The sequence below is a fragment of the Gorilla gorilla genome, chromosome 4, assembly GCF_029281585.2.
Source record: "Gorilla gorilla gorilla isolate KB3781 chromosome 4, NHGRI_mGorGor1-v2.1_pri, whole genome shotgun sequence".
Taxonomy (NCBI): Eukaryota; Metazoa; Chordata; class Mammalia; order Primates; family Hominidae; genus Gorilla; species Gorilla gorilla.
The window spans coordinates 39,516,148-40,669,580 of NC_073228.2; the positions used below are offsets into that span (position 1 = coordinate 39,516,148).

The window sequence follows — 1,153,433 nt, forward strand, 5'->3', positions numbered from 1 at the left end:
TTTACCATGTCCATCCAATAATGGTAGGGCTGGGAAAAAAGGAGAACTAGCTGGTCTTATATTGCCATTGCATAGTAAAAGACCCCGTATATAACATTTTCTCATTAATATTTATAATAATCTATAAGGTAGGTTTTATTTCCACTTTATCTGTGAAGAAATTAAGGCTAAAAAGTTTAAATAACACGTTCAACCCCACAGAATTAATAATATGAAAGGGTACCCTAGAACTTAAAATATAATAAAAATATATATATATATAAAAAGGGAGTAGATTCAAATCAGGTCTACCATATTACAAATTTTGGACTCTTTCCCACATCACTTTCACTGGAGATGAACTTCCTCTGTAATCATAGAAACTCACTGGTTTCATTCTCACATTTTTCCATTCATTTGAAATTATATTCCATATATCATCTTGTATTAGGTTAAATTAGATTATGTGGCAGTAAGACATTAACTCAGAATTGTCAATTATTTAATTAAACCAAGCCTTATTTTTTTTTTCATGAGGAATATGGTTATATATGGGAGTTGGGGTAGAAAACTGCTTCACATGACTCCTCAACAGCATCAGCTGATGGAAATTTCCACCACTGAAAATGTCACTAGTCACTATAGCATAGGAAGAGAGACTTGAGACACTTGGATCTGACATGTTCTTTATTGCATAATTAGTCACGTTACCCCTTCTTTTTTCATAGAGGCTCGGAATATAGAGCAGCATTTGGAATATTTTGATTATCATAATCTCAGCTATACTTCATTCTTGTGGAAATAAAAAAAAATCTCTCTACTCTTTTCTTCTCCATCTATAACACACTCACAATCTCCCATTGGGAGGACACAAAAGTCTTAGCCAGTCACTGTGTCACCTCAAAACCTAGGGTCACTGGTATGTACAATAGCCTCTACACCAAAGGTGGTTGAAATTTTTGGTATGAAAGTCTATTAATAAAATATAGCATAAAATTTCACTCTTCCAGTTTTGCACCCAATACAGGGTGCACAATAATCAGTGTCTGATGAAAGCTGGAGCCATGCATCAGTTATAGGTCCAAATCTGCAATACGACTGGGCACCCATCATATAGAACAGCAAGCCTAAGAGTAGAGGTGAATTTTATATTTGGTCTAGATTCTGCTTTGTAGGAGGAGTCCTCTTATTCATTGTTCTCCCTGGCACTGGGTTCACTGGTCTGGAAGGTTCATTGTTCATTGCCACATATCCTACAAAAGTGATCATTGGGGTAATCCACACCTTATCCATAGAAGATTGTGACCCAAGATGTTCTAGTCCAAGTTTATTATTTCTTTGTCACTGTCTCAAAAGTTTAGTAGACTTTATATTTATTTGCCTGTCATTTTTAAATGAAAGTAATTAGTACTGCCAGCCTCCCCCCATAACATACAGTTCTTTTGAAAAATTGGTCCAAGTTTGCTATTTGCCTTCTTGACACCAAAACTTTTGTCTGCAATTAATGGTGGGCACACAGAATAGAGACATAGAAAGAAATTTTTAATGTTACTTTTGCCCTGACATATTTAAGTAATCGATATGCTTTTCTGTGCATTATATCCTTAATTTGCTGTTTGTCATGTGGTACATTAATCCACTGAAGGATTTTTATCAACTGTTCTGAAGGTCATGCCATTAATCTAATTTTTTCTAAAGGCCAATATATTGTCATTCAAATTTATTTTTCAACATTACAAGTTCATACATTTTTGGAATTTTTCTATTCTCTTCCATTTTTACTTGCAAATGGTCAATTCTTTCATGAGTTTATCTCCTTCTTTGTAAAATCTCAAACTAAATGCAAAAAAAAAAGACCACAAATAAACACTACTATCATCTTGTTTTCCATTCCTTTCCCCCAGAGCTGTGGTTTATCAGGTATGTTATTTCCCATCTAACTTACTGTGGAGGACATTTTGCCAAATGTTTTGCCATTGCATGATGAGAATTGTTATTGCCTGTCTTTTTTATTAGTGTCATTGACCTCCATCATTTTAAATTTTTCTGTGGCCACATCATAGCATTGGTACTAATCTTATTATTAATTAGGACACGCTAGATATACTGCATTACAAATTAACCTCTAAATGTCAGTGCCTTAATGCAACAAGTGTTCATTTTCCAATCAACATGGGCTGGCCCAATGAATATGCTGCAGGCCCAACACAGTTTGGCATGGGACTTACTCCACATAGGGTCTCAGGAATCTACACTGAGCAGAGCTGCACCATCTGCAATTCAACGTGTCACTCATAGAGGGGAAGAGAAGCCCGGGAACTCATACTTCTATGCTTTAGCCTAAATGTAATGCATGTCACAAGCTTAGAATAAATTGTGAGACTCTGCCTAACTGCATGAGTACTAGAAAACATACAGAACATGTGGAATATTTGGTGAATATTTCTATTCCTGCCACATATGTCTTCTAAATATCCAGAGTCAGGCCTATTATTTGAAACCCCTACTTCTGAAATTTTAGCGTCCACAAGGAAAACTGTATCTGCAGAGACTCTTTTACACTACCACCCCTCAAATAGAACATTGTATCATGCAACCTGAAGAAAGTTTGTTTGAGATCCTATGTGTAGAATGGACTTGATTCCTCTTTCACTGAAAAATGCCTCAATAAAAATGAATGGTTTTGCCCATATTGTAACTGTAGTTTAGGTCCATTTGACTAAAGCTTGAGTCCATCTTCGGACATTTTGAAGAATTTCTTCCTTTTAAAGCTGCTATATTTACTGATATTTCCACCCCCTGGGAATCTGGTTCTCTTGTTTATTAGAGCTGCTAAAATGAAAGCTTGCCACCTGATTAATTTTAATAGTTTAGCCAGAAACCTGTGGATAATGTATATTGGCTGCCAAGCTTGAGATAAATTCTGTTGGCTCTGTTGCAAAGATTTTGGCAGAAATAAAGTCTGCCCTTTGCAAAAGAAGCACAGAGGAACTGGAGGGAATGCGATTTCAAAAGCAAGTATGAAGCAAAAGACTGTTTTGTCTTTCTTTGTGACTTCCCACTGCTGTGGGGATCTGATAAACCCATTCAGCAATTCTTTTTTAGACCTCGTATGTTTTATTTTAGTGTTATAGTTAAGGAAGAAATGTAAGCCTTTTGTGTATAGCTGGACCCAATTCAAAGTCAGAAAGACTTCAGAGGCAGCTTGGTGAGGCCAGCTGCAGGTTGTTGTGATTTTTAAAGTGATCTGGACAACTAAACAGCATCTTAAGGCATCAGGAGTTTACCACAGGAGATTCTTATTGAAAGATATCTCACTTTTGGGTGATTTATTCACATTCTACAGGGTTTTCATTTTGTTTTTTTTTTTTTTTTTCGTTTTTTTTTTCAATGGTGGTTCTTCCTCAAGATGTGCTAAATAATTTTCAGGACCCATTGCAAAATAAAAATGCTAAGCCCCTCATTCAAAAATCAATAAAAACTTGTCATTTGGTGTGTTGAAATATAAAGCCTTTTCCTTTCCTTTATTGTCTCTCTCTTGTGTTTCTTCATGATGTTCTATATTTGCTATTTAATTCTAAGTAAAGAAAAAATAAAATTTTAAATTATTAGATAGATCTTATCATCCATGTTTATATTATGCAAGTCCACTTTTAAATGCAGATATCAGAATATTAAGTTGTATGCTGAAGCACTGTAATTACACAATTCTTATTACATGGCTTATCCCCAGAGAGTCCCTGGAGCTAGTAGAAGAGAAAAACACAAGCCAGATTAAGGAAAGTTGGAAGGAGGAATAGAAGTTACTTCCAGGAATGAAGCAGGCCAGGAAAGCGTCCTTTAACACGGGGACACCCATGGAGTGAGCCAGACCCTCACATGTGCCTAGGGCTTTGCCAAATGACACAGGCCATGTGTGCACAAGCTCTGCTTAACAGCTGCCTGGACTACATACCATGCATTAGCCAGGACAGCATCTGAGGAGTCCAGACGGTGACTCCTCTTCCCACAGACCCACTTCCCCAGCCTGCTGTGCAATGGGCAATTACCAAGGATATTGCAACCTGAGCGTTGGATGCCCTTGGTCTCCACCTATTCACTGCTGAGTTGTCAGCCCAGGACAGGGATTGTCATCACTATGCTCTACTCTTGCCTCTGGATACCACAGGGCACTTGTGCCTATCCCTAATCTCCCATCTGCTATCAGGTTCCCACCTGTGGCAGAAAGTGGCAAGACCAGATTGGGAAAAGGGGGGCCAGGCAGGCTAGAGCACAGGATAAGAGGAGCAGGCAGCTGAGAATTCATCCTGGAGAGAGAGATGGAGGCAATACCATGTGAGCCAAGGCAAGCTCCAGGCTCAAGTGCCATTGTCCCATCAGATTTTGCTTACAAAACAAAATTCAAAGATAAATCTATTAAGATTATTAAGACAGTAACTGCAGTGCATTAAACTCTAATCACAGGAGCTTCTGAGTGTGAAACCCACTAGCCACGTAACCATGAAGCTGTCCCTGTCCCTCCTCCTTTGGAAGTGGTCTTCTTGCCATCATTTAGTAGTGCTGGAGTGGTGACCAGCCACTGAGCTTGTGCTATTGGGCATGTCAGGATTTAAAGACAAAAGTATTTGTTGACTAAATTGTCTTTTAAAAAATCTGCTACAGAAAGCAACACGTTTTATACATCTTAAGATAGTGGAAAAAATGTAATTTTCTTGCTCCTTTAAAATAGTAATATTTAAAAGATTACTTTTAAAAGATACTTTACTTCATGCTGCAATAAAAATTACGTCTGAAATCTTAGTGGCTTAACATCAAAAGGTTGATTTATTACTCATGATATATACTTACCAGGTGTGAGCAGGAGGCTCTGATCCCATTGCATTCAGGGATCCATGCTGGTGGAGGCCACGTTTTTTGTGGCTGTGCCTTCTGGGATGGGGCCTTTGAGGTCACTGTGGCAGGGAAAGAGAGGAATGAGGGTTGCGCGCCAGCATAGAGGGATTCGGTCCACAGAACTTCTGTTTATAGCAAATTAGCTAGAACTATTATCTATCAGTAAACTAGCTCCATCTAACTAAAAGAGTCCTAGAAAATATAGGGAAGCTTATAAATATTTGGTAAACAGAAATTGTCTGTGCTACGTATGGTTTGCAGAGCATTAAATGTCCTATAATTTCATTTTGGGGGTGATGGACTAATTCTGTTTATGGTGGGAGTTTGTTCTAGCTCTCTCTTTTTCTCTTTCAATCTCTCTCAATCTCTCTCAATTTCTTTCCTTCACAATGTGTGACTATGGAAAGGTCTCTTAACTATTCTGAACCAAAATTTCTTCACTGTGAAATAGAAGTAAAAATGTCTGGCTCACACAGGATTATTATTAAATAATAGAATGCCCATGAAAGCACTTTGTAAATCATAAAATGACATTCAAAAATAAAACATTACTGTGTATCAGACTGAAAGGAAACCAAAGAGATATATTTCTCTTTTTCTACGCTTCAAAACCCTCCAAATGACATTCGGTATACTATTTCTTCGATCTCAGAGGCAAATCCCATAATTTTCTATGTGAACACATACTCTGAACTGAGTATGAAAGAAGTTACTTCCTGCACAATCATTCTCGTCTCTACCATTAGATGGCCATGGAACCTAGAAAAGGTATTCAATATACCAGACCTCCATTCTTTCATTCATAATTTAAAGGTGGTAAATCAGGCTAGGGACAATCTAGTCTAATATTTTTGAGACTAGTCACTTACGTCCAAGATGTAACATGAGATGAGCCAAAGAAGTCTCTTCCCATAAGCTCTTCCTCCCACTGGTCCAGTGGCCACTAATGTGAGTCTCTCCTCTGCACACGAACACAGAGGCGATTGATATAGAGTAACTTATCTGAGAGTGAAAGAAACTATACCATTTTTAACAATTGATATCATTAATTTATTTATTCTAGCACACTTATTCAGAACTCTACATTTAGCTTTCTAATGAGAAAGTATTTTAGAAAGGGAAATCATTTGGTTATATCCATGTAACAAACAAAAAATAAGAAATGAAGTGGGTTAAGAATACTGAAACCTTAAGCAAAATCTGATGAAGAGTTAATATTTCCAGAATCTCTACAGATAACATACTTTCTTTTTTTTTCTTTTTTTTTTATTATACTTTAAGTTTTAGGGTACATGTGCACATTGTGCAGGTTAGTTACATATGTATACATGAGCCATGCTGGTGCGCTGCACCCACTAACTCGTCATCTAGCATTAGGTATATCTCCCAATGCTATCCCTCCCCCCTCCCCCCACCCCACAACAGTCCCCAGAGTGTGATGTTCCCCTTCCTGTGTCCATGTGATCTCATTGTTCAATTCCCACCTATGAGTGAGAATATGCGGTGTTTGGTTTTTTGTTCTTGTGATAGTTTACTGAGAATGATGATTTCCAGTTTCATCCATGTCCCTACAAAGGACATGAACTCATCATTTTTTATGGCTGCATAGTATTCCATGGTGTATATGTGCCACATTTTCTTAATCCGTTCTATCATTGTTGGGTTGGTTCCAAGTCTTTGCTATTGTGAATAATGCTGCAATAAACATACGTGTGCATGTGTCTTTATAGCAGCATGATTCATAGTCCTTTGGGTATATACCCAGTAATGGGATTGCTGGGTCAAATGGTATTTCCAGTTCTAGATCCCTGAGGAATCGCCACACTGACTTCCACAATGGTTGAACTAGTTTACAGTCCCACCAACAATGTAAAAGTGTTCCTATTTCTCCACATCCTCTCCAGCACCTGTTGTTTCCTGACTTTTTAATGATTGCCATTCTAACTGGTGTGAGATGGTATCTCATTGTGGTTTTGATTTGCATTTCTCTGATGGCCAGTGATGGTGAGCATTTTTTCATGTGTTTTTTGGCTGCATAAATGTCTTCTTTTGAGAAGTGTCTGTTCATGTCCTTTGCCCACTTTTTGATGGGGTTGTTTGCTTTTTTCTTGTAAATTTGTTTGAGTTCATTGTATATTCTGGATATTAGCCCTTTGTCAGATGAGTAGGTTGCGAAAATTTTCTCCCATTTTGTGGGTTGCCTGTTCACTCTGATGGTAGTTTCTTTTGCTGTGCAGAAGCTCTTTAGTTTAATTAGATCCCATTTGTCAATTTTGGCTTTTGTTGCCATTGCTTTTGGTGTTTTAGACATGAAGTCCTTGCCCGTGCCTATGTCCTGAATGGTAATGCCTAGGTTTTCTTCTAGGGTTTTTATGATTTTAGGTCTAACGTTTAAGTCTTTAATCCATCTTGAATTGATTTTTGTATAAGGTGTAAGGAAGGGATCCAGTTTCAGCTTTCTACATATGGCTAGCCAGTTTTCCCAGCACCATTTATTAAATAGGGAATCCTTTCCCCGTTGCTTGTTTTTCTCAGGTTTGTCAAAGATCAGATAGTTGTAGATAAGCGGCGTTATTTCTGAGTGCTCTGTTCTGTTCCATTGATCTATATCTCTGTTTTGGTACCAGTACCATGCTGTTTTGCTTACTGTAGCCTTGTAGTATAGTTTGAAGTCAGGTAGCGTGATGCCTCCAGCTTTGTTCTTTTGGCTTAGGATTGACTTGGCGATGATGGCTCTTTTTTGGTTCCATATGAACTTTAAAGTAGTTTTTTCCAATTCTGTGAAGAAAGTCATTGGTAGCTTGATGGGGATGGCATTGAATCTGTAAATTACCTTGGGCAGTATGGCCATTTTCACAATATTGATTCTTCCTACCCATGAGCATGGAATGTTCTTCCATTTGTTTGTATCCTCTTTTATTTCCTTGAGCAGTGGTTTGTAGTTCTCCTTGAAGAGGTCCTTCACATCCCTTGTAAGTTGGATTCCTAGGTATTTTATTCTCTTTGAAGCAATTGTGAATGGGAGTTCACTCATGATTTGGCTCTCCGTTTGTCTGTTGTTGGTGTATAAGAATGCTTGTGATTTTTGTACATTGATTTTGTATCCTGAGACTTTGCTGAAGTTGCTTATCAGCTTAAGGAGATTTTGGGCTGAGACAATGGGGTTTTCTAGATATACAATCATGTCGTCTGCAAACAGGGACAATTTAACTTCCTCTTTTCCTAATTGAATACCCTTTATTTCCTTCTCCTGCCTAATTGCCCTGGCCAGAACTTCCAACCCTATGTTGAATAGGAGTGGTGAGAGAGGGCATCCCTGTCTTGTGCCAGTTTTCAAAGGGAATGCTTCCAGTTTTTGCCCATTCAGTGTGATATTGGCTGTGTGTTTGTCATAGATAGCTCTTATTATTTTGAAATACGTCCCATCAATACCTAATTTATTGAGAGTTTTTAGCATGAAGGGTTGTTGAATTTTGTCAAAGGCTTTTTCTGCATCTATTGAGATAATCACGTGTAAAGTGTTTCATGTAACCAAAGATGGTGTATAAGAATTTTTAGAAATGCTATGTTAAAATTATGCCATCTACTTATAGACCTGCTGAATTACCAGACCGGTATTACCCAGGAAAATGCTCATGCATTTTTGTCATGTTCAATTTCACATTTGAAAAAATGGGCAAACATGTGGCTTTAATAACAAGGAAAACAGCTTGTTCTTGCTATATCAGTCTAATACATTGATCACCCAGAGAGTTTTTAAGTATATAAATTGTTTAAGTGAATATCAAATGATATGGTCACAGGCAGACTTATAGAAAGTAACAGAAGAGTATCACACAAAAGCAATAGACTTTCTGGGTGGGGAGAGTGGAGTAAAACAAAAATAACCTTTCCACATATATATATATATATTTTAATAAAGAAAGCTCAGCACACCAAGGAAATTCTGAAAAATTCTTTTCCCTAGAAAAACCAACTTCAAATAAAAAAACTTATCATTTGTACTTAAAGTCAAGTGATAGAATTTTGCTCTAACCAATATGACTATATTTTACAAAACTTGGAGGAAATATGAACTTAAAACTCTACACTACAAAGATTTGCAGGAAGTAGAGTACTTTAAAAGATATTCTGCTAGTGACATCCCAAAATAGTTACACAATGGTCGCAAACAAAATAGTACAACACAACAGAGCATGGAGTATAATCAGTTTTTATGGTGGCAACAAAATGTTCAAATCACTGCTTTCAAGCAGTACCAGGTATAAAGCAAGAAATTTAATATATAATTTTAGATGTCTGTATACATTAACAACAGTAGAAATAAAAGGCAACAAACATCAACATTGTGCCATTTTGCCAACATTGTATAAGGTACTTTATACACACTCCTCATTTCATTCTAACAATAATCTGTAATATAATTATATCTTTAGCATATTTGTCAAGACAAGGCATTAAATGCTTGCTCACAATCACACAGCTAATTAATTCTTGATGCAATATTCAAAGACAAGTCTTTCAAAATTTTGTCATGGTTTCCCTATTATCTCTCTAGGATACTTCTCTACTAAAAATTAATCATTTTAACATTTCTGATATGATCTTTGTACTTTGAGCAGACATAATTTAATGCAGATGTATCATTTTCTGTTCTGCACCTTTCACTTCAAGACTACATAAATTATTTAATTTATTTCTATTTAGCCTTCAAAGTCAATTTTGGGTCATGTTCCCTTGAGTAGCTGCATCATATAACATACTTAACTATTCTTACACAGATGAATAACCAATAGTTTCCCATTTTCTAAAATTATAGGTGACTATAGTATGAGCAAATTTGTGCATATAGTTTTAATTTTCTCTTGCATTAGTCTTCTGTGATTCCTTCCCAGAAGTGGAAATAATGGCCCAGATAATTTTTAATAATCAAATGGCATAAATACATACTAGATTACAGGAAAGTAACAAAATAATAAAGTAATAGTTGTGATATTTACTGTTTATTATTGTTGCTTTGTTTTGACTTCTCCCAGTCAAGTAGCCTGATTAGATCGCCTTTGGGTATTAGAGACACGGAGAGAGAAGTGAATTAGACTGTATTAGTTATCAATTATTAGGTAACCAATTACCCCAAAACTTAATAACTTAAAACAGCAGCTATATTATCTCACAATTCCTGTTGGTCAGGAATACAATTATAGCTTAGCTGTATTCTTGGCTCAGGGTTCCTCACAGGCTGAATGATGGTGCCAGCTAGGACTGAAGTCTTCCCAAGGCTCAACTGGGGATGGATCTGTTTCCACACTCATGCATGTAGTTGTTGGCAGAACCCACCTACTCCCTGGCTGTTGGTCTGGAGGCCTCAGTTTTTACAGCAGCTCGTATCACAGCAGCTTGCTTCATCAGAGTGAGTAAATGAGACAAGACAGAGAGATCAAAGCAAAAGTCAGTCTTTTATAACCTAACCTCAGTATGACATCCCATCCCATTTGCTATCTTTAGAGCAATTCTATCCTATTTTATTCTTTTGAAACTAGTCACTAGGTTCAGCCCAAACTCGACAGGAGGGGAATATACAGGATTGTGAATACTATATGGCTGAAATCCTGGGGAGCGTTTTAGAAGCTACTCAATCACACAAACTCTAGTCTACCTTTTTATTCTTCATAAAAGAGCTTGAAGATATGCTTCGCCCCCCACCCCCACCGTTCTGTCATCATGTTTCTATAGTCCTTGACACAAGCCCAGCCATTATAATTCTCTCTTAACTGGTATCTGTTGCTGTTTTCTGTCATCTCTTATCACTTTTTCCATATTTACCATGATCAGAGGAATCTTCTCCAAACTATGGATTTATTACTTTATTCTATTCAAAATTATAATATGTAAAGAGATATTCTAAGTATATTTCAAAACAGTTATTACATACTGAAGAATTTTCCATATCAATTTTCTTAGCAATTATTTTTTTCTGTGTTAATGTGTAATTCAGCTAAGATCTTTATAAAATTATCTTAATTTCATTTTGAGTATAACAAGAATTAATAAGGTTTTACTAAATCTACAAAAGAGGCTCATGCTTATACTAAGATGTCTAGCCTAATTGTCTATTCTTTCTTTTATTTCTATCTTTTTTTAAAACCTGGAAAGAGGAAAGAAAAAACTACATATTCGGCACAAATTATTTTCATCTTGTCTACAGGTTAGAAAATGCTGAGCTCACTCCTTTTTGCTAAATGATATGATTGAAAGTATAAACCTTGAAACCAATTAGAAGTTTATGTCTCACTTCAAGCAAAATCTTCTCATTTCTACCATGCTGATCCTTATTCTCGGTATTCATTATCAGTCCTCTGTGGATCTCTTTATTATGTTTGTCCAAATATGTATGTTTCTCTACATTCATCTGGGAATTAATTTTAGGCAGGGATTTTCAGCAAGAAGAATTATCAGCATGATATTGGAATTAAAAAATATTTGTTGAGCAAATATTCAGTGAATGAGCAAATGAACAAATTTGACATTCATTCTAAATACCTTCTGCTTTGGAAACCAGGACTGTGATGCTTACAAAAAATTATTTGGCATCTCACAAAGCCCCATTGGTCTAATATCAAAAGAAATAATGACTGAAAACACCTATTGCAAAAGAACCAGGTATTAGCATTAAGAGTCAGAAGCCAGCTCACTAGAAGCCAACTCACAAGTCAAACAGATAAACTTCTGTCGAAAGAAAGTGCATCCTACAGAAATAGATCAAGTAATGCATTTTTCAAGAATTGGTTCTGAGCAGTACTTTAATTTTCCAGAGGAATAGATGCTACAAATTTTATTTATTCAGGTACCTACTGCGATCTATACCTCTGGCCCTAGAATAAAAATAGAGTGTGTCCATCTGCGTCAAAGACACAGAGCTTGCTATCTGGAGGGCTAGGAAGGGACTAGAACATTCCAACCCAGGCCTCCAGGATACAGGAAATAACTTCACAATTTCTTTTTTTTTAATTTAATTTTATTATTATTATACTTTAAGTTTTAGGGTACATGTACACAATGTGCAGGTTTGTTACATATGTATACATGTGCCATGTTGGTGGGCTGCACCCATTAACTCATCATTTAGCATTAGGTATATCTCCTAATGCTATCCCTCACAATTTCTAAAGAGGACAGACTTAAGGGAAGCTTTGAAAGTAGGATGTTTCTGATGTTTTTGGAAGTTCCCTAAATCTTTTGACATTAGCATTTCCTAAGAGTGCTGCGATAGTCATATTTCCATTTCGGGTTGTACTCTACCCTTCATTTTGAGTGAATTGGGGTATGGAACACATATCTTGGATAAAAACCCATGAAGCCTAATATATTCACATTTGAAACAACATCCAAAAAGAAAAATCAAGATTTTCACTGCATCTTAGTAATTCAGAAAAAGGAAGTCAGGGAGGTAAGATAATTTATCTCCCTTATGTAACCTTGCCATTCACAACATCATAATGTGTAGAGCACACTTTGGAGAAACTGAAAACAAAATACTGGGCTCAAAAAATGTTGGCATAATGTCACTGTGTCAAAACCAAACCAAACAAACAAAAAGACACAATTCAATTCACATTTTGTTACATTCTATAAAAGGAGGGGTTTTCCAGTGTTAATCAATTTTAGTATATTGGAAAGTCAACATTAGCATGTCTGTAACAATTGTGTATTTTTTTCATTCAAATAAGTCTTTGATCATGCTTCTGTGGTATTATGTTAATTTTAACTCCGTTAGCATCTCTGAAAGACCATGTTGGTGCTGCAATATGCATCCTCTCAATTCAGATCCACGGAGCTCTAACTTCTTCTCATTGCAACCCCTTCACTCAACATACATTTCGTAGAACAGCAGATACATAAATGTTGATTAAGTTAATTAAACGTGAGCTAATTAAGAGTCAAAAGATAAATTTAAGCAGAATCCTCTTTAGTAACATATTCCAAATTATCAAAAGGTGGAATTTTTGTTTGTTACATCCACAGAAAAAATGTTTAAAAAGGATATTACCTAGCAATCTTCCTTATAATTATTCTCAGTCTGCTGTTATACCAACATTATTACAACTAACTTACATTATTTGCATAATTATCACTCTATAGAGTGTGTTAATAGCTTAGGTATAACTTCGACATATACATCTCATTTCATCATGTTAATACTATTCACATAGAGATTAACAGAAAATAGGCTGGGAATGGTGAATCACACCTGTAATCCCAGCGCTTTAGGAGGCTGAGGCAGGTGGATTATTTGAGGTCAGAAGTCTGACACCAGCCTGGCCAACTTGGCACAACCCTGTCTCTACTGAAAATACAAAAATTAGCCAGGCGAGGTGGCAGGCACCTGTAATCCCAGCTACTTGAAAGGCTAAGGCAGGAGAATTGCTTTAACCCAGGAGGCAGATGTTGCAGTGAGCTGAGATTGTGCCACTGCAGTCCAGCCTGGGCAACAGAGGAAGACTGTCTCAGAAAAAAAAAAAAAAAGATTAACAGAAAATATACTTAAATATCTCCCCAAATGCTCTTTGTTTGGGATATATAAATACAGACATATTTAAAACTACCACCAACCTTTCTAACTACCTCTTAGAGATGCTATTTGTGTTAAATCTGAAACAGTCAAAGGAATGTGAGAAATAAGCCTTTCTAAAGACATGTAATATTTTTGTTATCTCCTAGAAATGAATTTAAAATTAAAGTAGAAAACCAACCATAATTCTAGAATTCTGAAAAACAGAAGAGTAGAGCACCTTCTCATGATAACATAAAAATTATAAATTAACAACAAATGAATAGCTAGCAGCCTGATGGGAAAATTAATAAATATATATTTAAAAATATAAAAACTACCATTGGAATGTATGACGATAGTAACACAAAGAAATCAAAGAGTGCAGAATGAAGACATACTGGTTTAATTCTTGCACTTTAAATGGAGTGGTATAATGTTTATTGTAAACTGTAGAACCACAATAAAACAAAACACTCAAAGAGTTATTAGTAGTAAGCCAATGGTGGATAAAAAGTGAAATCAAAAGCAGGGAAAAAGCAAAAAAGAAAAAAAAGTGTTGAAAGAAAATATATAAAGTAAACTGTATGGTGCTAGATTCAAATTCAGCCATAACAATAATTACTTTAAATGTAAACAGTCTAAGCACTCGAATTTAAAGTCAAGAGTTGTCACATTGGATTAAAAAAAATAAAGACCTGAAAGGATATAAACTCATGTTAGAAAAAATATATACAATATACATATTATATATATTATATATATTTATGCATACACACTTTATACACACAATCTGTGTATTTGTGTGTAGAAAGTAAAAGGATCGAAAAACAGCTACTATTTTAAACACTAATTAAAAGAAAGCTTGAGGGCATACGTTAACTCTAGACAATCAGATATTAGAACAAGGAACTATAATCTAGGATAAAGAAGAATACTTCCTAATAATAAAGGGATCAGTTCATCAAGGTGATATAAAAACTCCAAATGTGGCTGGGCGCAGTGGCTCACACCTGTAATCCCAGCACTTTGGGATGCCGAGGTGGCCAGATCACTTGAGGTCAGGAGTTCAAGGCTAGCCTGGCCATATGGGGAAACTCCATCTCTACTAAAAATACAAAAAGTAGCTGGTCATGATGGCACACACCTGTATTCTCAGCTACTCGGGAGGCTGGGGCAGGAGAATAGCTTGAACCTGGGAGGCGGAGGTTGCAGTGAGCCAAGATCGCGCCATTGCACTCTAGCCTGGGAGTTGCAGTTAGACTCCGTCTCCAAAAAGAAATAAAAACAAAAATAAAAATAAAAAAACTCCGAATGTGTATGCAGTCAATGGTAGAAGTACAAACTACACAAAATACATTTGTTAAGAAAATAGAAAGTAGATTTAGAAAAAGTTGCAATTTTAGTTGGATATTTCAACACTCTTCTCTGAAAAATTAAAGGGGTTTTGTAGAAAAAAATAGCATTTTTAAAGAAAGTTCAGAGAAAATCAGTAAAGATACAGAATAACTGAACAATTCTGTCAAACAATTTGACCTATTTGATATTTTAGAACGCTCCATTTAACTATAGCAGAATGTACCTTCTTTTAAAGCATATACAGAACACTTGCAAAGATAACCATTTTTGTCATAAAAAGTTTAAATAAATATAAAAGAATTCAAATCATATAAATATGTTCTTTGACTACATCAAACTAAACTGAAACTCAATAACAGTATAGTAAATAATATCAGAATAATCCTCCAAATATTTGCAAATTAAACAAAATATTTTTAAACAACTTAAGGATAACGTAAGAAAATTCAGTGGAAACTAGAAGATATTTTGAATCCAATGAAAATGAAAATGAAACATATCAAAATCTGTGGAATTTACCTGAAGCAGTGTTTAAAGAAAAATATATAGCATTAAATGTATATTAGAAAAAATAAGTAAGATTTCAAACAAAAGACCTCAAATTCTGTCCTAAGAATCCAAGGAAAGATGATCAAATTATCCTAAAGACATGAAGAAAGAAAGGAATCATAAAGATTTAAAAATTAATGAAATGGGGAATCAAACAGCAATGGAAAAAATCAATGAAGCTAAAAGCTGCTTCTCTGAATAAAAGTCAATATATTCATTATCTTCTAGCAAGAATGACAAAGAAAAAAATGGGACACAACATTATCAGTAATAAAAAAGATATTACTACAATGGACATTAAAATGTGATAAGGAAACATCAAATAAACATCTTAATGCCAAGAAATTTGAATACAGAAAAAAAGAACATATTCCTTCAAAGACACAAACTAACTCTAGGAAAAAAAAATGCACTAGTTAAATAACCGTACATCTATTAAAGAATTTAAATCTACAGTTAAAAATCTTTCACTGGTTAATTCTACTAAATATTTAAGTAGGAAATAATGCTGATTCTTCACAATCTTTTCCAGAAAAGTGAAAAATTAACACTTCCCAACTTATTTTATGAAGCCAGGATTATTCTGCTTTCAAAATGAGCAAAGCTTTTACAGCAACTCATGTATCACTGTAAACCACATGCTGCATCCCACTTCACTGTGACTTAACACTGTGTTCATCCACTATCAGGCTGCTAATAAAGACATACCCTAGACTGGGTAATTTATAAAGGAAAGAGGTTTGACTCACAGTTCAGCATAACTGGGGAGGCCTCAGGAAACTTACAATCATGGCAGAAGGGGAAGAAAACATGTCCTTCTTCACATGTTGGCAACAAGGAGAAGTGAAGAACAAAGTGGGGGGCAAAACCCCTCTTAAAACCTTTAGTTCTCCTGACAACTCACTATCACGAGAACAGCATGGAAGTAGTAACTGACCCCATGATTCAATTACCTACCACTGGGCCCTCCCATGACACGTGGGGATCATGGGAACTACAGTTTATGATGAGATTTGGGTGGGGACACAGCCAAACATATCACACAGTATCCTGGTATAACTCTACCACTGCATTTATCAAATATAATTGTATGTTTACTTGCACGTCTCACTAAACTAAAATCAACTTTAAAATAGGCACTATTTATCAGATTCCTCAGCATCTAACACATAATGCATGTTTAAATTAACAAATAAGTGTTGGCCTGGCGCAGTGGCTCACACCTGTAATCCCAGGACTTTGGGAGGCCGAGGTGGGCGGACCATGAGGTCAGGAGTTCGAGACCAGCCTGTCCAATATGGTGAAACCCTGTCTGTACTAAAAATTCAAAAACTAGCCAGGTGTGGTGGCACGCGCCTGTAGTCCAAGCTACTCGGGAGGCTGAGACAGGAGAATCGCTTGAACCTGGGAGGTGGAGGTTGCAGTGAGCTGAGATCATGCCACTGCACTCCAGCCTGGGCAACAGAGCAAGACTCGTCCCAAACAAACAAACAAACAACAACAACAAAAAATCACAAATAAGTGGATCAAGGGTATGTTAGTTTTCTGAGGAAGGAAATTTACTTTCACTTACTCTTTATACCATGTTATCTTCACCATTGATCTGCTACCTTTTTCAAAACTCCACTGAATTTCTCTCTAGTTTCCTAATTAGTTGAGTGTTCAGATGAATTAATATTTACATTTTTCAATCAGAGCTCACTGCCTGTCAATAAATGCTTTGTTTTCTATTGTTTTTCAAATCCAGCAAAATATCTCTCTTCCCTGAGAAGGAAAGATATTTGTACTTACAGTACCATGGGCAACAACTTTGTTATTTTGTTGCACAGCTTCCTTTACCTACATAAAGATCCTTTTAGAGCAAATAAAGGTCAAATTCATTTTCTCCTTGCTCTCACTATGGCCCTCTAAGTATAGATTCAAGTCTATTAAAATAGATCTTCTGTTTTGTTGCTCTTGTGCTGTGATTCAAAATGTGCCAGCTATTAATTTCAAAAGCACTGGGAAAACACAAGAGACTTCCTAACTCTCCTTTTTGTCCCGGCAAGATTCTTATAAGTGAGCTTGCTTTGCACAGTGCAGGCCAACTGTCTTACTTGGAGTTGAATACTTCATTACAGAAAGATTCGAGTTCCCCAAAATGACACTAGGATGGAAAATAATTTAAATGGAAAATCCCCATAGCTATTTTAATGTAAGGGAGTGCCAAGTGTATGTCAAAAAAAAAGTGGGCTGCTGGCTAACAGATAACAAGTACAATATGTAAATAGGCAGAGAATAAAGGAATAGTTACTAAGACTTGAAATATCAGATTCAAGTTGTTTTTATCTCTTCTCTCTCAAAGACAAAATATCTACTTCCTATTATTGCCCTAGAAAATTAAGTAGTGTTTTGTATCTGTCCTTAGTTTTCATATGTGACCTATTTTCTAATGCTTCAGCATTAATTCTATAATCATTCAGCCCCTGTTCTATGCTAGATACCCTGCCATACATAGGCACACATATACAAAAATCACATTTTCTGCCAAGACCTTGATACAAGTCTTGGTTTTGATCTATAACAAGAGCATCGCTACCTCATTACGAGTAAGAAAAATATCATGGTAATGCCACAACCATTTCTAAAATGGTGGAAAGAAATATAAAAAGCACAAAAATAGGAAATAAGAAATAGGGCCTTAACAGTAATTTGCAATAAAAATAACCATGGGATTATAGGAATGCCTTGTTTTAGAGTGGTCATTGTAATAGTAAAAATGATAGTATCATGAAGGTAAAAGTAATGGTGGCAACAGCAGAGATAGTAAGTTCATACACATCCTAAGCAATTACAAGGTAACAAGTCTTGTGACTATGGTTTTATGTAAATCAGCACATTTAATTTTTATAACAACACCATCAGACGTATGCTACTATTATCTCCATTTTACAGATGCGGGTGCAAAGTGGAAGAGAGGTTTGAGAAGTTTCCCATGGTTTCACAGCTAGCACCTAGTCAAATTGAGACTGAGAATCCGAGTCTGAGGTTTCCAAAGCCTATCTAAATGGTGTGTAGAGACAGGCAGAACTGGTTACACTTAGTCTTTTTTACTTGCTACTGAATAAACGGAAGCAACTTCAGGGCTTAGAAATGTTTTTCTAGAAAGAGCCAGATAATGCATATTTTAGGCTTTGTGGACCATATGGGCTTTGTCACAAGCACTCATTTCTGCCATTATAGAGTGAAACCAGCCATAGACAACAGAACAATTTTATTTCCCAAAACAGCCTGACCCTTGACTTACAAGGGTTATTTATTCTGAACTTCAGATATTTTTGTCATTAAAATAACATGATTCTACATTTCTGGATTGTTGTAATTATTTTAAATATACATGTAAAGAATGTAGTGTGACAAATATTACATGCTCAATACATGATAACTTAAGCTTTCATTGATATTTTATTAATTTCTCTTCTTTTTAAGCTGAAAAATAATCTCTGTATTTTTGCCTTTCAATAAAAAGTTTATCGAAAAACAATGGAAATACCCTCTTTACGTATAAAGCCGAATGTGTGTATGTGAGTATGCATGTGTGCAAAATATGCTGCTATGGGGGGATAAATCAATTCAAATTTTTAGAAAACTTCTCATTCATATAATCTGCAGTTGCTAAAAATGCCAAAATCAGAAAAACACAGACTCTAATCTTACCAAGCTAAACCCTAGTAGGGAAAATGACTTGTGTATAAATACCTATCCAAAATTGTAGAATTTATTTTCTTTTAATACCACTGTAATAGTTATAAGTTGTATTATAAGAAGGGATTTTTTTTTTTTTGTCTGAGTCTCTTATTATTAGCTTGTGATCTCCTTGATGACTGGGATGGCCTGCCTCAGAGTTCAGTATGGAAACTTACTCATAGCATTAAGTGTTTATGTGGAAATGAATAAACAATGTTAGAGAAAGCAGTAAGTCATGTAAGATGGTAAGATAAAAAGTCTCTGATTAGAATGATGCAAGAGAATGTAAATCATCCACCAAATTTTGTTAAATATATGTTCCATGTAGGAGGTGGTTTATAACACAGGTTAAGAACAAGGGAATTTGAGTGAATTTGGCTTGCAGAGCAGCGTTCTAAATATAACCTGGGCTAAACCATTTAAACTCTTTCTTCTTACTTTCTTCTATCATAGAGAAAACTATATGCATTTCACAGAATTGCTGGAAGGGTTGATAAAAAATTATATATTTTTTAACTTTCTAATTTTTTTAAATATTTATTTATTTATTTATTTATTTATTTATTTATTTATTTGTTTTGAGATAGAATCTTGCTTTGTCACCCAGGCTGGAGTAAAGTGGCACTGTCTCAGCTCACTGCAAACTCCGCCTTTCGGGTTCAAGCGATTCTCCTCCCTCCGCCTCCCGAGTAGCTGGAACTACAGGTGCCCACCACCACACCCAGCTAATTTTTGTATTTTTAGCATTTTTGTCCTTTTAGTACAGATAGTGTTTCGCCATGTTCACCAGGCTGGTCTCAAAACTCCTGACCTCATGCAATCCACTTTGCCTCAGCCTCCCAAAGTGCTGGCATTACAGGCATGAGTCACCACACCTGGACAGAAAATTATATAATTTTTTAATTATTTTTTATTTGAATAGTTATAGTGGTCCAAGAGGTTTTTGGTTACATGAATTGCATAGTGAAGTCTGGGCTTTCGCCCAAATAGTGTGTATTATACCCAATAGGTGATTTTTTTCACCCCTCACCTCCTCCCTACATCCCCTCTTTTGGTTTTCCATCTCTGAGTTACTTCATTTAGGATAACCGCCTCTAGTTCCATCCAAGTTGCTGCAAAAGACATGATTTCATTCTTTTTTATGGCTTAGTATTCCATGATGTATGTGTGTGTGTCTGTGTTTGTGTACATATGCATATGTATACATATATACACACCACATTTTCTTTATCTACTCATCAGTAGATGGGCATTTAGGTTGATTTCATGTCTTGGCAATTTTGAATTGTGCTGTGATAAACATAGGTGTGCAGGCGTCTTTTTGATATAATGACTTCTTTATAGATATCCTTTGGGTAGATATCCACTAGTGGTATTGCTGGATCGAATTGTAGATATACTTTTGGTTGGGAAATCTCCATGCTATTTTCCACAGTGGTAGTACCAGTTTATATTCCCACCAGCAGTTTATAAGCATTCCCAGTGTCTCTGGGAAAACAGGATAGCCACATGTAGAAGAATGAAACTGAATCCCTATCTCTAACCATATACAAAAATTACCTCGAGATGGATTAAAAACTTAAATCTAAGACCTTAAACCATAAAAATTCTAGAAGAAAACCTAGGAAAAACTCTTTTGGGTACTGACCTAGGCATAAATATCTAAAGAATGCATATACTGCCCAGCACACTGTGTAATAATGACTAGCATGATAATAATGCTGAAGATTTTGATAATAATGATGATTGTTAACAGTCAGAATAAGACTGGCTGAAAGAAACAATAAGTGTGGGTTAAACAATATTGGTTTATTTTTCTCACATAAGAAAAATTCCAGAATACAGCTATTGCTGCCATTAATTCAACTGCTCTGCAATGTTGTCAGCAATGAACTAAATGTTTATGTTCCCCCAAAACTTACATGTTGAAATCCCAATTCCTAATCCCAGTGATAGTATTTGGAAATGGAGCCTTTGGGAGGTAACTCGGTTTAGATGACATCATGTGGATGGAGCCCCTATGATGGGACTGATGTTCTCAAAAAAGGAAGAGGCCAGGTGCAGTGGCTCACACCTGCCATCCCAGCACCTCGGGAGGTCAAGGTGAGCAGATCTCTTGAGCCCTGGAGTTCAAGACCAGCCTGGGCAACATGGTGAAAACCCATTTCCACAAAAAATACAAAAATTAGCCAGGCGTGGTAGCACACGCCTCTTGGTCCCAGCTACTTGGGAGCCTGAGGCTGGAGAATCACCTGAGCCCAGGAAGTCAGGACTTCAGTGAGCCGTGATTATGCCACTGCACTCCAGCCTGTGCGATGGGAGCGAGAGACCCTGTCTCAAAAAGGAAGGAGGAGGAGGAGGAGGAGGATCACTTCAGTCCAGGAGTATGAGGTGTTTGAGGAAGAAACACATGAGATCTGTAGGTGTGTGTGTACACACACCAAGGAAAGGCCCTGTGAGGAAATAATTAGGAAGAGGGCCCTCACCGAGAAACTAATTATGCTGGCATCCGGATCTCTGAAGTCTGTCTTTAGAATCATGAGAAATAAATGTTTCTGGTTTAAGCAACCCAATCTATGGTAATTTGTTATAGCAGCCCAATCTTTCTGGGACAGAGTCATAGGCTCTTTCTATCTGCCGTATTTTAGCCTAGTACTACTCGATATGTGGTCCATGGGCAAGCAGCATCAGTATCATCAGAAGTGTGTCGGAAGTGTAAATTTATGGGTAAATTCACCCTAACCTACTGAATCAGAGCCCAGATTCCTAGTTGTTTTTCTTATGCATGTTAGAAGTTGAGAGCCATAGCTTTAGCCAAGTTTTCATCTTCATACTTGCTTCCTCATAGCAGCAAAATGGTGTCTGAAGTTTCAAATACCCTCCTTATGTAGAGAGCAAGTAGAACAAAGGAAGAATAACTATATTCAGTAGGTTTTGTTTTGCTTTGTTTTTCTGGTAATGTATGTAGGAAGATGCCTCTGAAAAACAGAAGATAATTTGATGAGAAATCACCATTCAACCCAGCAATCTCAATACTGGATATATCCTCAGAGTTAAATAATTCTCTACCACAAAGACACTTGTACTGATATGTTTATTGCAGCACTATTTATTAATACAATAGCAAAGACATGGAATCTACCTAGATGCCCATCACTGGTAGAATGGATAAAGAAAATATAGTACATACATTCCATTGAATATTACACAGCTACATAAAAGAATGAAATCATGTCCTTTGCATCAACATGGGTGCGGCTGGAGACCATTATCCTAAGCATATTAATGCAGAGACAGAAAACAAAACACTGCGTGTTCTCACTTATAAGGGTGAGCTAAACGTTGAGTACACAGGGACATAAAGATGGAACAACAGATAGTGGAGACTCCAAAAGTGGGGAAAGTGGAGGAAGGCAAGGGCTGAAAAACTTTGTAGTAGGGTACTAAGTTCACTATCTGGATGACGGGGTCAGTAGAAACCTATATGTCATTACCGTGCAATGTATTATTGTAACAGAGTTTCACATGTACCCCCATGAATCTAAAAGAAAAAGAAAAGTAATGAGATGAAAATGGAAACTACTTCAAAGATAGTTGTTGGAGTGTGGATAGGGAAAAAAGGTGAGAGACTCTGATGAAATTCAAGTATCAATAAAAAAAAATTTTGCTCAGAGTAATAATGCCAGTGGCACAAATTATACCCCACTGCTAATAGTGGCCATGTATTCATTGTTATATGGATATTAATAGTGCCACCCTTGTAATCAATTAATGTAATAATAGTTTGGATGCTGATCATTAGAGGGTGGGGACAGCACCAGAATTGTATCTCTGGAAAATAAGCTTAACAGCATTTAAGAAACACTACTGTAAAACTATGTTCTCTTAGCTTGACCGTAGAATGAGACTCTCCATGTGGGGTCAAACAGCTGATAGTTGCAGCTTTTTCCTGTGTCCCCAGTTTCATTTTCGCTTAAAAATATATTATTAATGACCACTGTCACCAAGAATATGCAAACAACTTTTTAATGTCACTTAGCATAGTTGAGACAAGATTTTTATTTTATTTTATCTTATTTTGAGACAGATTCTTACTCTGTAGCCCAGGCTGGAGTGCAGTGGTGTAATCACAGATCACTGAAGTCTTGACCTCCCCGACTCAAGCAATCCTCCAGCCTCAGCTTCCCCAATAGTTGGGACTACATGCATGAACTACCATGCCCAGCTAATTAAAAAAAAAAAAAAAAAATGGAGAGACAGGGCCTATGTGGCCTAGGCTGGTCTTGAACTTCTGGGCTCAAGCAGTCCTCCTTCCTTAGCCTTCCAAAGTGGTGAGATTACAGGCATGAGCCACTGTGCCCAGCCAAGAGACAAGACTTTTAAATAAGACTTAAAAACCTACTAAAGATTTAGAAGGACAGGGCCAGGCACGGTGGCTCACACCTGTAATCCCAGGACTTTGGGAGGATGAAGTGGGTGGATCATGAGGTCAGGAGTTCAAGACCAGCCTGACCAACATTGTGAAACCCTGTCTCTACTAAAAACACACACACACACAGAAAAAATTAGCCAAGCCTCGTGGCAGGTGCCTCTAACCCCAGCTACTTGGTAGGCTGAGGCAGGAGAATCACTTGAATCCGGGAGGCGGAGGTGCCACTGCACTCTACCCTGGGTGACAGAGCGAGACTCCATCTCAAAAAAAAAAAAAAAGAAAAAGTACAAAAATAAATAAAGAATATAAGTGTAACCATATAATATGGATCAAAATATGTTGCTTTCTGGCTTATGTATTGCTAGCTTAGAAAAAGGTATGCTTTAGAGTTTCCTGCCCTGAATTTCCCTGAAGAAACTTAAGGACTCCTTGAAAGCCTGTTCTGTGTGGGAGAACAGAACAGAGTTTACCCTTAAAGGTGTCATGTGTGTGTGTCTTTTCTTCTTCCCTTGCATGTCTCCTGCACATAACAAGGCCAAGAGATCCTTTTTAGACATGTTTTACCTCCAATTTTTGCTGTCACTCTGGCTGAAGTGCAGTGGCTTGATCATAGCTCACTGCAACCTCAAACTCCTGGCCTCAAGGGATCCTCCCTGCTTCCGCCTCCCAAATAACTGGGACTACAGGTGTGTGCGATTGTGCCTGGCTAAAGCTCACTTTCAGAATTCAAGTTTCCTCTCCTAGGGGCCACTTCATTACTGTATGATGGGTAATGAGAAAGTAAAAACTAACATCAAAAATTTTACTCAGAGTAATAATGCCAGTGGCACAAATTATACCCCACTGCTAATAGCCGTCATGTGTTCATTGTTATATGGATATTAATAGTGCCACCCTTGTCATAAATTAAATTCCCATACATGAGTGCATGTGTGATAAGAGATAAATTATCATGTAGTTTATAATCACGCTTTATTATAAACTATTTCAAATATATGAAAAAGTTCCATGCTTTAATGAATTTTAACATTTTGCCATTTTTACTCCAGGTATTACTAACAATTAAAACCACACCATAGCCCCTTTTGTATACTTTATCCATCTTATATCACCCTTCCTTTCAAACTAACTTGTTACATAACTCTCATTCCCATTAGATTATATCTAAATACCCTCCCCTAGATTTGGCCCCAGGATGCCATCCACGGAAGTGGTGTCTCTCTCTAAGACCTGTTCAAAAGAGGTGAAGGTATCTCTTTCTGGCCCATGCTTATATGAGTATTCAAATGTGTATTAGTTCGTTCAAAATGGATACTACTGTTTTGCTCATATGTAAATGTTAAATAAATGGCATAATTCGTTTCTATCATTCAGTGTATTCATTAGGGTAAAGTAGGCTGGTAAAAAAAATAGACTCAGTATTTCAGTAGTTTAACAATTTGTTTATTTCAGACTTGCATAGTAGTCAAGAAAGGGTGTTCATCTCAGTTAGGATGGCTCTCCTCCATAGGGATTGTTCACACACAGAGTGACAGTGGCCCTGCCATCTTCTGTATTTGTTTTCTATTGCTGCATAACAAACTAGCACACACTTACTGGCTTAAAATAACACCCATTTTTTTTACTCAGAGATCTGGAGGTCCGAAGTGGAGATACAACGTGACTAAATTCTCTGCTCTTTGTTTTCCAATGAGAGAATCAAGGTGTTGGCCTGGCTGTGTTTCTTTCTGGAGGCTGTAGGTATTTTACTTCCAAGCTCATTCAGGAGGATGGCAGAATTCTCTTCCATGCTGAGGAACTGAGATTCCAGTATTTTGCTGGCTGTCAGCCAGGTCTTTGTCAGCTCACAGAGGCCACCTTCATTTCTTGCCCCCTCCCTCTTCAAAGCCAGCAACTGATAATATCTCTCAGGTCAAATTCCTCTCAAACTTCAAATCTCCATTAAGAACCCAATTCTTTTTAAGGTTTCATCTGATTAGGTCAGACTGACCAAAGATAATCTTTCTGTCTTAGGGTCAACTGATGTAGGGCCCGAATTACATTGGTAAAAGCTCTTCACAGCAGCACCTATACTGATATTTGATTGAATCACTGGGTCAACACAAGGGGGCAGAAAATCATGTGGGGAATCATTGAATTATGCCTGTCATATTTTCAGTATATGGCTTTCAGAGTTGTCCTGGGTATTAGCCATCCTAGTCAAGGAAAAAAGTATAGAGGTATAGAGGATAATTCATAAGATTTATTTAGTAGGTCAAAATGGGAAGCAGCATATTGCATTGCTGTTTACATTCTACACAAAAATATATAGTCATGTGTCTTATCTAACGTCCAAAGAAGCTTGGATGTGCTTTCTGACATTGTATGCAAGAAGAAAAGTGATTTTGGTGGCTTGAGAGCAATCTCCGTATTCTTCATGAATTTTGAGGTTCTCTCATTCATTCTCTCTCTCAGCTTACTTTCCAGGTCTAGTGATTTTGTGGTAATGTCCACAAAATCACAAGACCCTCTGTCACTACTATTTACATGTAAACTTTGTATGTGACTCTGTGGGGAAAAATAAGTAGAAAGCAGCTTGTTTCAGGATCTATTCAGAGGCTCTTTGTCCTCTGCCTTTATTGGCAGAGATCTTTATATAAACTGCAGCCACAGGCAGTGGTTGACAGGGACTGCCACTCCATCCCCTGCTTTAAGCAGCTGGCCTGACTCAGGACCCCCACTTTGTGCCAGGTATTTTTGTTGTTCTTTTCTGGTAATTCCTCTAGGAGTCATACTCACAGCCTCAGCCCCCTTTCGCTATTTTTGGACTTTGATGTGACCAATACTATAGTTTATCTTCTGGTCACCACTTTCTTTCCATGTACTTTTTGGTCCATGAAGATATTTATCTTAATTTTAAATGTTCTCTTTTCATGTTTTAACTATCATCGGTTTATGCTGAAGAAGAGCTGAAGACTCAAAAGTAAATTCACAAATGCCATCTTTACCAGACATATAGGAATAATGATTTTAACATGAGTCCTGTGGGTCTGATTCCATTGTGTATTATTTCTCCTGTATTTGTTTTATGTCCCTGTTTCCTTGGCATTCGTTGAACTACAGATGCATAATTTCAATCTCTACCTCTGTTGTCATGTGGCATTCCCCCAGTTTAAGTCTGTGTCTTTTATCTTTTTATGAAGACACCATTCTTATTGGATTACAGTCTACTCAAACTAGCAATGATCTAATCTTAACTTCATTACATCTGCAAAGGCTTTGTTTCCAAATAAGATCACGTTCACAGTTACCAGGAGCAAGAACTTCAACATGTCTTTTGGGAAACACAATTCTACTCACAGAACTCTTCATGTGTCTTGTTCTTTTGATTGTGAATACCAGAAAATTTATTTGAAAGACTATTAAAATAATTTGAGACCTAGAATGATAGTAATTTCCTCCAGATCAGATTTAATTTGCTTATGAAAAATGACTAAGGAAATAATCAATCAAGGATCAACATAATCCAATTTCAGTGTTTAAGACAAGTCAAAACTTGCCTTCAGTTGCTGTGAGGGCTTACTTCACACTTGTGATTCACCCTTGCTCTAAAATTTAACCATTTATAATACAAATCTAAGATGTAGGAGGTTCACTAGGCCTCCAACCCAAGCTTGGTGGATCCAGGGCTCCAATTTTTGTTTGTACATCTTGAGAAACCATCAAAAGTACTGTTCAGCTTCTTACGTTCTTCTCATTTCTTCTAGAGCCAAAAGTTAACCCTAGGGAAAAAGTAGCCATAAAATTCAGGAATTACGTCTTTAAGTTTCTCTCTTCGATATTAATTTGTCACCACTTTTCTAATTTTCTCATGTCTTCAAGCTACGTTTTAAAAATATATTTTGTCTAATTTATTGCCAATTTTTTAGATGAAAGGAAGATTTATTTAAATTGGTCAATCAATATTCATATATATTTTAATATTTAAATATTCATGATCATATATAGATAAATATTCATGATGTTACCTTGACATACTGTTCTTGTACATTTTACATGTTGAAAGTCCATCAGTTAGTTCAAGGAAAAATATATGTATTATCATAGTAGCAAAATATTGTCATAATTAATTAGGTTGATATATGGGTTTAATTTTATGAATAAAAATAATTACAAAAAACTCTCATATAGCTCAAAAATGGAGACATAATTTGACAGTTAATACAAAGACATAATTTATTACATAATATTAGAAAAACTTTATTATTTTGAACTAGAAGATGTGCATAAAGTATAATTAATAAGAAAAAGTAATGAAAATTTGTGTATATCTTAATCTCAGTCAGTAAATAATTTCTATATATTAGCCTTCATAAAATTAAATTATACATGTATATATATTTAATGACTTAATTAAGTTAAAGACATGAGTATTTTAAGAAAAGCCTTATTAGGGATTCGTAACATCTGGTGAGTATAAAATAAAAGCAAAATGTCAATGTTTATGTCCTTTGCTCACTTTTTAATAGGGTTGTTTGTTTTTGTCTTGTAAATTTGTTTAAGTTCCTTACAGATGCTGGATATTGGACCTTTGTCAGGTGCATAGTTTGCAAAAATTTTCTCCCATTCTATGGGTTGTCTGTTTACTCTGTTGATAATTTCTTTTGCTGTGCAGAAGCTCTTTAGTTTAATTAGACCCCGTATGTCAGTTTTTGCTTTTGTTGCAATTGCTTTTGGCATCTTCGTCATGAAATCTTTGCCCATGCCTATGTTCTGAATGGTATTGCCTAGATTTTCTTCTAGGGTTTTTATAGTTTGGGATTTGGTAGAAGAGTTGCTACCATGCCTATAAAAACTATTCCAAAAAACTAAGGAGGAAGGACAACCCAACTCATTCTATGAGGCTAGCATCATCCTGATACAAAAGAAAGAAAGAAAGAAAGAAAACTTCAGGCCAATATCCTTGATCAACACTGATGCAAAAATCCTCGACAAAATACTGGCAAACCAAATCCAGCAGCCCATGAAAAAGCTTATTCACAGTGATCAAGTAGGCTTCATCCCCAGGGTGCAAGGCTATTTCAACATATGGAAATGAATAAGTGTGATTCATCACCTAAATAGAACTAAAGACAAAAATCACATGATTATCTCAATAGATGCAGAAAAGGCCTTCGATAAAATTCAACATATCTTCATGTTAAAAACTCTCAATAAACTGGGTATTGAAGGAAGATACCTCAAAATAATAAGAGCCATCTATGACAAACCCACAGCCAATATCAAACTGGAAGCATTCCTCTTGAATACCACTGTGAGACAAGGATGCCCTCTCTCACCACTCCTGTTCAACATAGTATTGGCGGTTCTATCAAGGGCAATCAGGCAAGAGAAATAAATAAAGGGCATTCAAATAAGAAAAGAGGAAGTCAACTATATCTTATATAAATACCTAATCTTATATTTTTGATTCAAATATATTAAAGAATAAAAATAGTATGAAATAAAACTATTGAAGAAAGTGATGTAACCTTAAAGAAAAGCATGAAAGCCAACATCTATTTAGAATCACAAATAGGCAGTACAATGATTTTAGAAGTAATCTAGTAGTTGACAGCAGAGCAATTATTGTTTTTGCACCATAATTTCAAACTTACAAAATTTCACCACTAAAATTTCGATATGAAAAGTTTAATAATATTTATATTTGCAGTAATATTTAAGATTTGTTTCTGTATTCTAAAAGTTAATTTTAAGATGGAAATATCAAGGTTCAGCTGACTATTAATTTTAACATTAAGCCATCCGGCATTTAGCTAAAATGCATATTCAGTTGCGTGTCAAAATATGTAGTTGTATTTTTAAAACCAGTTTCTCTTTTCTTTCTTTTCCCTTTCACCTTCTGTTGTGCAATGTATGCATTGGTAGTCTTAACTTTAAATTTTAGTCTGTAGATTTTACAATATTGATTCAAGATTACAAAGGCCCAGAAAAGTGCAAGTCCAAAAATCTTGGACTTGATTTTTTTACACTAATTAATAAGAATCAGAATAATCTATTTTTGAATATAAGAAAATGCATGCATGTGTGTACACATGTGTGCCTGAGTATATTTGGTACAGAATGAACACTTAGGGCCATATATTTCATCTCACTGCCCATTGATAGAAGCATAGTCCACAGGCCATGTAATCAGATGCACAAACATAGGATTATCAACCCTAAAAAAGTAAAATAAATATTCAGGCACATTTGAGAAATTATTAATGGCAGCAGCATTCACATTAAGATTGAAATCACTAAAGAGATTTTAGAAATGGTAGATGGTGGCAGCATAGCTTTGGATACCTTTAACTATCAATATAAAAACAAAGAGGACAACTAAATAGAAATACTAAAAACCTACTGACAACTTATTAAAAAAAAAATTTAAGTGACAAGTCAACCTCCTGAGCTCCAAAGCACAAGTGGTAAAGACAACCAACAGCCATTTTATGTGCATAGTAACCATCTCTGTTTTTAAGAGAGCACGGGGCTGCAATAGGACATCTAATGCACCAGAGAAGAGTGGAATCTCAAAACAGACAATAAATACTCACTATATAAAATAAGTAATAGAAACTCACAATATAAAAATAAGTAATAGAAAAATATCAATGTCAAATGTTATAACAATTGTCATAAAAGAAAATAGAATACTGAACAAAAAACATTTTTATACATAACAGAACACACCAGAAATACTTGCTCAAAGGACAGATCAAAACAGTAACTTTTTATATTGACAAATGTTAACAGACATTAAGAAATAGATAGGTATAAACAACATAATTCAGAGTTAGAAGAAAACTCGTAAAGCAGATGACAGAACTCACAACATATGTACATACATATTATTTTAAAAATTATTCCAGATATTAATTTGTGATAGGCACCCTCCAAGATGGACTTCAATGACTTTTGTCTTCTAATATTTGTATTTTTCTATAGTACTCCTTTACATTGACACAGAACTGATCAATAGAGTACTGTGGAAGAGACGACATGTGACTTATGAGGCTAGGCCATAAAAGGTATTGCATTTTCCATTTACCCTCTTTGATCTCTTGTTTTGGGAGAAGCTATCTTCTACCTGTTGAGCTCATTCTGTTAGTACTGTGGAAAGGCCAACACAGAGAGGAGCTGAGACCTCCTGCTAATCGTCTTCATCAGCTTGCCAGCCATATGCATTAGCTACCTTGAAAGTAAATCTTTCATCCTTCAATCAGTTCTTCAAATAACTGCAACCCCATAAGAGTCTCTGAGTCAAACTGCTCAGCCAAGCCATGCCAGAATTCTTGACTCAGAAAAAAATCGTGAGAAATAATTTTTATTGTTAGTTTAAGTCATTAAATTTTGTGACAACTTGTTATGCAGCAGTAGAGAACTAATACAAAGGCTAAATTGCAAGAAACCTAAAAGGGATAAACAAAACGATGTTGCCATAGAAAACATAGAAGGTGCAAAGGATGAAAAATTGAAAAATCAACAAAAAATTAAAAGATAAAAAGCTTCCAAAAATACAAAGTATAAGCATAAAAGATTCAACTTATAGATGATAAGAGTCTCTGAAAATCAGAGAACAGAATATTAAATTATATTTCAAAAATATTTATTACATTAAAAAAGACTTGAGACTACATATCAAACTGGATACTATGTAACCCAGAATGACCAACGTCAAAATATAATATAGCAAAATAATGTAACTTTGAAGAAAAAGAATGATATATAAAATCTCCAAGGTAACTAAGCAAAAAAGTGACTTGTAAGGGAAACAAAATTATATCAAAACATTGTATGCCAGAAGAGAATGAAATAGCATGTTTCAGATGTTACGAGTATTAAGAGATAGTAAGGAGAGAAAATATGAACCACAGATTTTATATCCAGCTCAACTGACTTTCAAGTGGGAAGGAATAAACTGCTAGTAACATGCAAGGACGCAGGGAAATTTATTCCCATGATCTTTTCTTGAGAAACTTACTAGAAAACCTACTTTACTCTCTGGTTCTTAATCCACTCCCTTCTCTCAAGTGGTAATCACTACCTCAATTTTTTATTCCTTGTATTTATTACAATTTTTCATCCAGATGTGCATCTTCAAACCCTACAGTTTTTCTTCCATTATCAAAATACATATGTATATGTCTACTAAGTATCTTTTAATTTACAGGTTTCCTCTTCCTCCTTTTCTTGTCCTTAAAATGTATTATTTGAGGATGCGGATCCATTTGAACTATGTGCATGCATGCATGTGTGTGTGTGTGTGCACGCACACGTGTGTGTGTAATAGGCATTCATTTATGTTAAATTTTGGTTGATACAGCAGGAAAACTGTGATCAAATTACTTTATCAGTTTTGCTTTCCTCATCTGTATAATCAGCTAATAATACTTACCTCAGAAGGGTTTTGACAGAATAAAATTAGGTAATTAAGTACATTATATAGTGTGATGCACAACACTCAGTTCTCAATAAGTAATTGTTAAATTTTTTAAATTACTGACTTGTGAAAGAAGGAACATAAAAAATGACATGCAGTTCTTCAAGTGTAGGTGATTGGGAAATTGATGAGGCTGTTGATTTCAAAGAGAAGTCAATTTGTGGAGGGAAAAAAGAGAATTCAATTTTACTCATATGAATCCACATTTTGAAAAATATTTAATTGTCAATTATCCTAAGAAAATTCTCAGGTAGAATGCAGACTGTAGTTCTTTTTCTCAGATGTCATCTATGTACTAGTGCTAGGATTTTGCACACCTCCAGTGCAAGTGCTCAGGTTCAGTCCTGTCTCCTGGTACTTGCCACAAGGGGAATTAATTAAAGTGCTTTCTGTGGGTTCATTAACCCACTCATTAACCATGAAACTTTTTTGAGTATTTGCTGTCCCATAAATAGTCACACATAACAGGAGAGGAGTGGACCAGATAACAGAAATTCAGCTAATGGGTATTTTTTTTTGCCAGTGTCGATGACTATAGAAAGCCAATCAGGGCTTTCTCCCCCATCACACATTCCTACTTCACCATGCACGACTTAATCACCACATGGATATTCTCTCTGTCCATCTTTTAGGTGTGGCCATCTCTCTATATTCTTTTTAATACCTTTAGTATTGTCATTGTTATCTCCAACTGTTGCCTTCTGGAAGGCAGGAATTGTACATGGATTATCCATTACTAATTAACTGAATCTACTACTTACCACTTTGTATTTTGAAAACTTTGTATTACCAAGTGCTACCCAGCTTCTTCCATGGCATGCATTATCAATGTAACAAATTACTGCTGAAAATCGTGTAATACTTTGCATTCCAACATAGATCATGAGTAAAATATGACTTTTAATAACTAGTAATTTGCCTACCTGTTCTTTGTCATTAATCACATACCTAGGCCCATTTCCATGTTTGGATCACTCTGAAATTCACCACATTTTGTTTTTGTTCACCATCTTGGAGTTTAAAATATATAATCATCCTTTCTATTATCTTAATATCTCCTAAGCATTCACTGTATATCTTATTTATCTCCACACCACCTGATCCTTCCCTATCCCTTTCACTCATCTAGTCAGCATACATAATATTCAAAAGATGTTTACCTAATTGTGTTGTTCTCTCTGTGCTAATACATTTTCCCATTTTAACCTATTATTTGCTCCGCATTTGACATAATGAAAAACAGAAGTCTACGATCAATGACTTTATTATTGGTCATAGTAAGAGTAAGGGACAAAGTCTGATCTACATTATAAGGCTCCAAGTCAGATTTCAGTGCTATTCCCATGACACCAGTCCATATGAATTGCTCAAGGTACACAGCTAGTTTGTAATGCATCTTTCGTTGTTGAAAAAAGATCTGGAAAAATACAGTTTTGTGATTCTACTCTCTCCTTGGGATACAGAGTCTTTCTCTTCTCCTTGAGATAAAATGGGGACTAGGATCAAGCCGAGAAAAGAGTTATTGAACCTAAGAGAGGACCATATTGATGTTCACTTTACTATTCTTTAATTTTTTGAGGTTTTAAAATTGAAAGAAGAGCGAATTATATATTAATATAATTTTTGGTTTTCACCTTATGTCAGCCTGATTTCCTATAGGGCATATGATTAAAAAGAAAAATCACAAATAAACTTAGAAAGGGTGGTATATTTAACAAATAATTGGGGAAATTAGTGGGTTTCAAAAATTAAATTAGAGCATTATTTTCCACTTTTCAGAAAAACAAATCCTAGAAAACTTTAATGTGAAACTATTCATAAATTACAATACTTCTTGTAAAGATAAATGTCATGGAGATTTTTCTAAGTATAAATATATAAATATATACTTAGAAAATATATATACAAGTAAATATATATATGTTACTTAGAAAATATACATCTAAATAAATATATAAATATATGCTTAGAAAAATAAATTGATACATTTGACTTCATAAGAATTAGAAATCACATGTGTCAAGAGAGCATTTTATGTCTGTATCACATACCTTCAAGGTTTTTTTTATCTTTGCAGACTTGGAATAGAAATCTTGATTCCCAGGTTAAAATATAGGATGTTGGATAGCACAGCTAACAAGGTTTCTACCACTTTTTATGTTGTACATTAGTATTTTACCAAATTGAGTCTTCACACCAATTGCCCAGAGTCATTCACGGGCTTGTGCTAAATATGGATATCTGGGACCCATGCCAGATCTACCAGCTCTTATTTGGATGTAAGTCTGAAATTTGTATTTTTGTCCAATAATCTGAGTGATTTTTATGAATATCAAACTATCTAGGATAATAATGAGGACAGATTGGCTATTTAATAAATTATAATTGGGTTAATTGAACTAAAACTGTGAATCAAGTAAAGCACTCTCTTCAACATTTTTAATGGCTTCTCTTGGAATAAAGAAAAGCTTATACATTTATTGGCTTGACATGCAAGATACTGCATCAGACCAGGCGTGGTGGCTAACACCTGTAATACCATCACTTTGCGAGGCTGAGGTGAGTGGATCACTTGAAGTCAGGAGTTCAAGACCAGCTGGCCAACATGTTGAAACCCCATCTCTGCTAAAAATACAAAAATTAGCTGAAGGTGGAGGTGCATATCTGTAGTCCCAGCTACTCAGGAGGCTGAGGCAGGAGAATCACTTGAACCCGGGAGGCAGAGGTTGCAGTGAGCCGAGATCGCGCCACTGCACTCCAGCCTGGGTGATAGAGCAAGACTCCATCTCAAAAAAAAAAAAAAAAAAACATACTGCATCCACAGTCATCAGCTCTTTCAAATCTTTTGCCACTTGTCTCTGCCTGTGTGCTACATACAACTTCCCTATCCTTCACTTCCAACTAAGCATTTTAACCCTCAATGTCCTGACTATTTACATAGTATGTTTGGAATATTTTCCCCTTTTATTTCCTCCTATGTTTTCCTTCTCTATGCAATGTCTTTCTTCAGCATTAACACCCATCCTTCACCACAAGGTCTTTCCAAATCTCATCCAAAGAACAAAACTCTAAATATCAATTCATTCTCAGATCCTACTCTATGATCTCTTAGACTTTGTACCTTTACTAAAGCATGATCACAATTTGACTTGTAAGAATCACTCATATGTCATGAGTCTGTATGAATATGTATCTATAGCTGACCCTTGAACAACACAGGTTTGAACTGTGCATGTCTACTTATATGCAGATCTTCTTTGCCTCTACCACCCCTGAATTGGCAAGACCAACTTCTCCTCTTTCTCTTCCTCCTCAGCCTTGTCAATCTGATGATGAAAAGGTTGAAGATCTTCATGATGATCCACTTCTATTTAATGAATAGTAAATATATTTTCTCTACCTCATTTTTAAATAGTATTTTATTTTCCCTGGCTTACTTTATTATAATGTGGTATATAATATATATACAAAATATATGTTAATTGACTACTTATGTTATTCATAAGGCCAACAGTAAACTATTAGTATTTAAGTTGTGGGGGAGTCAAAAGTTATATGCAGATTTTTTACCATGAGGGGGGCCAATGCCCCAATACCGTGTTGTTGAAGGTTCAACTGCATATGAGTCCCTAAAATTCTAGTCTATGTATTTTCATCTCTAGCTTATCTAATGTGCTGTTTTAATTATCTCAGATGCTCAATATTTGCTTCTTGAGTTGACTATATTAAAAATGTCTGATTCTTTTTTTACCTTTCACATATCATTCTACCAAACTTTCTTTTTCACTACAAAAATTTAGAGAATTTCTTAAGGGACACAATTTCTTTTAGTTTTTATAATAAGTAAATGATTAATTTGTGTCATGAATAGCAGTTACTGTGACATAACCATTACATCTACTATAAAATGCCAAGACCTTGGGTTTTACCCAGAATTAAATGGGCTGTCATTGAAGGCTTTGGGATAAAAGAATGACATGATTTGACGTGTGTTTTAGGAGGATACACTGGCTGTTCTGTTGAGGACAGGCTGAGGGGCAGCAAGGGCTGATGGGAGGAGACCAGTTAGGTAGCTAATGGAATAGTACAGCCTTAAGATGATGGTGACTTGCAACAGGGGTGTTGTAGTGAATGGTGTAAGAAGTGTACAGCTTTTGAATATATTCTGAAGCTAGAACCAACAGGATTTCCCAATGGATTGGATATCACCTATGTGATAAACAGAGGAGTCAACTTACCGTTTTTTGAACTGAGCAATTGAAAGATGCCTTTGCCACCAACTGAGAAGGGAAAGACTGCAGGTGGCGCAGGTGGCGCAGGTTTGCATATGAGAGACCATGTTTTCCAGAGTTTAGTTTTGACATGTTAAATACTATATTTAAGAAGGCAGTTGACTATATGGGCCTCGAGTTTTAAGAGAGAGGTCTCCCCTGGATATAAATTTGGAAGTCATGGGATAAAGAGGGAAAACTAGCAAGTGAGACTAAGAAAAAGCAATTATGATTGATGTAGGATGAGATCTGGGAGAGTATGGCACCTGGAAGCTGATGTAAAAGAAGTGGTCCACCATGATAACTTCTGCTCTTGGGATATGCAAGATAAGTACAAGAGCTAATCAGTAGTTAGAAAATAATGTCTTAGGAAAGTCGCTGCGAACTGGTACTATAAATAAAAGCCCACTAGGAGACTTTAAAATAAAATAGGAGCTGAAGAATTAGAGATAGTGAATAGGAACAACAATTTAAACATTTTTTTCTATACTTAGGAGCAAAGAAATGAGGTGGTGGTAGCTGGCAGGGAAATGAAATCAAGAGAAATTTTGTTTTAGTTTTAATTGGAGATTTGTTTTAAGGTGGGAGAGTCAGCAGCATGTTTATAAGAGAAATGTCTTTTTGTAGCAGAGAGAGATAATGTGAGATAAATGAAGAGTTCCTAAAGTCAAGTTTTTGAGATGTGGTGGGCTAGGTGCTGGTGCACAGGTGGTGAGACTGAATTTATGTAAGGACAAGTATTACTCATCTTGGATAACAGTCAGGAAGGTAGAGTTATGTCACCTCTGGAGAAAAGGTGAAATAGAATGGCAGAGAGTGACAGAGTCATGTGGAGACCTGGAAATAGTAAGGAACTTGGCTGAAGAGCCTGAGGCAGTTTTAAGAAAAATTTCCTAACTGTTACATGAACTGACATTAGGAGTTTAAATGTCAGAGTTCTCTAGAGTCTTCAATCTAAAAAACTCTAAAGCTCTTCACTCTAACAGCTTCCAGAATGTTTCTGCTACCTTCAAATCTGAATGATCAGCTCCATGCTGTACCTCCACTTGGGGTTTTAAAGGACATCTACGCTGTATCTTTCAAGAATCCAGACACAGAATCTGGAAACTCTGGAGGATGAGATGCTAGGCTCTCAGGTCTTTCCCTCAACATTAATTTGCAAGGTGGAAATAGGGGTAGAACCTTCATCCCTGAAGAACCAGTTGTGATATATGTAACAAGATGCACCATGAATTGGAGCAAACCTAGAAGACACAGCCCAGCTATAAATGGAGGGCAGCAGAACTCAGTTGCACTATTTAAGATCATGAATAATCCCAGAGTTCATAGCTCTCTCTGATAAAGTATTGGACAAAGATTCAGTTACAAATCAGATTTCATAACAAATGGATAAATGATAGAATGGATTCAGAAAGAGCAAAGAGTAAGCAATTTCTGTGAAGGCATGAGTTGGGATTCTGCCAGAAGGCAGGTTTTGACAAATAAGAAAGATGTTTCAGAGCTTCTGGGGGTATCATTTGAAGTTCTTTAAGTTTACCAAGCTCAGCAGCATTAATTAAACTTAATTAAAATTAGCACATTAAAATTTAAATGCTTGCAGTTTGAAGGCCAATTTGGTTTTTTATAAAATTAAATTTCCCTGTACATAATGATCTTCAACTATAACTTACTCTGAAGAACTCATTTTCTGCAGTTACTGCCATGGTAAGTGCTACTGTGAAATAATGCCCATTCAGAATACCTGAATTTATATACATGGCATATTAAGAAATGCTTGACCTATTCAACTTTTTAAACAAAAAGAAATGGGAAATAAATAATAAATTTAGATCTAAAGACCAGAGTTGGAGTCATAGCTCTGAGATTTATTCAGGGTAAATTTGGGATGAGTAATTAAATTATTCTGTCCCTTAGCTTCTTTATCTGCTGTAAAGATAAAAAGGGATAATAATTCCTGCCTTTACATTGTTATTTTCCAGGATTTAATGAGATAAAGTATGTAAATCATCCAACCTTCTCTGGGAGGTTATAGATATTTAATAGATATTAGTTGAACCTGAATCTGAGAATGGCAGCATAGAAATACTTCAATGAAAAAGCTTAAAGTGTACTATTGTATAAGACATTGAGAAAAAACGAAGGAAAAAATTTCCCCTAATTTTATGCATTTAAGTGTTTGAGCTTCTGGATAGTTGTATCCATTCCAGAACCTGACATTTTCTCAAGATTGGGTTAAACCCAAACTTCTGAATCCTCTGCCAAAACTCCCCTTATCCAAAACCTCCAGTTATTAAAAAGTCACCATTAAGAGTTGTGGGTGCTTAAGCAGACATGAGATTTGGAGTGCAGCTTGTTTAGGAATGCAAGTGAAGAAGGCATGTGGAGGGAAGGAACAGCCGGTGTTTTATGGTTCCATGCTTAAATTTATCAGCAGGAAAACACTTTTCCTGGGTAGCTGAAATGCCTACTAAAAAATGGGATTGGCGATTGCAGTAGAAAAAGTTCAGTTTATCTTTCATGCCACAATATACAAAATCGTACCATATCTGATCAACTAACAACTCTGACTATATTATCTAAAATAAAACTTAAAGAGAGAGGGGAACATATTGAGAATATTGTTACTCCCAAATGATTACAGATCCACCCAACTGTTAAATCCAAGCGAGTAGTCCATTCTCTTGCTATTCTCATTCCTAGAAATATTGGCATGGGTTTTATAGACACAGCATTTTGCAGTGGACTTTGATGGATAAGAAAGAAAGCATTCGGAAAAGTGATCCCAGGGCTCTTTCTGGCTTTTCTCAACTATGTGTTCAAACCCTTAATGGTCAGATTTATTGTAGGGATTGAGAACTTCAAGCTGACATGGTAAAGTGTGAATACATTTCAGTTCGTGCATAATGACCTTGCATATAGTTTATGAGAAGGGTGAAGGATCTACTCCCTCTTGGCCAGAGCAAAGAATAGAAAGATTTGAGGGAGACAGATTTTTATTTGGACTTTGTATTCGTTCCCTAAGGCTTCTATACAAATTACCACCAACTGGGTGACTTAAAACAACACAAATGTATTTTCTCACAGTTGTGGAGGTTAGAAGTCTGAAGTCAAGATGCTGGTGGGACTCCTCTGTGTGCACCAGGGGAGAATTCTCACTTGCCCCTTCCAGCTTCTGGTCACTGTAGCTGTTCCATGGCCTCTGGCAGTACAATTCATTTCTACCTCTGTCTTTACAAGCTTCTTCCCTTGTCTTTCTTCTCCTCTGTCTTTTCTGCTTCTGTCTTTTATAAGGACACATTTCATTGGATTTAGGGCCCATCCACTAATTCTAGGATGATCTCATCTCTAGATTTTTAACATAATTACATCTGCAAAGACACCATGTACTAGTCTGTTCTTACACTGCTATAACGAACTGCCCGAGACTGGGTAATTTAGAAAGGAAAGAAGTTTAATTGATTCACAGTTCTGCATGGGTGAAGAGGCCTCAGGAAACTTACAACCATGGTGGAAGGTGAAGGGGAAGCAAGACACCTTCTTCACAAGGCAGCAGGGGGTGATGAATGCAGGAGGAAGTACCACTTATGAAACCATCAGATCTCATGAGAACTCACTATCACAAGAACAACGTGGGGGAAACAGCCCCCATGATTCAATTACCTCTACTTGGTCTCTCCCTTTACACGTGGGGATCATGGAGATTATGGGGATTACAAATCAAGATGAAATTTGGGGTGGGAACACAGCCAAACCATATCACCCCATTTATAAATAAGCTCACATTCACAGTACTGAGGATAAGGACTTGGACAGAACTCTATTGAGCCACTACTCAATCCACTATAGATATTAAAATTTTCTTTGGCTGAAATACAACAGAAGTGAATTCAGTCACTGGTAAGAAGAACGAGACAGATTTATGTGTAGGTGCCTTAGAACTAAGATGCTTCAAAACTAACCACTCCTGACTCTACCCACATGGACAGTTGTTCAGCCAAAAAGCTCTTCCTGCACTCCCTTCAAATACAGCAAAAATCTCATAGCAGCTTATAAGCAGTCTTTGCCACCTATTTGTCCCTTTTCTTCTTTTCTCTAGCATCCAATACAAAATAACACATCTTTCAAATTGATACACCCTTCCTGGCTTCCTTGTTTTCAAATTTGCATTGGTTGTGTATTCTCATCATTACATTAGTGACAGTGATATGCTTGTGGCCTAATTCAGGTGAAATAATGTTTCCCCAGATCACCACATAAATAGCCATCTATGTTGAAACAAAATGTTTTGTATAATATATCATATTATGCCTGGATGATAAAAGTTATCACCTAAGTTGAAATCAGAAGCAACTTATAAAAAGCATGGCTTTCTGAATGAAATGAAGAAAAGCAAAGTGCTTTGAAAAGACCATAGAACTGGTGTCAGGCATTTCTGGGTCCAAATCCATTTTTTTTTCTACTTATTAGCTGAATAATTTTAGACAAAGTTCACCTTACTGGCCTATCTGATTTTTCATTTATAAAATGGATCCGTTAATACCTACTTCATAGTGTTCTGTGAGGGTTATAAAAATACAGTGTCTGGCATACAGCAGGTATGTATAGCAATAATTATCCTAAATAATTCTTTTGGCAAACTCTATATAATAACTGCTATGGAAATTAGCTTTCTTACCTGAAAATCTGAATTTAAGTTGCTCTCAAAAGTCAACAGAATTACTCTGTAAAACTTCCTTTCCTTCTTGTCATTCTTGTAGTTTTGACAATTTTGAGACACATGTATCAGAGAGAATGGCCACCTGTCATTTGTCGTTGCTGGCTTTGCATTCTCAGGCCACCATCAAGGATGCTCTAGATGTGAGGATGTCTCATTATAATATGCTCAAGGTTTATTCCAGCTCTCTGATTCTAAATTATTCTGATTGCCCAAGGCAAGTGATCTGACCTCAATGTCTCATACGTATTGCCAGTGAAACAATCTTTCCACTAATAATATCTTCTTTTGGTTTTAGTATTGATAAGCATAAACCTCATAATTGTAATTTGTTTTATCCAGATAGATGTCACTTGATCTAATTAGTTTGGAAGGCTTTGATTAGTATCATTATTGATGCCTTAAAACAAATGAAAAAATATTTTGAATGATCAAGCACTTAGTGTCAATGAAGGAATTGGGCCAAAATTTAATAATATGGTTTACTTTGAAAATCATAAATTGTCAATTAGCTTATCTCTGTAGTTATAGGTTTTCCATAATATCCTAAGCAGTCACAGGAGCTAGGCCACAGTTTGCCCTGGGAAGAGCCAGGATTGGAGACAGAATCAGTAGCAAGGCAGGCAGACCCTTGATTGAACATGAAGAGTCAAAACCAATGAATCAGGATAAAAGAGATTTGCTTGCCTAGGCAATCCACAAGTGGCTTAGCTCATGATATGACTTGCCATGGAAGGCCTTCTACACTGGAAAGAACATGAGATTATTAATTTGACATGTCCATAGAATAGACCAGGTATCAAAAACGAAAAAGAGAAAAGTTTACTATTGGTAAGGGGAGGATATCTCGTCTAAGAAAAATAACTTTCTATTTGGAGACCCTAGAGATGGGCAACAAGAGGCAGCTTAGCCCATGGATGGCTCTGGATAGGTTATTGGGGGATACTGAGGTCACAGCAGGCAGGAACATAGATATGGGTATTTTGCACCAACCAATTACACCAAGAAAAATGGAGGATAGAGATTCATGGCAGTATTTTATACAGGTACGAATCTAGTTTTCAGGAAGTAATTCATTAAGTTGGGAATTCAGTGTAATGTTCAAAATAATTCTGCCATTTATTGAGTTCTTACTGTACATCTTAGATGGAGGATGCAGAAGCCAGGATAATCCCTTCAGGCCAGAGAGAGGCTGAAAGCTGCTTCCATGTGCTCAAATATGAGCGAAATGTGAAATAAGCCTCTATCTATCTTGGTTACTGTTTTAGAGGGAGAAGGGAAGGGAGATATCAGGCATCTATAAAAGTACCTCATGTATTACATGCCTTTAAGAATACTTGTTGAAAAATAGCATCCCCTGAAATGTACTCAGAAAATTTCCTTAGTGATTTTTAATGTTAAAGAAAAAATAGATCTCAGGATGAAGGTGAGAAAAATAGCATCTAATCTCATAGAGTTAGAAGCTGCACTTCAATCATTACAGACCAACAGCCTGTCTTCTAGATTTTGGTCATTTCCTACCTATAACAACAAATAACCAATGTCAGGTAGCCACAGACATGTCTTCTTTACTCTCCTATAGCCACTTAAAACATCTTTTTCCCACCTTTTTAATTATAGCTAGTTCTATACTGCCTTGCTCCACTTCTTAGAACTAAATGCCCAATGTCAGGTGAAAACTGGTTCAAGGATTAGTAGAAATATTCACCCAGTAGAAATACATACGATGATCCTTTTTTTGTGTGGGGACCAAGGATAGGACCAAAAATAACTTCTAAGATCTTCTAGGAAACATGTAAAGGAAAGTTACCATTTAGATTTGTTTGCCTTTCAGACTTTTAAAAATAACTTTAGTTCAAAGATGAGAGACAGTGAAGTTTTCAATGGGATAGACAAGACACTATCCAGAGAGGCTGGCAATGTCATAGACACCTATAGGCATGCAGTGACTTGTCTCTGAATAAGCCTGGAAAACAGAAGATTCTTGCTCCTGAAATAGCTATTTTTGCTACAGGGGCAAATTTTCCAAACTCTTTTGGCCTCCGTTTCCTAATCTATAAAAGAAGAAGGCTGAACTAGGTAATCTTTATGTTATTTGCCACAATGACACTCTGACACTCAATGAGTGGTTCTTACATGTGTGGTCCTCTCTCTGTTGCACTCTTCATTTTTATTTATTCAACTCTAATTTGAACATGTTCTCCTCTCTTACTATGGGAACTCTGTCTTTGGAAGGATGATTGTCTTATGTGAATCGATCTGAAGCTGATTTCTGCAGTGAGCATCTGTTGCCACAGGTAAGAATCTGTGATGAATCTCTGCCTCTCAGACATGTGTGAGTCTGTGTGTGCCAGGCAGGGGAGAGAAGAGGAGAATCACCTGGAAAGACTGAAATGCCCTTAGGAAAAATGGCTAATGCATGCTGGGCTTAAAACCTAGGTGATGGGTTGGTAGGTGCAGCAAACCACCATGGCACACTTTTACCTATGTTAACAAACCTGCACATCCTGCACATGTACCCCGGAACTTAAAATAAAAATAAAAAATTAAAAAACAAGAAAAAAAGACTGAAATGGTTGAAAAATTATTAAATATCTCCCAGAATCACTCATAAATAGAAAAGCGAAGACACAGACTCAAATACTTGTCAACTGACCAAAGTGTGAAAAAGGAGAAAAAAGTCCTTGTCTCCATGTTCTTCGTCTCCCCCAGAACCAGCTTGTCAGCTGGAGAAGAGAATCGAGGGGAAGTTTGCGCAGGGTTTAGGCTGAGAGGGTGAAGTAAGGGTGCTAGATTCTGTAGTGGGGAAGACAAAGTGATTTTCAAGGGTCAATATTAACATTTAGTTGACTAATACAGCTTTGTGTAACTTAGAATAAAAAAGTACTTGAGAAAATCAAGAGTTAAGTTTCAAATAAGCATTGTATGGGGCTTCAGAAAAACTATCAAGGCTGGAATAACTCTTGACTTCTACAAAATGGAAAAAAAAAATAGCAGAAAACTTTCCTAAGTGCAGAAACCTTCCTAAGTACAGCAAGCCTTAAATAATCTTAACAATAGTCAGTATGAATGACACTTTTTCAACCACTAAAAATGTCTTTTTCGTGACTCCTCGTACCAGCCATTGCTTGGTGTTGGGAATAAAAATAAGCATACATAGATATGGTCTCTCTCCTCATGACCCTTCTAGTTTAATGAGGAAGACAGATATTGACAAAAATTTAATTTTACATTAAACTTGGATCAGTGCTAAAAATGGAAAAGACAGAGTACTGTGAGATCAAATTGTGGAGAAATGTAACCTAGTAAGCAATATTAGGGATTAATTTCTTAAAAAAATAATGATGAATCGAGACCTGAAGAGCAAATAGTAACTTGCGAGGAGAAGAGGAGCAATCAGTGCTCCATTCAGAAAAACAGCATAGGTTAAAGCTCTGTGGAGGAGGAATAAGGGGGATTGTTGAAGTTGAAGACTAATAAACCTGAAATATAATGCAGCTGAAGTGGAGGCATATGGTAGGGGATGAGCAGGAGAGAAATATTACACAATTAGATTACAGAAGTAGGTGAGGGCAAAACATCACAGACTCCTGGGCCATGGTGAGGAACTTGGTCCTTGTCCTAAGACTTATAAGAGGTGTTTTTAACTGAAAGTGGAAGGAATAGGGAAGTTTTGTTTGTTTTGGTTTCTGTTTTGGTGACATGATCAGGTTTACTTTTAAGATAAAATATTTTATTCATAACATGAAATAAAATATATATATTTTTTAAAAATCTCCAGTGTGGAGAACAAAAAGGATATGTGAGAATTATTGTAGACATAGCAATTAGGAAGTAGAAGTGGTAGAAATAAAAAGAAATGCTGGAAAAATGAGAAAGACAACTTCTGGGAGTGAGAATTGCATAACTAGATGTAATAAGGTACCACCCACTGTGATTTTTTTTTTTTTTAAAGAGGCGGATACATGGAGAAAACAGTTGGTTCAGCATGGGGCACGCTAATCTTGATGGACTCCTGAAACATTAAAAAGTTTGTCCAAATAGGCTATTGGGAGCTCAGAAGAAATATCTACCCCAAATATTGCGGTAAAAAAATCTTAGGGTGGTAATACGGTTTGGATGTTGGTTCCCTCCAAATCTCATGTTGAAAATATAATCCCCACTTTTGGAAGTGGGACCTGGTGGGAGGTGTTTGGATCATGGGAACAGATCTTTCATGAATGGCTTGGTGCTATTTTCATGGTAATGAGTGAGTTTTCCTTCCATGAGTTCACAGGAAAAAGCTGGTTTTTTAAACAGCCTAGCACCTCCTCCCTCTCTCTGTTACTCATGCTTTTTCCATGTGAGTCACCTGATCCCGCTTCAGCTTCTGCCATGATTGGAAGCTTCCTGAGGCTTCAGCAGAAGCAGATGTCAGCACCTTTCTTCCTGTACAGCCTGCAGAACTGTGGGTCAGCTAAATCTCTTTTCTTTATAAATTACCCAGCCTCGGGTGTTTCTTTATAGCATTGCAAGAATAGACTAATGCAGGTGGAGAATATCATCTACAAAGAGATCATTGAGTAAGGGGAAAGAGGGCATAGGAGTAAAGCTTGAGGAATTCCATTAATTACTACATAGATGAGGATGAGTCTGCGAAGAAGAATGATAATCAGCCAGAGAAGCAGAATAAAAATCATAATCATGAAGCATCATGGAAATCAAAGGAAAGAGTGTTTTAATAACACTGTCAGAGCTTCTGAAAGATCAAATAATGCAAGTCCTGAAAATTAATGGGGTTAAAGGAGATTAATAGTATGGAAATCACAAGTGGTAGAATGAGAATGGTTTTTAACGGAATGATGAGGGTAGGTATCAGGCTACACTGAATTAAGGATAAAATCACAGTTGAAGAATGGGTATAAAATATAATTATAATAATATACTGTAATAAGAATAAGGGAAATAATATACTGTAATAAGAATAAAGGGAAAATGAGAGAGATGGGGTGGCAATTGAAGATAAATATGAATTTCAGAGGGATTTTTATTTTTTATTTGCTTGATTTTTTAATTCTAGAGCTTTAAGGTTATTTATAAGCTGATGTAAAAATTAAGATTATAGAGAGTAATTAAATATACAAGAACATAATTGAAGGGATTTTGTGGCATTAAAAAATTAAGATGAAAGTTGATTATGAGCATAACATGAGATATAACCAGTAAATATCAAAAACAAACAAAACAAAACAGGAGCATGTGTTTTAATATAAGGGTGATAGTGGTAGGGACAGGAGGCAGGAAAATTCTGGGCAGAAGAGGGCGGATCCCTGGCAAGGGCTCCATCCTTAAGCTGACAAGCCTGAGACCATGGCCCAAAGTGAGAACTTATATCCTTGTTTTCCCACTTGAATGTTGCTTTTTCCAAAACCACCCATGGCCCCACCCGACCCCATCCTGTGCCTATAAGAACCCCAGACACATCTGGCAGAGAGGAGAAGCAGCTGAATATTGAAGACTACGGTTGGATACTGGAGAGTAGCAGCTTTACTTCAGCGGGACAGCTTCATGGCATAACTTTGGATAAGAATCCAGCCAGAGATAGTTGGACTTTAGGGGAAGATTACCTTCCCGCCCCATCCCCTTTTCAGCTCCCTTTCCCACTGAGAGCCACCTCCATCAGCAGTAAAATCCCCCACATTTACCATCCTTCAATTTGTTCACGTGACCTCATTCCTTCTGGATGCCCAACAAGAACTCAAGAGCCATGAGTGTGGATGTAAATGATGCTTTGCCCTCACTGACAGAAGGCAGTCACCTCACATGAAAAGGAAGAGGGTCCACTGAGCTGTTAATGCTTAAGCCATCTGCAGATGGCAGAATGACAAGAGCACTGTAACACTGCTTCTGGGGCTTCAGGGAGTTGGAGACACCCCCTGCAAGATGCTGTCACAGGCCCAGCACAGAATTGGCTCCTGCTGGTGCCGAAAAGCACTTGCCCAAGCTCCTGCACCTGCTCACCTGCACGCCCCCACTTCTCATGAGGGATGGAACGTAATGAGTCCAAGTGAGAGGAGTTCACTCCTGCCAGTGCCAGCATGGCCAGCTCACTCCAGCACTTGTATGCTCCAGTACTCACGTCATTTGCTCACTTGCTACCTCCTGCAAGGAGTCGAGAGCTGTGGCCTCAGTAAACAGGGCATCCCCTTTATGAGTCCCATGAAGGGATCAGGGAAATGCCAGCTTCAATAGCCTCACTTGCTTTAGAACTGGACAGGTCATCAGTGGCCTGTGGGGTATGCAGAAAGTGTAGTGTAGTGTAGTGGTTAGGATACAGTCTCTGGACACAAACTGCTTAAATCCCAGTTCTGCCACTTACTATGGGATTCAAACCAAATGTAACCTCTTCATGCCAGAATTATCTTTCCAGAAAAAGGGGAGTTATAATAGCATGTACTGTATATGGTCATTTTGAGGCTTAAATATTACACACATATATGCACATATATATGTATATATGCACATATATATGCACATATATACATACATATATATGCACATATATATGCACATATATACATACATATATATGCACATATATACATATATACATACATATATATGCACATATATACATACATATATATATACTTTTTTAAAGTATCCAGTAATATGATAGTAAGCTCAATAAATAAGTGTTAGAAATTATGATATGAGTAACATTATTCTGAAATTTTCAGTAGGACAATTCTGTGTGACATAAACTAATGTTTATTTTGGTCTGTTTTTTTTTTTTAACTAGGTTTTTCTTGCCTATGTTTGGGAAATGGAGGCAGCTATGCATATCATCCACATTCCATATATTAATGCCTCACTTAAGAATTTTAAGTTCTGAAAGCCCACCAAGCACACTAAAACAATCCACTTCATTTACTCTGTGCATCTGTACAGATTGCTAGTTTATGCCAGGCATTATACTGATAAAATAAAAATGGATATGACACAGCCCCTTCCTTGAGTTGCAAAATAAGGGAGACATAGATATATTGGAAAAAAAATGGCAAAATTTAAGGAAGAAAAAAGATTCTGTGGGAACATGATGAGTTAAGGTCCCCCAGTGGAGAGATAGTGGCCATCTGCTGTAATTTCTTTGCTGGACAAGTCAGGTCTGCAGCATAGTACTGCAGCAAAGTTCTGGCTTAGTTGGATGGGTAACAACTTGTTCGCATGCTGTGAAGCATGGATCCAACAGAGACCTGAAAGTGGCATCAAATGGTGAAGCCAGATAAACTAAAACCAGACCTCTCAGTCCTGACTGTGCATTAGAATTATTTGGAGAGCTTTTTAAAAGTATTCATGTTTCAGTCTTCCACCAGAATAATTAAACCAGAATTCCGGGGATGTGAGGTCAGACATCAGCATTTTTCTTTTTCTTTTCTTTTCTTTTTTTGAGACAGATTCTCGCTCTGTAGCCCAGGCTGGAGTGCAGTGGTGCGATCTCAGCTCACTGCAACCTCTACCTCCCGGGTTCAAGTGATTCTCCTGCCCCAGCCTCCTGAGTAGCTGAGACTACAGGCATGTGCCACCATGCTTGGCTAATTTTTTGTATTTTCAGTAGAGACGAGGTTTCACCATGTTAACCAGGATGGCCTCTATCTCCTGACCTCATGATCCGCCCACCTCGGCCTCCCAAAGTGCTGGGATTACAGGCATGAGCCACCGTGCCCAGCCTAGTATTTTTTAATACAGTGCGATTTAATGGGCAGCTTGAGTAGAAAACGACTGCTCTAAAGTGTCAAGTCAAAGGAGAAAGGCACAGAAGCAGAAAAAAAGCATACGCACACCATAGATCCTTGCTACCCAAAGTGTGTTCCATGAACCAACAGTGTCAGCATCATCTTGGAGCTCATAGAAATGCATAATCTCAAGGCTCACCCCACTATGTTCTATAGTTTCACAAGTTTCTCTATAATTCCTTTGCACATTAAAATTTGAGAAGCTCTGCCATAGATTTTTGATAATTTCAATCACCTCCTATCTGTTCTCCCTGCTTCTGCCCTTACTGTCTGGAGTTTATATTGCTGAGCTTATACTGCTGAGGACTAAGTATCTGTAATATCTGAGCTTACTTGAATTGCTATAAAAAGAATTGTCTAGATTCCCATTAAAGGAACAAAACCACATACTGCTGAGAACAAATATCACGAAGCAGTCAATGTTGAACCAGAAATCATGGGTGGAGAAACTGCCCTATAAATGCTGAACCTAAAAAGATTGGCACATTTCAGCAGCCTAAGACCAGGACTTTTTTTTAAATCACAGCAGCCATCTTAGCAATAGGGACATTTGTAACTAAAGTTCTATTCTCCTCTTCTGTCTCCAGCCCTTCTTATCAAGATGACAAATTGTAACCCATACTAGGACAATCAGAAATACATCTAATATTCTTTTGACTCATTAATTGATTGGTGCTAAAATCCAGTAATGTACTTGGGTGTGAAGGAAGATCTGCTGCAAAAGCATCACTTTAATTATTAGAGGACCTGATGCTGAAATGAAAGACCTCTTCAAGAATTGGGTTCCTATTAACCAAATGGGAAAAGAGCTTGAAAATAACTGTCTTTGGAATTGGTGTTTTACACTGATTAAATTTTTCTAACTTTAAGACCATAGCAAATCCATAATTTATTGAGTAATAAACCTGAAGCCAAAAATAGCAGGAATTTCTATTTGTTCTAAACCATAGAATTCAGATACCCACCTATTTCTATCAAAAATTGGAGTAGAGAGTTCAGAAGATTCTAGAATGTATCAACTAAAAGCAATATTTTAAGATACAATGTTTTCTTGTTATTTAGCTCTTAATCATCTACAAAACTTTAAAACATATTTTCCCACTTAATCCCTAAAATGACCCTATAGAAAATAAATTACTTATATCAAGTTTTTGCTGTAAAAATAATTTAAGATTTGGAACACACCTGGGGTTAAACAAAATCACATAACAGTTTTGGTTAGATCCATATCCGTGCTAAATCTATATCAGAACCAAACCATTTGATACCAAATTTTCAAACCCACTCCATGCCATTAAATGATCTCTCTAATGCTTTGATTAATCACATTCTTGAGAATTGGGAATCTTTCTCTCATTTCTATTGCCCAAGCAGTTTGAAAAAAAGCACCAGAGGTTCTGATCAACTGGCTCCTGTGTTTTGCCACTGGCAAAGAGTTCCCAACTTCATTCTCCCAATTCCCTTAAGAAGGGAAAAAGCAATGTCCTCAAAGCATAATCCCAATTCCATTCAAAGGAAATTGTATTTTGTTTGTTGCTTATTGACAGAGCCTCAGTGCCTTCTCAAATCAAATTGATTCCCAAACAAATCAGAGTAGCTTTTGTTTAAGCAATGAGCACTGTGCAAAGAGAGAGAGAGTCTCTGTTGGTCCTGTGTTAGATTTCAAGCAATTAGTCAGTCACAGTCAAGATTTATGGTACTATTTTAGTCACCAGCTATAAATATAGAAGAGGTCTGTTTTTCTTGTTGTTGTGATTGTTTGTTTGTTCTGATTTGAATTGAGCACTGATTAGCATAGAAAAATCAGCTCATAAAATGAATGCCAACATTTAAACAACAATTATGGAGATGCAATTAAAACTTAATGTTGGGAGATTTTTGTACCCTACAGGAGAACATCTGCCCAACAGCCAGGTGGGCACACGTGAATGGTGTAAAAGCAAGACAGCCTGCTAACCTGATTTTCAGGAAAGAAATCTATACTGCGTGAAGGTCACACTAGAGGGTTGTTTTGTCCTGAAAGGAGAGATTGAGGCAAGGGCCAAATAATGTGGACATATTTTAATTCTGAATCCTTGAAAAGAATTAAAAGCCATCTCTGAGTATAAAAAGGGACAACTTAATGTAATTATTCCATTTCCATCCAGTTAGAGAGCATCTGCCTGTAGTTATATGTGGATTCTTTCCCCACCTCTGGCTAAATCTTGTCAACTCATGGGAGGTATTCAGTCCCTACCCTTGACCTGATGTTATCTTATTTTTCTTTTCTTTAATTTGTGTCCTTAATGATGTTAACTCATATTCTGTATCTTTACAAACTTCCTCACATTCTTTTTGGGATGGATAGAAAATCAAACAATCATCTTTCTTTTTGAAAAAAAAGTTTTCTGACAGATTGGCTGTCTATCTTCTTTCTCTCTGTTCCCTAAATCTAAGACTTTGCTTATATTTGTGCTGGTAATACATCATGTGGGGACCTAAAAGATCCCAACTCAATTCTGTTGAGAGAATTACCCTAGAGAAGACACTATCCACCCAGAATATGCCTCCTGCTTGAAACATCTGGGGTCAGAAACTTCATCTTCTATATTTACATATGCCCACCAACTAGCTCAGTGTTTAGTTCAATATAGCTCATTAGAATTTTTTAATTAAATTGAGGAAGTGCAGGCAAAATGGTAAAATGTCTACTGCATGGTGCATGCTCAAATAACCTGTCCTCAGGAAAATTTATATGAAATAGTAACTTTTAGCTTGAGTTTCTAGGCATCTTGAAACTCTGATGTTAGTGTTAACCGAAACTGTGAGATATGAGACTATTACTAAGGCATTGATCTTTTTAATAAAAATTTTAGGCAGCAGCAAGGAGTAGGAAATATAATTTCTGATTGCATAGAAGTATTCCACACTGAGCTGGACAGAAATTCTGGCTCCTACACAGGAGAGTAATTAAATGCACAAGCTGACAGACTCAGGTTTGAAATTAAGTTCTACCATTTATTATTGTTGTTACTTTGGGCAAGTCATTGGAACCCTCCAAGATACACTTCCTTCACCTATAAATTGGAAGAAATAATAATACCTATACTATGGAGTTGTGCTGTAAGTGTTACAAAGGGAAGAGCTTAATGGAATGCTTGCACATGATAGTGCAATGCTTGCAATAAATAGTGGAATGCTTGCAATAAATATTAGTGGTGCTGGTTTTCTCCTCACTGAGTTTGCTCACAGGCTTAAGTCACTTCTTGGGTCAGCATGAGTTTATCCTGCAGGACATTCCTTTCCCACACTCTCTGGCACATCATTTTGTCTCTCTACTGCATCGTTCTCATTATCACACAAGTAGTCTGTAATAACTCTCATTTCTAAATCTCTCCTCTAGTACCCTATGACCCCCTCTAGCTACAGTTCTACTTCACAGATGCCCTGTATAGTAAACTCCTGGACAGGATATGCGCTATCATGCTGTTCACTTCTGTACTTCCCTTTTTCTAGTAACTCACTTCCATTTGGCCTTCATCTCCATCACTCTGCAAAAGCCACGTGTCAAGGTAACTAATATAACCCTCATTTTCTCAAATCCATTGGTCAATGTTCAGTCCTCATCTTATTTGACCTCTTGGAAACATTTGACACAGTTGGTTATTTCTTCTTTCTTAAACCCTTTAGTCACTTGGTTTCTGGGAAATTCCTTTCTTTTCGTGTCTCTCCTTCCTCATTAGCTGCTTCTCAGTTTTACTTGCTAGGAACTCCTCCTCTTCCCTAAATGTATACTTTATCAGACCCCAGCCCTTTCCCTCTTGTTTCTACATATACTCATTCAAAAAATAATTTTACCTGATTTCATAGCTTTAAATACATTTCGTTTGCTGATTCCTTCTGCATTTGTATTGCTGTCATTGCCCTCTTCCCTGAGTTGCCACTAATATATTCAAGTGGTTCAGTATCTCTACTTAGGTTTCCAATAGGTATCTCAACCTTACATGTTGATTTAGCCCTGAAGCTTCACCCAAGTTTTTTCAGTAGATAGCATCACTCTTCATCCATTTGCTCAGGGAAAGGGAAAAAATAACTTAAAGTACAAACTCTTTATTGTGTTCTCCTTCTTTCTCAGATATCATCTTATTGATTCAGCACCACCCACATTGGCCATCTTGCTGATCCTTAACTTATATAAAATAGTTCATCCCAGGGTCATTATCTTTGATAATCCTTCATCTTTGATGGTCCTTTTGCCTTCCTGAGATGACCTTTTTCTATATCTTCACAAGTTGTGCTCCTTCGATCATTCTAAATGTCACTTCTTCATACAGGTCTTTCCTGAACACCTTATCAAATAGGATTTTCATCATTTATTTCCCCTAACCATCTTACAATTTGTTGCATAGCTTTATCTTTTTAAAAATTTTTGGTAATTATATGATTAGTGTATTCATTTGCTTCTTGAGCATCTCACTCACTGAACTGGAAATGCCAAAGCAAAAGGTGCTGCCTAGACACTCAAAGGAGGACACTACACCCAAAAGGCTCAAGCCACTGAACAAAGACGTAAGAACTTGGAGGCGTCTCTCCTGCCTAAGACACTGAGCTCCCTCTTTTTTTTTTTTTTTTTTTTTTTTTTGGCTGCTTCCTTTGAACAAACAACTCAGGCATTGACTGTGAACGTAAAGCAACCCACACACTAACACACTATTCCCCTATATATATATACTGCTAGTTGCTTTGTTCCCTTTCTCTCTGCCCTCTCCCACCTGCCCGCCTCCCTTCTCTCTCTTTCTCTCTCTCTATCTGTGTCTTTCTGTCTGTCTTTATTTCTCTATGCCTCTTTATTTCTGCTTCACATGACTCAGGGATGGAGGAATGCTCTTTCCACTTGACTCGTTGCACCCTCCCTGCCCAAGATCTGTAAGTAATAAACCCTTGAATGTATTTTATATAGTGTTGGTATTAATTTTGCACCTTCCATCAGAAGAACCAGGGGCTGCCTTAAGCCAGGTGTCCCCTTAAATGCTGGAGAGAACACAAGGTCAGGCTCCCAGTGCCAGACTGATAGGCAAGTACAAACTGGGCATGGGTCAGACAAGAGCCACAAGGATGTTTGCCAGTATAAAGAAGTTTCTATGTGAGGGGCCCCTGATCACAGGTGAGACAAGCAGGCATTAATGCCAGGTAGAAGGTGTATTCCATGAAAGGCACACTGTAAACGGCCACCTCTGTCTTCCTATCATTTCCCATTAGAGCAGGTTTTCTAGCTGCTCTGGTACTGGAACCCCAATTTAGTTGGGGGCTCTAAAAACACTCACCTACCAGAATTTAAGCTCAAATAGACTAAGATCTTTGTCCATTTCTTCACTGTGTCCCCAGCTCCCTGATTATAATAACTTTCCAAAAGTATTTGTTAAATGAGTGAACAGACAGGACTTAAGAATCTCATTCATACTCAGGCTTTTGAAAGTCATTTACAAAATCATCATTCCCAGTAAACTATCACAAGAACAAAAAACCAAACACCGCATATTCTCACTCATAGGTGGGAATTGAACAATGAGAACACATGGACACAGGAAGGGGAACATCACACTCTGGGGACTGTTGTGGGGTGGGGGGAGGGGGGAGGGATAGCATTAGGAGATATACCTAATGCTAAATGATGAGTTAATGGGTGCAGCACACCAGCATGGCACATGTATACATATGTAACTAACCGGCACATTGTGCACATGTACCCTAAAACTTAAAGTATAATAATAATAAAATAAAATTTAAAAAAGAAAGTCATTTACAGAAAATGTATATTCTATATACTTAAAACCTTGGTATTTTCATTTGTATCCTCAAAGTTCTCAGACACTGAAACACCCCCTGAAAACAGAAGCACAAAATTAGTAGCTCTGGCCCTGCCATTTACTATTTGAGTCCCGAAGAAAAAGTCACTTAAACTAGCAACTAAATTACTCAAGTTGTAAAATGGCAACAATGACACCTGCCATCACTAACCTAAAGAATTGTCAAATGAGGAAAGAAGCCATCATTGATCATGCACCTACTATATATCAGGCATTGTATGTCTCTCACACTTGTCTTTTCTGAATTATTACAATGACTTTGTAACTTATTTCATTGACTTCACCCAAGCAATCCATTAAAATGGCCTTGGAATAATTATAAAAATATAAACCTTATCTTATCACTCCTAATGACCAGGACGCTTTCCTGTAGCTCTCCATTGAGTAGGTAATGAAGCCAAAATTCCTTTCAGTTGCAAAGACAACCTTTATGTTCTGGCTTCTGCCTCATTCTCCTTAATTTCCTCCAGCTCAGCTTCTATCACCTGAAGTTCTCAAAATATCACCCACTTGCTGGTCCCTAAATAAAACAAGCTGTTTCTCTCTATTTAATTCTGTATTTTCTGTGTCTTCTGCTTGGATTTCCTCTCCATCCTTTGTCTACATGTCAGACTCCCAGATACAGGTAATCACTTGCATGAAGTCTACACTAGAACATCCCCAAACCTCCATGAGAGTTAATCACCTTATATTATTTCTGTATCTTTTATATGCAATCATAATCCTTAATACATTGTACTGTTTTTTGATTGCCATATATTCTACAAGTTCCTTGAGGGCTATAACCAATTCTAGTCATCTTTATATCTTCAGATAGTAAGCACACAGTAAATGCTCTATAAAAGTTTGTTAGAAGAATTAATTTCCTCATATAATCTTATAACTTTATTCTATTAGGTTGGTGTTACTATTCCCATGTTCATCAAAGAATGTTATACAAATATGTCATTAATATTGTCTAATTTTATAAATATGTAAGATTAATTTAGACTTTATGTATATCTAAGTGTGAGCCTTTGTAATTTTTTTATATACAGTAGTATTCAGTGATTTGCCATTGGGTCAAAATAGTACTCAGTGGGTTTTCCAAACCATGCATATCAGCTTTATGCAATTATAAAAGTGCTAGAAGTGCTTCCCAAATACTAATGATACTAAAATATTAAAATATTCTAGAATAATATTAAAATATTCTCACTTTGCCTCCCCATTTCTTCCATAGTCTTTTCTAAAGACTGTCTGGAGCCTTTTGAAATCACTAGGTCCCACGTCCATTTATTGACACTAATTAAGACAAAGAATGAAGCTAATTGATTGGGAGAAGCCAGGGCTGCATTTATTTACACAAGAAAGGCAGTGTAGAAAGAGTGGACAGAGTTTGATGAGTGACAGCAGACATGAGGAGCAATGAGAGAGATGGGAACAGGATTTGGAATAAGTGACTCTCGAGAAGACAAGTGGGAACGGAAATACTTGAAGAGTATTTGGGGGAAATTTTCCTGTGTTTTATGTCACAAAGTCTTTTATGCTGCTTCTCCAAAGGACACAAAATTGCATTTTATTTCAAGGCTCTAGGAATCAACATAGTAACTTTTGAAACACTAGACCACAGAGAAACAGACCTGAAAAAGTAGGAACAGAAGGCCCAGAATTACTTGCTTTATATTGGAAACAGTGAGCCACATGATTTCTCCACTATCAGGCTGTGTGTGTGTGTGTGTGTGTGTGTGTGTACACATTTATATATAATGTAATGTGTACTTATTTAATTATAATAAATATAATATGTATATTATATATATTATATATAATATACATATTATATTTATTTATTTTATTTTAACAAGAAAAGTCCAGTATAGATACATTAAACTCACAGAACTATATATACTGAAAATGACTATAAAATGCTCTGGTCCAAATATATCACAGCCTATCATTTCTTGCTAATAGCTCTTATTTATTCATTTGACCTATATTTATTAAAAATTTAAATCTGCAAGAACCCATGTAGGATAGTGAAAAATCTCCTCCTTCAACCCTCACCCCAAAAACTAACACCAGTATGCATGCACACACACACACACACACGCACACACACACTCCCACACATTCCCACTCACACACATATCCAAACACAGGCTTAAGAAGAAGGACAGTGATGAACAAGTTTTAGAATGAAAATTAGATTCTGGAGAAGTGAGTGTTGAAAATTCATATGAAAGAACTGAGAACCTAATATAGGGGAGAGAAAATTTTGGGGCAAACCCAAGTATGCAGAATGGGAATCAAGGTCTGATATGTGATCTGATGGAAGGCCTGACACAGGAATAACATGGGGAAGAAGAAGAAGAAGGAAGAAAGAAAGAGGAAGACGAAAGAGGAAGATGGAAGATGAAAGAGGAAGAGGAAGAAGAAGAAGAGGATGGGCAGGAGGAGGAGGAGGAGATGGGGAAGGAGGAAAAAGAAAGAGAAAGAAGAGCTGAGGTGGGCGAATCATGAGGTCAGGAGATCGAGACCATCCTGGCCAACATAATGAAACCCCGTCTCACTAAAATACAGAAAATTAGCCGGTGTGGTTGTGCACACCTGTAGTCCCAGCTACTCAGGAGGCTGAGGCAGAGGAATCACTTGAACCCGAGAGGTGGAGGTTGCAGTGAACTGAGATTGCACCACTGCACTCCAACCTGGGTGACAGAGCGAGACTCCATCTCAAAAAAAAAAAAAAAAAAAAAGAAAGATTAAGAAGAGGAAGAAGAAAAGAAGAGGAGGAGGAGGAGAAAGGGAAAACGTACTGGGAACAAGTACTTGGTGGAGGAATAGGGGGATACTGAACGACTGACTGCCTCAATGCTCAATGATGCAGCAGGAATACAACTATTGGGTGAGTTTGGCTGGTTATGAGCAGAGAGTCAACCCAAATACATGGCTGTTTAATATGGAAAAAGAGTCCTCAGAATATTATATTCTAAATTGGAAGATAAAGCAGATTATAATGATAATCATTATGCTTTGTAGCTATTACATGTTTATTTATTGTTGCTCCTCAGGAATTTTATCAGATACTTCAGTATGAATTGTCCCACTCAAACTTTACAACAACACTGTGAGTAGTTAATATTATTTTGCCCATTTTCACGTGGGGGAACTTCAGAGATGATAAATAAGTTATTCAAGTCATTCATGTAGTAGATGAGAATCTAGGGAAAAAAAACTATAATACATGAGCTCCCATTCAAAAACAGCATGAGGTAACCACTACCAAGTACTGTAAAGAAAAAAACAAAATGTGGGCAGAGATACTATTATAATCAGAGGTATCCTGAGATCATTTAGCAGGCTGACATTGATTTGGGCTATGAAAAATGAACAGTAACAATCATTCTCACTTCAGTTAATATAAACATTATTATTCTCATTAGTAGCTCTGGACAATTAATTAGAAATTATTTTTGATAATACACTGTCTTCCATACCCCACATCTATTCTGTCAACCCATATTACCAGCTTTATTTTTGAAATATACTCAGATATATCAATTTGCTGCTATAATGGAGGATTGTGTAGCAGACTGAGGCTCTCATCAAAACAAACTAGAAAGTTGAGATAAAAATTACAAACAAATCAACACACACACACACACACACACACACACACACAGAGCTGAATGTGATAAGGACCTGCCAAGGTAATAAGGACTTGAGAAGTTAAGATTTTTGAAGGAGGAAAGTCACACAGAGGTGGGCTAACAGTCTGCGTACTAATTTTCTTCTTGGGATATTTGCCTATTTGTGGCCATATCAATGTCCTTCTTAAATAGAGAAGTCAGCAGAATTTTTAGCTATAAGATAGGGATATGAAGATGGGAATTGGAGTCTGGATTTTCAAAGACAGCCAGGACCTGATGGGCTAGTACCCTAGACAGAAAAAAAAAAAAAAAAAAAAAAAAAAAAGACTAAGGAAAAAAGGCTAACAGTTCTTTTCCACTTAACCTATTTACCTATTTCTTAAGCTATTTAGGGATAAAAGTTAAGAAGTTAAGCAGAAAGCTGCTTAAAAGTAAAGCAAAATTTTAAGCAACCTCAAAGAGCTTAGCAGAGACAAATGAGGTATTAGACCTTCCAAGAAATAAGAGCCCTTAAAAATACCAGAGGCCATCATTTTAGGGTCCTAGAGAGACACATCCTAGGCAGGAGCAAACTATAGATAGATAGGGTTTTATTTTTTTTTTCAGTCAAAAATGAATAACATACCAAAGAAGAGGAAAAAAAGAAAAAAACACACATTAGAAACAGACCTATGGATGGAATTATCAGAGATTTTAAAATTGTGATTAATATCAACAATAAAATAGATGACAAGAAGTAGTATTACACAGAGAACTGGACTCTATAAATATAATCAAATTGAAACTCTCAAAATAAAAAATAAATTAACTAGAATTAATTAAGAATTGAATGGATGGATTTTACTACAGATTGAATATAGTGAAAGAGACATTTAGTGAAGTAAGAGATAGATCAGAAGGAAATATTCATGCTGAAGAACAGGGACCAAACAGAATAGAAAATACAAAAAAGAGAGTATAATAAGTTTATGAAACAGAGCAGTTCCAGAATGGGATGAGATAGCAAATGCATTATATTTAAATGCATTATATTTAAATATAATGACCAAAAGTCTTCAAAAACTGATGAGAAGACATTAATATATTGAATACAAGGGTAGCTATAAGTAACAAGCAAGATAAATACAAATAAGTAATTCCTAGTTATAACAGAGTAAAAATACTAAGATATAAAGACCAAATTAATAAAAGCAAACTACATAAAATAAAAGATATAATACTTTAAAGGATCAATAGTAAGATTTACCACTGATTTCTCACAGAAACATGTAAGCCAGGACAGAACAAAATGACAGACTTTAAATATTTAAAATATGACTGTCAGTTTATCCTATAATCAGTAAAAATGTCCTTCAAAAGTAATAGTGAAATAAAGACATTTCCAGAAAAACAGAAACTGAGATAATTTGTAGCCACTATACTCACTCTAAGAGAAATACTAAGGGGAGTATATTCAAGCATAAGAAGAAATACTAAAGCGGTAAGAAAATTAAGCCCAGATGGAAATATGAACATGAAGGGTGGATTACAGAATGATAGAAAGGGTTAATATCTAAGTAAATCCAGACAGATATTACCATCTTAAAGAATAACACTACAAATATTTGTAGAATTAAAATGCATGACGACAATAACAAAAAGGCAAAAGGAAGGTAGAAAGAGTTAAAGTGCTCTAAGGTCCTAGAAAATTTATTCACTTGTATTAAATTATAATAAGTCAAAAGTGATTGCTGTAACATCTCAGAGAAGCACAAATTAATAGTAAATTATTTAGTATAAATAGCAGTGAGATGTATAAATAACAAGAAGAAGTAAAGCAATAAAATATTTAATCCAAGAAAAGCCAGGAGATGAGATAAAATGAAACATTATACATGTAAGAAAAACTTTAAAAAATAGTAAGAGAGTAAATATAAAGTCAAATATATTAGCACTTATGTTGAAAGTAAATGTCTCACCAAGTGGCAATGACCAAAAAAAAGTGGAAAATAATAGTGGGGGGTGAGAATGTGAAAGAACTGGAATACTCATACACTACTGGTGAGAATGTAAAACCGTGCAGCTGTTGTAGAAAAACTGTTTGGCAGTTCCCCAAAAAGTTAAACAGAATTACCATCATCCAGCAAGTTCACTCCTAGGTATACACACCAAATAATTGAAAACAGGTATTCAAACAAATACTTGTACATCAATGTTCATAGCAGCACTACTCAGAATGGCCAAAAGTCAACCCAATTCACAACAGCCAAAACAATACAAATGTCTATCAGCTAATGAGTGGATACTGTGGTATATCTATACAGTGGAATATTACTAAGACATAAAAAGGAATGGAGTACTGACACATGCCACATTATAGATGAATCTTGATAATGTGATGTGAAGCAAAAATGTCCGAGACAAAAGGTCATATATTATTTCATTTATATAAAATATCCAGAATTGATAAATTCATAAATATATAAAGAAGATTTCATGGTTGCCAGTGTTTCTGGGGATAGAAAAATGGGGAACAAGTGCTTAATGCTTATGGGGTTTTCTTTGAGGTTGATGAAAATGGAGACTAAATTGTGGTGACAGCTGTACAACTTTGTGAATGTAGTAAATGCATTTAATTGTACACTTTAAAATGGTAAATTTTATGTTGTGAATCTCAATAAAATATTTAAGTACACACTTATTTCAATTAAGAGAAAAAGATTTTCAGACTAGATAGTAAAACCCAAGTATATGCAGCCTATAATAAACATAATTTAAAAGTCACAATATAGAATGGCTGGAAGTAAAACAATGGAAAAGTGATTCCATCAAGTCACTAACAGAAATAAATCCTCAATGGCTTTACTAATATATCAGACAATATATATTTTTAAAAAAGCATAGCAAAGGCATTTCTTAATGATAAAAATAATTATTTGGAAAATAGAACAATTCTAGATTTGTATGTACTAATAACATGCATTCAAAAAATATAATATAAACATTGAGTTCACTAAAAGGAGATACAGGCAAATCCATAACCAGAGAGGGCCCCTAGATTTATTGGGGTTTATTGATGAACCACCCAGACTCTCTTTACCAGGTTGTTAAATGCATTCTCTAGCTACTATGCATGCTGGCTGTTCTATGTGCCCCTTCTATAGAGTGTCGTTAGCCCAAAGGATGGTTAGTTACCTGGGAAACTAGACTCCCAACCCCTGCAGCAGCCCACAACCAGTGGGCTGGTGTTTTGCCTCAAGGTAGTACCTACTTTGTGTTGCAATTCATGCTCTTGATCTCCTCATGGGATCAGGCAGAAGGCAGTCTCCTGCTTATATCACACCCTTGCTTGGCTTCTTGCACTTACCATACACCACTTCCCTCATTCTCAACACATCACCTTCCCAAGAATCCCCATCTCAGACTTGGGATCTAGGGAATCTAACTGAAGACAGAGTTTACAGGCTTTTGGCAGTAACTGATAGGAGACCTGCATAAAAGAATAACAATATTTGAAAGACATAGAAAATACAAATAACAAAATTGACTTAATTGACATTTGTAGAAGAGTGTACCCCACAATAAGAGGATACGTTATCTTCAAGCATACATGGAGTATTTATCAAAATTAACATATAATAAGTCAAAAAGTAAACGTAAAAGAAATTTAAAGTATTGAAATTATTAAAACTATATGTTCTGATCACATCAAAATTAAGCTAAAATGAAAAATAACTAGAAAGTATTCAAGTTTTAGTAACTTGAATAATGCATGTCTAAATAACTCCAAGGTCAAAGAAAATATCACAATGCAATTTTGAAAGTGCTTTAAACTAAATGATAGTGAAAATACACCATACAACATTTGCAGGATGAAATTTAGAGTGCATATAGAAGAAAATATCAAAACTTAAATGCATATCTTAGAAAAAATGAAAATTGGTGACTTAACTATCCAGAAGTTAAGAAAAAACTCTGAGAAAATATAACCCATACAAAGTAGAGGAAAGTAAGAATAACAGAAATAATGTAAGAAAAAAATGTTGAATAAAGAAAATCAACAAAGTTAAAAGCTGTTGCTATGAATGGATGAATAAATGTGAAAATCTCCTGCCAAAACTAATGAAAAAAATAAAAGAAAACAGAAATTATTAAATCAAGAATGAAAAAGAAGGTATCGTGTAGTTTTTATGGACACCACTTTACACCAATGAAGTTAACAATTTAGATAAACTAGAGAAACAAAATTTTGTATTACTGAAAAATTGAGAAATAGAAAATATAAACAATCATATTTATTAAAGCAATTGAGATTGTAATTAAAAACCCTCTCATCCTGTAATCATTAGACCTAGAGAAACTGTCTGGTGAATTCTCTGGTGGCCTCTAATAGGCCAAATAATTTATTACACAAACCAGGATACGTTGGGGCATGAAAAGGAGACTATTATTATTGTTATTATTATCTTATAAGGCAGGGTCTTATTCTGTCAACCAAGCTGGAATGCAGAGGTTTGATCATTGCTCACTGCAGTAATGACCTCCCGGGCTCAAGGGATCTTTTGGCCTCAGCCTCCAGAGTAGCTGGGATTACAGGCATGTATCACTACACCAGGATAAAAAGGTGCTATTAATTTGTTTGGAAAATAGACATAAACCAGGACTGTTGCAAATAACGGGCTTTTGGCTACCACACACGAAAGGCCCTACGTAACCTTGTCCTGCTTTTCCTTATGCACTGCACTTCAGCCTGTTTGGCCTCCCCAGTGACCCTGGAGCACCCCAAGCATGCTTCTGCCTGGGAGCATTTGCATTGGTATTGCCTCTGCCGTTAATAGCATTTCTGTTAGATATCTTGGTGACTTGCTCTTTGCTTCTTTCAAGTTTCCTGTTAAATGATACCTTATCAGAGTTGCCTTCCCTGAATACACACTCCAACCCATCTCATTCTCTATCATCTAAACTTTCTTTATTTTTCTTATTGCATCTATTTGCTGAAGTAGGTTTGAGATCATAACCCAAGTTTCGATTTACAAAGCATGAACAGCTAGCCAGAAAGGGGATGTTGGTACTGGCATAATGAGAACTTTGAAAGCTTCAAAATGGTTTGCATACAATTTAGTCAAAACTGTGGTGCCTCTGATAATTTTTGACCAGGCAAATGAAATGATGGAAGTGTGCTTTAGGAGGATTAACAAGGTAAACCTGTGTCAGTGGAGCCCTGGGCTCTGAGTAGCTACACCAGTCCCTCAAAAATGGAGTTCTGGAATTGTACTCCTACTGCCACACACTTGATTTCAAATATGGTTTATGCCTTTTCAGTTCTCCTGCCTTCTGGTTAGAGAATCTGGATATTAACATTGGTCTCAATATGCCTGAGTCCACCACATCCAATAGTGGTAACTAATAAAGGGCCATAGTATCCATAGGACCCCTTCCAATGAAGCCAGCCCTCTACAGCTGGGCAGATACTCCAATACAGTTTCTACTGTTACACCTTCCTCTCCTCTTCCATATTCAACAATATGGTGGTCCCAGAGTGCCTTGCCACTGAACCAGCTTGAATTAAACCAGAAGTAACAGAGCTTGACAACATTTTGAAATGAAAGAACAGGGAAAAGGGGGAATCATGATGAATACCAAATTTTCAATCCTGAGTAATGGGAAGCATAATCATTCACTTGCATGAGTGGGAGAACAAGAGAAAAACTGATTATTTCAGTTTAAAGCATATTGATTTTGAGGACATGGCAGAATCTTCAGGACAAATATCTAGAAGATACCTGGGAATGTGGGGTTCAAAACTAGGAAGTAAGTCTGTATGTGGGACTCAGATTTGGAGATCATTGTATCAATGTGATATTTGAAGCTGAGAAAGCAATGGAGATAAGCAGAAAGGAAAAGTAGGAAGGAGCAAGCCATTTTTTTGTGAGATATAAGGGTGAATTTAATCAGGATGATGAGGAAAACAAGTAAGAAATGAAGTGTACTAACTTAAAAAAATCTATATATTTTTAAAGGAGAAGAAGACTTCACTTCTTATAAGGCATTACTGCCTGCAAGGTGACTATCCTGCAGACTTGGAGGTATGTCTCTGGCCAAGACCAGAGACAGTTACTTTGAAGGAGGAGGGGATGGGGTAGGAACTTTACGTTAAGTGGGTTGGCTAAACATACATATTCAACAGGTTATAGGAGGAGCTATAAATGTTCATTAAGGTGGTCCTAACACATGCATATAAAACAAGCATGCATGTAACATATGGCCTATGTTTACTTTGGGTGGAGACTTAACATTTAAAGGTATTACAATTAGGCCTTATATGTCCAAAGGTCTTTTCAGGACACGGAAGCACACAAGTGCATGACCTCTATAAACCACTACAATCAGACCTTGGTCTTTGGCTTTTTTTTTTTTTTTTTTTTGAGACCGAGTTTTGCTCTTGTTGCCCAGGCTAGAGTGCAATGATGTGATCTCAGCTCACCGCAACCTCCGCCTCCCGGGTTCAAGCAATTCTCCTGCCTCAGCCTCCAGAGTAGCTGGGATTATAGGCATGTGCCAGCATGCAGAGCTAATTTCATATTTTTAGTAGAGATAGGGTTTCTCCATGTTGGTCAGGCTGGTCTCGAACTCCTGACCTCAGGTGATCTGCTCACCTCGACCTCCCAAAGTGCTGGGATTATAGGTGTGAGCCACCGCGCCCAGCCTCTAGTCTTCTTATCTGGAAGGAAGTCACTGAAATCAGTCTCTTGTCCAATAACAGCTACAGTTATGGCTGGTAAAACAGGTTCAGTTAGCTAGCATCTGTGAGCTAGAGTTGTAATTGTTTTAAGACTGCTTATTTCAAGGCCAGTGCTTGTTTAGCTGCCAGAGAAAAAGAAAAACCTTATGGAAATCAGAACACATTATTTAACTATAGGGGTGCAAGACTTAACCCTTGTCTGGCATGGCCTCAGAGCCTGTTCATAATTTTTTTTTTTTTTCAGACGGAGTCTTGCTCAGTCACCCAGGCTGGAGTACAATGGGGCGATCTCTGTTCACTGCAATCTCCACCTCCCGGGTTCAAGCAATTCTCCTGCCTCAGCTTGCCAAGTAGCTGGGATTACAGGTGCCTGCCACCACACCCGGCTAATTTTTGTATTTTTAGTAGAGACGGGGTTTCTCCATGTTGGCCAGGCTGGTCTCAAACTCCTGACCTCAGGTGATCCACCCACCTTGGCCTCCCAAAGTGTTGGGATTACAGGTTTCAGCCACCTTGCCCAGCCCGTGTTCATAATTTTATATTTTATTGCTGCAAAGATTCTGTTATTTCAGTCTTATGATCTCTACTTTAACATTAATACTGGTCGGTTGTTGTGTCTAAACCACAAAAGGAAGGGGGTATAATGAGGCATATCTGATCTCCCTTCCCATCATGGCCAGTAACTCAGTTTCAAGATTTTTCTGGGGTCCCTTTGGCCAAGTCAGTGGGGGACTTAGGATTTTATTTTAGTGTACGAGAGAAAAGGGCAGGTCATTTTAATAGCATGTGAGTGGTGGATAGGCATAGACATTGGAGTAGAATATCTGGAAGAGCTGCTGTAAGGAAGATGAGTAGAATCACAAGAGAATAGCATGACAATCAGCTAAGAGGACCTAGGTGAGATCAATCTATAAGAGACAGAGATGACGTGGTTTTATGATTATACTTTGTGTAACTACCTCAGATAGGAGTAGAAAAAGCAAGCAGTGGGAGCTTACTCAAATTGTCATTTACCCCACAGGCTTAGAATTGATCTGGTATCTGCAGATTGACAGTCTACATGAGCTGTCAAGATGTAAGGCATTCTAGGGGATGAAGTAGCATTGAGCTGACAGCTCCATCGAGAAGTCCTGCCTTTTGTTCAAGTCCTGAAGTAATCACCATGGTCAATAAAAATCTAACTATAAACTCAGAGTGAGGAAGTAACAGAATCACAGAGTATCAAAGCTGGCAGAAAGATAACTCTAAGCCTTCTATAGATTTATTAAGCTGCTGATTGGGTGATTGAATGATTCAACAGGTCTTGAGCAGAGACAATGTAGCAGGCACTGTCCTCAGCCCTGGCAATGCAGATGAGAAATGTAAGGTTCAGAGAGGTGAAGCGACTTAAAGGAAGTCTCACAGGAAATTTGTGACAAAATCATGAGTCTTGCATCTGTTCTTCCACCCTTTGTCCAGTTTCTCACATTTCTCTCTAAGTGCTAGTTTATTTTGTTCCCAAATACAGACTAATTTCTTTGGAAGTAATTGGATATTGTGGCATTTTCTAATTTGTGCTGATTTTATAGCTTGCTTCATTTACTCAAAACCCCTTTTCTCCAAAATAATGGCATAAATGCAACTTTCTCTTGCTTATACATGATAAGCATGACAGAAATAAAGTCACCTGAGATTTAAAAAAAAAAATACTATGAAGACAAAGGCAGATATTTAACATTACAAATAAAGTCATCTCTTGCTATCAAATGTTCATTTAAATAGCATAAAATAGAAAACTGATTTTATTGAAGTTCTATTTTAGAAAGACATTCATTTCTCTCTAGCTGTATCATAAAAGTGAGAGTGGAAAACATCATTCTTTATACCTGAAACAAATAGAGAATGGCTTGTTTCATTTCACTAAGAGCTAGTTCATGTGGGTTGGCTCTATGAACAGTACAGGAAGGAAACCTCCTCATATAAAAACAATAATAATATTTTATTACATACAGCAGATTCTTTGGGAAGTAAGTGTTCCTGCTCAGCACAATTTAATAAATTTTCTCCACTCTGACAATGCTTCGTTGTTCTGTTGACAACTTGGTTACACTGCGAACTGCATTTCCCAGAACCCTTCCCTGTAAGGTTCTGGCTTAGGGACAGACAGAGTTGAATGATTTCTGGGAGGAGTGATTTCTGGGAGGAAAAAGTAAAGCGACAGTCATTATTACACTCATTATTATGCTCCGAAGTGTATCGTTGTTTAAAAGTAATGAGAGAAAGACACAGCATGTTGGCAGATTTCATTTTGGCTAGGTTCTTCTCTACTACACATCCAGCTCTTGTCTCAACTGCTATTCCTACAGTGGTAAGCAAAATTCTAAGACAGATTCAAGGTTTTTGCTGCAAGGTATACTCTTCTTGAAAAATGCACTCCTCTTGAGTGTGGGTGGAAGCTGTGAATTTGATAGAATATCACTCCCACCTTTAGGCTCCTAATCAGTTGACTTTGAATTAATCAAAAGGAAGCTTATCTGAAGTGAGTCTGACATAATCATAGGAGCATTTAAAAGGCAGTGTCAAGAGGTTCACTTCTTACTGGCCCTGAAGACACAGTCTCCATTAGTTCTACAGGGACAATGAAATCAATTCTGCCAAGAATTACATGAGCTTAAAAAAGACCACAAGCCTCAGAAGACACCCCTGGGCCTGGCTGACACCTTGATCATAGCCTTTTATTACCCTAAAGAGAGGAGTGGGCTAACATGTGTGCAGATCCCTGACCCATGGAAACTATGAGATAATATGTGCTGTTTTAAACTGCTAAATTTAAGGTAAATTGTAATGTCAAAATGGAAAATGAATATATCTGCTCGCTAAAAGAAATCTCAGGCCTACTATCAGATGCCTTGTTGCAAATTCACAGAGGCAGTAGCCGGGAAGAACAAATAACATTTACAAACTTCTTTACCAGTCTGTCTTAAAGATCTTACTCTAACAATCAGATGTGCCAGCTTCAACATTTCCCGGAAAGTTCCAGCTTTCCAGCTCCTTCCACAATTGTTTAATGTCTAATTACTTGAATAACCTTCTCATTTTATAATAGTCATCATGCTCCGGCTTCCATGAATGAACCTTGACTGATACAGTTATTGGTACCAGAAGTGGTACTAGGACAACAGAATCTTTTATTATATTTTCATTTTTTAAAACTTTTATTTTAACTTCAAGAGTACATGTTCAGGTATGTTACATAGGTAAACTTGTGTCCTGGGGGTTTGTTGTACAGATTATTTCATCACCCAGGTATTGAGCCTAGTACTCATGAGTTATTTTTCCTGCTCTTCTCCTCCCTCCTCCCACCCTTCACCAGCAATCCCATTACTGGGTATATACCCAAAGAAATATGGCACATGTATACATATGTAACTAACCTGCACATTGTGCACATGTACCCTAAAACTTAAAGTATAATAATAATAAAATAAAAAGAAATATAAATCACTCTATTATAAAGACCCATGTATTCATATGTTAACTGCAACACTACTCACAACAGCAAAGACACGGAATCAACTTAAATACCCATTAATAAGAGATTGGATAAAGAAAACATGGTACATATTCATCATGGAATACTATCTAGCCATAAAAAAGAATGAAATCGTGTCCTTTTCAGGGACATGAATGGAGCTGGAGGCCATCATCCTTAGCCAACAAAACAGGAATAAAAAACCATATACCACATGTTCCCACTTACAAGTGAGAGCTAAATGATGAGAACATATGGACATAGAGAGGGAACAGAATCTTTAGAATGGGAATCTAGAATTGTTTTTATGACCTAATTAGACTTAAGAACGTTAGTGACCTTGTCACTACTGTTAAAGAGCATATTGCTGGTCCAAGGCATTCAGTGGCAAAACTATTTATACATCCATGGGCATCTGTATGCAGGCATCCATATAAGGCAATTTTTTGGGTGACCAAGTGGTTGCTGCTATAAAAATTTTTAGTTAAAAAAGGCATTTTGACATTACTTGGTCAATTATAAGTTTATAAGAGAACTTAGAGAAAGAAACTGAAGATCTTTTGGCTTTAAATTCTCATTGAAAGGTCCAGTACAAAAAAAATCATAAAGCTTGTATGCTTATCCTAAAAAGAAATCTCCTGTAACCACTGGGACAAGATTTTTGAAAATCAGACCAGAAGTCTAATCCTGTGTGTGGCTAAAGTACAATTCAGATTGAATCTATAACCTCATAGGGCTTCTTATGATAGGGGGTTGAGCCGTTGACTGGGAAGGAAAAGATCTTGAAACTTTTGATGAAGACCTTTAATGGGTACGTTCTAATGAAGCTGAAAACATCACACCGTGAACACTCTGCAGAGCCTTCTTTTCCAGTAGAAGCAGACTTTGCCCCCTTGTCTGAGTAGATTAGTCTCCTGATAGCTAAAGAATACGCATTAGATTCCCCTGAGATAGTTACCTACAAGGGACTGCCGATCCCGTGTATGACCCACTCCCACCATTCACTGCTTCCAAATTTATAACTGGATTAAAGTCCTGGCAGGAAGCATGGGGTAAAATGCAAAACATGACCCATGAGAATGTTTCAGACACACCTAAATAAATGCAAGTTTCTCCCAGTTTATATTGAATTAAAAACTATCAAATACTATGGAAATGAATCCTAAGGATGTTGGATCAGGGTAGAATGAATAATAGTTTGAATCAAGCTAAATGCATTGACATAAGTGCATGTAGCAAAATCTCCAGATTTAGTGTGCTTGCTTGAATGGCCTAGAGTAGCAGTAATAGTATGCCTGAAAGATGAACTAAAACTTAGATCCAGACATAGCCTACAATGAATATTGTTGAAATGCTGGGACTGACTTTTTTATATGTAAAGAAAGGTATCCAAGTCTTAGAAATATCAGAATTATGCACATAAATTTATTATGTAACTCTCACTGAACTATACCCTAACTGTCCTAACTCTGCTGTCCAGGAGAGTCTTGGGACTCTCCCTTCACCAGGGCTTTGAGAAACACATTAGAAAGAGAGCCCCAACACACACTTGAACAGCTCTTTGGTGACTATTCTCTGCAGGGCGGGAATGATACTAGGGGCTGCTGACATTGATCTGGACTCTCCAAATTCAGAAGGAATGATGTGATTTTACAATGGCAGAAGTAAAGTATAAGCACTTCTGTACTAGAAATAATGTGAATATATCGGTTAACGTTCAATCACAAAAATAGAACCACTAGGTACAATATAGAATCTGAGATGTCTTATAGGAACTTGACCTTATGTGCTTAGAGAAGCTACTCAATTAGTTTAGGTTTAGTTGTTGCTTCTGCATCTCTTGTAGGGCCTAGACCACAAGACAGGGAAGCTAAAGGAAAAGATCAAGAAGAAGCGGAAGGAACATCACTTTTAGCTGCTGCCCCAGAAGATGTACATGCAAAGCCACATATCAGAGATGAAAAGGAGGAGCTCAAGCCTGAACTGGAGGAACTATCATGAACATGAATTGAAAGGTCAGCAAGAGTGTGCATGAGCTGCTACAGCACATGGTGCCCCAAGACTGGCCTTCTAAACATACACTACTATGGCTGCTCCCTCTAGTCTGCCTTCCAAATTTCATGCAAAATATTTCTAGAGAACACAAATACAAAACTATTTAAGAAGCGGAATTCTGCAGAATAGTTCCTTCTATAATGATCAGAGACAAAGCAGTGTTTTTCACAATAATTGAAACCACTGAGATCTTTGGTCTTGGCTAATTGATTATGTTATCCTTGGGACTAAAGTAAAACAGCAGCAAATCAGAATCTAGCTTTTATCAGTGAGAAAAGCTCTAGGTCAAAGAGAAATGTGTCTTTCCTTGTCAAAATAGATTTGCAGCCCCAACTGGTTCCCAAACTTGAGCCAGTTTGCTGATCCAGACTTAGTTGAATGAACAGGAAACCAGGGCCCCTTAAGAAAGAATCCTACTACACTGCCAAAATTTATACTTCAAATCTTTCTCCTAGTCTTCCTTAGTATGATGATTAACCATTTGTCAGGATGATTTGAATAGAAGAGGGAATATCCAGATGTTTCAGGAATTATTAGACGTTAGCTCTCAAATGACAGTTATTTCTGAAGACCAAAAATATCACTGTGTGTGCTCTACCAGTCAGAGTAGGGGCATATGGGGGTCATATGGTTATGAAGTTTTGACCTATGTCTATTTCACAATCAGTGCTATGGATCTCCACCCCCAACCTATGTTTATCTTCTCTATTCCATAGTGCAAAGTTGGTAGCTCAGAAACTGGCAGTCTCCACACTGGTTTCCAGACATATAAGGTGAAGTCTATTATTATAGGAAAAGTCACACAGAAGCCATTAGAATGGACTCTGTTTACCAAAATAGTAAACCAATGCAATCATATTCTTGGAGAAATTAGAAATATCATTGCCACTGTAAAGGTGATATAAAATGGAATGGTAATCCAGACAACATGTCAATTCCACTTGCCTATCTGACCTGTGCAGAAGACAGATGGATTTTTAAAAATTAACAGAGAATTACTGTAAACTTAACTTGGTGATAGACACAAATGCAGCTGTTCGAGTAGGTAAACATATTCCCAGTACCTGGTACCCAGCTATTGTTCTGGTGAATGATACTTATATTTAATAGCATTGACCACTAAAATTAATTTCCTTTCAGTTGGCAAGGTCAGCCTTGTTCACTGCACTAGCTCAGGGTTATATAAACTCGTAATCCCTACAGCATAATCTTGTCTACAGCATCGAACATTGTCTCTCCTTTCCTTACACTGGTCCATTTTATGGATGATATCACATAACATTGCTTGTGAACCAAGAAACTCATTTTTAGGAAACAAAGTGCCTTGTATTTATGAAATTTACTGGTGTAAATTTCCCTAGCCCTGAAACAGTTAAATTTTAGAATGGGTTTTTGAAGACTTAGTGTGCTAGTTAACACCTTGCAGGGCTGGGTTGATCACCTTCAAGATGTTGTAAATACTCTTTATCTGTGACCATGATGCTATTTTCCTTTGCAACCATATGGTCCTATTTTTCCTTAGCCGGTATTTACAGATGAGGGATTCGGTAGGTGGAAATGAGAGTAGCTAAACCCTAGTGCTCCTAATGATCACCTAGCAAAATGTTTCCCCAAATTCATAACTTCATGGGTTCTGCAGGTTTTCAAGTCTTAATTCCTAATGGAAGTAGGAGACTTCCAGCAGGCGGCATAGTAATTATGTCATTAAGGCTGCCTGGTAATTTTGGTCTCCCTGAGCCAGCAAAACAATGAGCAAAGATAGGGCTGCTGTAGTGTTGAGGTGACTGATCCCAGCTATCAAAAAGAAATTACATTGCTTCTACACAATGGAAGTGGGGGAAAATCATGTCTAGAATGCAGGAGCTCCTCTGGTGCATCTGTTAATTGTCCCATGTCCTGTGGTCAAATTTAATGGAAAACTACAAGAACTCCATGTAAAAAATAAAGGTTTTGGTCATCCTCATGGACAAGAAAACATGACTAGCTGACGTGCTTGCTGAAGGTAAAGGGAATATGGTACAGGTGTTGGAAGAAAGAAGTTATAACTGCCACCTATGATCATGTGAACAGCTTCAGAAAAATGAACTGTGCTATGAAGAGTACTTCTCTCATTGTGATGTGAGTATATTTGTATATGGATATTAACTGATTCTTTTGTTTTCCCTCATTTTTCATTTTTCCTTTCTTTTTACATTCCATAAGTCAACTTTATAACTCACTATTTAAATAACAGGATACCAAGGGAGAATGTAACTCAGCTAAAAAAGGAATAAATATCACTCAAAATATGGTTAAATTGAGACTCTATGTATCTTCTTTGGGGGAGAATATAAGTGTGCTTGAAGTCTTACAAAAAATAGCTATATCGTGTTAGAACAGAATCCTCATTTTGTTATTGTCTTTACATGAAAGTTAAATATAGGTTAAAAAGTGTGTATGTATGCCTATTTGATGAGGTGTGTATGTATGCCTATCCACTGTACTAGATTGTTCTCTTATCAACATGGTTATGCTGAGAACTACATTTCCCAAAATTTTCTTTTCTATATAATTCTGGATAGGAGTTTGCTAAAAATTAAGTTTTATGAGACAGAAGCAGCAGCCACCATTCTGTGAAGTCAGAGATGGTGAGAGATACAAAGGTCCCAGAAGATTCTAGTTAGCCCAGGCTCTTTCTCACTCTGTATCCAGTTTTTCTTCCCAACTGCTGGTCCTGTTGACTAATAGCACCCCAGGCCCATTACCAGATGCCTTGCTCCAAACTCACAGAATTAATAGCCTTGAAGAACCACCAGTCTTCCATTGGCATTCCCTTTCCAGACATGCCTACCATCCAGATTTTCCTGCAAGCTCCAACTCATTCATCCACCCCTGGGCTGGTTATTGATGTGTCATTCTGATCTTAACTTTTTTTTCAGACTTTTAATTATCCAGGTCTTCTCTCAAGTATATAAGGTCTATCTCCAATAATAAATGTCTTATACCATAATTCTCATAATTATTCTGCTTCCACTCAAACTCTGACTAACACACTGGCCTATAAATAAAGAGCAACGTTCCTTTCTTTTGGAAATAAGTGTTATTCTTATAATTAATGGAACACACAATATCCCTAATATCAGAGTCAATGCTAAAAATAGAGCAAACATCCATACCTCACTTCTATAAATTTGCTTACCTGACTGCACAGAGAATTCTCTAAAATCCTCTGCAAAAGTTTCCATTTCTTATGAGAGTTTTCAGCAGCAGACTGATGAGATCCTTTTCTTGGGGTAGCAGCTGTCTGGCCAACTCAGCCACTCTGATCAATAGTATTGATTCTATCCAGGAGGCCCGAATGAATAGTATTAAAATCTATCCCAGCTTATCTGAGTGAGACTCATTATATGTGCACCTCCTCACTTACTAAACTGGGCCAAAGAGGTCCAGAAGACAGAGGCAAAAAATGAGGAATCCAAGCATTGATATCTAGGGAAAAGCTCAAGTGGAATCTACATGTCTGTAAAATATAATAGAACTGATTTAACACATAAATTATTAAAATAGTTTACCCTGGCATAGAGTCTTGAAGTAGCTGCCACTGCACTGCAAGTATTCACCAGGCTCTGAGTGAAATGTAGTCAGCTCACTGAACAATCATGATTCATGGAACAAAATCAGAAAGCCATTTTATTTTATCTGGCACCATCCCTACCCATTTGTTTAGTGAGGCTCTGCCTTTTTCTGTTCCTATAGAAAATTCAGGCTCACTCTTTTATATGCATGATAATTCTTAATTTACTTTCTTTTTTTGTTAATCCTACTAGATTATAATTATTTATTGTATTTGTCTGCTCCCTCACTCCTGCTTAATAACAGCAAACATTTACTTTGTCAGGAACTGTGTGGCTTTACACTTACATCTCACAAGAGTGCTTCGAAATCAGCTCTGTTTTTTTTTTTATTATACTTTAAATTTTAGGGAACATGTGCACAACATGCAGGTTAGTTACATATGTATACATGAGGTATACCTAATGTTAAATGACGAGTTCATGGGTGCAGCACACCAACATGGCACATGTATACTTAATTTACTTTCAATTTAAGAATTGATATGTCCCATTCTACATATGTTCAATACTCCAAACAGCCTCAAAAGTAAGGCATCTGCTGCCTCTCCACTCCCCCACACCTCCCTGCCAGCTCTGAACTATTGTTAAAAGAAGCCTGTAGCGAAGAAAGAAGGTATAGGTGGCTTCTTTTCTCCTTACTCACCATTGTTCCACCTTTTAGCTGCATTTTGTTAGTTTCTGGCCACTCTGGGTTGAAACATGAGAAATAAAGAGGAAAAAAAGGTTAAGGAAAGTCCTTACATCAATAATGGCTTTTTCTGGACCTGGCGAATGTTTAGAGTGATGCTTCCTTTGATGCTCCCACGGAACCTGGAGCCATGCTCAGGAGTGTTCACCTGCAGTTCCTCTGATCTCTGTTCTAGTGAGTTTGGTCACTCGCTCCATTCTCAGGTGCTGAAAATCAGGCTCTTTGGTTTATCTCTGCAGATATTGCTTTGCCTCTTCAGGCAACCCTCTGGCTCATACACAGCTCTATCTTATACCTGGTCCATCACTGGTCCATGAGAAATGGTCATGCTTCCTTTCCCCCTAGTGAATGTTGGGTGCACAGTCCTCCTAGTGTAGCCATGCCTAGGCCTCTTTTGTCTGCAGCTACTCAGACTATGTCTTACTCTATTCTCAGGCAGAAATTAGACACTAGTGTGTACATCAACTCTGAGTGGCCCCAGTGAAATCCTTCTCATAGGCTCAAGGTAAAAAGCAGCCATAAATTCCCTTTTCCCTTGAGATGAGTAGGAGAACTCAATGTACTTCAGCGGCCTTCCTCAAAATCCCCTTTACAACTTCTGCTTTCATTCTCATCTTTAGCCCATTTATATCTGCTTAATGTGGATAAGAAGTGTAATTGCCTTAAACTGCCTAACCAGTTTTCAGCTACTTTTTTTTTTTGAATCCTCCACTAAAAATCATCATGTTCCCTTTGGTTTTTGATACCTATTTGCTTACATACTAGGAGAAAATTCCACTGTAAAGCACCATCTCATTAACCAATTCCTTTCTTGAATCACTAATCCTTGCATAACCTATGCCTCAATTTTTAATCTGTTCCCTCAGATTGCCCAACTACTAATTTTACTTTTTAAGGCATAATTACATTATTTCCTCAACTACTTCAAATAAATGTGTATTTTCCTTCAGATAGTTAATGACTTGCTGAATATGATTTCTATGTCTTAGCTTCATTCATTCATTTGAATATTTTCTATTAGATTATACAGTGTGCAAGGCACTATGCTAAATATCAGAAAATCAAGAATTATTAATTATTAAACTATAAGTCCTGCCTACAAAGAGATCATGCAATTGTCAGATACAAATTATTAAATGCTTATGTGGAAGATATTCTGCTCACACAGAGAAGAGTCCCTAGAGAAGATGGTGCATGAGTATAGTCTTCAAAAAGAATAGAAGTCAAAGGGGTAAAAGGCCATTTCAGAGACAACAGGTGAAATATGTGTCAATGTAGGGAGGCATGAGAAGGGATAGAATATTGATTAGCCAGTTTTCACACTGCTGATAAAGACATACCCGAGACTGGGAAGGAAAAGAGGTTTAATTGGACTTGCAGTTCCACATGGCTGGGGAAGGCCTCAGAATCATGGCAGGAGGTGAAAGGCACTTCTTACATGGTGGTGGCAAGAGAAAATGAGGAAGAAGCAAAAGCAGAAACCCCTGGTAAACCCATCAGATCTCATGAGATTTATTCACTATGATGAGAATAGCATGGGAAAAACTGGCCCCCGTGATTCAATTACCCCCACCCCAGGTCCGTCCCACAACTCATGGGAATTCTGGGAGAAACAAGTCAAGTTGAGATTTTGGTGGGGACACAGCCAAGCCATATGATTCCAACCCTGACCCCTCCAAATCTCATGTCCTCACATTTCAAAACCAATCGTGCCTTGCCAACAGTCCTCCAAAGTCTTAACTCATTTCAGCATTAACTCAAATTCCATAGTCCAAAGGCTCATCTGAGACAAGGCAAGTCCCTTCCACCTATGAGCCTGTAAAATCAAAAGCAAACTAGTTACTTCCTAGATACAATGGGGTTACGGGTATTGGATAAATATAACAGTTCCAAATGGGAGAAATTGGCCAAAACAAAGGGGATACAGGGACCATGCAAGTCTGAAATCCAGTGGGGCAATTAATTTTAAAGCTCCAAAATGATCTCCTTTGACTCCAGGTCTCACATCCAGGTCACACTGATGCAACAGGTAGGTTCCCATGGTCTTGGGCGTCTCCACCCCTGTAGCTTTGCAGGGCACAGTCTCCCTCCCAGCTGCTTTCATGGGCTGGCATTGAGTGTCCACAGCTTTTCAAGGTGCACAGTGCAAGCTGTCAGTGTATCCACCATTCGGGGTTCTGGAGGACTGTGGCCCTCTTCTCACAGCTCCAGTAGGCAGTGCCCCAGTAGGGACTCTGTGAGGGGGCTCTGACCCCACATTTCCTTTCCTCACTGCCCTAGCAGAGGTTCTCCATGAGGGCACCGCCTCTGCAGCAAACTTTTGCCTCGACATCCATCCAGGCATTTCCGTACATCTTCTGAAATCTTGGCAGAGGTTCCCAAACCTCAATTCTTGACATCTGTGCACCCATAGGCTCAATACCACGTGGAAGCTGCCAAGGCTTAGGGCTTCCACCCTCTGCAGCCACAGCCCAAGCTGTACATTGGCCTTTTTCAGCCACAGCTGGAGGCGTTGGGACACAGGGCACCAAGTCACTAGGCTGCACACAGCAGGGGGACCCTGGGCCTGGCCCACAAAACCACTTTTTCCTCCTAGGCCTCCAGACCTGTGATGGGAGGGGCTGCCATGAAGGTCTCTGACATGGTCTAGAGACATTTTCCATATGGTCTTGGGGATTAACATTAGGCTCCTTGCTACTTATGCAAATTCCTGCAGCCAGCTGGAGATTCTCCACAGAAAATATGTTTTTGTTTTTTTGTTTTCTATCACATTGTCAGTCTGCAAATTTTCCAAACTCTTATCCTCTGTTTCCCTTTTAAAACTGAATGCTTTTAACAGCACCCAAGTTGCCTCTTGAATGCTTTGCTGTTCAGAAGTCTTTTCTGCCAAATACCCTAAATCATCTCTCTGAAGTTCAAAGTTGCACATATCTCCAGGGCAGGGGCAAAATGCCACCAGTCTCTTTGCTAAAACATAACAAGAGTCACCTTTGTTCAAGTTCCCAACAAGTTCTTCATCTCCATCTGAGACCACCTCAGCCTGGACTTTGTTCATATCTCTATCAGTATTTTCATCAAAGCCATTCAACAAGTCTCTAGGAAGTTACAAACTTTTCCACATGTTCATGTCTTCTGAGCCCTCCAAACTGTTCCAATCGCTGCCTGTTACCCAGTTCCAAAGTCACTTCCACATTTTTGGGTATCTTTTCAGCAACATCCCACTCCCAGCACCAATTTACTGTATTAGTCCATTTTCATGCTGCTGATAAAGACATACCTGGGACTGGGAAGGAAGAGAGGTTTAATTGGACTTGCAGTTCCACATGGCTGGGGAAGGCCTCAGAATCATGGCAGGAGGTGACAGGCATTTCTTACATGGTGGCGGCAAGAGAAAATGAGGAAGAAGCAAAAGCAGAAACCCCTGATAAACCCATCAGATCTCATGAGACTTATTCACTGTCACAAGAATAACATGGGAAAGACTGGCCCTCATGATTCAATTATCTCCCCCTGGGTTCCTCCCACAACACGTGGGAATTCTGGGAGATAAAATACAAGTTGAGATTTCATTGGGGACACAGCCGAACCATATCACCATAGATAGTTCAGTATGCGTGGAACACATACAGTATAAGGCAGGCAATGATAATTGATGAGCTGAACAAGTGTATAGAAGATATATCCTAAAGGAGTTTGTTAAAGAGTTTAAATTTTATCTTCAGGAAAATTGGAAACATCAAATTGTAAGCAGAGGTGTGTTGTATTAGATTTAAGTTTTAGAAAGGTCATTCTGACTAAAGAACTACTAATAATTGGTGGGGAAAATGGTAGTGAAGTATACTATGACAAAGCATTGACATTCTCTAAAAAGATCTCATACACATATGTAAAAAGATAAACATTGCAAGAGGAGAAAAAAAGAAGGAGCCAATGAAAAAGTACTCATTGTTACATAAAAATCGGGAAAAAGCAAATTAAAAATGAGATACTATTTTTCACACATAAGATAAAAAGCCTTTAATGTCAAAAATGATAAGGTTTAGGGGAAGTAATTTCTTGCAGTGTTATGAGAGTGTGAATTGGTAGAGTCACTTTGGAAGGCAATTTGGCAGTATCTATTAAAACAGAAAATGTGCACACCTTATGACTCAGCAGATCCTCTTCTAGATATCTTCATCATAAATACTCATGTGTGTACAAGAAGGTTGGCATAGTATATTCAGAACAGCATTGTGTGGAACAATAAAAACTTAGAAACAATTGTAAAAAGATGATACAAGGTACAAAATGAGATTTTTTCCTTTTTTCTAGAACTAACTATAATATACAGCTAGGAACAAAGGCATTAAGGGCCTCACATTCTTTAAGTACAGAAAACTGTCCCATATAGGGGTACAACCCTTTCCCCTGGAGCCTGCCCACAGGCAACATTTCAGTAGAACTAACACATGACCACCACCCTCCTCCACTCCTACCCCAGGGAGCAGAACTGGGAGGAAGATAAAAGTTTCTGGGAGAGGTTCTTCCAATTCCCACAGCCAGGAAAGTAAGGGCCAGGAGAACTCCTGTGATATGGTTTGGCTGTGTCCCCACCCAAATCTCAACTTGAACTGTAGTTCCCATAATCCCCATGTGTCATGGAAGGGACCCAGTGGGAGGTAACTGGATCATAGGCGCTGTTACCTCCATGTTCTTCTTGTGATAGTGAGTGAGTGCTCATGAGATCTGATGGTTTTATAAGGGGAGTTTCACCCTCTTTCATTCTGCACTTCTCTCTTGCCTGCCGTCATGTAAGACATCACTTTGCTCCTCATTCACCTTCCACTATGATTGTGAGGCCTCCCCAGCCATGTGGAACTGTGTGAGTCAATTAAAAAAACCTCCCTTTATAAATTACCCAGTCTTGGGTATGTCTTTATTAGCAGCATGAGAACAGACTAATATACCCTAGGAATAGTTCAGAGATATCTAAACAAGAAAAAGAGACTGACATTTTATCTCTGCTTAGATTTTTGGTCAGTCACCAGAGATACCATGCTACAGGTACCAGGGAACAAACATAAAGGAGAGGTGGCTTAGAGGGGCAGCCACAGAGGTTCGGGACACTGACAGTGCCCTCCAGTTCCAAGTTCCCATAGGTGTAAAAAGTAGATCCTGTGATGATGAGCATTTTTTCGTGTGTCTCTTCTTTTGAGAAGTGTCTGTTCATATCCTTCACCCACTTTTTGATGGGGTTGTTTGTTTTTTTCTTGTAAATTTGTTTGACTTCTTTGTAGATTCTGGGTGTTAGCCCTTTGTACTAGAACTGAAACTCCTTTTAAAATAATTATGCAAACTCAATATACTCGGTGTCCAACAATAAAAGAAAGGATAAAGAAATCTGTATGTACAGACACTATGAATCCAGATAGGAATGAAGGGGCTCAATATTATCAATATGGAATTTCAAAAACATGTTGACTGAAGAAGTAAAGATTTGAAGAACAATGCAGACACAAGACTACATATATACTTTTTGTAGATGCATTTGTATCCATATGTGGGTAGGTATGTATAATTTTTAGAAGTTTCCTTCTCAAACTCATGTTAGTTTTTAATTTGCAGAAGAGGTATAAATAAAAATGGAAGGATCAAAGTTGGGACACTCTAGCTTGATGTACAATGTTCTTTTTTATTAAAAGGGATAGGATAGAATGTCTTCCTATATTACTTATATAAATGAACCAACTTACAAACATTTAAAATACTGAGAGCAATTTTGCCAAAATAAAAGCAGTGGTTAATTCTGTGTGATGAGTATTTGAGTGACTGTCATTTTCTTCTTTGAATTTTTTTATATTTTTAAACAACTGTACCCTCCAAGGAAGGAATAAAGGAAGATAAATAAATAGTAAATTAATTCACACACAAAAAAAAGTCAATGTAAAAAATGTTAATCAACCTTATTAGATTATATAAATTCTAATTAAATAACTGAGATATTATTTCCCAACATATTGATTTTTTAAATTATAATAATCAAGGTAATCATATATGGCAAGTAGGAGTATATATTTGCATGTTCCTCTGGGCAGCAATTTGGCAAGAAGTATAATGGGCCTTTCAAAGACTTTATGACAATGTATGCATAAAACATTTCTAAAAGATTATATGGCAAAATATTAACTGCATGAATCTTTAAGTCTAAGAATTATGGATATTTGCTTGTCCATATTAATATGTTTTTCTATAATAAGCATTGTTATTTATGTCATATATATACATATGTACATTCACATATTTAAATATTATACTCTTTTACTTAGTAATTCTACACTTAGGAATCTATTGTAAGGAAATAATAGGAGATTTGTTAAAGATTTAGTACAAAAATATCCATGGAAACACTATTCATAACAGCTCAAAACTGGAAACAACCTTCCTACATAACAATAATAGAATGTTTAAATACATGTAAACACAACCACATGATAGAATAGAAAAATAAAAATGTCCTTTATAAAATGGTGTTTTCAAAACACATTGAATTTCATAGGGGAAATTATTCTGATAGAGTGTTGTGAGAAACAGAAATGAAAGACAATTAGAGATGAATTAACAAATTGTCAAGGGGTCTAACCAGCTTTAAAATCCATGCATTTGTAAAGGCATCAATCAGGCTAGCAGAAGGATTTTTCTCTGGTAGTATTTAATACCCCAGACACAGAAGAACAGAAGACGGGCATCCACTGGAAAGCTAAACCAGTGCCAAATGTAATAAACTCTTTCTTGTCCAGGGCTTTGAGTTGTTGTTTTTAACTACTCTGCCAAAAGCACCCTAATTCTCAAAAGACCAGTCACCAGTAGGTTCTGAAATCCCACTGCCTTGAAAGCACCTCCACCCACCAAACTTGCCGTCCTGCTGTCACATGTAGAAATGACAAGGCTTTGGTGTCTGCAGCAGGCCAATACCTTTGTTTGTGGGTATCTGGAAGAACTTTGAGAACTCTCTGACTGAACTCCCAAGCGTCTGCAAGGCAGAGTATTTACAGGGTTATTATCCTTACTGTATTTTCTCAAGCAAGATCCAAAACCAAATATTTCACCTTCTCTGCCATGTCATTGTTCAAGCAGAAATGTTGAAGTCCCTCCCATTTCATTGTCTTTGTTGTTCTAGTTGTTGTTTTGATTTGTCTCGATTTACCTCCATACTAAATAGCTATGTGAGACAAATATTTTAGATTAAACTCAGGACTTTCTGGCAACATGACTGAATTCCATTCATCCAAGGGGGTATGCAAACTATAAACTTCGGACTCAAACTTCCTTCTTTCCTTTGAAGATACTGCAGGGTGCTCACAATCGCCAAACAGAATTCAAGCCAGACACAAATGAAGATCTTCAGATGAATCTTTCTTTTTTTTTTTTTAATTATACTTTAAGTTCTAGGGTACATGTGCACAATGTGCAGGTTTGTTACATAGGTATACATGTGCCATGTTGGTTTGCTGCACCCATTAACTCGTCATTTACATTAGGCATTTCTCCTAATGCTATCCCTCCCCCATCGCCCCACCCCACGCCAGGCCCCGGTGTGTGATGTTCCCACCCTGTGTCCAAGTTTTCTCATTGTTCAGTTCCCACATATGAGTGAGAACATGCGGTGTTTGGTTTTCTGTCCTTGTGATAGTTTGCTCAGAATGATGGTTTCCAGGTGCATTCATGCCCCTACAAAGGACATGAACTCATCGTTTCTTATGGCTGCATAGTATTCCATGGTGTATATGTGCCACATTTTCTTAATCCAGTCTATCATTGATGGACATTTGGGTTGGTTCCAAGTCTTTGCTATTGTGAGTAGTGCCACAATAAACATACGTGTGCATGTGTCTTTATAGTAGCATGATATATAATCCTTTGGGTATATACCTAGTAATGGGATGGCTGGGTCAAATGGTATTTCTAGTTCTAGAACCTTGAGGAATAGCCATGCTGTCTTCCACAATGATTGAACCATTTACACCAACAGTGTAAAAGCATTCCTGTTTCTCCACATCCTCTCCAGTATCTGTTGTTTCCTGGCTTTTTAATGATCGCCATTCTAACTGGTGTGAGATGGTATCTCATTGTGGTTTTGATTTGCATTTCTCTGATGGCCAGTGATGATGAGCATATTTTCATGTGTCTGTTGGCTGCATAAATGTCTTCTTTTGAGAAGTGTCTGTTCATATCCTTTGCTCACATTTTGATGGGGTTGTTAGATTTTTTTCTTGTAAATTTAAGTTCTTTGTCCATTCTGGATATTAGCCCTTTATCAGATGGGTAGATTGCAAAAATTTTCTCCCATTCTGTAGGTTGCCTGTTCACTCTGATGGTAGTTTCTTTTGCTGTGCAGAAGCTCTTTAATTTAATTAGATCCCATTTGTCAGTTTTGGCTTTTGTGGCCGTTGCTTTTTGTGTTTTAGTCATGAAGTCCTTGCCCATGCCTATGTCCTGAATGGTATTGCCTAGGTTTTCTTCTAGGGTTTTTATGGTTTTAGGTCTAACATTTAAGTCTTTAATCCATCTTGAATTGATTTTTGTATAAGGTGTAAGGAAGGGATTCAGTTTCAGCTTTCTACACATGGCTAGCCAGTTTTCCCAGCACCATTTATTAAATAGGGATTCCTTTCCCCATTTCTTGTTTTTGTCAGGTTTGTCAAATATCAGATAGTTGTAAATGTGTTGTGTTATTTCTGAGGCCTCTGTTCTGTTCCATTGGTCTATATATCTGCTTTGGTAACACTACCATGATGTTTTGGTTACTATAGCCTTGTAGTATAGTTTGAAGTCAGGTAGTGTGATGCCTCCAGCTTTGTTCTTTTTGCTTAGGGTTGTCTTGGCAATGCAGGCTCTTTTTTGGTCCCATATGAACTTTAAAGTTGTTTTTTCCAATTCTGTGAAGAAAGTCATTGGTAGCTTGATGGGGATGGCATTGAATCTATAAATTACCTTGGGCAGTATGGCCATTTTCACGATATTGATTCTTCCTATCCATGAGCATGGAATGTTTTTCCATTTGTTTGTGTCCTCTTTTATTTCGTTGAGCAGTGGTTTGTAGTTCTCCTTGAAGAGGTCCTTCACATCCCTTGTAAGTTGGATTCCTAGGTATTCTATTCTCTTTGAAGCAATTGTGAATGGGAGTTCACTCATGATTTGGCTCACTGTTTGTCTGTTATTGGTGTATAGGAATGCTTGTGATTTTTGCACATTGATTTTGTATCCTGAGACTTTGCTGAAGTTGCTTATCAGCTTAAGGAGATTTCAGGCTGAGACGATGGGGTTTTCTATAGGATACAATCATGTCATTTGCAAACAGGGACAATTTGACTTCCTCTTTTCCTAATTGAATACCCTTTGTTTCTTTCTCTTGCCTGATTGCCCTAGCCAGAACTTCCAACACTATGTTGAATAGGAGTGGTGAGACAGGGCATCCCTGTCTTGTGCCAGTTTTCAAAGGGAATGCTTCCAGTTTTTGCCCATTCAGTATGATATTGGCTGTGAGTTTGTCATAAATAGCTCTTATTATTTTGAGATACGTTCCATCAATACCTAACTTATTGAGAGTTTTTGGCACGAAGGGCTGTTGAATTTTGTCAAAGGCGTTTTCTGCATCTATGAGATAATCATGTGGTTTTTGTCGTTGGTTCTGTTTATGTGATGGATTACATTTATTGATTTGCATATGTTGAACCAGCCTTGCATCCCACGGATGAAGCCAACTTGATCTTGGTGGATAAGCTTTTTGATGTGCTGCTGGATTTGGTTTGCCAGTATTTTAATGAGGATTTTCGCATCAGTGTTCATCAGGGATATTGGTCTGAAATTCTCTTTTTTTTGTTGTGTCTCTGCCAGGCTTTGCTATCAGGATGATGCTGGCCTCATAAAATGAGTTAGGGAGAATTCCCTCTTTTTCTATTGATTGGAATAGTTTCAGAAGGAATGGTACCAGCTCCTCTTTGTACCTCTGGTAGAATTTGGCTGTGAATTTGTCTGGTCCTGGACTTTTTTTTGGTTCGTAGGCTATTAATTGAGAATCTTTTTTTTAAATTTAAACTGTTACTTTAGGTTCAGGGGTACATGTGCAGGTTTGTTATATAGGCAAACTCATGTTGTGGGGTTTTGTTGTACAGATTATTACATCACCCAGGTACTAATCTTAGTACCCCATAGTTAAGGCAAATTCATGTTGTGGGGATTTGTTGTACAGACGATTTCATCACCCAGGTACTAAGCCTAGTACCCATTAGTTATTTTTCCTAATCCTTTCTCTCTTTCCACCCTCTATATTCAGGTAGGCCTCCATATGTGTTGTTCCCCTCTTGGTGCCCATGAGTTCTCATCATTTAGCTCCCAGTTACAAGTGAGAGCATGAAGTATTTGATTTTCTATTTCTGGGTTAGTTTGCTAAGGATAATGGCCTCCTGCACCATCCATGTCCCTGCAAAAGACATGATCTCATTCTTTTTTATGGCTGCATAGTATTCCGTGATGTATATGTACCACATTTTCTTTATCTAGTCTATCATTGATAGGCATATAGTTTGATTTCATGTCTTTGCTATTGTGAATAGTGCTGCAATGAACATTCACACGCATGTGTCTTTATTGTAGAACAATTTATATTTCTTTGGGTGTATACCCAGTAATGGGATTGCTTTTGTTTGTTTGTTTGTTTTAGGTCTTTGAGGAATTGCCACACTGCTTTCCACAATGATTGAACTAATTTATACTCCCATAAACAGTGTGCAAGTGTTCCCATTTTCCCACAACCTCAGCAGCATCGGTTATTTCTTGACTTTTCAATAGTAGCTACCCTGATTGATGTAAGATGGTATCTCATAGTGGTTTTGATTTCCATTTCTCTAATGATCAGTGATATTGATATTGAGCTCTTTTTCATGTTTCTTGGCCACATGAATGCCTTCTCTGGAAAAGTGTCTGTTCACGTCCTATGCCCAACTTTTAATGGAGTTTTTTTTTTTTTGTAAATTTGTTTAAGTTATTTATAGATGTTGGATATTAGGCTTTCGTCAGATGCATAGTTTGCAAATACTTTCTCCTATTCTGTAGGTTGTCTGTATACTCTGTTGATAGTTTTTTTGCTGTACAGAAGCTCTTTAGTTTAATTCGATCCCACTTGTCAGTTTTTGCTTTTGTTGCGATTGCTTTCAGCCTCTTCATCATGAAGTTTTTTCCTGTTCTTATATCCAGAATGGTATTGCCTGGGTCATCTTCCAGGGTTTTTAAAGTTTGGGGTTTTACATTAAAGTCTTTAATCCATATTGACTTGATTTTTGTATTGGTGTAAGGAAGGGGTTCAGTTTGAATTTTTTTCATATGGCTAACCAGTTATCCCTGCACCATTTATTGAATAGGGAGTCCTTTTTCCATTGCTGGTTTTTGTCATCTTTGTCAAAGATCAGATGGTTGTAGGTATATGACCTTATTTCTGGGCTGTCTATTCTATTCCATTGGTCTATGTATCTGTTTTTGTACCAGGACCATGCTGCTTTGGTTACTGTAGCCCCATAGTACAGTTTGAAGTCAGGTAATGTGATGCCCTCAGCTTTGTTCTTTTTGCTTAGGATTGCCTTGCTTATTTGGGTTCTTTTTTGGTTCTATATGAATTTTAAAGTAGTTCTAGTTCTGTGAAGAATGTCATTGGTAGTTTGATAGGCATAGCATTGAATCTGCAAGTTGCTTTGGGCAATATGGTTATTTTAATGATATTGAATCTACCTATCCATAAGCATGGAATGTTTTTCATGTTTCTGTAATCTATTTCTGTAATTTGTTTCTGTAATCTCTTATTTCCTTGATCAGTGTTTTGCAATTCTCATTATAGTGATTTTTCACCTCCTTGATTAGCTCTATTTCTAGGTATTTTATTCTTTTTATGGCAATTGTGAATGGGATTGTGTTCCTGATTTGGCTCTCAGGTTGGCTGTTGTTGGTGTATAAAAATGCTAATAATTTTGGTACATCAATTTTTTGTCCTGAATCTTTACTGAAGTTGTTTATCAGCTGAAAGAGTGTTTGGTCCAAGACTATGAGGTTTTCTAGATATTGAAGCATGTTGTCTACAAACAGGGATAGTTTGACTTCCTCTCTTCTTATGGGGATGCCTTTTATTTCTTTCTCTTGCTTGATTGCTCTGGCCAGGACTTCCAATATTATGTTGAATAGAAGTAGTGAGAGAGGGCATACTTGTCTTGTGCCAGTTTTTAAGGGGAATGCTTCCAGCTTTTGTCCATTCAGTATGGTGTTGGCTGTAAGTTTGTCATTGATGGCTCTCACTATTTTGAGGTATGTTCTTTCAATACGTAGTTTATTGAGAGTTTTTAACATGTAGGGATGTTGAATTTTATCAAAAGCCTTTTCTGAATCTATTGAGGTAATCATTTTTTTATCTTTAGTTCTGTTTATGTGATGAATCACATTTCAAAGCACATATTCTAGTATTTTTTAATAGTTTCCAGTCTTATATTTAAGTCTTTAATCCATCATGAGTTAGTACTTATATATGGTGAGTGATATGGACCCAGTTTTATTCTTCTGCATATGACTATCCAATTTCCCTAGCACTATTTATAGGGTGTCCGTTCCCCCAGTATATGTTTTTGTCTTTGTCAACTTTGTTGAAGGTCAGTTGACTTTAGGTATGTGGCTTTATTTCCAGGTTCTCTATACTATTCCATTCATTTGTGTGTGTATTTTTATGCCAGTACTATGCTGTTTAGGTTACTATAGCCTTGTAAAATTTGAAGTCAAGTAATATAATTTTTTAAAAAAATTAAAACAATGCACATATTATGTTCAAGTCTCACCCTTTAGTATACTGATTCAAAATTCTGTGAGGTAAATAGTTGTTTTAGTACAGTTGTGTTAAATAAGGCTAATCTAGTTACCTTGCCATATTTCTCCTTCAGAAAAAGATTTATAGCCATATTCTAGGAGATATTCTACTTTCAGAGTCGGCCCTAACACTTTGATCTTGGACTGGGGCTCCTAGCTGGGTCCTACTTTTAGATGAGCCTATTTAAAGTCCCCTAAGCTTTGGTTTACCTCTCCTACTTCAGAGTTTACACAGAGAATTCGCAGAATACTTCAAGTGCTGCCACCTCCTAAATGATCACTTCATATTCCATAAGCTCCTCAACATCTTCCCACTGCAGAATAACTGTGGTTTCTGCTCCTACCAAGCCCCCACATAACTAAACCTCATCATCAAGAGCACCCATAGCTCTCTGGAGTTTGGGCCCATCCTGACTCTGTACTTTTGGATACCAAAATTCCAAAACCACTATGAACAGCATGCACTTGGCTCTGCTTACAGAGAAGATTCGAATGCATGCCATTAATTCACACATTCAGTTTTCTGAATATCCATGACTTATTCCTCACTTCTTTCTGTTGATTTCCCAAGTTGCCCTGCAGCCTGAACTGTCATCTCCATATGAGTTGCTTTAGCCGAATACATGTTCCAGTATTACTGAACTCACATCTTTATCCTTGTCATTGCGATTTTAAGATAATGAGTAATTTGAACATGTTTATAGGATGAAGGGAAGAAGTTAGTGGAGGACAAGAGAATGAAGAATCAGAAAATATGGGAAATATTGATGAAACTGAGTTCCTCTTTGTGGGATGGAATTAAACCTGGAGCAAAAGTAGAATTGATATCACGCAGCGTTGGGAATAAAATGTGCTTAGGGAAAGACTGTTGAGCACTGAATTCTGAATCTCCCAATTATGTTCTTGACTGTTCACTTAACACTAACTCTCTTCATTACACCTCAAGGAAAATTAATGGACAAGAAAAATAAAGGGACCTGGCTTCATTATCATTCCCTCTGTTTTCTGATTTTGTATCCTCTCTTCCTCTACTAGTTCGTTCACTATAGTCTAAAATCATGTTCAAGTTATTTATTATCTAACTTGACAACTAGAATCACAGCAAGGGCAAAAATATGACTTGGGTAAAACACAGGTAAATGCTGTCATTTGATTACTATGAGGCTTTGATTCAAAAGCTCAGCACAGTAGCCTGTTTGGCTGGACTTGTCCTTATGTAATCTTTTTTGCTTGGCTAAAGATGAGCCTGAAACCTTGAAGCCAAACAGATTGAACCCCCTTTGTTTCTGTCTCTATAAACTCATGCCTGAATTCTAAGCTGCTCTGTCATAAAATTCTGATGAAAGGAAAAAGTGGTCCAAGCAGAACCTGTAGCCAGGGAGAAGAGACAAGCAAAATAATATAAGAGAGTTTACAAATGCCTAGAGCAGAGATGATATAGGCTTTATGCCACACAACTTTGTAATAGAAGGGGCAGCTTCCAAAGCTTCCGGGCTCCAGGCTTTGTGGGGAAAATCCAGAGGGAACAAAGAAGAGCACAAGAGAACGAGAAAAGGATGTCAGAATCTTTATCCAAGGATTTCTGCCAAAGAAGGAAAGAGACACAAGAGAAACAAAACCCTAAAGCTGAGTTTTCTTTAGAAAGCTCTTGGGCAAAAGAAGATACAGACTTATTTACATTCTTCCTAAGACTCTATCCTTTGAAAAAGTATAGTCCAATGAGGTTCTTGGAACTGACAATTTAAGGCATTTTTTTTCCTCCTCCAGAGTTGTTGTAAACTGCTACTTGTCTGACAAGTAGATGTTAACCTTTTCCTCAGACATAATAGGAAAAGAAATAAGTTTAGGTGAGACTGTTGGTAAAAGTTGAAGCCAACAGTATAGTTCTTAGAATGAGTTCGGAAACATGTCTTACTCTAGAGACCATATTACAAGCAAAGTACAAGTGTATCCAAATTACTTTTTTTGAGGTTTAAGGGATTTATTTTTTAAAATTACAAATAATTGCACTTGATGAAAACCAAAGCCATCAACTATAGAGACTATGCTTTGACTCTGACTTAGGTTCCTGCTATACAGAGAAGAACCTACCAGGAAATGGGGTGGCAGGTGCAAGTGAAAAAGCAGCCATCATTAAAGTCCAAGGTCTGGGGCAGGATGGGAATTGGGCTCAGAGCAGCCTCAGCCAGAGCCACCCCTGCAGCCACACTGAAGACCCTTGATGATCACTCCCATATGCAGCTTCAAGCCCAGCAAATGAAGTGAGTTCCAGAGTTGGCATCTTGAATATATCATAGGCAGCACAGGTCGGCATAACCTTCTCTGTTCCATTTGGCAATCAGACTTTCATCTGCATAGCCTTCTTTTAATGTGAAATTTATATAGCTATTGGCCTGTGACTTTCTGTTTTCAAAAGAGGTTGTATATGTTGCAAGTTTTCTGAAGATGGGCCAGAGGTTTTCACATTACTCTTTCCTTTCTAAGGTTCAGTTTTAGCTTCTTTCATCTTCTAACTCATCCAGTGTCAGCTCAACAAACCCTTAGCCATCTAGAAGAACTTCCCAGCTTCCTTTGACTTTGAGGATTTTTTTTTTTCACAAGATGATTTGCAAAGATGCTATGTCATTTGGAAGGTCACATTCTCTCTGTGGTCATTATTCTCCTCATTGGATGTCTGTCACCTTCATCTACCATTTCATAATCAAAACATATATTTTTTAAATTAATTAAAGCACTTTCAAGGTTAGCCTTATAATAATCTCCATGTCACCAATTAATAGCTTTCTGGAGTGGAAAAGCAAATAGTAAAGTTAGTGTTCTGTTCATAAAAGAGGTTTCCTTCTTATAAAATCAGGAAAGCTGGGGCTTTTCCGAGTCTCAAACCCAGCCCAAGGGAGTGGTTTCTGTAACACCATGATCATTATTTGTGTAGCTTGTTATAAAAAAGAATTGATCTAACACAACCATCAGAAATTTGTAAATGAGAAGCAGAGAAATAAGGTGATTTTCCACATGTCAAGGAGTAAATTAAAGGTAGAAAGGGGATTAGATTCTCAGGAACTCCAGTTTAAGCCATTTCCACTATAAAGCTGTACTATGTAAAAAGTTAACCAAAACATGGGAAGGCTATAAAGTCGCAAAGTGAAGGGTAAGAGTCAAGCTTGTCAAAGTTTGGTTAGAATGGAGAGTTAGAACTTCAAATTTCTCCAGGTCTCCTACCCAAACCCCATAATGATAACTTGTCCCTGTTAACTAACTTGTCCCTGTAAACTAAATTGTCTAATATATTTTGGACTCTTAGAATTAGAGAACACTTAATATGTATTCTGAGTAATAAGAAAGAGCTTGTGATTTTTGCTTTGCCCTGCCATTCATTTTAATTTGACTAAGCTACTCTTAACACATAATTCAGATAATGCTGAAATGTCAGTACATTTCCCTATTCAGACAGCTCCTTAATGTGCTGTTCATTCATTCTCCACATTACCATAAGAAAAGCCTTTCAATTTACCAAAGGAACAACAACCAGTGGAAGCACCAGTCTTCCTATAAGTGAGAAAATCATTAGCTTTTCCCACCAAGTAATTATTGCCAATATCTCTAGTGAGTAGCAAATTCCCCTTCACAAAGCTATTATTAGTGTCCTTCTGAGGTCAGGGGCATGAAGATTGAGGAGTAGGAATGACATATTTCAATGTAACCTTTAAAAGTCCCCTTTGAAAGATTTTGTGTAAAAGAAAAATCTCCAAAGACGTGAAATATTGCAAGTCAGTAAACAGTCACTAGTCATTCCCTTTGAAGTCTCCCCTTAGGGGCAATTTAATGAGTGAGAAGAAGAGCATTTGTCAGGATTTCCTACTTGATCTTTTGATCTCCTCATAAGCAGGTTCATAACAGATTTGTCTCCAAAACACAGGGTGAAGGAAAAGCCCTGTTACTGGTTATTGCTGTCATAAAATTAAGCAACATTAATAACTGCAGCTTATACTATATGTTTATGAAAAAAATTAGACAAAGTGTCTCATTTGTTATTGACAACAACCCTGAGAACAAAGGTGGTGCTATTACTACCATTTATAAATGAAGACTCAGGCAGATAGACTGGGACTGAAAATAGGTTACATACTGATTATGCATCAAATTCTGTTTGCAGCAATTTCTGGTACTGATGGGCACTCTCGAAACTTGGAACAATATTTCACTATGATAATTACAGCCTACAGCTGGAGGTTACTAATTTTTGCTCATTTATCTTACAAAATAATTTTCAAAGCTATGTATCCTATCATACAGTTTTATATTATGACCAAACATTTCTATCATAAGATCAAATAACTATAAATTACATAATTCCTAGCATATTGTAAATATTTACTTTTTTAAATAATAGCTTCTTTGTGTTTTTAATATAGCCAAAGAAATTTAAATCCTGATTCTCTGACACATGTCTTTATCCGTTTATATATTACATGAAATAGGTCTTCTGTAACATTTAGAAAATTGCATCATTTCATTTCCTTTTGAATACATATACTTCTTTCACTTTCTAAATGAATTTTGCCCTTCTGTAGTATGTTTTTCTATACAAAATACTGTTATATTGTCATTTGATCATACATTTTGTAATGAAAACATATAGCTGCACAATATATTTTTTGAATTTTCTATAATCATAGAAATCATGTTAAATCCATGCCCTTGGATTAAAACATCAACATTTATTAGTAAAAAATTGATTTCATAAAAATATTAACATTACTAAAGAATGTTTAATGTAAATATTAAAATTTTATTTAAAATTCATTCCAATGAGGTGGAAGGGGGTTATGGTAGACAGCATAATAACCCATTCACAAATGTTCATGATCTAATCCCCATAATCTGTAATTATGTTACTTTACATGGTAAAAGGACTTTTCAGATGCAATTAAATTAAAGATCTTGAGATGGAGTGATGATCCTGGATTATCTGGGAGGATCCAACATAATCACAAGAGTCCTTATAAGAGGAGACAAAAGAGTCAGAGGCAGAAAAAGAAGCTACAGAGAAGTGCTTAAAGGAGCTGATGGAGCTGAAAACCAAGGCTCGAGAACTACGTGAAGAATGCAGAAGCCTCAGGAGCCGATGCGATCAACTGGAAGAAAGGGTATCAGCGATGGAAGATGAAATGTATGAAATGAAGCAAGAAGGGAAGTTTAGAGAAAAAAGAATAAAAAGAAATGAGCAAAGCCTCCAAGAAATATGGGACTATGTGAAAAGACCAAATCTACGTCTGATTGGTGTACCTGAAAGTGATGGGGAGAATGGAACCAAGTTGGAAAACACTCTGCAGGATATTATCCAGGAGAACTTCCCCAATCTAGCAAGGCAGGCCAACGTTCAGATTCAGGAAATACAGAGAACGCCACAAAGATACTCCTCGAGAAGAGCAACTCCAAGACACATAATTGTCAGATTCACCAAAGTTGAAATGAAGGAAAAAATGTTAAGGGCAGCCAGAGAGAAAGGTCAGGTTACCCTCAAAGGGAAGCCCATCAGACTAACAGCGGATCTCTCGGCAGAAACCCTACAAGCCAGAAGAGAGTGGGGGCCGATATTCAACATTCTTAAAGAAAAGAATTTTCAACCCAGAATTTCATATCCAGCCAAACTAAGCTTCATAAGCGAAGGAGAAATAAAACACTTTACAGACAAGCAAATGCTGAGAGATTTTGTCACCACTAGGCCTGCCCTAAAAGAGCTCCTGAAGGAAGCGCTAAACATGGAAAGGAACAACCAGTACCAGCCGCTGCAAAATCATGCCAAAATGTAAAGACCATCAAGACTAGGAAGAAACTGCATCAACTAACGAGCAAAATAACCAGCTAACATCATAATGACAGGATCAAATTCACACATAACAATATTAACTTTAAATGTAAATGGACTAAATGCTTCAATTAAAAGACACAGACTGGCAAATTGGATAAAGAGTCAAGACCCATCAGTGTGCTGTATTCAGGAAACCCATCTCATGTGCAGAGACACACATAGGCTCAAAATAAAAGGATGGAGGAAGATCTACCAAGCAAATGGAAAACAAAAAAAGGCAGGGGTTGCAATCCTAGTCTCTGATAAAACAGACTTTAAACCAACAAAGATCAAAAGAGACAAAGAAGGCCATTACATAATGGTAAAGGGATCAATTCAACAAGAAGAGCTAACTATCCTAAATATATATGCACCCAATACAGGAGCACCAAGATTCATAAAGCAAGTCCTGAGTGACCTACAAAGAGACTTAGACTCCCACACATTAATAATGGGAGACTTTAACACCCCACTGTCAACATTAGACAGATCAACGAGACAGAAAGCCAACAAGGATACCCAGGAATTGAACTCAGCTCTGCACCAAGTGGACCTAATAGACATCTACAGAACTCTCCACCCCAAATCAACAGAATGCACATTTTTTTCAGCACCACACCACACCTATTCCAAAATTGACCACATAGTTGGAAGTAAAGCTCTCCTCAGCAAATGTAAAAGAACAGAAATTATAACAAACTATCTCTCAGACCACAGTACAATCAAACTAGAACTCAGGATTAAGAATCTCACTCAAAACCGCTCAACTACATGGAAACTGAACAACCTGCTCCTGAATGACTACTGGGTACATAACGAAATGAAGGCAGAAATAAAGATGTTCTTTGAAACCAATGAGAACAAAGACACAACATACCAGAATCTCTGGGACACATTCAAAGCAGTGTGTAGAGGGAAATTTATAGCACTAAATGCCCACAAGAGAAAGCAGGAAAGATCCAAAATTGACACCCTAACATCACAATTAAAAGAACTAGAAAAGCAAGAGCAAACACATTCAAAAGCTAGCAGAAGGCAAGAAATAACTAAAATCAGAGCAGAACTGAAGGAAATAGCGACACAAAAAACCCTTCAAAAAATTAATGAATCCAGGAGCTCGTTTTTTGAAAGGATCAACAAAATTGATAGACCACTAGCAAGACTAATAAAGAAAAAAAGAGAGAAGAATCAAATAGATGCAATAAAAAATGATAAAGGGGATATCACCACCGATCCCACACAAATACAAACTACCATCAGAGAATACTACAAACACCTCTACGCAAATAAACTAGAAAATCTAGAAGCAATGGATAAATTCCTCGACACATACACTCTCCCAAGACTAAACCAGGAAGAAGTTGAATCTCTGAATAGACCAATAACAGGATCTGAAATTGTGGCAATAATCAATAGCTTACCAACCAAAAAGAGTCCAGGACCAGATGGATTCACAGCCGAATTCTACCAGAGGTACAAGGAGGAACTGGTACCATTCCTTCTGAAACTATTCCAATCAATAGAAAAAGAGGGAATCCTCCCTAACTCATTTTATGAGGCCAGCATCATTCTGATACCAAAGCCTGGCAGAGACACAACAAAAAAAGAGAATTTTAGACCAATATCCTTGATGAACATTGATGCAAAAATCCTCAATAAAATACTCGCAAAACGAATCCAGCAGCACATCAAAAAGCTTATTCACCATGATCAAGTGGGCTTCATCCCTGAGATGCAAGGCTGGTTCAATATACGCAAATCAATAAATGTAATCCAGCATATAAATAGAGCCAAAGACAAAAACCACATGATTATCTCAATAGATGCAGAAAAAGCCTTTGACAAAATTCAAGAACTCTTCATGCTAAAAAATCTCAATAAATTAGGTATTGATGGGATGTATTTCAAAATAATAAGAGCTATCTATGACAAACCCACAGCCAATATCATACTGAATGGGCAAAAACTGGAAGCATTCCCTTTGAAAACTGGCACAAGACAGGGATGCCCTGTCTCACCACTCCTATTCAACATAGTGTTGGAAGTTCTGGCCAGGGCAATTAGGCAGGAGAAGGAAATAAAGGGTATTCAATTAGGAAAAGAGGAAGTCAAATTGTCCCTGTTTGCAGATGACATGATTGTATATCTAGAAAACCCCATTGTCTCAGCCCAAAATCTCCTTAAGCTGATAAGCAACTTCAGCAAAGTCTCAGGATACAAAATCAATGTACAAAAATCACAAACATTCTTATACACCAACAACAGACAAACAGAGAGCCAAATCATGAGTGAACTCCCATTCACAATTGCTTCAAAGAGAATAAAATACCTAGGAATCCAACTTACAAGGGATGTGAAGGACCTCTTCAAGGAGAACTACAAACCACTGCTCAAGGAAATAAAAGAGGATACAAACAAATGGAAGAACATTCCATTCTCATGGGTAGGAAGAATCAATATCGTGAAAATGGCCATACTGCCCAAGGTAATTTACAGATTCAATGCCATCCCCATCAAGCTACCAATGCCTTTCTTCACAGAATTGGAAAAAACTACTTTAAAGTTCATATGGAACCAAAAAAGAGCCCACATTGCCAAGTCAATCCTAAGCCAAAAGAACAAAGCTGGAGGTATCACACTACCTGACTTCAAACTATACTACAAGGCTACAGTAACCAAAACAGCAGGGTACTGGTACCAAAACAGAGATGTAGATCAATGGAACAGAACAGAGCCCTCAGAAATAACGCCGCTTATCTACAACTATCTGATCTTTGACAAACCTGAGAAAAATAAACAATGGGGAAAGGATTCCCTATTTAATAAATGGTGCTGGGAAAACTGGCTAGCCATATGTAGAAAGCTGAAACTGGATCCCTTCCTTACACCTTATACAAAAATCAATTCAAGATGGATTAAAGACTTAAACATTAGACCTAAAACCATAAAAACCCTAGAAGAAAACCTAGGCATTACCATTCAGGACATAGGCACGGGCAAGGACTTCATGTCTAAAACACCAAAAGCAATGGCAACAAAAGCCAAAATTGACAAATGGGATCTAATTAAACTAAAGAGCTTCTGCACAGCAAAAGAAACTACCATCAGAGTGAACAGGCAGCCTACAAAATGGGAGAAAATTTTCACAACCTACTCATCTGACAAAGGGCTAATATCCAGAATCTACAATGAACTCAAATTTACAAGAAAAAAACAACCCCATCAAAAAGTGGGTGAAGGACATGAACAGACACTTCTCAAAAGAAGACATTTATGCAGCCAAAAAACACATGAAAAAATGCTCATCATCACTGGCCATCAGAGAAATGCAAATCAAAACCACAATGAGATACCATCTCACACCAGTTAGAATGGCAATCATTAAAAAGTCAGGAAACAACAGGTGCTGGAGAGGATGTGGAGAAATAGGAACACTTTTACATTGTTGGTGGGACTGTAAACTAGTTCAACCACTGTGGAAGTCAGTGTGGCGATTCCTCAGGGATCTAGAACTGGAAATACCGTTTGACCCAGCCATCCCATTACTGGGTATATACCCAAAGGACTATAAATCATGCTGCTATAAAGACACATGCACACGTATGTTTATTGCGGCATTATTCACAATAGCAAAGACTTGGAACCAACCCAAATGTCCAACAATGATAGACTGGATTAAGAAAATGTGGCACATATACACCATGGAATACTATGCAGCCATAAAAATGATGAGTTCATGTCCTTTGTAGGGACATGGATGAAATTGGAAATCTTCATTCTCAGTAAACTATCGCAAGAACAAAAAACCAAACACCGCATATTCTCACTCATAGGTGGGAATTGAACAATGAGAACACATGGACGCAGGAAGGGGAACATCACACTCTGGGGACTGTTGTGGGGTGGGGGGAGGGGGGAGGGATAGCATTAGGAGATATACCTAATGCTAGATGACGAGTTAGTGGGTGCAGTGCACCAGCATGGCACATGTATACATATGTAACTAACCTGCACAATGTGCACATGTACCCTAAAACTTAAAGTATAATTAAAAAAAAAGAAAAAAAAATGAAGCTGTGATGACACAGCAGGTATTGGAATGATGCACTTTGAAGATTGAGATGAGCCAAGGAATGCAGGTGACCTCTGGGAGCTGGAAAAGGCAAGGAAAGGGATTCACCTCTGGGGCATTCAGAAGGAACACAGCCTTGCAGACACCTGGATTTTAGCCTTGTAAGACTCATATAGACCCCTAACCTGCAGAACTGTAAGATGTTGAGTTTCTGCTGTTTTAAGCAAAGAAGCTTGCAGTAATTTGTTACAGCAGCTATAAGAAACTAATACAAACAATTACATAAAAGTATGTCTTTTTCTTTGGATGATTATGATTTATTACCAGAATAAGAAAGGATTGAGCGTTCATTTTATGCCTACTTTTCAATTTATATACATAAATTATATATATATAATATATATACTCAATTTATATGAAGTACACACACACACACACACACACACACACATATGGAAAGTCGGCATAAAATGGATATACATATATGCCAGAAGAAGTCTATTCCTAAAGATAGAAATTGAGCAATGCTAGTCATTCCTTTGAACCTCTTCTGAGTTACACAACAAAAATTACAAACTGATATAAGATCAAAAGGTGTCTTTAATGATCTATCAGTTAACATTTTAATTGTGTCATACTGTGGTCAGGGCTAGGGGGAGACAAGCAAGGAGGCACTCTTTTGGGGTCATGCAAGAGCAGGGTGGGCACTTGCATGGCTCTGAAACTGAATGCCTTCTTAAGATTTTCTCTCAAAGTGTCTCGTTTACCTCACCCTGGTCATGAAGTTGGGTCCCACTTGAATTTTATAAGAAACAAAGAACCACAACACAACAACAATACACATCTGAGATGTGTATCAAAAAAATATACCGAGACTAATACATGTCTATTATGTTTTTTCTGGAAACTTTTAATTTAAAGACATCTGGCTTAATTTGATAGACTTAGATTATTGGGAAAAAAATAATGTTAATTTTAATGCATTTTAAAAATATTACATTTTGGGTTAAGAGCTTTTATGTTTTCTTGTGCTTGAAATATATTTTTGAAAATGTTGGAGCTGAACATTTGGTTCATGGGAAATGCCTGCATATAAATTAATTAGCAAAAGCAATTAGGCAAATAAGACATATTTTATGTGAGAATGTCATTATGTATCTACTTTTAACTTTTTTAATTACTCAATTTTTAATTCAGATAAACTTGTCAATATATATCCCCATGATGACTATTTTACTTCTTGATCCTAAATTAGTCTGGGACAGCAGGCATTGGGGGATCAAGTAGCTAAGATATTTAGTCAGTATAAGGGCAATGACAATTATAAGAATTTAGGAGGAAGATGTCTTATTTTTACAGCAGTATAGAACAGGAGAACGGAACTGGAGAACATAGATTCTAGCAGTCAATTGCAATTTAAGGCATGCTTTCAAAGCTAGAGTCTCTATGTCAGATTTAAAGAAGACTCATATCCTGAAACTGCAGAAAGTACCTAATTCATGGTGCTTATAGAACCGAGATCTAGGGGCAGCCAAGGAGGGTACTAATCACTATGTATAGGGAGAGGCAGAGGGAGAGGAAGAGGAAGCGGAAGCAAAAGACTTAGATCAGCTGTGACAATAAAAAAAAATGTAGGGTTTCTTGATTTTATATTGAAGTCAGTTCATGAAGCCAGAACCCATTGATCAAAGTGGAGGATGGTTGCTTTTGAAAAAGACCATAAGTATATGCAATAAGTATTCCTTTTCTCAAATTCTTCAGTTTCCCAGGTGATTGTGCATTAGAGATGTTTTAACCTATGAGATACTGTGAGATATAACCTCTTAGGTTTACAGTGGGACTTAGAAAGGTCAGGTGATTAGGACTGAGACCAGGGTAAGGTGAATGAGATGCATAGGAAACAAATGTTAAGAAAGCACTCAATCTCAGTGTTATGCAAGTGCAGGGTTTGTACTTGCACAGCCCTGAGAATAATTTTCTCCTCAGATTTTGTTCCCTAAGTGTTTTGCTTGCCTCACCTAATTCTTGGCCCTGCATGTAGCATGGAATTTTGAACCCAATCTCTCATATTATGTCCAATTCGTGTGAACCCACCTTGTGGTTATCTTCAGGTTTCTTACATGTAAAATTAGGATTGATATACGTAACACCTGGCAGGAACTTATATCGCTTTTCTGATTTGTGGAGTAAGGGCCATCATAAAAGAGTCAAGTGGAAAGCCCTCAACATGCCCTATTTCTCCTGTGCCAAGAAAATAAAGGAAACAGAGCAATTCAGGAAAAACTGAAGATTAGGATCACTAAAATTTAACAAATACAAGAGACTTACTATACCCATATTCAATTCATCTCTCTAGTCTCTGCAAAAAAGCAGATGAATTGTAGCAAATGATAGTGAAATATTATAAATATAACCAAATGTTGGTTCCAATTTCAGATGCTGTTCAAAATGTGGCCTAGTCTTTACTGTAGTAGATTAACACAATTTATGTTGCATAATTTATAGTGACTTTGTAAATGATGGTTTTTCTTGTTCTCCATCATCAGGAAGACTCAAAAATTGTTCACCATTACACAATAAAGACAACAATACACTTCTACTGCCTTTTACTCTCTTGGCCCAAGGCAGTGTAATTTTCTTCTCTTTGTCATAAAGTAGTTCTATGGGAACCTTAATCATCTTGAAGTTCTGCACAGAATGAGAATTTGACCCAATCAGTAGAGAATGAATGTGGTAAAGTTTTCAAGGGTCATATATGGTCCAGAAGATACAGAGATATTCCCTCTGAGGTCAATGCAACTGTTACACTTCACATCTCTCACAGCATGTTGAGCTTTTTGAAGGAGGACAGGGGATTTTGGAGACCGCATTCATCATACTTAGAAAACTGCTCCAATCCATGTATTGAATGAAGAATCCTTCAAGTTTCAAGTGTGGTCAAGAACAAAGGAAATATTTGCAGCATGTCTAGGATACAGTATAATCTGTCCAACCTCAAATCATAGAATGCATTAGATTCAATAGTGCTAGACCAGTTTCTCAACCTCAGTACTATTCACATTTTGAGCTTGATTATTTTTTGTTGTTGTGGAGAAAGAAGTATCCAGTGTATGGTAGGATGTTTAGCAGCTTCTCTGGTTTCTACCCACTGGATGCCAGTAGCAATCCCCATTCAAATTATGACAACCAAAAACATCTCCAGATAGCGACAACTTCCTCCTGGGAGATAAAATAGCCCCCAGTTGAGAAATACTGTGCTAGAGTGACACATAAGGATCCTTATCTTGTCAAACCCCAATAGAAGATAATAGAGTACAGATCTCTTGGTTTCTGGAGTAAAATTATGCCCTCCACACCACGAGATTACTTTTGGTTTGAAAAAATAACTTTGGCATGCTACTTGAATCTGAGACTGAGTATTTGAATATGGAATGCCAAATGAATACATGGCCTGAGAAGCCATTATCTGATCCATTTTATCAGATAATATTTGTGGGCACAGCAAAAATACATTATGTAAGAGAAGTCATACATTCAGGATCAGGCTTGAGTACATACTGACGATATAATTAAATTACAGAAATAGGCAGTCTATGGCATCTACCTCTGATGCACTGGTACTTCTTGCTTAAAGCACACCAATTGCACCATAGAATGAGGATTCCCTATGGGCAACTGATGGATGCTGACTTGGGCATCATTCAAAAATGTATTGAAGTAATGCTTATCAATTGCTGGGAATTGACATCTTCTACATTACAGCCCCATTTAGTGAGGATTGTAGCATTGGGAAATCCTTCTTGTAGTCAGGGGTATGAGCAACACAGTTGACTACCCACTTCATTTGGAGGGAGCTTGGTCTGAGGTTAGAATGTGCAATGACTTTTGGGAAAAGGCAATTAGCCTACTAGTGTTCCAGGAGTAATAATACTGAAAAATGAAGGATGAGAAAGCCTTTAGAAGAAGTATGTGAGTGAGAATTTTGGAGTAGGCACACAGCATGCAAAATTTTGTGTTTCATATTAATCACCTAAACGAACTCAGGAATTTCTCAACAGCCAGTTTGACATGATGACATGTCCCATGGGTATCAGCCAGTCTTTCATCTTAACCACCTCAGGGCTCACATAATGGCCTCATGAGCCAACTTAACATGAGGATGAATGGTATGCACAGGACCAAGAGCGTCACCTCTTTTCCAACAATGTCACAGCTGCTGTTCAAGCCCCAACTGCCTACAGTACAGAATGACACTGTGCACTCAATATGGCAACACCCCTTGAAAACAATAGCCGGTTGCTTTTTTTAGTCTGTTCTCACATTGCTATAAAGAACTACCTGAGACTGGGTAATTTATAAAGAAAAGTTTAATTGACTCACAGTTCTGCAGGCTGTAAAGGAAGCACAGCTGCTTCTGTTTCTGAGGAGAACCTCGGGAAGCTTCCAGTCATGGCAGAAGGCAAAGGGGGAGCAAGCATCTCCCATGGCAGGAGCAAGAGAGTGAGAGAGGGGATGCTATACACTTTTAAACAACCAGATCTCACAAGAACTTACTCACTATTGAAGCGGTGTCACTGTCTGGGGTAATACCCGAGGTTCGTCGTCTCACAGCCATGGAAAACTAGGACACAGACACACCAGAGTGAGGTTAAGAGCAGAAGTTTAATAGGAGAAAGAAAGAAAGAGCTCTCTGAGCAGAGAAGAGTCCTGGAGAAAACGGATCACTGCTTCCACAGTGAAATGCAGAAGGTTTTATAGATGAGCTTGAGGGGGTGATGTCAGATTTACCTAGGGCACAAAAGATTGGTCTAACCAGGTGTGCCATTTGCATAGCATCCAAAGAATTTGGCCACTGCACCCTAACATTTGATTATGCAGATGAGTTCTCTACCTGGCCAGTGCCATGTTGCCTGTTTCTTTACTGTACACGTGGTGACAAAGAAAGGGGAAGATGGAGCCTCCATGCTGAACATACCTGGATTCCAGGTAGCCCTTCTCAGATTACAGACTAACTTCATTGTATACTCCCTGAGCAAATGCCATGACCCTTTAAAAAGTATGCCTCTAATGTTCTTTAAAATACCTCTGCTTTTATTAATATATTGTAATATTTTTACACATTGAATATGCCTTATGATTCAATGTATCTTAAAAAATACATTGATATTTTCACACACCAACTTTTCTTATGAAGTCTGCCTAATCCTGATAACAAAAGGTAAGGACGTTAAATGAAAAGTATAGACTTCTTCTCTAATGAAATTATGTGCCAAACTTCTGAAAGAAGGAAGAGAAAAGGAAAGAAGACAGAAGGGAGGAAGAAGAGAAAAATCAAATACAGTGATATCATAACATGGGAGAAGTAATATACTATGACTAAGTTAACTTTATTGCTTTTTAAGATTCAAAATCAAGCAACTCACCATATGAACAACTAAAGAAGAAAAACATATAATAATCTCAATAGACACAGAAAAAATCATTTAATAAAACCAACAGTCATTCATGATGCACTCTCTAAAACTGAGAATAGAAGCATGTTATTAACAAAATATAAAAAAAAAAAAACTTCATTCTGAATGGTGAAATAAAGATCACTTTCCTTCTGAAATTGTGAGGAGATAAAATGCTTGTTTACATTCACTTCTAGTAAATATTATTTAAAAGGACCTGATGAAATAAAACTGTCCTATTCACAGATGATATTATTATATACATAGAAAATTCAAAAGAATGTACAGAGTAAAACTATTACAAATAAAAGTACATTTGATGAGGTGTTTGGACAAAAGGGCAATATTTTTAAAAATCAACTGTATTTTTAAATACTAACAACAAATATAGAACATGAGTATTTTAAAGATACATATTATTATATGTATAATAGTATCAAAAATCTAGGAATAAATCTGTGAATTATGTGCAAGACTTATGTAGAACACTAAAAACATGCATGATTAAGAGAAATTAAAGAAGACCTAACTTAATTGTGATTTGCCATGCTCTTCAATTATAACTCTTGTAAAGATTTTAATTTTTACTTCATAGATTTATATATTTAATGCAATCCCAAACTCAGTTTTTATGGTGGAAATAAATAAGTGGATAATAAGATATATGCAAACATACAAAGGACTAAAACTGGAGGACTTACTCTATTGGATATTGAATTTTCATAATGCTACAGTATTTCAGATTGTACAAAGACAAACAGACAAATGTAGCGTATTAGTCCATTTTCACACTTCCGATAAAGACATACCTGAGACTGGGCAGTTTACCAAAAAAAGAGGTTTAATTAGACTTACAGTTCCATGTGGCTGTGGAAGCCTCACAATCATAGCAGAAGGCAAGAAGGGGCAAGTCATGTGTTAGATGGATGGCAGCAGGCAAAAAAAGAGAGCTTGTGCAGGGAGACTTCCATTTTTGAAACCATCAGATCTCATGAGACTTATCCACTAGCATGAGAACAGGATGGGAAAGACCTGACCTCATGATTCAATTACTTCCCACCAGGTTCCTCCCATGACACACAGGAATTGTGGGAGTTACAATACAAGTTGAGTTTTGGGTGGGGACATGCCAAAACATATCATGTAGCAAAAGAGAGAGTCCAGAAATAGGCCTATAAAAGTGTACCAATATATGACAAAAGTAACAGTGCAGCACTGTGGCAATATGATAGTCTCTTCAATACAAAGATGGGTCAATTGTATGTGCATCAAATAAATATTTACCCTTACTCCTCCAGATCGACTGGAGAGAAAAATGAGACAGTTAAAATAATACAGCTTCTAAATAAAATATGCTAGAGCATCTTCATTTCTTAGAATATGAAAATAAAGCTTATTTGTAGTGTTTTAAAATTAAGAATTAAATAGTCTAACAATACTACATGTCAGCAAGGATGTGGTTTAACTGAAACGGGAGTAGTTATGTCAATATTTAGAATGACTAAAAAATTGGATATGTCAGAATGCACTAAAAGGTCAACAAAAATCTAGGACTATATTCAACAGAAATGTATGAATAAACCAAAATACATGCATAAAAATGTATATCTCAGCACCATTATTAAAAGCCAAATAATTGAAAGAAAGACAAATATATGTCATCCACAAAGCAATTAATTATATTTATACAATAGGATTTATACAAAATGAGAATGAAATTTGCAACAAAAAACAACATAGTTGAAACTCATAAATGTAACATTAAGTTAAATAAACTATATTCTATTTATATAAATGTTAAAAACGGGCAAAAGTAGTATATTGTGTTTGAAGTCACCACTGAACTTGGCCCTCTTCCAGGTTGCCCTAAAGCTTTTCAGGGATTTTTAAATGAACTTTCAATCAATTCTCCTACTACATTATTCTCCAGATTTTCTAAGATTGATAAATTTACTCCCCTTTCTTTTCTAAGCTGAAAACTAAAATTTAACTAGAATCCATGTGGTCTGGTAAAACATTTTGTGGTATTCTGGTCAGAAGTTCTCGGTTTAATCCTGACCTCACCACTTATTAGCTGAATAATTCTTGTCAATATCTTTGAAATCAAAAAGCCCCAGATCACTCACTTATATGACAGAAACAGTAATCTCTGCCTTCTTGTCATTCCACAAATGTTTCACAATCAGTTTTGGGGCCAGAATGGACTTTAGAATCCTCTGGCTCAATGGCTTCATTCTACAAACTGGGAACAAGGGGTACAAAGATCTGAGTTCGCTTACCCAAATTCACATTACTACAATAGCATATTAAAAATTAGAAGGTAATGGGTGTAACTGGGCTCACCTCCAAGCCACAGTTTGAGTATAGTTCTGCTTTACTTGTCTTGCATGCTTTTGAGTCAGCCATCTACACAGGGCCTCTTTGCATTATGGTGATGCTGAACTGTAAGATCAAGCCCAACCATTTTCATAGCCCAAAGATATCTAGGTATAGGCCTGAGATAGTCACCCAACCATAGTGCCTTAATCTGAACAGGACAATGATACCTGTGAATATCAGTGAAATGAGAATACATATAAGTGGATTTCATTTCCTACTCAAGCCTATTTCTATAAGCTTCAAATGTGGCATTGGAGTATAGGATGCCCTCATGAAATGCAATCAACACTCATTTCCTTTTCCTTGTTGAAAGCTGAACCAAGGCTTGAAATGGGGAACCAGGTAGTTGTGTTTCATTTATATAAATGTAGTGTGAAAGCTGGGTAATATTGGAAGTTCTATAGCAGAGGAAATTGACCAGCCAAAAGAGCCAAACACAAATTTATGTCATCAATTCAAGGATTCAGGTCAGGGATCACAAATAGATTTTGATTCATATACCTACTCTAACTTACTTGAAATGGCTTCTTGGATTTCTAGGTTGAGAAGAATTCTGAGGCTATGTTCAGGCTAAGTGAAAAATGGAGCCATCATCAATTACAGATAGCAGTTGTGTAGAAGGGTGATGTGGCCTAGACAGAGGGCAGACCAAAATGGAAATACTACATTTTAGAAAACCTGAATAAGAGATTGAAGCGAATCATATCAGCATAGGTGAAACAGAAAATATCATCCAACATTGAATGATGTGGAGCACTGACACGTATTATAGCTCTACATGAAGATCCAGTAGTACTGAGGAGTCTTGGTTTAAAAGAGTGTGATTTTTGTACCAGAGCCATGCTGTTCTGGTTACTATACTCTTGTAGTATAGTTTAAAGTCAGGTAACATATGTCTCCAGTATTGTTCTTTTTGCTTGGGATTGCCTTGGCTATCTGGGCTTTTTTTTAGTTCCATATGAATTTTATTTTTTTCTAATTCTGTGAAGACTGTCATTGTTTGATAGTCGTAGAATTGAATTTGTAGGTTGCTTTGGGCAGTATGGCCATTTTAACAATATTGATTCTTCCTATCCATGAGCATAGAATTCCTTTCATTTGTGTTATCTCAGATTTCTTTGAGCAGTGTTTTTTAATTCTAGTTGTAGAGACCTTTCCCATCCCAGATTAGCTATATTCTTAGGTATCTTTTTTCTTTTTGTGACTATTGTAAATGCAATTACATTCTTGATTTGGCCCTCAGCTTGGATGCCATTGGTGTATAGAAATGCTACTGATTTTCATACATTGATTTTGTATCCTGAAATTTTGCTGAAGATGTTTATCAGATCTAAGAGCCTTGGGGCAGAGACTACGGGGTTTTCTAGGTATAGAATCATGTTTTCTATAAACAAAGATAGTTTGACTTCCTTTCTTCCTGTTTAGACACCTTTTATTTCTTTCTCTTGCCTGATTGCTCTGACTAGGACTTCCAGTACTATGTTGAATAGGAGTGGTGACAGGGGGCATCCTTGTCCTGTTCCAGTTTTCAAAAATAATACTTCCAGCTTTTGCCCATTCAGTATGATGTTGTCTATGGGTTTGTCATAGATGTCTCTTATTTTGAAGAATGTTCTTTCAGTGCCTAGTTTGTTGAGGGTTTTTAGCATGAAGGAATGTTGAATTTTATCGAAAGCTTTTTCTGCATCTATCAAGATGATCGTGTAGGTTTTCTTTTTAGTTCTGTTTATGTGATGAATCACATTTATTGATTTGCATATGTTGAACCAAACTTGCATCCTAGGGATAAAGCCTACTTGATTGTGGTGAATTGTCTTTTTTATGTGCTGCTGGATTTTGTTTGCTAGTATTTGTTGAGGATTTTTGCACTGATGCTCATCAACAATTGGCCTGAAGATTTTTGTTGTTGTTGTTGTTTTGTTTCTATCAGGTTTTGGTGTCAGGATGATGCTGGCCTCATTGAATGAGTTAGGAATGAATCTCTCCTTCTTAGCTTTTTTGGAATAGTTTCAGAAGGTATAATACCAGTTCTTATTTATATATCTGGTAGAATTCAGCTGTGAATCTATCTGGTCCTGGGATTTTTCTGTTTGGTAGGCATTGTATTGCATTGTATTGTATATTTTAGTTCTGGAGTACATGTACAGGATGTGCAGGTAGGCTTTTTATTACTGATTCAATTTTACAACTCTTAATGGTCTGCTCAGGGATTCAATTTATTCCTGGTTCAATAATGTCACACACTTACAACCATCTGATCTTCAATGAAGTTGGAAAAAACAAGCAATGGTGAATGGAATTGTTATTCAATAAATGGTGCTGGAATGACTGACTAACCATGTGCAGAAGATGGAGACTGGACCCCTTCCTTATACCATATACAAAAATCAACTTCAGATGGATTAAAGACTTAAATGTAAAGGCTAAAAATATAAAGACTCTGGAAGATAACCTAGGAAATACCATTCTGAAGGTAGGACCTGGAAAAGATTTTATGACAAAGACACCAAAAGCAATTACAACACAAAAATTGACAAATAAGACCAGTTAAACTAAATAGCTTCTGCACAGCAAAACAAACTGACAACAGAATAAACAGACAACCTACAGAATGGGAGAAAATATTTGCAAACTATGCATCTGAAAAAGGTCTAATATGCAGAATTTATAAGGAGTGTAATCAAATTAACACCAAAAAAAACCCCAAACCATTAAAAAGTGGGCAAAGGACATTAACAGACACTTTTTAAAAGAAGACATACATGTGGCAACAAGCATATGAAAGAATGTTCAACATCAGTAATCATTAGAGACATGAAATTCAAAACCACATTGAAATACCATTTCACCAGTCAGAATGGGCATTATTAAAAAGTCAAAAAATAACAGATGCTGCCATGATTACAGACAAAAGAGAATGCTTATATGCTTCTGGTGGGAATGTAAATTGGTTCATCTGTTGTGGAAAGCACTGGGGTGATTTCTCAAAGAATCCAAAGCAGAATTACCATTCAACCAAGCAATCCCATTATCAGGTATGCACTCAAAATAATATAAATCCTTCTACCATAAGGATGCACGCACGTGTGTGTCCATGGCCATACTATTCCCAGTAGCAAAGACATGGAATCAATCTACATGCCCATCAACAGTAGACTGGATAAAGAAAATGTGGTATGTATATACTATGGAATATTACACAGCCATAAAAAAGAATGAAAGCATGTCCTTTGTAACAACATGCATGGAGCTAGAGGCCATTATTCTAAGCAAACTAACGCAGGAACAGAAAACCAAATACTGCATGTTCTCACTTATGAGAGGCAGCAAATCATTGAGTGCACATGAACACAAAGAAGGAACAACAGATACCAGGACCTACCTGAGCATGGAAGGTAGGAGGAGGGAGAAGACAGGAAAACTAACTATTATGTACTATGCTTATTACCTGGGCACACCAAACCCCTGTGACACACAGTTTACTTATATACCAATCTGCACATGTACCCCTGAACCTATAATAAAAGCTACAAAAAATAGAAAAGAGAATAAATTTGAGGACTGAGCCTGAGAACATTTCAACATTTAAGGGTCAGTAAGATAAAGAAGGTTCAGCCCACAAAGATGTGTAGTAGTTACCAGTGAGATAGGTGGAAAACAAGGAGGGTGGTTTCCCTGAAGCCAAGTGAAGAAAGACTTTCAAGGAGGATGGAGTAATCAACTATGCAAACTGCTTCCAAGAAGCTGAATAATATGAGGACAAAGAAGGAAACATTTGATGTGGCAACATGGAAATCACTGAGGACACTGGCAAAAGCAGCATCAGTGGATCTGTGGGAACAACAACTTGACATAAGGGGTTCAAGAAAGAATGGCAGGTGAGGAAGTGAAGAAAGTTGGTATAGATAACTCTGAAATTTTGCTGAAAGAGATATGGGTCAGTGGGTTAAAAGGAATGTATTTTGTTTAGATGTAAAGCAATGCAGCATGTTTTCAAAGGAATGATATCAAAGAAGGGTAAATAGATGATGCAAGAGAGGGGACAATTACAGATTCAAGTCATTAAATAGATAACCTCATAGAGCGGTGATCTTTAGGCAGGAACCAGGACAACACACCTGCTGTGACCCAAGAGAAGGCACAATGTATGGGCACCAATGCAGGTATGATGGCACATTTGGTGATAGAAGGGAAAATGATTCCCCTCTGATCACTTTGGCCAACATCCAGCTGATCCACTGATATGCAAGCAAGCCCAGCTAAAATGAGAACTGCACAGCCTAAATCATCAACCTACAGATGATTAAGATAAATACGTATTTATTGTGTTAAGACACTAAATTTTGGATAATGTGTAACATGGCATTCTGGTGGACATAGATAACAGAGGCAAGGAATGTTTCATGTCTATGGGTACATATAAAGCTGCCTTATTTTTTAATAAATGACTACAAATAGCATTGAAAAAAAAAGAGAAGAATGTGAAACTCCAGCATCCTTTGGCATGTCCAAATAGCCCTGTTTCTGAGACAAAGAAAGACTAATAAATGAGTCTGACTCCGTGCTAGGTTCTGGGAATACAAAATTGAATAACATACTCCATCCCCTTGAAGAGTTGAAGGATCAATGGGATAGAGATGTGAATAATGATACTCAACCCTCACAGGCACCAGAGTCAAATAGGAACGTTTTTATAAATATAGATGTCAGATACAACTGGCCTAGGATGGAATCTAGGGACAGTGTTTCTTAAAACCATCTCCAGGGTACTATAATAATTGAGGATGAAGAAGAAGAATGGAAGCCTTGGAAACTTTGGATAAAGCAGAGGAGAGGCAGCCAAGGCAAACGGGACAGCCTGTGTGAGATTATGGAAGTATAAGATAGCTTAATACTTTCAAGAACATACCATAAGTTTTGTTTTGTGTAGCTAGGACAGAGTATGTCTGGAGGAGCAAGGGGGTTGATACCAGGGAGGTGGGGAAGAACCAGATAATGAATAGTGTCCTGTGACAGCAAAGATCTTTGAACTTTTGCCATTCACCTAAGAGAAAAGCTCTGAGATTTACAAAGCACTCTACAAAAAGGAAATGCTCTGTTTTTACTATTAACAGCTAGCAGTAGTCTTCTGAGAGGTGCATGTTTGTATCTCTCTTTCTCTCTCTCTCTTTGAAATCTCAAACAACACAAAAAAAGAGATCTGCCTTAAGGAATTGAAGGATAAACCACTTGAAGCATACAAAGGAAACTAAACCACAGAGCGACATCTCAAATGCTATCTTTTTAAATTTAATTTTACCCATTCTTCATCTCCACAAGGCACTGTTTGCTATGTCTGACTATGTGAAAGGTGACATGGTATAAGAAAGAACAGTCATCACCAGATGTCAAATGACTTTGGCTTTAGTTTGGGCCAGTCACAAAGAAGCTGTATGTCTCAGCTTCCTCATTCAAAGAAGGAATTAGTGATATCTACCTAGCCTTTCTAACATAGCTTTGAGTGATTTAAATTACACTAACATTTACTGAGCTCATTAGACCTTCTCACGTGAGATAATAAGATAATCTATGGTAAAGTACATTATAAACTTTAAAGTGCTATACAAATGTTAAGAGATAGTCATCACTAAGAAATAAAGTGATTTACACAAACTGTTCACAATTTAGGTCAAATTACAGCGCAGACAAATAATGACGAAGCATACCATTAGCTATGTGTCAGATGATTTGTTGTTGCAAGTTTTGTTTCATTACAAAACTAAACTGCTTATGTCTGTAAAGCATTTGTTTGTGTGTTTTGCCCAGATAGCATGGTTGTCTTCTCACAGCTTTAAAAATTAGGAATGTTATTTCTCTTAATCCATCTCAGTGAGTGAACAACTTGGTTTTAGCAAATAATGCAGTGAGTCAGTAGTGAAGATGGGCTGTGAGAGGGAGTCTCTGAATTTTGAGACTGTTACTTAGCACAGTAGGTTCATGTGCCTCCAGGGATCATTGAAACTCCCTAAACTGGGGAGGTAAAGAGACCAACTATACATTTGATGTCTTACTATTGCTATTAATACACTTGGGTAATGGGTAATTTTGAGATATGTCTCTCAACCTCTCTTTCTCCTTAAGCTGTCAGTCACTTTTTTTTTTTTGATTGGGAGATTGTTTCTGGAAAATGTAGGATACTGAATTGTTCTTTCTTTCAGGGAATAATGCCTCATTTTGCTTCTGAGAAGTATCTGTCTGTGAGCAGGAGGGAGAATAAACTACTTTTGTTATTGTTTTATTTATCATTTAGGGGAAAATAAGCATGTCCTTTAGATAGTAGAGGTCAAATGACATATTGATACATGATTAATATGAAAATACCAGAAAGATCTAAATAAAACACCATTTCTGCTACATAAGGGCAAATGGTTTCTAACAAGCACATAGTCTATAGTTTCCTAGTTATAATCTTTGACTCTGTACTCAGTCAAGCTAGATTTGAACCTTGGATTTACCACTTCTCAGGTGTGACATCTAATTCTCCTCCAAACCTTTTTGTTTTTCATCTAGAAAATGAAAATATTAATAGCGCCCACTACCCAGAGTTGTTTAGAGAATTAAATGATATCATACATTGGAAGTGCGTGGCACATAATAAGTTCTCAAGATGGTGTGCTCCTATTATTATCATTGCAGAAGTTTCACACTCTAAGCCCCCAAAAGTATTTTAGAGACATAAAGGAGAGTTACGATTTTTGTCCAGACAATGGCAACCCCTCTTCAAAGTAAAAGTGGAATAGAGCAGAAGAAGTATGAAACTTGGAAGTCTAGAGACTTTCGTCTTAGTCTCACTTCTATCATTAGCTGGTTGTATGATTTTACGCCTACTGACTCAATTCCTAATCTTCCCACCTTTTCCCCCACATTTTCTTACACTAAAGAGAGCAACAAAGCCACAATGAGTGAATAGCTATAGATAGTATCTAGACCCTCCTTCCAGTTAAAGTGATTAATGAAATACACCTGTGGGTGAAACCTATCCAGGTCCACAGTCAATCCTAATCCCAGGAGTGCTGTTTCAGTAATCTCTGTCTCACCAGCATGGAGTTAGTTGTGTCTGATGAAATTCTCATGATCTTCTACTGTCACTTGTTATTTTCTATTGGAAGAGTCGCAACTCTGACATAGGTCATGATATTCTCTGTACATCTTAACAATTTCCACATAGACCTCAGGACCAACTAGAATCTAGTTAGCAGTGGATTTATTAATGGCCTTAAATCACAGTGATAATATGTTATTTATGCTTATGACTGTTTTGAGTAGGAATTCTTGCTTTGCCCTGTTGGCTAGTATTATGGCCTAAATGTTTGTGTCCATATAAAATACATATGTTGTATCCCTACCCTCCAGTGTGGCTGTATTTGGACATGAAACTGCTAAATAAGTAATGAAGGTAAATTGAGGTCATAGGATGGGACCCTGGTTCCACAGGATTAATATCCTCATAAGAAAAGAAACCAGAGGCCTAGCCCTATCTCTCACTTGCTTTCTCGCTTTCTTGCTTTCTCGCTTTCTCACTTTCTCTCTCTCTCTCTCTCTCTCTCTCTCTCTCCCTTCCTCCCTCTCTCTCTTTTCATGCACGCAACTTGATCTTGGGCTTTCAGTCCCTAGAACTAAGAGGAAATAAATTTATGTTGTTTAAACCACTTAGTCCATGGTATTTTGTTATGGCAGCCTATCTTAATCTGTTGGGGCTTCTATAACAAAATATCTTAGGCTGGGCAACTTATAACAACAGAAATTTCTTGCTTATAGCTCTGGAGGCTGGAGGTACAAATCAAGGTGCCAGCAGCTTCAGTATCTGGTGAAAGCCTGCTCTCTGCTTTAAAGATGGCACTATGTCATTACATCTTCATATGGTGGAAAGGGCAGAAGGCTCCCTCAAGCCTCTTCTATGAGGGCACAAATCACATCCGTGAGAGCTCCACCCTCATGGACTAACCACTTCCTAAAGACTTCACCTTGTAACACTACCACAATGGTGATTAGGTTTCAACATGAATTTGGAGGGACACAAATATTTGAACTATGGTACAGCCTGTGCAGACTAAGACAGCTGTCTTGGACTCTGTTGGCACTGGTAATTATCTGAACTATGTCTGAGACTATGGTTCTGTTAGGATGGGGTAAATGTCTGAATTCCACATCCTCCTAAGGGCCAAGCTAAGGATAATCAAAATAAGTCCTCATAGTCCCAATTTTACCCCCTTGCAAGTTTCTTCCTGATCCCAGTTGCCCGGGTGATAAGGTGCATTGTTCTTGACATTACTTGGAGCTGGTCAAGATCATGAAGACAATGACTTGTAAATGTGCTACCTGCAAAGATGTAGTCTCTAATTTATTATTAAGAGAATATTTAGAAAAATCAGCTAAATTATGGAATTTGAGTAACAAAGGCCTGAATTTCTTCCTCCTAAGTTAAGATGTAATATTTATCTGCAAATAAGCATTTTGAAGAAGAAAGAAAACAAAGAAATGGCCAAGATTTTGTCTATTTGCCTACTGGGCATATAAAATTTAATTCTTTATTAAATTGTGATAAACAAATTTGGGGATTAGCTGAACTATGTCTGAGACTATGGTTCTGTTAGGATGGGGTAAATGTCTGAATTTCACATCCTCCTAAGGGCCAAGCTAAGGGCAATCAAAATTAGTCCTCTTAGTCCCAGTTTTACCCCCTTGCTAGTTCCTTCCTGATCCCAGCTATGTAGGTGTTAAGGTGCGTTGTGGTAAACAAATTTTATTTCCAAAAGGATTCCATGAAGAGTGGTAGACTGAAGGAAATGATAAAAAATAAATAAATGAATAAAATAAAAACAGTTTTGAGGAGGGTGGAAGCTGAAGGGTATAGTCTTACCCACAGGATTTGTTTTCAAGATACATAACATCATATAACTTCTGTCCTGGTTGGATCTTTAATTATGTCTGGAAACTCTTTTACAGAACCTTGGTTTCCTCCTTTGGCTTTTCACTATGATTCTTCTAAATATTTTTCATTTTATTCAGTTATCAATTCTCCTCTCACCCCTCCTCCATCCCCTCATCAGAAGACCTTGCCTACAATTTCTTTGGGAGAATAACTATAGAACATAGTTTCTGAATCACATTCCCTCTGGTCTGAAATGTGTGCATTCTTTTAACTTCTGTTTTCTTTTTCTTTTTTGCCTCTCCGAAAGAAGATATTGACATTTTCTTTCTAAAATCTCAATGGTACCCCCACCTATGTTTGCAACATTTTCTCCTCTAAAGCATTGCTCCATCAATTATTCTGTCTGTTGGATATTTCAAGCCTCCTTCATTGGCTTCTTCCCTTGATCCTACAAACATGTTGAAATATCTACTACCTTAAAAAATTCAAAATAAAACATTTCCTCAACCCTGTTCTCTCCAAAGTCACTGTCTCTCACTCTCCCTTCCTTCTTTTCTGGGTTTCTTGAAAAACTCAGTACTTAATTCCTCCAAAGCTGAGATGTTTGGTCGAACTACAGGGGGATATGTTAATTGCTGTTGGAAGAGATAAAACTTGTTAAAATAGTAATACAATGATGGAGGGGATGAAAATGAAAACAATATTTTCTTTTGAAAATGGCAAGAAAGGTTGAGTCATGTTACAAACTGATAAGAATTCTCTCAGGGAAAGAGCAATGCCTGAGGCTTGAATAAGGCTAAATGTGATCATTAGAGAAAAAATATGTATTTTTTTTATAGGCTGTATTAGGGAGGTGGCATAGAGCAACAATCTGTAAAAGACTTGCTAAATCTAAAGGCTGGCTCTACTAGAACTCCCAGTAGAGCATAAGCTCCATGGTAATAGCATCTTGGACTTCACTGGTATTTACTCACTGCTGTATCCCTGGATTCTAGAATAGTGCCTACCACATAGCAAGTACTCAATACATACACTTGGGATTGAACAATATAACTTAGCTATTTAACTTAAATGTAAAGGTGGGTAGGTGACACACTAAGTGAATGAGTTTCTCTGCAGTTCACAATCTGATCTTGGACAACCGTGTGATAATTTCTAAACTATCTCATACAAGCCACTTCAGCACTAATTTAAGCACCCATTGCACACCAGGTACTTGAGAGTAGTAATACAGTGAACAGGAAAAAAGTCTCGTTTTCCAGAACCTCACAGTATACACAGACAGGGGAAATAGAGAAGTCAACAATGTTAGTGATGTATTAGAAGAATCTACATAGCTAAATGGAAACCAACAATAAAATGGCCTAGACTTTCTTGCTTGCAAGTAGAAATTTTAAAAACTCACAGAGGAATTGAGAACTCAGATGACAAAAATTACTGCTTTACTTCTGGGTAGCATTTAGTGGTCATGGGATTGACAGAAAGAGAAACACATACAACATATAATGACATGAGGTCATGCTGCAACTTTAAGAAGATTAACTTCCATTAACCCAATTTATTTTAGCTGCAAAATAGAAAAATATATATTACCTACCTCAAAGAGTTTGGGGAAGGATTAAGTAAAAAAATTGTGCATACACCCACACACATGCATATAGCATGGCTTATCAATATGGAACAAATATTATTTCCTCTCATACTTGCTAAGCACCCGCTATATGCAAGAAATTCTGCTTAAAACAGGAACCAATATTGAGGAAAACAGATATGTTCTCTTCCCTGCTTGAGCTTATGGAATAGTGTGAAAATGATCATGTTCCTAGATATCAAACATGATACAGGCTATGCCAGAAGAATATAGTGAACAGAAGGGATGCAAGCTAGAGACTGACTTCTTCTGTAGGATCAGAGAGGTCTTTCCTGAGAAAGTACAATTGAAACCCAGATCTGATGGAGAAGGAGGCATCACCTGGATGAAGAGCGATGCATGAAAGAACATTCCAGGCAGTACATAAAGGTCCAGAGGGAGAGGGAAACTTGAGATTTGGGAGGAATAATTGAAGGCCAGAAGGCCTGTAACACAGAGAACAAAGAGGAAGTAATGAAAGGAGGCTGAAGAGGCAGAGGCCAGACCTGGCTGGTAAGTTTCTCTGCCATTCCTGATCTGACCTTGGCCAATCTGTTTAATAATTTCTGAACTGTCTTGTACAAGCAATCTCATGTTAACTCCATTGAAACATTCTTATTCTTTGGAATGCTTTATTCCGTTTTGGACCTAGATGCTATTCTTCACTTGCAATGGCTTTCACCACCCTTCTCATACTAAAACTACTTTCCCTTCAAAACTCAGTTAAGTGCCTCCCCTGATGTTTCAGCCTCATTTAAATGCTTGTCTTTCCCCAGCAAGACCCATGCCTATTTTACCTAAAGACTACATCACATAGCACTGAGATTAATAACTCCATTCCCTGTTAGACTCTTAAGTTCCTTGAGGAAAGATAGTGCTTCCTGTAACTTGTGTTCTCACAATACCTGGAACAAGGTAGACATTCAGTAAAAGGAGGTTGGATAAATTTAAGACTAGATGAATGTTTTGCCATCTACTTAACTTTATCTTGTGTTGAATACAGAACATTGTAAATAGGTTCATAAGTGCTTTACAATGAGGAACACAGCTTCCAATATCCAATAGGACATCAGAATGGCACCTGTGCTGATTTTGTTCCCTGGTTCCAATGCAGAGGAAATAAAAATCATTTGGGAAAATTTCCATCATTTGAATATGGTATAAATAACTATAGAAAGTCAAAGAAGTTATTAAAAGGTTGCCTTTTAATTTTCATACTGAAGCCAAGGAACCATAACATAAGCAGATTTTAAAAGTCCTGTTCACCTCCAGGACTGCTTTGGAATCCTTTGTCTGAAGAATTCATGGGTGGGGCCAGGCAACTCCTTGTTTACTGTAGAACCCTTTTGGACATTGGTCATTTAGAACCAGGTGCTTCACGGTTATGATAATGGCATATTGACAGCTCCAGGCCAGTTCTGTTGCATTACCTCCCACCTTCACACCTGCACGGAAAACTTCACACAATATTATCTCACAATTAAAGTATGCTGATTTTTTTTCTCCACTCCCTTAAGAAAAGAGCCTTTGGAAATCATAATTCCTACTTCATTTAAGCTGAAAATAACATGCTGAGTTTTATAACCTGGGACCATAAGGAAAATAAAAAAAAAATAAGATCGTGTACCTATCCTTTGTTAATTATGATGTGAAGAAATTCCTGTGAAAAATCAAGGCCTGTTTGGAAACAGTATCAAATATAATGGGATTAACTGGGAACAATTTAAGTATATAACAATAAAGGAAGATACATAAACAAGATACACAGATTGATGAACCTGTTCATTGACAGCGATAGCTATAAGGAATTCCTATGTTATATTACATGAAAAGGATACACACACAAACATGCACACACACACACATAAACATTGGTTCATTCATTCAATAAATCTATATTATATCCTGAGTGCCTTCTCTGTGTTTACGACAGCTGATAGGACTCAGTAGTAAGACCAACAGACATGACCCTTGCAGCATGGTGCTCATGGACCAGAAGCATCAGCATCATCTGAGACCTTGTCAGAGGTGCAAAATTTTGGACCCCATCCAAGATCTGCTATATCAGAAATTTTGAAGGTGGGGTTGAGTAATCTATGTTTTAGCCAGCTTTCCCATGATTTTAAAGCAAGCTCAATTTTGAGAATCACACTGCTCTACCAGAGAAGACACATATTAAACAAAGTTGTTTATGATAATTACATCAAGTGGTGTAACAGAAGGTTGAGAAATTGTAAGAGAGAGTATGAGGATAGGATGTGAAGTCTTTGCCTCTCTGGGGATTCAGAGCAAGTGCCCCTGAAGAACTGTTAGAATAAAAGTGGGCCATTAAATAGAAGAATGGATAATAATATATATGTAATAAAGCAAGCATAATAAAGTGTTAATGGTAGGATCTAGGTGGTAGGTATACATGTAAGAAGATTTTACTGATACAATATTTCATCCTTTGGAAATGGTCATAATAATATATCAAGGAAAATAAGAGTAGGCTTTGAGGAAGATTAGAAGTGGTAGAAGGGTGAGTGAATGAGAAAGAGTGAAGGCATTCTTTGTGTGTGTGTTTTTGTTTTGTTTTGTTTGTTTCGAGACAAGCTTCACTCTGTCGTGAAGGCTAGAGTGCAGTGGCACGATCACAGCTCACTGTAGCCTTGACCTGCCGGGCTCAAGCAATCCTCCCACTTTAGCCTCCTAAGTAGCTGGGATTACAGGTGTGTGCCACCACACCTGGCTGAATATTTATTTATTTATTTATTTATTTTTGTGGAGACAGGGTCGGGTCTTGCTTTGTTGCACAGGCTGGTCTTGAACTCCTGAGCTTGAGTATACTCCCACCTCGGCCTCCCAAAGTGCTGGGATTACAGACTTGAGCCACTGTACCCAGCCAGCATTCTTGATATAGGGAAGAACATGTTCCATGCTACAGAAATTCTCATTCATCTTTCGATCAAGTTTTTTTTTTCTTTAAATACAGACTTAGGGGATACTAGTGTACTTTTGTTCCACAAATATATTGAGCAGTGGTGAAGTCTGGGCATTTAGTGTAGCCATCACCTGAATAGTGTACATTGTGCCCACTGAGTAATTTCTCATCATTCAACCCCCTCCCACCCTCCCACCCTTCCGAGGCTCCAATGTCTATTATCCTCTCTATGATCACCCTGTGTACACATTATTTAGCTCCCACTTATAAGGGAAAACATGCAGTATTTGACTTTATTTTTCTAAATTATTTCACTTAAAATAATGTTCTCCAGTTCCATCCATGTTGCTACAAAACACATGATTTCATTTTTTATGGCTGAGTAGTATTTTATTGTGTGTTTATTTTATTGTATGTGTGTATGTATGTGTATATATACATTACATATTCTTTATCCAGTAAGTGGTTGGTGAACACTTAGATTGGTTCCATGACTTTTCTACTGTGAATAGTGCTGCAATAAACATAGGAGTGCAGGTGTTTTTTGTTTGTTTTTTGGTTTTGGTTTTGGTTTTGGTTTGTGTGTGTGTGTGTGTGTGTGTGTTTTGTTTTTTGTTTTTTTGAGATGGAGTCTCATTCTGTTGCCCAGGCTGGAATGCAATGGCACAATCTCGGCTCACTGCAACCTCTGCCTCCTGGGTCCAAGCGATTCTCCTGCCTCAGCCTCCCAAGTAGCTGGGATTACAGGCATGTGCCACCACGCCCAGCCAATTTTGTATTTTTAGTAGAGACGGGGTTTCACCATGTTAGCCAGGCTGGCATCAAACTCGGACCTCAGGTGATCCACCCACGTTGGCCTCCCAAAGTGCTGGGATTATAGGTGTGAGCCACCGTGCCCAGCTGCAGGTGTCTTTTTTTTAATAGTGATTTATTTTCCTTCAGCTAGGTATCCAGTAGCAGAATTATTGGATCAAATGGTAATTCTTTGAGAAATCTGTTTCTTTGAGAAATTTCAATACTGTATTCCATAGAGATTGTACTAATTTACATTCCTACTAATAGTATATAAGCTTCCCCTTCTCTCTGCATCCTCGCCAATATCTATTATTTTTTGATGTTTTAATAATAACCATTTTGACTGGTGTAAGATGATATTTCCTTGTGATTTTAATTCACATTTCTCTGAATATCATGAGTCTTATGAGTAACCAAAAGGAAGATGTTGGTGCTGGGGCTTAGTGACTAAAGAGGAGGCAGGCATAAGAAGGCTAAAATCAGAGGTAAAGATAAGCAATGTAGAACTGGGTTTTAAAAGGCCATATGAAAAGGTTTGTTTGTATAATGTATTAGTAGTTACTTTATTTTTATTGCTAAGTAATATGGAAATACATAAACATACCAGCTTGCTTTTTTGTTTATCCTGAGTGGTGGCCACTCTGTGCCTTGTATAGCTGATGGGAATCAGCAGTAGGTAAGACAGATGGGATCCCTGCAGCCTGGTGCTTACAATCTACATCAGTGGTTCTCTGCTGTGGTCTATGTACTAATAGCATCAGTATCACCTGGAAACTTATCAGAAATGCCCAACTTTGGAAACCCATTTTGGAATTCTGAGTGAAGGTATTGTTGATGCAGGAAATGACATATTCCTGTTGATGTCTCTTACTGTTGGACGTTTGCGTTGTTTGCAGTCTTTGACGACTGTGAATAAAGATGCTGTGAATATGCGTGCACAAGTCTTTAGCGGACATATGATTTTATCTTCCTTGGAATGGAATTGCTGAGTCATAGAATAAATGTTTTAAAAACAGCTAAGCAGTATAGCAGTTTTCTGAGGCAGTTGTGCCATTTTACAGCTGCACCAACAATGTGGATATATAGTGAGTATACAGTGGGATATTATTGGTTTCAGTTTACATTTTCCTGATTACTGGTGTTGAGCACTTTTTCAGGTGCCCATTGAACACTGGAACATCTTTCTTTGTGAAGTGTTCCTTCAAATCTTGCTATTTTTAATCAAGGTTTTTTTTATGAATGAGCTATAGTACTTCTTTATATATCATGGCTTGAAGTCCTTAGTCAAATATATAAGTTGTGAATATTTTCATCCAGTTGTTTCCTTACTTGTTTTCCTGATGTGCAGAGGTTTTTAATTTTGAAGTTCAGTTCATCAATATTTTCATGTTCTGTCTTTTCTGTATCTTTTCCAAAAAAAAGAAAAATGGGCCTTTCAAGGTTGTGAAGATATTCTTTCATGTGTTATTTGAAAAGTTTGATAGATTATGCTTTCATGAGTATGTATGCATTACACCTAAAATAAATTTTATTATACAGCATAAAGTAGGTTTTGAGTTTCATTTTATCTTTGGAGATATCCATTTGTTCCTTTGTATCTGATTACTCTGTGTCCATCTCAACCGTTTGTTAAGAACACTTTGCATTACTCATTGAATTGCTATGGCACATTTCTATTTTTACATATATGTGTGAGTTCATTTTTAGACCTTCCACTCTGTTCTTTTGATTTAAATGTGTATGGTTTTGACAATCCAAATGGCCTTGATTACTGTTATAGAGAATCTTGAGATCAGATAGTATAAAAAATACAATTTTTTTTAAGTTTTTTGTTGGTGGTGGAAAAGAGGTCTATTTTAGGGTCTTGCATTAACATATAAACTTTGAAAACAAATCGTTAACATTTTCTTTTTTATTACACTTTAAGTTATGGGTTATATGGCATAATGTGCAGGTTTTTTTACATAGGTATACACTTGCCATGGTGGTTTGCTTCACCCATCAACCCATCATCTACATTAGGTATTTCTCCTAATGCTATCCCTCCCCTTGCTCCCCACCCCCTAACAGGCCCCATTGTGTGATGTTCCCCTCCCTATGTTCTCATTGTTCAACTCCCACTTGTGAGTGAGAACATGTGGTGTTTGGTATTCTGTCCCTGTGTTAGTTTGCTGAGGATGATGGTTTCCAGCTTCATCCATGTCCCTATAAAGGACAGGAACTCATCCTTTTTTATGGCTGCATAGTATTCAATGGTGTATATTTGCTACATTTTCTTTATTCAGTCTAACATTGATGGGCATTTGGATTGATTCCAAGTCTTTGCTACTGTGAATAGTGCTGCAATAAACATGTGTGCATGTGTCTTTATTATAGAATGATTTATAATCCTTTGGGTATATATCCAATAATGGGATTGCTGGGTCAAATGACATTTCTGGTTCTAGATCCTTGAGGAATCTCCACACTGTCTTCCACAATGGTTGGACTAATTTACACTCTTACCAACAGTCTTAAAGCATTCCTATTTCTCCAAATCCTCTCCTGCATCTGTTGTTTCCTGACTTTTTAGTATCGCCATTCTAACTGGCATGAGATTGTATCTCATTGTGGTTTTCACTGGCATTTCTCTAATGACCAGTAATGACCTTCTTTTCATATGTTTTTTGGCCACATAAATGTCTTCTTTTGAAAAGTGTCTGTTCTTATTCTTTGCCTACTTTTTGATGGGGTTGTTTTGTTTTTTTCTTGTAAATTTGTTTAAGTTTCTTGTAGATTCTGGATATTAGCCCTTTGTCAGATGGCTAGACTGTGAAAAATTTTCTCCTATTCTGTAGGTTGCCTGTTCAGGCTGATGATAGTTTCTTTTGCTGTGCAGAACTCCTTAGTTTAATTAGATCCCATTTGTCAATTTTGGCTTTTGTTGCTATTGCTTTTGGTTTTTAGACATGAAGTCTTTGCCCACGCCTATGTCCTGAATGGTATTGCCAAGGTTTTCTTCTAGGGTTTTTATAATTTTAGGTCTTACATTTAAATCTTTAATCCATCTTGAGTTAATTTTTGTATAAGGTGTAAGGAAGAGGCCCAGTTTCAGTTTTCTGCATATGGCTACACAGTTTTCTCAACACCATTTATTAAATAGGGAATCCATTCCTCATTGCTTGTTTTTGTCAGGTTTGTCAAAGATCAGATGGTTGTAGATGTGTGTTGTTATTTCTGAGGCCTCTGTTCTGTTCCATTGGTCTACATATGTGTTTTGGTACCGTTACCATGCTGTTTTGGTTACTGTTGTCTTGTAGTATAGTTTGAAGTCAGGTAGCATAAGATCAGAGCAGAACTGAAGGAGATAGAGACACGAAAAACCCTTCAAAAATCAATGAATCCAGGAGCTGTTTTTTTTTTAAAAGAGTTAACAACTAGATAGACTGCTAGCCAAACTAATAAAAAAGAAAAGAGAGAAGAATCAAATAGACACAATAAAAAATGATAAGTGATAAAAAATGATGAAAAATGAAAAATAAAAACTGATCCCATAGAAATACTCACTACCATCAGAGAATACTATAAACATCTCTATGCAGATAAACTAGAAAATCTAGAAGAAATAGATAAATTCCTGGACACATATACCCTCCCAAAACTACACCAGGAAGAAGTCAAATCCCTGAATAGACCAATAACAAGTTCTGAAATTGAGGCAGTAATTAATAGCCTACCAACCAAAAAAAGCTCAGGACTCGATGGATTCACAGCCGAATTCTATCAGAAGTACAAAGAGAAGCTTTTACCGTTCCTTCTGAAACAATTCCAAACAATAGAAAAAGAGAGACTCCTCCCTAACCCATTTTATGTGGTTAGCATCATCCTGATACCAAACCTGGCAGAGACACAACAAAAAAGAAAATTTCAGGCCAATATCCCTGATGAACATCGATGCAAAAATCCTCAATAAAATACTGGCAAACCGAATCCAGCAGCACATCAAAAAGCTTATCCAGCATGATCAAATCTGCTTCATCCCTGGGATGCAAGGCTGGTTCAACATACGCAAACTGATAAATGTAATCCATCACATAAATAGAACCAATGACAAAAACCCCATGATTATCTCAATAGATGCAGAAAAGGCCTTTAATAAAATTCAACACCCCTTCATGCTGAAAAACACTCAATAAGCTACGTATTGATAGAACATATCTCAAAATAATAAGACCTATTTATGACAAACCCACAGCCAATATCATACTGAATAAACAAAAACTGGAAGCATTCCACTGAAAACCAGAACAAGACAAGGATGCCCTCTCTCATCACTCCTATTCAACATAGTATTGGAAGTTCTGGCCAGAGCAATCGGGCAAGAGAAAGAAATAAAGGTATTCAAATAGGAAGAGAGGAAGTCAAATTATCTCTGTTTGCAGATGACATGATTGTATATTTAGAAAACTCCATCATCTCGGCCCAAAAACTCCTTAAACTGATAAGCAACTTCAGCAAAGTCTCAGGATACAAAATCAATATGCAAAAATCACAAGCATTCCTATACACCATTAATAGACAAACAGCCAAATCATGAGCAAAGTCCCATTCACAATTGCTACAGAGAGAATAAAATACCTAGGAATCCAACTTACAAGGGATGTGCAGGACCTTTTCATGGAGAACTACAAACCACTGCTCAAGGAAATAAGAGAGGACACAAACAAATGGAAAAACCTTCCATGCTCATGGATAGGAAGTATCAATATAATGAAAATCACCATATGGCTCAAAGTAATTTGTAGATTCCATGCTATTCCCATCAAGCTACCACTGAGTTTCTTCACAGAATTAGAAAAAAATACTTTAAATTTTATATGGAAGCAAAAAGAGCCTGTATAGCCAAGACAATCCTAAGCAAAAAGAACAAATCTTTGACATTTTCTTTGTGAAAAATGTTAAAGTTTTAATTCAGTTTCTTAAATAGATATGTCATTCAGATTTTTAAATTTTTCTTCTAATGTTAGTTTTGGCAAAGTTGTATTACCCAGGGAATTTTTATTCATTTCATCTAAGTTGCTAAAAGTTTTTCATCACACAAAATTTTTCATATAGTAACCCTTCCCCTTATTATTCTTGTAATGTTTGTGGAATCTGTGATGATGTCCTGTCTTTCATTCCTGATATTGGTAGTTTGTTTTTTCTTAATCAATCTTACTAGGTTTTATCAATCTATGAAACATTTCAAAGAAAAATTTTGATTTTTTCAATTTTCTATATTTTTGCCCATTTTCTATTTTTTATTTCCACACATATTTTACTAAATACTTTTTTTCTACTTCTTTTGGGTTTAATTTAGTTTTTCTTTTATATATATATATTTTTTATTACACTTTAAGTTCTAGGGTACATGTGCACAACGTGCAGGTTTGTTACATATGTATACATGTGCCATGTTGGTGTGCTGCACCCATTAACTCGTCATTTACATAGGTATATCTCCTAATGCTATCCCTTCCCCCTCCCCCCACCCCACAACAGGCCCCAGTGTGTGATGTTCCCCTTCCTGTGTCCAAGTGTTCTCATTGTCCAATTCCCACCTATGAGTGAGGACATATGGTGTTTGTTTTTTTGTCCTTGTGATAGTTTGCTCAGAATGATGGTTTCCAGCTTCATCCATGTCCCTACAAAGGACATGAACTCATCATTTTTTATGGCTGCATAGTATTCCATGGTGTATATGTGCCACATTTTCTTAATCTGGTCTATCATTGTTGAACACTTGGGTTGGTTCCAAGTCTTTGCTATTGTGAATAGTGCCACAATAAACATACGTGTGCATGTGTCTTTATAGCAGCATGATTTATATTCCTTTGGGTATATACCCAGTAATGGAATGGCTGGGTCAAATGGTATTTCTAGCTCTAGATCCCTGAGGAATCACCACACTGTCTTCCACAATGGTTGAACTAGTTTACAGTCCCACCAGCAGTGTAAAAGTGTTCCTATTTCTCCACATCCACTCCAGCACCTGTTGTTTCCTGACTTTTAAATGATTGCCATTACCTTTTTAAGGTGAAATCACACATCATTGATTTTTTTCTTCACTCCAATATAGTCATTTAAATTTTATATTTTTCTCAGCTGCTTCCTACAGATTTTCCCCTATTGTTTTCACTTTTATTTACTCAAAATATTTCACAATTTTCCTTGTTTCCTACTTAATCCATGGGTTATCCCCTGGTAAGTCATTTAATTTTGAATTATTTGAGGATTTTTCAGACATTGTCCAGTTATTGATTCAAATTTTAATGCCACTTTGGTAAAAGAACAATCTCTATTTGATTTTACTCTTTTAAAACATATTAAGATTTGTTTTATAGCCCAGCATATAATATAATCTTACCAAACATTTGATGTGCACTTGAGCAAGAAAGTTAAGTTCTCACTCATTTTTTTCACTGGTCAGTTAAGGCTCTGTCACACATCACAATCATTCTGAGACCCACTTTGGTAAGGCAGCCCCTTTCTGATGCATTGTTTGTGTCATGTCAAAGGAAAAGCAAAGTAGAGCAAAACACCCACTGGCTATTACAGATTCTACCTAGACATGACATATAATACATTCATCCACACTTCATCAGCAAAAAAAGTAACATGACTATTTCTGATGTCAATCAGAAAGGGATGTATAATCCTCCAGTAAAAATGAGGAGCAAATAATTTGAACACATATATAGTCTATAACAAAGACATATTAGACTTATATGACATGTTGATATTACCTCCAAGTGTCTCTCTAATCAATCATTTATCTACATTCCCATTGCCCACACTGTTAACCAAATCACTCATAGTCCATCTGGATTGCTCCAAAAAAGCTCTTAATAGATCTGTCTGCATCCACTTTGGCTCCCTGAGCACAGTTTTTCAACAAAAATCTGACCCCGCCACATACATTCTCTTCCCACCGTCTTCATTATTATGCACCAGCCCTTGCATTTAAAACCCCTAATGGCTTTTCCTTGCACTTAGGTTAAAATGCAACTTCTTTATGTGGTCTACAAGATCTTGCATAACTTGGCCTCTCAGACCACTTCAGGCTCACCTCTAACCATTCTGGTCTTCACTCACCAGCCTCATGGTTCTCTTGGTTTCTTGAATGCATCAATCTATTTGCAACATCATAAACTTTGCAAAGGCTATTCATGCTCTCTGGAATGTCCTTTCCTATACTCTTCCTCTGACTCACTTTAACATCTATGTTAGAGCTTTCCCTACCCCTGCCTATTCCTAATCATAGCATCTTTTTTATTTGATTCATACCAGCTATTATAGTTTCTAATTATAGATTTATTTGCATAATTATTTTTCCCCTTTGTGGACCACAGAATCGAGTTAATCATATGAGTCAATTCAGGAGTACAATTATCTAAGGTCCATGTCAGACAATTTTTATGTTTTACTTTTATCTTCCATTAATTTTAGCACTCATTTCTCCCTCTTCACATTAGTTTCTAATTCTAATCCATTTATAGGGTCTCTGTCCATTTTTCATTACATATGTCAACTTTACACACACATACAATATTTTCTGTGTATTCTGATTCTTGCTTCCCTTATGCAGTATAAAATTTCTAACATCTGTCTATGTTGCTGTTGAATATCAAGTTCATTATTTCCAGGTAATCTTCTGGGGTTATTATTACCACTTTACATAGGAGAAAAACAAAGCTCCATGAGGCTGAGTAGTGTCTTGAGTTTTGTATTAGTTCATTTTCATACTGCTATAAAGAAATGCCTGAGACTAGGTAATTTACAAAGGAAAGAGTTTTAACTCACAGTGGCTGGGGAGACCACGGGAAACTTACAATCATGGCAGAAGAAGCAGGCACCTTCTTCACAAGGCAGCAGAGACAGTGAGTGTGACTGAGTGTGGAGGAACTGTCAAACACTAGATCTCCTGAGAACTCACTCTGTATCACAAGAACAGCATGGGGGAAACTACCCCCATGATCCATTCCCCTCCCTCCCTCGACACATGGGGATTACAATTTGAGATGAGGTTTGAGTGGGAATGCAAAGCTAAACCATATCAAGTTTTATATATCCATAAACAGAATCCAGGTTACTGAATTCTCATGGCAGTACTCATCCCCACCCTTTCTATCAAGTCATCTTTGCTGTCACTATATTTTTCTTAGAAATATAGAAATTTGATACCAGAAGGGATAGATGATTTCCCTGAATGGTAGCCTTAGACTTAAAATCCATTTTTCCCTCACTATTGTACAGCACTACCTCATTTCTTGAATGGGTTAGTTATCTCTAAACACACTAATTAAATTCAAGGTCCAATCTGCTGCCCTAATTTTATAATCCAGAGTTCTTTTTCTCTTCCTAAAACCAACTGCAGAAACTTACTGAAAACCCCAAGCCCTGTGCCAGCTTTTAGCTTTGTGCAAAGCTTTCCTGTTTGCCCAGCCTCAAACCAGCTATTTGGAATCGGCAAAGCTGTTTACTTTCAAGCCTCCATTGTCAATAGATCGAGTGGAAACATTGATAACTCAATGAAGCTCTGGGCATCCTGCCCATCAGAAGCATCAACATGATACATTTCTATGTACAGGAAGATTTATCTCTGGAAACTAAGCAAACAGGAATTCCTGATTCTGATCCAGAATGAATATTAGCATTGTCCACTTCTACTCTTGCCAGAAAAGTGACGAAGCTGTGCAAACATCTATCTTGGCTAAAATAGCCTTTTGGACCTTGTAGAATGCCAGTAGGCTTGGGGCTTAATAGGCATGAACAAACAGCTTCCAGGGACTGGAGCTGAGATTCTCAAATGATAGGTGAAAGAGGCTACAACTTTCTCTCTCACGACAATTATTTATTGAGTGTCTGCTGTGTGGCCCAGGATGGAATAGAGTCCCTGTACTCAATGTCATCACAGTCCAGTGAGAAATAAGTAAAGCAAGTGAAGGAAGTAGAGCCATCCTACCAATGCTGTGCAGTCCCCTCCAATGCCTGAGAGATCTAAGTCCTCTCTGACAAGGTAAACCTCACAGTGGTGTAGAAAAGACAGCTTCTGTTCCTGATGGCTATTTATGTTTTGAGCACCTTGACAAGCCTAGTGGAGACAGATCATAAAGCTGCAGCAGGCATAAGACTGAGATTTATTGGTGATGCTATCTGTGTTAGGCATTCTGGAAATTAACTTCCAAGAGGTGTAAGAAAACACGTTAAAACTTTCATTTCCTAAATTTTCTTATTTAAGAAGAGAAACTTGGCTTACTCTATTTGTAACTTGCAAGCCACGTGAGATGACTCACCAAGGAGAATTATATAAAACTGAGATTATATTTATATATTTCATTGTTATTTTGACATCTGGTTTTCCATTAGATGTTCACTGAGTAGTTTTTTTTTTTTTTGCTTCTATACTCTTCCTGAACACTCAGTGTCACTCTCTGCTGCTCCACTCTTCCTGCCCACCTTCGTTATTACTTTTTTAATCACTTACTAAATATAGGAGGTAAAAATTTGAAACTACTAATATTATACAAGTTTTTTACTGAATAACTGCCACATGTTCACCCAATTTATTTATTTTATAATAGAACATTGTGTTTTGGAAGCATAATATACCTTTCAGATGTTGGGATTTATGCTTCTTTGATTATTGCACTTTAATCACTATTCTTAGGCATTTTAAAACACATAGCTATCTCTTCTAGGAGAAAACAAAACTGTATGTCTAAGCTAAGGTCAGTACCTATGGTTACACAGATTACTTCAAGAGGTGAAATTCACATTATGGTCTAGTGAAAGGCACCTTGCAGTTGTGCAGTGTACAACTCAGGCAGCTATACGTGCCAGTCATGTCTAGACCTACGTATTTAGGAAACTCTTGTATAAAATTAAGGAATTGAACACGATGATATCTTTTTATTATTATTATTATACTTTAAGTTTTAGGGTACATGTGCACAATGTGCAGGTTAGTTACATATGCATACATGTGCCATGCTGGTGTGCTGCACCCATCAACTCATCATTTAGCATTAGGTATATCTCCTAATGCCATCCCTCCCCCCTCCCCCCACCCCACAACAGCCCCCAGAATGTGATGTTCCCCCTCCTGTGTCCATGTGTTCTCATTGTTCAATTCCCATCTATGAGTGAGAACATGTGGTGTTTGGTTTTTTGTCCTTGCGATAGTTTACTGAGAATGAAGATTTCCAATTTCATCCATGTCCCTACAAAGGACATGAACTCATCATTTTTTATGGCTGCATTGTATTCCATGGTATATATATGCCACATTTTCTTAATCCAGTCTATCATTGTTGGACATTTGGGTTGGTTCCAAGTCTTTGCTATTGTGAATAGTGCCACAATAAACATACGTGTGCATATGTCTTTATAGCAGCATGATTTATAGTCCTTTGGGTATATACCCAGTAATGGGATGGCTGGGTCAAATGGTATTTCTAGTTCTAGATCCCTGAAGAATCTCCACACTGACTTCCACAATGGTTGAACTAGTTTACAGTCCCACCAACAGTGAACACGATGATATCTAATGAAGGGATTCAATATGATGGTAACTAACATTTCCTCCTATTCTAATGTCTCTGATTCTAGGAATTCTACACATTTGAAAGAAATCATGAGAAATCTCATGATTTTGTCTTGTATACAGCGTTGAATCTAGAAGACAGAATTTAGACTAGGATCCCTGAGAAAGAACTGATTGTAAAACAAGGGCCAGATGTAAGACTGAGCTGTCCCCAGCGTGCCTAACAGTCTTTAATTATTTAACTGAATTCTGATGTCACTGTGCAGACAAGAGGCAAATGCCAGTAAGACAATTGGTTTGGTTTTGGCATTCAAAACCATTAGTGAAGGGGTAAGTGGTAAGCAAGATATTCCACTCAGCAGAAGTACTCTCAAACTATTGCTATAGTTGGATTACTTTTCTGTCTCTCTCATTAGATTGGCCATATTGAGAGCAAAACTTTATACTCCATGCCTTGCTGTCTTTCCTATTGCCTAGATCTTCCCTTCAGAAAACTAATCATAAACATTGGCATAGTAAGCATCTGAGAAGACCTACAAATAAATAAACTAGCTTAATTCTGTTTGAGCCACTATTTCCAAACTAATATGACTACAAAATCACTTTTTTTTACACCCCAGGTGTTAAATCTCACAAAACCCCCAAGGAATAATCTAGACACCACTACTCCAAGTACTGTCTTCCTCTTTGTCTCCCAAATTACATGATATACCAGAGCTGTCAATCCCTACAATCAGGTTACATTAATGCCTAAGGCATTGTTAGGTATGGAAGTATAGGTGCTAGAAATTATGCTTTTTCTTAGTGTCATTCACTAATATGTAGCTGTTAAAACTCCAGCCATAGTTAAAGGACTCAGGTCAAAGTTACAGAAAGTTGTTGGGAACCTCCATGGTCACTCACTCTTTCTTGTTACTGCATTTTGCATCAGGCTTCATGCAAAAGTCATACCACCCAGAGCTGCACTTATCCCAAATGATAGAATTTGGAGCTGTCCTTCAAGGGTAAAAGGTAGAATTAGGAGCACTGAGATAGTTACATATTTCGATGCATTTTCCTCTTTTGGTAACTATTGTTGGACATTTAGCCAGGTTTCCATTTTCTCTAATTCCCTTTGCCTGTTCTTCTATGCCTGGTTAAACTTGAAATTTAATACTAGCCTTTCTTACTCTCATTCCTAAGAGTCCTATTTCAGTCCTATTTCCAGGCTACTGTTTTCTTTCTCCAGGGCTAAGAGTTTTTGCAACCAGTGATATATATCATTATCTAGTCCCAGGATTTGACTGGTTCTTTTTCATACTCTGGACTCTTTTTGCTACTGGACTCTTTTTGAAATCAGCAATGTTTTTCATGGGGTTGTAAGAAATTTTTTATCCCAAATCAAGAGAGTCTGAAAAAAAATTTTCAAGGTGGCATTCTGTGTACCTGGGCATGCCAACAGCCCTGCAGCATCTTAAAGTAATAAAATCTACTCTTGTCATTCTTTCCTTTAACATTCTTCAAATGCTCTCTAGGGCATAAAGTATTAATAACAATAGTAATTAGCCTTTATCAGGGATTCACATTGAATGAATCTCTGTTCTAAACTCTTTAATCCTCACAGCAACCTACAAAATGTATGTAATTATTTTCGCCATTTTATGGGTGAATAAACTGAGATTTAGGCTTTCGTACAGATACAAAAATGGTAAGTGATGGAACCAGCATTCAGCCTGGGCAGTCCAAATAGTGCTCAGGCTTAACCACCAAGAAATAATGCCTTATTTTAAGCCTGGATGAATTACTAAGGTCTTACCTTGACAAATTAAGATCCTTCCAATGTAGGTCCCAAATTACTTTCCACATATTTGTCCTATCATTCTTATTCATGCAGCCTACATTCATTCATTCATTCACTGAACATTTACTGAACACCTACTGTATTCTAGGAACTGAGCTAAACACAGTGGCCACACTAATCTGACTGTCTTAGTCTGTTCAGGCTGCTATAAAAAAATGCCATAAACTGAGTATCTTATAAACAATAGAAACTGATTTCTCACAGTTCTGGAGTCTGGGATATTCAAGATCAAGGATGAATCAGTATCTGGTGAGAGCCTGTCATCTCCTATGGAAAAAGGGCAAGGTAGCTTCCTGGGACCTCTTTTTAAAAGATACTAATCCCATTCATGATGACTTGCCCCTCATGATGTAATCACCTCTTAAAGATCCTACTTCCTTAATACCATCACTCTAAGGGTTAGGAGTTCAATATATGGATTTTGGAGGGACACAAACATTCTGACCATAGCACTGGGTATAGCATACACCCTGATCATCCTGCATATACCTGTGATTTTACAAGTACCATCTCTTCTTTCTGCAATAAGATTTCCCTCCTTCCTTTTCTTTTTGGAAAAGTTTCTGTATACCCTTCAAGACCCCATTCAAAAGTCACTTTCTTTTTTTTTTTTCTTTTTTTAAAATTATTATTATACTTTAAGTTTTAGGGTACATGTGCACAATGTGCAGGTTAGTTACATATGTATACATGTGCCATGCTGGTGTGCTGCACCTATAAACTCGTCATTTAGCATTAGGTATATCTCCAAATGCTATTCCCCACTCCCCCCACCCCACAACAGTCCCCAGAGTGTGATATTCCCCTTCCTGTGTCCATGTGTTCTCATTGTTCAGTTCCCACCTATGAGTGAGAATATGCGGTGTTTGGTTTTTTGTTCTTGCGATAGTTTACTGAGAATGATGATTTCCAGTTTCATCCATGTCCCTACAAAGGACATGAACTCATCATTTTTTATGGCTGCGTAGTATTCCATGGTGTATATGTGCCACATTTTCTTAATCCAGTCTATCATTGTTGGACATTTGGGTTGGTTCCAAGTCTTTGCTATTGTGAATAGTGCTGCAGTAAACATACGTGTGCATGTGTCTTTATAGCAGCATGATTTATAATCCTTTGGGTATATACCCAGTAATGGGATTGCTGGGTCAAATGGTATTTCTAGTTCTAGATCCCTGAGGAATCGCCGCACTGACTTCCACAATGGTTGAACTAGTTTACAGTCCCACCAACAGTGTAAAAGTGTTCCCATTTCTCCACATCCTCTCCCGCACCTGTTGTTTCCTGACTTTTTAATGATTGCCATTCTAACTGGTGTGAGATGGTATCTCATTATGGTTTTGATTTGCATTTCTCTGATGGCCAGTGATGGTGAGCATTTTTTCATGTGTTTTTTGGCTGCATAAATGTCTTCTTTTGAGAAGTGTCTGTTCATGTCCTTCGCCCACTTTTTGCTGGGTTTTTTTTTTCTTATAAGTTTGTTTGAGTTCATTTTAGATTCTGGATATTAGCCCTTTGTCAGATGAGTAGGTTGCGAAAATTTTCTCCCATTTTGTAGGTTGCCTGTTCACTCTGATGGTAGTTTCTTTTGCTGTGCAGAAGCTCTTTAGTTTAGTCACTTTCTCTATGAAACCTCATGCAGCTCATCTAGCCACAGTGCCTCTTGGGCTATCACTGAAGTTTGTATGTACCTCCTTTATACCGTGAATGTCTATCTGTCTAGCTATTCCATCCATCTACTTCTTTCCTGGTCTTTTGCTCTTGCATGTAATAGCCTCAAGGACTCTTGAGCCATGTCTTCATAATTTTTCTACTTCCTTGCAGAACATCTGACATTTATAAATATTATGAAACCAAATTTGCCTGCTACTCTAAAGCCAGAAAGAAACACCAATTCGATGATCTAAAGGGGTTGTATTTGTAAATAACCTTTAGGCTACATTTTTAAGTGATTTACTCAATAATTACCCATCATCAAGAGTCTCCCAGTCTAGTAAGAAACAATCATAAAAATAAATAAACAAAGAAGAAAACAAACTTATTGTTATGAACTGAATGTTAATGCCCCTTCTCCCTGCCAAACTGATATGTTGAAATTTTAACCTCCAACGCAGTAGTATTAGTAGCGGACCTTTGGGAGGCAATTAAGTCATGAGGGTGGAGGTATCATGGATGCGGTTGCAGCCCTTATAAAAGAGGCCCCAGAGAGCTTTCTAGCTCTTTTTCTGCCTCATGAGGACACACAGAGAAAATGGCTCTCTATGAACCAGGATGTGGGACTCCAACAGCCACTGAATTTTCCAGTGTCTTAAACTTGGAGTTTCCAGCTTCCAGAACCGTAAAAAAAAAAAAAAAAAAAAAAAAACAGTTTGTTGTTAAAACCACCCAGTCTACGGTATTTTGTTATAGCAGCCAGAACTAAGTAAAACAGTTATACTTGTGACAATAATGAGGCAGGTACAGTGGTAACAGAGAATGGAGGAGAAAGTTATACGCACCTGAAGGAGTCTGGAAATGCTTCTTTTAGGAAACAATAATTGTGCTAGGACATAGACAGTGAGTAGGTCTTAACTAGGTCGACAGCAGGGTAAGTATCTTTTAGGTACACAAATGTGCAGTCCATGTGCATGTGGTCTATTCAGGGGTCCAGGAAGTGCAAAAGGATAAGTGTGTAGGTGTTTAGAGGAAAGCAAAAGGAAATAGAAATAAAGTACTATAAAAAGCCAAATTACAAAGGGTCTGACATGCCATGAAATAGAGTTTTGATTTTTTTTCTACCAAAATGAAGGGAAGTAATGAAAGCAGTTTACATCTAATGTGGAATGATCAGATGTTCAGTTATAAAGATAACTCTGGCGATAATGTAAAGGGTAGAATTTTTGGAGAAGATTGCATTTATCATCCAGGAGACTGTTATCACCTCTTTCATATGTAATTGAAATCAATTACATATGAAATCATATAAGCTTTTCATATGTAATTGATTTTAAAAGCCATAGAGCAGCCCTCTGGCTCAAGAAGCTCAAAGTCCCTGGCCTAGTCCCCTGGCTGATACTGTTCCTGGAGGCTCTAGGCCTGAGACAGTCTCCCCCTTGCTTTGTGGTCTCCTGACTTGTTTTGCTTCCCAAGGAAATTTCAATTTTTTCTTATACATCCCCTCTATTTAGAGAAAGCCTAATCATCTATAGCTGGGTCCCCAAAGATTTCTAAACTTTCTATTTTCAGAATGCAAAAATATAAATCCCCTATTCTAAGACATTCTTTATTCGTTAGGATGAAGATTATTTTGCTTGCAAGTGACAGAAACCCAACTTAAATTAGCTTATGTAAAAAAGTGAATTCATTTGCTTATGTAATCAGAAAGTCTCAGAGGGCTGATTCTGGTCAGGTAAAACTAGACACAGGGTTTCAAATTGTCAACAGGACTCTCTTCACTTCATGGCTGTACTATCCTCTCTGCCTTATTTTTACATACACTCTATTCCTAGGGTAGCAGATGTGGTGATTAGCTGTTGTTCATTTACATTGTCTGCACAGCCTTAATTCCAGAAGAAAGTGAATGGCCCTTTGCCCACAAACATCCATACAGATTCCTCAGAAAGTTGTTAATCAGTCTTGTCTGGACTTATGTACCTGATTCTGAACCAATCACTATGTCCAGAAGGATAGAAGGTATCGTGATTGGTGTGTTGGTGGTGGCTTAATGAAGCAGGCTTGTATAAACTTGGCACAGCCAATTTCATGCCCCTCTCCCATGTCCACATTTAGTGATGTCATGTTATTAGCTTGAAGTCAGTCATGGTGGGAGAGTGGGGGTGTTTATACCACAGAGACACTACTAATGCTAGTGCTACAAATCAGGAGCTCCTTGTTTGGAGAGGCAGGTTATTAGCACGTCTTTGACTGTTAGTGTCATATGTTCCTCATCCTCATCTTACAAACTAACACATTTCATGAATGACACCTCCACTAGGATCATCTGGAGTAAGGAAAGTCCAGAAAAGGAAAGCATAAAGAACAGATCAAAAAGCAGCTAGCATCTATCACATTTAAAAAGTATTTGGCTTTTGGTCACAAAAAGTAAAACCTGCCCCTTTGGGAGGATGAAAATATAGTTTCCCATGTCATTTCAAATGCCCATGTCCCAGGGACCTGCTTGTAGTTACTATCTTTAGAAAACAGGGGAAGGATGGAGAGAAGAACGAGACTTCTCTTCTTGCCTTTAGGGCTCTCTCCACCGAGGAGTGATCTACTGGAGAATGTGAAGATCTGTAACAATAATCTTACCCAATAGAAGCACCACCCAACACATTGTGGAAGTTCAATAAATATTTCTTAAAATAGCATGACCAGTGGCCATCTCAGTTTTATCAGATGCCTTATATTAATATTTGTATACTTCATTAGCTGAACTGGAGCTAAATTAGCCAATATATAGACTATGGTGACACCTCCTCCTAAGACATCTTAGAATATCTTAACTTTCAAGAAGTGAGGGAGATAGTGAAATAGGTACCCAGAAATATCCATTGCTTTGACTGTAACCTAGGAACCAGATGAACAAAAAAGGCAAAACTTATTTGTAATTATAACTACCTCTGCTAAACTGTGTTTCCTTTTCCCTGCACAACTGGAGACACAGATGACTCAGAAAACAAACACTCACCATTATGAACTGAAGAGACTATCAGTGTAGGGCAGATTCCCTTCCCTGACCTATGTGTTACTATATAAACACATGCTTATTCTCTTACCCGTCCTATTAGGGCAGATTCCCTTCCCTGACCTATGTGTTACTATATAAACACATGCTTATTCTCTCACCCATCCTATTAGGGCAGATTCCCTTCCCTGACCTATGTGTTACTATATAAACACATGCTTATTCTCTCACCAGCCCTATTGTCCTAAGTGATTGTTTTCTCTCAGAAGAAAACAACTTTTGCATAAAAACATAATTGCTTCTAGGACCCCAAGCAGCTTTTCTGTTGAACCCCTCAATTAAAAATTAAACAGAAATGGCAGATTTTGGTGATATAGAAGAGACCTGCAGTAACATAGGCTTCCTAGGGACTGCTTGGGGAATCAGAAGTCCAGGGCAAGAGCAGTAATGAGGAAAGTGGCCTGAGACAGCAGACCAACGCTGGGCACATAAGCAGAGGAATCACAGAACACTGGGTAGTAAGATACCCTATGCCCCACCAAACACCAGAAGACTCAATAGAAGAAAGCAGCCTTAACTAGTCACCAAACAGGGAAAGAATATCTAAAAAGCCTTTGGGGTTCTCTACAATATTAATACAGGAAACTTCCTAGAAAGCAAGGACCTTCCTGATAGTCAGTGTGTAAGGACTCAGAACACCTAAATGCTGTTCCTTACTGTAAAATGTGACCACAGTTTTAATTACCAGCTAGTGGAGCCTGTGATATTTAAGTTAAAATCAACTATTATTAACAAGGTATAAAGATGGTGAAAGTAATAGAGTGATTTCCTATATGATTCTGTTTTCCAGTCATGAAATCTGATGATACGAATTCTCCTGATTAGGCAATTCATTATTAAAAACCCTTCATTAGTTGCTTGTTTCCTGTTAGACAAGAGCTCCGTCTAACCTGTCTTGGCATGACTCTGTCTTGGTGTGATACCCTTGTGGTATGACTCCTGCAACTTTCTCTAGTCTTATCTCCTTCTTCTGTCTCCTATGTATCCTGAAATATGGTCATGTCGGCCTGAATCTGTGTCAAGGAACACATGGTATATATGTTCTCATGCTTCTGAATATGCTGTTCCTTCTCCCTGGGATGCTTCACATGGCTGTATCCTCTCCATTTGGCAACAACTTTCTCATTCTTTAAGAAGTAACAGTTTTCAGCTTGTTCCTGACCCCACACTTTCTCCTTGTTCACTCCCTTCTACCTCAACCCACCCTCAAGTGATGTTAGGTCCAACCCCTCTGCTCTCCTCCTAAGTAACCTTATAAGAGTATTTACCATGGTATTTTGAGTTTATGCACATCGTATTGACTGTATCATGAGTTCCATCAAAGCAGGGATTTCTCTCTGGATCCTTTTCCTCATTTCTTAAGGCTATCACTCTGTTGGGTACCTAGTAGGCACTTACTACACACTAGGTACATTTAAACAGTCAAAAATGTAATGTTTGAACTTGAAGAATATTAAAAACTCAACCAAAAATACTTTTAAACTTGTATTTTTTTAAATAATGATGTATATTCAGATTTTTAACATTCATATTAAAATTGCTTACAGCTCCATATGTAAGTAGAAATTATAGAAAAAGCTACAAGTTGTTTTATAATGTTTACAACACTATTCATCAAGCAGAAAGAATGCCTCGTAGTGGAGTAAAGCACATTACTATATACAATAATTAATTGATTCTAGATGAAGAAGACATATAGAATTGTTAATTATTATGTTCATGTCAACAGAGCAAGGGCCATTCGGTAGATAAATGAATGGGAAAATATCTATTTAGTTACATGAGAAAATATGATCAGAGAAATTCCAGCTATACCAGCAATATCACAATAATTTGCAAATCATTTTAAATACCAAAGGTGCAGTGATTTTTTTTTCCAAGAGTAACAACATTTTTATGTGGAAACTTTCCTGTAATAAAGGTAAACATTAAAGCAGAATTAGCTTATTTTCAAAAATGAATATATATATACTCATAAACACGTGTATATATGTGTTTACTCAAAAATTAAATTTATTTTATGAAAGGTAATTGTGAGTCTTGAGTCTGTATTGATTTGACTGACATTTAAAAGCCAGAGTGTTAATTTTCAAAAGTAAGCCAAACTGAAATTAGAGGCTTTAAATATTTGTTTGCTATTCTTATTGTCCAATAAATGTTGTGGCTAAATATTGAATGTGGGAGGAGCAGGAAATACAGTAAATAAATCGTTCACTGAGATGTTGCTTCTGGACATTTCATTGGCACTAATTCATCAGAATCAAAAGCAGATGGAGGCTCACTGGTCACATCTCATCCCCAGGTGCTAACCCTCTTCAATGTGAACATAGACTTACTTGCTAAATTGAAATTAAATGTTTACCAAGTGCCTAATATGAACAAGACATTGTGAGGAACTTAAACATAAGATATAGTCCCTTCCCTCAAGTGGCAAGTAATCCCCCCAAAATAAAGAGATGAATACGTTTACAAATATATTCTAACGATCATGCATTAAGCACCTATTATTTCTAAGGCATTGGTCTAGTATCCACATCAGAGAGGTAAAAATGATCCAGTTACTGACTATAATGCTCTGATTGGAAGAATACCTAAGTTCTAAAATGTACTATATGTTCCCTGGGGTAGCATTGACTCCTTAATCTATAATGGTCTTATTTAAGGTACCCAGGAGAAGAATTTTACTTAGAATTGGAAGGTAGAGTCATAGAAGCCAGAACTCATTAAAGACATGGAGGGACTCAGGTAAACAAAAAGAAGTAAATGTTGTAATCAATGCTCTACATGAGACTTAGTAAGGTCTATTATAAGTATCAATCACTACAAGCCTAAGTTACTGGAAACGCCTTGCAGATTGGATATGTCTTATATTAATCTGTTCAAAGCTAAACAGTCAACAAAGATAGGAAAAGACTCATTTGCATAACAAACTCACTAGAACTGCAAAGCCTAATATGGCAAACCAAGAGGTTAATATGTTACATTAACTATGTTAGTGGGTATAGACTAAGCTGAGCTGTGGTAACATTGGCCCTGTAATCTCTGTGGTGTAACACAATAAAGATATATTGCATGTTCATGCAAATTCTGATGTGAGTTGGAAGAAGAGATCTCTAGAGAAGCTGTGCTGCTCTAAGTGACTGTAATTCAGGCTGTTGTGAACCTGTTAGGCGGTTCTTTATGGGGAAAGGAGATATGATGGGTTGAACACCAACTTTTAAATATTTTATTCTGAAAATGATACATTTTCCCCTTTATATTCCCCTGGCCAAAGCAGTTTTATGGCATGCCTCACTGCAAGGTTGCTGAGAAATATGCAGGAGTGCATGGCTGTTCGATAAGCAATAAATGTTTATGCCACATTGATAATTAATGCAAGTCCAGTAAAGAGGATGGTAGCCAGGATGAAATGACAGAGACCTGTTGAATGCATGCACTGTGTGGAACAAGTAAATACAAGAAGAAGTTTGCCCTCAGATGTAGGGAATTTTGCTATTGCAGGAAAAGAGGATAAAGTTACCAGGAATTAGTCAACGAGATCAGCACATAAAATAATAGTTGGAATTTCAGATGAACCTCTAAGTCAAGTTAGGAAACACATTTAAAAAAAAAAATGGCCAGACGCAGTGGCTCATACCTGTAATCCCAGTAATTTGGAAGGCTGCGGCACAAGGATTGTGGCCAGGAGTTCGAGACCAATGTGGGATTGTGGCCAGGAGTTCGAGACCAATGTGGGCTGTTGCCCACATTGCTCCATCTTTACGTCCATGTGTTCCTATTGTTTAGCTCCCACTTATGAGTGACAACATGCAATATTATTCTGCTTCTGAGTTAGTTCACTGAGGACAATGTTTTCAGCTCTATTCATATTGCTGCAAAACACATGATTTCGTTCTTTTTATGGCTGCATAGTATTCTGTGGTATATATGCATCACATTTTCTTTAGCCAGTCAACCATTGGTGGACACCTAAGTTGGTTCCTATGGCTTTGCTTTTGTCAGTAGTGCTGCAATAAACATATGAGTGCAAGTGTATTTTTTATGTAATGATATCATTTCCTTTGGATAGATATCTAGTAGTGGGAATACTGAGTTGAATGGTAATTCTACTTTTAGTTATTTAAGATAGATCCATACTGTTTTCCACAGAGGTTAAACTAATTTGTATTCCTACCAATTGCATATAAGTGTTCCCTTTTCTGCATCCATGCCAACATTTGTTGTTCTTGACTTTTTAATAATAGCCATTCTGATTGGTTTAACATGATATCTCAGTGTAGTTTTAATTCACATTTCTCTGATAAGTGATGTTGAGCATTTTTTCATGTGTTTTTTGGCCACTTGTATTTCTTCTTTTGAGAAATGCCTGTTCATGTCCTTTGCCCAGTTTTTAATGAGATTGGTTGCTTTTTTTCTTATTGAGTTGTTTAAGTTCTTTGTAGATTCTGGATATTAATCCTTTGTTGGAGGCATAATTTGCACATATTTTCTCCCATGCTGTAGGTTACCTGTTTATTCTATTGATTATTTCTTTTGACGTGCAGAACCTTTTCATTTAATTAAGTCCCATTTGTCTATTTTTGGCTTGTTAAATTTGCTTTTGGGGTCTTTGTCATAAATTCTTGTCTTAGGCTGATGTCTGGAAGAGTTTTTTCTAGATTTTCTTCTGGGATTTTTATAGGATAAATGCTAGTTTCTTTTCCTTTTTCTTTTTTTTCCCCAAAATGCTTGGTTTTTCTAATTATTTCTAACTATATTAATATTAGATCTCTATCTTCTTTTGAGTAGTTATGTTCTATCTTATTTTAAGGACTCCATGATTTCATCTTTGAGAAATTGAAGATGTGAGAAAGTCAAAAGGAGTTATCCCAGTTGAGTGGTACATAGTAACTGTAAGGAAGTAGGGAAAGGTGGGAGGTTTCAGGATGTCAATCAAATAAGTCACCTACAAATATAAATCCATACAAGAAGGAATCAGTAAAAAGTAAAACTGGGTAGAAATACAATATTAAGGCTCAAAAAAGGAAAATAATAGGGTTAAGACGATGCTATAAGGTTAGAGGTACACTGTTCTACAGCTTATCTAAATTCAGGGGGCTAGAGGAAACTAGAGGAAGAGTTCACTCCATGGCTGTCCAAATAGATACAGCAGTTTTTATCCCAAATCCACCTAATATTAGAATTGTTTATCAAAAATGTCAAATATGCATGCACAATATGAGATTGATATTAATTATTAGATTGATATTAGATATTAGATTATTAGTTCTGTTGCTAACTAAAAATATGTATATATGCCTTGATATTGGGAAAATTGAATATACATATGCAAAGAAAAAAAGAAGTTAGACCCTTACCTTACATCATATACAAAAATTAACTCAAAATTGATGAAAGAACTAAATGTATGACCTTAAACTTTAAAACTTCTAAAAGAAAACATAGGGGAAAAGCTTTATGACATTAGATATGGTAATGATTTCTTAGCTATAACATGAAGAACACAGAAAAGAAGCAAGCAAACAAATGGAACAACATAAAACTTGCAAACTTTTGTGCATAAAAGGGCACAATCAACAGAGTAAAAAAGCAACCTATGGAATGGGAAAAATATTTGCAAATCATATATCTATAAGAAATTAACATCTGGGATAAATAAAGAACAACAACTCAACAACAAAAAAAGCAAACTGAGAAATTTAACCCAATTTAAAAATGGCCAAGTGGGATTTATCCCTGGGATGCAAGGATGGTTCAACATTCTAAAATCAACCAATGTAGTACACCATATTAACAAAACAAAGAATGAAAACCACATGGTTATCTGAATAGATGCAGAAAATGCATTTGACAAAATTCGATACCCTTTGATGATAAAAACTTTCAACAAACTTCTTATCAAAAAATTTACTTCAACAAAATAAAGGTCATATATGAAAAGCTCACAACTACCATCATAGTCAGTGTTCAAAAACTGAAAGCTTTTCCTCTGTGATAAGGAACAAAGCAAGGATGCCTATTCTCACCACTTCTATTCAACATAGTACTGTAATTCCTAGCAAGAGCAAGCAGGCAATAATAAGAAATAAAAGGTATTCAAATCAAAATGGAAGAAGTAAAATTAACTCTGTTAGCAGATTACGTGATCTTATATGTAGAAAATAGTAAAAACTACACACACACCCACACACACACACACACACACACAAACTTAGAACTAATAAATTAAAGTTTCAGAATACAAAATTAATATGCAAAAATCAGTTTGATTTTATACACTAAAAACTAAACTTTAAAAATTAAATTAAAAAACCAATCCTATAATAACACCAAAAATAATAAAATACTTATGAATAAACAGCCCAGGAGACCAAAGAGACTTGTACACTGAAAACCATATGACATTGTTGAAACAAATTTTTTAAAAATACACAAATATATGAAAAGACATCCCAGGTTTATAAATTGGAAGACAATAATGTTAAGATGTTCATACTATCCAAAGTGATCTCTAGATTCAATGCAGATTCAAAAAAATCTAAAAGTAGAACTGTCATATGCCCCAGAAATTCCACTTCTGGGTATTTAGCCAAAATAATTAAAATTAGAATCTCAAAGAGATATTGGCACTCCCAGGATCATTGGACTATTATTCAAAGTAGCCAAGATGTGAAAACAACCTAAATGTTCATCCGTGGATAAATGGACAAATAAAATGTACCATATACCTATAATGGGTTATTAGTAAGCATTGTAAACAGAAGGAGATCTTGTCATATACAGCAACGTGAGGGGAACCTTGAGGACATTTATTCTAAGTTAAATAAGCCAGTCACAAAAAGCCAAATACTATATGATTTCACTTATATGAGGTATCTAATGTAGTCAAAATTCATAGAAACACAAAATAAAATGGTTATTACTCATGGGTGGAGAGAGGAAAAGAAGGGGGAGTTGTTTAATAGATACGGATCTTCACTTCTGCAAGAAAAAAAGCTCTGGAGATTGGCTTCACAACAATGTAAATATACTCAACATAACTGTCTGTACACTTACAAATAATTAAGATGGTAAGTTTTATAATATGTGTTTCTTACCACAGTTTTTTAAAAAGTACCATAAGCCAAGCTTTGTGATCTTATTCTTATATCAAATAATAAAAATAATAGTAATTAGAAATAAATTCTATGCCTCAGTTCCACATCTCCATAGAGAAAAGTTCTTGCCTTGACCAGCTCACTGAGTGAGGTCAATCAGGTTATATTGTGAGTGTCAAATAAACTGATTTGTTTCAGTGTAATTTGAAAATAAATAATATATAATATTCATTTTTTTTACAAAGCACAGGAGCTAGTAGTTAGTAATTACAGAGATTTTGTAATTGTTTTAAGGAATCTCTACGAAATACTTGTTGGAAGTTTTGAATAGGTACAATTTAAACTATGTAGGAGGTGGGTCTCAACAGGAAATAGGTGGTACTGTAAAAAAAAAAAGTCACACCCTAAATAATTTGTAATAAAGAAACTGGGCATTGAGTTATACACAGAGTCAAGAGAATTCACCAAGGGATTATGAGATCCCTAGAAATAAGCAACAAGGAAAATTGGCACCCACAAACACACACATACGCACACCTCATACCCTGTCTTCACCCCAGCCTGCAGGTAAGAGGAGGGAACACACTTATTGGAGCCCAGCGTAAGCTTAGACCATGGACATGGACAGGGTGCTGTTCAACAGGAGCTGTAACTATAAAGGAATACAACCACTCTTAGAACTGCAGCAAGGCAGGAAGAAAATGAAGAAGTTAAAGACTGATCTCTCCTCCTACCTTCTAATATCCACCATTGGCCAAACGCAAACATAAGCCAGAGTACAAGAGAATACAAGAAATACAGTTTAGAGATGTCAGTCCCCTAGAAATAAAAGCAGAGGAGACAAGACCAGGGAAGGCTGGTGAGAGTGGGGGAGGCAACTAGATTATAAGCAACAAAAAAACACATGGAGAAGCTCAACAGAAAAGCAACTCAAGTGTCAATGCTACTTTAAAAATGTGACAAATGTGTCTGTCTTTCACAGGTCAGGTAGGTCATAGGTTATAGGTAACATCTATTTGTGACAACAATGGTGTGAAACAAATGACCACAAAAGCTCAGTAGTGTATAACAGCAACACGATAATAAGAATCTCTTTGGCTCGCATGCCTGTGCACTGCCCGGGAGTCAGTGCCTGAGGCTGGGCTTAATCAGAACAGTTCTGTTTCTTGTGTCTTTCATCCTTCTCCAGGATGTCAGACAAGCCCACCGATGCCCTTCTCACAACAATAACTGGCAAAAAGAAAAGACCAACACCAACTGTACAAGTGCTTTTCAATGTGTTGGTCACATCACTCACATTAACATCCAACTGGCCACAGCAAGTCACAAAGCTGTAGCCAAAGTCACCTACAGTCCATACTCTATCTCTTTGATGGGCAGAACTGAAAAGTCACATAGCAAAAGAAGCAGTTATGTGGAGAAGTGAAGAATTGGGGCTATGAATGTGTTCTTCTACGTGTATATATTAAAGCCTTTTGTTAAATACTACTATTATCATATCCAGGTGTAGGCAGAAAGAATAGATACCTTTTATACATTCTGCATTATCCCCTGAAAAAGACCATTTAGACTTTTAAAGCTGGTTATCACAAAAAACAATGTTCAGAAAGAACTGGAAGCCATCATAAATCATGACCTGGGCCCATATGGCCTGACCATTTTTAAGTGTCCATGGGTAACAAAATTACATCTATTAAAGCAATGCTAATTCCTCAGGCCAGCACATTATGGGATGTTAAAAATAATAAAGAAAAAGAAAACAGCAAGCAAGAATGTATGTAGCAAGGCTTTATGGTACTAAACTCTACAATCCAAAGGTCTTGGTTGTTTGTTAAGTTATTGTATCCCAGAATTCCTTCAGCACCAGAGACCATTTTTATTACCATGTGCCCCTTCAGTGTCTTTTTTGAGCTTCCCTTCTCATCCTTTGATTTTCCTCCTTAATAGCCAATGCTCTCTGCCTGGTAACCATCTTTGCTTCACACTATTGGCGTCAAAGGGCTTCTTGCATTTGTCATCTTAATCATCTGATAATTTTGTCATTGCATTTCTGAAGAGTCTGCCCTCAAAAGGAATATAGAGACAGGTATTATGATGCAGGATTCATGAACTTGACTGTCAGAGCAGCCTGTCTAATAAAAAAGGGGGTGAAGCAGGAGAAAAATCTGACCCCATAGGATGTGATTCTCCTAAGGGAGTTCACCACAATAGAATCTGGCCATTCCACTGACAGATTCTGAACCTTAAATATTATTTTAAAGTTGGTCTTATTTTCATGATTGCATTATACCTACTCACAAAAGAGGGAAATACATAAAAAAGAATTCTAAAATGGAAATTATAATTGCATTGTTGTTGTTGGATGGAGATTGGGGTTTCTAAGCAAAACTATGATTTATGCTGATTGTCTTCCTTGAATGTTCAACAGATAATCAGGAAATCTGGAGCTTCCTTTTCTTTTGCCACATGGGAGATGAACAGAAGGAATAATTCCATAGAGAGGGCAGGTTTGGGCTCTGGAGTGGTGGTTTGGTTTTGGAGGATGGGAGATGGCCTAGGACTGAATGTACATTTTTTCTTGGCTGTGGGACCACAGTTGAATTGTCTCTTCTCATAATCTGTCTCAATGGGACATGTTCAGAGCATTTCCTTCCCACTCTCTAGAGACCTACCTAGTTGAAAAGTGAATAGGAAAAACAGGGAAACAGGTATTTTTAGGTAGTCTCTCCTGTGTCATAAGCTCAATTATCTCTTCACTGTATCTAATCTCTCTCTACACACACACACACACACACACACACATGCACATATATATGCATGTGTATATACAGATACTGTATAGCTATATATAGAAATGTGTATATATGATGTATGTATATATATACATGCATATTTGTGTAACTATATATAACAAAGTACAATGCCTTTCCTAAGATCATGCAGCTGGTAGGCAGTCAAATTGAAATTTGAACCAAGGTGAGCTGGAGGTTCCTGGTTCATCGTCTTTCCAGTGTAACAGATTGATTAAAAACATTTACGCTTTTTTTCCCCAATGTCTTTGGCTAGATTAAGGAACTATAGCTTTTAAAACCACTAAGTCCTTTGAGAAACTCTGAAAGATAGCTCGTAAAGCCCTAAGTTTCATGGAGGACAGTGGGTAATCACTGGTCAAGAGGCTCTGCATATTGACTTTATAATCCATCTGAGTGATTCTGAGAAAGAGCTGGGAATATCTAGAGAAGTAGACTCACAACTTGTCCTTTTAAAGAATTTTTCCTGAAGTAAGACTTATTTTACCCCATGTACACACATGAGATGTAAAGCAGATGATTTATGGAAGAAAAAAAACGAAGTCAATACTTTAGAGTGTTTTCTCTGTGCCAAGCACTGTACAGGTTCCTTCACACCCACTTCTTCGTTTAAGTTTGGGTCATCCTTCCTGGTGGGAACTCGAAGCTCTGCTCTTTAGTGCAATTTACACCACCTTTAAGAATTTTATTAAGTTTTGCTTTCTATTGTAAATTGTGAGCAGGCTGAGGTGGAAGGATACCCAAGCATCAGATAAAGAAAGACAGAAAGAATGCTTGGAGATATGAACAGCTGCCTTGGATCAGACTGCGGGCCACACTATGCACCTGCGCATGCTGGTGTGCTGAATTAATGAATTAACTTCCAACAAACATATCTAGAAATATCTTTCAAGCTAAAAATAAAAAAACGAAGAGCATCAGAGAAAAAAACTCATGGGTTACAGTTTCGGAAGAAAATATTTTTTCCAAATAAACATATGTAATGTGTGATAGGAAATGAGAAAACCTCCCCTTTAAAGTAGTTATATATTACGTGTGTACATACACTTACTTCAATAGAGCCAGCTCAAATTTTGTCTTTTTTGTTTGTTTGTTTGTTTTTGTTTTTGAGATGGAGTCTCGCTCTGTTGCCTAGGCTGGAGGGCAGTGGCGCGATCTCAGCTCACTGCAAGCTCTGCCTCCCGGGTTCACGCCATTCTCCTGCCTCAGCCTCCTGAGTAGCTGGGACTACAGGCGCCGGCCACCACGCCTGGCTAATTTTTTGTTTTTTTAGTAGAGACGGGGTTTCACCATGTTAGCCAAGATGGTCTCGATCTCCTGACCTCGTGATCCGCCCGCCTTGGCCTCCCAAAGTGCTGGGATTACAGGCATGAGCCACCGTGCCTGGCCAGAGCCAGCTCAAGTTTTAAATATAAAACTTGATTCTGCTTATATAAAATCACTTTTAGAATTCCTCATAGCACATTATCTGGCCATTTTTGGTCATTTAAAGATGGATTGAAACTTGGAAAACAATCACTTTACCATAATGGAAATTGTATTGACTTTGGAATTAAACAATTCTGAGTGTGAATTTACACTGAGAAGCTCACTGGAATGACAACTAAAATGTAGGGATTATCCCCAGGATGACTGTTCCCACCTTGAATGTCGTTCAAAAATGCAGAGCTCAGGGACTTAACATACTTAACAAATTCTATTATTACTGTTTTCATGAAAAAATAACCTACATCGTTGATAAAGTTGGGCAATATAATTTGGCAACCAAACGTTAGATGCCTTTTTTATTTGTAATTTGTAACTGCCTCTGAAACCATGTGAAGAGAAAAATTCCCAATATTTTGCCTAGTGGGAATTAACACAGTAAGTGCATTTGCAAGGAAATAGCCTCCAGTAGCATCTGTTTTAAAGGGCACCATTATTTTGGATGCCAAGCTGCAGGAATACTTGTTTAAAGAGCCATCTCTGTGCTTCATAGTCACTCCAAGCTCCCAGATGCAGGCTCAATGACAGATAAATTCCATGCAGACCTGCCTCTGAGGATCTCTGTAGATAGCTACAACTTGGCTGGCAGAATGTTGCCTGAGCACAAGACTCTCTATTTGCAAGCTTGGTTCTTCCTCCAGGCTAAAAGGATCTCTTTGTTTTTATTCTCCTTCCCGGGACTCAGACATATTTCTGTCTTTTTGAGGAGATTGCAGAAACCAGCCAAAGAGAACTGAGGCCACCCCTCTGCAGTTGCAGCAGAACTTCCCTTGACCCTCGTTTTCTGATTGACTGAGACCCCTCCCATGTGACACGAGTCTGTTTCATAGGCAGTGAGGCCATGTTTTCATGCCATTCAGATGCTGCAGGTAGAAGGATTTAAAAGGGTAGGGGTGTTAGGAAGGGGAGTGACCCACAGCTGCTCTGGGGAAAGTGTGATGTGACAATAAACTTGACAAAAAGTCTCCACGCAGATCACCATAGCATAGATCACCAAGTTATAGTCAACTTTCCCCTTTGGGCTTGCCCTAGCAGTGTTCAGAGATTGGCATCAGAGATTAAAAAGGCAGGAGCTGGAGGTACAAAGGAAGGGGCTGTCCAGATTTGCTACAAATAACAAAAAATAGTTCACATGTATAACATAACAGTTCAGTGTATAAAGTTTTCTCTCTGATCCATCATCTCCCTGGGGCTTTTATTATACTTTTTTAACACTTCTGACACAAAGAAACCAAAATCTAGAGAGGTTTGGAGATTTTTCTGAGTTAAACTGGAAACTATTAGGGCAAAGACAGAAACCCAAAGCTCTGGAGGCCAAGCTCTTGGTTTATTCTCCTTTGTCACCTACTTCTGCTGCCCAGGCTGTAGCCACACAACCATGTTGTTTCCCAGTGGGCACTACAGGAAGCTCCCTAGTAATAATAATAATAATTTCTATTAATAATGATAATCTGCATTATTTACTATGTGCTTCCTGTGTACTGGGCCGAGTGCTCAGCACTTTACTTAAATTATCCCATTTAATCCTTAAAAACAGTGAATGAAGTAGATATGATTATTATCTTCATTTTAGAAATGAAAACTGAATTAGGAGGTTAAGAACTTGACCAAGTCACAGAGCTAAGAGTCCACCCTCATCTGTTTAATTCCATGGCCCCAAAATGTAAATCTTACATTCCCATAGCTGAGAGACACCACACCCATCCTGCTGACCCACAAGCCCAGGGATTTTTCAACACACCAGAAAGGATCCCATCTTCAGAGCTTCCACTTTGAGCTTCTGATTGCCCACAATCCATATATGTGGGAACTGAAAGGAAAATTGAGGAGCAGGCATTGATCTAGAGACCCAAGGATTTCAGAGCCTCCTCACAAAAGATAATCTTTTTCTTTACTCGCTCCATTCTGTAGCAAATATTTCTTCTCTTTTATTTCACCCTATTGCTGTATACCTGTCTGAGGGATCCATGGGCTTAATAAAATAGCCCCCAAACAATATAAAAAACAAAGCCAAGCTAAAATGAAGTTGTAGGAAAGAAAGTACTGCTAGCTTAGAGGGTTTCCTTGAGCTGTTTTTCTTACTACCTTTACCACTGATTCCTCTCTGTGAACCTTTAGGCCCCTATGGCCAGCCCAACCAATTATTCTTTTTCAATGTATCACCAGTGGGGCCAGATTTCTTTTTAGGGCTCTGATAACTTAATGAATCTAATTTTATGGCTTCTCCAGATACTTTTCTCCTATCCCCTCCCCTTAACTAAAAGGCAGTGATCACCGTAAGTCTCAGTATGAACTCTAGTTTCCCTGTGTGGTCTAAATATGTGGAGCCTGGACTTTTACTCAGGCAGCATGGATTTAAGAAGAGGGTCAGGCAGCAGAGTCAAGTGATCTGGAAGTCAGAGGTTCTTGGTTTTAATCTTTTCCCTGTATCTCATTTGTTTCATTCAGGGAGCATCTATGGGTTTGTTTGCCCCTTGCCGGTTACTGTGCTGCTGGCTGTGTAAACTGTTCACTTTCACTTTCCTTCTTTTTATCATGTTCCTTCCAGCTCTAACATTCATGGCTTGGAAGCTCTTGAAAATGGTAAAAGTTGATGTGAAGTTGCAGGTTTAGATGGGCGTCTTTATTTGGTGGTATAAGAAGCAAGGGAGGAATTGAAAGAATTCCATAGAGATAAAGAGGCAGACAAATTCAGTTTTGCACTCATACCCTATCCCTCCCTTCTCCTACTTAATTTTCTCAGGGTCCTCCATCACTGATGCATTTGTTCTATCCTAGGGATAGGAGTCATGACCATCATCACATGACATCTGACAATGCAGGCAAGGAGTCATAAGTGTCCCCTTCCTTTACTTAACGGAGGAACTCCACGGTATGCACAGCGGGAGAGCTTAGGCCATTGAATCATCCTTTGCAATGAATCCCTCCTTTTCTCTTCATCTTTCTACTATTAACTTAGCACAAGCTCTTGTCAATGCATTCCTTGATTACTACAACAGAGAAGAAAATTAACTAGTCTTCCAATCTAAGTTCCTTCTATGGTTCTACTCTTTCTAACCCACAGTGTGTTTCTGCTTTTGTCTTCTAATTCTAAACACACAAATAAAGTGCTTCACTGGCTCCCAGTTTCCTCTCATACCTGGCCCAGACGTTCTCCTTTAGCTCCTCACTAGACACTCCCTTCACTGTACACCTTCTGTTTAAAGCTCAAGGGTCATTCCCACCTCCTCCCCGTTTTCTGTCCACTATCATCCTATCCAGTCCTCAAAGTCCAGCCTGTGTCTCTGCTTCATCATTGGGGATTATTCAGACTATTTTATTCATCTTTTTCCCAAAAATAATTGAAATAAGCAAATATTAATTTACTCATCATGTGTATTAAAGAAACTCACAATATGTGTGTGAAAAAGCAAGGTTCTTAGCCCTCCTTCAGTGTGATACAGTAAACATTAAATTCCTCTACCTTGACCTCAATAATACTTAGCTCCGTATGGTATTTTCTGTTACATTCTTCCTATTGTGTTCTATGTATGGAAAACTGATGATTGTCAACTCTTTTAGGCCGTTCTTGCATTACCATAAAGGAATATCTGAGACTGGTAATTTATAAAGAAAAGAGGTTTAATTGGCTCCCAGTGCTGCAGGCTGTACAAGTATGGTACCAACATCTCCTCAGCTTCTGGTGAAGGCCTCAAGAAGCTTATAATCACAGCAGAAAGTGAAGTGGGAGCAAGGGGGAGGAAGATGCCATGGTCTTTTAAAGAACCAGATGTCACACGAACTCAGAGCGAGAACTCACTCATCACCGATGGAATGGTGCTAACCCATTAATGAGGGATCCACCCTCATGTTCCAATCACCTCCCACCAGGCCCCACTTCCAACACTGGGAATCACATTTCAACATGAGATTTGCAGGGGACAAACATCCAAACTATATCATTCCACCCCTGCCCCCCCCCTTCCCAAATCGCATGTCCTTCTCATATTGCAAAATACAATCATCCCTACTCAATAGTTCTCCAAAGTCTTAATTCATTCCAGCATCAACTCAATCAAAAGCCCTAAGTCCCAAGTGCAAAGACTCATCTGCAGATGAGTTCTTTCCACCTATGAGCCCGTGAAATCAAATACATGTTATTTGCACCCAAGATACAATGGTTACACATATATTGGGTAAACATTACTATTCCAAAAGGGAAAATTGGCCAAAAACGGGCTACAGGCACCATGCAAGTCTGAAATCCAGCAAGGAAGTCATTAAATCTTAATGCTTAAACATAATCTTGTGTGACTCCATGTCTCAGGCTGATGCTAAGGGTAGGCTCCCAAAGCCTTGGGCAGCTCCTCCCCTGTGGCTTCCCTGGATGCAGCTTACACAGCTGCTCTCACTGTTTGCAGTTTTTAGTGCCTGCAGTTTTTCCAGGTTCAGGGTGCAAGCTGCTAGTGGAGTTATCATTCTGGGGTCTGGAGGGCTGTTGCTCCTTCCCAGAGCTCCATGAGGCAGTGTCCTGGTGGAGACTCTGTGTGGGGGCTCCAGCCCCACATTTCTTGTCAGCACTGCCCTAGTAGAGTATCTCTGTGGGGGCTCTGTCCCTGTGGCAGGCTTCTGCCTGGGCACCCAGGGTTTTCCATACATCCTCTGAAATTTAGGTAGAAGCCGCCAAGCCTCCTTCATGTTTGCATTCTGAGTATCTGCCGACTTCACACATGGAAGTTACCAACGCTTACGGCTTCTGCCCCCCCAAGGCTGTGGCCTGAGCTGTACCTTGTCCTCTTTGAGCCAAGGCTGGAGCCAGAGCAGCCAGGCTGCAGGGAACAGTGTCCTGAGGGTGCACAGGAAAGTAGGGTCCTGGACCTGGCCCCCTAAACCATTCTTTCCCCCAAGGTTTCTGGGTCTAATTCTGCTCATAGGTTGTTAGAAGCAGCCACACCATTTCTTGAATGCTTTGCTGCTTAGGAATTCATTCTGCTACTCAGTATGTGCTCTGCGAATCAGAAGCACTAACTAATTTGGGAGTTTGTTAGAAATGCAGAATCTCAGGTTCCACTCCAGACTTACTCAATCAGAGTTTGCAATTTAACAAGTTATTTTCATGTGCTCATTAAAGTGTGAAAAACACTGGTGAAAAGAACCACATGCAAAACACGATAAGTATTAAATGGACATATGTTTGCAGAAATGAAAGAAAAAGAGGCAAAGCCAAAAGGCTAACTTTGACTGAGCCAGGCAGTATACTAGAACCTTTCACATAACTCACACATCTATCTCTTAACCCCACAAGTGAATATGTTATTAAAGAGATATCATTTTTCTCATTTTTGAGAGGAGAAGACTGAGGCTGAAAAAGATTCAGAGTTTTGGCCTAGGTTACACAGTTAATAAAAAGGAGAGCCACAGACTAGGGAAACATATTTGTAAAACACATATCCAGTAAAGAATGTGTATCTAAAATATACAAAGAAACTTAAAACTCAACAACAAGAAAACAAAACAAACCACCTAATCAAAAAATGGGGCCAGGCGCGGTGGCTCACGCCTGTAATCCCAGCACTTTGGGAGACCAAGGTGGGTGAATCACCTGAGGTCAGAAGTTCAAGACCAGTCTGACCAACCATGGCCAACATGGTGAAACCCCGTCTTTACTAAAACTACAAAAATTAGCAGGACATGGTAGTACATGCCTGTAATCCCAGCTACTTGGGAAGCTGAGGCAGGAAAATCGCTCGAACCCGAGAGGTGGACATTGCAGTGAGCCCTGAGATATGCCACCACTGCACTAGAGCCTGGGTGACAGAGCCAGAGTCTTTCTAAAAAAAAAAAAAAAAGAAAAAAGAAAACAGAAAACTGGGCCAAAGATCAACAAACAGGGTAAACCCAACAAATAACACATAAAAAGATGCTCAGCATGATATCTCATTAAGGAATTGCAAATTAAAACAAAAATGAGCCAGCATTACACACCTAATCGAATGCCAAAACCCAGAATACAATAACACCAAGTACTGAAGAGGATGTGTAGCAACAGAAACTCTCATTTATTGCTGATGAGAATGAATAATGAATAATGGTATGCCGTGTTAGAAAACACAGTCTCTACAAAAGTAAACATAGTCCTATCATACAATCTAGCAATCATGCTCCTAGGTATTTACCCCAGTGAGTTGAATACTTATGTGCACACACAAAAAAACTTACGTTCATACAGATGTTTATAAAAGGTTTATTTATAATTCCCAAAACTTAGAAGCAACCAAAATATTCTATAGTAGCTAAAGGAATGAACTTTGGTACACCCAGGCAAGGGAATATTATTCAGCAACAAAAATAAACGAGCTATCAAGCCATGGGAAGACATGAAAGAAACTTAAACATCCATTACCATATGAAAGAAGCCAGTCTGAAAGAGCCACATACTGATTCCAACTATACGACATTCTGCAAAAGGCAAAACTATAGAGACAGTAAAAAGATCAACGGTCGCCAGAGTTCGGGGGGAGAAAGGGCTGGATGAATAGATAGATCCCAGGATAAGCTTAGGGAAGTAAAACTCCTAATGGTTTTAGGAGTAAAACTCCTAAGTAAAACTGTAATGGTCCAATACATGGCATTATACATGTGTTGAAACTCAACTGTACAGCATGAAGAGGGAACCCTAATATCAACTATGGACAAGTGAACCATATTAATGCAAAATGTTAATAATAGTAGAAACTGTAGGGTTGAAAAAGGAATGTATGGGAATTCTCTACTTTCTGCACAATTTGCACAATTTTATCTGTAAATCTAATTTTTTAAAATAAAGCCTATTACAGAAAAATCAGAGGCAAAGTTAGAATTTGAACCCATGTCTATCTGATATGAAATAATACTCCAGGAAGGTGCCAAAAGGGCACTCAAACTTCAGCAAGATGGGAGTAAGCTTCCTTTAGGTGGGAGATGGTGAAAAAAGTGAGTGGTTCCATCTTAATCTTAAAGTTGCTCCCTTTCATAAAACAAATTCTCTCTGCAGTAACAGTGATGTAAATAGTGAGTGAGCACCCATGAATTAAATCCCAAAGAGCAATAAAGAAACTAATTTCATGCAGATCCTTCCAGAAAATAGAAAGTACTTCTCAAGTCATGTTATGAGGACAGCATTCCTCTGATTCCCAAATCAAAAACATTGTGAGACAAAAAAAGAAAAAATCTTATGATTCAAGTGTGTGTGGCCTTTCCTATTTTTCTCTACAAATTCTCAGATACAGCTCAGAAAGACTATCTGACTTGGATTCATGTGTGAATTTCCGACAAAATGAATTCAATTACCAACAAAGAAGCGAGGAGAAACAGCAGTGATGACAAAACTGATAACACCTGTTAGACCTCAATTTATAAGCGCAATAGAATATGTGAATAATATAAACCTTCTGTACCTTCTCACCAAAAGTCAACATCGTTAAAATGCACACCTCCCTGCTAGCTTGCTGTAAGGACATTATGAAGACATCTCTGTGGCTGAGCTCTGTAAGTCTGATCAGTGACGCCAACACCTGTTTAATTTTGGAGCTGGTGCTGTTGTTTCTTAATATTTTATTCTAATTCCAATTGTTTATGAAAAAATTAAGGTAGAAGTTAATGGCAAGTATTTACTTTTCCATAAATTTGGAATCTTCAAAAAACTCTAACCCATAAGATATAAATCTTTATGATACCGTATTAGTTACTCAATCATAGTAATAATTTCTTTTAATTTCTCTTCCTGGGTTATCTAAAATGAATCTTTTTTTTTTTTTCACTCTACTGCATTCAAAGGGAATTTGACTCCCAGTTTAAGACTTGATGGTAGCCTATACAGACTCCGAGCTGAAAGCTGTCCCAAGCCTTTGGCTTAAACTCATATCCTTAGCAAACTCCTCCCCGCTGATTTTTCTGACTTAACTAGGATGATTTCTACTGCTGCTCCCCAAATGAATCTTCCGGTCTTTCTGAAAGTCTGCTGCTGATCCTTGTGACAATATTTGCATTTTTCTTCATTTAGCACATTAATTGTCAACCAAACACCAGGCAATGTGCTCAGCCCTGCCCATCTGCCATCATGATGTAATTTCTTTCCCATCTACCTTCACCCAGGTCAGTGACACCAGTTCCCCTTTGTCCCAAGCTCTATAGCTGCAGAACTTGAACCTCTCCACTCTGCAAAGTAGGTTAGAGCCCCCTTTGCTCAGTGTCTGACACTGAGGACCACTCTCACAGTTACCCGCATCCCTGAGGCCCACCAAGACCCATTCTAGGCCAATAGTTAGTATTCAATGAATACTAACCTGAAGCCTGGAGATTCGTTGAGCTCCTACTTATTTCAGTTCCAGAGCTCACTGGAATATTGCAGCCCTGGGTGAATATGCTGCTTGGTCGTAATCTAGAATGTACTTAGCCCTATGAGTGGAGATAAATGTCTGAGGCTTTCAGTGATCATTCTGCCTTCTAGCACCCTCTAGCACAATCTAAAGGACCAATAGCCAGTACAGGGAGGCCCAAGTCCAGGGTAAGTCATTTACATGGAAGACCATAGGAGTGTTCTCCAAGTTCCTGAACACAGCAGCAGCAGTGAGTGGTGCCAAAGACTTGTTCTAGTGTTGCTGTCAAAGGCAATGGCATAATAGTGCCCTCTAGTGGCAACCGAACTGTGTCCCATAGGCTGTGACGTGAACTCAGCCTGGAGAATCCCTTTTTCTCCTCTGAAAGTGAGATGGTGTAAATAATCTGATGCCTGAGTCATAGGTACCTTGTCAAGAACAAGTGCTCCCCTTAATGAGACTCATGCTGGAGTCTTTCAGAGTGCATGAGGTCTCTTCTTTCTCTGCAAAGGCCCCTACTGCCCTTTTATTTATTTTTAAACAGCTCTCTTGAGATACAATTTATATACCATAAAAATTCACCCAATTTACATGAACAACTCGGTATATTTTTTCAGTATATTTACAGGGTTCTGCAACCATTATCACAATCTCATTTTAGAACAGTTCCATCACCCCAAAAAAGAAACCCTGTGCCCACGTGCAGTCCCTCTCCGTTCCTATCCCCAGCCCTCAGCAACTGCTAATCTACTTTCTGTCTCTGAATATTTGCCTGTTCTAGACATTTCATATAAATGGAATCACACAAGCTGTGGTCTTTCGTGTCTGGCTGCTTTCACTTAGCAGAATGTTTTTGAAGTTCAGACATATTGTGGCCTGCATCAGTATTTCATTCCTTTTTGTGGCTGAACAGTGTTCCATTGTATGGATATACTATATTTTATTTTTGAGATCAAGTCTCACTTTGTTACCCAGGCTGGAGTGCAGTGGTGCAATCTTGGCTTACTGAAGCCTCCGCCTCCTGGGTTCAAGCAATTCTCCTGCCTCATCCCCCCAAGTAGCTGGGATTACAGGTGTGCGCCACGATGCTTGGCTAATTTTTGTATTTTTAGTAGATATAAGGTTTCACCATGCTGGCCAGGCTGGTCCCGAACTCCTGGCCTCAGGTGATCCACCTGCCTTGGCCTCCCAAAGTGTTGGGATTACAGGCATGAGCTGCCGTACCCTGCCGGATATACTACATTTCATTTATTCATTTGTCCTCTCATGCTCTTTGGGAATAAAAGTATTTATGAGCTGAGGCTTCAATGCAGTCACCACCTGTGACTTTCAGGTTGATTCTGAAAAGTTCCAAAACTTGACTTTCAGAAAATTGAAAATCTTCATTTTGTCCTTTTGTAGTAAGATAATAAGGGTATAAGAGCTTTCCAGACTCACTGTTGTGAAAAGTGGTGATGCCATTTAGCCTCTGCAGTATCCCTGTTCCACTACAGTACTTGATAGACAGTACATCCCATGTCCTGTTGCAGCTCAGGGTTGTGTGTTACCTTGAAAAATCCTGATGCAGTAATTCTAGAATTTCCCACATATTTTAATACATAACAGAATTTATATTATTCATTTTCATATTTTAACCCCCCTAATAGTCCTAAAACCTAACATAATTGACCATAAGTAATGGAGAATTTTGTATAATCCCTAAAAGCTTCCATAGAACTAAGATGGTTAAGAACTTAGTTCTGTCTTCAGCCCTATACCACCACATTCTCATAAAGCCCTATCTTGCATCTTCAAGACAGGCCTCTTACCCAGCATTATAATTTTTTTGTATCCAAGCAAGATCCCAGTTCCCTTGAGAGAGAATACCTACCTTAATTCTTAATACTGTAGTCCCCTAACAATATTGACTACCTGGCCAGTGATGCTAAAATTTTCTGACTATGGTAGGAATAGAAAATGCGGTGTATTCAAAAGACACAATAGAACCAACTCTCAGTCATAATTCCACCAAGAACATTTATTCTAAAACCTTCGAAGCTTATGTGAAACAAATGACTATACTTTGCAAGAAAATATTTATTGAAAGTTCAAAAACTGGATAATTTTTTTTTTTTTTTTTTTTTTTTTGAGATGAAGTCTTGCTCTGTTGCCCAGGCTGGAGTGCAGTGGCGTGATCTCGGCTCACTGCAAGCTCTGCCTCCTGGGTTCACGCCATTCTTCTGCCTCAGCCTCCCGAGTAGCTGGGACTACAGGCGCCCACGACCACGCCCGGCTAATTTTGTTTTTGTATTTTTAGTAGAGATGGAGTTTCACTGTGTTAGCCAGGATGGTCTCGATCTCCTGACCTTGTGATCCGCCCGCCTCGGTCCCCCAAAGTGCTAGGATTAAAGGCGTGAGCCACCATGCCCAGCCAAATAGTTCTTTTCTACTATTGCTATAGCAGCAGTTTGGATCTGAAGCCAAAATATCAAACACCCATACTTGGCTTTTTTCAGAATTCTGAGATTCTCTAGTGTCAAACGAGTAAAGTGGGCTCTAAGAAACAATATTTGAGTGGTTGATGTTTCAGGGTTTTTTTTTTTTTCATTTTCTAAGGACTGTGTTAAAACAGGAAACTGCCCTTCCAAAACAAGGTTAAGAGTGGCACTGCCATTCATCATGGAGCTAGCTAACACTCTGTTGTAGCTGTGTAATGCAGTGTAGGTGACACGCTTAAAAGTAAGTTCAGTTGCCTTAACTGGAAAGCGAGGGGGAAAATGTATGTTTCTGTCATTTTTCCTAGAACTGATGAGAAGAAAGATTGATGAGTACAGTTTTAGGATAGCAAGAGACAGAGATTTCAGACACTGGGTTTTACTCTCAAGTCAAATAAGGCTGGGATGGATGACATTGCTTAAACTCTCACTGTATCTCAGTGAACAGCTTGGGCGCTATAATGGAAAACTGCAGGGCAGCCCAGGTGGTACGGATGTTTCTTATGAGGGCAATAGCTATGACTAAAAATCTAATAGCAATCAAAAGTGAATCCCGAGGGGCAAATTCCCTTCCTTCAATGTTGCTGAACAATAGCAGCAGCACTTTTGATGCTTGAGAGCTGATGAATGACCAAGGTTGCTGCAGTGTTGTATAACTTTTCAAAGCCATTTCTGACATCAGAAAAATTGAGACATGTGGTAAGCAAGCCTAAAAATGGCAAAGGCTCTAAAATAGACTCTAAAAAAATAATGAGAAACTGAGCAGCTGAAGCATAATCTAATACTTAAAGAATAGTGAGTCTGCTATCATCATCCAGCTTTGCAAGGCTCTGCAAAAATCTTAACCTTACTTCCCTACCTCTTAAATGCATACCTTTTTCTCCTCTTCCCATCACCTCTACCTCCAAAACCAAAAAATAGGGTTATAGGGGTCAACCTGCATTCATAAACGGCCAACTCGTTGCATACTGAGTTTCCTAATGTGATTTAATTAAAAATCTGATTTAATTAAATCGTGAATAAACATAAATCTACAATAAAAACCATTATATTAACAGGTTTTGAAGGTGACATCTCATTTAATTCTTACTTTTAAAAACTATAAATGTATGTACTATTAGTAGTGATGCAGAATATTTTCTTGATCCCGTCACAGGACTCATAGCAGTGGTGCTCTGTTTACTCAGCCCACCAAGCTCAAACCCTCTTGGGAGGGAGCACATGAGCAAACAAGTGTGGGAATTGGCTGGCTGCTTTGGCACTGGCAGGAGCAAAGTCCATTTACTTGGGCACACTGCATTCCACCCCTTGCGAGTGGGAGCACACAGGCAAGTGAGTGTGGGAAGTGGCTGGCCTCTTTGGCACCAGTAGGAGCAAACTCTGTGCAGGCCATGCATGTTACAGGGCTCTTTTAGCTCCACCATCCACAGACAATAATGTTATCAGCTCAGTGGGCCTTTTGCCTCATGGCATGGGGCAGCTGCCCTCCGCCAGTGAGGGCAAAGGGCCAGTGTGACAGCCTTTTTGGGTACCCCCATTTGGTGGGTCCTGAATTCTTGTCTGGTGCTCAAGAAGAATGAGGTCACGCAGATGAATTAAAGGATGGTGAATGTGGAGAATCGTATTGAGTGATGAAAGCAACTCTCAGTGGAGAAGGGAGCTGGAAAGGGGACAGGAAGGGCAGGTTGCGCTTCCCTAAAGTCAAGTCACCTCTCTGCCTCTCTCCACCAAAGTCAAGTTGCCTCTCTCCGACACCCAGCCATTGTCTCTGAAGTCGCCTCTCCCCGATGTCCCCCCAACTCCAGTTACTTCTCCAAAGTCAAGTTGCCTCTCCCTGACATCCAGCCACTTCTCCTCTCTGCCAGCTGAGTCTGGGGTCTTTATAGGCACAGGATGGGAGGTGGGCCAGGCCATAGGTAGTTTTGGAAAAGGCAACATTCAATTGGTAAAAAGACATTATTCAAAAAGAACCAATCTGGAGAGAGCGGACAAACAGGAATAGAAGTTCTCACTTTGGGCCGTCGGTTTCAGGCTACTTTTGGCTTGAAGGTAAGGTTTCCACTAGGGTCCCACCTCTATCTCCCTAAATTTCTCTGCCTCCTGCCTCTCTCATTAGTACTGTTTTACAAAAGAAGAAATTGGGATTCAGATTGATTACATAACTTGCCCAGAGTTATTCAGTTAGTAAAGGACAGAATTATAATTTGAGCCCAAATTTTTGAATCCTTATTTGCTATAGTTGCTGGCACCTCATAGTTTTAAGTGAATTTTGTTAACAAAGCATATCTGATAACACCAACCTCATAGCAGGTGTTCAATAAATGTGTTTCCCATTTTGCCTCTCTTTGGGGAATTAAATCTTCCCCTCTCCAGTAAATTCCTATTTGAGTTCATAGTGCCTTGAAAGTCCCTCTGAAGGAGCTTAACCCAATGTTTGCAAAACAAACTATGGGCCAAGGTCACTGGGAACAATTGTTTGCAAAACGAACTATGGTCCACACCCATAGGGAGCAACTGCTTACTAATTGTGCCAAAGGGTTTGCATTGTTTTATCTTACAGAAACTCTGAGACTGAAGAATGGCACCCTTTCTCTCAAAGCCTGTGGCACACGAGTGTTAGGTAGGATGTTGAAAAATTTTTTGAGGAACGTCTTTGTACATAAAATGTCTGAACCCTAGAATCCAGCTAAGGAAGGTGGGGAAAAGCCTTTGGAATTGAAAAGATTTCCATGTCCACTGGTCACCATACAGTCTATTGTTTCTCCAATCTTTAATGATGTTTATTCTTAAAATTGATATAAATTAAATGCTTTTAAAAATCAAATTATATTTCTTTGTTGCCTTATATTTGAATTTCAGAGATGAGACTCAAAAGCAAAAGTGACCATAAGACACAATCCAAACTGTATCTGAGGATTTAGCAAATGCCACATTTAAAGGCAAATGGTATGCATGTCCTGATGAAATATTGATATGCTCAGTGTGCACCTTCAGCAGGACAGGCCTGGGCTTAAAGGAGTGGAGCTGCAATGGAAGACTGACAGCTATCACAGGGCAGGTCTCCTGTGGGCCTGAGTCCATACACTGATCTCCCAGGTACACAGCCTGAACAGCTTACTTGTAGTAATTTAGCCCCAGGAAACCGGGCTCACACCAGTCAAACTCACACAGGATTTATTGGTATTAGAAAGCTACTTTAATAAGTTACAAGAAGAAATCTTGACTGCCAGGATTCCAGCTATCCACAGTAGCCAATCAGTGTACTTTCTTCCCAGTGGGGAAACCTGCTTGAGAGACCAACTGCACCACAGGCATTTGCTAGAGAATTTAATCATAAATTGATGGGAAGCCAGTGTCTACTAAAGGATTATTTGAGACAGCTGATATTGGAAGAGAATGAATCCAATGGACTATGTAAATAATCTATTCTTCTAGATTTTCCAAGTTGCCAAATTATCAGAAAGCAAAGTGCTTGAACTATATTAGCTTACCATTCTCCATCATGGAAGATGTGGTCTGCTGTCTCTTAGATTCCAGTATTCACATACAATGAATGAGTGTTGTGATCAAATAGCCCTCACGTATAGGGTGTGCCAAGGAGAAGATAAAATTTTGACTCTGCGTTTGAAAACTGCAAGTGACTGATGTTTCCTTTAGTTAAACTGTAAAATAGATATCATTAATCTCCTACTAGGTGTTAGGTGCTCTGCAAGATTCTGAAATTATAAAGTTGAGTAAGATACAGTCCCTATCCTGGGGGAGTTAATAGTCTGTGAGGAAATCACATACTTAAGACAGCTAACATAGTTGGGATTGGGCAGGGAGGGGCATGAACAAAGGGTGGAGTCACTAAGTTAGCCAGGATGCAATAAAGGAAATGGTTCAGGAAAGTTCTACTGAGGAATTCAAAAATAAAACAGCACTTCCTAGATGCACAGAAACATACAGGCATTCCAGGCAAAAGAAAACATGATATGTTTACTGGACAGAATGCTTCTGAATGAAAGTAGAGTAGATATCCAGTACAAACCAGCTTGGAAAAAAAAGCATATTGGCTTATAAAACTAGAATATCTATGAGGGTATACAATGTTCACGGTTCACTTCAGGCATGACTGAAAGCAGGCACTCACACTTCAGGCACCACTGGTTTCTTTCTTGTTGCCTGTACTTCCATTTATATTGCCTTCATTTTCATGGAGGCTGTCTCCACGTGACAGGAAAGACAATTAACAATTTCAGCTTGCATTGTCCCTTTGCAGCCTGTGATTCTAGAGGATATTAAGGAACATCTTTCTCAACAAAATCCTGCGAAAGTACAGGAAAAATGCTAGGTCTGGCTTGTACAGCATACCTATACCTGAAATAATTGTGATATTCCTTGTGTTGAAATGCTCATAACTGGTCAGTAAGGTGATGGAGACTGAAGAGGATTATTATGACATTAAAGTGGGATATTTCCTACAGAAGGGAAAGCTGGAAAGATATATCCTATGTATCCACAATGCTACAAAAGCCTAAATACACATTGTATTTTGGAACTCATAGGTGTGACAAGTGAATACAGTTCAGAAAATAATATAATGTTGGTCAATAAAGTCAAGTGGTTCTAATGAAGATTTCAGAATATTAATGTACCTGACAACATGATCTGTAAATAGTTCACATACAGAGATTGGTGTTTATTCTAAATGTCACCAGGAAGCAGCTGCAATTTGTAATTTAAAATGTGCCTAGTACCTTGTAAATAACTTCCTAGTACAATCATTACAGTGAATTCTTAAAATTTCCTATAAATTAAGTATCATTCTCTTCATTTAAAAGATGGAAAAAAGAAGCTCAGAGATTAAATAATATACTCAAGTCATAGGACCGGTAAGTAGCAGAATCAGTATTCAAGTTCTGATGCAAGTTTAAGGCCCATACTTTTAGTCCCTACGCACACACATATGTTGCAGATTTTTTGCTCCTTAGTTCAGCTAAATCCAGGTTCTTGTGTCATGACCAGGAAAAGTTAGGCATGCAGACACATTGAAGGGTGAGGGGAAAGGAAGTCATTGGGCAAAAAGGGGGGCAGTGGGGGGAAAGCTCTCAGCAAAGCGAGAGGAGGTCCTGCCAGCCAGCTTCCGACTCACAGATTGAATACCAGGCTACCACACAGGAACTGAAGAGGCCAGGCTCCTCCCCTCTGCAAATGTTGGGAACGCTCAGGGGCTCCACCCCGTCCATCCAGCATACAGGCCAGTCAGAGATTCTCCTGGGACTCTTCCCCCTTATCTGCCTCTTGCATCTATCACATGTATGTCATAGTTTAGGTGAGCCTGCCACCATGAAGAAGGGTGGTTTTAAAATGTCAGGTTTAAAAAAGGGGAACAGTCTTTACTGAGAAAAAGATGAGCTGAAAACTCTTTAGCAATGGTCCAGGGGCCTGCTCTATGACTGTCTGGATGGCTTGGCTGGATTATATTTAGTAAGGAAGTATGATTTAACAATTACCACAACTTAATTAAAAAAAAAATTCCGTAAGAGCAGCCTCTTGCTTCGGATCTACATTTAATGGGCCAGTAGTTCCCAGTACAGGTTGTGCATCTGGCATTTGGGTTTTAACAAGCTCCACAGGTAACATTGATGCTCAGGCACATGTGGGGCCCATAGTACCAACAATATTCCCATTTCAATGTGCTCCCTTCCCCCGGCTGAGGTACCGGCTGAGGTACAGTGATTTTTATCCCCAGGACAAAATGTTGAAATGCCTAATAAAAATGTCTGGTATTTTATACAACCTTATGCCTAGGACAAAGGGTAGCTGCCCTCTCATTCACTAGAATTTATAGTATCTTGGTTCAAAATGAGCAAAGCTGATTTCCCTCCTCAGGTATTTGCTATTTCAAAGTTTATTTGAGAAGGTTTATTTACCCTAGCCATTCTGAAAATTTGGGAATTGGAGTGGATTCATCTGTTGCCACTGTAAATTTCCTTTGACTTTTGAAAAGCTGTGATTAGCTCAATATTTTCTCAAGTTTTTATTTTTCCTACTTTCTACTTATCTTCGAAGATGTCTCTTCGCTGTTTATCTTTCCTTTAATACATCAAAACTATTTCATTTTAAAAGCTTTATGGTTATATTTGGAACCAACATTTATTTCCTTGTTCTTAGCACTTTCTCATTCTTAGTTTATTTTGTTGTGTGTTTTAAGCTTCACAGATCCAGCAAAAATGTCAGTGAAAAACAAACCATCAGGAATGAATTGGTTAGAAATTGATACCTGAGGCACAGGAGTCTATCAGAAGCTTCCCTAAAATTGGATTAAAAAGAACAGGAAAGGCCGGGCGCGGTGGCTCACGCCTGTAATCCCAGCATTTTGGGAGGCCGAGGCGGGCGGATCACGAGGTCAGGAGATCGAGACCATCCTGGCTAACGTGGTGAAACTCCGTCTCTACTAAAACTACAAAAAAAAAAAAAAAATTAGTCGGGCATGGTGGCACATGCCTGTAGTCCCAGCAACTCAGGAGGCTGAGGCAGGAGAATTGCTTGAATCCGGGAGGCAGAGCTTTCAGTGAGCCGAGATCATGCCACTGCACTCCAGCCTGGGCGACAGAGCAAGACTCCGTCTCAAAAAAAAAAAAAAAAAAAAAAAGAAGAACAGGAAAGACTATAAATACCACGTGTATCTTAACAGAATGAACACGAAAGGAAGAGGGAACATGCACAGAAAGGGAAGATTTGAGAAAGGAAAGATAAACATTATCTGTTTCATAGTTTCTTAGAATGTTTCCCTAATTTAGTTCCTTAATAATTCTCAGAAATCTGAATATTTCCTGGAGAGAAAACATGGAGCTAATGTATTAATTTTTTTATATGGAACTCTGTTCTAACAGAGGGCAAGTTCAAGAACATATATTCAGTATTTCCAAAGACCTTCATATAAAAACAAAAGTAACTTAATAGTTTAGAGATCAAAGCACTTAGAAAATGTTGTTTATCATCCCTCTATGAGTAAGTGGAGAATCATCACATATAAGAATATTTAGTAGTATGCATTTCATTAATATCAAATATTAGTGGGAGTTATCTGAGTGTGGAGAAAAAATAACTGACTTCAATCTGTAGGAAAAGCAAGCAAATTTTTGGGATGGGAAGGAAAATTAAAGTTTAATTATCAGACATTTTCTTAATTTTCCTTGCCTTTGTGTGATGCAGAAGCTCTCTATCAGAGACATGATTTATGGGCATCTTATATTAATTAGCAGTCTGGAGGTAAATGTTCTGTGAAGAGTTGAGTGTGTGTCCTCACTTTGCAAGGTTGCAAGGGGAACACATTGTGAAATATGTCACACAAGCTTACTAATGCCATATGTTATATATTCAGTATCATTTTGCTTTGTTTTTAATTTCATAAATGTGACCAGGCATGTGTGAACCCTAAAGCTAATAAAATGCAAGTTTCATGGCCCCTACCTTGCACAGATTCTTCCCAAGGCCCCAAGAGGGGCCTTAGCAATGGCATCTGGTCATACGTTTCTGTAAAATTGGTTAAGTAAGATATATTTGCTGCAATCTTTAAGATCAGGTTTCCTCAACCCAAAGTGGTATTCCCTAGTGCCATTTGATAGTGATATAGTCATGGCCATTTCTGAAATCCACTTAAGGGGAAGAGGAGTTGGGAGATACATTTATTTTGCATTTAGTGAAATATAGTTATGAGCTTCAGAGTCCCTTCTGTGTATAGTTACATTATTGCCAAACACCTCAGTGTTGAAATGACTTCCAGAAATATCTTCCTGCTAACTGTGAAGATTTACTATGTGATATGGTTTGGCTCTGTGTCCTTGCCCAATTCTCATGTCAAATTGTAATCCCCTATGTTGGGGGTGGGACCTGTGGGAGGTGATTGGATCATGAGGATGGATTTCCCTGTTGGTGTTCTCGTGATAGTGAGTTTCTGTGAGAGGTGGTTGTTTAAGTGTATAGCATCTCCCCCACTCTCTCTCACTCCTACTCCAGCTATGCGATGTGTGTGCTCCCTCTTCACCTTCCTCCATGATTGCACATTCCCTGAGGCCTCCCCAGAAGCCAAGCAGATGCCAGCATCATGTTTCCTGTATAACCTGTGGAACAGTGAGCCAGTTAAACCTTTTTCATTTATAAACTACCCAGTCTCAGGTATTTCTTTATAGCAGTGTGAGAACAGACTAATACACTATGCCATGTTGAAAAACTACAAGGCTCAAAGTGATATCACAGTCTGCAGGTATGCCTCAAATCTCTATAATGGCGGTATGTGAAAAATCGAAGAGAAATAAGCTTTGAATTTTATGGAGCCATAAGCTAGTCTCTGGAAATTTCTTCCAAATATCACATGTATAAAATTATAAGAAGAGGATTTGTTTCTTAATGATGCCTCTTCAAAACAGAAGTTTTCTTGTCATGAATATATGAGATAATGCAGATTATTATGATAAATGTACCAAGCACCTCTATGGAAATCATGCAAAATAAAATTTATCAGAATTCTGGTGTTTAGAGAGAGCAGACCTGTAGCAGATATATGAAACAGAGACAATACATGTTTGAGAATTTTCAAGTGTTATGAATACCCAATATGAGTAATTTTTTAAAAACTACTTTTGTTTATTTATACTAAAGGACTGAATAATTTGTCCAGACTCTACATAGAAAATCTTTTTAAATTCTTGCGCCATAAAGTGGTGATTTATTAAAGAGTATGTGATCAAAAGTTGTCAAAACTAAAAGTATTATGGTGACATATGATCAAGTTGTTCATGAATAAAAAAGTTGAGTTATTTTTCTAGATTTTGTGGTATTTATTATATTTGTCAGCCTTATAAAATTTTGTAATTTATTTTGGTTTCTTTTCAATTTTAAATATATCCTCAATTTCATATTTTGTATTCATAATTCTATGAATTTATTTTTATAGACAGACTCCAAATTGAATAAACCTGAATTTTCCTGCATAGGCAACTTCTTCTAGGAACGAGGTCTGCAGAAATGGAGCAGATAGCTCCTTACTTGCAGAAGGGAGTCATTCTCCTTCTTAAGGAGTATGAACAAGTAGTGTTTGTTCCAGTAATATCAGAAAGTTTAACTTTAGAAAAATCTGTTAATGTAATTTACCCCCATTTATTGATTAAAGGAGAAAAATTCTGAGATCATTTCAATAAATCCAAAAATATATTAAATAAAATACCCAGGAGAGATAAAATTCATAGCAGACTAAATATGGAAGGAATCATCCTTAACCTGATAACAGTTGCCTACCAAAAGGCTATAGCAAGTGTTGGACTTAAGGTGAAATAATAGAACCAATCACTTTAAGATCAGGAACAGAATGAAAAATCTCTACTATTACTGCCAACTAAAGCAACAAGACAATAAAAAGCAATTAGAAGTGAAAGCATTGGGAAGAAAACATAATTTATAACCTACCAATTACATATTTGTCTTCCTCGACTATTAAATACAATCTATAGGAAAAATGCTAGAAATAATAAGCAAGGCAGTTGTTGCATTGAAGATACAAAAATTAGTTACATCCCTATGCACTACAGCCATTAAGAAAATATAATTGTTTTCAAAAACATCATTCACATTAGCAATAGAACCTATCATGTAGCCAGAAATAAATCTATCAAAAAAGGTCCAAGACCTATATGGAGAAAATGAATAATATCTTTATTGAAGGCATAAAAATCCCCTAAGTAAATGAAAAGAGATACTTTTGGTCACGGATGGGAAGAATCAATTTCATAAAGGTGTCAATTCCCTCTAAATTAATCTATAAATTTAATGAATTTCTATCATAATCCCATCACAGTTTTTTATAGACTGTGACAAGCTAGTCTGAAAACGCATATGGAAAAGTGCACAGCCAAGAATGCTTAATTTCAAAGAATGGGCAGGAGGAATTTTCCCTATCAGGCTTATAAATTTATAGTAATTAGGAGAATATTTATTCAGAGGTAGTTAAATTGACCTTTGAAATGTAATAGAACAATTCTGACACAAATATGAGGAATTTATGTTTGACAAAGGTAGCAATTTACAATTCAGCAGGAAGTTGGACTGCATAATAGGTAGTGCTGAGACAGGATGCAAACGGAAAAAAATACAAAATTATTGATGTAGTTTATACCAGTGGTTCTCAATTGGGATGATTTTGGCCCACTGTGGCAATGTTTGGAGTCATTTTTGGGAGTAACAACTGGAAGGGAAAGATATTATTGGTGTCAAGTGGATACAGGTCAGGAATGTTGCTGAATGTTCTACGAAGCATAGTGCAGCTCCCCACCCTACCCCTCCCAACAGAGAATTATTCAGCCCCAAATGTCACAGTGTCATCACTGAGAAACCCAGCTCTAGCAAGAACAGATTTCTCCCAGATAACCAGAAGGCTGGGTTGTGATTATCTGGGAGAAATCTGACATCCCTTTTCAGATCTTTTCAAATGTCGCCTTCTAAATACAACTTATCTGAATCTCATTTATTTACTTATTCTTTCATTCACTTAAATTTCTTCTTCATGGCATTTTTAAAATTTTTTAATTTCAGTTTTTATTTTAGATACAGGGAGTACATGTGCAGATTTTTTTTACATGGGATTATTGCATGATGCTGAGTTTGGAGTACAGATCCCATTACCCAGGTAGTGAGCATCGTACCTGATACCACTACCCAGGTAGTGAGCATCGTACCACTCCTCCCCCTGCCATTATCTCGTAGCCCACAGTGTCTATTGTTCCCCTCTACCTAAAATTAGAACCTCCATTCCTCCTTCTATAACATTTCTGATCCCTCGATTCTACTCTCCTTTTTCAGTATTCTACAGCACTTATCATAGTCTAACATTCAACAAAATGTACTTATTATGTCCATTGTTTATTGTCAGTCTGCTAGAATGTCTTCTTTTGTTTACTGAAATATCACAAACACCCAGAATAGTGCTTAGCCTGCAGCATTTAATCAATAAATATTTAATAAATAAATAAATACTCCCAAGTGCTAATTACTACATACAGTGGCAGGATCGTTCATAACCTTCTGGTGGATAGTGTCATTTTGAAGAGGACTGTGGCATTGTCAATTATATTTGAAGATGCACATACCAAGGAAGTCAATGTGAAGATGGAGGTCAAAGTCCATCACAGAACTTTTTCCCCCAGCACCTAACCAGATGAGCCAATAAAGTTGGCTCCAAGAAAAAGAGTCACCAAGTTATTCTGAGTAATAACTCAAATCCATAAAATTAATGACATGTAACTAATAAAAGAAGCAGAAGATTAAGAACAGAAGAGAATTGTAGCGTATCAGGGTTCCTATCCCTGACTACCTCCCAATCTGTATGCCATGATCTTTAGAAACATTTTTATTTTTAGGCAATAAATAGGAACTCATATTTGCCTTTTTCTCATAATTTAAAACAAATCGGCATTTAAAAGCTATTATTCAACAGGACAGATCTAGAATCATATGAGACACACACACATACAAACAAATATGTGTGTGCCTGTGCATTTGTATATGTGCGTATAAATATGTATGGATATTTATATCCTGATGCTCAAACTCAGACCTTTTGAAGTAGAGTCTCCTGGTATGGACCCTAACAATGTGTGTGTATGTGTTCTTGTTTGTTGTTGCTATTGCTCTTCAGTTGATACTGATGATCAGCGAATTTCTACAACTTTCCATCTAGCAGGTTTTCAAATGTGTTCCAAGAAGCCCTAAGTATGTGAGTATCTGTGGAGATATCTGTGGAGTCATATATTTGGTACTCTGGTAAATAAGATGGTTTTATCTCTTTTATATTTTATGTATATTTACAGATTTTGTGTAAGATATTGATTGGGAAAAAAGTATTTTTTAAAGTTAATATTCTATTGATTCAGAGAAACCTGGTAAACTGAATGATGTTTAAAGTGTGTAGTAGGTGCTGTAATGGACCACGCAGATCCACAGCAATGAGGAAATTTTTCTTCCAGCTGTTGAGAGTGCTACCAGAAGATGAACCTCAGCTGCTGCCACCATCTTTGAAGATCGCTTCAGTTGAAGAAAACAGTCTGGTCCAAGGTCAGCTTCCTTCTAGGAAAAGCACATACCCAAAGACTGATCTATGTGGGTGTAAAAAGTCCTGGCTCTCTTACTTCGACTCAGCACAACTTTGAACAGTGATCCCAGTCTCCAGAACACCCTCTGATGGGGAGCTGAGTCTCATTAGGACAGCATCACAGCTGCCTCTGCCCAATCCTGCTCCCTTTCCATCCTCACTGTTAAATTCCCAGAGCTCTCCCTACTAAGCATCCTGCTAATTAACGTGCATCTCAGAGTCTGCTCCTGAGAAACCAACTTACAACACCAAGTGAAGCCAGATCATGTGAATATATGATGCGCTGCAGTGCGTCATTGCCCAAATGAGTGAGCTGACTAAAAGACTGACAGATAAAAAAAGGACAAAATGTACCACATGCCAAAATCAGACTGTTCTGCATTCATAACACATGGAAACTAATAGTCTTCCAGTTGCAAGTTCGCAAAACAGGAGGTTTGAAAGGCACACTGGCATGATATTACATGGATACACATATATAGCATTAGCTTCAGCCTTCGCCTGCTTAATTAGAGACGCTATTTGGAATATCTACTTGTGACAAAAGTTGGAGAAAGATAAGAGCAGGCAATTATCAAAGTCTGGGAAATGAAACTATTGAAGAGAAGTCAAAGAATTTGTTTTAAACATAGCAGTCCTACCTCTGAGACCAGTGGGAAGAATTAAATGAACTATACCCACCTTCCAATTTGTAAAACAAAAAAGTACATGTAATAATTGTTTTTTGAAAGATGACATCTTAAATAAGTTAAAATACATATACAGTGATGTCAGATGAAAATGCACACCAAAGTCATGGACCAGTTGCAGGGTTCCACTGGCGGTGAAGGAGACCCAGACAACACCATTCTGGGTAAGGATATGAGGCCACTGTGGGAAACATTGCCTCCCAGTTCCTCTGTATCGCTCACATCTTCTGAGGCTATGTGCTCTCTGAGTTCCTGTTTTATTTTGCAGATTTATAGTTGCTGCTGTTTTACTCAAATAAATTCCCATCTAGAGAAACTTCAGTTAATGTCATAAGAAAGTGTTCAGATGAAGAACCATTGAAAGAGGTGAAAAGATCACTGTTAACAGTGAAAAAAGCACAGTCAGGGAGATATTTGACAGTGCTGCCAAGACGAAAGGATGTACTAAGGCTGGAACCACCGCATGTGAAGAGGACTCCCTATGCAAGAATATCTATGACAGAGATGATAGAGGATAAAAGAACTAATACTGTGGTTTTATTCTGTGGCTCGCGTCACTGTTTCTAACTTTTGTTCTCATAATACAGATTTGTACACATTCATTGTTTCCAAATCTGTGTGTTTATTGTTCCAATGAGTAAATGTGGCAAAAACAAAATACAACTTCAATATGACATTTTTCAACCTTTTGTACCATTGATTCAGCTTGTTTACTTCTCATGAGAATATGTAGTTTAAATTTTTTTAACTTATTTCCACTTTCTATGAGTCCAACTAACATGTAAATAAAAATACAAACATGATATTGTAAAAAACCTAGTCAGTATTCTGGAATTCAACATGTTATCTACCTAAACTTTCTCCGGTGCCTGAAATGTGTCTCAATACTCCTAGATGAACAATATTGCTTTGAATTCTTAAATATAATCAAAAAGCTTAGATTTATTTCAAACTTGAATAACTGCTAGAGATAAAATAAAAATGCTCTTCTCTCTTCAATAACTCTTTATTATAATAGGCTATTTAATAAAATAGAGTATGAATTATTTAATTGCCCATCATAAGAAATGAAAAAGACCTGTGCATTGGTGGTGAGATTGAGAAATACAATTAAACTGTAAAATAAAATCACTTTACCTAGATGGGTAATGGAGAAATAATACACATTGTTTAAGAATTTAATTAGACCAGAGTAATTAGATTCACAAAAGGAGCCCCTCACTAAGCCTATATGGGAAAGGAATAGAAAAAGCTAACGCTGTGTATAAAAATACAGAAATATTTGTTTTTATGTCTGCAAAGAAAGGGGCCTAGGAGGAAAGATGAGGAGAGACAGAGCGAAAAAGAGAAATGGGCTAAGCGGATGGCAAGAACTAGGATCAAGATTTGTACAAATGGCTACAACACTGGAAGTCTGTTTGTGTGGTTGTAAACCTTTCCTTATTCCCAAACTTTCAGTAAAGTATCCTAAACCCACAAATGCCTTCTATGAGTGGTGTGTGAGTTGTATGTAAGTGCATTCATATGTATAATAAACAAAAGAACAGAATTCTACATGTGGACCTCTGTGAGAAAAGGCATATGCATAGGACGGTGAACAGTGGCAGAAACTCAGATCAAGGTGAACTTGAGAAAAGAATCCTCCTGGGAATTTACAGACGTCATAGGGAGAGCCTTAGACTTTGCACAAATCGTAGAATGGGTTTAGCTGGTCTTACTTAGGATATTATAAATTCACCCAGGCTGACATTTGCGGTTCAGATCTGAGCATGTCCTGGTACATTCTATAATTTAAAATTCAACAATGCCTGTTCCTGCTAAATATAACTGGTATTCTCTAAAGGCTTGGCTTAACTTCATCATGACTCTCAAGGGTAGAAATCTTCTGAGTTATGCTGATGCAAACATCTATTGAAAGCAGTAAAGACAATTTCTCTCTCCACCCTAACCCTCTCCACTGCATCAAGAGGCTGATGTTCACTCTCCAGTTAGATCTTAATTAATGTAAGCTTTCTACACCACTTTGGAGCCTCAAGACCTGCCGTTCCCATCATTCCATTAAGCAATTTTTGTTCCAATTTTCTACAAATCTTTCATGACAAACTCATGCATTTAAAGAAAGGCACATGTTATTACCAATACAGGCAGATTCTCTCAAGAGGCTCTCTAACCAAGAATCCCTGTTGAAGACTACTTCTGTCTCTTGTACCCCTCCAGTCTCTTCCTTCTGCTTGGAACATTCATTACTTAATGAAATATTTAACTGCTCTTTGCAAATCCTCTTCAACTTTCAGAGATTTTTAGCATTTTACTTTCTGTTGATAGGAACTGGTTCTTTTCCTCCTCCCATTGAAAATATTTCCTGTTTAGAAACCTTTTTTAAAAATGAGTTTACAGTTGTTTCATCACAGGGTCAGATAGGTAAAACTGAGAAAAAAATGGTAATTCATCCTCCTCCTCCCTGCAACTCTTCTCAACAAGGAAATGACTATAAAATAGTGGAGAGAAAATACCAAAATTTGGATTATTTTCATTAGCATTGTAATTCACTGTATATCTTCTGCCTGCTGTAAAGCACATACTGTCTGGAACATACTTTTTTGTTCTTCCACGTTGAAATAGCTGTATGATTGTTTCTTCTTTGCCCAAGTTATATAATACATGTGCATTTTAAGATATAATTGAATATTGATATAAATAATTAAGAAAGTTAAAACAATCACACATAACTATCATGTCGGTACAATTTGTTGTCCAAACTGGGACCTTTTCAGAGTGAAAGCGGTGTAATAATTACTTTGGGAAAATAGACTGTTCCAGGAGAATCCTGATGTGGTCACTCTAACGTCAATTGATGTGAAACCTTCCAGAATTTATTTTGTGAATATACACACTATACATTACCTATTTAGAAAAAATGAAATATGATGCATAGTTATGTAAGCTTTTTTACATAAAATAGACTTACTTATTTCTACATCAATAAGTACAGAGCTACACAATTATTTCAATGGCTAGAGTGATTTGCAATTGTTAAGTGCTACATAAGTGTTATTCTTATTAGTTTTAGAATTTCTGTGTTGTTATAGTATGCTTTTGCTTAGTAAATCAAATTAGTTTTACATCCTATTAAAGATACCGTTATATTTTTGCTATATAATCAATACTGTGATAAATATTTTTGCCCTTCCTTAAGGTAAATTTTTGCCCTTCCTTAAGATAAATGTATAGAAGATGAATTTTGGAATTTAAAGTACGTAATTTTACATTTGGTGACATGCTCGTATACTGTTTTCTTAAAACCAATTGTTTTGTATGTTTTTAAGAATAAGATAAATTTAAATGTATCAACATGCATACCCATTGGAAATGTATGATTGCCAATTTCCCTATAACCCTGAGAGCAATAAATGTTATCAACAGTTTTGACCTTTTTTCAATTTAACAAATAGAAATGGTTTCGTATTTTAATTGTACTCTTTGGATCCAGCTAATTAATAGTCACCCTGGAGCTGGGGATCGAGTAAATAACTCAATAGAATAGAGCTTATTGTAGAAAATAGGAATAGGGACAGAAAATAGAAGCTACAATGTATCCTACAAAAGCAACCAAATTTTAGAAAATTTTAAGTGGCTAAATATAAAAAAGTATGTTGTCAGAAATTTATTTTTGTGAGATGTAACATAGAAATCTAATTTAATGTTATTCAAATAATTAGTGGTTTGTTCCATACTAGTTACCCCTACTGATCTGATGCTTTATTATTTATTATGTCCAAATTTCTAAAATGTGTCTCAAGCCATTTCTGAACTTTTTATTCTTTTCCCTTGATCTGCTACTAATCTATTCTGGTATCAGTCTCATAATATATTAATTACTACAGTTTGACAATGTACTTTTAACACTTTGAAGAATATGTCTTCCTCTCTTATACTTTATTTTTTGTGTTATACACTCTTTTTCTGGCTAAATATTTTGGAATGTTTTTCATATTTTATGGAGAGTAATATAAAAATAAATCTTATTGTGATAACTAGTACTACGTTTACTGAGAAATTGGGAAAGAATTTACATAGTTAGAATATTGAATTTTTTCCTTGAATTACGTATATGTCTAGGCATATATTTAAATTTTTTTGTTCTTTCAGTGTCTTTACAGCTTTATAATCTCCATGCAATTCTTACATTTATTCTTTTATAATTTCTAATCTTACTGCTTTGAAGGGTATTTTTTTTTTTTTTTTTTGAGACAGAGTCTCACTCTGTCACCCAGGCTGGAGTGCAGTGGTGCGATCTTGGCTCACTGCAACCTCTGCCTCCCAGATTCAAGCGATTCTCCTGCCTCAGCCTCCTGAGTAGCTGGGACTACAGGCGCATGCCACCATGCCTGGCTAGTTTTTGTATTTTTAGTAGAGATGGGTTTCACCATGTTGGCCAGGATGGTCTCGATCTCCTGACCTCATGATCCACTGGCCTTGGCCTCCCTAAGTGCTGGGATTACAGGTGTGAGCCACCACGCCCGGCCTGAATGGTATCTTTTAACAATAATTTTATTTTTTTGGAAATATAATATCAATATACTTACACTATGCCTTACTACATTACTGACATCCACTTTTAAAATTCTGTAATATGCACTGAGGCATAATTACACAGAATAAAATATGCCAGTTATAAGTATACAATTTGGTGAGTTTTGATAAATGTAAAAAGTCATGTAACAATCACCATCTGGAACATTTGCTCTTGTCACTTAGTGTTCAGTGCCCTTCCTCCACTCTCTGGATGCTGGAAATCACTTATTTGTTTTCTATAACTGTAGTTTGCCTTTAGTAGAATTTCATATAAACTGAATCATGCAGTATATGAGGTTTTGTGTCTGGCTTTTTTTCCATTCAACATATTATTTTACTTTTTATTTTGATCTAATTTTAGGTTCACATGCAGCTGTTAGGAAATCATAGAGATTCCATATACCCATTACCCACCTCCCCCTATCTTGCATAACTCTAGTACAATAGCATGACCTTGAAATAAACATCCATTAAAATCCATCGTTTTCAATTTTCACTAGGTTTATGTGCATTTGTGTGTGTGTGTGTGTGTGTGTGTGTGTGTGTCTAGTTCTATGCATTTTATCACATGTATAGGTTCAAATGACCTTTGCCACATCAAGGTACAGAATAGTTCCATACCACAGATCCTTCATGCTACCCTTTTACAGCCAGAGCTACCACCTTCCTGCCACTCCCCTCTGACTTCTGGCACCCACTGCTCCTTTCTACATCTCTATAATGTCATTTCAAGAATGTCACACAGTAAATCATACAGTATGAAATGTTTTGAGGGTTTTTTTAAAAAATTCAGTAAGACTTCTTTGAAATCCATTTAAGTTGACCTACAGATCAATAGTTCATTCATTGCTGAGTAATATTCCATATATCAATCTACCACAGTTTGTTTAACCATTTACCCATTGAAGGGCATTTGGTTGTTTCTAGTTTGGGGCTACTACAAATAAAGCTGTTGTAAACATTTGTGCATAAATTTTTATGTGAACATAAGTTTTTATCAACATATTATTTTTAAAATTTTCTGTTGTACATGTATCATTAGTTTATTCCATTATATTGCTATATCGTTGGTTTATTCCATTATTTTTCATTGTGAATATACCACCAGTTTTTATCTATTCATTAGTTAATAGATATTTGCATTCATCCTAGTTTTTAGCTATAATTCATAAAATGTCTGTGAACATTCCTGTACAATCATCTGTGTAGCCATGTTTTTAAATCTCTGTAGTAAGTATCCAGGAGCAGGATTGCTGGGTCATATGGTAAGTGTATAATTACCTGTAAAAGAAATTGCCAAATGGTTTCCTAAAAGCATCTCACCATTTTTATCATCAACAATAAATGAAAGTCACAGTTGCTTTCGATCTTTACTAAGACACAGGATTGTCAGTGTTGGTAATTTTAGTCATTCTAGGGAGTGTGTAGTGGTTTCAATTTCTATCTTCCTAATGACTAATGTTGCTCAGCATATTTTTATGGTCTTATTTGCTATGTATGTATCTTCTTTTTGAAGTACCTATTCAAACCCTTTCCCTCATTTGGGATTTTGTCTCATTATTTAATTGTGAGAGTTCTTCATATGTCCTGCATACAAGCTCTTAATCAAATATAGCTTTCAAAAATATTTTCTCCCAGGCTATAGCTTGTATTTTCATTTCCTTAACGATATTTTAAAGAGCAAAGATTTTAATTTTGATGATAAAAAATTGAGTATTTATGTTTACACTTTTTGTTTCCTACTTAAGATACCTTTGTCTAAACCTGACGTTTTAAAAATTTAGCTCACATAATTTATTGAACTGTCATCCTTTCCACATTCAATTGCCTTAATGTTTTTTTCTGAAAATCAACTCACCATATTAGTTTGGGTCCATTAATGGATTTTCTATCCATGTCCATTCATCTATATATTTTGGTGCCAATACTTCATATTCTTACCCTGAGTTTTTAAATTGCCTTATTGTACTGTATAGGACCTAGATGCCCTTTATTAGGTTGAATAACTTTTCCCTATTTCTAGTTTACTGAGAATTTTTGTCATGAATGTATATCAACTTTTATCAAATGTTTTTCTGTAACTATTGAGATGCCCATGTATTGTTTCTTCTTTAGTCTGTTAATATTGTGAATTATATTGAATGATTTTAAAACATTAAATTAGTCTTGCATTCCCAAGATAAACTTCACATGGTCATGATGATTCTTTTTCAATATAATATGTCTTGCTAAGTTTGAAGTGCTAACATTCTGTGGAGGATTTTTGCACCTCTCATCAAGAGGGCTCTGTAGAGGTGATTTTTGTTGTAAATTCTTTGCCTGGTCTGGACTCACAAAATGAGTTAGTTACAGTTTGTTCCTCTGCTATACTCTGGAAGATTTTCATGCAAAACTAGGACTCCTTCTTCCTAAAATACTGGCTAATATTCACCAGTAAAGCCATCTGTGTCTGGGATTATCTTGGTAGAAAATTTTAACTACAAAATCAATTTCTCAAATACATGTGCCCCTTCAGGTTATCTAACTCTTCTTTAATGCATTTTGATAATTTTTGTCTTTTACAGAATTTCTACAGTTGCTCAAAGTTGTTGATTTATTGGCATAAAGTTGTTTATAATAAATCTTTATTATTTTAATGTCTGTAGAGTCTGCAGTTATGTCCTTTATCTTTTATCTAGTTAAATAATACCTGTCTTCTGTTCCTCATCAATCTAGCTGAAGTTCTGTCAATTATGTTGATATTTTTCGAAGGAGCAACATTTGTTTCTATTGATTTTCTTTTTCTGGTTTCTATTTTGTTGAATTATGTTATTTATTATTATTACCATTTGTTTCATTTTGCTTAATTTGATTTTTTTTCTGGTTTCTTAAATTGGAAGCCTAGTTCAGTCACTTATTCAAGACCATTTTTCTTGTCTAATATAAGCATTTGATGCTTTACAACAGTTCTCTAAACACTATTTTAGCTGGATCCCACAGATTTTTATATATTGTTATTTTTTATCAATTCAAAATATGTCTAAATTAACATGATGTAGACATGAGATTGAAAACATTTCTATTAACTTTATAAACTTAACCAGGTAAGAAGAGAGGTAAGAAATGAAAATAAATTGCTGATTCAGCACATTCAGCAATAATCATTAGGTCAGCTTGCTCTGATTCACTTTTTCATAGCTATTTGCTGCCAATTATGTAGACCTTGTCACAAGATTATAGTTCCCCTTAACCCCTCTGTAGACAACAGCATTATGAAATGTTATGCCTTTCATCTGAGATATTCGTTCAGGTCCTGTATACTAGCAAAACTACTGATGTCAGCTGGTCTGAAGTATCCAACAAGGAGCTGACTCACTAAAGAATGAAGTTTCTATATCCTGATGATTTAATCCCTTTTACCCTGACCAATAAATGACCCCAGTTGTCCAGCCCCTCATCCACATTCCCCTTAAAAACGTCAGCTCTGGACTCCTCAGGTCTAAGGATATGAGGGCCTTTTCCTGTCTCTCTGCTTGGTTACCCTGAGATCATTAAACTTATTCTCTGCTGCAAACCCTGCTGTCTCAGTGTATTGGTATGTCACTGTGCAGCAGGCATATGAACCTGTTGGTTCTATAACAAGCTGCTGATTGAAGTAGTGATTATGTTGGTTTAAGCACTTGGTTTACCAACTCCAGCAATGGAGAAAATGGCTATCATGTACTAACCTATGTTTTGTAGATGAAGGGCCAAGAGGCATTAGTTTTTGTGGGTTCCTATAGAATAAGAAATTTAGATTTTATTCTAAAGTCAAAGGAATTTCAGAGCCTTGGAAATTGATCAATCAATGAATTTAAGTTTATTAAGTGTTAAAATATAGAATAAATAATATTTGAGTTACATTTAAAAGAATAAAGAAGGCTCAATTTGGCTATAGTGTAGAGAAGATATAGCTAGGGTGGGGCAAGAATAGAAGCAGAGTGATGAGTTATGTGGTTATTGCCATAGACCAAATTTCAGGTGGTAATGGGGTACATTATGGTAGAAGGAGTAAAACTGGAGAGAAATATGTATTTTTGGTATACATTGTGGACATGTAGAATGAAAAAATGAATTAATTATAGGGGTGATGGAATGATAGCAAAAGGAAAGAGTTAGAGATTAACTTTTATATTTTTGTTTTGCAGTTCACTGAGATGGAAAACTTGGGATTGGAACAAATTTGGGGATATAAACTGGGACTTTAATTTTGGATGCAATGAATACACTATTGATTCCCAAGTGACATATAAAAAATAACTTGAGCTAGTTAAACAAATGTAAAGGACAATAAAATTTCATTGTCTCATACATGTACAAACATGTCCAAGCCAGTGCCAGAAAATTCATGAATTAAAGTTTCCACTGAAATGTCTATGAGCAGTTCTTATGTTTTAAGTTAAATATGATGCTCTGATTAACTTTGCAAGCATCAGAAAGTGGTTACTCCTTGGAAAACTTCATGTTTCACCTTACAGTTAAGAAGAAAGCATTTTTATTAAAGTAGCTTTTTTAAATTTTTCATTCATTTATTATTACTTCACCCCATGGGGTCTATAAAGTGGATTTTTTTAAACATAAATAATTTTATTTGCTCCTAAAAGAAAAAATAATTCAGGAATTTCTCAATGCATGGGATATAAACTGCATCTACAATGGAACTAATTTTTCTCCACCTGTATAAAACATTATTGCAGTGGCTTAAATGTATTTGTTGAATGAATGGCCATTTGCATATCATGTCTTTTCAGTTAGGCTGTAAGCTTTTGATAATAGAAACAATTCATGTCTTATGCTTCTTGAAATCCACCCAGTTACTAGGAACATGGCATAATAAAAAGAATTGAGATTTGGGATTACAGAAGATATGGATGTGAATTATAGTACCACTGCTTATCTTTTGTTTGAATTTGAGCAAGGTAACCTTGATACATTTATATTTTTTTCACCTGTAAACCATAATAATACCTATTTTCATACTGTTGCCATGAGGATTAAATCACGTTTAGAAAAAGCCTAACAGTTCTTGGCATATATTGGAGTCTCCAGTAAATGTTAGTTTCCCTTCCCTAAGCATGGTTTTATGGAAAGACTCAGTAAATATTTCTCAAGTAAATGAATGACATTTTCTTTGGAATATCATTTACCATTAATTCCTAATGAATTCTGCATTTTGGGTCAAAAGGACACTCTATCAACCCATTCCTATTTGGTGTTAACAGCCATAGAGTGTCACAGATCACAAAACCATACTTAATGTTTGTTGCTATTCTCAATCAGTACAGCTGAACCCACACCTACAGAACATAATTGAGTCAGATTAATTTTAATAACTGAAATGTGAACATTAGCATTCTTGGAAATGGGAATAAAATTCTTTCCATCACAAGTTAAATTACTACTGCGTTCATAAATTTTAAAACAGCTGACCCTGAATTTCCACCAGCATCTTTTAAAATGATGTTTCTATCTTCGCATTATTCATTTAATAAATGCTTAGGCAGACTTTCATGTAAGTGTGTACTTAGAAGAATGAAGTACAATTAGAAGTCAGCTGAGAGAAAATAGTAAATAGTTCTTATAGTACTATTTACACTAATAATACTTGAATTGGAAGTGAGAAATCAGAAGAGCTCAACATCTTGTTTGCCTTAAATACTGTCTTTGACATTATTTTGTATAATTATTCTCCCCTTGAAGTACTAATTTATAGGAACCTTTGTTACTAAGTACTATAATATAATGTTCATATCATTTAAACTCTAGACAATGAGCAAGAATTTGAGAATTTTCTGTTAATAAATACATAGATTTTAAAAATTTACAACTATTGTTGAGCATTTCAAGGTCTTTCTCAGTAATTGATAAAATAAGTAAAGTATTTTAAAAATAGAAGTTTTCAATAATCAACAATTCGATCTCATTGATATCTATAGAATGCTCCAATTAACGGAGAATGTAATATTATACATTATTTTCAAGTACTAGCCAAACCCTGACCAAGACAGGCCACATTCAAGGCCATAAAACACATCTCAATAATTACAAAAAAACAGAAATAATGCATACTATGTTCTTTGATCATAATATAACTAAAATAAAAATGAATAGAAAATTATCTGTAAAAAAATCCCAAATATTTGAAAATTTAAACAACTTCCTTTTAAATAGGTCATAGGACAACACACACACATGCACACACACATTTTATAGTATTTTATTTTTATAATTGCTAGTCTGGGCAAGCCAATTATATAAGATTTATATATAATCTTTTTAGGGCTAAACTAGTCCTACTCATATGCTTAATATAGATGGAAGATGTTTGGCTTCAGAATGACACTTCAGATAGAATCTTGGTTCTACCACTCCCTTTCTGAACATACTTAGTTATTTCACTTCTCTTTGTTGGTCTCTTAAACTATAAAATGGGAATAGTCAACATATATTTTACAAAAGTGTGTTTAAGTTAAAAGGAAATAAATTGCAAAAGAGAAACTTGGAGTAGAAATTTAGCCAAAGTCAGTTCCTTTTATTCCCCTCTCCTTATAACACACAAGCCAAAACTAAACTTTTCTATAGCTTAGTCATGGCCATTTAATTTTATAGCCTAAATTATGCTCAATTGGTTAATTTTACCAACCAGCATTGCTTTCTTAAAGTAACTAATTGCTTTAACAATAATCTCAGCTTAAACTTTTTTTCTTTTATATTTTCAGTTCTGAGGTTTTCTCCTTTTAATATGCTAGAGACAGCAGCATGATATTACTAGCTATGGTACAAACACCCTATGACATCGGGCATAGTTGCTCACATCTCATATTTCAACTCCACTGGGAACTGGTACTGCAGCAAGAACAGGAGACTTCTCTTTTGATTGTTTGAGATAAATTGTGGCTGCACTATATGTTCAGCAGCTTTTGGTTTTCTTGGCTTGAATATAATCATTTTCATAGCCTTTGTCCAGAGACTAAAATATTCATCAATCCTCAGGGACAGGGGGAAGAGACCATACTTTAAGGCGAAATATACTCCTTAAGAAGAATTTGTAAAACCTTTTTTAATAAAATGATTTCTTTTTTTAATTTTTGAGACAGGGTTTTACTGTGTCACCTGGGGTGTAGTACAGTGGCATGATCGTGGCTCACTGCAGCCTCGACCTCTAGGGCTTAAGTGATCCTCCCACCTCAGCCTTCCAAGTAGCTGGCCTACAGGCATATACCACCACTCCTGGATAACTTTTGTATTTTTTTGTAAAGCTCTGCAAGGCCTGCTGCCTCTGTAGACCCCACGCCCTGGGGGCAGGGCATAGCTGAAGAAAAGGCAGCAGAAACTTCTGCAGACTTAAACGTCCCTGTCTGACAGCTCTGAAGAGAGCAATGGTTCTCCCAGCACGGTGTTTGAGCTCTGAGGACAGACAGACTGCCTCCTCAAGTGGGTCCCTGACCCCTGTGTAGCCTAACTAGGAGACACCTCCCAGGAGGAGCTGACTGACACCTCATACAGGTGGGTGCCCCTCCGGGACGAAGCTTCCAGAGGAAGGATCAGGCAGCAATATTTGCAGTTCTGCAATATTTGCTGTTCTGCAGCCTCCGCTGGTGACACCCAGGCAAACAGGGTCCGGAGTGGAACTCCAGCAAACTCCAACAGACCTGCAGCTGAGGGACCTGACTCTTAGAAGGAAAACTAACAAACAGAAAGAAAGGAATAGCATCAACTTCAACAAAAAGGACATCCACACCAAAACCCCATGGGTAGGTCACCAGCATCAAAGACCAAATGTAGAAAAAACCACAAAGATGGGGAGAAACCAGAGCAGAAAAGCTGAAAACTCTGAAAACCAGAGCGCTTCTTCTCCTCCAAAGGATCACAGCTCCTCGCTAGCAATGAAACAAAGCTGGATGGAGAATGACTTTGACAAACTGACAGAAGTAGGCTTCAGAAGGTCGGTAATAACAAACTTCTCTGAGCTAAAGGAGGATGTTTGAACCCATGGCAAGGAAGCTAAAAACCTTGAAAAAAGATTAGAAGAATGGCTAACTAGAATAAACAGCATAGAGAAGATCTTAAATGACCTGATGGAGCTGAAAACCATGGCACGAGAACTACGTGACGCATGTACAAGCTTCAATAGCCAACTCAGTCAAGTGGAAGAAAGGGTATCAGTGATTAAAGATCAAATTAATGAAATAAAGTGAAAAGAGAAGTTTAGAGAAAAAAGAGTAAAAAGAAATGAGCAAAGCTGCCAAGAAATATGGGACTGTATGAAAAGACCAAATCTATGTTTGTTTGGTGTACCTGAAAGTGACAGGGAGAATGGAACCAAGCTGGAAAACACTTCAGGATATTATCCAGGAGAACTTCCCCAACCTAGCAAGGCAGGCCAACATTCAAATTCAGAAAATACAGAGAACACCACAAAGATACTCCTCGAGAAGAACAACCCCAAGACCCATAATTGTCAGATTCACCAAGGTTGAAATGAAGGAAAAAATGTTAAAGGCAGCCAGAGAGAAAGGTCTGGTTACCCATGAAGGGAAGCCCATCAGACTAACAGCAGATCTCTCAGCAGAAACACTACAAGCCAGAAGAGAGTGGGGACCAATATTCAGCATTCTTAAAGAAAATAATTTTCAATCCAGAATTTCATATCCAGCCAAACTAGGCTTCATAAGTGAAGGAGAAATAAAATACTTTACAGACAAGCAAATGCTGAGAGATTTTGTCACCACCAGGCCTGCCTTACAAGAGCTCCTGAAGGAAGCACTAAACATGGAAAGGAACAACCGGTACCAGCCACTGCAAAAACATGCCAAATTGTAAAGACCATCGATGCTAGGAAGAAACTCCATCAACTAATGGGCAAAATAACCAGCTAACATCATAATGACAGGATCAAATTCACACATAACAATATTAACCTTAAATGTAAATGGGATAAATGCCCCAATTAAAAGACACAGACTGGCAAATTGGATAAAGAGTCAAGACCCATCAGTGTGCTGTATTCAGGAAACCCATCTCACATGCAGAGACACAATAGGCTCAAAATAAAGGGGTGGAGGAAGATCTACAAAGAAAATGGAAAGTAAAAAAGGCAGTGGTTGCAATCCTAGTCTCTGATAAAACAGATTTTAAACCAACAAAGATCAAAAGGGACAAAGAAGGCCATTACATAATGGTGAAGGGATCAATTCAACAAGAAGAGCTAACTATCCTAAATATATAGGCACCCAATACAGGAGCACCCAGATTCATAAAGCAGGTCCTTAGAGACCTACAAAGAGACTTAGACTCCCACACAGTAATAATGGTAGACTTTAACAGCCCACTGTCAATATTAGACAGATCAATGAGACAGAAGGTTAACAACGATATCCAGGACTTGAACTCAGCTCTGCACCAAGCGGACCTAATAGACATCTACAGAACTCTCCACCCCAAATCAACAGAATAGACAGTCTTCTCAGCACCACATCGCACTTATTCCAAAATTGACCACATAGTTGGAAGTAAAGCACTCCTCAGCAAATATAAAAGAACAGAAATCACAACAAACTGTCTGTCAGACCACAGTGCCATCAAATTAGAACTCAGGATTAAGTAACTCACTCAAAACCACACAACTACATGGAAAGTAAACAACCTGCTCCTGAATGACTACTAGGTAAACAACGAAATGAAGGCAGAAATAAAGATGTTATTTGAAACCAATGAGAGCAAAGACACACTGTACCACAATCTCTGGGACACATTTAAAGCAGTGTGTAGAGGGAAATTTATAGCACTAAATGCCCACAAGAGAAAGCAGGAAAGATCTAAAATTGACACCCTAACATCACAATTAAAAGAACTAGAGAAGCAAGAGCAAACACATTCAAAAGCTAGCAGAAGGCAAGAACTAACTAAACCAGAGCAGAACTGAAGGAAATAGAGACACAAAAAAATGCTTCAAAAAATCAATGAATCCAGGAGCCGATTTTTTGAAATGATCAACAAAATTGATAGACTGCTAGCAAGATTAATAAAGAAGAAAAGAGAGAAGAATCAAATAGATGCAATAAAAAATGATAAAGGGAATATCACCACCTGTCTCACAGAAGTACAAACTACCATCAGAGAATACTATAAACACCTCTACACAAATAAACTAGAAAATCTAGAAGAAATGGATAAATTCCTGGACACATACACCCTCCCAAGACTAAACCAGGAAGAAGTTGAATCTCTGAATAGACCAATAACAGGCTCTGAAATTGATGCAATAATTAATAGCCTAACAACAAAAAAAAAGTCCAGGACCAGACAGATTCACAGCCAAATTCTACTAGAGGTACAAAGAGGAGCTGGTACCATTCCTTCTGAAAGTATTCCAATCAATAGAAAAAGAGGGAATCCTCCCTAACTCATTTCATGAGGCCAGCATAATCCTGATACCAAAGCCTGGCAGAGACACAACAAAAAAAGAGAATTTTAGACCAATATCACTGATGAATATCGATGAGAAAATCCTCAGTAAAATACTGGCAAACCAAATCCAGCAGCACATCAAAAAGCTTATCCACCATGATCAAGTCGGCTTCATCCCTGGGATGCAAGTCTGGTTCAACATACACAAACCACTAAACATAATCTGTGACCTAAACAGAACCAAAGACAAAAACCACATGATATCTCAATAGATGCAGAAAAGGCCTTGGACAAAATTCAACAGCCCTTCATGCTAAAAACTCAATAAACTAGGTATTGATGGAACGTATCTCAAAATAATAAGAGTTATTTATGCAGCATTCCCTTTGAAAAGTGGCACAAGACAGGGATGCCCTCTCTCACCACTCCTATTCAACATAGTGTTGGAAGTTCTGGCCAGGGCAATCAGGCGGGAGAAAGAAATAAAGGGAATTCAATTAGGAAAAGAGGAAGTCAAATGGTCCCTGTTTGCAGATGACATGATTGTATATTTAGAAAACCCCATCGTCTCAGCCCAAAATCTCCTTAAGCTGATAAGCAACTTCAGCAAAGTCTCAGGATACAAAATCAATGTGCAAAAATCACAAGCATTCCTATATACCAATAACAGACAAACAGAGAGCCAAATCATGAGTGAACTCCCATTCACAATTGCCTCAAAGAGAATAAAATGCCTAGGAATCCAACTTACAAGGGATGTGAAGGACCTCTTCAAGAAGAACTACAAACTGCTGCTCAACAAAATAAAAGAGGACACAAACAAATGGAAGAACATTCCATGCTCGTGGATAGGAAGAATCAATATCATGAAAATGGCCATACTGCGCAAGGCAATTTATAGATTCAATGCCATCCCCATCAAGCTACCTATGACTTTCTTCACAGAATTGGAAAAAACTACTTTAAAGTTCATATGGAACCAAAAAAGAGACCACATTGCCAGGACAATCCTAAGCCAAAAGAACAAAGCTGGAGGCATCACGCTACCTGACTTCAAACTATACTACAAGGCTACAGTAACCAAAACAGCATGGTACTGGTATCAAAACAGACAGATAGACCAATTGAACAGAACAGAGGCCTCAGAAATAACATGACACATCTACAACCATCTGAACTTTGACAAACCTGACAAAAACAAGAAATGGGGAAAGGATTCCCTATTTGATAAATGGTGCTGGGAAAACTGGCTAGCCATATGCAGAAAGCCGAAACTGGATCCCTTCCTTACACCTTATACCAAAATTAATTCAAGATGGATTAAGGACTTAAATGTTAGACCTAAAACCATAAAAACCCTAGAAGAAAACCTAGGCAATACCATTCAGGACATACGCATAGGCAAGGACTTCATGACTAAAACACCAAAAGCAATGGCAACAAAAGCCAAAATTGACACATGGGATCTAATTAAACTAAAGAGCTTCTGCACAGCAAAAGAAACTACTATCAGAGTGAACAGGCAACCTACAGAATGGGAGAAAATTTTTGCAATCTACTCATTTAACAAAGGGCTAATATCCAGAATCTACAAAGAACTCAAACAAATTTACAAGTAAAAAGCAAACAACCCCATCAAAAAGTGGGCAAAGGATATGAACAGACACTTTTCAAAAGAAGACATTTATGCAGCCAACAGAAACATGAAAAAATGCTCATCATCACTGGTCATCAGAGAAATGCAAATCAAAACCACAATGAGATACCATCTCACACCAGGTAGAATGGCGATCATTAAAAAGTCAGGAAACAACAGGTGCTGGAGAGGATGTGGAAAAATAAGAATGCTTTTACACTGTTGGTGGGAGTGTAAACTAGTTCAACAATTGTGGAAGACAGTGTGGTGATTCCTCAAGGATCTAGAACTAGAAATACCATTTGACCTAGCAATCCCATTACTGGGTATATTCCCAAAGGATTATAAATCATGCTACAATAAAGACACATGCACACGTATGTTTATTGCAGCACTATTCACAATAGCAAAAACTTGGAACCAACCCAAATGTCCATCAATGCTAGACTGGATTAAGAAAATGTGGCACATATACACCATGGAATACTATGAAGCCATAAAAATGGATGAGTTCATATTCTTTGCAGGACATGGATGAAGCTGGAAACCATCATTCTGAGCAAACTATCACAAGGACAGAAAACCAAACATGTTCTCGCTCATAGGTGGGAATTGAACAATGAGAACACTTGGACACAGGGAAGGGAACATCACACACAGGGGCCTGTCATGGGGTGACAGGCAGGGGGATGGATAGCATTAGGAGAAATACCTAATGTAAATGACGAGTTAATGGGTGCAGCAAACCAACATGGCACATGTATACCTATGTAACAAACCTGCACGTTGTGCACATGTACCCTAGAACTTAAAGTATAATAAAAAAAAGATTTTCACTTTGCATCCTCAACACCACATGAATTTTTATTAGTGAATGGCTTTATAGCTATTTGGAATATTAGGGAGCATTCTTACAGAAGTCATAACAATGCCAGAAATTATGATAGGTACAGAGTTTAAAATAAAATCATCAGAGTAGAAGCAAACAAGTGAGCAAAGGAATAATGTATTGTCACATTTGTCTGTTTACTTGTTTATTTACCTTGAATATTTTGAATACATGAACAGAGGTAAAGCTAAAACTAAGATCAGAAACGAAAACAAGAGAAAAATAATTACAGGCCAGGTGTGGTGGCTATCGCCTGTAATCCCAGCACTTTGGGAGGCTGAGGCGGGCGGATCACGAGGTCAGGAGTTCAAGACCAGCTTGGCCAACATAGTGAAACCCTGTCTCTACTAAAAATACAAAAACTAGCCAGGCATGGTGGTTCGCGCCTGTAGTCCCAGCTACTCAGGAGGCTGAGGCAGGAGAATCACTTGAACCTGGAAGGTGGAGATTGCAGTGAACTGAGATCGCACCACTGCACTCCAGCCTGGGTGACAGAGCGAGAGTCCATCTCAGGGGGAAAAAAAAATTATAATATTTGAGCAATATATTGAAGCCTAGGTTCCCAAAGCAAAACAGGAAAGGGGGCTTTACATAATAATGTACACAAGTTTTCCTGTCTGATAAAAGAAAGCTTATAAAACCTTTAGAAGAAAGTTTTGCTGGCACTAAAGACTAAAATTAAATTATCTTATGGAAACATTTTTCCTTTAGCAAGGAATTATCAAGATGTGACAGTGAAGAGCATGAGCTTCAGAATACACTTCTTGAGTTAAAAGACTCCAATCTTGCTCTGAGACTCAGTTTTCACGTCTGTTATATGGTGGTAAAAACATCTATCACATAGAGCCTCCATAAAGATTAAATGGAAAATAGGCCGGGTGTGGCGGCTCACACCTGTAATCCCAGCACTTTGGGAGGCCAAGGCTGGTGGATCATCAGGTCAGGAGCAGAAGACCAGCCTGACCAACATGGTGAAACCTAGTTACTAATAAAAGTAAAAAATAAAAATAAAAAAATTAGCCAGGCGTGGTGGCACGCACCTGTAGTCCCAGCTACTCAGGAGGCTGAGGCAGGAGAATTGCTTGAATCTGGCAGGCAGAGGTTGCAGTGAGCCAAGATTGCACCACTGTATTCCAGCCTGGGCGACAAAGCAAGACTCCATCTCCAAAAAAATTAAAAAAAAAAAAAAGATTAAATGGAAATTAAATGAATGTAACGCAAAATTTGAGAAAAAAATGTAATACAAATATAAAGAGCTTAGAATAGTGCTTGGCATGTAATAAGCAGTATGAGTGCCATGATGATGATGAAAATGATGATTACTACTATTATTAAAGGAAGACTTGTAGTAAAAATCAAGTTTCCTGCCACAAACCTCTCCTGTCCTGTCTAGCTCCCAGGAAATTCCTATATGTTTTAACTATTTTTATATTGATTGCTTCTGGTTGTTCATTTCAAAGTGCTAAATAACATTCTAATATGTATTTATCAACTTACATACTTTACCCCCACCTTCTTTTCCTCCACTTCTGTGTCACTATTCTCACTCCTCCACTGAGCAACTCTCCAACTCTAAAAATTATCTCTCCAAGCATCAGTTACTTATTCATTCAAGCCAGACAGCATCTCTTGACTCTTAGGTTAAGGGTAATAAGTCACGTTAAAGAAACTGTCTTTAATTGTTATACAAAAACTGAAAAACACAGGTTACCCAGAAAGTTTTTTCTATTGGCCTCATATAAATAGTAATGGCATAGTATCAAATCACTTTTCTTGTATAATTTCTATGATACCTAAGCTAGCAATATTAAAAATGCTTTGCTTTCTGATGATGTGACCTGATAGGAGAATTTTGTGAGAAACCAGAGAAATAGGTGAGCTCACTCAAATGTTATTCAGCTTAACCATGCTTTTGACAGGAAACAAACCATGTGCACTTTAAGATTATAGTTTAGATATTACATGCTTGAATACTGAAAAGAAATGTATGTGCTTAAATGGCCAAGCTTTCAGATTGAAGGCTTAACATTCTGTATTAAGAAAGGAAAGTCTTTTGTTGCCTACCATGTGATTTATTGCATAGAACTCCAAAAGCACAGGCAACAAAAGCAAAAATATACGTATAGGATTGTATCAAACCAAAAAGTGTCTGCATAGTAAAGGAAATAAATAACAGGGTAAAGAGACAGAACACCGGTTGGAAGAAAATATTTTCAAACCATGTATCTGATAAGGGATTAATATCACAAATATATAAGAAACTCACACAACTCAAAAGCAAGAAAACAAATAACCAAGATTAATACTGGGCAAATGGTCTGAAAAGACATTTCTCAACAGAAGAGATATGAATGACCAAGAGATATTCAACATCTCCAATCATCAGAAAAACGCAAATTTAAGACCATAATATGGTTTGGCTGTGTCCCCACCCAAATCTCATCTTGAATTGTAGCTCCCACAATTCCTACATGTTGTGGGCGGGACGCAATGGGAGGTAATTGAATCATGGGGGCAGGTGGTTCCCCTGCTGTTCTTTTGATAGTGAATAAGTCTCATGAGATTTGATGGCTTTATAAAGCATAGTACCCCTGCACAAGCTCTTTCTGGCCTGCTGCCGTGTAAGACATCTCTTGTACTTCTACCATGATCATTAGGTCTCCTCAACCATGTGGAACTGTGAGTCAATTAAATTCTTTCCTTTACAAATTACCCGGTGTAAGGTATGTCTTTATTAGCAGCATGAGGACAGACTAATACAGACCACAACAGAATATTATTTTACACCTGTTAGAACAGTTATCCTCAAAAAAAAACAAACGATAACAAGTGCTGGTGAGGACGTGGAGAAGTTGAGGTGATGGATATATTAATTAGCTTGACTGAATATTTCTACAATGTATACATAGATCAAAACATCACATTGTGCTGCATAAATATATGTAATTATTATTTGTTAATTAAAAATACATTATTTTTAAAAGAAGGAAAAGGAACTAAAGCATACTGATATTTGTAACTTGCTTTGAGATGCTTGAAAAGTACGATGGATCAGTAGATGGGCAGATGGGAAGATAGAAGGATGAATATGAGACAAAGCAAATGTAACAAAATGTTAACATTTGTAACATTTACATGGTAAGTGTATGGGTGTCCACTATATAATTATTTCAACTTTTCAATATGTTCCACAATTTTTATAATGATATATTGAGGAAAAATAATAGAAATTCCTGATTATCAATGCTATGAAAATGCATTGAAGTGGTTTGTGTGAATGAAGAGCTACACTGTTTCCAGAAAAAAAAAATTCAAGATTTACCTGTTTAAAATTTAAATGCACAATCTGAGGCTCTTAAAGTCTATATTATAAAGCAAAAATGAAAAAGCTCTGTCTTACATTTACTTAAAATAGATATTAACCATGAGCAAATTTGATGGCTAAGGAATCCCAGTGCAACTCTCCTAGGCCATATAGTTTCCAATGACATTGTCTTCTAGTAATCTCCTAGCATAATGAGTGAGCATCAAAATTTATCCCCCAAAACTGCATGTAGACCTGTGAGTAAATTTTTTTAAGTTTATCTCTTAAAATGTTAGGTAGTGTCAGTAAATAACAAAATTTAACTTAGTACTGAAGTATAAATATTTCTTAATCTAGAGTGAAAGAAGAGCATTCCAGGAAGAAAGCTCAAAGCAAAGCACAGAAATTTAGAAATATGAGGGTTGGTTAGCAAATGGCAAGCAGACAAGTATGGCCAGAGTAGAAGATGAAGGGAGAAATTAATAAATGGGTCTGGAAACACAGAGCAAGATGGTGGAATAGAAGGCTTCACAGATAGTTCCCCCTCCTCCTGCCCAAGGACACCAATTTAAAAACTATCTACACAAGACAAGGACATCCATAAGAAATAAAAATCAGGTGAGCACTCACAGTTCTGGTATTAACTTCATATCACTGAAACAGGCACTGAAGAGGCAGAAAAATACAATCTTGAATCACTTATGCCACCCCTCATGACCCCCCGGAGTGGTGGCATGGTGCAGGGAGAATTTCTGTGGCTGGCAGAGGGCGCACACAGCAATAGTGAAGCATTAAACTCAGTGCTGTCCTGTCATAGCAGAAAGGAAAACCGGACCAAACTCAGCTGTCACCCCCCACCCACCTTGCATACAGAGGGAGCATTTCAGCCAGGCCTAGCCAGACAGGAAACTGAGATCCCAGTGGTTGGAGCTTGAGTTCGTGCAAACCTCACCACTGTAGGCTAAAGTGCCCTAGGGCCCTAATAAATTGTCCAAATATAGTAATGTTCAGGAATCCAAAATAGTAATGTTCAGGAAACTCAAAGGAATTCAAGATAGCACAGAGAAATAAGTCACAATTCTATCACATAAATTTACCAAAGAGATTGAAATAAGTTTAAAAAATCAGCAGAAATTCTGGAGCTGAAAAGTCCAATTGGCATACTGAATAGAGCATCAAAATATTTAATAGAAGAATGGATCAAACAAGAAAGAATTAGTGAGCCTGAAGACAGACTATTTGAAAATACACAGTCAGAGGAGACAAATGAAAAAAGAGTAAAAAAAAAAAAAAATGAAGCATGCCTACGTCTAGAAAATAGCCTCAGATGGGCAAATCTAAGAGTTATTGGCCTTAAAGAGGAGATAGAAAAAGAGATGGGGGTAGAAAGCTTATTGAAAGAGATAATAACAAAAAATTTTTCAAACCTAAAGAAAAATATTGATATCCAAATACAAGAAGGTTATAGAATGGCCAGCAGATTTAACCCAAAGAAGACTACCTCAACTCATTTAATAATCAAATTACCAAAGGTCAAGAATAAAGAAAGGATCCCAAAAGCAGCAAGAGAAAAGAAACAAATAACATACAATGGAACTCCAATACTTCTGGCAGCAGACTTTTCAGTGGAAACCTTACAGGCCGAGAGAGAGGCATGACGTATTTAAGGTGCTGAAGGAAAAATATTTTACCCTACAACTGTATATCCTTCAAACATGAAGGAGAAATAAAGACATTCCCAGATAAAAGCTGAGGAATTTCATCAACACTTGACTTGTGCTACAAGAAATGCTAAAGAAAAGACACTAAAGAGCAATAAGTAATCACCTGAAGGTAAAACACTCACTGGTAATAGGGAGTGGTTATATCAGGCCTTGGATGAGACCCAGTACTGTGCTGGATACACAGAAAAACCCAAAATACTATAGCCCTGTAACTGTGGTATGTAAACTACTCTTCTTATAAATAGAAAAGCTAAATGATGAACGGACCAAAAATAATATCTACAACTTTTTAAGACACAGACAGTACCATAAGATATAAATAGAAACAACAAAAAGTTAAAAAGCAGGGGAACAAAGTTAAGACAGAGTTTTTATTGGTTTTGTTTTTGTGTGTTTGTTTATACAGTGTTCATTTATTATCAACTTAAAATAATGGATTATAAGATGATACCTGCAAGGTTCATAGTAACCTCAAATCAAAAACCATACAACACAAAAACTAAAAAGCAAACTAAATTGTATCACCAGAGAAAATTACATTCACTAAAGGAAGACAGAAAAGAAAGAAAGAAGGAAGAGGGGACCACAAAACAACCAGAAAACAAATATTGAAATGGCAAGAGTAAGTCCTTACTTATCAACAATAACATTGAATATAAATGGACTAATCTCTCCAATCAAAAGAAACAGACTGAGTGAATGGATTTAAAAAAGAAGGCCCATTGATCTGTTGTCTACAAGAAACACACTTCACATGTAAGTACACACATAGACTGAAAACAAAGAAATGGAAAAATATATTCCATGGCAACAGAAATCAAAAAAAGGAGCAGGAGTAGCTATATTTATATCAGACAAAATAGATTATAAGACAAAAACTATAGGAAGAGACAAAGAAGGTCACTATGTAATGAAAAATGAGTCAATTAATGAAGATGATATAATAATTTAAAATATATATGCACCCAAAACAGTTGTGCCCAAATATATAAAGCAAATATTATTAGAGCTAAAGGGAGAGATAGGCCCCAATACAATAATAGTTGGAGACTTCAACACCTCACTTTCAGCACTGGACAGATCTTCCCAACAAAAAATCAACAACAACAAAAAAATCAGATTTAATCTGCACTGTATACCAAATGGATCTACTAGATATTTACAGAGCATTTCATCTAACAACTGCAGAATACACATTCTTTTCCTCAGCACATATGGATAGGCCATATGTTAGGTCACAAAACAAGTCTTCAAACAATGAAAAAAACTGAAGTAATATCAAGCACCTTCTCTGACCACAGTGGAATAAAACTCAAAATCAGTAATAAGAGGAATTTTGGAAACTATGTAAATACACGGAAATTAAACAATACGTTCCTGAATGACCAGTGAGTCAATGAAGAAATTAAGAAAGAAATTGAACAATTTCTTAAAACAAATGATAATGGAAACACAACATACCAAAACCTGTGAGATAGAGCAAAATAGGTAAAGAGCTTCTGTACAGCAAAAGAAACTATCATCAGAGTGAAAAGGCAACCTACAGAATGGGAGAAAATTTTTGCAATCTATTCATCGGACAAAGGGGCTATTATCCAGAACCTACAAAGAACTTAAACAAATGTACAAGAAAAAAAACAAACAAGCCCATCAAAAAGTGGGTGAAGGATATGAACACACATCTCTCAAAAGAAGACATTTATGTGGCCAACAAACATGACAAAAAAGGCTCATCATCACTGGTCGTTAGAGAAATGCAAATCAAAACCACAATGAGATACCATCTCACACCAGTTAGAATGGCGATCATTAAAAAGTCAGGAAACGGTCAGGTGCAGTGGCTCAAGCCTGTAATCCCAGCACTTTGGGAGGCCAAGGCAGGCAGATCATGAGGTCAGGAGATTGAGAGCATCCTGGTTACCATGGTGAAACCCCATCTGTACTAAAAATACAAAAAAAAAAAAAAATTACCCAGGCATCGTGGCAGGCGCCTGTAGTCCCAGCTACTTGGGAGGCTGAGACAGGAGAATGGCGTGAACCCCGGGAGGCAGAGGTTGCAGTGAACCGAGATTGCACCACTGCACTCCAGCCTGGGCGACAGAGCGAGACTCTGTCTCAAAAAAAAAAAAACCAAAAACCAAAAACAAACAAACAAAAGTCAGGAAACAGATGCTGGAGAAGGTGTGGAGAAATAGGAATGTTTTTACACTGTTGGTGGGAGCGTAAATTAGTTCAACCATTGTGGAAGACAGTGTGGCGATTCCTTAAGGATCTACAACCAAAAATGTCATTTGACCCAGCAATCCCATTACTAGGTATATACCCAAAGGATTCTAAATCATAATACTATAAAGACACATGCACACATATGTTTATTGTAGCACTATTCACAATAGCAAAGACTTGGAATCAACCCAAATGCCCATCAATGATAGACTGGATAAAGAAAATGTGGCACATATACACCATGGAATACTATGCAGCCATAAAAAGGATGAGTTCATCCTTTTGCATGTCCTTGCAGGGACATGGATGAAACCGGAAACCATCATTCTCAGCAAACTAACACAAGAACAGACAACCAAACACTGCATGTTCTCACTCATAAGTGGGAGTTGAACAATGAGAACACATGGACACAGGGAGGGAAACATCACACACCTGGGCCTGTCATGGGGTTGGGGCTAGGGCAGCGATAGCATTAGGAGAACTACCTAATGTAGATGACGGGTTAATGGGTGCAGCAAACCACCATGGCACATGTATACGTATGTAACAAACCTACATGTTCTTCACATGTATCCCAGAACTTAAAGTGTAATAAAATAAAATAAAATAATTCAGAAAAAAATGAATACCTATAAGTGCCCATCAAGTAAACCATCTTATGATGCATCTTGAACTGACCATTAACAAGTAATGAGATTGAAGCCATAATAAAAAGTTTTCCTGTAAAAAAAAGCCTGGGATCCAGAGGCTTCATTCCTGAATTCTACCAAACATTTAAATAAGAACTAATGCATATCCTACTCAAACTATTCCAAAAAATAGAGAAGGAGGGAATACTTCCAAACTAATTATATGAGGCCAGTATTACCCTGATACCAAAATCAAAGACACATCAAAACAAAAAAGAAAAAAAGAAAACTACAGGCCAATATCTCTGAAGACTATTGATGCAAAAATCCTCAATAGTGAATCCAACGATACATTTGCTCATTTATCGTGACAAAGTGGGATTTATCCCTGAGATGCAAGGATACTTCAACATATGCAAATCAATCATTGTGTTACATTACATCAACAGAATGAAGGACAGAAACCATGTGATCATTTCAATCAATGAAGAAAAAACATTTGGTAAAATTCAATATCCCTTCCTAATAAAAATACTAAAAAAGTGGTTATAGAGGGAACATACCTCAATATAATAAAAGCCATATATGACAGATCTACAGCTAGTATCATACTGTATAGGGAGGAAATGAAAGCCTTTCCTCTAAGATCTGGAACATGCCCACTGTTACCACTGTTATTCAAAATAGTACTTAAAGTCTTGGCTAGAGCAATCAGACAAGAGAAAGATATCAAGGGCATCCATATTAGAATAAAAGAAGTCAAATTATCCTTGTGTGCAGATGATATGATCTTATATTTGAAAAATCCTAAAGATTATACAGACAAACTATTAGAACTCAAACAAATTCAGTAAAGTTGCAGGATACAAAATCAACATACACCATGGAATACTATGCAGCTATAAAAAATGATGAGTTCATGTCCTTTGTAGGGACATGGATGACATTGGAAATCATCATTCTCAGTAAACTACCGCAAGGATTAAAAACCAAACACCGCATGTTCTCACTCATAGGTGGGAATTGAACGGTGAGAACACATGGACACAGGAAGGGGAATATCACACTCTGGGGACTGTTGTGGGGTGGGGGGAGGGGGGATAGCATTAGGAGATATACCTAATGCTAAATGACGAGTTAATGGGTGCAGCATACCAGCATGGCACATGTATACATATGTAACTAACCTGCACATTGTGCACATGTACCCTAAAACTTAAAGTATAATAATAATAAAATAAAAAAAACAACATACAAAAATCAGTAGCATTTCTGTATTAAAAACATAAACAATCTGGAAAAGTAATAAAAAAGTAATCTAATTTGTAATAGCCACAAATTAAATTAAATATCAAATAATTTTATTCAAATAAGTGAAAGATCTCTGTAATGAGAACTATAAAACACTCATGAAAGAAATTGAAGAGGACACCAAAAAATATGAAAATATTCCATATTGATTAGAAGAATCAATGTTGTTAAAATGTTCATATTACACAAAGCAATCTATAGATTCTATGCAGTTTCTATCAAAATACCAATGAAATTATTCACAGAAATAGAAAAAGCAATCCTAAAATTTCTATGGAACCACAAAAGACCCAGAATAGCCAAAGCTGTGCTAAGAAAAAAGAACAAACCTGGAGGAATCATATTACCTGACTTCAAATTATACTACAGGGCTATGGTAACAAAAACAGTATGGTACTGGCATAAAAACAGACACATACACCAAAGGAACAGAATAGAGAACCCAGAAACAAATCCACACACCTACAGTGAACTCACTTTTGACAAAGGTAGCATGAATATACACTGGGGATAGGATGGTCTCTTCAATAAGTGGCGCTGGGACAACTGGATATCCATATGCAGATAGACTCCTTTATCTCACCACATACAAAAATCAAACAAAAATGGATTAAATAACTAAGTCTAAGACCACAGACTCTGAAACTACTACAAGAAAACATTAGACAAAATCTGCAGGACATTTTTCTGGGCAAAAATGTCCTGAGTAATACCCCACAAGCACAGGTGACCAAAGTAAAAATGGACAAATTGGATCACATCCAAAAGCTTCTGCACAGCAAAGGAAACAATCAACAAAGTGAAGTGACAATCCATAGAATGAGAGAACATATTTGAAACTACCCATCTGACAAGGGATTAATAGCCAGAATATATAAGGAGCTCAAATAACTCTATAGGAAAAAATGCAATAATCCGATCGAAAATTGGCAAAAGATCTGAATAAACACTCCTCAAAAGAAGACATACAAATGGTAAACAGACATATTAAGAAGTGCTCAACATCATTGATCATCAGAGTGAATCAAAACTACAGTGACATATCATCTCACCTCAGTTAAAATGGCTTACATGCAAAAGATAGGCAATAACAAAAGTTAGCAAGGATGTGGAGAAAAGGGAAGCCTTGTACATTGTTGGTGGGAATGTAAGCTGCTAGTACAACCACTATGGAGAACAGTTTAAAGGTTCCTCAAAAAAATAAAAATAGAGCTACCATATAATCCAGCAATCCCATTTGTGGGTATGTACCCCAAAAAAGGAAATTAGTATGTCAGAGACATATGTGCTCTCCTATGTTTGTCCTGCCTTTGAAGCACTGTTTACAACAGCTAAGATTTAGAAGCAACCTAAGTATCCATCACCAGATGAATGGATAAAGAAAATGTGGTACATACACAATGAAGTACTATTCGGCCATAAAAAAGAATGAGATCCTGTCATTTGCAACAACATGGATGAAACTGGAGATCATTACATTAAGTTAAATACACCATGACAAATATCACATGCTCTCATTTATTTGTGGAATCTAAAAATCAAAACAATTGAACATAGAGAGCAGAAGGATGGTTACCAGAGGCTGGAAAGGGTAGTCGGGGGCTGGGGAGGTGGGGATGGGGATGGCTAATGGGTACGAAAAACGTAGAAAGAATAAGACCTACTATTATATAGCACAATAGGGTGACTGTAGTCAATGGTAACTTAATTGTACATTTAACTAAAATAGTATAATTGGATTGTTTGTAATATAAAGGATAAGTGCTTGAGGAGATGGCTACCCCATTTTCTATTATGTGATTATTGTTCATTGCATGCCTGTATCAAAACATTTCATGGACCCCATATATATATATGTACCCACAAAAATTAAAATAATTTTTATTTTAATACTATGTACCCACATAAATTAAAATATGTATGTACTATGTACCTACTATGTACCCACAAAAATTAAAAAATTTTAAAAATGGGTCTCAGAAGGTGGGAAGTGTCCCAATAAATAAACATGATCGGTTATTTAGACTTCCTTCCACATGTAATAAGAAACTGTCACTATTGAAGATTCTGTGCAGAAGTGTGTGACTAGATTTGTAGTTTAAAAAAGTATCCTGGCATAAAGGAAAATGGAATAGAGAGAGGATAAAATTAAAGTCAGAAGATCAGGTTAGTTAGATATTATTCTTTTCTCCATCAGCCTTTCACTATCCCACTTCACCTTCCCTTGGCCTTTTTCTATGTTTTTGGAAAACACTGGCATCTATTTATTTGTGCAACTATATATGTATTAGGTTGGTGCCTGACTGAAAATGATGCCATTGAAAGTGATGGCAAAACAGCAATTACTTTTGCACCAATTTAATATATATGTGGATGAGTGTGCATGTTCAATATACTGTCTCAAACATTCGTGTGCAACAGAATCCTCTAAGGAGCTTGTTAAGAATGCAGATTTCATGGTTCCACTCAAGATCTAGAAACAACTGAAACAGCTCATTAGTGAGACATTCCGAGCATTACTAACAAGCATGTTACACAAAATAATGTACCTATAAATGAACTTTTAGCAAGTGTTCCACTGATCATTTCATAAGGGCAACATCTGTCCTGCCTTTGGCTCAGTGTTCCATTGAATTTTTATGAAAAGTACAATTTGTTGTCTGTTTTGAGCTATCTCAGAAATTAGTGCTTTAAACAGATTTGCCTGAGGGATTACCATCTAAGAATTAACAATGACTTCATTATCACAGTGAGTTGGCATTTAAAGTCTTATTATAGGAGAGAAAACAAAGCCAGCTGCCATTTCTTGGAAGTCTGCATTGAGAACCTCACACCTGATTTTACGTGTTTTACATTAGTAAACTATGAAAATATAAGCAGCTTGAGGACAGGGTGAGGTCCATGTTGACATAGACAAGAGACTTAGTACCTAACACTGTAAATTAATGCTATTCTTGTTAGAAAAGACAGATGTGCATCCCTTCAGCACTGCTTACTCTCATTCATTCATTTACCCATTCATTCAGTCAGTACTCATAATACTTACATCTAACAAGAGGATTTAAAACAAAAATTATCACAATATAAAAACTCAGATGATTAAGTCTTGCTGGGCTGAGGCATGGGAGCCTAATTTAGAAGAATCATTTTACTTATCACAACACATAAAAACATCTCCTGCTGACAGCCCCAACACAGAGAAGTGAGAGGACCTTTTGCAGTTTTAGGAAATGACACCTAGCTATGTGATTATCAGCTACTTCCTAATAAGAGGTTAAATTTCATTCACCATGAGACAAAGGATGAGGTGTTAAAATGAAGGCATTATTCTTCAAAGATAAATGTGCTTCAAAGATACCTCATTTATGGTGAGTAGACATCTAAGCAAAGTGGAATGTAATTTCCTATAGGTCAGAGAATCTCAGAAACATGGTATAGCAAATTAAAGACTGATGCAAATTTTTGGACACTCCTCCCACCTAGTGGTATGATCTATGCCTTCTTCTCTTGAATCTGGGCAAGTTGTGGGGCTGCTTTGACCAATAGAAAGTGATGTCTCAAATTTTAGGTTCACACTTTAGGAACATGTTCTACCACCTGTTCTTGGAACATATTTGGAACCCAGAGCCCTGATTACCTGGAAGCTGCTTCTGCTATGTGAAAGCCCAATACAGCTATGTAAGGAAGAAGTCAGATAGAGACAGGAAAAAAGAGACGGACAGAGAGAGAGGCCCAGCCAGGCCCCCCATTGTTCCAGCTCCAGCCATTTGAGTCATCTCAGCAGAAGCAAGTTTTGGGGTAGTTTGTTTGACAGCAATAGATAACCTATGTGGAAGTCTGTGATAGTGGCCACTGAGGAAAGGCCTCGAGAGATCAGGCAAACAGTTCCCATGTCTGAACTAATGCAGGAGGGAATGGTGTACCAAGGGAGCTTCCTGCCTTCAAGATCACGAGGCCTGGGCAACTGGCAATGGCATTAGTGACCACTATGGCAAAATGTCATGACCCTGTCTCAGGAGTCTTTGCTTTATCCAAAGAAAGGGAAAGCAACCTTGAAAGATGACTGTTGCTGTACTGCCTGCCAACCTTGGTGGAAGGAGAACTGAACTAGGTTTAATCTAAACTAAATAAAAAATATCACACCTCACATCCAAGTGTGAGTAAGTGTCACTGGTTAGAAATACATTGAGTTCTTTCTATCCCTTCCTTGAAGAATGAACTTGGGAAAGCCATTGAGACCCTCTGTTCTCCTTCTATAAAACAGAAACACCTCCTACATTACCTAATTTGGAGAGTTATTGTAAAATCAATGAAATACTAGCCATGAAATCATTTTGAAAACTATAAACAACACACAGTACAATAAATAAAACTAACCACCTAACCACCATTATTCTATTGTGTTCAAATATGTTTTGAAACAAAGGAAAAGGTAATCCCTCTGCTTCCCGTATATATGTTTATGTACATACACACACACACATACATGTGTACTCCTCCTCCTTAGATATCTCTATGCCTGAGCATAAACTTTCATAGATGAATGATGGGCCTAATTGATAAAATAATCTCAGAACTAAAGAGGACAAGGACAATGGAGAGGAACAGGAGTCAGTTATTTATTAGCAACCTGCCATGTGCTTTTTATGCATTTATCTTATTAAACCCTCGTTAAGTCTAATAATCTAGATGTTATTATTATCACCTTTGTAAAATGCAAAAACTGAGGCATAGGTAGGTTAGTTTGCCAGAGTTACAGATTAGTGAGTAGCAGAAATGGATTTAAACTCCAGTCTGTATAACTGCCTAATGTGTTTTCTTATGCCTCATTGAATAAAGTAACAATAATAACAGTAATACAGAATGATAAAAAGTTTAGCTTTAAGCTTTGAAAATAGTTTTTCCCTATAGTATGGTCAAGTGCAGGTATCTCAATGGCCCACAGTATCACCATGACAACCAATCCAACCCAAGGCTAGCTTTCCTTTATGTGTTCCAAATTACCTCTGTGTCTGGGGCACTCCAGGGCTTACTGGCCTTGTGAATTAAACAGAGTCAGTCAAAGCGACGAGTAAACTAATTTCCACTAAACGTCTGGACTCATCAACTTATGATGTGCATATCTGGATTTCCGGGTTCAGCCAAATGCAAGGAAAACCTGACAAGAATTCAATTGAGGAGTGTGCAAGAAATGAGAGTTGAAAATAGAACAGAAGGCTCAGCATCCTGTTAGACAAGACATGGATTTGCTATGTTCCTGTCTTTTCCCCCCTCATTCTTCCTACCAACAAAGAACCCAAGCTTGGACTTTTGGCTAGGCTGCTCCATATGTGAATCTTGCAAGGTTTAACTCTTTACCTGCTGAACCACCCCTTCTGTGTACTCTAGGGCATCATGGAGAATTAAGCCACGTGATTCAAAGAAAGTTCTCTCTATCAATCCTGCAGGGTGTGTAGAAGTGTGAAAGAAAGAATTAAGTCTGTACCAAAAAATGAACTTTCAATTACCTTAGGATGGGGGATCAATGAAACAGCCTATGTTGTTTACTGAGCAACTAGAGTTGACATTGGTTGGGTGAGTTTAACTGGGTATGTTTCAAGGTGAGTACTGAAGAGAGATTAAAAGCTATGCTTAATAAGGATAAAAGCTATGCTTAATAAGGATAAAATCTTGTCAGGACAGAAGAAATTAAAAGATTTCCATGGTGTGACTCCTTTCCCATAACATCCATAATCTTCAGCAAATCTACTAAACACAAAATGCTACATGTAAATGTATTTCTCATAGAAACTGATAGAATAATTGATTTTTTGTGTCTTGGATGATGTGGAGCGAAACAGAATGTACTCGTACCCACAAAAGAGTGGGAAGCATCAGGGACTATGTCTCTAAAGAGACAGAGCCAATAGGATATGGATAGATATAGATATAGATGCAGCTATAGATACAGATACAAATATAGAGCTATACATTACATCGATGTAGATATATCAGCAGGGATTCATTAGAGGAATTGGCTCACATAATTATGGAGGCCGAGAAGTCCTGTGATAGTCTGCAAGCTGGAGAACCAGCCTAGCCAATAGCATGGCTCAGTCTCAGTCTGCAGGCCTCAGAACCAGGGAAGGCAACTGTGTAGCTTTCAGTCTGAGGCTGAAGGCCTGAGAATCTGGAGTTCTGATGCCCAAGAGCAGGAGAATATCAGTGACCCAAATCCAGGAGAGAGAGGGGAGAGGGGAGAGAGAGAGGGGAGAGGGAGAAAGAGAAAGAGAGAGAGACAGAAAGAGAAAGAAAGAAAGAAAGAAAGAAAGAAAGAAAGAAAGAAAGAAAGAAAGAAAGAAAGAAAGAAAGAAAGGAAGGAAGGAAAAGAAAAGAAAAAGAAAGAGAAAAGAAAAGAAAGAAAAAGAAAGAAAGAAAGAAAAGAAAGAAAGAAAAAGAAAGAGAGAGAGAAAGAGAGAAAGAAAGCAAACAAACAAGAACTGGCCTTTCATTCTGTTGTTTTGTTCTATGTGGGCCCTCAGCTGATTTTACTGTACCTGTCCACATTGGGAGAGGACAGATCTTCTTTACTCAGTCTACTGACTCTAGTGCCAATCTTTTCTGGAAACATGCTCACAGCCACATCCAGAAATAATGCTTTACCATCTAAAAGAGTCCCTTAACCTAGTCAAGTTGACACATAAAATTAATCATTACAGACTGTAAGAGCAGAGTCCCTCAAGAATTGTTACTACAGGCAAGGTCTTTAGACTTCTACAGAGCAGGAAATCTGCAGTTAGATCTGATTTTAACTAGGGAATTTTACAAAGGGACAGGGAGTCCTCCACATCACATAGGAATTACATATGAATATACTTGAGATGTCTTATCCATTCATCTTCTCTTTCATTTAACATTCATTCAAACAAGTATTGCAAGCACTATGCTAGACAAACTGAGTAGAGAAATAAACAATATAGTTCAGTGTTGCTCTAACTCGTTTGCATTAAAATTATCTGGTAATTGTTAAAATGCAGATTCTGAGATTTTCTTCAACCTCTCCACATAACTTGATTTATAATAAGTTTGGGGCAGAACTGAAGAAATTTGATTCATGTTCTCTGTGGACTCTACTATTAAAGGATATAGATTTAATCTTTCACTCAAGAAAGGTACAGCATAGTAGGGAAGACAAACATATAAACAAAGATGATATGGTTAACAATTGTAGGGGCTGCGATGGTTCTGTGTTTTGGGACCATAAGAGAACCAAAAGAGGAACTACTCATTTCCTTCTGCGGGAAGGACTTCCTGGGGAAGATCACACTAACACTGAGAGTAAGAAATGACTAGAAGTTGATGAACATGGGTGGGAAAGAATTTCTAAAGAGAAACAGCACAAACAGTGGTTTGTAGTTCTCCTTGAAGAGGTCCTTCACATCCCTTGTAAGTTCGATTCCTAGGTATTTTATTCTCTTTGAAGCAATTGTGAATGGGAGTTCACTCATGATTTGGCTATCTGTTTGTCTGTTATTGGTGTATAAGAATGCTTGTGATTTTTGCACATTGATTTTGTATCCTGAGACTTTGCTGAAGTTGCTTATCAGCTTAAGAAGATTTTGGGCTGAGACAGTGGGGTTTTCCAAATACGCAATCATGTCATCTGCAAACAGGGACAATTTGACTTCCTCTTTTCCTAATTGAATACCCTTTATTTCTTTCTCCTGCCTCATTGCCCTGGCCAGAACTTCCTCAACGAAATAAAAGAGGACACAAACAAATGGAAGAACATTCCATGCTCATGGATAGGAAGAATAAATATCGTGAAAATGGCTGTACTGCCCAAGGGAATTTATAGATTCAATGCCATCCCCATCAAGCTACCAATGACTTTCTTCACAGAATTGGAAAAAACTACTTTAAAGTTCATATGGAACCAAAAAAAAGCCCGCATCGCCAAGTCAATCCTAAGCCAAAAGAACAAAGCTGGAGGCATCATGCTACCTGATTTCAAACTATACTACAAGGCTACAGTAACCAAAACAGCATGGTACTGGTATCAAAACAGACAGATAGACCAATGGAACAGAACAGAGCCCTCAGAAATAATACCACACATCTGCAACCATCTGATCTTTGACAAACTTGACAAAACCAAGAAATGGGGAAAGGATTCCCTATTTGATAAATGGTGCTGGGAAAACTGGCTAGCCATATGTAGAAAGCTGAAACTGGATCCCTTCCTTACACCTTATACCAAAATTAATTCAAGATGGATTAACGACTTAAATGTTAGACCTAAAACCATAAAAACCCTAGAAGAAAACCTAGGCAATACCATTCAGGACATAGGCATGGGCAAGGACTTCATGTCTAAAACACCAAAAGCAATGGCAACAAAAGCCAAAATTGACAAATGGGATCTAATTAAACTAAAGAGCTTCTGCACAGCAAAAGAAACTATCATCAGAGTCAACAGGCAATCTGCAGAATCGGAGAAAATTTTTGCAATCTACTCATTTAACAAATGGCTAAAATCCAGAATCTACAAAGAACTCAAACAAATTTACAAGAAAACAACAAACAACCCCATCAACAAGTGGGTGAAGGATATGAACAGACACTTCTCAAAAGAAGACACTTATGCAGCCAACAGACATATTTAAAAATGCTCATCATCACTGGCCATCAGAGAAATGCAAATCAAAACCACAATGAGATATCATTTCACACCATTTAGAATGGCAATCATTAAAAAGTCAGGAAACAACAGGTGCTGGAGAGGATGTGGAGAAATAGGAACACTTTTACACTGTTGGTGGCACTGTAAACTGGCTCAACCACTGTGGAAGACAGTGTGGCGATTCCTCAAGGATCTAGAACTAGAAATACCATTTGACCCAGCAATCCCATTACTGGGTATATACCCAAAGGATTATAAATCATGCTGCTATAAAGACACATGCACACGTATGTTTATTGTGGCACTATTCACAATAGCAAAGACTTGGAACCAACCCAAATGTCCATCAATGCTAGATCGGATTAAGAAAATGTGGCACATATACACCATGGAATACTATGAAGCCACAAAAAAGGATGAGTTCATGTCCTTTGTAGGGACATGGATGAAGCTGGAAAACATCATTCTCAGCAAACTATCACAAGGACAAAAAACCAAACACCGCATGTTCTCACTCATAGGTGGGAATTGAACAATGAGAACACTTGGACACAAGGTGGGGAACATCACATACCGGGGTCTGTTGTGGGGTGGGGGGAGAGGGGAGGGTTAGCATTAGGAGATATACCTAATGTAAATGATGAGTTAATGGGTGCAGCACACCAACATGGCACATGTATACATATGTAACAAACCTGCACGTTGTACACATGTACCATAGAACTCAAAGTAAAATTAAAAAAAAAAAAAAGAAACAGCACAAAACAGGTATGAAATCATGAGTTGACAGAACTGCAAGAGGCTGAGGGTGGTTGAGTGCAGGGTCAATACAACATGGCACATGTATACATATGTAACACACCTGCACGTTGTGCACATGTACCCTAGAACTTAAATTTAAAAAAGAGAGAGAAACAGCACAAAACAGGTATGAAATCATGAGTTGACAGAACTGCAAGAGGCTGAGAGTGGTTGAGTGCAGGGTCAATAAAGAATGCCACCAAATATAAGATGAGCAAAAGAAAGATGTGAAAGGCTTTGACAGCCATACAAGGAGTTGGACAATAGGGGAGCCACTGGAAGAATTTGCAAAGACTGGACAGGAGGGTAAAATAGCCCAACTTTCATTTTTTGAGGCTTAATATAATTGCAAAGCAAAAGGCTGGCACTGAATTATGGTTGACCTCTGGAAACAGCCTTGGAAAGCTGCTTCTGTTAGAATCTCAAAGGTGTCAGATTCTCAGGAAGACTACAAGAACCTCTAAGTAGGCAGAAAAGAGCAATAAGAAGGCATCCTCTCCCTCTATGGCTCCAAGAATAGGAATATATTTCTGCTGTGTTGTTGATATCATCTGGAGTAAGGAATAGTGAGTTTCATGAATGTCTTATGTGGACCACCAAGTAAAGTTATATTTATTAGTTATCCGTCTTATCAATAGAAGACTCAGCCCTTTCAGGCTTCTCTAGCATTCCCTGTTCATCGTTCAAAGCTTGAATTTCTATATCTGAAGGCTGAAATCCCTGAAGGAGATAGATGGTCTTTTTCATTTCGTTTTGTTTTGTTTTGCCTTCTTCCATCCTTTGTATCTTCGCCATTCTGTAAATTTGTAACCAGAACTTTATCACATCCTGGCTTTCAATCTGTAGATGTACAAATCTAGTTCAGTATTTGTACAATGCCTAGAAAGTCTCAGGTCCTGTAGTCCAAATCCGTTGTCAAATCATGGCTAGACTTGTCTGTATGAGAGACATATAGCACTGGATAAAGTTGGGTATTGTAGTCATTTAGGTGAAAAGGGAGAATCAAAGATAAAGATGATCATTTTTCATGCATTCTTTAATGTGTACTAAATACCAATTGTTGAGTCTTTGTTCCGGGTTGAATGGCAGTCCTAATAGCCTGACCAAGTCAACTAGATTTCCAAAATGCTCCACTTGTGCTTTCATACCTGGAAATACCTACCCAGGTATGTGCATGTATTTATATCTCAGGGTGGATAATCTGACATCCTGTAGGTATAGATGTTGTAAAACTTTTGAGATTCTGTCGTTCTGAACAAAGGTATAAAATTATCAGTCCTTGTAAACAAATATTAATTCAGGAAATGATTGAACAAAATAATATTAAAGGCACTAATATAAATATTAGCACCATTCTAAACAATGTAAACAAGGAGCATGCTGTCATTCATTACAAAGCAAAGCTTTGGTTAAAACACACCCACATATATATGCACACACGCACACACCTGGAAACCATCTACTTAACTACAATGACATCAAACAGTAAAGATTTAGGATTTAAACCGAAGTCAGAAAACCTCTCAATCTGTCTTTCTTGAGTACAAATTATTTAATAATTATTATTATAGTAATAAGTGCTAACATTTATTTCTTACCTCGGGAGCTTAAGATCCTTGCCCAAGGTCCTACAGCAGCCCAAGGACAAAGCCAGGCTTCAAAACTAAACCTGTAATATTCTCATGTGCATACACACAGTCATTTGTCTGGTCCTTCTTTAACTTTCCGTCTACAATTGATGCCCCTTCGATGTTCCTGCATATTAATTTAATGGAGTCTAAACATTGAGACTAAACAGTGAGGTGCACAAGATTTTATCTTATAATTTGTCTTCAGACTCTCTATGACTGCACCCTCTTCTTTCCTGTACTTGGTCGGACTCTTATTGCCTTAGTATTATTATAAGGAGGTGTTGCATGTTGCTATTCAGAACAGGCAAAAACCTTTAGGAGACTTTTGGGATTAAATATCTCAAGTAGTCAACCAATTATCAAAGTGAAGACTTATTTTACTTTAGGATATAAAGTATGATGCAGTTAATACAAGTACAGGAAAAACATGAGGATCATATTTTCTGAAACCTGAGTTACAGGTGAACAGAGCAATATTGGATGAGAAGATGATGCTCTCATGCCCTAGTGCCAAAATAAGTCTTCCCAACACTTCAAAAAGAGAAGTGAGCAGGGAAAGATACTAGCAACTTGCTGATATACCAGCATATTTCTCAGAAAGACTCCTCTGAACTGTACAAAATTGTTTTTGAACTAGAAAAACTGGACTCTTGCCCTGTCTTAGTCACCAGTCATATCTGGCACATGGTAAAACAAGTTATTTCCTTTGGCTGGAACTTCATTTGCTAATCTCTAAAATGGATTCATCGAGCTAAATGATATCATGCTTTTTTCTAACTCTTAACTTTCTAGGATCCTAAATAGAAGAAATCTTTAGTGTAACCATTTGCACAAGAATTATTTTGTCCAAGAACCAAAGAATGTTCCCAAGGCCCTACAGATTTTCTTCCTTCATTTATTTCTGTACAATCACTAGTAGGGTGCTGATTCAAGACAGTGCCATGTTAGATTCTTTTATCAAGAAATAAAGTGAAAAAAAGTTTTCTTTTTTAAAATGTGTAACTGTGACTCAAGTGACTGGGGCAGCAAGAAGGAGAGTTGCAATTTCTCTTTCTTTTCTTTTTTTTTTTTTTTTTTTTTTTTTGAGACGGAGTCTCTCTCTGTCTCCCAGGCTGAGTGCAGTGGCGCGATCTCCACTCACTGCAAGCTCCGCCTCCCGGGTTCACGCCATTCTCCTGTCTCAGCCTCCTGAGTAGCTGGGACTACAGGTGGCCGCCACCACACCCGGCTAATTTTTTTGTATTTTTAGTGGAGACGAGGTTTCACCGTGTTAGCCAGAATGGTCTCGATCTCCTGACCTTGTGATCCACCCGCCTTGGCCTCCCAAAGTACTGGGATTACAGGCGTGAGCCACCGCGCCCGGCCATTGAGAGCTGCAATTACTTAGAAACGCTATGAAACTTTTTCAAACTGCACCGGCCACCTATTCTTTGACCTCAAGGGTAAGGTGGAGGAGAGCTAACTCTTTATGTTGGGAAAATTGAAAAAGGATTATTTTAATCAACCAGCTGAGGAAACCAATGGCATAGAGTGGTAACCTCTAGGGAAGAAATGAGCTTCTTTAAGGGAAAAAAAAAATCCCCTGGAGAAGTTGAGGAAGGCAAAAAGAAAAGGAGCAAGGGGAGAAGGCAACTTTTACCGACTGTCCTATTAGAAATACCCCTGCTTTGTATAAGTAGCTGATTTGGGGTGTCTCCTGTTTTCAGTAATTCCACGTTTAAATCAGTGGCTCTAATTCATCCTCAGAACTGTTTCTTTCATGATTCTGCTTGTGTGTGTGTGTGTGTGTGTGTGTGTGTGTGTGTGTGTGTATTAAATGTGCATATTTCTACTGTTTATGCTGGGGAATAGGAGGTATCAGAGTGATGGAGGTAGTTATGAACATAATCTAGAGCTCAGGAAGAACAAATGCCTCTACTCCAGGTAGCTCTGCATAGTCTAGAATCATAGCTTGTGGCTAAATACACTTAATACAGGCAGATAATTCTGACAAGAATGGGAAAGTGAGGAAGAAGGAGGGAGAGTATAAGGAGAATGAGACGCAGTCAGAGAGATGGAGAGAAAGAGGAAGAACAAGGATGAGAAGGAGAAAAGGAGGAGGAAGAACAAGGACAAGAAGGAGAAAAGGAGGAGGAAGAAGAGGGGGAAGAGGGGAAAAATACAAATTATTTATGCAGAGGATTTGGAGGAATTCTGGCCAAAAATTACTGAAAACTTGGAGGTAGGGAACATTCTTAGAACAATATTTTTATCCTGTTTCAGAATTCTTAAAAGAGAACTTATTGCTGCAAAAATATACTCAAAACTGGGAGGTAGAGAACATGTCTAGAACAATATTTTTATCCTGTTTCAGAATTATTAAAAGAGAATTTGTGATCTAAAGCCTAGGTTTTCTTGCATAAAATTATCTAATAATAAGAGTAATAGCTAGATAAAATATAGAAAAGGTAACAGGTTAAAACCACATGCTGAAGGATCAGACTTTCTGAGTTCAAATCCTCAATTCACTAATTATATCATCAGGTATCAGTTATACAGTCTAGGGCAAAATATTAAATATCTATGAGTCTTAGTTGCTTTATTTTTAAAATGAGGATAATAAGTTCATTTGCCTTGCTAAGTTGTTCTAATGATTAGGTAAAATGACACTTGTAAGCTGCACATTGCTTAACACAAATTGGCCATTAAATGCTAGCTCTGAATACTCATCTTGAATAGAACATCTATCATGTGCTTTGAGCTACATTACAGCTAAGCCTTACAAAATTCATTCTCCCATTAGATTGAACACAGTCCTTTTCTCAGAATCATGCAGTAAAAATAGAGCTGACTCCAAAGCCTTCACACCTTCTCTATCACTGTCCTCAAGATATGACACTACTATGTGATGAAACTGATCAAATAGAATAAAAAGACACTACTAACAATTAGTTAAAAAAATAACAAAAGCACAGTGAGGTAACAAAACTATATGCCTTAGACAAAATAAATTAGCACTAATTTAGAGTATTCAGATTTTCATGGGATGATTATTTTTCTCTACAATTAAACTTCAAAGGTAATGAAATAATAGTTGCTCTCCACTCAGTTTATTAAACACAGGTTATGAATGTAATATTTCTTTTTAAAAAGTTTTTATGAATCAGGAAATAAGAGAAACAGAGAGAATGTGCAAAAATCAAATGTAGAGATTTCATGTTGGCTGTGAATTTGTCATAGATGGCTTTTATTATATTGAGGTATGTCCCCTTATACTGATTTTGCTGAGTTTTAATCAAAAAGGAATGCTGGATTTCACTGAATGCTTTTTCTGCATCTATTGAGATGATCATGTGATTTATGTATTTAATCCTGTTTATGTGGTGTATCACATTTATTGACTTTCCTATGTTAAACCATTCCTGCATCCCTGGTATGAAACCGACTTGATCATGGTGGATTATCTTTTTGAATGTTGCTGGATTTGGTTAGCTAGTATTTTGTTAAAGATTTTAGCATCTGTGTTCATCAGGCATATTGGTCTGTAGTTTTTTTTGGTTATGTCCTTTCCTGGTTTTGGTATTAGGGTAATACTGGCCTCATACAATGATTTACAGGGAGGGTTGCCTCTTTGTCTATCTTGTGGAATAGTGTCATTAGGAATGGTACCAATTCTTTGAATGTCTGGTAGAATTCTGCCATGAATCCATCTGGTACTTGACTTTTTTTTTGTTAGTAATTTTTAAATTACCAGTTCAATCTTGCTGCTTGTTATTGGTCTGTTCATGATATCTAACTTTTCCTGATTTAAGCTGGGAGGGTTATATCTTTCTAGGAATTTATCCATCTCTTCTAGGTTTTCTAGTTTATGCACGTAAAGGTGTTCATACTAGCCTTGAATGATTTTTGTATTTCTGTGATGTCAGTTGTAATATCTCCTGTTTTGTTTTTATTAAACTTATTTGGATTTTCTCTCTTTTCTTGGTTAATCTTATTAATGGTCTATCAATTTTATTTATCTTTTCAAAGAACCAGCTTTTTGTTTCATTTATCTTTTTTTTTTTTTTTTTTGCTCCAATTTCATTTAGTATTGCTCTTCATATGGTTTGGCTGTGTCTCCACACAAATCTCATTTTGAATTCCCATGTGTTGTGGGAGGGACCCAGTGGGAGGTACTTGAATCATGGGGGCAGGTCTTTCCTGTGCTGTTCTCATGTTAGTGAATAAGTCTCACAAGATCTGATGGTTTTAAAAATGGGAATCTCCCTGCAAAAGCTCTCTTATTTTCTCCGCTGTCATGTGAGATGTGCCTTTCACTTTCCACTATGATTGTGAGGCCTCCCCAGCCACATGAAACAGTGACTCTATGAAATCTCTTTCTTTTGCAAATTGCCCAGTCTTGGAGATGTCTTTATCAGCAGCATGAAAATGGACTAATACAGTAAATTGGTAGCAGTAGAATGGGGCACTGCTGAAAAGATACCAGAAAATGTGGAAGTGACTTTGGAACTGGGTAACAGGCAGAGGTTGGAACAGTTTGTAGGGCTTGGAAGAAGACAGGAAAATGTGAGAATGTTTGGAACCTGCTAGAGACTTGTTGAATGGCTTTGGCCAAAATTCTGATAATGATATGAACAATGAAATCCAGGTTGATGTGGTCTCAGATGGAGATGAAGAACTTGTTGGGAACTGGAACAAAGGTGACTCTTGTTGTGTTTTAGCAAAGAGACGGCATTTTAGCAAATGGCAGCATTTTGCCCCTGCTGTAGAGATTTGTGAAACTTTGAACTTGAGAGAGATGACTTAGGGTATCTGGTATCTGGTGAAATAAATTTATAAGCAGCAAAGAACACAAGAGGTGACATGGGTGCTGTTAAAGGCATTCTGTTTTAAAAGGAAAAAGAGCATAAAAGTTTGGGAAATTTGCAGCCTGACAGTGTGATAGAAAAGAAAGTCCCCTTTTCTGAGGAGAAATTCAGCTGGCTGAGGAAATTTACATAAGTAAGGAGGAGCCAAATGGTAACCACCAAGACAATGGGGAAAATGTCTCCAGAGCATGTCAGAGACCTTTGCAGCAGCCCCTCCCATCACAGGCCTGGAGGTTTAGCAAGAAAAAATGGTTTGGTGGGCTGGGCCCAGGGTCCCTGAGCTTTGTGCAGCCTAGAGATTTGGTGCCCTGTGTCCCAGCCACTCTAGCCGGGTCTGAAAGGGGCCAAGATACAGCTTAGGCTGTTGCTTCAGAGGGTGCGAGCCCCAAGCCTTGGCAGCTTCCATGTGGTGTTGAGCCTGCAAGTGCACAGAAGTCAAGAATTGGAGTTTAAGTACTTCCACCTAGATTTCAGAGGATGGAAACACGTGGATGCCCAGGCAGATATTTGCTGCAGGGGTGGGGCCCTCATGGAGAACCTCTGACAGGGCAGTGCAGAAGGGAAATGTGTGGTTGGAGCCCCCACACAGGGCCCTTACTGGGGCACTGCCTAGTGGAGCTATGAGAAGAGGGCCATCATCCTCCAGAACCTAGAATGGTAGATCCACTGACAGCTTGCACTGTGTGCCTGGAAAAGCTGCAGACACTCATTGCCAGCCCATAAAAGCAGCCAGGATGGGGGCTATACCCTGCAAAGCCACAGGGGTGGAGCTGCCCAAGGCTGTGAAAGCCCACCTCTTGCATCAGTGTGACCTGGGTGTGAGACCTGGAGTCAAAGGAGATCATTTTGGAGCTTTAAGATTTGACTGCCCCGCTGGATTTCAGACTTGCATGGCCAATTGTTTTGGGCAATTTTTCCCATTTGGAATGGCTGTATTTACCCAATGCCTGTATTCCCATTGTATCTAGGAAGCAACTAACTAGCTTTTGATTTTACAGGCTGATAAGGTGGAAGAGACTTGCCTTATCTCTGATGAGACTTCAGACTGTGGACTTTTGAGTTAATGATTAAATGAGTTAAGACTTTTGGGGACTGTTGGGAAGGCATGATTGGTTTTGAAATGTGAGGACATGAGATTTGGGAAGGGTCAGGGGCAGAATGATGCTGTTTGGCTGTGTCCCCACCCAAATCTCAACTTTAATTCCCACGTGTCATGAAAGGGACCCAGTGGGAGGTAACTGAATCATGGGGGCAGGTCTTTCCCACGCTGTTATCATCGTAATGAATAAGTCCACAAGATCTGATGATTTTAAAAACAGGAGTCTCTCTGCACAATCTCTCTTCTCTCGTCTGCCACCATGTGATATGTGACTTTCACCTTCCGCCTGGATTGTGAGCCCTCCCCAGCCACATGGAACTGTGAGTCCATTGAATCTCTTTTTGTCATCAATTGCCCAGTCTCAAGTATGTCTTTATCAGCAGCATGAAAACAGAATAATACAGCTCTGATCTTGGTTATTTCCTTTCTTCTGCTGGGTTTGGGTTTGGTTTGCTCTTGTTTCTCTAGTTCCTTGAGGTGTGATCTTAGATTGTCTGTTTGTGCTCTTTCATACTTTTTGATGTAGGTATTTAGGGCTATGAACTTTCCTCTTAGCACTGCCTTTGCTGTGTAACAGAGGTTTTGATAAGTTGTGTCACTATTGTCATTCAGTTCAAATAATTTTTTAATTTCTGTCTTGATTTTATTCTTGACCCAATGATCATTCAGGAACAGGTAATTTAATTTCCATGTATTTGCATGGTTTTGAAGGTTCCTTTTGGAGTTGATTTCCAGTTTTATTCCACTGTGGTCTGAGAGAGTGCTTGATATAATTTGTATTTTCATAAATTTATTAAGGCTCATTTTGTGGCCTCTCATATGGTCTATCTTGGAAAAAGTTCCATGAGCTGTTGAATAGAATGTATATTTTGCAGCTGTTGGATGAAATGTTCTGTATATATCTAAGTCCATTTGTTGTAGGATATAGTTTAAATCCATTGCTTCTTTGTTGACTTTCTGTCTCGATGACCTGTCTAGTGCTGTCAGTGGAGTACTGAAATCCCCCACTATTATCATGTTGCTGTCTATCTCATTCCTTAGGTGTATTATTAATTGTTTTATAAATTTGAAAGCTACAGTGTTAGGTGCAAGCTACAGTGTTAGGTGCTATTTGTTTAGGATTGTGATATTTTCCTTTTGGACAAGGCCTTTTATCATTATATAATGTCTCTGTCTTTTTTAATTGCTGTTGCTTTAAAGTTTGTTTGGTCTGATATAAGAATAGCTACTCCTGCTCGCATTTGGTGTCCATTTGCATGAGGATGCAAAGACATAATAATGACACAATGGACTTTGCAAACTCAAGGGGAAAGGGTGGCAAGGGGGTGAGGGAGAAAATACTATGAATAAGGTGAAGTGTATACTACCCAGGTGATGGGTACACCAAAATCTCACAAATAGCCGCTAAAGAACTTACTCGTATAACCAAACACCACCTGTTCCCCAATAACATATGGATATAAAAACAATAACAAAAATCAAATGTAGAGATTTAAGGGAAGAAAATCTAGCTATGGAAAATAGATAATTTCTTAAGGTCAAACAAAATTTTAAACTCTTAAAATCTAACTCATGAAACATCTCAAACACGGGATTTCAGGAATTTTTAAATCTACAGAAAAGTCAGGTATTTATTTTGATTAATAAGTGCTGAAAACTAGATAATACAGCGACACTTCACAGTAACTGTACAACAATGAATTCCAAATGGCAACACATTTGCCATAGAGCTCTGGTATGCATTTAATGTTTACTGAAAGAGTTTATTATAATTAATGTCACTGCACTGAATGTCAAAGAAATTAATAATGATTAGCCTCTGATTATAAAAAGCTGCCTATCATGGTTATTATGTTAACATTCAAAAACAACTTGCTTTATTAAAGCATTTGTTTTTGAATTGTCAACAGCAATCTGTAAATTAATGAGTTGCATTTTTCAGGATCAAGGATCTCATATAGGTCATTGGTTTTCTCATTGGAGCTGTGTTCCGTAACTATGCTTTTAGGCAGATGATCAATCTGAAAAGGGAAGAAAACTGAAACTCCTGAAATTAGATCTTGATATTGCCCATTACCCTGTATGGGGTTGTGTCTATAGTTATCTAAATAAGTTGGAAACTATTTTTACTATTTGAAATGTATAGTGTCATAAGTTACAGTCTAATCTGGAACTAAGAACATAAAATATCTTTAAAAAGCTATCAAATTGGCCTGCATTAAATGCTGTAAGATTTGTCCAAATCTATAAAACAGATATTTATGAAAATTAAAGTTGCTGAAGTGCTGAGTGTCATCTTTCTCTTTATCAACTTACAACTTTTAAAACAGTTGAAATTCATAAGCAAAATGCCTTACAAAATAGTTGAATTCTTGAAGGATTAAAATTATTATTTATATTATAAATCTGGACACCTGAATGAAAAAATAAAAGCTGGTTTCCAGAGGGCAATGGCATATTTAAGTCAAAAGTACCACTGATAACAGTGAATGATGATCAAACCCCAGAGAACAAAAATGTGGGGGTTTTTAGAAAGATAACTGCACTTACACAATGTGTGAAAAGGAGAAAAACATTGTTTTTCAAATATTTATGCAGTCAGCTGCCCACCAAAGATAGTTTACTTCTTTCTTTCAACGCAAGATGATATATGTAAAATGCACATCAGATTGTGCCTGTGCAATAGACTGAACCCTTCAGTCTTCAAGAAGTTCTTAAGAGAGAAATAATGGAGAGGAGCTTTGAGGCGTCAGTGTCATATAATTTGAGATCAGGAAAGCAGGCAAAAGTTCTCATGGCTAATTTAACTGGCCATGAGAACTTTTAGTATAATAAATAATAATAATATGTACTTACCGTGAAAACCAAGACCCCTTATTATTTCTTCCTTTCTCCTCTTGCCTAAAAAAAAAATCCTTCTTTCTATCCAAAAGACTCTTGCTGTTTTGACTTCTACTCACATATCACCCAGGAAACTGCTGTTTTAACATCCGTAGGAACCCTTTAAAAATGATAGAAAACCTAGCAATCGAGACCTATATTTGGTAGGAAAATAAATCATAACAAATTTCCAGCTGTTATTAAGCATGCCTTGCTCTTCCAGGCTGCCATTCCTTTGCTATCATAATTTCTGATTCCTAGAATGTGTGAAATTCTGGAAAAAAAAACTAATTTCTGGTTTCCCTATTCTTCTCTTCCTTGAGACTCAATTTCAAATGTTTCCTGCCCTGATAAATATTTCTAATCTCTACCTCAGGGCTTCCTCTGCATACAAATGTATTCAAGATTTACTATATTGTATTAGAACTGTTCATTTATGCTTCTGTAAGCCTTCACTTGACACAGGGTTGGAGGTTCTGATCACATTTTCATCTCAATATCCCAGACACATATGGCTTCATCACCTTTTCACTGAATGAAGTAATTTCTCAAATTTAGAATAGTTTAGTAATAATTCAGCTAACTAAGGAAAAGCCTGCCCTCAAATGCCTGATTACAGATTTTTAAATTTGCTTTAATTATCATTGTAGAGTATATAATAAACAATTAAAGTAGTGGCTCTTAAACTTATTTGTGTCAAAAGCACTTTATATTCTTAAAACTATTTGAAGTCCCCAGAAGTTTTTGTTTATGTGGTTTGTGTCTGTTGCCATGTACCATATTAGAAATTAAAACTGAGAAGTTGTTAAAACTCAAGAAAAACAATATGTGTTTCATCGTACATTAGAATGATGGTGCCATCACACACCATGTAGCCTCTGGAAAACTCTACTATATACTGCTGAGACAATTAGAGTGAAGAGAACAAATATCATGTTAGAATTATTATGGAAATAATTTGGCTTCATATACCTTTGTAAAGAATTTGGGGTCTCACAGGGTCTCCAGACCATGCCTTTGAAAACCACTGCAGTAGGCTAATAAAGATGGTAAATAATAACTAAATTTTCTATCACTTTATAGTTTCAAAGTGCTTTTACATGTATTATCTTGTGTGATGCTTTTAACGACTCAGAAAAGGAGGATAGCAAACTGGGAAATTAAGGCTTGGGTTAAGCCACTTGCTAAAGACATACAATAAGTATCAGAACCAAATTTTAAATAAAAGTTTCTAACTTCAAATCCTCTATCTTTTATATAACATTAAAAGTTGCCTTTCACTGGAGTCTTGGAGAGGTGCTTAGGGGATTAATAACTAGTTTTTTTTATTTTTTAATTTATTTTCAGTTTCACTTATTTTTTTATTTGGGTTGAAACTCAATATTGTCATTATTCTGTTACACACTGTTTCAGCTTTGGACATTAGGAGGTCGTTCAGGATAGTTTTATTATTTTTATATGCATCTATATATCTATTTTACATATATATATATACAAACACACACACATATATATGTAACCTAGTGAATTATATTTCACATCTATGTATATATATTTAGTATATCATTTTTAACTTTTGAGCAGTACAAGATGCTCTAGGCTCATTCTGTGTTTTCCATGCCTCAGCACTAGTATCAGCCATTTCTTCAAGAAGCTCTAACTTCTTTGATGGAAAAATGGTGTTTAGAAACTAAGATCTGGATACTAGATATGCATGTTTCTATTTAAGTGTCACTACTTCTAGGCTCTTGCAGGAGACAGATCTACAAAATATATGTATATATGCTAATCTATGTTTACACATATATCTATATCTATCTATCTATATTTATCTACAAACACAAGTTCATATGAACATCTCTGACTATAATCCAGTAACAAAGGGATTATTCTAGCTTTCTCCTCATTCTTATTTGTAAATCCTTTCTTTGACAGTGAAAGCCAAGGTGTTTTTAATCATTATATCCCTCCAATTTATAAATAAGTGTCTTCTAAAAATTAAGTTTAGAATTTGGGATGCATTTTCTCATAGAAAGAAAAAATTGTAGCATACTGCCCAATTTATACATGGGAGTTAGGTTCCCAGTCTAGCCTACAGAAACCTGCTAAGCCCTGGTGCAGGATTTAGAATTCACTTCCAAATTCAACAGTCGAATTTACAGTACTCTCAAATCTCAGTGGGTTCTATTGCCATTAGTGCTAAAATTACTACCACATCTCACATTTTAATAAAACTGCTAAATTTACAAAGTGCTTGCACATAAATTATCTCACTCCATTCTCATAAAAACCACAAGAGATGGTGGTTATTATTTATAATTTCCATCATTTTAGAAATTAGAAACTTGAGAATCAGCTTCAAAAATTAATCAATGATTATAGAAAACATTTTATTTATGTTTAATGCATATCTAATTAAGTTAGCGAATATTTGCTGGATATCATTTGTGTGCAAAATTAAGACAAATAATGCAGTAATACTTTGGAGTAATACTGCTCAAAATATAGTCATCAGATCAGCAGCAGCATCACCTGAACATTTATGCAAATATCATGTGGCACTCCTAGCATATTGAATCAGAATGGCTGAGATTGGCAGCCAAAAGTTTGTGTTTAACAAATCTCTCAGGAGATTTTTAAGTTCACTGAAGCTTGAGAGATAGAGAAATCCACTTAGAAACAGAAATGAGGCTTCATAATGATAGAACTTGAGTGGGACTTAATCAGGGTCAGGAACAGGATTTTCCTATATTCTAGTAGATACTCAGGTCATTCTTGCCATATTTTTTATTTTCAAGACAAGTCACAAGTAAGCTAATTGTTCTCTTTCTAGGCAGGGTCTGGTAGAAAGATTGTTGGAAACGTTCTTGGTGGGCTGGTAAATATGTGGCTTGTATTTGCAAGACTGGTCAATAGTGTGTTTAACATTTCTCAGAAAAAAAGTATTTCATTATTATTGTCATGCATATTCACCCGGAGGAATTAACAGTAGGTATGAAAAAGAATATTCTTGGATGTGGAGCTCAGGAGAAGGAAGGTTTTGGTGGCCATTGAAGTTCATCCTATGAAACATCTAAATCCCCTCATTAGTATTCACTGTATCTGGTAAGCAGTACTTCTGAGCACAGACTTTAAATCAAAAGCTTTGCTCAAAATTCTCATCTCTTTGCAAATCACAATGAATATCAATGATGAAAAAAAATTACCGCATAGAAGATTGCAAATGGGCCTCAGAAATCATCTGGTCCAACTCTGTCACTTTGCAAATGAGAAACCTGAGTTGTAGAGAGATTCATTGGCTTGCCCATGGTCACACAGGCAGTCAGTGGCAGAGCTGGGACTGGATTCTTCGTTTCCTGCCTCTTTAGATACTTGCGGATATTTAAATCAGACTGTAAAAACAGGGTTTTCCTCAAGTGCATTTTCCACTGAAACACTGACAGGATAGCAATATTCTTACAGAAAAGGGGCTCTCTTACATGTCCCCACATCATTCTGGGGCTTCATGGGATACATGCAGGATAATGCCAACAAAAGAGAAGCCAGAGACCCCACTGAATTAACCAACAGGTGTGGAACAAACTGAAACAGCAAAGAAAGGTGGTGTTTGTAAATATCTTGAATAATTTTGCTGTGAGTCAACTAATTTTAGGTGAGCATACATATAGGCAGGGGCGATTTAAGCTTTTATAGTCAAGTATCTATTTGAGAGTGAAATGACAATTACAGAATTTTTTATAGGAATGTACTAAAGAGGAAGCTGGCACCAAAGGGAAGAGGACCTCATGGAGAAACTGATGGACACCGAAAGTAATTCCCCAGAGAGGATTTAAAGGAAGAGAGAAATATGGTAACTCTCTGCAAAGTAGGCTTGATCCTTGACACTCCTTTTAGGAAATCAAGAACTCATTGATAGGGGGCTGCAAGTTGAAGAAAAGACATGTAAGCAGCCTGTACTCATGATACGAGTCACCAAATCCTGAAAGCCCATAATCAAACATGATCAAAGCACAAACACCCAAAAGAACAGCTGAGTATGTCCAGAGGAGACCTAAATCTTCAGGAAAACATTAATGCACAAACTTCAAATTCTGCACATAGGTTTCGAGACGGAAGTTGCCCAGATATCTTTTTCTTTTTCTTTGTCTATTTATATGTGTACATATGTATACACATACACATATATACTGTTTCTCTATATATATACATATACACACACATATCTACACATATATATTCCATATACTTCATATTCAATAAATGTTGTATGTAGTATTTTGTATTACTTAAAGGTATCAATATAGGTTTATGTCGAGTACTTACACGATATTGAAGCTTTTTTGGAGTTCTATAAAAATTTTATATGCTACTCACAATAGACCAAGAAAATAACAACCTGGTAGAATTTATGAAAATATCTATGGAAAGATGTGCTACAAAAATAAACAATTATTCTTGGTGTATTATCATTGCATTTTTCTTGACCTTGCAGCATTTTCATTTTCTTTAGAATTGACTATATGCCTATTACTCTCTTAGGTGCTGTATTAAGAGAAAAATAGGCCACAAAGGAGCACACAGAGTTAAGTTCTGCAGTCATGAGAAAGTTTTGAGTCCTTAATTGTTACATGCTAGCTTAGGAGAAAAATCCAACATGGAATAAGGGGGAAAAAAAGCAATAAAGTGCTGAACTAAGAACAGTGAACAAAGGGATTAGCATTATTTGAAATAGACAAAGCTTCACAGAAGAAGTGGAATTGAAGTTGGGTCTTAAAGAATAAATAGAATTTGGATCAATGAATAAAAGAGTTTGTGTATTTTAGGCTAGGAAAAGATCCCTGATCACTAAGACAAGAAATAGTTTGACCTATATGTATGGAAGGTAGCGGGGGATGGTGAGGAGATTATGAGAGGAATGTCCCGGGGAACACTGGAAGCAATGGGGAACATGTTAGAGAGCAATGGAGGATCAAACCTTCTGGGTGGTTTTGGTACCAGAATATGCAAGGCCATGAGATTTTTGAGTGTTTGCACTTGATGCTGAGAAAAATAGGAAGTCACTTAAGCAGGGAAGAGCCATAAAGGAAACATCGTTTTAAAAAAATAATTTCAGAATAATGATAGAGAAAAACTGAGAAGGAAGATAATATAATGAGAGATGTTTGAAGTAACGCAGGCCGTAGTTTATAAATGTCTAGTCTAAGGTATTAATGTAGTCATGCATCACTTATCAATGGGGTGCATTCTGAGAACTATATTATTAGGTGATTTTGGCATTGTGTGAACATAGTAGAGTGTACTTACACAAACCTAGATGGTAGAGCCGCACCAAACACCTAAGCTATGTGACATAGCCCATTGCTCCTTAGCTACAAACACTGTACAGCATATTTTTTTTGTATTTAACTCAATAGGCAATTGTAACACTATGGTAAGAAGTTGTGTATCTAAAGATATCTAAACATAGAAAAGGCACAGTTAAAATACTTTATGGGACCACCGTCGTATATATGGTCTGACATTGACTGAAATGTTACATGGCATATGGCTATACTGAAAATGTGTAAGTGATATTTTAAAAGAATAGGTTGTAACTGTCAAATTTATATAATCATGTGTAAATACTTGTTTAAAATATTTCTTTTAAGCTTGAGATATTCAAGAAAAAACAATGAATGACTATTGGAAATTGTTAAAGTTAGCTAATTACAGTTTGGAGAGGAAGACTGATGTAGATTTGAGACTTAATAAGCAGCTTGAGTGGGAATATGTAGGGAAAATAGTGTTTATCAAATTCTATTTTATTTGTTCCCTCTAGTGTTCATGTGAAGGCTATGAAGGCTACATTTATGAGTCTCCCTCAAAGTTAAGTTGGGATCATGCAGCTAGGTTCCAGCCAACAGAATGTGGTTGGAAAGAATATATGCCATTTCCACGTTTACATCACATCTGGATCCCTGAGCCAGTTTGGAAGAGAACAAGTTGCTGTACATTGGGTGTAGCATGAGTAGAAATACTTTTATTATCACTAATTTTTCAGGCTTATTTTTTGTGAAGTAGAACTTGTCCTGTCCTGACTGAAATAGATGCACCATCTTGGCAGACATAGACAGTGTTGAAATGTAGATAATTAGATTTATACTTTGAAAACGAGAATTGGAATTTGCCTACCTGGTTGGAATAGTTTAAAAAGCAGCAGTGGGTAAGCTTTCAGAGAGAGTGAATGAACAGAAATAAAAGCATAAAACATGGGGCATGGATGGAAATTCAGTAAAGTAATAGGAAAAAGAAACAGTCAAAGAAGATAACAAAACAAAAAATTTCAGAGAGGAAGTGGTTTAAAGAAACAATGGCTAATCAACAGCATCTAGTGCTTTAAAACTATTGAGGATAGTGAAGATTAGGAAAGGACACTGGGTTTTTCAAATAATGTGTTCTCAGTGATAGTAAAGACCATAGTTTCAGTTGAGAGGTGGGGTCTGAAGTCACACTGATGAGAATTGGTAAGGGAAAGAGAAAGAAGTTTGTTTAAACAGGATAGGGAAACCTGAAAGTTTTGTGTATAGCAAAGAGAAGGGGAAGGACATTTGTGTGATGGGCACAGCATGCACTGTGTTTATATCTGCATCTCACCCTCTAAGCAAGCCTGACCTATTCATGTAGGATGCTCCTTTTACCTCATATGTATGAGATGGTTTCTGAGGTAATCCCCCTACCATTGCTTCATTTTCTTTCTCTTGATTCCATCTCCCCTGGCATTTCAGATCTGGCTTATTGACCTTGATTTTGATTTCATCTGATTTTCAAAGCTTTATTCAACCCAGTATTTGAACTTCAGCTTACTTAAATCAAACAATGTATGTGAAACACTCAGGAAAGAGCCTGAATCATAGTACACACAGATCAAATATTAGCAGTAATAATAATTACTGTTATTATTCTTTTAAACTTGGCCTTAACTTGTCTTTTTATTTCTCATAAACCATCATTATCTTGGGAGGAATTTCTTTTCTTTTCTGCCCTAGGAATAAGCATGATTATGCAAGAGAAGTGTAAGACACTGAGAAGCTATTATTCCAACATAAAGTAAAGGGTGTATCCTGAGAGCTAAGTGTGAACATATATTGGGTCTCTATTGTTGTATCCACAATAACTAGCTTGTGAAATGCTGTTATTAAAAATGGCTTGAAAAATGAATGCATGCATAAGTGAAAAAAAATGAATGAATTAAGTCAAGTTGGCATTATGGTGTCATTGCAGAGAAGTTTGGTTCAAGAGTCAGGCATACCTGAGGTTAATCTCAGCTCTCATTTATTTTAAGTAAATGTTAATATTACCTTAACGCATATCTCCTACAAAAAGTTTATATTATGAGGTTGATTACCTTAGTGTATATAAAATGTTTGATTTGATATGCAGTACAACATAAGCACTCAATAAATGTTATCTATCATCATTACCATTAAATAGTAGAATGACATCCGATTCTGGAAGTTTATTAAATTCTAGCTCAGTGTTCACTGAACTACAGAAAATTAATATGTCCACCCTAATCCCTCAAAAAATATCTAACTGCCCAGTTGGAATGATATATTTGTTATAATGGCTATATAGAAAGCAGCCTACATTTTAAAGAATTCTGTGAGACAAACATAAGCCAAGATGCTCTTTTAAAAATTTATTACATGCATTTAAGGTATAAGGTATGATATTTTGATATACATATACATAGTGAAATGATTACTTCAGGCAAGCAGATTAACATATTCATCAACTCACAAAGTTAACTATTATGAGTGTGTATGTGTGTGTTGAGGGGGTAAGGGCACCTAAAATCTACCCTCTTGGCAAATTTTCAATTTACAATAAAATATTATTAACTATAGTCTTCATGCTATACCTTAGATCACTAGACATATTCATTCTACATAACTGCTAGTTTGTACCACTTGACCTGGCTATATCCATTTCCTCATCTTCTTTTATAACTACCTTTCTACTCTCTGTTCTATATATTTTAGGATATATAGACTCCATACATAAATGAGATCATGCAGTATTTTTCTATGTCTGGCTCATTTCACTTGGCATAATGTCCTCTAGGTTCATCCATGTTGTCACAAATGACACAATTCACCTCCTTTTTAAGGCTGAGTAATATTCTATCATGAACACACCCACACACATACCCCACAATTTCCTTATCCTTTCATTTATTGATGATCACTTAAGTTGTTTTTGTATCTTAGTTATTGTGAATATGCAGCAATGAACATCGGAGAACAGATACCTCTACAAGATTTTGATTTTATTTCCGTTGAGTATATACTCAGCAGACAGATCTCTGGGTCATATGGTACTTCTATTTTTTTTTTTTTTTTTTTTGAGAAACCTCCACACTGTTTTCCATAGTGGCTCTACCAATTTATATTCTCACCAACAGGGTACAGAGGTTCCCTTTATTCCACCCCATTACCAATACTTGTGATTGCTTGTGTTTTGATAATAGCCATCCTAACAGGTGGGAGGTGATATCTGATTGCAGCTTTAATTTGCATTTTCCTGATAATTACTGATGTTGAACACCTCTTCATATAACTGTTGGCCATTTACCTGCCTTCTTTGGGAAAATGTGTATTCAGGTCCTTTGCCCATTTTTAGTCAGATTATTTTTTTTTTTTTTACTGAGTTGTACAAGTTCCTTATGCATTATGGGTATTAACCCCCTATCAGATATATGGTTTGCAAATATTTCCTCCAAATCTGCTGGCTGCCTTTTCATTTTGTTGCTGTTTTACTCACCTTGATTCTTCCCAATTTAGATTGACCCACATGGTACCTTCTAACTTCTGCTGTCTTCCTGTTAAATTTATTTAGCACACGCTACATGAAAATGACTTTGTTGCCTTTTAGTCATTATATTCTCTCATCTATCCAGGAACAGGTTGGCAACTTTGTTTTTCATCTTCCAATTTTATCTGTGTGGGAAGATATCTTATGCTTGATGCAGCTAAACAAATCCATTCATTTTAATCCCAGATTTTGCCGCATCTAAGATGTCTTTGAGGGACTTGCTATAATCGTGTCTTTGTTCTTATCATTCTTGTGAAAATCACATTTCCAGGACTCTGGCCAGCTCTTCAACCTTGTCATAGTCCCTACACTGAATTCTGTCTCTTCTCTCTGCTTTGTTTTAGTCAAGGTTCCTATTCCACGTATCTGAGGAGAGACTGAAAGCCTAGTGTGTAGGTGGGAGTTTCCAACAGAACAGAAACCTGATTTCACCTGGATACTTATTTGGTATTTTACTTGAATTTTATTGTCCAAGTTCAAGTGAATGTTAATGACTCCCTTGCACATGTGTTAAGGACTGCCTCTTATAAATCATTGACATTAAATTTGTTTGCATAATTTTCATGCCTTATAAAATTATATTTATCTTGGAGTTAATACAATTCTTTCTCTATGCGTTTATTTCTAAATAGTCCTTATATGATTGAAAAAACACTGAGAAATACATATATATACATATTAAAATAATAGTATTTCTGTATTTAAGGTAATTTAATTTTTATATTAATCTTTAAATGTTAATTTTATTTAAATTTTATTTAAGAATAAATCCCCCCCTTAAAATTTTTATACAATGCTTTTGTTTTTGTTTTGAGATGGAGTTTCACTGTTGTCACATATGCTGGAGTGCAGTGGTGCGATCTTGGCTCACTGCAAACTCCACCTCCCACCTCAGCCTCCAAAGTAGCTGGGAATACAGGCATCTGCAACCAAACCTGGCTAATTGTTGTATTTTTAGTAGAGATGGGGTTTTCACTATGTTGGCCAGGCTGGTCTCGAACTCTTGGCCTCAGATGATCCACCCACCTCGGCCTCCCAAACTGTTGGGATTATAGGCGTGAGCCACCGTGCTCCGCCTACAATGCTTTTGATAGAACAATAGAAGCAAAATAGTTAAATTGTCAAATCTCAAACTGTTACAGTCAAAAGAAGATGTTTACTGATGTTATGGGTAAATAATATGACTATCATACTTATACTCAATGGAAAATGTTCGATTTCAGTTTAGATTCAAACTGGAAAGCAATTTTTCCTATCAAAATTACTCTGTACCACAGCAGTACAAATAACACCAGTTTGGGACACCATATGCATTCCATTTGGAAAACAGAGATGGCAAATTGTACATAGAGAGAGAGAAGTCTTTCCAGATTAACACATAACTGGCAGTAGCATTAAGTGCCTTGGAAATCACTTCATAAGGGCCATTCTTAAAATTAACTTTGTGTAAATTCAGAGGTAAAAACTGAGGACAAAATCTCAATTACTCTATGAATAATAATAAACATCGATTGAACATTTATTAAGCACCAGGAACTATGTTCAGAGCTTTGTATTCATTATTCCATTTAATAGTCACAACAGCCCTAAGGGATAGTAATCTGAAGATGCAGGTAAAATATGAAGAAATGGATGCATAGTTGTTTTAAAATTTGAAAAAGTCACACAACCAGTCATGTCAGAGCTGGGATTTCAGCCCAGGTCTGCCCGACTTAGAGCATTGACTGACTCTTTACCAATATGGACTTTCTGTGTTACATAGAACAGTCTTGGAAAGCATAAAAATAGAATGGGACACAGAAAAGAGATTGTAGAACAGGAGAGAAGACTTCACATAAGAGCAAAAAAGAAGCTATATGTGATGGATTAAGGTCAGCACCAAATTCTTTGCTTCTCCTCCCTTAGGAGGTAGAGTCATTTTTTCCTTCTCTTCAGTCTGGGATGACATATGACTTGCTTTGACTGCAAGAATGTGGCAAAAGTAACAACCTGGGATTTCTGTGCCCCAGTCTTGAGATGATTAGGAGCTTCCTCTTTCCCTCTCTGGAAAGCCAAGTGCCATGCTTTAAAAGTTTAGGGTTATACCAGTGGTTCCCATTTGGTGGTAAATTTCCCTCAGGAAACATCTGGCAGTATCTGAAGATATTTTTGATTGTCACAACTTGGGGATGAGGCGACCACATATCTAGTGGGTACAGGCCAAAGATGCTGCTAAACATCCTACAATGCACAAGATAGCCCTCTGTTGTCCTATCCTGTAAAGAATTAATCTAGCCTAAAATGTCAATAGTTCAGAAGCTGAGAAACCCTGAATGATGAGAGAATTAAAATATGGAGAGAAAAAGGTCATATAAAAGACCATTGAGAAACCAGACAGGTACATTGAAGACTTATTAGACCTTCTGGCCTATATCAGATGTCAGCTTAATAAAACTGAATGAGTGAATGACCTCAACTGGCACAACTTGGAGCAGGAAAATCACCCAACAGAACCCTATCCAAATTCCTATGCTACAACATTGTGAAAAGTAACAAATTTAAGCAACTAGGTTTGGGGCTAGTTTGTTGCACTGCAGTATATACTTGAAACACCATACTTTTAGCCATATTTGGAAGTACTAATTTATTCATCAAAAAGGATTTACATTGAATTTCAATTGTACAATATCTCCAAATTGTGGCTTATTAATATGCCTAAATTACTAGCATCATTAGAGTACATAGTACTCCCCTGGATTTGGGCTCATTTCTTCCCATCAAAATGTTTGTTTTCTTATAAGGTCCCAAACAAACCATGATATGCTTTGGCTGTGTTCCCACCCAAATCTCAACTGGAATTGTATCTCCCAGAATTCCCACACCTTGTGGGATGGACTTAGGGGGAGGCAATTGAATCACAGGGACTGGTCTTTCCTGTGCTATTCTCGTGATAGTGAATAAGTCTCATGAGATCCGATAGGTTTATCAGGGGTTTCTATTGTTGCTTCTTCATTTTCTTTTGCTGCCACCACGTAAGAAGTGCCTTTTGCCTCTCGCCATGATTCTGAGGCCTCTTCAGCCACATGAACTGTAAGTCCAATTAAACCTTCTTTTCTTCCCAGTCTCAGGTATGTCTTTATCAGCAGCGTGAAAATGGACTAATACAGTAAATTGGTACCAGTAGAGTGGTGCATTGGTGAAAAGATACTCAAAAATGTGGAAATGACTTTGGAACTGGGTAACAGGTCTGAGGTTGGAACAGTTTGGAGGGCTCAGAAGAAGACAGCAAAATGTGGGAAAGCTTGGAACCTCCTAGAGTTTTGTTGAATGGCTTTGACAAAAATGCTGATAGTGATATGAAAAATAAGGTCTGGGGTGAGGTGGTCTCAGATGGAGGTGAGGAACTTGTTGGGAACTGGAACAAAGGTGACTCTTGTTATGTTTAAGCAAAAGAACTGGTGGCATTTTGCCCCTGCCCTAGAGATTTGTGGAACTCTGAACTTGAGAGAGAAGATTTAGGGTAACTAGCAGAAGAAATTTCTAAGCAGCAAAGCATTCAAAAGGTGACTTAGGTAGTGTTAAAGGAATTTTAAGAGGGAAACAGAGCAGAAAAATTCAGAAAATGTGCAGCGTAATGATTCAGGAGAAAAGAAACACCCATTTTTTGAGAAGAAATTCAAGCCAGCTTCAGAAATTTCCATAAATAGCAAGGAGCCTAATGTTAATACCCAAGACTATGAAGAAAGTGTCTCCAGACCATGTCAGAGACCTTCATGGCAGCCCCTCCCATCACAGGTCTGGAGGCCCAGGAGGAAAAAGTGGTTTTGTGGGCCGGGCCCAGGGTCCTCGTGCTGTTTGCAACCTCAGGACTTGCTGCCCTGTGTCCCAGCCACTCCAGCCGTGGATGAAAGGGGCCAATGTAGAACTTGGACTGTGGCTTCTGAGGGTGGGAGCCCCAAGCCTTGGCAGCTTCCACATGGCATTGAGCCTGTGGGTGCACAGAAGTCAAGAATTGAGGTTTGGGAACCTCCACCTGGATTTCAGAATATGTATGAAAAAGCCTGGATGCCAAGACAAAAGTTTGCTGCAGGGGTGGAGCCCTCATGGAGAACCTCTGCTAGGGCAGTGCATGTCTGGTTTCTCAATGGTCCTTTGTGACCTTTTTATCTCCACATTTTAATTCTCTCATTCAAGCCAGGGTTTCTCAACTTCTGAACTATTGACATTTTAAGCTAGATTAATTCTTTACAGGTTAGGACAACAAAGGGCTATCTTGTGCACTGTAGGTTGTTTAGCAGCATCCTTGGCCTGTACCTACTAGATACGTGGTCGTCTCATCCCCAAGTTGTGACAATCAAAAATATCTTCAGATATTGCCAGATGTTCCCTGAGGGAAATTTACCAGCAACTGGGAACCACTCTTGAAGAGATCAGGGCTATAGACAACAGCCAATATCATGGTCTTAGAAATGCTTGTTCCTGTGTTGACATTTTGGGATATGTCACATGGCCAGCACACACGTAGTGGAAAATTAAGATGAACTGTGAATTTTTCAGGCACGGATACAGCAATTTGTAGAAATGAAGCATAGTGGGGAAGCTTTTGGAAGTTGTCCTCTTGTGAATTGATCCAAAATAAACACATTAGCCAAAAACATTAATGTGAGCATGTTAGGATGATGTTGCATTGGTAAAACAGCAGGTTTCCGGCATGCTTTAACTGATTATTATTATTTTGGTAATAATGAAACAATTCTATTTAAGGTTGAATCACATCATATTCTCAATTAACTTATGTAAATTCAATTGCACCAGCTTGGTCTATAATAACAAAGGAGGAATAAACAATGACTTAGCACATGATCTGACCTGATAATCCATTCACTAGTGTGCAGCCAAAAGCAACCTTGACATGGGAGAGGCAGAGCCATTCTCTTAAGCCCAGGTTCCTTATGTTTCTGACAGCAGAGCCTTCTCTTCTCCCTGCGTGTGCTTGTGATACTATATTTTTAGCACAACTTCACCCATAAATGCAAGACAACTATTTTTTATACTTTTATACTACTTTTTAACTGAAAAAAATTATCCCAAGGCAGGTGGGAAGTGCTATATTAAACCTCTTTGAAACTAACTTCCCACAACATGAAGTTTTGCAACAGGATATTCAAGAGCAATTTTAGCTACCTTTCATTTTCACTTTAAAATCACTTTATATTTTGACTCTTAAGTTTGCAACCCTACCATGTAGTATATTTGCTACTACTATTGTGGTTATCTTTTTTAACTTTTAAGTTCAGGGGCACATGTGCAGGTTTGTTAAATAGGTAAACTTGTATCATGAGGGTTTGTTGTGTACAGATTATTTCATAACCCAGGTATTAACCCTAGTACCCATTAGTTATTTTTCCTGATATTCTCCCTCCTCCCACCCTCCACCCTGTGGTAGGCTCCAGTGTGTGTTGTTCCCCTCTATATATATCCATGTGTTCTCATCATTTGGCTCCCACTTATAAGTGAGAACATGCAGTATTTGGTTTTTTGTTCCTGCTTTAGTTTGCTAAGGATAATGGCCTTGATAGTAATTCCTTGATTTAAGCAGTGAACCAGCATTAATTAATATCTCCTATATGCTCGTTCAGGGGAATACAGACTTGCAAAACTCATTTTTGTTATGTGAAATACCACATTGAATGTCAGTGTAACTGATCTGGAGTTTAAGAAGGGGGATTCACACCCATGCCCTGGAAAGACTAGTAAGTAGAGGCTGAAAAGCATTGTTGCTGCACATTTTTATGCTATATTAGGCTAAAACTTCCCAAGACATGGACCATACTGCTGTTCTTGTTTGAACATCAGTCATCTCCATTTCATTCTTCTGTTTGTCTTCCTTTCCTTAAATATCCATAAAGTTATCAATTATAAATATAAATAGGAAATATTTCAAATATATATGTAAGAATGGGAGTAATGTAAAAGACACACATATATTCACCACATAATCTAACATTTAATCATTGTATTACACATACTTCAATAATATATTTTAAAAGTAACCCTCAATGGAAATAATTGGAAGCTTTCTCCTTTAATCTCACCCCCACCCTATTTCCTGCAGAGTTAAACATCATCTCAAAATTGGTGAAGACTATTGATGCATATAACTTTAAAATTTGCACTACATATGTATAAATCCCTAAACTGTATTTTGTGAACTACTTTTTATTGAAAAAAATACAAACATGGTATGACACTGTTCAATACTCAATATGATTTTTTGGCCATTCAACATTGTTTTGATGTTTATCCCTGGTACATGTTTATTTTATCAATTCATTTTAATATTTACGTGGAATTTCACTGAATACAAACAGTGTAATTTATTTATGTATGTCCTCCTATTACAATTTCTGGGTTTTGTTAAATATTCCATATTACAATAAACTCTGGTGAACATCTTTGTACATGCCTTGAGTATATGGGAAAAGATTTATCCGGAGTTCATACTTGTGTCCTAGGTATGCACAGCTTTCACTTTATGTAATGTGTATCTTCCCATATGGTTGCAACCAATTTACCATTCCTCTAACAGTAAGCGACAGTTTATCTTTTAGCACATCCTCCCCTTCAGTTGATCTTAATATATTTTTAATGTGGGCCTATCTGATGAGTGTGAAGCATTGCCTCATTGTTGTTTAATTTGCATTCTCCTGATTACTAGTGCTATTGAGCATCTTTTCACATACTAGTTAGCAATTCAGTTCAGGTTTTCTCCTCTGAATTGCCTGTTCATTTTTTAAGTTCTTTTATCTTATTGATTTGATTAGGGTTCTTTATATAGCCTGAGTAAAAATTGTATTAGTCATTGTTCTTGCAAGCAGAGGAATATACTGTAGCCAGTTTAAGCAGAAATGTTGTATGTTAAAAGGATACTGGACAGCTAATATAATAGAATCTCCAGAAGGGGTAAAGAGTCAGACTCAAGGCCCTGTGGTTCTCCCAAATCACACTGCAGGATTGTCCCAGCAAAGACCTCACTGCTTCACAGCTGGGCCCAAATACTTCATGTACCACTAACAAAACTGGAACCTGAAGGTGGACACACCTTTTGCAGTCCCCCAAAACCAAGAGCTTTGTTCCTGTTCAAAGTCTTTTCTGCATGCATCAATCACTGAAACCTAGGCCCCTGCCCATGCCTTACCTGATTTCTTCCTTGAAGAAGCAGAAATCACACAATGGGGAATTCCCTAAATATCAGGAAGTGTGCAAAACATGACGGGCATGGTTAATGTCTACCTCACTGTATTAGTCAGGGTGCTCTAGAGGGACAGAACTAATAGGACATATGTATATATACAAAAGGAAGTTTATTAAGGAGAATTGACTCACACAATCACAAGGCGAAATCCCACAATAGACCATCTGCAAGCTGAGGAAGGAGGAAGCCAGACTGAGTCCCAAAACCTCAAGTAGGGAAGCCAACAGCGCAGCCTTCAGTCTGTGACTGAAGGCCCCAGAGGCCCTGGCAAACCACTGGTGTAAGTCTCAGAGTCCAAAAGCTGAAGAACTTGGAGTCTGATGTTCAAGGGCAGGAAGAATCCAGCACAGGAGAAAGATGAATCCTGGAAGACTCAGCAAGTCTGCTCCTTCCAACTTCTTCTGCCTGCTTTATCCTATCCACACTGGCAGCTAATTAGATGGTGCCCACTCAGATTGAGTGTGGGTCTGCCTCTCCCAGTCCACTGACTCAAATACTAATCTCCTTTGGCAACACCCTCCCAGATACACCTGGGAACAATACTGTGCATCCTTCAATTCGATCAAGCTGACATTCAATATTAACCATCATATTCACTAATCACGTGTTGCCTATAAGTGATGTAAATATCTATTTATTGGCAGTGACTCATCTTTTAACTGTTTCATGTCTTTTGGTGTATAAAAGTTCTACATTCTGATTCTGTTGGATTTTTACATCTTTTCCTTTATGTCTTATTCTTTGTGTGATTTATGAAATCTTTCTCCATGCTCAAGACATAATAAAATTTTCCTATAATTTTTTCAAAAAGTTTTAAGTTTTGCTGTTTATATTTGTGTTTTTACTCTATTTGAAATTGACTTGTCTTATGAGAGAAAGCCATTGAACATGTTTTCCCACATATTTACCCAATTATCCAGCACCTTTAATCACTCAGTCCCTGATATTCTCATTGATTTATGCAGCTATACGTCTTATATACCAACATCTCCTATCTATGTAGGCCTCTGTTTAGACTTTCTATTCTGTCCCATTAGTCTACTCATCTATTTTTGTACAAGTATCAAATGGTTTTAATTACTAGAGCTTTATAATATCTCATAGAGTGACTACCACTGTCTCATTATTTTTCTTGTTTTGGCTCTTCTCATTTCATCCACATGAATGTTTTTAGTTTCACAATCCATAATGTAATTTCAATTGCAGTTGTACTGTATGCATTAATTTATAACATTTTATCTCATAAATACTTTATTATTATTAAATTTTCTAATTGGTTTTTCCTTGTGCATCAGAACATCTTTGATTTTGACATGTTAATTTTGTGTCAGGTAAATTTGCTGTATCCTTTTTATTAATTCTGTTTGTCATTAGATCCTTTTGAATATTTCCATATATACAATTATAGCTCTTCAAATAAAGTCTGTTTTATGTTTTATTTTCACTCCTATACTATTTGTTTATATTGTTTTACTGGGTTGACTATTATTATCTTACTGGATTGACTGTGACCCTAAGGGTGGCACAGAATAGAAGCTGCAAGAGTGGGTATCCTTTTCTTGTCCTTTCAAACCAATACTTCTAACATTTCATAATGAAGCACAATGATTAGTGGAGGTTATTCATAGTAACTCTTTAACAGATTATGTAAACTTCTTTCCATTGTCAAGAATGGGTAATGAAATTTATCTAAAGCTGTTTTTTCCTCCATTTTTAATATGACCATATATTTCTATATCTTTTTTCTATTATTGTGGCAAATTATATTAATAGATTATTGCATTCCTTGTGTAAATACTAATTGGTCATGGTATGTTTATATTTGTGTGTATACTTTTGTGCATATGCAAATGTAAGGAGATAACCCACATTCTATAGAATCTGAAAGGTAAAATTTGGGATCTTTCTTTAAGAAAGGATTCCAAAATCCCAAATCCAAATATGGTAATATGACTTAGAAGGAATGCTGAGACTCTGTCCTTCTAACTGAAGGATGCTGAGGCTTAAATGTCACATTTTCATAGTAAATTCACCTCTGCAGGTGTATGAACAACAAAATTCTGCTTGCTAAATACTAAGACATTATTATTTATTTTAGAACATGAAATTGCAAATTTGTTTTACTCACATTTTCCTCTGGTTTTAGTATCAAGATTATACTACCATCGTAAAATAAGTCGGACAGCTTTTCATTATTTTTGTTTGTTTCTAGAGCTACTTGAGTAAGATAGAAGTTACCTATTCCTTGAAGTTTTCAGTTTGGAGCTAGTGCTTTCATTAATCCAATTTTCACAATAGGCCTAGACTTCAACAAGGTGCAGAGGAGGAGCAGGAGAAGGAGGTGAGAGTATTAGGAAGCCCATCTTGTTCTCCACTCTGCTTTAAGAAGTAATAAAACCAAAGTATTTTCTTTTTCTTTGGTAATCTTTTGTCTATTTAAATTGATTCAGGCCTCAGAGAGAACAAGCATAGCATTTATCAGCATCTTCACTCTTTAAAACCCTCATACTTAGGTTTCTATTAGCATGACCCACACTCCACATTCTGAACTATGCGAACCACTCAAACAACCCGCACTGAATACAGGAGCTTCCAAACTTCTCTGAGTGGCCAGCCACCCAAAAATTTACTGAGCACCTACAGAGTGTACAGAAACACTCATGGCAGCTATTGATTCATAGACACTGCCCCTGCCCTTAGGAAACAAAGTCAAACCTGAGACTTGCCTCTGCCCCTGGTTTTAGAATATCATCATGATACTTATGACTCAACACCACCCTATAGTCATTGAGTAATAAATTATTCCCCATAGAAGAACAACCAGATAAACATATAATTCCAAAATCAACATCTAATTCCAAAATCAACACCAAAATTATTCCATAAAATACTTTGATAGGATTATGTCTAGATTGTTTTCTTTACTGCTCTGTTTTCTTATTCAAAGCAGTATCTGGAGCATGAATCTTTGTTTCTGGACTCTGTTTGCACATTGCAGTTCTTTACAAAGACTTTCTTTACCTAGGTTCTAATTAGCCAACCTTCTGAATAGACAGCAACCGATGGCAGTATCTGCCTCTTAAGAGTTTGAAGTCAGCCAGGAAAACGGCGATTGAGTGAACAATGCAAGGCACTGGAGTTGCAAGGTCACACAGACTTAGGGACAGAGTCAGGCTCATGACAAGCCATTGCCTATGCAAGTCACAATTATGAGAGGAAGTAATTAAAATCTCACTGAAGGGCGGAGGTTGCAGTGAGCTGACATGGTACCACTGCACTCCAGCCTGCGCGACAGAGTGAGACTCCGTCTCAAAAAAAAAAGGCTCACTGAGGAAACAGTCATGAAACAAAGTCATGACATGTTCAGGAAGGGCAAATATATACTTTTTAATTCCAAAAAAGAACAAGAAAGTAAGATTGCCTGAGGACTTTTCAGTCCTATGAAGTAAAAGTCTTTATTCTGCATTTGGTTCTAAAGAATTTTCCGGTATTCCTAAAATATAACGTTTATATTTGGCATTATTGAGTGAATTTCTTATTTTTACTACCAAATCATCCCTAAATAAGGAATAGTAATACTCATCTGAAATGTAAGTAGTGAGCATTATGTTGATGTAAATTAATTTGATCAGTTTATTATAAAATTAAAATTTTCATCTGTTGCCTTTCTTATAATAACTTTGGTACCCACCAGGCCCAAAGATGTACAGTAGTTTTATCAGGCTGAGTCCAGAATTGAACAAACAAGGAATAGAATGAAAAACATTCACTCATACCATGACATTTGTTGAGTGTTCATTAACTAGGCATGGGAAATATAGATAAAATATGCATGACCCCTGACATCATGATTTGTATCATATTGAAAGAGGTAAGATATATTTTAAACAACTGTATGAAAATTATAGGGTAAGCGATATGAAGGTAAGCTATATGGTGATATGAGAGAGGAAAAGAGGTATAGTGGATCCATATTTGGGGAGGATAAGGATTCTTTGAGAAAGTAGCACATAAGCTGAGACTGAGGTTAGAAGTTGGCCAGATAAGATATCACAGGTGAGCGAAGAGACACACTCCAGGGACAGGAAATATCCTGTGCAAAAACCTTCATTTGGAAGAGAGGAAGCCAGTCTGTGTGAGAGGAGAGAGACTACAGGCACAATGGAGAAAGAAGAAAGAGTCAGATAATTTAGAATCTTTTAGATCTCATTAAAGGAATCAAAGCGTACTTTGTTAAAGGAAATGGTAAGTCACAAATCCAGTGGCCCACATCTTTAGACTGGATTTTTTTAATGAGATTTGATCTCTCGCAGGTTTTTAATGAATAATTTTAAATATACATAAAGCAGGAAAGTGTTGGTCCTTTGTCTATGTTCTTCTCACTTCCCACAAACAGGAAGTAAAATAAATGTCATCTGTAAATAAAAATTATCTAAGATACATTATCAGCCTCTAAAGCAGTATCTATTCCATGCAAGCCTGCCCCTGTGTGTAAAACATCTAATTCTTCCAAGCAATTATTTCTCCACTGTATGCCGGATTACCTTACCACTATCCCAGCTAGAGTAGATACAAACAACATTGTTTAAAGTGTATGGCACTGAACAAAATGTCAAATTAAAAATCATTAGATAATAAATTAACGTAACAAACATTAATCTTAAAATCATCCAAATAAATATATAATGGAAACAGTAATGGTATTGAGCATTTCTAACTGGTATGGGTGACTTAGTGTGGACTGCTTTGCTTGTAATGTTCCAAAGTGCTCAAGAATAAACTTTGCTGAGTTGCAGGCTACAGAGGCTGGTGGTAGGAATAAGAACATTTAATTCAGCCTGGGAAAGAAAGTTTGATGGATTTCAAAACAAAAGCTAAGGCTGCAGAAGGAAGAAATGAAGCTGACATTCAGTGACCAAGTGCATACCAAAGCAAATTTGGTGAAATATCTTTCTTGTCTGATTGACACACTTCAGTGCTGCCATTGCCACATGGGACAGGACCAGGGACAAACAACAGTGTCCTCTAATGAACCAGTGTCCCAACAACAGAGTCAAGTACTTGAATAGAAGTGACTTGAGAAAAGTGTAGGGCTGAGTAAACCCAAGAGACATCCTTTATAACAAAACTTCTCTGCTTTTGGCATATGAGAAATGTAAGGCGGGAGAAGATTGATAACATTTTCAACTATAAAAAGTAGTAGAACTGGAAGAGATGACCAAAATATCTGCTCAAGTATCTCATTTTATAGGTAGGGAAGTTTGCTCTCTAGTTTATTATCTCCACCTTCATCCCAAATCCCAGTGCCTATTCCCACCTTTCTAATATATCATTCATGACACATATCACTTTCCTTTATAAATTTATTTACAGAATAGTAATAGTTATATATCTCTTATGCAAATTTCTTTGTAAACAGAGCTAGTTTGGGGCAAAATTATGAGGTTATTTTGGATGGAGGGGAGAGGGGCCTTTAGGAAAACACTCACAAAAAGTAGGAGATGATATTCTCTTGTGAGAGTTTCTACTAATTTATCTTACATGACATCATAGATATTGGAACAACATGTCCCAACTCTATGTTACGTATTGAATGTGCCTTTACCTATTTCCCAGGCAGAATGATTTCTGGCAAGTCCTTACTCTTAACTGGCTCAAGTTTACTCAAATATGAAATAGGGGTTTGAGAATAGATCACTGGTTCGCAGGCATTTGTCATGCCGATATTGGATCTGTTAGTACAGTCATCCGTTTCTTTTAAACAAAGAAGAGGTTAGAGAACTCTGCCCTAGTTTACCCCCTTAATTCCTCATGTGGCATGGGGTACAACTCAGAAATCCTAGGGATCCATGTAATATAACCTTAAATCCTGGAGATGATTCCCATGGGCCTGTTCAGCTGTCACACTTTATGGTTTGTGATTAATAGTCAGTCTGTAAGGGAAAACCAATACTAAGATCCAATTTGGAAAGAAAGCTAACACTGTGAGGCACCCACTGTGTGTTCAGGTACTATGTTAGTGCTTATATGGATTATCAGATTTAATATTCAGAACCACCCTGTGGAGGAGGTACTTTACTCCCATCTTACCTACAAAATAACTGCAACTCAGAGGGGTCAGTCATCAGGAATTACATGACTCTTAGTGCCTTGGGATTTAGAAGCAGTTGAACTAGGATTTGAACTTAGTTCTTGTTGGCTCCAAAAGCTTCTGCTCTTTCTACTATTATGAGTTTCAGTTATGAGTTAAGAGTCTAGGCTTGGTATTAGACATGTCTTATTTGTTTTAGCTACCCGGAGGTTTTAGCTGCTGTTCCAGTGGGGCAGTAAGATTGAGTAGGCCCTCTGATTTCTCTCAATTTGAAATAAGTCTGAAGTGCTGTACTAAGCTCCTGAGTGATCTTAGCTCCTTATGCATATTTGATTCCTCTAAATCCCCATTTCCGAATCAGCTGTTTTTTCTATGTTCACAAAGGGCACGGAGATATAACACATGCTCTGTCACGATGTTCTTTTTTTGAAGAAGAAATTAAGGCATATTTCTTGAGCACCAACTTCGTGTCAGATCTTGGGCTTACATATATGTTATTGCATTCTACCTTTAGTAATGCTGCAATTTAGAAATTAATATGCAGTTTATGGACAAAATAAACAGGAATTTAGCTAAGAGGACACAGTGAAGAACAGGTGAAGCTAGGATTTTAAATCCAGGCCTCCTGGCTCTAAGCCTAATCCTTTTTTCATTTTTCCATACTGCCTCCCTAATGGTTCCCTGTCTGAACTAAATCACAATTCAGCTGTTCTTTTATCCTGCCCTTTTAAAGGTTTGTATGCTTAACCGGATTTCAAAATAGTTGCAATAGTTGTCTGGGTTTTCAAAGAAATGTGTATTTCATTCTGACATCTTTACTCTTTCATTACTTTTAAATGCTGTTAAATTAACTGCCAGTTTACTTTGAAATTCTCATATCATGAGATAATGATCACTGGCACAGGGTTCAAACCCAATGACAAAGCAGAAAGATTAATGCATGAATGTTAATTATCCAGCATGGAGGGTTCCAAGTGCTCTGTCATGTCACTGAAAAAGATGGATTTTAATAGACAAACCTCTTTCAGGTGAGCTCCATATTACTCACTGGAAAATCATTACTAGGTGATATACAGATGACACAAACCTTGGCAACTGGGATGATTGCCCAGGCAGATTCTCCAAATTCCTGATAATTGGGACTGACTGTGGCTAAAATTGAGTCTATGGCTGAGAAAGTCTTTCTAAATAAGAAGTAACAAAGAGCATGAAGCTTTCTGGTCTCACATGTGTTCCTCATTCACTCACCACTCATTTATAGTTCCCATCTTTAACCAAATATTTAATTGTGTGCTATCTCCTAAGCATTGTGCTAGACACTGGAGATGCAAAGATGCACAAGCTCTCTGCTCTCAGGAAGCACACCCTCTAGATGAGAGGACAAACATATATCTGACCATAATTCCATGTAACGTGAATATCCTTAGTAAATTCAAAGGCGTTAGAGGTCTCCTGATGATGCAATAGTTCAGGCAACTTGACAAATAGAAGGGGTGGAAAAGACTCCAGTGGTGAAACTGAGCTGAACTATGAAGGAAAAGAATTATTTAGCCTTGCAGAAGAGAAGGGAAAGGATTGTAAAGCAGAGGAAACAGCCTATGCAGGAAGGAGCTCAGAAAAACAGAAAATGATCTGGAAATCATAATGATAATAACCTCAGATAACTAGCATATTGGTTTTGAGACAAAAAAATAATGGAAAACAAATCTGAGGTAAGTTGATACTAGATCATGAGGGTGCTTGAGTGCCCTGCTAAGGCTGTATATTTATTATATGGATGTTAGGAAACTAGCTTTCTTACTGATCAGCTGTCCTTGTTATCACCAGTGGGAGGTAGGCAAAGGTCGTAAGGACTCTGGACAGCTGTTTTCAGCTCACACCAATCACACTGTACGTGAGCCAGCATCATATATTCGAAAAAAAGACATGATGTTCTCTCCATTTCAATTTTCATTTGCACTAAAATGGATGTCCTTTTTGCACACTATCAGTAATGCCTGTGCTGGAAGAGCTTTTAATAGGACAAGCTTTCATCATTTTAAGGTTACTCTTTCCCCAAAAGCATGAGAGCAATCTGTTGGTAAAATAGAAAAACCTTGTACACGAGGCTGCCCTGCTGCCTTATTTTTCCAGGTGGTGCCCACTGATAGGAAAACTGGCAGCAACTGGGAACAAAAGTAATTAGAATTTTGCTGAGGATCTGCCCCTTTGAGGAGACTGTGCCACAAAACAGAAAGAGCTGGGACAAGAGCAGATGACCCAGGCTCTAACTCTAGATTTCTTACTAAATAATTGTGTCATTTCAGGTAAGTGATTTTCACTCCCCAGGCTTAAATCTCCTGATCTTTAAAGGAGGATTAGACTATGGATTATCAATTTTCTCCCATAATGGCAAAATCATATGCTATCTTGATATTAGATAATATAAGAACAAAAATAGGTTTTTTAAAAAGCATGAGTTGTTCAAAATTTTTAGTATGTTATCCATAACATCACACAGTTCTCATAATCGATTCCAACATACCAGCTGTATTAGTCTGTTTTCATACTGCTATAAAGAACTGCCTGAGACTGGGTAATTTATAAAGATAAGAGATTTAATTGACTCACAGTTCAGCATGGCTAGGGAGGCCTCAGGAAACAGAATCAGGGTGGAAGGGGAAGCAAGGCATCGTCTTTCACGGTGGCGGGAAGAAGAGCCTCTTATAAAACCATCAGATCTCGTGAGAACTCACTCACTTATCACGAGAACAGCCTGGGGGAAACCGCCCTCGTGATTCAATTACCTCCACCTGGTCTCTCCCTTGACATATGGGCATTACAATTCAAGATGAAATTTGTGTGAGGACACAATGCCTAACTATATCACCAGCTGTGTTCTGATAGTCTTATCACTCATACAGAAAATATCCTTTCGACTCTAACATACCCACCACTGGTACCATAATGAATTAGAAATCATTCATTTTAATTTAATAGAAGAATTGCAGATGAGCTGTCAGTCCAAACCAAAAGACCATATATATCTGGTGCTGACATATTCTTTATTAATAAGGTTTTAAACTCCTATTCCCAGTTAGTCCACTGGGTGGTGACTATGGCGTAGAAAGGTTGCTCTCAGCAGGATCACGTAATAGTACAATTGTGTAATAATGGCATTTGGATTCAAATGCAATCAATTTTCACTGCATCTGCATTTAGAGACTTCCTGGTCTATGCTAGACCCTGTGGGAAGTCTTGACAGCCACCGGAAATTAACAGAAGACAATATCTCTCACTCTAGAGGGGCTAGAGTCTAGTTCCAGAGGACAAACACACAAGAGAAAGAGAATAAATCCAAAGCATTCTATAAGGGTACCCAATAGTTCAAGATAGTAAAAATCATCAAGGCACTAAGTTCTCCAGGAGCACTTCAGCTGAAAGTTCTCTCCTGTTTTGAAACATTCCATAGCAAAAATTGCTCCTTTTCAATAGTACATCTCATTTCTACCATTGCATCACAGTGATTGGTATCTTCTCCTTACTTATTTTAAGCACTCTGAAAATAGGAATTGGACATCTACAACCAAGGTGAATTGACTTGAGTATTGAAGGATATGGAAGTAAGAATCACAGAATGCTGGTAGTGAATGGTGAGGGGCACAGAAATACTGAAACAAGGAACCCATTTGGGGGCATGTTGAGAGACAAGTGTATGTAGGAAAGGAAAGGCTGGCTAGGAAAGGGTTTGCAAGTAACCAGTCAAGCTTGAGGAATTTCCTTTTGATCCAGCAAAGCTAGTAAAAGTTATTGAGGAGAGGAGAGATATGTGATAAAATTCTGTGCTTTAGGAAGATTTATCTGGCAGTCTTGTACACGATGACTGAACAGAGAGAGTAGAGGCAGGAAAATCAACCAGGAGGCTATTACCACAGCCCAGGCTTAGAAATACTGGCTTTGATATGTACCTTTTAATCTTTAATTTATTGAGACTGAGTATGGGCAGAGCCTTATTTTGTTCTGTCCTGGCTACTTCTCCAGCCTCATCTTCTACTATTCTTTTTGCTTTCTCCACTCCAGGCTTGCTATATCTTTAACAGATCAAGTACAACTCTCAAAACAAGACCTTTGCTCATCACTTCTGCCTAGAAGTGGAAAGCTATAGAGGAAAGTTATTCTCCTCTAAGGAATTCTCTTCTCCCAGATCACTAACTGGCTACCCCCAATTCACACAGGCATCCTATCAAATATAACTTTTTGAGAGAGTCTCCCCGACCACTTTACCTCTCCACCCTGGCATTCTCTATCTCTCTAATTTGTTTTGTTGTGGCGGGTTTTTTATAAATATAGTCTTTGTTGTCTACCCAGGTAGAATGAAAGCTGTATGATGAAAGACATCAGAGACCTTTTTTCTTCTTAGCTGCGCTCCTGGGAATAGTGTCTGGCATACAGCTGGTGCTAAAAAATACTTGCTGAATGGATGAACAAATGAATGGGCAACTCTAGGAAGTGACATGAGCTAAAAAGCACAGTTTCTCTCTTTCCAGGTTAAAATAGACACTTCCACCTACTTACTTCTATTGAAATGAAACCACCTTTTAAAAATTTTATTCTTATGATCACATTAATGCTAAACTGTCATCTTGCCATGCGGTGTAGAGGTCAAACACTGGACTTCAATTCACATGTCTTGGTTGTAGATGTGGCTCTCTGCATGTTACATGTTTTGACTTTCAGCTATTATTTTCCTCATCATCTCCTTCCTTAACTACTGAGCAATCTTCATAATTATTGTCTCTGCATTCCCCTTGCCTCCACCAAACCAGTCTCCAAAACAGCTGCCAAACTAGTGTTTTAAAAGTCAGTTCCTGGGCCGGGTGTGATAGCTCATGCCTACAATCCCAGCACTTTGGGAGGCTGAGGTGGGAGGATCTCTTGAGGCCAGGAGTTTGAGACCAGCCTGAGCAACATAGTGAGACCCTGTCTCTAAAAAAATAAAATTAAAAATTAGCCAGGTGGGGTGGCACAGACCTGAGGTCCCAGCTACTTGGGAGACTGGGGCTGACAAATATCTTGAGCTCAGAGATCAAAGTTCATTGTAAGCTATAATGGCGCCACTGTACTTCAGCATGAGTGACAGAATGAGACCCTATCTCTAAAATACTAAATAATTAATAAGATTGAAAATAAATAAAAGTCAGTTTCCTCTCTGCCTAAAACCTGTTGACTTAAGGGTTGAGTTCACAATGCTTCATATGTCCACAAGACTGTATATGCTTTGGCTACTGATTGTTTCTTCAACTTAATTGCATGTCACTCATGTCTTATCTGCTAAGCCGCAAAGGTTTTCTTCAGTATCTTGATGCTACCAGGCTTTTTTCCTATGAAGTTTCTTATATTTGTTGGTCCTACCGCCTGGAATGCTTCCCCCATTTCTGTCCCCTTTCCCTGCTTTCTCAATTTGGATTTATAAATTTCTGCTCGCTGGCTTAGTCTCATCTTGAATATTTCCTTAGGAAAACTGCCCCAGGTCCTTTAGCTCAACTACACACCACATACTTTTCTTAAGAACATCATACTTTTTTTCTTAACATCAATTATTTTAAATTAATTTTATCCTATCAAAATAATAAGAGCAGACGGTTATTTCTAAATAATAGTCTTATGTTTCTCTATTATCTATTAGCTTTCTAGTATGAGAAATGAAGAATTCACTCTTTTCCATTGCCATTTCCTCTGCAACACTTTCATCATCTTGATACAGTTATATGATACTTTTCTGTTACAGCATATGCAGTGTTTATATTCCTATGGCTAGAGTAAAGCATTTCACAGCTGAGCATTGTTGGGTACCATGACTAGATTTTCCTTTTTTTTTATTTTTAAAATAATGGTCCCTTGTGGTTTTTTCGCTTTAAGTTTCTTTGTACTTCTTGTAAATGTTTCCATCCCTTTCAATAACTTTTCACTATAATTTTCCATGAACTCCATCCAGACAGAGGCTCTAACAGCTGAGTTTTATTTTTCTTGGAGACATCCCTCAGGTAGACATTCATTCTTCCATCTGCGCTGGTCGCTCTCCAGGGCTGTTGCACAGCTGTTATCCTAGGTTTTCCTACTGCTGTTATTCTTGAGTTTCTTTTGTCTACCTCCTGGGTTTCATTTCCTGTCTCCTGGATTAATTTTTTTGTTGTTATTCTTTTAGGATTCATTTTATTTTTTTCATGGAGTACTTTTTCCAGTACATTTCTCAAGTTTAAAAGATAGTACAATGACAGAGAAGACTGTGACGAGAGCCCTCCGCTCTTGAGTCAAGTTCTCTAGACTGGAGTGATCACCCTCTATGCCTGGTTCACAGTTTTCCTCTTGAACTCTCTCTGCACTGTCATCCTGAGATGCCTGTTGGAACTCTCCCATATCCAATATCTTTTTCGTTATTGTTTATACCCTGTGTGGAAGTTATTCCCCAGTAGTTTCCAGAGAAAAGAGCATTGGAAGATTATTTACTAAAATGTTGGAATATGTCATTATTCTACCAATAAATTTAACTGCTATTTTTATTATTATTTTGGCTAAGTAAAATTTTAAGTGTGAAATCATCATTTTGTTTTGTTATGTAACAATTCTTGTACCTCCACGTTCTGAAAGCTTGTAGAACTTTCTCTCTGAGCTCACTATTCTAAAATTTTACAGTGCTTTCCCTTCGTGTAGGTATGTTTTCCTACGTTGTTCTGGGCACTCACTGATCCCTTTCATTCTGGAAATTCCATACTGGAGACTTATTAGAATTATTATAGTGATCAACTCTATTCCATTTTCTCAGTTGTTTCTTCTGAAATGCCTATTATTCAGATACCCTGGAATTTGTTTATATATATATATATATATATATATACCTTTTTTCTTTAAATTTCCTCCCATTTTGTTTTTTTGTGCTACTTTCTGAGAGACATCTCCAACTTTGTCTTCCAACTCTTTCAATTAGACTTTTAATGTTTTAAAGCTTTTTTTATTGCTCTTGAATCTTTCTACCCATCTATCTATACATGTATATATGTCATGTTTTTTATACAGTTTTTTATTTCTCTGAAGATATTATTAATATATATTATTTAAGTTTAATATATATATTTTAAGTTTCCTACTCTCTGAATAGTTTCTAGTTTCTCTAATTTATGCCCCTACCCCCCACCCCGCCATCTCTCTTTTCTTATTTTGGTCTCTTCTGTGTTAGAGGATTTCCTCAGTTGTTTCAGATATCAGTAGATTGTGATTTGTCTAAACATAACTCAGAGTAGGCAAATAAAAACTTGATTGGCATCTCTAAGGATGTGGATGGGGCTTTTCCAGTTTGAGTTTCCTTAAGGATAATGTGATGGGCTCTTTGCGGTGAGCCCTCGATGTCAGTGAACAGGGTGGACTGCTGCATTGGTGACCTCCAAAGCCTTATGCCTCTCAGAATTCATGAATATTTACACTGACTGTGGGCTGGGCTTCTGCCTCATTTAATCAATGAAATATGGTGGCAGTAATACTGTGCCAGTCCTGGTCTTCCCTTTTGAACTCCTGCCTGTTGAAACATTACTTGGAAGTTAGTCTCCATGATGTAAGGCAGGCGAGGCAGTCATGCAGACAGAGCTACATGGAGAAGAACTGAGACCTTTAACTCACAGCCTCAGCTGAGGCTTCACATGATTCCATCCATCCAGTACCCGAGTCAATGCCAAGAGGGGCTAAAGAACTCTTCTGTATACAGAATTATGATGAATAATAAGTTGTTATATTAAGCCCCTGAGTTTTTCAGTGGTTTATTAGAGAGCACTAGATTATTGAGTCAGTATCATTAGACTTGTCAGGTTTCTCAGAGAGAAGTATTTCAAACCCCTGCCTGGAACTCAAAGTATGGCAGTCTGCATTCTGAGAACTAACTGGAAAAAAGTGTTAGAGGACCTCAGCTTTCAGTATGTGTACAGTCAGGTAACTTCCCTGCTTTTCAGATGAGACCCATGGTCTCAAGTGTGCCAGCCAATCCTGGTGAGAATAAGTCTTGACAGAAAATAAATATCCATTTTTCTGCCAGGGAGGAAGATGTATAGTTACTCGGCATCATGAAATGGGGGAGAAGATCTAGATTTCTAACTAGTGCTCAAAAATATTTCACCCAATAAAGCATATTTTGGCTTTCTTCCTTACCCTTTCCCCCTACTTCTAGAAATTCCTGGTATTTCCAGAATCCAAGTCTTTTAGTGGCTTTGCAGTATTAATTGGGTTGTTTCCCAGCTGTACTGCTGGCTCAGAATTTGGCTTTCTTTGGTATATTTAGCCCATTTTAACTGGTTTGTTTGCTTTCCAGGTTCAAAAATACCATCAATGTGTTGTGTCTTCTCTCTTGTTTTTGCTGTACTTTTTTAAAGTCTCAAGGGGGGACAAAAGTCTTTCCAGTAGTGGCTGGGTGCGGTGGCTCATGCCTGTAATCCTAGCACTTTGGGAGGCCGAGGTGGGTGGATCACCTGAGATCAGCAGTTCAAGACCAGCCTGGCCAATGTGGTGAAACCCCATCTCTACTAAAAATGCAAAAATTAGTGGCGTGTGGTGGCAGGCACCTGTAATCCCAGCTACTCAGGAGGCTGAGGTAGGAGAATTGCTTGAACCCAGGAGACAGAGGTTGCAGTGAGCCAAGATCGCGCCACTGCACTTCAGCCTGAGTGACAAGAGCAAGACTCTGTCTCAAAAAAAAAAAAATAATAATAATCTTTCCAGTAGTTTTAGTGGTGGCTTTTGGAAGATTAGAAATTAGAAATTAGATGTATTTTTTCAATTTGCTATTCTAACAATAAATTCTTGATTATTATTAACTTTCTAAATTTCATTTTTGAAATAATTCTGGATTCATAGGAAGTTGTAAAAAATGTGCAGGAAGGTCTCATGTACCTTTGGCCCCTTATCTTTAATGGTAGCACCTTGCATAGCTAGTACAATATCCTGTGCTAAAGAATATTAGGAGTTTGACATGGTACAATCCACAGAGCTTATATAGCCCCAGAATTGCATGTTATCATTTGTATGTATGTATGTGTACATGCATGTGTGCATGTGTGTAATTCTGTGTAATTTTATTATGTATGTAGATTCATGTAACTCTTACCACAATCAACATAAAAAATTGTTCCATCATCACAAGAATTCCTCCGTGTTATTCTTTTATAGCTATGCCTACCAAACCCTTACCTGTAATCCTTGGCAATAACTAATCTGTTCACCAATTCTATATTTCCTTACTTTAAAAATGATATATACTTTGGAATTCAGGGTGGGAGGATTGCTTGAGCCCAGGAGTTCAAGATTAACCTGGGCAACACAGTGAGACCCCGTCTCTACAAAAAAAAAATAAATTAAATTAGCCAGGAATGGTGGTGCATGCCTGTAGTTCCAGCTACTTGGGGGTCTGAGGTGGGAGGATCACTTGAGCCTAGGAGGTTGAGACTGCAGTGAGCCATGGTTGTACTACTGCACTCCAGCCTGGGCAACAGAGTGAGATTCTGTCTCCAAGAAGAGAAAGAGAGAGAGATACAGAGAGAGACATTGGCTTTTCCTTTTATTTCTTATACTTACTCTTTAACTTATTTTTTTTACCTTTTTTAAATTATACTTTAAGTTCTGGAATACATGTGCAGAACGTGCAGGTTTGTTACACAGGTATACACATGCCATAGTGGTTTGCTGCACCCATCAACCTGTCATCTACATTAGATATTTCTCCTAATGCTATCCCTCCCCTAGCCCCCCACCCCCTAACAGGCCCTGGTGTGTGATGTTCCCCTCCCTGTGTCCATGTGTTCTCATTATTCAGCCTCCACTTATGAGTGAGAACATGTGGTGGTTGGTTTTCTGTTGCTCTGTTAGTTTGTGGAGAATGATGGTTTCGATCTTCATCCATGTTCCTGCAAAGGATATGAACTCATCCTTTTTTATGGCTGCATAGTATTCCATGGTGTATATGGGCCACATTTTCTTTATCCATTCTATCATTGATGGGCATTTGGGTTGGTTCCAAGTCTTTGCTATTGTGAATAGTGCTGCAATAAACATATATGTGCATGTGTTTTTTATAGAAGAATGATTTATAATCCTTTGGGTATATAACCAGTAATGGGATTGCTGGGTCAAATGGTATTTGTGGTTCTAGATCCTTGAGGAATCACCACACTGTCTTCCACAATGGTTGAACTAATTTACACTCCCAACAACAGTGTAAAAGCATTCCTATTTCTCCACATCTTCTCCAGCATCTGTTGTTTCCTGACTTTTTAATGATTGCCATTCCAGCTGGTGTGAGATGTATCTCATTGCGGTTTTGATTTTCATTTCTCTAATGGCCACTTATATATATTCATGGGACACAAGTGCAATTTTCCTACGTTGATATATTGCATTGTGGTGAAGTCAGGGCCTTCAGTGCATCTATCAACTGATTATTTTTTTGAAGTCTTGAATCCTCACTAAGCCATAGGCTTTGTGAGGGAGAGACCATATCCGTCTTGTGTCCCTGGCGCTATTATATTCGTAGCTCCCAACATAGCAGCTGACACATAAAAGGAAATAAAAATGGTTGGCTAAGTGACTGAATAAAGCTCTGGTCCATGATTCGGTTTATTGATTAGGATTATTTTGGCTCCAAGTATCAGGAAAAAAAAATAAAACTTAAAAACATTTAAACAACACGGGGATGTTTTATCTTTCATATCAGGGAGTCTGGAGGACAGCAGTTCTAGCAGCATGCCAACATTATTATCAAGTACAGGGACTCTGGACTACTCCTCTTCATGGTCCCTGGACAGGCACCAGAATTCTAAGCACTATGTGCAGAGGCTGCAATATCCAACAATAGATACTTCTTCCTATTTATTTCTAAGGAGTACGACGACCTTTTCCGTAAGCTCTTCAGCACACTTCATCTTGCAGGTTGTTGACCAGAATTAAGTTTCCTGCTCATATCTAAACCAATCACTGGCTGGGGGGAACAGGACCATTGTTATCAGCTTACACAAATATAGTTTAGTTGTTTCTGAGACACTGGCTCACCTACTCCGGAAAACAAGAGAGATAGTTACCTAAACAAATTGGGTTCCTACTAGTAAAGAAAAAGAAATAAATTGCTATCAGAAGAATATCAACTATAAAATGGAGGCAATCTTGCAATAGGATAGGAAAAAATCATTTCCACTTCTGACTACTGTGATTATTAACTAGAAGTTTTTGTAGAGGCTTTGAGCCGTGGCTCACGCCTGTAATCCTAGCACTTTGGGAGGCCGAGGTGGGTGGATCATGAGGTCAAAAGATGGAGACAAGCCTGGCCAACATGGTGAAACTCCATCTCTACTAAAAAAAAAAAAAATACAAAATTAGCTGGGCGTGGTGGCTGTATCCCCAGCTACTCGGGAGGCTGAGGCAGGAGAATCACTTGAACCCAGGAGGCGGAGGTTGCAGTGAGCCGAGATGGCGCCACTGCACTACAGCCTGGGTGACAGAGCGAGACTGTGTCTCAAAACAAAAAAAATTTTTGGTAGAGTTTTTAACTCCTACAAATCTGGGATCTGCATTTGTTCTGAAAATTAAATCAGTCATTATAAAAACTGCTTATATTTGTAATACAGAAAAGGAGAGTACTTTCTTTCTTTTTTTCTTTTTGAGATAGACTCTCCCTCTGTTACCCAGGCTGGAGAGCAGTGGCGCGATCTTGGCTCACAGCAACCTCCGCCTCCTGGGTTCAAGCATTTCTCCTGCCTCAGCCTCCCCGAGTAGCTGGGACTATAGGCACCCCCCACGACACCAGGCTAATTTTTTTTTTTTTTTTGTATTTTTAGTAGAGACAAGGTTTCACCACGTTGGCCAGGCTAGTCTCAAACTCTTGACCTCAGGTCATCCACCTGCCTCGGCCTCCCAAAGTGCTGGGACTATAGGCGTGAGCCACTGCGCCCGGCCAAAAGTGAATACGTTCAATTTCATTAAGGATATATTTTCCTTCCACTTTCCCCTTAACCTTTCAATACAAGTTCTCACTGCCCTTTCATTAATAGTTTACTCTTCTCCTAAAATGGTGTTGCTACAGCCAAAAGAACTGATGAGATATTCATGAAATGAGAGGAGAGTGAATGGATGAAATACTGCTAATAGAAGCTCAACAGAGACATACAAACCAGCGCCAGTAATCCCAGAGGCTTCTGAGACTGCAGATAGTTTTGCCTTTCTGCTTCTTAGAACCGATTTTCCCCATTTTGAAAAGAACAATCATTAAAGGAGTCTGTTCTTCCCATAATGTTCTTTCAGGACCCTTCATTTCAGTCCAGTTGCATTAATTTGGTGCTTAAATTTATGCTCTGGAGTCTAATGTGCATTACTCCTGTCAGCATTAAATTTAATTTACTACAATGGGGCAAAGGGGTTGCTGAAACCAGATTTTAATTCCCAAGCCATTAAAATGTGTTGTCCTTGACAAGCAAGATCTTTATTTTATACCGGTACAATGTGTGTGCCTATAGAGCTATAGCTCGGCAGAATGTGCATCTTTGGATGGGCTTTTTCTTTTTCTTTTTTAAAATAAGGCTTAGTCTCTTTATTCTGCATATATGAATGTTCCAGAAAGCCTGGGCTATTGAAGCATTTTGTTCTATGATTTTTTTCAGATGATGAAATAGGAAATCTAACCCCAGCAAGACTACAGAAATCTGCTGTATTCCTGCTGAGGTCTTCTCACCAGTGGATTATAGCCAAAGACACAATGTTGACATTTTTTGTAAGGGCACATACTGAAGACAGCAGGAATTTCTTTGTTGCCAAAATGAAAATAGATTTTTTAATCTTTAAAAATTTTTAAGATCATTTTGTTGTTAAAGTAATACATGCTTGTAAAGAATTCAGTCGGTATGAAATGTTACACATTGTCAGCGTTTTGATATCTCTCCTTTGAAATCTTTCCTATCTTTCTTCTTGTCTCTTACCTCGCCTCTGTATTTCTATGTATGTGTGTGTACTTATGTCATTTAAATGTTTGTATATGTGTACGTGTATACATTTGGTGCATATTTACTAACCTAACCTATTTCCATGCATAGCACATAGTGAGTATTCAGTAAATGTTTGGAGAACGATTGAATTGCCTAATGTATATATGTTATTCTTTCTCGTTTACTAATTCTATCAATCAGATGCACAGAGCTATATGTAAAAACGAACAAATGAAAACCACCACTAATTGAGAAGAAGCTGTATTAGCTCACCTAAGAGGAAGTTTATAGGTAGGATGGACGTCAAGGTTGATTTATTGGGAGCTCCGTAATGTTTTCAAGGCCCTAGGTTTGTCACGTATCTCCAGGCTGTGATCTCTAGCAGAGGCTATATTCTTTTTTTTTCTTTTTCTTTTTTTTTTTTTTTTGAGACGGAGTCTCGCTCTGTCACCCAGGCAGGAGTGCAGTGGTGCGATCTCCGCACACTGCAACCTCCGCCTCCCGGGTTCCCGCCATTCTCCTGCCTCAGCCTCCGCAGTAGCTGGGACTACAGGTGCCCGCCACCACGCCTGGCTAATTTTTTTGTATTTTTTTAGTAGAGACGGGGTTTCACCGTGTTAGCCAGGACGGTCTCCATCTCCTGACCTCGTGATCCGTCCGTCTCGGCCTCCCAAAGTGCTGGGATTATAGGCGTGAGCCACCGCGCCCGGCCTAGCAAAGACTATATTCTAAGGAGATTCCCCTGTGTCAGTAGCAATTAGAGCTCCACGTTTCCTCATTCACAACTGGTATTCTTTGGCTCACTCAAGAAGGCAGAAGAACTTTCTCAGAAGTCTGTTATGCCTCCGCCTGCCATACTGTTAGCCCAAATTAGTTTACGTAGCTATTCCTCAATCAGTCACTGGCAAGAAGGTGAGAGTTTCATTGGATCCATCAGGCCAATCTTTAGCTTGTTCTGAGAAACAGAACTGTGGGTCTGAGGGGTAAATACCTGAGAAAAAGTTAGTTTCTAATAAGAAGGGAGAATCCTGGGTCTATCACTGACAAAATCCATTACGGTAATGTAAGTATTTAAGGTCCTGAATGTTTAAAAAAATTTTGATTCACTCGACCTCAAGACATATTGAGAAAAATACTTTTCCATTTAAATTTCAGTTACTTACTTTTTCTTTTTATGTGTCTTTGGCTTTAAATGTTTGCTTTATGATCTGTGTTTCTTTTTTGCTGTATTCTGCTTTTTCCCCCTTTTGGTAATTCCAACATTGTGAATTGAAATTAAAGCCCTTCCAGTGGCCACCTTTTAACACCTTATAACTTCAAAATAACAAACCTGAATTCGATTTATGAATTTAACAACTTCAACATCTACTGATATTTTGCCCTAAAAATAAAAACGTTATTATACTTCAAATGTCTTCTCCTTATATATTTCTCTTTGATATTGATTAGTTGTAGTAATATTACATTGTCAAATTTTATATCATTTGCATTATATTCTATAAAGCATTTAATATAGATTTGAATTCTAATTTCTGTATTTACTTGCTTTCAGTGACCTCTACTACTTCTTTTATAGTTCAGCTTCAAAATTTCTGAGTTTTCATTTTGTTTCTTCTTTTACTCTTTCTCCTGCTCCTCCTCTTCCATCTCCTCCACATCTTTCTCTTTCTCCCACTTCTAACTGGCTAGATATCAATAAAATATTTATCCAATCAATCCATTTGAGTGCAATTTTTCTCTAAGTTCTTTTTTTTTTTTTTTTTTTTTTTTTGACGGAGTCTGGCTCTGTCCCCCAGGCTGGAGTGCAGCGGCGCGATCTCGGCTCACTGCAAGCTCCGCCTTCCAGGTTCATGCCATTCTCCTGCCTCAGCCTCCCAAGTAGCTGGGACTACAGGCGCCCGCCACCACGCACAGCTAATTTTTTGTATTTTTAGTAGAGACGGGGTTTCACCGTGGTCTCGATCTCCTGACTTCGTGATCTGCTTGCCTCAGCCTCCCAAAGTGCTGGGATTACAGGCATGAGCCACCGCGCCCGGCCAATTTTTCTCTAAGTTCTGAAGTTACAGACATTACTTTTCTATACATCTTATAAGAACAATAACTTAGCTGGGTACGAACCTTATGTATTCACTTTCTTCTCATAATTATGAAATACAGTTCTAATGTACTCTGCTGTTGCAGTATTGTTGAGGATAATTGGGAAATCAATGCTTTTTTTTTCATATATTTCTGTTCTGCCTAGATAACAATATTGTTAATTTATGTTTGATGTGATGAAATTATAGTAATTTCATCAGGGTGATGTTACAATGATACTTCTTTCTTAAAAAATTTTACTTTAAATTCTGCATATGCAGAACGCGCAGGTTTGTTACATAAGTATACACGTGCCATGGTTGTTTGCTGCACCCATCAACCCGTCATCTACATTAGGTATTTCTCCTAATGCTATCCCTCCCTTAGCCCCCTCACCCCCTGACAGGCCCCAGTGTGTGATGTTCCCCACCCTGTGTCCATGTGTTCTCATTGTTCAACTCCCACTTATGAGTGAGAACATGTGGTGTTTGGTTTTCTGTTCCTGTGTTAGTTTGCTGAGAATGATGGTTTCCAGCTTCATCCATGTCCCTGCAAAGGACATACTTCTTTAGCAGTGGTAGATACATTCTTTAGCAGTTTTTCCCTTGTATTCAGGTAGTGTTCTTTCAATCTATGTATTTATGGCTTTCTTCATTTTAGGAAAATTTCCTTGTGTTATATTTCTGACTATTTTTTTCTGTTCCATATGAAATGTATGTGTTGTGTTATTTCCTCTATTTAATAAGAGGATGCCAATTATGCATATACTGGATGTATTCTTTGTAGCCTCCAAATATTTCTGCTTCTCTCTAATTGCTGTTATCCTTACCCTCTGATCTGAATAACTTTAACAATCCAATTCACCACGCCCCTGTGTTTTATTAATATCTATTCAAGTTCCTTCTGCATTATTGTGTGGTTGTCATATATGTACATTTCTGTCTTTTCTGACATTTGTCATCTCACTTTTATTCTCTTTCTGTAGCTATATTAACTTTTCTGTGATTGTTTATAATTTTTGAAAAGTTTATATTCCTTTAATTGCTTGAGAGCATAAGAGAGTGGTTATCTAAAATATTCTTTTGTAGCCAGGCATAGTGGCTCACCCCTACAATCCTGGCGCTTTGGGAGGCCAAGGCAGGAGACTGGTTGAGGCCAAGAGTTCAAGCCCAGCCTGGTCAACATAGTAAGAGATCTTCTCTACAAAAAAATAAATAAATAAATAAGTAAAATTAGCTGGATGTGGTAGCATGCACCTCTAGTCTTAGCTACTTGGGAGACAGGCAGGAGGACTGCTTGAGCCTATAAATTTGAAGTTGCAGTGAGCTATGATAATGCCACTACACTTAAGCCTGGGCTGAGTGAGGCCCCAACTCTTAAAAAATAAAATAAAATATCATTTTATTAATTAAATAATTATTTTTAAATGTATTTTTTAATTTCTCTTTTAAGTTTTAGTTCTCATCTTTATGACGTTATTTAGCTTTTGATGGTGTGTTTGTTTTCTCTCATCCAAGTACAATCCCAAGCTGGGATTTTTTGTTTTCTAAATGAGAGTAGTTTATTCATGACCTGCCAATTTTTCTCAAGAGTAGGGGACACTAAGGTTTATCAGGACAGGTAGCCCCTCATTTCTGATTTCTTGTCTTAAAATACTACCCTACCCAAACAAATGCTATCTCTGGTGTGAGCACACTCCCTCTCAGTGTTGAGTTCCTTCTTTGGGGGTTATCGTGTCAATCAGGAAAAGGATATTTTAATCATCATATCAGTCACGGAGGTGATGAATTAGTGAATTTCTGTAGCTCATGAGAATTTTTTTTTTTTTTTTTTTTTTGAGACGGAGTCTTGCTCTGTCGCCCAGGCTGGAGTGCAGAGGCGCAATCTCTGCTCACTGCAAGCTCCGCCTCCTGGGTTCACGCCATTCTCCTGCCTCAGCCTCCCGAGTAGCTGGGACTAGAGGCTCCCGCCACCACACCCGGCTAATTTTTTTTTTTTTGTATTTTTAGTAGAGACGGGGTTTCACCGTGTAAGCCATGATGGTCTCGATCTCCTGACCCCGTGATCCGCCCGCCTCGGCCTCCCAAATTGCTGGGATTACAGCCATGAGCCACCGCGCCCGGCCGCTCATGAGAATTTTTAATGGTACAATGCCTATTTACTTCTGCTCAGTTACCACCGTTCAGGAGCTACCAATAGTATGGCCATCTCTCATCTTTTGTACAACAAATCCACTTCTGATAAAACAAAGGTGCCATCCTACAAAACCCCTCGTAAAACCCTGCCTCTCCAGCAGTCTGAAATGTGGTTTTAGCCTCCCAAAAGGTATTCCCTACTTATTATGATGATCTGAGGGTTCATATTATGATTATGAGGAACCAGACTGCCTCAGCTGATTGTGGTTTCACAAATGTCCCATGAGCAAGTTATCTCACTCTACTGTGCCTCACAGATGTTATTTCACCTGTAAAATGGGTGCACTAGTAGTATAAGCCTTATTGGGCTGGACAAGGATTAAATACACTGATATGCAAAAAACACTAGAACAGTGTCTGGCATACTCTTGAAAATTCACGGGCTGCTTGCACCCTACATTATTTCAAGAAGATACTTACCCATTTGACCTCCCAGGAAAGTTTTACTTTCAGAGCTGTATGCATCTTGTTTGAAATCTGAAGAGGTCTGAATACACTTTTGCCATCCACCTTATTGAAGAGAAAAGTCACTGTATTGCAGCTATTTTTCACAGCTTAGGACCTCTGGTTTTAGCTGCTTCTTGTTATCATTGCCAATAAACTTTTATTCCTTAATATATTTTCTACCATGTATTTAGTATGCTTTCATGAAGACCAGTACATAAATGTCTTTTGTACCCTCGAAGAAAATTCTATTTTACTTTTATTCTAGAAATATGTGTATTTCCTTTTAAAAAGGAAGTCAAAATATACTACAGTAAATCAAAATAGATTACTAGAAATACCACCAATCAGAATTAGCTCCCATCGATAGTTTAGTGAACATCTGTTCAAGCATTTATGTGTACATACATGTGCATACACACACATGCCTATTGATCTGAAGACTATTCTGTGTCCCCTTTCTTCCTTCCATAATATGTTACAAAGTTCTTTCTATGTAACGAAATGCACAATTTTAAGCTGATTCATATTTCCATTAGATAAAGATAATCTCTTAATAGACATTCATTTGCTTCCAGATTTTATGAGACTTTTTTTCTATAACGAATAATGTTTTAATGAGCATACTTGTCCAGTGATCTTTTTCATGGTACAGTTCAAATTGTGGAATGAGACAGCAGGTCTGTGCCTCTCTCCATTTAGCCTGTTCTTTGAAATTACACCTTTTGTCCAAGATGCTGATAACTCTCGCTGTCTCTCTCCCTAAGAGAGAAGTCACATGCTTTAAAAAAAAAAAAATGCTATCCAGTCAATGCAAAGATGGGCTGTGACTTAAAGCTGGAAGGAAATATGTTTTCTTCTTTTTTTCCCCTTTTTTGTTTTCAGAGGAATTCTGAAGTATTAGAGGGATGGATGTAGGGTGCTAAAAGAACAATTATACTCTCTGTTCCTTAAAGTTCTATCACTACCAGAGGTAGTTCTAAATATGAAATCCACTTGTTTGGCTAAAACCTTACTTTGTTCAGTAAAATCCAAGCTTGAGGACTGTCAAGAATAGTGGGTCTCATCACTTGTCAAAAGCCCAGAGAAAAGACAGGACTATTGAAATCAGCTAGAAGAGAGAGAAAGGAATCTCTCAGAGGTCTGGTACAGAAATCAAAACTTAAAAAAGGTTAAATGTCTACTGCTTTCCTTTGTATTTAATAAAATTCTATTTCTAGACAGTTTTGAAAATTAATGTGCTAGCCTGCAGTGTCTGTATTAATGACTCTTAACTACATAACAGTGAATCGTCTTACACGCTCTATCACATAAATTCTTCACAAAACTCCATTTATACATTGCATATTCTTTTAGGTACAAATTCAGTAATATTTTTCCTCTTATCTTTCATTTTTCTCAGGCAGAAATATTCACTTTTCCTGGTAGATATTTATCAAACAGACTGTACCATGTTGCAGAGAAAGATTTCTCTGCTACCATTTCTCTGCATGTTCAGTTGATAGCCCTGAAAGAGTAACTGTGGGCATAAAATGCCTAGGCAAAATGAAGAAATCCTGCATCAACAAAAATAAATTTAATTACCCAAATGTGATGGCCTGCACCCATAATCCCAGCCACTCAGGGCAGGGAGGCTGAAGTGACAGGATTGCATGAGCCTAGGAGTTCAAGGCTGCAGTGAGCTGTGATTGCACCACTGCACTCCAACCTGAGCAACAGAGCAAGACCCTGTGTCTAAAATATAATAATGATAAGAATAATGTTCAGCAAAAGTGCTAAGACAAATATGGTAGTGGACATATCAACTAATATCATGATTCTTCCCTGTTGATGGACATTATTGTACTCTTTGAAGTGTTTTGGCTGATTCCAGTGACACTCTAAGATTCTCTTTTTTCCAAATCTTTATCAAGAAAAATAGATGTTAAATTATCAAAATAAAGTAAGGCAGATTCATTCAGATTCAACTTGTAATCAGATTTGCTATAACACTTGTTGTGAAAACATGAATTTGTTCCAATGCAATTGATGTATTAGGAAATAATTTAAGCAAACTTCAAATGTTATATTTGCTTATGCATGATTTTCTATGGGACAAATATTAAGTGAAGGCAGAAACCTCCACCCGGTTGAACCTAACCAAGGAAAAATACACAAAACACATACACACAGATCTCAAATATCTACACCTGCTTCAGTTCATCTTGTGTTATGAGCCATATCCATCCACATCTGGTCTTACAACTTTCTGTCTTATTTCAGTTAACACTTGTTCCACCACTTCAAAATAATTCAGGAGCTGCAGCTCTTCTAACGTCCATTTCTATGGGCAAACTTCAGATCTTCTTTAAGGAAAGTGCCCTAATTATTGTAGCATTTATGCATTTCTTAACCATTTAACATGTGAACAATGATGCTACGATTTTTATTAGTTTCCTAGCTTTTGTTTTCATGTGTCACCTATGAAATTTTCGGGTGTCGTGCCTCGATTCCATTTTTTTCCGCAAGCCCTGTGGTTTTTACTATGTGATTTTGTGTAGCATGGTCATTTTAAGAAATGCCTGTGTCTTATTACAGCAGAACTAACTATATGTAGTCTCACTATGACTATCATTGGTGATATTGCTTACGGTGGTGTCTGCAAGATTTTTTCACTATAAAATCACTAATTTTCCCTTTCCATACTCTAGTCATAAGAAGAGAGTTGCCATCCTGGCTAACACGGTGAAACCCCGTCTCTCCTAAAAATACCAAAAATTAGACGGGTGTGGTCGTGGGCACCTGTAGTCCCAGCTACTCAGGAGGCTGAGGCAGGAGAATGGCATGAACCTGGGAGGCGGAGCTTGCAGTGAGCCAAGATCATGCCACTGCACTTCAGCCTGGGTGACAGAGCGAGACTCCATCTCAAAAAAAAAAAAAAAAAAGAAGAAGAAGAGAGTCGCCAGTCTAGCCCACATTTAAAGGTAGGAAAATTACCATTCCCTAGAAAAAAAAAAAAGACTATAAATGATCTGTCAGAATATATTAAAACCATCACAGGAATTAATATTTTGGGGCATGTATTAGGCTGTTCCTTGCAATGATATAAGGAAATGCCTTAGACTGGTTAATTTACAAGAGGTTTAATTGGCTCATAGTTCCGCAGTTTGTACAGGAGGCATAGCACCGGCATCTGCTTCTGGGGAGGCCTTAGGAAGTTTTTGCTTAGGAAGGCAAAGCAGGAGCTTCCATGTCACATGGCATAAGCAGGAGCAAGAGAGAGAGTGGGAAGGAGTGCCACACTTTACAACAACCAGATCTTGGGAGAACTCACTATCTGAGTGAAAAGTCACTATCTAAACTCACTAAGGACAGCACCAATCCATTAGGGATCCTCCCCCATGACCCAAACTCCTCCCCTCAGGCCTCACCTCCAACATTGGGGATTACAGTGCAACCTCAGATTTTGTGGGGACATAAACTCAAACTATATCTGGGAGATACTTTGAGGCTATGCAAATATCTCTGTTTTTCCTTAAAGCTTTGCACACTAATTTTAGCATGCATCAATAGATCTAACATGCAGCAATTATTACTGTAGTGTTCTAATGGTGACTTCTATTTCTCTCATTCCTTATACATTTATTAATTGGAATTATTCCATACAGAAGATTTGTCACTTCTTTCCCAGTAGCTTATTCATTTAATCATTTATTTATAAAAGTAAGGATTCATGGATATATATTTACAATGTAACAGGAAAGGCACATCGCCTCTGTGATTTTCTTCCTTCCAATCCAAAATCATGAGATAACATGAGAGAAACTCAAATTGAGGGACATTCAATAAAATATCTGACCATTACTCCGAAAGTGCCAAGATCATGAAGGGCAAGGAGAGACCAAGAGACATCACAAATATAAGACTAAAGAGACATGAAAACAAAATGCAATGTGGTATCCTCAACTGAATCCTGAGACAGAAAATAACATAAGCATAACAACTAGGAAGATCCAAATAAAGTTTGCATTTTAATTAATAGCATTGTATCAACATTAATTTCTTAGTTGTCATAAATGCATCATTGTTATGTAAGATGGTAACATGAGGGAAGCTGGGTAAATGGTATGTGAGAATTCTATGTACTATCCTTTCCACTTTTCTGTAAATGTAAAATTATTTTGAAGTAAAAGGCTTTAAAGAAACATAAGAATGGGCCGGGCGCGGTGGCTCACGCCTGTAATTCCAACACTTTGAGAGGCCGACGCAGGCAGATCATGAGGTCAGGAGATGGAGACCATCCTGGCCAACATGGTGAAACCCCCTTTCTACTAAAAATACAAAAATTAGCTGGGCGTGGTGGATCATGCCTGTAATACCAGCTACTGGCGAGGCTGAGGCAGGAGAATCGCTTGAACCAGGGAGTCGGAGGTCACAGTGAGCCGAGATCGCTCCACTGCACTCCAGCCTGGCGACAGAGAGAGTACTCTGCCTCAAAAAAAAAAAAAAGAAAAAAGAAAAAGAAATATAAGAATTTAAAATGGGAATGACAATTTTCCCTTCACAACGTTTTTTGAAAGGCAAATAAGTTAACATGTAAAGTGCTTAGAAAATTGTCTTTGCCATGGTAAGCAGTATGTAATAATTTATTATTATTATTTTGTTAAATACCTAATACAGATAAAGAGCTTTACATACATAATTTTCTTTATTCTTTGAAGTAATCCTTGAGGTTTTTTTTTCCTCCTATTCTAGACCTAGAAGCTTAGAGAACTTAAGACCCTGAAGGTTCCAAAGGTTGATGGCTAGTAAGAGGAGAAGCTATATTTTAAACGTGATCCTCTCTGAATCTAAAGAAAGCCTTCTTTCTCCACACACATGCTGTCTTCCTGGAGAATGTGTGAGGCTGTTACGTATTATGGATCAGTTTGTAAAACTTTTCACACTGCTCTAAATAGTTTTGGGAGTCTGATGGAGAAGGAATTTTTAAGCAGTGAGTAAAATTCATGTAGTATTGCTTTATGTGTAGGAGATAATGGCGGATTCAGTGATTGCAAATATTTGTACTTCCATGACATTCTTAGATGTGATCTCCTTAGTTGTCTTTGTATTCAATGGTAAAATAAATGCAAAAGCATTTTTCATAAGATCCTCAACCAAACAGAACTTGGGAACCAGTTTTTTTGTTTGTTTTTGTTTTTGAGACAGGGTCTTGCTTTGACACCCAGGCCGGAGTGCAGTGGCGTGATCTTGGCTCACTGCAAACTCCGCTTCCTGGGTTCAAGCAATTCTCGTGCCTCAGCCTCCCAAGTAGCTGGAATTACAGTCGTGCACCAACACACCTGGCTAATTTTTGTGTTTTTAGTACAGACAGGGTTTTTCCATGTTGGTCAGGCTGGTCTCGAACTCCTGACTTGAAGTGTTCCATCTGCCTCAGCCCCTTAAAGTGCTGGGGTTACAGGGATGAGCCACTATGCCTGGCTGGGAACCGGTTCTTAACAAAAGCATAGCTAAATGACCTCTAGTAATGTCACAGATCTACAGTCAGTGAATTCATTTGATCATCATTATCCTTATCCCCAATGACCTTGTAAAGTATTAAGGAAAAACTGGGAGATTTTTATTAATCACTGCATTCTAGAATTCACACTTTAATGTTTCTGAAATCATGATGCTTGTTACAGTCAATATGCATATTTCAGTGTTTCCTTTTTCCCTAAAATTATCTGTTATTTTTCAAAATAATGGCAAGAATGAATATCAGTGACACCACCAAGTTTGAGGAAAAGATAGTTTGTGTTATCATAATTCTTCTCTCCATCATCATCCTTCCTGTGTTTCTATCAAAGCTGAAAATAAATAACTTCACCATCCTATCCTTCTCACATTTTTAAACTCCTAAAGTCCCCATAGCAATCTTCTTTTTCTCCTTCATCCACCAAGTGGTCAGGGTAAAAGCTTTGTCTGTAACTAAAATAGGTGATAGACTTTGATGTCACAATTTCAGTGTCAGGAGAATGGCTCTCCATCCCAAGAATGAACTCTCCCACCTACAGGCTGCTACCTGGAGTTGCATATTTAGAGATTTGAGCTAGTGTGCTGTGGTTCAAGAGCGCAAGCCTGAGTAAAGGGGACTGAGCTTTAAATGCCCATTGCTCCTCTTACCAGCCATATGGCATCAAGCAAGTTACTTAACTACTTGGAATCTCAATATCCTCATCCACGAAATGAAGATATTTATAAACATCTCTTACAGTTGTTACTAGGACTAAATAAGATAACAAATATGGAATGATTGGTGCAGTGCCTGATATATTGTGAGCACTATGCAACTGTTAGTGCCATTTAATTCAGTTGGATACAATTGAAATGAGCATGTGTATGCATACCAAAAACATATTTTAAATATGTTGGAAGCTAGCTTTGGAAACAAATTTTGTAACAAAGCTCAAAATTATTTGAACTCTACAACTAAAATGGAACAAACCAAAAAAGTTCAAATTATAAATATTGATCCTTGATTTTTAGTATACATGAATCAATGTATGTCTTTATTATTCGATTACATGAATTATTCAGAATATATTGATAGAACAGATTTGAAATAAATACAGATGTCCAATGAACAATTTCTTGAGGATTTCAAAAAATGGTTTTAATTGGAGCAAAATCCTTCCTCTTAGAATTAAAATCCCAACACAGAGAGGACTTCTAACAAGGAGGGAACTTTATTATTTGAAATAAACAGTAATGATATTTACTGTTGCTGTTGGATTTAATAGTAAAAATAATATAGTTACATTTATTCAGAGCCTGGGAGTGTTCTAAGTTATTTGGAATAGTAATTCATTTAATTAATCATATTAACTCTAAGTGACAGATATTTCCCCCATTTTAAAGTTGAAAAAAATGAGGAATAGACAGGTTAATAACTTGCCCAAGCTAGAAAGTAGGGTAGAAAAAGTCAAAACCTGGCAATCCAATTCCAGGGTCCACATCTCAACTACTAGGCTATAAGGAGGAATTGTTAGGTCCTAAATATGTGTAGGAAATGTCCCTTGATGGTTCTGTCCATGATATAGTATATCATATTGTAATATTGAAACAGTAGAAATAAAAGATCACGTCTCAGCAACATGTGTTTTTGAGTGCAAAATTGAAAAAGATTAAGAGACTGAAAATTTCTCCTTGAGACCACAAGACAGAAGAGAGATCAAGAAGGATTTAATGTCACTAACAGAGAATTAAACTTTATGATGGGATGGGTGATGTGTAAAAGAGATCTACTGACTCAGTGGTCACTATAGTCATAAATGAATGTCTGAATCCCCATTGATTCACTTTTCCTGGTGGCTGATAGAAATGCACAAACACATACACACACACATCCTGGTTAGAGAAGGCCAGTCTCCTCTTGGTCAATTTTACAGATTCCTGAATTGCCATTAATTGTGGCATAATCAGTTGCTTCCTTGTCTACTTATAGCTGATGAGTGGTAAAACCAAATTTTGAACCCATTTGTATCTGTCTTCAAAGGCATTTTTAGGAACCATTATGTTTTATGAGTTAATTGATCCCCAGTCCTAGATCCTCTGAGTAACCGACTCTTTCTAGAAGCTTTAAGTAGACACAGAAGCAGCTTATGCATTTTATTAAATAAGATAATAAATGCAATAGATATGTTTAATAAGATTAATAAGGATGTTTTTAATAAGATAAATAAAATGCAATAGAAGTCATATATTTTATCTCTTTCCTCTGACTTTTAGTTCCTTTTCTGTAAATTGGAATAATAATATCTATCTCTCAAGTTTATTATCAGGATCAAATATGAAAATCTTTATAAAGCACTTAGTATCTGACACATTGTAGATAGTGTATTAAAATATGTAGTATTATTATTGTTTTTGTTCCCAGTACCATTAGACAGTATTGACATGTATTTGTTTGAAACATGAGCTCTTTTCAACTAGCTGGTCACTGCTTTATTTCATACAATAATAGTAACCTGGAACTACCAAATTAAACATTTCTTAAACTTAATGCCCGGGAATTACTCTTGACTTCCCTAAAGAAGCCTTATTTTGACTATTGTATTTACACTGATCAAAAAAAAAAGAGCTCTAGACATCCACTGAGACTGTGGCAGAATGCATGCTGTCTTGAACATCAGTGGAGTTTGTTTGATAGTATTTCAAAGTCATGGTGTAGTTGTGGTACAAATATGAAAGATGGGCAAACTATAATGCATCCTATGGGGGTGAATTAGAAATACTGACATTAGGCCAGGCGCGGTGGTGGCTCATGCCTGTAATCTCAGCACTTTGGGAGGCCGAAGTGGGCAGATCACCTGAGGTCAGGAGTTCAAGACCAGCCTGGCCAACATAGTGAAACCCTGTCTCTACTAAAAATACAAAAACAATTAGCCAGATATGATGGCGCACACCTGTAATCTCAGCTACTCAAAAACTGAGGCACAAGAATTGCTTGAACCCAGGAGGCGGAGGTTGCAGTGAGACGAGATTGCACTACTGCACTACAGCCTGGGCAACAGAGTGAGACTCTGTCTCAAAAAAAAAAAAAGAAAAAAAGAAATGGCAACGTTGGTGTTTGCCCATGGTTTTAAATATATAGAGATAGAGAAATACGTGTGTGTAAGTTGCTTATTTATTCATTCTCTATCTCTATCCACTGACAGGGCCTGGGAAAAATGATAATTCAATAGCAATGAGTACACCTAATTCAAGATTGTGGTTTCTTCTCTAAATGGAACAAGAACACCTTAAACAATAGATGATTCCAGCACTGGAGTAGAGTAAGTACATGATAAACACAGAGTATTGTTTTGTACCAGAAATTCAGGGAAGTGTTTAAGAAGTAATGGGAACATGTCAAAAGGACATGAAGGCCAGCTGGCCTAAGAGAGGATGATGTAAGAATGAATAACGATAGTATTGGATTATATCCAATTTAATAAAATATGAAACAAGTCTATAAATAGTTAATAAGTTGAAAGTTTGATGAAGAACAAGATATTTACATAATTTCAAAGTGTCTCCCTATAAACTGCTTAGTAATTATAAATCGGAAAAGAGTGAATTTACACTGGAGCAGCCCAGAAGATACTACCTTAACTAACTGATCTAATTTAACATTCACAGTAATAGGACAAACAAAAATTGAGCACTACTTTAAAGGGTGCAATGAAAGGAACAAGCCTGCCAAAAATGTGTGAACTAAATCTAACCATTTGAAACACTGGACAAACCCAAATTAAGGGATATTCTACAAAATAATCTACCTGTAATCTTCAAAGTGTCAAGGTTACAATAATTAAGGAAAGAGTAAGAAAAACTGTTCCAGACCGTGGACTAAAGAGACACAACAATTGAATGCAGTGCCTCATTCTGAACAGGACTCCTCTACCATATATAACATAATGGAGATTATTTGCCAAATGTGAATGAGGTCTGAGGGTTGGATATAATATGATAATATAATTTTCTGATTCTGATAGTTGGGTTGAGACCCTGTAGGAGAATGGGCTTTTTTGCACAAAATGCCTCCCAAAGTATTTAAGAGAAATGGGACATCAAGTTGGCAGCCTATTCTATATTCATTCAGAGAGAATAAAATTCTTTGTACTGTACTTTCAGGTTTTCTGTATATTTATAATTATCACAATACTTAAAAAACCAAAGAGAGATTTTTTAAGTCAATAACATGCTTTTTAAAATAACTAAATTAAAGGGGTGGCTGTCTGTGATTGTAAATTTCATGTATCAACTTGATTAGGTCACGGTACTCAGATATTTAGTCAAACATTATCCTAGATATGTCTGTGAAGGCATGTTTTAGATAAAATTAGCCTTAAGTCAGTAAACTTTAAGTTAAGCAGATTACCCTATAATGCGGTCGGGCTTTGTCCAATCTGTTTAATAGAGAAAAGGGCTTTAGTAGAGAAAAGACTGACCAACCCAGATGAGGCGGGGAGAATTCTTCCAGTAGACTGCCATCAAACTCAAACTGCAACTCTCTCTCTTTCTCTCTCCCTCCTCCCTTCTCTCTTTCTCTCTCTCTCTCTCTATATATATTCTCTCTCTCTCTGTACATATATATAATATATATATACATATATGTAATATATAGAGAGAATATATATGAAAATATATTATTCATGTATGTGTAAAAATTAAATATATTATATATAAATTATGTGTATATCTATATACACACTATCTTAACAAAGTGATCTAAGAACAAACAATATATTCTGTTGATTCTGTTTCCCTAATGAACCTCACTAACACATCTGACTTATATACTGCAATTCTTTTCTGAAATAATATTATTACATGAGAATTCACACTTCATATTGAATGAACTTTAAAATATGCAACACAAGATAGAAAATTGAAATTTTAATATGAATTAGGTCATTGATTAAATATTGACTCCAGTTTTTGTAAAATGTTCTAAGATCCAAACCACACACATTTATGTTTTTAAGATCCAGTTTTTAGGATGCCAGTTTGTCTCCTCTGCTCTGTGGCTATCATACTGAGAGCTTTGCAAGCCTTGGGTGCACCATAGCTGGAGAGTTGGGAATAAAAGCCTTTGGCCAGGGTTCAGGCATGACACAACTGCTTCACTCTGCACAGTTCTGTTTTGTATGTTTTCTGTATTAGTTTTCTACATAAGATTTCCTTTGACAGAAGAGGTTCAATGCAGAATTTTTAAGAGGTTAGAACATTACTGCTCTAAAGAACCAGCATTAAACTATTTTAAAATGGCAAAACATCATCACAGAGATGCTCTAAATCATTCTCTTGCTCAGCATCCACCCTCGCAAGTGCCACTTTTCATCCTGTCACCATGAAATGTGAGAGTCCCACAGCAGAGCCATCTCCTACCACATAAAGAGAACTTTGTCAAAGCTTTCAGAACCTCATCTCCTGGGAAGGCTAGAGTCTTGTTGTGTGTATGTACTGAGATCAAATGAAAATCAAAAATCAGTGAATAGTGACTGGGAATCTCAACTGTGCAGTGATGTCTAGGTGATCTCTTCTCTCCATCTTTTTCTTTTGATTCCTTCTCCATAATCCCAGTCATGTACCTCACCAGTTACTACTTAGATCCTTTCCATATTCTTAAGTTGTTGGAGGGGCAATAAACAAGATTTGAAACTATCAGGGTCTAAGAAGTCTTCTCAGTTATAGAGGAGGCTTTGGGACATGGATCTAGGGAAAGTGAGTATGGCAGTATGGTGGTCTCAGGATGCCAGAGGAGGTCAGTACTGAGACATTATATCAAGAGGACAGTCCAAAGATCAAGGCAGCCTCGCAGATTTAGGAGTCAAGTATCCTGATTAGTGTGTCTTATGAGTGATTTGCCACTTGTGTCAGGATACTGGAAAACATGCTAAGAACACAGAATGCAGAATCTAGCAGTCAGGTGGGGGTTAAGGTGGGCATTAGAATGCCAACCAAGTATTTGGAGGTTATGTCGTGAACCCCAACTTTAGAAAACTGGAAAACTACTCTAGAAAATATAACAGTCTATGGACATGGAGAGGTAAAGATCCAGTCTATAGGACTGACCTGACCCAGGAGGCGGGAAATGTGACTGGGTGGGAGCCAAGTGTCTATTCATGACTTATTCAACTGTGCGGTCTGGTCAGGTTGTCAGTAATAGATTCTGGCAAATCATGAGGGAATGGAAAAGCATATGGAATTCAACAGGTAATGGTTTTGCCATCAAATGTCTAGAAAGATCAAGAAGTGGAAAATGTGACTCTATTCAAGTCCTTACCAAACAGCTCAGTCTGAGCTGTCAAGACTGACGATCTTAATTGATCTTCCAACTCAGTGGAACAAAAGGGTAGAAAACAAAACAGGAGCTAAGTGAGTAGCCTCTGACAACCACTTTTTCCTATAGCATTAGTTGTGCAACTAGCTATTAATACTTTTTTAGAGCAAGTCTCATTTCTCCAGAGGAATGGGAAACCCTTGAGCAAGGATAGACCGCTGCCTTCTTCATTATTAGTGCCTATCACTGCAACCCACAGGTAGGGGGCTTCCACTCAATCTTTACTCCCTCCCAAGCAGCAGCATGATCCTGTTATTGTTCTAGTTAAAGATATTTAATGGCTCTCAATCAGTGCACATCTCAGCTTCTCATCCTGGCCTCGGCTCTCCTCTCCCCTTGCATCCTACACTTGAGCAAGGAAACTACTCATAGTTTCCCACGTTCAACAGACCAGCAATAATTATTTTACTTCGCAAGCTCAGATACAGAAGAAATATCCTTCTTCTTTGTACTCTTTAAATTAAAATAAATCTAAATTTGCACCCATGTTGCCAGGTTGAAGGCAAATTCACTCAGTCATTGTGGGCTCTCACTCCACCCAACTCCTCCTCCTGCAGTTCTTTAAAATTGTATGTTAAGCAGAGCATTCAGAGAGACTCCTCTAATGTCCTCCATACTGGTCACTGCTAGTCTCTGTTGATGTGCTCATTATCCAAGCCAAGGAGGTTTGCAGACCTCCAACTTCCCTGTAGGTTGATTGATTGCTTGATTTATTAGAAATAGAAACAATTGTTGTGGGGAGTGAGGTACAAAACATAAATAAGATATAAATGAATTCCTCAATAAATTATGCTTCTTCACTCTCAGTATTCTATCAGGGCAATACTCTCCTTTATTGGTGGTAATTTTTTCTCTCCTTCAGAAACCAGCTCAAATATCTCCTTTTCAGCAAAACTGTCCTAGTTTTTTCTCCCTACCCAAATGCATAGCTCCCTTTTCTGGTCCCTCAGCACCTGATACCAGCCTTTACTGTAGCACTTACCCAGCTGTCCTGTGTTTTTATTGATCACGTCCCTATTTTGCCCCACACATTGTTAGTTTCCCAAAGGTAGAAATTATGTGTTACTTTTATATCCTAGGACTTTAATAGAATCCGTGGAAAGTGATGAATGTCCAGTAATGAATAAATGGAGTTCAAATAAATTTCTCTATACTTATTGATTTTATTTATTTATTTCTTTTTTTTTTTTTTTTTTTTTTTTTTGAGATGGATTCTCACTCTCTTGCCCTGGCTGGAGTGCAGTGGCATGATCTTGGCTCACTGCAACCTCCACCTCCTGGGTTCAAGCGATTCTCCTGCCTCAGCTTCCTGAATAGCTGAGACTACAGGCATGCACCACCACACCCGGCTAATTTTTGTATTTTTAGTAGAGACAGGATTTCACCATGTTAGTCAGGATGGTCTTGATCTCCTGACCTTGTGATCCGCCTGCCTCAGCCTCCCACAGTGCTGGGATTACAGGCGTGAGCCACCACGCCCCGCCTGATTTCATTTCATTTGATCATGAGTGTGTGTGTGTGTGTCTGTGTGCCTGTGTGTTTGGGGCAACCACATACAATATACAATCTAAAGAAACAGTTTCCATTTGTTTAATTTCCAATCTAGGTTAGAATAGAACCACTATCTGTCTAAGAGATAGCCGTGAAATACCCTGAAGGACCAGCTCTAACCCAGAGGCAAGCAGCTTCCTCCAAAAGGGCAGAGTAGCTTTCATATAGAAGGCACAATTCCTTTCCCATGAAGAACATTTTAATTAACACTTCCTACTAGGCAACGATCTTCAGTTGGATTCCTCAAAAGGAGACCCTGAGATAAGGATTTGTATGCAAGTGATTTATTAAATAAGTTTGAGGAAAAACTAGTAAGTAAGGAAAGCAAAAAGCAAAAGGAAGCAACAGTGCAATTTCACACAAAGCTTTCAGAGCTGAAACTCAATCTGATCTAACAGAGAGACCCTGGAAGTATGGAAGTATAAATTATGTCTCAGCACTATTGCAACCTAAGGCAAAGAGCTGGGCTTTTAAACCTCCTCACCCACAGGTATTCATTGGCTAAGGATCACCCTTAGAAATGAGTAGGGTGAGGTATAAATTCCCAGGCACTGCCCACTTTTTATACTTGAGGGACAAAGTGGTTCCAGTAGCCTGAGAGTGGCCTCCAAGGTGGAGCCACTGGTATAGGTCATCGATGTCAAAAGCCACAGAAGCCAAGACAGGTGCCGAAAACAGTAGGAAAGATCTGTTTTGGGACAAACATTGAGTGTTCAATCAAGGAGCCCCACTGCCTTTGAGCCACAGTGCTGGACCTCTTTACACAGGCTCTGAGAGAGGGTTTACAGAGACATTTATCCCATTATCAGCAATCATCCTCTGCCCACAACAGATTTGTGTCAGTGTCATGCAAACATAATCATCAAATATCCTAAAGCGGTTATTATTCTTAGACATCAGGTTTTGTACAAAGCCAGAATACATGGCACATTGCTTAAGACATATTTGATAGTGGAGAGATAGAGATAAAAATCCAAGAGGAAAAAAAAAAAAACCCTCAACATCTTTGTGTTTCTATTTTGCCCATCCTTTAAATGGGGAATAATAACATCATTTTGAACTATCATAAGGATTAAATATATGTAACAATGCCCTATGAAAAATACTTGGTAAAACATATGTACTTATTACATGATGGCCTACTGATGGTCTTGTTTTGTTTTGTTTGGTTTGGTTTCTGCTTCATTCTCTACAGAAGCGGCATTTAGCGCAGTGATTGCCAGTCTTTTATTAAGCAAATGAGCAAATGAACAAATGAATTAAATTATTAACACTACAGACATTCACCTATCTTCCAAATACTTAATAAGCACAGATCAATGTACTAGAGAGGATTCAGAATTACATTAAACAGCCCACACTTTGAGGGGCTTATAGTATAATAAGATGAAATGTCAATAGCTTTGATATTTATTACAATCACATGATCAAGGAAGAAGTGTGAAATGTCTTAAGAAATTATTATAGAACCAATGAAAGACATGAGAAGACCAGGATAGAGGTTGGAGATGAGAGATGGCTTAAGGGAAAATAAAGACATTTAAACTGGGCATGAGGAACAAGTTGCATAGCCTTCAATATTCAACAATATTTCAGTTGTTGTTCTGTGACAGCAGTGCAAAAATAGACATAACCCCTGTTCTCATGGAGCTTTCATCTCAAACAGAGGGCTAGTGACAAAGAGGGGATGAACAGATAAGTTAATAATACATACATACTAATCAAGTGGCGATAACTGCTATGGAGAAAAATAAAACAGAGAAAGGAATGGAAGAGGAGGCAGCATTTCTGATACATTAACAGGCCAAGGAGAGAGCAAGTCTTGCAAATATCTAGGAGAAAAGCATTTAAACAAGAGGGAGCAATAACATTGAAGACCCGGGAAGAGGAGCAGGTTGGTAGATTTGAGGATTAACAAAGAGGCTAGGGTGGCTGGAATTGAACGGTAGAAGATGCGGTCAGAGGGATGTTGGGGAGATCATGAGGTTGAAGAAATGGAGAAAATGCATTTTAGGTTAAAAATAAAGTCACAAAGCACCCCCGCCTGCATTAAATGTAGGACATGAGTAGGAATATCAAGCCAATCTGTCATGTTATACTGCCACCAGCAAGGGCAGTAGGCCCACATCACGCCATTTAAAATCTCTTGTAGGAGTAAGGGGTTGTATGGGAGAGTCTGGCTTCTCTTCACTAACTTCACTCACTGACAGGCTGTTCTTTCCTAAATCTTTCCTGTCACCTGCCTCTTCAGGAAGACTAGCATCCCTGGGCTTGTGACCCAAGTAGGTGGGTATCTTGGATAAGAGAACACATCTAATGGTGACATTTCACTGGCAGTACTGCCTTTATCTTCACCACTTAATGCTGTGTAAGATCTGCATTTTCAGAGAAAAAGAGTTGGTAGGGAACATATTGGCCCGTGTTATTTTTGGTGGTCCTGTTATTCATCATCCCTTAGCTTGCCTCTGCTGACATGTGTGACAGCTAAATGGTAGTTTTGAGGGGGTCCTTGTGATGCTTAGGAATGACTTAAAAGCAATGAGGGGACCATGAACTTGGCTATTAGGCTAGACTTATTGCCAGCATATGGTATCCAAAGGTACCCAAGTCCCTTTATGACAGCTGGAAGAATTCTGTGTCAGGACACACTGGATTTTATTGGCACAAATGGATTATGCTAACTGTGCCAGGGGTTTCTGAGTTACGGAGATGGACTGGCTGGCCCCACCATTACTTCCTATATATCTCATTTTGGGAAATATGAATACTTTTACCCAATATTCAGCTTCAAGGGAATATGTTCTCTTGTTCATTAAAAGGACCATCTGATAGGATGATAAAGACCTTATAATCTGCCGTGTCATGCCCAACTTGATTTCTCAGGTCTAACTTTGGTTCCAAATCAGAGAGCAAGACATCAAACAAGAAAGTTAGGGGAAGAAAAAGGCTCTAGATACCTAGCCCTAGAAATCAGTAAAAGGAAAACAGCCATTAGCACTAACATGTTACTTTGGTATAGGGCTTTGTCATTTACAATGTGTGTGTGTGCGTGTGTGTGTGTGTGTGTGTGTGTTTAAAATTAGCTTTATTCCCCTGATTATCATAGTCACTCATCAGGATACATATTGGCCAGAAAGCACTACCATTTTAAAGATAAAAAGCAAACAAATATACAAACCATCAAACAAAAAGAAAATCTGAGGTCTAGTGGTACCATGAGTATTTCACCAAAGGTGAAAATTGGCAAAACCAAGTTCTGTCACTTTAATACTGACCATGAAATGTGCTAGAGAGATTGTCTAGTAATGGCCTGCTCTGCTTGTATGTGAACATATTGAGACACAGAGATGCGCCATCTAGTTCCCTTCAGGGAAAAATTTGTTTGCCAGCTGTGGGGAGTACAGTCAACAGCTTCCACCTGTAAGCACCTCAATGATCTGCCTTACCTGCAGAAAGCCATCCTGCCAAGATCATATTCTTGCTGGGTCAACCCAGCATATGATGACTGAGTGAAGCAAAAGTATAAATGTCAACACTAGAGCTTCCCGTTGGGTTTGTTTTTGTCAAGCCCGCATCACAATTTGACTTTTCCCTCTACCAAACCCCACTTTTTCTTTCACAGGTGTTAATCCATAATAAGCATTTGCACCCAAAATTCTAGTGGCTGTTTCCTTTGAACCCAACCTATAGCAGTCATTACTACGAGTAACCCCCTAAAATGGTGGTAAGATGGGATTTTGGAGGCAAATTTCTCACACCTGGCTGATAATGAGGACCCCCCCCCCTCCCCCCCATTGCTGGTAGCAGGTAAAGCACAGGCAGCCTTTAGCACAAAGTGATGGTCCAATTTTTAAAATTTTCACCAGCACTAAATGGAAATGGTGCATTTGTGGAAGAATATAATTAGCTGTCAATTAAAAGACATTAAGAAATTAGGAGCTCTAAAAATAACAATATTAGATATTATTGCGAAGCATGATTGATGTGCTCCAGAAATATAATGAACTGATGATGGCCAATAACAAGCAATTGAAAGTCACCGGCAAATGCCAGTGGGTCTCTTTGTTTTCATGCAATTGAGCTCTCATCTGCAATGGGAGTATGGATAAATCTAAGTTAAGACTTAATAAGGCCAGTGTCTGAATTTCAAAGAAAGTTAAACACAATTAAGTCACGTCTGTTATGCCAAGGTCAGGACCTAGATCAGAAAAACCTAAATGAAAATATCCTGGTGGAGGCCTCTAAAAATTTTATCTGCCCAGACTCTTCTGAGTCTTCTGTGTTTGCAGAAGTGCTTCAGCTTTCCCCAATAAGAGTGGGCACTACATCCCTCCAAGTGGGAAGACAATGCCAGGCATCTCTCTCACAAGGGAACAGATGCATTCCTCCAGACTTTTCCTCTACCTGTAGGCCTGTACCTAAAGGTTAAATCATAGCATAACCAAACTGGAAACATGCTGGGTCTAATATGGCAGGAAAGAGTCTATATGCCTAAGGAGCTGCACAACCTGGCTTGCAAGTGCTTATGGAACAGGATCCTCAGGATACTCAAACAAAGGTGCTAAGAACATGCAATTTGATAAGAGAGAGTTCATTGATTTTGAAGCATTCTCCTGATATAAAGAATCTGACAGCTGGCAAGGATCCCAAGAGATGGTGCAACATGCATAAACATTTTAAAAATTCTTGGACACAGGATATGTGTTGACATTGAGACTCTGAGACCTGAAACATCATCATGGCCACAAAATTAAAGTGAAGACACATAGGACTCGTGTAATAAATGGAGTCCTAGACAATATCCAGTTTACAGTGGTCATTTCACCAGTTCATGTATGTAAAATTGGGATTAGTATCATTGAAAATTAGCATACCCCCCACAGTGGAATCATGGTCTGTGGGGAAAAAACTATCATGTGGAGGTCTAGTGGAAACCTTGAAACATGACCATCCCAAGGCAAAATAGTGAACTCAAAGCAATATAGCATCCTGGCAAGCAGAGAATGGCAAAGATTGGTGCCACCATTAAAGATCTAAAGGAGGCAGAGGCAGAGGTCCCCATCATGTCTCCATTTGATTCTCTAGTGTGGATGCTGCAGAAACCAGATGCAATCTCAAGGATGATTACAGACTACTGCAAGCGCAATCAAATAGTATCTCCAATCACAGTGACAATGCTAGCTGTGGTATCTTTATTACAGAAAAGAGAGTTTTCTTGTTTGTTTCTTGCTGGACACAGGAGCTCAAAATGCCCAGGTAGTAGCTATAGGTTATAATTAAATGGGACTCTTTTTAACAAGCATGTTCACATACCCTGTGAAAGAGGCACAGAAGATTTTATTATTTCACCCATTTGTAAACTAAGACAAGATGCTAAAATGTAAGTCTTCTAATTACACATTCATACTTTTCCCCTCAGTTCCTGAAGCACACAAATTAAACACAATAGGTATTATACCTGCCTACAAAGGCACATAAATGCAAAACAGACCAATAAATATTTTTAATATCATGCTAAATACTCACAATTTTATGCAAATCATGGCAGTATTTTAGATGAAACTTTATTTTTTGACAATATTTAATAATTTTGCTTAAAATAATGTTGTTAGACTAATATTTGGTAATGAGATGCATTTTGAAGTTTTTCATTTTGAAGATTTTGAAGTTTTTCATTTAATTAGTCCTTCAGGCTATAGTAATAAGATATTTGCAAACTTGCAAGTAAATCATGTCTGCCAACAATTAATGGAGAATAAATAAATACAATCCATTTTTCTGTATTTACACATTATATTTTTTCATTAAACATGAAAGTATTAGTTGCTTAGATTTTTTAGTGCTAAAAAATGTTAACATTAGACTCTACAGTTTATACTACTTTGAATTTAAAATTTCTCCTATTAAAGACCAATAGAGAGAATATAGTCTAAAAATAGACCCAAGACAAAAGGGGCATTTAGTATACCCCATCTTTTATTGACAATGACATTTCAAATTACTGGAGGAAAAGATAGATTATTTGGCATATGGTGTCAAGGCAAATAGCCACTTAGAAAAAGGTAAAGCTGGATAATGCTCCTTAGAGAATAACAAGATAAACCAAAAATGTAAAGGTGAAACGTGTCTATTTTTATAATTGAAGGCTTAATTACTTTATGTATTTAGAAAATATTAACTTCATTCTGTGACAAACATTGTCCTAAGTGCTAATACTGACATAATGAGCAAAAGAAATTTGAGTTTACCAATTTAACATCTAGTAGGAAAGGGAGCAATTAAAAATAACTACACAGGTATTTGTGCAATGATAGATAAACCAATGAATGAGAATACCAACTACAGAAAAAAGACACAAGAAAATAAATAACAAACTTTGTATCAGAACTAAGTGAAATAAAAACCAAAATAAAAATAAAAATAATCAACAAAACAAGAAGTTGGTTGTTTGAAAAGATAAACAAAATTGATAATCACTAGCTAAAATAACAAGACCCAAGTAAACAAAATAAAAAATAAAAATGGAGACATTATAATGTATACCACAGAAATACAAAATATCATCAGAGACTCTTATGAATAACTATACACTAACACATGAGAAACCTAGAGGAAATAGATAAGTTCCTGGAAACATGCAACCTCTCATGATTGAACCAGGAAGAAATGGAAAACCTGAACAGACCAACAATGAGTAGCAAGACTGAATCAGTAATAAAAAATCTCCAAACACACACACACACAAAAGCCCAGGACCAGATGGATTCACAGCTAAATTCTACAAAACATACAAAAAAGAATTGGCACCAATCCTCCTTAAATGCTTTCAAAAAATGGAGGAAAGTATCCTTCCTAACTTTTCCTTAAAGCCAGTATCAGCCTAACACCAAATGATTACCCTAATACCAGGCAAGGACAGAACAAGAAAAGAAAACTACAGACAAATATCCTTGATGAACATACATGCAAAAATCCTCAAAAAAAAATAGCAAAACAAATCCAACAGTACATAAAAAGATAATATAACAAAATCAAGTGGGTTTTATCCCAAGGATGCAAGGATGGTTCAACCTACATAAATCAATAAATGTGATTCACCATTTAAACAGAATTAAAAACAAAAACCATACGATCATCTCAATAGAGGCAGAAACCACATGATCATCTCAATAGATATGGAAAAAGCATTTGATAGAATTCAGCATCCCTTCATGAAACCCTCAACAAAGTATGTATAGAAGCAACATACTTCAAAACAATTAAAGTCATATACAACAAACCCCCAGCCAACATCATACTTTACAGGGGAAAGCTGAAAGCATTCCCTCTAAGATCTGGAACAACAGAAGGATGCCTACTTTCCACACTCATTCAACATAGTCCTGGAAGTCCTAGCAAGAGCAATCAGGCAAGAGAAAAAAAAATAAATGGTATCCAAATTGGAAGGGAAGTCAAATTGTCCCTTATTGCTGATTATATGATCTAATACCTAGAATACCCTAAAGATTTATCCAAAAATCTCCTAGAGTTGATAAATAAATTCAGTACAGTTTCAGGATACAATATTAATGTACAAAAGTCAGTAGCATTTTTATACACCAACAACGATCAAGCTGAGAACTAAATCAAGAAGTCAATCTCATTTACGATAGCTATAAAAAATACCTAGGAATAAACTTAACTAAAGAAGTGAACAATCTCTACAAGAAAAAACAAACAAACAAAAACCACTGATGAAAGAAATTATAGGGAACACATACAAATGGAAAAACAACCTATGCTCATGGACTGGAATAATTAATGTTATTAAAATGACCATACCTCCCAAAGGAATCTACAGATTCAATGCAATTTCTGTCAAAATGCCAATGACATTTTTTTCACAGAATTAGAAATTACAATTCAACTATTCACATGGAACCAAAAAAAGAGGGTAAATAGCTAAAGCAATTCTATGAAAAAGAACAAATCTGAAGGCATCACATTACCTGATATCGAATTATACTTCAAAGCTATAGTAACCAAAATATCATGGTACTGGTATAAAAATAGACACATAGATGCATGGAACAGAATAGAGAACCCAGAAATAAAGGCACATACTTATTGACTACATGGATCTGATATTTGATAAAGTCAACAAAAACATACACTGGGGAAAGACCTATTCAATAAATGGTGCTGGGAAAATTGGATTGCCATATGCAGAAAAATGAATCTGAATTCCTATCTCTCACCTTATACAAAATTAACTCAAGATAGATTAAATATTTAAATGTAAAACCTGAAATTATAAAAATATTAGAAGAAAACCTATACAAACTGATACGGTTAGGCTTTGTAACCGCACCCAAATCTCATCTTGGATTGTAATCCCCATAATCCCATAATCCCTACACGTGTCAAGGGAGAGACCAGGTAGAGGTAATTGAATCATAGGGATGGTTTCCCCCATGATGTTCTCATGATAGTGAGTGAGTTCTCAGGATATCTGATGGTTTTATAAGGGATTTTTCCTCCTTTGCTCAGCACTTCTTTCCTACCGCCCTGTGAAGAAGGTGCCTTGCTTCCCTTTCACCTTCTGTCATAATTATAAGTTTCCTGAAGCCTCGTCACTCATGCTGAACTGTGAATCAATTAAACCTCCTCCTTATAAATTACCCAATGTCAGGCAGTTCTTTGTAGCAGTATGAAGACAGAGTAATACACAAACTATTCTAGATATTGACCTAGGAAAATGATTCATGACTAAGACTTCAAAAGCAAATGCAATAAAAAATAGACAAATGGGACTTAATTAAACTAAAAAGATTCTGCACAGCAAAGTAAATAATCAACAGAGTGAATAGACAACTTACAGAATGAGAGAAAATATTTGCAAACTATGCATCCTTCAAAGGACTAATACCCAGAACCTGCAAGAAACTCAAGCAACTCAACAACAACAACAAAAACAAAAGAAACAACCCTATTTAAAAGTAGGCAAAGGGCAGAAACAGATATTTCTTAAAATAATACCTACAAATGGCCAAAAAACATATAAAAAATGCTCAACGTCACAAATTCAGAGAAATGAAAATTAAAACGGCAATGTGCTATCACCATTTTAATTACACCACTTAAAGTGTTTATTTTAAAAAGTCAAAAAATAAGAGTTGTTGGTGAAGATATGGAGAAAAGGGAATGCTCTTATGCTGTGGATGGGAATTTAAATTTGTACATCTGTGAAAAACAGAATGGAGATTTCTCAAAGAACTAAACATAGAATTAACATTCAACCCAGCAATCTCACTACTGGGTATCTACGCAAAGGAAAAGAAATAATTAAGAAATCGTTACATCAAAAAGATGGCTGCATTTGTGTGTTTATAGCAGCACTATTCACAATAGCAAAACTATGGAACCTGACTCCATTAAGGGATGACTGGATACATATCACAAAACGTGAATGAATAGATATACCAGGGTATGTATACCTAACACATACCTAAAAAACACTTCTAGATTTTGACTTTTTTTTTTTTTTACACAGCGTGTATATACCTACAAAACAGTCAGTATCTAGAAGAGTTATGTTAGGTATATATGTATACACATATATCATATTATTTACATTTATATATTATAAAATATATATTTATGGCATATATTTGATATATGCATATATTATATTTGATATATTATATGCATATATTATATTTGATATATTATATGCATGTATTATATATTATATGCATACATAGTATATATGTATTATTATATATAATTATATATAAATATGTATTATATACACATATATATCTTAGATGTGTATATAATATATAATATACACATATATATCTTAGATGTGTATATAATATATAATATACACATATAAATATATACATATTTACATATTACATATACAAATTATATAGTATATATTGTATATATAATAGTATATATTATATATTAAATATATATGAGATATAATATAAAATATATTATATATACACATGTAAATACATACACATGTAATATTTATTTATGTGTATATATAATGTGTATTTAACATATACACATAAATATATATCTTTATGTCCACATATTATATATAAATTATATACTATGCTTAATATATAAAATACATATTATAGGTGTATATATATTTTATGTTATGTAGTATTCCATGGTGTATATATATTTTAGACATATATATCATATGATATGATATGGAGCACTTCTTCCTACCACCCTGTGAAGAAGGTGCCCTGCTTCCCTTTCACCTTCTGCCATAATTGTAATTTTCCTGAGGCCTCTCCACCCATGCTGAAGTGTGAATCAATTGAACCTCATATATCATATGATGTGATATATCATATGATATGATATATATGTCTAAAATACATATGCATCATGGAATACTATTCGTTTGTAGAAAATAATAAAATCATGTATTTTGCAGCAACATGGATGGAACTGGAGGCGGTTATCTTATGTGAAACTATTCAGAAACAGAACGTCAAATACCACAGGTTTTCACTTGTAAGTGGGAGTTAAATAATGTGTACACATGGAGATAGAGAGTGGAATATTAGACACTGGAGACTTGGAAGGGTAAGAGAGTGTGGGGTGGTGAGGAATGAGAAATTACTTAATGGGTACAATGTACACTCTTCAGGTGTTGTTTACATTAAAAGCTCAGACTTCACCACCACACAACATAGCCATGTAACAAAACTGTGCTTATAGCCACTAAATTTTTACAAATAAAATACATTAATTAATAAAACAATCATTAAAATTAGTAACTTTGGCTGGGCAAAAGGCACAGTTCAGAGAATGAGAAGACAAGCCACAGACTAAAAGAAAATATTTGTAAATCCTGTTTCTTACAAATAACTTGTATTCTGAATAAAGGACTCTCAAAACATGAAAAATAATAAGAAGAAAGCCCAAGTTTAAAAATAGGCAAATTTTGTCAATAGAAACTTTACCCAAATAGATAGCAAACAATATATGAAAAGATTCTCAAAAAATATAGGACAAGATGCTCAATAGTATTAGTCATTAGAGAAAATTAAGTTAAAACATCATTGAGATACCACTGAAACCACTTACAATGACTAAAAAACAAAATGACAATACCTAGGCAAAGGTACTGGAACTCTCATGCATTACTGGTAGAAATGTAAATTGGTACAACCTTCTGAAAAAACATTTGGCAGTTTCTTATAAAGCTAAATACACTCACCAGGTGATCCAGCTAACACACACCTAGGTATTTGCCCAAAAGAAATGAAAACTTACATTCACACAAAATGTGCACACAAAGGTTTATATTATAGCAGCTCTATTACCAATAGCAAAGCTTGGAAACAATACCCATGTCCTTCCACTGGTAAATGTATGACCAAATTATGATACAAAGGAGTAGTTCTTATCCACTGAAAAATCAAACAAACAAAAAAAAGTTGATTTACAAAACAACATGAATGAACCTCAAATGCATTTTGATAAGTAAAAGAAGCTAAACCAAAAATGCTACATATTGTATGATTCCATTTATATGTCAAATCAGTAAGAAAAAGATAAATATAACATTTATTTTATTTTTTTTCCTTAGACAGAAACATTTACTGGGGACTTAGGAATAGAAGCCATGTCTGTGTCTTGATCAGCAGCAAGACAAGATGGTGGACCTTCACACCATTACCCCCTCAGACCACAGATATAGACTGTACAGGAGGGGTACAGGGGCTTCAGAGGGAATGGGTATGAATTTGCACTAAGGGCAGGATTTATGGTAAGTATGTGCTCTTACACAAGGAATAATAGATAATCTGGAAATCTTAGAGGTATTCCCAGAGCTAGGGTTAATCCAAAGCCAATCTGTTGGATTAGCATCCAAGTTGGAGTCCCTTTGGCTTCTACACTCCACCTCCACCCACACTCCAATTTGGTTCTTTCAATCTCACATGCCCTCCTCTTCTGTGATGGTCCCTGAGCCTTTAGGAAGGGTGCTTTATATGGTAGAGGTTAAGCAGCAGTGCACTGGCAATGGAAAACCAATCAGGCCAGTGAAATTCCAAATGCAGTAGATTTACAGGCTGTTGAATCATCTCTAGTCTTCACAATATCATGACTTTGGTTTTCACAGAAGTAAAACAATGAGAGTCATATAACATGAACAATTTGAATAGCAGAAAAATAATGTACACAACGATTACAATCAAAAGAAAATTTGTATGCCAGAACAACAACAACAAAGAACCTATTCCATGAAGGAACCACCTGAAATTATCATGAAGAAAATTAAAACCTGTTTCTTTTTTAGAGACTACCTGTAGCCAAGCAATAATTCAGGGTTAGCCCAAATTGTGGGCAAATAATCAAAACTCAAAACAATGGGCAGAGCTAGATTCTAAATTTTTCTCCCTTCAGGTTCCCCATTTCTACCAAGAATAAATCATAGTAGGACCAATTTATTTGCAAAATAAATTTTAGTCTCATTATAATTTGCATCAGGTATAGCAAGAATAGTAGTCAGCCATATAGGCTCCTTTTAAGGTGGCTTTATTAGAACTTTTAGAAGGAAATTGAGATTTGACTTTTAAAAGTCTTGAGGCCAGAAGCCAACCCAAGTATCCACCATCAGACTGTGCTTATAACACCCGTACAAATTCCCTTCTCAACGTCCCCAAATATCTTGAAGCTCCAGGGCCTGTTAGAAAGTGATAATCTTTACTTAACATACACATCAGAAATCTTGAAGGGAACCATTGAGACAATGTAACAGGCCAGTCTTTCCAAGGGGCTTTTTATCAGCTTTATAAAGTCAACCTCAATTTCTCCACAAAATCTGGTCATATCTGAAAATATGTCATTTCAGTCAAAGCCTTGGTAAAATAACCAATGTCTCCAACTGTGTCCCGTAACAAAGGAAAACATATTCTGGCTGAGCTTATGCAAATAAATGTATTGATATAAAATAAGAAGACTCACAAATAGTTTCCAAATTTTGGAACTTAGGTAAAGAGAATAGTAAATTTTGCTCACAAAAATATACTTTACTTAATTTTTGTAAGATATAAATAGCTCAAAATAAAAAGTTTTTCTTGACTCATCTTCAATCAGAATTGCAGTCTTCCAAACAGAATGTAGTTTGTTCACCTTGGAACTGCCGTTTACCAGCCACTCAATTCTTTGTCAGTCAGGTGAGAGCTATTTATTGGGCACTATAGAATCCGGCAGCTCTTCACACAGTTCCAGAAACAGTCCTAGGGAAAAAAGATGCTTGCTGCCATAAGTATCTCCTCCTTGCATTCCCCAGGAGGCCAAATCCATTATAAACTATTTCCATTTTAACATGGGACTCTTTTGGGCACCCCATTTCCATTAGGGTAGCTTCAGTTAACATCACATAGCAAGGCAGTAAATACCTCTGAAGTAGAAATTCTCTTGTCCAAAGTCTCAGTATTTGTCATTGTGAGGTGCTCACAGGCTTTTGCCCTAAGCCCCTGTAAATGGTCCATAAAGGTCTACCAAGTGGAGAATTCGTCCTTACCAGCACTCCGTCTTCCATTCTACACTATGTGGGCCAGGCAATCTTACTAGTTCCCATTTAGCATGTCCACTTAACATTGTAATATTGCTCAAAGGGTGGATTTACATGTCTTCTGTTTTATAGTACTGTTATACGAGTTATTAATAAATTATTTTAGGCAGATAGGAAAAGGGGTTTTTGTAATTTTTTTTTCTTTTAAAGCAGCTCTAGAAACGTTTCTTGTCTAGCAGAAAAGCCCTGACTCCTAAAGCCCCGCTGGCAAGCTTTAATATGCAAATGCTGGCCATTAGAGACTGGGTCCACCCAAACATGGCGATTCCCCTCATCTTCTTCTTGTCCCCACATGTGCCTGGCAACATGGCCGCCACCACATATCCCCACCTGTGTAGAACATCATGGCGTCCTGCACTTGCATATTCAAAGCCTAGAGTTGTAGCAGAACAAGCCGCAGACAAAACCCCTCAGACACCGAGTTAAAGAAGGAAGGACTTTATTCGGCTGGGAGCTTTGGCAAGACTCACGTTTCCAACAACAGAGCTCCCTGAGTGAGCAATTCCTGTCCCTTTTAAGGGGCTTACAACTCTTAAGGAGGTCCACGTGAGCGGGTCGTGATCGATTGAGCAAGCAGAGGGTATAGGACTGGGGGCTGCATGCACCGGTAATCAGAACGGAACAGAACAGGACAGGGATTTTCACAATGCTTTCCATACAATGTCTGGAATCTATGAATAACATAACCAGTTAGGTCAGGGGTCGATCTTTAACCAGGCCCAGGGTGCCGCACCAGGCTGTCTGCCTGTGGATTTCATTTCTGCCTTTTAGTTTTTACTTCTTTCTTTGGAGGCAGAAATTGGGCATAAGACAATATGAGGGGTGGTCTCCTCCCTTAAGGTGGAGAGGCCAGTTTTTCTGCGGGCTACTTGAATGACATACCTGGTCAAATCAATCCCCTGGGCCCTGTGCAAATCAGACACCACCTCCTCCAGTCTCGTCAGATAACTGGCTGTTTTCTGCCACGCTGGGGATTCCCTCTTTCAGCTTGGAGCCCCCCTTCCTCTGTCTCTGTACAGGGTGAGCCTCTTCCTTCTTTCTTGCCTATTAAATTCTCCACTCCTTAAAATCACTCCACGTGTGTCTTGTGTCGTTTTATTCAAACCAGCACGAGACCAAGGACCCTGGTGTTCCTCCAGTCATCAGAGCCAAATGAGTACTAGGTAGGAGAAATACCATCAAGTCAGATACAATATTCATTTTCATAAAACATTTAGGTAAAGGCGTACAAACTATGTTACATAAAGCGTCATAACAATTGTTAAAAAGAAAACTAGGTAAAGGACATTCATGTATGAAGAAATGTCAGTGCCCATAAATATATGAAAAATTGGTCAACCCTATTAACTATCAGAAAATACAAACCGAAAAAAGTGGTAATTTGTGTTTATCAGTTTGGAAAGGTATTTTCAAAGACTTAAAATATCCAATGTTCATTACAAAACAGTGTGGAGAAATGGACAGTCTGTGCTGCTAATGAGAGTGTACCACTTTTCTGGAGGACAGCATAGCAATATGCAGCAACATCTTAAACTGCAAACCTACAGACCTAAAAATGACACTGCCCCAGGGGAAAAAAAAAAGTATCTTAAGGAGATGATCACATAGGTTTGCAAAAATATGAACACATATGTAATCAGTGCAGTATTATCCATAATGGTGAAAATTTAACAGAAAACATAAATATGCACCAGTCGGAAACTGTTTAAAGATTTTATTGTATTAAATGCATAGCAACAATGGACTACCAGTCATTTCCAGCACTAATACTTCCTAGTTCTGAATTCCAGTAACCTGATTTACATTTGACATTCAATTTTGAAAGCATTTCAGGGCCTAGGAGGTACACATCCCTGCACTAAGTGCTCAGGTTACAAAGATGAATAAGGCACAAACCAAAACCTCAAGGATCTCATGATTTAATGGAGCTAGACTTGTAAATTAACAACTTAAAAAGCCATAAGTGCATATGATAAAGCAATTTATAAGTTTCTAAGGGAATACAAAGGAGGAACACTTAATTCAGACTCTAATTAAAAGTCATACTTGCCAGAGAGTTGATACATTTCCTATTTTCCACTAATAATACATAACACAGTAGCAAGTTTATGTGCCAGCATTTGAGCATGGGTCTGCCTGAAGGTAGATCCTTCAGATTTTTCTGTTGCTCCTCCTATAGTTGAGATCAGGGCTATCCACAGAGAAGCTTAAATTCTTGGGGCTATAATAAAGAGTGAAGTCTTTGACCAGCATGACATACTGGCACAGAGCCTTTGAAGAGTACATTGAATATAGATTCTCAATAGATGCTTGTTGGTTCGGTTAATTTCTAAAATCTTTCAAAAGAGGTTTGCCGTAAGATATGCCAAAGCGAAGTGCCAAGCCTTTCTCCAGTATTGGCAAAAATAAACTTCCCTTGATGGGTATATATCAGCTACAGCTATAGAACAATAAAAATTGAGATGAAAAATTTTAAGCCTAATTACCTCTTTGTTATTATAAATATTGGGCCACACAGGTAACTAGTTTGCTCTCTGGAAAATCTGAACCCCCAAAGACTGTCCAGAGAAAGTTTTGGTATGAGTCATACTAATTTATCACTGGCTGCCATAACTAATAAGAACTTTACATTTGTATCTCACTCTCTCTAGAAAAAAATAAAAAATAAAAAAATGAAAATAAAAAGTAATAATGAAACTACTTATAGCAGTAAGTTTAAGGATAAATCACTAATTAGGCTTTTAGGAAGGAGGGAAGGGAAGAAGCAATTAATGTATTTTTTCTTCTGTAGAACAATGCCTAGGTAATCGCCCATTGTGTGCATGAATTACAGCTGAGCTGCAAAAATGCTGTATAATTTTAACATTCAACTGGCTTTTCTTAATCAATCTCATTGATGTTCTTTCCAAGGATAAAGAATGGAAGCTTGACTTCTTTAACTTAAAGAAAATATAAGATCTCATTCCGAGTTTCTCTGTTTCTTTGTTATGATGCTTTAATGCCACCAGTATAATTGATTCTCTCTTTCTCCTCAAGTCGAAGGCTCATTTTTGATTCTAGAATGATAGCATCTGCTTCTCTGAAGCTGTGATAAATGAGGTATATGTACTTCTCTAACTCTTCACTTTTATGTCCAAAAGATGTGTTGCAAGAAGAGAATTGCTGGTTGTCAGAATTAGAGGCGCATCTTTCTACACTGGTGAAATATTTCCTGACCATTTCTGGCACAAACAGAGAACAAGCAAAACAGTCATCATAAAACCCTGAGGGAGTAGACAAAAATCCCTTGCAGGCTTGCCTAGAAAAATCTATATCAGAATCTAAGAAACGCATCAATTGCAATGGTATAGGGATAAGCATTTTTAAGCAATTTCTGTTCAAGTGCCTGTTAGCCACTCCAACTTTCAAAGAATTTTTGAAATTTTGAATTCTCACTAACGCCAAAAAATGTATTAGGCACATTGCATATATTATTATTAACTGTTACAATACCCTAGAAAATCACTCCATTAATTTCCTTTCCAAATGAGAACAACGGAGTCCCACAGTTTAATTAACAGTTAGTTCCAAGATCACCGAGCTTGTAGGTATTAAAACTGAGATTTGAACCCAGGTCCATCTATCTTCAAAGTCCAGGCTCAACCAAATTATCTAATGGACAAAAATGTGGGTGAACCCAAAATATATTCTTTAACACCTGGCTGGGTCTTGAAAACAAAACTATTGTGAACCTCTCTATTCCACCGCCTCTCACACCAATGAAAAAATGCTGTTTCCCTACGCTCATCAATAAAAAAGGCTGGGTACTCAGTTGGTCAGGCCTGTAATCCCAGCAATTTGGGAGGCCAAGGCAGGTGGATTGCTTGAGCTCAGGAGTTCAAGACAAGCCAGGGCAACAAGGTGAAACCCTGTCTCTACAAAAAGTAAAAAATTAGTGGCACTTGCCTATAGCCCCAGCTACTTGGGAGGCTGAGGTGGGAGGATGGCTTGAGCCCAGGAGGCAGAGGTTGCAGTAAGCCAAGATTGTGCCAATGTACTCCAGCCTGGGCAACGGAAGTGGAACCCTGTCTCAAAAAAAAAAAAAAAAAAAAAGACCATAAATAATTATTTTTAGTATTTTTGCTGAACTCTAATGGGATATAAGTCATGTAAATACTGTGACACTCAATTTGACCTGGTATTAAAATATTTTTTAATAGACTTGGCACATTGTTAAGGTTATTTTTACCTATTTGCTAATATAATTTAGATTCACTGCTAGCAAGAAAATTATAAGATGACCAGTGGTAAAAATGCATGCTTCCTTATTATTCAAGATAGTGGCTTTCACATCTGACTCTCCCCTAAGACAGTACTTTATACTTCCAATACTTTGCATTGATGTTGCATGTTATCAAAAACTAGTTTTCTTTATCTTTCTGTCTCTCCTTGAGTTTGTCCATTTTTTTTTTACTTTGTCTCATTATTGGCCTACCAAGTACCAAGAAACTTTCATATTATCTCATTTCATCTCCACTGAGAAAGAACTGTTATGTCTATTTCTACTGCATGTTTAAGATCACATAGACAATACAAGAAGAGTCTAAGATTTAACTCCAAATGTTTCTGATGTAAAAGCCAGTGAATTTTCAATATTACTATGATGAATCTTTATTATCCTTCCTTGGTCTCATTCCCTTTATTTCTTTGTATAACCCTGTTTAATTGAATATTACTGCATTGCTCCTCTGGCCAAAGAAATAACTTTACCTGTATTTCTTCCATTTCTATTTCTTTTCACCTCTGTATTCTACCTGCAGTAAACAACCCACCAGGACCAACTCCCCATGTCTAGAGGTATAGTATTCATTCACTCTTTTATTCATTGATTCAATCAATCAATCATTTTTCCCTTCATTTAACAATTCAACAAATATTTGTGGAACATCTATTATGTGCCAGGCCCCTTGATGAAAATCACAAATATAAAGAATAATGTAATGTATCCCTTCTATCAAATACCTCATGGTCAACCAAGCTAAACATGCTATGATGAAAAATGTAACCAGCTCTAAATATACGAAGCTAAGGAAACATAAAGGCAGGGAATTCCATCTTATTGATACAGGGAAGTTTATCTACATTTTTTTTCCAAAAGTGAAAACCATAATTGTATATATTACTTGAATTCTGAAGTAAGTTTTAAAAATCTAACGTATGCACATTTTCTTGTGAGAGTACATATTCTTTAAACTAGTATTTTAATAGCTATGTAATAATTAATATGTAAGCTTATGGTTTATTTTTAAAATTCTGTTGTTGATTGTACTGTTTCCATTTTTTATTAAACTAGTAATGTTGCAATAATTTATCCACCCTTTTTATTATATTTGTAAGATAGATACCTAGAAGTGGTATTGAAGAAGAAATTTAGGTACCTTTGATACATTTTGCTAAAGTGCTTCTCAAAGCATTTCAAGCACACATGCCCAGTAGAAGTCTACAGAGTGGCCACCTCACAGTACTCACCGTAGTATTAATATAAAAATTTTAAAAAGTCTATTTAATACATAAAAAAGAATACTTTATTGTTACATGTACTTGCATTAATTTAATTACTAGCAAAGTTAAAAATATTCCCATATAGCTATTGGTTATTTGAATTTCTTTAGCTTACTTTTTGTTCAGTGAATCATTAGTGTTTCTTATACTGATTTATCAAAAATATCTTAATGAAATGTTAATTTTGTTAGGATTATTTTATTATTTGGCATTTTATATTACATATTATAGAGTAGTTTTTCATTAAATCAAATATTCGCACAATACTGGTTAAAAGACTACTGGCTCCAGGTGATAGACTGAGCACACAATGTTTTTCTCCCTCTCTTCTGAGTTCCCATTAAAATGATGATACAGAAGTAAAAGGGGGAATAAAATCAGAACAAAAAGAACACAAGGGGAGCATTAGCAGAGTAGAGACTTCAGCAGATTTTTGGATATCAAAAATAGATGGAGGCATATTGATAATTGAAACAAACTAGAGGAAACCACAGCCTAGAAAAGCAAGAGAGAAGTTAAGCAGAAGACAAATCTCATCTGCCCAGGAGACCTTCAGGAAGGATCCTGAGGAAGAGGTGAATGATGGAAGTGAAGGAGAAGGCTAAGTCTGTTCATGGAAGACCCCTGATAGCCACCCCTAGTCCCTGCTCCATGCCTGTCTACAGTAAAAGACAGTCTGGTGCTGATGTACAGGCAAACAAACAAACAAAAACAGAAATAAACCTATTTAAAGAAATTCAGTGTGTTAATTGAGGGAGCTAGAGAAGCCTAGCTCTGGGTGGAGGAGTGAGCCTAGAGAGGGGCTCTTATAAGCCAGAGTGAAGTGCACATCACTGGTTGGGGATGTGGGGTCAACACCAAAGTAGCCAGCCCCCAACTGCATGCCCTAAAGTCAGCCCCAGTAGACTGAGCAAGCACAGGGTGAGTTGTTTTTTGTTTGTTTTTTTTTTTGACATTCAAAAATTTCTATTTTTATATAGTGCAACCTACTAATAATCTTTGTGTTGGAGTTCATTCCATTGGCTTTTATTGTTAAAAAAATCAATCCTATCCATGTAATCAATTTAAATATTGCTTATCTTTTCAAAGATATTTTCAGTTTTAAACATTTTAAACCCTTTAATTCCTTGAGAACATATTTTCTAAAATGTCCTACAATCTACCCTAATATTTCAAACATCAACCTTCTGAACATTATTTTTGGTGCTTTAAATACTTACATAAGTTTTTATATAAACAATTGATTTTTTTCAGTTATTTATTATTTTCCATTGAGTTGTCTCTTGGTTAATGTGTCAATTTCACTCTGGTTGAACTTTAGAATAACTCAATATTTGAAAAGGCAGATTGCCCCATTATTTTACTTTTTCAAAATTATCCTATATATTCCATAAATTAATATCACTTCACTAAAGTCTCCAAACTTCTAATATTTCAATTGATACTGTCTTAAAACTATAAGTAAAGTTAAAAATAGATATTTAGTCTTTCTATCCAGGAAGATGATATATTTCTTCATTAATTTGTATATTTTTATTCTTTTCATAAAATGTTGCCATTTTCTTCACATGACAACAACATATTCTTCTTCATGGTTATCTCTAGGTATTTTTGTTTCTGTTGTTACTATGAAGTGGTATTTCTCTTCAATAATTATTTGTCTCTGTTATTAAATTTGTATTTTTATCAAAATTTAATACACGTACAGATAATAAATCATCAAATAGCTCTACAAAGCTTTTACAACCAAGAGAAGTCCATTACCATCAACACCCCATCTACCTTTCCTGATTTCCAGGAGCAAAACCACCTTCAACACTTTGAGCTGATCCTTTCGGTATTTACTCCCACATTTCTAAATAATCTGCTTATGTAACTATTTATTGACTTTCATTTTTAAGGATTATCTATTGATTTTTCTCCCGTAGAAAGTACAAACCAAGATTTACTTTGCAGTCTCCCCACTCATCCTTCCAATATCTTATTTTTTATTTAATCAATATTTACATTATTTTTATGTAAATATTATTGACAGCAGAGGAGTAGTTTAACTTTCCTTATCAACTTTTTATTTTCCCTGACATTGTAATTATCTTGTTTTTATGTACTTGTTTGGGTGGAATTTTGGGAGGGGAAAGAGGCAGGGCGTAGCTTTCTATGTACTACTCTCTAATTCATCTTCATATTCTTTCCCAGTGGTGCAAAATCCTCTCAAGACATTAAAAAATACTAAGTGTTCTATCACATTCATCTTGTAGGAGGAGTTTTCCATGGAGATGTGTACACTTTAGGCCTACTTTAAGTGGGGTCTCCCTCGATTCAGTTATTCCCTTGAGCTTTCTCTAATGTTGGCAATCTTTCTCTTGTGTTGGATCCATGGTTTACAAGATTCCATTTCTTCCCTTTCATGCTTCACTACTGTATTTTGGCAGAGCATATCTTTCAGTAGCTCCCTTAAAAATAGTGCATGGGAGGCAATTTTTTTGTGTGTATACCTTGCATGTCTACAAATGCCTTTATTCTGCCCTCACATTTCATTGATAATGTCACTGAGTATAGAATTTTAAGATGAAAATTATTTTCACTCAAAAGTGTAAAGGCAGCTCCACAACAGCTTCCAGTTTCCAGTGTCTTTGTTGAGAAACACTTTGCCATTCAGACTCTTGGTCCTTTACGTGTACCTGCTTTATTCCCTCTGGAAGGTTTTAGGATGTTCTTTTTCTCTAATGTGTTCTGAAATTTCTCAGCATGGGTGGTGTGGGTTGACTTCCATCCATTTGGCTGGGCACTCAGTGGGCCCTCCAAATCAGGAAACCTGAGTCCCTCATGAACCTTTTCATTCTGGAATTACTTCATATTTTGTCCCTTTATACATTTTCTCTTTCGTCTTTTTCCGGAACTCTTCTCTGCCATTGTACTTCTTAGACAATTCCTTTAACATTCTCTTTTTTCTCTTCTATTTTTCATCTCTCTGACATTTGTCAATACTTCTTTTAAATTCTGCTTTACTGAAATTGTAGTTTTCATTTCCTAAACCTCTATTTTGTCCTTTACATATCTTATTTTCTCCTGTTTTTAATTTTTTTTAATATCGCTTAGAGTTGTCTGTTTTTTCCAGGTTTCATTAATGTCTATTGCGTTGACCTTGATCTTTCATGTTTTCTCATAATTCAGAAAGAAGAACTAAAAAGTTGATTAGAAACACTGTGTAAAGTAGCAGAACCTGTTGTACAGTAGAATGATCTCACTGAACCATATACTTTGGTTGCCTCCTGCCCACACACACACAAATACAGTGTTATAGTATTTAGTCATTTATCCTGGACTGGTCACATTAACCAGAAAAGTTGTTTAAGATCTCCTGACTAAAGGGCACAAATGGATTCTTAGCCTTCCAAGAACCACTAAAAAAGAAGGCTGAGGATCTCAATAGTCAGTGAATAAACATATATTTATTTCCTTCTTTTAGTACTAGCACTCTTAACTGAGCCTGGAGGTTCCTGCTGTTATCTTCCCCCAGTATCCTCCGATTTTCTGCTACCACCATAGGAAAGGGCAGTCACTCACATGGGTGAAGTTGGGGACAGAATCTAGGAGTCTACGTAGGCTTTTTTTTTTTTGAGATGGAGTTCCACTCTGTCGCCCAGGCTGGAGTGCAGTGGTGCAACCTCCTGTACTTACCGCAACCTCCACCTCCTGGGTTCAAGTGATTCTCCTGCCTCAGCCTCCTGAGTAGCTGGGATTACAGGCATGCGTCACCACGCCCAGCTAATTTTTGTACTTTTTAGTAGAGATGGGCTTCACCATGTTGGCCAGGCTGGTCTCGAACTCCTGACCTCAAGTGAGGGTGGCTGCCTCGGCCTCCCAAAGTTCTGGGATTACAGGCGTGAGCCACCATTGACAGCCCTGCCAGGCTGTCAATCACTCGCTCTCTTTTAAGCTCCGTAATCACCCACTACTTGACCATCCTCATGTACCTACTGCCACTCGTTCCTGAGCCTTTGATAAGCCCACAGTATACATTAGCTTGCTTATGTTTTCCCCACTGGCAGCTTAGAATCACATTTCTCAGGTTCGGTAATAAGTGAGGTGCCAGTCTCTCATCTGCTTATCTATTTCCAAAATATCTCCCATGGTCTTTTACCTTGTGAGCGTGTATTAGGCCATTCTTTCACTCCTATAAAGAAATACCTGAGAGTGTGTAACTGATAAAGAAAAATGGTTTAATTGGCTCACAGTTCTGCAGACTGTACAGGAAACATGATGCTGTCATTGGCTCAGCTTCTGGGGAAGGCCTTGGGAAACTGACGATCATGGAGAAGGCAAAGGGGGAGCAGACACCTCACATAGCTGGAAAGAAAGAGAGTGCTGGGGGTGGTAACAGGCACTTTTAAAAGAAAAATCTGATGAGAACTCCCTCACTATCATGAGACCAGCACTAAGAGGATTGTACTAAACCATTCGTGAGTAACACCTCCATGACCCAATCACCTCCCACCAGGTCCTACTTTTGACATTGGGGATTACAAGTCAACATGAGATTTGGGTGGGGACACAGATCTAAACCATATCAGGGCATATGCCATTAGCTGGTATTCTCATTACATTTTTTAAACTCCAGTTTCATGAGGGACCATTACTAAAATGTATAGTTATTTGTCCTCTGTAATAAAAAATGTCTCTTGATTCTACACATTAATTTGTTAAATTAATGTGTAGAATCTACAGATTTATTCTCATTTTCTATATATGTATTACCTGAACTCTTTCACTAATGACGAGTTTATCAACTAGTTTTTTTATATTTCTAGACTTAGAATTTGCAAAAAAAATTTTGACATATATTTACTTCATATATATTTATATTTTACATATACAATATATATGTGTAAATATACAAGTAAATATATGTTCATTTATAAAATACATATTTATGTATTACATATATAAAATACTTCATGTATTATTGCATTTACAAGAAATTCCAGAAAAATTTTGCATAACAATGATTTTAGTGGTCATCATTTTTTCATTGTAGTTTCTAATGTTTTACCATTAAGCATTTGCTTTTCCATTAGTTGTGGTAACACTGTATTTTTTTATTACCTTAAGATAATACAATTCATTGCATCTTAGGAAAGTATCAATGCTATATATTTATCGAAGAGAATAAGCAAGTTTCATATGTTACATTGAATACATATGCATTTTTAAATGATTTACAACTAATATATATATTTGTGCAGGACATTATGTTCAGAGCTAACCTGCTAAAATAAAAAATCTTCCATCTAAGATTTATAAGAAATATTTATTGAATTTCATTTTGCCAAATGCATGGTTATTTATTAACCATTCATTTCCCAACACTATTGCAATCCTACTATATGGCCGGCAGTTTGTTAAGCACTGGGCAAGATAAACAAAGTTCTTCTACCCATGACATCAATATCCTAGTCACCTTGAAATAAAGGTGTCTAGATATCTAAATTTGGTAGTCAGGAAAGATCTCTTGAAGTATGTACACGTAAGCAGAGGTTTAGGGCCTAAGTAATACAGTGAATGGTGGTGTCATTTAATACAATGGGGAATACTGGAAAGGTAGCATTTTGGGGGCTGTGAGGGAAGAATTCCAGTGTTTTATTTGGGTATATTAAGTATGAGATGTCCATTAGGCAACCTGGTGGAAATGGCAAGTAGTCAGTCTGATATAGGAACCTGGAGCTCAGAGGAGATGCCAGAACTATAGATATAATTTTATAATTTTTCAGAATAAATTATATTTAAAAATACGAGCCTGGATGATGTCACCAAGAGAGTGAGTATCATGGGACTGGAGGAGAGGAATTAGGACAGCACCCTGAGAAGCTTCAAGAAGCTAAAGGATAGGAAAGCAACCTGCCAAAGAGTTGGAGAAGAAGCATCCCGTGAAACAGGAGGAAAAACAAGAGTGAAAAATAATGAACGCAATACCAGCAGCATTTTCAGAGGAAGGAGCCATAAGCTCGGTCAGAGGCTTCTGAGATAACTGGTAAGAAGGGCCAGAAAATTGAGCATCAATTTGGCAAGAATATTATTGACCTTGAAAAGTATGTTTTCAAAAGAGTGGTGGGCACACAATCAACCCCTGGTATGTATGTGTATGTGTTTGTCTAGCAAACATTAAGTTGCTGCTTAGGTTCTCACACAGACTAAGTGGAAAGTTGGATTTCACCAGGTTTGGAATTTTCCCAGGCAAGTGCAACAAAAGAGAAAAAGATATAGAGAGAAAGAAAGGTGGCTGTAGGAGTATGTAATGATGCACCGTAAAATATATCATGAGTAAGGAAAGAAGAAAATGGTTGATACTGAGAAAATAACAGGGCCCATGGAAGAAACAACTCCATGATATTTAAGAATTGATCCCATTAGTAGTAATGAAATAAATAGCTGAAAGGATACAATTTGTGATGAGAGAATTAGATGCCTGAGGTCAAGAGCTCAGGGGTGGTTCAGAAACAGTGATGAAAATTCAAGTAAGTAGTCATTGATGAAGACAGATGAGATAGGGTGAAGGAAAATATTGAAAGACAGGCTGTTAAAGACCTGAGAGGACAAGGTTGATGCATCATCCTTATGGTTGATGAAATACTAATATTTTACTGTTAATCATTTCTTTCCTCACTAGTTGTTGGTAACATACTTTTAAAAATTATCTTGTTCTATACTATGACCAAGGATGGTCACAGTAGCGGGAATTTTAAAAAGCAAAAAGTAAAAATAGTGAGTCAGATGCCCATTAACAACACATGAGGGCAAGTAATTGGCAATCCCTTTATAGCAACCAGAAAAGATAGCAGACTGTAGAAACTGACATTAATACACACTTGGGTGAGTTACAAAGTCGACAAAATGTACATTTTAGAAGCAGCAATGGGCATCAAAGAAGACCTCTACTCCCAAGTTACAGGGCACTCCTCGAGTGTGTGAAGTAAAGGTTAGAAGGAAGAGAGAAAGAAAATCAGTTTGATGTTGCTCACATGCTGAGTTTGTGGTGAAAAGTGATGAGAGGAAATGGGAAAGGTACCCAAGATAATAGACAACATTTTTATACTAGGGTAATTAACTTAAAATATTTCCTATGGGTAATGAAGAGTCACGGAAGGTATCCAAATTTGTATAATTATTTTCCTTACAGCTATAAAGCAGTTTTAATGGAAGGGTCAAACACAAAAAGACCACTTCAAAGCAGCATCCTGAGTTGTCAAATGAGACAATTCAGACACCGAGTTATGAGATGAATGCTTAACATTCTTTCATTCTTCACAAACCTCTTGAATGCCTGTTTCATGGAAAAAAATGGTGTTGGGTACTGACACATATGAACAAATCACGAATGGGCTTGTCACAGGATTTTAGCATCAAGCTAGAATAAAAGTGAGGTGAAACATGTTTTAATTGGTTGGCATCTAACAAGAATAATTGAAAATGTGAAGATATTTAATTGTATGTGAACTCAATATGATATATATGCTAGATATATATGACACCTATACTATATATCCAGTATGATTTAACAGTCATCTACTCACTCCATCTATCAGGACAAGGAACTGGGACCCAGAGAAGTTAACATGAATTCTCAGAAATCACCCAGGTGTTCTTACACCCATAACTGTTAGGCCCATCACGTTTCCATTCAGGTTTGCACAGTTGTAAAGGAAATCACTTCACACAAACTTTCCTCAAACTTAGGTGAATACCCTGGGCAACAGAAGCCTAGGGAATCAGGCACATGGAGAACATATGAAGAATGTATTGACTTGACAGAGCACAGAAATTCACAGGTGAATTGTCAAGTAGTAATTGTCTGGAATCTGGAGCACTGTACGTAGGTCCATGGTCCCTTGGAGAGAACTGAGCAGCCTTTCCACTCGTTAGACAATGACTCTGCATTCTGTGGGTTTTTTTCTTAGCTATTTGCCATGTGGAAAAATTATTCAACACAGAGATGCCTTCAAAGACAGACTGTTGGGAAGCACTTGCAGATGTGGAAAAGCTGAAAACCATTCTTAATTTCTTGTTTGCTGAATGTGTCCTGCATGCCAAGTTAATCAGCAAAAGCACTCATTTGCCTCCTTCCATCTAAATCACTATTTCTTCTACATTTATTAGAATTTTGAAGGCATGCTTAAAGACAGAAAAATACAAAATTTCAAAATTTAAAAAGAATTTCTTGTCAACAGTGCCTTTTTTTTATATTACAAAACTAAAGAGGGTACATGGTATAACAGAAAGAGGGAACTTTGGCATCAGCCATACCAGTATTTAAATTTAGGTCTCTTACAAAGTTCGAAACAAGTAGCTGAACTTTTAAAGTAAATAGAAAGTTTTACTTTTCTCTTAGGTAAAATAGGGAGGAATATCTCTGTCTTGGGCTTATTCCATCAACTAAAAATATTAATATATTCAATGAGATGGTAGAAGCAACAATAATTAGAGAACATTGAACCTCCATATTATACCTGAGTGAAAAAAAAACCACAGTGTATATTGGTCATAAGTAGAAATATCACAGGAAGTGTGCAGTGACCTTTACATGGAAAATAATCAACATTAACCTAAGCGGTAACAGTCATATTGACAACTTGTGCCTCCTAAAATGGCACGCTGAGAAGGACACAATGCCACTTTTGTGATATTCTTACCAAAAATCTACAACCTGAATATAATCATAATGAAATATTAGACAAACTTCAAACAAGGGCAGTCTACCAAATAACTGGCCAAATCCTCTTTACAAGTGTGGAGGACAAGAAAGATAAAGAAAGGCTAGAGACCCATCTCAGACTAAAGGAGACGTAAGGAGACATGACAACTAAATGCAGCATATGATCCTGTATTGATCCTGGCCAGAAAAAGGACCTTAGTGGGACAATTGCCAAAAGAGTAGTAAGATTTGTAGATGAGAATAGTAGTACTGCATCAATGTTAATTTCCTGATTTTCATAATTGTACTGTGGTTATGTAAAATGTTAGCCTTTGGGAAGTCTTGGTGTGGTTATGTAAAATGTTAGCCTTTGGGAAGTCTTGGTGAGGAGTACAAGGGAATTTCTTGCTTGGACTATTTTTGGGATGTATAATGGAAATCAAAAATTGTTTCAAAATAAAAAGTTAAAATTTAAAAACACTTTAAAAACTTGAGTGTTAAAGAAAGTAAAACACTGGGAAAAAATAAAATCACATTTCTTAAGAGCATTCTAACATTCAGACAAGCCTTTCAAATCAGTGCTGTTTTGCCCCTGGGCTCCAATTAAAAATCATTGTGGAGAATTTTAACAAGTTTTAAATTAAATAATTAGATGGTTAGAAAATAAGTAGTCCAGGGCTTTCCAACTCAAATAAAATAATATTTACTGAGTATCTACTGCATGCAAATAATAGAGCTACATAATATGGGTGATACAAAATGAAGAAGATACAGTTTCTTTTCTCAGTCAGCTTTCAGTACAGTGAACCAGCAAAGACTTAAAATGATGTGATAAAATAAGCAACTATAAATTAAACTGTGAGCAAATAACCACGGATAAACAAGAATAAAGAAATGTCATTATTCGGTGACACTGACAAATGCATCATTCTGATTTACTGGATAGGTTCTAAAGAAGGGGAAACTCCCTGTGGCAGATTGTAGCTCCATCTACCTGGCAACTCCAGCCCACAGCCTTGGGTCACGGGAGTGTTGTGAGAAGCAGCACAGTATAGCACCACAAGAGTTGGAAGAGCATAAAAAATAAAAGTGTAGATCCAGATGCCTAAGTTCAGATCATGACTCTGTCGTTTATCAGCTGTGTGCCTTTGGACATGTTACTTGACCTCTCCTTGTCCCAGTTCTTCATTTCAAAAATGAAGATCGTTAACATACAGAATGGTTAAATCAACCCAATGAATTCCTATATGCAAAAGACTGGCATATAATAAATGCTGTGTAAATATTATTAGTCTGCATTCCTTTCTTTCTCTTACCCAGCCCACCTACAACAGCCCCCCTCACACCCACACACACACATAATCTTTCCAGAAGTTCTTTTGCTATTCCTCAAAAAACATTCCGTTAATCAGTTTCTTTTCCTCTATTTCCACTGCTAAATTTTTCAAGTCACTGCCATCTCTTGCTTGCAGGGCTATAATTGTGTCCTAACCAGTCTCTCTGCCTCCACTTTTGCCACCTTCCAATCCATTCTCCACACAACAACAAGAGCATCTTCCTAACATAAAACAGATGCTACACCTCCACTTCAACAACCAGCAGCTTCCTATTGCACCTAGAATACATTCTAACTTTCTTACCATGGCCTGAAGGTCCTCTGTGGTCTGGAAAGTGCCTCCTCTCTGAACTCATAATGCTTTCTTCCTCGTTCACTATACTCCAGCACGGGGGCCTCTCTCTGTTATCTGCACACTCATTCCACATCACGTCCATCTGCCCTCAGCCTGTGCTCTGCTTCCACGTCTTAGGATTCCTGTCTCATTATTACCATTTGTTACACATACTATTGGTTATCTCAGCAGCAATATACTCCATTTCCTTCTTCTGTTAGAATTCAATTTTGTTCAGGTTTGTATCCCTCCTTCACATGATCCATAGGATGACTCTAGTACAATCTTAATTTATGCCTATTATTTAAGTATAAATAACAGCATTCCCTTTCACTTTCAAAAGTGTCCTGATTTGTACTAAAAATTATATGGTCCCTCTCTCCATGGGCAAGTCCTAATTAGTGCAAGCGAAAGATCAGCAAACCATGGCCCGAGGGTCAAACTGAATGTGTGTTTTTATAAATAAAATTTTATTGGACACAGACACACTCATACATGAGCATATTGTCTATGGCTACTTTTGCATTACAACAACAAAATTAAGCGATTACAAGAGAGGCCTTATGGGCCACAACCCTGAAAACATTTACTCTCTTGCTCTTTACAGAAAAGGTGTGCTTCTCCCTGTTCTAAGCCAATCAAGGTTATTCATTCCCCTGTCCTGCCAGTGATTGGTGCAGGACGGGTTAGAAAACCCAATCCTGGCCAAGAAAATGTGAAAGGACATCCCACGGGGAAGAACCTGTGAAAAAGTTCTTAGCCGGTGAAAGAGACACATGGGGAGAGCTGGCATTCTACTTTTTCATCCAGATGATCTGGATATATGGATTTACTGTCTGGAATGCTACAGTCACCCTTCAGCCAACCTGAGGATGAAACCAACAAGCAGATATCAGAGCCAAGAGATTTTCAGGAAAGTGGAGCTGGATTCCTGAAGTATTAAGCCTGGAGGCTATCATATCTATGTTTATCTTCTCATAAGAGAAGAAAATCTGATTATTGTTTAAGCTACTTGAGTGTTTGTGGTTAAAGCTAAAATCATTTCACCTGATGCAAGATCATCAACCCATGCTGGGATTTTAGTAGTGGGCTAGTCAACAAGGGAAGGAAAGTAGGAATGGGCTTAACTGGGGTAGGAAATTGATCAGTCTGTAGGATAGAGTCTTGAAGGCATTGTCCAAAAATCTAATGAGAGAGTGCAGAGACAGTTTTACGTATTTGGACAATATCAATATCCAAGACAGTCTTAAGTAGTGTTTAAAGTAGGATTAAAGGGGGCTTAGACAGCTATCTGCTGACCCAGGTGGTTACAGTTTCTCATTATTCAATGCGGTCTATCTTTCTAGAGTGAGACAGACTATGACAGCAGTTGGGGGTCCAGGGGATAGAAACCTCTCCTGACCCAGGAGGAGAGGATCTAAAAGAGCTCAGCAAGTAGCCAGTGCTCCAGTTAAACAGGCTGAGGTTTTGAGCAGGAGTCCAGAACCAATATGTGGACTAAATATGAATTATAAGGGCTGCTCAGGGGTGATAAGCTCATATATTCTTCATTGCCAAGAATGAAGGCAAGGGCCTTGCTAGATCTCAGCTGTAAATCTGCATATTTTTTTTCTGAGGACTCCAAGTTTTAAATGCTGACAATTCACTTGGACGTTCAAACAATATTATGCTAATTAACCATGTGAGGCAAGAAAAATCTTTTTGGGTCTGGACAAAATAAACATGGTAGTCGTTAGGCTACAGCTGAATGAAATGTGGGAGCCCAACTAACTCTGCAGATGGTCAGACTCTGAACCTGGGGAAGCAAGACAACACCTGGACTCTACTCACCAAACACTCTCTTTATCCCGGTCAGGACTCATTCAGGAATGGGTCAGCCCTGAACCTGTAGCTCAAGTCTCAGTAAATCCACCTGCTGCAGGCAAAGGAAACTGAGTCTGGTTCAAAGACAGGGTTTGTGTATCGGGAGAATAAGAGAGAAAGCTAAAGACTAAAGACAATGTAGACCCAATTTGTTGCAGAGGACCATTATTCAAGGAACGAGGCTCATAAGGAGACAGAGATCTCTTTGCCATATTTGGAAGTTTGATGAATGCACCAGGACCTGGTTTACCTCAAAGAAATGTTTGCACACAAATGAGTAAATACACCTGTCTTATTAGCAGGCAGCCTGAGACCAAAATGAACTAGAAAAAAAATTTACATTGCAAGTGTTATAACAGTTCAAATGCTCATTTTTTAACGTAGCTGCATTGAGCTAGCCCTGGAGCTATGATCAACATTAGGAATGTTTAGAAACAATGCGTCTGCAAAAAGTGAGAGTTGCAAGTTGATATTCATCTTCCTAAATACCTACATTTATGCTCAAAGCTGTCAAGGAATTATTCAGGAACTACTGTCTCTCCCTACTTGCCCTCCATCTGCCTCACATCAACTTCCTTCTCTAAGAAGAAATAGTGACAATGTTTGAACAGAAAACTGTCTTTGAAACTTGGCCACGTATCTACTAAAGCACAAGAAAAGGAAATGTGTATCCAACCTGCTGTATGTACAGACAAGAGCCTGAAAATGCACAGCATCGGCACAATCGCCCAGCAGAGCCAGTCTCCACTCAGCCTTGGGGGTTACACGATCTGGTAATGAGAGACCGTGGAAAACACTCTGACTAACACTCTGACTACAAACCACTTAGGCCTTTGCTGATTGACTTCAAACCCACAGAAAAAGACCTAGAGCACTGGCTCATTTGTAAGAATAATTATGCTATGAGAACCAAATCTGCCGTACAGGAAATTAAAGGTCTAGCACCAGGTAAATTCATATCTCAGGATTTTAAACTATAGCTGGATGCTTTAACTTAGCTGTACAAGTTCTCTCAGTCTAATTTGTTTCCAGAAAATACTAATGTTTCTTTATCAACATCATCATCACCCACCAAATCATAATAGCAGTTAATAAATATGCAGCATTCACAACATGCTAGACACTTTGCTGAATATTTTATATAATTTATCTCAATGAATACAACAACCTTATAGGGGAGATACTATTTTTATTCCCCACTTAACAGATGGGAAAAAAATAAAGCTCAGAATTACTAAGCACTCGAACAAGGTCCCATGGCTAATCATTGATAACACCAGGATTTAAACCTTTTTTTTTCCTGAGGCCAGAAAATGCACTCTTAGTCAATATACTCTAAATAACGTGCCTCTTCCACTTGAAGACTATGATGCAATTTCCTAAGAGGCATATTTAGATAATAGGGTTACTTAGGCCCGGAATAATGGCTCACGCCTATAATCCCAGCACTTTGGGAGGCTGAAGTGGGTGGATCACTTGAGCCCAGGAGGTCAGAACCAGCCTGGGCAACATTATGAGACCCCATCTCTACAAAAAACCCAAAAAAATTAGCCAGGTGTAATGGAGAGCACCTGTAGTCCCAGGTACTTGGGAGGCTGAGCTGGAAGGATTGCTTGAGCCCAGGAGGTCGAGGCTGCAGTGAGCCGAGATCACGGCACTGCCCTCCACTCTTGGTGATAGAATGATACCCTGTCAAAAAAAAAAAAAAAAGTAGATAATAGGGTTATTCAAATGTTTAATTTATTATTTGTAACGTTCTATCTATCCTGTTATTTAAATTAATTAAGGTGTGCAAAAATGTGGGAAGTTTATGAGAATTGCATGTCAGGATCCTGCCTTTGTCACCAGTTTATATATTGAGACAACTTCTACCTCATCTAGCCCATTGATTACTCTGTTCTCTTTCCTATCTCTGCATCCCAATTTCTATTTTTTTCTTCAAGCACCATTGGCTTTTGACACAGTTTTAGACTTCCCTCTCCAACTCAATGCTAAAGTTTACGTTTTGACATGCCTAAAGGTTTTGTCCCTTTTTGTCAAAAGACACTTGTACCCTCCTTCTCCCAAATGTAGCCCCCAAATGACTCAAACTACCTGGACCTACCCTACCCAGTCTTCCCCCTAGGAAACAGGAAACTGACTATGACCAGCTATGGAATTTCAACTGATTTTACTATACTTTCATACTTTTTTTTCCTGCTTGAGTGACGGGCAATAATATATGGAGATCCCACACAGCAAATGTCAAAACCCAGAAGACTCTGCCAGCATTTCAGGTCATTTTCAGTCTACAGCTAGGGCAGGCAAAACAGGGAGCCAATTACAATAAGCCAATTATAGGCCCCTGACCAAGAGCTGAGTCTGACTCAGGCTTACGACAGTGTGAAGTAAGAGGTTTAATGAGAAGTAAGAAAAACAGTTTGCTTTCTATTTTCTGGCTTTCCCTGACTGGAGACCTATTGCCTGATTCCATGTGTTCAACCATTGTAAGGCAGGGCCTGTAATGGGCTGTTTGCCATTCCCCAGGGAAGCACAACTGAGCTGAGTCTGGCATCTGTTTGCAGCTAATAAGGTCAGATTGTGAATGCCCAATCACAAATAGAATAATAATATATGGTCACTCAAAGTGAGGGAATTAAATTCCCGTAAGTCACACCACTAAATACTAATAATAAAGCATCAGCACCCTCTGATCTAATAATATATCTGATTCCTCAAAGAGAGTGAAAAGTAATACCTGGCAATGAGTGCTTTGGTTCATACTCCTAGTTATTTACCATACCCAGGGCGCTTGGGGGCTCTGTCCAAAGCCGTACACAGAAGTTGGAGCCCCTGACTGATAAAGTTAATATGTCTATTTGCTTCATTAAAGTAATCTAATTTTTCTTTTTAAAAAAATCCTGATTCACTAAATTTCTAATTGATCTTCCCTGCTGTGTTAGTCCCTACTGGTATTTTTTCTTTATATAAATATATGCACAAAGTAGTCTGTGTTCACAATACTGTAGCTTTTGGTTGAATTAAGCATTATCTTGTACGTTTCTGTTCTTGGCATATGCTGATACCTCTTCCTGAGACTCCTCCCTCTTTTCTGGACCTGTCAGACTCCTATTCATACTTCAGTAACCAATGTGAATGTCACTCATTTGGGAATTCCTCCCCAGCTGCTCATGTAAACCTCATCATTTCGTGTAGTGAAGATTTCTAGGCATAACCACAGTGATACTGAAAACTACTATTCTCTTTTTTACTTTATGGACAAATCTATCCAAAGCCACATGAGACTATAGTTTTCTTTGACTTTCATCAGTCTTTGATTTCATACATAGAAACCAAAGAACTTAGCATGTGCTATTTATTACCAGCTAGTAATGCTTATTACCATTTCTTCAAAATCTGTACTCTAATAACTGCCAAAACTAGAAATGATCCATCAATAGAAGATGGCATTTTTAATACTCTACAAAGACACAGTTTAAACTCTCTTCCCTATTTCAAAATTTATATTTGTGTTAAAGTGAATTGAGCCCTGTATTTTCTCACTATACTGAACTAAAAGGCTAAATATTCTTCTATGTATTGAGCTAATATCCACAGGACAAATATTTCTGATGTAATACCCATTGCTATTGACATATGGGCACACCATTACTTTAAAAAGTAAAGCATTTCCATTTCAGAATATCTCTAACATTTGATGAGTCTGTATTAATTAGTAGAACCCTGTGCTTGGTACCAAGGAGAATGTTGATGCTAGACAGGGATGTCCTCTTAGGCAAGTTTCAATGTGAAGGGAAACTTCACATTCGCATCACAGCCTGTCTGAGATGATCAGACAAATTCACATTAGGTTGAAAGATAGAAATCCAAAATACAAATGTATATTAACAATAGGATCTTAACTTCTTGGAACATGAAATGCTCACATTGCCAGTCTGGCGAGGAGTCAGAATTTGGGGGGTGCCTCACTTAAACTTTGGGAAAGCCCAAGTAACTAGACTGTTTTCATATTCCAGATTTCATTTTTGGACAAGGTTATATTCATATCAATAATATTAATCTCTCTTAAGTCATTTTTTTAAGATTATGACCTCTGTCTCACTATCTATTGCTGCGTAACAAACTCTCCTAAGACTCAAGACACAGCATTCCCTATGTAAGTCAGCCAAAACCCAACTCAGTGTAAACAGAAAAACAAAACTTAAGCTTAACCAATAAGAAAATGCCAACCAGTCTCTAACTAGGGACTTTGCCCTGGAATGATCCAAATAAAGCTACTGCTCCACTTTAACCATGCAAATATTTTCTTTGCCTTGCTTCTGAGTTGACCCTATAAAAGCTTCCCCTTTTGCCCTTTGGCAGAGCCCCAAAACTCTCTTTGGTCTGCCTAATTAACAATATGTTACCTGCTCAAATATACTCCTTAAAATTTTGATGTATCTCAGTTTATCTTTTAACAACACCATGAATTCTATTGCATTTTATCAGCCAAAGGGGATGAAAAGTTTAGTTTATATTCAAGGACTCCTACCTTGAAGAAGAGTTGTAAAGTTATACTGCAAAACTCATGGATGCATAGAAGCTTCAACAATAGTATTTTTGCAGTTGATCACAACCTCTACCTCCTTATTTGGCACATATTTCTCTTTTGATGTAATATCATTGTTTAAGCTATGGTCGAGTTTCTGCCAGCCTGTTGTCTTAAGAGGCATTCTGGCCCTTACTATTATTACGTACTCTGAGGATACCTTGTTTGTATAGTCATTCATTGCCCAGGCATGTATTTTTATGGCTACCTCATTGTCATGAATTCTTTGCTCCACTCACGATTTTTGTGATCACAGTTAATGAATGGTACAGAGTGCAGCAGAGCAAGGGAATTTTTTCCAAAAAGTTGGAAAGAGAATTGGATAAAAGTGAATTAATAGCTCATATTCAATACCGTAGCATTGTGTATATGTAACTAATGAAATGACACGTCATAGGGGGTGACTGCCATTTCCTGCTAAATTCCTTGCTAAAACTATTCTAGCCTTGGTCTATTATACGTTTCTTTGGAATATTTTGTAGGAGATTTTGAATGACAACACACAGTTTCAAGACAGATGCAAAAAGAATCCATAAAACTATAGTTTCAGCCAAGTGCTGAAGCATATCTGAAAATTATTTCTCGTGAAAATCCTGGTTTGATGGTAGGTCCTTCTGTGCACAGACTCATGGCTTCCCAATCAGGCAAGTACATATTTTACTTTTCATGCCTTTTTCTATTTTTCTGTTTTTCAAGTTAGTGAGTCTTTCATTAGTCAGCAGTTTAGGATATGTTTCACCTAGAATCTCAATAAGCCATTATAAATTTGAAAAAATCTGTAATCTAGTGCTTGTCAACAATCTGGGACATTTAAAATTCAGGTTGCAAGAATCCACCCTACAGTACCACTGGTGTGTAGTTTGGGAATAAACACTTCTTGTTGCACTATCCTACACTGAATATCAGTACAAAGTACTGAATAGAGAAAAATCCATGAATACACTTCAGAATCAAAGTGCAACAATGTAGGATTTTCTGCAACTGGGCAATAGTAGGAATCAAGCCACTTGTCCAAAGTTTTTGTTTCAATAGGTAATTGGGAGTCAGTAAATATAAGCACAAAATCTTTGGTTCAGATAGACCAAGGTTAAGCTGACCTTGTTGGGAGGATTATAAGAATAATAAACAAGTGGAAGAAAGGAGGTACAGCTCATCAAATGTTTTATCTGATTAGCTGATTCTAATAGTGCAACAGAGAGCACCAGGCTGGAGGAAGTGAAGAGAGGGAATCTGAAGGCATTTCTTTTGAAAACTACAGTTCTTCTTCAGGAAAGAAAAGCACTATATATTGTATCCCCATGGTGCATATGTTCTGTCCTAGATGGTTTGATAAAAAAATATTTTACACAGTGAGCACCAAGCTCTAGTTTCAAGGGAGTTGCTGATGAATTTACCCTAGCCAGAAGCTTCAAGCGAAAAGAGATGCTGTGCTAACCTCAAGGATACTAGAAAGCTCCAAGACTCAAGTCATGGACAGACTGTAGGGTCACCGAAGAAGTACAGTCAGGTGTTTTGACCAAAAATGATTCAACCCAGAAGAAATGAAGGCAGTGCCCTCCATCTACATTCACACTCTGCATCACTGTATTTGCACAGCACTTTAAATGACATTTTCTGCAGCGTTTTCACAACTCGCAGTTTATTTTATCCACACACCTTCCCTTGGAGACAGTTCAGAGCAAGTTTCATAAAATTCACAGTATTTTTTAAGAGAAGACATGAAAACGATGAGAGGTAAAATGATTTGCCCAATGTCACTTAAATAATCAGGAACAAATTCAGAAACAGGACAATCACAGGCCTCTGCTTCTTAAAGTCACTATTCCTTTAGGATACCACTACATTTGACAAGCATATTTGGTAACAGCCCCCCAGGGTGAATACCTAAGTCTTCTTACATGCAACTGCTCCTAAAGTATCACTGTCCATCCTCTCCTTCCCTGCATTTGATCTGTGGTTAGCTTCCAATCACTTCCCTTCTCCCCATCCCTCCCTGAGAACAATTAACTGACTCGGGGGGATGGGAGATGAACTTTCCTTTAGCATCTGCTGATTCTGTTTTATTAACTCAGTCTAATTCTAAAATTAGATTAGATGGATAATTGAAAAGCAAAGAGGAACAATCAATGTTAGATGTGGTCATTTGCTACAATTCCTGGTTATGTAGAGCCTGTGTTCATCAGTGGGTGATGGTCACCGGCAAAGACAGCCCATTTGGGTAAACACAAGCCTTGTGTATATATATGTGACTCTGTGTGTGTCATTCAGCTACATGACTTTGCTGTTCGGTAAGTCTAAAAAGATCCTCATGAAAAATATACCAGATTTTCCTGTACCTCTATGTGCTAGAGGGTCTCAGCCTGCTTTATCTGACAAATACTGTGAAATGGGCCCCATTTCAATCTGGAAAACACCCACTTGTTTATTCCCTGATCACAGACAATTTAACCTCTCCGATCTTCAATTTCTTCAACTGCAAAATAGATACAATAAGTCTCATTTCACAGGATTTGGGCGAGTATTAGATAATATATAATACCTCCAAAAAATCTATTAATTTTTGCTTTCTTCATAAAAAAGTCACTTGCCAAACAATATACAGGATTATACACACAGCTAATTTAAACAGAATAAGGGTAAAAAAATTGTCTGAAATATATAACACAGTGTCTTAGTCATTTCAGGCTATTGAAACAAAGTACCATAAACTGTGTGGCTTGTAAGCAACATAAATTTATTTATTTATTTATTTATTTTTTTTCAGAGGGAGTCTCGCTCTGTCGCCCAGGCTGGAGTGCAGTGGTGCAATCTCGGCTCACTGCAAGCTCCGCCTCCCGGGTTCACGCCATTCTCCTGCCTCAGCCTCCCGAGTAGCTGGGACTACAGGCGCCCGCCACTGCGCCCGGCTAATTTTTTGTATTTTTAGTAGAGATGGGGTTTCACCGTGGTCTCGATCTCCTGACCTCGTGATCCGCCCACCTCGGCCTCCCAAACTGCTGGGATTACAGGCGTGAGCCACCGCGCCCGGCCTAGCAACATAAATTTATTTCTCACAGTGATGGAGTCTGGAAGTCTGAGATCAGGGTGCCAGCATGGTCGGGTGCTGGTGAGGGCCCTTTCCCAGGTTGTATACTACCATCTTCTTATTGTACCCTCACATGGCAGAAAAGATAGAGTGAGCGCTCTGGAATCCCTTTTATAAGAGCATTAATTCCATTTATGACAGTTCCACCTTCATGACCTAATTACCTCCCAAAAGGCCCAGCTTTTAAATACTATCACATTAGAGGTTAGAATTTCAAAATATGGATTTTGAAAAGACACAAATATTTGGTCCATAAGATAGAGTTGTATCATTTTTAATTATTTAAATATATTCATAAACATAATGGCTAAATGTTTCCCAACTAGGATATGGATAATTTGTTTTGTTAAACAAAATACTGTGTAATTTGAACATTGCATGTCAATATTAATGAAGTTATGATAGGATTAAGTGGAACAGACATTTCTTTTTCAGTTTATTTACTAATTAAATTTCTGTGATGGTTTGATGTGTCAACTTAGCTAGACTATAGTCCTTGGTTATTTAATCAAACCCTAATCTCATGAAGGTATTTTGTAGATGTGATAAAAAGTCCACAATCAGTTCACTTTAAGTAAAGGAAAGTATCCTGGATAACCTAGGTGTACTTGATTCAATCAGTTGCAAGCCCTTAAAAGCAGAGCTGAGACTAACCAAAGAAAGAAGAAATTCTGCCTCCGGACTGCAGCTTTAGCTTCTCCCTGAGAATTCCAGCCTGTGCTTCTTAATGGCCTGTCATATGGAGTTTGGATTTTCCTAGGCAGATATACATACGTTTATATGAATATTCCTAGGCAGATATACATATGTTTATATGTATGTTTGGTGGATACATGTGTATGTATAGTAGATTATATATCTTACTAGTGATACTTCTTGGGTTGAGCCTGATATACTTTCTTTTTTACATAGCGAAGTATATGCTTTTATTAATTTTGTGTAAAAATATTGTGTATATATATGCACACATGCATATGTCTCTGTGTATATATATGTGACTCTGTGTGTGTCATTCAAGTACATGACTTTGCTCTTCTGTAGGTCTAAAAAGATACTCATGAAAAATATACCAGATTTTCCTGTACCTCTATGCGCTAGACGGTCTCAGCCTGCTTTATCTGACAAATACTGTGAAATGGAAACATTTAATGAGTCCAGTGATTAACCAGGTCCTGGCCCGCAATCCCCTCAGCATACCAAACTGGGAATCTGTAAGAATTTTATGTCTTTCTAAGAGTACTAGAAACTCCCACCAGCTTTGTGGAAGCGTGCAGCTTGTCTTTTTTTGATTCTCCCCACCTTGCATATTGTCAGATCTGTTTCATTCCCATTCATACCAAGCCTTCAACAAGGCTTAGAGGCAGTATTTAGGAGAAATTAAGAATTGAAGAGTCCAAATAACCATTCCTTTGTCAATGCAAAGATTCAGAAACAAAAAACAAAACTCCCAAATAATAGGTTGTGATTCTATTCATTCTCAGACAGACATAATCAATAGCACCAGATTTGAGGATATCATCTTTCTTGCATCCCCCCAGTCTTACAGAGTCCCCCGCAGAATTATCTCCAGCCTAATACTGCAATGAGGCTTCAAGTCTGCTTTGAATTGAGCCAAAATATTCCTCCTGCCCAGACAAAGCCGGGAAACTTTGCTTTGTACACTTTTCAGCTGATGTGCAGCTTCCTATTGCGTGAGCAAGCCAGCCACCATCCATCTTCCTTTGGAAGGTTGTGACGCTGCTCCACAGATCCTAATGAACTGGCAAGGTCGATTAAGCACTGCATAGAATATCCATAGCCAACTAACCCACTGGAGAACAGATAGAACACATTGATACTGTGTCTTTTATAAATGGAGATTATCAGGAAAAGGATCTTTTGTGTTATTTTCTAGCCTGGAGGGAAGTGGGTTACCCAAATTCACCAGACCAACCTCTTTTTTTTCCCTTAGGGACTTCTTGGCCAACTAGATCCAGCTAACATTTGCAGAATGTCTAATATACACCAGGTGCTAAACTAGACAGTTTCATATGTGTAATGTCATTCAGTTATCACAATAATGACTGGACATAAGGATCACTGTGATGAAAATATTGGCACTCATAAACTTGACAAATCACGCAGCTAAAACAATGGCAAGCCTGGAAGCCACATACAGATTTCTTAACACCAAGTCTGATGTTCTTTTCACAGTTATAGCTTTCATAGAGAGAGTACTTGCATTTATGAGATGGCTAACTTCATGGGATAGATACTTTTTAAGGTAGCTTCCCTAAAATGTCTTCTATGGAAGCCATTCCTCTTCTTTCTTCTGAGCACTTACTTTCTCCCACCTCCACTTGAAATGTCTCCATGAATTCTAGAAACAGAGGAGGGGGAAAGTAAGCCTCACTGTAGATGGCTGAAATCGAGACAAAGTAACTTTGGAGGCTGTTAATATCTAGGTCCTACCACAATTTTTCAATCTCCCAGTAGAAAAATGAGACAAAAGCAGGAAAAAGCATAGTAGCAGCAAGAGAAATGATCGCGTTTGATTCTTCTAGGAGCTCTGACCCCTCTCTTCAGTCTGTTGCTGATGTCAGCCAACTTTTGAATACTTCCCCGAAATGCCACTGAATCATCGTCTTTTATTTAAAGTAGACAGGCAGCTTTTGTTCCTTGGAATCAAAAGAGCTCTGATACAACAGAGAAGTCACACAACACAACTTTGTCATTGGAAGCTAACAGGGAACTGTGCTTAGGTTTGTATCAATATCCTTCTTGAAGCATTACTTTGGGGTGATAAGGTGAACTGTACATATAAGGCAAAGGGAGTATGGGTAGAATTGAGATCAATTTAGGTATTAGCTAAAGCCACTGGTGAAACTTTCAAGGGCTGGGTAGAGAAGAATTGAAGAATTTATACCTTCAGGGGCTGCCACATTTATAATATAAGAGGAACAAGATGTGCAAAGAAAAAGAAAGAAGAGTCAGGGTTAAATAATTCGAAAAAGAAATAGGATAGTGCTGAGTCACAGAAATTAATGAGAACATTTCCAGAGGGAAACAAATGTTCAATAGCAACTAATGCAGGCAACATGGTGAAGTGATTGAGTTGACGAGAGGGGACTTAGTTATGACCCATGAGCAAGCTTTTTCATAACAGACCTATGAAAACAAGTCAGATTGCAATGAGTTACAAAATAAGTACATGTGTGATAGGGAAGTTTGTGTACTAAGAGTAAATTACTGTTTTTTAGAACTTTGGTCATAAATGAAATGAAAAGGGGGCAGTAGCTTGAGGGTATAGCGAACTAAAACTATTTATTTGGCACATGAGAAATGTGAGTGTCCTATTAGCCAAGGATAAAGCACACTTATTTCTCTACAATATCAGTCTACAAACCCATGGCAGAAACTGATAACTGTCCCACAATACCCATTCTCTCCTTCCTCCTTTAAGTAATAAGTTCCTTCCACAGCTGAATATTACACATCCCAGCCACCCTTACGCAGCATCCCATATACTAATTCTCATCAATGGAGTAGAAATAATGTGGGCTGCTTTCACACTCCTCTTAAGTAAAAATCCCCTGCCCTTTCCCCATAACCTGGAAATCATATTTGCTGGTGAACCAACTCAACCAGAACTCTAAGGAACGGTAGAGAAACAAGAGAGAAGGAATTTGGGCTTCTCACGGAGTGAAGCTACCCACTTGTTCCCCTTCTAACAACCCTTAAACCTCTGGATTGTTATAAAAGAGAGAGAGAAAAAAAAATAATAAAACACCATTATGCTTGAGTAACTATATTCTGGGGTCTATATTTCAGAAGCTTAGCCCAGGACTCAACATATACCGGTAGCAATGATAAAAGGCAATTATCCTAGATAATTTTAATAAGATGCAATTATCCTAGGTAATTTTAATAAGAGTCTGTCTTAGTGACCACTGAATATGACTGCCTACATGGAAACAGTTAGGAAGATGTGTTTAGCAGGTTTAGATCAAGCACTAAAAAAAAAGTGGCTACTTCTAGATATGAAATAAATCATTTGGGACATCCTCCTTCAGATAAAGACAGCTATTAACTTCAGACAAAGAAATGGAAGATTAATAAAAAACTACAGAAGTGCTTTATAAATGAGCAATTGGAAGAATCTTTGCTAAGAATTGCAAAAGATTCCATTTTGATGCTGTTTATGACAGTTTGGACTTGCAAATGACAGAACTAGACTCCGGTAAGTTTAGGCAAAAGGAGATTTTTTTGGTTCATACACACATAGAAAGGTCAAGGATAAGAAGGCAGTCAAGAAAAAGGGAAGGACAATCGCTTGAATCTGGGAGGCAGAGGTTACAGTGAGCCAAGATCTCGCCACTGTACTACAGCCTGGGCAACAGACGGAGACTCCGTCTCAAAAAAAAAAAAAAAAAAGTGGGGAGCTGAATCACCTCTCTCTCTCTCCCTGTCACTCACTCGCTCACTTTCATTGTAGGCCGGTTTCTGTATTTTACAGATTTCTCCACAAGTTGGAGAACTTGAACATGGACAAATTCTTAACTTCTCATCGCTCAACTTCACCTCCCAAGAGTGGCTGGGATTTGCTCTATGCTCCCAAATTCAAAAGAAGCCCACAGATTGGCCTACCTTGGCTGAGGTCCCCAACTTTGGGTCCACTAATTTATGGCAGAGAACAGGATATCTAAAAAAGTAGTAACTCACATTTAATTATTTATTCAACAAGTTACATTTGAAACAGAGAACATCACTTGTTCCAGAAGGCTGACTAGAGCATTTTGGAAAGTCTGATGTTTATTCTGCTTCTTGGAACTCATATTATCAAGAAACATTCTTTTTATCTTCCCATAGATAAAGTTTAGGCTCCTTAAAGGAAGAGTGCTTTGCTGGGGATAACTAATAGGACAATTCTATGCCCTCCTCATCTTTTCTTTGTTTTCTTGAAAAAGGACATAAAATAAATTTGTGAAAATCAGACCTTATTTAATTCAAGTGTTTGATCATAGGTTATGAGTGTGAACTTTCTATTAGGAAATAACCAAATCCTAGCCTAATGAATATAGGACATAAATGAGTTGAAATCTCTGGAAACAATGGCCAAAGGAATCATCAGGTGGCAGAGAGAAGGGCAATTGCAGGCAATTCTGAGAGGTAAAAGCCTCACCCGACACCAGACTTCGTGGGGTCCTGAAAACAGAAGGATATAATCAACCACAAAGCTCACTACCAGACCTTTGTGCAAGTTTGTGCACCAGAGCCTGAATTAGGTATTTTATGCCATGATAAGGAGAGGATTTCCCTTCATAACCCCAGGATGAGATCAGGGTCTGGGGCCATCTGTCTCCTTCTTGTTTGGTACAGTGGAAAAATTCAAATGGATCTCCCATTGCCATAAAACAATCTAGGTCTGAAGCTAAATCAAAACTCCAGATCCCAGTTTCCCCCATCTCCTCTACCCCAGAGGGAGTGGATATTCTGCTGAACACTCGCCTGCAGAGTTAAATAAGATAAGAAGCTGGAATCTTTTTGAATGCAGACCGTAAAACATAATTGGAGGAATCTCCACAGCCAGTATAAAATATTGTATCCTGTCTAACACAGATGGGATTATTTAGCCTTCACACAACCTTCAAATAATGCGTTGTGCTCCTTTTAATCAATCCATAATTCAAAGAGGACATCTTGCAGCCTCCAGAGGTTTTTCACTATGACAATAGATGAGGGCAGGCTAAGGCGAAGTATGTTTTATTATGAAAGTCGAAGTCGGCTTGGGCCATAATTTTATAAATCTCATTAGTGATTATAGTTTCTTATTTCCAGGTATGATAAAATACCAGTTTTACTCTGTAAATGTATCTCAGCCAGGAGGAGGGATCCCAGGGCCTCTCTACCAGGTACCAGGAACAAAAGGTGTGGGAGACTGTGCCAGTGATAACAATGCTGTCCTTTGCTTACAAGCAGCACATAATGGAAGGTCAGAGAGCAGAGGAGTCTCTCTCTGAGTCCTCCAGGAAGAGAAAGGCAAGGAGTTTTGTGAATGCCAAAATAATGGCCTTCCTCTGCTTCTCATGCTATGATGCCTGTGTAAGGCCCAGTGACATATAAATTAGGAATACAAATTTCTTGCAATCACCAACTGCACATGTGCTTGCAGAGGCTGAACTGCAGACTCTTGGACAGCTTAAGCTGCAGTTGGAGAAACCCCTAGCAGAAGACAGTAAATCTTCTACCATCAGTCAGTCAACTAAGCATTTGCGCCCATGTGGTCATGGATCTTAGCTGTGATAAGAGGTAAGAGGCAATTAATACTCATTTGGAAACAATTTTCAAGCATCTATTTCAGGCAATGCTACAGGCTAGGTGTTGAGGAGACAGCAGTGAAAAGATATCTTTTTTGTGCTCAGATGAGAGGAAAAGTCAGCTTTGATGGGGTGGATAAGAAAAGTCTGCATAGAAGGTAAGATCTTTGATTTTGGTCTCAAGTATGAGATGAGATTCCCCAGATGGACAAGGACAGAAAAATCAGTGGGAGTAGCCAATATGCTGGTGTAATAAAAGAACAGCAAATACAAAGTCGAATTGGTAGAAAGGGACATTGAAGACTTAGATAGGGATCAAATCCTAGTAAGCTATGCTAAGGACTCTAGAGTTTTCTGCTTTATTTTGTTTTTCCTATAGGCAATGAAGAGACATGGAGGCATTTTAAGCAAGAAAATGGTAAGAACATGTCAGAGGCATTTGAACCAAAGCAACTCAATCTTGAATAGGAGCTCGGTAAAATAAGGCTGAGAACTGCTGAGCTGCATTTCCAGCAGGTTTGGCATTCTTAGTCACAGGATGAGAGAGGAGGTCAATACAAGATACAAGTCACAAAGACCTTGCTGATAAAAGAGGACATAGTAAATAAACCGATCAAAACCCACAAAAAGCAAGATGGTGCTGAAAGTGACCTCTGGTCATCCTCACTGCTCATTATACACTAATTATAATGCATGAACATGCTAAAAGACACTCCCACCAGTGCCACAACAGTTTACAAATACCATGGCAACGTCAGGAAGTTACCCTATACAGTCTAAAAAGGGGAGGAAGCCTCAGTTCCGGAAATTGCCCACCCTTTTCCAGAAAAGCTCATGAATAATCCACCCCTTGTTTAGCATATAATCAAGAAATAACTACACGTATACTCAGTGGAGCAGCCCATGCCACTGTTCTGCCTATGGAGTAGCCATTCTCTTATTCCTTTACTTTCTTAATAAACTTGCATTCACTTTATGGGTTTGCTTCAAGATCTTTCTTGGATGAGATCCAAGAACCCTCTCTTGGGGTCTAGATTGGGACCCCTTTCTGGTAACAAACATATTTGTGCTTTTGGGGTATCATCCAGTGACAGCACAGGGGAGGATAATAAGTCTGAACAAATGGGAGAGTAATTCTGGCACACAGTAGGCTCAGTAAATATTTGTTAAATAAGTGAATGACACAGAAAAGACACGATCAAACATGTACTTTTTTTAAAAAGATGCCTCTCCTTTATCTTACCTTATCCATGTAAAAGGCATGTAACTGATTACTAACATCAGACTGCATAAATGAGCCAGAATTCACAAAATTTTAGCAAAGAACCAAATCAGTACATGGCAAGCAAGAAGACGATATTGAGAGTGTGAGTGAAGCAGGCGATCAGGGTGGTAATGGGTTTCATCAATGACTGGAGATGGAATTTCATTAAGTTGCATGTCAATAGCAGGAACAATGTAACTTAGAATGTCAATGGTTTCACTACCTTTATAAAATCATGTGCTGAAATAATTTAGGTACATTTCAGCAGTAATACTACATGTTAAGAGAGTGATGAGAAAGAAAAATATTGCATAATTTATCCTTCTCCATATTTTATTGTGAAAACTACAGCATGAGAGATCTTGAAAGATTTCATTTTCATCCCTTGTCGTTCTAATTTTTTTGTTTGTTCAGAATTTTGGTTGCATTGTTTAATTTCTATAACCATAACAGACATAGTCTTATCCCTTAAGCATCACCATTCTGGCCTCTTTGTCTGTATGAGATAAAATATCAGCTGCTTATATACTTTTCATGGATGTGTGTAAGAAAGCAAGATTACATTCTTTTTGAACTTGGAAAACACTGTCCCACGGTTTTGAGCATGCCGATTAACCTACACAGTTGTTTTGCTGTTTATGGCTACATTTCTTATTCTGATAATCAGGCAAAATTTTATGATCCAGCACTTTCTTCTAACCTGCTGCTTTAGAGGGCTGCATGGGCTATCATGTCACCAAATTAAGAAGAGGCACTAGGAAAAATATATCAGCTCTTCATCTCCAGAATCCCAACCCTATGATAATACAGACTCTGAATTCAGTATACATTCTCCTTACCAGGACAGATATTAAACCCTGAAATTAAACATGTCTCTCTAGGCCTCTGTTGCCTTGTTTACAGAGACCACTCAGATAATCTCCAAGGGTCTTTTTACTTCTAATGTTTTCAGGTTTATAAGAGAAGATACAACTTCAAATGCAACAGAGATAATTAAGGGTCAAAACCTTTAATGGTTAATGGAAATAAAAAAGACTCAAAACCCAGTGCTATTGGCTTTTAAATACCAAGTATCTCACATTCTCTTCAAATCACTGGTAAGATCACAAGACTTCAGCATAAAACTCTTTAAAATATCCTAGATCATAACTGATCCACCCCACACAAACACTTGAAATACACTGCCTTTTAAAATGTGAGTTGTTAAATCTACTTCGGCATTTTGTTTATTTTTAGTGCAGTAAATTTACCATGGCTACATGTTATCTATAAGATCTGCTAGGGCTTTCTCCTCTCAAGCACATTGTACAGTATATCTTTTGTTCTAGACACTACCCAGTGTGCATGTCATAATATCTTTTCAATAAAATATGTGAACTTGTGCAGAGGGAGTCATGGGGGGCAAGAAATTGGAAACTCAAGTCACATACTGTGTAAGCCACAGGGAATCAGGCCTTAGGTGTTTTAAATGAAATCCTTTCATCTTTGGAGACGCCTCTGTGGCTCTCTACTTAACTGAACAGGTCTATTTCCAGGACGTTTTACTCATCATCAGACCTCCTCATGCTCTGCAGGGTGACAATGTCATAAGCACAGAGCCAGAGACTTCTCATTGTTTCTAATATAGTTGCTTTCACTCATTTCCTCATTCTTCATTTTTATTTTTTTCTTAATTTCACAAGACACCCAGCAGAACTAATGTAAGTGCCCTCACTGCAATCTCTTTTCCAAAAAGAGAAAGGGGGCAGGCGGTGGTGGTCATAAATTTGTTCTACTTGAGTGTTCCTGTTTTTCTCAGCAGAACAATTGGACTTTTTTTTTTTTTTTTCTGGTGTCTCTCACCAGACCATTTTAGCTTTGCTAAAATAAAAGTGAGGATTTTAAACCCCACTCTTCTCTCAGCTCCTGTCTCACTCTCACTCATATGCCAAGGTTTGTAAGGGTCACGCGTCTGGATTCCTCAGCACTTTCTTTCCTTTCTTTCTTCTCTAGCTCCTTATTTCTCATTTGATTCACCAATAGGACATTACCTCTAGTCTCAGCTGTTTCTCTAGACCCCAACTAATGGAAACCTAATCGCACTGTCTTTCTTCTCTCCATACTTCCTCAGATTCCTTGTTCTGAGGGCTGGAGGATCTGGAAGTGGGTTTCTGTGTACCTGTTCTGTTCTGGCAACACGGACAAAATATATCTTCTGCTTCGTACGCACCTTCCATGTAGTTTGTTCAGAAGAAAGTAGAGACAGCTGGGGAGTGGTCCACATGCCAGATGATATCTAAAAAAAAACACTAGTAGGATTTTGAAAAACAATTCCAAAAGAAGAGCTTTAGCTCAGAATACCTGAATACCTAGATATCTGAATACCTGAATACTTGATACCGAGTTATCTGAACATCTGGATTCTGAAGTGTGGCAGAATATGCCACCCCCAAATATGCCACTTTGGCATAAAGATTATTTTAAGCTGAAAGTAACTGAGGAGAAGGGGACACAAGAAAAGCTCTCTGCCCTCCCCTTATTTGCCCAAAAACAGCCTCTCTCCTCTCTACTGTGAAGGACAAACTTTTAGGACCTTTTCAGCACCAGCATAGCAAGCTGTACTGACTAGCCTTTATCTACCATTTATTTGCTTTCCCACAGTTTGCTGTCCCTAGGAACTCCGAGACCTTTTTCTTTGTCTTGTCACTTCTCTAAAAATTTGCTCTTGTTTGTGGAAGAAGCTATATAAGCTGAAGTTATAAGCTACCTCTTTGAGATTTACTCATTCCCTGGGTATCTCCCTTGTATATAGGAAATATAAATGTTAACGAACTCCTGTTTGTTTTTTCTTTTCTCAATTTGTCTTTTTTTTTTTGAAACAGAGTCTCACTTATTCACCCAGGCAAGAGTGCCGTGGCACAATTTCGGTTCACTGCAACCTCCACCTCCCGGGTTCAAGCGATTCTCCTGCCTCAGCCTCCCGAATAGTTGGAACTACAGGCACATGCCAACATGCCCGGCTAATTTTTATATTTTTAGTAGAGACAGGGTTTCCTCATGTTGGCCAGGCTGGTCTCGAACTCCTGACCTCAGGCGATTTGCCCGCCTCGGCCTCCCAAAGTGCTGGGATTACAGGTGTGAGCCCCCACGCCCGGTCCTCAATCCATCTTTTGTTACAGGGGGGTCCCAGGTAAAGACTCAGAAGGGTAGAGGGAATTTTTTTTCTCCCCTACAACTCTTCCAAGAATATCTGATAAAGTTCCCTGCCACTAGGTTTAGGCCTTTCCAAACCATCACGATCTGCCAGTCATCTCTCTGAATGTGAAATCTGATGCATCACATGGCTATTTATATCTTCCATAAGCCCCTAAGCCTCCAGGATAAGGTCTTGGTCTTTAGCAGGGCACACAAAGCCCTCCAAGACCTCGCCCTTCCGACTCCTACAGCCCCATCACTTTCCTCTCAGCTCCTTCCCGGACCTCAACATGAATCCTATGCTCTATTCACATCCAGTAAACTGCAGGTCACTGGAATGCATCCTGCTCAAACATCTCCCTCTGCTCAAAATGCCCTTCTTGTCTTCATCCACACACGGAATACCTCTTGAGTTTTTGAAACTAAGCTCATACTATGAATCCTGTTCCTGACAATTATCTTCAGGGAAAATTGAAAACCATATATATAGAGTCACAAATTTATTTTACACACACATTTCTCAGAACATGAGCAACACTTCTGAGATTTTTTTTAAAAAGTTGTCTTTCCCCAGCAAGGCTGCAAGTCCTTTAAGGGCAAGGGCATGCCTGTCTTATTCACTACTGACTCCCCAAGGTCTAGCACAGTGCCTGGTACATAACAGGTGCTCAGTAGCTCAGTAAATGTTAAATGGATGATGGTGTAGTACATTAATTTCTTTTAAAAAATCTACCTCTGAGCACCTGAACTAAAACTTAAACTGGAATCAGTTTATACTTTTTCCTCCTCTGATTCTGACCTGTAGTTTTCACCTGAATCAGGAAAGGATTCTTCTGCTAATTTTGATCATTTTATCCTAAGGACCACAGGACCCCAGAGGGAACACTAGGTCAACTGTGACATTTAGTATGGTATTTTTTTAATTATGCAAATATCCATCTGTTCAGATACCATTTGGGGGCTCATCGAATGTGTATAGTTTAGCATAAAGGGGATAAAACTAGAAAAAGTGCATCTTACTTTGGCTCCGTAGAAATCTGAGTACTACCTGATTCATTTGAAGTTATGAAGGGTCTCCATTTTAATGGTACATCTTTTCTCTTTGGTCAGAATTCTAAATCTTTTTAATTGCAGTTTGAACACCTGTAGCCAAATTTTAAATGTCTTTCTCATTTAAATTCCAAACATTAAAATTCCAAACATCTTGATTATGTAAATGGTAAAAGTAAAGGGCAGAGTTTTTCTTTAAGAGTTTTTTCCCCCACTCCCTCCCACTGCTGCCAATTATGGTTACTCTTTAAGCCCCCAGCAAGGTGGCTAAGTTTCCTGGATTACCCTGAAGTTCATTTCTGGAATAGAACAGGAAGGCTAAATCCCAGCAATGTGCTTTTAAGCGACAAAAAAAGTAAAAAATAGCCAGCATTTGTTCAGCACTTATTATTTGCCAGCCACCACAAGGGCCCTTGAAGCAAATTTGTTATATATATTCAATCTTCATAACAGCCTACAATTTAGTATTATCAAACCCATTTCTCAAGTTAGGAAACTGAGATGAAGGTACAGAAGCAACCTGTCCCAGGTTAGATAGCAAGTGACAAGCCTAGGGTTTAGAATAGATGAGCCTGAGTCTGCATGATCTCTTTACCACACCACTTCCTTCCAAATGCCTGTTTCTGCCAGGACACACTGGTAGACTTTTTTTTTTTTTTTTTTTTTTTTTTTTGAGACGGAGTCTCGCTCCGTCACCCAAGCTGGAGTGCAGTGGCGCGATGTCGGCTCACTGCAAGCTCCGTCTCCCAGGTTCACACCATTCTCCTGCCTCAGCCACCTAAGTAGCTGGGACTACAGGCACCCACCACCATGCCTGGCTAAGTTTTTGTGTTTTTAGTAGAGACAGGGGTTCACCGTGTTAGCCAGGATGATCTCGATCTCCTGAGAAATTTTTTAAAGAATTAAAATTGGCAAGGGAGATTGATTAAATTATCAGACAGAGACACAGAGAAGTATGCTTTAGAAAGAAGACAATATACAGAATGAATACTAATTTTAAGAAAATGGTCATGTGAATTGGCTCGTGCCTGCAATCCCAGCACTTTGAGAGGTTGAGGTGGGCTGGTCACTTGAGGCCAGAAGTTCGAGACCAGCCTGGCCAACATGGTGAAACCCCATCACTACTACAAGTACATATATATGTGTGTGTGTGTGTGTGTGTAGCTGGATGTGGTGGCACATGCCTATAATCCCAGCTACTTGGGAGGCTGAGGCATGAGAGTCGCTTGAACACAGGAGGTGAAGGTTGCAGTGAGCCAAGATTGCACCCCTGCACCACTCCAGCCTGAGCAACAAGAGTGAGACGAGACAAAACAAAAAAACAAAAAAAAAAACAAAAGGCCTGGCATACATGCCAGGTTGAGGTGAGGAGGGGACACTATCAACAAAGATTCATCTACTGAAGGCCTTAAGGAGCTCACCTTTCAGTTTGAGACCCACTTCTGTGTTTCCACCTTACTCTGGCTTCCTGTGAGACCTACTTCAGCCCTGCTCCACCTGATTCCTACATGGAATGGTCTTCATTGTAGTTTCATAACATGACTCTGCTCTTGGATATTTCTGATCTTTTTTCTAGTACCTCATTTATGTCCCCTAGATTCAAATGTTTGAATCTATTCCTCCAATCCCTGCCAATCTGCCTCTAAGAACTGGCAATGTCTATACCTGAGTATTCTTTATCCTGATCTGTATCCTTTATTTTTTTAACCTAGTTATTACGTTTGTGCATCAATGGTCCAAACACTTTGCCTTGCCAGCTTGAAGTACCATGGTGTGCTGGAAAGAATCTGCAACAGACCAATTTTAGGAGTCATGTCAGGATATGTAAGCTCTTTGGGTGTTATTTTTTTCACCTATGAATTATGAAGAGTAAAAAGCTATAGTCCAGATGTACATAAGGTTAATGGAAATAATACATGTAAGAATGCCGTGACACAATGCAAGCACCCTGTGAATCTTATTTGCTCAGCACAGTGATGCTCTCTTTCTCTGAATGCTTGGAATATATTGATGAACGTAACAAAGTTGAGTCAGATAGCAAACAACGGACAAATTAACAAAGTTTACACTATGTGATAAGTGATTTGTGCCATGTTTTTAAAAAGTGGAAAAAAGTATAAACAGGAGAATCAAGAGTGCAGGAGGGGGTGATGGGAGAGGTGTAGGCCGGAGTATTAAAGAGGAGGATGAGTGAGAGGGTTAGAAAGTTAGCCAACTGATATCTGAAAAAAGAGAGTTATGGGCAGAAGAAATAGCCACTGCCAATGGGAAATTCAGGGAACAATAAAGAGGACGGTGCTCTTGGAGTGAATGATGGAGGAAGAGACTGGTTGGAGATGAGATCAGAGAGGTTAGAGGGATGGGATATGTAGACCTGGAGGCCACTGTAAGCGCTCGGATCTTTACTTTGAGTGCGATGTTAGTTGACTTACCTTTCCTTTGGAGCCTGGTATGACAGTTGATTTTTCAGAACTTTTCTTTGTTTTCGTGCATACTCTGTGTCTTGACTTTAGTACTAATTACTCAAGGGAAGAAGCATGCCATATTCATCTTTATAGTGCTAATGCCTAATATGGTGCCTAGAACATAGGCCATACTCAATGAGTATCTCTTGAATTGATAATATTGTTTTAGATGCTTATCCTGGGAATTTTCTAAAGATAACATAATGCTTTTACCTGGTTAAAATGTACATGACACTTGAAGGCCACTAGAAAATAAAATCTTATAATAGGCCTTTTTAGTTTCTCTCAAGTCCCAGCCAGAGATGGATGTGTGCCCTTGCAGCATATTACTTACCCTATATCATACCATTTAATAAAAAGATACAAGCTTGGAACTCAGATGACCTAGGTTTGACAACCAGAAATACCACTTACTAGTTACATGACCTTAAATAAATTATGTCATTCTTCAAAACCTTTTATGTCAGACTAAATGCCATCCAAATCATGGGATCCAGTGAGAATCTAAAAATATAATGTGGAGGAAAACCTTTTGGTAAACTGCACTGCAATATATGAATGCCTAATATTCTTACTGTAATTTAAGCATTTGCTAATATTTGACATGAAAATATAAAATTGTCCCTAAAAATTATAAACATACTATTTGGCAGAACCAGACATTATGTCGTGTTGCTCTGGATGCTCAGTGAGGAAGGACCTGTTTCACCAAAGGAATAAATAGTTCTGTTGCTCTAATAATTTGCCATACTGTTGAATTTTTTCTCACTCTCCTATAACAACTTTGCTTATGTTAGGATGTTCTTAAAATAGGATTTTCCCAATTAAGAGTCCATTAAAGATACAGAAGGTATTGTGCCTGATCAATAACTCCAAACCATTCAATCTATATAAAAATTTGGCTACGAGGTGCTAGATAAACTCAGCTCCCCATCTGTATGCTCTTCATTGATTGCACACTTCTCTGGGAACCTACCAGATCCAGGGGTGGAGGCTCCGTGATTCCAAAAGGGTTTGCTGAGTTCATTCCCAGCTAGCCTGTTGGGAACAAGTTGGGAGCTTCCCAGTGCCATTAGCAAGGCAGTCGCCCAACAGATCCAGAGGAGTCCCACCTCCCAAATTCAGCCAAATTCTTTTCAAAACTGACTCTGTTTGTAGATATACATGCTTTAAGCACTTCCCACAGAAGATTATATAAAACTACAAAGAAAATAGATAACTGCATTCATTTCCCATGACTGGGTGGGATAACATATTCAGTTTTAATTGACTCTGGAGAATCCAAGTCAATTAGACGACGGGTATAATAGGAACAAGAAGCTGTATTATTTCACTCACTTGATTATTTTATAAAAATAGAAAGAAATAAATGTAAAATTTGAATAGTCCCACAGCATTGAGATGTGCCATCTATACCAAGCTGTTTTGAGCCACTTGGGGTATATATCTTTATTTTAAAACTAGCTGAAAAGTGGATTTGAAGATTCAATAGTCTGAGTCGTGCACTCTTCTGTAAAACATTAGGTCTGCTCCGGCCAAATGAGCAAGCCACTTCCGGTGGATGGGTTAAGTACATACGTAACAGTGGAACCAGATATCAACATATTTTTTTGAAAGAGTGAATTTAAAACTAAGAATTCTGAGAGAAAAAAATAATTAAGGATTGTTTGACATTATTTACCTACTATGTTCTACACACTGAGCTATGTTCTTTGGATGGAGGGATAAATGCATTTCCTGAAGTGATTCTCAATCAAACAGTAGAAATATACAGAAAATCAGGGCAAAACAATTTATTTGCTATGGATTTTTTTTTTTTTTTGAGAGGGAACTGAAGAGGAAGTGGTTGATTTTGCACACAAAAAAAGGTGAATTTATGGAAGTTTTCACTAAGTCAGTGAGGTAGGTCTTGCAAGATTAATAGGATTTCAACAGAGAGTGGTGAAAGAGACAGCTATTCTAGGCAAGAACACCACCAAGTAGCTCTGAAAGTATATGGAACATATGGGCTTGAGAATAGCTCTGTGGCTAGATCATAAAGAACATATTGGGAGAGAAAGGTAAGAGAAAGTAAAGACCGGGGAAATGGAAAGAAATAAGGCTGGGCATGTTGAGTAAGTTTAGATTGTAAAGAGAATTGTTCTGCTATCGATTTTGAACTTTGTATTACAGGACTTGAAGAGCTACTAAAGATTTAAAAGAAAATATATGGCATATCCAGGTTGGGAAACACAAAAAAATATGTAGGTTAAATATCATTAAAGAAAGAAACAGATCTCTGGAAGTACTAAGTTGTCTAAATTCTGTATCAAACTGGTAATACTTTGCCCAGACCTTGTATTAATCACTGATTTTTTACACTTAATCATCCTTTTATTCAACAAATATGAATTAAAATTCCTGTACTATGCTAGATTTATGGGACATAATGTTGACCAAGACAAATGTAGTTCTGGTCCTCATGGAGTTTATAATCTACTGGGGAGATAAACATTAAATATATAAAAGAGATAAATACAGATAATTACTGATCTTTGTACAATAACATGCTGAATAGCCTCGGGAACTCACTGGTACTGAGTTACAAAGATTTCAGATTTAGTTCATCATTATCCTTCTCACCAAATATGTGTGGGAATTATTTTGTTTTAAGTAGCAGAACTACTTTTTTTTGAACTATGGTATTTGCCAGTGAATTTGAGGTTTGGTGGCCTCAACACAACCCACTGTAGTATCTGCAAATTTTTTGCTATTGCAAACATTTATAAATTACTGGGAATCATTATATTTTGCAAGAGAAAAGAAATAGTCCAGCTTTTCTCAGCTGGAATCTTTGAAATGTATGGGTTCACTGGTAAAAAGGACAGATGGCTGAGCTAATGTTAGTAATTGCCAAGAAAAAAGTCCACTGTTGACCTAAAAATGCAACGAAATCTATTCCTTTATAATTTCCACTGACTGCTTAGCTTAAGTCCTAATTATTACAAAATTGAGAAAGGATTTCTTAACATCAGAAGATTTCCCTAAGAACATAAGAATATTAGGCCACATCTCTATGTGTGCCTGTTAGCCCATTTACTTCACAGCTTACTTAACCAATTTTCTTTGGTCTGTGATACATTCAAGAATTTAATTAGTCACATGTCATACTACAGGAATGAAGGTGAAAGTTAGTGTCAGTGAAAAAGTAACCCAACAATTTAATATAAAAATATTTTTATGAGAGTATCTTTTTCTCTGAAAACTTAAATTCTCATTAAGTCATTTTAAAATGTATAACCAATACCCTTTTGCATTTTGATCATAACATTGTACTAGTTTTCTAAGGCTGATATAACAAAGTATCACAAAGTGGGTGTTTTAAAGAACAATTTGTAGCCTTACAGTTCTAGTTGCTAAAAATCTGAGATCAAGGTGTCTAGAAGGTTGGTTCCTTCTAAGGACTGTGAAAAAGACTCTGTTACCTGCCTCTCATTTACTATCTAGTGGTTTGCTGACATTCTTGACTGCTCCTGGCTTATAAATGCATCACTAGATCTCTGCCTTCATGTTCCCATAGCATACCTCTGTATGCTATGTATGTCTATCTCCAAATTTCCCCTTCTAATAAGGACACCAGTCATATTGTGTCAGGGCCAATCCAAATTGCTTATTTTAAATTGATTACCTCTGTACAGAACCTGTCTCCAAATAAGGTAATAAGGTCGCATCCTGAGGTACAGGAGGTTAAGACTTTAGCATATAAATTTTAGAGAGACCCAATCCAACAGGTAACCAATATTTTATGAGCTGAAAAATAAACTTTCTTGTCAGAAAAAAAAAGAAAGAATTCAGCATCTTTGCTATAAGCATCAAATTGCTTTATTTCCTTTTTCATACTCAAGGTGTGTGTGTGTGTGTGTGTGTAGTTCATTTTTATTTTTCATGCAGCCTGTATTTGGGAATTTTTTAATTGTGAGAATTAATATTGGAATATGAGGTGTATAGCAGACAATTTGGTAGTGGCTGCCTAGCTCAAAACAAATACTCCTTCTCTGAGATGGACTCATAGGTGACAGGATTATGCTCTGGAAGCCTTGCCCTTTCTGTGTGACCCTATCCCACTGACCAGGACAGTTTAATCCAAGGATAGATGCCGGACCCTGAAAGACCCCATGGGATTTTGAAATTTGGAAACTGGGAACAATTAAAGCTGATGTGTTGTTACTCGCCCCCCAAAGGCCCAAAACTCCTCCCGAGGAGGTGTCTATGCTGTCCTTATTCCTTTCCCTCGTGAGGCTGTTACTCATTTCTTCCCTCATTTCTGTAAGATACCACATTGTGTCTACGATAAAATATTCTTTAGTGTGCCTATGCTTCTCAGGGTTATTTTTGCTGCATGTGACCAAAGGAATCTTAACAAATACAACTGGCTCTGCAGTAATCTATGTCCCATTCGTGCACTTCTGGTTCTTTAACCCATATAATTTCTTCTGGTTCATGATTGCAGATGATACTCCTGGCTCCTGTCAATCCATGTCATTAGTCATAATGGGAACTCAGGGCAATAGTAAGAGTTTTTGGGCAGAAATCCATCCCTACTCCTAGAAAAACAATAAAAAGCATGCATTTTATCCATGTTGGGTCTATAATATAATCTTTGTATATACCTAATTGTAAAAACATGTTGAACTACCAAGTTTATTTTCTGATTTCAAAACAATAGAGAATAATCTGAAATAAGTCAAAGTCAGGAGCCCTTATTGAGGAAAAATTGCAACTATAGATCCGTGGAAGTTAATATTTACAGTCCATGATTATCATTCAGGGACCTCCATCAGAGTTTCTGCTTTTACCTTCCACAGAGGCAAGAGCAATTGCTGTTGCCTCTAAAAGAGAACTTATTAAATAGGGCACTGGCACACAGCAACCTAAGCCCTTCTGTCCCACTCATTCTCACACAAGAGCCCCTCAGTGACCAAACATTGTACCCAAGACCTCTTTAGGGTTTTGTTATCATTTGCATAAATAAACACCAAAATTATAACTGATTTTTTTTTTGAGACAGGGTCTTGCTCTGTTGCCCAGGCTGGAGTGTAGTGACATGATCTCTGTTCACTGCAACCTCTGCTTCCCTGGTTCAAGCTATCCTCCCACCTCAGCCTCCCTAGTAGCTGGGACTATAGGTGCATGCCACCACTCCCAGCTAAGTTTTGTGTTTTTAGTAGAGATGGGGTTTCACCATGTTGGCCAGGCTGATCTCAAACTCCTGACCTCAGGTGATCTGCCTGCCTCGGCCTCCCAAAGTGCTGGGATTACAGGCGTGAGCCACCACTCCCAGCCTTTATTTTTTATTATGTTAAGTTTCCTTAAAGGAGCTTCTAATTAGTTTATCTACTGCCACTTAAGACATTTGCAAGCCTATCTGCAAAGCTCTTTGTATAGTGGAATGAGTAACAGGGAAGAAAGTTAAGGGTTCCTCAACTTTGTACAAGAAACATGGGTCGACATCAGATAGAAGGGCAGATTTCCAGCAATCACTCTGCATTATTTAAATGACTCCACGCTCCATCAAATCTCCTAGGAAGGAGAGAGTTGTAGCACTGAAACTCCACAATAAGTCTCTGAGAACTTAGCTGTGGCTTTACACAGAGTTTCAAAGAGTTGTAGCTCAAAAGAAATGCAGGTTATATGACAATATTAATGCCCTGCACAGATTAGCTTCAACCATGATATCTACATTAATCTTTTCTTTTACCTGCAGATCTTCCAGAAAATTCTTAGCTCAAGACAACTTGGTACAAGCAACTATGGAAGCTCATCAGTGAGAGACAGAAAACAAACTGGGTTGGAATAAAATCTAGGTGGATGAATTAACTAAATAGAAGATAAGCACTTGATGGCAGTAACCCACAATACAATCACGATATTCAGAAGGATGTGGTGAGGTTGAGCTTATTCTAATCCTGGGCTCTCCTGCTGCATGAAATACCAAGTCCAGGCAGTGGAAGCATTTTGGTTACAAATGAAACATCCACATGGAACAGGAGCGCAGTCAGCATCAAAGGCTATAAGTAACAGTGTCTATCTCTAAAACAGATGGGTGTTAAGGACTTGGTGAGATGTCAGTGTCTCAGCAAAGTGTCCCGGGCTTCACTAGAGGAATCAGTATCTGAATCAAGACACCAACGTAGCAGTTCAGAACCAAAGCTCGACAAACCAATGATTTTTGTTTCATTTTGTTTTGTTTTGTTTTTGTTTTTGTTTTTTAAAGTGGTGATATGGTTTTGTTGTGTCCCCACTCAAATCTCACCTTGAATTATAATAATCCCCATATGTCATGGGATGGGCCCAGTGGGAGGTAATTGAATAATGAGGGCCAGGTCTTTCCCATGCTGTTCTCGTGATAGTGAGTAAATCTCATGAGATCTGATGGTTTTATAAAGAGGCGTTCCTCTGCACACACTGTTTTGCCTGTTGCCATGTAAGACATCCCTTTGCTCTTCCTTTGACTTCTGCCATGATTATGGAGCTTCCCCAGCCATGTGGAACTGTGATTCCATTAAACCTCTTCCCTTTATAATTTACCCGGTCTTGGGTATGTCTGTATTAGCAGCATGGGAACAAACTAACCCAAGTGCCAAAACCATACAGGTGGAGTTCCCAAGCAAGTTGGCTAGTATACTGCACTATACAAAGAATAGTTCCAGGCCCCATCAGCTGGAGTGGCTGGTTCTGATACTCTGCCCCCTACCTTGCTCAGGTCTGACTAAGAACCTAGGCAAGGTATATATACCTTTAGTTGAAATGCCTTCAACATCTGAGCTGACTCATGTCAAGGGAAGCAGGAACTAACATTGTAAGCATCTAGTATTTACCTACCTAGACTCATTTTTATCAGCCTATTTTCTTTACACTGACACCAGCACAGTACACATTTTTTTCCCAGTATTTCTGAGATTATGTAAGCCTCACCATCATTTACATAAAAGTTGGGTTTTATGTTACCTGATAAAAGCCATGATTTTTTGAGTACCTACTATATTCCAGGTACTACACTAGGTATTTCAAATACAGTACTGATTTTCAAAACAGTGCAAAATAGGTATCCTTATCCTCAGAAGAGATAGATAACTTTCTCAAGGTTATAACACAGGGCTGAGATATAAACCCAGAAACATCTGACTCCCAAGCGTGTGTGTCTTGCACTACATTTCCCTGAGAAATGTTTAAATTCATTTTAATGTAAGTTTTCTGTGTGAAGTTTTTAATATAACCAGTTAAACATAAGCTCTTTCCTTCAACCTGAGTCTGATTTCAATGTACGTTCAATCCTTTAAAAATGCTTTTCATATTGAAAAGCAGTTTTAGCAGAATAAACACTGATCAGAAATGAGATGTGAGATCTCATGCCAGTGAGTCATGTGACCTTGGGAAGTGTTTCACTTATCTAGAAAAATGTTCTTACTTAAAAAAAAACGTGGGGGAGTAAAGACTAGCAGTGGGGGAAGGATTAAACTTGAAAAATTAAACTCTGAGAGTCTCTTCTAGCTCTCCAAACTTAAGGGTCTCTCCAAGCCTTTAGAAGTCATTCTCTTTATATATTTTAAACACTACCTTTTGCAAAGGAATCATAAAAAAAAGATAATTTTAAATTTATTTTAAAAAATTATCCAGCTGTCTGCATATCTCAACAAGTTAGTCAACTTCCTTCACTTGTGTGCAACTTATGAGCATGGCAATTATGATATTTGAAGTTGACAACTCAAAGCTATTTGAAGCCCTGTTGACCAATGAAAATGTATAGATACAGATAGCAAATAAATCAAATTCTTGTCTTCAACTAAAAATGCATTTTCAACATAATTCAATTTAAGGAACCAGTGTCTTAGTTTTAACCGTGAAAATATCATTAGATGATGTATGTGAAAAAAAAAAAGAGACTAGATGTAATCATGTCCTTCACAAAAGAGTTGGCACTTGCAATGTTAGTACTGCAAATAAAAGTGTTTTCAGACCTTAAAATAAAAGTCTGTGGAATTCTTCAGGTACACAGCTGTAACAAAATCACCTATCTGACTGCCTTTGTGGCCTAAGGTAAGGACTATATGAAAGAGAGAAAGGAAAAAAAAAAAAAAAGGAAAGAAAGAAAGGGAAGGGATGGGAAGACCTAGAAGGAAGCACATAATAGACTGCTTTGACTAGGTAATTTTTCACATAGTGTTAAATGCAGATGGTTAGAATAGTTCATCCTGATTTTGCAGTCTGGTCTCAGGTTTATTGCTAGAATTAATTTCTACATTTCTGTGAAGGACATTATACATTCCATTCCTATGGTTTTAAATAATAAATTAATTTTAATGCATTTTTGCTCTCACTTGAATGGAAAAGACGAAGAGCAACTGATGGGCTCTGAGTTTTTAGAACGCCTTTCAACAAGATTAAAAGCATAAGGCCTCCCAAGTCGGCTCTTCTAAAAACAGAAAGTGGCCATCTGCTGGGGCTGCAGAGCTTTTCTACTCTAGAGTGCCATGTAGTCCAGCAGAACAGACACAGCACAAGGTACACTCCTTGACCAAATTGATCCTTAGACAGAGTCATGGCTTTGTGTGCTTTCAATCAACATATTGTTTGAGGTGCCCTCTATTTCTATGTGACATAACTAATGAAAAGAAAAAAGCTACTTGGAATCACACCAGAACTAGAAAATGAAAATAACCCCAGTGAACTCGCTAGCAATCCTAAAGAATTCCTGGGTTTCCCTACAGTTATTCCAGCTAGCAGGTGGAACTAGGGAGGGAAATTGTGTTGCTCATTATAAATTAAATGCTATGTTACGACTTGAGTAGAAAGTGGAATGAAGTTATTTTAATTTTGTTTGTTCATTTCGTTTTTTGCTTTCTTCCAGCACCTCTTTCCTGTTTGTAAATCTTCACTTATCTTCAATCCTTTCTTGCTTGCCTTTCTACACTGTATGGTACTGAAAATTGTGCTGGAAAGCCAATTCTCAAGGAAGTCTCTTCTCTTAATTTACTCTCCAATTTCTAATGGGTACATTTTTTCTGAGGTCCAAGCATAAAGCTTGGGTGAATTTTTCTTCCATTAAGTACAGAATTCCATGTTCTTTATTTAAAAATATATTGATATCTGGTGGGAAGACCAGACATCTGAAAAGATATGCTGACTCTCAATCAGTCTTAATGATTAACCCATGCCCGCTGAAAGCAGATTTGAGAACACAATGCTACACTGTATTGTTCATCAATTGATTGAATACTGAGTTATTTCAGGAAGATATGTGTGGCAAACACTGTTAGCTGGCAAAGCCAACAGCCATCCTCCAGCCAGCCCCTTTTTCCTTGCCTACATTCATCTATAGGCTGAGAAGGCTAAATGCTTGTCCAGTCTCCCATACAGCTCTCAATGGCCATGTGAGTTTCAGGCAATGAGAGAGGAGCAGAAGTCTGATGGGGGCTTCTGGAAACACATGTGCTTTCCTCATAAAAAGAACAAGTAAACTGGCATTTCTTCCCTTGTCTCCTTTCTTTCTACTTTGGATGCAGATGTAATGTCTGTAACTGTTGCAGCCACCTTTGAGGCAACAAGTATAAAGACAAAAGCCAAGAAGCAAAAGATAATGGAGTAAAATTAGAAGCAGATCCTGAGGCCCTGGTAGCACAATGAGCCAACTGAACCAACAACTTGCCTCCATATTTCTAGTCAATGAAAAAAAAATGCCTCTATTTGTTTAAGCCGCTGTTTTTCTGGTTTTTGTTTCTTGCCATTGAAATCCTTCCAAATGATAGAGCAGTTGTGTTTTCAAAATCTAATAAGCTACTTCTGTGTGGTGATCATAAAATCTGGCATTTGTTCAGCATTTCCCAGTTTACAAAGTTGGGTTTTGCCATCTATTATCTCATTTAATCTGTACAATAGGATGGTAAAGCAGGAATTACAAACATAGCTTTAAAGATGAGCCAAGTTAAGCACAGAGGGTTTAAAGTAACTTGCTCAAATGCACAGAAAGAGAACACGGCACAACTGAGGACTTGAACTCTTAGCCTCTGACTCCAGTTCCCAGCTGATCATAATTTTCTCATATTGGAAACCAAACTCCTGACTTTGCATATTTATTATGTTCTTCATAATCCCCGAAGTACTTCTGTGAATCAGTCTTTAAAAGATAACAGACAGGAATTGGATAGAAATTTCTGAACTCATAGCCTGGAATGAACTAAAGCACTTTGATAAACCCTGAAGTTTTAAAGAGGAATAGTAGGAAATAATTCAATTCTAAGGATTTCACAGGCTACTAAAAAAGACAAACATATAAACAAGTTATTCTAATTATAATATAGAGTGGGGATAATGGTTGGATGTTTATCGCAGTACAGGAATCTTAATTCTTTGGGGGAGTGGGGATGAGGAATGCATGAAGGAGGAAGCCATGGAAACAAAAACAGGGCATGCCACTAAGCAGTTCTGTATGGCTGTGATATATTTGGAGTGGGGTGATTTACAGGGCTTCAAAGCCAAACGTGTCTAGATCATCAAGATTCTTATAGGTACTAGGGTTTTTCTATTTATGTGGGTGATTAAGATCAATAAAAATATTTCAAACATGGTCATGTTATATATAGAATTATATTTTTGAATACATCTTTGGCATCAGGCAATAAACTGGAAGTAGACAAGACTGGAGACAGGGGGCGAGTAGGATGCTGGGGCAAGCTTCCCAGCAAGATATAATGAGACCACAAACTCCAGTAATGTCTGTGGGTTGCATAGGAGGAAACAGATTGGAGACATATTCAGATATTATAATCTATGGGCTATAGTAGACAACTGGACACAGTTGGAGGGGTGGTTGGTATGTGAGAAGGAAAATATAGGATTATACGCAGGTTTCTGGCTTGGGCTACTAAGGAGGTGGTGGTGCCATTTATAATAGAAAATACTAGAGAAGAAGTATAGAGGGGTAGAGAGGCATAAAAAGGAAAATAAATTCCACATTGCATATGTTGAGTCCGATAGCCTTTTAGAACCTCCAGATAGGGATGTTCATCAAATAATCAGAAATGAAAGATGTAATTCAACAAATATTTCTGGACCGGAGACATCAATTTCTGAAGTTATGGAAGTAAATAAAATCTCACTGGGAGCATGTGTAGAGTCAGAGAAGAAGGAAATAGAGCTCTGTAGGAACATAGACATTTAAAGAGTGAGCAAAAGCATGAGATTGAATGAATGGAATGAAGTAAGAGAAACCAGAAGGGGAGGAGAAAAGCAAGCAAACAGAGAGAAGTTCTTTCCAGAAAGCTTCCAAATAGGTCTCAAGAAGTTAGTCAGTGGGCAATAACAATCTTAGTAATAATAGATGACATTATTGAGCACTTACATGCAATATTGCTTTTCATCTCTGTACTGTCAATGATCATAAAGAGGTTAAGTAATACAGGGGCTGAAAATTTACAATTGGATTTTGCCACAGACCAATCTGACCCTCAAAAAAAAATGGCATTTCCATCAAATGGGGAGTGTAGAAGCCAAATTGCAGTAGGCAGAGAATTGAGTGGGAGGTGAGGAAGTAGAAGGCAGTAAGAGGAGTCTATCCTTTTTAAAAAGCTTTACTGAAAATAGAAAAAGAACAATAAAAATTTCAGCTATGGGTAAAGGGTGAAAAGAGGTAACTACAAGAACAAAAGAGAGGGTAGAAGTGATGTAGCAGGGTCCCTGAGAAGGTGAAACAGGATGAAATCATAGCATGGGTGGAGGAAGAATTAGCCATAATAGAAAGAAGCATACTTCTTCCTCTGAGAACAGTGGGAAAGTAATATGTGCAATTGCAGTATTTGATGACAAATACAAACATAAATATCAAACTGGAACTAGCATACATCTAGCAGTTACTTACAACTGCTCTAGTAGTTTTTGACCAATGGCCTGTCTCGATTAGATGCTCATCTTCTTCTGTGCTCAGTCTGTGGGAAATCAGTTTGTGCGGATTAGTTACTTTCATATTTCAAGCTGATTTGATAACTGAAGAGAACTCTAACACTCTCTATCGGCCTGTGATCAAAGCTCAGACTTTAAGAAGAAACATCTTAAATTAGTTGCCCCTGGAAGCAAGACCAGAGATTCAAATTTTAGTGCAAGTAGTTTTTTTGGGAGGGGAGCAAGTATGGCAGGGAAGTAAGTAACTGAGACAGAGAACAGAAGAAAGTTAATGCAGGGAACACTAATAAGTAGATTCCTGTTGTGGGCAATTAAGGTCCCGTTTCCTTGGAGAACTCCAAGAGATAGTGCCAAACGGACCTCAGAATTGACCCTCTTCCAGTGGAGGGACAGGAATCTGGAATATTTATCTGCCAATAACTGTTAGTCATTGATGACAGCTGCCCTGGGCTTGTAAACTCTCTGACACTTCCAGCCTGCCCTGCGTGTGCACTAAAGCATGTTCCCATAGCCAAAGAAAGCTCTAGGCAGAGAGGCAAAGATGTTGTTAACAGTGAGAAAGCTTAGGAAACAGGGACCAGACACCGACAGTGTCTACTCAAGCTCCTCCTCATGAATGGCACTTCTTAGGACAGCAGTGGAGTTTGAGGGAAGGACAGATATAGTCCCCTCCAGTTTTTAGCCATAAGGGAATATATTCTGAGGAGAATACTACCAGAAAAAGTTCCTATTCTTTAGTTATGTAATTTTCATTACAAATTATAAATAAGCAGCTTTGAATTCATAATAGACACATAAAAATGTACCCAGACTTGTAGTTAGAAAAACGTAGGTTCAAGTCCTGGTGCTGCCACTTATTGTGTAAACTTGGGCCAGTTGCTTGGTCTCTGGAAGCTTCAGTTTCCTCATCTGTAAACAAGGATGATACTTCCTCTGCTATCTAGAAAATCAAGTTATTGTGAAAATCCAATGACATCTTGCACATAGGACTTCTCCAGCCATGAGATTAAGGGGAAGAAGCATTCCAATTAGACTTATGGAAACTATGAAACAGCATGACTGTGTGTAGAAGTAGAGGACAACCATGAATTCCAGTAGAAGTAGTTTGGACTTGTTTCTATAGGCAATATGGAGCCATAGAAGTTTCAAGTGGGAGAGCAGATTTGTGGGCATATATTTTTGAAAGATCACTCCGACAACTATGTGGAGAAGAGTATATATTGCTTTTCAGCAATAGAGACAGCAACTGGAGACAGGAAGACCGGTTAAGATGTTATATTAAAAATCCCATCTCTGAAATTTATCTACCAGTCTCCTTTTGGGTGAGAAGGTGAGGGTTGAGGAACAGGCAGAAAAACTGAGGAAGGAAGTGATATCCAAGAAATAGCCCTAAGGTGGATTAAGTTACTATTTGAGTACTTCCCCAACTCAGTGACCAGAGCTCAATCTACACACAGTAATGAGGACTGAAAATTCAGTTTACAGCTTGAGAAGACATATGTGCAGGGGGACAAAATTACAAGCAGCCTTTGGGGTAAAATGAAGCCTGCACATATGCTTATAAATACACAAGACATCCAAATGGTCTTCCTGATTCAGCTCAAATTAAATACGGTTACTTTTGAAAGGTTAGTGAGCTTGGCTTTTGCTGAAGTGTTCCTTCTCCACACTTTGTTTTCATACTGCACTGACAAGTTGCCTTCACTTTGAGGATTTATTTCCCTTCAGATGCAGCTCACCAAATAGAAACTGTACAGTCATAACACTTCAAGGGGGTGATTAGTGGTGATGGGTAAAGGGCGGGGGATGGGAGGGTGGGAAGAGGACTATGTGCAGTGCTATTTCAGGAAGAGGAAGCTCCCCCAGAGCCAGCTGAAAACATCTGCAACCCAGGTTTTCAAGGTGTCATTAGCCCTAGAGCTAATCGGTACTCTGGTATGCCACAGAGTGAAATTTTGCACTTGTGACAAAGACCAGGTAATCACACAGCCCAGTGGTCCCCTCTCAGAGCTTGCCCAAGAGCAGTCCTCAGAGAGCAACAATTCAGTCAGAGCCTAGAAAGGGGAAGCTGCCTTCTAATTCAGATCTGGGCTTCCAAGGATCTTGTCTTGACAGCCACCAGGCTCTTGTCACTGAGAAATGAACAAAGCAGCTTCAATGCAGAGCAGGCAGCCCTCTGGGTAGCCAGACTCCTAGGAAAAAATAGTCTGCCCTATTTTGGTCCCTGCTCATGAACTCCCCTGGCAGCAATGCCTCCAAGGTATTTCTGTACTCACAGCTGGCACTGGATTTTCCAATTCATTGAGGAGGAAGCCTGTAAGAAATCAGATGTTGTAAAAGCACAGAGAAAGGCTGGTTTAGCAAGCCCTTAGCAAGGTGGTGGCATGTCCAAGCCTTTAGTAAATCTTAAGGATTTCTTATTTTCCTTTTCCAAAATTGTTTTTCTAATCTCATCAACTTGATGAAATGCTGACATTACAATTTAGCTTACTATTCCACCACACATCTAACCATGTTTAACAGCCTCACTGGGTTTTAATGGATGTACAAATAACTTAACCTATTTATTGTGTATAGTTTGATGACTTTGGAAGTATGCAAACACCTGTGGTACCATCAGCACAATCAAAGCAAAAGACAAATTCAACACCTTCCAAAGTGTCCCATTGTTTTTATTTTGTTGTTCTTGTTTTATTTTATTTTATTTTACTTTTTATGCTAAGTACATTTAACATGAGATCTACCCTCTTAACAAATCTTAATATATGTAATACCGTATTAACTGTAAGCACTAAGTTGTATAATTAGATCTCTAGACCTTATTCATTTAGCATAATTGAAGCTAAATACCCATTAAACCACAACTTTCCATTTCCCCCACCCCCCATCCCCTGGAAACACTCTTATATTCTCTGCTTCTATGAGTTTGACTATTATATTCAATCCACAAGTTCCATAGCTATGGATTCAACCAACAATAAATCAAAAGTATTTGGAAAAAATACACATATATATTTGGAAAAAAACACAAAAACAATACAATACTAAATAATATAAATTTAAAAGTACACTATAACAACTATATTGTATTAGGTATTATAAATAATCTAGAGATGATTTAAAGTATACAGAGGATATATGCAAGTTATATGTAAACACTATGGTATTTCATAGAAAGGAGTTGAGCATCCACAGATTTTGATATCTTCTGGGGTCCTCGAACCAATCCCCTAAGCAACAACTGTATAGATAATTCAAATAAGTGGAATCATGCAATGTCTGTCCTTCTGTAACTGGTCTATTTACTTAACATAATGTGCTCCAGGTTCATCCATATTGTAGCAAATGGCAGGATTTCCTTCTTATTTAAGGTAGAATAATATTCTGTCATATGCATATACCACATTTTCTTTATCCATTCATCTGCCTGTGTTCATTTGCATTATTTCCATACATTGGCTATTGTGAATAATTGGTGCTGCAATGAGCATAGGAGTGCAGTTATCTCTTTGAGATCCCAGTTTTAATTCTTTTGGATATATACCCAGAAATGGGATTGCTGGATCATATGGTAGTTTCGCGTTTAATTATTTTAGAAACTTCTATACTGTTTAGCCATAGTGGCTACGCCATTTTACATTTCCACTAATATTATACAAGGGTTCCAATTTTTCTACATCTTTACCACCACTTGTTATCTTTTATTTTTGTTTTCCTTGTCAACAATAGCTGTCCTAACACGTGTGGGTGATATCTCCTTGTAGTTTAGATTTGCATTTCACTGATGATTAGTGATATTGAGCACGTTTTCATACCTGTTAGCTATTTGTATGACATCTTTGGAGAAATGTTTGTTCAAGTCCTCTCCCGATTTTTTAACTGGGTTATTATTGTTATTATTTGCTATTGAGTTGTAGGAGTTCCTTATATATTTTGGACATTAACCCCTTATCAGGTATATGGTTTTCAAATATTGTCTCCCATTCTGTAAGTTGCCTTTTCATTCTGTTGATTTGCAGTTTTTTTTAGTCGTATGTAGTACCACTTGTCTATTTTTGCTTTTGTTGCTTGTGCTTTGGATGTCATCATATCATCAAAACATCATTTCTGAGACCAATATCAAAAAGTGTTTTGTCTATGTATTCTTCTAGCACATTTATAGTTTCAGGTCTTACATTTAAGTTTTAAAACCATTTTGAGTTGATTTTTTGTAAAGCATGTAGATACTTAGTTTTCCCAGTACCATTTATTAAAGACACTCTCCTTTCTCCATTGTGTATTTTTTTTGAGACGGAGTCTCACTGTCTCCCAGGATGGAGTGCAGTGGCGCAATCTGGGCTCACTGTAAGCTCTGCCTCCTGGGTTCACGCCATTCTCCTGCCTCAGCCTCCTGAGTAGCTGGTTCTACAAGTGCCCGCCACCACACCCAGCTAACTTTTTGTATTTTTAGTACAGACAGGGTTTCACCATGTTAGTCAGGATGGTCTTGATCTCCTGACCTCATGATCCGCCCACCTCGGCCTCCTAAAGTGCTGGGATTACAGGCGTAAGCCACTGCGCCCAGCCCATTGTGTATTTTTGACACCCTTGTCGAAGATCAGTTGAATATATATGCATAGATTTATTTATAGGCTCTCTATTCTGTTTCATTGGTCTATATGTCTATCTTTGTTTTAACTGTAGTTTTGTAATATATTTTGCAATCAGGAAGCATGATGACTTTATCTTTGTTATTCTTTGTCAAAATCATTTGACTATTTTGGGTCTTTGTGATACCATATGAATTTTAGGATTGTTTTTGCTTTTTCTGTAAAAAAATGCCATGGGGTTTTGAAAAGGATGGCACTGAATCTGTATATAGCTTTGGGTAGTGTGGACATTTTAACAATGTTAAGTCTTATATCTCCTTTGATTTTTTAATTTTTTAATTTGTTTATTTTCAGTGTACAAGTCTTTTACCTCCTTGGCTAAATATATTTCAAAGTATTTTATTCTTTTTTATGCTATTGTAAATGGGATTGTTTTCTTAATTTCCTTTTTGGATGGTTCATTGTTGGTATATGGAAATGCGCTATGTGTTGATGCTGTAGCCTACAAGTTTACTGAGTTTATTTATTAGTTCTAGCTATTTTTCTGTAAAATCTTTCGGGTTTTTTGTTTTTTTTTTTAACCTATAGGATCACATCGTCTGCAAACTAAGATAATTTTACTTCTTCATTTCCATTCTGTATGCAAAAATTCTTAACAAAATCCTAGCAAACTGATTTCAACAGGACACCGAAAGGATCATACACAATGATCAAGTGGAATTTATCCCTGGTATGCAAAAATAGTTTACCATATGCAAATCAGTAATTGTAATACTTTGGGAATAATCTCTAATGCTGATATGGAAGTTAAGACTAAATTATTTAGGCAGATAGTGAGGGTAAGGAAGTTCCTTGGTAAGGTTTCCCTTTTAATGAAAAGCAGCCCCCAAATCATTTTGTTTTCTATCAAAGAGCCTTCTGTAAAATTGAGCTGCAGACGTAGACAAGCAAGCTGGAATCTTGAACAGGTGAATGCCAGCAGCTGTGCCAATGGGAAAGGGGTTCCCTGGGGACTAGGCATGTTCAAAATGGCGGCTCCATCTTCCCCTTTCCTTGTCAACCATGTGCACAGTAAGAAGCAAGCAACATGGCTGTAGGCCAAGTAGAGACCCCGCTTGCACAATAAGATTAGGGTGGGGCGGCCAGCTGCCTCACCAGCTATGTAAATATCACACCTGCTCCAATCAATCTTTGGGCCTTATATAAATCAGACACTGCCTCCTCAAGCCTGTCTATAAAACCCTGTGTACTCGGCATAGGCCAGAAGTCCCACTCGGGGACCCCTCTCTCTCTCAAGGGAGAGAGATAGTCTCCTTTCTCTTTCTTTTGCCTATTAAACCTCTGTTCTTAAAGTCGCTGCTTGTGTGTGCCTGTGTCCTTGATTTCCCTGGCATGAGGCAACAAACCTCAGATACTACTCCAGACAACTATGCTGCTTCAATACACTACATTAACATAATAAAGTATGAAAATCACATAATCAGCTCAATGGATGTCAATAAAGCTAGACAAAATTCAACACTTTCAAGATAAATATGCTTAATAAACTAGCTATAGAAGAAATGTACCTCAATATAATAAATGATAAGCCCACAGCTAATACCATACTTATTTGAAAAATTAAAATATTTTCCTCTGAGATCAGGAACAAGAAGACAAGGATGCCCATTCTTGTCATTTCTATTTAACACAGTACTAGAAGTTCTAATCAGAATAATTAGACAAGGAACATGTTAGTTTTTGCGATGGTTGTGGTGACTCCTTCTTAGTCAGTAGGAGTTAGGGTAAATTCAATCCATTACCATAAATACAAAAACCGCTAATAGGCAATCATGAGCTCCCAGAGGCCAGAGGTGGAACAAAGCTTTCTTTACCTTTCTCATCAAATAATCTATCAGTTCACAGAACAGAGTTTCTTGTCTCTTTCCTCCTCCTTTCTATCCTTTCCTCTTTTTCTACTCCTCTAGTCTCTTGCAATGGTCAGAGCTCCATCTTGGGGAAAGAGAAACAGATCTTCTTTCAGACTTAACACCCTGGGTCGTGACTGTAAGTCCTTCTAAAGAGGCAAGCTTATTCAACACAAACAAACTCTTCTCTACACTGTGTCGACTTATTCTCATAGCATCACTTCAATGTATTGTCATACATACAGTCTCTATTTCACCATTTTTTTTTCCTTACTGAACACCTCTAGTCACAGAAGGAATAAGACTAGGCAGAAAAGTATTAATGGAGAAAACAATGTACTACTACAGTTTTGTTTCTGCTGCTGATTCCTGTTATTACTGATGTTAATACTTTATCATTATTATATACTAGATAGAAGCTGTCTGCACAGATCCAAAACTCCAGTAATTGAAAATTTTCAGTGTTCTTATGTAATAAATGTTCAAGTATCCAATGGTTTTCTAGTGAATAACTCAAAGACTCTTTTGTTATTGCAAAAGAAAGGACAAGGTATAAAAAGTATACCTTAGTTCAAAAGCCACCATCAGAAAAAGAATGGCAACAACTTCAACAAGATGAGGAGAATTGGTTTACAACACATTAAATCCAGGCATTAGAGGAGATGAAAAAGCAAATTAGAAGCCAGATCATTGGGAAGCTAATTCCAAAGTTGAGTTAGAACTGGAAGCAATACACACTCAAAGCTGAGTCAAAAAGTAAATGATATGGAGCTCCTTCTAGCGCCCCTGCCTGGAGCCAGGATTGGTTTTGGAGTCCAGACATCCTGGGCTGCAGGCTGGAATTAAAGAGAGATAGCTGGCCCAGTCAGAGGCTGCAGGAAGTGAGAGCTGATGTTCCTATCATCTGTTAGTTAGAATTTGTTATTCGCACTTGATTTCAAGAAGATGGGAGCACCTTTATCTTTCAAAAACAAGAATAAACTCTTTTAAATTCTGAATATTGCAGTGGTAGTGGTGGTTTTTAAACATGTTTGGATGTACATTATTGTTACTTTACTCTGAATTAAAGTTTTAAACCTGCTTGTCAAGCCCCAGCTGGATCCCAGAGAGAGACAAATATGAATTCTTAAACTAGAAAAGAAATACTTGTGAAAATATATATTCTCTGTTTTCAAATAATAATATATCTGTATATAATTAGATCTAACATAATAGCAGAGAGTTTTCAATTATATTGTCTGAACCTGCTATATTTTTCTTGTTTATCAGAGAACAGTTAATCATTGTTGAATTATTTATCTCTGCTCAGTTTACAGTAAAGCTTCAGCCATAAGGCTAGTGAACATCTCTTCTCTCTCCTTCCTGCCTCACATACAGGTTTAGAGAAAGTAGAGCTGATGGGTGTATTAGTTCATTCTCACACTGCTATGAAGAAATAGCCAATACCCAAGACTGGGTAATTTCTAAAGGAAAGAGGTTTAATTGCCTCAAGTTCCACATTGCTGAGGAGGCCTCAGGAAACTTACAATCATAGCAGAAGGCAAAGGAGAAGCAGGCACCTTCTTCACAAGGCAGCAGAATGGAGTGAGTGCAAGCAGGGGAATGCCAGACACTTATAAAACTATCAGATCTCATGAGAGCTTTCTCACTATCACGAGAACAGCATGGGGGAAACCATTCCCATGATCCACTTACCTTCACCTGGTCCCACCCTTGACACATGGGAATTATGGGGATTATAATTCGAGGTGAGATTTGGGTAGAGACACAGAGCCAAACCATATAAGTGGGTATGTTTGCACTATTGCTTCTCTCCATTGTTCCCTTATATACTCTTCTCCACATAGCCAGGTCATCCTTAAAAACAATTATTCTTGACTGGGGGTGATTTTGCCTTTAAAAAGACATTTGGCAATGCCAGGGAACATTTTGGATTGTCATAATGGGGGATTGTGGTGGTGCTGGCATCTGAGATGCAGAAGCCATGGATGCTGCTGAACATCCTACAGTGCACAGAAATCCCTTCACAACAAAGAATTATATGATCCAAAATGTCAATAGTACTGAAGTTGAGAAACCCTGCTTTAAAACTTTAGTTAGATCGTGCCACTCTTCTGCTAAAATCACTTCAATGGCTTTCTATAAGACTCAGGATGAAATTCAACTCCTTTTTGAAAGTACATGATTATAAATACATAAGTAAAAACATACATAAATAAATTACAAGATATCTTTGCCATCGTCCATTATCTTGTTAAAAAAATTAAGCTCAACCAAAAGGGTCTCTGGGATAAGTGTCATATGATTTAGACAGAGCATTCAAACATAAAAGGTCACTGGGTGCAATAGACATGTTCAAGATGGAGGAAGGACATTTCCTGTAGTAACTAATATAATTATGGGAGCAAAAGTGAGAAAACTGAACATTCATGAAAAAGTGCGCAGGCTAGCCCACATAGAGGTATCAGGTACAGGAAGGAGTCATAAGGGAAAGGAACCAAAATTAAAATGCTGTATTTATTGTAGAGAGTCTTCAATGTCAGAATTTGTGTTTTAGTTATACGAAGCCATTAAAGATTTTCAGGCTGGGTAACAACAAATTGAAATCTGTGTTTTAGGTAGACTTTTAGGGTATTACAGCACAATATGAATTACAGAAGAATGAATGAAAACAGGACATAAGAAACTATAAGAACTGTTTGAATGTGATGTAATTTGTACCTGAACAAAGGTTGTGCAGGTAGTGAGAGCGAACAGGAAAGCAGCAAAATATTTATAATGTGTGAGCATTTTAAAATGCATCCAGCAACAATTGGTAAATGCCTAACAGGCCAGAAAAATATTTTGGCACTGAAAATATGAAGAATAATATTAAATTTCCCACCCCAAAAGCTACTCATTTAGGAAACATTATTCATTTATTCCTTATTAAATATTTAGTGACTATCTATATGTATCAGGCAATGCTCTAGAAGCTTGTAATTTATCAAAGAACAAAAAAGACAAATGTCTCCCTCATAAAATGTATATTCTTATGGAAAAGATAGACAGTAAACACATATGTAATGAAATAATAAGAGAACACAAATATTTAATTTTATCATTTTAGCAAGTACTTAGTGAGACCCTAGCCTAACTCAGTATTCTTGGAGGTGAAAACAAAAGCATATTTAAAATATAATCTCAAAGCCTTACAGTCTTGCTGGCAAAACAAAACTAATGCACACGTCACAGAAAACTACATTAGACAGCATAAGATAGCACCATACAGTTTACAAAGCTTATGTCCCTTAACATATTTGGCCATCACAACAATTATTTCAGGCAAAAATTATGATGTCTCTATTATAAAAGAGGAAACAGAACCTTAGTGATTTATTTACCAATCAAAGGTTCCAGAATTTAAAAGTGTCAATAAGCAGTACTTGCACTCATCTTTTACCATCTAGCCATTGCCTTTTTCATATAACAGGAGACTTATAGTTGTTGCCAGTTGTGAATTCCCAAGGCCAGGTGCATGCACTGATGAGTATTTCTTTGCTAATACAGTTATTATTTTAACTAGTAATTCAAGTGTGGTCTAATGATGCAGGTACATACTGCAAGCAGTATTTAATTATGGACTCCGGTTCCCACAGTGTCAGATTATGAAGAGATGATCAATTACTGAGGCTCCTAGGGTAACTTGAGTTGAGTGGGAGGCAGGAGAGTAACCAGCACATGGAGGTGTTGAGACTTACTCATTGCCTCATTTATCATCCCACCATCAGCATCTGTTGGAAGAGCTACCAATTAGGACAAGGCTTCCAGAAAGTTATTTTAAAATCACAACTTCCGTTTCAGAAGTGTCATGAATTGGCAGCAAAGTTAAAGTTGTGTGGAATTGCATATGTTGTATAATAAACAGCCTAGAATTTGGAATCAGAGGATCTTTATTCAAGCCAGATTAAATGCTTCAGAGAGTGTAACTTTGGGAATCAAATAACATTTGGTTATCAGCCTCAGAATATTTGTAGAATGAGGATTATGACCATTAAATACCATTAATACCACGTAAATAGCACTCAATAAAGGGGTAAAAATGTATCGTTAACTTGGGTTACTTTTGAGAGTTTTTTTTTTCCTTACACTCTCTGTTTTATATGGGAAAAATATAAAGATAAATAGATTTTAAAGTGATTTTCCAGGTCCTTTTGAGCATAAAATAAGACAAATTGTATAAATTTTAAAGATGTGTATGTGTGAATTGTCATCATCATTGTTATTCTTTGAGAGCCATCTCCAAAACATTTTGCCCCACGAAGCAATGACAAGACCTGTGAGAATCTGTCTTTCCAAATTTAACGCACTTGTCCGGCACCCAAGAAAGATATCACATGGGGCATAAAAGTGTAGACTTTAAAGAGAACAGAAATTTTAATTCTGGTTCTGCCCCTTTCCAAGGATTTAAACTAGGGTCAGTTTCTTGAAATGTTATTAAAATTATGTTGAGGTGTTTTTATTATTTCCTTCATAAGTATCAAATTCTCATCCTTCGTCTCTCTATTGTCTGAGAGATTTACTCATCAATCTTCCTCTTTCAATACGCTAATTCTCTCTTCAGCTGTGTTTAGTCTATTCTTTGGTCTGTTTCCTGAGGTGTTGGTTTGTGTATTTCTTTGTTTATAAATTTTATTGTTTATTATTTTTATTTAGTTCTTTTTTAAAATATGCCTGTTTTCATAGTTTTCTATTATTTCTCAAAATTTCTATACCATATTTTATCTCTCTGGACATTTAAGTGTAGTTAATTTAACACCCATATCAGAGTGCTCTATTTTCTGAAACTCATTGTCCATGATTTCTGTAATTTGTTCAGTTGCCTATTTTTCATGTCATTGTATTTCCTTGTGTGCTTTGTAATTTTTGTCTGTAGAATGATCTTTAGTGGTCCTAAGAAAATAATTCTGAGGAAGTTGCAACTGTTTCTATGTTGTGGAGGGTCTCCTAGGGGTAGTTTTATGATCAGCCTCGTAAGGGCCTAATAGGACTCAGTTTCAGACCAATTTTTACACTAGTGTCTAGCTAAGGGCTTTTGCATATAAGGATAGTGTATGAATTCAAGCTTCATAGGCAAATAAGTCTCAATATTTTTTATTCCATTTCCCACATTGACTTTCTGAATCCATGCCTTTGGGGAGATGACTTACTTCTCTGAAGCACACTGGAGGTGAAAAATTTATCTAAAAAGACCTCCCTTCCTATCTCCCAGAGTTAACAAGGGACCATAGTTCCTATTTCAACAATAAGAGAGGTCTGAGGCTTTGAAGCCAGGTTCTGTGAAGGTGTTTATTCACTAACCCTAAGGCATATATCCCATGTAATTGCCCCATGAACCATGCCATTTCACATACCTCAGGGATTACTTTTTCCATTCTAGTGCAATAGTTGTAAAATACCTTTTAAAACATTTACTTTGGTGCTATATTTATATTATGGTAATGGTTATTGTAATCTCACCACTTTCACCAAGCATTTATATGTGTTTGAAATATGAAGCAAGAGACCTATATAATTCATTTGTACATCTTGACTGGAAGATCCCCCTTTACTGTTTTGGAGGTGGTATTTTTATTTTCTTCATTATTATTCTACATTCAATATAATTCTTATTCTTCAGACATCATAAAAATTTATAAACATAGGATTATCTAAAATGCTACAATTTCAAAGGATAAAGTTCTAGTGCTATAGCGAAAAGACAGAAATCAAACTGTTGAAGCTGTGAGGGGCAGCAATCTCAACAGACTTCTCCTTGTGATGCTGCAACCCAGAATTGCCACCAGCTTGTTGAAAAGTGGAGAGGAAGAATACAAATGAGAACAGACGCTCTCTTGGGAAACACTGGATTCCTAAATACTGGTAGTGGTCAAAGAAAACAAGAACTTCAGCCTTCATACTAACAGAAAACACAGCTGTATTAACTTTCATTCACTTTTCTTAAGGGACCAAACAAATCATTCAGCAATTATTTTCAAACAGTTTATCATATAGTTTTAAGATATATATTGAGAAAAGAACAAAAATCAGGGTTTATGTAAGACATTGTCGTTTTATAGCCTATATCTATGGCAGGTTTTTCAGCTTGAGTTATTTGCCCTTAAGGATGGAAAACCAATACACTTTCTTTTCATGTGAGAAAAACCAGAATACATTTGTAGACAGCTAGCCAGATCCCACACTATTCCTGCAGCCAAAATTCAGCCCTCAACACACATGTTTCAGACTTCTACTTCTGCCAAAATAATAGACTGGATAATCAGGAAATGTCCCCACTAAAACACTTAGGAAGTCTACAATAATATGTTGAACACTCTTGAAACTCATAGCTAAAATTCTGAGAAGGGAAATTATTGGGGACAAGACATAAAAAGAACACTGAAAACTACAAATGTAAATATGTGAGCAGAAGTTACAACTTCCCTAGGAGATACTGTCAGCCTCTATGATCTGTATTTTGTATTGTTATATTCATTATCACAGGAGTTGAAACCTCAGGCCAGTGAGAAATAGGGATACGGAACTGAAACATGCATCAAGCTGAGAACCTTGACAGTGGGATTAGTCAAATATATGAAAGATACTTTGTCTGCTTTTGCTTGGTCTTTGCATGGGGAGACAAGCCTGCCTTAAAAATTCATAATTATCAATTATGTTACATATGGATTTGGTGTCAAATTTATACCATCTGCATAGAAAACGGACTTCTAAACAGAGAAGAGAATATTAAAATTGATCCCAATTTGTAATACCTGAAAGTCCTAGGCAAGAGAAAATTCCAAACCACCTTAGAGAAACATGCTTTTAAGCCAGCCAGGATTTTCACAGGGAAAGCCAGTCTAAGGAAACTCTCACATCCAAAATTATAAAAGACATGAAAAATAAACAACCACGAGTAAGAGATCGCATGCAGGCATTAGTACTCATTTAAACTGTATTTAAAATGAGTACCAATACGAAGAAAGAATTAGAGTAAGCAAGTAATCTGTGAAAAAAGAACAGATATATTTGAGAAAGAAACACATAACACTTCAGTAATTTTAAAAATTTTTTGTCGTTTAAATGGAAGGATAACTAATGGGTTAAAGGGCAGATTGGACACAATGCAAGAGAGCTGAAAAATACGTAGAAGAAAATTATCCATTATGAAACAAAGAAATTAAAGAACAAAAAATATGAAAGGGAGGTTACCAGGGGAGAGGGAAGGTTCACAATATACCTGGTAGGATTACTAGAAAAAGAAAAGAGAGTATAGAGAAAATATAACGTTTGAAAAAACAGTAGCTGAGAATTTAGTACAACTGATAAAAGACAACAATCCTCAGATTTTCTAAACTCAGAGTCTTATGAATAATTTGAAAAGTTAATGAATAGATGTGCAGTAAAATTGCAGCACACCAAAGACAATTAGAAGGTCTAGAAGGCCACTAGTGGAAGGAAGATTACAACAAGAGTAGCCAGAAGACAATGTTATTTCTACATGTTAGCAATAAAAAAATCCAAAAAAGAAATTAACAAAGCAGTTCCATTTACGATAGCATTAAAAAGAATAAAATACTCAGGAATAACTTTAAGTGTAAAACTTGCACATTGAAAACTACAAAACATCCTTGAAATAATTAAAGAGCTAAATAAATGAAAACATATCTGTGTTTATGGATTGAAAAGCTTTATATTGCTAAGATTGCAACACTCTCCAAATTGATCTGTAGGTTCAGTCCAATCTCTAACAAAATCTCAGCTCACTCTTCTGCTGAAATTGACAAGCTGATCCTAAAATTCATATATAATTGCAGCATTATTCATTGGGGAAATGCACATCAATACCACAGTGAGATATTACTTCTTACCCTCTAGGATAGTTATAATTTAAAAATGGAAAATAACCAGTATTGGTGAGGATTTGAAGAAATTATAATCCTCGTATATTACTGGAGGGAATGTAAAATGGAGTAGCCACTTTGGAAAACTGTTTAGAAGTTGTTCAAAGCTTTAGACACAGATTTACTACATAGCAATTCTTCCTCTAGGTACATACCCCAAAGAATTGAAAACATGTGTCCACACAAATATGTGTACACAAATGCTTAGTCATTATTCATTCTAGCCAAAAAGTAGAATTAAAATATTCATCAACTATGAATGGATAAACAAAACTTGATATATCCATACAATGAAACATTATTTATCCTTATGAACGAATGAAGTACTGGTTCATGCTGCAACATGGACGAAACCTGAAACCATCCTGCTAAGTAAAAGAAGCCAGAAGAAAAGTTCACACATATTCTATGATATAATTTATATGAAATGTCCACAATAGAGAAATCTATAGAGATGGAAAATGAGTTAGTGTTTTCCAGGTGCTGGTGGAAGAGAGGACTGAGGAGTGACTGCTAATGAACATGGGGTTTCTTTTGGAGATGATGAAAATGTTCTGAAATTAGATAGTCATGAATTTAATGTGTAATGATTGCACAAATTGGTGAATACACTAAAAACCACTGAGTTGCACACTTTGAAAGGATGAATTTTATGGCAGATAAACTATATCTCAACATCTCAAATTTTAAAAAAAAGAAAAAGAAAAAGAAAGGTAGGAACCCATGAAGGCAAGCCTCACTGTGCAAACACATCAAGTCTCTGCTCACACAAGCTTTATGAATATCCCATTGGCCAAAGCAAGTCCACGTGGTCTAGACCAGAGTGAAGGGACATGAAAGAACATTTCACCAATGAAAATATTGAGGAGACAACATGTACTGAGTAATCATCCAACGGAACATAATTCATAATAATTTATAATGCTGAGTGTATAAAATCAGGAAGGAATTAAAATAATGGACAAAATCAACATATAAAGTAAATGACAAAGCATTTTAATATTATTATATTGATTAAATGGAGAATACAAATATTAATTACTTTTAGACAAGCATATTTTATATTTAAGAGTAACACAAAAATCAGACATTTTATACACATATATATATACATATGTATTATATATACACATATCTGTATTTTCTAAAACAATTGAAAAATAAAAACGGAATAAAAACTACTTAATTAATTCAAGAAGGTAAAAAAGGAAGGTAAAAAAGAGGTAAAGAGAAGCCTGGTGAATAGAAAGCACAAACTAAGATGGTAGCAATAATCCCAATTACATAATTAGTCATAATAAATGTAAAGTGCTCCAAAACCATCAGGTAGAAGATAAGTTTTGAGATTAGAATTTTAAAACAATAAATGCATTTATACGTTATACACAAATGAGAAGACAGAAGTTTTTTTTTTCATTTTACTGCTAACAGAATACAAATACTCCCTTTCCCCTCTTAAAGTCTTAAAGGCTCTAATGAAAACATATTTAATTAGTATTTGAAAATTATATGAGCACTTTACTTCAAATCAAGGACATTTAAGCTCTGTACAGGATTTTTCTACATTCACCATTATATCCACTCCCTACCATTGGTGGCAAAGAGTAAAGGTCAACTTCTTCAAGTGGAAAAAATGGACAGACCGACAGAAATTTGCAAGTGGTTTCCTGAATGCACACTGGGGGAGGCTGGAACATGAAGCATATTGAATCTCCATGTGATGAAGGAGCTGAGATATAATCTGTGACAAGGACCATATCAGGGGACTCTTTCTTTCTCCCTGATCCACTATTTTGAATTGTCCAGAAGCTTAGTCAAATATGGAAGCTATTAATGTGAGGGCTAGAAAAGTGGCAAGAAAACTGTCTGAGGTCAGTTGCTGTAAACCACAATTCCTATATTAGGTTCCAGACTCAAAGACTATAGCTCAGCAACCGATTTGATTTGAAAGAAGCAAATAGACAAATAACCTACTAACTTTTAAGGTAATTGTATTAAGAAATAAGGAAACAAAACAAAACATAAGCTTGTCTAACTGTTATATGATTGATTGACCCAGGTGTCTCCAAACCCTGGGCCACTAACCGGTACCATGGTACCATGGCCTGTTAGGAACTGTGCCACACAGCAGGAGGTGAGTAGCCTAAACAAGCATTATCACTTGGTCTCCACCTTCTGTCAGATCACTACTGAAGCATTAGATTCTCATAGGAGCACAAACCCTATTGTGAACTACGCATGCGAAGGATCGAGGCTGCATGCTCCTTATGAGAATCTAATGCCTGATGATCTGAGGTGGAACAGTTTCATCCAGAAACCATCCCTGCCCCTATCTATGGAAAAATTGTCTTCCATGAAACTGGTCCTTGGTGCCAAAAAGGTTGGGGGCCACTAGCTTCACCCTTAAGAAAACTCCCATGTCCCTGAGCTCACACTGTGTTACATAGGATGCTAAAGCGGTACAACCTATACACAGAAAATGGCCTTCTTAAATCTGGCCCCAGAGGGCAATGAAAAAAGAACAATCCATTAGAGAACACCTGGGCCACCAGATTGACTAACCAAGACTTTCTGCCTTTATCAGAGATGAAAATTTCTGCTTTCTGACCTGCAGGATATGATGACTGCCATGGATATATAACCACTGTATACTATTCACCAATATCTACCTCTTCAAAGAGGAGTCTTATACCATCTGTACACCACAGCGTATTGGTTAAGTTAGATGTAGATAAATTTATAATTTAGGCATATATTAAAAAATGAGGAGGAGCAACATCCCAAAGCGACCAAGAAAGCTATACATCAGTTAAGGAGAAATCCTGGACTTGAACTTTTTCCCTTTGAGTGAGTTTTATGTATGAAAATGTAGTTGTGTGGGCATATTTTGAATAGCAAGGAATATACTTTCTTGAACATCTGTTGTTTTCAGCTCAGCATCCATTTACCCTCCTTCTGGGGACAAGACCATGAATTTCCTTTGAGAAACTAACTCACTTTCTTCTCAGCCTGGTGGATTTGGTTGGATTAACCCCATACCTGCTCAATGGGCCCTAAATAGCTAAAACCAATAAATGAATCCTAACCCCCTCGATACAATGAGATGAACTCTATCATGAGAGAGGGGGAGAATAATGAACTCTTTTTTTTTAATTCTTTGTAGGCAACAGAGTATGTACCTGTCTCTATGAAATTACTTGGTAGTGATCATTTTGTTTATTTGGTAGCTCTATGATTATTTTGATCAATTTCCTTCTTTCTTTTTTTTTTTTTTTTGACACAGAGTTTCACTCTTGTTGCCCAAGCTGGAGTGCAATGGTGTGATCTCAGCTGCAACCTCTGCCTCCCAGGTTCAAGCGATTCTCCTGTCTCAGCCTCCCCAGTAGCTGGAATTACAGGCACGTGCCACCACGCCCAGCTAAATTTGGTACTTTTTAGTAAAAACAGGGTTTTACCATGTTATCCAAGCTGGTCTCGAACTCTTGACCTCAGGTAATCTGCCCACCTCAGCCTCCCAAAATGCTGGGATTACAGTTGTGAGCCACCGCACCCGGCCTGATCAATTTCTATACAAACACTGACATTAAGCTCAATGTGTGGCACTATCTGTAACATTGAAATCACCAGTGGATAATGAAAGGATACCTATTTGTAAAATATATGTTGGGCAGAGGAATGAAATCAGGACAGTGGGTAAAAAGAAAAAAAAAATGAAACCTTGGTTAAGAGGGCAGACTGGTCTGAATAAGTTCTCTTCTGGTTCTGAAAATTACTGAAGATGTTGAAATATGTTCTTCAAATAAGGATTTGTATTAGCTTTCTATTCTGCTATAACAAATAACCATAAATTTAATGGCTTAAGACAACACAAATTTATCTTTCAGTTGTGTAGGTCAATCTGACATTTGGTCTCAGCAGGTTAAAAGCAAGGTGTTGGAAGTGTTGTGTTTCTTCTGGAAGCTCTAGGAAAGATTCCAAGTCCTTATTCATTCAAGTGGTTGGCGAAGTTCATTTCCTTGTGAATATAAAACTGAGATCTCCATTTCTTTACTGACTCTCAGCTGAGAGTAATTCCCAGCTTCTAGAGGCTGCCTGCATTCCTTGGTCATGGCCCCCTTCCTCCATTACTAAAGCCAACAACGACATGTTGAGTGTCTCTAATACTTGGAGTATCTCCTCTTTCTTCTTTCATCTCTGATGAAATCCTTCATCTCTGATTAATCCTTCTGCTTTTCTCTCCCACTTTTTTTTTTTTTGGAAATGGAAGATTGGGCCCACCTCGATCATTAGGATAATCTCATCTCAAAATCTATTTCCTTAATCACAACTGTAAAGTCCCTTTTACCATGTAAGGTAACTTATTCACAGATTCCAGAGACAAAGGTGTGGACATCTTTGGCAGGCCATTATTCTACCTCCCACCACATTGTTACTATAATTTTAGCAGGATTTCAAGGAAATGTGTTTCAGAAATGGAAAACACAGTGGTGAATGCTTATAAGAAGCAACTCAGTCCAACTATCTTAAAAATCAACTAAGCATGTTGTTTGTAACATCTGCACAAAGTGAAAATAGCCCTCACCACCCAGATTGACTGACAAGTAAAACACATTACTTTATCTCTCAATGACAGCTACGGTCCACAGTGTGACATACACAGAAGAGACATCCTAGGTCCTTCCTCCCTTTAAAGCAAGGGCAATAGTTTGGGAATAATTAATTACTTTCATATTGGGCCACTGAAGTACATGACCATAGATTATTCTCCTCTGCCTAACATATCATCATTTCTGCATCTCCAAATTCTATTTAGCTGGACATGGCAGGTCTACTGTAGCCTCTTAAGATAAATGTAGAAACTATCATCCTCACATTAAGGTTGTCTTAATTTTATTTTGTATGTATCAAAGCAAGATGCATTATTCCTTGATTTATTAAAATTCAAATCCATCTACAGAGCGAATAAGAAAAGAGAAAAGCAATAGGGACCAGACGTGGAGGGCTCTAGTCTATACTCAGTCACAGTAGTGTCCTTGGCCATGCCACTTCCCTCCACAGATTTTCTCAGTTGCAAAATGTAGAAATATATTCTTAGGCCATTTGAGTTCTGGAAGTCTACATGATTAACCACGTCGGAAATTGAATCCAAAAAGTTCTTTGAAATCTCATTTACACTGAGAATCCCAATTTATTTAGGACCCTATGGGATAACTCTATTTTAATATTTAAAAACATTAATTTATGCTATTAGCTATTGGCAATTGCATTTTACTTTTTTCAACTCATCTTTGGAAAGATTATTTTTCTGATGTCTTGAAGAGTAGAAAATGCATATTGGCAGAACAGTGTGGTTGTCAAATATACAGGATCTATCTACCCCAGACTATCTGGGCTTAATGCCCTGACTCCTACTTAGTAGCTGTATGACTGTGAAAAGATAACTTAATCTCCTTGTGCATCTGTTTCCTCATCTGTAGCATAAGAATAATAATAGCTATTATGAAAGTATATGAGATGGAGTTAATGAGTTAATACGAAGTTCTTATTGTTCAGCCTGACAGACAGCAAATGTCTAATAAATGTGAGCTGTTACTACAAGACTCAAAGGTTCCTTTTAAAAATAATAATAATAATAACTGAAGGATCTCCCTTGAAATAGTCACAAGGTCCATTCTCAAATTTGAATCTATTCTCAAATGCCTGGAATCTTCCAGCTTATGGCAATATTCAGCTGAAATTAAAGCAGAAAAGAATCCAGGAATGCACATACAATGAGGCTTTCCTTGTAACAGTGATGATAAAACTTAATTGAGCCAAAGTTGTTTTTTTCTGTATGCTTTTAAAGCATGTATATAATTTTAAGCAACGCTTGGATCCATCAGAAAAAACTTATCTCATCCAAAATTAAGGCCTGTGATTCTACACTACAAAAAAAAAAAAAAAAAAAAGAGGGGCTGGGGGAGATGGGTGTGAGAGTCACAGTTAAGCAGGCTCTGAAATGTGCCAGGAATCCTTTGACATTAGTACTAGTGATATTCAGGCTAGAGCCAATGCTTGCAATGTAAACTCTGGAGCATAACTGCAGCTTCTGTGAAGGTATCATTTTTCCTTCTCTCCAAACGTTAGAACTTAATCTTCATTTGTAAGTCTATAACACCAGCAAACTGACAGTGTGCCTCCTGTGACCCTTTTCTTCAAGGGTGAGCCTCAGTGGCTAGGTCTTCTCTGCAGAAACAGGATAGGAACAGATGTGACAATCAGTTCAATTTGTGGTTTCTTCTGGGTCTTCCCAAAGTAAAGAAAGGTCTCTAAGAAGAAAAACTTGGTAGTGATAGATGAACATAAAGATGATGATGATGTTGGTAAGAAGAAGAAACACCTTTAAGTTAAGTGTCAGTACTTTATCTAAGTAGCACCTCAACAAATAAATTCATGAGATGGGAGTATTTGGGTCATATTCTGTGGAACAGAACCAAGGCACATCCAGGATTAGTAACTGGCCCAAGGTCACTACATTATTTAAACCTCTGTCTGAATTCAGAGACCCTCACATTGACCGCTGTACTTTACTGCCCCCATAAAACTGCAGGGAGGGTCCCCCTCCATCCTTTCTCACCTCACCCCGGCACAGTGTCTTTCCCTTGTCTCATTTTCCTTGGCATCCAGGCTCACATTCAGTATATTTGTTTACTTAACAAAGGGCTTTGCTCCAGTGATTAAGGACCTAACGCAGATAATTACCCTGTGATTTGCAAGCAGTGCAGTGGCTGGTATTTCAGGAAGTAGCATTGCCCTATAAATATTACCTGTGTGCTGTGTCAGCTTATTGCCCACCTTGAGAGCAATCTCCCTGTTAGTTTTATGGCACATTAAGTCCCCTTTTGGAATGAATTGGGTTTGTGTGAGCCGGATTGGTTACATCAGAATAAAAAAGTAAACAGCAGGGATGACTGGAAAGCTATAAAAGAGACGCATTAGAGGAAGGGAAAGGTGGTGGGAGGGGGGAGGCATTTAAAGGAGACGTTTAAAATGATAAACTAATAGAAATGGAGTGAGAGTCCGAGATGGTTATACTTACTGCAGAGAGTCTGACTGTTACAGCAAAGGTGTGAGCCAGAAGCTGAAAAACAGCACTACGGGAAGGAAATTACCTGGGAGGGGGTGGGGAGAAGACAAATATTAATAGGTATTATATGTCTACCCCTGTCTCTTCTTGGACATTTAAGTCAGCTGCGGACATGCACTTACTAACTTTTAGGGACCAAGCTGACACCACGTGCAGTGTTCCATCTTGCCTCTGCCTCCATGCCCTTTGCCGTCGCCAAGAGAAAGGGACAAAGAGGGACTTCAGCACCAGGTGCCAAGCCCTTATTACATGAACCAAGGTGCTGATGGGTGTGTTTCCTATGCTAACATTATAACCATTGAAGCCAGAGAGCATCTTGCATATTTTGGCATGCCTGATACTGGCAGGAAGTGCTCAATAAACATTTGTTTGTTCAAAATAAATAAACGAATGAATAAGATGATGTACTGAGCAGCAAAGTCCATCTCTAGAAGTGCCAGTAAAACTGGATTTCTTGGTATGAATTTCAGTACAAACCTGGAGTCTCTCAAATGCTGTTTTGTTTACTAATTGCAGATTAGGGGCCTGGAATTTGGTCAAAGTCCTTAACTTAAAAAACTTTATTAATTTTGAGATTGCTTTGTGCTATAGGTAGGAATTTTTAATAGTATAAAAAATACAATCGTTCCTCTATATACTCCTATGGAGGGGAGGGGTCTGTATGGTGTATAATTAAACAAAACCAAATCAAGGTGAAGAAAAATATTAGAAAAAAGGGATGCAAAGATGTGTGTGTTTGCTTTGCTTATGCCAAAGAGTCATAGAAAAATTTAAAAAATTAAAATGGTAACCTGTTGGGGGAGGAAGAAAGAAAGAGAATACAGAGGACTGAGATTACAAGTTAGAAATGTCTAAATAAATCTTGTTTTATACCTTTGATCTTGGGATAAAATATGTATTTAACATAATTAGAAAATAAAAATATAAAAGCAGTACCTAAAACTAGAAATCATAATGAAATCAAGGAACCTAACTGTGTATTGAGTTGGTGGCATCACTATACATAGGAGAATTATTTCATGTGCTTTCAAAACATGTTTATTATACTGAATATCTCTAGTAAGATACATGCTAAGGACAGCAGACTATTACATATATGGAAAACAGATATATCTTTACATTTGTGGTACTCTTGTTATTCTGAGACTGACATGAATTTTAGAATTTCAAAAATTAATACTTACGTTGCTGACATTGGGAACCAAGATTTTTGATGAAAGAATGAAGGATAGATCTAAGCTTAAATAAACTAATTTAAAACTTAGTAGCCCAAGCAAGCTTATTTTGAAGTACCATAAACTTATGTGTTTTATCTTCAAACATAAACATGCACTTATGTGTGTTTACAGACACACATGTACATACATATACACACATACATACATGTATGGATATATTTCCCTTTCTGATTCTGTGTACTGTAAAGACCTAGAAATTTTGGCCAACCTAGGAGCATTGAACACCTCTATCATACAGAATATGGTCTCAAATTATCAGGACTCTTTGAGAGTTGTTGACAGGAATTGTACTAGATGAGCTTGTAGCATTTCATCAGACCAGAAAGCAAGGAAGTTATCAAAGACTATGTTGCTTTTTTACTTACTGACCTCTTCTGGACCAAGTAAAAATGGTTTTTATTAGTCATTGTTTTTTATTTATACTAGTTTCTTCTTCCATTTAGTGTAGTGCACACATAAACACATTTCATGAATTTATGGTGGATAAATATAAATATGACTACATTTGGAGGAAGGGAAAAGGAAAACCACCAAAAGCCCATTTAGACAATTAGAACCTACTCTTTACATCTGGCATATAAGCCGCTGAGAACTACTCTCTTTAAATCATTGTTACATGCCATTAATTAACTTGAAGTCTGGACTATTCTTTGGCTTTTCCTTTTTGCTTTTGTTTCAAATAAATATCATTTCAGTTTATTATTGTTTTGCTCACATTCTATGCTTTGCTTTTCAATACAAGTTAACTAAGCATAGGTATTTTTTATGTTTTTACTAAAATCAATAAAAGGTTTATGTTGCCTTCAATAGAATAAATACAGAAGAAAATGGATGAAATTAGCTGCTAGAGTACTCCAATTACACAATTTATAAGGTGTATTAAAACCTCCCACAATTTTAATTTTTTCTATTTCCAAAAGTTACATTTTAAAAATGTATTTGACATTTTATTAATTGGTGCATAAATGTTTACAATTGTTATCTTTTATTGCAGACTATGCTGTTAGTAATATAAAATAAGCAGCTTTTGGCCAGGCGCGATGGCTCACGCCTGTAATCCCAGCACTTTGGAAGGCTGAGGCCGGCGGATCAAGAGGTCAGGAGATTGAGACCATCCTGGCTAACACGGTGAAACCCTGTCTGTACTAAAAATACAAAAAAAAAAAAAAAAATTAGCCGGTGCCTGTAGTCCCAGCTACTTGGGAGGCTGAGGCAGGAGAATGGCTTGAACACGGGAGGCAGAGCTTGCAGTGAGCCGAGATCGCGCCACTGCACTCCAGCCTGGGAGGCAGAGCGAGACTCCGTCTCCAAAAAAAAAAAAGATAGCAGCTTTTTTTCCACTTAATGTTTCTTACCTTGAATTATAATTTCACGTATGCCTTCATTGTCCTGGTACATTTCTCAGATTGCACATTGCGTTCTGTCCAGTCAGCAAATTTGAGGATGTAAATTCAGAGACAGTTTTCCTCTGTCTACAGAATCTCTGCGGGGATAAATGTCCCTAAACTATAAAAAGTATCCTTTTCAGCTTAGGTACAATAAAAGGGAAGACCCAGACTATATACTCTGTTGCCTCCTAAAAAAAACAGATAATTAAGTGTGGTCTGTAGACCACCTGCTTCAGAATCACCTGGGATGTTTGTTAAAAAGGTAAGCTGCAAGACCCCACCTAAGACACATGGAGTCCGTCTTTGGGGGATAAAGTCCTGGCGTCTGAATGTTTAGCAAGCTCCACAGGTGGTTCCCATAGTCATTACAGCTTGAGAACAACTGACTGAAAAAAATAATGACAAAGCATCACTAAAATAAATTCACTTTTTATGTATTTGGATGATTTACATAGAAAGCTTCCAAATTAACTTTTTCTCTGTGCAAGAAGAGTTAAGCAGTTATTAAGAGAAATTTGCAATATTTATGGAAAGATTATTTCCTATTTCCTCTCTCTTACTAACTCGTAATAGCTGAAGAAAAAGAGGTAGCATAGTATTCAATTTGCCCACTTTCCTGCCCTAGATTTTTCTCTCATTTTGCCCAAATGTTTCCCATTTTCTACCTTTACCCCATCTTTAGCTATTACTGCCTTCCTATTTATACTTCATGATCCTCACCTATAGGATCTTTTGTATAAACAAACCAAGGCTTTTTTTGATTTTTGATTTTTTGCAAAAGGAAACAAAATAACGCCACACATTTGAAATGATAACAATGTGTTAACATGCTATGATTACGTAATCAAGGTTTCCTCTTTTCGTTTTATTCCTATGCAACAGAATTTCAATTTACCAGACCACCAAATAGCTCAGTACTTTTGCTGTCAATCAATGAAGCTGTAATATGTAATTCAATCATCATGCATTCTTTCCCCACTGAACAAACATTTACTGACTTTTTAGATTAATCTTTTGGCTGAAGTAACTCGAAACATTGTCAAACACATAGCAGTGTATAATAACTAGATTGAGTCCCTTCCCTTTGCCCAGACATTTTTGTTTATTCACTTTGTTTTATTAGGTCAGGTCATCAAAATGGGACTCTTTGTAAGCTTTAAATGACATTTCAATTTGTTGAGTACATTCCTAATGGAATTCTATACACTTTCCCCTTGGGAAATATTTGCCTTACAGGCCCCTATGAAGCAAAGTTTGCTGCAATGTCACTAATGAGTTCAAAATATCTATTAGCAAACAAAGATTTTGTTTGATCCTTAGAGACATAGTACAAATGAAATAAATGGACCTTTAGGGAGAATCTAATTTAACTGTTTCGTTTTTACATATAAGGAAACTGGAGTACCTAGAGATGGAAAATTTCCTACTCAAGGCAAAATTATAAGTGGCAAAGCTCAGAAAAGTATCTGAGTTCTAGTCCAGTGCCACGGTGGCTATGCTGGGCTATCAGTGGGATATGTCAGGATATTATTTTTCACATTACAATAAAACTTTTCCTTGAAACTGCCGATTCTCTGCCTGTTTGCAAACCATTATGTCTTTGTTCCACAATAAAATCTTTAGTTCCTCTTTTTCTTCCATCCCCTATAACCATCAACAAATCCTGTAGACACTACCCTGGAAATAAATTCCAAATCCAACCGCTTTCTCTAATCTATGACCCCAACATCTCTTCCCTAGTCTGCAATTGTAGCTTCTCTCAGATGATCTCTCTGCTTCCACTGGCCATGTCCTCCTCTTTGTTGTGACCTGTGTCAGTTCTCTACACTGGAGATAAAGCCAGCAATCTTCTCAAAACAATAAATCCTTTGAGCCAAACACTCAAATGACTTCTACAGCCCTGTAGGAATAGAATCCAACACGTTACCATAGCCTACAAGGTTTGACAGCATCTGATTCCAGTCTACCTCTCTGACCTCACCTCCAACTGCCCTTCCTCTTGTTCATTCTAGGAGAGCTACACAAATGTCTTGTGGTTTTTCATACCAAGTTCACTATCTTCTGGGTCTTTGTACTTGCTATTAACTCTGCCAGAAATGCTCTTTGGACTCTGCTACTTCATCCCTTGCTTTGATCAGGTCCCAGTTTGAATGTTACCTCCTTAGCAAAATCTATTCTTATCACTTGATCTCAAAGAGCTACCTGCTCTCCACCACCCCACCACTCTCTGTTACCTTATTCTACTTTAATCTTCTCATTTAGCTGTCTGATATATAATCATATAATGATACATTTACTATTCCCCAACTACAATATAAGTTTTATGAGAATAATAAAAACTGTCTATTATGTTCATCTCCAATGTTTTACTATCTGTAGCAGTGTCTGTCACATAGAAAATACCTTAATTAATATTTATTGAATAAATAAATAAACATCACTTTCTAGAAAAAGCAAAAGCATATATACACGCACTCACTCATACATCCATACACACACACATCCAATCTGTTTTGGTTAGACCACACTAGAAATATTGCATTTAATTCTACATCCTCTTTAATAGGTTGAATTAACGGGGCTCTTTATCTTTTAAAAAATGAATATAAAATTATTTGAAAACCAAAATATCACCACCTGAAAAAGGAGTAAATAGAACATGGGTAGAGCCTGAATATACGAACATTTTGGAATAAAAGTTATAGGCCGAGCACAGTGGCTCATGCCTATAATCCCAGCACTTTGGGAGGCTGAGGCGGGTGGATCACGAGGTCAGGAGATTGAGACCATCTTGACCAACAAGGTGAAACCCCATCTCTACTAAAATACAAAAAAATTAGCCGGGCATGGTGGCGGGCACCTGTAGTCCCAGCTACTCGGGAGGCTGAGTCAGGGGAATCGCTTGAACCTGGGAGGCAGAGGTTGCAGTGAGTGGAGATTGTGCCACTGCACTCCAGCCCGGCAACAGAATGAGATTCCGTCAAAAAAAAAAAAAAAGTTACAGAAAAATAGATTCTAAGTTCATTTTAAGAAAGGTCTTTAGGCCGGGTGCAGTGGCTCATGCCTGTAATCCCAGCACTTTGGGAGGCCGAGGCGGGGGGATCACCTAAGATCAGGAGTTTGAGATCAGCCTAGCCAACATGGTGAAACCCCGTGTCTACTAAAAATACAAAAATTAGCCAGGCATGGTGGCAGGCACCTGTAATCCCAGCTACTCGAGAGGCTGAGGCAGGAGAATTGCCTGAACCTGGGAGGCAGAGGTTGCAGTGAGCCAAGATCACGCCATTGAACTCCAGCCTGGGGGACAAGAGTGTGAGACTTGTCTTAAAAAAAAAAAAGAAAGAAATGGCTTTAATAGCCATAAATAACCAAAAATAGAATGGACATCAATGTGAAATCAAGGGTCTACAATTATTGAAGATGTCCAAGTATAACCTGGACAACCGTTGATAAGCACGGCTGTAGAAAGTAGTTTAACACAAAAATAGACAGCTGCAGGAAGTGGTCTGATTTGTCTGTTCCAGTCCCAAGGTGCTCTGATACAAAGATTTTACTCACATTATCATTATTCAGAGCATTTATGAAATACTTTCTTAGAAGCTGCTTTCAAAATCTGTGGCTCATTCTTTAGAATATACTTATTACTGACAAATTCAAGATTGCTAAAGAAAGTGAGTGATAAGGCTTGTTGATAATACTTAAAAAAATCACTGTGACTGTTATATGGCTACTTCATTTTAACATGACTTTTAAAATTCATTTTTCAAGTAGGAATTCCCATATTATTTTGAGAAATGATAAAATTGGAAAAATCCTTTTCTGAAGTTCCTCCTTTGAAGAGTGAAATTATTTCAACTTGCAAATTTTGATTTGCATGAATAAAAAAGAAACATGCTGAAATCATCAAACTAAATTACAATTTCATCTCTTGCATAACATTCACAAGTTCCCTAACATATGCAAAGTGATTAAACTAAATATCTCATTTTAACACTTTCATAACAATAAACATCATTAGTGTCTCTATTTTGCTGATACGTAATTGAAGATAAGACATATTGAATTACTTAGTTCATAGTTAATTGAGTGCAGACCAGGTCTCAAACCTTGATTCTAGTTAGTGGTCATATTATTCACCTCACCCTGATCACTTTGTTCTAGAATGAAGACCTTAACCAATGCTGCAAAATTCCAGGCCCCACCAAAGGTACATGGAAAAAATAATTCTGGGAAGTCTACTTTTTATTTTTTCTCAGGCTATGCTGTATAGGAAGTTTTCTATTCAACCTCCTTGTTGGAATGTTCCAGCTATAAAGCACAATAAAAATGTCAAAAATTATTCTCTCTTGTAATGTGGGCCTTTTCTTGCCAGCGTGTAGAAAGCCATGATGGGTTTTCAATACACTTGATAAATTGTCACACCCTAGTTATTTTGTTTTCCAAAATCTATTTACATTCCATGGCTTTATGTTAAGCTTGGGTTACTAACTCACACATTTATTCTGAACTTAATTGAATTTTTATTACTCATGATAAAATTGGTGTTTTGCATTTTGCACAATATTTCTCTGCTGTGGACTTTCATAAGGTACAATTATACAAGAATCAGAGCCTGGAGCAATTAATTATTAATGAATGGAATAAAGATATTAATGTTTATTTGAAACAAATGAGAGGCTACATTTGCATCCCTCAATTGTCACAGCAGACCCTGGATTTCGATGCCCTTTCCTTGCCTTAATCAGTAAATTCCAGTCCCAGGATTATAATAGCTACATTATCTAATACTAAGATACTATCTGAAATAGGCCTTTGTATATGTATATGTATGTATATAGATAGATATGCATATGAATATATATGCATATAAATATGAATTCACACATATATGTACAAGCATACACATATACACTCATATACACATAAGCACACATGTATAAAGTGTTTCGCACTGATTTTTTTCATCAGATCCACCACTGAGTAACTCTGTAAGGTAAGGAGACTCAGTATTACTCTCTTTGTTCCAAAGATGAGGAAAATAAACCTGGAGATTTTTAGTGACTTACCCAGTAACACACAGCCAATAAGTGGCAAGGCCAAGACCCAAGTCCTTATCTCACTGATTCCAAAGTCCACAAACACTAAATGCTCAGGGGCTGACAACAATGACTCCCACTAGGGTTTTTAGGGTTTATTCTGTACTAGGTACTTTGCATGTAATATCTCATTCACTCTGCTAAACAGCCATGGGTTAGATAGTAATTCACCTATTACAAAGTCAAAAAACAAAGCAACAACAACCAAGACAGAGGCTGGAAAAGGTTAAGTAACTTTCCCAGATAACTTCTAAATTGCAGAGCAGTGACATTAACCCATGTCTTTTGATTCCTATTACAGTTCTTGGAAACTCATCTCTCTGGTGTTTCTCCTCTCTGATAAGAACAAGAAGAAAGACTTGTTAAGTGAATGCCAAATAAATATTTGCTTTACACAGAAATGTCTGCTTGAATAATAATCTATTCCATTTTACTTTAGCTTCCCTAACCCCCATTCTCATCCAGATAATCAAAGATCATGGTGCCATATTGGTGAGTGGGGAAGGGATATAGAATAAGATGCATGAGAACCATGACTTGGTATACATTAAACATCTGGTAAATAATGTCTTTTTAAATTCCTGATTGGTATGTTTCATAAACCACACATTACATTTTCCAATTACAATTCCATATAGAATTAGATGAATTAATAATTATTGTCTATGATGTGTTAAATGCTTCTTATTTATACTGTTCCATTTCATTGTCTCAATCTATATAAAATATGTTTTTATTCTGCTTTTGCAAAAGAAATTGTGGCTCAAGCACTTAAGTGTCTTTTAAAATCCCATAGGTAGAGAATGGCAGACTTCAGATTCAAACATCAGCCTTCTGATTCAGGGTGCAGTGCCTCTTTATCCACTGTATTCTCCACAGTGCCTGAGGCTGGCACATCTTTAAGTTCAAGGCAACTCATTTCTTTCAACAAAATTTGCCCAAATACATGGTTGATATTGGGCATTCCTCTTCTGGGTTCCTATAATGGTTTCTGAAACTGCAGGTTGGCAGCAATGCTTCTCTAACTCAGATGACCTCAGGGTCAAGTTTCTGAATCAGAAAACATATTTTTTAAAATTTTATCATCAACATTGTCTTCTGGTAGGTTCTAGGGACATGGAAGTGAGGCAACATCCTTGGTGTGATCAGCTATTTGGGGGCTAGTCCCCACTGTGATTGTAAGGAAGGCTCAGCCATTTACTGTGATGACAGCAAGCCAAAGCTGTGGGATGACAAATTTGAAGGTAGAAAAGAGGCTGTGGGGTAGGCTGCTTAGTTTCATAAGGTAGCAAGAGCTTAGCTCAAAAGCAGATTTTTGGAAAGCCAAATACATATGAAATTGTGGGTTAGATATCAGAACTGCTATTGAATGAGAGAGAAGTGCACTGGTTCAATATCAAGCACAGTGAAAAGCTTCTGAGGAGCAAAAGTTCATCCTGAAAACCCTGCACTATAACAGCTGATGTAGCTCTACAACATTAGAGGCTAATTTTTCTGTCACCCAAGTCTTGTCATGGTCTGAATTAATGGGTGTGACAGTTATTAGCCTATAATCTTTTTTTTTTTTTTGAGAAGGAGTTTCATTGTTGTTTCCCAGGCTGGAGTGCAGTGGCATGATCTCAGCTCACTGCAACCCCCGCCTCCCAGGTTCAAGCGATTCTCCTGCCTCAGCCCCCCACAAGTAACTGGGATTACAGGTGCACACCACGACGCCCACCTAATTTTTGTGTATTTTTAGTAAAGACAGGGTTTCACCATGTTGGCCAGGCTGATCTTGAACTCCTGACCTCAGGTGATCTGCCCTCCTCGGCCTCCCAAAGTGCTGGGATTACAGGTGTGAGCCACCACACCAGGCCTAACCTCTTTTCATTCCCAATCCCTCCATACTCTGTGATGCTATTGCTGGATCTCCACCAAGCACCTTTCTCTTTTGTCAACTTGCTCTCTATTAGGTTTTTGCCAACAGGGAGTGCTAGAGGGAGCCTAGAAAACAAGAGGTGCAAAGAAAGGACTTGATTCATTCAGTTTTCCATACTGGTTTTGCAATTATCTCCCAGCAACAGCTCTTCACTTCAGCAAGCAGCAGTTGCTTCCACTTTCCAGTTTCTCCCAACAGTCTCAGAACCAGCCTCCACTAGGTTTCAGTGTCAGCTGAGAGGGAGGCTGTACTCAGAGGTCTGAGTTACAGCTCCTCCTCTGAGCTCTAAGATGCCAGTCCAATGGGATGCACCCTCTCTTGCGAGGTACAGTTCCTAGATCATCAGGGACCCCTCCTCCAGGCTTCTTGGTTCTGATCATCCTAATCTCTTTATGTTGTCTCCCTGGTTATAATGGTGGTAGCTGTTTCCTAGAGTTATTCTCTCTGCATTAACTTGGTGTTTCGTGGTGGCTTTTTAGTCCTCCAATGCCTGTTCAACCAATTCTCTACTTTAAATTCTCTCTGAAAAATAACTTGTTGTTTGTGTTCCTGGAAGGGCTCTCCTTGGTTTTTTGGATCTGCATTATCTAGTTTGGGTTTCCACCAGAGTAGCCCGAAATGTCTTCCCCTCAGTGTGAATGATTAGATTGAGATTCTTAAGTTCCCTTACCCCTAGGTACCTTTATTTTAAATTTGGCCATTGCTTTTCCATGTGGACAAAGCATCTCCAGCCTGACTCAAGGTTGCACCCTGCTGGTTGAAAATAGACAGCTGGTAGACAGGAGGTGAAAAGAGGCTATCCTGATAGAGCTCAGCTGCCAAACTGTTTGGATAAAATCAGTCCCTGAACCAATAGAGACTCTATTCCTTATACCAATGACCCTTATTCAAACTTTTTACCATTTGATTTTGTGACACTTTCATCCCCTATACCTCATTTGTAAATTTATTTTTTATTTTTATTTTATTTTATTTTATTTTAGAGACAGGGTCTTGCTCTGTCACCCAGGCTGGAGTGTAGTGATACAATCAGCTCGCTGTGATCTCAAACTCCTGGGCTCAAGCAACCCCCCTACCTCAGCCTCTTGAGTAGCTGGAATACAGGTACATACCATGGTACCTGGCTAATTTTTTTATTTTCATTTTTGTAGAAATGGGGTCTCACTATGTTGCCCAGGCTGGTCTTCAACTCCTGGTCTCAAGTGATCCTCCCCCATCAGCCTCTTGAAACTCTGGGATTACAGGCATCAGCCACTATGCCCAGGCCCCCTACACCTCCTTAACAGCCATTGTAATTAGAGTATATTAAAATCAATTTTTCTTTGAAAATTTTATAAAACGTCTAATGGTAAATGAGAAGAATTTTAGAGTAGCGGCCACTTTCTACTTGATAGAAAGCCCTGTTATTTATCTTTGGTTATTGAGAACTTTCCAACAAGCTAACTCAAGTGATTATTGGTTGAGCTGAATCCAATAACTCAAACATTATTATGGCAACATCTCCAAAATTACTACAATCTTCATCTGAAATGTACTTGTACAAGAGGAGAAAATAGAGCTTATTCTGCTCATTTTATTTCCAGCAAAAATTGACTGAAGTGAAAAGGGCAGGTTGCCAGTCTGTTTCCCATTTCATGGGAAGGAAAATGAGAAACAGCCACCAGAAATTGCTATTTTATCATAAGAAAAGTTGGGCGAACACAGATGAAAACAATATAAGTTTTTACTTTAATAGTTGGTCATTTAAAATATATTTAAGATTTCATTCACATTCATTTAAAAATCTATTTTCCTAAAGAAATAATAATTTATGGAACATGAAAATGGAATATCATCTTATATGTAATATTAACTCATACAAGTCTCAAAAGATTCATTAAGGAAAGCATTTGAACTAATGAGATAAGAACCATTACTTAGTCATATGTTTATGTGACATTTACAACAACCTTGATATTTTTCAATACCTGACAATGGCATGTTTATATTTTTGTAGGAAAAACTCTACTCTTTCAACCTTTGATCTCAATTGTTGATCTCAATTGTTGTTAACTCCATCATAAAATTATGGCTACTCACAATATCTCCTGTCCTGCTGGGCAGGAGGCTCTTTTTGTTTTCATTAGTTTTCTTCTCTATCTAGTAGCAATCAGAGAACAGATTCAGAAATTTGAGGGTTTTCTGCTATGGTAACTCAACTCTTACTTTATTACATCCACACAATAGAACCAATGAGAAAAAAAAATCTGTTGTTGAAGCTGGATACAATTCAGGAAATCTCATTTGCAGGAGAAGAAAATTAACTAGATCTCTGTAGCAGGGTCTTATCTTCTGTGTTGATTTGGAAATGGAATTCCTTTCAGAGCCCTCCAGTTGCAGTATTCCTCCCTTGCTGAACTTCCTCAATGCTCTGAATAAGTGGCATGTTATTTCACCAAGGATTTGATGTTTAATACTGTTAAGGTGTGTGTTTGTGGTGGTTGGGTGGGGCTGGGAGGATCTCTTTCCCCAAAAGTAGGCTGCAATGCTGGTGAGTGCATACCCAGGACTGAACCTGTGGTCAAAGAATGGCCCTTTAAGGAGATGTGTGTAAAAGCATGGTCTTAAGGCACTTGATCCTGAGATATCTCATACAAACATGAAAGACCCTACATGAATCACTTGACCATGGAAGCAGTGGCCAGGAGCAGAAAGAGAAGGGGAAGGGGCCATGGGCTTGGGGGAGGGAAGACTCTTGTCCCATACCTCTGACTTTTCATAGTGGATATGTCTGCCACACCCATTATTTGTTAATTTTCCTAATAAATAAATGAGACATATAACTCTATAATCTAGCATGTAAACATTGCTGAGTAGAGAACTACAAAGAGTCTTTCAAGTGCAAAATGAAACTTAAAACTTGTGATTTTAATGCTAATCATTGGGAAGACAATGTAAAAAAATAATCTCAGCAAATAGTTTTAAAACCTAATGTGTTAGTTGCTAACTCCAAAATTATGCAAGCTGTGGTGAAAGCAGACTGTTGCGCTAATTTAAGCCTTTCTTTATACCTAAGAACCATTATGAGACTAAAATATTCTATACTGATCTATAACTGCTACCCGATAGGGCAGTTGGCTCACAGAGAAGAGCGAAGCATTCCTGTTGGTATAAAACTTCACTGGAAAGTGCTTAATGTAAAATAAACACACACCACCCAATCGCACCCACACACATACACACACACAAATGGTCAGGTAGAGTTGAAAGTGCATTGGACAGAAAGAGACAATCTAAGAAAAATGTCTCCCACTGAAATGCCTGGTTTTGGCTAATACATTTGCCATCTATGTTTCAGTTGTTGCACTGTGTTACTTGGTCACAAAAGAAATAATGATGGGAATGGAAGGTTTATAAAAACTAATAATTAACTAGGAAGGCTGAAATTCTGGCCCTGCCCCTGCTTTTGCCTTTGTTGAACTCGGACACATCACTTGACCTAATCTTAAGTCTCCATCTTCCCACATAAAAAATAAGGGGGTTGGACTACATTAGGACTGAAAGTATATTAATGTGCACTTACAATGTATTAGGAAACATTTATCATCAAATTCATTACAAAAAGTGGAAGAAAAGTGGATTTATTTGAATAAACAAATAAACAAACCTATTCAATTTTTCAGCAATCTTTTACAGAATGCCTGCTATGTACTCATTGCAAATAAGTCTTCCATTTTTAAGATCTTGAGTTAGGGAGACTGGATATATGAGAGAAATTAAATAAAAAGGAGAAAAGTGTAACATGGGTTTCACTAACTTTCAAAATGATGCCCAAAGCCTTAGCCCAAGTGCCACAATTTTAATGTGAACTATTTCATTAAATTCATTATCCATCTGCCAAAATATAAATAGTAAATAAGGTATAGCATTTTAATTCCTTGACGTTGGACACAAATTATAGTATGGGTGAGAAGAAAGCCTATTTTTAAAATATAATGAGCACTGGTGGTAATTAAACTATTATCTATTCCGATATCAAAGAGAGGTAAATAATCTATTCTCCTAGTGGTATGTGTCATTTCAGCATCCTCACATTCTTTGTCCAGAGAAATGAACTGCATCCACTCAAATACCTTAACACTTCCTCTTGATAGACTCATTTATAGAGAACAAGGTCTCACACCAATTCCTCAAATAACTCACATGAACTCACTATTGAAAAATGTAAGGTACATTACTGTATAGATTAAAAAGTGGCAGCTTTTTTTTTTCAATTACTTTATGAGAAGCTCCATTGATCTACACTTGGCACTCTTCATGTGACCCAAATCAATCTGCTTGCGATAGGTAGAATAATGACCTCCTAAAGATGTTAACATCCTAATCCCTGGAGCATGAGAATGTGTTACTTTACATGGCAAAAAAGATTTGACAGATGTTATTAAATTAAGGATCTTGTGATGGAGACTATTTTGAAATATCCAGTTGGGTTCAATGTAGTCATAAGAATCCTTATAAGGAAAAGAGAAACTCAGAGGAGAAGAGGTGAGGATGAAAGCAGAAAGTAGAGTAAAATCATTTCTGGAAGACAGCCATGAGTCAAGGAATATAAACAGTACCTAGAAGACAGCAAAGGCAGGGAAAATGTTCTCCCTGAAAGCCACCACAAAGAATCTGCCCTGCCGATTTGTTTCAGATTTCTGACCTTCAGAAGTCAAAGATACATTTTTTTGTTTTAGAGCCTTACGGTTGGCGAATGCATCCATGTGCTGAGAGTGTGGCACATCCTAACTCCATGGGAGAAGCTTCTGGGCTCAGGGCCCTTCTGGACCTTGTCCTATCTACTGCTTCATTGGTATGTTTTATGATAAACCAGTAAATTTAAGTACAAATAAATATATAATAAATAAATAAATGCATTTTTGTTATTTTAAGTTACTAAGTATGTAATAATTTATTGCAGCAGAAATAAGAAGCTAATACACAGCTTGACAGCCCCAATCTTCACACTGGATAGCAGATTACTAGTCCTCCTTTTGAAGTTCTTATTTCCCTATTAATTTTTTTAAAAATATAATGGTCATACACTTTCTTCAGTGTTTTTATTTCCACCTGACCTTAGTCTACACTGAATATCTTTTAATTTTTTTATTTTTAGTGTTTATGGCTATGTAATGGGTCTATATATTTAAAGAGTACATGAGGTATTTTGACAAAGGCATGCAATGTGTAAAACTCACATCAGAGTAAATGGGGCATAGGGTATCCATTACCTCAAGCATTTATCATTTACAAACACTCCAATTATACTTTTTAAGTTATTTTTAAATGTACAATAAATTATTATTGACTGTAATCACTCTGCTATGCTATCAAATATTAGATCTTATTTATTCTATCTAATTATATTTTTGTGCCCATTAACCATCCCCACTGCCCTTCCCAGCCTCTAGCAACTATCATTCTACTCTCTATCTTCATAAGTTCAATTGTTTTCTTTTTTAGCTCCCACAAATTAGTGAGAACATTTAACATTTGTCTTTCTGTGCTGGCTTATTTCATTTTAAAAAACCCTATGATTTTATCCATGTTATGTCAAATGACAAGCTATCATATGTTTTATGGTTGAATAGTACTTACTGTATATATGTACCACACTTTCTTTATCCATTCTTATGTTAATGAACCTTTAGGTTGTTTCCAAATCTTCAATATGGTAAATAGTGTTGCTATAAACATGGGAGTGCAGATATCTCTTCCATATACTGATTTCCTTTCTTTTGGGTATATTACCTTAAGGGTGGGATTGCTGGATTCTAATTAGGTCAGTGCAAAAGTAATTGCAGTTTTGCCATTACTTTCAATGGCAATCACTTGCATAACTAAAAAAAAAAAAAAATGGTAATTTTTTGAGGAATCTCCAAACTGTTCTCCATAGTTATTATACCAATTTACATTCCAAACAACAGGAAATGAAGTTCTCTTTTCTCCATATCCCCACCAGTATTCATTATTGCCTGTCTTTTGGATAAAAGCCATTTAACTGGGATGAGATAACATCTCATTGTAATTTTGATTTGCATTTCTCTGATGAACAATGATATTGAACATCTTCTCATATAGCCATTTGCCACTGGTATGTCTTCTTTAAAGAAATATCTATTCAGATCTTATGCCCATTTTGAAATTAGATTATTAAATTTTTTTCCATTGAGTTGTTTGAACTCCTTATATATTTTGGTTATTAATTCCTTGTCAGATAGGTATCTGTTTGGAATCCCTACTAACTCTTGGGGAGTCCCTTCGGGGTTGATTCATCTGTTCATAATCCCTGTTGTCACCAGTGTCTTCACCATCCCCCACCTCTGTTCTGCCACAGGTCTGCCCTTTATGTCGCTGCCCATTCTACTCCATGATTTGAGGTACCACCAAGGTTTGTTTCTGCTTCTCCTACCATCTCCACATTGGTTTCAGAACTGTGGCAATTCCCCTCATCATTTTAGTCCATGCGTTTGCAGGGAATTTTTCCAAAATAAGTTACAATGTTTATAAATAGTTATCTGAAGAGCTGGTAGAAAGGAATAACATTGAGGCTAACTTGTCACTGGTTACCAGATGTGATTACTCTTAGATCAGAGTTACATTGTCAATTTTATTAGGTCACTTCAGTGTACATTTCTGTCTTATAAAGCCTTCTTCCCTGACTAGCTCACAGCCCACAACCCAATCACAGTATTCAGCTTTCCCAGCACAATTATACATGCCCGCGAGTGTACATAGACACTTTAACCTATCATCCTTGCTCAATGAACAAAGCATTTGTTGCTAAGCCACAGTCTAAGGCTCATCTTTCGAGTCTTTATTTCTATCCCAATATCTGCCTCTCTCCAAGTCTGGCAAACCTGGGTATTTCCCACTGCCTCCAAAGGAAATCTGTCCAGTTAATAATGGAATTTTACCCTATGGTACCAACAGGATAATTACTTTATAATATAATAATCCAATACCTGTAAAGCAGATAAAGATATAGCTACAATATCAGAGCTATTTGTTTTACACCAGAGCTTACAAATTGCGGAGACATACAACTCCTTTTAATATTTCTCAAAGTTTAAGTAATTTAATAGTAAGTAACATCTTGTGCAGAGAAACAACAGTTCAGTAATGTTGAGTTTCTCTAAGCCTAGTCCAGCCACACTTTTTAAAATATCTATTTATAATTACAGTTTCTGCCTTATATTTTCATAAAACTAATTCATTCATTTGGCTGGATTATTATCAGGTATAACTGACCTAAAACAAACTGCATGTGTTTAAAATGTATATTTTGATAATTTCTGACATATGTGTACACCCATAAACCATCAACATAATTAAGATAATTAATATAGCCATTAACCCAAAAAGTTTCCTTATGCTGTTCCAGTCTCTCCCTCCCATTCCTCCCCACTTTCTGGCCTGCCTCCCCAGGCAACCACTATTCTGCTTTCTGTCAGTGTAAATTAGCCTATATTTTCTAAAATCTCATATAAATGGAATCATACTATATGCACTCTGTTTTATCTGACTTCTTTCACTCAGTGTAATAATTTTGAGATTAATCCATGTTGTTCCATGTTGCAATCGTTCATTACTTTTGTATTGCTGCATAATTATTTCAAAATTCAATTGTCTGTTGATTCGTTGATGGGCATATGGGTTGTTTTTAGTTATGTCTATTACAAATAAAGGACTACGAACATTTGAGTAAAAGTATTGTATAAACATTAGCTTTTCTTTCTCTAGGATAAATATCTATGAGCAAAATGGCGAGGTCATATACTTTATATATGTTAATATTTAATTTTTTAAAACTGCCAAACATTTCTCTAAAGTCATTGCATAATTTTACCTGACCAGCAATGCATGAGATTTCCAGCTGCCCCACATTCTCACCAACACTTGGTATTGTTTTTTATTTTGTTTTGCTTTGTTTTTAGTTTTAGCCAAACTAATATATGTATACTGGTATCTCATTGGAGTTTTAATTTTTATTTTCCTAATGACTAATAACGTTGATCATTTTTCTATATTCTTAATTGCCATTACTATATCTTTATGGTAAAGTGTCTATTCAAATCATTTGCCCATTTTAAAATTTTTGTTTTAATAAATTGAGTGTTGAGAATTGTTACCTATTTTGCTTACAAGTCATTTGTGCCATATATAATTTCCCAATATTTTCTCTTAGACTATGACTTTTAAAAATTATTTAAAATTATCTTTTGAAGAATATTAGTTCTTAATTCCAACAAAGTTCAATTATTTTTTAATTAATCATGATATTGGTGTCATCTGTAGAAAATCTTTGTCTAACCCAAACTTACAAAGATTTTCTTTTATTTATTTTTAGTAGTTTTAAAGGCTTGGGTTTTACATTTAGGTTTATAATCCATTTTGAGTTCATCTTTTTTTATATATAGTGTAAGGTATGGATTGTAGTTCATCTTTATTTTTTCTCAAAAATAGACACCGAAATATTGAAAAGGCGATTTGTTAAAAAGACTATTCTTCCTCCAAGGAAAAGAGTGTGCACCTTTGTTGAAAATCAACTCAATCAATATATGTCAGTCTATTTTTAGACTCTCTCTGTTCTATTGATTTGTCTATATTCTACTACATTGTCTTGTACTACATTGTCTTGATTACTATAGCTTTATAAGCCTTGAAGTTACATAATTTAAATATTCCAGCTTTGTTTATCTTTTTCCAAAGTGTTTTGGCTATTTTAGTTTCTTAGTATTTTTATATGGATTTTAGAAATAGCTTGACAATTTCTATTTAAAAATTTGCTGGGATTTTTATTAGGATTATATTGACTCTATAGATCAGTTTGGGGAAAATTGGTATTTTAACAATATTGAGCTTTCTCATTCATGAACATGGTATATTTTTCCATTTATTTGGGTAATTTTATCTTTTTGGTAGAAGTTAGGGGTAGCTTCATCACTAACTTCTCTTTCCCTCTGGCATCTAAGCAATTAAAAATGGAAACATTTTCTAAATGGGAATGGGACAGTCCTTAAATAGAGCTTGATGTGTTTTGAAATGGCATTTTCCAATTATTCACCCCAAATTCAAAACTAGAAAATCACTTATAAGGATGGCTGGGTCTACAAAGAAGGCTCTAAATATGCTTTCCCAGCCACATGCATGATTGTGACTGGCCCCAGAAAGCTAAGTACTGCAAGAAAGCAGAGACCTTACTAGCTCTGCTCTTTGAGAGTGGCATACAAAATAAATATGCATTGGTACACACACTAAAATTGTGAGCTCACTGTGCCTGAAGGTAGCTTTACCAAGAAAATAGAGAAGTGGGAAGAGTGATAGATTTCCTTTGTCTTCTAATACAGTGTGCTTGGCCTCTGATAAATGCACCCTAATGAAAGTCAAACTCTTAAAAGTTTACCATCAGATGAGTCATCCCTTCTTCTATGGCGTTGAGTGAAAGAGAAGGTACAGGAAGAACCCAAAGGAATTTAATATTATTCTCTCTTGGAAAATGGAAATATAATTCCTTGCTTTCTATAGGACAATTGGTATCTCTCACACTTGCGTGGGCTTGGCCAAGGCTCTGTTAAATGTGTAAGATACTTACACTTGATTTGTAGTGCAGAAATGTAGAGGAGTAGGAAAGGAACAAAAGATAAAGGCGGGTATGATGTGGAGAGATTCTTTGTAGTTATTTAGATATACATATAAGCACATTAAAATATGAAAAGGTCTAAGAATATTTTCTAGCTTCATGGAATTTTTTTTCCACATTTCTTTGGTTTGTTTTGTGGGCTAAAAAAACAACAAAAAAGAGAGGCAGAATTTACTTAAATTTAAAGGCTTCTATTTAATGCATTGTTTTTACTGAGTTATTTTCTGTATTAAGATGGTGAATTTCTCAGAAAAACATATAGCAACCTACTCTAGAAATGTAGTAGCCTAGAAATGACTCAAAAATGTATGGCTCTTTCTTCTAGCAATTGCTAGTATGGAATCAATATGTTGGGGACTATTGTATTCACTGCTGTATTCCAAGTGCCAGAACCAGAACTGACATCTAGCAGGTGCCAAAATTCTATCATTAGAAACGCTTTTGATTACTTCTGATTCCCAGTGATCTTTTCCTTATCCCAACTAATGTAGTTGGGTTCTAAATTGCATTGTCTACCACTAAATTTTCATACCACCTTTGATTAACTTCCAGCTGTCATGTGTGTACTTCTGTTCTCTTTAAGTGCAAAATAACCTCCCCAAGGTGATATTTTTCATTTTACAGAGCATATAAGAAAGTGGTGTGACATGACTTCTGAGTTTAGACTTTCCAGCTATGGTCTCTACACTACTGATTTGCAGCTGTGGAGCCTTGGGCAAATAACTACCCTGGTATTGTTTTATTGTCAGTAAAAGGGAAGTGATAATGACATTTATCTCACGGTCACATTATGATGATTAAATGAGATCATTTATGTAAGGGATTCAGAATGCTTCACACATAATCTTCACACATAACAATCAATACACATAATACTTCACACACAACAATCAATACACTCAAACTTTTTTTAAACTAACAAATACTGTCATATGAGTTGCCTTTTTTAAAAACTGAAAGCACTTAGTGGCAGATCACAGATTAAATATTCTTTGGGAATGCTGGAGGTGAGTATGCAGACTGAAAGGGTGGAAATAAAGTATTATTTTACTGGCATTGGCTCTTAAAGCAGAATATAGAGGGATATATGGTCTGCAGATTTTTTGAAAGCAAGGATAATGCATTTTCAATTACAAAGCCCAAGCATCTTGCCACAGTGTTTGACACATATAAGACACTCAATAATTTCAGAATTCATTAGTAAATGAGTGGGTAGTGACATAAAAATTCAGGCACCATGCCTCTGCTTCCAGAGGACAGACCTCTTCTGCCAGCCTATCTCCCCACCCAAGCAGGGATGGTAGGTCGCTGTCCACGGTTCTGAACTCTCACCAGGCTGGAATCTGCTCATCTTTGTCAGACTGCTTTTTTTTTTCTTTCTCCCTCTCTCCTCGAAAAAAAAAAAGAAAGAAAGAAAGAAAAAGAAAGAAAGAAAGAAAGAAAAAAAATAATAATTCTTCATGCAGTCTACTTTCAAGGCACGGAGACAAACGCCCCCATATATTTCCCAAGTGGGCTAATTCTCACTATCTGGAATTCTTTTAATGTTCTGAAGTTTCATGCTTTTCCCTGCTGAGCCTGGAAGCTCTCTACATAAGAATGCTGGATTTATTTCATCTGGGCCTAGATTTTTAATGTGTTGACCACCCAGTGTCCTTGGCCTTTGTTTCACAGAACAGATCTCACGGCCACATCTCCTTCTTTAAGAGTAGGCAGGTCTGCCGGCGGTTCCTTTTTCGAATCCCTAGAGTCGGTGGGACTACGTAGCTCCGGCTCCCGCAGCCGCCCAGCCCAGACAGCTCAGAGAGCTGCTGATCTGCTCTGCGTTCTCTCTTGTTCCTCCTTCTTCTCCCGGCCACTCAGCAAAAAGACCCGCCAGACTCCTGGGCAGTTGGAGTCCCTTCAAGAACCCTGGGAGCACTGTAATGTAACTCCTTTAGCTCCCACTCCGCACCCTCAGATGCCGCACAGCCTGGGTGCTGGGATCAACATGGGAAGATTCACTAGATTGACTCTGTGCGGATGAACGGGCACCCTTTCCTTCCCCTACTCCATCTCCACTTATCTACCCTTTGTGCAGTTCTTAGACCGAGGTTTATACTGAAATAGCTTCTAAACATCAAATATTAAAAGTGGATAAAAAATCCCCGCGGGGTATGTGTGTGTTTGTGTTTGTTATGTGTGTGTTCATCCGCGCTTGTGCAAAATCTCCTAACGTCACAGTTCCCAATCGGGACAAGCGCGCCGAGAAATCCTGGATCTTCCCAGGGATTCCCTCTTCGCTCCCTCCTCTTCTTCAATAACCCCAAAGAGGTAGGTTTGAGCTTTCGCAAACCACCACTGCAGCGATGGAAGCAAACAAATCTGTTGAGATTTTGTCTTTCCCCTTTCGTTCCCAGCCCTCTTAGGCAAGCAGTTCTGAGCACAGGGTTTTCTTCAATTCCCCTGCATCCACACTGCAACCGGGTGCAAGTCTTTCCTAGGTTATAGACAGCCCGCCTCCCCACGAGACCTTCTGCGGACTGGCTGCCCCTGGCCTCGGCCTGGGTGGGTGGGTGGTGCTCGCGCCGCCCCTACTTTCCCCTGGGGCCCTGGAGAGCCGCGCGCTCGGTGTGTGTGTGTGCGCGCGCGGGTTTGGTGGGGAAATCTCCTTCAGTGGAAGCTGCTGAGTGTCGTTGGCTGAAAGTATCCTGGAGCCCAGCAAAAGCCTCCAAAGCACTAGAGCTTCCCTAAAGAAAAGCAGAATAAAAGAAAGACAAGAAGGGAAGCCCGTTCCTCTAAAGCCCGGGTTTCCAATAGTCCCGGATCCTCCTGGAGTTGGGCGAAGGCGCAGTTGGCAGCAGCCGCTGCTGGTACCCGGACTTGGAAAGGCGGTGTTCCCCCTTTTCGGGAGGAGGGAGGCAGGGACTTGCAGGCAAGAGTTGCACCTGGTCTAGGAACCTGCAGAGAAAAGAACTCTGGGGTAAGTAGTGTTCTGGCACTGGAACGGAAAGGGGTAAGGGGTGGGGGGCATGAGAGGGACGAAATGGAGAGGGCAGGGAATGAATTATGCAAAAAAATCTCCAATATTTCGCAGCGGAGGGAGAGCACAGCACAGCACTCCCAGGATGAGTCCTGCCTGGGTCTCCCGCGCCGAACCCGCAGCACGAAGTTCTTTTTAAGAAGAGAAACTCGAAAATCCTGGAGGGTAACAGAGGCAGCCAGGGCGGGGCGGAGTGCGGAGGCGGCTGCCAGGGACTGGGGCCGAGGCGGCGGCCAAGGTGGCCTGAAGCTGTGACACCCAGCCTCCTCCTCCTCCTCCTCATGGCCGCGCTCAGCCTCACCTCCCCGCCCGGGCCTCCTGCCTCCGCCCCCGGGTGCCGGGCTGCGGAGCTGACGCTGGGACTCCCGGCGGCGGCGAGGACGCTCACCTGGCCAAGCCTCCTTCTCCTCCTCCCCCTCCCGCCCCCACCTGTCCTCCTCCTCTCTGAGTTGGGAAGCGTAGGGATCCGTAGGCGAGGAAATAACGACCCCTGCAGTTGTATTGCGGAAAATCTCGGCAGCGGCGCTAGTTGCGGGCGATGGAAGCCAGGCAACTGGGGGTTCTGGGGAGTTCAGGAAAATAGCAGAGGAGCAGGAAGGGCGCGCGCGACCTGGAGAGTCCGTGTGCCCCCACCGCGCCCCAGTCCCCGGGGCCCAGCCCTTCCCCTCGGCGCCCTGGACGCACTGCCGGAACCCGGCTGAGAGGCTGCAGGCTGCGCGCGGACTTGGGGAGCAGGGAGGGTCGGCGAAGGCTGCCTGCGGCTGGCGGTTTCGGGCAATAATCCCTGCCTCTCTTTCTCTGTGTGTCTGCTGTGTCTGCTCCTTCCCCGCCCCCCGGAAGCAGGAGAAGAACAGCCCCGGAGCGCAGCAGCCACCCTCCGACCATGCCCCGGTGAGGGGGGCGGACTTCGAGGGCAACTTGCTGCGGACTGCCTGGGCTTAGCCAGCTAGCTACGCGCTCCCGGGAGCCCGGAATTGCACGGCGCGGCCCGGCGGGGGGCTATCGTCTATGTCTTCTTGGGGCGCCAGACGAATCGGGGTCTCGTTTTTGCTGGAAGAGCCCAGTGTTGGTGGCTTCAGGTGGCTGCTGCCGCCGCCGCCGCCGCCGCTGCTACTGCGGTTTCCGCCGCTGGTGCGAAGAGAAGAGACACGCGAGCGGGGAGACCTCCAAGGCAGCGAGGCATCGGACATGTGTCAGCACATCTGGGGCGCACATCCGTCGAGCCCGAGGGGAGATTTGCCGGAACAATTCAAACTGCGATATTGATCTTGGGGGTGACTGTCCCTGGCCGGCTGTCGGGTGGGAGTGCGAGTGTGCACTCGCTCGGAAGTGTGTGCGAGTGTGTATGTGTGTGTGCCGTGTCGGGCTCCCCCCTTCCCCCCCTGTTTTCCCGTCGAGTGATGCACTTGGAATGAGAATCAGAGGATGGAAATAGTCTGGGAGGTGCTTTTTCTTCTTCAAGCCAATTTCATCGTCTGCATATCAGGTACGGGACGCGCCGAAGTCACTGGCTGATTTGGATTATGTTGTGATGTCTGGGGTGTATGGGGTTTTATTGTATGTAGCCGCGGGGCAGAGAGAGGGGTGGCGAGACCCTTTCAGTTCTGCGGGTTTGCCGCCTTCAGAATCAAAAATCTTCTCAGCCCAAGGGTGTGTGAATGTGTGTGGGGGGGGGGGGGTGGGGCGGGGGGTGGTTAGGATCTGTGTGCAGTCCTAGAAGGGTGAAGGAAAAAGTGGTGGGGGATGAGAAAGAAGAGGCAGATGGGTGTTGATTTTCAACTGCTTTCCTGGCTGAGAACTCTGGCGCCGAAATCCGAGCCTTGGCAACAACCACCCCCATCCCCTGGCTTTCAAAGTTCGCAGACTCGGTGGTTCCTGGCTGGCAAAATGGACGCGGGGCCCTGCCCGGGTATCTAAACACTTTCAAGAGACTGCGGGAGGATGCGGGACTGGAGAGTACCAGCAGGGATCAGAGATATGTCCTCCATGCCTTACCCAAACACATCAGGACTGATTGTGATGCTTTGAAACCTGCTGGCACACCCTCCTCTATCCCCCCAATTTTCTTGTTAAAGGACTACAGTGTCACAAATACCACTTTACATCACGGTGTTTCTTAATTCCCAGTAGTAGCAAGGATGTGCTGGCTCAGACCTCTCAGTCTACTTGGGCCTGTCTGTGCTTTTAAGAGCAAACGGGATTTCAGGGTGTTGAGGTGAAAGAGGTTGGGCTTGTGGACACCTGTGCCTGAGTGTGTTAGGACGAGTTCTGGTTTTTGAGCACTGTCTTTGTTGATGCAGGGAATTGGGGTTGGGAGGAAGCTGGGAGGGAAAGGGGAAAGCCCCTGGACCAGCAGTATTCCCCAGTTCAGTGGCTCCTCCCATTGAAGGCACCCACCCCATTTCCCTTCACACCTGCCACTTAAGCACCCAAGGAAAAGCCCATTTGTAGTGCTCCCTTCTGCCTGCATTCCTTCTGCAGAACTGGGGACTCGGCCAACTTCCCATGAAGTCATCAGAAGAGGAGAGCAGGATATTGCCCCTTTGAGCAGCCACATTTAAGCAGCATTGGGGTGGAGAGACATGTTTCCTGCCTCTTCCTTCAGCCCTGTCAATCCCCTCCGTTTAAGCCAGACCTGATTCTGGATAGGAGAAAACAACCCTAGTTCTGCCCTCACCCTGGACTCTGTTCCAAATCCCAGTCTGGCTTCCAATTTTCTCCCCATAGGGAAGGAATGGGACTCTTATCCGAAATCATTCTGTGTGGGGCTTGGCTACCCTGTTAAGAAATTTGTCTCTGTGATACATCAGTGAGATGTGTTGTGTACCTGGCAGACAAGAAAATGTGCCCTGGGGTCACCCCAACTCCTCTAGTGAGACTTCTATTATTCCATTCTGCATCTAGGAGTGAAAATTCTCAAGTGACTTGTAAAGGTTTATATCAGTCATATGTCCAGATATGAACTGGGTGGCATCTCACCAGGCCATATTTTACATCTTTCTCTTCTACATGTCTATTTCAAACTCTCTCTCTTGTTCCAGAATATTTGACTAGTTATAAAATAGCCTTTCCTTACTTCTCCCCAGTATCATTAATAATTTTCAAATCAGACAAGCCATCTGAGTACCTTTAAGATTTATAAAGGGTTAACATTGATTAAGGCTCTGGATTTCCTTCAGCATCCTCTCTGTCCCCAGCCCTTACCCTGAATTTGGCCAGGCAATCACCGAGGGGAACAGGCTGAGAAAGGGTCTGATCTTAGCCTCCAAAAAAAGCATTAGTGGGATACCTGTCACAGCTATATTTGATTTGGTGTATCAGCAACTAAATTATTCAAACGGAAGCATTAGGAGGGGGATTTCCAACCCAGGAGGAGTGCTATGGAGTACATGGCCTTTCATATGTATTTACTAAATAATCATTATTGCTATGTAATGAGAGGATAAAAGTGTAAGCAAAATTGCTAGCTATTAGCTAAACACGAAAAACTAGGTTAGCGTTCCAAATGCCTAGTTAGGATCTGCATTAATTTGCACTTTATGAAGACATTTAGGCAGGGATGCAACATCATATACTCTTTATTTTACACATCCATAAACAACTTTAAAAGGCCATTTCTTCTCCATGGTCAGGGTGGCCTCATCCTCCTGTAAGCAGAGCCACTCGTTCAGTAATGCCCATGTATGTGAGAATTATTATTAGTAATATGATTATGACTCACAATTGCTACAGTTTGGGAGACTCAGACTCCATTCTTTTTCCATCTGGCAGCCTTAGGATGTATAAGAAATGCAATGCACTAAGGTTGAATATTTGTGGCTTTGAGAGAGTTTAGTGGATCTTTCATTTCTGTCTCCATGATTTGCAGTTTTAATTTACTCATGACTGAGCTCTATTGAAAGGAACATAACCCTGTGATCATAGAATCTACTAAATCTTAAATTAAAAAAATTAAAAACAAAGCACCTCTTTAACATCTTGGAATGAATTTTCCTGACCACTAAGTGGGTGCTAATCCTTACAGAGTTACCAGACATTGATACTTGAAGCATTGATAGAGTTGGCTTCATTATTGAGAAACACCAGGCTGGAAAAGGCTAGTAAAAGTCTGTAGTCTAAACACTTTACAGAAGGAAAATGTTGGTAGCAGCTTTGTCATATGGAAGATATATTGACTGAATTTCATTTGGTGGCATTTGCTTTCAGGAAAACATTGGCGCTTTGTAGCTTAGTGTTTTGTTAACCAAAGGTTCCAACACTTCCTCTAACCCACCCCCAAATTTCTCCTTGGGCCTATTTGGATATATTGCTTAAATACAGACACCTGGGCTTGGCATGTTTGATGGTTCTGCACTAATAATTTGGTTTTGATGAAACTGTTGGAAAATGGAACTGTTTGGCCAGGCTTAGCTAGATGCTGGGTCAGTAGCATGTATGTCTTTTATTTGTGAGATCACATCAGCTTTGGCTACTTAATGCAACACAGCTAGGCTAAAGGACATGATTTGGGAGTTCTTCTGGCTTTCCGTTAAACTCAGATCTCACTTTGCTGAAAATGTAAGGCATCCAGGGTCTGTGAAGAGATCAGAGACAGAAAGAGAGAGGGAGAGAGAGAGAACCAGAATGATTTTTCCGTGTACTGCAAGAGCACCATTCCCTTCCTACCAAAGCAGCTCAGATCAGCAAGAATGTATGCTTAGCAGCATGAGGAGAGAAATTTCTTGGTCAAACGAGAGCTGCCTGATTTAATTTTTACAATGCATCCTACTTCCTCCTTATGTAACTTTACTTCTTTGTCAGTTTATTCATAATAATAACATCAATAACCATTTGAATTATGTGGCATTTTCACACATTGTACATATATTGCACATATTTAATTCATCTATTCTTAGAATTTGTGGGATAATCTTATAGATATAGCAACCAAAGCCCACAGAGCTTCAGACTAGAGGTTTCACATCCAGGTCTACCTGAGTCAAAATTCAGTATATCATTTATGTTTTGGTTCAAGATTCCTTTCAAATATTTTTATTTAATATTTTTTATTTTGATGTCTCTGAAAGAATAAATTAGGTTAAATGAATTGAAGTCTTAGAGAATTTGGAAGTAAAAGTTTTAGATGATTACAATTTAGAGCTAGAATTAAGGTAGCATTTGAGTTGTACATTACCCTGTCAATCAAACAGATGAGGCTATTACCCAAATGCCTCTAGCATCTTAGGATCAGCAATCTCTACAAGCAAGGAATATTTCCTACACTGTTTTCCTAATCTTAACATTAAAATGGCATAACTTCAGTTTCCTTATGTGTAGAAAAGAGATAATAGTACACGTGTCACATGTTTGTTCTATCAACTAAATGAGATATTGTGTCCAATGATTTTCACACAGCACAGCTTCTACCACATAGTAAGCATGCAATAATGTCATTATTTCCTACAAATCTGACATTGTATAGGCTTGGTTCATGGTGGAATAGAGCTTTTACCTTTTTCCATATCAACTTGTTTAAAAGCAAAAAGAAAACCATCATCAGCAAGCGCATCTATAACATTGAGCACAAATCCTATTTTCCAGGAAGCCTTGGCTAAATAATTTTGAAAAGTCTCTTAATTTTCCTTCTCATACAAATGAGACTGGTAGCATTAAGCTTTGGTGCATAGTCGTAACTGTAACCCACTTTATCCCTATGAGTCCAATATGGAGTTGAGGCTTGGAAAGTTTACTAAACTACCTGGAAACCATGTAGTACTTATTATCCAGGGGATCAGCGAATTTTTCTTTCAGTTGTATATTACAATGCAGTATAGACCCAACTTTAAAGTGCCTCAACACTGGCAAACGACATATGCTTTCAATATGGCTTGAAATAGAATGTCCCATCAAATAAAAAGCCCCACCCTTACAATGACTATTTATCTGATGATCTCATTAGCAATGTGGTTTCTTTAAATCCAGTTTCCCATGTGATGTCATATAGCCCAGTTACTGACAGACAACCATCATCATAGATAAAACTCTCCAGATAATGAGTCAAGAAAGTCTTTTGGAGTTGTATGAAATCCCAAGGGAAAAAATAAATGTCGATGTGAATACCCAGTCCCTTGGCTGGGGAGAGGGGTTTGATTACTAGCCTAAGTCAGTAACTAATGTCTCAATTTATCACCTTAATTAAGCATTACATACTTGGGACTAAGGTCAAAAAGAGATCTAGGTATCATAAATGTGTATGATAGCAAGCCATTATAGAAAGAGTATGGAAATCAGAAGGCCTACCCTTCAACATGACTCTACCTTCATTATCTTTATAAATTTGGGCAGTTTTCTTTACCTCTCAGAATCTCAATCCTCATCTGTAAAATAAAAATTATATTTGCTTTGCCTATTTCAAAGCATTGCTGAGGGAAACTTCAGAGAGTGATTCTTGAATAAATATTTTTTGCATTATGCAAGTGTAAAGCATCTGTGTCATTACTATATATGATCCATACTTAAGATATAGTTATAGAAGCAAAGTTGAGATACATACACATAGTTTAGAATGATATAAAGTAATATGAGTAATGTTTATTTGTTAAGATATTATTATAAATGCAAAGTTGTAATGCTAAAATGCATTGTGATATAAAGGAATAGGAATAATGTCTAATTGTTTAATAATTGGCATAAATTGTATAGAAGGGAGAAGTCTAGACATGAAAGAAAAGGAGTATATTAGATTGATTTTGGAGGTTTGGATGAAAGAGACAGAGGGGACCTCATCATCAAAAAGGAGGAATAGAAACAAGAGGATGTACGCTAAAGAATGTCCCAACTGAAACAAAAAATTCACTTTGGGAGATACTGGAAAGTTGGGATGAGCCCACTTAGGGAGCTATTGAATTGAGAGAATATGAGGTGTCCTAATATGGTTATTCACTTTGTGACTTTCGTTTTTGTATTAAGGATCTTTGCAACGGTTCAATGGATTCTTGGTTAAAATTTGTTTGAAATTCTAGCATTTCTTTGGATTTTAAATTTCTGTTGCATGTCTACAACTAGCACTGTACTTTATACAGTTTGTAGCCTGTTTGAGATTGTAGACAGTTGAGTTGGAATTTTTTTGTAGGGGGTGAACTGGAGGGGGCTGGAGGTAGGGTCTCAGCTTGCTCATCTGTAAAACAGAGATGATAATTACCTCTCAAGGTTGTTGTTCCTACAAGGTAATTATAAGGATAAAAAAACACCGTTTGTAAAATGGCTAATGTGGTATCTGGAATACAGTAGCCATTGGCCAATGTATACACATCATATGAGAGTAAGCCTGGGTTTTGGAGCCCCGATAGGCAGACGTGTGAATTCTAACTTTGGAATTCACTCTCTGTTTGGTCTTGGATAGGTAATTTAAGTTCTGTGTGCCTTAACTCCTCATCTGTAAAATGTGAGGTATAGAAAATGTACATAAGAATCGGCCATACTGCCTGACATGTATTAATCATTCAGTAAATTGAAGTTGCTCCCATGAAATTATCATCATCATCATCACTGACATCAATAACAATACTTGTTGACACTTTGGATCAGTTTTTGTAAATGCCAATTAATTATTTAATCATTTATTCTATGTTCAACAAAGATGTATCGACAGCAAACTCTATGCCATGCACTGGAATCACAGAAATGAACAATACTTGGTCCTTAGTATTTAACAAGAGAGTACATGTTGTAAAATAGAAATGTGAATAAAGTATACTGGAAGTATAAAGGAAGAGCAATTAACTCTGTCGTTGGTAGATACAAGTGGGGAAGGGAAAAGATTTATAGAAAACATTTGAACTAGACCTAGAAGAACACATGAGATTTCAAAAGAACAGGGAGAAAGAAGACATATCATGTGGCAAGAATAGTATGTTCATAGACAAGAAGATAGTTAAAAAACAAAACATCAAAGTATGGTGGATTGGGCATATGGAGTGGATAGGTTAGACTAAATGACTGGATATAGGGGTTACAAAAATAACCTTAGGCCAATGTGAAGGGGATTGTAAGCCACAATAAGATTAGAGCTTACCTTTTACTTATGAGGAGCTAGCTAATGGGGAGCTAAGGAAAATGACGTAATCAGGTGTGTGTGCAATTTAATATTTTTACTTTGATTGTAATAAGAAATTACTTAGAAACCCAACTCCTTGTCTTCTTTTTCTGTCAACACGTATTCTTGATCACAAAACACATTAAAAAAAATCCTGACCTAATAGATCAATTTGCCCATTATGGGACATTCTAAGTGATACACTTTTTTAAAAATTCATTTTTTATACATCTCTCGTGGCCCTCATTTATCCTGATCTTTGAGATTTGGTATTTTCAGGTTAAGCAAATACAAATATCTTCAATTTTGTACTTGAATAATAATAACAATGTCTTTAGCATTAGACGAAGGCTAAGAGAAATGAATCATTTGTACATGCATTGGTGTCATGAAGATTAATTATGGGTTAAGCAATAGATACACTATTTGACATAAAACAGATGCTCAAAGTACTACAAAGCACTGTGTAGCAGTTTCATCTTACTACATTCTGCTCAACTCTTATTTCTGATAGAGTACACATTCACTTAACAGAATATACCCATGGTTAACTAAATGATATATCTATTTTACCCACTCTATGGTTCAGTTGCTATAAAATGAGTGTAGAGACCTAAATGAAATGGTTTTCATTGTCCACTTAATCATTCAACATTTATTGAGGATACACTATACATCAGGTACTCAGAATCCAACCAGAATAAGTAAGACAGTGACCTTTTCCTCCAAAAATTCTTCATCTAGTAAAAGACTGATTTTTAAAATATTGGTAGTCACAGCAGAATATGATAGGCATTGTAATAAAAAGGTATAGAAAGTGTTTGAGGAGAAGAGAGAAGGGACATCTGACTCATCCTGAAAGTAGGAGGGGTAGAGAAGGAGAGTAAGTAGTGTTAGTAGAGGATGCTTAGGGTGAGTCTCCAAGGATGTTAAAGAGTTGTCGTGGAAGATTTTGGCTACTTAACCAAGAGGGATGTGATGAGAGATGGATGATCATATGAAACAGCATTTGCAAAGGAAGGGAGATTAGATGGGACATAGGACATGATTAATTCAGGAGACGGTCAAAAAGTGAACATGGTCACAACTAAAGAGTGTAGTGTGATGGATGAGGTTGAGATGGAAGAGTATTTAAGGTATATAATTTCAATAACAGTAATCCCTTGCATATAATAATGTCAGTAAAAATCACCCATTTTCCCTCTGTGCATGAAAGGCATCTTTTAAAGGCCCAAGGAAGTATGCAGTTTGCATCCTTCATTAGGAAGAGGCCAGTCAGTATTAAAGCTTTGGCTCTTGTTCAGCTATGCTCTACTTGGCCCAGACCACTGATCATTTTCCACTGTTGTCCCTGGTTCCAGATGGCTTCCCAGAAGCTTTGGAATAACCCAGATATAGATTACAGAGTTCATATCATCTTGTTACTTAGTTTATTGTTATATATTTACACCCTAGGAAAAAAAAGCCAGGACCCTGTTGACCATGGATTTTACAGTATGTCTATTATCATCTTACTCATTGATTAGTGAAGGTTTTCTGTAACTTTTTTGCAGTTTTTATTTCATGTAACCTTAAACAGAACTTTAAAGGATTTCCAGCAGTCAGGGGTTGGGGTGGGAAGGTTTGGGTGGTGACAAATGATCTAGGATCACTTTTATAACAAAGCCACAATTGCTGTTTATTAGCAAGATTGGGCTGGTAACGGAATAGCCAGTGTGGGGTTTGATTACATTTGCATTAGGGGGCCATCAGGATGGCAGTGGAGAGATTATCAATGGTTATGAAGGACACAGCATACAAATGCCTTTGCCTACTGATCTGGGAGAGGTGGTAATTTTGTCACAGTAAATGAAGAATTAATCTTTAACTTTGTCCAATACTTCATGCCTGTTGGCTGAGGGGGCTGGCAGTAGGAAATGAGGCCTGTGACTTTCAGGTGAGTTTTCCAGAGCCAAGTCTTGCTGGCTTTGCAACACATTTGGCAGCAATGCCAGAGTTGGAATAAACACATTTACTGAAGGATGTGAGTCAACATATTCTCTTTCCCCTCCCCTCTCTCTCACTACACACACAGCTACCTTTTACCCTCAAGGAAAACAATTCTGATAGCTGCAATTATTGAGGGAGCATAGGCCTGTCCTCCAACACAAGGTTAGAATAATAATAAATACCTCAGAGGATTCTTGAAATAAACAATAAAGTAATATATATGGAAGATTTTTTTCCCAGTGTTAAATGTATTTGTTAATTTATTGCACAAATGCTAACAAATGCCTCCTATGAGGTGGGCACTGGGCCAGGCATAAGATAAAATGTAGCAAACCAAACAGCAATGGTCTATGCCCTATAAAATGTGTGTAGTGACACACAAATGTGTGAGTGTTTTTTTTCCCATTACCCAACCCAGTGCCTGGCATTTAGAAAATGCTCAATAATGAATGACTGAATTACTACATAAATGAATAATAAGGAGCGATTGAGAGTGGCTTTTCTGCATTCAGGGCAGACTGAGGGACAAGATCTGAGGCCATGAGGGAGAGGAGATGAAGAAGACACCTCTACCAGCTGTTGTTTGCTTCTACTGCATGTAGGCTTTTGAGTGTGCAGAGTCACAGAGAATGGGAACCTTCCCAATGAGCAATATGTTTGATAGTTTTCTAGTCCTGCTCTGACTCATATTTCCATTTGACAAATCATCCTTATATGGGGCACTTATAGTTGTTTAAAATGTATTTCGGCCCTTTTGTATTTATGACACCATACCAAAGGCTTGAACTAGGACAATTAAAGATCAGTGGATACATTGTCATTCTTTTCTCCATGTCATCTCTGTTCCTGCTTGAGGAGATTGTTTGGAACATGTACGCTATTTCTTACCAAGTTCCTACTTGGGAGAAAACAACACTTTAGAAAGCTCACTGTTCCCTAGTTAGTGTGTTGAACTAGAGTGCTTTAGGGAGAATAGCCTACCCCACTCTTTAGTCTTGATGCAGAGCAATACAGGAAATTACTGTGGTCTCTATGGTGTTTTCAGTCTTGTGTCAGAAAACATTACTTCCCCTCTGGCCTTTTGTAACAGAATTGTGGTGTAGCTGACTAGTTCTTACCAGAGAAGAGCTGGCAGCCTAGGAATTGAAAGAACAGAGTGGATTTGCTGTCCTTGGCTGTGAACTCACCCTGTAATCACCTGGTTAGTCTTTACAACTGTGACGAGATGGTCAATTGGATAATTTGTTGTTGTTTGCTTGTAATCTTAATTACAGAAAAAAAATAAAAAGAGGTTATAGAAAAAAAAAGGGGCCCTATTATTAATTTCTCAGTGGGTGTTTGGGGATTTTAAAGTGAGACATCGGCGAGTATCAAGTTTCTATTGTATGACCTGGGTGTGAATAGAAATATGTCACTTGATGTCTAAGTCTTGTAATGCACCCTAATGATACTGGCTCTAAGTTACAGTGACTCAAACCCCTGTAGAGTGGGATATAAAGTAGTGAAGTCATTATGTTTTATTTCTGTAACAAGTTTCATTCCTGTTTTTCCACTGTGGTGAAGTTCTTTGTGGCCTTTTAGTTTGTTTTAGCACTGAGTTTTATTGGTTGAATGAGAGCCACGTGCAATTTTAAGTGTATAAGTTAGTGCAGGCTTTTTTTTTTTTTTAAATCTGCTTTTAGAACTGCTTAAATTAGAGCTTGACTAAGCCAGGTAAAGGCATATAATGTGCCACATCCAAAGTAAGACAAGTTGAACAACTTCATGAGTGAGAGTTGTGTTTATGCCTTGGTTGTTTAGGCCAATTATGTATCCAACTCAGATGTTCTTTCTTGATCAGCGCTCCTTGCAAGACAGGGAATGTATATGCAAAGTGTTTTAGTGTCACAGACATGAGTGAAGCCGGGAATCAGAGTGTATTTTATGCCAAATAGGATAAAATATTATGAAAAAAAATTTAGGAAAAAAATTATTCCCCATAGACCAAATTTTTGTTTACTAAATTTTGAAACTGTAACTTTTCCAATTTGTACTTTAAAAAGAAACTTCATATCTTAAATATTTCCCTGTGTTGCTTCCTAGTTGTGTCAGTTCAGCATATCCTGGACCCTGACACATACACCCCGCAATCTCAGTGGCATAACACAATGGAGGCTTACTTCTTATTTGCATTAATTGTCCAATAGATGTCAATGTATGTGTGTGGGCATGTAGGTGCTTGGTGAGAGGAAAGAGATAAAAGAAAAAAAATTCTGTATTTAGTAGTGACTTGGGAGTCTCAAGGCTGATGGGGGCTGTGCTATCTCCTATGGTTTCCAAAGTTTTCCTGGGCATCAACATCACCGGATGGGGAAAAAAGTGTAGAGGAAGACCATGGGAGGGGTTTTTGTGGGCCAAGAAGAAAAGCTGTGGGCATCCTTTCTGGTCAGTCACATTGCCACATCTTATTTTTATTTTTATTTTTTTACCATGGTGTTTCACCACATTGGTCAGGCTGGTCCAAAACTCCCAACCTCAAGTGATCCTCCTGCCTTGGCCTCCCAAAGTGGTGGGATTACAGGCGTGAACCAAAGTGCCCAGCCAGCCACATCTTATTTTTTTTTATTATTATTATACTTTAAGTTCTAGGGTACATGTGCACAACATGCAGGTTTGTTACATATGTATACATGTGCCATGTTGGTGTGTTGCACCTGTTAACATCTTATTTTAAAGCAGTTAGAGAGTTGTAGGCTAGCCTTGTAGCCAGGAGCAAAGGGAAAATGGTTTGCGAACAATTAGCTAGTATCTGCTACTTCAATATGCATTATTTTTTTCTTATATTTCCATAGTAGTTTATTCATGTAAAATAGCATTATTTATATTTAACTTTCCCTTGTTTTTAAGCATATATGTTGTTTCTAGTTTATGACATTTTTTGCATTTGTTTTTATCCAAGTAGATATTTATCAAATTTTTAAAAAAAAATAATCTCAATATTGTGATTATTGGGTCAAACAGTATGAAGTTCCTTATCATTTTACTGTATTATATATGAAAGTAATGTATAACCTGTTTATGAGGCTCTAGTAATGTGCTTGAATTCCTTGAGAGAGTAAGCAAGTATGTAGAATAGTGACTAATCTTTCAAACATCCTTTCAGCAATGGTTTACCTCAAAATCTATTAAACAAACCTAAATAGCTATGGGATTCAAGATGTTATTTTGCATAACAAGTTAGATCAGAGACAGGAAACTGTGGTTAAGATAAACAAATACCTTTTCTAGGTCTAGAATTTTAAGCCTTCTTAAGTATTGTTCTTGGAGCACATTTTTGTACATTATAGGGAAGATAGAATTAGGTGATTTGCTCAAGAGATTACTAGGATGGAAGTTAGGACATGTTGTGTTTAGTGTTAGTTTTGCCACTACTACTTCTGTGGCATGGAGGAATTAATTTTACTATTCTGGGGCCAGTTTTCTCCTTTTAAACAGTTTAAGCATATTGGACTAAGTAGTTTCTAGATCCCTTTCCAACTTAGGAACTTTAGTATATTAAGAGACTTTTACAGAAAGTTGTCCAAATTTGCTGTTCATGCTAAACTTCCCCAGTTTTTGAAATGTTGAGGCAACAAGATGAAAATATAGGAAGATCTTTCACGACTGTGAGTGAACGAAAAGTGGAAAATGACTTTCTAGATGGGCAATCATATGATAAGGCATTATGAGAAAAATAACCCAAATAACATTTGTGGAATGATTACCTTGTCACCCTCTAGTGCAATGCTGGGAAAGACTCTAGGGGTCGTCATTGACTGCTACAGATGAATTGAAGAGCATTCATCGAAAACATTATACATTATACCTTATCTTACTATTTAACCTCAACTCTGATGTTTCTTATTGTGTGACTTTAGGAAGTTATTTAATATCTCTAACTAAGTGTCAGTATCCTCATTTGTAAATTGGAGGCAATAACACCTATTTTTGGAGTTAAGCGGGCTTGAAATAAAAAAAATGGAGCCTGGTGTTTGGCATATAGAATGCACTTGATAAATGGTGGCTTTTGCTTTCGATATGGCTGAAGCTAAAAGAATAAAAGACACGTTGAGCAAAATTAGGAAGGAATTTGGCAATATCATGTAAAACATGGGGATTAAATGAGCCAATGCATGTGAAAGTGTTCAGCACAATGTCTGCACATAGCACATAATCAGTTAAGGTTGGTTGAATCTGATTCACTAGGGGAAACTAGAATGTTTGGGGAATATTTTAAAGGTAATAAGAAGGGAGATAATCATGTCTTTTCATAGCATCATCTTCAGAGACAGTTTACTGGGTCTTGCCCATATGTTCCTTTAATAATTTTTTAAAAATTAAGAAATTAATGCCACATATTTTTAGTTTACAACTGCACTTTAAATTTATCAAAACCTCTAATGTAGGCATATGGTCTCATATAATCCAATAAATATTCGGCCTTGACAGTAGTGGCATAAATAGAACCCTGGCTCAGGAATTTGCTTATTATTTTTTCCCACTTAATACATTAGTAAATTCTAGATCGTTTGCCAGAGCAATAAAGAAGTGAGGTATTATTATGGCCTAATCCATTTATGATAAAAGATACACTATTTACCCTGCAATTTTTGAAACTGTCACTCATTTTTACTGAAATTTGGCTACTCTATTTCCTTTTCATTGTTCAGACTTACCTGCTTCCCCAAGCACTAATTTGTGTTTATGGTAACCTTACCCATGTTTTTTTCAACCTATTCTCAACATGAAAACATAGCTTTGATTTGTTTCATATTCACTTGAGAGAAGGATTTCTTTAAATGATAATTAAATGCTGAGCTATTCCTGAGATTGCGGTATGGTTCCTTTTCAAATATATCTGATCTGAGCATTTCAGCAAAAGGCATAAAAGGAAAACCAACAAGAAATAGGACAGATGATAAATACTGTCTTGATGTTAAGTAAAGACAAGCAAACTGTGACCTGAGTATGTCTGTCTCTAGGGAGCTTGCTTTAGAGCTTTTCCCAGTGTTTGGTTTTTTTGTGGGATTTTTTTCCTCCAAGCTCGTTGGTAGAGGCTGGATTACAACTGAGAATGCAGAGATTAATGGCCTGCTGTGACTAATCCACTAAACCCCTACTCCTGTTTCTCTTAAATTGATTGTACTTAGAGAAGCTGAGTGTAGACCCACCCCAGCCAGCCTGATTTTAGGTCCCAGTGATTTAATGAGATCCAGTAGCTTTAAGTACATGGAACCTTCATGGAACATCATCACTTTTTGCATTTGGGCATTATTTCATTAGTTGCTGATTAGTTCCCAATGGATTATTTTATAACCTCTCTTTTTTTAAAAAGAACATTTTTCACATGATTATATTTTAAAATTTTAACACTAACATAATCCAATTTAAAATAATTGGGAAAAAAGAGAAAAAACAGATCACTTATAATCACATAACCATAATACAACTATTATTAATATTCTGGTTTGTTTCTTTCTAAGCTTTTACTTATATAAGCATTTTTTTACTTATTTAAAATTATATCACATTATTGTGTGTGGCCAAAAATTCAGGTGAGATAAATATATGGTTTGTGTTCATTAAAGCAACATCCTCCTAAAATATAGCCCAAATAATGTGAAAATAATTATATACATAGATGGATAGATATGCCATTGATGGAAATCAAGATTTAATACTAAAGCAGTGCACTGGGATTGTATTAAATTTGAACAAAATTTAAATTTACAAATATATTATTATTAATCTGGTGATCTTAAAAAATAATTCATAGGAAGATAAAAAGATGACAAATGTAATTATAGTATTGGAGATCTTTGAGGAGAGGGAACACTGGAGAAACAATTTAGAAATGATGTTAAAAGTATTTTATTTAACTATTAAAATGCAGAAATATGTTTAAGTCCACTGAGATGCCATATAGCTTGAGTTGAGAATGATTAAGAGCTGCATTTAAACCCACACTCTGCCTCTTACAAGCTGGTTGGCTTTGGGTAAGTTAACTTCTTATGGATCTCAGTTTTCTAATCTGTAAAATGGAGATAAAAATAACCCCATCAGCTCCTGAGGCCTGAGGAGGTTGTGGGGAATATGAGCGGTGCTGTCTCTCTCAATGTGCCCTTTAGATGATTCCCCCTCCTAGGGCTGCCTGCAGGGGTTGTAGGCTTGGGAAAGATTGTGTAGGTGACAGTGAATCAGAATGAAATGGTAGATTTTGTGTAGATGCATTTGTCTGCTGTAATTTTTTATATATATATTAAACTTACCATAACTGTACAGTTCATTTCTGTTGTAAAACATCATTAAACCATTTTCCAAGTATTTTCAAAAAAAAAAACTCCATCAGTGATTTTTTATAAGCATTATTAAATGACATATGAAAGTAAAGCATTTAGTACAGTATTATCAGGCACATAATAATGGCTTAATAAATGTGATCTGGTATTAGCATCAAATTCATAACATGTGAGATGCAGCCAACCATAGTCTCTTTGTAAAGGAGGAAGACTATTTGAGTTAGCTGCTTTGTAGGGGATATGGTACTACAAGCTCAGAAACCTTCAGTACCTGTCACTGACTCTTAAAAATAAAGAGTTCACACCGTTGAAAGTGATGTTTTAAAGTCTTCCATGATGTGCCATAGACTGACCTTTCCAACTTTGCTCCAATTTCCAACTCAGGATTCTGTGAAGGCACCTTGCAGACACTTACCTGTGCTTTTGCTCATGCTGTGGTTTTTACCTTATTTTGACCCACCTGAATCCTACATGCCTTACTCATAGGTTCTCACATGTTCAACCAGAGGCTTCTTTGTGAACACTGTTATGAGCAGTCCAGCCAGCAGCAGTATCTCCCCATAATGCCCCATCGGCTCTTCCTGTCCCTGGTGCTGCCCATCCACTGGCTGCCTTTCTACTTTCATCAGGAAAATTCACCATGGCCAGGATTCATCTAGGGTATCCCCATCCTACTCCTAATGCAACATGCTCATTGGTTGGGTTTTACTCTCCAATCCGTAATGATAGGTTTTTCCACATTCTCACCAGTAGTCTCTGCTGATTTAGGTTTTTTTTCTCTTCCCTAAACCACCAAGTCCCTTCTAGATATAACACAACTCAGACCGGAGCTCAGCAAACAACAGCCTGTGGACTAAATCCAGCCCACAACCTGTTTGTTTACAACTTAGAAAACAAAGTTGTACTGGGACACAGTCATGCTCATTCATTGATGTATTGTCTAGGGCTTCTTTTACATCACAGCAGCAGCATTGAGTAGTTGCAACAGAGACCATACTGCCTGCAAAGCCTAAAACATGTATTCTCTGGCTCTTTACAAAAAACTTTTCTGAAAAACAATTGAATCAAATGCTTCCAACAGGTAGGAGGATAAACTGGGTACCTAAATAATGATTTTTTCTTCAGTAAGGAATTGATTGAATTTTACATGTAATAGTCAGTTTTTAAAAGCTCGGAAGCTTCAAGAACCTCAGAACTGTCTTGACTTTTGTGGATACCTTGGCCATTTCACTACCCCAAAGTAATGCTTCAAGCACCTTCTACTGTCAGAAACCAAAAACAAGAAACCTCAGTTTGTGCTGGTTTGCATTTATAAAGCTCCCTTTGCTCTCAGAGGAGCTTAGAGTAGCTCTGGTCCCATCCAGGCAAACATTATGGGGGAAAGTCACCCTCCCCTAAGGCATGGTTTGTGCTGGGATGGCAGTTTGGCAGGGAAGGAGCAAGCTTTCTGAGTACTCTTCTTCTGCCAGCTCTTTGAAAACATAACCCTTCTCTTTGGGGAACGAAGGTCAGACCATATTCAGAAATAAGAACATCACCTGGAGAACAAGCAATTTTAGGAATGACAACCTGAGAAATCAAACTTTCCCCCTGATGATTGAGACAGGCCAGACTCATAACCCAGGCCATGATCAGCTTCTGCCCTTGGTAGAGCATTTTCTCTCAAATAACAAGCTGAATGAGCTTTACCAGGCTCTGAGAGATGATTGTTGTCCTCTCTGCACAGATGGCAAAATTGAAGTCAAGAAGCAGCGGCTTAGGCTGGCCACAGAGAGAGTGGGTTCTGGCAAAGACCCTACAGGGCTCACAGGAGCTGGACTCCCAGTCCTCTTAGACATGGTATTTGCACTAAGTCCCTAAAGCAGATTTCATAACGCTGCCTAACAAAGCCTCTTTGGAACTCTAGAGCAGGGGCTGACAAACAGTGGCCCACTGACCAAATCCAGCCTACTGCCTTGTCTTTGTAAGGCCCAGGGGCTAAGAATGGTTGTTACATTTTCAGATAGTTGGGGAAAAAAATCAAAAGAGGAAATAATATATTTCATGACACATGAAAATTATATGAAAACAAATTTTGGTTCGTGAATTGTGTTTGATTGAAAACAACCACACCCATTCATTTATGTACTGTCTAGTATCTATTTTCGATGGCTACATTTACACCGTAGGGGCAAAGTTGAGTAGCTGCAACAGAGCCTAAGGCCGGCAAAGCTCAAATTACTTTCTATCTGTCCCTTCCCAGAAAAATGTTTGCTAACCCTTGCTCTAGAAGCATAATACATTAATTAATATAAACTTTTATTGAAGTACATTAAACATAAAATGCACTCATTTTAAGTATATGGTTTGATGAGTTTGGGGTAAAAAAGACAGTCCTATAACCACCACCGCAACTAAGATGTGGAACATTTTCATCACTCCCCAAATTTCTGTATGTTTCTTTGTAGTCAGTCCCTCTCCAATCCTTGTGCAGGCAACCACAGATCTGATCTCTGTTAGTGGTAACAACTTTTAAACAATTATTTAGAAAGGATTTCAGATCACTAGAGACCGTGTTGAGAGAAGGTGGTGGTGGGGTTGTTTGAAAACATGAAGTTGATTTTATTCTTTCGTTTGATAATTCCTTAATTCACTCCAAACACCCACTCCAAACAGCCACTTAACTGTTCATAATATTAGAACCTAACAGGCACTGTGCAAAGTGCTGTCCATTTATTATCTCATTTTATCTCTAACCCTATGAGGGAGTTCTTATCCATCTCTGATTCTGTTGAGAGGAGACAGGCACCCAGGTAACACTGAGGAGCACACAGCTGTTAAGATGTAAGCTAAGATTTGAATGTGGACCTGTCTGAATCCAGAGTCTGAGCTCAGCCACCATACCACATACTTATTCAATCTTCACTACAAGTCTGTTTGGTAGTATATTATCAACATTTTGTAGAAAAAGGAAGCTCAGAGAGGTTAAGTAACTAGTTCAAGTCACCCAGCTACTAACTGCTAGAGTTAGGATTTGAACCAAGCTCTCCAAACTGCAAGCAAAAGACACCGAACAGAGAGGGATGGAAATGCATTATTTCAGAAAAAAAAAAAAAATCACCTTGTCTTACAGATGGATAAAGTAAGAGCCATATGTGAGCAAGTTCTAGATAATGCAGAGGTGAATGAGGCAGTAGGCAAAAAGCAGTTTTAAGCCAGATATAATTTTGCTTTCTAAACTAATGGATATCCAAGACTATTTAATTTAATGTAAACAACTAAAGGCCATAAAGTGCTTTGAAAATCACTGAGGGGTGCATCCATGCTGACCAGAATCAGTAATCAAAATCTCTCTTGCTGTTCCTTCACCAACAGAATTCTATCTGAATCGGTCTGTCATATTGAGAAGAGATGAAGATCAAAGTCTCAGAACAGACCTCCATAGGATATTCTCTTTCTCTTCTCCCCCTACACCGGGTATTATAAAGAACAGCACAATTTACCAACTCCTAGTTTGAATGATTGCATTCCATTTCTTCAGGGCCTTTTTTACTAAGTACTTGGCACATAAATGGTGCCACAAATGATTGTCTGCTGTTCCAATTTTCTAGGAGCACTCCGTCAGCCTCCCTGCAAGCCCTTCTTACAACCTAGCACAGGAGGCTATGTCCATTGGGTTCCTTAGTTATAAATAATGAAACCTTCAGGACTACTGTAAGCAGAAAAAATTTTTTATTAAAGCACTTGAGGTGCTCACAGAGTCTGAGGGTAGGCCAAAAAATAGTAATTGGAAATTGTACTTACAAGGGTATATTATGGCATTGCTCTAAAAAAAAGACTCCTGCCACTGCTGTGTAGAAACAGCCAGATCTCATCACTGGTGTGGACTGAGCTCTATATACCATTGGTATCCGGAAAGCTGGACACTGCTGCTACCAACCTCGCCAGAAGATGGATTTGATATCAAACCTGCTTCCTCATGCTGTTCACTTTAGAATCATAATCTCAGGCATCTGAATGACCAAGTTCAGTCACATGCCTGCATCCTGTCCAAAGTAAAGTACAGGATTCTACCTGGGTGGGACTGGATACAAAAGGCAGGAAATACTCCAAATATAGTGAGTTGGCTGAAGAATAGCCTCCCAAAGATGTTTGTGTCTTAATTCGAATGCCAGGAACCTATGAATATGTTTATTTTACATGGTGAAAGGGATTTAGCATTCATGATTAAGGATCTTGAGATTGGGAGATTATCCTAGATTATCTGGGTGGGCCAAATGTAATCACAAAGGTCATTATAAAAGAGGGGCAGAATGATCAGAGTCAGAAAAAAGAAGATGTGAGAACAGAAGTTGAGGTTGGATTCATGTGCTTTGAAGAGGAAGGAAGGGAGTTACCAGAAATGCAAAAGATCCCCAGTAGCTGGAAAAGACAAGGAAATTAATTCTTCCCTGGAGCCTCAAGAAAGAACACATGCCTGCTGACACCTTGATTTTAGCCCCTTAAGATTCATTTCAGATTTCTGAGCTCCAGAACTGTAAGATAATACATTTGTGTTGTTTTAAGCTACTAAATGTGTAGTAATTTGTTATAGCAGCAATGGGAAACTGATGAACATAGGATAGGTATTCAGAATGTGATGACAGTCCAGGGAGCATGACAAATGTCCACCACAGCTGTGGTGAAGGAAAGCTAGAAAAATTATTAATATTTCCCGCATCCAGTGCTCTCTACTTTTTGATAACATTCTAATAGATTCCTAAAGCTAGGTTGGGTGAACAAGCTAAGTAAAATTGCTTGTGATTGTTCAGATTGTTCACCCACTTTATTCGCCCTGTGATTTATTCAACAAATGTTCCATTTATTAAATAAATATTTACTGGAGCTGAGTGCCAAGCACTGTGAAAGATATTATGGCTTCAAAGGAGAATAAGAGAGTAAGACTCAAAGCTGACAGTCAAGAAGTTCACATAGATACCAGGCTTATATTTAACTGATTTTCAGTTGTCTCTTCATATCAAATCCTACCCCAAATTTATGTTGTTTGTTTTGAACAATGGGAGTTAGGATGTCAGATGATTTCACAACAATTTATGCATAAAAGCATTATGCTAAAATAAATATTTTCACTTGAATATATAACAGTAGTCAATATTTATTGAGTGATTCCTGTGTGTTACAGATAATAGTAATATTTTATATTATTTATTTCATTTAATTGTCACATCAACCCTGGAGAAATGGATAGTTGTTCTCCCCATTCTGCAGATGAGGAAGCTGAGGCTTAGGAAATATGACCAAATTCATACTGCTAGGTAAGAGAGCTGGGATATGAATTTCCAGTTATTTGACTTTTGGGTCCATACACTTTTGCCACCCTACCTCCCTGTGTGCCAAGCTCTGGCCTAGGGACTCACAAGTGTGTGTGAAAAAAAAAAATCCCCACATACGTAAACTTCAAAATTTAATAAGTATTATAAAATGAGCTATGGAAATACAGAAGAAGAATTTATATAGATTTCCAAGTTGACTAATTTTTACAGGGAAAAAATTCCTCATTTTGATATTAATTACCAGTTCATTTAGTAAATGATCACATTATTTTACAACTGAGGTATTTTCCAAAGCAACTCCATGTTGCTTTCACTAATCTAGGTGCAAAATTTATTCTCTTAGATTATTTCCATTTCAAAATCGTGTCTCACAAGGAATATACATGAAATATACTCTCTTCTGTCACCTCCTTCCCTCCATCCATAACAGTGTGAATACTTTGGCCAGTGATATTGTTTATGTTAATACCTGTTGTAGCCTCTTGTCAGAAATTATTAGGCTCAGAAAGGGGGACAGAGGGAACTCTCCAGGACCCTATTTCTAGCTGGATGTCTCCCTTCTGCAAATCTCATCAAGCACCCACACAAAAAAGCTGAAGCTGGCTGGACTGTGAGCAAGACACACAGATACCACCCCTCACTCCCAGCTTGAGTAGTTAGGGTGCGTAGGATTCCTTGACCGTGAAGCTAGGGGCCATGTCTTACACAAATAGCACACAAGTGTTTTGCTCCTTAAATTCTGGGAGCTGCTGTTGGCTGAATTACCTCTCAGCCGTCCTGTTGACAGATGGTGTAACTTGCTCATTAAATCAGGATCCTCCCCATTCCGAGGGCCCCAGGCATGTTAGGAGACAGACTTGGTGGTGTTTTCTAATGCTAATGGTCTGCAGCTCCAGAGCGAAGATAAATATTCTACTTTATTGTGCAACCACTAACTTCAGCCTTGCTGGATCTGCTCCCTTCATTTTGACAGGGCACATTTAGAAAAGTGAAATGAAGTGCTTTTAGGCATCCAGTTCCTCCATCCGTCACTTTCTCTTATATTCTGCCAGCCTCGTCTTTTTCTCTGAGACTTGTCTCCACACAGTCTTTATATCAGTGACATACAATATCCTGAACTAAAAAGAGACCTTCCTAGTCCAGAGTTCAGGACTTAACTTTGGTTTTAAGCAGTATTGTGCAAGGCTTATTTATTTGGAGAGCTTGTTGGAGGAAACAATAGCAGCCTATGCAAAGAGGGGACCTGATATAAAGTCAGTGTGGCTCCAGCACAGATAATAAGCATGATTATTAAACAGCCATGTTTAACAACTTGCATGTGTATGCTAAGAGCAGTGGGGAAGCCAGGAGAGGGCCTTAGGGTGGGGGTTTCACATGATCGTAGTTATGCTTTAAGAAGACCCCTCCAGCTACAGAGTGGAGAATTGAGCAGTAATGAGAAGCAGAGAGGGAGACAAGTATCAACTGAAGAATGACAAGATTCATAAACTTGGGAAAACAGCTTTATTTCTCATGAAGTGTTGCAGCCTGCAGGGTGCCCATTCCCACAGGCTAGGAAGCATAGCCTCTTGCCAGAAGCTAGAAACAGACACTTCAAGGGAGAGGTAAAGGGAACAGGAACGTGTGTTGAGCAAGGTGGCCAAATATACATATTTAATAAGCTATAGGAGAAGTCATGAATATTCATGAAAGGAGAAATGTGGTCCTGTGCAATTGAACTTCATGCCCATTTGTGGGTCCCATGTACAAAAAAAATGGTAGCATTAGCATGATCCAAGGGTGGAGTTTTGAGCTCTCTGATGTCAAAAGGTGAAGCAGAGGACACAAAAGCCTTTACTGCACATTCTCCATAGACTGGCCAGAACCACTGCATGGTCAGTGGTCTTTTCTCAGGCAAAAAAAGGAGGGGCAGCATCAGGTGGTTTGTTGGTATCAAAAGTGGAGTCTTTCCAAAGAGCTAGTTTCTGTTTATCCCTTAGGGAGGAAAGCCTAACATGGTTAGCGAAGGAGGGATATACTGAGGCATGTCTGACCTCTCATCCTGTCATGGCTGAGAACTCAATTTTTAAGGTTAATCTGGGGTCCCCTTGGCCAATAGAGGGTCCGTTCAGTTGGGGGGCTTAGGATTCCATTTTTATTTCTCACAGGTGACCTCAGGAGGGCAGTCAGGAGGCTCTGGTGGCAGTCTGGGTTGGAGATGCAGGTAACCTGTTGAAGGTGATGGCACACATGGAGAGCAATGACCAGCATCAGGAGCCGTTCAGGATGTGGATTCACAGAGCCTGATGAACTGTGTATGGTGGGGGTGAGGGAGAATGGTGAGTCAGAAGGAGCCCAGGGTTCTGGCTCATGCATGGGGTGGATGGCAGTGACATCCACGGTGCGAGGGCACAGTGGAAGAGGCAGCTGTCATGCATAACCTGAGCTCTGCTTTGAGTCACACAGAGAATTGCAAAATACTGTGAAGGGAAGAGGCAGATGTGCAGTCATAGGAGGGGAGAGAAAAAGAAATAATAACCTAAGAAAGAGAAGATGATTCTTTCTCCCAGAGAGTATGCCAGGGCATAAGAACAAACTTACCATTATTATTACTTTTAACTAATATTGGCAGAACCACTGTTACTAGCTGCTGGTATTGATTGTTTAGTTCATGTTTAAACTTTACAATAGCCTTCAATTCTTACCAAAATCATGTGGATAGACATTATTTATCATGCCTATAGAGGCGAACAGACTGAGACTCAGTGATATGAAATAATTTAGTTAAAGACAGAAAGCTTGTGGGTGGATGAGCTAGGCTTTGAACCCAAGTTTGGCACTAGAAAGTACACTCATAACTCTTAAAGAAAGCCATCATCTCCCAAGGGACAAATAAATAGGTAGAAGTTTACAATAAGTTAAGAATAAAGTACTGAGTAACAAAGAAGCTGATGGGAGGTTATTTTAGGATTATTTTTTGAAGAAGTTGAGGTTTAGGATTATTTTCTGGAGAACTTGAAACATTTTGTTTTGAATGGGTCTATATATGCCAAATCTTTGAATGTGAGCACATTAGTTTGAAGTAGGGAAGAAATGAGATTAATAACGTATAGAGTGAAGATGGAACTGGGGGAACAGCTCTTTGAAACATTGTGCTTTACGGCCTTTTATTATGCTACCTTGCCAGTGGTTGAAAGCTGAAATGCTTAGCTTGGCTCACATCACCAGCATGATATGCTAAGACACCTTTATAAATCTCACTTCCTGCCTCCCCTCGCATGCACCCTGTACAGTCATAAAGCATCTTCCCTCCTTCGTTCCTTCTTCATTCATTAATCTTCTATTCATTTAGTGACCATTAGCTAATATGTGCCAGGAACTTTACTAAGTCCTGGGGATATAAGGATAAATATCCTCAAGAAAATGATGAGTGGCTATAATATCCAGAGTCACAATTCATTACATAATATTTTGAAATATGCTATTACAAACATTGTATCTATTAAAACAGAAGCCAGAAGAGGGTATGGCTTTGTCTAAAGGAGGTGAACTTTGAGCTAGAATTAAGAACAAGTAAAAATTTGTCAAATGCATAGAGCAGTTGGAAAAATGGAAAACAGTGTTCTGTAAATGTTGACATGAGAATTGAGCAGTTTCTGATATGCAACTTTTTTTTTCTTGTTAACACTTTTTGCTTTGCTCTCCCCAAATCCTGAAGCCTCTTCTTCCAGTCTCCTGTTTTCTGCTTCCTTCCACCTCTTCACTGACTTTCCAGATTAAACTCTGCATTGCGGATCTCTGACAGTTTCTCTCCTGCTTTGCTAACCACTTTAAAAAATAGACATTTAAAGGCCTTCTGTGTGTCTCCTGCTATGTTATGGCTCTCCTGCTGTGTGAATTGAAGCTCCCTGCCCAGAGGACGGATGCCTCACCGCTGGGGCACTGGAGGCTCCAAGGCTTACCTTAGAGGTTTGCACCATGGGCTGTGATGAATGGCAGCTTGGCTTTCGTTCCCCAAGGTCGGTCACCTGTTCCATGCCTGATTTCACCAAAGGGCATGGTACCAGATTGCTTGCTCACCAAGAAGGTGAGGCCCAGACAGGGCAGTGAAGCAGCTCCATGCAACATGGATTAGGTCCAGCCCAACTCTCAGCTTTTCCTTACCTTTGGAGTCATATAATCCTTATCTGCATACTCAGCCTGCCCATGGTCCTCCGGGCTACTCCTGAGAAGAGGTAGCACTGATTTAAACCCTGTAATTCCACCCCATATATTAGGCTCTGCTCCAAGGTACCCTTGCTGTTGTCTCATTGTGGTCCTGTGCCTCGGTTGAGCCACGAGATGTCACCTGTGTCTGGACCAAGTCCCCAGTTTGTACCCCAGTCCTGATGAGGGCCCTCTCTTCTGTACCTGGTACATGCATTTCTATTGTGTTAACCTATACAAGGACCTTGGAATCTCTAGGCTTAGGGCCCCAAATCCTCCCTAAATTTGTTTCTAGAACTGCCTATAAGCTAACTTCACTAAAACCAAGTGTGCTCAGATGGCCAGAGCCTGAGGAAAGATGCTGAATTCTGCATGTTCACTGTGCCTTCATTCCCTGTTGCTGTGCCCCACATATAAGTCAGAAACCCAGAAGTCAGATATTGGTCTTCATTCTAATTATTCAGGGTAATATAGCAGTTAACAGGTACAGCACACCTACTTTCTCCTTTTCTGTGCTTAGCACTTTAGAAGAATTGACTCACATAGCTCACAACAGTTCCATGAGTAGCACTCTGTGGCACTGGGATTCCAGTTTAGGCAGTCCTCTTTCAAAGTCCATTTTCTTAGCCCCCCATGTGCTTTACTGTCTGCCACATCTGGACCATATCCTGTTGTTGTCATGCTCAGTGCCTCTCCAATCAAACCATCTCTCTTGCAGCGTCTTCCTCTGAGTCTGCCTCTCCATTGCTTCCACAGCTCTTGGGGACAAGTTGTTTTAATTTTTTTAATTTAAAAATAAAGATAGTATTTCTTTTTTTATTATTATTATACTTTAAGTTTTAGGGTACATGTACATAATGTGCAGGTTAGTTACATATGTATACATGTGCCATGCTGGTGTGCTGCACCCATTAACTCGTCATTTAGCATTAGGTATATCTCCTAATGCTATCCCTCCCCCCTCCCCCCACCCCACAACAGTCCCCAGAGTGTGATGTTCCCCTTCCTGTGTCCATGTGTTCTCATTGTTCAATTCCCATCTATGAGTGAGAACATGCGGTGTTTGGTTTTTTGTCCTAGCTATAGTTTACTGAGAATGATGATTTCCAATTTCATCCATGTCCCTACAAAGGACATGAACTCATCATTTTTTATGGCTGCATAGTATTTCATGGTGTATATGTGCCACATTTTCTTGAGAGCTGATCTATTTCTAGTTCACCAATACACATACAATATAGTCTATTTTGATAAACTAAATCCTGAAACTGATTTAAGTTAAAAGAATGAAAGTTACCCAGTTTCTGACTCCATTAAAGTCAGAAAATTCTGACTCCATTAAAGTCAGAAAATTCTGCCTACCTATTTTAGTACTGAAAGCTTTCTCCAAAATTAAATGCTCTCTATCTTCTGTTTTTGTGTTAAACTCCACCTGGACTTCTTTATTAATTATAAAACAAATAAACCACTTGCAATGAGCTATAATGTTAGTCACATGGAAAACATTTTAGGCAAAAATACTTTCTGCATATAGTTGTAATTCAGTAATTGTTTCACTATCACTCAGAAGAGAATTATTTTATACACTGGTTGCATTTAGTCCAAAATTTAAATCATTTTCCCTCATTAGAGAATAGTAAAATGTAAGAGAAATATCAATTGCATGTTTTTAATTTGTTCAAAATTTTAAAACATTAAATTTTGTAACACTGTTGCCATGCTCTGTTGAGAGATATGTTAGAAGAGGGTGGAACAAACTCATAAAGTATGAGGCCTCCTTGGTTCAAAGAAAGTAGAGACAGAACACTCAAATATATATTATTTCCATTTATTTGTTTTTTTAAAGGGGAACTTTGGGGTAATGCCAAACAATAATATTTATGTTTATAGTCTAAAAAGAAATAAAATAAAAATAAAAATAGTATATATTTATCATATGTAATATTGTGTTTTGATTTATGTATACATTGTGGGATAGATAAATCAAGCTAATTATACATATGCATTACCTCACATTCTTATTTTTAAAAAACACTTAGAATCTACTCCTTTAGCAATTTTCGAGTATACAATACATTGTTATTCACTATAGTCACCATGGTGTACAATAGATCTCTTGAACTGATTCCTGCTGTCTAACTGAAATTTATATCCTTTGGTGGTGTGTGCCTGTTGTCACAGCTACTCAGGAGGCTGAGGTGGAAGGATCACTTGAGCCCAAGAGTCTGAGGCTTTAGTGAACTATGATAGTGCCACTGAACTCCAGCCTGGGCAACAGGGCAAGACCCCATCTCAAAAATAAAGAAAGAAAGAAGAAAAAAAGACATGTATATCCTTGACTGCCATCTCCCCAACCCTGCACCACCTAGTCGCTAGTAACCACCATTCTATTCTCTGCTTCTATGAGTTCAACTTTATTACGTTCCACATATAAGTGAGGTAATGCGATATTTGTCTTTTTCTGACTTATTTCAATTAATGTAATGTTCTCTAGGTTTATACATGGTGTTGCAAATGACAGAGTTTCTTTCTATTTTAAGGCTGGATAGTATTCTATTTGTGTGTATACCACATTTCTTTATTCATTCATCAATTGATGGACATTTAGATGGATTCCATATTTTAGCGACTGTGAACAGTGCTGCAGTAAACATGAGAATGCAGATATCTCTTCAACCTCTGATCCCATATACTCTGGATATATACCTAGAAGTGGGATTGCTGGGTCATATGTTAGTACTATTTTTAATTTTTTGAGGAACCACCATACTTTTTTTCTTAATGGCTGTACTAATTTGCATTCTCACCAACAGTGCACAAGGGATCCCTTTTCTCCATATCCTCACCAACACTTGTTATCTTTCATCTTTTTATTAAGAGCCATTCTAACATGAATAAGGTAATATCTCATTGTGGTTTAAATTTTTATTTCATTTCACTGATGATTAGTGATGTTGAGCATTTTTTCATATACCTGCTAGCTCTTTATACGCTTCTTTTGAAAAACGTCTATTCAGGTCCTTTGGCTAGTTTTAAAGTGAGTTGTTTTATTACTATTGAGTTTCTTGTATATTTCGGATATTAACCCCTTATCAGATACATGGTTTGCATATATTTTCTTCCATTCTATTGGTGTTGTCTTTATTCTGTTGACTGTTTCCTTTTCTGTGCAGAATTGTCAACACATCTTGTTCCAGTCTGGCCCCTCCCCTGTGTCCAGGCCTATGTTAAGTAATTGAACCATATGCAGTTGAGTCTTGAGATGATGATAGAGAGGACTCAAGGACACTGAAAAGCCCATGGGCATCAAACTGTAAATTAGGCATCTAATGAGTACTTACTTTGTACTTATTTATTACTATTTAGTACTATGTATGTTCTCAGCTGTTTTTGGTACTATAAAAGGATCACATGAAAGAAAGTCTCACTGGTTAAGCTCTTAGATTCTAGAACCAGGCTGCCAAGATTCAAATACCTGATTCACCACATAGTATATCCATGTGATCTTAAGCAAGTTACTTATCCTCTCTGTGCTCAGTTTTCTCATATCCATAATGAGGATAGCAATGGCATCTACCTCATAGTGTTCTTGTGAAGATTAAATGAATTAATTCATGTAAGGCATTCTGCACTCAATAAGTTAAAGAAAATATTGGCAATGGTGAAGAGGACAATGATGATAAAGGAGAGTATGGCAATATGTTCCCTGCTACAAGAAGATTTTTGCCTAATAAAGGAGATGATAGATCACATAAAACAATATAAGACCATATATAATTAAATGCTAGTTTGGTTGATGAATATCAGAAGTTAATAAGCATCCTGATAACTGTTGGGGACAGCTGAGGAAGGCAACATGGACTATGGCTTTCAGGATGAGTAGGCTACAGAGAGGTAGAGGAGAAAGTGGTGGCTTAGTCTTCTTTACACGAGGGCCACTTCTTTCAATAGAACACTGATAATCCTTGTTACAGTGTTTGTTATATGTTATTTCAGTTACCATTCTAATAAACAGGAACTCAAGATGCTGGGTCTAACTGAAATAGTGAGGATTTGCCTTAGTCATGGGTAGGGTGTGATTCACCCATGGGAATTAGAGCATGAATTGGAAGGTGATTCAAGAGATGGTATCCAGATGTTTAGCTGTCATGGAAGCCAGGCAGTCAAATCAGGATTTCCCTCAGCAGCTGAGCTGGAAAGCAGAATAAAGGCATGCCCAAAAGACTAAAATCTGCGGTTAAATGCTGGAAGAAGAGGTCTGGGAGGGAAAGTTAGAAAACAGGGTTTAGAAGTGAAGGGCTGCAAGATGTGAAGGTCTCCAATTGATCAATTAAGGCAAATTAATTCTAATTAATGTATCAGATAAATTAACTCACATGAAGGCATCAGATCCTGCATCAGTGGTGTCGTGTGAGAATGGGCTATAAAGAAAATGGTTCTCAGTGGTAGAGATAGGATTAGAAGCCATTCGTATCTAGAAGTTCTGATATGAGAATTACCTCCTGAAAAGATGCCACAGTGGGCGACCCATGAAGGCCATTGTCAGATTCAGCAGGGGGACAGTCAGTGATCTTGGATTGTAAGGGAGAACTTTTGTGAAGCTGAGTGGTAAGTACATCTTTCTTTCGAGATATATTTATCAAGTTCCTACTGTGTTTGAGGTACTGTATTTTTTGAAATGGTCTTGGAGACAGAGGTGACTCATCCATGCATTTTTCAGTTGAGAAGCTAACAGCCTAAAAGATAAGATAAATCCTATTGACAAATAACTAATAAAAGGTAGAAAGCAATGCCTGATGCAAGGGAGGCAGAGATAAACAGCCTTAGGAGAGCAGAGAAGGGAATGATTGCTTGCAGTAGAGCCCAGTGGCTCATAGCCCCAGAACTGGTGTTGGAAACCACCCAGCCCAGATTCAGATTTCTGCTCTATGTCTTAATAGCCCTTATGTCCCTGGGTAGATTTACATACCTCTTTGTGTACTCATTTGAAAAGTGTAGATCAAAGCAATACCTATCTTACAGAGTTATTCTGAGGATGTATTTTGAGGATGTATTGAGATAGTACATCCAAAGTGTATGTCAGTTAATCAACGGTAGTTGTTATTAATTCCAAAGAACGATTTTAATGGTCAGATGAAACACAGGTTCACAGGATGTCTGTTATCAAAGATCTAGCCTTTTAAGTACTGTCTGAATTATTGTTAGCATGTCACATCTTATTTCAGCTAAAAACTGAAATAAGAAAGGACAAAGAAGCATTAAAAAGGAGTTCACTCTAGTGAAATGAAAAGGGGAGAACCATTGCCAGCTGAGCTCCTTTCACCTCTTGGGATTTACCTACTGAATGTATGTTCATAACCCTCAGAGAGCTAGAGGACACCAGCCTCTTCTGCCCAACTGACTACCTCCCTAGAATATCACAGAGATGCCTAACTGGAGTGGATTCTGTTGGTGGAAGTGTACATTGTTACTTCATTATTGGAGGGCAAGTCTGCAGTGTCTATTTAAATTTAAATGGAGGAAAGGAAGTGAATACTTCTGAAGCCACAATTATACCTCTCAGTGTATACCCTGGAGAAATATGCATGCATGTGTGCTGGGAACCATATACAGCATAGTACATCAGAAACAGCCCAAAAGCCCACCCACCAGAAATGGGGTAGGTAAACTGTAGTGGATCCATGTAATACAATACTATGCCACAGTGAAAAAGAATATGCTAGAACTCGATGTCCCCACATGGTAAGGTCTCCAAGACATATGTCAAAAACAAACTTGCTGGACAATATGTATAGCATGCTATTTATGTAAAATCCATATATATGTTTGTGATTACATACTAAAAATTCTAGAAGGATACATACCAAATTGATAACAGTAATCACTTCATGGTTGGGGTAAGATTATGATGAGGGAACAGAATAGGTAAGAGGAACTTGAGCCTTTTAATTACTGTCTGAATTATTGTGAGCATGTGTTCACATCTTATTGTATAATTGCAAATAAATATACAAATATATAAGTAAAGAGGCCAGTGCTCTCTTCTATTTGCTACATTCTCTCCTCATTTCTAGTCAGCTTTCAAAAAAGTTGACATCAAAACATTCTTTAGCAAAATGTAATATAGAAAAGGCATTGCTTAGTTTATTTTTATGTATTAATCCTTTATAAAGCTACATAAAGTATGCTGCCATTTTTTGAAATTTTGCAAACAGTTGCAAAATTAAATTTGATTCCTAAGTTTCATGGGTAATGATTTAATGTTCTCCTACACATTGTTGGAATTCACATATGCCCCAAATAAAAACAAGCTACATAGAAATATAAATAACATTTATGTGAGATGGACAGTCCTGCTTAGCTTGTTTTTCAAAGTGGGCATGAAAATGCCCATTTAAAATTTATATTTAGACACGAAAATTACCATTATCTCAATAGTATAAGAAAAAAATAATAATCCTAGAGATTGATGCTTTCAAGGGCACAGCAGTAAATGCATGACTTTTCCAACCATGCAGATAGGTTAACCAAACATTCAGATGAAGACCGAGGCTGTCAGCCAGACATTTGCTCATTTTCAAACATCTAAATGACGGATGGATATTTTTTTAAAATTCATGTGTTGGCTCTTGGAAAGGGCAAATAGACACTGCATTACATCAAAATTAAAATAATAACAATAAAGGCATATACTTGATCTGTTTTCAAAAATGCATTTCTATTATTTCATATGTGAGCCTCATAGCCACCCTTGCTAGTTATTTAGAGCAGATATTATTAGCACCATTTTATAATGTTATTTTATAACATTGAGTTTCAGAGAGCTTTAACAGGTTTGTCCAGGATAGGATGAGCAATATCATAGCCATGTTTTTTCACATAACACTTACCACTAGTATATATTACATTGTATATGTGATTATCTTTTTTTAATCTGGTCTAACTCCCTTACTGGAAAACCTTTTGAGGGCAGGGGCTTTGCTTATTCCCTTCATCACCTAGAATAGTACCTAGCACTTAGGTAGAAAGTATTCTGTAAATAGCTGTTGAAAGAATGAGTGAACGAGTGAATGGATAGGACTTGAGCCTGAGCTAGCACCCCATCCAGCATTCTTTCCACCACATCAGTCACCCTCAAACAATAGCATCAGTCACCCTCAATCAGTCACCCCCAAACATCAGTCACCCCCAAACAATGGAAGCACTCTGTGAAGAATGGAACCTGAAAAGATGGAAATGAATCTACAATAAGGAAAATAAAGGAGAAACTGATCACAGACTCTTCTGGGAAAGGCAGGAAATATATTAAAGAAGAAAAAAAACTGTAAGAATAACTGTTATGGGAAAAACACCTTCATCCCCAAACTAGGAAGGTGTCAAGAGACCAAAGAATGATTTGGACAAGTGCAGCTTGGCAAGCAGATGAGTTAAGATTTACATATAGGGTACTCCTGGATGGCAGGCAGGAAGGCACCTCTAGAGATCCGCCCCACTTCCCACCTCTAAGCTGCTTTTAAGCTAATTCTCTGGCTCTTAGGCCTACTGTGCATGCATGATGGGACTGTTTTCCTTGATAGGTTCTTAGATACTCTGGGATGTTTGGGTTCTCAGGGACGCCTGCTCTTTGGCTGGTCACCGTGACCTCAGCTCACCAACCAGCCGGCTGTCAAGATGCAGGCAGTGGATATACATCCTTAAGTAACCTGACGGGGGCTACTTCACACTACAGTAGCACTGGAAAAGTCAGTCACTAAGTACTTATCAATGAGACACTGGCAAGGAGGTACCACGATGGCGGAAGCACTCAGGTAGCAAGGAAGACTGACACCAACAGTGACTCAGGGGGCTTCCAGAAGAATGTGACATGTCAGCTAAGACCTCACAAACACCAAGTTGAAATTTTCCTAGCAAAAGTGATGAGGGAGGCAGAGGGAGCTGTGTGTGCAAAAGCTGTGAGGAGAGACAGACAGTGATGTGTATGTGAAAACCATAAGTATTTCATTATGGAGAGAGAATAGCATCAGAGGGCATGGTAGGTATAGGAGAAGAAAACACTGAAGATGTAAGCAAGATCTAGATCATGAAGGGCCTTGACTGCCATGTAGAAAGATATGGACCTTATCCTGAGAGCTGTGGAAGCTGCTGAAGTAACAGTGTTGTGGGCACAGAGGAGAGCAAGCCTCACTCAGTGAGAAAGGTTCCTAAGTCATACTTAACAGGTTCTAGAAGGATGAGTTGGAACTTGCTAGGTGAACAAGGTGGGAGAGGCATTGAGGATGAAACAGCATAGGCAAAGGCTTAGAGACATGAAGGTGGAGGACAAGGGATCCTGCCAGGTTAGCATGGTTTGGGTACTGTGGGAATAATGAGCAGTCATAGAGAAAAAAGCAGGAAAGTCAGACAAGCCAAATTATGAATATCTTATATATCATGCTAAAGAATTATATTTTTATTCCATAGGCACAGGAAGATAGAGCTCTCTAGTATCATCTGAACCTTCTTACATGACTTATATCACTCATTTTGTCAGGCTTTGAGCAACTGCATGCTGTATACCATGTTGAGGTCCTTGGTAATGTAACAGAATCCTGGGGAAAGGAGACCTGGTTCTGAATCCCAGATCTATCACTTACTGAAATCTGAGGTCATCACTCTTAAATCTCTAACCTTCAATTTCTCCATCCATAGAATGGGACCAATAATAAGTTTTGCATTGCCTGCTTCATAGAATTGTTATGAGGAATCACTCAAAAAGTGTGCAAGAAATTACCCATGCTGGACCAAATTCTGTAGGTGGGAAATGGGATGAAGGAGAGAGGATAAATGCAGGACTAGAGAGGGTAAACTAGTGTGTTGGAGAGGCAGGAAGTACAGGATGGAGCACCATAGTGAAAATGAAGAATAAATGAGTGTGGTTAAGGTTGTATACTATCTTGAACAAGATATTGGAGAGTTCAAGTGGGACAAATCCAAGAGGAAGCATCTGTGGAACATATCATTGATTTGTTAGCCAACGGGTGTGAATGAATGAGGTGCTTTATAATGTCTCTTAATGATTGTTCTTGACAAGATGCTTTTTTAAAACAGGGTCCCAAGGGTCTGCTCCTATTGGATGCCCATATCTATCTTAATATGGTTTTCTAATCCTGATGCCTTTTAAAGTTTATTCGGATGTTAAAACAATGGTGATAAAAGAAGGAACTCCTCATTCATTTATTTATTCAATAAATATGCATTGAGTCTGTCCAGGGAGAACGCTGCAGGATATTAGGCCACACAGGTGGTTTCTGCAACTCAGAGAGCTTACATTCTAGTAGATAATCTTGAAAAACTTCTGGAAATGTTATTTTCTTAATGAATTATATCAAGCTTCGATCAATGGCTTTGGGTCCCTTGGTCTGCTTTCCTTCCATACATTTATAAGCCTTGTATTCATTCATACTTGCTCAGAAACTCATTGCTCTACCAGATCTCTTTCAGTTGTTTGCCACAGCTGATTTGTTTCAACAAAACAATGGTTCCTACATAAGAGGTCCTTAGGTCCCCAAAGAACTAGAAAGCTGGTAATTGAGATCTGGATTATTTTTCAACTTTTAAATGAAAACATCACACACACACACACACACACACACACCATATATATACACACATACACACACACACACACACACATATATGTAATCCTGTTACTACTATACCAAACTTTTTTACATTACAGTTTTATAAAGCTAGGTGAAAACATGGTATACCTACCATTTCTTTCATGTCACTCTTTTAAGTTAATATTTCATTAGAATTATTTTTGAGAACTCAGTATTTCAAAATATCTGATGAAATTGTGGCATCCTTGATGAAGCTAGGCAGGCTGAGTTGCAGGTCAAGTATCTCCGCCTTTGATCACAATTGTGTTGGTTCCCTCTGGCAATCATAGGTGATCTCCCACTGATCAGAATATATGATTGGCAAATTCAGATATCTTGGCCTATTAAATGGTGGACAGAATTTATGCATAAATTCATTCATAAATGTCTGGCAAAAAAAAAGTATTTCAAAACACAAGCCCTGGTTACAGGTGGGGAGAAAAAGAGTCTTTGATGGTATAAAGCCTGGGAATTACTGATCTAAAAGGACCTTGTTTGTGAAACAAAACCCCACATACAGCAGAAATGGAAAAGTTAATGTTAAATTTGTGACTTTCCAATTACAGTTTCTCTTGAATAAAAGCCATAGCAGTTGAACCCAAGAGGCATATTTAAGCTGCTTAAGAATGCTTAAGTAGGATCTGCCCTCCATTCCACTTGTACTAATTCTGGGGCCTCTGATTTTTTAAGATAAGATGGGTAGCAATATTATGGAAGGCTATATCAGAAGACAATGCCCTTGTTCTTTCTAGTGATACAAGAATTATCAGTAATTTGGAGCAGGACAGGGATAAGCATGGGATAAGCAAGGAGCTTGCCTTGGGTGCAAATTTAAGAGGGTGCCACCAGGAAACTCCTAAATCAAGATATGTAATATTTTAATAAAACATTTTTTAAAAATCAAACTTCATGCAAAAAAAATCCATGATGAATGAAATATCCAAATATTTAATGAAAACACGATCAGCATCACTGATTTTCTCTTTTGTCTTAGGCTTTAAAATGGCTCATGATGGTACTGCTGAATTTTATTATTTAAAATTTTGATATTTGGTTCACAATGAATTTATCTGTATTAACTTCTATTTTAAAAAATGTATTGCATTAGAATATAATTTATCTATCTCAGTCACTGAGCTTTTTAATGCACCTTAAATTTTGCCTTACCTGCCTAACTTCCATCAACTAGCCCCCAGCATCTGTGGGTTCTTAATACAAATTTGACTTTGCAGTTGATTTGTCTGGTTTTAGAACTTTTTCTTACTCTTCTCCCTCTCCAAGCTGTGTTAATGGCTGTTTGGGTAATTCTGATTGAGGATATTTGCTACACGATGAAAGGCAGTTAAGAAGTATATTTGTGGGTGAGATGTTAGTTTGCTGCTGTTGGTGCTAGGATAATAATTGCTACATTCTGAGAGATGCACCAGAGGTTGGGGACGAGTGAGTAGGTCAAGGCTCCTAATGATCAGCTTCTTGCCTACAGGTTTCTGGAGGCCATTGGATGAGAAGGCAGCACAGGTGTGCAGCAGGGGCAGGATTGTCTGGGAGACGGACTTGCTTTTGTAACACAATTTTCACTGTGTTCTGAGCTGTGAATGACCTAGTGCCTTCTAGCAGTGATTGGAAGTTAATATTTTGCCCTGGTGTGTGTGTGTGTGTGTATGTGTGTGTCTGTGTGTGTGTGTGTTTAGAGATAGATAGAGATTCCCTCATTTTTTTCCATTTCATGTGATTTCCAGAGGATCTCTACTGAGGGGCTGCAATTCTTTTTTTTTGAAATGAAGGTCTCTTTCTAATGAAAATTATGGAATGGGTTTACAGCTTCACATACCTAAGCATTGTAGAATGATTTATGGCAGAACTATTCAGCAACTCTGTTCTGCAGTACATACTAAGTATTAGGCTTTAGTTTGCATGCTAAGCAGAAGTCTTTTTTTTTTTTCTTTTTTAAGCAATATCCCTTCCAACCTAGGTCTTCTCCCTATTTTAATGCTAATGAGACAGTTTTGCCAATAGTAGTAGAATCAAGGAGTTCTGAATGTCACCCTTGTCTTCTCATTTTGTCAAACCAACTAACCAGAGATGAGGCAGAGACGGTGAATCCTTTGAGAGTGCTTGGAAGGAATTCTTAGCATATTTGCCATAACGTCTGCAAGAGAGGAGATGATTTGGCCTTTTGAGGCTATCTGCTATATGGAAAACTCTGACAGCATTTAAGTAGATTAGACACCAAACCACATACGGCAAAGACATGGAAACCAGTCAGATTCTTGGAGGCCGGGAAGTGATGGGTGAAGATTTCAACAGAACGGTGGAAGGTATCCAGGTTAATATGTAGTCATCATTTGAGCAGTCCTACCATAAACAAGTTCTCAGAAGGTAATGATACAGGATTTTTTTCCTCCTTAGTTCAGCTAAAATCCAGGTTCTTGTCTCACAACAAGGAAAACTTAGACATGCAGACACATTGAAGGGTGAGAAGGGTAGATTTATCAGGTGAAAAGAACGCTCTCAGCAAAGAAAGAGTGGGTCCTGCCAACAGGATCCCACCTCACAGATTGAATACCAGGCTACCACACATGAGCTGAAGAGGCTAGCCTCCTCCCCCTGCATGAGGCGTGAATTCCTGGTGGCTCCACCCCATTGACCTAGTGCACATGGGCCACCAGTCCCTTGTGGGCATGCCCAGGCAAGACCCTGTGCAGGTTCCCCCAGCCGCACAAAGACATCTGGCATAAACACTTGTGGGGCAGGTCAGAGATTCTCCAGGGACACTTCCTTATCTGCCTCCTGCATCTATCATTCCCCCTACTAAAGAAGTACATCCAAATGCCCTTAGGTTAAAGATAAGGATAAGGATAAGGATAAGGATAAGAAGGATAAGGATAAGGATAAGGATAAGGATAAGGATAAGGATAAGGATAAGGATAAGGATAAGGTTAAGGATGAAGACCAATATTAACTGCTTCCTGCTGACAGGGGGCGCTGTTTTGGGGAATCAGCAATCAGATCTCCCTCATAGGCCTATATAAGGGTCCCTGGTAAAAGGGGTGATCATCAAAGGCTCCGGTGGCAGGACTATTTGGAGTATTTGGAGTTTGATGGCCTGAAGGCCAGAAGAGACAAACGGGGTTATTGGAAAACATGTATCAAAATGAAACAAAAAGGGATGGGTAAGGGCAGCTCAAAAATCCCAAGGCTGCTGGCACACACAGATAACTGGTGGCTATAGTTATGCTTGCTAAGATTTGGGTGCATGGGGCTTGACTTTGGTTAGCTCCCTTGGTCTTATTTTCTCAAAAAGGATACCTCTGGGTGATGGGCACCCTATTTACTCCTATCACCTGCCAGGATTTGCAAGGTAATTGCCCAGAACTAGAATATTTGATCCAGATTTTTACATTACTCATCTTTTTTGTTTCTTCTGAGCTGCAGTTGGAGATCACTGGTTGGTTCACAGGAATAATCAGAGTTAATTTATAATGTGGGGAAAAAAAATTAAAACAACTAACGAGTCTAGAATTTAATGACAAATGTCTAAGTTTTGGAACATAATTTATCTCTCACCAGTCCTCATTCTTGTCAAAAACAAATCATGATGGGACTGAGTTGTTTGAAAAATAGACTTTAGTCTTATACTTGGCCTGATTATTTGCATAAAGTACAGCACAAATAATTATTTTTACATAGGCCTTTCAGATTGGCTTTGATGGAACTCTGTTCCACAAGGAATCTGAGATAAGACTTTTTCTTCTTTTTTTTAAAGCTGAGCCCAGCCATGAGTTTGTACCCTCAAATACCTGAGTTGCATAAACTCCTCTATTCTTGAGGTCCAAGAACATGTGGTTCCTGGACTTGTTAGAAAGCAACATTCTTTACTTACCATGGGTCAGGAACCCTGTACAGGGACTGTAAATACAAGGTGTGAGGCCAGTTTTCCCAAGGGACTTTTATCAGCTCTGCAAGTCAAGCTTGATTCCTTAACGGGATGCATACCCTTCCAGTCAAAGCTTTGGTAAAACAACCAGTTTCTCCACTTGCATTCTGTTGCAAAAGAAAATGGATTCTTATCGCACTGACACAAATAACTATTTTGCCGTAAGTCATGAATACTGCCATAAATCATGAATACTCATGACTAGTTTCCAAATTCTGGAGAAACCAGGCAAAGAGAAACAAATATGCTCCAAATTTTGTCACAGAATTATACTTTATTCAATTACTAAAGGCCATAAATAGCTGAACATAAGGTTCTTTGACTCTGAAAAACAAAACAAGGATCAGCAGTGTTCTAAGCAAACATTTAAAAAGGCTACTTCAGTTTTCTATTAGTTCAGTCCATTCCATTAACTCTTGTTCTGTTTGATATTCATGAACATTTCAGCTCTTCATGAATTCATTATTCCAATGTCACAATCTCCAAAATTACAAGAAATCTGCATTTGAGAGTACCTGTCAAAGTTCTATAGCTGATTATAAACCATCTTTTGAACAGGATCAAAACAAGACAACAATTGCCTGTGAATAAAAAAAATTCCAGGGTAGTTACAGTCAAAAACACGATTGACAAAGAAATTTGGTTATCTCTGTGGTTTACAATAACTTAACATAATATCAACCTTAATCATGATTGATAGCATATACCCAAACATTAGAATTTTAGAAATCCCATACAATTTTGGAATATATATTAATATTATTCCCTAAATTATAACCTGAAGAAGATTAAACATCATTTTGGCAATCCCATGTACCTCAACATGTCAAATAATGCTGTTTACCTCTCTTTTGGATGCTCCAGGGGCCATCTGTAGCATCCAAAAGCTGAGGTGAGAAAAGACAACCTGAAGCTGAAATTTGATTCAGGGAAGCCTGTTAAATATGTTAAAAATTTAAAACACTTGATGCTATAAAATAGAATTTCAGATTACCGTAAGTTATTTATTTTGCCAAAACGATGACTTAGTAATTTTAAAACAAGGCAAAAAATCTTTACTCATTAACAGGGAAGACTTAGTTTTCCAAAAAATTTTTCTCTTGTCTGCTCTTTCTTTTCCTAGGCAGTCTATCCACAAGGCAAATGAAAATCGCTCATTATCCTTTACTAGTACGTGAAAATCTTGTACAAGGGAGAGAAAGCCAAATTTTACCCTTACATTAATAGTAATTTTACCCTTACTGTTAATGTCTATCCCAATTTTCTAATGAAACTTTACAGACAATTCTATCTTATCTTAACCAGTTTAACCACCAGGTGAGATCCTTATAATCCTTTTATAACCCTCTACAAATTTTGCTAAAGAGCAGATTAGTCCCTTAAGAAAACCTTGTTGTGCTTTTACTTCAATGTTCCATTTACAGAAAAACCATATAATACCCTTTTGAATTAAAACCATATAATACCCCTTTGAATTTTGTCAATGTGCAAACACAGAATTTCTTTTGCAAGATTAATTCTTAGAAACCTTCCACAATGTGTTTAAACCTTTAGCTTTATCTTATCTAATTTAAAAAAATTCTTTAGCCCTAGGCAAAAATTTACATTTCCAGGTCTTCTTATAATCTTTTACTAAAAACACATTTTACTGTTCTTACACACCTTGTATGTAAATCCATTTTCAGTGGTCTCAATTACATGTTATAGTGGTAACTCTTAGGAATTTTTAACTGTAATGTAAAATCTGGTAAGTTGTTTTAATTATGTGCTAGGCATCAATGAAGTTTGACTAAGTTTGATCTAAGTGCTTATTTTTCTTTAAGCCAATTAATTAGAGCTCTTTTTTATAGACATCACACACAACACATATATAACTACACAGACAGAAGAAGATCCAGTAGCTATAAAATTTTTCATTTGCCAATCTCAATTCTCAGGGTGGAGAAAAAAGAAAAAAAATCCCAATCTCAACAATCCCAATTGGATTATTTGCCTCAGGATGGAGCCCTTTAAGAGCATGCTGTTTCCAGGGCCCAATAAACAGATATAGCTGGAAGACAAAAACAGATTTTTGAGAGGGATTTATCCGCTTCTAATTCCTGGGCTTCCATGAGGAAAACAGAGGTTTCTCCCAAAATGGAATCCGTGGTGTCTTTTCTGTCTTTCCCAAGGAGTCCCAGGCCATCAGAAATTATCTTAGGGGCTCTAATGCATGCATTAAGAGTGGCAAGGCAAAATGGAGAAAAATAATTCAGTCAACTGAGGAAAAACCTTTTTTCAGCAAAATAAGATTCAAGAAGAGAAAAACATAAAGGCCTTTTAAATATACCTATAACTTGGATATACACTTCTAATTAAGCTGAGCTCTCTTTAAGAAAATCCTTTTAAATCCCTTATTAGTTCACTTTAGCCATGCCAAGCAGCTGATGTATCTAGCTTTTGAACTTTATCAAAAGTAACCTCACCAGTGAGACCAACCAGCCTCAATTAAGACACGCAAAGCATACCAGATTGGCTACAGCTTAAGACCAACCTCATATATCCTTTTTCATTAATCAGAACTTCACAGATAATATAAACAGTGATTCTTATCATTCCTTTTACTGGTGTGCACAGGGAGAGGGAAGCCAAAAGCCCAACTGGCAAAAACTTTTGCCCTTTTGCCAGCATGTCAGGCTTCTGGGTTCCTTTCCCCTGAGCTCAACTCCAAGCCAACTAGACTAAAGATGAATGGCTACTCATCTAGAAGGGGTAACAGGCACCGCTGGTCCCTTTCTCTTTTTAGTGAATACCCAGGCTATATCAGTGAGAGAAGGAAAAAGCATCCTTTTTCCTTCTTCCATCTTTTTATTCCCGAATCCCAGTGGCCATGACTGGGTGCTGCCCATGAGTGTCAATGTGGCTTTCACCCATGTTAATGGGTGGCCTGAGGGAGGGATTATCTGCTCTTACCCATGAACACCATGTCCCGCCTGCTGTCAGTAGCCTTCAAGTTCCAAAGCTTGGAATGGAGTTTGGGGCAAAAATGTGTCTCATGGGGTTGCATGGACTCCTTATAAGCTGAATGTTAAGGCAAAGCTGTGGAACTGAGTTCCTCTCCTACAAGGGAGAGAAAAGAGCATCTTGTGAATTGGGGTCCTGGCCTAGTAAAAACACCTTCTAAAAGGAAAAATCTCTCACACAAAGGTTAACTCCTGATAGGGTGAAAAAAGAAGAAAATAATAATAGCTTAAGTGCAGGACTGGAAAGATGCCTGGAGGAATAACCTCTTATTCTTATGTAAATGGGTTTCTCCAACAGAGAGAGAAACTTTTTTTTTTTTTTTTTTTTTTGAGACAGAGTCTCACTGAGTTGCCAGGCTGGAGTGCAGTGGTGCAATCTCAGCTCACTGCAATCTCCACCTCCCGGGTTCAAGTGATTCTCCTGACTCAGCCTCCCAAGCAGCTGGGACTACAGGCGTGCACCACGACACCCAGATAATTTTTGTATTTTTAGTAGAGACAGGGTTTCATCATGTTGGCCAGGATGGTCTTGATCTCTTGACCTTGCGATCTGCCTGCCTCGGCCTCCCAAAGTGCTGGAATTACAGGCGTGAGCCACTGCACCCAGCTGAAAGAAACTTTTAATTGCTGTTGGACTGAGCTGGACCCCTTGGCCAGGAGAGGGGAAGACTCCCGGTGCATGGCAGGGAATGCTGGCCAGCCAGCCACGCAGGGCCCTTGGGCCATGTGCCCCAGCCCCAACCGAGAGGGGAGTGGGGCGGGGAGCTGCTGCTCACCCATCTGTCCTGTGCATGCACCTGTGGCCATTGGGGTGGGGGTGGAACACCCCCAATATTGTAAAAGAAAAGATAGCTGCTATTACAGTCCTAACAAAAAGAAGGAAATTGCCATAGAAAAAACTGGGCTGGACTGAGGCCAACATTCCTGACCCCCAAGAGTGACAAGGCAAGTCTCAGTTTTTTCTACCTTTAGAAGAAATCTGAGAACAAGAAGGCTCCAAAACAAAAGAGAAAGAAACATTCAGGTCCATATTTTACTCACCCTTTCTCAGGTCCCCATATGGGCCACCAAAATGATGCAGGATTTTTTGCTCCTTAGCTTGGCTAAAATCTAGGTCTTGTCTCAAGACCAGGAAAAATTAGGCACACAGACACATTGAAGGGTGAGGAAAGTGGTTGTATTAGGCGAAAAGAAATCTATCAGCAAATAAAGAAGGGGTCCTGCCAACAGCCTCCCACCTCACAGATTGAATACCAGGCCACCACACAGGAGCTGAAGAGGCCAGGCTCCTCCCCTGCATAAGGTGTGAATTCCTGGTGGCTCCACTCCATTCCTTCAGTGCATGTGGGCATGCCCAGGAAAGACCCTGTGCAGGTTCCCTTATCTGCACAAAAACATCTGGTGTAAACACTTGTGGGGCAGGTCAGAAATTCTCTGGGGACCCTTCCTTATCTGCCTCCTGCATGTATCAGTGGCAGAGCATAGCATTAGGGGGCCCCAGTGGATGGAGAATGGCTGGGATGCAATGACTTAGTTTTTAGAATCACTGACATTGGTCAACACTAATAGCTCTTTCCAGAGAAACACAGGTAGTCTGGAGCCAGGACCTGATAGGTAGAAGGACAATTTTTGAATTAATTATAATATTATAATTAGGTCCTATTAGTGGAAGGAGTGGGGTAAGATACACACAATGCCAGAAAGAAGACTACCAAATTGATAAACTCCAACTTGTTATATCTCCATTTATAGGACCAGTGTTGGTCCCAGAGAAGGAGGCAGGTTGCCTCTATAGCTGGCATGTTAAGTAATTAAAAGAATTACTAATTCTACTCTCTTACTTAGCAGTGACAGGGTATGCCAGCTTATATTTATAAGGAATTTACTATGTATAGTTCAAAAAGCTTCACATGTATTAGCACGTTTGGCCCTAATGGCGACTGTATGAGTTTAATACTAGTATCCTTCCCATTTACAACTGGGCAAACTGAGGCTCAGTGGATGGATAAGCAATTTGCTCCAGATCACAGCAGTGGGATTGGGATTGGAACCTAGGTAGTGTAGTTTGGGAGTCACATTCTTTACTGCTATGCTTACGGAGTTTATACAAGCAGATCATCAAGCTCCAAAATAAGAACTCTAGTGGTCCAAAAGGAGCAGAAATCTGAGGGTGTAGTTAAATTTGAATTTGGTGGCATATCTGGAAATAAGTGTCTTCCCCAAACATCTAGGAAATAAGGGTGGATGCAGTGAATTGGTGAATATGATAAAGAAGCTTCATTCAGGAGACTCACTTGTAGATGTTTTAGCTTAATCTTTCTAGAACGTTTTAGAATTCAGCCATGCCTGTTCATTCGTACTGACTCTGGGGAGGCTACTCTGATATTCAGCTATGTTCTGTCAACTTGTGGGCCTTTTGATGCTGTTCAGGACCCCATCCCATCCTCCTGTTTTTGCTACAAAAGCATGCCTTCTTCTAAGACTTCACCATTCCTGGTGTTCTGATTTCCATCTGAATCTTTTGGTCTAACCTACACATTACAGCTGAAGTTGTTAGAAAACAAGGTTCAGCGACTAATTAACACACATTGTTAGCCTGGGAAGCTAGTTAATTAATGTTTATTTTAAATGAAAACACCTCAAATTACTCACTTGAAATGTAAATACATATTTAACTTTAGTGTTTTTATCTTCCTTCAGTAAGAGGAAGTAGGATGGCCATTTTCTTGTGTTTTGGTTAACAAATTTACGTCATGTGGATTTTATTTTCCCCTGAAATTTCTATAATATTAACTATCTGAATTTAGCAACTAATTACTTATTGCATAGCAGTATCTTTTCCACTGTTGTCTTGTACTGTCATTGAACTCATTAATTGCTATTTAACTTTTCATGGGCTTGTCTTGCTTTCTCAAGCAGATTATTAACTCCCTAGGATGGGAATTTTGCCACATTGATTTTCTCCATGGTGCCCAGGGCAATGCCTTATGCATATGGGTATCAGTATACATTTTTTTTTAGAACTCAGAACACTGACCTTTTTATTATTAACCTGGCCATAAGGAAAAGGTGGAAAGGAAGTGGAAGAGAGAGAGAAAGAAGTGTAATCTATTTATTCATCTGTATTTCTCAAAAAGGTGGGTTTTTCAAAATTCTACTAATTTTATCCCCACTTTACATTCCTACCTTACAGAGGCTGGGCCCTCTGTTCATCTTGAGCATCTAATCTGGACAAACTTGTAAGCTCTCTTAGGAATTCAAGGTTTATATTCTAAGCCAATCTCTGATCCTACAATATCTTTAGAACCTCTAATTGATTCTAAAGATGAAAAAACACTGTGAGTTGTGAAAACAAACCAGTTGTTTTGCCAGGGTTGTTAGGCTGGCCATTAAATATTTTAGACAGAAGAAGGAGGTTTGAAATCTCTGCTTGAGCTTTTTAACTGAAGCCATCTTCCAAGAATAAAGAGAGGAAAAGAAAAGAAATGGCTTCCCTTCTGCGCAGATGCTATAGAATACCTAGAATACCTAGAAAGTATCTATCTGCATTCAGAACATTGGAGAGACATTCCAAACTTATCCATGAGAAAGGGCAGAAGGGCCTCTGGGTGGTTCTTTTGGCATGAGAGCCAACAATGTATATGGGGAGAAGGATATTTGTTCTTGCTGTTTATAATAATAATGGCTAACAGTTATTGAATCCTGAATATATGCTAGATGCTGGTCTAGGCACTTTGGATATTTAAACTTACTCAATCTTCCTATCAACCCTAAGTGGTAGATAGTGTTCATTTCCTCATGATGATTATACTGAGAAACTTTCTGAAAGTACCACAGCTAATAAGCGATAGAACCAGTATTTAATATCAAGGAGTTTGACTGTAGAGCAAGAGTCAGCAAACATTTTCTATAAAGGGCCAAATATAACTATTTTTTGGCATTGTGGCCAGCATGGTCTTTTTCTCACCTATTCAGCTCCACTGTTGTTATCCTAAAAGGAGCATAGGCAATATGTAAATGAATGGGCATGGCTGTGTTGTAATGAAACTTTACTAACAGAGACAGGCAGAAGAGAGATTTGGTCCATAGTTTATGGGCTTCTAATCTAGAGCTCAGCTATATTCCTTTCCAAAATTAAAGTCTGTTTTTGCCATTAAAGTGGATGTATTAATACATGTGAGAGATAACTTTTTGTATTGCCCATACCAAATTGTGAGTTTTTTTTTCTTTTTCTTCTTTTCTCAAATACCTCATGATCCTAATAGAACTAAAATGAAATCTGGTGAATTGGGGCAGTAGGTCCACTTGTGTTACACACATGAATCTTCTGAAATTCAACAACTAGTCTTTAGGCATTCATTTCCTTGACTTCATGAGAGCGATGATGATGTATAAAATCCCCATTTCCTTTTATATGTTATCTATTGGCCGCTCACAATTAAGGCTCTTGAACCACCTGCTAGATTTGTTTTCTGAATTCAATTTAGTCTCTACAAGTAGAGAGAGTATTAGATAAAAGTACAAGAAAAGAGCAGGTTCCTCAACCTGTTTAGGCTCCTTTTTATTTGTCCCTAGTCACCTGAGCAGATGTGAAATCTCTGGAAGGGGCTGATTAATTCAGAAGGAGATGTAGGTAGAGCCAGGAGCACTGAACATAAAGTTGATAGTAGAATAATTAATACTAATAATTGACTTTTATAAATCACCTTGTGATTTACAAAAAGCTTTCCTCCATTCCTACTGATGACCAACCCAGCTCTCTCTTTCTATCCCTGAGTGCCTGGGGATTTGTCCTAATGGTATTTCAGAGTGTAAGGCTGCTGATACAATCTAATCTGAGCAGGTACTGGGACCTGCGTACATTACTTATTCATTCATTTGCTGATGGAGATGGAAACCCAAGCATGACATCAGTAGATCTACAAGGCAATCCTTCACATCTTCTATCTCTTTAAATCTGGGTTCTTGCTTGTCAAGGAGAAGAAAAAGTACATTATTTAAAAGTGCACCTGTCACTTACATGCTTGGAAACATGTCACAGTGAATGGTGAAACATTATTAATTCCTTTTGCCTTCAAAGAATAATTCATGCACTTACAAGTATAATCTGCATCACAATGAAATATTTGGATGTAAGCGTAGGTGTAATTAGCACCAGAAAATCTCTGAAACAAGAGAAGCAAGAAAATTTACAGTTAAGTGAGCTTCATACATAATCAGTGTGCCTGGGAATTTAGGGGTGTGCTACAACCTTGTGTAGTCTTGGCAGTTCTGAGGGCCAGTGGAGGGGAGGAAAGTGACAGCTGTCTCCAAAGATTTTGAACACGCGGATGAGACAAAAGCTATTCATGCTGGCTTTGCATAGTCTACGCAATTTAGATTCTTCAATTTAGTTCAACTATTTATTGAGTCCCTGTCATGTGAAAAGCTCATATTTGGACATAGAATGATACAAATATAATAATAGTGTAAGTATGTGTTTCTGGTGCCTTGCCCAGATCTCCCTTACATGGTTGCTGTGAGTATAGGTTACTGTCAGCTCACAACTGCCCTATTCTTCGTGGAACTGTCCTTGGCCATGGGAGCTGCTTGGCCATGGAGGATACGTCCTTCTGTGCCCACAAAGGAAGGCAGCCTATAGCCAGTAACCAATGGATATGGAGGGTTTGAATGGGGGGAGGATAGAAATGTCTGGACCCATCCCAAGAGGGAACCAACCTTTTGGTGCAATTTATGCTTCAGACCTCCCTGTGGGATCAGGCTGAAGCTAGAGTTCAGCTTAGCTCCTCCCCCGACTCTGTCTTACTTTCCTAACTCCTTTCTTTCTGAGACCTCTCCTTCAGGTAAATCGCAGACACCCAAATCTCCATCTCAAATATTAACTCTAGAGAGCCCAACCTAGGATACAGTGGTATTATTTATCACATCAATTGCTAGGGGCAAGCATTGGCTAAGCCATTTGCATAAATGTCATTGGATACTTACAATAACTGTTTTCCTATTGGAATTGAGGCTCAGAGAGGTTAAGTGCCCAAAGCCCTACAGTTAGTAAAGTTGGCCTTCCAGGATAGGTCTGTGAGACTCCAGAGGACTCATTTTATCCTGCTGTCTGAGTTAAGTAAGGCACGTGATCATGCCTGCTCCCTACCCACAGGAACTTACAGTTTAACAGGCAGAGAAAGCAAATGAAAAGCTATTATCAGAGAATGGAAGAAAGGTTATGGGGATCCAGGGGAAGGAGAGCTAGCATTCAGTTGAAAAACATGACTGTAGAGATTTTATCACATGCTTATACAGAGACCATGCTGATCTGTCCATTTTTTCAGCTGGACTCATGCCGGTGTCTAGTCTGGGGTATTTTATGCTTTGTGTTTGCAGAATAGTCATGCGGATGAGATTAGGAGGGTATGAGCGTGCACAGTTATATAAGCTTTTCATACACCTGTTGCAGATAAAACTTCTGTGATCATGATGCCAGAGGATGCATGGGATGTGATGCCTCTAGATTCCAGAGATAATAGGAACAGGGTCTCAAATTCTTTAAGTCAGAAAGGAAAACGATTCTTCCTTGCTATTGCCTTCTCTGAAATTGACTGCCTGAAAGTCATGAAACACACTGTCAATGCCCCTGTTCCTATCTTTTGGACCACTGATCTAAGATAGTGATAGTGGAGATGGAGAGAATAATGGAATGTGAGACATATTTTTGAACTAGACCTGATAGATTTTAAAGACTTGCTCATGGGATTGAATGTGACTTGCATTAAACTCCCTCTCTATTAATTTCCAGTCCCTAGAAACTAATAGCCACTATTTTGTCTACAGTCCTCAGAGAGAACACAATGTAATCTGCATTAATCTGCAATAGTTTATTCCCCAACCAGGAAATGATCTGGGGAAAGATAGCAGCCTTCTACGATGTTTCCCACACAGTGCCTTGTTCTGGAAGGTACTCACACTGAATAGAACTCTTGCTTTGGAAAAGTTAGTGCAGAATCAAACTCAAACATTTCTTCTCTCTACTCTATTGCTTTGGTTTTCCCCTGGAAATATGTGGTTTATTTTGTTTTTTGTCTCTTCAGAAAAGAAGATACACATGTATGCATCCATGCAGCCCTAGCATCCTTAGAAGGACTTGAATGTTTTCTCAGAAAATCTCTTAGAGCAAAATTTTAAATATCAGAAAATAGTACTATTATCTGTGGGATTTGGTCTTTGTAGGGAAGATACATAATCTTCTTAATTATCATCTACAACATGAGTGTAATGCCCCTATGACTCCCTTCCTAGTATTGGTTTTGTTGCTGTTGTAATAAACTTACAGATTAATTTGGGGAGAATTGATGGCTTTATTATGTTGAGTCCTCCAATCCATGAACCTAGTAGAGATGTCTCCATTTATTGAGGTCTGTTTGATTTCTTTCATCAGCAATTTGTAATTTAATATACAGATCCTGTGTTTTTCACTTTTTTTAAAAAAAAGTTTGTACTTAAGTATTTTATTTTATTTCTCCATAACTTGTTGGGGTACAGTTGGTGTTTGATTACATGGGTAAGTTCTTTAGTGGTGATTTGTGAGATTTTGGTGAACCCATCACCGAGCAGTATACACTGCACCATATTTGTTATCTTTTATCCCTTGCGCCCTCCCACTCTTTCCCCGAAGTCCCCAAATCTCATTGCATCATTCTTTTTTTTTCTTTTCTTTTTTTTTTTTTTTTGAGACGGAGTCTCCCTCTGTCACCCAGGCTGGAGTGCGGTGGCTCAATCTTTGCTCACTGCAACCTCCGCCTCCCGGGTTCAAGCGATTCTCCTGCCTCAGCATCCTGAGTAACTGGGATTACAGGCACACACCACCACGCCCAGCTAAATTTTTTTGTATTTTTAGTAGAGACGGGGTTTCAGCATGTTGGTCAGGCTGGTCTTGAACTCCTGACCTCGTGATTCACCTGCCTCGGCCTTCCGAAGTGCTGGGATTACAGGCGTGAGCCACCGCGCCTGGCCCATGGCATCATTCTTATGTCTTTGCATCCTCACAGCTTATTTCCCACATATCAGTGAGGACATACAATGTTTGGTTTTTGATTCCTGAGTTACTTCACTTAGAGTAATAGTCTCCAGTCTCATCCAGGTTATTGCAAATGCTGTTAATTCATTCCTTTTATGGCTGGGTAGTATTCCATCATATATATATTATATATTATATAAAATATATGATATATAATATATATAATATATAATATATAATATATAATATATAATATATAATATATATATAGTATATATAAAATATATACTATATAAATAAAATATATATTATATATAATATATAATATATATTATATATAAAATATATATAATATATATTAAATATATATTATATATATAAAAATATATATTATATATATAAAAAATATATATTATATATATAAAAAATATATATAATATATAATATATATACACCTAATATTGATTTTTAAAAAGCAAATACAATTATTCATTTCAAAGTGCCTGATAGAGTAAGTGCCTGGCCCTTATTCTTATAATAGAATAAGTGCCTGGCTAATTAAATGCAAGGACGTTTTATTTTTAAAAACAAATTCCTTTCTTGAAACTTGGTAAATTTTCCCTAGGCCTGATTATTGCTAAGTCAATCAATTTTACGTTGTTGTATGTGGCATTTTCTGCTTTTTCTCATAGTAGAAAAGAAGTTCTTCCAGCATTGCCTCGCTCTGACTTTCTTAAATGCTCTTAATGTTTGTTGCAAGGATGGAGGATTACACTGTGCTCACCCTACCTGAGCAAATGTCTTCTTTGAACTGTGACTAGGGACTGGGTAATCCACCAAAATGACGGAAGCAAAAGGTTGCTGATCACATTGCAGATCTGCTTTGTGGAGGGAAGTAGCGCAGCTTTTAAAAAATGTTTCTGCTTAGGGACTCAGAGCCAGCTTTTCTCCCTTGGACTTGAAGGGCCTCATCATTTTATTTTTCCCCCCAAATTATAAGAATCTGCAATAAATCTCCACCTAGAATCTGGTGTTGGATTTTTTTCTCTCCTATGTTCTAGATAATAAAAATGTTACAGTTTATTCAAACCGTTCATGTGGAGACAATAGTTTCAGCTACAAGTATGGGGAGCTTTGTGAGGAATAAATCCTATGTTTTCTAGAAAATTGTCATAGGAAAAAAGAAAAAAATAACCTTTTAAAGGGGTTTTAAGAGGAATTATCTTTCCAAAAATTCCTCCCTGTCACTTATATGTGCTCAAGGTTAGTATGACTTGAGTCCTAACATATTGGAATTCAAAGGAACCCTGGAGATTTCATACCCTCCTTATTCACTTTATAGCAAGAGTAAAAGGGAATCAGAACTAAATCTCAAATTAGGACTCGATCGCAGGGCACCTGGCTTCTAACATGGGGTGCAGTCCCTACCGCCCCAGCTTGAGAGATTAAAAAGGGGCCTTGTGCCTGTCCTACCTCAACCTTCTCCTTTCACAGATGAGAGGGTAGGCCCATGTGAACTCAGATCTTCTGGGTCCTGGTCATGGTTCTTCTTAAATTATCAAATATATGGAATCGAAAGATCTTTCAGGAAGCAGAATATTCAAAAACAGAATAGACAATTTGGGGTTTTATATACAGGAGTCTCCCCACCGTGCTCATAATTGACCTTGAAAAAGTATGTTTGACTTGAAAAGGCCAATACTTTCTAAAAATAGCTGTAGTTTTAGTAGGACAGGTCAAAAACAGGCATGTACTCCAGCATGTGGCCAGTAGAGGGCGATCAAGTTAATACAATCTGAGCCGTGGGCTTTCAATTAATGCATGGAAGTGAATAAATAAAACAAAGAACCAAGTTAGTCTAAATGTTTTAAAACAAACCCTGTAATCAATATCTGCTAAATGGAGGAAACCAATTTTTCTTTATCTACTGTAGTCATTCACCAAGGAGTATTACAGTTGTAGCATAGCCTGTTACAGTTCCTTAATTAAGCCCTAGAAATCCAGGCAGCTTGCTATTCCATCATTGTCAGGGCTCTTGGTGGCCGTCAGGTGGAAGACAGGCATGGAACTTGACATGTGTTTTTGTAGCACTTATAGCATTTTCATATTAACAACAACGAAAAGCTATACTCTTCCAGAGAGAAAGAACCTCTTATCAAATGTGATGGGGAGTAGCTCTTAACTCATTTCTCACACCTCCCTTTTCCTCCCTATTCAATTTTCAAGGACTCAGCAATAAACAAATCAGCGGTGGAGGATTCCACCTCCCTGGCTCACTCCACTTCCAGCATAAATCAGTTCTGCTCTTGATTAGAGCCATGGGCGGGTTGCAGCATTTGGAAATGGAATGAATGGCCCCGTGGTCAGGAAGACTTTCACGATCTTGAGTCACAGGCAAAATCAGTGTGGAGGGTGAAGGCAAGTGGAAATTCCCTAGTAATCCATTCGTTTGTGCATTTAGAAAACTTTCTTTAAACCCGTGATGCGGGCCAGCCCCTATAGCAAAATCTAAGAAATAAGCACAAGAAAGATCTTTGGCTTTACTTAGGAGCCAAGCTGGGTATTTTCTTGGACAGGAAATGTATTAAGAATACTCCAGAATTATCAACTTTTATTGAAAATTGACTATTATGTGCAATTATAACAGCTGGCATTTACTGAGCATTTACTATGTACTAGGGCTCTGCTAAACACTTTTCATGCAATATTTCATTGAATCCTCATGACTTACTTCTTTTATGCTGTTTATAATCTCCTGATGCACAAAGGTGTTAAGTAGCCCAAAGTCACAGGACTGGAGATGAGTCACTATGTCTCATATACACACACACATAAAATGCTAATCCACAATAAGGAAGGGCTCAATAAACGCTTTAGCATGCTAATAATAATAAGGTATCACTTAGTGGGACTTGCTGTATGTCACACAGTATGCTAACTTATTTCCATCTTACTTAATCCCCATGAACACTTCTGTGGAAGGTACTGTTATTATTGTCATTTTGTAGGTGAAGAAGTGGGTAAGAACCTTGCTCAAAGTAATATGGTAGTGAGTGCAAGAATAAGGATTTGAGGCCAGGTGTGGTGGCTCACGCACTTTGGGAGGCCGAGGCAGGCGGATCACGAGGTCAGGAGATTGAGACCATCCTGGCTAACACGGTGAAACCCCCTCTCTACTAAAAAATACAAAAAATTAGCCGGGTGTGGTGGCGGGCGCCTGTAGTCCCAGCTATTCGGGAGGCTGAGGCAGGAGAATTTTGTGAACCCAGGAGGCGGAGCTTGCAGTGAGCCGAGATTGTGCCACTGCACTCCAGCCTGGGCGACAGAGCCAAGACTCCATTTCAAAAAAAAAGGATTTGAACCTGGGTCTGATTTCAGAGCTGGAGAGTTTAATAGGAAGCCAGTGGGTTTTGAAGCTTTAATGCATGTAGGAATCATCTGGGAGCTTGAATATAGATTCCTTGAGCCCGGGCCAGTGATTGGACCCTAATCATCTTACAAATCACCTGAGAAGCTTTTTAAAATTACCCATGTTGCCCTACCCCAGCCTAATTGAACCAGAATCCCTGGAAGTTGAGCGTCTAGACTTCAGGTGAGTCTAAAGTGCAGCTAGGCTGATCTTTCATCAGTCTGGGTGGCTCTCAGGAACCCCTTATTTTTTTGTAAGTACTCCAGCAAGAAAAGTTGCCTAAGCTCTACTGTTAATTAATCTAAGCTTTATCTAACCTACTGGGAGAAAAGAAATGGTTGTCATCCGTGCAGCAAATGATGAATCGACGGAAAGCCCTAGCAGGGCCAAGACTAGCGAGAGGCACCCAGGGCCCACAATTCAAGGAGTCAGTGCTTAGGACTTGGGAGAGGGTGAATGCCTTCTTAAGTCAGTACCCTCAGTGCTTCACTTGCTATGCCATGGAGTCCAGCACCTGGGAAACATTCCAGGAAGGCACCAAGAGAGGAGGAGAAGGAGGTAAGGTTGGAGATTTCAAAGAGGGTTGGATCTAGGGGTGGGAGAATGGATGCTTTGACAAAGTTCTCCCAGTAGTTATTGTTGTTTGTGCCCTCGTTTGAGAAAGACAGCCAAGAACAAGGCAGGAGGGCCAGGCACAGTGGCTCAAACCTATAATGCCAGCATTTTGGGAAGCTGAGGCAGGCGGGTTGCTTGAGCTCAGGAATTCAAGACCAGCCTGGGCAACATGATGAAAGCCAGTCTCCACAAATAAATGCAAGAATTAGCTGGGCATGGTGACGCATACCTGTAGTCCCAGCTAGCTACTCGGGAGGCTGAGGTAGGAGGGTTGGCTTGAACCCGGGAGGCCAAGGTTGCAGTGAGCAGAGATCGTGCCACTGCACTTCAGCCTAGGTGACAGAGCCAGAACCAGACACTGTCTCAGAGAAGAAAAAAAAAAGGCAGGAGGTGTGATGAGGGACCCCACCCTCCTTTGTAAAGGGAGCCAAAGGAGGAAGGAGCAGGTGCTGATTGCCTAACAGATGTCCTAATATTAAGTCCATTAGACTTGTGAGGCAGGTATTATTAATTTTTTAATTATCCTCATTTTATGGATCGCAAATGGAATCTCAGTTAAGTATGGTCATTGGCCCAAGACCACAGAACTTTAGGTTCTGCAGAGCTGGGGTTTGAACCTAGATCAGTCTGGTTCCAAAGCCCGAGCTTGCTTCACTATATCAGTCTGCCCATGTGGAAACATCTAAGGTGTGAGGCAGCGCCCATGCCAGTGTGAAGTCATGTCATCCACCTAACCACCCAAGTGCTGGGGGGACTGCCTCTTGCGGTAAGGAGAAACTTGGGCTATGAACTTGAAACAAATGAGAGCCTTGGAAGAAGAAATGCGATGAACTGCATCCTTCATTTTGTGTATATGAATCACCAACAGTAGTTCCCAGCTTTGTGACTAAAGACAAACGTCAATGCCAAAATCACCCTAGTTCATCCTAGCTGCCGCATCAAACAGTCATGGCCACCTAATCCAGTAGGGAAGTTAGCAAAGGTTGAGTTTCCCTAATTTAAGGGTCAGCAGTCTCGGGCACAGGCACAGACTACTGAGTTGCTCTGATTAGGAGGGAGCTTACCCAGACTCACTCTTCAGCAAGATTGACCAGCTGCCTGTGGGGGAGAAAGAATGAGATTCAGGTGACAACCGATGGTATAAAAACGATGTGTGAACAAGCGCAAACTTGCCTCTCTGGCCTTAGAAGTCACTGTGGATTGTGCTGTGGACGACTGGGAGAGTGACTGGCAGGGAGTTGATCCTGGAGCAAATGCCAGAGCTTGTGGTCACTGAAAAGCCTTAATTATCTAACCATAGGTGGTTCCCAAAGAAAGAAAACAATAATGCTATCCTCCTGTGCTAAATAGTGGAGAAGCCTTACTTAGGGCTGTGTACAAAAATTACCAGGGAAGATGGTTTTACAAAACACAGGTGCTGGGCATAACCCTCAGACTCTGATTCAAAAGATCTAGTGATGTTCTTTGTAGTTTCAAAATCTCCAGGTTATTCTCATGATTACCTTAGGCTGAGACAATTCTAAAAATGTAAACCCAAGGACAACAAAAAGAAGCGAGAAGTGCGTGCACATAGCAGGAAAAAAAAATCTAATACATGAAAGCCCTTGAGGATGTATATGCATGTCAACAGTAAGTGACTTCCATAGAGGGTGAAGGGTACATAAGAATATATGTGGGATGACATGAATTTTGGACCTTTTGTAAGGTTTAAACACTAAGAATGAAACATCATTCTTAGTAATGAGGTTGAGGAAAATTTCATTTACATTCTTGAGAAGAATACTGTTAAAAGATAAACTGAGGCACAATAAAATTGTGTAGAGTTTATTCGGGCAAACAGTGACTCATGAATCAGGCAACAAGTGGTTCAGGGTTCCGCTGAAGAAGCCCAAGAGGGAGGCTTTTATAGTGAACACAGAAGCAAGGCAAGGAAGATATCTGGTTGGTTTTGGTTATGTCGTTGCCTCATTTTGTCTGTCCTACTGGAAAGCTTCTAGTTACATAACTCTGTGTTAGATGGCAGCTTTTGATTGGTTCAGTTAAAGTTCCATTTTTCTTAATGTTGGCATTTATAAGAAATAGCTCAAGTTAAGTTCCACTTGTGGTTGCGAATCAAACAAGTTTAAGGTCACTTTCAAGGCCTATCTCTGTCTTCTCTAGAATTTTTCATGCCTGGTCTCCATTTTAGTTTATTTTAACAACATTGCATTTGCTTGAGATAATCGCTCAGCAAAGTTGTTTACTAAGGAGATGAGAAAAGGTAGAGACCTCAAGGACATGTTTGAGTAAACAAAGATGTTCCACAAACAGCCTTCTAAGAAGGCCGGCCAGAATTCTCTGGAGGAGTCTCTGTTTTCCTGAGAATCTCGGTGTTTAGGTTGGCAAGTTAAAAGCTGAGAGAGTGTTATAGGGAGTTAGAATACATGGGAAAGTAATTTGAAATTCCACAAGTGGAGGGGACAGGATTCAGGAAAGCAGAGCTGCTGGTGTCAGGGTGGCTAAGGAGGGATTTTGGAGAGCAAAATTGTCTGTGGATTTTAAATTTTAGTGGAAACAATATGCACTCCAAAATATCCTTTACAATGACTCAATCACTCTTCAGTATGGAAGACCAAGGAAAAAGTGAACAGAAGAGAAAGAGAAAAAAATGGAAGGAAAGAAAAAAGGGAGGGAGAAATTTATTAATTTAGGTGTTCATTATTTACCTTTGAATATTTCTATTTAAACCCTATGCTATATATGTTTAAGTTGATTTTATCTATACCCTAGGAATAGCTAACATTTGAAGTGCCCTTGAGAAGAATACACACCCCAGACGGTAGCATTGAAGAGAAACTTATTAGTAGTCAACAGTTCAATGGCAGCCAAGACAAGTGATCAACTCTCCTTACCTAAATCTCTACCTAGAGACTTTGTTGGTTAACATAAGAAATATTATAATTTTTTATTGGTGAAATTGATGGTCTTCAAGACATGTGGATTGGTCAAAAGCATCACACAGGAACACCTGCCCTTGAATAAATAAGGTATGAGGATCTAGCAAGTCCAAAAGCTGTATGCTCCTTTCTAATGGTGGCCCTCGCTTAGGGATCCATTTAATAAGTCTTATGTCCTGCCACTTAACAGAGAATTTGTTTGGCTGATTTTAACTGGAATACTGGCTGAATTCTGCTGCTGACATGATGTCACATTTGCCTCAAGTAATCTTTTCATACAAGGGTCCTTTTGAAAGTGTCTTAACAGAGATGGTGCTTCGCCATCTCATATGAGAAAAAAAATTGTGTACATGCTCATGAATAAAAGGATGTATGTGTTGCAGAAATTAGTCAGATACATGTTTTCATTGCAGCATCTCACCTAGTGGCTGGGTTGGGAGGAGGGGACTTAGCTCTCACTTGCATTTCATTACTGGAGGCCATCAACATGTACCCAAAAAATCCTGCCAGCGGGGAATGGTGGCATTGCTTTCATTATTCTCAGGGTTGTCGAGACTAGAATTCCTGGGGGAATATGTGAAGGTCTGAATTTTGCAACTACATTGACTTAGAACCAAAAAAGAGTAAGCCTTATTTGGGCAAAGGATTAGCTAATATCTGGACTGTAAGTCAGAGTAGCGAAAAATATTTAGAAGGCATCATAGACAATGAAGATATCATTGTTTCCTCCAAAAAGCCTACCAAAGCTATAATACAGTACAAGAAAGACCTTACTAAGCATGTAATAAAACTGTGAGAAATCAAAGTAGGGCAAGATTGATGGTGGGTGACATTGATGGATATCAGGAAAGGCTTGATGGGGGTGACATATTTGAGATGTTCCTTGGAGGAGGAGTGAGAGTTTCAGCATACCAGCATGAGAGACCAGATATGGGGAGAAGGCTGTCAATGGCACCATTTTAAGTGTCAGAAATGGTGTGGGAGAACTGAGACAGGATAAGACGTAGTTCCATAATTTTAAGACATTTTTATGCTGTTGAGGATATCACATTTCCTCTCCCCATTTCTCTGTTCAGAAGTTGCTTACCTCTTTCTTGCCCACTTTCATGTAGAGTTTTGCTTTTGTTTTTGTTTTCACTTGTAGTTTGTGGGGTCCCACTAGGTGTCGGTTTGTCTGTTTTTCTTGAGAGTCCTGTTGCCCTTGAGAATGGGTTATGTTCTTTTCTCAAATATAGAAGAAAACTGAGGCAGACAGAAACCCCTATACCTTTTCACTGCCCAAATAAACTATCTGTATCTCTATCTTGTCTCTTTCAGTACTGTTTCTATGCAGATAATATCTCTGTGCCTATCAGAAATCAATCCTAATGCTTTGGTGTGGATCCCGGTCCTTTTCACCTTCTCAAGGTCTTTGCTTCTGCAATTATATCTTCCTTTATTCCTGAATCATCACATTATCCCTTTCAACTAGTCCATTTCCATTATTATACAAATACGCTCTTGGATCTCCTATTAAAAAATTGATCTCTTATTTCCTTCCAACTACCTCTCTCTTCACTCCGTTCACATAAAATCTTGAGCTTATTATCTACAATCATTATTTTTATGTCCTTTCTGACATTCTTAACCTATCTGATCAGACTTTCCTCCCCACCACTCCACTAGGGCCACTATTATCAAGGTCACCACTGATCTATGTATTGCCAAATCTAGAGAGTTTTCCCCTGTTCTTGTCTACCATGACCTTACAGTAGCATCACATATAGTCAGGCCTTGCCTCCTTGAAACACTTCTTTGAGCTCACAAGACTCCATATCTTCAGTCTTCCTCTTTTCATTCTTCCTCTGACTTAACTGGCCACTTCTCAAATTCCTTTGCTGGTCTTTCCTCCTCTGATCAATCTGTTAGGATGACATTCCCTATGGATATGCCTTAAGAACCATCTGCTGAATATGCCAGGTCTTTTGCTCTTGCCCGACAGCTCATTGAGTCTTCAGGACTCTTATTTCCAACAGTCAGCTTGCCACCAACACGTGGATGACTGGCAGCCATCTGAAACTTACCATGATCAAATGAAACTCTTGTGTTCTCTCCTCAAACATCACCCATACAACAACTTTCCCCAACCAAGTAAGTGACCCCAACAGCCAACTGACTGCTGAAGCCAAAAACAAACAGAAAAAGTAGTTACCCAGTAATTCTATCTGGAGCCTTATAGAGTCTACCTCTAAAATCCAAAAACCTCAATGATCACTAAGGCTACATATCACACTTAGAATAAAATCTATACTCCTGACCCTGACTTATGTAGGTCAGCAGGATCTAACCCCTTTCTACCTTTTCAATGTCAGTGTGTTCTATCCCAACCCCCATTCATTATGCTCCAGGCAGTTTACTGACCTTCCCAGTCCGTGAGCATATTAAGCTCTTTCCTGCTTCAAATTCTAGTACCATCTATTTTCCTGCCTGTGACGCTTTTTTTCTTATTATCTATACATGGCGTCTTCCTGCTAATAATGCAGGTCTGAGCTTAAATGACATCATTCTGACTGCCCAGTCCATAGGAGCCACCCTGCCACCCTCATCTCTTGCTATTATTTTCAGCATAACACCACCATATGAAATTCTTCTTGTTTATTTATTCATGTATTTTTGGAGCATATCTGACCCCAGCAGAATATAAATTCCATGAGAGGAAGCACTTTGTCTCAGTACCTAAAGCAATGACCACCAGGTACGAATGCTCACGCACTATTTGTTGAAGGAATGAATGAAACATTGTAAAGATGTGTCTTAGAGCCTTAGCTCCCTGGAGGATTTCTTTAATATAGCAATGGGCCCTTGTACAGCTAAAGAAGCTCAGGTGCATTGTTGGATGCATGCTAGGTATACCTTCTCTATGGACTGGCCCGGTAGAGGAACAGGTAGGTATCACAGGCCCCTCCCGACATCGCTAGCCTCCAAACTAGTGTAGCTGCAAAGAGATACGTGTATACAAAAATATATCTCCATAAATAGAAGATGAAGTAGTATTGACTTTAACTTTTGCTCTTCCTAAAAAGACTTAGAGGACTTAGGTCAGTACAGGACTTAGGTCAGTACATGTCTATAGTGTGACACTGTTGTCAGATAACTGGTTTGACATTGGGCTGGGTCGTTGTTGTTGGGTCAGAATTATGTTGGTGTTGGTTCAACTACATTTTAAGCTGCAGAGACCCTTGCTACTCAAAATATGGTCCTCAGACTAGCAGCATTGGTATCACCAGGCAAGTTGTTAGAAATACAGAATCTCAGGCCCCAGCCCAGGCCTTCTGAGTCATATCCGCAATTTTTTAAAAAAATGTAGATGTTTTATTCACACACCGAGGTTTGATAAACACTGTGCTTAGACTATTTTTCCATGAACCTATGTATTGTTCTGAGCACTATCATGTATGAAGGATAAAGATAGATGTGAAAGAGAGTGATTGGGACGGTGAGAATACCTGTAACCAGGACACAAGTGAAAGTAGCTCCTTCCAAATATGACAGTCAAATATGTAACAGCAGTTCTGGGCACCAACCATCAGAACAGGCCAGCTGCAGCACAGGCATAAGGTCCTGGTGTACCTCCCACACCCTGCCACCCCCTTAGTTGATATAGAAATATTGGGGGGCCTCCCCTGAAAGAGTGGCCAGGTGATGGGGGAAAGATACATAAGAGGACTATGACAGTGGATACTTATTGCAGGCAAGTTTTATAGAAATGTCTGTTTTAATAAATGGTGTGGTGAGAGGGTGAATATCTGTTAAAGTCGTCCTCATTCTGTCCTACCTTTGTTTCTTGTGCATACCACTATTACTGGGCTTACCATGTTGTATCATTAGTTAATTCGATGTCTGTCTCCTCTATCAAACTGTATCTCCTTGATGACTTGACCCAGGTTTTATTCCTGACTTTGGTGAGTGCTTAATTTGTGTTTGCTGAAATGAATAAATGAGTAAGTATGTGAATGAATGAATGAATAAATAAATAAATGAACAAGTGGATATGTAAGGCAGTGATATGAAAGAAAGGTCAGACTTATTCTGTGTCATCCCATAGTGTAAAACCAGCGTACTGGATAGAAATATCAACAATACAGATTTGGGTTCAATTTTAAAAAACTTCTGAAAATTAGAAGTGCGAGAGAAATTGGTTGAGCTTTGCTGGGAGAAGTAAAATGTTCTGGAACCAGAATTATTCAAACAGTCTAATAAACCTTTGATGTACAAAATATATAAACAAGACTGTTTATAGGTAAATTCCAACAGCCATAAATGTATGAAAAATTTGTTCAGCCTCACTGGGATTCAGGGGAAATTAAAATTGCAGTAGCATACCATTACAAACCCATCTATTGACACACATTTAAAAATGTGATTATACCAACTGTGGCCAAAAGATGTGGTGTTTTAAATTCTTATAACCACTTTAGAAAGATCTAATTTGTTCCAAGATAGGCATACTCTACAATTGAGCAATTCTGCTTCTCAGCATCCATTCTAGATTTTTTTTAAATGGGATATCCTAGTTCATAAACAATGAGATCTACACAAGGATATTCATTGCAGCATAATTTAAAATAGCTAAAAATGGCAGAAGTGGGGTGGATCCAGCTATTTATTTGTAAGCAAATGGACAAATCCATGATCATTTATACATTGCAGTTAAAATGAATGAATTGTATCATTGCAGTTAAAATGAATAAATTGTATCTGCATTATGATAAATGAAAAAAGCAAGTTACAAAGGATAGACAGGGCTAGATGCATTTTCTATAACTTTAATGATACCCCATAGCATATTATGTGAAGACTTTGGATAGAAAACCAAAAGCATATTTGCAAATGGCTTTCACCAACCTCAGAAATGAGATGCTTCAAGGGAGGGGAGAGAAAGAGAAAGCATACAGACTAGAACTTCAACCCTATCTGTAATTATTTTTTTCAAGAAAGAAATCTTAGTACATTTAGCAAAATATCAATGGCTCTTCCAGAAGGGTATTTGAGACATTGGTGTCTATTATGTTATTGCCTGAGCTTCTTGGAATCTGATATGTAGTAATTCTTAAAAACTGAGGGATACCAATTGTCATAGCTGTTGATAGGACGGGGGATAAAAGATTGTTCACTCTGTCCTCAGAGCCAATTCTTATCTCTTTCTTCTGTAATCGGATGTACCAGAGTGTCCAGGAACTTTTTCTCTAAAGATGGGGAAAACAAGGTAGACCAGTGGTTCAAGTTCCTTGTTCATTATCCAGCCAAGCCTTTTAAGACACTCTCACAGGCTTCTTGTTGAGATTCCTTCTTCCTGACAGTAGAAGGTGTGTGTTCATTAGTGAGAACACCCACTAAGTTCCAGAAAGGAAATGTGGGTCAGAGAAAAAGCAACAGATGGAGAGCAATGAGATAATCAAGCTGTAGTGGACACTCAGGCCTGCTGCTTTCTTTATGTCAGCCTCTGTACCCCTATATTGGCAGCCAGGTGAACCTTAGTACCCATGCTTTCTAGCTCACGGTGCTTTCCCCTCATGCATTATCCCAAGAGATATTCACAATACCTGGGAAGTAAATAGGACTAGCCTGGTTTTTAGAGGTGAAGGGGCAAAGGTTCAACAAATTGAAACCAAGATTTCACAGGTAATAAAAGGACATCTAGACTCAAGCTAAAGTTTCCTGACACCGAATATTACTCTCCTTTTATACCACCTTTCAATTTCTGTGCTAAGCACCTTGTTCATTTAGCACGTCATGTTATATCCTTACCTACATCCAACATGGTTTTGAGGTACTGAACGGCATACATAAAACATTTTCATCAGTGGGGAAGTGGGGCTGGAGTTTGGGGAGTGAGGAGCAGAAAGAGAGAATGAAAGTAAATATACCAAAACCCAGGCTAAAATGATTAATTTAGTATTGAATTCGTGTGTGCTTTCTCACACAGGTGAGACATGAGAGGATATATGGTTTTATTATCTGATAAAGGGAATCTTACCAGAGTGTCAGGAGAGACAAATATTTTCCTTGGACCTTAATTATTAATATAAAATGGATAGATCATATAAACTCTTATTCAGGAAACTGGTATAGTTACAAGTATATTTCCATTTGCCATGACAGAGTGCTGTTTGGTTGATTACTTGCTTTTTAAATTGAGATTAACATATAAAATGCACAAATCTTAATTGTACAGATGAATTAATTTTACACATGTATATACCACATAACTATCACACCAATCAAAATATGAAACATTTTCATCACTCCATAGGTTCACCCCCATCCCTTCCCAGTCAATAACCAACACCCTTCACCCTCACCCAACAGAGGAAAAAAGTATTCTGACCTTTATAACTATGAACTTGTTTTGCCTGTTTTTAAACTTCATATAAATAACATCATGCAGAATGTACTCCTTGTGTCTGGCTTCTTTCACTCTACAACCTGAGACTCACCTATGTTGTTCAAGGTAGGAATTCTTCATTCTTTTAATGTGTAGTATGTATGCCATTGTATGAATGTATAAAAATGTGTTTCTCCGTTCTGGTGTCAGTAGACATATGGGTTGTTCAGTCTTTGGCTATGATAAATAAAGCTGATGTAAACATTCTTATACATGTGTTTTAGCAGACATGTGCACTAATATTTTTTGCATCTATACCTAGGAGTGAAATTATTGTCATAGAGTAGATGAAATTTGTAGTTTTTATCAACTATAGAAGATAAGGCCAAACACATTTTCAAAGTGGCTATACTAATTTATATTACCACCAGCAGTATATGAGAATTCCAGTTGCACCACATTCCTGCCAATACTTGCTATTATCCGTTATATTAATTTTAGCCATTCTGGTGGTGGTAGTGGCATTTCATTGGGGTTTAAATTTGAGTAGTGTTGAGCAAGTTTATATATGCTTACTGCCCATTTGGATATTCACCTTTATCAAGGATCTATCAAGTCTCTTGCCCATAAATGAACAAAAGACTTCGTCTTTTCCCTATTAAGTTTTAAAGTATTTCTGGATACTGTATGAGTATATTTTGGATACAGTATATTCTAAATTCAATAATTTTGCCTGGATGTATATATCTTCTCCCAACTCATGAGTTACATTTTCACTCTTTTATGATACCTTTAGGTGAACAGAAGTTCTTAATTTTAAAGAAGTCCAATTAATTGTTTCCCCAGTGTCCTGCTAACGAAGCCTTTGCTTACTCCAGTTTCCTGACGATACATTCCTATGTATTCTTCTAGAAACTTTATTGTTTAGTGTGACACAATTTTAAGGACATAATCTTTTTTTTTTTGCTTTATACATTTATTTAGGTTTTTTTTTTAAATTATACTTTAAGTTCTGGGTTACATGTGCAGAATGTGCAGTTTTCTTACATAGGTATACATGTGCCATGGTGGTGTTCACCCGTCAACTCGTCACCTACATTAGGTATTTCTCCTAATGTTATTCCTCCCCCAGCGCCCCACCCCCCACAGGCTCCAGTGTGTGATGTTCCGCTCCCTGTGTCCATGTGTTCTCATTGTTCAGCTCCCACTTATGAGTGAGAACATGCGGTGTTTGGTTTTCTGATCTTGTGATAGTTTGCTGAGAATGATGGTTTCCAGCTTCATCCATGTCCCTGCAAAGGACATGAACTCATCTTAAGGATGTAATCTTTAGAGTTGAATCTTGCTTTCAGGCCCCAGCTTTCCAAGTTACCAGATGAATGACCCTGATCAAGTAACTTTGAACTTCAGTGTCTTCATGTATAAATAAGGTAAAACCTACCTAATAAATTTCTGGTGAGAATGAAACAAGATACACATGCAAAACATCTAGTACAGAGGAGACTCTCAGAAAATTTAGTTATTACCCTCTTTTCCATTCTACTGCATAAAAGCTAGCAATACTTAGGAGCACTGGTCTCTTGCATTCAAAATATTAATAAATTAAACATTTATTTATACTAGCATCTTCTCTTAGAGGGGCACAATGAAGACACAAAAGTATGGTTCTCTTAGTTGAAGAGACAGTGACAACAAGAGAGGAGTGAAATAACAACACAAAAGTTAAGTGATGATTAAAAACCCCACAGGGAAGCAAAGGATAAATTGCTAAATAGGTGAACATTGTCATAAACATTTAGAGAGGAAGAGTTGTTTCAATTCACAGCAACAAAGGAGATTTTCCATGGGTTGGTGATGGTTTTGGTCAGGATGTAAATAGCATTTGTACAAAGAGGGAAAAACCTCAGATGAGGTCTATGAATGTGAACAAGAAAACACATCGCATTTATAGGGGGCACTTTTCTAGTTGGCTGGAGTGAAAGATTTGCTTAGAAGATTGGGAGATAATTCTATGAGTTGGTTAATTCATTAATTCAATAAAGTAATATATTAAACAGCTAGTATGTGCCCATCTCTATGTTGCTTGGTTTCCCCAACTATATGTCCTCTTTACTTCCCTGATATATGTATGTGTACATATGTATCTACACATACATACATATATGAACAGTAAGTCCTCACTAATATTACCAGTAGATTCTTGGAAACTGACTTTAAGTGAAACAACATATAAACAAAACCAATTTTTTTTCTCGTCAACATGATAAAAAATTACATTGAAGGAAGTGATATTATTGAAGGACCTACTATACGTTGTTTTGCTTAAAGTTCCAGTTTCTAAGAACCTATCAACAACATTAAGTGAGGACTTACATAGACAAATTATTTTACCTTTCATTTTTTACAGAGAATAGATAGAAATCAAATGCCATATTATCTTACAGAAGCTAAGGAAAAAGCAGTTTAAGAAGATGAGCTCCATGGTATTCAATCCTCAGAGAGCAAGTACAGTAAGGACTGAGTGAAGGACATTGGGTCCTCAACATCAGAAAACTCTGTGAAGGATACATTTATTTTGTCTCAGGAATGAAAATCAGGTTGCAGGAAGTGAAAAAGAGCTGGCAGGAAAGGAATGGAGGTGGGAAGGATGGAGGGCTGGTTGCTCTGCTGCCTTTATACCTGTGGGTTAGGTCAGTTTACATCTTAGGCCATGGATTTCCCAGCCCATGGATTAGGAAGAATAGCCTTGTATCACGGAGAAGGTGCACTCTGCAAGCATGTCCACATGCTGAGAAGGGTGTTACTCCGGGGTCCACGGGGACTCATTACCAAACAGCCATCTTCCATTTTCTGTGAATAGGTGGCCTTTGGACAAAATTCTTCTGTGAGCTTCAGTTTCCTGATTTATAAGAAAAGTTTTTGGTTTTCTCTTAAAAACGTTTTTCCTCCTCTTAGGATTGCTGAATGGCTTGACTTAAATAGTGTATATAAAGTAACAGTGCCAGAAAAAGTAAATGCTATATTAGTCCCCTTCCCTTTTAAGAAAAAATTCTGCGGACAAGAAAGAAGGAATGTTATACAGAGAATGAGACAGAGATAGACACTGAGAAAAAGACAAACAGACACTCATAGAAATGCACACAAAGAGGGAGAAACAGACAAAGGAGAGAGTCAGAAGGAGACAGGGACAAATACAGAGACAGACAGGCAGAGAAAGAGAGACAGAGAAAGACAGGTTCTTTTAACTCATCCCTCCCACAGAAAGATATATCGGTATGTAGAAGTTTGTGTAGTGATTTGGAAGCCCTCTGTGAAGAGCATAGGCAGCATATACTTTTCAAAGGTAACATTTATCCCATTTTACCCATGGCTTATAAAACCTCACTGGCTATGCAGAAAGCAGGTCTTTCCAGGGCACATTCGTTTCATTGTGCAGCCCTCTTAGGAAGTCCTCTTAGGAAACCCTGTATCATGGAGATGGTCTTTGGGCTCCCTAAAGTGTTTGCCATTTCCTGCTAAATTGAATTCTGGTGTATACAGCAAGGTCCCCCCCAACAGCAATGTTCGTTGTCTTGTACAACTGCAAATCAAAATTGAGTCCAAAGTGTTACCAAGTTCCCTGAGCTTAGAGCTTAAAGTAACTCTCCAGGCTGTCCTCCTCATCAATCACCCTTAGGGTGGTTTCTCTGATTTAACATGTATCTTTTATGCATGAGCAAAACGAGTAACTGAGAATGGGGGGAAATTGTTTGGCCAGCAGCACGGTGGCCAACGTGCGGGAGTGAGAAATTATGCTCAGAAACGGTCAATGTCCTTTGGGCTTTCTTGCTCCCATCTATACCACTGAAAATTAAATCTTAATGTTGGGAAAACTCATTATTTTTACCACTGAGAAGTTGTTAGGGTCCTCAGTGAAATCTAGGTCACTGGTTCGGGGAAGCTCAGCACACAGTGGGAGGTTTTGCCTTTTTAAATTTTTTATACCATTTTTATCCTAATCATAAAAAATACACATTACAAAAAGTTGGAAAATAATGGCTAGAAAATTAACTTCACTTCATCATCATAATACTTGAAAATAACCTCACTTAACATTTGGTTGTATTTCCTTCCAGATATTTTTTCCTTCTCAAAATTAGGATCATATTTTATATACTTTTTTATATCCTGATTTTTTTCAGATAGTATTTTTTGGTGAGGATTTTTCTGTCTTTACATAATCTTCAAAAACATTATTTAATATTTCTTAGTGTGAGTGTTCCATGATATATTTAGCTAATGCTGTATTGTTCAAAATCCTGTTATTTGTAAGTTTACTAAAAAGAGTGTGTAGTCAGCAGCTATTTACACAAATCTTTGTCTTCCTTGGTTCATGGTAACTCCCCTGGGGGATCCACTTATCTTTCCTTTAAAGAAGCCCAGATCATCAGATAATCTACATAGATCTGTAACCCAGTTTTACATCACGTTCCAGTTCATCTCATGTAGGGGTGTGGACAGAATTTATTTTAATTTCTCTGAATGTTCTGTGAGAGTTAGACTGCTGGTCTACCTAGAATGCATAAAAAACCCTTTTAGGTTTAGGACAAAGAGGAACCTACGTTAACTTAAAGATGCTTTATTTACAGAAAAAAATAGTTATATTCTATTTACCTATTTTAAAATTTTCATTTTACATTTAACTTTTAAATCTATCCAGGATGTATATTATGACAAATATAATAATTTTTGTTACAATTACCAATTTTCTTAGTAATTGTTAAATAGTCCACTTCTTTGCTGTAGATTTTGATATTTACACTGTTATATCTTACACAAAAATATGCTAGGGAATATTTCAGCATCATCAATGCTGTTTAATTGATCTGTCAATTACTTATCAATACCTCATCATATTAGTTATTATAACTTTATAAAGTTTTGATATCTCTACAAGTGAGTCCCTAGAATTTTCTTTTTTAAAAATCTTGTTTGTTCTTCCATGTAATTTTGGAAACAGTTTTAAGTTACTGAAGAATTCCTTAATGTTACTGAATTAGGATTTCATTAAAACTACATCTATTTAAGAATGGAAGAATGGACGCCTACTTGGCCTATCACTTTTGAACTATGAAGATTCTCACTGATCTCTATCTTACTGATTTACCTATCTTACTCTTCCCTTCTGAGGTTTTTTTTTTCTAGCTAATTTTTAAAAACATGTTTACAGTTACTTAATAACTTGTTTGTTTACAACTATACCTATTTTTCCTTGCCTATTTTAAAATCATGGCTTCTTTTAAGCATACTGGAAAAACTACTGAGAATGCATGAAATACTAATAACTCATCATTCTAAAATAGCAAATATTAACATTTTGCCATATTTGTTTCTGACATTTTCAAATAAATAAAATTTTAGTAATCTGTGTATCCTTCCCAATTGTATTCCCCAACTCTCCCTTCCTCTCAAGATAGAGAACCAATTTCTCCAAGTTAATATGTATCCACGGTTTTAAAACTTTACCACATATGCATGCATGCATACAATTTATAGTTTTGAGAGTTTTAAAATATGCATATTATAAATGTCATATAAAATATATATACATTTCATATTATCACTGTTCTATTGTTTACTAGCTATTGTTGTTAATGTCTTACAATGCCTAATTTGTAAATTAAACTTTATCATAAGTGTCTACGTATAGAGGGAAAAAAAACAGTATAAATAGTCACCAGCTATCTGAGACTTCAGGCATCCACTGAGGTTCTTGGAACATAATCCCCTGCAGAGAAGGCAGGAATACTGTAACACAAAAGAGAGTTGATGTGAATTTAATGAGTCAATACATATATAAAATGCTTAGAACAGTGCTTCCTATAAAAGCTATTTAAATGTTAGCTATTTTTATTTCTTCTCTTGGCTAACTTTTGGCTGCTAAGAAAACCTTGGAATCCAACTCAAGTCCAAGACCTAATGCCAGCCCACCCTTGGTCCCTGTGGTGACACTTTCACACATTGTACACTCACCAAGACCAGCATCTTTTCATTGAACACCATAGTAAGTGTACACATAGTGACACAAAAACTCAGTTAAGGTCAATATTGGTGTTTTTCTTGCACACTTCTGTAATCTTCCTATCCTATCTTTTTGACCTTGAAAATTAGAGCACAATATTTGCATCAGCAGCATGTGGAACGTTTTCTGTGTCTGGTTTTGCCCACCTTTTGAAATTCGTGATTACATGATCCTGCCTGTTCCAAAGGAAGTAGAATTGTAGCATTGTAGCACTGTGAAGCATTAGCCTAATGATGGAATTGCTTACTTTCTAAACAAAGCATAATCTGTGAAACCTGGCCACCATGATGAAAGCATTTTATTGTCAGATTTATATATAATCTATAGTGTATTTTTCACTTCTGTGCTTGGGAATTTTTTCTTTTCTGAAAGTTAAGGATGTTGTGGCTCTTACAAATGGCATCTGCCTCGCCTGTGATTTTAAAAAGTGTAAGGGTTTTTTTCTTTTCATTTCTTGCTTTTGTAATCATATGCTGGCATGTAACATTTATAACAAAAATACGGTGTTCTTGGCATTCTCAGAAATTTGAGAAAACCTATTGTTTGCGGGGGAAAATGCCTATTTTGAAGTGCGTTTTCCTTTGTTCCTTGAAAGATTAACTTTTAGAGGGGGATCTCAAGGAAAGCAGTTCCTATTGGTTCATTCTTTTCATTTGTAATAATCTGTCTTTGATGTACAAAGTGAGTAGATCTTGAGGTTATGTGGTAGAGTGCTGGAGGTGAATAATGGAAGAACAAAAGGTGCTTACTGTAACTTGTGACCCAGGAGCTTGCCAAACTGTTCTTCCACTCAATTTTCCTATACAGGGTGCACATCCTCCTCTAGAGTCACTTTTCTATAAGCCAACAAGACGATCTCATTGTTACAGATTTCTTTGGTAGAAAGACTGCATGTGATATTTAAAAACTTTGGAGTTTGCTGACTACTGAACTAATTATCCTAAATAACTGAATTCAGATGTTCTGTTTAGCTGACAACTAATTCTTCCTTTTATGACTTTTTTTTAAACTTTTTTTTTTAAGTTCAAGGGTACATGTGCAGGTTTGTTACATAGGTAAACTTGTGTCAGGAGGGCTTGTTGTACAGATTATTTCATCACCCAGGTGGTAAGCCTAGAACCCATTTGTTGTTTTTCCTGATCCTCTCCCTTTTCCCCACCCTCCATCCTCCAATAGGCCCCAGTGCATGTTGTTCCCCTCTATGTGTCCATGTGCTCTCATCATTTAGCTCCCACTTGTGAAAACATGTGGTATTTGGTGTTCTGGTCCTATTACTAATGATAATGGCCTTCAGCTCCTTTTAAAATCCTTTTGTATGTAGTTGATAGAGCAGCAATTTGGTCACCAGAGACCTCATAGTGTTGGCTCCTACCGTTAACTCTTCTGAAAGTTTTTATTCCTCTAGGACTCTGTTTCCCCATCTGATAAATAAGGGGGGGCATAAAACACTGTCTTAAATCTCCCTTTCACATGTATAATTCTATGTTGTATTTTCATTTTTCTGAACATGCTGCTTCATATTTAGGAGAAAATTAAATGTAATTAAATAATTTGTGTATAAGATAATTATAACTTATTATATTCAATATGTTGTAATACAACTCATTCCGGCAGCTATTCTCACTGTATAGAACAGAATTGAAGACAGCATAGGGAGTCGTGTTGAATATTTGCTGTTGAAGAAAAGTTATTCAGGGAAGAAGGAACCATTCTCCATACCTTCTACCACTCAGCCTTTAATTCCTCTAATAAGCTTATTTTCTTGACATTTGCCTCTTTTTGTCTAGCATTTAAATACAAGGAAAGGGGCCAGGTGCGGTGGCTCACATCTGTAACCCCAGCACTTTGGGAGGCCAAGGCAGGAGGATCACCTCAGGTGAGGAGTTTGAGACCAGTCTGGCCAACATGGCAAAACTCTGTCTCTACTAAAAATATGAAAAATTAGCCGGGTGTGGTGGCACACGCCTATAATCCCACCTACTCAGGAGGCTGAGGCAAGAGAATCACTTGAATCCAGGAGGCGGAGGTTGCAGTGAGACGACATCAGGCCACTGCCCTCCAGCCTGGGCAACAAAGCAAGACTTTGTCTCAAAAATAATTAATTAATTAATTAAATACAAGAAAAGGTATCTGGGTCATCAGGTTTCTAGCAATTGTGTCTTCTGTAGCCAACTGAGTTGTTTGTATTGACTTATTGGCTGGCAAATGATGAGTAAGAAAGCAGGGGAAAGAGATAGGTTGTAGGAGGATTGAGAGAAGGTGCACATTCTGGATTTCATTTAGGCAACAAACACACAAGACAAAATATGGGTCAATATGTGGATAATTTGGTAGAAACCTAAATGCCCTACAACAGTCTTCAAAATGGCTAAAGCTGCATGTGGAAAAGACTGCTAAGTGTAGAGATGATCACATAATTTATCATCTAAACTGGGACATCTTTGAGACCCCATTTTATAACAATATTGGGCCAACAAATGCAAATAGAATATTCTAGACAAATTAGAAGTTATAACCACTCTGGCTGCATGTTCTCCAAAAAATATTTACTCCTCTTCTTGGTCCATTTTAAGGGAGTGGAAAACTTTCAAATTCTCTTCAGTGTCATTGTGTGTGAGGGATTCTACAAGACTTCCCTCAGTTCTATCCAATCCAACACCACTGTGTAGTCCACAGCTGGACTACATTTCCCTAGCCTCCTTTTACATTTAGTTGTATTAAAGAGGCCAAGTTCTAGTCAATGAAATGTGGGCAGAAGTAGTGAATATTATTTCTAGGTTTAAGCCAGGAAAACAACTTTTGAAAAATCCTCCACGCTTTTTTCCATTCTGGCTTGACCTACACAGCATAGCGGCCTTTGAAGTCTTGTATTGCAGATAGCAGAGCCACAGGACAGAAGAAACCTGGGCCCTGACTTGGAGAGCTATATGCCAATCAGGAAAACCAGTTTGGAAATTTATATGTATGAGAAATAAACTTGTACTATGCCATTGAGATTTTAGAGTTTGCCTGTTATCGCAGGTAAACTAGCATTGTCAACACTATCATTATCTTAATTTGTATATTGCATACACTGTAGCCTAGAATATATTAAAGACATCCCCTTATTTCTCATTGCACTGTAAACCACTCCAAAATAAAGACCTAGAATAAGTATGCAAACATAATGAGTATGTTCTAAATATTAATATTTTCTGGATTTGATTGAATTGAATCATATCAAATTGGACTGAAATGAAATAAATTGTATACAATATGGTAAGAAACTTCAGAGATTATAATAAAGCTTTCTTTTATCTGGAGAAACCACGGAAGGTTTTTAGAAGGTAGTGTTTGAGCAAACACTTGAAATATTGGTTTACTTTGGATATACAGTAAAGAATATGATATTCCAGTAAAAGTCAATAGTGTGAGCACATGGCAAACATCACCAAGAGCAGATAGTTCAGTCTGACTAGGGTTGGTCAGTGAGAAACAAATGTCTAAATTTACTTCAGTCCAAATACATTTACAGGGCACCTATTCTGACAGGAGGACAATCTCATGAAGAGGTGATTTAAGAAAAATATATATGTTATAAGTAAATGTATATAATAAATGCCATGAGAGCACAGAGAAAAGGTGCCCAAAGGAGATGGGATGTGTTTTGGAAAACAGGTAAGTTAACCACACCATACAGTTTGTTGAAAGTTTCATTGGAACACTTGCACATTATCGTGTAACCAATAGGGAGTCATTGAAGGGCTTTGCAGAGAGACTTGAAAGATGGTCAATGAGTTTGGACCTGGATTTGTAAATAGTTGGTAAATGAGCTTCATAGGAAGACTCTGTGCATGTCTTTCACTGCCCCTCAAAAGTGGAAGACGACATGGACACAGTGCTGCTGTAAACAGGAAACATAATCATGCAGGAGGTGTGAAGACCGCAGCAGGGAGCATGGATGGACACAGGAGTCCAGTTATTAGGCCACTATAATTGGCCATTTAAGTAATCACTGAGGGCCTTTGTCTAGGATCTGTATCTAGGCAGTAGAAATGTGAAGGAAAGAATGGATTAGAGCTATAGCAGAAGTAGAGTCGATGTCTTCACTCCGTGGGTATTGAAGGCAAGTGTGTATCAGCTAGGATTAGTTTCAGCTATGAGTGATGGATAAGTCTAAATAAGATGGAGATTTATTTACATCTTATAAATGTAGGCCATGCAGGGATCCCAGCTCTTTCTATCTTGATGCTGAAAATAAGGCATTTGCATGATGTTTCAGGATGGCTATTTGAAGTCTAGCTATGATGTCCACATCCCGACTTGCTGGAAGAGGTGAGGAGAGGCATAGCATTTTCTTTTAGCACTTCCTGGAACTCTTATACATTTTCTAACATCTCATTAACCAGAACTTATTCACATGTCCACACCTACCTACAAAGGAGATAGGGCTATATAGTCTGTATTCTGTGATGTCTTACTAAAACCAGAGTTTTCCTTGTTAAGGAAGAAGGGGAAATAAATATTGGGAGATTTAGTAGCACTGTTTTTGCCACAGGGGCAGAAGACAGTTGTGATCATGAGGTCCTGGAAAATAGCAGTATTCTAATTAGTAGGCTGCTGGAAAGCTTGCATGGAACTGGAATGAAAAATCCAGGTGGGGAATATAAATTTGAGAATCATCCTCATTGAAGTAGCAGCTGAGATAGGGATGGTCCTCAAATCTCCTCAGATACAACTCTCCAGACAATTCAAGTTCCAAATTTTAGTTTGGTCTTGCTTATTTATATAATGAAACTCCAGTTTGGCTTGTGTGGAAAGCCCAGGTATGGTCATAATTCACTGGCTCTACCACTTATAAGTATGTGACAGCACCTGTCATATAGTGCACGCTCAGCAAATGCTGTGCGGATCAGAATCAGAATGAAGGAAAAAAATATGTTGAGCTATGATATATATAAAAAATAAATCTGCCCTGGCCTTTTCCTATGGTTTGCATGTGGCTTTATGTCCCACCATGGCAAATTGACTTAATAGGTCGTTTCGCCTACTTTTCTACCGGGCATTGGGCTTTCTCTGGGCTTTGTCCCAGCAAAGACCACATGTTTCCTGCATGAGTTCCCTGAATCAGTTGTTTTCCTGCTGCAAGTCTTATATTCTGTTCCCCAAGTTTCTTCAGTGACTGTACTTTGACTCACAAATGGCGCGAATGTCCTCAGAGGCTCTTAGAGTCTTTTTTCAGTCAGGGAGGGCTATTTTTTTCTTCCACAAGTTGGCTCACAATTTAGAGGAGTTTTCTTGGTAACTAAAAATAGACTACCATTCAATCTGCAATCACAGTATTGGGTATCTACTCTAAAAAAGAAATCATTACATCAGAAAGATAACTGCATTCATATGTTTATAGCAGTACTGTTCACAATAGCAAAGATATGGAATCAACATAAGTCTCTATCAATGGGTAAGTGCGTAAAGAAAATGGGGTATATCCATGCCGTGGAATACTACTCAGCCATAAAAAAGAATGAAATCACATCTTTTGCAGCAACATGGATGGAACTGAAGACCATTAGCTTAAGTGAAATAACTCAGAAACAGAAAGTCAAATATCACAAATACTTATAAGTGAGAGCTATAAGCTATAAATGTATACACATGGACATAGTAGAATAATAGACATTGGAGACTTGGAAGGGTGGGAGAGTGAGGGGGATGAGGGATGGGAAATTCCTTAAAGAGTATAATATACCCATTAAGGTGAGGGTTACACTAAAAGCCTAGACTTCACCACTAAGCAATATATCTGTATTTTAAAAACTGCATTTGTACTTTTTAAATTTATACAAATAAACATTTTTAAAAAAGAGATGAAATAATTTGCCCAAAGTGACACAATTCGTAGCAAATTTGTGATTTAACCCCAGGGTGCCATGTATTTTCCATCATTTCACACTGCCTCCCAAACCAACAATTCTGCTGGATTCCTTTCTTTTCATTGCATTTAGCCTTGCTGAATTCAAGCTTAAGAGAGATACAAGGAGATTTTAGTCTCATTCAGAGATTTCAGCTGTGATAGAAAGTTTTATGTGACATGAGATTAACCCCACAATTGACTAGCCCATTGATTTTAGGAATTACCAATAGTTTATTTCCAATTGTAGTTTAAAAATGGAGTTATTATATCAGTATGCTCCTAGCATTCTGAATATAGCACATACACATTTTCCTTATTGCTATGATTTATGGGAGGCTGCATGAACCTGGGCATGGACTTGTACTCTTGGGATCTGAAGTTTCATCCATCTGTTTAAAAACATAAATACACTCTGCTACAAAAAGGAGCTACAATATTTACAGAGAATAAATCTATACCTGATTCCAAACAGATAAATAATAGTAAAAAATATGGAATAGATTTCTATGAAATGTCCATCTCATGAGCTGATGACAGAACAGATTCATTCATTAGACTAATGATGCTTCTTAAGTTGCCTATTTGTCAGAAGTCAAAATTATATTTAAATGGTTAGCATTATTTTATTATGTAGTTATCCTGAAAGTACCACCAGAATTTTCCTTTGAGAAATAATAATTTATACTTTTGTGGCAACGCAGATTGTTATAACATTTTTTACAAAGTAACTCAACATATATACTTCTGTCCCTTCACTGTGATTTTGGCTCACTGTGCTAAAGAAAGGTCCAAAAGAGGATGAGCGAGGGAAGCTTTGTACCTGAGAAGGTTAAGTGCAGTATTCAAACAACTAGATAACCAATAGGGAAGGAATAATTGGTAAATTATGGCATAGCTACTAAAAGAACTAGTATCTGTACATTAAAAATAAGAATGAAAAAACAAGACATAATGTTTGGTGAAAGAAGCAAAATTACAGCTACCCTCTTAAAATTACAGAGATTAGAGGTAATCTTTTTGTCTCTTTTCTTTTGTGTTCCACTATTATTGAGTTACACTCTTCTTTGAATTCTAAGGACCTTTTATCATTAAACTTATTCCAAGGAAATCATAGAGGGTAGTCATCAGAGTGAATATTTCTATAAAACTTGTAAATAACATTTATAAATGGAGGTTCACATGTCATTCTCCCTTTCCTAGATTTATTAAGCAAATATTTGTCAAACACTGTGCCAGTGTACCTACGATATGTGTTGCATTATGGAAGACAAAGCACAACATTTTTACCCTTGAGACAGCTTTAATTTAGTCAGGGAGAGAGAAGTGATAGCAAAATATATGTTAAAAATATACAAAGAAAGTGTTGCAGCCATGAGGAGACTGAAGATGCTCCCAAATTACTCCCTCAGTCTCCCTGGTCATCTCAGTAACTGTCAACATCTAGTCACTCAGAATAAAAAGGGTGGGAGTTTTCCTTGATGTATGGTCTTCAACTTCTCTCATCCAGTTCGTTACCAAGTCTTATGCATGCTTCATCTAAATCTTACGATGTTCTCTTTTCACCAGCACTGCCCTAGTTGAAGCCACCACCACCTTTCTCCTGGGCCACTACTTACACTGTCCGGCCTCATTTTTAGCCTGCCTCTCCCCTGTATCTACTATTATCACACCTATTGGCCACTTTTAGTTTTCTTAAAGAAGCCAAACTTATTTCTGCCAACTTTCAGTCTTTGAATCCACCTGAAATACTACCACTGCTGATCTTCACGAAGCCTATTTTTTTTTATTTAAATCTCTGATTAAGTGTCATAATTTCAGAGACCATCACTGTCATACAATCTCATATGTTCTTCTAGTCACTTTACTACCTCACCCTCTATATCACAGAGTACTTTTCTCCAATTTTATATATTTGAATTCAGTTCTTTCCTTTTCTCTGTCTCCCTCCCGGAGAATGTATTAGGTTTACGCAAAAGTAATTGTGGGTTTTGCTGTTAATGGTTTTGCCATTACTTAACAGCAAAACCCACAATTACTCTTGCGCCCACCTAATAACTTCATGGAAAACAGGAACTTTGTACCCTCAATGCTTAGAATACTTACTGACAATCATAGGTACTCACTAGATGTTTCTTGAATTAATAGGAATGGCAAATGAGGAATAGACACTAAAGTTCTGAAATTCAGGGAAGTTAGGGATTACAGTAGAGTTGGAATGATCAGTACACCTTTCTTGAAAGGAGTGTGAATTGGAGAGGCTTTGAGAATTGAGTAAGACCAGGTCAATAAAAAGTAGACAAAGAGGGAATTTCGGGGGGAAAAAGGGCAGAGTGAAGGTGTGGAGAGAGTAATAAATGTGGTATGCTTGGGGACAGCAGGAAGAATGACTCTTGTAAATTTTATGAGAAATGATATTAAATGTGTGGTAAACCCAAATTGCAGAAATTCTAGAATACTAGGCTGAGAATTAGCCATAATAGGGACTTTCCTCTTGATGATTTTCAACTCTAGTTACCTTTGAGCTTCTCTGTTTATTTTTTATTTTTTTAATTTTTATTTATTTATTTATTTATTTATTTATTTATTTATTTATTTTTGAGATGGAGTTTCGCTCTGTTGCCCAGGCTGGAGTGCAGTGGTGCGATCTCGGCTCACTGCAAGCTCCGCCTCCCGGGTTCACGCCATTCTCCTGCCTCAACCTCCCGAGTAGCTGGGACTACAGGCGCCGGCCACCACGCCCGGCTAATTTTTTGTATTTTTGGTAGAGACGGGGTTTCTCCATGTTAACCAGGATGGTCTCTATCCCCTGACCTCGTGATCCGCCCACCTTGGCCTCCCAAAGTGCTGGGATTAGTGGCGTGAGCCACTGCACCTGGCCTTGAGCTTCTTAACAATAGTATCATGCTAAGCATTTTAGATGAAAGTAATACGGGCTGCCCACTATCAATATTTTTTTCTTATCTCCCAACACAAATATAATTTTGTCAGCTTGCTTAGGTCTGGTCTAACATGCAAGGTGATTCTAGGTCATACCCATCTTCTCTTCTTGGAAATAGTCACTTTGTCACCCATTAGCCAGTTCAATTCTCAATGTTCTGAGTGTCCTGTCTAGTTTGTATGGCAAGTGGGGTTTTCGCATAGGATGGAGAGATAGAAATGAGTTTCATCCTGTCTCGCGAATTCAGGAAAAGCAAAGAATGACAGAGATGTAAATAGTTCCAGGTATGACACATCTTCCCCTTTGCTTTTAAATGAAACACATTGTGCTAAATAAAAGTGGGTTTGCTAAGGCTTTGATTTCCCTAGGCAGGGTGTCAGCTCCTGGTACTCTTCCATCTGTCAAGCACGTGTGGGCCTGTCAACCAACTTGAAACCACTTTTGTCCACATTCCCACTGACCACAAATATAGGCGTCACACCCACAAGTCTTTGGATAGAGACTAAAACCTCCCAAGGATTGTGTGAGCTGGACTGCAAGTTGGTATAATATACAACTTCACTACCACATTTATCAGGCATTCACCCAATATTTTTCTGGCACTTATTATGTACTAAGATTTTGCATAAATAATGGAATGTGTTTTTTTTTTTTTTTTTTTTTTTTGACAGAGTCTCGCTCTGTCGCCCAGGCTGGGGTGCAGTGGTGTGATCTCTGCTCACTACAACCTCCATCTCCCAGGTTGAAGCGATTCTCCTGCCTCAGCCTCCCAAGTAGCTGGGACTACAGGCATGTACTACCACACCCTGCTAATTTTTGTTTGTGTTTTTGTTTTTTGAGACGGAGTTTCGCTCTGTCGCCCAGGCTGGAGTGCAGTGGCGCAATCTCGGCTCACTGCAAGCTCCGCCTCCCAGGTTCACGCCATTCTCCTGTCTTGGCCTCCCGATTAGCTGGGACTATAGGTGCCCGCCACAGCGCCCGGCTAATTTTTTATATTTTTAGTAGAGACGGGGTTTCCCCGTGTGAGCCAGGATGATCTCGATCTCCTGACCTCGTGATCGCGTGCCCCGGCCTCCCAGAGTGCTGGGATTACAGGCGTAAGCCACCGCACCCGGCCAAATAATGGAATTTTAAAATAAGATATATTCTCTGACCTCAGGAAGGTTACGGTTAGGTGGAAATGAATGATATGGAAACAGATAGTGTGGGGCACTATCTAAATATTAGAATGTAGGACCACACATAATACAGAGAGTGCACAGAAGAAAAATACCTTCCGGGTGTTGTAAAAGTCAAGCACCTGAGGAAGGGCATTATCCCCGTTAGTCTAGTGAGTGCCATGCAGCTCAATGGGGCAGTCATTTATGTTTCTTCTGATGATCCATGCACTTCTCAATGTTCCTGCTTCCCACTTAGAACACAGAATTGGCCATGCAAGGAAAGAAGTGATGTCATGGATATGCATCCAATGTTAGAAGTACTTTTTTACCTTCCAATTTATGTTGTTTCCTGGTCAATAGACTTGGTACCTTCCTCCTTGAATTACCTCCTCCAGTGGAGAAATGCAATTTCTGAGGGAAACAACCATTCACGGCTTCTACCATTACATTAAAATGAAGTAACCATAGCAGTGTATGTACTCTGCCTCTCCTCTATATCTGGCTTCATCTTTGCCAGTTGTAGACCACTTGGCACAGGTATAAATTGTACTGACCCAGGGCTTGGAAGCTCATTTTTGCAATGTGTGTGCTTATGGTTTGGTATGTTTTGACTGATGGTGGAGTTTTATTAAGCAACATCCCTTCACCAACTGGATCCCTTTGTGAGGGCTCTTCTGTTCCCTATTGCACCATTTCCTTCCCCACCTCAACTGTGCTATCTCAGATGTTGCTTTTAAGTCTTGTTTCCCACCAGGTCAAGAGACCACTGTAATTTCCAAATGGAGGTATTTCGCAGTTATGTTTTCTCTGAACCTAAGTTAGTTAAATTAGTTGACTTGGAGCAGTAAGCTCTGTTAATGATAGGGATTTACTCACAGGCCAGATCACATCATCTTTGGGAAGTTTTAGTCTGGATCCAAAGACTTGTTCGTGTGATGCCTGTATTTGTGGTCAGTGGGAATATGAACATAATTTTTTAAGTTGGTTGGCAGGCCCATACTTGCTTGAGAGAGTTTATGGACTTGTGGGAAGAATAAAAGGGGATCAAGATATTGTTCAGGTCTTTATTGACTGGTTCGAAAAACCCAGCATGGGTTGTAGGCCTTGTTTAAATAAAGCTCCACCAGCTTTGGTGGTTTAGCCCAATGGAAATCGGGTGGAGAGAGGGAAATATTCAATTTTATGTAGATGCTGGTGACCAATTTCAGATCTGGAAAAGATTTAGTATGATAGATACCTTCTGCAGTACATACTGATCAGATACCAGGCACATGTAATTAGAAACCCATATATTTCAACATTCTGGTTTTTTTTTTTTTTTTTGTAAAGTATCTCATTTCTGAACATTTAAGTAAGAAACAGAACTGGATAACAAAAATCTTTTAGATCCAAGACAGGACTGAGCAAACTATGGCCTACAGATCAAATCCAGCTCTCTGTTTTCATAAATAAAATTGTACTGGCACACAGCTACACCCCTGCATATTGTATACGGCTGTTTTTGTGCTACAATGGCAAAGTGGAGCAGTTGGCATAGAAATAGTATGGGCTTCAAAGCCTAAAACATGTATTATGTCGCCCTTTATGGAAAAAATTTGCTGACCTCTGTTTTAAGACCCCAACCTCTTATAAGTGAGGTTCCCTTCTCTGTGCAAGAAGGGATCACCAAAAGCCTCTGTTCCATCCAGAAAGTTGCAAAACACTTTGCTCTTTCTTCATCCCCAACGATGACTTCTTCAGCTATCCCATTCATTCAGAAGTAGAATTATCTAAGATAATTCTGCTCACTTGTATAAGAAGCCATTGGAGCAATGAACATTGTTTCTCAAAATTCTGAGATTCAGAGTTTCCTTTGGAAAATCATCAGTTCTCAAACTGCCACAGTGAAAAATAAACCGAGAATAAAATTGAAATAGATTTTTCCTTGCTATGTATATCTTTTCCTCTGGCAGTGATGACAATTTTTATTGTCAACACAATTTTCTTAATTAGACACCTGGATTTTTCCCAGGGGCTGGTTGCACTGCACATTAAAAAATTCTGATCCATACCTAGGCAAAGAGGAGCATAGAATGCTGTAAAAGCTCAGGCGGCTCTCTGTTCACCTGTTTGCTCTGAGGAATTCTCAATCAGCTCTTCACTCACTTCAAATCACATGTAAACAACAACAAGATGACTACCAAGGATCTGGTGGGAGGCGTTAAAATAAGAATCCTGTATTTCTCTAGGAGATCCGTCTATAATAAACTTCTTGTAGTACTGTGGCAGAACTTTAAGTGAGGTACCTTTTTAAATGTGCCATCCCGTCTTTCTAAGTTACCAAACAGTATGAGGCCAGCCTGAGCATCCAAGGGAATTTGAAAACGTTACATAAATCATCTTTATTTTCTTCAGTTCTAGTCTGCAGCCATTAAATTTTGTAATTGATAGACATCAAATGGGCTCTTCCAGCTGAATTGATTTTTGGAGGGTGAATTTGGTTCTTCACAATGCACATCAAAGACAGCTAACAGGAACTCTGCAGTTCTACTATTACAATAGGCTTTATTCAGATGGTCTGATTGTCTTATTACCTGCTAAAATCTTACATAGTTCTGCTTCTGAATGGATGTGATAGCCAAAGAAGCAATGATTGGAGATGAAGAAAGAGCACAGTGTTTTGCAACTTTCTGGATGGAACAGAAGCTTTTGGTGATAATCTTGTCAGTTCCAATACTCTTACTTACCCAGGGGCTTCTTTCTTCTTCCTTCTAGATAGATGTTTCTTAAATTGATATTTCAGTTCAACTGATAGGTTGTCCTTAGAGGGGAGTGTGGAAGATATGCACATGTAAGAAAGAGAGATAAAAAGAGGGACTAGGAATGCATCTAAAAATCTGAGAACCTAGTCATCTTACTCAGGTTTTATTAGAGTTAGCTTTCCCTTTTTTGCCGTCTTGACAACACGCATGTATGCTTTCTCTTTTTTCCTTACTGCTTTATCCCTTGTAGAAATGAAAGTTTCTTAATGATATGGTCAAATGGCAGGAAAGAGTAGAAAAAATATTTGAACATATAATGGGGTGGCAAATGTATTCCATATGACACTACAATTCAGATAGATGGAGAAAGATGTATCTTTTGTCTACTTAGACAAAGCGCTATCCTCTAGTGTTCAACATACTGTTGCATTTTATCCTCTTTTAGCACATGTAAGTACTATAAATAGCACCTTTAGGTCAGTGACTGTCAATAGGGATGTCACCGTTTCTGGGGGAATATTTTGGAAATGGGTGAGGGCACTTAAGATTGTTATAATGAAAGAGTGGCAATTAGCAACAACTAAAGGGGGACAGAGATGCTATGCTCTGCAACATATTAGATAGTTAGAAACAACGATAAATTATCCCATGTCCCAACAGACATTCAAGTGATTGGAAAAACTGTTTTATTTATTTCACCCTCCAATCAAACTCCATTTTGCATATGCACACAAAGCATGTCTTACAAAGTTTTATTATACCTGGTTCTTTAGCAATGCAAAGATCATGTAAATCAAGAGAAGGTGGTACTTAATTGTGTTCTAATCTTTCCCAAGAGTTCACTATTTTGGAAAACCACATACCATTGAGAGAAATGCCACTTGTGGATTCTGGAATCTCTAATATAATACGAAGTTGTTATTTGTGTCTGTGTTAATTAAGCATCCAACTTCTTCGTTTTATCTTCTAGTGCACCATGCCCAGGTATTTACATATTGAAATATATAATATTTTGTTTTACATTATGTTCCTTGTATTTCCCCCTTGTATTATAGTTAAAGCACTATATTGATTATATTGGTTGTTTTTCCTTTTGAAATTATGTATGTAAATTAGCACTCAACAAATTTTTTCAGTAAAGAGCCATGGAGGAAACATTTTAGGCTTTGTGGGCCAAATGGCCTCTGTCATAACTATTGCACTCTGCCATTGTAGTGAGAAAGCAACTCTAGAGAATATGTAAATAAATATGTGTGGCTATTTGGCAATAAAACATTATGGACACTGAAATTTGAATGTAATATAATTTTAACATGTCAAACATTTTTTTCAACTCTTTTTTTTCAACCATTTAAAAATGTAAATTCATTTTTAGCTCTTGGGCAGTACAGAAACAGGCAATGGGCCATATTTGGCTAGCAGGCACAAGTTTTCCAATCTCTGTTCTAGTGTATCATACTCAAGCATTTTCACATTGAAATATATATTATTATAAATTACATTTCTTTTATTTATAGTTAAAGCACTACATTAAATTTTTAAAGTGATGTGTAAATACTGTAAAAATTTTTTTGTAAAATAATTAGGTAAAAAGCTTAATGTAAAACAAAAATTGAGTGCTAAGTGGATATTTATTTGGGGTAATGAAACACATGCAAGATAATGCAGCTTCCCCAATGACTGTCTCGTGGAATAAAGAGAGAAGGCTGGATTTATGGTTTAAATTGTTTGATGACAGTCAGTAATGCTGACTGGATAAAACTTGGTGTGAGTTTTTATAAAACTCTGAAGTTTTTGCCTGTGATAAGGAAAACCAGTCCTGGCTTATCTCTGATGCAAAGCTGTTGGGTGATGTTTATAGTTCAATGCTTTTAAGATCTTAGAAACATGCATTTTTCCCAGGCTTGAGACATTTTACATGTCTAGCAGAGCTAGGCTGAAGTTTAGTGAATTATCAGGTTTGGGGTTTGGTTTTCTTGTTGTTGTTTTTTAGTAGGTTGTACTGTCTGTGAATTTTATTTAATTATACTCAAGGTGAGCATTACAAAGTAGTTGTTTCATAAGAGGGCCATTAGATATCTGATCTCACAGGTTTCTAAGCCTTTGGAATTCTCCTCTGGCTCCTATGATGACTGTCTAATGAATTGGGGGAGAAGGAGGGTGAGTCAGGCAATACCAAGACCCAGAGGAAGAATCAGAACGCTTTCTGAACTCTAGAGAAATGTTGTCTACCCACTTGGGGAATTTTGCAGCCATATCCAAACCTTGATTTGGTTTCTTGGCTTGGTCGGGTTTAAAGACCTCCTGGTTGACTTCAAATCTCCTTGTCTTTCCCTGGTGCTGCAAATTCCCAGAGTCTCAGTTGAATCTTCCGCCTGACTCCCTGGTTGGACAGAACCTTTCTGGCTTCTGCTTTGAGGTGACTTCCTCCTTTGCCTGTTGTCCCAGAGCAGATGCATTGGCTTCCAACTCAGCTGACCTCGGGATCTTCCTCAAGGGCTATGGAAATGTCTGAACTCTATCCACACCACAGGGGCAATAAGAATACCAGGAAATCCAGGATACTTTGGTGTGTCCATGCCTGAGATTTGTGCTGGGCAAATTTAAAGGCGTTATTTTTTCCAGAGTCTTAAATAAGCTCTTTGTCTCTCTTCTATTTGTTTTTAAAGTCCCCTAAGCCCACTGTCAGTTCCAGAAGGAGTGGGCTTCAGTTTCACTCATCCTATGTCAGAAAATCTCCTTCAACCACAAAGATACAAGCCTCAGGGCTCTTAATATCATAGGAAGAAAAAGTATCTTCACTATACTATAAGAAGAGACTTGAAGCTAAACAGTCCAAGCTTATCTGGAAACTAGAGAAATCTAGTAAATCTTCTCTCTATGCAAAGCCTTGCATTCAAACCCATTGTCTTATACCCATTCTTTCTAACTCAGAATGATGAGTCTTTTCCCTAGAACTTTGAAGAGGTAGGCTGGAAAAAAACCCCCACCAGATTTAAAGAAGAAAAGAAAAAAGTTAAGATTTAACATTAATAGTAGCCAAATTACAAATATGATTGATGCACTTATTTTCTTCCAATGTGTCTGGGAATTGAAATATGAATGTAGTTTAATAAAGAGATAAGCATAAATTTATGTATCATGTATACTTTGGGGTTTGCATGCATGTGTAATGGCATTGCCCCAATTCACTTGTCAACTGTCATGAATTCAAGGGTTTCCCTGAGGTCATGTCAGCACGAGCTTACAGATCTCCACGATATTTTCCAATATCTTCAGCCCTCTGCCCTTTTTGCCTGTGATGTCAAAAACCTCCACCACAGTTATTTATATTCTTGTTTTCATTTTCCTGGGACCTAAGGAAAGCTGGCTGGGTATACCTTTCAGCCTTCCAGACTGGCTCCCTCAGCAAACTTCAATCTCTCCCAAAACAAGGGTTCCATGGACATACATGGATGGGATCTGCCTACTGTCTCCTCAATTTCAGCAGGAGCACTGTGTGTGTGTGTATGTGTGTGTGTGTGTGTGTGTGTGTGTATGGGGAAGATGATGAGGACAGGTAGCAGGGGACTTAAATACATAATTACTATCTCTTTAACATCAATTAAAATATCAGAGAACTTTCAATAAAAATTTTTTTATATTTACTGATCAATGATCTATTTGAAAAAAAAAAAAGGGAAGGGAGAAGGAAGGTTCTGTTGTAGTATGACTTTGGAGTAGAAAAGGATTATTTTATGGGTATTCACCCTTCTTACTCGGACAGCCGGGACACAGTGCTTCTCTACTATCATCTTAATCTCTCTTCTTTGCTTTTCCTTTAGCTCAACAGAATTCACCAAAAATCCATGAAGGCTGGTGGGCATACAAGGAGGTGGTCCAGGGAAGCTTTGTTCCAGGTAAGTACACATTAGTTATTTAATTTATTTATTAAAAACAATTAGAATGAAAGCTAGCATTATTTCCAGGATTTTACATTGCAAAAGGTGAGGCAGTCTAATTTATGTGTGCAATGAATACTCCATCAAGACAAAGTTTGTTAAGTAACGGGCAATTAGAGTACTTTTTTTTCCATCTGAGCCTGCAGTCTCAATGTCCTTCAATCTATAGGATGCCCTCAGGGGCAGGGGGATGGATGATTAAGGGCCGAAGCTGTGTCTGCTGACATTTGGTTAAGTGAGGAAGAGCTATTTCTTAACATTAATGAAACAGGAACTATGAAAAGACTGACCATGGCAATGGAGCTGCTGGAACACATGCTGTCACTTTAGCAGCATCCATGGCCAGGACTTAGCACATCGGGCCAAGTATCAGCTAAAAATACCAGGTAAAGTGGATCCTGTCAGCATGGGGGCAGAGGACAGAGAACTGAATACAGATTAAAGCAAGGATTATATTATGACTTTAGTTCAGAAGCAAGGTGGAGGGTCCCTGTGTCTCCTCCCACTACTCTTACCTTCATTATGGTCCTCTTGCTTTTAATGGTCCTCTTGCTTTTGCTGCTTTAGTAAAGAGAGGCAAGAGAAAAAGCAAGCAAAAGGCAAGGATAGAAGGGAAGGCAGGTGACATATTTCAAAGTATTTTTAACTGCTCAGATGTGAGAATAAGAAATAAAGCTCTCAGCAGGAGCCAATGTGCAATATCTACTCAGGCACTGAAAACAGAGGGCTGGAGATGTCAGTTGAGGTCTCTGTAGTTGGTGGCAAATAGAAAGAGCAGAGTCCCAGGTCACCTCATTCATTCTTGGCTTCTATGTCTTCTTTTCCTGTCCTTCTGTAGAGTCTATTACACCAGCTGTGCAGAGCTAAGCAAGTCACAAAACCCCTCTGAGCATCATTTTTCTCATTTGTATGATGGGGCAATTATAAGTACTCGTGAGGCTTTGCAGTTGGAGGAAAGCAGGCATGGTAAGGGAGAGTGGGTGACCCAGGAAAAAGCCAACTGGCTGCCAAATAGCCTCAGAAATGAATATTATTAACTTCATAAATTTACTATGGCACATCTATTCTATGGCCCAGTGAACATAGAAACCGAACTTGATTAATTCATCTAGAAATGACCAGGTTTCTAATGATATAACAATTTCATTGGCACAAGCTATGTTCATGTGAAACAATATTGACAAATGGCATTCAATACTTACAATTGAGGATGTCCCTTTTAAAGAAATAGAATGTTTGCATACTTTTTTCCTAGGAAATCTGTTATATTCAAGTTATCTCAGAAGTTACATTTATAATTATATTCTTGTACCTTGTGAGTATGGAATTAGAGAAATAAAGGGTATTCTCTCCAGGTAATAAGAAGTCTTGCTAAGTTAGTACAACCTGTAAAGAGAACATCCTCTGTAGTGATTGACATGCCCATGGGTAAAACTGGGTGGTCACTGCAAAATGTTGTGTGTCTGCCTCACATTTTTCGATGTTTTTTTCTCTGTTGTCACATTCTTTCTTTAATGTGTTCAAGGCCCTATTTTGAGTTGGTTGTTGCTTCTAAGACAACCACAGGAAATAATTTTTATTGTCCCCTTACATGTTGATATAAAATAACTTTTCCTCACTCTCAAATTTAATTGAGATAATACGTGTAAACCTTACTACATGGGAAGCAGTAACATGTGCAAGTGTGATCATGGCCTCTGAAGTCAGAGTTGATGGGACTTGAGTCTGGGTTCTGTGGTTTCTTGTTGGTAGGACTGTCAGCAAGTTACTACCCACCTCAGCTCCCTGGGTTCTTCATCTGTAAAATGGAGATAAGAACTAAATCAGCCTTGTGAGGTTTGCTGAGGATTAAATTGCATAATGGAGGTAATGTGTGTATGGTCATGTCTGGTGCATGTTGAGTCAGTATATGTCAATTGTTGTTGGTATCTGCTTGAGAAGAGGGAGACAATTACAAACTGGATAGTGTAATAATTTGTGTAAGGGTTTCTCAAGATGCCTGAAACATGGGGGATGCTTGAATTTATAAGGTCAAGGGTTTCTACACAGTGGACAACTAAAAGATGACTTCCTCATCCTCTGAATTTAACAGGTCTAAAGCCTTTTGTCTTTCTGGTAGAGAAGATTGGTATCTGATGATTCCCTTTCTAAACTTTTGGGAACTCCAACTCTGTTGAAAAGGATAAGAGTCATGAGAATTTGTGGATTAAGCAACTGAACCTGGGGCTCTAACATCTGACTCCAGATGACCTACTTTATCTGAGTGGGTACTTGTGGCAAACAATGGACCCCTTACCTCTTATTACTTGACTATAAAGTTAAGAGGTTCTTCAATTTGTTACTGAGATTTTTTTCAGGTTATGGATGTGTGAAATAGGAGAGAACTTGATATGACTGAACTAGTTTTATCGTCCCATAAGTTCCTCACTGAAGTGTCTAGAAATAATAGTCAGTTGGCATAACAGTTGTGAATCTGTGACTTCAACAAAGCTGTGGTGGATAAAAATATATGAGCTCTATAACAATGGTGAGTACAAGGTTAATTCAGCACACAAATGCCCCACTTTGGTCAGTTCAATAGCATTTATGGAGTACCTACCTTGTGCTGAGCACCAAGTTTGGGTGGTTAATAAACAGGTAACTGACACATGATTCTTACTCAAAGGTGAGCCTACAGTCTAAAGGGGAAGATAAGCCATAAATCCATGACTCAGGGTAACAAGGGCTCCAACAGGGTTTATACATGTAAAGGAGGCAACACAGTATTGGGATTCTGCCTGCCTAAGTGTTTAACAGATGTTGTTTACCTGCTCAAATCTATGCCTTCCTCTGACCTTACCCACAACTAGTGTCTGTCTTGCAGGCAGAGCCCTGACTATGCTTGCACATTCGCCCTCCATACCATCATATACTCAGGGAAGGAGCCCCTTACCAGCCCCAGAGGGTTACTCTTGGCTGAGATTTATACCAACAATGGTGATTCTGGTCTCTTTCTTCTCAGTAATTGGTTTAGACATTGTGATGGCTAATTTGATGTGTCCATTTGGCTAGGTACGTACCCAGATATTAGACCAAACATGCCTGGATGTTGTTAGGAAGGTACTTTTTAAGACCAGATTAACATTTGCATCAGTAAACTTTGAGTAAAGCAGATTATCTGTATAATATGTGTGGGCCCTATCCAATGAGTTGAAGGCCTTAAGAGAAAAAGACCAAGGTCCCCAAAGAAAAAGGGAATTCTGTCTCCAGAAGCCTTAGGCCAGGAGCAGCAATATCAACATTTCCCTAGGCCTCCTGCCTATCGGCTTACGCTGTAGACATCATCCTTGCCAGCCATCATGTGAGCCAATTTCTTAAATAAATCTCTCACTGTCACCCCATTCTGTTGATTATCTTTCTCAGGAGAACCCAGAGTAATACATTAATATAGACATGCATATGTGATAAACAGTTCTATTCATGCCATGTAAGGAGAAGCCTTCTGAATAAACTTGGGTACAAAAGACACACTAAGATGGCAAAATGGAGAGATGAGAAAAACCCGTATCTTCTATGGCTCACTTAAGGGTTGAATTCACCATGGAACTGCCTCACCACTTATTGTGTTAAGTGATGTAACAAACTTCTTACTGCTTGAGCCACTTTGAGTCAGACTTTCTGTCACTTGCAGCCTAAAGCAGTCTTCCAGGGCCAGGCATCTCACTACAAGGCTAAAGGAAGAAAGGAAGTTAGAACTGGGTCTTGACAAGGTTCAGGAGTACTCAAAGTGGAGAAGGGTGGTAATGTGAGGAATATTTGACAGCACAGGCAAAGAGGGATTGTATTAGTCCATTTTCATACTGCTTTAAAGAACTGCCTGAGACTGGGTAACTTATAAAGGAAAGAGGTTTAATTGACTCACAGTTAAGTATGGCTGGGAGGCCTCAGGAAACTTACAATTATGGCAGAAGGCAAAGGGGAAGCAAGATACCATCTTTACAAGGCTGCAGGAAGGAAAAGTGCTGAGCAAAGGGGGAAGAGCCCCTTACAAAACCGTCAGACCTTGTAAGAACTTACTATCATGAGAACAGCATGGGAGAAACCACCCCAAGATCCAATTACTTCACCTGGTCTCTCCTTTGAAATGTGGGGATTATGGGGATTATAATTCAAAATGAGATTTAGGTGGGGACACAAAGCCTAACCATACCATACCACTTTGGGTCCCTCCCAATCCTCATGTCTCTGACATTTCAAAACCAATCCTGCCTACCCAACTGTCCTGCAAAGTCTTAACTCATTTCAGCATTAACTCAAAAGTCCACAGTCCAAAGTCTCATCTAAGACAAGGCCAGCCCCTTCTGCCTATGAGCCTGTAAAATCAAAAGCAACTTAGTTACTTCCTGGATACAATGCAGGCACAGGCATTGGGTAAATAGAGCCATTCCAAATGGGAGAAACTGGCCAAAACAAATGGGCTACAAGCCCCATGCAAGTCCAAAATCCAGCAAGGCAGTCAAATCTTAAAGGTCCATAATGATCTCCTTTGACTCTGTGTATCACATCCAGGTCATGCTGATGCAAGAGGTGGGTAGCTCTGCCCCTGTGGCTTTGCAAGGTACAGTCCACCTCCCAGCTGCTTTCACAGGCTGGCATTGAGTGTCCACAGCTTTGCCAGGTGCATGTTGCAAGCTGTTGGTGGATCTACCATTCTGGGGTCAGAAGGATCTTGGTCCTTTTCTCACAGCTCCACTAGGCAGTGCCCCAGTGGGGACTCTGTCGGAGTTCACACCCTGCATTTCCCTTCCACACTGCCCTAGCAGAGTTTCTCCATGAGGGCTCCCCACTGCAGCAAACTTCTGCCTGGACATTCAGGTGTTTCCCTACATCGTCCAAAATCTGGGCAGAGGTTCCTAAACTTCAGTTCTTGGCTTCTGTGCACCCACAGGCCCAACACCACATGTAAGCCACCAAGGCCTGGGGCTTGCACCCTTTGAAGCAACAGCATGAGCTATATGTTGGCCCTTTTTGGCCACAGCTGGAATACAGGGCACCAAGTCCAGAGACTGCACAAAGCAGCTAGGCCTTGGGCCCAGCCCAGGAAACTACTTTTTCTTCTACGCCTCTGGGCATGTGATGGGAGGGCTGCTGTAAAGACCTTTGACATGCCCTGGAGACATTTTCCCCATTGTCTTGGCTATTAAAATTTGGCTCCTTATGCAAATCTCTGCAGCCAGCTTGAATTTCTCCTCAGAAAATGGGTTTTTCTTTTCTATCACATCATCAGGCTGCAAACTTTCTAAACTTTTATGCTCTGCTTCCCTTTTAAACATGAGTTCCAATATCAAACCATCTCTTTATAAATGTATACAATTGAATACTTTTAAGAGCACCCAAGCCACATCTTGAATGGTTTTCTGCTTAGAAATTTCTTCTGCCAGATACCCTAAATCATTTCTCTTAAGTTCAAAGCTCCACAGATCTCTGGGGTGGAGCAAAATGCCACCAGTCTCCTTGCTAAAGCATAGCAAGAGTCACCTTTATACCAGTTTCCAACAAGTTTTTTTATCTTCATCTGTGTTAATCTGTTCTCATGCTGCTAATAAGGACATACCCAAGACTGGGTAATTTATAAAGGAAAGAGGTTTAATTGACTCACAGTTCCACATGACTGAGGAGGTCTTATAATCATGGCAGAAGGTGAAGGAGAAGCAAAGTCACGTCTTACATGGCAGCAGGCAAAAGAGCTTGTGCAGGGGAACTCCCATCTATAAAACCATCAGATCTCATGAGACTCATTCACTACCACAAGAACAGTATGGGGGAAACTGCACCCATGATTCAATTATCTCCACCTGGCCCTGCCCTTGACATGTGGAGATTATTACAATTCAAGGTGAGATTTGGGTGGGGACCCAGCCAAACCGTATTACCATCTGAGACCACCTTAGCCTGCTGTATTTCATTGTCCATATCATTATCAGTATTTTGATCAAAGCCATTCAACGAGTCTCTGGGAAGTTCCCACATCTTCCTGTCTTCTTCTAGGCCCTCCAAACCATTGCAACCTCTGCCTGTTACCCAGTTCCAAAGTCACTTTCACATTTTTGGCTATCTTTAGAGCAGCACCCCATTCTCTGTGATACCAATTTACTGTATTAGTCCGTTTTCATACTGCTATAAAGAACTGCCTGAGACTGGTTAATTTATAAAGATATCAGGTTTAATTGACTCATAGTTCAGCATGGCTGGGGAGGCCTCATGAAACTTACAATCATGTTGGAAGAGGAAGCAAGTCACCCTCACAGGGCAGCAGGAAGGAGAATAGCTGAGTGAAGGAACAACAACTGGATGCGATGAAAACTCACTCACTGTCAAGAGAACAGCATGGGAGTAACTGCCCACATGATTCAGTTATGTCCCACCAGGTCCCTCCTACAACATATGGGGATTATGTTAACTACAATTCAAGATGAGATTTTGGTGGGGGCACAGCCAAACCATATCAATGGGCAAAGGCCTGGAAGCTTGGAAGAGAATGTTCACTAGTGCAAGAATTGCTCTGGGAATTAAGGCCTTGGAGAGCAGCAGGGGCCTGATTATGGAGTGCCATACCAACTGGGAGTTTGAATTTTACCCAAAAGGAACTAGAAGTTTGGATTTTACCCTAAAGAATCAAAGGAGAGGTTGAAACGCTTACAGAATTCAAAGTCAGAGAACAGGGCCATATGAGCTAAGATAGGAGCAGTGAGGGGCCTAGGGATGGTTCAGCTTCTAGAATTAGGGACCTTATCTGTTCCCACCACCTATTCCTCCAGGATATACCTCAGGCCTTCCATGCACCAGGGGTTCAATGTTTGCCAAACAAACTTGGGTCAGAACAGACAGCAATCTTTGTTCCTTAAAGAAAAAGACAAAGGCTTGACTCGGGAGACAGAGTGAAGGGCTGTTTGTCAACCCTTAAATTGAGTTATAAAATAATAATAGTAACAAACACATCAGTACAATCTGCAGTACATGCTATAAATGGAAAGTACTCAAGCTTTTAAAAAGCCTAGTAGAAATAGTCTGGAGATCAACGAGAGCCTCCTTGTGTAATCTAGGAGAAGCTAAGCTAAGGAAGGACGTTGCTAGTGCAGAGTCATCTTAGACCAGCTGTTTAAGGCAGAAGCATGAGCCTCAAGTGTGGGCATGACATGTATGAGAAATGGAACAAAGGTCACTGTGGCCAGAGTGCAAAGTGACAAGTGCAAAGTGGTTGGAGATTGGGGTGGTCAGGAGCCAGCTCATAGAGGCCCTTGTGGGCCACATAAAGTATTTGGATGGAGATCCTGGAAATAAAGGACAATAAATAGTTTTAAGCACTTTACTCTTCCTCTGAGATCTGGGAAGCAGGAATTTGTGAGGAATTAGATCACCACTTATTCAGCAGCTTAAAATCATAATACAGAATTCCTCTGAATGATTAATAGAGGAACTCATTGCTGCCATTTCTGATCAGCATTGGACCTAGCAGGCTACTTTGGCTCAGGACAGCATCATCTGTTGCATTCTTTAAAATTGGGTACAAATGGTTTACCCAGGTCAATAACCCTCCCAGCTTGCTATCTTCCATCCTTTTCTTTTTGGGTAGTTTTAAAATCTAAAGATTATTGGACAAGGAAGGTAATTATACCCAACCACCTACAAGTTACCACTGATGTCTAATTGTTTACCAAAATGTCCACTTTGAAAAAAAAAAATCTCATGATTAACAGGTAAGGAGTGTAAGCTCTTCTTTCTTCACAATACTCCCAGGAAAGAAATCTGGCTGGTTGGTGAGGGTTACTTGCTGCTCCAGGATGGCCAGCCTGGGGCTGTGCATGCTCTTCATTCCTTAATTCATGGAGTAAGTGGTACCTGCATTGATTTTTTGGTTGCTACTTAAGAATTACCATTTATTTAGTAGTTTAAAATGACACACATTTGTTATCTCACAGTTTCCTTGGGTCAGAAGTCTGGACATGGCTTAAATGGATCCTCTACTGAGTCCCATAAGGCTGAAAAAGGTATCATTCTGGCTGCATTCTCATCTGAAGTCAAGCTCATGCGGGTCCTTGGCAGAATTCAATTCCATGCAGTTGTAGGGCTGAGACCCTTGTCTCCTATGGCCTGCCACTGCTGAATAAGCAGTTCACAACACAGTTGTTTGCATCTTCAAGGTTGGCAGGAAAGTGCCTCACTTGCTTTGAATCTCCCCATCCTGAGAAGGCCTAGACTCTCTTTTAAAGGTCAAGCCTACTCAGTATAACATGCCTTTTTATTAACTGAAAGTCAGTGAATTAAGAACGTTATTCACATCTGAAAATCTCTTCATCTTTGCCAGAAATGGTAGTCTAATCAAGGAAGTGAAATCCCATCATACTCAGAAATCCCACTCATACTAGAGGGTGTGTACACTGTGAGGTAGGAATGTTGGGGACTGTCTTATTCCATCTGTGTTTCCATAAACGAATACCTGAGGCTGGATAATTCATAAAGAATTTTGAGATAGAGATTCATTTGGCTCATGATTCTACAGGCTTGTGTACAAGAAGCATGGCACCAGCATCTGCATCTGGTGAGGGCCTCAGGCTGTTTCTACTCATAGTGCAAGTGGAAGGGGAGGCAGCATGTACAAAGATCACATGGTGAGAGAGGAAGCAAGAGATACAGAGAAATTGCCAGGTTCTTTTTAACAAGCTCTTACAGGAACCAATAGAGCAAGAACTTACTCATTACTATAAAGGTGGTACCAAGCCATTCATGAAGGATCTGCCTCTATGACCCAAACACCTCTCATTAGACCCCACCTGTAACATTGCGAATCAAATTTCAACATGAGGTTTGAAGGGTCAGATATTCAAACTGTAGCATTCCACACTTGACTCTCCATGCCTCACATCCTTCTCACATTGCAAAATACAATCATTCTGTCCCAATGGTCCCGAAAGTCTTAACTTGTTCTAGCATCTACTCAAAAGTCCCAAATCCAAAATCTCATCTGAGACTCAAGGCAAGTTCCTTCCACCTATGAGCCTGTGAAATCAAAAGTAATTCATCTATTTATAATATGCAATGTTTGTATAGGCATTAGGTAAACATTCTCATTCACAAAGACAAAAATTGGCCAAAAGAAAGGGGTAAGCAGTCTTCATGGAAGTCTAAAACCCAGCAGGGCAGACATTAAATCTTAAAGCTCCAAAATAATCTTCTTTGACCCATGTCCTGCATCCTGGGCATACTGATATGAGAAGTGGGCTCCCAAGCCCTTGGAAAGCCCTGCCCCCACAGTTTTTCTGGGTGCAGCCCACATTGCTGCTCTTACAGTTTGGAATCTAATACCTGCAGCATTTCCATGCTAGTGTGGCTCATTGCCAGTGGCTATATAATTCTGGTGTCTGAAGTGTGGTGCTCCTGTTCCCACAGCTCCCCTGGGCACTGCCCTAGTAGAGGCTCACTGTAGGAGCTCCTTCCCTGCAGAAGGCTTCTGCCTGGGCACCCAGGCTTTCCAATACATCCTCTGAAATCTACAGGCTTGGCAGCTTCCACCGCTCTTGCATTCTAGGAGCCTACAGACTTAGCACCAAGGGGATGCTGCTGAGATTTATGGCTTGCACCCTCTGGAGCACCAGCTGAAATAGTATGTGGGGTCATTTGTGCCTCACCTGGAGTTGGAGCAGCTTGAATGTTGAGAAAGCATATCAAAGTGGCTTCGGGGTAACTCGGGCCTGTTCCCTGAAACCATTTTGTTTTCCCAGGCCTGCGGGCCTATGATGGGAGGGGGCTACAAAGATTTCTGAAAAACCTTTTTCCAATTTTTTTGACTTTTTGCACCTGACTCCCTTTTATCCATTGCTTTAACAAATGGTTACCCCTCAGCACCATTGGATTTTTCTCCTGAAAACATTCTTTCCTTTCCTGTCACATTGCTAGACTGTAAATTTTTCATGTTTTTATATTCTGCTTTCCTTTTAATTATAAATTCCACCTTTAGGTAATTCCTTTGCTGCCATATCTTACTGTAAGCTGTTAAAAGTAGCCACACCTTAGCCAGGGATGGTGGTGGGTGCCTGTAATCCCAGCTACTTGGGAGGCAGGGGCATAAGAATCACTTGAACCTGGGAGGCGAAGGTTGCTGTGAGCCAAGATTGTGCCACTGCACTCCAGCCTGAGCAACAAAGCATGACTCCATCTCAAAAAAAAAAAAAAAAAAAAAAGTGGCCACACCATTTCTTGAAAGCTTTGCTTTGCAGCATATAGTGAATTTATGAGGTTTTCTCCGTCAGAAATTCAGTATGTGACCACCCCTTCCAAGAGACCCACATTCAGTCTCCCTTTGATAAGCCAGTAAGTTTATCCTTCAATACATCCCAATTAAGTGATAGTTAAAGTAATTGTATTAGTTTCCTATAGCTCCATGTGCTAGTCCTTTTTCACACTGCTATAAGGATACTACCCAAGACTGGGTAATTTATAAACAGAGGAGGTTTAATTGACTCACAGTTCCACATGCCTGGGGAGGCCTCAAGAAACTCACAATCATGGCAGAAGATGAATGGGAAGCAAACACCTTCTTCACATGGAGGAAGGAGAGAGAAGAAGCCAGCAAGAGAGGAACCATTGAACACTTACAAAACCATGAGATTTCATGAGAACTCACTATCATGAGAACAACATGTGGGGAAACTGCCCCCACGATCCAATCACCTCCCACTAGGTCTCTCAACACCTGCTAATTACAATTTAAGATGAGATTTGGGTGGGGACACAAAGGCTAACCATATCACTCTTGTAACAAATTACCCTAAAGTTAGTAGCTAGAAACAACAGATTTATTATCTTACCATTTTAAAAGTTGGACACACTAAAATCAAGGTGTCACTAGGGCAGCCTGCATTATGGAGGCTCTGAGGAGAAATCAATCCCTTGCCTTCTCCACCTTCTAGAAGCCACCTGCATTACTCGGTGCAGGGTCCCTTCCTTGCATGGCTCCAGCCTGTGCTTCTGTTATCACATATCTTTCTCTAACTCTGACCCTTCTGCCTCCCACTTTTCAGAATGTTTGTGATTGCATTTGGCCCATCTGGATAATCTAGGGTGATCTCCCCATCGTAAGATCCTTGACATAATCATATCTGCAAAATATATTTTGCCATATAAGGTAACACATTCACAGGTTTGGTGGATTAGAATATGGACATTTTGGGAAGACCATTATTCTTTTTTTCGTACTTACATTATCTCCAAAGCTAATGGAAGCACAATTAACCCATCACATGAACATATGATTTTGTAGTTGTCAGTACTGGTTTACTCATGTTACTTCATTCAGCCCTTACAAAATTTGCACTCATACTCCCCTTTTTCCAGATGAGAAAACAAAGCAAGTTAGATAAAGTTACTATCTAAATTTCCAATGCAGGTCAACATAGAAGCAGGTTTATAAATAAGCACATTTCTAATCCAATGCTTTTTCCACTACAAATATGTATAAATCTGATTAACAGATGATACTTCTTGGATAGACAGTAGTACTGTTCTGCTTATCTTCTAGAAAAAAATGAACTACAGGCAAAAATAAAAGGCTATATGCCAGATTAATCCACTGAAACCTCAACACAAATCTATCTTCTCTCTAGACATGATCTAGCATTTGGATATCATTTATTACATTTTAGAAAGCCTTTCCAGGTGTCATCTTTCAAAATAATTTTTTAATTTTGGAATGACTTTAGATTTACAGAAAAGTTATACAGGGAGTTTCCATATACTCTTTATCCAAGGTCCCTAATTTAATGCCTTACATTAGCAATACATTTGTCAAAACTAAGAAGCCAACCTGGATACATTACTGTTAAACTAAACTCCAGATTTTTTTTTTAATATCCGAGTTTTTCCACTAAGGTCCTGTTTCTGTTGCATAATACAATTTAGGATACCATATTACATTTAGCCTTCATGTCTCTTTTGTCTCCTCTGGGCTGTGAAAGTTTCTGAATCTTTTGATTTTTCATAACTGGCAGTTTTGAGAAATACTGGTGAGCTACTTTGTATAAAATTCCTGAATTTCTGTGTGTTTGATGCTTTTCTTGGTTAATCTGGGATTGTGAGTTTTGGGGAAAAGTTCCCTGGAGATAGAGTTCCATTTGCATTACATCCTATCAGAGGGTACGTGATATCAACATGTGTTTGTCTCATTTGTGACAACTTATAAAAAGACACGTATTTCTATCACCAATCAGTAAATGTGGAAGATTCAACAAGGCTAGAGATTGATCTTTAGTTGTAGAACAAATGAATGATGGAGTTGGACCTAGAACCAGATCACTTGCATTAACAGGCAGTATTTCTCGAATTGGACTGTACTCCAAAGCCCCTCCTGATGTCTTACTTTATGACATCAATTGTTTTGCTACAAAATTGTATGTAAACCTTTGTGTTTGAGAGTAGAATTTTGTTTCAAGTTATCTTAAGAATAAAACTTGCATTTTAATGAGCCCTGTGGCATATTGAATAGCTCTCTCCATTGGAGGTAGTCAGTCATTAACTGTGTAAGGTCATATTTCAGCCATTGAGTTTTCTTTTTTTTTTTCTTTAGCACTTTTTTTTATTATACTCTAAGTTCTAGGGTACATGTGCACAACGTGCAGTTTTGATACATATGTATACATGTGCCATGTTGGTGTGCCACACCTGTTAACTTGTCATTTACATTAGGCATATCTTCTAATTTAGCCATTGAATTTTCTTGGGCAGGGAGTGACTGTGTGGGTGAGCACACCAGTATTTTGCGCCGCCGGACTTTGTTTTTGTTATCAATTGTCTTCCTCCTTTGGATAATAGATGCAGCAACGGGTTCTGGAAAATGCTCAGTGTCTTGTGTCTTCCACTGACCAAACATGAGATCTTAGGCAAGTCACTTAGCATATCAGGAGCTTGTTTTCCTCACCTATAGAATCAATGTATTGAGCTGCATGGTTTTCAAAGAACCATTCCGGCTCTGATATTTTTTGTGAGCTTGCTAAGATTGGTTTGGAAGTTATAGTTAGCAGCATTAAGGAATAGAATATTGATTTCATCCACAGGATAATTTTATTATGTTCTCAATATCAGTGTTTGTAAGTGGAGGCAGTGATGCAAGTCTCTCTCTCTAAATTTCTGATTTTTCATCTCTAAGAGGAAGCAAGCAGAATTTAATGGATATATTCTCTCAGTATGAGAGGGTGATGTTACACTGACTCACCCTCAATTAGAAATACTTTGTTATGTTTTTTTTCCCCAAAAATGGGGATGCATAGTGTGTAAAATTTACCCAGAGCCTGATGTGCCAGACACTCTGCTAGACACTAGGGATACAAATAACAATAAATGACAGCTCCTGATCTTAAGAGCTCACAGTTGAGTTTAGAGACAGACATGCAAATTAAGAGTTACAGTTTAGCCTAATAAGGCATGTGAGACATGAGTGGTGGGATCCACACATGTGGATTGGCTGCAGAAAAAAGAAAACAACTAACCCTACCTGTGGGGTCAGAAAAGGCTTTGCAGATGAAGGCTTCTCTTGACATAGGGCTTAAAAGATGAATAGGCATCTGCCAGGTATGCAAGATGGAAAAGATCATTGCTGGTGGGTTAAACATAGTGAAATCTGAACTGCTACTTAATAACAGATTGAAAACTTCATGTAACCATTAAGCAGTCCTATTTATCATTTCATCTATGAGAGTCCCTATTATTACCACACTTCAGAGCTGTATGGCAGAAAGCCCACTGGACTCAGAAGGTCATGCTTTGGATCCCACTCCATTGTGTTCCAACCATTTGATGGACAATAATGTTTGAAAATCACCTAATGTCTCAGAGCCTCAGTTTACTCATTTGTAAAATACAGACAATAAGACAATGAGAAATGTGTCTCAAACATTTTTGTAAAAATAAAATTTTGTATTAGAGTTAGTCCTGCATCATAGACTATGAAAGTATACAAAGATATTACTATTTTTATTATTATAATTTTGCTTTAGGCTATTTAAAGTTGCATAAAAGCAACCTGATCAGTTGTACCAATACTGAGTTCCTGATCCTTCTGAGTTCCTTCTGATCCAGGGAGGCACCTGTAAGGCTTTTCAGTATGTACCAACTACAGCGTATTGTACTTAAAGACACTACCTCATGTAAGTGTATATAAACCTGCATATATATTTCAGCACTGAGAGGGTTTGGGTCACGTTGCAGCCATCCAATATGAAGTACTCCTGTTTGATAGGCTTTTGTACCAATCCTTCTCAGAAGTTCATGCCTTTCCTAGTCACACCAGGAAATTTCTGGCCAATCAACCCAAGTGGTTCTAGCTAATCAACCTCTTGAGAAACACTTTGGAACTTCAGGATCTACACAGTCAGAAGTGCACAAAGGAAGGAACATAGGGAGTGTTCCATGCTGGGTGCAGGCAGTAACAGCGTGCATTGTCTGGAGAGAATTTAATAATAATAATGAAACCCACCAAATGACCTGCTTTTTATTATCCCCAGGTGCTGGAAATTGTAAAAATGCCAGTGATAAAATACTCCACTTCAAAAAACCTTTTTTTGGTCTAAGCTCTAAACAATTGCTGTAGTTATTGTTGAGTTTTAACAATACAATTTACCCTTGAGCAATGTGGTGATTAGGGATGCTGACCCCCATGCCGCCAAAAATCCATGTATAACTTTGACTCCCCCAAAGCTCAACTACTAAGAGCCTATGGTTGACCAGAAGCCTTACTGATAACAAATAGTTCATCAACACGTATTTTATATGTTATATTTATTAGATACTGTATTCTTACAATAAAGAAAGCTAGAGAAAATAAAATGTTATTAAGAAAGTCATAAGGAAAAGAAAATATATTTACTGTTCATTATGTGGAAGTGGATCATAATAAAGATCTTCATCCTTGTCTTCATGTTGAGTAGGCTGAGGAGGAGGGAAAAGAGGAAGGGTTGGTTATGCTGTTTCAGTGGTGGCAGAGGCAGAAGAGGTAGATAGATGGGGAAGCAGGATGGGCAGGCACCCTCAGTGTAACTTATTGAAAATAATCTGTGTGTAAGTCGACCTACGTAGCTCACACCCCATGTTTTTCAAGGGTCAATTGCACGTTTTTGTTACTGATTCTCTACTATGCACTGTATTTTACATAGAATTTGATGGGGGAAACTCTAATTATTCAGTTAGCCTCCAACACAGAGGCATTCAGCTACATGAGTTTTGTTCCAAGAGAACATTTCAAAGGGTTCCAGATTGGTGGAGCTACTGTAGGCCAAGTCGTGTCTCTAATCCGTGTTGTACCACATATTCCTGAATTTCAGCAGTTCATATAAAATAAACAATAGCACTATGATTGTAAACACAAAGAACAGAACTTGAATTACATCAACTATATCATTCTGTGTGACTATTTAGAGCTTTTATTTGTACTTGAAATCAGATATAGCTTTACTGAAGAGCAGTTATCTGTTGATACTTTGTAAGGGTAAGTAGTGCTCACTGGGTTGTTGTATGATAATGGGATTGTTTACAGAATACACAGCAGGATGCTTTAACCTCAGGTTATTCTTTTTGTCAAGCAGAAGAAAATCAAAGACAGCAAGACTATAACTCCCAACCAGGAATTCTACTTCTTATAACTGCAAAAGCATGACAGGGATATGCCTGTGGACACTTATAAAATGTAGTTTCTATAACAGTCTTAAAAAAGATAAACTATATAGCAAAGGCTTTTATGCAGCAAGTATCCAGCATGGGATGCTCTTACTTTGAAAATTTCACAACACAAGCAAGCCAGCTCCTCTTTCCCAGCCCAGCCTCAGTTGAAGGACCCATTCTGATGATCATGGCTGAGGTTAGGGGGCTTCTTTCTCCCCACCAACCCACTTCATGACTTCTTATGTATAGACTCCATGGTGACTTATGATTTTTGCATTCCAATTCCAAATTGCCCTGCAAGCTGCCTTCTTCCCTCACTGAACAGAATTGGGTCATCACTTCCTGCCAACTGCCCTTGGCACCTTTCCAATCACCAATCACCAGTGACTCTCATTTTGGACACCTCCTCTTCCTTTCTGGAAGAGTGCATATTTCTAGATTTGAGGGTTCCTTTGCAGCCTGCTGTGCCTGCTCTTCCTCATGTCACCTCCTAAAAGGTAGACTTCCAGAGCCTCTTCATCTGCCATCTCCTCTTCTCACAGCTTCCATCAGTGGTCACCTGCTTTATGTGAACTACTACAAAATCTCCCACCCTAGTTCCAGTCACTTCCCAGTTACAACCTCATATTCCAAGAATTTGGTCAGCTTTACCTCCCCATGTGAGCACCTGAAATTCACAGGGTGTAGCTAATATCAATTATAAATACTTTTATGCTTTATTTGAGGCTATCTGCCTTATTCTTAGAGATATGATGGGTTTCCCCTGAAGGATCTTTCTAACACTATATCAGTTGCCCAGAATTATGCCTCATTTTAAAGAGTTTTATATTCAGACAATGCCATTCTTGCATTTATTTTTACTAGGAAAATATTACCTTTTTATGGCTAATTGGGAGAAAATAACCCTTCATCTCATCAGTCTGAAACTGTATCAGTAATATATTATTATAGGACTTTTTATAATATATCACACAATAATATATCAGTTTCACAATACATTTACACTCTTGATTTTTAATCAGGAATTTGGTGTTATGACAACTACTTTTTCTTGAAGACATTCTTGGAGCCTCCAACATGCTGTTCTAATATCAACTGATGGCTTTCTAACCTTGTTTTTCAGATATCACACTAAATTTGTTTTACTGCCTAGATTATTTCTATTCTTTCTCACATATTGTGGTATACATTTAAATTCACTTTATAGTTTTGGAAACTCCATATTTAAGTTTTGCTTTGTTTTTTTTTTTTTTTCACCAGAAGGATATATGAGTGATGAGTTTTCTGGGTCCTCAGGTGTCCAATAAAAGGTTTGTCTTCACCCTCATACTTTACTGACAGTTCATCTGGTAATAAAATTCTAGTGTCAAAATTACCTTCTTTCCTTAAGATATTCCTAGGTGTTACTCTATTGCCAGCTTGCAAAGAGTCTTAGATAAGACTAATGCTTTTGTAGATAAATGTTCCCTACCAGACCAGGCCTTACTGGCTTTTAGGATATCATCTTTATTCTCGAAGTTCAAAAATGTCACTGGGATATATCTAAGTGTGTATGTTTGTTAATTATTTGTGGAAGGCAGAGATTTCTTTTCCTGTTTTGTTTCCTGATCTGTAAATGCTAAGAACAATGCCTGGCAAAAAGTAAGAGCTCACTAAATCTTGTCGACTAAATGAATATTCAAGTCACTTCCTAGAAAAATTTTCTTCTATTATTTCTTTGATTATCTTCTCCCATCTGTTACCCCTACTCTCTCATTCTGGATAGGTTTTGCAACACATGGGTCTTTTATGCCTTTTTTTCTTTCCATTTATAATTTCCATATCTATCGGGGGAAATCCACCCCTGATATTTCACGTAAGTTCTTTTCTATTTTCCCTAAGTGTTGGCCAGTCTGAGAAATAAGGGAAAGAGTACAAAAGAGAGAAATTTTAAAGCTGGGTGTCCAGGGGAGACATCACATGTCGGCAGGTTCCGTGATGCCCCCCAAGCCACAAAACCAGCAAGTTTTTATTAGTGATTTTCAAAAGGGGAGGGAGTGTACAATTAGGGTGTGGGTCACAGAGATCACACGTTTCACAAGGTAACAAAATATCACAAGGTAAATGGAGGCAGGGTGAGATCACAGGACCACAGGACCAGGGCAAAATTAAAATTGCTAATGAAGTTTCAGGCACGCATTGTCATTGATAACATCTTATCAGGAGACAGGGTTTGAAAGAAGACAACCAGTCTTACCAAAATTTATTAGGCGGGAATTTCCTCGTCCTAATAAGCCTGGGAGTGCTACAGGAGACTGGGGCTTATTTCATCCCTTATCTACAACCGTAAAAGACAGCCGTCCCCAAAGTGGCCATTTCAGAGGCCTCCCCTTAGGGACACATTATCTTTCTCAGGGATGTTCCTTGCTGAGAAAAAGAATTCAGCAATATTTCTCCTATTTGCTTTTGAAAGAAGAGAAATATGACTCTGTTCCGCCTGGCTCACAGGCAGCCAGAGTTTAAGGTTATCTCCCTTGTTCCCTGAACATTGCTGTTATCCTGTTCTTTTTTCAAGGTGCCCAGATTTTATATTGTTCAAACACACATGCTCTACAAACAATTTGTGCAGTTAATGCAATCATCACAGGGTCCTGAGGCGACATACATCCTCCTCAGTTTATGAAGATGACGGGATTAAGAGATTAAAGACAGGCATAGGAAATCACAAGGGTATTGATTGGGGAAGTGATAAGTGTCCATGAAACCTTCACAATTTATGTTCAGAGATTGCAGTAAAGACGGGCATGAGAAATTATAAAAGTATTAATTTGGGGAACTAATAAATGTCCATGAAATCTTCACAATTTATGTTCTTCTGCCATGGCTTCAGCTGGTCCCTCCGTTCGGGGTCCCTGACTTCCCGCAACATGTATCCTTTCTCTGCATTCAATTTCTATCTCTGCCTTTTTATGTTAATTTTTAGATTTCCTTTCTTATCTTCCATATTTCTTCTTTGGCTTTCAGCAATGTCCATTCTTTTGTACAGGATTTCTGTTACCTTCTTAAATTTTGACAATTATATCTTAATTTCCAAAAACTTTTCATTTTTTCTATTTATCTGTTTGAGTATTTTCTTATTTTATAGACATATTAGTTTGCTAAATTCTTGCAAGTATACTGACTGAACTTTTTAAAAGTTTTCTTTTGTTTTTTATGTTACCTTTCTTTGCTAATCTTGGTTCTTCTCTCTCATGCTGTTGATTTCCCTCAGATGTCTGGTTATGTTTATCTATTCCTGTTTTAAACAAAGCGCTCAGTTGGTATTGGAAGCTGTTATGATTTCCTCTGCAGTTACACCTGTGCCTATGATAGCCCCCTACTTTTAATGAGAGGGTTAAAAATGGAGACAATACTGATTTCACCATCTTCCTTCAAGATATAGGAGCAGAGGATAAAGAGACAAGTTGGTGAAATCTATTTCTAAAGTAAGGAAAACATTAGGAAGTGATATGTATGGTTGCATTTTAGTCCTCTAAAGAATTGTCCTTATTTTTTCATTTCTGTGTCAGCTGTGTGGTTCTGAAGTTACCTTGGTTTGGTCTGCTTCTCTCTGGCCCCAGGCACATAGTAGGAAGCCACCACACACACACACACACATCACTCACACTCACACACTCTCTCTCTCACACACACACACACACACGTACTCACACACACTGTATTGCTTTACTGGAAGGCCCTTCACGTGGTTTAAATATGGGAGCAAATGCCATATCCAACCTTAGCATTAATATGCAAAGGAGGAGAAGGAAAAGCAGCCAAGGCTTTCATAGGTTGTACTCTAGTTATTGCCCTGTGTAAGCTGCTTCTGCTCCGAGTACTTTTGTCAGCAGGTTTAACCTTTATCTAAGGAGCCAGTGAGAAGTTAGGAAGAAAAGCTATTATACTACAAGGAGCTTATTCTCAGTCCTAGTTATTTATTTATTATTTTATTAAATCTGATCCTATTCACTTGATATCTTCTGAAAACTCCTCAAAATTCCTGGTCTTACAAGTACCACTTGTTCATATTTATTGAAGTTGTTATGTATTCGTTTCTTTTCTAATATCTTTTCTGTAATAACATGTGGGAAGCATGCATGGAGGAGACAGTAAATATGTGTGCCCTGAATGATAATGAGCCAAAACTGAGTGAGTCCTCTTTTCATACCAAACTGGTTTATCCTTCTTAACTCCATTGTTTCAATGCCTTGCCAGGTCTGAGAGGCAAAAGTCAATGGCTACTCATCAGGGTTGGTGAATGCCTGTCTTTTTTTTAAAAAAAAAAGCCTTTTAAGTTCAGGGGTACAAATGCAGGTTTGTTTGTTACCTAGGTAAACTTGTGTCATGGGGGGTTGTTGTTCAGATTATTTAATCACCCGGGTATTAAGCCTAGTACCCATTACTTATTTTTCGTGATCCCTCCTCCCTTCCCCCACCCTCCACCCTCTGAAAGGCCCCAGTCTGTATTGTTACCCTCTATGTGTCCCTGTGTTTTCATCATTTAGCTCCCACTTATAAGTGAGAATATGAAGTATGTGATTTTCTGATCCTGTGTTAGTTTGCTAAGGATAATGGCTACTAGCTCCATTTATGTCCTTGCAAAGGACATGATCTTGTTCTTTTTTATGGCCGCATAGTATTCCATGGTGTATATGTACCACATTTTCTTCATCCAGTCTATCATTGATGGGCATTTAGGTTGATTCCGTGTCTTTGCTATTGTGACTAGTTCTACAGTGAACATATATATGCAAATGTCTTTATAATAGAATGATTTATGTCCTTTTGGGTATATACTCAGTAATGGGGCTGCTGAGTTGAATGGTATTTCTCTCTTTAGATCTTTGTGGAATTGCCACACTGTCTTCCACAATGGTAGAACTAATGTACACTCCCATCAACCGTGTATAGGCGCTCCACAACCTTGTCAGCATCTGTTATATTTTGACTTTTTAATAACAGCCATTCTGATTGGTGTGAGATGGTATCATTGTGGTTTTGATTTGCATTTCTTTAGTGATCAATGATGTTGAGCTATTTTTTATAGACTTGTTGGCCGCATATATGTCTTCTGTCGAAAATGTTCATATCCTTTGCCCGCTTCTTCATGGAGTTTTTTTTTTCTTGTGAATTTAAGTTATCTATAGATGCTGGATATTAGACCTTTGTCAGATGTATAGTTTGCAAAATTTTTCTCCCATTCTGTAGGTTGTCTGGTTACTCTGTTGATAGTTTATTTTGCTGTGCAGAAGTTCTTTAGTTTAATTAGATCCCATTTGTCAATTTTGGTTTTTGCTACAATTGCTTTTCATGTCTTCATCATGAAATCTTTGCCCGTGTCTGTCCTGAATGGTATTGCCTAGGTTGTTTTCCAGGGTTTACGTGCCTTTGTTCCTTTGTTTCTTTTCTTCTCTCTCTTCATCCCTCCCTCATTTCTTCCTTTCTTTTCTTTTCTTTTCTTTTCTTTTCTTTCTTTCTTTCTTCCTTCCTTCCTTCCTTCCTCCCTTCCCATTCTTCATTTCCTCCATTCTTCATTTTTTCCCCTCCCTCCCTCCTTCCTTTCCTTCCCTTCCTTCCTTCCTTCCTTCCTTCCTTCTTTCCTTCCCTTTTTTTTTCTTTTCTTTCTTGTCAAAACATACATTTCAACCCAGGCACTAAACAGGGTCTGGGTGTATAGCAGTGAACAAAACAAATATGGTCTTGTCCTCTCAGCTTATAATTTAGGAGATGAGGCAAATATCAACCAAACAAGTCTACAATAAATACGTATTTTCAAAGTATGCACATTCTATGAAGGAAATAAGAGCTGGGGGTCCTTGCTGGGAAGATGTCATTTGAAGGGAGCCCTGAAGGTTAGGTAGAATTTGTTCAGTGGACCAGCAAGTTTAGAAAGTTGCAACAAGGTGGAGCACAAACCTTGGAAGTCCTTGAAGTGAGAAAGAGCTTGGCATGTTGGAAGATGATAGAGAAAGCCAAGGAAGGGATTGAAGGACATGAAAAGAGAATGAGAAGCTGGGAAGAAGAGGCCTTGTAGGCCATTTGAGAATATTGAGGTTTAATTCTTTATTCAGTAGTGAGTGATTAAAGAGTGTTAACCAGAGTAGTGGCATGCATGATATACATTGTTTACCAATCTGTTTACCCGTTGTGGGGAGAATCAACTAGAAAAGGGCAAGCATGGAATTAGAGAAAATGATTAGATGTCGATTACAGAAGTGCTTTTGAGAAATAACAATGACTAGACCTGGAGAGTCAGGAGTAAAGAGAGCGATAAATGGACTGACTCTGGAAATGTTTTGGAGATAATGTCTACAGAACATACTGATGTATTGAATGGGAGAAAAAAAAGCAATGAAGGATGAATCTTAAGTTTGGATTTACAACACCTCCATGAATGATGGTGCCATTGTCTGAATTGGTAAACTATAGGTGATTCAGGTTTGGGGTGGGGAGATTCAAATAGTCATGTATCACTTATCAGTGGGGATATGTTCTGAGAAATGTGCTAGACTATTTCATTGTCATGTGAACACACCATAGAGTGCACTTACACAAACCTAGGTGACATTGCCTACTGTACACCTAGGCTATGTGGTATAGCCTATTGCTCCTAAGCTACAAACCTACACAATATATCGCTGTCCTGAATACTGTAGGCAACTGTGGCATAATGGTGAGTATTTGTGTATCCAAACATATCTAAACATAGAAAAGGTCCAGTAAAACATATGGTATTCCAGTGTAATCTTATAGGATTATGGTTGTATATACAGTCCACCATTGACTGAAACATCTATATGCAGCACATAAATGTATTCTGTTTTAGTCATGTTAATTTTGATGCACTTGTGAAACTTTCAAAAAAGGCATCTTGTTGGCAATAGAAGTCTGAGGGGACATACACATTTGTCTCCTGCCAACATACAAATGATATTTATAGCCACTGAGTGAATGAAATTGGCTAAAGAGAAAATATAGCTTTCAAACAAAAGATTAAGAATGAAGAAAAGACAATGCTTTAGGAGATGGGCAGAGATGCCAAAAGTTTCACCCACAATGGCAACTCACATTAATATAGGACTATGTGAACATAGTGAGGTTTTGTTTGTTTTAACAAACACTTGTAAAACACTTACTTTGTGCCAGGCATGACTCCAAGCACTTTGCAAATGTTAACTTGTTTATTTCTCCTAACTTTCACATAAAGGAATTATTATGATTGTTGGCCATATTTTATGAGAGGATGCATGTGCTGGTTTAGTAACTTACTCAAGGTCGCATAGCTAGTAAGTAGCAGAATCAGGACTCAAACCCAGGCAGTCCAGCTGCAGAATTCACATTCTGAGTACTCTGCCATGATACTATTCTGAGCATCCTGTGGTCACACCTGGATTCAGTGAGATTCTCGCCATCATAAGTGAATATGTGAGATGGGAATGAAAGTACGTCTGCTCCTGTTTAGCCTTCTGGATCTTGATTCTTCCTAACGCCCACCACTTAAAGTCAATATTGCTCAAACTCATAGCTTTTAACTACAAAATAATTCTCATATATGTCATTTTATTTTATGCCTTCTGCTACCATTGTGGTTTCAGGCTTTCAGAATATTGTGATAAACCCCTACCTTGTTTTTATTTTCTTCAATCATTTTTTAGTCATTGCAACAAGGCTAATCAAAGCACAACAGCATCCTATTGTATCCTTGATCGAAAACCTTCACTGACCTCCCATTTCTTGTAGGGTAATGTCTACACATCTCTCCTGGTAGCCAAAGCCATCTGCAATTTGGCCTCAACTTCTAAGCTCATCAGTCACAATTCCCCAGCATGTAGCTACTGCTGTCAACCTGGACTAATTAACTCTTCCCTGGGTATGTCCTCAGCATTCTCAGCTCAGCAGCTTTGTCATGCCTCTCAGCATATTCAGATTATTTTCCTACTCTACCGCACCCTGAGGGCTCCTATACCTGCCTGTTGAAATCTGACTCACTCCACACAAGCCAGCTTTAGATTACCCCCTTTCATGGCTCCTTGATGTTTCAGCTGGAAATGATCAAATTCTATTCTGAATTCTTAAACTTTCTTTGTACTCTTTACGATAGACATCACATTATAGGAATTTGTGTGTACAGACTGTCAAGTCCTAGAGGGCAAGTAATTTGTATCTTTCCACCCGCTATACTGCCTGCACGGTGCCTGGCTAACAGTAGGTGCTTAAAGTATTTATGTACTTGATAAACAGATGCAAGAAATCGCTCTCAGCTGCTTCTTTCTATCTGATTAGTACCTGCAGAGCACTGCCCCCTTTGTCTTGCTTTCCAGTGGAATGATTCTGCTTCCCAGATGCATTTGTATCTTGGAGTGATTTACTACATCTTTTCCTGAAATATATACTAAAACCAAGAATGTTAAGTGACTGACTCCAAAGTTAAGCCTTTTGCAGATAGGGTGAACTCTAAACAAGACATTTTTTTCCCCAGTTTGGCTCTCAGCAAACTGCCTTTCAGATGCTTCAGCAAAATAAAACCAAAAACAAAGGGTTTTTTTTTTTATTTTTGTGGGTGTGGGAGATTGGATGGAGCCATTGGTGTATAGATGAGAAGCAAGTCTTGAAAATTCATTTGTTTTCATCTAAATAAGACCAAATGAAACTTTTTCACGCTTTTATTTTACTAATATAATATTGTTTCACCATAAAACATATTTTCTAACTGGAATTTTTTAAGTTGGAAAGAGTTATTTTGCAATACTTATGAACTAGATATTCTGAGTTTTCTAATCAGGGAAATAAACTCCATATATTAGGTTTTAATTTTGTAGTTTTAGTAATAAAAGCAAGATATTGAATCACATATACAGTATTATTAAATTTTTTATATTCTCTCATAACTATAGAAGAAAAACTCTGGAAGGAAAGCTGCAAAAAATAAGTATTTATCTCTGGATGATAGTTATTGTCTTTTTGTACATTTCTACATTTTCTATTTTTAAAAATAATTTGCATGAATTACTTTTGTGTGAAACTTTTCTTAAAATTGAACTTTCATTTTAAAAGACTTAGGAAAAAGGGAGATGTTGAGAGTTTATAGTCTAAAATTTAAGACTTGTGAAAACCTTATAGTCTTTTAAATATCTATTTTGTTGAGATATTATTTACTTATAGTAAAATTCTTTAATTTCAAATTTACAATTTTGTGAGTTTTCACAAGTGTATACAGTGCTGTAAAAGCAGGGTATGTAATATTTTTATGATCCCAAAATGTTCCCTTGTGCCTCATTGTAGTAGAGGAACTCCTCTGACCCCTTCACCCTTGGAAACCAATACAATTTTACATTTCCCAGAGGTTCATATTAACAGAACCATATGCATATAATCTTTTGTAGCATTTCTTTCCCTTAGCATGGTGCTTTTAAAGTTCATCCGTGTTATATTGTTGACTGTATTAGCAGTTCATTCCTTTATATTGCTGAATAGTGATTTATTCTATACATACATCACAATCACATATTGATGAACAGTTTGAGTTGTTTCTAGATTTTGTTTATCTGAAATAAAACTTATGAACATTCATCTGCAAAGTCCATGTACGAACATATGTTTTCATTTCTCTTGATTAAATACCTAGGAGAGGAATTGCTGCATCTATGGAAATGGCTGTGTGGTCTTTTATTTTTAGTGTGTTAAAATGGTGAATTAATGATTTGTTTTTGAATGTTGGATCAACCTTTTATTTCTGGGATGAACTGCACTTGACTATGATATATTATTCTTTAATATATTGTTGTATTCCATTTGCTAATACTTTGTTAAAGATTTTTGAACTTATGTTAAAGAGGTATATTGGTCTAAAAGTTTTTTTTCTATATAATGTGTTTGTCTGGTTTTAGTGTCAAGGTGATTCTGTGTCTGGTTTCTGAAAGGAGCTGTAAAGTGTTCCATCATCTTCTATTTTCTAGAAGATTAAATGTTTGGTAGAAAGGCATCAATGAAACCATCTAGGCCTACACAATTTTTATAAAGATTTATGACTACTTCAATATCTTGAATTGTTATATGACTATCCAGATTATTTCTTCTACAGTAAGCTTTGGTAGAAAGTATTTTCAAGGAATTTGCCGTTTTCATATAAGTTGTAAAATTTATTAGCATAACATTATTCATTGTATCCTTTTAGTATACTTTCGGTGTCTGTAGAATCTTAGTGATAAATTCCTTCCTTCCCTTTGTACTGTTGATAATTTATACCTTTTATATATTATTTTCCTATTCTTTTTTTTTTTTACTAGAAGCTTACCAATTTTGTCAATTTCTCAAAAGAACAGTTCTTGGTTGGTGTCATGGATTTTCTTTTTTCTTTGTTTTCCATTTCATTGATTTCTTTATTATGTCTTTTTCTTTATTTTAGGTTCAGTTTTCTCTGCTCTTTCTAGTTTTTTAAGCTGAAAGCTAAAAACCTTGCATGCATTATTTTTTAATATAAGAATTTAGTGCTAGAAATTTCCCTGTAGGTACTACATTAGCAACATCCCATAAATTTTAGTATGTGTGATTTAATTTTTATTCAGTTCAAACTATTTTCTTATTTCTCTGTAATTTTTGACCCATGAGTTATTTAAAATACACAAGTTAAGTTCCAAATATCTTAAAATTTTCCTAGGTATATTCCTATTACTCATATCTAGTTCATTTCTGTTGTGATTGTCACACGTCTTAACTTTTTAAGACTTGTTTTATGTCTCACAGTATGATCAAATTGCAAAACATGCCACGTGCACTTGAAATGAATGCATATAGTGCTGTTATTTGGTGGAGTTTTAAAATACATGTCGTTAGGTTCCATTGGTTGAAAGTGTTTTTCAAGTCTTCCATACATTAACTGATTTTTTCATTGTTATGTCAATTATTTAATGAGGTGTGTTGAAATCTCCAATTATCCTTGTGGATTTGCATATTTCTTCTTTCAGTTCTAGCAATTTTTCTTTATTTATTTTGAAGCACTCTTATTAGCATATGGAAACCTTACAACAGTATATTTCCATTGCCCTCCTCTTGGCTCTGTGGTATTAATGTCATATATTTTATTCCTACTCATGTTATATACTGTATTACAATTGTTATTTTCACTTTAAATCATAATTTATCTTTTGAAGAAATTAAAAATGAGAAAAATCTTTCATATTTATCCAAATATTTAACTTTTATGTTTATTCCCTTGTGTAGATCCAAATTTCCATCTATAAAGCTATCATTTTCTATACGATTTTAGTACCTCCTTAAATAGTTCTTTGAAATATTGCAGAGCTCTTGGCAATGAATATTTTTATATATTTTTTTCCGAAATGGGCTTCATTTAACCTTTATTTATAAAATGTGTTTTTACTAGATAACAAAATCTAAGTAGGTTGATGGTTGGTTTTCTGTATTTGATATTGCATCAGTTAGTTTTGTTTTGCATAGTTTTAAGTAAGTTTGCTAGCATTCTTACCTTTGTATCTCTGTATGTAATATATTTTTTAGTTTGCCCACTTCTAAGATTTTTTCTTTGTTCTGGTTTTCATTTATTTTGTTATGATGCATCTTATTGTGGTTTTATTTATGTTCAATTTTTTATGGTTCATTGAGCTTCTTGGATTTATAGGCCTTCATAAAATTTGGAAAGATTTGGCCATGATTTCTTCACAGTTGTTACCATCACCCACTTTCCAATCTCAATTCCTTCTGGGATTCTAGTTCTACATATCTTAGATTGCTTGATAGTGTTTCACAAGTTGTTGAGGTTCTGTTCAATTTTCTTCTTTATTTCTCTTTGCACTTTAAGTTTAATAGTTTCTATTGCTGTTTCTTCTAGTTCAAGATCTTTTCTTCTGCAGTATTTAATCTGCTACTAATCTCATGAAGTATATTTTTTCATTTCAGATGTTTAAATTTTTTATGTCTAGAAGCTCCCTTTGTATATTTTGGAAAGCTTCCATTTCTCTAAACAAATTCCCAGGCTGGGTGCAGTGGCTCACACCTGTAATTGCAGCACTTTGGGAGGCCGAGGTGGGTGGAGGGCTTGAGCTCAGGAGTCCGAGACCAGCCTGGGCAACATGACAAAACCCCATTTCTACAAAAAATGCAAAAATTAGTCAGGTGTGGTGGCATGCACCCATAGTCCCAGCTATTTGAGAAGCTGAGGTGGGAGAATTGCTTGAGCCCAGGAGGCTGAAGCTGCAGTGAGCAATGATCATGCAACTGTACCCCAGCATGGGCAACAGAGGGAGACCCTGTCTTAAATAAAAATAAAAAATAAATTCCCAGAAACATACAACCTCTCAAGACTAACCATGAAGAAACAGAAAATTTAACAGACCAATAGTGAGAAAAGAGATGAAACCAGTAATCAAAAACCTCTTATCAAAGACAAACCCAGGAGCAGATGGATAATGGGTGAATTCTACAAAACATTTAAAGATGAATTAATACCAGTCCTTGTCAAACACTTTGATAAAGTTGAAGAGGACAGAATTCTCCCAAACTAATTTTACAAGGGCAGCATGACTTTCATATCAAAGCCAAATAAGAACACTAGGAGAACAGAACATTACAGGCCAATATCCCTGCTGAACATAGATGCAAAAATCCTCAACAAAATACTAGCAAATTGAATTCAACAGCACATTAATAGAATCATACACCCTGGTCAAGTAGGATTTATCACTGGAAAGTAAGGATGGTTTAACATACAGAAGTCAGTAAACATGATGTACCACATAACAGAATGGATTATGAAAAATATGTGATTATCTCAATAGATGGGGAAAAAGCATTTGACAAAATCAACATCCTTTCATAATAAAAATTCTCAACAAATTAGGTATAGAAGAAATATACCTCAACATAATAAAGGCCATGTGTGACAAGCCCACTGCTAACATTATACACAACAGTGAAAAGCTGAAAGCTCTTTCTCTAAGATCAGAAATAAGAGAGGAATGCCCACTGTCACGACTTTTATTCAATATAGTACTGGAAGTTCTAGCCAGAGCAATTAGGAAAAAGAAATAAAAGATTCAAATCGGAAAGGAAGAAGCTAAATGGTCTCTCTCTGCAGATGACATAATCTTATTTATAGAAATGCTAAAACTCCACCAAGAAACTGTTAGAACTAATAAATTTAGTAAAGTTGCAGTATATAAAATCAACGTGCAAAAAATTTTGTTTCTGTACATTAGCAACAAAATATGCAAAAAAGAGAATAAGAAAACAATCAAATTTACACTAGCACCAAAAAGAATAAAATACTTAGGAATAAATTTAACTAAGGAGATAAAAGATCTATAGTGCAAACTGTGAGATGCTGATGGAAGAAGACACAAATAAACAGAATGATATTCTGTGTTAATGAATTGGAAGGATTAACGTTGTTAAAATGCTCATGCTACGAAAAGTTATCTACAGATTCAACACAATTCCAGTGGATTTTTTCACAGAAATAGAAAGACAATCCTAGATTTCACATACAACCACAAACAGCTCTGAATATCCAATGCAAAATTACATTACAATAACAAAACTGGAAGCATCACACTTTCTGATTTCAAACTATATTACAAAGCTCTGGTAATCAAAGGAGTATAGTACTAGAATAAAAACAGACAAACAGACCAATAGAACAGACTAAGAGACCAGAAATAAACCTATGCACATCACTCAACTCATCTTTGATAAGGGTGTCAAGAATACACAACAGGGAAAGGGTAGTTTCTTAAATAAATGGTGTTGGGAAAAATAGGTATTCACATGCAAAATAATGGAATTAGACCCTTGTTTTACATCATACACATAAAAAAAGTTGAAAGGAATTAAGACTTAAATGTAACATTTGAAACTAATATTCCTAGAAGTAAACATAGGGGGAAAGCTCCTTGATATTGGTCTTGCCAAAGATTTTTTTAATATGACGTCAAAAGTACAGGCAACACAAACAAAAATAAACAAGTTGGACTACATAAAACTAAAATCTTCTGAACAACAAAGAAAAAAATCAAGATGAAAAGGCAAACTATAGAATGGGAGAAAATATTTGCAAATTATACATCTAATAAATGGTTAATATCTAAAATATATAAGAAACTTATACAATTCAATAGCAACCAACCCAAACCAAAAAAAAAAAACCCTAATTTAAAAGAGTGCAAATGATCTAGATAAATGTTTTTTTTAAAAAAGGCATACAATTGATCAGCAGGTACATGAAAAGGCATTTAACATCATTAATCGTAAGAGAAATGCAAATTAAAACCACAACAAGGCATCACTTCATACCTGTTAGGATGGCTATTATGAAAAAGACAAGAGATAACAAACGTTGGTGAGGATGAGAAGAAAAGTGAACCCTTATACACTGTTGATGGAAATGTAAATTGGTACAGCCAGTATGGGAACAGTATGGATATTCCTCAAAAAACTTTAAAATTGAACTACTATATGATCCTGCTGTCTCACTTCTGGGTATATACCCAAAGGAAATGACATCAGTATCTCTAAGATGCCAGCAGTGTCATGTTCATTGGAGCACTATCCATTATAGCCAAGAGATGGAAACAATCTAAGTGTCCATTGATGGATGAATGGATAAAGAAAATGTGATTTTCTCACAGACACACACAGAGGAATATTATTTAGTTGTAAAAAAGAAGAAAATCCTGTCACTTGCCACGACATGAATGAACCTGGAGGACATTATATAAGATGAAACAAGCCAGACATAGAAAGACAAGCACTATATGATCTCACTTATATGTGAAATAAAAAATTAGAACTCATAGAAGCAGAGGGTAAAATGGTGATTGTCAGAGCCTGGAGAAGGGAAAAGAGCAGAGCACAGTGAAAATGGGAGATGTTCGTCAAAGAGTACAGACTTTCATTACAAGATGAATAAGTACTGAGTATCTAATGTACAGCATGGTGACTATACTTAATATCATATTGTATACTTTAATTCACGAAAGGAGTAGATCTTGTGTTATCACCACACATTCACACAAAAGGTAATTATGTGAGATAATAGATGTGTTTATCAATTTGATGGTAATCATTTCACAATGTACACATGTATCAAATCATCATGTTGTGTGCCTTAAATATATACAATTTTTATTTGTCAATTATACTTTAATAAAGCTGGGGAGTAAAAAGCTTCCATTTATCTTCTAATCATGCTCATGCTTTTGTCTACTTCCTAAACGTATGGAAAATCATGATAATAGCAATCTCAATGTTTCTGTCTGCTAATTGTATCATTTGTGTTGTTTCTGCTTTTGTTGCCATTGATTGGTTTTTCTCCTGGGCACAGGTTATCTTTTCTTGCTTCTTTGTATGTCTTGCCATTTTGAATTGATGGTAGATATTGTGAATTTTACTTTTTGGGTTGCTGGATTTTGTCATATTCCTTTTCTAGTGCTGGATTTTCTTCTAGTATGCAGTTAAGTTACTTGGAATCTCTTGTGGCCTTGGAAGCTTTGCTTCATTAGGGTAGTTCCAGAAATCATTCTAAAGCTAATTTAGCTCCTCTACCAAGACCATGCCCTTTCATGGGTTCTACCTGATGTTGTGTGTATTATTTACCTGTGTATTGCCCCTTTACCTGTTGGGAATACAAACTCTTCCCAGCCCTTTGTGACCTTCAGAAATTGTTGTGATTACCTCTTTTCAGTTTTCTCCCCTGGCTTTGGGTATTCTTCTCTCCAGCATGCTAACATTCACCCTCAGCCAAAGACTCAAAAAGACCCATCTGCACATTTCTGGCAGTCCATCTTGGAATAGTTCCTTCCTCTTCAGTAACTTGCACCATGATTTCTAGCTCCCTTGGTCTCTCCAAACTCTGAACTCTGTCCCCTCCACTCAGTGAGGCTACTGGATTCGGTTTGGGTTCTCCCTCTCTGTGCTTTGATCTGGAAACATTTTTTTCAGATGATGCTCTGGGCCATTTATAAGGGTCATCTTGTTTGTTTCTCTTCTTTTAGGGATCATTGTCCTGCATAGCCTGCTGTCCAATGTCTGAAAACCACTTTTTATGTATCTATACTAATTATCTAATTGTTAAGGCATGAGGCTAATCTCATCCCTGTCATTCCATGGTGGTCTGAAATGAAAGTTTCTTTAATGATTCTCTATTTGAAGACCTACATTCAACATCTCTAGAATGCAGAGAAGGCTTTCAAGGAAAAGCAGAAAGCAAATTGCTATCATAGAAAAGGATATGAGGGTCCTAATACCTATAATAAAAATGATACCACTAGTGGAAAACAAACATGAGCACTCATAAATAGAGCAGATACCTGATATCAGGGTTCCATGTCTACAGATGAAGATGAGAGCCCATGTCTTTCCTCCAGGGGAGATGGTGGTTTTTCTGTTATTGATTTTGAAAGTGACTTGAGAATGACTCCAAAAAAAAAAAGAAAAGAAAAAAAAGAAAGGAAAAAGGGGATCTTAATTTTATAAAGAATATTTGTTACTTCCCAGCTATATCATCTCCAACTGATAGCCATTTGCCCTCTCCTTACACACATTGTGTGTCTAGTCAGTGTCACCTTCTGAGAAGACCTGTTCTAACTCAGGATTGCTTGATCCTTTGGAATCTTCTCTGTACCATTTAATCAAATATCTCTTCCTCCTGTTTATCTGCTGTGTCCTCCTGAATAACATAGAATGTACTGTATTATATATTAATAATTGACGACCATTATGAGGTCTCTCTTAAATCGTCTTTTATCTGAATTACAATCCTCTGTCGTCTTATAGAGAACATGACTTTCAGACCCTCTTAATGTACTACCCATTATTCTTTGGACAAACTCTAATGTGTTACTTTTACACTTAGCATATGATTAAAAGAAATGAATACTCTAACTTAAATATAGGGTGAATGAGTCAATTACTTCCCATGACAAAGAAATTGATTTCTATTAATGCAGCTTAAGGTGGTATTAACTTTTTTCAAATGTGTAGAGATTTAATTTCTAGGTCTATCTGGAACTAAAGGTAATTTAAAACACATTTATTTTCTACCCAAATGATATATGGGTAGCAGAGATGATCACAGGGAGCCCATTGGTTCAGCCATCTGTCTGGGCTTTGGATAGAGATTCCTGCTGGTTTCAGATCACTTTAAAAAAAATCAGTGTAACTTTCATTCCCTGAATTAAAGCCAGGGCCTGCTGTTTAAGATGATCACGTCTCCCCTGAAATTTTCTATCAGCTTCTAGCTGACAAAAGGTGCTGTGTGGAATGGAAGTATTTTTTTAATCCCTGTCAACAGTGAGAATAGGAACTTAATCTAATATTTAGAGGAAAAAGTTACTCATCCTGGATTTCAGTGCTACAATAATAATACTCATAGAGAAATTTGTCTAATACGTATTTACTTTCTTGGAATCATATCAAGAACAAGAAAATAAAGATATTCTCAGATTCCTAAGAACCAAATTGTCAAGATGGGGGAGAATTAATCTACATTTCCCTTATCACAGGAATTTCAGAAGAGTAAATAATTATAAAATGTATGAGTTGGGAAAAATTTTAGAAATCATTTAATTCCATTCTCTCACTTTACAGGTAAAGAAAGTGAGGCCAAGAGAAATAACAGGCCTTCTGACCCCTAGTCAAAATTTCTATGACACTATTTGAAATACTTCTTGAAATATACCATGTTATTAAAATAATTCGAAACAGGACTCAGAGAAACACCAAGTCTTAATTGCAATCATATTTTGATGATTAAGGCAAAAAGGAAAGGATAAGCAAAAAATTGGCAAGAGAAATGTTTAAAGAGTGTAGAGCAGGGAGGAAGTCAGGAGTCCTATAATTTATTGTCTCTTAGATAAAGAGAGTTGTTCCAGTTTTGCAAAATGCCTGCAAAATACATTGTCTTACTTGCTTCTCATCACAATTGTATGAGGCAAGTCGATGAGACAGATCTGATTTCTCTCCTTTATAAATCCATTTTTTATACACGTATCTGTTCTTGAAGCCTCAGCAGTACAGATGCCATTTACTAGATCAGTTCATGGATGCCAAGTCTCTATTTACATCTTGTTTTAATGTTTAATTCAGTTTAGTCTTTTGTATTCTAATTCCAAAAAGCAACATGGTATCAGAATACTGAAGTATTGTAAGAATCATATTCAATTTTGTACTGACACAAGCTGCTCTATTTGGGCAAAAATTGGTAGCCTCTCCAAGCTTCTGTGCACTCATTCTTGAAATGGGAACGATAACAGTATTTTAAAGTTTATGTGATGATAAAATTACTTTTGACAAGTGTGCCTAGTAGATACCTGGTTACTTTCCTCTTCTTCGTAAGCCGTCCCCTCTCCCACATCCTCTCTGTAAACTTCAGTTCTCTGTATCCCACTCAGTTGTTCAGTTTATGTGCATAACTTCTGAATTAATTTTCTTTTGCTTGTCCTGAATTATTTAGAAATGCATTTTAAGCATGATACCTGTTTCCTCCATCCTTTCAATACTGTTTATTGACTGCCTTCTCTATACCAGGCACTTGGATACAACGAAACAATTGGATAGAATACAGACCAACAGAGACGGAGTAGTTTTTCACCTTGAGGAATTGAGGAGGTAAATAAAAGAAGTGTAGGTTGTGAAAAAAAATGCTATAAAGAGTTTTGGGCCAGAGGATAGTAGTAGGTGGGCAAGATAATGAGGGTCTGGTATGGAACAAGAATCAAGCTTTAAGGTATGAGAGAATTATTTCCTTATTTTAGGAAAAGTTAAGGGAATTCTTCACTGAGGGAGCAGGATGACCAAAGGCACAGAGGCTAGAAAAGTCATGGTGTGTATTGGGAAAATACAGACTCTGCGTAGTTAAGACAATCTTCATAAAAATGTCTGAGGAGTTGAAGCTGGGCTAGTGTCATCTGGGGATCACAGAGGGCTTGGAATGTCCTTGGGGAGAGGGTGAGAGTAAAGCTTTCAAATCTTTATTCTTGAGGTTTTTAGGAGGAGGGTATTTTGTTCATCATGGGGAGAAAAATTGCTCTTTGACTTAATTTCTGCTTATCCCCTTTTACCTTATATGCAAATATATATTTCTTTATGAAATGTACACAATGCATTCCACCAGTATAAAGCAGAGGTCTAAATTGCCTCTCCTGGTTCTAAATCCAGGTGTTACTCACTGATCTTTATCTTGCTCGATCTCTGGAGTATTCTATATTGTTGACTGCAACTCCTCCTTAAAATTATTCTCTCTTAGCTACTTGGATGCTGTCTCATGATTCTTCTTTTCTACTTCTTTTCTACTTCTCAATGCTGACTTTTTAAGCATTGGTGTGAACCCTCTTCTCCCTACATAATATTGCAGGGTGATATTTCACTTCCATCTATTCAACTGCCAACCCAGGGATTTCGAATTTGGGTAGCCAAGATCTTTCTTTTGAGTTCCAGACATTTCCATTTCGATATCCCACTGATTTCCAAAATTGACCTCATCATCTTTTCTTCAAAATCTTTTCCCAATTCTTGGTTACCACATCACTTGTCTTAATCATTCTCTCCTCCTTCAATTATAATGGAGACCTTAGCATGCCACTCTTCTGCCACTCTCTGCTCACTGCCCTCCCTGAGTCAGGCAGGAACTAGAGTCCTTCATTTTCTGGCCTTGCCCGCCTCAGTAGCTTCACCTGCACCTCATACTCTAGTTCATTAATGACTGTGAATGTATCATGCTCTGATACATCACTGGCTATAATAATAACACTAATAACAATTGCCCATATTTATTAAGGACTAATTGTGTTTCAGGCACTAGGCCAAAACACTATACATTCATTATCTTATGTAATTCACACATCAACCCTAGGTGGTCAGTTCTTTTATTATCCCTGTGTTTGGAAGAAGACACTGAGGTTTTCAGGTTAAATAACTGACCCAGGCTAGTAAGTGGCAGAGCCAGAATTCCTACTGTGAAGCATGATACCATGTTGCTTCTCTTATGCCTTACACAATCTGTTCCCTTTACCTGGAATTTCCTCCCCTCACCTGCCTATTTTTCCTGTTTGATGACTATTTATTCTTTAAGATACTCCAGATGGCCCCTCCTGCAAGAAACCAGGTAATTCTCTGGGGTCCCAATGTTTCCTATGCTCCCAGGAGTCTTACATACTGTATCATCTATTATCTCATTTCTTCTACTAGACTGCAAGCCTCTAGAAGGCAAGGACCATGTCACATTTATCTTTATATACCCAGAGCCTAGCACAGCACCCAGGATACAGTTGTAACTTTATATGTTATTTTAAAATAAACAAGATTTTGAATGAAGCCTAAATTCTTTTACTTGCTGTCTGATCTCACTTACAAAATTGGATCAATTCTATTCATTGATCCAGTTTGGCCTCATCCTATTCATGTATAAAATGAGAAAGTTACATTATAACAGTGGACACCCCCACATGTGGCCCCTGGCCCAGCAGCATCAACATCCTCTGGGAATTCGTGGGAAATGCAAATTCTCAGGCCCCACCCCTACAGAATCAGAAAATCTGGGGGTGGGGCCCACCAGTCTGTGTTTAACTAGCTCTCCAGGTGATTCTGATGCATAGAATATTTGAGAACCCCTAGACAAGGTGTTGGCCAACTACAGCCTGAGAGTCCATGAGCCAAATCCTACCCAAGGCCTGTTTTTCTATGGAAAAGTTTTGTCAACTTCTGTACTAAATGCTAGTGAAGCAGGATACTTCCCTGACCCCTTCATGGGACTCACAACAGGAATGCCTCATTTACACAGCCCACCGCCCTCAACTCCTCGTGGGAGAGAGTGCATGAGCGAACGAGGCAGGAACTGGAGTGCATGACTGTTGGAACTGACTGGCCACATCGGCACCAGCAGGAGTGAACTCCATGTGGGCCCCACGGCAGCATTCAGGTAGGGGTGCCTGTGACCCCTGAAGCCCCAGATGATGTGTTACAGTGCTCTTTTAGCACTGCCGTCTGTGGATGGCTTAAATGTTAACAGCTCAGTGAGTCTTTTGTTTTTTTGTGTGAGGCAGCTGCCCTCTGCCAGCGAGGGCAAAGGGCCAGTGTGACAGCTTTTTGTATCTACACTCATGGCTCTTGGGCTCTTGTACAGCATCCAGGAAAAGTGAGGTCACACAAATTGAAGAATGGTAAATGCAGGAGATTTTATTGCCAATGAAAGTGGCTCTCATTGGGAAGGGGAGCTGAAAAGGGGACGGATGAGAGGGTAGGTAATCTTCCCTTGAAGTCTAGCCATCTCTGGCCAGATTATTCTCTGAAGTTACTCCATCAAGCCATCCCTCTGAAGTCAAGCTGCTGCTCTCTGACATCCAGCTGCTCCTCCTCTCTGCTGGCTGAGTCTGGGGTCTTTATAGGCACAGGATGAGGCATGGTGGCACCATGGGTGGTTTATGAAAAGGAAACATTCAAGTGGAAAAACAGTGATAGAATTTCTTACTTTGGGCTGTTGTTTCAGGCTTTTCAGCTTGAAGGTGGGGCTTCACCAGAGACTCACCCTTTTCTGGCTAGAATTTCTCTGCCTCCTGTCCCTATCAGTAGGATCACCAAGGAGCCTTCCAGTTACACAGTTCTTTTGTTGTGAGCCCAGTGTGATATCTCTGATTGTTTCTATCTTGTAATCAAAGTTAATTCTACTCCCCTAACCTTAGTTTCCTTGTCATGAAAAATGAGATTGAAGTAAGGTTATCATCACCCATCCCAGCTCTCCTGTCCTCTACCTACTTGAGCTGTGCACTACATTGTTTATTTTTATTTCACCATCACTTATTTATTCCTGTAGTCTCTAAGAGCTTTCAAACGCTAACTCATTTAGTCATTGTAGCACTGTTATTAGCCATATCTTATAGGAAAGGAGTTGACACTTGGAGAGGTAAAATCATTCTCCCAAGGTGTCACGCACTGGTGAAGTGGTTGAGCTGGACTGGATTGGACTCAGACAGCTTGGCTTCAGATCCCTACTAATCTCCCCATAAAATAGAGGGGACTCCTATGTAACCATCCCCCAGCTCTATCAGATCTAAAAACCTGCCAATCTGTGTCACATTTCCCTCTTCTCTTTTAAGAAATAAAGATACAATCACAGTTAAAGGCAACTATGTACATCTTAATTGATTCTCTTCTTTACTTTTCTACCTAGATCAAACCACTGTCCAAGACTCTATATTTGCATTCTCACACAAGCTTTAAAAAACTTTGAGATATAATTGACATAGGCTGTACATATTTAATATATACAACTTCATGAGTTTAGAGATAAATACACACTCATGAAACCATCACCACAATCTATGCCATAAACCTATCACCTCCAGAAGTTTCTTTCTGCTCTCTTTATTATTTCTACTATTTTGTGTGTGATAAGAAAATTTTACATAAGATCTACCCTCTTAGCAAATATTTAAGTATACAATACAATACTGTTAACTATAGGCACTATCCTGTACTGTAGATTTCTAGGACTTGTATATTCCAAGTGCGGATAAAGTGCTTTTGTACCCTTGACTAATACCTCCTCACTTACCCCTTCCTGAATTTTTGTCAACCACCATTTCACTCTGCTTCTATGAGTTTGACTAGTTTAGATTTCACATATAAGTGATATCACACAATATTTGTATTTTTGTATCTGGCTTGTTTCACTTAGCATAATGTCTTCTAGGATCATTCATGTTGTGGCAAATGGCAGGATTTTCTTCTTTTTAAAAGCTGAATAATCTCTTAGGAGTGCAAACCCTATTGTATATAATTGATCAAAAGAGATATTTTCACTTGCATGTTCATTGCAGCATTATGTACAGTAGCCATGCAAGCCTTTTAATGTATACATTAAATAGTTTGTAGTACTATTTCCATGCTGTTAATCTTTATTGTTATGGTATCTTATAGAACATATCTTTCTGTAGCTTGTTTTCTTTTTCCACTTAATATGTTTGTTGAGACTTATTTATTTTGATAGATCCATTGGGTTTTAGTTCATTTAACTGCTGAATAGTACCCTATTAAATGGATTTACTACAATTTATTTTTCCATTCTGCACTTCATGAAAACTTATTTCTAATTTTTCGCTATGATAAACAATATGCAATGAACGTTCTTTTGTATTCTTGGATACACATGTGGGTTTATATCAGGAATTTGACTTCTGGATTATAGGGCATATGCATCTTCAATTTTATTAGACACTTCGGTGGTATTCTCCAAATTAGTTCTACCTATACATGGAGTATTAACCTATGTCTTTATCGGTACTTGGCATTGTCAGTCTTTTGTATTTTTTCAATGTGAAGGGGAAAAATGAAATCTTCTAGTTGTTTTCTCTGGGTTCAAATTGGTATGAGCCACAGTATCCAATTTTACTACTCCATATCTTTGTCCTTGCTCTTTCATTTTGTATGAAACATTCTTCTGATTCTCCACTTAACAACATCTATTTTTCCTTCATGACCCAACGCAAAAATTTCTCTGAAACCTCTGGTGGCCCATCTTCCTCCAAATCCATGTTGTAGTTGGAGTCATTGCCAACCACTTAATAAGCCAAATATCTTAGTTCTCTTGACTCATGCCTTGATGTATACTTCAATTAGGGTTCTCCTTTGTGTTTCAAGACATTTAGATCCTAATTAGGATAATGTTTATGTCAGTTGTCCTTGCAGAATTATTGATGCTCCCCTTTCATTCTCAAATGTCACCCTGTTTGGATAATGAATCAATGCTGACCCTTATAGGCTTTATTGGAGTATATTGACATCCCATGTTGGCCCATTTTTCTCCCTGGCAAATCTGAGATCTCTTAGACCACTGATATTTTCAACGTGCCTGACTTCCAATATTTGCTCAATAAATGTTTGCTTCTAGCCAGCCACTCCTTTGTCATGCAGAAGGAAGGTTTCCAGTCATATTTTATTCTCTTTTCATGGGGCCCGACTTGGCCCAAACCCAACTTCTCCTTGCCAGAGAGAAGTGTAAAGAACGCTTTCTCTGCAGAGACATAGCCCATTTTCTTATGAGCAACCGGCCAAGAGGAAGGTACCATGAAGACAGTAACTAAAGGAAAAGAAAGAGGCTGCTTTCTAATTTTACTTCAAGCTTTATTTAAGAGTGAAGTTTCATGAGATAATTAGATTAAGTCAGCGTGTTTCCAGCATGCAAAAAGAGGTACAAAGCCTTATGGATTACAGTTATTCAGAAAGCTATGAAGCAGACCAATGCATAAAAGGAATTGCTCTTCAAGGAAGGTTCCTTGCAGAATGAAAATAGTAATAATAATAATAAAGTGATATTGATATCCTTTGGTTGCCTTGGAAATACTAGTTCATCTGCTCCTGTAAGGTATTATGGTTCATCCCACTATATTAGGTTTAACAGAAAATCACATAACCAGCTATATTTTTAACCATGTCTGGGATTTAAAGCATTCACTGGGCTGTAGTGATAGTGGGTAAGCATAGAATTATGCATTTTAGTTTGTGCATTGATATGACTTCTCTGTTGGGTTGAGAAGGCAGAAAAGCCAGTGCTTTTAACTTACTCGATTTTTATTTGTGTGTATTAGAGATCTTTACTGTGCTCATCGCAGCTCTTGTATTTTTTCAGAGTGCTTTCAATTTCAAATTTTGGTCCCTCTGTTAAAATTCTGTATTGCCCTAAATATGTGGTCATGGTAACTATATCTCAAAACTTTCAGGGAAACCAGACATTCTCAATTTCTAATTTTTATCAACTGTATCTTTTTTTCATCATTTGATTTATAGATTGAGCAACTTATTGCAAAAGGGAAATTTGGGGGAATGGGAGAAGATATTAGCATTAATTAAACACATGGCATCACCAAAGAACTGTGTGAAGAACTCTTTACTTATTATTGTCTTTAATCCTTGAGATCTTAGAAACCCTTGATATTTAAAAAAAATATTTTGGGAAACTCTACTAGAAAATGATAGAGCTTTATATGAATCCTTTACATGAACAGTCACATAATCCCATGTTATTCCTATTACACAGTGGTGAATTGGTGAACACTACCTATAATTTAAAAGTGTCAAAATTCACAAGATTGGGTGCAGTTAAGTAAATGTGTTTGTGCTTTACCCGTTGGAGAGTTGGAGTCACAGCCAGGCACAGTGGCTCACACCTGTAATCCCAGCACTTTGGGAGGCCGAGGTGGGTGGATCACTTGAGGTCAGGAGTTTAAGACCAGCCTGGCTAACAATGCAAAACCCCATCTCTACTAAAAATACAAAAATTCGCCAGGCATGGTGGTGCATACCTGTAGTCTCAGCTACTTGGGAGGCTGAGGCATGAGAATTGCTTGAACCCAGGAGGCGGAGGTAGCAGTGAGCTGAGATCATGCCACTGCACTCCAGCCTGCGCCAGAGTGAGACTCCATCTCAAAAAAAAAAAAAAAAAAAAAAAAAAAAGAGTTGAAGTTATTGCCAACCACTTAATAAGCCAAATATCTTATTTTTCTTGACTTATGCCTTGATGTATACCTCTATTAGGGTTCTCCAGAGAGGCAGAATCAATAAAATATGTACGGATAAATGAGAAGAGATTTGTTAAAAGCATTGGCTCATGTGATTATCAAGGCTGAGAAATCCCATGACATCCTCAAGCTGGAGACCCTGGGATGCCAGTAGTGTGGCTCAGTCCAAGACTGAAGGCCTCAGATCTAAGGAAGCTTATGACAATCCCCATTCCATGACCAAAGACCTGAGAGCCTCAGGTGGGGAAAGGGGTTGCTGCTGTAAATTCTGGAGCCCAAAGGCTGGGAGCCTCAAGTTTTTGTCCAAGAACAAGAGAGGAAGAGTGTATCCCAGTTTGAGCAGATAGAATGACACATTCACCTTTTCTGGACTTGGAAGAATGAATGGTGCCTCCTCATATCAAAGGCAGATCTTTCCCACCTATTTTACTCAGACCCACATGCTAATCTCCTTGGAAAACCCCCTCACAGACACCTAAAAATAATGCTTTACCAAGTTTCTAGGTATTGCTTATTCCAGTGAAGTTGAAACCTAAAATTAACCATCACAGTACCCAAGGACTGCATATTTAGAGCAGAGATGGAAATGGAATCCCATTTGTGCCTCCTGCGCTTCCATTTATGTGGGATTCTTCAATTCCCACAGGACTAAAGCAAGTTTCCTTTGTCAGCCTGAACATCCCTGTCCCACCTCCTCCTCTCCATGGGTGCTGCTTCTGGGTACACACTCTTTCTGCCTTTTGTCCATTGATGTTATCCCACTGTTTTGCAACTCATCGTTAAGAGAGAAAGGTCAACAGGCCCTATGGCATGATCTTTAAAAGGCTGATAATGTCAAGATAAATGCATCCTCTTAAATCTGTTTTTAAAGGCCAGAACCATTCATGCATTTCTAGGAGAGGATAATGACATCAAAATTATTACCAGGAGCCAGTCCCTGTGATCATCAGGGGCAGCCAGGATTAACTGCTCAGCTGGACAGAAGCCTTTGCTACTACAAGCCTATGTTTCATCCCTGGTGGACTCAATTTTAGGGTATGAAGAGCAAAGTCATTCTCTCTGCACTCTGCAGCAAAACAGTATGTGCTCTATACAAATGAACAGATGCCCTCACTTGACGTAAAAAGTCTTATAAAAGTCTTTCTCTCTTAAAGTATAAATACACAGTGTGTGAGATGTATACATATGTATTATAATACAATAAATTATAGAGTAGATCCACTTTTTAGCTCAGTTACATAGCTTTTTTCATACTTGGATTTGAAATGAAACATATGGCTAAGGAGTTATAAGTTTCTTAGAATATTTGTGATCAAGGTTCAATGGCTCATATGCTTCTTAATTTCTTTTCTTTTCTTGAGAGAGTCAAGCTCAAGGTGACTGTGAAAGTCACTGAATGACTGAATCAGGTACCACTATTGGCCAAACATCCTGACAGGCATTTTATGTCTTGCTGATCTTCCGCAACAGTGATGGGGATGGCAATCTTTGGTGTTTTACAGATGAGAAACAGCAGAGGCCTTGAGAGGTTGAGCAACCTTCCTAAGCCTGTTGTGGGGTGGTGGGGTCGGGGGTGAGGGCGGGTGTGGTTTAACTCCAAGACCTGTGCTCTATTAATACACCCCTGCTTCAATCTGAACAGGATTATTCAAGGTTCAGAAACATGATGCTCTATCTAAATCAGTGTGTTTGCTCTAGAATCAGGAAAAGCACTCAAAAGTTGTGGGAATATGATTGGGCTTGTTGACAAAAGCGTGTTTTGATACCATCTCTTGAAAACTTAAATTTGAGATGATAATTTTTCATCTCCTATGATGATCTACCTAAATCAGGCAAGAGGGGGTCCAGGAGACCTAGGTGGGTTCCTTCTTGGGTTATAGAGAAGATAGGAGAGAAGGCAAGATCTAAGAGGAACTTCAGCAATGAATAAACATAAATGGGCTCAATTAAGTTATAGAATTAACTCATCATTTAAAACTGAAGATGTTCACTATTTACTAGTGAAAAACAGACCTTGACGTATTTGGGCTATGATAGCACCCTCAAAGGAATTATCCAGTAGTTTTAGTTAAGATTACCAAACAGGTTGAGGGACAGGAATAATGTTGGAAAGGGAATGTAATGCCAGAAAAATACATTCTCCAGGTCACAAGTTGAGAAGAGTTTTAGTGTAAGCTATGTGGGAAAAGGTAAAAATTGAAATGTAAAAGTTAGTGTTAGCTTCTTCATGGCCCTAAAAGTCCTATCATCACAGCAGAAGCTTTGTGGGCACTCTAAGAGTCAACAATTTTGTGGGTTTGCATTAGAGAAGTGGACAGTATGTCTAAATCAAGATGATGGCCCCACTGCTTTTGACCAGCACTGGCCCTTTGCAATACACTGGCTCATAGCTAAGTATGGCTCCCTTCTTATTTTGTCCACACCCAGGTATTATTTTTAGTTGCTTTTCCAGAGCAACGGCCTCCAATATTTGCAAGTGATGCAACTGGCTGGTAGAATCTTCTCTTGGGAGGGCTCCACAGCCAAAATCTCAAATGGTTGTCTAGAAACTTCAGTCGTACCTCACTTCATGCCAGATCAGTACCTTTAAAAGGTTTTCAGGAAATCATTATTTTAGAATTCCAGTTTCACTGAAATGCCACAAAGCATGAACTGTTTTGAAGTTTTTTAATAAGGAAAACTAGAATAGTTTTGTGAAAGATAGCTATATGTATAGATCCTTGATTGGTATACTTTTTCTATTAATTGGATTTGCATAGAACAGGTTTGTTTAAAAAGGAGAACACACTTGTAGTCAGTTTCACTATTGGGAAATACTGATTTCATATCTATGTCTCCTTGCTAAAAAATTGAGAGGTGTAAGAATTTGGCCAAATGTAACTCTGCAGCCTCTGCATTTTGTTAATAACATCACAGTACCTCATGGGGTTTTTAACACCATCATTAAGAGGAGCTCATTTGGTTCTCACCTTTATTACCTCATTTATCTTACTATCCCTGGGAGGCATGGACTCAGATATTGCTGCTTGTATTTACAGAAAAGAAACTCTGAGAGGTCAGCCAATATAAAGTGATGGTCAGCAAGATGGCTTTAGAGAGAACTCACCTCAGCCAAAAGCAGTCCAGCCTACCAGTGTTGAAAGTAGGATCCCAGAAGCTCTTGACACAAGGGTTCAAGGGAAGGGAGATTCTGTCAAATGACTGTCTCTGTCTCCTACTTGTTTCTCTCTACCACTTATTAGATACACTGTGTCACTGTGGACAAATTACTCAACTGTGACTCACAGCTTTCTCATCTGAAAAATGCAAAGCATTGTATCCGCCTCACTTCTGGAAAGAGATTCTTTCCTAAGAAAAATTAGCTCTGATTCTGAGTAGGGGTGAGGGGAAAAAAGTGAATGAGGGTCTGCAAAAGGGCATGAGGTCTCCTGAACATGGCTTCTGTAAGAAGAGTTGCATAGTCACTGCTTCAGCCTCAGGGCTTCCTTCTTTCCTACACTATATAGATTTTTAAAATGTAACTTCTATGTGCATGTCGTCTTTCCCCAATTTTAGATCCTAGACTCCCAGTGTACCCAGCTGGGGCAGACTTCAGATAATTATAGTTCAAACTCCTCTTATTATAGATGAGAAAACTGAGAACCAATGAGGGGATTCCAAGAAGAAAGCCAGTCTGTTGCATTTCCTTTCCTCTAGGAGAGGGGTCTCCAACACCCCCACCCTCTACCCCCATACCAGTCAGAGGCCTGTTAGGAACTGGGCCGCACAGCAGGAAGTGAGCAGCAGCAGGTGAGTGAGGGAAGCTTCATCTGCATTTACAGCCACTCCCCATGACTCACATTACCAGCTGAGCTCTGGCTCCTGTTGATCAGTAGCTGCATTAGATTCTCATAGGAGGTCAAACCCTATTGTGAACTGCACATGTGACGGATCTAGGTTGCATGCTCCTTATGATAATCTAATGCCTGATGACCTGTCACTATCTCCCATCGCCCCTAGATGGGACCATCTAGTTCCAGGAAAACAAACTCAGGACTCCCATTGATTCTACATTATGGTGAGGTTGTATAATTATTTAAATATTACAATGTAATAATAGAAATCAAGCACACAATAAATGTGATGCACTTGAATCATCCTGAAACCTTTGCCCCAACCGCCACCCCAGGTCCACAGAAATATTGTCTTCCACAAAACTGGTTCCTCGTGCCAGAAATGTTGATGATATGGTTTGGCTGTGTCCCCACCCAAATCTCCTATTGAATTGTAGTTCCCATAATCCCCATATGTTGTGGGAAGGAGCCCATGAGAGGTAATTGACTCATGGGAGTCGTTACCCCATGCTGCTGTTCTCGTAATAGTGAGCGCTCTTGAAATCTCAGGGTTTTATAAAGGGCTTTTCCTCCTCTCGTTTGGCACTTCTCCTTGTTGCTACCACATGAAGAAGGATCTGTTTGCTTCCCCTTCCACCATTATTGTTAGTTTTCTGAGGCCTCCCCAGCCATGCTAAACTATGACTTAATGAAACCTCTTTCCTTTATAAATTACCCAGTCCTGGGTATGTCTTTATTAGCAGCATGAGAACAGACCAATACAGTCGGGAACCGCTGCTCTAGGATGTTTTCTCCCATCATCTGCCTCTGTTTTTGAAAACTCTAGGTCTCTGGGAGGATTAAACTAGAAAAAAAGGGACATAGTAGATGCTGTTGAGTAGAGAACCATGGGAGTTGTATGAGAGAGGAAAGTGAGATTCCTCAAGTCTGGAAAGACAGTGGTGGTTCAGAGGAGACTTTGAGGCTTACATAATTTTACTCTAGTGCACATTTATTGCACAACTCACTTTGATGAAGAATCCTCAGCTGCATGGGGCCCCTAACCCGTGTCACTCTGTTCCACCTCAGTGGAAGACCCTTTGGCTTTCTTAGACAATTTCCTCTGTCTTCACTGGGACAAGTTTACTTATGAATGGGAGCCCATATTTGCTAGAATCTTAACCTCAGCCAGATTAGGGGAAAACTGTTATTCTTCTCTCAATTTAAAAGATATTTTCCTTCTGTGTGTACATGTATGTATACACACAGATATATATATTTATATGTAATATACACATTATATATACATACATACAATGTGTATATATATATTTCTATGTTTGTATATTTCTTTGTACATAAAAAAGCATAGAAGTACATCCTGGACAAGTTTATTTCCTCAGCCTTTCCCATATGGGTTCCATCTCTTCCCTGTCACCATCAATTCTGTCTTTATCTACAGCTTGAAAAGTAATCATCAAATCCATTTGTATCAACAAAGTTGCCTATCACTTGCTGAAAAGGCTGGTATTTTATGCATGTTTTACTTCTCTACAATCAAAAATATCTTAAGTTAAATGAAGACAGAAAAGGCATTCATGAATAGAAATGGCAGTGTCCTGATTTTATCATTTTCTACCTAGGTGCTTTACCCATTTGGTTTAAGTGGCACTTAGATTTTTTTTTTAATTATTCCCTTCTAAAAATGCAGTGAATTTGAAGCAAAAAATCCATCTAGTCCTATGTGAATGAACCTTGGGAAAATTGCTTTCTATTATCAATATTTTCCAGCAAGAGCCACAATGAGGAATGTGTCTCTTCTGAAGTATGTGCTGTTTCTCCTTGGAGTCCTTGCTTATTAATCATCCTGAAACTCTGAGCTATATAAACTAGTGTGAAGTCCTTCTTCAAGCTCTATGACAATGAGTAAGTTAGCTTTATTCTCTCCTTGACATTACTTGTATGAGGGAAAGTAGAGTAGAACCCAGGTGGAGGCATGTCCTATGTCACAGAGACCCTGTTTAGGACACTGGTGCCCTGATATAGAACTCAGCCAGTTCAATCAGAGAGAGGCTCAGAAGCATGACCACTTTACAGTAGAAAACATATTTAAAAGCAGTAAATATCAGACTTCCCTTTTTACCTTGACCTTGATATACAGTATGTATGTATATTTAAGACATTTTTTTCCATGGACCAGGGGTTGGGAGGGAAGGTTTTGGGATGGTTCAAGCATACATACTTACTGTATATTAAGGTCAAGGTAAAAGGGGAAGTCTAGCATTCTGTCATGTCATAGCTGACTTTTTGGGGGAGTGTATATATACATATGCTATATATATGATATCCTCTTTCTTCATGGTAATGATAATCATTTTTACTTTATGACCATCATCACAATCATCAATATCTTAAACACAATAATTATTATCACTATCACCATTATCATAGCTGACTTATTAAGCAATTACCCTGAATAAGACACTATTCTAAGCACTTTGCATATTTATTATTTACAGTCACTACCAGCCTGTAATATAATTATTCATGATTATCATTTTAAGAAATCTGAAGCTTAGAGACAAAAAGTTATCTGCTTTTAGAGGGAGGCCTGGGTATCATCTGTGGATGAGGAAGTAGCCTGTGAGGGCCCCAAAGTGCTTCTGGATATCTTCCAATACACAATATGCCACGCTGCTACTTCCTTCACCTGGCTCCCTTCCTCTGCTTCCCTTTGGCTTGGGATTTCTGGCAGTAGCTTTACCCCCTCCCACCCCCCACTGACTCCAGCTTGTGATTTGGCAGCCCCTCAAGCATGCACGGGTTTATAGTGAGGTCACATTGCCCTAGTACTCTCACTTAGGGCAACTGGTGACTAGGACTGCAGATCTTAATGTTACTTAATAGGCTCAACATTATTATCTTTTTACATAACTTAAATTTGGCTCACATTTCACATATGTGACTATGTCTAAGTAAAAATAAGTATATTATGTGTTCAGTCTGTGGCTAGGATTATGACAGTATAAGAAGTATCACCTCAAAAGGGGATGTTCTCCTTCTGGCTATGGAGGATTAGCTTAGATCAGATTGATCCTTTTGCAGAGAACCAGATAATGTGCATAAAATGATTTAAAAATATCCCAGAAGGGATTTTAGAGTAACTGAGGTTATGAAGCCCTAAGCAGCCAAGAGCCCAGATAGAAAGGAAGTGCAGAATAAGGTAGGAGTCATGTTCGCTGAGATAATGGTTGAGAATTTTCTAAAACTGATAAACACTAACCCACAGAGCCAATAAACTTGACGAACTCCAACAAGAATAAAATAAAATAAAACTACACATAGGTAAAACACAGTAAAACTGTTAAAAAATAAAAGTAAAAATTTTAAATATAGACAGAAGAAAAAAGAGACATTTAACCTTTAAAGAAAAAGACATAAAATGCAGACTTCATTCAACACAAATTATGTCTGTTGCCCACTTTTTAATGGGGTCTTTTTTTTTGCTTGTTGGATTGTTTAAGTTCTGTTTACATTCTGGATAGTAGGCCTTTGTTGCATGCATACTTTGCAAGTTTTTTTTTTTTTTTTGCCATTCTGTAAGCTGTCTGTTTACTTTGTTGACAGTTTCTTTTGCTGTGCAGAAACTCATTAGTTGAATCACATCCCATTTGTAAATGTTGGAGGGTTTTTTGTTGCAATTGTTCTTGAGGACTTAGTCAAAATTCTTTGCTAAGGCCATGTCCATTAGCGTATTTCTTAGGTTTTCTTCTAGGATTTTTATAGTTTTAGGTCTTACATTTAAATCTTTAATCCATCTCGAGTTTATTTTTGTTTACAGTGAAAGATAGAGGTTTAGTTTCATTCTGCATATGCACAGCCAGTTATCCAAGCACCATTTATTGAATAGAAAGTCCTTTCCTCATTGCTTATTTTTGTTGACTTTGTCAAAGATCAGTTGGTTGGTTGATTGGTTGTAGGGATATGGGTTTATTTCTGGGCTCTCTATTTTGTTCCATTGGTGTATGAGCCTGTTTTTATACTGGTACCATTGCTGTTTTGGTTACTGTAGCCTTGTTATATAATTTGAAGTTGGGTAATGTGATGAAGTCTGACTTTTATTTTTGCTTAGGATTGTTTAGCCATTTGGGCTCTTTTCAAGTTCCATATGAATTTTAGGATTGATATTTCCAATTCTGTGAAAAAAGACATTGGCAGTTTGCAAGGAATAACATCAAATCTGTAGATTGCTTTGGGCAGTATATTCATTTTAATGATATTGATTCTTCCAATATGTGAGCATGGAATGTTTCTCCATTTGTTTGTGTCATCTTTGATTTCTTTCAGCAGTGTTTGGTAGTTCTCCTTGCAGAAAATTTTCACCCCCTTGGCTAGATGTATTCCTAGGTATTTTTTTGTTGTTGTTGCTATTGTAAACAGGATTTTGTTCTTAATTTGTCTCTCAGGTTGAATATTATCGGTGTATAGAAATAGTACTGATTTTTGTACATTTATTTTGTATCTTGAAACTTTATTGAAGTTGTTTTTCAGTTTTAGGAGCCTTTAAATGGAGTCTTTAGGGTTGTCTAGATATAAAATCATGTCATCAGCAAAGAAAGATAATTTGACTTTTTTTCCTATTTGAATGCGTTTTCTTTCTTTCTCTTGCCTGATTTGTCTGGCTAGGAGTTCTAGTACTCAGTAGAATAGGAGTGGTTAGAATGGCATCCTTGTCTTATTCTAGTTATTAAGGGGAATAGGGGAATTGTTCTAGCTTTCACCCACTCAGTATGGTGTTGGCTGTGGGTTTGTCACAGATGGTGCCAATAATTTTGAGATACATTCCTTCAATGCCTACTTTCTTGAGGGTTTTTATCATGAAGGGATGTTGGATTTTACTGAAATCTTTCTGTGTCTATCAAGATGATCATATGATTTATGTTTTTAATTCTGTTCATGTCGTGAATCACATTTACTGATTTATGGATGTTGAACCAACCTTGCATCCCAGGAATAACACCTGCTTGATTGTGGTGAATTAACACTTTGATGTGATGCTGGATTCAGCTTGCTAGTATTTGTTGAGGATTTTCATATCTGTGTTCTTCAGGGATAGTAGTTTGTAGTTTTCTTTTTTATCGTGTCTTTGCTGGGCTTTAATGTTGAGCTGATGCTGATTTCATCGAATGAATTAAGGAGGAGTCTCTCCTCCTTGATTTTCACTTGATCTTAGCCAAAGGGCTGAGAAGCAGTCCTCCTCCTTGATTTTCTAGAATAGTTTCACTAAGGATTGGTACCAGCTCTTCTTCATATGTCTGGTAGAATTTGGCTGTGAATCCACCTGGTCCTGGGCCTTTTTTGGTTGGTAGTCTTTTAAAATGACTGATTCAATTCTGGCACATATTATTGTTCTGTTCAGGGTTTCTATTTCTTCCCGATTGAATATTTGAAGGTTGTGCATTCCTGGGAATTTATCCATTTTCTCTAGATTTTCTGCTTGTGTGCATAGAGGTGTTCATAATAATCTCTGAGTAAGTTTTGTGTTTCTGTGGGATTGGTTGTACTGTCATCTTTGTTGTTTCTGATAGTGCTTATTTGAATCTTCTCCCTTTTTTCCTTTGTTAATCTAGCTAGTAGTCTATTGATCCTTTTTATCCTTACAAAAAATAAACTTTGGTTTTCTTGTATAGATTTTTATTTTGTTCAGTTCTGAAAAGAAGACATACGACATTACTAATTATCAGAGAAATGCAAATCAAAGTTACAATGAGATATCATCTCAAGTCAGAATGGCTATTAAAAAAAGAAAAATAACAGATATTGGCAAGGCTTCAGAGATAAGAGAATGCTTATACACTGTTGGTGGGAATATAAATTAGTTCAACTACTGTGGAAAGCAGTTTGAAGATTTCTCAAAGGACTAAAGATGGAACTACTATTCAACCAAGCAATCCCATTGCTGGGTATATCTCCAAAGGAAAATAAATCATTTTTCCCAAAAAGAAACATATACTCGCATGTTCATTGGAGTGGTATTCACAATGGCAAAGACATGGAATCAACCTCAATGCCCATGATTGGTGTAGAATTTCAAAATTTCTGTGATTTGCTTTAATTCTTAAAAAATGCCATTCCATTTATTCTGCCTTCCATAACTTTTATTCAACTTTTATTTTAGATTCAGGGGGTACATGAGTAGGTTTGTTATATGGAATCAACCTCGATACCCATCAATGGTAGACTGGATAAATAAAATGTGGTACATACAAACCATGTAAAACTATACAGCAATAAAAAAAGAACAAAATCATGTCTTTTGCAGCAACAATGAGTGATGCTGGAGGCCATTATACTAAGCAAACTAACACAAAAGCAGAAATCCAAATACTACATGTACACATACATGGTAGCTAAACATTAGTTACACATGGGCATAAAGATGGCAACAATAGAACTAGGGACTACTGGAGGGGGTAAAGAAGGATGGGGCAAGGGTTGAAAACCTATTTATTGGGTACTATGTTTACTACCTGGGTGATGGAATCAATCATGCCCCAAACATCAGCATCATGCAATATATCCACGTAACAAACCTACTTATGTACCCCCTGAATCTAAAATAGAAGTTGAATAAAAGTTATGGAAGGCAGAATAAATGGAGTGACATTTTTTAAGAATTAAAGCAAATTACAGCAATTTTGAAATTCTATACCAGGTAAAATTATCCTTTCAGTGTAAAGACAAAATAAAGACATTTTTAGACAAAAAATGACAGATTTGCAGAAAACAAAATGCAAGTGAATTCTTTAGGCAAAGAAAAATGATCCTAGATTGAAGCAAGAAAATTCAGAAAGTAATGAGGAAAAAGTAGACATATAAATTAATATTGACCCTATAAAGTGATATTAAAATATGATGCTACTAATATTGTTTTGAGTTTAAAATTTATGCAGAATTAAAATACCACCCCCCCAAAAACAATGACATAAAATATGGAAAGGGTATCATTGGATTTGAAGCTTCTAAGAAGCTTGCATTGTTCAGGAAATGCCAAAAATATCTGAAAATATATCATCCAAATTGTTTAATATGAGGTAATGTAGATTTAAGGCAAAAAATATTACCAGCGGTAAACAGGATATTTTATAATGATAAAAGGGTCAATCCACTAAAAAGATATAACAGTTCTAAATTTGTATTCACCTTAAATCATAGACTTAATTTCAGTAAAGCAAAAATTGACAAAACTAAGTGAAGAATAGAGCAATCTATAATTATAGTAGGAGACTGTAACAATTCTCAACAACTGATATAACAAACTTTTTTTAATCCAGAAAACACAAAGCAGATTGTATATATACATATACATATACATGTATATATACACAATATATATATCTCTTCACAGTGATATTACACTGTAAGTAAATAACAGGAATGTAACTAGGAAATTCCCAAATGTATTCCCAAATGTTGGAAAATTAGGCAACGTATTTCTAAATAACCCATGGATCAAAGAAGCAATTACATTGGAAATTACAAAATATTTCTTGCATATGCCTACTTTGATCTGGGGCTTCTGGGATGCTGGTAATGTTCTATTTTTTAGTGTAGGACCTAGATTTTTGGTGGCAAACACATAGATGTATTTACTTTGTAGAAATGAATCAGATTATATACTTATCATCTGTGTACTTTTCTGCATGTGTTGTATACATCAATTTAAACATAGTAAAAAAATTATAAAGTGTATGCTTGGATTGTTTCATATAAGAAAATCTCCAAATACCTTCTATCTGCTGAAAACTGCTTGTGGGATTGACAAATTAAAACCAAACCAAAATAACCCTTCTCTCCCAGTATTCGGAGAGGGTGAATCAGTCAAAGATAACATTTTTGGTGTAAGAGACAATACAGAGAAACATTAACATGTTTACAATGTACAAATTAATGTAAATGGCTACACTATATTTCATTAAAATATATAATTTCACAACTAACGTTTTGTTCATTAAAGAGAATAATGGCAATGAGACTCTTTACACTAATTTTAAACCACTAAAATGTCTGAATCTTGGTGTTTGTAAAAAGAACCTAGAATTATGTGTGTCTGTTTTGAGCTGCTATAAAGGAACACCTGGAATTTTGTAATTTATAAAGAAAAGAGGTTTATTTGTCTCATAGCTCTGCTGGGTGTACACGAAGCACGGCATTAGAATCTCCTTGTGGTGATGGCCCCCAGAAGCTTCCAATCATGGTGGAAGGAAAGTGGGAGCAAGCATGTCACATGGTGAGAGAGCAAGCAAGAGATAGAGGAAGGAGTGTCAGTCTCTTTTAAACAACCAGAAATCATGTGAACTCATAGAGTGAGAACTCACTCATTATCATGGGGACAGCACCAAGCCATTCATGAGGGATCTACCCCCATGACCGAAACACCTCCCACTAGGTCCACCTCTAATACTGGAGGTCACATTTGAACATGAGATTTGGAAATGGCAAAATATCCATACCATATTACTTCTTCCCTGGTCCTCCAAATTTCATGTTCATCTCACATTCCAAAATACAATCATCCTTTCCCAATAGTCCTCCAAAATCTTAACTCATTCCAGCATCACTCAAAAGTCTAAAGTCTCATCTGACACTCAAGGCAAGCTTCTTCTACCTACGAGATTGTCAAATCAAAAATAAGTTATTTATTTCCTAGATATAATGGTGGTACAGGCATTGAGTAAACATTTCTATTTCAAAAGGGATAAATTGGCCAAAAGAGAGGAGTAACAAGCCCCATGCAAGTCTGAAACACAGCAGAGCAGACATTAAATCTTAAATCTCCACCATAATCTCCTTTGGCTCTGCTTCTTGCATCCTGGGAACATGGATATGAGGGATGGCCTCCTAAGACTTTGGGCTGGCCTGTCCCTATGGCTTTGCAGGGTACAGCCCCCACGGCTGCTCTCACAGGTTGGAGTCTATTGCCTGTGGCTTTTTCAGACTGAGGGCATAAACTGTCAGTGGCTCTACCATTATTTGGTCTGGAGGGCAGTATGACCCTTCCTACAGCTCCACTAGGCAGTGTGCTGGTGGGGACTTTGTATGGGGGCTCCAACCCCACACTTCCCCTCTGTACTGCCCTAGCAAAGGCTCTTTCTGAGGGCTCTTCCTCTGAAGCAGGCTTCTGTCTGAGTACCCAGGCTTTCCCATACATCCTCTGAAATCTGGGTGGAAGCTGCCAAGCCTCCTTCACTCTTGGGTTCTGAGGGCCTAAAGGCTTTGCACTATGTGGAAGCTGAAAAGGCTTACAACTTGTGCTATCTGAAGCATCTGGCTGGAGTTGTACCTGGGACGCCTTGAGCCACAACCAGGAAGTGGGGAGCAATGTCCTGAGGCTGTGCAGGGAAGCAATGCCCCAGTTCTGGCTCATGAAACTCATGAAACCATTCTTCCTTTCCAAGCCTCTGGGCCTGTGGTGGGAGACCTGCCTCAGAAACTTGTGAAATGCCTTTTAGGTCTTTATCCCGTTGTCTTGGCTATGAGTGCATGACTACCATTTAGTCATGTGAATGTCTCTAGCAAGTGGTTGCTCCACAGCCTGCTTGGACTATTCTCCTGAAAATGGTCTTTCCTTCTCTACTATGTGGCCAGGCTGTAAATTTTCCAGATTTTTACACCCGGCAGTCCTTTTCATTATAAATTCAAACTTTAAGTTATGCCTTTGCATGTGCGTCTAATTAACTGTAGGCTGTTAGAAGCAGCCATGCCATATCTTCAATACTACTGCTTAGAAATTTTCTTCTACCAGATACCCTAAGTCATCCCTCTTAAGTTCAAACTTCCATGGATCCCTAGGACATGGACACAGTGCAGCTAAGTTCTTTGCTAGCACATAACATGAGTAAACTTTATTCCAGATCCCAATAACTTCCTCATTTTCATATGAGACTTAATTAGCCTGGCCTTCACTGCCAATGTTTCTATCAGCATTTTGGTCACAACCACTTAACAAGTCTCTAAGAATTTCCAAACTTTCCTTCATCTTTCTTCCTGCCTTCCTCTGAGACATTCAAACTCTTCCAACATTTGTCAGTTACCAAGTCCCAAAGCTGCTTCCACATTTTCAGGTATCTTTATAGCAGTGCTCCATACCACAGTACGAATTTTCTGTGGTAGTCTGCTTTGCATGGCTATAAAGGAATATTTGAAATTGGGTAATTTATAAAGAAAAGAGGTTTATTTTGCTCACAGTTCTGCGGAATGTACAGAAAGCGTCTCACCAGCATCTGCTTCTGGTGAGAGCCTCAAGAATCTTCCAATCATGTTGGAAGACAAAGGAGAAGCTGGTCAAATGGTGAGAAAGGGAGCAAGAGAGCAAGGAAGAAAGTGCCAGGTTATTTTATTTTAATTAATTAATTTATTTTGAGATGGAGCCTCATTCTCTCACCTAGGCTGGAGGGCAGTGGCACAGTATCGGCTCACTGCAACCTCCACCTACTGGTTTCAAGCAAGTCTCCCACCTCAGCCTCCTGAGTAGCTGGGATTACAGGCATGTGCCACCACACCTGGATAATTTTTGTATTTTTAGTAGAGACAGGGTTTCACTACGTTAGCCAGGCTAGTCTTGAACCTCTGACCTAAAGTGATCTATCCACCTCAGCCTCTCAAAGTTCTGAGATTACAAGTTTGAGCCACCACATCTGGCCCCAGGGTCTTTTAAACAGTCAGGTCTCACATGCACTCAGAGTGAGAACTCACTCATTACCTTGAGGACAGTACCAAGACATTTATGAGGATCCACCCCCATGACTCAAACACCTCCCACTAGACCCCAACATTGGAGGTCACATTTCAACATGAGATTTGGAGGAGGAGAAACATCCAAAGCAAATCAAATTAGCTTTTTGCAATCAATGCAATGAATACATTTACCGAGTGGTAATTGAAATTCCCAGCAAACTGCAATGCGCTGGAAATATAGAGTTAATGAAATGGTGGGTGTGGTCCTTCCTTAAAAAGGTAATCTTTCTCATGTAGTTGTAAGGCTTTTCTTTGTTTCTTCTAATTTCTTAGGACAAATTGTGCAATTAAGAACAGAAAGATTGCCTGTATTATGGGAAAGGCTGGCTACAAAGCACTCTGGATGCTTTGCATGTATATGCTCTGAGCTGCTTTGAATCCTGGTGTCTGAAAGCCCCAGCCTGTTAAAGCTCTCAGATCAAGCTATGGCAGCAAACTCCAATGCCTCTCCCAAAGGATTCTCCTTTTCCATCCATCCCACCCTTCTCCAATGTCTACTCCAAGGTGAGCAGAAGTAGACTCCAATGTCTACCTCTACTCACCTGGAACTCTGATGTCTACTTCCACTCACCTGGAAACTACCTTCTCTGAGGAGCTCCCATTCTAAAAATGATCCTCCCCACATCCAACGTGGTTGACCTGAAAGAATATCTGATTTGTTTAAATAAAAAGCAGCATTCACAATTAGATCCTATGCCAACAACATGTAGCCTAGGACTTGTCCACAGAAATTCTTAACAGTGGATGTTCTTAGGTAAGATTTCAGACCTTAGGCTTCAGAAATTATATGCAAATTTTGCATATATGTGCTCATTTCTTGAAGAAATGGTGAAATTGAGACTTTAAGCTTCCTTCAGACTCTCAAGGAAGTCTCTGACACAAAGAATTGTATGTACCACAGGCTTAGAAGAAATAGCTGGAGACCTGTGGCTTGTAAATCCTTACTTCTCATCAGTCACTTGGCCTCTGGCAATTGCCTTCCTCCTTAAGCCTTAGTTTTCAATTTGGATAACTTCCTCTCAAGTTCATTCAAGATCTAGCTATTAACTTTCTTAGGATTTGTTCATATTTTCAGTGTTCTCCTCATCATGCTCCTTGTTGACAACTCACATTTTATAAATTGTATCAGTCATTGAAAATATACTATTTGGGACAAATTCCATTTGCTTTTAAGGAGCTAAAAGGCAATTGAAGAGGAAACTAACAACATCCATGCAACTTACATCAAGTCATCAGCTTCATGACCCAACCCCAGCATGATGTCAGTTCCAAAGACCAATGGCAGCAACAAAAAATAATCAAGTATTGTCTCAGAGATTTTGTTCTTAGAAAAAGTGTCATTATGCGTTTATATACTTCTTCATTCCAGTTTGTTGTTTGTTTTTTGTGTTCTGTGTTTTCTTGGTCACTAGAAGGGATCACTACACTGACGTTAGTACATCACCTTTTACTCTTGGTACATACATGTGTTCATAATTATTGCACATACTATATGTGTCCTTTGCAACCTGCTTTTTAAATTATATTTTGAAATATATTCATGTTCATATATGTAGGTATAGTTTATTTATTTGATCTTAAGGATTACATTGTATAAATGTACCATAATTATTCATCCATTTTCTTCTTTGACATGTTTGCCCAATTAATTGCAAGAATTTGCTGATGTGAATAGATATCTTTGTTTTTCAAATATGCATTTCTCTGAATTACAAGTGAAAATGAGCATCTAGTACTTGCTTGGGTATCTTCTACTGTGAGTTTTTAGTTTATATTATTTGCCTATTTTTTATCGATGTGTCAGAGTTCTGGATACTAATATTATATCACTTACGTGCCCAGCAAATATCTTCTCCCAGTCTCAGACATTTAACTTTGCTTATACAGACGATTTAAAATGTTAATATGTCACATTTATCTACTTAACTAACTTTTCCTTGATAGCTGATAGATTTTGTACCTTATTTCATTAATCCTCCTCTGTGCTAAGATTATAAAAATATTATACTTCTCTCTAAATTTTATAACTTTTCTTTTCACATTTTGGTATTTTATCTGTATGAAATTCTTGAATTGTATTAATATGAAGTAGGGATCCAATTATTTCCCACAGCCAGTTGAATTACTAAAATTTGTTAAATAGTCTATTCTTAAGTCCGTATTAATTTTAATGCCACGTTCTTCGTATTCCAACTTCGCACATAATGCATGTGATTCTAGGCTTTCCCTTCTGCCACTGGTCTAGTTGTCTACAACTTATACTTGTATAGGTCCTAATATCATCTGGCATGATTAGTCATCATTCCTTATATTTCTACACTTGTCTTGGTGCTTTCCTCTTTCATAAGAATTTATAATTTTTCATTCATAAATTCATATGAATTTATAATTTTTCATTATAAGGTTGAGTTATTTTTAAATGGTACCTGATATTATTTTTAATATGGAAGTTTAATTCCAATTTTCATCCTGATTTCTGGTATATTTGGTCAAACTTCCACCACTTTCTATCATATTTTTGTTTGTCATGATTTATCTTTGCTTCCTCTAGTTTCCTAGAGTTCTATTTATATTCACTTAATAAATGTTAAACTTGTACTATGCTTACATGAATTAACAGAATCAAAATTGGATCAGTGTAGCACAGTAAGCGCTCCGTGAATGGGGAAACTATGGCTATGGAGGGTCAACTATACTACGTTGTTTTATATAAAGGACTTGAGCAACTACAGATTTTGGTATCAGAGTGGGGTTCTGAAACCAGTCCCCTGTGGATACTGTGGGATGACTGTAATCTACTTCTGAATATGTAAGTAACTCAGACATCACAAAAACAAAACAGGAAGTCAATTAAATACCATCATCGAAGACATAAGGGAAGACTAACAAGCCACAAGTATATACTCTAACAAGTTGTTTCTTGGATGGTAATCTTTTTCTTTCTATGTTCCATATCTCTTCATCTTTTAAATTTTTCTATATGTTTCTGTGTGTTGAATTCTATGTGGTTTCTTCATATATGTTTTCCAATTCTCTAATGCCCTCTTTAGCTAATCATAGCTGCTGTTTAATACACCCACTGCATTTTAATTTTATTCTTATAATTTTCATTTTTATCGGTCTATTCTGGAAATCTGATTTTTCTTTTTCCCATAGGAGGTCTTGTTCTTTCATTATGATTGTGATTTCTATCTCTTCTGTTACATTTTTATTATAAATATGTTGTCTTTTTCAAGAGTATATATTATTTTTGATTCTTACAGCATACATTATCAATTTAATTTTAGCTTCTGACTACTCCTACATTGATTTATTTCCTCCTGTTGTTTCTAATTTTGGTTAGGAATCTGTTATTCAATGGATATCCCTTTTTCTGTGGAAGTTCCTTGTGAGGATGGTTGTAAAAGTATTTCTATAGAGCAATTTTGTTTTTGCTTTTCCTGGTTCCCAGAGAATGGTTGCTTTATCAATTTAGGATTTTCTTGTACTCATTGCAGGATTTAAGTTAAAATTTGTTACATGACATTGATGTCTATATATACACCTTGGCCAGCAAGTAAGCTACTTTGGTATTTTCATTTTTAGATAGGAATAGTTTTCCTAACTCCCTACCTACAGTAGAGGAAGCCCTCTCAGGGTCAAGCCTGAGCAGAAAAAAAATGCTAACAGCCACCTAACTTTAAAATAGGACATTTTTTTTTTATAGTTAACACATTTCCATTTCCTTTTTTATGTTCAAACTTACCATTCTCCAGTTTTCTACTTTTACAAAGAGAATTATTTGATATTGAAAAATTGTAGACAATTAATTAGAAAATGTTAAATTTGGTATCACAAAATTACCCATGTAGGTGGGGCAGAATCTTCTGTGTGTATGATTCCATTCTTTATATTAATAATCACTGAACGTACTGAACATAGTTTAACTTTGAGCCATTTACATTTCTTGGAGTATTTCCTTATGTATAAAGTAAGCGTATTGCAATAAAAGATATCTAAGGGCCCTTTCACCTGTAAAATTCTATAAACTTTGACCTTTGCATATAATAGATATTCCATAACCATGTGACCTAGACTCAGCTTCTACCATTTCAAATAATAGGAGACAGTGTGTTACCTCAAGTCCTCATAGATGCATGTATGTGATTCTGTGTTTTCTCACAGATCCATATTCAAACTTTGATTCTCCTACCTATCAGCTGTGTGGCCATTGTTAAGTGACTCAGTGTCTCCAAATTTCAGTTTGTTACCTGAAAATAAGGTTAATAATGCTGAACTAAGGTGGTTGTAAGAATTAGAGATTTCAAAAGAATCAGCAAAAGTTAGCATCTTTTTCCCCTCAGTTTCTTCATCTGTAATATCAAGATAATCATCACAAAATCATTATAAAGATTATGAGACATTGTAGTAAATTGCTTAGTATTAATATTAAACCTAATAAATGGCAAGCTACCACAACCAGCTCAGTTCATGGCATATTGGGGTCCCAGGTAGAAGGTCTCCTTGGCTAATCCCTCCCTTATTCATCCCAGATTTGCACTCACCTTCACTGCTGTTTGGCTTCACAGACTATTCTGCCATTTTTTCTGTGGATTGCATTAAAACACAACTGTGTTCACCACCATACCCTTGAGACTAGTTATCTGGGAAAAACAATTCTCATTTGTGAGTTTTTACTGATTTCTTCTATGATGCTGAAGTCATTTCTCCATTAGCATGTATTTCTGGTCCCTGTCTTCTTTATGACTCTCTCTTCCCCACCAGTTCATAGACCCTTGTTTGTATCATGATCTCCTGTAGTTCTTCCTGGGTCATATCACTTATCATACATGCAGTCCTTGTCTTGCATGTGTATTTCACATACATTTTCATTATAAAGTGGGAAATAGCTCTCCCACGTTACAGAGCATTGGTATATAGTAAAGAAAAAAATCCAAACGTTCTTTTGGCAAAGTAGATTTTTTTTTCTCATTTGCTTTAATAAAGCATCTCATGTTTTATATATTGGTTAATATAATTGAACAAAATTATTTGGCTATAACTTCTTCTTAAGATGGACTATTCCACTTTATTATGATTATTTATAAAAGATTAATGCCCAAACCATTGAGAATGTAATTTTTTAAATTGCCCTAATTATTTGCACCAGAGCATACTGTCATGATCATGACCCTCAGGACAAACTTCATTTACCTGATCGAAGCAGAAACTCAGGTTCTAATTTGCAAGTCTGATCACAGGGCTATGAAGCCCAGGATTGCTGACTGTGGAAAATTTTCATCATCATCCTCATAATAATAAGTGATTATGATAAAGGATCATAAATTATAACATAAATGATAGGCTCCAAATATGGTATTAGGAGCATATGTACATACATTTCAGTATTCTTAACAAACATTCTTCAAATCCACAATACAATTCCCAGTTTTTAGGTATAGAAAGTAAGGCTCAGAAGGGCTAAGTAACTTCGCCAGGTTGGTCATCAGCTGACTCAGGACAGGATCCCGTCTCTGTGCCCCCTCCCCCGCCCCCACCAACTGCTTGTGTGTTTGTAGCATTCCACTTTGCACACTTCTTCTCATCATTTTCTACAGTAAATTTGCTGAAACTTGACTTCATTCCCTGCTCATTGAATTTAAACCTTAATGATGCATCTACTGATAGAATGGATTTAAGTTTTTGATTGGATTACATCAGCTTTTCTGAATCTAACTGAAACAGCGCTAACATGCATTTTTCTAATATAAATAATATTAATAAGTTCATGTTGAACAAAATATAAAAAATCCCAGGCATTCTTTAAGTTATTTAGTGGTGATTTCTGGGATTTTGGTGCACCCATCACCCATGTAGTTTAAACTGTACCCAATGTGCAGTCTTTTATCCCTCACCATCCCCCACATTTTCCCCCAGTCCCCAAAGTCCAATGTATCTTCTATGCCTTTGTGTCCTCATAGGTTAGCTCCCGCACATGAGTGAGAACATACGATGTTTGGTTTTCCATTCCTAGGTTACTTCCCTTAGATTGATAATCTCCACTTCCATCCAGGTTGCTGTGAATGCCATTATTTAATTCCTTTTTATGGCTGAGTAGTATTCCATTGTGTATGTGTATGTACATACACATACACACACACACAGCACATTTTCTTTATCCACTCATTGATTGATGGGCATTTGGGTTAGTTCCATATTTTTGCAATTGCAAATTGTGCTGCTGTAAACATGTGTGCACAAGTATCTTTTTTGTATAATAACTCTTTTCCTCTAGGTAGATACCGAGAAGTGGGATTGATGGATTAAACAGTAGATCTACTTTTAGTTCTTTAAGGAATCGCCACACTGTTTTCCATAAGGGTTGTACAAGTTTACATTCCCACTAACGGTGTAAAAGTGTTCCCTTTTCACAGCATCCATGCCAACATCTAGTATTTTTAAATTTTTTTATTATGGCCATTCTAGCAGGAGTGGGGTGGTATTGCATTGTGGTTTTGATTTGTATTTCCCTGATAATTAGAGATGTGGAGCATTTTTCCATATGCTTCTTGGCCATTTATATATCTGATTTTGAGAATAGTTTATTCATGTCCTTAGCCCACTTTTTGATAGGATTGCTTTATTTTTTCTTGCTGATTTGAGTTCTTTGTAGATTTTTGGATACTAGTCCTTTGTTGGATATATAGATTGTGAAGATTTTCTCCCACTCTGTGGGTTGTCTATTAACTCTGCTGATTTATTTCTTTTGCTGTGCAGAAGCTTTTTAGTTTAATTAAGTCCCATCTATTTATCTTTGTTTTTGTTGAATTTGCTCATTCTGATTTAAAATGTGAGTTTTGAATCATAATTTTTATCACTCTAAAATTAAACATCTCAGAATTATAAATTTAGAAGAGAAATTATCCAACAAATTATAATTGACCTTTGCTTTAGAGGTATTCTAAAAGCCTGGTAATTTTATGTAGCCTTGCTACAAAGCCAACGTTGAGGGGTTGATTCTTGTTAAAAGGAAGTAAGGCAACATTTCATGCCCATAGGACATCTGCTCTCCAGGTGACACATCAGCACCATAGTTCAGCAATCTTCTTACTGGCCTGGTGAACATAATGATTAATTAAAAGGCAAACAAGTGAAAAATTCAAACATGATCATTTCATTTATGTTATAAAGTATTTATTCATCAAATATTTATAAATTGTTTTGCTTTGTATAGAACAGAAATTAGATGGATCCTGGTCTTAGAGAGTTTACAGTCCTGTAAAAAAGAAAATCTATGTCCATAAATCACTGTCTTATGGTATAGAAAACAATAAGTGGCATAAAAGAGACAAGTTAAAAAAACTTTCAAAATTGAATTATTTCCAGTTGTCACTATAAAGAAAAGCTTTACAATAGAGGGAGGCTGACTCTTGAAGGAGTGAGATTTAGACTTGTAGTGTCTTTAAGGGCTATGTTCATATCTGTAGAGATGAGATAGACTAAGATAAATGGCAAAAGGAAGCACTTGTAACTATTAGAGAAATAACTCTTCAGTACTCTGTGCCAGGCAATGTACTAGGCACCAAAGTCAAAAAGATAAGAAGCACTTCCTATCCTCTAGGAGCTCATGGTCTAGTGTTTAGGTGAGGAACTGAGGGAAAGGTGAAACCTTAAACAAAGAAAGGCAGAAAAATGCCAAGCCTTCAAGAGCAGCATCAGCTCTTCTGTTTGGAAAGAGGAAAAGGTATTCAAAAGCAGGATCAAAAAATAAGCTTGGATAGGAAGCCCAATACATTCATGTTTCAATTCCATTTTTTTTAATTGAGCAAGTTCAAAGAACTTTATGTATCTAAGATTTACATGACACTTGAGACTGAGGTTATCTTTCAAAGTTTCCTAAGTAAAAGAAAGATACTAGAGGATCTATAACTTACAATATGTAAGTTGTCAAGATGACATTGCCCTTCTTCTGATTCAAACACATAGCAGTAATAGAGAAAAACAAAAAATTGAAATTAGAAAGGCTCTAGCAGAGTACTCCATTAAATTAACATACTTAACCAATATGTAAATTATTTAGTTTCTCTATGCTGTTCCCTCCAAAAGACAATTATACATTAAATACTTTACGCACCCCATTCCCTAGTAATTGTTGTCTAATACGTTATCTTCTCAATAAAAATAGTTCTTATGTTTTTATCTAGTCATGTATTCTGAGCCATCTCACTTAAAATTTACTTTCAGTTTCCTCTATGATTTTTATTCCATTTGGAGTATAGTCAAATCGTAATTGTTGATTTTATCGACTTTCTTTGTAATAGTTTTCCTCAAATGGTTTAGAACTTTTTTGCAAAGGAATCCCCTGGAAAGAAGCAATAATGAAATAGAAAACAAAGAAGAGATGATCAATACAAGTAAAACTGGCCCTTTGAAAAATAAAACTGATTGTATTAAAGAATAAATTAGCAAGACTGATTAAGAAAAAAGAGAGACTGAATGAGTAATGAAAAAAATAATGCAACTGTAGATACAGTGGAAAGATAAAGCTATGGTTCTATTTTGATCAGTTGTTTTATTACAGCAAATATTTAAATATTAAGAGATGAATAATTTTCTTAATAAATTAAATTATTAAACTTGCTTGAAAACTTAGTTTGAAACCAAAACAAACCAGTAGCTGTTATAAAGTGTCTTTCTTAGGAAACTATAGGTATAAATGGATTTATGAGTAAATGATGGTACATATATAGTCCAAACTGTTTCAGAGAATAGAAAAATAAAGAATGCTACCCAATTCATTTTATGAGGCTAATATAGTCTTAACATCAAGAGGAGACAAAAACAGAAGAGGAAAAAAAAGTATAAGCTATTCTCATGTGTGATCATATATACAAAATTGTAAATAAAAAATCAGCAAATTAAATCCAACAGAGTATTTTAAATACATTGAACTATTTTTAAAAAGTCTTTTTCTTCCAGGAATATGACAATAGGCCACTATCATAAAAATTCATAAAAATCTCTCAGTGTAATTCTGTACATTGATTAAAGAAAATAATCACACAATCACTTCAATAGAAGTAGGAAAAAATATTTCCAAATTTTAGCATTATTCATAATAAAAATTCTTATCGACCTAAGAGTATTTGATCCTTTATCTATTGAAGAGTATCCACCAACATTCTCTAGCAAACACCTTACTTATGGATGAAATGTAAGAAATTTTTCCATTAAAGACAGGTATTTAGTAAGATGTAAGATATTCAAGGCTACTGCTAGCAGTTAAATTTGTTACTGGAAAGAAAAGAGAAGAATATAAACTATAGGTTGATTGCAAAAGAAAAAAAAATTGTCACTATTTGAATATGATATGATTATATAGATATTTGAAAATGAATTTCCAGCCAAACTGTTAGAAGAGTGTTTAAAAGGTTTATTTCACATCAGATCAATATAAAAACTTGAGAGTGTTTTTACACATCAGCCATAACAAAATAGAGAATATAATAGGAAAAAAATTGCCATTGATAATAAGGACTACAAGGAACCTGTAACTATGTACATCATAATATGTGTAAAATGCCTTTAACAACAATCAAAAAATTATAACGTGCAATTGAAGGATCTAAAAGATTGGATGAAAGAGAAAGAATCACAATGTGCACGACTGGCTAAAGTTAATATAATGAAGACATTAATCTCAGATTAATCAATTTAGTAATATTCTAATTAAAATTCCAAGAGAGTCCAAGAATCACAATGACATTTTTTAGAAGATGTATTTATAGAGGAATATATTCTTGAACTTGAATGAGCTAGATTTTTCCTTATCAACACTGAAAAATCTCAACCAATCTTGAGTGAAAAAGCAAATTGCAGCATAAATACTATATGATTACATTTATGTAAAACTTTTTAAAACTCAAATGCTATGTGTTATGTGGAGATGCAGATAGGTGATAAAAATATATGAACAACAATCAGAAAGGCTATAAAACAGCTTTGAGACCTTGATTACCTCTAGGGAAAGAGGGAAAAGAATGCTTAAAAGTGATGAAAATTGATCTTCCACTACATATGCATTTTTCTCACAAAGAGAGATTTATTGAAAGAATGGTAAGTGTTAACATTTGCTAAATCTGAGTAGAAGCACATGGCATTAGCATTTTTATATTCCAAATTTTATGAAATTTTTATTGTGATATTTTATAATTTTAGCCCCAAATTTAGCCCCAATTTTATTTTAATATTTTATAATTTTCTGCCCCATTTTCTTTTTCAGTATAGCTAGTTGGGAACAAAGGGACAGAATAGGGTATTCTGCCCATCATGAGTTCATACTTTCTTCTGTAGGAACTGCTAGTGTAATACTGGAGCAGTCAATAGAAATAATATCAGGTGCTACTTCCTTGTACAGAGACAGAGACCAAAATCTCTGGTCTCTGTTCATCAGCGATTTTATAGTATGCGCCTTCAGCATCATCTTCTCTTTGGCCATCTCATTACCTTACCAATTACATCGGATAAAAGTTGCAATATGGCATCACCCCTAAGAACAAAGGAAGCTCTCTGTGTGATGGAAATTTTTATACATAAAGGCAGTCTTTTTTTCATCTTTTTGCTTTGAACCTTTAAGTCAGCTCACCCTCACCTTTCTTACCTCTTCAAGTGTCACTCTTCTCCTTCCATGACCAGATGTTGAAAGCAAATCTGGTTTATGGCCCACCATTCTCCAGCAGCTGGTTGTTTATCATATGACTAATTATTATAAGTCAATAGAGCCAAGAGATCAATACATTTTAGAGAAAGTTCTCTGAAACAGAATTTGTGAGGATGTAAAAGGATCTTTTTGAAAAGTTTATCATTACATCAACATAGCAGACAAAACCCCAATAGCTCCCCACTACTGCTACCCTGGACCATGAAAGTCTGGTAAAGAATTGTCAATCCATGAAATGGCTTTGACAGCTGTTCTCCAAACCAGTTAAAGGGAGCTCTTCCAGGCAGTATGCAACACTGGAGCTCTTCCAGGCAGTATGGTGTTTCCTATTGACAGAGTACCCTAAAGAGTCATATTGTGTGATGAATATAATACCACTGAGGCATAGACTGGAAACACACAGCATGATCTGGCCGATCTCTTTGGCCAGGGAGTAGCCCGGGTGGACTGCCCACCTTCTTCATCTCAATAAGCTTTGGAAGTTATCCATTATTCATTGTTTAGAGATCAATAATTAATGAAGATTAAAAGTTTCTTTTAAGATTCCAGTAACTTCACAATAATGTCACAACAGTAATGTGGAAGCATAATGGGGTGTTGTGTTTATTTGGGAAGCAGAATTTATTTTTATGGATTTTTAAATGATTTTATTAATGTATTTATAGAATCATTAAAGTCCTAAAGGGTTCACTGAATTATTATTTTGTATTTTCCTATATTTTATGGGAGAAATGATGTGCTATAGAGTTATTCACAACTTGAGATTTATGGAGATCCAGGATCTTGGTTATATACTTCAGAATAACTTGCTAATATACGATTGAAGTTCAAAAGCACTTTAATACTTGAGGGTCTTATTTCTTAAGTCTTTGTTTTACTTTATTTTAGACAAGTTTATGACTTGAGGGGGAAAAAGAGTCTTGTTCTTGACCTAGCTTTGGATGTCTGAGAACAATTAGCAAATTTCTTCGGAGGCTAAAAATAATTGGGGATTTTAATAATTTTATAATAAAAATAGAGAGTTTTGCATTAGAGGATGGGATTGGTCTGTTATCTTGTTATCATTTCACGTTTTCACTATCTCATTCATATTTTTGAGGCATTATCTGAACGTCTCCATGCCTCACTTCCTCTAAAAGATTGAAAAAGTACATATTAATTATTAAAATACTTAGAGCATTTTGTAGAAATGATGTGAAAATAAGGTAAGATAATGTCATGTGTACTAATAATGCAAAAGTCATACATTTATTCCAGATCTCCAGTGTTACATCATTTTATTAATTCTCTTGTTAGTGTCTAAGGCGTCGAATGGCTGTACTAAGAATCTCTACTGTGAACTTCTAAGAAAATACATACATGTGTCTTTTCCACAGTGTTGGTTATAAATTACAGTTTTGGTGGAATGAGCAAGATGTTATACTTATTTTAGAAATATGCAGCTGACTTTCTTATTAACTGGGTAATTTTGTTGTTCTGATTCCTAAATAGGTAGATACTTCTCTTTGTGTCTTTTGGTTTGGATTCCAGTTAAGAAATTGTGAAGTGAGAAACTTGTTTCATTAACTTTTCATATGCATGTGTGTATATAAAATGCATTGATTGGGACTGACTGCTAAAGGGTAACATAGGGAAATTATTACTTATGGGGATTTATTCTGGTGCTGAAAACAAGATATTAAATTATAGTGTAAGAAGAAGCATAATTCAATGAATTTTTATGATCTGTAAAGATGGGCAAATTGAAGTGCAAATGATAAATGGGTTTTCAGCATCAACATCTACAAATAAATCATCATAAGTAGATATTTTGATGTATTAATGTAACTAGGAAGCAGCCCTTTGGGATGTGCATGTTATTTTTGGTGGTTGTCCTCATAAGATACAGATACTTATTATGTGTTGTGTTAAGGGTTTTTTTTTTGTTTTAGTTTTTACTATAAGTATCTATTCTGAATATTTTTAGGAAATGTTTTAATCCCTTAGAAATAAGCTTTTTTGCACATAGAAGTAGAAATAGATACTAATTTGATTAGCTCAGTATCAACACAAAGTAAAAACTGATGAAAGTCAACAGGACAGGTGGGAGGTCTCTTTCTCTGCCTTTTCCTTAAAGTCATTGCAACTAAGTGTATCCATTTCCCTTTTGTGTGAACTTTTGTTTCCTACCTGAGTTGCAAGTTCCATATCAAATCCCTCTGTCTGAAGCTTCTCCTACTCCAATATCATTGGATAAATAATAAAATAATGAACATTCCTGTTTGTATTTCTTTGATCTACTATTCAAAATTGTAGCCTAAAAATTATTAAAAAGGAAAACAAAGGTTTCATCTACTCATTCTTTTAACAGATACTAACTTACCACCAGTAGTCAGGGACCATGCTGGAGCCCGGGCAAACAGTGAGCACAGCCCCTGCCTTCAAAGAATATATGGTAAAATAAAAGAAATACATATGCAATCTGGCTCTTACAATGTACTGTGGTATTTGCTTGTAGGGAGATGATAAGGTATTATGGGAACCCATGGGACAGGCATCTTTATAAACTGGAGGGCATCCGTGGGGAGCCATGATGGTTGTCACAGTGAAAAAAGGGTGAGGGAAGACTTCCAGGAGGAGCTGATGCTCAAGTTTGACTTGAAAAATGTAAATAACAGGTCAGGTTATCTGTGGCAAGGGGAGCAGCATGTACAGTGGTCCACAGGTTAATGGGACTATATTCAGGGATCAATAAGGAGATGGATCTGTTGACAGACCCATCGTATAACCTGAGGAAAAAAGTGGAAGCAGCTTGATCTCTAGAAAGAACAAGAGACTTGGAGACAGCAAACCTCATTCCTGTGCAAACCTTTGTCTCCTTATTTCTGAAGGTAGGATAATCCTACATAGAGAAGGAAGGATTGTATAATGGAAAGAGGTCAAGGTTATAGCCAGACGTAGGGCTCAAATTCCAACTTTAGAACTTGCTAATTGTGTGGGATCTCGACTAAACTTCTCAGTCACAACTTTCTCATATGTTAAAAGACAACAATAACACCTAAATACATGGTAATAAGCACACTGGCTTCTTGCGATGCTTACATGAGGGAATGTGGAAACGTCTACGGAGTGCCTGAATGTCCATCAGAGGAGCTTAATGGATATGCTTCCTTTCCCTTTTTGAAACTTTTCTAATTTCTGAAATGGAGAACTTGATTCCTTCTCCCTACATGAATTTTAAGAATAAAATAAAATTATGCATTGAAAATAATCCATAAATAAGTGTAGATATAGTGCATGCTCATTATTTATTTTTGTGCAGGCATACATTTAAAGAACCCCCTGAAGTCTCACCATTGGTTTAGACATTGGACTTTTTTTCTTTGATTCCATAACTATCCATCTTACCTCCTCTACATTCTCTGTTCAATGACCCCTAGCTGGTCACTTCTTTGCAGTAGCACCTCCTGTATGTAGTCCCAGAGTCATCTGGACTTTTTATGGCCCTGTATGAATTTGTAGGCTTGGCTCACATGCCCTCTGGCCTCCCCTCTCTCCCTGATACAGATCACTGCTTGTCTTTCTCACACACCTTACCTCTGCAGTGGGCCAACCAAGAAACATTTCCAGGAGATCCATGTTTTTTTTTTTTTTTCATTTATAACTTTTCTTTTTTTTTATTATACTTTAAGTTCTAGGGTACATGTGCACAATGTACAGGTTTGTTACATATGTATACATGTGCCATTAATTAAAGTTTCATGGGAGTCTTGGAAGCACTTGTTTGCTTTAATATGTGTGGGCTCTTTACTCTCTTCCTAACATATTTTTGGTAAAACCAGGATAAATCTCAGAGTGGCTATCAGGTTATCTGTCTTAAGTGCTTCTTGCCCCTCCTTATTTTTGACCTAGAAAGGAGGCTAGTAGCCTTGAACCTCAGGGTAACTGTTGCCTTCAGTGTCAGCCATATGGAAGGCTGCCCCGAGCTCTCCAGCACAATGACTTGGCTGTCACATTATTGTGTGTATTTTTCATGAAGATAAATGCTGTCTCCCAAACACCCATTTTTATCATAGAAAGATGTGAATGGTAGAAACTTAAAATCTGCTTCAGGCAGGATAGTTTTGAGAAGATACATATGTAACCCTAATAAAGTTGGGCTGCCTCATGGCCTATTTCTATACAGTGCAGCACCCTAAAGAAAACACAAATCTACTTTCAAAAATTTATAATAATCTTTACTAGAATGTCTTCTAAAAATGGTAAGAGATTATGTGGCATGACAGGGAGCAATATCCCCTATTAAAAAAAAACTTCCCTATAGTTACTTATCCTTTAATTACTTACAGAAAGGTGTGACAGCAATGGCAGAGAATATCTACTATCTCATGTAGTCTTATTCACTTCACTGAAAAACACCAAACACAGTTTTCTTCTGCTTCTTTCATTCAGTCCTCTATCTTCCAAGATCTCTAGGTTGAGCTCTGCATTTTTAGACTAAATCAATATAGGCTTTCTGGCTCTTTTAGTTCTGCATCACAAGGTTGAAAAAACAGCATGGATAGTCTATGGTTTGGCAAACTTTTTCTATAAAAGACCAGATAGTGAAGATTTTAGGGTTTGCAAGCCACACAGGCCTCTGTTGCATATTCTTCTTTGTTTTTTACAATCCTTTGAAAATGTAAAAACATTCTTACCTCATAAGCCACACAGAAACAGGCCTCAGGCTGGATTTGACCCATGGACCATAGTGAACTAATCCCTGGTTAAGCAATAAAGGCACCAGGTCTTCGTAGACTAAGCCCTAGTGAGACAATTAACAACAAAAAGAGTGCTCAGTACATGTCAGGCATGGTATCAGCAGCTTACTTATCTTAGCTTGGTTAGTCCTCAGAATAACAGTTTGAGATAAGTACTGTACTGTTTCACTGTTAATAAGCTGAGGCTTAGAACACTATACCCACCCCCACCCCCCAGCCAGTTGATCATCTGTAGTCGAGATTTTAATCCTCATTACTGTTTAACTTGATACAACATAGAGATAACTTAACCTCTCTTAATATTTGAACCTCAGTTCCCTAATCTATAAAAAAGGGATACTGTTATTACCCTCATAGGTTTATTTGTGAGGATTAAATAAACTGATATGCATAGGCAATATCTGACACATGCTTATATGTTCCATACTTATCAGCTCTATCATTATTTCAGTGAATTTGATTATTGGTCCTTGTTGTACCACTTGCCAGCCATATGACCTTCAAGCAAGCCATTTTTATACTCTGTTCTTATTTCCTCTTAAGTGGGTGTTAACAGCATTTCAAGATTACTCTGAAGATCCACTGAAGAGAGCTAGCGAAAGTCAAAGAGACATACAAAAGTAAAGCATAGTAATTACCATTAATTCACGACTGTGTGCCTAGCTTCATCTTGAGGTCTCTAGATCCATTATCAATGTGTTTCTCACAGCAAGTTTATAAGGCAAGCATTTTGACAAGTGTGGCCACTATCTGTGAAAGCACTTGAAAGAAACAAGGTGTTAAACTCATGTGTGGATTTATTGCTTTCACTATACCTGCATGAAACCAGGATATTCAGAAACCATAGGTCTTGCTCTCAACCTTCATCTTCATCACAGTCTTTGTCACATCAGTGGCCCAGGGCTTGAGGACTTCCTTAAAATGTTGCTCACATCATGAAGTCCAAGATATAATTCCCAATAGTGATTCTTACCTTCACAACAGCGTCACCTGTTAATTAAGCTCATGATTATTAAAATGCAAATTGCCTATTTTGTGAATTATCTGAACAGAAAGAAAAAACCCTTAGCACAATTCTGTGTCATGCTTCATTTTCACCATAGAGCCAGAGGGACTAATTATTGATTAAGAAACAGTTACGTGAGGAGAGGAATGATTTCCTAGGATTGCTCATTGTCAGAGTTTGATCCAAGAAGCAGACCTGATAGGAGCTGTAAAGAGTAAAGAATTATTCCAAGGATTGGATGTTACGCAATTGTGGGTGCTGGATAAACAGTCTACGTGAAGCTACTGCTTCTGTGTCTTGGTGCTAGAGCGTGAAGCCCACATGTAAAGCAGTAGAGAAGAAAAGACAGATGTGAAGTCGGGGAAACAAGGACAGAATGGACAGCTGAAACATACATCAGTCTCTCACCATACCCAGCTTTCAACTTTGATGATGGAATGATCTGCAGGAAGAGCTGGCATCCTTCTTCACAGATATGAACACACAGAGGATTTCCAGCAGGAACTGAAGGTGCTGCAGGCCCAGTCACTGCCCCACACTCACAACTCAGGCTGGCAGAAAAGTGACAAGGCTTGTGCACTACACCAGTGCCTCATACTCAGCACCAATCTTGCCCACATAAAAAGAACATGGCTGACACCTTACTTCTGCCTTCCAGTCCCACACAAAATGTCTCTTGTGGCCCACACTAACTTGGAACTGCAGCAAAAGAACATTTTAAAAACAAAATTCCAACTTAGCTACATTGCCACAACACATATCCTTCATTTTCAATACCTGTGTGATGATCTAGAACTGTTTCCCTAACTCTTAGCCCAGAGGTTTTCCCACAATCCTCTGCTGCTCTGAACTTCCTACTCCATAAACTAGAAGAATGCCTTCCTCATGGAGTGATTGCACAAGACAGTGTTTACAAAGTACCCCAAACAATGCTTGCTTGGCATTCTAAAAAGTACTATCTTCTTTTTCTTGATGTCTACTTAGAGATCAAGAAAACATCATTAATAAGAAATGTACATCTTTTGGAGGGAAAAAGCATATATTGTGTTACTCAAGACAAGTATCATTAATTCAGAACCACCCATGATTTTAGATTATTCACTCCATTAATTCCCATTACAAGTTGGTAATAGAGAGTCAGTTACAATTTCACCAGACTAATTTGGAACCTGGCTTTAGCTCCAGTTTATGTGAAGTGGAAGAAATGTACTATTCTATATGGAAGAGAGAAAGAAGAGGTGGAGAGACTCATTTGATTACTCTCAGCTGATGGCCTACCTGACACCCCTGGATTGTTACTGAGAATTATTCTGTGATCAAAATAAGTTGATTAAAACCAGAGTCCTAGCATTAAAGTGGAATTAAACTACACAGTGTGATTTTAATACTAGACTCTTTCCCTGTGGTGTGTTGCATAATAGAAACCAATTGAAAACATAGGTATTAGGACAAATAAATATAAATAAGTTGATATACTGCAGAAAGTGGGCCAGGGGAGCTCACAGTGAAAAGGGGTACTGCCAGAGTTTAGAACATTATCTTTTAATTAATAAAAGGAAAACGAGAAGAGAAATCCACTCGAGGAAGAAGGGATGGTGCTCTAATTTTATAAGGTTGGTGTTTTATGGGATAAGAAATTCCCAGGGACAGGCATTAAAAGAAAGTAAAGTTAAATTTATTCTTGGCTGACTACACTCAATGAAGAACTGCAGGAGGGCAAATACTTGTATCCCATTCTTTTCTGGATGGCCATTCTCTTGTCTCTAGCTATCTACAGCACCTGCAGTCTGAATGTGTAATTAAGCAGAAAATTATTATACTACTTTCATTGTTCCATCGTTTTCTCCCATGAGAAGTCATTTTTATCCTTGATCCCCAGTATGTAGCAGTCTAGGGTGGATGAACAAAGGACATGGTTCTGTAAAGAACATAGGCTTTGACCTGGGTCCCCACCTAATGGAACAACTTAGCATCCCAATCCTTCCTCTGTCTGTCTGCACTGGGCTGGGTCCAGAGCGACGTATCTTTTACCTTGGCAGATACTACAGTTAATATGCTGCTTTCCAGTTTGCCACTTGATAGCCATAATCCCCATATGTTTCTGTCTCTGTGGTTCCCACTAGGAAAGTGACCTTAGGGTTATCACAGGAGGCTGACATTGTTACAACAGCTTATGTTGACTTTCTTCCATTACTCTGAGTGCTTCTTTCACTGGGACTCTGGTGCGATGTTTACTCAGTGGTGTCAGTTTTCTTTGATGATCCCTGAAACTATTGCCCTGTTCTTTTAATTTTTTAGACCATGCTATTTTAAATATGATTTCTCCCAGTTTGAGTCAGATAATATTTGTCTCAACATTGCGTTACATCTAAAATTCTTTTCACCTCACATACACACACAAAAAAATCAACATGTTTCATGAAAGAATCTTGGACAGCTTAACTCTCTTCTACCTCCAGATGAGTTTTCCATCCCCTGGAGAGTGTGAGAAGAACTTTGCTTAGCATGATTGTAAATTTCAAAGTACTTTTTTCCCTCTTTGTCTCAAGGTATCCATAGGTTCCTCATACAGACAAAACTCTTGGAAACCATTTAGCTACCCTGATAGAAGTACATTTTCATCAATAATTGATTATCCATGGACCAAACTAAGAACATACCATCTACTAATTTTTTAAACTTTTATGTCACCTGGCATGATGCAAAATGGAATTATATTTATTCCACACATACTTATCGAGACTTACTCTGTGCCAGGATAGTGCTAGGTATGCATGGATGGACAAAACAGTGCTAGGTATGGATGGATGAATGAATCATTACAAAGCTTATGAACAAGTGCAGAAAAATATAGCAAACAAATAATAGATCTACAATGGTAAATTAGCATAAGTACTATGAAGGAAAAGAACCAGATTCTATGAGAAAGATGATAGTGGGGATCAATCTGGATTGAACATCTAGAAAGACCTCTTGAGGAGGTTGAACATAAGCCAAAACTTAAAGGCTGAGCAGGTACCAACCAGACAGAGGGATTGAAAGTCATGAAGCTTAAGGTACAATCTAGTCTCTGTCACCTAGAAGCTCTGAACCCCTAGCCTACATCTGTTGGCTGTGAGAAAGTTAGATATTTTCAGAAATTTATTAACATCTTTAGATCTGGGGGAAATTGTTGTGCATATTACAGAAGTTCTCTTGGTGACGTTTTTATCACCTGTGATTGTTTTGTGTTTGGCTGGAGTGGGGTCCTCAGCTGTTATTTACAAGGTAAGTTTTTGCTCTCATTTGGAGTAACCTGCTGTGGTTGGGTGTAGCCATCTGTTAGCCCTTTACAAGGTGAGTATCAAAAAGGCCAAGTGGGCATGATTTTTGATCAACTGAATAAGCATTTTTATGAAGAAGATGGAGTCAGGAAGAAATTCTTACCAAGTAGAGAAAAGTACATGCTGTGAGCTACAGACAATTTAAAGAAGAGGGCATGTTTAGGGAATTAAGGAAAGTTTTGTGTATCCTGGAATATGAGACAGGAAATTAGGCTGGAGAAATATAAGAGGGCCACACTGGGAAGAGTTAAACCATGGGCCATGTCGAGATTGAACTTGTTTTTGCGAATAAGTCAGACCAAATGGAAATTTTTGAACCAGTGCCGCTTAGAAATAATAATAATTTAAGGAAGGAAGATACTAGTGGCAAAGAGGTGATTGTAATTGTCTAGGCTAGAGATGTGGAGGACCTAGTTCACTGACAGAAGAGATATGAGCTATTTCTGAAGGAGAAAACACCATTTAATATAAAAAGGTGAAAGAGGAGAGGGGTATGATTGTGAAGTGTGGAGGACAGGATGGATGATGACACCATGAATAGGGAATGTGGGAGGGTCACCATTTGAATGAGCTGCTTCCTCATTGGTGCTCTTCCTCTGACATGAATAACTACTTACATATTTGCCTCTCTTGGTTTGCTGGGAGCTCCTCAAGGACAAAAATGCTTTATTTATTACTGAACCCACAGTACAGGTGACAAGGCATATCTGAGGAGTTCAGTAAGTAGTAACTACTATTATCATTAAGCTTTCAGTAGTTGTGTTTGAGTGAATGCATGGATGGCATGCTTTTGACAGTATAATAGTGAGTTCTGAAGACTCCAGAGAGAATGATGGGAAGTTGATTGAGAGAAATTCTCTTTAGATGAATTTATTTCAAGAAGGAGAAAAGTGACAGCTCCTTGGGGAAGAAGAAATGTAATATGTGAGGGGACACAAAAGCTGACCCAGTTTGGTTCCACTGCTAAAAGGCAGCCACTGGAAAAGTTTGAAAGCAAGAATAACACAGGAAATCAGTTCTGAAAATCCAACCATCTCAGTTGAGTCATCCTTAGGCCTGGATAGTCAGAGAACCTTTGCACAAAGAACACATAACTTTCTCAGATATTACAGAAATTTTGGAATTAACCTTGGCTATACTTTTCTCTGTTTACATCCTCTTTTTGTTAGACCCAATTCCCCTTATTTAGGGAATGTCACCAAATGTAAGGATTTAATATAACTTTCATGAAAATGTTAAAGTGGCCTGATGAGGTTTTTAAAATTTTCTCAGTGGTTGAATGATGTCTCCTCCTAATGACCAAATTTCAATTATTTAGTTAAATCGTTATTTGGATATTGTTTTTTTTTAAAAAAAAATGCTAACCCATATAAATAAAATTCAGCATTTGTGTTTCAAGCATCTTATTCCCTATTTTTTTAACTTATTTGTAGTAAGTGAAGCACAGCATAAAAGCAATTAACAATTGTAATTAAAGAATGACATTTTTCTAATAATCCAAATGCTGGGTGTTGGGTTTTATTTTATTTCTCTTGGTTGTTTTGTTTGTACCAAATATTTTATAACTTGAGATATGAGCAATAAATCATATTACATGGTTGTACTCTTCTATGATAACTTTATGTATCAACCATAATCTTGATATTTTATCAGTTTTATTCTGTTTCTTCTTATATGGCTATGCCTATTTGATGATTTCTGGGTTGCCATCACATTCAATTCCATTCACGCATCTTTTGTAGTAAACTATAGGAAAGAACAAAAGACCTATAGAAAAGGAAAATTGGTGAGTAGTAAAAGTCTAGAAGAAAATAAAGTCTGAGAGGTGACTCTTTAACACTGTTGTTAGAAAAGGGTTTCTGGCCCATCTTATTAAAGCCATTCTCCTTGACAGACAAAACTCTACCATGGATATGGATATAATGAGGTAGGTGTTTTTAGGGTCTAATATCATAAAATATTTAAATCATTCAATTCTTTTTGCTGGAAGTCCATACTTAAGTAACTTTTGATTAAAATGTAGATTTCCCTATAATTTTTAATAAATTTTAGGGCAAGCTGACAAGAGTATTTACTATAAATCAATAAATTGATCTATATGTATATAGTTTATTCTAAATTTAGTCTGTGTAGATCAGATACTCAAGTCCAGATCTCTGTAACATTGATGAGAAGTTTCTGGACTTCCAAAATTAGAAACCAGATACTAAACTATAGTAAAGTCACCAAGGTAGCCTTCCAGCCTACCTCTCCTAAAGACAGGACAATCTCATTTCCTACTGTCTCTCAGGACTTCTGCAAACCTTCAGTCGGATGTGTCCTGCCCAAAACTCCTTATATTAGAGTTGAAAAAATTAAAGCCTAGAAAAGAAACGTGACTTGACTAAGGTCACATGCAAATTTGGTCTCTTGCCAGATCTATGTTCCTTTCATTATACCATGTAGGGTCTTAATACATCATTATCCTTGGAAGTCTAAGGAAACAATTCAACAAATAATCCAAGTCATAGGGGGAAAAAAACTCTTGGATTATGTCAATCTAATCCCTACTCTTGTACCTCAGTGGGTAATGGGGCTACATGCAATTGAATACACTCTGTGCCCTTTTTCTTTCTGATGGAGTCAGAACCTGGACAATGTCTATTCACTCTTTAAGATTCACCATTTGTTGCCTCCAGTTTCAAAGTTTTTCCCATTTCTCCAAGTAGAGTTAGTTATTCTCCCTTCTGCCCATGTGTGTCTCTGTTACGTGCCATGTATTATATGCCACATGATATTAAATATGTACCTATTTTATTGCCTATTAAGATGTTAACTACTCTAAAACAGTAACTACTGGTTCCTTATTTCTGCATGCCAGCACCCATCACAGCATCTGGCACTTAGTAATTTATCAATAAAAGAAGAGAGGGAACAAAGGAAGGAGGGAGGTAGAAGAGAGAGAAGAAGAAACTTGAGTGCATCTTCCACTGGGAGAGACTTCTGTTTCCTCAACTCCAGATTACATGAGAAGAGGAGGTGTATAAATTTAGGCAAAAGCACACATGCAGCTCAAAATAATACTTATTTTTAAGGCTGATTTGGAAGACCTTGAGTTATTTTCGCTTCCTATCACCTTAAGCAGAATACAATGATAAATAATTAGAATTTTTCTTCACATTCCACCGTGAATTTAAATAATAATGCCCTTAGAACACCTGAGGCACTGGGGAGGATTTCTGTTCATGGTTACACAGATGCTAATAAATAACTATATCAGTTCTCCAAAGTGACCTCATGTCAGAGCTGAAGGATAGTTGGTTCCAGTGGCAACTGAGATGCTGCATCAGTTGAACAGATGGGAAAGAATCAAAGTGTATGCTTCAGAAGAGGTCCGTATAACATTCAGTGTCAGAGACAACAGTAGATGTTAATCCAGCAGAGCGAATTCTGTAGTGGGGAGTGAAATATTATTTAATCAGCAGTGCTTCATACATAATTCAATTAACTGCCTTCACTCATCAGTATTAACGACAACAGGAGCTTGGATTAATGTGCACGAACCTCATAAAAAAGCCCCCAGCCTACCTAAGTGCTGCCAAAACTTAATAAAGTCCTGCCAATCAAATCCTGGTATCGGGACCCAATGCATCAGTGCACTGATATTACAAATTATCCCAAGCACTTCTTATTGTTTCCTAATTCTTTAATTATGCTGATATCTGCACTAAAATGTTTAATTAGTGTATGGGGGAAACCGAGTAAGATTGACTGCCACTTCCTTGCCTATCAGTATTTAGCATCAAGTAAACAAAATCGAATTTTATCGCGAATAACTTTTAAAGGCAAGTTCAGCTTTTTTTATTCTGTAAATCTTGATAATTGAAAAGGAAACAGCAAGTTGGGTTATAACAATCTAAAAGGCTGAGAGGGTATTGAGGATGCCAGAAGACTGAGTGCTCATCTATCCATTATCTTTTAGTTCAGCCTCTGGACTTTGGGAACCTTAGTTTTGTCCTGGTTGTTTTTGTTTTTCTGGTGTCAGGTATTGGAGATGAATATGTGATACTAACAATCGGGCGATCAGGGCCCCTTGAAAGAATAAAGAGATTGTCATTACTCTGGATTTTTGAGGGTGAATGGATATTAGCCTGCATATTCTGGTCAAGTTACTATTTTAGAGAACTGGTGAAGAACTATGCCTAATGTGCTTTAAGATTATGCCTGAAATCAGAGAATGGAAGGTAATCAGTCCAGCCTTTACAGCATGTATTTACTTTACAAGTTTTGTGTACTTCCTATATATCAGGAACTGGGCTAAGCTATAGGCATATAGAGAAAATAAATAGTTCCAGATCTCAGAAAAGCAAAGACCTACTGGAGGAGACATATGAATGTGCGGAGAAAAATAATAAGGTCAAGAGTGATGATAACAATGATGGTGATGATGAGGATGACAGAGACTACTATTGTTTTAACTCTTTGTCAGTCACAGTATAAATTTTGCTTAAGCCTCATAACCCTTTAAGAGGGGTATTGTAACTCCTTTTTTTATAGTAAAGCAAAAATGAAACTTATGGACACAACAGGACAGTGGTTTCCTCCAAGGAGGGAGGAAGAGAATAGGATTGGAAGGTTCACAGCTATATCAGAAACATTTATAGATCTTTAAAAACCAGAACCAAAATAATATAACGAATGTCAACATTCATGAAAAATTGAGTGGTAGAGTAAATCACGGATGTTTTACTTCTCGGTATGTTTGAAATGTTTTGTAATAAAAACAAAGGAACAGTGCCCAATTTGCAGTTAAGTGAATAAGGTCTGTGATGGAGGGCCGCAGAGTAAGATGAGAGGGCAGAGCTGGAGTGGGCAGAGGAGGGGGTGGTTATGGAAAGTTTTCTAAAGACTTTAGGAATGCCTAGCATCAACAGAAGGCATTTTATTTATTTATTTTGAGATGGAGTTTCGCTCTTGTTGCCCAGGCTGGAGTGCAATGGTGTGATCTCGGCTCACTCCAACCTCCGCCTCCCAGGCTCAAGTGATTCTCCTGCCTCAGCCTCCCAAGTAACTGAGATTACAGGCATGTGCCACCACGCCCAGCTAATTTTGTGTTTTTAGTAGAGACAGGGTTTCTTCATGTTGGGCAGGCTTGTCTCAAACTCCTGACCTCAGGTGATCCGCCCACCTCGGCCTCCCAAAGTGCTGGGATTACAGATGTGAGCCACCATGCTTGGCTTAACAAAAGGCATTTATTAAGTACCTGTTTATTCCTGGCATTGTAGTAAATGCCCAAGAAGGGAAATGAAACTAACCGAGACCCTGTCCTAGGATGTTGATGATGCAGTTGTAAGTAAATACAGGGGTCGTTGCATACAAAGATTATTCAGCAAGAAATACATCTGAAATAGATCTAAAGGACAAATAACATTTTGGAGGGAGTTGACATGGACGTGTTTGCAGCTGGCCATTAGAAAGTTTAAAATAGGGATAATATCAAGTTGAGGCCTCAAAATTCCTGTAGTTCAGTAGGAAATGTATTGAAGGAAAATGCTAATGGATTATTATTTGTCAGGTGCTGGACTCTGCACTACATTTTCCATCATTTTTCTCATTGCTTTCAGAAACCCTAGGTGATAAGTCAAAATGCCAAATTACAGATGGAACCTGAGATTCATAGTGTTTATCTAGTTCACGTTGACACAGTTAAAAACATAACATTCAGAGAGCCTGAGTAACTTGCCGGAGGGCACACAGCTCTTAAGTGGTGAAGGTATATGTGCACCATGGTCGTCTTTGTACCTCTCAGAAAAGGGCAGATTCTTCTCCCTGTTTCTGGTATCTGCTTTATTTGAGGCAAAGATGGGCCATCTATGATACAAGTGGTTTTTCTGACCTGGCAGCACCTCCTACGAAAAGCAACTAGGTGTTGACAGCCAAAGTGTGCATCCACCTAAGGGTACAAAGAACTTCCCTACCCATAACTCTCAAGAACATCCCAGCCACTTTATTGCAGTCAAGTGAGAAATAGAGAGTTGAAATTTCCAAAGGAAGAAGAATTGGACCCTTTCCAAAAAGCAGTCATGTTAACTGAGAAAATGTAAATGGAATCAGATTGATTAGAATGAAAAGCAAGAGAATCTGAAAAGAGGATCACTAATTGATGTGCAATAAAATTTACCACCTAGATATCAAGAAAGTGGTTGTTTGGATTTAGAATTATCTCAGCTTTGTACTGTCTCCCCTCCTACTTCCTTTATGGGCATTTCACTGATTAGCAAAACTTCTACTTGTAAAACTGAGACCTGCTAGGTTATCATTTAGATTAATTTTTTTTAAATTAGGAAGACATTTTAGCAAAAATTCTGTTTGGATATTATACAATTTCATAAATGTTTTCTTAATATTAATGTGAAGTGATAGACACAGTGATAGCACCTGGCAGGTGTTCTGACCATGGCTTCCACACAATAATATGTCTACTAGCACCTATAAAACAGGGATCTTGAGTACTGGAAATTCTGGGGCAATTGGACCTGGAAGGGCAGTCCTAGCAGGAAAACACAAATGAAGCCATCCCTCCCTCCCTTCTTTACAAAAACATTTACTGTATTAAATAGTTGTTGTAGAAAAAAGATGTATAAGCTATATATCTTTGAAGAGCTAGATGTATCTTAAGTAGAAGAGACAGATATATAAACAAATCATGGTTGGTTAAGACACTGGATTCTGGAAGCAGGCTAGTTGGTTTCAAATCCCAACTCCACTAATTACTAGCTGGGTGATACTGAGCAAGTTACATAATCTATTAGTGCTTCTGTTTTCTCTTCTGTAAAATGTGGATGATAGAACTTGTAAAGCATTAGCACGCAGTAACCAGCACATAATAATTGCTTTTTGGAGGAAGGATGGACATGAAGAGAGGATTACAGCAGAAAACAGGTTAAGGAACTGCTGAAGAGCTTCTAGAAAATGATTGGGCTGGATATAGGTAGTCTTGCTACTCAAAGTGTGGTCTGTGAAGCGAGCTGCAACAGTATCATTTGAGTGCTTGTTAGAAACAGAGATTCTGTTCCTGTGTTAGTTTGCTAAGGATAATGGCCTCCAGCTCCATCCATGTCCCTGTAAAGGACATGATCTCATTCTTTTTTACAGCTGCATAGTATTCCATGGTTATATGTACCACATTTTCTTTATCCAGTTTCTCATTGATGGACATTTAGGTTGATTTCATGTCTTGGCTATCATGAATAGTGCTGCAATGAACATACTCATACATGTGTCTTTATAATAGAATAATTTATATTCCTTTGAGGCCATTATCTTTGGCAAACTAACACAAGAACAGAAAACCAAATACCACATGTTCCCACTTATAAGTGGAAGCTAAAAGGTGAGAACACATGGACACTTACAGGGGAACAACACACACCGGGGCCTTTCAGAGGGTGGAGCATGGGAGAAGGGAGAGGAATCAGGAAAAATAACTAATGGATACTAGGCTTAATACCTGGGTGATGAAGTAATCTGTAGAACAAACCCCCATGACAGAAGTTTACCTAGGTAACAAACCACCTGTACTTGTACCGCTGAACTTAAAAGTTAAAAAAAAAAAAAAAAGAAGCAGAGATTCTGATATAGTAGCTCCAGGATAAGGACTAAGATTCTGCATTTATTTTTTTCTGGGTGAAGCCAGTGCAGCTGATCTGTGAACCATATTTTGAAGAGCAAGGATCTAGAACACACCGTCCAATATGGTAGATACTAGCCACATGTAACTGTCAAGCACTTAAAACAAATATGAATTGAGATGTGCTATAAGTGTGAAGTACACACAGGATTTCAAAGATATCCAAAAAAGGGTGAAATAGCTCATTAATATTTTTATATTGGTTATATTTTTGAAACTATAATACATTGGATATACTAAGTTAATAAAATATTAATTTCACATTTTTTCAATGTGCATACTAGAAAATTTAAAATTATATATGCATCTCCTATTGTATCTCTATTGAACAGTGTGCACTAGGACATTTTTACCAACAGATTTCCCTATAATCTGTGTATCTCTAAGTATTGTACTTAGAACCTGACACTAGTAGAAAGGTAAAAATAAAGAATGTTTATTCTTAGGTAGGAGTAAAGGACCCGATACTTTAAAAATGATTTTTATTTTATTTCTTATTACAACAGTGTTGCATATTTACTGCATGACAGTTTTAAAAGGTAGAAACAGAATGGAAAAAAATTAAATCACCCACAAAAGCCACCACACCAAAACAACCACTATTTAAATTCTGTTTTATAGGTACTCAACATGTAATAATATACTTTTAAATGTACTTTTTAACCTCCTTTTATGAGGATCTTTCTTCATGGGCATTCTGGAAACCATCCTCTCTTGGTTTTTCTCCTATCTTACTGACTGCTACATTTCATTTTCTTACCGTATTTCTCTTCGTCTTCCCCACCAACTATACTTGCATATTTAATAAGTTTCTCAAAGTTTGTGTCTAAAACCCAACTCGATTTCTGTCTCTTAACCAGACTTTTTCTTTTTCTTTTTTAACTTAGTGGTTGCCCTGGGGTTTGCAAAATACATTTACAACTAATCCAAGTTCAATTTCAAATACAACTATACAACTTCACAGGTAGTGCAAGTTTCTTAAAATATTCCCAATTCTTCCCTCATTTCCCTTATGACATTACTATTATTCATTTCACCCACCCACAAATTATAGTCACAAGATACATTATTATTTTGAACAAACTTATCTATTAGAGTATTGAAGAATAAGAAGCAGAGAAGATTTTATTTTACCATTTATTCTTTCTATAACATTCTTCCTTTCTTATATAGACCTGAGTTTCTGACCTTTATTATTTACCTTCTTCTGATGAACTTATTTTCACATTTTTTGCATGGCAAGTCTGCTGATGACAAATTCCCTCAAATTTTGTTTTTCCCTTGAATTTTAATTTTCATGTATTTTTACTGTACCCCTTTCTTAATCGCCTTGGTGAATAGTTTATCTATTTTGAGTTGTTATTTATTGCTGTTACTTTTTTCCATAGAACAAAATATCAGATTTGGTAGTCAGATCTGCAGTTTTTCTGTCTTTTGTTTATTTTCTGCTTTTATCTGACACATAGAATATTCTGAATAAATATTTGTTGAATGGATTATTAAGTAAATATTTCCTCATCCTTTTTTTTATATCTTTTCTACATTTTTAAAAATTTTTTTATTTCCACAAGTTATTGGGGAACAGGTGGTGTTTGCTTACATGAGTAAGTTCTTTAGTGGTGATTTGTGAGATTTTGATGCACCCATTACCCGAGCAGTGTACACTGCACCCTATTTGTAGTCTGTTATCCCTCGCCCCCTTCCTACCCTTTCCCCAAGTCCTCAAAGTCCACTGAGTCATTCTTATGCCTTTGCATCCTCATAGCTTAGCTCCCACTGATGAGTGAGAATATATGATGTTTGGTTTTCCATTCCTGAGTTACTTCACTTAGAATAATAGTCTCCAATCTCATCCAGGTTGCTATGAATACCATTAATTCATTCCTTTTTATGGCTAAGTAGTATTCCATCATAAGTAGTATTCCATCATATACATATTTGTATCACAGTTTCTTTATCCACTCGTTGATTGACGGGCATTTGGGTTGGTTCCACATTTCTCCAGTTGCTAATTGTGCTGCTATAAACATGCATGTGCAAGTATCTTTTTCATATAATGACTTTTTTTCCTCTGGGTAGATATCCAGTAGTGAAATTGCTAGAGCAAATGGTAGTTCTATTTTTAGTTCTTTAAGGAATCTCCAGTTTTCCATAGTGGTTGTAATAGTTTACATTCCCACCAGCAGTGTAGAAGTGTTCCCTGTTCAGCACATCCATGCCGATATCTACTGTTTTTTCATTTTTTGATTATAGCCATTCTTGCAGGAATAAGGTGGTATTGCATTGTGGTTTTGATTTGCATTTCCCTGATCATTAGTCATGTTAAGTATTTTTTCATATGTTTGTCGGCCATTTGTATATCTTCTTTTGAGAATTGTCTACTCATGTCCGTAGCCGACTTTGTGATGGGATTATTTGTTTTTTTCTTGCTAATTTGTTGAAGTTCGTGGTAGATTCTGGATATTGTTCTTTTGTCAAATGTATAGATTGTGAAAATTTTCTCCCACTCTGTAGGTTGTCTGCTCTGCTAACTCTTCCCTTTGCCATTCAAAAGCTTTTTAGTTTAATTAAGTCTCAGCTATTTATCATTGTTTTTTTCTTTTCTTGCCTTTGCTTTTGGGTTCTTGGTCAAGAAATCCCTGCCTAAGCCAACATCTACAAGGGTTTCTCTGATGTTATCTTCTAGAATTTTTACAGTTTCAGGTCTTATATTTAAGTCCTTAATCCATCTTGAGTTGATTTTTGTATAAGGTGAGAGATGAGGATCCAGTTTCATTCTCTTACATGTGGCTTGCCAAATATCTCAGCACCATTTGTTGAATAGGGTGTCTTTTCTTTACTTTGTTTTTGTTTGCTTTGCCAAAGATCATTTGGCTTTAAGTATTTGGGTTTATTTCTGGGTTCTCTATTCTGTTCCATTGGTCTATGTGCCTATTTTTATATCAGTACCATGTTGTTTTGGTGACTGTTGCCTTATAGTATAGTTTGAAATCAGGTAATGTGATACCTGCCTCCATATTTGTTCTTTTTTGCTTAGTCTTGCTTTGGCTATGTGGGCTCTTTTTTGCTTCCCTATGAATTTGGGAATTGTTTTTTCTAGTTCTGTAAAGAATGATGGTGGTACTTTGATGGTAATTGCATTGAATTTGTGGATTGCTTTTGACAGTATGGTCATTTTCACAATATTCTACCCACCCGTGAGCATGGGATATGTTTTCATTTGTTTAAGTCATCTGTGATTTCTTTCAGCAGTGTTTTGTAGTTTTCCTTGTAGAGGTCTTTCACCTCCTTTGTTAGGTATATTCCTAAGTATTTTTGTTTTTTTATAGCTATTGTAAAAGGGGTTGAGTTCTTGATTTCATTCTCAGCTTGGTTGCTATTGGTGTATAGGACAGCTACTGATTTGTGTATATTAATTTTGTATCTGGAAATTTGCTGAATTTGTCAGTTCTAAGAGCTTTTTGGAGGAGTCTTTAGGGTTTTCTAGGTATATAATCATATCATCAGCAAACAGTGACCGTTTGACTTCCTCTTTACCAGTTTGGATGCCCTTTATTTTTTCTCTTGTCTGATTGCTCTGGCTAGGACTTCCAGTGCTATGTTGAAGAGGAGTGGTGAGAGTGGGCATCCTTGTCTTGTTCCAGTTCTCAGAGGAAATCCTTTCAACTTTTCGCCATTCAGTATTACGTTAGCTGTGGGTTTGTCATGGATGACTTTTATTACATTATGTCCCTTGTATGCCAATTTTTCTGAGAGTTTTAATCATAATGGAGTGCTGGATTTTGTCAAATGCTTTTTCTGCATCTATTAAGATGATCATGTAATCTTTGTTTTTAACTATACATATGTGGTGTATCACATTTATTGGCTTGCATATTTTAAACCATCCCTCCATCCCTGGTATGAAACCCACTTGATCATGGTGGATTATCTTTTTGATATGTTGTTGGATTCAGTTAGCTAGCATTTTGTTAAGGATTTTAGCATATATGTTCATCAAGGATATCAGTCCGTAGTTTTCTTTTTTGGTTATGTCCTTTCCTGGTTTGGGTATTAGGGTGATACTGGCTTCATAGAATGAATTATGGAGAGTTCCTTCTTTCTCTGTCTTGTAGAATAGTGTCAGAAGGATTGGTACCAACTCTCCTTTGAATGTCTTAGAATTCTTAGAATTTTGCTGTGAATCCGTGTGGTCTTGGACTTTTTGTTGGTAATTTTTAAATTACCATTTCAATCTCTCTGCTTGTTATTAGTCTGCTCAGCGTATCTAATTCTTCCTGATTTAAGCAGGAAAGGTTGTATTTTTCCAAGAACTTATTCATCTCATCTAGGTTTTCTAGTTTATGTGCATAAAGGTGTTCATAGTAGCCTTGAATGATCTTTTGTATTTCAGTGGTGTCAGTTGTAATATGTACTGTTTTGTTTCTTAGTGAGGTTATTTGGATTTTCTCTCTTCTTTTCTTGCTTAATCTTGCTAATAGTCTGTCAATTTTATTTATTTTTTCAAAGAACCAGCTTTTTGTTTCATTTATCTTTTGTATTTTTTTCTGTTTGTTTCTATGTTATTTAGTTCTGCTGTGATCTTGGTTATTCCTTTTTTCTGCTGGGTTTGGGTTTGGTTTGTTCTTGTTTCTCTAGTTTTTTGAGATGTGACCTTAGAATGTCAGTTTGAGCTCTTTCAGTCTTTTCAATGTAGGCATTTAGGGCTATGAACTTTCCTCTTAGTAGCGCCTTTGCTGTATTCCAGAGGTTTTGGTAGGTTGTGTCATTGTTGTTCAGTTCAAAGAATGTTTTCATTTCCATCTTGCTTTCGTTTTTGACCCAAAAGGAGCAGGTTATTTAGTTTCCATGTATTTGCATGGTTTCTTCTTATTTGTGTTTGTTTTGTATCTCTTTTCGCATCATACTATTCTGTGAGATTGTATAGAGAATTATAGATGCACATTTCTTGGTGAAAGGGTAGAGTGCTTTCATTACATTAGTAGTCTAATAGAATCAGAATTCATTAAAAGTTGAAAAACACTAGAATAAGAATAATTTGGGGAGGATAATCAAATACAATAGTAATGATAGTTATACTATTCAAAGTCAACTCTTGCATAGAGACTTCATGTTGGAAATATTTGCCAAAAAGAACAGAAATCAAGGTGAGGTGCTCTTACCAAAATAGTTGAAAAGGTCTTTCACCTTTTTATATGGCAAGCTTCCCCTGCCACCCAAGCAGTGACACTACTGTCCTTGATTTGTTGGCATAGGATTTTAAAAATTTTATCTCCAATCATGACAGTGTGAGGGACTAACAAAGTCATTGACTTTCATTATTGTTGTCCAGGAACTAAACCATCTTGTTGCTGATTGTTTGCTGAAACTTTACCTAATTATAGTGTCTTTTATGCTTGATATACAGCCAGAGATAGTGTCTTATTTTGTTTTGCTTTTGTACATGACTTTAAATCAATAAAAAGTAAACAAATAAAAGGTGAAATACATATGCAGTCATCTGGGAAAAAAACACCTTTTTTATTTTTTTGTAAACTGGGATTCACAAAAACAAATAAGACCTGCCATCCATTCTGAGAGTTATTTAAGTAGAGTATATTATTGCATTCAAGAGACAGAAGAGGTACTCTAGGTACAGATAATTTATTAAGATTTCCAATGTACTTTTGATATTGCATATCATACTGGAATAAATCAGTCAGACAAATCAGAAAGCCTTATGTGAGAGAGATTGTGTACAATAATCCCCAATTTGTTTTTAGGAAAGAAAGAAAAGTCATTCATGATGACAGAAACCACTCTCTGTTATGAATGCCCTAGATAGGAATATAGCTTGAAAAGTGTTCAGGTTTGCTGATGTGAAGAAAGCTGACAGGGAACATAAAATGGTGAGTAATCTGGACAGAGTTAGTTTCATGATGGATAAATGGCACACTCTATTAAGGGTGACCAAATATAAAGCACAAAAGAGTTTAAAATGAAATATAAAAAAAATCATTTCCTATAAAAAATTGAAAGCAGACTCAAAGATGTGAAAGTAGATTAGGCTTGAGATAAAAAAGCAATATTACTGTAGAGGAAAACTCGAGAAAAAATAATCTAAAACATAACTGAATATCTTAAGCTGAAGTTATCTTTATAAAGTTGGCACCTAATCTAATTTTAGGAGTGATGGTATTTCAAAATTTCTGCTTCCTACGGGTCATTGGTCCCTCATCAAACATTTATTTGACACGTACTATGAACCAGACCCCAGGGACAAAGATTAATATTACAAAATACCTGCCCTCAATGAGCTCCTAGTCTTGTAAAAAAGAGACATGAGCAAATATATTTAAAATACCTAAAGTTGATGATGTAATTTATTGGGAAAAGGTTGTGGTATTTGCCAGTCTTGAGTGAAGAGTAGGGCAGAGTAGGGCTTTAACCATCAGGGAAAAAGAGAGAGAAAACATTCCAAATAGAGAAAGAGACATAAAGGAGTCTTGACCACTAGACACAGTTTGGAATGGTCTTTGCAGTTACAAATTAGTTCAACCAAAGTTTGAACATGTGAAACTGGGATGTTCTTTACTATATTCTTGACTTAATGCTTTGTTTTTAAAGGTTGGGATGAGTCAGGGCATTACATTTCCCTCCCTGGACACCTTTAACTCGTAGACACAAAAGGCTCCATCATGAATGACAAAATATAGCTGAATGTGTGGATAGACCCTGATTGCACAATTTAAGTCAACCAAGAATCTGAACACAATGTGGCTGTTGATAGTAGTGATGAGAGTCTTCCTAACTTCACTGCCTTTATTGCCACCACAGCTAAATCCCGAGGGGGAAGGTTGCACACAGTAGACACACTGGCAAATGTTAAATACCAGGAAAAACACTCTGTGAAAGCACAGTGTCTGTATTATTTATGCATAATTTCTCCTTGATGTTTACCTGGCCCCTATAGTTCTAAATGTTTGAAGAGGGAGGAAAGGTTCCAAATAATTTGTATAGTCTGACAGTATAAGTTAAAATTTCATGATTAAGAATGTAGTTCCACATCTGATATTTGTTTAATCTATAAGCCTGAATGGCAAATTTCCAAGTATGCCTTAACTTCTTAATACCCTCATATATTACATTATGTTGGGCTTACTGTAGAAAATGTTAGGGAAAAATATAATAAATAAATTCAGCTGGTTTTCTGAATTCAGCCCATTTCTTCTTATCATTTAAGTGAGTTCTTTTGTCTTATGCAGTATCTTCCCGGTGTTCTGACCAATTTCAGTACTGTCAAAATCTGCTATTTTGATTATCATTTGTTGTACATCGCAGTAACGGGGGAGAAAAGAAATTAAATGGCTCTCCTAGGAAAGGCAGAAGCAAGTATCAGGTTTTATTACTAATCACATTGGTAGTCTTGTAGAAATGAAAATATAATTTATTTACAGTGAAATGCATATGCCATAGCTGTAAAATTCAGTGAATTTTGACAAGTGTAAACGTCTATGTAATACACCTCCACCAAGATATAACACTTTCATTACCCCAGGGAATTTCCTTGGATCCTTTCTCAATCAACCACTCTCTCAGAGAGAATCAATGCTCTGATTCCTTTCACCATAGGTCAGTTCTACCTATCCTAGAACTTCATATAATATAGTCCTTTAATATGTATTCTTTTTCTGTTTGACATTTTTGCTCAACATCGTGTTTTTGAGATTCACGCATGTTGCATGTGTCAATCGATCTTTGCTTTTTACTTCCAGACAGCATTTCACTGTACGATTCTATCACAGTTTATCTATTTTCCTTTTGATTTTTGATGACCATTTGGGGTGTTTCAGTTTGGGGTTATGATCAATAAAGATACTACGAATATTTGTGTGCAAGTCTTTATGTCAACATAGATTTTAATATTTATTGGGTAAATATGTAATAGTGAAAAGGCTGAATTTTATGGTAGGTATATCTGTAACCTTTTAAGAAACTATCAGAACTTCCAAAATGGCAGTACCATTTTATACTTGCAACAGCAATGTATGGGTATTGGAGTTGTTTCACCTCACCAGCATTTGGTGTCACCAGTGTTTTCAATTTTATCTATTCCATTGGGTGTGTAGTGATAATCAATTGTGTTTTTAATGTGCATTTTCCCTGATGGCTAATGATGTTGAATAGTTTTTCATGTGCATGTTGTCCAGTTGTAAATAACTGTTTGTGAAGTAACTGGTCAATAGAATGGAAGAGAAAGTCGAGAAATGATGCTGCACACCTACAACTATCTGATCTTCCACAAAGCTGACAAAAACAAGCAATGGGGAAAGGACTCCCTATTCAGTAAATGGCACTGGGAAAACTGGCTAGCCATGTGCAGAAGATTGAAGCTGGACCCCTTCCTTATACCACATACAAAAATCAACTCAAGATAGATTAAAGACTTCAATTGAAAATCTAAAACTATAAAAACCCTGGAAGACAACCTAGGCAATACCATCCTAGACATAGGAACAGGCAGAGATTTTGTGACAAAGACACCAAAATCAATTGCAACAAAAGCAAAATTGACAAATGGGATCTAATTAAACTTAAGAGCTTCTGCACAGCAAAAGAAACTCTCAGTAAATAGACAGCCTACAGAATGGAGGAAAATATTTGCAAACTGTGTGTCTGACAAAGGTTTAATACCCAATATATATAAGGAACTTAAATGTATAAAAGAAAAGCAACCCCATTAAAAAGTGGGCAAAGGACATGAAGGGACACTTTTCAAAAGAAGACACACATACAGCCAACAATCATGTGAATAAAAGATCAACATTTCTGATCACTGGAGAAATGCAAATGAAAACCACAATGAAATACCATCTCACACCAGTCAGAATGGCTTTTATTAAAAAGTAAAAAAATAACAGATGCTGGCGAGGGTGTGGAGAAAAGGAAACACTTATACACTGTTGGTGGGGTTGTAAATTAGTTCAACCATTGTGGAAAGCAGTATGATGATTCCTCAAAGAGCTAAAAGCAGAACTAGAATTCAACCCAGCAATCCCATTACTGGGTATATACCCAGAAGAATATAGATCATTCTAACATAAAGACACATGCATGTGAACTTTCATTGCAGCACTATTCACAATAGCAAAGAAGCAAAGACTTGGAATCAATCTAAATGCCCATCAATGACAGATTGGATAAAGAAAATGAGGTACAAATATACCATGGGATACTATGCAGTCTTAAAAAACAGGACCGTGTCTTTTGCAGGATCGCGGATGGTGCTGGGTACTCACCTCTGGGTACTAATCCCTAACAAACAATAGCAGTAACAGAAAATGTAGCTCCTGCATTTCATGGAATCCATGTAAACAAATAAGGCCTGCCATCCATTCTCGGTTATTTAAGTAGAATATATTATTGAACTCAGGAGACAGAGAAGGGGTATTCTAGACATAGATGATTTATTGAGACGTTCGTGAGATTTCTGTTTTCATTCTTATGAAATGAAGGAATAGAAAACCAAATACCACGTGTTCTAACTTATAAATGGGAGCTAAATGATGAGAAGTCATGAACACAAAGAAGAAAACAACAGGCACTGGGGTCTATTTGACGGGGGAAGAGAAGGGAGAGGAGCAGAAAAGATAACTATTGAGTACTAGGTTTAATACCTGGGTGATGAAATAATCTGTACAACAAACCCCAATGACACAAATTTACCTATATAATAAACATTCACATGTACCCCTAAATATAAAATAAAAGTTTAAAAAATATTAAGATGTTTATTTTGTATTACTAAGATATTTGTTCTGGGTACAAGTTCTTTGTCAGATATATGTTTTGCAAATATTTTTTTCTATCTGTTACAGGCTTATTTCTCATTAAGGCTGTGTCATAAGTGGGGGAGGAAATACCCCTTGTGGGGTCTTTAAGGTTCACTCCAGTATGGTCACGGAAATTATACCTGGAGAGGCATAAGAAATTAAAGGATTTATTATACTCATAGGTCCTAGAGAAGGAGACACCACATGTTCAGAGGGCCATGCAAAGTCACCCAAAAGCCAAACGTTTGTGGCAGGCAGGGAGGAAACAGAGTAAGGACCTCTAGGCAAGTGGCTTTACTGAGGGTCATGGGTGAAGTAGCTGTGGCATGCAGGAAGCCTTCTTATGGGTAATTTGAATGTAACTGAGTTACTATGGAAAGGAAAGAAGGGGTAAAATGGTGAAGTCATCATGAGACTTATTGCTTGAAAATATACATGTTAGGGATGAGTACCCAGAGATGGGCAATGACTACGTAAAAGTTCAAAACAAGTGGGGGTGGGTGCTGGCATTCAGGCAGCCATGGAGCAACAAATAGCTTTACATTGCAAAGGCCTTTTAATGAGGAGAAGATTTTTCATTTTGATGAAATGTAATTTATTAATTTTTCAATTAATGGTTAATGCCTATTGTGTTCTGCCTCAGACATTATTGCCTACCTTAAGACCAAAAAGATCTTTTTGTACATTTTTTTGTATACTTTTTATAGTTTTAGTTATCCCGGTTCATTGAAAATGATATGATATGAAGTAGAGGTTAAAGTTTGCTTATTTTTTCCTATATGAATATCTAGTTGCAGCAGCACCATTTGTTGGAAAGAGCTTATTTTCCCCATTGTATTGCTTTGGTACCTTTGCACACACACAGACACACACATGCACACACATATAGACACACACACAGATCAACTGAGTATGTAAGCATGGATCTATTTCTGGGCTCTTAATTCTGTTCCATTGATCTATTTGCTTATATTAATGTGAATACCTCACTATTTTGATTACTGAAGCTTTACAGTAAGTTTTTAAGTTATCCAACTTTGTTCTTTAGATTGTTCTGGCTATTTTAGATTATTTGAATTATTATATAAACTTTAGAATCCATTTGTTTCTGTTAAAAATACAAGGCTGCTGAGACTTTGATAAGAATTGCATTGAATTTTTAGATCTATTTAAAGATAAAAGACTTTTTATTAATACTGAGCCTTCTAAACCCCAAGCATGGTATATCATTCCATTTATTTCGACTTTCTTCAATTTCTCTCAGCAATATTTTAATTGTGTCAGCAGAACATTCTTGCACACCACCCATTAAATTTAACCCTAAAAGTTTTATGATTTGAATATTTTGAATGACATTTTTGTTGTTATTTTTCAAATGTTTATTGCCGGTATATAGAATCCGAATTTTTTTCTAGATTGGATTGTATTCTGCAGTATTAGTGAATTCACTTTAGTTTCACAGGAATTTTTCTTCTGAGGATTTCTTAGAACTGTATGTGTTCACAATCACAGTGTCTATAAACAATGATGGCTTTACCTCTTTACAATCTCTGTGCCATTTATTTTTATTACTTTACTGAACTATCTAGGACCTCTAGTAAAATATTAAATGAAATGCTGTCAATATACATCTGTGTCTTTTTCTAGATCTTAGAAGAAAAGTGTTGAATATTTTATAATCATTTATGACATTAGCTATAAGTTTTTAGCAGATACATTTTATTAGTTTGAAGACTCCCCCCCATTTCTAGTTTGCTAAGAATTTTTCCATGATTGACTGTCTAGTTTTTAAAAATAGATTTTTTGAGCCAATCTAAATGATTATATGCTTTTTTTCTTTAATATTTTAATGGAGTAAATTCCATTAATTTAATTTTGTATATTTAGCCAACCTTGAATTCCTCTACTAAATTCATTTAGTCATTATATAGAACCTTTTTTAAAAAAATGTGTTATTGGGTTTTGTTTACTAATATTTTGTTAAGAATTTTTGTGTCTGGGTTCATGAGAGGTATTGGTCAGGATTTTGAGGGGTTTTTTCCCCTTTGTCTGGATTTGGTATCAAAGATATGCTATTTTCATAAAATAAAATGCAAAGTTTTCCATCTCCTCTATTCTCTGAAAAAGAATACGCTAAATGGATATTGTACAGCTCTTAAATATTTGATAGTATTCACCAGTGAAGCCATTTGTGCCTAAGAAATATTTAATTAAAATTAAGTTTCTAAAATGTATACAGGGTTGGTCACACTTTCCATTTCCTGTTCTATTAGTTTTGCTAAGTTTTGTTTCATGGAATCTGCCCATTTAATCTATAGTGTAAAACTAATTAGCATAAAATTATATAATATTTCTTTATCATATTTATAATGTCTGTAGAAAGGTCCCTTCTTTTGCTTCTGATACTGCTGATTCTTGTTTTTCCTTTTTATCTTGATGAGTTTTATTAATCAATTTTACTAACCTTTTCTTCAAATTTTGATCTTGTTGATTTCCTTTTTTTGTCTTTTTTTTCACTCTCATTTTTAACATTCCCTTTCATTTACTTTCAGTTTAATTTGTTCTTTATTTTATCTTCTTAAGATGAAATCTTTAGACCATTGCTTTTATAGCTTTTATTTTCCTTTCTAATGTAAACATGTAACACTATAAATTTCCCCCAGACGAACTGCTTTAACTGCATTCTACAAATTTTAATACATAGTGTTTGTATTTTCCTTATGTTCAGTAATTTTTAAAAATTTCCATTGGGCTTCCTTGTCTGACACATAAGTATTTTAGAACTGTGTTGTTTAATTTCTAAATATGTGTGTATTTTCTTAAAATAATGATTAACTTTTAATGTATGACAGTTTGGCCAGAGAACACAATCTATATGATTATTGATAGTCTGAAATAAATTAGTAGATGATCTATCTTGAAAAGAATATGTATCCTGCAGTTCTTATGTGTAATGTTTTAATTAGGTCAAGATGATTTATAATGTTATTCAAAACTTCTATATCTTACAGACTTTTGTTCATTTCTTCCAACAATTACTGAAAGACTGGTGTTATTGTTTTTAACTACGATTGTGAACAAATCTAATTCTCCCTTTAGTTTAGAAACTTTGAGAGTTTGAGAGATTTTCTATGAAATGAATGCACATTTAAGATTTATGTCTTCTTGATGAGTTGTCACTTTCAACGTTATAAAATATGCATCATTATCTATGATAATGCATTACTTGGTGAAGTCTAATTTGTAAGATATCTATGTAACTATATTGGCTTCTACATGATTAACATCTTCATGATGTTTTCTCCATCCCTTTCCTTTTGACCTGTGTCTTTGTGTTTAAAGAATATTCCTTATAAACAGCATATAGTTGACTCTTGCTTTTTTTTTTTTTGAGACAGAGTCTTACTCTGTCACCCAGGCTGGAGTGCGGTGGTGCGACCTCAGCTCACTGCAACCTCTGCCTCCTGGGTTCTAACGATCTAGCGATTTTAGTGCCTCAGCCTCCTCAGTAGCTGGGACTATGGGCATACCCCCACCACACCCAGCTAATTTTTGTATTTATTTATTTATTTATTCATTTGTTTTTGAGACAGTCTCACAATGTCACCCAGGCTGGAGTGCAGTGAGGTGATCTCACCTCATCACAGCCTCTGCCTCCGGGTTCAGACGATTCTCCTGCCTTAGCCTCTCAAGTAGCTGGAATTACAGGCGTTCGCCACCATGCCTCTCTACGTTATTGTATTTTTAGTAGAGATGGGGTTTCACCATGTTAGCCAGGCTGGTCTTGAACTCCTGGCCTCAGGTGATTCGCTTGCCTTGGTCTCCCAAAGTGCTGGGATTACAGGCGTGAGTCACTTCGCCCAGCCAGACTCTTGCTTTTTAAATATAATCTGACAGTCTTTGCCTCTTAAGTGGGCCATTTAGTCTGTTGACACTTAATGTAATTATTTACAATTTAGATTAAGCAGACTATGATTTTATTTTCTACTTTTCTGTATTTTCTCTTTGTTATTTCACTTTTGCTTTCTATTTGTTCTGTTTGCTCTGTTACTTCAACTTCTCCTTTTCTACCTCCTTTTTGGTGAACTGAATAATCTTTAGTATTCTATTTCCTCTCCCTTATTGAAATTTTTGCCATGCCTTTTTAGGTTACTATTTATTAATCTAGAGATTATAATGTGCATGTTTAACTTATTGCAGTCTCTCTTCAAAATATTAACTCTCCAAGAAACACAAGTTCTATTTACCTATACGTTTTACCATTTCTTGTGCAATTCATTCTTTCAACTAGGTATGTGTTCCATTGTCCTTTAACATAAAAATCTTATGACATTTCTTGCCTTTAAAATTCTCCTCATTTTAGTTTTTTACTGAAATGTCTTTATTTTACCTTTATATTTGAAAGATATTTTGTTGGGTATAGAAGTCTGGGCTGAACAAGAGTTTTTTTCAGCCCTATCATGTGTCCCCTTTTCTTCTTACTTGCCTTGTTTCTGATAAGTCAGCAACAATTCTTATCATTTTTCTCTTGTATGTAATGTACCTTTTCTGACAGCTTTTAAAATTTTATTTTCGGTAAAATAGTAAAATGAGTTTTCAGAAGCTGGATCATTAATTCTTCAAATAATATTTTTGCCAAATTTTTCTCTCTCTTCTCCTTTTAGCATTTCAATTATACATTAGACTATTTGGACTATTTGACATTGTCTCACAGATCATTGAAGCTCTTTTCTTTCTTTTATTTTGTTACAGTTTTTTGTTTTACTTTTTATGACTCCTTTTATTCTTGTCTGTGAGTTTACTAATATTACTTTGGCATTGTCCATCTACTGATAAGGCTATACAATTCCTTTTTTTTTTTTTTAAATTAGATGGAGTCTCACTCTGTTGCCAGGCTGGAGTGCAGTGACGTGATCTCAGCTCATTGCAACCTCCACCTCCCGGGTTCAAGCGATTCTCCTCCCTCAGCCTCCCAAGTAGCTGAGATTACAGGCTCCCACCACCATGCCCAGTTAATTTTTGTATTTTTAGTAGAGACGGAGTTTCACCATGTTGGCCAGGATGGTCTCGATCTCCTGACCTCGTGATCTCCACCTCCCAAAGTGCTGGGATTACAGGCGTGAACCACTGTGCCCAGCCTACAATTTCTTGAAAAATTTATCTTGTAGTTTTCAGTTGTAGAATTTCTATTCTTTTTTATAGTTTTTCTTTAATGAGATTCTCTATATAATCTCATCAAGGCAATAAGTATATGCTTACTTTATCTTTTTGAAGAAAAAAATTGATTATATTTATGATAGCTACTTTTGTAATCTTTATCTGCTAATTACAGCATCAGTCTTATCCACATCTATTGACATTATACTTCCCAATTATGTGTCATATTTTCCTGCTTCACATTCTATTAGTTATTTTATTTTCTGATGTACATTGTGGTCACTTCATATTTAGAGCTGAAATATTATTGTCTTTCTTTAAAAAGCATTGTCTCTTTTTAACAGAGGATAGTTAATTTTCTGGAGAATCAGATTTATGCTGTGGAGACTTGGATTTGGCTTTGTTAGAATGGGTCTAAAGACTACTTTAAGGCTCGTGTATCCCTATTCTTTATTTGAAATTTTTATGAAATTTCAGGTGAATGCTTGAGGCATTAGGAAAGTCTCTCCACTCTGAATGTCAGAACTGCAGTATTTCCCCATATTATGCAGGCTTCAGAAACTCTATTCAGCTCACAATTCCCCAGAAGTTATTCTCTGCTAGACCTCACAAAGTCTAGCCTTGCTTATGTACACTGTAATACTCACTACAGTCTAGGAAACTCGTAGGCAGATTTCTGGAGCTCCTTATCTGCAGAGCGGCCTCCTGTCCTCTTCCCTGCTGAAAGATTCCTGCCCCTCACAATCTCTGTAGTCCACTGTGTTTCCTTCATCCAGTTGAGAATGCTCCTCCTTGCATGGGCTCCACTCCGTATGTCAAGACTTGAAATGTGCCCTCTGGCAACAATTCAGGATCAGTATGGATCTCACTCGGTGTGTTTTTCTTTCACAGATCACAGCCTTGTGTTATCTCTTATCCATGTCTGAAAATATTAACTTCTAGTCATATAGTTGTTTATGGCAGGAAGTTTGATCTGGTATTCATTACTCTGTTATATCAGGAACTGAAATTGGTGATGCTAATTAGTATTTAATACTAAATTAGATTGAGACCCTGTAGAATGCTGCCTCATCAATTGGCTAGTACTCTGCAGACCCATTTTCCAGCATTTCCTAATCAATTTGACCACATCAGCCTGAAGTGATATGAGTGAAATTCTGTCCTTGTGATTCCCAATAGCCTTGCTTGCATTTTTCCTCATTTTTATATAGGTAGCATTTGGATGGTCTCTTGATAAACTGGCCTTCATGTTTTGACACATTCTTTTAGTACTGCTTACTAAGTTTTTGGTTTTAGATTTCTGGTTTTTTTTCTTTATTACTTCTCGCCTTTACTTACTAATTTAATCTTTTCTATTGTCTTCAGAGGTGAAAAGATTAGCACACTATGCTAGATATTTCACTTTTTGTTTTAAGACATGGTTTTCAGAAATGTGTGATATTTTCAAACAAGAGCCTCTTTTTGATCACCCAGTACATTGTGCTATTACAGTATATTAGATTTATATGTTCTTGAATCCACTTCCTTTAACGGATGGACCTCCTCTAAGACCAGGAATCTTACGAATCTCTATATCAATGGGTTTACCCACCTCTATATCAGTTCTTATTAATCTCTGTATCTATAACAGTAATGAAGGTCACAACTGTTGTTTTCAGATAACTTAGATGTTCAGAAAAGTGCATTGTACAAAACTTAGCTTAGAATACCATCGATAATCTTGGGTATTAACTTTAGATATGGAATCTAAAAATAAAGATTGAGGACTCATGAATATTAGTGAGGATAAAAAGTAAAATGACAAATTATGACCATGGCATGGTTTTTCAGCTGGTCTCCAAAAAATTTTCAGTGTTCAGTCTGAACCTTTCCATGACCAGAAAAAAGAAAGAACTGAGTAATCTCACATTTCTTCTGTAATCTTGTTCTTTTTTTGATTCCCCAAATGGCATGCTTCCCTTATATAAGTCACATATCACATTTTCTAAAATTTCTGGTTCTATTTTGTTATATAATTACATATGCCCATATCTTTTTCTTCCTCTGAGGCTGCAAGATATTTGAAATTAAAAAATTGTGCTTATTTTTTAATCCCCCTCTCGTGTGATCAAATGACTACTCTGATAAATCAATAGAAACTAAATAAATGTTGGTTGGTAGAATACAGGAATAATTATTATAAATTGAGAAGAAATCAATTAAATTTTCAATTTTAACTTTTATAATTTCTAAGAAAAATATTTAAAAATATTTTAAATATACATTATACTAGCTTAGGCTAATAAAATAGATCTCTAGCATCTTTATTCTATGTATAAGTAAGAATAGCTTTTTATTAACACAGGACACTATAAAACACAAGTTCTTTTTAAAATGGTAGAAATGGAAAGCTCAAAAATGCATTAGTATTTTTAAACATTTCCAATATCTTGTTAAAATTCTGGGTTGCCTACTAATAAAAAATCAGTAAATAAGATTAACTTTCACTCCTACATTAATGTTATCTGAAATAGCACAAGTCCTGATTAAGCAAGTAATAATTTTCTATAGTGGTTGCTCTCTAGCTAGATCATCCCCAAATAATGTTAACTAAGCTTTATCCTTCAACAAGAAAAGCCTAGACTTTCTGAAGGTTTCCTTTATAATACAGGATCCATGTCTCATACACAGATGTAGTTTTGATTTATCATGCCCAAGGACAGACTTAAACAAAATCTCACTAAGTATTTTGTGCTTCTTATGAAAGAAATTGCTGGGTAGAAGTTCCATATGATTTTTCTGCTCTTAATCCTATGAAGATAGTAAGCATAATGTTGTCCTTTACAGATAAGAAACTGTAAGCTCGGAGGTGCCTGTAAAAATGAGCATGTTGTATTCTAGGTTCATTTCTAGGCACTCCTCATGGAAATATGGAGTGGTTTGAGACTTTCCAAAAATGTTTGTCTGAAATTAATGAACAGCTGTAGATCTTTAGTTTATGGAAATATTCCATTCAAGTCAAAAGTCTGATCTGGAATTTCTTTCATAGTGTATTTTGAAATCCATATTTAGATCATACCCACTAATGAATGAACACCAATTACCAAATAGTACCTACCCAAATATGGAATGGTCAGGGCAATATTTCCCATGCAAATCCATTGTGTAGTCAAGTAAATTTTCATCACTGCTTGTCCACTTTCTCTACTGCTTCTCTTTCCAGTCTCAAAACCACTTATTATTGCTGATTCTTCTTGGTTCCTCTGTGTAGGTATTTTACCTTACAATATAAATGTTACTTTATTTTTAAAAGGAAATAGTAAGAAAGCAAATGAAACTTCTCTGTGATTTGTGATAAGCAGAATAAACAAAACACAATATTTTCAGAATAAAAGAATAAAGAATCTGTGAAGAATATGCTTTAGTAACTTGGAAAGACTGATGAATTAGATCACAAAAGGATTAATGCATATCATGCTTATCTCATATGAGTTAATGGTTCAAATAATTCTGAATAAGCCAAATAGTCATTTCAGCATTGGATTAGCAACACATCTATGCTCTGCTATAAAAAATTATGCAGGGTGATAACAGAATCGCTTTTCCTCTCTGAAAGCTATATAGGATAAAATTTAAAATATGCTGCAGTAGTAGCTTTTAATTCCGATTTTTAGACTTTCCATTCTCTTTTTATTCCTCATGTGTAAGAGGAACAAAAAATAATAAAACTAAAATATTCCTTTTACTTTGTGGAGGACTTTTTTTTTCTTTCCTGAAGGAAATGCCTTTTTGGATAATTCCTTCTGTTTTTCATATATATTTTTAATCCACACTCTCATAAAATTAAATTGAAGAATAAGACTTTCTAGATGTCATAAAAGGATATTTGAGAAGATTGTGCTTTAATAGGATTTAAATGAAGTAAAGACTTAGCTTGGGTAGCTCAGAATTGGACAAGTTTTGCCCAGACTTGCATAGTATCTTTTTAATTAAAGAGGCTATGAAAATTCTATTTGGAGTAAAAATCTACATTGGCCTGAGGTGTGCGTTCCATCTTTTCCCTTTCCACTCCTTGAGCTAGCTATTCTTTGAGCTTATATTACTCTACAAGCAGCCCACTCAGTAACTCCATATGCCTTGGTCATTTCACTGCAGTTAGAGCATCCAATTCCCACTGTCAGACAGCTGTGAAGAGAAGCAAAGAGCATTTAAGGGGCAGAAAGGGTAGTTTCTCAGAGCATAATTTTTATTTTATTTTTTTTCCGTTTCCTTGTTAGTACTGTTTGCCTCTGCCTGGAGTGGACTTTTCTGCTTATTTCCTACTCATAAGATCCCCACAAAAGTTTCTTATGGTTTATTTCTTTTATAAAATTTTTGATCTAATCTCCATTGCTTAACACAATCCCTCGCACACAGGGGTTACTCAATAAAGATCCATCTGTGTGGAAATATGAATATGTAGCTGAGTTGAAATAAGAACTGGGCTGTTTCTTACAGTTCCAATCTATTCTTCTATTCAACATAGCAGATTAGGGAAGACGTTCTAGAGGGGACACTGTTCTCCTCTAAGACTGTCAGTCGGTTTGCTAGAAATAAGGTGAAAAAAGGCATCACATTTGAAAAACTATTAAGGAAAAATAAGAAAACTATCAGTGTGGTGTAGTAGTAATAGAAAGGGCATAGCCATCTGGACTCAGACGCACAGTGAAATTACAGCTCTGTCCACTTACCAGATACGTGAACTTGGGCAAGTGTTTAACCTAGATGAGTGTGTTTTCTCATCTGTAAAATAGGAACCATTATTTTACCTGGAATGTGGTGGCATATGTAAAGCATCTAGCAAAGTGTCTGTCACAGAGAAGATGGTAAATAATTTGTAATAACCATATTATTGTTGTTAATTAGTTCATCGTGGTGGGAGTGTTGAGTGGAGAACTAGGCAGGAAATGAAGCTCAAAAAGCATGCTTATTTAGGTTTTGAAGACATTTTACATGATATTTGGAACAGATTGCTGCCCTTTATCCAAATATATGTGGGCTTTTGTTTTCTTTCTTATCAAAGCTTGGTGGAGAGAAAAAAATCCATGCTTTGATGATTCTTTAAGACCTGAGCAATGTCTATTAGATGAAGGCAGCTTAGAAAAAAGATATTCAATGTAGTTCAAGTTAAAAACAAAAGAAAACTAATATTTAATACGGTTAAAAATGAGATTGTGTTCACCTTATAGGTTTGTTTTCAAGGTAAATATTTAAACTGAGTAAATCATTTTTTCCTAAAACTACTTGGTGAGTATCATCATGCCCTTCATTGCCACATAAATACAAATTTGAGTTTAAAATCTTGGATTACAATGTAGAAGCTAATCAAAGCAGTTCACTGTTTTAATTTTTTATTTATGTACAATAAAATTCGCTCTTTTGTGGTGTATAGTTCTGAGTCACATAACCACTACCAGAATCAGGATACAGAACAGTTCACTCACCCCTCAAGATCCCCTAGTATTACCCCTCTGTGGTCAATATTAATCCCCATTTCCTAACCTTTGGCCACTACCTGAATGTCTCTGTAGTGTCTGTTTCTTTAGAAAGTCGTATAAATGGAAATATACAATAGTCAACCTTTGAATCTGTTTTGTTTTTGTTTTGTTTTTGCTCAGTGCAATGTATTTGAGATTCATTCATGGTGTTACATGTATCAGCAATTGATTCCTTTTTATTACTGAGTAGTATTTCATCTATAACATGGAATACTTCTCAGCAACAAAACCACTGTTTCTTTATCCACTTACCAGTTGAAGGACATTTAGGGTATTTCTAGTTTGGGGTGATAATGAAGAATGCTGCTATAAATATCTGCATACAGGTTTTGATTTAACATAGTGTTCATTTCTCTAGGATACTGCTGTGCTGTGGCCTAGGTGGGTTATAAAGATGTATGTTTAACTTTATAACAAATTATCAAACTGTTTACTAGAGTTGCTGTACTATCTTATGTTCCCTCCAGCAATGTTAGAGTTTCTCTTGCTCCGTATCCTCACCACACTTGGGATGTCTCTGACTTTCCTCTCTGTTCTCAACTGGAGACAACACTAGGCTTTTAAATGGATCATGTGATTAGATTACTTATACCTCAATAATCTCCCTTTTCAATATAGGGTAACACACAGGAATGATATCTCATCATACCCACAGTTCCAGGCATTAAGCTGGAAAATATTGGGAGGCCATTTTTCGTATTCTATCTCCTTATTTTCTTTTTTTTATAATTTCAACTTTTATTTTAGACTCAGGGATACATGTACAGTTTCGTTACATGGGTATACTTCGTGATGCTGATGTTCAGAATGTAAATGATTCTGTCACCAAGGTAGGACCTGACAGTTTTTCAACTCTTTGTCCCCTTCTCTCACTTTCCCCTGTAGTAGTCCCCCGTGTCTATTGTTCCCATCTTTATGTCAATAAATACCCAATGTTTAGGCCCCACTTATAAGTGAGACTATGCAGTATTTAGATTGCTGTTTCTGAATTAATTTGCTCAGGATAATGGCCTCCAGCTGCATCTATGTTACTGCAGAGGACATGATATCAGTCATTTTTATAGCTGCATAGTATTCCATAGTATAGATGTACCACATTTTCTTTATCCAGTCCACCATTGAGGGACACTTAGGTTGATTTCACGTCTTTGCTGTTGTGAATAGTGCTATAATGATCATACAAGTGCATGTGTCTTTTTGGTAGAATTATTTATATTCATATATATATATATCTCCAGTAATGGAATTGTTGACTGAATTGTAGTTCTAAGATTCTTCAAGAAGTTTCCAAACTGCTTTTCACAGTGGCTAAACAAATTTACATTTCTATCAACAGTGTATAAATGTTCTCTTTTCTCTGTAGCTTCACCAGTATCTATTGTTTTTTGGCTTTTTAATAGTAGCCATTCTGATACATCAGATGGTATCTCTGTGGTTTTGATTTGAATTTCTCTGATGATTAGTGACGCTGAGAATTTTTTCATATGTTTGTTGTCTTCTTTTGAGAAGTGGCTGTTCATGTCTTTTGCCTGCTTTTTAATGGGGTTGGTTTTGGCTTGTTGAGTTGTTTAAGTTTCTTATAGATTCTAGATATTAGACCTTCGTCAGATGTGTAGTTTCTGAATATTTTCTCCCATTCTGTAGGTGTGGTCTGTTGATAGTTTCTTTTGCTGTACAGAAGCTCTTTTATTTAATTAGGTCCTGCTTGCCAATTTTTGTTTTTGTTGCAGTTGCTTTTGAGGACTTATTCATAAATTCTGTCCCAAGGCAGAATTTATTTCTGTCCAGAGTGGTATTTCCTAGGTTTCCTTCTGGGATTCTTATAGGTGGAGGTCTTACTTTTAAATCTTTAATTCATTCTGAATTAAGGTTCGTATATGGTGAAAGGTAGGGGTCCAGCTTCATTCTTTTGCATACAGCTAACCAGCTATCCCAGGACTATTTATTGAATAGGGAGTCCTTTCCCATTGCTTATTTTTCTTGACTTTATTGAAAATTAGATGTTCATAGGTGTGTGGCTTATATCTGGGTTTCTATTCTATTCTATTGATCAATATGTCTGTTTTTGTACCAGTACCATGCTATTTTGGTTACTGTAGGCTTGTAGTATAGCTTGAAGTCAGGTAATGTGATACCTCTGGCTGCTGCTTTTTGCATAGAATTGCTTTGGCTACTTGGGCTCTTTTTGAGTTTCATATATATTTTAGAATTGTTTTTTCTGGTTCTGTGAAAAATGACATTGGTAGTATAATAGGAATAAAATTGAATCTGTAGATTGCACTGGGCAGCATGGCCATTTTAAAAATATTGATCCTTCCAATTTGTGAGTATGGAATGTTCTTCCATCTATGTCATCTGTGATTTCATTGAGCAGTGTTTTGAAGTTCTCGTTGTAGAGATCTCTCACCTCCTTGGTTAGATATATTTTTAGGTGTTTTTTGTATGGCTATTGCAAATTAGATTACATTCTTGATTTGGCTCTCAGCTTGAATGTTACTGGTCTATAGAAATGGTACTGATTTTTGTATGTTGACTTTATAACATGAAACTTTACTGAAGTTGTTTGTCAGTTCCAGGAGCCTTTTGACAGAGTCTTTAGGGTTTTATAGGTATAGAATCATTATCAGCAGTGAGGACAAAGAGTTTTACTTCCTTTCTTCCTATTTGGATGCTTTTTATTTTTTTCTCTTGCCTGATTGTTCTGGCTAGGACTTTTAGTACTATGTTGAATAGGAGTGGTGAGAATGGGCATCCTTATTTTATCCCAGTTCTAAGGAACATTTTCAAATGCTTTCAGCTTCTGCCTGTTTGGTATTATGTTGGCTGTGGGTTTGTGATAGATGGCTCTAATTATTTTGGAGTATGTTCCTTTGATGCTTAGTCTCTTGAGGGTTTTTATTATGAAGAGATGCTGAATTTTATAAAAGGCTTTTTATGCATCTATTGAGATAATTGTATGATTTTTGGGTTTAATTATGTTTATGTGGTGAATTACATGTATTGATTTGTGTATGTTGAACCAACCTTGCATCTCAGAAATGAAGCCTACTTGATCATGGTGAATTAACTTTTTGATGTGCTGCTGGATTCGATTTGCTAGTATTTTGTTAAGGATTTTTGTGTCTATGGCCTGCAGGTTTTTTTTAATTGTCTTTACCAGGTTTTAGTATTAGGCTGATGCTGGTTTCATAGAATGAGTCAGGGAAGAGTCCTTCCTCCTTGATTTCTTGAAATAGTTTCAGTAAAATTGATACTAGCTTTTCTTTGTCTGGTAGAATTTAGCTGTGAATCTCTCTGGTTTAGGGCTTTTTTATGTGACTGATTCAATTTCAGAACTCATTATTGATTTGTTCAGGGTTTCAATTTCTTCCTGATTCAATCATGGGAGGTTGTTCATTTCCAGGAATTTATCCATTTCCTTTAGGTTTTCTAGTTTGCGTGCAAAGAGGTGTTCATTATACTCTCTGAGGATCTTTTTCATTTCCATGGGATTGGTTATATTGTCACTTTTGTTGTTTCTGATTGTGCTTATCTGGACCTCTTCTGTTTATTTTTTAATCTAAGTAGTGGTCTATTGAAATTGTTTATCCTTTCAAACAATGAAACTTTTGTTGACCCTTTGTATGGATTTGGGGGGTCTCAATTTCTTTCAGTTCTGGTCTTGTTTTAGTTATTTCTCTTCTATTGCTAGCTTTGGGGTCAGTTTGTTCTTGTTTTTCATGTTTCTCTAGGTACAATGATAGATCACTAATTTGAGATCTAAGTTTTTGAGGTAGGGATTTAGTGCTTTAAACTTTCCTTTTAGCACTGTTTTTGCTGCATCACAGAGACTTTGGTATATGGAGTCTTTTATTTCAAAGATTTTTTTTTTTACTTTGGCATTAAATTTGTTTTTTACCCAAAAGACATTCAGAAGCAAGTTGTTATATGTCCATGTAATTGTGCTGTTGGGGGCAGGGGATTTTCTTGGTGTGGATTTCTATTTTTATTCCATTGTGGTCTGAGAGTATGGTTGGTGTAATTTCAATTTTTTTTTAAATTATTGAGACTTGCTTTATGACCAAGAATGTGGTCAATCTTCTTGTATGTTCCGTGTGCAGTTGAGAAGAATGTATATTCTGTGGTTTCTGTGTGGAGTGTTATATAGATGTCTATTAGGTCCAACTGGTCAAAATGTCTAAGTTCAGAATTTCTTTTAGTTTTCTGCATTGATGATCCATCTAATGCTGTCATTGGGGTACTGAAGTCCCTGATGATTATTGTGTGGCTGTGTAAGTTTTTTCTATAGTTCTAGAAGTTGCTTTATGTATCTGTGTGCTCCAATGTTGGATGCATATATATTTAGGATAGTAAAGGCTTCTTGTTGAATTGAACCTTTTTTCATTATTTGATGCCCCTCTTTGTCCTTTTTTTTAATGTTGGTGGTTTAAAGTCTGTTTTACGCAATTTAAGAATACTGACCACTGTTCTTTTTTGTTTTCTATTTGTGTTATAGAACCTTCTCCAGCCCTTTACTTTAACCTATGAGTGTGGTTATGTTTGAGATGGGTCTCTTGAAGACCACAGATGGATGAGTCTTGTTTTTTATCCAACTAGCAACTCTATGCCTTTTAAGTGGGGTGTTTAGACTGTTTACATTGAAGGTTAATATTGATATGCAAGATTTTTATCCTATTGTGAAGTTGTTTGCTGGTTGCTTTATAGTTTCTATTGTTTGGTTGCTTTATAGGGCCTGTGAGATATGCACTTAGGTGTATTTTTATGGTAGCAGGTGTCATTAATTTGTCTCCATGTTTATAATTCCCTTAAGGGTCTCTTGTAAGCCTGTTCTAGTAGTAACAAATTCCTTCAGCACTTGTTTGTCTTTAAAATATTTTATTTCTCCTTCACTTAGAAAGCTTAATTTCACAAGTTGTGAATTCTTGGTTGGAATTTCTTTTCTTTAAAAGTGCTAAAAATAGACCCCAGCCTCTCCTGACTTGTCAGGTTTGTGCTGAGAAGTCCACTGTTAGCCTTAGGTGGTTCCTTTTGTACATGATCTGATCTTTTTCTCTAGCTACCTCTGAGATTTTTTGCTTAGTGTTGATCTTGGACAGTCTGGTGGGTAATTGCTTTGGTGATGTTCATTTTGCATGGGATACTGCAAGTGTTCTCTGGATTTCTTGTATCTAGATGTCTACCTCTCTAGCAAGATTAGGGACGTTTTCTTGAATTAGCCCCTCAAATATGTTTCCAAGGTTGCTTATGTTTTCTCCTTCTCTCTCAGGAATGCCAATAATTTGTTGGTTTGTTCACTTTACACAATCTCATATTTCTCAAAGACTTTGTTCATTTTCTAAATTTTTTTTCTTAATTTTTGTCTGACTGGGTTAGTTCAAAAGACTAGTCTTCAAGCTTTGAAATTATTTCTTCTTTCTAGTACAGTCTATTGTTAAAGCTTTCAATTATATTTTGCAATTCCTTGAGTTTTTTCAATTCTAGAAGCTCTGATTGATTTCTTTTTAAGGTGTTTGTCTCTTTCCTCATTTCATTGATTTATTTAGGAGTTTATTTGTGTTGACTTTTAACCTTGTTTTAGATACCATTGAGCTTCCTCTCAATACGTGCTTTGGATTGTTTGTCATTTCTGAATTTCCATTCTGGTTGGAGACCATTGCTGGAGAACTACTGTGATCCTTTGGTGGCATCACTACATCCAGATTTTTCATGGTGCCAGAATTTTTGCACCATTTTTTTCTCATCCAGAGATGATAGGACTTCTAATTTTTATAATTATTTAACTATGTGTAGGATTTTTCCCTTTTTTCTTTATTTCCCTATAATATCATTAGTGGGTTTTTCTTTCCCTTTCTCTTTCCCCCCCTCCCTGTGGGGTGTGACCATAGAGAATGTTGAATATGGTTTTTTTGTTTTGCTTCTATAGCCATATGCACTTCCTCTTGGTAAATTTTATATTGAGCTGTGTGGTTTGACTTACAAGCCAGTAGATGGTACTTATGGGTAAGAGCTGGTTGTGGCCAACATGCCTGGGTACATATTTTATTCTTGTTTACCAGTAGAAGCTCTCTGTTACCTCTAGCAATGGGCTCATCCATGGAGCCCACAGTTGTCTGAGCTGTCTCCTCAGTCCTGAGGGGTTTGGGGACCCAGATGGGTGAGGTCAGACTGGGCAGGCCCATGTACACGTCCCCCAGTGTCAGCCACATGCATCAGCACCAAGGAAGAAATGAGTGAAGGGCCACCAAGCCCCCAAAGCTGTGACTGGGCAAGGGCCTGGGAAACCTTTTTTGCCTGAAGTTCTCTGCACAAGTGGCGAGGTCAGCCTAAACTCCCTATCCAGGAAAGTGTGTGCTCCAGATGCCTGGTTATCTGCCTCATCATAGAGTGTAGAGGGCCCCACTGCACCACAATTTCTGCACAGAAAGGGTGGGGCAGTTCAGGCTTATAATCCATGCAAATGTGTGCTCTGACTGCCTGGAGATATACCTGGGCATGGGGCAGAGAGGGCCCTGCTTCACCACAGTCTCTGCACAGGAGGAGTTGGGTGGCTCAGTCTGCTGATCGAGGTGACTTGGTGCTTTGACTGCCTGGAGATCTGCTTGGGCATGAAGTGGAGAGGGCCTGGATGCACCATGATTTCTGTGCAGGAAGGGTGAGGCAGCTCAGGCTGTCAATCCGGGTGAACCGGTGCTTTGAATGCCCAGAGATCTGCTTGGGCACGGAGCAGAGAGGGCATCCCTGCACCAGAATCTATGCATAGGAAGGGTTGATTGCCTCAGACTGCTGATCCAGGTGACCACTACCTCCCATTTCTTGTGAGTTTTGGTAGTTTTCATCTTTCAGTAAAATGATTCATTTAATCTGAGTTGTCAAATGTGGGGGAATAGAGTTTTCTATAATTTTCTCTTAATATCATTTTAATGTCTGTGAGGTCTGTAGTATTATGTCTTCTTTCATTTCTAATAGTAATTTGCTACTTCTCTCTTTGGTCAGTCTTCTTAGAAGTTTATGAAATTTTATTGATCTTTTCAACAAACCACCTTTTGATTTCATTGACTCTATCTGTTGTTTTCTATTTTAAATTTCATTTATTTTTTTTCTTTTGCCTTTGACATTTCTCTTTTTCTTTGCTTGGTTTTGGCTTAATTTGGTTTTTGTTTTCTAATTTAATATGGAAGCCTAGGTTATTGATTTGAATTTTTCACTTATAATTCACTATTTAGTGCTGTAATTTTTCAGTATTTAATGTACAACTTTTTTCTCTAAAGCTTTAAATGCATTACAGAAATTTTAATATGAGGTGTATCAGTCAGTTTCCACAAAAGAAACTCTGTGTGTGTGTGTGTGTACATACAGAGAGAGAGTAGGGGCAGGAAATTGGCTAATGCAATTGTGGGTTCTGGCTAGACAAGTTCAACATTCATAGGGCAAACCATTAGAAGCTGGAACTCTTGGGCATAAGTTGGAGCTGAAGCTGCAATCTATGGTTAGAATGTCTTCTTCTGCTTCAGGGAAGCCTCAGTTCTGCTCTTAAGGCATTTCAACTCATAATCTTCTTGCTTAAAGCAAAATAATTATACAGTAATCATGTCTACAAAATACCTCATAGCAATACCTAGACTCATGTTTGATTAAATAACAAGGACTACCTCTTAGCCAAGTTGAAAATACAGAACTGACCATCACTTGTGGTATTTTCATTTTCACTTAGTTCAGAATATATTCTAATGTTTCTTTTGACTTCCTCTCTTATATTTTGATTATTTGAAAGTGAGTTATTTAATTTTCCAATATTTAGAGGTTTTTAAATATCTGTTTTTGATTTCTAGTTTAATTTTGCTATGATCAGACAGTCTTTATTTCACTTTTTTCTGAAGGATGTTTTTGGTTAATATACAATTTAGAATTAATGGTTCACTGTCAACACTTCAAATAGATTATAATACTGCTTTCTGTCTTCTATGATTTTCACTAAAATACGTTGTCATTTGAATTATTTTTTTCTATATGTAAAGTGTTTGTTTTACTTGTTGTTTTCAATATTTTTTCTTTATCTTTGGATTTTAGTGTTTTAAACATGAGAATCTGCATGAAATTTTTTTTTTGGTGGTGGGGGGTGTTTCTCAGCCTCCCAAATCTGTAAATTTATGGCTTTCCACAGATTTGAGAAGTTTTTAGCTATATTTTTTCTGCACCAATCTCTTACCTGTCTCCCTCTGGGATTCTAGTAACACAAATGTAAGACATGTCCCACAGGTCCCTGAGGCTCTGCTCATATTTTTTTATTTGTGTTTTCTCTCTTATTTATAAAGGATTATTTCTGTTGGTCTACTTTTCAAATTCAATGACTCTTCTTTTTTTTCTGGCATCTCCATTCTGCTATTGCATTCATCCAGTATATTTTTTAGTTATTTTTTATTTTTAAAATATTTACTTCTTGTTTATATTTTCTATTTTTTACAACATTTCTTTCCATCCATTTTAAAAGAATTTTTTCCTTTTCATAGAGGATAGTTACAATAACTCCTTTAAAATCTTTGTCCAATAATTTCAACATCATGGGTCACCTTGGGGATTGATGTCAGTTGATTGACTTTTGAGATGCTCTTTTTTATTTTTAGTAATTTGGGATTGTCTTATGGTCATTTGAGTATTATATATTAGACTCTGGTCCTGTTAAAATCCTCTAGAGAAGATTTTTCTTTTCTTTTCTTTCCTTTTTTTTTTTTTTTTTTCATCTTAGCAGGTAATCAGTCTCCCATGGTTCTTGTCATAAGTCTAACCTCAACCTGCTCTATTTAGACTCTGGCTTCTGTGTTAGTTTAGTTTTCAATTCCTTTGTAGAGCTAGTTTGTCTGCTCCGCACACACATACCAACCACCCAAGGGTCAACCTGAGCTTCGTTCTATATCATAGTTTAATTATCAAAGCAGTTGTTACGCTGCCTTGGTTAATTTCAATGCATGCGCCAATTAGTGGTGAGCCTGAGACTTCATACACAAAGTTAGGTGTACTTTTTCTCTACCACTTTCTCCTCCATGATTTCTCTTCACTCTCTAGTCCCCAGGGGCTTATTTCTCTGGTCTTCTGTCATAAAAGGCAGGGCTTTAGGTTCCCTATGCTATTTCACACTTCCCATGATGACTTGCTTCCCTTGAGGGCAAAACAACCAGAGAGAGACTGGAAAGAGAAAATTAAAGAGGATTCATACACACACACAAACACACGCACACACACACACACAGAGCGAGCGAGAGAGAGAGAGAACAATAGGAACCTAGTTTTCCAGTTTCTCTGCTCAAAAAAAAAAAAAAAAAGAATGTCTTCCAGAGTTTGAGATGTATGCGTAGCTGCTGCTTTCACTAGTCTAAGGCTTTGTGACTGGGGCTTTTCTAGAATACAGACAGGTACACATGTTTCCCTTGAAGCATTTCCTGTCTCTGCTTGATGTGCAGTTCTGGGATTTGGGCTGTTCTAGAGTCCAAGCTGGAGGATGAAGAAGAAAACTGAAAATACCTTTAAGCTTAATACCATATTGATACCACTTTCCATTTCATTTCATTCCCCAGTTCACCTGTCATTATTTACTTTTCTGAATTTTCAGATAGACTCCTTACATGTATTTATTTGTAATCAATGGGAAATGGAGGATGGTATATGCTTAATCACAGCCAGAACTGGAACCAAACCAAATTACATATTTTTTCTTCTATTGGTATTCTCATGTTTTCTTCTCGTTTTGTTTTTGCTTATCTGTTTGTTTTGTTTGCTTTGTTTTTACATCATGAATATTTTAGCCTGATATGTTTGAGTTTTAAAATAATTTTCCTTAGCCTGCCTTGCTAAGGTATATTTCTCTTTTCCTGTAAATTATCTAGAGAAAAGAGCCCAGATATGACTTAAGGAAAAGCCATTCACAACTGTTTCAAAAATATAATGAACCGCAATATTGAGGAAAAAATAATACACTTTTATATTCCCTGTCTAGTGTTTTTCTTCTTGCCTTTAAGTTTCCCTTCCTAGGCACAATTATGAGCTATTTATTTACTTTAATAAAAGAAAACATTTCACCCTGTGCTATCTAGGAAATGTAATGAATCCAGTAGCAAATGGCCTGCTTTGAACATAATTTCTAAATGAGATTCATGTGGAATAGCCTCACTTACCCACTCAAACATACACAATTTGCTTGCTTGCTTGCCCAGGGAATTGAACCTAAGATCTCTTGGTAGAGCCAAGGGAATTAATGCCAATTATCAAAAAAAAAAACCTCAGTTATTTTCAGTAGAATCATACTTACATGGAATTTGAGGCAATTCTACTACCACTATCTATTGACTACTCTAATTCCTAATACTACGTGTTTTTCTTTTCAGCTACACATGTCATTTAATGAACTTCACATTGAACACTTACTATATGTTAGCACTGTGCCACAGATTGAAGGCACGACAAAGATGAATTAGATGAGTCCCTACCTTCTAAGACGAAAGGACACAGAGGCATGCACAATTTACGAGACTATTTGTCAGACTGTGCTGAGTGCTGTATTTTACAGAGGCAGAAACAGCCTTCTCTGGGAATATACACAAGGGAGGGATGATTCACCCCTCTCGGGGGGAGTGAGAAAGGTTTCCTAGAAAGACAATGCTTAAAATTAGCTTTAAGGTTGCATTACACAGTGGATAAGTACAGAATACAGGGAATGTCATTCAAAGCAGGAGTATCTACAAAGGCTTGGAGGCTTGCAAATGCATGGCACTCTAGGAGAGCAGAAAATAGTTGAATATAGCTGGTGTGTGGCACACTCCATTTTGTTTTTATTCTCTTGAACTAAGTTGTATTATTTTTCTTACAACATGGTTTGGGCAGTGATGGAATTGGCCAAACTATGAAAACCAGGACTTGGACTCCAAGTAGATGTGCTATTGCAGGTGCTCCTTGGAGGCAGTGATAGATTGTTACAACTTGGCCTTCACTTGCATCCACCCTCTATGTGGAACATGCTTCCTATGTGACTCTCCAGAACTACTCAATCTCCTGCCTTCCTTAGTGAACCATACCATGACTCTCTCTTTACAAAAAAAAAAAAAAGTTTTCATATATTCAGGGAGTAGCAAGTAACTTCTTAAGAGCAGACATCATCTTATTCACCCCAATGTTCTACCACCATGCCTATGAAATTAGATACTCTCATAATAAACAGAAGGAAAAAAAGTGATAAATGTAAACGTTTCAGTAGAACCAGTGGGAAGTGAGATGGTACAAGGCCTGCCTTGAACACCTTGGAATAACGTTTCTTACTTTCCTTTCAATTTGTATAAAATCGTTAAGAAATAAATCCAAGTTCTACTTTAACTCGCAAAACACTTGAGCTCATCTATTACCCTCTATTCCTGTAGAATATTTATAGGCATATTTTAAAACTGAGGGAAAACAATCATATTTTTTGTAAATGAGTTTATTATTTCAAGAGAAAATAAAAGCAATCTGGGCCAGTACGGAATACAGAAAACTAGGATTGAAAGAGGTAAGACTCCAGGTGCCATTTGGACTTAATTCTACCATTCTGTATAATAGCATGAACAGCATCTCCTACCTCCATTCTTGAGACTAGGAAGAGCTTGGCAGATGCTAAAGGGCCCCTGTAGCATGTGTAGTTCCCTTAAAAATGCTGACTGATTTCCCTCTGCTTTGGGTGTGGGTCAAAAAAAAAAGCCTCTGCTTTTTTGTAGGTCTAAAGAATAAAAAGTTTTTTGCTGAACCAAAAGGAACAGGAAGCCTCTCACCACTGCCAAATGTATCATTTTGATTTCCCCATAATTTCTTTTCTACCCTAAGGGCTTAAATGATGTTTAAGGATGGGTAAGATTCATAGTTAATGGATCAATCCAGATCCACTTCCTGTTTTTGCTAATACAAGCAGGGCTGCAATGTGCACTGCTGTATGTTTCTCTTACTCTACATTAAAAAACAAATGAGAAGCTAAAATTTCTATCCGTTGAAGACAATTATTTTTGTGTATCCACACAATAAAATACTATATAGAACATTCAATAAGTGAACTACATCTGCAAAAATCACAAATATATTGTTGAGTGAAAATCAAAATATGTACAGCTGATCTATATATAGAATGAGGTCATATGTGTACAACAACACACAAGGCAATCAAATATAACTTCTGGGATACATACGTGTGTAGTGTATATAAAAGCAGGCCAATTAACCATAAATGCCAAATCAGGAGAGTGCTTAATTGTGAGTAGGAAGAATTAGAATCAAGGAGACTTATACAGAGAACCAAGTATTGTTTTATATCTTTAAAAAAAATCTGAATCAAATGGCAGAATGTTGAGATTTGATAAAGATGGAAAATGAGTATACAGGTGTTTTTAATATCGTTCTTTATGCTTTCCTATAAAATATTTCTTCTAAAAATTATTAGGTGGGGAACTGTCTATACTATCTCTGCAACATTTTTGGAAATGTAAAATTAGTCCAAATTTTTTGTTATTTTAAGTTCTGGGATACATGTGCAGAATGTGCAGGTTTGTTACATAGGTATACATGTGCTATGGTGGTTTGCTGCATCTGTCAACTCGTCATCTAGGTTTTAAGCCCCATATGCATTAGGTATTTGTCCTAATGCTCTCCCTCCCCTTTCCCCCTACCCACTGATAGGCCCTGGTGTGTGAGGTTCCCCTCGCTGTGTCCATGTGTTCTCATTGTTCAACTCCCACTTATAAGTGAGAACAAAAAAGTTATCAGATCTGTCATTGGTTTACAAATGGCTTTGTCTTTAGGTCTAATCAAAAGAACCAGAGCTTAGAGTAGAAGGCTTTGAGACCAGAGAAGAAGCTTAGGTGGAGGAGTGATTCATTTTGGCTGGAAGGTTTCTCAGAAACAGGAGCCTCTGATCTGAGTCTTGATTTTTAGGGAGAATATTGATTGATGAAAGAAAGGGGAAAAAAGTAAAAGCATGCCCAAGAGAGTGGGCAGCCAGTGGCATGTTTGAGGAGTGGCAAGTTGCCACGGTGGCCAAAGCATGAGTTACCTGGAGAAGTGGAGCAGAAAACGAAGCTGGAGTGGAAGCTGAATTTCCAAAAAGCACCTGGCTTGCTATGCTAAGGAATGCGGACTTTACAATGTAGAAATAACCAAGGTTTCTATCGGTGGTGACAAAATCCAACCTGTTTAGCATTCTGAAGGATGGTAGAGATGAGTTGAGGCCATCAGGAAACCCCTCAGAGGTAATGAGGCTCTGAGATAAAAAAGGTGACCACTTCGAGATGCAGAAAGATGAAGGAGCAGTAGGAAACCAGTTTCTCTCTTCTTTTTTGCCTCTTGCTTTCCTCTTTCTCTTTTTCACTCTATTCCTTCCCGTACTTCTCCCAAAGTTTTCAGTTCCTTTATGAAGGCCATCAAATACTCCACCCAAGAGCCGGGCTATTTTTAAAAATGAGATGCAGTGTATTCTGTGGGAAGGTCACCAGTAATAGAGCCTCAAACTTCCTATCTCTTTTGTGAATCTTGACAGCCTGAAAAGAAGCATACATTACCTGTTACACAGACTCCCTGGAAGGAACTGATGTTCTTTCCTCTGGAGCTGTAATGGGGTCTCTATAGAAAGAAGCCTCATCCCTCAACATGCAACCTCTTTTCATTTCCTTACAGAGGAGCTGTTTTGTGCCTGCAAAGGGCACCAGGGCTTCCAATTTAATAATTCTGAATATCACTGTTGCACAGTATTGTACTCATTTGCAGTCTCTCCTGTGCATCTTTGATGACCTTTCTTGGCTTCAGAGAAAGCGGAATAAAAGCAATCTGATCAGGACTTTATTCCAGCTGGTCACTCTCTGATTAAACCAGTGCCAGATTTTACAAGCATCAGAACACTGGTTTGGGAGTGAGGATATCTGGTTTTTTTTACTCGCTCTAGGACCTAGTGCCTTAGCTTTTTTATTTATAAACCAGAGAGCATTATTTAGAAATCCTCTAAGCCCATTCAAATCCTAAGCTTATGTGACTCTGTGACTCCCTAGAGTCTAAAGATGAACTGTCATCATTTGTTCGTATTTTATGACCATCTGCTGAGTGCAAAGAAGTGGATGCCTCAAGTGCTTGGAAATGCTTAGAGAGAGACGGTTGGCTTGTGCTAAATTTGCATTTCAAGGGAGGCATAAAAATGGAAGTAAACGAACTTTTTTAATGTTTAGTTTAATTTTGCTCAAAACAATAAAAATTTAGGAGAGGGAGCATTGGAATTTGAATCTGAAATTATAATAGCATACAAGCTTTGTCAAACTGGCTTGTAACACTTTAGTTTAAAAAGTCACTTATCTTTGAACCTCAGTTTTCCTTTCTGTCAAATGAGAATAATGTTTGTCTCTCAGAGTTTGCAGAAGACAAATGATAATGGACTTGAAAATACTTAATGGTGGAAGCTCTAATCACAACCGAGTAATACTTATTACTATTAAAATTGGTTTTATTTATTGGTTTAACTTTCTTGGAGCACTGAGCAATTGCCAGGTACAGTGTCTGGCACTGAAGTTTTGTAATTCAGTATTGAAACCTTGCTTTCCCTTTTTATGTTTGATATTTGTACCCTTTATATATCTAAGAGCAACAAGTTAAAAAGTTATAATGGAAGAAAAGATGCCATCACAATAACCAAAATGATCAAATATTTAGGAATAAAATTAATAATATGCAAGATTTATATGAATTAAAATGCTATTGGTATATTTATATCAAATATATTGTGCACTATAAATATATACAGTGCTCCTTTTATGAATTAAAAAATGTTTAATACTGTTGAGAAACACCAAAAGAGACTTGAACTAATAAAAAGTGGCTAGTTCTTGAGAAGACTCAGATGTCAAATATCCCTAATCTACAAACGTATTGCAATTCCCAATAAAATTTCCAGCAAGAAATCTAGACATTCTGATAACAAAGTTCAAATTAAAAAAAAAATATCCAGGGACTATTCCTATCAGATATTAAACAGATATTCAAACAATGTGGTAGTGGAGATGGAAAAGACAGAGTGTAATGGAATACAATTTAAAGTCTGGAATAAACCCAAATACATGTGGGAATTGAGTATATAATAAAGATGGTATTTAAAATGAGTTAGGAAAAAAGTTTTTCAATAAATGTTTGGATCAACCAGATAGCCATCTGTGAAAAATAAAGCTAGATCCATACTCACAGCTTATACCAAGATAAACTCCTGATGGAGCAAATATTTCAATGTAAAAACAAACTGGTACTAGAACAGACTGCATCAGTCTGAGCCCAATCAGGAGACAAACCACACAGTGATTTAAACGAGGAAAGTTTGTATAAGACTTTGAATCTAGGCTGCATGCAGTGACTCACACCTATAATTCTAATACTTTAGGAGACTGAGGCAGGAGTATCTCTTGAGGCCAGGAGTTCAAGACCAGCCTAGTCCTTTTTTAATTCTCCTATTTTGAATGACCTCCACAAAGCAAGTTGCTGTAGATATGTCACATAAGTCTCTGGATGGGTTTTCATATAGGATGAGTCACTGCTACTACTTCCCCTCCACAAATGCATGTGAGTCTCAGCTTTGGGAAGAATGAAATAAAGGCAGTGTGTGCTTTGGAAAGCACCAGAGCAGGGCCTTGTGCCTCATGCTCTGAGTCTATGTTGCTATTGCTGACAGGTAACCCTGGATAAGATATTTTCCCTTTCTATTTATCACTAAAAAACAAAAGAGCTGGACCAAGTGTTTCTTGGTATTTTCTTAAGACCTAACATTTTTTATTTTTACCATTTGTTATGTTAAATTGTGCTCCCCCAAATTTATTGATCTTCTTTTAGTTTTAATTTTTTTTTTTTTTTTGAGACAGGGTCCCTCTCTGTCACCCAGGCTGGAATGCAGTGGCATGATACTGGCTTATTGCAGCCTTGAACACTTGAACTCCTGGGCTCAAGTGATCTTCCCACCTCAGCCTCTCAAATAGCTGAGCATGAGCCAGTGTGCAGTTACATCCCCTTTCCCAAATGTACAAGTTGCAGTCCTAACCCCCGGTACCTCAGAATATAACCTCACTTGGAAAAAGGGTTGTTGCAAATATAATTATTCAAGTTAAATGAGAACTCTCTCCAGAACTGTGAGACAGTAAAGTTCTGTTGTTTCACCACCCAGTGTGTGATACTTGTTATAGCAGCTTTAGCAAAGTAATACAACATTGGAGAGTCATACCACTGCTGGCAGAGGGAAACACAAATGCCATTCAAGTGAAAGAAAATTATATCTTATTTTGCACTTACCTATTCATGCAAGCTGTTCTATTCTGGTTCTAATAGAAAGTAGAGTTCCATTTTAATAATTTTGGCAGTTAATTTTCTCTTCTTCCCAAAGACTGTTTGAACATCACAATGTTTTGATTTACAGCTCAAGAAACTCAAAACCACATGAGAAAACTCTTACTCATGCCACTATATATAGCCAGAGATGAGCACAGCATTAAAAATTGTAGCCACATGCACATAGAAGTTATTGTGTGTACAGAATGTTTCCTCCTGGATACAGGATTCAGCAGTTTCTCACCACTCAGGTTCTCCCTCCCAAGGCAACCTCAGCAGGTTCCACGAGGTTGTCTTGAAGATCAGATTTTGTTCAGTATGGTAGCAACTCTTAGAGTACAGCGGCAGTTATTGATTAGTGCAAAGAAAGGAAACTCAGGCATGTGAAAAATAATCTGGTTTTTCCAATAGTAAAGTAATGGGCATGTTTAATAGGCATAGAGCAATTCATAAAGAATCCATCACCCAAATTTTCGCATGGAGGACAAAAAGGTATTTGTATGTGTTTGTCATTTTTTTAAAAAATCATTTTCTTTTGAGTTAGCTCTTTGCTGTAAGGGATGTTGTTACCAAAGATGATTGTTAAGTCTGATTTGGGCAACTAAGCCCTAAGAGTTATAAGTTAATTAAGTAATGGAGCATCATATGCAAATTAAGTAACTGAACTGGGGAACAGGATTTTGATGATTTTTCTCCTGTTGCAAATAGGGACAAAGTGAGTGAGCTAAGGCTTTGCTTCCTTGGGCAGTTTTTATGGTCCTTATTGAAAGAAAAGAAGAAATGTTCTTAAAACGGAAATCAGGAGGGAGAAAGAAAATCTGTTAAAGACAACTTGAAAAGGTGAACTAATAAGGTCCTTCTCATGATTGGCTCAATATCTGTTGGAGCTTTCATTATAAGAATCTTGGAGGAGGAACCTGAGAACTTTCAGGAGAGTTTGCTGCTACATTACATTTCATGTGCTTTGAAAATAATCAGGGATATGTATTGTGTAGGAATTAAGCTAGGTTAGTCCAACACTTAGTAAAACCTGGTGAAGAATAATATATATTTGTTCCTTAATTTGGTGATTTCCAAAATGGAATGTGCAAGACAATCCATTGGGACCTAGGAGGAAAATATTATTCATCTATGTATTTGGCAGGTACCTGGGTGCCTACTAAATGCTGTGTACTATCCTAGGAGCTAAGCACATAGCAGAAAACAACAACAGGTGAAAAATCTCTGCGCTCAGCTATTTTCCATTCAAATGGGAGGAATAAGACTATCAATATAAATATATGCTATATTTATTGGTGATAAGTGGTGTATCATTCAGGGTCTTGGGAAGAAACAGATGGCATGCTCAAAGTAAATGTCTGAGGAGAGTGCACGAAAAGCTATTTATAGAAAGCTAGGCAGAGTTTAAGAGAAACTAACAAGGAATGGTGAAGTCGTCTAGGGCCTTCTAATAATAGGGAACTATCTCCTCCAGGGCAAGAAGCGGTGGCCCAAATGAAGAGGAAGCAGTGATTGGTGGTAGGAGAAGGACACCCAATAGGAGGTGTGACCTTGGGAGAGGAAAACAGCCATTTCCCATCCATAGCCCTGCAAGGGTGGTTGCTGATGGAATAAACGTCCAGGCATCTCTCCTCTCACCCTCCAGTTCCCTGCGAGTGCCTCCTATTGGCCAAACCCAAAGAGAAGCCATAATTCAGGGGAGCCCAGTTGAATGTAATCCATGCAAATCAGCCTCCCAGGGCACAGAAAAGGACAGAGAAGGGGAAAGCAGTGTCTGCAAGGTAAACAGAGAAACCCAGCACAAGTGTTCTAGAGTAAAGAGGAGACAGAGGGTCAGAGGTAACACAGGAAGTCAGAGAAGGCCTTCTGAGATTGACCTTTGAGCAGCCCTGAAGTAGGTGAGAATATGAACCAAGTGACTAGTAGATAGAGAGGCATCCAGTGCAGGGATGGTGAGACAGGGCATGTTTAGCAAGGCTAATGATCAGTAAGAAGGTCAGTGTGACTACAACTGAATGAGAGGGTGCTGGCTGATATTCAGTGTCTTGGAGGGTACCCAATACTAATTGTTCCTAATTGTACTAATAATTAGTATAACAGCATCCATGTGTAATTTATGAATAAATATTCACATGGTGGCATTGCACGCAAATTTTTTTCCCTGACAGGGATACACTATCCAAAATTTTTGCAACTACTGCCTTAGACTGAGTTGCTTTAAGACATTGCAGTTAAGTGATCTTGTATAATGGCAGGCTGCACAGGGGCCACAAAGCTCTATAGTCCAATGTCCATCTTCACAGATTAAGATTAGCCCAAGCTTCCTCTATGGAACATCACCCTTAAGGCTAACCTTCTGTAGTTCCTGCTCAACATTTGCTTCCATACATCATACTCCCCTCCTGCTTTATAAGACTCTGAGGGCCAACTGTCTTAATAAGGAGTTCTGTGTTGGCTTACACGCTAAATGAACATTCTTTGGCGTGGAATCTTGGCCACAGTGAGAGACTAACCTCGTTGCCTGTGCCTTAGAGCCTCACCCACACAGCTCTAAGTGGAAATTTTGACAAAGGAATCAAAGTGTAGAAATTTCCAACATATGTGCAGATATTCAAACACTGTCATTTTCTGACAGGTACTTATGGCTTGATTGAAGGCAGAGGCACAGAGCTAAATTAATTCATGAATGAGTTTGAAAATAGAAGTGTAAATGAGACCATAATTAAAGTTTTTACTAATTCTTCTTCCCAGCTGTAGACTTTTCTGTGAGTTGGTTTTAGTTATATTTAGTTAAAAAGTTAAATTTTAGATGCAGTAGCATGTGTGCCTTTGAATTACACATATTATATAAATGTTTTGGATTTCAAATTGTGACAAAGACATAAATTGCATCTTAATTGTTTGATAGTTATTGCAATCCCAACTAAATATTGGGCAGAAGAAAAATCCTGCTGCCCCAATTACTTATGCTAAAGATATTCTCAAAGTTATTTAAATAGGGATAACAAAGTATTCTCATAGAGATCATAGTATCTGTTATTTTTAACTTCTTCATAATTTTGTTTATTTTTCTTATATATGAAACAAATGCTTACTAATAAAAAATCACTGCTGTTATCACTCAATATATTATGGACATCTTTCTGGACAGTAATATTGATCTATCATGTTCTTTTTAATAGATGCAGATTAATCATACATTTTTAGCATGTAAATATACCTTCAAAAATATATAATATCAGCAATTTAGCAAACATCTGTGTAACTCTGTTACAAGTAATAAGTTATGTCAATTAGGGCCCAGTGAAGAAAATAGAAACCATGCAATTATCTCAACTGTGATAATTTCATGTAAAATAATTGTTTAATTGGATATTAGAGGGCTGGAAAGGCACACACATAAAAGACCCTGGTGCACCACAAAAAAGTCATAATAAAAGGAACCAACTACCACTTCAGGGATGGCAGAATAAGGAGAAGGGACTGGGAAAAGAATTTAGAAGCTGAGCATCGGAGACCACAGAACTGGAGACTCAGAGCAGGGCTTTCTCCACCTGCTGTTGAGGACTCTGGAGCTTGGAGGAGGCCCTTGCAGAACTGGAACCCAGTCCTCTGGGGAGCGTTGCAGCTGGTTGGTGTTGGTGTGTCCAAGGGGTTATGATGAGTCTTGTTCTAGGAATATGGGAGGGTAAATCTGAAGAGTGGAACCAAGTGCCAGGGCAATGACCCATCGCTGGAATAATGCCAACAGGAACAGGAGGCAAACAGGAAGAGCTCCAGCCTTCCAGTGTCTCTCTAGATTTCCTATGGGCAGAGCCTGCAGGAGTGAGCTGACAAAGCAGAAATATGGCTTATTGAGCCCTTGCCCCAGCACTACAGGCGGAGTGTAGAAAAGTGGATTGAAAACGGAGAGAACCTCACAGGGGTGGCAGTCTTGTTGCTGAGTCCCAGCAGTAAAAGAAATTCCACTGTGTCTAAACTTGAGTTGAGCTCAGTTTCCTTGGCCTCCTTTACTTGAAGTCCTAAAGGATAATTAACCTTGACAACAACTAGCAGGTTGAAGATTGATCTGTTTGTTGTATGCCAAAGCCCCCAAGAATGAATCTAGATATGTGGGTTTGGTCTAACCCCAGCTACTTTTTTCTTTTTCCTTGAATTTTTTGAGCCTTGCTGATATCTCTAGGATAGGCATGTTTCATATTCTCCTAAGAGGGGAACCTCACAACTGGACATATGTTGCTCCATGTTATTCTATAGGGCTTTGCAAGCAGAAGTGTTTGAAAGTGTTCAGAGAGACTGATAAATATCCTCACAGCCACCTCCTGCATCATCTCAGGATTGTCAAGGTGTGCTAAGTGCACCATGGCCCCTGCGCGTGATGCTACAAGAGGGGCTTGAAAGAAAGAGCAGAAAGTTTTAGTCAGAAAGAGGTAGTGACTTAGTCTATGCTACAAAGTGCTGCACTGTTAAAACTCTGCATGTGTAGTTTTACCCTAGCTCCAACAGGACCTCTGTCTCACATTAAGAATTCAGATTATAGTGTCATATTAAAGTGAAGCTAAACATCTGTCTGTTTGCTGGGAGAATAATTTCCCTGAGTATAATGTGCCTTTACAATTGAGTAGAAATATTTGCACAGCACTAATATAGTCTGCAAAGAGACCGGCAAGGTCACGTCTACACTGACAAGAACATATGCTGTGTTTACAAACCTCAGGTATGTGAACCTTTGTCAGATTTTATGAGGCTCTCCCATTCACTGTAGCCATTTGGGCTGCTCCTACCGGTCTTTTACAGTACACAAATAAAGGTGACTCAAAGTCTGGACAAGGTTTTTGGCTTTTTTTTTTTTTTTTTTTGCACATGAAGATGCATTCCAAAATCAAGATGTTGCATTGTAAAAAGTGCCTGAGGGCCTCTAAAGAGCAAGGTGGATTCTACATACAGAAATACTTAAATAATTACATTATAAAGGCCAAGTAGAAAAAGGTCTGTCATTTCTGAGACAATGGAAGCATTCATCATATTTTTGTTTTTACTGTTTTTCTCTCTGCTTATCAATATTTTATTTTTCAATTTAGATACCCTAATTGTGCTGACAGAAATGTGCGAATATATGAGAGCCAGAGCAAGTAAACAAGAATAAGAGAAAGGTCCAGCTGTGTGGTGTGGTAGCATTCACTCAGAATTTGTGCCCAGGATACCTTAAAAATTCACTCCTCATTCATTCATCAAACAATGTATATTTCATTATCATACTATAAGCTACAAGGATTATTAAGATGCAAAAACATGCTTTCTGCTATTGTTATAAGACATGTTACAAATGGCAGAGACATTGGATAAAACAGAATTTTAGAGGAAGAAGAAAGTATCACTTAATGTAAGGAGCATTGAGGAAAATCCTCAAAGGAAGCAATACTTGAGTCCAGCCTTGGAAAATGAGTAAGATTTGAATGAGTAGGCATGCCAGGTGAGGGACATGGTGTGATGGAGAAAGGAAAGCACCAGGACACACTGGAAATGTCAGACTCTCATCCAGCCAGAGGTCAAGATGAGGAGCCACAGAAAACAGGTCCCACGGGATGGATTGCTGCCAGACAGCAAAGGGCATTCAAAGCCAGACTAAAGGAGGTTCAATGCACCAGTGGCAATGAGGAGCCATTGAGTGTTCTTAATCCCGAGAGATACTACAAGCATCTGATCAGTAGATTGAAGTAGTTAAACTAAATCAAGTTAATTAACATACGTCTTACCTCACACACTTAGTTTTTTGTGGTGAAAACACTTAAAATCTGTTCTTAGCACTTTCCAAGTAGACAATGCATTGTTTTTAACTGTAATTACCATGTTAATAAAATAGATTTCTGGAACTTATTCCACTTAACTGAAATTTTATATCCTTTGACTAACATCTCCCCAATTGCTCCTCTTGTCCCAGCACCTGGTAACTACCATTCTGTTCTCTGATTCTGTGAGTTCAACTATTTTAGAATCCACATGTAAGTGAGATAATGCAGTATTTGTTTTCGGGGCCTGGCTTAGTTAATAAGCCGCCCCCCAGGTTCATCCATGTTGTCCCAAATGACAAGATTTCCTGTGATCTTTTTAGGATGGTTTGGTCATAGCCCTCATCTGGCCTGAATTTCTTATCTAGCACAAATTTCTATCATCATTCCCACCTTTCCTAAGTGTGTTTTTGTTTATATCTGATCGTAAGTACCAATCAGCAGTTCAGACTGTGTGACTGTGAGAGGTGTAATCTTGCATGGGGAGCAGGAGAGATAGACTGAAAGGGAGTGAGAAATGGAAATAGGCTACCTGAGAAGGGAGTCGAGGGGAAGGAGGCTTAAAAGGCAGGTGAAAAGGTGTGGAAGACCAATTTAGCCCACCTCGACATTTTGCAGAAGGCTAGCTCTACTAAGTGGTTTTATTCTGATACTTTGATGACAGTCCCAAGAAATGAGATTACTAATCCCCCTGTTAAGTGGTAGAACTGACTGATGGGGGAAAAGTAGGAGCAAACTCAGCTGACATCGGCTTACCTGGCACCTTCAGAAGGCCCACGTAATGCAAGAGCCTCAGCCCCCTGGAGTTTTCTGTCCCTACCCCAGAACGAGTCCGTATTGATTTAATCTGAATTTAGCATTAGATGACAAAATCGAATGTGTGCCATCGTTTTCAGTTTTTCTTCAATGAGACAGGAAAGCCTGTGGTCTCCCAGCAAGGATATTTACCCCACCCTTGATGGAGCCCCAGTCTCTAGGAAAGCTAATACTCTGAGCTCCAGGACCTCAGACCTCATGACACATAAAATGCCGTCTCTAAAACATTAATTGGCAGCTGAGCCCTCATGTGTTTCTTCCTCTGCAATTTTTCTTGAGATTGGAATGGATTCATCAGCCAATTAGGATGAAAACCAGCCAATTAACTAAATCCCTATTAGCTTCTCTTGTTCAAGGGCAGGGATGAAAAGGAGGAATTCTTGCTCGATATAGAGAAGTCTCCCAGGTCTTCTTTTTGACAACTGCTAAGTGTGACTGCCCTTTCTCTCCTTTCCTACAAGGGGAGGGTGTACCACCTGCATGTTATTCCTGGGTCTACCCGGATCATCCCAGTTGACCCAGAAATTCGGAAAGTGGGTGCAGAGAAGTAGAGTCTCTTTATCATTTCCTTGCTAATGAAAAGAGATGTGATAAGAAAATTAATCAGTTTAACAGAATATAATTCTCTGTAGTGTTAAAATCTGTCCCAAATAAGCAGTCTTATTTTTCAAATGTTTTAATTCTGAAAGTACTACCTCCTCATTGTAAATAGCTTGGAATATACATGTATGTTAATATTCACCTGTAATTTCACTATCCAGAGATAACATCTATCCACATTTTGGTTATTTTTTTGTCCCTCCAGTGCACATTGTTTTAAATATTTGAGACTATATATAAAAATTTGCTGTATTGTTAAAATTTATATTAATGATGGCACCAATATTCTTTATGTGAGTATACCTAATTTACTAAACCGTTCCCCTATTATTGTTGCACATTTAGATCGTTTTCAGTGTTTCATTATGATAAATTATGTTCTTGTTAATGTCTTTGTGCACAAATCATTTTTGGTTTTTAAATGCAGCTTATTGTTTCTTACGTGATGATGAGTTGCAGACTCTCTTCCCATAAGGTGAGGGTAGCCTGCAGAGGTAGACCATTGAGGGGCAGGGTCTGGTTGCTGGCAGTGCCTGTTGGAGGCCACATACCGGTTAAAACTTCATGGCCCCATGTCTGATAAACATATTCTTAATTCCAGAAACAGGATAGTCCTGGTATATTCACTGATTTGGACCTTAGGCCTGACTGGTGATCATTAAAATAGCACAGGATGATGAATAAGCCATTATGACAGTTCATTTTAAAATGTGGGAATTGGGAAATCCCCTTTCTATAACAGAACTATTCGTGTCTGCCATCTAAGACATTCTTTTTCTTTCTTGGGATTAGAACACTTGGTAACCTCTATCCAAAGGTTGTTTGGTGGACGAAGAATTAGAACAAAAGGTGGAGAAAATTGAGAGCAATGGTGGGTCCCAGTGAATTTTACTAACCCCACCAAGAGATACTGTTCTGTACCTCTCTCAAGGGGCAGGGCAGGAGGCAAAATTTGAATGTTTGTTTCTCTCTTCCATACTTTCTTATTAACCCTTTAGTCGATGTGTTTTTCCCTTTAGGCCTGTCATTGTTAAGGTCATGTTGCTGACCTTGTAAAGCTGAGAAAAACCTGCTTTCTTCCAATAAATGTTAATTTCATCAGCTGGTTTCTCCTATTATCATGACCTATGGACAATTGCATGGGAAGTAGCTGGGCTACTTGTTAAATAATGCAAATCTCTGGATCCCGCCATAGACTTATTTAATCAGAGTCTCTGGTTTGAGTCCCAGATCATGCTTGCAACAAGCACTCCATTCAATTGTTGTGTATCCCAAAAATCATAAATTAAAATAATATAGGAACACATCATGGTTAAGGTGTATTGGCTCTGGAGCCAGACTGCCTTGCTTTGAATACTTTCTAGCTGTAATACTTTGGAAATTTGCTTCAAATCTCCTCGTGTCTCAGTTTTCTCAACTCTAAAATGGGGATAGTAACTATACCTACTCCTATCCTAGGAGTGTTCTTAGGACTAAAAGAGTTAATACATATGTCAAACACTTAGAATGGGGCCTAGAATGGGTTTAGCATTTAATAAACATTAACCATTTAACCACAGCATTAGACCAACTCTCTGTTTATGGCATCCTGCAAAGACCTTTGACCCTTTAACCATTATTCCTTGTTTCCCTTTCTTTGTAAACATTAATCTATTCCCTTATTTCCTTGCTGAACTAATATTAGCCAATGACTCTTATGCTCATAGAGTCTTGTTAAGCCCTGAAATTAGTGCTTTATCACTACACTAAGCCTTCATTGGTAACTTCCCATGCAATTGTCCATAGGTCATGATAATAGGAGAAACCAGCTGATGAAATTAACATTTATTGGAAGAAAGCAGGTTTTTCTTAGCTTTACAAGGTCAGCAACATGACCTTAACAATGACAGGCCTAAAGGGAAAAACACATCGACTAAAGGGTCAGTTATCAGTAATGCATCACTTCTGATTGCTTCTGGATTTGGATTTTGCTTCCTGTTCTTTAGATCAAAGAGAAATTTAAAAAGTTGCCTCCTTCTGAGAGACTAAGGTATACAATCTCATGTTTGGTGACTTGGACTTTATACAAGGGGCTTTTGTTGAACTGCCAAATGAAATCATGCACTACTGTATGAGGTAGTAGTGAAACCTTTATGTTTTGAGAATGTGCTTTATAAACCGTAAAGTAATATAAAAATTAGAGCTCTTCTGATTTAGCCAGATTTCTCAATGCAAAAATAAATAATAAATAAATAGAAAAGGGCAATAAGGGTAGTCTTATGATGAATCTGGAGCTAACGCTTAGGCTGCTTACAGAGGAAACTTCTTAGAATGTGTTCATTGCTGATCCAATTTCTGAGCAGTCCTTGTGACTGTCTTAGGCATCACGGCCTTAAAACTCAAATGTTCTTTTCATGTCTTGTCACCATGAACTGGTGTTTCCTCAGGGCAGTTTGAGTTCTCAGTGAAAACCAGAGCAGCACCTCCAGCTGTACTGAGAAAACTTTGTATTCTCACTGTTTCACACATACACACAAAAATGTTGAACTTTAATGTCTGGAGCCATTGATTTCAGAGAGTTTTCTACACTTGATTAGTTTCTTAAAAAAAAAAAAAGCTTAGCTTAGATCATGAATTTCTTTTGCTGGATTATTGGGGATCTCCTAGGGAGGCTTCAGGTTGGAGTAGGGTTTGTTAAGCACCTTGGGAAGCAACAGTAAAGGAAAAAGCTGATATTTATGCCATATACTTAAGTAAGCATGACAACAAAAATACGTTCCTTGTGTTTAGTACATGAACTCGAGCTGTTGTCCTGTCTGGACAGCAAAATTGTTCTGAAATACAGAGACCCCACTGACCAAGAGAGTGCTGCTCATTTGTATGCATATTGCAATGTAAATATGAATAATTAGAAAGCAAAAATGTATAACAATTGACAAAGCATGTCTACATTCATTTATCATTGAATCTTTGTACAGTAGTCTATGGAAATGAGAAATATCTTTAAAAATGAAACCTAAAGATAGGTGTGCATTCTTCTATGTTCTAAAGTCATATTGACCAATGTCAAGGTCTCTTGAGGTGGTACCATTTTACTACTTCTTTTTCCATCTTGATTATTGGACACAGTCTTAAATCTGTTTTTCGTGATTGGTACAAGGATGGATCAAATGCTTGTCATAGGGCTATACTTCTGAAAGCTCAGAGCCTACCATGCTCATGAACATAGAAATGAATAAAATGCTTCTCTATTTATAGTCTAACTCATAAAATTCTTCTATTCCCTTTCCTGCTGACCACTGCAAATCTCTTTACTAATCTACTTTCTTTCTTTAGTTTTGCACCTTGAATCACTCTTTTTTTCCTGTTTTATTTGATATCCCAACTTTGAACTTCTGCCTTACCAAGAATGTGGTCAAATCTCCACTGTATCTGGTATTCATACTTTACAACATGGATAAACAACACTGTGCTTCTAGAATCAGGCCTTACCTACCACTTCATCTGGGGAGGGTTACAGTATATTAGTCATCCTGAGTAAATGCCTAGCACTGGGCCTATCACAAGTACATGCCCAGTAAAATGACTACCCTCCCCATTCCCATCTTTTGCCTCACCTTCCACTAGTATATGTCAGGTTTTTACTATTATCCCTTTTTTTTTTTTTTAATTTAAACACCATTGCCTGTGGATCTACCAATACTGGACACTTGTCTTTGGAATGATGAGAGATGGAAGTCTCTGTTTACAAGAAATGTTTATCCTTGTTGAGGAGGCAGGCATGTACAAACTTACAACATAGTGAGTATTAGAGAAATGCCCAAAGATCACAAGGTCATGTGACTCCACTGGAAAGAGTCCGGAGTAGAGGGAATGGAAGATGGGAAAAGCTGCTTAGAGGAGTCATTGACCTGCACCTTGAAGGATGAGAATATACTCTATGCATAGGAAAGTAAGGAAGGATGCTCCAGGCAGTACAGCCACTGCAGGCAAAGGCTTGTTGGTGGAACTGCCAGGAGCCCCGAAAGGCTGGGCATACATTTGGGTACAAGGTGTTGAGGAGTGCCAGAAATTCACTAAATCTATTTTCCTGCTAGAGTCATTTTGAATACAAGAGATTTTCCTTAAAAACCCTTTAGAGATATTTACTTTTGGTCAGTCACCTTTTATAGGCCCAGGCCCTGTAATTAGGTCTTGTGCCATATCAGAGTTCCTGATCTTGAAGAACTTGCATCTATTTAGGAAATGCATTTTTAAAACAATGAACAATATAGCCGTGCATAATTAAGTAGGAATCCTCTAGCACCTAACCAGCTTCTCTAGAAATCCAGAGTGATGATTTCAGTAGTAAAGGATGACTTAATGGAGGGATTGGTATTTAAATTAGGGGTGCTAAGAGGTATAGAATTTGACTATTGGGTGTAGAAAGTGGAAAGAATAATTAAAGCAAAAGCACAAAAGTAAGCATGAGCATATTGTGTTATTGGGGGTATTGAAATGAAGTAGAATAATTCTCCACTCATTCTACAAATTATATTGCAAGATCATAGTATGACAAGGACAGGAGAGAAAATGGTATGCAAAGCAGACACTTGGTCCTGCCCTCTCTCATGCATCCATCCATGCATCCATCCACCCATTCAATAAGTAGTTGTTGAGTATCTACATTGTGTCAAGTATTGGAATGGAAACTGGCAACATGGTGGTAGCATCAAATCAGAACTCCAGGGCTGCAAGGGAACACAGGTCTAGAGTAACCTCATCCTTACATTGCTGTGCACTAAATTCTGTTGTGGACCATGGACCTAGCCCAATTTTTAGTCCTGGTTCTTCCTTGTCTGCCAAGCTCTCATGTCATTTGTAAAAGGGAAGTTTAGTAAGATACTGTAGCAAAAACTAAGGCACCTGGCAGTGGGAACCTGCATTAGGCTACTAGTAGCTAGGTTCAATATTCAAAGCATTCAAAGCTATCACCCAGATTTGATCATGGTAAGATTTGGGAGATGACAGATATATATATATATATATATATATAATGCCTGCAAGATTTCCTTCCTGGCTAATAGGAAGTGTAATTATACAAAAGTCTAACAGGAAAGTTAAGAGGACAAGTGAAATGTGTTGGTCAAGACACTATATCATAGAAGCAAAATCTAGCACCTCAATAAAAAATACATTGCACATTTATTGGACAATGAATCCTAGTGCAAAATCATTAAAACACCAATGGATTATATATGTGGTTTCGTTCCATCTTTGGTGACCAGTTGTGTTGTGTTTGGGTTCCAAGACTCAGTGGCAGCATGAAGATTATTTCTCCTGATGTCTCATGAAGATAACTAAGCCCTGTTATTTGTGTAAATAATACAGAAAATACCCTACATACACATAAACCTCAAGACAGACTGGGACAGCTGGAGGTTTCTATAGAATTACACAAATGTGAAGACAATGAGAAATTGCAAAAACTGAGGTATCCACTGCTGCAATGGGCTGTAAGGCTAAGTTCAACTGATCTCCATATACAGTTATTAATATGTGGTAGGGTTTGCAATTCTACTGTACCCTTCATTATTCACCTACTTTTGCCATGTGTGTGAGGGTATAATTTTGCACATACGTACAGAGTGAGTGAGTGTTAAAGGGATAGAGGGACAGTGAGATGTTTACATACTAAAATAAAGGACAGTGTATTCCACGATATCCAGATGTTTTGCAGGATTTTAGAAGTGCTTCACCAGATGTTTGAATTTGTAGGAAATCATCACCTGATACTGTTTTGGTGAACTTTCAGAATTTACAAAGGCTGAAGAAGATCACCTATTTTCAGTGGTCATATTATTTTTTTCTGGCATTTAATTCTTGTGTCCCTGCTGGTTTCAACATTACTGGTATTTGCTTCTGAAAGCCAAGAAGATTCAGCTTTTGTATAAACATCAAGTAGGTCATGTGATTATCTAGAGGCATCAGCCTGGTCGTTTTCTTCAGAGTTGAGTAGGTAGAAATAATTAATGGGCTGGTTTATTGACATGCATTGAGACATTCCTCTCTTTGTGGTTTTAATTCCCAGTTTCTATCAACTAATTTCAGATTTTATCTGAAGCACCCGTAATTACATGGGGCAAGAAAAATTGCTAGCCAAATGTAACTTGATAATGCTTAATACAACTGTTAGACTAAATCTTAAACCTGATACAGGCACACAAGAGCTTAATGCCTACGTCAACCAGACTGTCTTTTATGCCTTCCTGTGGATTCTCGCAAGAATGAGTCACCTGATTCAGGAGCCTTAATTCTCAGAAAGCAAAATATTGAGGAGGAAACCATAATGGCAGCTTAATTCATCTTAATTCTGTGCTAGGTCTGAGAGATGAATGAGAGCAGAATGAGAGTGGGAATTTTAGACCTGGGTTCAAATCACCAGCTTAGCTGTGCACTGGCTGAATATTCTTGGATAAATTTCTCAAGTCTTTGAGCCTCAGTTTCCTATCTGTAAAATGGGAAAACTAGTGCCCATATTTGAGGACTGCAATTATGTAGAATTTGATGTAAATCTACCTTCTTTCTGGTTTCCCACCAATGGCATACTCCATGACTTGATGAGTAAATAGAATTGGCTATGATGATCATTGCTAATTTTATTGTTTTGATTTTTCACTATCACTTTGGTGGACAAAGATATTCAGCAAAGTGTGTCCTCTTATGACCCTGATTTTACAAAGGAGGAGACTGAGGCTCAAAAGAAAACATGTTTGGCTTAAGTCAGGGCACCAGGTTAGGAAGGAAGTATAGCACAGGAGTTATAAGAACACAAGGAATCTGGAGCCAGAACAACCTGAGTTTTGAATTTTGACCTCACCACGTGCCAGGGTGTTATTTTTGTTTATCTTGAACAAGTTAGTTTGATGTCTCTATGTCTCAGATTCCTTTAAGACTGGTGAGAATCAGGGCAATAATAAAGTCTACTTCCAAGGTGATTAAAAGAGCAAATTTCCTCTTGAGGGCTTTTTGAGGAAAGGGGCAGACACTGTCCTCTATCTATCAAGTATGACTGAAGTACCTAACTACCTGAAGACATGAGGAGGAGCCAGATAACCTCTGACAGTCTTGTGCCCCCAAGAATGCTCCAACAGCTTAAGGGTTCCTAGGATCACTAGTCCTAACTCCAGATTTCCCTGGAGCTTGGGTGTTTACGGTCCCGTAGTGGTAGCAGGGGAAGAGCAGCATCTTTTTGATCAGGAAGGAAGTTTTGTCGTATAAATTACCATAAATGTTACTACACTCAAAACAGTATGACACTTACACAAGAATACACAAATAGGTGAAACAATCTAGAAAGACCAGAAGCAAATCCAGTACATATGGAAACTTAATCTGTGATCAAAGGGGCGTTCAGTTTGATGGTGAAAGATGGTTTGTTTAATAAATAATGCTGGCATTATTCACTTTTTATCTGGGAAAAAATATTAGACCCCTGTCTCATAGCATATACAAATATTAATCACTGGTATATTTTTAAATAATCAAGTTGTAAAAAGTATAACAATAAAAATATTTTATAAAAATGTAAGAAAAACACGTATATAACCTGTAGTTGGAAAGGCCATCTTAAATGAGAGAGAAAACCCAGAAACCTTATAAAGAAAATTATCAACAAATTCAACCATATAAAATGGTAAAATCCTTTTATAGCAAAATATCAAAAACAAGGTTTAAAAGATAGATAAGAGGCTACAAGAAAATATTTATACCATGTCACAAAAGGTTAATATCTCCATAATTCACATGACAGCTGAAGTTGAAATGAAAAACATAAATAACCCAGAGAAAAATATGTGAAGAATACAATCAGAAGAGAAATGCAAATAATCAATGAGCATATGAGAATATACTAGAAATATTTCTAGTAGCTAGAAAATGCAAATTCAATCAGTGAGATACCATTTATTCCTGTAGATTGCTAAAAAGAAATAATAAATAACATCCAATACTATGGAGATTTTGGGGAAATGGATGCATCACACATTGCCGATAGGAGAGTAAATGTTCATCATAGTCACTACCAGTATCTTTGAAACTAATTTGACATCATCTATTAAAATAAAGCATGTGCCTACCTTGACTGAACAATACTACCTTTAGGAATCTTTTCTACTGAAATGAAAGCACCAGTATGAAAAAGAATATCTCTGAGGCTATTTATTGCAGCATTGATTTTCATGGTAAAGTAAGATGGAAATAACTGTAATGTCTTTCATCTAGGGAATGATTGAGAAAAGTGAAGTGCATTCAAACTGTAGAAGTTCTGTAGCTTTACACGAGAAAGAGAAGCTCTATTAGTATGGACATGGAGGGACATCCATGGCATAATGTTACTTTTTATAAAAATACTTCTGTTTTAGAAAAGAACCTCTCAAATATATATATACATGTGTATATATTTGTATGTGTGTTTGTAGGAGTATACTGAAAGATGTTGAATGATGCCTAATACACTTTCACACTGGTTTCCTCAGGATGTTACTGGAAGGAGGAAGAGATGATTACCTCTTGCTTTATACACCTGTGGATCATTTGACCTGTTACCGTACATACATTACTTTCTTTGGTTTTTTTCTTTGTTTGTTTTAAAGAAAGAAACTGATCTCAAATTCTAGTTCCCTAACCTACTGGCCAGGTGACCTTGTCATTTAACCTCTTTGAGTATTATTTTCCTCACCTGTAAAATAATAATAATGAGGAGGATTGAGCAAGATAAGATGTGTCAAGTTCTTAGCACAGAGCTTGTTAAACAGGGGATGATCAGCAAAAGAGAATTCGCTCTTCCTCCTTTCTCTTTACCTTCAGTGATGTGCTTTTGGGGATCCAGCCAGTCACCACTTGGAACCAAGTACAAACAGGAAGAAGGACGAAGCTGCTGCTGCACAAATAAGTAATCTGACAACTCCCAAAAGCTACATTAAAATGATTTTTCTTTGGAGTTAAAAACCCTATTGGATGACCCATATCACTGCTCACTGCCTTCATTTATCCAGACATTGAGACCTATGGATCCAAGAAATAAATGCACATGGCTCATTGAAAGTATGGAATTAAGCAATTAATCCCCTGACCTAGACTCCCATCAGAGTGCCCTGTTCTGAAACCAGGCTGGGTTGGGTGGGCATCTGAAAGTTGCCTCCCTGTACCCTTCTGCTTGGATCCTTCACCCTCGACTGTTTCTGCCCTGAGAATGCTACAGTGTTGGAATCACACTGTGGTTCGTGCTGTTCCCCCTCCTCACTCAACCCCTTCTCCAATGTTTTAAATCCTTATTATAGAGCCAACATTATGCTAGACCATTTATAAATACATTCTCACAATCTTCCCAACAGCTCTGTGAAGTAGCTGTCACCCCCATTTTTACAGATAGACAAATGAAGCCACCTAGTAATTTAGCCACCTTCTGATGGTTCTGTGGTAAGGACATGGTACTAATGATCTTTTCCCCATGGAATAATAGCTGTATGGGAGAAATATTGGAGAAGTCAGAAGATGGAAGATGCAGTGGCTTAAATTTTCCCTGTATAATAGTTGGCATTCCGGTGACAATCCATCTTAGTTGTTAGGACTAGTATATCTCTGTTTGAGGAGATGCTTCAATGTTTTAACTAGTTACAAGACTGAAAACACACCCAAAGCAATAGGATTAAAATAATCCACTCTCTACGACTAAGGCTTACCTTAGCACTTGAGAAAAGGGCCAGGTCAGCTTGCTTCTTGCTCTGAATTAATTTAAGCCTTAATACACACATACCCTTATTATAACACCTATCACATTTTGTTATAACTATTTGTTAGCTTGTCTATCTTCCCACCATACTGAGTGTCCTGAAGAGTGGGAGCATTTTGATTTATCTTTCTATCCCTGGTTCATCAGATACAGTCCATTAATTTTTTAGATGAATGCACAAATTAATGATTATGGGTTAAATAGGATATATGCAATTCCTTAGAGGTTCCCAAGTGACAGCCCTAGTTCTCAATGGGAGAACTTACCTTTAACAATGGGCAGCCCTAGTTAAAGACCCTCCATGTGCTATGAGTCAGAGGCCCTGCAATGGAGGAAGAAATCATCAGCAAAGGGGTTAACTTTAAGGCCAATTCCATCTATGAAATAAATCAAATCAGAAACAGACCAAAAGCCTGCAGCAGTGGGTATTTTAAACTTGCTCATTAATAATGGCTCAAAGTGGAGATTTATTACAGTTAAGAAGAGAGGAAGAGACAGTAAATCAGGATTGGTGAGGAAAAGAGCAAGGGAAAGATATGAGTTCTTATTTAAAATGTATTCATATGCTTTATAACCCCAAAGTAGAGATTGCTGTATTGAAGTGGAAGGCTTTATTTGTAGGATTGAATTCACTAGAGATATGTTTTATGCCAGTGTTCATTTTCCCAACTTTCATTTGCCTTCCCTTGACCGAAAAGTAGGGGACTTAGTTTATTGCTTGAAAACGAGAAAAGATTGCTTTAGCTGAGTGTCTTCATGAAAATATTCCTTGCTTCAAAGAATGGCTTGTAAAGCACTAGTTCCTAGGAAAACACGATTTTATTGGCACATATTTTGAAGAGAATAATTTTAAAACATTCAATTAGTTCTGCATTTGAAATAGAATTTAAACACACCCAAAGCAATAGGATTAAATTCACTTAAAAACCTATGTCCCCAACTGTTGCTTGGGAACCAATTCTTTTCCCATTCAAACTACTTCAAGGATAGTCAAGCTTGCTCTTGGCTGTGTTCCACCTGAGGCAGATACTTGCCTTTAATTCAAAAATCAGACCATGGTACTTCCCTGCTAAACTCTCAGTGGCTTTCTATTAACTTGGAGTAAAATGCAAACTCCTTAGTGTGGCCTGCAGAGCACTGAGCCATTTGTTCCTGGTCTACCCAGCCAGCCCCCATCTCATTTTGCTCTTCTCCTCATCTGGTCCATCAGGCTCAAGTCGACTGACTTCCTCTCTGTTCCTGAACACATCCAGCTCTTCTCTGCCAAGACTGCTCTCTTTCGCTCTGCCTTGGACATCCTTTCTCCTGCCACTGTTTAGAAGGAACTTTTCCAGTCCTTCCAGAGTCTACCAGCTGACCCTTCCAGAGAGACCACCCTTGACCATGCTACCTAGGTTTTCTCTCCCATACATGCTTTAAGCTATGATCCATTACCGTCTTGTCTCTACAACATGCTTACCAAAAACTTTACACAGATAGACATGTAGAAACTTGTTTATCTCCCATATTTCCCACTAGCCTGCAAGATTCATGAGAATAGGAACCATATCTCTTATTCATAATTGACTTCCCAGAACTGATGGCAGTGCCTGACACATAGTAGGTCCTCAGTAAAGATTTGTTGCATCAACTTTCAGTGCCAACCCTAATGCCTGGCACATCAGAGGCTGTCAGTAAATGCTTTTGAATTGAATTTATCTTGTTGCCATAGGACTTAGCAAATTCACATAAGCTGTATAAACTTATTCCAAGTGCCTAATATCCTGCCCACAGCAGCAAATTCTGCTGGCTCAGGACAAATGAATAAGGAAGATGCCTAAAAGCACAATCTAACTTCGGAACACCTTCTCTAGGACAAAGATGTCAAGGCCAGTTTTAACTCTCCTTATCGGACTTGATTCCTCTGGTTCCTTGCTCTTCTGACCTATTCGTTTTTGGTGAAAACTTTGTTGTTTTTGTTTGGACTTTGCCAAGGTGTGTTATTAAACAGCTGGAGCTTTTTTATTTCATGGGTCTGAACAAGCAGCTGATAAGTTTTGCTTTGGGTTTGCCGAGGCTCATGATTTAAGCAGTTGAAATCACAGAGTCACTGAGCATCTTTCAAAACTCACTGGACCCAGAGCCAAGAGAATGTTTGGGATTTGTAATTTATGGTAAGAATGGCAGTAGTGCCATTGGGAAATACTTTGGCAAGATAACACATCGCTGTGATGCAGCAGTTAAGTTCCATGATTTAGGCTGTGTGAAAATTAATTTGCAAAAATATTTAGGTCTGTTTTGTGTTCTAGTTTATATGTAAATTAGAAGATTGTACAAAAAGGATGCCAGGGATGATGGAATTCAAACGTCGTCAGACTGGTTGTCCATTAATTAGAGTGATTCTTACTCTATTTTGCTTTATTTACATTTTCTCTCAACAATAAGTTGTATTGATCAAGTAAAGACACAGCATTAGCTAATAAGCCATAATAATGGATGCTTTAAAAATAAAAGTTTAAACATCTGATTTTGGAGGATAGCCATGGAAACTAAGAGAAAGAATTCAACAATATTTCTCTTAGCTTGGAAATAGAGGCAGTGCCTGCCACAGCATTATATGACCCACTTTTGCTCCAAAAGGTGACATGGGTGTCTGTAAACCTGAAAGATAACACTATGAAGGGTAGTTAAGTATCAGAACCTTGGATATAGCTGAGAGTTCTGCACAAACCCACAGGGCAAGTTTCTCACTCTAAATCTTGAAGCTTTCATTCATACGCCCATCCTTGCTCTGCATGTAAAGTGGGCCATCTGACTCCCATGCCCCAATAGGCACGGGCACTTCATGGACGCCTGTTTTCACAGCCTTCGTCCTAAACCATTTCCCTAGAATCTAGATTACACCACATTTGCAGACCTAGTCTGGTCCATTTGGTACTTGAGTTCCCTAGACTAGCTTCAATACCTTAATTATTGTCCCAACACTTAACACTGCTCCTAACAGCACTGACTTCTCATTTTTATCTGCACTAAAACCTTGCCCGGTGCAGCTGACCCCAGAAACTAGCCCTGGAGCAGCTCTTTGTGTGCAATCATCCCCATCAGGTCTCCTCAGAGGCCTGCAGATGGGACCCAAACACATCGCCTGAACTGAAGTCTTTTCACACCCAGGCCCTTCTGTGTATGTTACTCCGTGGTTGTATGGCTCCTTTAAAATCCTAAGTTTATTTAGAATAGTTGACTTTCAAAGCAGTTTGATTCAAACCTTTGCACTTGAAATTTATTTTAACTGGAAAGTTGGCACTAATGTTATTCTTGATTTACCAAAAGAGAAATGATAGCAAAAGTCTTACAGGGGTCTTGGCAGCAATTAACTGAAATTTCCTACAATGATCTGCTCATGTATAGAGCCTGCTGGAGAGGAAGGGGTTTAGAGCAGCAGAGGCTCAGTAGCACTGGAAATCTTGAGTTCTGTTCTTTACTCTGTCCTTCCTCGCCTCTACCTGGCTGTGTGACCTAGAGTGGAGGACTTTACTCCCTGCCTCTATGACCTTAAATCCATGTAATGCATTTAAGTCAGACGATCTCTAAGGTGGCTTCTATTTCTGAAAAGCTATTAATTCACAGCTGATTTAAAATCAGCCATCCAGGGGTAAATAAACTTAGATAGCGGTTCAGGGCTGGAGCCAATGAGGGACACAGCTGAGCAGGAGAGAGGTTTCTCAGTTGTTCCTCGATTGGCTGAGCAGGTGATTAGCATCAGAGACACAGGCTTTGATCGTGAAGTGGGGATATAAAACCCCGAAACTGTTTGTCATAAAGAATTCCATGCCCAATAAAAGAGAAGGCAGAAGTTCGCATAAAGTTTTTGCTGTTTGTGTTTTTGTGGGGGTACTTTTTGGGCATGATGTTTATTAGTGAAGTACAGCAGCAGTTGCCCACTCATGTTGCCACATAATAGCAGCCTTACAATCCATTTATGGGCTTGGAATTATTTTTGTTCATGCTTTTCATGGGAGTAGAGGAAATGCAATGTGCACCAGCTGTAACTACTTTAATCATGCAGCTGCCTTCTAGGGAAAGCCCTGCAAGCATCATAGATGTCTTCATTGTCAAAGAGGTTATTGTCTCACAGAGTTTTAAAGGTAAAGGGGTGCTGTATTACTTTTCTGTTACTGCCATAACAAATGATCACAACTGCATGGCTTAAAACAGCAGAAATTTATTATCCTACGTTTCTGGAGGTCAAATATATTCTCAAGGGGTTAAACATCATGGTATCAGCAGGCCTATATTCCTTACAGCAGGAGGCTCTAGGTGGAGAATCCATTGTCTTGCCTCTTCCAGCTTCTAGAGGCCACCTGCATTCCTTGGTTCATGTCCCCTTCCTCCATCTTCAAAGCCAGCAGAGTATTATCTTCTCTCCTGGCTGACCTCTGTTTCCATCTGTATATCTTTATATCTCTGACCCTCCTACATTTCTCTTATAAAGACTTTTGTGATTACATTGGGCCCACCCAGATAATCCTAGATAATCTCTCCATCCCAAGATGATTAACTTAATTACATCTGCAAAATACCCTTTACATCTAAGATAGCATATTCACATGTTCTGAGGATTAAGATAGTAAACATCATTGGTGGAGAGCCATTCGGCCTACCACAGGAACCATGAAGAAGGTCCAAGGGACACATGACTTACCAAGGGCCACTCAGTTCACTTGTGGAGGTGCCATGACCATATCCCTGGCATGCTCACATTTGCCACTTGTGTGTGCGTTACTGACAAAGACTGCTAGGAGGATGCCCTAATGAAGGCTTTATTTTCATAATTTGAGATGATTGAGGGATAAATAAATATAAGATCAAGTCAGTGTTTTTTTTTAAAAAAGTAGTTTAGAAAAGACAAGTTTATATTTATAATATAAGTGCATTCATAATGCAAGAACTTTCTTAAATATCGTAGTCTTGCTAGGACGTGGTACCTTCTAAAGGTGGAGTAGCTTGTAGTGATAACATATTTTAAGAAATGATAAGAAATAAGAGTGCCGAGGAAGCCCATGCACATGTGTCAATGTTTCTCCTCTTCCTCCTCCTTCTCTTTCTCCCTCTGTAACTCAGGCCATTGCTACCATTTTGAAAGCATTAATGACTAAAAAGCCAATTCAAACTCCTTAAACTAAAGGAAATGGTCTACCAGAGGCTTATTGGCATGGATGAAACCAAGTTAGATATTTGTCATATTTTAAAATGAGACCCATCTTATTTCGATGTTGAGGTGTTTGTCTAGGCCAAGGAACTTATTTTTAGTTCTCCTCCCATGTCTGTTACAGTTGCCTGTAACAAATAAGAGAGTCATAGAATTTGAGTATCTTTGGCAAGTGTCTCCAAACTCCTCCTTTGCCTTAGTTTTCTCCATCTATGCTATAGGCAAGAATGATGGCTACTGTAAGTTAAAGCCTTTATTCAATTTAAGTTTAATTAAACTTGAGTTTCTGAGAGGACAGGTCCATTTAAGAAGGCTAATGTGATTGTGAGGCTCATCTTCTCCAGGAGTCACTCCCTGCCTCCCCTCTACCATGGCAGGATTGGCTTCCCCTCATCCAGAGTCTCATAACATACTCGACCTCACACTAGTGAGCTTCCCCAGTGTGTTAGTTGTTTTTGTGCTTACCTGCCTTCCTCGAGATTCAGCCTAACCCGGGGCGTGATGCAAAATAGGAGTTCACTGCATGTACTATGGGTGGATGAATGAATGGCCATAAAATCTCAGGGGAATTTGAAGGACACATGGATCCAGAGACTCAATGGAAGTACTGAAAGGGGCAGGGAAAGGCTGAAAGTATAGTTATGATCTTCACTGGTATAAAATTAGTAGGTTGGCTCCCCACCCTTGCCCTGAAAACTTTCTTAAATAGAGAGAAATAGAACTGGAAATTGCCACAGAAATTTATTCTAATAGATGTTTTAATGTGACACTGAAAATGAGTGGACAGTTTCCTTTGGGTATTTGTGCTCAGCTCTCAATGTCATTTTTCTGCCTATCAAATGAACACCAATTCTTTATCTACAAGTACATTAGGTTAATGACACAGTGTTGAACTAAACAAAGATGAAGTCAAGTTGCTAAGCTCTTGTCTGGCATTGATTAGGGGGCTCATAAAATAAGTCACTCCCTCAGTTTAGTCTTGACAACCCAAAGAAAAACTTTGTGTATACTGAATGACACTTTCCTTGAAAAACTTCCAAATAGGATAAGGTTGATTTTCACATCGTTCTTGCCAGATAGGAAAAGCACAGCATCAACTCAAGGGAATTGCTAAATATTTGTACTACCCCAGGCATATTGCAAAGATGATGAGACCTGAACAATGATGTTAGCATTAAAGTGTTAATGATGACTGCAGTCAACAAAGAAACTGCAGCATGAGTGGGCCTCAAACAAGAAAATCTGATGACAAGAGATCATGCAGGTAAGACTTAGAGAAGTGGACCAAGATTCAGACCAGGAAAATACCATAGCAACCCCCAAGGATCTCCATGGGTGGGAATATTCGGTGGTTCTCTTCCATTTTACCACGTTTGTACATAGCTCTGTTTATTTATGTTGTTTCCCCAACCTGCTACTCAGCCTAATTCTACAATTTCTTTTTGTTTCTAGTTCCTTCTTTCTGGGGCTTGGTGAACTCAGCTTGGAATCTTTGCTCTGTGGGGAAACGGCAGTCGCCAGTCAACATAGAGACCAGTCACATGATCTTCGACCCCTTTCTGACACCCCTTCGCATCAACACGGGGGGCAGGAAGGTAAGCCACCATATTGCTTCCATGGTAAAGTTGAAGATGGGGCCATCTTGATTCTGAAAGCTAATCCTCAAGGCTTCAGTCTCTGTGATGAGTTTGTCCTCCCACCTAGGAATACCACAGACTTCAGACCTGCTGCCATTAGATAGAAATATGTCTATATTGTGCTTTTCCTCCCTAACTAGTCAAACTTTTGTGCTTCTGATTACTCTGTACCTCCTGGAGGTTGCCTGAAGTCTTATCAGACAACCTTGGTACCCCCATAAACGACAGAAAGCGTAGTAGCCACCCCTGCCTATCATGCTGGGAAAATCTTTCCTCTAAGAAACTGCTTTACTAGGCCTTCTTTTAACCTCAGTGAAATGAGAAAGCCAATTAACAAAAATAAAATCAGACGTTCATCATCTTGGGAGGAAAAAAACAGACAAAAATCACCTTAGATGATTTATAAGAAAATCAATAATTAATCTTCCTAGGGGCATCTTGCTTGCTAAGAATCCTAGCTCCTGCACAGAAATGCTGAGCTGGGCTTTGTGATTCTCACACCTAAATCCCTCCTTCACTCTCCTCCCCCCATAACGAGCTCCTCCTTAATTTGTGGAAGGGCACAAGTGCCCATTGGGTCTTCTCATCACTGGAATCTTAGCACTTCTCTTGCTGGTTCATGTCTACTTGGCTATCTTTTACTGTTGAGTAGGTTGTTAAAGGTAAAAAAAAAAATGCACATGCAGAAAATTGTGTTCAAAGGTAATTTAGCTATTGTTAACTCAAGAGAAATGGAAAATAATTTGTGTGCAAAAAATTGAGGTTAATATTATTGACAACTTTTGATAATACCAGCGGCTGATTCTTTAGGGTTTGGGTTCATTGGGCTCTGTTCTCTCTTCCTTTGTGCAGTCTGTTCACCATAAATACCATGAAGTTTGTAAGCTAACTTTTTCCCCTTCTGATATATTGAGATATATTTTCTTGTACCATGTAACTGTCACAGATACACACACCCCTAATGACTCATCAAAAAGCTGTAAGTGACTTTGACTCAGGTCACAATGCAGGTTTTAAAAGACATTGCATGTGGTCGACACCATTTAGTTATGCAGTATTTGTGTACTGTTTTAAATATGACTTGAGAAGCATTTTTGTGGAAAGGTCATATATAGGTCATTTGGTTTATTGCTCTGATTCCATATAAAACGATGCTATCCTAATAGTTCCATTTATAGTTTTATTTTTATAAATTCTGCAAGGAGCTTGTCATGGCTTCTAAGTACATTTCTCTTTAAAAACGTGAATTATTTATTTAAAGTCGTGAACACGTGTGAGTTCGCTGGTCAGTATTTAAGAAGGAAAAGTTGTAGTTATGATTAAATATTCAGTCATCCTTTCTTTCTTGGAGAGGGTGATGTAGGGGATAATTGCATTCTAGGCAAAAGGAAAAGCAGGGGGTGGAAAAGCCCAATATACAGAATGGGGTTTGGTGCCTGAGTTCCAGAATACAGCTGAAAGGTAGCCAGCAAGGCTGAACACAGAGAGCGAAGAGAGGCTTGCAAGATGGTAGGCTAGAGAGGACAGCAGAGGGCAGGTCCTGAGGCAGTGTTCGGGAGCTGAATCCTTTGCCTACGAGTTATGGCAAGCATTTGAAGAGGTTTTAGATAAAGTATAGATTGGGAATGAGATGGAAAATGTGTCAGACTAACACAAACAATGGATATATAATTTTTACTTTCCATCAGAATGTCTTAAAGGAAAAATGTTGATGTGAAAGAAAAAAAATGTCAGCACAGCTTCTCCCTAAAATTTATTGGGAAAGAAGAGATTAGGAGATAGTCTAGTGTTAAAAATCACTCACACGTTATGATTTGGGGTTTTTTTTGTTTTAGAGATATTTTTTGAACAGATGATTTTGTATCTTTCCAGTTCAGTAAAGTATACCTGATCCAAACCAATTTTCAAATGCACTGGAGTTTGGAATCTTGGCAACATTTACTTTTCATGATGTAAATATTTATATCTGGCACAATTTTTGTTGTCAGTGGTTTGAAGAGCTGAGAACTGTCTGATGGTTCCTTTTGCATTTGTGAAAGGTAGAAAATAAAATATAGTTGGTCGTGATAAACTAATTGGTAATGAAATGCCTTAATTTGCTAGGCAATAGGTAAATCATGTTTGCATCACATTTTGAAGGTGATGTTTAATGAGTTGGAAACTTGTTTTGAAAGTGAGAATTCAAATCACTGCTCTGATTTTTGTTTTCCCTTAAAGAAATACCCAACTTAATCGATTTGAAAATCACCCTGTAAGACTGGGAAGTTTTGTAGAATTTGGGCAAGATGTCACATTTTGAAGTCTGAGCCAAGCTGGGTGTCAGTACGTGAAATGCAGCCTAGTAACTATGTGTTTTGTGTCGCATTTTTATCCACAAGCATTATTCTTTCTGGTGTTCAAGTGTATCTTATGCACAAAACCGTGATGCAGCTCTCTGGAAGCCCCTGACTTGCGTTACTATGTTTATTTTAACGTATTTGACCTGACATTGGGCTCAAATGAAGGAACAAGGGCTTTCCTTGCCATAGTTTAAGGCTGAAATTCAACCTCAGTACAAGAACAGAAAGGAATAATAGTTATTCCTTCTCATCCTATGCACTGTGCCTTGAGTGTAATAGAAAATATTCATTTTTATTTAAAAATGAGATTTATTTCACCTTTTAGCCTCATGTGACAGGTTGCAGTCAAAATGCAGTTCAAATTGTGTTTCATGCAAAAAGTTATTTAAAATATTGTATATAATTACCTTCAGGGTATCTACATAAGACATAATGTATATGAAACATGCATGGATTTTTTGTTTTGACTTGGATCCCATCCCCAATAAATCTCATTAGATATATGCAAGTATCCAAAATTAATAAAATTTGAAATACTTATGATCCCATTTTGCATAATGGATATTAAATCTGTAATTGTATTTTTACAAATGGCATGCCCTTAAGGCTGGGTTGTATGTAGGTATAAGACTCCTACCTTGGAACCAATCTCCACCCTTTGACCCCATTAAATTTAACATCCAGTTGCTACATTGTTTGGAGCTAATTAATCCATTCTAGTTAAAGCTACTAAATTAACTCAATCAAAAAGGAGGAGGTTGGGGAGATAATTCTTTGTGGTTTCAGGTTGCTTAAAGTCTCCATATATGAAGAAGTTTGATTATGATATAAATGATGTTTTACACTGAGTTAAGCCTCACTGACTGTTTTAAAGATTGAGACCCTTGTTAGCCATTGAACTTTTAAAATTTCACAGAAATGTTCACCTTTCATGTCTTTTTGCTCAGACCAAAGTGAGTGTACGCAGTGTGTTTGTGTTTTAATTTTAGTGTACTAGTCACATAAGTGAGATTCTTGGTAATTTGCAAATGAAATACAGGATGAGAAGGTTACCACAGAGTAAAATATGGATAACTTCAATCAATTATTTTGGAATATAGATATTTGCTTTGAGCATTTGATATAGGTGGGCATTGAAAGGTTGTGAGTTTAGCTTTCAGGAAGGAAATATGGCACATAGAAACCTATCTGCTGATCTAAAATATCTAAAAGGAGAAAAAACATATTAAAACTGAGACTAAAACCCACTAGCCGATTCTACCATTTTAACCAAAACTCAGTTCCGTCATCTTTTCTCATCTTTTAACTCGTTTAATAAAATAGACACCTCAGTAGTTAAGGACATGATAATTCCTTATCATATGTTAAGTATAAAAAGTAGGATCTATCATATGTTAGGTATAAAAGGTAGGATCTAAACATACTTATCATATGTTAAGTATAAAAGGTAGGATCTAAAAAAGAGACTGGGATGAAGGATAATACTGTTTTATTTTTTCTTTTCTAAAGTTTCTAGATTTGCTAAAACAGACTTGCATTAATTTGGTAATCTGAAAAATACTTATGTTCTAACCTCTCTTTCCATTTCATTTCAAAATATATTTGGAGTTGATAAATGTGGTAGACAGAATAATGTCCCCTTCCAAAAATGTCCACATCTCAATCCACAGGACTTCTAAATGTGTCACTTTACACAGCAGAAGGTATCTTGAAGATATGATTAAATATAGGATTTTAAAACTGGAAGGTTACCCTGGACTATCCAGGCAAACCCCTTGTAACCATAGAGTCCTTAAAAGGAAAAGACAGAAGCAGGAGAGTCCGAATCAGAACAGAGACGTGAGGATGGAAGCAGAGGTCGGAGTGACACAGGGCCATGAGCCAAGGAGGCCTCTGGAAGCTGCAAAGCGCAAAGAAACAGATTCTTCCTTGGAGCTTCCAGGAGGAATACAGCCCTGCTGACACCTTAATTTTAGCCCAGCAAAACTGATTTCAGATTTCTAACTCCCCAAATATAAGATAATAAATTTGAGTTCACTTGAGCCACTAATTATGGGGTAATTTGTTGCAGTGCCAAAAGGAATCTAAAATAATAGATGTGAACATAAAGATTATACTGGTTTACTAACCACAAATCAACAAATTATTTTTAAAACTTTTTGGCATTTTTGTAAAATTGAGACAGAGACATCTTTAAAAAGAGAGACAGAGAAAGAGAGAGAAGCAAAAAAGAGAAGAAGCTGGCCATCAGCAGACTGAAGACCTACACTGGTTATCTCAAAGAAGCTGATTTTTCCCCATATCTTCAGGTTTTTTTGTTTGAAATTTTGCCCAGCAAAGGCTAAAACTACTGTTGTCGCCAATTTCCTTTTGATTTCTGGATACCTGGGGATTATATCAGGGAGAGTCTCAGCAAGAGACATGGAACATGTTCAGTCATGAGGATCCCTCATAGAGGGACCGTTTATAACCACCCCAGGTCTGGAAGGGGTGAGGAGAGGGAGTGAGGACCAGAACCTGGAGACCAAACGAGCCAACCATGGAGAGGAACACCTGACCTTCAGTGAGGGGAAGCAACCAGCTCAGGGCAACCCCTAAGGGTGGAGCTGGGGAACAAGGCTCTGACTGCACTCCTTTCCTCCCCTCTTATGGAAAGAAGGCAGAAGCCAAAGGAGCTTGTTGAATCAGTCCATGCAAGCCAGCCTCCAAGCCCCTAAGCAAGGTAAAGATGGATCCAAATGGACGATCGGAAGACATCCAACACAAAGCTATAGGTGTATCTACATGGAAGTTTCCACATTTCCCATGAAATAAATATGAGCTAATAAAACTCATAATTGCTTATAAATCAGGTACAAATGCTTCAGCCTGGCATTCACAGCCCTTGTAATACAGCACCAAATCTCCTTTCCAGAGACATTTGCATTATACTTTGTACATACCTTTTGTTCCCAGTGAGAGTGTAAACTTTAAAAAACAAACAAACAAAACAAACAAAGTGAATGCATCTCTCCTTTTCCTGGGATCTGTGCTTTGGCCACAATATACCCTTCACCCCACTTGCCTAAGGAGTCCGAACCCCTGCTTTTAACCTCTGTGGCTCCAATACTATCTCTTAAATTCCTCTTGATCTCTTTAGCTAACTGTGAAATCTCTCTTTATTTGGCTTCTTAAGCACCTTACTTATATTTATTTTAGGATCTGAACCTTGGCCTGTAATATTAATATCGCTTTCCTTGTAAGGAATAGTTAGACAAATATACTATAGATATTAGCCCTTAGATTAAGAGCTCCTTATGATAAATATGCTTTCATATTTTCATTTTATATCCTTGGGGTTATCCATGACAGCGCTGACTGATTTGAATGGAACCAAGAGTACCCTTGCTTACCAAGAAATGCGTTTAGGTGGAATTCACCAAAAGTTGCTATGATCCAAGGTGGGGGGAATGTGAGAAGGCCCATGGGGAAAAGAACTTTGCTATCCACAGAATCTGTTACTAAAACTAATTTTCAGTTATGTTTTTTATGACTACTAAAATAAGTTGAAAAAATAAGAAATGTGAATTGGTTTGGTATTTAAAATCTTATCACTTCTCTATTTAAAAATTTTCCTGTGAACCTGATTGCAAAATTTAGTTGACTTTATTTAATCATTGCCATTCACGGCATGTCCACATTGCTATGTTCTGAAACCTCTTATGTTTGAGGCTTTTATGTTCCTTCAAAAAATTTACAATATATTTGGGGAGAAAATATAGACACACAGAAGCTAAATGGCAGTAACTGATTTAAATAACTATTTGAGATAATAGCGGTATAGATATTAAGAAATGATTAATTAGCAAATCAATCATCTTGGCATTAATGTTTTAATGAGAGTAAGAAGTTGGGTTGGTCAAACAAGACTTTATGGAAGAGGTAGGATATGAGCTAGCATGAAAAGGGAGATAGAAATGTAACTTGCAGGAGGATCTTAAATGTCAGATGATCTTACTCTATATGCAGAAGGAGGAAAGAAAAGAAAAAGGCCGATCGATTTTGTCATCTAAATGTGTTGCCGTGGTGCTGGTTTTTATTGGATAACTGATGTTAAATTTTCCTGGATAAGTATCCTTACCCATTTAAAACTCAATAGCTGTCTTTAAGCACCAAAGGTCTTTTTACACTGAAACTCTGATATGAAAAAGGTATGTATAATTTTATGTATATTTGTGGGATACAGCAGATCTTTAAGAGCTGCTGAAGAAGTGGATGCAATTCTTACTCATCTGTATTTTGTGGTTAGACAAATTCCTTTATTGACATATCAATTATATCCTTTCCAGGAGAAAGTGATAGGGGTCTGGTTATTTAAATTTAATTCTAACCAACAAGGAAAGGCTTAGTGATGTGGAGTGGACAGTAACTCTAGGAAAAAGTAGGTGTGTTATCTTAGAAATAATGGTAGCAAGGTTAAAAAAAAAAAGCTAGGCATTGTCAGACATGGATATGAAAACTTCAAAAGGCAGATTTTTAAAATATCATGATTAAAATTGATGTGATCTCATTGCTTCATGGAAGATGGCTCTAGTGGATTGGGAAGCTCTTAAAAATAAGATTATGATAATATAATTACAAATGATAGTACCAAAAAAGGAACTGGCAGGAGCTAAAGATACCGAAGTGGCTGCACGGGGAATTTTATGAGAAATAATACTGTTAAATGGCATGTAGAGATGTAGGAGAAAGTGCTTGCAGCCAAGGAGGACCAGAGGAGAAATCATTTGTAAATGGTTTCACAGCGAATAAAGCCCAGGACAAGTTGAAGTTTCCAGAAAATGAGGAGCACTTTAAAAAGTTGTGGTTAGAGGAAAGCAGGATAAGCAAGACAATGTATACCTCCCTTTGGGAGAGAATACATGGCCATGGATGACCAGATGTGAGAACTGAGTTTGAATTTTAGATTGCTACTGTCTAGCCAGCACTGTCATAGATAAATGTGAGAAGGTGCTGGTTGATTCAAAATGACCAAGATTATCTTTGATTACTAAACAAAGGGTTAATTTGGCTTAACTTCTCTAATCTTCAGTTTCCTCATTTGTAAAAGGAGCATCATCATTCTACCTTCCTTGCAGGGTGGTGGTGGAGAGAATTATATGAAAAAATACACTTATTAGGCAGGTTATAATGCAAGTTATCAAGCCAATGACTGGCAGAGAAGAACATGCTGTTGGCTACCATCACAGGTGTTTTTGTTTTCAGCAAGAAAACATAACTCCCAGTTGAATTTCTTTGTCAAAGAAACTAATGTTTCCATTAGAATTCATAGCATATGTACAGAGAGGTGAAGTGATTTCAACTCTATGGAAGACAGAAGAGGAATTCAGAGCCACCTCGCTAGTACCCCAAACCCAAAAGGCATAAAGATAAAACTTTCCTCTCAAACTATATTTACATAAAATGTCACAGATTCAGGCTGAGCAACATATTCTGTAAGAACACTACATGTGAAAAAGCAAAGGAAGTTAATGGATAATATGCTCAATTGAGTAAATAGCACAGTGGAAATGCCAAGAGATGAATTCAGTCTAGTTACACAGTACCTGAGATTCTACATCCATGACAAGTGAGGCCATTGTCATGCAATACCCTTCACCGAGAAGACAGTATCTGGAATGTTAGCATCAGTTCCCCTAGTGCTGACAGTAAGGTTAACTAATAGAAAACACATTGACACAGTAAAGTACAGAAGAAGAGGAAGAAAGTAATGAAAAATCAAAATGTTGTATATTCAGTTTTCTCTGTCTATGCATCTATTGGAAAGGAAAATATTTTAAGAAGTCATTACAGCTGATTTTAAATGTACCTTTTCTGTGCAGGCTCAGACATAGGGGAGAACTAGCTCTGCTGTTTGAAAGTAACTTTGGCCAGACTTCAATTCAAAATAAGAATTCAAGCTATGTGAAAATTGAATGACCTTCTGTTTCATGGAGACCCGTGGCACAGAAAGAGTTCTGATGGGCACTGAGGGGTACTTGAAATTGTAGAACACAATGAGGCATCAGATGAGAGCTTTGACTTGACCTGTGAATCCCCTTCCAACCTTGATGTACTTTGATTCTGTATGAGCAGTGGTTAGACGGGACGTGTGGAATATATTTGCTTGCAGCCATCCTGGAATGAAGATTAAACTAGGATGTAAATCCTCCTAAAGGAAAACACCCTTTAAAGCACTAACATTGGAAGAAACTTGCATTGTCCTCTTATTAACCACTATCAAAATTATTCCTCAAAGTTTTGGATACAGGCTCTCTCCTTTGGTATATTGTACTCTGAGTAGCTGGAATGAAGGATTCAGAGCAAAATGAATGTTATAAAAGAGGATTTTGATTACAGATTTTAAAATGAGACCAAGGTAATTGTGTTTGTACTCAGAGCAGAGATTTTTGCAGGGAGCGAAAGATTTCAGTGCATAGCAGTGAAAAGTGATGAAAGATAAGCAAAATGTGAAAGTCTAAGATGCTGTATTTTAAGTTGGGAAATGGATTCAGTGCAGAAGCATTCTGTTGTGGGTATCAGGTTCTCATGCACCATTGCTGAGTTTAGATCTTGGCTGAGGATTGCCGCTCACTGTCTTGGCAGTTCTTTGTAATGTTTGCCTCTTGACATCATCCAGAAAATCAATGCAGAGTCATTAGGCAAATCTCCCAAGGAAACATCTGGTTGTTGGCTTTAGTATTTCATAAGTGTCTCTAATTCTCTCTCATTCTTCACTCCTCCTGTGGATGTTAGAAAGGACTTTACTCTTCTTTCCTGCATCATGTTCCTTTATTTCTCTATACTTCTTCTCATTTTTTCTCATTTTTTCTCATTTTTTCATCTCTTTTACTCTCTTAGCCTTTTCTTTTCTCTCCAGTCTTCATCTCCAACCTCCTCCCTCCCTTTCATCATTTCCCTGTGTCTCTTTCCCTGTCCTTCTTTCCCTGTCCTTTCACTTCCTCTTTTCTCCTGGTTCTGTGTACATATGACCAAGGAACATGTGCCTTCTCTTTTCTGTATGAGTGAAATTGGTTCTCCACTTTCATAGAACATTTTAACTAAACACAGAAAGATTGACAGTTGTACAATTTTAGTGACGGTACTTAAATGAGAGAAAATTCAAGTTATCCCAGAACTGAGTATAATTTTTATTAAAAATTATAGAAGGACTAACTTGAGATGTTTAATTAATTTATAGGCAGATGAATTCCTAGAAGAGAGAATGTTTTCCAGGAATCTCATGAGTTCAATAGCCGTCACATCATACCACTTTAGTTTTCTGGTTACATAATCCCACAGATAAAACTAACAGGCATTTGGCCAGGAGCAGTGGCTCACGCCTGTAATCCCAGCACTTTAGCAGGCCAAGGCAGGCAGATCATGAGGTCAGGAGTTCAAGACCAGCCTGGCCAATATGGTGAAACCCCGTCTCTACTAAAAAAAGACAAAAATTAGCCAGGTGTGGTGGTGCGCACCTGTAGTCCCAGCTACTCGGGAGGCTGAGGCAGGAGAATTGCTTGAACCAGGGAGGTGGAGGTTGCAGTGAGCAGAGATCGCGCCACTGCACTCCAGCCTGGGCGACAAAGTAAGACTCCATCTCAAAAACAAACAAATAATCAAACAAAGAAAACAACTAACAGGCATTTTACAAAACAACCAGCCTCTTAAACATAGGCAACAAAATGTGTTATTCACATAATACTGCTTGCAGCTCAGCTCTCTTACCATCCATCTAAACATGGGAGAGAAAAGAAAAAAACATGAGCTAAGTTTTACAGACTAGCTCCACCTGTCAAGCAGCCTGAGACAAATGGTTTTACATTAGTTAAAAAGGTAAGACTGGTAGATCTCCTGGACAGCGGCAGAAACAGTCACACACACCCAAGATAAGCTTTTGATGCTGATCTTAAAAAGCTGGTATCAGTTGTACACTCTCTCCAAGAAGGCTCTGAAATTGGTTGATCTACTCCTTGTAAGCCTGACCATTTGAATAAACTCACAAAGTTGTTCTATGTAAACCTCAGACACTTTGAATCCTATTAAAGGGATATTATTGCCTATAAACCAGGTATCTTTGGTTGGAAAATTAAAATAAAAATAAATAATAATGTATCTACTACCTCAGAAAAGAAATATAGTAGATTCTGTTTGAAGGACTTAAGAAAATGCTCATTTTCTTCTAAGCTTGGTTTCTGAAACAAAAGAACTAAATTAAAACTGAAAAACTGGAATAAATAATGCAATTTGAGGAGTCTATGCAGCGTAAGCAGTTGAACATCTGAGCAGCTCTCAGACTTAATTTTTCTGAAGAAGATTTAATGTCATATAGATACAACTTTATTAATGTTGCATGAAAGATTAAGAATAACTAAAATAATCCATCTCTTTCCAGTATCTCATATTTTTAACGTTTTAAAAAGTTAGATGTTTTAGTTCCTTGCTCTGTAGTATGCTAGGGCCAAAATCCAAACTGCAAATAATGTGAAAATAAGCCATTCAGCCTAATACCTGTTTTTCTCATAGAGCAAACCCAGTGTCTATTCAGTAAGGCAAGAGTTTTATTTTGTTAATGTTATCTTTGCCCACCTAATGTTCTGAACAGATTAGTGTTCTGTTTTTACTCAGATCTTCATCAGATGTGACACTTGATAGGATGTTAGTCCATTCTGGCCCTTAGCTCTGAAACATGCATGCTCTAACCCACATGAAACATTTACATACAATATCATAAGATGAAGGTACATGATTTCATTTTTACCAATGGGTGAAAATGTATACACGCACACAGTTTGGTACGTTGTATCTAATAGAAACCTATCAAACTAGCAGCATCTCATCTGCCTAAAAATATTTTCTGCCACCTTCATATCAAGAATATTTTTCACATCTCATCTAAGGAGCAGAGATTTTTCTCAATTTGCATTTTCCTCTGAAATATTCAGAAACTATTTTTTTTAAGTTAAGGAAAAGCCACTCTTGCTTCTTTTTAAGCCAAGTAGCTATTTTCACTATTCTCAATATAAGCAAAATGCATTACTTGCACTATGATGGAGAAAATGAATACACATTATACTTAGTATGTTGCTATTTAATGCATCGTTGCTAGGTAGGTTTGAATACAGAAATCAATTCAGTGTTTGTTGACTCTCACGTCATTTATTCTGAGCTTGTCAAATTCAAATGGAATAAGATTTTCACAAAATTATCTGTTCAAAATAAGTGTTGTGTCACCCTTCCAGAGTCTGATGCTGTCTAAGCATAGGTTTAGAGCTTGAGATAAGAATTCTTATGCAAATAATTTTCTGAAGAAGTTTCTCACGTGAAAGCTGCCAGGGAATGGGGGAAGTAGGCCTGGGGAGAAGTTCAGCAAAGATGATAGTTTAACTGGAGTCCAACCATAGCCTGATCCCACAGTAATATAGTTTGGATATTGTGCCCTCCAAATCTCATGTTGAATTATAATCCCCAATATTGAAGGTAGGGCCTGGCAGGAGGTAATTGGACCATGGGGGTGGATTTCTCATGAATGGTTGAGTGCCATCCTCTTGGTGCTGTACTCGTGAGTGAGTTCTCACTAGGTCCAGTTGTTTAAAAATGTGTGGCATCTTCTTCCTTACTGGCTCTTGTTCCTGCTTTTGCCATGTGACTTGCCTGCTGACACTTTTTCTGCCATGAGTAAAAACTCCCTGAGGCTTCCCCAGAAGCTAAGCAGATGCCAGTGCCATGCTTATATAGCCTACAGAACTGTAAGCCACTTAAACCTCTTTTCGTTATAAATTACCCAGCCTTGGCTATTTCTGTATAACAATGCAAGAACAGCTTAACATACACAGGGACCTCCTAAGCGTGAATAACACCAAAGTGCTCTCATCCTGCCGTGCACTCCTAGGGTCTAGGGAGGCAGCCTTCAGTACCTTCTAAAAGGCACATCTCTTCCCTGGTATTCCCAGGCAAGGTGTCTCCTGTACAGTGATATCCTTAAGGAGCTGGCTTATCCTGCCTTTCAGAGCCCATCATGTGTATCTATTCCCACCTCCACATTGGGTGCCATCAAGGTGGTGACTTGAAATCCACCATGGTAGGGGTGTTAACACCACAGAAATCTGCAAATGCTACATATAAGCCCCCTTTTTTATCTGGAGAGCTGGATGATAGAGATTTATCAGCACACCACTGTTCTTAGAGGTCAAGGGCAATTCCCAGAAGAAAGGTGAGTTGATTGCAGTCAAAATTAATAGAAACTGGGGGACATGTCTAGTGGCCTCAAAAAGTAAACCCAGGTGGATCACCAACTATTGTAGCTGATGTTGGAAAGAAAGCCTCAGATTCGTTACAAATATTCATATCGGAAAGGACTCCAGTGGCCATGGTTTGGCCTCCTGAAGAATGATTCCAACGGAACTGCCTGTGCCCTGTATTTCAGGTCCCCCAGGCCCAGTTGGCACTACCTCATTCCAAAGATGAGGGGCGGGGGAGAGCATAGGCTTGATTATATGGAGCTATGACTTTTCTTACTTTCATCTTAATTCCTCTTTTAATACATCTTTGTATTAGTCTGCTTTCATACTGCTGATAAAGATATACCCAAGGCTGGGTAATTTATAAGGGAAAAGAGGTTTAATGGACTTACAGTTCCACATGGCTGGGGAGGCCTCACAATCACGGTGGAAGGTCAAAGGCATGTCTCACACGGCAGCAGACAAGAGAATTTGTGCAGGGAAACTCCCTTTTATAAAACCATCAGATCTCATGAAACTTACTCTCACAAGAATACCATGGGAGGAGGAGCCAAGATGGCCGAATAGGAACAGCTCCGGTCTACAGCTCCCAGCGTGAGCGACGCAGAAGACGGGTGATTTCTGCATTTCCATCTGAGGTACCGGGTTCATCTCACTAGGGAGTGCCAGACAGTGGGCGCAGGCCAGTGGGTGCGCGCACCGTGCGCGAGCCGAAGCAGGGCGAGGCATTGCCTCACCTGGGAAGCGCAAGGGGTCAGGGAGTTCCCTTTCCCAGTCAAAGAAAGGGGTAACGGACGCACCTGGAAAATCGGGTCACTGCTACCCGAATATTGCGCTTTTCAGACCGGCTTAAAAAACGGCGCACCACGAGTCTATATCCCACACCTGGCTCGGAGGGTCCTACGCCCACGGAATCTCACTGATTGCTAGCACAGCAGTCTGAGATCAAACTGCAAGGCGGCAGCGAGGCTGGGGGAGGGGCGCCCGCCATTGCCCAGGCTTGCTTAGGTAAACAAAGCAGCCGGGAAGCTCGAACTGGGTGGAGCCCACCACAGCTCAAGGAGGCTTGCCTGCCTCTGTAGGCTCCACCTCTGGGGGCAGGGCACAGACAAACAAAAAGACAGCAGTAACCTCTGCAGACTTAAATGTCCCTGTCTGACAGCTTTGAAGAGAGCAGTGGTTCTCCCAGCACGCAGCTGGAGATCTGAGAACGGGCAGACTGCCTCCTCAAGTGGGTGCCTGACCCCTGACCCCCGAGCAGCCTAACTGGGAGGCATCCCCCAGCAGGGGCACACTGACACCTCACACGGCAGGGTATTCCAACAGAACTGCAGCTGAGGGTCCTGTCTGTTAGAAGGAAAACTAACAAACAGAAAGGACATCCACACCGAAAACCCATCTGTACATCACCATCATCAAAGACCAAAAGTAGATAAAACCACAAAGATGGGGAAAAAACAGAACAGAAAAACTGGAAACTCTAAAACGCAGAGCACCTCTCCTCCTCCAAAGGAACGCAGTTCCTCACCAGCAACGGAACAAAGCTGGATGGAGAATGATTTTGACGAGCTGAGAGAAGAAGGCTTCAGACGATCAAATTACTCTGAGCTACGGGAGGACATTCAAACCAAAGGCAAAGAAGTTGAAAACTTTGAAAAAAATTTAGAAGAATGTATAACTAGAATAACCAATACAGAGAAGTGCTTAAAGGAGCTGATGGAGCTGAAAACCAAGGCTCGAGAACTACGTGAAGAATGCAGAAGCCTCAGGAGCCGATGCGATCAACTGGAAGAAAGGGTATCAGCAATGGAAGATGAAATGAATGAAATGAAGCGAGAAGGGAAGTCTAGAGAAAAAAGAATAAAAAGAAATGAGCAAAGCCTCCAAGAAATATGGGACTATGTGAAAAGACCAAATCTACGTCTGATTGGTGTACCTGAAAGTGATGCGGAGAATGGAACCAAGTTGGAAAACACTCTGCAGGATATTATCCAGGAGAACTTCCCCAATCTAGCAAGGCAGGCCAACATTCAGATTCAGGAAATACAGAGAACACCACAAAGATACTCCTCGAGAAGAGCAACTCCAAGACACATAATTGTCAGATTCACCAAAGTTGAAATGAAGGAAAAAATGTTAAGAGCAGCCAGAGAGAAAGGTCGGGTTACCCTCAAAGGGAAGCCCATCAGACTAACAGCGGATTTCTCGGCAGAAACCCTACAAGCCAGAAGAGAGTGGGGGCCAATATTCAACATTCTTAAAGAAAAGAATTTTCAACCCAGAATTTCATATCCAGCCAAACTAAGCTTCATAAGTGAAGGAGGAATAAAATACTTTACAGACAAGCAAATGCTGAGAGATTTTGTCACCACCAGGCCTGCCCTAAAAGAGCTCCTGAAGGAAGCGCTAAACATGGAAAGGAACAACCGGTACCAGCCGCTGCAAAATCATGCCAAAATGTAAAGACCATTGAGACTAGGAAGAAACTGCATCAACTAATGAGCAAAATCACCAGCTAACATCATAATGACAGGATCAAATTCACACATAACAATATTAACTTTAAATGTAAATGGACTAAATTCTCCAATTAAAAGACACAGACTGGCAAGTTGGATAAAGAGTCAAGACCCATCAGTGTGCTGTATTCAGGAAACCCATCTCACGTGCAGAGACACACATAGGCTCAAAATAAAAGGATGGAGGAAGATCTACCAAGCAAATGGAAAACAAAAAAAGGCAGGGGTTGCAATCCTAGTCTCTGATAAAACAGACTTTAAACCAACAAAGATCAAAAGAGACAAAGAAGGCCATTACATAATGGTAAAGGGATCAATTCAACAAGAGGAGCTAACTATCCTAAATATATATGCACCCAATACAGGAGCACCCAGATTCATAAAGCAAGTCCTGAGTGACCTACAAAGAGACTTAGACTCCCACACATTAATAATGGGAGACTTTAACACCCCACTGTCAACATTAGACAGATCAACGAGACAGAAAGTCAACAAGGATACCCAGGAATTGAACTCAGCTCTGCACCAAGCGGACCTAATAGACATCTACAGAACTCTCCACCCCAAATCAACAGAATATACATTTTTTTCAGCACCACACCACACCTATTCCAAAATTGACCACATAGTTGGAAGTAAAGCTCTCCTCAGCAAATGTAAAAGAACAGAAATTATAACAAACTATCTCTCAGACCACAGTGCAATCAAACTAGAACTCAGGATTAAAAATCTCACTCAAAGCCACTCAACTACATGGAAACTGAACAACCTGCTCCTGAATGACTACTGGGTACATAACGAAATGAAGGCAGAAATAAAGATGTTCTTTGAAGCCAACGAGAACAAAGACACAACATACCAGAATCTCTGGGATGCATTCAAAGCAGTGTGTAGAGGGAAATTTATAGCACTAAATGCCCACAAGAGAAAGCAGGAAAGATCCAAAATTGACACCCTAACATCACAATTAAAAGAACTAGAAAAGCAAGAGCAAACACATTCAAAAGCTAGCAGAAGGCAAGAAATAACTAAAATCAGAGCAGAACTGAAGGAAATAGAGACACAAAAAACCCTTCAAAAAATCAATGAATCCAGGAGCTGGTTTTTTGAAAGGATCAACAAAATTGATAGACCGCTAGCAAGACTAATAAAGAAAAAAAGAGAGAAGAATCAAATAGACACAATAAAAAATGATAAAGGGGATATCACCACCGATCCCACAGAAATACAAACTACCATCAGAGAATACTACAAACACCTCTACGCAAATAAACTAGAAAATCTAGAAGAAATGGATACATTCCTTGACACATACACTCTCCCAAGACTAAACCAGGAAGAAGTTGAATCTCTGAATAGACCAATAACAGGAGCTGAAATTGTGGCAATAATCAATAGTTTACCAACCAAAAAGAGTCCAGGACCAGATGGATTCACAGCCGAATTCTACCAGAGGTATAAGGAGGAACTGGTACCATTCCTTCTGAAACTATTCCAATCAATAGAAAAAGAGGGAATCCTCCCTAACTCATTTTATGAGGCCAGCATCATTCTGATACCAAAGCCAGGCAGAGACACAACCAAAAAAGAGAATTTTAGACCAATATCCTTGATGAACATTGATGCAAAAATCCTCAATAAAATACTGGCAAAACGAATCCAGCAGCACATCAAAAAGCTTATCCACCACGATCAAGTGGGCTTCATCCCTGGGATGCAAGGCTGGTTCAATATACGCAAATCAATAAATGTAATCCAGCATATAAACAGAGCCAAAGACAAAAACCACATGATTATCTCAATAGATGCAGAAAAAGCCTTTGACAAAATCCAACAACCCTTCATGCTAAAAACTCTCAACAAATTAGGTATTGATGGGACGTATTTCAAAATAATAAGAGCTATCTATGACAAACCCACAGCCAATATCATACTGAATGGGCAAAAACTGGAAGCATTCCCTTTGAAAACTGGCACAAGACAGGGATGCCCTCTCTCACCGCTCCTATTCAACATAGTGTTGGAAGTTCTGGCCAGGGCAATCAGGCAGGAGAAGGAAATAAAGGGTATTCAATTAGGAAAAGAGGAAGTCAAATTGTCCCTGTTTGCAGACGACATGATTGTTTATCTAGAAAACCCCATTGTCTCAGCCCAAAATCTCCTTAAGCTGATAAGCAACTTCAGCAAAGTCTCAGGATACAAAATCAATGTACAAAAATCACAAGCATTCTTATACACCAACAACAGACAAACAGAGAGCCAAATCATGAGTGAACTCCCATTCACAATTGCTTCAAAGAGAATAAAATACCTAGGAATCCAACTTACAAGGGATGTGAAGGACCTCTTCAAGGAGAACTACAAACCACTGCTCAAGGAAATAAAAGAGGATACAAACAATTGGAAGAACATTCCATGCTCATGGGTAGGAAGAATCAATATCGTGAAAATGGCCATACTGCCCAAGGTCATTTACAGATTCAATGCCATCCCCATCAAGCTACCAATGACTTTCTTCACAGAATTGGAAAAAACTACTTTAAAGTTCATATGGAACCAAAAAAGAGCCCGCATCGCCAAGTCAATCCTAAGCCAAAAGAACAAAGCTGGAGGCATCACACTACCTGACTTCAAACTATACTACAAGGCTACAGTAACCAAAACAGCATGGTACTGGTACCAAAACAGAGATATAGATCAATGGAACAGAACAGAGCCCTCAGAAATAATGCCGCATACCTACAACTATCTGATCTTTGACAAACCTGAGAAAAACATGCAATGGGGAAAGGATTCCCTATTTAATAAATGGTGCTGGGAAAACTGGCTAGCCATATGTAGAAAGCTGAAACTGGATCCCTTCCTTACACCTTATACAAAAATCAATTCAAGATGGATTAAAGATTTAAACGTTAGACCTAAAAGCATAAAAACCCTAGAAGAAAACCTAGGCATTACCATTCAGGACATAGGTGTGGGCAAGGACTTCATGTCCAAAACACCAAAAGCAATGGCAACAAAAGACAAAATTGACAAATGGAATCTAATTAAACTAAAGAGCTTCTGCACAGCAAAAGAAACTACCAACAGAGTGAACAGGCAACCTACAACATGGGAGAAAATTTTCGCAACCTACTCATCTGACAAAGGGCTAATATCCAGAATCTACAATGAACTCAAACAAATTTACAAGAAAAAAACAAACAACCCCATCAAAAAGTGGGCAAAGGACATGAACAGACACTTCACAAAAGAAGACATTTATGCAGCCAAAAAACACATGAAAAAATGCTCATCATCACTGGCCATCAGAGAAATGCAAATCAAAACCACTATGAGATATCATCTCACACCAGTTAGAATGGCAATCATTAAAAAGTCAGGAAACAACAGGTGCTGGAGAGGATGTGGAGAAATAGGAACACTTTTACACTGTTGGTGGGACTGTAAACTAGTTCAACCATTGTGGAAGTCGGTGTGGCGATTCCTCAGGGATCTAGAACTAGAAATACCATTTGACCCAGCCATCCCATTACTGGGTATATACCCAAAGGACTATAAATCATGCTGCTATAAAGACACATGCACACGTATGTTTATTGCGGCATTATTCACAATAGCAAAGACTTGGAACCAACCCAAATGTCCAACAATGATAGACTGGATTAAGAAAATGTGGCACATATACACCATGGAATACTATGCAGCCATAAAAAATGATGAGTTCATGTCCTTTGTAGGGACATGGATGAAACTGGAAACCATCATTCTCAGTAAACTATCGCAAGAACAAAAAACCAAACACCGCATATTCTCACTCATAGGTGGGAATTGAACAATGAGATCACATGGACACAGGAAGGGGAATATCACACTCTGGGGACTGTTGTGGGGTGGGGGGAGGGGGGAGGGATAGCATTGGGAGATATACCTAATGCTAGATGACGAGTTAGTGGGTGCAGCACACCAGAATGGCACATGTATACATATGTAACTAACCTGCACAATGTGCACATGTACCCTAAAACTTAAAGTATAATAAAAAAAAAAATTTAAAAATAAAAAAAATAAAAAAATAAAAAAAAAAATAAAAGAATACCATGGGAAAGACCCACTCCCGTGATTCAATTACCTCCCACCAGATCCATCTCATGACACATGGGAATTGTGGGAGCTACAATTCCAGGTGAGATTTGGGTGGGGACAAAGCCAAACCATATCAATCTTCTTTCTTTGCTTGCCTCCTCCAAGACCATAGTCCTTCTAGTGGCACCTTTGCAATGATAAGGATGGCATATAGGTATGGCTTTTGCCTAATGCCTTTGCAGTCACAATGTTCTCAACTTCTTTACCAGTTTAAGCTTCTACCCCTCCAGAGCCTGGGAAGTCCTGGGCTATTTCACAACCCAGGTGGCAACCAGCTTCTGGCCAATGACGCTGTGTTTCCAGCAGCACAGCATGCAACAATGTGAATGCATGCTGGAAATACGTTCAAAATCTAAAGAGAGGAAATAGAGGGGAGCTTTTAGGCTTCTTCAAGTATGTGATCTTTATTCTACAAATTGCCTTTTAATGATTCACAGTTTCTGAATCTAAAAGGTAAGGTTTATTTTTTTTTAACCAAAATCTTAATAGCAGTGAGGAAATAGCCCTATGCCAAGCAGTTTTGAGTCCATGCTGTTCAATCAATTCGACGTATTACTAGCATTTTCCTCAAGAGTGTAATATATGACAACTGCCAAGCTTTCGTTTTGCGATTACAAAAAGGACAGATACTGGAGTGAGCCATATTTCTGCACTGCAGGGATATAAAAAATGAACTGCTAAAAACGGCCCGGGAGGAATGAATAGCAATAAGACATCAATGTCATCTGTATACTGATTTGTGATGAATTTCCAAAAGGCTTAATGGTATGATGCTATGATATATAGGGGCCTCCTGAAAGTTAATAACTGTAAGTTATCCACTTGGAGGAATGTAATGGGGGACAGCAAGTGGTCACAGATAATATATAAATAAGTAACTTTATTAATATAGTCAAACTGTTCTGTGTTGTTGGCCTCTGTGATTAGAAATATAAAATTAAAAGAATTGTGAAGACATGGGAAAGCTGAATGTTACACAAACTCCCAGGATTACACACTTGGTGAGAACTTGAATTTGACTTTTAATAGATCGGAATCAATCTATTAACCAAAGGGAAGAATGTAAGAGTTTGTTGATCACCTTTCAGAGGTGAATTAATAACAGAGACTTCTAAAGGAGGCATTCAAGCGGGAGCAACAAAATCTGTTTTGACGAACAAATTGTCCTTGCCAATTACCGTGAGATCTGGTATTTCCTGCGTGGATGGTGTAACATCCCTGTAGGATGCTTGAGACATCAACAGATATGAGGCATAAGATGTGCATAAAGATGACCCCTTTCAATCTACAGTCTGGGTTCCTTTTGGCCCACTAATTTTTATGGCTGTGTCAGCATCTGGTTAGCAGCAAAGTATGTAATATACAGAAAGCAGTCAATAAATGTTTATTGAATGAAATAATAAATAGATGAATTCTAAAATACCCCAGATCCTGGAATTACATATAGATGAAAAAAGGGAAAGGAACTAAATATATTGAGTACTTACTACTGCCATTTATACATACATATTTTATCTCATTTAGTTCCCCAAATGACCTCAGATGGCCAGTTTTACAAACCAGGAAACTGAAATGTGCAGTTGTTAAATAATTTACCCAGAGTTACAGAGATGACAAGAAACAGAGCTGAGTTTCAATCTTAGGTTGTCTGACTCCAAAACTGGTTTCCTTTACAGAACATTGCACTGAAACTGAAGACAGGGGAGAAATACATTCCATCTATATCAAGGGCTTAGGAAGAAGGCAGCATGGGTCAGAAGAGCCCTGACCTTCAGCCAATTTCCTTCTCTTTGCCATGTTTTGAGAGCATGAGGGATGGTGGGTGCTCTGATACCACCATATTTCAGCCTATTAATTGCATCTCTGCAGCCTGTTTGTTTTGGCTCTAGCACTATACGTATTTTATCCTTAGGAGTGGTGTTACATGTCTGTTTTGTTATCTGACCCATTGCTCTCTTCCCTGGCAAGGTGGCAAATCACATAGTGAATTTCATTTCTGAATGGGTAGTTAATTTTTTTACACGTTTCATCAAAAAAATGGCACATAAAATGCCCAAGATAGTTGTCATCACTGAAGCAGTTCTGGCAGCTATAGAGTCAGGGGAAAACACATAGTTTTAATTTCTAGGTCACGATATGTATGCTTTTTCTCTGTAAAAAATGGCAGTGGTGCTCTCTCTGTCTCCTCTGCAGCCTCTCTTCCTGGCTCTGTCTCTTACTGTGAAATGAGGACAGACCTTACTGTTTTTGCAGCTGGGATGTTCACCCCAAAAGCGTGATTGCACTTTGGAAACCGTAATAGGCACATTTCCAAGTTCCTCAGGGCTCAGAGTGGATCAGGAATAACTTTTAAAGTCATGAGCCTCAAAGGACTGGCCAGAGTAAATGGCCTGTCTCTGTTTCTCCTAGGCAGTCATCCTTTAAGTCATTTCATATGATGTGCATAATTTAACAGGGGCAAAGCTGACACATCTCTGCCATTCATTTCTCAGGCTGCCCTCAGTTCTCTGTAGATAATAATAATGGTAATAGATGGAAATTTAAGATTTGTGCTTCTCTTAGTTCAGTGTTAAGACTGAAAGGAATTCAAGGGTGACCCTCAGTTCCCAAGTCACACCAGGAAGAGGATAATCAAAGGCTTTGATTGCAATGGTATTTGGCTCAGCATCCCCACCAAACACTGTTGCTGCCAGCTTACCCCAGCCTCCCAGGGTCATCCCTTCTGCACAGTCCTGGGAGACATATGTTTCCTTGGAGGCTGGTGCTTGGGGAGGTGCGGTCATTCGGACTTCTCTAACACAACAGCATTCTACTCCACTCTTGCAAGCACTGCTGAAACATGACACAGCTACTCCCATCATGACGGTGGTATTTCTCCAAAGCAAATAAATTGTTCCCAAGCCTGAAAGGTCTGACCTTGAAGGGACTTTAGTCTTCTTTCGAGTTTCCCAGAAGATGGCATGGCTTTCCCAAATTTCACAAAAATCTCAGACAAACAATTTAAAACAGGATCCCTGAAGACTTGCTAGAATACCATTTGAGTGAACTGCACCAGGTGAGACTCAGAGACTGAGTCACCAACACAAAGATGTCTCTCCTAGGCATATATGTCTTTAGACTCACCCTGCCTTCAGTTCTTCAACTGCCAAAAATTGGTGCATTTCCTCCCCCCTGCTTTTCTGGGGATTCTCACTCTCAGTTCCAAAGTTTCCTTTGCTATTTCCTGAGAGTGTCCTGAAACCTTTATGTAAATGTCTTAGAGGCTAGAATCAATACCCTTGTGATTCTAAAGAGATATGCAAATTCAGCTCCGACTTAACTCCCTGTGCACGGGAAAGAAATTCCTCCCACTAGCCTGCCATTCAGGAGGAAGACTTAGTTAATGGATGCCTTCCACACTGCCCCTTAGCTTCCGCCTCTTCCCCAGCTATAAAGAGTGGGCAAAGCCATTGGGTTGAGCTTTTCCTCCTGTAACTGAAGGATAGATTCTTAGCACAGACAAGTGAACTGCCTGCAGAAGGCTATGAGATTTTTTGAATGCTATTAATGTGAATGCAGCATTATTAGAATGTACTTTGAGTTTTAGATGGATATTTTATCCTTTTGTTACCAAGGCTTTTCAAAAGATAAAATATGCATTATACTGCATGGAGTATATGAAAGTTCAGTAGAATATGATAATGTTGCTTCACATGCTGTTCTCTTGGGTATGATATCAGGAAAATGTTTTCCTCTGACAGCCTCTTATAATGGATGACAATATTCCCTTTCATTGCACACACAGTGCAAGGTTTGAGGCATATTATTGGAGTCAGGTAATCTGCCTCTGAAATACTGGTATTTGAAAAGCAAAGTTAAGGCTTAGGACATTTTAGCTTTATGATCATCGACACTGATGTTAGTAAACTCTTTCACTAGCTATGAAGAAGAGAAATGGCAGGCAAGTTTTTTTCTTTTTTTTCTTTTTCATTGCCATTTGCTTTGTAGTGACTGCACCATATGGAGCACAGTAAATAAACTATGAAGTTGGCAGGTTGCATGAAAACAAGGAATGCACTTGGACTCCAGGGGTCCCTAAGCAAGTTACTTTACCTCCTTGAGCCTCCTTCCTCACTTGTAGACTGGAGCTAATATTTTAAAATGGTGGTAAGGATTACAGCTTATTGGAATGCTCCCATTACTGTGCCTAGCACATAGTGTTTTCAGAATTTAATTTTAATTTTACAGAGAAATAGCTGAGCCTTGAAATTATGTCAGTAGAGGCTACTCATGTAATACCCTTGTGATTTGAAGTCGGTGTTATTTATTCCATCAAGTTTGCTATACTACTTAGTCCACAAAAGAGGTAACGGTGCTACATATAACATGGTGAAATAGGTGCTAGATTTGTGGGCTTTATAGAATGTGATATCTGTACTTGTTAGTCTTCATGAAGTGTAGTAATTTACATGAATTACTAATGTAATTGCTCATGTAATTATAATTTGTCATATATTTAACCATGTCTAATGGTCTGTTTGCTTATCTCTGAGGCTGCAAATTATTTGGCACATAGTAGGTGCCCAATTAATATGCACTGAAATTGTTTGTCAGTGCTTGATAAATGCTTATTATATTTTTTTGGACTAGGATGGCCAAGCTAGGTTGAAGAATATCCAGAAATTTGAGTGATTTCATTATCACTTCTATGATGTTCCCCAGAAAATGACAAGTAGATAATTCAAAATTCTACAGATTCTGCAGAGGTATCTCCATCATATCAGATGATTAGTGCCTAACTGTAGACCAACTAGACTTCCATTTTGGTTTTCAGACTCCTTCTGTAGCTCATTACTATTCTGTCTCATTCTTTTGCACTTCTCGATTGTCCTTTTTGTATCATTCCAACCAGCAGTCTCAACTCAGTGTTTCATTCCTGCTTGGCAGACCAAATATACCCAGGGCCTATTGCAATACAGAAGCATCCATATAACATGTCAACTAATGGATGTGGTAATGCTATGCAGAATGAACCATTTTCTCTAACTCTTCATTTGCTCATTCAATTTGGATATGCGAATAATATCCAAGATCATTCTCTCACTTAGTCTGCACAACTTCATGAAGTCGTCAAGGCAGGGTGTTAGTAAGTTATTGCCGCAATAACGCTATCTAACCACCACAAAAATCTCAGTGGTATAAAACATCAGCGTATATTTCTTGCTCATGAGTCTTCAGGTCTGCTGGGGAAGGTCTGATTCAAGCTTCAAGTCAAGGTCAGATGTATTCTATGGCCCAGGGTGAAGAGGCAGCAGCTACCTAGAGCATGGCCTCTTGACTGAGATTAAAAGCGCCTGGAGGGGCAAGTGGAACCACGTAATGTCACATAATGCTTTAGGTTCAAAATCGGCCGACAGCCATCTCCACTTTTCTTCCACTAGCCAAGGTGCATTATCACCTATGTCTTCCACCCACATTCTTTTCACTGCAGAGACTGGCTTTTACTTGAAAATTTAACATAGAACAGTTCAGACTTGACAAAAGTGATAAATTGAAAGGCGATAACTTACAGACCAAATATGTCCCCTCCCTGCAATGACAAACACATTTAAGATTCATTTTGCTTTGCAAAACTTAATTTTATGAGCAGTTTGGGGGAATTGCTGTTGGCATTTTGTAAAGGACATTGTGTCATTGGGTCTTCCTGAAGGAAGCCCCAGATGAGAAATTTCTTTAACCCTAATTGCTAGGAAAAACCTTACTTCCTTTGAACAATCGATGTGTTTTATTTTTCCTCTCTGCAAGAACGGCGTAACTACGTTGTCCATTTCCCTTTGAGTGTCAAGGCCTTCAGAGCCAAATTTTCACTTGTAATAAAGTTAGAGGAACTTTATAAACTGGTGAATTACTCTAGATCCTGCCATTCTATCTGAATTTGTCTTTAATCTGCTTTGATTTTTGTTGTTGTTTTTGTTGTTAAACGTAATGTTAGATACGATATGTTTTTCTTATCCTGTAAGCCATAACAACTCTTGTGGAATGAGGCAGCGTAGAAGGAAGAACAAAACAATTAAGTGAAGCTGTGCACCATCAGGAACAGCTGATTCAGAAGAGGGACATCAGCTGGTGTGTTTCCCTGCTCTTTCGTTGTTATCAGTTACCATTGGTAGAAGGATATTTTGTTTATAATCAAAATTAAACTAAATCTTTGGAGATTAAGTTTTCTGAAAGAGCTTAAGGGCAGGATCAAGGGGGATTGAGTACATTGTCTCTAATGCTGCCCTCTCACCATGCCCCTCTCTAAGCCTCTCCTCCCCCCACCTTCCGGGATGAACCCACAAAAGGACATGAGCCTCCCCTTCTGTTATTAATTCCTATTACCCTGCTTCTCATGGTGCATCTGGTTTAAACAGCTTCAGTCACCAGGATGTGAAAAGAAAAGATGACGATAAGAGGAGGAGCAGATAGATTAAGCAAGCAGTGCAGGGCAACATTTTATTACATGTCTATAATTTTTAAAATTGAAGCGAAAAATTTTTCCAATTACAAAGTGGAAGAACTTGCAGTAGTTTAAAAGAGCCAGTGCAGTGAAAATAGAGAAGGGGGCTATGGGATGGCAGGCAGGCTGTTGAAGAAAGGAGTCTTTCTCGACATTCTTGTTACTTTCTGCGGTTAACATCGATGAGATGCGAACATTGCGGAAGAGTGAATACTGCAAATCTCAGAGGTACTAAATGATCTAAGAGAATAGGATGCTTTTTCTGGGAAACTAAATTATAAAAAGCTGAGCCTCCAGTTGACTATTAAATAAAAAGCTATCAAAAGAACATCTGTAGAAGATTCCCTGAAATGGGGTCTTTGTCCTCTGAATAGATGATTGGAAATTGACAGGTTCCGTTTCATCTCAACACTGTAATTTTGTTCTTATAAAGGATTGCTTTTTATTTCTAATACTTGCCATGTTTCTTTAGTGTCTTCCCATGTCTCAAAATAGCTCGAAAAAAGAGCAGAGGACACTGAGCTTCCACCTTTCAAATTTGTAGCATTTACCTCTGAATTTCACCTGACTTGTGTGGCTTTCGGTTCCTTGAAATCATGGTAACAAGCTGGATTCTCGGTCTTCAGATAAATAGTGACTAATTCTGCAAGCCTGACCTCCAGTTCCAAAGAACTCTGAGCTCCCCTTCAGTGTAATTCTACAGAACCAGGGATGACATCCAGTCATCTTTGGTATTGCTTTAGCTGGAAAAAATGAGTTTTTTTGTCTTTAACAGAGGCTAGGAAAGAGATACCTCAGTACACCTTTCACCTTCTATCTCACCTGTGACAAGGAAGTGCCTGCACATTTATAGTGGCTATGGAAAGATAGCACGGCTGCTTTGAAATATCATGTGCGCTGGAGCATGCGTTCACTGGAGGTACAGTCTTCCCTGAAATGTAAGCAGCTCTATCTCTGGCTTTTGCAGAAAACCAGATGACGTCAAAAAATCAGTTATGAAAGCCAAGGACATTTTATTCAATGAGAGTGGCCTATTTTACTAATGTCTTTGTGTCGATATCAGATTAGCATAATCAGAGTTTGATTCTCTCTGCATTTGGACAGATGTTACAGTCCATGGCTTTCCTAGTGATTTGGTAAAGTAGGGTACTAAATACATCACTGGAATATAAGTGGTGACGCTCTGGGTTTTAATCCAGTGAGTGCGACAGGAGTCATTTGGAAGATATAGCATCATTCCTTATCTGAACTGGCTTTTTATTTAGTAACTGGATTTGTGTTTCCCCAGTAGTCAGGAATGAATGTGGTCAGTATACTTAGCTATTCCTATTGGCTCCCTCCCATTTTATTTTGGTGTAGAGCTAGCTAATACCAAAAGTGTCTAAAGTGGAAGTCAAGAATAAGAAGATGTGGAGTTGAATGCTGTCAGAGGAAAACTCGGCTTCTTAACAAAATCAAATCTAGCAGGCAGGAACTGCCAACATGATGAATATTCTAGTCTTTAATATCAGTATACATACCAGGGCAGAAGAAAAGGAGAAATTATTCACACATTCAAAATTTGTTAAAATTATGTCATTTGACTTCAAGGGAGAGAGGCCTACGGAAATGCAAAGTTCAGATGGAAACCTCAGGCTGAGCCTGACTCTGGGCTCTCCTGATGTGTCAATATGACCAGAGTAATTACACTGCCATGCATGAGCTCTCCCAGGTTCACCATTTGTGGGAATGAGTTCTTTCAATTAATCTGTGTGCCTTAGCTAACTGCAAGTTTCATCTGGTACCAGGTGCATGCAAAAGCAAGGGCAGAATTTCAAATGGAACTGAATTTCTAATTGTAAGTTGGAATTGCCTGGATGGTGGTGTTTGTGGAGCAGAGAACACAGTGCCTTTGAGATCACACAGGACTGGGTCTGATCCCAGGCCTTCTACTTTATTCATTCATTTACTCACTATTTATTGAACACCTGCTATGTGCCAGGCACTGTTTTAGGCTCTGGGAAGATAACTGAAAATTAGACAGATGAGGTCTAAGCACTGGTGAACCTTACGTTTTCATGAAGGTTTTACAGATCAGGTTCCCAAGGAAACATCCTCTGACATGGACATTGTGCACAGGAAGTTCATTGGAAAGGGCTCTTGGGCTTAAGTCCTGCGGGGAAAAGGAAGAAAGAAGGAATGGACCGTGAAGCAGGCTCAACAAAGGCTGAAGCTGACCCCGTGGAAAGCTCTGAAACTGGGATGACCCTTCAAAATGGTCCCCCATTGTGGCGAGGGAACCCTCATCTTTAGACAGGTGTATAGGGCAGTCATTGACTGTGGGCTCACTGGGAATGAGGTGCGATCTTGCACAGGGGCTCTTATCAGCTAAAGACAATCCTGGGAAAGAGATGGCCACTGAGAACTCCCAGCAGTTGGGGGAATAAGTCCTTCAGCCTTGAAGAGGGATCTGGTCAGGAACAGATATTAAACCAATAAAGTACGTAGATATATATGCACACATATATACATATATATGTAAAATATTTTTAATGTGGTAAGTTAATAAATAAAACAGAATGAAAAAAGGCCAGGGTTGCTATTTTAGATGGGGCAGCCAGGAAGGCCCCACTGAAGGAAGAGGTGACATTTGAGCCAACCTAAGTGGAGTAAGCAAGTGAACAGCAGGAAGTTGATTATCGAGCCAAAGAGAACAGCTGCTCAAAGACCATCAGGTGGTACAGACTTGGCACATTCCATAAACAGGAAGAAGGTCACTATGAACAGAGGACAGTGAGCAGAGGGTGAATTCAGGTTACAGAAAAACGGCCAAAAGTCTGATTGTCAAGAGCCACATAGGCTATGGAAAAGAGTTTGATTTTAATGCTGATGTTACAGGGAACCACTGGAAAGCTTTCAATAGATATTGGAAAGACTTGGTACAGGTTATTAAAAGATCACTCCAACTGCTGTGTGCTGTGTGTTAAGCTGACTGTACAATGTAAGGATGGAAACAAAACACTAGGAAACCACTGTGTCATCTGGAAGAGACATAAGACATGGTTGATGCAAGGTGCAGATAAGTGATGTAGTGCAATATCTGTTTCAAAAGTAGGGCAAGCAGGACATGCAGATGGATTGGACATTGGTTGTGAGAGAAAGAGAGTAGTCATTGAGTGAATGGCCCTTTGATATATTGAGATAGAGAAGACTGAGGAAGGAGTGGATTTTGACAGGGATGGGAGATCAGGAATTCTAATCTGGAGTTACTGAGTTTGAGGTGCCTTTTAAACATGCAAATAGAAATGTCAAATAGGCAAAATACATGTCTGGAAACTAAGAAAGTGGGGCTGAAGATATAAATTTGTTGGTCCATGGCATATAACAAATATTTAAAGCCATGGGCATACATTAGACTATCCAGGGAGTGAGTGTAGTTAGAAAAGAGGGCTAAGAATTGAGTGCTATGGTATCCCGACGTTTAGAGATTGGCAGGCAGGGAAGGCACCAGCAATGGAGACTGAGATGGCACATCTGGTGAGAAAGGAGGGACATCCAGAAAGTGTGGTGCCATAAAAGCCAAAAGAAGAACAAAGTTTTTTCCTGGAGAGAGCAATTAGCTGATCATTTGATTTAGCAAGACAGAAGTCATTGATGGGAGCAGTTTCAGTGGAATAGTGGGGGGAAAAACCTGCTTGGAAGGTTGATAAATGAATATAGAATGAGATAGTGAAGACAGTATAAAAAACTATTTAAAAAATTTTTGACGTAAAAGGGAGCACAAAATGGGGCTAGGCTAGCTAGAGAGAAATAGGGATCAAAATAAGGATATATTTTAATCCAGGACATATTAGCATATACTTGTGCTGATGGGAATAATCCAATTCACTGGTGATGCTAAGGAAAGGCAGATTCTCTGTAGGTATCAAGTCCTCCTCCATGCAAGATAATGTAGGATCCTATCCAAGAAAGGAGGTGCTGGCCACCAGTAGGTGAAGGGACAGCTTACCCCCATAACTGGAGGGACAGAGGAGGGTTTCTGTGTGGGTACAGCTGGGGAAGTAGGTTTGGTTGTAGGAGGACAAAGTAGCTCTGCTTTATGTTCTCAAATGAGAATCAAGGTCATCAACTGAGAGTGAGGAGCGGGAATTGGAAATTTGGGTGATGGGGAAGGCAGATAATAAAATAGCTAGCCCTGAATGTGGGAGCGTGAGTTGACTAGAGTAATGTGCGAGAATTGTGAAACACACTTGAGATTTATGGTTACAGATGAAATGATAACTGTATATCTTTATCCAGATTCGTTAAATAGCTTGGGGATAAGAACAGAGAAGGCAGAGAGCTAGGTCCAACCAGCTATAAGGAATGACAGGTGAGTTTGATGAAAGACAGCAGCAAAGGGTAGAGTTGTAAAAAAAAAAAAAAAAAAAAAAAGGACTGATAGGGATGATGGGCCATAAACTCTAAGCAGGTAAGGAGGAGAGCCAGAAAATGATAGAAATTCCACTTACTAGCATGTGGCACTTCTATGCCTTGTGCCAACAGGAGAAAAGAAGTGTGCCCAACTTAACCAACAGTCAAGAGCTTACTCTGTGTGTCACACACTTTTAGATCACTTCTCAATTAATCTTTACAATGGGCCTATGAGGTCAGGGAGAATTAACTCCACCTGAGGCAGTGCAAACCTTTTGCGCAAAGACTCCTATCTCCAAGCCTAAGCCCCATTTTCCACCTTGACAGCTGTCTTAGTGCCACAGGGAAGTGTCAACTGCAATTTATGGAGCACTGATGGATAAACTTTTTGATTTCCAATCTTAGGGCAAATATTCAACTGCTTATTTTGTCATCATGAAGAGAATATAGAGAATTTACTTACACCTTTGATGGTTGAAATTCTTGTATGCCTTACAATTATCTATCGTGCTGAATGTGAGAGCAAACGAAGCAGCCACCTTAGGAGGTTGGGAACATGTAAATAGTATTTTTTAATGTTTCTAGGTCTCTGTGAAAATTTAACAAGTGAACTGAGATTTAGAGGATTAAATAATTCATCTAAGTATACTGAACTAAAAAGTGGCAGAGCAAGGAGCTTCAACCAGCTCTGAACAAGCTGGAAAGGTCCCAGTTCCATAGGGTTTGTATTACATGCATTGCCTCCGATAGGCATGAGAAGCAGAAGCAGCGTAGGATAGAGGCTCCCTCACCAAGCCTGCAAATAATAGAGGTAAAGGGGGCTTAGGGATAGATTAGAGAAGGCATTGACCCTCTTGGGCATGAACTTAATATATAAACAAACTGAGCTAGAACTTGCTCCTTATGCATATAAGATTTCCAAATGCATATTTTTATTGTGAGTTTTTTGTCCTTTTTATGACTTAAAAGTGTATCACGTGACTTTTTTTCTATACTCTGGTGAAAAATCCCTAGCAAATATAAAAGGAGCTCTGGGCCTTCTTCATGGATAAAGGATGGATGAAGCTGGGGGACTCTTCTTGCGCTGCAGTGGCTAATTGAGTATTCAGCCCCAAAGCTGTGAGCATGACCATTAAGAGGCAAGGAGCTGGGCCTGAGGAAAAGAAAAATGGTGGGAGAGGGGTGAGGGGTTTGGATAGATGAGCCAGTTTAGGAATTAGAAAGATCTCTGATATTCCTGTAAGCAGGCAGCCTCATTCCTCCACATTGGTCAAAGGAGAGAACAAAGGCGACAGCACTGTACTGGTCAACATGACCTTCTAAGAGTATAATAAGAGTTTTTTTTTTTAAGAGCCTTGGTGTATTACATACATCAAGGGTTATCTCAGATTGCCTGGGGCTTTCTCAGTTTTAACACTGAAATTCTTGCATCCTAGAAAGCCCCTCCATCCTGAGCAAACAGGGTCAGTTGGTCACCCTGTGATGCATACCAGATAAACAGAAACTGTATTTACTTCAAACATGCTTGCTTCTAGTCCCACATACATGCACACCAGACCATACATTTCCCACATACATGTCAGGTCATAGATTTTTCCATTTTTGTATAGAAGATATGGCAACCCTGGTACATCCAGGGAACCCAGAAAATTTTCTCCCATTTCTGATTATCCAAGAAAGAATTAAGGCCTTGATAATAGAAAATAGCTTACTACCTTATTCTCTTTCTTTGTGTTCTAAGAATTCTCTGCCTGCCAGAATATTTTGGAGCTCTCTTCTCTTGTTCTTGAAAGTGTAGTTTTTGACATAATGTAGATGGGGTACAAGTGTTGGCTAATTAAGTTTTGACACATCACCATATTCTGTGAGGTGGCTACAGCATGCTTCATGTAGGAGGGGAAAAAATTAGAAAGAGTATAATCAGGTTTGCATTACTTCTAACATAGGCACCCTGATGCCATCTGTTACCCTCAGCAGAGGATGCTTCAGGTTGGGAGCTAATGTTTTACTATGAACACTGTGGATATGATTGCAGTTTTCTCTCCATTAGTGTGTGCCTGGCTCATTGGGCAAACAGGAACAGTCCAACATTACACTCCATATATAAACTGAGAACAGGAAGATTACCATCTACTGTATGCAGGGCTGTGAAGGAGGAAAAGGAAGCAGCAGTGTGGTAAGAAATAGCCTATCAGATTATTACAATAAACGATATAAGCAATATTAAGTAAGCCACTTCCAATCAGCACCTGCAAACTCTCCTTTGAATAGCCAAGCCTTGGAGGAAATACAAAATTTCTCATGTTCTAGTAGAGGGCTGTAAAGAAATTCACCCTTGAATCAGAAGGATAGATCACATGCTTCTTACACCACTAACTATCCTTTGCCATATTTATCACTTCTGATTTAATGTAGGTCTATATAATCATTTGGTCAATCTTAAGTTTCCCACTAGATGATAATCCTTGAGGATAAATATCGTGTGTCTATATTAACTGTGCATCCCTGGAATTCAACACAAAGCATGGCAACAAGAAGGCAGTTTTTATTTGTGGAATGAATGAGTCAATGAATGATGAGCAGCGTGTCCCTCTTCTGAGAGCCACGACACTTCATTATGTCTCCTTCACGTTACTGATTCCATTGTGTTATACTTCTAGATTTCATTAACTGCTTCCCCACTATAAGCTACCCGAAGATGAGCATCACTGAATGCCTAACACTTTCATAGTTCTCTGCATGCAATCAATGAGTGTTGCATGAATGGCAGAGTAAAAGGTGGGATACAACTGGTATTCCTTTGATTTTGCTGAGAGTTGTAGTAAACTGAATTTACAGCAGACATTACACAGAACCTTCATCCATAAATATCTTAGATAGCTGATATATTGATAGGCTTGTCTTTCCTGCCAAGAGGAATCAGGGCTCCCAGATAAGCTATTGTCATGGAAGAAAGCACTGAGTTAAGAGTTAAGATTGTGTTCTGTGTTCAGGTTTTTACTAGCTCATTGTGTGGCCTTGGCAGGTAACTATGCTCACTGTCCCTCATTTTCTGTAACATGGGCATTGATAATGCCTGGTGTCCTAGTCTCTCAGGGCTCTTGTAAGGCACAAATGGGGAAAAAAAGATAAAATTAAATTTACTGAGAAAAGGATAAATCATCATGACACCTGAGGTGACTTATTTCTTTACATTATCACTCATCAGAGACATCTTTCTATCTCTGAGCAATCTATAACCATGTTTCTCTTTTGCTGAATTCTGCTATGGTGCCTCCAAGAGAGAATGGTAGGAAATACATTTTTACCTGATGAATAGCAAAATCTAACCTAGGTTTCCTCGAGGCCCCAAAACATCCTTTGAGAAAAAACATTGCCTAGTCATCTCCAGAAATGAAATTGCACATCGTCTGTTTATTTTAAATACATTTTCTTGTATTTTCCCATTGTAACAAGGGCTTATAAGAGAAAAATAAGACAGAAAAGATGAAAGGAAAAACCACACATAGTTTTACCTTTGAGAACCAACAGCTATTAATACTATACTGTATTTCTTTCCAGGTTTTTCAGTAAGTTGTTTTCCCTTATAAAAGATAAAATTTTCTGTCTTGCTTTTTCCATCTCTCCACTTTATTTTAAACTCTTGGTAACATTATCTTATACTAACTTTATAACTTAGCTTTGTAAGATTGTTGTGAGGACAAAATGAGAGGGTGAATCTGTTCCTAATGATTTCTAATGAGGAATCAATAAATGTTAGCTGCTGCTATCATCAACAACAACATTGTCATCATTATTAAAATTACCATGGTGTACCTAATGTTTTCTTTTGAGATGGAGTCTCACTCTGTCACCTAGACTAGAGTGCAGTGGCGCAATCTCAGCTCACTGCAACCTCCGCCTCCTGGGTTCAAGTGATTCTCATGCCTCAGCCTCCTGAGTAGCTGGGACTACAAGTGTGCACCACCACGCCCCGCTAATTTTTGTATTTTTAGTAGAAACAGGGTTTTACCATGTTGGCCAGGCTGGTCTCGAACTCCTGACTTCAGGTGATTTGTCCACCTCAGCCTCTCAAAGTGCTGGGAACTAATATTTTCTTGTATTAGACATGTAGTGTTTCTGAAGTTTAAATATTAGAAATAAAACCTACACTGCTAACTCCTTTTTTAATGAAATGCTTAAGGAATTATTTCACTGTTGCCTTGTCATAATCAAACCCTCTCAAAATGCAAGGAACGTAGAAAATTGTAAAATTACATAACATTAATAATTTTTCCCCCTTTAGCCTTCCTACACTGGACTCACAAGTAATGTACATGAGTGATATAGCTAGGATATTAGGAACGCTTGTGAGAACTTATCAAGTTCCTGGTGCTCATATTCATAGCTCTGTTTGCCAGCATGTGTAACTTAGAGCATTTAACCTTTCAGTAGGCTGTTGCTTCTTGTTGTCATCACTAAATAGAAGAAATACTCAATAGAAGCTAACTCTAGCCTGGACCCTTTTGCACATACAGAACTATATCTAGATGATTTCTGCCTCCTGGGTCCTGTCCTGCAGGACTAGAATGGGCCCATAGGAGAGGATTTGAAGGCCTGGACTAAAGAAGAAAGGGTATTCCTAGAGGCAACATACCAGTGATTAAGCACAGGGGTTCTGGGTTCAAATCCATTCTGTTATTTTTTAGCTGTGTGATCTTGAGTAAGTTACTTATCCTTTCAGAGATTCATTTGTTGACATATGTGATGGGGATAATCATAATAGTACTTCCCTCATTGGGAAGGATTGTGGGGACTTGTAGCCATATGTGAAGTGCTCAGCGCAGCGCCTGCTGAAGAGACGCACCCAACAAGTGTTAGCACCTATTGTTGTCATCATCAGTATCATTTATTTTCCTCCTTCTTCCCTTCCTCTTCCACATCCTCCCTCTCAAAGTGACCTGAAGTAGGGTTTCTGAGACAGAACATCAATTATAATCAAGAGGAGGAGCTAAAATTATAGCCTGGAAAGTGGTACCAAGTGAAATTTTAGGGGTAAAATAAGGTGAATAAATAAGAACAGGAGTAAAAAATTATCTGCCTGTTAAAAAAAAGAGGAGGTTAGGTTGGGGAAAGAAGTTTAGACCAAGTTTATGAAAAGCGTGGGAAGTTCACATCAAAGATGGTTTCATCTGGCTTTTCTTTGGCCCCTGCCCAAATGATCCACTATTCGCTGGGGACTGTTCATTCTTGACTTAAAAATAGAAATATGAGAGAGAGAGATCAGTCTTAGAATTGGCAAAATGCAAAGTATTACACCTAAACATAAGTAGACAGTGATATCATTGCATGATTCATATAAGTGAGGGCTAATTTTATCTTAGATTTATATTCTTTTTACTTTCATGCATGATCCAGCCAGGTGTATCATCTACAGCATATCATGGTATAATATAGAACATATATGAGCTGTCAAGTGGAGACATCTGACATGACAGGCTGAGACAGCAATATGAAACACTAGAGGAAAACTCACCAATAGTGTCTCATATTTTTTTTATTTTTAGATAAGGAACATAAAACTTTTAGATAAGGAACATAAACTATAGTTTGGGTTTCTCTCTGTATGTTAGACACACAGAGCCCATATCTTTTTCAACCATATAGTAAACCAATTTGATTTTAACTAGAGTCACTTAGAGAAAAAATACACTAAAAAATCCATTGCCTTCCATTAAGTACAGACTTTTAAAATACTTACTAAGGCGGGGCGCAGCGGCCCACACCTGTAATCCCAGCACTTTGGGAGGCCAAGGTGGGTGGATCACTTGAGGTCAAGGATTAAAGACCAGCCCAGTAAACATGGCAAAACCCTATCTGTATTACGCAAAAATTAGCTGAGCATGGTGGCCTGCACTTGTGGTCCCAGCTGTTTAGGAGGCTGAGACAGGAGAATCGCTTGAACCCGGGAGACGGAGGTTGCAGTGAGCCAAGATTGCGGGCCACTGCACTCCAACTTGAGTAATAGAGTGAGATCCTGTTTTTTTTTTTTAAAACAACAACAACAACAACAACAAAAGAACCCTTATTAGGCAGGTTCAAAGTCAATTAAGATTCAAATAGATGGATAAAGTCCCCATCATAGTCAGAAAAAGGAAATCATATTTTGCTAAGAACACAGTCTAGGCTTGATTTCATGAAAATGATTTGCCATATGGAAATGTCAATACTTCCTCCTGTATACCTCCAGGAATCCATCCACTTCTCTGTGTACTCCCCACTCTATCCTAATCCAGATCATCCTCCCTTTCTGGGGCAACTTAATAATCTTCTCATTGATATGGTCCCCCTTTATGTTCCAATTCATCTTCCATTCTCTTTATCCAGAGGTTTTGAAATTAGAATCTCATCACCTCTTACATTAGCACTGTTTAAAGCCTTTCAGAAATTTTTCAAGTGTTCATCTGGTCTCAGAAGCTAAGCCGGGTCAGCCCTGGTTAGTACTTGGATGGGAGAACTTTTCCAAGTGTTTACGATAAAGACAAAATTCCTCACCCTGACCTCAGAATAAACTCATTGAACCTTTTACTATTCCTTTGTAGCAGTTATGACCATTATAATTTTACCTTCACTTGTGTAATGATTTAAATTCTACCTGCCTTCTCCAGTGTACCACAAGCTCCACTGGGGGCAGAAACCACATAATTTTACCCAGCACACTACTTAGCAAATGCCAACTGTGAAAATGAAAATGTATTGAATAAATGAATGTCATTTTGCCCTCACTTGCCATTGAATCTGGGCAAGGGCCACCAGAAGTAAATACTTATAATTAGGAACCTGGGTTCCGAATTTTTGAACTCTGAATTTTTCCTCTATTGCCAAACTACATGGCCACAAACTTGATGTTTTCTGTGACATTTTCTGCTAGTGTGGAAGAATGGAGAGGACATGGCCTTGATTTAAACCTCAACTTTGTACTTAATAATTCTGAGACTTGAAGAAATTTCTGAACCTCTCACTCTTAGTCAATTTGGGGTACTATAACAAAGTGCCCTGGACCCAGTGGCTTATGAACAACAGCCACTGATTTCTCACAGTGCTGGAGGCTGGAAGTGTGAGATGAGGGTGCCAGCATGGTCAGGTTCTGGTGAGCGCCCTCTTTTGGGTTGCAGACTGCCAATTCCTTGTATCCTTACATGGCAGAAAGAGGACAAGAGAGCTCTCTGGGGTCTCTTTTATAGGGGCATTAATCCCATTTATAAAGGGATTTATCCTCATGGCCTAATGGCTCCCAAAGGCTCCACCGCCTAATACTGTCAAACTGAGGGTTAGAATGTCAACATGTGAATTGTAGGGGAACACAAACATTCAGTCCATTGCACACACCAAGCCACAATTTTGTCACCTGTATGAAGCAAGGAGGCTATGAAGATTAAATAAAATAATGCTAGTGAAGCACTTAACAAAATGCCTAACAAATAATAAGTACCCATGAAAGGTGAAAGGGTAGCAATTATTTTTGTTATAGTATTACAATAATTACTATCACTAATACTTCTGTTATTTTATTTTATTTATTTATTTATTTTGAGATGGAGTCTCACTCTGTCGCCCAAGCTGACATGCAGTAGCGTGATCTCGGCTCACTGCAAGCTCCGCCTCCCGGGTTCACGCCATTCTCCTGCCTCAGCCTCCCGAGCAGCTGGGACCGCAGGTGCCCGCCACCACGCCTGGCTAATTTTTTGTATTTTGTTTAGTAGAGACGGGGTTTCACCGTGTTAGCCAGGATGGTCTCGATCTCCTGACCTCGTGATCCGCCCGCCTTGGGCTCCCAAAGTGCTGGGATTACAGGCATGAGCCACTGCGCCAGGCCACTTCTGTTATTTTTAATTTTAATATTCTGTCCAGAACTTTGTGATCTGATTGCAAAAGGTCTTATGACTACTAAAAGTATAAGCCCTTAAAGGATGACTTAAAGTGTTTTTCACCATAGTAAAAGTGACAGTGCCATAAATGGTTCCCATAGTTTCAAGGATGTAGTAAATGTCTGGGAGGTGGGGCGTGGGTTAGGATTCCAAATTTTTGAAATGTTTCTACTTACTTAGATTTGGAAATACTCATCACATCAGTTTTATCCCCTTTTACAGTATAAACAAATATGGCTATTCTTAGTAACTAAAGGTGATGGAGGCAGGGCCAGGGGGTGATAGTATTTCCTTATTAGGGTGATAATTGCTCACAGTTTATTCAACATTATTATTGAATTAGTATTGAAAAGGTAATTTCGTGCTTCATGAAGTGGCAAATTTAATTCACATGCTAGGAAGGCAAAAGAACAAATATGACATTGACCTGGATAATTATGTGCTCCCCTAAAACAAGGCAAGGTAAACCTTTCACATGACTTTGGAATGAATAACCTTTTCCTTACCATCTTCTTATTAAGTAAGGACAGGACATCATAATGGAAGTCCTTTTGTTGGAATTTATTGGCCTGATCTTTTTCTAAGTAACAAATTGTTGCATTTTGTTTGTCCTGCTCAGGAACAGATTTGTCACTTGCTAACATGAAATGAATGAATTCCCCATATTATGTATGAATGAGGTAGAAACAGTCTCTGCATCCCCAAATTGTCATCATACTCTTTATCCAGTCATGGCTTTGTTTTACAAAGAGCTTCAATCTTTGAGGGAGGGGTTTGTGAAAGCAAGCCTTGCTTCATCTCAAACTCCCTCACCAAGCATTCATTTCTTCGATCTTCACTTTGTACAAGTGGGTAGCAATTTTTTTTTTAATGAGGCTGCTATGTTTCTGTCTGAAGAACTAAACTCAGACTCACTGATGTTTCCTCAAAAAAAGAAGGAGTTTGTTCTTCCTTGGGACTAATCTGCTAAGGGAGTGGTTAGTGTAAGAAGTAGCCTTACAAATTAATCATGGTGTTTTTTGTGGATAGAGTTGTTGAGGTCACTTGCATCAGTGCTTTATACGAAGCCCAAGGAGAAATTTTGGTTAGACCAGAGTACCTAGAAAAATGGTACCACTGGAGACTATGGCCACTGCTTTGTGAGGTTATTATGGTTTCCGGGATCATTATACTAGATATGTTTTCCTTCTTGCTTTGACCACTGGGATGTTCAGTACTGGATTTATGACTCAACTAGCCCTATTAAATCCCTGGATTTCTGTGAACTCATGTACCCCCAGTGTCCTCTTATTATCCTAACCTTATCTTGCTTTTACCATCATCAATTTGTCTATTTTTGTTAATTGTAAAAGTAATGTTACAAGTTCAAGTTTAAATACCATAGTGTCAAGTTAAGTCCCCAAGGATCACTATCTAGGGAAGTTCATTGTTGACAATTCAGCATTGTGTATCCTTTTAGACATTTCCCTACACATAGTCAAATACCTAACATATGTACATATATACATACATACATGTGTATGTGTAAACAGGTGTGTGTGTGTGCACATGCTTTTCTTAGCAATATGTGGACATTCTTCCGTGGAAGTACATAAAGTTCTACTACATTTTTAAAAAAATTGTTTAGTATCCCATGGTATGGCAGGTCTTTATTTTGTGTAGCCATTCCATTGTCAAAATTGAAATCTTCAATTTTTCTCTCTTCAAATAATCATGCACTGAGCATCTTGCGGTATACATTCCTAGAAGTAGTCTATAGAGAAGAATCTATATTTTTAAATTTCTAAGGAGTACTCCTAAATTACCTTACATGAGACCGAACCGATGTAAACACTAACCAATAAGGTATAAGAATGCTTGTCGCTTGAGGTCAGGAGTTTGAGAACAGCCTGGGCAACATGGCAAAACCCCATCTCCACTAAAAATACAAAAATTTGCTAGGTTTGGTGGCACTCACCTGTAATCCCAGCTACTCGGGAGGCCGAAGCACGAGAATTGCCTGAACCCAGGAGGCAGAGGTTGCAGTGAGCTGAGATCGTGCCACTGCATACCAGCCTGGGTGACAAAGCGAGACTTTGTGTAAAAAAAAAAAAAAAAAAAGAATGTTACCTTCTATACACCCAACTAAAATTGATATTAGAAGACTTTAAAAGTGTTTTCCAATCTAATGGACAAAAACTGTATCTTGTTTTAATTTCCATTTCTCTCATCACCAACGTGAACATTCGTTGCTATGTTTTAGACATTTCTATTTCTTCCTGGATGAGTTTCTAGTTTATATCATTTACCCATTTCTCAACTGACCTGTTAATTTTTTCTCCTTAATTTGTAGATTCTCTTTGTATGTTATTGGTGCTAAGCATTTGTTAAATGGACTGTAAGAGTTTTTTCTCTTTCGTCTTTTAATCAGTTTGTGACTATCGCTACATAAAATGTTTAATTTTTTGCTCTCCAAACCTGATGTTCTTTATGGCATTTATGTCTCAACTTCATATCCTATTCTTATTTTTTTCTTATCTCTAAGGAGTCTGGATGGTCACTTTTGGCATTCTCTTTACCTAAAATGTTATGTACATGGGTGCTTAAAAATGTCCAAGAATTTTGATTTTCCTATATTTTTTTCTTTTCTATTATAACTTTGCTTTTAATATCCAACTTTATTGCAGAGAATGTGACTTGTAGGATATGAGTCTTTGTATATTTACTGAGATTATCTTTGTGGCCAACTGTATGATCAATTTTTGTAAACATTTTATAGGCATATAAAAGGAATGTACAGTTTCAGTATGTCTGGAACAAAATTCAATGTTTCCTATTCCTTAATTCCTTTCTTTCTTCCTTCTTCCTTCTTCCCTCCCTTCATTTCATCCTTACTTCCTTGCTTCAGCTTCTTCTCTCCCTTTCTCTCTCTCATTCTTTCTGAATTATTAATTATGTTATTGAAATCCTTAATTTGGTATCTACAAAATTTTTCAATCTCCCCATATATATTTTAATAAAATTATTCTTTTATTCTTTTTTCTTTTATGTATTCTCAGTACTAATATTCACAGCTATTATAACATTATAAGAACATATACTTTTATCAATGTGAATTATGCTCTGTTTTGTATATAATGTTTTCTGTCTTGAGTTCTACTCTGATTCTAACTCCTAGGTTGTTGTCCTGTCACTGGCTTAATCTTTGTCCTTTTTTTTATTTTCAATTTCTTTGTGTGGTTTTGTCATACGTATTCTTCCTTAAACAAATATAGTGGTGGTGTTTTGTGTATTGGATTGTTTGTTGTTTTTCTCACCCCAGACTGAGAGTCCTTTAAATTAAAAAATTCAGACTAGTACCCCATCGCTGCCACACCACCACCACTGCCAGTGCAAGCACATGCAGGAACACTGACACCCTACTCCCACTGGTACCTTTCTTTAGCCAACACGTGTACCCCATGATGCTGCTGCAGTTGCTGGCATGTGTGAGTGAGCACAGATCCCATGGCCACTGCCCCAACAAAACACTTTGGCTGGCACCCCCTATTGGAGTATTGTGGCTAGGGAATACCTCAGCCCCTCTTGTACAGCAGCTTTCTAACCTCAAGGGACCAGAGAACAAAGCTGGGGGCTGGGTACCAGGCCCCCAGAGTTAGAGCATACAGCCCAGAAATACTAAGCTGAGCCTTTGCCCCCTAAAATATTCCAGAAATGAAGCCAGTTGACTGAACCCACTTTATACCACAATCAAACACCCACAGGCATCAAAGGGAAAAAAAAGCAATGAAATCCATCCAAAGGACAGTAACATCAAATATAAAAAGGAACATCAGCCCATACAGATAAGAAAGAACCACGATAAGAACTCTGGCAAATCAAAAAGCCAAGATGTCTTCTTAGCTCCAGACAACTGCACTGGTTCTCCAGCAGTGGTTTTTAACCAGGCTGAAATGGCCGAAATGACAGACATAAAATTCAGAATATGGATAAGAATAAAGATCTTTGAGATACAGGAGAAAGTTGAGACCCAATCCAAGGAATCTAAGGAATATAACAAAATGATTCAGGAGCTGAAAGACAAAATGAACATTTTAAGAAATAATCAAATTGATCTGATAGAGCTGAAAAATGACTTCGAGAATTTTATAATACAATTGCAAGTATTAACAGCAGAATTGACCAAGCTGAGGAAAGAATTGCAGAGCTCGAACACTGCTTTTCCAAAATAACTTAGACAAAAATAAAGAAAAAAATGAACAAAACCACCAAGGGATATAGAATTACGTAAAGAAATAAAATCTGCTACTTACTGGCATCCCTGAAAGAGCGAGAAGGCAAGGAACTTGGAAAATATACTTGAAGATATGGTTCATGAAAATTTCTCCAACCTTGTTAGGCCAACATTCAAATTTGAGAAATACAGAGAACCTCTGTGAGATACTATACAAGATTACCATCCCCAAGACAAATAGTCATCTGATTCTCCAAGGTTGAAATGAAAGAAACAAATGTTAAAGTAAGCTAGAGAGAAGGGGCAGGTCACCTACAAAGAGAACCCCATCAGGCTAACGGTGGCTCTGTCAGCAAGAACCCTAGCCCAGAAGAGATTGGGGGCCTATATTCAGCATTCTTAAAGACAGGAAATTCTAACCAAGAATTTGATATCCTGCCAAACTAAGCTTCATAAGCAAAGGAAACATAAGAATCTTTTTAGACAAGTAAATGCTAAGGGAATTTGTTACTTCCAGACCTGCCTTATAAGAGGTCTTTAAGGGAATGCTAAATATGGAAAGGAAAGACCATTATGGGCCACCACAGGAACACACAAATGTATAGAATATTGACACTATAAAGCAACTATACAATCAAGTCTGCATAACAACTAGCTAGTGACACAAAGCCAGGATTAAATCTACACGTATCAAAATTGAATGTAAATAGGCTAAATGTTCCAATTAAAAGGCACAGAGCGGCAAGTTGGATAAAGAAGTAAAACCCAACTATATGCTATCTTCAAGAGACCCATCTCACATGCAGTGACACCCATAGGCTCAAAGTAAAGGGATGTAGAAAAATCTACCAAGCAAATGGAAAACAAAGCAGGGGTTGATATTAATTTCAGACAAAATAGACTTTAAACCAACAACAATCAAAAAAGACAAAGAAGGGCATTATATAATGGCTAAGGGTTGAACTCAACAAGAAGACCTAACCTGAATATATATGCACCAAACACAGAAGCACCCAGATTCATAAAACAAGTTCTTAGAGACCTACAAAGAGACTTAGATTACCATACAACAATAGTAGGAGACTTCAACATGCCACTGACAGTATTAGACAGATCGTTGAGGCAGAAAACTAACAAATATGTTTGGGACCTGAGCTAGACACTTGACCAAATGGGCATAATAGAGACCTACAGAACACTCCACCCAAAAACAACAGTATATACATTTTTCTCATCTACACATGGCACTCTAAAATCAACCACAAAATTGACCATAAAATATTATCATCAAATTTAAAAAAATATATATTACCAACCACACTCTCATACCCCAGTGCAATCAAATAAGAATCAATACTAAGAAGATTACATAAAACCATACAATTACATGGAAGTTAAACAACCTGCTCCTGAATGAATGACTTTTGTTAAACAACAAAATCAAGGTAAAAAATTCTTTGAAAATTTTCTTTGAATTAACGAGAACAAAGATATACCATACCAGAATCTCTGGAACACAGCTACAGCAGTTCCAACTTAAGAAAAATATTCATAGTGCTAAATGCCCACATCAAAACTTTAGAAAGGTCTCAAATTAACAACCTAACATCTCAACTAGAGGAACAAGAAAAACAAGAGCCAGCCAACCCCAAAGCTAGCAGAAGACAAGAAAAAAACAAAATCAGAGCTAAACTAAATGAAATTAAGACGGGAAACCCATACAAAAGATAAATCCAGGAGGTTTTTTTGAAAGAACAAATAAGATTGACAGACTGCTAGCTAGACTAATAAAGAAAAAAAAGAAGATCTAAATAAACACAACCAGAAATGGCAAAGGGGACGTTACCACTGACCCCACAGAAATATTAAAAAAAAACCTCAGAGACTACTATGAGTACCTCTATGCACACATACTATAAAACCTAGAAGAAATGGATAAATTTCTGGAAATGTACAATCTCCTAAGAATGAACCAGAAAGAAACTGAATACCTGAACAGACCAAGAATGAGTTCTGAAATTGAATCAATAATAAAAAGCCTACCAACCAGACAAAGCCCAGGACCAGATGAATTCACAGCCAAATTCTACCAGATGTGTTAAAGAGCTGGCACCATTCCTACTGAAACTTTTCCTAAAAGCTGAGGAGAAGGGACTTGTCTCTAACTCATTCCGCGAGGCAAGCATCATTCTGACCAAACAAACAGGAAGAGGCACAACAAAAAAGGAAAACCTCAGGCCACTCTCCTTGAAGAAAATAGATGCAAAAATCCTCAACAAAATACTGGCAAACCAAACCCAGCAGCACATCAAAAAACTAATTCATCATGATAAAGTAGGTTTTACCCCTGGGATGCAAGTTTGGTTCAACATAGGCAAATCAATAAATGTTATTTATCACATAAGCAGAACTAAAAAACTACATGATCATCTCAATAGATTCAGAAAAGGCTTTCAATAAAATTCAACATTTAAAAAAAACAACAAACTAGGCATTGAGAAAACATATTTTAAAATAATAAGAGCCACTTATGACAAACCCACAGCCAACATCATACTGAAAATGCAAAAGCTGGAAGAATTCCCCTTGAGAAGCAGAACAAGACAAGGATGTCCAGCCTCACCACTTCTATTCAACATAGTACTGGAAGTCCCAGCTAGAGCAATCAGGCATGAGAAAGAAAGAAAAGACACCCAAATAGGAAGAGCATAAGTCAAACTATCTCTGTTTGCAGACAATATGATTCTATACCTAGAAAACCCCATAGACTTTGCCCAAAAGCTCCTAGATCTGATAAACAACTTCAGCAGAGTTTCATGATACAAAATCAATGTACAAAAATCAATAGCTTTTCTATACATCAATAACATCCAAGCTGACAGTCAAATCTAGAACATGATCTTATTCACAATAGCCACAAAAAAGAATAAAATACCTAGGAATACAGCTAACCAGGGAGGTAAAAGATCTCTACAATAAGAATTACAAAACACTTATCAAGGAAATCATAGATGACAAGAATAAATGGAAACACATTATATGCTCATGTATAGATGAATCCATCTTGTTAAAATGGCCATACTGCCCAGAGCAATTTATAGATTCAATGCTACTCCTGTCAAATTACCAATGACATTCTTCCCAGAATTAGAAAAAACTATTTTAAAATTAATATGTAACCAATAAAGAGCCTGAATATGCAAAGCAATCGTAACCAAAAAGAACAAAGCTGCAGGCATTACATTACCTGACTTCAAATTATACTACAAGGCTACAGTAACCAAAACAGCATGGTGCAAGTACAAAAACAGGCACACAGAACAATGGAACAGAATAGACAGATCAAAATAAAGCTTCATACCTACAACCATCTGATCTCCTACGAAGTTGAGAAAAACAATGGAGAAAGGACTCTCTATTCAATAAATGGTGTTGGGATAACTGGCTAGCCATATGCAGAAGATTGAAACTGGGCCCCTCACTTATACCATATACAAAAATCAAATCAATTCAAGGTGGATTAAAGACTTAAATGTAAAACCTAAAACCACAAAAACCCTAGAAGATAACCTACAAAATACCATTCTGGACATAGGCTCTGGCAAAAATTTCATGATGAAAACACTAAAAGTAATTGCAACAGCAACAAAATTGACAAGTCAGACATAATTAAACTAAAGGGCTTCTGAACAGCAAAAGAAACTATCAACAGAGTAAACAGAGAACCTACAGAATAGGAGAAAATATTTGCAAACTATGCATCTGACAAAGTTCTAATTCCCAGCATCTACAAGCAACTTAAACAAATTTAAAAAAAAATTTAAAAGTGGGCAAAGGACATGGACAGACACTTTTCAAAAGAAGACATACACATGGCCAACAAGCATGTGAAGAAATGCTCAACATCACTAATCATTAGAGAAATGCAAATCAAAACCACAATGAGATACCACCTCATATCAGTCAGAATGGCTATTATTAAAAAGTCAAAAAGTAACAGATGCTGGGGAGGTTACAGAGAAAAGGGAATGCTTATACACTGCTGGTGGGAGTGTAAATTAGTTCAGCCACTGTGGAAACAGTTTGACAGTTTCTCAAAGAACTTAAAACAGAACTACCATTTGACCCAGCAATCCCATTGTTGGGTATATAGCCAAAGATATATAAACTGTGCTGCCATAAAGACACAAGCATGCGTATCTTCATCACAGCACCGTTCACAATAGCAAAGACATGGAATCAACCTAAATGTCCACCAACATTAGACTGGAGAAAGAAAATGTGGCACTTATACACCTTGGTTCACAGCCATAAAAGGAATGAGATCATGTCCTTTGCAGTAACATGGATAGAGCTGAACTCATTATCCTCAGTAAACTAATGCAGGCATAGAAAATGAAATACCACATGTTTTCACTGATGAGTGACAGCTAAACATTGAGCATATGTGGACACAAAGAAGGGAACAACAGACACTGGGGCCTCCTTGAGGGTAGAGGGGGACAGGAAGATGAGGACTGGAAAACTACCTACCGGGTACTATGCTTATTACCTGGCTGATTAAATAATTTGTACACCAAACCCCCATGACATGCAATTTACCTATATACCAAACCTGCACATGTACTCCTGAACCCAATATAAAAGCTTAGAATAAATAAATAAAAATCTGTGCATTTTATTGTATGCAAATAATACCTTGATGAAGTTGATTTTTTAAAAAAAATAACATGGAACATTGCCTATTTCTAGAATAGTTTAGAAAAATTCAACTGATAGTCATTCATTATATTGTCTCATATATTCTTATTTTATGTTTTTTATTCTTTAATTTCTTATTTTTTATTTACAGTTTACCTCATAGTAGTTTGAAATTTTCACCTTACATTTTTGTTCTGCTAGTGAACATCCTTAAACTTGCCAAAATGAGAAATTGTTTTCCTGTCCAAATAAAAATAAAGCAGTGTCTACAACAATCTCGCTTAAACAAAATACAGGTTGTATCATTGGTATTTTATAACTTCCCTTTGTTTCTTCCTTACTACCTCTTTCATATTGTTAAAAATTATCTTGAATTTTGGTTCCAGATTGTTAATTTTTTACTTTGTGCCTCTTCTGTTTTATGACTACCTACTTAACAATTCCATTAAATTTCACTGCCATATTTTCAACCATTACTTAGTATTAGCTGTAAGTTTTACTGATATCATTGCTCATTTTATTGGTATGTTATGTATTTCTGTTTTTCAACTTTATCTTGCTGAAGTACAACCTGAAGTTTTTTGTTGTTGCTTTGTTTTCAGAAAAGGTTATGTGGGTGGTAAGCCTTCTATGTTCTTGTATGTCTAAAAATGTCATTCCCCTCTGCCCCATACTTTAATGATAGGACTTGAGCTTGAAAACGTACTTCTTTAACTTTTTACAGGCATTGGTCTGTTGTTTTCCTGTTTTCTGTATTGTAAATGAGAAGTTTGATGCTAGCAAATAATGTAATTGTCTTCAGAATCCCATGTTTCTGAACTTGACTTTTAATTCCATTTCTACCGCTTACTAACTGTAGAACTGCATAACCTCAGGGATCCTCTTTTTCCGTATCCGCATACAAGTAGATAAGAGTGTGGTATAGGGTCCTGGTGTGGTGAAGATTAAAGTAAAATACTTAGCTCAAATAAATAATGGGCTCAGTGATGAGAATAATAATTCATTTATACCAAAAAATGTATTTTTTAATGGGAGCTTGTAAGATTTTTCTTTATCCTTAGGGATCCCATTTTTTTTTTTACAATTTTGCCATAAGGGACTCAGTTGGCCTTTTCTTCTCTGAAAACTCAAGTCCATTTCCAGCTTCAAGTCAGTCTTTCTATTATTTATTTGATTGCATCACACCCACCATCTGTATCTCTTTCTTTCCTTGTGATTTCTCACTACAGAGTTATTGGGTCTATTGAGTCTGTTCTCCGTGTGTATTACTTTCCTATTGCTGCTGTAACAAAGTACCACAAACTTAGTGACTGCAAACAACACAAATTCATTATTTTAATTTTTTAGAGGTCAGAATCTGAAATGGATTTCATAGGGCTAAAATCAAGATGTCAACAGGGTGGCATTCCTTTGGAGGAATACAATTACTTATTTACATTTATAAATCAGGATCTAAGAAAATAGAATTGGTTCCTGAAATGTAATTCTCCTTACATGAAAAAAATTGTATCTCCAACAATGGGTATAAATTCTTAAGACAGAAGCCCTGGCTCCTTTCAGGGATTGGGGCACTGGGAAGTCTTTTCTTTAGGAGGTATGACAATTTATCCTTTAGTAGCCCATTATGGTAATCAAAGTTACTTGGGAGTTCAGTGCTGCAATTTTTTTGATGCTAGTGCCCACTCTGGAAACCTCTCACAGATGATTCACCAGTTTATTCAGGAAGCTATTCTTTCAGCTTTGCTTGGGGGACAAACGTGGGGTCAGCCTTTTGAATGGGACAGCTCTTTCAGGTCTCTTTATTCAGTCATCCCTCACCTTTCTCTGCCCCCTGATCTTGGAGTCCCCCAGAATTTTGCTGAGAAAGCCTCTTCTTTCTTCCATTTTGTGTTATGAATTGTTTAGCTTTTTGATATTCTCAGTCAATATGTTGCTATCTGCCTTACAGCTTTCAGAAATTCCTCAGTATTCAGATCTGCCAAACACAAGCTCCCTATACTTTTCTAGTGATGTTATAATTTTGTCCTCTTTGTGAATATCTTATGTCATTTAATGGGATATGAGGTTGGAGACATGCATAGTCAACTATCTTGAATTCTAAATTTTTTATTGTTTATTCTATTGCCATATATGTGTTTTTGTAAATTGTAACAAATATTTTTCAAAAATGTATACATGAATATATAGAGACAATAGATAAGTTGATAAAAATTTTGATCTATTGACCTCACAAATACAGGATCTCTGATTTTGTCTGAATAACCATGTTGTTTACTGGGTCAATTGCTTGTATGGCAAGCATATCTATGCCTGGGCTATGCTATTCACTGGAGTTACTTTTAAAAAATAAGCCTTTTAATTCTTCATGGTGTCTATTGTTTGTACAATTCAATTTTGCACTTTAGTTTCATTCTGAAAATTTAGCATACATTATAGATTATCAGTTTATCTCACTCAGTAGTTGGCTAGAGAAGTCTGAAGGTCAGAGAATTCATTTCCATGGACCTTAGCTTTTCCTATTTCTAAATTCTTTACCAGAAACCAGACTCTCTTTGGTAGTTTGACTACTTTTTATCCCCATAAACACTGAACACTGTATTTAAGTCAAAGAGACAAAATCCCTCTTCTATAGTCCAAGCACTAATTTTACAGTCATCACTCAAAATACCCCAGTAGAAATGCTTCCCTCCCCGTATCCCCTGCCATGGTTGCTATGTTTCTGCATCTGGAAAGATTGCCCTTTACTATAACCCTGGCTTCGGGCTTAGAGAGTGGATTTTCCCAACATCCGTACAGACAATTTCCACCCACGCAGAACCAATGTGGTTTTATGTTACTCTCAATCCTTCATGGTGGCTTTATTTTCATTTTTTCATGAGGATATCACATATTTGTTTATGTATTTTGATTATAGTCTTTTTATCTGTTAGCCTGTAACTTGATATTATGCAACTTATAAAAACAATAACAATAATACTGATGATGACAAGAATAATAATAATTATCACTTATTGAGCATAAAGTAGGTACCAAGTGCTTTTATAAACTATCAATTTTAAGTGTTTTTAACTGGAAGTAATGAAAAATAAAGCCATAGTGTCTAATACAAGTAGTTTATTTTTGACACATAATGAGAAGTTTGAGGAGTTGCAGCTGCTAGCGTTGGTCCAGTTGTTCAATGTTATTCATAATGAAGCCTCTAGTACTCACGTGGTCTTTTCCCCATTGTGCTAAAATGACTGCATCAACTCCAGCCATCATGCCCACCAGCAGGAAGAAAGGAGTATAAAATGGAGGAATCTGTATCAGAAAAGTAAAAATATCATTGAGACTATAGCTGATCCCACCTATGTCTGATTGGCCAGAATAGTAACACACCAACTGCCTTAGCCGGAATTGGCTAGGGAGAATAAATTTGGAATGGAGGCTGGGCCAACTAACCCATATTGGCCATATGTTTGCCATAACAAGATTATCTCATTTTATACATTTCTGCCATTGTTATTCCTCTAAGGATATTGAAAGCCAGAGAATTTATGTGACTCATGCAAAATCACACCATTGGCAAGAGAAATGGCTGGACTTGAACCTATCTCTACCTTTCTCCAAATTCTCATTCTTTCCTTTTATTACACTATCTCCCAGGATTGTTTACAAAACAACAGTATACATAATTAAAGCAGAATTGAAGGAATAGATGAATTAATGGCTTCCTAGCATTGTTGTTTATGCAGATGGCTCTATATAAGAGATAGTTCTGTTAAAGTCCTTACTGAGTCAGCTTTGAGAGATAGGTGGAAAAAGGCCAGGAACAACTAGCCTGGATTCAAATCCCAGTTCCACCACTTACTCATATAGGACCATGAATCCCGCACTTCACGTCACTGCACCTTGAGTTCTCATCTTTCTCCTTGTAACTATTCTCTCCAAGTCCAGCTATGCATTACAGCCAAATTAATCATCAAGCAGTGTTTTATTCCCCTGCTCAAAAACCATAATAGTTCTATGGTGAATGCCATGAACTAGCTACTCAAAAGGGACTCATAGTTACCTTTTCCCTGAGCTTTCTTTGCCAAAGACTCAGAAAAATAGAAAATACTCAATTTCTCAGCCCCCCATGTAGGTAGGGATGGCATGATACATTCCTCGCCGGTGAGATGTAGGTGACAGTCTTGGGAGGGGATTGGCCCTCCCTTTACCCTTAAACCTTCTTCCTGCTTATAGTGCAGACATGGGGCTGGAAGAGGAGCAGTCATATTCCCACCGTGAAAGTGAAAGCTACCTGTGCAGAATGACAGCGCGGGGCAAAAGGAAAGAGCCTCAGTCTTCCATGGCCTCCTGAGCCACCATACCAACCCTCACCTGCCTGCCTCCTGACTTCTTGTTCCATAGAATAAACCAACTGCTTTCTCATGTAAACCACTGTCTATTTTTCCATCAATTGCAGCTGGCTGCATTCTTACGTGATAACACTTTCCAAGTAAAATGTAAACCCTGTACATCAATCTTGAAGATGCTCTAGAGTCTGGTCTCAACCTTCTTTCCAGACTTTTCTTCCACTTCTTCCATTCACAAACTCTATTATTCATCCAAACCAAATCTCTAACTATTACCACCTCTGTTTCAAGGCCAGGCTGAAGTCTGACTTCCCCATTCAACAGGTCTTCCTTATGTTGCCTGACTGGTGCTATTTCTCATTCCTTAGAACTTGAGTCTTCTTTAATACTTAGCACTTTCTCTCTGAATTACAGTTATTTGGGTATCTGTCTCATCTCTCCCTTTGTGCGTTACTAGAAGCCCTATTATTCACTACCAACAACCCCTCCCAATCACACAACACCACCTCAATCCCCACATGGCACCTTGGCCCGGTGGATCCTTAGTGTCTCCGTGGTAATGAATGCGTAGTAGTAGATGTGATTGTTTTGGGCTATTTCTTTTTGTTTTAAATACCACTGATAATCATTGGAATCTCTTATTTGTCTCTACTGCCTTTTGCATCTTTTTCAATCAAAATTATTTTCTTAGATCTGGAATTCCATCTTTCCTGAACTATTGTTGACCTACTTATAAAAATCTGGAAAGGAGGAGAAATGGCCTTGTTTGCAGTGCTTGGTTCATAAGACTCTTTCCGGGCTGTCTGCTGTGCACTGAGCAGAAACAAGTTTTTAATTCTCTCCTTGACAGGCAGGCAGACTGGTCTGTTCTCCTGGCATAACTGTCAACTAGCTCCAAATTCAGTAACCTCTGGATAAGTAGAATAAAGGTAGCTTTTGCTTTTATGAATTCAGTCCTCTACAGAGCCTAGCACAGTGCACTATATATACTAGTGACCCAATAAATATTTTTTATGGGTTTGAAACTATGGTTTGAGTCCAAATTTTCAAACAGGCTTACTTTGCTTTAATATACTGTTCACTCATTTTTTATTTATGTGTATTATTCATACCCTGACTACTTCTCAAAGAGATGTGTGGTAACTAAAAGCTACAGGTACACCATAACTACTAAATCATTCAAGCGAGGTTTAAAAGGCAAAAAAAAACAAACAAGAAAATAACCCAGCAGTAGGGAGACCTAGGGTAGGGTCTTAAAGTTCAGCTCCTTTGTTCCTTCCAACAAAATTATGGGTTTGGTATTTTTTACAAATGAGGAAGCCAAGGATCAAAAATATTGAGCAAATGGCAACAAGTCTTAAACTCGAGAATTTATGAACCCACAACTCAAGCCCAACATCTGCAGATGTCATGGTCTGAAGTCTTCACTCAGTTTCATGCTGTGATGGAATAAGATTCTGCATACCCTGCCTACTCTATCCCCATGAATGAACTGAAACACAGACGAGAGAGATTATTAAGTAAAAATGCGTTACAACAACCAGAAGTTAACCGAACTGTTCTATTCCGTGAAGTTCCTTGCAAAACACTAAGCCATTGGCACGTTAATGGAATATCAGGAGAGAAATGCCCCTAAAATTCATCCAGTGTTGCTACCCCCTTTTCTTCAACTGAAGAAAACTAAGTGAATTGAGCTGCCTAAGATAATCAATGTAAAGGGTTCATCGGTGCCAACCTACTTCCCCAGGACTGCTTGCAAACTGGGAGACACCAACTCTTTGTCTGTCTAGGGATTGAGGTCAGAAAGTCTCAGAGCATGATGTCTCCAGTGGGTGTTCAGCTAATGAAAAAGCTTTCACAAATTCTTTGGCAAAAACACGTTTGGTCATGTGTTTTGTTACCTTTGATGGAAACCTTGTTTTCATACATGCAGGTGAAACTTCCATTTGAAATTTGTAGTTAAATGGTAAGTGATCCTACTATTGATCTGACAAAGATAGAAATTCTCCTATGGGTAGGAAAGTTTAATTATAATGTAGGCAAGCCTAGCAGCTAGTCTCCAAAGGTGGCCCCCAATGAACCATGCTTCCCAGTAGTGATGTCCTTGTGTACTCAAGTACTTGTGCACTTGATTCTTTTTTATTTTATTTTGTTTGGTTTGGTTTGGTTTGGTTTGGTTTTATTTTATTTTTGAGACAGGGCCTCACTGTCATCTAGGCTGGAGCACAGTGGCGCAATCATGGTGCACTGCAGCCTCGACCTCCCAGGTTTGGGTGATCCTCCCACCTCAGTCCCCTGGGTAGCTGGCACTACGGGTGTGCACCCCAACACCTAGCTAATTTTTTTTGTATTTTTTGTAGAGTCAGGATTTCACCACATTGCCCAGGCTAGTGTTGAGCTCCTGGGCTCAATCAATCTGCCTTCTCCAGCCTCCCAAAGTGTTAGGATGACATGCATGAGCCACCACGCCTGCCCACCTGCTTGATTCTTGACTAGCCCTGTATAAGCAACAGAACGTGGTAGAGGTGACACTGCATGACTTCCACATCTAGGTCATAAGAAGCCTTGCAATCTCCTCCTGGGTCTCTTGAAATGCCCACTTGTGGGACTCTCCCTCACAGAATTCAGCCACCATGCCCAAGAAGACAAAGCCTAGAGAGGCCATGTGTTGTTATTCTGATTGGCAGCACCAGCTGAGCTCCCGGCCAACTTCTAAGAGCAACTGTCAGCCTTGAAAGTGAGCCATCTTAGACAGCCATCCCAGAGAACCTTCACATAATGTATCTCCAGACCACAACCATATTAAAGACCCCCAAGTGAGAGTCACCCAGCTGATCCCAGTCAATCCATGGAGCCATGAGTTATAATAATAAATAACTATTTTAAGCCACTGAATTTTGAAGATGATTTGTTATGTAGCAATAGGTAATGGGAACAGCAGAACACACTACAAAGATTATTTTTCTCTCCAGTTTCCACAAAACTCAGTGGCAAAGCATTATCAGTATCTACCAAGATCTAGAAGACGGTCAAATTGGAATTTATTTAAACTCCTCTCCCATCCTACCAGAGATTATGTCATTTCCAACTAAGTTATTTATTTCATTCCTAAGCAAGAGACACAAGGGATAGAAGGATCTTGAAAGAGGAATGCAATTTAAAAATATCTATTGAGATAGGTATTTTGACATTTGAAGGAAGAAAAGACAATTTAGGATGCTTTAAGAGCTTTCCAATGTTTACCTTCAAATTATTTTATTCTCAGCTATAGAAAGTAATCCTTATTCTACTATTTAGTTACCATTTTTATTTAGTTTGGAGAAATCTACAATGGCATGGTGTACCACTTAAAGATTTTAATGTAAATGTTCAGTAAAAGATGATATTTGAAAGTAGCTTATTTTGTCTGGAAAACTCTGAACCAAGCTAATTTTCTTCTATTTGTGTATCTTTTCTTTTTTTCTATTTCTTTTTCCTTCCTCCTTTTGTTACTTCCTCTCTCCCTTCCTTCTTTCCTTTCTTCTCCTTTTTTTTAAAAATCAATACCACCTTCTGATTATCTCTTACTGGAGACAAGGAAAAGAAATCTAGAAGATGTCACATTTCAGGGACTTACCAAGTTTCAACTATCATGTGAAGTGATCACACACAGGTTTTTGTTTTGTTTTGTTTTTGTTTTTGTTTTCTTGAGATGGAGTCTCATTCTGTCTCCCAGACTGGAGTGCAGTGGCACGATCTCGGCTTACTGCAACCTCTGCCTCCTGGGTTCAAGCAATTCTTTGCCTCAGCCTACTGAGTAGCTGGGATTACAGGCACCTGCCACTACACCCGGCTAATTTTTTTTCTTTTTTTTTTTGTATTTTTAGTAGAGAAGGGGTTTAGGGGTTTCACCATCTTGGCCAGGCTGGTCTTGAACTGCTGACCTCATGATCCACCTGCCTTGGCCTCCCAAAGTGCTGGGATTACAAGCTAGCCTCCCAAAGTGCTGGGGTTACAAGTGTGAGCCACTGCACCCAGCCAACACACACTTTTATTTTATTTTATCTTCACAATAAGCCAGCCAAGTGGTGATGTTGTTCGCATTGTGCTGATGCGGAAACTGAGGCTGAGGTAAATAACTTACCCAGATTCACTGAACCAAAAGTAATTGGCAGAGCAAGGATCCCAACCATGTTATTTGTTAGTCCAAAGACTTTGCTGTTCCCATCATATAACTCTGTATCTGAAGCCTACATTTAGTTCTGGGTTGCTGAAAAGTATACTGAATGGCTGCCCAGAGTTTCTACTCATCTCAGAGTCCCCGCCTGCCTTCAGGTTTGATTGCTAACAAGCTCTCAAGAACTGCTGCTCTCCTCCATTCTGTGTTTCAGCCTTGTGGGCCTGCTTGCCTCAGCCTAGAGGCTTCTTTCTGCGTGTCTATTCTTTAAGAACAGTTATATCGGAGGGAGTATTTAAGAAGACCCTAACTTGAAGACAAATCTATACAAAGACTTGTGGGGTTTTTTTTTTCATTTTTTTTCTTTCCAGATTTTCAAGAATAAGATTGTATTAGCCGGAGTTCTCTACTGAAACAGACTTATAGGATATATAGATGAGGAGGTTTATTATAGGAATTGGTTTACATTATTAGGGATGCCAAGAATTTTCATGATCTGCTATATGCAAGCTGGAGAACCTGGAAAGCTAGTGGTGTGATTCAATCCCAAGTCCAAAGGCATGAGAATAGAGCAGGGTGCACAGGGGGAGCTGATGGCATAAGTAAGGCATGAGAATGGAGCAGGGTGCACACGGGGAGCTAATGGCATAAGTCCAGGTTCTAGTTTGAAGGCCAAAGAACAAGAAGTACCAAAATCCCAGGGTGAGAGAAGATGGATATCCAAGTTCAAACAGAGAACAAATTCACTCTTCCTTTGCCTTTTTGTTCTATTTGAGCTTTCAACAGATTGGATAATTCTGGTCCATTCTGTGAGGACAATATTCTTTACTAGTTCTACTGATTCAAATGCTAATCTCTTCCAGAAACACCTACACAGACACCCAAAAATAATGTTTTACCTGTTATCTGGGTATCCGTTAGTGCAGTCATGTTGACACATAAAATTAACCATCACAATGGCTGGCCATGATAAATCATATACATGGATTTAGGGATGGATTTCCTTAATGTAGGAATCCTTAAATATTAGTATTCTCATATTTTCCTTGGAGCTTATTGCCAGTGCAAATTCTAGTACACTACTGCAAAGATGTGATTCCAGGGCATCTTAGATGAGACCCAGGAATTAGGTTTTTTAAAAACATTCAAGTTATTCTAACAGAATGACTCTAAGATTTTGTAGAACACTCTTTAAAGATAAGATCAATTGCACTTTTCAGTTACATTGTGGGAGGGAATTGTTACTCCAGGAAGTTTTTATAGTTGGAAGGTGCAGTTTTTATAGCCACTCCGTCTCATCTATATCTAAGACTACACTGCCGTATTCACCCACAATGCTCAAAATACCTCTAAAAACAGCTCTAAGGGATGGTCTTTAGAAAACAATGCAGGTGGCTGTGGGAGGATTCTGCCCTTCACTTACTGGATGGGCATTAGCTATTAGACAGCTTAAGTCCAGTTTTTTGTCCTCCTGAATAGTCTGTTTTGTGTTCTCCTTTGCTAATCTCTCTGCACTCTCTGACCATGAGTAAGGCCTTTTCTCGAAGGCTTTTGTTTATTGTAACTTCCAAAATGCCTTAGTTAGAAACCTCATCTTTCCCACCTACTTATTGGCTAACTATGTAGTACATATATCCTGGGGCCCAGTGGCCAAAATTATATTTGCTGTTACTTCAGAGCTTAAGAAGGCAAATCTACCCTACTTCTTTCATTTGGTCAACAGGTGTTTAGCATGCAGCTGTTACAGTCCAAGCACTGGATAGATGCTGGGGGTTGGACTGAAGGAAAAATGAAGAGATAAGGAAGGCATTGGCCCCTGTCTGAAAGATCTCCCAGTTGAATGGAGAAGATTTGTGTTGTCATGATTCTACACCAATACATTCATGTGCTAAGATGATAAAATTTCTAGTGAGAAAAATAATAACTGACTGAAAGGGACCCAGAAAAAGAGGTTGTTAACTGTTCATATGGAAGGTTTCAGAGTGAGAACTGAGCTGGTCTTAGGAGAATGTGTAAGATTTTAACAGAGAAATATGTGTTGTAGAGGAAAAGAGGAGTAGATGGGGGTGAAGGGGAGAGAAAGGGCAAATAAGGAGAGTTGTGAACGTGTTTGAGGAAGATCCAGGAGTTCACCTTAGTAGAAACAGGAGATACTGAGGGAAGTGATGAAAGCTAAGAGTGAAAACTTCAGTGAGGACCAGTTTGTCTAACAGCATGAATGCTGTATCCATTGTTTGGACCTTCGTCCTCTTAGTCATGAGGAGCTAGCAGAGGGATTTAGTCATTCAACAAGTCTTTATGGCTTGCATCCCACCCAGGTATAGCAGTGAAAAAAAAAATCAGACAAAACTCTGGGCTTTCTTAGAGCTTGCATTCTTGTATGAAGAGAAGGACAAAAAATGAAGTAAAAATATGTTGTATGTCATATGGTTCTAGGGGTTGAATTGTCTCTCCCAATAATATATGTTGAACCCCTAACCCTGATACTTGTGAATGTGATTTCATTTGGAAATAGTCTGCAGATACAGTCAAACTAAGATGAGGTCATACTGGATTAGGGTGGGCACTAATTTCAATGACTGGTATCCTCATAGACAAAGGGCATGTGAAGATACAAGAATACAGACAAATAAGGAAGAAAGCCAGGTGATGATGGAGGAAAGGGATTGGAATGATGTGTCTACAAACAAAGGAACTCCTAGGATTGCTGGTGACTACCATAAGCTAGGACAGAGGCACAGCACAGATTCTCCCTCGGAACCTCCAGAAACAATCAACCATGCCAGCACCTTGATTTCACAGTTCATGGGGCAATACTTTTCTGTTGTGCTAAGCCTCCCAGTTTGCGCTAATTTGTAACACAGCACTGGGACACTAATCATTTTGTACTAAGTGCTATGAAGAAGAAAATGCTGAAAAGGTTCGGAAATACAGAGAGGGTAGGAGAAGCTGTGTGCTATTTTAAATACCATAGTCATGGAAAGCCTCAATGAGAATAGAACATAAAGTCAAAGACCTGGATGAGTTAAATTTGCAAGCCATTGGGTGTTTGCAGGGGAGAATAGCCCAAGCAGGGAGAAGAGCAGATGCAAAGATCTCAAGACAACCCGTTCTAGAGAAAGCCTGGAGGCTGGAGAGGGAGAGTGGAGGAGTAGAAGGCAATGAGTTGAGAGGGATTGCAAGGATTTTGCTTTCAATTTGAGTACAATGAGGAACTTATGTAGGGCTGCGAGCAAAGTGGCCATCTGTTTTAGAGTTTTACAGCATCATTCTGTGTTGAAAATTACTGAAGGTTCTCAAAGACTGAGTCCAGGTGTCCAGTGAAAAGGCCATTGCAACAATCCAGGGAAAGGGTGGCTGTGTCTTGACCCAAGGAGGCAACAGAAGAGCTAGTGAGAAGTATTCAGAATCTGGATATAATTTGAAGGTAGAGTCAACAAATTTTGCTGATAGGTTACATATGGAATGCAAAGAAAAAAGAAGGGTCAAGGATGACTACAAGGGTTTCTCTTGAGCAATTGAAGGGATTGAAGTTATCCTTTATCATTTTGCAGAAAAATATAAGAAAAGCAGATTTGGGAGAGAATACCATGAGATGAGCCAGTTTTGAGTATGCCGAGTTTGACATATTTGTCAAACATCCAAGTGGAGACCCCAAATAGGAGGCAGAGTGTATAAACCTAGAATCCTGGACAGGGTTAAGCTAAAAGAAAAATTTTGAGGTGTATTTAACATAGATGATATGTAAAGCCATGGCTAATGAAATCATACTAGACAAAAAGCTTAAGGACTGAGCCCTGGAGCACCTAACATTAAGATGGGGAGGAGTTGAGGAAGGGAGGAAGGGAAATTAAGATGGAGCTGCCAGGGAGGGAGCTGGGAAACTGGAAAAGTGTGGTATCCTGGAAGACGAAACAGGAAAGGGTTCTCAGGCAGAAGGAGCTGTTCATGGGTCAAGTATGGTAAAGACTGAAAATGACCACGGAGTCAACAACATGGAGGCCATTCATTAGTGGCCTTAACAAGAGCAGTGGAAGTGAGTGGGATGGGGGATCATTAGCATATATTCATGAGAAAATGGGAGGAAAGGATTTACAAATGAATATGGACAACTCTTGAGGACTTTTAATGTAAAAAGCTCAAAGAAATGGAGTAACAAAAGCACAAGTGGGAAGAGTGAACAGGAGGGGATTTTTTTTAAGCTGGGAAGAATAACAGAACATTGAGTATACACAGAGAAGAATGATCCAACAGAAAAGGAAAAATTAGAAGACAGAAAGAAAATTTATTGTATTATTTTTAAGCTGATTTGCATGTGTGTTTATGTATGTGTGTGTATGTCCAAGTTTGTTAACCCTGTCAAAATAAAATCAAACCACAGTTTACTCCAAAGTGCTAAGGAGTAAATGCGACTGACAGTAGTTACTTAGATTTACTCCCATTACTTCCTGCCTTCCCAAAAGGAGATGACCCACCACTAATAGTTTAGTGTGAATTCTTCTAGACCTGCACTGTGCACATAAAATCTATCATACATACAAAATTTTCCACCAGTACCTTACCCAAGATGTACCCAGCCAGGATTATATCTGTTGGGAGCACAACTTTTTTCAAGAGAGAAGTGCCAAACTATTACTCTATTCTGAGAAAGGAGAACAAATAGCAACTTCTGACATTTTAAAAAGAAAACCTTCCTGGACCTCTTTGTAGGCTCCCTAGAGAGGGAAGGAGGATGTCAAGGTTAGGTCTGTAAGCTGACAAATTCCAGTCTTGACTCAGTGCTCTGGCTGGCAGAGACCCGTGAAGTTGTTTGTGTAGGAACAAGAGAGCTGAGCACAGAGAGCCACACTCGCAGCTGAACTCAGCCCAAAAGCCATAGGGAGCATCACCCTATGAGTACCAAGTACTTGACATCCTAAATCAGGCGGCATCATCACAGTCAAGTGTTACCATCATAGACTTGACTATGCCAGGTCGATGTAGTCAGGTGATACCTGGAGAAAGCCAGCCCCATTTAGTTCCATCTTTTGAATCTGGAAGATGGATTGCCATCCTCCCCCAACACCCATACACACACACACAATTTACAATTGGCATTAATGTGGTGCTGAGGTTTTGGGACAATTCTGGGGATAGGCAATCTCAAGTGGGAGATCCTGGATTTCCTTGTACTAAGGCTTATGGGAATTCAAATGATCAACTGGGAAAAATGAAAAAGGATATGATAATATAACGATATTATGAAACAGTTTTTCATCAATTACTTATATTTTGTATATATAAATAGATAGCTATCTTTTATAAAATATTTTTATAAACACATATATACATAGCGAATACTGTACATGTTATATCATTTTGCAACTTTTCTTTCTTTTTAGCCAACAGCGTAACATACGCATCTATTTTAAAGTCAGGCCGTGTAACTCTATTTTTTCTTTTCTTTTCTTTTCTTTTTTTTTTTTTTTTTGGCCACTGCGAAGTTTTCCACAATATTCAACTGTGGGCTATTGATGAACCATTAGCATTCCTCCACTTTTTTACTATTACAAATCATATAGCATCTAACATTTTGCGCATGTGTCTTTATGCATGTGAGCAAGCATTCCAATAGGATATGTGCCTAGAAGTGAAATTGCCAAACCAAAAACTCACAAACTTGTAGTTTAGATGGGTTCTGCCTATTTGTCTTCTCCAAAGCTGTTTTCCTGTCATTAACAGTGAAAGATGTTCCGTTCCTACCCACCTCCCACACAGCTTTGCCAAACCTGGATATTACCAGTCTTTATAATTTTTGACAACTTAATATGGGAAAAATGCCCTCTCATTATTGACTGAATTTGCGTCTCCTTGTTAGTGAGGTTCATCACCTTTTCATATGTTTGCCTTTTGTATTTGTTTGTAAATTGCCTATACATATCCCTGTTCTTTTTTCTATCAGATAGGCTGTCTTTTTTATATTGATTTTTATGTTTTTATACTTTATGAATATTAACCATTCTTATGTTTTAGGTGTTGCAAATTTTTTCTTTTTTATCATTTGTCTTTTGAATGTGTTTATAGTGACTTTTGCTGGTGTACAAAAGCTTCCATTTTAAAAATACAAAATACATGAATCTTTGTGAATCCTGGGTTTCGTCCTTTATTGATAAAGCCTTCTTTGGCATAAGATTATAAAAACATTATGCTATTAATTTAATCATTATGGTTTTTTATATCCGTAATCTATCTCAAAATTATTTTCAGTTCATTGTATTATAAAAGGATAAAACTTTTTTTTTTTTTTTTTTTTTCTTGAGACGGAGTCTCGCTCTGTCGCCCAGGCTGGAGTGCAGTGGCGTGATCTCGGCTCATTGCAAGCTCCGCCTCTCAGGTTCACGCCATTCTTCTGCCTCAGCCTCCCGAGTAGCTGGGACTACAGGCGCCAGGCACCATGCCTGGCTAATTTTTTTTTTAACTTTTAGTAGAGACAGGGTTTCACCGTATTAGCCAGGATGGTCTCGATCTCCTGACCTCATGATCCGCCTGTCTCGGCCTCCCAAAGTGTTGGGATTACAGGCGTAAGCCACCGCGCTCGGCCGATAAAACTTTTTTCTAATTACTCAATATATTAAATAAATTGTCTAATCACCACTAATTTTAAATATAACTAAATTTCTACATATATTTGTAGAAATAAGTTCTGTGCTCCCTCTTTTAGTTTCTTTCTTCATCTATCAATGCACTATGAACATTGGTTTTTTTCATGCTTCCACATAAGTCTTTCATTACTTATTTTTTTTTATTACTGAAACTTACCAGATATGCCAATAAACAAGATTTCCTATAGGAGATTGGCAGGGAGTCAACAGTTAAGTTGGGAAGGTATTAAAAATGTGAGGTACAGTGAGCCCAACAGATTAGAAAATAATTGCCATGGAAAAGACGTTTTGTGGCAGGGCACGATGTCTCACACCTATACTCCCAGCACTTTGGAAGGCTGAGGCAGGAGGATCGCTTGAGCCCAGGAGTTCAAGACAAGCCTGGGCAACATGGCAAGACACCATCTCTACAAAAGATACAAAAATTAGCTGGGTGCATTGGCACATGCCATCCCATCTACTTGTTAGGCTGAGGAGGAAGGATCGCTTGAGCCCTGGAAATGGGATTGCAGCGAGGCAAGATCATGCCACTGCACTCCAGCCTGGGTGACAGAGCAAGACCCTGCCTCAAAAAAAAGAAAAAAAAATATTTTGTTGCTGACAGTTCCCAAGAGGAAGGGGCATGCCAATCTACTCAGTACCACACAGGGACATACCAGGGTTGGTCAGGAGGAATAAAGGGAGGAGGGAACTATGGGGAAGAGCCTTATTACGGTTTCTGCTGGAAGAGGTAAGGCAAGGAAAGCAGGGTTAGGATTGGCTCATTAGTTTCAGCAGGCTCTGGGGTGATTAGAGCAGGTGGTTAGTGGCCTGGAGTATGAAAGCCCTATAAAGAAGATAGCTGAGGTGTGGATTCTGGATTGGCCAGTTTGCATATGAAAGGCATGCTTAGAGGCAAATTGTTCATTATGTCTAGGAATTGGCTAACCCTTGGAGGGGCACTTCCTCCTGAGTCACCTAGGTCCCAGATATCAAAGCATACAGAAAATAGAAGACATGATTAATACACCTTCACTCAAGGAGTGCCATTGGTCAGTGAAATTCACTCACGGACACATGTCACTTCCTTTTCCTTTTAGAAGAATTCTCCTCTCTAATATGGATAAGAAGAATTTAATAGGGGACTTTTTTGCATTTCATTTCTGCTCCTCATGCTCACAGTTTCTCCAGGATTCTGTTGGGAGCAATGACCTCTCTGCAGTGAGCTTTTCATTGGTCAGCTTTGGGACACTCTGTTGTCTGGTCTTCACTTCCAGCCAAGCCTATCTTACTTGCTCTTTATCATTCAGAAGTTTCTCAACGTTTCTATCTATTCCTGTTTTCTAGAGTTTTCTTTGATGTAGTTCTTTATTTTAGAACTTTTTGTTCATCTTAATAATATTGAGAAGTCTGGAGTTATCAAATAAGTGTGCTCAGCTCCACTGTCTTGAATGGGGATCCCATAGTAGATTTAATGAAGTAGAATAGAGAGAGAGTAGAATCTCTGGGTTAGATAGATAATCTTGGGAGCAGTAAGAAAGATGAGTAGAAGAAGAAAATAATTAAAATAGGACATTTTAAAGGCTTATGCAGCTATTTGTAGTATTTGTCTCCCCAGTAATTCCAATTCTGGTAGTTTATCCTAAAGAAATAGAGCTACACATCAAAAAATTCACTGTAACACCGTGTTCAGTGGACAATAATTAGAAACCACCTGAAATATCTGACAGTAGATAAATGGCTACACAAGCGTGATAACCAACTGATAAGAAACTATTCAGTTGTTTAAGTTCCATTTTGAATAAATTGAATCATGGGGAAATTCTCATGTTATAATGGAAAATAAAAAGGAAAGTTACAAAGTTGTATAGTATATGTTTTTATTTAAAAATGAAAACAATAATCTAAAATGCCAAAAGTGGTTATTTTGAGATTTGGGAATTATAGAATTTTATTGTTATATTTGTTCATTTTATATATATATATACACAAACACACATACACACACACACACACACACACACACACATATATATATATGAACATGAAAAAATTGAAAAAGAGTTCCTTGGAAGAGCACCCTGTTTGTCAGTGAATGAATAGTTATAAGCTTGAAAAACATTTCTTTGGCTCATATTATGTATTAAAATCCTGGAAAATGTAGAAGATTCCTCAATACATGCAATAATCTGATTGAGTAATTAAAATGAATACCTGGATCACAGAAGATAATGGATCAAAGATTTTTATAGGTGGAAGCCCACCTCACACAATTTGCAGATATGAACCCTGGTGCCTACAGAGTTGAGTTCTCTTCCTCAGGTCTGTCTGCCAGTTAGATCAGAGCCAGGGATACGTTTCAATCTTGAACAATAATGTGAAAAATATCCTATGACAGATTGTGATTCTGCCAGGTAGGTAATAGAGACTCTTCACATCTCTAAATAGCTGGGGTAATTGCAGGAGTTTTTCTGCGTCTTGCCAAGTTTCTTAGGGTCATACTTCCTACATTTCTACAACTAATGCAGGGGCTTCTGAACTTGTCTACTTATCAGAATTATATGGAGAACTTTAAAAAATATGTTAAGTCTTAGGCCTCAGTGTGGTTAAATCTTAGAACCAGAATTCCCAACTTTCTGGAGGTAATTCTGATGCACTATCAGTTTTGTGAATCATTGTGTTTTTTTCTTTTTTCTTTTTTCTTTTTTTTTTTTTTTTTTTGAGATGGAGTCATGCTCTGTCACCAGGCTGGAGTGCAGTGGTGCGATCTTGGCTCACTGTAACCTCCGCCTCCCGGGTTCAAGCAATTCTCCTGCCTCAGCCTCCCAAGTAGCTGGGACTACATACGTGTGCCACCACGCCTGGCAAATTTTTTGTATTTTTAGTAGAGTTGGGGTTTCACCATGTTAGCCAGGATGGTCTCAATCTCCTGACCTTGTGATCTGTCCACCTCAGCCTCCCAAAGTGCTGGGATTACAGGTGTGAGTCACCACACCCAGCCGAGAATCACTGTGTTTTTATACCTCTTTACCTCTCTTTATATTCTTAGGAAATGGACAAGTAGACAAAAAATGTGAAAAAGCTGCTGGTTAATGAAAGACCTTCTATACACTGACCTATAGAAGACAGGTTTTAAAATAACTTAGTAATACTAATTGTCATTTAGAGATGTTTGCACCAATACAGTGATGCTACCCCCTTGAACCTTAGATGGTGTACCAGCACACCTGATGGTCAGGTGGTCAATGAAATGGGTACTTAACTTCATATCTTTGAATTTGATTTATTGCCAAGGTGCATTGAAGAAGCTAAAGTAGTTCTGCTAATGCATTACAGAGAGTAAAAGCTGTGAGTTTACCAAAGAGAGAATCATCATGATGCGGGATGGTCAGGGAAGAGTAAATAGTTATAATAGTAGCAATCATTCACTCTGAACTTCTTTTGAGCCAAGAATTGTGTTAAATGCATTACCCACATTTGTCACATAAATGCTCACAATGAGTCTATCACATAGTAATTTGATTTAGTCAAAATAAGCTAGCAAACAATCTCAAAATACCAGTGGATTTAAACAAAGTTTTATTTCTCACACATACCTCATGTCCATTTGAGGTTTGGCAGGGTACTCTCTTCCATGTCATTTCTACTCAGCAACATTGGCTGATGGCATCTCCACCATCTGGATTGTAGGTGGTTGCTAAAGCTTGGGGGAGGGAAGATGGAGCAGTGTGCAACAGCTCCTACACATGTCCACCATGAAGGGACCCACCCCACTTTCACTCTAGCCAAGCCAATTCACATAGTCACATGCAACCTAAAAGGAGCAGGAAATGAAACTTTCTCAAGTGAGGAGAATTTCAGAACTAGAAATATTAGTGAGCTGCATGCACTAATATTTGCCACAGTGTCGTTCCTGATTTTAAAATCAAGGGACTCCCTAATTACAGAATGGCAAAAAATTTAAGAAACCTGCTAATATCAAGTACTCACAAAGATACAGAACAATTGGAGCTCTCAGGCATAGCTGGGGGAATGCAAAATGGTACAGATGCCCTGAAAAATAGCTTGGCAGCTTCATTTAAAGTGAAACATATACTACCATATGGACCAGGATCTTGCTTATGAGTTTTTACTGAAGTCTTCAGTAAGTCACTGAAGTCTTCACTGAAGTCTTCACTGAAGTCAATTTTGTCCCCCAACATTTGGTAATGTGAGGAGACATTTTGGTTTTCACAACTGGTTCAGAGGCTGTTACGGGTACCTAATGGATAGATCCAAGGATGCTGCCAAACATCCTGCAATGCACAGGACATTCCCCACAACAAAGGGTTATTCCACTTTAAATTCAAGGTGGAAACATTTTGCACTAAAGAAATAAAAACTGCCAAGTGCACTGACTCATGCTGTAATCCCAGCACTCTGAGAGGCCAAAGCAGGAGGATCACTTGAGCTCAGGAGTTTGAGACCAGCCTGGGCAACATAGAGAGACCTCATCTCTACCAAAAAAAAAAAAAAAAAAGATGAAAAAAAAGTAGCTGGGTGTGGTAGGCATGCACCTGTAGTCCCAGCTACTCAAGAGGCTGAGGTGGGAGGATTGCTTGAGCCTGAGAGATCCAGGCTGCAGTGAGCTGAGATCATGCCACTGTACTCCAGCCTGGGTGGCAAGGTGAGACCTTGTTCAAAAAAAAAAAAAAAACAAGAGAAGAAATAAAATTTTATCTTCACATAAAACCTACACATGAATGTTTATAGCTGCATTATCTATATCACTGACAACTGGAGACAACTCTCATGTCTTTCCATAGTTAAACAGATAAACCATGGTCCCCATGCAATGGGATACTATTCAGCAATAAAAAGAAATGAACTATTGATAAATGCAATAGCATATATGAATCTCAAAGGCATTGTGCTAAGTCAAGGAAACTGATTCCAAAAAGTTTTATATTATTCCATTTATAGAACATTCTGGAAAAAAGAAATAGGAATAGATAACAATCAGCGGTCTCCAGGAGTAAGAAGTGACAGAGGGTGGTGAAGGGGAGTTAAGTTAAAAGAAACTGCTTGAGGGAAATGTTGGGGGTGTTGGAATTGTTCTGTATCCTGATTGTGGCAGTGGCTACAATAATCCACATGTACTAAAACTCATTTAACTATATACCCCCCCCCAAAAAAATAAACTTTAGTAATATAAATAACTTTTTAAGTTGAAAAAATTAAAAATAAGTAAAAACACAAAAGAACATGGCTGAGAGACTTGTCTGTGTCCCAGAGATTGGGGTGCAGTATAAAGAATAGAACCCAGATTAGAATGACTGCAGAAACAGCCTTCTTCTCCATTGCATAAAGCTGCCTCCACACGAAGGACTGTGAGCTGTAAACAGAGCTTAAATGACTTTTAAGTTCAAAAGTATTTGTCGTTCCATTGTGTTGACTCTTGAAAGTGTTAAGTGTATCATGGTGACTTGGTAACCTTCTAATAATACCATGGTTCTCCATCAGTCTAGGGACACAGATCTAGATCCAGGTCAAAACTACCTTTCTAGGCTGGGCACAGTGCCTCATATCCATAATCCCAGCACTTTGGAAGGCCAGTATGGGAGGATTGCTTGAACCCAGGAGTTCAAGACTAACTTGGGCAGTATAAGAGTATAAGCAGCTCTCCTGGTTCCTGGGAAATATAGGGAGACCCTATCTCTAAAAAACATTTAGAAATTAGCTGGGGGTGGTGTCTTACACCTGTAGTCCCAGCTACTTGGGAGGTTGAGGTGGGAGGATGGCTTGAGCCCAGGAGGTCAAGCCTGCAGTGAACCATGATCAAACCACTCCAGCCTGGGCAACAAAGAAAGACCCTAAGAAAAGAAAAGAAAAGAAAAGAAAAAAACAGAAGAAAAACAACTACCTTCCTTACTCACTACCCCTCACCCTACCCTATACAGGATGCCCAAGGGTAAGCGTGGAGACATGTCAACAGGAGGAAAGACCCAGTTTAAGTTACAATAGCCTTGGGTAAAACAGACACTCTATATGAGTAATAGAAGCAGATGCTGAATTTGGTGTTAGAGTTATTTCAACTCATATCTACATTTCATTTTTCCGACCTTCATTTTGTAATAATCTTGCAGTGGTTAATTCTAATAGTGGGCCATTGCTTGAGGTATCAGAAACAAAACCAGGAAGAGCTGAGTATCAATGTTTTCAGTACATTTTACATGTGTAACAAGGTTAATATAATAGACCAGGTTAATAATGAGGTCACCTGGTGCTCTCTCATATGGCTTTCCTGGTGCATGTGGTCAGAGGCTATTCTAATCAGCTCTGCCCGCCTCCTGACATTTTAATTACTGAAACAATTACTATTGCCTGGGAAACAAATTTGAAAATGACTTGAATAAAAGAGCAGATGAAGGAGAGCCGAGTTTTCAGTTTTTGTTTTTGTTTTTTTTTTTTAATAATTACTCCAAGAGTAGATGCTCAGATGAGAAATTTTTAATGGAATTAATAAGACGATATTAGGGGTTGGACAAAACCTCCACTAAGAATGGGCATAAATGAATCCAAACCTGATTCTTAACTCTCAAGGAAAATATACCACATAGTCCTGGCCATGAAAGCCACAGTCTTGTAATATTGTTTGGTATCCTTCAAGTATTTATATGTACAAAAATGGACTTAGAGCATTGGTCTGGATTCTTCAGGAAGCAAATATATACATTTCCCCTACACTCTACACACAAAGTTCATAAAACAAGTCATGCTGATTAAAAGCCATAGTTAACTGGGTCTTTTTCTTCCATTGACAAAGGAGGGTTGACAAGTCTGAGAAGAAAAGGAACTCAAATTTATTAAGAACACACAATAGAAGCCAGGCACAATAGTAAGTGTTGCAGGTCTGGTGCACTATCCTATGTGCTTGTGTAATCCTCCCAAACACTGCTTATCAATCAGGGTCTAGTTGCAGAACATAAACACGTTTTTGGTCATTTTAGGCAGTGAACTGTGTATTGACATCATTGGGAGGGCTGAAGAAAAACACTAGGCTGGACACTCAGAGTGACTCCCAGAACAACAGTGTGGAAACCAGGAGAGCTGCTTCTACTGCCACAGTCAAAAGGAGCAGAACCAAAGGCCCACCCCAGCCAGCACAATTGCCTCTCAGCACACCCATGGCCAGTCATGGACACTAGAATTGTGCTGCAGTGAAGCCCAACATCTCCACAGCCATGCTTGCCAATAAAGAAAGCCAAAAAGCAAAAAATTGGCCTCTCTCTTGCATCTACATTTCAAACAAGTACGTTGTATTGGTGGAACCTAATTTGCTTATGAATGCTAGCTCCAAGGGCGTGTGGGAAATGTAGTTTTTTGCCTCCCAGGTCCTGTAATACTGAGATCAGGATGATAGAATGATTGCTGAGTGCCAACTACCCAATGCACTGCACTCTGTGAAGGAGTTTATGTTTTTCCAATTCTTTATAGGAAAAATACCGAGGCTCAGAGAAGTGAAATAAGTTTAACAAGATGGTACAAACTGAAAAGTAGCAGTGCCAGCATTTGAACCTAGTTGTCTATCCTCATTGTCATCATTTATTGGGTACTTACTCTGTTCTGTACATTGTTCTAAGTACCTTCAAATATTATTTAATCTTTAACTCTGTTACATAAGTATTATGGTCCCCACTTTGCAGGTGAGGGAAAAAAAAAACAATGCAGAGACTTAAATAACTTCCCTCAAATCCCACAGTTAGTAAAGATTAGAGCCAGCATGCTTAGAAACTAAACTCCAGCACTTCTCTTCTTCTCCTACAGCACATTGAACTCTTGACAGTGGGTGTTTGATCAGCACCATTGTTGATATATATCTCTCAACACTCCCTGAGACACCAACATTCCATGCATATGGAGTAAGATGGTAATCCTCTGAAAGCCACTTAGGTGCTTTTGGCTAACTGGTGTGGAAAGTTTGAGGGCTATTTAGAGTTAAATACTTGGTGCAGTACTGGCAAGAATCTAACAATAAGCTCCCTGGAAATAAGAGTCCTAATTTGTAGCCTTTACCAGTCTCTGTGATATAAATTCTCCAACCATGGCCAATTTCAAGCTACCAATATGGTATTAACCAGTTTGCAAAATTCCTGAAAATTTAACAATTGGCTCTTGCAAGCTAGTATGAGCCAGCTCCAGACAGCTCTGTAAATGGTCTCTATTTGTTCAGGACCTAGGATACCCTTACAAGGAGACTTGAATCCTTTCTACATTTGGAGTTCTGACATGTATTGAGATGTCTAAACACTGGAAATCTCTTGACAGAAGGCAGATAGCAGAGAGATACAAAGAGGTCTCTGAAGGGGGAAGAACACCGTAGGTTTGTCATAAATCTGGTGGGATGGGGCTGATAATTTCTGAAGAAACAATGGTTTGGGGTGCTACTCTTGAACTTGCTTGGTCTCTGGCCCCTGTGTCAACTATAAGCCCTAGGAAGGAGAGACAAACTTTTAGTGATTCAAGACACTTTGCTGGGAGAGGCCCTTATCACAGGTAGGTGAGTAATAAAGCTGAAAAAACACTATGACTAAGGTTCCAAGTCACTCTGTGGAATAACCCCTATTCTTTGTGCTATCAAAAGGAAGGAAATGTATTTCCATTCTAGCCAGAGACTTATGGGAGCACAGGCACTGCAGAAATTCTCCATAGAAAAGACCAAGTGTAGCCACTGCCTTTCTGCTCTCTGTCTTTAACGTGTTGTTTCTTACCTGGGTATGCTTTTCCCATTTCTTTACCAATAAAAAAAATCCTATTCCTCAGTCAAAATTCAAATGCCATCTTGTACAGGACACTGGGACTCTTTCCCAAAATCTCTGCAGTTGGGATTAGTAATTCTTTCCTTTGGTTATATTATCTTTTAAGGTACATGTTTCATTCTTGTTGGCATTTGCATTAGTTGCCTACACATGGTCTCTGAAGGTACATGATGAACTCTCTCAGGGTAGTGGTGGTAGTTCATTTGTGTCTGTGGTTCTGTCCCTCTGGTACATAGAAAAGGGCTGTCGCATACACATGCTCAGTAAGTAATGCTGACATTGCTTATATAGCAAGCAGAGAAGCAACTGGTATTAAAGTACACTCAAAAAAAAATGTTTAAAGAAGAAGGAAGGGCTGGCATGGTGGCTCACACCTGTAATCCCAGCACTTTGGGAGGCTGAGGCAGGTGGATCACCTGAGGTCAGGAGTTCAAGACCAGGCTGACCAACATGGCGAAACCCCATCTCAACTAAAAATACAAAAATTACCCAGGTGTGGCTGGGCGCGATGGCTCACATCTGTAATCCCAACACTTTGGGAGGCCAAGGCGGGTGGATCACCTGAGGTCGGGAGTTCATGACCAGCCTGGCCAACATGGTGAAGCCCCGTCTCTACTGAAAAAAAAAAAAAAAAAAATTAGGCGTGGTGGCAGGCACCTGTAATCCCAGCTATTCGGGAGGCTGAGGCAGGAGAATCGCTTGAACCCAGGAGGCGGAGGTTGCAGTGAGCTGAGATCATGCCATTGCACTCCATCCTGGGCAACAAGAACGAAACTCCATCTTAAATAAATAAATAAATAAATAAATAAGCAAGCCAGGCATGGTTGGGCACACCTGTAGTCCCAGCTACTCAGGAGGCTGAGACAGGAGAATTGCTTGAACCCAGGAAGCAGAGGTTGCAGTGAGCCAAGATCATGCCACTCCACTCCACCGTGAGTGACAGAGCAGGACTCTGTCTCAAAAAAAAAAAAAAAGTAAAGTAGGAAGAAAGTAAAGAAGGAAGGAGGGAGGGGTGGAAAAAGAGAAGAAATCTCTACCATTCAATGTTTTGTCTGAAGGGTGAGGGTACATTTTCCCCCCATGATCTGATATTAAAAGCATGTTTTTAGAGGAAAGCAAAGAATCTCTTTAGAACATCTTAGAGCTAGCTGCCTGAGTCATGGCATAAGAATAATCCCCCCACCCCCTGTATTTCTTATTTGTGATTCATCCTTTCTAGGGATACACGTTCCCCACAAGAAGTGTTCACCAGTGAGGTTATCCTTGGCAAAGCCATTGATCAGAGGGCAAAGGATTGTTTCAGTCCCTGTGCCAATGCTTCCTTGATGGCGATTGCTTCCATGAAGCAAACACCTTGATCACTTTGTTTTCTCTAGCATGTCAATAAGTGCTCATATATAATAAATGTGTGCTTACAGCATATATAATATATATGGATGTATGTGGTGTTTTGTATTCCATGCCTGAAAGAACAGTTGATTTGTTTCATAGCTTTTATGGACTGTTTTATTATTCTCAACAACATCACATCCATTCTCTTTGCATGCATATTTTATAGCACCTTGATGGACTTATTTGATTTGATCCAGTGTTTTGATGACAGCACAGCTATAGGAGGTTCACATTAGCTTACACAAATCATTTGCTCAAGTCACTTTAGAGTGTAATCCTGCCCTTAGGTGATTTGTGGACTGCCAGCTCTTTCATGATGGGCAAAATAGCATAGCATGCCCTATAAAGCTATGGCTCAGGAAAAGCTCTTGGTGAATCTTGGATCAACAGGGCAATCTCCTAGGAGGGGCTGCTAACTGTATAAGTATAGTCAGTCATTGACAGAATTCTATCACTGGCTTTGATTCAATGTGATTCTTCTGGCTGTCAACATCCTTATAAGGAGAGGCTAAGACAGAGTATCATAACTGTATGTCAGATTCTTGAATCCTAAAAGTTCATGCAGCAATAGATTGGCCTTAGTAAATACTAATTAAAGAGTGGTTTGGGCAGGAAGGTCTGAGGATTGGCTGTGATGACTCGGACAAGCACTAAAACTTGAGAAGCCCTGCTTTAAGAAGTTCATGATATTGCCAGGGATGTTAACATGGGTTCTAATAGACATCTTTATACAGTGCTTTAGGAGCACAAAGAATGTAGTAAGAAACACCATTTTGGGTAGTTGAGGACAGTCTTCCTAAAAATTGACATTCAGACATTTTCTTGTCCTTTGATTTTTTTCCTACTCTGGCAGACAAACTGCTTTTTTATATTATTATTTTTTGTAGAGACAGGGGGTTTGCTCTATTGCCCAGGCTAGTCTCAAGCTCTTGACCTCAAGTGATCCTCTCCCCTCAGCCTCCCAAAGTTCTGGGATCACCAGCATGAGCCACTATACCCAGCCTAAATGGCTTTCACTCCGTGCCTCATTCTGAGTCAAAATGGCTCTGTCCAGGGTTCTGAAACTTGCCTTCTAAATGTCCTTCATGTGAAATCAGTTCAAGGATCTGACAGGGAGACTCCTGTTAAGTTTACTGCTGTGTTTTATGTTGTTTCCTGGTGATCCCATATTAAACAGACCTGGGAGGCCTCAGGAGTAAACTTGCACATCAGGAAACTGAGCCTAGAAGAGGCCTAGCAACTCAGCCCCCAGCACAAAGTGAGTTGATGGCAGGACCAGGAAGACCAGCTCTTAGGCTTTCTGACCTTCAAGCAGCTACTCTTTCCATGACATTGGGGTCTTTTCCTGGTCCATTTGAAATGGTTTATGATTGGATTTGTGGCCATAAGTTAGTGTTCAAGGCTGAAATTTTCATAACATCAATAGAGATGAACTTCTTAATCTTATTAATATTTTCTTCTTGTATGTGTAGCCTTAATTTGTGAAAATAGTCCTTTTTCTATTGGAGTTTGACTTTTCCCCCTTGATAATTTATATATAAAAATTATTATGAGCATCAAAATCTTTCTATGCCAATATATTTTGAACGGCTTTAGAGGTGTATAAATCTTTTTTAAAGTAATTCGTTTTCATCAAAAGTAATTAGCTTAACTTAAATTATACATTATCTTGATTTTCCATTTTTTATACTTGTGTGTGCATGTCACCTTTTATAACATCTTTTGTAAAAAAAAAACAAAACAAAAAACTTGGCTTCATAGCTAACTTGAATTTCTTTCTTAAAAGATTTGAGAATGATCATGAGTGTTCTATATCAACACTCTTGGGCAAGAATCGAGGAGAGCTGGTGACTATAAACACTGAGTGGTGTCCAACAGAGCTGCTCATAAGTGTTATTTGTAAAGGAAGGTCATAAGGCCAAGCAGGAGATGTCAGAATACCAGGTGGTTAGTCTGAGCAGTGCTGGACTAGGGAGAGAAAAAAACAGGAATCAAATCTTTCAGTTAGAGATGTAGCTAAATCAAAGCCACAACTCTGTGGAATTTATTAAAAGGGAGGCCAGAAGATCAGGAGACATATCAACAAAAGTCAGGTGGAGATTGGGCAGGGTTGGTAGTGTAAAATAAGGTCAGTTCAGGGATAAATCTTGTAATCTTAACCACTGAGTGCCTTTTACTGGGGACTTGACACCCTTATACTGGGTGAGGCAGGAGATGGCACGCTTAAGGCAGTAAGCATCTTCTAAGCAATAGGTCAGTTTCTCTCAGAAGCAGTAATACAAACATGCATTTATAACCCATGGCAGTAAAAATAATTTGAGCATTATGAGAAGGAGCGGAATAGATTCTGGTGCTTTGTGTAAAACCCTTTAAATTCCCATTTCATTAAAAATTCTTCTCTGCAGCTGGTAGCAGAGATTACCGTGGTTCACCATCTGTGTGGATTAATGTTTACTTAAAAAGAGAGAGGGAGAGCGAGCAGCAGATAAGATGAATGATTTCCAGATACGAGAGAGCTGAAGTAGAATATCTGTGTGTGTGTGTGTGTGTGTGTGTGTGTGTGTGTGTGTTACACCTGCTTTATTTGAACTCTGTGATAGAATTGTTTAAAGAAAACCTAGGCTTATTTATGTTTAAAGACTAATAATGTAGAAACAGTGGATCATCATCAAACTGTTTAGATTTACATTTTAGGCAGAATTCATTTTGAGAGGTTTTTAGAATCTGTTAGAAATAATTAGGCATGTTTGGAACTTTCTTTTTACATTTCCCATTCTGGGAAGATTTTTCCTGATACTTACAGATTGAGTTCATGAGGCAGAACCCCACATTCTGTCCTGAGGGGACCAGATTACCAATTCCCTCTAGGTCTGAATCTAATCAATTACAGACATGCATCTCATCCGTAGACTGACTTAGCTTCAGTAGATCACTGACTGGTTGCCTTCCAGGAACTGGAATTGCTGGTGAACTATGAAAACAATATAGATAGTTTTTTGCTTGGGGTTGGTTGGTTTGTCTGTTTTAGCACTGGCTGTGTGACAAGTGCAGTCTGTGCTTTACCTGCAACATCGCTTTAATTCTCACAACCACCTAGAGAATAAACACTGTGAGCATCTCGTCTCATTATAGAGGAGACCGAGACTTAGAGAATTTAAAGAACTTGCTGCACTTCAAAGCTAATACATGTTAAAACAGATATTTGCATTCAGATCTGTCTTCCCCTAAAGCCCATGCTCTTAACCATTACACTCTACAGTCTCATTCAATAGTTAGGTTATTTCCAATTCTATTTAGGCACTTTTAGACCCCATCTTAATATTGAGAATCTCATTTCCTTGAAAATCATGCTTTTTCCTTTCAATATGCCACGAGTCATCATTACCAGGAGCAGAAAGCATCTTACTTACTGCAATTACACTTGCTAATCAATTCTGCATCACTGCCCAGTGTTATAAATGTGTAGTTACCTATATTCTATTGACATGTGGCCTCATTTCTTACTGAAATGGGCAGTAGTCTCAATTTAGAGGCTCTTTTTTTTTTAATAGCACAGGGGAGCCAAAGAAATATGTCAATCTCATTGCCAATCAAACAGAAATAAACCATTGTGTTCATTCCTCATACCGGGGATCCATCAGCTCAGTGTGATCCAGGTACTTCTGAGTTTTAACTTCTGAATTAAGGAGACTATTTCTGAGAAACTGTTCTTCTTACCATTATTTTCAAATTTCCCTTTAATTTTTATATTGATAATTATCTAACTTGCATTAAAATATTCAGTATTATTTTATAGGGTTTGAAAACCACTATATGGAGCTACATTTCTGCTAAGCTTTACAAAATAAAACATCATAAACCAAGTGACTATGTTAGAAGACATCTGGATTGATTCAGTGGTTGACTAGCCAACCACCCTAAAAGTGGTATAATGGAGGGTGAGGAAGCCCTGTCACCTCCAAAGGAGAAGCCAGGAATTATAAAGTCAAGCGGGTATCTTGAGTGTTAGTTCAATGAAGGTCAGCAATGATGTCCAGGGTGCAGAAGGAGCAAGGGCAATTAAGAGGCAGAGGTCTTAGCATCAGCTAGTTGCTTAAGCTGTAGATACAGAGAAACCTACTGTCATGGCTGAGGAGTCACTGGAAGCATGGTCTGCTTTTGGGGAAACACTGATAAAAGTGAGATGAGAAGAGCACAGGAAAGAAAGGAGTAAAAACTAGCTGCCAAGAAAAATAGCCACAAAGTGGCAAAGAGGTTTAGGGGGAGTGCAGAGGGCACGGTTACTTAAAGAAGCTGTTATGTGAACTCCAGTCCACCTTTAAGCAAGGCATGGAGACAATGTACTATTTTCAGAGTCTTCTTCCTGCTCAAGGGATGGAATAGTTCCTAACCTAGTACCTCCCTGGGGCGTTGTTGGCTCAGACATGGGAGCAGTAGTCCTTAACCAGAATGAGTCAGACTAGGATTAATGACAGTTGAAATGGGCTTAGTGGCATCGTCAGGAACTATCAGGACATGACAGAGACTTTTAAAACATTGCCTTTGTTTATTTGGCAATAGCCATTTATTTCCTCATTTGATGCCTCTTAAGAGTAAGTCACCAGGGCACAGTTAATAGAGAGATGAGGGAAGCCAACAGCTCATTCACTGCATCATTTTTATATCTGCCCTGTTCAGCCTTCTTTGAATGGTGCAAAGGGGTGCATGGTCCCATCTTACAGAATCAACGTGGTTTCCTCTGTGAATATTTGTCTAGCTTAGGCTGTGAGTGCTTCTAGTGTAGCAAATGCATCTTGCTTACTTTTCACATTCACCAAGATATGATATAGAGGCAGCCTAACATCATAGATGAGGAAAGCATGAACCATGGCATCTCTCAGGCATGGATTTAAAGCTTAGCTCTAGCACTGATGAGCTGTGGGGCTGTAGGCAAGCTATTTCACCACCCATCTCCTCATTTCTGAAATTGGAAGAATAACTTCTATCTCACAGGGATACATCAAGGGTTGAATGAGACAACACACATTATATTGTCTGGTTTTGACTGCATATTGGTTCCCCCCACCCCCCGCCCCACCGGCTCCCTGAGGCCATGGACACTGCCCTGCGGCCTGGCAGCTTAAGGAACATGTCCAGCCCACTCTGGAGGATCATTGCACTATAAATGTCTTTTCAACTTTTTCACTAGCCAAGAGGAGTCTTAGACATTTGGGCAGCAGGAGGAACCCCCTGTTTAGTAGATTCGTTCATGAATTCAGCACATTTTTATTGAACACCTACCATGTTCCAGACCCAGATTTTAAAACTAGATATGCAGCTATGAATGACTAGACAAAAACACTTGCCTTCATGGAGCTTACATTCTAGCTGGGGGAGAGACAAGCAAATAAACCAATAGGCAAATTACATAGTGTGTCAGAGGTTGGTGAGTACCATGGAGAAAAATAAAGCAGGAAAGTGAGATGAGGAGTGTCAGGGTACAGTAGAATAAATGCAATGTGATGTATACCAGTCATACTTCAGAAGGTGATGAAGAGACCCTGAAGAATTTTTTTGAATTAAAGGACCTCGGAGGGAAAGTCCATTCTGCCTGTCCCCATCCCCACTCTCCCTAAGACACTAGGTTCCTCAGGAAGATGCTGCCCCTTCTTAGTACTGGTATTCTTGGCACCCAGCACAACATCTGACACATACAAGGCACTCAATAATTGTTTGTTGAACCAAACTGCACTCCTCAAACCTTGCTCAGGAACCAATGTGCCCTTTGACACCTGAAAAATCAGTTTGCATTAACAACTCCACCTGCACGCCTCAGTTTGACAGGCAGTGAGTTGTGAGCCTGCATGTTGTTTATTGATTTGACTAATAATAAGTAATGGAGTGGCAACTCAAATGACATTAACGTGGAAGGAAATGAACACCATAATTGAAATGCTGTCCTGCATCAAGGCACCTTTGTTACTGAGAGAAGAATCTGATTTTCTTACACAGTGTTTTCTGTTTCACTTCCTCAGCTCTCAGAACTGTAAAATCCCATTGAAAAGGTGTGAAAGGCAAAAGCAGGGTTTTAAGTAGAAATTCAAAGTCTGTTTCACAGTAGTAAGAAATGGTGATAGTGGGATGAACTCAATGAAAATAGGAGAAAGTAGAGAAGGAAATAGAACAAGAGATGTGAGGGCTTCAAATGCCAGAAGTAAATCTATCCAGAAAAATAAAGATAATTGGCCAACTCTCCTTTCATAAGGTTAAAACAATGGCCTTGTCCTGACTTTTATTATTCACTCTGTTATTCATTTAGCAAATATTTATGGACCACTTACCATGTTTTGGGTGATCTACTAAGCAACTTATGGTGCATAATCATTATCCCTATGTCATAAAAAAAATTGGCTTTCCTTTTTCCCCAGTTCCTGGGAGGTAACCACTAAACTTTTGTAATTTCCCAAGTGATAGGAATGTCTCTGTTTTCCATGGTGGACCCCTTGGAACATACATCTGATAGTTTTTGCTAATGAGGTGACTCATGGTGGGCTCCCAGATAGATTATGCTAATAAGGTGAGTCAAGATGGGAGCTGGCTGCATTAGAAAGACCAACTGTGTGATTAGAAGGCTGGGTCTTTGAGCTGCCTAATATTAACCCAACCATGGGGAAAGGAAAGGGACTGGTTATTGATGGCCGATGAATCATGGCCAATGATTCAGTCAATCAGGGGACACAATTAAGCCTCAATAAAAACTCTGGACACCAAAGCTCGGGTGAGCTTTCCCGGTTGGCAGTCCTATAAGTATTGTCATATATTGATGTGCTAAGAGGGTAAGATATCCTTGAGGATGGTGGGAGTTTCACATTTAGAATCCTCCCAGACTTCTTTCTATGCATCTCTTACTTTGGTTGGTCCCTGTTTGTATTCTAATCACAAGTATAGCATGATCCTGAGTTCTGGGAGGAGTTCTATTGAATTACCAAACCTGAGGGTGTCCATGGGGACCAGTGAATTTGTATCCAGCTCATCAAAAGTGACAGTGGCCCAAGAGACCTCCAAACTTGTGACTGGCATCTTAAGTGAGAGGAGTTTGTGGAAAACTATGCCCTTAACTGTGAAGCTGGGACTAACTCCAGGTGGTTCTTCAAGTATCTCAGAGTCTAGCTAGCAAAATCAAAGAAAGAAAATCACATTCAACCAGCAATGGTAAGGCTATTTGCATGCAAATGCATCCTAGGATGTCATGAAAGAGCAAGGTCCGTGCCATCTAACTCATGGGGATAATCAAAGGTGGCCTTCTAGACAAAGTAAAACTTGAGCTGGAGTTAAGCATAACTACTAATTAGCAAAGCAAGGCAGGGGCTAGGTAATGCAGACAGAAAGAGCAGCGTATGGAATAACTTCCAGATTCATCCTTGTCCTGTCGGAATCGATGATAACAACAACAGTAGCAGTGGCTACATTTCCTTGGACTATTTTTTATGTGAAATGTGCTTACTGTTTGTTGACTTATGCAGTACCCCAAAACCTCATCGAGAAGTTATTGTGGTTCATATTTTCCAGTGAAGTATATGAGATTTAGAGGGTGTATACAATTTACCCAAAGTCATCCAACTAGTAAGTTGCCACACCTTTGCTTCACACTTTGGTTTATGTTATAGAGTGAATATTTGTGCCTCCCCGCCACATTCATGTATTGAAGCATTAATGTCTAGAGTATTGATATTTGGATATGGGGCTTTTGGTAGATAATTAGGGTTAGATGAGGTTGTGAGGGTAGGACTCTCATGATGGGATTAGTGCCCTTTTAAGAAGAGACATCAGATAGTTTGTTCTCTCCTCTCCCCAACTTCCCCCGTTCCCGCCCCACACACATACACACAAACACACACAGAAAAAAAAAGGCCATGTGAACAGAGGAAAAGCGCCCTCACCAGAACTCAACCACAATGGCACCCTATAATCTTGGAGTTCCAGACTCCATAACTGTACAGAAATAAATTTCTGTTGTTTAAACCACTCAGTCTATGGTATTTTGTTATGGCGATCCAAGCAAAGATAGTTTCTGAACCCAGAACTCTTATACACGATTATGGCACTGTATTTCCTTTGGGAAGAGCAACTTAGCCTCTGAAAAATATGATTACTGTAAGGCATCCTGTCTCCTCTAGAGTATAATGCACACCTTGAGGTGGGAGAAGGTGCTAAGGTTGAAGCCCAAAAAAAAAGACTCCAGTTAAAGGCTGGTTCTGTCTCAAATCCTCTCTTATCTAAATGAATAGAGCTGTAAATTTCTGTTGTAACATATTCTTGTTACTGGCTACTAAAGAATCCTAAGAATCTCAGTGCAAAAGGGACTCTCCCATCTGATTCTAGATTCAAGCAGTCCTCCAACTTAAGCTTCACTAACACTAGTTGGAGCAAATTAACTACCTTCCTAGGTAGCTGATCCTTCATCATACAGATGAGATCATTAGAAACTTTCTTCAAGGAGTTGAAATTTACCACTGTGTGTTTTCCACTAATTGGTCTTGAGTTTATCTGTGAGAAAATTAAGGCAAACATTAATGGCATTAACAAGAGGGTGGCTGTTGTATCTGGTTCTATCTGTAAGAGAATTAAGGCAGAAATTAATGGCAATAGCAAGCAGGTGGCTATTGTATATAGTGGACCATATGAGAAGTCTTACAGTTCTGTTTTGAACCCTTTCTAGCCTTACAGAATCCGTTATAGTTCATTTTAAGAAAATCATGGGTCTGGAGTTCTTTTCAGATATAGCCTTTGGTGATTCATCTTTCACTATAAGCCTTTGAAGTGTCTAGTCATATACATAAGTAATCTTTTATTCAACTCTTATTTTCTGTGTATGTATTCATTGTTCATATTGGATTTATTTTATGTAAATCAAGCCCCTAGACATGAGGGAAACAAAGCAAAGCCAGATTAATTGGCTAATTTTCAAAGACTTATTCTACATTGATTGCAGCTTTTTTTCCCATGAATTTTTTATTGTGCTCTCTCTTTGCTATGCTGAGTCTCCTTTGAAACAACTATATGTAAAGTTGGTATATAGAAAGTCGACCCAAATCATCTCATTTAAAAAAAAAAAAAAAACACACATCTGCAATTGTGACCTAGTTCTCATTTTATCAAACTCAGCAGGTTTAAAACATAATAGGGGGAAAGGGGTTTTTCACAGGTAAAGCTTTTCCTAATGCCTTTCTAATCCTATACTTGCTGTATGTACATCTTTTTTTTTCTCTCTCTCTCATCCTTATTTTTCCACTTTTGCCATTTTAACTCATGCATTTAGAAAATTTCCACAATGAGGCTGGTTCTGCAATGTTGGAGAAACTGCAAACTGAATTAGATTTCTGTTAGAGGGAGGAACTGCTGCTGCCAGAATGAAAAAGCGAGGCCAGCAACACTTTGCTTGAAGCAAACACTAAGCTGACACTACTGGGAGTATCAGATCTCTCCCGTGTCCTCTGGCCTCGCAGTCTCCTTTAGCACCCCCTACTGGCAGAACCTAACAAGGATCAGCTGGCAAAGCAGAAACGCAGGTTGCTAGTCCTTAGTCCCAGCACCTCAAAGCAAAGTACAGAAAGTTAGATTTGAAGCTGAGGGACAGTGGCTTCATAAATGGCATGGAAGGCATTTTATGTTAAGATTTCAGAGAGTACAGTTTCTGTCCTTGGCTTAATAGGAGGTCAGCGCAATACAGCCCACAGGTTGTGGGGAGTAGGATCAAGTCAAATACTTAGTGTAATACCTTTGTCCATTCTCAGTCTATTTTTGTTTGCTTCCCCAAATCTTAGTCTATCAAGATGGCTGATGGAGGGGCGTCTATTCTGAATATCCCTAAAGGTATTTTAGTGGGAGAGATAAATCAATAACTGCTATGTTGTGTTTATTATAGACACATAGCAGAGCAACTATTAATACACAGCTATATCATCTCTATATATTATATGTTACTGGCATATATAAATATATCATTAGAAGTCTGTTTCTGTTATATAGGTAAAAGCCTAAGGGGAGGAGAAAACCTAACTTAAGGAAAAAGCATCCATCCAAGACTGTCTAGGAAAAGTGAATGTGGACAGGGGCCAACTATGCCCCACCAGTTGGTTCTTTCCTCCAGTTATTCTTGCATATCTGCAGCATGGAATGTCAGGCCCACCTCCTCCATATTCAGAAACATCACATATTTGGCCACTATCCTAACCATTGTTTTGCAGTCAGACTTCCAGCCATTCAGTTTCCTGGATGTTTTGGAGAAAGAAAACAAGACAATGCTGAAAATAAAGCCTTAAGACTGATGAGGCAAAGAGAATTGCAAATGTCATTGTGCTTGAGTCTCTACATAATTGGGTGGTTCTAAATAGGGAGCGCTAATTTTATGGGGTCAGCCCTGGATCCTGTAAAAGCATATGCCATTTAAAAATTAATGCTTCATGAGTGCTAAGTCCAAAGTGTCTCAAGAGACTAGGGGAGAAAGGGTTTCCAGGAATGAGATTTGGAAAGAACATAAGGATGAAATGGGATATGCGTGTAAGGAAGGAAGAAAAATGTAAAGAAATTCAGTTCTAATAAATCAGGAGTAAGTAAATCTTGCTCTGTCTTTGCACACTTCTTTTTCTGCATCCCTGTAGCCTGGCACAGCCCTGTACAAACAGCCACTCACCTCTCACCATTGTACCTTATCCTTATCCAATCTCACCACTCTGACCTTTAAATAAGAAATATAACATTTATTCTTATGTGTATCATGGCAATCTTCAGCCACAGAAACCCTCAGAATTCTTAATATAAGCAACTGATCCAACAATGATGATCCTGTTTACCAAAAGTTATAATAACATCTATGTGGCTCTTTATACTTTACAATGCCCTGTTGCATCACGTCTTTTAGTCTTCACAAAAACCCTGTGAAATAAATAATATTATCCCCATTCTTCATTTTTTATATGAGGAAACAGAGGCTCAGAGTTCATATAATGTGCCCAAAATCACATCATCAATAGGAGGTAGATCCAGGACTTGAACTCAGCTCTCCTGATGCCAATATTGACAGCCCTTCAGTGGCCTGTGTGAAACGTGGCACAAAGAACCATGTACCACAAAGCCTCACTGTGTGACTGGGTATCCCAAGGTGATTTCAAAACCCAGCCAAAAGTATATTATTGGCAGCTCTCCTGAGCCGAGAAATTCCAATATGAGGGAACAGGATAACAAACGTGGCCACTGGGGAGACATTAACATACTAGTTTGGGATGCTGACAGTTGTTTACCTGCTGTCACTCACTTACAGACATGGCCAGGCAGCAGTGTCAATCTTGCTGTGGGCTGGAACCCCTTGTTGAAGGAGGCACAAGGTGGAGTTTTGTCATTGTTCACTTTCAGTACTCTTAAGAAAGTGATTACAACACTTTCTTGTATGGATTTGGTCATGAAATTTCATTCTGCCACAGATTGAAGAACTCTGCCCTGATGTAGAAGAGAAAAAGATATCACTCCAACAATTAACTAACATTTAATGTTAATTATTAACTAATTATAATTAACTTATGTTAATTATTAACTAACAATTAATTTATTAATAATTAACTAACATTGGGCACTTACTAGATGCTTTGTATATCTCATTTAATTCCCACCACATCCTATATAGGGAGGTACCCTTATTGTTCCCATTTTGCAGATGGGAACACCAAGACTTTGATAGGCTAAGTGACCTGCTCCCATAGGGATTAAGAGGCAGATCTAGGATTCAAGCTTAGTCCCTCTGACTCTAGCACCTTTCCTCTTAATCACTGCATCATATGGCCTAGATGTTAAGGTTGTCCTTAACTACCCTTCACTAGCCACTGAAATTATTTCCATATGATGTTTCTCTCAGTAGGTTTGCACAAATGTGCTAGCCATAACAATTTACAATGTTCCAGCAGAGGCAAGGACCAAGACACATAGGAGCCAAGTGTTTTAATAACTTCCTGTGCTAGCAGTTATAAAAATGTAATTGTTGGTGCAGGTTCAAAGAATTAAAATATGGCAAGGTAGAAGGAGCTCTTAAAGCCAGCTTTCAGAACTACGGCTTTGCCCTTGTAAACAACTTTTATATACCGCTTTTGGAGTGTGTATAATGAAATGACTAACATTTTCAGCTGTAACCGGAGCTATTACCCAGCAGCTGACTGTTTTGTTGCTTGAAATCTGTTCAGGAAAACACTGAAAATTGGTGGAAGGGGTAGACTGTGGGGACTCCCTGTCTCTGCACGGGCACATTTTCCTCGTTGTCCCAGTGAAAATGGCCTGCAGGTAAATTGCACCCATGCCTTCTCAGTATAAAATGAAGCTCTCATCTGCCTATTTTGCTTCTGCTTTTAATACCGATGTCCCTTCACTCTTGCTCACTAAAGTGGAACATATGGTTTTCTTTATTTTTAATCTTCTCCAAAGAAAACTACAAGTGGAAGATTCCAGGTGCCCACCTAGAATTCTGAAACTTACATGATTTACATTTTTGATGGAAGTTCCCAGAGAGATATATAATGAGTCATTTCTCTCCTTTCCGTTTCTCAGTTTACATAATAATATAGTTATAGTTGCATGTCACAGTTATAAATATTAAGAAAAAGTTAATATGAAGTTAACTGAGCCCCTTTTCCCCTGAATTTCAGACAGTGGGCCTCTGAAGATTGAACAACTGAGGCTAAGGAGAAACCCCTGAATTTCTCATCCAATTTCAACCCTGACTGTGCTAAAAATGAGTGTTTTCTAAGGACAGATGCTATCACAGAACCAGAGAGGTTGTTGTTTTACTTGTTCCCGCAGACTAGACAGGAAATCATAAAATTATGAAAGCAGAATATTATGCTTGTGTCATCCACTGTCTCTTATGTCATTCAGATCATAAAGATAGACTCTGTTCTATTTCCAACCCTTTCCTATGAGAATGGCTGTGGGAATAGAACATTAGGACTGCTGCTCTTTCCCCAAACCCAATAATAGTTTTTTGCTAATAGTTTGTTGCGATAGTAAGTTGATGCATGAAGCCATGTGTGTCTCAGCCATATCATGACAGATAAATTGGGCCAGCATCATTATCTGAACCAGATTATTGTATAGTGCTGCATGGTATGATGCTTAGGATTCCTAAGAGTAACCTTGAGGAGCTATGCTAATGACAGTACTTTTCATCTCTGGCTTTTCCTGTTAAAATACAGAGTCATGCTCTTGGCTGCCAAAATCAGTAGCATGTGGTGGAAGGCGTATACTGCAGGTGGGAGTAAAGCAGCCTTTTGAATCGGATAGCCTTTTCTCTAGTCTTCGCTCTGCCATGATATGCAGATTATGTCACTTCTCAGAACCTCAGTGTCCTCATCTGTAAAACGGGATAATAATACATATTTAGGAGGGTTTTGGCAGGGACATCACAATTGTAAAATGCCTGGAGATGTTAGACACTTCGTAAATGACACTAAATATTATCATGGAGTATATGCTTTGGTAAATAAAAAACAATGGTTTCCATTTGTTTGGATGATAATAATGTTTTAAATCCTTGATTTATGTAATTGTGGTATCACTTTCCTCCTCAAAACAAATGAATTGCTCTGCACTGCATATAAGATAAGATCAACCTCCCTGTTTTTCTCCTGTAACACATGTACACACAAACATCTGTAAAATCCATAATTCAGCCACCGTTCACTCTGGACTATTATCCTGAACCATGGACTTTATGTCAGTCATTTAGAATACCAATTCCTTCTTTCTCTACATGTAGAACCATTTTATCAGCCTGTTGAGCCCCATCTGACCTCCCCCTCTTTGGAGCCTTTCATAAGCCCCCTGATTCAACTTGGGGTTCCTCAGACCTCCAGATAACCTTTCATCATACCTCCATCCTAGGACTCTGCACAAGCAGCTTGTAGTAAAGGGATCTTGAAGCTGTCTTTCTGCCCCATGAGAATGTGAGAATCAACTGGAAATGGGAATTGTGGCATATTCAGCTCTGTATTCCTCCTCGTTGTGGACCAAATAAATAAGTAAACGCTGGTTTGTGCAGAAGTTTGGTGTTTATGCTACTCCTGTCACTGCTCTGTATTTTCTACTTGTTTATCTGTGATTTGCGTGCCTTGTCATTATTTTTATGCTCCTTGGCGGCCACTTACTTTACAACTATCTGTCCTTTTATATTGTTTCTAGACTCCTTGTGGTCTCATGTAAAGCATTTGGGGACCAGGGGAATTGTTGTTGTTGTTTTACTGAAATATCTCCCTCACCAGTTTTCATGTGGATGACCCCTTAAATAACCAGAATTAACATCGGGAAACAAACTATGAGTTTGCAATGCAGAGTTTCTGCCACTGCTATTGCATGGGAGGAAAGAAAGATCTAATACATTAGGATTGGATATGCTTGAGACATTTTAATCAAGCATGTCAGTCCTTCTGCAAATAGAAAGCACTGGCAGCAAAGAGACAGGATTGTCCAGGGGACAGGTCGGGAATGCTAGAAACATTAGAAAGTTCACTTTCCTAATACCCTCTTCAGCTTAAGGCTTGCACATTTGCACGGGGCACGGGTGCATGCCTGCTCAGGGCTGAAAGGGCCTTACTGTTTGCTCCTTCAGCCCCCCATTGATAGATAAGGTAATTGAGTCCAAAGGTGAATCAGCCAGTTCAGATCCTGTTGGCAATTAGGGAGGAAAGCAAAGACCATGACAAAAGTCTTCAGGCTCCAAGTCCCCCACTCTTTCCTCCTCTATACCTTATGGCCACTTTCTGTACACTGATTACTTGTGTAGTTCAAATTTTGACATTTTAAGAATTCATTTAAGGAATTAATTGCAACTTTCATCATTACCTCTTTTTACTTTGAGGTAGCACCAGATTTCAACATTATTAAACTCTGCAGCTCCATGAATGTTGAAGAGACCAGCCAGCACCTAATTGCCTTCATGCATTACCTACCAGCAGAAAGCTGGCCTGGATGAACATCTGTGTGTAGCTTTTCATTTTCTTTATGGTTCAGGCACTGTGCTCCTCAAGAAACTGGTTCTGTCTTTGTTTCTTTGCATTTCTTCCCTTTCTTGCTGGAGTTGGGGTGGAAGGGGATCTCAAATGCTTTTTGAGTTTTTTGCACCTAGGTCGACTATACTATATTTTGCATTTAGCATCATGGAAGTTGAGATGGGACTTAGAGTCAATGGTGTGTGATAGTTTAATTCTCAACTTTATTTCTTAAAAGGATGGTGCATATTACAATCTTGCTATTGTGAATTTTAAAGGTCTATTATAGTTCACATTTTACAAAGTGCTTTTCTGTATAGTAATAAGAACCAACATATATCAAATGCTCATTGTGGACCAGGCACTGTGGGCTTGGTGGGAGACAGTAACTATTTTACCTCTTCCTCATAACTCTTCAAGCTGGCGTTATCCTCCATTTTATAGATAAGAAAACCAAAGTAAAGTAATTTTGCCAGTGTAACAAAGCAGAAAGACACAGAGCCATAGGCACACCCGGGGTGATTTAAATCCAAAACTGGTGCTCTTTCCACCTCTCTTCCTATCAGGTTTTGCACTCAACCTCCCCCAGAACCAAATGGATGGTAAGAGGGGCAGCATCAGAGCACTGACTCTGGAGTTACCTGGAGCCAGTTACTCAATCTCCCTGTGCCTCCATTTTCTCCTCTGTGAAATTGGGGTGAAAAGAGCATAAGGTAGTTGCGAGGTTTAAGCGAGCTGAGCTGGATAAAGCACTGGGACCCTGACCCAACACACACCAAATGCTAAGGAAAGATGAATGATCACGTTATTCCCTGGTTTGCTTAATCCCCTGTGGGCACCACAGTAAGCTTTGAATATGCTCCAGTTCCTTCTGTTAGGTCATAAGCCACATGGCCAGAAGCCTTTAGAGTGCCTTGTACCATATACCCTCTTCTAGGAGAGAGAAAGGGGAACCAAGACTTGATGCCTCTGCCTTCCAGGGACCCTCCACAGTCCTGGCATGATGACTTGCTCAGAACTCACCTTCCTCAGATGCTGCTGTCATTAGGAAGTGACTCCTCGGCCATCTCATCTCTTCATCCAAGTTCCCAGACTAAAGGGGAGCTACCCACAAAACTAGTCCCTGAAAACTACTCATGCCACTAGTAATAGAGTCAAGAGATTGAGTGCCTGCTGTTAACTTACAAATTGCATGGACATGCATTTCACTCTTCCCTGGAGAAACATTTCCCAGCCACAACTCTGCCATTGCTTCCCAATGCCTAGACCTAATCGTAGGTCTCCTGTATGACCAAAGACTGCCTGACCTCATTGAACATTAACAATGTCCAGCAGGGGTGAAGCTGCTGCCACCCCTGCCCTGTGAACCTATTTACTTGGCCTCAGTTTCTCACCAGGGACCACTCATTGGCCAGAGTAACCTCGTGAGGAAGGTGGAGAAAGAAAACTGTAGAGCAAGCCAACTGGCTGATCATTCCCTGAGAATCTTGGCGAGAAGAAGGTGCCTCTCATCCGTGGCCAAGTGTAGGACCAGAAGGTAAACATCTGAAGTGTATCTGAGAGCAGGTGCAGAGACTGAGTCATAAAGCATGCCTGTATAACAGGTCACCAAGGCCAGATGTATTCATTCGTTTTCACACTGCTATAAAAAACTTCCCTGATACTGGGTAATTTATAAAGGAAAGAGGTTTAATTGACTCACAGTTCTGCATGGCTGGGGAGGCCTTAGGAAACTTACAATCATGGCAGAAGGGGAAGCAGACACCTTCTTCACAAGGCAGCAGAAGAGCAAGCATGTGAAGGAGGAACAGTCAAACACTTATAAAATCATCAGATCTCATGAGAACTCACTCACTATTACAAGAACAGCATGGGGGAAACCGCCCCCATGATCCATTCACCTCCCTCCCTCGACACGTGGAGATTACAATTTGAGATGAGATTTGGGTGGGGACACAGAGCCAAGTCATATCACCAGGGCATCCTACAGTGGACAAAAAGAGCTAACGAGCCTGAAGAACTGAGGAACCAAGAGCAGAAAGAAGCACAGATTGGAGTAAATGCACCAAGAGGTGACCTGGGCTAAGTCCAACACCATGGGCAAGTGCCTCTGTTGGGGTTTGGGGCATTCCCAATATGGGCAGGCCATATCTACTTAAAGGAATCACTGGGACAGACATTCTAATTACCCAGAACTCCCTGCACATGGAGCAAGGCCCCTGACCAGCACAGGGACAGCAGACAAGCTCCAGGCCGTGCCCCACAGACCAGCCCTTGTCCAGCCTTATGCAGAACAGCCTGAGGAGCAGGGACACCAGGTGGCAATGCCAAGGCTTTCAGCATTAGATCACTGCAGTATTTCATCACCCCACTCCCAATTAGCAGTTTCTGTGGGGTTTGTTATGCAGGTAAATATCATCATTGGGACTTTGAAAATATTCTCTCTTTTATTAAACAACAAATATATTACAATTTATTAGCAAATATATAATAATATATTAGCATTCAGTTTAATGTCTCTCAGTGGACTCAAGCTCTATTTAGCTATCCGCTTGTCTCCTTTCAGTTTTTCCAAGGACATATGATAAAGCCCCCCTATTTCTAAATAGAATGCATTTTCATTTAAATAAAACAGCTTAGACAAATTAGGGTTTCTAAATTAAACATTTCTAAAGCCATTTTTCTCTTAAGAATTAAGAGAATGGGAGAGATCTGAATTATGTAAGTAGCATGATGTAGGAGTAGTAAATTTAAAAAGTAGTAATAAATAATCTGAACATGATTAATTGTTTACTTTGTGGCAAACATTGTGCTGAGAGACTCAGGTGCCAAATCTTACTTAACCTTGACAACAACACTGTGAGTGGAGTTCTTATTCTCATTTTACCATGTGGCAGAAATGATATTGGTAAAGTTTAATAGGTTCCCCCAAACAATACAGCTCTTTAGAGGCAGATCTAGAATTTACATCTAGATCCTTCTGATTCCACAGCCCAAGTGTTTAACTCAGCATAGGACATTTAGATTCAGACCTGGATTTAAATTTCAGCTGTGTGACTTTGGGAAAATTACTTTACCTCTCTGAGTCTGTAATCTGAAGGTTCATCATCCCTACCTTAACTGCCATGATGACTAAATTTAACATATAAGCAAGTGCCTAGTAGTACTATAATAGTACTATATGTGACACATATTAACTACTTAAGAATTATTACCCAAATTCCTAAATATTTCAGAAAATTAATGGGGGCTTTTTTGTCTGCAGTTTCTCTGGCAATTGATCACCTCCACTTATCATTATAGTGTGGAGAACACAGACAAGCCCAATCTCCTCGCCTCTGACTCGGTGCAGCTGAAATCTGTTTGAACAGAACTGGGCTGTGGTCATGACTGAGTGTCCATCCACCCTGATACTGTCTTGCAAACAAATGAATGTTGCAAGTGACAAACCGGGTGCTTCTGCCCTGATTCTAACACTGGCCCTGGAAGGTTTAAAGGCTGCATGATGCTGGCTGGGTCCTGGGTGGAAAGTGTTGCCTTTATATTTCTTCTACTTAATTGTATGACCCAAAGGAGAAGAGCAGCAGATTTTTTTTAAGCCCTTTCAACTAGAAGTCTTTATTATGTGTGGACTTCTGGCTAACAGCCAGATAGAGAGCTTTTCCTAATTTCTTTCAAAATATGAGGATTTAAGATGGAACTAAAAGTGGGGAAGGAAAGTTTAGCAAAATCTGAAGTTCAGTGAAATCTCAACCTTTTAACTAAAACAAGTTAAGTGTTTGGCTCAAATTTCCCAATGTTTGAAGCAGGAGAAAGTAATTCATGAGGAAACATGGCCAAAGAGACTAGGGATTTTATCTGACAATAGATGGTTCAGATTCGTTCAACAAATATTTACCAAGGACCATGTATTTGCCCATCACTAGACAAAGGGTGATATGTGGATAAGTGGATACAACCCTTGACTTCCAGAAGCTTCCAATCTGTTCAGGAAAAGACCCTAAAATAAGTTGCTTCAATACATAATTTTAAAAATAGTAAAATTATATCATAAATTTAAAATAACAATAAAATATTTCTCATTCACCTGCTACATGCCTTCCAAATGCTTTACATGTATTAATTAATTTCATCCTCAAAACAACCCATGAGGTACATATTTCTTTTATTCCCACTTATGGGTGAGGAAACTGAGGCAAGATGGCACAGCTTGAGAATGGCAGAGCTGAGGTTTGAATGCAGGCTTGGCTGGCTCTGTTTGTGCCTTCTTTCTCGTCTGTACCCATGTCCTCATCCAGGAGCAAGGCCGCTGTGTTGAACAACTTCAGGGGCCACCGTTTGCATCATAGGTTACAGGCTGTGGAGTTGAGTACTATCTAGCCTATGAAGCTTATCCAGCCTAGAAGATATTAAGATGGGCATTAATGTACTCATTTCATAGGGTTAAGTGATACCTCCAAAGTCACATAGCTAATAAGTGACAGTGCTGAGGCTTGGAACTGGGTCTGCCACCCCCATGCATCTTGGTCTTTCTAGACTCCATGCTAGGCAGCTTTGCTCCTCAGAAGCTACTGTGTGAGCACAGGGATAATTTAGTATGGCAGCGCGGTCTGCAGAAATGGTCAGGGCAGGCACTGGGAGGAAGGGGCAGCTTGCCCTTCAAACTGTGAATTCCCAAAGGATCTCCATAACCTGCCCTCTCAGAGGCTACAGCTGTCCCTGCACTCCCATGAATTCGCTCTTCTGCACAAATAAGCTGCTTCATTCCTGTCATCACTGCAAAGATTCTATGGGAAGAAACCAGACAAAAAGTCAGCTGAATCCAGGTTTGCCAACTTCACTCACTTGCTCAACACATGCACCGAGAACTTACTAAGTGTTGGGCGCTGTTCTAAGAGCTGAGGATACAGTGGCGTGCAAGGCCCTTGCTTTCATGAGGCTTCTATTTCAGTGCAATATCTGCTGCCTATGTGCCCTTCCACATGTAACTCAAACGCTTGCCTGTCAGTTCTCCCATCCGTGAAATGGAGACAGTAGTACCTGCCTCATAAAGTTATGGGGAGGCTGAAGTGAGAGAATGAATGTAATGTGCTTAGCAGAGACCTCACCCCTTGCAAGTGGTCAAGAAATCTCATTCTGTTCTCCACCCACTTGCCACTCTACAAAATGCTTGCAGACAGACCTGCCTTTGCTGCTGGCTTTCCTCTAGGTGGTGAGTGTACTTGTTTGCTGCTTTGTAAGTTCGGTGGATTATTCCAAGACCATTTGACTAGCATGGGTTAAAGCAGTAAACTGGATCTCCGTGTTCCTCTACTTTATATACATTATGATTCTGTATATGAAACCATAAAACTCAGGACAGATTTATACATATGCCATGCTGCATATTTTCATAGAAATGCTTTTCCAGGCACCTGTAATACACTGATATATGTGAGCAGTTTGCTAAAGTTTATTTCTCATAGATCTCTCTTAAACTGCATGTAAAGTGACATTTTATGGTTTAACTTTTGTTTTCATGACACAGCCCCAATTTGCATCTCTGCCATAGCATTCAGGACTTCCCTGCTTACAGCATGTGTATTTCCCTGTCCTTGAAGCATGTCTTCGGGAAGCTAGTTCTAAAGACCCCAGTTTGGCATCTTTCCTGAAGAAGCCAATCCTTCTGTGACTGCTTGTGGAAATGGACTTGAATTATTCACATCCCATATCCAACTTGCTTATGGGGTATTCATGCAAAGAAAGAGAGTGGTCTCATTCTTGGTGTGGTCACAGCCCTCGGCATGACAGCGGCTGTGATATCTCATTGCCCATTTCCCGAGTGGTTTTCTTTGCCTGGGGTTAACTCAGCCTTTCTGACCTGTACTTCCTTCCATCAAGTTCTGAAACAAAATAGAAAAGAAAGAAATGCACATCCACCAAGTTTCTTCTATGAGGCAGACTCTTTATGAAGCACTTTGCAGATCTATAATCTCACTAAAGACCTGCACATTTGGTAGTATTGACCTTATTAAAGGAAATAGTTGCAGAAAGATTAAATACATTGACCAAGGTCGTCACAGCTAATGAATGGTGAAGCCAGGTTTCAAGTTCAGATCTACTGATCACAGATCTTTCTGTTGCACCAAGCCCTCCAGCATCCAAGGCACTCAAAGGGGTTCTAGGTGGGCATAGTGTAACCTTGTCATCTCCATCTTACTTATAGGAAGCCATTTATTTGAACGGTCATTCAACAAACATTTTATTAAGTGTATCTTATGTGCTAGGCACTGTGGTAGGTGATGCATGTGAGCTAGCCACAACTACATATATTTAAAAGGACTCCAAAAAACTTAGTTATATATATATATATATATATATATATATATATATATACACATATATTTATATATATAAAACTAAGTTTTTATATATATGTACACACACACATATATATACATAAATATACACATATATACATAAATATATATAAAGAGAGACAGAGACAGAGATAGACAGACAGTCAGTCAGTCTCATTCTGTCATCCAGGCTGGAATGCAGTGGGACAAACACAACTCACTGCAGCCTCGGCCTCCTGGGCTCAAGAAATCCCCCTGCTTCAGTGTCCTGAGTAGCTGAGACCACAGGCATGCACCACCATGTCTAGCTATTTGTATTATTATTTTAGAAACAGGGTCTCGCGATTTTGCCCCGGCTGGTCAAGAACTCCTGGACTCAAGTGATTCTCCTGCCTTGCCCTCCCAAAGTACTGGGATTGCAGGCATGAGCCACCATGCCCTGCCCACAGCAATTTTTTAGTTTCAAAAGGATTTCTCACGACTGCCTCCGGCCACTATAAATGTTTTGTAAGGAAACACTGACTCACATAGTGACTATTTTCTTCCTGTGACTCCAGTTGTCCCAGGCTCATATTGGGCACACTCAGAGGAGGTGCTTCCTGAACATTTTGGAGTGAATCAATGAATAGATGCATTCACGACAGCCCTAAAGAATATATGGCACATGTTTGTTTGCTTATGTGCATTCTCCACAGGCCAGTGCTGTGTATCTCCATTGCCTGCCACAGCACCTGGAACAGATTGGAGGCTTGCTGAATGAGTATATGAGTCAACAGATAGTTAATATCAGACCAATTTAGGCACAATTAGAAACAATCATCAGATGCATCAGAAATATCACCAGAGTCATGAGTGTGAGAGGAGTGAGGCACAAACCTCAGGTGCAAAATTTAAGGGGACACCAAAAAACTTAGTCATCAAGATAAATAGCATTTTAATGCAATATTTGAAGTATTCAAGACAGGATCTGAATGGACTAAGACCAGGATAAGTCAATGAGATGCATCAACCAAATGAAGAGCTGGATCCTGTCTCTGTTTAAAATTTGTATTTTTTCATCCTTTCTTGCATTGATTTTGGCTTTTGAAAATATTGCATGACAATATTACTTATCTCAATCACTGAGATTTTGGCACCTCTTAAATTTTGTGCCCAAGGTGAATGCCTCAGTTGCCTTAACCTAGCCCTGGCTCTGTAAAGCCAATAGCAGTAACTGAAATTCCTTGATGTCAGATTATATGAAAGGTACTTTGTGCACATAAAGTTGCAGAAGGTCCCCAAAACGTCTCGTCTGGAAAGTGCTGTTCTGATCTCTGTTTCACAGATAGGGTGGCTCAGACTTGAGGAGACAAGTCTCAGGACACACTCCTGAGGTGTCACAGATGAATCACAGATGCACCTGAGAGATTGAGCTTCTCAGTCCCCAAGGGGTGCTGTCTAGAAGCTTTGGTTACAGAGACCCATGGAAGGCTGCCTCCAACCAGATGAAGCCTAATGCATTTACCCCAGCATGCTGCACAAATACCATATCTCACTGATTCCTGCCATTATAAGAAGCAGGATGATTTTATGTACCATATTCCTGCTGCCAAGATGACAGCAATTGTAAGGTGCTCACAATTGTAAGATATATCCCAACTTAAGAGATTTTATCATGCAAAGAAGTGCATTTTGGAATTAGGTGATATGCGTTATTATCATATCCCAAGTGACCATGTTATTGAAAAAAGTTGGGGAGACTGTACTCAAGGGTACACTGCAATAACAGACATAACAGGATTTTGGCATTCTCCAAATATCCAGAAGTCCATTCACCACCCCCAGGCTGTCAAAAGCTGCTGTGATTCCTGCAATGAGACAAACTTTAACAGAAAAGCAGAGGATGCTTAAAAAGGAGACTACTTCATTTGCCTTCTGGAGCGATTTCCCTGCAAGAGGGAAGATTGCAGTATTCCTTGTCTGATTATATTATTATTGGGTGGGTTCAGAATTTTATCTACTTACAAAATTATTTGGAGCCACAGATTAAGGAGAGAGGGCTGATGCAGTGCAGCTGATGTGAGACTCAGAATCTCTTTTAGTTACCAGCCTCTATTTAAAGAAAATCTATGTTGAGCTCCAGAGATTCCCTAGCTGTCATCCAGGGCGTCATAGGATGATTTTGGGTTTATTATATAACACTAAACTGTCCATATTATTCCACATCATACTGATCTGCCTACCTCATCAGGCGACTATCAGCACACCTAATTAATTTCATCCCAAAATATTACATTAACATTTATTTAGACTTATTCACAGTGCTACATTGATCCATGTCAGCCACTGGCTTCCTAACCATTTTAGGGCATGATCACAAAACAGCTGAGCCTGCCTCCCATCGTGTACTTTTCTAAAACATATCTACCCAGCACAGACACAAATCAGCCCACAGTGGTAGAGCAAGCTCGACAGCATTAGACTTGCATGATTTGCTTAAAAGGCTTGAAATTCTGCCTCATGTCATTTTTATCAAAATTCCAAATCAGATGTAGTAAAGAGTAAAACATCCTTTTTGCTGGCATTCAAAAGACTATGGAGAGATTAATATGGAGGGGCATGCCCTGAAGCCAGACTGCCCAGCTTTAAACTCAGCTTTGCCTCTTACTATGCCTCAGTGTCTTCACTTGTGAAATGAGGATAATAACAGTTCCTACCTGTTAAGATTGTTATGAGGATTTCCAGGGCTAATACCTGTAAAGCACTTAGATCATTGTGCAACAAGGGGCACATAAGATTGGCTGGCATTTCTGACCATAGGCAGCCCCAGCTCAGGGTTTCCACACTCAGACAGTCATCAGAGCTTGTCTATTCACCCAAGGGGTGTGATCCTACAGTTCTGAGGCTGCTGTATAAATGGATTTGCTTCTCCTCTCCTGCTCTGACCTTTCCTTCTTCAACATTGGATGGATGCAGTTGTCACCTGGAAGGTGGTTCCTGATTGATAATGATGGGCCTTTAACTTATTGTGCCCAGTGCATGGCAGGCACTTGATAAGTTTGGGTGAAATCGGGCAAAAGGCCAATGCCTCCTTTGCAGACCTGTGGTATGTCTGTAAGTGCTTCCATTTTCTCTGCTCCATGGTGAGGTATCCTCTCCCTTCCTCACTGGAAAAATTGTTAAAGCAGCAAGCTGCCCTCACTGGGCTCTCGAGGGATCAGGGAGACCAGAGACCAGCTGTTCACGTAGATATGTGAATTCCCTTGAAAGTCCTCTAAAGCTTACTGGGTAGAATGCCAATGTTAGCATTCATGTCCATGAGCATTTTCCAAGGGAATATGAGAAACTTCAGATCATGTTTGAAATATCTAAGGTAATAAAACTAATAAATCTCATTCACAGAAGGCAGTCGCCCTTTATTTAGAATCTTCACATATCAGAGATGATGGGCCTATATGACAGAGCGTTCTGTGCAAGAAAGAAGCCCACTTTTTATCCTGTCAGGAAAAGAGGTGGACAAGGAGTGGAAATAAAGTTATAAAAAGTTATCAGAGCCTTAGGAGAAGAAGGATCTGTTCAATGCTGAGTGCATTTTGAGTATACTTTTGAGTTGGTTGGATCTGAGGGAACAAAGGAGACTGTATTAGTTGTTTATTGATGCATAAAAATTACGTCAATGCTCAGTGGTTTAAAATAATATTTAGTTTCACACAGTTTCTGTGGATCAGGAATTTGGAAGCAGCTTCACTGGGGTTCTGGCTCAAGGTTCCTCAAAAGTAAGGTCTACTTTCAAGATGGCTCACTCACATGGCCATGGCAGAAGGCTCAGTTCCTCACCATGGGGCCTCTCTGCAGGCTGCTAGAATATCTTCACGACTTGACAGCCAACTTCCACTGGAGTGAGAGATCCAAGAGAGAGCGAGCACAGAGGAAGCCGCAGTGCCTTTATATCACAGTCTTTGAAGTGATCTCCTGTGCTGATGTTCTAGGGCTGCCATAGCAAAGTGCCACAAACTGGTGGCTTAAAACAATAAAAAAGTATTCCCTCTCACATCTGGAGGTGAAACATTCAAAATCAAGATGTCAGCAGAGCTGTGCTCCCTCTGAAGGTTCTAGGGGAGGAATCCTTCCTTGCATCTTCCTCATTCCTGGTGGCCACCATCAATCCTTGGCATTCCTTGGCTTGTAAATGCATCATTCCAATATCTGCCTCCATCTTCACATGGCTGTCTTCTGTCGGTGTATCTGTTTGTCTAAGAGCACCAGTCATTGGATTAGGGCCAGCCATAATGACCTCATCTTAACTAATTATATCTGCAAAGACCCTATTTCCTAATAAGGTCACATTCTGAGGTTCTGGATGGACATCAGATTTGTGCGGTGGGTGTGGGTGTTTCTATGCAATCCACTCTACCCACCATCATTTCTGTTTTGTTTTATTAATTAGCACTAAGTCGTAAGTCCAGGCCACACTCAAGAAGAGGGGAATTAGGCTCTGCCTCTTTTGTGGACATATTTTGAAACTACCTCAAGCACAGTGTTACACTTCCATTCCAGAAACCTGTTATGCTGGGACTTTCTAGTCTCATGTGAGGTTGTATGGCTCAGTGAAAAGAGATAAGAATATTTACAGACATTCCATGTTATTTAATGACAATGGATACCTAGAAAACGCTATTTTAAGTGAGTTATCTTAAAATGAAAACCAAAATTCGTTTAAAGACGAGTGAAAATATTTTGACTTGGATTTTACATTGAAAATTTATTTAAAACTTAGTATATTTTACTTAAATTTGAAAAATATTTCAGGTAATAAATATAACTATTCACTAATTCTTGAAGGATAAATTGTCATGTTTTGTTTCAACTTTTGTTACAATTTTTCTAATAAAAATTACATGATTTCACAACATATTCTTTACTTAGTTTTGACTTTCTCAACATCACAAAAAGGGTTATTTTGCAAATTTCAAGTATTTTATCAATATTCCCTAATTCTATTGGGATTCATGGCATTCTCTTCTAGAAGCCTAAACTATCATTATCCTTAAAAATTTCCTCTTCTTCAAATAAGATCTAGTAATGTTTCTGTCACATCATCATATCAATAATTCTGCGTGTGATTCCAGCAGTTCTTCAACATCACTTTTTTAAACTTCATGAATCTCCCATTTCTGGGGGAACTTTAAAAATTTACCTTATAATCAATTTACAGAGCATTTTTATAAGACTTTTATAAAAATTGGTGAGAGATCACTTATGATGTTGACTAAGATTCCAGTGTTAAGTCGAGACTGATTTTGAATGGGGACTGATTTTTTAAGGGGTCAATTCAGTGATGACTATTTTCATGCTATTGTGAATTTACTTTTCTGTAAAACTTTGCAGCTGTGGAGACTCCAATCACGAAAACCAGGTAATAAGAACTCCCTGAATTTTTCTCTTCTTTCTACAGCTACACTTCTATCCTCCTAAAGATAGCATTAAAATCTTTCTATCTTCTTTAATGCAATACCATAAAAAGTAATAATATTAGAATTACTTTGAAGGGAAGTATATTGCTGTAGGGAAAGGTTGGCATATATAATTAGACACTGTTACTAGGATCTATTTGAGTCATGAACTTCTTCACTGAAGATGAGCACACATCATCTCAGATAACCAAGAGAAGATCTGGTACCTTGATTCCAAGGGAGACTTCACGTGGGGGAAAAAAATCAACCAGCAACTGGATGATTCCATTTTAACCTGCCCTGTAGCAGAGGTCTAAAATTTGTTCTTCAAAAGTCCCATGAAGTCTTAAACCAGTGTGCAAGGCAAAAACCAGTGTAACAAAAATAAATGACAGGATGTCTTTTCTTATAAATGTCATGGTTTATTCAAAGGCTGTGTAGTTAGAGAGTTGTCAACTTAGTAAGTTTTCTGAGCCTAACATTAGAGGCCCAGCCATGAGAAGTTGTCTACCTTTCTTTAGAGAATGGCTCCTTCCCACAGCAACCCACTCCAGTCCGACTTTACCCATTCAGAATGTGCTAGATGCCTGGAGTTCCTCGCTGTCTTCAAAAACAGATTGCTTCCACTGCTGGAGATGTCTCCACAGTTTGTTTCGTCTGCAGCTGTTTTTCTTTAACCTTCACTTTAGCTTGTTTCTGGGTGAATTTTGGCTATCACTTCAGTATCTCCATCAATCCCAACTTCGACACATTCACAATGAATTTTTAGCAATGGAGATGGTCACTGTACTTATCATTTGCAGGTAACTTATTAAGCCTGCATATGTGCATTCCCCTTGTTCAACTTCTGGAAATAACCCATTCTGCATAGTTCCCATTCTGCACATGTTTCTGCACCAGAGATGAATTTTTAGTTGTCTCTCAGAAGTTCATTTATGAAAACTGAAAGCCAGCTGAAGATATGGGGTCAGATTGTGTGGTTCCATACCATATACTGTTAACTTTCTCAGACTAAATGTTGCCATTTTCATTGATATGACTCTTACTAAAAGCAAAAAAAAAAAGGTTTAATATGAATGAAAAATAAATGATCGGTTATACATATTTCTCTGTGTAAGTGTATATGTGAAAGAGAGTTTCATGCCAACGATACCTTATCTTTTACAAGGGTATGTTTCCAACAAGTAAACCTAGTGACCGTGACTTTTCAAAACTGCGCATGATGTAACATATAATGACTGCTCACTCTAAAACTGCACACATTCTGATAGTGAACATGGAGTTATCTGACATGGTGCAGTGCTCAACTCAATCTCAGTAGTGTTTAATGGATAAACAGGATATATTTTTACATTTCTGCAGCTGTTGCTCACAGGCAGCCAGTTCTTTAGATCTTCAGATTTTCTCTATAATTGTGTCACGCCGTCCATGAGCAGAGTTCCTTGTCCCAGAATCAGTGTATCTTCTTGAGCCTGATCCTATTCTAACAGCATCCTTTGTGATTGTTTTTGTTTTTTCTCTTTAAAAAAAATAAGTGTTATATGTAGAGAGTAACTGTAGCTGACCCTGTTGGCTATATACTTAAAATCTGACCTTCTCTTCTTCATTGATGAAGTACTGATTTTGTTCAGGTAGGCCCTCTCAGAAAACATGACCCTATCCCTCTTGGGGGACAAATTCAAAATAGTCTGAGACTATCACAGGAATCCCATACTGCTTATAAGTGACTGGGTTTAGAGCTATGCACACAGACCTTGTTCAGACCAGTGAAATAAGAAAGTGTCAGAGCATTTATGGGAAATATTTCCTTGGTCTTAAAAAGAGGCAGAAGGAAAAGACAGCCCCTTCTCTTCCTCTTGTCATTGGCATGCCTGGATATGATGCATGGAACTGCTGATGAAGCAAAACTTGGAAAGGAAGACAGGGTCACAGTGAAGTGGGGTCAGGGTCCTAATATACCCTTCCTGGAGGTTTCCTGACCTGTGGACACCTTGCTCTGGGAGACAATAAATCATAAATTTAAGCTGGTTAAGTCCAGGTTTTCTGCTCTTTTTGCCAAAGCGGTTTGAAAAAGTAGCCAAAATAATAAATCAACCCATACTGTGTGCTTTGCTTGGAGGGAGCTTCTGCCTATGTTTACTTGGTGATTTTGAAGACTGACCAAGGTTTCTTTGAAGTGAAATGAACTCTAGTCCAATTTCTCATGAAACCTTGTACATACATCCTGCTATTTATCCTGTTTATTGGAGTTTATTTGCAGGTTTGTCTTCCCACACTTACCTTGGAAATTCCCCTGTGGAGGAGTCAGATGTTCACCAGAAACACTGCCATGAGCACCAGTCAGTAAAATGTCGCTAGCAAAGAAGATGCACTCTTTTGCACACTGGTTTACTGGGGAAGATGCTGCCAGAATTAGAGACAATACTAGTGTCATAGCTGTGTGTGGAGGCCATGAAACCAGGAAAGGGGACTATGAAAATTAACTATCAGTATGTATCTACACACAGTCACATAAGATGGCAACTGTGAATGACATGCGGACTGAAGATGGCAACTATGAATGAAGGCTTAAGGTTGGAGTGGGAGGGTGAGGTCTGGACATACTGCTGTAGGAAAGGGAATGGAAGGAACCAAAAGAGCTAGTCTTTCTTATGGGTAAACAAAAGGGACTTGGCGTATAAGAAACTGGTTCTCTCCAGGAAAGCAGGATCCTGATTACCTGGTTGATAAAACTGAAGGCCGTTACCATCTCTCCCTACTACCATCACTTAGCCTTCCAGAATATTACTTCAGCTCTGCTTCTGAGCAACCACATGGGTCTCATGAAAGGGATTCAGCTCTGGTTTGCTTTATGTTTCTTAAATGATAAACTGTGAGTTTGTTCTCCCTGAAGTCTGCATCTGTTACTGCTTTGGTTTCAGTGCTGGTCTGTTTTGTTTAAGATATCTGTAGCCACAGCCACACTTTTTTTCACTGTGGTTTTGATATTGTATTTTCATACTCAAAACTTCTTGGCCTTCCGCTCATAGTCAGTTTCCTAGAGATGATAGCTTCTCCATTTGTACTTTCCTCTGTGCTTGTATGATCTATGGGAATCTCAGACCCAATATATTCAAAACTGAAATCATCATCCTTCCCATCCTCAAGCTAAGACCTACTCTCCAGAGTCAAAAACACAGGAAAGAGTCTTAATTTCTCCCTCCCTCTATCTATCACCTACCAACTCTGTGTTATTATAGATATAAGAAACTATAGTACGTGTGTGTGTGTGTGTGTGTGTGTGTATTAAAGGTTGGGATTGAGTTCAGAGTTCAAGTATATTACAAAAATCTATTGTTGGGACAGAAATGCCCTAATATAATGCAATCAGAAGTACTGCATTCTGCCTTTTTGTCCACATCAGACATCTAATGAATGCATGTCAATTATCCAGTTTGCCCAGAAAGGCAACAAACTCAGTAAAAACAGCATGAGCTCTGTGATAAAGCCTGAGTGTGAAACCCTATCTTGATCCTTGCTAGCAGTGTGCTCTCAAACTGAAGAAATAGCACTTAGTGGGGTCTGTATTAAATACTTCACCTGCCTCACCAGTGAGGTGGGCACTATCATTATCCACTTTCCCAGGTGAAAATCCTGAGGCGTAACATGATTTGTCCAAGGTCACACAGTTAAGTTATGGACCCAATATTCAAATCTAGTTCTGCTAGACTCCAAAACAGGTATACTTAAACACTATACTCTATTTACTTTATGCACATGATCCCGAGTTTTTATCTGTAAAAGGAGTTGAGTATTTACTTTCTAGCGTAAGTGTAAGGAATAAATGATACAATAGAAGGAAGAAACTTGCAACAATGTCTGACACCGAGTAACACTTCATCTAAATGTTAGAGACCCATTGCTCATTGACTAGCAGTGTGTTGCTGATTCCTGGAATTGATTTTCATGTGGATTCCTCTGCCAGAGCTATATTTGCATCTCTTCCAAAGTTTTCTAATTTTATATTTCAGTCTTCTTTCCATTTAGGACTTTGGTTTATTTTAGTTAGTTGATTATAGGCCAGTCTCTCTACCAAGCTATAAGCCCCTCCAGGGTCCCCTGTCATTACTTTATATTTCTAGTTATCAGTTCATACCTGGAGCAGAATGAGTACTTACCTAATATCTGAGGAATCAATCAATGAATTTTTTACTTCATTTCTGTTTTTAACTGCCTCTTCTACAAAGTAGTGCCTTTTTTTTTTTTTTTTTTTTTTTTTTTTGAGAAGGAGTCTTGCTCTGTCACCCAGGCTGGAGTGCAGTGGTGCGATCTGGGCTCACTGCAAGCTCCACCTCCCAGGTTCATGCCATTCTCCTGCCTCAGCCTCCCCAGCAGCTGGGACTACAGGTGCATGCCGCCACGCCTGGCTAATTTTTTTGTATTTTAAGTAGAGACGGGGTTTCACCATGTTAGCCAGGATGGTCTCGATCTCCTGACCTCGTGATCCGCCCACCTTGGACTCCCAAAGTGCTGGGATTACAGGCATGAACCACCGTGCCCGGCCAAGGTAGTGCCTTCTTAATCACAACATTCTGCACATGGTAGGGAAGCACTGGATATGTTCAAAGCCTGTTGCTTCTTTTGCTTAACAATGAACATGCAATTGACTAAGGATGGGAACCATGATTTTATGCGTTTGTGTCTCTTCCAGCAAACATTTTGTGTAGTGCCTGCCTTGTACTAGGTACTGTGTTAGACATCGAGACTACAAATGAAAATAAAACAAAATCAATCTCTGATTTTGGTGGTAAGCACACGATTTTGTAGGAAAGGAAATAAAAAATGAAAAGAAAATAGCTTTATTGTTCATAGAGTCTATAAAGGGCACAATGATGGTAGATGAGTAGGAGTGATTCAATCTTTGATAGGAGAAGTGGAGATGAGAAGGGCAGGAGCAGGGTCATGGAAGGTGCTGGAGAACTAATCTGCAGGCTCCCTTGAGCATAACTGTGTGTTTTCCAACCATCTTCTTTGTGTTTGAGAAGTACAGGGTTTGTATATAGAGATATTTGCTATGTAAAGGGGAAGGGCTCTTGCTTTACTATGCAGTGTCTCATTGAATTTCTATGGAAGTTTTGATAATGCATGAAGTTGTTCCATAAAATAATTGTCAGTCTTCAAAGAAACCAAGAAACAAGGCTCTTTTCCTCTGAGTGTTAACTGCATTCAGCGCCTCATGACAATTAAAGCAGTCCCATCCCCTGTAATTGAGTTAGTGCACAAGCCACTTCATACATTTATTTCTCAGGATTGCTGAAGCTACAGCAGTCCTAAGAACCACATTTTCATGGAGGTGGGGGGTTGGAGGCAAATGTGTGTTGATTTAGAAGCTACTGGTTCCATCAGGATCTTTTCTACAATAGAAATATGATATATGCCAGAACATTAAGATATCAAGGATAGATATACAAAAGACATAGGTTAATGCTGAGACTCAGGCAAGATGGTTTAGTAGAAATGCCCTAAATTCAGAATGCAGAGCCAGGAATCTTGATTTCAGTCTGTCATTTGCTTCTTCTGTTGACTTAGAGGTAAATCAGCTATCTCCCTGGGGCTTAGATTTTTTAAATCTGTTAGTGTATATTTGTAAAATGAATGAATTAGTGGAAGAATGTAAGATGAGGATCATAATACCTGCACCACCTACTTCATAAGAGTTTTAAACAAGGTAATTAATTACACGTTGGAAAGATAAAAGGCTTCAAGACACTTGCCCTCCAATTTTTAAATCAGTGGTGATAAATATCACTGTAAGGATTTCAGAGTCTGAGAATGTACAAATGCTTTCATCATCCAAATTTGCCCTTGACCAGGAGAAATGTTAACTTGAAGAGCAGATGTTATATTGCATTTTTATTAGGTAATTAACTGATTTGAAACTCCAAATATCTAGCCTCCCATGGACTTGACTCAAAAATAAAATTTAAAAGTTAAAAATAATGGAAAGTTTTCAGTAGCACTGAAATAATGACAAATAACTATAATAATCCCTCATATAGGTATACTTGGCATATATAAAATATTTTACATTTTCACATTTGATCACGCACAAACAAAAGGCACTCTCTGATGAAGCAGTGGTTCCAGCTAATGCTTTCAGGGAAACATTGCATAGTGGGAAAGACAAATGCTTTGGAATAAAGGAGGCCTGGGTTCCAATCCTGACTTGTACCACCAATGTCATTTCAGATAATTATTTTGTAACTCTAAGCCATAATTTCCAGACATCATTGAAATGGGTCTAGCCTTTCATACCCAATATCGTAATGTGGTCATGAGAATCACATGAAATGTTATGTACTTATATCAATCCATCCATCTAATCTGCCAAAAGGTAGACCTTCAGAAATGTCAGCCCTCATGTCATCCCCACTGTAATTGGTAGAAGAAGGTCCTACTTTTATGACAGGTACCAGGATAATGCTAAAAGAGGAGGTTCATATTTTCTGGACACCGGACTTGCAAAGGAAAGCTGTGCAAAGGCCCGCTAACTCGGTTTTGCCTTCAGGATCTCTTCCTTGGAGGATCTTCCTGAAGGCTTGGAGCTTACATAGCACTAACCTCAATCTTTTCACTGACCTTCCCAAGTTTTGTGTGTGTGTGTGTGTGTGTTTGTGTGTGTGTGTGTGTGTTGTCTGAACTCAAATCAATGTATACATATTGTTTCTTATGGCATTATAAATGCTCATACAATATTTCACTCCCACATCCTTCTTTCTCCCCAGCCTTACACCCCCTTTCCCTCCTTCATTACTCCTTATGCCCTGCCAAGTAAAACCTTCCAATGGAAGGAGGTAAGTATATACACTAAGAATTAAAACGCATAACAAGCTCCTTTCTCTCTCTTATACTCAAGTATATTCCTCTCTGGGGAGTATTTGCTGTACCCACACCCTCCCTATCAAACCCCTCCCCATCAATTGCCTCCCTCCTTTGTGCGATCACAGTTTTATAACATTCAACATGTTATACGCAGTTATTTTTTACAAGTCTCTTTTCCTCATACACTGAGAGATCCTTAACAAAGGTGTCCAAATCACTTGGCCTTGGCACTTCACAAATGTTAAGCATTTGCGAATGCATGAACCCATGTCTTTTTCTTTTCTCAGAGCCTTTACTACCTGGTGGGGAAGGGTGGGGGCTCCCCACAGGCGAGTGGGGGAAAGACCTGGGTTACCCAAGTGCCCCGTGCCTATGCTGTGGTACCTCTGCCCTTAGACAGCTTGGCCATGGCTGCCTCCATCCTGTGAGCTCACTGCAGAGGAGAAACCTGACTTCTTTACCAGACTGACTTTGCCTCCACGTTGGGTCCTGCTACCTTTCTCAAAGTGCTTTTACATAGAGCACCCCAGCAAATTTACAAAGGATTCATGGGGGCTTGGGAAGAAAGATCACAAGAGGCGTAATGACAGTTTTTCTTAAGAGTGTGTTTACCTAAAATGGCAGTGAGAACTGGAGAACCAACCTTTAGCCTATAGACAGGATGCCTTGCTTTTTGGCCAAGTCAACAAAGACTGTTGTAGTCCTATTTGTGTTTGCTTCTCACAGTCCCTTCCCAGTCCATAAATGAAAAGTGTGTATGCAAACATAAACCTGCACTGACAGGTATATTGATGATGGCTGAAAGTATAAATTTGTTACATCCTATTTAATTTTTTTTTCTGCTCCTCCTTCTCTTTCCTCTCCTTGCCCTTGGGTCTTAATCACCACCATCATCAACACCATTATCATGGCTTTATTCCATCTCATGCCTTTATTCATGTTCTTCCTTCCATTCCTCTTCTATGTGGCTAATTCTTACCCTTCTAGCTCAAATGTCATCTTCTCTGACCTTCCTTGCAACCCTTCTCTGCTGCAGTAGCATTTTGTCTATTGTACTCTTATGGCACTGAGCACTAGCACTGCCTATTAGGTTGGTTAAGTAGCTGACTTCCCACTTAAATCAAAGGCAGGTGTTATATGTTATTTTTTATAAAACACATAAAGTACTTAGAGCACTGCCTGGAGGCAGGGAAACTCAATAACTGTTAGGAATTATTGTTGCTGGTATTAAACCCCCTCCCATTGCTCCATTTCTTGGCACCAAGGAGGTACGATGTGAATGTTTATTTTGTTGAATCGAAAGATAACAACGCCTTTCTTAGAAACCTAATTTCATTTTGCCTTCTGCTAGTTTGCTTTCAGCGCCTATACTGAACTCACCATGTAGCAGAGGAGGAAAGCCTGATTGCTGAATGGCAGTGGCAAGCCATAGATAGCTGGGATGTTTAAGAAGTACAGCTGTGTTGTCAGCAGGCCACACTTCCACCGCTGAAGTGCCACAAAGTAAATCTTGACTCACAAAATATATGGGTCAAGGGAAAGTGGTCTCTCTTCTCAACCGTATACTCCAAGGCATAACCTCTACTAAAATGCCAACCTTGCTGCCTGCTGCTGAAAGCATCTGCCCCACCTTGTGTACCCAGCGTGTATCGCTGTCTGTGGTTAACTCTTAACTCTTCCAGTGGGAGGGGCTTAGACTACCTGCAAATGGGGGCTGACATCAGTCTAGGAATAAATACCTCCCTGAGAAGCTGATGTCCAGTTGCAAGATGTTTATCTACAACACCATTGAGCAGCCGGGGCCACAAGGTCAGATTGCTTTTGCTGCTTTTTTGAGAATTCTCTCATATTCTTCCTATATACAGCTAGAGTAGCAGGGAAGGGTTGGTCCCATTCCCAGAGCACAACCTCAGACTATATCTGGCCAACTCAGCTCCTGGGAACCGTTGTCTGTCAGAGGACCGAATAGAATTGTCATACTGATCCTCTGCCCATAAATTTGCCCAGTAAAGTCTGCTTTTGCATGACACTAGGATGGTTGCCATTACCTCTAGTCCCCACTAATGAGTATCTTTAATTCCCTCGACAACCATATAAAGTAAGTTTAATTGGCACCTTTTAGCAGTTGAGGAATCTGGAGCTCAACTAATTTCAACAACGTGCTCAAGGACTCACAGTAAGTGGAGAAGTATGGGTTCAAAGTCACATTTGTGTGACACTAAAGCCTTATTACTTTGTCACCTGCCTCATGTGGAAGCTTCTGCTCCTCATGGGGAAGGGAGATCACGTGCTACATGATCCTCACAGCTCCTTGCCAGACCAGGCGCATGGAGTCTGCTGGCATCTCTGAGCCTGCAGTTAAAGAGAAAGTGGAACATTAGTGGCTCGATTTTATTATGATCATTTGGACAACAAGCGACTTCCCTTTCTTCTAAGTAATTGCCATTGTACAGATGATGTCTTTCAGGGGCATGAACAGAGAATCTGAGGAAGGAGGCAGGTCCATGAAGAGTGTCCATTCTCTTCCTGTTTTCCCATGAAATCCCAAAAAGTGCTACATGCAGTTACTTTATGAATTGAAGTCTGGGAAAAATCTCTAAATCATTCTCATGCATGCATCATATGTTGCTTTTCAAAGGGAAAGGATATGCATTAAAGATTTGTTCAGTCTTAAACCTGCTTTTGAGCATCCAAGATCAATTTGAAGGCTGATTAAGTTGTGCTCTATAGATTTCTATAGTCAAGTTCATCAAGGCATCCATTCCTCTTCCCCTAATGATGCTGAACCCCAAGTTCTTCTCTGAAGTGCTTTAATTTTCACTTGGCCATTGCAAAAAGACAGTGACTTAATAAACTGTAAATAGGAAAAGAAAGTTACATAAATCATCTTCGCAGCCTTTTCCATGGTCATACCATGACTATTCTTTCCTCATTACAGTGCCTCCAGTGGCTTCTCCGTACTTGGCAGTGGAAATTAAATTATAAACCACATTTTCAGCAATGTGATACATCAATAAAAACAAAAAATCATCAGGATAAATAACAAAGATGAATTTATGTCAACACAGCACAATATTATTTTACCCTGTGTTACCATAATTTTCTCCCAGCTGATTCTTTAGATCTTTTAGAAGATGGTTGCCTTCTAATATATATACATATTTCAGAACTACTGTCTATCAATGAAAATTTTACAAAACTGACTTCCAAGAAAAGACTACTACACAGTACCCTTTTCTTATACTCTGACAGACAGTCCTGCCGTTCAAAAGGATAAGATAATGAGTTTGTGGTTTGAACACAGCTCTGTGTTTTAAAGGTAGCATTGAAAATTAAAGTGAAGTATTAATTAAAGATTAACCAAAAGTGCTAGACCTCTAGTAAGTTCAGTGCTTTTTGCTTAATTCTGAATGGCCCACTTTGAAAGAGTATTTCAATTGAGCTAGAATTTTAATCAGCTGGCTAGAAGTTGGGAGAACAAGAGAAATAATCCTGAGGGTAAATGTTTAAAAATGCATCAAAGGCTGTTGGAAAATAAGCTCTTAATCTGTGTCGTGTTGGAGGGAAAGAATGTTGACAAGAGGACAGGATGCATTGGTTTATCCTGGCCTCCAGGGTGGTGACATTCCTGAGATCCATCAGTGAGAATGGCCAGCCGGCTCCCCTTTCAGAAGAAGCTACTCTCACTAATGCTCAAGGGAGAAGCCTGGATATCTGGAGGACTTCATCCTCATTCTCCCAGCAGAGGCACTAAGGGAAGAGCAGAGGAATCTACACCTGTGTTTGGCTCCAGAGGGCCTCTTTAAATTCAGCACCCCTCTCAGCTGGAAGGGCCTCTCCATCCATTCCAGAAACTCCTGTGTGGCTGGTGTTGACCTGCCTGTAGCTCTCATAGAATTTTGGATCTTAGAACTGAAAAGAACCTCAGAAGCCTCCATCCATACTTCCCTGCCTCCATTTGAAGCATGGATCACCTCTATAGGTGATGTGCTGCTTGATTACCTCCAGTGACAGGAAACTCACTTCTCCCCAAGGCCACTCATTTCACTGTTGCGTAGCTTATACCCCATGTCCTTTCTTGTGTTGTTCAAAATTTATCTCCAGTAATGTGATCCTTATCTTCAATCTCTGGAGACTAAACATATATGTGAAATTGCTGCTTCACAAGCCAGTGCTGCTGATACTTAAAGAAAATCACCTTAAAGCTCCTGGTTTTTCTCCAGATAAATCCTCGATGGTCATCAGGCAATCTGCTACTGACATTCCTGTTCAGTTTCCAGGTACTGAGGTTGAATGCAAAGAGCCCAGGTATACCTGGATGAGTGATTCTGCCCAACACTTACCAGATTCTTCCTTCAGATCCATCATGAGCATCTTTAAGCCTTTGAGTCATCACCTGTATAAAGGTGTTATGTGAGATTAAATAAGCTGATGCACATAACATTGTTTTGCAACACACCTGTAGGCACATGTCTGAGTGCTTTGCACATGTCACCTTACACGTGGTATCAACTACCTCTATTCTAAAATTACTGGGTTATATACATGTGTTGTCAATCACCTTCCCTAGAAGGACTATGTGTCAGAATACTCCACACTAGTCCTCCTCCTCCTCCTTCTGAAATAGTTATTGCTTATCATGTTCAGGAATTGAGTGTTGCTATAGCATTCAGTCTTCACAACAATCCATGAGGCAGGGCTGTTGCTATCCCCACATTACAGATGAAGAAAGAGAAGTGAGGAAACCCTTGCCTGGGTTGCACTGGGGGTGTGGAAGAGCCAGATTCAAACCCAGGTCTCTCTGACAATGGGTTCAACTGAAGGCCCTGAAGCACCTAGAAGTTGGCCTGGGGAAAACAGGAATGGGAATCTTCTAGGAAATCTCCCTCTTCTAGGAGCAGAGTCCCATTGCCAGATCTTGTCAACGAGGGAGCAAGCTTGGAGTGGGATTTTGGTAGGCATCAGTTGCCTACCTAGCAACCCCTCCCCTCCCTTCTTTCTTAATAGTAGAATCTGAATGTCTTTGCCCCCGGTAATAAAGCATGGTTGGTCTAAGCTTACCATGACTATCACATTCTTCCTTGTCAGATCCTTTTGCAACTAGTGGTGACCTTATAACCCTGTCCAGTCAGTGAAAAATAAGGTGGAAGGAAGGTCTTTTTCTGCTGCTGCTGCTGCTGCTGCTGCTTTTACTTTTCTCCTTGGAACAATCCATTTTGAAGATGTCTTCCTCTTTTTTGTTTTCCTTTTCTTCTTGGAAAAATAAATTGAAAAGATGTGCTACTTGGAGCCATTGACAGTCTTCTTGGTCATTGACAGTGACCTTTAGACAACCAACCTTAAGATAAAAAGTAAACTCTCAAAACATGGGAAGACAGAGGCTGAATCCTTACTGATACTTTGAGCCACCACAGCAACCCTGAAATCACCTATTCCTGCCCCATACTTCTTGTCACATGACAAGAATCTGAATTGCAAACAACAGCATCCACTGTAGTCAGGAATCTGAACTGCAAACAGCATCCACTGAGGCTAGTTCAAATTTTAAAAAACAATAATTTTAAAAGGATGTTAGGGGACTTGCAGACTCTCCAGGAGGGCCAGAGAGAGCCAAGCTTTAAAACTACAGAGACAAGAACAATGTCCAACCATGCCATGGGAACTGTTTCAATGAAAGCATTACCATCAGAGCTATTGCTCTCAGCTCCAGTTCTGCACATGCTGGAATGCTGGAAGCTCTGCTTGGCTCCTTGGAAGAAGTAGCAGCCTCTTCCGTGATGAATCTCAGAATAGTGAGTGCCCACACGTGGCCACCCCCTCACATTGCTCACTCATGAATCCAAGTCTTACATGGGTATATTCGATTGATATAGGTTGGTGCAAAAGTAACTGCAGTTTTTGCCATTACTTTCAATGGCAAAAATAGAACACAAGTTCAGGCCTGTAGTCTAGCTGCGAAGGAGTATGAAAATACCAGTTTTCTAGTCTCCTGTTTTTGAGCAGGGAGGACTTGTAATATGAGATTTAACTAAAATATGGGGAAGATATGGAGCAGCCACAAATGACAAATATCTACTAGAGTGACACAAACACATCATCATTCCTTAAGCCAGTGTCAGTCAAGTATTCTGTTTCGTGTCTCTCTCTCTCCCCTCTGTCAGGTGTTAAGTAAGCAGAGAGGCTGCACGTTGGCCTCTTTGCTGAAGCAGAAATGTCAGTTTTCTATCCCTGGAACACTTGGGCCCTGACCCTGCAAGCTCAGGGTTGTGACAGAGCCATTTAATGAGGTGAATTCCTAAAGTCATTCAAGAGTTGCAACTTTCTGGCATCAACTGATCATAAACCCTTCATGAATAAAAACCATAGAAACTACAAAACATGGAAGCATAGAATTGTAAGGCTGGAATGGATCTCAGAAATTTTTTTTTTTTTTTAAGTCCAATACTTTTTCTAAATCAGGTACGTCTGAGAGAGAGAAAAAGAGATTGAGAGAGAGAAGAAAAAGGCATCCCTGGTCTACTGTGCAGGAATCTCATCCATTCCTACATTCAGAGACTTTTCTGGGATCCCAGTGCACTCTTCATGCTCAGTCACCTATGTGTAAATACTTTCTTGACTTTTTTCTTTTTTTCTTTTTTTTTGAGATGGAGTCTTGCTCTGTTGCCAGGCTGGAGTACAGTGGCACAATCTCAGCTCACTGCAACCTCTGCCTCCCGGGTTCAAGCGATTCTCCTGCATCAGCCTCCCAAGTAGCTGGGATGACAGGCATGCATCAACACACCCGGCTAATTTTTGTATTTTAGTAGAGATGGGGTTTCACCATATTGGCCAGAATGGTCTCGATCTCTTAACCTCGTGATCTGCCTACCTCAGTCTCCCAGAGTGCTAGGATTACAGGCGTGAGCCACCGCACCCGGCCTCTTGAGCTATTTATGTCTATATTGACCCCTTTCTTTCTGGGGGTTGGGCTACTTCTAAATTTCATAACAAAGTTTCAAACACCTTATGTTCTAGGAAAGAACAAGGGCTTATAAATCAGCCTAGCCTGGACTCCAGTCCTGTTTGAATGAGTCCTTGATTGAGCAAACCACTTGCTCAAACCAGTTTCCTTGTTTGAAAAATTGGGGTGATAATTATAAGCACCTCACTGGACTGTATGAGAATTAAAACGCTGCTATGCTAAAGAAGGCATCTAGCACAATGCCTGGCATATACTAGGTACCTAAGTAAATGCTACTTTCCCTTCTCTTTCCCTTTGTGGTCTTTCTGCTTAGAGGGCTGCACTGATTGTCAATTGCATACGTCCCTTATGACTCCTTTTCCTAAGTATTAGCATGAAGCTTTTCAATGTAGCTCCTCATGGCTGCCTTCATTTGCATGGCACTGTCTTTGCAAGATGTCACAGGGGTAATCTTTTGAACCCCCATGGAACACAGCCTCAGCACCTCACTGTTCAGTTTCTGTAACAGCTTGGACAATCCATGCGTATAATGAATCTTTACAGCCACCAAAGCTACAGACTTGGTAAAGATTTCAAACACTTTAAAAATTAAAGGAGGAAACTGCAGGGAAGCTGCAATGGGCTGCTTAGAGGATTCCAAACACATCCATGGGGGCAGTCTTTGAGCTGTTACCCTTAGGCAAGGATTGGCAAATGTTTTTCTGTAAACAACCAAACAGTACATATTTTAGGCATGCTCTTTTTTTGCTCTCCTTTGTTTTTTTGTTTTATCCCTTAAAAATATGACAACCATTCTCAGCTTGCAGGGCCATACAAACACAGGCTATGAGCTGGAACTGACCTTGGGGGGTGGTTTACTGACTTAAGTAACAACCAGACATCTTAATAAAATCGCGAAATGAAACTCTTCACCTATGATGTAATGAAAATAGCTAACATTTAGTGAGCCCTGGCTATGTGCCATGCACTATTTTAACATAACTTTTCATATCAATGAGGTATTTTTATCATTCACATATTACTAATGAGAAAAAAGAGACAAAAAAGATTAAGCAATTCAACATAAATGTTTACCAGTAAATCTTTGAAAGATTTATTCCATGAACAAAATGCATTTAGCTATGACACCACCCTACTGGAAAGTTTGAGCATAAAAATTGTTTTGTTTTCCATGTTTGTTGTTCTTGAAGCTTTGATTCCTCTTGGAGTGTCTTGAGTTAGTTTTCATATTTGTTTCAATGGTGGAATTTACTGGGAGGTAGTCTAAATATGTGGGAAAGTAAAAGTTTGGGATGCCTTATTTTGGCTATAATAAGTCCTAGGAATTCGTTCATTCAGTAAATTTTTTTTTTAGTATCTACCCAATGCCAAGCCCCACATAAAACATTAAGAGTAGGGACAATAATACATTAAGGTCTCTGACCCCATGAAACTCATGGTCAGAGAGGAAGATCAACATGTATGCAGAGAAATGAAAGCAGTTTAACAAATGCTTGCATACAGTTATGTGCACAGGAGCAGGAAGAATGGGCAAGAGAATAGCCAGACTAGCTAGGACATGTGGGAGACTTCAGAGAGAAGACTGGATGCAGAGAGATGTTCTGAGTTTGAAGAGGCCAAGGCTGTATATAACCTCCACGAAAACCACTGTCTGCAGTGCCCAGCCATAGGCCACCCCCTTAGACCTCCTAACTCGCTAGTCACAAGAGGCTGTGTTAGTTTGTACAACACCAGACACAGTAACAGATGAATTCTACAATCTCAGTGACTTTGTACAGTAGAAATTTATTTCTTGCTCACTCTAAGTCCAAACAGTGGCAATGGGAAGAGGGGTGTAGTGGAAGTTCATGTATTCAGAGATGGAGGCTGAAGAAGTGGCTGCCATCTTCAATGCAAGGTTTCCAAGTTTGTCCTGGGTATTGACATCCTGCCAGCATATGAGAGAAGAGAACAAAAAGAGGAGAGTTTTATGGGCCAGGCTTGAAGGTGGTCCACATTATTTCTGACTACATTCTGTTAGCCAGAACTCACATGGCCACACCTAAGTTTAAGGAAAGCTGGGAGAGATGCAGTTCATTTTGTGTACAGGAGGAAACAGAACCAGGCTTGGTAAAGAGCTAGCCAGTCTGTGCCACAGAGCCTCCCCAACCACCAAGTACTCACAGAGCCCATAGGATGTGTTAACTCTATGTCTAAAGATGGGACTAGTAATGATTACCTGCCAGCAAGAGATTAATCATCGATAGCTACTTTAATGCAATCATGAAATAAATATATAGATACTGTGTATGCTGTTAGCTAGTAAAAGTATAAGAGTTTGCCAAAATATGTCCCTAAAGCTCTATTTCTGTGAGATTTTCTTTCCAAGAAGGGTTCCTCAAGAAAGCTTGTCATGTCTACATATTGTCATATTCCATCAATTCTAAGACCAACATTTTTTCACATTTTAACATCTTTAGTGATACATTTTATAATAGGCTTCTTACAGTTTAATTGTGTGTGTGTGTATGTGTGTGTGTATGTATGTGTGTGTGTGTGTGTGTGCGTGTTTCTCTCCTAGTGGTGCATAGTATGCACAAAAGCAAATGAAATGCTCTGAGAAGTCCTGCAGATTGAAAATAAAAGGGGGTGGTAGTGATATAGTCTGTTTAACTTTGTGTCTCCCAAAGGTATTGGAAAATAATTTTTATGTCACTACTATCCATTAGATTGAATGTTCCCTGGTATTCACTTTGCCAAAACTGGTAAAAACGGTGAGAGCTTTGAGTTCAGTGCCAGGTGGAGTAGCTGTCTGCTGGGTCCAGGTTTGCTAGGAAGGCCTCATAAAGAAAGTAAAACCTTGAGCAGATGAATCATGAGGGTCCCAGTAGGAAATGATAGCACTTATTAGGAGAACTTGAGGCGAGTTTGGTAGAGGGACTGTTTGCAAAGGTGTGTGCAGGGTATAGAGAAACCACAGGGAGAATGCAGTGTCCAGCACTGGCTGTCACTGCCTTTAGCTATTTGAATGAGAGGGCCAGGTAGAGAGGGCTGCCTTGAGGGCAGCAGTGACCTCAGTTAAGGGACATACCCAGACCAATGAGACGCTGAGTAGGGAGAGGACAATAGAATAAATACCCTGGCTTCTTATTCCTTCCTCACTCCAGTCTCCTGCCAGGGCACCTCATTGGCCAAACCCAACTAGCAGCCTGAGAGTAAGGGAGCCACTGCCGACCCTAAAAGCCGGCCTCTCAGAGCAGAAACAGGTGGGAAAGAGTGGAGGCAGGAGCTAGGGGTAACTCTGAACATCCACGCAAGCAGGGCTCTGAAGGATGCATGGAAAATGAATTAAGCATGATTAAATCCACCCAGGGAAAATCTGATCACCTTCCAACTGCCTCATTGCTTCATAGCTTATGAAGTCCTTTCACATCATCTTTCATTTGCTGTCACAACAGCCCGTGAGGTACACAGAGCAGGAGTAATTATCCATATTTTACACAAGAAGAAGCTGCTTTCCTCACGTTGGAGCTGGAAAGGTCACGTTGGAACCTGAAGGCAGAATTTCCCGGAACCAACCTGGTGCAATTTCCACCATGTCAATGATGAACTTTGCTGACGGTGTCCCAGAAGGGTCATCTCCATGAAAGGACGTTGTCATTAGTCACTTGCTGCTTCACTTTCCAGCAGATAGTACACTTCAGTTCTTCCACGTGTATATAGCACTTTATAATTTCCATCCGCAGTAGGAAAAGGTCATAGAAAATCCAAAAAACCTCAGGCCTCCCGGGAGCTGAAAGGCATTCTCCTGGGCAGGCCCCATTCCTCTGTACCCACTTCAGCAAGTACTTATTACCATTGCTATTTTGCACAATGCAAAGATGAAATACACACAGTGGATTAAGACAGATTATAAGTGCGTAGAGTGAAAGAACAATAAAATACGCTGAGAAAATTGAGAAATTAAGTGCTATGGGCATATGGGCATGCTAAGATTGATACAGAAGTCCTATCTTGGAGTATCAGGGAAGGCAACTGGTTCAGTCTGTCAGAGCCACCGTCTATACTGCCTGTTGTGCAACGTTCGAATCATTTTGTTGTGTCTCCTTTATCATGGAAGAGGTAGCTTTCATCTGAGCCTTAGAAAAGGCAAAGGTTAGGATGAGCAAAAATGGGAGAGAGTCATAGGCAAGACACTATGTTTGTATGTAATGAGTATGCAATTGAAAACAGAAACGTGCAAAAGTGAAATATGTGAAGTCCAGTTGATGTATATGTTGTGTAACAGGTTTGGTGTCCTGGTTCAAAAGATGGAATTCTGAAGTCAGACTAGCTGGGTTAAGTCCATGCTCTGATGCTCACTAGCTGTGTGACCTTGGGCAAGTTACTTAACCTCTCTGTGCCTGCTTTTTCATCTGTAATAGGCAGCACATATAAAACAGACAAGGTTCACACCCCATAGGGTTCTTATGGGATTACATAAGTTAATTCATGAGCAGTGCTGAGAAGAGGGCCTGGTACAGAGTATATTCTACATTAATAATTTTAATAATGTTACAAAGATGGTCCCAGAAGAGTTAAAAAAAGAAGGAAGAAAGCATCAAAGCCTAATTTAACTTCAGCTTTTGACACAATTTTCGATAATATACCTTCAGCAGTTTTATGCATTCTTTAATCCTCTTCTTACACATGTGGACACACAGTCAACAGGAAAATGCAGCGAGGCTCTGATGGAGCTGAGAAAGCATTGTTTTGACATGCCTAATGATTTCCATTTTTGTTCCTATTAGATTAGATTAGCAGACTTATGCTTCCTCTTGCTAGATTCAGCTCTTTCGTTTTTGTTTTCCACTCATGATCACAAAATAATAAAGAAAATGCAACAAAATGATCCGAAAGTTAAACAGCAGGCAGTATAGACAGTGGTACTGACAAACCGAACCAGCGGCTAGCCAGCACCGCTGCCAAGGCCACGCCTGCAAATGGCCATTGCTTAGTAAAGTGAGGAAGTCAGAATTTATGAAGCAACTGTGAGAGATGTCACACAGTGGTATATGATCAGTCCACCATAGTTTAAGAATATAGATAAAACACACAAACGTGCACATATTTCAAGAGGCCGATATCCCAAAGTCTAGGAGCAGTTGCCCAAAGGCCTGGAGGGAGGAAATGCCCAAAGAATAAAAGATTCAACGCATAACTATGATTAGAGTGCAGGGCTGGGGTCAGGGTGTTATCACTTTAAATAAGGATGAGATCAGTGCTGGTCTGAGCCATATTGAAGTCTGAGGCAAAAGGGAAAAATCAATAAGACTGATCTTGCCTTTATTTAAAGTTTTAAAGTTTTGTTCATCCTAGGGTTTTTGGCATTAAAATTTCTGAATTTTTAAGTACATTACAAGTTATTTTAAGCACGTTGCAAGTTATTTATTTTAAGTACATTACAATGTTATTTATTTTGATTATTGAATGTTGGTGCCTTCTGAAATTGTGCAGGGAGATGGGTGCCTCTCTTCCCCACACCAGCCAATCCCTGGCCCTGCTAGAGTGTAAACTACCTGAAGGGATGTATTAAATGAGATCTTTGAACTCATCTGGCACAAGCTTAAATCCTGGCTCAGATCTGATCCCAGCCACATCCTGAATACGTTACCATGGGTAATTTATCTCCTTTTTAGACGTTTGGTTTATTTCTCAGTAAAAGAGCCATGAAACCTAACTCATATGTTCATTCATCTACCAACAAATATTTATTGAGCACCTATTATGTTATTGAGGCATAGGCAATATAAGTTAACAAAACAAAAAATCTCTATTGTTATGATGTTTTCATCTTAGTTTGAGAGAGCAATGATCAGTAAAAATAATATGAAATATCATGTAGCCTAGTTATGGTAAATGCTTAGAAGAAAAATAAACCAGGGTGGAGTGACAGTGATGGCAGCAGAGAGGGGTAAGAAAGAAGGACAAGCTTCGAGAAAGGTTATAAAGAGGAATAAGTGAGACAGTTATGTCTAACGTGTCACAATGCCTAACACAGCCTAATGACTTAATAAATGATTTATGTTGCTCTAGCTAGAAAAAGAAAAGTTTGGAATGACAGGTTGGGACCCACAGACATGGCTATGCTGCTACCTATGAAGCTGAAACTCCAGAACTCTGGGCAGTTCTAACAATTCTACCACTAAGAGCACTAACTGCACAGACACAGTGTTCAAGTCTTAAGAGTTGTCCTCATCCACTGGTTCAGCTCTGGGAGCATGAAGGTCTCTGGCTCTGAGACCTGGAAAATGGAGTAATCAGAAAAGTTCCACCCTGTTCTCCCTCTACAGTGAGCACAACTAGGCTTCATCCTATTCCTTCCAGAGAGAACAGAGGAGAACCCAGATATGCAGAAGAGAGTAAAAATGATGGGCAGAACTGGAAAGCAGCCCCTTGGCAATTGGTATCCAAAGTGAACATGATTCCTTTCCAAAGCAGCGTCCAACCACGAGTAGAGGACACCAGCAAAGCCGTCGCCCTTGGCTGGAACTGGAGGGCTGCTCCTTACTCTGAACTGCAGTGACTTGAGTGCATACACCCACCGTGGCTTCCTGGAGTCTGCTGATCTGTCCTGGCCCAGCCATGTGGCCCTTTGCCGAGGTTCTGATGTGACGGCCTGGGCATTTCACTAACTCCTTTCCTGGCTGTTGGCTTTCAGCACAGCAACATGTAAAGAAAGGAAAGATCCCTCTTCTTCATCTGGACTTTCGATGTCTGTTAAAAATCAAAGAAAACACAAAAAGGAAAACAAAAGTAAAATAAATAAATAAATAAAGTGCGCCCAGGTTAGAAAAGGCAGGGCTTGGGGAAATGTTTAAAATCTCTCTGTTGATAAAACCTCTAGTGGATTATTAAGCAGCAAAAGAGGGTGGGGGAGGGCAGTTGAGTAAGGCTGTGTCTCCTCCTTAGGCCATTGTAGAAGGATTCTGGCTGTCATTCCATCTAGAAGCACCAAAAATTTCACAAATGAATCATGATCTTTCATTGGTTTGAGTCTTCTCACATGATATATGGACACCCCCCCCCCATCAAATACCTTCTTCCCTCCTTTTCTGCCTGCCTAACACCTTTCAATTCTTCAAAACTTAGAGCAGATTTCCAAGAAGGACCCATGACCAAGTCCAGTTAGATGCCCCCTTTTATGTATCTCTAGTGTACCACGCTACACATTCTTCCTACTTACATTTATTGAGTACCTACTATGTGCCAGACACTGTTACAGTTACTAGAAATACATCACTGAACCAAACCAGATTCCATTCTAATGGAGTGAAGGACAGTAAACACCTAAACAATTTATATATGTCCAGAAAAATTAAGCAGGAGAGTAGTAATAATGGGAGAATGCAGGTAGTAATAATGAGTGAGTGTGGTCAAGGATGGTTTTTTTGTTTTTTGTTTGTTTGTTTGTTTTTGTTTTGTTTTGTTTTTTTGAGACAAAGTCTTGCTCTGTCACCCAGGCTGGAGTGCAGTGGTGGATCCCGGCTCATGCAACCTCTCCCTCCCAGTTCGAGCTATTCTCGTGTCTCAGCCTCCTGAGTAGCTGGGATTACAGGCACACGCCACCACACCCAGCTAGTTTTTGTATTATTAGTAGAGACAGAGTTTTCAATGTTGGCCAGGCTAGTTGTGGTGACCTCAGGTGATCTGCCTGCCTCAGCCTCCCAAACTGCTTGGATTACAGGTGTGAGCCACCACACCTGGCCAAGGATGGGGTTTTTAATATGAGATATGAGCAGAGGCCTAAAGAAAGTGAGGGATGATCTACTTGTATATCTGTAGAAAGGATAGTCTAGGCCAGGATTGGTGTCAAAGTCTCTGTAAAAACTCTCAGGTGAGTGTGTGCTGGAAGTCATCAGGGCCAAGCAAGAAGGCTGATGTGTGTGGGCTGGGCTGGAAAGGGGTGACCACAGGTGAGAGCAGAGAGTATCCAGGACCAGATTATCCAGAACTTTGTGAGGACTTCAGATTTTACACTGAGTGAAATGAGAAGCCACTGAGGAGCTCTGAGCAGAGGAGTGACATGTTCTGACTTCAGTTTTTACAAGTTCTTCCTGACCCCTGGATGTAGACTAGACTGGATGGGAATGAATGTAAAAGCAGGAAAACCAATTAGGAGGCTATTCAAATTAGTTCTGGGGAGAGCTGGTAATCATTTGGACCAAGGGAGCAGCTGTGGGGAGACGACAAATGATCAGATTCATGATGTATTTGAGAGTAAAGCTGGCATGATTTGCAGATAGATGGACTGCAAGATATAAGAGAAACTGAGGAGTCAGTGATGATTCCAAGGTTTAGTGGATGATCGTTCAATATTGACTTTCCCTCTTTCCACCTGTCCATGGCACTTGGCCTACTTCAAGGTGGTTAGGGATTCATCTGTCTCTATTTCCTTTTTAACTGTGGGCTCCCATGAAGGGAAGGAGCTTTTTCATTTGGTTTCATCTACCCAGCATCTAGCACCTGAATATCCAGCACTTAGCATCTAGTACCTGGCATGCATTATGTGCACAATAAATATTGGGAGGGAGGGAGGGAGGGAGGGAAGGAAGGAAGGAAGGAAGGAAGGAAGGAAGGAAGGAAGGAAGGAAGGAAGGAAGGGAGGGAGGGAGGGAGGGAGGGAGGAATTAAGGGAGGGAGGGAGCATGGATCTTTGAAGAAATTAATCAGCTACAGCTCTTCTACTAAGGAGTTCCACCTGGGGTAACAATCCTCACGATTTCTACTGGATTTGCTATCCAAAATAAATCACTGCTCAGTTATTCTACCAAAAGGAAACACTTCTGCATCCAGTTTGTGGTAAGAATAATAACTGATGTACAAGTTAGATGCAATGTATTATCTAACATAACCCTCACACTAAAGCTGGGAAGTGCTCTAAATGAGTAGATACTAGTATGCCCATTTTACAAATGAGAAAATTGAAGCTCAAGAATCTAGAGCCAATTGCCAAAGGTCACAGCCAATAGATAACAGAATCGGGAGTCAAACTTAGGTCTTCTGACTCTAAGCTCTGTGCTTTTCTGCCCTATTAAAGTAGCTTGGTATTAAGTAGTCTTCAGGTATAAGTGGAAATTTTCAAATATGATTCAGACTACAGGAAATGGGTTTGTGCGTCAGAGATTTCATCCAGACATGAGAAAGAACTTTCTCAATAAAAAGACTATCTGATACTCAGAAAGAGAGAACAGGTTCAAACTAGGAGCTTAACTTTGTACAGGAAAATCAGCGGGGGGTAGGGGAATCCCCAGGTTTATAAAACAAGTTCATTGCCTTCAAAAGATTATACCCCATGAGTCATCCCACAAACATTGACTGAATACCCACTGTGTGTCAGTTGGGGAGGTTCACTGTACATGCACAAGATAAGAACACATTGGAATGGGAAATTGTGTAGGTGCAAACAACATTCTAAGAACTCACAGTTGAAGGGGGTATTACCTGGGGGGGGGGGGCGGCACTTAGGTTCATGTTCTGGAGTCAGACTTCTTGGGTTCAAATTCTGGCAACTTGCAAGCTGTGGAACTTGGGACAAGTCATTTAACCTCTCTGTGCCTCATCTACATTACAGGAACAATGGCAGTAACAGCCTCATCCGGTTCTCATAATGATTTAAGTGAGAAAATGTATATGGGAACTCAGCACAGAGTAAACCCTCAAACAAGGACAGACAGAGACAGACAAAGGGAGAGACAGAGAGGGGGATAAACAAAGAGGAACAGGCAGACAGAGACAGAGAAACCGAGAAACAGGGAGAGAAAGACAGAGACGGAGAGCATACATTTCCCAGTAGGGAGCAGGATTTGAGTAGAGCTCTGGAGGCTGAGTCTGGAGGCAACAGGAAGAGAGGGGAGAGTTATTCACTGGACTGGAAGCCCCTCCGTGTTCTATGCTCTGGTCCAGCTGGAAAGATAATCCCACCCGCACTACTTCCTCTTAGAAGAAATATGAGCACAGGCTTTGGGGCCTTGGGAAACTGCTGGAAAGTTACTTTATTTTTAGGCTGCAAATCTGCTAAGTGACTTCAGAAGGTGACCACATTTCAGTTCCATTAGCTCATCAGCAGTTTCTTAATGAGGCTAATTAGCCCCAAACAGCTCCCATCCCTGCAGGGCTCTGCCAAGAGCTTGGTTGTGTGTAAGCCAGCGAGCCTGTGACCTCTGTCAGTGGCTAACAGGCCTGTTTCCTGGGCATAATTTCATCAAAGCTTAATGCTTCAAGACATCTCATAGTAAGGGTTTGTGGTGCCATGGATCTCGGGAGCCACCAAGGTGAGGATCAGCTCTGTGGCCAGGAAGGAGGCTGCCCCAAGTGCAGATTAAATCAAGTGGCCAATACCAACGCTTGACCAGAAAGAAGGCATCCACAAGAGATCTAACTCAGGAAGTTTAAAGTGTATATGGATGGTTTCCTCAGTACCCACACTTGCTGACACCAGAACACAAAATAAATACATATTTAAATTCACATTTAGTAATTCCAAGCAAGAGACCTAAACTAGCAGTGATTTTCTAAGATGCTGTTTTTCTCAATTATAAAACTGGGCAGATAGCCATGGTTGCTTATGACTTGTTTTTTTAGCATCCTTTTTATGGACCTCAGGATGATACATCACAGCCTCTTTCCTGCCCCATGAGTAAATTGTACAAAGGAGGCTTTTGATGTAGGAGCCTTATGTTGGGCAGCTAAAACAGTAACTATGATAACAGCTGCATTTATAGTGTTACTACATGCCAGGGACTTCATTACATGCTTTATCCACATCATCTTACTTAACCTCTTGACACCCGTGAGGTAAGGGCTATTATTATTCTTGTTTTACACATGGAGAAGCTAAGAATCTGCAGGAGGGAAATAAAAGAGCTCAATATCCCATGGTTTGTCAGTGGCAGAGGCACCATGGAAACCCAGGTCTTTCTGAAGCCAAAGCTGGTGAATTTAATGTTGCACATCTACCCTGAAAGAAAAGGAACACATTAGGTGTGACTTCTGCACTCAGAGAACAATCATCACGAAAGCGATCCCTCCTTCAGGAGTCAGTGAAGTAGTGTGGAGAACACAGGGCCCTAGGAACCAAGGATCAGAGTTCTAGTCTCAGCTCATACTTCCTAGGAGACACAAAGCAAATCCTTTTGCCTCCCTAGATGCTTGTTTCTTCAACAGCTAAAAGAAGGGTTGGTTTAGAAAGATGTAATGCCAGCGTTGGAAAGGCATTTAGGACATCATTCTACGATGTGCTGCGGTAATAGAAGCAAATAAGATATACTTAAATAAAAAGAGTCAGATGCTAATTTTGGCAGCTGTCAGTTTTGTGAGTATTTCAAAGAAAAATAACTTTCTTTTAGTGCAGACTTAAAAAAGAAAGATTTACTCAGCTAACTTATTTCCTTTCTTATTTAAATGAGTTCCCAATTACAAAGTGAGGTAAGATAAGGATTACAATTCTGTTCTGACAGTTGAATGGAGTGAGGCTCAGAGAGGTTAAGTGACTTACTTAGGATCACACAGCAATTCAACAGCAGAGATAAACAAGGGTTGACTTGTATCACTTGAAAGACCATTCTGGCAGCAGCCTTGTCACAGCTACACTTGGCAAACACATACACTACACAAAGGCAGGCATGTGATGATACTAACAGCAGTGAAAATGATGAAGAAAGCAATGTTGGGTTGTATAGACTGCTGGACATGGAATCAAGCTAGGTTACAATTCCAGCTCTACCACTTACTAATTACACCACGGTGGGCAAATTCTTTGACTATGCTTGTCTTTATATGGTAGTTTCCTTCCTATATTCCCTTAACCCCTCTGTGACTCAGTTTCCTTATCTGTAGACTGGGCGTGAGCATATTTCTGCACTGCTACCTACCGATATGAAGGGATGTACCACTGCAAAGATATGGGACGAACCAGCTTTGGTGTTCTGCCCCATGCATGCCTTCTAGATCTGAGGATGTCGGCCTACCTCATCAAAGGAAACAAACCCATGTATGCATCGATACAGTTAACTAGTTCAAGCAAATGACAAAGGGGCTACAGGTTCTGGCTTTAAATTCAGTTGGCCCAGTGTTCATAGGTGGCAGGCATGCTGTGTGTTCCCTTGTGCCCAGCTTCAGGCATCCCACTGAGCCTGAGGAGGGTAGCATCTTCCCAGGCTTTTTATCTGCATAAAGAGTCTGCCATGCATCCCTCCCCACCATCACTTACAGGAGAAAAGTAAGGCCTAGGGCAGAGGTTGGCAAACTTTCTCTTAAAGAGACAAATATTTTAGACTTGCAGATCATAGGATCTCTGTCTCAACTACTCAACTCTGCTATGAAAGCAGGCACAGACAATATGTAAACCAATGGGTGTGGCTGCATTCCAGTGAAACTTTATTTACAAAAACATGTGGATTGTAGTTTGTTGACCTCTGGCTTGGGGAAAAAGCAGCCCCACTTGATGATCCATAAAAAACCCTTCATCTGTTGTGCATTTCCATACCAGTTCTCCCATTTACTCCTCCCAGCCATCCTGTGCGGATAAGATTCTTTCTAAGAGCAAGTTTGGAAGCCAAAGCTCAGAACAATTAAAGGGTTTGGCAAGGTTAATTACAGCCAGTCAGGATGGGCTAATGGCTTTAACAAACATCTCCAATATCTCAGTAGATAACACAAGAAAGGCTTATTCCTTGCTTATACTATAGCCCAATGTGGGATGACAGGACTTTGGTGGAAGGGAGGACTCTGCTCCATGCAGTCATCCAGGAACCAAGCTCCTTCCACCAAGAGCAGCAACTCAATATTTTTGTGCCATGGTCCTCTTTGACAGTCTGGTGTGGCTATGGACCCTTCTCTGAATAACGTTTGTAATTGAATAAAATATACAACAAATTTGTAATATGGTAATATGTGTGCTTCTGTATCAATGCATTATAAAACAAGATCTTTCAGCTGCTCCAATAACTGCTATAATTACAAAGTAGTGATGAGTAAAAATAATATTTTGAGATAGTTGATGTAATAAGTATTTCTGATTTGTATTAGAAAATTAGTTGTGGATACCAATAACACTACAATAGTTGGTGCTTACATTCATAATGAAAAAAATGCTTTCAATTAGAGGTTAGTGACAATAAAGAGGCCATTTTTCATGGAAAGCAGTTTGGAGGTTCCTCCAAAAAACTAAAAACAGAGCTACCATATGATCCAGCAATCCCACTGCTGGGTATATACCCAAAAGAAAGGAAGTCAGTATATTGAAGAAATATCTGGACTCCCATATCTATTGCAGCACTGTTCACAATAGCTAAGATTTGGAGCAACCTGAGTGTCCATCAGCAGATGACTGGATAAAGAAGATGTGGCACACATACATAGTGTAGTACTATTCAGCCATGAAAAATAATGCAGTCCTGTCAATTGCACCAACATGGATGGAATGGAAGATCATTATGTGAAGTGAAATAAGTCAGGCACAGACAAACATTGCATGTCCTCACTTATTTGTGTGATCTAAAAGTCAAAACAATTAAACTCAGAGAGTAAAAGAGTGATTACCAGAAGCTGGAAAGGGTAGCAGGGGGCCTGGGGGAGGTGGAGATGGTTAATGGGTACAGAAAAATTAGAAAGAATGAACAAGATCTACTATTTGATAGCACAACAGGGTAACTTTGGTCAATAAAAATTTAATTGTATACATTAAAATAACTACAAGAGTGTAGTTGGGTTGTTTGTAACACAAAGGATAAATGTTTGAGGAGGCGGATACACCATTCTCCATGATGTGCTTATTTCACATTGCAAGCCTGTATCAAAACATCTCGTGTATCCCATTATATTTATATATTTTTTATATACACACACACACACACACACACTGTGTACCTGCAAAACTTAAAAATAAATTTTTAAAGAGGACATTTTTTCTCTCTCAAATTCCAGTATCCACTGACCTCTTGGGGATCTAGGGACTTAAGTTTAAGAACTCCTGATTCATTATCTCAGTCAGATTTCAGAATTCTCCCCTGGATTTTACCGGCAGATGGTAAAAAGGAGCATGGAAGGAAGGTCTCATGGATGGCTTAGGGGCCTGATCATTTCACCTGCAGCTCACTGCCAGGCACTAAGTGACAGGACTCTACCAATCCATGGTAAGAGGCAGGGAGGAGTTCACTGTATGAATTTTATCTGTACCAGGAATTAGAGGAGAACTCTATGGCAGTGAGCCCCAGAAGTCTTTCTCACACTGGTGAAGCAGGGATTGAACACTGACTCTCAGGCAACGGAACAATGCTGTCTTCAGTAATCCAGGCTGCCTCAATAATTGGACACGCAACCCAAACCATCTCACTTCCTTTAGTCCAGGGTTTCTCCACATCAGCACTTTTGATAATTGTGCAGGATAATTCTTTGTTGTGGAAGGCTTTCCCTTGTACCATAGGGCATTCAGCATCATCCCTGGCCTCTGCTTACTAGATGCCAGTAGCACCCACCTGGGGTGACAGCCAAAAATGTCCCCAGATACTTTCAAATGTCCCCAGGCAGGAGGTGGGGGTGGAGCTGCTTCTAGATGAGCACTGCTGTTTTAGTCTCTTTACCTAATTGTTGGTGTTTAGTACTGTCTCTGGAATGTTCAGCGCAACTCAGAAAGAAAAGCCAACAAGACACCAGAAATTTCACTACACCTTTCCCTGAACTCCCACCCCTGTACCTTTGGCCGGATGTTTAAGAGAGACGAGAGAATCTGGGCCAGCTACACAGTGATGTGAAATTTGCTCAGTACAGGTAACTTAGCATTTCATTGGCAACAAGTGGAATTTAATGGGGGTTGGAGTGGTTGCCCAGCTCCACTGAGCCAAAACAGCTAGGAAACTGAACAAAAAAGGTTGTTAAATTTGTTATGGACAGAGGGCTGTAAAATGTTTCATATTGACTCAGAAACAGAAGAACTGGTTTTGCCAGGCACATGACCTTGATCAAATTGCTTAGTCTTGATTATACTAAGGGTTCCATAGAACAGGAGCACCAGAAAACCTAGTTTTACGAAATATTAATAGGTGTTCAGAGAAAGCAGTTTCTCTTTCATGGTTATATGTTTTAGCAAACATATTTAAACAAAATTAAGCAGGTTTCCTTACCGCAGGACTTATCAGAGCCTTTAATTTGCCTTGCCCTTTTTTCTAAGTAGGCAACATAGCATTTCCCACTCATACATTTCTTCATAGAGTATCTTGAGGGACTAATATTTTCCCAAAACACATTTTATATAAAATGCCTCTGGAGCCCCTAGGCCTCAATTTCTTCACACTCCCACTGGAGTAGTAACATTTGCCTTAGCGACCTTCCAGAGCTGTTGGAAGAAGAGATAAGAAGACACTTGAGAAAGTGCTTTGTAAACTCTGAAGAGTTATAAAAGTTTAAGAGGTCATTATTAATGCATATTTATTAATAATTTAATACTAATAAAATTTTGCCCACCTTACTTCAATGTTGAGTTAATGAATGTGACAGTTGAAGTGACTGAGGCCCCAAGAGGTTAAGGTCTTGCCAACGGTCATGCAGCTAGAAATGAAGTCACAGACCAGATTAATTAAAATGACAAATACCAAAGCGCTCTGAGCTCTGGAAAAGCACTCTCTGCAATGTCAGTGGGTTCTGTCGTTGGCATGGTTATGATTTTGACTGTAGCAGGAAACGAGGCAGTAGAAAATTAAACAGTGGCATAAGCCACCTGAGAGCTTGGAAACATTGAAGAAAGAGTGCTAGATTTAGGGTCAGAGCTAGGCTTGAGCCCTCTGCATTTGACTTGACCTTTTGAGCCTTTATTCTCCTATCTACAAAGTAGGAATTTTTTTTATAATACCTGCTTCCCATGAGTGGTTGGAAAAGCCGGTATATCCTATCGGACATTAGGATTCTAGTGTGGGAGTGGAGCCATTCGGAGGGGAATGCTTTCACCCTCACTGTGCAATTGCACACAGCTTTATCGAGAATCCACTAAAGCTCCAGCTCTCTCTCATGGGCAGGTCCCTTCACAGAAGGCAAGAGAAGCAGGTGGAATGATCCTAGACCTTCAGGTGAAACATGCAAACAACCATGGAAAATAACACTGACCTTAGGGTCACCTGAGAGTGAGTTACTGGAGTTCTGAACAGGGCCTGATCATCTGAAAGTGCTCCATGGGGGAGGAGGGGCATGTGCTGACCACTTCTTATTTCACATGTAAGCACAGGCATGGCCCCTTACAGCAGCCTGGGTGAATGGGGCAGGCCAGCGCCTGATGGAAGCCAACGGATTTATGCCAAGACTGCAGCAATTTAAAAATTTGCACCGTAGGTGTGCAGTACTGAAGCTCCACGTTCTGATATAATGGCACAATTATGTCTCAGCATTGATGCAGTGCTTTATGCTTTTGAAGTGTTTTACAACCATTAATTACCTGGACTATTAATGTGCCAGATACCATCACCAGAGGAAGCTGCTTCCTTCAGAGCACAGTGCTCTTGTTCCTCTCCCGGTGGTATAATTTTTAATCTGTTATCTATGACCCTGTTTTCTATTCACCCTGTGCTTTTTCTATTCACTCTGTGCTTTTTCTATTATCCAATTTAGTCCAAGTGAAATTTTAATGCCGATTGAACTTTTTAAAATAAATAAATAACCTGATCATGTTTATTTCTAAACAGACCCTGACATAAAAGGAAGGCTCACCTATTGTGACTGTTCTCTTAGTTGAAAATGGGGAGCTATTTGGGAGATGGTTAAGCAGGTCTCCTCATCCTGACGGCTCTCATCAGTACTCTAAGAGTGCTGTCAGCAATCCTCCCCTGAGCTATTTCTTGCCTTTTCTTGTACTCAAGCCATAGACAGGCAATCAGCCTGAGAGCAGGTGGGACTCAGGACAGCATTACAAAAGGATATCTCAGTGCCCAAAGATAGGACTCCTTAGACAAAGAAAAATCTGATGCTTATGCTTTTTATACCAGAGGACAAGAGAAGAGTTTAGATAATTAATTTCCTTCTCCATCAATTACCTTATCACCTAAACAGTTCTTAATTCCATCCAGAGATCTCCAGCTTTGCTCTCAATATCTTCTTCAAGGCCTCAACATCCGTGGATTAGTGTAGCCAGTGGGGTGCTAGTAAATGTTTACCAATCAACTGGAGAAAGCACAGCAGAAGCCTTGGTTTGTAGTGTTTGCCAATTTCCATGGTGTAAATATTTTCACTATGGTGAATTTCACAGCAACATGATGACACTAAACATGGGATTGGAAAGAGATGCATGTTAGGACACCATTTTATGCTATCTCTACCATATAGACGCAACCAATGCTAATGTACTCCAGAAAAAAACGTAAAAGTATGAAAAGAATTAGTAAGTGATGAGTTTTGAGAATGTATTACCGTTGTTTTTAATATCTTTAAATGTCTTCAATTATAAGTTTATATAACTTAATTTGTAGTAGTGCTAGGTTTAATACTTGGCTTGCAAAATTCCTAAAAATTTGGCAATCAGCATGAGCTGGTACAGGTGGGCTTCCGCATATTAGTGACTGCAGCAACCTTTTAGCAGTGCCATTGCCTTCCAGACAAAGGCAGGAACACATCTGCTGTTGAACAGGTTGAGTGTATTGCTGTTTCTATGAGGGACAATACATGGTGTGAGATATCATGAGGCATATCAGCAAGAGGTGCTAGGAGGGACTTACAGGATTCAGATTTAGATACTTTGGAGGACAGTTCAAGGAAGCAGGGCTTCACTCTGGACTGTGTGCTGTCAGGAAATGGGGCTAGTTCTAAGATCGCATATCCTAGTAAATCTTATCTACACAGCTGGAAGAATGCAGCAGGGTTAAAACAATAATTAGTAAACCATTACTAATAAATCATAGTAAATCATGCTACTATAAAGACACATGCACACATATGTTTATTGTGGCACTATTCACAATAGCAAAGGCTTGGAACCAACCCAAATGTCCATCAATGATAGACTGGATTAAGAAAATGTGGCACATATACACCATGGAATACTCTGCAGCCATAAAAAAGGATGAGTTCATGTCCTTTGCAGGGACATGGATGAAGCTGGAAACCATCATTCTCAGCAAACTATCACAAGGACAGAGAACTAAACACCACATGTTCTCACTCATAGGTGGGAATTGAACAATGTGATTATTTGGACACAGGGTGGGGAACATCACACACTGGGGCCTGTCGGCGGTTGGGGGCTGGAGTAGGGGTAGCATTAGGAGAAATACCTAATGTAAATGATGAGTTGATGGGTACAGCAAACCAACATGACACCTGTATACCTATGTATCAAACCTGCACGTTGTGCACATGTACCCTAGAACTTAAAGTATAATAAAAAAAATCAGCCACTCATATTAGCCAAGAAAGGGGACTGTTTGGTCATTTTTATAGTGTGGATGATGTTCATGCTTTTTGTTTGCATTCAGAATTTTTTTTTTTTTTTTGAGATGGAGTCTGTCATCCAGGCTGGAGTGCAGTGGCACAACCTTGGCTCACTGCAACCTGTGCCTCCTGGGTTCAAGCGATTCTCCCACCTTGGCCTCCCGACTAGCTGGGATTACAGGCACCCGCCACCATGCCCGGCTAATTTTTGTATTTTCAGTACTGACGTGGTTTCACCATGTTGGCCAGGCTGGTCTCAAACTCCTGACCTCAGGTAATATGCCGTGCTGCAATTACAGGCGTAAGCCACTGTGCCCAACCTGTGTTCAGAAATTATTATAGGGTGATCTTGTTTTTTGACTTGACCCATTGGAATTGCAGTGGCCTTGTCTGGTGTGGTTGGAGAAAATGTTTATTTTGATCAAGCAAGCATCAAGTCCTGGCTGATAGTCCCAGCCCAGCTCCTGGAGGGTAAGGGGCCACTTTTTCTCAACAGGGAACCTCATCCCCAATCTTGCGTCACCCTAATGTGTCTTTCCATACTGCTGAATTTTTTTAAATGCTGATTTGATCATGTCATATCTCCACTTACAAACTCTCCAATTGATCTCCTTTGTCCTTCAAATAAAATGGAAGCTACCGGGGCTTCTTCTTGAGCTGCATCTTTAGGCAAGTCCTGCCTGACACTTCCCAGCTCCTCCGCATAGCACGTTTCACCACCGTTGTCTGCCTGTGCCTTGGAATACTCTTCCTCTCTTCCCTCAGCCCTCTCGCTCTTGCCCTGATTCCATACAGAACTTGCTCATACTTCAAGGCCCATCTCACTGCCACCTTCTGCAGGAAGCCTTCTCTGACATCCATGCCCCATTCCTGTCCAGGCTAGAAACCCTTCTTGGTGCTCCAAAAAAATCACTTAATTAACTCAATAAATATTTAGTGAATGTTTTCTTTTTCAAGCTTTGTTTGAGGATCTAAGAATTCAGCTAGAAATCAGACAGACATGGTTCCTGCTTTCTTGGATTTTATATTCTAATGACAAGAGATAAGCAATCACTTTTGTTTAAAAGTGACAAACTGAGAAACATAACCAATGTTGATCAATATTCTGTATAGATTTAAGATTGGGGTCTATGGGAAATGACTGGATGACTACTACAGACCAGGCCTTTCTGCAGAGGTGACAATTTGAGGCTGAAAGCTAAATGACAGCATTCTGTCCCATGTTTTGGCCTCATGATCTGATTATGGACCCATTTCCCTTCCAAGATGGACGATGGCTTATATGTATCACTTCATTCCTAGCCCCCAACCAAATATAGATGTTTAATGAATATCTGAGGAATCAAAGGCCAGCTCTTTGTCATTCCTTATTGCAGCCCCTGCATTATATTTGACATAATTCACTGGACTCAATTGCGATTCACTGAAGGAAAATCACCCCCAACCTCAACCCAGCACATCCTTCCCTTCTGCACCCCAGCACCATGATCTGGGGTCATTCTCACCTGCCTGCTGTTAATATCTTCCCCAATATGTCCACATATCCAAATCTTACCCACTATAAAGCCCAGTGAGGTCCTCCATTGTTCAGGAAAGCTTTGCCAGCTACTGAGGAGTTTGTCAGTCCTGCAGCATCCGTCGTCTGTATCATATGATTGTCGTCTGTATCATATCGATACCAGGATGTTGCAGAGAAGCCACTGGATGTGCTACAAAGAGCATGTTAGTAAAGCCCAAGAGATCTTAATTTAAATCCTGGCTCTAGCACTGTCTTTCTGTGGGACATAGACAAGTCATTTAACCTTTCTGAATCTGTTTTTTGCATCTCTTCCGTGGGCAAGCTTCCTTGAGATAAAGGGCTATACTTTTCTTAGGTATAATAATTTTGGTATAAATGACATACAGCCATAATGTTGGTATCTTACTCATCTTTGTAACCCCAGCATTGAACACAGTGCCTGACACAGAATAGGTGTTTAGAAATGTTTGTGGAATAAATGAATGGGAATGGTCACATCTACCTTAATCAGGGAGTGTTTATGAGAAAACTGATTTCAAGGGTCTAATAAGCAATAGGTCAAAATAAACTGTTTTCATTCTTACATTAGCCTCTATTTTTTCCCTATCACTTTTGTTCCTTTTATTTGCATCATCGTATTTTTTTTTAATTTAGCCCTCATAGTGCTATGAGAAGATCTAGATGCCAAGTCAGGGCTTAATAAACTTCAGTTTACTGATTTAAAGCTATAATGTTATTAGTAATATGAGAAACTCAATAGCTTTGAAAAACAGAATACATTTAGAAAGGAAGCCTTAAAGATATTGAAAATGAATTTTGTCTGTCTTCAAAGATGTCATTTTTGAAATTATAAATATAGTGCATATTCTTTAAAGTAAATTTGGGAAATACAGAAAAGTAGGAAAATAACAATATACTCTAGTTCTCCTACCTAAACGTAATCATTGTTGACATTTAGTATACTTTATTTTTAGATGTGTAATTTTGCTTAGTTGAGACATGCTATATGGACAATTTTGCTCGCTTTTTCCACTTACAATATTATAAGCACTTTCCAAGCTATTGTTGTATTTTAATGGCTGCATTATATTCCATCTAGCAGATGCATTATAGTTCACTTAAGCCTTTCCTGTCGTTGGTCATTTATTTGCTTTCTATTAGTTTCTATTGTAAATAATAGCAGTAAGCTTTTCTATGGACAAGGGGTCTTGCCCTAAAACAAAACAAAATCAAAAGTTCAAGAAACAGAGATGCAGATGTACATCTGAAATTGCCTGTAGAACTTTTGGATGGGTAAACAAGAAAAAGGAAAAAAAGCTATACGTACTGCTAAAAGGAAAATAAAATTCCTTAGATCCAAACTCTATTGGTATAGGTTGAAAAGTCAGAGAAAGAGGATTTCAGAAGTTAATTAGGAAATAACAAGCAAATTGAGTAAATTGCCTAATTTAAACCCATTAGATAAACATTTATTGCAATACAAAATCTTGATGACTATAATTAACACATTTATAAACTCTCTAAGAAACCTAAAAACCTTTCTTCAATTGACTGAAAACCAGCAGCTTTTTCAAGCAGAGCTTATGGCTAGGCTGACATGTTCCCTGGGCTGTGAGATTGGTCAGCAAATTCCCTAAGCCTAATATTCTTAAACCTGGTCTTACCTCTCAGAGCTGTAGTGAGAACAACGGGATATGACAGTGGAAACTTTATTTTTCATTCATTACATCTATTGAGGTGTAACTTGCATTTAGAAATGCACACAGATCTTAAGAGGATATATTGGCAAATTTTTATCCATGTTGATACCCCTATGTTACCTCCACCACATCCAGACACAGAACATTCCCAGCACCCTGCAAGGTTCCACTAATGTTCCCCATCAGCCATAGCCGCTGGCACTATTAAGACCTCAATCACTATTCTGCCTGTTCTTGAATTTCACATAAGTGAAATCATGCAGTCTGGACTCTTTTTTTGTCTGACTTCTTTTGCACATCATTGTATCTGTTAAGATTTACCCATGTTTGTTTTGTGAAGCAGTAGTTCATTCTTTTTCACTGCTGTGTAATATTCCATGTTGTCACCATACCACAATGTAAGTACTCATTCTACCACTTAGGAAGGTTTTTGTTATTTCTATTTTGCGCTATTATTAAAAAAGGTGGCATGAACATTTTTATGTCTTTTGGTGGACAACAGATATAAGCATTTAAGTGTTCTACAAATTAGTGGTGAGAAAACAGATCTAAGAGCTAGAGGACCTGCGTTCTTGTTGGAGTTCTGCCATTTCCTAGCTGTGTGATTTTAGACAAATCAGTTCATGTCACTGGTTCTAAATTTCCTTAACAATAAAATGAATAAGGGCTTTTCACTCTGAGAATGCATGGCCTTCTGACTAAATGCCTGTGTAACCTGAAAGAAAGTCCTTTCATTTCTGTGGGCCTCAGTTTCATTATCTACAAAATAAAGCAGCTAAAGCAAATGCTCTCCAGGGTCTCCTCCAGCTGCAAATTCCATGCTTCAGAAGCGTTCACCATGGTGTGCCTCCTAGAGACAACCATTGCTTTCTACAGGGAAATGCCCAAGTGTCCCAGATGTGGCATTTCTTTCCAAGAGCCACTAGCCAGCAAAAGAACTTGGAAGCAGAAGGCACAGGTTTGCATCTCAACTAATACCTTAGACATGCACTTTAATCTGCCTTGGTTTTCTCATCTGTAAAATGGGGATGATGAAATTTGACTTTCCTCCCTTCAAGCCTGTTACATGATCCCCTGCTCCTTAACTTCCTTCAACAAGACCACAGTCCCTCTCAAGGGGACTCTTAGTATCTTGTTAAACCAGGTACTAGCCAGTACCACATAACATAATGCCTGTTATCTTATAGGTGCTCAGCAACAATTTCCCCAATGAAGGAAAGTGCTTTGAATACTATACATTATTATCATACATTATATTCCTTGTGCTGATGGAATTCAGTCTCAAGGTAGATTCATGTATGCAACATGAAATTATGCATTGCCTATTTTGTACATTAAATTATGCTTCTTGTTGTGGGGATTCAAAACATAAAGCATGGTCTTGATCCTTGAAGAGATGCATCATTCAATTCAACAAACATTTATTTCCTGAACACCTGTTACTGTACCAGGCATAGTGCCAAGTGCTAGAAATAGAAGGAAAAACAACATATAATTCTTTTTTCTTTCTCATTTTTATTTGTTTATTGTATTTCCCATTAATTTACTTGTTCAGCGAGATGTTTTTCCCCATGCAATCCACCAAACGAGTTGATAGCCTATGATAGACATGTAAACAGATTATTGACGATTGCATATAATTGTTGGTTTAATAAAAATGTAAATTGAGCTCTATGGAAGCAAAAGTAGGAATGCTGACAAAGCCTCCCAAAATGGGTCACATTTAATCAGGCCTTAAAGAATGAAATGAATTCAGCCACATAGAACTAGCCTTCTAACTGACCTTCCTGCTTCCCTCTTTTTCCTCCCTCTAATATAGTCTCTACAAAACTGCTCAATTCTTTAAATGAGGATTGAGGTATGTCACACTGCTATGTAAAACCCCTTAGTGATCTCCCAATGCTCCTGGGAGAAAACTCAAGCTCCTCACCATACCACAAAGCTCTGAAGGTTCTGGACCCTGACTCTTGCTCTACTCTCACCCTTGCTCATTAAGTGCAGCGGCCTCCTTTCTGCTCCTGGGCCAAGCTCTTTCCTTCCTCCAAGCCCTAGCCTTTGCTATGCCCTCTGCCAGAGGGCTCTTCTACACACTGTTTGCACAGCTGGTTTGTTCTCATCCTTCAGATCTAACTTCACCACTGTCTTCCTCATTTGCTCAGTCATAAAGGTCCTCAATCCAGACTACGCCAAAAACTCCCTGGGGAATGAATTGTCTAGAAAAGGCAAATCTATAGAAAGCAGATCAGTGGTTGCCCAGGGGTGGGAGTGGGGAGTTACTGTAAATGGGTGGGAGGAAGCTTTTTGGGTGATGGAAATGTTCTAAAACTGAACTATGGAGATGGTTGCACAATTCTGCAATTTACTAAAAACTATAAAATTGTACACTTACAGTGGGTGAATTTTATGGTATGAAAATTATTCTTCAATAAAACTGTTTTTAAAAATTTTCTTGGGGAGTTTTTAAAATACTAGAACTTGGACCTCATTCCCAGAAATTCTGATTTAATTGATCTGAGAATGGGGCCCAGGCACCCATAAGTTTGGAAGTTCTCCAAAGGATTCTGATGTATAGCCACAACTGAGAACCACTGCCTTATCTTGTCACCCTGGTTATTGCCTTCACAGCACTGTAATTGTCTTCGTTACTCAATTGTTTACTCAGTATTTGTCCTTCTCAGGAATTATAATAAAATCTCCCTTAAGGGAGAGACTTTTACTCAATCACCTTTGAATCCCCAATCGCTAGCACATAGTAGCTGCATAATATGTTTATTAAGTTAATGAATAGAATAGTGGAAGATGGAAGGAAAGCCCTCACTAAGGCACAGAAACATGAAAGAACATGGCACGTTAACATGGCATGCTTGCCAAACAACTGCCCAGAGTGGCAAACGTAGCTGGAACTAAGATGTTTCTGTGAAAATCATGCAGACAGTGCTGAAAGGGACCACTGAGACCAGGCGTCCCAGCAAGACAGTCACATAACCCTACAAGGCAATGTGGAAAGACCTCAGACTCAGGAAATGCAGGTGCTCCACAGAGGAGCCCAGCAATATGGAATGGAAAGTTCAGGAAAAGTACTGTCTCTCCCTTCCCTAGTTCTCCACCCTCAAAGTGGGAAAATTTGCAATTAAGGAACTTAAGACCTTCTGGCAAAAAGAGGGTTAAAGAAAGTGCTATAAATCTATGGTTTAAAACCCTTATGGTTGATTTCGCATTCTCTAAGGTAATAAAACAAAGACAAGTTACTAAATAATAAAATATAAATAGCATCACATACGTATTTAATTAGTAAAAATGAGCTAGAAAGTTTTCAGTCCCCCTCCTCCATTTTCAGTGGGATGTGTGTAACTTTATTTCTCCTGGAAAAGCACATTCATTTGTTCTCTTTGGTGCTCTATTCAAGCTGCAAGAGTGAAAATGGAAACTAAGGCAGAGTCTTAGTGAAGACTGGGAGTCTATATTAATAGAAACAGAGACTTATTTCAATAAGGGGAAAACAAAATGTCTGACCTGAAGTCAAAAGTTGACCATGAATGAGATACAGGGAGCAGTTTCAAAAGAGAAGACCCAATAAATAAAAGGAGAGTCTAGTCCGAGAGGATCTTGTGGGGAGAGCAAGGTAAGCAAGATGGGATGGAACTTGCTCAGAGCTCAGTAAGCAAGCAGCATTCTGTGAAGAGGATGAAAGAGAAGCATTGGAAACAAATGTGGACAGTGATAGGTCAAAATGTATGAATGATTGGCTAATTTTGTGTGGCAGGTGTTATCAATGACGTTCTGTTCTTGTTCTCTTTTTTTCTCCAGATTCATTTATAGAAATTTGTATTTTTAATAGGCTTGACATTGAAGGAGATAAGTTTAGAAAACACAAAGATTGTTAAAAATCATCATAGATAGGACTAATTTACCATTTAAATATGTGCCAGGCACCATTCTATAAATTGTATAATAAATAATTTATTATGCACAGTGACTCTATGAGATGGACACTAATTAATATGAAGAAACTGGGGGATAGAGAGGTTTAGCAACTTGGTCAAGATCACACAGCCAGTGAGTATCCAAGACATACCATGAACCAAACAGCTCAGCTCCTGGGCCTATGCACTTAACTACTACACAAGTCATACAAAATACAATGTAGAAGAAAGTCTCTTTGATTATCATTGCTTTGCCTGCTTTTTCTTCTCTGACAAAAGAAAAGATGCTCGATTCCTTGCAGCTCAGTAACTTACAGGTTCGCTGCGGTGAAAGTGAAAAACATTGAAAAGTAAATTTAATTAGTTCGCTGGTAATTATTGTCTGACTAAATTATACTTTAAAATTTAATATTCCAATCACCACTTAATTAGCAAACTGAGTCGTAGAGGATAGCCTTATGCTCCTAAACTGACTAAAGCTGGAACTTATAAGTCAGCATTGTACCCATTTCTCCTTTTCCTAAAATGTAGTATTTCTTTGCTTATTCCATCACACCACCCAAAAAAGGTAGAAATAAACCAACAGTTTTCCATGATTTCAAAATAGGCAGACATTTTTTTGGTGGCTGTATTAGATTGCAAGTCTAGGAGAGAGACTGAGAAACCGGGATTTGGAGAGAAGAGGGAGTAAGGAGAAAGTGTAGTCTCCAGCTGAGGCCTGGAATGTAGGAATGCAGGAGTGGGAGATGCTGTGGGCAGAGCTGTCCAGTCCTGCTGCTACTTCGGGACAGTAAAGGCTCAGGAAAAGGAGGCCCCATCGCAGGAGGATGGAAGGTAGGGCCACTTCTGCTACAGTAATCGCTGGGCAGAAAACCCCATCCTTATCAGCTTCTCAAGGCAGAAACCCCAAACCCATCTCCTTGAACAGCCTTCCTGCAAGATGATCCTAGTTGCCCACAAATCAGAGAGTTGAAAACTATCCATTTTCTGGGAGATCTCAAGTGATGTCAGGGAAAAGAAGGAAAAAACTGGTTTGCTCTGTGTTAGCCTAATCCCCCCATTTAAACCAGGAGTAGCATGTTAATTCTGTAGCCAGAAGAGTGTCTTGTCATAACTGGCAGGGTCCTGAGATTTTGGAATATGAGTCTTGCTGTCTGCTACTCCGCACTTAATGTCAACGAGATGACTGTTTTATTACTTCTGGGAAAGAAATGGGGCACTTAAATACAGGCAGATTCAGCAGAGCCTGGAAGCAGATAGAGCTTGACTCCTTGGAAGTAGGTACAGGTTGCAGAGCTGTTGGCTGTTAGATATCATGGCTTAATGAGTATGGCATGGACATGGCAAGGCCCTTCCTCACCACAGCTGTCAGTGTCATCTGCACACAAAGTGGAGGTGGGGACACTCTGGGGACATCCCTAGCCATCTGCCCCTCAGGCTGAATCCAGACTCAGCAACCCTCCTCCCAACTTCAGGATTAATTCCCGGATGTCCTTTTTCTCAAATGTAGGGAGTGCTTCTGGTTGTTTTTTTTTTTTTTTCAGACATCAGGCACAAGTGATCCAAGCAGAGCCTGCAGAGTACATTAGACTCGGTCTGAAGGCACTAGCCTGAGGGGAAAGAGTTTCCCCATGTGAAAAGTGTGTTTCTTCTACGTATTCCAGGTATTGACTCCACTAGGCATTTATGAAGATCACATGAGTTAGACAAAGCCTTTTTGGAGAGTGCATGGCAGAGTGAGCTCTTTCCCACTTGGCAAATGAGAAAATGGAAGTTCAGGGAGATTAAATAAATTGCTCCACCATCATGTGATGAAAAACAGAACCAGGATGGAAACCAGGTGTGCCTGATTCCAAATCATTCCCTGCTAGGATACTGTCTCCCTGAGAGGAAATTAATGAGACATAGTGTAACAGGCAGAACTCAACTGTACCCCAAGCCCTAGCTAAATCCATAGATAGGCATGATCAGTAATAGTTGGCTTTCCACCTGAAGTTCTAAAGCAGCCTCAGAATCATTCACAGGGTATGCCAAGCAGTCACTTTCCACCACTTGGAACCCAGATGAAGAATAATGCTATTTGCCGTCTCTCAGTCATGATACCCAACTGTAGGCATCTAGACCACACCCTGCACCTCCTTCCCAGGAAGCTTCTTCAGTTGGGGTCTATCAGTAATTGTTCTCTGAGCAGTGTCTTCAGTAATGAAATTGAGACTTCAAAAAGAAAATCTTACATGTGTCAAATACAAGAACCACTATGGGAATTACACAACTTATGCACCATGATCAAAGACTTCCTGGTGTCACTGGGTTAGATCCCTATCATAAAACATGGGTTGTCTGGCACTAGAATGCCTTCTTCTTACCACACTATAACTTTCATGAAGTTCTGCTCTACACCTGGAATCATCCAGAACAAAATGCCAGCGGAAGAGAACTGTAGTGATGTAGACACAGCATCTACCACACTGCTTACTCTTCTTTCTAGATTTCGTTTCTGAGGAAGGTATCTGATCACACTTTTTTTTTTCATTGTCTGTCCCCACCGAACAATTCTACAGCCCATATAAGGTTCACGTATATGGAAGACAAAACTGAAGAGCCTGTTTTTTTTTTTAAATTTTTTTCCTCTAGTGTGAAAATTAGAAAGCACACTCACGCTGTTAAGAAAGCGCATGACAGCCTGCCAACAATGAAGCTACTGTCTTATCTTTCCTAGATGACACTTGTAAATTGCAAGAGGGGGAAAATAATTCTCCCCAGTCCCCAAGGGCGACTGGAGATTTACTGACGACCACAAGTTGGATGGGTGGACCTTTCATGCATCCTATTGTCCGTTAGTCAACAGCTCTGACTACTCCTCACCCAAACAAAAGTGAACATGTGTGTGGTTTTACACTCTCTTCTCTGTGGAAGCTGCCACTGGGGACCAGATGTCTCTTGCCACGACAAAGCACTTTCCTTGTTTATCCTCGTCACATCCCATCATAGGAGAGAGAGAAGATGCTTGAAGGGTATGGGAGGCAGAAGTGACCTCCAGTCCCTGAGGGAAAGGCAGGTCCATTCCACACTCAGAGATCCATGCCTACAAAAACACAAGAGATTCTCAGGCAGACCAGGCACTCCTAGGATAGAGCTGTAAGGGGAATGACAGAGCACCAGGTAGGACCAGAGAGGGCAAGTACTTATTTTGGGCCCACCTGCCGAATTTGATGAAGGCTGGGAGTCAAAGGTGGATACCCCCAAAATCCATTAATCTAGGAAAGATATCTGAGCCTAAAAATGGAATCTGAAGACAGAAAGATCTACTCAGTTGAATAGATTTAACTTCAGATGCTATTTCTTCAACACATGCCATAATTCATTGATTCTAATATACATTTTCCATATTTTAACATCTTCAAAATTAAGATATGTCTTATAATTGATGATCTGTCATAGTTAACTTGGTAATGTTTTTCTTGTTGTATATTAAATAATGGTGTCTCTTACAATCTATAGCATCATAGATTTTATGAAGTATGGTTAACTTAGCCAAGGTTGTAAGGTACTGTGCTGAGTAACTTTAAAGGAGTTATCTCATTTGGTTCTTTTTTTTGTAGAAGGTTTATTGAGACACCATAAAATTCTTCCATTTCAGGTGTATAATTTAATGTTTTTTTTGTACATCCACAGAGTTGTGCAACCACCACCATGATCAATTTTCAAACATTTTAATCACTCCATTAAGAAATGCATTAGAAGTCACCCCCATTTCCCTCTGACCCACCCAGACTTAGACAACCACTAATCTACTTTCTAGCTCTATAGATTGCCTATTATAGACATTTTACATAAATGGAATCATACATAGCCGTTTGTGTCTGTTTTCCTGCATTTAACATAATGTTTTCAAGGTTCATTCATGTTGTAGCATGTACCAGTACTTCATTCCTTTCTGTGTCTGAATAATATTTCATTATATGAGTCTACTACATTTTATTTTTCTACTAATCAGTTGATGAACATCCAGGTTGTTTTCACCCTTTGGCTATTATGACTAATGATGTTATGAACATTTGTGTGGACATACATTTTTATTTCTCTTGGGCATATACCTAGGAGTGGAAGTGTTGTATCAAAAGGTAACTCTATGTTTAACTTTTTGAGGAACTTCCAAACTGTTTTCTAAAGTGGCTGCACCAACATACATTTCTCCAAGCAGTCTATGAGGCTTCCAGTTTCTCCGCATCCTCATCAACACTTGTCATCATCTGACCTTTTTATTTCAACCACCCTAGTGGGAATGAAATGGCATCTCACTGTGGGTTTAGCTTGCTTTACCCTGATCATTATTAATGTGACCATTCTTTTTATGTGCCTATGAGACATTTGTATATCTTCTTTGGATAATATACTCAGTTTTTGCAACAAACTTTTATTGAGCCTTTACTCTAGTCTAGTCATGTAAGAGACTTATTGCATAAAAGGCCCTAATTATTTACTGTATTCTATTTTCATACTCTTTGCCACATAATTTGGTAGCACTCTCTCCTTTTGACCCTGAACTTAGCCACATGACTTGCTGTGGCCAAGGAAATGTTAGGATATTGGATATCGTACCCAAGGGAGTCTGTTGGAGGATGAGATTCATGGTAGAGAGCCAAGTTGCCCCATCATCCCAACAAAGACCATGCTAGATCAGCCAACAGCCAGTAAATCCCCAGATAGATGAGCAAACAAAGCGAGTTTAGCAGAGCTGCCTAGATGACTTACAGATAACCACAGAAACATGAGCAAATCCAGCTAAAATCACCAGAACCTCAAAGACTTATAAACTAAATAAATTGTTATCTGCCACTGAGGGTTTATGGTTATTTATTTTGCAGCATTGTTAAGGAACTAAATAACTGATATAAGACAGTGTCTTAAATACTGAGGATAAAAAGATGAAAGAAGTGATTCATGCCTTCCAAGAACGATATTGAATTGGGGAAAGCAGAAAAGTACCAGCAAGTGGTACTTTGCTGTGTTGCAAAAGACATTTGGACACTCCTTTGACCAAGTAGCTATGACTTCCCATTTTTCAGAAGAAAGCTTTCAGAGTTTGTGGGACAAAACTTCCTAGCTACTCCCCACTGTTTCCCCACCCTGTGCATTTGACTGGCTCCCCTTGATGTTCACTGCAATGTATCCTGTACCCACATCATGTTCTTCCTGGAGCCATTAAAAATGTTTGGTGATGCGCAGAGTTGGCATAAAATTTTAATTATGAATCTTGGTTGCCCAAATTAGTGTACTAGCATAACTTTAATTAAAACTTACTGCTTTATATTCCTCTCAAGTCCTGCCCTGATAAAATGTTTTATTATCCCTCCAAGTCTGTGTCTTAAGCCTTCTCTGACTTCTCTTGCCTTTTCCTTGAGGACTTTTGGGTTGGCCATACTTGTGCTTCCCACTAGTGACAATGCAACTTTAAACCAATTTAAAAAAATTCTCAAGCTGCATTAGCTTTTATGATCGTGTTTTCTATGTTGACATTTTATCAATCATTTTCACTATGCCTGGCACAGTTAGATGTGCCAAAAAGGAGTAATTTAAGCTGCATCTCTCAAGTAAAATTATTTTTGTATTTTTTTTTATGTTCTAAACCATCTCCTTCAAACCAGTAGCCTCTTATTAGGGATATTGTAAACCAGAAGTTTTAGCCATTTTACGGATGTAGATGAATGCCATTGGGCATGTATGAAAGTTACAAAATTTCTTGCCTGAAACAGACACAGATGCACGTGCACAACAGTATTCATACATTTTCAGAGGCTGATCTCTAAAGCTTTAGGGTCTTCCTAGCGCCTTGAGGTGCCCACCTAAACAATGTAGAAGGAACCTGAGCTTCTATAAGGAAGGAGGATTACATATTTTTGATCAATAAATGTGCTTGCCCAGCCAAATGTCCATGTGTTGTATTATGAATATAGAAAAATAGGAAGGAAGCTGTGGCCATCATTAAGGGACAGGGCATGTGCATTGTGAGAAGGAGCAAAACAAAAGAGGCGAAGGCATTTATTTCTAGTCTCGTAGTCCCATTTCTGTCAGGGCTTTGCTTAAGGCAAGTCACTTCCTCTCCCAGAGCCACTGTGTCCTCTTCAATAAAAACTACAGGGAGGGGTGGATATTTGAACTGTGATCAGTAGCCCCTAGATGCTAGTCCGTGGATGTGTGGTAGATTAGCTACTCTTGTCAAATATAGATTTCTTTTTTTTTTTTTTTTTTTTTTTTTTGAGATGGAGTCTTGCTCTGTCACCCAGGCAGGTGTGCAGTGGCGCAATCTCCGCTCACTGCAACCTCTGCCTCCTAGGTTCAAGCAATTCTCCTGCCTCAGCCTGAGTAGCTGGGATTACAGGCGCATGCCACCATGCCCGGCTAATTTTTGTATTTTTAGTAGAGACGGGGTTTCACCATGTTGGTCAGGCTGGTCTCGAAATCCTGACCTCGTGATCTGCCTGCCTCAGCTTCCCAAAGTGCTGGGATTACAGGTGTGAGCCACTGCGCCTGGCCTCTTCCTTTCTTTTTAAGGGAGTGGAGGGGTTTACCTCTTGATAATTCTGATTCAGTATGCCAGGGGTGGTGGGGCCTGGGAGTCTGTGATTTCTAAATGCCCCCAAGATGGTCAGCAGGCATAGTCAAGTTTAAGAACAACTGGATTCAATGATCCTCAGGTCAGGTCACCTCATGAGTTAGTGGAGGGCGGGGTGTGTGTGTGCATGCGTGCGTGCGTGCGCGCGCATGCGCCTGCGTGCTATGATTTAGAACAAGATAGAGTTTGAAGCCTGACCGTGGGAAGTCCACAGAAACAGCAGCACACTGTACTGTATGGACAACTGGATATCCTTTTTCATGCTGCTTTAATGCCCTCAGTGCCTATTTCATGTCCAAGTTGGCTGTGTCATCCACCAACAGCTGGAGCTACCCATGACAAGGCTGCCTGCCTCTCTGATGCTGGAGATGCACTCTGGAGCTGTGCAGAGGCTCTCTTGGTCCATCTTCCTTCTGATGGGCAGCTGTTCTGGCAGAAACAGCTGGCAGATGGTCTGTGGCTAGAAACCTAAGTGTGTATGAGATGCTTCTGGGAGTAAAAAGGAGGCCTTTAAAGATGAGAATAATGACTGAATAATTGTTAGGGAGGTCACCCTAACAATTATCCTCATCTTTAAAGACACCTATTCTATAGTTTATAGAAGAAAATGCCAATGTCTCTAATAGCTGTGGGAGCTGGCTTTGCTGTGACCTCTCCAGGCCTTGTGGGTGGTCTGTGTGAAAGTAGAGGGCTCCTTGCATGGATGCAAGCGGGCTTAGCAATGGACAAGACTTCAGGGAGTTGGAGAGGAAGAGGATGAAATGACAGATGTTACATTAAAGTTAGGAGAATGACTTCCCTCATTTGAAGAGTTCCAGACACCCTAACTATAGGTAGAGAAGCCCAGAGCAATACAATTTTGTGACTATTGTTGTGAACTTACATTTAACCCAAAGTTAAAGTGCTCTAGGATTCATGAGTTTTACTCAAATTACCTAAAAAAGTACTAAGACTAGGGAGTAATAGGTCTGCTAATCTGTTTTGTTGACTCAATCTCTTCCCTATCTCCCCCACCCCATAGAATATAGATTTCTCTGCACAATGGCCTAGAATGGCCTCAGGACAATGCAGACAGGACACTTGAACTTGCAATCCCTGGGGGTGAGGGGAGCACACTGGCCTTCTTTGAAGTCTTTGCACACTGCAGTAGAAATGGCACTGGGTCTATGATAGGGCAGGTGATCTCGGTCAGGCTTTCTCATTAACTTCCATGAGATCGCAGACAAGGCACTTCCCCTTTTCTGGGCCTCAGTGGTCGCCTCTAAAAAAAAGAACAGGATTGGAACACAGACTCTGTACGATGCTTTCCATCGGTAACATCTAACTCCGTGTTAGGGGTCCTCGGGTGGCATTAGAAAAGAAGGTGAAGGACCAGGTCATCACAGAGATGTCAGCAAAAACACTGGATGAAAAATCAGCACCCCCAGGTTCCAGTCTCACTGCTGCTATTTACTAGAAACCTCTGTCTCATTCCAGACTGCAAGTCTCGTTCTATGAAATAAAGCTCCTGATCAATAGCTCTGCTTTCTGTGACTTTTTTATGCCATGATTTTCTTGTGCTTTGAATTCTCTCTCACTTCAATCTACCCACAAAATCTATTTTTTGGAAAGCAGGGAGATTTGACACATTTGGAAGCATTAGTATGTGGACACTCACACCTATTCCTTCCAACAACTGCCCAGGACACTGATGCCCTGTGACCACCACGAGTGAGGATGAAGGCCATGCAGAGGTCACCTTGTGCCTCCCTGGGGTCAGCCCTGAGCTCTGTCAGCACTGGACAGATCTGTGAGAAACTATTTTTAGTAAGGGCACTTGGGTCCTTTACCTCCTGGAGGAAGTGATGCCAAGAAACACAGACCTGCACCAAAGGCACCTTTGTTCTGTTAATATGAAACAAAACCTCAGTCACCCACAATTCTTGTAGCCACTGTATTCTGAGTCATTAAATCTTCTGGTTGACTATGTGGCAAATACTTTTTCCTTTTCTCTGGCCAAAAGCCCTTCCAAAAATGTGTTTCCTTTTCTCTGGCTAAAAAGCTCTTCCAAAATGTGTAACTCCATTGCTCCTCTTTGGTAATCGGAACACATTAGTGAGAACAGAATTGTGTTTAGATGGCTCTAGTTCCTGGGGCCTTGCTGCCATCATTTCGAATGTTGGTCCTCACTGTTTTATCTTATGGTGTAGATGGCACCAGAGACAGCTGTGAGTATGGATCAAGCCCAGGAAGGTCCTCAGGAAGTGCATTTTTAGAAATGAGATCTAAGAAAATAAGCATTTACTAAGCAGGGGCTGTATGTCAGACTCTGGGCCGGGTACTTTACACACATTTTATCCTCCCACCCACACAATGAAGCTTCACATTGGCCTTTTTCAGTAAATCAAACTGAGCCATAGAGAAGTTAAAACTTCTGGAAAATCTGGAAGTGAACCCAGGCTCTTTCCTGATGTCATCCTGCATTCTTTGTGGTCTCTTTCTCCCAAAGCAGAACTAGCAAAAACAGTTCTGATCAACTGAGAGTCCCAGATAATTCCCTCTAGTTAACTAAGATTTTACAATAAACCCTATTTAAAGTGAGGATTTCACATGTTTGAAAAGCCTCAAGTATCTTGCCTTATAGACACGGAAATGCCTTTGGTTAAACTGCAATTACTACATTTCCTGGGTTGTACTCTTTAGTTTTTAATTTCTCAACTTTTTCACTCCACTGTAGATTTATTATATTTACCTTTGAAACTCTAACAATCTCTATTCCAGTGCTTTGCACACAGGCCCTAAATAAATATTTGTTGAAAGAATAAGGAAATTGATGATGTTGAATGTTATATGTAGTGTATATATAGATATATAACACGATACTTATATGGTTTTATGTCTTTGGTGTTATTTAGTAAATATCATATGATTAAATTTTAAATAAAAATAGAACCCTAGTTGACTAGGAGGAGGAGTCTTACAGCCCAATACAGAGAAATTAAAATTAATACAATATAGTGGGGTGACACCTGCCAACCCAGGGGTAAAATGACGTAGTCTCCACATCCACCTCAACCACAATTAGCTATATGACCTTGAACCAAGCATGTAGCCTCTCTGACCTCAGTTTTCTACTGGTAGAATGAAGAAGGGGCACTTCCAGCAGCTTTCTTTCCAGTTCTTACACCCCTGTCTATACATGGGAGCATGCAGGCAGCATAACGCCCTGTTAACAGGCTCATTTTTGTTGTTCACAATGGAACTAGAAACCAACTAAAAACACACCTTTCCCTCTTGTGATATTCAAGAAATTCAAGGTGACTGCTGTAATTAACTTCTCTCCATGGGCCTTTCGAGACCCAACGAAAACCCTGGCAGGAAAGCAGTTGTTTTAATTTGCAAATATCTGTCCTGCCTAGTTCAATTCAGCTTTTTTCCGAACAACTACCTGGCATCTGTTGACTTTGCAGAGGTGGGTCCCACAGTCACCATTTGCCATTTGATGTGTTGTGTACAAAGTGAAAAGGACTCTGAAAAGCAAATCCTCATCAGACTGCATTGGATGTCCAGAATCTGAGCATGCTCAGGCATTGGAAGGCAGATGGAGGCACAGCAGGTAGATAAATGATAACCCCACACTGAATGCACAGTTGAGAAAGGTCAGAAATGAGATGGTAAGGAAAGAAAGCACAAGGAACACCAAACATCTGTCTGAAAGACACAAGGGAAAAGAAATTGTCTCTCCTGTACAGATACCATGTGGGTCTCTGTACTAATTTACCAATCAACAGCTGTTCAGCGATTCTACTGTCCATTGTGCAGGAGACAAGTTTATTACCAAGCTACAGCAAATGTCTCTGCACTCAACCTCTAACCAAACAAACTTTTTGTTTTATCCCTCCATCTGAGCCAACAGTTTCAACACAGGACAAAACCTGGTTTCTGTGGGGTATCCAGCCTCTTGGGTGATAATGTAATAAGTTTTTAGCAAATTAAAGATTGTCAGGGATTATCATTCCAGTCTTGATTCAGTTTGTTGCAGTCTGTGGTCCTTCCTCCTTTTCAACATGTGGCTAACTGATAGGGGCAAGCAAATAACCCTAAACCCACCCCCATCATGTGAAACTGCAACCACATGGTTTCCATAACATATTATTTTTTGTTTCCTTGATTTTTTCCCCCAATGGCCATTGATACAAAGGAAGTTGTCAGGACATTCAGGCGGTGCAAGAAGTTCATAGCCCAGCATTCTCCCCATTCCCCTCCACCCCAAGGTTATGTTAAACCATAAAGCGAAATTTTCCATTTCTTGAATTCACATGTGAGGCATCCTGGGTCCTCTGCATTGGCCATAGAGAGAGAAGAAAGATGGAACAGCATAGACAGGGATAATGTGACTGGAGTAATCAACTTTTCTCCATGGACCTCACCACAACCATCAAAATTCTTAGAAGAAAAGCAATTCCTTAAGGGTCTGCATTTCTCTTCTTTGCTCTTGCATTAAATATGGCCAACCTTGGGCAAGTTGCTTACACCCTTGAACCTCTGCTTCCTCTCCAGTGAAATGCAGGCAATAACATATACCATATAGTCTTTTGGAGAATACAAATTTATGCGAATTTGAGATAATGTTAAGACGACAAAGAGTTGTATAAACAATATTGCTCTATTGCTATATAGTTGTCATAAGAGTTAAACAAGATATTGATCATCTCTAAAGTTTACTCACACATGATTTATGACTCCTCACTGTATAATGTAGACCAGCCTCTCCACTGGTTTTGTTGATCTTGGTGCTTATTTTCCTTTCTATTCTTTTTCAGATGTATGAAAGCATAATTAATAGCTACCGGTTCATTTATTTTTTAAAACAATTAACAGCATGCTAGGATGATTGTTTTGCACAAATCTAGCAACTGAGGCTAGGCTTCTACGTGAAGCTTAATTCATTAATTTTGTCTTTGCTTTCTATCTAACTGAATTGCCTTTTCATAATGTAGTTATTCAGACAAACATATGCTGCCACCAATCTTCTATTGCTCAAGTACTTTGAAGCTATTAAATGATTTGATTATGCTTAGCTGTGATCACATACCTCCTATTTGCAAGTGAGTTTATCAGGTCTTGTTTCAATGCTTACTGAGCCTCTGTCTTGTGCAAAACATTGAGATGGAGATGGAGAAGCAACAGGGATTTTGAAACTAAACAGAATTGGTCTCTATTTCTAGCTCCACCATTTGCTGTCTTCATTGCTTGGAGGAAGTTGCTTAGCCTCTGTATGCCTGTTTTCTCTTTGGTAAAACTGAGAAAGTAATATCCTTCTCTTCTATGAGAATTACCTGTGATAGCTATAAAGCATCTGGCATAATACCTGAACTCGGAGTAGATACAATATAGCATCTCTTTATTTATTTCTCTCTCACTTGTTGTCTCCTTCCTTCCCAGCCCCACCCATCATGCATGTTTCTCTGTGCAAAGATTATATAAGTGTCTATTGTCAAGAGCTTAACAGCTAATAGAACAGAAATACACATAAAGAATTTTAATACAAATCAGAATTACATAGGTTCTAAAATAAAGGTTCAAGCAAAGTTCCATGGAAACACAGTGGAAGTGGATTAATCCCAAAAATTTGAAAAGATTTACAGGGTCTTCAAAAGCTATTAAAAGAAAGAATTCTATGAATAGTAAGTGGGAAAAATAGAACATTCACTTAGGTAGTTAACTCAAAACAGCTGATTCCACCACAGTACCATGAGAAATTCATTTGTGTGTGGTCATCTGAGTTGGTGGCGCCACAGTGAACATGATGCCCCAGACATGGGGATTCATCTCCTTATGGACCACAGATGAGTTTCCTTAGGGTCTTCGTCATTGACAGTTTCCCTAAAGTGGGCCAGAAAGAATGGAATCAATTCAGGCAATCCAAAAAATTATGTTGATATTCTCCTGTTATAATCAGTTACCAAGTCTAGCACTTGCAAGGGGAGAATTCACAGGGAATTTTATTTAACGAACATTAGTTGAACACCCACTGTGCACCAGGCACCCTGCATTCCAATCAAAATGAATATACAGATGGAATATTAATTTTAACTTTGTAAATGAAGATAGAAATATGAGAATTCCTTGTTATATTATCATTTGATTGCATGAATTGGTTTTGAATAGACACTTAAAATGGGGGAATTGTTCTATTAGGTAATATTAAACTGGTACAATAGATGAGTCATGAAATTTGGAATGCCTAGACCTTAGTCTAGCTCTTCTATTTACTAGGAGGTGTGTGACAAGAATACCATTACCATTACCATGCATGGAGAACAAACTGTATTCTGGGTACTTACATAAACTCACTTATCTTTCCAAAAGTGCTTTGAGGTATGTATCTTCGTTCTCATTTTACAAATGCAGAAACTAAGGCTAAATCAAGTCAAGTGACTTGTCCCAAATCACATGTCATGTAGCTGGGGAAGCCTGGAATTAAACCTCAGTCTGTCTCACTTCAAAGTGCATCCTCTTAAGCAGTATACTGTGCTGCTTCCATGCAAGTTGGCTCCTGAATAAGTTTCCACGCCCCCAAAACAGAGATAATATTGAAAGTGGTGATGTACTGCAAAACACTATACAGATGTTGGTCATTACTTTAAAGTGGCATTTAGTTCATTGTTAACAAATGTTAATATGAATGAGATGCACAGATGCTAGAACCTTTAAAATTGATCCACCTACTCATCTTACCTTGTCATGGTAACAGAATGAATTTGAGACTAAGTTTATCTGGACACACACTTAAGGCAACCGATATTTTTTTTATTCCATTGTTTTTCCCAGTGTAAAGATGAGTAGACAGAATCTCTGCCCTCAAGGTATTCACAGCTGCTTGCATTTGCAGGCAAATAAATTGCAGTTCATTTTTGGTGAATTCATGAAAAGAAATGTGTTCAAGGTAGACAAATAGCAGAGAGAAAAGAATGCTCACTAGAACTGGGAAAGTGACAGGTCAAGAGGGTGAATCATTATGGATTTGCCAAATGCAAGAGGTATAGTCCCAACCACGTATCCATTCAGCCAGAGATTTATTAACTGCAACTCAGAGGACAGTTGCTACAACAGGCATGTCATCCTGTTTCACGCAGGAGCCAGGTTCCAGCAGCGGGCACATTAGATCTGCTGAGTTCCCTTCTCTTCGCATCATTGAGGCAAGTTATCATGGGCCCAGCTGAACAAGGGAAATCAGAGGCTGGGGCTCCAGCAAAGCAGCACATTAAACCAGGGTCCCTGGCTCTGGAAACTCTAGTTTTTGCAGATTTAGAAAGCTACCACTCAGAGTGAGTCCTGGCTCCCCACTTGGTTAGTCCAAGCATCTGATGCACGATGGCTCCTCCCATTTCCAGCAACCAAGGAGGCCACTAAGTTAGACGCTGACCCGGCTTCACCCAGCAGAGCAAGGCTGGAGCTGGCTGCTGCTGGCACAACCCGTGGACTCCCAGGAGGGCCCTTAGAGTAATGGGATGTAAGATAATATGACTCATACAGAGAAGAGGTCTAGGGACATCACCGATCTTCATCCCTTAGTGAGCCATCTCCACAATATCTCCTAAGGCTAAGAACCAGAGTCATTTGCTGGGTTTCACAGGCCCCTTACAAGGGTAAAGGTGAGGTGGACCTACTATCCTATGCATGGAAAATGGAAAATGAGTTTCTAAGTGTGAGTGTCATGAGCACCTGTGTATGAGCACTTGGTATGTGAAACAGGCTTAGGGAGCCATTACAGGATGGGGTCAGAGAAGGCTTCCCCAAGGAAGGGAGGATATGTTAGTCAGGTGGAGTGGAGGCAAGAGTGGGCAGAGAAACAGGCTTCAAAACTGAGGGAGTATCATGAGCACACACTCAGAGGCAGCAGGTGGTGAGCTCAGGGAGCTGTAAACCATGCAGCATGTGCTAGAGTGTTGCATGCAAAGGAGGTGGCCTTGGAGAAGAAGCTACTTGCCAGGATTTGTTGATGGAACATAGAAGAAACTCATGATGAAATACTAAGCTTGCCTCTATAAGCTGCAGCTATAATCTGTTAGTACACAATAAATTACAAATAAATATAGCATCAAAGCATTAGCATGATGTAAATGTCTCTTATTAGAAAACTGTAATTGGGCCGGGCACGGTGGCTCACGCCTGTAATCCCAGCACTTTAGGAGGCCAACGTGGGTGGATCTCCTGAGGTCAGGAGTTCAAGACCAGCCTGACCAACGTGGTGAAACCCCCTGTCTACTAAAAGTACAAAAATTAGCCAGGTGTGGTGGCGCACGCTTGTAGTTCCCAGCTACTCAGGAGGCTGAGGCAGGAGAATTGCTTGAACCCAGGAGGCAGAGGCTGCAGTGATCCAAGCTGAGATCGCGCCACTGCACTCCAGCCTGGGTGATTGAGCGAGACTCTATCTCAAAAAAAGAAAGAAAGAAAGAAAACTGTAATTGAAAATTAAATTGTATGACAAACAGTATACATGCCATTGAATGTTAGAGGAAAGGAAGAAAGACAGAGTGGATTTATTTAGTTATTCTGTAGTTGTACATTCTATCTAGAGGTATTGAGGTAGGTTTTTTATCCCAATCTTTCAGGGGAGGAAACTGAGGCTCGTGGGAGGCAGAAGTGTAAATTACTTTGCCCAGAATCACAGATAATTCTGTGTAGAATCAGGACTTTAATCTGTGTCTATTCACTTCCAAAGCTGCTGCTTTTGCCTTCTAAGAACCATTGAAGTGTTCAAGGGAAATCATCCTAAAGGAGGAGATATGGGACTCTGTGGAAATGCTCTACAGTAGGTTTGTTTGTTTTTTAAAGATTATTTTTGCTGATACATAATAATTGCACATATTTATGGAGTGTATGTGATATTTTGATACATGCATCCAATGTGTAATGATCGAATCAGCGTAATTAGGATATCCACCCCCTCAAACATTTAGATGGAGGTCATCATGTTAAATGAAATAAGCTAGGCACAGAAAGACAAATATGGTAGATATTTACAGAACATTTCACCCAGTGGCTGCAGAATACACATTTGTTTCCTCAGCACTTGGACCATTGTCAATGGTAGACCATATGTTATGACACAAAACAAGTCTTAAAACATTCAAAAAACTTGAAATACTATCAAGCATCTTCTCTGGTCGTAATAGAATAAAACTAGAAATCAACAACAAGAGGAATTTCAGAAACTAAACAAATACATGGAATTTAAACAATCTGCTTCTGAATGACCAGAGGATCAATAAAGAAATTCAGAAGGAAATTGAAAAAAATATTGGAACAAATGATAATGGAAACACAACATACCAAAAAGCAGCAAAAGGAGTACTAACAGGGAAGTTTATGGCTCCAAGTGCCTGCATCAAAAAAGAAGAAAAATTTCAAATAAGCGACCTAACCATGTATCTTAAAGAACTAGAAAAGCAAGAGCAAACCAACCCTAAAATTAGTAGAAGAAAAGAAATAATAAATAACAGAGCAGAAATAAATGAAATTGAAATGAAAACAATACAAAATATCAATGAAACAAAAAGTTGGATTTTTGAAAAGTTAAACAAAATAGACAAACTTCTAGGCAGACTAAGAAAAAAAGAAAATCCAAATAAAATCAGAAATGAAAAAGGAGGCATTAAAACTGATACCACTGAGGCCAGGGGGAGTGGCTTACGCCTGTAATCCTAGCACTTTGGAAGGCAGAGGTGGATCACTTGAGGTCAGGAGTTCAAGACCAGCCTGACCAACATGGCGAAACCCCATCTCTACTAAAAATACACACACACAAATATAGCCAGGCATGGTGGTGTGCACCTGTAGTCCTATCTACTCAGGAGGCTGAGGCAGGAGAATCACTTGAGCCTGGGAGGTGGAGGTTGCAGTGAGCTGAGATTGTACCACTGCACTCAAGCCTGGGTGACAGAGAGGAGGGTGTCTCAAAAAAAAAAAAAAGGAAAAAAAAAGAAAAATAGAAAAAGCCATGATATCAGTGAAATTCAAAGGATTATTACTAGCTACTATGAGCAACTATATTCTAATAAGTTGGATAATCTAGGAGAAATGGAAAAATCCCTAAACACATACAACCTACCAATATTGAATCATGAAGAAATTCAAAGGCTGAAAAGACAAATAACAAGTAATAAGATAAAAGCCATAGTTGAAAGTCTCCCAGTAAAAGCCTGGAAACTGATTGGCTTCACTGCTGAATACTACTCAAATAATTCCAAAAAATGGAGAAGAAGGGAATACTTCCAAGTTCATTCTATGAGTCCAGTATTACCCTGATACCAAAACCAGACAAAGACACATCAAAGAAAGACAACTGCAGGCCAATATCCCTAATGAATATTGATGCAAAAATCCTCAACAAAATATTAGCAAACCAAATTCAACAGTATATTAGAAAGATCATACATCATGGCCAAGTGAGATTATCCCTGGGATGCAAAGATGGTTCAACCTACCAAATCAATCAGTATAATACATCATGTCAACAGAATGAAGGACAAAAACAATACGATTATTTCCAAAAATGCTGAAAAAACATTTTATAAAATTCAACATTCCTTCATGATAAAAATCCTCAAAAAACTAGGTATAGAAAGAACATACCTCACCATAATAAAAGCTATATATGACAGACCCACATCTAGTATCATACTGAATGGGGAAAATCTGAAAGCCCTTCCTCCAAGAACTGGAACATAACAAGAATGCCCACTTTTCAGTAATATGTTGAGTAATATGTTAGTACTCAATGTTTTTACTCAACATATTACTGGAATTCCTAGCAAGAGCAATCAGGCAAGAGAAAGATATAAAGGGCATCCAAATTGGAAAGGAAGAAGTCAAATTATCCTTGTTTGCAGATGATATGATCTTTGGTTTGTTGGTTGTTTTGAGACAGAGTCTCACTCTGTCACCCAGGCTGCAGTGCAGTGGCACAATCTCAGCTCACTAAAACCTCTGCCTTCCGGACTCAAGTGATTCTTGTACCTCAGCCTCCCAAATAGCTGGGATTAAAGTCAAACATCACCATGCCTGTCTAATTTTTGTATTTTTCATGAAGACAGGGTTTCACCATGTTGCCTAGGCTGGCCTTGAACTCCTAAGCTCAAGTGATCTGCCTGCCTCAGCCTCCCAAAGTGCTGGGATTACAGCCACGAGCCAATGTGTCCTCCCTGACCTTATATTTGGAAAAGCCTAAAGACTACACACACACACACACACACACACACACACACACACAAAGATGTTAGAACGCATAAAAAAAATCAGTAAAGTAGAAGGATACAAAATCAACATACAAAAATCAGTAGCATTTCTATATGCCAACAATGAACAATCTGAAAAAGAAATCAAAAAAGTAATCTTATTTGCAATAGCCACAAATAAAATTAAATACCTAGGAATTTAAATACCAAATAAGTGAAAGATCTCTACAATGAAAACAATAAAACACTGTGAAAGAAACTGAAGAGGACACCAAAAAGATGGAAAGTGGAAAGATATTCCATGTTCATGGATTGGAAGACTCCATATTGTTACAATGTCCATACTGCCCAAGGCAATCTACAGATTCAATGTGATTCCTATTAAAATACCAACGGCATTCTTTACAGAAATAGAAAAAATAATCCTTAAATTTATATGGAACCATAAAAGACCCAAAATAGCCAAATCTCTCCTGAGCAAAAAGAAGAAAACTGGAGGAATCACAATACCTAACATCAAATTATACTACCGAGCTCTAGTAACCAAAACAGCATGGTACTGTCATAAAAACAGACACATAGGCCAGTTGAGCAGAACAAAGGGTAGCTCTATTTTTAGTTTTTATTGAGGAACCTCCAAACTGTTCTCCATAGTAGTTGTACTAATTTACATTCCCACCAACAGTGTACCGGGGTTCCCTTTCCTCTACATCTTCACCGGTGTTTGTTATTGCCTGTATTTTGGATATAAGCAATTTTTAACTGGGGTGAGATGATATCTCACTGTAGTTTTGATTTGCATTTCTCTGATGATCAGTGATGTTGAGCAACTCTTTATATTTCTATTTACTATTTGTATGTCTTCTTTTGAGAAATGTCTATTCAAATATTTTGCTCATTTTTAAGTTGGATTACATTTTTTCCTATAGAGTTATTTGAACTCTTTATATATTCTGACAAGGGATTAATAACCACGAAATCAGTATATCGAAGAGACATCTACACTCTCATGTTTGTAACAGCTCTGTTCACAATAGCCAAGATTTGGAAGCAACCTAAGTGTCCATCAGCAGATGAATGGATAAAGAAAATGTGGTACATATACACAATGGAGTGCTATTCAGCCATAAAAAAAGAATGAGATCATGTCACTGCCAACAACACAGGTGGAACTGGAGATCATTATGTTAAGTGAAATAAGCCAGGCATGGAAAGACAAACATTGCTTGTTCTCACTTATTTGTGGGATCTAAAAATCAAAACAATTGAATTCATGGAGATAGAGAATAGAAGGATCATTTTCAGAAGCTGGGAAGCATAGTGGGGGGGATTCGGGGTGGTCCAGATGGTTAAGGGATACAAAAAAACTAGAATGAAAGAATAAGACCTAGTATTTGATAGCACAACAGGGTGACCATAGTCAATAATAATTGAAATATACGTTTTTAAATAACTAAAAGAGTATAATTGGATCATTTGTAACACAAACGATAAGTGCTTGAGGGGATGGATGCTCCGTTCTCCATGATGTGATTGTTATGCATTGCATGCCTGTAACAAAACATCTCTTGTACTGCATACATACACCTACTGTGTACCCACAAAACCTAAAAATAAAAAATTATATTAAAAGACAAATATGGCATGTTCTCACTAATGTGTGGGAGCTAGAAAAAGTTGTTCTCATGGAGGTTGAGTGTCTAATGGTAATTACCAGAGGCTGGGAAGGGGCGGAAGACAGAGATAAACAGAGGTCGGTTAGTGGATAAAAAATACATTCAGACAGAATAAGTCCTAGTGTTCCATAGTAGGTTTTGATGAGAGCTGTTTTAAACTGACACATTTTAAATTAAACCTCCCTAATTTCCAAAACCAGGCATAACTGCCTTCCATGTTTCCCTCACACCTTCCAGAGGCTAATGAGAATCACAGTGCTGCAGGGTTCTCCTGGGCTCTGGGCAGCAGCTGGATGGCGTGCTCCTTCCTGGCTGAGAAGATAAATGTCACCTCCACATACATGGGTTTGCCAGCTCCATGGGGTCCAGCCAACTCCTCTGAGAACTCCCAGAGTTCACAATGGGCACTTGGCCTTGGGTAACTGAAGCTGTCTGGTTTGCTTCCCTGCCTGAAGAATGGGAATAATAATATTTAACCCCTAGACAAGGAGAGGTAGAGAAGGGGGGTCAGGTACCATATACACAGTGCTGCCTGCTAGGTGAAGCAGGTCCCTCCCTGTACCATCCCCGCTGCACTCCACTTCCCTGGCAGGCCCCTCCTCTTTCAAGGAGCCCAGGAGGCAGATTCTAAAGATGGAGAGCAGGCCAGCTCTCCAGCCTTGCTCCTACACAGCTGTGTATGGGAACTGCTGTGCTGTCTGCTCAGGGGCCCCCTCACACCTGCTCTCTCTGGGCCAGGATGAACCTCAGAACCTCAGCCTCCTGGTCCCACTGCAGAACCTCAGCACCTAACGGAGCCCACCCTCTTCTGCCATTTGTATCTGAGAAAGAACTGACTCTGGAAATTCTCATTTATCCAAGGAAAAGGACTCCCCTTTAAACCAACCAGACCTTCACCTCACCTCACTGCCTTTTCTTTTCTTGTCTCCTTTTCTTTTCTCTATTTCTTTCTTTTCAGTTCTTTTTTTCCTTCTTCTTTCTTATTCTCCTTGCCTGCCTCAGTATAGGGAATAGAAAAAGCCTGGATTGGAGTTAGGTGGTCCTTACTGAGCATTCCAACTCCAACATTAATCAGCAATAATGGGAAAGCGACTTGACCTTGCTGGGGTTTGGTTTCTTTATGTGTATGATGTAGACAGTGGTTGCTAGTTTGTGTATTTGTTGTGAAGACTAAATGTGAAAATCTGAGTTTTTATTTAGCCATTAATAAGTACCATGTAATTAATTCATTAATCAGAGTACCCAGGGTGTGTGAAACACTGTTCTACATTTTGAGAATAGAGCAATGAGTAAAAGCAACATGAGCTTTCATACTTCTCTAATGGGCCGTTCAATAAGTATTCATTTTCAAAGTAGTTCCTGCTTTGGGGGCATTGCCCTGCTTATCATTGTCCCTGAAATATGGGAAGGAAAGAAAAAAAAATCATTTCTCTTCAGCCAGTAAAACAACTCCAGGGAAAAGAGATGACTATTTAGACAACAGTCAGCTGGGTGATTGTTGATAAAAAGTCTACTTTCCATATTATGTCACTCAGCATTCATGGTTGCAAGCAACAGAAATCAACTCTGGCTGTCTTATGCAAAATGGAGATTTTTCTGGAAGGAGATTGGTGGGAAATTAGAAGAGCAGACTTGGAGCAAGGGAAGTCAAGCATCAGAGACAACCACATGCTGGTCAGGAGGCTGTCAGTGACACTGATATGTCACTGCTACCATCACTGCTCTACCACTGCTGGGTCAAGCTGATGTCTGCCAAGCCACCATTTGCTATCACATACTCAAGATGCAACATCCTGCCTCCCTGCTGAACCAGGAATATTGGAAGGATCTAAGCTCCAAGTTTCCAGAGTGGAGGACAGGCATTGAGAATTGCTTTCCTGCCAAGATCATACACAGTGGAGGAGAGACAGCGTCCCTCTTGGTCAAGGGGGTTGGACGCTGGACAATCAGAAAATGGACACACATCTATCATACTTTTCTTTCTGTTTTCCTGGCTCCATGGAGAATGAAGAGATGAAAGAAGCAAGCTTGGCCTTTTCTTATCAGAAAGAAATGAACCAATGCTGGATACCATCTGCCATTGTTAAAAGGAAGATTCTAGTCCAGTGGGCCTTCATTTCATTTTGATGGAGAAAATGTTTTCTCCATGAAGATCCCTAGTATCAAACCTGTTCTGCAAAGAGACCGCACTGATGAGCTGGTTTGTCATCTGTGATTACAGCATCCAGGTGCTTGTGTGATGGATGGGAAGCCTAGATTTTCAGGCAGTTGTTATAATGCTGCTTAGCATATAAACAGAGAAAAATATTTTCATTTTTCCCATATGACAAAAGAGTGGTGATTCCCAAAGGTGAGAACAAGTTAGTAGTACATTCTTTGGAGTAATCAGATGACCACGGGGCAAAAGTCTTTTCAAATTAAGTCTCTGAGTATTTAATAAATGTCTGCTTTTCCACATTAGGTTGGGTACTGAAAGAAAGAAAATATTCAGCAAACAGTCTGATTGGGGAAAGAGACTAATGTACATGGAATGAATTAGAACATCGGAAGACAGTGCACAAACTCAGGCTTGAGAGCCAGATAAGTCAAATCCCAGTCCTGCCACTTACTGGCTGTTAAGATTTGGAGCAAATCTTCTGAGCCCTGTTTCCTCATCTACAAAATAGGAATAATAACAGTACCTATCTCAATGTTATCTAATACCTACCTCATTATATTAGACATAAAATGGTATACATATATTGTGAAGGATTATGCCTAGCACATAGTAAGAATTCAAAAACTGTTACATGTCATGATTGTTCTAAGAGCAAAGTCTATATGGCATAGGGATAAAGGTGGGACTTAAAGGGGAAAAGAAAAGGGAGGTGTCACATGCAGATGGAGAAACAGATACAAAGGCATCTTTATTAGCCATTCATTGAGTCCTATTGTGTTTCTGGTTCTGTGGATGACAAATGAATTGGTCCACTTTCAAGGAACTCAAAGTCCAGTGGAGCAAATGAACAAGTAGATTTTCATCATTATTAATGCAAGTGAGTTCAGATAATAAGAGGCCATTTGATCTAGAGCCTCCATTGAAGACTTCCCCTCTGGACTCATGGCCAAATAGCATCTATTTTCCTTATTTAACCTGCTGGAAAAAACAAAGCACCTTGCTTCTAGAGCCTATGTCCGAACTCATGACAATCCCACATCTCCATCTTCAAATGCATCCCAATTATGGAGAAAGTGCCATGAATAGCAGCCAACATTTTACACCACTCAGTAAATGTCAAGAACTGTGCTGGATTTATCTCAGATATTATAATAATATCCACAACAGTCCTTCTCAGGAATTATTTTTATTCCCATTTTACAGATGAGAAAGATAAGGCTCAGAGATGATAAATGACTTGTCCAAGCATGTCTTTACCATTGGAGTCCCTTCTTGATCTCGTCTTTACCAAGCTGATCAGATTCATCTTGTCACACCTTCCCTCCCAGTTCTTCCTCCCCAAGCTCTATGCTCCAGCCATCCTGAACTACTTATGATAGACACATATTTAGAAGAGAGTGTCAACAAACTGCAACCCACTGGCCAAATCTGGCTCTCTGCCTGATTTTGTAAATAGTTTTATTAGCCCACTGCCATTCCCATTTACTTACATGTTGTCATGCTACCACAACAGAGTTGAAGCCATATGACCACAAATCCTAAGATCTTTGCTTCCTTGCCCTTCACGGAAAATGTTTGCTGACACTTGCTTTAGAATTCGAAACCTCCAGGCTCTTGCTCACACTGTTCTTTCTGCCAGGTGTGCCATTTCTTTCACCAGGACATAATAAGATTTGACTTTTGACTCAATACCCTCTGAGAAGACGTCCCTAATTTTTCGAGGAGTTAGTCACTTTCTCTCTTGAGTTGCCACTGCTCCGTGTGTACTTCTACTCTTGCATTTGTCATATTTTATTGCAGTTGTTCATTTACGTGTCCATGTGACCTTGCATCCTTACCCCTCATCATGCCACTCAATTCCTTGAATATATTGGGCTCTCACTTAATATGTATGGAAAGAAAATGAAGTCCTTGCTGATTTCCCTGCTTCTTAGCATACTGTGGTCAAATAATGAGGGGATCTCAGAAACAGTGTGGTGGCCAGAAAGAGGCACTGGGAGCTGGAAGCCAAGACTCGGAAAATGTGCTGTCTCATCTTTAGTTCTCTCATCTTAGCTCCCAAGTAGCACTGAGCAAGTCTGTCCACCTTGCTGAGCCTGCATGCCTTCCTCTGCACCATGAAAGGTTTGAACTAGATTATCTCAAATGTCCCTCCCTGCCCTAAAAATTCTACGAGACTCTGATGTCTATGACTGAAGTTTAGCACTCTAAAATATAGTCAGGAAGACATCTAAGTCACAAACTCTCTTTTGTTGTCAAAGGAGGTTTTGCTAGAAAGAAGACCAAGAATGTTCTAGAAGTCCAGGTTGAATGTCTATGATTACACTCTAGAATCTATTTAAAGTTTTTTTTCTGTTAAAAAGTATTAATTGCCAAATCATGATGTTCCTTCCTGTTTCATGTGTGTTGGATCAGAACACTACTCACTCAGCATCCACAGGGAGAGATATAGCCTCTGGATACTACATATGGCAAAGCCAAGACAGAAAGGGGTGGCTGATGTCACTGAGGTGCCCACCATCATCCAACCGCAGGCAGCACTTCCCAGCCCCAAGTTTCCAGCCTTCTCCTGAGGCACATTCCCTAACTTGTCTATGACAAGAGGCACATGAATTACTTTCCAAGTACAGATTTTCAGGTTCCTCACCTAAATCCATGAATTTGAATCACCTAGATTGGGGCCAAGGAAGCTGTGTGTTTCATAAACAGCTGCAGTGGTTCAACAGGAAAGCTTGGGAATCCCGACATAGAAGTCTGACTCCAAATGTGAAGTTCCACTGGATCCTAAGCCACAGAGGTTTGGGGTCACTGTTTGGTTGAAATGTCAAGTCCATTTGTCACCCAAACAAAGGGTAATTCCAGGAAAGCATTTGCTGGAGGGGATGCATTTTTCAAGACCTGCTGCAGCACCTTCAGATTAGGCTCATTTGCACACCTGCATATTTTCCCCCAATTTTCCAGTGTAACCCTGTGTGAATCATTGCAGTTTTGCTAATTGAATCTGAGAGCACCTGTTTCTTAATCAATATTAATGCATCACATGGACACAGAATTTGTAATGAATCATTCTAGGGGGAAGAATGATGAAATTCAAAAAAGTATTCACTGTTCATCTGCAACCTGATAACTTGTGGCCAGAATTCCATCTGGGAAGATGTAGGGCAGAGCGGGGGTAACAAACAGGGAGCCTCGAGACACCAGGCCCCTCCACAGGACTCTCGAGGCACTTACCTTTCTCCCATTTTTGGAAAGGGAAAACAGTGCCTATAACCTGCCAACTCCCAAACACCTGTTCTGTTGCACCCTGGAAGTCCCCTTCTTTGGTTCTGAGGGCTTCAGGATTATTATAGTTTTCTGTTTCTTCTCAGTCCCCAGGCTCTGCACTTCCTGCCACAGACTCTCTCTTGATCTTGCTGTAGATAAAATGGTGCTAATTCAGCTGGCTGATGGAGGTCAGGGCCTTCCAGGAGGTAGAAGCCTGAGTTCCTGGGTCCAACTCTGACCCAAGAACACGAGGCTCCAGTGTTTCTATTTCCTCAGCAGTTTCCGCTAAGCAGTTTATTTCTCCAGGAAACACCCCTCTCCTCCTCCCTGAGCAGCCTGAGCTAGAGGCCCCATTTCTGGGATCCCCTGCATTTGTTGTACCTTCTAGCATACTCTTCTCTGATTGTTTCGGAAACAGAAAGTGCCCTGCTCATCTCTGAGTCCCATGCCTTGCACAAGGCCTGGGAAAATGTAGGCACTTTACCAGTTTGAGTTGAACAAATGATTGACACTGAATTATTTCCTCTGTGTAAAGGTGTTAGATGTGATTTTACAGCCATCAGGACTATTACCATGTGGTCAAGGTGTGTTTTCTGCAATCCCATCTAAGTTAATGGAACAAAACCTACTAGCAAAGTGTTAAATCCTGTAAGACCTCATCATCTGGATCACCTATTCGGTGGCCTTATCCTTAGAAAGCTATCTGAAGAGTACTCATATAGCGATCTATGCCCCTGAACAAGCTTACAGGCAAGGCCAGCTGGCCAAGCTTGACTTCCACAGCATGCTGGGTCTGAAGGACTGTGAGCTGTGCCTCTGGTGCTTCTCCAGTCCATCAGTTGAGTCTGGGGAGAGCTTTTCATGTGCCCAGTAGCGGCTTTGTCCCATGAAACAGGACCTTCAGAGTTGATGGGTCCCAAAAAGACTAACCCAAGGTAAACAAACACCCAGAAGAAGACAGCATAAATCTGAAGGCTGCTATTATTTAGAATGAGAGTGCACTTTCTGAAGACTATGTCCTTTACCCAAGACAGCTCTCTTTACTATCATTTGTCAACAAAAGGTACTTGGACTCAGAGAGCAAAGGGGAATATACATTCCTGAAGGATCTTTTTTATCTAAACTGAGGGTAGTGCTGTGAGCCAATCCTGCCTCACAACAGATGAGGCTCCATCAATAACCACATTATTTGTATCTATATATAATATTTATGGACAGTGAGAGACAGGGTCTTGCTCTGTTGCCCAGGCTAGAGTGCAGTGGCACAATTATGGCTCATTACAGCCTCAACTTCCCAGGCTCAAGCAATCCTTCCACCTCAGCCTCCAGAGTAGCAGGGACCACAGGTACATACCACCACGCCTGGCTGAATATTTTGCTTTTTGTAAAGACAAGATCTTGCCATGTTGCCCAAGCTGGTCTTGAGCTCTTAGGCTCAAGCAGTCCACCCAAAGTGCTGGGATTACAGGCGTGAACCCCTGCGCCTGGCCTATAAATATTAATATCTGCAATTTGGCCATTGTTTCATCTTGTGCCCAGCCTGGGAGCTATGCTATAATATTTAAGATGACTTTGCACATGTCTGATCATTCCCTTTATAGTTGTCCCTCAGTATACACAGGGGATTGGTTCCAGGACTTCTAAGTCTACCCAAATCCGCTCATACTCAAGTCCTGTAGTGGGCTCAGCAGAACTCTTGTACAAAAAAATCAGCCCTCCATATACGTGGGTTTTATATCCCTCAAATACTGTATTTTTGATCTGCATTTGGTTAAAGAAAATCTGTGTACAAGTGAAATACGTTATTGTTATTAGTCAAGCTCTAAACTGTCCTGAAATATTTCTTGATCTCTCAGCTGGTCCATCTCAAAGCCAACTCAATATCACCACTTGGATCTTTCACATGAACTCTAAACTCAAATGTCCAGAATCAAACCAATGGCCTTATTTCCAAACCAAGGCCTCCTCCCATCTTTCCTATCACAGTAAATGCTACTACTATTCACAAAATTGTAAGCCAGAAACCTACAAATCATATTTGATTTCTCTCTCTTTTTTCCTCTCATTTTGTTCAGTCTATAAACTGTTTCCAACATGAATTCTCTTGCAGTGGATTCATCCCTTCCCTATTCCCTTTGGGTTTTATTTTCATCAGGGTTCTATGGCTACCTAACTACCAACTGCCTCTGGCTTCCTCTGGCTGTGAGAGTCTGCTCTGCCCAATCGCAGGCTGGCCTGGAGTGCCAGGAACAGTTCTTGGCCCTTGGTGTCTGAAAAACCTGACTCCCACGCCCCGCTACACAGATGAGATTCTCCAGGACTGAATTGTCCAATACATGTAGGTACTAGCCACATGTGACTACTGAGGTCTTGAAATGGGGCTAGTGAAAACAACTGACATTTTAACTTTACTTAATGTGGACTAATTTAAATTGAAAAACAGATACTCAGTTCAGTTACTGGAAAGCTTTCAAATTTGTTAGTATGACCTAAGTGTATGAATATTTTTTTCAACTACAAGTTTTATGAAATTTAAACACAGATCAAGTACTAATAAGAAAATCTGGTACTCAAGTTGAGATGTGCTGGATTTTGAAGACTTTGTGTTAAAAATGCATGTAAAATATTAATAATTTTTATTTTGACTACCTGTTGAAATGGTCATCTTTGGGATAGATTGAGCTAAATGGTCTATATTCTTAAAATTGATTTTACCTGTTTTATTCTTTTGTTAATGTGGCTACTATAAAATTTTATTTTTTATATTTATTTATCTTCTCTTGGAAAGAGTCTCACTTCGTTGCTGAGGCTGGGGTGCAGTGGCGCATTCTCGACCAACTACAATCTCCACCTCCCAGGTTCAAGCGATTCTCCTGCCTCAGCCTCCCGAGTAGCTGGGGCTACTCACACCAGGTCAGGCTCATGCACCACTATGCCCAGCTAATTTTTTGTATTTTTAGTAGAGACAGGCTTTTGCCATGTTGGTCAGGCTGGTATCAAACTCCTGACCTCAGGTGATCTGCCTGCCTCAGCTCTAATCCATTCTTTACACAACAGCTAGGGTGACCTTTGTGAAAGCCAAATCTCAGTGTATCTCACTCTTGCTTTAAGGCTTTCAATGGCTTCTCATTTCTAAGATCTTCTCTAGACCTTAGAAAACACCTAGGGTATTCTCAATCTGACCCACAAGATCCTGCACAATTGGCCTACCTTACCAGCTGCATCTTACCGTACGTCCCATTCCCCTTCTGTTTCTCTGTTTCAGCCACACCTGCCTCCCTTCAGGTTCCCAAGTACCATGTGAAGAGATCATCCCTCATTCTTCCCCACATACATACTCTGCTTGGCCTCTTCCTGCTAATCCCTGAGTCCTGTTTAAATGTCACTTGCTCAGAGAAAACAACCTTCAACTTCCAGACAAGACTGTGTCATGCTCCCTGTTAGACATTTTCCCAGCATCCCACGCTTCTTTGCTTTGTCCTTATTGCCGTGTAATTGTGCATTTCATTGTTAAATGCCTTTCTCTACCACTAAAATACATACTTGATGAGGACTCTTATTTAAAACCTGGGCCCTGACGCATAGTAGATACGCAATAAATATGTGTGGAATAAATAAAAGAACAGCTTTGCTATTTACAATAGATTCTTACTTGTGTTGGAGATGGCTATAGTAAATAACATTCCCTACCCACCCTCCTTGTACCCTGCATGGCTTAAATTAAGTAAGAGAAAGACCCAGGAGTCAGGTGAAAGCCAAAATGTTAGCTTTATGGATGATGAAAACTGTGTAGGGGATCCAGCTAACATATGCTGCAAAGTGAATTTGAGAGCATTGTCCACACCATCACCCCAAATTAAACTTAACCTAAACCATCAGGCTGACCTCAGCGAGGACAGGTCTTTACCACTGAAGTCCCAGCACAGCCAAGAGAGTAAACCAGACTGTGCCCTCTCTGTGAGCAGGCCTTTCAGAGTAGATAGCATGGCACTGAGCTTCACAGGCCCAGTCCTTTCACTCAAGTCACCAGTCTCAGAAGTACGCCCCTCCCCCTTTAGAGGAGTGAGAATGGGGCAGAGAGTCCAGAAGTGTTTCTCTGGGAAGAGTCCCTTGTCATGAGTCAGGAGGTATGGGGAACAATGGTCCCCCAAGGCCTGGGAACCTGCTTACCCATCTGTAAGAGGAGGGGAATAAACGGCACTGTTAGGAGGGTCAGGTGAATTGGGTTACTTATAAGTGCTTAGAGAAATGGTGCGTAACTATAGGATGTATGTATTAAAAACCTCTGCATGTATCTTGGCTGGCTGGCTGGCATCCTGCTTTCTTTCCTCATCTATCTTTTAATAAAAATAAAAATTACTTGAAAAAACTGGTTTCTGGCCCATGGCCTTGAAGCCTAGAAGATGACCTTGAATGGGCTGGGCACAGTAGCTCACGCCTGTAATCCCAGTACTTCAGGAGGCCAAGGCAGGTGGATTCCCTGATCTCAGGAGTTCGAGGCCAGCCTAGGCAACACGGTGAAACCCCATCTCTACTAAAAATACAAAAAAAAATTAGCCGGATGTGGTGGTGTGCGCCTGTAGTCCCAGCTACTAGGGAGGCTGAGGCAGGAGAATTGCTTGAACCTGGGAGGTGGAGGTTGCAGTGAGCTGAGATCACACCACTGCACTCCACCCTGGGCAACAGAGCGAGACTCCACCTCCAAAAAAAAAAAAAAAAAGACCTTAAATGAAGCAAGGTTTCCACTCACCCCTCCCACCAATCTAGCATTATATTGCTACCCCACTCACAGAATATAATAGCCAAACAGATTGTTTTGCAGGCTTGCGGGCAGGGGGAGAAGCTAATTAAAAATGTGCTAAAGTCCTTTGAAAATTCATAAGTAAGTGCTAAGGTTCTAGTTTGGTGCTTACATTCTGACAGCCTGACAGCTTCATGGGTTGAACTCTTTTGAAAAAGTAACTTTAAAACTTGCATAAATTGCACCTTTTGTATTTTAAGTCACACAGGCATGACAACATGATTATTCATGACTTTGGAGAATGTTCTTGACAACAAGAGGACATTAATATCCCCAGCCCTATACCAAATTAATAAGAAGCCCTGAGAATCAAAGAGAACAAAGAAGCAGAGGCCCTTCTCCTTAGAAGGAGAGAAGAGTCTGTGCTTTGAAATGTGCTGGGACCTGGGGTGCCACTTATAAAAATACAGGTGTGTGTTTCTGGCTAGTAGCTGATAAATATGCTCAGGCAGAAACCACCGAAGAGACAGGTCTGTCTACCAGCAACCGAGCCAACTTGATTTGCTTTGTGTTGCAAGTAGCAATTGGACTTCTGAGAGTTCTGAAAGCAGGAAGGAAAAAGTATACAAGATGCCAGAAACATTCAGATGGAAAGCACAAAAGAATCAAATGGAGGCCCAACCTTAAAATGATAGCTACAGTTCATCGAAGTTGTATTATGCATCCAGCACTGTGCTGAAGCACATGACATGGGACCCTGAGGAAGGTATTCTCATCTTTATTTCACAGAGGGGTAAACTGAGGCATGGGCTGGTTAAACAGTTTTCCCATGGTCACACTTATTATAAGGAGCAGAACCAAGATTTAGACCTGAGCAATCTGGCTTCAAAGGCCCAGTGAGATCCTTTCCATGATGATAATCCTGCAGAAACCTAGCAACTTCTCCACCAGGCTCTGAGGGTGTCTTCCTACTGAATGTCTACTTCATCCTTCTCTCTGCTTCTCAGACAGGAGATGACCAGCCCACGAAGCCTCAGTTTACATCCCCTGTCTCTAAGAGACCACCCCAGATGTAATCTCCCTAGTCCTAGTCCCAAATTAGAAAGACAGTTATCTGAGCAGCTCAGCTTCAGTAAAGGATCCATATTTGAGTCAGTCCTCTATAACCAGGATTGGGAATGTATCACTCCAACCTGGCTTCCAGAATGTTCTACACACTGAGCAACCTTTGATTATGAAAGCTTTTGCATTCTCCTTAGTCTTTTATATCATAGAATCTCTCCTGTCTACTAGGTTATTCAACAGATACTTACCATGTACAAGTCAATATGTTAGTCAGGTAGGAAATAGAAAAGCGACTAAGATGCTGACTCTGTCTTGAAGGAGCTTATGGCCTGGTGGTAGGGATCACTTGCTGGTGTGCACATAAAGCAATGCATGCTGTGTGTGAGTGTTGTGTGCGTGAATTACAGAGATGCTAAGTGCTCTAAGAGTCCAGAGAAGGGAGACATCAAAAGGCTCTCTCCCAAGGTGCTCCCCAGAGGCTTCTGTTGGTAGTAGAGAGGTAGAGGAAAGCATGGGTTTTAGAGTAAAAGTCTGTTAAAATTCCATTTCATTTTGTGACTTCAACAAGGTACTTGAACTTGAGTCTCAATTTCCGCATTTGTAAAATGAGGCTAATACCATGTATCTCACATGACAGTTTTGACAATTAAGTTACATAACTGTTGTTAGCTGGCCTAGTTCAAAAAAAAAAAATGCTTCTCTCTTTTCCCTCTCCTTGTCTTCTCTGTTCCCATGGCAATTGTAGGCCTTCCCTCATTTTAACCTGGTGGCCTGTCTCTGTGTCTGTCTTTCCATCATTCCCATTTGGAAATTCCTCCAGGATTTAGTCAGTATTTTAGTTCTCTTCATGGCCTTAATTACTGAAACATGAAATGTTAGGGATATATATATATATCAAAAACAGCCAAGTTTAGGAAATCTTATTTTATATCACTTTTTTTTGCTTCATATCATTCAGCACTTTCATTGTAAAATAATAAGCAAGTGCTTATACTCATTTGCATTTATTTGCATATATCTTTATAATTGTTACTTGTGTGAGCATCATAGTATTAGCAGTAATGGTAATACTAGTAATTGTTAATAGTAACTACAAGTACCTAATGTTTGTTAAGTAATTATTATGTGTTATGTACTCTTTCAACTATCTTTACATGTATTACCTTATTTAATCTTCACAACAAAACAGTAGCCACTATTGTTCTCCCCATATACAGATGAGGAAAGTGAGGCACAGAGAGGTTCAGCTATGTATGAGAATGAAATAGAGGAAAGTAAGTAGGAGGAGACATAGGACTCCAGCAGCAATGCAGAGCACTCCACGAGGCATCACAGGGATGGTAATTGAACCCTGATTCTGCACAGCACGTGGCCACAGATGAGGCACATACACTCTGTGAGAGGCTTTGTCCTCACCTGTGAGATGGGATGCCTGCTCCTACTTCAGAGATTCCTGTCTGGGAACCATAGAAGAATGGGGGTGTGAACACTCTCTGTAAATGGTAAAGAGCCATATTGATGTTCGCCAGCTTGGTATTGGTCAAGCCTCGCCTCGCTGGTCTCCTCCCCTCCTGCCCCATTCTGCCACTCAGAACCTAGGAAACCATTGTTCCAAGAACAAGTTCAATCAGTGCTTGCTAAGTCAACAGGAAAGAGTCAGGGCTGGCTAACATTCACTTTCTCAGATTTAGGAAGAAGTGGCAAGGCTGAGACATAGTGGGACAGCCACCCATGCCAAAAGGGGGAAAGGCAGAACTTGAGATTTCCAAGTGTATGACTACTGAGTTTCATGGAAAGTCGGAGTCTCCAGACCCAACATAGCCATTACAGAGAGTAGGCAATGCTGGCTGTGGCATGGGAAAACTCCATTGTCTTAATTCTGGGAGGTGATATAATAGGGAGAAGTCTTTGCACTGGGCAAGCCTGGCTTGGTGACCTAATTTTATCACCATCTAGCTCTGTGATTTTGGACAGGTCAATCATCCTCCATTATAAGGAGCACCTTTTCACATCTATAAAACAAGTGTAATATTAGTGATATATTTGGATATTTGTCCCAGTCTAAATCTCACGTTGAAATATAATCTCCAATATTGGAGATGGAGCCTAGTGGGAGGTGTTTGGATCATAGGGGTGGATCCCACATGAATGGCTTGGTGATGAGTGAGCTCTCACTCTGGGTTCACAGGAGATCTGGTCTTTTTTTTTTTTTTTTTTTTGAGACGGAGTCTCACTCTGTCGCCAGACTGGAGAGCAGTGGTACGATCTCGGCTCACTGCAACCTCCGCCTCCTGGGTTCAAGCGATTCTCCTGCCTCAGCCTCCTGAGTAGCTGGGACTACAGAAATGCACCACCACGCCAGGCTAATTTTTGTATTTTTAGTAGAGATGGGGTTTCACCATGTTGGCCAGGATGGTCTCGATCTCTTGACCTCGTGATCTGCCTGCCTCAGCCTCCCAAAGTGCTGTGAATACAGGCGTGAGCCACTGCGCCCGGCCGAGATCTGGTCTTTTTAAAAGTGTGTGGCACCTCCCCCACCACTCTCTCTCTCTTGCTCCCACTTGGCCATGTGAGATGCCTGCTCCCTCTTTGCCCTCCACCATGAATAAAGGCCCCCTGCGGCCTCCCCAGAATCCAAGCTGATGACAGTGCTACACTTCCTCTGCAAGCTGCAGAACCATGAGCCAACTAAACCTCTTTTCTTTATAAATTACCCAGCCTTAGGTATTTGTGTATAGCAATGCAAGAACAGCCTAATACAATCAGTACCAGCTCACAGGATTGCTGTGATGATTCAGTGAGATACTGTGCTCAGCGCAGGGTCTTGCACATAGGAAACAGTTGAGCAAATTTGCACAATACAGTTTAGCAAATATTAGTATTAATGGTGGTATTTCGTGCCCCTCCAAGCCTAGGGTCTGGGGGGAGGGTTTGTGTCTCCTTAGTTTTCATTGTTTAGGGGTTCTTTGTTTCTCCATAGCATATGGAGAAAACACAGGATATTATAGCCATATTTGGTAACTTGCTGCTCACCACAGATAACTATGATTTAGAGAATAACGTAGAAGTCATGACTGGAAAGCTTTTTATTTCTGGGCGGGGCAGGGAGGGTGTCAGGAATGCATTTTACAATGTGCAGCTACTGTGCATTCTTATGAATTAAAAACAGGCACACCCAAATAGCTCTAGGGAAAAAAAAACTACAGAGGCTATTTTTAAAAGGTTTAACCTCAGTCCTATAAAAGAGCAACAGAGATATAGAATCTTAGATTTGGGAGGAAGCCTCCTAGATCTCCTTCCTGTCTAGCCTTTCTACACCAGATCCTCCAGCAACTGGCCTAAAAAAGACTCAGAGTAGCAACTTTATGGCCTCAGAGTAACAGAGGATGCACCCATTTCTTGAGCATAAATGGACCCCCATATTTACACACTGCCCCACATTGCTATTTGATCATTGCCTGTGGCTGAATTGCGGCGGCCCTCCCATCATCAACCACGTTGGCTTCTCTTATATCCCCTCTTTACCTGGTCTGGGGCTGAACAATCAATTCATGTTGATCAACTGTTTTAGGATGCACTGGTGAGTGCCCAGGAAGTAGTGTTTAACTCACTAGCTATATTGAATACACTTTTTCTCTGGTCCAGTTCAAACAGAAGGATGACTGGAAATATATCTTTGATGCACTGCGCTGGTCTCATAGGATTTATGTGAGCCTGAGTCCACCCCCTTTTACATATAGCTGATGTCTACCAATTCTGCTAGACTGATGTCAGGGTTTTATTTCCTTCCCAGAAATGTTTCTGAGTACCCTTTAACCCACTCCCCATCACCCCCAAATACACACACACAGTGTGAGTCATTAACTTCCTCTACATATTTCACTACCTCCCTTTGCAAACCTCTGTCTCAGCACTTACCATTTTGTACAGAATTGTGTATTTACTACTCAGTCCCCACCAGAGAGATGACTCTCTCTTTTATCTTTCTATTATATTTCTAGTTCTAGCACACTGCCTGGTACCTTGTGATTGCTTACGAAATGCTGGGTGAGTGACCTAGGGTGCCCAGTAGTGGCAAAAACTCCACCTTCAGCTCTCCCACCCCACTAGCTTGCCATGGATCCTGGGGTGTAATCTCAAGGAAATCTGTCCATCCATTTTAAAAACTATGAGCAGGCTAAATATTAGTCATCTGAATGCTGTTTTCTCATTGAGTTGCCTTAACAAATGGCAAGAACAGATGGCATTCAAGACATGTTGTCATTATAAAAGTATAAAAATGTTATTTGTTTTTAAATTTAAAAAAAATACCTGCACATCATTGCAGACAATTTCAAGAGCAGCCCTGGAAAAACCGTGTGGAGAAGAAATACTGTGTTTTTTTCTTCTCAGTCTTGCCATGTCATCAGTTTTCATCATTGGCCCTTTCCTTTCTGAAAACGAGATGAACTCTCAAAATTGAGTTTTGAGACAAGTTTGATTTTCCTTTGTCCTAGCTGGAAAGAGAGCTTTAACAGAGATCACATACCCACTATGTGCCAAGTACTAGCTTACATGACTTGCAGTGTAGCCTCACAGGGTTTGTGCCACATTGTTTAATAAGCACAAGCAAAATTTTCTATAAAGTTAAAGCAGCAGCAATGGAGACAAGGTAACTATCATCATTGTGGACTTGATATAGTGCCAGGAACTGAAATTTAAAGTCAGGGACCCTGGCCTCATAAATGTCTCTCCCCATGTAAGCAGATGACATCCTCATTGCAGAAAAAGTACCAGCCAGCAACTCTTGCTGGCTTGCCTTATTGAAAGTTGAGCACTAAGATCAATAGAGCAATATTTTATGAAATTCAATTTATCAGAAGATTTGATGTCTTAAAGATGATGGAATGTCTTATTTATTGGCAATCGTAGAAACTTCAGGAATGTTTGGCACACTGAATGCTAAAACCCAAAGTTGATTTGAAATTTCCTGTCCTTGAAAGAAGACAGTGATGGAGAGTCGCTTTTGAAAGCAGAATCTCAATCCCAAACCTTTGCAGCTATTGTACAAGCAGGCCAAGATCCCAGGCCGAAATGAAAGTGTCGTGTGCCATGAGTTTTAAGAACTGCTGATACCAGAAGCAAAATAAAAGATAAACAAGAAAAAAAAAAAAAAGCACATCTTTACGTGGCTCCAGGCTACAAAAAATGTTAGCCTTTATCCCTACCCCGACCTTTTCCCAAAGGAAATTGTGGCAAATAATCAGGTTAAAACTGAGAGTCACTAAATGCAATGTAGTATCCCGGCTTGGATTCTGGAATAGAAACCAGACATCAGTGAAAAGACTGGTAAAATCCAAATAAAGTCTGTAGTTTAGTTCAGCGCTCCCCAACCCCCAGGCCATGGACCGCTCCCCAATGCTTACATTACTGCCTGAGCTCTACCTCCTGTCAGATCAGTGGCAGCATTAGATTCTCTTAAGAGCATGAACCCTATTATTAACTAAGCATGTGAGAGATTTGAGTTGTGTCCACCTTATGAGAATCTAATGACTGATGATCTGTCACTGTCTCCCATCACCCCCAGATGGGACCATCTAGTTGCAAAAAAAAAAAAGCTCGGGGCTCCCACTGATTTTACATTATGGTGAGTTGTGTAATTGTTTCATTATATGTTACAAGGTAATAATAATAGAAATAAAGTGCACAATAAATGTAATGTGCTTGGATCATCCCAAAGCTGTCCCCCCACCCCTAGATCCCTAGAAAAATAGTCTTCCACAAAACCAGTCCCTGATGCCAAAAAGGTGGGGGATCACTGGTTTAGTTGATAGTGGTGAAACAATATTACCTTATTAGTTGTAACAAATGTACAATGATTACATAAGATGTCAACATTAGGGGAAGCTGGGTGAGGGATATATGGAAATCTGTGTACTATCTTTGCAACTTTTCTGCAGACCTACTGAAATTATTCCAAAATATCAAGTTTGTTTTACAAATTTAAGAGGCTCAAAGCCAGAGGTCACTGAGGATGAAGTACTAAAAAGAATGTGAGATATGGAATTCACCCAAGGATGAATGAAGTATGAGTGTGAAACTCCCCTCTTCTTCTATTAGTAGCTAACCATGTGATTAAGCTAAACTCCCTGAGCCTCAGTTTTCTCATCTCTAAATACAGGCATAATTAAACCCTCCTCATGCAAATTATTACAAAGATCAAATGAGAGAACATTTAAAATGAACTTGCAGTTAGTAAACACTCAGTGCACAATAGTTGGATTTAGTCAAAGGCCAAGACAAGGTAAAAGTCAAAAGTTAGAGATTTTTTAAATAGCAACTGATCTCTACCAAGGCACCTCCCAAGACTTCTGGACAATGAGTTTTATTGCAAGGATGGAGCAAGCTAACGGGCGTTGCCAGTCATTGCCTATCAAGGACCTCTGGCAGGATGTTGAACTTAGCACAATCCACTTCTCACCTTAAGTAAACACTTCCTAATTAACACATTATAATTTTGAGCTCTCTGATTCATGGAAAATTTTTCTTTTCACAATTATTTTCCCAAGTTACTTGAGTTAACAGCAACCTTACTTTCCTGACTAAAGTCCATTTTAGATAAGAATTGCTTCAAGGGAAAGAATCCTGATTCTGTTTATAACTTATTTTTTCTTATCTTTGGTGTTGGAGAAATAAAAATAAGCAAAAATAAGCAAGCTGACATATTCATTTATCTCCCCACTTCCTTGCAAATAGATAGATTGCCCAGCAAATTAAATGTCAGCTGAGGAAACCACAGCTCAGAGAAGTTAAGCAACCTGCCCAACACCATGAAGCTAAGAGCAAAGGAGCCAGAACTTGAACCTGACCCCAGGAGCTGTCCTTTCTCCTACTATGTTGCCTGTCCACTCCACTGGAATCAAGTTGAAAAATGCTAGTGAAACCAGTATTTCCCACCTGGTTCTCCCTGCCAGATCAGAGCCTTCCAGCATGGTTAGATAGCATACTGGAGATTCATCAGCTCTCACATGGAGACTTGTGGAATTCATTTTCATCCACTTCTAACTTTAAAACCAAATAAGTACCTTATTTTGGGGTGCAGATTATAGAATCAAGCAATTCCAGCAAGCCTGAACATGGAGTCCTTGCTCTTAGAGGGTCTACCTTGAGCTGGAGCCTTTTAAAGAGATATCATTGGCTAGGGCTGCCTTTCTCATACCTCGTAGGCAACACTGAATTAGGATGAGTTTACAGCACCATTGCTTACTTCCGAGCGTTCCTGAACCCTTTTGCTGCCCGGCATTCCTGTTTTTGAATTGCATCTGTTTGTTTCACCTTCAGGACCACCTGCTTTCTCAGGCTGGATTTCACACTTGGCACTGCTTACCTCGTAGTGATCTCAGCTTCTCTCTTCAGCTGTAATTTACTCTTGGCTCTCAGACTACTTACCCCTGACTCTTCCAGATATCCATCTGTCTGTCTGGCCAGAGCCATCTCAGCCCTCCGGCCTCTCCCTGGTACCCTTCTAGTTCTTGACATTTCTGCTGGGTTGTCTATACCCAACCCCCCCTACACACATGCATGCACACACACATACACACACACACACACACACACACACACACACACACACACACAGGGAGCTGCCTGCCTTGCAAGCTCTCATTAGCATTAAATGTCAAGTTTCAGGAATAACCAGCCTTCTTGGTTACAACTAAAATGGAGATCGCTGCATTAATGCAGTAATGGAAATATAATGAAGGAATTTATTGTCCCTGAAAGACAATATCTGCCACACAAACCCCATGGGATATCTCCAGACAGTAAGTACAGCTCCACGCCTCTAATTCCTCTGGCCCATAATTATCTTGGGAAGACGGTGACCCTGCAGTTCTCTCTATTAAGAGTATATTTCCTTACAAAATGAACTGTGCTGTATTGAATTGCATCATTTTGATCACTAGAAATTGACATATTGGGCTCATTAGCCAGGAAGTTGGATAGTTAATTTATGAGGGTTCTCAGAGCCTGTCCCAGACCACTCACTGAGGGAGCTAAACAGCCCACGATGAGATAGAAGAAAGTTACTCCAGCAGAGTGGCTTTATTTTTCTCTCATTACAGAGATAATGAACAGAAAACTTCTCTGGTACAGATATTGCTTCCCACCCCTTCTCCCCTCAACCCCAAAATGATTTTGCTTTATTGCAACGAGATACCATTTGATGGGCGAACAGTCTTATTCTGCTCATTAGCACCATTTTTCATTTAAAATCTTCAACTGCTGAGATAAAAAGACGATCTAAGTCTTTGCCTTTATCTTTAATATTTAAAACTGTTCACACAAGCTTTTAAAAATCAAATATTGATGCTGCTACCTGTTGTTCTTCAAAGTGGAGCAGTTATATTGCAGGCCCTTCACAGTAAGCCTGCCTTTATTAGAAATGAGAATGGGGATGTTAAGGAGACGTTTATTTCCCTCTCTGTGGCCTCTGCCCCCATCCCTATAGGGTGGAGAGCTAGGAAGAGCATTTGGCTCTTAATCAAGAAATGTGCTGAGGCAGCCACTTGAAAGCACCTAGTGGGCAGGCTGGCAAGAAATACGGAGATGCTAGGAGCATCCTCAGGGTCGATTCTGCAGAATGGTACTGGGCCCTTGGAGTCATGTAGCCTCCTAGGCTCTCAGCCATAGGCCAGCTTCCTACAACCTCTGCAACCTAGATTCTTGGGGAACCGCAGTTGTGGGCAATGGGATGGTTCCACACTGCCCTCTAGTGACTAGGTTCAGAAGCTACATGTATCACACAGTCCTTTGCATTCAGCAATTCAAGGAGGACCTGCCCTGTCCTGTGTCAGGGACTGGGGATATGGAGGTGAAGGAGACACATAGCCTGTTCTCCAAGGATTTCTCATAGTGGGACATGGGGGCAGATAATTACAAAGCTATGTTTATGTGTTATTACGCTTAAGTTAAGGATGTCATAGGAACTCAGGGAAGCATCATCACCAAGCCTGTGGGGTTTCAAAGGACTTTGAGGTGGTCTTGACAAATGAGAAGGGGCTTTGCAAGCCTAGGAAAAGGAGATGCAGCTCAGGGCCTGATTGTGAAGGGCCTGTTGTGCCACTACAAGATTGTTGGCATGAGCAGTCAGGAGACAATGATAAGAGTTTCATAGAGATACTGTGTATCATCCATTTAAGATGCACATTTTTTTTCATGTTTCAACATCTCTTTAGGAGGCCTTCTACAAACAATGGCATATTTTATTTTATTTTATTTTATTTGTAGAGTTTTTTTTTTACTTTCATGGTGGTTCGTAAAATCAGGATATATTTCACAACCTATGGCATATTTCAGGAAATATGGTAAAATAAGGGCTTAAGTTGGGCCATGTCTGGGGGACAGAGAGGAGGGGTCAGAATAAGATGAGGGATAGAATAAGATACATTAGCAGAGACAGAGAGAATGGGCAGATTACAGAGGGTTTTTAGGAGGTGGAATTTCTTTAAATTGTTGAATGAGTGTATGTCAGAGGTGAAGAAGGAGAAGAAGGAAAGGTTGCTCTGCTAAGTGTGTGTGTATATAAGCAACTGGAAGGAACTCATGAAAATAGGTTTTGCTGTGAGCATTTAAGTTCATTGACAGTAAAAGAGGTAGGGGGATTGCATAGCAGAAATGCACCATGAAATCACCTCATCGAGTGGAAATCTGAGAGGCTTTTCAGTGGACTAGAATGGTGAATGTGGGACGGAAAGGGTGTTAAAATGGGTCAGATGATTTCATTTGGACCCTCTGGGTTTATGATTGTCTTCTGTTTATAGAAAACAGGAGCACAGAATTGCATTTAATTGTCTCTAATTCATCTGGTGAACATGCTTTCCTGATATTAGCTGGATCAATTGTACAAATAACTTCAGAACCACTCAATACTTTTGTCATGGATGAGATTGAAAGGTTCCATTTGCTTTCCCGTGCTGGATAACCAGAGAGCTGATTTTAGGGTCATTAGATGGCAATAAAGACTCCCCACCCCCACAGCACATACTCCACCGACTTCCCTCAGTAGGCATTTCACTATATTAAAGACGCAAACTGGCTGATGTAACCATTGCTTTGAAGCCATGAAATGGAATGTCAGTTACATAAAGTGAGCCACATATTTCTGAGATATTGATTATTGCAATATAAATCTTCTCACCCCTAAGGTAAAATCCTAGCTGGTGCTGTGAGCTACTTGATAATCATGACATTGGGCTTTCCTTGGGTTTTGATTTTTATGTTTTATTCCTATTAGGCAAAGACCAGTCAAGAGGGAGAAGACTATTGAAAGAGGTGCGGTGGGAGTGGAGGTGGGGGTGCACATCACAGAGGAGGCACTGAGAGTGGGGGCTTGCCTCGATATAGAAATGTAGCAACTCTGGAGAATTGGTGTCACAGGGCAGAGCATAAAAGCGGGACATTATTTCCTAGGAAAAGTGTCTTTTTAAAACATGATTTGTTTCATTTTGTAGTGGAAAGGGTTGGAGAGATGTGCATTCAAATTCTCCCTCCTTTTCTTGCTAGCGTATGACCTGGGCAAGTTATTTAACCCCTCAGAGCCTGGTGTTCCTTATTTGTGACTCAGAGATAGTAATACTTCCTACCATACAGATTTTGGTGGAAAGTAAATAACAGAACTATGTGAAGCCCTAGCAAAGAATCTGTCACACAGTGGGTGTTTGGCACCTACTGTCACCGATCTTCTGTGCAAACCCCTCCCCGCAGCTGCTCCTGTTCCAATCACTCTGGGAACACTGGACTCATGACAATTGCCACTCCCTTTGTGTGCCTTATATTTGCCCATTCCCGAGTCTTCACTGATTTTATTCCCTATTCTAGGTATCTCCAGATGCCTACATCCTACCCGTGCTCAAAGACACATTTCAAATGCCCACTCCTCTGGGAAATGCCTGTTGTACCCCTGGACACAAATCATCTCTCCTCCTTAGAGCCAATAACCCATGCTCCAACACCCATTTCAAATGCCTACTCCTCCAGGAAATGCCCCAGTACCCATGGACAAAAATCATCTCTCCTCCTTACAGCCAATACAGCAGCTCACCAGGCATGGGCTCTTTCACATGTATTATCTATTACACTTACAGATCTGTGGCCTATTTACCCTCAGTGAGCCTCAGTTTCTTCATCAAATGGTGATAATAAAAATATCCACTTCATGGGGTAGTGGCAAGGATCAAGTTGCTAATGCATGCATAGTTGCAGCCATATAGAGCTCTATAGATGGTAGTGATATTGACGGATTATTATTAGTAGTATATCTAGATATGACCTCTAGTTAGAAAATGCAGTCTCCTTGGTTGCTTGCTTCTAGAAAGGATGCATGCAGTTTCTAGAAACTGTTGTCTTTTTCTATGGTCACACCTCACTTGTTAAGGGCTTCAGTTGTAAATAGCATCAGTGGTGAATCCAATAATAAGTGCCTGAAGGGTAGAGACCTGTTTGGATTTTGGTTGTGGATGATGTCTGTATATCAGTTTAGGACCCTACGCCTTGCTTCCACGGCACAGCAAATGTTCATTACACTTGCAGAGCCACTGAGAAATGCAAATACTTGAAAACTGGACAGCAATGTGAAATACCAAATGCATAGTCATTAACTGACAAAACTAGGAGCTTTGATGAATAGAATAAATGATTGACCTTCAAGATGGGAGCAAGGATTAGGTAATCTTGGGAGGAGGAAGAAGCAGTGAAATGAAAGCCCCTGGGAATTCTTCCATCATCTCCCAACAAATATACCTGTGAACAAAAGGTTTCCCAATTTTATGTCATTTATCTTTTCAGTTTTTTTAAATGATTTTCAGATTCAACCAAATTCTTAGGAGAGATATTAAGAGGTTTATAATTTAGATAATGGGACACATTATGTATTCCTAGTAAATAGCACTAAGCTATGCACTACTGAGTTTCAACATCAATAGATTCTAACTGCCAACCCAGGCAACTGTCACTTGGCTGCTCCCAGGGTGGTTGGCCCATAAAACTTGCAATATGAATCACACACTCAAAAAGAAAAAAACCTCAACAGATAGAGGGCTATCTGTCTATTTTGGGGGTAGGAAACAAATATAAGTTACTGGCATTAGATGCCTAATTTATTCATGGAGTGTTTAAGCCTCCTCAGAGCCTGGTATCCTCAGCAGCTGCCCAGCCAGCCACTCCTTAATATAGCTGTGTTCGCATAAGGGAGGGCAGCTTGGGAAGGAAGACTGAACTGACCAGGCTGCACTTCCAGTATGGCAGCCACTAGCCACATGCCGCGATTGAAATGTGGTGAGTTCGAATTGTAATGTGTTTTGAGTATAAAATACATATTAAATTTCCAAGATTTATGAAAAATGAATATAAAACACCTCATTCATAATTATTATATCGATTACATGTTGAAATAATATTTTGGATATATTGGGTTACATGAAATAAACTCCTAATGTTAATCTCACTGTTTTGTTTCATTAATGTGGCTACTAGAAAATTTAAAAATTACAGATGTAGCTTGCCTTCTGTTTCTTTTGGATAGCTGCTGTATTGGACAGGACTATTGTAGCACACAGCCCAGGTTATACCATCAGATGTGATTGTCTACAGAGTATTTCATTTCATTTTAAAAATCATTCTGTTTATTTTTAAAATTCAAACAATATGAAAGAGCACAAAATGAAAAGTAAGTCTCGTATCCCATCCCCTCCTTTTCCTGCATTTCTCTCTGTTCCTCCTCCATAGGCCATCTCCCAGTGTCCTGAATACTGCCCCAAAGACATCCAAGAGATGAGAGATGATGCTCCTCCATACCGCCACCATCTCCACCACTCCCTGCTGTCACACACCTGGCCTGTCTCACTGATTTACACTGTCTGCTGACCACTGTGGCTGTCTTGAGTGTGTCCTAGAGCACAGCAGTCATAATGAGAGAGAGCCTATAGGGGCAAGGACACCATGGGAAATAAATGTTACATACTTAACTTGCATACAATGAAATGACAAATGAGCAAAGACTTACTATCTAATTATCCCCCAAACATTTGCTATTTCTACTTTGAAAAACTGACATCAAGGATTCTGACATCTGACCAGTGATGACCACACGGGGAATGTTAAGAAGGTGATCTATGGACCCTGCCAGTGTCCTGTGTGCCACTGTGTTCCACAGGCACCCCTTAAAAGGCATTTTCCTCTTTGGAGATAAAATAACTGGAGATCGGGAGTTATTTGCCTGAAGCCCTGTGAATCAGGGATTGAATTAAATGACATTAAACTAGAAATAAGCTTTCTAAGGCAAGTTTTAGTATGTTAATTAAAGCAGCCTAACCTTGAATTTTCGTAGTTTAGGGAAAAACAGTGGCTTGAAGATGAATCAATGTATAACCCACTACATATATTTAGAAAGAGCTTTAGTGCTATATCTTTATAATTATCAAAGCAATTCCTTAAGGCATGAAGGGAGGATGGAGAAAGGATAAAAAAAAGTCACTCTATATTACTGTGCCCCTTCCCCACTGCACTGAAGAACTGTCAGACTCAGCTCAAACGAACATCAAAGGAAGCCCAGAAGAGGAAGACATCAGATTCCTGAGTCCCACCTCAGACCTACTGAGGCAGAATGGGGGGTGGAGCTTGGACCAGGTACCCAGATGATGCTCAAAGCAAAACCTTATCCATTTTCATCCAACAAATGGAAACCAAACATTGTTCAGGAGCTGAGATATGGCAGGAATCAAGACTGGTAAATAGACATTCAATCATGCCTATATTATCCTTACAAAAAAATAAATATATTAAATATAGATTATTATATATAATAAAATATATATTAAATATTTTATATATTACATATTTACATATAATATATTAAATATATTTGATATATTAAAATATATTTTAAGCACACACACACACACAGAGCAAAGAAGTGTACTCAACCCAATCTTGATTTCGGCTGGCATAGATAGCCAAGGTGAGCCCCCAACTCATGAAAGGAGCAGCAGCACAGGCAATTCCATTGGGGGCATACTGCTAATCAATCAGCTGGTACCATCTTGGTTCCAATAACTTTATCCAGTTGGCATAAGACTCCAGCCACTCACTAAGAAGTAAGAAAAAAAAAATTGATCCAGACAACCAAAAATGAGGGGCTTGACAAGAACTCTCCAGGCTCTCCACATGCTAGTGGGCTAAGGTTTAAAGCAGAGTTCTCACCCAGGTAAAGGAATTGGAGAACTAAACCAGAAACCCACACTGAACTGGGGTCATACAGACTAGGCCTGCTTGTTGACAGTTAAGAGAAGCACAGTGAAGCATAAGGAGATTGACTTTGAAATCGGACAGTCTTGCATTCACAGTCTGGCTCTTGAACCCACTGGCCATATGAGCTGAGCATGTGGAACCACCCTCTTACTGGAAAATGGGAAGCTCATGCTGACCTCGCAGGTTTTGTGTCAGGATTTTTAATGTTCATAAGGCAGCTAAGCAGACACAGAAGACAAATTATCAAATTTAAATTTTGTTTATAATACTAAATTATTAAAATAACAATATTAAACTAATAAAATCATTGGTTGGCAGTGGTGGTTCAGTAGGAAAGAAATACATGGGATTCACCCCCGGAAACCTACATACCAGGATTGTGAGGGAAAAACTCATTCCAGATACCACTCTCTGAAGTGTGCCTTCCTGGTCAGAGGCTGGGCAGCCTGAAATAGGTGAAGGGCTTCAGCGCCAATGACTACATGTGGCAAGAACATGTTCAGCCTAATGCCAGCCATGAGCCCATGGTATCCTTGGGTTGGATGGAGGAAAGGGAGCATTCTCTTGATTTAGCCCATGCCTTAGTGAACCAAGCAATATCTTTCACACCTGTTCTCTGTGTCTTTTGTCATTACCACCATCAATCAAGTTGAAGAGATGCTTCACTGCAATGGTGCTACCTAGCATCCCTGCAGAGTGTGCAAATAAATCATCTATTATTTGAAGAGTCAATATTATCAAAAACAGATTCAATGCTTTTAATAATAATATGATTAATATAATAAGCAGTGCATGTGATCATTTCATCTAGTTTTTCAGTGTAGATGCCAAAATCCTATTCTTTTTACAGAGGAAACACAGGCTGACTCAGATGGATGGGTAAGAGAAAGATCAGCGTAAACTTAGCATTACTAAGGAAAAAAAACCCCACTATTTTCCCTGCAGGGTTAAGAGTAGTGGGTGAGATCTCAGAAGTACATCAACTCTCCTACCCAATCCCACCAATGGTAACTCGAAGCAGATCGCTCCAGTCTGGTTCCATTTTCTTATTTGCCTACATCTAAGCCACTCTTTTCCTAACAGCCCCAGCCTACGAGCTCCAAATATTTCCCTTCTGCTTTCTTTCAAAGATGCATTGCAAAAGAAAAAAAAAAGGCCTACTCCTAAAGCTCCACACCCTCTGCCACCATGCTCTCATCTAGCCTCTAATCTTTTCCATTTCTAATCAATACTATGAAAGCTACATAGCATAAAACATCTGGACAAACAGTGAGAAGAGCCCAGTATCTAGATACATGATGTCATGTAAATGGCAGGTCCAGATGTCAACTTGAATTGTTTCTGTTTTTCTATAGGCTATGGTAGTTGTGTATACACACACTTATTATAGTACTCTAGCATTTCTAACTTTAAGTCAGTATTCTTAGGTACCTTCAGCATAAGATAATTTAAAGGAAAAGCAAGAGAATAAGAGGAGGGGGAAGTGTGCTACATAAAGCAAGAAACGGTCAGTGGGTTGATTTCTAATCTTGGGTTTGCTACTTGTTTGCATAATCCTGGACAACTCACTCAACCACTCTGTGTCTCAGTTTCCTGGTTTATTGAATAAGAGCTTGATGATCTCTGAAGTCCTTTAGCTTTAGAATCCACACGCCCCTAAATTTGCTAATCTCTGTGTCTGCTATGCTGCACTGAAGCCAATGATTTGACTCCAGTTTTTGGTACTAATTTTTTTTTCTTGCGTCGATGCTTCCAGAGTGCCCATGTGAGCAGGCAGCACACTGACTTTTTGTATTCACTCTTTACAAATCAGCCCTTTGATCTCTTGAGCTACTTTGCAGAAAACTAGAATAAGTGGTATTCTTAAATCTCAGACTCACTAATTACATTGCAAAGAAAGCCTATTACACACCTCAGCAGAGTGGCCAGAGACATATAACAGGAAACTTCGGTTGCAAAGAAAGGTCACCTAATTCATGACACGGCTGTTGAATCTTCTTCACTGAGTGGCCTTCCAACATTTTGGGCTCAGCCACCCAGTTACTCAGCCAACACTAGTAGAGGCAGGTATGACCCATCTCTTAACTCCCAGCAAGCGGGGACTGGAACTGCCCTGCCACCCTGGGTCTAGACCAGGTCTGGATACATTAAACCCAACCTGGCATATCCATGCAGACATCATATTTTAATTAAGAATTGATCCCTAACCCCAGAAGCTTTTTAAAAACTACCTCATCTCATGGCTGGGCGCAGTGGCTCACACCTGTAATCCCAACACTATGGGAGGCCAAGGCGGGCGGATCATGAGGTCAGGAAATCAAGACCATCCTGGCTAACACGGTGAAACCCCGTCTCTAATAAAAAATACAAAAAAAAAAGTTAGCCAGGCATGGTGGCGGGCGCCTGTAGTCCCAGCTACTCCGGAGGCTGAAGCAGGAGAATGGCGTGAACCCGGGAGGCGGAGCTTGCAGCAGTGAGCCGAGATCGCGCCACTGCACTCCATCCTGGGCGACAGAGCAAAGACTCAAAAAAACAAAACAAAACAAAACAAAAAAACCAGCTACCTCATCTCCCCAGCACTCAGCACTCTTCCTACCAACTTCTGACTTCTCTTTTAAAGAGCTATAGAATGTGCAGTCAAATAGGCCTGGGCTAGAATTCTGGGACTGCCAATTTCTAACTGTGGTGCTTTAAGTAAAAATCCTTTAACCCCTTTGAGCTTCTGTCTCCTCATATGCAGAATATGGATAATACCTTCCTCACCTGGGCAGCATAAGGGTGAAATGAGATGATGATGGAAAGGGACCGAGTACACAGCCCAGAGTACACCACAGTCAAGCCGCTGTTGTGGATGTTGTGGTCCATCAGCTCCCAGAGTGTTTATAGTTATGTATTTTTATAGTTATAGTAAAAGAAAATCTGTTGATTCAAGCTCATTCTTGTTGGTTAAAAAAAAAAAAAAAAAAAAAATCTGCTGAAGAAGACTGTATCCCAAATCCCAAAGGCAAGAATGCCGGCTCTTCTATGTTACCAGTGAACAGGGCCCGGGTGCCAATTCCATATAGAATAGTAAATAAATAAAAAGGACACTATGAAATTTCTGAAATGTACATGGTCACTGAGAAATGGGAATGCACCCTCTCTACAGTGACTTTGAAGCTACTCCTTGAGACCCTGGGAAGAGCATGAGCTTTGGGTCATGAAGACTCGAATTCTAGTCCCCTCACTTATTCCTTTTGTATCTTTGAGTAGAATTCTTAGCCGACCTGTACCTGGTTTTCTAATCTAAAAAGTGGTACAACACCTGACACATAGTAAATCCTCCAATTAGTAGGTGTCCTCCACCCTTCCTTTCCTAACTAACTGGGTTAAGAATGCAAGTAGCTCCTGTACACGTCAGATGGGCCATCTCTTCCTTCTACATGACTGAAATTCTATTTCCTCTCAGCTACTCCATTTGTAGTGTTATATTTCCATTTAAGCTGTAGAGAATTATTTTTTACTATATTAGAGGAGATCTGAGTCAGACTGCCTTGAGAGAGAACATATTGGAAACCTCACATAATCTTTGTGTCACATCAAGCAAGTAGCTCCTTATTGAATCTTTTGGAATTTCTGAAGGTAAGATTTCCTCTAGCTTAGCTTTCTGCAGTAAACATCCACCCTACAAGCGCTATCTCCATTAAACCAAAAGACCTTTGACATGTGTATTTTGTGAATTGGTCTTTATAAAAAGATATACCTCTTCCTCTTTGTTATCTCAAAATATGAGTTTATACAACATCTAAGACCCAAAACAATAAGGGATTTACATCAAAATAATCTCCATGGTCCCATCTATACTCAAGGATAAACCTGCCTTCTTCTTTAACAAGAAAAGTTAAATTATTTCTTTATAATTGTTCTATCATTCAGATGTACATTTTTTCAAACTGGTTCTCCTTCTATGTGACTGACATTTGGAAAACAGTCTTTGTGTAGCTGACTTTTAAAATTATGTGATGTAGGAAATATATAGATAAAATGCATATGTGTTTGTATTATATATAATATACATATGTGTATATATAATATATACACATATAGATAATGTAGCTATATAATATATGCATGTATATATACACACACGCATATTAGTATTATATATATAACCCTTTATGTGTGGTATCAGAACAACTATTTGGTTAAGAGCTATTTGAACTGATGTAATAAAGAAGGCAAATAGAATTTGAAAATAAGTGTAGTGGTTAATTGATGTGTTAACTTGGCTGGGCCATGGCGCTCAAATATTTGGTCAAACATTAATTGGGATATTTCTGTGAGAATGTCTATGGATGAGATAAACATTTAAATCAGTGGAATTTGAGTAAAGCAGATTGCCCTGCATAAGGTTGATGGGCCTCATCCAATCAGTGGAAGGCCTCAAGAGATCAAAAAGACTGACCTCCCTGAATGAAAAGGAATTCTGCAGGGGACTTTCAGAGGTAAACTACAGCATCAGCTCTTGCCTCCAGCCTGCAGGCTTTTGGACTTGCCAATGTCCATAATTAGATGAGACAATTTCTTAAAATCTCTTTATTTTACGTGTGATATATATATATATACATATATATATATATAAAACACACACACAATAGTATGTATGTGTGTGTGCGCATGTGTTGTCTCTTTATTTTACCCGTGTTTATACATATATATGTACACACACACACACTATTCTGTTTCTCTAGAGAACCCTGAGTAAACAGTAAGTAATCCTAAACATCCTGAGCTCCAAACTACTGTGAGGCTCCTACACTCTCAACCCACCTCTTGAAGAAAATGCTGTAATATTACATTTTTAAATAACCAGCTGTGGCTGGGTGTGGTGACTCATGCCTGTAATCCCAGCACTTTGGGAGGCCGAGGCAGGTGGATCACCTGAAGTCAGGAGTTCAAGACCAGCCTGGCCAACATGGTGAAGCCCCGTCTCTACTAAAAATATAAAAATTAGCTGGGCGTGATGACAGGTACCTGTAATCCCAGCTACTCGGGAGGCTGTGGAGGGAGAATCACTTGAACCCGGGAGGTGGAGGTTGCAGTGAGCCAAGATCACGCCACTGCACTCCAGCCTGGGCGACAGAGTGAGACTCCGTATCAAAAAACAGAAACAAAAACTGCACAACCTAATAATTTCCAGTGGTTAAAAGCACAGGCTTTAGAGCCAAAGATAGCTGAGGTCAAGTTCTGGCCCCCGACTGATGGCAGTTTGCTTCTATGGAAAGAGCCATAGAAACCAGGTAAGACAGGTATGCCCTGTGGGAGGCCGTCCCTCCACATATGGGTTTAGCCTAATATCTTCCCACTGAGAATAAGCAAATGGTGCTGGGTTTGGTGAGGGAGAAATTGTGATGATTAACAGAGAAAATTCAGGTTCAGAATTTACCACCACGCCTTGTGGCACCCAGTAAAGTTCTAACCAAGATGCCATCTTTATGAACAGGATTGTGGCTGAATTTCAAAGAATGAAAATTTTTCCTACCTTAAAAATGCATTGACCAAATTTATTTCCCTCTAAACATGATAGTGTCACCAGAATGAAAAAAGATGACCCAATTTATTAGAGGCCCCAAATCACTGACTGCTGCAAAGCACTGTGTTTGCTATGCAAAGACATCTAATTTTGCAAAATAAATACACCAGGCATAAAATTTTTGCTTTGCAAAAGAACATATTGCTTCTAGATGGTCTCAAGTTATCAAGATAATATTGATTGACATACAACCTGGACAGGCACATCTGTGGAGCACCTATTACCTGCTTCCCTCAATATACGTAGCTCCAACCAGTCTCAAACCAGTATGAATTCCACAGGTGAGGAAATTGAGGGACTTCCTTGACCTTCAGGTTTCTCGAAGCCTCCTCCTGGGATGAACTTCAGCAGGCTAGCATCCAATTATAGTCCTCTCTTTTCCTGAAAAAGATCCCACTTTTTCTGGAACTGCCTAAGATCTGCAAATAGAGACTGGAGAAGAAATGAAAATCCCCAACGTATTTTTTATTTACTTGTTTTTTATTTTATTTATTTATTTATTTTTGAGATGCAGTCTCACTCTGTCACCCAGGCTGCAGTGCAGTGGCGCGATCTCAGCTACTGCAACCTCTGCCTCCTGGGTTCAAGCGATTCTCCTGCCTCAGCCTTCCGAGTAGCCGCAGGTGCCTGCTACCACACTCCGCTAATTGTATTTTTAGTAGAGACGGGGTTTCGCCATGTTGGCCAGGCTGGTCTCAAGCCCCTGACCTCAGGTGATCCGCCTGCCTCAACCTCCCAAAATGTTAGGATTACAGGCGTGAGCCAACGTACCTGGCCCCCCAAAGTATTTTTTTTTTATCTGAAATGAGCAAGGACACTTGCATTTGCTTACATCAAGATCATTAGTCTTGGAATCAGAAGACCTGGGTTTGCCACCTGCCACTGTGTGATTCTGGATAAGTTACTGAACCTTCACCAGCCCCCGCTTACTTCCTTTGCTGGTAAAATGGACATCACACCCATCTCACACCTTATTTTGCAGTGAATTAATATAAAACAAAAAGAACTGTGAGGCAGCCAGAGGCAACCTGGATATCCCCTGCAGCTTCAACTTCTCCATTCTGTTTTGTTTCCTGGTCTGTATAATATAACTTTTTCTAACATGCTGTGCACCAAAGTAGTTCATTGAAAACACAGTAATTAGCATTCGAGATAAAATGGCACTGCTGGAATGTTAATTACTGCGGTGCAGATGTACCCTTAGATATCATACATAACGTTGTCAAGCCTTTATTTTTAAATTAAAGTGCAACAAACCATACCCTGGCTACACAGCTTTTTTTGATTAATACAAATTAATGTTATTTTGGTGTCTAGGGGAAGAGTGGGGAAAAGGGGGTGTTGCATCTCATTGTAAGAACACATAGGAAAATGATAGCAGTTATGGATTGCCCATAACTTTGTGCCCCCATTCAGGTCTCTCCATAATGGAGTGTGAGCTCCATGATGGCAGGGAGAGGGACTGGCTTTGTTCAAAGTCATACTGTCCCCAGCTCCTAGCACACTGTTAGGTGCATTGAATGTTTTGTTCTGAGTAAATGGCCAACTGAATGAATGAATGAAGACAGAGCCATGTATGCAGAAGGGGTCTGGAAGTGAGATCGAAGAACTAGAAGGCACATTGGTGTATTCCTGCTTCTGGTTTGGGGTTTGCTTCATGGCCTTCAATATGATCTTGCATTCTCCTCATGTCTAGCACCTTAAAATCCAAAATGAGAGGCAGTGAATCATCACAAGGCAGAAGTTACCTCCAGTTCTTCATTATGACATTTAGCAAGCAACATTATATTCCACCAGGCTCTGGGAATTGGGGAAGACATGGGGAAGAAAGATCAACGAGAATCCTTCAATATCACCTAGGCACCCATGCCATAATAGCCAAGAGTAAGGGAAGGAAGAGAATGAACATGTGTGACCATCACATATATTAGTTAATTATCACAACCTCGTGAGGGCAATTTTTACCAACTTTTTATTGTTGTAAAATACATATGACATACAATTTACCATCTTAACCATTTTAAGTGTACAATTCAATGGTGTTAAGTACATTCATATTGTTGTACAACCATCACCACCATCTGTTTCCAGAACTCTTTTTATTTTGCAAAACTGAAACTTTATACTCATTAAATACTAACTCTCTCTTCCTCCCTCCCTCAGTCCCTGGCAATCACGATTCTACTTTCTGTTTCTATGATTTTGGCTACTTTAGATATAGCATACAAGTGGAATCCATTTACATTTAAAGTAATTACTGATAAGAAGGGACTTTGTCATTTTGCTATTTGTTTCAATATGCCTTATAGCTTTTTTGTCTGCCATTTTCATGGAGGAAATTCTGTTATCTCTATGGTTAAGAAAACTGAAGCTTCAAGAAATTCAGTAAACTACCCCTGGTCGCAAGAGGCAGACTGAGAATCTTTTGACTCCAGGGCCCCTGATTTTTCCACCTACTTGTGCCAGTGTGTTTCCCAAGTACTGGGAAAATTCACACAAGCATAAAATGTAGTCAGTGCCTTGATTCAATGGGCAATAATTTTCTTGAGAACATTAGACAGACATAGATGAAAGGATTTCTAGAAGTGTTAGGAAGCCCAAGATACTTGCCCAATGGCACAAAGCATGCATGTCATAGGAACTTGGAGCAATGTTTTTTGTTGCCTTTTATACCACAGAATGTCACTAGATTGAATCCCATGGTTCTGTGCTTAATGTCATTTGAAGGGAATTACAGAGATCCAGCCCTGCTCTGTGGGATCTACTCCCCATAGCAGATGGATGCAGCAATACATAGTAAATGCTGTAATAATGTGTACACTATTTGACCTGGAATTTGCATAATGAAATATCTCTGGATTCGTGAAAAGATTTATCCATGAGGATGTTTATTACAGATTTTTTTTACAATAATGAAAAAGTGAAAGGGCTGTAAAGATTCAACAATCAGCTAAACATTTTTACAAGGAAATATGATGTAGATATTTCAAATTGATATTGCTAAAGAATAGTTAATGACATGGAAATATCTATATGTTAGAATAACATAAAAAGTCATATATAATATACATATATGCAAGTGAAAAGCCTATATTATATATTTATAATGCACATATATAAAAAGATCTCACTAAATTGTGGGTCTATAAGTATGAGTGTGAAAATTATATATATGCCAAAATATTAGTGGTGATTCCTGTTTAATTGTGAAATTGTGGTCGATTTGCTGTCCCATATCTTTCGAACCATATAATAATGCCTATGTATTATCTTAATAATTAGAAAAAATAGGTTATATTTAGAGATGGAAGTCACGTCTAACACAAATCTGTCTTGAGCTATTGTACTGAAAAGGAAGTTATGGGAAATGAAAAAGAAAAGTTCTGATTATCTCACACTAACTAAACATACATTTATTTGAGGCTGGAGAACAGGAGTGAAGTCATTGGCATGGATCATTTGGTTGCAAGGAATAGATAACTTGAGGTTTAAAAATGTATTGGTAAGGTGTAGAATATTAGAAAGTACAGTTCAGGCCTCTTGAAGGAACTAGAACGAAGAGACACAAAGATATCTGAAGCTAAGTAGTTATTCTCCCCATTCCCTCCCCCCTTCCCCCGTGTGTGGTCTCCTCTGTCAATGTTGGGACATCTGCCTCAGTCCTCTCTCTCTGATCGGACTTTCTCTGCTTAACAGTATGGTTGGGACTCAGGTGACCTTGCAGTTCAGGAACTCAACGGAGAGTTTCTGTTGATAGTTCCAGATTGCACAGGAGAAAGAAAATGACTGACTTAGTGTCTATCAGTTCCCTTTTGCTGCATAACAAAGCACCCCAAAATTTAGAGACTTAAATAATCATTTAGCTCCAAGCCTATGGGTCAGTGGACATTTCTGACCTGGGCCAGGCTAAGCTGATCTCAGCTGGGCCAGTCAGCTAGTGGATCAGCCACAGAGTAGCCATTCTAGACGGCCTCTCCTGGGATGGCTCTCCTCACTGTGGCCCCATCCTCTAGCAGGCTAGCCCAGGCTCATTTGCATGGTAGTTTCACGGCTCCACGAAGAAGTGAAGAAAACACGCATGCCCTCAAGGTCTACTCTCAGGACTAGCATGTTGTGTGCAGCACATGCTGTTGGCCAAAGTAAGTGACAAGGCCAGCCCAGACTCGACGTAGAGAAATAGCCTCTTATCTAGATGACAGCAGTTACAAAATTACATTGTTGGGAGCGTAGTTATAGGGAGGGGAAGAATTCTTGTCATTTTTGTAAACTGCACATAATCTCTAGGGGCCTAGGCTGACATGAGCTCCATGCAGTCGCTGCACCACATTGCCATTTCCATATAATGCCATTGGTCGATGTACCAGGGAAAGGTGAGTCTGGGGAATCCACTCCTTCAACCTGGAAGTGACACTTGTCATGACCCCTCCCAACCCATGGCCCCTATCAGTCACATGGGCTCCATTCTACAGTAAGGTGGCAGGAAACAAAATGAGTCACTGGAATATTTGGTGAGCATTATGGTCTCTGCCACAGTGAACAACTCAAGAGCTAATCGTTCACAACACCAGTGTCAGAAAGGTGGAAGAGGGGCAGGTAAAAGATAGTGCTATAGAGCATATATATGAAAACCACATCTAATGAAGGTTTCAGAAGGTACAGGAAGCCCTTCAGGAATCACTAGGGCTGAAGGCTTGGCCCAAAGTCAGTGAGTAAGCAGGAAGAAAATCCAAGTAGTTCAGCCTCCTGTAACCCAGAAACACTCCTTCCAGACTCATTCAAAGTCTCCCTAAGCTCTAGATCCTACTCCCAGAGCTAAGTCAACCCAAGAGAGTAAGAAAGTAGAGTTTCAGATGGGAATGAGCGTTCTAGAATCAATTGTTGTTGAGAAGTGCTAAGGTCACAGTCAGGAAAATGAAGCTGAACATCAAGTCCCAGCAAGAAAAGAAGGAAAAGGAATGCCAAGCAGTCATGTTAGCAGTTTGGAGGGGCTGGAGCAAGATGGAATCAGGAATAAGGAGTAAGTCTAGGAATCTATGAAATTGGAAGTTTGAGTGAATCCCTTTAGTTTAACACTTGAGGCCCACAAGCTATGAGGATTCTGTGCAATGTCTGGTTGCAGGGCAGGACACACCAGATAGGACGCTTGAGAATTCAGACCTAGGCTTTCCATCTCCCATGAGCATCTGCTTCTAGTCACTCATTTTCTCTTCCCTGTCTCATTTGGCCTTCTTAGTATCTCACCCCTTGCTAACTGCTTTCTCCAATTTCTCACAGCTGAGATTTAGAACTCTTGCAGTATCTTTCCATTCCAAATACTTATAGTAAGAAGGGCAAATTCATTTTTTATAAAATACAATGCACAAAATATTAGTCACAAATGATGAAAAGTCTCCTTCAAGTTCTTACCTCAAATTCCTAAGCCATCATGTGGTTTATGCCTCACAGAAATTACCATAGATCCCACATATACCCTCTGGGGCAGCTGCCACTCCCTACTCCACATGTGGATTTAGCCCATCTTCCCATCAAGAGGAAGTAAAAGGTGTTGATCCAAGCACCATGCTGGGTTTGGGGAGGCATAGAAGAAGGAGGGCCTTGCTTGACCTGTTGCTAATTGCCTTGCAGGTCAGTGGGACCATGTACAACACTGGAAGACACGTATCCCTTCGCCTGGACAAGGAGCACTTGGTCAACATATCTGGAGGGCCCATGACATACAGCCACCGGCTGGAGGAGATCCGACTACACTTTGGGAGTGAGGACAGCCAAGGGTCGGAGCACCTCCTCAATGGACAGGCCTTCTCTGGGGAGGTATGTTAGTCTGTCAAAGTACTAAGGTTAAATGTCAACTTATAAGATTGGGTGCCTGTTTATATCCAAGATGGGATAACATAACAAAGGGATTCGCTCTAATCTATGAAATGAGAAGGCCCATGCCTTCTTTCTCCATCTGTCTTTTGCAAATTGACATCGAAGTCAATAACAAGCTTCTAGTATTTTCCAGGGAAGGCTACAATGAAACTAGCTCTTTCCTTCTGAGACACTGTTGCAGCTCTCTTGAGACTCATGTCCAGTGATATTTCTAGAGCATTATTTCAACCCCAAATCCTCACCTTATATATATAATACATCTTTACTTACACCTATCTGGGCGATCAGCCTCTCACATGTCACATATGATAGCACAGATTCCATAACTTTTCTTTTGAATATAATGAGTCATATTTGCATAAAACTATAACATACTGTGAAATAAGTGTCAGGCAACTCAATAGTTTTCCTGAGTTTCTGCAAAATGGAAACGTCACTGTGTGCCACCATCAACCCAGACAGAACTCAGGCCACAGCAGAGAGCCCAACCACAGTTTCATTTATAGGACAAGAGCTACAGTTTAAACAGTTGTCATCTGTGGTGTGACACTTCACAAGTAGGGTGTAGGTCATTTGATCTGTTTTACCCCCATTATACTGGAGGGTGTTTATGAACTAGAGATCAGGGGTCCTTACATGCTAAATGCCCTGTAACTAGGTTTCTGCTCAAGAGTCCTCAATAACTGATGTTAGGAAGGCTTTGAAATTACAAAAATATGTATTGCATGTGGTCTTTTTATTTTTTTAAAGATCATGTATAAATCTGGCCTTATTTTTAGTGTGTTAAGGCCAAGCACTAAGAAACAGACCCGCAATCTTAATGAGTCCAGCAGCCAGATTTTAATGTGCATCCAAAATGTGTCACTAAGAGCCTGCCTAGGCACTCAGCTAGTTACCAGGGATACAGAGATTTAAAAAAAGGGCTCCTACCACAGAGGAGCTCAAAGAGTGCTACATTCAAGTCATTAAAGCATAATGTCATGCTGTAATGGGGATGTACCAAGGCCCTGGCAAACTCAAAGGAAGAAGTGATAAATTTTGCTTGAAGGGGTCAGGAGAAGCTTCACAGAGAAGGTGCCCCTTGAACTGGGCTGTAAAGAGAGGCAATGATGAACAATTTTCAGACCATCAGCTTTGGAGTCCAGTGACCTGAGTTTTGTAGTCTTGCTTTAATACACACTGTGTGATCTTGGGATGTTACTTGAGCCTTCTAAGGCACAGTTTAGACACCTCCATTTTAAAATTAAGTGGGATTCCAGATGTAAGAACACTGAAAGTACTCAATGATTGATAAACAACAATGACAAAGCAGGAAATGAGGGCTAGTGTGAGCAAAAGCCCCGAGGCATGTCAGGGCAGTGTGCGCTGGAGAAGCAGCATGAAGATTTCATCTAGCATTTTATCTGTGATCTATTAATAATGACTCTATAAACAATAGGGTTGAGCTGTAGTATGGGTCTCCCTCCTGGATCTGTAGGGAAAAAAATACTAGGATTGATTAGGGATGTCTGCCAAAGGCATTGTAACGCCAGGCTCCCAAGTTGCAGATTCTGAACTAGAGTACAACAAGAAATATAATGAAAGCAGGACAGAGAGTCACAATTTGAGCATAACTGGGTACTGCCAGTCTGAATTAGAGAATATTCAAAATTAGATGAATTCTTCCTCTTAAGTTATTTTAGGGTTTGTAATTATTTTATCTGTTGACTTACTTGCTCATTTTTTGTTTGCTGTTATTTCTTTTTCTCCCCCATATTCTGTCATATTCCAGCACCTATCACAACACTGCCTCAGAGTAGAAATATTTGTTAAATGAATAATTGATAAAATGTAGATGTTTACTAGGCTAAAATCTTTACATTGTATTATTCTTTAGTGACACTTTTTCTTCAGTATATGATAAGGGTGCTTTGTAACTTATACGTGAACCACAATTTTAGAGTAAATGAGTGCTTCCAAAATCCTTAAGGGAAACATACAGTAATTTGATCTCTTAGTGTATGAATTTTCCTAGACCTACACCAGACCACAGGTATCAGGTGCACCAAAGAATTTGCATTTTAAAAGTTCCCAGGGAAGTCTGACGATTAGGTTTGTGAAGCACTTCCACAATGGTACATTATTATGTGTTCCCAGTGAAGAAAGCAATGAGTGAAGAAAGCATGTAAGCAGGGTTGCAAATCACAATGAACCGGGAAGCCTTGTCAAAATATTTTCCTCTCAGTCCTTCCCAAAACCAACTGAATCAGTCTCAGGATATAGGATCCAGGTTTGTACATTTGTAAAACTTTCCCCAAGAGATTTTAGTTAGCGACCACTGTGCCAATTTTAGGTGAAACTCCGCCTGAATTATCCCAGTTTTCTAAACAAAGGGGACTTAATCAACAAAATCACACTGCTAAAAAGCGGGGAAGGCACACACATTGATAATTGTCCCCTGGAAATGGCAAGGTTGGGATGCTATCTAGACTAATGAGACTTGGAGAACAGCTTCCCAAGTAGGGTGGTCACACACACACATCCACTGCTCCAATGTAGGCTTGAGCACTGGCCTCAGCATAGGTATAATCTAACTTGCCCTGGGTAGATGCAGTCATTGTATCACATTTCTTTCCAAGCCTCTCAATGTCAGGGGTCTATAGACAAACTGGTATGGGTTTAGGTGCAAGAGACCAGAATTTCAGAGTCCCCAAAACAATGCTATATGCAAAGTAGTGCGATAAGCAGTTGACTTTTGAGATCCCATTTACGGATTTCAGCAAGCAAGAAGAGTTTGGCATCTTCTATGTAGCATAAGGGAAGACACCTATGGCCAATGGGTGGTAACTACAGAAAGATGGAATTCAGCTACATATGTGTTCTAACGATGAAAACGATACACTGATGAAATGAGTTTGCCTCTGAAAATTGTGACTTCGTATTACTGGAATTATTTTATTTATTTATTTATTTATTTAGAGAGAAAGGGTCTTACTCTGTCACCCAGGCCGAAGTACAGTGGTAGCACCATCACAGTTCACTGCAACCTCTAACTCCTGGGCTCAATCAATTCTTTTGTCTTGGCCCCCCAAAGTGCTAGGATTATAGGTGTGATCCACTGCACTCAGCCCCATTACTGGAGTTATTAAGCACTGAGCAGAATTTGGTGACTCCATAAAGGTGACTCACATTCGAATGAGGAGGGGAAACTGTCAGTTTTAATGTATCTTCTGATGCTGAAATTCTATACAATCCATAATTTTTTTTTTTTTTTTTGAGATGGAGTCTCGCTCTGTCACTCAGGCTGAAGTGCAGTGCCATGATCTCCGTTCACTGCAACCTCCACCTCCTGGGTTCAAGCGATTCTCCTACCTCAGCCTCTCTAGTAGCTGGGATTACAGGTGTGCACCACCACACCTGGCTAATTTTTTTAAGTACAGGTGAGGTTTCACTATGTTGGCCAGGCTGGTCTTGAATTCCTGACCTCAAGTGGTCTGCCCACCTCGGCCTCCCAAAGTGCTGAGATTACAGGCGTGAGCCACTGCACCAATCCATGATTTTCTTATAGAAATTTCCTTCAATTGTATTCTACTGAGGATTAGCCTCAGTAAAAGTCAACATATCTCACCCTGAAGGTTAACTTTTTAAAAAATGAATTTCAACTTTTATTATAGATTAAAGTGTACACATGCAGGTTTGTTATGTGGGTAGATTGCACGAATCTGGTTAACTTAATTTTTATTTTGTGCTACCTTCAAAGCCACCTTTGGCCTCTATTTTTGGCTATCCTTTGAGACGACCCAAGTAGACACTTCTAGCAAGAAAGCATGTGTTTATTTTGTTGACAGTGAATAATCACATTGCCATCTGCCCTATCTATCACTGCTGATCGTGATAAGTCAATTAATGCCAGGCATTTTCCTTGGCACAGTGGGACAGTTGTTATCTGAAGAGCTATAGATTAATTGCAGTCTTGTCTAGTGAGGTTATTGTAATTGATGGTAATCATTTGCTTTGTTTTATAAAGCTGCATGGATGTATGACATAGTCAGCAACTGCATTTTTATAAAAATTACTCATGTCCTACACAGAGAACTCCTGGATTCCTTATTGGGGGTTGGTGATAAATGAGCACATTCAGGGATTCAAATGTCTCAATTTCTTTAAGAAGGAAAAATTAACTGTTTTTAATAAGTAAGACCCTTAGCTTGCTAATCATGTCTAAATGGTTAGATTAATGTCCAGTATAAAGTAGGATATTTATGGAAAGAAGAAAATACATTAGCCAGGGGAAAAATAATATTTGAAAAGAAACATGCCTTAGATTCCATTGCAGTAGTGGGGCTAGACAAGAAGAATCTTCCTGATTTGGGATACATTAGACAAGTTCATTTAAAAATCCTTCCTTAAGTTCTTCTTTTCAAGGGGGCAGAAGGGTACACTGAGAATTGTACCAGCCACTTCATGCAAGATCTATAGCCAGTTCCTCCTGTTAATTTCATCCACTCTTCACACGCTCTTGTGCTTCTGCCATGTGGTGGGCTCCGAGCTAGGCATGGGCCAGAGGGCAGCTTCTGCCCACAGATGTGTAAAGTCTATTGAGGGATGTATATTGATAATACCACATAATGTGGATTACATTTGAAGCTTATTCCAGAAGGGGATTATGAAATAGCTCTCACTAGATAGCATTAAGCAAAGAATGGGTGAGCAGCTGTGCAACCTGACCCACTTGCTGCTCCCTCTGAAAGCAAGGTAGAAACACCTTGACCTTGCTAGCTGTCAGCCTCTGGAATCTCTGATCCTGCTCAAAACACATCTGAGAGAGGGAAAAGTCCATAGCTGTTGCTATGGTGATATAGATAGGATGTGTTTCATTAAAAGGGGAGAATTAAAGTCATATGTAAAATATGGGGCTTTCTCTCTTGCTTTCTCTCTCTCTCTCAGTGGCTCTGAATCAGAAAAGAGAAAACAATTATCTCAGAACCAACAACTGAAACAAAACAACAGAAAATGCAGGCCTTGTCCTCTTCCAGGAATCAATTATTTGCATCCTTGAGAGGCTGGTTTCACTAAAGCAACACAAATTTGTAGGAATAAGCAACTAACATCAAATTGTCCTGAAGTGTGCTGGGGTATGAAAAGTGCTGAGGAGAACATCCTTGAGAGCCAGGGCCCCATTAGGCAATGAACGGCTTGTGAGGAGTGCTCAGGCAATGTAATTAGCACTTTGCTGCTCTGCCACAACCTCCTGGTAGAGATGCTCCGTTGACACAATTGGAGATTGAGAGGAAATGAGGATTGGGATGTATAAGGACAGGTACATGGACAATACATATGGAAGTGCTACTTATATGCCATGGTGAAGCTGCTCCCTCTACTCTGAATGCCAGCCCCATCTCCCTTCCCCCATCCACCACAGTTCCCCATCATAGCTTCCCAAGCCCCTTTCTCTCCTCCCAGACAGGAAGGTGCTGCCTCCTTTTGACTTCCAGAGGATCGTGTGTATTCATCTATTACAGGGGTTTACAAACCATACCCTGTGGACCAAGTCCAGCCTAGGAGCTAAGAATGGTTTACATTTTTAAAGGATGCTATTAAAAAGAGAGAAACTGACCGACCACATGCAGCTTGCATAAGCCAAAATATTTACTACCTGGCCTTTTTAGCTGACCCCAATCTATTATGTTGCCCATCACTGTGGGTTTTGTAACTGTTTAATCTCACTTCTATTGGAACCATAGTCCTTTGTTGATGGGAATTTTATATTGATCATTGCTTTGTTCCCAACACCTCATACATTGTCTGGACTTGAGGATAGTCAATAAATATTTACTGAATGACGGAATAAATGACCTTGGTAAACCTCTTAAGGACAAGACCTATTCATCTTTGCGTGCCATGCACCTAGCACAGTGCCTGACATACAGTCAATGCTTAAGTGGTGTTTGTGGAATGAGTCATTAAACCACTGAATCAACAACTCAGTCAACCATTTGTGTCCCAGGAACAAAAATCTTATAGGCATTTTTTTCCCTGAAATTCTGAAGTATGTTGCCTCCATTCACTGTACAGAAATATACAGCCCCATTTAACTTGAAGATGGAGTGTCTATATGAAGGCTACCCAAAGCATTAAATTCCATTAGAAACTGTAAAAGAGGAAGAGTGGTTCAGTTTGCAGTTACTACTAAGACATGTTCTGGAATTTCTCTGGGAAAGAAATATGCTTTGAGAAATTCAAAATGTATTTAGAAGGCACCCCACCTAGCCCTATCCCAAATGTGGTAAAGGACACAAAAGGATTAAACAATTAAGTGCTACCCTGGAGGGATGTAAGAGCCACTGGAAGGACAAGGCACAGACTTGAATTAGTTACTGTGCAGCACAATCTAGAGCTCACCCAGTCATGCCCATAGGTGGCTGCAGAATCTCACTGCCAGCACTTGGCCACTGTTCACATGCTTTGTGGTTTACCTTCATTCATTCATCCAGTTAACAAATATTGATTGTCTATTATGTGCTACAGTGAATAAAACAAATAAAAATGTCTACCTGTAAGGTGCTTATAGTCTAGCGGGGGGAGACAGATAATAAATAATAAACATAATGAGTAAATTTACATGTAAATTTAGAATATGATAAATGCTATGGAGCCAGAACTAGAGCAAAACAAGAGAGATCAGAGAATGAGGAGTGGAAGGAGTGAGCTACAAGTTTAAATAGTGTGGCCAGTATAGGCCTCAGTGAGAAGATGACATTTGTGAGGTTGCCAGGGAGATGTCTGGGGAAGGACATTCCAGGCAGAGGCAATCGCCAGTACCATGATTTTGAAGTGGGAGGGAGCTGTGAGCATGCAAGGAAGAGCAGAAGCAGCATGAGCACATGTGTGAGTGATGGGGAAGGAGGTCAGAGAGGTCAGAGCAGGGCCAGAGGCTGCTGCAGACCACGTGGGTCCTCTCTATGTGCACTTTGTATGGACTTTGGTTTCTACTCTGAATAAATTCCAAAGCACAGAGACAGAAATTCTCCCATTTGATCATAAACCTCAAGGCGGTTGCTCTCAATGTTACCACCTTCTTGGGGAAACAAAGGCCCAAGACCATCCAGGCAATAAATAACCAAGATTGGACTTAGTTCGGGTCTTCTGATTCATAACACTGCCTAATATAGCTCACAATTTATCCATAAACCCAATACGAATGATTACTCCTCTGCTCTGGGCCCTAGCTTGGTAGGGAAATTCAAAGACTGATAGGCCATAGTGCCTGCCTGTAAGGAGCCTACAGTATAGTAGAGGATCCTGTCTTTCCAATCAGACTGTTAACTCCCTACAGTCACAGAGTATGTTGTAGTTTTTAAATATCTCCCCATACACATAATGGGCACTGGGCACATATTGCTGAGTAGAGATTAAATGAGTAAATGAAGATAATTTAAGAATGTAGCTTTCAAAGTACCTAAATTATACCCAATAAATCATGAATTAAATTGCGTAGTCACAATGGCAAACCTAATAAAGTTGTCAATATTAACAGAGGTTCTAGAATTTTTTATGTTAAATTATTCACAAATACAAGGTAAGTAAATTCGGAGTACCTGGGAGAAATAATGGAACAATTGAGAGCCTGTGTACCAGAAAAATTCATTTAGATTCCTCATTTCAGCCCTGGAATTACTCCTAGGATCAGACTAAGGAGCTTTGCCAATGCTAGACATCAAATTTCTAGATTCTAAGGGCCAGTCCCACCAGAGTGAGCAAACTGGCCTTCGAGAAGCAAAGCAAACAGAGGCAGAAGCTCAGATGGTGGTAGGGCACATTACAGCAATACCAGCAAGCATATGATGACTCTGATCTAAGGAGAGGAAGTTCTCCCTCTGGACATTTTTATAATTACTTCTGGGAAAGCACAGCCCAATCAAGTCAGCAGTTCCTGAATTGCCAGTATTGGATAGTCACTAGTGCAGCCTAAGAGAGAGGGCATTGCATTAGAAGACAGCCTCCTGCGGTCAACTCATTATCCCATTGACTCCAGCCTAATCTGCATCATAACTCTGGCCTGGACCCCCAGGATGGCATATGACAGCCACCATCCTCCTCCACTTGACTCTGATCTCCCTGCTGATGCTTCATCGGAAGAAAGGAGGAAGGTGTTACATTACAAAAGACAATATTAAAGACAGGCATTAACTGGAATTTGATCAGGGTTCTGCCTCAGACCTGTCACCATGGAGACCATGGCTATTATCATTTTACAAGTGTTGAATGAGGCCTTCGTTTATTTAGTAACCAATGACACTGCAGTTACAGGCATGAGTACCGCTCACAACACTTCCGTGAACTAGCTGTGTTTTTTAACTCATTTCCAACGCTGCAGGAATAAAATCAATTGGAAAAAGAGGTGTTAAATAAGAATGACCTATATTCGTTGGGACTCTGATACTATCAATGGCCAATGAAAATTTGTAGAGGTTCCACGAAAGGTCACATCTCTCACTTCCAGACATAGACCTGGACTTGGAAAGGACAAGTCTACTCCAAGTGTCCATCTAAAGTGACAGTGTCAGAGGAGGAACTTTTGAGGCCATCTCTTCCAGCATACCCCCTGTGTGTACAAAGGAAAAATCAAATGCCAGAAAGGGCAAGAGACCTGCCCAAGGTCACAGAGATTTAGTGGCAGAATTAGGTCCAGAACCCAAGTTTCCTGACGCTTAATTGGGGATTTTTAACTTTTTAAATAAAATTTAGAATTCTGTCAAATCCCAAGATTCAAAAAACCTTCTTAGGTCACCTGGTTTAGTCACCTCATAGAGCAAATAGAGCCTGAGAATCAGATTTCCTGCATTTGTGAGCACAGCCCCGTCACAAGGGCATCTATAGAGTCAGCCTCAAAACAGCAAAGACATTGGGAGATTATTTCACAAAACGTAAGCCATGATGAGCATCCACAAGGAAGTGGATCTAGAAATCACCAAATCACCCCTGAGAAAAGACCACCAATGTGAGAGCGAGCCATAATAGTGCCTGATTGAGATAAATGTGAGAATTAAAGATTGGAAGACTAAAATATAGTGTCTTAAATGTTCTTCCTTGGTCTCAATATGAAAAGGCAATCATACTATTGCATTAAGAACCTAAGAACAGAAGCAATGCTTTTGTGCAGTTTAAATCTCCCCCGCCCACATTCCCCAATAACCCTCCAGAACAGTTCAGTAATATTAAATATAAGTAATCCAGATAATATTGCTAAATTAAATCATTCGATGTCTAGCTGCTCCATGGATGTGCTGCTCTACAATTCAAAATAAGGCCATTTAAAACCACCGGATTCATTTGCACTGACATATCGATAAACTTTTGCTGAAACAAAGCTAATCATTTCAGTGGTGCCAACTTAATTGCTCTCCAGTTGACAGATAATAAACAGGCCTGAGGATTAAAATATGAACTAATTACTGTACTCAATTCCATTTACTTGATTTCATGTTCCATTAATTTTTTGCATCATTTCTGGTGGAAGCCTTAGATTTATGGTTTCCCCAAATGAATTATGCCACTTAGTTGCCTGTGCCATGCTCATATTCAGAATTGGTTGGAAAGGGCAGAATTCTGGGCAGTCAATATTTAGCCGAAGCAGCCTAGGATATAGTTAGTGAAGGTGATTATCCATTCCTAAATACCAGCCACAATCAGCCTCTATAAATCTATCCCCATCTCTGCAGTAAAAGGGCAACAGTAGGGTTACTATCATGATTATTCATTGGATCTGCTGGTGAGAGGCACACTCCAAGAGCAATGGTTGGCTTGGCCTGGAAGGGGGGCTGTAGGGAAGCAGGGACAAACACACTAAGGGAAGGACAATGGCCTAAGAGTTGGACACTTGGGCCACCAGACAGAAGGCAACATTTTGACTTAGAAGATCTGACTTCAGCACTCCTCTCTGCGACTTACTAGCTGTGTGATCTTGGAAAAGGCAGAATTCAGTAAACTGCTTTGCCTTTTTGAGTCTTTTAAACTGGGAGATGGAGCTAATTATGCTGGTTCTATATATATATTATAGGGTAATTGTGCAACACAAAGAAAACTCTTCTGTGATAGGGCTTTTTAAGCCATAAAGTGCTGTAAAGTCAGTTATTGGCTAGCCAATAACTAAGTTCTAAGGTTCACCTTAGAACTCATCTAGCCCAAACTGAAGATAAGATACATTAGCATAATCACGGTGAACTAAAATGACTTCTACCATCAGCTGTAATTTATTGAGCATGTACTGTGTCTCAGGCATTGTGCTTAGGGCCTTATCACACCCAGTCCTCACAATAAGCTTTTGAGCTAGCACTTATTAGCACCATTTTATATTCAAGGAACAGAAACCTCGAGAGGTTAAACAACCTGCTTTCAGTTGCATGGTTGGTCCAGGGAAGAGAACCCGGGTCTCTGACTCCAGCTATGCACTGAGTGACCTTAGACAGTCACCTTACCTCTCTGGCTCTGCCACTAAGTAGCTGCTTGATCCTGGGTAAGTCCATTCTTCTAATCATAAGTGCCTGATTGTGTTACCTGAGATGATCTTCCAGTTCCTCTCAATTCTGCATCAGCCTTAAGAACAGTCTGCACTGTTTCTAGCTGTAAAGTGAGACAGGAGCCTATTTCTCCAAGTAGTACAGCAGCGGTGTGAAATATGACACAGCATCATTCTGTGTTCCTGTGGAGGACCTTCATTCCTTCATTCACCTTCCCCTCCCAGATGGACAGCTACTGGGAAGTTACAGTTCCCAGATGGAAGCTACTGTACATGCAGATGTACAGTTACATTTTTTCTCTCTTCTTTATAACAAGCAAGGCATTGTATGTGTGTAAATTTGTGTATAAACACATCTATTTGCCTCTGCAAAGCACAAGAAACCATATTCCTTAGTCTCAGAGGTAGCTTGGGTGAATTCGTCATCTTGCTTTGGATCTATTTGCTGAGCTAGAAATTTCTGGACTCAGCCTTGGAAATGAATCCTGCAGGAGCTATTTGGCAAAACGAGCTTAGCCAGGAGGTTTTAAATCACACTCCCAGCCAGGAAAAAGGGGAAGGCCCAGGGGCCACCAGATATCTGCATCAGGACTTAGCATCCTGGCACCAGTTTTTCAAATCAAGTAATTGTGTCTGCTTTGGGAAAGACTAATTGTGTGTGGACTAAGATGGTCACCCCGGAACAGCTGCTGCTTCTGTAAAGTCCTCTGTTGGGGTCAAGCATTTTCTACCTGTTGCAGCTGCCTCTCTAGGGCTAATGTGTTCCCATGACCCAGGTTAAGGGCTATGACCTACTTGCATGAGCAGCTGTTAATTGTGGAAGTGAAAATTGATGGAATTATTCATTCCTGTGTTTGAATCCTGGCTCTATCAGCTGTGACCCTAGGCAATTTATTCAACCTCCTTGTGCCCCAATTTCCTCATTAATGGGACAAATATGAGTGATGTCCATTCTACAGGGTGGTTTCCCCGAGTTTTGTTGAGGTATAGTTTGCATGCAAAAAAAATTTAAGAATTTAAACTGTACAATATGATGCTTTTTCACAAATACATAGTTGTGTAACCATGACCAAAATGGTCTAGAACGCTTCCATCAACCCAAAAAGTTTCTGTGTTCTTCTGTAGTCCTTCCCTCCTACCCTAGCCCCTGGCAATCACTGATCTGCAATCACTAGAGTTTTGCCTTTCCTGGATTTCAATCTGTGGACTTATACAGTATATAGTCTTTTTTTTTTTTTACTTTGTTTTTTAAGTTATACAGTAGAATTAACTTTTTTATTTTGGCATAAAGTTCTCTGAAGTTTAACAGGTATATAGATTTGGATGACCATCAGCACAATCAGGAGACAGAACAGTTTCACTCTGCAGAGTAGTTTTATGGATTAAGGGGATCAATGTATAAAAAGTGCTCAGAATAGTTCTTTGCACAGAATGAGTGCTCAAAAATGGTTGTTTTTATTAGCAATGGCATGCTTCTTCAAGCTGCATCATCTGTGGTTCACATTTTTTTCAAATAATTTCAACTTTTATTTTAGATTTGGGGTGGGGGGTACATGTTCATGTTTGTTGCTTGGGTGTATCTCGCGATGCTGAGGTTTGGGATACAGATGATCCCATTACCCAGGTACTGAGCATAGTACCCATCAGTCAGTTCTTCAACTCTTGCTTCCCTCTCTCCCTGCCCCTCCAGTAGTCCTCAGTGTCTGTTGGTGCCATTGCATACCCAACGTTTAGCTCCCACTTATGAGTGAGAACAGGCAGTATTTGATTTTCTGTTCCTACATTAATTCACTTAGGATAATGGCCTCCAGCTGCATCCATGTTACTGCAAAAGACATGATTCTGTTCTTTTTTTATGGCTGTGTAATATTCCACATTGCATATATACAGGGTCAGCATTTCTATCCTCCATCTATATCTAACAAGAATCCAGAGTAGCACCCATGCAGAAAGTGAAATTCTTAAAAATTACATGAGTAGTTGTGAGTTGGTTCCTGAAACCCTTATTCTAAGAAGGTGGGTCAAGGGCCCTTCTAATGCTGTTTTCTTATCAGTGTCAAGGCATCCTGCTGTAAGGCTGCCAGGAGAAAAACCACCTCCTTCTTTCCCTTTTGCCTTCCTCCATGAGATGACACAGCATTCCTCCCCTCCAGAGGATGCAGCCTCCACCAGAGAACTGAGCCTGCTGGTGTGTTGATCTCGGACTCCCCATCCTCTAGAACGGTGAAAAATAAATTTCTGCTCTTTATAAATTACCCCATCTCAGATATTCTGATGAATGGACTAAGACACTCACTCAGGCCTGCAGAAGACAGTCAAGCCCCTACTAACCACACTTAATTGTGGAGAAAACCCATCAGCCTGAGGTCCTGAAAGGAAGCGCCCTCCCGTTCCTGGCCTCCAGGTGGTGCCCTTCTCTGCCCCCAGATGGCAGTTTATTATTGCAAAGAAGACCCACAAATAGAATATTCCTCACTCCTTGTGAGTTTGAAGCAAAGCCCTGAGCTGTCTAAATAGGATGATCACCTGCCCTGCCTTGCCCGAACAGTCCAGTTTGACACCAGTTAAGTCCTGGTATAACTGTAATATTATAGTACATCCTTTCACCTTCAAAAGTCCTCCAGTTTGCACAATGAATCATATGCTCACCCTACGACTAGGTGACCTTTGGCAAGCCACTTAATCTCTCTAGATCTCTTTTCCTTCATCCAGAAATAAAAGGACTAGAGTAGCTCTTCCAGCACCAAGAGGCCTATGGAAGTAAAATCTTCTTGCACAAGTTTGCCATCACGTATAAACCATTGATTAAGGAGTCATGATGCTATCTTGAGAGTCAGAAACATTGATGTGTAATAAATTATTTGTGTTACATTGGAGCCCCCCCCCCCCAAGGATTGAGTAGACACTTTGTAACCATCCTCATACCTCCTTTAAGGTAAAATCTTGGGAAATTAAGTCATTTGATGAAAAAGTAAAGCTCAGATTGTTCTGCTCACTTGGATGTGTGACCTTTTCTTATTATGATGCTTGAAATATTGAACCTCCTGCTCCTGCCACTACCATACTAGTAGCTTGCACACACACACACCCCATCACACCTCAGTCATTTTGCACCTCCCAGGTAAAACGCCCCTGTGGTTAATAAGGTATTTTACTAGAAACTCTAGGTTCCCCTTGAACCATTTTGCTTTGTATAATTAATTACAAGTTAAATGATTTCTCTGCATTGAGCACCCCTAGGAAGCAACCCCAGGAATTTATCAGCATCATCTACTTAGGTTTTGTTTCAATTCTGGTCTTTAGAGAGCCGGAACAGCAAGAAGATTCTGTCACCTCCAACTCCTCCGTGAATCCTATTGGTGTCGGCATTTAGCCTCCTTTGCCATCAAACAAAAGAGAGAATGTTTCTGCTCCAAAAAGCAGTTGCAAGCTTTGCTTTTAAAACCTCAGGGGCATCCAAACACTCAATCCTACAAAGCTCTAGTGCCGCTTCTGGAGTATTCATTTAGCTTGATTTACATTATTTTAATTTTCTTAGGGGTGTCTTTACTAGCTGGAGGGTGATATTTCCCCCTTAATTAAAGAACAAGTTGATTCCAAAGCACTCAAAACAAGCCCCTTTCAAACCCTGTCTCACTTGTCACTTTCTCCTGCTGTTCCCTGTCTTCTGAGTGCTTTTCAGCTTCCCAGCCTCCCTGCCTTCTCAAACTGGAAACGAGATGGAACAACAGTGAGGCGAAGCGTGGCTTTCAATGGAGCCAGCCAGCCCTTGGCTTTAATTAATCTAATTCCCTGGAGCGTATGGCAATTTGGGGAGGACCAGGTAGTGTTATTGCTATCTCATAGAAAAGCTATATCAAGTTAGTAAAATTCAACAAAAATTCATGTAACTAAGGCAGGAACTGTGCTAGCTTAGGGCTGCACCCAAGAACAAATCCTGCCACTGTCCTCTGGGGGCTCTAGTTCCTGGCGGCATCTTAGGTAAAGTGCTTTGGGGGGCAGGTAACAGAAACACACTCAAATGGGGTTAAGCTAAAAGGGGGATTTACTAGAAGACCTTTGGGATATGTCATAGAACTCAAGGATAACTGGACAAATGAAGGAACTGGAAGCCAAAACTGAAACAAGGTCATAAGCCAGGGACTCACTCCTACTCCATTGCCATCTCTGCATGACGGCCTTATTCTCAATTCTCCCCATGAGCTGTCTTTTTTTTTATTTTTTATTCTCTGTGTATATAGAGGGCAGAAATGGTCCCACTTCAGCTCCCAAGTTTATGTTCCTTTGGCGCAAGGCCTTCTTGTACTGACTAGCTGGCTGGCTCTTCATCCCAATTCCACATTCTCCAAAGAAGAAATTGATTTTCCCCGAGAGGATCGGATGTCCTCTCTGACCCAATCAGCTAGCCATGTGGGATGAGGTAGATAAATAGGTCTTGGTTACCTGCCTGTATGGTGGGGAGAACAGTTATCTGGTGAAGGCAGACACTGTCGGTTATGCAGACACCCTAAAAGATGTCTGCCACAGTGGGAAGATAGACAGTTCCATTCAGATCAGCCTGACAAAATTCACAAGCTCAAGTGCTGTTGACACATCCGACTCAAATTAGGGGGATGGAGAAGGCTTTCTGACATAAGCTGGATCTTGAAAGAGAAGCATGAACATAACTGAAATAGGATAAAAGCATCCCAGACAAACAGGAGTGTCACCCATTAATAGAAAGAATAACTATAAGCAATCCATAATGTACACTCAAAGAATTTAGCATCTTGTAATTGAGTGTCACAACAGTCTTCCTCATCACAGGGACTCAGTGGCACATCACAGCCATGTGACTCATCTTCCTGGCTGCTAACATTGTTCTCCCTCTCCTTCATTTCTGCCAGTCAATGTAAAAATCACAGGGTGGGCTCAGATGAGTTGCTCAGGCGTTAGCATTAGCTCAAGCAAACACATTTGAATGACAGCTCTGCCACCTACTGTGTGCCTTCTGATGAGTTATCTAGGCTCTTCCTGAGTGAGAAGAATGGTAATAATAATAATAAATAATAATAATGATGTCAACCTCAAAGGGCTGTTGTTGGGATAAAATGAGTTAGTATGAGATAACCTTAGCACTGGATCTGGCACAGAGTGCTAGCACTTTGGGAGGCTGAGGCAGGCAAATCACTTGAGGCCAGGAGTTCGAGACCAGCCTGGCCAACATGTTGAAACCCCGTCTCTACTAAAAATACAATTAGCCCAGTGTGGTGGTGGGTGTCTGTAATCCCAGCTACTCGGGAGGCTGAGGCACAAGAATTGCTTGAATCCAAGAGGTGGAGGTTGTAACAAGCCAAGATCTTGCCACCATACTCCAGCCTGGGCAACAGAGTGAGACCCTGTCTCAAAATAAATAAATACATAATTTTTTTTTTTTTTTTTACCAGCCCCTTTCCTCTTTGTCTTTTCCAGTAGTAGGCTGATGAGATGTCATAGATTTTTAAAATGCGGACTTTAGGTATGTGGTCTAACATAGGGACAGAATACTTAAAACAAGGACTCCCCCCACCACCAAAGGAAGTTTTCTAACATAATTGTCCATCAGATATGTCCTCATCTCTTGTCTCCCTGTCAGTTTCTAGAACTCAGAGCAAAAAGAATTGTTTATATTGTTCCAGATTACTCATTGACCAGAATCCATTTCCCTTTCTTTTTTTCTTGAGATGGAGTCTCGCCCTGTCGCCAGGCTGGAGTGCAGTGGTACGATCTCGGCTCACTGCAACCTCCACCTCCCGGTTTCAAGTGATTCTCCTGCCTCAGCCTCCAGAGTAGCTGAAACTACAGGCACGTGCCACCATGCCCAGCTAATTTTTGTATTTTTAGTAGAGATGGGGTTTCACCATGTTGGCCACGATGGTCTCCATCTCTTGACCTCATGATCTACCCACCTTGGCCTCCCAAAGTGCTGGGATTACAGGCATAAGCCACTGTGCCTGGCCCCATTTCCCTTTCTTGATATGGAGCCTGTTAGGTGTGCACCATCATGTTCAGCCAATCTTCCTAGCTCCCTGTCATCCACACCCAGTCAGGGACCGTCTTATCTGGGCAAAGGAGATTGGTCTATAACAACTGTATTTAGTATCGGTCCTTTCCAAGGTACTAAAACAACCCAAGCACTTTTTTTTTTTTATGCCTGTGTTGACTTATCTTTTTAATAGTCCCAGATGTAGGACACTTTCCAAAAACCTTTTGAATATTTAAGTCTGAGATATCCCCGCTGGGATAGTTTTCCCATTATTAATGTTTTGAAAAATGTCAACAGGTTAGAAACACATAGCTTTCTTGCACAGAGGCTAAGCTTCATGAACATTGCAGGTCATATTATTTAATTTTGGTGCTCATTTTAATTAAAAGTTTAGTTACAGTGGACATTTAATATGGAAGATGCATTTTTTTCATACTGGCATGTATTTGATTTCTTTTCTAAAGGAAAAAGAATGTTTGCTTGAGTTCAGAGCTGGGGTCAGGGTTTAATTTACAAAACCACTACTTTCTTAGCTATAGCATGACTCGCTTTATTGCAAACACGTTAATTCCTTTAACCTCCCTTAAGTCCCTGTTGATTTTCTGGCCAGATTTACAAAACATTTCTATGAGGAAATAATACCCAAAAAGTGTAGAAAAGGAATCCAACTAAGGAAAATAGATTCCTACATTACAGTCTGACCAGTGTCTCTGATGCCTTCCTCATCAAAGAAACAGAAGAATGACTAATCCAAAATAATGAATAATCCAAAACTCTGTATAATGAATAATATTAATTCCTCACAGATACCTATTTGAGTTCCTACTGTGTGAATTATTTTGCCAATCTCTAGGTTCAATTATGAGTAATTCATAATTCTTGCCCTCAGGGAGCTTCCATTCTAGTAAGGAGATATTTACAGTCTTTCTTTGCTGATGTTGTGCTAGGAGAAGGCACTGTCTACAATAGGAGTCCTCCACACTAGAGCCACTGCTAGAGGATTGTGGGTACATCCAGATTGCTTAGACTTGACTCTTGGCTCTGCTCCTGGTACTAGCCTTAGGAAAGTTATTTACCACTCCCTGCCTCAGTTTACTCATCTGTAAAATGAGAATTACTGTGGTACTAACTTAGGCCTCACTGATGCATTTTCTGTGCTGATTCATTGGCCATTTAGGAGAGATTCCTATTCAAGACTTATTTCCCTTTATCTGACCACGTGGATTGACTTGCCTTTTATTTTCTCTGAAAAGAAATGCAACCTCAATATTCACATCCACCTCATTAGAGAAAGCAGAGATATATGAGGTTTAGTAGAAACTATATGATATCATACAACTCATGCCAGCTGGTAGGAGGCATGATGCATATGCCTCTTTAGTCACCAGCAAATGAAGAGGGAGCAGAAGAATTTGCTAATACCTGAAATTTAGGCAGTGTCTAAAGCATGGAGCAAAGGAATTGATTGCTTGTCAATTTGGCAGTGATAACTGTCAGAAAAAAACAACCTTAAGGAGATGGGTGCTAAAGAGTTACAGTTGCCTATTGGCTTTTCAAGCATGCCCAGTTAGCTTAAGAAAGTTTCCAAGCCCATATGAAAAGTCCATATGCAGTGGGCTTCCCTCTAACCCACGTGCCAATACTTCTAGGGACTGGGGCACCTACTCACTCACTGTGTGTTTGTTTGTGTGTGTGCATGTGTGTGTGGTGATACACACACACACAAAAAAAAGTTTAAGCATCTGAAAAGATGACATTGAATAAAACCTTAGAGAAGTGAGGGAGATGACCATGAGGGTAAAAAGGAGAACAGTTTCTCCATAAGGAGCTGCCAGCGCCAAGGCCTAAGTGTGGAGTGTGCTTGGTGTGTTTGAGGAATAGCAAGGTGGTCAGTGGGGCTAGAGGTCAAATGGGGGACAGATTGTGCAGATTGTGTGGGCCAGTGTTGGGACTGTGGCTTTCCCTCTGGTGGAACGGGAGTCATTGGAGGGTTTTGAAAAGGGGAGAGGCATGGTCTGATCATGCCAAGTTTGCTCCTGCACTGGAAGCTGTTCCCTCTCTCTAGCATGCTCCTCCCCCCGGTCTTTTCATGGCCAACTCCTTATTATTTGGATATCAGCTGAAACTGTCCCTAACCACCCAGTCACTCACAATCACATCACTTAGTTTTGATTCTCTGCTCAAAACTGATCATTCATTGATAATTTTTCATGTTTATTTACTCCATTATTTTCTATCTCCTTTTACTAAAAAGCAAGCTCTGCTAATTCCCCTCCTCTTCAGTGTGGTGGGCAGGACTTAGTAACTTCCTTCCAAAGAAAAGCAAATGGAAAATAATATCTTCACAGAGAAGGAACCTGGCAGACACCACCTGGGCCAAGTGATCAAAGCTAACTGCACCAGGGATGTCTTGTGGATATTGGGTACCTCTGATGCGAAGAGAAGGGCACTTTTCCCTGTGATATGTATCCAAAAATCCATAAGCCCAGAATAATTGTAAGACAGCGTCAGACAAACATAAACTGAGGGACATTCTACAAAACATCTGATAAGTATCCGTCAAAAGTGTGAAGATAGTGAAAAGCAAGGAAAGACTGAGGATCTGTCACAGATTGGAGGAGACTGAATAGAGATGACAACTAATTGTATGTGCGATCCTGGTTTAGATCCTGCAACAGAAAAAGGACAGTAGTAGAAAAAGTAGTAGAAACTGAATATAGTCTCTAATTTAGTTCATAGTGTTGTGCCAATGTTAACTTCTTAGTTTCAATAAAAAAAAAAATGTTAAGGGAAGATGGATGAAAGTTATATGCAAACTTCCTGTACTATCTTAACTCTTCTACAGATCAAAATTATTTCAAAATAAAAAGTATTTAAAGGCCTGGCACAGTGGCTTACACCTATAATCCCAGAAATTTTGGAGGCTAAGGCAGGGATCACTTGAGCCCAGGAGTTCAAGACCAGCCTAGGTAACATAGCAAGACCTTGTCTCTACCAAACAACAACAACAAAAAATTAGCTGGGTGTGGTGGCATGCACCTGTAGTCTCAGCTACTCAAGGGACTGAGGTGGGAAGATTGCTTGAGCCCAAGTGTTCAAGGCTGCAGTGAACTATGATCATGCCACTGCACTCCAGCGTAGGTGACAGTGAGACCCTGTCCTTAAAAAAATTTTTTTAAGTATTTAAAAAAAAAAGTTCTGCAAAAGGCTTTTATTTTTAAAAAAGAAAGTTCTGCAATAGCAGGGGCATTGTCTGTCTTTTTTCACTGCTGTGTTCCTAATGTTTAGAATCATAATAGGCACTCAATAAATATTTGATAAATAAATAGGATGGACATGAAGTAAAATCAGTGATAGCATCTTTAAAAAAATTAATGAAGCATTTAAGGTGCTTTATCAAACTCAAAGTACTTTGCAAGTTGCTATTTACAAATATAAGGAAATATCATTATTATCCTATTTTGATTTTTAGAATAGGAGAAGGACTGCCCACTTCCTGAGGCATAGCTGTAAAAAGTGACAGCTTAGCCCAGGAGCTACATGAGCCACTGTATGTGATCAAGGCATTTCTGGGCATCACTGACGTGGAGCCATCTCTGTTCATAAAGATCTTCTGAATCAAAGGCTCTGAGACAAAAGAAACTTCATTTTAAAGTAAAAAAAAAAAATCATCTTGGTGACATCTCATTAATCTGGGTTCATTAAAAATGTGTGGGATACCCCTCCTACTCCGCAAGTGATTATTACTCTGAAAACACTCATCAGAGATGGGGGGAAGACCTTTCCTCCTGAAGAATTAAAAGTGAAAGCAGGAGATTACATCCTCTCCACTCCCTTCCTCCCCACCCCCCACAAATGGCAACTGCTCTGTGAAAGGTGTCCTCAGAAGGCTCTGGTAGGAGATAGTCCATTGCTGAGGAGTCTCCACTTTTGAAAATACAAACTTGCCTCCCCCAAGATGGTGTGGAGGCAACAGGGAGAGAGATGAAGAGGTTTAGCAAATAGCTGAAGAGTGGGTGGCATTGAGACAAGGCTGCAATTGACATGCATCACACACCCGTGATATCCATCTATCCAGCTGCCTACAACAAACAGGGAAGCAGCTGATGAAACCAGCAGGCCACTACCTGAGAATCAGAAGACCTGAGTTCTGATCCCACCTGTGCCACCAAATGATTTCATTAAAGTTCATTTCCCCTTTCTGAGCCTCTTATTTGTCAAATGAGGGCAGTTCTCTGAAAAATCTCTAAAGTCTTTTTCTGGCTCATTCTAGATACATGTTAAATATTTTTAAGTACTCCATTCTATGCTTGTCATAGTAGGGGAACAGAATATATATAGAATATGCTCTGCGCTTTCCAAAGGCTACCAGTATAGTTAAGGGGAAAAAATAGATATCCATTGGAGAGTTAAGTAACAACACAAGGCCTAGTTGATTAAGTATAGACAGATAATGCTACAGATTTTTTAATATATATTTTTAAAAATTTCAACTGGCAAATTTAAAATGTATTTATTTTTGGTGTATAACATGTTTTGAAATATGCGTATTTTTGTGGATGGGTTGAATCAGGCTAATTAACACGTACATCATCTTGCATACTTATCGTTTTCTTGTGGTGAGAATACTTAAAAATCTACTCGCTCACCAATTTTGAAGTATACAATGCAGTATGTTGTTATTAACTACAGTCACTGTGTTGTACAATAGATCTCTTGAACTTATTCCTCCTATCTAAACTGAAATTTTGAATCCTTTGACCAACATCAGGATTATTTTAAAAGGAGAGCAAGGGGTTACCTGGAATAGTGTAGATCAGCCTCTCAGAGAAAGTGGGACTCGTGCTGGACTTAAAGGAGGCATCACATTTACATAAACAGAGAATGAGTATTTCCCAGTTTCTTCTCTGAAAACCACGTTTATCCAGGCCTTTGCATAGGCATTCATCTGCCCAGAACGCTCCATCCTCCTGCCCTGTTTGCCTATCAAATCCTTCATCTCTTTCAAGATTCAGTTTAAATGTGCACCTGAGCTATGAAGACTTCTCCAACCCCACCAGCATCACTACTTTCACTCCCCGACAGGGTGAATGACTCTTTGGGGCTCTGGCAGAATGGGTAAATGTGTTCTCATTACACTTCACATTTTTTTGTACCTAGAGGGTCTTCCCACCCCCAAGACAGTTCAGGGTTCCTGTCTCGCTTAGAACACAGTGTCCAGCATAGAGTAGGCACTCAATAAACAATGAATGCACAAGTGCACACATATATGTATAAAGAGCAAGCCCAGAGCCCATTACAGCTGACTGTGAACATCTGCCTTCTACTCAAGCCTGAGAAACAAGCATGTGGGATGGGTGCAGAGAAAGGGCAGAGAAATCTCAAGAGAAAAAGGGTCTCTCTCAGTGAGCTGACACACCCCCCCAGGATGCTGGAGAAGGAGAGAGAAACCAAAAATCATTCTTTATCAATCAGCCAGCAAGTGGCCACTGGGTACCTCCCTTTGCCTTCTCCCACATCCTAGGGATGTGTGGAGACACCCAAGAGGGCTGCACTGCTGGCCCTGCCACAGACAGGGTTACTGGGAAAGCTTTCCTTGCCTTGTTGATATGCTGGGCCACTAGTGGTACACACTTCCCTCCCTGAAAAGTGTGGCTCATGCTGATGTAACCTTGACATTTAGTGAAACTAAAAAAGAGGAAGGTGTGCATTCTATTAAAGTTCAAGCCGACAGCAATGAGAAAACCAAGAAACCAAGCCAACTTACTGGTCCTTTCTCATATGGGTTATTTAAAAGCTATTTTCAAAGGGGCTCCGGCCCACTCATCAATCCTTGGCCTGTCCAGGTGCAAATAAAGAGAAGCACACCAGCTGGTCACAGCAACGTGTGTCCTGTCCTATGCAGAAGCCACTGAGATCTCTGCATGGAGCAGGGGCTTTGGAATCAGATTCCAGTCCTGTCATTTTCTGATTGTGTGGCCTTAGACTTCACCTCTTCGAGTCTCAGGCTGACTATTTGTGAAATGGGATATAATTCCTTTTTTGCTGGCTCATTATAAGGAATGCATATGGTGACTGTTGAGGACCATAAAACTGCTCCTACCAGAGCTGGCTCCTCGTAGGCACTCAACAGTGAAAACTGTTATCACTACATTAGCTATTACTATGCTCTTTATCTTCAGGTATTTATTGAGCGGCCAGTAGACTCACACCAATGTGCTGCGCCCTGGGGAAGCACAAAGATATTTAAGAGGGGAATTTCATGGAAGGAATGGAATTTTCCCTGGGTCTTCAGGGATAGGCATGGTTTAGTTTCATTCTCAAGTCAGGAAGAGAAATACTCTCTTTTACATTGTATTTTCAATTGCAAACCTTCATCTCTTTAGAGAGCAGGTAATTGTTTTTCCACATTGCACAGATATCATAATGATATTCTGAGAAAACAAAATTTAAAAAAACGAAAAAATGTACCCACCGTTTTCCACCCCAACAAATCAAAGCTGCTTTTGATTTCTGAAGTTCAGAGAGAGTGCAGTTTTATTAGGCAAAGATAGAGTGAGGAATAACTTTTCATTCAGAAGTGGTTGGGCCTCTTTTACCTCATCCAAAGCATGGAAATTCTAGCCCATCTTATACTTTTGTTGGCAACTGCCGGTGTTTATAGTGAGCCCGTTCTGAACATTCAGGTTATTTGAAAGTGCATATCCCAACTAGACCCTCCTAAGCACATATATGGAAAAGTTTCCTTAAGTAGAAAATAAGCAGGCAGAACCAAATAGCCTCAATACATCTCCCAACCAAGGAATGTCACTTATTTTGGCAATATTCTTTCATATTCCATCCATTACAGAATTCATGAGAATGGGTGTGTCTGCTACTCTGCAAGGACAGTAATAGAAACTGCACTTGCTGGAAGTTCTTTCTTTCATTTAAAATAACTGTTTACTGAATCTCACACTTTCTAATTCTATCCGAAACCTCATTCCTCTCCAGCCCCCTCAAAATTCCAAACTCCCAGCCCCCCGCCCCCCCATCCTCCTGATTACTATTTGTCAGGCCTGTTCATCTGCCCTGCAGCACTGTTGGGAGCCAGGACTCAGGGCAAGGGATGTCAGAACCCTTGGCTTCTCTCGGAGGTGTCCAGGGCAATACCAGGTACCCCATGGGCACCCAGTAAACATGGGCTGGCTGGCTGCAGTGGTGCCCCAGCTAATGAGTGCCAGGCTTTTAATCTGCACTCAGAAATGTGAGGACAGATGGAAAAGAGGGCAGAGGGGAAAAACAGCTTCACACTGAAGTCCAGATAGCATTGCACAGCGCATGCAGCAGACATGAAGGATTCTGATTTTGGCAAAGATAAAAGGGTCAGCAAGCATGCTATCTGAATGACAAGTAGGCTAAAAAAGATTTCAGTCTAATTCTGCTTTTTCCACATCAAAGGAAAGATGAACTGAGTTTCAAAAAGCTTCCCCAGAGACCATATATACGTCATTCCTTGATATTATACAATGTTATTTCCCTAAAGTGGGTGTCTTTCCCATAGATGATATCCGCGGGAGCACTCAGTAGATGCCCTGTCTTGTCCTGCGTGGTACCCATCACCACATCCCAGGTACCAATCCCAGGCACCAGTAGCACTTACTGGGTGTTCACATCCTAGGTTCTGAACCATGTTTCTCATACGGAATCCATCCTTTTCTTGAACCTTTTGCCTTCAACTTCATGATTCATCCTCCAATTTCATCCCTAGCCTCACCTTTTGAACTTGACATTCAGTGCTAATTTTTAGCTGTAATCTTGATCCTCCCTGTCACAGTTCAAGTTCTCCCACCAACTACACGTGCTAGTCTAGGTTGAGTAAGCACATGCCCAGGATTGACTCATCCCTCACATTCTCCTTTCCTTGGGCTCTTATTGGGCAACTGTCCCATTTGGTCCAGTCCCACACATGGGAACCAGGCAGCATCTTGAAAGGCTCATTAATAAAGCTGAGCGTTGTTGGTCTAATTACACTTTTCCAATCTTTGCCTCAACAGGAGGGGAACTAACTTGAGGAGGAGTCTATATTTTACAGACAGTGGTATTGGCAGGGACGGGTGGTGGTAAACCCTAGATTTGCTATGAAGAAAATCTGCATTGGGGGCCTAAATGATATAACCAAAGGAGAAAGTACCAAAGTAAGAAGACAAATGGGTTTTTAACCCTGTTCTACCAGCGACCATGTGGCTTTGGGCAAATCACTTCCTGATCCCGGCTTCATTTTCCCTTCATAAAATGGAGGGATTTTGCCACATGATCTCCCAAATGCCCTCCAGGTTTAATATGCTTGCATTCTTTTACTGTAGTCTGTCTTTCTGAGATTCCATTCTCTCATTTGGAAAATAGTGATAATATGTCTAGTTGAAATGTCCTCCCAAGGCTAATGTGAGTGTCAAATAAGAAACTGTATGAAAGTCCATGGCACACTGTTAATTTTGGTAAAGGAGCAAGGGGACAGGGGGCCCTGAGGCCATCACACAACCTACTGTTTAGCAGAGTTACTTACATGAGCTGTGACTGCAAAAATATATCCCTCTTTCTCATTTCTTCAATTAAAAAAAACTTAGAAAACACATGAAATAGAACCAGATTACAGGATACCCATATCAGTCCTGTTGAAAAGATGCTTCTTAAGGGTAAAATGTCACACACACCTACAAATTTGCAATGGACCTTAATGTTGGAGCAAGGAGGTGGGCCACTGGAATTAGGCCAGATCATTGAAGTGGCTGGGGAGGCATGAGGGAGAATAAGCATTCATACAGTGCTATTGCCTTCTAGTCACTCTCGGTGCATTAGACAATTCAGCTGTCTCTGAAATCATGCTGTAAAAGCATAATTCATTATTATTATTATTATATGTTTTTTAACACCAGCAAATTCTCCAGTTCTCCAAACACCAGCTGACTGTTCTACAATTTAATTCAATTCTAAGATTTATCTACCTAAAGTTAACATCAGATCGCAAGAGTTAAAGTGTTTAGTTTCGGCCGGGCGCGGTGGCTCACGCCTGTAATTCCAGCACTTTGGGAGGCCGAGGCAGGCGGATCACGAGGTCAGGAGATCGAGACCATCCTGGCTAACACGGTGAAACCCCGTCTCTACTAAAAATACAAAAAAAATTAGCCGGGCGTGGTAGTGGGCGCCTGTAGTCCCAGCTACTCGGGAGGCTGAGGCAGGAGAATGGCGTGAACCCGGGAGGTGGAGCTTGCAGTGAGCCGAGATCGCGCCACTGCACTCCAGCCTGGGCGACAAAGCAAGACTCCGTCTCAAAAAAAAAAAAAAAAATAAAGTGTTTAGTTTCATCAGACTCCTCCTACTTCAGAGGCCAATCATAAGTCTAGGCCTCAAACTGACTAAGCAACTATAAATCCTACAACCCCTCTTCATGTTTGATAATTTGCTAGAATGACTCACAGAACTCAAGGAAACATAATAACTCTGGTTTATTATAAAGGATACAACTCAGGAACAGCGACATGGAACAGGTACACAGTGTAAGGTTGCAGCAGGACTAGGGCAGGGGCGAGGAATATGCAGAATATGCATGAAGCTTCTAGGCCTTCTTTGGGTGCACCACCGTCCCAGCACCTCCATACGTTCACCAATCGGGAAGCTCATCAAATCTTGTGAAGACTTTTTTAAAAAAAAATTATGACCCCTCACCAGATGGATAGGATTTTTTTTTTAATTCATACATCTTAAAGTATATTTTCAACTGGCCAGGTGCGGTGGCTCACGCTTGTAATCCCAACGCTTTGGGAAGCCAAAGTGGGCAGATCACTTGAGCTCAGGAGTTCGAGAATAGCCTGGCCAGCAAGTGAAACCCATCTCTACTAAAAATAGAAAAATTAGCTAGGTGTGGTGGCAGGCGCCTGTGTAATCCCAGTTACTTGGAAGGCTGAGGCAGGAGAATCACCTGAACCTAGGAGGTAGAGGTTGCAGTGAGCCACTGCACTCTAGCCTGAGTGACAGAATGAGATTCTGTCTCAAAAATAAATAAAATAAAGTTTATTTATTTTTGAGATGAAGCCTCACTCTGGCCCCCAGGCTGCAGTGCAGTGGTGTGATCTCAGTTCACCACAACCTCTGCCTCCCAGGTTCAAGTGATTCTCCAGCCTCAGCCTCCCCAGTAGCTGGGATCACAGGCTCGCACCACCATGCCAGGCTAACTTTTTTGTATTTTTAGTAGAGACGGGGTTTCGCCATGTTGGCCAGGCTGGTCTCAAATTCCTGACCTTAGGTGATCCGTCCACCTCGGCCTCCCAAAGTGCTGGGATTACAGGCGTGAGCCACCACGCCCAGCCTAATAAAGTTTATGTTTAACTGACAAATAATAATTGTGTATATATATGGGATACAATGTGATGTTTTGATCTAGGCATACATTGTAGAAAGAGTAAATCAAGCTAATTGACATATCCATCACCTCACATCATTTTTTTATGGTGAGAATGTTAACAATCTATTAGCAATTTTAAACTATACAATACATTATTATTAACTGTGGTCACCGTAGAGCAGAGCGTAATAGATCACTAAAACCTACTCCTTCAGTCTACCTGAAATTTTCTACCCTTTCTCCTTCCCTCTCTCCACCAACCTCTGGTAACTACCTTTCTACTCTGTTTCTATGACATTGACTTTTTAGATTGTACATATAGGTGAGATCAGTTGGTATTCATCATTCTGTGCCTGGCTTATTTCAGTTAGCATAATGTCCTCCAGTTCCATCCATGTTGTTGCAAATCACAGAATTTCCTTCCTTTTTAAGGCTGTATAGTATTCCATCGTGTATATATACCATATTTTCTTTATGCGTTGATGGACATTTGTTGTTCCAGACTTTTTATAGAGCTTATATCTCCAGCTTTCAGACTGGCAGATGGGACTGAAGTTTCAACCCTCTAATGAGTTGGTTCTGGTGACCAGCCTCTTCCTGAGGCTATCTAGGGTCCCCACCTTAAGTCACCTCATTAGCATAAACTCAGATATGATTAAAAGGGTTCATTATGAATAACAAAAGATACTCTTATTCAGGCATGTCCACTGCTTCCAGTATATAATACTGTGCTATAAAAGGAAGTGCAGAAGACTTCCTCACTGCAGTAGGTTTCCAAAGATGGCAGGAACCTATTGCATAGATTACTCAATAGAATAATTCATTCTAGATGTCCCATCCTACTTAAGATTCCTCCTGTCTACATACTCCAGGCCAGAAATCCCAAGAGTTTTAGAAATTCTGTGGCAAGAACCACAGACAAAAACCAAATAATATTTCTTATTATACCACAGTTATTATTACTCTTAGTATTATTATCATCCTTTCAGTGCTGGAAAACCAGGGTTCAGAGATTTTATGCCTATTATGTTCTAGAGTTGAGCACCAAACTCCAGCCTATCTGGATCAAAGCCCACTTCATTGCCTCCTTAAAAGGCTGCAGAAGTTTTTTGTTTTGTTTTGTTTTTTTGTGACAGGCCCTGGCTCTGCCTCCCAGGCTGCAGTTGTGGGATTACAGCTCACTCCAGCCTTGAACTCCTGGGCTTGTGATACACCCCCCACCTCAACTTCCTGAGTAGCTGGGATTACAGGCTCATGCCACCATGCCTGGCTAACTTTTTTTTATTTTTTGTAAAGATAGGATCTCACTATGCTGCCCAGGCTTGTCTCAAACTCCTGGCCTCAAGGAATTCTCCCACCTCAGCCTCTCAAAGTGCTGGGATTTCAAGCATAAGCCACCACACCCGGCCAATACTTAACCTTTTAAATCACCCCAACATAAGACCGGGATATCATGAATGAAAGATATCTGATGGGTCTTAACTTCTCTTGAACAGAGGCAGCTCTTCTTCCTATTTGTAAACATGCCAAAAACATTTTCTGAGACCTGCTGTGTCCCAAATTTGTATTAGATGCTGGGCTACGGGGGAAATACACCATGGATCTTCCCTTCAATTCCCCAATGACTCAACTTTCTAGTCTACTTTTCAGCAACAAGCGAAGCTCAGGTGTCACCTAGGTTCAGTGGTGAGAGGTGTAGCTATTGCACAAGTTTTGTGAGGACAAGTTGAAAAGAACAAGGAGGAGCCATCTGGGAGTTTAAAATTTCATGCCTTCATGCCTCAATTTGCAGGCGATGTCATGCATCATTTATGTGGGGGTTCTGGTGGCATTTATTTTATTCAAAGCCCATTTATCCTGGACTTTTTCCAGTACTGTGTGAGATTTTATGATTCATCAAATCCCTCTTCTCCATAATGTAGTTTTGCACACATGCTGATGTGTGGTATGCTCAGATGAGCTCTCAGAAGGGAATAAAGAGCTGGAGTGAGGTCAGAGGAAAGTGTGACCATTTTTGGACCTGGCTATGCTTCCCATGTGTGATGCTGTGCTATAAGTAGAGGTATGGAAGACATCCTCAGGGCAGTAGTATGAGATATGGAGAAAAGAAAAAACAAAGTGTTTTTTTCTATCCTCTCATTCAACAATCAACACTTCTGTGACCTCTGGTTGCCAAAACACATGAGGATTTCTTCCCACGGTCAACCAAGCAATCAATTCTGCAGCAGACACCAGCTGGGTATTCTCTTATTCAATTCAATTCTGACACTATCTACTTGGAGATAGCAACAGACCCCACAGATGGAGGGCTTAGTTTTCCCCCCACTTCAGAGGCCAAATAATAAGCACAGGTTGTAACCCATGTTCCCATGACCACTTTTTTGGGTTCAATTAATTTGCTAGAGCAGCTCACAGAAATCAGAGAAACATTTACCAGTTTACTACAAAGGGTATTACAAAAGATAAAAATGAACAGCCAGGGGGAATAACTGTATAGGGCAAGGTATGGGGAAGGGTTGAGGAGCTTCTATGCCCTCTCCAAGCCCACTGCCTTCCAGGAACCTCTAGAACTCAGTGCTTTTGAGTGTTTATTGGAGGCTTCCTTACCTAGGCACAATTGATTAAGTCATTGGTCATTGGTGATTAGCTCAACCTTCGGCCTCTCTCTTCTTCCTGGAGGTTGAGGTGGAGCTGAAAGTTCCAATACTTTATTTTTATTTATTTATCCGTTTATTTTTACTGTAAGCTGCTTTGGCTTTTATTTCATTTTAAATCTTTTTTTCATAAATTATTGGGGTACAGGTGGTATTTGGTTACATGACTAAGTTCCTTAGTGGTGATTTGTGAGATTTTGGTGCTCCCATCACCTGAGCAGTATACACTGCACCATATTTATATGTCTTTTGTCCCTCGCCCCCCTCCTCCTCTTCCCCCCAAGTCCCCAAAGTCCATTGTATCATTCTTATGCCTTTACGTCTTCAGAGCTTAGCTCCCACATATCTGTGAGAACATACAATGATTTTCCATTCCTGAGTTACTTCACTTAAAATAATAGTCTCCAATCTCATCCAAGTCAGCAAATCCTGTTAATTCATTCCTTTTTATGGCTGAGTAGTATTCTATCCTGTGTGTATATATATATATACACACACATATATATACATGTATATATATGTATACATATATATATACATGTATATACATGTATATATATACATATATATGTATACATATATACACAAATATATATTTTTATATATTTATATAATATTATATATATATATACACATATATATATATATACACCAGTTTCTTTATCCACTTGTTGATTGATGGGCATTTGGGTTGGTTCCACGATTTTGCGATTGTGAACTGTGCTGCTAGAAATATGCGTGCACAAGTATCTTTTTCGAATAACGACTTCTTTTCCTCTGGATTGCTGGATCAAATAGTAGTACTACTTTTAATCACATGGTTCATTTTCCTGGCCAACAGGCCCATGTTGGGCTAGCCAGATGCCCACCAAGAGTCATCTCATTAGAACAAAAGATGCTCCTATCACCCAGGAAATTCCAAGGGATTTAGGAGCTCTGTGTCAGAAAATTGGGGTCAAGGACCAAATGCTAAAAAATTCTAGCACCTCTGTCTACAAGGGTATTCGAAGCTCTCTCTCAGGAACTTAAGCAGAAGCCAAGCATTAGAACAAAAAAATTCCCCTAGCACTCCTATCACTCAGGAAATTACAAGGGTTTTAGGAGCTCTGTGCCAGGGACTGGGGACAGAGAACAATATGTATATTTCTTATTATTTCAGAAGTGAGGGTTCCAAAGATGGCAGCAACCTATTGCATAGATTACTCAAGTAACACTATAATTCATTTCTCTGTGTCTCATCCCAGTTAAGATCTCCCTGCCAACATTTTCAAAGCTCAGAAGACTATAAACTTGATGAACAAATGCTGGACCTACCATGACCTTGACCAACCTTGGGCTTTCCGTTGAATGAAAAACCAATTTCCTATCATTGTTCAGTAATAGGTCTTAAGATTGAAGGGTGCATAAAGGAAAGGATTTTATACCTAATTCAACATTTATTGAGGCCTGTGATTCACTAGGGTACACAGCACATGCTTAAATAATTCCCCTACAAGATGCTATGGAGAGAACTGCAGCTTAATGAACCCCAAGTTCATACATTGGTAAGTGGTGAGACAGTATTTGAACCATGTCACTGACATCACCTTAGGGGCAGCCCTGCTACCCACTCCAACCAGAGCTCAACCCTGGGGGGCTGGCAAGAACCAGCAGGGGACAGAGAAGTTAGCCAATGGGTGAACTTCTTGGCATTTTTTCTCTTTTTTTTTTCTCTGAATAAATATCACCTTTTGAGGCCAAAAAAGGGGGGAGAACCATGAGCATTTTAGACATCCTTTTATTTGGGGGTAGTTTCTTGCCTCAGGTGTGCTTCTCCCAAAAATACTGATCCAGTTCCCTCGGATTAGTCACGTCCAGGCCCAGGGCTCTTCCATCCCAACCCAATTCCCCTGAAAATGATTAAAGAGTCTATAATATATCACTCGATCTCATTTGCTGGATCAAATCTAGAGGGAGAACTGCTGAGTAAGGTGACCCAGGGGACCGTCCCCAGGTGGGGAGCAAAAGAAAGAAAATAGTAGCCATTTTCACAGTGTTTTGTGTAGTAGTTATTGATTTAGGAAAACAAACACAAAATTCTGAATCAAATTACCTGGAGGATGATTACCAGAGTCTGGGAAGGGTAGTAGTGGGCTGGAGGGGAGGTGGGAATTGTTAATGGGTTCAAAAAATAATAATTAGAAAGAATGAGGACCGGGCACGGTGGCTTATGCCTGTAATCCCAATACTTTGGGAGGCCGAGGTGGGCGGATCACCTGAGGTCAGGAGTTCGAGACCAGCCTGGCCAACATGGTGAAACCCCGTCTCTACTAAAAATACAAAAGTTAGCCAGGCGTGGTGGCACATGCCTATAATCCCAGCTACTCAGAGGCTGTGGCAGGAGAATTGCTTGAGCCTAGGAGGCAGAGGTTGCAGTGAGCTGAGATTGAGCCAGTGTACTCCAGCCTGGGTAACAGAGCGAGACTCCGTCTGAAAAAAAAAAAAAGAATGAATGAACAAGACTACTCTCTGATCACACAACAGGATGACTGTAGTCAATAATAAATTGCACATTTTAAAATAACTTAATTGTACATTTTAAAATAACCAAAAGAGTGTATTTGGATTGTTTGTAACACAAAGGGTAAATACTTGAGGGGATGGATACCTCATTCCCTGTTTTGTGATTATTTCACATTGCATGCCTGTATCAACACATCTCATGTAGCCCAAAAATATATACAAGCATTATGTACCCACAAAAATTTTTAAAAAGGAAAAATTTTTTTAATTACTTGGAAGCTTCTCCCCAAAAAATGTTTTTTGGTTTTTTTTTAATTTTATTATTATTATATTTTAAGTTTTAGGGTACATGTGCACAACGTGCAGGTTTCTTACATATGTATACGTGTGCCATGTTGGTGTGCTGCACCCATTAACTCGTCATTTAGCATTAGGTATATCTCCTAATGCTATCCCTCCCTCCGCCCCCCACCCCACAACAGTCCCTGGTGTGTGATGTTCCGCTTCCTGTGTCCATGTGTTCTCATTGTTCAGTTCCCACCTATGAGTGAGAACATGAGGTGTTTGGTTCTCTGTCCTTGCAATAGTTTGCTGAGAATGATGGTTTCCAGTTTCATCCATGTCCCTACAAAGACATGAACTCATCATCCTCCCTTATTTTGTTCTTTTCACCACAACAAACTTAGAATGTGAGAACATAAAGCTATAAGAACTACGATTATTGAAAAGCTAGAACTCTTATAAAGTACTGATAATTTGAGAAAAGGGCTCTTGTGTTACCAGGCTCTGCTATTTTTTTCATTCTCTGAATAATGAGCACCTATTTAGCCGGAATCACAAATGTGAAGGAAGAGCCGTAATTTCTAATTCCTCCCTGCCCACTCTCTCCTCAGGCCACAAACTGAAATCATCCCTCATAGGTGTAGATTTAAAAATTGGTGTTCTGCAGATTTCTTGTGTCTGTAATTCCTTCTTCTCTCTCCATCTGAGCACATTCTTGCTTGCATCAAGCTTCTCCCATCACCACCGAAGTCCATTGTCTTAGCAAGAGCAATCATCGCCTTCTCAGTCATATCTCCCATGTTTGAAACCAGTGTGTCTCTACCCACCCACCTGAATGTGGCCTCATCAGGTATCTAGAGAAGGTCCAACCTTGTAAAATAACCATAGTGATGAGGACCCCAGCCCACCTCCCAAAGAGCTCCAGAGGGAGGAAGGAAATTATTTTTCTAGGGCAAGTCACAATACTTGGCCCTTTTTATACATTGCCTTAAATCTCACAAACCCCTGTGAGAAGACAGGTATTATTGTACCCATTTTACAGGTGACAAAGGTGAAAGGATACAGAATTTGCCCAAGATTACATAAATTGCAAATGACGGAACTGGCAGTCAAACTCAATTTTTTCTGGATTGCAAAATCTATGCTTGTTCCCCTATGAGACTTTGCCTCTTTAAGAAAGAGATGGATGGTAACATATAATAATATCACACCCTGCCTCTCAAATTGAAAAGGGGCCTGAAGTACCTTTTGTGGAGGCCTCAGGAACTGGTGTCAGTGCTTATACCAGCACAAATGCACACATATACAGACAGAGCAAAAGAAAGAGAGACTGGCCTTTCTCTCCTTAGGGGCACCATGGCCCCCTACACTGGAGCACTCAGTGTTCTTTGACTATAAGAAATGGAAAAGCCACTCTAGTTAATTTAAGGATTAGTTTATTTGAGAGAACACTAAGTAACTCATAGAATCAAGGACCACAAGAAGGTCAGGAACATCAGGTCAGTACCAGGGATCTCCGATTCATTCTTTCTGAGAACTGCCATCAAATCGACTTGTCTTCATTCACCTTCCATTCATATTTCACTCCACTTATAATTCAGATTCCTGGGAGACTGAATCTGGCCAACCTGTAAGGTCATGAACCTACCCAGGAGCAGGGTACCAGGATTGGTGCCCCCCAGGGCCATATGGAAATGCAGTAGGCACAGTTCTCCAAAGGAAAGGAAGGGTGCTGTTACCAAGGGAAGAGGGATAAATAAATATATGCTGGGCAAGATAACAACAGATGCCTGTACCCACACTCTACCCTTTGCTCTAGTAAGTAAGCCTAGTGATTAGGGAAGCTAGCTAGCCTTTGGTCCTAGGCTTAAGTGACAACTAAGGAGTGATATTTTTCAAAAGATATAGAACCAAAATTTGTATTTTTTTCAGGCCCTATTTTTCTCAAATGACTTACCATCATCAATTGTCCTCAAGTCCTCCCGTTGTCCCCGCTAGATATCATTGATGGGTTCAGTTAATGCCTATTTGGAATTGTAACCTTACACTGCCTATTAAACATCTATGCCCTTGCTGTGGTCATGACCCAGCCAAGAAATGGCCAATTATAGGCTCCTTTTTCCTTCTGACCATGCCTGAAGTCCAGCCGTTGATCCAGCCCCTTAATCAATGATAAGAATGATGCTCAAACCATTCAGTGCGTGTGTAAGATCATCTTGAGTAGCAGCTCCCAATCCTTTCACATCTCTAAAGTAGGAAAATACTTCTTTGGGAAGTTACCCAATTGAACAAGTGAAGTCTTCATGGTCCTGGTGAAAACCTCACCTCCAATTTACTGTTTCGCTGAGTTTCTGTGATGACCTTCTGCTCTAGAACCAGAGATAGCTTCCCAGCAGGGGCAAGAAAAGAGGATCTGTGGAGGACACGACAGATAATCAGACAGTGGGAACACCAAGTCACAGAGTTCTTGCAGCTGTGTGTCCTGTGCAGACAAAGCCACTCACCCTCCTCCTGCCTTTATGGAAGGAAGGTCGTAGGCAATGTTACTTTGTTTTTGGCAAATCCCCAAAAGAAGAAACCACTCCACATAGTCTGAGAGGTAGTATAGTAAGTGTTGTGCGTAGAGACCTCATTAATGGCCAACACCTGTTTTATTTGCAACTCACAATCTTTCTAGTTAAGAAGAGTTCAGAGCCTGACCTGCACACTATATTGGGAGATAAAACAATGAGATGCTCATTCTCAATGTGCCTGGCTTTATGGAGTAGCTTCATTCCTACAAGTGTATTCTGTAGATCAATATCAATCCCCGGTGCCTATTGACTTTACAGCACAGTTCCAGTATTGCTTTATCTTTACAGAGTAAATTTTTATTATTAGAGGCTTCTAATCCTTTAGCTTTAAATGTCTCTATTCCTGCACTTCAGCTTTTCTGAAATTTTCCAAAGAAAAACATTTTATGAGAAAAAGCTAAATTACTAAGTATATTCATGTGCTATTTCTCCTAATCCTCACAAAAGCCCTGTCATGTTGTGATTTTTCCCTATTTTAAAGATTGGACAACTGAGGTACAAGGCATCATTACTAATGAAAAAATACATGAGGGCTCAACTCATGTCTTCTGATGGGACTGAACCTCAAGTAGCAAGTTACTGCTTCATCCTCAGTGGGTGTTTGTGAAATGTGTAGAAAGGGCATGGAAGCTGCATCATATTCAGTGGACACTGCAAGTGATCTGCTTGCTATTCATTTAACACACATTTGTTGATGACTATGTTCAGAGGTGAACAAGATAGTGTCTGGAGCCTGGGGTAGCTCTCACTTTAGAATAGGCTTGTTTATCAAAGACAACTTTTGTCTTGCCTAAGATCACTCGACAATCTCTATGAGGCAGAAGGTCCTTGGTCCAGTCATGTAGACCTCCTGCCCAGATCCCATCGGTAGCCGCTGCCCCTCTCCCCCAGCAGCTGTGACTTTGTCTGATCACACCTCACAGCCACCGCTTTTCCTGGGGGACTGCCCTCTGCTAACTGCTCAACAGGCTACACTCCCACATTCCCACCTCACCCCCAGCAGAAGCCCACGGCCCATGACTAATAGATACATGCCAAGGGGCATCAGAGGCTGATCTTCTTGTCTCAGGTGGAACTAATTTTGTTGTGAGATTCATAATCCAGCGCCCTCCTATGGGCTCAGACTGAAACAATCTGCAGGCAAGTCAAAAGCTTTGCTTAGATATTTGTTTCAGCTCTGTCCTGCTTTCCTCCTTCCCCTTTTCTGGGGACCATATCCTCAGGAAAACACTTGAACTAGACTCTCCATCACAGGCTGTGTCTAAAGGAACCCAACAGAAGACATCTAGTTTGACTTTATTTTGCAGCAGAAGAGTTACAAATTTTTAGTGTCTGAAAAAAAAATCTGTATTTCATGTTTTCACTCATTCAGATTGGGCCTTCTCCTAAAATTAAACAAAACCAGCAAGATTTTGCTTTGCAGGAAAGATCTGTCTTTGCAGGATTTTGTTTGTACTGAGGGTAAGGAAACAGTGATCTCTTAAAATATTCAGGACTACTAAAATACAACAGGTGCATTGCCAGTTTCCTAATAGTATATCTTGAAACCAGAACAACACACCTGCTGATAGGAGTCACGAGTTTTTGCTTTTGAGTAGTGATATGAACCTAAGTGTGAGTTGCATTGAAAATTAATGCGCTGCCTGCCTAATCATTTTCACAGAGCCTTTGGTGAGGTTGATGTTGAGCTTGTTGGATAATTATCTGTTTTTTAAAAATCTAAGCATCCTTTTATACGTCGCGGTTTCTGTTTGCAAGTTTCGCTTCAAGTTTACTGAACCGTTTAATTAACTTAAGTGTTTAAACTTCTAGAGGTGTTGATTGATTCTAATCAGTATTTTCTGCTACTCTAATTGAAGGCTTCCTCTCTTGGACTATTGTCAGTGAAGCAAAAAAAAAAAAGCAAAATGTTGTTCAGTCTTTGGCATAATCTAACACAAATTTAGTTGGTCCCATGATTGCATGAACTTCAGGAGGCCAGAAGAGAGCCAATTTGTCTATGTTTTTGAAATCGCAGAGCCAGCCCCAGGAAGAGACTCTGCTGCAGGCACAGGGAGGACTTGCAACCTCTGGCGGAGACTTAGACTCCAAGCCAAACCACTTTCAGGTTTGGCAGTTTTCACTCTTCCTGGAAACTCAGTCGGGGGATGTTTTGCAGGGACCCTTACCACCCAGAGGAAATGATTTTCTCCTTTAATCACTCTTCTTTTCTCAGAAAAACAAAAAATTACCCCCAAACTCCCACCTCCTGTGGTAACACCCCAGGCAAAGGCAAACTTAGTCCCTAGAATAAGAGCTGCCCAATATTGAGTAGGTCTTTCTGCTGGTGGTGAGAAGTCAGGCTTCTGAACTCCAGGTGTTCAGACAACCTGGGTGTTGTGTTTATCTGCCCTTTAGAATTGCTCTGGAGAGAGCAAGAGGGGAGTCCCTGTCAAAACAGCTCAGGGAGCTCCTCCAGCCTGTAGGCACCTGAGACATGGCCCTTCAGCCACTCCCCACCTTCAGCTTTTGAAGAACAGGTTTTCTGCTGCCTTCAAAAAGATTTTCTGGCAAGCTGACTTTGGTCCCTCCTGAGACAATTCTGTTCTAGTTGACTTCTGTTCAGCACAAAATAATGTATTATGGATATTGCATTTTTCTGCTAAGAAAACGTCGGCTGCTAAACTAGATCAAACCGCCCTCCAGTTCTTCAGTGCTGACTCATTTTAATTATTGAACTTTTCTCCCTGGAAAGTACACTCCGTGCTGTTTGTCGAGAAACTGGCAGTTTTAACACAATTTGGAAACTTTTCATAGATTGATCACCCCAGGAAAACAGGCAGCTGATCACCAGAGAAATTCTGCAGTTCAGATTAGTTTGCTGTGTGATGACGCTGAAGAAGTGAAATGTATGGGGTTTCTCCCTACCACCCATTCCAACTCCCTGGCTCCTCACAAGACAATGCCACTGCACGCAGCAAGGAGCTCTTGTTTTCTGTGTACTTCTGTGTACTGTGGGGTCCAGCTCTAGATCTGTGACATGCTCACCAGCTCACCTAAGCGAATATAATCCCTGACTCCCTCCCCAAATTTGTTTCTTACCTCCATCTAATTCAGTCATACCTACCTTCTTTCTGCCTGGGGAACACTCCAAGCCATTCCCTACCTTAGGACATTTGCATATGCTATTCTGTCTAGTAAGTTCCACTTCTAGTCTAGGTTGGTTTGCAACCCTGGCTGCACATTAGAATAATTTTAAGCCTTACCTTGAGGTCAATTAAATTTCCACCTCTGGAGGTGGGGTCCACCATCTATTTTTAAAAACTCCCAGGTGATATGAATGCACTTCAAAGGTTGTGAGTCATCACTTTAAATCTTCATGTGGCTGGGTCCTCCCATTGTTCAGGTCTCAGCACCAAGATCCCTTCCCAGAGAAGCATTCCCTAATCATCTTATCTGAAGTAGCCTGAACTCTAACCCCCCAGAGCTCTCTACATCACTCACTGATTTTATTATCTCTACAGTACTCTTCACTCTCTGAAGTTATCTTTTCTATTTTTTATTTATTGTCTTCCCCACTGTAATTCAAGCTTCAAGAGAGGGATTTGTTCATCTTGTTGACTTCTGTATCAGGACATCTGCCCGATACATAGTAAGTGCTCAAAATATATTTGCTAGATGAGCAAGTAAATGAATAGATGGATATACGAATGAATGAGTTTCTGCCCTCAGAATCTGTATTAGTCAGGGTTCTCTGAAGGGACAGAACTAATAGCATAGGTGTATATATGAAGGAGACTTTATTAAGGAGTATTGACTCACACAATCACAAGGTGAAGTCCCACAATAGACCGTCCGCAACCTGAGGAGCTGGGAAGCCAGTCCCAGTCCCCAAATCTCAGAAGTTGGGAAGATGACAGAGTGCAGCTTTCAGTCTGTGGCTGAAGGCCCAAGGGCCCCTGGCAAACCACTGGTATAAGTCCAAGAGTCCAAAAGCTGAAGAACTTGGAGTCTGCCGTTCAAGGGCAGGAAGCATCTAGCCCAGGAGAAGGATGAGGATCGGAAGACTCAGCAAGTCTAGTCCTTCCACGTTCTTCTGCCTGCTTTATTCTACCTGCACTGGCAGCTGATTAGATGGAGCCCACTCATATTGAGGGTGGGTCTCCTTCTCCCACTGGCTCAAATGTTAATCTCCTTTGGCAACACCCTCACAGCCATGCCCAGGAAAAATACTTTGCATCCTTCCATGCAATCAAGTTGACACTCAACATTAACCATCACAGAGTCCAAGTTGGTATTTTTGATAGTATACTTCACTGGATAAGAGCTGCCACTCAGCACACCTGGGGAAAAGTATACTTGCTCTACAGACATTATTTTCTACTTTGAGTTCCTCAACATGAGGATGCAAAAAGTTTTAATAAACAACAACAAATTTATTTAACTACAACCTATCACAAGTTGCATATTGATATTGAAAATTCTGTGAAAGTCTAAGTGTTCAGTGCCTCTCCTTCCATGTGTCCCATCAGCATGGCCATCAGAGCAGCAAGCCAATGCTTTGCCATCCAGCACCTGTGCCCTACCCACCCAGTGCCAAGCCACAGTGGAGGCATGAGAGCTCTTTTCTTTCCCTCTCTATTCGCTCTGCCTCCTTTCGAAGCTCCTGAGAGAAGCATTTAAATAATACGCTGGTCTTCAATAATAGAATCTGATTGGAAGGACTGCTGGAGCCCACTTGTAATCACTGAAGCAGCAAGGACAGATCGTGTCTTTCATAATTTTCTTCCACTTTTAGTGCCATCTTCCACTCACTTCTACTTCCAGATCCTTCCTAGGTTGGTGTCCTGCTTTAAGTGTCTCCATGAGTGTCTTATCCACTCCAGTGTCTTCATCACGATTTGCCAGCAGCTCATCCTTTGACCAAAATGTGTCCCAACTTGGAGAAGCCCGATGAGTTCTGGGAAATCACCACCACCATGTTTCTCTTACTCAGAGCTGCCTCCAGTTTTTCTATAAAAGCCAAACCACTATTCTCCAAAACAGAAAAATGGGAGAGCTTCAAATTTGGTCATGAGCTCTTCCAGAAGGGATTCCATTTTCTTGATTAAGGATGGGAACATGAGAAACACACACACACACACGCACACATTCATCCACTTTCCTTCCCTGCACACCTGCTCAGCAGGCACAATGCCTGTGTTAATTCATTCATATATAATAAATTTATCTTCTTTCCTTCCCTGGTAAGTGGATGAATAATGGCAGACTCTGCCATTTCCTACCATTTTGGCTATTAATGCACATCAGCAAGTGTGTTTCAGCTTCAGGGAACCGAGAGATATTTCTGGTAACCTGTGAGAGCTAATTCACCTTCAGGAGGTGAGTAGCCAAATATTTATACCTTATCAGATTCTGACTCATTCTCCACCTTTAAAAGTATGTGTCACAGTGCCTAAAGCTTAGGCTGGGTATCAGGGACATCTAAGGTGCCAGACTGACTCTGCAGTCCAGAGGATTCAGAAATTTGATTTTAGCAGAATCTCTATAAAAAGAATGCTCGGGGAGCCTGGCCCACACTAACCTTATAAGCCAGGACAGTTTCTGAGCATACACATAAGACTTCACCCCAAGAAGTGGGCTGACCATTCATTCACATAATAAATATTTATTAAGCACCTAGCATGTTGCTTCTATGAGAATCTAGGCACCGAGGAACAACAAGGAACAAAAAAAGAACAAAAACTCTTTTGTAATGGAACTTAGTGGGAGAGACAGATAATAGACAAATATGTAAAATACATAAGGATCAAATAGTGACAAGCGCTGTGGGTAAAATAAAGTAGGGGATGAGTTATAGGAAAAGGCGTCCAGTGTGGGCTGGGGATTGCAGTGTTAAATAAGGCAGTCAGGGAAGGCCTCAGCTAGAATGTGACATATGAACAAAGACCTAAAGGAGATGGAAAGGCCAGGTTGCAAGTTTCTAGGTAGAGAGGTTTCCGGCCCTCAGTCAGGAGTGTGCCTGGTGTGCGGCAAGACCACTGTAGCTGGAACCTATGTGTTAGGAGAGAGTGCATAGGATCAAAAAAGTTGGCTCATGTGGAATCCTGAAGGTTTTGGGGGACTGGATCTGGATATGGATTTTTTTCTAAGTGTGATGGGGCCATCAGACATCTTCAAGCAGGGGAGTGGTATGATCTGATTTAGCTTTTAGCAGGTTTTTTCTGGCTGTTAGCCAAGAGAAGACCGTAGGGGGCAAAGGCCCTGGCAGGCAGGCCTATCAGGAGGCCACTACAGTCATCTGGGAAAGAGATGCTGATAGCTTGAACCAGGGCAGTAGCAGCAAAAGGAGAGAGAAGCAACTGGATTCTGCATGCATTTTGAAAGGAGAGCCAACACTAATTACTGCTAGACTTGGTATGCTATGGAGAAAAAGAGAGGAGTCAAGGTTTAGAGCCACAGAAATGTACAGTTTCCATGAGAGCTCATTTCTGGCAAATGGGTTTACTCAGGAATCAAATGCAGACCAGATGGACAGTTAGGTGAGCAGAGAATTATGACAAAGTAATTCATCTCACTGACAACAGCTTTCACTTAAGAGCACTGAGTGTAGGCCAGGCCTTGTGTTAAGCATGAGCTTACATACTCCGTTTCTTCTTCCAACAGCCCAATGGTAAACATACTATTATCCCCATAAATAAGGAAATTGAGGCTCAGAGCAAAGTGATTTGCCCAGCACTGCGCAGCTACTTGGTGCTGGAACTATGACTTCAACCAAGCCTGTCTGACATTCCCTCAACCACTGTGCTACACAGATTCCTACTCAAAATGCTTTTTAACCACACTCAAGAACAATTATGGATTGTTCTTTTTCCTCTAGGGCTTTTTCAACTACTTAACCAATATTCTAGACTGAAAAACTACCCCTACCTTGCACAGTGGCAGAGACCCCTGGTCAAATTCTGTCTCTCTGGCCTTTTGTTTTTTCCATCTCTACCTGTCACCTCTACCCTCCGTCAGCAGCTCAGCAGTGGCTTCACAGCTATTGTTGCATCCATTTTGGTTCAAAAGGGTCCTCCCCCTTAAGGTTTGAGAGACACTGTGGGCTACCTGATGGGGTTTAGAGAGCACCTTGCTCTTATGAGCAGTGAGTTTACAACATATGGGTGGATTTCTTTTGAGGCATTTTTTTTTTCAAGTGAATTACCCCAATAAGGATGCTATTTCCTGTCCTCATCTCCGGGTATGAGGAATTTATATTTGTCAGCCTAGGGCACTCACCATATTCTCCATGTTTGTTCAGAAGAATGCTTGCTGGGGGCCCTGTATATGCCAAGCACTGTTTTAGGGAGTACAGTAGTGAGCAAACTAGACCCAGTTCCTTCTCCCAAGAGGGTGGTAAGCTGGTGGGGCAGCCAGATGTTAAACTAAGGATCCCCTCTGCTACGGTTCAGGGTTGGGGTTTGTGCTCTAAAAGGAAGAAACATTGATCTATGTGTATATATAGAAGCCAGGCCTCACCTGGGAGGTGAGAGAAAGTGTCCCTGAAGAAATGGTGAGTAGGCTGCTATCTGAAGGATGAGCGGTTCTCCCAGGATAGAAGACGGGGAAAGGTACAAGTGGTCCACACGGAAGCCTTGTAATAAGAGGGAACATAGCAAGTTTAAGGAGCAAAGATAGCAAGTCAAGGCTTAATACAAAATGAGCTGGAGAACTTGGAAGAGCTGCGAAGACCTTCCTTAAGAATGTTGATCTTTAGCCAAAGAGGAATAGAATCCACCACTACAGGGATGAATGAAAAAAAAGATGTGATAGATTTTCTTTTCTTTCTTTTTTTTTTTTTTTTTTTAGACAGAGTCGCTCTGTCGCCCAGGCTGGAGTGGAATGGCATGATCCTGGCTCACTGCAACCTCCACCTCCACCTCCCAGCTTCAAGCGATTCTCCTGCCTCAGCCTCCCTGATAGCTGGGATTACAGGTGCATGCCATCACACCCGGCTAATTTTTGTATTTTTTAGCAGAGATGGGGTTTTGCCATGTTGGCCAGGCTGGTCTTGAACTCCTGACCTTAGGTGATCCACCACTGTAGTGTCCCAAAGTGCTGGGATTACAGGCGTGAGCCACCACACCCAGCTGTGATAGATTTTCTTTTGAAAAGATGACTCTGCCTACACTGTAGAAGATAGGGTGGATGGGCAAGGTGGACAGAGGAGACCACTGACTAGATTATTGCACTGTCTGCACTCACATGATGATCTCATCTTGCCCTGAATTTGCCTGGACAGAGAATCTTAGCATATCTGACCATGAAGAGATCTTAGAGAGCATTCCTTGAGTTCAGCTACATTATTTTATGGATGAAAAGTTTGGCCTAGAGAGATACACTTGCCCAAGACCACAAGGCCACTTAAATTACAAAGTCAACTCTCAAACCAAGGTCTTTTGACTTCATGCCTTGTGCTTGTAACCATTGTTTCAACTGTGTGCTTTTACATGAAGCCTGGGCTCTTTCAAAGTATTGATTATGTCATATTTAGTATAGAATCTCCAGTGTTTGGTGGGAGTAGCAACTCAGTATATGTTGGATGGATAAATAAATGGCCGGAAGAATAGGTGGATAGATGGATGGATGATGATGGATGAATGAATGAATGATAGATGCATGCATGCATTGATGGATGGATGAATGGATGGACGGATAGATGGGTTAGTACATGGATGGATGGATTTGAAAGGATACTTTTTTGTCATCCAAAAGCTTCCATAGAAACAATCGAAAGAGATCATTTTTCCTTTAGTGAAAACCATACTTCATAACCTTTCTCGAGTCATGGCAACCTCTCTTGGGCCACAGCATCAGTGTGACCCCATAGGACATCCTTCCTTGTCCAAGTCTGTGCCTGGGAACCTCAGTCCCTGAAAGAAGGTGATAAACTTACTGCAGTTGTTTGGAATGGCAAGCAGCCCGGGACCGGTTAGGTCATGCACTGACTCCTTATTCTTCCTGGAAAGGAGCCTAGCTTGCTAACTGTCCAAATTGAATTTTAAAAACTTTAATTAGGTCACCACAAAGGTTTGTCTCTTTTAATGGCAGAAAGCCCAGTTTCCTAAGTGTTTCCTCAGAAGCCCATCCTTTGCCACCCCACGACTCTTGTACATCGCACACCTCATTAAGAGAGGACCCTGAATGGAATGCTGATGAAATATTATCTTGAGTGTCAACAGTATGGAAGTGCTCAGAAAATGGCTCAGAGACTATTGCCAGAATACACCCTTGACACACATCCTCTCATTTTATTCTCAAAACAATATGGGATGGGTGGGGTGGGGAGAGAATGAGGCCTTATCTCAATTTTGTAAACAAAGAGAATGAGACCATAGAGTCTAAGGGGCTGGCCCACTCCAGGGCCAATACACAGACTCAGATCTGCTAGGGACACTCCCAGTTTGGAATATCATTATCTTTCCATGGAAATCATGGAAAGATAATGATATTCCAAATGTGCTGACTTCCTCGTTGGAGTTATTTAGAACATAATCACTATAACTAATGAACAAAGAAAACATGTTTGTCATCAGCCAACATTTATTGATTACCTATTATGTACAGTACATTTTACCAGAGGCTTATCTCAGGCCAATTGGACATTCCTCTTTGCCCTCCGAGCGTGAAACTAGGGACCTCATTCAAGTCCCCAGTCAGCCACTTTCTCCACAATACGACCTAGAGAAAGACACTTAACCTCCCTGAGCTTCAGTCTCCTTCTCTGCTAAATGGGCACAGTGATTTGTGTATAACAACCTCCCAGCAGGATACATACAGAACACTCAAAATTGAATTATTTGAGGAGAATGTATTACAAAAAGACCATTCCCAAAGTCCTGGGTAAGGGAGCCACCAGAGATAATGCACTAACCCAGAGATAGAAAGAGCCTGGCTGCTACTACTCCAAGGTCTAAAGAGACAAAAGGAAGGAGAGGTTATAGGAACTGGAAGGAGAGAGATTCTTATAGATTTGGCATCCCTGAGAGAACCAGGGACCTCTGGACACAGCCAGCCTGAGACAATTTCACAGAGCAGGAACCAGAGTAGAAGGGCCCTGATCTCCCTGTCTACCTCCCTCTGGTTTCCTTCCAGGGTGGCCATGGCAGAAACCTTTGATAGCCAGAGGTATGGGAGCCAGTGAGTGCCATGCACACAGTGGGTCTCCCCAGGCAGAGAAAGGAGGAGAGGGAGTCTGGGGTCCAGGTGGAAGCCACCATCACACAGCACCTCCTCTGCCTTCATGAAAGTGATCTTATAAAGGTAAAGATTCTCTGTAAAAGAGAAAATGTCAACTAGTATACAAAATTTTCTACAAGCCTGAGAATAAGAATGACCTGTCACCAGCCTTCTATTGGCTATCTTGTGTGCCACCAAGGATGAGAGTGATTGGAAAGCAGAGGCCCAGTAGTTCAAGGCAAGGTCATATAAAGGGCTCCAGATCCAGGCAATGCTGGATCTGAATCTGGATCTACCGCCTGCTAGCTGAGTAGTCACAGCAAGTCTCCCAACTGCTCTGGGCCTCTGTGCTCTCATTTGGAATGCAGAGACCATAATATCTATCTTGCACAGTGCTGTGAGGTTCAAAGGGAATAGAATAGGAAACTCACAATGCCTGGCACATAATAGGTGCTCAAGAAATATATTGTAAAGTGAACAAATGAATGATTTTTAGGATCCCTTCTGACTCTCACATGGTAGAGGTCTGATTCTGTAGTCTGGTTGGCAGGTTCTGAGAAGCATTTGTGACATCTGGGTAAGGTGCCAACATGAGGACAAGACCCAGGGCAGGATGGGGTGGCCAGAGGTACACATGGTGACTACAAGGTCCACAGAAAGAGGTTCTGAGTGGAGACAATGTGTCTGAGAACTCTGTCTCTGGTCATAAAACCTTTTGTAGAACTGTGGCAGCCTCTAGGTAAATGGAATGTGAATGCAAGCTAGAAAGTTTGATAGAATGTCTAATTTGTCAAAATAGGATTTTTCTGGCAATACATTACAAATGACTGTGAAATTACTTTCTTGGCCAGTTACCAAACATGGGTGAATAATTGAGAGTTAACTATTATGAGACTTTCATTTGGGGACATAAATAATATTTAAAGGATTAAGAACTGGAGGGAAGGAAGCTGACATTTGTGAGTATCATGGGATCCTACCAGCTCATATATTAAAGGTCCCAATCTTCGCAGAGTTTACTGAGCAGAGGTAAACAAACAAGAAACATAAAAAAAATAAATAAATGAGAGTGTTATGGGTTGAACTGAGTCTCCAAAAAGATATGTTGCAGTCCTAACCCCCAGAACCTCTGAACGTGACCTTATTTGGAGCCAGGGTCTTTGCAGATGTACTTAATCAAGTTAAGACTAAGTCATACTGAATTAAGGTGGGCCCTGATCCAACAACTGGCGTCCTTATGAGAAGAGGGAAATTTGGACACAGACAGAAGACAACCATGTGAAAACAGAGGCAGAGGCTGGAGTGATGGTGCCGCCCGCCGAGGAACACCAAGGATTGCCAGCAACCACAAGAACCTGGGAGAGAGCATAGCACAGATCCCCTTCCCAGCCTCCAGAAGGAACCAACCCTGCCAGCACCTTGATATCAGACTTTTGAAAAAAAAATTGTTTTTTTAAATTTTAAGTTCTGGGATACATGTGCAGGGCATACAGGGTTGTTTCATAGGTATACGTGTGCCATGGTGATTTGCTGCACCTATCCATCCATCACCTAGGTATTAAGCCCCGCATGTATTAGCTATTAATCCTGATGCTCTCCCTCCCTGCTCCCTCCACTCCTACCCCCATAGGCCCCAGGGTGTGTGGTTTCCCTCCCTGTGTCCATGTGTTCTCATTGTTCAGCTCCCACTTATGAGTGAGAACATACAGTGTTTGGTTTTCTCTTCCTGTGTTAGTTTGCTAAGGATAATGGCTTCCAGCTCCATCTATGTCCCTCAGTTTGTGGTGTTCTGACAGCCCAGGAACATGACCACTTATGGAATGTTAGGCGACGGTAAGTGCTGTTGTGAAAAGCAATCTAGAGAACAGGTGAGAAGGATTAGGAAGGAGAGGTTAGGCAGGCAAGGGAAGCATACAGTCATTGGGACAGGCTGCACAGAGAAGGTGAGACGAGCAGATGGAAGGCCATGAGGGGGTGAGCCAAGCACAGGTGGGGAAGAATGTGGCAGCAGAGGAAGCAGGTGCCATGGAGGCCCATGGAACTGTGCCATGTTCAAGGAGCACCAAGGAGGCCAATGTGGTCAGAGCATGAGCAAACGGAGGCGGGAGAAGGGGCCAGAGAAGATGTCGGACAAAACCCAGGGGTCTTGTCAGCCATTGCCAGGATTCTGCTCTTGCTCTGAGTGGGGTGGGGAGCTTTGGGAGCGTCTGTGAGCAGTGCAGTGATATCATCTGAAGTATGACTTAAAACATTCCCTCTGGCTGCTGCATTGAGGACAGATGGAAGCAAGACAAGGACAGCAGGGAGACCTGTTAGGCGGCCACTGCAGCAACCCGGCTAAGACTACTTCACTGACCGGGACATTCACCAGTTTTCCAAGGACGCTCTCCTATTTCAAAGGCAGAGCTGGGATTCCCAGTCTGGTTCTCTCTGCAGCATCGTGCAGCCTACCACCTGATGGCCAGGCCTCTCGCCACAACCATGATGCAAACTTATTCTAAGATATTGAAAGGAAGGAAGGAAAGTACTTTGCATGCCTTCTCCCTTCCTTTACCCTCATCTCTGATGTCTACCACATGGGGATGTTGCAAGAATCAAATGAAGGAACAGCTGTGGAAACATTTTTGAAAAAGCATGAAGCACTAAATGCAAGAGATTATAATTAATACTAATAGCAGTCACCTCTCTCTCTTTATCCTACAACTGTCTGCTTATAAATACTACCAAAACAATGTCTCATAAAGAGATTGATACCCACATGGGGATGAAGCTGGTATACACATCTGCTGGGGAGAATTTTTCATTTAATAGATTTCATTGTAACAAGATCAGCAATGCCCCGTTACCATGGGCCATCTGTTGGGACGTGCAAGTAGACTTGTCATGCAGAACTGGACTGTCAAAGGGAACAGCAGTCTACCAACATGCAATAAAGCAATAGATTTTTTCTGTATTTTTAAAAATGATGACTGTTTTTTCTTATGCTCTCGAGGGATGTCTTTGCTGAAGCTAAGCAAAAACTGAACATGAGGGACCAGTAGACACCTGCTGGCAGACAAGCATTTGCAGGAATTAGTAGGCCTGGGGGCTGTGTGTGTCTCCGGTTGCAAGAAGGGGAGGAGGTTAGTTCAAAGAAAGCTAGAAAGCACTGTGAAGGCTACTCAAACCACCTTACTATCCAGCAACCCCACTTCTGGGTATATACCCAAAGGAAATAATTTTTTTTTTTTTTTTGAGACGGAGTTTCGCTCTTGTCACCCAGGCTGGCATGCAATGGCATGATCTCGGCTCACTGCAAGGTCCACCTCCTGGGTTCAAGCGATTCTCCTGCCTCAGCCTCCCAAGTAGCTGGGATTACAAGTGCCCACCACCACACGTGGGTAATTTTTCTGTATTTTTAGTAGAGACGGGGTTTCACCATGTTGCCCAGGCTGGTCTCAAACATCTGACCTCAGGTGATCCATCCACCTTGGCCTTCCAAAGTGCTGGGATTACAGGCGTAAGGTCACCACACTCGGCCCAGGAAATAAAATTTTTATCCTGAACAGATATTTGCACTCCCGTGTTCACTGCAGCCTTATTCATAATAACCAATATATGGAAACAACATAATGTTCATGAACAGATGAATGGGTAATGAAAATGGAATATCATTCAGCCTTAAAAACAAAGGAAATCCTGCCATTTGCAACATGGATGAACCTGGAAGACATTAGGCTAAGTGATATAAGCCAGGCACAGAAAAGCAAATACTATGTGATGTCTTATATATGGAATCTAAAATAGTCAAGCTCACAGAAGCAAAGAGTAGGTGGTGGTTACCAGGGGTTGGAAGGAGAGGCAAATGAGGAGATCTGGGCAAAGGGTACAGTATCAGTATACAAAATTAATAAATTCTGGAGATTTAATGCACTGTAAGTGACAACAGTTAACAATACCGTATTGTGTATTTGAAATTTGTATGAGGGTAGATCTTAAGTGTTCCTATCAAAGAAAAAAGAGAAAAGGTAACTATGTGAGGTGATGGATATGTTAATTAATTTGACTGATTATTTCACAATGTCTACAAATATTACAAAGTCATTCTGTATACCTTAAATATATACAATTGCCTTCTATCAATTATACCTCAGTAAAGCAGGAAGAAAAACAGAAGGGAGACAAGAAAATTAAGGGCACGATGGCATCTCTTTGTCAGATACTGGTCCTAAGTGAAAACTGAAGAAGACTTGTTTTGTCCAGCGACCTTGAAAGGCTTGGAGCACATGCTGCTTCACTTCAGGGTCCAGATGAGCCAGCCAGACGGAAGGTGAGGGAGCAGAGCATTTTCTGAGTTTCTAGGGAGAACATAGCGACAGCAATCAGAAAGGATGGGAAGCAGCAACAGTAGCAGCAGCAGCATCTGCTGTGTCTGGCAAGGTGATGAGGAAGCAGCAGGACCCAGCAGGGAGACAGGAAAGCAGCATCCCACAGAGGGCAGCAGCTGCTGGACAGAGAGGGGCCACCCCCATAGGACTTCAAGTACATGATGCCACCACAAGTCCAGAGCTAAAGAACAAAATCAGATGGCCACCTGGGCCCCAATTATAAATGACTGGAGGAGACATCAGGGTAGTAGTCAAAAAGGAGGGTGACACCTGCAGATGTGCAGGTTTGGCAAGTAGTGAAACCGGGCATTAAAATTATTCACAGTTCCAGGATGAAGTATCCTGGGGAAATCCAGGTAACAACAATAATAGCTACATTCCTTAGATGTGTACAATATGCCAGGCACTGTACTGAGTGATTTCATTCATGCATTCATTTGTTTATTCATTCAGTGAATATTTATGGGGTGCCTTCTATGTGCCAGGCTGTGTTCTAGTTGCTGGGGATACACCAGTGTAAACCACGAAGACCCTGGCCCTCATATGGCTTACATTCTAGCAGTTGGAGATAGATACTAATTAATAAATACAACGTCTCATCTACAAGGAGATGTTAACTGCTATGGAAAGAAGAGAAAGCAAAGCAAAGGGTCTTGAGAGTGGCAGGAGGAGGATACAGAATTAATCAGAAGAGCCAGGACAAGTCTCATGGAGGAGGGGACATGAGAGCCAAGACATGATGTGGTGAGCCATTTGGGGATCTGAGAAGAAAATGTTTGAGCAGAGGGAAGAGCTGGTACAAAGGCCCTGAGGCAGGCACTTGCCCAGTGAATTTGAGGAATGACTAAGAAACTAAGGCAGCTGGAAAGAAATGTGCTGTAGGGGGAGTATCTTAGGCTATAAGCTCAGAGATGAATGGGAAGCCCAAGTCAGGTAGAGCTTTATGTTTAATCCTCACCATGAAGCTAAAATACATGTTACTGTTCCCATTTTACTGATAGGAAGGCAAAGGTACAGAGAGTTTAAGTAATTTGCCCACATGGAGATAGTACATAGATGATGGTACTAGTACAGTTCAGCTCTAACACGGTGCTTTTTTTTTTTCATTACATTGCATTATTACCTCTTAAGAGGCCCCTGGGAGATACCTACCTGTGTACATAAATTAAAATCAAAGTCCTGTGGTTTACTGATTTCCCAAAGCCAAAACACATAGACACAGATGTATATACATATCAGTCTATGGGATGTCTCTTCACTCTATTGTTTTCTTTGCTGTGCAGAAGAATACAGTTGCATCAAACTCGTTTTAGTTTGATGCAACTATATGTTTGTTTTTTGCTGCCTATGCTTTTGTGGTTCTATCCAAGAGGTCCAACAATTCATTGAAATAAATAAAAACAGAGACAGAACATGCCAAAATCTGTGGGATACAGCAAAAGTTATGTCAAGGGGACAGTTTATAGTGCTAAACACCAGCCTCAAAAAGATAGAAAGATCTCAGATTAACAATCTAACATCACACCTAGAGGAACTAGAAAAACAAGAACGAACTAACCTCAAAGCTAGCAAAAGAAAAGAAATAACTAAAATTGAGCAGAACTGAATGAAATTGGCAACCCAAAAATCCATACAAAGAATCAAAAAATCTAGAAGGTGGCTTTTTGAAAAGATAAAATCAATAGACCACTAGCTAGATTACCAAAGGAAAAGAGAGAAGATCCAAGTAAGCACAATCAGAAACTGCGGAGGTAACATTACAACAATCCCACAGAAATACATAAATTTCTGAAAACACGCAACCTCCCAAGATTAAACGGAAACCCTGAACAGACCAATATTAAGTTCCAAAATTGAATCAGTAATTTAAAACCTATAACAAAAAAAAAGGCCAAATCAGGTGGATTCACAGCCAAATTCTACCATATAAACAAAGGATAGCTGGTACCAACTCTATTGAAACTATTCCAAAAAATCAAGGAGGCGGGAATCCTCCCTAACTCTTTCTACAAAGCCAGCATCACCCTGCCACCAAACCCTGGCAAAGATACAACAACAAAAAAGAAAACTAAAGGTCAATATCCCTGATGAACATAGATGTAAAAATCTGCAACGAAATACTAGCAAACCAAATCCAGCAGCACATTAAAAAGTTAATTCACCGTGATCAAATAGGCTTCCTTCTGGGATGCAAGGTTGGTTCAATATATATGAATCAATAGATGTGATTCACCACATAAACAGAATTAAAAACAAAAACCATATGATCATCTCAATAGATATAGAAAAAGATTTTAATAAAATCCAACATCCCTAAGTGATAAAAACCCTCAAGAAACAAGACATCAAAGAAACATACCTCAAAATAATAGGAGCCATCTATGACAAAACCACAGCCAACATTATACTGAATAGGCAAAAGCTGGAAGCATTCCCCTTGAGAACTGGAAAAAATGAAGGATGCTCATTCTCACTACTTCTATTCAACACAGTACTGGAAGTCCTTGCCAGAGCAATCTGGCAAGAAAAAGAAATAAAAGGCATCCAAATAGGAAAAGAAGGAGTCAAACTATCTCTCTTTGCTGATGATATGATACCTAGAAAACCCTAAGGACTCTGTCAAAAAGCTCCTGGCACGATAAATGACTTCAGTAATGTTTCAGGATACAAAATCAATGTACAAAAATATAGCATTTCTATACACCGATAACATTCAAGCTGAGAGTCAAATCAAGAACACAATCCCTCTTACAATAGCCACACACAAACACCCACATATATAGTAATACATCTAACCAAAGAGGAGAAAGATCTCTACAAGGAGAATTACAAAAACAAAAACAAAACAGAAAAAAACAGCAAAAGAAATCATACAGAAAACAAATGGAAAAATATTCCATGCTCATGGATTGGAAGAATCAATATTGTTAAAATGGCCATACTGCCCAAAGCAATCTATAAATTCAATGCTATTCTTATCAAGCTACCATCATTTTTCACAAAAATAGAAAAAACTATTCTAAAATTCATATGGAACCAAAAAAGAACATGAGTAGCCAAAGCAATCCTAAGCAAAAAGAACAAAGCTGGAGGAATCATATTACCCAACTTCAAACTATGCTATAAGGCCACAGTAACCAAAAGAGTATGGTACTGGTACAAAAACAGACACGTAGAACAATGGGACAGAATAGAGAACTTAGAAATAAGCCATACACCCACGGCCATCTGATATGCAACAAAGTGGGAATAAATAAGCAATGGGAAAAGGACTTCCTATTCAATAAATGGTGCTGGAATAGCCAGCTAGCCATATGCAGAAGAATGAAACTGGACCCCTACCTTTCACCTATACAAAAGTCAACTCAAGATATATTAATGATGTAAATGTAAGACCTCAAACTGCAAGAATCCCAGAAGAAAACCTAGGAAACACCATTCTGGATGTTAGCCTTGGGATATAGTTTATGAATAAGTCCTCAAAAGCAATTGCAACAAAAACAAAAATTGACAAGTGGGACCGAATTAAACTAAAGATCTTCTACACAGCAAAAGAAACTATCAACAGAGTAAACAGACCACCCACAGAATTAGAGAAAATATTCACAAACTATGCATCCAACAAAGCTCTGATATCCAGAACCTACAAGAAATTTTAACAACCGAATAAGCAAAAAAAAAAAAAACCCCATTAAAAAGTGCGCAAAAGACATGAACAGCCACTTCTCAAAAGAAAATATACAAGTGAACAACAACAACAAAATGTTCCACATCACTAATCATCAGAGAAATGCAAATCAAAACCACAAAGAGATACCATCTCACACAAGTCAGAATGGCTATTATTAAAAAGTCAAAAAACAACAGATACTGGCAAGCTGTGGAGAAAAAGGAAACACTTATACATTATTGGTGGGAATGTAAATTAGTTCTGCCACTTGGAAAGCAATTTGGAGATTTCTTTTTTTTTTTTTTTTTCCGAGACAGAGTTTCGCTCTTGTTGCCCAGGCTGGAGTGCAATGGCATGATCTCGGCTCACTGTAACCTCTGCCTCCCAGGTTCAAGCAATTCTCCTGCCTCAGCCTCCCAAGTAGCCGGGATTGAAGGCATGCACCACCACGCCCAGCTAATTTTGTATTTTCAGTACAGACAGGATTTCTCCATGTTGGTCAGGCTGGTCTCGAACTCCCAACCTCAGGTGATCCACCCACCTTAGTCTCCCAAAGTGCTGGAATTACAGGTGTGAGCCACCATGCCCAGCCAGGGTGAATTTCTTAAAGAACTTAGAACAGAACTACCATTCAACCTCACAATCCCATTATGGGGTATATATCCAAAAGAAAATAAATTGTTCTACCAAAAAGACACATGCACTCCTCTATTCATCACATTAGTATTTACAATAACAAAGACATGGATCAACCTAGGGGCCCCCCATTAGCAGTGAATCAAATAAAGAAAATATGGTACATATACACCATGAAGTGCTACACAGACATAAAAAAAGAATGAAATCATGATTTTTGCAGCAATATGGATGCAGCTGGAGGCCATTATCCTAAGCAAATTAATGTAGAAACAGAAAATCAAATACTGCATGTTCTCACTTATAAATAGGAGGTAAACATTGGGTACTCATGGACATAAAGATGACAAACACAAACACTGGGGACTGCTAGATGGTCGGGGGTGGATAGGGGGTGAAAAGCTGAAAAACTATTGGGTGCTATGCTCAGTACCTTGGTGATGGGAGCAATCATACCCCAAACTCAGCATCATGCAATATACCCAGGTAACCTGCACATATAACCCCAAGTCGAAAATGTTGAAATTATTTTTTTTAAAGAGAAAAAGATATAATTACCCAGAGGAGTCTAAACTGTTCTAAACCAGCCAAAACCAGCTAAAACTGGCTGCCACTGCTTTAAACCAGTCGAAGCCAGCTGAAACTAGTCAAAACAGATGGCTGAAGCCAACTGAAACTGGTCAAAGCTGAATGAAACCAGTCAACATTGGCTGAAGCTGGCTAAAACCAGTCAAAACCAGCTGGAACCAGTTGAGCCCTGCTGAAACTAGTCCAAATTGGCTAAAACTAGTAAAAATCTGTTATAACCCATGGAAATTCGCAGAAGCTAGTTGAAACCAGTCAAAACCAAATGAAACTGGCTGAAACTGGCTGAAACCAACTGACTAAGACCTGTTGAAACCGGCCAACACCAGCCAAGACCATTCAAAACCAGTGGAAACAAGTTGAAGCTGGTCGTGGACAGCCAAAACCAGTGATGGCTGCTCAAAACCAGTCAAAGCCAGTCACGGCCAGTTGAAACTGGTCAATTCATAATAACACTCCTTGGTGTTCATTTAAATTAATAAAAAACTTATTTCCACATGAAAACCTGCATTCAAATATTTATAGGAGCTTTATTCATAATTGTGAAAACTTAGAAACACCAACATGCCCTTCAATAGGCCAATAATTAATGGATTAACCATGGTGCATCTACACAATGAAATACTATTCATTGATAAACAGAAATGAGAGCTGGAACAAGACAAGGATGTTCACTTTCACTGCATTTATGCAACATAGTACTGGAGGGGTCATGAGCAATTAAGCAAGAGAAAGAAAGAAAATGGGTATCCAAGTTGGAAAGGAAGAAATCAAATTATCCTTGTTTGCAAATGAGATAATCTTAGGTTTTAAAAAAACCTATCATTCCCATGGTAAATGGTAAAATAGATAGATAGATAGATAGATAGATAGATAGATAGATAGATAGATAGATAGATAGATAGATAGATAGGATGGATAGGTAGATAGGTAGGTAGATAGAAAACAAACTGTGGCATTACTATATGTTAACAGTGATCAATCTGAAAAAGGAATCAAGAAATCAGTCCCATTTACAATAGCTACCAAAAAAAAAACCCTAAGAATAAATTAACCTAAGAAGTAAAAGCTATCTACAAGGAAACCTATAAAACACTAAGAAAAGAAATTGAAGACGAACAAAAAACTGTAGTGAGATATCCCATGCTCATGAGCTGGAAGAATTAATATTGTTAAAACGTCTGTACTACCCAGAATGGTCTACTGATTCAAGCAATCCGTATCAAAATACCAATGACATTGTTCATAGAAATAGAAAAAATTCCTAAAATTCATATGGAATCACAATACATCTCAATTAGCTAAAGCACTTTTAGATCAAGTTTTAAGAGCCATGTTTTAAGTATCCCATGGGTTGGGATTTTTTTCTCAGCAACATCTGAAAGTGACTCAGGCCAATATGATAGCAAGGGTGACAAAGGTGTCAAGAACACACACTGGGGAAAGGACAGTCTCTTCAATAAATGGTGTTGGGAAAACTGGATAGTCACATGTAAAAGAATGAAATTAGACTCTTAACTCACACCATGCACCACAATAGCCAACTAAAAGTGGATTAAAGACTTAAATGTAAGACCTGAAACTATGAAACTACTAGAAGAAAACATAAGGCAACATTGGTCTGTGACATTAGTTTAGGCAATGATTTTTTTTTTGTATATGAACACAAAAGCACAGGCAACAAAAGCAAAAATAGACAAATGGGACTACATCAAACTGAAAACCTTTTATGCAGCCAAGGAAATTATCAACAGAGTGTAGAGACAACTTACAGAAGGAAAGTATTAATATTTGTAAAGCATACACCTGATAAGAAGTTGATATCCAAAATGTATAGGAGCTCAAGCAACTCAATAGTAGTAAAAACAACCTGATTTTAAAATGGGCAAAGGATCGGAACAGACAGTTCTCAAAATGACATACCAATGATCAATAGGTATGTGAAAAAATGTTCAGCATCCCTAATCATCAAATGCAAATGAAAATCACAGTGAGATATTACCTCACAACTTAGAATATCTATTATCAAAAAGATGAAACATAACAAGTGTTGGAGAATATGTGCAAAGGATATGAAGAAAAGGGAACCCTGAAACACTGTTGATGGGAATGCAAATTAGCACAGCCATTACGGAAACAGTATGAAGATTCTTCAAAAAAGTAAAACCACCATATGATCCAGGAATCCCTCTACTGTATATATGCCCAAAGGATATGGAATCAGTATATTGAAGTGATATCTGTATCCCATATTTGTTGCAGCATTATTTGCAATAGCTAAGATATGAAATTAACCTAAGTGTCCATCAGTGGAGCAATGCTAAAGAAAATGTGGTGGATATACACAATGGAATACTACTCAGCCTTAAAAAAAAGGAAGGAAATTCTGTCATTTGAGACAACCTAGATGAATCTGGAAGACATGCTAAGTGAAATAAGCCAGGCACAAATACCACAAGATCTCACTTACATGTTGTATTAGTCCATTTTCATACTGCTATGAAGAAATACCCAAGACTGGGTAATTTATAAAGAAAAAGAGGTTTAATAGACTCACAGTTCCATATGGCTGGGAAGGCCTCACAATCATGGTAGAAGGTGAAAGAGAAGCAAAGGCATGTCTTACATGGCAGCAGGCAGGACAGCATGCTCAGGGGAACTGCCCTTTATAAAACCATCAGATCCCATGAGACTTATTCACTGTCACAAGAACAGCATGGGAATACCCATCCCCATGATTCGATTACCTCTCACCAGGCCTCTCCCATGACACATGGGGAATAGGGGAGCGATAATTCAAGATGAGATTTGGGTGGGGACATAGCCAAACCATATCACACATGGAATCTTAAAAAGTTAAACTCATAGAAGTCAAGAGAAGAATGTTGGTTACCAGAGGCTGGAGGAAGGTTGGGGGATTAGAGAGATGTCAGTCAAAGTATACAAAATTGTAGTTAGAATAATTTCAATAGCCCTACTGTACAACATGATGACTATAGTTAATAGTAATGTATTGTGGTATTAAAAATTGCTAAGAGAGGGGCCGGGCATGGTGGCTCACGCCTGTAATCCCAGCACTTTGGGAGGCCAAGGCAGGCGGATCACCTGAGGTCAGGAGTTCAAGATCAGCCTGGCCAACATGGTAAAACCCTGTGTCTACTAAAAATACAAAAATTAGCTGGGTGTGGTGGTGTGTTCCTGTAATCCCAGCTACTTGGGAGACTGAGGCAGGAGAATCACTTGAACCTGGGAGGTGGTGGTTGCAGTGAGCCAAGATCATGCCACTGCACTCCAGCCTGGGTGAAAGAGTGAGACTCCATCTCAAAAAAAAAAAAAATTGCTAAGAGTAGATTTTAAGTGTTCTCACCACAAACAAGTATACGAAGTAATGCATATGTTAATTAGCTAGATTTAGTCAATCCACAATGTATACATATTTCAAAACATTATCACATTGCACACAATAAACATATTCAATTTTCATTTGTCAGTTAAAAATATAAATAAATTTTAAAATGCTAAAGGAAGGAAGGGAGGGAGGGAAAAAAGAGAAAGAAAAGGCATGTTGCCTGCACCACAGGGCACATGGAGGCTGGGGACAGCTCAAATTGCAAAGGATGTCAGTCTCTATACTGGAAATTGTCACTGGCAATCAGCAGGTCACATAAAATAGAAAGCTGTCCAGCACAAAGTCAATGTTCTTCCTTCTGTGGCATCATTTCCTTATATCTCAATAACCCCATTATTATTTCAAATTATATTTATCTCAAAGTAGAAATAAGTACACACGGATCATTCACTTTCTCCTTTGCTAATTTACGACAAATGATATTCCATCACATATTCATGTAATCATTCATTCATTCAAAATCATTGGGCGTGTTTGATGCCATGAAAAAAGAATGGCCCTTGGAATCAAATGGCCCTGGGCTGGAATCCTGACTGCTATGCCACCCCTAGGAGCTTTACATGAAGTTATTTAGCCTCGCTAAGCCTTAGGATTCTCATTTGTAAATGGCCATTTTTAAAATCTCTGCTTTGTAAAGTTCTCAGCATAGTATTTTATATAGCAGATAATAATTGCTGTTATTTTTATTACAAGCTTCCCATATTCCAAAAACTCTAGTGGGTACTAGGGAGGCCAACATAAGTGAGCCAAGGTCTCTGTCCATAGGGTGCTCCCTTTCTCTGAGGGATGATATGGTTGAGAGCACCACATTGGGAGCTGAAATGCCCAGGTTTTAATCCTGGCTCTACTGTGTGCTTAAATCTGTGCCTCTGTTTCCCCTTATATAAAATAGAGATAAAAATAGAACTTGCCTCTTAGGGTTATTGTAACAATTACATGAGTCAATATATACAAGTATTAGGACAACACCTGGCCTGTCATAACAGCCAAATAAGTGCTTGGTAGGATTGTATATGGTAGAAGAGATGGACATGTCAGTAACTAATTGTAATACACAATGATAAGTGCTATAATAGAGAAAAGTACAGGGACAAAGAGGAAAGGATCAGCTCTTCTAAGGTCAAGAAGGGCATCATAGAGTATAAATACTTGTACTAGGTCTGGAATAAAGTGTAATTCTGCAGGCAGATGGGGAAAGGGGTACAATTCAGGCATAGAAGATGGTACTGCAAATCATTTAGGCATGAAATAGTCCATAATAATATAAAACAAGAATAATGATAAAAATAACATTCAATAATATTAGTTCCAAACACAGACATCATCTCATTTAATCCTCACAGCAACCTAAGAAGTAGGGATGAATACTATTTCTATGTTATAGACAAGAAAGCTAAAGCTTAGAGATGTTTAGTGGTTAAACTAGCCAGTCGTGCAAACCATAATTCAAAAAAGATTACAGCAATGCAGAGGTCTCCAGATTTTTGGAATGTTATTAATCAATGTATTAGTTATCCATTGCTGCATAATTCATTATCCGAAAATGTAATGACTTAAAAAACATTACCTCACAGTTTCAGGAATCTGGGAGTGGCTTAGCTGGGTAGTTCTGGCTAGGGGTCTTCCGAGAGGTTGCAGTCTGATGTCACCCAAGGCAGAAGTCATCTGAAGGCTTGACTGGGGTAGAAGATTCACTTCCAAGATGGCTTACTCATATGGGTGGTGAATCAGTGCTGGCTGATGGCTGGAGGCCTCAGTTCCTCACCACACACATTTCCCATAGGGCTGCTTGAGTGTTCACATGACATTGCAGCCATCTCCCCCCAAAGCAGGTGATCCAAGGGAGCATAAGAAGGAAGCTGTGGTGTTTTATGATGTGGCCCTGGAAGTCGCACACTGTCATTTACTTAATATCCTGTTGGTTTCACAGTTCAACTGTATGCAACATGAGAGGGAACCACACAGGAGCATGAATATCAGGTGGCAAGAGTCATTAAGAAGTATTCTTGAAGGCTGGATACCACAATCATAACTTTTTTAGAAAACTAGAAACTTTATTGGGTTATCACAGTTTTTATTTTGTTGAGGAAGTTAAAATAAACTCCCAAATAACTTGTCATGTATTATCAATAGCATTTTATAAGAGCAAGGACATTTTAATATCAAAAAAGCAAGAAGTAAATAATCTCAAAATATAAGCAATTGTTTCTATTTGATAGAACCACAGTGATGTCTTTGTTCTCATTTCACTATGGATTGACAAAAACTTGACCCGGAAACCACTGGTACAAACCATAGAGCATGGCCACTATAAGCTATAAAATCTTAAGCTAGTTTCTCTGGGCCTTGCTTTCTTTCATTGATAGAATTCATTCATTCATTCATTCAACATATATTTATTGAGCACCTAGTATGTGCCAGGCTCTATATTAGGCATTGAGAATTTAGCAGTGAACAAAATAGACTAGGTCCCTGTTTCATGGAATTTACATTCTAGTGAGGGCTTGTAGGTAACAAACAAGAAAATACTACATGGTGATAAATGACTAATTGATATTGAATGACTAAGAATGATCTAAGAAGGAGACATTTTTATGGTGTCATCTAAATGACAAGACCCAGTGAGCCCTGTGAAGATCAAAGGAAGTATATTTTACACAAATGAAATGGTGCAAAATTTCAAACATGGGAATGAGCCTGGTGGATAAGGGATGAATGATACAAAATGAGATCATAAAGGTAAGATATAGAAAGTCACTGAGGGTTTCAAAAGTCAGGACAATGAGCTTAGATTTTATACGACATGGGATAGAAGCCACTGGAGGTTTTTAAATAGGGGTGTGACATGACCTGGTTTTAAGATTACTTTGGATACAAGAGGGAGAAGTGAGTAGAGAAGAGCCAAATGTAAGCAGATTAATTAAAACTTGCAGTGGTACAGGTTGGACTTGATGGTAGAATGATGTTGGATGTTTTCAAGTTGGAACTGAAGAATTTGCTGGTGGAGTAGCTGTAGGTAGTGAGAGAAAATAAACAACTAGTATCAAGCTTACTTTTGGGGCTTGAGAGATCAGTAGATGGGGAAGCCATCCACTGATCAAGTGTGAGATGATCAAGTGTGAAATAGGGATAATAATGAAGTTTATTTGGTCATATTACATTTGAGACACTAAGTATACATCCAAGTGGAGAGATTAAGTGGGCAACTTAATCTCAAACTTAACTGCACCTTGGAATTACCTGTAGAGTTAAAACTAATGCCTGGGCCCACTCCTAGAGATCTTGACTTCATTCATCTAGGGTGTAGACATTAAGATTTTTTTTAATATCCTCAAGGTGATTCTAATACATGGAAAACTTTGAGACCCACTGACTAAGAGATCTAAGCTAGGGAGAGGTCAATTGAAGGTGTAACTTTGAGTATCTTCAGGGTATAGATGATTCTTAAAAGCCACAGTACTGATTGAGATACTTTGGTGAGATAGTGAGGCTGAAGAAGAGAAAGCCAAGGCCCAAGTCCTAGGGCACCTGTATTAGTCTGTTCTTATGCTGCTAATAAAGATGTACCTGTAACTGGGTAATTTATAAAGGAAAGAGGTTTAATTGACTCACAGGTCCACATAGCTGGGAAGGCCTCACAATCATGGCAGGTGAATGAGGAGCAAAGTCACGTCTTACACGGTGACAAGCAAGAGAGCTTGTGCAGGGGTACTCCCATTTATAAAACCATCAGATCTCATGAGACTTATTCACTACCACAAGAACAGTATGGGGGAAACAGACCCCCCCCCAACCCATGATTCAATTATCTCCACCTGGCCCTGCCCTTGACCCATGGGGATTATTACAATTCAAAGTGAGATTTGGGTGGGGACACAGCCAAACCGTGTTAGCCCCCCAATCCCTGGGGCACCCCAGGTTTGGAGGTTGAGCAGAGGAGCTGGCAAGGAGCTTAAGCAGCAACAGCCAGCATTGAGCTCAGAATGGGTGTCAGGCCATTTGTATTCCTCTTTGTGGAGTATCAGGTGCCTGTGAGGCAGGAGTTAACTTGATCATTTTCCTCCCTCTGACTTTTCTGGGGTTATTTTCCTACAACAGGGACCAGCCTCTTCAACCTTCACCTCTGTTGATTGTTTGGCTGCTGCTCAGGCCCATTTCTATTCCCTGGTCAGTGTAATGCAAACCAATTCACTTAGCAGCTGTTCATCCTTCTGATTGTTTGTTCCAAGACATATTATTTTACATTTGTCCACATTAAACTGCATTTTATCATTCATTATCCCAAGTCCTTCAGTACTCTGGGTCCCTCTGCATTTGATTGCAAGGCTCAGTGATTTGTGGTGCCTGCAAAAGCCATCATTTGCAGATTTGAAATCCTTCTTGCAGGGCCATTACGTGGGTCATTAGCATCAATAACACAGAGCAGTTGTACCTGGCAGCTTTGCAGAGGTAGGAGGAGACACAAGGGGCTGGAGATGGGTTTGTTTTCTTTACCAGAGGACACAACGACACTCTAGCCCTCCCATCTCCCACTCCCAGTCTATGGGACTTCCCTTCCAGTCCTGATGATGACACAGAGAGAGTCTCAAATGATTTACAGACTGCAAATCTGAGTCTTCATGCCATCTTCCCCATCATTCGTAGCCTCCAGAAATCTCAGTAATAAACCGTTCACAGCAGCATGCCTCTGGCTATCTCTAATCAAGCTGGGTGTATTTTTCAACCATCCCTAGCCTAATTGTAAGGGATATTTGTGGAGATCAAACATATATTTGTATTTTTAGCATGAGAGTCCTCAGATGGCTATATCTGGTAAACCATATGTCCCTCCTAACATCCTACAATTTGCCTTTGACCCACATGTAAGACCTAAGAAGGTGTTCAAGTGGGTAATGCCTGTCTAATTTTTGCAGTCAGGAATTCAAGGCCAAAGGTGGAGCTAAGAAACAAACCACCCACCCCAGGCATCTAGGTATCTCTTTCTCTGCTTCTTTTAATGACATTTGATTTCATTATTTTCAGCTTATGCTTTTTAATATTTTAAGGCATTATAAATTCTCTTTGGAGGAGTGAGAAATAATCAAAGAATCCATTTATTTTCTTCACAATCACTTTGAGAGCACCAACTCTGGGCCAGGTGGTGGATCCGGATGTACAGCGGTCCTGTAGGCATAAAGAAGTTTCCAATCTCATAGTGAGCAAATTAATACTAAAGAGAACCATTAAGCTTTAAATGTATTTTTAAAATTCTGCTCCTCTGAAGCGCATTCCCACATGTTCTTTTAGTCCCCAGATGTGTCAGCGATGTAAGCTATGCCTTTCAACCAGGGCATGGCACGTTTTGGGTAGTTAAATGATTTGGGAGGTTGGCACTTAGTACTTAATCAGATGCTAGGTGCCCTGCTATGCTAGGAACCAGCCTCCACTCACAGGACAATAGCACCCCACTGATAAACACTGGGAACGGTGGGGGTGCACTGGTTTCCTATGGCTACTCTAACACTACCACAAACGTAGTGGCTCAAAACCACACACATTTATTATCTTAGAGTTCTGGAGGTCAGAAGCCCAAAGTGGATTTCACTGAGCTAAGATCAACGTGTTGGTAGGGCTTCATTCTTTCTGGAGGCTGTAGGGCAGAATCCATCTTCAAAGCCAGCAATGGCCAGTTGACGCCTTCTCACACTCATCACACTCCAACCTCTGGTCCCACATTACATCTTCTGTGCTCTCCCTGCTCCCCTATTCACTTGGAAGGATCCTTGTGATTATGTTGTGCTCACTTAGATAATCCAGGATAATCTCCCACTTCTTCTCAAGACCCTTAACTTAATCACATCTGCAAAGTTATTTTTCCATGTAAGGCAACATTTTCACAGGTTCTGGGGATTAGAACATGAACATCTATAAAGACCTATTTATTCAGCCTGCCGCAGGGTGGGACCAGGCTTAGGACTCTGAAGGTTCTCTGACAGTCTCAGTCACTAGAGAGTGATCTAGGCAACCCCCAATTATCCTTCCTAAAGTGGTGGTCCTATTAATATTCATTTATCCATGTTAATCCAGTGGAGCACTGGCTGCCACATATCATGAGTTTCAGAGAACACATGTGCACATGCCTTCAGTGGGTGGCTTGTCCCGGGGTTTCTTGCATTTACTAGCAGCCTTTGCCAGAGAGCACCTTTCCTCTTTTATTTCATCTGTCAATAAACGCGAATTCCTTATTTTCACATCATCCACGCTGTCTGAAGTCACCCAAAAGTGAGAAGAAAAGTTCAAAGCTTTACGTATTGCACAAAAAAGAAACTGGTTACACAGATAATTGGGGCATCAACTCCATCAGGAATGGATAATATTAAGACCTCACAGGCGGCTTTACCATTTGCAAAACGTTTTCCCGTCGATTATCTCATTTGGTCCACGCAATGGATCTGGAAGCAGTCGGAGCAAGTGTGATTTTTTTTATCACCATTTTACAGAAGAAAAAACTGTGACCAGGAGAGCTTTAGTAACTTGTCTAAGGTCACAGAGCTAATAAACTACAGAGCTGTAACTCAGTCCTTGGACTCCAGTTACAGCGGTCGTGTCCTCTCCACCACACTGACTCTCAAAGCTCTAAGGAACTGATATGCAAAGCAGAGACAAATTTTAAACCCATCTTGTCTGAGTCTTAATTGGACCTGTCATTTCTAAGGAGGCACCATGAAGCCATGAAAAGGGTTTAGAATTAAGGGTCAGGCAAAGCTACTTTCCACATCTATATAACTTGGGGATGATGAATTACAGTTTAATGAAGTGTTTTCCAATCTAGCCGATCATTAGAAACCCCTGAAGTGATGGTTAAAAATACAGATTTTCATGTTTCCCCAGACAGTAGGATTCAGTAGGTCCAAGGGAGGGACAAAGACCTCTGGATTTATAATAAGCATGCCTGGTGGTTCTTATAAGCAGGCAAATTTGGGAAATAACCACCCACAGGATTTTTGTGTGAATTAAATGGAATGATGTATGTATCAAGCACCCGCCACTGTGCCTGCGACAGAGGAGCCCTTCATCAACGTCAGGTTTCCCTTCTTTGCCCCACCTTTATCAGGGCGTGTTCCGTCTTTCCATTTCCTTACATTTGGTTATTAATGGTAAGGAGACAAGCTTCTGTTTCCAATGTATATACAAAATTTCAGAATGTTCTCATAGAATATATGGCCATGGGTAGGTGGGGTAAATGGGATGAAGCCTTTGGGTGGTGGCAGTAAATGGTCGCTTAAGAAAGAATCCGCTGGGTTTATTGAATTCTCTTCATTTTCTGTGTTAACTGTAATTCACCATCCCCTTTCACCTTTATCCAGGGAGCAGGAGTATCTAGCCCAACGCATTTATTTTACTTACCTGCTGATTTATAAAACCCACCTTCTGCCTTGAGCCCTGAGTATATTATACTCACATAAACAATAAACCCCATATAATCAGTCTTGTCAACCAAACCACATCCCCTGAGATAAATTCAGCCTCCTCACAGTGGCCAGGGGAAGTTTCATTTTGCCAGCGGGTTCAGCTTGTGCCTTGGCCCAGCTCTCAAAATAAACACCCATATAAATCCACTGGCCTCCCATCTTATCAGTGTGGCTGCCCAACCACGTTTTTTAGAAACCCGATGGCAGACTCTGCCCGGAAAACAAATGGCCACTTGATGGCCAGTTTTCAAGAGTCTTCTTCCTCAGTTGGGGCTCTGCAAAAAAAGGTGGTCCCTACCTAGAGAACAGGGACCATGTCTTATTTCTATCTGTCCCCAGGATCGAATGCAGTGCCTGGCATTAGGGGAAAACATGGTATGTTGTTGAATTTACAGACCATAGAGCTTGGAGATTTATGGTCAGATTTTTTGCTAAGACAAAAATCAAAGCAATCCTGCATTTCTCCCTTCACCCCGAACAGCCACAGATCAGAAAATCAAATACCCCATGTTCCCACGTCCAAGTGAAGCTTAATAATATGTACCCATGGACCTAGAGTATGGACTTATAGACACTGGAGACACAGAAGGGTGGCAGGGGGAGGGATGAGAAATTATCTGATGGCTACAATGTATGTTATTTGGGTGATGGTTACACTAAAAGCCCATATTTCACTACTACACAATATAGCCATGTGACAAAACTGCAATTGTACCCCTTACATTTGTATAAAAAGATAAACAGCCACGACTTATTTTTCTCTTACCTTAAACCAGTGGTCTCGATCGAGGACCATATTGCCTTTCAGGGGACATTTGGCAATGTCTAGAGACAGTTAGGGTTGTCATGACTGGGGGTGCTACTGGCGTCTCTAGTGGGTAGAGGCCAGGGATACTACTAGACATGCTACAATGTACAAGGTAGCCCCCACAAGAAAGAACTATCCAGCCCAATATATGAACAGTGCCAAGATTGAGAAGCCATCTCTTATATCAACCAATGCCATGCGTGGCTAAAATTGGTTCCCCTCTAATTTTCCCACCTGCTATTCTGATGCCAACAGCAGCACTGATGGCATCAGAAAATCAGTTCGTGTTCATTGAAGCAAAGAGAGAAGGAAACTCATTTACAGGGCACCCCTGAGGGCCCCAATATTGTGCTAAGCCTGCCCCACAGATTATCTCAGTCAATACTTAAAACAGTCTATTACCATACCCATTTTGCAGATCAGAAAACAAGAAAATTTAAAATAACTTATCCAGGTTTCCCAGCTAGGAAGAGACAAAGCTGAAATCATACCCAGCTCTTTCTGATTGCAAAGCTAGCCACCTAACCACTGTGCAGATTAAGGCTGGAAGACTGGTTGTGAATAAATAATTGTCATTGACCTTCACCCATCATGCAAATCTTATCTTTCATAGGCACCATAAATATTCCCTACAATATAGATTCTCTTTGGATTTGTACTCTACGCTGGCATTCTGGCTCTCTGGGAATGTTGGGGGGAAATGGAAGTCTTTTGGTCTCACTGCCAAGCAATAGCATCAATCTGCCCTCTTGCTTGGTCTCCATTCATCACTATCCAAGTGGCTTCCATTCCTTTCATCCAAGTCTTTTAATTTCTCAACCTATGGTCATTCTACACCACAGAAGAGTCCTCAGACTAAGCATGTTATTGAGGGTGCTGTTGACATTCAGGGGAGGACATGTGACCTTGCCCAGAACTATAGTCTTCTGCATCCCACTGTAAATCCTTTAGAATTCTTGACTCCTGGGGAGTAAGTATCAGGAGATGTCCCCTAATTATTATGACAACCCGAAAGAGATGTTTCCAAACACTCCCTGGGGAACAGGGTGCGGGAGTGTCACTCCCCAACTTTGAGAACCACTGGCTTCCAAATGCTCACCCAGAAATCCACTGTTATACCTGGCCTTCATTATTGCTCACGGATACACATGTAGTCCACCATACACTTGCCCAATTGGTTTAATCTTCCAGAGCTAGGAACCAGAGTTTCTTTGTGTCAGAGCATTTCTCTTTCCCATTCAGAAGGAAGCTGGCAGTCTGGACAGCAACCTGGCTTAAGGCTTTCGACACTGAGATCTGCAGTCATGCCACCTGCTTTCCTTATTTCCAAGCCTACGCATTTACTAGATTTCCTTCCTCCCCAATGGCTGCCACTCAGATCCTACTCACTGGTCAAGCTACTCATATACTCTTGCTCCATGAAGTCTCCCCTGATGAATACAGCTGGAAATGATCTTTCCCTCTCTCTTGAAATCCCATATTACTTTATACCAGGGATAGACAATTTTTTTTCCAGTGAAGGGCCAGATAGTAAACATGTTAGGCTTTGTGGGCCATATGGTCTCAGTTGCAACTACTCAACTCTGCCTTTGTAGTGGGAAAGCAGTCATAGACAATATGCAAACAAATAGGGGTGACTGTTCCAATGAAACATTGTTTACAGATGCTGAAAGTTGAATTTTATATAATTTTCAGTTGTCGTGAAACAGCCTTCTTCAATTGTTTTGGTTTGAGTGTTTTCCCAACCATTTAAAAATGTATAACCATCCTTAGTTCATGGGCCATACAAAAATAGGATAAGTTCATGGGCCATACAAAAATAGGATATGGCCTGCAGGCTGTTTGCTGAATCTTCTGTACGGCATCTCCTTTTTATTGTGGTTATCACACTCTAGCCCCTCAGACCAGGAACACAGGCTTCACCTCTGTGCTCTTAGAAATACAGAGTCTCCATTCGGGAGGCTGAGGCAGGAGAATTGCTTCAACCCAGGGGGTGGAGGTTGCAGTGAGCTGAGATTGTGCCACTGCACTCCAGCCTGGTGACAAAGCAAGACTCTGTCTTAAAAAAAATAAATAAATAAATAGGCCAGGCACGGTGGCTCACGCCTGTAATCCCAGCACTTTGGGAGGCCGAGGCGGGCAGATCACGAGGTCAGGAGATCGAGACCATCCTGGCTAACACGGTGAAACCCCGTCTCTACTAAAAATAAAAAAGGAATTAGCCGGGCGTGGTGGTGGGCACTTGTAGTCCCAGCTACTAGGGAGGCTGAGGCAGGAGAATGGTGTGAACCCGGGAGGCGGAGCTTGCAGTGAGCAGAGATCACGCCACTGCACTCCAGCCTCGGCGACAGAGCGAGACTCCATCCCAAAAAAAAAAAAAGAGAAAGAAAAACAGAGTCTCAGACCCTGCCCCAGACATAATGAATCAGAATCTGCATTTTAACAAGATTGCCAAAGGATTCATATGCACAGTACAGTCTGACATATGATGCTGTGGTTTACTGTACACTTGTTTGTGTCCATGTCCCCCACCCCCACCAATAAATAGTAAACTCTTTGAGGGTGGAGAATGACTGTAACATACAAATAAGAAATGCAATTGCTTTGGAACATGAAGGAATGAATGAATGGAGAAAGCTTAAGTCTACAGGCAATCCTTGTCCTTCTTTCCCTTCATTCTATTATTAGTCTCTCCCAAAGCTTAGTTTCCTATTTGCTGGCTAATCCATTAGGGAAGGAGAGGGCTTACTGTACCTAAGACTTTCTTTGCTAATTAAGATAAAGAGAGAGACAGAAACTTGGAGGAGACTTCAGATCATCCCAAATTGTTTAATGGAGAAAAAAATGCCAATTTTATGCTCCTGGATCTGTCTCTCAGGAGAACTTGCCTGCATCCTTCTCCTTCACATTTTTCTCCTGACTGCATTAAACCATTCCTATGGCCCTGTCTTAGATGTTCACCTGTCTTAGAAGCAACTGAGTTATTAATAACTTTCATAGTTCCTGATTTTTACCTGAAATCCCTGGACCAGCAAGGCCAGGTTAATGACCACATACACATGCTGGAGGGCTGCATATTCGTCATCTGTGTTCCCCACATGGACTGAGGGATTTTCAGTTATAGCCAGAAGCAACAGAAGTAAAATATTTTTTAAACGGCTTTGCTTTTCCGAATAAGTAAATCAGTTATTCAGGCTCAGCCTTTCATCCTTTATTGTGCTATAAACATATATACATATATATATTTTTAATTAATTTTAATAGTATAAAAGTAACCATTTTAAAGTGAACAATTTAATGGCACTTAGCACAGACATAATGTTATGCAACCACATTTATCTAGTTCCAGAACACTTTCACCCCTCCAAAAGGAAACCCCATTATCTATTAAAGTCACTCCCATTTCTCCCTTCCCCAGCTTCTGGCAACCTGTCTCTATGGATTTACCTGTTCTAGATTTTACATATTATTATACAATATGTGAGTTTTTGGTCTGCTTTCTTTCACATAGCATGTTTCCAAGGTTCATCCACATTGTAGCATGTATTGTCATTTCTTCCTTTTCATGGCAGGATAATATTCCATTTTGTGGGTATACCACAAATTGCCCATTCATTCATTGATGGACATTTGGGTTGTTTCTACCTTTTGGTATTGTGAATAGTGCTGCTGTGAACATGGGTGTACAGTTTTCAGTTTGGATACCTATTTTCAATTGGCAGCCGGTGGGGGGTTGTATACCTAGGAGTGGCATTGTTGGGTTATGTGGTAATTGTATGTTTAACTTTTTGAGGTACCAAATTGTTTTGAGCACTTACCCTGTACCAAGCACTGAGTTGAAGAGTTCACAAAATAGTTCACTTGGATGACAAACATCTAGAGCCAAGAGGAGACAGAGGGCCAAAGTAGTTCAAAAAGTCTTTAGGAATTTATGACAGTTCTCTCTCTCTCTCTCTACTCCACCCTGTCTCCCTCTTTTTATGTACATATTTGGTTTTTTTTAATTATCAGCAATGATTAATAACAGCAGTAACCACTTCTATTAGTTCATTCTCGCATTGCTATAAAGAAATGCCTGAGACTGGGTACATTATAAGAAAAGAGGTTTCATTGGTTCATGGTTCTGCAGGCTGTACAGGAAGCATGGCAGCATCTGCTTCTGGGGGGGCCTCAGGAAACTTACAATGATGGCAGGAGCAGGTGTCTTCATATGGCTGGAGCAGGAGGAAGAGCACAAGGGAGGAGGTACTACACACTTTTAAACAACAACATCTCATGATAACTCACTCACTATCACAAGAACGGCCCACAGTGGATGGTGCTAAACCATTCATGAGAACTCCGCCCACATGATCCAGTAACCTCCCACCAGGCCTCACCTCCAACGTTGAGTATTACAATTGAACATGAGATTTGGGTGGGGACACAGACCCAAACCATATCACCACCATTTATTGAACAAATATTATTCCACATAGTAGATATTATTAACCCATTTTGCAGGCTCACGTAGCAGAATCAGAATTCGAACCCCAGTCTGTTTGACAACAAAATGTATGCTCTTTCAACACACTACTACATTACCACTTCCTGACAGCAGAAAAAGCAAAGGCTTAAAACAAACACCAGATATCAAATCGAGGCTGCTCTTGGCTGTCAGGAAGCCACAGAGGGCTACTCTGTGGCCATGGACTCTGTGGTAGAACCATCATCACATTTGCAGGCTGGCCTGGGTGGTAAAGAAGAGCACAGTCTCAGGATTACTAAGACGACCCTGGGTTATTTCTACTGTGACAAGTTAAGAGCCCCTGACATGACATGGAACCGAGGTGACTCTGCCTGGAATGGTAGGGTTTTGCAGTTGTAAGTGAAGTGGGTGCACATAACCTGCTAAAAGTGGGGAGTGTTGCATATGATTCACTGTATTTAAGTTAGAGAAGACTAAAAGCTATCTCTAAAAGCAGTATCTGATGCTCACTTTGCAGCCAGTAGGGTTTCTGATGTAAGAGCAACAAGGATAACACTGCACCTACATCTATCTTGGAGCTTCTCAGTCTTGAGTAATCATCAGAAACACCTAGAGGGCTTCTTAAAAACAGATTCCTGGGCCTCACCCCCAGAAATGCTGGTGCAGTAGGTCTGGGTGGGGCCCCAGATTCTGCATGTCTAATATGCTCTCAGGTGATGGCTGTGCTGATGGTGCCACTCACAGCAGACAATCAGAGTGGGGTAGAGGAGTAAGAGCAAGTGAGCAAGAGGGACAACTGTGACATATTCCCAAAGATGACTTGAACTACTTTGGCCCTCTGGTCTCCTCCTGGCTCTAGATGTTCACCCTCCAAGTACACTATCTCGTGAACTCTTCAACTCGGGGCCTGGCACACATAAGTGCTCAACTTTAAAATATAGGAAAACAGTTTGGTGGTTCCTCAAAAAGTTGAACATAAAAGTACAGAGCCCAGCAATGCCGGTCATAGGTATATACCCAAAATAACTGAAAACAGGTACTCAAACTAAAACTTGTACACACATGTTCACAGACTCCACTTAAGTAGCACTAGCCAATCTTATTTGTGCCAAGACTCCCAATAACCAGCCATTGCTGACTTACCATTAATACTTAGGACCTTACGCGCATCACGGTGCTTCATGTCCCTACAAGATATGTGTAGATCCTTCTCAAAAGCAGAGTGTTCTGATGGAAAAGCAGAGTGTTCTGATGGGAGTGTCTCTCACATGCAAATGTCTTGCATGTGTCAAGTAAGAGAAAATCTTATTCGTTTGGTACAAAAGTAATGGCGGTTCTTGTTCTTAAAACTTAAAACTAATGGCAAAAACCACAAGTACTTTTGCACCAACCTAAGAGAACTACTGATTGAGAGAATTGGGAGTTGTTGTTTTTTGTTTTTGTTTTTGAGACGCAGCCTCGCTCTTTTGCCCAGGCTGCAGTACAGTGGTGCAATCTAGGCTCACTGCAGCCTCCGCCCCCAGGGTTCAAGCAATTCTCCTGCCTCAGCCTCCTGAGTAGATGGGATTACAGGTGCCTGCCACCACACCTGGCTAATTTTTTTTTTTTTTTTTTTTTTGAGATGGAGTCTTACTCTGTCACCCAGGCTGGAGTGCAGTGGCACGATCTCAGCTCACTGCAACCTCTGCCTCCTGGGTTCAAGCCATTCTCCCCTGAGTAGCTGGGACTACAGGCACCCGCCACCATGCCCAGCTAATTTTTGTATTTTTAGTAGAAATGGGGTTTTGCCATATTGGCCAGGCTGGTCTCAAACTCCTGACCTCAGGTGATCCACCTGCCTTGGCCTCCCAAAGTGCTAGGATTATAGGCATGAGCCACCATGCCCGACTGAGAACTGGGAATTTAAAAGGGCACGGATCCCATTCACATTGCTCAGGCCATACAGAATAATGACAATTATGCTAATTACTCCTCCAAACCTCATGGCAGTTTGGGGGACTATGCTTTTCCCTCCTCCAGCTGCCTCCATGGGCAGCATCCTCTGCAAAACTACGCTTTCTTACCTCCTTGCCTCTTCAGAACTTATCTCTTACAAAGGAGCGCACAGCCTTCTGGAGACAGTTCTGTTTGTTTAAGGCAACTGGGGGCAACAGGCTGTGTGCTGAAGATGAAATGGGAGCCATGTTAATTTCGTGTTAATGACAGCAGCGCAATTTTCTTACAGGAAATAACTAGTTACCTTAATCATTTTAAGTAGTTATTAGCAGCAGCCTAAAAAGGATGGCTATGCTTATCACAATACACGCACAAAGGAAATGAACACATGAATAACAGGACCTTAAACAGACTTCTGGCATCTTCCTTCTGGGTGGTATTAAATGGTATTAATCTTTTTAACTGACTTCAATCCTGAGTCCACAGCCATGTGATAAAATGTTAAGTGAACTGCTGGAAATAGAGGTGGTCCCCCCCGATTTATTGTGCCAATTTACCAGCAGCGGAAGAGCACACCACTGCTGTGAGAAAAGCCATAGAAAAGAAAGAATGACAGGTAGATGTATGGATTAATTAGTATAATGCAGATAATAGCATCTTTTCCAATATTAATACTTTTTCAGAGGCTGTTCTATATATGTCTCTGGGAAAGAAAAAAGCTAGAATATATTGTTTGCTATTTCATCCCATCCCCCTTGCAAGATAGCAATCAGAGTTAAGAAATGAATAAAACTCAGACAACTTTATCCAGACCACAGCGACACAATAAAAAAGAAAAAGTAACCACACAAGAAGGATAAAGTGCTTGTTCAAGGGTTTTACAGTTAAGACATGTCAAGTAATTTTTTTCCTAAGTAAGAAGACTATTTTTCTTCCCTGCAGTGGTTGTGCTTGTGAAAGGAATCAGTTGGATCAATTCAGAAAAATCATCTATATCAAAAAAGTATATTTAGTGCTTATGGTGTGTCAGGAGCTGTGCTAGGTCCTAGGGAAATAATTTCTATAAACCACTGTCTGGCCCTCAAGCAGCTCTCATTTTACCTGGGAGATGCGCTGTACACAAATCATTGCAATATGAAGCAGTAGAGGCCTTAATAGAGGTATGTTGTGGGCATGATGGTAGCAGAGAGCCACGCATGAGCATCTCTACCTGGAGGGTGAAGCCTGAGCAGGGTTTTAAAGGATGAGTAAAAGTTTTCCAGATGAACCTGGGGGGAAGGACATTCTAGGAGGAGGGGAAGGTGTGTTTACAGATACAGATGTGCAAACAGTCAGGTCCATGCAGTGGCTTGGCATGGCCGGCTTATGTGGGCTGGGCAGGGAGGTGAATGGTGAAGCTGGAGGTCATGGTGGGCCTTTCAGGCCGGATAAAAGAGCCTGGACATTTCCCAGAGGAAACTAAGGTGCCACTGAAGGATTTCCTTTGCAGGGAAGTGAAATGTTTCGATCTAGAGCCATCACAATGGCTATGGAGAGACTGGCTTCGAGAGACATAAGGTTGGAAGCAGCAAGACCAGTTAGGAAGTGATGCAATAATAAGGTGAGATTACTTGAGGCCCTGATCTGAAGCAGTAGCACTGGGTATAAAGAGGACAGCAATAGTTGCAAGAACCATGAAGTGTATTACAAAAATTCACAGAACTTCATGACTAATGAGCTCTCATGAATAAGGAAGACAAAAGAGTCTCCATAGGCGCCCAAGTCTATAAATGTAGCACTGGGAGGATGATGGCCATGTTAGAGGGGATGAAGGAAGAGGAGGAGATTTGGAGTGGAGTTCAGGGTGGCAGGATAATGAGCTTGACTTGGAATAGGCTATTTGAAGTACAGAATTCCCACTGAGTGCTCATAAGTCCTTCTTGCATAGACACAATGATTCACTACAACCAGCTGAGGTAGCTGCATGAATTGCCTGGGGCCATCCCTTGTCTCTACCATCTGGGACATCAAGGTTCCTGCTTACCAAATGCCAAAGGAGAATGAACACAAGAGAGGATCCAGGGCTGGCTGGGGCTAGGGGGTTCATTTTCTCATCACTGCTCAACCCAGCTCTGAATTCATGGACCAAGAAAGCAAAGAATGGCCCTTTCCTGAAACCATCCAATGTGGTAGGCATTAAGGCCACAAGACTGTTCAACTCAGAAAGACCAACAAGAGAGGTGTGTGTTTTGTCTCAGCCAAGACAGAGTCAAGAAAATCCATTTCTTGGGCATGCCTTGGAATAAACTAAGTTGGTGGAGTTCTTCCCAGTCTCCCCTCCTGCAAAGCCACTGGAACTCCCTCCCCACTAGAAAGCAGCCAGAGCTCAGGGAACTCATTTTAACTTTTCTGGGAGAAGACTGAGACCGGCAGGGTGAGGGATCTGGGCTGGTAGAATTCATTTATGTTCAATTCAGCTCCCCTGGGCAAATAGCCCTGGCATGGGAATCAAGAAATGAGCTTTTTCTGAATTTCTGAAGCCCTTTCTGAGACAGACACTGGAGAGGACTCTTAAAATAATGCAGGCTATCTGGAGTTCACTTTCATTCTGGCTTCTGGTTAAGAGCCAGGATCTGATATTGGGCTCCTGGGGTCCAAATTCTAGCTCTTCAACTGATTAGAAAAGTGAGATATTGGGTAAACTATTTAACCTCTAAGTTTTGGTCCCCCGGCCCCCACCACTCTGCAAAATAGGGGTGATGAAAATGTTATTACCTAACCCCACAGGGGATTCACTGGGAGGCTCAAATAAGATAATGCTTATAAAACACCAAGCACAATGCCTTGGTGTTGTACCCAGTAAATGTTAGCTGCATTACTGTACTCACTTAGGGCAGCTGATCCCAACCCAGGTGCTAGTTACTCATTTGCAAAACAGTGACTAAAACCATGGGCTGCTAGGGAACTTTATAGCGCTAGCATGCGGTGATCCTGTAAACACTGGGCATTGAGCCATCATTGTGGTGGTGGTAGCAGCAGTAGTATTGTTTGTGTGTGACAATCTGTGTGTATTTTGGGGAAGAGGTAATAAGAAATGTGGGAATATGGGTAACTTAAGATTCTTGAGTGCCTATTGCATGTCTGGTGGATACTAGGTGTTTTACATGCACTAACTTATGTAATTCTTACAACTGGGGAAATAAACAGTATTATCTCTACCCTAAAGATGAAGTTCAGACAGGTTAACTCAATGCCCTAAGTCACAGTTATGAAGTGGCAAGGCTAGGGTTAGATTTGTAAGTCTTCTTACTACTTACAGGCTATGGAGGAACTGCTACAAGCACAGAAGCTATCACTGAAAGCACAGTCAAGCCCATATTTTAATGTTACAAGATTTCAAAAGGAGGAAGACAGCAAATTCATACAGGAAAATCCAGAAGGCCAGCATGGAGGAGATAGCAATTTAGGAGGGGTGTTCCACTAACAGAAATTACAGCCAAAACAATGGCCATTCCTGGTAAAGACAAACCGCATGGATAAAGACCCAAATGTGGCCGGGCGCGGTGGCTCATGCCTGTAATCCCAGCACTTTAGGAGGCCGAGGCAGGCAGATCAGGAGGTCAGGGGATCGAGACCATCCTTGCTAACACGGTGAAACCACGTCTCTACTAAAAATACAAAAAATTAGCCAGGCATGGTGGCGGGCGCCTGTAGTCCCAGCTACTCAGGAGGCTGAGGCAGGAGAACGGAGTGAACCTGGGAGGTGGAACTTGCAGTGAGCCAAGATCGCACCACTGCACTCCAGCCTGGGCAACAGAGCGAGATTCCATCTCAAAAACAAAAAACTGACCCAAATGTGTGAAACTGTGAGTCATGTTCAGGGGGCATCAAAAAGCCCCTTCAACAGTAGGTGTATGTTGTAAAGGAGGAGGTGAGAGAAGGCTGGAAAAGTCAGGATTGGACTATGGAGAACCCTGAGGGACAGCTCAGGGCAGGGAGCCTTGAAGGTGGGAAGGAGATAGCATTAGCAGCCGGGAAGAGCCAAAGGCCGGCCCCCAATCAGAGCCTGCAAGAAAGGGTTAGTGCTGTGCCTGGGGTAGCTCCTACCTAGAAGACAGAACCTGAGACTTAACAGCTGACAGATACACCAAGCCAGCTGTGCCTATTTCTCCACAGCTGACATGAAGTAAAACACTAACTACAGGAGTGCAAGGGAACTTCATTCCACAGGGGTTCATTTATTTAGCCACCCACTAAGTCTGACAATCCCAAGTCCCAGAGCACTTCCATCTATTAGAGGCCAGATAACTTAGTGCTTAACATTTTGTTTTTGGCATCAGACACAAGGTCTTGTTCTATTAAAAACTGTGTGACCTGGATACATTACTTAGCATCTCTAAGCCTCAGTTTCCTTAACTCTAAATTGGAGGTGATAAGGTTCTCATATGTCGAATTTTTGCAAGGATCAAATGAGATAATGCATCAGAACAGGCTAACACAGCCCTGACTCACATTATAGCCCAATAATGTTCACTAGAATTCACTAGTGGTGGTGTTACTCATTGTGGATATAAGAGACAAGCACCTGGAAACTTGGGGAAGTATGGATGCTACAGATAAATCCAGAGAAAGAGCTGGAATGGAGCTCAGGGATCACTGAACCCCTCATCCAGGGCCCAACAAGAGAAGATTAATTCCCCAGATTCATGCATGAGTTGGTGTCCCAGAGATTCCAGGGGAGAAAAAAAAAAGGAATGCAGACCCAATCAATCAGGGAAGCTCCCCACAATCCTTGGTGAGAAAGCCCACAAACCAGGTCTAACATGTGGCTTTGCCTTTTACTGACTGAGTGAATTCAAGCAAGTTATTTCACCTCCCCCACTTCAGTTTCCCCATCTGGTAAATGGGGACAGTAATCCCTGCCTGTACACCTGTTGTGAGAACTGAATGAGATGACCTCTGTAGGGCATTGAGGACCCTGCTGACACATGGGAAACTCTCCTTAAATGGTAGCTACTATAATTCTTTTAAATTGAAGGTCAGGCAAGATAGGATGGGCAGATAAGAGTAGGGAGGTGCATCAGTCCATTTTCATGCTGCTGAGACTGGGTAATTTATAAAGAAAAGAGGTTTAATTGACTCACAGTTCCACGTGGCTAGGGGAGCCTCAAAATCATGGCGGAAGATGAAAGAAGAGCAAAGGGAACATCTTACATGGCAACTGGCATGGGAACCAAGTGAAAGGGGTTTCCCCTGATAAAACCATCAGAACTCATGAGACTTATTCACTACCATGAGAACAGTATGGGGGAAACCACCCTGTGACTCAATTATCTCCCACCAGGTTCCTCCCACATGTGGGAATTATGGGAGCTAAAATTCAAGATAAGATTTGGGTGGGGACACAGCCAAACCATATTGTGTCCAAAATTGGCGGGTTCTTGGTCTTGCTGACTTCAAGAATGAAGCCGCGGACCCTCGTGGTGAGTGTTACAGTTTTCAAAGATGGTGTGTCCGGAGTTTATTCCTTCTGGTGGGTTCGTGGTCTCGCTGGCTTCAGGAATGAAGCTGCAGACCTTTGCAGTGAGTGTTACAGTTCTTAAAGGTGGTGCATCTGGAGTTGTTCATCCCTCCTGGTGGGTTCATGGTCTCGCTGGCTTCAGGAGTGAAGCTGCAGACCTTCACGGTGAGTGTTACAGCTCATAAAGGTGGCATGGACCCAAAGAGTGAGCAGCAGCAAGATTTAGTGCAAAGAGCGAAAGAACAAAGCTTCCACAGTGTGGAAGGGGACCTGAGCAGGTTGCCACTGCTGGCTGGGGCAGCCTGCTTCTATTCCCTTATCTGACCCCACCCTCATCCTGCTGATTGGTCCATTTTGACAGAGTGCTGATTGGTGCATTTACAATCCTTTAGCTGGACACAAAAGTTCTCCAAGTCCCCACTAGATTAGCTAGACACTGAGCACTGATTGGTGCATCCACAAACCCCAAGCTAGACACAGAGTGCTGATTGGTACATATACAATCATCCAGCTAGACATAAAAGTTCTCCAAGTCCCCACCCGACTCAGGAGCCCAGCTGGCTTTGCCTAGTGGATCCCACACTGGGCCGCCCGGCAGAGCTGCCCTCTGGTCCTGCGCCTGCACTCCTCAGCCCTTGGGCAGTTGATGGGACTGGGTGCCACAGGGCCACGCGGGAGCCCACGGCAGGGGTGGCGGGGGGCGTGTCTCGGGCATGGCGGGCTGCAGGTCCTGAGCCCTGCCCCACAGGGAAGTGGCTGAGGCCCAGTGAGAATTTGAGCTTGGTGCAGGCAGGCCAGCAGTGCTGGGGGACCTGGCGCCCCCTCCGCAGCTGTTGGCCCAGGTGCTAAGCCCCTCACTGCCTGGGGCCTGTGATGCCGGCCGGCCGCTCCGAGTGTGGGCCCGCTGAGCCCATGCCCACCCGGAACTCGTGCTGGACCACGAGTGCAGGCACAGCCCTGGTTCCCACCTGCGCCTCTCTCTCCACCGCTCCCCACAAGCAGAGGGAGCTGGCTCTGGCCTCAGCCAGCCCAGAGAGGGGCTCCCACAGTGCAGCAGTGGGCTGAAGGGCTCCTCAAGCGTGGCCAGAGTGGATGCAGAGGCCGAGGAGGTCCCGAGAGCGAGCAAGGGTTGCTAGCACATTGTCACCTCTCAATATCAGGACAGTACACCAGACAAAACAGCAGCTTGACCAAGTCTACAGATCGAAATTAGACTGTGTTTGGGAATCAGAGACCTGGATTTAAGTCTAGATCTGTTGATAAACAACTGAGTGACTTTGGGTCCTCAGCTCCTCCTGTCTGAAAGACAGTTTCAAAGCATCCTGGCCTAATTCACAGAAGGGCTATTATTTGGGTTCAGAAAGGAAGTGGGCAGGAAGATGCATTGTAATTTATAAAGCTCTGCCTGCAAGAGCTGGGTTTCTCTCTCTCTCTCTGGACTGAGAAATGCTTGAGGCCAAGACTGAGTCTCTTCTTGAAATCGCCCCTCCCTGGTACAGTAGCTGGCATGGCATGCATGCCACCGCTCTGTGGATGGGAACCACACTGTACCCACTAACCCTTGGGAATGCCTCAGACTCCGGCTACCCAAGGGATAAAGACCTTTCCCTCTAGCTGACCCAGTTCTACTGGAAACAACCTTTGCCCTGGCAAAAGACAGAGGCCCCAGAGGGAGCCATGGTATTTGGGGGTAGACCCTTTGCTGAATGGTTGGGCCTGGGTTACAAGGATAGGGAGGAAGGAATGAAAAATGGAATCTGCCCCAGAGAGATTGGGACCAGTGGTTTCCAAGTAAAGCCACAGTACTCTCACATACACACAGATACACTTGGAATGGATATGGAAGTCTTAATATAGACTGCCCACACGCCTGTTCCCAAGTGCTGTCAGCAAAATGCTGTCTCTGTTTCCCTCCCAGAGCATATTTTGGAAGCTTAGGACAGGGGCACCATCTGGACTTCCCTGCAGTACAGTGAGAGTAATTTGGCTTTCCCTCCTTCTGTCTCCTTTCCCCACTGTCACCCCCAACCCACCTTTCAGTCACAGGACCAAAGATCCTTCTGTAAAACAAAATCCACTAGGAGAGAAAAGAATCAGCTGCATCCTGCACAGAAGTGACATTCAATGACCACACAGGGTGCAGCAGGAAGGATGTTCTAACCCAAGGTCATTTTTTTTTTGCTTGCTCAGCAGAAATATGTAGCACAAGAACCTATCAATCATTCTTCCAATTTACAGATAAGGAAACTGACTTTCCTAGCCACAGCCCTTCATCTGGGCAGTACACACACATATATACCACAAGGGCTGTTTTAAAATGGGTAGGAGGTATTTGGGATTGACATCATGATGGAAGTACTGCAAGCAGTTAGCGGGAGTGGTGCAAAGGTTCTAAAGGCCCTGCAAGCAGGGGGCAATCACACACAGTGAAGACTTGCTCAGACCCCACTGTCCATTGACCTCTAGCAACACTGTCTGGGGAGCAGGGGGAGAGCTGGATTCTGAGATTTAACTTGGCCCAAAAGCCCTTCCATCAGAAGTCACAATTCCTTTTTCAATATGGTGCATTCCTGTGGCTCCCTCCCTCCTATGTGGCATGTAAGAGCCCGTAAAACAGATCTCATTGTCTTCTGGCATTTGGCTTCATTTCAAATTGCAGCAATGGGCTGGAATCAACATGACTATCCCTGGATTGTTCAAATTAGTTCCTGAATCATTGCTTTTATACTTTTCCACATAAACGTGGGTACTTTCTTGGTATTTGGTTTTTCTTGCCATTTATTTTCCAATAATTGGATGAAATGTGTCTTGTTTCTTGGAATAAGTTAATACTTTCCCGTGTTTGCCAAAAGTTGTTTTGTGCTCATTACTCATCTTTTATAATCTTCTTGGATGCTTTTCCCAATTTTTCAGAAGCCTGTGTTGGGATCTCCTATTCCCTGCAATCTGAATTGATACATCATTTTATTTGCTTTTTTATTTAAAAAAATCACTAAATAATTTGTGGTGCCTTGTATAGTTAAAATATTAATACTCAGACAGATATTCAAATTACTTTTAACTTGTCAAGTACTGGCACATGAGAGAGGTTATTAAATTTGGGTGATATGATTCCAGGGTTAGGAATACCTGGCTCACCAAGAACCTGGGCAGGCTCTGGAAGGGCAGGAATAGGGGAAAGTTGGCAGGCAGTTGGTAATGTGATTTCTGGAAGAATCAGACACCACATTGAGAAAAGGCGCTATAGTAAAGGGTCACTTCCCTCTAGAGTTTTCAATCGAGTGTCAGAAACAAACCTGCTGTCATCAACATTCCCTACCCCTGCACGTACAACCCCTTTCTCCATCTTCAAACTTTGGATGACTTTCCACTGTTCTGAGGATAAAGACAATATTCTTACCAGGGTCTCCAAGACTGAATATGGTCTGTCCTTACCTTTTTCTCCTGGGTCAGCCTACCTCATTCCCCTTCCCTTCTGGGCTCCAGCCTCTTCCTCTTACACATGGTCTTCCATGATGCTACAGGACACTTGCATATGTGCCTCCTACTGCGTCTAAGGTCTTCCCTCTTTTCATCTCCTCATGCCCAGCACAGTGCCTGGCACATGGGAAACACATACGGGTTTGTTGGAAGAATCAATGAGTGAAGGTTTGAGATATTTTGTTTTGTTTGGATTTGGTTTGATTTGACCTAAGCACGATCAAATGAAGAAACCAGAAGTCACAAAGTGGCTGCCAGGAGACCCTGGGACTAAGCTGCACATTCATATTTTTTGGCCATGGCCTTTGCCTAGCCTTCTTCTCTGTTGAGACAAGCAGCCTGGTCCCATAGTCATCCATTTGCAACCCCAGGCATAAACATGCTGCCTACTGAAACTTTGGTTTAAATATTTGGTTTCATTTCTACATACAGTCACATACCACCTAACAACATTTCCTTCAATGACAGGCTGCCTATGTGACAGTGGTCCCCTAAGACTACAATATCGTATTTTGATTGAGCCTTTTCTACGTTTAGATACACAAATACTTACCACTGTGTGCAATACAATTGCCTACGGTATTCAGTACGGTAACATGCTGTGCAGATTTGTAGCCTAGGAGCAATAGACTACACCATATACCATCTAGGTTTATATAAGTACACTCTATGATGTTCACACAATGACAAAATCACCTAATAACACATTTCTCAGAATGCATCCTGATTTTTAAGCAACATGTGACTACAACTTAATTGACTTTGATGGAAACTCAAGAGGCAACATCCTATATTTCCCATCAGTGTTTTAGAAGAATGACAAAACCCTGTCCTTAAAATCTCTCTGTTTTCCAGATAAAGACCCTGAGGTCTAAAAGGGGGCAGTGACTCACCGAGCACACCTACCTACTGAATGACAGAGCTGTCATTCAAACTCAGCCCCTTTGACTCCCAGCCCTGTGCTCTTTCTAATATTCATCCCCCACAGTCAATCCACTGCGGGTTTAATGGCTTTGAAATAAACCAGTGTGTGTTTCTGCTTATTAAGTATCATACTTTATGCAATTAATGTGTATAAAACCAAGCCTAGTTTTGTGAACAGTTTATCCAAATTGCTGCGCAGCTTCATTTATGAGAGGAGAGAAAACCCTCCTCTCTTATCTAATAGATGTTATGTGTCTATTTTCCATGAATATATCAGTTAGGACAGTAGCCACCTAAAGTGACTCTTCTGAATTAACCCTGAGTGAATAAGATGGCTTTGGCAAGCAGAGTGTGAGGATTCAGCCTTTCCTTCCTCCAGGATGGGGACTAACTGTGAAGTGAGCTAGAAAAGTCTTCTCCGTCAACCCCTTGGTGTGCATCTACTGCAGGTACTGAGAGTCATTGCCCCTGGATATTTGACAAATCACATTCCTCTTCAATTTAGTTATATCTATACCAGTGAAGCTATAAACCTTTATGAATAACTATAAGAGGATAAAACCTCGCATTGTGATCTCCTGAAATATCATTCAATCACATTGCCCTCTGGACACCACATTGCTGAAGCTTTCAGAGCCTTTCTCAGCATCACAGAGACATGCTTTGGCCTGAATTGTCTCATGATCATCTAGAAGCTGTCTTCCTTGTTCACTCCAGAGCTCAGACCTCAGGCAAAAGACATCCCAGGCATCAGGTTGAAGCATTAGATTCTATTTTTTTTTTTTTTTGTATAGTTCATCCATTTAAGTGAGAAGTATTCCACTAAAATGGATGTTAATTTGGTTAGCTCTATCTAAATACAGGTACTCCATATTGAAATGTTCATGTCCCTTTTTTTTCTGCTTCATTCAATTGATGTGCTAGATCACATTGGAAGATTTCTCCAGCATTGATTTACCCTTAACTCCTGATATGAGCCCTACTTGATTGTAATAAATTATTTTTAATGCTGTTTTCCACCAGCTAGTATTAATTTTGGCTTTTTGCATATATGATCGTAAAAGACATTGGCCTATTTTCCCCTCAAATATCTGCTGGAATATACTTATAAACCTATCTAGACCAACGCTTTTTTTGCGTAGGAGATGACCAAAAACAATTCTTGCCTTAACTCAAATGAACTACATAACATTAAATCTCTACAATAATTAAAACAAAGCGAGCCTTTATTAATACTATTTATGTGGGCTCTGGAATGACTTAATATTTAATAAAAATGCCCTACACATACCAGTACTGTGGTTCTCATGGGACAAACTCTTCCACAGAAATAGCAACAGTCCTAAAAGAGAAAAGGTATTTGGTATGAGACATGTTCAGTATATCTATTTTCATAATACAAGAATACGAGCTACAGAAAGAAAAGACTGGCAAAATCTTCTTGGTAGTCATCTGACAATAAGATAAAGTAAGATACAAATGTGAATGATATATGGACTGTCAAGAAATACAGTCCCAAAGTGTGAATGGCCTGACTTTGTTGTTATCTATGGAACTTAACACGTCACTTCATCATTCTAGGGCCTCTCCCTTTATCAGAGCCCCAGCAGCCAGACATTTCTAATAATAATCATTGCAACTCCCATTTAATGAGGGCTTACTTTGTGCCAGGCACTGCATTTGAAGCCTCCTTTATCCCATGTACACCTGAGCTCATTTACATGTTTTGGCTCATTTAATCAGCACGATTATTTGAGTGGTTGTGTTGTCATCACAGTTTTGCCTGTGAAGAAATTGAAGTTCAAAGAGACCAAAAGACCCAGGACTTGGAGCCAGAGCCAAACTCTCCTCATCCATGCCCTGTGTTGGGATGAGTTTGAGGTTGTAGGAGCATGGGGAGGAAATAGGCTTAACTAAAATCAGCAGAGGTTTCAAAAGGACCTGCAGACCTCATCTCTAATTCTTGGATGGTGGCAGCCACTGCCTACAAGTCAATTCTGGGAGGATCTAGACGTCGTTGCAGGAGGCTCATCCCACTCTGGCTTTCAGCAGCTTCTTTAATAAGAAATGGAAGGGATACAGATGCTCTGGGGAAAGGATCATAGAAGAAAAGTTGGCTTCTAGAAACAGCTATTTCAGAATGTTTCAGGAAAAAAAAAAAGCATCACGGAACTTCCCTGATTCTTTATCTGTTTTATCTCATCTGTTTATCTTGTTTACTTATACCCTGCCAAGTTCCTGAAAGACTGTGTCATTATCTTGTTTCGCTCTCATGACAATTCTCAGATAGATGCATCCCTATATTATGCATAAAAAAATAATCAGAGGGGATAAGTAGCCCCACATTACTTGGACAGAAGAGGTATCTGACTAGGCTCAAGGTCTTGCATTTTCCAGCATGATCCTGCACCCAAATATATCACTCTACATTTGTGCAAACTCCCATACAACTTGATGAATAACATGCTTTAAAATCCAAGTTTTGTTATCTTTTGGAGGAAAATAATTACATTCCATGCTGGTTTTCTAGGTTGGTATGATAGCCAGACCACATTTGGGGATCTTCTGTCAATGAAACTATGGAAAATTATTTTTATTTTTAGCCATAATTGCATTCCATAGCCTACAATGCAGAAAATCTCATCACCGGGCAGACCCATGATAATTACCAAACCTTAGGGTGAGAATGTGGTGGCTGGTAAACACCAAACTGTGTTCTTCTCTGCAGACTGTGTGTGCTCTTATGCATAAAGACAAACTTGTTAATGACTTTCTATAAATAAGTTCTAGCTTATAGTTGTTCCAGCAACAGCTGCTGAAATGTGATCTCCCCTCAAATACAGAACACCTTTCCTTTTTACTTTCCTGTAGAAAGAAACTATTTGCATATGCTAATGTGAAATGAATAGTCACTGTCACTTTTTGTCTGTGTGACCTCAGAAGAGGTGCTTAACCTCTCTGTGCCTTAATGTCTTCACTTCACCTATTTATTTTAGGAACAAATGTGGTAATAAGGGTGAGCTCTTTTAGGCTATGGAATACACAGCATTCATCTCTGGACTTCTGGGATCTGGCATAGGGTGGGCATTTGGGACCTATACGTTGACTAGAATTCAGCTCATTTGAGTTGAATATGCCTTGAAAAGTTTAAAGGACTATATAAAGGTAACAATAGTAATCATCGTCATTTAAAGGAAAGGGAGAGCTTAATGCTTAGGTTCTCTCAACATGTATTTTCCTATCTGTATAGAACACTTACTGGAAAATATATGCCTGGAAGTTCTTTATTCATCTCCCAAATTTAAACTAGCAGGGGTCAGAAAACTACAGTCACAGACCAAATCTAGCCTGTGCTGTGTTTCTGTAGCTTTACTGGAACCCAGCCACACCCATTCTTTTATATTTTGTCCATGACTGCATTCATATTATAAAAGCAGAATTGAGTAGTTGTGACAGGTACTATACAGTTGGCATAGATAAAAATATTTACTATCTGAATCTTTACAGGAAAAAGTCTGCTGACCCTTGAATTACAGTATAAGCCATTCGGAATGCATTTCTCTTTAAAAGTTCTCGCCTCATTCAGTGTCTGGAACACAGTGGGTGCTCCCCAATAGGTGACACCTTCCTCAAGTTTCCTTGGGAGAACAGACTCAATGTCAGATCCACAAAGGAGACCTGCACATACCTAACCCCTCTTTCTGCAGAAGCTGAAGGCTGTATTATCTATTGCTTGCATAATAAATATTGCATAACAACAACAATAGTAGCTTATTATGGAATGCTTACTGCATGCCAGGCCTAGGGCTAAGTGCTTTTTTATATTCGGTTTTATAGAATCATCACACAGTGCTATGAGTATTAGTTATGAATTATTATTACTATCCCTGTTATAGATGAGAGACTTGCTCACATAATGGTACCCAAGGGTGAAACCAGGCTTTGCAACCCACACAGCCCAATGTGATACTCAGTGTCTTGGTTCCCATTAGAGTTACCCTTTGGAATTCCAGACTGTTCTTTAACCAGTTCAGCCAAGTGCCTTGTTCTCTCTGTCCCTTGGGACATCACACTTCATTGTACAATAGACAGCCTGCATTGCTTCATTCATTAACAATTATTTCTGCCTTGATACAGTTAATATGTACCAGGTATAGGAGATGTCACAGGGGCCAATAAGATAGAGCCCATGCCTGGATGAAGCCTAAAGTCAGTCTAGTGAAAGAGGTGAGCATTCATCAGTCACACAACGAATGTCAAGCTAAAACTGTGATATGTATTTTGAAAAGTACAGAGTGCCATGACAGTGGATCATGGGGATCTCCCTCAACAGGTGACCCTTGAGCTGAGATACAAAGGAGTTCATAAGTAGGAGTCAAACAGTGAAGGGAGGGAAGTTTATTCCCTCCCTTCTCTGTTTAAGGGAAGGGAAGCATAAGAAACAGAATAAGCATGTATTCTAGGAAAGGAGGAAGCCCAGTATATAAGGGAGGCTGAAAGAAAGACACTGAGCAGAGCACAGAAAACAAGGACACATGGTTAGAAAAGCCAGGGGCCCCAGATGTGCATCTTTATGTTACAGGCAAGGGGAAGCCACTGAGGTGTTTAAGCAGGGGTAAGGTGATAGCATTGTCACTGTGAACGCCACATGTGGTCTTCTGTTCCAAGGCTGCTCTTTTGCGCTCACAAAAGGGCTTCTCCTAATGGAGCATCACGCTGAGAAAGGTGATCTAAGGTCTGAGAACACAGCTTGTTGCCCTCCTGAGGCATGAGGGGTGAGTGAGCAGCCCCCGGCATGCACTAGTGCATCACCTTGCTACCACAAAATGAAAACTCTGAGACCTGTGCAACTGAAGCTGCTCCCAGCTTAACCTATGACAAGTGTGGCTTGTGTCAACTTGGAAGCCTGCTTGCAGCAGGTCTGCTTATTTAACACAGAGGAGTACTTGTCTGTTAGCTTGAAAGCTGAGTTACTGGTCACCAAAGGCCAATGGTTTTCAGGCTTCCACTTCAATTAAGTGCATAGGAGAAACTTTGCCTCTGGTCCTAAGAAAATTCTAGGACATAAGTGAAATTCTTCGTTACCCTTAGGATGGAATCAAGACCCCCTACCTTGGCCTGCCAAGCTCTCCATGGTCTTCTCCTGCCTTCCAATACAATTTCTCCTCATATTACCCTCCCTTACTTAGGAGTTGTTCAATAAACACATGTTGAATGATTGGATCTATGAATGACTGTATAATCATGGGCAAGACATAGCTCCTCTTTGATCCTCATTTTCTTCATTTTAAAAGTCATGGGCTGAGAATTAAGACCTTGATTTTCTCTAAGAAAGACCCCTTCTAAGACTCTATGAGATGCAGAATTGGTATTCATTCAGCAAATGCTTGCCAACATCTCCTCTGAGCCAAATCCCATCACCAGGGATGTGATGATGGATATCCATGCCCTTGAGATGTTTACCCAAAAGTAGACACAGACTCAAAGAGAATAGTTTCAAAATAGCATGTGCTGGAGTATGAACTCAAATAGTCACAGGAACTGGGCACAATCCCAGCTCTGCCACTATCTCTCAGAGGCTTGGTGTCCCCATGACTCAAATGGAAATAATGGCACTAACTCATAGAAGTTTTCAAGAATTAAATGAGTTGTTTCTGCTGGCATCGTCTCTCATACAAAGAGGTGTTCGACAAATGTTGGTAATGATCATCAAAAGTGGTGATGATGACTAACTTTAACAATGATATTCAGCACTCATGTGACTGTACTGGGCGTCTATGGTTTACTTCTGTTCTGATCACCCGGTGCCCATCCCATTTTGGTTGCAAAGTATTTTGAATTTTGATTAGTCAGGGTTCTCCAGACAAACAGAATCAGTAGGCTATATACATAGATATATAAGAGGAGATTTATTGTGGGAATTGGCTCACAATTATGGAAGCCAAGAAGTCCCACAATATGCAGTCTGCAAGCTGGAGAACCAGGAGGTGCTGATGGTGTAATCCCCAATCCCAAACCATAGGGAGAGAGGCGGTCGCTAGTGTAAGTCCCAGAGTCTAAAATCTGAAGACCCAAGAACCAGGAGCTCTGATATCCAGGGGCAAAAAAAGAGGGATGCCCCAGCTCAAGGAAGAGAGAATCCTCCACCTTTTTATTCTATTCATACCTGCAATAGATTGGATGTTGCCCACCCTCGCTGATAAGGCCAGATCTTCTTTACTCAGCCTACTGATTCAAATGCTAATATCTTCTAGAAGCACCCTCACAGGCACACCCAGAAATAATGTTTTTCCTGCTGTCTGGGCATCCCTTTGCCCAGTCAAGTTGCCATATAAAATTAACCATCACAAATTTGCCTCCTGGGTGAGAGCATCATGAGAGCACAGAGGAGCTGCACTTGGTGTTCAGAGACAGTGTTTCATGGAAGGTGTCCTGGAGAAGATAAGACACAAAGAGAATAGTTGCAAAATAGCATGTGCTTGAGTGTGAACTCAAATAGTCGCAGGAATTGGGCACAATCCCAGCTGAACTATGAGGTAAAGAAGGGTAGGCAAGGCTTCCTCAGTCCCCACTTTGCCCTCCTCTACACCAGAGAGATCTTTCAAAAATGCACATCAGAGCAATTGGTTTCTTATTTAACACCTGTGACTTCCTATTGTGTTTGGAATAAAATCAAAGCTCCTCACCATGGTCTACAAAGCCTTGCATGAACTGGTCCCATCTTGAGCCACCTTCATCCTTTCCCAGTCATTCCTAGCCGCTTGTCCCTATCTCAGGCTCTTTGCATTGGCCATGTTCTCTACAAGTGATATGCCTCCCTCTGATCTTCCCATACCTGGCTCCTGGTCATCAGGATTCGGCTCAAATGTTAGCCTACCCAAAGACTTTTCACCAACCATACTACAGAATGTTGCCCCCACTTCTGCATCCTCGCCCCCATTCTTTCCACTACTACCTTTCCATCTGTAAGTCAAAATCTTGTTTTGTTTCCTTCAAAGCTATGTTTGCCACTATCTGAAACTATCTCTAGGAGGACAAAGACCTTCTCAGTCTTATTCCAATTGACCTCAGCACATAGTTGGCCCTCAAAGATTTTTTGAACAAATGAATTCCAGGCCCATGTAAAGGATTGAGGTGAGGTGGCCTTTCTGAGATGAGAAGTCAAGTCACATCAGATCATGGAGGACTTAGATATAGAGAATGCACTGGATCATGGCACCGGCCATGTGGGAGCATCATGACAAGACTGGTAGTATTCTCCCTGGAAGACTGCCTGCCATTTCTCAGTCTTGCATTTCCAGGAAGCTTCTCTAGGAGGATACTCGCCTAAAACTAATTTAAAAAATCAAGATTATTAAATAATTTCCAGGAATCCAGGTTTAACCCTTTCACATGGTAATGCCAACTAAACTAGCAGAAGCCCTCAAGGCATCTCTTTAATGAATAGCTTAAATTCTTGAACTTGAACTTGGTGTTTAATTAGCATGTCATCATTAGCCCCTGAAGAGTTTGCTCTCATTGTCCCTGCAGTCTTAGTCAAATCATGCACTTGCTCAGACAGTTGAACAATCACTTATTGATCATCTGTTTCACATCAGACACTGTGATTACTCTGCATAAGCCTTAAAGTTGGGGCTCAGTTAAGGTATAGCTTAGGGCCCATCTAAGTTATTCAAAATTCAGACTTTATATGGTTGAGATTTAAAAGTGTTACCTATAAATGTCAAAAAGAAATCCACAGGCATCACTTTCAGAACCCATCTGCCAATCTGATACTCTGTCCCTAGCAGGATGTGATTTGCACATTGCTGCTCCCCAAGCCCAAAGTCATGGTAGGAAAAGCAGTGAACCCTGCTTTTCTCCAGACCCACCTGGACCCATGCATATTGTGAGTGGTTAGTGGGTATTGGGTTGGCATTATTGTGCCTGGCTAGGGAAGAGCAAAGGCAACAGCTGCAGGAACTGTGATCACCACCAACAAAGACCTGGAAGGCAGTAGAAAGGAAGCAGCACTTTTTCATGGTTAAGACCTGCTGTTCCTGCATTAACTGGTACAGGTCCCAGGTTATCTTTGATGCCCAAACTGTGTTCTTACAGCTGAGAACAAAAAGCCTGGTGACTGTCAAGCTGTCTCCTGGGCTCTTCCATTGCTCCTAGATGTTCTGTTGCCTGGGGAAATCTCCTGGTGCCTCTTCAGCACACAAACGTACACATTCTGTAAACTGCAAAGGCCTATAGAGCACATCTCTGCCTTAATAACCATCATCTGAAATTAAATACCCCCCAACCTCCACCTCTATTTTCTCCTGGCTCCAATCTACCCTCTTACAGTCCATGCTGATTATCTCATTCCCCTGCTCAAAGCCTTTCTATTGCTGACATTCCAGGGGTCCTATGATCTGGACTCAGCCTGTTTTCCAACACAGGTGATGCATGTGCTCTTTAACCCACCCAAACTGAAGTGGAGAAGGGGTAAACAGCCAGACAAAACAGGACTCTGCTCACCAGCCAACAGTATCTGCTATAGCAGCACTTCTGAAACTTTAGCATGCATCCAAATCACTAGGAATTTGAGAAAATGCAGATCTTGATTCAGGAGACCCGGGATGGGGCTCCCGATTCTGCATTTCTAACAAGCTCCTAGATGCTGTGGCTGCTGCTGATCCCTAGAGCGCACACTGAATAGCCAAGCACTATGTCATCTTATTAACATCTGACTGGGGATCAGAAAGAAAATGCTCAAAACTCATATTCAAAATAGCTTTATTTCTAGAATGTATTAACTATAAATTCACCAGTTTTGTAAAGCAAAAGATCAATTTCCTGTGGTTCAACCTAACACAATAGACAGTCCATCAACAACTACTAATAGAAACCAAAGCTCCTGATATCAGAATCCTAGCCAACTCACCTTGGAACAGAGAGGAGGCATGACTTCAGATCAAAGTTTTAAATGTGTTAACTCAAGCTTAAAGCACAGCCTCAGCCCTGTACTTGCCAGCTCCTTTCTTACAGTTCCTGGCTCCCAAAAGAACCCCACCCTGAGAGGCAGCCCATGGCCCAGGAGACTTCTTCCTGCCTTTTTCTGCCTTGCAAGCTGGACAGAAGGATCACTCCACTGGATTGCCTTTCATGTCCCTGCTCTGGTGTTCAGAATATGCTGTAACTTCAAGGCATGTCTGGAAGCACTGGCACATCCCCTGGTGGTTTGTCGGTCACCTGTATCACTGGGAAGAACTTAGCAGATGGCAGGGTATGTTTTGTTCTCATCAGAAACTTACTCAGCACTGGAAGGGAGGTGTGCTGAGTGTGTGAGAACCCCCCAGTCCCTGGTTCTTCCACCACCTGGCAACATTTCTCCACCTGCAGAAAGTCCTGGTTGTGTGGGGGTACAAGGGAGAGGGGATTAAAAGTCCTGCGGAGGCAGAGCAACGCCTGGCCTGCGGTTGCCTTTCTGATGGCAGAGTAGCTACTATAGAGTCATCCATCTCCACTGGCAAAACTCATAGGTGAAAAAGCAATAAGCAAATAGGATATTTCAAGAGCAGCAGTAACATGTGCTCTCTTCATGAGAAGTTCCTCTACACCTCAGGAGGCTCAGGATATTCTCAGATTCAAGGTACTGTCCATCTGACCAGGCATTGATGGGATATTAATGTTCATTGATTATGTTCCACTTGTTCTGAAGTCCAACTTCCCTTTAGCTGGTAAGCTTTTGATGAATACAAGTATCATCCCAAATCAATTAAATCAGAATGTGAGAAGGCATAGACAGGCACAGGCGGGCTTTAAAAGCACCCAGGTGATCTGGATGCACAGTGAAGGTCGCAAACCACTGGGTTAGACATGGTTTCTTTTTCTCAAAGTTCAAGGAAAAGCATCTTTTTTGATCATCACATTTCTCAACTTCTAAAACTTCACCTTTTTAAATGCAATTCAAGATATTGGCAATAATGAGTACTCTCTTACACTTTCAGAGTCACAAATCACTTCTACATGCACTACCTTATTGGATTCTCAAATCAGCCTGTGGAAAATGCTAACACCATTACAGAAAGATATATGATGTGCTTGCTGTGACATTGTTTATAAGAGACAAAAAAATGGAAACAACCCGAAAGCCAGCGAGAAGATGGTTAAATATGTTATGGGTGTTTGTGCAACTGAGAATTCTATAGTTATTTGGAAGACTTGGGGAGATCTATATGCATTGGCTTAGAAAGATAGCTACAAACTACTTTTAAATTTTAAAAAATCAAGTTCAGAATCATAATTATTAATCATCCCTTTCTATTTTTTTAACAGTTACTGTGGACTCGGGAATTTATTATTTTTTATACGCTATGTGTGTTTGTGTGATTTATAAGCACAAAACAAGTAACCACAAGGATGTACACTAAACTGTTAATAGTTGTATGTATAGCATGGACTAGAATTAGAATGAGGTGGTGGGGGGGCATCACGTTTTTTACTTCTATATTTCAATTTGTTAAAAAATTATGCTTCTGGCCGGGCGCAGTGGCTCACACCTGTAATCTCAGCACTTTGGGAGGCCAAGGCGGGTGGATCACGAGGTCAGGAGATCGAGACCATCCTGGGTAACATGGTGAAACCCCGTCTCTACTAAAAATACAAAAAATTAGCCTGGCGTGGTGACATGTGCCTGTAGTCCTAGCTACTTGGAAGGCTGAGGCCGGAGAATCACTTGAACCTGGGAGGCGGAGGTTGCAGTGAGCTGAAATCACGCCACTGCACTCCAGCCTGGGTGACAGAGCGAGACTCCAACTTAAAAAAAAAAAAATTAGGCTTCCATACTGTTAAGAAAAAACTGTTTTAAAATCACAGCCCTGAGATGATGAATTTTAAGGAAAGATCATCATATCCATTTTTCAGAGGAAACAATTGATCCCAGTGATGTGGGGTAACTTGATCATGTGGCTAAAAATTGCTGAAGCATCTGTCTGAACATATATGTATGTTTATACACGATTTTTAAAAATGAATTTAAAAAAATTAAGTAACAGGAAAAAGGCTCAACAGGTGGACTGATCCTTATTGAATGAGGAGGAAATAAAGTCCTACACAACCAGATGACCGGGACAGGCTGGTGCATCAGAAGCCTGATCCATCAGCTACTACTGCATCTTGCAGGCTGGCCAGTTTCACCCCAGTCATGGCTGACTCAGGACCTAACAGCTCCCTGTTTGCTCCGAGGCTGCAAGGAAGATTTACTGGCTGCCAGTGGCAGCTGTTGGTGCAGCAGGGACACAACATCCACCTCTACAGGGCAGTTCCATTCCTAATAAGGAAAATTCACTTTACACACGCTTTAGGGGAAATGTCCTGGGATGGAGCCAGAGCCAGATGGGCTCTGAGCTTATGAAAAGCATGCTTGTTACCAGAAAACATTTGCAAATATGTATGGGTATTTTTGTGTGCGTGTACATGCATTTTACACACATATGCACACATATCCCTCTGAAATCCCTTCAATTAAAATTGTCTTCCAAATTGTTCCTCAATATACTTTGCAGTTCACCCTTATGTAGGGGCAGGTGCTATGCCTCATACCTTTTAATGTTGGATTATTGTTCTGATTCTTGTTTTTCCCTCCTGCCAGGTGCAGCTCATCCACTATAACCATGAGCTATATACGAATGTCACAGAAGCTGCAAAGAGTCCGAATGGATTGGTGGTAGTTTCTATATTTATAAAAGTAAGTCTCTTGCATTCCTTCATTCTTCTCACCATCCCCACCTCAATCAGAATACCAATTTACGGTCTCTGTTGGAGTTAGAAATATTAAAAGCGGTGCTATCCATGCCTAAGAAAACTATGGGGTGGTGCCTTTTATATACATAAGATTTATGAAAAATGAGGCCCCCTGCAGTGAGATGCAAAAATGATAATCTCCATTTCAGAGCATCTGGGCCTGAGGATTCAAGCAGCTTCTGTCCTAGAAAGAAAAAGGGGCTAGATCCAGGGACAGGCTTTAGGACCCACCTAATGCAGTGAAATCAGAAGGATGTAATACTAGAAGGGTCGGTGGCTCACTAATGCCCCACAGGATTAAAGTCTCATTCACCATTCAGCTGCCCCTTGTAAACATAGGAAGAAGTGAGATGTCTCTCCCCTCCAGGCACTGCACTAAATAGCTCCTTCCAGCTTCCTCACAATTGCTCTGAGCATCATCTTTCTCTCTCGCTCTCCCGTTCCTTCATAAGCCTCCCTGGTAATAAGATTACCCACACTGACTTTATGACATTCTGAGGAAACTCCACATCTCCCTAACAGTCAACAACGACAACATAAAATCTCCAACCAATCACATTCTAATTTGTTTAAAAAAAATACTAATTACCTTTAACATTTTAGCAGATGTAGAGAGAAGCAGGTATGCAAACTTTTTAATAAAAAAAGAAATTGCTTTTCTAATTAGAAAAATAAAAATTAAAAAAAAGCAATGTGTGGCAGTTCCAAACATTAGCAGTCACCATGCTAGCCCCTGGGGATGTTTTGGCCAGATCATTAAAGTGCCCCAATCGGAATTGGGAATCTGATGAAGATGATCAATAGATCAAAACTGCCACCAGGGAATTTTGACAGGGCTGTCATGATGACATCATTATTACTCAGAAGAATGGGCACCTGGGGCACTGCTCCCTCTCCCCGCCCCCACAAAAGCATTACCCCGTGCAATAGGCACTTCACCCTCCCTGGTCATCCATGCCATGCCCCCTCCTAACTTCCTCACCCTCCCCTTGGTCAGATCAGGGCAGACCTATGTACTGGGCAGGGGCTGGACGGGGCATCCATGGCATGTTGCTATCCCTGGCCACTAACCTCAACCTCCTCTGGTTTGTCATTAACAAAGACAGGAAGGGACATTTGGCCAGGGAAGCATATTTTTAGGCTTTCATGCCTTTGTGATACTTGACATGACATCTCAAAGGAAACTGGTCCCAGCACAGATTCTAATGGTATCTCCTGGCATCATCACAAACCCTGGAATAATAAACAGTAGATTTCTGAATGCCAGACACTATGATATGTACTTTACATCTATTTTGTTGTTTAGTAATAAACTCAGAGGTTGAACATTCATGTTGTATCTTACAGATGAGTAAAATTATTCAGAGAACCTTTGGCATTTCACCCAAGTTCATGTCGCTTACAACAGCCCAGCCAGGAGAGGATCCAAGTCTTCCCTGACTTTAATACTCATGAAAGAATGGCTTACTCATTCTATGCCTCTCCAATAGAGAGCTGGGAGAGAGCAAGTGAGGGCAAGAAGGGAGTACAGGACATTTTAAAACATTCTTCCCACACTCCCCACAACCCCATGCTACTCATAAGCACAGGGCAAATTCCTGTATCTCTTAATCAAGCCCTGATTATGGCATTGATAACAAATTTGTACATTCAACCTGGGCTGCACTCACTGTGAAGCCTGTAGATAGGTCACAATATTGTCATGTGTGTCCAGGAGCTCACTTCCCCCTATGAGTTTCCCAGCACAAATCCTGCCTGCCCCAGCAATTCCTGTCGTTTGGAGAATGTCTCGGCCTTGGTCCTGACTTTACCTCATGTGGCTGAAAACTTGAGTCAGTGACTGTCATTCTGGAAGCACAGGCACATGACAGCTGACAGAGTGATGGATACACTGGGAAGCCAACAACAAACTACTGGTGTGTTTCACAAGCTCCTACAGAAACGTTCATTCCTACCGAGCTGGTGACTAGCAGTTGGGGTTTGCAAGTCCTAGTTGCTTGCCCACAGGCTGTTGAAAGAAACTTAGGCTGTAGACCCTGAGGTCAGTGAAGGGATAATAACTAGTTCCTGCATCTTCTCAGGTCAGTTTAGCTCCTAGGGATTAAGCCATTCTTTCCCTGAGCAGACCTGAAACTTTCTTGCTAGATCTCAAAATAAGCCACAACATTTCTGTCTTCCCTCCATATAATCAACTCCCAGAAAATCAACTCCACCATGAGTTATTTAAGCTGTGACTGACCATTCACTTATCTCAAAACTCTGATGGAGCATGAGGTACTACAGGCCAGCCCTCTGCTAGGCACTGGTATCCAGAAGTAAGATGAACAAAGCTCTTGGTCCCTAAGGGTGCACAGCCTCTTGTAGTTGTCCTCCCCTCCTTCTGAACTCTCTGCATTCCCTTCCCAGCAGGGTGGGCAGGAGTGGGATATGACAAGCCCCACATCCTGGTGGTTTAGCCCTAGAGTTATCACCCTGGCTAAAAGCTGAGCCATAGAAAAGTTGCAGTTACTGTCTAAAAGGAGATACTTGCTTATCTATGAGTTTTATTTCTCTCTGTCCTCCACAAATCCCCCACCCTTGCTGTGACCACAGGGAACTGAGATTTGGCTGTAATTGCTGCTCAATCACACACCATTAACTTCCCACTTAAGCTCAGTTATACCAAGTACATATTTTATCCTCTCACCCACGCAGCCAACACACTAGAGCCCACAAATCATCTGTGTGCACTTTGGAAATTTTTCAATTATTTTTAATCAGCTCAAAATGGTCTGGTCCCAACGCAAGGGCTGACCAGACTCACCAGGTACCAGGAGCTCAAGGCACCCAGGAAGTAAGGTACATAACAGATTCCTTACCTGCCACGACAATATATTCCTAGCCATCTTTCTTTCATGGGGTGCATCAGCACCAGGAGCAGGCTTCAAGCTATCTTTTAAATGGCTGAAGAGGATGTCAAAGTAGATGTTGAATATAGCACTGAGGGGAGCAGCAGTATTCAATTTGGGACTTTTTCTATTTAGGGATGGACTTTTACCTCCACTGGGCATTGTCACTCACCAAGCTCCCTTTGGTGTGTGTCTCACCACAACACAGCCAGGAAACCGCAAAAAGGGAGACAGATGGAGGGAAAATAAACAGTCTGTGCTTTCTCCAAGCTAAAATTACCTGTTGCTTATCTAATAATAATAATCATCTGCTGCAATTTTTCCAACCCTCAGATAAATCAGATTTAAAATGTTGATGTGTCACAACATCCGATTAGCCACTGAGACATAAATTACAGAGCAGAGCTAAGCAAGGTAGGAGAGAAATGACTAGGATGAACAATGGTACCCCGGAAAAGGCTGAGTAAACAGGTGTTTTTAAGAAAACCCTTTTCTTATGTAGGGCCACATCACAGTCTCATCAATAATGGTTCCCTACTGAAGCCCCTGGAAACCTGGTTTCTTCTCCCAACGGAGGAATTTGAAGATATAAGGGCATAGGCATAAAATGGGAACTGATCCCTGAACATCTGGTACAATGTTTGGCCCATAATAGACCCTCTGCAAATATTTGTTGGGTGGGTGGGTGGCTGGCTGGCTGGCTGGCTGGCTGGCTGGATGGATGGATGGTTGATTGAATTACATGGCTTATGATATACTCAATTCATGCAATAAAGAGCAGTGATACTTTTCAGTTTTTTTTTTTTTTTCCATTTCCTTATACCTCTATTCTCGGTACTCTTTATGTCTCACTCTCTACCTAGATGAATTTCCCCTTCCTAACATGTCAGTCCCTACCTTGCTTAAAAGCCTGACATGATCTGGCCCCTGCCAATCTTTCTAGGCTCACTTCCTATCCTTCCCCATACCCTCAGCTCCAAGTACACTGAAGTCTTTGCATGAGCATGCCTGGTTCTCACTTCCCTATGTCCGTGTATGTACAGATTCTCTGTATGAAATGCTTTTCCTTGCCTTTCATCCCTTTTCACACTCTATCACCAGAACGCTTTGTTAACTTCTACCCATCCTCTCAGACTCATGACTTAGATTCTCAGGTGGTGGCTGGTCTTCCTCCAACATCATTACACCAATGACTCAATCATAGCACTCTTCACACTATATGAGAACAGTTTGTTCACTTACCTGTCTTCCTCTCTAGACTGGGCTGTCCTTGAGAATAGGGACTCTGGCTTTGCTCTCTGAATTTGCAGCTGTCATTGTGTTTGGCTCATGGTAGATACTCAGTAACTATGAATGAATAAGTGAATGTCACGGGGAGATGTTTGTCCTGCAAGAATGATGCCCAGTCACTAATATTTTCTTTTCTCCTCCAGGTTTCTGATTCATCAAACCCATTTCTTAATCGAATGCTCAACAGAGATACTATCACAAGAATAACATATAAAAGTAAGTTTGGTTCAATTTCCTCTACAACAACTATTCTATAAAGGTTAGACCTGCCTGAAGGCGGGAAGCCAGAACTGATGATCTCCATGGGCCCTTTTCAGTTTCATGATCCTGCAGTTCTGTAGAAAGTCACTCTGGAGATTAGGGTTTGGCTAAGAAGCAGCTCATTTCAAGCAGAAGTCCCTAGGGTGCCTTTGTCATCCATGCCTAAGGTGATAATGATTATGACTATGGTGGTCATCGTTATCCCATAGATTGGTAATGAGCCAGGGGACTCTGCTGGCTGACATGCTCCACCATGTCAGCTGGCCACAGTTGGGGCTTTGCCAATTATGGGATTGAGAAAGCCCTCATCAGGTACTATGGATCCAATCGCAACATTTACAGAAGCCCTCGGCTAGACCATTTCTCTGTGTGTGGCTGGGTCTCCTTTCCAGGCAGAGACACGATAGCATCTCTCTTCAGCCACATGTGTGGCCCATGGATGTAGAGGACTCTGTCCAGTTTCCTTGGGTTTCCAGAGTGTTTTATCCCCAGACTCATTACACAGAAAAGAGAGAACAGTGCAAAGTTGAAGGAGGAAGGAAAAAGATGCTGCTGTCATCTCCAGCAATCCCAGAAGGTGCAGGATTTGGGAAAAGTTGGGTGAGACAGCACACACCCATAGATGAAAGAAATAATATGAAGAAAAAGAGATTGTCTTTACCTAATTAGGAGCGAGCAGGATATTGGGATTCAAGTCCTGGCTTTGTCCTTCATCAAGGAGTTTCCTCACTTTGACTCTGTCATTCATCTTATAAAGTAAAAAAGTTGAACTTCAAGTTTCTAAAGTCCTTCTAGGTCTGGGATTCTGAATCAAGCAATAGGTAAATAATGATTCTCACAAAAGTGAAAAACAGTTGGCAAACATCCAAGCACCCACATCCCCTTGGCATGCCCTTCACCAAGCCAGGAGCTCAGCTGTGTCTGCTGCTTCTATCTCCAATGGTGATATGAAGAAAAAAAAAATGAATGTGTACAGCTCTCACATTGGACTGCCAAGGGAGAGTATGGAGAATGCTTCACTCAGCCATTTACTCACTTATTCAACAAACATTTCCTGCATGCCTGCCCCATGGCAGGCACCAAGCGAAGCTCCAGGGATGTAAAGATGGCCCAGACAGCAGCCCTACAACTACCACATGCTCACTGCCAAGTCCCTCCCATCTGCAGAGGCTGGGAGACTGGTAGGGCTGAGGAATGAACCTGGAGAATCCCACTCCACCCAGAGAGACATTGCCCAGAAGAATGAATTAGGTTGTCTCCAAGCATATTCTGCCTTTTCTCATTAGTATTCTTATGGAGTCCTCTCTATGCACACACTTAGATTGCTCAGCTAAGGGAGATATTTCTGTCTTGTGTGTAAATAGCACATTCATAACTGCCCATAAAAGATTATTATTCTTTTAACTTTTTTGATTAAAAAAGCATGAAAATTAAATAAAATGTTTTCAAATAATCTTGGATTTGCAGTTTAGAGACTGTGAAAATGCATGAAATCACACATTAAGCCCCAACACACAGTCTAACAGATTACCAGTTGCAGAGTCAATCATTAGAGGGACTTTCCTCCCCACCCCACCACCCACCCCCCAGCACTGGTCTGATTAATATTAAGTGATGTGGCTTGTGCCACCAAGGGAGGAGCAAGAGAGGGGAGGGAGAGGAAGGGGAGGCAGGGAAGAAGGAAAAGACGGATGGAAGGAAGGAAAGGAAGAAAGGGAGGGGGGTAAGGAAAAGCATTCCAAGTGTGGGGAGCCACATGCACAAAACCTGGAGAGCACTGAAGGCCGGCGAAGAGTTCAGAGGGAGGAACTCTGTCTTCATCAGCTCTTCGTCTCAGTGCCTAAGACGAGGCACGCCCAATAAGCATTGGGGATGGCCTGGGTGAATAGAAGGATGAATGGCCTCTTTCAGGAGCTGTGACGGGGCAGAGGGAGTGGCAAGAAAGATGTTCTGGAGCTGGATCTTGAGCCATGTTAAGGTGTTTATGAAGAAGGCAGGCAGACATTTAAACACCCTTTTCACCTCTGAAGACACATTCCTAGAAATGCAAATAGAAGACAGCAGGAGCACCCTCTCCTTCTGACCCCCATACTCTACACCTCTCAGGGCCCAGGGAAAGGAAAGGGGAGCCAAAGCAAGATAAAGAGATCCTGGCCTGCATGGGGAAAGATAGCGATTTAGGCCCCCTAATAACAGGAATTTTGTGCTCCTATAATCCAGCAGGGAGTAATTGAGGTGTCCTCTGTAGTGACCTTTGTCACATACCTGAAGGGAGCAGCACTGCAGGAATAATGATGGCCGATTCATGAGAATGACCCTGACACTGCTTTGCCCAGGACACTGTGGCAGAAAGGAATTGATTTGCGCAGCAGAAAACCACAGCTCTCTTTTGTCCCTAGGGCAGCCAGAAGGTTAGCCCAGTGGCAGGCAGGGGAGCCTGGATTAGGAGTCATTCACTAGAACACAGCCAGTGGGTGGGCAACATAAGACTGGAAGTCTCTCCCGAGGCTTTCCAACAGGCAGCAGGTTAGGCCAGCACTGGCCCATAAATTCAGGTTAAGATGAAGACAACTCAGGGGCCCCTATCAGGGTATCCTGCTTCTGTCCTTCTAAGTGTTCGAGAGACAGAAATCAACCTCCCACCCCACCATTTCTACCATGCTACTGAGGGACACCTAACCTCCACCCCTGCCCATTCTACTGTTGCTACCCAGAACTGCACCCCAGCATAGCTTCAATTTGCTCTGCTCATTTAGATGCAGTATCCACTCTGCAACGTGCTGAGCCCCAGGAATATGGAGATGATGCTTACTGAGCACTTTCCACACACCAAGGTCTATGCTTTACATACAGGCTCCTTACCTAGTGCTCACGAAGTCCTTCAGAGTGGTATGATTGCCATCCCCAGTTTACAGATGGGAAAAATCAAGGCTTCAAGAGGTGAAGTCATTTGACCAATGACACACATTTAATGGCTGTATCAGTTCAGCAACTTCTGCGTAATAAACAAGCATTCAATGATAAGCATTGATTTCTTATTGCTCCCTCCTTGGGTTGGTAGGGGTGGCTCTGCTTCCAGCTACAGGTCTGCAAGAGAGCTGAAGCAGCTCAGCTCCACGTGGCTCTCATTTTTCTAGGATCAAGATGATATCCAGGGCAAGTAGTTCTCATGGTAGAGGGAAGAAATAAGTGAAGTGACTTAAGGCCTAGTCATGAAACTCACACACTCACTCTGTCCACTTCCACAAGTCAAAGCAAGCCAGATGGCCAAGCTCAACATGAAAATCCTCCCAAGGAGATGAAGATGAGGAAGAAGTGAACATTTCCTGAAAAATATTCTTCCATAGTGGAAGAGCAAGGATCCAAATACAGGTCTTCCTGGGTAGTGTTTCCTCTGCTTTTCCTTCCTATCATGCTTTCTCCCTAAGGAGGAAGGAAAGCTTAGCTCCAAGGTCTTAAAACTAATTGCAATGAAGATGTTTTCACATTCCATGAAACTTGTCAGCATGTTTTTCTCTTAATTCCAACTTTGGTTCAGTTTGAAGAAGCATCTTTTTGCTATTTGCATGTGCCTCCACTTGAAAGGGACATATACTAACCACAGAACTGATGGGAACTTTGGCAGTTCAAGTACATCCTGACCTAAGCTCTCTCCAACTCCTGCCTGGCCCTGAACATGGTACCACCAGTGGAAATCAGTCATTCAGAGGGACACAGTGACATTGCCATTACTGACATATATAGTCACCAGAGAAGGCACAGAGATTAATTCTAGAGGGGGTCAGTCTTCTGAAAATCTGCCCCTTTAAGGTCATTGTAACAAAAAGCCAATCTAGGAATTTAAGCAGAGTGACATAATCTGTTGACAAAAGGATCGCCTCATTGCTTGGTTGAGAATAGACTACAAGGGGCAGAGTCCACAATAGAAGAGGATTGCAGCAACCCAAATAATGAGACGATGGCACTGACCATGACCGGGCTGATGGGGATTGGCAGGGAGATGGTGAGAAATAATTGGATATATTTTAAAGAAAAAGCCAAGAGGCCGGGCACAGTGGCTCACACCTGTAATCCCAGCACTTTGGGAGGCCGAGGCAGGTGGATCACGAGGTCAGGAGTTCGAGACCAGCCTGACCAACATGGTGAGACCGCATCTCCACTAAAAATATAAAAATTAGCTGGGATTGTGGCGCGCGCCTGTAATTCCAGCTACTTGGGAGGCTGAGGCAGGAGAATCACTTGAACCCGGGAGGCGGAGGTGGCAGTGAGCTGAGATCATACCATTGCACTCCAGCCTGGGCAACAAAGCAAGATTCTGTCTAAAAAAAAAAAAAAAAAAAAAAAAAAAGCCAAGAAATGTACTGATATATCTGATAATATATCTGATGTTTTATGTGAGAGAAAGAGGGGAGTGAGGGATGACTGTAAGACTTTTAGCCTGAGCAACTGGAAAGAAGACATTTTCATCCACTGAGATGGGGAGGCTGTGGATGAAGCATATTCGTGGGTGGGAAGGAAATCAGAAATTTTGAACATGTTCAGCTTGAGATGTTTATAAGGTACCCAAGAAGAGGTGTGGAGTAGGCAGTTGGATATATGAGTCTGGATTTCAGGAGGGAGAACTGAAGATATAAATGTGGAAGACGTTGGCATCCAGATGGCGTTTAAACGTTGGTGAAATCCTGAGAGTAAGAATAAATAGAGAAGAGAGGCGGGACACGTCCTCACTTTTGAAAGAGCAACTCAAATCTCCATGACTTAGGATTGAAAATCACTTCTAAAGATATCTTTAAAATCCCACCCTGGAAGAGGCTCCCGCGTGGCTGCCTCATCAGCTCACTGAGGTGGTGCAGGGAGCTGCTGCACGCATGGAGGCAGCGGAGTGAAATCACAACATGGCAGCTGGAAGAGACACAGTCCGTTTGCCCGGTTTGTAGGATTGGGCACAGAATGAATGACCAGGAAAAAAAAGGGGGGAACTGTGCAAAATCATTCTTTTGAGCCAGTTACAAAAAAAAAAAATCAATGCCCGGAAATTCATACAAGGAGGAAAGAGGGAGAATCTCGCCAAGAAGATTGGGAATTTTGGAAGCTAAATGCCATGCTGGTAAAGGCACCACACCCATGGGAGGCAGTGTGTTCTAGTGAAGACAGATCTGGGCTCCTATCCTGGCTCTACCACTTCCTTTTGTTGCCTGACTTTAAGCAAGCTTCTAAACACCTCCCCGATCTGTAAGAGGAAGATATTAATGCTGACGTTGAGATGGTTGGCATGAGAATCAAACAAGGTAATGAGTCAAATGCCTGAACAATGAGTGGTATAAACTAGGTGTAAAATGAACGTGTATTTCTAAGTTGTCTTAAGGTACCTGGCTATCAAATCCAGCTTCCCTCAGGGGAGGAGGCAGGTTGCTATGATGCCAAATAAAAATTATGTTGAAGGTAAATGCAATACAGGACACAGAGTCAACAGAATTTGCTTGTTTTAAATGAAACACCGCTCCTGTGCTTGAATCCATGCAGTGGATGGTGATGATTTAATGACATTCTACTACTTTACTTTCCTTGCAAGCTTAGATTTCATATGTCTGAGTGAAACTTATAAAACACTCTAACTGGGACTGACAATGAAAAAAACTAGCCTGAACTAAATTCGGGCTGAATTTAGAAAGTCTTCTAAAGAAAACCCATTTTATTAAAGTCAAATTCCCCTTCAACAGACTGGGGGTTAAGACTGAAATCATGACATTGAAAAATAGATTTTCTGAATGGATTTTCTGGAGGAGATACTGGTAATTTACTTGAAGTATTTTAATTTTTTAACGTAGTGTATTGGAATAATGCTAATATCCCTCCATTTTTCTTGTGTTAATTAATTGGCATTAATTAACAGAATCCCAATTAAATAAAAGGTAGTATTCTTATTTTATTATCTACCCAATTTCATAAAGCCAGCATTATTTTTTTAAAAAGAGATTTTATGCTGTTTTCAAGTGGCTAAACTAGTGACCAATGAAGTGCAAAGAGGCTTCTTAAGTGGGTAAGAGGGAACAGTTATTAGAACACTGCATATAAAACACTTTCCTCTAACATCCCAGGACAGTATTATTTTGGTAGCTTCATTCTCCTTCAGTGTCGCATGCCCCCATTCATTTAGTGTAATAAGAATCCAAAGGATCACAAATTTCAAATTTAAAAAGGTATGGTGGCTGGGCGTGTTGACTCACACTTATAATCCCAGCACTTTGGGAGGCTGAGATGGGCAGATCACCTGAAGTCAGGAGTTCAAGACCAGCCTGGCCACCATGGTGAAACCCTGTCTGTACCAAAAATACAAAAATTAGCTGGGCATGGTGGTGGGCACCTATAATCCCAGCTACTCGGGAGGCTGAGGCAGGACAATCACTGAAACTTGGGAGGCGGAGGTTACAGTGAGCCAAGATCATGCCACTGCACTCCAGCCTGGGCGACAGAGCAAGACTCCATCTCAAATAAAAAATAAGGAAAAAAAAGATATGGCTATTGTCTTAATGTATTTCCTCTAAGGAAATAAAACCACACCACTGAAGGCATCTGGAGGAGAGCTTTTAGATTCAGCGTTTTGACATGTGGCACAAGCCTTTTAAAGCATCTTTTTCAGTCTTACCTGTTTATAACTTTGCTTTACTTCCCCCAACCCCCAGATCTTCTATTCAGCTAAAAGATGAATGTGTAGGCAAGGACAGATCAACTTGGAACTGCCTTATACTTCTCAGTTCTTTGGGAAGTGTTTTACGTGCCGCTCCTCAGAGGGACATGGTGTTAAATGTGATGAAATATCACCAAGGAGTTTAAGCATATTGCTCCTGGTGCCTTTCTCTATGCTTAATTGAACTTGTACTTTCATTTCAAAGGAACGGCTTTGGAAATGTTTTCACAGAATGCGAAACGCAGCACACCACTTTCCATGTTGCAATCTAAGTAGTTACTCACGTCAGCAAGGAACAGAACAGGAGCAGCTTACCTCCATGAATCCAATTCTCAGAGGCCCCTTTTTTCATTTATTATTTGTGTAAAACAAAATATCATATTACTTCATTCTTTAGTAATTGCCTTTTTTCATTTCAGTTGAATTTGCCTCAGATTACAAGAGGAAATGTCATTCTATGTGAGAAAATTGCCAAATAGTTCCATATCGATCAGGAACAAGTCCAGTATTGATCTCTGAAACTGCCGTGCCTTGTTCTCATTGGAATAGTTCTCTTCAAATGGGAACTTCATAAGCAGGAAGCCGGGCAATATTAAATCTCATCAGTGGTCCACATGACTAAGCACAATGCATTTAACAGAGGCTGCCTGTTAAATGCAGACTGAAAAAAAAAGTTCAGGCTGAGGGAAAGTTTCCCCCCACTCCCCCAAGTGGTCCTAGGCATTTTATCATAGCGTACGTCTCCTACAAAAAGAAAAAGTCAGCTTGGGAGTTGTAACCATGACTAAGAACTCAGTATAAGATAAATCACAGGCTCATCAAGAACATGTCAAAAAACCAAAGGTTCAGCTGTCAACTTCTGCAGTCATTTGAAATAATAAAATTGGGTGATAAACTACACACATATATTCTACACTTATTGATTACCCAAGATCCAAGGGGTCTTCCTTTACTATAAAGATATAGCCAACACATACAAAATTACAACACTGTCATATAAAAATTTGACCTACCTAAGATAAATATGGCTAACAAGCTTGTTTATGTTGAAAGATGGTTTTGGATCCATAGAATGTTTAATACCTGAAGATGCAATTTTCCAGGACTGTTTGGTATCCTCAAGTAAGAGGTTACATTCTTTTCCATGAAGGAAGAATGAGTTGCTGGCAAAGCTACCACTAGAACTCAGACTTGAATTAAGACTCTTGACATCTAGGATTTGCCCTTTATAAGCTATTTTCTCATATGACAGGTAAGTAGGTGATAGAGATATGAGAGAGAGAGAGAGGAGAGAGAGAGAGAGGAGAGAGAGAGAGAGCTGAGAGAGAGAGAGAGAGAGAGAGAGAAAGAGGGGATAGGTAGAGAAACCTCTCTGCAAAACTATTCATGAAACTTTATTTGAACATCTGTCCTCACTTCCACCAATAAACATCCTTAAAGCAAGCAGAGACATGCATGATCACTCCCCCACTGGCCTCTGAGCTTCACCCCAAATTTGCATCTTTGTTCACAAACAACTCTGACCTCCTCTAGATCTTGGCCATCCTTACTCATGAATAGAGCCATGGAAGTTTAGAGAGGAGAATCGCCCTTCTGGTATATTGGTCCTCAGTCTACTTTCTGTCTATAATGCCCAGACGATAACGCTGACAAGAACCGAACAATGGTTTTCTGCTGGATGCTACAAGGACAAGATAGTTTGTGACTAAAAACTAGTTCCTGGCCTAGTTAGCCCTGAAAACACCCCAGTGTGCCTTGACATTAGGGCTGAAAACTTCTGTTTTACTCATGTTCTTTTCTTGGGTCCCTCTGCTTCTGTCCTATCAAACATACAAAGCAAGCTTCAACAGAGAGAAAAGAAGATGCAGAAAGTTAGCCAGTGGCTTTCAAATCCCAATACCTAAAAGATAGACACTGATTTAATGGCAGCCTCTGAGGCAGCATGCTGAGTCATGAAAACAAACATTACACGTTAAATGCACACTGACTCAGCAATGTAAATATGAAGGTACAGGAGTCTTTGGTATGGAAACATGGTAACAGCATAGGGAGATGGAAACAGGGCAGGCAATCTCACCCTGATGTCTTAGGGTGTGAGACGTAGGGGGGAGATGGTAGGCAGCATGTATTTAAGCTAAGGATGCTGACTGGAGCCTCAGAGATGCTTCCCCTCATCTGATAAATGATGTCGTCTCTTCCTCCCTTGCTTTTGCCCAACACTGCCAGCAGGTAGAGCTGCTGAGCAGAAACCATTTCATTCGTTCATTCTAGCAGTGTTTACTAAACACCCAGTATGTGGTGGACGCATGCTGGCATTTGGGGGCTTAGAGATACAAGATGCAAACCCTTCCCCTGAAGGCTCACAGCTTAGCAGGGACAGTCAAATAGGCAAATAATGATTGACAAGCTAATTCAGTAAATACAGCAAAAAAGGAGGGCACTGGCCCAGCTGGGGAAGCCAGGGAGTCCTTGAGGAGAGGAGCAGTAGTTATTCCAGGGCAGGGTAGGAGAATGTGGCAAACGTGGACCACACCTTATGCTAGGTGCTTGAAAAGCATGATCCTGCTTATTCCTCAAACAACCCCATGAGCAAAGTACTCCAACCATCTGCTTATTACAAATGTAGAAACTGAGGCTCAGAGGGTTACCTGTGGGTCCAAGGACACATGGAGAGTGAGCAGCAAAGTCAGCACTCCAACTGCGATGTGAGTCTAAAACTCACACTCTCCACTCTGGGTCTTTCCAAGTTCTGCTGTGTGAGGATATAAAAAGGGCAAAAGGTAGAGTATAAGTATTAACAAGATTTGCAGAAAGAACACAGTGGGGAGTGAAAATGTCAGGAGAGCAGGAGCTGCCTATGTCCTCTGATGACTGTTGCATCTTGGAGAGGGAGTGGACAAAGAGGGATCTCCTGGCAGGACCTCAGTGGATGGAGTCTGGGGTATCAGCACTACGGTGTTTTGGAAACCTGCTGTGTGTGATAAATCCCTGAGCATAACCTTTGACTCTTGCTCCTAGCCTACACTACACCTCGGCCCCCAATCTTTTCCACAAATATAGCTGCAGCACAAAGGCTGGTTACAGTCTAAAAGAAACAAAACATGTTCCTTTTCTTTACTCCAGTCATGCCTGGAATGCCTCTCTTTCTATTTCCTCCTTCACTCCTCCCCACTGCCCCGAATAAAATAAAATGCAATAATAACAGCATGCTAGAGTACCCAATGTGTTCCTCGTGCAAGCTTGGTTAAACAAATCACATTGACCTTTAACAAAAATGTGCCGAATGCTTCCTTCTCTTATTCAATATGTTAATCTTCAGGCCAAACCACCATCAGAGCAAGCCTCATTAAGTGCAAATCTGATCATGCTACTCCCTGGCTTCAAACCCTTCAGTGGTTCCGCATTGCCTCCGGATGAAGTCCAAACTCCCAGTAGCGCTGGGAAGACCTTCTGGTGTGGCCTGTGCTGACCCCACCAGCCACATTTCTCACAGCAGCCCTCCCTCCCCTTGCATCTCCACATCGCCCTGCAGCTCACACTCCATCTGTCCCCAAGCACACACCACTCCTTCCTTGACTCTTTTTCTAGCATTGCTCTGTCTACAGCGGCCTTGACACCCTACCCCATTCCCAGCTACAAACTGATCACCTCCTGCTGTTAAAGATGCAGTTCAAGTCAACTCCTCGATTCATTCCTTCCTGAGTCCCCCGCACCCTCACCCCAGACAGAACTCACAGCCTCTCTCTGGGCCCAATGCAGATTTATGTCATTGTCTCTGTGACGCCTTCTGCATTCACTTAATTATTTCCTACTCATCTATACCTGGCTTAGTGCCTGACACATCTTAGGGACTTAAGAGGCAGTCAGAGACAAATGCTGATATCCAATGTTAACTTATTGTGTTGGCCCCTGATGTAACCCCCAAGGTCCCTCACGTCGTGTGTGCCCTGGGCACTGTGGCTTTGTTATGGAAGCATCTGCCCAAACAGGCCATAGTGCAGACCCAGGCTGGCCATATTCCAATCGCTGTGTCTCTCTTGAGCATGTCCTCGTTCCTTGGTGTTTTGACGGAAAGGTAGAAACATTTAAATGAAAAGTGAAAGAAAGTCCTTCCTCCTAGGGTTGGTCTCCAAATCCAGCTTGATGAAGCTATCTTCCTCAGAGACTTTGGAGGATGGAACCCTGGAGGGGTTCCCTTACCCCATCAAGGGAGTAGGAGGCCAGGAAGGGCAGCTTTGAATGGAGTAGGCAAATTGTGATTGTATTTATATCATTCCAAACCATTGGCTCCATTGATTTGTTCACAATTTAATTGACAAAGCAACACTGAAATTCAAGTTCTCTTGGCAAAGGTAACTCTTTCTTATTGGAGAAGGCTGAACGAGCAATTTCTAGAGGAAGAAATGGAGGAGAGGGCATCTTTGCCAAGGAAAATAAATTAGCAGCATTAATCAGTAGGGAAGTACAGGCAGGTCAAGGTGCACTTATTACTGTGACATTATAGCCTACTTATTTTTATTTTGCCATTTGTTATCTATCTCTCCAACTAGAATAAGGTCAAGGACTGCATCTATCTTGTTAATTGCTCTGTCCCCAGAGCTTAACACTGTGCCTAGCACAAAGAGGTTCTAGTGAATAATCGTTGAATGAAAAAATGACCTTGGTCTAGAGGTCGGAAGAGCTGAGTTCTAATTTCCACTTTGCAGTCACCAGCTAGCCCTGTGACCTTGGGCAGCCCACTTTGCCTCCCTGATCTTTAGTTTCTTGTCAGTGGAGGATGTTACTATCTGCCTGACTCATTTTATTGAGTCAATGTGAGGTTCCAGCCATATGTGAAAGTCTTCCTTTACCATATATGTGCACAATACTAAACTGAAGAGGTTCCCTCAACCCCTGAAGAATGAGTCCTTTCCCACTGGGAGTTAGACACATGGACGAGAGAACATGTGTGCATCCATGGGGCTGGAGAGTCAGTCTTATCCCTCGGCCAGCCAGGCTTTGGGACCCTGCCATGTGTTCTCCAGGTCTCCTGGACTGGCCACAGTGATGGGTGCTCATGGTATGCCTGGGGATGTGATACCTCTGGAGATATAGATCTGGAATCACTGGGATGCAGAAGGCAAGTGAAGCCATGGATGTGGATGAGCTACTCTCAGATGAGAGGATAGAGTAAGAAAAGAAGGGAGCCTTGGACTGATCTTTGGGGAATTGCATCATTGAAAGAAGCAGGTAGAAGATCAGGAGAGAGCAACAAAACCTGAGAGAGAATGGCCAGAAAAATGGGAATACTAAGTATGGTATTTTTGAAGCCAGCAGAAGAGAGCAATCACGTGCTAAAAGAAAGGAAGAAGGATCATGAAGAGGGTAGAAGAGGAGAGATACATTGCAATTAACTGATATTTTAAAACTCCAATACGCACAATTTTATCAAAAATACAACCAATACATTGACTAAAAAAATTAACAGGAAACACACCAAAATGCTAATAGTAACAGTTTTAGATGATTGAAATTGTTTTTTCTTTTTTCCATATAGTCTGTGATGTACTTATGTCATTTTTACCATTGAATTACTATATTTAGTAATAGAAGATATATGGGTATGAATACCTCAAATGGGTGTAAGAGAAAAGGCTATCTGCATAGACCTGAGAGAGAGAAAAATACACACACACACACACACACACACACACACACACACACACACACACAAAATAATCAGTTGTTGAGCTTAACCATAGAATCTCATGGTAGGATTTGGCCTGATTTACTTTTCTATCCAAAAGTATTTTCTTATTGTTGTTTTAAGTGAGAATGGTCACCAGGTGAATTTCAACAGGTCTAGAAGCTTTAATTGTCCATCTCATGATACTTGTAATGCCTAAGAGTCCAGATCTCAGGGACTAGAATCAAGGACTCCTCAAACAATCCCTGTGGTAGAACACATTGCTTACAGCTCACCAATGGTCAGGGCCCCATCCTGTGGAAGGAATGTGCTTCCTTGCATCCCCAACATCAGCCTTAACCATGTGACTTCTTTGGCTACCAAAACATGAGCACAAGTGATGTGTGCCACTTCTGGGATGGAAGTTTTAAGAACCAACACACATTTGCCATGCTTTTGCTTCTGTCACTGTGATCCGCACAGGTCCAGGTGTTTACTGCTCTAAGAGTCTAGGTCCCAAAGCATGGACAATGACATGGAGGGAAGCCTCAGCCAACCTGGAATGATCATGTGTGTGAGCAAGAAATACATTCTTATTGCTTAAAACAACCAAGATTTGGGGGACAACTGCTTGTTACTGCAGCCTGTTCTGACAGATAGAGTCTTCTGGAATTCCAAAAGAAATATATATATATATCTGTGTGTGTATATATGTATGTATATGTATATGTATTATGTATATGTATATGTATGTATGTATGTCAGCAATACCATCCCTTTCTCAAGAAACCTAATTTTTAAGTCTTCTTTCCCTCTCTAGATGATGCATATTTACTACAGGGGCTTAATATAGAGGAACTATATCCAGAGACCTCTAGTTTCATCACTTACGATGGGTCGATGACTATCCCACCCTGCTATGAGACAGCAAGTTGGATCATAATGAACAAACCTGTCTATATAACCAGGATGCAGGTGAGTTTCTCTCTGGCCATTTAGCTAATGGAGAAGAATGATGTTAAAAAAAAAATCACTGAAATGTGGAGTGCCTATTATAATAGTTTACTAGAACCACTATAACAAAGTCCCACAAACTGGGTAGTTTAAACTACCACAAACTTATCGCCTCACAGTTCTGGAGACTAGAAGTCCAAGATCAAGGTGTCAGCAGCGTTGCTTCCTTCAGCGGAATGTGAGGAAGAATCTGTTCCATGCCTCTCCCCTAGCTTCTAGTGGTTTGCTGACAATATTTAGCGTGCCTTGGCATTTAAAAGCACCACCCCAAGCTCTACCTCCCTCTTTTTTTTTTCTTTTTTGAGATGGAGTCTCGCTCTTGTCACCCAGGCTGGAGTGCAGTGGCGTGATCTTGGCTCACTGCAACCTCCGCCTCCTGGGTTCAAGCGATTCTTGTGCCTCAGCCTCCTGAGTAGCTGGGATTACAGACACATGCCACCACGCCCAGCTAATTTTTATACTTTTAGTAGAGATGGGGTTTCATCATGTTAGCCAGGCTGGTCTTGAACTCCTGACCTCAGGTAATCCATTTGCCTCGACTTCCCAAAGTGCTGGGATTACAGGCATGAGCCACCACACCCAGCCTCTACCTCCATCTTTATAAGGTGTTCTCCCTGTGTCTGAGCCTCTGTGTCCAAATTTCCCCTTTTTATAAAGACACCTTCTGTATTCCATTAAAGCCTAACCCCAATAAGCTTGTCTTAGCGCATTCCATCTGCAATGACTATTTCCAAATAAGGTCACATTCTGAGCAACTAGGGGTTACCAGTACCTTCAGCTTATGAATTTCAGGGGTACATGATTCAACCCATATGCCTGGGTTTAAAGAGCCAGCATCCAAAAGGCTTAGCCTGAGCTAATTATAGAAGCATCTCACCTGTCTCAGTGGGAAAAGATAGCCATTAATTCCCAGAGTGTATTCTACAACTACAGTGTTCAGGAAAGCAAGCAAGCAAAATGGAAGATGTCATCGTGCATTTGAAAAAGTTGGGTTTTAAAAAGTTAAATAGATTCCATTGTTGAAGGATTTCTGGGGTCCTTCTTAAATGCTAATATATGTGTCAGTCTTCAAGAGGAAGTCGTATGATATGTAGTATTTTGCACACATATTTGAATGTGCGGTTTTTTTTTTTGGATCGTCTCACAGAGTTAGTACTCATCAGAACTGGATGGGAGGCAGATGGGTCCTCCCATGTGAGCTTGGCTACACAGCTTATTGTGCTCTTCAGGCCTGTCACCCACCTCTATGAAATGAACACTCCTCTTCTTTATTGAGAGGGGTATAAATTACATGAGTTTGCTCCAGCTCTGACATTCTACGACTGTGGGAGTCTATAACAAATTAAGGGAGAGATGAGCAAAGGAAGCAGAAGCCAATATCCTTGACGGGATATGTGTTCCCACCTGACCACCATTTGAACAATTTGAAGTTCCTTAACCTATCTGTATTGATTGGGACCCACTGGGTGACAGGCAACAGTAACTCCCCACTTAAGCTTAGAAAAAGCATTTATTTGAGAGCTACGAGGGCACCTTAGAGAATTTAAAATCAGAAATTGACATCAGAAATTCACTGAAATGGGAACCCCAGAAGTGCTTTCTCTCTGTTGTCCTCTTCTCACCACACATTCACTTCATTCTTCTCTCCTGCTAGAGACCATCTTCTTTTGTCTCACAGTCCTGTGGCAGAACATGGCTGCAAACAGTCCAGCCACCTGGCCCTCATAGTCTCACAGAAAAGAAACCAAACTGGTCCAGCTTAGTTTAACTCTGACCCATGGACCAATCACTATGATCCACGTAATACCATGTGGGAGTCATGGAATTATTGAACCAAAGAGCATCAAAGAAAGAAAGAACCTTAGAGAAACCTAACCAGATTTGCTCCTTTTTTGGATGCTGCATTTGAGGGTGAGAGAGCGCAAGTGACTTGTTCAGAGGTATACACAAGCTAGTAAGCTAGAAGAAAGGCTGGCTTCATGTGTGGAGGTATAATGGGCCTTCAGCTCAACTGAACCCATGGAAAAAAGGGACTCTGTGGGGCTTATACAGCCCTTTCCTCATACAGCCAATACCACCTAGCTTGGCCAGAGTCTCTGTGGTCTTATTTCTTCCCTAGTGCATTTAAGAGGATGGTTGGATCTCACGGGCACTTCTCTCTCCTCAGATGCATTCCTTGCGCCTGCTCAGCCAGAACCAGCCATCTCAGATCTTTCTGAGCATGAGTGACAACTTCAGGCCTGTCCAGCCACTCAACAACCGCTGCATCCGCACCAATATCAACTTCAGTTTACAGGGGAAGGACTGTCCAAACAATCGAGCCCAGAAGCTTCAGTATAGAGGTGGGTTTGGTGGCTCAGACAGTGGAGGATCTAGGCTAGAGCTCAGTCTTTCTGCTTAGACCTGTTCTTAAAGGCCTGGCATTATCTTCCATTATAGGAATGATGACTATAAATGACAATAGCCATCACACTCCATTTGCATGGTGATGAAGGTCTAAAGTTTTGATATATGTGATATAGATACCTGTATGAATGCATCTAGGTAGGTAGGTAGGTAGGTAAGTAAGTGGATGGATGGATGGATGGACGGTAGGTAGATGGCAAGGTGTAGAGGTTTGATATATGTGAGATAGATATATATATATGTAACCTTTAAACACATATATCAAACCTTTAAAACCCCTGTAGATCAGGCAAGACAGCTGCTTTTTATTGCCATTTTTCAGAAGAGCCCAGAAAGGCTGATGTTGCCAAGGTTATCTGTTAGAACAGGACGGTGAAAAGCATTAGAGCTTTTAAGTATATGGAAGAAAGACCTGCTTTCCCCTAGAAGATGAACAAATACTCTAAAGGGCAGGCCATTAGAATCCAATGGGGTAATTTGTGAGTGTATCTTTGCCCAGTGCTATGTCCCTAGAAATGGTTATTATTCCCACTAAAGGGGACATTTAAGTTGACGTCTGCCTCCTGTAACTCTGTGGTCCACACCCAGCCCTCTCTCTCTTCCCTTCTGCTTACTACTAAACATCTGTTAATCACTGTGGTAAACACTCAGTGTGGAAAGAAAGATGGAGGAAGGATGGGGTCTTGGAGAGCCCTGGACTGGAAATCAGGACACCCAAGTTCTGGGCCTAGTTCTAACAAGCTGTGCAAACCCAGCCACATTGTTTACCCCCTAGACCTGGCTTCTTCGTGACAGTTCCTATGCCATCTACTTCACAGCTTGTTAAAGGAAGCAAACAAGAGCCTGGATAGGGAAGCCCTTTGTAGCAATAACATGCTCCCCAAATAGGAGGGCTGTGGTTATTACCAGACAGCTTTTAGAAGCAGCCTCCACCACTACTCCTTGATCCTCCACTTCATTCCTCCTACTTCCCCCATGTTCCCTTCTTTTTTCTCTCTCAGATACACTTGCATGCCCAAACTACATATTTTCCACACCCTTCCAGCCAGAACTACCAGAAGTGTAAATACCTAACTCATTCATTGCTTCTTCTCTTTAGTCAAAACCCCTGTATTGTGTTCCTACCATGTGTCAGTTAGTTGGGTGATGGGTGACAGATAAAACACCTATCCAAACAGAGCATATGGTCTACGACAGGAGTCTACACACTTTTTCTATAAAGGACAGAGAGTAAATATGTTAAGTTTTGAAGCCATAAAATCTCTATGGCACTCTGACATTGTAGTATGAAATCAGCCATTGATAATATCTAAATGAATGGGTATGGCTGTGTTCCAATAAAACTTTATTTATAAAAACAGGTATTGTGCTGGATTAGATCTGTGGACTGTTGTTTTTCCATCCCTGGCCTAGAGCAGTGTCATCCACTAGAACTTTCTGTGGTAGTGGGAATGTTTTCATGATAGGTTGATGACTATCCTGCGCTGCCCAATACAGCAGCTGCTAGCCATATGTGGCTATTGAACATTGGATGGGTGACTAGTACAATGATGCAACTAATTTTTTATTTTAATTAATTTAAATTTATAGTAGCCACATATGGCAGCTAGTGGCCAGCATATTGGTCAGTATAGGCCTAGAAGGACATGGAGAATTGGAAGGGAGTAGTTGGAATGCATATAAGTAAGCAGGCATTTACAAAACAGTCCCTTCCCCTCTGGAGAAATTCTCTAAAACTGTGTGCAAATTAATTGAGTATGCCTCGTTTTATGTTGTATGTGTGATTTTTTTTTCTTTCTCTCTCTTTGCAGTAAATGAATGGCTCCTCAAGTAGGGAACAAAGCCAAGAAGAATCCCACCTCAGTGAAATGCTACAACTGTGAATTGACATAACCTAGAATGTCCCCCTTCTTGCTTCTCTCTCCTTCTTTCCCCCAAGCCTCATTCATTCTTGGGATTGGCCCTTTCTTCATGAAAAGTGTCTGCAAAACCATGGCAGAGGAATACATCTCTCACACATACTCACAAACACACACACAAGCACTTGCACATACATACAAACACATGCAAACATACCTACACACACACACTCTCTTACAACCTCCATCATGGGAAGTCAAGTTTCAGAAACAAAAGTCTCATTCATAAGAGGTCTTAGAAGAAAATAACCAGTTAACCTGATTACAATTTTGATACCGTTTTCCTGAACTAATAAATCTACCCAATGAGACTTTTCAGCCTTTGTACATACAAAATTCTTCCAAAAGAGAGAGGAGAAAATACAGCTCTGATGGCATCAAATGGACTTTGCATCAAGTAATTTCAGATAGTGTCCTAGGATCCTTTGAGGGTGGGTAGCAGGTGAGCAGGACAAAGTTGACCAAGGACACTTATTTCTAGATTATGATTCTTCTGTTTACTCAACAATATAAAAAGAAAAAAAGGACAGACATTGAAGAGCTACACATTGTATATATATCACCACAGACTATAAGGAAATGGAATTATTTCCCTCTTTGTCACATATCCGTAGTAGGATTTGCCAAGATCAGAAATTATCCATTTGCTGTTTCTTGTTTTCCAAAGGTCATATATTGTGTTTGGTTATTGTTACCAGCTCAATAAATGTGTTTAACGAGTTAATTTCATTTTTCTGGCTTTGGTCTGTTCTCCTTCCTTACAGGCTAAGCCCTGGCTCCATGCAACTGCATTCTTTGATTTCACTTGTTCCTTCATCTACATGTTTTGTTCATTTGCAGCCAGTTTTTACTGAGTTTGTGGCAATCAGGAATGCATTTGCTAAGCAAGTATGACTTTAATTCCACTCCATGGCTCGATCATTCACATGAGGTGAGCTTCAGCCTGAGATAGCAGGCGACAGATTTCTTGCGTTTCAAAACTGCCATGCCCCCCGTGATGCTCCCGTGAAGGAATGCACTTTGCCTTGTAAGTTCCTGGGAAAGGGGTATCTTTTCTCTCCAGGTGCAGCCAGATCTCACAAAGTACAAAACGAATGCCTTTCTTTTCTTGTTTATAATGGTCACTCACTGTGTTTGGTTACTGTCAACAAATCAATAAATGTGTTTAACAAGTTACCCAGTACCCATGTCTGACTTTATTGAGAAAGAGGATGCTCCCTGCTGAAGTCTCTGAGTCCTGCTGGGTGCAGGAGCAATTGCATACCGGGCTGGCAGGGCATCCAGAACAGCCTGTCTAGCCATTCCCAGAGCCAGGTAATTAATACCCTGTTGAGAAAACATATAGGCTTAGCTCCTGGAAGAGAACACTTGGATGTTTGTTCAGTGGCCAAATTAAAAATAACTTTCATCTCTCCTTTCTGTCACACTCTCCTGGAAGGGGGAGAGCACAGGCAAGGAGAGTCTGTGCAAATGAGAACATTCCCAAGCATATGAAAAACTTCAGCCTAGTGACTAGATGGATTGACAATGAAAAATTCAAAACACCCAGTTATTTCATATTCAAAATAATATACTTAACTGGATTTTATCTTTTACTTTTTGCATCAATGTCAGACACACGGCAGCCTTAGCTATGATGGCATCTAGACCTATTTCTGAGCAACCTTATTTTTCCAGAGAACCAAATATTCACAAAGGTTTAGGGTAAGCAGGTGGCAATCTTTACATGGCTTGCTGCTGCTTCTGAGGTAGAATCTTCCTTATCCTGCAATGGCAGGCAGCGATATAGTATAACAGCTGAAGAATATGGATGGTAAATCAACTTTACTCTGCCTCTTGCCTGCTGTGTGACCCTAGGCAAGTTGCTTTACTTCTCTATCTGTACGTTGGGGAGGTTAATAATTGCCTCTATGAGTTATGAGGCTTAAACACTATGTAGTTACTTAAAGCAGCCTGCACAATACCTGCAATGTCCGTTCTATAAATGGTACCAATAGTAGAGCATTTGTACGACCTGCCTATTAAAAGTTTATCTGAGTCATACCATGCCTTCCTTTACAGGGTGGTGGTAGCATCAATCACAACAAGGACACCAGAGTGACAGCAAACGAAAGCAATAGATACCCAGCAGACTGCACATAGATAAATGCCTACGATGTGTTGAGGAAGAGAAGGAGAAGCACGAGCAAGGAAGGCAGGCAGGCAACTGGGTTTCTAGGCCCCACCCCATCACAGCATCCTCTCTGACACTGGGCAAGTCAACTCCCCTCCCTGGGGCTGAGTCCTTATCGACAAATGATTTGGACAAGATGACCTCCCCTGGCCTTTCCACTCTTAATTCCCCAACTGTGCCTCTCATTCAGTTCTTTAGTCCAGTGAGAACAAAGAAAAACCCAGTCTCTCACCCCTAGGGCCCCTAGGCATAGGCAGACTTTCGCCTTGACCAAACAGGACTCAAAATGGGGCAAACTGGCTCCTGTCTCTGACTTTCTGGGCCAGTCCTAAATGCCCCTTTCTCCATACTCACTAGGTTTCCCAAACTAGAAAAAGAAAACATAGTCACTTTGCCCTCACAATATGTGGGAGTAATAAAAAGACTAGCTAGATTAGTACCTCTCAAAAAAAAAAAAAGAAAAGGTGGTAGTTTTTAAAGTACCAAAGAGCCCCTGGACTTCCTGAGCACCCATGGGCTGTAAAATCTATTGATGTATTCTTGTTCTTTGGTGTCTTCATCTAGGACTTTGGTCTGATCTGGGTCTTGATCTCTTCAACATCACTAATCATCAGGGAAATGCAAATCAAAACTACAATGAGATACCACCTCATACCTGTTGAAGACATCAAGGAACAAAAATACATTAATCAATTTTGCAGTCCATGGGTGCTCAGGAAGTTCCAGGGGAGTGGTGTCTCTGTGCTCCACAGTGTGTGCCGATCGGCCAGCTTTGCCTGTTGGAGCCCAGGCTGACAGGGGCACCCCTTCCCTTTTGGAGAAGTAGTCTGCAACCTGCAAGGAAACACATGCTAAGCCTCAGTTCCCTCCTCTGCGAAATGGGGGAGGGAGGTAAATATACACCCAAGAGAGATCTGGACAAATTGAATGAAAAAAAGAACACATCGAGGTGAGTGGATCACCTGAGGTCAGAAGTTTGAGAACAGCCTGGTCAGTATGGTGAAACCGTGTCTCCACTAAAAATACAAAAATTAGCCGGGCATGGTGGCACATGCCTGTAATCCCAATTACTCGGGAGGCTGTGGCAGGAGAATCACTTGAACCCAGAAGGTGGAGGTTGCGTGAGCCAAGATCCATCACTCCACTGCACTCCAGCCTGAGTGACAGACTAAGACTCTGTCTCAAAAAAAAAAAATCATGTGGAAATCCACAGCCCTAGCCCCTTCTTGGGGACACATTTTATGGTTTCCCAGACCATTTAGGGCCTTGTTCCAATCTCCCTCTGTAGCAGTTAAGTTTCCATGGTGACATCAGGACAACCACAACTCACTGCACTAAATGTGTCTGGAATGTGGTACAAGACAGTGAGAGAATCACATGGAATCTGGACAGGAAAGCAGTCCTTGACCACAGCCCATAACACACACATCAGGCCAAAGAAGATGATTGACAATGGTCAATTAGCATATGCCCATACCCCCAGGGTGGACCCATCCTGCTGGAATCCAGAACACCCGCAGTTCATAAGAGTATCTCAATTTTCCTGTTCCAGAAATCCTAAAAGTAGGACCTCTAGGAGCAGAAACTTACTGTAATATTATTCACCAACTGGCACAACTGAACATAAGGAAAGATCTGCCAAGACTCCAGATGAAAAAAACATACTATTATTGATAAGGTCTGCCATAGGTTGCATATTTTCTGTGGTCCAGGCCCTGTGCCAAGCAGTTTACAAATATCATCTCATTTTACCCACACAGTGACCTACAAAGTAATCACCACTGCTGTCCCTGGGTTGTAAATGCAGAAATTAACTTCTTATAGACCAGGTGATAGCCTCAGGATCACACAGCTCATAGGTGGCAATGCCAGACTCAACTCTTCTAAGCCAGTGGTTCTCAAAGTATGGCTTCAGCCAACAGCATCACTTAGGAGCTGGTTAGATATGCACATGTTTAGATCCCACTACAGACCTATTGACACTCAGAGGGTGAGGCCCAGCCATCTGTTTTAACAAGCCCCCTAGATGATTCTGATGCACACTCAAGGTGAGAATCACTGTAAATCAAATATTCATCCCTACTACTTCCTACTCTACAGGTTCCCAAACTTTACTACATATTAGAACTTCTTTAGCATAATGTCCTCCAAGTTCACCCACGTTGTGGCAAATGTCAAGATTTCCTTCTTTTTAATGCTAATATTCCATTGTACGTCTATGCCACATTTTCTTTACCTCTTCATCTGTCAGAGAACAATTTAGCTTTTATCCATGTCTTTTTATTATTATTATACTTTAAGTTTTAGGGTACATGTGCACAATGTACAGGTTAGTTACATATGTATACATGTGCCATGCTGGTGTGCTGCACCCATTAACTCGTCATTTAGCATTAGGTATATCTCCTAATGCTATCCCTCCCACCTCCCCCAACCCCACAACAGTCCCCAGAGTGTGATGCTCCCCTTCCTGTGCCCATGTGTTCTCATTGTTCAATTCCCACCTATGAGTGAGAACAAGCAGTGTTTGGTTTTTTGTTCTTGTGATAGTTTACTGAGAATGAAGATTTCCAATTTCATCCATGTCCCTACAAAGGACATGAACTCATCATTTTTTGTGGCTGCATATTATTCCACGGTGTATATGTGCCACATTTTCTTAATCCAGTCTATCATTGTTGGACATTTGGGTTGGTTCCAAGTCTTTGCTATTGTGAATAGTGCCGCAATAAACATACGTGTGCATTGTGTCTTTATAGCAGCATGATTTATAGTCCTTTGGGTATATACCCAGTAATGGGATGGCTGGGTCAAATGGTATTTCTAGTTCTAGATCCCTGAGGAATTGCCACACTGACTTCCAAAATGGTTGAACTAGTTTACAGTCCCACCAACGGTGTAAAAGTGTTCCTATTTCTCCACATCCTCTCCAGCACCTGTTGTTTCCTGTCCTTTTAATGATCGCCATTCTAACTGGTATAAGATGGTATCTCCTTGTGGTTTTGATTTGCATTTCTCTGATGGCCAGTGATGGTGAGCATTTTTTCATGTGTCTTTTGGCTGCATAAATGTCTTCTTTTGAGAGGTGTGTGTTCATGTCCTTCGCCCACTTTTCGATGGGGTTGTTTGTTTTCTTGTAAATTTGTTTGAGTTCATTGTAGACTGTGGATATTAGCCCTTTGTCAGATGAGTAGGTTGCAAAAATTTTCTCCCATTTTGCAGGTTGCCTGTTCACTCTGATGGTAGTTTCTTTTGCTGTGCAGAAGCTCTTTAGTTTCATTAGATCCGATTTGTCAATTTTGGCTTTTGTTGCCATTGCTTTTGGTGTTTTAGACATGAAGTCCCTGCCCATGCCTATGTCCTGAATGGTAATGCCTAGGTTTTCTTCTAGGGTTTTTATGGTTTTAGGTCTAACGTTTAAGTCTTTAATCCATCTTGAATTAATTTTTGTTTAAGGTGTAAGGAAGGGATCCAGTTTCAGCTTTCTACATATGGCTAGCCAGTTTTCCCAGCATCATTTATTAAATAGGGAATCCTTTCCCCATTGCTTGTTTTTCTCAGGTTTGTCAAAGATCAGATAGTTGTAGATATGCGGCATTATTTCTGAGGGCTCTGTTCTGTTCCATTGATCTACTGTTTTGGTCCCAGTACCATGCTGTTTTGGTTACTGTAGCCTTGTAGTATAGTTTGAAGTCAGGTAGTGTGATGCCTCCAGCTTTGTTCTTTTGGCTTAGGATTGACTTGGCGATGTGGGCTCTTTTTTGGTGCCATATGAACTTTAAAGTAGTTTTCTCCAATTCTGTGAAGAAAGTCATTGGTAGCTTGATGGGGATGGCATTGAATCTATAAATTACCTTGGGCAGTATGGCCATTTTTACAATATTGATTCTTCCTACCCATGAGCATGGAATGTTCTTCCATTTCTTTGTATCCTCTTTTATTTCATTGAACAGTGGTTTATAGTTCTCCTTGAAGAGGTCCTTCACGTCCCTTGTAAGTTGGATTCCTAGGTATTTTATTCTCTTTGAAGCAATTGTGAATGGGAGTTCACTCATAATTTGGCTCTCTGTTTCTCTGTTATTGGTGTATAAGAATGCTTGTGATTTTTGCACATTGATTTTGTATCCTGAGACTTTGCTGAAGTTGCTTATCAGCTTAAGGAGATTTTGGGCTGAGACAATGGGGTTTTCTAGATATACAATCATGTCATCTGCAAACAGGGTCAATTTGACTTCCTCTTTTCCTAATTGAATATCCTTTATTTCCTTCTCCTGCCTAATTGCCCTGGCCAGAACTTCCAACACTATGTTGAATAGGAGTGGTGAGAGAGAGCATCCCTGTCTTGTGCCAGTTTTCAAAGGGAATGCTTCCAGTTTTTGCCCATTCAGTATGATATTGGCTGTGGGTTTGTCATAGATAGCTCTTATTATTTTGAGATACGTCCCATCAATACCTAATTTATTGAGAGTTTTTAGCATGAAGGGTTGTTGAATTTTGTCAAAGGCCTTTTCTGTATCTATTGAGATAGTCATGTGGTTTTTGTCTTTGGTTCTGTTTATATGTTGGATTACATTTATTGATTTGCATATATTGAACCAGCCTTGCATCCCAGGGATGAAGCCCACTTGATCATGGTGGATAAGCTTTTTGATGTGCTGCTGGATTCAGCATCAATGTTCATCAAGGATATTGGTCTAAAATTCTCTTTTTTGGTTGTGTCTCTGCCCGGCTTTGGTATCAGGATGATGCTGGCCTCATGAGTTAGGGAGGATTCCCTCTTTTTCTATTGATTGGAATAATTTCAGAAGGAATGGTATCAGTTCCTCCTTGTACCTCTGGTAGAATTCGGCTGTGAATCCATCTGGTCCTGGACTCTTTTTGGTTAGTAAGCTATTGATTATTGCCACAATTTCAGCTAAATTTCCCTCTACACACTGCTTTGAATGTGTCCCAGACATTCTGGTATGTTGTGTCTTTGTTCTCGTTGGTTTCAAAGAACATCTTCCATGTCTTTGTTATTGTAAGTAATGTTGCAATGAACTTGGGAGTACAGATATCTCTTTGCAATCCTGGTTTCAATTCTTTTGGGTGTATACGCAGAAGTGGGATTGTTGGATCATACAGTAGGTCTATTTAATTTTTTGTGGAATCTCCATACTGTTTTCAATAGTCTGTACCAATTTACATTCCCATCAACACTGTACAAAGGTTCCCTTTTCCCCACATCTTTGCCAACATTTGTTATCTTTGGTTTGCTTGATAATAGCCATAACATGTATGAGGTGGTATCTCATTGTAGTTTTGATTTGCATTTCCCTGATGATTAGTGATGTTGAACACCTTTTCATATACCTGTTGGCCACTTGTATGTCTTCTTTGGAGAAATGACTATGCAGGTCTTTTACCCATTTTTTAATCAGATTATTTGGGTTTTTTTCTATTGAGTTGTGGGAGTACTAAATGAAATAAGCCAGACTCAGAGGAACAAATACTACACGACCCCATTTATATTAGGAATCTAAAATAGTCAAACTCATAGAAGCAGAGAGTATGGTGGTGGTTATCAGGAGGTTGGGGGAGGAGAAATCAGGGAGGTGTTGGTAAAAAGTCAAATCGTTTTAGTTATTCAGGATGAGTAAGTCCTAAAGATCTACTGTAGAGCATAATACCTGTAGTTAACAATGCTATCTTTTATATTTTAAAAATGTATATATAAAAATAATAGGGTAGATCTTATACTAAGTGTTCTTATGACAAAAGACGAGGAAACTTTTAAGGATAATGGTTGCATTTATGCATTGTTTATGGTGATGCCTTCAAGGGTGTATACTTATCTTCAAACTCATCAAGATGTATATACATTAAATATATACAAGTTTTATATGTCAATCATAAAAACATAATTAGATAGATGTCATTCATTCATTTTGTATGTCAATCATAAAAATATAACCCAATAAAAAATATAGTAATAATTTAAAAAAGAATCTCCTAGAAAGTTTGAAAAATCCCAGTGCCCAAGTTGTACTGCATATCACTTAAATCAGGATGTCTGGGAGCAGCAGCCAGGCTTCAGTGTATTATAAAGATCTGCAGATGATTCCAACATGCAGCAAACTTTGGGGATCACACCTCTACCTAAAGGACCTTCTCAGTGGAGGGTTCACCTCTGACGGGCATCCATCGGAGCCCAGAGGCCAGAGTTATCTAATGGCCATTCCCTTTTCAGAATCAGGTCCAGATTCCTATGCATGTTAACTATTTTCGATGGTCTCAGAATGTTTCCCATCCCAATTTTCTCCTTCAATTAACAGGTCCAGAGTTTGAATAACAAATCTCTCTCTCAAAACATTGCTATTTGAAATACTGGCTTGGCACCAGCCTTCTAAAATCCACTCGAAGTCATCACTCCTAATAACTCAGACTGCAAAGTTTCCAAGACCTCAGACTATTACAAACAAATGAAAACAAGCTGTGAGTCAGGATACCAGAAGTTCAGAAACAAGCTGGGTCCATCATGAAAAGTTATAAGCCAGCTGTGGCCCCAACAGTTCTAACTCCAAAGTGTCTCTTCCATGCCACATTCCCTCCCCCAACCCTTCAGCCCTGTGACAAGGCCTAGTCCCAGCCCTCATCCTCTTTGGCCTGGACTACAACAATATTTACTCAGAAGGTCCTTCTGCCTCCAGTCTCCAGATAAGTGAGAGACCGTGGGTCAAGAGTGTAAAAATACCCAAGCACTGTTCTCATATAAAGGGAACCTGAGTTCACCCTGAATAAATGTCGAAGGAAATTTAGGCTGGGCTGAGGAGCAGGTAGAAAACAATCTGAGACACTTTCCAGAGAGGAGACCAAAACACAAAGCTACACAGAAAATCCAGCAGGGCAGCATTCCAAATTGATTTGGTAGAGAAACAGATTTCAGGCACAATACAAGAGGGCAGCACCTGGATGCCAGACCTGGAATGGACATAGGAATCAGGACTCAGGAGAATTGCCTGAGCTGCTCTTCACAGGGTATCTGAGGTCTTAGCCATGGTCCAGGTAGGGAGGAAGGGTTAGAGAGTCATATTCTGACCTGGACTTTGCCAGCCCACTCCCATCTCATCACTAGGACGAACGAACGAAAACTTCCAACCAGAGCATATCTCCCAACACTCAAGCTTTCAATGGTTCCCAGTTGTTTCAAGGTTAAAGGATCAAATTCTTTTGCAAAGCCTTTCTTAATGGATTCTCAGCAGAGGTCCAAAAATTCATGTCTCAGCCCTCCTGATGAACGTTGGGGGGCCAGCTACCCTAGACCCTTCGCTGACATTCAGATACCCGCTCACACTTTTCCAGCCTCCTAACCATAGTCCATGTCATCACTCAGCTTAAAATGCTGTTTTTGATTCTTCCTCACCTATGGACACATGACATACCTTTAAAGAGACCTAGCTCAAATGCCACTTCCCAAGATTCCTTCATCTCCTCAGGGGAAATGATTTCTTCCATCCTCTGAGCTCACACAGCATATTGATTATATCTCTAATTAACATTTACTTCACTCGGTTCTATGTTAGAAATATGCGTTAGTAATATACAAAGAACTTCATGTGGTTCTATATTTTCCTGTCTGCACGTGCCAATTTGAAGTTCCCTGAAGACAGAGATGATCTCTTCATTCATCTTTGTATCTCTCCCTTCTATGCACAGAAAGAGGAATAGAAAGAAATCATATAATACTTTGCAAAATAGGAGATATTAAAAAAATTGCTACATAGAATTTTCCTATGGGATGGAGGATAGCATCTGATTCCTTTCAATTCAGAGTTGTTGACCTATGTATCAAATATGTATCAGGCAGAGTGCCGGCTTATTTTACATATTATTTTACATACATTCTTTATTTTATTTGGTGCTCCTAGCAGTTCTGCCAAGTAGTTCTTGACTTTATTTTATAGATAAGGAAGTTATCAAAGAGATCCATACACACTCAGGATCATATAGCTGGTGTGTACTGGAAACAGAAAGTTACAGCAAAAGCTGATGCTAGAGAAGCCTTGGGTGAACATGTCTTAGCTGATGCCGGAATGGAACAGTGCTTCTCTTTGGGACTGTAGTCATCTAGTCTTATTCTTCATACTGGATCTCTTACGGTCTGAATTTTTTTTGCTTTTGTTTCTGAGACAGGTTCTCACTCTGTCTCCCAGGCTGGAGTATAGTAGCAAAATCATAGCTCACTGCAGCCTCTATCTCCTGGGCTCAAGCCATCCTCCCACCCCAGCCTCCCAAGTAGCTGGACTGCAGGTGTTCGTCACCACACCTGGCTAATTTTTATTATTTTTAGTAGAAACAAGGTCTCATTATATTGCACAGGCTTGTCTTGAACTCCTGGGCTCAAGTGATCCTCCTGCCTCAGCATCCCAAAGTGCTGAAATTACAGGTGTGAGCCACCATGCCTGGCCTAATCTGAATGTCTGTCTCCCTAAAATTCGTATGTTGAAATTTTAGCCCCCAAGGCAAATGTATTAGGAGGTAGGACTTTTGGGAGGTGATTAGGTCATAAGGGTGGAGCTCTCATGAACGGGATTAGTGTCTTTATAAAAGAGCCTTGAGAGAGATGCCTCACCCCTTTTACCATGTGAGGACACAGCAGGAAGGCACCATCTATAAGACAGAAAGTGGGCCCTCACCAGACACTAAATCTGCCTTAATCTTGGACTTCCCAGCCTTCAGAACTGTGAGAAATAAATTTCTGTTTCTATAATGCAGCCAGTTTACGGTATTTTGTTTAAACAGCCAAAATGGACTAAGACAGGACCCAAGGCATAGGAACTCTGCCAATGGCTCCCAACCCCAGACCAATTAAATCAGTCTCTGACTTTTGAGTCCATGCCATCAATAGATTTTTTAATGTTTTTTTAAGTCACAGGTGATTCTATTCTTCTATCTGCAAATATATCGAGACATTTGCTTTCCTCTAGAAAATAGTTTCCAAGGGAAAAAAAGATATTTGCCTAACAGTTCCAAATACATATAGGTTACCTGGCCCTGGAACAGATGCTCAGATAAAATGGTAGGACGGAGAGTGGATGAAAGAAAAGAACAATTCCTTTACGGGCCCAGGATGCTAGGTTCTGACACATGAATTCAGTGAGATGTACTACAGGTTGATTATCCCTTATCTGAAATGCCGAAGTGTTTCTGATTTTTTCAGGTTTTGAAATAGTTGCAGAATAAATACTACTTTTGAGCATCCCAAATCTGAAAATCCAAAATTCAAAATGTTCCAGTGAGCCTTTCCTTTGAGCACCATGTCAACACTCAAAAAAGTTTTGGATTTTAGAGCATCTTGGATTTCAGATTTTTGGATCTGGGATACTCAACCTGCAGTAGGATTTCTAGAGTTGACGAGGATACTCACCCCTCCCGCCCAAGTTGGCCTCTTTACTTCCGGGGTCAGACTCTGGGAATTTTAAGGATATTGAATGGTTAACTTCAGACAAGAATTAAGAGGAGGAAACAAGAGCCAAACTGTCACTATGCCGGAGTGGTCACCTGAGTGAGTGGCAGCCTCACCCCTGTCACCAGACAATGAGATAAGATGCTTCTGCTTCCTGGAGTTAAGGTGCCTCATGGGAGAAATGGATATAATTTCTTTTCTCATAACCTAACAGGTTGTGAAAACAAAACCAGAAAAGAGATGAGAAAAAGCTTGGGGAAAGTGTTAAACAAATGTCAAATAGTGCTAATAGAAGGGATGCAAATACTTTTGCTGCAGTGAATGAAGATGCATTGCTGGAAAATGTACACAGCCAGGGAACCTGGTGGACAGAGATTCAATAGCCATTGAGTGAAGGCCTACTATGTGCCAGGCACAAGCCTTGTCCACAAAAGAACTTAGTGTAGAAGGGGAGATGTGGCCCCAGTGGATTTTGGGATATACCTCCCTGATAGAGATTTTAAAGGTAAAAATTTGAGCTGCATCTTAAGAAATACTTTTGGGAGCTGAGAATTGTGGGTTAGAAGAGAAAGGCCACCTTGGAAATTATAGGAGGAAGAAATTGATTCTAACAGAGGCTTCTGAGAAAGAAGCCTTCCCTAATGAATGCCATTTCAGCTGATAAAGCTCAAAATGAAGGAACAGCAGTTGGTGGGTGTGCCCCCAAAATAGTGAAGCAGTCAGTGTGGCTAAGATCATCTGTGGGTGTCAGTCAGCTCTTTCCTGCAAGAGTTTTGCTGAGTCCCTTCAGAGCCAAGGCTGACACACTTCCTCTAAGTCACTTCATTTGCTGGACACTAGAGACTTAGCACTTGGCTTTGGACCAGGCACAGTGGGGAAAACTGAAGGACAAGTAATGGTCATTGCTCTCAAGAAGCTTAAAATCTAATTGGGAGGACACAACAAATGAGTGTGGAACTCTTGCAATCTATGTGACTTAGTAACATTTAACACTCAGAAAGCAATTATCTTGAAACTGTCAGATAGGCAAGTTGGCTAAGTATGGTTGTGCAGTCAGCACACTGCCCAAAAGTGTCCAGCTGAGAAGACGACTAAGGACATCCTCTTACAATTCATCAGCCTAGGGTAAATGAATGCCTTCTTCTAATTCACACAAAGACACTGCTTGTGCTAGCTGAAGGCCAAAGAGCACCAACTTGAAAAATGATAGGAAATTCAGAAATGAAGAACAAGGTCTTGATTGAAAAGCTCAGTAGGAAGCTTTAGTGAAGAAAGAGGGATTTGAATTATGCCTGCCAGGTGGCAGGATTGGAATTGGTGGGAGGCAGGATGGTATTCCAGACAAACAGAACAGCTGGGGCTAAGATCTGAAGCTAGAATGAGCCTGGCAGGTGTTCTGGGCATGATGAGAATTCACTGGCTTAGTACAGATCAGTTGAAAGTAGACTAAGGAAAACTCAGCTGGGTTTCATACAGGGGGTCAGAGAAGGAAGGCAGCGTGCAAACCAGAAGTAGCAGGTGCTCCTGGGTCTGCTCCTGTCTTCTAGTCTGGGCTCTACAATTCACACGCTGATGATGTTTGACAATTATGTTATACCTCTGAGTCGAATATTCCTCATCCATAGAAAGTAGAAGAATCTCCCTTACCCCCTTTGCAAGAAAATACACAAAAATGAAATGGGGAGAGAGCTACCTACTTCATGGGGTTTCAGAGAGGTTTTGTTAATATAACAAACAATAGGAAGCCATTGCAAGCCATGAGAAAGAATATGGCATAGCCATATGGGATCTGGGAAAATATCTGAGACATAGATCCAGAGAACCCGTGGAGGGGAGGAAGAAGGCAGCTTTAGATCCCTACTGGTCAGGTTGGAATAAGCTCAAAGTCCCACTCCTCTAAACTTGGTGGGTGTCTTCTTTCTGTTCCCGAGGAGCTGACTCACCAGGTTCCCAGGACTCCCCATGTTAAAGGGACAACACAGTGGCTCAACCACCTTGCCCAGGAAGAAATTTCAGTCACCAGCTGATGAAAGAGCTGCTCTGGATATTTGAAAGATGAAAGATCCTAATACAAACGGGGGTCCAAAAGGAGATTGCAGAAAGTAAGTACTGAAAAGAGAGGATAGCAGTGATTGCTAACGTTCATTACACACAGACTATGTGCTTTACAGGTATCAATTCATCTGATCATTACAATCCTCCTATAGGGGCTGTCATTATGAACACCATTTTACAGAGGGGAACACAGAGGTATGGAGAGGCCAAGCCCCTTGACCAATATGGTTCAAGCAGTAAGTAGCAAAGAAGAGAGCCAGGTATCAGAGTCCTCATGCCTCATCACGCTGTCATGGTGCCTCTCAGAAAATGTGGTGGCAAAAAACACAGCAGAGATTAATTCAAATAAGTAGCCAGAATACACCCCAAGGAACTGAAAACAGGTATGCAAACAAGTACACATCAAGCATGTTTACAGCAGCACAACTCACAATAGCCAAGAGGTGGAAACAGCCCAAACACCCATGGATGGATGAATGAATAAGCAAAATATGCTACAATGACTATTATTCATCCATAAAAAAGAATGAAGTACTGATACACACTACAATACGGATGAACCTGAGCACATTATGCTACGTGAAAGCAGCTAGACCCAAAAGACTACATGGGGCATGCTTTCATTTCTGTGAAATATCCAGAACAGGTAGATCCATAGAGATAGATTGGTGGTCACAAGGGGTTGGAAAGAGAGGGGAAGAGGGAGCAACTGCTCAACTGGTATGTGGTTTTCTATTGGGGTAATGAAAATGTTTTGGAAGTAGATAGAGATAGCAGTAGTACAACATTGTTAAGGTACTAAATACCACTGAATTGTTCACTTCTAAATGGTTAACCTTACGCTATGTGAATGTCACCTCAATTTTTATTTTATTATTATTTTTAAATGAATCTTGCTCTGTTGCCCAGGCTAGAGTGCAGTGGCACGATCTTGGCTCACTGCAACCTCTGTCTCCCAGGTTCAAGCGAGTCTCCTACCTCAGCCTCCTGAGTAGCTGGTACTACAGGTGTGCGCCACCACGCCTGGCTAATTTTTGTATTTTTAGTAGAGTCAGGGTTTTACCACATTGGCCAGGCTGGTCTCAAACTCCTGACCTCAGGTGATCCGCCCGCCTCAGCCTCCCAAAGCGCTGGGATTACAGGCATGAGCCACCATGCCTGGCCTTGCCTCAGTTTTTTAAAAAATAATAAGTAACCAAAGCCCAGGATAGGCAATGCTAGGGAGGAAAGCACCTGCTCGACAGGGGAGGAAATTACAGGGAGGCATAGAATCTGCAAACAGCCTCTGGCTCATGCCCCCCACACAGCCTTGCTTAAACTGAACTTTGTTGCATCACTTGGTTGGTGGGAAAATACAGCGAAGAGCAATGCCTGCTAGTCACCGAATACCTTCCATGTGCCAGACATTATGCTAAGCACTTTACCAGCATTATTTTATCTGATCCTTTAACAGTATTCTGTAATTAAAATAAAAAAAAATACTTGTTGTCCCTAAGCACAGTGAGCCTAACAAAGGTTCAGAGCGTTGAAGGGACTTGCTCAATAGCCTAATCTTAGTAAAGTGGCAGAACCAGGATTCAAGCCCTTGTGTCTCAGATTGTTCAACACTACACCTTACTATACTATTCCTCTGTCCCTGAAACTTCAGAATCCTTCCTCATACCTGGGTTACTCTGGGACTAGGGAGATCACTACTTAGACATCCAGCAACACTTTCACCTCAGCTATTTACCATCCTTGGGGCAAAGAGAAGTGAGCTCACCCTTCCATCAGCAGCATGCAATGGAGTTACCTGCCTGCCAAAGTTTAACTAATAGCATGCAGCTTGGCCATGCGGCTTCCAATTTTTTTCCCCGATTCAGAGGTAGACAAGTAGTCATTTTGGCTTAGAGCAATTGTTTCGTTTCCAGTGAATTAAAACAACTGTCAAACCATTGAGGCCATCTTCTAGACTCTTGTTACAGAATTATTCAGAAGGGAAGTTTGCATGATAAAAACGCAAACCAATTATAGAGAGAAACCCAGCATCAGAGAGAACCCAGACTCCTTCCGAAATAACTACGGATCTGTCAAACACCCAAGGGAAGCAGAGAATGAAAAATGGATAATAAATATTTTCAAGAGGACACTGGACACTGACAAGAGGAAGTGGTACAAGTGGCCCAATTCCAGGAATTCAGACTGCTTAACCCTCACTCAAGTGGCATACAACCTGGGCTTCCCAGAAAAGCCAGAGTTGGGAAGAATTGATGACACCAAGGAAAGCTTAGTAGGAGAGCATAATTTAATAAAAAGAGATGAGAAATTTGGTGACCCTAGGTGCCAGAAACCTCAGGAAGTAACTACTCTACAACCTCAAGAAACCCCCACACTTCGGCCCACATTTGAGATCAAAGACAGAGGTAGTTGGGCTCTCCTTGAGCACATTCTATAAAATTGACGATTTTGAAAATAATAGAATTAAAGTCAAGGTTGATATTGATAGTTTTTAGATTCATAACGAAAAGTACATATATATTAGCAGAAGCCAAGTAAAGGTAAGACTTTGATTTGGGTGAAGAAATTTGCCAAAGCTGGAATCTTTTTACGTGCCAGCTGCTCCCACCCACCAGAGGTACTGGCCCATCACCCAAGCTTGGTTCCCCTGGTGTTGAAATGTGGCTACATGGTGGGTTACTTTTAAATTGAGTAGGAACAGTTCTAGAAGCTGTGATTAGAGAATGGCCACTTTCTAGGGGAAGTTTGATTACCAATAGAAGAAAAAAAGAGTGGGGCTTAAACATGGGTTCCAGTCCCAGGGTTTTGTCTTACTAGCCAGGCAGCATGGATGAGGCACTTTCCCTCTATGACCCTCAGTTTTCTCACATAAATGGGTAGGGTGTTACTTTCTATTCTCTTTTTCTTTTTTCACTGAGAACACACGTACGTGTTTTACACGATACTTGGTGAAGCTTTCTGAATTCTGACAGCTCATTTACTCTGGTACCTTCTGCATTACAAATGTCTTGTTCTTCATGTGCCTTTTTGAAAGTCTTTCTTGTATTGTTTCATCTGAAGGTCCCTTCTTCCTTCCGGATTATTAGTAATTTGATGGCTCCCCAGCTGTGCAATGATTGAAAGTTATTTAATTTTTTTGAGCCACAGTTTCTTCTTATGCAAAGCAGAGATAATGAATAATAAATAATCTCTCACGATTGTTTGAGGATTCACTGAGTTAACATGTGTGAACATGCCTAGCATATTTTTTAAGTGCCTAGCATAGCATTAGCCACAGAGTGACGATCAGATAAGTGTCATTTTTATCTAAGAGTAAAATGCCAAAATAGAGGTGGTATTTTCTCCCACATCCTAGAAACATTTCCCCTGAATATTTCCAGTTAAAGGCTTAGCACATCAAGCACACATTTGAGGTAGCCTCAATTAGGCAGTGTCCAGCTAAAGACTAGGAAGAGAAGAGTGTATTAATTAGCGAAGTTAATTAAAGCTAGCTGCTATAACAACCCCAAAAGTTTAACATAATAAAGATTTCTATTTCTCTTACATTACAGTCCAATATCAATGTCAACTCTCTTCGGTAGCTGTCCTCCAAGCAGGGGGTGACTCAGGGATCCAAGTTCTTTTTCCCACTTAGGATACTACTGTATTAAACACAGCCACTGTGTAAGTCAGGATTCTCCAGAGGGACAGAACCGATAGGATAAGGAGGGTGGTGGGGAGAGAAAGAGAGAGGGGGAGAGGGAAAGAGAGAGGGAAAGAGAAAGGGGGAGAGGGAAAGGGTGGGGGAGAGAGCAGGAGAGAGAGGGGGAGAGAGAGGGGGACAGAGAGGGAGAGAGAGGGGGACAGAGAGTGGGAGAGAGGGGGCGGGGGGCAGAGAGGGGTGAGAGGGGGCGGGGGGCAGAGAGGGGAGAGAGAGGGGCAGAGGGGGTGAGGGAGGGGGAGGGAGAGGGAGAGGGGCAAGGGAGGGGGGAGGGAGAGGGGCAAGGGAGGGGGGAGGGAGAGGGGCAAGGGAGGGGGGAGGGGGGGTAGAGGGAGGGGGGAGAGGGGGGTAGAGGGAGGGGGAGAGGGAGAGAGGGAGAGGTAGGGGAGAGGGAGGGGGGAAGGGAGAGGGGGAGGGGGGAAGGGAGAGGGGGAGGGGAGAGAGGGTGAGAGTGAGGGGGAGGGGGGAGAGGGTGTGGGTGAGAGGGAGGGGAGGGAGGGGGAGGGAGAGGGGGCAGAGAGGGAGCAGGGACAGGGAGGGGAGAGGGAGGGGGAGAGGGAGGGGGAGAGGGAGGGGGAGAGGGAGGGGGAGAGGGAGGGGGAGAGGGAGGGGGAGAGGGGGAGAGGGGGAGAGGGGGAGAGGGAGAGGGGGAGAGGGAGGGGGAGAGGGAGGGGGAGAGGGAGAGAGGGAGGGGAGAGGGAGAGGAAGGGGGAGAGGAAGAGGGAGAGGGAGGGGGGAGGGAGGGGGAGAGGGAGGGGGAGAGGGGGAGAGGAGGGGCAGATTGGGAGAGGGAGGGGGAGGGAGGAGACAGGGGAGGGGGAAAGGGGGAGGGGGGAGAAGGGGAGAGGGAGGGGGAGAAGGGGGAGGGGGGAGAGGGGAGAGGCAGAGAGGGAGGGGGAGAGGGGGAGAGGGAGGGGGAGGGGGAGAGGGAGGGGGAGAGGAGGAGAGGGGGAGAGTGGGGAGAGTGCAGAGAGGGAGAGGGGGAAGGGGGGATGAGGGAGGGGGGGAGAAGAGGAGGCGGACGGGAGAAGGGGAGGGGGAGGGGGAGAGGAGGAGAGGGGGAGAGAAAGAGGGAGAGAAAGGGAGATAGGGGAAGAGAGACAGAGAGAGATGGACTGAGTAGGGAAGATTAGCCCTCAATGTTAGCAAGCACCATCCAATTGGCTGTGGGCCTATCCACATTGAGGGCTAATCTTCCCCACTCAGTCCATCAATTCACACAACATTCTTCTCTGAAAACACCCATGCAAACACACCCAAAAGTAATGCTTTACCAGTTCTCTATGTATATCTTAATTCAGTCAAGTGGACCCTAAAATTAACCGTCACAGACACCACCATCAATTTTGAAGAAGAGAGTCCTTTGCTTCTAGTGACACAAAAGGAAAAACCAGCGAGTTTGTGGACAATGACTCATGAGGTCTCATGGCCAGACTGGGAAGTGTCATCTGTCATTTATGGCCACATCTTATTGGCCAGGATCCTATCACATGGCCCACTCTAAATCCAAAAGAAACTGGAAATGTAGTCTTCCTGTGTGACTAGAATGGAGACAAAATCGTTTTATGAGAATGCGGCATTGCCCCCAACACGGTCTGGCCTCAGCCCTGGATTTTACATGACTGTGGCATTGAATTAATGCATGATTTGATTTCTCAGCAGCTCTTCTTACCATTCATTTACTTGTTTCATTCATTCTTTAATTTATTCATTTACTTATCTATTCATTCCACATTAATTGGGCATCTACTATGTGCCAGGCATTATGCTTCCTCCTCAGATTACAAATAAGACATAATGCTTGCCTCCAGGGAGTTGCTCATCTAGCAGGTAATAGATAAGCAAACAATGAGAGTACAGTACAAAAGTGTCTGCAATACAGACACTGTTTTTTTCAATACAGGCCTATACAGGCAGTACAGGGAGGAGTGCTACCCACTCCACTGCTGCCTTAAGAAACACAGTCACTCCATCTCCTGGTACCTCAGCCCAGCCAGGGCCCACCTTGCTCTGAAGAAGATTTGCTGCTCTTGGTCCAATGGGGTCTGTCCTGGGAGAAGGCAGGGCCTCCTGGGCAGGAGGTAACAATTTCACTCAGTAGCTGGTTGACCTGCCCTTCTACCTGTGCAACTCTGGGAGAGGGAGACTTGACTCACCTCACAAGGGGAGGGCCACCTGTGAAAGTGAATGTTGCTGCAGAAACACAAATACTTAGACACCTGAGTCCTGGGCCCTCTCCATCCACAAGTCCCAGGACAGAGCTTCCTCATTTCCCCAGGGTGCTATAGCGTCTCCTTTCCCCTTCCAGACCCATTTTCCACTTGTCTGTATCCTGCTCTGCACCCCAGGAGACTGACCTTGGCACCCACTAGCAAGCTCCCTGGCTCTCATTCCCATTTGGGACCAGTGATAGTCCTGTGACAAGCAAGAGACTAGAGGATGGGGAGAGAGTGAGGGGGAGGTATTTATTCCCACAGCTCTCTCTCCCAGGCAGCAGGCTGACAGTGTCTGGATTGTCTGTGAAAGGCCACAGCTCCAGGGACCGGCCCTTCCTGTAGCTACAGGCCTCAGAGAGCAGCTGCTTCCTCCCTCTGCCCCACGGGTTTCATTTACCCATGATGCGAGTCTCCACTGTGTTCCCTTGGCTAAGGCATTTATGCTGTGTGTGTCTGGGTACCTGGTGGCCTTCCCAAGAGAGCAGCTACATCCCGTGTCAAAGTTTCGGAGGATCTAGATCCCAAGGCTGATAGATCGAGTGCAGCATGGGCCCTCACTGCAGCCTCAGTCCCAGGAAGATGTGGGATGTGCTAGAAAGAGACGAGTCTAGGCCCAGACGGGGCAATAATTTGTTTCACAAATATGGGCAGGTTATTTAGTCTCTCTGAGCCTCATTTTTCTTATCTATGAAAATAGGGTGAAACTATCCCTTTCCTGAGGACTCAATGAACAATATAGGTGCGGTGCCAGCCAGAGGGGAGCCTTCAGTAAAAGAAGAAAAAATATCAGAAAAAAGAAACTTTCTTCTTTCCTTCCTTCCTTTCTTCATTCTTTCCTTCTATCCTTCCCTTCCTTCTTTGTTCCCTTCCTCCCTCCCTCTTAAATTCCTCACCCATGCAGTAAAGGAGGGGACTTTAAAATCAGATTTAAAATAACACATCTTAATTAAACATCTACCATGGGCAAGCAACTCTACAGCATGCTATGGAGGACACAAGAGTATGTAAGCCCCATGCCTTCTTCCAGAGAGGTTAGGACTCTGACAAAGGAGACGGATTATCAGTCCCTGCATCTGAAACAGGTGGAGGTCAGCCAAAAACTTGAACAAAACACAAAGGGCACACACTGCAGGGAGCAATTACCCGGGACTGGGAGATGGGAAACGCATCCTGAAGGAGTTCAAGTCTGAAGTTCTGAGTTTTCTATAGAATAGTTGGGACCATTACCTATTCAAACTAAGTACCTCATTTCCTACAGCAACCTGTCACCGTTCAGCAGGTTGGGCCTGACATCCAATTCTGCCCTGGGCAAGACACTCTTCAGAGTGTAAATGACATTTTCTTGTGGTTTTGTCCAAAATAAAATGCAAAAAGGAAAAAACAACATTGCTGTACACTGTGGGCCTCTGACTGCGGTGGTAACAGAGCCAATTTGTTGAGAAAGTCTCCAGAAGGCTCCCCTGCAGCCCCCGGGGCTCATCTGACCTCTCACTTCCTGCTTATATCTCTCAAGGTTCCCCCATTGCCCTTGGAATAAAAATGAAATTCAATCCACTTAGTAGTGTCCATAAGGCCTTTTATTATCTGACCCCCACCTTTCCCCACTGCTCTCAGACCCCAGACTCTCTGTCCTATACCCTGTGTTCTCATCACACGAATTACTGGCAAGGCCTTGAACAAATCACAGTACTTCAAGCCTTGGTATATGCTTTTTCTCTCTGCTTGAAACATCCTTCCCCAACCCCTCTCACCTGCATAGTAAAAGCATTCTAAGTACCACTTCCTGATAGAACCTCCTCTGACTTCGCCATCTGCCCTTCCTCTATGTACACGTCTGTATTGCAGACACTTTTGTACTGTACTCTCATTGTTTGCTTATCTATTACCCATTAGATGAGCAACTCCCTGGAGGCAAGCATTATGTCTTATTTGTAATCTGAGCAGGAAGCATAATGCCTGGCACATAGTAGATGCCCAATTAATGTGGAATGAATAGATATGTAAATGAATAACTTAAAGAATGAATGAAAGAAATAACTAAATGAATGCTAAGAAGAGCTACCGAGAAATCAAACCATGCATTCACATAACGCCACAGTCATGTAAACTCCAGAGCTGAAGTCAGCATTTGGGGTCCTGTGCAAGCCGATGAGTATGCACTCTGGAGAGAGGGAACAGAGCAGCCCCTCAGCAGCTGGACAGCAAGCTGCTACTTAGATGGAAGAAAGAGCCATAGTTAACCCTTTCTGCACTGTTATATCATAGGTGCAATTATAGTCTTCATTTTACACGTTAGGTAACCAACACTTGCCCATGGTCCCACAGGTAACAAGTGGTGAGCCAGGATTCACACCTGGGAAATTTGACATCAGGGCCGCCTGCTCAACCCCTACGCAATAGCCTCCCAACTTGGGGATACTGTCATCAGTTCTTCACCACTCCCCAGGTCTCCGAAGACCTGGCTCCATTTCTTCTACTTGTCTTGAATTACACAATGCCACCTGAACCCTGACAGTCAATGCCCTGCACTTGACCTGCAGGTCTGTGTTTCCTGTGACCCAGGAGGCCAGATTCAAGATCCTCTGATGAAGGCCTTGGGAAGGAATGGGAGCAAAGGCCAGGATAACACATGAAGGAGACCTAAGTGGGCCTCCCTGAAGCTCAGGGCAGAAGGGCACAGGCTGCCTGGAAAAAACATGCCAGAGGGTGGGGCCCAGGCTGGCATTTTTTTTTTTTTCTCGTAGAAACAGGGTCTTGCTATGTTGCCCAGGCTGGTCTTAAACTTCTGGCCTCAAGTGGTCCTTCCACTTTGACCTCCCCAAGTGCTAGGATTATAGGTGTGAGCCACTGTGCCTGACCCAGGCTGGCATTTTAAAAAGTAAAGTTCCACCAGCCCACCTAGAATGCTATACCTAAAGCTTGTCTTTACCTATCCCCAGGGCACAAGCCTGGATAAGGAATCTGCTCAAGTTGTTTATTGTTTCTCAAAGGAAATGTCACCTAGGAGCTGTCAGCCTACGTATCAGAGAAGCCTAAACTAAAAATACCAGCAGGATTCTGAGACTCAGAGACTCCTTGAATAGTAAAGCTGGAATAATGAAAATAATAATGAAAGCAGCAATGACTACATGTGCCAGGCCCCAGGATATGTACTCGATATACGTTCATCCAATTCTCACAACCCTCCCTGCAGTCATCATGGTTTTTATGGCCGAACAATCTCAGGATCAGAAAGATAAATTAACTTGCCTAAAGTCAAATTGTTAGTGTCCAAGGTAGGAGTCAAGCCCCCATGGGTCTAATCTCATTTCTCAAACCCTTCCCGCTACAGCAGCATCAGCCCACTGCCTGCTTGTGTAAATAAAGTTTTATTGGAACACAGTTGTGCTCACCGTTCTGTGCCTGCTCTTGTGGTACAATAGTAGGGTTGAGTAGTCCCACAGAGACCATACGGCCTGAAAAGCCTAAAATATTTGCTCTCTGAAACTTTATAGGAACAGTTTGCTGATCACTTTTTTTATACCTTGCTACTTTGGAGAGTTTTTATTCCTACCTTTAAGATTATCCAAGTGATGTACAGATAAGTAAAGTGACCTGCCCAAGGCCACACTAGCTCTCCTCACTGGTTTTCACTCAATAAATATTTACTTTTTCACTGTGCTATTTACTCTGAGGAACAGGAATTAGCTCCTGTACGCAAGGAATGTAACCTACTGTTGCAAAGACTGACATACCAGAAAAAGTTTCTGAACGCAAGTCAGTACACGCTGCATATTGCCGTACATCTCACTTCAGGCTCACCTCCCGCAACCCTACCCATCCTTCATTATACTCTGGCCTTCCTTCTGTTTCCCAGCAGGTTATTAAAGACTGACCACAAGGCAGAAAACAAGTCTTGGAGGGAGAAGCCAGGAAATCAAAACAACTGGATTCAGTCAAGAAAGCAAAGTGTTTGCAGGTCCGGCTGAGTGGTTGGGAATGGAGGCTGTGAACCCTTTGTGGGTAGACTGGGAACTCAGAAGTGCCAGACAGAAACAGACAGATGTGCAGCCCTCTTTATAAAGCTGATGCTTCAGCTCCACTTTTTATAGGAAACTTGGGCTGCTTTTTCAGTTGCGCAGATAGCGAGAACTCAGTCAACAACATCTTCTTACTTAATTGCAAATTCCCAAGAGCCTTACCTGATGTAAAAGGTCTATCTGGATTTCTCCCTTAGAGAGCTAAGGAATTTGTATGAGAATCAGCTGAATGACTGCATTAGCTAACCCTGTCACCTAGACTAGGCCAAAAACTACCTCCTGGAAATCAAAACTCATTTTGGCTGGTGAACAACAAAGACATCAGAGACAAAGGAGAATCTTGGCCCTCACGGGGTCATAACCCAGTAGAGAAGAAAAGACATGTACAAAGAAGCAACGTGATAGAACATGCTGGGCTTTGGAAGATATGGGTTGCAGATCTGGCCCTTTGGATTGACCCCTCACAGGCTATCAGGTAGCCAAGTAATTGAATTAACCTCTCAGACCCTTGGCATCTTCACTTCCAGCCTGGTGATAATCTTGCCTATGACATAGGGCCATTGTGAGGATTAATGAGATTATTGTCAATACTAACAAGTAGTTATTAACTAGTATTTCTCTCACACTTTACAATTAACAAATCACTTTCCACTTAGTGTTTTCATAAACGGTAAAAGTGTTGTGAGAATTAAATCTTTGTGGAAACACTTAGGTCATGCTCTTTTCCTTGTAACTACGGAGGACTATGCCTGAGCTGCCTTATTTGAGCCTAAGGGTCTGCTGCCCAGGAGTTGACGCATTGGACCTTGGGGGAGACCCATTCTTCTCGAGGGAATTTACAACCAGGTATACTGACAAATAGAGTCTTGGGCAAGTTATTTCTTTCTGAATTTAGGCTTTCTCCTCCATAAAATGGGGTTATTAACCCTTAAGTTATTGTGCTCTCAAGAAAGAGTTCCCAACAAAGTAGAGAAGAGATAGGAGAGATGTAGGTTAATAATACCGCTTCACCAAAGGCAAGTCATTCCCTAAGTTAGACCAGAACACAGGATTTTGTTTTGTTTTCAACTGCAATGAAGTTTCAGGTCAAGGAGCAATGGTATACTGTGGCAACTCATGCCAGCTCACAGAAAGCTGACAGTAAAACATTCAAGAATTTTGCATGCTAGTTGTTAAACCATTGGTGGTTTGAAATCAGCCACGGTGGGAGCATTTACACCATGGAAATTGGCAAACACTACAAACCAGGCTTTTTTTCTTCTTCCTGGAGAGCTGGTCTACCAGCACGCCAATGGCAAAGTGAACAACTTGGTAGCGATCAGAGCATCAGGGTCAGTGATTAGAATTTCACCTGGGAATAGAATGAATGGAAAGCTGTTTTAAACAACATACTCAATTCTATAGTACTTCAGATATAAGGGGGGCCACTATCCTTTCCTCAAAACAGGGGCTCTTAAAATTTTCTCCCAGTCGAATACATGTCACAGGAAAGACACATAAGTCTGATTTCCTCCAGCAGCCTGCCTGGTGCCCATCCCTTCCCCTCCACTGAAGAAAATATATCAGAATGCCACACGTGGGGGATAATACTTTTATAAACATAATCTCGAGGCTGCTCCCACTTTTCCTAAGTACACCGTTAGCAAACACTGTTACTTCATTACTACCAACAAATTGGTTATGACAAACTTCAAAGAGTCAAGACCCAGCTATTGAGAATAATCATACTAAGCAGATGATGATGGCTCACAACTTGTACTCAATCCAATTCCCTCATTTTTCAAGCTGACTTTAAAGCTGCTAATGCATTCTCTGAATTGATTTGGAAAGAGAGAAAAATCATCGCAGAGGTGACACTTGTGATTTTACACTTAGGCTTTCCCATATGCAATCAGTCATTCACCCATCTACCTGTTCGATAAACACATAGTGGCCCTGTTGCATCCACCATTCTCTAGCTACTGCCAGGGGCGGCCAACAGAAATGTAGGCTTGATCCTTTTCTTCTCTTCTTAGACCTTTCACTAGCTCCCCACTGTCTGCAGGGTGGGTTCAACCTTGACCCTGAGACACAGGGCTCACATCATCTGGCCCCAGCATGTGTCCCCAACTGTACTTTTCTGGAATGACACATGCTCCCACATCTTGACTTGTTCTTATAAAATAATTGGGAACACATTCTCAGGATTAAAATTTTAAACAATAAAAAAATACATGGAGTGAAAAAAAAGTTCCTCTTTGTCTTCCATCTCTCACCCCCAACATCATCCTCCTCCCCAGAGTAACCACATAACATTTTAGGTTCTATCTATGTAGACTTTTTAAAAATGCATTTTCACACTTAGAGTGTGCATATTAATGTATTGTTTGGATTTTTAAAATAAATAAGATCATATATATTTATATGTATTATATGCTATATATATATAATATGGAAAATAATTTTTTTACTTTATATCTCAGAGATCTTCCCATGTCTGGGCATGTGTATCTCTCATTATTCTAAACTGTTGTCAATTTCCACAGTATATGTGTGTGTGTATGTATGTATGTGTGTGTATATATATATATATATATATATATAAAATTATTTAATCAACTTCCACTTGATGGACATTTAGGTTAACTATTTTTCACAATTGCAAACAATTCTGTAAAGAGTATCCTTGTACATATTTGTGCACGTGAATAAGTATTTCTGTAGAACACAAATCTGGAATTGGAATTCCTGGGTGAAAGCACGTTCATTTAGAATTTCAATAGCTACAGCCAAAACACCCTCGATAAAGACTCTACTGATTGGTACATCTATCTACGGTGTATGACTGTTCCTATTTTCTCACAATCCCATCCAATCTTGGACTTTCTCACTTTTCAATTTTTTTGCTGATCTGATAGGTTTAAAAAATATCTCATTCATTGTCACTTAAATTTTTATTTTCTTGGTTACTGGAGTATGCAATTTTTCAAATATTTATTGGCACTACTTTCTATTGTTAATTATCTGTAATTCTTTGACCGTTTTTCTGTTAGGTTGGTTAGGTTGTCTTTCTTACTGATTTGTATGAGTTATTTATATACTAATAGGAATAATCCTTTGTCTATTAAATATGTTAATTGGTCATCCCCTTTGCTTTTTAAGCAGAGGACTTGAATGAGAAAAAATCTGATACAAGATTTTTTATAATATATAATCCCTACAAACACTTCTCTACTTATTGTACTCATCCTTTAATAGGTGCTAGCATTGCCCCTTTCTGTGCCTGTGATAGACTCACTGAGCAATTGTGACATTCTATCCCACTGAGCCTGAACATAGCCCTTGAATCTGTGTCAATGCAGTGCTCCAGGTAGCTAATCAGAATAAACCAAAATTGGCCCAGTAGAGTAAATCTTTCTGCCACATCAGCTATAAAACATACATGGTGTATGTTTAAGAATGGTCCTGTCCAAAGAAGCATCATCCCTCAGTCCTTAATTTATAGATTAATATTCCAGGGGCTTACAAAACTTCTCTGTCCTTGGCCAGGTCACAATGCTCTTATAAATGTTTAAAATAACATTGTTACTTGTGTACGCACCCTCTTATCTCCTCGGGAGTTATTTTTGGGAACGGTGTGTTATCATCCTTATTTTTAAAGTTAAACTGTAAACTAAGTTCCTCCCAGAGCTGGCTTGGCTTACATGCAAGAATGAGCAAAGGCAGTTAGCCTGTGAGGTCAGAAGCAAGATGGAGTCAGTTATGTTTGATTTCTCACTGTTACACTCACTACTGGGAACCCAGACTGGATGATGACTGCAAGATTTTGTTCTTTCTTGTCAACTGTTATGCTCATCCTCCAGCTGAAAGTCCCATCAAAAATACATTTATGCTATGTATTTTCCTCCAAATGTGACTTCATTAATTCAGCCATGTGATCAGGTTATACTTAAATCAATGAAGAGTAAATATTAGAACACTTTCTTGAACAGCACGCTAACAACAGTGAAGAGAGGCATGGGTGTGACAGGTTTTCAAAAGGAGTTTAGCATGAAGGATGCCATATATGCTGTTGCCAATACTTGGAATACTTGGAACACAGTGACTAAAGACACAGTTGAGCACGCCTGGCACAAGCTCTGGCCTGCAACTACATTCAGTGATGATGATGAACAAGGTGGTGACTTTGAAGGATGCTGTATGTCAAGTGAGGAAAACATGATGTCTAACCTCCTTACATACGCAAAAAACATACCTTCGGAGTCCATCAGTAAGCCAGAAGAAATGGATATCAAAGAAGTTTTTAACATTAATAATAAGGTTACAGTTGTTCATTCATTGACCGATGGTGAAATAGCAAAAGTGATTGTAAATTAAGGTGATTGAGATAACAGTGACAAAGATGACGTTGTTAACACTGCAGAAAAAGTGCCCACAGACAACATGGAGAAAATATATACTGGGCTTATTGAAGGACCAGAGCAGCATGTGTTCATAACAGAGGCATGTCAGTTTAAGCCAGAGAGTCTTCTAAGATAAAAACCATTGTTCATGAAGCAAGTGATTCTGGAGGAAACAGCTTTAAATCCCATCCAGCAGAATGCCTCCTCATCCCAAGTGACCCACGTCCTGGTCCCTCAACTGCTTCTGATGTTTCTTCTCAGCAAAGAAAAATGAAATACAATGAACAATAACTTAAGTCAAAACACAACATCGAAGGCGGAGACTGAAAGCCTGCTCTTGTCAGCTGCTGCTGATGTCTAACAGTAGATGCAGGTATTATGGCAATGCTACTGTGCTGCTTAGTTATCCTGAACACATTATTTTTTCACCCTATTAATAGCATGTCATGTTTTCTAATGTTAAGTACTTATGGGTGAATAAATGTAAGAAAATTATTGCTTATGGTAGCATATAAATTCAGTCAGGAATGACAGTGATGTCAAACAACCACAGATCATCCACATGGGTGACGTGATAGAGTCCTTTGCTTTCTTATGGTTCAATGTACACAGACTTTGTTTCATGCAAAAAATTATTTAAAATATTATATAAAATTACCCTTTGTATATATAAATATATATGAAACATAACTGAATTATATTTTTAGACTTGGGTCCCATCCCCATGATATCTCAGTATGTATATGCAAATATTCCAAAATCTGAAATCTGAAACACTTCTGGTTTCATGCCTTTTGGATAAGGGATACTCAACCTGAAGTTTCTATCTGATGAACACTGTTGTGTCAGGTCATTCATGGCCCATTGGCCAACCTGGGCTGGCCCAGGTTTCATAAGGCTGAATCTCTTGGCCTTGAACAATGTGTCTCCAGCAGATAAAAATTAGGGATAGAGGAGGTATACTCCAAGTCACAGAGCACGCACACAGGAGACATGCTTGTGAAGCTGACACAGGCATCCTTACCAGTGGTGCTAGAAGAAATTGATTTCCTCTTCTGTAAAGTTTTTCCTCCATTCACACAACACTTCAGACACCAAATGTATACCAAGAAATTCTCCAACTCTCTGGACACCAACTGGGCATCCAATAATTTAATTAATTTTGACACTACCTTAAGTTAGCATCAGATCCTGCAAGCTGAAGGCTCACTCCACAAGACTGCCCCAACTTCAGACGCCAGTTGTAAGTCCTGACCTCCTATACTTCCGACCAACTGACTATAAACTGGGGCTTCCTACCATCCCCTCCTTGGGTTCAATTATTTGTTAGAATGGTTCACAAAACCCAAGGAAACATTTTATACTTATTTTTACAGGTTTGTTATAAAGGATACAGCTCAGGAACAGCCAGATGGGAGATGCATGGGGCAAAGTATGGAGGTGGAGGGGTGCATGGGGCTTCCTTCAATGCCTTCTTTGGGCACATCACCCACCCTCCCGTCACCTCCATGTGTTCACCAACCTGGAAACACATCAGAGCTTGTCATTCAAGAGTTTTTATAAAGCTTATTTCCAGCTCTATTCTCCTTCCTAAAAGTTGGTGGGTGGAGCTGAAAGTGTCTACTCTCTAACCATCTGGTCTTTCTGGTAGCCAGACCTATCCAGAGGCTGTTTAGGATTCACCACCCGAAATCACTCGTTAGCATAAACTGAAGTATAATCAAAAAGTGCTTGTTATGAGTAACAAAAGACAATCTTACCACTCAGAAAATTCCAAAGATTTAGAAGCTCTGTTCCCAGAACCAGGAACAAAGACCAAATGTGTTTTTTGTTGTACTACACTTCTGCTTCATGAGGAAAAGAGGAAGTAAAGACAAGCCTAAAAGTGCATGATACTTGTGTCCCTGATATGACATGTCACCTAGGAAGCCTATGCACCATCTCCTTCCCCACTCCCTGTGCATCCCTCAACTTTGCTGCTCTTATCTCCTTGTTCTATAACTGTGTTTTTACTTATCTGGAGCTTCTTCAAGGTAGGGATGAGGCCATATTCGAATTTTTCAGTGTATGAATTTGTCATAGTGACTGAAACTCTATAGCTATTCAGTAAATGTTATTGCACTAATAAATGAACGGTCATTGTACTTACCAGTGAAGGCAGAGCTATTCTGTGTTTGAGCCCTATACTAAGAACATTACATATTTTATAATTTAATTCTCACAACACTATGAAGTTGGAGTTATTATATATTATATAGCTGGTGAAACTGGGGGTAAGTAAATTCTCTAAAATCATATAGCTTATATGAAAGTTGTCAGAATAAAAATGCATTCATTTGTGTCAAATAGCCCTGACAAATAGAAATGTGGAAGGCCATGAAAAGAGAATTCTCATGCATAAATGGCTGATAACAAAAACTGTCACAAAGACTGCAAAAAAACACAACCTTGCACAAAGGCCATAACTTTATACAAAAAAATACTTCTGCAAGGACATCTGCCCAGTAACACTGTCCAATCTCAGACTGGTGTCACTCTTGTTATTAATCCTTGTAGCCAAGGATAATTATCTCAAAACAGTTATGTAATTCTCCTCATGTTTTCTTTAAAACCCTTTGTCTTCTTTTACTTCCCTGAATACTAGGGCATGTATATTCACATTGCAATACCCTACTCCCAAATAAATATCATTTACTTAGAGAACCTCTCTCTTTTTATTCAGGTTGATGTATAGGCCGTTCTTAACATCACTATAAAGAGATTCCTGTGACTGGGTAATTTATAAGGAAAGGAGGTTTAATTGGCTCATGGTTCTGCAAACTTTCCAGGAAGCAGGGTGCTGGCATCTGCTCAGCCTCTGGGGAGGCCCAGGAAGCTTTTGATTGCAGCAGAAGGCAAAGGATGAAAGCAGGAGTAAGCAAGAAGGAGACAGGGTGGGTGCCACACACTTTTAAATGACCAGACCTCCAAGAACTCGCTATCATGAGGACAGCACCAAACCATGATGTATCTGTCCCCATGATCAAAACACCTCCCACCAGGCCCCATCACCAGCATGGGGGATTACAATTCAACATGATATTTGGGTGGGGACAAATATCCAAACTATTTTGGATATCTGCCCCTAGTCCTTCCCAAATCTCATGTCCTCTCACTGCTGGTGAAGAGTCAAACTCTAAAATATTTGAAGAGATTTATTCTGAGCAAAATATGAGTGACTAATGGCCCATGACACAGCCCTCAGGAGATCTTGAAAACATGTGCCCAAGGTGGTTGGGTCACAATTTGGTTTTATACATTTTAGGGAGACATAAAGCACTAATCAATACATGTATGATATACATTGGTTTGGTCTGGAAAGGGACAACAGAAAGTGGGAACTTCCAAGTCGTAGATAAGTTCAAAGATTTTCTGATTGGCAATTGGTTAAAAGAATTATTATCAATAGGAAGTAATGTCTCAGTTACAATAAGGGTTATGGAGACCAAGGTTTTATCATTCAGATGAAGCCTCCAGGTAGCAAGCTTCAGAAAGAATAGATTGTAAATGTTTCTTATCAGGCTTAAAGAGTCTGTTCAATCAGTAATTCCAAAAGGAAAGTGGGTACAATGATGCATGTCTGGCTCCCCCTTCTCATCATGACCTGAAATCATTTTTTCAAGTTAAGTTTGGATGCCCTTGACCAACAGCAGGGATCTGTTCGGATGGTTGGGGGTGCTTAGAATTTTATATCATGTTGCAAAATACAATTATGCCAGGAGCTCCTCCCAAATCTCATATCTTTCTCACATTGCAAAATACAATCATGCCTTCCCAATAGTCCTTCAAAGTCTTCACACCTTTCAGCATTAATTCAAAAGTCCAAAGTCTCATCTGAGACAAGGCAAATCCCTTCCACTTATCAACTTGTAAAATCCAAAACAAGTTGGTTACTTCTTCCAAGAAACAACGGAGGTATAGGCATTGGGTAAACTTCTCCATTCCAAAAGGGAGAAGTTGGCCAAAAGAAAGGGACTACAGGCCCCATGCAAGTTCAAAACCCAGCAGGACAGTCATTAAATCTTAAAGCTTCAAAATAATCTCCTTTGGCTCTGTGTCCTACGTCCAGGACACACTGGTGGAAGGGGGTGACTCCCATAGCTTTAAGCAGCTCCATTTTTGTGGCTTTGGAGGGTTCAGCCTCCAAGCCTGCTGTCACAGGTTATTTAGTGCCTGTGGCTTTTCCAGGGACAGGGAGCAAGCTGCCAGTGGATCTACCATTCTGGGGTCTGGAGAATGGTGGCCCCCTTCTCATAACTCCACTAGGCAATGCCCCACTGGGGACTCTTTGTGGGGCCCCCAACTCCACATTTCCGTTTGACTCTACCCTTGCAGCAGGTTTCTACCTGGGCACTTAGGTTTTCTCATACATTCTGTGAGATCTAGGCAGAGGCTGCCAAGCATTCTTCACTCTTGCATTCTATGCACCTATAAGCTTAACCCCACATGAAAGCCACCAAGACTTACAGCTTGCATTCTCCAAAGTAGAAACCTGAGCTGTACCTGGGCCCTTTTGAGCCACAAGTGGAGCCAGAGCTGCTGATTGTGAGGAGCAATGTCCCAAGGCTATACATGGCAGTGGGGTTCTGGCCCTGGCCCACAAAACCATTCTTCCCTCCTAGGCCTCCAGCCCTGTAATGGCAGAGCTGCCAGAAAAGTCTCTGAAATGTCTTTGAGGTCTTTTTCCAATTGTCTTGGCTATTAACATTTGGCTCCTTTTTAGTTATGCAAATTTCTCCAGCAAGTGGTTGCTTTCAACCTCCTCAAACTCCTCTCCCTAAAAGGTGTTTTCTTTCTCTGCCATGTGGTCAGGCTGCAAATTTTCCAAACTCATTCTGCTCCCCTTTTAACTGTAAGTTCCATCTTTAGGTCTTTTCCTTGCTCCCACATTTTAGCATAGGTTGTTGGAAGCAGCCAGGTCATATGTTGAACACTTTGCTGCTTAGAAATTTCTTACAGCAGATACCCTACATTATCACTCTTTAGTTCAAACTTCTACAGATCCCTAGGGCATGAACAGAATGCAGCCAAGTTATTTGCTAAGGTATAACATGTGTGACCTTTGCTCCAGTCTCCAATAAGTTCCTCACTGCTGACTGAGATCTCATCAGCCTGGACTTCACCGTCTATATCACTATCAGCTCTTTGTTCACAACCATTTACCCCATTCTCTAAGAAGTTGCAAACTTTTCCTCATCTTCCTGACTTCTTCTGAGCCCTCTAAACTCTTCCAACCTCTGCCTGTTACCCAGTTCCAAAGTTGCTTCCACATTTTCAGACATCTTTAGAGGAATGCCTCACTCTTCAACACCAATTTTCTGTGTTCAGCAATTCTTGCATTGCTATAAAGAAATAGCCGAGACTGGGTAATTTATAAGGAAAAAAGGTTTAATTGGCTCATGGTTCTGTGGGCTTTACAGGAAGAATGGTGCTGGTATCTGCTCAGCTTCTGGGGAGGCCTTAGGAAGTTTACTATTATGGAAGAACATAAGAGTAGCAGGTACATCATGTAGCAAAAGCAGGAGCAAGTGAGAGAGAGAGTTGGAGTGGAGGTGCCACAGACTTTTAAATGACCAGATCTCACAAGAACTCACTATCACAAGGACAGCACCAAGCCATGAGGATCACCCCCATGATCCAAAGACCTCCCACCAGGCCCCACCTCTAGCACTGGAGACTACAATTCAACATGATATTTGGGTGGGGACAAATATCCAAACTGTATAAATTGATAAATAAAAATAAAGGCAATCCCAGAGAAACCTTGGAAGCTGAATCCCCAGCCACAACAGGATGAGAGATCAGACATGCCTTGTTATACCTCCACCCTGGCTAACCACCATTAGGCTTTCTTCCCTAAGGGTTAAACAGAAACCGACTCTTTTGAAAGACTCCACCACTGATATCAACCAACAACCTAATGCTACCCAACCATTTTGGGGTTTCCACACAACCAACCAGCACTCCTTCCTAATAAGAGACCACTGACCATGGAGTGATTCTTGCCAGTCTACAGAGGACATGCAGCAAGGGTTCTTGTGTCCTCTGCTTTACCCTTTGATGTCAGAGGGATGAAAACTCCACCCTCAGGTCATGCTAACGCTGCCCATTTTTGCACGTGGGACCCATAGAGTGACAGGAAGCTTAGTGTGCGTGCACGTGTTTCTCATTTCATAAACATTCATAATTCCTCCTGCAGCTTATTAAATATGTATATTTGGCCACTTCATTCAGCATAAATTCACATTCCCTTTGCCCCTCCCTCAAAGTGCCTGTTACTGGCTTCTAGCCCAAAGCTATGCTTCCCAGCCTGTTAGAACGGCCACCCTGCAAGCTACAACCCTTTATGAGAAGTAAAGCTCTCCTTTCCAAATTAATGAACTTCATCATTCTCCATTTGATGAGGTTAACAGTTATAAGTGGTAAATCCAGAAATAATGCCAAGATCTATCCGAATTCAAAGCCCACTACTCTAAATTATTACTCTATACAGCCTCCAACTGAAGTCTGGTTCACAGGTAGGCAAGACAATGTCATTGTCTTTATGGAGCAAAAGGAATGAATACACATGCAGTATATAAAATATTCTGTATATAAAAATAGGATATCTTAGCTGTTAGAAATGATAAGATGAATATTCATTGATAAATTTATAATAAGTGAAAAACAGCCATTTTCAAAATATGCCCCATTATATATGATATATAATTACAGAAAACTATAGAAGAAAATATACACTGTGATATTACAATTATCATGGGTCTTGTGCATTTTTTATCTTCAAATTTGTCTGTATTTTCTAATGCCTAATATTTCAATTAAGTTCATACACATTATCCTTGAGATATTAGAAGACAACAATGCTCTCAAGATATAAGTCCTTGTGCCAGCTAGCAACTGATAATCAGAGGTGTGAAATAAAACAGTGTAGAATATTACATTTAACAATTAATAATAATGACCCCATTTTACAAATAAGATCAGTAAAATCCAAAAACATGAAGTGACTTACTCAAGTTTACTAAGCTCCTGAGCAAGACATTCAGGATCACAGCCAAATAAAAATACCGCATGTTCTCACTCATAAATGGGAGCTGAACAATGAGAACACATGGACACAGGGAAGGGAACATCACACACTGGGGCCTGTCAGGGAGTGGGGGGGCTAGGGGGAGGGATAGCATTAGGAGAAATACCTAATGTAGGTGATGGATTGATGGGTGCAGCAAACCACCATGGCATGTGTATACCTATGAAACAAAACTGCAAGTTCTGCACATGTACCCCAGAACTCAAATATAATAATTAACAAAAAATTTCCTCTCCCAACTCAGGTTATCTCCAACTTACAACGCATCTGACTTCTTCCAGTGGGCCTGAATGAGGGACCCTCTGTCAATGCCAAAAACAGCACGTGGTATCTCCTTGCACTAAACTCCCTTTTCCCTGCTGCTCTCTCCCTTTCACGGTGACCTCTGAAAGTATCCCAGGATGGAATGCTAACTTATTGCTGAGAAAGCACTTTTAAATACAGCAAAGGCAAAAGCACATATAGCCAAGAAAAAGTAAAAGCTATAAAATAAAAATGAAAACAGAAGCCAAACAAAGGTCCCTCAACCAAATCTGGCCCACTGCCTGTTTGTGTGAATAGTTGTATTGAAACACAGTCATGCCCATTCCTTTACACGTTGTCTTAGACTGCTTTTGTGCTATAGCAACACAAACTGTATAGCCTGAGAAGCTGAAAATCTTTCCCATCAGGCCCTTTACAGAAAGGGTTTGCTGATCCATAATGCAAACAAGTAAACGTTGTTAAATGAAGTTTAGCCTAAAGCTGCCTTTTTTTTTTTAAAGGCAGGGTCCCAGCCTGACCAACATGGTGAAACCCCACCTCTACTAAAAAAAAAATACAAAAATTAGCCAGGCATGGTGGCGTGTGCCTCTACTTCCAGCTACTCAGGAGGCTGAGGCAGGAGAATCACTTGAACCCGGGAGGTGGAGGTTGCAGTGAGCTGAGATCACACCACTGCACTCCAGCCTGGGTGACAGAGTGAGACTCTGTCTCAAAAAAAAAAAAGACAGGATCTCACTCTGTCACCAAGGCTGGAATACAGTGGTGCAATCACAGATCACTGCAGCCTCAACCTCCTGGGCTCAAGCAATCCTCCCACTTCAGCCTCCCAAGTAGCTGGGACTATAGGCATGCACCACCATGCCAAGCTAATTTTTATATTTTTTGTAGCGAGAGGGTTTTGCCATGTTTCCCAGGCTGGTCTCAAACTCCTGGGCTCAAGCAATCCACCTGCCTCAGCCTTCCTTACGTATTTTAAGTTCATCCTAAAGATTTCTCTGTACATAGTGAACAATAACCTAAATGGAGGTGTAAACAGACTGTAACCCACACTGGTGCCAATCGCCAGGTTTTCTCCATTCAAAGGGGACCAACTGTTCAAACTGTGTCCAAATAAGGCAAAAGTCGAGCTGTAACCCATAAAGCTGTTTCCATACCTTCCTTCCATTTTCTATACATCACTTTCCTTTTCCTTCTATAAATCTTCTACCACAAGGCTGTGCTGCAGTCTCTCTGAGCCTACTCTGGCTTAGGAGGCTGCCTGATTCATGAATCGTTCTTTGCTCAATTAAACTATTAAATTTCATTTGGCTAAGGATTTTTTTAACTATCTACTTCCCTTTTTGGTGACACTCATCAACAAGGACCATCAAACAATCCCCCACAATCTTCAGAGGTGGCCACTGAAGGGCGTAAGTCCACACAGTCCCTTCTGTTAACTTCAGCAGGCACACAGCCCAGAAGCAGATAACACAGACACTCAGATGAGCTCTCAAATGGTAACACTCAGATCACGGCTGCACATTTAATGTTTGCCATTTTCCTTTTTTTATTTTTAATAAGAGAAAAACACAAACCCCTACAAAAGGTCAATAAGACAGTTAACAAAGAGTGACGACAGGGCAAGATATGAGAGAAACACTGTCAATGTAATCTGCAAGATTCCACCAGTCAAACAGCATCGATAAGGAATAAATGGGCCATCCGAAGAGCTGGAAAAGGTCAGGGAAGACTACACAGATGATATTAAAGAGTAAATAAGGAAAATTGGAAAAGGCAGAGTATTCATAAGTGGGGGCAGGAGAGACAGATGGACTGTCACAGAGGGTAAATTGCTCCAAGAGAGAATGAGAAATATGCCAAGAGCTGAGAGAAAATCAGATCCTGGGCCCACCACGTGAGGTGGGGAAAGGAATAATAAAGACAAGTCTGCAAGCAAAGTGATGTACAAATAGTGTTTTTTCCAGAAATAGACTAATAAAATGCAGATGAAAACCATCAAATTGAAAAATGCTTTTCATCACCTGAAATGCAGCAGTACTATGTGCTGAAAAGTGTACAGCCGTGGGCCGGTTAGAAAGGGGTTGGAATTCGGGATCCATCGCTTAATAGTTCACCCACATCAAAATAAATTTTACTGAGAAGGAACTCTCTAAGTGACCCTGCTTACCTAGCTTGGCTCGCTATAGGTACTAGAAATTTGACTGATCCCGGTATTTACATCATGGATAATATTCGGAATCTCTAACGACAGTTATGGCATCAGCCCTGGCCAGTCAGAGTAGATGCCTACTGGTAAGGCATAGAGGTGTGTACTAAGCGAGCATGAGCCCTGATATGAGACACAGCAATGCCTAGGGTGGATTTGTGAAGAGTGATTAGAGCCTTAGTCTGGAATAAAACTACTTACAACGTGAATGTGTATTAAGTGGACTAGAAAAAGACGTGAGTCCTGACCCTAGTCTATGCTTACTCTTCAGGAAGAGGTGATGATAACTCTCAGTGCTGGCCTAGGATGGATCCTTCTTCCTTTCGATGTTGAGGATCACCTGTTTCCCACGTTGGCTTCTTGCTATAGGCCTTCATAACTAATTCCACATGCTCAAAGAGAAATCCTTAAGGATTTAGTCATTTTTCATTGATTTCCGCAGAAGGCAACATTTTCCTCTAATGTAATCCAACAAGCACAAAATATTGGCTGTGTGCATTCCTATCAGGAAGAAATATTCATATTTCTCTCTCCTTTTCTTTTTTAACCAGAGTGCTCAGGAAGGTGGCACAGCCTTCCACTGTGACAGAGGAGGGTTTTCATCACCTCTAACGAGCAGAGACACTTTCTGATGGAGATCTGAGCTGGAAATGGATGGGAGGTATGTCACTTCAGCTTTCTGAATCTCAGTTTCCTCATCTGTAGAATGGTTGTAGCAGAATTCAGAGATTATTTTAGTAGCTGATACATGATGAAGCCTGAACTTCCTGGATGAAAAATACCCTGCCACCCACCCACCAGAAAACACCTGTGTCTCTCACCATATCAGTGAGGGAAAAAAAAATCTAACAAAGCAAGAATTTGGTTTTAGGCTAATGTATTTTAGTGGAAAGAACACAGTCTGAGAGCCAGGCCTAGAGGCCCAGGTTCAAGACTCCATCCTGGCATTACCTGGTCATGGGCTCTTGCACTGACTGTGTTCCCAGCTGTCAAATGAAAGCTCTTATCTAGAACAACAGTTTCTCTGGAGCTCCCACAAGATGCTTCAGGGACCACAGAGAATGAGGCTGAACACTGGGGACCTTCTCCCCTCCCCATCATCAATCCATTTCTACCTGAACCATTTCCCATCATCTGTTATATGTATTATGTAGTCACATCACATTTCAGTTGATAAAGTGGACCATTACTTAAGAAGATTAAAAATTTAAAAACCTGCCTTAGCATTCTATGCTTCTATAACATGATCCTTTTTTAAATCGTTTGAAAATATTTTTGTAAGATAAAAATGCAGTGCTTATGGTAAAATGCTAAAGCAGAGAGAGAAAGAAAGAGAAAAAGAGAGAGAGAAAAAAACAGAAAAAGAGGAAGAGAGAAAGAAAGAAAAAAGAAGAGAGAGAAAGAGAAAAGCAGCAGGCAAAATGTGGAGGATTAACCCAAGTATTTAGCAGAGAATGACAAAAAGCCATAAAGGGTTTTTTGCTCTCCACTTCAAAATGGGACTGGATAGCTGGCGTGAGCATTGAATTGGTATTATTTGTCCTAAATTGCCTGTGTATCAGGTCTTTTTGGAAATGTTCTGAAATCCATATTACCTTGTCTTCTTAAGTCTGAGCTGATCTACCAGAAGGCACATGGTCTACCCAAAAGAGCAGAGTGTTGGTTTCCTATCGCCGCTCTAACACCTTACCACAAATTTAGTGGTTTGAAACAACAGAAATGTATTATCTTACAGTGCCAGAGGTCTAAACAGGGTCTCACTCTGCAAAAATCCAAGTGTTGGCAGAATAGCTTTTTTCCAGGAGGCTCAGGAAGACTCTGTCCTCTTGCCCTTCCCAGCTTCTAGAGGTGGGTTCCCCACATTCCTGGGCCATAGCCCCTTTTATCTTCAATACCAGCATTGGCCATTCAAGTCTGTCACATACAGTACTCTGACCCTGACTCCCCTGATCCCCCTTTTCCCTAGTACAGACACTTGTGATTATACTGGACTTGCCCAGGTAATCCAGGATAAACTCCCCATTCAAGGTCAGCTGATTGGCAGCCTAAATTCCATTTGCAACCTTAATTCCCCTTTATCGTATAACATAAGATACTCAGCTTCTGAAAATGACAGCATGAACATCTTTGTGGGGAGGAAGGGAGGACATTATTCTGTCAATCACAGGCAGTTTCCAAGGAAGGAGGTCTTAGGACCTGCCAGAGCAGGAGGTAGTTGGGAGATGATGGAAGGAGAAAGGGTTATTACCAGTCGTCTACAAGCACTAATGTCAAGGTAGAAAGACAAACTGAAAATGGAAGTATCAGGAGTCCAAGATAAATGTTCAGAGCTCTGGTCGAGCAAGTCAGTGTCAGAACTAGAAGTATGTATCAGAAGTGGGGATGGACTAGATGGGAAACTAAAACTTACAGAGATGAAATGATTGACCCAAGGACACTCAAGTTTTTTTGTTTTGGGGGTTTGGGTTCTGTTTGGGTTTGTTTTCGGTTGTTTTTTTTTCCCCCCCCAGACTTGGTCTCACTTTGTTGCCCAGGCTGGAGTGAAGTGATGCTGTCATAGCTCACTGCAGTCTTGAACTCCTGGGCTCAAGCGATCCACCCACCTAAGCTTCCCAAGTAGCTAAGACTACAAGCAGGTGCCACCATGACCTGCTAAATCTTTTTTAATTTTTTGTAGAGATGAGGTCTCGCTATGTTGCCCAGGCTGGTCTCAAACTCCTGGGCTCAAGCAATCCTCCTGCCTCAGCCTCCCAAGTCACTGAGATTACAGGCATAAGCCACCACACCCAGCTGACACTCAAGTTTCAGGTGAATTCTAAATTATGTTTGTCTGATTCCAAAGCCCATAAATCACTGGGCTATCGTCCTCCCCATCACATATAGCTTTTACAACAGAATTGGCATGTTTTGTCAGACTGGGGAAAGAGTCTTTAAAAAATTTATTATTCAGTAACTTCACAGTTTTAATCTAAAATGAGTTTGCAAAATGAAAAATAAGATTAATTTTTTTAATTCTCAACTTGTAACTTTTTAAGAATTTTTTAACCGTACTTTCTAGTATCCGATAATCAACAAGCACTGTGCAAGGCACCTTAAGCTATGCATTTAGAAAATGTTTTCCCAATTGACAAGCAGTTAACAAAATGTTGGTTACACTTTCATTTTAAAAGCATTGCCTGGGGAGTGTTGAGCTTGGTGTTAGAATCCTGTCTGGGTATTGAGGAACTACAGACAAAACCTCTGCCTCAAGGTCTCCATCCCTTTTCTGTTCCCTTCTCTTTTTCACTCCAGAAGCTGTCCACTCTTCTCTCCAGGTGTCTGAACATGAGGCAAAGTATTCAGCTCCTTTTAGCTATGCAGGGAAAGAGAACCATAATTGAATTCTGTTTTCCAGAGTTTATTGTATGAATTCAAATTGGCATTGATTCACCTCTAGCAGAAAATTTACTCACAGAATGCCTTAACATTTGAGGCAAAGATAGCCTCCCTTATAATCGTAAAATCAATAGAAAAATGCCTTTCCAGACTGAGTTTTGGGGCCTTCCATCCACAGATTCCCATTCAGGCTCTGACATTGCTTGTCCTTGATGTATCACCTTCCATACACAGGCCCTGGGTAACACAGTGAGAATCCTGGCCCACAAGAAAATGAGGTATTCTCCAAAAGGAATACTCATAACTGGCCAACAATAGCTGGTCAGGTCCTAAGAGATAGAGACAACACTCGAGGAAAGCCAGCTTTCTAAAGCGAAGCCAGATCACATCACTCCTCTTCAATTATTCAATGATCCTCCACCACTTATGGGACCCATGCCAAGATACTTAGTGAAGTACAAAAGGCTCTTCATAACCTGGCCTCTGCTGATCTTTCCAGGCTCATTTCCAAGCCTTTCTCAAATGTGCAGCCAGTCAGAGTCTACACTCTGGTTCTACCAAACTTGTCATCGTTTCCAAGTGCACTTCATCTTAAGGGATTCACACATGCTATTTGTTCTGTCTGGAAAGCAAATTCTTTACCTCAACCTCCACTCTGTTGACTGAGCTAGTCCTTTTGAAACCTTTAAGACCCCCAGTCAAATGTGATCCCATCTAACCATCCATCCACCTATTGTTGCCATAACAGTTGTATCATATATGTATTTTCACAAATATGTATAACCCAGAAGCAGAAAAGGCAACAAAAAGGCATTGTTTCTATCCACAGCTGTTTTGCTTCCCTTAGTCATCCCAAACCCAATGCTAAGATTGAATTTCTCTCCTTCTATGATTTACACCCAGAGGAGTATATACATCTGCAGAGGCCAGCCTCAGAGTATCTGATTTATGGACTGGATAGAGCCAAGTTCAAATCATGGTCCTGCCCCATATTATTTTATCTTACATAAGTTACTTAACTCTTCTGATCCTTAGTTGTTCTATTCTGCAGAATGGGGGTTACTAATATCTACATAATAGGAATTTTGTACAAATTAAATGATATAACTTAAATAAGAAAACTAGTAGTGCCTGGCAAATAGCAGGTGCTCAATAAATGGTGTTATAAGCTTCACATATAACAACTTAAAAGTTCACATTTTAATTTCAAAAAAAAAGAAAATACATATACACGTTACCTTTCAAACTTAGTATCCTAAGAAGTATAACTGAAAGTGGTAAAGACGTAACCAAAAAGGAGAAAAAGTGGGTGAGTTATGCAGCCTCCCTAGGTGACTGGTCATTAACTCCCTTTCTTTTGTGAAGGGAGGTTCAAAATGTCACAACTATAAAAGATCCCAGAGACTATCCAGATCCACACACCCAACATTGTACTTTTCAAGAAGAAATCAAAGACCCAGTGGCACTGCTAAGAAACCTTACAGGGCCTAGAAGTTTCAAAGGACAAGGGCAAAAGTAATTAAGAAGTTAGCTGCCTCAAATTCATTTTTGAAGCAGGTGGGACATAAATAATACATAAAATAAATAAATAAGATTAATCGTTTTCTTCCTAACAGCAGCAGAGACTGCCTGCCTCTGATAAACCAGAAGCCAAGTGCAAAGACCCTGTAGACGAGAGGCAAATACTAGCCTACAGGCAATCACAAAAGGGGAAGACTCAGATAAGCAGCAGATCATAGTAAAAACAGTCTTCAAAGGAGGAATATGAGTGACAAAACATACCTTACTTATAATCAGCAACTAGAAATTAGTGTCTTCTTTCTTAACCAAGAAAGGCTTTTGTAGGAAAGTATGAGCGAGTGTGAAGTCAATTTATTTTAAGTTATTGCAAACAGGAAGTTCCCCAAAGTGCTCACATTATTTCTAAGGGCATCTACGTTTCACCTAAGGCTAGCATTTCATCCCTTAAATGATACTGATGAAGCATTTACAGATGGTCCCCAGCTTGCAATGGTTCAACTTTGATTCTTTGACATTACAGTGATGTGAATGCAATATGCATTCAGTAGAAATCGTACTTAGAGTACCCAAACAACCACTCTGCTTTTCCCTTTCAGTATTCAACAGATTACATAAGATATTCAACACTTTATTATAAAATAAGCTTGTATTTTATTATTTTGTTCTACTATAGGCTAATGTAAGTGTTCTGGGTACATTTAAGGTAGGCTAGGCTAAGCTATGATGATCAGTAGGTTAGGTGTATTAATTGCATTTTTTACTTAAGATATTTTGACTTGCAATAGGCTTATTAGGTTGTAATCCCATTGTAAGTCAAGGGGTATCTGTATTTATTCAGCTAATACTTATTGCACACCTATTAAGTATCACACACTGTTTATCTAGGCACTGGGAATACACTAGCAAATAAAACAAAACAAGGTTCTGCCCAAGATGGGAAACAGAATCAACAATTTTAAAAGCCAGATAATTTTTATGGAGTGACAAGTGCTCCTTGGAAAAATAAAGCAAGATGGTACAAGGGAGAGAGCTACCTTGGTAATAAAGATCTCTCTGGCAAGGTGATGTTTGCACTGAATGACAAAGGATTAAGCAAATGAAAATCTGGGAATAGTGTTCTAAACAGAAGGAAACATAAGTTTAAAGGCAATACGGAATGAGCCAGTTTGGTGTTCAAAGAAGAGGAAACCAAGTGTGGTTAAAGGAGAAGGAGCGAGAGGAAGACTACAAGGAGAAGAGGTCAGAAAAGTGATTGGAAGAGGACAGATAGGGTCAAGTCTATTAGGCCAGAGAAAGGAGTTTGAATTTTATTCCATACTTGGAAATTATTTGAGACATTAAGCATGGAAGTGAAATAATCTGACTTACATTTTCACTATCAAGTTTTAAAATCTTCAATATAATGGAAGTCAGTCTCTAAAATAGGTGTCCTTAGAGGAAAAGCCCAATGCCAGTAAGCAGCAGAGCTTCCCCTACAGTGAGTCTAAAACAGTAGCTTAGAGAATATGTGAATATGTGCATGTAACCCAGATAAGTCCTAGGGCCCACGTGATTCAGTGTCAGTATCATTCATGCATTCATTTACTTATTCATTCAACAAATATTTATTGAAAACTAAGTGCTGGACATAGAGCATTAAATAAAACAAAATGTGTCTCCTGATGGATTTTACATTTTAAGAGGGAAATAACCAATAACAAACACACAAATATTTAAAGATTAGTACTATGAAGAAATATAAAATAATGTAAGGTGCTAAAGAACACCTGGAAATAATATTTTTGATTTTCCTCTTTTTAGAGGGAAAGTCCCTTTAAGGAATGGCGATTTGAGCATAGAACTAAATAAGCCATGCGGCTATCCAGGGACAGAACATTCCAAGCAAGGAATAAGCAATCACAGAAGTTCTGAGGCAGGGGCATGTTTGCTGTGTCCAACAAACAGCAGAGGCCAGGGAGGCTCTGCCATTGCAACAAAAGCAAAAAATGAAAAATGGCATCTAATTAAAGAGCTTCTGCACAGCAGAAGAAACTATACACAGTGTAAACAAACTACAGAATGGGGAAAAAAATTTTACAAACTATGAATCTGACAAAGGTCTAACATCTAGCATCTATAAGAAACTTAAACAAATTTACAAGAAAAAACTAACCACCCTATCAAAAAGTGGGCAAATGACATGAACAGACACTTCTCAAAAGAAGACATACATGTGGCCAACAAGCATATGAATGGGTCATCCATGTGGATTTTGAAAACACCAAGAATGATGGCAGGACTAGGGATGGAAAGAAAGAAGCAAAAACAGTTGCTCTAATTTTCTTTCTTTTTTTTTTTTTTTTTTTTTTCCCCCTGAGACAGAGTCTCACTCTGTCCCCCAGGCTGGAGTGCAGTGGCGCGATCTCGGCTCACTGCAATCTCCGCCTCCCGGGTTCACGCCATTCTCCTGCTCAACAACACTCCTTATTAGAGAAATGCAAATCAAAACCACAATGAGATAACATCTCACACCAGTTAGAATGGATATTACTAAAAAGTCAAAAAACAACAGATGCTGGTGAGGTTGTAGAGAAAAAGGAATACTTAGACACTGTTGGTGGGAGTGTAAATTAGTTCAACCATTGTGAAAAACAGTGTGGCAATTCCTCAAAGACCTCATGACAGAAATATCATTCAACCCAGTAATCCTACTACTGGGTATATACCCAAAGGAATATAAGTCATTCTATTATAAAGACACATGCATGTATAAGTTCATTGCAGCACTGTTCACAATAGCAAAGTGATGGAGTCAACCTAAATGCCTACCAAAGATAGACTAGATAAAGAAAATGTGGTACATATACACCATGGAATACTATGCATCCATAAAAAAGAATGAGATCATGTCCTTTGCAGGGACATGGATGAAACTAGAGACCATTATCTTTGGCAAACTTACACAGGAACAGACAACCAAATATCACATGTTCTTACTTATAAGTAGGAACTAAATGAGAACACGTGGACACCGAGGGAAACGACACACACTGGGGCCTATCAGATGGTGGAGGGTGAAGGGGTGAGAGGATCAGGAAAAATAACTAATGGATATTAGGCTTAATGCCTGGGTGATGAAATAGTCTGTACGACAAACCCCCATGATACACCTTTACATGTGTAACAAACCTGCACATCCTGCTTATGTACCCCTGAAATTAAAAGTTTTTTAAAAAGAATTATTAACTAGTGAAAGGTAGGTTTGTGCTAACAGAATTTAAAGAACACTCTAAGGAAGACAGAAATAGTAAAAGTAAGGAGTAGCGACTGGCCATGGTGCTACAGTCCAATGCTGGCAAGCTGGAAGGTACCCAGTGGGAGGCTGGCAGAACAAGCTGGAAGGTGGGCACTACTGAGTCTTCTGCAAGCTGCTGAGAGCCACATGATCAGAGGAAGAAAAGCATCCTAGAACCTAAAGAAACACCCTCTTCCTCCTCCTGCTATGCCTTGCAGTATACCTCCAGTGCCCTCTACCGACAAAGGCTAACATTCCACCACCTGGCATTGAAATGTTTCCAGGGTCCAGCTCTACTATCACAAAGCAGAGCAAAGAACGGTGCATTTGGAGCTAAAAGTCATAAATTGGTAACTAGTATAATAACACTGTAAATTATTTAGCTCTAGAATGAATTTTAAAATCCTTTAAAATAAGTCTTGAACAAAGCCTCCACCTTCTTCTTATTCAAAAGCACCTTGGCTATTCCTGGCTTTTTGCAGTTCCAAATGAACACTGGAACCAGCTTGTCAATTTGAAAAGAACAAAGTTTTAACTTGTATTGAGACTGCATTGCTTATATAATCAATTTGGGGAGTGTTGACTTTTCACAGTCTTGAGTTTTTCCTTGCATGAACATATTAAATCTATTTGTTTTTACATTTTTTCTTAATTTTTTTCATCTTCTAGGTACAAGTTTTGTCAAAGTCTTTTAGATTTATTTCTAGGTGTTTGGTATTTTTGTTTTGTGGTCATGAATTTCAGGTCAGTCATTACAGTTACAATTTTTTTTCAGCTACATTCAGCTTCTTGAGTGCAGATACAGTGTAGGAGGAGAGAGTTAACCTGGGATAGTGTTTGTCTTACTGAGTAAGACAGGGGGAAATAGGAGCAAGAGAGTTGCTCCATAACAAAAGCTTTATGCAAAGGGCTACAAATATGGGCCTCGAAATTTAAGTTGGGTAATGGGGAAAGTGGGGGCATGAGAAAGATAATGGACAATGGAACGTGTTGAGGTTAGTGGATTGAAGGTCTGAGTAGAGTCAAAGAGTTATTAGGGTGAGGTATGTGAGGGAGTTAACTGCAATGATGTGAGATGGTAGTCTAAGTACAATACTTGAAACTGTAATGACAAGGTCTCAGTGCAGCACTGTTCTATGGAGCTTTCTACAGTGATGGAAATATTCTATATCTATGCTGTTCAATATGGTAGCCACTAACCACACATGGCAATTGGTCACTCGTAATGTGGCTGGTGCTACTGAAGGACTAATCTTTATTATATTTTATTAATTTCAAATTTAGACAGCTGTATGTGGGTAGTTACTGTTGTATTGAGCAGCTCAGGTCTAGTGTATGACCATGACAATGTCTGACTGAGTGTGGTGAAGGACACAATCATTGGAGTTGAGGTAGCCAAGGAACTGAGAAGCCAGGACATTGGATGGGTGATCCATGTGGATTTTGAAAATACCAAGAATGACGGCAGGACTAGGTATGGAAAGAAAGAAGCAAAGACAGTTGCTCTTTTTTATTTTTATTTTTATTTTTTGAGATGGAGTCTTGCTCTTTCACCCAGGCTGGAGCGCAGTGGCGCGATCTCAGCTCACTGCAGCCTCTGCTTCTCAGGTTCACACCATTCTCCTGCCTCAGCCCCCTGAGTAGCTTGGACTACAGGTGCCCACCACCATGCCCGGCTAATATTTTTGTATTTTTAATAGAGACGGGGTTTCACCATGTTAGCCAGGATGGTCTCAATCTCCTGACTTTGTGATCCGCCCGCCTCGACCTCCCAAAGTGCTGGGATTACAGGCGTGAGCCACCGCGCCCGGCCAGTTGGTCTAATTTTCAATGGATGAGTTTAACCATCAGAACTGAAGAAGACTGCAACAATGAAGGGCAGTGGATGGTATGGTCTGAAGGAGCTGGGTTCTTTAAGGATGCAGAAGAAACAATGGTCTGGAAGTCAGCATGAGGAATAGACAGCACCTTCAGGACCAGTAGTTGTCAGGAAGTGGGGGAAGGAAAAGCCACATGAGAGGATATAGGGGAATCAGTGGCTTCAGGGGAGAGTCAGTTTTCATATAGAGCAAGAAAAAGAAGTAATGTTACAAAGAGAGTTTGAGAATGCTGGGAATATTGCTATTAACAGACCAATGAGTTCCAAAGTGCAGAGTGGAAAGGTCTGAGAAGTTAAAGGGGTGATAATTGGGTCAAACTGGGGGATGTACAGACCCTTAAGCAGATGACAGTCCAGGTGAAAATGGGTCAAATGAGAAGCTTCAAAGTCTTGGTAAGTGGGGTAACACACATAAGGGTATGATGCAACTGGTCCTTGTGGTCACTTACGGCAGTGGCTTTCAATCACTTCTGACTGAAATTCACCAAAAGAAATACCTCATAGCAACACTAAATACAGACATCATGTAAAACAACGTGGAGCTTCCTCAAAAAAATTAAAATAGGCCAGGCACGGTGGCTCACACCTGTAATCCCATCACTTTGGGAGGCTGACACGGGCAGATCGCAAGGTCAGGAGTTCGAGACCAGCCTAGCCAATATGGCGAAACTCCATCTCTACTAAAAATACAAAAATTAGCTGGGCATGGTGGCGGGCGCCTGTAGTCCCAGCTACTTGGGAGGCTGAGGCAGGAGAATTGCTTGAACCCAGGAGGCGGAGGTTGCAGTGAGCCGAGATGGCGCCACTGCACTCCAGCCTGGGCAACAGAGTGAGACTCTGTCTCAAAAAAAAAAAAAAATCAAAATAGAACTACCATATGATCCAGCAGTCCCTCTTCTAGGTAGGTATGCAAAAGAAATAAAATCTGTATGTCAAAGAAATAACTGAACTCCCATGTTCAATGCAGTGTTATTCACTAACCAAACATGAAATCAACCTGAGTGCCCATCAGTGGATTTTTTTAAAATGTGGCATATATACACAATGGAATACTGTTGAGCCTTAAAAAAAAAAATAAGGAAATCCTCTTATTTTCAACAACATGGATAAACTTGGAGGCCATTATGCTAAGTAAAATAAGCCAAGCACAGAAAGACAATTACTGCATGATCTCACTTATATGTGGAATCTGAAAAAGTCCAACTCGAAATCAGAAAGTAGAATGGTGGTTACCAGAGACTGAGAGTGAGGGGTTTATGGGAAATGTTGGTCAAAATATACCAAATTTCAGTTACACAGAAGGAATAAGTTCAAGAGATCTATTGTACAACCTACTGACTATAGTTAATAACTTGAAAATTGCTTGGGGAGTAGATTCTAAATGTTCTCACCACAAAGGAAATGTTAAGTTTGTAAGGTAATAGATATATTAATTAGCTTAATTTAGCTATTTCATAGCTAAGTTATACATTATACATGATATGTATACCCCCACCCACCCACACACACACACACACATATATATATATAGGTTTGAGGTTTGAGGGAGTTCCTTTGTCCGTCTGCCAAGTGAAGACTCAGCAACACGGTACTATCTATGAAGCAGAGAGCTTTCACCAGACACTGAATCTGCCAGTGCCCTGATCTTGAACTTACACACACACACACACACACACACATTTACAATGTATAATTTAGCTATGAAATAGCTATATCAAGCTAATTAATATATCCATTACCTTACATACTTAACATTTCTTTTGTGGTGAGAACATTTAGAATCTACTCTCCTAGCAATTTTCAAGTATACAATATATTGTTATATTGTCTATATACACACACACACCCTGTTGTACACCACGTGCATACAATCATTGTACACCATGTTGTATACTGTCTTAGTCTATCTGGGCTGCCATAACAGAATATCTTAGACCATGTAATTTATAAACAACAGTTCTGGAGGCTGGGAAGTTCAAGGTCAGGGCAACAGCAGATTCAATGTCTGGTGAAAGATCTCTGCTTCATAGACGGTGCCCTGTTGCTGAGTCATTACATGGCAGATGGGCAAAAGAATTCCCTCAAACCTCTTTTATAAGGGCACTAATCCTATTCATGTGGGCTCTGCCATCACGAACTAGTTACCTCCCAAAAGCACCACCTTTTAATACCAATACATTGAGAACTAGATTTCAACATATGAATGTTGGAGAGACACAAATATTCAAACCGTAGCAAATAATGTAAATATATACAATTTTTGTCAATTTAAATTTTAAAAATACTAAGAAACATAAAAATATAAGAAATGCTGCATTAATGTACATGTGATGAAACAAAGATTTTAACAAATGATACCTGTCTTTACTATCTGTCACACAGCTTGTTTTTAAAATCTGTTTATTTCCTTATCTATTTATTTTGTTTTCTTTGGAAAGACAACATGCAGGTCACAAGACATGGAATTGATTCCACTACTCTATAATTTGGAAAACACTGGCTTACGAGGAGGTGGATAATCAGATCTGGTTATGTCCTTCTTGGAACTGGTCTCTTGGACAGTTTAGTCAGGGGAGGCAGGGAGTTTGTATATAGGGTGTTGAAGGGTAAGAACCATGGGGTCTTAAGAGGTTCATGGAGAGCTCTGTAGATCCCCTCATTTTAAATCCTATAAAGAGGACTGGTGAATCCAGAAGAGGAAAAGTCTTGCCATAATATCATGATGTTGTCGTCAAAGACTACAGATTAGCAACCAAAGCAACTTTAATTTCTATATGCATCTCTCAGGAAAAAATATTAAAGATCCAATTTACAATCTACAGCACTACTTCTTTTTTTTTCAGAGCAGGAGTGAAAGTTTATTAAAAAGCTTTAGAACAGTAAAAAAAAAAAAGAAAAAGAAAAGAAAAAAAAAGGAAGGAAGTAAGGGAAAGAAGGAAAGTACAACTTGGAAGCGGGCCAAGCAGGCAACTTGAAAAACCAAGTGCGCCCACAGCACTACTACTTAACACTTCCTCAAATCCTCTTCCTAATCATCTTGGTTTCCAGTCTTCTCACAAGCCAAAGCTACACTGGAACCGCCTCCTTTCCAAGCCCTCACCAATCAAATTTCAACCTCAATGGACCTATACCCTGGATGCTCAGTTGAATCACCAAGGCAGTTTTATTAAAATGCCAATCCCTAGATCAGTTAAATCAGAGGCCCATGCATTGGCATTTTTTATTATTATTATACTATGAGTTCTAGGATACATGTGCAGAATGTGTAGGTTTCTTACATAGGTATAATGTGCCATGGTGGTTTGCTGCACCCATCAACGCATCATCTACATACATAAATCATTATGTATTTCTTCTAATGCTATCCCTCCCCTTGCTTCCCATCCCACCAACAGTCCCTGGTGTGTAATGTTCCCCTCCCTGTGCTCATATGTTCTCATTGTTCAACTCCCACTTATGAGTAGGAACATGCAGTGTTTGGTTTTCTGTTCCTGTGTTACTTTGCTGAGAATGATGGTTTCCAGCTTCATCCATATCCCTGCAAAAGATATGAACTCATTTTTTACAGCTGCATAGTATTCCATGGTATATATGTGCCACATTTTCTTTTTCCAGTCTATCATTGATGGGCATTTGGGTTGGTTCTAAGTCTTTGCTATTGTGAATAGTGCTGCAATAAACATACGTGTGCATGTGTCTTTATAGGAGAATGATTTATAATTCTTTGGGTATATACCCAGTAATGGGATTGCTGGGTCAAATGGTATTTCTAGTTCTAGATCCTTGAGGAATGGCCAAACTGTCTTCCACAATGGTTGAACTAATTTACACTCTCACCAACAGTGTAAAAGTGTTCCTATTTCTCTACATCCTCTCCAGCATCTGTTGTTTTCTGACTTTTGAATGACCACCATTCTAATGGTATGAGATAATATCTCATTGTGGTTTTGATCTGCATTTCTCTAATGACCAGTGATGAGCTTTTCTTCATATTCGTTGGCTGCATAAATGTCTTCTTTTGAAAAGTGTCTGTTCATATCCTTCACCCACTTTTTGATGTTTTTTTTTCTTGAAAATTTGTTAAAGTTCCTTGTAGATTCTGGATATTAGCCCTTTGTTAGATGGGTAGATTGCAAAAACTTTCTCCAATTCTGTAGGTTGCCTACTTGCTCTGATGATAGTTTCTTTTGCTTGCAGAAGCTCTTTAATTTAAATTAGATCTCATTTGTCAATTTTGGCTTTTGTTGCCGTTGCTTTTGGTGTTTTAGTCATCAAGTCTTTGCCCATGCCTATGTCTTGAATGGTATTGCCTAGGTTTTCTTCTAGGGTTTTTATGCTTTTAGGTATTATGTTTGTCTTTAATCCATCTTGAGTTAATTTTTGTATAAGGTGTAAGGAAGGGGTCCAGTCTCAGCTTTCTGCATATGGCTAGCCTGCTTTCCCAACACCATTTATTAGATAGGGACTTTTTTCCCCATTACTTATGTGTGTCAGGTTTGTCAAAGATCAGGTGGTTGTAGGTGTGTGGTGTTATTTCTGAGGCCTCTGTTCTGTTCCGTTGGTCTGTCTCTCTGTTTTGGTACCAGTACCATGCTGTTTTGGTTACTGTAGCCTTGTAGTATAGTTTGAAGTCAAGTAGCATGATGCCCCCAGCTTTGTTCTTTTTGCTTAGGATTGTCTTGGCTATACAGGCTATTTTTTGGTTCCACATGAAATTTAAAGTAGTTTTTTCTAATTCTGTGAAGAAATTCAATGGTAGTTTGATGGGAATGGCATTGAATCTATAAATTACTTTGAGCAGTATGGCCATTTTCATGATATTGATTCTTCCTATCCATGAGCATGGAATCTTTTTCCATTTGTTGGTAACCTCTTATTTCCTTAAGCAGTGGTTTACAATTCTCCCTGAAGAAGTCCTTCACATCCCTTGTAAGTTGTATTCCTAGTTATTTTATTCTTTGTAGCAATTGTGAATGGGAGTTCACTCACGATTTGGCTACTATTGGTGTATAGGAATGCTTGTGATTTTTGCACATTGATTTTGTATCCTGAGATTTTGCTGAAGTTGCTTATCAGCTTAAAGAGTTTTTGGGCTGAGACAATGGGGTTTTCTAAATATGCAATCATGTCATCTGCAAACAGAGATAATTTGACTTCCTCTCTTCCTATTTGAATATGCTTTATTTCTCTTGCCCGATTGCCCTGGCCAGAACTTCCAATACTATGTTGAATAGGAGTGGAGAGAGAGGACATTCTTGTCTTGTGCCATTTTTCAAAGGGAATGCTTTCAGCTTTTGCCCATTCAGTATGATACTGGCTGTGGGTTTGTCATAAATAGCTATTATTTTGAGATACATTCCATCAATACCTAGTTTATTGAGAGTTTTTAACATGAAGGGGTGTTGAATTTTATAGAAGCCCTTTTCTGCATCTATTGAGATAATCATGTGGTCTTTGTCATTGGTTCTGTTTGTGTGATGGATTATGTTTATTAATTTGCATATGTTGAACCAGTCTTGCATCCCAGGGATGAAGCTGACTTGATCGCGATGGATAAGCTTTTTAAAGTGCTGCTGGATTCAATTTGCCAGTATTTTATTGAGAATTTTCACATCGATGTTCATCAGGGATATTGGCCTGAAATTTTCCTTTTGTTGTTGTTGTGTCCCCGCCAGGTTTTGGTATCAGGATGATGCTGGCCTCATAAAATGAGTTAGGGAGGAGTCCCCCTTTTTCTATTGCTTGGAATAGTTTCAGAAGAAATGGTACCAGCTCCTCTTTGTTCCTCTGGTAGAATTCGGCTGTGATTCCGCCTGGTCCTGGACTTCTTTTGGTTGGTAGGCTATTAATTACTGCCTCAATTTCAGAACCTGTTATTGGTCAATTCAGGGATTCAACTTCCTGATTTAGACTTGAGAGAGTGTATGTGTCCAGGTATTTATCCATTTCTTCTACATTTTCTAGTTTATTTGCATAGACATGTTTATAGTATTCTCTGATGGTAGTGTGTATTTCTGTGGGATCAGTGGTGATACCCCCTTTATCATTTTTATTGTGTCTATTTGATTCTTCTCCCTTTTCTTCTTTATTAGTCTGGCTAGCAGTCTATTTTGTTAATCTTTTCAAAAAACCAGCTCCTCGATTCATTGGTTTTTTTGAAGGGTTTTTTGTGTCTCTATCTCCTTCAGTTCTGCTCTAATCTTAGTTATTTCTTGCCTTCTGCTAGCTTTTGCTCTTGCTTCTCTAGTTATTTTCATTGTGATGTTAGGGTGTCGATTTTAGATCTTTCCTGCTTTCTCTTGTGGGCATTTAGTGCTATAAATTTCCCTCTAAACACTGCTTTGGCTGTGTCCTAGAGATTCTGGTATGTTGTGTCTTTGTTCTCATTGGTTTCAATGAACTTATTTCTGCCTTAATTTCGTTATTTACCCAGCAGTCATTCAGGAGCAGGTTGTTCAGTTTCCATGTAGTTGTGCAGTTTTGAGTGAGTTTCTTAATCCTGAGTTCTAATATGATTGTACTGTGGTCTGAGAGACTGTTATGATTTCCATTCTTTTGCATTTGCTGAGGAGTGTTTTACTTCCAATTATGTGGTCAGTTTTAGAATAAGTGCTATGTGGTGCTGAGAAGAATGTATATTCTGTTGATTTGGGGTGGAGAGTATGTAGATGTCTATTAGGTCCACTTGATGCAGAGCTGAGTTCAAGTCCTGAATATTCTTGTTAATTTTCTGTCTCATTGATCTAATATTGGCAGTGGGGTGTTAAAGTCTCCCACTATTATTGTGTGGGAGTCTAAGTCTCTTCATAGGTCTCTAAGAACTTGCTTTATGAATCTGGGTGCTCCTGTATTGGGTGCATATATATTTGGGATAGTTCACTCTTCTTGCTGCATTGATCCCTTTACCATTATGTAATGCCCTTCTTTGTCTTTTTTGGTCTTTGTTGGTTTAAAGTCTGCTTTATCAGAGACTAGGATTGCAACTTTTTTTTTTTTTTTTTTTTTGCTTTCCACTTACTTGGTAAATCTTCCTCTATCCCTTTATTTTGAGCCTATATGTGTCTTTCCACGTGAGATGTGACTCCTGAATACAGCACACTGATGGGTCTTGACTCTTTACCCAATTTGCCAGTCTGTCTTAACTGGGGCATATAGCCCATTTACATTTACATTTTGCTTGTCTGCAAAAGATTTTATTTCTCCTTCACTTATGAAGCTTAGTTTGGCTGGATGTGAAACTCTGGGTTGAAAATTATTTTCTTTAAGAATGTTGAATATTGGCCCCCACCCTCTTCTGGCTGGTAGGGTTTCTGTTGAGAGATCTGCTGTTAGTCTGATGGGCTTCCCTTTGTGGGTAACCCGACCTTTCTCTCTGGCTGCCTTTAACATTTTTTCCCTCATTTCAACCTTGGTGAATCTGATAATTACATGTCTTGGAGTTGCTCTTCTAGAGGAGTATCTTTGTGGTGTTCTGTGTATTTCCTGAATTTGAATGTTGGCCTGTCTTGCAAGGTTTGGGAAGTTCTCCTGGACAATATCCTGAAGTGTGTCTTCCAACTTGGTTCCATTCTCTCCTTCACTTTCAGGTACACCAATCAAACATAGATTTGGTCTTTTCATAGTCCCATATTTCTTGGAGGTTTGTTCATTCCTTTTCATTCTTTTTTCTCTAATCTTGTCTTCTGGCTTTATTTCATTATGTTGATCTTCAATCTCTGATATCCTTTCTTCCACTTGATTGATTTGGCTATTGATACTTATATATGCTTCACAAAGTACTCATGCTGTGTTTTTCAGCTCCATCAGGTCATTTATGTTCTTCTCTAAACTGGTTATTCTAGTTAGCAGTTCCTGTAACCTTTTATCAAGGTTCTTAGCTTCCTTGCTTTGGGTTAGAATATGCTCCTTTAGCTCAGAGGAGTTTGTTATTACCCACCTTCTGAAGCCTACTTCTGTCAATTCGTCAAACTCATTCTCTGTCCAGTTTTTTTCCCTTGCTGGCAAGGAGTTGTGATCCTTTGCAGGAGAAGAGGCATTCCAGTTTTTGGAAGTCTCAGCATTTTTGCACTGTTTTTTTCTCATTTTCATGGATTTATCTACCTTTGGTCTTTGATGTTGGTTACCTTCGGATGGGGTTTTTGCACGATCGTACTTTTTGATGTTGATGCTATTGCCGTGTGTTAGTTTTCCTTCTAACAGGCCCCTCTTCTGCAGGTCTGTTGGAGTTTGCTGGAGGTCCACTCCAGACTCTGTTTGCCTAGGTATCACCAGTGGAGACTGCAGAACAGCAAAGATTGCTGCCTGCTCCTTCCTCTGGAAGCTTTGTCCCAGAGGAGCACCTGCCAGATGCCAGCTGGAACTCTCCTATATGAGGTGTCTGTCCACTCCTGCTGGGAGGTGTCTCCTTATCAGGAGGCACTGGGGTCACGGATCCACTTGAGGAGGCAGTCTGTCCCTTAGCAGAGCTCCTGTGCTATGCTGGGAGATTCACTGCTCTCTTCTGAGCCAGCAGGCAGGAAAGTTTAAGTCTGACGAGGCTGTGCTCACAGCAGCCCCTTCCCTCAGGTGCTCTCTCCCAGGGAGATGGGAGTTTTATCTATAAGCCCTTGACTAGGGCTGCTGCCTTTCTTTCAGAGATGTCTTGCCCAGAGAGGAGTAATCTAGAGAGGCAGTCTGGCTACAGCAGGTTTGCGGTGCTGTGGTGGGCTCTACCCAGTCTGAGCTTCCCCGTGGCTTTGTTTACACTGTGAAGGGAAAACTGCCTACTCAAGCTTCAGTGATGGTGGAGCCCCTCCCGCCACCAAGCTTGAGCATCCCAGGTAGAGTTCAGACTGCTGTGCTGGCAGCAAAAATTTCAAGCCACTGGATCTTAGCTTGTTGAACTCCACTGGGGTGGAATCCACTGAGCTAGACCACTTGGCTCCCTAGCTTCAGCCCCCTTTCCAGTGGAGTGAACGGTTCTGTCTCACTGGTGTTCTAGGTGCCACTGTGGTATGAAAAAAAAACTCCTGCATCTAGCTTGGTGTCTGCCCAAGTGGCTACTCGGTTTTGCACTTGAAACCCAGGGCCCTGGTGGTGTAGGCACCCGAGGGAATCTACTGGTCTACGGGTTGCAAAGACCATGGGAAAAGCATAGTATCTGGGCCAGATAGCACCATCCTTCATGGCACGTTCCCTCACAGCTTCCTTTGGCTAAAAGAGGGAGTTCCCAGATCCCTAGCACTTTCTGGGTGAGGCAATGCCCCACTCTGCTTCTGCTGGCCCTCCGTGGGCTACATTCACTGTCTAACCAGTCCCAATGAGATGAACTGGGTACCTGCAGTTGGAAATGCAGAAATCACTGCCTTCTGCATTGATCTTGCTGGGAGCTGCAGACCGGAGCTGTTCCTCTTCAGCCATCTTGCCCAGGAGTCCTTGCATTGGCATTTTAAAAACACTCCCAAGGAGGTTCTAACAAACAGTCTTGCCTGCCTCAACACCCCTTGCACTCTTCCTTTCCCTTCCTCCTTCTCACCATCTGCCATTGTTATTTTTTCTCTCAAGTAATCTTAGCTGGATAGGGGGAAGAATGCAGATGAAAGGACAGTAAAAAGTCAAACAGAAAATCCAGAAGTTTACCTAGCAGAGGTTTGGAGTGGAAAAGATTCTACAAAGATACTAATAGAATCATAATTTGTCTTGCCTGCCACAAGTATAACTACAGAAAGAAGAAACAGATTTTGGGTGTATGAATAAGCAAAAACTTCCTAGTTAACCATTATATTGGTTCATTATCAAGTATGGGAAGGCTAAAGTGTGACTTTCTATCTGCACTATATTTCCTGTGATCTTATGTGTACATTATAGTCCCTGGATATAGTCCCTGCCCTCTTAACCATAGGGCTGCCTGGGATCAACAGGCTAGAAGGACTGTACCAAACAGAATAGTATTCAACACACTTTGCAGAACTTTTAGCAATGCAGAGTTTTCTCTAATTTAAATGTAATAATAGGATATAATGACCTTGTATTTTTATTGATACATAGTATTTGTACATATTCTGAGAGTATGCATATTTTGCTACACACATAGAATGTGTAATCATCGAATCAGGGCATTTAGGGTATCCATCACCTTGAGTATTTGTCATTTCTATGTGTTGGGAATATTTCAAGTACTCTCTTCTGACTATTTTGAAACGTATAATACATTGTGGTTAACTATAATTGCTCTACTCTGCTGTTGAACATTAGAACTTATCCTTTTTATATAACTGTATATTTATACCCATTAACCAATCTGTCTTCATCCCCCACTCCCATTGAACACCCTCCCCAGCTTCTGGTACATATCATTCTATTCTCTACCTCCATGAGATCAACTTTTTAGCTCCTAAGAGAGAACATGGAACATTTGTCTTTCTGTGCCTGGCTGATTCGACTTAACATAACAACCTCCATGAACTTGTATTTTTGAAGTCTGGAAAACTATTTTTAGAGGAACCATACAATATGCATTAATTGATCAGTAGTTGAATAGTTTCAGAGACAGCTTGGAAAATCAATAATTGCATTATTTTCATCTGAAATCAACATTTTTCTCTAGCATTTTCTACCCTCAAAGGGGGCAAGTGAAGAAAACAAAGTGAGAAGAACAGGAAATCTGAAATTACACATGTACAAAGTATTTTAATCCCTCTCCACAAAAGGAGGACAAATGTTCAGAAAGTAAGGACAGCTGTCCCAAAACGTGCTCTTCTACCTGAAGCTCCAATATAAACATCTCATGATGGACATAGAAGAAGAGGATGGAGAAAAATATGTCAAAACCACCTTTCTTTAAGTGTCCCTAAAACAAAACTATTTCAAGTTAAATTATCACTGCTACTTGGAGACTGGTACATTTTTTGCCTGTTTCTGATGAACACTTGCTTCTGTTTCTCTCATTTGTATTTTCTTCTCAGTTAAGATAAAGTATTTTCCATGACGTTTAATATGAAAAGCAAAGGAAAAAAGTACAACATGGCCATGATTCACTTACATACTCTGAGTTTTACAAGGAGATGCCAAGATTTACAGATCCATGAAAAATCCTGAGTCCTACTCAGGGTTTTCCTTTATCAGTGTCAGTTTGCTTTACGTAACCTCTTTTAGCTCAGTGGTTGGTTCAACCCCAGGGAAAATTGGACAGGCCCAATGGTCCTTCACTGTAACTAATTCAAAGGACCCTCAGCTCCCGTGTCATAGGTATATGAAGCAAGAAGAGACTGTTCGGACCTGAGAAAGTAATCTTGGCAGTGGCCAAGGCAGGGTCTTCAGCCTTCATGTTGGAGCCATCTTTGTTTCTCTGGCTTGGTGTCAAGAGGCCATGAAGATAAAAACTCAGCAAGACTAAGAACTATGTGTAGACATTATCTTTTCACCCTCTAGCAATTCTTTGGGTTGTCAATTTGGTAGGGCTCAGCTAGGATGGCTCATCTCTGTTCCACGTGGTAACAGCTGGGCTGACTCATGCATCTATGGTCAGTTTTCAGGTCAGCTGGTGGCTGGCTGACCCAAATGGACTCAGTCACATGTTTGTCAGTTACCTGGGGCTTTCAGCCAGTATGTCATGCCTCTCCTTTGAAAGACTCCTCTTCCCCAGTAATTAGACCAGGCTTTTTCCATGATGACAGGGGCATTCCATGAAGATGACAGTAGCAGTTGCAAGGTCTTTTTTTTTTTTTTTTTTTGGAGATGGAGTCTTGCTCTGTCACCCAGGCTGGAGTGCAGTGGCATGATCTTGGCTCACTACAAGCTCTGCCTCCTGGGTTCACGCCATTCTCCTGCCTCAGCCTCCCAAGTGCCTGGGACTACAGGTGCCTGCCACCACACCTGGCTAATTTTTTATATTTTTTTTTTAGCAGAGATGGGGTTTCACCATGTTAGCCAGGATGGTCTAGATCTCCTGCCCTCATGATCTGCCCGCCTCAGCCTCCCAAAATGCTGGGATTACAGGCCTCTTAAGGCTGAGCTTCAGAAGTCTCAGATGTCACTTCTGTAGCATTCTATTAGTGAAAGTCACAAGGGCAGCACAGATTCAGGAAGTAGGGAAATAGACTCCATGTGTGGATGAAGGGAAAAACAAAGTCACATTGCAAAGGGAGAAGACAAGGAGGCATCATTTATTGGGGGCCAGTATTCCAACAAACTACCACTGTCCTCCCTCTGGCCCCAGTGATTCATGTGAAATACGTGAAATACACTCACCTTCTCCCAAGATTTCCAAGTTCTCTTTTAATCACTCTATCAGGCTCAAAGTCATGATTTCATGATCTGTAGCAGGTTCTATTCCAGTCAAGGTTGTTTGGGTACAGCTCCTCTTCATTCAAAGACATTCTGTGGGCTGGTAACTTGGGCAGGGCTCAGCTGGGATGGCTCCTCTTTACCCCATGTGGTGTCAGCTGAGTTCATTTGTGTTTTTATGGTCAAGTGGTAGTTTGCTGGGCCAGATAGTTTCCAATGGCCACTGTCTGACATCTGGCAGTTGATTGCAAGTACTGACTGGGAGGGCAACATTCTTTTCCATATGATTTCTCATCCTCCAATAGGTTAGACCAGGCTTTACCACAATGACAAAAGCATTCAAAGCTAGACTTTGTCATTTTATGAGTGTCTTAAATTAACATCATGTTGCATAGGGTGTTATTTAAAAATTGTCACCATATGCAGTCTTACCTGAGGCCACATTCCCCCAGAAACATACTCTGAGACAAGGATTTGAGTACAGGTAATTTGTTTGGAATGTGGTCCCAAGAAACATGGTTAGGGAATTGAAAAAGTGAGATGGAGATGGAAAGAACATCAATAAAGAGTATGTTATCAACAAGGTTTCCACTTGTGGAATCCGAAGCTCAATCCACCTGGGAAACATTGAGAGGCAAGGCAGAACCCACCACAGAGTTGTCCCTCTCAAGGGGTGAGGAAGCCAGGTTATTTACCCTCCAGTTCCCACATTTCATTGGCCAGTTGCTATTCCCAGGATCATTAAACCCCCAACACTTACGGTAGCCCCAACTGCATGTTTAGAAAACCCTCAAGTGTAGGATTTTAAGAGCTTATAGTAGGGCTAATCAGAATATGCTAAAACAACAAGTACCAAAAAAAATGCAGGTGAGGCATGGATAGTATTTGCTTCAAAACTTTACACCAGCAAACCTCAACTCAGAAATGTGTTGTATTCTACTCATGATTTGGCTGTTTCTCTGTTATTGGTATATAAGAATGCTTGTGATTTTTGCACATTGATTTTGTATCCTGAGACTTTGCTGAAGTTGCTTATCAGCTTAAGGAGATTTTGGGCTGAGACGATGGGGTTTTCTAGATATACAATCATGTCATCTGCAAACAGGGACAATTTGACTTCCTCTTTTCCTAATTGAATACCCTTTATTTCCTTCTCCTGCCTGATCGCCCTGGCCAGAACTTCCAACACTATGTTGAATAGGAGTGGTGAGAGAGGGCATCCCTGTCTTGTGCCGGTTTTCAAAGGGAATGCTTCCAGTTTTTGTCTATTCAGTATGATATTGGCTGTGGGTTTGTCATAGATAGCTCTTATTATTTTGAGATACGTCCCATCAATACCTAATTTATTGAGAGTTTTTAGCATGAAGAGTTGTTGAATTTTGTCAAAGGCCTTTTCTGCATCTATTGAGACAATCACGTGATTTTTGTCATTGGTTCTGTTTATATGCTGGATTACATTTATTGATTTGCGAACATTGAACCAGCCTTGCATCCCAGGGATGAAGCCCACTTGATTGTGGTGGATAAGCTTTTTGATGTGCTGCTGGATTCAGTTTGCCCTTCAAGGAGAACTACAAACCACTGCACAATGAAATAAAAGAGGATACAAACAAATGGAAGAACATTCCATGCTCATGGGTAGGAAGAATCAATGTCGTGAAAATGGCCATACTGCCCAAGGTAATTTATAGATTCAATGCCATCCGCATCAAGCTACTAATGACTTTATTCACAGAATTGGAAAAAACTACTTTAAAGTTCATATGATACCAAAAATAGCCCACATTGCCAAGTCAATCCTAAGCCAAAAGAACAAAGCTGGAGGTATCATGCTACCTGACTTCAAACTATACTACAAGGCTACAGTAACCAAAACAGCATGGTACTGGGACCAAAACAGAGATATAGACCAATGGAACAGAACAGAGCCCTCAGAAATAATGTCACATATCTACAACCATCTGATCTTTGACAAACCTGACAAAAACAAGAAATAGGGAAAGGATTCCCTATTTAATAAATGGTGCTGGGAAAACTGGCTAGCCATATGCAGAAAGCTGAAACTGGATCCCTTCCTTACACCTTATACAAAAATTAATTCAAGATGGATTAAAGACTTAAATGTTAGACCTAAAACCATAAAAACCCAGAAGAAAACCTAGGCAATACCATTCAGGACATAGGCATGGGCAAGGATTTCATGTCTAAAACACCAAAAGCAATGGCAACAAAAGCCAAAATTGACAAATGGGATCTAATTAAACTAATGAGCTTCTGCACAGCAAAAGAAACTACCATCAGAGTGAACAGACAACCTACAGAATGGGAGAAAAATTTTGCAATCTACTCGTCTGACAAAGGGCTAATATCTAGAATCTACAATGAACTCAAACAAATTTACAAGAAAAAAACAACCCCATCAAAAAGTGGGCAAAGCATATGAACCGACACTTCTCGAAAGAAGACATTTATGCAGCCAAAAGACACATGAAAAAATGCTCATCATCACTCATCAGAGAAATGCAAATCAAAACCACAATGAGATACCATCTTACACCAGTTAGAATGGCAATCATTAAAAAGTCAGGAAACAACAAGTGCTGGAGAGGATGTGGAGAAATAGGAACACTTTTACACTGTTGGTGGGATTGTAAACTAGTTCAACCCTTGTGGAAGTCAGTGTAGTGATTCCTCAGGGATCTAGAACTAGAAATACCATTTGACCCAGCCATCCCATTACTGGGTATATGCCCAAAGGATTATAAATCATGCTGCTATAAAGACACATGCACATGTATGTTTATTGTTGCACTATTGACAATAGCAAAGACTTGGAACTAACCCAAATGTCCAACAATGATAGACTGGATTAAGAAAATGTGGCATATATACACCATTGAATACTATGCAGCCATAAAAAATGATGAGTTCATGCCCTTTGTAGGGACATGGATGAAACTGGAAACCATCACTCTCAGCAAACTATTGCAAAGACAAAAAACCAAACAACACAAGTTCTCACTCATAGGTGGGAATTGAACAATGAGAACACATGGACACAGGAAGGGGAACATCACACACCGGGGCCTGTTGTGGGGTGGGGGGAGGGGGGAGGGACAGCATTAGGAGATATACTTAATGTTAAATGACAAGTTAATGGGTGCAGCACACCAACATGGCACATGTATACATATGTAACAAACCTGCACATTGTACACATGCACCCTAAAACTTAAAGTATAATTTAAAAAAAAAAAGAAATGTGTTGTATTCTAAACGTTTATATGAACATTATATGAACAATTTTAAACTCAGAATACTTTTTCGTAAAAACTAAAAATTTATTTATATGTGTATATATATACACATATCTTTTTCTTTAAAAAATTTGTAGATGTATATACACACACATATATATATATTCAGAAGTTCTTAACTTTAGGTCCATCAAAGGAATCCCAGATGGTCTTGATCCCCCTGAAGCTTTAGATAAAATGCTCACAGTACAATTTTCTGGAAACAGCATCCACAGCTTACATATTATACTGTAAGGATTCCTGACCTCAGATGGATTAAGAAGCATTGCAGAAGAACACAGGACTAACAGCCCTACACTTAAGCCTCAGCTTGGCCACTTGAGCAAATTTCTTAACTTCATGTCTCTTATGTTCTCATTTTTAAATAGAGGAAAACAAAAGTACCTATTTCATGGGATTGTGAGAACTAAGCTCAGGAAAATAGCACAAGCTGGTGCCAAAATAATATAACCATAGCTGATCGTAACCTGAGCTGCTGAAAGTATATAGAACAATCAAAATTCCCAGCTCTGACCAGGAAAATCCTGTAGATTTTTATTCATAAGTTGTTGCCCCAATATCTCCAAATGTCTCTTTCCCAACTATGTATGGAGAAAACCTAGACGACGTTCCTCCCTAGCATTTGCTTTCTCAATTTTCCAACTTTCCAAGATTCTAAGTGAGAATTTTTTTTTTTTTTTTGAGTCTTGCTCTGTCACCCAGGCTGGAGTGCAGTGACACAATCATAGCTCACTACAACCTTGAACTTCTTGGCTCAAGTGATCCTCCCACCCTCAGCCTCCTGATTAGCTGGGACTATAGGCATGCACCACCACACCCATCTAATTTTTTTTAGTTTTAGTAGAGATAAGGTCTCCCTATGTTGCCCAGGCTAGTCTTGAACTCCTGGCCTGAAGTGATCCTCCCACCACTGCCTCCCAAAGTTCTGGGATTACAGGCATGAGCCACCATTCCTGGCTTTAAGTGAGAAATCTTAAAATCAGCGAGACACTTAAAATAGTCACCTTGCTCATAAAGCTCACCACTGAGTTTGATTTTACATTGTTCCTTGGATGTAGAGCTTCTCTGCTCAAATTCGCTAGACAACTGCCAAAACATCAGTGTAGCTCCACATAGCTTGTCTATTGCATGCTGGTCCCTTTAAATGAACCCAGCCCGATCTTCCCAACATGTCTGACTTTCTAAAACTGAAATTTAACCTAAGATCCCCACCTCCAGAATTAGCCCAAGCAACAATCCTGCTCACAAATTCTACCCTGCTTCTACCTGTTTTTATCTTCCGTCGTGTTCTGACCCCCATTTGATTCCCAATCTTGGTCTTAAGATTGGTGTCCTCTCATTAACTACCCCACTTAAGATCTGTTGGATCTCCACACTTCGGGGGCACAAATTTGCTTCTCCGCTACCTGATCCCCATGCGGGGGCCAAGTAGGGGGTCTCCTTCCTGCCTTTGTCCACATTGGGAGAGAAGAACTGCACATGGTCAACTGTGTCAGGAGTTAGGGTCTAATGTAGTTCTCCTGGCATTGTCAGTTCATGCCCTTCTTCATCTGGTGCCCATGGGGCCAGGCTGAGCTGCCCATAAGCGTAATACACAAGTATCAAATAACTTAAGCCTATACCAAACAAGGGGCTTATTCCCAGTGATCAGTTCATGTGAAAACTGCATACCACGAGGAAGCAATCTCAAAAAGACACCAGGAATCAAAGCCAAGGGTGACCACGGGGCACTGTAGGTGAAGGTATTAGGTAGAAGAGAAATTTGACAATGGAAAATGCAGATAGCAGGAAGGCCACAAGCTGTAGAAAAGTGGAGCAGTTCTACATCTCAGTCTATGATGCTGAACACCAGCAAGAATGTTCTAGGTCTATATTAGCCCTTGAAGTAACATTAGGCCAACACTGTTTTTGCTTGAAATCACTGCTTATCAGTGTCAATATGATACAAGTGATACGAACTCATAACTAGGATAAATTTAATTTTTCCTCTGTTGTTTTACCACTAAGGTGTTAGCCCAGTTTCCGCTCATTTTTCCAGGGATCTTCCAGTCAAATTCTCATCAAGAGGTAGCAAATGAAATCTGCTCTTAGAATGGTTAGCTCCGTGAAACCCAATCATCTCCTCTAGTGGAGGAGACAGAACAACTAGGGTAGGGTTGCTTTATTCTGGGCTATTTGTTTCCTTTTTTCTTTTCTTTTTTCTGGTTTTTCATTTATTTTTCACTTCTCTGCTCAAGTACAAAGCAATCTTCAAGGCTGGTTCAGTTCCAGAAATAAAATATAAAATTTCAATACAACTTTCTCTTGTAGTGCAAATAGAAACAAAAACATGTCACACTTTTTACCTGCCCATGGTTGCAAAGTACAGGTCTGAAATCAGGTGAGATGCTAATATCTGCATTTAGAATTTATTAAGGATGTATGAAAAGATATACTTAAAACATAACACAGAAAAAAAGAATGAACATGAGGAAAAACAGTAACTCAACAGTGCATAATCAGACAAACTCCTTGACTGGATGGTCAAAATTAACATCAGTGAGGGACAGATGGAGATGGGCACCTTCAGACGTGATACCTTGAGAAGGACATAGAATTGCTTATACAGCATTCAAGCAAAGATGCATAACCTGAATCTAACCACAAGGAAACATCAGATAAATCCCAAAACAAGGAACTTTCTGTTAAACACAAAAACAGGATTGTAGCTTCAAAAATACCAATGTCAAATGATAAATGCTGCAAAAAGCTCCAAATTAAAGGAGACTAAAGAGACGTGACAACTAAATACTTGAGCCTACATTTATTTCTGTACTGGAAGGATAAAAAGAAATGCTATAATGGACATTATTGAGTTAATTGACAAAATTGGAATATGCATGGTAGATTAAAGCATCATATTAGTGTTAAATTACTGAAGTTGACGTATAAGAATATTCCTATTCTTAGGAAATACATATTTAAAGTATTTGGGGATAAAGGGGCATGATGCATACAAACTTATATCAAAAGGTTCAGAAAATTTGTATGTTTCTGTGTGTGTCTGTGTGTGTGTGTGTGTGTGTGTGTGTGTGTGTGTGTGTGTGTGTAGAGAAAGAAAAATCAAAGCAAATGGGCTAAAAATGTTAACAATAGCTCATCTGGAAAAAAGTATATTGGTGGTCTTTGAACTATATACTATTTCTTGCAGCTTTTCTGAAAGTCTATTTTCTAATAAAATGAGGACTTTTTGGCTTTTGCTGTTTACTTGTATTCATGAGTACTTTTAGAGTCATGTTGCTTCATTTACCCTGAATTTCACATACAAGAACCTTGAATACATTCTTCTTTTAAGGTGAATTAAAGAAACAATAGCCCAGCATTAGGGAAAACTAATGTAAACCAATGAAAACAGCAAGACTTGTGCTCTCTTCTACCTCTATGTCAACCAAATGTCTTTATTAACCTAAATATTCTAGTACACATATCAAACAAGATGTCATCCCGTTCTTAGGGATTTTTTTTAATTGTCTCATTTCTCTATTCATGTCTGGTGAGCGGGTCCGTTGGCTTTCCAAAGATATCTGGAAATTCTGACTTTTCCCATCCCAGCATCACACTTAGAGGGTGACCAACTCTTCCCATTTGCCTAGGACTAAGGAGTTTCCTGAGATATAAAGTTTCAGTGCCAAAACTAGGAGTCCTTAAGAGTTACCCTCAGAACTATAGTTCTGAGTCCTGGTTACTCTGGTTTCACACCGAACACCTACAGCATCTTTTTTTTCTCTGCCCCTCACCAATCTGGAACTCAGCCCCTTTTCTGTGATGACACTTGCCGTCTGCCCTAAAGTGGACACTACTCTCTCAAGTCATTTGAGGAAGTAGCAGGTGTCTGAAGATCTGAGCAGTGAGGAGTTTTATAGCACCACAGCGCTCAGCCCCCTCTGTCCCTTGGTTTCTAGGCTCCCTTTACTCTCTGGCTCCTTCTGAAACTCAACTCTTCTCAAGTTTACCTCTAGAACCTGTACTCCTAGTCTTCCTTGGGATAATCTGAAACATCTTAATGTATTTCACTAAATAAAGAATCAACTTCACGTTTTTCACTTCAGAGGCCAGAACTCTGGACAGTGACTTTGAAATTTCTACATTTCTTTCTCTGCCATCTCCTCTGATACTGAAAAATATTCTGTATCATATAAGAGAATAAAATCTATTCTGCATAATTTGAACTTTATGTGTACTTTTATTCTCATTCTTTGAAGATAGCAATTCGTGGTTAGCATGTAATATAATATCTTCAATATGTATATTTCAATATAGAATGTTCAAAACACTCCTACATACATCACCTCATTTGATTCCTGCATTATCACTGACAGACAGGACAGGCGTATGATACCCAGTTAGAAGATTCAAAGCCTGAAGCTTGGATAATTGATGTAATTCACTAGAAAGCAACAGAGCTATGCCTTTGATCTAAGCCCAGGGCTCTTGCCACCATTCCACAGCCTCATGTTAATTCTGCATTAACTAAAGTGTCCAATTAACCAAAAAATTGATTCCTGGGCCATGTAGTGTATCAGAAAATTTCCCTAAGATGATGATAGAGCAGACCTGGGTGGGTGAGAAGAAATTCCTTTCATCCTATTAAGAACTACTGGTCTTGCAGGTGCAGCCAAGTGCTACCTGACAGAAGTCTTTACAGCTAAATCAGAGACTAATTAGGCCCTGAACTGCCAGTGATTATTCTCTTACCCTAGTAGAGTGTGAGAGGCTGTCTGGGGCAGACATTGTGTCCATTTCAAAGCCCTCTTGCTTTAGGGTACAGGTAGCTCCATCCACTACTGTGACTCTCCCAGTCTCCTTGGCTCTCCCTTCTGCCCTGCCTTCCACTTTCTGTGCCGTGTTGTATCTTGAGCAATGTCAGTTTAATTTAGCCTCCTGTAAATCCACCCTACATGATTTCTTTGCATGCTACTTTGCATCAATTGCCCTTTCTTGTTCAGCTTTAGCAGCCATTCACCTGCTTCCAATTCCTTCATGTCATGGACCTCTTAGTTTTATCTGACACAGACAAGATCCCATTTCACCTCTACTGCTCAGAAAAAACTATCCTACACTTTATCCTAACAGCTTCTGTCTTACCTTCTTTCTCCCAGACCTTGCTAGGAAAACAAGACAGTGCTGCTCTGGCACACTCCGCTCCTATCTGCATCTCTTTTTCAGGGCTTGAGGTCTGACCTAGTGGGGGCAATGACCAAACAGAGTCCTGGGGACAGATTCAATGGGATTCCTCAAAGTCAACAGTTACTATGAAGAGAGGTTGAACAGAAGCTAAGAGATAGCCAAGGATTTAAACCCAAATCATGCAACTGATTTATGGGTCTAAAACAGAGCTAAATCCAGCACTAGTGATATCCTGGGTTGCATAATTGTTGTTGTAGGGTAGGGGTCCAATTGTTGTAGGTACCAGTCCATGGCCTGCTAGGAACTTGGCCACACAGCAGGAGGTGAGCAGCGGGCAAGCCAGGGAAGCTTCATCTGTGTTTATAGCCACTTTCCATCACTCACATCATTGCCTGAGCTCCGCCACCTGTCAGATCAGCAGGAGCATTAGACTCTCATAGGAGCACAAACCCTATTGTGAACTATGCATGCAAGGGATCTAGGTCATGTGCTCTATGAGAATCTAATGGCTGATGATCTGTCACTGTCTCCCATCACCCCCAGATGGGATCATCTAGTTGCAGGAAAACAAGCTCAGGGCTCCCACTGATTCTACCTATGGTGAATTGTATGATCTTTTCATTATATATTACAATGTAATAAAAGTACACAATAAATGTAATGTGCTTGAATCATCCCAAAACCGTCTCCCCCACCCCCACCCCCAAACCGGTCCATGGAAAAATTGTCTTTTACAAAACCGATCCCTGGTACCAAAAAGTTGGGGACTGCTGTTGTAGAGGACCGTCCTGTGGACAGGAGGATGTTTAGTTCCAACTCTGCCCTCTACTTACTAGAAACCAAGAGCATCCTCTCCAAGTTGTGACAAACAAAAATGTCTCCAGACATTGCCAAATATTCCCTGGGTGGGGAGAGGAAATGTCACCTTCCCCCACTAAGAACTACTGACCCAAGATGTAAGCACAGGGTCTCTCTTTTTCAGAGAGACAGTTACACTTTTCGGGCCAGGTAAATGAGAAAGAAGACAGTAAATTGCTAAATTGGATCAAAAAGCTGACAGCTGATAGCTTTTACCACCATTAAGAGTGATATGCCCCAAGCTCATGCTAACAGAGCTGCACAAGTCTATATGGTTTAAGAGAATAGAGGCTAATGTGACCTCATCATACTTGCCTCAGATTGTCTTCCCTATTAGTCTAAGATAAATCAATCTGCAGCATGTTAGGCAGCTGCTTAGCTCTGCAGCCCACATTCTCACGATGATCATGAACTCTCCCCTAAAGTTCTGGGCAAAGAAGCCTAATTTTCCCCCTCGTAGTTTATATGTCAGGACAGCAGCACAGATCTGTGTCCACTCTAGGTCAGTTCACTGTGTTACCTTTGTTATTAGCCAGATCTCTATCAAATGGGAATGATTTTGGCTGAAAAATAATTTTAAAAAAAAGAATATTCACTTCTGTTTAAACTAATTTAAGCAAATTAAGGATTTTTATTAAGTTTAAACAAATAAGACTTTTTCCCCTAAGAAGCCTGACAGTAAACAACTGATAGCTCAATGATTGCATGGCCAATTTCTTGGTAATCTTCTTAGCCTTTCCCATGCAGTTCTAAATTGGATGCTTCACCTCCAGGTATTTGATCCACGTGTTCTCAGGAGGAAAAAAGTTGAGATGATGCCAGCTGTGTTCATCTCTTTATTGGGGGAACCATTCCCAGGAGAAAGGAAGGCTGAGTAATGAGCATTTAGCTTTTCTAGCCCCTACAGAGCAGGTGAACAAAACAGGAGTGTGTACTGGATTAGCCAAACAATAAAGTCTTACACAGCCTCCACATTTAAAATTTCCCAAATTATCACCCTATTTCTCCCTTATCTAGAGGAGAAAAGGCTACCAAAATGAAGCGTCTTAGCAGAATGTTAAAACTACTCATCTACTAAGCCTATGCTGATTATGAAGTGCTCCCAGAAAATTCAGGGAAAGTAGAAAATATCTCCAACAGTCAGCCCCCAAAGTGTATCTATGAATAAAATTACTTACCCTAACAAGGAAAGGAAGGAACAGGAAGGCAAAGGTCAAGAAAAACATTGCTGTAAGGTCAGTCCCATTAGGAAGAAGGTAGGGCACACAGTCAGGATGCCTCTTACCCTCAGCCCCCGTACGTGGGGCAGGATGACCAACATCAAGATCATTTCCTAGAAAGGTATCAATGACAAAGCCAAAAGAGTGGCTGAAACCAGGAGCCAAGCAAGGTGTGGAAAAAGAACTGGGAATTAGAATCGAAATAAGGGAAGACAGAGCCACGAGAAAGCCATGAGCAAGAAGCAGTGGAATGGGAGATTGGGAGGGGGGCCTACAGGAGGTTTGGAAATAGAATCTACAAATGCCAGAGCAGGTTTTTCAAGCATTGATAAGGGAACCATGCTTATTAAATGGGACAGAAAGGAGAAGACACCTGCATTCCAGAAGTCACCATACAATTTACCTACTCAGCTTGGAGCTGAGTGGAAAGAACACTACTCAGCTTGGAGCTGAGTGGAAAGCTGCTTGGAAAGAACATGGCTGGAATCAAGGTCAAAATGTGCTAGGAGCCAGCAATACCAGCTGCTGTTGAGATGGCATCAGTGAGGTAAGGAGCTTACCAGGCTATAGAAGCTGGTTCTTCTTCAGAGAGGACCCCATCAATTCAAGATATCATGTCCAAAGGGTATAGTTAGCTCAAGCCTGGTCTGGGTGAGTATCAACGCTGACAAGTCCAATCTGACAGAAGAGCACAATAGCAAAACTCAAGAGTGGAGATTACATGAAGCCAAGGGAAGGGTTTGCATTATTCAAGTGATCAACTTATTCATTATAGGACCCTAGCTAGTGGCTGGGGGAAGGAGGAGCATGATTCAATCCACCATCAAGGTCGTAGCTACTGGAATACCACTCCTGACCACCTCTCTGGGGAACCCAATGAGGGAGGACATCAGCCAAGAAGAAATCATCAGAGATTGGTTTCCAAAGGGTCATGCATAGTGAGGGCAGTTCAGATTGAGACAGGTTACAAGCCAAAGTCAATTAGAGAGAATCATGAATCCAATGCCAAAGAGACCAACCCAAATATAGAAGTCAAAGGCCCAGAGGAATAATGTTGTGGGGGCAGTGCCAAGGGTTCAGAGTTCGGCAGGGACAGTACCAAAGCAGGAACAAGCAGGGAGAGTGCAAGCCAATTGCAATAAACAGCCCTGAAGAAACCATAGCTCACCTTCATTAACTGGTAGACATGTGAGACTGTCCTAAAGGTCAGAAGAGGCCTACAACAGCCAAGTTTAAGTGTTCTCCTGGAGAGCCAGGCAGTCAATAAGCTAGAGTCTAGTCTGGGGCTAACAGAGTAGGCAATGCTATGACTCAGAAGCATTCCAGATGTATCTCTGAACTTCAACGTAGAAAATGTAAAATTCCAAGAAATACCAAGTGATGGTGCGGTGGTCATTAATACATTCCTAGCCTTTGCCCTAACTGACAGGAGAGAGGGTAAACTTGGGCTCCAGGATTGGTCCATGACCCCAGCGATGAACTGAGTTCACAAATTTAAAAAATAACTCGAAGCAGGTTTTGTCTCAATTTTAAAGGCTTCAAAGCATATCCTGGCTGCTGTGGCTGATACAACATTTTTTAAGTAAACTTGGTTTTCAAGTACAACACATACACAGAAAAGTGCACTAATCAAAAGTGTACAGCCAGATGAAATCTTGCAACATGAACATACTGTGTAATCAGCACACAGATCAAGAAACAGAATACCTGCTCCCCAGAAGCTCCCATCACATGCCCTTCCAGTTTCTACCTTCCTCTTTGACATTTTTAAACTTTTTATTTTGAAATAATTTTAGATTCATGGAAGAGTTGCAAAGATAGTACAGAGAGATCACATATCACCCCATTTCCCCTAATGTTAAGCTTGACTTGATTCTATATTCACTTTTCTTGGCCCTCTGCTAGCCCCTGACCCCTGTCCTGGCTTTCAGCCCTGCATTTTCTATTGACCTGTGCCTACAGCTGGAGATAAGAAATGGGCATGCTTGCATTCAAAGCTTCAGATCCCAAGAAACTCACTGAGAAATGGCCACTCCTGAGCAAGAATTCTGCAAAGAATCTGATTTGCCACTTTGAAAAAGTTTGTTTCTTAACACGTCAGAGCCAATATACCACACACACAGGGCCAGAGGGATAGGGAGAGGGCATCTTGATGTCCCCCACTTTCCAAAAGAACAATTAGTCACTGCAAAAAAATAAATAATAATAGTAACAGGTCATCATCTTTTTAAATATGCCTGAGGAGATTTTACAAGATCTTCTAAACATTCTTAAAAATTTTTTTCCACCTAAATCTTCCAAAGTCATTTTTTTCTCATTCTGTTCTCATGATTCATAGTAATGTAGTGAGGTTGGATTCTAAGTTTTATCATTAATTAAACATATAAGAATAACCAAGTATTAGTAGCAGAGTTGTCAGGCCACCTCTAATTACCAGAGTCCTGCTAACATACTAATTGCACACTCACGACTCTTCATCAATGTACAAGGCTGTAGTGGGGCTAGTTCCAAACTCTCTTGGGTATACTGCTAGCACAGGATATAGATTATCACTGACAATTTGACAACAGAAATATGGTAACAAAGACAATGAAAAAACAAATTTGAACATACTAAAAGTTGTGACCTGAATAAAATGCCAGCAATCACTCCCTCCAATTCCAGGTAGTTCAAAGTTTATCATCTGATCACCCCAAAGCCAATATGAAACCAGTCATCCAACTGGACTCCCAAACCAATGCAAGAAAAAGAGGAAAACACAAAATTAGTTTAATTAACATACCCGATAAAACTACATATTGTTAGTATTGCCATCAGCTGCATTTAACAGGAACCTGACATTAATGTTTCAGTCCAAGAGTGTATTGCTTTTGTGTAACAAGCAGTCCACAGGGAATTGACTAGGGTTGTACAGCTTCTAAAGAAAGCCAGTAAGGATGCAAGCCCATTCCAGCTTATGGCTCCACTGCACTTGGTGTTTCTTTCCTTATGCTCACAACTTAGCTGCACTTAATGCTTATATTTTTTTAATTAAAAAATACAATTTGTTATTTTTAAAATGTAAATGATACAAAGAAATTAAAAAACAAGGCTTAAAAATTATTCCAAACCCAATTAACCAGAAATAACTAATGTTATTTGGTGACTATCATTTATGATAATTCCCATTTCCCATACAGATAAAAGTATGGATGGATAGGCAGAGAGAAAGACAGCTAAGGAGATAATAGGTAAATAGATAAATAAGAACAAGGCTATGCTATATATACTATCTTTAGTTAAAATAATTAAACTTTTTTAAAAAGGTATATAGAGAGTGCTATGTCATCTGAGTTTTCACAGGCTTTGAAATATGTATATATGTTGCCTTGTGTCTATGGCCTTTATATCTGAAAAACATCATGGCCGAGTATAAATTCCTGGATCAACCATCTTTTCCAGAGACTCCATAGATACTTCTCCACTGTCTTCTAGCATTACATGTGGCTGTAGAGAAGTCTAACCCTCAGGGCTCTAATCAAATGATGATTCCAAATGATTAGAGACTCAAATTGTTTGTTCCTCATCTACCAAATTTTTCTCGTACCATGTCTAATCCATCAGTGGACACTTCTTACTCTCTTCCAAAACATACCCCAAGTCCTCACGCTCCCCTCCATCTCTACTACTTTATCCCTCTGTTCCAAATACTATCATACTTGTCTAGGGAAACGCAACAGTTTAACTGCTCTTCCTGCTTCCACCGCTGCATCTCTTCATTCCACCCTCCACACCCTCAAGATTAGCCACCATAATCTTCCTGACAGTCAGATCATGTCAGTTATTTTGCTGCTTAAAACCTTCCAGGGCTGTTATTATTTATAATAACCAAAATCTGGAAACAAACCCTTGTGGCCATCAACGGGTGGGTGAATAAGCAAAACATGGGCTATCCATGCCATGAACTGCTACTCAGCATTAAAAAACAGAAGAAAGAAACAAAGTATGGGCCACAACATGGACAAGTCTCAAAACCTCATGAAAGGAGTCAAATGCAAAACACTACATATTATATGATTCCTTTATAGGAAATCATCGAAGACAGAGTAGATGAACAGTTGCCAAGAGCTGAGAGTGGGAATAAGGAATGACTGCAAAGGAGCAGGAGTAATTTGGGGGAGGAGGATGAAAATGATCTAAAACTGAACTGTAGTGATTGTTACATACCTCTGCAAATTTACTAAAAATCATTTAATTGTATACTTGAATAGGTGAATTTTATGATTTTTTTTTTTTTTTTTTTTTTTTTTTTTTTGAGATGGAGTCTTGCTCTGTCACCCAGGCTGGAGTACAATGATGCAATCTTGGCTCACTGCAACCTCTGCTTCCCAGATTGAAGCAATTATCCTGCCTCAGTCTCCCAAGTAGCTGGGATTACAGGTGCTCACCACCACACCTGGCTAGTTTTTTTTTTTTTTTTTTTTGTATTTTTAGTAGAGACTCGGTTTTGCCATGTTGGCCAGCTTGTCTCAAACTCCTGACCTCAGATGATCCACCTGCCTTGGCCTCCCAAAGTGCTGGGATTATACCTCACTTTTTAAACAGGGGGCCTCCAAGAGTATCCATAATACTTTGAATACTCTTCTTCCCCTGACTTACAAAGCCCTATTGTGACATGCCCCTTACTCACATTTCTGTTCTTATTATCTTCCACTTCTCCATTCAGCATAAGCATCCTCTGTGCACACTATGCTTGATCCCATCTTAGGGCCTTTGTACTCCCCGACTTCCAAATAGCTGACTCCTCCTTGACATTCAGATATTGGCTTAAACACCAGCTTCTTAGAGTAGCCTTCCCTGAAAGACATAATCTAAAATAGCCACTTATTAACTACATCACTCTGTTTTGATTTGATTCTCTGTATTGCCTTATTTCTACCTTATATTTTTCTTGTGGTTTATTACATGTCATCATTCACCAGAATGTCCAAGTGAATTGGCACCTTTTTGACAGGGTATCACTAGTCCCATCATATCTTCCTACTCATAATAATATCAGAGGATATTAATTGAATGAATGACTGAACAATTGAAATAATCAGAAAGTCATACAGAAAAAAAAAATGCTTTTCCAAGGAAGAAACAGGAGTTTCCTGTGCTTGCTATGAGTTAAAAAGATGATACCACAAACATTAGATGACTTCTCTTTGACCTGGACAGTAGTAGCAACAAGACCATTTGCTCCTCATACCAAAAGAAATAGACTCCCATGAAACCTCCTAAAAACAAGAGGAACCTCTGAAATCAACTGTGTGTTATTTGAAAGAATTGTTGGTTGTTCTGCTCAAGGCACGTTGAGTGTCAAGGAACAAACCCATTTTAAATAGCTCCAGTAAAGGGGAGTTTGTTCTAAACGTATGAACAACAGTCAAATAGAAATCTAAGGATTCATTGAGACAGGAACCATGACTATTTTCTACCTATCAGAAGCTAGGAGATATTTTCCTAGATATTCTACCTATCAGAAGCTAGAAGATAGATACCTATCAGAAGCTACATGGGTCCATTGTAACTTTTCTTGGCTACCAGCAATTTAGTTCTTGATAGTTTTTTTAATTTCCTTCACCAAGACCTTGAACCTGAACAAATGTGACAAGGGAGAGGTAAGTTTATTTGCATAAGAGTTAAAGGAACTGGTCTGAGTACCAGTGGAGTGCTTAAGTGGAGTGCCCTGAAGGAAGGAGAACATAAGGCTATGAACAATTAGAGTGGAAAGAATGTAGAAAGGGAGAAAGGAATCTAGGGAAGGTACAGCAAAGTTGATGTGGGCAATTCCAGGCTATTGGTTGGGGATTAACAGGTCTAGAGGGGGAAAGACCTATTTATTTACTTCAGTATAACCAACATAGAATACTATTATTTCAACATGTGGTCTATATATTAAGTAGCTATTTCATATTTTTCATGCTGAATCTTTGAAGTCCATTGTATATTTTATATGTATATCTCATATTTCAAGTGCTCAGTAGCTTCATGTATCTAGTGGCTACCACATAGATCTATACAGGTGCTTCGATACAGACAGGCACTGTATTAGGCAGCAGGGTACTAAGTTGAAAACTGTACAGTTTCTGACCCAAATTGCACACAGCCAAGACTGTCAGAATCTTGAACCTAAATTGTGCCTACCACTGGGATTCGGATAAGCCCAGACAAGTTAAGTGAACTGGCCGGAAAGACCCACCTGAAGGCTTTTTAAATTAGAATCCAAAAAAACCTCCTGAGAAAGAATTCTTCCTACAGAAATAGAGCCAGGAAGAAAAGTCAGTACTGGGAATGGATCCTTAAATTATTGCAAAAGAGAGACAATTTGAGAGTCAGTATGATCTGTTTGCAAATCCAACTCAAGTTCCAGGACCCTCCCTGCCCAAATCATGTCATTTTTTTTTTTTAACGGTGAATATGTCTTTCTTTTATGGTAAAAATAATCATAAGATTTTCTCAAAGAAAGAGATTAGCTGGGCGTGGTGGCGCATGCCTGTAGCCCCAGCTACTTGGGAGGCTGAGGCAGGAGAATCACTTGAACCCGGTAGGCGGAGGTTGCAGTGAGCCGAGATTGCATCCCTGCACTCCAGCCTGGTGACAGAGCAAGACTCCATCTCCAAAAAAAAAAAAAAAAAAAAGAGGGGTTTGTGGTGGTGGTTGTGAGCTATAAGAGTGACAGAGGGACTTCTTGCAAAGTTTATCTTGGGACCCAGAGCCTCTCCTCTTGTCGGCTGTCACTGTCTTGTGTTCTTTGGAGACATCATATCCAGGCTTGGAAACAGATGTTTTCATTCCACTCCATGAGTTCCACTCCCTGAGTGACATCCTGCACACTGATAACAGCAGATGGCCATTCCCATCGTGGTGGCAGCATTGCTGTCTGTCTGTCTCCTGTAGCAATTTGTGAGCCTCAGAAGCTGGTGTTTTCAGTGCATTTGTGCTTGGTTTATGGCAAATCCCAACCCACACAAAGCAAAACACCAGGATGCAACATCAAGGACACAAGCCCCAGCAGAACGGCTCGCTCAATAATCACATATACGTCACCTCCATGGGAGCCTCGTGTGGCAGCTACAAGTGAGAGAGGAAATGGCACCCTTTCCATAGGGAGTTATATGAGGAGGCAGGTTATGGGTACAGAACCAAGAAGCCGTGTTATAGGCTCCCGGGTAAGTCTAGAAATCTAGAATAGACAAGTGACACTAATTCAGAAAAGGAGATGGTGATCCAGGGGTCCAAAATCAGGAGAATGTTTACAGCAGAAGTCAACAAACTTTCTGTAAAAGGCCAAATAGTCAGTATTTTAGGCTTTGTGGGCTATAAGATCTTTGTTGTGACTGCACAATTCTGCTGCTATGACATGAAAGCAGCCACACGCAAGTCATAAGTGAATGAGCATGCTGTGCCCCAATAAAGCTCTAGAGACACTGGAATTCAAATTTCATGTAACTCTCACGAAAGATTCGTCTTTTGATGTTTTCTTCAACTATTTAAAAACGTAGGTCAGGCATGGTGCCTCACTCCCCTAATTTCAGCACTTTGGGAGGCCAAGGCAAGAGGATCACTTGAGGCCAGGAGTTTGAGACCAGCCCGGGCAACATAGCAAGACTCCATACCTACAAAAAAAAATTAAAAAAATAAAAAAGACCAAAACCAAAACCAAAACTAGCCAGGCATAATGGTGCATGCCTGTAGTCTTAATCTGGGAGGCTGAGGGCGGGAGAATCCGTTAAACCTAAGAATTTGAAGCTGCAGTGAGCTATGATCACACCACTGCACTCCCAGCCTGAGCAACAGAATGAGACCCTGTCTCTGAAAATTGAAAAATAAAAATGTAAAACCCATTCTTAGCTGGTGGGCCACGCAAAAACAGGCAGAGGGCCAGATTTGGCACAGGAGTATATTTGCCTACTTTTGGTCTATAACAGCACCATCCAATAGAAATATGATGTGAGCCACGTATGTAACTTAAAATTTTCTAATAGCCACTTTAAAAAGCATAAAGAAACAGGTGATTGAGGAATCATCCTAAACTCTCTAAGTATCAGGCTCATAGTAACTCTAAAAAGAAGGCTAAGGAAAGTTACTCATAGCATTGCTGTGATGACTAAATGACCCAAATCACCTGAAGTATCTAGAACAGCGCTGAGTACACAGTAAGTCCTCAATAAACTTAGCTTCATTGTTACCCTCTCAAAAAGAGAAGCATTAAAGTAAAATTTTATTTAATTCCATATCATCAAAATAGAATATTATGTTAATATGTCATCAATATACTAGCTTTTTTGTATTTTTCATACTGAATCTTTGAAATCATTGTATATTTTATACTTATATCTCATATTTCAAGTGCTCAGTAGCCCCATGTATCTAGTAGCTACCACGTAGATTTAGAGCACAGGTCTCGGGCAAAAATGAATCCCCTATCAAAGGTCAGAGTCAAGCAAATAGAGCAGATCCTGGAAGAGGTAGACAATATCACACAGAAAAGGTAAAGTCCAAGGTCAAGGAGGTAGGTAAGTTACAGGCACCTGGGCAAGCACCAAAGCTGACCATGGCCCAGGATTCAGAAGAACATCTGGGCAGCAGAGACCTTCTGGGCCAAGCACCACAGGAAACACTTCACATTGATTCTCTCATTTAATCTTCACATGGCCTTGTGATATTCTTACCCTCACATTAGGAGTAAGATGCTGAAGAAAATGATTTGTTCAAAATCATGTAGGTGGTAGGTAAGTGGAGTAGGATTTGAACCCATGTCTGTCTGGCTCCAACTCCCACTCAGCTTCTTAATTACACTGCTTCATGCATAGACAAGGCAATGAGGGTGCATAAAAGCTCAGAATCCAGGGAAAGACACTGAGCAATGATGTCTCTTTCCTCCATCCACTCCTCTCCATCCTAACTGCCCAGGCTCCAGCTCATTCTGTCTTCACCTCTTACCTGAGCTAGTGCAGCAGCATCAACCCTGGTCTCAAGTATCTCCAGCTTCAATTTTTCCACCATTCATCTGACAAAATAATTTTCATCAAGCCCAATTCTGGACATATCCCTTTCTGGCCCAAGACCTTCTACTGGCGTCTCTTGGTTGCAGGATACAAAGCCAAGTTCAGGAAACATAGATCCTAAGCTCCCTGTCTTACTCTCATTAACTCTGACTTCTAGGCACGGCATTCCAGACTCTCTGTGCCTCAACCTATCACACTGCCTTCATACTCCTTGACTTCTCCTTCTATATTTCAAGAAGGTGTGCTAGAATCTAGTCAACCAGCCATTGACCCCCTGACACCAACTTTTTCCCAAACACAGCCTACAATGTTTACATCTGTGCCTGGGGGTCACATTGTTCCTTCAACTTTAAAAGACCTTTCCTTCTTGTCCTCTCCACTCTGCTTGCATAGACCCTACTTGTCTCAATCACATCGCTTCATGAACCCTTGGAGCCCTGATCCCTCTTCTGGACTCTCCCAACACGGTGTCTGTGCCACTTGTATAGCTCTTACTACTTCCTACCTTATTTCTCAGATATATGGTGTGTCTCTTCCTTTCTACAATGTGAGCTACTCATGGAAAGGTTTGGTATCTATCTCCCATAGCATATGCAACAGTGTTTCACATTAACGGACCAGGTACTTGGTATGCTTGTTTAATTAAAAAGATAAACCAATGTTGGTTGAGTTGAATTGATCATGATGCTTAAAGTGTTTTTTATCCAATTTCTTCCTTAAGCACACTCAAGAAATTTTAGGCTGGATGTGGTGGCTCACGCCTGTAGTCTCAGCACTTTGGGAGGCCAAGATGGGCAGATCACTTGCAGTCAGGAGTTCAAGACCAGCCTGACCAACATGGTGAAATCCCATTTCCACTAAAAATACAAAAATTAGCCAGGCCTGGTGGAGGTGGGCGCCTGCAGTCCCAGCTACTCAGGAGGCTGAGGCAGGAGAATCACTTGAATCTGGGAAGCAGAGGTTGCAGTGAGCCAAGATCATGCCACTGCACTCCGGCCTGGGTGACAGTGAGACTCCGTCTCAAAAGAAAAAAAAAAAATTTTAATTGAAACAACGCACTACGTTAACCTAAAGATATAAAATTAAGTAACATTCAGCAGGATTTCAGTATGCCACCATTCACTAGAAAAGGGAGCCATGCAGCTGATGTTTTTGTTTGCTTTGGCTGTTAGAAAACTCAATTGAAAATCTAGTGTTCAAGGACAAGAACATACTTAACCTGGGCTTTCATTGTCCCTCTAACCCCCTTCCTCCCTTTAGTGATTCAGTGTTTGTCTAGGCCAACTTTAAGTATTGTTTATTAAAAGCTGCCTGAAATACTTTTGAAAGTATGTGTGAAAGGGAGTGGATATAAGTCCTAAACCAATGCTATTGGTAGGATTAAGCTCCTGAGCTTAATCATGAGGCATAAGCAGAAGGAATTCTGGGCCTTTAGCCCCCTGGAAGCAGAAGTAAGGGGCCAGGATCAAAGGGACGAAAACTAAGAGAAATGACTCAGCATCAGAACTAGTCCCTAAATGGGAAACCAATAGTCCAAAACCCATCATCCAGCAGGATGTGGTGGTCTCAGGTTTGACTGGGCTGGAGCTGCAATGCAAAGGACCCCAACTTAGAGTATGGGACGTGGTTGCAGGAGGAACAAGGCAGCAGCCATATGCAGAGCCAAGCAATGAGTCTCATCTGATGGCTACGAATGATTGAAAATCCAGCCTCCAGAAGGAAGGTTGGCAAGATCCGGAAGGGGATCAGGGTCTCCATTAAAGAACAGGTATTCACAACCAGACTCCAGCCCCAGTGTGTGACAACAGAAATGGGCAGGGATCCCAAGCAGAAACAGCTATGAAGAATGAGCAGTAACACTGAGACCAGGGAAAAGTTGTCCCTTTCAGTGCCATGAATCCCTAGTCCCTCAGGAAATCCTAGTGGTCAGTGGGCTCAGAGCCATACATAAGTCAATAGTATTAAATGGATGACACTTATCTATTAGCCTAAAGATTGAAGGCCTTGCCCCCTACAGGAAAATGTAATAAGACATATAAGATGACAATTTTCTGTTTTGAGCAAGGGCCTGAGAGAATGCACAGTATGATGGGTTAGCTTTGATAGGGTTTAATGGACAGAAAAACTCCAGACAAGAGGCCAAGGGCCAGAGAAGGTATCTGTATAGGCAGAAAATAACAGAGTAGAGAACACCTATCAACAAGGAGGCAGAGGCCTCCCAAGAGGGCAGCCTCGCCATTTGGTCAAGAGTCTACTCTGTTAACGATAAGGAAACCACATAAGATGGAAACAGGAACAACACTTCCTCCCTGCCCACTATGATGGATACACTTTCTAACTTCACAGCAGACACTGTTGTCCCCTTTTACAAGGGAGGAAATGGAATCTCAGAGTGCTTATGTGCCTAAGTCATCTAGCTATGACAAGTCAAAATTCAAATCCAAGCCTCTGACTCTTGAGCTGGTGCTCTTGCCACACACTGGGCTGTCATCCAATAAGAGTCGACCCAGCAATCCCATTACTGGGTATATACCCAGAGAAATGTAAATAATTCTACCATAAAGACACACGAACACGAATGTTCATTGCAGCACTAGTCACAATAGCAAAGACACGGAATCAACCTAAATCACCATCAATGCCAGATTGGAGAAAGAAAATGTGGTACAGCTACACCACGAAATACTATGCAGCCATAAAAAAGAATGAAATCAAGTCTTTTGCAGGAACATGAATGGAGCTGGAGGCTATTATCCTTAGCAAACTAACACAGGAACAGAAAACCAAACAGTGCATGCTCTCACTTATAAGTGGGAGCTAAATAAGAACTTATGAACACAAAGAAGGAAACAACAGACACTGGGGTCTACTGAGGGTTAATGGTAGAAGGAGGGAGAGGAACAGAGAAGATAACTACTGAATACTGGGCTTAATATCTGGGTGAAGAAATAATCATACCCTTGTGATACATGTTTACCTATGTAACAAACCTTCACATGTACCCCTGAACTTAAAAGGTTTTTTTGGCTGGGCGTGATGGCTCACGCCTGTAATCCCAGCACTTTGGGAGGCCCAGGTGGTTGGATCACTAGGTCAGGAGTTGAGACCAGCCTGACCAATATGGTGAAACTCCATCTCTACTAAAAATACAAAAATCAGCTGGGCGTGGTGGCGGACGCCTGTAATCCCAGCTGCTGAGAGGCTGAAGCAGGAGAATCGCTTGAACCCGGGAGGCGGAGGTTGCAGTGAGCAGAGATTGCACCACTGCACTCCAGCCTGGGTGACAGAGCAAGACTCTGTCTCAAAAAAGAAAAAAATAAAATAAAACAGAACAAAAAAAGATACAAAGTAAGTGAAACTTCTGGAGCTCACCAAATACTCCCTTGGCACTGGGTTGGGGTATAAAGTCTCCCCAGTGAGGTCAGTACTCTCCTGCCCTGGGGCTGCAGGCATAGGTGGCTTCAGGAGGGAAAACACACATCCACAAGGTGAGCTGTACTCACACCATGGAGAAAGAAATTCCAGTCCCCAAAGGTGCCTGCTGCTGCTTCAGTTCATGGAACAGATTATGTCTGCCAGCTCCTTGGGGAAGGGGCTCTGCTGCAAAGCTGAAAGGTCAAGAGCACTGTTCCTCACCACCTGATGGTTGGGCCAGGCCAGCAGCAAGGGCTCCAATCTGGACAGTTACACGTGCTAAGAGCACAGAATGCCTCGGGCCTGCCCTGCCCGGCTTGACATTTCCTCTTTAATTGCCAATCCTTGCTTTTTACCTCTTTAAGAAGCTGACTCATCTTTCCAAGCCATAGAGCTGTCGTGTGGGGGTCCTCTGAATTCTAATATGCCAAGAGTTTTCTCAAGCCATATTTAATGGGAGAAAGCTCATGCCTAAATCCATCGTGTTTAACAAGCATTTTTGATGCTTTCTATGCACAAGCAATTTTGCAGGCATTGTGGTAGACCCATGGTTTCCCAACCAAGGGGAAGGCAGAAACATATCACTAACTTAAGTTAGTGATGCTAAACCTACATAAGAAATCTATAGAAGCTATGATTAAGGGGGGGGAAAAAAGTCATTCAGTGGGGCCTTAAGTCCTCACCTTGTACAGTCTCTAGGATGTTTTCATCTAGTAGGTTTCAGGAAAATAGCATCCCCTCCTGGCAACTGACATTTTCTGCCTTGTGCCAGGGGTGTCCCCTCTGTGTTCTGCTGAACGGTATTTTAATCAACTGCTGCTGATGATACTTACACCAGGAAATCCCTTGACTCCCCAGGTTGTTGACCCTGGATGCCTGTGCTCCCTTGGAGATGGAGGAGGGAGGATTAAGGATTAGGGCTATGTTACTATATTCCCAAGAAGGGGGCCTTTGTAGTGAAAGAGTGCCTGTTCTTCACTAACAATTTCAAGACAGGTTCCCCTCTGAAACTTGTTTAGAGAACATTTGAGTGTCACTATGACATAACCAAGTCTCTTTCCTTGGTAATAATCAATTTGTGTCTCAAAACAGAAGGAAACTCAACGTCAAGGGAAAATTCTAACCTATGCCAAGAACTTCCCCGCAGAGGTGAGTAATAGGATTTATCCTCCTTTCTTAGCTGGGGATACACTTTTTTTTTTTTTTTTTTTTTTTTTTTTGAGAGAGTCTCGCTCTGTCGCCCAGGCTGGAATGCAGTGGTGTCATCTCGGTGCACTGCAACTTCTACCTCCAGGGTTCAAGCAATTCTTTTGCCTCAGCCTCCTGAGTAGCTGGGATTACAGGTGCCCACCACCACACCTGGCTAATTTTTGTATTTTTGGTAGAGACGGGGTTTCACCATGTTGGCCAGGCTGGTCTCAAACTCCTGACCTCAAGTGATCCATCCACCTTGGCCTCTCAAAGTGCTGGGATTAGAGGTGTGAGCCACTGCACCCAGCCGAGAGACTTAATTTTGGTTTCCCAAAATTTAACTATCAGTTTCAAAATACTCTCCTCTAATATCCCAAGAGGTCCATGAAATTCCCAGGTAAATAGTATTCCTGGCAACACATACCACTGAGCCAAATTTCTCACTCCAGCAAATGGATTCAGCTTGTCTCTCAAAACCACATGGCACTCATACAGTATACACACATATATATTTGTAGTTAATAATTACGTAAAGAAAAACCTAGAAGCATTAAGTCACAAAATTAGCAAGAGGCAATTTCTGAGCCCAAGCTAGGAATGTGACAATGTTCAAGTCAGAAGCCAGGAGGACTGACGGCAAGTTATATGATGTGTTGTCACAAGTGGTTCAGAACTAATGCTGTGAATGGTGAGAAAGTGCTAGAAGTTCACTTTTATATGCTCTGTGTAACCTGGGACAAACCCAACCACCTAAAGGGCCAGTCAGGGGTCAGATAGGGTGGCCAGGGTCAGCTGGTCCACAAGTGAGTTTGAACATGATGGTTAAAGGTTCCTAGTTCCACACTGAACTCAGTCGAGAGCAATTCCTTCTCTCGCCTTTGCCTATGTGGAGGTTTCAGAACTGCCCTGAAAGAGGGAGAACTTGGAAGGGAGTTGGGGTAGGGGCACTTGGGATGAATTGGCTGCCCCTGGAGTTTGCCTTGATTGACGCTAATTGAATTCTAATTGAAACCATCCATCCAGGCCCCAAGTGCCCCTGCAGGAAACTTCAATATCCGGAAGGCACACCCCAGGGAGTTTGCTAGCTTCTCTCTTGCACAATTCCACCAAGTACATCATTTGTCTATTAAACCTTAATACACCTTTGGAGACTCCACAGATTGCCCTGCTAAAGACAAAAAGAGCACAGCCTCTATTTTGGGCTGCCCTACAAAGCTGGGTTTTGACCTGGTAAGACTATAACAGTTCATTTAGCATCATTGCTGTGCACCATACTAATTAGAATTTGGGGACTCTTAAAATCACTGGATTATGCAGTGTTTCCTCCCAGGTCTTTCTGCATTGTGGTCCAAATCCTTATGAAATTTGTATTCAATGAATAAAAAGCAGGGAGGAAAGACTTGGGGAGTGAAGGAGTAGCTAGAGGTGAATCAGAATTTTATATTGCTTCACTGGGTAAACAAGCTCTTCAGCCTTTTGTTCACTCATTCCACAAACATTTACCAAGCCCGTACTATGTGCAAAGTGTTAATTATTCCAGAACCTGGAGATACAGTGTCTCAAAAGTACATATTTTAGTGAAGGAGGCCAAACAGGTGGAAATGAATACATGAAATACTTCCAGGTGCAAAGTTCAATCAAGAAAACAAAATGGGGCAATCAGATTAAGAGGAGATGGAGAAAGAGGGGTTAAGTATTAGTCCCTTCCTGCATTGCTATAAAGAACTACCTGAGACTGGGTAATTTATAACGAAAAGACATTTAATTGACTCACAGTTCTGTAGGTTGTACAGGAAGCATGGTTAAAGAGGCCTCAGGAAACTTACCAATCAAGGCAGAAGGCAAAGGGGAGCAGGCACATCTTACATAGCCAGAAATAAAGGAGGAGAGAGCAAAGCAGGGAGGTGCTACACACTTTTAAACGACCAGATCTCGTGAGAACTCACTATCACAAGAACAGCAAGGGGCAAGTCAGACCCCATGACCCTATCACCTCCCACCCAGGCCCTTCCTCCAACACTGGGGATGACAATTCGACTTGAGATTTGAGCAAGGACACAAACCCAAACCATATCAAGGTGGTTAGCCAGGGTTGATGGGAAAGCCATCTCTATGGAGATGACATTTGAATTAAGAGCTGAACAATGAGAAACAGTTTGTGAGAAGCTCTGAGGAAAGAGTATTCCAGAGGAGGCAGAACTTGGCATGTTTGAGGGTCAGAAAGAAGGCCAGAGACAGATAAGACTAGAGAGGTAACCAGGGACTTATAGGGCCTTGCAGGTCATGGAACAAGATTTGTGAGGGTTGGGGGGTGTTTTCCTAAATGAAATGGAAACCATTCCTTAAGCAGTAAAGTGTCCTGATCTGATTTCTACTTTAGGAAGATCATTCTGGCTGCTCTATGGAAGATGGACTGGGAGATGGGGGAGTGGAGGCAGAAACAGAGCCAGAGAGATCAATTAGGAAGCTGTCGCAAGCGTCAACCAAGAAATAATGCCTTGTACTGGATAGGAGCAGTGACAGAAAAATTTGGAAACAAAGTCCATAGGCTGTATTAACAGATTGCATTTAGGAGTGTGTAGAAAGAGGAAATAAGAAAGTTCAGGCTTTGGCCCTGAGGGATGAGGTGGATGGGGGTACTCTTTGCAAAGATGGAGAGAGTGAAGTGAGGGCTGGAGCTGGAAGAAAATCAAATGCTGCATTTGGCCACATTTTGTTTGACATAACAATGGAACATCCAAGTGAAGATGGGAGGAAGTGGCTCTTGGATAGCGAAGGCTGGTGCCTGGGGAGAGGTGTGTGATGAGGCCTCAGCATGTGGAGGATGAGGCGGGATCAGGTCACTAGAGACCAAGTGTAAATGAAGAGGAAGGCCACTGAGATCAGAGTCCCGGGCCTGGAGAGCCTGGCTGGGGCAGGGGAGCCAGCTGAGGGGTCTGGGAGGGAAAAAGAGAAGGGAGAGGAAAACCAGGAGAGGGGTCTCCCAGAGGCCTAGAGAGAGGTTAGCCCTGTCAAATGCTGCTGAGAGCGCCAATCAAGCAGTTTCTGGGATTGACCACTGGTTTTAGCCGAATGTGGTCACAGATGACCTTTATTAAGAGGCGTTTCCTTGAACAGGTGGCAGTGACCACCCAACAGAGGAGCCATTAGAAGAAAATGGGAGGTGAGGAACTGGGGAGAGTGAGTGTAGACAATCTTGTTTTCTTATGAAGAGAAGCAGAGGAATTAGGTAATAGCTGGAGGGAGATACAGGGGTCAAGAGAGGATGTGGATCTTGTTTTGTTTTAAAGATGAATGACAATGGTCTGTCTGTGTGCAGTGGATGCAAGCCCACAGACAGAGAAAAATCAGTTATTAGAGAAAAGGAGATAATCACTGGAGCAGAGTCCCAGAGGAAGCAAGAGAGGGATAGGATACAGGAACCAAGAAGACTTACCAGTCTAAGTCAACACTGCCCCAAATGACAAGGTCATTCCTAAGGCTTAATATGCGAGAAGGGTTACAGACAATAAACAAAGATGCAAATATAGAACTAGGAAAATTTCTAGGAGTAGTGTTATGAAGAAATAAAACAGTGACATGACAAGGAGTGACAGAACAGGAAATAGGCTACTTCCAGCCATAAAAGCCTCAGTCACCACAGCCCAGTGGCACTGGCCCTGTTCACAGTGCTTGGTGACAGAAGCTGGAGCCAAGGTGGAAAATAGTTTGCAAAACCAATATTCCTCAAGCATGTTGTATCGGCTAGATGCTTTGTAAGTATTCTCTTATTAAATTCTAGTTTAATCCTCACAAGAACCCCATGCAGTAAATATTAGCCCTATTTTCCTGATGACAATACTGAGACTTAAAAAGCCTAAGTGGGCCAGGTGCGATAGCTCACACCTGTAATCCCAGCACTTTGGGAAGCCAAGGCGGGTGGATCACCTGAGATCAGGAGTTCAAGACCAGCCTGGCCAACATGGTGAAACCCCATTTCTACCAAAAATACAAAAAATTAGCTTGGTATGGTGGCAGGTGCCTGTAATCCCAGCTACTTGGGAGGCTGAGGCAGAAGAATTGCTTGAACCCGGGAGGCAGAGCTTGCAGTGAGCTGAGATCGCGCCACTAAACTCAGCCTGGGCAACGGAGCAGGACTGTCTCAAAAAAAAAAAAAAAAAAAAGCACCTAAATGCTTCCTCCAGGGTCAAGCAGCCAGTGAGCCTCAGAGCTGGTGTCTAACCTCACATCTGCCTGATTCCAGATATCAGCTATCAAGTATTTTCCAATATCCCACATTGCATTTCTTTTATAAATGCTACTGACCTTTATTATGTTTGGCATAACTAGGCATTCTCAATAAAAAAATTATAAAACATTCCATTTTTTTCAGCAAACCACCATGGCACATGTATACCTATGTAACAAACCTGCACATTCTGCACATGTATCCCAGAACTTAAAGTATAATAATATAAAAAAAGATGCTAAGACCATCATATTGATGACAAAAATCTATTATGTAGTTGTAGGTGCATTTCTAAGGGGAGGTAGTGTATGGGGAGACATGGGAGAAGGTGAATGGAACCTTCCTGAAATTCTTCCCACTATAAAATTCCCTCTTCCTCTTCCCTCTGCTGGAGCAAGCCTCTCACTCCCTTTCTAATCCTACATTTAAAATTTATCCTCTGGGAAATCTTCCCCGAATTCCCTTTCCAATCCTGTTTCTCAGTTTACATCTTCTGCATCATCTAACAAAAAGAGATACTATTTACCTGGAAGGTAATAAAACATGAAAGTGGTAGGCACTTAGTAGGTGTTATTATATTATTGCTATTACTACTACTTTGGCCATTATTATTACTGTTAATGAGGCATCAATTGCTAAAGGCTTTCTCAGACATGGTTTCATTTGTCCTGCCTCTTCATCCTAAGATACACAGACCACAACACAGAAGAAAAACAACGTAGATAATGCTCATTTGTACACAAGTAACCAAATCCTGGCTGTAGCCTGCAATCTTGTAAAGTTCATTCATAATGCAAAGGTACAATGAATTCCATCCACATCACAGCTTTCCATTTTCCCTAGCTCATTGCTCGAAGTCACACATTATAAATTGCCTTTTATGTTATCTCTCTATTCCAGTAAACCCTTCCCCTAATCCTTTTGCCCTGCCCAGAGCCCATGCTCCGGAGCTGCCTACAGCAAGCCACCAGCAACTGCTCTTTGTAAAGCTATCGATTTCTATAAACTACTTTATTAGTGGTCATTATTATTGTTTCTAATCACCACTTTAATTAAAGTTTTATCATCCACATTAAAGAGGGTATATGACTCTTAATAGGCTGGATGGTTCTCTCTCAGCCATGAAGCATTCCTGTGAAATCAGCCCAATGGACTCTTGGTTTCAGGACTTTCTGAAGCCTGACTCTGTTCAGGACACAGGTGTGTGTGTTTATGAGTGAGAACGGGGTGTAATGCATGGAGTTCCCTCCTCAGCAGCCCCTTTGTCTCCCAGGCTCAGGCTCAGAAACCTCCCAACAGCAAGTGCTCAGTGGTCACACAAGAATTACCTAGTCTCAGAATTGAAAGTACCCACCTAACTTGAATAGTCTGTAAATTCAAAAGGGGATATTGATCAAGACTTCAAAATTTCCGTCAAGTCCACATTTCTTATCATACCCACTTTCGCAAAATCTTCTCCTCTTGCAGGAGTTCCCCGCTTACACTAAGATCTAAATATTAAAGAGAAGCAATTGCTTCTCTGACCAAACCTACACCCAAATAGAATCATTTGCTGATGTATCGGCTCCAACAGTCTCCCTGAACCCCCTCCTCCCGTGCTAAACTGAGCTATTTGAGGGGAAGGGCACATCTGAGTTGATTTTGGATCTGCAACATCAAACCCAGTGCCAAGAAAACAATGAGTCTTCAGAGGGTCTAGAGTGACGTCACTGACTCTGTCCAGGAGGCCGAGCCCACAATGGAGGGTAAAATAGAATCAAAATGGGAACTGCCCTTCAGGGCCCTCTCCTTTGTATCTCTCCTAGAGTAAGAGGCAGGAGAATGTGTTCTTTGTAGCATTACTCACAACAGCCAAAGGATGAACACAACCCAGTTTCTGTTGATGGACAAATGGATAAACAAAATGTAGTTATATATGTACAATGCAACACTCAAAAGGAAGGAAACCCTGGCCAGGCATGGGGGCTCACGCCTGTACTCCCAACACTTTGAGAGGCCGAGGCAAGAGGATCACTTGAGGTCAGGAGTTTGAGACCAGCCTGGCCAACATGGTGAAACCCCATCTCTACCAAAAATACAAAAATTAGCCAGGTGTTGTGGCGTATGCCTGTAATCCCAGCTACTCAGGAGGCTGAGGCAAAAGAATAACTTGAACCCTGGAGGTAGAAGTTGCAGTGCACAGAGATGGCACCACTGCACTCCAGCCTGGGTGACAGAGCAAGACTACAGCTCAAAAAAAAAAAAAAAAAAAAAAAAAAAAAAAAGGGAAATCCTGTCGTACGCTATAACATGGATTGACCTAAGATATTATGCTAAGTAATGTGAGCTTGTTACAAAAAAGAAATTATATTATTTTACTTATACGAGGTATCTAGAGTAATCAGATTGATAGGAAATAGAATAGTGCTTTACCAAGGGCTGGGAGGAGAGGAAACAAGTTATTGTTTAAGGAGCTTCTGTTCATGGAGATGAAAAATTTTTGGAGTTGGATGGTGGTGATAGTTGCACAACAATGTGAATGTCCTTAATGCCACTGAATGTTTAAAAAATGGTTAAAATGGTTAATGTTATGTGTATTTTAATCACAATTTTTCAAGTAGGGAAGTATTCTTGGTTCTCTAGGGGCCAGGAAATACAACGTTTTTGCAGTTAGATCTTTTCATCTCCTGCTGGGGTTCCAGGAAGTCTAACCACAAGACGGCACAAGTCACCAATTGCATTCATGCTTTCATCAATGGACACAGAGTGCCTACTGTGTTTTAAGAACTAGGACTACAAAGACAAACTGCACACACTGTGCAAGGGACGTGCTTCCAGGAGGCAGCACCCCACAGCCATCAAACCCTCTGGGGCCCACATAATGTTGTGTTCCCTTCAATTCCTACCGCACGGAGTCACCCCAGGTTCTTTCAAAGACGAGGAGAATGCCCCTTGCCCAAGGCTCTGTCTTAGGTTGTCACTGGGCCTAATGCCACTCTGCTTCCCAAATCCCATGAGATCCTAGTGCAAACAGTCCCTTTCCCACAAACTGACAGCTCTCTGATTCCAGAAGGCTCAGAGTGGGTCCACAGGGCCACCCTAGAGACAACACCATCTCTCTTCCTCACAGGGCTGGGACTTGCCTTGGGCACAACTTTAAAGGGGTGCCAAAAAACTTCACAATCAAGATAAAGAATATTTTAACGCAACATTTTTTAAAAATCAAAATGAATGCAAAGAATCCTGAGATGAACAAAACATCAAAACTTGAAATAAAAATAGGATCAGTGTTACTGAATTGTCCTTTTGCCTCAGGCTTAAAGATGGCTTGACATGACACTGTTCTTGACACTTTATTCATTTGAAATGTTGATGTTTTGTTCGTTGTGATATGTTGTATTCATATTTGCATTTCAACTGTTTTTCCATTGCATTACAATATAATTACTGAGTTCTTGGGCACCCCTTTAAGTTTGGGCCTGAGACAAGTGCCTTACTCACCTCACCTCAGTCCAGGCTTTACTTCTCCATTTCATTCCCTCTACCCTCAGCAGCCAGAACCCTCAGCAGCCTGCAGTGACTTAGACCTGCAGCAATGCCTCCCAACAGATAATTAAGGACCCACCTGGTCGTCAAAGAGAGAGCAGTATCAATCATCCCAGGCTCATACCTTTGAGACCAGGGGAGTGGGGGCATCTGTTAGGAACTGAACATTTGTGTACCTAACCACAACAAATTCATATGTGGACATTCTAACTTTCCATGTAAAAGTACTAGGAGGTGGGGACTTGGGAGGTATATTAGTCTGTTCTCACACTGCTAATAAAGACATACCTGAAACTGGGTAATTTATAAAGAAAGAGGTTTAATGGACTCAAAGTTCCACGTGGCTGGGGAGGCCTCACAATCATGGCAGCAGGCCAGAGAACATGTGCAGGGGAACACCCCTTTATAAAACCAGCAGATCTCATGAGACCTATTCACTGTCACAAGAACAGCATGGGAAAGACCCACCCCCATATTTCAATTATCTCCCACCAGGTCCCTCCCATGGCACGTGGGGATTATGGGAGCTACAATTCAAGATGAGATTTGGGTGGGGGCACAGCTAAACTGTATCAAGAGGTGATTAGGTCATGAGAGTGGAGCCCTCATGAACAGGATTAGTGCCCTCATAAGAGCTTTCTTTCTCTCTCCCCCTCTCCCCGACCCTCTCTCCCTCTCCCTCATGTCTACCCCACCCCATGTGAAAATACAATGAGAAGGCAGCCATGTGCAACCTAGAAGAGGAAGCTCATCAGAATTACACCATGCTGGCACCCTGATCTTGGACTTCCAGCCTCCAGAGCTGTGAGAAGTAAATTTCTGTTTTTTATAAGCCACCCAGTCTATGGTGCTTTGCTGCAGCAGCCTGAACTGGCAAAAACAGTCTCTCTCCCTATGCTCCTGCCCATCTCTCCCACCAGCCTGCAAGCACTTACAGAAAGGCTCTGTGCTGCTTCCTTGGTGTCTGTACCCTGGGCCCCTAGCACAGCACCTACAATAGGGCAGGGTCTCAAGCAGTGTTGCCAAACTCACTTTAATCCCTCTAAGAGTCCCTGCGAGAAATATAAACAAGTATATTTACTTCCACACCCTCTCATTTGCCTCATGTGAAGTTTTATCCAGTTTTATAATTTTCTTCTTCCTTTTCTTCAATCCAGGCTTCTTGGAGAGGTTAAGCTGCTTTTTAATCAAATACATTTCCCTTGCAACCTGTTCCTCACATCTCTATCCGGCAGGTCACAGACTCTTGCCTGTAATTACCCCCTATTTTCAGCTTTGCTGCCTAAGCCTTCACTGTGGAGTTCATCCCCTGCGGGTAATTTTCAGCTGTTTTGTGAGCTCAAACCAATCCCCACCCCAGCCTTCAACAACTCTCATAGACACTTCACCGTTCACTATTTTATTTCCTTAATTGGATTTTAATTTGTTTCACTAAACCCAGATTTACTTGAAAATTTCTCATCCCATGTTGAAATTGCAAATTGAAATGACACATACCTTGCCGAAGGAAGAGGGAACAGGATGTAGGTCAGGAAAATTACAAAGGGCAGAAACAGAGCCAAAAGAAAGAAGGTCAGGCTGGGCGCAGTGGCTCACTCCTGTAATCCCAGCACTTTGGGAGGCCGAGGTGGGGGGATCACGAAGTCAGGAGTTCAAGACCAGCCTGGCCAACATGGTGAAACCCTGTCTCTACTAAAAATACAAAAATTAGCCGAGCATGGTGGCACACACCTGTAATCCCAGCTACTCAGGAGGCTGAGACAGGAGAATCACTTGAACCTGGGAGGCAGAGGTTGCAGTGAGCCAAGACCACGTCACTGTGCTCCAGCCTGGGCAACAGAGTGAGACTCTGTCTCAAAAAAAAAAAAAAAAAAAAGAAGGCCAAATGGACCCAGTTTTGGTTCACAAAACCATCTAACTTGTGAGTATAACAAGACCACCTCATGGCCATTTTACAATGTTACATTCCCAGAAACTTCCAAACTGAGATTCAAAAGATGCACACACTGAAAAATAACTTAAGTCTTTATTTTGCTGATCACTATGTCTCTCACTACTACCCTTTCTTGGTAAATCAGTAACTACTCTTTAGCTTCCCTTTGATCCTCCCCATTCTTTATCCTAAGCAACACAGCAAGGCCCAGGAGCTACGCAGGTGATTTGAGGATCCCTCCAGAAAACAATGGAGAGGGCAATGCTATGAGCACTTAGACACTGTATTACTTGTTCCTCTGTCACACACCCATTGCCTCTGAATCCATTTCAAGGCGAATCTGTGGCAGGTACCTTAGTTCAAGTGGACAGAATAACAGCATCTCCCTTTCGGCCTGAGGGACACACAGAGTGGAGATTGGGATGGAGCTGGTATACAGGATAAGGGCAGCTGTTCAGTAGGACTGACTCATTGTGTGCAGGGCTCCCAAACCCTGGCTTTTGAGAAAGTGCTGCTAGGTGCCAACTCATACCTGCATCCTGACTCAACTTCAGCACATCTTTAGGAATAGATACCCTAAGCTAACTTATAACCCGGTATATTAGTCCATTCTCACATTGCTATAAAGAACTACCTGAGACCAGGTAACTTATAAAGAAGAGGCTTAATTGGCTCACGGTTCTGCAGGCTGTACGGGAAGCCTGGCTGGGAAGTCCTCAGGAAACTCACAATCATGGCAGAAGGCAAAGGGGAATCAGACACGTCCTACATGACTGGAGCAGGAGGAAGACAGCAAAGGGGTAGGTGCTACACACTTTAAACAACCAGATCTCATAAGAACTCACTCACTATCGCGAGAATAGCAAGGGGGCTGTCCATCCCCGTGATCCAATCACCTCCTACCAGGCCCCTCCTCCAACACTGGGGATGATAATTAGACATCAGATTTAGGTGGGGACACAAATGCAAATCGTATCACCTGGCTTCTATGCCTTCCCTGCCCCTGGGTTAGTGTTTCCAGACTTCCCTGATGATAAGCATCACCTGGGTACTTGTTATAATTGTGAATTCCAGCCCCATTCCAGACCCATTAATTGAGAATCACCTGTGGAAGGGTCCGGGGAGCTGTATAATCAGCCCCAGGGGATTCTGTTTTGTTCGGTTGGTTGGTTGGGGGAATTTTTTTGTTTTGTTTTTTGTTATTTTGTTTGTTATTTGTTTGTTTTGACAGATCAGAGTCTTACTCTATTGTCCAGGCTGGATTGCAGTGGCTCAATCATTGCTCGCTACAGTCTTGAACTCCTGGTCTCAAGTGATTCTCCTGCCTCAGCCTCCTGAGTAGCTGGGACTACAGGCACATGCCACCACACTCAGCCAATTTTTAAAAATTAGTTTTTATAGAGACAACGTCTCACTATGTCACCCAGGCTGGTCTCAAACCATCCTCCTGCCTTGGCCTCCCAAAGTGCTGGGATTACAGGTGTGAGCCACCACACTCAGCCCCTAGGGGTCTGAGAATTAAAACTGGGAAATTGATGATGCCTGGTCCCTGCCCTCAGAAATTCTGGGCAGGGTTTCTCAACCTTGATATTATTGACATTTTGAGCTGAACAATTTTTTGAAAGGCTGTCCTCTACACTGAAGGAAGCTTAGCATCCCTGATCTCTACCCACTAGATGCCAGTAGTACCTGCAACCCAGTTATAACAACCAAAACTACCTCCAAACATTGGCAAATATTAGGAAGTGTAGGGCAAAATCCACATGGTTGAAACCCACTAGTCTAGGGTGTGGCCTGAGCACCGTAGTTTTTTTAAAGCCCTCCGGATGATTCAATGTGCAGCCAAAGCGCTTTAGCACTTCTAAAACTGTAATGTGCATGAAAATCACCTGTGGGTTTTGTGAAAATGCAGTTTCTGATTCTGCAGGTCTGCATAGGGCCTGAGAGTCTGCATTCCTAACAGGCCCCCAGGGAACACTGATGCTGCTCACTGGCACTTTGAGAAGTAAAGCTAAACATCATCCTTTAATGGGGCCAGTCACAAGGGTTATTTTATCCGATTGTTATAGCAAACTAGTTTTCCCCTGAGTCAAAAAATACGAGATCACCATAATGCAAGGGTGGAACTTATAAACAAGGTCCATGGAGTGGAGAGGATACTGACAGGTTGCCCACCATTCAATCTCCTAGAGAAATGATTTGCAGAAAAAGCTACCTGCACAGGTTCTCCTGCGTACTGCACCATTAACCCTGAGGACCACAAATCAGCCATTGGTCTGGAGGCTCTCCACGGATGACAAGAATCACCTGACTCCCTCCAGGGGCGAGAGAAGGGCAGGGGTGGGTGGAGCCCAGCCATAGATGACCCTGATCCTCCTGTGACAGTCGATGTAAGAGCAGTCCTTTGCCCAGATAATTTTTGTTTGCTTGTTTGAGATGGAGTCTCGCTCTGTCACCCAGGCTGGAGTGCAGTGGCACGATTTTGGCTCACTGCACCCTCCGTCTCCTGGGTTCAAGCGATTCTCCTGCCTCAGCCTTCTGAGTAGCTGGAATTACAGGCGCCCACCACCACGCCTGGCTAACTTTTGTATTTTTTTTTTAGTAGAGATGAGGTTTCACCATGTTGGCCAGGCTGATCTCGAATTCCTGACCTCAAGCGATCCACCCACCTCAGCCTCCCAAAGTGCTGGTATTACAGGTGTGAGCCACCGTGCCCAGCCTTGCCCAGATAATTCTCTTCCTCCCTTAGCAATAAGCTTTCTGGGGACAGAAAATGGAATGTAACAAAGAGTTCTTTGGGGGAGACTGCAAAGGAGGGACAGAAAAGAACTTGGGAGTAGTAAGTTCAAGACTAAATGTCAGAATCTTCCTGTCCAACCCTTTGGACATGAGCTCTGGCCTGGTCACATGCTAGGATTCTGAAAGCCTAAAATTCTTCATTTGAAGCTTTAGGAAATCCAAGAATGTGCAGTTCTTAAAACCTTACAACAAAACCAACTTCCAAAAACCAGAACGAGTTGAAAATTTTTAGTAAATTAGCACAAAAAAAGGTGCTTCCTTAACATAATAAACCAAGAGCAGCAGCATCATTTTTATCAATGAAATACTAAAGACCTTCTGAGAAATGAAACAGGGATGTCCACCATCACCACCATTACTTATCTTTATCATTTATTGTTGTTATTCAGGTAATTCTAACCAGTGATTGGGAAAAGGAGAGAGAAAAAAAACAATATAAATATTGGAGGAAAGGAAAAATGTGATTACCTGGAAACCCAAAAAGGATTAACTGAAGACTTTTGATCTAATAACAGTTTGGTAAGCTGGCTAATTAAAAAATGCAAACACAGAAATCAATAGCATTTTTATGCAGGCCAAGTCTAAAAAAAAAAAGCCTAATAATTTACACTCTTTCCCAACTCACTATAAAAAGTAATCCATGAGGGTTTTAAAGATATGTTCACAATTCTTTAATATGTCTCTCAAGAAGTGAGGCTTCATTTCACTCCCCCAGTCTTCTGACTTGGGTTCTCTCTCTCGCTCTCTCTCGCTCGCTCTCTCTCATCACTTTCTCTCTGTGTGTTTTCTGGGGAAAGCTAGCTAACATATCATGAAGACACTCGGCCTATGTAGATCCCCGCATGGCAAGTGTTTTAGTTCATTTTGTGCTGCTGTAACAGAATACCACAGATTAGGTCATGCATAGAGAACACACATTTATTTCTCACAGTTCTGGCAGCTGGAAAGTGCAAGATCAAGGTGCTGGCAGATTAGGGCCCAATCTCTCTGCTTCCAAGATGGTGCCTTGAATGCTACATCCTCTGGAGGAGAGAAACATGCATCCTTACGTAACAGAAGAGGAGGAGAGCAAACCCACTCCTGCAAGCCTTTTTTTTCTCTCCCCCCACCCCCCAAGATGGAGTTTTGCTCTTATTGCCCAGGCTGGAGTACAATGGTGCAATCTTGGCCCACTGCAACCTCTGCCTCCCGGGTTCAAGCAATTCTCCTGCCTCAGCCTCCCAAGTAGCTAGCATTACAGGCATGCACCGCCACGCCCCTGTAATTTTGTATTTTTAGTAGAGACAGGGTTTCTCCATGTTGGTCAGGCTGGTCTCGAACTTCTGACCTCAGGTGATCCTCCTAAAGTGCTGGAATTACAGGCGTGAGCCAACTCACCCAGCCCCTTGCAAGCCTTCTTTACAGTGGCATTAATGCATTCCTGAGGGCAGAGCCCTGGTAACCCAAACAACTCCCATTAGGCCCCACCTCCCAATGCTGTTGCATTGGGGATTAAGCCTTCAATACACGAATGTGGAGGGGACAAAATGTTCAAACCATAGCCGCAAGAAACTAACGCTTACCAGCAGCTTGGAAGCAGCTCCTCCCACTAATTGATTCTTGAAATGACCACAGCCTCATGAGAGAGCTTGCACCAGAACCATGCTGCTAAGCTGCTCCCAGATTCCTGACTCAGAGAAACTGTGAGATAATAAATGTTGCTTTAAGATGCTAAGGTTGCAGTAATTTGTCATGTAGCAACAAATAACTAATAGAGAATGTTTTGTTGCTCAAGTGACCAAGGATCTCAGCTTGGGCGGTGCTGATCACAGTAATGGATAGACAGGCAGAGTTGGAATAATCCTAGAAATACTAGTTTGGGGTGACATTTAAAGGAGCTCGGTGCTACCCAAGGAAGAGCAGAATAGATCTGGAAGAGGTGAATGGAGAGAGAGAGAGAGATACACAGCTGGTAGGATGGGTGACCAATGATGAGGCATCTAGCCTGCTTTGCTGTGCACCATGCAATGTAATGCTCCCCTTGCACCCTTTAGTGAGTCTTCAGGAAAGATTTTAATTGTTTTTCAATTCTTTTAAATATCAGCCTTGTGACACTGCTGAAATCTGTGTCAGTTGTGAAACCACAGCTGAAATGTGGCAGTTCAGTTTTATTTGCATAAACCATATCAATAATAACCAGTTGGAAATGTAATGGGATAATGGAGGGAAATATTCCTTTGTAATAATAACCAAAAAATGCATAATGTCTAGCAATACAGCAAACATGCAGGCTTTATATGATATAAGCAATAAATTGTTACTATGGGACATACAAGCAGATTTAAATAAGAGACAATCAGTCATTCATTTAGTCAACAGACCCTTAGTTGAAAGATCAAGGCCTTAGGGAAAATAAAAGGGAAGCAATTTAAAGTGTATATATGGTTTAAATATTAATACGTATTGTAAAACAGGATGAGCAAACACTGTAGAAGCTATCTCCTTCAAAACAAGCCATAGACATTGGCATTAGAAATCTTCTTTAGGAGAAAACCCTTTTCTTGAAAAGCTTTTTTGAGCAAACAATGCTGAAGCATCAGGGTGTTCTGGGGCAGATTATCCTCAGAATCTTATATTTTGAACACAATAGTTAATAGTTACATCTTTTATAAATTTAAATGTAATGCCTTTTCTTGCAATCTCTCATTTCACAAAATCACCAAAAAATGACCTTGTAGAAATTGTGACAATACAAAAGGTAAATTTTCAAGACCTCTTATTATATCTGTATACTGAGAATTAGAGTATAAACTGACTTCCTCTCTCTGAAATACTCCATTGACCAGTTCATGTGACCTACCAAGGCAATGATTGTTAGCCTGTCACATACATTTTTTAAAACTGTTAATTTTAAATTTTATGTTATACAAATGTGAAATTAAGTAACTCACACTGAGGCAGGCAAAATTGTTGTAATCATTGCATGTATGCCCACATAGCTCTCCTATGGCAGTGAGTGATATTACTATTCCCAGTTTATAAACAAGGAAACCAAGGCCAAGGGCACCATTGAATGCATTGCTAGTAAATGGCAGAGCTGAGATTCAAATCCCAGCAGGCTGGTTCCTATCTGCTTAGCCAGTATGTAATCTCAATGTTCAATATAGAGAATTAGTTGCAGCCATTAAAAATAATATACAAGAGAGTCTTAAAAACTGGCTCTCAGAAGCCACAAAAAGGCCAAGTGATCTAGCATGACCCACACTATTCAATCTCTATTTAGAGAAGCTCTGCTTTCCATTTTGTTTATTGGGATTCCACAAAAGATTTCATTTGTAAGACTGATTAGAATGAGTATATAGAGGAAGAAGAGGTTATAACCAAAGTTGTAGAAGAATCTCTAATGATATGAGGAAATATGAAAGGAAAGAACAATTTTCCAAGCAGTATTCGTAGTAGGACCCCTATTTGTAAACAAGACATACACACACACACACACACACACATATATATGACTGAAAAAAAACATTTCAAATAGTAACAATGGTTATATCTAGATTGTGGAAATACAACGGATTTTTATATTTTTCTTTGACTTTTCTGCATATTTTTAATTTTGTACAGTGAATATCTTTAATTTAAAAAAAATTAAGGCACATAAAAATGACCAACATCATTAGTCATTAGGGAAATGCAAATTAAAGCCACAATGAGATACCATTTCATACCCACTAATGGCTATAATAAAAAAGACAGGCAATAATAGATGTTGGTGAGGATGTGGAAAACCAGAAACCCTCATTTATTGCTGGTAGCAATATAAAAAGGCACAGCTACTTTGGAAAACAGTTTGGCAATTTCCTAAAAAGTGAAACATGGGTTTTCCTTATGATCCAGCAATTTCAGTCTTAGGTACCTACTCAAGAAAAATGAAAACATATTTGCACACAGACATGCACGTGGACATTCTCAGCAGTGTTGTTCGTAATATCAAAAAATTGGAAACAACCCAAACGTCCATCAACTGGTGAATGAATGACTAGACCAAATATGGCACACACACATATAACATAAACTAGTCAGCATGACCAATACATGCTATGACATGGATAAACCTCAAAAACATGATGGGACAAGAGACCACATATTGCATGATTCCATGTACATGAAGTATTCAGAAATGACAAAGCTATAGAGACAGCAGGTAGATTACTGGTTACTTGGGGAAAGAACAGAGAAGAGGGAAAGATGTATATTAGCAGTAAATATGCTTGCTTGAGAGATATTAAGATGATAAGAATATTCCTTTTTATTTTTATTTCAATATTTTTGGGGGACTAGGTGGTGTTTAGTTGCATGCAAAAGTTCTTTGGTGGTGATTTCTGAGATTCTGGTGCACCCATCACCCGAGCAGTGTACACTGTATCCAGTGTGTGGTCTTTTATCCCTCACCCTCCTCTCATCCTTCCCCCTGAGTCTCCAAAGTCCATTATATCATTCTTATGCCTTTGTGTCTTCATAGCTTAACTCCTGCTCATAAATGAGAACGTACGATGTTTGGTTCTCCATTCCTGAGTTACTTCACTTAGAATAATGGTCTTCAGCTCCAATCAGGTTGCTGCAAATGCTATTGTTTCATTCCTTTTGATGGGTGAGTAGTATTCCATGGTGTATATATGCCACATTATCTTTATCCACTCATTGGTTAATGAGCATTTCGGCTGGTTCCATATTTTTGCAACTGCAAATTTCACCGCTATAAACATGCATGTACAAGTGTCTTTTTCATATAATTACTCCTTTTCCTCTGGGTAAATACCCAGGAGTGGGATTGCTGGATCGAGTGCTATTTCTACTTTTAGTTCTTTAAGGAATCTCCATACTGTTAGTGGTTGTACTCGTTTACATTCCCACCAGCAGGATGTGGATTTCACCACATCCACACCAACATCTATTATTTATTGATTTCTTGATTATGGCCATTCTTGCAAGAGTAAGGTGGTATCTCTTTGTGGTTTTGATTTGCATTTCCCTGATCATTAGTGATGTTGAGCATGTTTTCATATGTTTGTTGGCCATTTGTATATCTTCTTTTCAGAATTGTCTATTCATGTTCTCAGCCCACTTTTTGATGAGATTATTTGCTTTTTCCTTGCTGATTTGTCTGACTTCCTTGTAGATTATGGATGTTAGTCCTTTGGTGGATGCATAGCTTGTGAATATTTTTCCCACTCTATGGATTGTCTGTTTACTCTGCTGATTTTTTTGCTGTGCAGAAGCTGAGATGATAAGAATACTCTAATCTGATTTATGGTGATGGATGCACCACTTGGTAAATTTAATAAAAAATCATTGAATTGTGTATTTCAAAAGGGTAAATTATATGATATGCCAAATTTACATCAATAAAATAATTTTTAAACAACTAAAACAACATGAGGAGAACATTTGGAGAGCCTCCAAACCATAAGAGCCAAAAACAGGAAGTAAATCCAAAAATTAAGAGGGACAGACATCAAAGTGAGTACTAGTGAGTGACAGGAAAGAAAAGAGAGAGATTATTCTAAATGGTACTTCTCAAACTTATCTCAGAAAGAATCCTACCAGTGGGAATGTGAATCCGTATATCCCCTCTGGAAGGTAATCTGTCAATATGTGTCATGTTTAAAATGTTTACAGCTACTTTAACTCTTCAATTCCACTTCTAGCAATGTATGCTGTGGAGTATGTTGGACAAGTGTTCAAAGATGCATTAACAAGGATGTTCACCACAGCATTGTTTATAAAAGGAAAATACTGGCAATACCCAAGAAATAGAGATTGGTTTAAAAAATTATGGTGCATTCATATAATTAAACAGTATGCAGTAATTTATTTAAAAATTCATTCTTTGGAATGATATTTATTGATATGGAAAGATGTCCATAGGACATTATTGAAAAAAATTGCAAAAAAAATGTAAAATAGCCTAGAAAATATCCAGAAGGTTATATGCCAAAATATTAACAACAGTTTTCTTTGGTGGACAGGATTATGAATGCTTTTATTGCTTTCTTCTTTATAGCAGCCTGTATTTCTACCTATGGAAAGGCATTAAGGTATTTTGATGAGGACAGGGACTTTAAAGCAAAGCCTCCATTCCATCCCCTACAATACTAGTTTATGTCTTGAGCAAATTACCTAACTTTTCTCAGCCACACTTTGCTCATCTGTAAAATGGGTATAGCAATAGTTCCTTCCTTCTCTTGTTGCTCGTGCATGTAAAGTGCTTAGCCCAGTACCTGGCACAGATTATGAGCTCAATCAATATCAATTCTGATAATTTTTCAGTAGCAATGCTTAGAATCCATAATTTTTAGAAAACATAATAAAGTTATTTTTGTCTAATTTTTTTTAAAAATAACAATGACTGGACAAAGAACAACAAAGGAGCAGGAAGTGTTGGCAGGGAACAAACACCAGACACACGTCTTTCCCTTTTCTCTTCCCCAAAGCATGGCATGGCCTGCTCTTCTGCTCACACTGCCAAGGCTCCCTCCCTTCCCTCTGGGAGGCCACGGGGGCCAGAGATGCTGGACACTGCACCTGCTCGCCCAGGGAGGAAGGTGCCACATTGTATATAGCTTGATTTGTTTGACGAGCCTTAACAGTTTCTGTAACAGACGCCTCATCTGCACAGAGTTTGTGTTTGCAGGATAGAGCAGAGGAAAAATGTGTTCCTGTCTGCTCCCTCACTGACTCCCTTCAGCCAATCTGCAAGGGGAGGTGGGGGGCGGGGGTGGCCAGGATTTTAGATTGGAAAACAAAGCAGAGAGATGCCACGACTCATAAGAGGTCCTACTCCGACGAGCACCCAAGCCAGGACATATGGCCCTCAGTGCTATATGACCTTTTCATTTACAAAGTGCCTGAATGTCCATCATCTCCACTGATCCTCACGGCAACTGCCCTTTCCTGAGTCTTTCGTCCAGCAGGCCCATCACCACACCGTGCAGCCGGCAGCCAATAAAACCAGACTTTGGTACTTTCACAAGGTTCAAGACCCCCATGGTCAACTGCACATGAACCACCCCATTCACCACTGTTCCTAACACCCCTGGTTTCTGAATTAGTGACTCATTTCTTGTCAGTGACCCTATCTTATTCCTCAGACCTCACAGTGGAAACTGCTCTTGCTGTAGGGGTATCAGACCACAGGCCTTTTGTGTGTGCTGTGGGGAGAGGAGAGGAGGGGAAATAGGAATGGGGGAATAATCATTCCATGAGATTCTTTGGGAAACTTTCTTTGCCATTCTCAATGGGGTTTTATACCTCCTGGGCCCTCCTGGGAATGCTGCAGACACTGTCTGTATGTCTACCTAACCGCAAGATTCAAGAACGAGAAAAAAAAAAAAAATCCCAGCCTATTCCTGAGAGCTTACTGTTACCTTCCAAGGTGTGGCTATCTTCTAACAGGCCCAGGCTCTAGGACTACCTGAAGTCTGTTGTAGGACCGGTTTACATTCCAGCTAGTATAGGAATACTTTAATCCTCAGCCTACAAGAGTTACACACATTTAGTAAAATCACCTGATTCCTACTCATGAGCCGGAATGTGTTAGAAGGAGCTCCTCCAATAAATAAGATGCTGAACTAGAAGGAGGATTCCAGCGCCAGGTTGCAGTAGGAGGGGTTTGCCCAAAGTAATGTATGCAGTCAGAGGGGTCACTATCATAGCTAAAGGAGCAATGACAAGTATCAAATATGAGAGGTCAGGGGATGACAAAAACGAATGGATGAACAAAAATAAGACCCTTTGAACTCACTGACATAGGCTCTGCATAGAATAAAGTCCTCTGACACTCCCATACTGTATCAGTTCAGGTCCTCTGAGCAGCAGCCCTCAAGACAGAATTAAATGTGCAAAAGATTTATCAGGGAAATGGCCATGAAGGATGAAGGGTGAAGGAGTGGGATAGGCAAGAGGAGTATGTGCAAGTCTTACATGTGAAAAAGGAGAGAAGGAAGGAAGAATTGTGTAGGAAGAGCCTCAGACTGCAACACAGTTCTGAGAAAATTTTCACCTGACCAATACAGAGTCTCCAAGCAAAAGTTGCCCATTAGGGAAATCCAGCACTGGGCAGAAATAGGGCTGTGCTAGTAAGCCAGCTGCACCCAGCATCGGTTGGAAGCAACCTGGAGAATGTGGCCTTGGAATCCATGGAACAACAGCTGGGAACTGTCACTCAACTATTCTCCCTGCTGCAGATCCTCTCAAAAGAGGCCTGAGTGGCATATTTCTGCTACTGCCATACCTTCCAAGGGCCATTCTGTAGACATGCAGTTCTATCTTTGTGGGAGCCTTTTCCCAAACTGGGCATTTGCCAAGACACCTCAAACCATGAGATGATGTCCACCCAGAACTGGATTCTTTCCATCTTTGCCTATGAGCCACACAGCAGCTCTCAACACTTTTTCAAGACCAAGCAATATATATTTTGTGAACCCTCAGCCATTTCTGGGATCAAATATCCTGCTACTTTTGGCCAAAATTAAGTACTTTGAGGCAAGTCATTTGCTACCAGAGTTCTCATCCTCAGTCACCCAAAGAAAGGCAAGGACTTTTCCCCATCTCCTCACTCTTGTATTCTAGCTGACTGCTGCTTTGCACTTCTTCAGTCTTGAGTCCAGAATAGAGCCTGCCTACTAAAAAAAAAAAAAAAGTCAAAGAAGCAAAAAAAAAAAAAAAAAATCTTGTAGCTCTGTCCACTGAAAAACTCATTCCATTGTTAATGTTAAAAATTCTGTATCTTTGGCCTCTTTGTCGAACTTTTTCTCACTCCCAGGCTTAATGGGAATCTGATCCTCACCTGAGGATAACTTTTACCCCACTTTATACCAAATTTGAGTTGGACCTTAACTGGATCCCCATTGCCACTTTCTAGACCTTATATTTTTCATCTTCTGCTGGGGCTCACACCACTGGGCTCTATCACCCTTAACCTCTATGCATCTGACCATCCAGCAATCTCTTAGCACTTCCTCTCATTCCCTGAAGATGTTGAAACCTACTCGTGGTTTTCTGCTTTACCCCAGCAGGAGATTTCAGTCTCCATATAAATGACGTATTCAATAACCTAGTCTTGGGCTTGGGCTTAGAGAAGGAGTGGGTTACAAGACTCAAGAACAGCAGAGTGTTGGAGAAAGAATCCATGAAGTGGAGCCTGGGAAGACCAGACAACTGGAAGAAAGTAGCGTATGTGGAGAAGGAAGGCTGACAGAGGGATGTCCACAAGTCTTGGTAAGCTGGTGACCTGAGGGAGTGTGTCTGCTTAAAAGAATACCTACTGCACACCTATTTAAATAGCCAAAACCTAAAAAATAGATGATGCCAGTTGCTGAATGTGGAGGAAGAGGAGCTTTCATCATTGCTGGTGGGAAGGAAAAATAGTGCATCACTTTGGAAGATAGTTTGGCAGTTTCTTATGAAGTTCAACATAGTCTTGCCATACAATCCAGCCATCATGCTCTTTGGTATTTGCTCAAATGATTTGAAAATTTAAGTCCATACAAAAATGGACCAAGAATGGCCCTAACATTCTCCTCACCTTGTCTACACTTTAGACAGGTTTCTCCCTGACCATAGGTCCCTAAACCTCCCTTTTCTTAGATCATTTACTTTAGAAAAATTGCAATTGTGAATTATTTCTCTGCCCCTTTATGATGGAAATCTTCTTCCTGCCCCTTGCCAGTTTTGCCACCCAGGAATGTCTCAAGCACCTGGGAGCTGTCCCTTTGAAATGTAAACATCAATAAATATAGTGCCCCTATCTCCCAGACTCTGTGGAAGGAGTCTAACTTCAAAAGTGCTAATAGTAATCAAAAATGCCCTGATCACATTAGCCAAGCTTCACCTTAATATCCTCCAGTACTTTTTCACTAGCTCACCCCAACACTTAAAAACTCTTTTTTTTTTTCAGTTGAGTTAATTTCAATCTCTCTCTCCTGCTTTAATAGTCTGGAATAAGGTCCCCCTTGCCTATTTAACTTGCCCAGTGCAATTTCCTTTGACAAAACTTATTCATGAATGTTTATAGCAGCTTTGTTTATAATCATCAATAACTAGAAGCAACCAAGATTGTTGTCCTGCAACAGGTAATAAATAAATAAACTGTGGCATATCCATCCAGTGGAATACTATTCAGTCATAAAAAGGAATGACCTATCAAGCCACTCAAAGTCATGAATGAATCTTTCATGAATATTGCTTAGTGAAAGAAGCCAGTCTGAAAGAATTTCACTCATATGACATTCTGGAAAAAGCAGAACTAGAAAGTCAGTAAACAGATGGGGGGTTGGAAGAGAGGAGGGTTTTTTTAGGGTGGTAAAACTATTCTATATGATAATATAATGGTGGATACACAGCATTTTGCATTTGTCAAAATCTATAGAGCCTTACAACACAAAGTAAACCTTAATATCTGCACATTTTAAAAATTCATTTGGGTGGTCAGGAGATTTCACAGTGGAATGCAGACTGTGACAAAATAATCTGACTATATTATAAATGTATAAAATAACCTTTCTGAAGGAGGTGCAGAGAACTATGCTGACCTATATTACTTTGTTGCTATGGTTTGGACATCCTGTCCACAACTCATGTTGAAATTTAATTGCCATTTTGATGATATTAAGAGATAGAAACTTTAATAACTGATTAGGTCATGAGGGCTTCAGTCTCATGAGTGGATTAATGCTGTTATCATGGGAATGGGTTAGTTATGGGAGTTCAGCTCCGTTATTCTCTCTGTGTCTCATATGCTCTATGCTCTCACCCTCTTTTGCCCTCCTTGCCTTCCACTATGTTATGACACAGCAAGAAGGCCCTCACAAGAGGCAGCCCCTTGATCTTAGACTTCCCAGCCTCCAGAATCATAAGCCAATAAACTTCTTGCCTTTATAAATTACTCAATCTGTGGTATTCTGTGATGCAGCAGAAAACAGACTAAGACATTTAGAAATCAGTGTTATCTGTAAGACTAAAGGCAAAATAATTGCATATAAGCATTGTACTCTGATGAAAGTCATGTACCACAGAGGCAAAGAAACCACTATGCATGAACAACAGAATTGAACCATTAATAGAACACATGGAAGGTGATGGAAGCTAGGTTCTCACTATTTAGCAGTAAGTTACAGATAGGAAAGGAAGCTAGAATGATCCATGTGATACTACATGAATGTGAGAGAAATCAGTATAAGCTCATATTTGGTTAAATATACATACAGATGAATACATACAATAATATAGACATGTATGTATACACAGGTTAGTATACACACATATATTTCCTTACTCTGATGGCTAAAAGGGTCTACAGGCAACAGCCTTCCATTATCAATGATCATACCTAGCACCCATATCTTGGCTTCCAATACCATTCTCTAATAAAATAAACCAGGGCTCCTTAGAGAAATGGATGCATCTAGGAATGGAGCAGAGAATAAATGAGATGAGCCTGGAACAGCTTATGGTACAAGAAAGCAAAGAAGTTTTGAAAACAATATATTTTTTAAAAAACCACAATGATAAGGATATGTCAAAGGGACACAGGAGCCAGCTGAAAGAGCTCCCAATGGCCAAAACTGGAATAATTTGAACAAAATAAAGTAGTATTGGATTATAACCCAAAGTACAAAATAATTATCTATGAGTCCAAATGGATATAAATAAAACATTGAACAAATGAATTAATTAGGGAGAATAGGCAAATGTCCTACATAGAAGAATTCCAAATAACTTATGTACCAAACACCCCACCTTAAAGTAAATAAAGCATAACTCTCCACTCCTTGAGTGTGGGTAGAACAGAGTGGACTTCCTTCCAAAAAATACAACATGGAAATGGGGAGGGGAAGGGAATAACTTTGCAGCAGGGAAACCTGATACACACTACTTCAAGCCAGTTGATCAAGGTCAACATCAACAGTAATAAGGCATGTTGACAGCAGGTCCCCTTGACATGATGTGATGAGAATGGCACTTGACCTTTGGGGCTTCCTTTCAACATCTCATAACCCCAGTTTAATAAGCGAAAAATGTCAGACAAATCCCAAGAGGGACATTCTACAAAATGCATGACCAGGACTCCTCAAAACTGTTAAGGTCATCCAAACTTAGGAAAGCCTGAGAAACTGTCACAGCCAAGAGGAGCCTAAGGAGGTGTGACAGTTAAATGTAGTGTGGGATCCTGGATGGGAACCTGGAAGAGAAAAAGGGAACTGATTAAAAACTAAGAAAATCTGAATCAAGTATGGACTTTAGTTAATTATAAAAGTGCACATCTGCTATATGCTTTCTTCTCTACACACTTTTCTCCCATCGCCCTCTTTGCCTTGAAGTTGCCTCCTCATTTCCCTGCTCTCCTTCCCTGACCATTACTTGTTTTTGTCACTCATTAGATTACAAGTTCCCTGGAAGCAAGAACTGTGTCTGCCATGTTCATTATTGCATCAGTACTTAGCACAAAGATGTCTGGGACATAGCAGGGAGTCAATAAATTTTTAATGAATAAAAATGAACTCTAAAAATCCTTCATTTATCGTGTGACCCTCCGGCTGATATCCAGTTTCTCCTCACTTGCTCATCCAAATTTCCCAAAATAGTAATTTATAGTTGCTTTCCACACTTTTTCTCTTTCCATTTTTTTTTTCAACCCACTAACATCTGGCTTTTGCCTCCTGCAACCACCCTATTGAATTTGCTCCTCCTGGGTCATCAATGACCTCCAGACTGCCAAAAGCAGTGGACTTTTGAAAGATGCCCTTTCTCTATGTTCCTGGGCCTGTGCTAGATCTCTCAATAATGCATTTAACCTTTAATGTGTCTATCTCTTCCACTACACTGAGATCACCTTGAGGACAGGAATTGTGTAAAGATTATTCACCTTTGTATCCTCAGCACGTGGCACATTTCTCAGAACTTAGTAGGTGCTCCACACATCCTGGTTTTTGTTGAAGTCGTAAGGGTTGACAGCAAAATGGAATTATGCATGAGGAGCAGCTATAAGAATGTGTTTCTAAAACAAGACTGCAAAAGGCACTTTGTGTTGAAGCTTCTCTTCTACAGAGTGCTTGCTTCATATGTGACAGTTTAAAGAAACTTTGCCCAGTCAAGAAAAAAAAGGGGAGGAAGTGAATTCCCTTGGACTCCTCACTCATGATTCTTCAGCAGTTCTGAAACACCACCACAAACTCACGAGCCCACTATGGGCAGATAAACCTTGTATTCAACAAGAGTTCTCTGACTCGAAGCAGTGCTGATGGACAGGTGTGCACTTACAGGTACATATACACCTGCCTCCCCACGTCCTTAAGAGGGGACTACGAAACCATCAGCAGTATAGACAGCAGCCTCAGGGACAGTGGTAGTGTCTTCCTGCCTGAATAACACTTCCTTTACTACTGGCTAATGACTAATGCCTGGCCTTCACTTACCCACCTTAAGGGGTTTAGTCCTTTTTTTTTTCTTTTTGGTCTTTTGAAAAAAAAAAAAACATATTCAGCAGAAAGCAGCAAGGCTATCAGCTGTTACCCAGCCATTGTCCCAGTGAAGATGAGATCCAGCTCCTTCCCTGAAGGAAGGTGTTGATGGAGGGGGACAGCAGTGTCTGCATGAAGGAGTGGAAGGAGCCCACCAGGTGTGACGAGGCTGGAGAAAACTGAAGGTGCCACCAGAAACGTCCACTTAACAGGTTTGCCTGGAGCCAGCCTTGCAAGGAACTCTGCTTGTGATGGCTCATTTACTTCTCAAATTGCTGCAGAAAAAAACATAGGGAAGAAAGAGGCTAAGAGATGAAAGAGAATTTTCAAATAGACATCCCGCATGAAAAACACTAGTTCCAGTCCCACCTGGGGTTCACACAGCAAACAGGTTTAAAACCCACATCGAACATTGGCCACTGAACTATAGATATGACTATGCATAGGTTTTTTCTCATGGCTATAAAGTTTCTTCAGGACAGAATTCTGACTCATTAGCATGGCGCTCCAGACCCCAATATACATTTCTAGTCTCATGTGACATTCCCCAAACGTTCTCTGTGTCTTTCAATCACAAGACTTACGGCTGAACTCAGGACACTAAGGATTTTTATATCTCCACACTTTCTCTCTGTGACATTATAACTTAAAATCAGAGCTATATATTTGGTCTTCATCCCTGCTTCCTGGCACAGAGCTCCTAAAACTCCTGTAGATAGGGGTGCTAGGAGAATCTTTTGTTCTAATATTTGGCCTTTGAGCCCAGTTCCTGACACAGAGATCCTAAAACCCTTGTAATTTCTTGAGTGATAGGAGTGTATGACACAGAGCTCCTAAAACTCCTGTAGATAGGGGTGCTAGGAGAATCTTTTGTTCTAATATTTGGCCTTTGAGCCCAGTTCCTGACACAGAGATCCTAAAACCCTTGTAATTTCTTGAGTGATAGGAGTGTATGACACAGAGCTCCTAAATCCCTTGGGATTTCCTAGGTGATAGGAGCCTCTTTTGTTCTAATGAGGTGACTCTTGGGGGGCTCCTGGGTAGCCCAAGATGGGAGCTGGAAACCAACCATGTGATTAGAGGTTTGTAACGTTCAGCCAACACCCAGCCTCCAAGGAGGAAAGAGGGGTTGAAGGTTGAGTTGATCACCAATGGCCAATGATCTGATCAGTTTTGCCTATTTAATGAATCCTCCATTAAAACCTAAAAGGGTTGAACAATGAGAACACATGGACACAGGGCAGGGAACATTACACACCGGGGCCTGTCAGGGGGTGGGGTGCTGGGGGAGGGATAACATTAGGAGAAATTCCTAATGTAAATGTCTAGTTGATGGGTGCAGCAAACCAACGTGGCACATGTATACCTGTGTAACAAACCTGCACGTTGTGCACATATACCCTAGAATTTAAAGTACTAAAAAAAAAAAAAAAAGTAAACGGACTAGGTTAAGGAAGCTTCTGGATGGCTGAACATACTGAGGTTCTAAGAGGGTGGAGAGGCCGTGGAACTTCCTTAGCCCTTCCCACATGACTTGCCCCATCTGGCTACTCATCTGTAACCTTTGTCATATCCCTTATAACAAATGACTTAGTATAAGTAAAGCGTTCCCTGAGTTCTGTGAGCTGCCGTGGCAACTTAATCAAGCCTAAGGAGGGGGTCATAGAAACCACAATTTATAGCACGTGGGTCAGAAGCACAGGTCACACCCTGAGCTTGCAATTAGCATCTGATGTTGGGGTGGGAGGCAGGAGTCTTGCAGGACTGAGCCCTCAACCTGTGGGATCTGACACTCTCTCCAGGTAGTGTCAGAATTGAATTGAAATAGAGGATACCCAGCTGGTGTCCACTGAAAAATTGCTTGCTTGGTGTGTGAGGAAACCTCCCCCATGAATCTGGTGTCAGAAATGTTGTGTTGAGTAGTATGTGAGAGGGAATAGAAAAATAAACACTTTGGTCTTGGTTTTTCTTATGTCTCTTAATCTCTATCTGAAATATCCTCCCTCCTTTACCTTCTGGACCTAGTAGACTTATATGCTCCATCCGCAGCCAAGCTTGCTAATCCTTCACTTGCTTCCCCATGCAGAGCTTTGTACTACTTTTTCTATTTTCTCAGTAATACAGTAGTCACACTTTATTATGGTGTTGGAGATAGAAACTGTCAATTAACTCCCGCTTCTGTCCTCTGGGCTCTAACTGGTAGAGAATGGAATCAAATGAGGCTCAGAATAAAATCAGCCTCATTAATGATAAAACTAGATTGGAGAACACGGTTTGAATGAAGTCCTAAATGTGCTTTCTGCTCTCTGCCTTACAAACTGCAGAGAATTAGCCCCTAAGAAAGAGCTGGCCTGTTCCCCCTCCTGCATTCACAGGCTAAGAAGCTGGAACAGAAAGAGCCAAGACCTGTGTCGGGCACTGTGGCTCACGCCTGTAATCCCAGCACTTTGGGAGGCCAAGGTGGGCAGATCACCTGAGGTCAGGAGTTCGAGACCAGCCTGACCAACATGGAAAAACCCCCATCTCTACTAAAAATACAAAAGTAGCCAGGCGTGATGGCACATGCCTGTAATCCCAGCTACTCAGGAGGCTGAGGCAGGAAAATCGCTTGAACCCAGGAGGCAGAGGTTGCAGTGAGTCGAGATTGTGCCATTGCACTCCAGCCTGGGCAATAGGAGTGAAACTCCATCTCAAAAAAATAAAAATACAAATAAATAAATAAATAGAAAAAGCCAAGACCCGGCTGGTTAAGCAGGAGGCAGGTCCTACCTGGTATGTGCACTCTCTGAAGACCAGCCATGCAAAGGGTCTGCTTCCATCAATCCAGAAAGAATTCTCAGCCATGACTACACGCTAAAATCACCTGGGAGCTTTAAAAAACACTGCTGCCCAGGGCTTACCTGAGACCAGTGAAATCTGGAGGTAGGGCCTAGGCATCAATTTTTTTAAAAGTTCTCCAGCTGATTCTAATGTGAAGCCAGGGCTAGGAATCTCCAATTGAGTCTAAGCGGCCAGAAGGAAACACGAACCCACCAATAGATAAACTAGGCTAATGATGTCAATAGCTTCCCTGCTTCACCAGTCAGGCTAGCGCTGCCCCTCCATTAGAAAGAGGTGAAGAATGAATGGGTGGAAGGAGAACTAGAGGGTCTCTTTTCACTTCTTCCCTGCTGGCTGGGCAAAAGCATCATTTGTTCTCTTGTGGGCTAAGGAGGAATATGAGAACAAATGTTTTCATATAATACTTCACTTGAACTTCACACTTCATGTGTGATATTCAGGTAGGCAGAATTATCTCTGTGTCACAGGGGAGGAAAGTATTTATACACTGTCACCCTTTTCTTTCTTTTTTTCTTTTTTTGAGACAGAGTCTCGCTCTGTCACCCAGGCTGGAGTGCAGTGGTGCCATCTCAGCTCACTGTAACCTCTGCTTCCAGATTCAAGCAATTCTCCTGCTTCAGCCTCCCGAGTAGCCTGGACTACAGGTGCACACAACCATACCTAGCTAATTTTTGTATTTTTAGTAGAGATGGGGTTTCATTGTGTTGACCAGGCTGGTCTTCAACTCCTGACCTCAAGTGATCCACCCGCCTCGGCCTCCCAAAGTGCTGGGATTACAGGCATGAGCCACCGTGCCTGGCTCTTATCTTTCTATTTGAACTTCACTTCATATTTTATTTTTTTCTGATTATAAAACTAATGCAGTTTCACTATGGAAGTGTATCAACAGAAGTATAAAGCATTAAATAAAAATAAATAATTCTACTACCAACCACACAGCTATCATTTTGTTCTATTTCCTTCCAATTTTGTCTTCTTCCTTTCTCATTTAAAAATATACACGTTTATGTATTTTTTAATCATTACATTATCTTCCATTGTGTGGATGTATGACTTATTTAGCCATTCTCCTAACTTTAAATGTTTAGGATATTTCCAAATTTATGTCATAGTAAATAAAGTTATAGGAAATCTCTTAACCACATGGCTTTCTACATTTTAAATTATTTCCTTAAGATAAATTATTATAAATGGAGCTACTGTGTCAAAGATCATGAATATATTTTTAAGAATCTTGATACATTTTTCCAAATTTCTTTTTGCAAAAGTTTTTGCCAATAGAAGCCATAGTTATTTATGAAAGCAGAAAAAACACTGAATTTTCTCTATTAGTGACAACTCAGTGTATCTTCTGACACATTTTAGAAGTAAAAGGGATTTCTGCTTTTCATTCTTCACTCAGGAGATGTCTTTTATTTTTTCTTCTGTAAGAGATGACAGAGGTACTTCTAAAGTTCGTCATCTTTATAACAATCGTCATTTGCTTTTCACTATTCCTGGTTCAACAACCAAATGGTTCCACTAGATCCTGGGTAAAAGATAAATGAGGCAAGAAAAGCCAGTCATGCTTTCCAAGTAATAAAGACCTTTTGTGTACTCTCTTTGTGTCTACAAAGCCAGTAAAGCAGTTGTGACAAGTTTCACAAGTATCCTATTGCTGCTGGAAGAAAGTGGAGCTCACAGAGATCATTGTCCAAGGTCACAGGCTGGCGAGAATCCAAACACAGCATTTTTTTGTTTGGTTGGTTGGTTTTTGGTCTTGGGGTTTTTTTTGGGTTTTGTGGGGTTTTTGTTGTTTTTGGTTGGTTTGTTTTTGTTTGTTGTCTTGTTTGTTTGTTTTTGCTGTCACCTATCTGTCCCAGAAGTAGCCAGGTCTTCTGCCTCTATATCTCGATGCTTTGCCCCTATACCTCAGCTGCCTCTGTGTCATGCTCTGTATAAGATGGGATGCAGACATCATTTTTTTTTTATTTAGATGGTTGTGTGTTGTTTTGGGGGCTTTTGTGGTTTTTTTTCTCTTTCAACTTTTATTTTAAGTTCAGGGATACATGTGCAGGATGTGCAGGTTTTTTACGTCAGTAAATGTGTGCCATGGTGATTTGTTGCACAGATCATCCCATCGCCTAGGTACTAAGCCCAGCATTCATTAGCTATTCCTCCTGATGCTCTCCCTCCCTCCACCCTTGCCAACCCCAACAGGCCCCAGTGTGTGTTGTTCCCTCCCATGCGTCCATGTGTTCTCATCATTCAGTTCCCACTTATGAGTGAGAACATGCGGTGTTCAGTTTTCTGTTCCTGTGTTAGTTTGCTGAGGATAACAGCTTCCAGCTCCATCCATGTCCCTCCAAAGGACATGATCTCATTCTTTTTATGCCTGCATAGTATTCCATGGTGTATATGTACCACATTTTCTTTATCCAGTCTATCAGTGATAGGCATTTAGGTTGCTTCCACAGACATCATTTCTTACCAAAGATATCCCACACATCAGCTGAGATCTCCCTGCCCCTTGAGATGTAGATTAGATCACCTAATCCCTGGTACTAATTTTCTAGGGCTGCCTAGAAACAAAACAAAATACCACAGACTTGTTGGCTTAACCAACAGAAATTTATTTGTCACAGTTCTGGAGACTGGAAGTCCAAGACCAAGGTGCCAGCAGGGTTGGTTTCTCCTGAGGCCTCTCCCCTAGACTTGCAGACATCTGTCTTCTCTCTGTGTCCTCACGTGGACTTTTCTCTGTGTACGTGCATCCAGGCATCTCTTTTTCTTCTTATAAGGACACCAGGGTTACTGGAGTATAGCCCCACCACTATGACCCTGTTTAACCTTAAATACCTCTCTAATGGCTTTGTCTAAAGTAGTGGGAGTTAGAACTTCAACATATAAATTTTGAAAGGACAGAATTCATCCCATAACACCCTTTATCCCACCTCCCACAGAGCATAAAGCTCTCCCAACTTGAGGTGGGTTCTTGGTGGAGAAATGGTGGGAGCAAGTAGAGAAGTGCCCCTCTCTGGCTCCAAACTCCAGCTTTCGTAAAATTAAGTCATTGTATTCATCTTCTCTCCATCCAACATAGATTCTCTCTCCCCCCCCCACTTCCTGTAGACATAGAAATGAGAAAGAGATCTTGTGTTTTCCAGGATGAAATCATTCTCAGGCGCCATTTGGGTGTGTATTTGATATTATTAAGAAGTCCAGGGACGGAAGGGATAGAAAAGGACTCTATGGACAGTTTCAAATTGAATATCAGACAGCCTTGTTCTTAGGAGAACGACCTTATCACATTTGAATCCAAGTATCTAGTCTCAACCAGTTAGAGCCCAAGGGAAGGAAAGGTGGTTAATTGATAGTTCACATCATTAACCTCATAATAATGTGTGAATACTGTATCACAGGAAAGTAGAGAAAATCCACCTATGGGGATGTTTCACTGGCTACCACTCATGCGGTTCCAAGCCTAGTGCCATCCTGTAGGCTCTTCTTTCATGCTTTGCCTTCCTTTATTTCTCCTGACTCTTGCCCTCTTGAATTGCTCCCTGGAAATTCTAAATTCATCTCCCTCAGTTAGGCAAAGTCTTTCTGCTCTCTCCAGCTCCAGACTGCCTTTGAATAGCCAGACCAAACCCCTGGAAGGCTCGACAGAATGGAAGGCCTTCAATTTAACCAGCTCTACTTTCCTCAGACTCCAGTTGCAATTTAAATAGCATTGTGTCTTCATTACTCAAACAAATCCTAATAATGTTGATATTAGTGAAGATGAATGTTTAACAGCTTGGGACTGAAATAATGAAGTTGCTAAATAAAGAATGAGGTCAGAGTTGCTAAAATGCTTGAAAAATGTCAGCTGGGATGGATAAAAGGGCATGCTGTCCATGAGTGGCTTAAGAATATAAAGTAGAAGAGTCTGGAAGAGAAAGTTAAGTGAATCAAGCTACAGTCCTAAGTGTGCATTTAGTCACAATCAATGATACACTTTAGTCCTGAAGCCATTGCTTATCACCTGGGGTGGGTGGGGCAGGGGTGAAATCTGACCTTGCGGAGAGACAGAGAGCGAGAAACTGACAAAGAAAAGACATTAGCGGGTAGCTGCCTCCCTGCCTTAGCCACTGAGGCCCAAAGGAAATGAATTTTGACTCATTCCATTCAGTGACTTATAAGCAGGAAAATAATTGCAGTAGAAAACCAAACCGTGGGGTTTAAAAAGAAAGAAGACATAGAAGAACCCCATAGAGGGTGCTGAAATGTGGGCTTTCATTCTTAGCCTCCATAATACCAGCTCCCATTTATTGATCGCCCCCAACTATGTGCCAGGTATTGTTTAAACTGGAAACAACCCAAAGTTTATTTAGCAGGAAAATGGATAAGCACACTGTGGCACACCCGTACATTGGAATATTACTCAGCAATAAAGGGAACCAACTATTGATACACACAACTTAGATGGATCTCAAAGGCATTGTGCTGAATGAAAGAGGCCAGTCCCAAAAGGCTGAATGATTCCTTCTCGTGGACATTCTCAGAAAGACAAATTATAGTGATGGAGAAAAGAGAAGTACTTACCAGAGGTTAAGAGTTGGGGAGGGTGTAATGATAAAGGAGTAACTGAGGAATCTCTTTTGTATTTCCATGGTTGTGGTGGTTAAACAAATCTATGCATATGTTAAAACTCATAGAACTGTGCACTCTCAAAAAGCCAATTTTAGTCTATATTGTTTTTTAATAATTTTAATAAAAGTTAAAAAGCAATAATGGAGAGAATGTGGAGAAATATGAACACTTTTACACCGTTGATGAGAGTGTAAATGAGTTCAACCATTGTGGAAGATAGTGTGGTGACTCCTCAAGGATCTAGAACCAGAGATACCCATTTGACCATGCAATCCCATTGTTGGGTATATACCCAAATGATTATAAATCATTCTACTATAAAAACACATGCACATGTTTGTTTATTGCAGCACTATTCACAATAGCAAAGACTTGGAACCAACCCAAATGCCCATCAATGATAGAATGGATAAAGAAAATGTGCCACATTTACACCATGGAATACTATGCAGTCATAAAAAAGGATGAGTTCATGTCCTTTGCAGGGACATGGATGAAGCTGGAAACCATCATTCTCAGCAAACTAACACAGCAACGAAAAACCAACCACCACATGTCCTCACTCACAAGTGGGAGTTGAACAATGAGAACACATGGACACAGGAAGGGGAACATCACACACCAGGGCCTGTCGGGGGGTGCGGGGCTTGGGGAGGGATAGCATTAGGAGAAATACCTAATGTAGATGATGGGTTGATGGGTGCGGCAAACCACCATGACACGTGTATACCTATGTAACAAACCTGCACGTTCTACACATGTATCCCAGAACTTAAGGTATAATTTTTAAAAAGCATTATTATAAAATAAAAGTATTCATTTTAAATAATCCATCAACCTAAAAATTCAAAAATACACCTGCACTAAATGTGTGTATGATGTGATTCCTCCTTATGTTTCTCCAATTCCCAGGTTTCCTCAGAGATGCCCCAAGGGCTAGGGTAGCAGCGCAGGAGAGGCCCAGTGGACAGGGCTTTCCACTGCCATTCAACTAGAAAGCTCCACTCTAACCTGTTTTCTATATTTAGATCTAAGAAACATTTCATTTGAACAAATTAAAGCTTGAACCATCAATATAACAAAACCTAGTAATAATTAGCATATATCAAGAGCTTACTATTGCCAAGCACTGGACAAATCTTTCTCAGATGCATTATCTCATTCATTCCTTCATTGAATTTCATGATTAAGAGATGAATTATCTTAAAGATGAGGAAAATGAGACTAAGAGAAATTACTTAACTTGCCACAATCACCTGGATAGTGAATGTCAATGTTACTGTAGAGGGTCTTGACTGCAAGTTGTCCGGGTTCCTGGCATTTTGAACAAAGAATTGGACAAAACACACCACAGTGCAAGGAAAGACTGAAACAAAGAAAGCAGAGATTTATTGAAAATGAAAGTGCATTCCACAGGGTGGAAGCGGGCCGACTGGCAGCTCAAGGGCTCCAGTTAAAGAATCTTCTGGGGTCCAAATACACACTAGAGGTTTCCCACTGGCAACTTGGTATACACCCCATGCAAATGAAGTGGTGGCCTGCAATCAGAGGCTGAAGTGAAGCTACAAAGGTTACACTCCTATGCAAATGTCTAATTGGTTATGGGAAGCAAACAAATAGAGGCTAAAGTGAAGTTACAAAGTTGCACTCCTATGCAAAGGAAGACTTGGCCTCCAACAAGTCTGGCTGTGGAAAGCAACCAGTCAGAGGTACTTTCAATTTTCCATCTGCTGCACAGAAAAGGGGGTGGTTTGCAAAGGGAGTAGCCTCATCCTTTTGTTACTGAAGTGTGGAAAGTTGGGGTTTTCCTTTCAGTTTAGTTCTAGGAAATCAGCATGAATCGGTCTTATGTTTCTGCCTCCAAACCCTATTCTCCTGCCTCAGTGAAACAGAGATTGGCACTGTGGCAGTGCCTCTCAGGTCCTCCATGCTGGGAGGATAACAGGCCCACAGCCCTGATGCACTCTGAAATCCACTGCTGCTCTCACATAAAGCCACATGTCCCAGGGGCTGCCCTGGGCCAATGACAGAGCACAGCAAGGTTGCTGTTCTGGGGAGATGTGAGACTCTTCTCACGGATGAATTTGGCTCTAGATTCTCCATCAGCATGGCTCCTTAAAGCTATTCTACAGTTCTTCCCTCATTCATTTCTTCTTTCTTTCCTTCCTGCCTGCTTTACTGTCTACATGGCCTCCTTCCATCTCTCTCTCTCTCAGGGGCCAAACCTGCAGCATAGTCTGATGCCTCTCCCAGCATTCTCTGTCTCCCTTCCCATTTTCCCTCATCAGGAAATTCATCTTTCCCGATGAATTCTTGCGTGCCTAATTCATCTTGGTGTTTTCTTCTCGAAGGACCCAGACTAGCACATCTTACTCCAGAAGTCAAGTTCTCATAAGCTTTGCAACAAGGAAACAATCCAAGTCTTAGAGATAATAATATTTAACATAGGGTTGTTGTAAAAATTAAGCTTCCTAAAGGCATAAGAATGATACAATGGACTTTGGAGACTTGGGGGGAAGAATGGGAGGGGGCGAGGGATAAAAGACAACAAATATGGTGCAGTTTATACTGCTCAGGTGACGGGTGTACCAGGTTCTCACAAATCTCCACGAAAGAACTTACTCATGTAACCAAATACCACCTGTACCCCAATAACTTATGGAAAAATAAAATTAAAAAAAAATTAAGCTTCCCGACACAGACGAATCCCCACTGTGTGCCCTTCACCTGGCTTGTAGTATATACTCAACAGTTATTGGATGAATGAAATGAAATGAAGTTTGTATGACCATTAGCTAGGAGGGATTTCATGAAGGCTTGTTGTCTTCTGGCATTTAAAGAGAACGCAGGAGGGAATAGCAAGTGGATTCCCTCCAGGCATCCGGCAGTCCCTACCTGAGTGTCCATAGGACCACAGCACTACCAGCCTCTTCCTCCCTCCAAACCCAGCCAGACGCAGGCGGACCTGGCTGCCTCTTCTCACCCCCATCAGCTTTTTATACAAAGAAGAGTTTTCATGCTGTCATCCCAGCTGGCCCCATAGCTCGTGAAAGTCACTTCATGGGCTAAAAAAAAAAAGTCTCTCTCTGAAAGAATCACTCTCATAAAGTGCTGTGAATTGGATGCTGACCTGGAGTTGACCAGAGGAATTTTTCAATACCCACTTTTATATATAAAATTTGTAACCTTTCTCTTTTCATTGAAACTGGGTAGTATTGACAGAGTAGAAATTTCAGGAAAGTATGTTTGGAACTTAATAGGAGTCAGCCCGTGGTAATCGCGGCTACCTGCAGTTCCATCAAGATTCCTAACCAAAACGAGAAAATAAAATCAGAATCAATACTTCCATGGGCACGCAGTTTAAGAACTCTGCAGTAATTTGAGCAGAGCCTCCTTCCGGCACAGCCAGCTCTCATTCCTGCCACAGGCCTGTTTCTCCATCATTTGTCAATTGGGAGACAAAGAAGGAAGAATTGAAGAAGGAATAAATGGAAGGGGATTCCAGCAGAGAGACAAGAAATCCATCAGCAGGGAAAGGAGACCAGAACTAAGAACCAACCAGAGAGGAAAATAGATACCTTTATGTAACAACAGAGCACCAACTCTTGCCTGTCAACAGTAGGCAAGGGTCCTTGTCTTCAGAACTTGCAGAAAAATCAGAAAATGTCACAGGGTACAGGAGATTCTTGTTTTGCAAATAAAACTAAGGCTTAGACAGGCCCAACAACTTGCTCAAGATCTTGAAGAAACAGGTGAGGAAAGGGCTAAAATGTAGCCCCTGTCATTCAGAATTATTACACACAGGCCTATTCCTTCTCACGATGAAAAATCTCACTACTTGTAAGTTTCCCTCTTTCCTCCTTTTTTAGTTATCTAGAGGACTCTACTTTCAATTTTAGGTCTTCCAGGACCCAAGCACCTAAGAGTTTATCCAGTTTCACTTCCACTGTGAGGTGGGGTACGTGGGTTGGTGTATATACATCACAGGACTCAGAGACTTTCATTGGCAATGCCTGACAGGCAAACCTGGACTCATGGTGCACAGCAGGGGATGGAGGCAGGACAAGGTGTTAAGGGACCCTCCCCTATAGGACCAAGAAGTTGGGCCCAGGTCCAATCAGAGCTTTCACATCATACCTTGAGTCACCCTCTCCACCGCTCCCATTGTTCTTTTTTTCTTTCTTTCTTTCTTTCTTTCTTTCTTTCTTTCTTTCTTTCTTTCTTTCTTTCTCTTTCTTTCTTGAGACAGGGTCTTGCTATGTTGCCCAGGCTGGAGTGCAATGGCACAATCGTAACTTCTTGTAACCTCAAACTCCTGGGTTCATCCAATCCTCCCACCTCAGCTTCCCAAGTAGCTGGGTCCATCATGCCCAACTAATTATTTTTATTTTTGTAGAGACAGGATTTCATTGTGATGCCCTGGTCTCAAACTCCTGGGCTCAGGTGATCCTCCTGCCTCAGCCTCCCAAAGTGCTGGGGTTACAGGTATGAGATGCTGACCTGGCCCCCCATTGTACCCTCTTCCAATTAGCATGACTGAAAATCCTAAAGAACTGAGATCTGATTATTCACAGTCTTTGTGCAGAGGCAGGGGGCTTGATGAGTTGATCTTTTGCCAATCAAAAGAACTCAGCTTTTCAGAGTGGCATCATTTTCTCCTACTCATGAGATCCTACCCCATAATTCTATCTCTGGAGTGTTTGGGATATCTTGCAACCAGCACACCACTGGCAATTTGGAATAAACGGAAAACAGGGGAATAAGTGAACAGTTGACACAAAGGAAAACACTGTTCCATTTGGCTGCACATGTCCAGCAAATGAAAGCATACAATAGATTACCCATGAATTTCTAGTAACACACGTTTTAAAAGGCTTCTTTGAAACCCAGATATCTCTCAAATAGCTGAGCTGAAGCCTTGTATCTATACCACAGACTTTTAAATTTCCTTCCCCAGTTACTGGGCTATTCATACTTTCCACTTCTTCTTGAATCAATTATGACCATTTATATTCTCTCAGAAAATCATCCATTCCTTTGATATTTTCAAATTTGTTATCATGTAGTAGAATTTTATCCTTCCCTTAAATATCTATTGTTATATCCTCTTTCTAATTCCTCATGTTGTGTGCTTATGTTTTCTCTCAATTGATTTGATTTGAATTGCTTGATTTGAATTGCTAGCACCTGGTCTATTATATTACTTTCTTTTATTTTTTTAAGTTGTTGTATAATCTTTATTTGCTTTACATTAAGCATATTTGTTTTTCTAATTACTGAATTAAATTTTTGTATGCAGTTTATGCCTTGTTTAAAAATAAAGGTATTTAAGATCATGCATTTTCCCTGAGTCCAATTTTGGTCATGTCCTATAATGCTGGATATCTAGCGTCCTCAGTGCCATTATTGTCTAACTAGACTCCAAGTGTACCTTTTTTTTTCTAAGACAGAGTCTTGCTCTGTCATCCAGGCTGAAGTGCAGTGGCATGATCTCGGCTCACTACAACCTCCACCTCCCGGGTTCAAGCAATTCTCATGCCTCAGCCTTCCAAGTAGCTGGGATTACAGGTGTGCACCACCACGCCCCACTAATTTTTGTATTTTTAGTAGAGACAGGGTTTCACCATGTTGGCCAGGCTGGTCTCGAACTCCTGGCCTTGAGCAATCCCCCTGCCTCGGTCTCCCAAAGTCCAAGCGTACTTCTTAATTACTCCTTGACCTAAGAATTGTTTAGGTGAATGTTCTGCATTTGTTTTGTTTTTCATTCTCAAGTGGTAGCAGTTTTATTTCTACTTCTATTTATTAATAGCATTATAGTTAAAGAATGTGACCTGTGTAATTTTGATGAAGGGGAAAGAGAACAGTTTAAATTAACTGCAGAATTGCAGAGATCCAGCAGCCCAAGGGAGGAAGCTGAAGCTATATGACACTACTGCAGAGGTTTAATCTGTGTTTACAAATTTATTTGCCATGCTAGAGTGGCAGTCAAGAGTCAGCCGGGGAGTGCCCCCATGCGTCGCCTGGCAGAAACATCGGTGCCAAGTACAGTCTAAGTAGATACCACACAGGCATAGAACACTTAACAGGCTTCTTGCAAGATCCAGACAATTCTCTCTGACTGGCTGCTGCCCACTCTTGCCTCCAGCTGGCATCCCTCAGAATGGAAAGATGTCTGAATTCTAGCAAAATATCTCCTGCTCACCTCCCAGACACACTGGTTTTAAGTGTAAAAGAAGTCATGAATCCAATCAGTCCTTCTTTAGATCCACATTTAGCAGAAAGGCTATGGTTTCTGGCATATGTGTCTGTAAACTTTTCTCACGTCCTATGCAGATTTCTCCTTCCTTTATACCCTTGGCCATTTCCATGAGATTCTCCAATGATAGGAACTAGATCCCAGTGCTGAAGTCACTAACTTCGTTAGAAATTCCCACTGGCCCTTTTTCTTTTCTTTTTTTCCCTGCCACTCAGAACAATAGTCTATTGGCAACGTCCTCATTAGTGGGTAGGTTAATATTTCCTCTTCAGAAGTGAACCTAAGGATAGAAAACTAAATGCATTGAAAGCAGCACCATTACAGAATGTGCTCTGCCTAAGATTGGTTTTAGCTGAGCTTCAGGGCCACACTCTACTCCTATCAGAACAGCAGATGTCCCTGAGTCACCAGAGCTCACCGTCAATCATGTCTTATGTCTGAAAATAAATCCAGCATTAGGCAGCTGACCACATATGTGCCTCTGAAACTATGGCAACAGAAAGTCCTTTTACCTCTGTGTCCCAATTAAAAGTGTTCTGTTGGCTGTAATTGGGGTGTTTGGTCTCCAAAACTAATAGATCAAAGCAATCACATAAGCCTCAAATGTCACCATCATACAAATTGATATTTCCCATGCAAGCAGCTAATGAGCGGTCACACCAAAGAGCATATGAAATTGAGGTTACAGAGAATAACTGGATAAATCCATTTTTGGATCCTTTTCTCCATGTTCCCAACCCACCCAAGATTTGAAAACTGATTGAATATTGCCAAGGGGGGAGAAAGGACAAAGACAATTTCAAGTTGGATGTCCAGGAGGATAGAGGAGCTTTTAATAGAAATGGGGAGAAAATTCTTGGAGTAGGTTTTGTAGAAAGAATGACATAGGTTGAGAAATAAATGTATTCAAGTCCTGTACTAGGGTAGTCAGGTGTCTGGCATTGAACCAGGGCACATAACATTTGAGTTTTCTGCCTGGTTTCTAAAAAAATTTAACTAGTAACATGAATGTCTTCTTTTGATCTTTATACTTTCAGATTTGTTTTATTGTTGTTTCTGATTGATTCTTAATGAGCAATAGCATGAAACAACTCTGCTTTTAGTTTTTTCTCTGTTAATATGAAATGATCAATAAACAAACACTTAAAAAGATGCAACTGAAAGATCTTTTGTGTGATCCCTGTAATCTTTTGGGAATAGGAAAAATCCTCTTGTAATGTAAACAAGCTCACTCTGTAATAATCAGTTTACTAACACAAATAATATTACTTAATAATGTAAAAGGCTATGGGGGAAACAAAGTATATGTACATACTTTTTTTGCTCTATGAGAGGAATATGTTTGACAAACTATAGGGAGCTCAATTTATAGTAGCTTAATCAACTCAGAAAGTAGGCAGTTGCTGATATTAGTTCAGCAGCTCTGAGTACAATTTTGTCTTCCAGTCACCATTAGACTAAGAGAATTGTGTGAGCTTTGGCTCAAGCTCAAGCCAAACCCTTGCAATTCTCTTAACCTAATGGTGACTGGAAGATTATTCTACCTCTAATATGTCATCCAAATTCTAGGCAAAAAGAAGAGGGTTAAAGAGAAATAGCATATTAGCTGGTTCTTCCCTGCTGTAAGGGAACCTTCTCATCAATTCCACCCAGTAACGTCACCTACATCTCATTACCCAGAACTGTGTCACATGGTCATCCCATCTGGAAAAAAAAAAAAAACTGGTAAATGTAGTTTCTTAGTGGATGCATCATCATCTTTTAGCTGGAGTTTTGTTAACAATAAAGAAGAGAAAATAGATATTGGATAAGTGGTTACCATCTCCCCTCTCTATTCAACTCACCCAGAAGGACTGGCATTTTTCTGGCAGCCATCATGCAGCATTGAATCTAGGGTTTCAAGAGGCAAGTCATACATGCTCTATCATTAAAACAAAGGAGTTCCCATCAAAAGACCTGTGATCGGGTTCTGGCTCTGCCAGTAGCTCCGTGACCTTGAACAACTAAGTCATTTACTTTCATTTCTAATCTGTAAAATGAGAGGACTTAAAGCAGCCATTGTAAAAATCCTGAAATCCTATGCTTTGATTGTAGAGCCTTACCTGGTAGATATCAAAGTTTTCTTATGCTCCTCTCCTGGACCCTGTGCCCCACCCTTTTTTCCTGGTAGACAAGGAAACATTGCTATAGCAGTCTATCCAGAACCTAAGAGCAGTATTGCTTCAGGAACCATGTTGCCTTGAAGAAATAAAAATAGTTTCTTCTATCCCCTATAAAGATAATGTTGAAGGGCAATGGTGGTTCTAAGATAATGTACATGATCCACTTCGGCAAGGCTCCTGGGCTGTGTGTGACCAGCACACCTGTGTCCAAGGCAAGAGGTCATCTGTGGAAGTCAAAGATAAGAAAATCCATCAAAGGTGAGACATTCAGCAGATGTCTCCAGACAGTAGCAACACTTGCCACCACCACTGCACACAGACTGCCAGGAAAACAGCTGGAAGTGGGATGGGAAAAGGGGAGGAAGTAGGGAGGAGAGGGAGGTAAGAAAATCTTAGGGTAATACAGGTAACCTTGCTCAGATCTATAACACTGTGAGGTCTATAGTGTTTTCTTTGGCAAATTTACACCACCAAAAAAGAAAAATTCACTTTCTTCCCACTCCCTCCATCCAGAAACCTCATCCTTTCTTAGCTAAACCCACTGTCCCAGCTAGAAAAGGAGGGGTGCTCTATTGGTTACATGAAAGAGGGACCAATTATGCTTTGCATCGGGAAACCTGTCTTACTAGTTACGCCGTTGTAGGTGAGCCCTGTTCAAGCCAAATAAATTTTACTCTCTTCCTCTCTCTTTCACCTCCACCTACCACCTTCTCACTGCATCAAATTTACTGGTGGATGGAGACTTCCATTAGCTGCCTCTGGTTAGCTGATAAATTGGGCTTTGGAATGCTTCTATGACTTTATATCACCTATTAAGCTCTTTAGATATTTAATAATAGAAAACCCTGACCTCTGTTGGAAATAATCCACAAAGGAGTACAGCAAATAGAAGAATAGAAAGTGCCCTTTTCCCATGTAAATTGCACAGTCTAGAACAAGATTACCAAAGAGTCTGAGGGACCTTCGACGGGTAGACAGGTGCAGTAAACCACCATGGCACACATACACTTATGTAACAAACCTGCAAGTTCTGCACATGTATCCTGGAACTTAAAGTAAAATTTAAAAAAAGAAGCAAATGAGCTATCAAGCTATGGCAGACATGGAGGAAGCTTAAATATTTCTAAGTGAAAGAAGCCGATCAGAAAATTTTTGATTCCAAAAATATGACATTTGAAAATGGCAAAACTATGAAGACAGTAAAAAGATCAATGGTTGCCAGGAGTTAAGGGAGGAGAGGGATGAATAAACAGAACACAGAGGATTTTTAGGGCAATAAGACTAATCTGTAGGATACCCTAATGGATACACGTCATTATGTATTTGTCAAAACCCACATAATGTACAACATCAAAAGTGAATCCTAATGTAAACTGTAGATTTTAAGTGATAATGATGTGTCCATGTAGGTTCATCAATTGTAACAAATGTACCACTCTGGTGCCACAAGTCCATAGTGCGAGAGGTTGTGCATGTGTAGGGATGGAGGGATATGGAAACCCTCTGTATATTTCCCTCAATTTTCCTGTGAACTCAAAACTGCTCTAAAAAATAAAGTCAATTATTTTTTAAAAATTTATTTGCTGACCTAAAAATGAACATAGATGCTTCTAAAACCTCTTCACCTCCCAAGAAACTAACACCTCAATGTTTCCCAAAGAGAAATTCCTAGAAATTTAGGAGCATCTACTGATTGCAAGCATTTCTGTTCAGTCCTGTTCTTACCACTGTGGCCAATTCACTCTTTACTCTACCCACTGAGCTTTAATTTCAACGACAGCATTTTTCATTTCAAGGTCCCTTTGGCTCTCCTGCTTCATTTTTTCCCGATATTATCACTTTCTTCTATTATAACCTTGATGATTTTCTTAGTATACTCATTCCATGGTCTCCACTAATAGCTCTGTTACTGGAAGCTCTTGGGGCTCCAGTCCCGCTGTCTCTTTTGTCTAGTGGCACTTAGATATGGCAGATGGTTTCCTTGTGCGTTTTGTAATTTTGGTTTTTGAGTTCAATTCTAGTAGAGGTCTATCTGTGCAAATACCAAGCAGCCTGAGTTAAGGGTCTATCCAGCTCTCCAGGGTAGTTTTGTATTTGCTTCTGTGGCCATTCCAAGGATATTACTTGCCTAGAACCAGTGCCATATTCATTTTTCAGCTTAATGGCTCCCAAGATCTTGCAAGTAGAATAAATTAGAATCTCAAACTTGTGCAAAAAAGTATGTTGTGAATGAATACTGTTATGCATTCTCAAGGGGAAATTTATTCCCCACTTGGAACTCAAGAGAAGACAGATAAATCTCATTATAGTATATCTGCCAGTGAGTGGGCTTTTTTCTATCTAACCATTTCTCCAAAGGTGTAGATTTTCAACGCCCCAGATTTTTTCAGTGATCTCCATTCCAATTTCCTGCCACTCAAGGGCTCAAGACCTCATCTCCCATATCCATTTGAGCTTTAAAATCCAGAAGCCTTATACATTGTTGGTGGGAAAGTAAATTAGTACAACCTCTATGAAAAACTGTATGGAGATTTCTTGAAGAACTAAAAATAGAATTACCATTTGACCCAGCAATCTCAATATTGAGCATCTACCCAAAGGAAAAGAAATTATTATATTAAAAAGATACCACTCTTTTTCAGGCTAGAACCATGGAGGGTGTAGAAGAGAAGAAGAAGAAGGTTCCTGCTGTGCCAGAAACCCTTAAGAAAAAGAGAAGGAATTTCGCAGAGCCGAAGATCAAGCACCTGAGAAAGTAGTTTGCCCAAAAGATGCTTCAAAAGGCAAGGAGGAAGCTTATCTATGAAAAAGCAAAGCACTATCACAAGGAATATAGGCAGTTGTACAGAACTGAAATTCAAATGCCAAGGATAGCAAGAAAAGCTGGCAACTTCTATGTACCTGCAGAACCCAAATTGGCATTTGTCATCAGGATCAGAGGTGTCAATGGTGTAAGCCCAAAGATCCGAAAGGTGTTGCAGCTTCTTCGCCTTTGTCAAATCTTCAGTGAAACCTTTGTGAAGCTCAACAAGGCTTCAATTAACATGCTGAGGATTGTAGAGCCGTACATTGCATGGGGGTGCCCAAATCTGAAGTCAGTAAATGAACTAATTTACAAGCGTGGTTATGGCAAAATCAATAAGAAGGGAGTTGCTTCGACAGATAACACTTTGATTGCTCGATCTGTTGGTAAATATAGCATCAACTGCATGGAGGATCTTACTCATGAGATCTATACTGTTGGAAAACGCTTCAAAGAAGCAAATAACTTCCTGTGGTCCTTCAAATTATCTTCTCCACGAGGCAGAATGAAGAAAAAAACCACCCATTTTGTAGAAGTGGAGATGCTGGCAACAGGGAGGACCAGATCAACAGGCTTACTAGAAGACTGAACTAAGGTGTCTACCATGATTATTTTTCTAAGCTGGTTGGTTAATAAACAGTACCTGCTCTCAAATGGAAAAAAAAAAAGATACCTGCACTCATGTTTATCACAGCACTATTCACAATAGCAACGTCATGGAATCAACCTAAGTGTCCATCAGCAGATGATCAGATAAAGAAAATATGGGATATACACACCATGGAATATATGCAGCCATAAAAAAGAATGAAATAATGTTCTTTGCAGCATCATAGATAGAGTTGGAGGCCATTATCCTAAATGAAATAACTCAGAAACAGAAAATCAAATACTGCATGTTTTGACTTATAAGTAAGAGCTAAACTCACAGACATAAAGATGGAAATAATAGACACTGAGGACTCCAAAACGGGGAGGGATGGGAGGAGGGTAAGGGTTTTAAAAATTACCTATTGGGCTGGGCACAGAGGCTCACATCTGTAATCCTAGCATTTTGGGAGGCCAAGGCAGGAAGATTGAGCCTTCTTGAGCTCAACTCCTACTTTAGCCCAAGAGTTTGAGACCATCCTGGGAAACATGGTGAAACCACATCTCTACAAAAAATACAAAAATTAGCTGGGCTTGGTGGTGCATGCCTGTAGTACCAGCTACACAGGAGGCTGAGGTAGGAGGATCACTTGAGCACAGGAGGTCGAGGCTGCAGTCAGCCATGATCACACCACTGTACTCCAGCCTGGGCAACAGAGTGAGACCCTGTCTCAAAAAAATACAGAAAAATATTTTAAAATGGCCTATTGGGTACAATGTTCACTATTTGGGTAATGGGTACACTAGAGCCCAAACTTCACTATTACGCAAAATATCCATGTAACAAACCTGCACACATACCCCTTGAATCTAAAACTATTTTTAAAATAAAATAAAACAATACCCAGCCAAAAAAAAAATCCAAGTCCATTATTTACCAGCAACAATAAACTCTGGCCCCTCTGAGACTGCATGACTATCAGCCCTAGTCTTCACCTCCCTCTGGTTCTAAGCAGTTGAAAAGATGTTTGCTCAGGTTAAATTTTGTTATCACTTATGACAATTTCTAATGTTTATGAATAAACATTGGGAAACTAATCCTTTCTGAAAACTACTAGTGAGCCTCTGTTGGTATAAAACAACTAAACATCTTATGTCATAGTTGCTCAGTGTGTTATAATGTACATTTGAATTTACCTATAATGTGTGACTATTGAACAGTCTTTTTTCCATATCAATATGAATGAGAATAGATGTAAAAAGCAAGAATAAAATCTATTGGTGAAAAAATAAAAGGCAGTTCATTACATTCTATTGAACATTTCTAGGTATTTTCTAGTAGGAAGGTTTTCAGACTACTTAGACTCCTATCTTACTGGAAATGGAACCAGCAGTTACATTAGATGCACCACTCCATTTAATCCTCATCCCAACCATGCAAGATAGATAATCATACACCCATTTCACAAATGAGGAAATGGAGACTCATAGAAGTTACATAATTTTATCAAGGTCACACAACTAATGCTGTCTGATCTCAAAGACCACGTAATTCTCCTAATCTCATATTACCTCTTTGGAGAGCCAGCCTATTTCCTCTACTGTGTCTGAAAGAAGGGAGTCCAGAGCTTGTGAACAGTTTAAGCCAAACAGTCCTTTGAATGTTCTCCTTGAAAAACGGTCTTAAGAAAAAAAGTTCCTGGCAAGTTTCCATTATTAATTATAAGGGTGAGTGGTAAGGCAAAGAATTATGAAGCCTGGATGTGGCTAGACATCACCTTTGGGGAAACCATCAAGAATCCCTGAATAGGCTTGTGCCTGAGCATACAGAGAGAGAGAGAGGCAGACCTTCCCTCCCCAGGAAGCCAGCCTCATTTTATTCAAGGGTGGGTCAGCAGAAGGTTTGGAGGATTGGCTCTGCCTGAAATCTGTAGGAGAAAGTGGATACAGGAGAGGTTAATGTCCATGCTGAGGAATCATGAAGCCGATAAAAACCTGGATCATTGGGTTAGAAGCTGGCCCAAGGCCAGACACAAAATACAGCCATAATTGGAGCCTTCCCAAGTAGAAAAATGTTATTAGTGGAATCACATTAATCACAATGATTAATGCTGAAACTCAAGGCTTTTATTATGTAAAAGGCTCAAAAGAGTATATTGGCAGAGAGGGAAAGGGTTCCAATTTTGCAGAAAATAGTGAGCCAAAGAGGTACAGTAAATATTCAGGATGTGATTTGAAAATCAGAAACCTGGACGGGTCACACAAATCACACTTAAAAGCTGCTTATGCAAAGAAATTTGCCAGAAAGCAAATGTGCCTACAGATGGCCCATCAGGAGGCAGTTGGGTACTCCCTGCTTGCTGCAAGGGCAGCCAGGCCAAGGGAGAGGACAGGCCAGGAGGGGCCGAGGGTGTGGGGTGGAATGAGAACACAAGCCAAGAACAAAGATCTCACCGTCCACAATCCTCGCAGAGTCCTCTACCTGCCAAGGGCAATGCCCCAGAGAGGACATCTTGGAGTTCCAGGGCCTTTAAAATCCCCTACCCTGGACCAGTTGGGGCAGAGGAACAGTGCTAACCAGGTGTGACTTGTGAGTCGAAAAAGAAATTACAATTACAAAAAAAAAAACCACAAGATTTAAAACCAGTGCTGAATCATAAAAGTACACAAACCAAAGCCTCACCCATGAGTCCAAACCAAGCTAGATGAAAGGTTGGTCAGTGATGAGGGAAACTCAGAAGAATGAGGCCATTTTAAAACGAAGAAGAAAGTTTATGCTGGAGAAAATCTCTAAACTGGAATTAGGTACTCAGGAGGCTCTTGTGGTCTGACCATTACCAATGGCAGGGACCCAACTCACAGGCAGGAAAGGACCACAAGTGTCCTTCCATATTCCTGGGCTTCTCAAACTGAGAGCAGACCATTAAATAATTATTCCCTGCCTTACATTTTATAGAAGAAAAATTCTGGAAGAAGAGAGGCAAATTATGTGTCTTTTAAAATTAATTTTTTACATGCCTGTTTCCAAAAGGATCTAGGGCATGTCACACTATTAAAGCATATGCACATGGCAGTTAAATAAAGATGCTTGGCAAAGACTGGCTCACTCTTCACCAAACCCATTTTCTCTTCCAGCCAATAACATATGAACAGAAATATTAGTGCCACTTTCAGGGCTGGTCCATAGACACCTCCTAGGCATGACCACCCATAGTCTTTCTTCATTTTCTGGCTAAATGCAGGAAGATCTGAGTGGAATGACTCTCTGGGTCCCTGAATCTTTGCCTGTGGGACAACTGCCTGATGATCAGGAAAACACATTTGCACTTCACATGGGAAAACAATTCCTACTGTGAGAAGCCACTACGACTTGGGGGATTATTGTTATAACAGCTGACATTCTATTTAATACAGAAGTTGGTAACTTGAAGAGGAATACTGACATAATAAAAACTAAACACAGTATTGGCTTAGCACTCAGGTGGCAGGCAGAGAGGAAACTGTTCTCAGAGTGGAAAGATGGAGACCTACGATATTTCATGGCAAAACATTACACTTGTCACCTGGCATAACTTGGAAGCCACAGCATGTGCCAATTGAGCCTGTAGCTCTAGAAAAGAAGTTGAAGAAAAGCTCAATTTTTTTTTCTGCTCTTAATAAGAAGGAAGAGGGAGGGAGAGAGAGAAACAGAGATTGAGTCGGGGGCCTCTAAGGATTGTAAAATCCTACTATTTTAAGGCTGCAAACAGTAATAGATTAGACTGAAGGAAGCATTAAAGAAAAAGGACTCCCAGATAAGAGTGTATTCCCAGCCAAGGCCTCTCATTATGATTCCCTACCCTCTATGGCCTTTCTGTTCCAACATGAGGCCTCCTCAGCTCCTTGCCTCTCTAGCATGTGCACAGCCGTCACTGAGGCTCTAGGGAGCCTCTCACTCCCTGGACATTGTTCATGGACCCTGAGGCACTGGAGAACTCTCTCGGGCCCAGCTTCATGGAAACTTCCCTCAGCCATGTCTAATCTACATCCGGCCTCAACCACTGTAATATCAGACACCATCGTGAAACTGGAGCAACTCCAAAGGCCTTGCAATTTTCTTAGTCTACGGCTTAAGAAATATGAAGTTCCCTGCCACTGGGTTTTCCCCTACCAACCTCCCCGGGTGCTTCCACCACCCTTTGATTCTCCTCTCTACTCCCAGTTCTTTCTCCCCATACCAGAAGGGATTCCTTCCTCCTATTCCTATATGAAAGAAAATCACCTCTAAGGAAGACCTTTCAAAAATATTGACCCTCTTATGCCTAGGCACACCTAGGCTATAAGATACTTAATAGCAAGGATGCCTTGCCTTCAGGACTCATCCAGTGTCTGACATGCAGTAGGCACCAATGTATTTTTGGTGAAATAAATTGAACTGTAGTAAATTAAGGGACAGAGAAAAGGGCTTGCAAGCAAAAAGTGGAAGAGAAGCTCCAAGGTCTCAAGATAAAGACCTGGGGAAGCAGGGAGCAGGGAGCAGCAGGAATGGTGGTGGAGTTGCAGCTTGTGTCTCTTGCCTGGTATAAACTTCCCAAGAGGACTTCTGAATTCAACTTGTTGCAATCCCTGTTTTCCTGCAAACCCCAAGGAAGGAGTACAGGCATGACCGCATTCACTCACAGAGGTCCAGACTTAAAGCCTAAGCTGTATTCATTACAATTCAAACACATCTGGGCATGAGTGGAAGGCTGGTGGTGCAGGCCTTCCAAGGATCAGTTTGCATGAGGCACTAAGGAGACCCCTAGGAAATAATCCATCCCAGGGGAAGAAAGAGTTGAAGGGGAAAGTTTGAACCAAACAGAATAGAGGGCCAGGAAGGGAGGGGCAACTTTGAGTATAGCATAATGTCCATCTTTCAGTTCATTGTCTAGTCTAGTCCCTGTGGATGTGTGCCAGAATCCAAGATAAACGACACTGCATTAAAAATAATTTTTAAAAGACAGAGCTTTATTTTTTTGAAAAAAATTATATATTATTCAGTTGGTACTATAGAAATTGAAAGAAAGTTTGAGATCTATGCAGAGTGATCATATATCCCAGTTCTCCCAGGACACTCCCAGTTTGCACCTGTTGTCTCAGCCGGTAACCCTGTTCCCTCTTCCAGCTTACTTCTGAAGTGTTCTAGAAGTTGTAGGGTCACCTTGGTTCTGAGGGGCATTTTGGGGATAAATCTAGGTAAGTCACATGCTCTTTTTCTAACATATAATGTCCTTGTGTTCATAAAAGGAGCCTCCTACTACAAAACAAAGAGAACAAGAAAAAGGAACACAAATTCCATTTTCATATAAGACTAGGTGACATCTGTAACCCAGAAGCACATGAGATGAATCCAGAAAGCAAATAGAAGAATAGTAAATGGCTCAGCAGGGCAGACTGAACTAACACTGAAGTGTCTTTAGAGGGCCTTAACAGAGAGAAGAGGGTTAACGTACCCTAAAGAATCCAAGAAAAACTAAGGAACTGGAGTCACCAGGTACCTAGGAGGCAAGAGTAGAACCATCACTGTATGCTATAAAGAAATTATCCCCTCAACATCCCATCAGGAGATGTGATACAGATTCTCTACATGAGTTGAACCAGATTTGCCTCACCTCAGGGACACCAGGCCCAGAGGAGGGCGTGTGAATCACACTCAAACCAGGGAGAATTAACTGAATACTGTATCCTGAAATGTGAGACTCCAATTATTTTCCCAGTTCCAGCTTCAGAACATTATCATTTAGCCTTCCATTCTCCAAGATTTTAAAAAATAAAACACCCTGAGGGTGGAGGATTGAAGGGAAAACCTATAAATAATGACATTTGAGGCAATCTGGCTAGCCAACAAATTTTCCTACTTGAAACTCTGTAAGTAACAAGACCAGCCCAAGTCTAATCAGTTTTTTAGTGCCTCATTCTTAAATATGAACGGGCACCAGGCTTTGGGGGCAGCTGTCAACTTGAAAGACAGAGGCTAAAACAAACAGGATAAAAAGAACAGGGGGGAGAAACAGAGACAAGATAAGAAGCAAGAGAAAATGTTAAGAAAATTATAATTAATGATAACCAATGACTTTAGAGGATGAAGAAAGATAGGCTACTATCTTCCTAAAGAAAACAGTCAGAGAATATGAATAAGCTCTTAGAAATTTACATATTATATCCACATTTTTTAAATTATTGAACAAAAAGATACAGGTGGACATTAGGAGAGGAAAACTGAGGGAAACGGAGGATCAATCCAAGTGGACAATATCTGCCTCATAGGAATTCCAAAAACAGAAAAAACATGGGGCTCAGCAGAGTGGGTGGCACATGGCTGCAATCCCAGCACTTTAGGAGGGTCATGTGGGAGGATAACTCGAGTAGAAAAGTTTGAGACCAGCTTGGGCAACATAGTAAGATCTCATTCTACCAAAAAAAAAAAAATTAAATTAGCTGGGTGTGGTGGCACATGCCTGTAGTCCTAGCTATTCAGGAAGCTGAGGCAGGAGGCTTGTTTGAGCCCAAGAATGCAAGGTTACATGAGCTATAATTGCACCACCCCACTCCAGCCTGGGCAACAGAGTGAGATCCTGTCTCTTAAAAGAAGAAAAGAAAAGAAAGTTATCAAAGAAATACCATAAAGAAAAATTTCCATTTGAACAACTATTCACATTGAAAGAGCACACCAAGTATGTAACATACTGAATGAATAAAAGCACACCATTTGTGAAATTTCAGAACATTATGGATAAAAATATTTCAAAAGATCTTAAAAGTTTCCAGAAAAAAAACAAGTCACAAAAAAAATGAAGAATGAGAATAGCATCAGATTTTTAAAAAGCAATATCAGAAGCTAGAAGAAGGTAGAGTAACACCTTACACACTCTGAGAAAAATAGTTTCCAACATAAAATTCTATACCCATTTAAACAATCAAACAATTTTTAAAGTAGAACAAAAAGGATAGAATCTTATAAAATATAAAATATATCTGTCATACTTCCATTTCTCAGAAAACTACAGGAAATGGGCTCCACGAAAATGATGGCGTTAAACAAGAAAAAAAAAAGAGTACATCGCATCCAGGAAATAGGAGATTCAAGATAGGAGAAAGACAGAAGGAATACCCAGGATGACATCAGGGAAGCCATTCAGGGAACAACTCTTTGTGACTGAAGCAAGGGAAGAAAGGCTCTAGGAGAAGTTAGCCTCTAAGAAAGGTTAAAATGTTAAGTGATTTTAACATTGTCTGGCAGGTACATAAGAAATTATCCCTATAAACTTTATAAAATTCATCAGGGAAGGATAGGAAGAGACACTAAAATAAACCAGGCTTGCAGCACATTCAGCATTAATCATTAGGTCAGCTTGCTCTTTGATCTGCTTTCTCATAGTCTTTTTGGTGCCTATTGCTTCAGAATCACTGCTATAGCTTCAGAACCTGTTGCAAGATTATAGTTCCAATGACAGAAAACCAAACACCGCATGTTCTCACTCATAAGTGGGAGCTGAACAATGAGAACACATGGACACAGGAAGCGGAACATCACACACCGGGGCCTGTCAGGGACTGGGGGGTTAGGGGAGGGATACCATTAGGAGAAATACCTAACGTAGATGATGGGCTGATGGGTGCAGCAAACCACCATGGCACGTGTATACCTATGTAACAAACCTGCATGTTCTGCACATGTATCTCAGAACTTAAAGTATAATAATTTAAAAAAAGATTATAGTACCCATGAACTACTCTATAGATAACAACTTAAACATTATAAAATGATAACTTTTCCACTTGAGATATTCTTTCATGTCCTGTGTATCAGTGAAATTACTGACATCAGCTGGTCTGAAGGACCCCATGAGAAGCTGACTCACCCAAAAGAGTGTAGTTTCCACATCCTGATGATTTCATTCCCTTTACCCCAACAAATCAATGACACTGATTTTCCAACCCCTCACCTTCCATAATCCCCTTAAAAACCCCAGCCCAGAATTCCTTGGACAAATGGATTTGAGGGTCTCCTACCATCTCCTCACTTGACACCCTGAAATCACTAAACTCTCTGCTTCAAACCCTGCTGTCTCAGTGTATTGGTCTGTTACTGTATAGCACGCATATAAAGGTGTTGGTCCTGTAACACGTGTAGAAAATTGAATTGAGTGGAATTTTATAGAACTGTGGCAAGATGTGGAAAGATTTAGCCCAAGATTCCAGAAAATAAAAGAAGTAAAAATAAATGAGATACTTATCAATTTTTGGAAAAATAAGTTGTTCAAGAAGGAAGTAAAATAATATACTCTTAGCCAGAATAAGTAAGATCAAAAATATGCTAAGAACAGTAAATATGGACTTTACTATGGTTATGTAGTCTTCTAATTATATTGGGAGGGTGGGAGATATCAAGTGGTAATAGAGATTTGAAAGTCTCATCTCCCCATAATAAACACTGTCTAGAAGTGATTAATGAAGAGAGAGCAGCATGTCTGTATTAGTTAGAAATATCAGGGTAAATATCACAAGAAAAAAGATTAAAAGCTAAAAGTGACTACTTCTGGAAAGATGGAGGAAGGCTGTTAAGCGGGGGAAAGCTGGGTATTTTTTAAATATGTATTTTAGCACTACTTGACTTTTTTAAATTACGGGCATGTACTTCTTCAACAAAAATAAAAATACTCTCCTAAAGAGCAGGACTTCTTTGTAGGCTCTTTTTCCTCCATCTAGTAATTTTTAAAATTACAATAATAAATCTATGTAAGAAGATGGGAGCCTAAGACGTTAATGAGGGGTGAAAGGCATCATCTCCATTTTGAAGCCATTGTTGAAGCACAGAACAGGCCCAACAGCCTGAACAGTGAGTACCAAGGAGGTTTTTCATAATTTCTGGTATCCAGAACTGTGTGAATAGCCTTCCTGAGTTTAAGAAAGTTTCCACTAGAGTACTACTGCCTCCTCAAGTCAGATTCTTGCTTCCCCAGTCTTCTTTGCAGCCAGGGCATGGAGCACAGGCTTCAGTATGAAGAGAAGTGATGTGAAGAAGGAGGCACCATATGGGAGCCCTTCTGGCAGAATGGGAAAGCATGGCAGGGTTACAGCTGGCCCTCAAAGGCAGCAATGGCAAAGGTCTTAGCAGTCAGCGTGCCAGGCCCAGCATTGGCACCATGAGCCACACTGCCCCTACACGGCAGGAGAAGTGAGCAGTCAGCCCATGTAGTTGGGTTTTGTTTCTAGCTGTGTTGCTCAAAGCCTGATTCTCTGATCTCTTCTATGATTCTTTAAACAACCTGGTATCCTTTAACAAATTCCTTTTCTGCTTAAATTAACTAGGGTAGGTTTCATTACTTTCAACTATGAACCATGACTGATACAGTGAGCCAGACCAGCATAACCTGGAATGGAGATTTATGAGAGGACAAGAGAACATTGAAATGTCAAGATCCAGAGGAAACTCCCTTGTAGCAACCAGAGCAGGCAGAAAGGAAAACAGCAGAAGAACATGATAGCTCAGAGGGCTGGGTAAGTGAACATTTGAAGATGCCGTAGTCTTCCTGAACTCGTTGTAATACCTTTTAGGACGGGCTGGAATTCTGACAAAGCACATCAGGACAGAACCAGAGAAGTATAGTTTCATTACTGCTAAATGATGAGCTTAGTTCTATCCCCCAAACTGATGTGTCTAGGAAGCAAAGTCCAGAGTAGTCAAAGGCCTGAACGGAAATCCATGTGTCACATTCAGCTTCTCCTGGGTGTTGCACTCCTCTGCTCAAACCCTCCAACGGATTGCCCATCTTATTCAATGAGTCCCTCCCCAACATTAAGTTTCTGACCTTATGTTCTACCCCCTTCACTCCTTATGCCCCAGCCACTGTTTTTGCTGTTCCCCAAATCCAGACATGCTCCCACCTCAGGGCCTTTGCACTGGCAGGGCCCTCTCTCCAGAACACCTTTCCCCAGATAGCCACATGGCTCACCATTCTCTTTTTCCAAAGACTTAAAAGTGGCTTGCTCTGACCACCCTATTTTATATCTCACCCTTCCCAAGCACTCCCCAAACCTCTGCTTATTTTTTTGTCATAACACTCAGTGCCATCTAGCTCACTATACAATTTACTAATTTATTCAGTTATTAACTGTTTCCCTTGACTAGATTGAGGGTGTTGGATCTCAAGTGAAGCTATTTTCTCCTTTTTAGTTTCTGTATCAACTGATATTCAAAGGAAGCAAAGTATTTTTAGCAGCTCCATGTTCCAAAACATAGCTGAATTAAAAGCGGTGGAATTCTACTGGCCTGAGGACAGCATGGCTTGCCTTTCACCTCACCTGAAATGAAGTCTAAAGGGTAATCAGCATGGCAGGCCAACTCAGTCTCTAATTGACGATCTTCCACGGCCTGTTAGCCATCAACTCAGAAAACACCAATCTCTGCTCTCAGGAGCCTTCCAAAGCCCCCTAACAGCCAAGAAGATCAGATTCCATTATGGTCTTCAAATCTGAAATCGCTGATGTGAAAATGAAAACTCCAGAATACATACACACGTGCACACACACACATACACACACAAGCAAACACACACTCTATACAATAGGTAGTAGATTCTCTTACTCCCAATTTGAGAAGCTGACATTGTACCAAGACTTACTTACAACTAATATCTAAGTATGTGAATGAAATGAGAATGGATGTCCCTCCCTGGTGCAGAATTCCACTCACGCTAATGTTTCCAGCAGTGTCCACATTTGGAAATGAGAGTGAGGTGTGTGCTGCCAGGGGTCTGGCCAGTGCTCCTGAGAATTCAGGCGAGCAGCCGCTGCATTGCTTCCCTCAACCGTGTTCTCCTGCATGGTCCTGGCCCCACCCGGGGGAGTGTCAATGTAATTGGAAACCACAAACATCTGGAGGGCCACTTAGGGTCTCTAAGCTCCCTCCCAGATGAGTGGGGGCTCCACCCAGGCTGGATTTCAGGAGCATGCCAAGTGGGTGTGATGGTAAGGCAGATCCACACGGTGAAATGGAGAGCAAAAGGAAATGGAAAACTGTGCCATCTTAGTCCATTCGGGCTGCTATAACAAAACGCCACAGACCAGGTGGCTTATAAACCACAGAAATGTATTCCTCACAGTTCTGGAGGCTGACAGGTCCAAGGTCAAGCAAATTCACTGTCTGGTGAGGGCCTGCTTACTAGTTCATGGACAGCTGTTTTCCTGCTGTGTCCCCACATAGAAGAAGGTGTAAGGGACTTCTTTGGGCCTTTTTTTTTTTTTTTTTTGAGACAGAGTCTCACTCTGTTGCCCAGGCTGGAGTGCGATGGTTCAATCTTGGCTTACTGCAACCTCTACCTCTTCCTCTTGATTCAAGCGATTCTCCCGCCTCAGCTTCCCAAGTAGCTGGGATTACAGGTGTGTGCCTCCTCGCCTGGCTACTTTTTGTATTTTTAGTAGAGATGGAGTTTCACTTGTTGGCCAGGCTGGTCTCAAACTCCTGACTTCAGGTGATACACCCCACCTCGGTCTCCCAAAGTCCTGGGATTACAGGCGTGAGCCTCCACGCCCAGCCATCTGGGCCCTCTTTTATAAGGGCACTAACCCTATTCATGAGAACTCCACCCTCATGACCTAATTCCATCCTCATGTCCTAATTCACCTCCTAATTCCATCACACTGGGGGCTAGTAACATATGAATTTGGTGGGAGACACAAACATTCAGAGCCTAGCATGTGCAAAGACAAAGAGCATTCAGAAGCAAGGAACCTTTTGAATCATCAGGTCTAAGAAAGCAGGCAGAGAAGACAGAACAAAATCGAGTCTAGAGGTTCTACCCAAATGCAGGACAGATGCAGCAGATAGGTGCAGAAAGCAGTGCCCAGAGTGGTTCCCTGGGTACCAGGGCACGGCGGAGGAAAATGTTTACAGAGCACATGAGGTTTCATTCTTGAAGAGCGAGGGGGCAATTGAGGATCCTGAGCCATACCAGACTGTGGGGGAAAGAGTCACTGAGGAGGCAGCTGGCATCACTGTCATCAGGGTTGATGGAGGGCGTAATCCCATGTGGAACACAACGAGGACAGACAGCAGCCTAGGATTCCAGGCAAGAGAAGGGCATTGAGTAAACATGTGCGAGACCCTACAAGCAACGTTGGCCACTGCAAAGATGTTCAAAAATTGATTTTTAATAAGCCAAAACTTTTTTTTAGACACAGAGTCTCACTCTGTCATCCAGGCTGAAGTGCAGTGATGCCATCATAGCTCACTCTAACCTCAGCCTCCTGGGCTTAAGCGATCCTCTGACCTCAACCTCCCGAGTAGCTGGGACTACAGGCATGTGCCACCATGCCCAGCTAATTTTTTTTTATTATTATTTTTGTAGAGACAGAGGTCTCACCACGTTTCCCAGGCTGGTCTCAAACTCCTTGGCTCAAGCAATCCTCTATTTTTGCCTCCCAAAGCGCTGGGAATACAGGCGTGAGCCACCGCACCTGGCCCCAAACTTATTTAAGTACATTGAGTGATGATTTTTAAAGGAACCTGTTGTTATATAAATAATCTCTGAGCTGCAGTGTAACTTTAGATCCCCAGATATTTTAATTTCTTGAAGCAAGTCAAACAAGTACGCAAATAGAACTTATTCTTAGTGTTTCTACCCTACATGCCGCTGGGAGGGCGTATGTAATAGGTAGGCCTCCCAGACAGGAAAGGAAAAACAAAACCTCCCTGAAGCCAAATTCTGCAAAAGGAGGAGGACCCTCTTAACTTGCTCCTGATATGGATCAGAATATTGGCCATAACAATTATTTCAGATTTATCCAGTTTGGCTATCCGCATAGAATACCTAAAGACATTCTTTTTTAAATGTTATTTTTAACTGACAAATAATAATTGTATATATCTATGGGGAACAATGCAATCTTTTGATATATATATATATATATACATTGTGGAAAGATTAAATCAAGCTAATTAACATATCTACCACTTCACATTTTTTTGGTCTGGCGCAAACATTTAAAATCTACTTTTTAAGCAATTTTAAAATATAATCTTTTTAAATTTTACTTTAAGTTCTGAAAATACATTATTGCTAACTATAGTCCCCATGCCGTGCAATAGAACTTATTCCTCCTAACTGAAACTTTGTCCTTTTGACCAACATTCTGTAACCTTGAAACTTTATGAAGGCAACAAAATAATTCCTTAAGAATGTCAACAACCTTCCTTCTCCATGGTAAGGACACCATCTGGATTACTCTGCTTGTCAATACATAACAAACAACAGAGAATATGTGGGGGATTCTCGTCCTGAGTCACCCATTTCCCACGCAGTACAAACCTGGTGACTCCCCACCAGCACACTCACGAGTGTTCTTATCTGTCCTAAATCCTTTTGTTTATAGTTAGGTTGCTCTTAACAAATGCTACTTTTGACTTATCCTCTGCCTTTGCAGCCATTCAACATACAATTTTTAAGTTCCAGAAGACTTGTCAAACTGCAAGCCCTTTTGGGTTTAACACTTATAGTTTTGACCATGCTTGAATGGCACTGAAGGCCTAGGGCATCTACTATTTTGCAGTTTGTTTTTTTTTTTTTTTTTTTGAGGCACAAATTTCAATCCTATATTCTACAAGATCAGTGGTCTGAGCCAAGTTATCAACTTAACTAGTGAGTAAACCTGCTTGGATTCCCAAATCTGCATTTCGACATGAATCGGTCATTCTCTCCTTGTTGCCATGTACACCATACGTTTTATGAAGTAACTGAAGTTTCGTTTCTGTGTGCAAAGTGGCTCCCAAAAAGAAAATCAGCTGCTGGTGCTGATGATAAAAATGAAGAAAAAGTGAAGATGTCTCAGGAAGTAATGGTTCTTATCAGAAAATTAAACATTTCAGGGTGGAATGTCACATTTGGCATCTATAATCTAATAGACTCCACTATGCATTCTATATAATAACAATAAAGGCAATTTGTAAGATGGCTTCAGGACATTTTATAGCCAGTGTAAAATAAAAATTGCTCATCGGGTGAGCAGTAAGTCATTTTTGTAAGAGTCACTTAAATTTTTCAGTTATACTCACAAGGAAAAGTAATTGCTAGAATGGTGGGGATTCCTGTTGCTCTTGAGACATACGTTAACTAGCAAAGACACATCTCGACCATCAATTGTATTAGGTTTTTATTCACCGGCAGTTGCAAAAGTTTTGCTTTCCGCAGCCCCCTGTGCTACACGGCGGCCGTGTCTGTGATGTTGCCGCCCTCTGTCTCTCTAACGTGAGGACTCAGTGCTGACAATGACTCTTGCCCGAGATTGCCTTCCATGTACTCAGGTGACAGGGTGGTGCCTTCGTAGGTGGACTCTCTTTCTGCCTGGACTTAACTCTGAAAATAGCTCCCTCTTGAGGCAGAGAGATTCATATGGTGACACAACCTGGCTTACAACACTGAAGAGCTCCCAGAATTCAGTGACTGTTCAGTCATTTTATTTATTCACTTACTCATTTTTCCTTTTTGTGTTATACCCTTAAAAAATAAACAGCACAACTCTTCATCATCTTGAAGACCACACCTCTTTGTGATACTGGCCATCAACCATTTGAGTACACACACACACACATTATTACCTGGGGAAGATAAAATCTTCTAACGTGATGGACTTAACCTTAACTCCCAGAGACGCACCGAACTGCAAAGGTTCTCATCTCTCTTCGGAGAAATAGCCCTCCTTTTCACCATTTTCTCACAAGTTGGGCAGAAATTCCATGGCCTCTGATAGGGGGCGTGCTTAGCATATTTGACACCTGGGACAAATTATTTTATAATACCCCCCTCCTCTATAACACAATTATTTTGGTAATAATCATAAAATAAAATAAATAATAATTTCTTGGGAAATTCAGAGAGTAATAAGTTTCTTCTATTGAATCTTTTATGTATAAAATAATGTCAGTAAAGTAAAAATAATATGGGTAACTCAGATGACCAATCCCCAACATTATGCAATATACCCATGTAACAAACATGCCCATGTACCCCTTGAATCTAAAATAAAATAAAATAATAATGAATAAAATAAATATTACAGCACAAAACAGGAAAAAAAGGAATAGCTTAAAGCTTCGTAATCACCTATACTCCCCTCCCCAGTCAGCGTGCGCCCAGGGCTGACAACATCTGCAAAGGGGCAATGAAGTCAGCAGCTGCCTTGTGAAGACCATAATACACTCTCTCTGGCTGTATCATTCTTGATTCCGTTTTAAGGAGGAATTTAGGCCTTCACATATTTATCCCACTTAGCCCTTTGGTTTCATCCAGAGCATCTAATACATTCAAAACTATTTTAGTAAACAGACACTCAAGATTTCTCCCAGGATAACATGGTGTCCTCGATACTGCCTGCTTTTTGGCCAAATTAGTGCAGATTCATGTCTGGTTCTCTAGTTACTATAGATAATTTCCTAGAAACATATAATGGCTTAGAAAATGTCTCCATAATGTACCAGTCGTTATCTTGGCAGTTTTATCTTTTTTGAAATATGCCTGTGCATAGAATTAGGTCCTCAAATCAGAAAATCCATGCACAATAATCTCCATGCACAATAATTCTTGCAGGATGCATAAGCCTCTTGGTCCATTCCTTTAGCTGCTCTCTCAGTCTGTTCCTTTCACTTTATGTGTTTTACAAAACTGTTGGTACCTGTATTTCATATGCATTGCTATTCCTAGAAAGTAAAATTAGCCTCTTCCCAATTCACTTAATAAATATTTACTGAGTCCCTGTTCTGGCCAAGCACAGGGAATATAAGAGGGAACTAAACACAGTCCCTGCCTTCAAGGAATTTAAGTCTAGTTAGAATCGAGACAACACTTAGTTAATCACAATACAGGAGCTTTTGATGAAGCCTTGGCTCTCTGCCATATGACAATACTTCTACACTTTGTGGACTTGGTAAAGATTCTCTAGAAGACCAAAAAACCTGTTAATTCACACCAATTACAAAAGGGAAGTCAATGGATGCCTGTGAGTTCTATAATCTTTCTATTGGGAACTTGTTTATTTGTAAAGTCTCTGTTAGAGAATCTAGACATACCAACTCTCGGTACCCAAAAGGAGAACAGAAAGGCTGTAATTGGATGACATCATTGCCAATCAACCAGATATAAAACAGGCAGGTTACATGAAGAAGCAGCAGCAATGGCAGAGCCTGATGGTGGACTCGCCCTCTTCTGTGTGCACCTCATAAAAGGAACTGGAACTAGGCTGCTCTCCAGGTCTGTGTGGGTCTTGGAAACAGTTCAAGGAGAGAGATCTCACCCATAGAGTGTTGAGAAGGCTGTTAAATTCCGATTCTTAATGTTACCGTAAATAGAAAATGAAGAAAGTGTTTCAAACCACTTATGATGAATACCTACTTATTACAGTTCCGTGATATTCACTTTATTGCAGTAGTCTGGAACCAAACTTGCAATATCTATGAGGTATGTCAGTATTTATATTCCAAAGCTCTGCCACAGGGAGGGACTTGATTACTATCAAGATGTTTAAAACTAGGGGTGCTTTAGCAAATTAAGCAACAAATAAGCCCCAAACCAGCTCAACTTCTAAGTAGATAAAAGAAACCAATCCTTGCCCTAGCTACCTGATGGTGGAAAGAACAATCTCTTTTAGGGGAAAATATTATCTATTTCAGACTCTATTATTCTATTACATATAATGTGACTCATAACCAGAAGAAAAAGTAGTTAACACAAGTAAGTAGTCTCACAGATGATCAAGATGTTGGAATACACAGAAAATATCTTTAAAGTAATTATTATTCATATGATAAATAAACTAGAGGACACTATCAATAAATTGGGTGAAAAGATGGGGAATTTCCATAGATAAACGGAAACCAAGAAAAAACAAACTGAAAAATAAAATATCTGAATTGAAGAAATCACTGGATAGCCTTAACAACAGACTGGACATATCAGAAGAAATGATTGTCCAGGTGTGGTGGCTCACATGTATAATGCCAGCACTTTGGGAGGCCGAGGTGGGAGGATCACTTGAGGTCAGGAGTTCAAAACCCAGCCTGGCCAACATGGTGAAACCTGTCTCTACTAAAAATACAAAAATTAGTTGGGCATGGTGGCACATGCCTCTAATCCTAGCTACTCCACTCAGAAGCCTGAGGCATGAGAATCGCTTGAACCTGGGAGGTGGAGGTTGCAGTGAGCCAAGATGGCACCACTGCACTCCAGCCTGGACAACAGAGCAAGACTCTGTCTCAAAAAAGAGAAAAGAAAAAGAAAAAGAAGAAATGATTAATAAACTTGAAGACAGGTTAGTAGAAGTTATCCAAACTGAAGCATAGAGAGAAAAAAGTAATATAGGGGAAGCAAAGAAAAAAGCATCAGAGACCTCTGGGACAATATCCAATGTATAGTTGGAGTCCCAATTCATGTTTGAAATGTTTGAATGATAGCCAAGAATTTTCCAAAAGTGATTAAAATTATCAACCTCCAGATTCAGGAGGCTCTACAAACTCTATGCAGAACAAGGGAAAAGAAACCTAGTATATCACAGCCAAATGTTGAAAAGCAAAGATAAAGAGAAAATCTTAAAAGCAGCCAGAAGAAAAAAATACATATTGCATTCAGGGGAATAATAAGAACAATGAGTGACTTCTGTTTAGAAACAGTGGAAGCCAGAGAACAATAGAATTATATATTTTAAATGCTTGAAAAGAAAAAAACTGTCAACATTAAATTCTATACCCAGCAAAAGTATGCTTCAAAAATAAAGGAAAAATAAAACTCCCACCTCCAGCATTTTCCTATTTTTTCTGCTAAGTACAACTAAAAACACTGAACATTATATATAAGTAAAATATAAAAAGATTCAGAAAGATGAATAAAAGGCAGACTGGCTAAGGACCCCAGGATCCAAGGAGTGAGTTAGTGGTGAGTTCTGTGGCTTTTCTTTTTGCCTCCTATATCTGACTTGGAGCCAAAAAAAAGCTAGCAATCCAGAAATGCCAACAGGCACAAAAAACAAAAGCCTTGGCAAGAGCCTGACCGCTGCAGCCAAAAAAGCAGGAAAGGGGCATCCTAGCAGACAGAAAACTTAAAGACAAAAATGACTTTGCTTCAATCAAACACCATAAAAAAAAAAAAAACCTGTGAGCACACTCCACCCACATCAGTAAAGTCCAAATGAAAAGTCTGGGCTTCCACTCTTACTACAACAAAACACTCCAATGCCCCTGCCAGGGTAGGTAGGGTCAGAGAAGGACAAGCAAGAAACCAGGACTTTCATCCCTGACAACTCGCAATGAGCCTCCTCTGACCACAGGATCAGTGAAGACCACACAGGGAGCCTACACTTGCACTCCTACTCAGAGGTAACAAGAAACCACCCACACACACTGGCAGTCCAGAGAGGTTAAGCAGGGAAAATAGAATTATACCTTCAGCTGTCAGGATGAGCTGGTGTTTCCCTTTCCCCAGCCAGAGCAATGTCAGAGAAAGCCAACTAAAACAGAAGTTTTAAAAAGGATCTAGAATTTTAAGATATAATATGAAAATCAGGTCTCAATAGAAAATCACTCTCCATGCTAAGAATCAAGAACATCTCAAACTGAATGTGAAAAAAAGACAATAGATTCCAATGCCAAAATGACAGAGATGTTAAAATAATCTAACAAAGATCTTAATGCAACCATGATTTTTTAAAAAGTACTTCAACAAGCCAGATACGATGGCTCATAACTGTAATCCCAACATTTGGGAGGTGGGAGGAGTTTGAGACCAGCCTGGGCAACATAGCAAGACCTCATCTCTTTTGTTTTTTATTGTTTTAATAAAAATGGTTTTAAAAGTGCTTCAGTGAAGCATTTACATCCACTTGAAACAAATGAAAAAAGTTGAAAGTCTTAACAAAGAAATAGAAAGTCTCAGCAAAAAAATAGAAGATATAAAAAAGACCGAAAGGGACATTTTAAAACTGAAGAATACAATAACGGAAATAAAAAGCTCAGTCGATGGCCTCAGTGGCAGAATGGAGAGAACAGAGAAAAGAAACAGTGAACAAGAAGGTAGAAATTACACAACCTCAACAAAGAAAAACTAGGCTGAAAAAAGAAATGAACAGAAACTCGGGGACATCAGACTGTAACAAAAGACCCCACTTTCATGTCATGGGAGTCCTGAAAAGAGTAGAAAAAGAAGGCAGGGCTGGAAAAGCACTTGAAAATGTAATGGCTGAAAACTTCCCAGATTTTGCAAGAGACATAAACTACAGATTCAGAAACCTTAGCATATCTCAAACAGGATAAACCCAAAGAAATCTGCTCCAAGATGCATCATAATTAAACTTGTGAAAACTAAAGAGAAAGAAAAAACCTTGAAACAACCAGAGAAAACAATACCTTGTCTATGAAAGCCAAGACAAATGACAGTGAACTTCTTATCAGAGGAGAGGTTAACGCTGGCCAGGTTATCAACTAGAAAGGGGCACAAGGCAACTATTTCTATAACTAAATCTTCATATGGGTGGTGGCCACATGATAAAAATTCATCCTAGCTGTACACTCAAGATGTATGCATTTTGGTATGTAAATTTTTCCTCAATAAAGTACTGTAAAAATACAGTACCAGCATTAAATGTTGGTTTGGAACAGGAAAGAGAGACCTGGGAATAAATTAGCTATATCAAAGTGGACTCCTCTATAGAGTGGCCTAAGATGGCTTTGCCACACATAAACTCTTCTCCCACCACTCAGCCTAGTGGTGGGAGAACAAATAAAACTGTATTTTCTAATGAGTTTGGCTGTTTCAAATGACTCCCTTAGCACATTAGGGTGGTCAGACTGTAAGGTCAGACTGTAGGATGGTCAGACTGTAGGCCCCCCTTTTTATAATGTATTTTATTTATTTTTTATGAATTTTTTTTGATAGAGTCAGGGTCTTGCTATAGTGCCCAGGCTGGTCTTGTACTCCTGGCCCCAAGCGATCCTCCTGCTCCGCCTCCCAAAGTGTTAGGATTACAGGTGTCAGCCACTGTGTCTGGCATTGGCCCCTTTTAAATGTCCCCTTTTAAAACCTTCTTTTTCTCGTTTAATTAACTCCAGCCATTTTCTGAACTAACCACTGTTTTCAGAGCCTAGTTGCTATCCCAGAGATTCTCACTAAGGCTCTCAATCCTCATACGAATTACACTAATCTGGGACACTTAAAAACAAACAAACAAACAAACAAAAAACACCCAGGCCCACAGACCAATTAAATCAAAATCTTTGTGGTGGGTCCAGGCATAGGATTGCCGTCTGAAGCTCCTCTGGTGATTCTAACATGCAGCCAGGACTGAGATTCCCTGCACTAAGCAAATGAGCACAGCGGAGCCGCAACCTGATCTGATCCAGATCTGACTACAAACAGACCCAAAGCAGGCAGCACATAATTGGGTGCAAAAAAAAGGAAAAAGAGTCCTATTCCCAATCCAGGCCAAGGGGTGGGGGTGGGGGTGGGGGCAGATTTTCCTCTGCGTTAAGTGGCAATGACTATGAAAGAGCATGTGAGGCTACTTAGGTTTTCTGGACAGCTCCATCTCCAGCATGAGGTCTTTAATTAAGCTCAGTTCCCACAGCACATCAAGAGGCAACTGGGAAAAGAAACCCGTGATCAAAACTTCTCACTGGACTCAGTCTCCAGATCTAATTCAATCAAAAAATTTTCCCATAAGCTTTATAAGAGTTATATGTGTCCTCAGCCTCCAGCAGCTCTGAAATAGCCTATGGAAGACACCCGCGCCCTGAACTCCAGACACTTTTTTATTAAGTCTGACTCTGAGAGAGTTGGCATCAGTGCAGGACCTGTTTGCAAGTCAGACAGATCCTTGGTTATTTGTGCACAAAGTCCCAGCACGTGAGTGCTGTGAAATCTAAACACTTGCCAATATCGGTAATGACCCCAGCTTTCCTCAGACTCTCCCTTTGAGGTCTAATGGCAGGTGTAAATAACATCTCTGCCCTGAAACTGGTATTGAGTGTGCTGGGGGTAAACCCTGAATAAAGCAGCTTTTCCTTGCAAGCTCCCCATCTCAACTCTAGCCCTCACTCAAGCATACCCTCTTGGCTAGGACTTGGATACCTGCCTTGTATCTGCCAGCCCCCATCTCTCTCTGGAAGCTGAACACTGCAGTTTGTACCCCTGTAAACAAGTTATGAACTTGCTACGTGTAGATGTGAAAATGGACACCTCACCCTCTTGAAGCTCTATCATCTTCTGCTTACATGCCCACTTTCCTGCCCAAAACTGGGCTCCCTGAATTCCAACACCTGCTAACACAAGCTTAAATAGGGATTTCAACATTGAATATTGTATCTCTAAGACACTCTTATCAACTCTATTTGATTTCAACATTGGCTATTGGATCTCTAAGCCATTCTTATCAAATCTATTTGATTTCCACATTGGCTATTGGATCTCCAAGCTGCTCTTATCAAATCTATTCAGTGCAGCTGGGTGAGTGTCCTCAGCCTCTGTCTGAGCCCTGACTTCCTGCACCTCCCAAGGAGCCAAGTTCCTGAGCTTCCAGCACATCTCATGAAGACCCCATCAAAGTTCTGACCTTTGAAAACCCAGAGTTCTTCAGGTAGAAAAAAAATAAGTATTCTTCTATTAATTTATCTTTTTCCCCCAGAAAGAACATTGATTATACATATACACAACAATAGAATTTTGGACAAAAGAGAATTGCTTTGCCCTAAAGTGGCAAGTAGTTTTCATCTCTAGTAATCCTAATCAATCAGCAGGAGCAGCCTAGAGAGCCACTTTGAGAAGAATTCTGAGGCTGTCTCTGGGCTCCACTTGAAATCTTATCTTGATTGATTAGCAATGTCTGCCATAGACAAAGATGGGAGTATCAGGATTATGTCAAATATCGTCAGACACTGATTCTATTCCATATTAGCAGCAAAGTCAGGTCTAAAACCCGGGTTTCCTGACGCCCAGTTTTTCCCACATGCCATTACACAACAACTAATAGACATGCATCTGATTTTATAAAATAGAAACTAGGTATGATCCGTTGCATTCCAGAACTCTTTTTACCTTGAAATGTCTTTACATGAAAAATACCAAGTCTTCAGTAAATTAAAGGGCTGGTTTATGGATCATTAACAACTTGACTGTAAAACCTGGAAGCAGATCATTGGGAGCTCTCACTAAATGACCATCAGAGAGAAATTAACCTGAAATTAAGCTCAGAGATGATCATGTAAACTAGTGGTGAAATAAGACATAGTTTATAAGAACTCCATTATTTCTTGAGTTTTTCATAATCATGACTCCTAAAGAGATAAATACATTCTCAAATTGCAAAGAAAAATAAAAGGAGACATAATATTTTCTCTTTGGTGATCTTCATAAGGTGTGAAAATGATTCTCTTTGGGATACATGATTTATGAATTTAAACACTTATTTGAAAAGAAAAAGAGAAGTTTTACAGTGTGAATACCCTTGGAGCCAGCAATTTTCTTGAGTTAATGGATTAGCCAGAAATCCCATGAAGAGATGTAATACGTTTCTCCTAGGAGAAGAAACCCCTAAGCAACTCTTCTCATTGTAATGGAGGTGTAATGAGACATGATGGAATAACCAGTAAATTGAGGGAGGATATCCAAGGACTTGGACCTGATAGACATGAGTTTCCCAGGAAAGAGGCAGCAGAAAGAGGGAAGGAGGGAACTCTGGCTCTGAGAGCTCAATACTGCAGACTCCCCAGTGGTCACTGAGCTCTGCATGGCTGGCACTGACTGTGGACCTCTGGCTAATGAGGTGAGGGTTCACATTAGATGGGAATAAAGGGAAAGGAGCCTCTCCGTGGATGAAGAAAGATGGCCAGCTGCCTGTGGACTTGCTGAATTACTGTCTTTCTGGTTGATTTGATGTCATGCTAGCATATCACAGCATTATGCTACTTGACTCAAGCTTACAGATCATTGTTTGGGTAACAGGGCCCCTATACTTGCCCCTAGTAAGGACTCAGAACCAGCTGCCTGCCCTTGGTCAAATCTGTGTCTCACCATCACCCTTTGAATCTGCAACGCAATCTATAATAGCAGCATCCTGGAAGAATAATGATCCTCAACAATAAATGGACAGAGGGTTCACCTTCCATTATAGCAAGAGTGACTTGCTGCCTGCCAAAGGTAAATTAAGTTTTTTGTTTTTGTTTCTTGTTTTTTGTTTTTAAGAGACTGAGTCTCGCTCTGTTGCCCAGGCTGGAGTGCAGTGGCACAATCTCGGTTCACTGCAACCTCCACCTCTTGGGTTCAAGCAATTCTGCCGCAGCCTCCAGGGTAGCTGGGATTACAAGTGCGTGTCACCACACCCGGCTAATTTTTGTATTTTCAGTAGATAAGGGGTTTCACTTGTTGGCCAGGCTGGTGTCGAACTCCTGACCTCAGGTGATCCGCCTGCCTCGGCCTCCCAAAGTGCTGGGATTACAGGCGTGAGCCACTGCACCCGTCGCCAAATTAAGTTTTTTAAAAGATCCAAGATAAAACCTGTGTTACACCCATAAACTTCATGCATTGAAACTACGTTGGAATTTCCGTGCACACAGATAAAGATGCTCACTGCTTTTTTTAATCTACTTTTTTTAATAAAAGAAGGCAAAACAAAATTATATCAATAATTCTTGTGGACTGGATCTATATATCTATGTCAAGCAACTGCCTTTGGCAATTTTTTTTCATTTTTTAACTGCATAATTATAAACCTGCAAGAGGTGTGGTGTATAATGAAGTCACTGATGTAACCTTAACTGGCTCCCTGCTAATAGGTGTCTCTCTCATTTTGCAGATTATAAGCTGGAAATGATGACATGCCTGGAAAGCAGTGATGGGAACTCATGAAGCTTAACACCAAGAGTTAGAAAACGCCCATGAGAAGCCATCACAGGCAGATTTATTATGGCATTACAAAACACACGTATGGCATTAATTATACCTTCCAAGTTTTTGCTAGATCCCAGCCCCAGACAGTGTGTCAGGCAGTAACACCCCATCCACCGTGTCTCTTAGCCACTTATCAGTGACATCTTTGTCACGGACAACCTGCTGCACTAGAAGCCCCCAGGCCCAGGCTCAGAGGACAGGCTCCAAATGTTCCATCCTGACTCAGTCTGGAAGGCAGTCTGGTGAACTCAAGCTAATGATGAGAAAGCAGTACCCTCCTCCAAAAAAAAAAAACCAAAGATGTCTCAAGATTGAAGAGAAAATGAGAGATTGGCTGAGAGGCTACAGGACTACAGAATCGGGGAGAAAGGACTTGGAATTGTTTAGCAAAGGCAAGAGAGTGCTAGATATGGAAGTAAGAGAAGAGGCAGAGGAGAGGATGTTAACGTCTGTCTTTACATCTTCAGATTATTGATTCTCATGCCCAGGACGGACCTAAAACTTCCAGCCAACACTTTGATCTTTAAACGTTGATACAATAGCCCACCAAAATGGCAGACAATGCCCCTGCACCACCCAATCACAAAAACTTTTCACTTCCAAGACAGTTAATTTTGTCTTAGCCAGCTCTGACGATCAGCAAGTTTATCTTCTTGTTGAACCAAATTCTGTCTCACTGTAACTGACAGCTGCTAGAAGAAACCTGGAATGACTGCTTCCTCCTTTAAGTGATAATAGCAGCTTCAAGTATAATGAGAGCTATTGTGTCCCACAGATGACCCTTCATCAATATAGCATAGATGCATCTGTCTCTGACCCATTGGAACACTATTATCAAAAACAGAAAAAGAGAAATTTTTTTAATAAATAAGTATATAAAATAAACACATGGAAGAACTCTGCGATAATAAGGAACTGTTAAAAGATAATTTTCCCCCAAAAAAATGTAAAATCATGAGACTCATATAGATATAAACTAAACTTGTGTTCAAGATTTTATTTGATTCATGACCAAATGAGGGAACCACTAAGATGTTAACAACCAACTCAAAGGACAAACCAAAGAGCAGACACGTTTATAGATGAAGAATATCGAAATGAACATGCAAATGAAAGCAAAACTGTCTTCTTTCACAGTAGGGGAAAGAAGCCAGTTAAACCTCTACGTGGACAGAACAAAATTTGCATGTCTATAGACAATAATTATTTTGCATTGCTAATAGTTACCTACAATTTTGAGGTTAAAATAACTCAAAGGCAATGCATTCCTTTACTAGGGCTGCCTTAACAAAGTGCCACAAATGGGGAAGCTTGAAAAGCAGAAATGTATTGCCTCACAGTTCTAAAGGTTGAGCGTCCACTATCAAGGTGTCAATAGGTCTGTGAGAAAGAATCCATTCCATACCTCCCATCTAAGTTCTGTTGGTTTGCAGGCAATCTGCTATATTCCTTGGGCTATAGAGGCATCACCCAGATCTGTGCCTTCATCTTCACATGACTGCATTCTCCTTGTGTGTGTTCAAGTCCAAATTCCCCTTTTTATAGCAACACCAGTCATATTGAATTAGGGGAACACCCTATTCCAATATAACCTCATCTTATATCTGCAAAGACCCTAATTCCAAACAAGGTCATACTCTGAGATACTGGGAGCTAAGACTTCAACATATTACTTCCGGGGGGACAGAATTCCATTTATAACAGGTGCAAAGCTCCCATATAATCAGAATAAAATAACCTGAAAGAGTATGCTCTAAACAATGCATAAATTTCCACTGAAGCACAAACTTCCTCCCTACCTAACCATGTAGAGAACTTCCATTAAAAATTTCAGGAAATATTGAAAGAGTGATACCTGGAGACCTGGATATTTAGAACTAACTCTCAGGGGTTTTTTTTGTGTGTAGTTTGTCAAAACATTGTAAATTCTGTTCTGCAGATCATTCTCTAATGACTTGATGGAAAAAAACATCCACAATTCAAAAAGGCTAAGGAAATTGCCTACTGCTGCAAATGTGCCCACTTGCTTAAAAATTTCGTCTATGTAATTCATTTTTAGCAGATGCTGATTGAGCTGGGTTGAAAAAAGGAATCTCTGTTATGATAACAATAATGTATTTCTATAGTGCTTTCTAATGTAATTCTCATGACCCTTGGAGGTAAAGAGTTTGGTTCTATTAAAAATAATTAAATGGGAAACCACTGGACTGGGTACTCTGACACACTGGCTTCCTACATAAGCAAACCAAAAGCAAACTCAGAATTTAAAAGAAAGCAAAACAGGCTAGCAAACTTACAAACAGCCAACTGGGATTAGTTATATTGTCTTGAACTTCCCACCAGGATAGTCCAAATAGAGAAATTGCTCAAACTTTAACCAAGCAAATAATTTCTTCGCTGTGTTTCTGCAGTTACCCTACAAAAGCCTTCTCCTCATGCCTCTTAGGGAGAGCCCTTACCCACTTCTAGTTTGCCTGTTTCATGAATCACTGTCTGCTTAAAAAAACTGTTTAAAATTTCAATGTGCCAAAGTTTATCATCATTTTTTTACATACAGAAAAATTGGAATGTAAAAGTCTATCTTTTAACAGTCCTCATCTAGCCCAATATGATGGCTCATGCCTGTAGTCCCAGCTACTTGGGAGGCTGAGGCAGTTGAATTACTTGAGCCCAGGAGGTTGAGGATGCAGCAAGCCTTGATCACACCACTGCACTCTAGCCTGGGCGATAGAGTAAGACCCTGTGTCTAAAAAGAAATAAAATAAAAATTAACAGCTCTCATGTTATAAATGGAGAACTGAAGCTCAGAGTATTTAAATCTCACATAGTAGGTGCTCCTCTTAAGAAGAAACTAGACTTAGATCTCCAGAATCAGAAAGCTGGGTAGAGACTGTGTGGCAAACACAGCTTCACTCTAATGTTCTACCTTCTCTTCCCCTTTGCTCAAATGTCCTTATCAGTTCTTTAAATGGTTGAGTAGTATTTGTTTCTCAACCCACATCCACATGCTTTGTTGAAATAGAGCAAGGAATAAAGAAGTTAAAAAGCCACACAACCAGGACCTGAGTACGGTAGCAATTCTTCTGCCTATGTCAGCACAGCTACTAGGCAATGAGTCCTGCCCCACCTCCACCAGCCCCAGGCTCCTCTGTGGGTCTGGTGAGCAGGACTGGTGAGCAAAACTGATGCTCAGAGTCCTGGAAAAACCTGTCAAGTGCCCCAGATTCTATGTATCATATGCATAGTCAGGGTTTAGCAAAAAAAAAAAAAAAGAAAAGAAAAAAAAAATTTCGGGAGAATTACACCCTCCTGTAACATCTTCATGTGAACAAGATCAACAAAAACAAGACATGTGGGATCTCAGAACTGCAGAGGAGCAGCGTATGTTATGTGACAGGGACTGGCACCTAGCTAGCAAGTGTTCAATAAATATTAATTTAGTTAATTTTCTCCTTTCCATCCCTTGAGTAAAGCCAGATTCTCACAACATGCAGACATAACTCATCCCTTTCAGAACATGTTTATCTTGCTTTTTTCCAGCATTCCAAAGTTAAAGAGAAGTATAGAGTTTGCTTTACAAGATGAAAAAGTTCTGGAGATCTATTGCATGACAACATGAATACAGAATGCTACTGAACTGTGCACTTAATCGTGGTTGGAATGGAAAACTTTTTGTTCCATTTTTTTTTAAGAGATGGGGTCTCACTCTGTCGCCCAGGCTGGAGTGCAGTGGCACCACAATGGCTCACTGCAGCTTTGACCTCCGGGGCTCAAGCAATCCTCCCACCTCAGCTTCCCGAGTAGCTGGGACTACAGGCAGGTGCCACCATGGCAGTCTAATTTTTTTATTTTTTTGTAGAGATGGGGTCCCCCTATGTTGCCCAGGCTGATCTCGAACTCCTAGGCTCAAGCAATCCTCCCGTCTTAGCCACAAAGTACTGGGATTACAGGCATGAGCCACCATACCCTACCTATGTTACATGATTTTTTACCACAATTTTTTTAAAGATGAAAGGAGACCCACAGCTTTCTAATCAGTTATGGTTATTCCTCAGTCATTATTGATTCAGACGATTTTTTTCCTATAGGAGACTGAGGTTTTTCTCCATACAATTGGCAGGTAGTTAGATGAGAAGACACTTCTTTTCTCTTTTGCCCAAATTTCCTTATCTGTTTAAAAAATGGTTTAAAAAAACCATTAGCTAGTATTTGTTTTAGATTAATATCTGCTGACCTTTGTTTTCTCAAATGCCAAGTGTTTGTTGTACCAATATATTCACACTTTATTAGTATGTAAATGTTAACTACAAAAGCAAAGGCTGGGGAGGACCAGAAAAATCAAGAAAGCCGTTTTAAATGAAACCGCTTGCTCTAGATATCTTTGGGGAAGAGGCTGCTTTTCAAAAAGGATTCTCATAATGTCCACCCCCTTTCTCAGATTGAGGGTAATTTGGATCCAAGAAAACTTGTGTATGAATTCTGCCCCCGACTCTCTACACCCACCCAAAACATACCTATTTCCTCAAACCCTCCCTCTATGGGTGTAAAGCAGCAGCAAGCAGTGAAGTCCATTACTCAAATATAAATTGTGTGGTGACAGCAGGGGGAACAACGACTGTCTCTCCCCAGACTGAAGAAGGAGAGTCCTCAAAGTACCTCCAAATAGATTGTTTAGTTATCAGGTATTTATTGAGCACCAGCTATGTGCCTGACACCATGCTAGTTTCTGCAGACTATAATTCTAGATGAGGCACACATGGCGGTGCAGTTACTTGCTGTGGATAGGCAATTCTGATTCCTGCAGGCAAATCATTAGCTGTTCCCTTGCACGTACAGAGGCATGAACCAATGTTTCAGTAGCGTGCAAATCCCTCTCACAGACTTAGCCGTGTTTTTATATTTCTCACAGCTCCAAACTACATGTTTTTTCTTGCAAAGGATCCATGTGAATCAAAGGATTTACCTTGCTTCATAGGCCTGTCACAAATAAAATTAATCTAGCAGGAAGGAGGCACCCCTCCCATGGGTATTATCCACAATAAGGATGAGTGCTGGGCCAAATTCCTTCATGCAGGCCTCCTCTTGTATCTGAGAAGCACTGAGAAAAGGGGCTGGAGAGAATCTCAAGAACTTTCTAGCCCCAGCTCTTCTTATTCTAATGGGAGAATCTGAGGCCCAGAGATATTAAGCAACTTGCCCAAAGTCACACAGCTGGAGCCAGAACCCAGGTCTCCCAGAGCCAGGCCAGGGACTTTTCCAACACATCCTAAAGAGCTTGGTTTGATTTTAAAACATCCCCTCCTCCTCCTAGTGATCGGTAATACCTGCCACTTTATTACGTATTTGCTTGCCATAGGTCTTGCATTGTTGGGGCTTTTTTTTTTTAAGAGACAGGGTCTCACTCTGTCACCCAAGCTGGAGTGCAGTAGCAATCATAGCTCACTGCCCCCTCAAACTCCTGGGCTCAAGAGCTCCTCCTACCTCACCCTCCCCAGTAGAGGAAATTCTTTGAGTACTTCTTTTGAAATTTCACAAGAGCTATTAAAATTATTGGAGACTTTCAGACAGTAATTTTTAACCACGTGTAACTTGAAAAAAAAAAAACGCCTGAACTCCATCCCAAACCTGCTGACTCTGAATCTTAAGGATGACTTTTAAGCCCCCCGGGCGTTTCTGAAGGCCAGAAAACATGGCTCCAGGTTATTCCAGAATCAGTCTGGGAATGGTCCCTTCACAGGGCATAATTTTTTTCAGGGTCTTAGTATTTTATTGATTTTAAATGTCTATATCATTTCCAACTATAGCTGCTATGCTAGTTCAGAGGCTTGGACATGCTTAGTCAAGGATTACACAGAATCTGCCTGGAACGTGAGACTACATTGCACAGACTAATAGTTTATTGCCATTTCAAGTATTTTTTTGGGGGGTGGGGAGAGGGAGGTGGTTGTTTTGTTTTGTTTTGTTTTTTGAGACAAGGTCTTACTTCGACATCCAGGCTGGAGTACAATGGCATGATCACAGCTCACTGCAGCCTCGACTTCCCAGGCTCAGGTGATTCTCCCACCTCAGCCTCTCAAGTAGTAGGTATGTGCCACCATACCAGGCTAATTTCATTTATTTTTTGTAGAGAATTTCACCATGTTGCCCAGGCTGGTCTCGAACTCCTGGACTCAGGCGATGCACCCACCTTGGCCTCCCAAAGTGCCAGAATGATAGGCATGAGCCACCACACCTGACCTCAAGTAGATATTCTTTAAATATTTATTTAATATCTATTTAGTAGGGACAGGAACAGGCCTAACTTTAATTTTTTAATACATATTTTCAACTCTTATTTTAGATTCGGGGGTACATGTGCAGGTTTGTTAAAGGGGCATACTGCAGGATGCTGAAGTTTGGGTATGACTGGTCCCATCAACCAGATAGTGCACATGGCACACAATAGGTGTCTTTCAGCCCTTGACCCCCCTCCCTCTTTAGCTGTCCTCAGTGTTTATTGTTCCCAACTTTATGTCCATATGTACCCAATGTTTAGCTTCCATTTATTAGTGAGAATATGGGGTATTTGGTTTTCTCTTCCTGCATTAATTTGCTTAGGATAACAGGTTCCAGCTGAATCCATGTTGCTGCATAGGACATTATTCTGTTCTTTTTTATGGCTTCATAGTATTCCATAGTGTATATTTACCATATTTTCTTTATCCAGTCCTCCATTGATGGGCACCTAGGTTGATTCCACGTCTTTACTATTGTGAACGGTGCTACAATGAACATATAAGCGCATATGTGTTTTTGGTAGAACAATTTATTTTATTTTGGGTATATAACTGGTAATGGGATTGCTGAGTCAGATGGTAGTTCTGTTCTAAGTTGTTGAGAAATCTCCAAACTGCTTTCCACAGTGGCAGAACAAATTTACATTCCCACCAGCATCCACTGTCTTTTGACTTTTTAATAGTAGCCATTACGACTGGTGTGAGATGGTATCTCATTGTGGTTTTTTCTTTTCTTTTCTTTTCTTTTTTTTTTTTTTGAGAAGGAGTCTCGTTCTGTCGCCCAGGCTGGAGTGCAGTGGCGCCATCTCGGCTCACTGCAAGCTCCGCCTCCCGGGTTCACGCCATTCTCCCACCTCAGCCTCCCTAGTAGCTGGGACTATAGGCGCCCGCCACCACGCCCGGCTAATTTTTCTATTTTTTTTAGTAGAAACGGGGTTTCACCATGTTGGCCAGCACGGTCTCGATCTCCTGACCTCATGATCCGCCCGCCTTGGCCTCCCAAAGTGCTGGGATTACAGGCGTGAGCCACTGCGCCAGGCCCTTGATTTTCATCTCTCCAATGATTAGTGATGTTGAGCATGTTTCCATAAGTGTGTTGGCTGCTGGTATGTTTTCTTTCGAGAAATGTCTCACAGGGCACATTTATTCAGCAAAATCATTTCACAGAGAAAGAAACAAATGCTTCTAAGAGTTAAGAAAGTCAGGAAGGGCCGGGCTCACGCCTGTAATCCCAGCACTTTGGAAGGCCAAGGCGGGTGGATCACGAGATCAGGAAATCGAGACCATCCTGGCCAACATGGTGAAAGCCCGTCTCTACTAAATATACAAAAATTAGCTGGGCTTGGTGGCACGTGCCTGTAGTCCCAGATACTCGGGAGGCTGAGGCAGGAGAATCACTTGAACTCGGGAAGTGGAGGTTGCAGTGAGCCGAGATCGTGCCACTGCACCCCAGCCTGGGGAGAGAGCAAGACCCCATCTCAAAAAGAAACAAAGAAAAGGAAAAAGAAAATCAGGAAAGTTCACATACATAATCCCCACTTCCACTATAAAAACAGACACGCCGGACATGCTTAGGAGGTAGGTTCAACCCCCTGCATCTGGGGCTGCACTTTTGCTACTTGTGTGAGTCCAGTGAGAAGACGGAACACTCACACATGCAACTGACATGAAGCAGGCTTATTATTTACAGACAGACAGCAAGCGACAACAGAAGACTAGGATTCATGACAAGCTGGTTCCCCCGAGGCTCAGGAAAGCTGCTCATGCAGATGGAGTCTCATCTCATCTTCTCATGCCCCACTTACACCACAGCTGGGCACCCTAGAAAGCAGCCCACCCTGGGTTCTATACCCCAGAAGTCACAGGATCATTGCGCTGAAGTGCTAAAGGACATCCTGTTTCTAGAAGGGACTGGAGGAGCCCAGGCTCTTCTGGCCAGTTTCTCCTTATCTCAGGATGTTGAATTCCCAGCACCTTCTGCAGTTATTCTTGAGAACTACAAGCAAAAGACTGAAACGAGGTTGGAAACTCGGTTGGTCCTAGACTGCCCAGAAAACTGTCCTACAATGATATTTTTAAATATATAAAAATACATAGTTATGGGATAAACAAATTGTCCTATATTCATACAATGAAATAGTATCCATCAATAAAAGGGTATCAATTACTGAGACAAGTATCAATATGGATGACTCGCAAAATCATGATGTTGAACTAAAGAAGCCACACAAAAGAGTGTATATTATGGGACTGCATTTACACCATGTTCAAGAACAGGCAAAACTATCTATTGTAATAAAAATTAGGCTAACTCTTAGGGGAGATCATACTATCAATAAAGGGACCCAAGGAAAAATTCTGGAGTGAGAGAAATAGTTTTCGTTTTTTTATTTTTTTGAGACAGGGTCTCACTCTGTTGCCCAGGATGGAATACAGTGGAGCAATCACAGCTCACTGCAGCCTTGACTTCCCAGGTTCAAGCGATCCTCTCACCTCAGTCTCCCAAGTAGCTGGGACTACAGGTGCACACCACTACACCAGACTAATTTTTGTAATTTTTTGTAGAGACAGGGTTTCTTCATGTTGCCCAGGCTGGTCTCAAACTCCTGAGCTCAACGATTTGCCTACCTCAGCCTCCCAAAGTACTGGGATTACAGACACGAGCCACCACACTCAGCTGAGATAGGTTCTGTCTTGATGTCAAATGTATGTTAAGTACACTTAAGATTTTATCTTTTACTGTATATAAATTGTACCTTAATAAAACATTATTAATATGAAAATTCAAAGAGACAAAATACAAAGCTGTATTCAAAAACAAGAGGAGGAAAAAAGGAGCAGAAGGATATAAAATTGAGGGTAGTAACTGCCTGTAGGGAGAGAAGGCCTGGGTCAGTGCACGGGGCTGCAAATGAGGCTTATCTTTACTTATAAGAGTTTCTATCTCCTATGAAAAGCAAATAGGACAAAACCATTTTTAATTCTGGACTGTTAGATTATGAGTGTTTGTTAAATCATCCACTGTACTTTCCAGGTTTTGTTTTTGTTTTTAAGAAGGAAGAGAAATCAATGTGAGAGAAGGCTCAAGAGCCATAAGCAGAGGCCACATCTTCTTTCACCGGGTCCAGCAATCTTTCCACTCTCCAAAGAGGGCTATTAAGGGAGTTCTTCCTCAAATGTGTGCATTCAAGAAGCTTTTCAATGAAAGGACAACATGTGTGCTAATTGATGTTTTGCCTTATAGCGTTTGCACTTCATATTCAGTTTGGGGTGTTAATGGGCTCTGTTTATTCACTCAGATGAAAAGATGAGCCATAAACTCCCCTCTGAGAATGTTTTATATCTTAGTTTTCTCATCTATAAAATGAATTGATTGGACCAACTGATCTGTAACTTCCCCTCCTTCATTCATTCATTCATTCAGCTGCTCAGATTTTTTTTTAGCTTTCACTATTTGCCAAGCCCTGATGCTATGTCTCTTTCAGATCTGACACATGTACAAGTTCATTCAATCATTTATTCATTACATATTTATTAAGCATCCCCTGAATGCCAAGCTCTGTGGCAGGCAGTGGCCAACAAAGCTGAGAGAGGAGCTGTGGATACTATTGATCCACAGGCCAGGGGATGTTTGAACTAGACAGGAACTCATCCAGCCCAGCTTTGTAACAGGCGAGGGAAAAGAGATCCCAACAGAGAATGTGACTGACCCAAAATTAGCTACCTGGCTAGGGGCAAAGCCAAGGCAAAAGCTTGGTCTACCTGCCTCCAGATGTCATAGAAGCTGGTGGTCTTCCTAGAGGACAATAGAGTAAATATCAGGGGTGTGCATATATAAATGCCAAGTTGCTCTCACAATCAAGGATGGCTACAGGAGCCCAGAAGAGGAAAAGCATAGCTTCTGACTAGGGTCATAGGAGAAGCTTGAAGGATGGCTAGCATTAGAAGCAGGTGAGAAACCAAGAGAACATACCAATCAGAAAAACAGAAGATGCCCAGAGGCACGAAAACTTGGTCAGTGTTCAGGAACGGTGAGAAAACCAGTTTGGCTTCAGCAGAGAATTCAGGAAGACAGTAGGTATCATACTAGGAAATTATTACTATTTGTAGATTCTTCCAGTAGATTTGGATATTTGTGGACTTGGTATTGTGGCATGAACACTAGAAACAATTAGAAAACTCAGTCCTTTATTCAAAAAATCTGATTCTGCAGCTCCTGCTAAGTTCCAGCCTCTGTTCTAGCCCACTGGCAATCAGCCTTGGCTACACATTAGAATTACATGGGAAGTATATATATGTCAGACACATGTGATAGCAATAGCTAAACTTCAGAAGAAGAACGTGTGCTCAGAGTTCCGCGGCAAGGCATCCAGCAGTGGTCAACCTAGAGATTCATTCCTTATCTGTGAGGAATATCTGAAGCCCTGACCCAGCCCATGGAACACAGGTCATACGGGGGATTGAGGCCCTTTATTTGGGTTTAAATGAAGGTTGCCAGGTGGAGGTTGTTAAGGGGAGGGCGCTAAGTGAAAATGCTATATAAACTGCATGCTTTTGTAAGCAGTTGTGGTTCTCCTGTCCAGCCCACCACTGCTGGACCACACTGTATGTAAGTCTCCTCCATAAACCCTATGTCTCATTCACTGGCTCTGGGTCTCTTCATCAGCCTCTTGAACATGGTGCCATCCCTGTTGAAGTTAATAGGAGTCTGGCATGACAGTGTATTGCTCAGCTCAGGTACATAGCAAAGTACCACAAACTGAATGGCTTAAACAACAGAAATGTGTTTTCTCACAGTTCTGGAGACTGAAAGTCTGAAATCAAGGTGTTGACAGGGTTAGTGTCTTCTGAGGCTATTCTCCTTGACATGTAGATGGCCATCTTCTTCCAGTGTGCTCACATGGTCTTCCCCCATATACATCCGTGTCCTCATCACCTTTTTTTTTTTTTTTTTTTTGAGATAGGGTCTCACTCTGTTGTCCAGAATGGAGTGCAGTGGTGTGATCTCAGCTCACTGCAGCCTCCACCTCCTAGGTTCAAGCGATTCTCATGCCTCAGCCTCCTGAGTAGCTAGGATTACAGTCACGTGCCACCAGACCTGGCTAATTTTTGTATTTTTAGTAGAGTCGGGGTTTTGCCATGTTGGCCAGTCTGGTCTCAAACTCCTGGCCTCAAGTGATCCACCCCCCTCAGCCTCCCAAAGTGCTGGGATTACAGGCATGAGCCACCACTCCAAGCCACCATCACCTCTTCTTATAAGGACATCAGTTATTTTGGATTAGGGACCACCCAAATAACCTCAGTTTACCTTAGTTACATCTGGTTTTTTTTTTTTTTTTTTTTTGAGACAGAGTCTTGCTCTGTCTCCCAGGCTGGAGTGCAGTGGCGCAATCTCAGCTCACTGCAAGCTCCGCCTCCCGGGTTCACGCCATTGTCCTGCCTCAGCCTCCCGAGTAGCTGGTACTACAGGCGCCCACCACCATGCCCGACTAATTTTTTGTATTTTTAATAGAGATGGGGTTTCACCGTGTTAGCCAGGATGGTCTCAATCTCCTGACCTTGTGATCCGCCCGCCTCGGCCTCCCAGAGTGCTGGGATTACAGGCATGAGCCACCATGCCCGACCAGTTACATCTTTAAGATGGCTATCTCCAAAAACGGTCACATTCTAAAGTACTGGGGATTCTAACTTCAACGTATAGATGAGGGGGACACAATACAGCCCATACACAGCTTTGAAAAAATAACAATTCTGAAGTCCCAGAATTGGTCTGGTTGGGGCCTGGCACTGGTATTTTTTTTTAAGTTCCCAAGTGATTCTAATGTGCATCCAGCATTAAGAACTACTAGCTGGAGATTCTAGCACCAATTCAAGCCAAAAGAAAAAAAACTAGGGGGGAAACATAGTTTTCCCAGTCATAAAATGAGCCAGCTGGACAAAACAATTTTAAAGTCCATCTTAGTAGTTAAATTTCATGGTACAGAAGGAAGAAAATAGTCTGGAGCCTAATTCTTCTTTTCATCCTAGACACTGTTACGTTTCATGGCATCCTGATAAGAAGTGGCATATTTGGGTTTCACGAGTAAATGTAAAGAACTCAGAAGAGTTACAGGAGGATCAACTTCTAGCCAATCAGGTGTTCCCCAGTAATACAGTTGGGCAGGACGCTCATGGCATTCTGCCTAAGTGCTATTGCAGCTGAAAGCTATCGGGAAAGCATCAAGAGGCCCTGCCATTAGCGTCTCTGAGCAGCTGCAATGGGAGTCCTCTGAAAGCAAATTTGCACAAAGACTATGGTATGCTAATTAAAATGGAATTCTGTGTGGACATTTCACTTGAGGATTAGTTAAATGCAATTCGCATCTGGGGCAGAAAGGGGACTTCGGGAAAGAGGATGAGCTGGGGACATTTTTGGGTGGAACGGAAGCGTTAGGCTTTAGTTACAGTGCTTAAGTGAGCTGACTCTGCAGTCTCCTTGGGAGCTCTGTTATAGTGAGACAAAATCCACAAAGCAGGCTGGGTGAACCCAGACCATATGATAGATTTAGTGGGTTCTTGAGCTTACACCATCTTTCTTTCTACTTCTTGTCTTGCTTGCCACCATTAGGAACATAATATAAGCAGATTGATCAATGCCATGTTCACTTTTAGCCAGATGGCAATATGAGACCTCAAATTACATGTTTCTGAAAAATTCCTACAATGAAGCTTTTAAAAAGCGAGGGGGGAGGGGAGGGCATGGAAGAAGGTGAGTTCCAAACTGCCAGGTACAGTGGACAACAGGCCAGGAGAGAAAAATCCCTGGAGGGCATGTGTGAATTGGGAGAACTTATTTTTCTTCCCTCTGCCCTAAGGCAAGATAAAAAGGCCTGGAAATAGGAGATGAGATGGTGGAAGGTAAAGCAATGTAGGGAGGGCATAGTAGCTCAAGGTCCTCCAATTAACAAGGAAAAAACAGGGAAAGTGAAAGAAAAATATGAGAGAATCCTCTGGAAGTTTAGGTGTATCTGTAAATGTGTGGACTAACATGCTATTTCTTTTTCTTAAGAGTCAGGCCAGCCCAGGTTGGAACGCAGTGGTGCGATGATACCTCACTGCAGCCTTGAACTCCTGGACTCAAGCAATCCTCCCCATTCAGCTTCCCAAGTAACCCGGACTACATGCATGAGCCACTGCACCAAGCTCCCTACTGTGCTCTTTCTTGATTAACATCAGAAATTCAAAGTCCTACCAATGCCATGCATAGTACAAGACATGGGCAGGACAATAAAGAGATGGCAGCAAGCATTTCCAGACAAGAGAGGGCAGAAGCCCCCCTAGCAGCTTGCACCTGACACGGAGAAGACCCAGAAGGTATCCGTGCTCAGTGGAGAGGGAAATACACGGAAGGAGACAGTCTTGGCGGGCATGCTTGACCAGGCATTTCTATGGCAAGCAGCAAAGTGACCCTGGAGTGGAAGACTTGAAGGCCAGCCTGCCCTAGCCCAAGAGGATCCCAGCTACAGCCAGAATCAAGCCCGAAGTTCCCCTAAAGAGATTGTTAGTGTATCCAGTGGGGTCCAGTCAGGAGACAGAAACCACGCCAGTTATTTGAACAAGAAAGAATGTGAAGAACTGCTCACTAGGTAACTGGAAATGCCAAAAGAGAATTCTAGGGTATCATGGAAGAGCCCCTAATCCCTTAAGGCTGGGGGAATAAAGGAGAGAGATTGTAATTATTAACAGTTGAAGCTCGAATCAGGAGGTGTTCCATGGAGGTGAAACTCAGATCCTTGAGGGCGGGATGCCAGCCAGTTGGTGCCAGTGTCTCTAGGGATACAGGAGACAGCTGGTTCTGTGGTGCTGGAAAAACTGCACAGTAGATTCAGCGGCTGCTACAGAGAGGCACTGCTGCCGCCAGGGTGAATCGCTATAGTGATGCTCAGAGACAGACCGGAAGCCCACGGGAAGGCAGCCATCCCTTCTCCCACCTCCAGCCTGGCAGTCTCTCTCTCTAGCACCACCTACTGGCAGAGCCTAACAGGGCCAGCCGGCAAACAAGAAAACTGTTCACAGTCCCAGCCCCAAGATCCCAAGTATACAGTATGGATGTGGGGGTTTGGATCCAAGAAACAATAGCTTGGCAGTAGCAATACCTGGCACAAATGGTCAGTCCCTATGAGGGACCAGACTGTATATGCAAACAACAGGGAACAACCACCAATCTTCCTCTAGTATTTTAGGATTAAAGGGGATTCTCTTCTTTCTGTGCCCTGTCCCTCCCTGATAACGTGGTTTTGAACCATGAGATCCAAGGGTTCCTCAACTTACTTTGCTATTGGTCACCATCTAGAACTCTGGAACTCTTTAGGTGCAATGCTGCTGCCCTACTACAAGACTGACCTCAAGAAGAGAGTGGTGTAAGCAAGACCTAATGTCACTTTAAGTCTGTCCACACCTTCATGTCAATTCTTTATGGCACCACCAATACAACTTTATGGAAGGTTTAGGCATTACCAAGGAAAATTATCTTGCAGAACAGTATACAGCTCAAAATTGAATATTAGATATTAGTGTTGCTAAAGTTTATCAGATAGTCTGTCTTTATGGACTCTGTCCTTAAGGCTTGATCTGCCATCATATTCCTATGCTCTGTTTTCCTATTCTCTCACTTCTTTGAGTTCCAGGCCCCAAATCCACAAGGGCTAGCTGAAAAGTCCTGCTGACTTGTTATGTACAGCAAATTCAAGTCCATTGTCTCAACTTCTCAAATCCAGAATTAGCCTTGAGTCTCTCTTTTCATAAGCAAACATCCATTATCAGGCTTTCTTAAATAAAACAATATTTTTCCCTTAAGGAAAATTATACTACTCCCCTAAAATACATGAACAACTGATGTTAATATTTTTATGATTCTTCTTTCTTTCTTCTCAATAGTTGTCCTGGAGTAGACCCTCCTGACATATCGTGTCTCAGAGTCACTTGAATCCTCTGAATTAAACAGATTGGACAGATCATAAGCTAATCATATCTGCCTGTGGAGCTTCCATTTCCTCCTCAGCAAAATAAGAAGGTTGGATCAGATCTAATCCAAGATCTCTTCCAACAATATGATGTCATGAATTCATTACTGAATTGTGAAATTGATTGGTTCTTCTTTAGCTTTGGCTTTCTAACAGCTACCACAATACTTGATCCATAGTAGATGCTCAATAAACATGCATCAAATGAATAAATGAATGAAAGAATCATGGCCGTAATTTTGTAGTTTTTTTAACATCTACAAGGGAAGGAGAAATCCAATTGTGAGTCCCATGTGTATGTGATGAGCTGCAATTGGTCAATGAGCAAAAAGACACATTAATGATTTTAAAAAGGAAAAGTATATAATTATATCAATAGGTATGTCAAAAGTAAAATATTTTATAAGCTCCAATTAATCAATTCATTTGCTCTTTCAATAAATAATTTACTCATGGCCTACAGGCACTAATCTAGCCACTGGGGACAAAAGAGATAAAAACCCATGTCCTCATGGAATTCATTACATTCAAAATTACAACTTTTTTACAATCTAGGAACAGGAGAAAACTTTCTTAACCTGATAAAGGATTTTTTTAACCAAAAACCTGCAACAAACATTATAGCTGCTACCAAAACTATAGAAGTACGCATATTGAAGTCAAGAATTAGTTGCTCACTGTCACCTTTTTTATTCAACATTGTAAAGCAGGCCTTAATCAATGAATTTACATAAGAAAAATAAAATGTATAAGAATTTGAAATAAAGACTTGCAGATTGCTGACATAGAAAATTCAAGATATCTAAAAATTATAAGAATAAGAGAATTCATCAGGATTGCCAATCGCAAAACAAAATTTTAAAATCAGTGGAGTTCCTTTATACCAATAATAATTAGTAAGAAATTATAATAGGAAAAAAGTACCCCTTGTTGCAGCATTCTATATACCTCTGAATAAATAAGATGTGTAAGAACTTTATAATGAAATTACAGAACATTATTGGAAATTCTAAAGAACACCTAAAGACAGAGATATACCATGTTCATAAATAGGAAGACTCAATTCCACATAGATTGTTTTTTCCAAAGCAATCCATAAGTTTATGACAGTGACTGCCTCTCTGAAAAAGAATGGAAAGGACAGAGAGAGAAAAGGAAATAAAAGTGAGTTTAGGAACAAAGGTGACTCAAGTTTATCTGTAAGCGTCTATTTACTTTATAGTTTTTAAAATGAAGGAAAAATGGGAGAGGAAGATTTGCTGGACCTAACTCCCGTTTCTACTAAGCCTCCCTGACCCATATAGCCTTCTCCTCTCCATGGAAGCAATCATCTATCTGTTCTTTGGAAGGAAAAGGAAAGGTAGCCACTGGTTGGATCAAAAGTGAACCTCTTGACTTAAGCACAACCAGTTCATGGACTGGCCAGTAGTCTATGATGTGGCCTGAAAGAAAACAATGGGCTAGGCCAATCAGATTTTTTTCCCCAAGACATGAACTGGAGGCACTGAAAAAAAGATACCAGCTGCTATGGTCAGAGCTGGCAAAAGAGTTACTGAACCTTTTTTTTTTTTTCTTTTTTTTTTTTGAGATGGAGTCTCCCTCTGTCACCCAAGCTGGAGTGCAGTGGCGCGATCTCAGCTCACTGCAACCTCCATCTCCTGAGTTCAAGCAATTCTCTGCCTCAGCCTCCCGTGTAGCTGGGATTACAGGTGCCCGCCACCATGCCCAGCTAATTTTTTTTTTGTATTTTTTTAGTAGAGACAGGGTTTCATCATCTTGGCCAGGCTGGTCTTGAACTCCTGACCTTGTGATCCACCCGCCTCGGCCTCCCAAAGTGCTGGGATTACAGGCATGAGCCACCACGCCCAGCCAAGAGTTACTGAATCTTGTAAATGGGTGCTCTGGGGTGAAAATCTGCAACCCAGCACTGCTAGGGCCATGCTTTTCCTAAGTCTGGCCATTCAACTTTTCCTGGGTTTCCATGCATACAGCAAATTGTCAATAAACTCCATTACTTGAAGCAACTTGGGTGGGTTGCAACCAACAACATCCTGCTAACAAACCTCTTCACCTATCAACTGGATGCTGTCCCTTCCACCTGTTGATGATTCTCATCCTCCTCCGGACCTAAAATCAATCAATCAATATCTTTCTTTCATTCTCATTCTCTCTCTCTCTCTCTCCTGCCCCCCACCCCCGCCTTGCCTCCTTCACGTCTACACATTTAAATACATTCAAGTCTTCAAGTCTCTTTCATCCTTCCCTCTGTCTTAGTCAGTTTGAGCTGCTGTAACAAAACACCATAGACTGGGTGTTGTAAACAACAGAAATTTATTTCGCAGTTTTGGAAGCTGAGAAGTCCAAGATCAAGGTGCTAGTAGATCCAGTGTCTGGTTGATGGCTGATTCCTGGTTTGCAGATGGCCATCTTCTCATTGTACTCTTACATGGCAAAGAGCAGAGGGGGAAAGAAAGCATGCCCTCACGTGTCTGTTTTTGTTGTCATTGTTTTGTTTTGTTTTGTTTTGTTTTGTTTTGTTTTGTTTTGTTTTGAGACTGAGCCTCACTCTGTCGCCCAGGCTGGAGTGCAGTGGCAGTGGCGTGATCTTGGCTCACTGCAACCTCCGCCTCCCGGGTTCAAGTGATACTCCTGCCTCAGCCTCCAGAGAAACTGGGATTACAGGTGCCTGCCACCATGCCTGGCTAATCTGTGCATTTTTATAGAGACAAGTTTTCACCGTGTCAGCCAGGCTGGTCTTGAACTTCTGACCTCAGGTGATCTGCCCGCCTCAGCCTCCCAAAGTGCTGGGACTACAGGCATGAGCCACTGTACCCGACCTTCACGTCTTTTTATAAGGGAACTCTTTGGCACCTTCCATCCTGTGAGGACACCTCAAGAAGGCACTGTCTATAAGGAATGGGCCCTCACCAGACACCAAATCTGCTGGCAACTTGATCTTGGAGTTCCTAGCCTCCAGAACTGTGAGAAATAAGTGTTGTTTATAAACCACCAAAAGTTTAAAGTATTTTGTTAAAGCAGCCTGAAGCAATATAAATATTAACATTCCTTGCCATTTTTAACCATCCTAATGTTGAATGTCTTAGCCCTGAATAATTTCATTAATAGTAAACTTAATTTTTAAAAGTCTGCAAATTGGTGAGGGCCACTTGTATAAAATTTTATATTTGGTCACTAATTGCATCTTAAATTGATACAGCTATTGCATTCAAATAAAAGAGTTCTCAACTCCCTGACTTTTAAGGAACCTCAATTAAACCTGTTTATAATAAGCTGGTTCCCTTGAGCAGCCTCAGGGATGGAACAGAGAGTGAAGTTGTGTGGTTAATGCAAAGGTGTCTCTCTCAATCAAAAACAGACACTAAGAACCCTATGTTAAAAGGTACAAAGCAAATCTGGTTCCTTCTGAGACCACAGTCTTGTTGACCACGTCAGAGAAAGAGTTAAGCTTCTTGTTCCCCCTTTGAACTTCATGCAAACATAAATGGTAAGTGCAGAAAATGTAGCAGCTTTGGATTTGTGTCATAAATCACAAGCATGAGCAGCAGCCTTTCTTCTGGCAATTTTAAAGTTTATTATGTTCTGACTCATGTAGTCAAGGATGACATCAGCACAAATTCAGTTATGATATATAAGGTGATGACAACCCTGACTGATGCCCACTTTTAGCTTCCCATTTCTGAAAGTTGAAATGTGCCCTTTCTCCCTCCAAATGCAGTAAATTCACATTGACTTAGAAGACACCTTTCCAAATAAGATATCAAACTTTATGTAAGGGCATTTCTCTTGAAGGCAGTGGGTACTATCACTGGCCCAGTTGGCTGCTCCTATCCTGAAGAATTCTTCAGAGTGTGACTAAGGCTAGGAGCCCCTTCCCAGTAGTTGTGGATCTTACTATAGGGTAGTTTAAAACTAGACAGATGGCCGGGCACGGTGACTGACACCTGTAATCCCAGCACTTTAGGAGGCTGAAAGAATCACTGGAGGCCAGGAGTTGAAGAATGGCCTGGGCAACATGGCAAAACCCTGTCTCTACAAAAAATTTTAAAACTTAGCCAGGTGTGGTGGTGTGCACTGTAGTCCCAGCTGCTTGGGAGGCTGAAATGGAGGATCACCCAAGCCCAGGAGGTTCAGGCGCAGTGAGCTATGATTGTGCCACTGCACTCCAGCCTGGGCAACAGACCAAGACCCTGTCTCTCAAATTAAAATAAAGGTAAATAAATAAATGAAAGTAGATAGAAACCAATCTGGCTGCCATTCGCTTGAGAGATTTTGTCATCTTCATAAACCCAAAGGGTCTGAAAGGAAAGTTAACAGCTACCAGGCCTCTCTCAGAAGTGCCCAGGATCAAGACTGTAGTCGTTTACCTTCAAGATGGCCACCATCAACTCTTTTCTCCCTACAGCCATGTGTTCCCCTCCTATCAAGAGGTGGAGCCTGTTTCTGAGTGCAGGAATAAATAGAAAATATTTCCCGAGGCATTAGCTCATAGGCAAAGCTTTTCTTGAGTCCTCCAGGCTATTATGAGCTTTCTCCACCGGGGTATTTTACCTTCCTCCACCGCAGCGCTTACCTCATTATGTGTAACTCTTCTATACCCACAAGACCGCAAGCCCCTTGACAGTTCCAAGCAGAAAATCTGGCAGGTGATGGGCAGCACAGCACAGTGATTAACTCCAAGGGTTTGGAAGATATCCTACACCACATTGGAATCCTGACTCTCCCACTAAGTTTTAGAAGTATGACTTTAGCCAAGTTATTTGACTTCTCTGATTCTTAGTTTCTCCATCTGCAAAAGGGGGTAAGAATATCTCATAATGTTGTGAGGTGCGAGCATTAGATGAGATACTGTGTGCAAATGACTCAGCACAGGGCCTGGCCACAGCCTTCACTAGGTGGTAGCTATTATTATTAGGTACTCAATGCATGTTATAGAACAAATGAAAACACTTCTACCCTCTCTCTGGCCCTGTGAGATGGCTTCTTGAATTTCTCTTCTGTCATCCCCTTTAACTGATTGCTGTTCACTTCAGCTACACAGTATTATTACCTGGGAAGCCTTAAAAAGTCAGATACCAAAAATAAATAATAATTTTTAAAGCATACACACACACACACACATGCACACCATTCTGATAGCCAGATTGCCTTTCAGGCCAATGAAATCAGAATATCTGGAGGTGAGACCCAGGCATCAGGAGCTTTTATAGCCTCTAAGTGATCCCAACATGCAGCCAAGGTTGAGCACCACTCCCTTAAATGGAGGCATTTCTCAAGGCCCAGCCTTTGGACCTCTGCTCTTCCTCATCTGTGTGGCCTCCCTGTGGGATCACATCCCTCTCAGGGCCTCACTGTCTTCCCCTAGGCTGGTGACTCTCAGGACTCTCCTCTGGACCTGTCTCCTCTCCCAAGCACCAAATATGGATTTCCCTCTGTTGTCTGGCCCTTTCATCTGGATAGCTCACAACATTTTGAATCAACAAATCCAAAACAGAAGTCTCTGTCTTTCATCCCCACCCTCAACCTATCTCTCTTGTGGGTTACCCATTTCAGTTAAGGGAAAGGGCAGATTCCTAAGTGCTCAAGCTGAAAATCACAAAATCATGTCTTTCCCTCCTAGCCCTGAAAGGATGGGCTTGGCCAATTGAAAGCCCATCTCCCTATTCACTTTCATCATAGAAAGGAGGTTTTCCAAGTCACTGAATCTATTATCTCAGTGCTGAGAGCGTCATTACCTGTTGTGCCAAGAGGAGCCACAGCACAGGATTAAGAACAAATTCTGGAGCCAGGATATTTCTTAGATTTTACTCCTAGCTCTACCACTCGTCACCTGTGTTAACTTAAGCAAGTTGCTTAACTCCTTTGCTTAGCTCCTCCATTTGTAAAGTGGAAATAATGATAGTACCATCTTATAAGATTGTCATGAGGATTAAATGACTTAATATTTTAAGCTCCTTAGAATAGTATCTGGCACATGGTACTAAGCATTGTGTAAGAGCTTGTTAAATAAATAGGGAGTCTGAGTATGTGTTAACAAACCAACTAACAAGCATGTAAACCCCCTCAGGGCAAAAATAATGTCTTATTTGTCTAGAACACAGTAAGCATTCAAACAATATGTGAGCGCTGATAGCTGGTGGTAGAAGGGGAAATTGGTTGTTTCTGGAGGACATTATGTATCAAAATTTTTAACACAACTCTTCTTTGATCCAGTAATTCCAACTCTTAGAATGTTTTCTACGGACATAACTAAAAAATGCGAAAAGATGCGTCTATAAGGATACTAATTGCAATGCTGCTTATAGTAGCAAAAAAAATAGAAACAGACTTAATGTCCGTTAATAGAGAATCGGTTACATAAACCATGAGACACATATACAATGGAATATCATGCAGCTATTAAAAGATGACAGGGCCAGGTACGGTGGCTCACATCTGTAATCCCAGCACTTTGGGAGGCCAAGGTGGGAGGATCGCTTGAGGCCAGGAGTTCAAAACCAGCCTGGGCAATATAGTGAGATCCCCCTACCATCTCTAAAAAAAAAGTTTTAAAAATTAGCCAGGCATGGTGGCATGCACCTGTAGTCACAGTTACTTGGGAGGCTGAGGTGGGAGGATCGTTTGAGTCCAAGAGTTCAAGGCTTGCAGTCGCCCTCCAGCCTGGGTGACAGAGCAAGACTTGTCTCAAAAAAAAATGCTACATATCCGTATTTTGAGAAAATGAAAAGACATCAAAGATATATCATTAAGCTTTAAAAGCAGGCTACACCACAGTATACTTTGATATTTTTTGCACATACATGTATATGTATTTACATATGGATAAAAACATCAGAAAGATGTCAATTTAAAAATAAATTTAAAATTAGAGAAAAAAATCAGAAAGAATGCGTATTAAATGTTAAAAGTTATTACATCTGGGCAGTGAGATTATGGGCATTTGCATCTCTTTTTGTCTTTAAATTATAAAATGATATATTTATTAATGTGCTTTTGATTGAAATAATACTGAAGTATATGTACTGAAAAAAGAAAACAGTCCCCTCAACCTCCTGATAACTCACACCAAGTAGTATTCCCCACATGCAGCTAAACAGTTTGAGGTGTGAACTTCCTAAACTTTTCTTTTTTTTCTTTTTTTTGTGTCTGTGTGCATTCAAACATACTTGAATGTTGTATAAGGGTTGTTTTTTTTTTTTTTGAAATGCCCAAAAGCAAGTACAAGAAAGAGAGAGAGGAGAAAGAGAGACTGACTTAAAAAAAAAAAAAAAAAAAAAAGCCCTCAAAGGTATAGACTCTGCCTGGCCATTCACTGCTTATGGTAATTTCAGTGAAAATTTACACTTTAGGTTTGCCCTCTTCATGAGTCTAGCTTTGCAGAGGTTGAACTCCTACTGTATGCCAGGCCCTGACAGTTGGCAGTGTCTGGTCTGGTATGCAGATGCAGTAGGTGATCAATACATATTTGTTGGTAATTGCTAATACAACTTTTGAGGTTTTCTTTGGTCTTGGGGAACTGGTGCCCTGCAGCTTGTGGTTTTTTGTTTTTTGTTTTAATTATACTTAAGTTCTGGGATACATGTGCAGAATGTGCAGATTTGTTGCATAGGTATACATGTGCCATGGTGGTTTGCTGCACCCATCTACCCGTCATCTACATTAGGTATTTCTCCTAATGCTATCCCTCCCCTTTACCCGCACCCCCTGACAGGCCCCAGTGTGTGATGTTCCCCTCCCTGTGTCCATATGTTCTCATTGTTCAACTCCCACTTATGAGAGAGAACATGCAGTGTTTGGTTTTCTGTATCTGGGATCGTTGTTGTGTTAGTTTGCTGAAAATGATGGTTTCCAGTTTCATCTATGTCCTTGCAAAGGACATGAACTCATTCTTTTTTATGGCTGCATAGTATTCCATGGTGTATATGTGCCACATTTTCTTTATCCAGTCTATCATTGATGGACATTTGGGTTGCTTCCAAGTCTTGGCTGTTGTGAATAGTGCTGCAATAAACATATGTGTGCATGTATCTTTATAGTAGAATGATTTATAATCTTTTGGGTACATACCTAGTAATGGGATCACTGGGTCAAATGGTATTTCTGGTTCTAGATCCTTGAGGAATTGCCACACTGTCTTCCACAATGGTTGAACTAATTGACACTCCCACCAACAGTGTAAAAGCATTGCTGTTTCTCCACATCCTCTCCAGTATCTGTTGTTTCCTGACTTTTGAATGATTGCCATTCTAACTGGTGTGAGATGTTATCTCATTGTGGTTTTGATATGCATTTCTCTAATGACCAGTGATGATGAGCTTTTCTTCATATTTTTTTTGGTCACATAAATGTCTTCTTTTGAAAAGTGTCTGTTCATGTCCTTCACCCACTTTTTGATGGGGTTGTCTTTTCTTGTAAAATTGTTAAAGTTCCTTGTAGATTCTGAATATTAGCCCTTTGTTAGATGGGTAGATTGCAAACATTTTCTCCAATTCTGTAGGTTGCCTGTTCACTCTGATGATAGTTTCTTTTGTGGTGCAGAAGCTCTTTAGTTTAATTAGATCCCATTTGTCAATTTTGGCATTTGTTGCAATTGCTTTTGGTGTTTTAGTCATGAAGTCTTTGCCCATGCCTATGTCCTGAATGGTACTGCCTAGGTTTTCTTCTAGGGTTTTTATAGTTTTAAGTCTTATCTTTAAATCTTTAATCCATCTTAATTTTTATATAAGGTATAAGGAAGGGGGTCCAGTTTCAGTTTTCTGCATATGGCTAGCCAGTTTTCCCAACACCATTTATTAGATAGGGACTCCTTTCCTCATTGCTTGTTTTTGTCAGGTTTGTCAAAGATCAGATGGGTGTAGATGTGTGGTGTTATTTTTGAGGCCTCTGTTCTGTTCCATTGGTCTATATATCTGTTTTGGTACCAGTACCAGGCTGTTTTGGTTACTGTAGCCTTGCAGTATAGTTTGAAGTCAGGTAGCATGATGCCTCCAGCTTTATTCTTTTTGTTTAGGATTGTCTTGGCTATACAGGCTCTTTTTTGGTTCCATATGAAACTTAAAGTAGTTTTTTCTAATTCTGTGAAGAAATTCAATGGTAGCTTGATGGGAATAGCATTGAATCTATAAATTACTTTGGGCAGTATGGCCATTTTCACAATATTGATTCTTCCTATCCATGAGCATGGAATGTTTTTCAATGTGTTTGTGTCCGCTTTTATTTCCTTGAGCAGTGGTTTGTAGTTCTCATTGAAGAGGTCATTCACATCCTTTGTAAGTTGTATTCCTAGGTATTTTATTCTCTTTGTAGCAATTGTGAATGGGACTTCACTCATGATTTGACTCTGTCTGTTCTTGGTTTATAGGATGCTTGTGATTTTGCACATTGATTTTGTATCCTGAGACTTTGCTGAAGTTGCTTATCAGCTTAAGGAGATTTTGGGCTGAGACGATGGGGTTTTCTAAATATACAATCATGTCATCTGCAAACAGAGATGATTTGACTTCCTCTCTTCCCGTTTGAATACTCTTTATTTCTTTCTCTTGCCTGATTGCCCTGGCCAGAACTTCCAATACTACGTTGAATAGGAGTGGTGAGAGAGGGCATCCCTGTCTTGTGCCAGTTTTCAAAGGGAATGCTTCCAGCTTTTGCCCATTCAGTATGATATTGGCTGTGGGTTTGTCATAAATAGCTCTTATTATTTTAAGAAACATTCCATCAATACCTAGTTTACTGAGAGTTTTTAGCATGAAGCAGTGTTGAATTTTATCAAAGGCCTTTTCTGCATCTATTGAGATAATCATGTGGTTTTTGTCATTAGTTCTGTTTATGTAATGGATTACGTTTATTGATTTGCGTATATTGAACCAGCCTTGCATCTCAGAGATGAAGCCAACTTGATCATAGTGGATAAGCTTTTTGATGTGCTGCTGGATTCAGTTTGCCAGTATTTTATTGAGGATTTTTGCATCGGTGTTCATCAGGGATATTGGCCTGAAATTTTCTTTTGTTGTTGTTGTTGTTGTTGTTGTTGTTGTTGTTGTGTCTCTGCCAGATTTTGGTATCAGGATGATGCTGGCCTCATAAAATTAGTTAGGGAGGAGTACCTTTTTTCTATTGATTGGAATAGTTTCAGAAGGAATGGTACCAGGTTCTCTTTGTACCTCTGGTAGAATTCAGCTGTGAATCCTTCTGTTCCTGGGCTTTTCTTGGTTGATAGACTATTAATTACTGCCTCAATTTCAGAATTTGTTATTGGTCTATTAAGGGATTCAACTTCTTCCTGGTTTAGTCTTGGGAGGGTGTATGTGTCCAGGAATTTATCCATTTCTTCTAGATTTTCTAGTTTATTTGCATAGAGGTGTTTATAGTATTCTCTGATGGTAGTTTGTATTTCTGTGGGATCAGTGGTGATATCCCCTTTATCATCTTTTATTGTGTCTATTTGATTCTTCTCTTTTCTTCATTAGTCTGGCTAGTGGTATATTTTGTTAAACTTTCAAAAAACCAGAACCTGGATTCATTGATTTTTGGAAGGGATTTCATGTCTCTATCTCCTTCAGTTCTGCTCTGATCTTAGTTACTTCTTGTCTTCTGCTAGCGTTTGAATTTGTTTGCTCTTGCTTCTCTGGTTCTTTTAATTGTGATGTTAGGGTATTGATTTTAGATCTTTCCCACTTTCTCCTGTGGGCATTTAGTGCTATAAATTTCCCTCTAAACACTGCTTTAGCTGTATCCCAGAGATTCTGGTACATTGTGTCTTTGTTCTCACTGGTTTCAAAAAGCTTATTTATTTCTGCCTTCATTATTTACCCAGCAGTCATTCAGTAGCAGGTTGTTCAGTTTCCATGTAATTGTGTGGTCCTGAGTGAGTTTCTTAATCCTGAGTTCTAATTTGATTGCACTGTAGTCTGAGAGACTGTTATGATTTCCGTTTTTGCATTTGCTGAGGAGTGTTTTACTTCCAATTATGTGGTCAATTTTAGAATAAGTGCTATGTGGTGCAGAGAAGAATGTATATTCTGTTGATTTGGGATGGAGAGTTCTGTAGATGTCTATTAGGTCTGCTTGGTCCAAAGCTGAGTTCAAGTCCTGAATATCCTTGTTAATTTTCTGTCTCGTTGATCTAATACTGACAGTGGAATGTTAAAGTCTCCCACTACTATTGTGTGGGAGTCTGTCTCTTTGTAGTTCTCTAAGAACTTGCTTTATGAATCTGGGTGCTCCTGTATTAGGTGCATATATATTTAGGGTAGTTAGCTCTTCTTGTTGCATTGATCCCTTTATCATTATGTAATGCCCTTCTTTGTATTTTTTATCTTTGTTGGTTTAAAGTCTGTTTTATCAGAGACTAAGTTTGCAACCCCTGGTTTTTGTTTTGTTTTGTTTTGTTTTTTTGCTTTCCACTTGCTTGGTAAATATTCCTCCATCCCTTTATTTTGAGCCTATGTGTGTCTTTCCACACGAGATGGGTCTCCTGAATACAGCACACCAGTGGATCTTGACTCTTTATCCAATTTGCCAGTCCATATCTTTTAACTGGGGCATTTTGCCCATTTATATTTAAGGTTAATATTGTTATGTTTGAATCTGATCCTGTCTTTATGATGCTAGCTGGTTATTTTGCCCATTCATTGATGCAGTTTCTTCATAGTGTCGATGGTCTTTACATTTTGGTATGTTTTTGCAGTGGCTGGTACTGGTTTTACCTTTCCATATTTAGTGCTTCCTTCAGGAGCTCTTGTAAGGCAGGCCTGGTGGTGACAAATTCCCTTAGCATTTGCTTGTCTGCAAAGGATTTTATTTCTCCTTCACTTATGAAGCTTAGTTTGGCTGGATGTGAAACTCTGGGTTGAAAATTCTTTTCTTTAAGAATGTTGAATATCGGCCCCCACTCTCTTCTGGCTTGTGGGGTTTCTGCAGACAGATATGCTGTTAGTCTGATGGGCTTCCCTATGTGGGTAACCCAACCTTTCTCTCTGGCTGGCTGTCCTTAACATTTTTTCCTTCATTTCTACCTTGGTGAATTTGATGTTTATGTGTCTTGGGGTTGCTCTTCTCAAGAAGTATCTTTGCAGTATTCTCTGTATTTCCTGAATTTAAATGTTGGCCTGTCTTGCTAGGTTGGGGAAGTGATCCTGGATAATATCCTGAAGTGTGTTTTCCAGTTTGTTTCCATTCTCCCCATCAGTTTCAGGTACACCAATCAAATGTTGGTTTGGTCTCTTCACATAGTCCCATATTTCTTGGAGGCTTTGTTTGTTCCTTTTCATTCTTTTTTCTCTTATCTTGTCTTCACACTTTATTTCATTAAGTTGATATTCAATCTCTGCTATCCTTTCCTCCGCTTGATCGCTTCAGCTATTGATGTTTGTCTATGCTTCACAAAGTTCTCATGATGTGTTTTTCAGCTCCATCCGGTCATTTATGTTCTTCTCTAAACTAGTTATTCTAGTTAGCAGTTCCTGTAACCTTTTATCAAAGTTCTTAGCTTCCTTGCATTGGGTTAGAACATGCTTCTTTAGCTTGGAGGAGTTTGTTATTACCCACCTTCTGAAGCCTACTTCTGTCAATTCGTCAAACTCATTCTCCATCCAGTTTTGTTCCCTTGCTGGCGAGGAGTTGTGATCCTATGGAGGAGAAGAGGCTTTCTGGTGTTTGGAAGTCTCAGCATTTTTGCACTGGTTTTTCCTCATCTTCGTGGATTTGTCTACCTTTGGTCTTTGATGTTGGTGACCTTTGGATGGGGTTTTTGAGTGGTCATCCTTTTTGTTGATGTTGATGCTATTGCTTCCTGTTTGTTAGTTTTCCTTCTAACTGTCAGGTTCCCCTGCCGCAGGTCTGCTGGCGTTTGCTGGAGTTCCACTCCAGACCCTGTTTGCCTGAGTTATCACCAGCAGAGGCTGCAGAACAGCAAAGATTGTTGCCTGCTTCTTCCTCTGGAAGCTTCATCCCAAAGGGGCACCTGCCAGATGCCAGCTGGAGCTCTCCTCTATGAGGTGTCTGTCAACCCCTGCTGGGAGGTGTCTCCCCATCAGGAGACACAGGGGTCAGGGACCTACTTGAGGAGGCAGTCTGTCCCTTAGCAGAGCTTGAGTGCTGTGCTGGGAGGTCCACTGCTCTCTTCAGTGCTGGCAGGCAGGAACATTTAAGTCTGCTGAAGCTGTGCCCACAGCCACCCCTTCCCCCAGGTGCTCTGCCCCAGGGAGATAGTAGTTTTATCTATAAGCCCCTGACTGGGGCTACTGCATTTCTTTCAGAGATACCCTCCCCAGAGAGGAGGCATCTAGAGAGTAGGCATCTAGAAAGGCAGTCTGGCTATGGTGGCTTTGCGGTGCTGTGGTGGGTTCCACCCAGTTCAAACTTTCCAGCAGCTTTGTTTACACTGTGAGGGGAAAACTGCCTACTCAAGCCTCAGAAATGGTGGACACCCCTACCCCCACCAAGCTTGAGCATCCCAGGTCGACTCCAGACTGCTGTGCTGGCAGTGAGAGTTTCAAGCCAGTGGATCTTAGCTTGTTGGACTCCATCGGGGTGGGATCCGCTGAGCAAGAGCACTTGGCTTCCTGGCTTCAGCCCCCTTTCCAGGGGAGTGAACGGTTCTGTCTCGCTGGCATTCCAGGCACCACTGGGTTACTAAAAAAAAACTCCTGTGGCTAGCTTGGTGTCTGCCCAACCAGCCGCCCAGCTTTGTGCTTGAAACCCAGGGCCCTGGTGGCATAGGCACCGGAGGTAATCTCCTGGTCTGCAGGTTGGGAAGACCGTGGGAAAAGCATAGTGTCTGGGCTAGAATGCACCAACCCTCATGGCACAATCCCTCATGGCTTCCCTTGGCTAGGAGAGGGAGTTCCCCGACCCCTTGCACTTCCCAGGTGAGGCAACGCTCCACCCTGCTTTGGCTCACACTCCATGGGCTGCACCCACTGTCTAATCAGTCCCAATGAGATGAACTGGGTACCTCAGTTGGAAATGCAGAAATCACCCACCTTCTGCGTTGGTCTCACTGGGAGCTGCAGACTGAAGCTGTTCCTATTCGGCCATCTGGCCTGGGAATCCCCCTATAAGGTTTTTCTAAGCTTTCCGATTCAAATAAAATTGGCAACGTTGCTTCCACAACCTCCTAGAAGACAAAGGCTCTTCCTAAGATTTCTATGAATCCCCAAAGACATACATTTTTGTGACCTCCATGGGCTTTGAATCCTTAGTCTAACCAAATTCGGTCTTGTTTCTGAATTCCCTTCCCCACCTCTTCTTTCCTCTGCATTCACTGATCCTAATGTGTGTACAGTAAACACACCTGATAGCATCATTGAAGCACACCCTTAGAACAACCCTGTATGGCAGATGCACCTGAATGTGTGTTCTGGGCTAGAGAATCCGGGAGTGGCCAACCTGGAGATTCATTCCTTATCTACAATAAACATCTGAGTCCCTGACCCATCTGGTGAAACACGGGCTGTACAGGGGATTGAGGCCCTGAGTTTTGGGTTAAATGAAGGTTGCCAGGTGAAGGTTGTTGGAGGGAGGGGAGTAAGTGGAAATGCTACATAAACTGCATGACATTTGCAGGCAGTTGCGGTTTTCCTCTCCAGCCCGCAGCTACTGGGCCCTGTGGTTATCTTGTCCAGCCCGCTGTCGCTGCACTGTCTCCCTTGTGCAGAAGCCCCTAATAAGACCTCATGTCTCATTTACTGGCTCTGAGTGTCTTCTTTGGCCTCTTAAGCCTGGTGTCTTCCCTACTGAGATTAATAGAGGGTCAGCACAATGATGTGCAACAGAGTTTTTGTGGGTTTCTTCTGATTTTGCCCAAATCACTCCCATATTGCTAGAAGGATTTACTGAGTATTTGTTGCAATGGCTGGGGACTTATTTCACAGAAAAAGAACTTGTAACATAAAAATTCCCATTTTTTTAAATTTTTATTTCAGGTTCAGGAGTACATGTGCAGGTTTGTTACCTAGGTTAACTGGTATCATGGGGGTCTGTTGTACAGATTATTTTGTCACCCAGGTACTAAACCTGGTACACAACAGTAAGGTACCAAATTTTGACAGGTTCAAAATTTCAGTGAAGGAAGTAACTGTGGATGTGGTAGAAACAGCAAGAGAACTTGAATTAGAAGTGAACCTGAAGATGTGACCAGATTGCTGCAATCTCGTGATCAAATTTGAATAGATGAGGAGTTGCTTCTTATGGATGAGCAAAAAAAGTGGTTTCTTGAGATGAGATTTACTCCTGGTGAAGATGCCATGAACATTGTTGTAATGACAACAAAGGATTTAAACTATTACAGAAAGTTAGTTGATAAAGCAGTGGTAGGGTACCCAATAGTACCAGGTTTAGTACCTAGGTGACAAAATAATCTGTACAACAAGATTAATATGTTTTTCTGCTCCTCTCCCTCCTCCAACCCTCCACCCTGAAAGAGGTCCCAGTGTCTGTTGTTCCCCTCTTTGTATTCATGATGTCTCCTCATTTAGCTCCCTCTTATGAATAAGAAGATGCACTATTTAGTTTTCTGTTTCTGCATTAGTTTGCTAAGGATAATGGCCTCCAGCTCCATCATGTTCCTGCAAAAGACATGATCTTGTTCTTTTTTATGGCTGCATAATATTCCATGGGACCTATGTACCACATTTTTAATCCAATCTGTCATTGATGGGCATTTAGGTTGATTCCATGTCTTTGCTATTTTGAATAGTGCTTCAATGAACATTTGTTGCACATGTTTTTATAGTAGAATGATTTCTATTCCTCTGGGCATATACCCAGTAATGGGTTTGCTGGGTCAAATGGTAGTCCTGTTTTTAGCTCTTTGAGGAATCACCACACTGCTTTCCATAATGGTTGAACTAATTTAAACTCCTACTAACAGTGTATAAATATTTCCTTTTCTCTGCAACTTTACCAGCCATCGGTTATTTTTTGACTTTTTAATAATAGCCATTCTGACTGGTGTAAGATGATATATCTCATTGTGGTTTTGATTTGCATTTCTCTAATTATCATGATATTGAGCTTTTTTCCATTTGCTTGTTGGCCACATGTATGTCTTCTTTAGCAAAGTGTCTGTTCATGTACTTTGCCCACTTTTTGTCGGAATTGTTAGTTATTTCTTATAAATTTGTTTAAGTTCCTTATAGATGCTGGATATGAGACCTTTGCTGGATACTTAGTCTGCAAATATTTTCTCCTATTCTGTAGGTTGTTTACTCTGTTGATAATTTCTTTTGCTGTGCAGAAGCTCTTAGGTGTAATCAGATCACATTTGTCAATTTTTGCTTTTACTGCAATTGCTTGTAGTGTCTTCATCATGAAATCTTTGCCCGTTCCTATATCCAGGGTGGTATTGCCTAGGTTGTCTTCCAGAGTTTTTATAGTTCTGGGTTTTACATTTAAGTCCTTAATCCATCTTGAGTTGATTTCTGTATATGGTGTGAGGAAGGAGTCCAGTTTCAATCTTCTGCATATGGCTAATCAGTCAACCCAGCACCATTTATTGAACAAGGAGTCCATTACTCATTGCTTGCTTTGTCGAAGATCAGATGGCCATGGGCGTGTGGCCTTATTTCTAGGCTGTCTATCCCCATTCTCAAAAATCCTCCTGAACCACCACTCCCATCCCCCGCAATGGGAATTTCTTCTCACCACTTTTCTCAACAGTCTAGAGACTCTAGCTAGGTTTCTTGAGCTTTCTATATCTCTCAAGACCCTCCTCACATTTACTCACATTTGAGAGCTTACAAACTGTTCAACAAAAGGCCATGTTCTCTAGGCCTCATCCTTAAGGTGACATATTAAAGACCTCAAAACACATTGTTCAGCCAAAGGATCCAGATATTTCCCCAGATGGTGTCCCCAAGGCAGAAGTGGTGGCTCAGATGATTCCACAGAGCACTGCATGGGTAACGTCTTCCTCTCTCACTCCAGAGGAACTATAAATAATTCTTGATAAAGGGTGAATTTCTTTCAACCTAAGAAAACTGATTTTTAAAAAATAAAAAGAAGAAAATAATAAATAAAGGGTGAATTTCTAACTCTTCCTGTCGAGACATCCATCCTGTTTCACTGCCTTCAGAAGAGTTTCTTCCTAACACTGTCATTAAATAATGTTATTTCAGCGCCCAGAAGCCTCAGCTTAGTCAACCAATTCCAGGAGCCCCATATTTAGCTTATATCGTGGGGGGATTGGGAGGGATGTCCCTATGGCATGTCCCTATCTTCAACGGTATCATGTGTCCTTCTCCCATGCTCAGACTCACTGTTTACCCACCTCCCTTTTCTCCTTACAGTTTGGAAAATCCCCTTAGGAAGATCTCCCAAGAGTCAGAAGGAAGTTCTAAAACTCATTTGAGATGAACCTCACCACGAGGGTGGTGGGTGCAGGTACACTGTCAGAGAGCCAAGTACGCATGGTCTGAGGGCCAGAAATTTCCCTTGGGTGAAAGCAGGCAAAAGAGGCCTCTGAAAATTGCTCAGAAGAATCAGCACCTAGAGACACAGGATTTCTTTAAAGTTGAAGTCTTTGTTGAAAGATATGCTTGGACTGATGGAAAATCCTGACCCAGCCCACCTGCTGAGGCAGAAGCCCAAGGAGACTGGCTGACACAGCAAAGAAAGAAATTAGGGGTACAATGGACTCCCTGGTAGAAGCTGCGTGCTATCAGGCTCGGGGGAGATTCTAAGGAAATGCAATGCAGGGCCTGGAGAGGATAATTGTAACGTGTGGTTAGACACGTTCTGGAGATGTTATTACAACACTGGCAGGGCCCTGAAGCAGAGGAGCGGGAACTGACAGTCAGTCTCCCACTCTCTGCTTCAGAAGCCAGCAACTGCCTCGGAGCTTCAAATGCCTCGGTCCCTATGGCTGGCTGCCTAACAACATTCAAACAGGTAGCTAGAAATGCAGAGGGAAATGGGGACTCAGACACTAAATGTTGACTGTGTTCCAACAGATAGGAGAAATGTTGTCCTCATATGTGTGTCAAAGAACAGTTGCTGGAGACAGCATGGGAACTGTGAGCCGGCTCCCAGAGAGAGGCCCACCCCAGACTGTCCCAAGGTGGCATGACAAGGCCTTTGGGATTCTGCCTCTGACACTCAAGGTTCAGGGGAGTGGGATAACCCCCACCTCTGTCAGAGGGTTTCCAGCACAGACCTACTTGGAGGCAGCTATCCTACTGATGAAGATGGGGTCAGCTATCCTACTGATAGAGATAGCTACAAATTGCCTCTTGGTGCTTAGCAAAGAGAATGTGACAGATCCAGGAAAGAGCCAAGAATGTGACAAGCATCTTCTAAAGGCAGGAGAGACAAAAGCGAAAAGAAATGCCCTCTGCTCTGAAGAAACCTGAGGTCTGGAGACAGAGTTACACAATGCAAATTATAAAGCAGTAAAGTGAGGTCAGTGGTTTACACAGGTTCAGAAGCTCTCCGAGACCTGAATGGGGTATGTCAATGGCACCCTATGTTTACTCTTCAATCACTGTCTTTTCTGTCTCCCACTCCTACTATACTGAGCATGGAGAGATGAAGTACTATGCCCCAGTCAACACCATATGGATCAGAGGGCAGGGCTGCTGGTTCACCTGGGCCTCTGGTGCAATGTGTGGTCAGGTGGTTAACCTCCTCAGCCTCATTCCATGGTCTTTAAAATGGGAATAGCCACATCCCCACTGCCCACCTAACTAACCTCATCAAGTTGTAGAGAAGCTCACAAAGTCAATGAAGAGACAGAATATAAAACAGTGCTATCAAGTGTTATTCAGGAGTCAGGAGCTATTGTTCCTATGCTTCCCACTGGATGGGCAGGAAGGCCATGGCAGGCCCAGCAGCAGAAGTAGAAGCTCAGGGTTAGGAGAGAAGAGTTGGCCGAGACCTCCTGCCTGTGTCTCTCAGCTCACAGCTCATGCTGGCTCCAAGGAGTCCCCACAGTGCCCCTTCCTCCTCTGGGCCCTGGGCCCCAAGCACACATCAGCAGACCAGAACCACCTCTTCCTCAAGGAGAGAGGTCTGGCCCTTTCCCAGCCTGGGCAACTTGAGCTGAATTGCCCTGGACCAACGCCCGTCTATCAGAAAACCCATTCCTGCATTACTTGACTGAGGCCACTCTGCATGGTGTAAATATCACTCAGCTGGTGCGATGGTTTGAATCTTTGTCCCCTCCAAAACTTATGTTGAAACTTAATCCCTAGGGTGGCAGTATTGAGAGATGGGGCTTTTAAGAGGTGCTTGGGTCCTGAGGGCTCTGCTCTCATGAATGGATGAGTGAATTCCTGGAGTCATAGTTAACATGGGAGTGGGACTGGTGGCTTTATAAGAAGAGGAAGAGAGAGCTGAGTTAGCACGCTCATCCCCCTCACCATATAATGCCTTGTGTTACCTCAGGACTCCACAGAAAGTCACCACCAGCAAGAAGGCCCTCACCAGATGTAGCCCTTGACCTTACACTTATCAACCTCCATAACTGCAATAAATAAATTCCTTTTCTTTACAAGTTACTCAGCTTCAGATATTCTGTTGTAAGCAACAGAAAACAGACTAAGACACCTGGGGTGCTGCAAACCTCCACTCTGGTGTCATCTCTGCCTCACTTGAGCTGTGTGACTTAGGGGTGGGCATCCAACTCTTAGGAACCCTGTTTCCATATCTGCAAATAAGGGATTTCCAAGATCAGACTTTCTCAATCTCAGCACCATTGACATTTCAGGTTAGATGATTCCATATTGTGGGAAGCTATTCTATGCATATTTAGAGTCTGGCCTCGACCCACCAGAGGCTAGTAGTACACACCCACGCCCACCATGACAACCAAAAATATTTCCAGACATTACCAAATCCCCCGCAGATGAGAACAACTAACCTAGCTGATTCCTTAGGGCTTCCAACCTGCTTGGACTTCTCCAGCCCAGGCACTCTGCCTTCAGTACAGGCTTCCTTTGCTTGAGACAAATGCCCCCTCATATCAACCACCACCTCCTCTTTAACTACCACACCCAAAACAAAGGCATTCACCTCTCTCCATGGGTTTCTTCAGTTACCTGCATTCTTGTATTCCATTTAAATGGTTGTCAGGCATGGAAATCAGAGCAGAAAGGACCCAGCTGTCACGTCACATGGTCCAAAGGAAAAGGGAGATTTCTGGAATGACCTTGGAGTCAAGCAGGTCTGAATCTGAATCCTGGCTTTGCTCTGTGTCCTTCACCAATTCACAGAATCTCTCCAAGCTTCGACTTCCTGTGTATAAAGTAGGAAAATAAAATAACTCCATGGGGCCAACATGAGGATTAACTAAGTGTTGAAAGGGCCTGATGCTGTGTCTCCTCCACAGTGGGCTCTGGATGTGTGGTCACTTCTGCTCTGCTCTGCAGTTGTGTTGATGGCAAGGAACTCAGTGATGGGGAGTCCTTCCAGCACTTTGACCTGACCCCTTTCTCAAACCTAAGTTGACACTGCATGGCTTTGCTCCATCTCTCTTGGCTGTGGCAGCGTGTGGCCAGAGGCCCTGGCCCATTTTCATCTGGCCTCAGCAATAGATGCCTGGTCCACGGGCCAGCTCTCCAGTAGGAAAGCCAGTCCTCATCTTCAGAGCTCTGCCACTAACACGAAGCAATTAAGCCCAACTTCACATCGTATAGATGCATCCGGACTAAGTGGGAAAAGCTGCTGGGGAATTCATTACTTGCTGAAAACAGAATCCTCTTAACCCTGCTTCATCTCCCTTCCTGCCCGCCCTCCCCAATCCTCACAGCTCAGTAGTTTAATAGGAAGGAAACAGAACCAACAGGAAATGGAGCTGCCTGTTTGTTTGCAATAAACACAATAGAATCTCACTTCAGAACAAATCCAGGAGCACAGGCTCGGCTATGAGTCATGCCTACTGATGAAGCATCTCCCTTCCCCACTGCAGCAACGAGGCCCTCCCCAAGACCAGGAAAGTCATGCAGAGAAAGCACATAAGCACATGAATTCTGCAGTGTGTGTGTGATATTGGCCTGTCTGCTCAGCCTTCTCTCTGTCAGATAGAAAACATCAGAGCAGACCAATAACTTCTGGAGGCCTTGAACAAGTTAGCTACTCTATGCCTCAATGCCTCATTTGTTAAGCAGAGGTAGTAAGAGTACATTACCACATAAGGAGGTTGTGAGGATTGAGTGAGTTAATACATAAAGCACTTAGGACAGTACCTGGGATATACTTAGTACGATATAAGCGTGCCATGTTTTTGTTGTCATCATCATTATTATTATCCTCAGTCTCTGTTCCTTATTTGGGGACCCCAGAGACAGATGAGATCCAACACAGCACTATTATCCAAGCTTTCATTATTGTAATCACAATCAAAGCCAATGATGATTGAGAACTGACTGTGTGTATGTTTCTTCATTCTTTATGGCCATTCTGTGTGGCTCATTATTATCTCCATTTTATAGAAGAGAAAACAGGCTTAGGAAGATTGGGAGACCTATCCAAGGACACCAATAAGCAAAGGAGCCACTAAATGTCACATCCAATTTGGCTTAGGTCTCTTCACTCCAGAGCCTGAATGTCACTGGGTGGCATGGCCTGCATTTCCCAGCACTTCCAGAAATTTCTGAAACACAGAGCACATTTCTTGCCACAATGGGGTTGCAAACAACAGAAAGTGATTTTGCCTAACTTAAGCAAAAAGGGATACCAGGGAAGGAGAGGCTCTGGGAATCCACTGGAAGGCTGGGACCCAGGCCTGGATGCTGCTAGGGGGCACAGACAGTTCCTGGAGACAGGAAGAACAGAAATGGTCCTACCGCAGGAGTGGCAGGTCCAGGCATCACCAATGGATGACGTTTGCAACCTTCTCGCATTTGCTCAAGGTTCAAATTCTAGGGAAAAAAGCATCTCTTTGGCAGGGTTCGGGTCACATGTCCCCTTCATGTTTATTGGAAGTCAGAGATCTGCCAGACTAAAGACACTGGACAAAAGGTAATTATCCCAAAGGATACCAAGGCGCTGTTAGGAATGAAACATGGATGCCAGAGGGCCCCAAGGCATGCTTGCCAGCACCACGAGGCTTCCAAGAGTTTTCACATCACGGCACACGAGGAAAAGAGTGAGTCCTCTAATGGGGGGTGAGTCAAGTTACCTTGGGTGTGACAGAGCTAAATAAGAACCCTAATGTGCTAGAGTTTGAAGGGATCTTGGAATTATCTCATCTAGCCTCCCCCCTTCCCTTTTTTTTCTTACAGACAAGGAAAGAAAAAATGGTGGGTTACCAGAGCCGCACCACATGTTGGTGGTAGAGCCAGGACAAACAAAGGATTCTGCAGCCCATCAGCGCCTCTTCCACTAAAATACTAATGATCTCCCACTATCCAGAAGCGTTGCCACCCATTCCAAACACCAAGTCAGGCCACCGTGCAGTCCCAGAGATCTTTCTGGGGTCTGGAAAATCAGGTCAGTCATCTACTCTAGAGCCTCCCTTTCCTGAGCAGCCAGCCAGAGATGCCTTTAGGGGAAGCAGAGAACCATAGAGAAAGGGGTAGTTCAGCCAACCTCGAGACATCTGTCCACACACATTGGCTCTGAATGGGGAGAAGAGTTGTTGCTCATGCCTTTCCCCTTCTCCATCCCCCTCCCAGGCTCCTGTGATCCTTTGCTGTATCCTCCCATCCCTGAAGGGGTCCTCATCATTCACTGTAACCAGACTTCCCAGTATTCTGATGTGGGGGAGTCTGGGGGTTCTTTCGGCTGAGACACACCCAGGTGTCACACTTAGATAAAGATGGCTCTGTCTGTTCTTGGTGTTTTGAGTTGTGACATCTGGACTGCCATTGCTAGTGCTGTAATTCAGAATTTGCATCCCCGCAGAGGCAGCAATAAGAAACAAGGGGTGAGCTGGGAAGTGGGGGGTGGGGCGGAATATGTGCTCCCAGGTGCTAAAGGGGTGGCCCCTGCCAAAAAAATTAATAAATGCTAGTTTTTGCAAATTCTAGCTCAGCTATGTACCTATAAGGAATGTGGGCACAACCATATATGACATTACCCAGGGGCATCATTAACCTGTCGACTCCATGCATTCCTTGTTTATATACTAAGTCAGGATCATGCAGATAAAAGTCTACAAAATAGGGTGCAGTGTATACTGCTCAGGTGATGGGTGCATCCAAATCTCACGAATCACCCCTAAAGAACTTACTCATGTAACCAAACACCACCTGTTCCCCCAATAACCTATGGAAATAAAACATTTAAAAAAAAAATTACATATCACCTAGTCAAACTTCTGGATGGGGAAGAAAATTCATTGCCCCAAACGCTTCATAAAAAGCTTCTGAGGCCAGGCACGGTGGCTCATACCTGTAATCCCAGTACTGTGGGAGGCCAAAGCAGGTGGATCAACTGAGGTCAGGAGTTCAAGACCAGCCAGGCCAACATGGCAAAACCCCAACTCTGCTAAAAATACAAAAAGAAAAAGAAAAAAATTAGCCAGGAGTGGTGGTGCACGCCTGTAGTCCCAGCTACTCGGGAGGCTGAGGCAGGAGAATGGTGTGAACCCAGGAGGCGGAGCTTGCAGTGAGCTAAGATCGTGCCACTGCACTCCAGCCTGGGTAACAGAGCAAGACTGTCTCAAAAAAAAAAAAGATAAACAAAAACGCTTCTGAGAGTGTTGATGCTGCTACCAGAACAATGGCTTAGACAAAAGCAGACTTTCTCTGAGAAGGCAGAAAGTAATTAATACATTGCTCTTCCTCCTTTCCAAATGCAGTAAAGCTTGTGTTCCCATATATTAAAATGGGGCACTCTTCAAAATTTTCAAGATCATCGCAAGCAATAAAACACTGAGACACTGTCACAGATGGGAGGAAGCTAAGGACCTCTGACAACTACACACAACATGGGATCCCAGATTGGTTCCTGGAACAGAAAAAAAGACATTCGTGGAAAAGCTGGTGAATTCTGAAGTCTGTAATTAATAGTACTGTACCAAAAAAGGTGAACAGCAAAGCAAGCTGGATGAAGGGCATTTGGGAATTCTGCGCTATCTTTACAACTTTCCTGAAAATTCAAACTAAAAAGTTAATTAAAGTGGGGAAGAGATCTCAGATAGGGCAAAGGATGGACCACCCCTTGGTACTAAGCCCAGCATGGGTGTGAAGGGAAGCCTTGGATGAGGCACATTTAAGAGAAAATCTAGCTCAACCTCACTCAGGCCTTGAAAGTTCAGAAACACTTTGGCAGAAATGCCAGAGAAAGGAAGCAAAGAAAATGCCGAGAGTTACTCGAGTTAACAAGCAGCACCAGCAAAAAACCCAGGAGAGATCATGGGGACTTATCTCATCCTTGTGAAAATACAAAGCAAAAAAAACATCAGCCTGGGCCAGCTTGGGTGGTAAGCTCCCAGATTTAAAAAAAGAAGGAAAAATAAAAAAAAAAAAAATTCTGTGATATTTAGTAAAGGAAAACCTTAAAATGTTAAAGTATTAAAAAGGGAGCCAAGGGGTCAGGCAAACAAAGGGTGAAGAGGGGACAAAGATAAGCACCGGTGTCCTCTGGTCACAGGGGAGCAGAAATCAATCTGACTGTGCAAACAAAATCCCTGAAAGCCAAGCATGCCCTTGCCAAGTCCAACTCACCCTTCTGAGGCTCCCTACCGGATTGACTGCTGGTAAATATCATGACTGCACAGCGCCCCACGTGGTGAGCAGGCTGAGTCTTGCATAGGGGCTCCCCTGGCTGTACATCTAGAGCTTGGAAAATCGCAAAACCCCACACACTCCCCAGCATCTCCACCTACAATCTGCAGCCACCTCTTGGCTGAGCTCACCCAAAATACTTTCAGCTGAAAAGCAAAGGTAGCAAAAACTCCAGGAGGTGGTCTTTGCATCCAGGACACATCGCAGAGTCTGTAAGCTTTGACTCTCGGTTTTTCTTCTTTTTCCACACATTTATTTGTTCATCCAGCAGCTGCGCAACTGCCCAATGGGTTCACCTTGCCCGCTGCCTAGACACAGCTGATACATCAAGACAGGGGAATTACAATAGAGAAAGAGTAATTCACTGCAGAGCCTGCTGTGTGGGAGACCGGAGTTTTATTATTACTCAAAGGATCAGAGTTTTTAAGGACAACTTGGTGGGTGGGGGTAAGCCAGTGAGCCAGGAGTGCTGATTGGTTAGGTTGGAGATGAAATTTTAGGAAGATGAAGCTGTCCTCTTGTGCTGAGTCAGTTCCTGGGTGGCGGCCACAAGATCAGATGAACCAGTTTATCAATCTGGGTGGTGTCAGCTGATCCATCAAGTGCAGGGTCTGCAAAATATCTCAAGCAGTGATCTTAGTAACAGTTTAGGGAGGCTCAGAATCTTGTAGCCTCCAGCCACATGATTCCTAAACCATAATTTATAATCTTGTGTAATTTATTAGTCTTACAAAGGCTGTCTAGTGCCCAGGCAAGAAGGAGGTTTGTTTTGGGAAAGGGCTGCCATCGTCTTTGTTTTAAACTAGAAACTAAGTTCCTCCCTAAGTTAGTTCAGCCTACACCCAAGAAGGAACACCGCAGCTTAAAGGTTAGAAGCAAGATGGAGTCAGTTAAGTTAGATCTCTTTCACTGTCTCAGTCATTATTTTGCAACGGCAGTTTCAGCTGCACAAGCTGAGTCTCAGAATTCTTGCAGATTTGATCTTCTTAACTTCATTAACTAGCCTGCCAAGTTATGCCATTAGATATGAGTTCTAAATTTCTTTTCAAAGAATCAATATGTCAGTATATTCAATTCTTTGCCTTCTACTTTTAAACTTCATCATAAAGCAACCTTTTTGTATTACCTGCTCCACCCTCATTTCAATCACCTGCTCCACCCTGACTCATTCCAATTACTGCTCCACCCTGACATTCCAATTATCTGCCACCTGCTCTGCCCTGACTCATCCTCCTCACTGCATAACCATGTTTTCCCACCAAACCACTCGCCCTGTCACGCTCTTTAAATTAGCCAATCAGAATTAATTTAGCCTGTGCAGTCTAATCCTAGCCAATAGGGGAACAACACAGCAGCAGGGGCCACAGCCCTTTCCCTCCCTTGTCCAGGTGTGTGCTCACCATTGCTCCATCTGTAAGGACTCGCCTTTCTATAGAAGTACATTGCCTTGCTGAGAATTAAAAAGAAAATTTTACATTCAAGTGCTATTTCTTTTGCGGCACCAAAACGTTATAATACCCATCTCAGAGTTAAGGAAGCCGATGGTCAGTAATGTTAGTTAAGCTCAGGTGACTAACAAGGGGCAAAGTTGGGGCAAAAATAGGTCAAACTTGAGGGCCAAGATTGTGTCCTCAACATCATAGTAGTGAATTGCTTACCATGTGTAAGGCTATGGGAGAATATAGACAACTTTTTTTTAATGGTCCCTGTCCTCAAACAGATAAACAAAGAGACCAAAAATGCCCACATATAATTCAATCGAATAAACATTTTTTAATAATTAAATCTAAATGATAGAAGTGGGACATGAAATTGCAATGGAAGTTTAAATGGATTCTTAAACTATAAGAGGCATACTCTAAGAAAAAAGTTAACATGCAATTAAAATTCCAAATTATTTTGGCAAAACTGGAGGGACATGATCACTATTTCACTTGTGTAATTGTTGGAGAGATATATTTAACTATGTATATTAAATGTAAACACAGTAGAATATGAATTCATATTAGAACTTCTAATTCACTGGAGAGGAAGAAAAAGGAATAAACTTTATCAACCTAACAAAAATAAGTAAAGCAGAAATGAGGGAACCAATAGAAAGTGTAATAAACAGAAAGCATAAAATTAAATGGCAGGAGTGAGACCAAACCTCCTGGATGCCAAATTCATGTGAGAGGGTTAAATTCCACTATGAAATGATAAAGGTCCTTGGGGATGGCTTGGAAAAACAAAAATCCAATTATATGCAATTTATAAGAGATGGACCTAAAACAAAATGATACAGGGAAGGTGAAAACAATTGGATAAGCAAACATGTATCAGACAAAAGCAAACAAAAGGAAACATGGATAGAGATATTAAGGGCTAAGAATAGAATGTTAGGCCAAAAATTTAAACAGTTTAAAGAAAGGATATTCTTAATGATAAAAGGGCACTCCATGAAGAAGTAGCTATAGTCATGAAAATGTATGCAGTGAACAATCTACAAGGCAAAGGCTCTTAGAAATGCAAGGCAAATTCAATTTAAAAAAAAAAAAAAAAGCACAGTGAGAATCCAAAACATCACTCTTCAAATTTTGTAGATTAAACAGACAAAAGAAGTATAGACATCATTTTGGCAACATAATTATCAATCCTGATTTAATAGATATGTAGAAAGAGAACCATGTACACTAAAAAGGAAAATATATTCTTTTTTTTCTTTTTTTTTTTGAGATAGTCTTGCTCTGTTGCCCAGGCTGGAGTGCAGTGGCGCGATCTTGACTCACTGCAAGCTCCGCCTCCCAGGTTCATGCCATTCTTCTGCCTCAGCCTCCCGAGTAACTGGGACTACAGGCGCCTGCCACCACACCACGCCCAGCTAATTTTTTTGTATTTTTAGTAGAGACGGGGTTTCACCATGTTAGCCAGGATGGTCTCAATCTCCTGACCTTGTGATCCGCCTGCCTCGGCCTCCCAAAGTGCTGGGATTACAGGCATGAGCTACTGCGCCAGTCCCCAGAAAATACATTCTTTATTCCCATAGAAGACTTAAAAATAGGGACCATGTACTTAACCACATATGTTATTTTCTAAAAAGTTAGTATTTTACAGGTTATGCTAATTGACTATCATTATACAAATTCAGAAGCTAATAATTAACAGATAAGCAAACAAAAAATTTTAATCATTGGGGAAACCTGAAAATTATCCTTTAAATAACTCGGCAATTTTTTTAATTATTAGAAATAAAATGACAAAATTGCCGGGCACAGTGGCTCAAGCCTGTAATCCCAGCTACTTGGGAGGATAAGGTGGGAGGATCACTTGGGCTCAGGAGTTTTAGATCAGCCTGGGCAACAAAGTAAGATCCCATCTCTAAAAAAATAAAAATAAAAAAATTAGCCAGATGTGGTGGTGCATGCCTGTAGTCCCAAGTGCTTGGTAGATTGAGGTGTAAGGATAGCTTAAGCCTAGAAGTTCAAGGCTGCAGTGAGCTATAATCACACTACTGCACTCCAGCCTAAGTGAAAGAGCAAGACCTTGGTCTCTAAAAAGAAAAAAAACAAGAAAGATAAAATTATTTAGGGCTAAAAAAAATTAGATCACTTCTTTTCAAACTCTTTGGGATATGGCTAAACCCATACTTAGAGGAAAATTCAGTCTTAAATTATTTATTAATAACTATCAGAAAGATTTTAAAACAAATTACGTAAGTAATGAGCACATGAGAAAATATTCAACATCATTAATCTTCAGAGAAATTTAAACCATGATAAAATACCACTACATACCTGCTTAAATTGATAAAATGAAACAGACATCATGTAATGGAAAAGACAGACACCATTGAAGAGGATGTTGAGTAACCAGAACTCTTGTACTTATTGGTAAGAATGTAAAATGGTTGTAACCAACTTTGGAGAACTGTTTGGCAGTTTCTTAATAAGTTAAATGTACATCTACCCTATAAGGTTGAAATTTTACTTCTAAGTTTTTGTGATTTAATTAATTATTTTAAAGTGTTTAGAATGGGGCCTGGTACACAGTATTGGGTCAATAACTAATAGTCATTATTATTTCAAAAGAAAGGAGTCTGTGGCTTATACTCCAGGTGATTTGGTAAAGTTAAGCTCTCGTTCCCTATTAGAAGGTCTTGTACTTTAATGATGAGATCACTTATCAAGTAGTGTGAGCACCCCAACCTCACTAGGAGACTTTACTTCTGTCTTTTTCTATGAACAGTAACAGAAAACATCTTAACAGGGATGATACCCACTAGGCCATCTGAGCCAGAAAACAGGTGTAAAACCTAAATGTCCTATTGCCATTTCCTCCAATCTCCTTTCCCAAAATGCAGGGACCAGCTGAAGGCAGAAGATCAATGCTGAGGGGCACTGACAAGTCCCTTGCTTATCTGCAAGCCAAAAACATTTCACCCATGCCCTTATCTGTGAAAATCCATCCATGGAGGGCAGCACGATGTAGAGAAAGCAGCAGGTACTTGGGTGGAGTCCACCCGGGTCTGAATTCCAGCACTGTGGCCTGGGCCAGTCCCTGCACCACCTTCCCCACTGGGATAACCAAGAGGATGACAGGCACCTGAGATATTTCACCCAAAGCAGCCTCCAGGACATGGCTTGTGATACATTTTAATTCTCTTGTTTAGTCAGATCTTTCTCGGTTGCAAGCATCTCCTTTGAAATTTTAATTGCCTGTATTGTTTGAATTTTGCTTACAATGAGCATGTATCACTATATAATCAGAAGAAACAACAAAGATATTCCCTCTACGTGGGGGAAAAAAACACAATTACTCTGGACAAATAACCTTCTAAGCATTGATCAGCTAATCCCTTAATGAGGCAGACTGGATAAGGGTGTATGGGATGGGCGGGCAGCGAAAACTGTCAACAATAACAACACCACCTTACAGTTGCATAACACTTGTCCATATACAAGGCACTTTCAAGCATGTGATTTTGATTGGTTCTAACAACAAAGCTGCACAAGCTCTTCTTCACTCCAGGTATCTGCCCTCCCCTCCCTTACTGCAGGGTTCTGTGGCCCCATCAGAGAAGCTGTCAGTGGCTGTTTCAATAGACACAACTTTGTCTCCATTATGCCATCCTCCATCCTGCTCTGTATTCGTCCATAGCACTGATCACTACCTGAACCTAAATACACAGAGATCTATATTTATATCTTTATTTATTTATCTAGATAAATCTAGCACCTGGTATGTGATAAGAATTAAAGAAAGAGGAAAGAAACATGAAAGGTGGCTCAACAGTCAAGGACAGGTATATTTTAGAGAAAGCAAACCTGAGAGTGGCTTCTGGCCGAGTTAGGTCAGAGCCCACTCTCTTACAGACTAAGAGATTTTAAGGATTCAGGGTGGGAGAGTTTGTCAGAGGCTTGGACTGCTTCTGTGTCTCTTTGTTGTGCTTCTCTGGAAAGGAGAGTTTTGTGTCTGTTCTCATACTTCTTTCTGCAGATGCAGGCATACCCCTGAGTCTGCTTTTAGCTTCTCTATCTTAGGGCATCCTGAAGGGACAGGAATGTGCTTATTAAGGCCCACTGTTTTACTCGGGCCCATTGTATGAGGGTGAAGTTTGGCGGTTACCCAAGAGACTTTCCCCCCACCTCCCTCTGTGCCTGAGCTGTCTTATCTGTGTTTTACTGTCTGCTCTTTCTGGTTGCTTGTTGTTAGAAGAGAAGTGATTTCCTTGAAATGCATGAGGCTAGAAAGGGAGCTGGAACTTAAAGTGGCAGTGTTTATCTGAGATGATGGTGCTCCTGCTCTGTCAGTATGTATGTAGCCTATCTCCCCTACCAGAATGCAAGCTCTGGGAGATACAGAATTGTGTCTGTCTTACTTGCTGTTGTATCACCAGGGGTACACAGTAGGCACTCAGTAAATTTGCATTGTGTGAATGAATGGCTGTGATAGGCAACCTCTAGGATGGCCCCCAATGATCTCTCCTCATGGAACCCATCCCCTTATGGTATTTCCCCTCCTTGAGTACAAGCTGGACTGAGTGACTCTGTTCTTACAAATAGAATACAACAGAAGTGATGGAAGCCAACGTGATAAAGGTCATTTCCAAGATTCAGTTATACAAGGACTTTTGGGATTGCTTTCAGATTCTCCCATGGATCACCAGCTCCTCTGTCATGAGAACACTCAGGCAGTTCATAGAGAGGCCTGTGTGGTGAAAAACTACTATGGCCCGAGTTGTGTTCCCCCAAAAATCATACATTGAAGCCCTAGGCCCCAGTGTGACTACATTTGGAGATAGGGCCTTCAAAGAGGTAATTAAGGTTAACTGAGGACATGAGGGTGGGGTCTAATCCAGTAGAACTGGTGTCCCTATAAGAATGGGAAGAGATCCCAGGGATGCACAGGCACAGAGAAAAGGCCATGTGAGGACACAGCAAGAAGGCAGCCAACTGCAAGCCAAGGATAGAGGCCTCAGGAGAGACCAACCCAGCCAGCCCCTTAATCTTGGACTTCCAGGCTCCAGAACTGTGAGAAAATCAATTCCTGTGGTGTAAGCCACCCAGTCTGTGGTATTTTGTTACAGCCCCAGCAGACAGGAACCAAGGGTATGCGAGTGAACTTGAAGTTGAGCCTTAAGATGACTGCAGTCTTGGCCCACGGCTTGATTACAATCTCATGAGAGACCCAAAGCCAGAAGTACCCAGCTAAGCTGTGCCCAGATTCCTGACCAACAGAACTGAGAGATAATAAAATGTTTGTTGTTTTAAGCCACTACATTTTTGTGTAATAACGCAACCATAGGCCACTAATATAGTGAGTGAACACTTCCTTAAGTTAGATAAAGACTGGTATTTTCATTGGCCCCTGTTCATGGGCAAGAAAGCTAAGCCTCCAAAAGGCAGAGTGACTTGCCTAAGGTCAAACAGCCTGGCAGAACCTGTCAAGAGAGAGCAGAGGAAATCAAAGATGAAGTTCGGCCTCCGTGCAAGTTTTGCTATGGGCAACGCTGCCAGGCCTATTCAGCTGGGGACACCAAGATACAGAGAACATTCCTGAAATACCCCAGAGTGTCACCTTAATGGTCTCCTTGGAGTCTTTGCTGCCAGAGTTGAACGAGAATTGGAGTTTTAACAAGGTTCACCTTGGTGACCTGGCCACATGCAGTAACAAGCCCCCTTGGACATAGTCTAAGAGAACCACCTCCGTCACACCAAACAGTGTGCTACTGAGGCTCATGTCAGAAAAAAATCCTAATGTTTGTGGTCTTATCAGAAATTATAACAGCAAAGACTTACAGAACATTTACTGTGTTCTAGGCAGTGCTCCAAGCACTTTATTATATTCATTTAATTCTCTGAGGTAATTCTACAATCATCCTCATTTTATAGATGAGGAAACTGAGGCACCTAAAGGGGTTGAGCAGTTTGCCCAAGGTCGTACAGCTAGCCAGTGATAGAACCAAGATTTAAGGCCAGGTAGTTTAACTCCAGAGTTAATACTCTGACAAATTTTTCTCTAGGTCTTTGCATTATTTAATATCGCCAATATAATAGTAAGTAATTTGCTGGCAAGGCTCTATATCCCAAAGCCTCTCTAGCTTTTAAATATCAAAGTGAAAAATAATCACAGCACATGAAGGCATCTTGCCATGCCCCAAGGAGAACCTTTCAGGGGCTCCCTACTGCCCTCAGAGTGGTTGATGAGGCCCCCCCAGGTTCTGGCTCCCAGCCTGCACTCACTACTCCTGCCCCCCACTCAATCAGCCTGATTTCCTCTTTGCTGTAACCCAGACACCCCACATCCTGTGCCTCCCTGCCTTTGCGCAGGCTCTGCCTGGGAAATCACCTTCACTCACCTCCCTTCCTGCTAAACATTGTCTATTCTTTACTTCTGGGGAGTTTCACCCTCACACCAGTCAGGAGCCTTAGTCCTGCCCCCACCACCCTGGAAACCCTGGCCCAGCACTAGTATGTTACCCCCTCTCACTCCCTCTCCCACTGGACTCTGATTTCTGCAAGGGCAAAAGCAGCTTATTTGTCTTTATATTCCCAGCAATTAGCACAGCACCTGGTTCCTATTAAGTACCAGTTTGTTGAATGAACACAAGCCCTCCAAAGAACCTAGCAACACTGTTTCATTACTCACTCCAACTGTCTCCACTGGGCGGTCCTGGAGCATAGAACATACGAGGGCTATACTGGAAGGGGCCCAACAGAGATGCCAGTTTAATCCAATCCCTTCAGTGAACAGGTGGAAAAACATTGCCTCGACTAGTCAAGGGCATAATAGGAGCACAGTGGGGTCAAGTTTCCAGACGTCTGAGCCCCCACCAAAACACTCAAAGTCATCTGTATTCGTTTCCTGTTGCTGCTGTGAGAGATTGTCACTATTTTTGGAGGGTGTTTTGTTTTGTTTTGTTTTGTTTTTGTTTTTGTTTGAGTCTTGCTCCGTTGCCCAGGCTGGAGTGCAGTGACGCAATCTCACCTCACTGCAATGTCTGCCTTCCAGGTTCAAGTGATTCTCCTGCCTCAGCCTCCCGAGCAGCTGGGATTACAGGCACGTGTAACCTCACCTGGCTGATTTTTGTATTTTTAGTAGAAATGGGGTTTCACCATGTTGGGCAAGCTGGTCTCAAACTCCTGGATTGTCACAAATTTAGTAACTTAAAAACAACATGCATTTATTATCTTATAGTTCTAGAGATCAGAAGTCCAAAATGGATCTCACTGGGCTAACGCATCAAGGCGTTGGCCGGGCTGTGTTCACTCTGGAGGCTCTAAGATTGATTGGCTCCCTTGCCATCCCGGCTTCCAGAGGCCACCTGTGTTCCTTAACTTATGACCCCTTTCTTCTTCAGAACCCACAGTGTAACATCTTCAAATCTCCCTCTTCTTGGATCTCATGCTTCTGACATCTCCTCCTGCCTCTCCTGTCCCCTTCTTTTCCTTAGAAGGACCCTATAATAAGGACCCAGAATAATCTCATCTCATGACCCTTAATTTAATCAAGGCTGCAAAATCCCTCTGCCATGTAAAGCAACATGTTCACAGGTTCTGGAGATTGGGACGTGAACATCTTTGAGGAGCCACTGTTTGGTCTACCACAGCATCCTTATGTTTCTGATGTAAAAACACTCACGATCTGACAGCATCTTCCATGGGCAAGATGAAAACAAAACTTCACCAATATTCAAACATATTTCATTCTCTTTTTCCATTGTCTAAATGTCTAGTTTTGAAGAGCTAGTAAAAGTGGTTTATATATATTTATATAAAATATGATATTATATACTAATAACTACAGTATATTCCTCTGTAACATTTATGTTTTAGGCATCCATTTCTAATATACTAATCCTTCTGATTGATTCCTTACAGTCTGTAATACCTAATATGCAAAGAGAGTGGATAGAAGGAAGTAATGTTTAATGAGTATTGCTATATGTCAGGCACTCTGGGTCTTATCTAATTTAAACCTCACAATAGCCTTCTGACCTTGGCTTTATTATCTCCCATTTCATAGATGAACAAACTGACTCTTAGATGAGGTAACTTATCTGATAGAGCCAATAAGTGACAGAACGAAACCCAGATTTATTTGACCCCAGAAGTCATGGTCTTTCCACTAGACCTAGTGGTGTCCCCAAAAAGTTCAACTTTCTTTTAGCTGCCTGGTTTATTGATTGATCCAGAGAAAAAGGGCAAAGAGGGGCAGAGGAGAAAAAGAGAGAGAGAAAGAGAGAGCAGGTTGGATAAATTTGGGTGGAAATTTCCATGTGGAAAGCAACTTTGGGGAAGCCCTTCTCAAGGGAGTGTGGATGCTGTCCACCAAAATCTGCAGTGAGGTCCAGGAGACTGCTGGTTGCTAGGCAACTCCTCTCGGACCACACTCCACATCAATCTAATTAGCAGATTTCACCTGAGTTCCAACAGTTGCTAGGTAACTCTCTGACTGGGGCCTTTTCCTCTCCCCTTCAAACCATTTCTGATCCCAAAAGAAAAGAGTGTGTTTGTAAAAAAAAAAAAAAAAAAAAATCCACTGATGGTATATCTATCTACAAAATTCCCCTGTGCTTTCATCATATCCACCAAGAGTAAGTAAACCCAGGAAATGGAATTCAGTGGCTCTGATGTTGCAAAAAAGGGGATCCATGAGCCAGAGAACTGATTCTTTAGGAACAAAAGACGTATGGGACAAGAAAAGGCCAGAGACTTGGGCCGGGCATGGTGGCTCACGCCTGTAATCCCAGCACTTTGGGAGACCGAGGCGGGCGGATCACGAGGTCAGGAGATCGAGACCATCCTGGCAAACACGGTGAAATCCTGTCTCTACTAAAAATACAAAAATTAGCCGGGCGTGGTGGCAGGTGCCTGTAGTCCCAGCTACTCGGGAGGCTGAGGCAGGAGAATGGCGTGAACCTGGGAGGCGGAGCCTGCAGTGAGCCGAGATCGCAGCCACTGCACTCCAGCCTGGGCGACAGAGAGAGATTCCATCTCAAAATAAATAATAAATAAATAAATAAATAGGCCAGAGACCAGGTTGAACTATGCTTGTGAACCACTTCAGACAAGAATTCCTACTGGTGACTCTAAAAGGACTGCGCTTGGAGCACCCTGAGAGGGAGGAAGGGAGGCTAATATTTATGGAGCACCTGTTACGTACCTGGCAACAGGTTTGATGGTTTCGCAAACACATCATTTAATCTCCACAAAATTTCAGTGAGTTGGGTAGCTGTTACCATCTACATTTTACCAATGAGAAATTGCAGTTCAGAAATAGTAAGTAATTTGATCACAATCACTTGCCCAGAGGAACTTTAAGTTAAAGACAGGACTGTCTGACTAAATTTCATGCATGATCTTTCCACTATTCGCTGCACATTCTCCTGTCTCCATGGGGCTATCTCCACAGGATGAGAAGTACTATCATTCATTCAATATAACTTCAGTATTAAAACCCTACTGCAAACGAAGATGCAAGCAGAAAAAAGGTAAATTCCCTTCCCCCGTTCATTGCCACGGACTTAACATTACCCTAAGGCAGTGAGTGATTCTCAAACGTTTAATCCCGGGATGACTTCACAGTCTTAAAAATGAGTGAGGACCCCAAAGAGCTCTTGTTTATGTAGGTAACATCTATCAATACTTGCCACATCAGAAATTAAAACTGAGAAATCTCTACAAGTGTAGACACTAATTCATCTTTAAAGTAACTAATAAACTCATTGCATGTTAACATAAATATCTATTTTTACATAAAATAACTATTTTCCAAAAAAAAATAGTGAGAAGAGTGGCACTGTTTTCCATTCTTGCAGACTTCTTTGATGGCTAGCTTCACAGAAGACTTGGGTTCTCGTGCCTGCTTCTGCATTCAGTCTGTAGCATCGTCACATGCCAGGCATCCCCTGGAACATTTCATTCTCCTCCACCGTACACCGGTGAGTCAATGACAGTAACATAAGCAAATAACATAAGCAAATATTATTATGAAAATAGTTTTGACCTTGAGGACCCTCTGAAAGAAATCTCAGAATCTCCCAGGGCTCCCCAGAACACGCTTTGAGAACCACTGCCTTAAGGCATAATAGCTAGAAAGCCCAGAATGCATTCTGTGCATTCCCTGTGTTCCCTCTGTTTTTTCAGACAATCATTTAAGAAAGCCCACATCTTTCTTGCCTGTAGCATTTTATGGCCCCTGAGAACCCTCAACTATCCCTCAGGTATGCTGTCTTTGCAATGCCATCTGTGAAAAACAAGATTCAGATACTGGCTCCAGACTAACAGGAATGGTTAGAAATATCAAAACACATAGTTTCTGTCTTCCCAGCAACCTTTCCCCCACCTCTTCTAGTAACTGGTACAGGAAGAAGCAAGAGACCCTCTGGCCTGTGATTGGTAGAAGGGATAGGCACTGGACTCAGCCAGGCCAATCAGAGCCCTTCCCTGAATTTTTTCACCCTGTCTTGCAATTTATCTTTCCCCTGAGGTATTAGCATGTTATACTGGATCACCAGCTTTATGTTGGTGCTTTACAGTCATCCGTCCTGCCCTCCCACCTCAATCCCACACTATGATGTCACATGTTGGGAATTCTATCAGATGATTTCTAACAGAGCTTTTAACACTGAGGTTCTGCCCCAGGTTTGTTCGCTGAACAAATGTCTCATTGCCCCTGAAAAGTCTCATCTTGGCTGCCCATCAAAGTCCACAGCCTGGAACACTCACAGGCATCTCTCTGCTTCCTCCCATCCTCCCATGCACTTACCCAAATTCCTTTTCCAGGGACTCAACCCTTCTCTGCTTTCACAGCAGTGGCGAAGCAGCTCAGGATGTACATATGCAGCTCCCCACCTTGCAGCTAAGTGCCATGGTAGAACATGCCTTTTGTCTTTGTGTGAGCCATTCCCAAGTCAGCTCAATGCACTTTAGCAAGCATTTATTGAGCACCTACTACGCACTGAACACTGTACTGAAAATACAGAAACATAAAAGACAGTCCTGATCCCCAAAGAGCTCACATATAGGAGGGAAGATGAGACATAACCAATAACTACAATAAGAGCTAGTTGATAAGGTTTATAAATCACCTAGGACTCTTACAGTGCAAATGATAGAACAGGCACCCAAAACTGGCTTATGCAAAAAGAAGGATTATTGGTTTTCCTAACTGACAAATCTAACAGACATTAGCTTTGTGCTGGTTTTTTCCACTTACCTCCCCGAACCCAGATCCATTCTCTGCCCTTCTCTGCTGTGTTCTGTGTCTGGAAGGCTGACCTTAATCTCTGGCTTTGATTGTGTCCAATCGATACAGGGCCAGCAGAAGATGAGAAGCCTCCAGGAGGGTATGGTCAGAGCATTTGTCTCCCCCAGCCCATTCCCACTTCCTCCCTGCCTCATCACAGTCTGCCAATGGCTGCATTCCTCTGCCACCACCATCCCCCCTTCCATGGCTCAGCTCCTATCAGGCTCTGGTAACACTGTTCCCTCCCCTCACCCCTTCAGGACTACGGGTACTAACAGCTTCCCACTGTTGCTCGTCCCTGAGTGATTCACTGTGCTTTCTCATTCCCCTAATCCTCCTCCACACCTCTGCAAATACCCCTGGCATTAGCCTTTCTTCAGTTATGCCCTTTTGAGTATTCCATCTGTTTCCTGCTGAGAATCTGACATAAGTTTGATGCAGACCCCCAACTGATGACATCAAGAACTGGTTTCTTCTCTAGGTTCTGCTACACCCGTTGGCTCAATGCTCAGGCAAGGTCTCCCCTCATGGCAACAGGGTGGCTACTGCTGAATAGAGCCTCCCAGCCTCGAGCTGTCAAGATCCCAGGCAGTGGAAAGAGGGTATCCCTCTTTCCTGTAGCATCCACTGAATTCTGGTCACCTGCCCACCCCTGAACCAATCACTGTGGCTCGAGAACTTCAGTGGTCTGACATGCCAGGTGTGGCCATAGGATCCACCCCCAAAGCCAGCAATGGAGCCATCTTGATCTAACACCTGTGGCCTTAAGCATGAGGAAGGAGTAGCCCAAAGGAAATTCTAGGTGCTGTCACCAAAAGAAGGAGGAATGGGCCTGGGTTGCCCCAAAACAAGCAACTTCACTTCAGTGCATCACAAAAGAAAGAACCAGGTGGAGATAGAGAGATGAGAGGAGCCACCAGTAACAGAGATTGTCCCTCTGTTGATTGTGCCAGAACGTTCATGGCCCCCTTTTACTTCAAAGGTTATTCTCAGCCTAACATGCTCACTATCTCTCACCAAGAGGGTGAGACAACTTTGTATATTCCTCCACGATTCTCTGGACCATAGACTTCTCCCAGAATACTCACAGGAATATGCCTGCTGCCACTTCATTTCACAGTAATAAACTAACCTAAAAGCTGAAGTTGAGGCATATGCCAAACCTCATCAGACTTGGTGACTTCTTTCAAAATTATCATAATATGTATGGATATGTGTGAACTTCCAAGAAATAAGTTGTAACAGACATCCCCTTTTATTCCATTTAATGCAGCAAATATATTGCATGCTAAAGTGGAAGAATTTTGTAAATTGAAAAGCACCATGCAAATAGCAGCCATAATTAATGCCATGTTTAAGGAATGTGCTGGGCCCTGTCCCACCTGCTCAGCCCTGTAAGACTGCAATCCCAGCCTCCATGCCCGGCAGCCAGTACTACCAAAGGCAGATGCTTCACATCCACTATCTAACTTCCAAACTGCCCGTTCCACTACCCCACATCCCAGCCTGCTGCAAATCACAAAGCCTTGTGACCTCATTACTCTGGGTGTCTTCCATCTTCAGACTTGAGCCTTCCAGGTAGGACCTTGTCTCCACTCCTGCACAGTTAAGTCTTGCCCTGGCTGCACTGTCTCAGACCACATGACAGAGGGCCTCCCTCTGATCCAGGAAGGGCAAATACTCCCTTTCAAGATGCTGTTGGTTCCGGTGTCCTCCTGACCTTTCAGAAAGAGAGTGCACAACTCTGAAGAATCCTGAGCCACGGCCCCTGAGAACAACACATCAATTATCTTCCAGGGTGGTCACGATATCAAATGCGGGGAGAGAGTGGGATACGGCAAGCCCCTAGAAAGAACTCTTTGATCGTGAGACTCTGGCACACGTATCCATCAGTGTCTTAGAGTCTAAAACAATGGCTGATAATCTTGTAATCCATTAAATCTGATTCCTCTCTTGCCAATTTGTTGCCCTTCTGCACTTTCTCCTCCCTCAATTTGGATATCGATATCTGTGGCCATACAATTTAGATGTGAAAAGCAAAAATTGTAGGATCACATGACCTATTTTCAAATGTAGGCACTGTCCCTTATCAGCTGCGTGACCTCAGGCAATTCACTTAACCTCTCTGAACCTCAATGGTAAAATAAGGATAACCATTCTGCTCTACCCAGCTCATAGATGCCTGCAGATTAAATGAGACAGTGAGTAGAACACAGTAGGTGCTCGAAAAAGATGTGTGTGAACTATCACTATTTTACCATTATCATTACTGTATTGGTCTGGTCTCACACTGCTAATAAAGACATACTAAGACTGGGTAATTTATAAAGGAAAGAGATTTAATTGATTCACAGTTCCACATGGCTGGGAGGCCTCACAATCATGGTGGAAGGCAAATGAGGAGCAAAGTCACATCTTACATCACGGCAGGCAAGAGCATGGCCGGGGGAACTCCCCTTTATAAAATCATTGGATCTCGTGAGACTTATTCACTATCATGAGAACAGTACAGGAAAGACTGATGATTCAATTACCTCCCACTGGGCCCCTCCCACAACACATGGGAATTATAGGAGCTACAATTCAGGATGAGATTTGGGTGGGGACACAGCCAAACCATATCAATTACTATTAATAAAACCTGAGGGGACATAAGTCCCATTTTTCCCCTTCCAATAACCATACAGCACCCCCCAAATCACCCCTCCAATACAGTCACCTACTTCAACCAAGCTCATGCCCCTCCCTGACCACCAGGGCACTGTTTGCCTCATATATTTCTCTTTAAAAGTATCATTACTTGGAACTCATCTCTCCATAGAAACCCAGAGAATAAATAGAAGCAGCAGGTTTTCAGTAGTTTTCACTCTGACTGCTTCAATTAAATAAACTCCACACAACTCTTCCATTAGCATGTGGGTGGAGAAGCCGGCAATGTCTCAGCGACCCTCGCTCCATGGTTCACTTAGACCATCCAATTATTTTCAGCCAATAACATCTCCTTGGCTGGTCTTGTTATGAGTAACCTGTGCCAATGTCTGCATAAAGAGATGTGGTTGGGACAAATCTGCTATAACCTTCACATCTCTTACAAGTGTTGAAATTACAAATGTTTTTCGAATCATGAAATTCTTTATCAAGTAATTTTTTTTCTTCCAGTGTTTCTCCAGTGTCTTCTATTAGCAGACTCTTGAACTTATAAAAAGGGGTGAACAATAAATAAATGGAAATAGGAATCCTCAGCTTGGTTGAGAAGGTACAAAATATAATCTATATAAGGAAAGTCCTATGCCTGGCGGGGGGGCACTCCACAAGTCAATGTGTACCAGGTAGTGTTCCTACATCTTTCCCTATGAAGGCTTTCTTCAGGGCCACAGGTAGCCTGCTTTCTTGTTCCCACCAGATACAGCCAGGTAGCCTCTCCAAGATGTGGCTTGGCTGGCTGCCAGAGGAAGAGATTTCACTGCAGTGAGATGAAGTTGCTGAGGAACAAGAAGAGAAACCCTGACTTTGGCGTCAGTGAGAGATGTGGGGAGTGAAGGATGAGGGTGCCCAGAGTCCACACCTGCTGCAAGGGAAGCAGTTCTGCATTTGGATTTAGAAAGCTCGAGAGTGAAACAGAAAAGTGCCACCTGTCTACCAGGAAAACAATAAAGTAGCTTGAAAGAATGATTCCAGTTTGCAAAAACTAACATGGAAGAATCTCCAAAACAGATTGTTAAAAGAAAAAAAAGCCAGTTGCAACTTATCTACAGTATTCCATGCATGTAAAAGAACACACAAGAGCGTGCAAAATAAAACTATTTCTATTGCTATATATATATATAGAGAGAGAGAGAGAGAGAGTGTGTGTGTGTGTGTGTGTGTGTGTGTGTGTGTGTGTGTGTGTGTGTGTACATGTGTAGAAAAAGATCGGGAATGTTAAACACCTAACTATTAATGGCAGAGTCCTGAAGACTGGGTTTGGGGTCAGGGGAAGAAAACTCAGATCCCACCACTTTCAGTTTTTGTGTTAAGTTCATTCTGATTTTCCCCCATTCTGCTCGTGGGAAATTTGAGATCTTAAAAAATTACCCAGAGGCCCAGAGAAGTCTCTGGCCTTTTGCACAAACATTGAACATCTTTGCTTTTATACCTGAAGATAATGGCCTTTGCTCCCTTTGTGCACCTGTGCGTATAGTAGGTATCGTGTGCACATGCTTCCTCTAGCTAGTGATTCTCAGACACTGCCATCACAGTGCTTACTCGGGTACCCTTGCTTCTGTGGCCACATCAGCGTCTCTGCATCCTGGCTACCCCTACTGTGGTCAGATCGTACTAAACTCTCACCGGGATTATTTCAAGAGACTCCTAAGTGGTCTTCCTGCCTTGCTCTGCTCTACCCTACACTTAACTCCAGAGAGTTATCTAAACCACAGATTCAGCAGCATTACCACTTAAAACTCTTCAGTGACTCTTGTCTATTTCCACAATAGTTCTCAACTTCAGGGTACACCAGAATCACCTGGGAGCTTCTTTAAAATGCAGATTTCTGGGTCCCTCCTTCAAAGACTCTGATTGTGCAAACCCTGATTTGTTTTTAACAAGGATTTTGGATGTGCTAATGCAAAGACTATGGGGATCAAACTTTGCAAAACACTAATCTTAGGCTAAAGAAGCCCTAGTTCCTTAGCATGGCCATCAGATTCTTTATAACCTGGTGCTTACTTACTTCTCCAGGCTTACCTTGCACCTCTCCGCACCTCACACATTTCCTTCCAGCAACACAGAACAGCTTCTTGTCCCCCACTTGCTGTTTTGCCCCCAGTGTTGTTGTCCTCAGCTGTCCCATAAGGCTCTCCTTGCTCATCCACCAACACTCTTCATCTGGCTGATGCCTACACAACCCTTAAAACTCAGCTCAGGCATCACCTCCCCCAAGAAACCTTCCCCAACACTCCCAGGTTATGTTACATGCCCCCACCTCATCCTTCTAATAGGTAAGGTACATGTTAGGCAAAGCTCTTACGCTGTTTCCTGGATTTTTTAGAATTCCTGGATTCTGAGGTCCTTGTAGCAAGTCTGTGTCTTACTCATCACTTGACTTCCACAAGAGCTAGCACAGAGCTTGGCACACTGTGGGCATTTATCGGGGCATGCAGTTACAGTGGTACACTGTCGGCAGTGTGCTGATGGTTGGATGAGGCCACAGCAGGGGAAGACTTTTCAGATAACACTTCCTTGAATCCACAAGAGCAAGTTGGCCAAGAGATGATACACTTGCCCCCAGCCCCTCCTCAATCAGACAATGTTTCTACTCAACCTAAACTTTGGTATTTTTCCAGCCACACACAAACACACACACACACACAAAATGCATCTAGCAGAAGTTTGGCTCCAAAAAATTCAATAACCACTGCAACTGAGAAAGAGGATTTTGCCCAACCCCCTTAGTAAACCAGATAGTCTTATGCTGGGTGAGGCTCTTATTCATCTCACAGTTTGCCATCATTCTATCTCCTGACCCTATCCTTACTACCAAATGATTTTTAATTTCTGGAAAATACTCACAAGGACCTTACCTCTAGAGAGCAATGGCTACACTTAGGGGCAAAAGTAAAGAATGAACTTTCCCTCTCCCCTTGCCCACAACGTGGGTTTGGAGGTCCCTCATGAGTGACTCCATGAATGTTCACCTCATTCCTGAGGATTTGTGCTAATCAATTATAACCCTGTTTGATCCAGGTCACCAGTTTCTGACTTGCTGCTGTACACTGGACATGACTAAAAGGAAATAGGGAATGCATTCCCAAACTTACTTGACAGACTGTCTCAAAGGACTAGTGTCCTCTGAAATATATTTTAGTAAATGCTGCTTAAGAAACTATTTGATCTTGACATTTGCACAACTAATGTGCCAGATATTCCAACACATTGTCTTAGGATCCAATGCTTCATTCTATTTCCAGGGCAAGCTATGGAGTTACGGTAGAGGAAGGAATAGACCCCATTTAATCAGGATGACCTCATTTCCCTGAGACTTCTGAGGGAACCCAGTCCCTCAGAAAAGGTGAAAAGTAGGAAGTACTGTAGAGATTATATCCAATGCTCTTGTTTCTCAGCAAAGAATTGTAAGTGCCAAATAGCTGGAAAAAAAAAAGTGTCTAACTTCACAGCCACACAGTCATGGAGCTAGGATCCAGAACAAGGTTCTAATTCAAATTCAGAAGTCTTTCCACTACACCATGCTGCCTTCAAATCATTTATTATATCTGTAAGATACATAATACTTTCACCTCCACAGCAGAATAACAATATGTAGTAATGCCATTGGGTGGTTAATGCATCCTAAGTAGGTAATGTACTTCTGCAAAATCTCCCTAGATCTGTCCTCTCTGTTTCAGAGATCCTTTCACTGCCAGGCACAGTGGCTCACACCTGTAATCCCAGCACTTTGGGAGGCTGAGGTGGGCAGATCACTTGAAGTTAGAAGTTTGAGACCATCCTGGCCAACATGGTGAAACCCCCTCTCTACTAAAAATACAAAAATTAGCTGAGTGTGGTGATGTGCACCTGTAATCCCAGCTACTCGAGAGGCTGAGGCACAAGAATCTCTTGAGCCCAGGAGGCAGAGGTTGCAGTGAGCTGAGATCATGCCACTGCACTCCAGCCTGGGTGACAGAGTGAGACTCTTGCCTCAGAAAAAAAAAAAAAAAGCAAAGACCCTTTTATAACCATCCCATTTTTCCATCTCAATCTCACTATCAAGTGATTTTTAAATTCTAGAAATTATACACTAAGCACTGGAAGGCAGTGCTCACCCTTTGGGGCAGTCAAATAAAGCCTTCCCCTCACTCTTTATGCATCACATGACTTTGGAAGTACTTGCTATTCAAATATCACTAATTCTAATAATGTCTCCCTCAAAGCTGTTTCTGACCCATGGAACTATTCTGTGTTGATTGTCCCATCCACAGCCAAATTTCCTAAAAAATGATGTACTATCTGTCACTTCCTCACATGCTGTTCACTCTTTTTCATTCAATCTGGAAAACTATCAATAGCTGGTGAGTTTAATTCATTCACATTTATTGTTGTTGATATATGTGGACTGGGTTTCTGCCATCTTACTTTGTGTTTTCTATTTATTTTAATTTACTTTTTCTTTGCTTCCTCCTTTTCTTGTACACTACACTGTCAGGAGCTGAGGGAGATTGTGTTTTTGTTATTAGAAAAAGAGAGAATGAATACTGAGTAGGAAAAGTGAGAATTTTACCACATGCTGTTCAAATAATTTAAAACCAACTTTTTCAGGAGCACCAATTATGAACATTACATTAATTACAAATCTTTCTTTTCTATTCATTATAGCAAAGCTGGCAGACCTCTAATTTTCTAACATTTCACAATATGTTTCATTTCTCCTCGATTCGCTTAAAATTTAGGCCAGGTGCAGTGGTTCACATCTATAACCCCAGCACTTTGGGAGGCCGAGACAGGCAGATCACTTGAGGTCAAGAGTTCAAGACCAGCATGGCCAAATGGTGAAACTCTGTCTCTACTAAAAATACAAAAAATTTGCCAGGCATTGTGGTGCACACCTGTAATCCAAGCTACTTGGGAGGCTGAGGTGGGAGGATCACTTGAACCGAGAGTTAGAGGTTGCAGTGAGCCAAGATCACACCACTGCACTCCAGCCTGGGTGACAGACGAGACTGCATCTCAAAAAAAAAAAAAAAAAAATATATATATATATATATATATATATATATATATATATATACACACAATCTGTTTTTACTATTTTAGTGGCTACCCTTAAAATTTTACCAGAAATACTTAGCATAACAAAGTCTAAATTATTCAGTATCTTAAATCTATCCATCCTTCAACAAGACAAGGGTCTTAGAATACTTCATTTTCAATCACTGCCTCTCAATATATGTGTTCTTATCATCCAGCATTTTAGTTCTGTCCTTTTCGTTATCTCACGAATTTGACATTGTAACCATCATCTTCATCACCATTCATCATTATAAACAGACAATGCTTATTTACATTTACCGACATGTTTTCTGATTTATTCATTCACCATTCCTTCTTACATCTCAGATATTTTTCCTGGATCATTTTCCTTTTGAAGTCCAATCCTTTAGAAGTTTCCTTAGTGAAAGTCTGCTGGTGATAAATTCTTGGTTTTTGTTAATCTGAAATTTTATTTTGTAGTCTCATTACTGTATAGATAATTCTAAATTGGTGGTAATTTTCCTTTGGCACTTTGAAGACATTATTCCATTGTCTTCTATCTTTTGCTGTTGTTAGAAAGTCCACCATCAATCTGATAGCTGCTTCTTTGTTCATGATCTGTCCTTTTTTGCTTTAAAGATTTTATCTTCATTTGGGGGCTCTGCAATTTCACTATAATATATCTAGGAATAGATTTATTTTTATTTATCCTGAATGAGATTTGTTTTGCTTCCTAAGAATAACTTTTATCAGTTATAGAAATTATTTCTTCAAATATTTCCTCTCCCCCATTTTCTTTGTTATCTCCTTTTGTGAACCTGATAAGACATATGTCACACATTATCTTGTGATTCTCAATGTCTCTTGTCTCTCTTTACTGTTTCTCAATTCTTTATCTCTTCATGCTTCATTCTTATAATTTTTTAGACCTGTCTTCCAGTTCACTAATTCTCTCTTCATCTTCCTCTTGTCTATTGTTTAATACATCCACTGAGGTTTTAATTTCAACAATTATATTTTTATTTCTAAAATGTCTATTTTCTACCTTTTAAAATCTGCCTGACATTTTTATGACTTCTTATTTCTTGCTTATATTTCATTTCATCTTTTTTATCTTTAGGCATTTCACACTTAGTTGCCTTATATTCTATATCCAATATTTACAATATTTGAAGTCCTTGGAGAGCTAAATCTCTTATTTCTATTCTACTAATTCCCATGCATAGTGGTTTGTTTCCTTGTATGTTTGGTAATATTTTTACTGCAGGCTTATATTTTATAGAACTTAATCTTGGGAATTCTGAGGGCCTAAACTGGAAATATTTTCCTCTAAGCAGGACATGTTTACTCCTGTCAGATTCAAGGGACCCTACTGACTGGGTCTTGACCCTTTCAGCTCCTCTCGTTTGCCAAGGTTCCAAGATCTAATCTCCCATTTGCAGAGCTGATATTATATTTGCCTGTCAAGAAGTCCCCCGTTTGACTTTGCTTATTGCTCACAGCTCCCTCCTTCCTGATCTGTGTTTAACTCCCTGATTTATGCACAATTTTTATTTGGTTTTGTTCTTCCTCTTGGTGATTTCTCTTATTTTCAAAAGTAAGATGTTAATTAATTATTAAAAATTAAGGCTAGGCATGGTGGCTCAATCCTGTAACCCCAGCACTTTGGGAGGCTGAAGTGAGTGGATCACCTGAGCTCAGGAGTTTGAGACCAGCCTGGGTAACATGGCAAACCCCACCCCTACCAAAAGCACAAAAAAATTAGCCAGGCATGATGGCATGCCTCTGTGGTCCCAGCTACTCAGGAAGCTAAGGTGGGAGGATTGCTTGAGCCTAGGAAGCTGAGGTTGCAATAAGCCGTGATCCTGCCACTCTGTCATACAGCCTGGGTGACAGAGTAAGACCCTATCTCAAAAAAAATTATTAAAAATTATAGTTGATTGTATTTAGCATGAAGGCCTTTCATAGTATTTTGTTTGCTGTACCATCAGCCCATTGATGCTTCAGCCCAATGTAGCCTGGGTCTGACCTCCTCACTCCGTTATAAGTATTCTCACAAAAGTCACTGGCAACCACATGTCATATCTAGTGGCTTCCTCATTCCAGCATTCATCCAAATTGACATCGTTGTAGCATTTGTTAATATTAGCCACTAATGCCTTGTTAAAATTCTGTGCTCCCTTGGTTTTTGCGACAGCTTTTTCTACCTCCTCCACCTCTGGTTATTCTATTTCTCTGGTTATTTCTCCTCCATCTTTTCACTGACTCCATTTCCTCTATCCAAGCCTTAAATAAACGCATTCCCCAGGATCCAGTTCTTCACTTTCTGTCATGCTTTCTTCCTGGCCTCTCGAAATCACTTCTTGGTATCAGTTAATGCCCATTCAAACTTATCCATCCAAATATTCATGATGCCTAACCCATATCGGCAGCCCAGGCTCTCACACAAATGCCATTCACAGACCCGCCTGAGTCCCACTAGCACCCCAAGCTGACTACATCTAAAATGAAACTTATTCCATCTACCCACAATTGTTAAAAACTTGCTCTTTGTCCTTTGTCCTCCGTCTGTGGTGATAGCATGTCAATTACCAAAGTCATTCAAGCTAGAAGTCACACTACCCTTGACTTCGACATTCCCTCCACCCATGAGGTGTCTTTGTCAATTCTTCCTATCTATCACAACTGCTATTCCCTTGATTCAGATCTTCTTTTTATCTTGTCTGGATTCTATCAACAGCTCCCTAACTCATCTTCCCCATCCTCCTCACTCCGTCTTCGTGGTGATATTACCACAATATGATCACATTATCTTCCTTCCTTGACTAAAGAATTACATTTATGATGACTATAAATACTACTTACAGTTTCAAAATTCTATGATATAAAAAGTAAAAGGCATAGAAGATATATAGATACACTAAAAATATGCAAAAGAATAGATATATGTAAAAGATAGACATAAAAATACACCAACTAGTAGTTGGATTGAGGTGATAAAATTCACCATGGATTTTTCTCTTTTGTCTATTTTTCATAATGAGGTTATACTACCTTTTCAACTGAAAAAATAAACTTATTTTTTAAAATTAAAACTCTGATGCATTCTCATCACCTATAGCAGAATTTTCTAAAGGTCTTTGAGATGTTAACCGGTCTTGAGTGAAGAAAAACAAAAAGGAAACTGATGATCAAATAAATTGAGGAAATACTTGACAGACAAAGTTAAACAGGTCTCTTTGCTGCATGATTTCTTGGGGTTTTTGAATTATTAATGTTCCTTATGAATCTTCAAATGGGGGCAAGAGTATTCAGTGATACCCAAAGTGATTTCATCTTTAAACCCTATTTCTGCAGAATATATCAAAGGACAGAACACTTTTTTAGAATCTCTGCCCTGTAGGAAAAAAGAATGTAACCTACAAATCTTTTCATAGCCTGGCTCTGCCTACTTTTCAGACTCCTTCCCCACATCCTCTCTCCCCAGTCTGTATTAGGTTTCTATTGCTGCTTCAACAAATGACCACAACCTTGGTGGTTTCAACAACACAAATGTATTCTCTTACAGTTCTAGAGGTTGGAAGTCCAGCACAAGTCTCACTGAACTAAAATCAAGGTGTCAGCAGGATCGTGCTCCTTTCTGAAGGCTCTGTGGGAGAATCCCTTGCCTTGCCTTGCCTCTAGTGTTTCTGGAGGTCACCCACTCTTCTTGGCTTATGACTTCTTTCTCCATCTTCAAAGCCAGTTGAGTTCAGAGTGAGTTGCGTCTTTCTCACCTTGCATTACTCTGACTCCTTCCTCTGCATCCTTCTACTTTCAGGGATATTTGTGACTACATTGAGGCCCCCTGGATAATCCAGGATAATCTCCCTATTTTAAGGTCACCTTATTGGCAACCTTAATCCCATCTACAAAGTTAATTCCTCTTTGCGTGTAAGGTAACATCTTCACAGGTACCTGGGATTAGGATGTGGACATTTGGAGGGCAGGAAGCATATTCTGCCTACCACACCACCTTTTACATTTCCCTACCTTTCTTCCATAATACCCTCTACACTTTTCACCAAAGCCACCTGTTATTCTCAGAGATAAAATTGTTCATACCTCTACTTTCCTCTATCTCTAATACCCATTCCCAGCCTCACCATTGTCTTACCTATCCAGAGTATTCCTACTTATCCATTGAAGTCTTGTTCAAATCTCACTTCCTCTATGAATACCTCCCTGAATCCTCCAAGTACAATGGGACACTCTGGGCTCCTATATTATTTTGTTCATGTCACCAAGATAACACTCATCATACTGTATTGCATTCATAATAATATAACAGCTAATACTAATTGAGCACTTACTAATGTGCCCATCACTGTGCTATGTGCTTCACCCACATTATCTCATTTTCTCCTCACAGCAACCTTATCAGGTAGGCATTATGGACCCTTCATTCTCCTCCTCCAGCCCTAGATGATGAGCATTTACAATGCGTGAGCCCTCCATGCCTCCATCTATTCCACACCATCAACACCTCACTCAAGCTCAGTTCATTTGGATCTGTTGAACTGCACTGCTAGTTCCCTGAGCCAAAAAAGTATTATTGGCCACCCTACTAAATGCTGGAATGAAAGCTTTCCTGTAGGTCACACTAAAGGCCTATGACATCTGATCTGTCTTGAGTCTTGGGATCAGGAGCAAATATGTCTGAACTTGGTACATGACAGATCACAATGCAGCCCAGCTGTGTGAAGAGCAGCACACAAAGCCCTCAATAAGCAAGAAAGAACAGCTCGTAAGGCAAGTGCTGCATCAAAAGCAGATTTCTGCTGTAGCACCTGCAGACACCACTGTGGTGTCCAGTTGGTCATGCACCCCTTCTAAAAGAATGAGCCATCCAGGCCAGGCGCAGTGGCTTACACCTGTAATCCCAGCACTTTGGGAGGTCAAGGCGGGCGAATCACTTGAGCTCAGGAGCTTGAGACCATCCTGGGCAACATAACAAAAACCTGTCTCTACAAAAAAATACAAAAATTAGCCAGGCATGATGGTGCATGGCTGTGGGTCCCAGCTACTTGGGGGGCTGAGGTGGGAGGACTGCTTGGACCCAGAAGGCAGAGGTTGCAGTGAGTTGAGATCACGCCACTGCAATCCAGCCTGGGTAACAGAGCAAGACCCTACCTCAAAAAAAAAAAACAGCCATCCATCACTGGCTGATGATTCAGCCCTTAAATCAACCATGGAATAAATATTTGTTGAGTGTACCCGGTTACATATTAGTATAGAATAAATTCACTGATTAATAAGCACATTGGCATATTGAATGGCAACATTTCTTCATATAATAATAGTTCCTGAAGACATGCCACATTGGGGGCATAGACAATGAATAAAACCAGGCTCCTGCCTGTGAGGATGTCATAGTTCCATAGGAATAACAGACCAGAAAACAAATCTGTACAATTGGACTGTGATGGAATAATAAAACCCCTGGACAAAAAAAAAAAAAAGATTTGAGCTTATTTATTGCATAAGCCTCAGGTTCCTCACATTTGCACTGGGGATAATAATAGTATCTACCTCTATAGGGTTTGTGTGAGGATCATAAGAGTTACGCATTTAGGGAGCTCAGATGGACAGGAAGACACAGGGGGAGTTTTGTTTTGGTTTGGTTTGGTTTGGTTGTTTTTTTGTTTGCTTGTTTGTTTGAGATGGAGTCTTGCTCTGTTGCCCAAGGTGGAGTGCAGTGGCGCAATCGCGGCTCACTGCAACCTCTGCCTCCTGGATTCAAGCAATTCTCCTGCCTCAGCCTCCCGAGTAGCTGGGATTACAGGCGCCGACCACCACATCCGGCTAATTTTCTGTATTTTTAGTAGAGACGGGGTTTCACCATGTTAGCCAGGATGGTCTCTATCTCCTGACCTCGTGATCCGCCCGCCTCGCTTCCCAAAGTGCTAGGATTACAGGCGTGAGCCACCGCGCCTGGTCCACAGGGGGAGTTTTCTGTAGAAATAGTCTCATCGCAGGGGTGCCTATAAGGGAAAGGATGGTCCTTGCTGCTCTGCTCTAGGGTTTCTCTTTGACGTCGAGTTATGCCACAGATGATGTTAGCCTGAAGAACTTGGACTGAGCTGTTTACAGCCAGTAATTTCATAATCCTTAATAAAGAAAGTGTAATAGATGGTTAACACTTGTGCAGGGTATTTGTCGGGGCTTTGGGGGATGGAGGAGGTTACTGATTGTATTTATTGTGACTCTGAATCTTTAATAATAAAACAAATGTAAAAAAAATGTTTGCCATCAGACTAGAAGTTCCAATAAACGAAGCGGCAGAAATCAGTGGCTATTCATTTTATCATTGAGGAGGTTTTAGACTTTGAAGGATAATAAAGAAATGGACAATTAAAAAAATTAAAATAAACAGCCCAGAACAGGGTCTGGCACCTAGAAAAGTCTGATTCATGTTGACAATGCACAAAGTTCTGTGGAAGCAAAGATGGGGACGGGTGCTCATGCAGAGCTAGGAAAGGCTTCCTGGGATTGGTGATGTTTAGCCTGGGCCTGGAAGGATAAGGAAATGTTCACCCACCCAGAGAAACAGGGTAAGAAGAATTTAGGCTTAAACTTTTAGAGTTTTGTTTAGGGAAGAAGAGTTTAGAGGAAATAGCAAAGACAAACGCATTAAGATTTGAGCTAGGCCAGGCGCTGTGGCTCGCACCTATAATCCCAGAACTTTGGGAAGCTGAGGAGGGCAGATCACCTGAGGTCGGGAGTTCGAGACCAGCCTGACCAAAATGATGAAACCCCATCTGTACTAAAAAACACAAAATTAGCCAGGCGTGGTGGCACACGCCTGTAGTCCCAGCTACTCAGGAGGCTGAGGCATGAGAATCGCTTGAGCCCCAGAGGCGGAGGTTGCAGTGAACCGAGATCACACCACTGCACTTCAGCTTGGGCTACAGAATGAGACTCCGTCTCAAAAAAAAAAAAGATTTGAGCTGCAGAAATAATGCTATTTGTCCATCAAACCCATTTCTTTGTCCTCCTGGGCACACAACTCAACTACATTTCCCAGCCTCCTATGCAGTTATCAGGGCCACACAATTGAGTTCTAGCCAATAAAATTGGAACAGAGTGATATAAGATCTGGCTCCTAAAACTTCCTAAGAATCCACCTATACACGTTTTTTTTTGTTTGTTTGTTTGTTTTGTTTTGTTTTGTTTTTTTTGACAGTCTCCCTCGGCCACCCAGGATGGAGTGCAGTGGTGCAAGCTCGGCTCACTGCAACTTCTGCCTCCCAGGTTCAAGCGATTCTTGTGCTTCACCCACCTGAGTACCTGGGATTTCAGGTGTGTGCCACCATGCCCGGCTAATTCTCATATTTTTAGTAAAGACAGAGTTTTGCCATGTTGCCCAGGCTGATCTCAAACTCCTGGCCTCAAATGATCTGCCTACCTCAGCCTCCCAAAGTGCTGGGATTACAAGCATGAGTCACTGCTCCTGGCCTCATCCATACACTTTATCCTCTCATCTCCTGGCTGGATGGCTCCAGGGTGAACTTAAAATCACTTGTAGAGATGAAAGAAGCCTGGATCCCTGAGTTATTGCTTGGAGGAGAGCTGCCCAGGAAAGCTGCCAAACCAGGAATGTCACATTAGACTGAGGAAAAGCAGTATATAAAGTTTTATTGTGTTAAGGCACTGAGATTTCAGAGTGTATCTGTTACCTCAGCAGAGCCTAGCATTACTTACCTTAATACAATATAAAACCTTATCTTGAGCTTAAACAATAACTAGGAGTTGTTCACTAAAATTTAGATTCGTATGAGAAAAGGCTGGAAAGGTATTTGGGAATCAATTTGCAAAGGAGCATAAATGCCTCACTAAGGACTTTGGGCCTTATCCTACAATCAATGGGAAGTTATTAAAGGTTTTGACTAGGGCAATAGCAAAATCAAAGGTGTGCTTTTGAAAGATCACCCTGCAACAGGGAGGAAGGAAAACCTGGGTGGAAGTGGGGCTGAAAGTGGAAATTCAGTTATTAAAGACCATTAGTTAGTGAGGCCTTGAAGGCAAAGAGTGTATCATGCCCAGCATTGTCCCAGGACTTAGCCCAGTGCAGGTCCTCAGTGCAGCTAGGTGGTTGGAGATGGATGGGTGGACGGGCAGATGTTATTCCAGAAATCCTAGTGAGAGATGATGAGGCATGAACTAGAATGGTGGCAGTGGGGATAGAGAATAAGGGACAGACTGGAGATGTATTTAAGGCATCTGAGTAGACAAGGCTTGGGGACCCACTGGCTGTAGAGATGATGAATTTCCAAGAAACATCAAGTTCTGGGTCTTGAAGTCCGAGCCTAGAGCCAGGGAAGATAAATAGTAGAGGAGAGCCCTGTCATGAGCCAGATTTTCAGAAGGACCATCTCGAGAGCTGGCCTTTTGCCAGACTTTCAAGACATATTTTCCTACAATCTCTGCAAAAGGCTTTGCATCCCCCACAGAAACAGAGGAATTAAAAGAAGCAGATGTATCCATTTCCTAATATGTCCTGGCTGCTATTGCCAGGTCTGTGGAAGGTCTATAATCTCCCTTCATTCCCCCTTGCTCCTTTCCCTAGAAAGTAGTGTTTTTCACAAATTCTCTGCCTTAATCTTTTGGGGGTTCCTCACTTTTCTGATTCTATGATTCCTCATTTTGAAATTCCTCCCACCTTAGAAGTCAATGATGTTCTATGTCAGGAATCAATAAACTTTTTCTGTAAAGGTCAAGAGATTAGATATTTTAGGCTTTGTGGGCCATGCAGACTGCCACAACTCCTCAACTCTGTTGTTAAGCCATAGATAACATGTAAATGAATGAGCATGGCTGTTTCCCAATAAAACTTTACTTACAAAAACAGGCAGTGGGCCAGATTCAGCCTGTGGGCCACAGTTGGCCAACCCTGCCCTAGACAGACCCAAAGCCATATTGGAGTGGAAACCACAGCCAGCAAGGAGAAGACCCGATCCCTGGTCTGCTTTTACTGTGTCACCATGAGCAAAGACTACAGAATCTCCCTGGACCCAAGTTCAGGGATAATAGGGATATTGTTATCAGTTATTCCTGCCATCCCTGATATTGCAGACAAAACAACTGACTATTGTTACATGCCAACCATGTGCCAGGGACTTTCTACTCCATATTTCATCTAATCCTCAGAGGAACCCCATGATGTATTATCACATCCACTTTTCAGATGAGAAAGGCAGGTTTCAGAGAGGTTAAGTAAACAATGTCTGTATTAGTCTGTTCTCACACTGCTAATAAAGACATACCCAAGACTGGGTAATTTATAAAGAAAAGAGATTTAACCCTCCACATGGCTGGGGAGGTGTCACAATCACTACGGAAGACAAAGGAAGAGCAGAGGCATGTCTTAGATGGCAGCAGGCAAGAGCGTGTCCAGGGGAACCTCCCCTTTATAAAACCATCAGATCTCATGAGACCTATTCACTATCACCAGAACAGCAGGAGAGAAACCTGCCCCCATGATTCAATTACTTCCCACCAGGTCCCTCCCACGATACATGAGGATTGTTACAATTCAAGGTGAGATTTGTGTGGGGACACAGAGCCAAACCATTTCAATGTCACATTGCTAAAAATAAATAAATAAAATAATAATAATAATAAAAGATAGAGCTAGGATTTTACTGTGGATCCACCTAGTTCCAAGTTCAACCCCCTTCCAGTATATCATACTGTTCCCCAAAGAGAGCTACTGCCAGGGAAAAGCTAGCTGACCAGCTCTGGCCAGAGAGGCCCTCAACGTCATCATCACTTCCCCAGGTCTGGTCCTCAGCTTGCAAGGTGAAGAGTTAATTGACCTGTCTCTCTTGGACAAACTCCCATTAACCAAGCTCATAAAAGACTTTTTATAAATCAGAATGCCAAAGTATCTGTTTCTCATGGTGGATCCCATTCTTCTTTTTTTGTAACTAGAATGTTCCAGTCCCTAAATCAGTGCACACCCCTTCCCAATATCAGGGCACACAAAGGTCAAATTAAAATCCCAGTGGGTGTGGAATCAGCCAGGGGAAATGGGAAGCCAAGGTGAGGCCCAGCTCATGATCCATCTCTGGACATAACAGGGCCTGGAATCCTCATGGCCCCAAATTCAGGTCTCAATGACCAGGACATTGCTGTCTACTGCACCTTTCTGTTCTCTCTCTGGCTCCCGATTTTCCCAGGAAGGAAAGTTGGTCATTGGTGGTGGAGGTATCTGAAGATGGACAGACATACAGTCTCTGCTTTTCAGATCTGTTGCTGTTCCTCTCCACAGAGATCTGGACTAATAGAGACAGGCCCAGAGTGCAGCATGAGAGATGCAAGTCAGACCCAGGGCATAACTTGATGGCTAAACACCTCCTTTTTAATGGCTCATTCTTTCTTTCTTTAATAAGTGTTTATCTTATTCCAAATACAAGTTCATTTTAGGAAACTTCAAAACTACACTAAAGAAAATTATTATAAATCAGCCATAATCCACCACCTCAACATAATTGACTGAAGACTTGGTCAATATTTTGGAATACAGACATTCAACCTTTTTTCTATACATGGTAGTATATATACACATAAGTATGTACATATATGCATGCATATATATACATATATATATATATACACACACACACACATACACATATATGCTTTCATAAGACTGGCACTGTGTTGTATATGCTTCCTGGTCACTTTTTTCTTCACTAAATAATATGTGGCAAACAATTTCTTTCTTTCTTTCTTTCTTTCTTTTTGAGACAGAGTCTTACTCTGTTGCCCAGGCTGGATTGCAGTGGCACAATCTCGGCTCACTGCAACCTCCGCTTCCCAGGTTCAAGCAATTCTCCTGCCTCAGCCTCCTGAGTAGCTGGGATTATAGACCTGCACAACCACACCCAGCTAATTTTTGTATTTATAGTAAAGACGGGGCTTCACCGTGTTGGCTGGGCTGGCCTCGAACTCCTGACCTCAAGTGATCCACCCACCTCAGCCTCCCAAAGTGCTGGGATTACAGGCATGAAGCACCGCACCAGCTGGTAAACAACTTCTAATGCTGCCATCTTGCCTTCTTGATCATTAATTTAACGGTTGCATGATAGCCCATTACAAGTATGTGCCATAATTCATTTTCCCAGTTCCCCTTTTGTTGGACTCCTTCTTCCTTTAGCTGCATTAATATTCACCAATTTGACAATAGCTTGTCCTGGGAACCTTCAAGTCTCTTAATCCCTTGCCTTATTTTTATTAGTCATGCTGTCTGCCTCTCCTATCTGAGCCATTCTTCCTCACAGCATGCTCTGGGGTCTAAATCAGGTGTGCACATTAAAGCCCTCTGTGTGCTGTAAAGCATGGTCCCCAGGGAAGCGCTGATTGAGCCTGCATATGAGAAACCGACAGGGGGCTGGGATTAGCACCAGAGAAGAAGGTACCATGGAGTGGGGTTGGGGAATGACCTTGGGTTTTCTATCCCTGGCCTCTCCCTCCAAGGAACTCCAGAAACGCACACTAGAGAACAAGGGAGTGGGACTGGGCAGGCAAAGGCCAAGGCGCATCACTGCCCAGCACCATCAACTGGGACAGCTCATGGTGCTCCTGTACTGACTACAATCACTCATGCAAACACACACACACACACACACACACACACACACACACACATGTCAGAGTCTGCCAAGAATATGAAGCTCCTCAATGTCAATGTCAGAGTGAGAGAGTCCCCTTCTTCCCGTGGCTGCTGAGAGAGCAATGAGCATCTGGGCTCTGTATTCAGACTCTCTGGATTTGAATTCCCAGCTCAAATCCTACCAACTACATGGCCTTGGGAACACTGCTTAACTTCAACACAGCTGTACACTGCGCCTTTGTAGATTGGTGACAAAATAATGTCTACAAGACTATTTGAGAAGCATGAAATAACATATATTAAGTGTTAACATATGTGCCCAGCACCTGGTAAAGGCTTAGCAGGCATGAGCTATTTTTATTATTATTATTATTGTTATTATTGTTATTACTGCTGTTGTTAACAAAGGTTAAGTGACATCTCAGAGCCAGCTACACAGAGAAGAACCTGAGCCTTGATAAATTCCAGCTCACTAAGGCCCATAACAACTCCATTATCACACCCATAAACCACTGGGGGCACCTTCAGCACGCTGGCTGATATAATGCTGTACTCTGGATGACAGAGGCCGGCCCATAAATAAATCAGACCAAGCTTCAAAGCCAGAGCATGCAGCCTCCTAAAACTTAGCAGTGTGCTTGTCATTTCAGCTTCCACCCTTTTTTCATCAGCAGGGTCCCAGGGCCTAGGTTTCCACAACCTGTCACCACTCGCAGGTCTAATTAGGAAGGGAGGCTGGGTGTGGGAGTAGGCACTTCTAACCCTAGCTACTCAGGAGGCTGAGGCAGGAGGATCAGTTGAGCCCAGGAGTTCCAGGCTGCTGTGAGCTATGATTGCACCATTGTACTCCAGCCTGGGCAGCAGAGCAAGACCCCATCTCTTTAAAAAAAAAGGGAAAAAAAGAAAAAGAAGGGAAGTGGGAAGTATCGTGGTGGAAGCAAAGAAAGGCACAAGTACGAGGCGTGTGGGGATGATGTAATTGGCAGTGGAGCTATCTGAGGATGCACAGACCATATAGTCTTTACTTTTCAGAGCCTGTTGCCGTTCCTCTCCACAGTGATCTGAGCCAATAGAAACAGGCCCAGAGTACAGCATGAGGGATGCAAGTCAGACCTACGACATAACCTTATGACTACAACAACAGTTAAAACAGCGGCTGAGAAGTCAAAGTTGTTTTAGCGTATCTTTCCTCCAGGGTATCATTAAAAAGAAAAACAGATTGGATCTCCCTGGTTCAGCCAGACTTCCCCGGCAGAGGGGAAGAAGAGGATGGTGAAATGGGGAAGAGGAGGCAGTGAACAAAATAGGAGGGAGACACATGCTGTACCTGTTGGTCATATGCTCACTTTACTCAGAGATCAATTGCATAACAAGTTCATATGCTCTGAAGTCAATCATGACATTAATTCCAAAAGGAGATTTATTTCCTCACCTGAGTTGAAAGTCCTGTATTGATACATGTCTGCTACTTGGCACCCTTCTTGTAAATTAGTGTCTCTTTCCATCAGGGTCTGCATGCTGATGAGAGCAGGTGGTTTTTAGTAGCAGAATCAGGCTCCGGCTGCATGGTTTGAAATTATACTCCGGCGTGCGGCTGGATCCCAAGCAATTCACTCCTTCTAGGCTGACAACATCACCACTACCCACCCCACCCCACCCACCATGGGAGAAGGTGATCTTCCTGAGCTCTATGAAACAGAATGGGGCTCCTTCCCTGCTCCCTCATTCTCGTCTTCCCACCCTCACTTCTTCCTGAGTCAAGGTCTTTGGTAAGGCTGAAAAAGAGGCACTTTGTTAGGATAATGACACCCTCGGGTTCTCCTTTAAGAGGTTGTAGATAATGACAAAGCAAGGGTTTTTGGTCATATGGAGGTTTCACTCAGAAGACTTGGCAAGACCTGCAGTGCCCAGGGTTGGGCCTACGGAAGCCCTTCAAGGTGGAGCTGGGACTCTGTGGGGAGAAGCAAGAGCCTGAAAAGACTAAGGCGGTCCCCGGGTGGGAAGCGGACAGGAAGGAAGGGGGTCAGAGAGAAAACAGCCTCCCAGGCGTCTAGTAATGGGAGTACGATATGGACAGAAAGTTGGTCAAACGAAGCAGGAAGGAAATGGCTTATATACCCTCTGGACTTTGTGTGTTTTTCTTGGTCGAGTGAGGGTAAGACTTTCATTCTGGCAATAGTCCACATAACCACACCTCACCAGATGTCATGGACATTACCAAGGGCTTTGTCCTACACCAAGACTCTGTCTGTCTTTTTCTGGTGGCACACTGAGAGCCCAAGAAGGACCACATAATAAGAGTAACAGCAAATAAGGATTTGGAGTTTACTGCCTTTCAGGTGCTGGTCCAAGCACTGTATGCATATTAATTTATCTAGTTTTCTCCACAGCCCTCTTACAAGCATAGCTCATATCCCCATTTTATAGACGAGGAAACTGAGGAGCAGAGAGGTTAAGGAATTGCACAAGGCCACACAGCTAGGCAGTGGATGAAGCTGGGATTCAAATCCAGGCAGTCTGGTTTCAAGGAAAGGCCGTGGGCCAGGATCAGCACTGAGGAATAGAGCTTGAGGCCATGTCAAGGAGTTTGGAACAAGGAGATAAACAAGATAAGTGGGAGAGGATGTCAGGGACAAACATGAGTCATAAGGGAAAACCTCATGAGTGCCTAGAACATCCTCTAGCATTCAGGACTTGTTTGGGGGTGCAAAGAAGTATGGGGCAAGGTGTGTGGATGGTCCCACCCGGCTTGATGGGCCAGGAGTGGTAGATGTACCAGACAAGCAGCACATTAGAGAGTGAAATACTGACAGGTTCTGCATCTCCATTGACTACTCCTGCATGAGACCCTTTTGCCCTCTCTGATCCTTTCACTACATCAAATAGGAAGAGCCCACTAATGAATCAACACATATTAATTGAGAAGCTCCCATGGGCTAGGAACTGTCCTAGGTGCCAGGGGCATAGGGGAGTGAACAAGACACAGTCCTGCCCTTAACGTGCTTGCATTCAAATGGGCCCGGAGGAATAAATTTTGAGCAAGAAAAGGAGAGATAGGATGGACCCATCCGAAGGGATGCTTTGAAAATAAAATTCCAAATACAATCTGGAAGCAAAGCAATGTTTTCACAGCCCTTCTGTGTCAATCTGCAGGGAATGTCAGCATTAAGAAAACCAATTTGATCACTTTAGGGAATTCTCTTGCACGTGGTACAAAAAGTCCTTTAAGGTTTAGCTAAACACCAATAAATTGTTCCAAAAATCTCATAATAATCAGTCATTCGGATCACTCTTCATGAATTCCGTACTTTTTTAAAGGGATATTTGAATGCACTTTGCAAATTATGGTGTCTTCCCTAAATGGTATCTAAAGTTCATGATAATTTTCAGTGACAGTATTTGTGTAAATATGGATGCCATTCATTCTTTTATATATTCCACAAGCGATTATTCAGTGCCTGCTCTGTGCTGGACACAGCATGCTGTGTTTGCCTTCAAGGATCTACGGCATAGCCGGGACACACAGAAAGAGCAGACAATTACAATATGGCCACGAGGCACCGAGTGGGGTGAGTACCCAGTACTAAGGAAGGCCTAGACTTGTGGAATAAGAGGCCACGTGAAGCTAGGAATTCACATCCTAGCTAAGACCTGCAGGATGTATAGAGTGGCCAATAAAATACCCAAATAAGAATGCTGCTATCAGCTGGGCATGGTGGCTCACGCCTTTAATCCCAACATTTTGGGAGGCCGAGGCAGGCGGATCACTTTAGGTCAGGAGTTCAAATCCAGCCTGGCCAACGTGGTGAAACTCCGTCTCTACTAAAAATACAAAAATCAGCTGGGCGTATTGGCATACGCCTGTATTCCCAGCTACTTGGGAGGCTGAAGCAAAAGAATCACTTGAACTGGGAGGCAGAGGTTGCAGTGAGCCGAGATCATGCCACTGCACTCCAGCCTGGATGGCAAGGTGAGACTCCATCTCAAAAAAATAAAAAGAAAAAAAAAAAAAAAGAATCCTGCTATCACTTCTGGAGAGAATAAAAGCTCCTGATTCAGAAAAGCCTAGGTGTAAATCATAGCTTACCAGTTGGGTGTTACTGGACAAATTCCTTCATTTATGTGAGCCTCTGTTTCCTGATTTGGAAGATAAGCATACTAACATTCACTTTCCGGGCTCAGTTTAAGGATTACTTGTAAATTGCCCAGCACAGTACCTGGCACACAGTACATACTTAATAAATGGGAGCCATTGTTTGCATGATAGTGGGAAGTCAATAAACAATTGTTCCTTTCAACAGACCAGGAGTAACCCTGAGCTGACAGACACAGGCAGCCAGGGAAAATAAAGTAAAAACATTACCATATTTCCTCATTAAAACCTGACTTCACTTTGGAAATGAGATTTTTCCTCCCTCTTCTCTCATACATTGTGATTAACAAACCTACTCCAAAGTGGGAGAAATGCCACTTCCCCCTCCAATAAATAATAAGGTGAAATTTTTCTACATGCTCCGGGCCACCTCTGGTCTCATCTTTGTGAGCCAGCAGGAAGCCTCTCCTGAGTGCTGAGGGTGACAGTAATTGAATCATTTGGCATGAAATTGGGGAATGCACCATAATAAATCAGACCCACTCCTGCATCCTGAAAGAAGCAGGCACCTAAGAGACCCGGATGCCAGATCTAGCTGGGAGGGCCCAGCTGCTGGGGCCATAGAAGGTTGCATGCATTTCTGCACAGTTGTTGAAAGGAAGACTATTGACAGGTCATGCCACCTATCCTTCTGACTCCAGAACACCGTGCACTCATCCAGCAGACATAGACAGAGCCTTTGATGTGTGCAGACGTGCTCAGGAAAGCAGATTGCTCAGGCAGCAAAATCAGATAGTGGGGAAAGCAGAGGCTCTGAGTCTGACAGCCTAGTTCAGGACCAAACCTTTGTTCCATCTCTTGCTAGCTGTGTGTCTTTGGGCAAGTTGCTCAATCTGACTGAGCTTCCTCATTTGTAAAAATGAGGATTATAAAAATACAACTGTATTAGTTTCCTATTGCTGCTATAATAAACACTGCAAACTTAGTAGCTTAACACAACACAGATTTATTCTCTTACAGTTCTAGAGCTCATAAGTCTGAATTCAGATTCACTGGGCTAAAGTCAAGATATCAGCAGGGCTGGTTCCTTCCAGAGCATCTGAGAGGAGAATTCATTTCCCTGCTTTTTCAGCTTCTAACAGCCACTTGTACTTCTTGGTTCGTGGCCCTTTCCTCCGTCTTTAAAGTACATCGCTCCAACTGCTGCTTTATCACATTGCCTTCTCTGACTCTGACCCTTTCGGTTCCTTCTTATAAGGAAGGGCCCTTGTGATTATACCAGGCTCATGTGGATAATCCAGGATAAGCCCAGTCTTAAGATCATTAACTTCTGTCTGCAAAGTCCCTTTTGCCGTGTAAGATATCGTTCACAGATTCTGGGGATTAGGATGTGGACATATTTGTAGGGGTCATTATTCAACCCAACAACATTACCAAAGAACAAAACAAGATATGTAAAGCACCTAACACTATGCCTGGGACCCAACAGGCCCTTGGTAACCTTCCCTCCTTTCCTACAGCCCCTGGACCCCCAGGGGACACTTGTGCCTGGAGGGATCATTGCATAGGCGCGCCTTGCCTTTCATGCCGTACTTACCATACCCTGTCTTCACAGCTGACTCATCGAGCTGCACTT

General features: G+C 39.4%; 2 protein-coding genes and 2 long non-coding RNA genes across 4 annotated transcripts; 2 read left to right on the plus strand and 2 right to left on the minus strand.

The window, feature by feature from the left end:
• Positions 1–4,854: 4,854 nt before the first annotated feature.
• On the minus strand, positions 4,855–149,993 carry LOC134758516 (uncharacterized). The gene is made up of 4 exons (XR_010133775.1): positions 149,925–149,993; positions 10,210–10,272; positions 5,742–5,833; positions 4,855–4,931 (listed from the first exon to the last, which is right to left on the minus strand). It is a non-coding gene; the product is annotated as an uncharacterized lncRNA (long non-coding RNA).
• A 232,215-nt stretch (positions 149,994–382,208) lies between these two features.
• Positions 382,209–923,530, plus strand: CA10 (carbonic anhydrase 10). The gene is made up of 9 exons (XM_031011537.3): positions 382,209–382,301; positions 467,222–467,296; positions 611,043–611,185; positions 805,872–806,057; positions 900,065–900,160; positions 904,538–904,610; positions 917,829–917,983; positions 920,190–920,364; positions 922,240–923,530. Exons 1-9 carry the CDS (start codon positions 382,241–382,243, stop codon positions 922,260–922,262), a joined length of 987 nt encoding a protein of 328 aa, XP_030867397.1. The 5' UTR covers positions 382,209–382,240; the 3' UTR covers positions 922,263–923,530.
• LOC134758517 (uncharacterized) lies at positions 444,183–512,125 on the minus strand. The gene is made up of 3 exons (XR_010133776.1): positions 511,673–512,125; positions 450,322–450,391; positions 444,183–445,896 (listed from the first exon to the last, which is right to left on the minus strand). It is a non-coding gene; the product is annotated as an uncharacterized lncRNA (long non-coding RNA).
• A 127,423-nt stretch (positions 923,531–1,050,953) lies between the features above and the next one.
• Positions 1,050,954–1,051,755, plus strand: LOC101150435 (large ribosomal subunit protein uL30-like). The gene has a single exon (XM_055387612.2). It carries the CDS (start codon positions 1,051,073–1,051,075, stop codon positions 1,051,691–1,051,693), a length of 621 nt encoding a protein of 206 aa, XP_055243587.2. The 5' UTR covers positions 1,050,954–1,051,072; the 3' UTR covers positions 1,051,694–1,051,755.
• Positions 1,051,756–1,153,433: the final 101,678 nt, after the last annotated feature.

What these genes read in the sequence shown, in the direction of transcription:
- CA10 (XM_031011537.3), top strand. Translation starts at nt 382,241, where the DNA reads ATGGAAATAGTCTGGGAGGTGCTTTTTCTTCTTCAAGCCAATTTCATC. An exon ending in CCAGGGAAGCTTTGTTCCAG is followed by an intron (nt 467,297 to 611,042) that starts GTAAGTACACAT and finishes TTTTGTTTCTAG; the next exon opens with TTCCTTCTTTCTGGGGCTTG. An exon ending in TCAACACGGGGGGCAGGAAG is followed by an intron (nt 611,186 to 805,871) that starts GTAAGCCACCAT and finishes ATTGCCTTGCAG; the next exon opens with GTCAGTGGGACCATGTACAA.
- LOC101150435 (XM_055387612.2), top strand. Translation starts at nt 1,051,073, where the DNA reads ATGCTTCAAAAGGCAAGGAGGAAGCTTATCTATGAAAAAGCAAAGCAC.